Source organism: Bufo gargarizans, chromosome 7, assembly GCF_014858855.1.
Source record: "Bufo gargarizans isolate SCDJY-AF-19 chromosome 7, ASM1485885v1, whole genome shotgun sequence".
Lineage (NCBI taxonomy): Eukaryota > Metazoa > Chordata > Amphibia > Anura > Bufonidae > Bufo > Bufo gargarizans.
Window position 1 is genome coordinate 89,858,313 of NC_058086.1, and position 1,153,433 is coordinate 91,011,745.

Consider the following 1,153,433-nt stretch of genomic DNA (forward strand, 5'->3'; position numbering starts at 1 on the left):
CTGCCAACTCCAGACTGTGTCATTCTTCCACTCGGTGGACTCCTCATACTGCTGCCAACTCCAGACTGTGTCATTATGCCACTCCTGTGTCCTTATCCTGATGATGCTGCTGCCGCCACCTCCAGTGTCTGTTATTGTGCCACTCGGTGGCCTCCTCAAACTGCTGCCACCTCCAGACTTTGTCATTGTTCCAATCATTGGCCAACTCATACTGCTGCCAACTCCATACTCTATCATTGTGCCACTGGGTGGCCTTTTCCTGATGCTGCCAATTCCAGACTGTGTCATTGTGCCACTGATAGGCCTCCTCATACTGCTGCCAACTCCAGATTATGTTATTGTGCCACTCGGTGGCCTCCTAAAACTGCTTCCACCTCCAGACTTTGTTATTCTACCACGTGGTGGCCTCCTCATACTGCTGCCAACTCCAGATTCTGTCATTTTGCCAATCGGTGGCCTTCTCTTACAGCTGCCACCTCCAGGCTCTGTCATTGTTCCACTTATTGGCCTCATCATACTGCTGCCAACTCCAGATTCTGTTATTGTGCCACTCGGTGTCCTCCTCATACTGCTGCCAACTCAAGATTCTGTCATTTTGCCACTTGGTGGCTTCCTCTTTCTGCTGCCACCCCCAGACTCTTTCATTGTGCCACACATTAGCATTCTCCTGATGCTGCCATTATGCCACTCAGTGGCCTTATCCTGATGCTGCTGCTGCAGATTCTGTTATTGTGCCACTCAGTGGCCTCCTCAAACTGCTGCCATTTTCAGACTTTGTCATTCTGCCACTCGGTGGCCTCCTCATACTGCTGCCAACTCCAGATTCTGTCATTTTGCCACTCGGTGGCCTCTTCTTACTGCTGCCACCCCCAGAATCTGTCATTGTGCATCTCGGTGGCCTTCTCCTGATGTTGCCACCTCCAGACTCTATCATTGTCACACCCCGTGGCTTTTTCTTACTGCTGCCACCTCCAGACTTTGTCATTGTGCCACTCATTGGCCTCCTCATACTGCTGCCAACTACAGAATCTGTCAATGTGCAAATTAGTGGCCTTTTCCTGATGCTGCCACCACCTCACTATGTTATTGTGCTACTAGGTGGCCTCCTCATCCTGCTGCCACATCCAGACACTATCATTTTGCCACTCGGTGGACTCCTCATACTGCTGCCAACTTCAGACTCTGTCATTGTGCCACTTGTTGGCCTTCTCTTGATGCTGCCATCTCCAGACTGTGTCATTGTGCCACTTGTAGGCGTTTTCATACTGCTGCCACCTCCAGACTTTGTAATTGTGCCACTCATTGGACTCCTCATACTGCTGCCAATTACATACTCTGCCATTGTGACACTCAGTGGCCTCTTCATACTGCTGCCAACTGCAGACTTTGTCATTGTAACACTCATTGGACTCCTCATACTGCTGCCACCTCCAGGCTCTGTCATTGTTCCACTTATTGGCCTCATCATACTGCTGCCAACTCCAGATTCTGTTATTGTGCCACTCGGTGTCCTCCTCATACTGCTGCCAACTCAAGATTCTGTCATTTTGCCACTTGGTGGCTTCCTCTTTCTGCTGCCACCCCCAGACTCTTTCATTGTGCCACACATTAGCATTCTCCTGATGCTGCCATTATGCCACTCAGTGGCCTTATCCTGATGCTGCAGATTCTGTTATTGTGCCACTCAGTGGCCTCCTCAAACTGCTGCCATTTTCAGACTTTGTCATTCTGCCACTCGGTGGCCTCCTCATACTGCTGCCAACTCCAGATTCTGTCATTTTGCCACTCGGTGGCCTCTTCTTACTGCTGCCACCCCCAGAATCTGTCATTGTGCATCTCGGTGGCCTTCTCCTGATGTTGCCACCTCCAGACTCTATCATTGTCACACCCCGTGGCTTTTTCTTACTGCTGCCACCTCCAGACTTTGTCATTGTGCCACTCATTGGCCTCCTCATACTGCTGCCAACTACAGAATCTGTCAATGTGCAAATTAGTGGCCTTTTCCTGATGCTGCCACCACCTCACTATGTTATTGTGCTACTAGGTGGCCTCCTCATCCTGCTGCCACATCCAGACACTATCATTTTGCCACTCGGTGGACTCCTCATACTGCTGCCAACTTCAGACTCTGTCATTGTGCCACTTGTTGGCCTTCTCTTGATGCTGCCATCTCCAGACTGTGTCATTGTGCCACTTGTAGGCGTTTTCATACTGCTGCCACCTCCAGACTTTGTAATTGTGCCACTCATTGGACTCCTCATACTGCTGCCAATTACATACTCTGCCATTGTGACACTCAGTGGCCTCTTCATACTGCTGCCAACTGCAGACTTTGTCATTGTAACACTCATTGGACTCCTCATACTGCTGCCAACTCCAGACTCTGTCATTGTGCCACTCAGTGGCCTTATCCTGATGCTGCCACCTCCACACTGTGTGATTATGCCACTCAGTGGCCTTATCCTGATGCTGCTGCCACCTCCAGACTCTGTTATTGTGCCACTTGGTGGCTTCCTCAAACTGCTGCCAACTCTAGACTTTGTCATTCTGCCACTCTGTGGCCTCCTCATACTGCTGCCAACTCCAGATTCTGTCAATTTGCTACTCGGTGACCTCCTCATACTGCTGCCAACTGCAGACTCTGTCAATGTGCCACCCCATGGCCCTCTGCTGATGCTGCTAACTCCAGACTGTTTTACTGTGCCACTCGGTGGCCTTGTCTTTCTGCTGCCAACTCCAGACTCTTTCATTGTGCCACTCGGTGGCCTCTTCATACTGCTGTCACATCCAGACTTTGTCATTGTTCCACTTATTGGCCTCCTCATACTGCTGCCAACTCCAGACTCTGTCATTGTGCCACTCGGTTTCCTTCTCCTGATGCTGCCACCTCCAGACTGTGTCATTATGCCACTCAGTGGCCTCATCCTGATGCTGCTGCTGCCATCACCTCCAGATTCTGTTATTGTGCTACTCGGTGTCCTCCTCAAACTGCTGCCACCTCCAAACTTTGTCATTCTGCTACTCGGTGGCCTCCTCATACTGCTGCCACCTCCAGACTTTGTCATTCTGCCACTTGGTAGCCTCCTCATACTGCTGCCAACTCCAGATTCTGTCATTTTGCCACTCAGTGGCCTCTTATTACTGCTGTCACCCCCAAAATCTGTCATTGTGCCTCTCGGTGGCCTTCTCCTGATGTTTCCACGTCCAGACTTTGTCACTGCGCCACTCTGTGGCATCCTCATACTGCTGCCAACTCCAGACTCTGTCATTGTGCCACTCTGTGGCCTCTTCATACTGCTGCCACCTCCAGACTCTGTCATTGTGCCACTTGGTGGCCTCCTTATACTGATGCCACATCCAGACGTTGTCATTGTTCCACTCATTGGCCTCCTCATACTGCTGCCAACTCCAGACTCTGTCATTGTGCCACTTGGTGGGTTTCTCCTGATGCTGCAACTCCAGACTGTGTCACTGTGCCACACGGTGGCCTCCTCATACTGCTGCCACCTCCAGACTTTGTCATTGTTCCATTCATTGGCCTCCTCATACTGCTGTAAACTCCAGACTCTGTCATTGTGCCACTCATTGGCCTCCTCATACTGCTGCCAACTCCAGACTCTGTCATTCTGCCACTCGGTGGCCTTCTCCTGATGCTGCCACTTCTAGACTGTGTCATTATGCCACTCAGTGGCCTTATCCTGATGCTACTGCTGCCACCACCTCCATATTCTGTTATTGTGCCACTCAGTGTCCTCCTCAAACTGCTGCCATCTCCAAAGTTTGTCATTCTGCCACTCGGTTGCCTCCTCATACTGCTGCCACCTCCAGACTTTGTCATTCTGCAACTCTGTGGCCTTCTCATACTGCTGCCACCTCCAGACACTGTCATTGTGCCACTTGGTGGCCTTATCCTGATTCTGCCAATTCCAGTCTCTGTCATTGTACCAATCATTGGCCTATTCATACTGCTGCCACCTACAGACTCTGTCATTGTGCCACCCTGTGGCCTTCTCCTGATGCTGCCAACTCCACGCTGTGTCACTGTGCCACTCTGTGGCCTCCTCATACTGCTGCCAACTCCAGACTCTGCCATTGTGCCACTCGGTGGCCGACTTATACTGCTGCCACATCCAGATTTTGTCATTGTTCCACTCATTGGCCTCCTCATACTGCTGCTAACTCCAGACTCTGTCATTGTGCCACTCGGTTGCCTCTTCATACTGCTGCCACCTCCAGATTTTGTCATTGTTCCACTCATTGGCCTCCTCATACTGCTGCCAATTCCAGACTCAGTCATTGTGCAACTCGTTGGCCTTCTTTTGATGCTGTCACCTCCAAATTCTGTCATTGTGCCACTTGGTGGCCTCATCATACTGCTGTTATTTTTAGTCTCAGTCAATTTTTTTACTCCGTGGCCTCCTCATGCTGCTGCCACCTCCAGACTCTGTCATTGTGCCACTCGGTGCCCTCCTCATACTGCTGCTAACTCCAGACTCTGTGATTGTGTCACTGGGTGGCCTTCTCATAATGCTGCCACCTCCTGACTTTGTCATTGTGCCACTCGGTGGCTTTCTGCTGAAGCTGCCAACTTCCGACTGAGTTTATCGTGGAGGTGACCCCCCTTGTGAAGTGAGTGGAAAAGATTTTAGGCTCTTACTTCTTGTTTTTATTCATACTATATTTTATGCTATTGCCTTCTTTTATATATTTATATATTTATTAGATTCGTCTAGTCACAATTTTTATCTATTGATAGCAAATATAATTTGGTAGCAATATCATTAAAAACTAACGATAATAATACTTTTAATAATACTTTATACATCTGTCGTGCACACTCACCTAGTGGGGTCCCTATCTATCCAATTTCTATTTGTATCACTTATATGCACATCACAGATTGGAAGCTTGGCGCTCGCTTTCTCCTTCCCGGTGTTGTTTTTTCCACCTCATGGGTTACGGATTTGTGTTTTTCCTTTGTTCTATCTCATTAATTTAGTCTTAAACCTTGTTTCCACGGATTTGAGCAGCCTACTTCCTTTTAGTGACTCTATATTCTCTTTTACATCATCACAGTCCTGTTGGCGCCCTCTTTTCCTCCTCTTCAGGGGCACTTAAGTTGATCCCTAGACAGATTTGTGATAACCTCGCTTTTTTCTTTTTACACTCTTGATCCCATGGATCGGCCTAAGGGGAACCTGATGCCGAATAGAGGTTATGAGGCTGACTCAGGACGGTCCTACCTTCATAATGATTTACCACAACGTATTAAAAGAGTCAAGAATGAAATCATTAGCTTGTTACCGGACGAACTCTCAAAAAAACTTACAACCACTCCCAATGGCACGTGGATGGATGTCGGAGCCACTATTACTGGTGACAATGCAGCCGTACTTGGAACTGACATTTTAAATCTAAGTAAGGATTTTATCCATAATGAAATAGATGGATATCTCCTAACCATTTATCTCAATGTAGGACTTATACTACGAGGACTCTCTTTAAAACCCAAGTTTTTTGAGGATAAGGTATTCTGTGAAAAATGGCTTAAAAATAGTGATGATTGCTCTAATAATTGAATGAAAATTCTTATTAGAAAACGGAAACAGATATGTACGAATCTTGTCACTAAACTAAAAACTTGCCCTTAATTAACCAGTTGAGAGGCAACATACAGATACCAGGTCCTTCCATACACATTTGGAACAAACCAATTTGAGAAAATTTCAGTATAATGAGGTCCGCAATAAATGTAATAAATTTTACCGGGATCTGCTGGACTATAAAGAAGGTTCGGTACGAGCATGGGAAAGGAAAAAAGATTTAAGTACAAGTAAAAATAATCAGAACAATAAATACAAGAATGTAAATAATATTAACAATATTAATTTCATCTCCTCCACTAATTTTTCCAATATTCGAAATCGGCCATTCAATTCCCGTTCAAATGAAAATGAAAATTCTACACCTTCTCATTATGTCAGACCTGTTAATACAAGGATTGTGTATAATAGTAAGAATCATTCACAACATAATACAGGACAGAATCATGGTGGCCTATTTAATAAGAGCCCATATCCTAGGAGTAATGACAGCAAACTCACTAAGACTAGAATTAACAAGAGCTATCAATCATCTGGCCCCTCTAATTCTAACACAATGAGCCTAGGGTCATCCTTGTCCGTTTGTCCAACGGTCCCTTCTACTACTGAAGTAAAGTCTATTACACCCTTTACTGCATTAAGGTCACAGGTATCATCTACAAATGTTATCACATCCCACTCTTCAGAATGTAATCTCCCATCACTTCCATCCCTAGGTTTAGGGCCTAACTTTCAATCACAGTCTTTAATAGACTCCTCGTTAGCTCCATTGAATCTATCTGATCCTAGCATTACTAAATCATTGGAATTCCTTACAAATTTGTCTGTCCATTCCCTCTTCCCCTAACAGTTCTTCTCATCCTTTGAACATTTCTACGCATTCTGTTTCATCTATTAGTCCTGAAAGTTTTTTAGCTTTACCCATGAATCTCTCAGACAACTCTTATTTTTTAGAACAGGTTTCCCCGATCATCAACAAAGGACCATCGATACTACCGAACAGGAAAATATTGACCAGTTTTTTATTTTTAGCCCTAAGCCCATTACTGCGACCCACCGATCCCTCCCCACTCAGGACATCCATGAATACCCCTCAATCACTCAAGATAACACACTTTTACACACCAGTTTCCAGTTTAAAGAAGAAAAAAAGATCAAACGTAGACATAGAGGATGCAGGCGAAGTGGAAAACAATGCTCCAGTCAACAAAAAACTAAAACCAAGAAAGGAAATCCCGAATATAAGAAAGTAAATAGCGTGACTCATAACCCTATAGATTTTGAAAGAAAATTAGGAATCTTTAATTTATCAAAACACAATCTAACGAGGAAAGAAATTGAACTACTGGGCAAAGGACTTTCTTTCTGTCCAACCAATCAACCTAACTTATTCGAATTGTTCGTCGATTTGAACCAGTTCACACGAAAATTAACCCTACATCGACACTTTGCGACTAGAAATTCTATACAAGAATTGGGTATTACAGCGGAAACTACAATATCTTCTTCTGTCAGTTCAAACGCTAACACCGCTCTACATGCACAAGGTACGGGTGCTATGACATAATCACCAGCTCCGAATAGTGACCATCTTTCAGGTATGGAATTTATAGATCACGCAAGTTCTATAATGAACAATGGATTGGTGGCCCCACCACCCACCAATATGGTCTGTGATCTTCAACAGACCCCCATAATCTCTAATGTTAAGATTAAATCTTCTTTTTTCCCCATCGATAGCAGAGAAGACCATATTGAATGTTTTTTCAACATGGTTATGTCGGATTTTAAAGAGAGTTTCTAATCTATGCCCACCAACTCCACCACTAATAGTAACTTAAATCATGACCTCTCAAAAGCTCTTAGGTCTCTTACACAGAGGAAATATATTGTCATCAAAAGCTCCTATAATGGCGAGGGTATTGTCATTATGGATTCTTGCTACTATCTGGCAGAATCAACACGTATCCTCTCGGATAAGGATTACTATCGTGTTTTACCATACGATCCAACCAATGACTATAAAAAAAGTTTAGCATACCTTATTGACGGGGGTTTTAGTCAAGGTATTATTAACAAGAAAGAACGTTTTATTTTGAAAACCTCTCATGCCACGTTAGCACGTTTTTACTTTTTACCTAAAGTGCATAAATCCTTGAGTAATCCCCCGGGGAGACCCATTATTTCTGGTGTAGGCTCATTAACATCTAATCTATCAGATTATATTGACAGCCTATTACAAAAATATGTTTTACAGCTGCCTTCGTTTCTGCATGACACCTCGCATTTGATCACTACTTTAAACCCTTTCGTAAGGAGGGATACCTATCATTGGGCCACATTAGTTGTTACCTCTCTTTACAGTAACATCTCCCATACTTTGAGCCTCCGTGCAATAGAACAAATACTTAGTTTAGATCCTTTGATGCCGAATGTTCAGAAATCATTTGTGTTAGATTCTATACACTTTATACTCCATCACAATTATTTCATATTTAAGGATGTAATTTATGAACAATGCAAAGGGACAGCCATGGGGACTAAATTTGCCCCAGCCTATACAAATTTATTTATGCGTGCATTCGAGGAGGAATTCAGCCTTCTATCACATCCTAATATTGAATTTTATAAGAGATATATAGACGATATTATCATGGTTTGGAATGGAGATTCGTCATCACTTATAGAATTTACCGAACAAATCAATAAAAACGTCTGGAATATTACTTTCACGCTTGAACATCACCGCACCGAGGCGATCTTTTTAGATCTAAAATTATCAATAATGAAATAACTACTAAAACGCATTTTAAAAAAGTTGATAGGAACAGTTATCTAGATTATAAAAGCTGCCATCATACAAAATGGCAGAATAATATTTCCTATAGTCAAATGCGTAGAATTCGCAGGAACTGTTCAGATACACCACATGCAAGGAACAATTATCCGTTTTGAAACAAAGATTCTTGAATAAAGGCTACCCCAAAAATTTGTGAAGGAATCAATGAAAAGGGCTCTCGAAATTTCTAAAACAGAAAGATTAAAAGGGAAAAAGAGGTTATGAAACAATTTAATCTTAATTTCATTACTCGCTACAATATGCAACATAACTACATCAAGAAAATTATGAATAAGCATTGGAACATCTTGTTAAAAGACCCTATTATAGGTACAGTACAGACCAAAGGTTTGGACACCTTCTCATTCAAAGAGTTTTCTTTATTTTCATGACTATGAAAATTGTAGATTCACACTGAAGGCATCAAAACTATGAATTAACACATGTGGAATTATATACATAACAAAAAAGTGTGAAACAACTGAAAATATGTCATATTCTAGGTTCTTCAAAGTAGCCACCTTTTGCTTTGATTACTGCTTTGCACACTCTTGGCATTCTCTTGATGAGCTTCAAGAGGTAGTCACCTGAAATGGTCTTCCAACAGTCTTGAAGGAGTTCCCAGAGATGCTTAGCACTTGTTAGCCCTTTTGCCTTCACTCTGCGGTCCAGCTCACCCCAAACTATCTCGATTGGGTTCAGTTCCGGTGACTGTGGAGGCCAGGACATCTGGCGCAGCACCTCATCACTCTCCTTCATGGTCAAAAAGCCCTTACACAGCCTGGAGGTGTGTTTAGGGTCTTTGTCCTGTTGAAAAATAAATGATGGTCCAACTAAACGCAAACTGGATGGAATAGCATGCCGCTGCAAGATGCTGTGGTAGCCATGCTGGTTCAGTATGCCTTCAATTTTGAATAAATCCCCAACAGTGTCACCAGCAAAGCACCCCCACACTATCACACCTCCTCCATGCTTCACGGTGGGAACCAGGCATGTAGAGTCCATCCGTTCACCTTTTCTGCGTCGCACAAAGACACGGTGGTTGGAACCAAAGATCTCAAATTTGGACTCATCAGACCAAAGTACAGATTTCCACTAGTCTTATGTCCATTCTTTGTGTTCTTTAGCCCAAACAAGTCTCTTCTGCTTGTTGCCTGTCCTTAGCAGTGCTTTCCTAGCAGATATTCTACCATGAAGACCTGATTCACACAGTCTCCTCTTTTTTTTTTATTGACGATTTTTCCAATAATAAACATGTACATAAGAAAAAAACATGACTTTGGAGTACATTACTCATGGTACAAAGATAGAACCAAGGGCATTTGAGCATAAAAATAGCATACATCATAGTTTTATGCATATATATCCTTACATTGAATAAGTCTGAGAAAGTACATACACAATAGTCATGGATGAGTATTACTGTAGTAAGAGCCTATAGGCTACTAAAGTAACAAAGCAACTATATTCGCACTGTTAACAGTTGTTCTAGAGATGTGTCTGCTGCTCGAACTCTGTGTGGCATTGACCTGGTCTCTAATCTGAGCTGCTGTTAACCTGCAATTTCTGAGGCTGTTGACTCGGATGAACTTATCCTCCGCAACAGAGGTGACTCTTGGTCTTCCTTTCCTCGGGCGGTCCGCATGTGAGCCAGTTTCTTTGTAGCGCTTGTTTTTTGTGACTGCACTTGGGGACACTTTCAAAGTTTTCCCAATTTTTCCCAAAGTAATGATGGCCACTCGCTTTACTTAGCTGCTTTTTTCTTGCCATAATACAAATTCTAACATTCTATTCAGTAGGACTATCAGCTGTGTATCCACCTGACTTCTCCACAACGCAACTGATGGTCCCAACCCATTTATAAAGCAAGAAATCCCACTTATTAAACCTGACAGGGCACACCTGTGAAGTGAAAACCATTTCAGGTGACTACCTCTTGAAGCTCATAAAGAGAATGCCAAGAGTGTGCAAATCAGTAATCAAAGCAAAAGGTGGCTACTTTGAAGAACCTAGAATATGACATATTTTCAATTGTTTCACACCAATATTGTTTATCTATTACAATGCCCCTGCAAACTTTTATTCGTAGGTCGTACTACCCAGTTATTAAGAGAACGCATGAACGAGCATCGCTCGAATATACGACGAAAAATTATTACACATAGCATTTCTCGCCATTATGCCCTTAGTCAGGAAGGTGACCCTTCCTCTTTGTCATTTACACCCTTGGAATGGGTACCTCATTCCTTCCAGACATTATGTAGGAAGGAAATGTTTTGGATTTTTTAATTAAACACTCTGTCGCCATTCGGTTTAAATGAATCACCAGAATATACGAATTACTGATTTCTTTTTATTGTATGTTTAAAGCGCTGTAAATTAATTTGGACCATAAAGTATTCTGTTTCTAAAATAATTTTATTTAAGATTATCTTATTCACACCCTTCCCCGTATAAAAACTATTTTATAGAATTAATTTTATAAAATTGATCTGATATTTTAGTACTATTGAATACCCAATTCATTTATATATACATTTTTTTTTTTGTTTTTTTTATATTTATCTGTATATTATTTTAACATATCATATTTTAACATATTATATTTTACATTTTATATATGTATATATATACATACATACATGTATTTATGCTCTATGGATTTGTTTTTACCTTCCCAAGTGACCCTTAAAATATATACTATTATTATTATTATTATCATCATAATTTTGGGTTCATATGCATATATATTTGAGCGCATATGAGCCTTTTTGATATCTAGTATGGGGCTTCGGCTCCTTTTACTGTACATGTATATGTATATAAAGAGTATTCCATTCCAACATTGACAGGAAGGATCGGCAGCGGAATGGAGCGCACGCTGACGTGCGTGCGTTCCACTGTTGTCAAGGATCTCATAGGGCCTCCCACCATTTGAGGCTCCGTGCTCTCCGCTGTATTGACATCCTGTTTATTCAAGTGGAGCGCACACGTGACTTGTTTTATTTCCAATAGAGATTTCATGAAGTTGAGAATCTGGCTGCTGCTTCCATCTTCATTGCAGATTGAGTCCGCTTACCTGGATCTCTACCATTCTACAAACGACCATGGATCAGGGGGGAATCACACCAGGTGTCTTGAGTTTATCCTGGAGGTGACCCCCCTTGTGAAGTAAGTGGAAAAGCTTTTAGGCTCTTACTACTTGTTTTTATGCATACTTGATTTTATGCAATTGCCTTCTTTTATATAGTTATATATTTATTAGATTCGTCTAGTCACCATTTTTATCGATTGATAGCGAATATAATTTGGTAGCAATATCATTAAAAACTAACGATAATAATACTTTTTATAATATTTTATTCATCTGTCGTGCACACTCACCTAGTGGGGTCCCTATCTAAACAATTTCTATTTGTATCACTTATATGTACATCACAGATTGGAAGCTTGGCGTTCGCTTTCTCCTTCCCGGTGTCGTTTTTTCCATCTCACAGGTTATGGATTTGTGTTTTTCCTTTGTTCCAACTTCAGACTCTGTCATTGTACCACTTAGTGTCCTTTTTCTTATGCTGCCAACTTCAGACTCTGTTATTTTGTCACTCGCTGGCCTTCTCCTGATGCTGCCACCTCCAGACTCTGTCATTGTGCCACACGTTAGCCTTCTCCTGATGCTGCGACGACCTCCAGACCGTGACATGCTGCTGCCAACTCTAGACTCTGTAATTGTGCCACTCGGTGGCCTTCTCCTGATGCTGCGACCTCCAGACCGTGACATTATGCTACTTAATGGCCTTATCCTGATGCTGCTGCTGCCGCCACCTCCATGTTCTGTTATTGTGCTAACTGGTGGCCTCCTCAAACTGCTGCCACCTCCAGACTCTGTCATTGTGCCACTCAGTGACCTCCTTATACTGCTGCCACATTTAGACGTTGTCATTGTTCCACTCATTGGCCTCCTCATACTGCTGCCAAATCCAGACTCTGTCATTGTGCCACTCGGTGGCCTTCTCCTGATGCTACAAACTCCAAACTGTATCATTGTTCTACTCTGTTGCCTCTTCATACTGCTGCCACCTCCAGACTTTGTCATTGTTCCACTCATTAGCCTACTCATACTGCTGCCACCTCCATACTTTGTAAATATGCCACTCGGTGGCCTCCTCATACTGCTGCCAACTCCAGATTCTGTCATTCTGCCACTCGGTGACCTTTTCCTGATGTTACCATCTCCAGAATCTGTCATTGTGCCACTTGGTGGCTTTATCCTGATTCTGCCAACTCCACATTGTGTCACTGTGCCACTCTGTGGCCTCCTCATACTGCTGCCAACTCCAGACTTTGTCATTGTTCCACTCGGTGGCCTCTTCATACTGCTGCCACCTCCAGACTTTGTCATTGTTCCACTCATTAGCCTCCTCATACTGCTGCCACCTCCATACTTTGTAATTATGCCACTTGGTGGCCTTATCCTGATTCTGCCAACTCCACATTGTGTCACTGTGCCACTCTGTGGCCTCCTCATACTGCTGCAAACTCCAGACTTTGTCATTGTGCCACTCGGTGGCCTCTTCATACTGCTGCCACCTCCAGACTCTGTCATTGTTCCACTCATTGGCCTCCTCCTAATGCTGCCAACTCCTGACTCTGTCATTGTGCCACTCGGCCTTCTCCTGATGCTACCATCTCTAGACTGTGTCATTATGCCACTCAGTGGCCTTATCCTGATGCGGCTGTTGGCACCACCTCCAGATTCTGTCAATGTGCCACTCGGTGGCCTCCTCAAACTGCTTCCACCTCCAGACTTTGTCATTATGCCACTCGGTGGCCTCCTCATACTGCTGCCAACTCCAGATTCTGTCATTTTGCCACTCGGTGGCTTCTTCATACTGCTGCCACCCCCAGACTCTATTATTGTGCCACTCGTTAGCATTCTCCTGATGCTGCCAACTCCAGTCTCTGTCATTGTGCCACTTGTTGGCCTTCTCCTGATGCTGCAGCTACCTCCAGACTCTATCATTGTGTGACTCGGTGGCCTCCTCATACTGCTGCCAACTCCAGACTCTGTCATTCTGCCACTCGGTGGCCTCCCTATACTGCTGCCACCTCCAGACTTTGTCATTGTGCCACTTGGCGGCCTCCTCATACTGCTGCCAACTCTAGATTCTGTCATTTTGCCACTCGGTGGCCTCCTCTTTCTGCTGCCACCCCCAGACTCTTTTATTGTGCCACTTGTTAGCATTCTCTTGAAGCTGCCAACTCCAGTCTCTGTCATTGTGCTACTTGTTGGCCTTCTCCTGATGCTGCTGCTGCAGTTACCTCCAGACTCTACCATTGTGCGACTCGGTGGCCTACTCATACTGCTGCCAACTCCAGACTCTGTCATTCTGCCACTCGGTGGCCTCCCTATAGTGCTGCCACCTCCAGACGTTGTCATTGTTCCACTCATTGGCCTCTTCATACTGCTGCCAACTCCAGACTGTGTCACTGTGCCACACTGTGGCCTTCTCCTGATGTTGCCACCTCCAGAATCTGTCATTGTGCCACTTGGTGGCCTTATCCTGATTCTGCCAACTCCACACTGTGTCACTGTACCACTCTGTGGCCTCCTCATACTGCTGCCATCTTCAGACTCTGTCATTGTGCCACGCGGTGGCCTCTTCATACTGCTGCCACCGCTAGACTTTGTCATTGTTCCCCTCATTGGCCTCCTCATACTGCTGCCAACTCCAGACTCTGTCATTGTGCCACCCCATGGCCTTCTGCTGATGCTGCCAACTCCAGACTGTCTCACTGTGCCACTCTGTGGCCTCCTTATACTGCTGCCACATCCAAACTTTGTCATTGTTCCACTTATTGGCCTTCTCATACTGCTGCAAAATCCATACTCTATAATTTTGCCACTCGGTGGCCTACTCCTGATGCTGCCAACTCCAGACTGTGTCATTGTGCCACTCGGTGGCCTCCTTTTACTGCTGTCAACTCCAGACTCTGTCATTGTGCCATTTGGTCGCCTCCTTGTACTGCTGCCACCTCCATACTTTGTCATTGTTTCACTCATTGGCCTCCTCATACTGCTGCCAACTCCAGAATCTGTCATTGTGCTACTCGGTGGCCTCTTCATATTGCTGCCACCTCCAGACGTTATCATTGTTCCACTCATTGGAATCCTCATGCTGCAGACAACTCCAGACTCTGTCATTGTGCCACTCGGTGGCCTTCTCCTGATGCTGCCACCTACAGACTGTGTCATTATGCCACTCAGTGGCCTTATCGTTATGCTGCTGCTGCTGCTGCCGCCACCTCCAGATTCTGGTATTGTGCTACTCGGTGGCCTCCTCATACTACTGCCAACTCCAGATTCTGTAATTTTGCCACTTGATGGCCTCCTCTTACTGCTGCCACCTCCAGACTCTGTCATTGTTCCACTCATTGGCCTCCTCATACTGCTGCCAACTCCTGACTCTGTCATTGTGCCACTCGGTGGCCTTCTCCTGATGCTGCCACCTCTAGACTTTGTCATTATGCCACTCAGCTGCTGTTGCCACCACCTCCAGATTCTGTCAATGTGCCACTCGGTGGCCTCCTCAAACTGCTGCCAACTCCAGATTCTGTCATTTTGCCACTTGGTGGCCTTTTCATACTGCTGCCACCCCCAGACTCTATTATTGTGCCTCTCATTAGCATTCTCCTGATGCTGCCAACTCCAGTCTCTGTCATTGTGCCACTTGTTGGCCTTCGCCTGATGCTGCTGCTGCAGCTACCTCCACACTCTATCATTCTGCCACTCTGTGGCCTCCCTGTACTGCTGCCAACTCCAGATTCTGTAATTTTGCCACTTGATGGCCTCCTCTTACTGCTGCCACCTCCAGACTCTGTCATTGTTCCACTCATTGGCCTCCTCATACTGCTGCCAACTCCGTACTCTGTCATTGTGCCACTCCGTTGCCTTTTCCTGATGCTGCCAACTCCAGACTGTGTCACTGTGCCACTCTGTGGTCTTCTCCTGATGTTGCCACCTCCAAAATCTGTCATTGTGCCACTCCGTGGCCTTCTGCTGATGCTGCCACCTCCAGACACTGTCATTGTGCCACTCTGTGGCCTTCTCCTGATGTTTCCACCTCCAGAATATGTCATTGTGCCACTTGGTGGCCTTATCATGATTCTGCCAACTCCACACTGTGTCACTGTGCCACTCATTGGCCTCCTCATACTGCTGCCAACTTCAGACTCTGTCATTGTGCCACTCGATGGCCTCCTTATAATGCTGCCACATCCAGATTTTGTCAATGTTCCACTCATTGGCCTCCTCATACTGCTGCCAACTCCAGACTCTTTAATTGTGCCACTCGGTGGCCTCCTTATACTGCTGCCACATCCAGACTTTGTCATTGTTCCACTTATTGGCCTTCTCATACTGCTGCAAAATCCATACTCTGTCATTGTGCCACTCGGTTGCCTACTATTGATGCTGCCAACTCCAGACTGTGTCATTGTGCCACTCGGTGGCCCCCTTATTCTGCTGTCAACTCCAGACTCTGTCATTGTGCCACTTGGTGGCCTCCTTATACTGCTACCACCTCCAGACTTTGTCTTTGTTCCACTCATTGTCCTCCTCATTCTGCTGCAAACTTGAGAATCTGTCATTGTGCTGCTCGGTGGCCTCTTCATATTGCTGCCACCTCCAGACTTTATCATTGTTCCACTCATTGGCCTCCTCATGCTGCTGCCAACTCCAGACTCTGTCATTGTGCCACTCTGTGGCATTCTCCTGATGCTGTCACCTACAAACCATGTCATTATGCCACACAGGGGCCTTATCCTTATGCTGCTGCTGCCGCCACCTCCAGATTCTGTTATTGTGCTACTTGGTGGCTTCCTCAAACTGCTGCCACCTCCAGACTTTGTCATTCTGCCACTCGGTGTCCTCCTTATACTGCTGCCAACTCCAGATTCTGTAATTTTGCGACTTGATGGCCTCCTCTTACTGCTGCCACCTTCAGACTCTGTCATTGTTCCACTCATTGGCCTCCTCATACTGCTGCCACTCCAGACTCTGTCGTTATGCCACTCGGTGGCCATCTCCTGATGCTGCCACCTCTAGACTGTGTCGTTATGCCACTCAGTGGCCTTTTCCTGATGCTGCTGTTGCCACCACCTCCAGATTCTGTCAATGTGCCACTCGGTGGCTGTCACGAGGGTGTCAAGAACCATGCCTGTCTCCGTTATACGCGGGGTCAGGAAGTTGCAGCGGTTGGCTGCACGCTTTATGTAAGATAGGGCTGTTTCCTTATGGTAGCTTTCTGGGTTTGCTTTCCAACCCTTTTTGGCTCACTCAGAGATCCGCAGCTCCTTCTCCTCAGCTGTTCCTTGTCCAGCACTCCCAACCTCCTTATATTCCCCTCTCACACTTCTCTGGTTGCCAGATATAGAGCTTCCTGCCTGGACTTCTATACTGACCCACTGGAGCTGTGTTGCTGCGTTCTCTGGTTGTTCGTCCAGAACATTTCCCTCCGGATCCCTGTTGGACCTTTGTGGTCTGCTGTGGTCGCCCACCTGGGTTTATGTGTTTGTCTGTATTGTCTGTCCTCTCCCTGGTGTTTCCCTCTTAGTGTCAGTGGTCCGGACTAGCGATCCCACCGGCCCGTTCACTATCTAGGGCTCATTTTAGGGAAAACCAGGGTTTAGGCACGTGATTGCCACACGGGTGAGGGACCCGTCTAGGGACGTCAGGTGCCAGCCGCAAGGTGAGTCAGGGGTCACCACCTTTCCCTTTCCCTTGGGCAGGGCTTTCCCTTTTCCCTCCCTGTGCGTGACGCCGGTCATTACAGTGGCCTCCTCAAACTGCTTCCACCTCCAGACTTTGTCATTCTGCCACTCGGTGGCCTCCTTTTACTGCTGTCAACTCCAGACTCTGTCATTGTGCCATTTGGTGGCCTCCTTATACTGCTGCCACCTCCAGACTTTGTCATTGTTTCACTCATTGGCCTCCTAATACTGCTGCCAACTGCAGAATCTGTCATTGTGCTACTCAGTGGCCTCTTCATATTGCTGCCACCTCCAGACTTTATCATTGTTCCACTCATTGGCATCCTCATGCTGTTGACAACTCCAGACTCTGTCATTGTGCCACTCGGTGGCCTTCTCCTGATGCTGCCACCTACAGACTGTCATTATGCCACTCAGTGTCCTTATCGTTATGCTGCTGCTGCTGCCGCCACCCCCAGATTCTGTTATTGTGCTACTTGGTGGCTTCCTCAAACTGCTGCCACCTCCAGACTTTGTCATTCTGCCACTCGGTGGCGTCCTCATACTGCTGCTAACTCCAGATTCTGTAATTTTGCCACTCATTGGCCTCCTCATACTGCTGCCAACTCCTGACTCTGTCATTGTGCCACTCGGTGGCCTTCTCCTGATGCTGCCACTTCTAGACTGTGTCATTATGCCACTCAGTGGCCTTTTCCTGATGCTGCTGTTGCCACCACCTCCAGATTCTGTCAATGTGCCACTCGGTGGCTGTCACGAGGGTGTCAAGAACCATGCCTGTCTCCGTTATACGCGGGGTCAGGAAGTTGCAGCGGTTGGCTGCACGCTTTATGTAAGATAGGGCTGTTTCCTTATGGTAGCTTTCTGGGTTTGCTTTCCAACCCTTTTTGGCTCACTCAGAGATCCGCAGCTCCTTCTCCTCAGCTGTTCCTTGTCCAGCACTCCCAACCTCCTTATATTCCCCTCTCACACTTCTCTGGTTGCCAGATATAGAGCTTCCTGCCTGGACTTCTATACTGACCCACTGGAGCTGTGTTGCTGCGTTCTCTGGTTGTTCGTCCAGAACATTTCCCTCCGGATCCCTGTTGGACCTTTGTGGTCTGCTGTGGTCGCCCACCTGGGTTTATGTGTTTGTCTGTATTGTCTGTCCTCTCCCTGGTGTTTCCCTCTTAGTGTCAGTGGTCCGGACTAGCGATCCCACCGGCCCGTTCACTATCTAGGGCTCATTTTAGGGAAAACCAGGGTTTAGGCACGTGATTGCCACACGGGTGAGGGACCCGTCTAGGGACGTCAGGTGCCAGCCGCAAGGTGAGTCAGGGGTCACCACCTTTCCCTTTCCCTTGGGCAGGGCTTTCCCTTTTCCCTCCCTGTGCGTGACGCCGGTCATTACAGTGGCCTCCTCAAACTGCTTCCACCTCCAGACTTTGTCATTCTGCCACTCGGTGGCCTCCTTTTACTGCTGTCAACTCCAGACTCTGTCATTGTGCCATTTGGTGGCCTCCTTATACTGCTGCCACCTCCAGACTTTGTCATTGTTTCACTCATTGGCCTCCTAATACTGCTGCCAACTGCAGAATCTGTCATTGTGCTACTCAGTGGCCTCTTCATATTGCTGCCACCTCCAGACTTTATCATTGTTCCACTCATTGGCATCCTCATGCTGTTGACAACTCCAGACTCTGTCATTGTGCCACTCGGTGGCCTTCTCCTGATGCTGCCACCTACAGACTGTCATTATGCCACTCAGTGTCCTTATCGTTATGCTGCTGCTGCTGCCGCCACCCCCAGATTCTGTTATTGTGCTACTTGGTGGCTTCCTCAAACTGCTGCCACCTCCAGACTTTGTCATTCTGCCACTCGGTGGCGTCCTCATACTGCTGCTAACTCCAGATTCTGTAATTTTGCCACTCATTGGCCTCCTCATACTGCTGCCAACTCCTGACTCTGTCATTGTGCCACTCGGTGGCCTTCTCCTGATGCTGCCACTTCTAGACTGTGTCATTATGCCACTCAGTGGCCTTATCCTGATGCTGCTGTTGCCACCACCTCCAGATTCTGTCAATGTGCCACACGGTGGCCTCCTCAAACTGCTTCCACCTCCAGACTTTGTCATTCTGCCACTCGGTGGCCTCCTCATACTGCTGCCAACTCCAGATTCTGTTATTTTGCCACTCGGTGGCCTCTTTATACTGCTGCCACCCCCAGACTTTTTTTTTTTTTGTGCCACTTGTTAGCATTCTCCTGATGCTGCCAACTCCAGCCTCTGTCATTGTGCCACTTGTTGGCCTTCTCCAGATGCTGCTGCGGCAGCTACCTCCAGACTCTATTATTGTGCGACTCTGTGGCCTCCTCATACTTCTGCCAACTCCAGACTCTGTAATTCTGCTACTCGGTGGCCTCCCTATACTGCTGCCACCTCCAGATGTTGTCATTGTTCCACTCATTGGCCTCCTCATACTGCTGCCAACTCCGTACTCTGTCATTGTGCCACTTTGTGGCCTTCTGCTGACTGATGCTGCCAACTCCAGACTGTGTCACTGTGCCACTCTGTGGCCTTCTCCTGATGTTGCCACCTTCAAAATCTGTCATTGTGCCACTCAGTGGCCTTCTGCTGATGCTGCCACCTCCAGACACTGTCATTGTGCCACTTGGTGGCCTTATCCTAATTCTGCCAACTCAACACTGTGTCACTGTGCCACTCATTGGCCTCCTCATACTGCTGCCAACTCCAGATTCTGTCATTTTGCCACATGGTGGCCTCCTCTTTCTGCTGCCAACTCCAGACTCTGTCATTGTGCTTCCGTGGCCTTCTGCTGATGCTGCCGCCAACTCCAGACTGTGTCACTGTGCCACTCTGTGGCCTTCTCCTGATGTTGCCACATCCAGAATCTGTCATTGTACCACTTGGTGGCCTTATCCTGATTCTGCCAACTCCACACTGTGTCATTGTGCCACTCGGTGGCCTCCTTTTAATGCTGCCAAATCCAGATTTTGTCAATGTTCCACTCATTGGCCTCCTCATAATGCTGCCAACTCCAGACTCTGTCATTGTGCCACTTGGTGGCCTTCTGCTGATGCTGCCAACAACAGACTGTCTCACTGTGCCACTCTGTGGCCTCCTTATACTGCTGCCAACTCCAGACTCTTTCATTGTGCTGCTTGGTGGCCTCTACATATTGCTGCCACCTCCAGACTTTATCATTGCTCCACTCATTGGCCTCCCCAAGCTGCTGCCAACTCCAGACTCTGTTATTGTGCCACTCTGTGGCCTTCTCCTGATGTTGTCACCTAATAACCGTGTCATTATGCCACTCAGTGGCCTTATCCTTATGCTGCTGCTGCCGCCACCTCCAGATTCTGTTATTGTGCTACTTGGTGGCTTCCTCAAACTGCTGCCACCTCCAGACTCTGTCATTCTGCCACTCGGTGTCCTCCCTATACTGCTGCCACCTCCAGACGTTGTTATTGTTCCACTCATTGGCCTTCTCATACTGCTGTCAACTCCAGATTCTATAATTTTGCCACTTGATGGCCTCCTCTTACTACTGCCACCTGCACACTTTCTCATTGTTCCACTCATTGGCCTCCTCATACTGCTGCCAACTCCAGACTCTGTCATTGTGCCACTCGGTGGCCATCTCCTGATGCTGCCACCTCTAGACTGTGTCATTATGCCACTCAGTGGCCATATCCTGATACTGCTTCCATCTCCAGACTTTGTCATTATGCCACTCGGTGGCGTCCTCATACTGCAGCCAACTCCTGATTCTGTCATTTTTCCACTCGGTGGCTTCCTCTTTCTGCTGCCACCCCCAGACTCTATTATTGTGCCACTTGTTAGCATTCTCCTGATGCTGCCAACTCCAGTCTCTGTCATTGTGGCACTTGTTGGCCTTCTCCTGATGCTGCAGCTACCTCCAGACTCTATCATTGTGCGATTCGGTGGCCTCTTCATACTGCTGCCAACTCCAGACTGTGTCACTGTGCCACTCTGTGGCCTTCTCCTGATGTTGCCACCTCCAGAATCTGTCATTGTGCCACTCGGTGGCCTCCTTATAATGCTGGCACATTCAGATTTTGTCATTGTTACACTCATTGGCCTCCTCATACTGCTGCCAACTCCAGACTCTGTCGATATGCCACTCGGTGGCCTCTTCATACTGCTGCTACCTCCAGACTTTGACATTGTTCCACTCATTGGCCTCCTCATACTGCTGCCAACTCCAGACTCTGTCGATGTGCCACTCGGTGGCCTCTTCATACTGCTGCTACCTCCAGACTTTGACATTGTTCCACTCATTGGCCTCCTCATACTGCTGCCAACTCCAGATTCTGTCATTTTGCCACTCTGTGGCCTTATGCTGATGCTGCCACCTACAGACACTGTCATTGTGCCACTTGGTGGCCTTCTCCTGATGCTGCCAATTCCAGACTCAGCCTCTTCATACTGCTGCCGCCTCCAGACTTTGTCATTGTTCTACTCATTAGCCTCCTCATATTGCTGCCAATTCCAGACTCAGTCATTGTGCAACACGTTAGCCTTCTCCTGATGCTGTCAACTCCATTCTCTGTCATTGTGCCAATTGCAGGCCTTCTCCTGATGCTGTTGCTGCCGCTACGTCCAGACTATCATTTTTCCACTCGGACTCCTCATACTTCTGCTACCTCCAGACTCTTTCATTGTGTCTTATCCCAATGCTGCCAACTTTAGAATCTGTCATTTTGCTTCTCGGTGGCCTGCTCATACTGCTGCCACCTTCAGACTCTGTCATTTTGCCAGTCAGTGGCCTTCTCCTACTGCTGCCAACTCTAGGCTCAGTCATTGTGCCACTCGGTGGCCTCCTCATACTGCTGCCAACTCCAAATTCTTTCATTTCGCCACTCTGTGGCCTTTTCTTACTGCTGCCAGCTCCAGACTCTTCTCCCCATGCTGCCAACTTCAGAATCTTTCATTTTGCCTCTCGGTGGCCTCCTCATACTGCTGCCACATCCAGACACTGTCGTTTTGCTACTTGGTGGCCTCCTCATACTGCTACCAACCCCAGACTCTGTTATTATGCAACTCAGTGGCCTCCTCCTGATGCTGCCACCTCCACATTTTGTCATTCTGCCACTCGGTGGCCTCCTCATACTGCTGCCACCTCAAGACTGTGTCATTTTGCCAATCAGTGGACTTCTTATACTGCTGCCAACTCCAGGCTCTATCATTTTGTCACTCCGTGTCCTCCTCACTCTGCTGCCACTTTAAGACTCTGTCATTTTGCTACTTGGTGCCCTCCTCATACTGCTGCTAACTCCAGACTCTGTCATTGTGTCACTCGGTGGCCTTTCCCTGATGCTGCTGCTGACGCCCTTCCAGACTCTGTCATCTCCTCATACTGCTGCCACCTCCAGACTCTGTCATTGTGCCAGATAATGTAAATATCCAGCTCACCCTTATTTTGTGATGATGTAGTTGTTCCACTTCGGGTGCACGGAAGTGAAGGTAAGGCCTTGTTAGTAGCAATAGGGAAGAATTTTCCAGCACCACTGCTTTCTTCAGCGAAAATTTTCAGTGACATGAAGACAGCAATAAAACTTATTCACAGGTCATGTTGGCAATCTACGCGTTTCGAACAGGTGGGTTCTTATTCATTACTGGCAGTGGCCTTTCCCTGATGCTGCTGCTGACGCCACTTCCAGACTCTGTCATTGTCACGACCATGGTTATGGCCGTGACTCCTCAACCGCAGGCAGGTGCCTGCGGTCTGGGGTTGTTATCAATCACAGGTGAGGGCTGAAGTATGTTGACTCACCTGTGGTTGCCGCTGGCAACATAAGGTATGTGGCAGTAGAGCAGCTGGAGCTGGTTGCTAGGCTGCTCGCTGTCATTGCATGCGGTTGCACCTGGCAACCTGTCTATGTAGGTGTGCTCAGGGGTTAATAAGTGACGGGGGGGGTGTAGTGTAGTGGTGTTTGGTGCTACTTTACACAGCTACCTGTGTCCTCTGGTGGTCGATCCAAACAAAAGGGACCACCAGAGGACCAGGTAGCAGGTAAATTAGACGCTGTTATCAAAACAGCGTCTAATATACCTGTTAGGGGTTAAAAAAATCCTATCACAGGAAATCTCGGCTCGCGCGAGATGACGCATATATGCGTGACTCTGCGCAGGGCTGCCGCCTCCGGAACACCGAGAGGCCAAAAGCAGGAGTGCGTTCAAAACACAGAAGACATGCAAATATTCCATTCATGTGTCACCTCTGTTTTGGTCCACTCCAGTTTTTTGGTGCTTTAGCAATACTGATGGATTATTGAGCAAATGCTGATTGATTGAAGGCGTATGCTACACAGACAGGATTTGTTTTTTGTGGGTTATTCTGATGGATCAGAGGAATGGCAAATTAATCAGTGACGTCAACACCAACTTACTGCTGACACCCTCTCCACTCTGTCAGGGGGGCTCTACTTGTATAAGCGTATAAACGTTTAATAGAACAGGTTCTGTTGACATCTATGTGGAATCAGCTGACGACGGTGTAAAAGAAGTGCACTTCTTCTTGGTGCTAACATGGATCTGTAAGGCTGAGTTCATACTTTAGTTATTTGGTCAGTTTTGGCCCCGTGACTGCCCAAATAATAAGTGTGCAGTGATTTTATGGACTCACATTATTATTTCACTACCAAAGCAGACTCGCCATGCGTGTTACTGCAAGGCACAGTGTTCTACACCACTATAAAGGCTCTCTGCAGCCAGGAAATATCCATTTTTTTTTAAACATAATTTGCAGTGAATTTTTTTTTAGATCAAACCCAATTTTTCTAAATATGACATGCATGCTGGGGAGCTGTAGTGGTGACCTGTGTGCTGGTGGGGGCAGAGATAGAAACCTGTGTTCATAACTTATGCACTGGGGGGGGGGGCAGTGATGTAAACCTGTGTGCTGGTGTGGGGCAGGCATGATGACCTGTGTCGGGTCATTTTGTGCTGGTTCTGGATGGGGGCTGACATTGATGATGACCTGTGGGATGGTTGTAATGGCCCATTCAAAAATGTTCTATTGGGCCTTGTAATTTTTAGTTATGCCCCAGGGCATGTGGCATTTACTTTGCATGTTATGAATGTATTACTGTGGAAAGGTTGGTGCTTTGCCCTACTTCACTTTGCATATGAACTGCAAGTTGGAGATGATAAAGCTGTCATATATGGTGCTTAATAATTTCTAGTAATGTCCCGGAGCCTGTGGCATTTACTTTGCATGTTATGAAGGTATTAGAAAGGTTGGTGATTTGACTTACTTCACTTTGCATGATAAAGCTGTCATATTATTTTTTTTTTACTACTATCCAGTCAATTAATTGGACTGTTAACTATCTGATTAAGAGTCCCCAGTTTGTAAGATGGGTAACGTATTTCTGACACCAGGTTATTTAGCATTGGAGCACTGTTGGGATTGATTTCCTTGTACACTGCAGATTTCAAGTACAATAGGAAATTATGCCATCTACAGAAGTTCTCAAATGATACTGTTATAGTTGGCTGTGTTAAAAGAGGGTGTGTGGATAGGAAATTAGTGTACGATTTTGAGGCATGGTGCTAGATTAATGGTCTTGTCTTTAATGAGGCTAAAACTAAGGAACTGATAGTGAATTTTGGCAGGAATAAAGACAAAACAGAGCCTGTGACTATTGAAGGATAATGTGTGGAAATTGTTGAAACCTATAAACACTGGTTTGTGCATGTAGATAATAAGCTAGATGGGAGGGTGCATGTTGACAAGGTTTATTAAAAGAGGATGAGTAAATTATATTTTCAATGTTAATCATGTTTTATAGCAAAGAATACTAAGAAAGTTTAAAGGGGTTATCCAATACTATATCAGACCTCGAAGAATGGCCGACTCACAGTGGTGATCGTACTTACCTGGTCCCCAGTGCGGCATGCGACTGCATCCATGACCTACTGCCCTTGCATTGCGTGACCATTGGCCGTGATGCAAGGAAAGCAAGTCACCGCTGCGGACAGCGATTGACTGCAGTGGTCACTTGCCCCTTATCAACAGGATGTTAATCTCAGCGCACAGGTCGACGAAGAGCTGGCTGGGAAATGAAAGAGACCGAACCTAGCAGTGGGGACCAGGTTAGTATGAACTTCACCGCAAGTCAGCCACTTTGCGGGGCCTGATTTAATGTTGGATAATCGCTTTAAAGCTATTGTGTGGAATCTATACCGTCCCTTAAACTCAGTGTTTATAGCTCATTTCTGCTCTCCGCTATAATACTTTATTATAGGTCATTGTATTTTAGTAATCGGAATGATTTGTAGGGTTGTATGGTTTCATTCATTAATTGATTGTAAATTTGTTATTTTTAAATTGATGTGATGTACTGCTTTGACAACAAAGCAGCACATTTTATTTGGGTGCATCCAGATATACATGCCATCTGGGTGCATCCAGTTTTCTAAACCCATTCATTTGATTAATGGAGAATGGTGTAAGTCTTGCTGGTCCATTCTGGAAAACTGAAGTATGATCTAAATATTTACTTTAATGGCTCAGTGGGCTATGTACATGTGTTATGCTATGTGCATTCAGTGCATAGACAGCACATGGACGTGTATGATTATTTACTGAATCAGGCCTAAGATGAACAGTAGAAAGAATACATTGTGTTGGCTTAGACAGTGTTGTTAAAACATAACATAAAAGTTATTTAACTCTTTCCAGACGTCTACCGTACATGTACAGTAGAATTCCAGTCTTTAAAAATGGCAACCACTTGTGAGCATAGCAGGAACCATAGCTACAGTTTACTGCTGTTTAAAACTAAGCTAATGTCTGCAATCAGCAGTAATGCCAATCAGAGACATTTAATCCCTCAATTGTGACCAAGACAGCTAAAGTGACTTTCCCCAGGAGCACTGCACTCCCAGGGCTTCATCAGCTTCCCCATACAGAGAAAATGGAAGCTGCTGCTTCTATATAAAAGCCTTAGGGGTAATTTATTAAGATCAGCATTTATTATGATTGCTGGCCTTAATAACCTCTTGCGCTGGCCGTGGATCCACCGAAGTTATGAAAAAGCGCCGGCCTCTACATAACTTCGGCACACTCACCACTGGAGTAAATGTAAGCCAGCTTCCTTGCTGGCTTAAATTTAGACCATTTTCTCCACCCACACCACGCCTCCTTTTTTGACCAGGCGTGAGCATGGAAGCATTGCATATTGCAGTGCAAAAAACCTTTGCACATCAATTTGTGCCAGATATACACCAGAAAACTAGCATAAATCTGATAGTAAATTACCTCCATATTCTCTCTGAAGAAGTCAAGGCCATATATAAAAGCCATGATCTCTCTGAAGAAACCAAGGCTTCTATAGCTGTATAACATAGCGAATCAGCAATGCGCATGTGCAATGATAATTAATGTTATAGCCATTTAGGGTGTAAAAAGTAAAACAATATAAACATTCAAATCCCCCTCTTTTCCCCATAATTAACACCATAAGGGCCTAGGATAAGAATGTTTGTCCTAAATTTCCAGTACTTTACGCACCAGGACAATCATTTGCGTCCTGTAGTCCATCCCCTGCTCCACATGTTGTGTCTTCATCAGCAGCAGGGGCGCAATTTGTGGTCCACAGCCTGGGCAAGGCCGGCACACATTTGTGTGCATGAGCCTTAATAAGCATTGTGTTTTCTCAGAATGGCTTGGATATGTGTTCCAAAGTTATTAACCACATAAAGTGACACATGTCAGATTTCAAAAAAATGGCCTGGTCCTTAAGGTGAAAAGTGACAAACTCCTTAAGGGGTTAAATTACAAATAAATAATAAACATATTTATCATGTACAATGAACGCCTTAGCAAATAGCAAAAAAAATCTAAGTGGCCAATTTGTAATTTTTTTTATCGCATCACCTTCAAAAAATAAGCTCCACACAGCTCAGATTTAAATATGAAAAAAAGTTATGGAGGTCATAATGAGGCAATGATATTTTTTTTTTTCCCAACATTTTTATTTTTTTGCAGTGTTAAAATAAAAAAATATATAAATGTGGTTATAATCGTACTGACCCAGGGAATGAAGGTCACAGGTCAGTATTACGTTGTAAAAACAAAACCCATAAAACTGTGGCAGATTTTTTCCCCTTAATTCCAATCCATTTGGATTTTTTTTCCTAGCTTCCCACTACATAAATATATCAGGGGTCAGTACAGAGATTTCTCCCATCATCTATTTATCCCCAGGACTTTGATTGTGACGAGCGGACATCCTCTGCGTCTAGAGGACAGAAGGTTTGTACACAAGCATAGAAGAGGATTCTTTACAGTAAGAGCAGTGAGACTATGGAACTCTCTGCCTGAAAAGGTGGTGATGGTGAGTAAAATAAAAGAGTTCAATAGGGGCCTGGATGTATTTATGGAGTGTAATAATATTACAGGCTATAGCTACTAGAGAGGGGTCGTTGATCCAGGGAGTTATTCTGATTGGAGTCAGGAAGGATTTTTTTTTCCCCTGAAGTGTGGAAAATTGGCTTCTACCTCACAGTTTTTTATTTGTTTTGCCTTCCTCTGGATCAACGTGCAGGATAACAGGCTGAACTGGATGGACAGATGTATTTTTTTCGGCCTTATAAGCTATGTTACTAATGCTTAACCCCTTCAGAACCCTGCATTTTTCCATTAAAATTGCTCATTACCTGCCTTTTGAGAGCCATAACTTTTATATTTTTCCGTTCACATAGCCATATGAGGGCTTGATTTTTGTGAGGCAAGTTGAAATTTCTAATGGCACCACTAAAGTTTGAAGTTTGCTCCTCTCCAGACCCTTATTCAAGAGTCATAGTACCCCGAGGGACAAGAGGGACTGATTCCCCACCAGACAACACCCCCTGCTCGAGGGGAACCTTGCACCTCTCCATAAGATGTCTCTGAATCCGTACGGCCAAAGACATGGCCGTCTTCAAAGAATCAGGTTTTTCATTAAATGCAAGGGCATCTTTTAGTCTTTCAGATAGCCCCTGACAGAACTGACTACGGAGTGCAGAATCATTCCACTCCGAGTCAGTCGCCCATCTTCTAAGTTCCGCACAATACGACTCAGAAGTACGTTCTCCCTGGCACAAGCTGCATATCTTAAATTCAGCAATAGAGACCTGGTTTGGGTCATCATAAATCAGGCCCAGGGATCCGATAAATTCATCCACTGACCGGAGGGACTGTGAACCGGTCAGCAGAGAAAAAGCCCAAGACTAAGCGTCACCTTTTAGAAGAGAAATAATAATCCCTACTCTTTGGTTTTCGTCTCCAGATGAAATTGGAAGCAGACGAAAATACAATTTACAGGACTCCCTGAACCGAACAAAGTTATCACTTCACCCGGAGAACCTAGCAGGGAGAGCGACCTTAGATCCCAGGCAGAGCTGGTTTCCCCCGGCGGCATCAGTTACCTCCATAGACGATACCTGTATGCAATCAACCAAAGAATCAATAGTTTCCATTTTGTAAACAGCAAGGGAAAAATGATGATATGGCAGGTTATAATATCACGGTAGGTAAGATAAGGGAAGGAAACAGAACACGACAAAGCAAATAAAACAACTGACTAGACACCAAATGCTAGGGAACAAAGGGGTCACCTCCTAGCAATCCCTAAAACACTTTCCCTAAGCTGCTATGCCCATGTGCATATCTCGATGGTAGATATGCACATGTCCACGTTCCTAAGACTATAACACAGTGAACCAAACCCTCAGCTGTAGGATAGAGGGAAAGAGACATCCAGCTACTTCAACAACCGAAGGAGCTAGCTTCCAGAGCTCACACAAGGCAGAACTATAATCCACAAAGGCTATAGGGAGAGGGAGGAATAAATAGCCTCACCAATTACCTAAAGAACAACACCTGGGAGGAGGTGGGATTCTTTTCAAACCCACAACAAAACAAACTGTCAGATCGAGTCATGTGCATCAGTTGTGTACGGTTCTGCTACGATACTGCAGCTACACAGAGTGCCAATCGGTACTGGAACAAATTAATTTGTACTGGTGTGATATACCAGTTGCCCCCCCCAAAAAAAATATTGAAGCAGGCGTGTTATATACCAATTATATACTTTCTATTTAGTGCATTTGAGTAGTGCAGCATTTGTTTGCAGTTTTGCTGCATTACCACAGCTACAGATAGTGACAAATGCCATTGGAACAATTAATTTCTACTGGTGTGATATATCAGTTGCCCCCCAAAAAACTGATAAAATCAGGGTGTTATATACCAATTATATACTTTATATATAGTGCATATGGGTAGTGCAGCATTTGTCTGCAGTTTTGCTGCATTACCGCAGCTACACAGTGTGACAAACGCTATTGGAACAAATAATTTCTACTGGTGTGATATACCAGTTGCCCCCTAATAAAACTGATTGAAGCAGGGGTGTTATATACAGTCCTGATCAAAAGTTTAAGACCACTTGAAAAATGGCAAAAAAACATATTTTACATTGTTGGATCTTAACAAGGTTGTTCCAAGTAGAGCTTCAACATGCAACAAGAAGAAATGAGAGTGAGACAAAACATTTTTTGAGCATTCAGTTAATTGAGAATAACAATTAAACTGAAACAGGCAGTTTTTAAGCTGATCCAAATTTTAGGACCACATGCCTTTAACCACCTCAGTGTCACAACCAGACTGCGGAGAAGCTCTGACAGAGGCCTTTCAGAACCTCCTCCTTGAGTTTTCTTTGTTGTGGTATTCAGTTCCTCATCTCGTTAGCCTCTCTCAGCTGTCATGTAGTTGGACTGATTGCTTCCCTTTAAATTCCTCCCCATAATGCTTTACTGGGCGGCTTATACTTCTTCCTGGAGTGTGTGTGCATGCTGATCCTATTTCCCAGTCTGCTACTAAGTTAAGTGCTGTACATTTATCTGTTATTTTCTGTTTGCTGGATCCCAGGTGACCGTGACTCCCTCCGTGTCTGGTGTAGGGAACCGGTGGTCGTGTCCCCTCACTATTGTAGGGTGTTCAAATGTTATATAGTCGAGGTACGTGGATATGCAACCATCCACCTTTGGGATTTTTGCATAGGCTGAGCAGCCAGGGAAAGTGCCAGCTCTTGTGCAGGGGTCTCCCTTTTGGTTCCTTAGCTTTGGATCCAGTGAGTCATATATGCATGTTGCATTGTCTTGTTTCCTGTACACCGTCCATGACATTATAAGCCGCCGAAACCGTCTCAAGCATGGATCCGGTTTCACTTTTGGCTGAACGCTTCCAGGGTCTTTCATTGGAGGTAGCTGATCTCCGTAAGACTTTTTCTCAGCTTCAAGTGACCGGTTCATCTTGCGTTCATGGAGTTTGTTCTGAGCCTAAGATCTCGCTCCCGGATACGTTCTCCGGGGGTAGTGAGAATTTTGTGCGTTTTAGAGAGGCTTGCAAACTCCATTTTTGCCTTCTTCCTCATTCCTCTGGTGATGAGGAACGGAGGGTGGGGATCATTATATCGCTGCTCAGGGGTAACGCTCAGTCTTGGGCCTTTTCGCTGCCGGAGGGGGCACGGCCTCTCCGTTCAGTGGATGAATTCTTTTTAGCCCTGGGTCAGATATATGATGATCCGGATCGTATTGCTCTGGCTGAGTCTAGACTACATCTATTATGCCAGGGTAAACAATCCTCAGAGATATACTGCTCAGAATTTCGGAGATGGGCATCTGATACTGGTTGGAATGATGCTGCACTCCGAAGTCAATTTTGCCATGGTCTTTCAGAGGGATTGAAAGATGCATTTGCCTTTCATGAGAGGCCTATTTACTTGGACTCTGCTATGTCTCAGGCCGTTCGTATTGACAGGCGTCTTAGAGAGAGAGGAGAGATATCTCCTTCCTGTCATACTCAGTCCCAGGACAGTGCAGCGGTCTCATTCTGTGTGCAGGGGTCTCGGTCGCTGTCAGCCCCTTCTGAGCAGGAGCCCATGCAGCTGGGGTTGATTGCTTCTGACAATAGAAGATTCAGCTCGCATGGGAGGGTTTGTTTTTGTTGTGGAGGTATAAATCATTTGGCAAATGTTTGTCCCTCTAGGAGATTCAGGCAGTTTTCTGGGCGTAATAAAGAAACAAACAGGAAAAAATCTTTTCAAAATGTTCCGTCTGTTACTATTGGCAGGGTTGAGGCGGAAATTGAAGGTTTTCTGTTTGCTTGTAGTTCCCGTTTTGTCCTGCCTGCTAGGGTGGCGCTAGAGAGCAAGAGCATTTTTTGTGAGATGTTTGTGGATAGTGGAGCAGCTGTCAATCTCATTGATAATCAATTTGCAATAACTCATGGTTTCCAGGTGCGCACTTTGGGAAAGGATATTCCTGTTTTTGCTATTGATTCTGCTCCACTTTCTCAGAAATCATTAAAGGGCATAGTTCACAATATCCGTTTAATTGTGAGTGATGCTCATGTTGAGGATGTGTCATGTTTCGTCCTTAGCGGTTTGCCTACTCCTCTAGTGTTGGGGCTACCCTGGCTCACTAAACATAACCCCACCATTGATTGGCAAGCGAGGCAAATAAATGGTTGGAGTGACTTTTGCAGAGAGAATTGCCTCACGACATCTGTTTCTGAGGTTGCTACTAAGACTGTACCATCTTTTCTCTCTGAATTTTCGGATGTCTTCTCTGAGAGTGGAGTTCAGGATTTGCCCCCACACAGGGAGTACGATTGCCCCATTAATCTCATCCCAGGCGCCAAGCTGCCTAAATATCATTTATACAACCTCTCCCAACCTGAAATGGTCGCTATGCGTGCTTATATCTCTGAGAGTCTGAGAAAAGGACACATACGACCCTCGAAGTCACCTGTTGCCGCTGGTTTTTTCTTTGTTAAGAAAAAAGATGGTTCTTTAAGACCTTGTCTGGATTTCAGGGAGCTGAACAGTATCACTATTCGTGACCCTTATCCGCTTCCTCTGATCCCAGACCTGTTTAACCAGGTTGTTGGGGCTAAAGTCTTTTCCAAATTAGATCTAAGAGGGGCATACAACCTGGTCAGGGTCAGAGAAGGAGACGAATGGAAGACGGCCTTCAATACCCCTGAGGGCCATTTTGAGAATTTGGTTATGCCTTTTGGTTTGATGAATGCCCCAGCCGTTTTTCAGCATTTCGTGAACAGCATTTTTTATCATTTGATGGGAAAATTTGTATTAGTGTATTTGGATGACATTTTGATTTTTTTCTCCAGATTTCAAAACTCATAAGGAACATTTACGTCAGGTCTTGCTCATCCTGCGGGAGAATAAATTATATGTGAAACTGGAAAAATGTGTGTTTGCGGTTCCAGAAATTCAATTTCTGGAGTTTCTTCTCTCCGCTTCTGGTTTTCGCATGGACCCCGAGAAGGTCCGCGATGTGCTTGAGTGGGAGCTTCCTGAGAATCAGAAGGCGCTGATGCGTTTTTGGGGCTTTGCCAATTATTACAGGAAGTTTATTTAGAATTATTCCTCTATTGTTAAACCACTCACTGATATGACCAGGAAGGGGGTAGATTTTTCTTCTTGGTCAGTAGAGGCGCGTAAGGCTTTTTCTAATATCAAGGAGAGTTTTGCTTCCGCTCCCATCTTGGTGCAACCTGATATTTCTTTACCCTTCATAGTTGAGGTTGATGCTTCTGAGGTGGGTGTGGGGGCGGTCTTGTCTCAGGGTTCCTCTCCTGCCAAATGGCAACCGTGTGCCTTTTTCTCAAAAAAACTCTCCTCCGCAGAGAGAAATTACGATGTGGGCGATAGGGAATTGTTGGCCATCAAGTTGGCTTTTGAGGAATGGCGCCATTGGCTAGAGGGAGCCAGACACCCTATTACCGTATTTACTGACCATAAAAATCTGGCCTACTTGGAGTCAGCCAAGCGTCTGAACCCGAGACAGGCCAGATGGTCTTTGTTCTTTTCTAGGTTTAATTTTGTTGTCACGTTCCGCCCTGGAGTTAAGAATGTGAAGGCAGATGCCCTGTCACGTTGTTTTCCGGGAGGCGGGAATTTTGAAGACCCGGGTCCCTTTTTGGCTGAAGGTGTGGTGGTCTCTGCTCTTTTTTCTGAATTGGAGGCAGAGGTGCAGGCAGCCCAGTCAGAGGCTCCTGATCTTTGTCCTCCTGGGAGGTTGTTTGTGCCAGTGTGGCCCGGGGGCAAGAGCCACACTGGATCTCATCGCTCTGAGATTCTGGAGGCCTGCACTTCGTAAGTCGGTTGAGGGTTTTGTGGCAGCCCTCATTCACGGCCATCAGGTCCTCTCCTTCCCTTACCCATTCCTTCCCATCCTTGGACACATCTGTCCATGGACTTCATAACGGACCTGCCTCGTTCCTCGGGGAAGACTGTGATTCTGGTGGTGGTGGACCGTTTTCGCAAAATGGTGCATTTCATCCCTTTTCCTGGTTTGCCCAATGCTAAGACGCTGGCGCAGGCATTTATTGATCACATTGTCAAATTGCATGGTATTCCTTCAGACATAGTCTCTGATAGGGGCACGCAGTTTGTTTCCAGATTCTGGAAGGCTTTCTGTTCTCGCTTGGGGGTTTGGTTGTCATTCTCTTCTGCTTTCCACCCGCAGTCAAATGGCCAGACAGAGCGCGTCAATCAGAATCTGGAGACATATCTGCGCTGTTTTGTGGCGGAGAATCAAGAGGATTGGTGTTCTTTTTTGTCCTTTGCTGAGTTTGCTTTAAATAACCGTCGTCAGGAGTCCTCTGATAAGTCACAATTTTTTGGTGCATATGGGTTTCATCCGCAGTTTGGGACTTTCTCGGGAGAGGGGTCTTCTGGTTTACCTGATGAGGACAGATTCTCCTCGTCTTTGTCATCTATTTGGCAAAAGATTCAGGATAATCTAAAGAGCATGAGTGAGAGATATAAGCGTGTGGCAGATAAGAGACGTGTGCTTGGTCCGGACCTGAATGTTGGTGATCTGGTGTGGTTGTCTACCAAGAATATCAAATTGAAGGTTCCCTCCTGGAAGTTGGGTCCTAGGTTTATTGGGCCTTACAAAATCCTGTCTGTCATCAATCCTGTTGCCTACTGTCTTGATCTTCCTCAGACTTGGAAGATCCATAATGTTTTTCATAAGTCCTTATTGAAACCTTATGTTCAACCCATTGTACCCTCGCCTTTGCCTCCTCCTCCGATTATGGTTGATGGAAATCTTGAATTTCAGGTCTCTAGGATTGTGGATTCTCGTCTTGTCCGCGGTTCTCTTCAGTACCTTGTTCATTGGGAGGGTTACAGTCCTGAGGAGAGGATGTGGGTCCCAGTGACGGACATTAAGGCCTCTCGTCTCATCAGGGCTTTCCATAGGTCCTATCCTGAGAAGGTGGGTTCTGAGTGTCCGGAGTCCACTCGTAGAGGGAGGGGTACTGTCACAACCAGACTGCGGAGAAGCTCTGACAGAGGCCTTTCAGAACCTCCTCCTTGAGTTTTCTTTGTTGTGGTATTCAGTTCCTCATCTCGTTAGCCTTTCTCAGCTGTCATGTAGTTGGACTGATTGCTTCCCTTTAAATTCCTCCCCATAATGCTTTACTGGGTGGCTTATACTTCTTCCTGGAGTGTGTGTGTGCATGCTGATCCTATTTCCCAGTCTGCTACTAAGTTAAGTGCTGTACATTTATCTGTTATTTTCTGTTTGCTGGATCCCAGGTGACCCTGACTCCCTCCGTGTCTGGTGTAGGGAGCCAGTGGTCGTGTCCCCTCACTATTGTAGGGTGTTCAGGTGTTATATAGTCAAGGTACGTGGATATGCAACCATCCACCTTTGGGATTTTTGCATAGGCTGAGCAGCCAGGGAAAGTGCCAGCTCTTGTGCAGGGGTCTCCCTTTTTGTTCCTTAGATGTTGCATTGTCTTGTTTCCTGTACACCGTCCGTGACACTCAGCTTCCCTAGCTTAAACCCCCTTAATGACCAGACCTCTTTTTACAATTCTGCACTACACTACTTTCACGGTTTATTGCTCGGTCATACAACTTACCACCCAAATTAATTTTACCTCCTTTTCTTCTCACTAATAGAGCTTTCATTTGGTGGTATTTCATTGCTGCTGACATTTTTTACTTTTTTTGTTGTTAATCAAAATTTACCAATTTTTTGGCAAAAAAATGAAATTTTTTACTTTCAGTTGTAAAATTTTTCTAATAAAACTACATTTCTATATAATTTTTTCTCTAAATTTATTGTTCTACATGTCTTTGATAATAAAAAATGCAATAAGTGTATATTTATTGGTTTGCGCAAAAGTTATAGCGTTTACAAACTATGGTACAAAAATGTGAATTTCCACATTTTGAAGCAGCTCTGACTTTCTGAGCACCTGTCATGTTTCCTGAGGTTCTACAATGCCCAGACAGTAGAAAAACCACACAAATGACCCCATTTCAGAAAGTAGACACCCTAAGGTATTTGCTGATGGGCATAGTGAGTTTATAGAACTTTTTATTTTTTGTCACAAGTTAGCGGAAAATGATGATTTTTACTTTATTTTATTTTTATCTTACAAAGTCTCATATTCCACTAACTTGTGACAGAAAATAAAAACTTCCATGAACTCACTATGCCGAATCACAAAATACCTTGGGGTGTCTTATTTCCAAAATGGGGTCACTTGTGGGGTATTTATACTGCCCTGGCATTTTAGGGGCCCTAATGCGTGAGAAGTAGTTTGAAATCCAAATGTGTAAAAAATGTCCTGTGAAATCCTAAAGGAGCTCTTTAGAATTTTGGCCCCTTTGCCCACCTAGGCTGCAAAAAAGTGTCACACATGTGGTATCGCCGTACTCAGAAGAAGTAGGGCAATGTGTTTTGGGGTGTATTTTTACATATACCCATGCTGGGTGAGAGAAATATCTCTCTAAAAGTCAACTTTTCCCATTTTTTTATACAAAGCTGTCATTTTAGAGAGAAATTTCTCTCACCCAGCATGGGTATATGTACAAAGACACCCCAAAGCACATTGCCCAACTTCTCCTGAGTATGGCAATACCACATGTGTGACACTTTTTTGCAGCCTAGGTGCGCAAAGGGGCCCAAATTCCTTTTGGAAGGGCACTTTTAGACATTTGGATTCCAGACTTCTTCTCACGCTTTAGGGCCCCAAAAATGCCAGGGCAGTATAAATACCCCACATGTGACCCCATTTTGAAAATAAGACACCCCAAGGTATTCTATGAGGGGCATGGCGAGTTCATAGAAGATTATAATTTTTTTGGGCACAAGTTAGCGGAAATAGATTTTTTTTTTTTTCTCACAAAGTCTCCCTTTCCGCTAACTTGGGACAAAAAGTTCAATCTTTCATGGACTCAATATGCCCCTCAGCGAATAGCTTGGGGTGTCTTCTTTCCAAAATCATTTGTGGCGTGTACTGCAGTAGTCTCCGCAATCATTACATGTATGGCCAGCATTAGGAGATTCTGCTATTCTCCTTATATTGAGCATACGGGTAATTAGATTTTTTTTTTTCCGCTCAGCCTCTGGGCTGAAAGAAAAAATGAACGGCACAGATTTCTTCATTCGCATCGATCAATGTGGATGAAAATCTCTGCCCAAAAAAAAAAAGAGGGGAAAGGCGCCTGCCAAACCCGATTTCTCCATTTACATCAATCAATGTCGATGAATAAATTATTGCCGTTTTTTTTTTTTTATATATATACAAAGTGTTTGCCAAAGCATATAAACACCGCCCCTCAGCTCATAAGCCTCAGCAAACATATATTTTTTACTGTAGAGGAGAAATCTCGTCTTGCAGCGCCGCATACACCGACTTTTGTGTAATCTGACAGCAGCGGAATGTTTCTGTCAGAATGCACATCAGTGCTGCAGCTGGTTCATCGGTTGGTCCACCTAGAAGGTAAAAAAAAAACAGGCCGCAGCGCAATAAATTTATTAACATTAAACTTTATATAACATTTGAACAGAACATTAAGTTTTATAAACTTTATTGAACTTTTGGAACAGAACATTAACTTTTTTGCTTACCGGTGTTTTTTTTATTGTTCGTTTTGCTTTTTTTACCTTTATAGGACAAACCTCACCTTCCCCATGGGACAATGTGCAAAGCGCAAATCACCCAGAGATGTGGCAAAGTACATTATGCACTTTGTCCCAGGTGAAAGGAGAGGTTTGCAACAGCTGTGAGTGAAAGGGCCCTAAGAGCTCTGTGTGCCTGTCCTGTGTGACGCAATCCCTATGCTTATAGTGTACCTGTGTGTGGTACTTCCGGAAACAGTCCCCTAAGCATAGGGTAGGGTGGTCAGGGCAGTAAGGACAGAAATAGCGGGTGTCACGCCTTATTCCACTCCTGCTACAGACACAACATTTTTTTCGGGGTGGCGGTTGGTTTGAGGTACCAGCAATGACATTGGGGAAATTTCGCTCGTGTATATGGCTCACTACACTGGTGGTTTGGGGCAACGGAACCTCCTGGATACAGGAGCTTCTCGATGATCTCTTCCTGAAATTTGAGGAAGAATCTTGTTCTCCCAGCCTTACTGTAGAGAACAAAACTATTATACAGTGCCAATTGAATTAAATATACAGACACCTTCTTATACCAGCGTCTGGTTCTGCGGGAAAGTAAATAGGGAGACAACATCTGGTCATTGAAGTCCACCCCTCCCATGAGCAAATTATAGTCGTGGACCGAGAGGGGCGTGTCTGCGTGAATGGAGGAGAGCATGTAACCGTCACACTTGTCTCTCCATTTCACCGCGAGCAGTTCTTGGTTACACAAGGCAGCCCTCTCCCCCCCTTGCAAGACGGGTGGTAACGAGCCGTTGGGGGAAGCCCCGGCAACTAGGTCGTGCGGTGCCACAGCCGCCAATCTGTTCTAAAAACAAATGCCTGAAGAAGGGCACACTTGTGTAAAAAATTGTCCACATAAAGATGGTACCCCTTGCCAAATAAGGGTGACACCAAGTCCCAGACTGTCTTCCCACTGCTCCCCAGGTATTCAGGACAACCGACCGGCTCCAGGGTCTGATATTTACCCTCATAGACCCAAAATTTGTGCGTATAGCCTGTGGCCCTTTCACAGAGCTTATACAATTTGACCCCATACCGGGCGTGCTTGCTTGGGATGTATTGTTTGAAGCCAAGGCGCCCGGTAAAATGTATCAGGGACTCGTCTATGCAGATGTTTTGCTCAGGGGTATACAAATCTGCAAATTTGGTGTTAAAGTGGTCTATTAGGTGCCGAATTTTGTGGAGCTGGTCAAAAGCTGGGTGGCCTCTGGGACGAGAGGTGCTGTTGTAACTAAAGTGCAGGAAACGCAGGATGGTCTCAAATCATGTCCTGGACATGGCAGCAGAGAACATGGGCATGTGATGAATTGGGTTTGTGGACCAATATGACCGCAATTCATGCTTTTTTGTTAGGCCCATGTTGAGGAGAAGTTTTAAATTTGGAAACTTGGATGGAAAGACTGGGCATAAAAGCTTCCCGGGTTGGCGGCTATAAATTGAGTGGCATACCGGTTTGTTTCTGCCATGAAGTCCAAGAGCTCCGCAGTCAAGAACAGCTAAAAAAAAAAACTAGTGCCAATCCGATATGAGCTGTCTCAACCCATGAACTCCAGACTGGGCAGTGAAAGTGGGAACTACTGGTGCGGCTGCACAATCAGGGTTTACCAGCACCTCAGGGACTCTAGGGGCTCTACGGGCCTGTCTGTGCAGTGGCTGCGGCAGGGGAACTAATGCACGTGCCACCATACCAGCTTCAACTGCCCTTCTGGTGCTCGCCACTTCACCATGTTGTACGGCAGTGCTGGTACTAGCTGGTGTATGCCTCACCACGTAATCCGACAGTGCCATCCTCACTCTGCTGCCTTTTGAAGTGGATCTAGCAAAATGGGGCCAGGTACGCCTGGTGGTATCAGGGACCTCAACCTCATTGTCCGAACTTTGGGTCAGACTGCCACTGCTTTCTACAGGTTCGTATTCTGACCGCTGGATTCGTCAGATGAGGGTTCCCATTCCTCATCCGACTGGGTCAGAAGCCTGTAGGCCTCTTCAGAAGAAAACCCCTTACTTGCCATTTGGTCAACTAAATTTAGGGGGTATTCCCTGAGACTACCCAAGAAAAAAGCAAGCCTGTCTTACAAATGGGAGGCTAGCGAAGTACCGGAAGCCGCTGCGATTGATAGAAAATATCAAAACTGATAATTTTTTATCGCCGCAGCGCTTGTGTAGTGATTGCGCAGTGAAAAAAAAATTAAAATTTTTTGTCACTGCGGCGGGGCGGGCGTGGGGGAACGCACGTGTGGGCGAGCGATCAGGGCTGATCGGGCAAACACTGCGTTGTGGGTGGATGGCGAACTAAGGTGACACTAATACTATTATAGATCTGACTGTGATCAGTTCTGATCACTTAAAGATACTATAAAAGTACCAATGCTGATTAGCGATACGCTAATCAGCGAATCAGTGACTGCGGTGCGGCGAGCTGGGCGCTAACCGGCGCTAACTAAGTAATAAAGGGGCCTAAACTATCCTAAAACCTAACCGTCAATACTAGTGGGGAAAAAAGTGACAGTTTACATTGATCAATTTTTTCCCTTTCACTAATGATTGGCAGGGGTGATCAAGGGGTTAATTAGGTTGATGGGGGTGATCTGGGGGCTAAGTGTAGTGTTTGGTGTACTCACTGTGATGTGTGCTCCTCTGCTGGGACCAACCGACGAAAAGGACAGAGGAGCACAGAAGCCATTTAACACCATATATTTATAAATGTAAGGTGTTAAATGGCTTCTGATTCGTTTTTTTTTTAAGTCACCAACCTGCCAGCGCTGATCATTGGCTGGCAGGCTGGTGACAAACTTCTCCTGTAACGATTCCCGGCCCGCACTGCGCATGTGCGGGCCGGCTCTGCCCGAAATCTCTCGTCTTGCGAGATTACACATCGGCGCATCCAGGAGGAATAACAGGGCCGCCGCCAGGACGCAATCCTGCGTGCAGTGGTCCTGAGGCGGTTAAAAGGCCAAATCTGTGCAAAGATGTGGATTCATTGTCATTTTCTGTCAGGTAGTCACACGTTGTGATGGCAAAGGCAAAAAAACTCTCCCTTTTTTAACGTGGTCGGGTTGTTGAACTGCATAAGCAGGGTCTCTCACAGAGCGCCATCACTGCTGAGGTGGGACGCAGTAAGACAGTCATTTGGAATTTCTTAAATGATCCTGAGGGTTATGGAACAAAAAAGTCAAGTGGAAGACCCCAAAAAATTTCATCAGCACTGAGCCAGAGGATCCAATTGGCTGTCCATCAAGACACTGGACGATCCTCGACCCAAATTAAGGCCCTTACTGGTGCTGACTGCAGCCCCATAACCATCAGACGGCATCTGAGACTGAAAGGCTTCAAAAACAAAAACGCCACAGAACTGCTCATTTGGAATTTGCAAGAGAGCAGCAAACATGGCACATTCAAAGGTGGAAGAAAGTTTTATTCTCTGATGAGAAAAAATGTAACCTTGATGGTCCTGATGGTTTCCAACGTTACTGGCATGACAAGCAGATCCCACCTGAGATGTTTTCTACGCGCCACAGTGGAGGGGGCGCCATAATGGTCTGGGGTGCTTTTTCCTTCAGTGGAACAATGGAGCTTCAGGAAGTGCAGGGGCGTCAAACGGCCACTGGCTATGTCCAGATGTTGCAGAGAGCATTCCTCATGACTGAGGGCCCTCGTCTGTGTGGTAACGACTGGGTTTTTAAACAGGACAACACTACAGTACACAATGCCTGCAGGACAAGGGATTTCTTCCAGGAGAATAACATCACTCTTTTGGCCCATCCTGCGTGTTCCCCTGATCTAAATCGAATTGAGAACCTTTGGGGATGGATGGCAAGGGAAGTTTACAAAAATCGACAACAATTCCAGACAGTAGATGGCCTTCGTGTGGCCGTCTTCACCACTTGGAGAAATGTTCCCACTCACCTCATGGAAACGCTTGCATAAAGCATGCCGAAACAAATTTTTGAAGTGATAAACAATAACGTCGGAGCTACTCATTACTGAGTTCATGTTTGGAAGTTGTATTTCTTTTTTTTTTTTTTTTTTTTTTTTGGGGGGGGGGGGGGGGGGTTTGGAGGTGTGGTCCTAAACTTTTGATCAGCTGAAAAACTGCCTGTTTCAGTTTATTAGTTGTTTTCATTAAATTGAATGCTCACAAAATTGTTTTGTCTCACTCCCATTTCTTATTGTTGCATGTTGAAGCTCCACTTGGAACCTTGTTAAGATCCAGCCATGCTAAATATTATTTTTTGCCATTTTTCAAGTGGTCTTAAACTTTTGATCAGGACTGTACCAATTATATACTTTCTATAAAGTGCATTTGGGTAGTGCAGCATTTGTTAGCGGTTTTGCTGCGTTACCGCAGATACAGATAGTGACAAACGCCATTGGAACAAATAATTTCTACGAGTGTGATATGCCAGTTACCTCACCCAAAAAACTGATTAAAGCAGGGGTGTAATATACCGATGATATACTTTATATATAGTGCATTTCGGTAGTGCAGCATTGGTTTGCAGTTTTGCTGCATTACCTCAGCTACAGATAGTGAGAAACGCCATTGGAACAAATAATCTCTACTGGTGTTATATACAGTACAGACCAAAAGTTTGGACACACCTTCTCATTCAAAGAGTTTTCTTTATTTTCATGACTATGAAAATTGTAGATTCACACTGAAGGCATCAAAACTATGAATTAACACATGTGGAATTATATACATAACATAAAAGTGTGAAACAGCTGAAAATATGTCATATTCTAGGTTCTTCAAAGTAGCCACTTTTTGCTTTGATTACTGCTTTGCACACTATTGGCATTCTCTTCATGAGCTTCAAGAGGTAGTCACCTGAAATGGTTTTCACTTCACAGGTGTGCCCTGTCAGGTTTAATAAGTGGGATTTCTTGCCTTATAAATGGGGTTGGGACCATCAGTTGCGTTGTGGAGAAATCAGGTGGATACACAGCTGATAGTCCTACTGAATAGACTGTTAGAATTTGTATTCAAGTGCAACACAGGCCTACTTCTCATCTCTCATATCTTCCCTGTCACACAGCCCTAAACAACTTTTTAGCACGTTTAACTCCCTTCTCCGCCCCCCAGCGCCCCCACCCTCTCCTCTCTTCTCAGCTGAGGACTTTGCCAAATATTTCAAACAAAAGATAGTCCACATCAGAGAAAGCTTTACTACACAGTCCCCACAGACCCTCTACACATCTGCTCGGTCCTCTCCCCCTAAAACCCGCTTCTCCACCATTACAGAAGAAAAACTCTCCACTCTACTCTCCAGATCACATCTCACCACCTGTGCACTTGACCCGATCCCATCCCACCTCATCCCTAACCTCACCCCAGTGTTTATCCCAGCCCTAACTCATCTCTTCAATCTATCACTAAACTCTGGTGTCTTCCCCTCTGCTTTTAAACATGCTACCATTACACCCATCCTCAAAAAGCCTTCACTTGACCCATCTTCCTTGTCCAGTTATCGCCCCATATCACTTCTTCCATATGCCTCAAAGCTACTTGAACAACATGTCCATTCTGAACTGTCCTCCCACCTCTCCTCTTGCTCCCTCTTTGACCGCCTACAATCCGGCTTTCGAACCCACCACTCGACCGAGACTGCCCTTACCAAAGTCACCAATGACTTACTGACAGCCAAAACCAAGAAACAATACTCTGTCCTCCTTCTCCTTGACCTGTCCTCTGCCTTTGACACTGTTGACCACACCCTTCTGTTGCAAACTCTCTCATCTCTTGGCATCACTGACCTGGCTCTCTCCTGGATCACATCATACCTCACAGACCGGACGTTTAGCGTCTCCCACTCCCGCACCACCTCCTCGTCTCATGCCCTCTCTGTTGGTGTCCCGCAAGGCTCTGTCCTAGGACCCCTGCTCTTCTCAATCTACACTTTTGGCCTGGGACAGCTCATAGAGTCCCATGGCTTTCAGTATCACTCCTATGCTGATGACACACAAATCTACCTTTCTGGTCCAGACATCCCCACCTTACTATCAAGAATCCCACAATGTCTATCTTCTATATCATCCTTCTTCGCCTCTCGCTTTCTTAAACTTAACATGGATAAGACAGAATTCATAATCTTTCCCCCATCTTGTTCAACCCCCCCAACAGACCTATCTATCACGATCAATGGCTGCACATTATCCCCAGTCAAAAAAGCCCGCTGCCTTGGAGTGACCTTAGATTCTGCCCTTTCCTTCCGACCGCACATCCAAGCCCTTTCCACCACCTGCCGCCTCCAACTCAAAAACATCTCCCGCATCCGTGCTTTCCTTAACTTTGAATCTGCGAAAATGCTCGTACATGCCCTCATTATCTCCCGCCTAGACTACTGCAACATTCTCCTCTGTGGCCTTCCATCTAGCACCCTCGCACCCCTCCAATCTATCCTCAACACCGCTGCCCGACTAATCCACCTCTCACCTTATTACTCCTCTGCCTCTCCCCTCTGCCAATCCCTTCACTGGCTCCCCATTGCCCAACGAATCCACTTCAAAGTACTGAGAAACACATACAAGGCCGTCCATAACCTGTCCCCTCCCTACATCTCTGAGCTACTTTCCCGATACATCCCCACACGCACTCTCCGATCCTCACAAGACCTCCTTCTCTCCTCTCCTCTTATCGCCTCTTCCCACAATCGACTCCAAGATTTCTCCCGTGCATCCCCCATACTCTGGAACTCGTTACCCCAACATATCAGACTCTCACCTACAGTGGAATCCTACAAAAGAAACCTGAAAACCCACCTCTTCAGACAAGCCTACAACCAATGACCCTGCTGCCTCTATACCCCCATGACCAACTCAACCCGCACCTACTGTGTCCTTCTCCCATACCATGTAGATTGTAAGCCCTCACGGGCAGGGCCCTCTCTCCTTCTGTACCAGTTTGTAACTCATCTTGTTTATGATTAGTACAATTGTCTGTTATGTATGTGCACTGCTTATCATATGTACAGCGCTATGGAATGAATGGCGCTTAAATAATAAATAATAATAATAATAATTATGGCAATAAAAAAGCAGCTAAGTAAAAAAAAAACGAGTGGCCATCATTACTTTAAGAAATTAAGGTCAGTCAGTCCTAAAAATTGGGAAAACTTTGAAAGTGTCCCCAAGTGCAATCACAAAAAACAACAAGCGCTACAAAGAAACTGGCTCACATGCGGACCACCCCAGGAAAGGAAGACCAAGAGTCACCTCTGCTGCGGAGGATAAGTTCATCCGAGTCTCCAGACTCAGAAATTGCAGGTTAACAGCAGCTCAGATTAGAGACCAGGTCAATGCCACACAGAGTTCTAGCAGCAGACACATCTCTAGAACAACTGTTAAGAGGAGACTGTGTGAATCAGGTCTTCATGGTAGAATATCTGCTAGGAAACCACTGCTAAGGACAGGCAACAAGCAGAAGAGACTTGTTTGGGCTAAAGAACACAAGGAATGGACATTAGACCAGTGGAAATCTGTGCTTTGGTCTGATGAGTCCAAATTTGAGATCTTTGGTTCCAACCACCGTGTCTTTGTGCGACGCAGAAAAGGTGAACGGATGGACTCTACATGCCTGGTTCCCACCGTGAAGCATGGAGCAGGAGGTGTGATGGTGTGGGGGTGCTTTGCTGGTGACACTGTTGGGGATTTATTCAAAATTGAAGGCATACTGAACCAGCATGGCTACCACAGCATCTTGCAGCGGCATGCTATTCCATCCGGTTTGCGTTTAGTTGGACCATCATTTATTTTTCAACAGGACAATGACCCCAAACACACCTCCAGGCTGTGTAAGGGCTATTTGACCATGAAGGAGAGTGATGGGGTGCTGCGCCAGATGACCTGGCCTCCACAGTCACCGGACCTGAACCCAATCGAGATGGTTTGGGGTGAGCTGGACCGCAGAGTGAAGGCAAAAGGGCTAACAAGTGCTAAGCATCTCTGGGAACTCCTTCAAGACTGTTGGAAGACCATTTCAGGTGACTACCTCTTGAAGCTCATCAAGAGAATGCCAAGAGTGTGCAAAGCAGTAATCAAAGCAAAAGGTGGCTACTTTGAAGAACCTAGAATATGACATATTTTCAGCTGTTTCACAATTTTTTGTTATGTATATAATTCCACATGTGTTAATTCATAGTTTTGATGCCTTCAGTGTGAATCTACAATTTTCATAGTCATGAAAATAAAGAAAACTCTTTGAATGAGAAGGTGTGTCCAAACTTTTGGTCTGTACTGTATATTATTTATATACTTTCTATATAGTGCATTTGGGTAGTGCAGCATTTGTTCACAGTTTTGCTGTGTTACATCAGCTCACAGAGTGACAAATGCCATTTGTGACGAGACCAATCTCGCCACATTGCATTGGAAAAGCCTGGTTGCCCGCCTTCTTCATTTAGACTATGGCCCCATGTTGAATCGCTTGATTTTCCCCTGCAAAGACTATGTGAAAGAATTTGGCTCCATGGCGATTGAACTGTATTCGTGTAGTCTGAGTGCCATTCACCTAATAATATGCACTCAGACCTGAGCTGTATGTTAAATGTCTATGTTTACTGTAATGGTTGTGACATTGTATATTTGAATAGTGATTTCTGTCCTGTTGTCCCCACGTGTATGGTGACGATTTCCCTTTGTCCTGAGAGATAATTGAATTACTCCTCGTTTGTCTCCAGGGCAGAGAGGAGGAAACAAGGATGCATTGTGGGGATGTATTGTGTCTGTGTGGCCTGAATTGCTACTAATCTGTCCTGTGTCACAGTTCCCCTTCTGGTCCCCCTAGGGGAGTGTCCACCAGATGGGGACCTGCATGAATATGGGCGGGTAGCCCTCAGTGAAGAGAGATGCTGCCCACTGCTTGACCCTCAACACAGAGCCTCGTCTCGTTCTTGGGGGGGTTCACTGTATGCTGTTAGAGACTGATTGCTAGGAGTGTAAGCCTGTTGGGTGCGTTTCTTATTCATCTGATAGCAGCTATTCATGAGGTTCCGTTCGGGAGTTTGGTGTCTTTAGTAGCTGCCTTTGCATCTGGAAAGGGAATATCTCTTACACCGCTGTTACCCCCTTTTATGCATGGGGTACCATTACATTTTGGAAGAAATATGTTCTACTGGTGTGATATACCAGTTGCCCCCCCCCCCCAAAAACTGATTGAAGCAGGGGTGTTATATACCAATTATATACATTTTATATAGTGCATTTGGGTAGTGCAGCATTTGTTTGCGGTTTTGCTGCGTTACCGCAGCTACACATAGTGACAAACGCTATTGGAACAAATATTTTCAACTGGTGTGATATACCAGTTGCCCCCCAAAAATACTGATTAAAGCAGGGGTGTTATATACCAGTTATATACTTTCTATATAGTGCATTTGGGTAGTGCAGCATTTGTTTGCTGTTTTGCTGCATTACCTCAGCTACAGATAGTGACAAACGCCATTGGAACAAATAATTTCTACAGCTGTGATATACCAGTTGCCCCCCTAAAAAACTATTTGAAGCAGGGGTGTTATATACCAATAATATACACTGTCCATCCCCAAAAACTGTTCCCACCAAAAATATAGTCTAGTGGTAGAGTCTAAATAGAGTAGAGCGGACACCTGGATGTTTGGGTTTGACGAGTTCAGCCGAACTTCACTAAAAAGTTTGAGTTCGGGACTCGAACTTGACCCCGAACCCCATTGAAGTCAATGGGGACGCTAACTTTGGAGCACTAAAATAGCTCAAACAAATGTGGATAGGGAAATGACTTCAAATAACATAAAATACGTAAAAATAATAAATAATAATCTTGATCTAGGAGGAGGAGGTCCATATGGAGTAGGAGGTTAAGGAGGCGGTGTAGGTCGAAGTAGCGGTGGAGGAGGAAGAGGTAGCCAACAGTTTTTTTGTTTTTTTTTTAATTTAATTTTATTATTATTATAATATTTTTTTAATTTGGGTAGACCCCAAAACATTGGGAAATATAAAAAATAAAACAAATATAAAGTGCGCTGGAGTAAAACAATGGCTGAGTGAGGCTGGTATACATGTCTATTCTGCACAAGGTACGGACAAGCCCTGTGGGATTCCTGCCTGGTTCATTTTATTGAACGTGAGCTTGTCCACATTGGCTGTGGACAGGCGGCTGCGCTTGTCTGTGATAACCCCCCCTTGCCATGCTAAACAAACGTTCAGACAATACACTGGCTGCAGGGCAGGCCAGCACCTCCAAAGGGTAAAGGGCAAGCTCAGGCCATGTGCACAATTTGGAGACCCAGAAGTTGAAGGGGGCAGACCCATCAGTCAGTACGTGTAGGCGTGTGCACACATACTGCTCCACCATGTCTCACGTCCCCGTGATATCCATGATCCGATTGGATATCTTCTCTATCAACTTTTGATGTTCTTTTCTGCTCCTACCATGGTGATCACGGGAAGCGGGGAATCTGGGTTCCACGCCGGAGAGATAGCGTGAGAAAAGGATACCACATCAAAGGGAGGTCAATGGCTGAAATGTGATTGAGCGGAAATGTGGGACAAGTTAATAAAAGCGGAACGATCGAATTAAAGGTGGGGGTGTGTCAAAGACGAATTTTTGAAATTTAAGTCTCTGTCACCTATGCAGAGCAGTGGTTTTTCATAGGCAAAAATGGGTTAAGGTCACCCACCAACGTAACAGACGATTTTAAAATTTTTGGGTCCCTGTCAACGATGCAGAGCAGGGTTTTATTCACGGCAAAAATGGTAAAATGTCACCCAAGAATGTAACAGACGCTTTTGCACCCTGCTCCCTCTTTTGCTGTGCTGGTGCCTCTGTGCAACCACCGCCTCTTCCTCCGAACTAAACAGGTCACTCACATGACCTTGATTCCATGTTGGGTCTAGTACCTCATCATCCTCCACACCATCTTCCACCTACTCTTTACCCCTGCCCTCCTTGTCGGTCTGCAGATGCACAGACGGCCCTCACTTTCTGCAGCAGCTCTCACATATTGGGGTAATTTTTCAGGAACCTCTGCACCACCAAATTCAGCACATGCGCCAGGCAAGGGATGTGCGTCAAACCGGCTAGGCCCAGAGCTGCTACGAGATTTTGCCAATTATTGCACACCACCAGGCCGGGCTTGAGGCTTACTGGCACCAACCACTCATCGGTCTATTGTTTCATGCCCGTCCACAGCTCCTGAGCGGTGTGGGGTTTGTCCCCCAAACAGATATGTTTTAAAACTGCATGCTGTCGTTTACCCCTGGCTGTGCTAAAGTTCGTGGTGAAGGTGTTACGCTGATCGGATGATGAGGCGGTAGAGGATGAGGAAGCGGAGTAGGAGGAGGAAGCAAAAGGAGGCAAAGAGAAGCGCCCTGCAATCTTCGGTGGTGGAAGGACATGCGCAAAACTGCAATCCGCCTCTGCATTTACCCAGTGTGCTATTAGGGAGATATAACGTCGCTGACCGTGCTTACTGGTCCACGTATCCATAGTTAGATGGACCTTGCCACAGATGGCATTGCGCAGTGCACACCTGATTTTGTCCCCTACTTGGTTGTGCAGGGAAGGGATGGCTCGCCTGGAAAAGTAGTGGTGGCTGGGCACGACGTACTGTGTAAAAGCCACCGCCATAAGGCTTTTAAAACTCTCCGTCTCCACCAGATGGAATGACAGCGTTTCAAAGGCCAGTAATTTTGAAATGCTGGCATTCAGGGCCAGGGATGGCCTTTGAAACGCTGTCATTCCATCTGGTGGAGACGGAGAGTTTCAAAAGCCTTATACTTGTACTTCCTCTTTTGCTCCAGTGTTTGGGAGATAGACAGCTGAACGCTTCCATGGGACATTGTGGAGATGCTTGGTGACCCAGGTGGTGGCGTTGCTGGCACATCCTCTGTTTGCCACTGTCACTCCAGAGGGGGATGAAGAGGCCGAGACTGCAGCAGAAGAGGAAGCAAGAGGAGTCAAAGACCTTTCTTGGTTTTTGAGGTGTCTACTCCACTGCAGCTCGTGCAGCATGCCAGACCTGCAGGGTATTGCGAAGTGAAGTCACGGTTTTGGGCAATCGAGGGTTACTCACGGTTTGGAGGAGAACCCTGAGCAAGTATGCGGCAGTGAAGGAGAGGTAGACACAAGTTCCTCTGGGGCACACTCTGTATGTAGGGACCAGGCCTGATGGTGGATTAGGTGCCCTGGATGTTGCAGGTGTTTTAAGTGCCTGGGGCAAGGTCCCTTTAAGGATCGTGACGCCAGTGCCTGTAACAGTGGCACACCGATTTCTAGTTGCAATAAGTGAGGTACACAGATGGTATGGTGAACCAAACTTTTCTTTACTGGGAAACAGTCCAACTTTGTACAGTAAGATGGCAATACAGTCTCTTGCATCAAGTGCTTCACAAGCAGGCTTATTCTCAATACTGGCAGGTATAATCTTGCAAGATACTCGGAGGGCAATAATAATATACACTCAGACCAGGCTGTCCCTTCTCCTCAGAAATAGAGTACACTGTTCCTAGAACTCCTGTCTGGTTTTCTATCCCAAGGCCCGGACGCCCAAATGCTGGCTTTTATCCTTGGCAAATAATCTTCCTCCCGTATTTATCCTTGCTCCTACTTTATAATTCTTCTGCCCTTCAGCTTACATGCGTCTAGCTGGATACACTGGCTCTGCTTGGCTTGAGGGTACTGCAGGTTTCTCCCAGGAGGCACATATCTTCTACTGGGGTGACTCTTCTGAGCTGACATAAACTCAGGGAAACTTCAGGCAGGCTAGGATCCCTCCACTAGCCTCCTGGTGGCAACTAGAAGCCTGGACTATCTAGCTGCATGTCAGGGGGAGGCCCTCAGCATATCTCTGGCTGGTGCCTTCTCACTTCTGTCTCTACAGACTCCTGACTACAGACCACCTCCTCCCTGTCTGGGCCTGAACATTGATACTAGGGGCTCCCTAGCTCCCTCTAGTGTCTAGGATGCTACACTACACACCAATAGGCCTGCTGTACATGTCACAGGGGAACAATACATATCAAAACACATAGAAAATACATTAAAATGCATAGTTAAATATAATGCCACTGTCCCTTAGGAGTAGGAGTAACACATGACCCAATTGACCCTTGTGTAGTGCCCACTCCTACCTAGTGGGACACTACACTCGTGCTTTGCACTTAGATGCCTGGTCATGCAGGTTGTGCTCAGGTTGAGAACGTTTATGCCTCGCTTCAGTCTCTGATTGCACAGCATGCAAACCAGTTGTGTCTTGTCGTCAGCACATTGTCTGAAGAACTGCCACGCCAGGGAACTCCTTGGAGCTGGCTTTGGTGTGCTCGGTCCCTTGGTGCAGTGGGCAGTAGCAGGCATACTTTCTAGGGGACGGCTGCTCCCCTTTTGCACCCTGCTCCCTCTTCTGCTGTGCTGGTGGCTCTGTGCGACCACCGCCTCTTCCTCCGAACTAGACAGGTCACTTGCATGACCTTGATTCCATGTGTGGTTGAGGACCTCATCGTCCTCCACATCATCTTCCACCCAGTCTTCACCCCTGCCCTCCTTGTCGGTCTGCACACTGAAGAAAGCCACAGCAGTTGGCACCTGTGTTTCGTCATCATCCGAGACGTGCTGTGGTGGTCTTACCATGTACTTATCCTAAAGCATAAGTGGTTGGGCATCGGTGCACTCAATCGCTTCCACTTCTGGGGCAGGGCTATGTTGATGGCTCAGGAAACCCTCCAGCAGAGTCATCAAAAAGCATAAGAGACTGCTGCTTGACTTGGGGCTCAGACTGCTTGCCTGATTTGCAAGGGGGTGAGTTGAAAGACAGATGGCCATGGGCTGTAGGTGCCAACTCTGACCTTTCAGCAGGGGAGTCGGTGGGAGACAATGCGAAGGAACTGGAGGCACTGTCAGCAACCCAATCTACTATCCCATGTACTTGTTCTGGCCTCACCATTCGTAGAGCCGCATTCGGCCCTACCAAATAACGCTGAAGGTTCTGTCGCCTACTCACACCTGAGGAAGGTGTTTCACTTGTGCATATAGCTGGCACAGATCGACCACGTCCTCTCAGTGCAACAGGAGCTCCACCAGCAGCACCACGACCGGGGCCACGTCCCTTATTTGACGCTTTCCTCATTCTTTGCGTTCACCAACCAAACTAACAGATGGTTTATGTCAGGCGACAATGTAATCGCCAATAGTCAACAGTTAAATTCACTGACAGTAAGGTAGTGCTGGTGTCATAAAGAGGAAAATTTTCTTGAGGTCACACAACAGTGTGACAGGCGAATTTTATGCAATTACTTCACGGTCACAAAAAGTGTTAATTTGTCAACCAACAATGTAACAGCAGCGTTGAGTGGTTGTACTGGACTGTCACAAATGCAGCAAATGCCACAAATCTAATATCTTGCACAAAATGGGTGTTTTTTTTTTTTTTTTTAAACCAGAATATAACAACAATATGTAAAGCTTGTATTGGATTATCACAAATGCAGCAAAGGCCGCAAATCTAGTGTCTTGCACAAAATGGGTGTTTTTTTTAATACCAGCAGTATTAAAATGATGTCTCATGCTCCCTGAACCACTCTTTCACAATTCGAGCCTGATGAATCCTGGCATTGTCATCTTGGAATATGCCCATGCAATCAGGAGAGAAAAAAATCCATTGATGGAATAACCTGGTCATTCAGTATGTTCAGGTAGTCAGCTGACCTCATTCTCGGAGCACATACTGTTGCTGAACTTAGACCTGATGAACTGCAGCAACCCCAGATCATAGCACTGCCCCCATAGCCTTTTACAGTAGACACTAGGCATGATGGGTGCATAACTTCATCTGCCTCTCTTCTTACTCTGATGCACCCATCACTCTGGAACAGGCTAAACAGTGGCGTACCTACCAGGGAAGCAGGGGAAGCAGCTGCTTCGGGGCCCGGGCTGACAAGGGGCCCGGAGTAGTAAACAGACTGGCCACACCCCCCTCTACACTCAGTTCACTTCTGCTTTAGCAGGGAGCTAAGCCCCGCCCATCAGCACGGGCCATTAATAGAGGAGCCTGGCTGCTTAATAGTGCAGCCAGGGCTCAGTACAGTGTCCTACAGGGAGATCCTGTCTCCCCTCCCTCTCCTAACTATTAGTACAGCCCAGCTTCTGCTACAGAGACTGCTCTGTAGTCGGCAGTAACAGGAGGGAGAGGGGAGACTGAATGGTGACAGGAAGTGCTGCAGAAAGAAGATGCTGTGCCTGTCCCTCTCAGGAGCCCATACATTCCAGGCTTATGCCTGCCAACCCTAGCTGTCCTGCATCTCATGTAGCCCCCCCAGCTGCATTCATCTGCTGTCCTTTCAGAAGCCCCCCCCCCCCCACAGTTCTGTCCTGTGGGCCCCCTACTTATCTGATGCCCTGCCCTCTAGGCCCCCTATCCATCTGATGCCACACTCCTCTGGGCGCCCATGTGCAGCTTGGGGACACCAGTATGAGGCCAGAATGGGGACTGGAAGATCACGGAGCAGCGGGGAGCAGGCGAGTATGTTTTTTTCCACTACTGTACAATGCACCGCTAGTTCACATCACATTTTTGTCCCACATTCAGAGCTGAACCCGGACATACCCTTATTTTCACCCAGACAGTCCCCCTGAGGCTAGCATCGGAGCATCTCATGCCCCGAACCGCTCCTTTGCCCTGCGCTAAATCGCACAGGGCACGGGCTCTTTTGTTTTCAATAACACACTGCCGGGCGGAAATTTCCGCCCGGCAGTGTGTTCGGTGACGTCACCGGCTCAGGGGCGGGCTTTAGCTCTGCCCTAGCCGTTTTACTGGCCCGTCCCGCCCATCAGTGCCGGTGACGTCACCGGGGTCCCTGGCAGCCCCATGGAGAGCCCCGGTACGTCACCAGATCTCCAAAAAAATGCCTTCGCCCTGCGCAATTAAGCGCAGTGCAAAGGAGAGCATCGGAGCATGAACTGCTCCGATGCTCATGTCAGGGGGGCTGCCTGGCTGAAAATGGAGGGATGTCCGGGTTCAGCTCTGAACCCAGACAACCCCTTTAAGGCTGGGTTTTACATTTTTCCCATCCGTTTAACGTATACAAAAAAAGTATTCAGATGCCTCATACTGATGCCATGACAGTGACATCCGTTCACCATAGAGTTTCATTGTAAAAAAATAAAATAAAATCCTTTTTTTTTTTTTTACCGGATTGTGCAGGATACAAGAACGTGGAGTACAGCATTTTTGTATCGTGTACGTCATAGTCCAGTAAAAACACATGTATGTTAAAGAATCAAATGCCACTGTATGACGCCTGCCTGCCCATTTAACAATTTCTAGCTACTCGACTGGTTACCAGGGGCTCAGACCATGGGGACAGACTACATTCAATGTCATCTCTGCAGCAATACATAGAATGGGCGCCTATGCTACTGCATGGGCCATACTGTTCTGTACATCTGCTGCGGAATGCACACGGAAGGGTGCCCATTTATTGCTGATCCGCATATGCGGTCCGCAATACGGGAATGGCTGGCCCCTTTCACACAAACGATACGGGTTGGCTCCAGATGCATTCAGGGTGCATTCAGTGAAACTCGCACCATTTTTCAAGCAAGTTCAGTCAGTTTTGTCTACGATTGCGTTCAGTTTTTTCTGCGTTTTGATGCGTTTTTCATGCACGTGATAAAAAACTAAAAGTTTACAAACAATATTTCCTAGCAACCTGGTGGTGAGCGTGGTGACGTCGGCGCAGGTCCTGCTGAATGAAGATAGAAGATTTCTATCTTCATTCAGCAGGACCTGCTCCGACGTCATCGCGCTCACCACGTTGTGAGCACGGTGACGTCACCAAAGGTACTTTTCCTGCCAGGTCCTGAAAGAAGACGAGCCAGGCTGCGCGATCAAGTGGATGAGGTGAATAATTAATTATTTTATTATTTTATTAACCCCTCAAGCCACATGTTACTATGCATTCTGTATTAAGAATGCTATTATTTTCCCTTATAACCATGTTATAAGGGAAAATAATAAAGTTCGGGTCCCTATCATCTCCTAGCAACCATCCGAGAAAATCGCATTGCATCCGCAATGCTTGCGGATGCAATGCAATTTTCAAGCATCCCCATTCACTTCTGTGGGGCCTGCGCTACGTGAAAAACGCAGAATATAGAGCATGCTGCGATTTGTACGCAACACACAAGTCATGCGTGAAAATCACTGATCATGTACACAGCCCCATTGAAGTGAATGGGTCCGGATTCAGTGTGGGTGCAATGCGTTCACATCACGCATTGCACCCGCGTGGAAAACTCGCCCGTGTGAAAGGGGCCTAAGACTTTGACACGGCCCCCACAACAGTATGATAGAATGACACTACATGACAGATAGGGTGTGTGTATGTATATAATATATATAATAGGAAAAGGATGGCATGGCAGCCTAGTCTGGTCTAGATCATGACTAGCCAAAGGAGCGGGGTTTACATGGGGGGGGGGGCCCATACAAAAATTTGCTGTGGGGCCCAGTCACCTCTAGTTACGCCCCTGAGGCTAAATCTGGACTCATCAGACCACATGACCTTCTTCCATTGCTCCAGAGTGTAATCTTTATGCTCCCTAGCAAATTGAAGCCTTTTTTCTGGTTTGCCTCACTGATTAGTGGTTTTCTTAAGGCTAGACAGCTGTTCAGTCCCAATCCCTTGAGTTCCCTTTGCATTGTGCATGTGGAAATGCTCTTATTTTCACTATTAAACATAGCCCTGAGTTCTACTGTTGTTTTTCTTTGATTTGATTTCACCAAACGTTTAAAGGGGTTATCTGGGTTATCCGAGTTAAAGCAATATATGTTAAGGTGGCTTAAAACATTATTTAAAATGCATTTCTAATTTACATTCATTATTTATTCTGCTATGTTTCCATACGCCCGATGCGGATCACGTGACCCCTGACGTCACTCACCAGGCTCCGGCGGTGCTGTCTCATTTACAGGCTTCTCCCTGCTTGAGGTGGGGCCCGGCTCTGTAAACGAAACGTCAGAGGCTTTGGTGCTCGCCCCCCTCTCTCTCTGAATCTGGCTGTCGCGGCTCCTGTGAGGGATCGCGCAATCCTTAACAGTGCCAGCAGCCATGAAGAAAGATTCCATGGATTTCAAACCTCCCTCCTCCTTGTCCACCAGTGTGCCCATTCCCCTGCATATGGCGATCTTTGCTAGCCTCAGCTGGTAGCTTAAAACCACCCACAGTAACATCACAAAGTAAATCATTGTCTATAATATAGATATTGCTGTGATATAGCTTAGATTGATATAGGTGTCATATATGACACTGTGACACAGCAAGGGGTTTTATTTGGGAAGGCAGGTATTTTTCTCCCAACATGGGGGGCTGGGCTGATTTCCAGCAAGGTGAGATCCAATACCGGACCGGAGTTTCAGTGCCGATCCATATTTTGGCAACAGCTGGGCTCAGAATCAAGGTCTCTGTCTTGAGATCTGAGGCATGGTGCATGCTGGAGGGCTGAGAGCCGCATGTGGGGAGGCAGGCCCCCTAAAACCTGTTGTGGACGCTGAAAGAACCTGCTAGCAAGGTGACTGTTTTTGTGCTTTTGACTTTCCTTTGTGTGAACGGACACTAGGACTGTCAATATTACTTTGTTTTTTTCTTGTGTGTGGATAAACACTGAAGTTTTGTTTTACAGACTGTTTCTTTTTCCTCTCTTCTACATCCGATTACCCTGCCTACCAGAGCGAATCCTCACAACACCTATATGTATATAAGCTTTATGGCACCTATAATATGACTGCTATATGTATCTAAGCTATATGACAGCTATATGTATCTAAGCTATATGTTATCTATATTTATCTAAGCTATTTGACAGCTATATTTATCTAAGCTATATGTCATTTATATTTATCTAAGCCAGGCATCCTCAAACTGCGGCCCTCCAGCTGTTGCAAAACTACAACGCCCAGCATGCCCAAACAGCCTACAGGTATCAGCCTACAGCAGGGCATTTTGGGAGCTGTAGTTTTACAACAGCTGGAGGGCCGCAGTTTGAGGATGCCTGATCTAAGCTATATGACAGCTATATGTATTTAAGCTCTATGACAGCTATATGTATCTAAGCTATATGATGGTTATATGTATCTAAACTATATGATGGCTATATGTATCTAAGCTTTATGACAGCTATATGTATTGTGAGACAGTGAATGGAAAAGTAGTAGATAATCGTTATATTTCCCCTAGGTTTCTTTCATATGCCATGTACTAGGCTACAGAAGGTTGATACCTCAACTAGGAAACCTGGGTGAGATATCATAAATCCAGGAAAAGATCTGCTTTAGCAAAACATAGTTTGCTGAGGACTTTGGTAAATGGTGGTGTCGGGCCTGGATTTTAACCCCTTAACCTATTTCACCTTAAGGACTGAGGATTTTTAGCAGATTTTTTGCAAATCTGACCAGTGTCACTTTAAGTGCTGATATCTTTAAAACGCTTTGACTTATCCGAGCCATTCTGGGATTGTTTTTTCGTCACATATTGTACTTCATGACACTGGTAAAATGAAGTTTAAAAAAAATCATTTTTATTTAAAAGAAAATACCAAATTTACCCAAATTTTTTTGTTGTTGCAAATTTCCAAGTTTTAATTTCTCTACTTCTTTAATACATAGTAATACCTCCAAAAATAGTTATTACTTTACATTCCCCATATGTCCCCATAAGTTTGGATCATTTTGTGAATGATATTTTATTTTTGGGGGATGTTACAAGGCTTAGAAGTTTAAAAGCAAATCTTGAAATTTTTCAGAAATTTTCAAAAACCCAATTTTTAGGGACCAGTCCAAGTCTGAACTCACTTTGCAATAGAAACCACCCAAAAATGACCCCATTGTATAAACTACACCCCTCAAGGTATTCAAAATAGATTTTACAAACGTTGTTAACCCTTTAGGTGTTCCACAAGAATTAATGGAATATAGAGATACAATTTCAAAATTTCACTTTTTTGGCAGATTTCCCATTTGAATAATTTTACAGTTACAAAGCAAAGGTTAACAGCCAAACCAAACTCAATATTTATGGCCCTGATTCTGTAGTTTACAGAAACACCCCATATGTGGTCGTAAACCGCTGTACGGGCACACGGCAGGGCGCAGAAGGAAAGGAATGCTATACTGTTTTTGGAAGGCAGGTTTTGCTGGACTGTTTTTTTAACACCATGTCCCATTTGAAGCCCCCCTGATGCACCCCTAGAGTAGAAACTCTATAAAAGTGACCTCATCTAAGAAACTACGGAAAGGGTGGCAGTATTGTTGGTACTAGTTTAGGGTACATATGATTTTTGGTTGCTCTATATTACACTTTTTGTGAGGCAAGATAACAAGAAATAGCTGTTTTGGCACCGTTTTTATTTTTTGTTATTTAAAACATTCATCTGACAGGTTAGATAATGTGATATTTTTATAGACCAGGTTGTCACGGATGCAGTGATACCTAATATGTATACTAGTCTGAGAGCCATATTTTTTTCAGTTTTTGGGCGATTACCTTGGGTAGGGTATGATTTTTGCGGGATGAGATGTCGGTTTTATTTGCACTATTTTGGGGTGCGTGTGACTTTTTGATCGCTTGCTATTACACTTTTTGTGATGTAAGGTGACAAAAAAGAGTTTAGTTAGCACCGTTTTTATTTTACATTTTTTACGGTGTTCATCTGAGGGGTTATAGAGCCAGTCGAAATGGATGCGGCGATACCTATTATGTATACTTTTTATTTATTTATGTAAGTTTTACACAATAATATCATTTTTGAAACAAAAAAAATAAATTATGTTTTAGTGTCTCCATATTCTGAGAGCCATAGTTTTTTCAGTTTTTGGGCGATTATCTTAGGTGATGTAAGGTGACAAAAAATTGCTTATTTAGCACCGTTTTTATTTTTCATTTTTTACGGTGTTCATTTGAGGGGTTAGTCATTTTTATAAAGCCGGTCAATACGAACGCGGTGATACCTAATATGTATACGTTTTTATTTATTTATAGTTTTACATAATATCAGCTTTTTTAAAACAAAAAAAATTATCTTTTCGTGTCTCCATATTCTGAGCCATAGTTTTTTTTTTGTTGGGGGGGGGGCGATTGTCTTGGGTAGGGGCTCATTTTTTGCGGGATGAGGTGACGGTTAGATTGGTACTAATTTGGTGGGCAAACGTCTTTTTGATCACTTGCTGTTGTACTTTTTGTGATGTAAGGTGACAAAAAAATTGCTTATTTAGCACAGTTTTTATTTTTTACGGTGTTCATCTTAGGGAGTAAGGTCCTGTGATATGTTTATAGAGCCCGTCAATACGGACGTGGCATACTTCCCCCCCCCCCCTATTTTTTGCCAATTATTTTTAACTTTATTTGTGGAAAATTATGTTTTTGTTTATTTTTACTTGAAACTTTTAATTTTGGGGTGGGAAAATGTTATTTTTTCACCTTTTTTTTTTCACTTTATTTTTTGTCCCAATTTGGGACTTGAACTTTTGGGGGTCTAATCCTTTGCAATGCATTCCAATAATTCTGTATTGGAATACATTGACTGTATGAGTAATACTGTGTGTAATAAGATAAGATAAATGCCTTTATTGTCACTGTACAATACAATGTAATACAATGTACAATACAATGAAATGCTGTTTGGAGCTCATACAGTTTCCGGCCTGTGAGATCCAGGGCAAACCGCAGGTAAAGCCGCAAACCGCAGGTCTGAATTGACCTACGGTTTGCGGCGATCGCCGACACGGGGGGGGTCACTGGACACCCCCGCGCAATTAGCCAAGGTGCCTGCTCAATGATTTGCGCAGGAACCGGGTTCCGATCACCACCCGCTGGGCGGCGGTGATCAGAAATACACATGACGTACCGGTACGCCATGGGTCCTTAAGGACTCGGGAACCATGCCGTACCTGTACGTCATGGGTCCTTAAGGGGTTAATGGAATCAGGATGCAGGTTGGTAGCGGGGCTCCTCATTCCCTTCCTGTCCAGAACAGGTTTCATATAGAGCTTTCAGCCAGGTGATGGAGCTCAGCTCATTTCTGGGCTATAAAGGTTTGCACTATGAGCATGTCTAGGTGGGGGACTAATTGAACTGACTGGCTTTCACCATTGCTGCGGAAATCTGCTAAAGCAACAAAAAGGACACCGAGTTTATTTTGAATTGTGTCATGTGGCTGGTAGTAGGCCGCCCATATAGAAAGGGCAAATTTATGTTTAGTTAGTGCTCAGCCGAGCAGGAATTTATTTTGTATCTTTGCCTGAATGTAAAGGCCTTATATTTTGCTTGTGGATGAGAATAAAGAAAACAGGCAAATCCCTGTGCGAACTGTGCCATTGTGTCACTGTCTCTGACTGCTGTGCCTACCACTATTGAGCTGACCCCCACAGTATCTAAGCTATATGACACCTATATCTATCTAAGCCACATAGCATGCTATATAGTTAAGGCTGCATGCAGCCTGTAATTGTGGGTGTGGCGCCCTCCCGTATTTAAACCCCCGGCTACAAGCAGTAGGGCGCCCGTTCGTTGCTGTTTCTGCTCGTTCGTGACGCCACTTCCGGTTTCGCTACCTTCCGTGACGCCACTTCAGGTTTCGCTACCTTCCGTGACGCCACTTCCGGTTTCGCGTCCTCATGGATTCCAGACCGCGGCGCCGTGTGGATCTGGGCTCCTTGCTTGCGCCGCTCCTGCTGGCCATTCCTGGACCCCCTACTAGCACCCCAGCTGTCCCTGTCACCGGGGGTCAGCATGGGGGGTGCAGGCTGTTCCCAGGGAGCCTGGGGTGGCTAGCAGGCTGCACGGCCAGCCACAGTCCCCTGCTGCGACCCTTAACCCACGCAAAAAAAAAAAAAAAAAAAAAAAAAGAGAAAAAATTAATATACCTGGTTCCTCACCTGGGGAAGCTGGAGTCTGCCGCTACGGCGGCCACCCCCTGTTCATCCAGGGGTCGGTTACCCACGGGTCAGAGTACTCCCGGTGTCACTAAGGCACTTGGGTCGCCAAATCTCGCAAATGTACGTATTTTATGTTTTATTCCAGGGTTGTTTCAGTATGTGAATTCCTGGAATCAGTCAGGGGTCATATGTTCCCTGAACCGCTTTGTTTTGTGGTATTTTGTTTTGTGGTATTTTCTTGAAGCACGCCTGTGCTCTGGCTTCCCTGAAACACTCAGGTTTTTGTTCCCTGTTTTGCTCAGGTGTCATGTTTTTCCCCCAAATCGCAAGTGTCATGTTCCCAAAATCGCATGTGTCATGTCTTCCCTGAATCGCTCAGGGTATGTTTTCTCCAAATCGCAGGTGTCATGTTCCCAAATCGCATGTGTCATGTCTTCCCTGAATCGCTCAGGGTATGTTTTCTCCAAATCGCAGGTGTCATGTCCCCAAGAATCGCATGTGTCATGTCTTCCTTGAATCGCTCAGGGTTATGTTTTCTCCAAATTGCAGGTGTCATGTCCCCAAGAATCGCAGGTGTCATGTCTTCCCTGAATCGCTCAGGGTTATGTTTTCTCCAATCCACAGGTGTCATGTACCCAAAAATCGCATGTGTCATGTCTTCCCTAAGTGACTCGCTCTGGTGTTATGCCTCCCCTTAGTCGCTTAGGGGTAATGTTCCCTGATTCGCTTAGGTCTTGTGTGTTCCCTGGATCGCTCAGGTCTGGTGTGTTCCCTGAATCGCTCAGGTCTGGTGTGTTCCCTGAATCGCTCAGGTCTGGTGTGTTCCCTGAATCGCTCAGGTCTGGTGTGTTCCCTGAATCGCTCAGGTCTGGTGTGTTCCCTGAATCGCTCAGGTCTGGTGTGTTCCCTGAATCGCTCAGGTCTGGTGTGTTCCCTGAATCGCTCAGGTCTGGTGTGTTCCCTGAATCGCTCAGGTCTGGTGTGTTCCCTGAATCGCTCAGGTCTGGTGTGTTCCCTGAATCGCTCAGGTCTGGTGTGTTCCCTGAATCGCTCAGGTCTGGTGTGTTCCCTGAATCGCTCAGGTCTGGTGTGTTCCCTGAATCGCTCAGGTCTTGTCACGACCGCTATCCCAGCAGCAGTCGTGTCGTACCAGACGGAGGGGAAGGGGGACCCTTATCTATGGATGGGAGATAGGACGGCCACCCCTGACTAACCCTAAGCTGGCACCTGTCTGCCCTGATACCCTAGACGGGGTGTGAACCCGTGCGGCGAGCAGGATGCCTAAACCCTCAGTCACCCTAGCAAGACTAGACTGGGGAAAGGCAGATGGGAGCACTAGTCACCATCACTCATGTCTAGGAGAACAACAGGGGAAGACAGCAACAAACAAACAATCTATAACAGAGAATAGACTTATCCAGTCACGAGCAGAGAAGGTGATCCCAATAACGACAGTCCACGCCAGACAAGAGCTCCACAGCAATACCATCAAACGATCTCCTTCAAAGGTCAGAATAACACTGGAAGTAAGGACTATATCTGGCAATGACTGCAAGTGAAACTGAAACTAATATAGTAGCTGGGAGTGGCAGACAGGACTCACCTGAGAAGGATGCCTACAAACTCCCAGTCAGGACAAAAAGGTTCACAAGGCAAAACCCTGATGACATAACCTGAACCACAGAGCAAACTCACAAGCTATCGCGAGTAGCAAGTCACTGCGACCTTCTCCTCCCAGACCTGTCTGGATCAGTCACAGTCGTGACAGTACCCCCCTTTCTACGAGGGGCCACCGGACCCTCAAGACCAGGCCTCTCCGGATGGGACCTATGAAAAGCCCAAATGAGTCTGTCCGCCTTTATCTCTGATGCTGGCACCCACATTCTCTCTTCGGAACCATAACCTTTCCAGTGCACCAGGTACTGAAGAGAGCGGCGAACATATCGTGAATCAACAATCTTTTCTAACTGAAACTCCAGACTGCCATCAACAACCACCGGTGGAGGCGGTAATGGCAATGGTTCAGGAGGTTCTACATATCTCTTAAGCAGAGATCTGTGGAAGACATTATGGATCCTTAGAGTCTGAGGTAGCTCCAGACGAAAAGCCACCGGGTTAATGATCTTAATTACCCTATAAGGACCAATAAATCTCTGACCTAATTTCCACGAGGGAACCTTCAACTTGATATTTCTGGTAGACAACCACACCAAGTCATTCACCCCAAGGTCCGGACCTTCAGAGCGCTTCTTATCAGCCACACGTTTGTATCTACCACCAATTCTCTTCAAACTTTCTTGCACACTCTGCCACACTGATGAAAGTGAAGACGCAAATCGTTCCTCCTCGGGAATCCCAGACGGCCCCCCCTCACTAAACGTACAAAACTGAGGATGGAAACCATACGCACCAAAAAATGGTGACTTATCGGTGGATTCTTGACGACGATTATTAATGGCAAACTCGGCTAATGGTAAATAAGATGACCACTCCTCCTGATTTTCTGAAACAAAGCATCTCAAATATGTCTCTAGGTTTTGATTGGTACGTTCAGTCTGACCGTTGGACTGTGGATGGAAAGATGAAGAAAACGACAGATGAACCCCTAAACGAGAACAAAAAGCTTTCCAAAATTTAGAAACAAATTGGGTACCACGATCCGAAACAATATCGGAAGGGACCCCGTGAAGCTTCACAATGTGGTCAATAAAAACCTGAGCCAGTGTGTTAGCATTAGGCAATGCGGTAAGAGCAATAAAGTGCACCATTTTACTGAACCTGTCAACAACTACAAGAATAACAGTCTTCTCCGCTGATACTGGTAGATCCGTAATGAAATCCATTGATAGGTGCGTCCAAGGCCTGTTGGGGATGGCCAGAGGTAAAAGACGCCCTGCTGGACGAGTATGATCTACCTTAGAACGAGCACAGGTAGCACATGCAGACACAAAATTCAACACCTCCTGGCGCCACTTAGGCCACCAGAACCGACGAGACACTTATTCAGAAGTTGCCCTACTACCTGGGTGTCCTGCCAGTGTGGAGTTATGGTGTTCTTTTAGTATCTCCAGGCGTAAATTTTCTGGCACAAACAGTTTACCCGAGGGGCAGGAGGCCTCCCCTCTAAACCTGAGTGTAATGCAGAGACCACCACCCCCTTTTGCAAAATAGGCTCTGGTACATCAACATCACCCCCTCCAGGAAAACTTCGAGACAATGCATCCGCCTTAGTATTTTTTGCCCCCGGGCGATAGGTTATTACAAAATTAAACCTATTAAAAAATAATGACCACCGAGCCTGTCTAGGGGTGAGACGTTTAGCAGACTCCAGATATAATAAGTTTTTGTGATCAGTAATCACCGTGACGGGATGAACCGCCCCCTCCAAAAAATGACGCCACTCCTCAAAAGCCAACTTAATAGCCAAAAGTTCCCTGTTGCCAATATCATAGTTCCTTTTTGCAGTAGACAATTTCTTCGAAAAGAAAGCACACGGACGCCATTCACCAGGGGACGGGCCCTGAGATAGTACCGCTCCCACCCCCACCTCTGATGCGTCAACCTCTACAATAAAAGGAAGCAAGACATCTGGCTGTACGAGAATAGGGGCTGAGGTGAATCTCTCCTTCAGAGATGTAAAGGCAGTTTTGGCTGCATGTGACCATTTGGAAAAATCGGATCCCTTTCGGGTCATGTCCGTCAGTGGTTTGACCACCAAAGAATAGTTCTTTATAAACTTTCTATAAAAATTGGCAAACCCCAGGAAGCGTTGCAATGCCTTCAGGTTCTCAGGCAGATCCCAGTCCATAATCGCCCGGACTTTCTCTGGATCCATGCGGAAACCTGAATCTGACAACACATACCCCAGAAATGGCAGTTCTTTTACGGCGAACACACATTTCTCTAATTTAGCAAACAATTTGTTGGCCCTTAATATCTGCAGCACTTGTCTCACATGGATCTTATGTGTATCCAGATCTGGAGAATAGACCAGGATGTCATCAAGATATATCACAACAAATCTCCCGATAAGGTGACTAAAAATATCGTTGACAAAATGTTGGAACACCGCAGGCGCATTAGTAAGACAAAAGGCATAACCAGATTTTCATAATGCCCTTCTGGAGTATTAAAAGCCGTCTTCCACTCATCCCCCTCTTTGATGCGAACCAGGTTATAGGCTCCTCTGAGATCCATCTTGGAGAACCATTTAGCACCAGCAACCTGATTAAAGAGGTCGGGAATGAGAGGAAGAGGATAGGGATCTCGGATAGTTATCCGGTTTAACTCCCGGAAATCCAGGCAAGGACGCAGGCCCCATCTTTCTTTTTAACGAAAAAGAACCCTGCAGCCACAGGTGAAGAAGAGGGTCTGATGTGTCCCTTAGCCAAACTCTCTGAGATATAATCTTGCATAGCCTTCCTCTCCGGGCCGGAAAGATTATATAACCGGGTTTTAGTTAGTTTTGCCCCAGGTACTAGGTTAATTGGGCAATCATATGGACGATGAGGTGGTAACCCCTGACAACCCTTCTCAGAGAACACATCCATAAAATATGACAGAAAGGCAGGCAGAGATGTTACAGAGAGGTGTAGAGCACCTACTACTCAAGCAGTTGTCCTTACAATGATCACTCCACTCCACAATCTCCCCGGCCTGCCAATCCACCACTGGATTGTGAGTCACCAGCCAGGGAAGCCCCAATACCATAGGAGCCGGAAGACCATCCAGGACATAACAAGAGATATGCTCTTTATGGAGGTCCCCTACCTGCAGATGGATGTTATGGATGATCTGAGTTAACTCTCTCTGAGTAAGAGGGGAGGAGTCGATGGCAAAAACAGGAATAGTTCTGCGTACCGGTTCTGGAGTAAAACCCAGAGCCTGAGCAAACTGTGAATCCACCAAGTTGACCCCCGCCCCACTGTCCAAAAAGACGGAACAGATCTCAGTCTTATTGCCAGCCTTAACGGTAGCGGACAACAAAAACTGAGACATGCGTATGGAGGAAACGAATACGCCCAGACTGTTATCCTCTGCACAATCTGGGGACTCTAGTTTTCCCGCGGCTCCTTTGTTTGTTCTCTTGGGTTCTGAGGGACATACCTTTACAAAATGACCCCTCCCCCCACAACGAAAACAAACCTCTGACCTATGGCGGACCTTCGGAGGATTCACCCGTCTAGTGACGCCCCCTATTTGCATTGGTTCGACTGGATCATAACAAACCGATCCCTGCCCTATAGAGGCCTCTGTAGAGTTTAATAGTCTCTCCTTGAGTCGTCTGTCGACTCTAATAGACAGAGACATAGCAGCCTCAAGAGACCCAGGGACCTCGTATACCGCCAGCGCGTCTTTAAATTTTTCAGACAACCCCTGGCAGAACTGACTCCTAAGGGCCGAGTCGTTCCATAATGTATCAGTAGCCCACCTACGGAATTCGGAACAATATAGTTCAGCAGTCCGGTTCTCTTGCCAAAGTCCACGTAGCATAGACTCAGCCAGTGAGACCCTGTCCGGGTCATCATATACGAGACCCAGGGCTTCAAAAAACTCCTCCACTGATCGTAAGGCTGGAGAGTCTGATGGTAGGGAGAAAGCCCAAGCCTGTGGATCTCCTTGCAGGAGAGAAATTACAATGCCCACCCGTTGTTCCTCGCTGCCAGAGGATCTGGGGCGTAACCTGAAGAACAATTTACAAGCTTCTCTGAAGGTTACAAATTGGTCTCTCCCTCCTGAGAACCTATCAGGTAAAACCACCAGGATTGCTGCTGCTGCTGCAGCACTGTTGCTTTTAATCCTGCCACTTCAAGGGATAACCCCTGTAATTCTTTTGCCAAAACCTTAACCGGATCCATAGTGGAACAGAAAAATACAAAGCAAAACAGCAAGCAAAAAAAAAAAAAAAAGAAATGTCACTTTTTTTTTTTTTTTTAAATGGCCAGATATACTGTCACGACCGCTATCCCAGCAGCAGTCTAGTCGTACCAGGCGGAGGGGAAGGGGGACCCTTATCTATGGATGGGAGATAGGACAGCCACCCCTGACTAACCCTAAGCTGGCACCTGTCTGCCCTGATACCCTAGGCGGGGTGTGAACCCGTGCGGCGAGCAGGATGCCTAAACCCTCAGTCACCCTAGCAAGACTAGACTGGGGAAAGGCAGATGGGAGCACTAGTCACCATCTCTCATGTCTAGGAAAACAACAGGGGAAGACAGCAACAAACAAACAATCTATAACAGAGAATAGACTTATCCAGTCACGAGCAGAGAAGGTGATCCCAATAACGACAGTCCACCCCAGACAAGAGCTCCACAGCAATACCATCAAACGATCTCCTTCAAAGGTCAGAATAACACTGGAAGTAAGGACTATATCTGGCAATGACTGCAAGTGAAACTGAAACTAATATAGTAGCTGGGAGTGGCAGACAGGACTCACCTGAGAAGGATGCCTACAAACTCCCAGTCAGGACAAAAGGGTTCACAAGGCAAAACCCTGATGACATACCCTGAACCACAGAGCAAACTCACAAGCTATCACGAGTAGCAAGTCGCTGCGACCTTCTCCTCCCAGACCTGTCTGGATCAGTCACAGTCGTGACAGGTCTGGTGTGTTCCCTGAATCGCTCAGGTCGGGTGTGTTCCCTGAATCGCTCAGGTCTGGTGTGTTCCCTGAATCGCTCAGGTCTGGTGTGTTCCCTGAATCGCTCAGGTCTGGTGTGTTCCCTGAATCGCTCAGGTCTGGTGTGTTCCCTGAATCGCTCGGGTACCATGTGCTTCCTGTTTCGCTTAAAAAATAAAAATAAAAAATAAATAACATTTCAACAGATTGTCTTCCCGAGATAGTTAGTCTGAGTCTCGCGGTTTCCCCTCGCGCCGTAGGGGCTGGTCATTCACACTCATCGCCGGGTCTCGTTCCAACACAACTTATTTCTCCACGTAAACAGAGCCTCAGGCCTCCAGAGCTTCAAGCAAGCTTCTATCGTGTCGCCAGGCTCCTCCTTGTGCAGGTAGGTTCAGCCTGAGGCTGCTGTGGCACCCTGTCCCGGCGTCAAGTATGATTCCTCACGAGCTTCCGTTCATAGGTTTTCTGCTCACCTCAGGAAAAAGTAGCGTGATTCTTTCGGGTAAGTATCGATTAAAACTAATTTCCGTACCAACCTGTCCTCTGGCGGGTGTCGTCTCTTGTTGTCCGGGGGGGGGGGGATTTTTATTCATCTGTCGTTGCCATACCTTCTCCAGGCAGCGTAAAGATGTCTCAGGCTCCAGAAACTGACGATAGCCTGTCTTTACCCGGGACTTCCGTGTCAGGGCACGCCAGCAACCCATCTCTGCGAAGCTGGACCATCCCGAAGCTCGTCGCAGAGCTCAACAGGAGGGGAATCCGTCATCCCGCTTCCGCGAGGAAGGCGGAGCTGTACCGCCTCCTGATGACAGAACCGGAGGGCCCCAACGACCAGCCCTCTCTATCATCTATACAGCTGTCCATACTGCAATTGCAGGCTACCATTGGCAGCCTGGCAGGTTCGGTAGCAGACATACAGACCAGGATGGGGGAATTGGAGTCTCGGCCTCCGGCGGCACCACCTTCCCCAGCCCCTCCTGCCTTGCTTTCTACTTCCCAGGACGCGGTTCCAGGTACGGTCCGTGCCAGCCCCCAGATTGCCCCCTCGCACTTCATCCCCGAAAATCTGAAAAGGGACATTCTGGCAGGGAAGGACGTCCACCTGGCGTCCATTCTCATCGCGTCCCAGGACGTGTCAGAAAATAAAGTGATCAGTTGCGTGGAGGTCTCGGTAGTTCTTAGGGCCAAGGACGCCCATCTGAACCGGAAACTATTGATTCCAGAGTTCGTCCTGGCATTTAGCCTCTATAGGGACACCATATGCGGCGTCCAGCCACATAGGCATGAAGAAATGGACTCGTACTTGTACCAGGTCACCGACTTGGGGTACAAGTACGGCGGGACCAACTTCTACGACTACCACTGGTCTTTCTCGGCCAAGGCAGCCGCAGCCCTCGCCCAATTTCAATTCCGCACGGACTGGGCGAATCTAGACATGGAACTGTTTTGTCGCCATTTCGCGGGGTTACAGGCTCCAACATGCGCGGCATGCCAATCGATTCAGCACACCGCCGACTGGTGTCCCAACCTCCCCACCCCGGCCCGGGATTGTTCCTTGCCAGGCCCCTCTGGCGCCCAGCGGTTCCAGGGTTCCACCGATAAGCTGGGTAGGCCCATCACATATCTGGGGCAGAGTCAGGTGTGCAATAACTTCAACGCGGGGGGTTGCAGTTTCAATAGCTGTCGAGCATTGCACATCTGCTCCCTCTGTTTCAGGGCCCATCCCCGCCCCAGCTGCCTGAAGAGACAGCGCAAGAACTTATGACTGACCGACGTTAACATCGAGCTCCTGGGCGTCCTGTTGCAAAACCACCCCGACCACCAAGCCGTCCAGTTCCTTCTCGCCGGATTCGAAAGGGGTTTTCTTACGGGCATCATTGCCCTCCCCCAAGTTTCCTGGGAGGGAAGGAACCTGCAGTCGGCTTGTCAAGATCCGGCGGCAGTAGCCACCCTCTTGCAGGACGAGGTCCGGAAGGGTTTTTTGCTTTGCCCGTTCAAGGCCATCCCCTTCGCCACTTGGAGGATAAACCCCATTGGTTTGGTATCCAAGCAGTCATCTAATAAAAGGCGTTTGATCTACGACTTGTCGGCTCCACACATGTCTCCTGTTCCCAGGCTCAACTCCCTGATCCCGTCAGAGGAGTTTTCCATATCGTACGCATCCATCGATGAGGCCATCTAGTACATCCTGCTGGCCGGGGAAGGGGCTTGGTTGGCCAAGGCCGACATTGCGGATGCCTTTAAACTACTCCCATCCTTCCCCAATTTTGGCAATATTACGGGTTGCGCTGGGCGGACGGGTAGTATTTTGCCAACCGGCTCACCTTTGGGTCCAAAAGCAGCCCGTGGCTGTTTGACAGGTTCGCCTGTGCGCTGCACTGGATCCTTGTCCACAACGGGGGTCTGGACATGGTCATCCATTCCTGATCGTCGAGAGGCCCCAGGGTTCCCCCTCGGGGTTGGCAAGCTTGCTCCAGCTATTCGCCAGTCTCGAGGTCCCCGTGGCGTCGGCTAAGACAGAGGGTCCGGGCAGCATGGTCACCTTCTTGGGCATTACCCTGGATTCGGTCCGCATGGAGGCCAGCCTCCCCGCAGCCAAGCTGGCCAAGATCCAGTCACCGCGTCACCTCCGCGGCCTCTTCCAGGGTCCTGTCCAAGCAGGAAATCCAGTCCCTGCTTGGATCCCTCAACTGTGCATTCAAGATCATGCCCCAGGGCAGGGCCTTCACTTCCCGGCTCCTCAGTCTCCTCCCGTCAGCCTCGGATCAGGACTCCACCATCCAACTAGACGGAAACGCCATGGCGGATCTCCAGATGTGGCAGGCCGAGTGGAATGGTATCTCCTTGTTTGTACCATCCCCGGATTCAGCGTCCCCCACGGTCTTCACCGATGCCGCGGCCTCCCGCGGGTTCGCTGCCATCTTCCATCCACAGTGGTTAGTCGGCGGTTGGCCGCTGGAGCTCATATCCGAGACTGAGGCCATGAAATCCTCCCCGCTGTTAGAATTATACCCAATTGTGGCGGCTGCCCATGTGTGGGGTCCTCTCTGGGCAAACAAGTCGGTTATCTTCAGGACAGTCAGGTCCTAGTAGAAATCATATCCAAAGAGAGGGCTAAGTCTCTCAGGATCATGTCCCTATTGCGTAGACTTGTGTGACTGTCCTTAACATTTAATTTCCATATCGTCACGGTCCATATTCAGGGGGCACAGAACGTAGCAGCAGACGCCCTGTCTCGTTTTAATTATGATGTCTTCTTTCAGGAGCTCCCAGAGGCAGACCCCGTCGGTGTTCCAGCTCCGCGGTTCAGCTCCCTCCTGTTGGACTAGAGCCCCTGATAGCGTCTGCACGGTCATTGGTCCAGCGCTCGCTAGCCGCCAACACCGCCAGGAACTATGACACCGGGTTCAGAGTTTTCAGGGAGTTCAGTGACACCCATCCCCGGGGGGAGGTGGACGAGGTCAGGTTCGTCATGGCTTTCATAGCCTATTGCCACACGCACCGCCACCTGTCTGTCAACACCATCAGGCTGTATTTGGCCGGCATTCAGCATCACCGGATGCTCGGCGACCGCTCTGCCAAATCCATTTTTTCCAATCAGGCCATCAAAGCCACCCTCAGGGGCATTCAGAAAGCTAGCATGGCGGTCCAGGTGCTCAGGCAACCAGTGTCAGGTGAGCTTTTCCGCAGATTGTCAGTAGCCCTAGACGGTCTCCCTTTTGGGCAATTGGCGAGCATCATCACCAAGGCAGCCATGTACCTAGGGTTCTATGGGTTCCTTAGACCCGGGGAGTTCACCTGCGACACGGTCAATCGATCGACCCTGCTCAGGCAACATCTCATCTGGCACTCGGACCACTTCATTCTGTCCATCCCATCCACCAATTCCAACCAGGCAGGTCCTCCCACCGAGGTAGAGTTCTTTCCTACGGCCAACTGTTGGTGTCCCGTTAAGGTGCTACAGGAACTTCTGGCCTCCCTCCAGTCTCCCACGTTAGACGAACCGCTGCTCCCAGTCAATGGTAGGCCCCTATCTTCGGCCCAGTTTGTCTCCAATATCCGCACCCTGGCGGCAGGATTGGGGTATAACCCTAGCACGATATCCGGGCACTCTTTTCGCATAGGGGCCTCGTCCACAGCGTCCAGTGATCAGGTTACAGCACACGTCATCCGCAAGATGGGTCGCTGGCGGTCATCCTGCTACGCAAGGTACATTCCCAACCCGCGAGTTGAGATCTCCAGAGCATTTCGCTCATTGGCTTTATAGGTATCATGATGCTCCAATAAATACTTTGTACCCTACTCCGGGTCAGTTCATTTTTTGCCCACTTCTATAGGCCTTACCTCGTCACTGGGCACACTCCAGCCAGTCAGGTCAGGGCAGCACATAGGCATGCCTATTCTGTTCCTCGGTTAGCTCCTACCACAAATAGTTAAGGCTGCATGCAGCCTGTAATTGTGGGTGGGGGCCCTCCCGTATTTAAACCCCCGGCTACAAGCAGGAGGACGCCCGTTCGTTGCCCCTCCCTCTGATCCCCTTTCTCACTCATTTCTCCTGGGTGGCCCACTTCTATAGGCCTTACCTCGTCCTGGCGCCGGGCACACTCCAGCCAGTCAGGTCAGGGCAGCACATAGGCATGCCTATTCTGTTCCTCGGTTATCTCCTACCACAAATGTATATAAGCTATATCTAAGCTATATGACGGCTATATGTATCTAAGCTATATGGCGGCTATATGTATCTAAGCTATATTAGATAGATATAGCTGTCATAACTTAGATACATATAAGTGTCATATAGCTTAGATAGATATAGCTGTCATATAGCTTAGAAAGATATAGCTGTCATATAGCTTAGAAAGATATAGCTGTCATATAGCTTAGAAAGATATAGCTGTCATATAGCTTAGATAGATATAGGTGTCATAGAGCTTAGATACATATAGCTGCCATATAGCTTAGATACATAAAGCCATAATATAGCTTAGATAGATATAGCCGCCATAGAGCTTAGATACATATAGCCGCCATAGAGCTAAGATACATATAGCCATCATATAGCTTAGATACATATAGCTGCCATGTGGCTTAGATACATATAGCCATCATATAGCTTAGATAGGCATACCTGTCATATAGCTTAGATACATATCAGTTCCATAGAGCTTAGATACATATAGCTGTCATATAGCTTAGATAGACATAGCTGGGGGGGGCGTGTCCAGCAGCAATACAGGAGAGACGCACATCCCTGCGCTCCTGCTCAGCTACTTAAATCTAAGGCCATCCCGCTGCCCCAACAGCGGAGCTACAGCAGTGCAGGTCTACCACCCATGGTGTCAGCGGGCCTTCTCTCCGGGGAGCCTGGTCCATTACAGAGCCTGAGCCATTTGCAGCTACAAGGTTGGCCTAATATGGCGGCACCGTGATCCTTCTGTTAAGACCCAGGTGGGATACTAACTTATAGTGTGGTCGATAGCCGCTTCAGCACAGTCTCGTTTTTGCCAACTGAGAGATCCAGACAGTATTAAAGCACCACTTTGTTCCTGTGTTTGCTCCCTGGGACTCATACAGTTAACATTCTCACCAAAAGGCACCTTACTATTATGTACTCAGCGCACGTTCCTGGGTGATTGACAATGTAAAGTTGCATTATTAAGAGCATTTCAATGTGTAGCTGGATCCTTCTTACTACAACAATTCCAGGCTATTTGAAATTACTCAATCCTTGGTTCTAGTGATGGAAATCCTGTAACACCTTAACATGCAGCAGCACCATTAATTGTCCTTTTCCGGTGGATATGTAAGATTGCTCTTACTCTAAGGGGGTCACTACTACTGAGATCTCAATCTATGGTGAAAATTGGCAGACACCCTGGGTCAAGGCCTGATCCTTCGGGAAAACATCTACATACGCATTTAAATCAGCCTGGCCTAGATAAGTACATCATGAAAAAATCTCAACCGCTTTCATCTATCAATGCTGCTTCAGTGAAAACTGCTTCAGCTAAAACTGTTGTCTCTAATTCTGATAAAGGAAGTGACATGGAAGACTCATTGGATCTAACATCAGAGCTCCCTATATCCAGATCCTTTATTTCGCAAGCCCTTGCCAAAGCTGTGAACCCAGTACTTGAGGAGTTAGCTGAGCTAAAAAAGGATATTAAACACATTGGTAATCGAGTGGAAGACCTGGAGTCTTCCCAAACAGCTTTGATGGATTACACAAAAAGGAACTCAGAGGCTCTCTCTGGATACCAACAGCACATAAACTACCTCTATGACCATCTTGAAGATCAAGAAAACAGGGGCCGACGCAATAATATTAGATTTAGAGGAATCACGGAATCAGTCGAGGCAGAAGCCGTACCCAAAGCTATTATTGAAATCTGTTCCTCGCTAAAAGGAGAAGAATACAATCAGGATATTATTCTTGAAAGAGTACACCGGGCTCTCTGTACAAAACCCAAACCATCAGACCCCCGCGGGACATTATTTTCAGATTTCTGAAGTACAGCCAGAGAGAACAAGTTATGAAAAATGCAAGAGAAAGAGACACAATGGAATACCAAGGTGCAAAAATCTTGTTATTTCAAGATCTGGCCCCCGCCACGCTACAAAAAAGACGCTTGTTGAAACCATTTACGGACTATCTTAGACATAAACGCATAGCTTTTCGCTGGCTCTTTCCCTTTGGGATAATGATTCAATGGAAGGAAAAAAAGCTGATCATCAGGAACCATGGAGATCTACTTGAAGCGTTCCAGACCCTGGACATCAATGACCTAGACATTACTGACTGGTCGTTGACCACAGACATCTGCATACCCTCCGAAATCACCCCATCAACCACATGGGAGCAAGTTGGGCCAGGGAAACCACAGTGCCAGAAGAAAAAGATGGGGAAATAGACACCTCGTAGAAGCATCACTGAAGAAGGAAGCCGAATCTCTGGACTCAAATGATGTAGTCAATTAATGCTATTTTATTTTTTGTCTGAGATGCAAATGTTTACCACAGCTCCCCTGTTGGCTCCCTTAGTTTATAATAGTCCCGACCCGTCCCAAAACAATGCCCAGTTGTGCCTCTGCACCTGGGCAGAATATGATTATGATCTTTTTACATCACTAAGATGAGACTGGGCCAGAAGGGAAGCTGTGGAGGCATCATGCACCACTTTTTCTACTCCCTACTTCTTCTTACCTCCTCCCTTTCCTATAACTTGTCATAATTTGACTGTCTTCTTAATCTGTCTTCTTAGTATGCACCTCTTATATATCCACCATCGTTCACAAGATCCACCTATCTTTACAACTTATCCATCCCCTACTCCCCTTAGCACCGTGACAGCATGCAAAGACCTGTATGCTCTCTTACTTCTCTTTCCCTGCTTTTCTACTCTTCCTCCCTTTACTTCAAGACCTTTGTCTAGGTGTACAGACCAGATTAGGCCGACCCTGGAGATATACTCTCTCCTACTTATTTGACTCCCCCATGAGGAATTTCTTCTTTACTGTTCTTGCTGCTTGCTTTACTGCTCTTGTTGCTTGTTCCACTGTTAATGTTAATGGTAATGTTTTACCTATTAGACATTTCATTTATGTCAATTTCTATCCTCTAGACTTCATTGTTCATCAGAGATATGAGACTCTCCGTGCGGGTGAGCGAACGATAGTGCGCCTTTCTTTGAACTCCACTGGCAGGGTAAGATGGACATTACCTTATACCCTAGCTGTCCATTATACCCCTTACTGTCACTATGACTGATATTAGGATTGTGACATACAATGTTAGGGGCCTAAGATCCTCCCAAAAAAGAAGCCAGATCTTAAGACACTTTCATAAGGAAAGGATAAATATTGTGTTCTTACAGGAAACACATTTTAAACATGGGAAAGCTCCAGACCTCAAACATTCCCCTTATAATCAGTGGTACCATAGCACCTCTGAATTCACTAACAAATTAGGCACAAGTGTTGGCATTCATAAACACACTAATTTCACGTTAGTAGCGACGAGAATAGACGAGAATGGGAGTTTCTTATTTATAAAAGGGTATATAGATTCTCAACTTTATACGCTAGCAAATTTCTACGCACCTAATACCTCACATAAATCATGGTTTGACAAAGTGCTACGGGATCTGGAGGTATTCAGGGAAGGAATAGTCATCACAGCTGGAGATTTCAATATCTCACTACACCCCCCTGCGGTCCCTACCAAGACTTTGTTAGCCATAAAGGAAAACTTTAAAGCCCTTTCTTTGGCTGATGTGTGGAGATCTTTCCACCCTGAAACCAAGAACTTCTTCTCAGCGCCACACAATTCATACCACAGAATAGACTATATATTTCTCCCCACTAACATATTACACCATTGTACAGAGATCAGCATTGGCACCATGATTCATTCTGACCATTTCCCAGTCTTTATGACCCTCTCGATACCTGACAGTCGTCCCAAAACCTTCCATTGGAGACTAAATGAAACTCTTCTGGATAGCGCAATGGTTAAAGACCGGATTAAGTCCCGCCTAGAGGAATATTTCGCTCTGAATAATACAGATGAAATATCCCCTCATGTCCTCTGGGAGGCGCACAAATCAGTAATCAGAGGAGAATTTATCTCTTCAGCATCCCACTTAAACAAACTTAGGAAAGAAAAAATAAAATCCCTATATGATAAAATACACACATTGGAAACTGCTCATAAACATACCCTGTCAACACAGCTATTGGATGACTTGGTCAAGTCGAGAGAGGAATTGAGAGATCTGCTCAATACGCAATATGCTAAATTCTATCTTTTGCTACGCCAATTTTTTTTCGCACATGGCAATAGACCAAACAAATTTATGTTGACCTTGTTGAAACAAAGGAAGCGAAAGACCAGGATAATGGCAATCAGACATCCAGATAGTTCTGTCTCTACTGATGATCATGGCATTGCTAAGGCCTTTCATGCCTTCTATTCAACATTATATGACATCAATGCATCTGAAGCAGACAAAATCAGAAGGGCGGAGATGACAAACTCCTTTCTGGGCTCCCTTGATCTCCCCTCTCTCTTGGCTGACCAGGCGCAAAAATTCTGTAACCCGATCACAACAACTGAGTTATCAGATACTCTTAAAAGCATGGCAAAAGGCAAGGCGTCTGGACCAGATTGCCTGACACTGTTATATTACTCTACCTTCTCAGATAATCTGGCCCTTCATATGTTAAATACCTTTAACTACGCAATAAAAGGCTCTCCCTTTCTCCCTCAAACACTATCTGCTCATATATCTTTAATTCAAAAACCCAATAAAGATCCTACACAGTGCTCTAACTATCATCCGATATCCTTATTAAATCTAGATATTAAGGTCTTCGCAAAAATCATCGCTTCCAGAATTAAACCATTGCTACACCACCTTATCCACCCAGATCAGTGTGGATTTGTCCCAAATAAGGAGGGTAAGGACAACACATACAAAGCTTTAGGAGCCATCACATTGGCAAAGAAGAGTAAGACCCCTCTAGCACTACTTAGTACAGATGCAGAAAAAGCCTTTGACAGGGTGTCCTGGACCTTTTTACAGGGCGCCCTGTCAAAGTTTGGCTTTCTTTCAGCTTCTATTGAAGCCATAATGTCGATGTATGGCTCCCCTAGTGCCCAAATAAAAGTTAATGACACCATGTCCCAAACAGTCCTCATAAAAAATGGTACTAGGCAGGGCTGCCCCCTTTCACCCATATTATTTATCCTGTCTTTGGAACCCCTGCTTCAACATATTTGCCAAACATCGGACATCATTGGTCTGAAATGTAAATCCTTACACATTAAACAAGCCGCATATGCTGACGACCTTTTGCTATTAATTACCAACCCTGCTACAGCCTTCCCAACACTTCTGAATATATGTGATACGTTCAGCTTTCTCTCCAATTACAAAATAAACCCAACAAAATCCATAGCTTTAAGTATTAACATAGACAAAGCGGTTATTCGGAAACTTAAAGACACAACGCCTTTTGCATGGGCGGAAGACTCCATTAACTTTTTAGGTATCAACATCACCCCTAATGTTAACAACTTATTCAAAGAAAATTATTTACCCTTATTGAAAACTATCCCAGAAATTCTAAAATCCTGGTCTCCCTCCTATATTTCATGGTGGGGTAGAAGAAATATTTTCCAATCACTGATTGTCCCTAAGATTGCATATCTCCTCCAAACATTGCCTATCAGACTGCCAGGAAGCTTCCTCACCCGGTTCAGAAGGATAAGCTCTCAATATATATGGGGAAGTGTCAAACCCAGAATTACATATAAGATCCTTCAACTGCCCCTTTAAAAGGAGGGATGGGACTGCCCTCACTACAGAGGACATCTAATGCAACACATTTAAACTGAATTCTGGACTGGGTGAGAGCTCCTCCTCATAAGCATTGGGTCTTCTTGAAGGAAGAGATCGCACAGATTCCATTAAGAAGCCTAATCCTTTCGGACATCAAGGAAGTAGTGTCACTAAAGATCAGCCCGCTAGCTTCAGAAACCTTTAGAACTTGGCGGGCCAATCAGATTACTCATAACCTCGCAGAGCACCCATCCCCATTGATGTCGGTTGCAGACTATCTCTTCCACACAACAGAGGCAATACACATGCTTCCTAGTCAACTTAAATCAACTGATATTAACATAGAAGACTTACTAGACAAGGATGGCGCTTTCCCAAATATTTCTGACCTGGCCACTAAACTTACACTGCCTAACCTGAATAGGCTACAGTATGAACATATAAAATCCTGTCTGAGGACTCTTGCCTCAAGTAAACAAAATACAAGAGAGCTCACATGGTTTGAGAAGCTTTTATCCCAGGTGAAGCCTCCTACAAAAATTATGGCAACAATTACTCGTTATTTATGCCAAAGCAAAGCCCCGAGTTCTCTTTACTTTTCGAGAGAATGACTTGGGACTGAAGTTTTCAGACACTGACATAAAATACCTACTGACCTCCCCTAAACTAACATCCAGATGTGTCACTATCCAAGAACACACATACAAAATACTCGCCAGGTGGTACTTTACCCCTCATAGACTCAGCAAAATGTACACTACAACATCAGACAAATGTTGGAGATGCTCAGACCAAGTGGGCAAGTTCCTCCATATCTGGTGGTCTTGTCCCCGGCTTACAAACTATTGGGAGGACATATTTAGCCAGATTAAGCTTATCTTGAAGCTAGGGGATAACTCACTTCCCAAGAGGCCAGAAACTGCTCTCCTTTCCCTCTCCCCTCCGGGGCTCCCCTCCAAGATTAAAAACATGTGTAGACCCTTACTGGCAGCCGCCAGGTTACTAATAGCAACGTTGTGGAAGTCAACAAACCTCTGAGTATAGCCCAATGGATAATTAAAGTTAATGACATAGCGAGACTGGAGGAGCTCTCTCATTGGGAACTTAGAACACATCATAAATATGAGATTATTTGGGAACCCTGGAAAAACAGGATGGCTTGATCGCTGAATGGACAGGCTATACTCTTAGGATGTTTACAGATGATTCTGAAGTACAGATCCCATCCTCTAACTCCCAAAGCTTCACCGGTGCGGAGACCTCTTGGAGCAAGTTTAAAGGAAGATGAACATAAGATAAGATACTATATCTCATGCCACCAGACTTACAAAATATTTATATTGCTGGTTGATGTAGAATTTTGTTTTGTTTTTGTTTAGACTGCCCCCCTTAATTGCACCAGTTGGGGGTAAATAACTTGTTACTAGCTGAAAGATAATCGACCATGCAGTAAATATCCAATAGGAGGCCCATAACTATTTGCTTTGTTAAATCCAGGTGGCGAGTTTTTTTTTTGGACAGGCAGTGTACTTTCTATATAGTGCAATTGGGTAGTGCAGCATTTGTTTGCGGTTTTGCTGCGTTACCGCAGTGACAAACGCCATTGGAACAAATAATTTCTACTGGTGTGATATATCAGTTGCCCCCCCCAAAAAACTGATTGAAGCAAGGTGTTATATACCAATTATATACTTTCTATATAGTGCATTTAGGTAGTGCAGCATTAGTTTGCGGTTTTGCTGCGTTACCGCAGCTATAGATAGTGACAAACGCCACTGGAATAAATAATTTATACTGGTGTGATTTACCAGTTGCCCCCCAAAAGATTTATTGAAGCAGTGTTATATACCAATAATATACTTTCTATATAGTGCATTTGGGTAGTGTCCCGCGGTTTTGCTGCTTTACCTCAGCTCACAGAGTGACAAACGCCATTGGAACAAATAATTTTTACTGGAGTGATATACCAGGTGCCCCCCAAAAAAACTGATTGAAGCAGGGGTGTTATATACCTTCTTCGACAAATACTGCTCTTCTATAGGGACTTTTGTCACCGGGTCATTTTGAAAATGTAAGAAGGCACCTGGCCTCCCATCACCGAGTCCAGTGGAAGCAACACCGTCAGAACACACAAAGACATACTCTTGATGCTCCACGTCCTGCCTCTTTTACTTCTCCTCCACTCCACCTTCCACCATTCCGTCGTCGCGTTCATCTGGCAAACGGCAGGCTTCAGTGGCCCAAATGTTCGAGCAAAAAAAGATGTTGGCACCGGATTACCCTCTTGCCAAACAGCTGACCGCTGGCTTGTCGGAACTGCTAGCCCGCCAACTACTGCCATATAAACTGGTGGACTCGGAGGCCTTTAGAAAATTTTGGCCATACCGCAATGGAAGTTCACCAGAAGGAAATATTTCTCCCAGAAGGGCATCCCGGAGCTATATGGTCACGTTCAAAGGCAAGTGAATGTATCTCTGGCACACAGTGTCGGTGCCAAGATACATCTGACCACAGACACGTGGTCTAAGAAACATGGCAGGGAAGGTACATAACTTTTACTGCCCACTGGGTGAACCTTCTGATGTCCGTCAAGCATGCAGGCCTGCTTCTTCTTCTCCTTCTACTCCATCCTCCGTCTCCTCCTCAGCTGATTCCTCCTTTTCCACTGCTACCGCCTCTTCCGCTGTGCCCCCCCAAACTCCCCAGAACCTATTCAGCGTGCCAGGTGAGACATTGCCATGCTGTGCTGCGGCTGTTGTGCCTGGAAGCCGAGCGCCACACTGGTCCTGCACTCCTTTCAGCTTTGCAGTTACAGGCCGATCAGTGGCTAACCCCGCTCAATTTGACAGTTGGTAAAGTGGTGTGCGACAACAGTGCCAATCTGCTGAGTGCACCACCTGTGCCCGTCAGACGTCTGATTTGTGACTGCCCAACGCGATAGAACTCCACCTTGTATATGCTGGATAGGCTGCTCCAGCATAAACGTGCAGTTAACGACTACCTGTACCAACCCTGCGGTAGGAAAGGTTCTGGGGAGCTTGTTTTTTTTTATACCACTCCAGTGGCTGCTCATGCGCGACGCATGCAGACTTCTGCAGCCATTTGATGAGATCACCAAACTGGTCAGTCACAGCCAGGGCACCATCAGTGACATCGTACCTTACGCCTTCTTTCTGGAGCGTGCATTGCGTCATGTCATTGATCAAGCCGTCAAGGAGCAGGAGCAGGAAGATGAGGAAGTCGCAATGCCGAATGAATTCCCGGGGGGAGGGGGGCTACTCCATCTGAGACAAGTCAACAGGAGTCTGAAGAGGAGTTAGAGGAGGATGGTGCTGGGGAGGAGGAGGAGCAATAAGAGCATGCTTTAAAATTTTCTGGGATCCCTGGTGTTGTCCATGGCTGGGGGGAGGAGACCGAGGATGACATTATCCTGGATGATGAGCAGGAGCCAGGCCACTCCACCGCTTCCAGTTTAGTGAAAATGGGGGCCTTCATGCTCCAGTGTTATAATCAGCATAAAGGGCAAGGTACTGAGTGGCAATGTACTTAGACCCCCGGTACAAACACAAAATGGCGGACATGTTACCGCCATCATAGAGGGCTGTCAGAATGCAGCACTTCCAGGCCTTGCTTCGATAAATGCTGCATTCTGCTTTTGCGGGCACTGGCAGAGGAATTTTCACTCGCAGAGAAACAGTTGTGGGTACCAATCCAACAGCGCATGCAAGAAGAGGGCGGTTTGAAGATGTGTTGGTCACTTCATATATGAGATCATTCTTGCAGCCAAACCATCGACAGCCGCCCTCCGGATCGAGCCTCTGGGAACGCCTAGACTGACAGGTGTCCGACTACATCGGGTTAGCGGCCGATGTGGACACTATGAGAAGTGATGAACCCCTGGACTACTGGGTGTGCAGGCTTGACCTGTAGCCAGAGCTGGCACAATTTGCCATGGAACTGAGGGGTACTGCGTAAGTGAAATGACAGCAGTGTCATTGATGGAAGTGCTCATAGCAGCTCAGTGGTCCCCCCCAGGAGCAGTGGGCCCCGACACTTGCCCTCGTATGCCGGGTGCTGATGCCGACCCTGGTCACCTTACACGGTGAATGGCACAGACAGGAAAAAGAAATCAGTGAGTTTACCTCAATGTATAGGAAATACAACAAATCATAGAAATGCATAGAGAGAACACAAGTGACAGTAACAGTGACATCTAGTGTTATAACTGTGAACGAACTGCAGTTAATCTAACAATAGACTAAGCTCTATGTTGTATCTCCAACAATTGCCACCCACCTCCCCACTCTGTCTCCGGGTCATTCTGTGGTCTCCTGATGCTGCTGCTACCTGACCTCATCACTCAGGTCTCCTTATGCTGCTGTTGCCATCTCCACACTATGTCATTGTGCCACTCTGTAGTCTCCTCCTGCTGCTGCTGCTTCCAACTCCGCACTATGTCACCTTGCCACTCTGTGGTCTCTTCATGCTGCTGCCAACTCAAAACGATGTCTCTGGGCAACTCTGTGGCCTACTCATGCTGCGTCCACCTCCACACTATTTCACCTTGCCACTCTGTGGTCTCCTCATGCTGCTCCTGCCACCTCCACATCACCATTCTGTGGTCTCCTCATGCTGCTGCCACACCACCACTCTGTGGTCTCCTCAGGCTGCTGCAACATCGCTACTCAGTGGTCTCTGCTACTGCTGCCACATCCACACTATGTCACCTTGCCACTCTGTGGCCTCATCATGCTGCTGCCAACTCACAATTGTGTCTCTGGGCCACTCTGTTCCCTCCTCATGCTGCTGCTGCTGCCACCTTCACACTATGTCATTGTGCCAATCTGTGGTCTCCTCATGCTGTTGCAACTTCACCACTCTGTGGTCTACTCATGCTGCTGCCACATCACCATCTATGGTCTCCTCATACTGGTGCCACATCACCACTCTGTGGTCGCCTCATGTTGCTGCTGCCACTTCCACACTATGTCACCTTGCCACTCTGTAGCCTCCTTATGCTGCTGCCAACTCACAACTGTGTCTCTGGGCCACTATATGGCCTCCTCATGCTGTTGCCAGCTCCATATTAGGGCATAGGGCCACTCTGTAGTCTTCTCATGCTGCTGCCACCTCACCACTATGTCACTGGGCCACTATGTGGTCTCCTCATGCTGCCACGTCACCATTCTGTGGTCTCCTCATGCTGCTGTCACCTCACCACTCTGTGGTCTCCTCATGCTGCTGCAACATCATGACTCTGTGGTCTCCTCATGCTGCTGCTACCTCAACACTATGTCATTGGGCTACTCTGTGGTCTCCTCATGCTGCTGCCACCTTACCACTATGTCCCTGGGCCACTCTGTGGTCCCCTCATGCTGCTGCAACATCACTACTCTGTGGTCTTCTCATGCTGCTGCCACCTCACCACTATGTCACTGGGCCACCCTGTGGTCTCCTTATGCTGCTGCTAACTCACAATTGTGTCTCTGGGCCACTTCATGGCCTTCTCATGCTTCTGCTGCTGCCACCTCCAAACTATGTCATTGTGCCACTCTGTGGTCTCCACGTGCTGCTGCCACTTTACTACTCTGTGATCTCCTCATGCTGCTGCTACTCCACACCTTGCCACTCTGTATCCTCCTCATGCTGCTGCCAACTCACAACTGTGTCTCTGGGGCAATCTGTTGCCTCCTCATGCTGCTGCTGCTGCCGCCTCCATATTATGTCACTGGGCCACTCTGTGTTCTCCTCATGCTGCTGCCACCTCACCACTATGTCACTGGGCCACTCTGTGATCTTCTCATACTGCTGCAAGTGAGCCAGGATCCAGGAGTCCAGCCGTACCAAGGTAGGAGACACCATTGACACTATTGCCAGTATCAAACAGAGAAATTACACCACGGCATTCCTAGCCTGGTACGTGAGTTGCAACACCTTAAAGGGCCCTGAGACTGTACCCTGCACACGCTGCAATTGGCGTCACGAACAGAAACAATAGACTTCTATATCCATATCCGGACCCACTGCATAATTTTGGCATCCGCCTAACCGTACCACAGTCCTGCTCATTGCATTTTTGGCGTCACGAACAGGATTGAGCTGTGTGCCAACAGAATCGGATCCAATTGTGTGCCACAACAGAACCGGATCAGATTGCATGTTTCACAGTACTGCAAGACCTACAGATTGTGCAAAAACTCTGAAAATTGACTTTATTGCTTTGTTGCTGTGCCAGAAAGCGCTAAACGCGCGCTCCAGCACTCAAAGGGTTAATTCGCCATATTCTCAAAATGGCACTGCTTCTTCATGCCCAGAAGCGGGAAAACTCAGGAACGCACTCTCAAGAGCGCGAAGGTGCTGAAAACGCCCACCTAGAAGCGGGAAAACTAAAGCCTGTCCACCAAGAACTTTGCATTGTGAGCCAAGCGAGTGAAGACTCCTCCCTCTAGGCTCCACCCTCACTTCCTGAACGCACCGCAACAGTGGAGCCAAGGAAGATGGTGCTCCCTCCTCCGAAATGGGATCAGATGGCGATCCAGGGAGAGCTGATATACGAGACAACCGTACCTGCGATCCGGGTCTCACAGCTTGTCAAGAAAGTGGGCCCCTGCATATTTGGAGCGTCCCTAGAGCCAGCACCTGCTGCAAGCAAGTACGAGACAGCCGCCGCTAACCCAGCTGAGAAGGCCGCTGTTCCAGCTCCCTTGGAAAAAGACGCGACTCCAGCCAAGTCCTCGGAGGCTGTGGATCCCTCCGCTACTACTGTTGACAGCGCTGAAGGCGAGACATCCCCAAAGATGGCCGCTGACGCTGAACCTGCTCCCGCGGAGGACACCGCCGACACGGTCGCCCAGGGTATGGTCCAGCCTGAACCACAGATGGCGATTGGACCCCGCGATGACCACCAGGAGGCACCGGAAATGGCCGCCCGGCAGCGACATTAGGTAGGAGCAGCCGCGCTCCCTGAGGCCCAGGCCCGGTCCGTACCTGCCCCTGCACTGCTCCCTGAGGCCCTGATACCTCCAACAGGCCTAGACCTGCTCCACCAAGGACACATACTGGTGCGGCGGAGGCGGCCGGAGCTTCCACTCCGCCGCCCAGTACCCCAACTACTGCAAAACCGAGATGCTTAAACCCCAAAGTGCCATGGGAGATCACTGCATATGCCCAGACCCCATGGGAATACAAGACCAATATTGAAGAGTGGGTCAAACTGGTCCTGGACTATCCCCAACCAGGAGACCCCAAACTCACCAGGCGGACAGAGACAGTCCTCTGGTTTTCTGTCCAGCGCGGAGTGGGATTCCTGCAGGACAATTTTTCAGGAACAGAAATGTTTGTGGGCCGCCGCTCTGTGAAGTGCCCCTATTTGCCGCAGGCCCGTCACAGTTTGTATGTGGGCGACCAGGTGGAGTACACCCCTATGCGCTCCGTCCAGGGCCCCTTTGCTGCCGGTGTGACTGCTGGACAAACCATTGACCCCTACAGTTGCCCCAGAGACCTGGCAGGAAGACCCAGGCTCTGCAGGGAGAGTCCGTTCTTTACAAGAGACCCCAGGTGGCAGATTGTGTTTCAGGGAACAGCCCCAGCCAGCACCTGAACCTCTTATCCCTGACCTGGCTGCACCGCCAACACTACGGGTGGGCCAGATAAACAATTCTGTGTTGACCTTTAACCCTAGGGTGCAACCCTATGTACTGCCCAGGAAGCAGCCCCAGGCACCTTCTGTTTGCCTACCAGAGCTCCTTCAGCCGGAGGTTTTGAACCCCTCTGCACGAGCTAGGGATCCCGGCTTGCAGCATGTCACAGCTGCATTCTCCAGGCTGTCTGCACAGCCAATACCAAAAGCCACCACTAGAGGTCAGTGGCACACTACCACAGCTGCAAACATGAGCGCCCCCTGATGCGCTTCAGTAGTTTAAGCAGCAAAGAGGACATGGATGCCCTTCTCTAAATGCATCCTCCTTTAAAATAAGGACATTTGGGGGCCACATTGTGGACTATTCCTGACGGGTGAGGACCCGTTGGCATTGTGTGTTTTAACTTATTTCCAGGTTGCCCTATTTTGTCCTCACCCTGATTTTCATGAGCTGTAAGGACTCCCCCCATCAGCATTTAACCCCTCATGTCCAAGTTCATTGTTTTATCCCCTTTCTCAGGTTACATGGTAATCTATTGGAACTATGGTTCTTCAGCTGCTATTTTATACCTCCTTAGATTACAATTAACTTTTATCCCCGTGGATTACAATTGACTTTAAAAGTTTCCAGAGGATTGTACTACTTCAAGCACTTCAAGTCTAAGGACTCAAGTTATTTTTGAGCCTACCCTTGCATTAATAAAATTGCAATACTTTTACTAAAAATGTTTTATTGCAACGTAAAAAGCTTGCACCCAAAGAAAAGACTCAAACGATTACCTGAGCTCTTTGTGATTTCATACTGTGATATTTTTGCACTAATTGTACCAGTTTACCTGTTATGCAATGTTTAAGATAACATGCCATTGTGTGTATTCTCTCCTAGGTGCCGCAATGTGACCTTTCTGCACTATTTGTGATGATTGCACTTAAAATTGCACTTTTTTGCTACTTACTCTTGTATGCCTTATTGGACAGCTCTTGTTCTCTCCTTCCTTTATACGGACTGCCTTAATGCGGACTCTTAATACTAATGGCCTACATCAGAAGTTATATATCCTAGGTACCCAAGTAGGACCAAGTGGTAAGTCCCGGCAGGTCTAGTAACTACACGGGTAACCCTGCTGCTTCAGGAATCGTTAGAAGTCATAGACCGCTCCTTCCCGTTCGTTTTATGTTAAGGATTGCTCCCATCCTGAGGTGTTTTACTTCCAGGAGTTTCATGGGATTATCATACCCTCCTCCTGTGACATTGTCAGAAGTGTATGGAGACGCTAAATACCTCCCCTTCTGAGCCTTTGCCTAAGGTATGGTACCTCAAGCCTTAGAGCCACAATTTTAGCTACCCCTTAGTCACCATAGTGATTGTGCTATAAGCCAAATTTCTCAGGCTTTAGTGCAGGAAAGGGAATACAGGATAAAACCACCCTTTCATTTGCGGGCTCTCCATTACATAATGGTGGGATAACAGATTAAATACACCCCCATGCTTTCTTTGGTGTTTACCGAGCTCTGAACACTTCAAAGTCAGTCAGTAATGTTTGCTTAGTGCAGTATTTGGTTCACTGGTTATACCAAGAGAAGGAAACTGTGTTGGACACCTTACCCTAGCGGGCAGGAACCTGGGGATAGCCGTTTCATGTTTTTCTTTGTATGTCATTATGTGTAATTCACGCATCACTTTGTACTATATTGGGTACCCCAGAGCTTATTCCTCTCCCTCCTAAGCATAAGCCGAGGGCGGCTTAACTCGAAGTAAGGGGGAATGTAACATCCCAGAGTTATGTTACTGAACTCTTTTTCCCCGCTACTATTTGTTGGTAACATGTGCATTGTCATCTAATGTGATTTTATTTAATATTCCTCACAAATGTGCATTGAAAGCCTTGTTTGAATGTACTTTGCTGTAATTTCCATGTACACCAGCAGGTGTCAGCAATGTGTCAGCAGGGCCTTAGTAACAGTTTAGCATATCTAGACTGGAATAGTACATTCCAGTTTAACTCCCCCCTCTTTGAGCAGAGTGGGCTCGCCCATGTCCTGCCTCATGGGGAGGGAAGGAAGTTCAGTTAGTGTGCCAGCCACCCCTGATAGGGGAAGTCTGTGCTGGTAGGAGCTCCCAGTTCTAGGGATCCCAATCGAGGATCGTGTCTCGGCTGAGACCAAAGATCTTCATTCCCAGTCTGAGCCTTTAGCCTCAACTGGTGACAAGAAAGCAGCCACCTCCAGGACTCCAGGAAGAACCATCCCCTGTGAGCATAACTGTAACATCCAGAGACCAGGAGAAACCAAATTCCTCCTCAGCTAGTCAGCCCCATACACAGCAGAAGATAGACAGAGCAGAAGATACAGATTCCTGCCACATATTACAGAGCCATAAGCAGACGACTAATCCTGCAAGAGAGCTTCAGGCACATGATAGAAGCAGAAGAGATAGTGATCCCTGTCATATATTGCCAATACCTGCTGGGACCTAAGACTATTGCTGTATCTCATATGGATTAATGCTGCATCCAGTAAAGACAAGTTGAATTATATCCCAAGTCTGGATCTCATTCATTACTACCAAGTTCCTCAATTACTCCTACTAACAACACACATTTATTGCAAGTGAGTCAGGATCCAGGAGCCCAGCCGTACCAAGGTAGGAGACACTGTTGACACTATTGCCACTATCAAACAGAGACATTACACCACTCTGGCATTGCTAGCCTGGTACGTGAGTTGCAACACCTTAAAGGGCCCTGAGACTGTACCCTGCATACGCTGCAATTGGCGCCACAAACAAAAACAATAGACTTCTATATTCAGACCCACTGCATAATTTTGGCGTCCGCCTAACCGTACCACGGTCCTGCTCAATGCAGATGTAAGAGGTACATATATGGCGCTGTATTACCCTGTATGTTCTGTAGCTCTGTATGTAATGTTTTCCAGTCTTTAACCGCTTCCCGACATATGACGTAATAGTACGTCATGGCAGCAGGTGCGTTCCCGCATTTTGATGTACTATTATGTCATGGTGATCAGGTGGGCACCGGAGCAGTGCGTGCCCAATCACTGCAGGGGCCCGGCACTCCCATCAATGCCGGCAGATATAGCAAGGGCCCGTTGGATAGAAGGGATTTGCAGTGGGTGAGGGAGCCCATCGGGTCCCCGCACTGCTGTGGCGGCCACCCGATGGGTAAGAAGGCAGCCAGATGCTGTGCAGAGGCTGCCCAATGCCTTGCATGGCATCGGGACCTGCCTTCTACAGGTGCCCAGGAGAATCAGCCTCAGGCTGGGTCTCCTAGGCAACCTGTTAGTGTATTATACTGAGTAATACACTAACAGGCAATGCATTACAATACAGATGTATTGTAATGCTTTGCAGAGGGGATCAGATCCCCAAAAGTAAAGTCCCAGTGTGGCACAGAAATAAATAAAAAAAATTCCAAAAAAGAGTTTTTAATAAAAAAATAGTTTCAAGTGAAAAATAAAAAAATGCTGCTTTCCACTGATTTTATATTAAAAAATAGAAGAAAAAAAGAAAACACACACATATTAGGTATCACCGCGGCCGTAACGACCGGTTCTATAAATATATCACAGGATCCACGTCATCTGATAAACACCGTAAAAAACTGTTAAAAAAAAGCCATTTTTGCCACCTTACATCACAAAAAGTGCAACACCAAGCGATCAAAAAGGTGTATGCCCCCCAAAATGGTACCAATAAAACCATCACCTCTGTCCTGCAAAAAAAATCGCCCCTACATAAGACAATAGCCCCCCCCCCCAAAAAAAAAAAACTATAGCTCTCAGAACATGGAGACACTAAAACATCATTTTTTTTGTTTCAAAAATACAATTATTGTGTTAAATTGAAATAAATAAAAAAAATGTATACATATTAGGTATTGCCGCGTCCGGAACAACCAGCTCTATAAAAAATATCACATGACTTAACCCCTTAGGTGAACACAGTAAAAAAAAACTTTTTTTGTCACCTTACATCACAAAAAGGCGCAATCAAAAAGGCGCATGCCCCCCCTAAATAGTGCCAATAAAACTGTCACCTCATCCCACCAAAAATGAGACCCTACATAAGACAATCGCCCCAAAAAATAAAATAACTATGACTTTCAGAACATGGAGACACTAAAATATGATTTTTTTTTTGCTTCAGAAATGCTATTATTGTGTTAAATTGAAATAAATAAAAAAAGTAGATATGTTAGACATCGCCGTGTCCGTAACAACCTGTTCTATAAAATAATCACATGACCTAACACTTCAGATGAACACCGTAAAAAATAAATAAAATAAACAGTGCCAAAAAAGCTATTTTTTGTCAACTAACATCATGCATCGTGCAACACCAAGCAATCAAAAAGGCATATGCCCCCAAAATAGAACCAATCAAACTTTCATCTCATCCCACAAAAAATGAGCCCCTACCTAAGACAATCGGTCAAAAAATAAAAAAAGCTATGGCTCTCAGACTCTGGAGACACCAAAACTTTTTTTTTTTAAATGCTATTATTGTGTAAAACTTAAATAGGAAAAAGTATACATATTAGGTATTACCACGTATGTAACAACCTGCTCTATAAAAATATCATATGACCTAAGCCCTCAGGTGAACACTGTAAAAAAAAAAAAACTGTGCCAAAACAACCATTTTTTTTGTCACCTTGCCTCATAAAGTGTAATAATGAATAATCAAAAATGGTACCAATAAAAACGTCACCTCTTTCTGCAAAAAATGAGCCCCTGCACAAGACGATTGGCAGAAAAATATAAAAAGACATTCAGAAAATGGAGACACAAACCTTTTTTTTTTCAAAAAAGCTATATTACGTAAAATTGAAGCAAACGAAGAAAGTAGATATATTTGATATCACCATGTCCATAACAACCTGCTCTATAAAAATAGCGCATGATCTAACCTGTCAGATGAATGTTGTAAAAAAATAAATAAAAACAGTTGCAAAACAGCCATTTTTTGATTACCTTGCATCACAAAAAACGTAATATAGAGCGATTAAAAATCATATGTACCCAAAAATAGTGCCAATAAAACAAACTGTCACCTTATCCCCTAGTTTCCAAAATAGAATCACTTTTGGGAGTTTCTATTGTAGGGGTGCATCAGGGGTGCTTCAAATAGGACATGGTGTCTAAAAACCAGTCCAGCAAAATCTGCCTTCCAAAAACCATGTGGCAGTCCTTTTATTCTGCGCCCTGCCGTGCACCCTTACATCAGTTCACGACCACATGTGGGGTGTTTCTGTAAACCTCAGAATCACTAAAATAAATTTTGAGTTTTGTTTGGCTGTTAACCCTCTATGTGTTAAAGAAAAAAATAGATTAAAATGGAAAATCTGCCAAAATAGTGAAATTTTGAAATTTTATCTCCATTTTCCTTTAATTCTTGTGGAACACCTAAAAGGTTAACACAGTTTGAAAAATCAGTTTTGAGTAACTTGAGGGGTGTAGTTTCTACAATAGGGTCATTTATGGTTTGGTTTCCACAAAGTGACTTCAGACCTGAACTGGTCCTTAACCCCTTAAGGACTCAGCCCTATTTCACCTTAAGGACTTGGCCATTTTTTGCAAATCTGACCAGTGTCAGTTTAAGTGCTCATAACTTTAAAACACTTTGACTTATCCAGGCCATTCTGAGATTGTTTTTTCGTCACATATTGTACTTCATGACACTGGTAAAATGAAGTCAAAAAAGATTTTTTTTTGCATAAATAAATATCTAATTTACAAAAAAATTTGAAAAATTTTCAAATTTCAAAGTTTCAGTTTCTCTACTTCTGTAATACATATTAATACCCCCAAAAATTGTGATTACTTTACATTCCCCATACGTCTACTTCATGTTTGAATTTTTTTGGGAATGATATTTTATTTTTTGGGGATGTTACAAGGCTTTTACAAAAACCCAATTTTTTGGGACCACTACAGGTCTGAAGTCACTTTGCGAGGCTTAAATAATAGAAACCGCCCAAAAATGACCCCATTCTATAAACTACACCCCCTCAAGGTATTCAAAACTGATTTTTACAAACTTTGTTAACCCTTTAGGTGTTGCACAAGAGTTATTGGCAAATGGGGATGAAATTTGAGAATTTCATTTTTTTTGCCTAATTTTCAATTTTAACCAATTTTTTCCACTAGCAAAGCAAGGGTTAACAGCCAAACAAGACTGTGTATCTTTATTGCCCTGACTCTGCCGTTTACAGAAACACCCCATATGTGGCCGTAAACTACTGTACGGCCACACAGCGGGGTCGTAGAGTGAAAGGTGCGCCGTATGGTTTTTGGAAGGCAGATTTTGCTGGACTGGTTTTTTGACACCATGTCCCATTTGAAGCCCCCTGATGCACCCCTAGAGTAGAAACTCCATAAAAGTGACCCCCATCTAAGAAACTACACCCCTTAAGGTATTCAAAACAGATTTTACAAAATTTGTTAACTCTTTAGGTGTTGCACAAGATTTAATGGAAAATAGAGATACAATTTCAAAATTTCACTTTTTTGGCAGATTTTCCATTTTAATATTTTTTTCCAGTTACAAAGCAAGGGTTAACAGCCAAACAAAACTCATTATTTATGGCCCTAATTTTTTAGTTTACAGAAACACCCCATATGTGGTCGTAAACCGCTGTACAGGCACACGGCAGGGCGCAGAAGGAAAGGAATGCCATACGGTTTTTGGAAGGCAGATTTTGCTGGACTGTTTTTTTTTACACCATGTCCCATTTGAAGCCCCCCTGATGACCCCATTTTAGAAACTACGGGATAGGGTCGCAGTTTTTTTGGTACCAGTTTAGGGTACATATGATTTTTGGTTGCTCTATATTACACTTTTAGTGCGGCAAGGTAACAAGAAATAGCATTTTTGGCACGTTTTAGTTTTTTTTGTTATTTACAACATTCATCTGACAGGTTAGATCATGTGGTAATTTTATAGAGCAGGTTGTCACGGACGCAGTGATACCTAATGTGTATACAATTTTTTTTATTTATGTAAGTTTTATACAATAACTTCATTTTTAAAACCCCAAAAAATGTTTGTGTCTCCATAGTCTAAGAGCCTTAGTTTTTTCAGTTTTTGGGCGATTATCTTAAGTAGGGTCTCATTTTTTGCGGGATGATGGTTTGATTGGCACTATTTTGGGGTGCATATGACTTTTTGATCGCTTGCTATTACACTTTTTGTGAAGTAAGATGACATAAAAATTGCTTTTTTGACACCGTTTTTATTTTTATATTTTTTTACGGTGGTCACCTGAGGGGTTAGGTCATGTGATATTTTTATAGAGCCGGTTGATACGGACGCGGCGATACCTAATATGCATACTTTATTTTATTTATGTAAGTTTTACACAATGATTTCATGTTTGAAACAAAAAAAAATCATGTTTTAGTGTTTCCATAGTCTAAGAGCCATAGTTTTTTCAGATTTTCGGCGATTATCTGGGGTATGATTTTTGCGGGATGAGATGATGGTTTGATTGGTACTATTTTGGCGTACATGCGACTTTTTTGATCACTTTTATTACCTTTTTGGGGAAGTAAGGTGGGCAAAATTTCAATTTTCTCATAGGTTTTATTTTTATATTTTTATGGTGTTCACTGTGCGGGGAAAGTAACATGACCGTTTTATAGATCAGGTCGTTACGGACGTGGCGATACCTAATATGTGTAGTGTATTTTATTTTTTAAATTTTTATTCAGTGATAAATGTTTTTTTTCCCTTTTTTTTTTTTTTTGGACCCAGACCCACTTGGTTCTTGAAGATCCAGTGGGTCTGATGTCTGTATAATACAGTACAGAACACTATATAGGGTTCTGTACTGTATTTTACTTACACTGAACGGATCTATGCTTTTAGCATAGATCTGTTCAGCATCATGGACAGCAGGACGCCTGAGAAGGCGTCCTGTTGCCATGGGAACCTTCCCCGTCTGCCACAACTTCTCGAAGACGGGGAAGGGTGAGCACGGGGCTGCGGGGGGCTGTCGGGGGGCTCTCTCCCTCTCCATCGGGGGGCTGCAAAGGCACAACAGCCCCCCGATGGGAGAGGGAGGGAGCTCCCTGACCGATGACAGTTAACCTTTTCCATACCGTGGTCCGTACGGACTGCGGTATGGAAAGGGTTAAACGGCTGACATCTGCACAGACGTCAGCCGTTTATACCAGGGTGTCAGCAATGTGCTGACACCCTGGCATAACCACTAGAAGCCAACAAATTTTCAAGGGGAGGCGGGCGGGGAATAGCGATCCAGCCTGCCGCACCGCCCGCCTCCCGCACCGCCTGCGACACCCCCACCTGCACCACCCGCCCACATACATCATGCAGGGGTGCAGGGGGGTGCAAATCGGCATTTTGGGCATTTTAAAAGTTTCTGATCACGGGGATCAGAAACTGCAGAAATCGCAGCAAACCGCAGGTCTGAATTGACCTGCGGTATGCGGCGATCGCCGATACGGGGGGGTCACATGACCCCCCTGGCGTTGTGACAGGATGCCGGCTGAATGATTTCAGCCGGCATCCTGTTGCGATTAACCCCCGCAGCGCCGGAATGCCAATTTAAAGTTAGGACGTACCTTTACGTCCTTAAGGGGTTAGAAAGTGGGTTTTGGAAATTTTCTTAAACATTTTAAGAATTGCTTCTAAAATTCTAAGCCTTTCCCAAAAAATAAAATTACATTTACAAAATGATGCAAACATAAAGTAGACATATGGAGAATGTTAAGTAATAAATATTTTATGAGGTATCACTATCTGTTTTAAAAGCAGAGAAATTTGCTCATTTTTCAAAATTTTGGGTAAACTTTTTTTTTTCACAGATAAAGGTGAAATATATTGACTCAAATTAATGACTGCCATTAAGTACAATGTGTCACGAGAAAACAATCTCAGAATGGCTTGGATAAATAAAAGTGTTCCAAAGTTATTATCACATAAAGTGACACATGTCAGATTTGCAAAAAATGGCCTGGGCATGAAGGTGAAAACTGAGTAGAAGGGCCACTATAAAGGGGTTGTCTTTTTTTTTGTATGAGCGCTGCCTTCTCTGCACTGCTTACCTGCTCATCACTGCAAATGTTATGGCGAGCAGGTGAACAGAACAGAGAAGGCAGCTCTATTATGAGCGCTGCCCTCTCTTCAAATAGCTGATCATCGGGGATGCCAGAGGACCCCGGCTGATCTGATATTGATGACCTATCCTGAGGATAGGTCATCACTAATATAGACAGGACAATCCCTTTAACAGTAGGACTGTAGGGAAGGGGGGACCATTTTAATATTTGCATTGGGCAGAAGAAAAGCTATGTCCACCAGCGCTGAGTGAAGGGGGGGGGGGGGGGCAAGCTAATCTCTTGCACCAGGGCCTATGAGCCTTTAGCTACCCCCCTGGAAACTATGAATTGTATTTTCTAAAGATTTGGTTTAACATTGGAGCAAAATTAAAGCATGGACATTAGCTTAGAGAAATGAATGAAGGAATTTGAATTATTTATTAGGATTGCCCTAAAAAATACTTTTATGACTACAAACTCAGATGTGTCATCAAACTGATTGGCTAAGAACTATATGTCGTAATACCCATTAGTCACAAAATTTGGCTGGTCTGGATGACAACCCTCAATGGAGAAGTAAGTGTCTGTGTGGACACTATCTATTAAAATAAATAGCTTTTAAAGGGGTTGTAAAAGTCTTTAAAGGGGTTGTCCACCATTGCCTTCCTTTTATTTTTTCAGAATCCCCAGTGTGGCAGTGACTCGTGGTGGTAAACATACTTATCTGATCCCCTCCATTGGGTTCTGGCTCCAACGCTCCCCCTGAGCAGCTGGCCCTGGCTGTCATCACAGGGTCCCATGACACATTGGTGACACGTCACCGCCGCAGCAAGTCATTGGCTGTGGCGATCATGTGACCCACATCAAACAGGATGTTATCACGGATAGACCTGCAACCAACGGCGCACAAGGGGGAGTGATGGAACCAGATCCCAGCCATGGGAATGGGATAGCTATGCTCACCCCGACTGGTCCGGCCATGCTGGGGGTCTAAAAAAAGCAAGGCAAGGTCGACAACCCCTTTATTAATGCTAATAACCTATCCTTAGGATAAGTCATCATTATCTGATCGGTGGGGGTCTGTCTCCTGACGATCATCTGTCTGAAAAGACTGCAAAGCTCACAGAGTGCCATGCCCTCTTCCTAGGCCAGTGATATCAATTCCAACAGTGAATGGGGCTCAGTTGCAATACCACATACAGCCATTATCCAGTGGACATCACTGTGCTTGGTAAGCTGAAAGGAGGCCACGGCGATCAACTGAGCACCACAGCCTCTTAAAACGGCTAATTGGCAGGGGTGCTCAGTGTCGGACCCTCAGTGATGACCATTCCTAAGAAGAGATCAACAGTATTAAACATACCCTCTTTAACATCCAAATGTCACAATGAGGTTTCTAAAACCCCATTTTATTGAGGGAAAATTCCAGCAATTCACATAACCCTTAAAATCCAAATATTTAATTTCAATCGTTAAAAAATGAAAAAGTCAAAACGATAAAAAGGACAGTAGGCACTGAGGGTCTCTCAGATAAGTCCACACTAGGCACCTGTTAACACACCGGGAGATAGAGAAACTGTCCCTGTTGTCTCTCCCTGGTCTATTCCTCAGCCCAGGGACGGCCCCTGATGGTGGGGACTCCCTGCCCTCGTGCCTGGGCTAATTTAATCCTCCCACAGCCCTAAACAAGATGACATTAAGGGGTGAGAGGGGATGGTAACTTAAATAGGTGCCTATAGATGGACAGTTGATATACATACCAAAAAACAAAAAAAACAAATTATATACACCCCAATTGCTGGACTGTGTATACACCCCTAGAGCCGAGATAATCCAGCTAACTAGGTACACAGAACACCCTCAGATATATATTGTTCAATGTACCCCGACGTGTTTCCCCCACTTTGTGGGATCATCACGGGGTCAGTAGGATTTGGGTGCTGGATATCAATATGGATAGGCAGATATCCGTTATTATAAATATGATACACAAACGATAAAGAAGGGGATCAATTGTTAATGGCTGGAGGGGATCTCAGTCAACCGGGCTCAGTACAGACAGTTTAAACACCAGGACCGTTTTATAATGTAGCCAGAGTTCATTGCAGGCATCTGTGAAAGAAAAGAATATATTTGTGGTAGAGGGCAAATTGTATCCCATATTAAGACGTCCACCAGTGCCCAGAATAGTCAAATAGAACTCACAGTCTCTATACATTCAGTTCATAACCTCATGGGTCCAGTGATTGATGAATGGCTTCAATGAGCATAGATGTATACTGCAGAAACTGGATATATACAATCAACAGTTGAGGTCATATGATAAGAACAAAAGGGGAATTAGATGCCCCTACTCACAGTCTGTTGTCCGTTTCAGAGTCCAGTTCTTCACAGTTCCTCTTTCAGCCCGTAGTTGTGTTAACCAGGTGCCCCCTATTTATATGAGCACCGCATTCAAACTTCCTTCCATGCATCAATGAAGTACGGCTACGTCATTTCCGCCGCACCGTCACTTCCGGTCCTTGGATGTGATCATTTTCAGCCGGTGAACCACAAGTCAGCGATCAGAGCAGTGCGCGCAGTTCCGGTCACGTGCTTTCGGTCCATGGAACGCACCGGAACCCAGTCACGTGATCGGAACAGGGATTTGCCTGTTATGGGTAGCGAAGATGACAAATACACTGCTACACAGCCTTCCCTACCTGAATGTTGATCAGTTTTCAAAGTCAGGGTCCAACCTCAAGAGGAGCCCATACTATATAGCAGGCATCCTCAAACTGTGGCCCTCCAGCTGTTGCAAAACTACAACTCCCAGCATGCCCAAACAGCCTACAGCTATCAGCCTACAGCAGGGCATTTTGGGAGTCGTAGTTTTACAACAACTGGAGGGTCGCAGTTTGAGGATGCCTGCTATATAGAATGGAGATCTGAACACGTTTACTCAGCAGGTTAGGATACATGTTGGGAATGCTATAATATATTAATGAATGAGGTGACTGTTAAAACCTTCACCACATATCATCCCAAACATCCTAAACTTTATATAGAGGATGTTTATTTGTCCCAATGAAAAAATCTGATTCATTGGTTATAATGATATTGAAGAAATAGATGCTTCCCGCATCTAGCCAGTAAACGGGTACTCAAAATTACATAAAGGCCCGGCACTATATGACAGAGGGCATTCCAGAGAAAGGTACTGATTAGTACAACCATGATAATCAAAGGAAACAGGAGAAGGTCAATCTCTCATTGATCCCGAGGGGGGACTGGGACCAGAAGCGATGTATCCATTCACATTTCTTTTGGAGAATCTTCCTGTCCCAGTCACCCCTTGGGGGGGGGGGGGGGTGGCACGAGCTCCAATATGGAGAACCTAAGGCATCTCGGGTCCCCCTCATGAAATTCATTGACATGTAAAGCCACTGGTGTGACATTTTTCTTGACTACATCATTGATGTGTTCACAGATCCTCCTCCTGACCTCTCTCACAGTTTTTCCTATATAGTCCATTGGACACATACATTGGCAGATGTAAATTGCCCCCTTGCTTTTACAATTTATGAAGTCCCTGACCTGAAAGGTCTGTTTAGTCACAGAACACGTAATGGTCTTAGAGGTGGAGATGTATTCACACGCCTTACATGAACCACATTTAAAGACACCCATAGGTTTACGGTCTAGCCATGTGCCCATTTTAGCTGGAAGTTTAAAGTGACTATGGACTAAACGGTCCTGAATGCTTTTGCCACAGCGGTAGGTGACAGAAGGATATTCGGTGAGAATTTTGGACAAATCATGGTCCATACGCAATATCAGCCAGTATCTCTTCAGGACATTCATCACTTGATGGTTGGCTACATCAAAGGTGGATATAATCCGCAGAGGTTGATGTTTATCCCTGGCCCTACATCTCGGGACCAGGAGGTCAGCCCGATTTTGTTGTTGTGCATTTTTAAAGGACTCCTTCAACACCATCTGAGGATACCCCCTAGATCTAAATCTATTTTGCAATTTCTTTGCTTCACTGAAAAACGGATTCACCTTCTGAGCAGTTCCTCCTCACTCTGAGGTACTGGCCCCTTGGTATCCCCCGTTTAAGGGGGGTCGGGTGGTGACTGTTCCAGTGGAGCAAAGAGTTAGTAGCTGTAGCTTTCCTATATCTGTCCGATACTAGTCTGTCATCCTCCTTAGCCACCCGTACATCCAGGAAGGTAATTGTCTTGGGTTCATGTTCATACGTGAACCGGAGGCCAATTTCATTTGTGTTTAGCTCAGTGATGAATCTTTTAAGGTCCCCTGGTCCACCCTTCAAGACCAGAAAGATGTTGTCAATGTAGCATGTCCAAAATATGACGTTATCAGCCCACCAGATGGTGTGGAATGGAGCTATATAGCGACTCCACATCAATACTGGCTAAAAGGCATTCAGGGTCGAGGTTGAGTGTTTCAATTTTATTAAGGAAATCCACTCAACCTCGACTCTGAATGCCTTTTAGCCAGTATTGACGTGGAATCGCTATATAGCTCCATTCCACACCTTCAGGGAATTAGAGCTACTGAGTATTTCCTAAGGACAAGAGGTACACAGTGTGGGCCACATAATGTCTTTATGCTGCAACTATTGGGATTCACCTTGACTCATAACTTTTTCCTCTTTAACACACGATTCTACCACCATCTCAGGGGGACGGCTATGGGGAGCCCTTGTGCCCCGACCTATGCCAATCTCTTCCTGGGCTGGTGGGAGGATACATGTGTGTTCCCTGACCGACCCGTCTGGTGGGCTGATAACGTCATATTTTGGACACGCTACATTGACAACATCTTTCTGGTTTGGAAGATTGGACCAGGGGACCTTAAAAGATTCATCACTGAGCTTAACACTAATGACATTGACCTCCCATTCATGTATGAACATGACCCCAAGGCAATTACCTTCCTGGGTGTATGTGACTAAGGAGGGTGACAGACTAGTGTTGGACATATATAGGAAAGCTACAGCTACTAACTGTTTGCTCCACTGGAACAATCACCACCCGACCCCCCTTAAATGAGGGATACCAAGGGGCCAGTACCTCAGAGTGAGGAGGAACTGCTCAGAAGGCAAATCCTTTTTCAGTGAAGCAAAATAAATTACAAAATACATTTAGATCTAGGGGGTATCCTCAGATGGTGTTGATGAAGAGAAGTACGCTACACCTTTAAGTGGAGCGTGTGGACTGCTGGGGGCGCACGAGACAACCAAACAAGGACCGTGTTTTAATTTCGGCAGTATTCCATTTATTCGTAAGACAACGCGTTTCGGGGTAAAGTCCCCTTTATCAAGTCTGAGCCGGGAAGGTTAGGAGAGTGTCACGGCTCATCTGAAGAGGCGCGTGAGAGACGCTGACCTTGTCTTACGAATAAATGGAATACTGCCGAAATTAAAACACGGTCCTTGTTTGGTTGTCTCGTGCGCCCCCAGCAGTCCACACGCTCCACTTAAAGGTGTAGCGTACTTCTCTTCATTTCCATTACCCTAGTGGCAGGGTGGCCCCTGCCCAAGGTGTTAGGACGGATCTTGGCTGCACCAACCATCTCTTATCTATACTCGATCTCCATTGCAGTTGCATCCAATTGATGCAACCGCAGTAGGTGAGCAAACCATTTCTTTCATTAGAAATTTGTTTGTTTGAATTTACTTACCCTATGAGCGCCTTCTCTATCCCATTGGCCATCATTTGCAGATGGTGTTGAAGGAGGCCTTTAATAATGCGCAACAACAAAATCAGGCTGACCTCCTGGTCCCAAGACGTAGGGCCAGGGATAAACATCAACCTCTGCGGATTATATCTACCTTTGATGTAGCCAACCATCAAGTGATGAATGTCCTGAAGAGATACTGGCCGATATTGCGTATGGACCATGATTTGTTCAAAATTCTCACCGAATATCCTTCTGTCACCTACCGCCATGGCAAAAGCATTCAGGACCGTTTAGTCCATAGTCACTTTACACCTCCAGCTAAAATGGGCACATAGCTAGACCGTAAGCCTATGGGTGTCTTTAAATGTGGTTCATGTAAGGCGTGTGAATACATCTCCACCTCTAAGACCATTACGTGTTCTGTGACTAAACAGACCTTTCAGGTCAGGGACTTCATGAATTGTAAAAGCAAGGGGGCAATTTACATCTGCCAATGTATGTGTCCAATGGACTATATAGGAAAAACTGTGAGAGAGGTCAGGAGGAGGATCTGTGAACACATCAAAGATGTAGTCAGGAAAAATGTCACACCAGTGGCATTACATGTCAATGAATTTCATGAGGGGGACCCGAGATGCCTTAGGTTCTCCATATTGGAGATCATGCCACCCTCCCCCCCCCCCCCCCCCCCCAAAGGGGTGACTGGGACAGGAAGATTCTCCAAAAGAAATGTGAATGGATACATCGGTTCTGGTCCCAGTTCCCCGTCGGGATCAATGAGAGATTGACCTTCTCCTGTTTCCTTTGATTATCATGGTTGTACTAATCAGTACCTTTCTCTGGAATGCCCTCTGTCATATAGTGCCGGGCCTCTATGTAATTTTGAGTACCCGTTTACTGGCTAGATGCGGGAAGCATCTATTTCTTCAATATCATTACAACCAATGAATCCGATTTTTTCATTGGGACAAATAAACATCCTCTGTATAAGTTTAGGATGTTTGGGATGGTATGTGGTGAAGGTTTTAACAGTCATCTCATTCATTAATATATTATAGCACCGTTCCCAACATGTATCCTAACCTGCTGAGTGAACCGTGTTCAGATCTCTATCCTATATAGTATGGGCTCCTCTTGAGGTGGGGATACGCATAACATATATGCTAGATATAACAAATTATTTTGCTGAAAAGTAGTGGAGTATAATAAAGGTCATATACAAACAAGGAGAGAAAAAGAATCTCCTAGGAGTGTTCTCAAATAACAGAAAAAAACGAAAGATTTTTATTTTTATTGCACTTGAACTATAGTATGTGAATTATTGCTGCAGGATAAGGTCTAAGCGTTTATTAAGACCGTCTGGTTGGCGTGTATTCAAAGCAAAAATCCAGAAAGACTCTCTATTTAATAATTTTCTTCTGTGGTCTCCTCCACGTTAAGGGTCTATTCACACGTCCGTTTTTTCTTTCCTGATCTGTTCCGTTTTTTGCTGAACAGATCTGGACCAGATCTGGACCCATTCATTTTCAATGGGTCCTGAAAAAAAACGGACAGCACAATGTCAGATTTTTTTTCAGGACCCATTGAAAATGAATGGGTCCAGATCTGGTCCAGATCTGTTCAGCAAAAAACGGAACAGATCAGGAAAGAAAAAACGGACGTGTGAATAGACCCTTAGGCAGGAAAACTTTTTCTATGCCCTGTACCACCATGTCTGATGTGTCCCCACCATGGAAAATAGCAAAATGCAGACTAGCTGCAGATATATTGCGATTGCCATGGTGGGGCACATCAGAGATGTGTTTCCGTATTCTGGATTTAATTGCGTTGATAGTACAACCCACGTATTGGAAATTACATTTTGTACATGTGAATAAATACACAGCATGGGTTGTATTACAATTAAGGTATGTTTTCACTGGGAAGACTCTATTATTTGAAGCAGAAACAAAAGTCCTAGATATTAGCATATGTGTGCAACAAATGCACCTATGGTGTCCACACCTAAAACTCCCCTTGGTCCTAAGCCAGACTGGTTGCTATTTTTTCTCTTCCTGATACAGGCTAGGGCTGACATAGTTTGCGATGGTGGGTGCTTTCCTAGCTGCGCATTTAATCCCATCTGCAACTATGTCAGTCCATTCTTTATCATATACCAGTATGGGTAAATGTTTTTTTATTATGTGACATATTTGTAAGTACTCTGTAATATATTGAGTCATGAAAAAATTGTTTCTCCTACTGCTGCCATTGGTATTATCATATTTATTTTTATTTTTGTTATTTCTTTTGCCTGTATTGCACGGTGAACCCTCTTTTTGCAATAATTATTCCTGTCTAGGATAAAGGAGGGATCCCCTTTCAATGGTTGAGACCTGTTGTATAGCATCCTCTACTTGTTTCATGCAATAAGCTCTTTTACCCAGTCTATGGGCAATATTTCCAGCTTCATCTAAAAAGCGTTTTTCTTCCGTGCAGTTTCTTCTTGCGCGTATTATTTCCCCCCTCGGTATAATGTCAGTTACATGTTTTGGATGACAGGATGTCGCATATAGTGTGGTATTGCCTGCCATAGGTTTTCTATAGGTGCAGGTGGAAACTTGATTGGTGGAGGGGTCCCCCCTCAGGCGCAAGTCCAGAAAAGAAACCTTCCGTATATCATGGTGGACACTAAAGGAAATAGTGTCCACACAGGAGTCAATGTAACCACAAAAAGATGGTATGGCCGCCACATCGCCCGTCCAGATTAGGATCAGGTCATCAATGTAATGGCCATACCACCTGAAGTGGTGCCAGAAAGGGTGGGTGTTAATGAAGAGAAAACACCTCTCCCACCACGCCATAAAAATATTGGCAATGGAGGGAGAGAATTTGGCCCCCATCGACACCCCCGATACCTGGAGATAAAATTTGTTGTTAAACATGAAGAAATTGTGCCTGAGGAGGAAGTCCACTACCAACAAGACGAATTCCTGCAAGCCTGCAGTAATATTTCCATATATTTTAAGGAACCAGGTTAGGGATTTTATGGCCAATTCATGAGGAATGTTAGTGTATAACGACACCACGTCTGCTGTGATCCATACATAATTCGGGGACCATTCCATATTTTTAATTGTTTGCAAAACAGATGTAGTGTCCTTAAGAAAACCGGGTATTAATGGTATGAGCGGCTGAAGTATGGAATCAACCCATTGTGACATGCGTTCGGAAAAGGATCCAATGCCTGCCACAATTGGTCTAAGGGGAGGTGGAAAAATATTTTTGTGTGTTTTAGGGAGTGCGTGGAACACTGGGATAACAGGAGACATGACATAAATATATTCCGATTCCTTCTTGGTTAGAAAGCCTAATTTAGTCCCCAGGTCCAGGATATCCCTCAATTCCTTCAGAAAAGAAGGGAGGGGGTTGTCGCGGAGAGTGACATATATTGTAGTGTCACTAAGCATGGATTCAATTAGGTTCTTGTAGAGACCACTATCCAACACAACAACCCCACCCCCTTTTTCAGATTGTTTTATTGCAATGTCCGCCCTTGATTTCATATCTTGGAGTGCTTTTTTTTTTCTTTTTTAGTTACATTGTTACTAACGCCTGGGTTCTGATTAATCTGATCATGCAGCAAAACCAAATCCCATTCCACCAATTCTTGGTATCGATCCAGTGTTGGTGATCTGAATTGAATCGAATAAAAAGCCTGATTCTTTGTATGAAAGTGCACTGACCTATTCTTCAATTCCAGATTACCCAGGACTGTATTTCACTCCTGGAGCTCACATACAAGCATCATTTCATGAAAAGTCATGCATCTTATATTACTGAGACTTACACTATCTTAAAGAGAAGGATCACTTGTGGATGCAACAGGGTGATCAGCGTCCCCCATCTCCGCCGCACGAACTTCATCACCACCCACCTAGAAGTGCCAGCGGAGAGTGAGGGCGCGGGCCAGCCTGTTGACATCCAGAACCGTCCTATACAAATCAAATTGGCGAGAAGGAGAAAAGGTTAAACCTCGCTTGAGTATACTGATATCATGAACTGACAGTATGGAGGCGGATAAATTGATTACTTCAAGTTCATCCTGTCCTTTTTGTATCTCACTGGATACCAACGGTTTTTCATGTTTTCGACCCGCCCTCCGTTTTTTTTAAGCCGCTTTGTGTGAAACAGTCTCTTGACTTTGTGAGGTCTGTGTCAATAAAGAGGTAAGATCCTGTTTAGAATCAACAGAGTCCAAATCCGTTGAGCTGAAAGAAACCCTTTGAGGATTTTTTCTTTTCTTTTTGTTACGCAGCTTTTTTTAGAATGGAGCGAGGTGTGTTCTGTTTAGAATCTGGCCATGTATACACCATAATCAAGCAGGTCCCAATCATTACATATATCATCTGGAGAGTGCTACAAGTAGACAGTGAATAAACTTTATTAACTATTTCACAAGTTTTTTTTTTTTTTTTTGCTATAAAACTGCTATGAAGCTCTAAAACAGACTCCAAACCATAACAATTGTATGTACAACTTGTTACCATCTGAGTGCAATAGATAAAATAATAAACTTGTTTACTTAAAATTACTGGTGGGTAGTTAAAGGGACATACTGGGAAGCAGGGCCGGCCTTAGGTGTTCAGGCGCCCTGTGCGAGCTAACCTTGGCTGACTATCCAACCAAGTAGTTACCAGCCCTCACACCCCAAAGGCCGGTGTAATGTTATACTCCCCTACTTTGTGAGATTTCCCTACCTTCGTCACTTCCGGTCGCACCGGACATGACGTGAGGAGGTGTGCAGCATCGCGCAGGCGCACAACGACAGGTTAGGGAAATTTCACAGCAGAGTGCACATGCGCCGGGAGCCTCGCCGGCGGTTAGGGTAGGGAAAAACTATGGGCCAGTGTGCAGGCGCAGTGATCAGATGGATGTTCTCAGCTGGACACCGGCTGACACTGCGCATGCACCGGGAGCCTCGCCAGCGGTTAGGGAAGGGAAAAATTACGTACGGGCCAGTGCTTTTTCCCTACCCTAACCGCTGGTGAGGCTCCCAGCGCATGCGCAGTGTCAGCCGGTGTCCAGCTGAGAACATCCATCCGATCACCGCACCTGTGCACTGGCCCATAGTGCGCCCCCCCCAATACCCCAGTATAATAAACATTGGTGGCGCAGTGGGCCCCCCCAATATAACAAACATTGGTGGCGCAGTGTGCCCCCCCCAACACCCCAGTATGATAAACATTGGTGGCGCAGTGCACCCCCCCAACACCCCAGTATGATAAACATTGGTGGCGCAGTGCGCCCCCCCAACACCCCAGTATGATAAACATTGGTGGCGCAGTGCGCCCCCCCAACACCCCAGTATGATAAACATTGGTGGCGCAGTGCGCCCCCCCCAACACCCCAGTATGATAAACATTGGTGGCGCAGTGCGCCCCCCCAACACCCCAGTATGATAAACATTGGTGGCGCAGTGCGCCCCCCCCAACACCCCAGTATGATAAACATTGGTGGCGCAGTGCGCCCCCCCAACACCCCAGTATGATAAACATTGGTTGCGCAGTGCACCCCCCCCCCCAACACCCCAGTATAATAAACATTGGTGGCGCAGTGGGCCCCCCCAACACCCCAGTATAATAAACATTGGTGGCGCAGTGCGCCCCCCCCCCATATAATAAACATTGGTGGTGCAGTGGGCAGTGCCAATGAGGGTTAAAAAATAAAAAAATAATTAACTCACCTCCTCCAATTGATCGTTTTCTGTTCTTTCTTCATGACCTGTCAAAGGACCTGTGGTGACATCACTGTTCTCATCACATGATCCATCACATGATCCATCACCATGGTAATGGACCATGTGATGAGCTCAGTGACCTCACCAAAGGTCCTGAAGAAAGAACAGGAGACCGGCAGCTACGCGATCAACTGGAGGAGGTGAGTTAATTTTTTTTTTTTTTTTTAACCCTCATTGGCACTTCCCACTGTGCCACCAACGTTTCTTATACTGGGGTGTTGGGGGGGAGGGGGCCACACTATGCCACCAACGTTTCTTATAAAGTTATACAAATACAGGAGGCGGGTGCCGGAATCAAATAGCCGGCACCCGACCTCTGTGACAGGGAGCTGCGATCAGCGGCAGTTAACCCCTCAGGTACCGCACCTGAAGGGTTAACTCAACTGTCGCTGATCGCAGCTCCCTGTCAGAGAGGTCGGGTGCCGGCTATTTGATTCCGGCACCCGCCTCCTGTATTTGTATAACTTTATAAGAAACGTTGGTGGCACAGTGGCCACAGCCCCTCCCCTCCTCCTCCCGTCTCTCTTCTTATTGGCAGTGGCGGGGGCAGCAGGCAGGTCAGACACAGGGGAGGAGGAATCATGTCAGACACAGGGGAGGAGGAATCAGGTCAGACAGGGGAGGGGGAGATGGAGGGGGCGCCCCGAGGTAGAACACAAGTGCAGCCTCGCCTGCCGCTGCCGCATATACATTGCGAGCTGTCGGCCGCCCAGCGCCCCTGTTGCTATGGCGCCCTGTGCGGCCGCACAGCCCGCACACCCCAAAGGCCGGCCCTGCTGGGAAGGTCTCTATGGTTAGCTACTGGAGACTAAGCGACCAATAAACAGTGTTTACACTGGGGCCCTCGGCTGTCTGTGTGCACGCCTGAAATAAATTGATCTGTCGACTCATGTTTATTATACTAAAATGTAGTGTACACCTGACATTTTGGTAAAATATTCACTTTCATCTCATTAATTAAACTGAATATAACATCTATTTTATTTGTACTCTAATGCAGTGGCTTGAAACACAGTAATTCTCTTGATTAATAGTGTTTTCTTAATATTCGTTACTGATTGTTTTGTCATATAGTTGGTTTTAATATTATTATTATATTTTTTTTTGCAGTTTTCCCTACCCAAGAGCACACTATTGCCATACATATAATGTCCCATTTCCCAGTGAACAATAAAAATTAATTTAATGTGCCAATTCTGTTGCCAGGTACTAGAGATGAGTGAATAGAGCCTAAACAAATCTGATTATATTATCAAATAAATCCAAAGTTTTGGCGATTCAGTTCAGGCTACTCAAAAATCGACACCCACCTTTTTACATTTCAAATTTAGTAGACTTAGTAAGGGAAAAAAGGCAGGGAAGATGAGGATGGAGGATCACGTGACACTGGACAGGGCCTTGGCCAGCAGTCTTTCCTATAATGCAGTCAGCATTACAGCCAATCAGGAGGGATGATATTCGTTGGTTTATCAGGTATGATGTTAGCTCCCAAGGAGAAATGCCAAAATCCTGAGCTTAGCCATTGATGTGATCGGACATGTTTTTTTTCACAGACACAGCTATTAGACACACAACACCACCATTTTAGGGTTTTATAGGGACAGTGTTAGGAATTAGGAAGATATATTTAGTTAGGTAGACTTAATTACTTTATATAAATACAGGTTTTATCATTATTATTGGGGACAATATAGGGTGAGTTAGTATATTGTGTCTGTTATAACCAGGGTTGGGACTGTTCATATATTGACTGTTTTGCACCATCTTTACACACAGTACTATTTTTATGTACAACAGACAGTAGTTTTTCCCCCAAAACCTGTTGCAAAGCTTCTGCAGTTAATGTGTGCAATTAGAGTATTGGCAGCATATATACTGCCAAGAAGTTGTGCAATTGTCCTTTTTTTGTCCAAAAACCTGTTCAGCAGTGTATATTTTGGTTGCGCATGTTGTCCAATTGCACTTTTTTTTAAAATCTTTTGCAAGTTTTCTAGTTAATATGTGTATAAATAAACATATTTTAATGGTTCAACAGCAGCATATATTTTGGTTCCAGAGGTTATCTCATCATAGGAGCATTTTGGTACCAGAAAGTAAATTACAAAAGTATCCAGTTTTTCATGCTGAATTATGTTAAACTAACATTTAAAAGTGGCACAATCCTTTTTCTTCCAAAATACTGTTTATCAGAGTCATTTGCCTGAACTTACATAGATGGTATTGGACTTTGAGATTCACAACAATTGTCTTCAAAATATTGTCTTCAAAATATTGCTGAAAATTGTCTTCTGGTCTTCAAAATTTGCTTAAAATCATTTTCTTGTTAAATATTTTTATTTTCTTCCATTATTTCTCCATGTGGTGAAGAATATTGAAGGAAACAAAAACAGCAATCAGGCTAATCAGTCACACATAAGGGTATCACATAGGTGCATGCTTCCAAAGAATATAAAAAGAAATAAGCCATACAGTGACTAACACTCCCTATGGGATAGTAAGGCCTCATGCACACGGCCATTGCCTGTGATATACTCTAAAGCCCAGTTTGCCATGTATTAGTGGCAAAATAAAAATATATTTGCCGTCCAGTGTCGCACTTATCTGTTAAAAAGCCTGTTGTGTTCTGTAAAAGTAGAAAAATATTAGGGCCTAATTAACCTTCTGTGGTGCAGTGATATACTCTAAAGCAGGCATGTCCAAACTGCGGCCCTCCAGCTGTTGAAAAACTACAACTCCCAGCATGCCCTAATAGCTGTAAGCTATCCAGGCATGCTGGGAGTTGTAGTTTTGCAACAGCTGGAGGGCCGCAGTTTGGACATGCCTGCTCTAAAGCCTAGTTTGCCGTGTATTAGTGGTGAAATAAAAATATATTTGCCATCCAGCGTTGCACTTATCGGTTGAAAAGCATTTTGTGTAGTATAAAAATAAATAAAAAATTAGGGCCTAATTGCCATTTAGCGGTGCAGTGATATAATCTAAAGCCCAGTTTGCCGTGTATTAGTGGCGAAATAAAAATATATACGTCGTCCAGCGCTGCACTTATCTGTTGAAAAGCATTTTGAGTAGTGTAAAAATAGAAAAAAATTAGGACCTACAGTAATTTTCGTTTAGCGGTGCAGTGATATATTCTAAAGCCCTGTTTGCTGTGTCTTAGTGGTGAAATAAAAAATATTTGATATAACATTTGGTAATTTGATCTAACAGTATGTTAGACAGAGTAGTGCCAGGCCCTGCACAGGGGAAAGGCAGAGGCCTAAATGTTTCTGGCGCAGACAAAGGTTGCAGCAGAGTAAGGGGACGTGGCAGCGGGGTCACGTCGAGAGGCCGGAGCTCCCAGTGTCAGCTAGCAGTCGTGTCGTGACCAGCAACCCAGCAGGTCTTGAATGGTTGACTCGATCCTCAACTTCGTTGCAAGTGACATCAGACACCCCCAGCCAAGAGTCGTGGGATTGTCAGACACAACCCTTAGTTGGCATGGTCCAGGAGCAAGACCTGTGCCTAACCTGTCCTCAACCTGCCTCTGACCTTTTCCCTCACTGCGAGAAGTATTATAAGTTGTAGGCTCGGCTCCACTTTTCAGCAAGGAAGAGCTACTAGAGAACAGTCAGCAGCTACTGCCCAGCCAAGATGTGGAGGAGACATCCGCCAATTCCTCCACTAGGCGGGCAAGTAGTAATGAGGAGAGTGGCATGGGAGCTAGTGTTGAGAGCGGTCAGGCTTCTTGAGGAGGACATCAGTGAAGTGCAGACAGTACTCGATGATGATGATGTAGCTGATCGCACTTGGGAGCCGATTGATGAAGGGGCTTCATCATCATCGGGAGAAGAGGGTTGCAGCTTGCCTGTGAGCCAGCAAGTCGCTAGCGTGGGCGGCAGTCAGCAGGGTGGCAGCGGTGGGAGGTCGGGAGCAAAATGCGCCCAGGGTAGACCACCCTCTTCGCGGGAGCCTACCTGCCCAGGAAGTAGCGGTGCAGGGGTTCAAGGAGGCAGCAGCGGTAGCAGTCAGTCACTGCATAGTGATAGGGGTAAAATTACCTACTCGGCGGCGTGGCAGATTTTTGTTAGGCTGACGGAGGAGGTGAATGTGGCCAGGGTGCCAATGTTGGCACTTCAGCACTGCGTCAACATATGCAGCATCGCCATAAAGTGGCCTGGGAGAACCGTGGCTCCGATGTGGTGGTTTAGCCTGCTTCACCCACTTGCATGCACCCGGTTTGTGGCAATCAAGGCTCCACCACCTCAGCTGAAGGGAGCTGTCTGTCCTTCCCATCATCTGCTGGTCCTGATGCTCCTGCTCCTGCTCTTCCTCCTCCTACCAGTGGCATAGCGTGGGAGGGGGGGCATTTCAGGGGGTGCCAGCAGGGCCGCACAGCCAATTAGGCAAAGTGAAGTGACCCTGCTGACAAGTGGGGGCAGTGGCAGGGCGCGGGGAGATGAGCGCTTCCATTGTGGAAGCGCCCGTCTCCATAGTCATCTATATCGCCGTCCTCAGGACAGCGATACAGATGGATGCTGCGGGCATCAGATGCCGGTCATCGCGCTGCCTGAGCGTATAGCGCGGGAAACAGGCCGGAAGAGGCCTGCATCGCATTGCTGCCAGCCTGATGGAGGTAAGTGTAAGTGTTTCTTTTTTTATATCGAACAATACTTGTTACTGGTAGAGTTGAACGGACACCTTGAAGTCAATGGGGATCCGAACTTTGGAGTACTAAAATGGCTCTAAAAAAGTCATGGAAAGGGCTAGAGGGCTGCAAATGGCATCAAAATGTGGTTAAGAGCATGGCAAGTGCTCTGTAAACAAATGTGGATAGGGATATCACTTAAAATAACATAAAATACGCAAAAAATAATAATCTTGATCTAGGAGGACAGGTCCATATGGAGTAGGAGGTTGAGGAGGCGGTTGATGTGGAGGTGTAGGTGGAAGCGGCAGTGGAGGAGGAGGAGGAGGTAGCCAACACTGGATTTTGGTTTAGTTTTTAATTGTATTATTTATTTATTTATTTTTTGTTTAAATTGGGGTACACCCCAAAACATTGGGAAATATAACCTGTGATAACCCCCTCCAGCCGTGCTAAACAAACGTTCAGACAATACACCGGCTGCAGTGCAAGACAGCACCTCCAAAGCATAAAGGGCAAGCTCAGGCCATGTGCCCAATTTGGAGACACAGAAGTTGAAGGGGGCAGACCATCAGTCAGTACGTGTAGGCGTGTGGACACATAATACTCCACTATGTCGCACGTCCCCGTGATGTCCACGATCCAATTGGATATCTGCTCTATCAACTTTCGATGTTCTTTTATGCACCTACCATGGTGATTGGTAACGGGGAATCAGGGTTCCAGGCCGGAGAGGGAGCCTGAGAAAGGGATACCACATCCAAGGGAGGTCAATGGAGGAAATGTTATTGAATGAAAGGAGGGGGCGCATGGCAATTACCCACTCCCGACTTGAGGAGGTAGTGACGATAAATAACAATACAGGACTCTTAAGATGCCCTGTTATTGGAATGATAAATAAAAAATTATAGAGAATGTCACTGGGGTATTTTGGATTTGGAAACGTAGGAGAGGACAGGAGAGGCCCTGCTACCTCTTTGTTGACTCTAGATAACTTCTGCCTGATTACACGTCCCCGTGACATCCACAATCCATGTTGATCATGGTTAGCGGCGAATCAGGGTTTCACGCCGGAGAGGGAGCGTGAGAAAGCATGTCCAAGGGAGGCCAATGGTTGCAATGTGATCGAGCTGAAATGTGGGACAAGTTATTAAAGCGGAAGGATCGAATGAAATTTAAGTCCCTGTCACCTTTTTCATCGGCAAAAATGTGTCAATGTCAGCCACCAATGAAACAGACGTTTTTCAAAAATTTCGGGCCCTGTCAACTATGCAGAGCAGGGGTTTATTCACGGCAAAACTGTGTTCATGTCACCCACCAATTGAACAGACGATTTTACAAAAATTAGGTCCCTGTCACCTATGCATAGCAGGGGTTTGTATAAGGCAAAATTGGTTAAATGTCACCCAAGAATATAACAGACGAATTAGTGAAATGTATTTCCTTGTCCACTAGGTGGAGCAGGGGTATATCACAGCCAAAAATTGGTGAATTTCACCCAAAAATGTAACAGTCAAATTAGTGAAATGTATTAACCTGTCCACTTGGTAGAGCAAGGGTATATCAAAGCCAAAACATTGGTAAATGTCACCCAACTATGTAACAGACAAATTAGTGAATTTTAGTAACCGGTCTACTAGGTAGAGCAGGGGTATATCACCGCCTAAAATTGGTGAATTTCACCCGACAATGTAACAGACAAATTAGTGAAATTTAGTAACCTGTCCACTAGGTAGAGAAGGGGTATATCAAATAAAATTTGGGATATATAACCCAAAAATGTATCAGAAATGACTTAAAATAAAAGAAAATATGTAAAAATTTTCAAAAAATAGTCTTCATGTATGAGGTAGAGGTCCATATGGAGTAGGAGATTGAGGAGGTGGTGGACGTAGCGGTGTAGGTGGAAGCGGCGGTGGAGGAGGGCAAGGTAGCTAACACTGTTTTTTTTTTTTTTTGTTTTTTTATTAATTTATTTTTTTAATTAGGGTACACCCCAAAAGAGTGGGAAATATCAAAAATACAACAACGAACAATTGCGCTGTAGTATACAATGGCTGGATAAAGGCCGGTATACATGTCCATTCTGCACAAGGTACGTACAAGTCCTTTAATGAAGGTGAGCTTGTCCACATTGGTTGTGAACAGGCGGCTGCGCTTGTCTGTGATAACGCCCCCTGCCGTACTAAACACACGTTCAGACAATACACTGGCTCCAGGGCAGGCCAGCACCTCCAAGGCGTAAAGGGCAAGCTAAGGCCAGGTGCCCAATTTGGAGACCCAGAAGTTGAAGGGGGAAGACCCATCATCCAGGCGTGTAGGCGTGTGCGCTTCCGGAAGCGATGCCAGATACAGCATCAGCTACTACAGCAGGAGCCCCCAGCCACCCGGCCATCTTCTGCCTGTTGCCCCTTGCTGTCGGCACCCCTAAGACTTGATAAAGGAGTTATAAACTCCGAAACGCGTTGTCAACTAAACAATAAATATTATCTATACCAAAAAACCTTGAAACTGTGGTTGTCCCTGTGCGCCAAAGAGGTACCCTATCGTGTGTTTTCCGACACAAATCACTCTTCTCGTTTGTGGGTGCAGGAACCCACCCTCGGAGCCACTTGTGAATGACTGGCTTGAAACACTATGAAATGATCTCTCTTTCTCCTCCTCCTGTGCCACATCCTCTTCCAACATCGCCATCAGCATTGTTTCAAGGAGGCAAAGAAATGAGATAGTAATGCTGAGAATGGCTTCATCGGCACTGGCCATGTTGGTGGAGTACTCGAAGCAGCACAACAGGGCACACAGATCTCGCATAAAGGCCAACTCATTGGTGGTGAAGTGGTGCTGTTCCGCAGAGCGACTCACCCGTGCGTGCTGCAGATGAAACTCCACTATCGCCTGCTGCTGCTCGCACAGTCTGGCCAGCATGTGTAAGGTGGAGTTATACCTTTTGGGCTCGTTGCATATGAGGCGGTGTGCGGGAATGCTCAAGTTACGCTGTAGTGCTGACAGGCGAGCAGCAACAGGCTGCCAATGGTCTCAACCCACCCTGATTCCCTCAAGGTGGGTGATTGGAAAGAAAGAAGTGGGGTAGCGTGGGGACACTAAAAAGGACCACAGAGAGGCGCCAGAATCTCTAGTATCTAGGATTGTGGTGGTATATAATTCAAAGTTAGCAGCTTATGTTGTTAGGTAGAAATAAGTGGAGTGGCAGTACTTGCACACTCCCCAGGGGTTGTTGTTCTTAGGATTATAAGTTAATATATGGTAGACAAATAGTAAAAGCAATGGTACATTGCAAATATAAATTGCACATATAAAATCGCAAATGTAAAATCAAGATATAAAATCTAAATCTCAGTGACTCACTTCACCCAGGAGGGTAATGTGGGATAAAGCTCAAGACACTCACATCACACCTCCTGCGCCTGGATCGCCAGTAGAGTCTCAGAAACGAACAAAGATCACTCAGGAGTCCTTGTTCTTTCTTTTATTCTTTTATTCCAAAAGCCAGGGTTGGGGGAGTGAGCAGCTCAACGCGTTTCGGGGCCTCTTAGTGGGTCCCCTTCATCAGGATTATATACATTCATAACACAACGAAATGGGGTTTAAATAGAATGAAAAACTGAAAAAAGACCGCCAAAAACGGCTGAAAATTACGTCACTTCCGGTGTCTGCATGCGCTCCACAGTGGAACGCACTGGAAGTGACGACCTATTTGCCTCAGTTGTGAGCTGAAACGTTGCTGCTATTTTTTCACATGGGTGAATAAAGATATTTATTCTTTTCAAGTCTTGGAGTGCTGTCCCATTTCCGCATATATATACATATATATATATATATATATATATATATATATATATATATATTTTAAAAAAAAATACAATTTGATAAAAAAATATAAAAAAAATATTAGAAAAAATAAAAAAAAATATTAGATAAAAAAGCATGAAAAATTAGAGTGAATGAATAAAAAAATATATAAATATTATATTATTAATGCACATATGTATCAAGATTAGTGTTGATCACGAATATTCGAATTTCGAATTTTTATTGCGAATATAGGTACTTCGAAAATTCGCGAAAATTTTGAATATAGTTATATATATTCGTAATTTCGAATATTCAGTAAAAAAAATTCTTTTTTTTTTTATTTGATTTTTTTTTTTTAATCAGTACACATGATACCTCCCTGCTTCTAGCTTGTGGGCCAATAAGAAGGCTGCAATATACTTGACTTTAGGAGTAGTAGTGTTTGCGAATTTTGCTCTATATTCGTTTTTTCGAATATTCGCTATATTGCTATATATTCTTGTTTTAGAATATTACGAATATTCGAAAAAACTAAGTTATACCAATATAGCGATTAATCGAATAAAAAAAAAGAATATAGAGCAATTTAGTTAATATAGTGCTATAATCTTCTTTGTCTAATAATTGTAATTTTTTTCTCATCTGAAGTTCAGATTGGAAAAAAATGACAACTATAAAAAAAAAGATTATAGCACTATATTAGCTAAATTGCTCTATATTCGTTTTTTTCAAATATTCGCTATATTGCTATATATTCTTGTTTAGTGTAAATATTCAGAACATTTCCTTCCGGCATAGCTGTTGGTATGATGAGGTGATGGTTTCTAAAGGAGTATCTGTGAGACCGGTTATACCGACATATTTTAAACCGCAGGGGCATTTAAGGAGATATATGACATTTCTTGTTCCGCAGTTTAAGTCTTGCTTTATTGTCCAAGGGACCGAGGGACCTTCTGTTTTGATAGCCCTAGTGTCATGTGTAATCATCGCACAGCATTTGCATTTTTTGATGCCACATTTAAAACACCCTTTTCTTATTGACAGTGGAAAGATAGTTTTCGTAGGGGCTTGGAGTTTGGGGCAGGATGGGGCGATGATATTTTTGATGGTTTGTGCCCTTCTAAATGTAATAGATGGTAGTTGGGGTAGTATATTTTTGAGGATGGGATCTTTTAGCAAGATGTTCCAATGCTTCGTAACTGCCTTTCTAATGTTTTGATGGTCTCTATTGTATCTGGTAATGAGATTGTATTGGTATCCTTTTTGGTCGGTAGTCTTTTGGGGTGGTGGTTTCAACGCTTCTCTTTGATCTACTTTTAGGATCCTCTGAGTTGATGCTTTAATTAGACTTTTCGGGTAGTCCTTTTCCAAGAAACGATCTTTAAGAATTCCAAGTTGTGTTTTCAGGGTCTTTTCATTGGAGCAGTTTCTCCATATTCTTTTCATTTGCCCGTACGGTATGTTTTTCTTCCATTTGGTGTGGTGGCAGCTAGAGTATTCTAGGTAGCTGTTGGCGTCTACTTTTTTAAAATGGGTGCTGGTGGTGATCTTGTTGTTGATGGTTTTGATATGTAAATCTAAAAAAATTGAGTTCTTGGAGTCAAATTCATGTGTAAATTGAAGACCCCAGTCGTTCTGGTTTAGTGCTACCCCGCCAGATGAAGATAATGTCGTCAATATCGGCGGTAAACGTGCACATCCTTATGGGATTGGAGACCTAAAGACTCTTCAAAAAGGGCTATGAACAAATTTGCGTACGAGGGTGTGAATTTCGTACCCATAGCGGTACCCCTTGTTTGGATGTAAAAGGTGGCATTAAAGGTGAAAAAACGATGTTCCAAGATGAATTGTATTGAATTTAGAATGAAATCTTTCTGCGGGGGGGGGGACATTTCTTGATCCAGCTCAAGTAAATGTTTGATTGCGCGTAATCCTAAATCATGCTGGATGTTACTGTAGAGAGATGCCACGTCAAGCGTGACCCAAATATAATGATCCTTCCAAACTATATTGTTGAGGGTGTTTATGAGGTCTGCGGAATCTCTTAGGTAGGAGGTGAGTTTTTGTGCATATTTTTGTAGGAAAGTGTCGACATACGCTGAAAGGTTAGATGTAAGGGAGTTTATGCCGGAAATGATTGGTCTACCGGGTGGGTTGGTGAGGGTTTTATGGATTTTTAGGCAGGAAGTAGAAGCCTAACTATACCTTTTACATCCAAACAAGGGGTACTGCTATGGGTACAAAATTCGCACCCATCCTTTTGAAGAGTCTTTAGGTCTCCAATCCCATAAGGATGTGCACTTTTACCGCCGATATATTGACGACATTATCTTCATCTGGGGGGGTAGAACCGAAGATCTAACACCTTTCATATCAATGCTAAACCAGAACAGTCTTCTGGGGGTCTTCAATTTACACATGAATTTGACTCCAAGAACTCAATGTTTTTAGATTTACATATCGAAACCATCAACAACAAGATCACCACCAGCACCCATTTTCAAAAAGTAGACGCCAACAGCTACCTAGAATACTCTAGCTGCCACCACACCAAATGGAAGAAAAACATACCGTACGGGCAAATGAAAAGAATATGGAGAAACTGCTCCAATGAAAAGACCCTGAAAACACAACTTGGAATTCTTAAAGATCGTTTCTTGGAAAAGGGCTACCCGAAAAGTCTAATTAAAGCGTCAACTCAGAGGATTCTAAAAATAGATCAAAGAGAAGCGTTGAAACCACCAACCCCAAAAACTACCGACCAAAAAGGATACCAATACAATCTCATTACCAGATACAACAGAGACTATCAAAACATTAGAAAGACAGTTACGAAGCATTGGAACATCTTGCTTAAAGATCCCATCCTCAAAAATATACTACCCCAACTACCGTCCATAACATTTAGAAGGGCACAAACCATCAAAAATATCATCGCCCCATCCTGCCCCAAACTCCAAGCGCCCACGAAAACTATCTTTCCACTGTCAATAAGAAAAGGGTGTTTTAAATGTGGCATCAAAAAATGCAAATGCTGTGCGATGATTACACATGACACTAGGGCCATCAAAACAGGATGTCCCTCGGGCCCTTGGACAATAAAACAAGACTTAAACTACGGAACAAGAAATGTCATATACCTCTTTAAATGCCCCTGCGGTTTAAAATATGTTGGTAGGACCACTCAAACCCTCAGGGAAAGAATGTGCGAGCATAGATCTAACATCAAACGTAAAGTCCCGACACACAGCGTATCACAACATTTTTCTGAACGACATGAGGGTTCCATAACCGGTCTCACAGTTACTCCTTTAGAAACCATAACCTCATCATACCAACAGCTCTGCCGGAAGAAAATGTTCTGGATATTTACACTAAACACTCTATCCCCTTTCGGCATGAATGAAAGTCTAGAATATTCCAATTACTAAAAGAGTACCATTGCCTAATCTTGTATCTGCCACCTATGGGACAATCGTATCACCATTTGTACATCTTGATACATATGCGCATTAATAATATAATATTTATATATATATTTTTATTCATTCACTCAAATTTTTCGTGCCTTTTTTATCTATTTTTTTAGTTTTTTCAAATATTTTTTTATATTTTTTTATCTAATTTTATTTAAAAAAAATTATATATATATATATAAATATATATATATATATATATATATATAATATATAATTTATATATATTTATTATCGTTATTACTATTGTTTATGCTATCAACTAATTAATTATTAATATTATTCTCACTTATTATTTATTTTATCAATCATGTCAACATATATCATATAATGTTTAATGCTAAATGATTGTAGGTATCTTTAATAGTATCCCTTGTATTAACTATTTACAAAACTCCCCCCTCTTTTTTTTATCAGCACCACCCCCTTGAAATATAGATGTATTTTAATACACAGTTAGATCCTGCTTACAGCTCAAAATCAGAGAAACGCAATCCTAATCACGTGACAAGGGAGCCAATCATGTGACTCCACCCCTACCCTTCCTCTTTAAAGATACCGTTATGCAAAATCTGTATCTGTTCACAAAAACCGCGTCCTTAGGCTTAGTGTAAGCCCATTACCAAGGACCCTCCCCCTCTTTTCCACATCTCTCGCTCATTAATACAAACACTCCCGGCTTGAGGCGCACTTGCGGTTCGGGTGCGCTCCATGGTGGAGCGCACCGGAAGTCCAGGATGCGTTCCACCATGAGCGCATCAAGAGAGAGAGACACGAACCTTTAGGAACACCCGGGAGTGGTGAGGACGTAACCTCCACCAGCCCCACATTTATTTAGAAGTAACCTATTTATCTTTTTATTAAACTGACAATTATGAGGCAAATAGGTCGTCACTTCCAGTGCGTTCCACTGTGGAACGCATGCAGACACTGGAAGTGACGTAATTTTAAGCCGTTTTTGGCGGTCTTTTTTCAGTTTTTCATGCTATTTAAACCCCATTTTGTTGTGTTATGAATGTATATAATCCTGATGAAGGGGACCCACTAAGAGGCCCCGAAACGCGTTGAGCTGCTCACTCCCCCAACCCTGGCTTTTGGAATAAAAGAAAGAACAAGGACTCCTGAGTGATCTTTGTTCGTTTCTGAGACTCTACTGGCGATCCAGGCGCAGGAGGTGTGATGTGGGTGTCTTGAGCTTTATCCCACATTACCCTCCTGGGTGAGGTGAGTCACTGAGATTTTGATTTTATATCTTGATTTTACATTTGCGATTTCATATTTGCAATTTATATTTGAAATTTACCATTGCTTTTACTATTTGTCTACCATATATTAACTGATCCTAAGAACAACAACCCCTGGGGAGTGTGCAAGTACTGCCACTCCACTTATTTCTACCTAACAACACAAGCTGCCAACTTTAGGTTATATACCACCACAGTCCTAGATACTAGGGATTCTGGCACCTCTCTGTGGTCATTTTTAGCGTCCCCACGCTACCCTACTTCTTTCTAGCCCTTTTCATGCCAGACGCAACGGCCCTCCGCTGCATGTAAAGTGGTGACAGAGGGCGCGGACTCCCTCTGTCTCCCATCAGCACCCCGAAAATGCGATCGCGGGGTGCTGATGTGTTGAGAAGCTTACCTTGCATCCGATCAGGGCTCCGAGCCTGTCTTCAGTTATCTCCAGCAGGCTGTGCCTCTCTAGCGCAGCCTGCTGGTCAATGTTTGATTAGCATTGCTATTGAAACGTAATGCATTATAGAGATAAAAGCAATCAAAATACTGTATATTATAGTCCCCTTGTGGGACTATTAATTAGTAAAAAAAATTGAAAAAAAATCACATTTATTAAATTTAAAAAATTCCATAAAATAAAAAAATATGCATTTTTTATTGAATTTATTGAATTTATTCAATGAAAAAAATAGAAAAAATTATAATATTCCCCATATGTTTGGTATTGCAGCATCCGTAACGGCCCGTACTACATAAATCTTACATAAATTATCCCCTATGGTGAACGCTGTAAAAATAAAATAAAAAAAGACAGAATTTTTAATTTATTCTTAGTTTCCACCGAAAAAAAACGTAATAATAAGAGATCAAAAAGCGGCATTTACTCCAAAATGATACCAATGAAAAATACAAGTTGTCCCTCAAAAATCAATCGCTTACACAACTCCATATAAAAAAAAAAAAAGTTATGGGTCTTGTGAAGTGGCAATGCAAAATCATTTTTGTGATTAATAAAAGGGGTTTTATTGTAAAAAAGTAGTAAAACGTAAAAAAATTGTAAGTATTTAGTATCACTGTAATCGCACTGACCCAAGGAATAAAGATATTATGTCATTTGTACCAAAAAATGAACGCCGTAAAATTTATAATATAAAAACGCAGTGGCAGTATTGCTATTTTTCCCCATCTCCCTCCCAGAAAGAGTTAATAAAAGTTTATAAGAAAATTATGTGTACCCCAAAATGGCGCCATTAAAAACTACAACTTGTCCCGTAAAAAACAAGCCCTCATAAAGCTATATAGACGAAAAAATAAAAAAGTTAGAGCTCTTGGAACAAGACTATGAAAAAAGGAAGAAAAACGCTTGATCATAAAGGCCCAAACAGGCTTGGTCATTAAGGGGTTAAAACCAGATTATAACTGCTGCATTTGTGACAGTCCAATACAAGCTTTAAATACTGCAGTTATATTCTGGTTAAAAAAAACACTTATTTTGTCCTAGATACTACAATTGGGACCTTTGCTGCATTTGTGACAGTCCAATACAAGCATTAAATACTGCTGTTATATTCTGGTTTTAAAAAAAAAAACATTTTGTGCAAGATACTACAATTGCGGCCTTTGCTGAATTTGTGACAGTCCAATACAAGTGTTTAATACTGCTGTTATATTCTGGTTTTAGAAAAACACCCATTTTGTGCAATACCCTACATTTGCGGCCTTTCCTGCATTTGTGACAGTCCAGTGCATCAGCACAGCATATGTGCCAGAGACAATAATTTAATCCTGTTCTTTTAGTTCAGTGGGCAACATATACCCATTTTTTAAGTGCACCTGCACTGCATATGTGCCAGGGGAAGGGAAAATAATATAGGGAATCTGTCTGTGAGTTCAGGGACCCAGGAGGTGACATATTCACATTTTTTTTCTGTAAAGTACAATCCAAGTAAATCCATCTGTTAGATTATGTGGGGACAAATTATATATTTTTTGCTAAAAAGTACATTTGCGCCCTGCACTGCATTTGTGATAGTGAAACAATATAAGTTAAATCCATCTGTTTAATTGTGGGTGAACAAATCATATATTTATTTTCCATAAAGTTTTCCTTTGCGGCCTTTGCTGCATTTGTGACAGTCCAATACAAGCGTTAAATACTCCTGTTATATTCTAGTTTTAGAAAAACACCCATTTTGTGCAATACCCTACATTTGCAGCTTTTTCTGCAAAGGCCGCAAATGTAATATCTTGCACAAAATTGGTGTTTTTTTAATACCAGAATATGACAGGAGTACAAAAAATGAAAACTTCCATGAACTCACTATGCCCATCAAGAAATACCTTTTTATTGTCTTCTTTCCAAAATGGGGTCACTTGTGGGGTAGTTATACTGCCCTGGCATTTTAGGGGCCCTAATGCGTGAGAAGTAGTTTGAAATTCAAATATGTAAAAAATGTCCTGTGAAATCCTAAAGGTGCTCTTTGGAATGTGTGCCCCTTTGCCCACCTAGACTGAAAAAAATTGTCACACATGTGGTATCTCCGTACTTACAAAGTTGTAATTTGATAGAGATATTTATCTCACCCAGCATGGTTATATGTAAAAAGACACCCCTAAAACACATTGCCTACCTTCTTCTGAGTACGGTGATATCACATGTGTGACACTTTTTTGCAGCCTAGGTGGGCAAAGGGGCCCAAATTCTAAAGAGCACCTTTAGGATTTCACAGGGCATTTTTAACACATTTGGATTTCAAACTACTTCTCAAGCATTAGGGCCCCTAAAATACCAAGGCAGCATAAAAACCCCACAAGTGACCCCATTTTGGAAAGAAGACACCCCAAGGTATTCCATGAGGGGAATGGCGAGTTCCTAGAATCTTTTTTTTTTTTGCCACAAGTTAGCTGAAAATGATGATTTTTTTTTCTTACAAAGTCTCATATTCCACTAACTTGTGACAAAAAATAAATACTTCCATGAACTCACTATGCCCCTCACAAAATACCTTGGGGTGTCTTCTTTTCAAAATGGGGTCACTTGTGGGGTAGTTATACTGCTTTGGCATTTTAGGGGCCCTAATGCGTGAGAAGTAGTTTGAAATCCAAATGTGTAAAAAATGTCCTGTGAAATCCTAAAGGTGCTCTTTTGAATTTGTGTCCCTTTGCCCACCTAGGCTGCAAAAAAGTGTCACACATGTGGTATCGCCGTACTTAGAAGAAGTAGGGCAATGTGTTTTGGGGTGTCTTTTTACATATACCCATGCTGGGTGAGAGAAATATCTCTCTAAAAGACAACTTTTCCAATTTTTTTATACAAAGTTGTCATTATAGAGAGATTTTTCTCTCACCCAGCATGGGTATATGTAAAAAGACACCCCAAAACACATTGCCCAACTTCTCCTGAGTACGGCGATACCACATGTGTGACACTTTTTTGCAGCCTAGGTGCGCAAAGTGGCCCAAATTCCTTTTAGGAGGGCATTTTTAGACATTTGGATTCCAGACTTCTTCCCACGCTTTAGGTCCCCCAAAATGCCAGGGCAGTAAAAATACCCCACATTTGACCCCATTTTGGAAAGAAGACACCCTAAGGGATTCCGTGAGGGGCATTTTTTTGGGGGCACAAGTTAGCGGAAATTGATCTTTTTTTGTTTTTTCTCACAAAGTCTCCCTTTCCGCTAACTTGTGGCAAAAAGTTCAATCTTTCATTGACTCAATATGCCCCTCAGCGAATACCTTGGGGTGTCTTCTTTCCGAATTGGGGTCACATGTGGGGTATTTATACTGCCCTGGCATTTTAGGGGCCCTAAAGTGTGAGAAGAAGTCTGGAATACAAATGTCTAAATAATTTTACGCATTTGGCTTCCATGATGGGTATGGTGAGTTCATGTGAGATTTAATTTTTTGTCACAAGTTAGTGGAAAATGAGACTTTGTAAGAAAAAGAAAAAAACTAAAATCAATTTCCGCTAACTTGTGCCCCCCCAAAAAAATATTCTATGAACTTGCCATGCCCCTCAAAAGTTATCTTTTTATAGCGCCGCAGCGATTTTGCGGTGTTTTTGCAGTGATCATAAGAAATATATTTCTGTCACTGCGGTGGGGCGGACTGAACGCAAGTTTGTGCAAAAGATCAGGCCTGATCGGGTGAACACTGCGTTTTTGTAGAGCCTATAGAACATGTCCTATTCTTGTCCGCATTTGCGGACAAGAAAAGGCATTTTCTATATAGTTCTGGCAATGTGCGGATTCGCAAAATGCGGAAAGCACATTGCCGATGTCCGTGTTTTGGGGATCCGCGGTGTCCGTGTTTCGCGGATCCACGGATCCTCAAAACACATACGGATGTCTGAATGGAGCCTTACAGGGGGGTGATCACCCCATATAGACTCCCTGATCACCCCCCTGTCATTGATCACCCCCTGTAAGTTTCCATTCAGACGTCTGTATTAGAGTTGAGCGAACACCTGGATGTTCGGGTTCGAGAAGTTCGGCCAAACTTCCCGGAAATGTTCGGGTTCGGGATCCGAACCCGATCCGAACTTCGTCCCGAACCCGAACCCCATTGAAGTCAATGGGGACCCGAACTTTTCGGTACTAAAAAGGCTGTAAAACAGCCCAGGAAAGGGCTAGAGGGCTGCAAAAGGCAGCAACATGTAGGTAAATCCCCTGCAAACAAATGTGGATAGGGAAATGAATTAAAATAAAAATTAAATAAATAAAAATTAACCAAAATCAATTGGAGAGAGGTCCAATAGCAGAGAATCTGGCTTCACGTCACCCACCACTGGAACAGTCCATTCTAAGATATTTAGGCCCCGGCACCCAGGCAGAGGAGAGAGGTCCCGTAACAGAGAATCTGTCTTCATGTCAGCAGAGAATCAGTCTGCATGTCATAGCAGAGAATCAGGCTTCACGTCAGCCACCACTGCAACAGTCCATTGTCATAAATTTAGGCCAAGCACCCAGGCAGAGGAGAGAGGTCCCGTAACAGACAATCTGGCTTCATGTCAGCAGAGAATCAGTCTTCATATCATAGCAGAGAATCAGGCTTCACGTCACCCACCACTGTAAGAGTCCATTTTCATAAATTTAGGCCCAGCACCCAGGCAGAGGAGAGAGGTCCCGTAACAGACAATCTGGCTTCATGTCAGCAGAGAATCAGTCTTCATATCATAGCAGAGAATCAGGCTTCACGTCACCCACCACTGTAACAGTCCATTTTCATAAATTTAGGCCCAGCACCCAGGCAGAGGAGAGAGGTCCCGTAACAGACAATCTGGCTTCATGTCAGCAGAGAATCAGTCTTCATACTATAGCAGAGAATCAGGCTTCACGTCAGCCACCAATGCAACAGTCCATTGTCAGATATTTAGGCCCAGCACCCAGGCAGAGGAGAGAGGTCCCGTAACAGACAATCTGGCTTCATGTCAGCAGAGAATCAGTCTTCATGTCATAGCAGAGAATCAGGCTTCACGTCACCCACCACTGTAACAGTCCATTTTCATAAATTTAGGCCCAGCACCCAGGCAGAGGAGAGAGGTCCCGTAACAGACAATCTGGCTTCATGTCAGCAGAGAATCAGTCTTCATATCATAGCAGAGAATCAGGCTTCACGTCAGCCACCAATGCAACAGTCCATTTTCAGATATTTAGGCCCAGCACCCAGGCAGAGGAGAGAGGTCCCGTAACAGACAATCTGGCTTCATGTCAGCAGAGAAACAGTCTTCATGTCATAGCAGAGAATCAGGCTTCACGTCAGCCACCACTGCAACAGTCCATTGTCATAAATTTAGGCCCAGCACCCAGGCAGAGGAGAGAGGTCCCGTAACAGACAATCTGGCTTCATGTCAGCAGAGAATCAGTCTTCATATCATAGCAGAGAATCCGGCTTCACGTCACCCACCACTGTAAGAGTCCATTTTCATAAATTTAGGCCCAGCACCCAGGCAGAGGAGAGAGGTCCCGTAACAGACAATCTGGCTTCATGTCAGCAGAGAATCAGTCTTCATATCATAGCAGAGAATCAGGCTTCACGTCAGCCACCAATGCAACAGTCCATTGTCAGATATTTAGGCCCAGCACCCAGGCAGAGGAGAGAGGTCCCGTAACAGACAATCAGGCTTCACGTCAGCCACCAGTGCAACAGTCCATTGGCATATATTTAGGCCCAGCACCCAGGCAGAGGAGAGAGTTCCCGTAACAGAGAATCTGGCTTCATGTCAGCAGAGAATTAGTCTGCATGTCATAGCCGAGAATCAGGCTTCACGTCTCCCAACATTGGAACAGTCCATTGGCATATATTTAGGCCCCGGCACCCAGACAGAGGAGAGGTTCATTCAAATTTGGGTAGCCTCGCAATATAATGGTAAAATGAAAATAAAAATAGGATTGAATGAGGAAGTGCCCTGGAGTACAATAATATATGGTTAAGGGGAGCTAGTTAATGTCTAATCTGGACAAGGGACGGACAGGTCCTGTGGGATCCATGCCTGGTTCATTTTTATGAACGTCAGCTTGTCCACATTGGCTGTAGACAGGCAGCTGCATTTGTCTGTAATGACGCCCCCTGTCGTGCTGAATACACGTTCAGACAAAACGCTGGCAGCCGGGCAGGCCAGCACCTCCAAGGCATAAAAGGCTAGCTCTGGCCACGTGGACAATTTAGAGACCCAGTAGTTGAATGGGGCCGAACCATCAGTCAGTACGTGGAGGGGTGTGCACACGTACTGTTCCACCATGTTAGTGAAATGTTGCCTCCTGCTAACACGTTGCGTATCAGGTGGTGGTGCAGTTAGCTGTGGCGTGTTGACAAAACTTTTCCACATCTCTGCCATGCTAACCCTGCCCTCTAAGGAGCTGGCCGTGACACAGCTGCCTTGGCGACCTCTTGCTCCTCCTCTGCCTTGGCCTTGGGCTTCCACTTGTTCCCCTGTGACATTTGGGAATTCTCTCAGTAGCGCGTCTACCAACGTGCGCTTGTACTCGCGCATCTTCCTATCACGCTCCAGTGCAGGAAGTAAGGTGGGCACATTGTCTTTGTAGCGTGGATCCAGCTGGGTGGCAACCCAGTAGTCCGCACACGTTAAAATGTGGGCAACTCTGCTGTTGTTGCGCAGGCACTGCAGCATGTAGTCGCTCATGTGTGCCAGGCTGCCCAGGGGTAAGGACAAGCTGTCCTCTGTGGGAGGCGTATCATCATCGTCCTGCCTTTCCCCCCAGCCACGCACCAGTGATGGACCCGAGCTGCGTTGGGTGCCACCCCGCTGTGACCATGCTTCATCCTCATCCTCCTCCACCACCTCCTCATCCTCGTCCTCCTCGTCCTCCAGTAGTGGGTCCTGGCTGGCCACATTTGTACCTGGCCTCTGCTGTTGCCAAAAACCTCGCTCTGAGTCACTTCGAAGAGACTGGCCTGAAAGTGCTAAAAATTACCCCTCTTCCTCCTCCTCCTCCTCCTGGGCCACCTCCTCTTCCATCATCGCCCTAAGTGTTTTCTCAAGGAGACATAGAAGTGGTATTGTAACGCTGATAACGGCGTCATCGCCACTGGCCATGTTGGTGGAGTACTCGAAACAGCGCAACAGGGCACACAGGTCTCGCATGGAGGCCCAGTCATTGGTGGTGAAGTGGTGCTGTTCTGTAGTGCGACTGACCCGTGCGTGCTGCAGCTGAAACTCCACTATGGCCTGCTGCTGCTCGCACAGTCTGTCCAGCATGTGCAAGGTGGAGTTCCACCTGGTGGGCACGTCGCATATGAGGCGGTGAGCGGGAAGGCCGAAGTTACGCTGTAGCGCAGACAGGCGAGCAGCAGCAGGATGTGAACGCCGGAAGCGCGAACAGACGGCCCGCACTTTATGCAGCAGCTCTGACATGTCGGGGTAGTTGTGAATGAACTTCTGCACCACCAAATTCAGCACATGCGCCAAGCAAGGGATGTGCGTCAAACTGGCTAGTCCCAGAGCTGCAACGAGATTTCGCCCATTATCACACACCACCAGGCCGGGCTTGAGGCTCACCGGCAGCAACCACTCGTCGGTCTGTTGTTCTATACCCTGCCACAACTCCTGTGCGGTGTGGGGCCTGTCCCCCAAACATATGAGTTTCAGAATGGCCTGCTGACGTTTACACCGGGCTGTGCTGAAGTTGGTGGTGAAGGTGTGTGGCTGACTAGATGAGCAGGTGGAAGAAGAGGAGGAGGAAGTCGAGTAGGAGGAGGTGGCAACAGGAGGCAAAGAATGTTGCCCTGCGATCCTTGGCGGCGGAAGGACGTGCGCCAAACAGCTCTCCGCCTGGGGCCCAGCTGCCACTACATTTACCCAGTGTGCAGTTAGGGAGATATAGCGTCCCTGGCCGTGCTTACTGGTCCACGTATCTGTGGTTAGGTGGACCTTGCCACAGATGGCGTTGCGCAGTGCACACTTGATTTTATCGGATACTTGGTTGTGCAGGGAAGGCACGGCTCTCTTGGAGAAGTAGTGCCGGCTGGGAACAACATACTGTGGGATAGCAAGCGACATTAGCTGTTTGAAGCTGTCTGTGTCCACCAGCCTAAATGACAGCATTTCATAGGCCAGTAGTTTAGAAATGCTGGCATTCAGGGCCAGGGATCGAGGGTGGCTAGGTGGGAATTTACGCTTTCTCTCAAATGTTTGTGAGATGGAGAGCTGAACGCTGCCGTGTGACATGGTTGAGATGCTTGGTGACGGAGGTGGTGGTGGTGTTGGTGGTACATCCCCTGTTTGCTGGGCGGCAGGTGCCAACATTCCTCCAGAGGTGGAGGAAGAGGCCGAGGCGGCAGCAGCAGAAGAGGTAGCAGGGGGAGCCTGAGTGACTTCCTTGGTTTTAAGGTGTTTACTCCACTGCAGTTCATGCTTTGCATGCAGGTGCCTGGTCATGCAGGTTGTGCTCAGGTTCAGAACGTTAATGCCTCGCTTCAGGCTCTGATGGCACAGCGTGCAAACCACTCGGGTCTTGTCGTCAGCACATTGTTTGAAGAAGTGCCATGCCAGGGAACTCCTTGAAGCTGCCTTTGGGGTGCTCGGTCCCAGATGGCGGCGGTCAGTAGCAGGCGGAGTCTCTTGGCGGCGGGTGTTCTGCTTTTGCCCACTGCTCCCTCATTTGCTACGCTGTTGGCTCGGTCTCACCACTGCCTCTTCCTCCGAACTGTGAAAGTCAGTGGCACGACCTTCATTCCATGTGGGGTCTAGGACCTCATCGTCCCCTGCATCGTCTTCCACCCAGTCTTGATCCCTGACCTCCTGCACACTGCAGAAAGACGCAGCAGTTGGCACCTGTGTTTCGTCATCATCAGAGACATGCTGAGGTGGTATTCCCATGTCCTCATCATCAGGAAACATAAGTGGTTGTGCGTCAGTGCATTCTATGTCTTTCACCGCTGGGGAAGGGCTAGGTGGATGCCCTTGGGAAACCCTGCCAGCGGAGTCTTCAAACAGCATAAGAGACTGCTGCATAACTTGAGGCTCAGACAGTTTCCCTGGTATGCATGGGGGTGATGTGACAGACTGATGGGGTTGGTTTTCAGGCGCCATCTGTGCGCTTTCTTCAGAAGACTGGGTGGGAGATAATGTGAACGTGCTGGATCCACTGTCGGCCACCCAATTGACTAATGCCTGTACCTGCTCAGGCCTTACCATCCTTAGAACGGCATTGGGCCCCACCATATATCGCTGTAAATTCTGGCGGCTACTGGGACCTGAGGTAGTTGGTACACTAGGACGTGTGGATGTGGCAGAACGGCAACGTCCTCTCCCAGCACCAGAGGGTCCACTAACACCACCACGACCATGTCCACGTCCGCGTCCCTTACTAGATGTTTTCCTCATTGTTATCGTTCACCACAACAACAAAAATATTATTTGGCCCAATGTATTGTATTCAAATACAGCTGAATATAAATTTGAGGCCTAGTATTTAGGCGCTGGGTGACCGGTATAGATTTACTGACAGAATTAGACTTGGAAATGCACAGTAGCGTGTGTGTGAAGTTATTCTGAATGACCCTATGTGCACCTTGAATATTATATACCCTTTTAGGGATAGATTTCAAATAGCTCTGATATAGCAGAAACCACTAAATTATGAAATTGCTAAATTGGGAATTGTATTTCAACCCAGAACAAAAAATGTGCTTTGACGGACACTAAATAACTTGCCCAGCCAGAACAGTACAGCGGTAACGACAGATTTAGCGGGATATAAATTTGAGGCCTAGTATTTAAGCGCTGGGTGACCGGTATGGATTTACTGACAGAATTAGACTTGGAAATGCACAGTAGCGTGTGTGTGTGAAGTTATTCTGAATGACCCTATGTGCACCTTGAATATTATATACCCTTTTAGGGATAGATTTCAAATAGCTGTGATACAGCAGAAACCACTAAATTATGAAATTGCTAAATTGGGAATTGTATTTCAACCCAGAACAAAAAATGTGCTTTGACGGACACTAAATAACTTGCCCAGCCAGAACAGTACAGCGGTAAAGACAGATTTAGCGGGATATAAATTTGAGGCCTAGTATTTAAGCGCTGGGTGACCGGTATGGATTTACTGACAGAATTAGACTTGGAAATGCACAGTAGCGTGTGTGTGAAGTTATTCTGAATGACCCTATGTGCACCTTGAATATTATATACCTTTTTAGGGATAGATTTAAAATAGCTCTGATACAGCAGAAACCACTAAATTAGGAAATTGCTAAATTGGGAATTGTATTTCAACCCAGAACAAAAAATGTGCTTTGACGGACACTAAATAACTTGCCCAGCCAGAACAGTACAGCGGTAAAGACAGATTTAGCGGGATATAAATTTGAGGCCTAGTATTTAAGCGCTGGGTGACCGGTATGGATTTACTGACAGAATTAGACTTGGAAATGCACAGTAGCGTGTGTGTGAAGTTATTCTGAATGACCCTATGTGCACCTTGAATATTATATACCCTTTTAGGGATAGATTTAAAATAGCTCTGATACAGCAGAAACCACTAAATTAGGAAATTGCTAAATTGGGAATTGTTTTTCAACCCAGAACAAAAAATGTGCTTTGACGGACACTAAATAACTTGCCCAGCCAGAACAGTACAGCGGTAAAGACAGATTTAGCGGGATATAAATTTGAGGCCTAGTATTTAGGCGCTGGGTGACCGGTATGGATTTACTGACAGAATTAGACTTGGAAATGCACAGTAGCGTGTGTGTGAAGTTATTCTGAATGACCCTATGTGCACCTTGAATATTATATACCCTTTTAGGGATAGATTTCAAATAGCTCTGATACAGCAGAAACCACTAAATTAGGAAATTGCTAAATTGGGAATTGTTTTTCAACCCAGAACAAAAAATGTGCTTTGACGGACACTAAATAACTTGCCCAGCCAGAACAGTACATAGGTAACGACAGATTTAGCGGGATATAAATTTGAGACCTAGTATTTAGGCGCTGGGTGACCGGTATGGATTTACTGACAGAATTAGACTGGGATATGGCCAAAAAATAACCACACTATTGCTGGTTAAATGCACTTGGTGTGACAGCTTGACCAACCACACTACTGAGGGTTAAATGCACTTGGTGACAGGTGCAGCTTGCCCCTGATGTAGTATATGGCCAAAAAATGAACAGACGATTGCTGGTTAAATGCACTTGGTGTGACAGTTTGACCAACCACACTACTGAGGGTTAAATGCACTTGGTGACGGGCGCAGCTTGCCCCTGATGTAGTATATGGCCAAAAAATGAACAGACTATTGCTGGTTAAATGCACTTGGTGTGACAGCTTGACCAACCACACTACTGAGGGTTAAATGCACTTGGTGACGGGCGCAGCTTGCCCCTGATGTAGTATATGGCCAAAAAATAAACAGACTATTGCTGGTTAAATGCACTTGGTGTGACAGCTTCACCCTGATGTAGGCTTTAGCCAAAAAACAACCACACCATTGAGGGTTAAATGCACTTGGTGACAGGCGCAGCTTGCCCCTGATGTAGTATATGGCCAAAAAATGAACAGACTATTGCTGGTTAAATGCACTTGTTGTGACAGCTTGACCAACCACACTACTGAGGGTTAAATGCACTTGGTGACGGGCGCGGCTTGCTCCTGATGTAGTATATGGCCAAAAAATAGACTATTGCTGGTTAAATGCACTTGGTGTGACAGCTTCACCCTGATGTAGGCTTTAGCCAAAAAACAACCACACCATTGAGGGTTAAATGCACTTGGTGACAGGCGCAGCTTGCCCCTGATGTACTATAGCACGAAAAGCCTGGAAACAAAAATATTCCAACTGGCTGATAAAGAAGTCAGATTATTTTGGACTATTGAGTCGTTGAAATCCTATAAGGAAAGCGGACGAGTCCCCAGAGGCTTACGCCTTTTCAAAGAGATTGTACAATACGAGGATGATCCCCTATTCACGGGGGAATGGAAAGCAGCACACCAGAGATTCTCTCTAGAGATTATGGAACTCGTACTAACACGTGACCAGCAGGAATACACTATAGTCACAGAGGAATTGACCAAAGCAAGGGAGGAGCTTCAAAAGCGACTCATGGAGTCGCAATTCCATGGATTTGAGAAAAGGCTTAACAAGAAACTACTAGCTACACAGGCGGACATTAAGGATCGCAAGAGGGACAAATTTATCAGAGACAAAAACGATTACGAGTCAGACCGTGTCTTCGATTGGGGTAAGAAGCGGAACCGCCCTAAACGCGCCCCACGGAGAGGACGCCATAATTTCTGGGCGACCGATTCCGAATCAAGCGCATCTGAGGGAAATGGAGCCAATTCAGCTGAAGAAACAACAACCCCTTTAGAAAAGGCACGAGAAGGGGGCGTGGCAGACGCAGAAGAAAAAGCAAGAGTGACCAGGAAATCGACAAGAAGGAGACGTCAGGTCTCCTGGCGACAGTAGATTTTGATGAACTCTGCACGCACGCACCCACTGAAGATGTGGTTGTCAATCTCACAGGCTCTGAACTGCCCCCGGGCTGTATCACACTCCTCAACCGAGGGCTGGGATACAGCTTACCTGGACAGTTCAACCTAGTTGATTTTGAGATCGACCTGTTTTTGTCTATCCGTAAACTATATCTTAAGAGACTATTCTCTGAGACCACTTCTCAGGTCCTCGACCCCCTACAGGGGGAGGTCCCTGCCACCATGTCCCTCACTGATTTTCACCTGTTTGGCAAATTCAGTGATGAGGAAATATCCTGCATCCACTTCCTTTCCAGCACTGAACCTGATGAATCCATAGATGCAATACAGCAATTCAGCAGATATACAGGAGGCATCGGGTCCACCTTCCTTCCTCCCATGCCGGCCGGCTCACCAATTGACCTTTTCCACAAGCAAGTTCTGAAAGAAATACGTGCGCTGGTGTATCCTGCAGCACCTTCCAACCTCACGGTGGAAGAATCTCACGCTCTCTTGTGGTTAAGGAAGCAAAAGAATATGGTCATTAAGCCGGCCGACAAGGGAGGGAATGTGGTCCTGATGCCTAGGGAGTATTATACGGAGGAGGCTCATAGACAGCTAGGAGATAGTACAGTGTATACTTAGTTAAGGGGAAACCCCATACCTGAAATATCCTCCAAGCTCTGTCGGTTCATTGACCAACATATATATAATGGGTTCTTACCCAAAACCATGAGGTATAAACTTATCCCAGCCTTCCCGAAAATCCCTACTTGGTACTTCGTACCAAAGATTCACAAATCCCTGACTCGACCACCGGGATGCCCTATCGTGGCAGGCATCGGTTCAGTGCTGGAACCCCTATCGGGCTACATTGATTGGCTCCTCAGACCATTACTAGGGAGCACTCCGACATACCTCAAGGATACGGGAGACTTCCTCCGGGCACTCCGAGGCCTGGAGTGGCGGGAGGAATTCAGTCTCGTATCCTTGGATGTCGAGAGCCTATATACCCGAATCCCCCATGATCTCGGATTACAGGCTATTAATACTGTCTTAAGTCGAAGCAATAAGAGTGCGGTTTTCATTGACTTCGTCCACGAGGCGTTAGACCTTGTTCTTGGGAACAATGTCTTCCAATTTGACGGACAGTGGTACCGCCAGGTACTAGGTACGGCTATGGGCACGCCTGTCTCATGCACATTTGCCAACCTGTACCTGGCGATATTTGAGGAGACCTATATTTTCGCAATGGATAACCCCTATGTGAGCCACATTAACCTACTCTTAAGATATGTGGACGACATTTTTCTGGTCTGGTCGGGGAGCGAGGGGTCGTGTCGTGCATTTGTTGACTATTTGAACGCACGTAACTGTATGAACATGAAGTTCACCATCAACTTTGGTGGTGAAGTTCTGGATTTTCTAGACGTACATGTTATGGTGAAAGATGGGGTGGTACACACCAGCGGCTATCGTAAGCCGACGGCGACCAACTCGCTCCTCCACCAGACCAGTTTCCACCCACCTTCGGTCAAACGCGCAGTCCCATATGGGCAGTTTGTCCGACTGCGCAGGATCAACGATACAGATGAAGGTTTCCATCGTCAGGCTGGAGAACTTAGGGCTAGGCTCATTAATAGGGGTTATCCGTTGCGAGAGGTCTCGGCAGCTTTCCAAAAAGCGTCCCTACTTGACCGCAATGATTTGCTTATTGAACGGAGCAATAGCGCTAAACCTTCACGCTTCGCTTTTTCTTTTCAGTATAGCCCGGTTGCTGAAATGGTTCGGCAGGTTATCAATCGCAATTGGGACCTACTCAAGGGAGACCCCACTCTTAGTAGCTTCACTGATAATAGACCACTGGTCACATTTAAAAGATGCCCGACAATTAAAGACAAACTAGTTAGGAGTGTATTCTCCTCACCTAGAGATGAGAGTTGGTTGAGGAAACCCGTGGGCAATTTTAGATGTGGCCATTGTTCTTTTTGCGCACTTAATGTCTGCACAAAACACTTACAAATAGGTGGGGTACAACATACAGTACGGGACTTTATTAATTGCCGTACGCCCTATGTAGTATATGTAGTTTTCTGTCCTTGTAAGCGCTTCTACATAGGAAAGACTATTCGCCCTCTATTCGAACGCATTCGCGAACATATTGGCTCCATTCGATCAGGTAGAGGCAGTCCACGCCTCATTGAACACATTCGCATGGCCCACGACGCGTATCCGCGTTACCTCTCCTTTGCAGGCGTAGAGCATGTCCGCCCCATCCCTCGGGGTGGTGACCGACACCGCCTGCTCCTGCAGAGGGAGGCAAGGTGGATCATGCGAACGGAGGCCATGCATGCGGTGGGAATGAATGACAGAAATGATATGTCGGTGTTCCTGTGAGCCACATGCGCTCGATATGGATTAGCCTATTGTGGTACATATGTCCTATGCAGAAGCGGATCTCCCCCTTCCCCACGTTGGTCTACTTATCTATGAAAGTAATTTCACCATCATAACCTTAATATATATATGTGGTGCTGCCGCTTTTTGTATACCCTTTAATGTCCGCTTTCTCCTTACATGGTTTTCATGTTTATTTTGTCTTTGTTCCAGTATGCTTGTATTACAACCTTACCTGTTGGTTGCATGTATTTTAACTACGTCATGTCCGTGGGAGTGAGATAGTTGCTGACGGCGTCGGCCGTCCCCCTATCCACCTGCATAAAGCGCACGCATGCGCAGTGACGCAGTTAGTGGCCTGAGGAAGCGCGGTCTCGCGCGCGAAAAGGCCGTCGCAGCTCGCAACTTTGTGTCCGCCCCTGGATCCTCCAGCTACCCTTTGAGGAAGCTTCAATAAAGAAATTGCTACATACTTCGGTGAGTGCCGCAACTTTATTTCTGCCTTCTCCTCATGTTGCAACCTGATGTAGTATATGGCCAAAAAATAAACAGACTATTGCTGGTTAAATGCACTTGGTGTGACAGCTTCACCCTGATGTAGGCTTTAGCCAAAAAACAAGCACACCATTGAGGGTTAAATGCACTTGGTGACAGGTGCAGCTTGCCCCTGATGTAGTATATGGCCAAAAAATAAACAGACTATTGCTGGTTAAATGCACTTGGTGTGACAGCTTCACCCTGATGTAGGCTTTAGCCAAAAAACAACCACACCATTGAGGGTTAAATGCACTTGGTCGCAGCTTGTGCTGGCGCACCACAAGACACAAAATGGCCACCGATCACCCCAGAAAAAAGTGACTGACAAACGGTCTGGGCAGCCTAAAAACAGTGAGCAATTGAGTATCAGCAGCTCAATGATCCACAGCTGCAGATCGATCAATTAATCAAGTCCTTTGGAGGAGTTAATCTGCCTAATCTCGCCCTACTGTCGCAGCCGCAACCTCTCCCTATGCTGATCAGAGCAGAGTGACGGGCGGCGCTATGTGACTCAAGCTTAAATAGAGGCTGGGTCACATGGTGCTCTGGCCAATCACAGCCATGCCAATAGTAGGCATGGCTGTGACGGCCTCTTGGGGCAAGTAGTATGACGCTTGTTGATTGGCTGCTTTGCAGCCTTTCAAAAAGCGCCAAGAAAGCGTCACAAAGCGCCAAGAAAGCGACGAACACCGAACCCGAACCCGGACTTTTACGAAAATGTCCGGGTTCGGGTCCGTGTCACGGACACCCCAAAATTCGGTACGAACCCGAACTATACAGTTCGAGTTCGCTCATCCCTAGTCTGTATGTGTTTTGAGGATCCGATCCATGGATCCGTGGATCTGCAACACACATACAGACCTCTGAATGGAGCCTTACCAGGGGGGTGATCAATGACAGGGGGGTGATCAGGGAGTCTATATGGGGTGATCACCCCCCTGTCATTGATCACCCCCCTGTAAGGCTCTTTTCAGACGTCCGTATGTGTTTTGCGGATCCGATCCATGGATCCGTGGATCCGCAAAACACATACGGACCTCTGAATGGAGCCTTACAGGGGGGTGATCAATGACAGGGGGTGATCAGGGAGTCTATATGGGGTGATCACCCCCCTGTAAGGCTCCATTCAGACGTCCGTATGTGTTTTGAGGATCCGCGGATCCATGGATCGGATCTGCAAAACACATACGGACCTCTGAACGGAGCATTACCAGGGGGGTGATCAACGACAGGGGGGTGATCAGGGAGTCTATATGGGGTGATCACCCCTCTGTCATTGATCACCTCCCTGTAAGGCTCCATTCAGATGTCCGTATGTGTTTTATGGATCCGTGGATCCGCAAAACACATACAGACCTCTGAATGGAGCCTTACAGGGGGGTGATCAGGGAGTCTATATGGGGTGATCACCCCCCTGTAAGGCTCCATTCAGACATCCGTATGTGTTTTGAGGATCCGCGGATCCATGGATCGGATCCGCGGATCCATGGATCGGATCCGCAAAACACATACGGACGTCTGAATGGAGCCTTACAGGGGGGTGATAAATGACAGGAGGGGGGGGGATCAGGGAGTCTATATGGGGTGATCAGGGGGTTAATAAGGGGTTAATAAGTGACGGGGGGGTGTAGTGTAGTGGTGTTTGGTGCTACTTTACAGAGCTGCCTGTGTCCTCTGGTGGTCGATTCAAGCAAAAGGGACCACCAGAGGACCAGGTAGCAGGTATATTAGATGCTGTTATCAAAACAGCGTCTAATATACCTTTTAGGGGTTAAAAAAAATCGCATCTACAGCCTGCCAGCGAACGATCGCCGCTGGCAGGCTGTAGATCAGCTAGTTTACCTGCAGTTCCAGTGAAGGCGCGTGACCGTGTGCGCGCATTCACAGGAAATCTTGCGTCCAGGAGGAATAAAAGGGCCGCCGCAAAGACGCAATCCTGCGTGCCGCGGTCCTGTACTGGTTAAATCGCCAAACACCGAACTCGAAGCCAAACTTTTACTGATTGATTGGGGTTTGATTGTGATTGATGCTATTTTATTTAATTTGGATCCACACTAGTGTAATTCTGTTCAATCTTATGTGTCTTATTTTTATCTTTTATTTTTATCTTTTATACTGTTAATATTTTCCCAAATAATTGTATTACCAATTTATGACACTGCATTTAGGAATGTACCATTTAATGTAATCATATTGATGCCCATAGTCAGTTCCCCCTTCCTTCCTTTGCTTTCCCCCCCACACCTACTCTTCCCTGTCCCCGTCCATCACCTATTTCCAGCCAACTATAGTGTCCTCAGTGGCAAGTTCTTATTTGCCATATACCCACATCCCTTTACCCCTCCCCTAGCCCACCTCATCCCCGTATCCGATCTCTAAAGCAGGCAATCACCACACACACCTCCACACCAAACCCGCCCGCCCAATCTAGCCAGAGTTTGCCTACATAATCCGCCATCTGTCTTCCCGGCTTCTCCTACTTCACCTACAAACCCATATTTTTCCCTCCTGCCTCCCAAGTGAGCGTACAGGAAACCGTACTTTAGTCTCCCTATCACAGGCGCTCTTGGTGGTGTTCACATTACACAGCAACGGGTCATGTGACCCGGAGCTCACAATCACGTGACCGCTATATACATCAATACTTTAGACAGCTTCCCTGTCTCTCAGCAATGGGTCATGTGACCACTGCACAAAACCAGACACCCCTCCCCCCACAAACCACAACTGGCTGTGGACACCATTTGTAGGGCAAATTGCCCTCTTATATTACTGTTTACACTCATGGACAATTTCTTCATAAATAGACCAGGTTTTAAAACACCACCATTGACATGCACCTTTTAGGGGGCATGACCTGACCCCAGGATGGCCCCCTATTTCCTTTCTTTGCGGCCAAAAAATACCCAGCTCTGCAGAGGCTGTCCTCTTTTTTTTAAATAAAAAAAAAAATTGTTCTTACCAGTTTAATCTCTGTTTTGTCCCCTATCAGGGTCCGGTGTATAGAATAGATTTTAGGAACCGGGAGATGGAAAAGGATGCTTGGTCGTTCCTCTTACTTCCAATTTGGGGCACTGCACGTATGCCTTGCAATGTACTGTGTCACCAGATATGGGTGGTGTGTTAAGTAGTACTATTCCTATCAGTTTAATCCCTGTTACGTCCCCTATCAGGGGACGTGTATCCAATAGATTGTAGACAACCGCAAAGAGTTGTCAATAGTTGACACACTTATGACATAAATTTTATTCCTCTATGCGTCAATCTTGGTGTAGTGATGACTGTGCTTGTGCACACGTTTGGGAGATTGCAAGCGATGGCGGTTTTTCAAAGCCTATGGTCGTGCTGAGATTCAGTGACAGTTAAGTGACCCAGAAAACAATGATTCTGCAGTGTGGGACCATTGTTGGCCTAGTAGGCTTTAATGATCACAAAGAAAATTAATGTTTTTTCTATGCAAAATTATCCAGCCGATCGATTTTGGTCTGTTCACAATGTAGCAACGACCATATCATCTGGGGTGTGCCAACATTGCTATTGTCAACACACTCATAGAGGTGATCGCTTCATTGTGATACGCAAGCCCCTTCACCACAACAAGGTAATGATCACGAAGGGGAATTGACACATGTATGTGCCTTTTTTGTTTTTGTTTTTGCAGCCACAGTGCAGCACCAGAGGCCTGAAAAATTAGGCATGTACACATGCCTCAAAAATTAGGCATTGTTGCAGGCGCTGCAGTATCAGCGGCTGGAAAATTGATGTTTTCCAGGCAGAAAGTGCACTAAAACATTGCGGCTTGAACCCTAGTTGGTTGAGGAGAAGTCACGCAAGTCATCTGGCATGCAGAAATAAAATACAGCAGCGTGTTGACCATCTCATCAGGCCTTTTTTTTGTCAAATGTATCGCCCACTGTCAGTCCCTTCGGGATCCATGTCTCATTCATCTTAATAAAGGTGAGGTAATCTAGACTTTTTTGACCTAGGCGACTTCTCTTCTCAGTGACAATACCTCCTGCCGCACTGAAGGTCCTTTCTGACAGGACACTTGAAGCGGGGCAGGCCAGAAGTTCTATCGCAAATTGGGATAGCTCAGGCCACAGTTCAAACCTGCACACCCAGTAGTCAAGGGGTTCATCGCTCCTTAGAGTGTCGATATCTGCAGTTAAGGCAAGGTAGCCTGCTACCTGTCGGTGGAGTCGTTCTCTGAGGGTAGACCCCGAAGGGCTGTGGCGATACCTAGGATTTAAAAAGCTCTGCATGTCCTCCATCAACAACACATCTGTAAAGCTTCCTGTCCTTGCCAGCGTGGTCGTGGTATTAGGAGGAATACTTTCACTTCTTCCCCTGTTAGATTCCCATTGTGCTGTGACATCACCCATATACGCTGTGTAAAGCATACTTTTTTAACTTGTTTTGGAACTGCTGCATCCTTTGCGACTTCCGGTAATTCGGTAACATTTCAGCCACTTTCTGCTTAAACCGGGGGTCTAGTAGCGTGGCCACCCAGTACAGGTTGTTCTCCTTCAGCATTTTTATACGAGGGTCCCTCAACAGGCACAACAGCATGAAAGACTCCATTTGCACAAGGTTGGATGCCGAGCTACTCATGTCCCGTTCTTCGTCCTCACTGATCTCACTGAAGGTCTGTTCTTCCCCCTAGCCACGTACAACACTACAGGTACCAGATAGGTGACAACCAGAACCCTGGGATGCCTGCTGTGGTTGGTCTTCCTCCTCCTCAAAGCCACATTTCTCCTCTTCCTCAGACTCTTCTTCCAGCGTTGCCGCAGGTCCAGCAAGCGATGATGACAAGGCTGTTTCTGGTGGTGATGGTGACCACAACTCTTCCTCTTCACGCTCATCTACGGCCTGATGCAGCACTCTTCGCAGGGCACTCTCCAGGAAGAAAACAAATGGGATGATGTCGCTGATGGTGCCTGACTAGGTTTGTCCCCTCCTCAAAAGGACGCATGAACCTACAGAAATTGCACATGAGCGTCCAGTAACGTGGCAAAAAAATACCCAGCTCCACAGAGGCTGTCCTAGCACCCCGGTCATACAAATACTCTTTGACTGATTTTTCTTATTGGAGCAGGCAGTCAAACATTAGGAGTGTTGAATTCCAACGTGTCGGGCTGTCGTAAATCAAGCGCCTAACTGGCAAGTTGTTTCACCGCTGAATATCTGAAAAGTCCGCCATGGCCGTGTGGGAACGCCTGAAATGGCCACACACCTTCCTGGCCTGCTTGAGGATGTCCTGTAAGCCTGGGTACTTATGCACAAAGCGTTGTACGATCAGGTTACACACATGTGCCATGCACGGCACATGTGTCAACTTGCCCAAATTCAATGCCGCCAACAAACCACTTTGCCGATCTCCAGTTGGTGCAGAGTCAGCCACTGATCCACCTGTGCGTTCAGGGCGGACAGGAGTGCTGGTCCAGTGTGACTCTCTGCTTTCAGGCAAGTCAACCCCAAGACGGCGTGACACTGTCGTATCCGGGTTGTGAAATAGCCCCTGGGGAGCTGGGGGGTGCAGTTGATGTGGAGCAAGACGCAGCAGCAGAAGAGGACTCAGCCGAGGAGGTTAACGAAGAGGATGGAGTAGGAGGAGTAGAGGAGGTGGCAGCAGGCCTGCCTGCAAGTCGTGGCGGTGTCACCAACTCCTCTGCAGAGCCACGCATTCCATGCTTGGCAGCCATCAGCAGGTTTACCCAATGCGCAGTGTAGGTGATATACCTGCCCTGACCGTGCTTTGCAGACCAGGTATTAGTGGTCAGATGGACCCTTGCCCCAACACTGTGTGCCAGACATGCCATGACTTCCTTTTCCACAATAAAGTACAGGTTGGGGATTGCCTTTTGTGAAAATAAATTTTGTCCGGGTACCTTCCACTGCGGTGTCCTAATAGCTACAAATTTTTTGAAGACCTCAGACTCCACCAACTTGTATGGTAAAAGCTGGCGGGCTAAGAGTTCCGACAAGCCAGCTGTCAAACGACAGGCAAGAGGGTGACTCTGTGACATTGGCTTCTTATGCTCAAACATGTCCTTGATAGACACCTGACTATGGGCAGATGAGCAGGAACTGCTCAAGGCGAGAGGCGGGTGGTTGAGATGGGGCAAGAAGGACAGAAGCGTTGATGTGGCTGAAGATGCTGGACCAGGAGTAGGATGGTGACTTTGAGTTTGTGTGCTGCTTGTACTCGTCATCATGTGTTGATCCCATAGGCGTTTGTGATGTGAGATCATGTGCCTTCGCAAAGCAGTTGTACCTAGGTGGGTGTAGGACTTCCCACGACTCAGTTTCTTTTGGCACAGGTTGCAAATGGCATCGCTGTTATCAGAGGCAGACACACACAAAAAATGCCACACTGCTGAGCTTTGCAATGACGGCATTCTGGTAGTGGCAACAGCCTGCGTTGTTTGGCATGCTGTCTGGCTGACCCCGGGTACCAATACATGCTGTCTGACTGTGCCACTAGCTCCTTGCGACGACCTCCCCCTGCTTCCAACTCGTCTCCTCCTCCTCTCTGTCTCCCCATCTGAACTTTCCCCCTGTTCTTGTTCAGTTCGAGCGGGCACCCACGTGACATCCACGGACACATTGTCATCATCAACCGCTTCACTTGTATCTGACAACTCAGCAAAGGAAGCAGCAGCGGGTACAACATCATCATCATCATCACACCATACGTCCATGTGTGTAATGCTGCCTGACTGAGACATATCCCTGTTATCTACATCCTCTGGCAATAATGGTTGTGCATCACTCATTTCTTCCAACTGATGTGTAAATAACTCCTCTGAAAGATCAAGTGAAGCATCTGTCGTGCTAGTGTTGGTGGTGACGAGTGGTAACTTGAGAGGTGCCCGAAGCTGAGCTGGAGGAGGATGGTGCGTCAAGGTTCCGAGTGGAAACTGTAGAAGATTGGGTGTCCTGTGTTAGCCAGTCAACTATGTCCTCAGAACTTTTCAAGTTCAGGGTACGTGGCCTCTGAACACTGGGCATTATTCTAGGGCCAAAGAAAATCACAGCACCATGACCACGACGGCCCCTGCGGGGTGGCCTGCCTCTGCCTGTCATTTTTTTTTTGGATTAGTTGTATTATGCGTGCAAGCTACTGTGACACCAGATATGAGTGGTGGCACTGTGCACTGGCAGTAGTTGTCACAGTACACGCTGACACTGTAGGCCTGACACACAAGCTTGCAGCCAAGTAACTGCAATTATATTGCAGTCAAAATTGCATTTTTTTTTATGTAATCTACTGTGACACCAGATATGAGTGGTGTCACTGTGCACTGGCAGTAGTTGGCACAGTACACGCTGACGCTGTAGGCCTGACACACAAGCTTGCAGCCAAGTAACTGCAATTATATTACAGTCAAAATTGCTTCTTTTTTTTTATGTAATATACTGTGACACCAGATACAGACGTGGACAAAATTGTTGGTACCCTTTGGTCAATGAAAGAAAAAGTCACAATGGTCACAGAAATAACTTTAATCTGACAAAAGTAATAATAAATTAAAATTCTATAAATGTTAACCAATGAAAGTCAGACATTGTTTTTCAACCATGCTTCAACAGAATTATGTAAAAAAATAAACTCATGAAACAGGCATGGACAAAAATGATGGTACCCCTAACTTAATATTTTGTTGCGCAACCTTTTGAGGCAATCACTGCAATCAAACGCTTCCTGTAACTGTCAATGAGACATCTGCACCTCTCAGCAGGTATTTTGGCCCACTCCTCATGAGCAAACTGCTCCAGTTGTGTCCGGTTTGAAGGGTGCCTTTTCCAGACTGCATGTTTCAGCTCCTTCCAAAGATGCTCAATAGGATTGAGGTCAGGGCTCATAGAAGGCCACTTTAGAATAGTCCAATTTTTTCCTCTTAGCCATTCTTGGGTGTTTTTAGCGGTGTGTTTTGGGTCATTGTCCTGTTGCAAGACCCATGACCTGCGACTGAGACCAAGCTTTCTGACACTGGCTAGTACATTTCTCTCTAGAATTCCTTGATAGTCTTGAGATTTCATTGTACCCTGCACAGATTCAAGACACCCTGTGCCAGACGCAGCAAAGCAGCCCCAGAACATAACAGAGCCTCCTCCATGTTTCACAGTAGGGACAGTGTTCTTTTCTTGATATGCTTCATTTTTTCGTCTGTGAACATACAGCTGATGTGCCTTGGCAAAAACTTCGATTTTTGTCTCATCTGTCCACAGGACATTCTCCCAGAAGCTTTGTGGCTTGTCAACATGTAGTTTGGCATATTCCAGTCTTGCTTTTTTATGATTCGTTTTCAACAATGGTGTCCTCCTTGGTCGTCTCCCATGTAGTCCACTTTGGCTCAAACAACGACGGATGGTGCGATCTGACACTGATGTTCCTTGAGCATGAAGTTCACCTTGAATCTCTTTAGAAGTCTTTCTAGGCTCTTTTGTTACCATTCGGATTATCCGTCTCTTAGATTTGTCATCAATTTTCCTCCTGCGGCCACGTCCAGGGAGGTTGGCTACAGTCCCATGGATCTTAAACTTATGAATAATATGTGCAACTGTACTCACAGGAACATCTAGTTGCTTGGAGATGGTCTTATAGCCTTTACCTTTAACATGCTTGTCTATAATTTTCTTTCTGATCTCTTGAGACAGCTCTTTCCTTTGCTTCCTCTGGTCCATGTCGAGTGTGGTACACACCATATCACCAAACAACACAGTGATTACCTGGAGCCATATATATAGGCCCAATGGCTGATTACAAGGTTGTAGACACCTGTGATGCTAATTAGTGGACACACCTTGAATTAACATGTCCCTTTGGTCACATTATGTTCTGTGTTTTCTAGGGGTACCATCATTTTTGTCCATGCCTGTTTCATGAGTTTATTTTTTTACATAATTCTGTTGAAGCATGGTTGAAAAACAATGTCTGACTTTCATTGGTTAACATTTATAGAATTTTAATTTATTATTACTTTTGTCAGATTAAAGTTATTTCTGTGACCATTGTGACTTTTTCTTTCATTGACCAAAGGGTACCAACAATTTTGTCCACGTCTGTATGAGTGGTGTCACTGTGCACTGGCAGTAGTTGGCACAGTACACGCTAAAGGCCTGACACACATGCTTGCAGGCAACTAACTGCAATTATATTACTAACTGCAATAAAAAATAAATGAAAAAATGAATAACGAATTCTAAATAACGAATATATTCGCTATATTGTTATAACTTTGTTTTTTAGAATATTCGTCATATTCTAAAACAAGAATATATAGCAATTTAACGAATATTCGTAAAATACTAACATTGAGCAATTTAGCTAATATAGTGTTATAATCTTTTTTTAAGAGTCTTTTTTTTTAAAAAATCTGAAGTTCATAAGAGAAAAAATGTTACAACTATTAGACAAATAAGTAATAAATAATTTTTTATATTTTTTTTTTCCTCCACCGCCCCCCAATAGCAGATACTACTGATTGGGTATTCTATTACTTTGCAGCACTATGTCAGTAGCATTTATTCATGGACAACAGATAAATATCTATCACATGCACATAGCACGGCCGTTTTCCTGCCATGCAATATATACCACACACTATATACCATACACACAATATATATAGATTTAAATTTATGTCCATGAGCTTTTTTTGTCAGACCACCAGTATTTGATGGTTCATTTAGTGTTACCCATAGGGTTGAGCGAACCTAAACTGTAAAGTTCGGGTTCGTACCGAGCTTTAGGATTTTTGGATCCTGGACCCGAACCTGAACATTTCAGTAAAAGTTCGGGTTCAGTGTTCGGCGCTTTCTTGGAGCTTTTCAAATGCCAATCAACAAGCGGTTAACTGTTTGACCTTAGAAGCCATCACAACCATGCCTACTAATGGCATGGCGGTGATTGGCCAGAGCAGCATGTGACCCAGGCTCTATATAAGCTTGAGTTACATACTGCTGCACGTCACTCTGCTGTTACAAGTGTAGGGTGAGGATGCTGCTGGACTTGTGATTTCAGGGAGAAAATATGTGAGAATCTAACTCCGCGATCTACAGAGAAATAGTTGTGTGGGTGCAGGGCACAATCTTTTTGCCCTGCCCTAAGCTCATTGACCAAAAAGAAACTAACTTTTATTATTCTGTTAGGTGGGTGGCGGCGGAGGCCATTTTAAGCAAGCTCAGTGCACCAGCACTGCATCTGAGCTTTTGGGACATTGCTAATTACATATTTTTTTTTTTGCAAACTACAACTTCTGGCTTAGTTAGTGTGCATTTTAAGCTAGAAATACACCCATCATTTTCTGGGGTTTGAAAAACACACTTTTTTTGTCAAAAAACTGTATTTTCCTGATCTGCAAGTTTTAAATTCAAGTTTAATATATACAGCTTTCATATTCTGTTACCAACAAAACACTTTTTGGGCAATCTACAACATCTGGATTAGTTATTGTGCATTTTAAGCTAGAAATACACCCATCATTTTCTGGGGTTTGAAAAACACACTTTGTTTTTCAAAAAACAGTATTTTCCAGATCTACAAGTGTTAAATTCAAGATTAATATATACAGCTTTCATATTCTGTTACCAAAAAAACACATTTTTGGCAATCTACAACATCTGGATTACTCAGTGTGCATTTTAAGCTAGAAATGCACCCATCATTTTCTGAGATTTTAAAAACACACCTTTTTTTAAAAAAAAACACTATTTTCAGGCCTTGCAGCATCAGCACGTGGGAAATTACAGGCTTATATACTGCTATCAAATTCAGTTGTTAAACAAACACTCGTTTGGGCCAAAAAAAATTAGTTGCCAGCATTTAATGCAGATGTCATTGTGAGATACACCCTTAATTCATTTGGGTTACATTCAGAGATTAGAAATACCGCCATTTGGTGCACCAATATTGAATTCAGCCCTACACTGGTTTAGGCCCTGTCAGATACACCCTCTACATACAGGGGTTTGATTCAGGCATCTGAAATACAGCCATTTGAAATACAGCCATTTTGGGCAAATACATATTTAATTCAGGCCTACACAGGTTCATGTCCCGTGAGATACTCCCTCTACATACAGGGGTTTGATTCAGGGATTTGAAATACAGCCATTTGAAATACAGCCATTTTGGGCAAATAAATATTTACTTTAGGCCTACACTGGTTCAGGCCCTGTGAGATAGCCCCTCTACATACAGGGGTTTGATTCAGGGATTTGAAAAGCAGCCATTTGAAATACAGCCATTTTGGACAAAGAAATATTTAATTCTGGCATACACTGGTTCAGACCGTGTGAGATACCCCCTCTACATACAGGGGTTTGATTTAGGCATTTGAAATAAAGCCATTTTGGGCAAAAAAAATCTTTAATTGAGGCCTAGTCTGGTTTAGGCCGTGTTAGATACACCCTTTACATACTGTTGTTCTATTCTACTATTAATTAAACACCCATTTAGGGCAAGAATTTGAAAAAATATTGGCGGCAAATAAGGGACGTGAACCAGGTCGTGGTGCTGCTGGTGGAGCTCCTGTTGCAGGAGAGGACGTGGTCGATCTGTGCCAGCTACACGCACAAGTGAAACCCCTTTCTCAGGTGTGAGTAGGCGACAAAACCTGCAGCGGTATTTGGTCGGGCCTAATGCTGCTATACAAATGGTGAGGCCTGAACATGTACAGGCGATAGTAGATTGGGTTGCTGACAGTGGATCCAGTTCCTTCCCATTGTCTCCCACCCAGTCTCCTGCTGAAAGATCACAGTTGGCACCTGCAGCCGATGTCCATCAGTCTTTCACCTCACCTCCTTGCAAATCAGCCAAGCAGTCTGAGCCCCAAGTCATGCAGCAGTCTCTTCTGCTTTTTGATGACTCTGTTAGCAGGTTTTCGCAGGGCCATTCACCTAGCCCTCCCCCAGAAGTGGAAGAGATTGAGTGCACCAATGCCCAACTACTTATCTTCCAAGATGAGTACATGGGAGGGCCATCGCAGCACGTCTCAGATGATGACGAAACACAGGTGCCAACTCCTGGGGCTTTCGAAAGTGTGCAGACCGACAAGGAAGGCAGGGATGAAGACTGGGTGGAAGATGATGTGCAGGACGATGAGGTCCTCGACCCCACATGGAATCAAGGTCATGCGAGTGACCTATGTAGTTCGGAGGAAGAGGCGGTGGTCGCCCAGAGCCACCAGCACAGCAGAAGAGGGCGCAGGATGTGAAAGCCTGCTACTGCCCACCGCAGCAAGGGACCGAACACACCAAAGCCAGCTCCAAGGAGTTCCCTAGCGTGGCAGTTCTTCAATGTGCTGATGACAAGATATGAGTGGTTTGCATGCTGTGCAATCAGAGCTTGAAGCAAGGTATGTTCTCAACCTGAGAACAACCTGCATGACCAGGCATTTAAGTGCAAAGCACGAGCTGCAGTGGAGTAGACACCTCAAAAAACAAGAAAGGTCTCTGGATACTCCTGCTTCCTCTTCTGCTGCAGTCTCGGCCTCTTTATCCACCTCTGGAGTGACAGTGCCACCTGCCACCCTGCAACCAGAGGATCGGCCAGCAACACCAACACCTGGGTCACCAAGCATCTCCACAATGTCCCACGGAAGCATTCAGCTCTCCATCTCCCAAACACTGGGGAGGAAGAGGAAGTACCCCCCTACCCACCCACGATCCCTAGCCCTGAATGCCAGCATTTCCAAATTACTGGCCTTTGAAATGCTGTCATTCCGTCTGGTGGAGATGAATAGTTTTAAAGGCCTTATGGCGGTGGCTGTCCCACAGTACCTTGTGCCCATCCACCACTACTTTTCAAGGCGAACCATTCCATCCCTGCACAACCAAGAAGGGGACAAAATCAGGTGTGCACTGTGCCACGCCATCTGTGGCAAGGTGCACCTGACTACGGATACGTGGACCAGTAAGCACGGTCAGCGTGCAATATTCCAATGCTCTACAGGAGACACTGAATGAGATACAATGACGAGACCCTGAGGCTTCCGGGAGATGGACCGGCTTCTACGAGATCAGTACATAGTGGGGCTCTCCAATAAATTCCTACAAGATAAATTACAAGAGATGACCCGAGCAATGGCCGATATGACATTCTACAGCATTTATTTAGCCGCAGTAAAGAGTGAGGAAGAGCGCATACCTATGGCAGCGAGAGTGGTGAATAGCGCGCATGTTACAGGGGACCGGCCGAGATCTGAAGAATCAGAGTCCTTAAAGGATGTGGTCCAGGCACTGCGGGCGGAATTGAAAGAGCTTCTGATGGAAGTGTCCCAGATGAAGGTAGAACCGTCCCGGCCCCCGGAAACTGTCTCTGCACCTCGTGTCACTCCACCCAGAACAACCCCGGTGAGGGGGCCGGGCAGAAGAGAGTCCCTCTGTTGGGTTTGCCAAAAGAACGGCCATACGGCCAGAGAGTGCCCAGAACAGGTAGCGTCAGAGCCGACGTTAAACTTCCGACCGCTGCAGTAGCTGGGCGTCCTGCGGCGGTGCACCAGAAGTTTAGCCCTCTGCATGAAGAACGTGATCTGTATGCCAGCAGCCCCAAATTAGAACCCGAGCTGGAAGGCCGAAAGGTTTGCTGCCTAGTTGATACAGGACACAGAGAAAGAATGCACCAAACAGATATAACACTGACTATGCTGGCAAGACACAAATGAAGATATTAAAAGCTGAGACTTTCGCTAATATATACCAGTGATGGATATATCGGAGCCCATCATGCACCACGTCACGGCTCTCAGCATGGCAAGGGGTCCTAACCGCTGCTCTAACTATGGTGTGAACACGGTCTGGGGGTGATATAATTCAGCTCGCAGCAAAGCTTCCCACAAACGCCCAGCATGAATGCTGCGGTTGTGCAATGTGAATGAAGCCAGGCTGCAAGCCACACCCTAGTTGATACAGGGTCAGAGTGCACTCTAATGCCTTTGGAGTTCTTCGAGAAGCACTTCGGGCATATGATGGAGCCCGAAGATGGTAGCGTCATCAGGCTGACGGCTGCCGATAATTGAGAGATGGATGTTCAAGGGATAGTCTGGATGCGGGTCCGACTGTTTGGGAAAGACATCAGCAAGAAAGGGGTCGTGCTGGTGGACTATTCGTCCCGGAAAGGAATGGACGTGACTTTGGGCATGAATATACTGAGAGACCTAGATCATCAACTCTATGCCAAGGAAGGGCCGAAGTACTGGCAACAGGCCACCGCACACCGACCTACCCAGAAGGTATTACAACAAACGGTGAGGAGCTGTAGCCTGCAAAAGAGTAACCTGTCCAGACGGGCCATTGGAAACGTGAGGGTGTTATGGAGGACTCCGTTGAAGATCCCACCTCAACAGGAGCGAATATTTATGCTGCCAGTGGGGGCTGGACGACGACTAAAAGGACTGGAGGTCCTGATCGAGCCTGTTTATCAAGAAGAAACGCAGATTCGTCCACTGGTAGCCCGGGCCCTTGCCGTTGTGAAAGATGAATGTGTGCCTATATTCTGCTGTAATGTCGAGGACTGCGAGTTAACCGCCCCCGCAAACACCCTGCTGGCCAAAGTTTATGTGTCCGAAGGGGGTGACGCTCAACAAAGGGGCTTTACGCTGCAGCTGGATAGATGATCAGCCTGGACCTATGCTGTGGAGGTCCATTCAAGGGAAACCCTGACAGCGGAGTGGAACGATCGAGTGATCATGGCCCGTATGGGGGTGGACTGCAGAACCCTGACCCCGGGGGAACAAAAGCTGCTGGAAGACACCCTCTGGGAATTTCAGGAGGCCTCCTCAAGACATGAGGACTTTGGGTGTGCTACTACCATCGAACATGAGATCCCAACCGGCGATGCTGCGCCGATCAGGGAACGCTACTGGCAGATCCCACCTAAGATGTATCAGGAGGTGAAAGATATGGTGGCCAGCATGTTGGAGAACCGGGTGATCCAGGAGAGTCAAAGTCCGTGGGCTGCTCCTGTAGTCTTGGTGCGGAAGAAAGACGGTTCTGCATGTATTATCGGAAGCTGAATGCTCAGACCGTTCGGGATGCCTACCCCCTTCCGCGGATTGAAGAGTCATTATCAGCCCTAAGCCAAGCTAATTCTTCTCAACTCTTGACCTGGCTAGTGGGTACTGGCAGGTGCCGGTGGCCAAGAAGGACAAAGCCAAGACTGCCTTCATTCTACCTATGGGACTCTACGAGTTCAACCGGATGCCCTTCAGCCTCTCCAATGCTCCGGGGACATTCCAGCGATTTATGGAACACTGTCTGGGGGACCTCAACTTCGAATCAGTATTGATATACCTGGATGACATAGTAGTGTTTGGGGCCTTCTTTGAAGATCACCTCCAGAAGCTATGACAAGTCTTGGGACGCTACGAGATCATGGGCTCAAGATCAAGCCAAAGAAATGCCAGCTGTTCCGACAGCAGATAGAGTACTTAGGACATGTGGTCACCCAGGAGGGAGTAAAACCGGCTTACAGCAAGGTGGAGGCCATTCAGAAGTACGCTACGGGAAGTACGGGCGTTTGTGGGACTGGCCTGCTACTACAGGAGGTTTATACCCAAATTCGCTCATCTGGTGGGCCCGTTAAACAATTTGCTAAGAGGCACGGCTGGGGGCCCAAAGAAACGCCCCGTCAACTGGGGGCCCCGGCAACAAGAGGCCTTTGAAGCGGTGAAAGAGGCGCTGACCAATGCCCCAATCCTGGCTTGCACACGGTTTGATACCCCATTCCTGCTGTATACTGATGGAAGCCTACATGGTCTGGGGGCCATATTGTCCCAAGTCCAGGATGGACGTGAGAGAGTCATCGCCTATGGGAGCCGGTCCCTAAGAGAGTCAGAACGTAACCCTGATAACTATAGCTCCTTTATACAGGTGTCCGGGTGTCCACGGAGGATACATTCTGACCAGGGAGCATGCTTTCAGGGTACTCTAATGAATGAACTGTACCAACTGTATGGGATTGAACGCTCCCGAACCACTCCATATCACCCACAAGGAAACGGGGCATGCGAACGCTTCAATCGCATCTTGCTTCAGATGCTGCGGACTCTGGAAGACAGTCAAAAAGCCCAGTGGCCCGTATACCTACCTGAGTTGATGTGGGCCTATAACAACAGAGTACCATCGGATACTCTCCACATATGCTCATGTTTGGACGAGCCATTGAAGATCTCCACATGCCTAACCCGATGGAGCCCCCACCGAGAAGTACCACCGCATGGGTGCAGGAGCACCGCCGCCGGCTGAGAGCGGTACACAAGGTTGTGTGGGAGCGCCTGGGACAGGTGATACACCCTAACCCAAGACCAGTGCAGAAAGATGGGTATGTCCCTGGTGATCGGGTGATGATCAAAGCCATACGGCCATCAGGGAAGTTGGATGGACGGTGGGAGGCAGTTCCATACATGGTGAAGTGATTGTGGCGAAAAAAGATAGAAAGGCGCTCATAGGGTAAGAAGTTCAACAATATATATTTTAAATGAAGACATCGAGAAATGTGCTCACCTTCTGGTGTTGTGCATTCGTAAAAACACTCGTGAGGACAGGGGGCTCGGTGCAGCCGGTATCTTCTCAGTCCTCGTAGATGGAGTAGCCAAGTCTCCAGAGAAATGATTTGTATTGCAATAGGAAAAAAGATTATTGGTGCACAAGTATAGTACACCAATTGATACCTTCTGGCGCAAATATGAAAAAGAAACCATAGAAACCAAGTCCTTCAAACTAAATAGGGATAGAACGGATTTCCACAATAATAATATAAAATTCTGGTCAAACAGACATAATAACCAACATTTGCCTGATTCCAAATCTACCATAGTACCACTCCTCAACTGTGTCCGGTTTATGCCTAACCCGGCACAAACAGTCACCCTATCCCCTAGAGTCCGACATCGGGATATCCACCCACCGAATACACCATCGAGGCCCCCACGTCCTTCTGACCGGAACGTCAGATACACCAGATCACATCACCAAAGGAATACCTTTATTAATAGCAACAGAAAGAAACCTACAAATGAGCACCCCCCCTTCTCAATGGGGATCCCAGCCCCGCCCTTGGAGCACATGCCCCAGTCGAGCCTGTTGTCATTCCCCTTCCGCTCTCCTCAATTAATCATCACAAATTTGGTAAGGATCCGCCTCCTAAAACCCCCAATAAATCAATACCCCAGAGGCTTGCGCTAAATCAACACACTTTGCCATCTCTCATGGAGCCCAATGATCCTTCTATTGACCACTTGAGCCTTCCTCCCACCATTTTTGGTCCTTCCACTGATATTTGGCCGCCACCTCCCCATCCGCCTACCTCTTCCCGCTTGCCCATTGTTCCTTTGTTTCCAACTCTAGGCACTGTGCTCAATTCAGCAGCTGATTACAACCTCTCTGCTATATTTGAGGATTCACTCATCACTGTCCACAACACCAGCGTTGAGGATAACCCCGGAAGCAGTATATGTCCTGCGACAACCTTCAGGGACTACAGTGATCACGGATTTCTTCCGACCAGCTCCGAACAGAGGATTGAAAAGAAGAATAAGCTCAGAAGAGGACGGCGAGGAGGAAAAACGAAATCAAGCGGACCCACAAAGCACCAACAACAACAAAAAAACAGTGACCAGCAACATAAGCCCCAAGAGAAACAGGAAGAAACACTAGTCCGTATTTTCAACTTATCTTCACATCCACTGAATGAGGCTGAAACGAGCCTGTTGCAGAAAGGTTTATCCTTCTGCCCCACGGGCAAATTCAACGAATTTGAACTATTCGTGGATCTAAATACCTTCATCCGCAAATTAACGCTACATCTGCATTTTGAGATTCAAGCCTCAAAACCCAAAATTGTACCGCAAATAATGTCTGAAAATATCGCAATGGACCCAGAGATAACAACAAAATTTGTCAACACAGGGCTAAAACCCAAATCAACATTTAACCCTATATACCACAGGGGAAATCATATAGAAACCTTTTCTGCCCTTGTGACTAAAGAACTTAGGACCATCAACAAAGGTCTAAACATCCCTGATAACCTCAACAAGAGGGAGAAGATAGCCCTAACGGACCTCACGAATAACGAGTCCATTGTGATCAGAAGCGCGGACAAAGGAGGAGGTATTGTGATTCAGGATAGAAGTGATTATTTGAATGAAGCATTCAAAATCTTGGGAGACGAAGATTACTACCAGGCCTTGGCGGAAAATCCGCTAAAAGAGGACACTAAACTACTAATCCATCTATTGGAAACTGGTGAGAAACATGGAGTCATATCAAAAAAAGAAAAAGAATACATCCTAGTGGACCATCCAAACCTGGCCCTCTTCTATCACCTACCAAAGGTACACAAATCTATCATTAACCCGTCGGGGAGACCCATCATCTCCGGCATCTCTTCCTTAACCTGCAATCTGTCACACTACATTGACATTTTGTTGCAAAAATACATAATGAAATTACCTTCGCATCTGAAGGATTCAGTGAGTCTTATCTCCCTCCTCAAAGATATTGAATGGAAAGAGTCCTACATGTGGATAACACTAGATGTTTCAGCTTTATATTCCAACATTCCACATGCAGCGGGCATAAGTGCAATACAGCTTTTTCTCCAACAGGATGAAACTTTACCAGACCTACAAAGCCAATTTATTCTGGTTGCGATAGATTTCACTCTAAACCACAATATTTTCACCTTTGAGAATAAAATATTTAAGCAAACAAAAGGGACCGCGATGGGCACACGTTTCGTGCCGAGCTACGCAAATTTGTATATGGGTCTATTTGAGACCCAATACATCTACAACAAACACCCTTGGCACAAGCAACTGATTTTTTACAGGATGTACATCGATGATCTGCTACTAATTTGGGATGGAAATATGGAAGATGCTGCCAGCTTCACGTCTTACCTAAACAATAATACATTCAACCTCACCTTTACCGCAAACTACTCAAAGATGGCCATAGAATACCTTTATTTGGTCATATCCTCAAAAGGAAACACTATCGAGACCAAAACTTTTTTTTTTTAAGTTAACGGCAACAGTTATTTGGATTACCAGAGTTCCCATCACAAAAAATGGAAAAATAACATTCCATTCAGTCAGTTTAAGCGCATACGCATATTTTAGAAACCAAAGCCAAGTCATCATAAAAATATTTCAAAAGAAAGGGTACCCAAGGGAAATTATAGATGCAGCATATCAGCAAGCTGAGGAGCACACCCAAACAGAGTGCCTCACATCATGTACAACTAAACCAGGTGACTCAAAAGCCAAAGAAAATTTTAAATCCACCTTCATCACGACATACAATACCAATCATAATACTTTGCGGAACACCCTTAATAAACACTGGCATATCCTACAGGCGGATCCATTTTAAAAAAAAACACATCCAACAAAAACCCCAATTAACATTCAGAAGGGCCCAAACGCTTAAAAATATTATCGCTCCAAGCCGACTACGGGACTGCAAAAAGAATATACCAAACCCTATCACTTTCTTTCCCCAACTACTCGGAAGCTATAAATGTGGACACTGTCATTGCAAATGTTGCCTGAATATTTCCTCTCGGACCTCAAAATTCTCAAGCAATTCTACAGGAGAGCAAAAGATAAAATCTTTTTTAAATTGCTCCTCAAGCTATGTCATTTATCTATTAGAATGCACATGCAGACTACAATATATAGGCCGCACCACTCAAACATTGAGGGAAAGGATCAATAAACACCGCTGGAACATAACAAATGGTTTCACCAAACATGGTGTGTCCAGGCATTTCCTCCATGTCCACAACAAAGATCCAACAAACCTTTCCATAACTCAGATCGAACACATTCCGGTTACCCACTCAAACCGATTTCAGAAATTGAGACGGAAAGAAATGTTTTGGATTCTTAAAATGCAAACCATAGAACCCTATAGCCTAAATGAATCACTGGAGAGCAACTGTTTCTGACCAGTCCTCTCCCAACTACTGGTCCTGAGTCATGTCCTTTTCCTCACCAGCCCACTCCAATATCAGCCACCTCTCTATGTACTTCACACCATCCATGGCCCCTGCCATCACCACACAACACGTCCCTCCGATCAATTTTCCCCAGCTGTCACTTGCCATCCACCCATTATACCTACATCTCTTGTCGACATAATCTTCACATAGGTTCCCCCTTTCCCCCGCCCCCCCTGCCAACAGTACACAGCCCCTTCGCCACCATAGTTTTTCTCCCCTTCACTCATATTGGCCCCCCACTCATATACCTGCTCCATCCCACTGGCCCATCCCCTCACAGTCCCTTCAAGTTTTTTCCCCCTTCTCCCCTCCAATTCTTCCCTCCCCTATCAGTTATCGAAACATCTACGCTCCTCCATATCATTTGTGCTCACACCATCAGTAATTGAGCGTACAAATTCATCAAATCACTAAGTTCCCCTATTATCTAGTTCATAAACTGCCTAATTTCCCAGTCATACAACCAAACCAGCCCTTAGTCTCCAACACACCCCACACCACTCCCCCCATTCATTTCCCCACTCTAGCTATCACCCTACATGACAGTCTCCCTGTGAGCGATCCCTGCTCAGAGAACCAGCATTGAACACAGCGCTCGGCGCATGCGCTGTTCACAATGACAGCTCCAGTCCGACGGACCGAGCAGCTGTCAATCCGAGACTCCGCCCCTCTCCCTCTTGCTCTTCTGAGCGCGCCTTCCAGCAGGCGTGCAAGGCCGCGCTTCAGTCACAGCACGGACCCCACAAGTAAGATCGGCAGCCATGATTCTCTACATCTCCGATCTCCTCATGTCCACTTTGTTATTTCAGCTACAGGTTACAATATCAACAATTGTTTTAGGCCCACATCCCTGGTATGCCATTTCTACATCATAGAATACTCCACTCCACTTGAATTTCATTCTGTAGTGATCCATACCATTTATATATGTCTCCCATCAATTCAAGCAATTATATAATTATTTATTTATCTATGTATTCTTCTACTCTCCTATCACTTGAGTCAGCATGGGGCCAGTAAACCCTCACTTATTAAATTGTCCCGATCATGCTACTGTATGGTTTTAATGTACATTCATCTTTTATCATTTTTTACACATATGTATATATATATACACATATATATATATTTCCCATATTTTATTATTTTTGATGGGTATGTATGTGTTCATGCAAGTGTGGGTGCATTTGCATGTAGGTCTATACATGTGTATATATGTGCATGCTTATTATTACTATTTACATGTGTATTTTCAAGCTCCACACTAAACGCCCATGCATCTTTTACAAGACTAGTATCAAGAGTAGGCAGCAACTTACGGCTGTATATGTGCGTATATATGTGAAGGTGTTTGCATATGTATGTATATGGCGACACTACCATCACTATTGGAGCCAATATCAATAATATGGTTACTAATAGGGGTATATATCATCACACCTGTGGTATTGTTTGTGGTATGATGACTATCGATATTTGTATGTGGTATCTATCACCTTATTTATGGCATTCCAGCCTATATATATATATTTTTTTTTATCACTAACAGTGGTTCCAGTTCTATATGTGATTATACATGCGGCCACGTATATGTACGTACACCTCATGCGTGCATGTGTGTTTTCATATATCTCCCCCATATACAGTGGGATGCGAAAGTTTGGGCAACTGTTGAGGGAAGTTTGGATTTAAATATATATGTATATATGCCCTTACATATATGCAGGTATATTGGCCCTTTTGTATTGTGTATATGTACATGCAGGTAGATGTGCCCCAAACATCTATATATGTGTATCTGCCATGGCTCTCCCCCAGGTATATATATATATATATATATATATATATATAGGCCTATAACTGCCCATGTATGCCCCAGGTTTATAATGAGTATATATATGTATATAGATGCGCCCCAAGTATCTATATACATATATATATACTTAAATTCCCCCCATAGGTATGGCATTCAGCCAGTTCCTGCAGGGGGGTGGATATGTCCCCAGGTGGCTGGTGACTTCAAAGGCTAAGGGATCAATTGATTTGAGGCACTTTGTTGAGTTTATCAGCCTAGTTACTATTCATGGCCCCACCTTGTGTTTGTGACATGGCTGGGCGTGTGGGGCTGCTAGCCTCAGGGGGCCAACTGGCAGGCATACGTCACAGTCACACTATCAGGGCCGTCTTTACCAAGGGGCAAAAGGGGTAGCTGCCCTGGGCCCAGTTGCTCCGGGGGGGCCCAAGGCAGCTGCCTCTTGAGCCCTGCTAGCTACTGCCCCGGGTGTCAGGCTGTCAGCTACACAGGCATCATGATCGTACTGTGTTAATGATCTAGGGATTCTAGGACCTTAATGAGTTGTGATCTAGGACCTTAATGACATCATTACCATGTGACCAGTAACCTAGCAATTACTGGTCACATGGCTATGAGGTCATCACAGGTCCTACTGAGTGTTGCAGAAGTTAACTGTGGAGCTTTTTTTGTGTAAAGATTACATCAGAAAAAGGTGACAGGGGCTGTTATGTTAATATACTGTAATCTACTGTATAGTGGGGTGCTGTATACTGTGTGGTGGGCTGTATATTGTGTGGTGGGCTGTATACTGTGTGGTGGGCTGTATACTGTGTGGGGGGCCTGTATAGTGTGGGGGGGGCTATACTGCTGTACTGTATACTGTGGGGGGCTGTATACTGTGGGTGCGGTATAGTGTGGAGTGCTATACTACTGTACTGTATAGTGTGGGGGCTGTATCTTGTATAGTTTGGGGTGCTGTATACAGTGAGGTGTTGTATACCGCGGGGTGCTGTATACTGTGGGCTGCTATACTGCTCTACTATATACTGTGGGGTACTGTATAGTGTGGGGTGCTAAACTGCATACTGTGTGATGCTGTATACTATAGGGTGCTATATTGCATACTGTGGGGTGCTGGGGTGCACTGTAACACTAGGGTGAGCCGAGCCCTGGTCTCCTTCCTGCAGAGCGGTGCCCACTTCCAGCCTGAGCCCAGCTGCCCAGAGCACTGACCCTGAGCCGCTGGAGTCTTCAGAACTGGAAGTATTTACAGTCATTCACTGGACTCTACCAGATGTGTGGATTTTTTGTGTGTGTGTTGTGGTGGAGGGCGTGATTGCATGCTAAGGTGTGGGAAGGCGGGATCCAGGGGGCCCAAGTAAATTTTTGCCCAGGGTCCAATCAATATTAAAGACAGCCCTGCACACTATGATGTCACATCCCTGAGGAGGGGGAAGGTGGGCTGTTTCTGAGGCTGATATAGGAGCCTGAAACCAGGAACAGGTCTCTTGCAACCAGACTACAATCAGAGACACATGGGGACTGCTGCCTGAAGGAAGACAGGCCCATATGCCCCCTGGAGATGGCTGAGTATACGCTGGCATGGCATTGTACCCCTGCCCTTGCAGTGCCAACCATATTCACCCCTTTCCTGCCTATCCCTTCACTGCTGCCTGCTTACTCCAGTAGCAGCTGAGTGTGTGTTTTGGGGTGGGCTGCTAAGGAATGTATGTACAGCTAGAGTGTGGGGTGGAATTGGGAATTGTCTAGTGTAGCTAGGTTTGTATTGTGGTGTGTACGTCTATATGTATATATATTTATAACCATTGATCTATAAATAGATATATATAGATATAGCGTATAATTAGATTACGATTATCCCCCCCGGTTTACCCTTTCCCTACCCTGATTAACCCCTGGTTGTAACCCCTGCTTAAACCCTGCATTGCTGTACAGTTCTGATATTATCCCCATTGTTAATCCTTTGTGTTTGTGGTCGGCTTACACCCCTGTAAGACCACCGCTAACCCTCGGTGTACCCCATAGGGATAGTATAGAACTAGATGGGTGGGTTGTTAATATTACTTGTATGTGTGAACTGTATAGTTAGTTTATGGGTGGAATTGGGAACGTGTAGTGTAGTTTAGGATTGTATATTTAGTGCTGTATTGTTAGTGTATTGCGTGCGTAGTGTATTGTAAGTAATAAATACTGTGTTTTATGTACAACTATCCGTGTAACGTGTAGATATTGGCGATAGTTAGTTCAGTAAGGCGCATGCAGCTAGCGTAGCGATTAGTGTAAAGCATAGCTAAAGTATTGTATAATTGATATATAAAAGGTATAAATAGGACGGCTCCTCCTATTTAGGAATAGTAATTATCGATATTCGCATAAAAATGGTGATTAATATTCCCCCTTTACAGCAACCTTGTTAATCGTCATGATTTTCCTGTATAAATCGTTGGTTGTTACGATAAAAAATGTCAGTTAAATATATCATATAGGAGACACACACAGTGATATTTGAGAAGTGAAATGAAGTTTATTGGATTTACAGAAAGTGTGCTATAATTGTTTAAACAAAATAAGTCAGGTGAATAAATTTGGGCACGGTTGTCATTTTATTTATTCCAAAACCTTTAGAACTAATTATTGGTACTTACATTGGCTTTGTAAGCTCAGTGACCCCTGACCTACATACACAGGTGAATCCAATTATGAGAAAGAGTATTTAAGGGGGTCAATTGTAAGTTTCCCTCCTCTTTTAATTTTCTCTGAAGAGTAGCCACATGGGGGTCTCAAAACAACTCTCAAATGACCTGAAGACAAAGATTGTTCACCATCATGGTTTAGGGGAAGGATACAGAAAGCCGTCTCAGAAATTTCTGCTGTCTGTTTCCACAGTTAGGAACATATTGAGGAAATGGAAGACCACAGGTTCAGTTCAAGTTAAGGCTCGAAGTGGCAGACCAAGAAAAATCTTGGATAGACAGAAGCGACGAATGGTGAGAACAGTCAGAGTCAACCCACAGACCAGCACCAAAGACCTACAACATCATCTTGCTGCAGATGGAGTCACTGTGCATCATTCAACCATTCGGCGCACTTAACACAAGGAGATGCTGTATGCGAGAGAGATGCAGAGGAAGCCTTTTCTCCGTCCACATTACAAAAAGTGCTGCTTGAGGTGGGCTAAAGCACATTTGGACAAGCCAGCTTCATTTTGGAATAAGGTGCTGTGGACTGATGAAACTAAAATTGAGTTATTTGGCCATAACAAGGGGCGTTATGCATGGAGGAAAAAGAACACAGCATTCCAAGAAAAACACCTGCTACCTACAGTAAAATATGGTGGTTGTCCCATCATGCTGTGGGGCTGTGTGGCCAGTGCAGGGACTGGGAATCTTGTCAAAGTTGAGGGACGCATGGATTCCACTGAGTATCAGCAGATTCTGGAGACCAATGTCCAGGAATCAGTGATAAAGCTGAAGCCGCGCCGGGGCTAGATCTTTCAACAAGACAACGACCCTAAACACTGCTCAAAATCCACTATTGCATTTATGCAGAGGAACAAGTACAACGTTCTGGAATGGTCATCTCAGTCCCCATACCTGAATATAATGGAAAATCTGTGGTATGCCTTAAAGAGAGCTGTCCATGCTCGGAAGCCATCAAACCTGAATGAACTAAAGATGTTTTGTAAAGAGGAATGGTCCAAAATACCTTCAACCAGAATCCAGACTCTCATTGGAACCTACAGGAAGCGTTTAGAGGTTGTAATTTCTGCAGAAGGAGGATCTACTAAATATTGATTTGATTTATTTTTTGTGGTGCCCAAATTTGTGCACCTGCCTAATTTTGTTTAAACAATTATAGCACACTTTCTGTAAATCCAATAAACTTCATTTCACTTCTCAAATATCACTGTGTGTGTCTCCTATATGATATATTTAACTGACATTTTTTATCGTAACAACCAACGATTTATACAGGAAAATCATGACGATTAACAAGGTTGCCCACACTTTCACATCCCACTGTATCTATATGCATTTTATACAGCATTATTTCTCTACCCGTCCTCATTTGTGATATATCTTCAAATGTGTGGACAATTTTAATCTTTCCCAACCACGCATTTTAGTGTTTTTTGCTCTTGTATATGTGCACAGATTTTTTACGTGCACATTTATTCCTAATTCATTTTAATGTAATGACTTTGTGTATACATTTTATTTTTCTTCTGTACCAAAAAAAAACCCCTCTAAATTTGTGATCTCTTTGACTTGAAAAAGGAGTGTACCAACTCCAAAATGCGTTGCTACTTATCAATAAAAGACCCTCTTATCTATCTACTGAGGTCGTGTTTTTGCGCCAGAATGTATCAACTGGTGTACTATACTAGTGCACCAATAATCTTTTTTTCCTCTTGCAATACAAGGTGAAGAGAAGGGTAGACCCCGCTATTCCAGTCTATGAGGTAGAGCCAGTAGGGACAGGGGGACTCTCACGGAACTTACACCGTAATATGTTAAGACGTTGCAATTTTGATGAGCCGGTGTGCGTAGAGGGGGTGCCTCCCCATGCTCAGGGTATGGAGGAAAGTCCCTCAGACAAGGAAGAGGAGGAATGGTGGGCCGTCCCTGCTCACGTGTCCACAGAGGTTACGGCCGTGACAGGTTTGCCACCAAGATGCAATGCTGAGAAATCAACAGCTCCTCTCTTGTCAAATATGCCTGATGTCCCCAGTATTTCTGAAACTCCCAATCTGAGAAGGTCAGCGAGGCCCAATGCTGGTGTGCCTCCACAGCTTTATGCTCAGGATGAGTTTGTATGGGGAGAGCTGCCGAGGGCGACAACTTCTAGTGGGGTGGCATGTGAGATTGTGAAACAGCTATTTCTGCATAATGTCTTTACTTAAACTGTCATTTGTCATTCCGGGCACTAGAGGCCACTGTTTTGCAGCTACAGCAGCACACTCTGAGATTTAAATATGCAAAACAGATGATGACTCATGCTGATGACTCATGCTGCTGCCTGTGAGTGAACCAGGAAGTGTGTTGATCTGGCATGGTGGAAGGATTGTGCTGTGAGGGACTGAATCCGATTCCATCCTGGCTTGCAGATGTCCGGCAGTTAATGGACACTCAGAAGAAGGAGAGTAGCTGTAATATCCTTTCTGTATCCAGCTCTTTTGAAAGAGAGTTTGTCCCACAAAGACCAGTCCAGTGTGTGGACAGAAGGACTCACTATCGAGCAAGGCCGCACGGTAGCTGAGAAGTTTAGGCTGCATCCTCGGGCCCAGAACGGACACAGGTCAGTACACCTGGTTACTGATTGCAATATATTGTGTGGCGCCTGAAGTTACAGAGACTAGCCTTAGTTACTAGACTTCGTTAGTCAGTTAGGATTTATATTGTTTTTGCTAGGCTGTACTGTACTGGACTGCAGCGCAGTTATTCACTTGCAGGCTCTGCTGCGTTTTCCACCAGCTAGGGGTGTCCTCTGTAGCGGCACAGCACAACTTGCAGGCTCTGCTGTGTCCGCCGTCAGCTAGGCCTGTCCATTGGGCAGGGACATTTACTGTGGGTCCGGGATATAGCGTTTCTATGCATGTTTGGATTGCTTTGGTGATGCTTATGTTATTACTTGTCGTTTAAGTAAAGTTTTCTGTTCTTGCATATTAAGCTGGTTTCAGTGTCACTTTCCTTGTCTGTGACTTTACTGTATTCTGGGGAGCCCACCCCGGTACACGGCTTACAGGGGCACCGCCAGCACCTCAGAAGGCAGGAGTAAGAGCTTTGTCAGCACGCCACAACAACCAGCACCATCAACTGATATTGAACATCTTAGCAGGAGGCAGCATTTCAGCAACATGGTGGAGCAGTGTGTGTGCACACGCCTACACGTACTGAATGCCCCCTTCAGCCAGTGTATTATCTGAACGTGTGTTTAGCACGGCAGGGGGCGTCATCACAGACAAGCACAGCCGCCTGTCCACAGCCAATGTGGACAAGCTCACGTTCATTAAAATGAACCAGGCATGGATCCCTCAGGACTTGTCCGTACCTTGTGCAGAATAGACTTGTATACCGGCACTAACCAGCCATTGTTATACTGCAGCGCAATTGCTCATGTTTGTATTTTGGATATTTCACACTCTTTTGGAGTGCACCCTAATTTAAAAAAATGTAATTAAAACCAAAAACCTGTGTTGGCTATCTCGTCCTCCTCCACCGCCTCCTCAAACTCCTACTCTATATGGAACTCCACCTCATAAATCATTTTTTATTTTTTTTTGTACGTGTCTTATTTTATATAATTTCACTACTTTTTACAGTTTATGGTGAAATTCACCAATTTTTGGGTGTGTAGTACCACTGCTATACCTAGTATGCCGGTTAAAAATAAAAATAAAATTTGTCTGTTACATTTTATGGTGAAATGAACAAATTTTTGGGTGAATAGTACCACTGCTATACCCAGTAGGCCGGTTAACAAAAAAAAAAAAAAAAAATGTCAGTTACATTTTCTGGTGAAATTTAGCAATTTTTTTTGTGATGTACCACTGCTATACCTATTAGACCGGTAAAAAAAAAAATATATAACATTTGTAAGTTACATTTTATGGTCAAAATCACAAATTTTTGGGTGTAATATACCCCTCCTCTCCCTAGTTGGCAGCTTTAAATACATTTTATTTAATATTTTCGGGTGACAATAAACAGCTGTTTTCTGTCATAGACCCCTGCTCTACCAAGTAGACAGGTTAATTAATTTCTGTAATTTTTCTGTTACATTCTTGGGTTGACAATATACAATTTTAGATGTGAATAAACCTGCTCTGCATAAGGTGACAGGGAATACAATTTCTGAAATGTTTATTTAATTGATGTGCGCCACCTCCTTTGATTCAATGCTTAAACTTAAACAAGTTGTACCACATTTAAGCTTCAATACTTTGTCCCACATTTTCGCTTGACTCTTTTGGCCCACATTTGGGCTTCTGAAATGTGTCCCACATTTGAGCCTCAGTAGCTTTTCCCACATTTCTTCTCGATCCTATGTTTTTAAAATAAATTTATCTCCCTTAAATTTGGTCTCTTTTTCTCACACTCCCTCTCTGGCCTGGAACCCTGATTCCCCGCCACCCGTAATCACCATGGTAGGTGCATGAAAGTACATCGAAAGTTGATAGAGCAGATATCAAATTGGATCGTGAACATCACGGGGACGTGCGACATGGTGGGGCAGTAAGTATGCACATGCCTACACGAACTAACTGACAGGGGTCAGCCCCTGCAACTTCTGGGTCTCCAAATTGGGCACATGGCCTGAGCTTGCCCTTTGCGCCTTGGAGGTGCTGGCCTGCCCTGCAGCCGGTGTATTGTCTGAACGTGTGTTTAGCATGACTGGAGGGTTATATTTCCCAATGTTTTAGGGCGTACCCCAATTTAAAAAAATTAAAAATAAATTTAAACCAAAAAGCAGTGTAGGCTACCACCTACACCGCCACATCCACCACCTCCTCAACCTCCTACTCTATATGGACCTGGTCCTCCTAGATCATGATTATTATTAAAAAAAAATACGTATTTTATGTTATTTTAAGTCATTTTCCTATCAACATTTGTTTGCAGAGCACTTGCCATGCTCTTAACCATATTTTGACGACATTTACAGCCCTCTAGCCCTTTCCATTACATTTTTACAGCCATTTTAGTGCTCAAAAGTTCGGGTCCCCATTAACTTCAATGGGGTTCGGGGTCAAGTTCGGGTCCCGAATAGAGTTGAGCGAACACCTGGATGTTCGGGTTCGAGAAGTTCGGCCGAACTTCCCGAAAATGTTCGGGTTCGGGATCCGAACCCGATCCGAACTTCGTCCCGAACCCGAACCCCATTGAAGTCAATGGGGACCCGAACTTTTCGGCACTAAAAAGGCTGTAAAACAGCCCAGGAAAGGGCTAGAGGGCTGCAAAAGGCAGCAACATGTAGGTAAATCCCCTGCAAACAAATGTGGATAGGGAAATGAATTAAAATAAAAATTAAATAAATAAAAATTAACCAAAATCAATTGGAGAGAGGTCCCATAGCAGAGAATCTGGCTTCACGTCACCCACCTGTCACGGCTGGGTGTGGGGGAAACACCCAGCCGTGCGGTGCCAGGAAGATGTAAGGGTTACCCCTTGGCCGGGACCACAGAGTTAGGGAGCAGGTCACCTCCTATTGCGTCCCTAACGCTGACCCTGTCTCCTGTCAGTATGAGCCGACCTTGGTGGTAGGAGGGCTCATACGCCGGAACCTAAAAGTCCCTACGAGCCCTCAAGTCGGCCCTGTACTAGGGGACAGAGTGAGACGACCTGCTCCTCCTTGGCACGGGGGAGCAGGAGTCTCAACGGCCAAGCAACACAGGGGAATACAATAACAGACTTATGGAAATGACAGGTAAGTGAGACTAGTCCTGCACTTACCTGCCACAGACACACAAACCTGGAACCCATGAACAAGTGCTGATGTCCACAGCAACATAAAGGACACAGCACACACCAGACATACAAGGGAAACCAGGAAACCATAAGCTGCACTAACAAGATAACCCCACACACACCTAGATAACACCGTGAAACATAGTATTAACTGACAATGGTTTATGACCAGAAGGATGGTCCCCACCAGGCAGATGGAGGAGACAGGAGGCTGCTCCAGCCAGCATGGCTGAGAGCAACCTACTGAGCCCAGCCAGGGACTGAAGCTTTATAGGCCAAGAGGCCCCACCCAACGATCAGCACACACCCAGTGAAGTCACACACACTGGGAAGGGAGTTAACCCTTCCAGCAACACAGAAGGGAAACTCACATAAAGGGGAAAGCACACAACCTCACTCACCTGTCTCCGACGGCAACAGCATGCGTGGCAACCGTGTCCTCCAGAACAGCCAACAGGCCGAGACACTTCCACAGCATGCAAACGTCGCCAGATGTTGCCGCGGACAACCGCAGGTGAAGGGAGGAGTCCAGGTGCACATAAAACATCACCTCGTGCACAACAAACACAAAGTGCACACAAACGGGCATTCACACAAAACCCGTTGCCAAGGGCAACCGCACGCACACTTGTCCACGGCAACCGCACCTGAGGCAAACAACTAAGTGCCCCAGCTGCGGTTGACGAACTCCCAAACCGCGGGCAACAGCATGCGGCACCCAAGGAGTCACGACCATGACCAAGGGTCGTGACACCACCACTGGAACAGTCCATTCTCAGATATTTAGGCCCAGCACCCAGGCAGAGGAGAGAGGTCCCGTAACAGACAATCTGGCTTCATGTCAGCAGAGAATCAGTCTTCATGTCATAGCAGAGAATCAGGCTTCACGTCACCCACCACTGTAAGAGTCCATTTTCATAAATTTAGGCCCAGCACCCAGGCAGAGGAGAGAGGTCCCGTAACAGAGGATCTGGCTTCATGTCAGCAGAGAATCAGTCTGCATGTCATAGCAGAGAATCAGGCTTCACGTCACCCAACATTGGAACAGTCCATTGGCATATATTTAGGCCCCGGCACCCAGACACAGGAGAGGTTCATTCAACTTTGGGTAGCCTCGCAATATAATGGTAAAATGAAAATAAAAATAGGATTGAATGAGGAAGTGCCCTGGAGTCCAATAATATATGGTTAAGGGGAGGTAGTTAATGTCTAATCTGGACAAGGGACGGACAGATCCTGTGGGATCCATGCCTGGTTCATTTTTATGAACGTCAGCTTGTCCACATTGGCTGTAGACAGGCGGCTGCGTTTGTCTGTAATGACGCCCCCTGCCGTGCTGAATACACGTTCAGACAAAACGCTGGCCGCCGGGCAGGCCAGCACCTCCAAGGCATAAAAGGCTAGCTCTGGCCACGTGGACAATTTAGAGACCCAGAAGTTGAATGGGGCCGAACCATCAGTCAGTACGTGGAGGGGTGTGCACATGTACTGTTCCACCATGTTAGTGAAATGTTGCCTCCTGCTAACACGTTGCGTATCAGGTGGTGGTGCAGTTAGCTGTGGCGTGTTGACAAAAGTTTTCCACATCTCTGCCATGCTAACCCTGCCCTCAGAGGAGCTGGCATTGACACAGCTGCCTTGGCGACCTCTTGCTCCTCCTCTGCCTTGGCCTTGGGCTTCCACTTGTTCCCCTGTGACATTTGGGAATGCTCTCAGTAGCACGTCTACCAACGTGCGCTTGTACTCGCGCATCTTCCTATCACGCTCCAGAGCAGGAAGTAAGGTGGGCACATTGTCTTTGTAGCGTGGATCCAGCAGGGTGGCAACCCAGTAGTCCGCACAGGTTAAAATGTGGGCAACTCTGCTGTCGTTGCGCCGGCACTGCAGCATGTAGTAGCTCATGTGTGCCAGGCTGCCCAGGGGTAAGGACAAGCTGTCCTCTGTGGGAGGCGTATCGTCATCGTCCTGCCTTTCCCCCCAGCCACGCACCAGTGATGGACCCGAGCTGCTTTGGGTGCCACCCCGCTGTGACCATGCTTCATCCTCATCCTCCTCCACCTCCTCCTCATCCTCGTCCTCCTCGTCCTCCAGTAGTGGGCCCTGGCTGGCCACATTTGTACCTGGCCTCTGCTGTTGCCAAAAACCTCCCTCTGAGTCACTTCGAAGAGACTGGCCTGAAAGTGCTAAAAATGACCCCTCTTCCTCCTCCTCCTGGGCCACCTCCTCTTCCATCATCGCCCTAAGTGTTTTCTCAAGGAGACATAGAAGTGGTATTGTAACGCTGATAACGGCGTCATCGCCACTGGCCATGTTGGTGGAGTACTCGAAACAGCGCAACAGGGCACACAGGTCTCACATGGAGGCCCAGTCATTGGTGGTGAAGTGGTGCTGTTCTGTAGTGCGACTGACCCGTGCGTGCTGCAGCTGAAACTCCACTATGGCCTGCTGCTGCTCGCACAGTCTGTCCAGCATGTGCAAGGTGGAGTTCCACCTGGTGGGCACGTCGCATATGAGGCGGTGAGCGGGAAGGCCGAAGTTACGCTGTAGCGCAGACAGGCGAGCAGCAGCAGGATGTGAACGCCGGAAGCGCGAACAGACGGCCCGCACTTTATGCAGCAGCTCTGACATGTCGGGGTAGTTGTGTATGAACTTCTGCACCACCAAATTCAGCACATGCGCCAAGCAAGGGATGTGCGTCAAATTGGCTAGTCCCAGAGCTGCAACGAGATTTCGCCCATTATCACACACCACCAGGCCGGGCTTGAGGCTCACCGGCAGCAACCACTCGTCGGTCTGTTGTTCTATACCCCGCCACAACTCCTGTGCGGTGTGGTGCCTGTCCCCCAAACATATGAGTTTCAGAATGGCCTGCTGACGTTTACCCCGGGCTGTGCTGAAGTTGGTGGTGAAGGTGTGTGGCTGACTGGATGAGCAGGTGGAAGAAGAGGAGGAGGAAGCCGAGAAGGAGGAGGTGGCAACAGGAGGCAAAGAATGTTGCCCTGCGATCCTTGGCGGCGGAAGGACGTGCGCCAAACAGCTCTCTGCCTGGGGCCCAGCTGCCACTACATTTACCCAGTGTGCAGTTAGGGAGATATAGCGTCCCTGGCCGTGCTTACTGGTCCACGTATCTGTGGTTAGGTGGACCTTGCTACAGATGGCGTTGCGCAGTGCACACTTGATTTTATCGGATACTTGGTTGTGCAGGGAAGGCACGGCTCTCTTGGAGAAGTAGTGGCGGCTGGGAACAACATACTGTGGGACAGCAAGCGACATGAGCTGTTTGAAGCTGTCTGTGTCCACCAGCCTAAATGACAGCATTTCATAGGCCAGTAGTTTAGAAATGCTGGCATTCAGGGCCAGGGATCGAGGGTGGCTAGGTGGGAATTTACGCTTTCTCTCAAATGTTTGTGAGATGGAGAGCTGAACGCTGCCGTGTGACATGGTTGAGACGCTTGGTGACGGAGGTGGTGGTGGTGGTGTTGGTGGTACATCCTCTGTTTGCTGGGCGGCAGGTGCCAACGTTCCTCCAGAGGCGGAGGAAGAGGCCGAGGCGGCAGCAGCAGAAGAGGCCGAGGCGGCAGCAGCAGAGGAGGTAGCAGGGGGAGCCTGAGTGACTTCCTTGGTTTTAAGGTGTTTACTCCACTGCAGTTCATGCTTTGCATGCAGGTGCCTGGTCATGCAGGTTGTGCTCAGGTTCAGAACGTTAATGCCTCGCTTCAGGCTCTGATGGCACAGCGTGCAAACCACTCGGGTCTTGTCGTCAGCACATTGTTTGAAGAAGTGCCATGCCAGGGAACTCCTTGAAGCTGCCTTTGGGGTGCTCGGTCCCAGATGGCGGCGGTCAGTAGCAGGCGGAGTCTCTTGGCGGCGGGTGTTCTGCTTTTGCCCACTGCTCCCTCTTTTGCTACGCTGTTGGCTCGGTCTCACCACTGCCTCTTCCTCCGAACTGTGAAAGTCAGTGGCACGACCTTCATTCCATGTGGGGTCTAGGACCTCATCGTCCCCTGCATCGTCTTCCACCCAGTCTTGATCCCTGACCTCCTGTTCAGTCTGCACACTGCAGAAAGACGCAGCAGTTGGCACCTGTGTTTCGTCATCATCAGAGAAATGCTGAGGTGGTATTCCCATGTCCTCATCATCAGGAAACATAAGTGGTTGTGCGTCAGTGCATTCTATGTCTTTCACCGCTGGGGAAGGGCTAGGTGGATGCCCTTGGGAAACCCTGCCAGCGGAGTCTTCAAACAGCATAAGAGACTGCTGCATAACTTGAGGCTGAGACAGTTTCCCTGGTATGCATGGGGGTGATGTGACAGACTGATGGGGTTGGTTTTCAGGCGCCATCTGTGCGCTTTCTGCAGAAGACTGGGTGGGAGATAATGTGAACGTGCTGGATCCACTGTCGGCCACCCAATTGACTAATGCCTGTACCTGCTCAGGCCTTACCATCCTTAGAACGGCATTGGGCCCCACCATATATCGCTGTAAATTCTGGCGGCTACTGGGACCTGAGGTAGTTGGTACACTAGGACGTGTGGATGTGGCAGAACGGCCACGTCCTCTCCCAGCACCAGAGGGTCCACTAACACCACCACGACCATGTCCACGTCCGCGTCCCTTACTAGATGTTTTCCTCATTGTTATCGTTCACTACAACAACAAAAATATTATTTGGCCCAATGTATTGTATTCAAATTCAGCGGGATATAAATTTGAGGCCTAGTATTTAGGCGCTGGGTGACCGGTATGGATTTAGTGACAGAATTAGACTGGGATATGCACAGTAGCGTGTGTGTGTGAAGTTATTCTGAATGACCCTATGTGCAACTTGAATATTATATACCCTTTTAGGGATAGATTTCAAATAGCTCTGATATAGCAGAAACCACTAAATTATGAAATTGCTAAATTGGGAATTGTATTTCAACCCAGAACAAAAAATGTGCTTTGACGGACACTAAATAACTTGCCCAGCAACAACAGTACAGCGGTGGGTAACGAGAGATTTAGCGGGATATAAATTTGAGGCCTAGTATTTAGGCGCTGGGTGACCGGTATGGATTTAGTGACAGAATTAGACTGGGATATGCACAGTAGCGTGTATGTGTGAAGTTATTCTGAATGACCCTATGTGCACCTTGAATATTATATACCCTTTTAGGGATAGATTTCAAATAGCTCTGATATAGCAGAAACCACTAAATTACGAAATTGCTAAATTGGGAATTGTATTTCAACCCAGAACAAAAAATGTGCTTTGACGGACACTAAATAACTTGCCCAGCAACAACAGTACAGCGGTAACGAGAGATTTAGCGGGATATAAATTTGAGGCCTAGTATTTAGGCGCTGGGTGACCGGTATGGATTTAGTGACAGAATTAGACTGGGATATGCACAGTAGCGTGTGTGTGTGAAGTTATTTTGAATGACCCTATGTGCACCTTGAATATTATATACCCTTTTAGGGATAGATTTCAAATAGCTCTGATATAGCAGAAACCACTAAATTTTGAAATTGCTAAATTGGGAATTGTATTTCAACCCAGAACAAAAAATGTGCTTTGACGGACACTAAATAACTTTCCCAGCCACAACAGGACAGCGGTAACGAGAGATTTAGCGGGATATAAATTTGAGGCCTAGTATTTAGGCGCTGGGTGACCGGTATGGATTTAGTGACAGAATTAGACTGGGATATGCACAGTAGCGTGTGTGTGTGAAGTTATTTTGAATGACCCTATGTGCACCTTGAATATTATATACCCTTTTAGGGATAGATTTCAAATAGCTCTGATATAGCAGAAACCACTAAATTTTGAAATTGCTAAATTGGGAATTGTATTTCAACCCAGAACAAAAAATGTGCTTTGACGGACACTAAATAACTTTCCCAGCCACAACAGGACAGCGGTAACGAGAGATTTAGCGGGATATAAATTTGAGGCCTAGTATTTAGGCGCTGGGTGACCGGTATGGATTTAGTGACAGAATTAGACTGGGATATGCACAGTAGCGTGTATGTGTGAAGTTATTCTGAATGACCCTATGTGCACCTTGAATATTATATACCCTTTTAGGGATAGATTTCAAATAGCTCTGATATAGCAGAAACCACTAAATTATGAAATTTCTAAATTGGGAATTGTATTTCAACCCAGAACAAAAAATGTGCTTTGATGGACGCTAAATAACTTGCCCAGCAACAACAGTACAGCGGTAACGAGAGATTTAGCGGGATATAAATTTAAGGCCTAGTATTTAGGCGCTGGGTGACCGGTATGGATTTAGTGACAGAATTAGACTGGGATATGCACAGTAGCGTGTGTGTGTGAAGTTATTCTGAATGACCCGATGTGCACCTTGAATATTATATACCCTTTTAGGGATAGATTTCAAATAGCTCTGATATAGCAGAAACCACTAAATTTTGAAATTGCTAAATTGGGAATTGTATTTCAACCCAGAACAAAAAATGTGCTTTGACAGACACTAAATAACTTTCTCAGCCACAACAGGACAGCGGTAACGAGATATTTAGCGGGATATAAATTTGAGGCCTAGTATTTAGGCGCTGGGTGACCGGTATGGATTTAGTGACAGAATTAGACTGGGATATGCACAGTAGCGTGTATGTGTGAAGTTATTCTGAATGACCCTATGTGCACCTTGAATATTATATACCCTTTTAGGGATAGATTTCAAATAGCTCTGATATAGCAGAAACCACTAAATTATGAAATTGCTAAATTGGGAATTGTATTTCAACCCAGAACAAAAAATGTGCTTTGACGGACACTAAATAACTTTCCCAGCCACAACAGGACAGCGGTAACGAGAGATTTAGCGGGATATAAATTTGAGGCCTAGTATTTAGGCGCTGGGTGACCGGTATGGATTTAGTGACAGAATTAGACTGGGATATGCACAGTAGCGTGTGTGTGTGAAGTTATTCTGAATGACCCTATGTGCACCTTGAATATTATATACCCTTTTAGGGATAGATTTCAAATAGCTCTGATATAGCAGAAACCACTAAATTTTGAAATTGCTAAATTGGGAATTGTATTTCAACCCAGAACAAAAAATGTGCTTTGACGGACACTAAATAACTTTCCCAGCCACAACAGGACAGCGGTAACGAGAGATTTAGCGGGATATAAATTTGAGGCCTAGTATTTAGGCGCTGGGTGACCGGTATGGATTTAGTGACAGAATTCGACTGGGATATGGCCAAAAAATAACCACACTATTGCTGGTTAAATGCACTTGGTGACGGGCGCAGCTTGCCCCTGATGTAGTATATGGCCAAAAAATGAACAGACTATTGCTGGTTAAATGCACTTGGTGTCACAGCTTGACCAACCACACTACTGAGGGTTAAATGCACTTGGTGACGGGCGCAGCTTGCCCCTGATGTAATATATGGCCAAAAAATGAACAGACTATTGCTGATTAAATGCACTTGGTGTGATAGCTTGACCAACCACACTACTGAGGGTTAAATGCACTTGGTGACGGGCGCAGCTTGCCCCTGATGTAGTATATGGCCAAAAAATGAACAGACTATTGCTGGTTAAATGCACTTGGTGTCACAGCTTGACCAACCACACTACTGAGGGTTAAATGCACTTGGTGACGGGCGCAGCTTGCCCCTGATGTAGTATATGGCCAAAAAATGAACAGACTATTGCTGGTTAAATGCACTTGGTGTGATAGCTTGACCAACCACACTACTGAGGGTTAAATGCACTTGGTGACGGGCGCAGCTTGCCCCTGATGTAGTATATGGCCAAAAAATGAACAGACTATTGCTGGTTAAATGCACTTGGTGTGATAGCTTGACCAACCACACTACTGAGGGTTAAATGCACTTGGTGACGGGCGCAGCTTGCCCCTGATGTAGTATATGGCCAAAAAATGAACAGACTATTGCTGGTTAAATGCACTTGGTGACGGGCGCAGCTTGCCCCTGATTTAGTATATGGCCAAAAAATGAACAGACTATTGCTGGTTAAATGCACTTGGTGTGATAGCTTGACCAACCACACTACTGAGGGTTAAATGCACTTGGTGACGGGCGCAGCTTGCCCCTGATGTAGTATATAGCCAAAAAATAAACAGACTATTGCTGGTTAAATGCACTTGGTGTGACAGCTTCACCCTGATGTAGGCTTTAGCCAAAAAACAAACGCACCATTGAGGGTTAAATGCACTTGGTCGCAGCTTGTGCTGGCGCACCACAAGACACAAAATGGCCGCCGATCACCCCAGAAAAATGTGACTGACAAACGGTCTGGGCAGCCTAAAAACAGTGAGCAATTGAGGATCAGCAGCTCAATGATGCACAGCTGCAGATCGATCAATTAATCAAGTGCTTTGGAGGAGTTAATCAGCCTAATCTCGCCCTACTGTCGCAGCCGCAACCTCTCCCTACGCTAATCAGAGCAGAGTGACGGGCGGCGCTATGTGACTCCAGCTTAAATAGAGGCTGGGTCACATGGTGCTCTGGCCAATCACAGCCATGCCAATAGTAGGCATGGCTGTGATGGCCTCTTGGGGCAAGTAGTATGACGCTTGTTGATTGGCTGCTTTGCAGCCTTTCAAAAAGCGCCAAGAAAGCGTCACAAAAGCGCCAAGAAAGCGACGAACACCGAACCCGAACCCGGACTTTTACGAAAATGTCATGCCATTAGTAGGCATGGCTGTGATGGCTTTTAAGGGCATACAAGTTAAATGCTTGTTGATTGGCTGTCCTGCAACTTTTTTCGACACGCGCCATTAAATCTCTGAACACCGAACTCGAACCCGAGAAAAAAAAATACAGATTTAAAATGTTAACCTCTGGATTGTAAAATTTTAAAACACATGTTGCACACTTGTATTGCTATATTTCACAAATAAAACACTTGAACTGTCTGGAGATGCCCTGGCACAGATTTCGGTCTAGTATTTCACACATTTTAACTGAGAGATAGACCTATCACCCAAAAACGCATTGCTATGCAATGCAATCTGACAGCACCATTTTGTAGAGCAGGAGGAAGGTGAGCTTCTCCTGCTCTATAACATGCTGCTTTTAGATTGCATTGCATTTTTTGGTGACAGATCCTCTTTAAAACACTACCCTCCGGATTGTAGCTATATTGTTTACAGAGTACTATCCCAGTGGGTGTAGTCAGGACCATACATTATAATATACATACCTTTCCATATTCTGCACATTTGTAAATTGCAGTATGTGGTCTCTTGAGGATGCTTTTTCTGCCACCTGTCCTTGCATCATGTGATTTTAATAATAATAAAAACTTTTTTATGATATTTGTATACACAATAAAGCTTTATTATATTTCATGGGTACTGTTTTGGGCTTGTTTCTTCTTTGTAGGTTGTTTGCAGTTTTTAAGCTGGTACCTTGGTTACCATAATAGATGCGGGTAGTGCTCAAGCACAGTGTACTGTACACCTGTGATTTAGGTGTTATTAGTGCTTGGCCCTTTTTTTTTTTTTTTTTTTGTAGATTCGTATGAAGAAGATCTGGAACGCTCGGGGTTCGTCTTGCGGATACATTTTTGGCAAGTATAAAACAAAACAAACCCAGTTCATTATGAACTGATTAGCTCATCTGTAGTCTTCATCCATTCCACAAAAAATGCAGAGGATCAAATGCAGACTGGAATACAGTCGTGTGGGGCCTTAGTCTGGAAGAATGGCTATTTGTGCTTGAAGCTGGGTCAAACCATGTAGAATCCCATTAGGATACAATTTATAGAAATACATTAGGACAGAGTATGAGGTGAGTGGATTTATTTGCATTTAAGCACATGCAGTTGTCCTACAAGTAGAAGTAAAGTCATAACTAGTACAGTAGAAATAACATGAAATCACAGGTGACTGCAAAGTTCTCCGACACTGAACAAGTTCCTTGAAGCTTCGGATTGGGATTACTTGGGCCCAGAAGTGAAATTACTCCAAGGGTTCACCTGAGAAATATCTTGGCAAAAGACAACTTTTCCCATTTTTTTATACAAAGTTGGCATTTGACCAATATATTTATCTCACCCAGCATGGGTATATGTAAAATGACACCACAGAACACATTCCCCAACTTCTCCTGAGCACGGCGATACCAGACGTGTGACACTTTTTTGCAGCCTAGGTGGGCAAAGGGGCACACATTCCAAGTGCACCTTTCGGATTTCACCGGTCATTTTTTACAGATTTTGATTGCAAACTTCTTCTCACACATCTGGGCCCCTAGAATGCCAGGGCAGTATAACTACCCCACAAGTGACCCCATTTTGGAAAGAAGACACCCAAAGTTATTCCGTGAGGGGCATGGCGAGTTCCTAGAATTTTTTATTTTTTGTCACAAAGAAAGAAAAAAATGAACGGCACAGATTTCTTCATTCGCATCAATCAATGTGGATGAAAAAAATCTCTGCCCCCAAAAAAAAAAGGAGGGGAAAGGCGTCTGCCAGGACATAGGAGCTCCGCCCAACATCCATACCCACTTAGCTCGTATGCCCTGGCAAACCAGATTTCTCCATTCACATCAATCGATGTGGATGAATAAATTATTGGCGGGATTTTTTATTTTTTTTATATATACAAAGTGTTTGCCAAAGCATATGAACACCGCCACCTCCTCAGCTCATATGCCTCGGCAAGCGTATCTTTTACTGCAGAGGAGAAATCTCGTCTTGCAGCGCCGCATACACCGACTTGTGTGTAATCTGACAGCAGCGCAATGCTTCTGTCAGAATGCACATCAGTGCTGCAGCTAGTCGATCGGTTGGTCCACCTGGAAGGTAAAAAAAAAAAAAGAAAAAACCAGGCCGCAACGCAATAAATTTATTAACTTTATAATAACTTTAGAACAGAACATATAAACCTTTTTTAACTTTTGAAACTGAACTTTAACTTTTTTGCTTACTGGTGGGTTTTTTTTGTGTTGTTTTTTTTACCTTTTATAGGACAAACCTCTCCTTCCCCATGGGACAATGTGCAAAGCGCAAATCGCCCAAAGATGTGGCGAAGTACATTATGCACTTTATCCCAGGTGAAAGGAGAGGTTTGCAGCAGCTCTGTGTGTAAATGGGCCCTAATAGCCCTGTGTGCCTGTCCTGGTGAGATGTGATCCCTATGCTAGGTGTACCTGTGTGTGGTACTTCTGGAAACACTCCCCTAAGCATAGGGCAGGGTGGTCAGGGCAGTCAGGACAGAAATAGCGGGTGTCACGCCTTATTCCACTCCTGCTACAGACACAACATCTTTTTCGGGGTGAAAGTTGGGTTGAGGTACCAGGAACGACATTGGGGAAATGTCGCCCGTGTAGATGGCTAACTACACTGGTGGATGGGGCCACGGAACCTCCTGGATACAGGAGGTTCTCGATGATCTCTTCCTGAAATTTGAGGAAGGATCCTGTTATCCCAGCCTTACTGTATAGAACAAAACTATTATACAGAGCCAATTGAATCAAATATACAGACACCTTCTTATACCAGTGTCTGGTGCCTCGGGAAACTAAATACGGAGACAACATCTGGTCATTGAAGTCCACCCCTCCCATGAGCGCATTATAGTCGTGGACACAGAGGGGCTTTTCAATGACACGGCTTGCTCGCTCAATTTGTATTGTCGTGTCTGCGTGAATGGAGGAGAGCATGTAAACGTCACGCTTGTCTCTCCATTTCACCGAGAGCAGTTCTTGGTTACACAAGGCAGCCCTCTCCCCCCTTGCAAGACGGGTGGTAACGAGCTGTTTGGGGAAGCCCGGGCTACTAGTTCGCGCGGTGCCACAGCAGCCAATCTGTTCTAGAAACAAATGCCTGAAGAGGGCCACACTTGTGTAGAAATTGTCCACATAAAGATGGTACCCCTTGCCGAATAAGGGTGACACCAAGTCCCAGACTGTCTTCCCACTGCTCCCCAGGTAGTCAAGGCAACCGACCAGCTCCAGGGTCTGATCTTTTCCCTCATAGATCCAGAATTTCTGGGTATAGCCTGTGGCCCTTTCACAGAGCTTATACAATTTGACCCCATACCGGGCGCGCTTGCTTGGGATGTATTGTTTGAAGCCAAGGCGCCCGGTAAAATGTATAAGGGACTCGTCTACGCAGATGTTTTGCTCAGGGGTATACAAATCTGCAAATTTCTGGTTGAAGTGGCCGAATTTTGTGGAGCCGGTCAAAAACTGGGTGGCCTCTGGGACGGGAGGTGGTGTTGTCGCTAAAGTGCAGGAAACGCAGGATGGCCTCAAATCATGTCCTGGACATAGCAGCAGAGAACATGGGCATGTGATGAATTGGGGTCGTGGACCAATATGACCGCAATTCATGCTTTTTGGTTAGACCCATGTTGAGGAGGAGGAGGCCCAGAAAAATTTTCTTTTCGGAAACTTGGACTGGTTTCCACCGGAAAGGCTGGGCATAATAGCTTCCCGGGCTGGCGGATATAAATTGAGTGGCATACCGATTTGTTTCTGCCACAACTAAGTCCAAGAGCTCCGCAGTCAAGAACAGCTCAAAAAATCCCAGGGCCGAACCGATCTGAGCTGTCTCAACCCGAACTCCAGACTGGGCGGTGAAAGAGGGAACTACAGGTGCGGCTGAAGTTGGGGACTGCCAATCAGGGTTTGCCAGCACCTCTGGGATTCTAGGGGCTCTACGGGCCCGTCTGTGCGGTGGCTGCGACGGGGTAACTAATGCACGTGCCACCGTACCAGCTTCACCTGCCCTTCTGGTGCTCGCCACTTCACCATGTTCTACGGCAGTGCTGGTACTAGGTCCAGGGAGGGCTGCGCTGCTGGTGTATGCCTCACCACGTAATCCGACAGCGCCAGCCCCACTCTGCTGCCCTTGAAGCGGATCCTGCACAACCTGTGGTCTAGCGACACGGGGCCGGGTACCCCTGGTGCTATCAGGGACCTCAACCTCCTCGTCCGTACTTTGGGTCAGAGAGCCACTGCTTTCTACAGGTTCATATTCTGACCCGCTAGATACATCAGATGAGGGTTCCCATTCTTCATCCGACTGGGTCAGAAGCCTGTAGGCTTCTTCAGAAGAATACCCCCTGTTTGACATTTGGGCAACTAAATTTAGGGGTATTCCCTGAGACTACCCAAGAAAAAAAGCAAGCCTGTCTTACAAAGGGGAGGCTAGCGAAGTACCGGAGGCCGCTGCGGTTGATAAAAAATATCAAAACTGATTTTTGTATCGCCGCAGCGCGTGTAAAGTGATTGTGCAGTGATCAAAAAAAAATATGTTTTTGTCACTGCGGCGGGGCGGGCGTGGGCGAACGCACGTGTGGGCGACCGATCAGGCCTGATCGGGCAAACACTGCGTTTTGGGTGGAGGGCGAGCTAAGGTGACACTAATACAATTATAGATCTGACCGTGATCAGTTTTGATCACTTACAGATACTATAAAAGTACAAAAGCTGATTAGCGATACGCTAATCAGCGAATCAGTGACTGCGGTGCGGTGGGCTGGGCGCTAACTGATCCCTAAACTACCTAACCAAGGAGCCTAAACTATCCCTTAAACCTAACAGTCAATACCAGTGGGAAAAAAAAGTGACAGTTTGCACTGATCACTTTTTTCACTTTCACTAGTGATTGACAGGGGCAAGAAGGGGTGATCAAGGGGTTAATTGGGGAGCAGGTGGGTGATCTGGGGCTAAGTGTAGTGTTTGTGTACTCACTGTGATGTGTGCTCCTCTGCTGAGACCAACCGACGAAAAGGACCAGCAGAGGAGCAGGGAAGCCATTTAACACATCATATTTACTAATATGATGTGTTATATGGCTTCTGATTGGATGCAACCTGCCAGCGACGATCATTGGCTGGCAGGTTGCTGACGTGACCTCCCCTCTAACTTTTGCCGGCCCGCGATGCGCATGCGCGGGCCGGCAAAGCGCGTCATCTCGCGTCTCGCAAGATGACGCGTATATGCGTGACTCTGCGCAGCGCTGCCACCTCCGGAACGCGAATCTGCGTTAGGCGGTCCGGAGGTGTTTAAGAAATGTTTGTGACGCCAGTTGCAATTAAGCAACAACGGGACAGAGTCCCTTTAAGAAATGGTTTTTGGTGGTACCCATGTTTAAGAATGGCTAAATGGTATAGGGTGGCCTACAATGTCCCTTTAAGTTATGTTGTGTCACGGTGTTCCTACGTGGATACACTGGACCCCAGGCATTTGCTCCGAAGTAGAAAAAGAGGGGGTATTTAACTTAGGGATGAAGAATAAATTGAGTCCAGACCTTGTGATGAAGTTCAATAACAGCTTTACTTTGCATAAACTTTTCTCCAAATGGTTTATAGACTTTGTTTCGGTCCCAGCAGGCTTTAGCATTAAGACTGTGTCAGGCAAATTCCTCTCTGCTACATCTGTTGCTCTCTGGCTCTGCTGTACTGACAGGCCGGCTATAGAACTCAGCTTTCTCTTTATGCTGTACTTCATTTTGTAGTCTGGTTTGTCTCTAGATTTGTCCAGGGAAAACTTCTGGCTTCTGAGGCTTTACGCTGTGTCCTCCATGTCGAGCAGAGCTAAAGGTGCTCTAGCTGGCTTGCTTTACTTAGCTGGGGCACGTCCAACAGCCCTTGCTTCCTCCCCTAGCAGGGGGTAAACTAAACTGTCCTCTAACAAACTAGTCCCCTCCCCTCCTTAGAGGTAGAGTTAAAATGGAAAGAAGGGTTCCATTCTCTCTAACTGTAGCTCTGCCATGCTTGCTGCCACCTACTGGTGAACCAGGTACATTACATGATAATATAACAGTTACATTTTAGGAAATGTACAGTTTTTAGAATCTGAAATAATTACATGAGGTTAACCAATAAAGACAGTAGCGGGTGCAAAGGTGGTAATGCCACACTGGGGCGTTACACGGGCATAACTACTGTGAGGGGCACAATGTGGACATTGCTACTGTGAGGGGGGGGACAATGTGGGCATAATTACTGTCTGGTGGCACAAAGGGGGAATAATTACTATGTGGGGGCATTTAGGGGACTAGATGGGATTGAATGGGTATAGTTATGATTTGGGCAAAGTTAGAGGCGGGGCTACATATTGTCCCTCTTTGTCGTTTCCAAAAGTTGGGAGGTGCCAATAGATTTTTTTATTTTTTTTTTAAGGAAAGTGGCTTTGCAGCCTTTCATAAAACATAGACACTTGCCACATACGTTTCAGAGGATTTGGGTGTAATTGCTGATAATAAAATAATGACATGCAGTGCAGGAAATATATGATTTATGGAGGGGAAAGCTTTATTTTACTGGACTATCAAACACTGGTGCAATGTTAATTATGCAGTCCAGTTTGGAGTACTAGTTTACCAAAATACATTAGAGAGGTGGAGAAACTCCAAAGAAGGAAACCAAAACTATTCGGGATAAGGAAGATCTCAGAAAGGACGCTGCACGGCGGCGGGTCCCTCCAGAACTCTTTGCTGCAGTTCTAAGAGCCACCATTAGGGGGAGCGCCTTCTCCCTTCTGACAGAACATGACGTGGAAGATCCAATCAGTTTCAGCACTAGTCACAGGGAAGGGATTCTTAGCAGGGAATTTCTCCCTTCTCCCAGATCCTGGCAGTGTGTGTATAGCGTGGATGGGATGAGAAATCAGGTCTCTGCAATACAGGGCTGCACGTGAATGACATATCTGTAAGTACACCGTTGCCATCTGCCGAGGCGGACCTTCTGAGTGGAAATTGCAGTATATGTTAGGTGCTCATCATCATCACGATGTCTGACACGTTCCGTCCATGTATGCAGCCATCAGTGGTATGGGAATGGTCGTATAGTGCAGGCTGCACGTCATACTGTCATCTGCAGGAATCTGAATATTTATCTGTATAGTTATCTATATACACATGTCACGATGTATTTTCAGTAATGACAGCTGTGTGTGTGTGTGTGTGTGTGTGTGTGTGTCTGTCTGTATATGTGTGTGGGCCTGTATGTATGTGTCATGTGCCTGTATATGTGTGCTTGTATGCGTGTGTGCTCCTGTATGTGTGTGATGTGCTTGTATGTGTGTGTGCTCCTGTATGTGTGTGCATGTATGTGTGTGTGTGTGTCCCTGTATGGTGTGTGTGTGTGTGCCTGTATATGTGTGTGTGTGCTCCTGTATGGTGTGTGTGTGTGCCTGTATGGTGTGTGTGGGCCAGTATGTATGTGTGGTGTGCCTCTATATGTGTGCTTGTATGCGTGTGTGTGTGTGTGTGTGTGTGCTCCTGTATGTGTGTGTGTGCATTTATGTATGTGAGCCTGTATATGTGTGTGGGCCTTTATGTGCCTGTGTGTGTGCTCCTGTATGTGTGTGTGTCTCTGTATGGTGTGTGTGTGCCTGTATATGTGTGTGGGCCTGTATGTATGTGTGGTGTGCCTCTATATGTGTGCTTGTATGCATTTGTGTGCTTGCTCCTGTATGTGTGTGTGCCTGTATATGTGTGTGGGCCTTTATGTGTGTGTGTGTGCCTGTATGTGTGTGTTTGTGTGTGCATGTATGTGTGTGTGTCCCTGTATGGTGTGTTTCCCTGTATGTGTGTGTGTGTGTGTGTGTGTGCGCCTGTATATGTGTGTGGACCTGTATGTGTGTGTGTGCCTGTATATGTGTGCTCCTGTATGTGTGTGTGTCCCTGTATTAGTGTGTGTTCCTGTATATGTGTGTGGGCCTGTATACATGTATGTGTGTGTGACTGCATATGTGTGACTGCATATGTGTGCCTGTATGTGTGTGTGTGCCTGTATGTGTGTGCGCCTGTATGTGTGTGCACCTGTATGTTTGTGCCTGTATGTGTGCGTACCTGTATGTGTGCGTGTGTCCCTGTATGTGTATGTATGCGTGCCTGTATGTGTGTGCCCCTGTATGTGTGTGTCCCTGTATGGGTGTGTGTGCCTGTATGTGTGTGCGCCTGTATGTTTGTGCCTGTATGTGTGCGTACCTGTATGTGTGTGTGTGTCCCTGTATGTGTATGTATGCGTGCCTGTATGTGTGTGTCCCTGTATGTGTGTGTGCCCGTATGTGTGTGCCTGTGTGTCTGTGCCTGTATGTGTGTGTGTACCTGTGTGTGTGTGCCTGTATGTGTGTGTGCACCTATATGTGTTTGTTCGCCTGCATGTGTGTGTGTACCTGTATGTGGGTGTGCACCTGTATGTGTGTGTGTGCCTGTATGTGTGTGCCTGTATGTGTGTACCTGTATGTGTGTGCACCTGTATGTGTGTGTGCCTGTGTGTGTGCACCTGTATGTGTGTGCGCCTGTATGTGTGTGTGCCTGTATGTGTGTACCTGTATGTGTGTACCAATATGTGTGTGCCTGTATGTGTGTACCTGTATGTGTGTGTGCCTGATTGTGTGTGTGTGCCTGTATGTGTGTATCTGTATGTGTGTACCTGTATGTGTGTGCGCCTGTATGTGTGTACCTGTATGTGTGTGCCTGTATGTGTGTACCTGTATGTGTGTGTGCCTGTATGTGTGTGTGCCTGTATGTGTGTGTACCTGTATGTGTGTGCCTGTATGTGTGTGTCTGTATGTGTGTGTCTGTATGTGCCTGTATGTGTGTACCTGTATGTGTGTGTGTGCCTGTATGTGTGTACCTGTATGTGTGTGCCTGTATGTGTGTACCTGTGTGTGTATACCTGTATGTGTGTGTGCCTGTTTGTGTGTACCTGTATGTGTGTGCCTGTATGTGTATACCTGTGTGTGTATACCTGTATGTGTGTGTGCCTGTATGTGTGTGCCTGTTTGTGTATACCTGTATGTGTGTGCCTGTATGTGTATACCTGTGTGTGTGTGCCTGTATGTGTGTGCCTGTATGTGTATACCTGTGTGTGTGTACCTGTATGTGTGTGTGCCTGTATGTGTGCAGAAGGCTCAGACAGAGGGTCTGCTGGGTGCCTATTCCTGCCTGTCTCTAGCACTATGCATGCATATTCAGACTATGATATAGCTGAACATGTCTGATGAATAATGCATGGCCATTTTTCCATTGCCCTTGCTCTACTATGGATTTGGGGGCTTCAGGCACGCTACATGCCAGATCCCCCTTTTCAGCATCCTCTCTCTAATAAAATATTGATTGAATCTCTCTTCCTCCTCTATAGCATGGGGGTTGTTGTAAAGGAGACCAGTATGCTGCAGATAGCAACAGCACTGATCAGCTAAGAAACCAGCCTTCCAGAGCCACCTCTCCGAAGCTCCAGGATCTGACCACAGAAGGCGCCTCTTATCCCTGCCTTGGGTTGTGCTTTACCGAAGAAACCCTCGTCTGTTCATCTCATTCCCCAATTTTTGCCTCTGCTGCTCAGAGCTAGGAAGGATCTTGCCTGCTACACAAAGGATCTCACTTCTCACCCCCACATCCCCAATCCTTTTGCTTTCTTAGATTTTTATGTATTTCTGCACTCTGTTTGCTTATGTGGATATGCAAGGTAGAAGAGAGGAGAGCATAATCCCACCATGTCCAGTGCTTTAACCCAGCAGACTAGAGGAACTGTGTCTTCAAGCCCAGGTATGTGCACTGCTATCAGCCTTCCATCGTTATCTTGGTATAAACTGCGGTGTAGAATTGTGGTCCCGGTGCCAGCCCTGTATCCGCTCTGCATGTACGTGCACTGTGCCTCATACCTGTAGTAGCTGTTGCATTCTCCATTCTCTGCATGGCCACTGTGATCAGATGCCTCTGTATGTAGCTATTCTCTGATTCCCATTTCTGCTGCAGTGGTAGCCATACCTGATGGCTGCAAGTGTGTATGATCTACAGATAATGCCATGTTGTCTATAGTAATAATGTGGCAGGAGGCATATGATTTGCATTTATTTGTAAAGAAGCCATTTGCTGCCATGTCCATAGCCCTGCACCTGGAGGCAGTGATCTGGTAGCTATCTGCTCCTCGTCCCCAGAGGAATTGCTTGTTAGTTTGTACAGTAGTGTTTCATTTTGTTTGTGCTCTACATGTGTATCCCGGCATGGTCTTCACTATGGGCCACATACTGATGCAGGGCCTGGCTAGTGACAGAGGCCTGCATTGGCTATGGTGTGGGAAATAGAGGCGTCACCACATACCTGTGTGTATCCACTTATCGCCACCTCTTGGCTCATTCTATTTGAAAGTCTAATGGTTTGACCTGAACATGGACATTTCTGTAAGTTCATTGATTAATGTAATTATAGAATGGAGTGATACCTGAATGTACTGTATCGTCTTCCCATGGAGATATGTCAGCGCTACTGGTAACATCATGAAAGTAATTCATTGCACATTGTGAGATATAAGGTATTGGCAGTACTCTGCAGCCCAGTATATCACGTACAGCCATAGGCAGCTCACACAGGTATACACTGGATATATGTTTGGACATTGCAGGCATATGTTCCCAAAGGAAATCACAGCGCTTACAATTCAGATCCAGCAATGCATATGTAATTATTATACTGCTAGAAAGCCATCTATCTACATGTACATGTACCACCACCATTCAGAGATGACTGTAACTTATGTGTTGGTGCTTTGAAGGTTTCCACCAACGCAGTGGGAAAGGATTACATAGATACACATCTATAATACATACTGCCAGGAATATCTTTCTGCAAGCAGGCATATGCACACGGTGGCTCCATGTTTTCTTACTACACGCCACTTGTTACATATTATAGTGTAACACATCTAGTAAAGTGTTGGAAAGAAATAGTTTAACTCCGAATATCTGTGTTATATTTTGTATAAGCAGTAAGCTGTAGTACAGCATACCGAAACTAGGGGTGCGCTTTTCATCTAGCATTCATCAAATGGCCTTCTGGCGTCTTGCAATCCACCTACTGTTAATGTCTTCTCAGATTTAGATAGCAATATTCCAGTTATGTGGCATAGACCTTTGTGGGAGAGATATTACCACCTTGTATTATGTGCATGTCGTTAAAAACATTCAGGACTTTTCTTCAGTGAGTGTTTCAGTAAAACTACCATATTTAGGCCAAGCTTCTTCTAGAAGAACAGTTCTCTGGTGATACAGATTTACCTGCAGTCTGTCATCCGAGCCATAGACACAGTTTACTGTAGGCCCTGAGACTTCCACAGGCGTGTACATATACAGCCATATTCATAGTGAAGCTCATGTGATAATAAAGTGTCATTGGAATTGTGGTCTGGAAAGAAAAATATTGGTTAAGACCTATATGTCCAGACCTAGATTCCTAGAAAGTATTTAGTAAAGCATAGTGAATACCCCCTTTGCTTTCTGATTTGTAGTTGTAATTGATTAAATTCAGTCTAAGGGTACTTTCACTCTTGCGTTGTTTGATTCCGGCAGGCAGTTCCATTGCCTGAACTGTCTGCCTGATCAGGCAAACTGTATACAACATATCATTTTTTCTGACTGATCAGGATCCTGTTCAGTCTGAAAAATGCCCGATCAGTCAGAAAAATGCATTGCAATACCGGATCCGTATTTACGTTGTCATCCGGCAACTCGAATCCGGTATTAGTTTTTTTTCACATTTTCAAAGGTCTGCGCATGCGCAGACCAGAAGGAAGGATCCGGCATTGCAGTATTTTTTTTGGCACTTATACATCCCTATGGAAAAAAAATTCAGGCAAGTGTTCAGGCTTGTGGGCCGGAGATAAAACCGTAGCATGCTGCAGTATTATCTCCGTCCTGAAAAGTCAAAAAGACTGAACTGAAGACATCCTGATGCATCCTGAATGGATTGCTCTCCATTCAGAATGCATGGAGATAAAACTGATCAGTCCTTTTCCGGTATTGTGCCCCTAGGACGGAACTCAGTGCCGGAAAATAAAAAAACGCTAGTGTGAAAGTACCCTAATAATGCACACAGTACTATTCTCAGACTTCATCTGAATATGCAAATGCTTTTAATACATATATTATCTTCCTATAATATTGTATATCAAAAGCTATCATGTTATTGCTGTTCATGTACAATTTTAATATGGGGAAACATTAGAGAAGGAATGGGGTCAGGTCAGTTGCCGTCTGATCTACCAGAAGGGCTAGAACCCCCATATTCCTTTATTTCTTAGCCACTATCAGTATTGTGCATGTGTATTATGACAGAAATCATTCATGTGCCCCTCATTTCTCTCGCGACAACCATAAACCAATTCAGAATCTGTTTCAACTACAGTAACAGACGCTTCTTTACATCTTCCTCTATCACTCTTTCCATATAGCTCCCCCATATAGAGAGGAATTTGGCATGGCAGCAGGCTTCACTCCAAGCACAGGCTGCAGAGTGCTGGGGTGAAAGATATTTTACATATGCAGAAAGAAAGCCTTACATTATTACACTGTGTGTAAGGAAACGTACATCCAATTATTTGTAACTGTAAAAACATTTAGAACCCAACAACACACTGAAAAAATACAAAAAGAGCATTGTAGATATCCTTCAGATGTCATGGACGGCAGGAGCATGTTGTGTCATGAACCTTGCTGAATGCATGGAGGCCTTGTCAGGCTCTGCACAAAATGACTATTCCCAGAAGAGTGTCATAAGGTGGAAGCATTTCATTTTAATTTTACACGGTGTAGCATTCAAGTCTATCTCTTCATTAGGACTAGAGGACACAGCCCAAACAATATCAGTATTTCATCTCCTACAAAAGATAATTGGCACAACAAATTCAGAAGGATTCTCCTGAAATTCACCAAAACCCTGCTTTGTATGGTGACACATGACTCAACTGAATTTCACCTAAGTACAATGGTAATGTTCTTTGCTCTTCTCCAGTTGAAGCTTGACATTTCACATAGTGATCTTAGGCTTCTGCTCACCAATGAGATTCATTCCAGGAAGCTTTCAGTTTTTGTTCTGACATTGGTTCCGGGAACAGGTTGGAAAATGGATGTGAAAACTGTTTGAGGAAAGCGAGCCGCAGAATAGCAGCACTGAATGTTGACCAAGTAGAATATGACCGACTGGCTTGACAGTGAAGACTAAGTGACTGCACACTTGATTTTACTTTTTATAATAATAGTGAACTTCATATACAAGCATTATATATTGTGTTTTGTGACTGTTAAAGAAAGAGTCCTAGCAAAACTTTGTTATGCCCAGTGCAGGGCCCTGTGAGGAGAGTGGATTACACAGTGTTTGATGGTGCATCACTATGCCCTGCACTGCCACTTCATAGCCTGAACTAGACATCAAACACTGTGCATGCTTACTAAAAACACAAATATGGTGAGCACAGAGTGCAAATAGCCCGCTCAAACGGGTCTCATTCCTCTCTGTGAAAAGGAGACAAATTAACGACCATAAACCAAGGATGGACCAGGCACAACAGGTGAACCTCAAGAAGTCCAAGCACACCATTGTTAGCTCAGGTATGAAAGTCTACATGATCAATAATATTCAGCAGTGCAGTCTGTCTCAGAGCACCCGCTTCACTCCAAACAATACAGGCACTCTCCTTTTCTAAGTCTCCTCGTAGCATCCTCTTCGACATTCCCTCCTGTAGACATATGGATCGCCAGAATGTTGCTGTAGATGGCCACACTGCAGCCCCCTCATGCCTTCAAGTGGATGCTTACCAGCTGGAACTGTGTGTCTTGCATTATGATCCTTCAACAGTCACAGGAATATGGAGACACAAAGAACCAAAACCTTGTGCAGAATTATTTAAGGTAAAAAAAACATCTGCTGCATTTATTCTAAATGCTCATAAGATGAACATAGAAACTTTCATACCTGAACTAAAATCGGTGTACTTTGACTTATTGAGGTCAACCTGTTGTGATCCAGGTCCCTATTTGGTTTATGAAGGCTACTCGTAAACTTTGGACAAAGTGTGGAATATATTGTATGTCTGTTATCTTAGGTGATATTTATTCTATACCCACAAATGAAAGACTAGATGTTGTACTGTTCAGTAATGACATCTTACAGGAACCTGTTGAACGTTCATTTCCCCATGCAAAGGAAATCATCATGGAACCAGAATATAATAAAAGACAAGAAAAGCAAGGAAACAAATATTGTACAGAGAAGGCATATCACATGGAGAAGCATTCTGGAGTGCAAGGAGGCTGAACGCTTAATGCAATGCCTAACGCAAATAGATTCTTGTAGATATTTAGGAAATATGTTGATTCTGTAGATTATTTCTTCTTTTGTGTGATGGCTAACTGGCCATGTATTTCAGAACTGTGACTCAATCCCACAGTAAAACAGTAATAAATCTTCATTTGATTTACTTTCAGCTAATCAATAACATTTCCATTCCTCAATTGATTATATCAATAATTAATCAGTTGGTTAGATTGAATTATGAACATAGTTTTATGTAAATTGCTATTAAAAATAGCAACTTTTATTGGTGACTATATGGGCAGCGCGTTTCCTTACTGAGGTCAATTGGGTTCACACAGCACTAGCAAGCTGTTCATAATCTAAAAATACCTTAGTATCTGCACCATAGACATACTTTATCATCAAAGGGGTTCTCCAAGAGTATAAAATGTCCCCTCATGTGCCAGGCACCCCACATGGCATATACTTAACCCCCTGCTGCCGGCACTGCTCCTGTTCCTCGCACCGCCGCTGCTGTTTTTCCTAGTGAGCTGATGAATACATCCAGTGTCCGGGGGGGAAGCAGCCAATGGCAGGCGGTGATGGGGACGAGCCTCTGTAGAGTCACCCTCGATGCTAGGGAGGCTCCTGCCATTGGCTGCTCCCCCGACACTGGATGTTTTCATCCGTGTGCAGGGAGAAGCAGCAGCGGCAGTGCAGAGACCAGGGTGACCGGGGTAAGATATTCCATGTGGGGTGCCCGGCACATGAGGGGACATTTTATACTCTTGGAGAACACCTTTAAGGCTAGTTTCACACCTGCAGCAATGCTATCTGGCAGCTGGTTCTGGCAGATGAGCAGCCTGCTGCAGTTTACTGTATACTGCCGTACACCGCCGTACATTGACTATAAAGGGACCCGGCCATTTTCCAGCATGAGAACCGGGTTTCAGGTTGGTCAAAATTTTGGGGCACGCAATGATCCGTGCACTAGATATTGGTATATGGTATAGTTCAACATTTCTTAAAGTGGTTGTTCAACCCCTTAAAAGTGAAGATCTATCTTCAGGATAAGCAATCACTATCTAATTGATGCAGCATCACCCTGAATATGGATATCAAGCAAATTAATGTTTAATAATGAATCTAATAAACACTTTTCAGTGTCCTCATTGTGTTTAAAAGTGGACTGTGAAATCCTTTAAGTACCCCAATAATGCTGAATGGTGTAGCTTGGACTAATGAAATAACACAGATCATGACTCTGTTGGGACACAGGCTATTAAAATCACTTACAAACACAATTGCATTTGAAAATCCACAAGGGGACTATCAATTACAGTGTTTGTTATAGGATGCAGGTAAACAAGCGAGTATAGGGTTCTAGTGTCAGTGCGAAGATATAGATTTATCTCATTAAGTGAAACTTTTGAATCAGTAGTAAAAGGATGTATATAATAGGCCTTGAAAATGAAGGCCAAATTTGCAGCGTGGTAAACTGGCTTACTGCACATCTCCAAGGTTTAAAGTCCTGGATTAAGAGTCATTTTGTGTCATTTTGAACAATAGTTTTATTTATATGTTTTTCTCATTTCACTTCACCAAGCACATACAATTCAGATTAACAAAACATAGAAGTTAAGGCTGTAATGTAACAAAATACAAAAAAGTCAAGGGGGTGAATACTTTTGCAAGGCACTGTAATATTATATACAATGGCAATCAAACTTAGAGAACAATTTATGAACACTTGAGTTTTTCAGAAATAATGTAATCTACATTAATCATCATATGAAGGATTTTTTGTAAGGGGTACGCCATGCCATTAGAACAGTGTTTTCCAAAATAAACAAAGTATATCAACATAACACCTTTATTTTTCAAAAACCTGATGATCATATTTAGAGAACAGCAATGACTGTAGCACAGAGAAAGATTCTAAATAAGTTTTCTGGAGGTTACACCAGTCACCAATCAGTGGAAGTGTACAGGCCCTTGCTTTGAATGTCTTCAGCCCATCTGCGGCCACAGGACATCACTAGTCTCTCACACTGCTCTGGTGGGATTTTGTTCCACTCTTCTTCCAGTTTCTTCAACAGTTCGGTGACTATTGTGGGTTTCTTGACCATAACAAGGATTTTTCCAGAGGTTTTCTATTGGGTTTAGATCAGGACTCTGGGCTGGCCATTTCATTGTTTCAATGTTTTCAGTTTCAAGGAACTGCTTTACCCGGTTTGCTGTGTGACAGGGGGCATTGTCCTGCATGAAAATTGCTGGCTGATTAAGTGATGAACGCAAGGAAGGAACCATGTGTTGTTGAAGAAGGTTCTGATACACACTTGCATTTACTCTGCCATGTATCTGTATGAGAGGTCCAAGTCCTGCTGCAGAAAACATTCCCCAAACCATGACACTTCCTCCTCCACCTTTCACTTCTTTAGGTTCAGTCTTTCCCCAGTTTGTCGATGAACATAATGTTTCCCCTCAGACCCAAATAAAAACTTGCTTTCATCACTAAAATTAACTCTGGACCACTTCTCTGTCCACGCAACGTGCTCCTCAGCAAAGGCGAGTCTAGCCTTTTGATTCTTTCTGCTAATGAGAGGTTTGGTCACTGCAGAGTGGGCTTTCAGTCCAAGTGCTCTTAAACATCGAGACACTGTATGACGAGACAGATCCTTACCCTGTTCAGTGCTGAACTGGCGAGCAATTCCAGCTGCAATGTTGAAACGATTACCCATGGAGATTCTCCGCATTATCCTCTCCTCTCTTGCATTTGTCTTTCAAGGGTGACTAGCCTTCTTCGGGGACTTAATGAGTTTGTGATGTTGTAAAGGTGCAATATTCTAGAAATCACAGACTTGGAACGACCAACTTCTCTTGCTATGGCTGATAGGGTCACCCCTTTGGTCTTCATCTGTACAACCTTCTGCCAGAGGGTTTCAGTCACTTTGGAATGGCACACCATTTTGGCAAAGTCAGTGAAAACTGGAAAGTTAGGCTGCCAGTTAAATAGGGTTTGTCAGATAATTAAGTAAATTAGCAGCAGTTGCCAGATTAACACCAATAACTTGCAGGTATCTGAAAGTGTTCTCTAATTTTGATGAGTGTTCTTTTTCAATTATCTCATTTACATTTTTATTCTGTGCTTTAGAATAAATACAATGTATAAAATACTGCTATTGTACTCATGTTAGGATATATTCACATAGGACTACACTATGACCTTGACATTTCGGAAATTGTGTGTTCTCTAATTTTGATCGCCACTTGTATATACATATATACACTGCCTGTCCCCAAAAAAAGTCACCACCTGGATTTAACTAAGAAAATAGTTCTGAGCCTCCTATCGGATAATTACTGCATGGGCAATTATCTTTCAGCTGGCAATAAGTTATTTAACCCCAACTGGTGCCATGAGTTGCTTCTCATTTTTTAAACAACTTTTCCACGACCACGAGATGTGTATTTCGACATGGTTGAAATACACATCTCGTGGTCGTGGAAAAGATGTTAGTCTGTTTGAGAAGGGTCAAATCAGTGGCATGCATCAAGCAGAGAAAACATCTAAGGAGATTGCAGAAACTACTAAAATCGGATTAAGAACTGTCCAACACATTATTAAAAACTGGAAGGATAGTGGGGACCCATCGTATTCGAGGAAGAAATGTGGCGGGATAAAAATACTGAATGATCATGATCGGCAATCACTTAAACGTTTGGTGAAATCAAATCAAAGAAGAACAACTCAGGGCTATGTTTAATAGTGAAAGTAAGAGCATTTTCACACACACAATGTGAAGGGAACTCAAGGGATTGGGACTGAACAGCTGTGTAGCCATAAGAAAACCACTAATCAGTGAGGCAACCCAGAAAAAAACGGCTTCAATTTGCTAGAGAGCATAAAGATTGGACTCTGGAGCAATGGAAGAAGGTCATGTGGTCTGATGAGTCAAGATTTACCCTGTTCCAGAGTGATGGGTGCATCAGGGTAAGAAGAGAGGCAGATGAAGTGATGCACCCATCATGCCTAGTGCCTACTGTACAAGCCTGTGGGGGCAGTGCTATGATCTGGGGTTACTGCAGTTGGTCAGGTCTAGGTTCAGCAACAGTATGTGCTCCAAGAATGAGGTCAGCTGACTACCTGAACATACTCAATGACCAGGTTATTCCCTTTCCTTCCCTGATGGCACAGGCACATTCCAAGATGACAATGCCAGGATTCATCTGGCTCAGATTGTGAAAGAGTGGTTCAGGGAGCATGAGACATCATTTTCACACATGGATTGGCCACCACAGAGTCCAGACCTTAACCCCATTGAGAATCTTTGGGGTGTGCTGGAGAAGGTTTTGCGCAGCAGTCAGACTCTACCATCATCAATGCAAGATCTTGATGAAAAATGTATGCTACACTAGATGGAAATAAATCTTGTGACATTGCAGAAGCTTATCGAAACAATGCCACAGCGAATGCGTGCCGTAATTAAAGCTAAAGGCTGTTTTTGGGTGGTGACTATATTTTTTGGACAGGCAGTACAGTATGTATATATATATATATATATATATATAACATGTAAAAATATATGCTGTCTATAAAGCACTGGCCCTGAGATGTCATCTGGGGAAACTATTAATATATAGTTCAATACAAGTGTTAAGAACGAAAAGTTTTTGTTTGTTTTTTAAACTAGACATATCCTCTGAATATCACTATGGAATATCTTCAGATCATTGATTATTATTTTTGTTTTTAGTGCCAGTGGCATTTGAAACTTCCAGGAAAGAAAATAATAAAATCAATTGTCTAACCCAAATATATTTTTAAATTATAAACCATTATTTAATAGTCAGCAGTCCTCTTAAGTGGGTTTAATATTTACTTGAATATACAGTATTCTAGGAAACTAAATAAAAGTAATAACTCAACTATTAATCCCCTGTTAATATGTCTGACCATCCTACAGTAGCTTGTAAGTGCTTATAAAACTTACTCTATAGTCCGTACCAGGATCTACAATTAAAAAAGTATTTAAAGGTATCTCCTCCCAAAACTTTATCAACCCAAACACCTGAATCCAAGTATACTTCTCATTTTTCTTTCTTTTTTTTATTGACAATAAATCCTATTTTGATCATCAGTGAAAGGAACTATATTCTATCTGGTTAAAGGGAAATATATGCCAGACATTGTTGACCATGAACATTATTTGGTTTTAAGAAACTATCAAGACAAAACTGATACACTGTATATGTCTAGCGCAGGGCCTGAGGGGGATTTAAGAATACTAGAGAAAGCGGCGATGTGTTGCTCCGCAGGCCTTTTACTAGGCATTATACAGTGTGTATACTCCTCTGTTTTCAGAAATCCCATAGAAGGGAATGGAGAGTGTTGCACATACATGGCTAACTCTCCATTAATAGGGACCATGGACAGGGTTGGGGGACCCCCATTCAAATGATAAATGCTGGTCATAGAGGTGGGAACGGCAATCTATCAGACAACCATGGCATATCCTGTTGACTGTGAAATCCCCTTTAAAGGGAATTTAACACATGGAACATACAGTGCAATCTGTAGGCAGCATATTATAGAGCAGGAGGAGCTGAGTGGATTTATATATAGTTGTGTAGGAAAAGATTCAGTATAAGCTATAATTTATTCATTTAAATCCCTGCTTTATCTCTGCTGTTGCTATGCTTAGGAGTCCAGTGGGTGGTCCTACGCAGTGATTGACAGCTTTTACGATATGTGCATGTAGATACATATCTGTGCATACAGAGAAACCACTGGATTCCTAAGCATAGCAAGAGCAGAGATAAAGCAGGGATTTAAATGAATAAATTATAGCTTATACTGAATCTTTTCCTACACAACACTGGGGGTGATTTAATATGGGGGGAATCTTTAAAGTCAGTTTATAAAATGCCACACAGTGTTTGATCATTTTGATGCCTCTTAAAGATGAGCAAAATTTCTTAAAATTTGTTTCATTCCGATTGATATGAACCTGCAAAGAATTCCAATTTTACCTGAATCAGACACTGAGACAGAAAGAGACTTTCACCTACATGAGGAGTCTCATAGACCAGACAATCCACCCCAGGATATGAAAACTAGCCTTCATTCCAAAAGGAACAGAAAACTTTTGCCACCACATGTTAAAGAGGTTGTCTGGTCCCAAAATCTATTTTTTTATATACAGGTCCTTCTCAAAAAATTAGCATATTGTGATAAAGTTCATTATTTTCTGTAATGTACTGATAAACATTAGACTTTTATATATGTTAGATTCATTACACACCAACTGAAGTAGTTCAAGCCTTTTATTGTTTTAATATTGATGATTTTGGCATACAGCTCATGAAAACCCAAATTTCATATCTCAAAAAATTAGCATATTTCATCCGACCAATAAAAGAAAAGTGTTTTTAATACAAAAAAAGTCAACCTTCAAATAATTATGTTCAGTTATGCACTCAATACTTGGTTGGGAATCCTTTTGCAGAAATGACCACTTCAATGCGGCGTGGCATGGAGGCAATCAGCCTGTGGCACTGCTGAGGTGTTATGGAGGCCCAGGATGCTTCGATAGTGGCCTTAAGCTCATCCAGAGTGTTGGGTCTTGCGTCTCTCAACTTTCTCTTCCCAATATCCCACAGATTCTCTATGGGGTTCAGGTCAGGAGAGTTGGCAGGCCAATTGAGCACAGTAATACCATGGTCAGTAAACCATTTACCAGTGGTTTTGGCACTGTGAGCAGGTGCCAGGTCGTGCTGAAAAATGAAATCTTCATCTCCATAAAGCTTTTCAGCAGATGGAAGCATGAAGTGCTCCAAAATCTCCTGATAGCTAGCTGCATTGACCCTGCCCTTGATAAAACACAGTGGACCAACACCAGCAGCTGACATGGCACCCCAGACCATCACTGACTGTGGGTACTTGACACTGGACTTCAGGCATTTTGGCATTTCCCTCTCCCCAGTCTTCCTCCAGACTCTGGCACCTTGATTTCCAAATGACATGCAAAATTTGCTTTCATCCGAAAAAAGTACTTTGGACCACTGAGCAACAGTCCAGTGCTGCTTCTCTGTAGCCCAGGTCAGGCGCTTCTGCCGCTGTTTCTGGGGAATGCGGCACCTGTAGCCCATTTCCTGCACACGCCTGTACACGGTGGCTCTGGATGTTTCTACTCCAGACTCTGTCCACTGCTTCCGCAGGTCCCCCAAGGTCTGGAATCGGTCCTTCTCCACAATCTTCCTCAGGGTCCGGTCACCTCTTCTCGTTGTGCAGCGTTTTCTGCCACACTTTTTCCTTCCCACAGACTTCCCACTGAGGTGCCTTGATACAGCACTCTGGGAACAGCCTATTCGTTCAGAAATTTCTTTCTGTGTCTTACCCTCTTGCTTGAGGGTGTCAATGATGGCCTTCTGGACAGCAGTCAGGTCGGCAGTCTTACCCATGATTGCGGTTTTGAGTAATGAACCAGGCTGGGAGTTTTTAAAAGCCTCAGGAATCTTTTGCAGGTGTTTAGAGTTAATTAGTTGATTCAGATGATTAGGTTAATAGTTTGTTTAGAGAACCTTTTCATGATATGCTAATTTTTTGAGATAGGAATTTTGGGTTTTCATGAGCTGTATGCCAAAATCATCAATATTAAAACAATAAAACGCTTGAACTACTTCAGTTGGTGTGTAAAGAATCTAAAATATATGAAAGTCTAATGTTTATCAGTACATTACAGAAAATAATGAACTTTATCACAATATGCTAATTTTTTGAAAAGGACCTGTACAGGTGAAATTCGAAAAATTTGAATATCGTGCAAAAGTCCATTTATTTCAGTAATGCAAATTAAAAGGAGTTGCATTAATGCAGCTTAAAATTAGAATTTTGTGAAAAGGTTCAATATTCTGGGCTCAAAGTGTCACACTCCAGTCAGCTAATTAATCCATACCCCCTGAGCAAAGAGTACCTCAAAAGTGTGACTTTGGGGTTTCATAAGCTGTAAGCCATAATCATCCAAATTATACCCAAAAAAGGCTTGAAATATCTCGCTTTGCATGTAATGAGTCTCTCATATGTTAGTTTCACCTTTTAAGTTGCATTACTGAAATAAATGAACCTTGCACGATATTCAAATTTTTCGAGTTTCACCTGTACATATGCCCCAATACCTGTTTTTCATGTCTGAGCTTTCCTTCCCCCCTGGACGACATCCCATTATCCTGGCAGATCTGTTTACTTTCTCCCCTTCTTGTTTTGTTGAATACATAACTTTATTGATACACAAGCCTGGCTGCACTGCACAGTGATGAGTCACAGGCTGGCAGCAGCTGCACCATCCACAACTCTTTCTACACCCAGACCGGAATCTACTTCTCCCCGAGTATCTAAATCCCATCACTGACCGTCCACAGCCTCTGCCTCACATGTGTGTCTAATCCTATGCTGTGTGATACAGCCTGCTGAGCCGTGTATCTAATCCCATCACTGACCATCTGCAGGCTCTTCCCTCACCATCTCCAGAGTGTGAAAAACAGCTTGAATCAGCAACCGTATCCAAACACATCTGTATCTAATCCTATCCTGTGTGATACAGCCCGCTGAGCGGTGTATCTAATCCCATCACTGACAGTCCACAGCCTCTGCCCTCACATGTGTATCTAATCCTATCCTGTGTGATACAGCCTGCAGAGCCGTGTATCTAATCCCATCACTGACAGTCCACAGGCTCTTCCCTCACATGTGCATCTAATCCTATCCTGTGTTATACAGCCTGCTGAGCGGTGTATCTAATCCCATCACTGACAGTCCACAGCCTCTGCCCTCACATGTGTATCTAATCCTATCCTGTGTGATACAGCCTGCAGAGCCGTGTATCTAATGCAATCACTGACAGTCCACAGGCTCTTCCCTCACATGTGCATCTAATCCTATCCTGTGTTATACAGCCTGCTGAGTGGTGTATCTAATCCCATCACTGACAGTCCACAGCCTCTGCCCTCACATGTGTATCTAATCCTATCCTGTGTGATACAGCCTGCAGAGCCGTGTATCTAATCCCATCACTGACAGTCCACAGGCTCTTCCCTCACATGTGCATCTAATCCTATCCTGTGTTATACAGCCTGCTGAGCCGTGTATCTAATCCCATCACTGACAGTCCACAGCCTCTGCCCTCACATGTGTATCTAATCCTATCCTGTGTGATACAGCCTGCAGAGCCGTGTATCTAATCCCATCACTGACAGTCCACAGGCTCTTCCCTCACATGTGCATCTAATCCTATCCTGTGTTATACAGCCTGCTGAGCCGTGTATCTAATCCCATCACTGACAGTCCACAGGCTCTTCCCTCACCATCTCCGGATATGAAAAACAGCTTGAATCAGCAACCGTATCCAAACACATCTGTATCTAATCCTATCCTGTGTGATACAGCCCGCTGAGCGGTGTATCTAATCCCATCACTGACAGTCCACAGCCTCTGCCCTCACATGTGTATCTAATCCTATCCTGTGTGATACAGCCTGCAGAGCCGTGTATCTAATCCCATCACTGACAGTCCACAGGCTCTTCCCTCACATGTGCATCTAATCCTATCCTGTGTTATACAGCCTGCTAAGCCGTGTATCTAATCCCATCACTGACAGTCCACAGGCTCTTCCCTCACCATCTCCGGATATGAAAAACAGCTTGAATAAGCAAGTCTATCCAATCACATCTGTATCTAATCCTATCCTGTGTGATACAGCCTTCTATAGGCGGTGTATCTAATCCCATCACTGACAGTCCACAGGCTCTTCCCTCACTGTCTCCAGAGTGTGCACACGACCGTATCCATTTTGAGATCCACATTTTTTGCAGTCCTACTGAGTTCCATGGATTTGAGGTCCTTATTTTGAGGACCAGAATAGGACATGTTCTGTCTTTACTGTAACTGACATACGGATGTAGAAAACACACTGATGAAGTCCCTGTGCTTTCCACATCCATATGTCAGTTCTGCGAAAGATAGAACATGTCCTATTATGGTCCTCATAATGCAGATCTAAAACCCATAGAACTCAATGGGGCTGCAAAAAAATGTGACTCGCATATGGACAGTAACCTAATTTAGAGGATCTGCGACTTGCAGACCGCAAAACGGTTCTGATACGGTTCTGTGCACGAGCCCCATCACTTATACTTAGCACCCATAACAGTGACATTCACAGTGCCCCCATAACAGTTACGAACACAGTGCCCCCATAACAGTGAGGTCCACAGTGCCCCCATAACAGTGACATCCACATTCCTCTCATAACAGTGACATTCACAGAGCCCCCATAACAGTGACATCCAGTGACCATAGTGCCATCCAATGCACCCTATTTGTCAGCCAGTGCCCCCTTGTGCCATCCAGTGCCCCTAGTACCATCCAGTACCTCCACTATGCCATGCAGTGCCCCCTTTTTTGCCATCAATTGCCCCCCTTGTGCCATCCATTGCCCCCTTGTGCCATCCAGTTCTCCCATTGTGCCATCCAGTTCCCCCATTGTGCCATCCATTACCCCCTTGGACCATCCATTGCCTCCATGTGTCATCCACTGTGCCCCAGTGAAATCCAGTGCCCCCATGTGCGATCCTCATTGCCCCAGAGTGCCATCCACATTTCCACAGTGCCGCTTCCCCATCCTAATTTGCCAGTCAGTGCCCCCAGTGAGATCCACAGCATATCAGTCTGCCTCTGTGGCTGATCACTATGCTGTCACTCCTGCACAGCGCTTACATCGCGCTGTGCAGGAGTCAGTACAGGCTTGACATAGAACCCTGTACGATACACAGAACGTCTGGCGGTCCTGTACATGCGCAGTAGCATTCAGCCAGGTGCACTGTGAAGACTGCCGGCCGACGTTTTCTTCAGCAGGAGGCGGTGACGTCACTAGTGACGATCCATCTCCTGCTGGAGAAAGGAAGCGAAGACAGGAAGATAAGAAGACGGACTTCGCCCGGAAGCAAAGAAAAGCCATCTGGAGGGACCAAGTAAGCGGGAGCAGATCTCAGGAACGGCTGCACTATGGAAGGTAAGTATGGGATCATTAATCTTTCCTCCACAGGTTAGATTTTTAAAGGAAAAAAAATGGTTAAGCCCGGAGTACCCCTTTAAGTATCCATTCAATAAATCAATACTTAACCTTTTAAACAGGTTTTGATAAATAACCTAGCTTGTCGATTGCATAAAGCAGAGAGAATGGCTTAAAGCTTGATGAGAGGCCTTGGTTGGGACCTGGGGGTTACTATTTATCTTTAAGGAGACCTCCTGAGCACCTAGTACATGTGAGGAGTCTTCTAAACCTGTGGGTTTCTGGGAAAATATATACATATTATCTTTCCTTCCTAAAGGAGAAAAAAGCTAAGGGTGGATTTCTGTGTCGACTACATACCCCATTGAAGTGAATGGAGGAATTAAGCCATCTATCTATTTTGCACTGTATAAAAGTTAATGGTTCATTTTTATCAATTAACAAAATACAAAGTGAATGAAGAGACATCTGTATCAAATCAGAATTTGGTGGGACCACCCTTTACTTTACTTTCTTCCTGGGTACTCTTGCACACAGCTGATGGAGAACATCTGCAGGGAGGTTGTCCCAGACATCTGGAGAGGTATCCACAGATCTTCTGTGGATGTAGGCTTGCTCAGATCCTCCTGTCTCTTCATGTAAGGCTACTTTCACACCTGCGTTCGGTGCGGATCCGTCTTATATCTGCATAGACCGATCCGCATTGACAATGCAAACGCTTGTATCCGTTCAGAACGGATCTTTTTGCATTATTCTTTAAAAAAAAAGTCTAAATCAAAACGGACCCGTCCTGACTTACATTGAAAGTCACTGGGGGACGGATCCGTTTTCAATTGCACCCTATTGTGTCAGTGAAAACGGATCCGTCCCCATTGACTTACATTGTAAGTCAGGATGGATCCGTTTTGGCAAGCAGCGTTTTGGTGTCCGCCTGAAAAGCAAAACGAAGACCGAACGCAGCCAAACTGATGCATTCCGAACGGATCCTTATCCATTCAGAATGCATTGGGGCTAAACTGATTCGTTTTGGGCTGCTTGTGAGAGCCTTGAACCGGATCTCACAGGCGGACCCAGAAACACCAGTGTAAGTAGCCTAATCCCAGGCATACACAGTGATAATGAGATCAGGATTCTGTGGAGGCCATATCACCCCTTCTAGGGCTCCTTGTTCTTCTTTACACTGAATGTACTCTCTCTATATATATATATATATATATATATATATCTACTCATTGTGAACACTGCATTTCTCAATACATTTACGCCTGCTAGCATAACTACACTGAGAAATCTTTGCAGCATCCCTTAGTGTATGCTAAACTGCCCAGATCAGGCATGTCCAAACTGTGGCCCTCCAGCTGTTGCAAAACTACAACTCCCAGCATGCCCTAATAGCTGTAAGCTATCCAGGCATGCTGGGAGTTGTAGTTTTGCAACAGCTGGAGGGCCAAAGTTTTGACATGCCTGGCCTAGATGAAGCTACCCATAAGGGGAGCTCAATACATAGGAATTGACACAGCTACCAGTGACTGCAGTGGAAGCTGTAAAAAGCTCCTTTGCACTGAACTCTCCCTAGTGACTGCATGAAAAGGTTTTTCTCTTGGAAACATACAGTAAGAAGAAGTTCAGCGACTCCCACCCACCACCTTCTGCCCCGACATTCCACCAGGTCATCATAGCAGTGATGTGGTGTGCCTCCATGGCATGTAGAGCAGATACCCTGTTCAATGTGACGGATTCCCTTGAAGGGAGCGTTCACAATTTGGTTTTTGCTGGTGTTTTTTGCACCTGTGTGTTTGGTGGATGTTTTTTTTTTTGCAGTAAAAACACCAACATCAGATGTTAGCTGAAGGTCTGTGGAAATAACAAAGGCGGGATACATAAGCATATCTTTCCTGCTGCCATTAAGTATGTGGCATTTGTCTTTTTAGCTTCTTTAAAAAAACGCATGAGGCTACTTTCACACTAGCGTTCGGGGCTCCGCTTGTGAGCTCCGTTTGAAGGCTCTCACAAGCGGCCCCGAACGGATCCGTCCAGCCCTAATGCATTCTGAGTGGATGCGGATCCGCTCAGAATGCATCAGTCTGGCAGCGTTTGGCCTCCGCTTCGCTCAGCAGGCGGACACCCAAACGCTGCTTGCTGCATTCGGGTGTCCGCCTGGCCGTGTGGAGCCAAACGGATCCGTCCAGACTTACAATGTAAATCAATGGGGACGGATCCGTTTGAAGTTGACACAATATGGCTCAATTTTCAAACGGATCCGTCCCCCGTTGGCTTTCAATGTAAAGTCTGGACGGATCCGTCTGAGCAAATTTCACACTTAGAATTTTTTTTCTAAAATATAATGCAGACGGATCCGTTCTGAACGGATCCCATCGTCTTCATTATAGGAGCGGATCCATCTGGGCAGACACCAGACGGATCCGCTCTGAACGCAAGTGTGAAAGTAGCCTAAGGCTGTAGATCTTGGCATTTTTTCAGGTGATTTATATTTAGGCTACTTTCACACTTGCAGTAGTGTGATCCGGCAAGCAGTTCCGTCGTTAGAACTGCCTGCCGGATGCGCCGATCTGGATGTGACTGAAAGCATTTGTGAGACGCATCCGGATGCGGATCCGTCTCACGAATGCATTGCAAGAATGGATCCGTCTCTCTGCTTGTCATGTGGACAGACGGATCCGTCTTGTATCTTTTTTCACATTTTTACCGGTCTGCGCATGCGCAGGCCGGAATGACTGATCTGGCATTCCGGTATTTTGAATGCACTAATACATTCCTATGGGGAAAAATGCCAGATCCGGCATTCAGGCAAGTGTTCAGTTTTTTCGCCGGAGATAAAACCGTAGCATTCTGCGGTTTTCAGTTTTGCCTGATCAGTCAAAATGACTGAACTGAATTACTCTCCATTCAGAATGCATGGGGATATGCCTGATCAGTTCTTTTCCGGTATAGAGCCCCTAGGACAGAACTCTATGCCGGAAAAGAAAACTGCGAGTGTGAAAGTACCCTAACTCAACAAGGAAAATGCCAGAATGAATATGGCAGTGGGCAAATGCCACACAAAACAGGGAAAAACAGCAGGTGGCCCAAAAAAAATGCAGTTATTCTGCAATTTTTATCACTCCAAAAATGTCAGTGCAAATCTGTGTGTAGGGAACTGAAGCTAGAAAGTGGGAGAAGTGCGGGCAAAAAGTCATGTGAAAAGAAGTGTGCGTCCATGGTGTCCCAATCGACAACTAACAAACTCCTTATAACTAATTCCTATAATAATGACAACCAGTGGCGTACCTCCAATAGAGGCAGATCACGCAGCTGCTATGGGGCCCCTGGGGGAAGGGGGCCCGCAGTGGAGGATAGGCCCCGCCCACTAATTACACTTGTATGGCTACCTGAGAAAGTAAGAGGTGGAGAAGGACCTTTGGTGATGTCATCAACCATGTGACCAGTGCAGGAAGCCAATGAATAGCAGAGCAGCAGAAATCTAAAGGACCTTTGGTGATGTCATCAACCATGTGACCAGTGCAGGAAGCCAATAAATAGCAGAGCAGCAGAAGTCTAAAGGACCTTTGGTGATGTCATCATCATGTGACCAGTGCAGAGGACTGGTGAAAGACCTGTGGCATATCACTGTGAGGGGGCGGAGCTTCTGTGTGGTGCCTGGAGGAGAGGTTAGTGGTGTTCTGGGATAACCCATAACATCCTAGAAAAGCTGGGAGTTGTAGTTTTGTCGTATTATATGTTTCTCAATGTAATTTAAACGTATGCCCTAGTACAGGCTGGTAATGCTGGGAGTTGTAGTTCCCTCCTCCTATACCCCCTCTTTTAAATGTATACTGATGCCCCATAATAAGTCTGGCCATACTAGGGGTTATACTTATTTCTTTTTAAAGCTCTTACCTGGTACAACTAGATGATGTCCTATAATCTGGACATGCTGAGAGTTGTAGTTCTCTTTTCTTAGGCTGGATTCTCATCACAGTTTAGTTTTCCGTTTTGCATGCAGGACTTTTTTCTGTCTAAAATAACGGATCTCCGACAGATATGGCATAAACGGATGCCAAATGTGCAGAACTGATGCTTGAAATACAGGATCATTTTTTTTCTTTATTTTTCTGTTCCATCTGACGGATCAGAAGAACTGAAAACTAAATGGTGATATGAACCCGGCCTTATACTCTGTGTAATATCTACTTGTATCTGATCATAACAGCCTGGACATGCTGGAAATTGTAGTTCTTTCCACTTTCACCTCTCCCTGTGTTGCTCCCTAATTTCCAATAATAATCTGGTGATGATGAGACTTGTAGTTCCTTTGTCACTATTATAATGTTCTGCAGCAGCTGAGGTGAGTATTAGGCTTCGTTCACATCTGTGCTGGTGACGTTCGCTGTTCTGCCGTCATAGGAGCAAATCAACGAAAATCACTGCAGTTCCGGATCTGGCACTTCATGGACGACAACACCCGACGGATCCTGCTGACTATGATGAGATCTGTCAGGTTTCCATCTTCCAGGCTATAAAATTGTGTCTAGCATTTATGACTTGATCCACGAATGAGGCCCCAACACAGATGTGAACGAAGCTTTTTATGTTCTGCAGCAGCTGAGGTATGCATTAGGAGGTTCTGACAGTTCATAAGGTAAGGGGGGCTATGGTGGCACTGGTATACTATTATGCCAGCACCACCATAGCCCCCCCCCCCACAATGAGCTGTGCTTGTGTGCTGCTTATAGTGGAAAGTGCCCTAAGACAATGAATGGGGACAATCAAAAGCGGGTTTTTTCCCGGTATTGAGACCCTATGACGGATCTCAATACCGGAAAATAGAAACGCAAGTGTGAAAGTAGCTCCTAATGTCTACACGGCTGCAACTGCTGGGGGTATGGCAGGGGAGAAGCCAGGGCAGGTGGTGGGATGGGCCAGTGGACGGAGTTAGTGGGGCCCCATTAAGATTCTTGCTATGGGGCCCAATGATTTCTATGTACGCCCCTGCAGACAACCAACTGTGGATAAATTAAAATCTGGGGGTTAACCCATAAATATTACCACAATAAATTAATCATACTGAGTTTTAAATTAAATAAATAACTAACAATCCCTTAAAGGGAACCCGTCACTGGGATTTTGTGTATAGAGCTGAGGACATGGGTTGCTAGATGGCCGCTAGCACATCCGCAATACCCAGTCCCCATAGCTCTGTGTGCTTTTATTCTGTAAAAAAAACGATTTGATACATATGCAAATTAACCTGAGATGAGTCCTGTATGTGAGATGAGTCAGGGACAGGACTCATCTCAGGTTAATTTGCATATGTATCAAATAGGTTTTTTTTTCCACAATAAAAGCACACAGAGCTATGGGGACTGGGTATTGCGGATGTTCTAGCGGCCACCTAGCAACCCATGACCTCTGCTCTATACACAAAATCCCAGTGACAGGTTCCCTTTAAGTTAATATCCGTCCACCCAAAAGACTGGGCGACTAACCCCCCCCCCATATTCAAAAGACCGCGACATAAAATTGGGAGGGCGGGCGGGGGATGCTTCCTTCTTGATTGCAGATTCTAACAGCCCGGACCCAGGTGATTGACCGACCCTAAATAGCGATTCCCTTCCCGCCACAGCACCTCCTGGCCAATCCTTGCTTCAGGCTAAAAATAGCCTAAGCCCAGCAACCGGACAGCAACCCTCCTGAGCCAATCACCTGCCGTCCAGTTGCCAGCTTACCTGAGGAGAAAAAACAAGGAGAGAAAAGAGAAGGGGGGGGGGGGGGAAGAAAACATGGCCATAACATAAAACGTGTCTCAGTGACACCATGAGGGGCAAGCGCCAATTTCCGCCTTGCCCCTATCATTATGTCAAGCCGATACCCTAAATAGAATCTCCCTCTCTATCCTTGCAGTGAGGAAGGGGCATGTGTTTCTGCCAGGAAATCGTCCTCCGTGGCTCAGAACGCCTCAGACCCGGTAATTGTGTTGGACGCAGGAATTTTGTCTTCATTTTCCTCAGACAAAGCTTATTCTCACTATGCTCTGTGAATAGTAGGTGGCATTATCTCCAAACCACTTTGCCACTTAGTTGAAACAATCTGTGTGCCATGGGAATCACTGCGTCATTTGAAATCTCATCATAGGCACTGGCTTTAATACAGTCATTTAGAGTGTAAATGCCACCTAAAGCTGCCATGTTGATTCAGCATTAACCTCTTCTTGCATTAATCTTACTGGCGGCGTAAAAGGATCAATATAGGAAGGAGGGTGAAGGGAACCCATGAAGTTAATCTTTTATAACTAACTTTAAATATTGCTCTTGTTTCTGTCCATTTTAGCCATTTGGGATTGGAGCCTTTTTTATCTGTTCTTCAAATAGAATGGAATATAACATATGCCAAGGAAGTGTAAGGTGTTGATTTGACGTGTGGCTGAAGAATCACAGCCAGGCTCAGCCAGGGGTCCTCTGACTGGCCTGCCAATGTCAGATGCTGGGGAAAGAAGGATTGGACATGTTGGATTCCAACCTTCCTTTGCTCCAGTGAGAGAGAAACCGCTGCCAGGAAACACGTGCATGACATAACTGGCATATACATGGAACAGTATAGTTCTTTCACTTGGATTACAAGCCTTACAAATAATTCATGTACCATTATCTTTATTGTTATGTGCACATTAGGACCGGCTTACACAGTCAATTTTTTAGTCAGTTTTTTATGCCTTTTTTATACAGAACACATTAAAGGGAGTCTGTCACTAGGAAACTCAAGGCTAGTTCACCTGAATATAAGAATTACTCTCACTTTGTGATCTACCACATAGAAAGTACCTTTAATTCATATGCAAATGAGCAGTTAAGTGCATTGAGGGCAGGTCCAACCAATATGTGCACCTCTGTCAGCCCCTCCCCCCCATCTTCATTGACAGGGTCAGACGAGATGACTGTGCATGTGCAAAGTAAAAATACATTTAAAAAGCCTCATTTTGATAGCCATCTAAATTCAACTTGGTTTATTCATTGAGCACCAAACTTTCAGGAAATTTCAAGTCATTTGGAGAAGCACTTTTGGTGTTGACTACAGCTCTGGGGAGTAAGCTATTCTGCAAATAGAAGCCTATTTCTCAATTTGTTTGCATGTATTTATAAACCATCGAGTGATTGCACGATTAGCTGATTTCTGAAGCTCACATGCGGCACCATTAATTATCTTCAGGAGTATATATACTGTGCTACAGTATTTTTTCGGAAAAAATGAAACACAAATGAAACATGCTTCCAAATTTGTGTGTGTATTTTTTTTGGGGTGGTGGTGGTGGTGGGGGTATGAAGTGTTTCTCCGTTAACTTTAGGGTAACCACCAACAATTGGATACCACAGGTCAAATTTTCCTGGCATTTCTTTGTGGTTTGACAGTATATTTTTCCATAGAAACGGTCCTAGGAGGATTTTCTGCTGCTATGACGGTGGCATGTCTTTTTTTTAATACGCAGCATTTTTTTTTTCCTGCATTTTAATTCATAGCAGCAACGTTGCATGCTGGAAATTATTAAACACCCTACAACATTTGTTTTTGTTTCTTTGTAGTGAAGTTTTGGGTGTATTTTGTTCCCTTGGTGTCTTTTTGAAATCACAGCATTTTTTCTGACATTTTCCAATATATTTCAACATATGAAAGAAAAAAAAATGCTTGATTAACCCCTTAAGGACTGGGCTTATTTTCACCTTAAGGACCAAGCCATTTTTTTGCAAATCTGACCAGTGTCACTTTATGTGGTGATAACTTTAAAACGCTTTGATTTATCCAGGCCTTTCTGTGATTGTTTTTTATTCACATATTGTACTTCATGACACTGGAAAAGTGGAGTAAAAAAAATCATTTTTATTTATAAAAAAATACCAAATTTACAAAAATTTTAAAAAATTTGCAAATTTTTTAGTTTAAATTTCTCTACTTCTATAATACATAGTAATACCTCCAAAAATAGTTATTACTTTACATTGCACATATGTCTACTTTATGTTTGGCTCATTTTGGGAACGATATTTTATTTTTTGCAGATGTTACAAGGCTTAGAAGTTTAGAAGTAAATCTTGAAATTTCTCAGAAATTTTCAAAAAACAACTTTTTAAGGACCAGCTCAGGTCTGAAGTCACTTTGTGAAGCTTCATTATAGAAACCACCCACAAATGACCCCATTCTAGAAACTACACCCCTCAAGGTATTCAAAACGGATTTTACAAATGTAGTTACCCCTTAGGTGTTCCACAAGAATTAATGCAAAATAGAGATACCATTTCAAAATTTCACTTTTTTGGTAGATTTTCCAATATAATCAATTTTTTCCAGGAATAAAACAAGGGTTAACAGCCAAACAAAACTCAATATTTATGGCCCTGATTCTGTAGTTTACAGAAACACCCCATATGTGGCCATAAACTGCTGTACGGGCACACGGCAGGGCGCAGAAAGAAAGGAATGCCATACGGTTTTTGGAAGGCAGATTCTTTAGCACCGTTTTTTTTGTTTGTAATTTAAAACATTCATCTGACAGGTGAGATCATGTGGTATTTTTGATCGCTTGCTATTACACTTTTTGTGATGTCAAAAAATTGTTTATTTAGCACAGTATTTATTTTTTTACGGTGGTCACCTGAGGGGTTAGGTCATGTGATAGTTTTATAGAGCCGGTCGATACGGACGCAGCGATACCTAATATGTATACTTTTTTTCATTCATGTAAGTTTTACACAATAACAGCTTTTTTAAAACAAAAAAAAGATGTTTTAGTGTCTCCATTTTGTGAGCCATAGTTTTTATTTATTTTATGGGCGATTGTCTCAAGTAGGGGGTCATTTTGTGCGGGATGAGGTGACAGTTAGATTGGTACTATTTTGGTGGGCATACGCATTTTTGATCACTTGCTGTTGTACTTTTTGTGATGTAAGGTGACAAAAAAAATTGTTTATTTAGCACAGTTTATATTTTTTATTTTTTGCGGTGTTCATCTGAGGGGTTAGGTCATGTGATATTTTTATACAGCTTTTTTTTTGTAAAACTTTAATTTTATGAACTTTTTTTTTTACTTTATTTTTTGTCCCACTATGGGACAGGGTCTGATCCTTGTTTCAATACAGCACAATACATCTGTATTCTGCTGTATTGAACTGTTAGTGTCTTACACTGTAAGACGCTAACAGTTGCCCAGGAGACCCAGCCTGGGGGCTGGGCCTCTTAGGCTTCCGTCGATAACAAGCCCCAAGCCTCGGAATGGCTTGGGGCTGCCATGGGAATGATCGAGTCCCCGCCACAGCACAGCGGGGACCCGATGCATCAGGTGTGGGAGCACAAACCTCCCATATGCCGCGGTCAGCGCTGACCGTGGCATATCAGGGGTTAATCCACCGGCATCGGCATTATCGCCGATGCTGGTGGATGCAGCAGGGATCCGGTGGTCAGTAACCGCCGGATCTCTGCTGCTGACCGGGGGGGACCGCACACGGAGGGGAACGACTGCAGGACGAGAACGCTCGTCCTCGAGCGCTAAGTGCCGGGGTTTGAGAACCAGCATTCTCGTCCTGGGTCGTTAACGTGTTAAAGAACGGCCACCGCAGAAAATGCTTGTAAAATTTCCATAAATTTCATGGCATTTGCAAGTCAATATAAAAAACCAAAGACTGGTATAAGACGTGTGTGTTCATTCCAGGAAACATGTTCCGTGTGTGAGAGGTATTTCCCCGACTGAACGCTGTGAACTCACAGCATTATAATGACTTATGATGTGAATTCCAGTCACAGAGATTATTACTACCAAGATGCATACCTTTACATTTGTCCACATTGAACCTCATTTGCCAAGCTGATGCCCAATCACTCAGAGTGTTCAAGCCAGCTTGTAGTTTAGGCTACTTTCACACTTGTGTTTGTTGCGGATCCGTCATGGATCTGCACAGAAGGATCCGTTCAGAAAATACAACCGTCTGCCTCCGTCCAGAACGGATCCGTTTGTATTATCTTTAACATAGCCAGAACTCCATTGAAAGTCAATAGAGGACGGATCTATTTTGTGTCATAGAAAACGGATCCGTCCCTATTGACTAACATTGTGTGTCAGAACGGATCCGTTTGGCTTAGTTTCGTCAGACGGACACCAAAACGCTGCAGCAGCGTTTTGGTGTCCGCCTCCAAAGCGGAATGGAGACGGATCGGAGGCAAACTGATGCATTCTGAGCAGATCCTTTTCCATTCAGAATGCATTAGGACAAAACTGATCCGTTTTGGACCGCTTGTGAGAACCCTGAACGGATCTCACAAACGGAAAGCCAAAACGCCAGTGTGAAAGTAGCCTTATGGACATCTTCCATAGACTGTACAGTACTACATAGCTTAGTGTCATCTGCAGAAATAGAAATGGTGCTATTAATCCCGTCCTCAATATCATTAGTGAATAAATGAAATGATAAAAGGCCCAGCCCTGAACCTTGGGGTACCCCACTTATAACCTGGGACCATTCTGAATAGGAATCATTGACCACAACTCTCTGGACACCGTCCTGCAGCCAGTATTCAATCCAATTACAGACTATACTTTTGAAGCCTATAGACCTTACTTTACCTATTAAACATCTATGAGGGACAGTATCAAAAGCCTTTGCAAAATCCAGAACCACTTCATCCACAGCTGCCACTCTGTCCAGGCTTCTACTCACCTCCTCATAAAAACAAATCAGGTTCGTCTGACAACTTCTGTTCAGTCTGGGAAATTCCTCTCACAATCGTCTGAAACTAGCCTTAGGCTTTCTTCATGCACACATTTGATTTAGCGCTTTTTTTCTGCTAAAAAACACCAGTAAAAATGTACGTCTGTATGATTTTTCATGCTACATGTATTTTCTCCTTGCATTATTTTGATAGTGTTTTTTTGTTCACACTTTTTGGCATGCATTTTTTCAGGTATTTTTTCCCCCTAAGGCATAGTTCACACAAACTATTTTTTTGCGAGTGTACGGGCCGTTTTTTTGTGTTCCGTAAACGGAACCATTCATTTCAATGGTTCTGCAAAAAAAAGGAATGTACTCCGTATGCATTCTGTTTCCGTATTTCCGTTTTTCCGTTCCGTTGAAAGATAGAGCATGTCCTATATTTGGCCGCAAATCACGTTCCGTGGCTCCACTCAAGTCAATGGGTCCGCCAAAAAAACGGAACACATACGGAAATGCATCCGTATGTCTTCCGTATCCGTTCTGTTTTTTCTGAAACATCTATTGAAAATGTTATGCCCAGCCCAATTTTTTCTATGTAATTACTGTATACTGTACATGGCATACGGAAAAACAGAACAGAAAGACGGAAAGGAAACGGAAACACAATGGAACTCAAAAACGGAACAACGGATCAGTGAAAAACGGACCGCAAAAAACTATAAAAGCCATACGTTTGTGTGAACTAGGCCTAAAAGTGTTTGGGAAAACACTTGAAAAAAAGCACTATAGCCAGAGCATGGTGTAATTAAAAATACTTTCAGCAGTTGTCAGGGCATCAATATGACATTTTGTCTATGCCTTAAAGTGCCACTTATTTCTTAGCTGGAGATAAGCATTTTTTCCTTCCATAATGAAGTTATGGATATTAGTTAGAATATCTAATAAACGTGTAAAATATAAGAGATCGCACATCCTCAATACCATGCTTTTATCTAATAACTGCTTCTCAGCATAATTATCATCGCTTCTCAGTGCAACTTATCTTGTATACCTACCCCAATGTTGCATGCTGTACATGAGGCATTAGTATACAATTTGATCAAAAAGCATAGGCCCACTCACCACAACAAGGTTGCCTCTTAGAATGTGAACCTACTCTAAATTTGGCGCAGCACTGCGTGGCGACCACCAGCGCCGCAGCACCGCACCAGCAGGCAGCGGGACCCGGCAGTCAAACAGCACACTTGCTGTCTGGCAAAGCCACCCTGGCACTGGGCCCCACCAACCCCCTAGCACCAAAGCAACAATGGCCGCCACGCAGCACTGCACCATGTGAACAGGTGTGAAACTCACCTTATCACTCTCAGGAACGCCAACTGAGAGGAGGTAGGATTTTATACATTCTTAGGTTCCATTCACACGTCCGCAAGTGTTGTCCGAACCCGTTCCGCAATTGTCGTGGTGAGTGGGCCTATGCTTTTTGATCAAATATTTTACACATAATATCTAATAAAGCCTATCAAATTATGGTTGAACAGAAGTCTTATCATGTAAGCATTATAAGTATATTTCAAGTGCCACCCCCATCCTTACAGGGGTTGGCCATTTTGTGTCTGTCTACTTGTGACTAGTGTGTATGTAATATGGTACTTACTAATATAGTCTTCATTGATGTTCATTGATAAGCCAAGCTCCCTACTTAGGCAAATATTCTGTACTGGCTGCACAGAGGTCCTGTCCATAAGATGGCCATTGATGGGGGGGGTCATGTGGCACTTGGCCTCCTCCATCCAACAGACTACACTTGCGCCAAACTCTCAACAGTGCAAGTGCAGATGGCAGGTGTAGTGTATTTGAATGGAGGACACATGGTCACATGGCCCTCTATCAGCAGCCATTTTATGGACAAAACAAGGAGCATGTCTTATGAATATAGAAAATGGAGCAGATTTTCAACAAAGTCTATACTACTATACTAGTAAGGCTACATTCACATTTCTGGTGAATATTTCCGGCAGTGCTTTTTTGCCAAATAGTGATCTTACAAACACATTGGTCAACAGTAACCAGAAAGTGGACAACCTCTTTAAATGTGCATATTTGTTCAATATAATTAGGTCACATCCATGTCTGTTTTACAGACGCAGTTTAGGATGTGTCTCAATGTGTTTTCACCATGGTTGATCCGTTTTGGGGACACAAACCTTTTTTTGCAAGCTTTTAACCAATTTTCTGTGCAATGTATCAATGGAAAATGGACCAAATCCATTTTGAAAATAATGGGTCTGCACTGTATAAAAAATTGACCAAAATAATGCCATCTGTATATAAATATAGAATTCAGTGGATCTGTGTGGAGAACATAGACAGAACATGGACGAGGATCAATGACGTGAATAAGTCCTAATTGTTGCTGTATTTGAAGCTTTATTATTTATGAATATGATGCATATTTTTTATAAATTTGGTGCAAGTGTAATGTTGTTACACCTATTTCAGTGGAAGTACGTAGGGAGTTACCTGGTGTGGAGTTGCACTGTGGCTGTGACTTTTTTGTGACATTTTAAAAATTGCACGACATAAATATGACTTAAGTGATCTACTGGCAAAACCTGACCTGTTTCTCACTCCACAGCTAAAAGTGGCATGAGAACGGACAGCTCACAAAAAAGTTGCAAAATGTGTGACTTTTGCCACAAAATGTTGCATGTGACATCACTTGAGACATGTTTACGCTACAAAACTGGTATAGCAGATTTGTTAAATGTCCCCCCTTAGTCTTCACCATTTTGACTGTCTCCTTTATTGACCAAAATGTGTTCAACATCTGAGTAAGGGCTTGTTCACACGACCGTATGGCTTTTTCAGTGTTTTGCAGACCGTTTTTCAAGTTGTTTCTGTTGTGTTTCCGTTCCGTTTTTCCGTATGGCATATACAGTATACAGTAATTACATAGAAAAAATTGGGCTGGGCATAAAATTTTCAATAGATGGTTCCACAAAAACGGAACGGATACGGAAGACATACGGATTCATTTTTTTGCGGACCCATTGACTTGAATGGAGCCACGGAACGTGATTTGCAGACAATAATAGGACAAGACTCAAAATGTAGCGGAACGGAAATGCGGACATACGGAAACGGAATGCTCACGGAGTACATTCCGTTTTTTTTTTGCGGACCCATAGAAATGAATGGTTCCGTATACAGACCGTATACGGAACGCAATAAATGGCCCGTATACGGAACGCAAAAAACGTTCGTGTGAACGAGCCCTAACAAAAAGGTCTGTTTCATCCATCAGTGAGCAGCCTGCTTTTTTCCCTGCAAATGCCATGTCTTTGATTATTTCTGTGTAATAGTCATTAGTATCTTCCATTTGCGGTTGCTTCTTTTTTTTATGTTCTCTGAAAAAATGAAGACTGATTTTGACAAAAGGCAGAGGAAGCGATGCACAAAAGAAAAATGGTCACGTCAGTGTAAGCCTTTGCCTTATTTGCAACGTGTCAAGTAATTGTTCAGTGACGGGGTTAATGTATTCACACTAGGACTCCTTAGCTGAGGACAATGGTGGTACAGATTCAGGTGCTGCGAAAGGCAAGGCACAAGCTGTATTTCTCTCCCACACGAGGCGCGCTGCCTTCTAGGTTAGCCCTGATACGCTATCTCCATAGTAACTCATTGCAGAGACACAGGAAGCTCTGCGGGTCCACTGCTTTTATATACTCGCAAGCAGCAAGTGGGTTTAAACAAAGCGAAAGCAGAGGAGTAAGAGACGGATGGAAGAGTACAGAAGTAAATATATTGCGTATTTTGCAGGGTGCATTATGAGCAGTAGCAGGACGGAGGTGGTTGCGCTGGAGAGAACCTATTGTAGAGCCACGTCTAGCTAGTCTACAAGAATGTATCCCCTTATTCACCCACATTGCCAACATACAAGATGTGGCCTATTGATGCATAGTATGGCACATGCCTGATTACCAAGTGTCTCGCTTTGGACACAGATGTCAGCATCCTAGAGGCAAAATCAATGAGATATGGGGACCTGGCAAGGACAATGACATTTTAATTAGAAACTACTGATTTATATAAGGAATTACAATATGAAAATGCTTTACCACAAATCATATTTTGCAAATAGTGCTGTACATGGGATAAAAGATTACTTTGGTTGTTACTCCATTTTCATATAAGCTAAAAGGAATGGATATATTTTTAATATCTGATTATTCCAGTGTTACATATTCATTTTCCATCAGTTGCAGGATCACTAAGATCTTTATTAAATTGGTAGATAGCAATCGGTTGCATTCCCCTTCCAATACTATAGAATGTTTATCCAACATTGTCTGGGTCATAGGTTCTTCTGGTGTATATACGGTGACATGCAAACGTTTGAGCAGCCCTGGTCAAAATTACTGTTACAGTGAACAGTAAAGCAAGTTAAAGATGACATTTTCAAAATAACAAAAAAGGAAAGGTTGCCAAAGCAATACTTTGGGCACCCTGCGAGGTACCTAGTAGCACCGCCTTTGGCAAGTATCACAGCTTGTAAATGCATTTTGCAGCCAGCCAAAAGTCTTTCAATTCTTGTTTGAGGGATTCTGATCAATTCTTCCTTGCAAAATTCTTCCATTTCCGTGAGATTCTGGGGCCTTCAGCTTGCGTCTTTTAAAGTAGTCTATTGTGGATTTTGAGGTGCACTATCCATTTGGAGAAGCCATCCTGTCTTCAAATTCAGCTTTTTAACAATTGCTGTTATGTTTGCTTTCAGAATTTGCTGGAATTTCATTAAATCCATTCTTCACTCTACCTGTGAAAATATTCCCTGTGCCATTGGCTGCAACACAACCCTAAAACATGATTTAAGCTGCCATGTCACATTTGAAGACCCCCTGACGCACCCCTAGAGTAGAAACTCCTAAAGAGTGACCCTATTTTAGAAACTACGCCCCTCAAGGTATTCAAAATAGATTTTACAAAATGTAACCCTTTAGGTGTTCCACAAGAATTAAAGGAAAATGGAGATGAAATTTCAGAATTTCCCTTTTTTGGGCGATTTTCCATTTTAATTATTTTTTTCCCACTAACAAAGCAAGGGTTAACAGCCAAACAAAACTCAATATTTATTTAACTGATTCTTTAGTTTACAGAAACACCCCATATGTGGTCATACACTGCTGTGCGGGCACACAGCATTGTGCAGAAGGAAAGAAACGCCATGTGGTTTTTGGAAAGCAGATTTTACTGGGAGAATTTTAAGCTGCCATGTCACATTTGAAGACCCCCTGATGCACCCCTAGAGTAGAAACTCCAAAAAAGACCCCATTTTGGAAACTATGGGATAAAGTGGCAGTTTTGTTGGTACTGTTTTAGGGTACATATGATTTTTGGTTGCTCTATATTACACTTTTTGTGAGGCAAAGTAACAAAGACTAGCTGTTTTTTTCACCGTTTTTATTTTTTGTTATGTACAATCTGACAAAAAAATCATGTTTTAGTGTCTCCATAGTCTGAGAGCCATAGTTTTTTTCAGTTTTGCTTTACAAACAGTTTTTTTCCGCTGCACTGCATCCGCTTACCCTGCCTACCAGAGCAAATCCTACACACTGTCGATATGTTTGTGATACTTAATACTGATAAGGGCATGAATTTGCTTTGGAGTTGTTTTTTTATTAAAAATAAAAGGGTAAAAATAGATACATTTTTTGCATGTCACGTACATTTTTAATTCATTTTGAATTCAATAGGAACAGCACTGCAGTGATGTGCTCAGTCCACCACAAGACGGAGCTGTTTGCTTCCATTGACGTAGCTATTGCTGAATGGCTGATCGGGGGGGTTAGCTGATCAGCTAGTGATGGCTTACCTTGAAGATAGGCCATCACTTAATAAAAAGTAGACAACCCCTTTAATGTGGATCTATATTTTGAATGGGCTGCTACTGTATAAAACAGTCACTGAAATAGCACTGCTCCATATACTAAGTATATGAAGATGCAATGCATTGCAAGAATAAAGATTTTTTTAGTGTCTTTAAAATCTTTTTGGAAGCCTTCCTTTGGATTGCATCAACATCACTGTAATGAAGCCATGCGCCCCTGAGTGTTAGATCATACTATCTAAATTTTTTAGGGATGGCCTGAGAAAGCTAAGAAAAGCCCTTTGACCAATGGCACAGCTTGAAGCACTTAAACCCATAAAGGTCCAACAACCTTGTGATTAAGGTACCCCTGGTGCTGTACACATACATAGCACAACCAAACTAGGTGAGAGTCCATTTGTATCTCTATTAGACTTCTGCACTTAGTTGTGTACCCTTCTCTCTTTCCTGGATTCTCACCATTCATAGGTTAGGTCATCAATATTACAGACATAGAAAAATTGTGATGGGGACAACCACTTGCAACTTTCAAAAGTCTTTAGACCAAGGCTGTATAGTGGTTCTTTCTATTTCCTCTATTGTTACTTTGGTGATCTGTCTGCCAGGAGTACTCAGCCATTAGCCATGCCTATTAGATAAATACAGTAATACGCTTCAGCACTGATGATGTGTGCTTTCCACAACTGTACAGGGAGTGCAGAATTATTAGGCAAGTTGTATTTTTGAGGATTAATTTTATTATTGAACAACAACCATGTTCTCAATTAACCCAAAAAACTCATTAATATCAAGGCTCAATATTTTTGGAAGTAGTTTTTAGTTTGTTTTTAGTTTTAGCTATTTTAGGGGGATATCTGTGTGTGCAGGTGACTATTACTGTGCATAATTATTAGGCAACTTAACAAAAAACAAATATATACCCATTTCAATTATTTATTTTTACCAGTGAAACCAATATAACATCTCAACATTCACAAATATACATTTCTGACATTCAAAAACAAAACAAAAACAAATCAGTGACCAATATAGCCACCTTTCTTTGCAAGGACACTCAAAAGCCTGCCATCCATGGATTCTGTCAGTGTTTTGATCTGTTCACCATCAACATTGCGTGCAGCAGCAACCACAGCCTCCCAGACACTGTTCAGAGAGGTGTACTGTTTTCCCTCCTTGTAAATCTCACATTTGATGATGGACCACAGGTTCTCAATGGGGTTCAGATCAAGTGAACAAGGAGGCCATGTCATTAGATTTTCTTCTTTTATACCCTTTCTTGCCAGCCACGCTGTGGAGTACTTGGACGCGTGTGATGGAGCATTGTCCTGCATGAAAATCATGTTTTTCTTGAAGGATGCAGACTTCTTCCTGTACCACTGCTTGAAGAAGGTGTCTTCCAGAAACTGGCAGTAGGACTGGGAGTTGAGCTTGACTCCATCCTCAACCCGAAAAGGCCCAACAAGCTCATCTTTGATGATACCAGCCCAAACCAGTACTCCACCTCCACCTTGCTGGCGTCTGAGTCGGACTGGAGCTCTCTGCCCTTTACCAATCCAGCCACGGGCCCATCCATCTGGCCCATCAAGACTCACTATCATTTCATCAGTCCATAAAACCTTAGAAAAATCAGTCTTGAGATATTTCTTGGCCCAGTCTTGACGTTTCAGCTTGTGTGTCTTGTTCAGTGGTGGTCGTCTTTCAGCCTTTCTTACCTTGGCCATGTCTCTGAGTATTGCACACCTTGTGCTTTTGGGCACTCCAGTGATGTTGCAGCTCTGAAATATGGCCAAACTGGTGGCAAGTGGTATCTTGGCAGCTGCACGCTTGACTTTTCTCAGTTCATGGGCAGTTATTTTGCGTCTTGGTTTTTCCACACGCTTCTTGCGACCCTGTTGACTATTTTGAATGAAACGCTTGATTGTTCGATGATCACGCTTCAGAAGCTTTGCAATTTTAAGAGTGCTGCATGCCTCTGCAAGATATCTCACTATTTTTGACTTTTCTGAGCCTGTCAAGTCCTTCTTTTGACCCATTTTGCCAAAGGAAAGGAAGTTGCCTAATAATTATGCACACCTGATATAGGGTGTTGATGTCATTAGACCACACCCCTTCTCATTACAGAGATGCACATCACCTAATATGCTTAATTGGTAGTAGGCTTTCGAGCCTATACAGCTTGGAGTAAGACAACATGCATAAAGAGGATGATGTGGTCAAAATACTCATTTGCCTAATAATTCTGCACTCCCTGTATTGTGGCACAGACACCACTAAGCATAGCTGAATTATGGGTCATGTGCCATTTAACACAACTGAATTGGTGCTAGTGCCACTGTACACAGCTTTGACTTCTATTAGAACAATATGTCTAACAGAATGTCTTATAAGGGATGGGGCCTGAACCACTTACTAGCCCACCATTGGATAGCAAGCTAGTCTTTCTTCATGCAGCATCTATGATTGGCTGATACCACTGCCATTAGTATCTCTCTCGGTGTGAGACAGTGACAAATGCACCTAGAGAGGGTAAAACATATCTACTTCTGAGGACAATACAGTTTACTAGGTTTGTAATGTCATATGGTCTATAGTAGAGATGATCAAAGTTCTTGAAATTTAATTTGGGTAAAAATCAATTCTACCTGAATCAAAAGGAAAAAGATAGAGAGACCTATGCATAATTCTCCACTGGAAAATAGATGTGCAAGTTAGATCCCCATCCAAAAGGACAAGGGTACTTAGCATCCTAATATCACACTTCTCTGAATGATATATGAAACTCAGTTCTCCTTCCAAAAGTACGAGAAAACTGAATGGCTCAAGAGAAAATTGCCCTGGTTAGCTAAGTAGCTTTTGTAGGGGTCTTGGGGTTGCTCTTTTTTCATTAGGAAGACCACCTAGTATGCATGAATAGTATTGTGGTCCAGTCAATGCTGCTCTGTTTTTTTATGTATAAATACATAATGTATGCAAATTAGCATATCTTACTTCTGCAGATCAGATAGGCTTCATTTTCTTTTCTTTTTGGACGAAAAGCTAATTTCACAGAAATCCAAAGGTATTCTTGTCGGTGATGTACCAGAATGATGATTTTAAGAAAGGGTAAAATCCAGGACTTTGGGTCCTTTTTTAAGATGGAAAACAGCATAACTAATTATTAAAGTATATTGCAAAAATGATTTTTTTGGGGGCTGTTTAGAACAGTTTAAAAGAAAATTGTTAACAAGTTTAGTTACTTTTTAAGTACTCTTCTTTGGAAGAGGAACTGATTTGTACATCTCTTTTCCAGTGGCTTATTATCACTTTCTCTTTGATTTGCCCAAAATGAATCAGAATAAATACATAGATGAAATCTAAATTGGTAGAACACATTTAATGTCTATTCTACAGGTATTTATTATTGTAGGCACAATGTAAAATTAATTATTGGTGGTGTAAGAGGGTTTTTTATGGACATAATATCCTGGGTCCTGCTTTATTCATGTCTTGTACTAAGCTTACTGAAGCTGTTGTAACATTCTCAGACCCTATTTAGGGGTTTTCTATTCGCTGTTTCATGTGTAAGTGAGCTGTTTCAGTCCTGACTATCCAATGTTGACTTACTGTTTGTGCTTTTGCAGCCAGCTGTCACTGTTCCAGAGCACTGTCATGTCCTGGGGCAGATCATAACAGCGCTGGAATGGAGTCTGGACTTGTGACAGTGCTGGATCAGGTTGTGTCCAGACTGGGCAGTGATGTTACAGTGTGACGTGTGCTGGTAGAGGAACAGGGCTGGGATAATATATTTACTATGTTACTGTGTTACTGGTCACATGATGATGACCGTCTGATTAGACATTGGGTTTTGCCATATGAAGATGTAAAAGTGCCTTCTCCCTCCTGCCCTATAAAAAAGGGTCTCAGAGGCTACCATTAGGTAGTGTACCTCTTGGTGAGAGATCATTGACTGCTAGCTTTGCCTCTACAATGCACTCAAAGAAATTTTGCCCAGTTGACAGACTTTGAGTGGAGTCGCATCATTGGACTGATTAAAGCAGGATGGTCATTTTGATAAATTGCCTGCCATATAGGCCCTTCTGACCTGTTAGGGGGTGTTGGGAGCAGTAATTATGTGATGGCACACACACATGGTGAACAGGCTGGATTGCCCAGAAAGAATTGTTTGATCCACCAACAAGCACGAGTATTTCTCCCGGTTTCATTGTCCACCATCCAGACACAGGTAGTACCTCTATTACACACCCCTGTCTCTGCTGAGACCATTTCCAGGTGCTTAGCAGAAGGAAATTTGCTGTCATAGTGTCCATTATATGTCCTGCCATTGACAGCAAACCACTGTTGCCTTTGCTTTCAGTGGTCTCATGAACAAGACTGTTTTAGGACTATAACCATATTGGGGATTTATTAAGACCAGAGTTTTAGTCTCTGATCTTAATAACCCCCTTGTGCTCTTGGTGGATCCACCAAAGTTATGTAGAGGAGCCAGCTTCCTTGCTGGCTTAAATTTAGACCATTTTCTACGCCTAAAACAGCACCTGCCATGCGCTCTTTTTTAGACCTGGCGTGAGCAGGGAAAAGTTGCAGGTTGCGGCACAAATAACCTTTGCTCCATAATGTGTGCCACATATTCGCCAGAAAACTGGTGTATATCTGATAGTAAATGCCCTCTATTGTCTTTAGAGACATATACAAGTTCTGTTTGGGATCTGATGATAGTTTGAATATGGAGGCCTTGTAGTGAGCGCCTTTTCTGTGAAGCGACACACTGCCCAAACTGCTGATGTCATGATTTAGGGAGCCAACACATATGAACAATCAGTCACCCCTAGTAGTGATATGAGGAACACAGCTCAGCGATATGTGAAGGACATCTTGCGATCACATGTGTTGCCTCTCATGTAGGACGATGATGATGTTGAGATCATGGCACTGAGGGGGCCAGGACTCTTTATTATTCTTTGCGCTGTAGATAATTCTTAATGACATTGGCTGTATTTTTGGGATCATTGTTCTAATGCGGAATTAATTTGGAGCCAATCAGGCCTCCGGCCTTCTGTCACAGCTAAATATTTAAAGGGGTTCTGCAGTTTGTTTTTACTGATGATCTATCCTCTAGATAGATCATCAGCATCTGACCGGCGGGGGTCGGACACCTGGGACCCCCGCCGATCAGCTGTTTGATAATGCAGTGGTGCTCCAGCAGTGGCGCGGCCTTCTCACTGTTTACCGCTTGCCCAGTGACTAGTATCAACTGGACTGGGCGGGACTAAGCTTCATTCAAGTGAACAGAGCTTAGCCACGCCCGCCCAGGTGTCAGACCCCCGCTACTCAGATGCTGATGATCTATCCAGAGGATAGATCATCAGTTAAAACAAACTGTAGAACCCCTTTAAGTTTCACACATCAGTCCAAAGCACCCCAGTTCCTATTTTTTGTACATAGTTGAGTAGAAACAAGGCCAAGTGTCTAAGCTATGCACAAAAACATAGGGACTGATGGGCAGAAAATGGCAGCTCTATACTGATTAGACAGCAGTCAGTCAGAAGGCAGACCAAGTGTCAATCCAAGATTGTGCAAGATTGCCAATTTTTGTATTAAGAGGAAGGCAGAATGTTCATATATAAAGCACCAAGTTCTAATAAATGTGTCAGAGCATGCACATTTATTGAGCCCATCTGAGAAAAAAAGTTACACAGTCCTTTCCTTCATAATCACAAAAAAATTAAATGGGGTTTCCCAGGGCAATCATTTTATTTAAAAAAGGTGGGTTAAAAGTAAAAAAGAATTGTTCCACATCTCACAAATTCCCCACCCCTGCTGTTCCCATGCTGCTCCTCATTGCTCTGTACACTCGTGGGCTTGAGAAACAGGAAATGGTTTTGACTGTCCACTCAGCCAGTCAGTGGCTGTGATGGGACTCTGCTGCAGCCAGCAATTGGTGGAGTGAGCAGTTGAAGCCAAATCCTATATTGTCAGCCCAGGACTAAGACATTGAGTTATTTTTAACCTATTCTGTTCCATTTTGTAAGTATTCCCTAAGGAAAACGCCTTTAAGGTTGGACAGACATGCTGTCAAGTATAAAAATGTTCCTACACTGTATGGCCATCATGTGGAGCAGTTATGAACTATCTATCGTTTTCCTGCCAGTTCACATGTAATATGTGGGTCTTATTTGGTTCTTTCTTGCTTTTTAAACCAAATTTTAAGCACTCACTGTCATGGCCATTAACACTAGACTGGAAAAAATAAAATGATGCAATCCTCAGATGCTTAAAAGTTTACAGGTGGTTGGATTAATCAGTTTCGCTTTCTTACACCAGCAGTACAGACAGTATGCTCAGTGTGCCTAACAGTCCATCACTATGCTACTGTGCTGATAAAGCAGCAATATATCGACTGCCGCGGACAGATCCAGCATTTGATGGACTGTCTCTGAAAGCTCTGCTCCTTTCCACTGTTTCCTAGGTGATATGACGGAGCCTGCACATGTGCTGTGGAGCAAGCCTGCTTGTGTGTGAGATAAAACGCGTATCTTGAGTGCGTGTGCACGTGCAGATATACAAGATTCATATTATCTTTTTATTGTTGACAAAAAGGTGTGCCGATTCGATGTGTAGTTTGAAAGACCCCCCAAAAATGAAATATGTAAGGTTTTATGAAAATAAAATTCTTGTACTATAGCAGTGTTTATTTTCAGTATGCCTGAGGAAAAGATAAACGTAAGCTATGTATTATTAATGATCATCCTGAAGAATACAGAATATTTTCTGTTTTGCCTTAAAGAACAGCTATGCATTCTGCATTAGTTAAATAGGATGGTGTAATGTACCATGTTTCAGGGTCTTTAAATCACAAGGTCCTCTATCGTCACCAGCTAAAAATAAAAATGGAAGGAAAACCTATATAAAGTAAAGTGGAAGGAAACCTATATAAATGCAAGAAGACCAGGACAACCTATGCATATGCTTGCTAAATATCATTTCTGTATATGAGCACTTTGAATAGTCATTTAGAAATACTCCAGTATAAATACTCCAAGGTAGACTGAGGTTTCAGCTATTAAACGTCCATAAAGAGGGAAAGGGCAATGGGATGGAAAAGGTGGCATAGACCAGTGTTCCTCAACTCCAGTCCTCAAGGCCCAGCTGGCAGTTGTGATTTTAGTATTTTCTTAGTTTTGAGCAGGTGATATACAGTGGGATGTGAAAGTTTGGGCAACCTTGTTAATCAACATGATTTTCCTATATAAATTGTTGGTTGTTACGATAAAAAATGTCAGTTAAATATATCATATAGGAGACACACACAGTGATATTTGAGAAGTTAAATTAAGTTTATTGGATTTACAGAAAGTGTGCTATAATTGTTTAAACAAAATTAGGCAGATGCATAAATTTGGGCACTGTTGTCATTTTATTGATTCCAAAACCTTTACAACTAATTATTGGAACTCAAATTGGCTTGGTAAGCTCAGTGACCCCTGACCTACATACACAGGTGAATCCAATTATGAGAAAGAGTATATAAGGGGGTCAATTGTAAGTTTCCCTCCTCAAAACAACTCTCAAATGACCTAAAGACAAAGATTGTTCACCATCATGGTTTAGGGGAAGGATAGAGAAAGCTGTCTCAGAGATTTCAGCCGTCTGTTTCCACAGTTAGGAACATATTGAGGAAATGGAAGACCACAGGCTCAGTTCAAGTTAAGGCTCGAAGTGGCAGACCAAGAAAAATCTCGGATAGACAGAAGCGACGAATGGTGAGAACAGTCAGAGTCAGCCCACAGACCAGCACCAAAGACCTACAACATCATCTTGCTGCAGATGGAGTCACTGTGCATCGCTCAACCATTCGGTGCACTTTACACAAGGAGATGCTGTATGCGAGAGTGATGCAGAGGAAGCCTTTTCTCCGCCCACAGCACAAAAAGTGCCGCTTGAGGTGGGCAAAAGCACATTTGGACAAGCCAGCTTCATTTTGGAATAAGGTGCGGTGGACTGATGAAACTAAAATTTTGTTATTTGGCCATAACAAGGGGCGTTATGCTTGGAGGAAAAAGAACACAGCATTCCAAGAAAAACACCTGCTACATACAGTAAAATATGGTGGTGGTTCCATCATACTGTGGGGCTGTGTGGCCAGTGCAGGGACTGGGAATCTTGTCAAAGTTGAGGGACGCATGGATTCCACTCGGTTTCAGCAGATTCTGGAGACCAATGTCCAGGAATCAGTGACAAAGCTGAAGACAACAACCCTAAACACTGCTCAAAATCCACTATGGCATTTATGCAGAGGAACAAGTACAACGTTCTGGAATGGTCATCTCAGTCCCCATACCTGAATATAATGGAAAATCTGTGGTGTGACTTAAAGAGAGCTGTCCATGCTCGGAAGCCATCAAACCTGAATGAACTAAAGATGTTTTGTAAAGAGGAATGGTCCAAAATACCTTCAACCAGAATCCAGACTATCATTGGAACCTACAGGAAGCAAGTAGAGGCTGTAATTTCTGCAAAAGGAGGATCTACTAAATATTGATTTCATTACTTTTTTGTGGTGCCCAAATTTATGCACCTGCCTAATTTTGTTTAAACAATTATAGCACACTTTCTGTAAATCCAATAAACTTCATTTCACTTCTCAAATATCACTGTGTGTGTCTCCTATATGATATATTTAACTGACATTTTTTATCGTAACAACCAACCATTTATACAGGAAAATCATGACAATTAACAAGGTTGCCCAAACTTTTGCATCCCACTGTAATACATTAGGATTTAACACAAATATTCATTCTGTGGGATATTCTTAAACCATGATCAGCAGGTGGGCCCTGAGGACTGGAGTTGAAGGACTCTGGTATAGACCATACATGCTTTCATTTATAGTATAATGGAATGAAGGCTTTAGTTGGCGGATCCCTTTCATTGGCTGCTGCTTCTGCTTTGTAGGTTAGAAATGCACTGTACTGAGCTGGCAATGACACTGCTAACTCTGCTACCAAACACTGGGGCTGAGCCAGGCCTTCTGCATTGCCTAGTAACTGCAAGAGCAAGAAAAAGATGTTTGGGATTTATAGAGCAGTTACAGGAAGAATCATATAAAATATGGCCTTTAAGACCTGACTATGCTGCATATGAGCTGCTTCTCTGCAGCAGTGACCAGGACTCAATGCAATGAATCATTTACAGGGTAAGAGCATGGGCTAGTAACTGTGGTACGGGTCAATAAGTACCTGATTCTATAAGTAAGTTATCCTGGCAGTCTGGACAGGTATCAGATATGTGATATTGCCCTACATGATATTAAAACTTGCCATGCGAGATAGAGCTAATATATGTGTAATGACTAATCCTTTAATTTGCTTTGATGATAATACGGTAAATGTAAGACGGTTGTGTAATTACACATGCAATACACTTAACTTGTATACTTTTGTGTTTCAAAAACAAGTTAATGCTTAGTGTATAGCAGTGACAGTTCAATATAGACACTTACCTACTTACCTAGTGCAATTGTGTAGGACCATTTTATTCTTTGCCAAATTTCAAACTAAAGACAAAGTAGTGATCCAACTCAAATACTCCAACAGACGCAGGGACATGTGGGAGACATAAGCCACATTAAGCTGCAGTATTTTCCTCAATTTTTTATTTCAAACATATGTAGCTACCGCTCTCTAAATAAAATAGTGCTGTCCTGTGCTATGATTTATAACTTGATTATTGTTAAAGGGGTTATCCAACCAAAATGTTAAATAAAGTAAAGTCTGGGGGGGTGTAAAAAAAAAAATTCACCACATGAATAACCCACCATTACAGTGCCATAACTCGTGTCCACACTGTTTCTGGTCCCTACCAGACTGGAAGTACTGATGTACCCTTTCCATTCAGTGACCACTCTAGCCAATCTTTGGCCTCAGCGTTCACATGTGCAAGAACAACATGTTACTGCAGAGGCTCAATGGTCATGGCCATTCTTCCACACAGCTGCTAAGGCCAGTAACGGGCTGCAGTAGTTACGTGGATGGGAAAGGCATATCGTCGCTTCCAGTCCAGCAGGGAATAGGAATGGTAGAGAGATGTCACTGTCCCTTACTGATTATATTGAAAGCAGTGGTATCTGCTACATATATCATGTGACACAGTTGAGTTTTTTTTCAAGCATCAATAATACTCTCAAAACAATTTTGTGAAGGGTTTATTCTGACTGTACTATCTATGACTAAAGCTGATGTGCCTGGGTATTTGTTTTTAAATAAATTTAAAATTTAAAAGGGTTTTATTTTTTTTTATTTTTTTTTACTTTTTACATTATGAATGACAGCTTTTTTTATATTGCCAAAAATAAACAAAAATAAGCGTGAACAGCCCTAAGGTTTTAGGTAATATGAACTATCCATTGCTTGATTTCAAGTGCAGTGGCACTGTAGAAGTATTGCACACTTGTTGCTAGGTACCTCCCTGGATCATTGTCAGAATACAAAAAACTTATTTTTGTGTGGACAGCCTGATTATGTTACTAATCTTATAGAAATATTTAAAATATGAAAGTTGTATAATGAGTGAACATTTCATGATGGTAATATGGCGGTTTGGTCTCATACTGTAACATAATGATATCATACTATAACAGTAGAGCAAAATACTTTACAGTGGTATAAAAAAGTTTGATGGATACAAATCAAGTAAATTCACAGAAGCTTAGTGGTTGCAGTTCACTCTATGTGGCAGTATTTGCTTAAATGTTAAGAATATAACACTCTATGATTTTATAATATAACAGTCTGTACCATACAACAGCCTAAGACCTCATGCACACGACCGTTGTGTGCATCCGTGTCCGCTGTTCCGTTTTCCATGATTTTCTGCGGACCCATTGACTTTCAATGGGACCGTTGAAAACTCGGAAAATGCACCGTTGGTCATCCACGTCCGTGATCTGTGTTTCCTGTCCGTCAAAAAAATATGACCTGTCCTATTTTTTTGACGGACAACGGTTTGCGGACCCATTCAAGTCAATAGGTACGTGAAAAAACACAGAGGCACACAAGATTGTCATCCGCGTCCGTGATTTGTGTCCGTTTTTTTCCTATCATTTTCAAGGCAAACTTGACTTCAATTGTTTTTTCACTTTTCTGGGCTGGTGATCCTCCAAAAATCAAGGAAGACACACGGAAGAAAAAATGGACACGGATCACGGAACAACGGAACCCAGTTTTGCGGACCGTGAAAAAATACTGTTGTGTGCATGAGGCCATACTCTGAGAGGTCACTGTTATCTCCACAGAGTTGGATTCACACAGATTTAAGAGACAGCATTAACTTCACAACAATTTTTGGAATATTGGTTTGGTACCAAAACCCCCATCTGTAGCTCTACATGGGAATGCAACCTCCAGTGAAGAAATGTTTGTGATCCTCCCCACTCAAACATCCCATTTACATGCATATTTCTACCCTGACACACACATACACAAATAGTCCATTAGTCTGTTTCTCACACTGCAGTACACTGTTTTCACAGTAGTTGACCTTCCATGCCTAAGCCTCATATCATCATCCCAGCATCTCATAGGGGCTGGAGCCCTCTGCAATCATGTGATCACTGGCATGTCTTTTTACATTTGTATCATTAGTTATAGATTGCTTTGAGGACCTCGCTTTGTCAAGCTGCTACTTTGAGAACTGCTGTATGCCTCCTGCTTAGTTATTTTCTTCCTTAGCACAAGGAACCCCTGCATACCATGTGGCTTCAGCCACACTCCGATTTCCTGCCAGCAGCTTTTATATATCCTCCTGGCTTCGGCAATAACAGTAGCTTTTAGTATGCACACTTGATATATATAACAGTGTAAGCATGTATACTTTGGATTAAATACAAACTAGGCGGAACACAATACTGTATCACATTATATACATGGAAGCAGCAAAATAACATAAATATACATAGTAACATAATAACATAGCATATAAGGCCGAAAAAATACATTTGTCCATCCAGTTCGGCCTGTTATCCTGCAAGATGATCCAGAGGAAGGCAAAAAAAAAAAACAACCTGTGATGTACAAGCCAATTTTCCCCACTTAAGGGGGGAAAAATTAAACTCCAGAAATTCATCCAAGCCCCTCTTGAATTCTTTTATTGTACTCACCATCACCACCTTCTCAGGCAGAGAGTTCCATAGTCTCACTGCTCTTACTGTAAATAATCCTTTTATTTGTTTGTGTACAAACCTTCTTTCCTCCAGAGACAGAGGGTGTCCCCTCATTACAGTCACAGTCCTTGGGATAAATAGATGATGGGAGAGATCTCTGTACTGACCCCTGATATATTTATACATAGTAATTAGATCTCCCCTCAATTGTCTTTTTTCTAAAGTGAATAACCCTAATGTTGATAATCTTTCAGGGTACTGTAGTTGCCTTCCTCTGAACCCTCTCCAGCTCTGCTATGTCTGCTTTGTTCATAGGAGCCCAGAACTGTACACAGTGCTCCACGTGTGGTCTGACTTGTGATTTGTAAAGTGATAGGACTATGTTCTCATCATGGGCATCTATGCCCTTTTTGATGCAACCAATGATCTTATTGGCCTTGGCAGCAGCTGCCTGACACTGGTTTTTACTGCTTAGTTTGCTGTCGATTAAAATTCCTAGGTCCTTTTCCATGTCAGTGTTACCGAGTGTTTTTACCATTTTAGTATGTATGTGTGATTTGCATTATTCCTTTCTATTTGCATAACCTTACATTTGTCAGTGTTAAACCTTATCTGCCATTTCTCTGCCCAAGCCTCTAATCTATCCAGATCCATCTGTAGCAGTATATTGTCCTCTTCAGTGTTAACTACTTTACACAGTTTAGTGTCATCTGCAAAAATTTATATTTTACTGTACAAGTCTTCTACAAGATCATTAATAAATATATTGAAGAGAATAGGGCCCAATACTGACCCCTGAGGTACTCCGCTAGTGACAGTGACCCAAACTGAGTGTGTACCATTAATAACCAGTTTTCTATCATTGAGCCAGTTACTTACCCACATACAGACTGTGAGGAATATGGATTAATATTTACTGTCAGCCATGTCCTCCCACCCATTTGCTGAAATATGGCAGAGGAAATCAAGCTCAACAGGAGGAACCCTGCTTCAAAGCCACAGCCAGATAGCAGAAAACTCTTAGCAGGCCACATTTGGTTACATTTCACACCTCCAGTCAGACAGCAGGGATTCTGCAGAAAAAACCCTCAGCAGGAGGTATCATCCCTTGCCAGGATCAATGATACCTCCCGGACATGTTGGCACCTACATTTCATAAGAAATTATGAATCGCCCGGCCATCGCAGGCGCAAACCGGATACATATTTGTGTCCCGTGGCCACAATGAACATGCCCATGGTCTTTGTTTGAGGGTGGGATTCCAGGCAAGGGAGATATCCATATCACCCCACAGAAACCCAATATGGGACCTATGTTTGGACTCTAGTTGTAGCCGGAACCCAGGCAGATCCATTGGTCCCAGAACCATCTCCCTGTGACCTTCTGGACCTAAAGGGTTTTGTGGGTCATTTGCAGCCAGTGCAGCAGCGGGGGGGTGGACCCCTCCCAAAGGCCGGGAGGGGAGGGGCCGGCTACAGGTTAAAAGGCATGTGCCAGCAAGTGGGCGTGTCTTTTCTCTGAAAGGGGGTCACATTGTGCAATGTGTTTGGAGGGACCTGCAACCGACTGACATCACTGCCTCCGACGTGAATACAGCTAAGAACTCATCACTACCCAAAGGACTCATATATCTGGTAAACTGACTTATTGTTTTGCTTAACCCTGTAGTACCTATATCACCTGTATCTGTAACCTCAGACCACTGTATATGTTCTCTGTGTGTATAGTGTTATATCTAGTGTGCCCTTAAGGCCATTAAATATATAATTTAATCTTGTGCTCTCTTGTATCTCGATCACGAATCCCCATGTCCATGTTTTGGCCTAGTTATAAGCTACCGCGGGTTTGTTTCTCACCCTATATAATCCCGTTAGCGGACTGGGCTTATATCAAATGAGAAGCTGGTGGCAGTTACCCGGGCTAAGACAGCGCTGTTTTCAGTGCGGCAGTGAAAAGCCTCTCTCAGCTTGTTGCCTCTCCGTGCACGCGTGGACAGGAGGTGTCTGTGTAAATTGTACCAAGCTGACCTTTCCTGCTCCTCTGAAGGGCGTAACGTCACGCTTTGGTAACAAGTGACCATTCTGCGTCTCGTGAGCTCGACGTAGGGGACGTCAAGTGGGCACGATGCGTGGTATTCGTCACACAGAAATTTTCTCCTAGTCCGAGCATTCTCATTTTATATACTAACCTTTTATGTGGTACAGTGTCAAATGCTTTGAAAAAGTCCACATATAAGACCAAGAAGAAATTTATTCACCACTGTCAAGTCTAGAACTTACCTCCTTGATTAAATTAGTTTGATATGACCGATCCCTCATGAAGCCGTGCTGATATGAAGTTATTTGCTTGTTTTCATTGAGATCCTCCACAATAGCATCTCTTACAAAACCTTCAAACAGTTTACCCACAACAGATGTTAAGTTTACTGGCCTATAGTTTCCGGGGTCTGTTTCTGCACCCTTTTTGAATATTGGCACCACATTTGCTATGCGCCAATCCTGTGGAACACTCCCTGTCAGCATAGAGTCTGTACATATCAGAAATAAGGGTCTGGCTATGACATTGCTTAATTATCTTAGGATACGGGGGTGTATGCCATCTGGTCCTGGCGATTTGTCTACTTTAATCTTTTTAAGTCGCTGTTGTACTTCTTCCTGGGTCAGACAGGACACTTTTTATGGGGAATTTACTTTTACATTCTGCATTTCATCTGACAGTTTATTTTCTTCAGTGAATACAGTGGAGAACAAAAATATTTAATAGCTTTGCTTTCTTCTCGTCGCTCTCTGCAACTTCCCCCTCATTTCTTTGTAGAGGGCTGACACCTTCAGATTTATACTTTTTACCATTTATATAATTGAAGAACATATTAGGATTAGTTTTGCTCTCTTTGGCAATTAATCTCTCGGTCTCTAGTTTGACTGCTTTTATTTGTTTTTTACATATTCTATATTTTTTCTTATAGTTTTTCAGTGCTTCCTCGCTACCCTCCTGTTTAAGAGATGTAAATGCTTTCTTTGTGTCATTTATTGCTTTCTTTACAGTTATATTGATTCACATTGGTTTCTTCTTGTTCCTTAAACCTTTATTCCTGTAAGGTATGTACCTCTCACAATTAGATTTTAGGATGCTTTTAAAAATATCCCATTTTGTGGTGGTATTTTTATTTTTGAGGACTTTGTCCCACTTAGTTATGCCTATGAAGTTTGGTATTTTTATTCCTCCCTGTAGAAATGCTTGTTTGAAAGGAAATTGGAAGGGTTTTACTTTATGGTCACTATTTCCCAGGTGTCCCCCAACTTGCACATCTGTTGTTCTGTCAGGTGTATTGGTTAATTCTAAGTCCAGTATGGCCGTCCCTCTAGTCGGGTTCTGAACCAGTTGGGAAAGGTAATTGTCTTTGGTTATTGCCAAGAACCTGTTTCCTTTATGAGATTTACAACCATATTTGTAAAAATAAATTTATATTTAAGGATTTACAAACTTTCTCCGCTTGCAGATGTATGGCTGTTTTTAGGTTATTGACGTATATACAGTAATTATAATAAAATAGAACTGTGGCACTACAGGGAAAGCCAACATTTACATTGAAGCTTTTTAGCAAATACAGAGGAAAATTTCAGGTTTCTGTGATGTCAAAAAATGAGACAAAGATAAATCATTTCAGAACTTTTTCCACCTTTAATGTGATCTATAAACTGTACCACTCAATTAAAAAACAAACTGAAACCTTTTAGGTAGAGGGAAGAAAACTAAAAAAAAACTAAAATAATGTGGTTGCATAAGTGTGCTCACCCTCTTATAACCGGGGATGTAGCTGTGTTCAGAATTAAGCAATCACATTCAAAATCATATTAAATAGGAGTCCGCATACACCGGCCATCATTTAAAGTGCCTCTGATTAACCCCAAATAAAGTTCAGCTGCCCTAGTAGGTCTTTCCTGAAATTTTCTTAGTTGCATCCCACAGAGAGCTTCCAAAGCATCAGAGGGATCTCATTGTTAAAAGGTATCAGTCAGGAGAAGGGTACAAAAGAATTTCCAAGGCATTAGATATACCATGGAACACAGTGAAGACAGTCATCATCAAGTGGAGAAAATATGGCACAACAGTGACATTTCCAAGAACTGGACGTCCCTCCAAAATTGATGAAAAGACAAGAAGAAAACTGATCTGGGAGGCTACCAAGAGGCCTACAGCAACATTAAAGGAGCTGCAGGAATATCTGACAAGTACTGGCTGTGTGGTACATGTGACAACAATCTCCCGTATTCTTCATATGTCTGGGCTATGGGGTAGAGTGGCAAGACGAAAGCCTTTTCTTATGAAGAAAAACATCCAAGCCAGGCTGCATTTTGCAAAAACACATGTGAAGTCTCCCAAAAGCATGTGGGAAAAGGTGTTATGGTCTGATAAAACCGAGGTTGAACTTTTTGGCCATAATTCCAAAAGATATATTTGGCGCAAAAACAACACTACACCTCACCAAAAGAACACCATACCCATGGGGCCTTAGTTAAGCTAGAGGAAATTATGAACAGTTCCAAATACCAGTAAATATTGGCACAAAAACTTCAGGCTTCTGCTAGAAAGCTGAACATGAAGAGGAACTTCATCTTTCAGCATGACAACGACCCAAAGCATACATCCAAATCAACAAAGGAATGGCTTCACCAGAACAAGATTAAAGTTGGGAATGGCCCAGCCAGAGCCCAGACCTGTATCCGATTAAAAATCTGTGGGATGATCTGAGGAGGGCTGTGCACAGGAGATGCCCTCACAATCTGACAGATTTGGAGTATTTTTGCAAAGAAGAGTGAGCAAATCTTGCCAAGTCAAAATGTGCCATGCTGATAGGCTCATACCCAAAAAGACTGAGTGCTGTAATACAACTAAAAGGGTGTGCACACTTATGCAACCATATTATTTTTTTTAATATTTTTTTCTTCCCTCTACCTAAAAGATTTCAGTTTGTTTTTCAATTGAGTTGTACAGTTTATAGGTCACATTAAAGATGGAAAAAGTTCTGAAATTATTTATCTGTCTCATTTTTTTTACATCACAGAAACCTGACATTTTGTAGACTTTTTATATCCACTGTATCTGCTCAACGTCTAATAAAAGAGTCTTGCTGGTTGCTGTTTGGTTCTCACACCATAGGGCTTCCGACAGAGGAATAAGCCATGTGAGAAGGAGTTAATCAAACTGGACAATCATTATAATTTAACAGTTATTCTGTTTTATATTGCAAATCTCAGATTTTTACTGCAATTTATTTTGTTTTCTATTCATTATTGCCCCCAAACTGATGCAGAAACAAGTCTATATTCAAGTTCTATATTAACATTCTATGGGGGAGATTTATCAAAGTTTGGTGTTTTACAACAGTCTAGTCTTAGAAATCTCCTGCTCTGCTGAACAATATGCCTAATTTATGATATGCCGTCCAGCAGGTCATATGCCAGAATGAAATTTTTGACAGCTTGGAGCTGCCGTAGATTTCAGTCTTCATTTGCGCCTGGAAACAGGCTCAAATAAAGATAAATGCAGCGGACCCGCTGACCCCATTTACTCCGTACACCCCCTTTTAGGGAAAGAGGTGAGGGCAGGACAGAATTGCCACTTGCAACAACATTTGTTGAAAGAGGCATTTTAAAAAGTGCAAACAGTCTTTGTGATTTTTTTTGTGCCACAGCAGCTGTGCAGGGAAATGATACATTTTCCCCTATGTGTCCTCTCTCCTTCCCAGTTATGTCTTCTCCTCATACTACATTCAGTCTTGTGTCTCATGAAACCAGCAGAATCGTGTTTTTATTTATTTATTTCTTCCAAGCTTTTAGAATGTAAATTAAAGGCCTTAAACCTACCGTTACTTATATCACCATAGTAACCTGCAGAGACTGCATTTAGTGGGTGGCATTTTTTGTAGTTAATTCTGAATTCTGAACAGTTTAAATGTAAAGGCCTCCAACCATTACAATTAACACCACCAGCCATTGCAGAATTTGGCTTTTATGTTTTAGTTCAAAGCTTTTATATTGTAAATTGATAGCTTTAAACCAGTGCTGCCATCACCATGGAAACATGCGGGTCTAAGTCAAGCCATTTTAAAAATGCTAGATTTAAAGACAAATACTGAATAAAATATAGTTACTGTCTCTAAAACTGATTTAGTGAATTTTTGTATCAATGCTATTAAAGTAATAAATCAGCCGAAAGGTTTCCCATTGTGATAATTTAGGGTGGTCCATGGTTTGCATATACAACTACCAGCAAGTGACGCGTTTGGCTCTGTGTGATCCTATGGACATACTGTACAGTTATGCAACAGAGCACCAGTATTTTTAGCACTATTGTGTCATTAGGGACTAGTGAGATCCTAAACTTAACCCAAACAGTGTCCCTACCTACTTGCACGAGCCATTCTAAATGATGGTCCATAACTGGTCAACCATCTCTCCTTAATTAAGTGCAGGGGCCTATACAGGGAGGGTAAAAATGGAGACAAAATAAAAACTATTGACAGATCGGCCTAAATCGAAGAGTATCAACATAGAAACAGACAAGCCGGGTCAGACCAGGAGAGACAAAACTGAACCAGATCAGAAGACAGAAATCAGAAACCAAATCACGCCAGTCAAGAAATTGTAATGTAATAAAGCCATTCAATAAATGTGTTTCTCATCTTTACAATATGGACAGTGAGTATAAGAACCTTCCAGCAACTTTTATCTTGAAATGCAATTTAGAATTACGTAGATTCCAATGTTTCATCCTTCTCAAATCATAAACTGCTCAGATTTTTCACAAATGTTTTTAAAGACATATTTCACAATAATATGCTCTTGTTCCTTTTAAAAACACCTTGAGGTGGGCCTTACTCTTTGTATGCCTGTGCAATACTTAACAGCCTTAAGGTCCAGTTCACACTTGTGTTTTCTTTACCTCGCTGGACATACGCTGCACATCATTCTGCCAATATCTTGTGTCAAAGTTTAGAACCTTTCATTTCTTCAGTTCCAATTTGTTTCAAGGGAAATAAATCTTTAGCTATTTGTAGAATATCTGAGTGGACGTATGGTTTTTGATGTAACAGGCTAATCAATACAAGTGTCATTGTCTTCCATAGAACAGAATTTTGAATAGTTTAGCTTTGGCACAAGCATAACTGACAGGGTACCTGCAAAATAGTCAGCTTCACACAACACAGTATGTCATTTTACAGATTGCTTGACCTGTCAAAGTAATCCTAATATTTACTGGGCTTTGCGGTGACACCGGGGTCAGATTTGTCCGTAGGCACAGTAAGCTTGTGCCAGGAGGTGGCAGTGGGCTGGAAAGTTCTCAGGCATGGAGCAATGTATCTGATTTGGTAAGAATTATGTGCACTGTAATTGCCTTGTAAAATAATTGGAAATCCTGCAAGAATTTATGGGGCTCCACTTAACCCTTTAACAACTGCAAACTATTTTTGTAAGTAGGCAGTGACTGTCCTGAGTTTACAGTGAGATATTTTGGCCCTGCTGCAGTGGAAGGGGTTAACAGCTCCCTGAGTTCTTATGTTGTAAGAACAAGCTATTGCTATTAGCCTCCTGTACCATGGTCAGGATAGATGAACCTAAAAACCAGGTGTTTAACTCTTTAAGGCTATGGCTACACAGCGACATGTGTTGCACAAATTCATGTTGCAGAAAAGTCACGCAACATTTTTTGTAATGATAGTCGATGGTGTTGCACTGCGACTTTTTTGTCATGCGACTTATTGTCGCCGCGTAGCCCTAGCCTAACTCTTCTTTTGATCGAGTCACTGGGTTTCTGAGGGACATCATCTGAGAATGGACCCTAGAAAGGAGTTCAGTGCTGTTTGTTCTGTAGGTATGCTGTTAGTGTTACCAAATAGCAGCCTGGGACATGAAGTATACTAACACATTCTAGGTTTAAAATAAAGATCTCATTAATTGAAAAAGTAAAAAAAAATGTAATGAAAGAATAATAATTCATATCTGCAAAGAAAATGAAGACTATTTACTAAAAAATGCAGTTTATTGCCCATGAATTACATAGATATCCACACAACAGTAATAGCCCAAAAATTATTTTATATGTACCCAGAAACAACACCAAAAAATAAAAATGTCTTCCATATAACACAATGCCTCATGCAGACACAGCAAAGAAAAAAAGTGCTGAAATACAGAAAAGTGGAAAAGCAAAATAAAATAGCTGATCCTTAAAGGATTCTGTCACCAGCGGCCTCCTTATCAAACTGTTTGCATAGACACATAGCTGTTGTTCACCTAATTAAGACACTGGTTTTCTTTTGTTTATCTGAGGCACCGTTCCCTACCCTTTCTTAATATGCAAGAAGAAAAACCATACTTACCTGCTCCATGCTGCTCCAGTGGTCTGTGGTCTGCTTTCTCCATCTTCTGGTCCGAGCTTTGTTTATATCTGCCAGGCTATGGAGATGGTCACATGCACTGCTCCAACCAATGACTGGCTTTAGCAGTGATGTGGCCTTAAAGGATAACTGTCGTATTTTATTTTTTGGGAGTATTGGATTGTGGTGATTAATATCTCCTTGGTGGCCCTATTTCAACTTTTCACTGTGTATTCAATTACCCCTTAATTCCACAGTTTTGTTCCCTGTGCTGCCTACTTTTACCTGTGCTTAAAATCAAGTTGCTATGCAGGGTCCGTCTATCTGTTGAAGGACGGAGGACGCAGCGTGCAGGGTCACATTACTGACAGCCAGGGACTGTAAGTAAATGATTATAGCCAGGTCCTCCCCAGCAGCTGATAAAAGTGCCTGGGCTGTGTGCACTTCTCCCTGTCCCTGCGCTTGGCAGACGCTCCCTTACTCAGCAGAGCTGGAGAATGCAGAGTTGAAGCAGCGCAGACCAGGGAAGGGAGATCTGCCGTCTGCTCAGTGCATAAATAAAAGCAACGTGTGGTAAGAGGGCCTCTTTGTGCTGCAGGAGATTAACCCTTTAGGGGGGAGGGCTCTGGTTACTGACACGTTTGGGGGGCTATTCTTACTGGCTAGTGAGGGCAGGCAGGATTAGCCTCAGGGTGAGGGCAGTGGCGGCCATCTTAACTGAATAGTGAAATTGCAGTTTTATGCAGACTGGTTGCTAAGGGCTGAATCTTATTAAACATGGGGTAAGTCAGTCTAATAGTAACTGATTCTGGAATATCATGTTATTAGTAACTACATATATGAACATTGAAATTAGGGTCTAAATGTGACAGTTATCCTTTAAACCAGTCATTGGCTGGAGCAGTGCATGCGACTATCTCCATAGCCTGGCGGATATGAACAGAGCTGGAACCGGAAGATGGAGAGAGCAGAGGCAGTGTGGAGGACTGGAGTGGCATGGAGTACAAGTATGAATCTTATATTTCAAGGGCAATCCTGTGTGAACATGCTAAAAACTCTTTTTTTTGCCAGAAAACCTCTTTAAAGGGGTTATCCCACAAACAGCATCTGTCACCTATCTGACACAATCTAAAAGATGGACGACACGTGTCATATCATTAGGGTATGAATGCTGGGAACCACAGTGATCCTGAAAGTCCACAAGTGACTTATCTATATGGAGCCATAGGAGCTCATTTATCATTTATGGTTGTTTTTATGTCAGTTATAAGATGAGCTTCGCTTTCTGTGCCTGCACCAAACTTTTGAACTTGTGCACCTTAATAGTGCAATGTGGTTTACACCTTTAGGTGAAAAGTAGACCAGGGTTTTGGCTGGAGTGAGATGCAACGTTGAAGCAACATTTGGAAAAGTCGCACATACTAAATGAGCCATTCAGCTACAGGAAATCCACAATCAAACTTTATTTGCATTCTGTTCTTCTGCAGAATGTTAATTCCACCGCAGAACAGAACGCAGGTATTGATACTTTTCATCCCCATAGACTAACATGGTGGATGTCTTTATGGTGCATATTGTGTTACAGTTTGCTATTTAAGGGAAATAATAGGATACCTATATAAAGCCAAAAACTAATATCCAGTACCCACACCTGAACATATCAAGAAAACCAATAGAAGATGAATGGGTCACTCAATGAGCAAAAACACAAGTAATCACAAAATTACATAATTGTTAATTTCACAAAAACATGATTGGCAAAAACAAAAGGACCGATGGTGGGTGGTCGTTGTACAATAATAAAGTGCAAGCGCAATATTAATGGTCAGCATCTGATAGTAAATGTTAGTGTGACCAAATAGTTTAAGCTTGATAATAAAGATTATCAAAATTCACATCTCAATACATCAAAAACCCCATTGCCATATCAGTGATGTCACATAACGCACACCACATGAAATACATAAGGCATAAAGGCACCAAAATATCATGAGCACATAACAGATACTGACCAGCCGACCTGAGACACATAGGGAAATAATAGTCAAAAGTTGTATGCTTATTATAAATCCAGCCCTGTGTGACACCTAAACAAGCAAGGCAAATGAGAAAGAGTTTGGTCGACTCTAATATTATTACAGAATAACCTACAAGATAATAGGTGAAATTATTGACTAATTTATCCTCAGCATAGTGTACTAAGATGATAGGAATGAACAACATGAGCTGCAGATGCTTAAAGCTGGATTTACATGTCCAGATAATTAGGCAGATTATTGGGAACAAACGTTCCTGTGAACACTCGTTCCCGACAATCTTCCTATGTAAAGGTGTAGCCAATCACCCGATGAACGAGCGAAATGCTTTTTCATCGGGTGGTCCTGTCGTTCATGCAGGCACCACCAATTATTGTTTCTGCTGCTCATCTGCCCATGTAAATCCACCTTAATATATTGTGTAAAGAATTAAAAGTGGTGCTCCAGACAAAGAGCTGAAAATACAGCTATTCTCAGAGGAGAGGCACTTACCCCAACCCCAAGGATTTACCTACTTGGACCTTACCATTATAAGATTCACTGGCATCTTCTAGCAATAGTGGCCTCTATGCTGAGGTCCTGGCCAGTATTTTTCATGTCCTGTGCAGCAACAGGTTCCTGGGCAGAAAAGTCAAGCAGTGCCAGGACTAGAGTATTTGGCCTGCTAGAAGACTATGGATTCCCCAATCAACAGGAATCACCTGAAAAGACTTTGGGGCTGGAATTTGCACCTTAGATTTATATTTTCAGTTTTTGCCCAGAATATCACTTTAAGTTGAACTGCTATATATTTTATTGTAGATTTTAAAAGGAGAAACTGATGCAGATCTTGCAGGTAGGACAAACGAATAAGGTGCACAGTCTGTCTCCCTATGTTATGAAGTCTTGAGTATGGGTGTAAGCATCTCAACCTTATTGTAAAAAGGGTTAACTAACACTATTGCCCTATGACATAAGCTTGATTACACTTTCATGTGTCAGTTCATTGTCTTGGGAATGGTCCTGCATTGTCACAGAAGCAGCCCTCCTCTCACATGACCAAGCTGTTCTGCATAGTCTTCCTCAGTTCACTTTGGTCTATTTTGGTCCTTGCCTTCAGCAAGTGTGTCCCTTGGGGCATAAATCATATCAGCTGCCTATACCTGGTATTCCAGTGTGTTCCTCACCGAACTACATCTCATTCCATTGAAGTGAGTAGAACATCAGCACCATCTATTTCAATTGACAAGAAAGATCATTTCTTTTCCCTTAGCTGTGACTTTTTAAAGCTCGGTAGACAATGACAAGGATTGGCAGCTTAGCTCTCCTTTACATTGTCCAGTACTGTCTGCAGCCACAGTAAATGCCTGTATGCTGGATTAATCTGTGCTGATGATGCACTATATTTTATTCATCATTTCACCATATGGTCTTATCCATATTCAAAATCTGATCTAAAGGTATATAGAACTTAATATTGAATGACAGAAGGCCCATCTCTACATATTTTACAGAACAGTGGTGCCGCGGTGCAGGGGAGTTTGTATGTACCTCGTGCGTCTGCACACAACTCATTTTCAGCCTTTTATATGCTTACCCTTTTGTCCATGTTTTTTTCTATACAATTGACTGGTTTTTTTTTAAATAAAGGATATAAACAAACCTTTTTTAAGGAGTATACCCACTTCAAACATTTTAAAGGGATGGTCCAGTATAAGAAAAAAACTGCTCTGCTCCCATCCAGAAATAGCTCCACATCTATCTATAAGTTATATCTGGTATTACATCTCAATCTTATTCACTTCCATGGAGCTAAGCTTGTGACACCATACAACCCATGGACAGGTGTGGAGCTGTTTCTCAAAGTAGGGAGACATGTTTTTCAAATCGAGGACAACCCTCTTAAGACATATCTACTGAATGTACCATAGATATCTAATAGGCACAGAGAAAAGTCCAGAAGTTTTGATTGCTGGAGGATGCATTTCATTTATGGTGAGGTGTGTGCTTTGTCATAAATTAAATGCATCCTCTCGAGGAGCAGGGGTTGTGAAGGTTGGCGTAGCCTACACCTGTCTTAACAATTCCCTCTCTATGATCCCATTAAGAGTTTGTAACATGACTGTGACCTTTTTGTAGAATTCTACTGTAGACCTCTTTCACATCACATTTGGGAAATCTGCTCTCCTGTTCATCCCTTTTTAATCAAAATGAGGATTGATTGGTTCATAGGGAATATTTCTCCTGTCTCGTGTGTCCTTATAATAAAAAATCTCACATAGGTGCATTGAATTTCCATTGCCTGGGGCAAATATTCAGTTTGCTACCCCACCCCAGTATCTAAATACCCTAGCTAAGGCAGTGGCCCAATGGTGAACCCTCTCGCCCATCTCCCAGGGCACATATCACACTAGCCCAGCTGCACCTCTACCTTATACTCTTGCATCCACTGGTCAGTAAAGGACACTGTACCAGCACAATCCCCAATTCCATTTAGAGTTCATAGGCGTCCACTGTAGGTTGTAGTGCGCTCTCATTAGTGAGGGGTAAAGGGAACCTGTCACCGGGATTTGGGGTATAGAGCTGAGGACATGGGTTGTTAGATGGCCGCTAGCACATCCGCAATACCCAGTCCCCATAGCTCTGTGTGCTTTTATTGTGTAAAAAAAAAACGATTTGATACATATGCAAATTAACATAAAAGAGTCATATCTTACTTGTGTGACCAGAGAAGAGTCACATTTTCAAGCTCTGACTCCTCTCAGGGTAATTTGCATATGTATCAAATTGTTTTTTTTGCACAATAAAAGCTTTGGGGACTGGGCATTGCGGATGTGCTAGCGGCCATCTAGCAGCCCATGTCCTCAGCTCTATACCCCAAATCCCGGTGACAGGTGCCCTTTAACTTAACATATGCCATTTGAATGCACTCCGTATTCTTGGTCTTGTCTTCTTCTCCTTTTCCATTGTATGTTTCTGATTGAATAGGTGCCTAGACTGTTTGAATTTAAACATCCCCCCAATTCAGATTTCCATATAGCATTTGGAAACCAATGGGTTAAGCAATGTACCGATTATTCTTTGTCTTTTTGTAAGCGGTTGCACTAACTGAGGTGAGATTCTTTGAAAATCTCTTGTAATATAGCGTGTGCATGCAGGCGATCCCTGTGAATTATTTAAAGGATACTAATCTGTGTAGGAAAGTAAATCCAGTAAAATCTAATGATGTGTGTAAGAGGATGATGCCATTGATGTGTAAGACTGTAAGTACCGTGAGTACAGTGTTTAATTAAGGTTCTTTTTTAAAGAAGTAGCTACCATTGAAGTCTTTTTGGGACAGCTGATGTGCATAGGGGAGGGCTTGTTGAGCATGAGTGGGTGTATTTCAGCTAAGCTTTTTCTATACTGTTGGCATGTATGTAGTATCTGCCTCGTTCTGTCTCCATGGTGAGTTCATCAAGAATTCTGCTCGGGAGCTGAATCATCTTGTTGTCATTACAGTGTGCTGAACAGAGGACAGGGGGAGGGCAGCTGTGCCTTTCTAAACTGCCATTGTTCGCCCTGGTAGGCTTGTGTATAATTATACTCCATGATTGCAGACCCTTGGAAGGCTTGTCACTGAACTGCAAGCTCAGAAATGCATTCACGGTGAGCTCGCCCACACACGGGTATTCACAGACATTGCATAGAGGAGAAAACAAGCAACTGGCTGCGTGAACATTCAAAAGCAAGAACGCCTCGTCGCCGGCCATCAAGAGACGTCACAACTCCGCATCATTAGTCCTTAGCATGAACAGCAGCACTGACCTGAGCTCAGAAATGTGATTACATGACACCTTCCATGTCTGGATCACCACTGCGGGGTTGCAATGCTTTTTATTGTAAATGCACTCACACCTGGGCCCTACTTTGTGAATATTGACATAGGGAGCAATGCCGTTAGAGTGCACTGTAGTCATTTAATAATACCTGGGCCCTATGGCCTTAGGGGGCCAACAGGTTCATCTTCACGAGGACTGTACAGCAGATAGTAAAATGTATGAGAGGGAGGATCTGACGTAGATGACTACCACTTATCTGGCATATACTGGTAAATGTGTAGGGTCATTAAGGTCCCACTCATAACATGCCTCGCCCCCTTACAAAAGTGCCTAGGGTGTCGGAAAGTAATACAATTCACAATTTTTAGGTGAAAAACAGGATTTATGCCAAAATTGGCAAATTTTCTAGTCCAGAAAATAGAAGTCTAATGAAATAGAAGTCTAATAAATTCACCCCATTGTGTTTACCATCGGTGACATAACTGCGATGTTACTGATGAATGATTGAATACTATTTCTCTGCTGTGCCGTGACATCACTGTATATATCATACCAGTGTCTCCTATCTCTATGTTGTGACATCACTTACGTGTCATTATTGTCCAAGCATTATGACGTTACGTCATATTTCAGTTAGATGTTAGGATTGTGTGCATTATCCAGGAGCAGACGCAGACAGTAGAGGGTTCATGTATGAGATCTCTAATAATTCATCATAGAACAATCCCTTATGTATTTCTAACAACCCAGAAGCAATTGTGGATTCTGAAATGTATTAATTACGTTATAGACAGTAGCAAGAAGCCAGCTGCTTTCATTGGGGCAGATAGATGCTTTCCTAATGAACCCATATGCAGCTGATAACATATGCCAGCCCCTGTTCTGTGACATAAGAATTATTCCTATGAGTGACACATTGTCATGAGTGACACATAAGTCAGATGTGCCCTTCCTGAACTCGTCTCTGAACCCGACATATCATAAAATGTATGGCAAGAGATATCATCCAAAGATGGAGATAAAAGTAGGCTACGTTTGACAGGTGCTTGAAGTGATGCTATCCAATAATGTGTGCGTTAGTTTTTTTGTACTGGATGCCACAATTTATATTTAATTGGTAATCTACAGGTGGACACATATGTATATGAGTTACACCTAGGACCTGTCTGTGAAGGCTCTCATTCATCCAGGTCATAGTATATCAGGAGTAATAAATCAGAGCAACTGGACTGGTCTTTTCTCTTCATTTGACTAGTCATCTGGCTTTCTCAGTTAGAAACTTTAGAAAATTTTAAAATTGCTTTGACATCTAGGACCTGATCTCTGAGGTGGCTCAAATACTCCTCTGCCGAATTAAAAGGACATCTGTACTAAAAGGTTGAGGTTCCCTGTTACAGATTCCGGATCAGGAGCCAGGAAATTCTAGGGAACATCTCAGTTCACTGTAGATATTGCAGTCTACAGTATATGAAAGTATTCTATGCTATGATGTTTATTTCTATTTTTTGGAAAGAGGGGTCATTAGAATTGAATTTTATTCTTTCCCCCCCCCTTTTTTAAGTCACCCTAGGTGACTATAACATGCAATCATTAGCTTGCCACTTGTATTCTGTAATAGACTTCTATCCACTACAGAATAAAGGATTCCGTATACTCCGATGCAGTGCTACCACCTGCAGGCCAGCATTGTAATATACTAGCAACTGTCCTAGAAGCCTTGTATAGGCTCAGATCTATTACTACTACTGGAACGCCTTCCTCGATCTCAGCTAGGGTAAGGCATCCTGGGCCAGGAAGCACACAGCTTTCAGTTTTTAGTGCTTTTTAGATGCTGGAGTCACATTTAAACACTGCATCTGAAGGGTTAAATGTCTGCTATTACAGACAATGCCTCTAGATGTCTGCTGTGTATACCAGCAGGCACCCAGACGCTTCTGAGCAGTCACCATCTTTAAAGACCTGACTTCTACTGTATATGGATGGTGGAAGTCAGGAAGGCGTTAAAGAGGTTGTCTAGCTATTTTTTGGACATGAAAGCCAACTCACCAGCAATATTCTCAGTGTAGTTTGTTTTTATCCCAGCTTAGTTGCATATATACCTTTTGAACGCTTCCATTTTCCCCAGTCTCCCCACCAGTTGAGGCTTGTTCTCGTGCAGGCAGGAGATCAGACTCCCCTGTGTGGCTGAATTCCTGCAAATACAATACAATATTACATCAGCATCTATCCGATCCCTCCTGGCAACTCTCAGAAACAGCCCCTCGCACACCCAGATCCACTCTCCTCGTTCACGGGAGTTGTCTCATGAAAATATATACCTGTCTACTCTTATGAAGACGCCCATTCAGAGTTCATGTTCTGTAATGCACCACCCCTGTCAGGAGGACTTCTTAATTGTAGTTTCACTATGGTTGTTGGTCTTTTATACACAATTTTATTTTTACTTTCTCCCTTTCTGTTATGACAGCTGAAGTGTGGCGGGGTCTTATAGAGTATAGTACATAAATGGAAGTCCACCGAAGGGCAAGTTTGTCATCTCCTGTCTTCTTTACTTTGCTTTTTCACCTCTATTTCCTCTGGGCATGAGACCTTTTCATCCCCTTGCTCCAAGTTGACAACTTGACTGTCTCCACTGGATTATATGCTGCTTCGGTAGGGGCTGTCATTTCTTTAACAGCCAGAAATATAGCACATCTGTATTTATGTTTCAGCTTTGTACTTATCTGACAGTATTTCTATAAGCCTTACAGCTAGTTTGTATGGGTCGGTCTTTGTATCTGTCACATCCATTTTTACACAACCATATGTTTGTGCTCAGCCTGCAGATTCAGATACATTTCATGTTTTACTTCTGTGTTTTATGATAATTTCAAGGGCATTATAATAAATTAAGACATTTTCTTGTGTGAGAGGACTATGATACGTATACAAGATGTAGTAAACACCCCTTACAAGTTCTTAATGTGTCACCTTTTAGCTACCACATTACCAACCAAAAATCCTCCAGCTACAGGATATAGGAGGTTATATGTGGTTTACCAGCAGATCAAAATCATGTTTATGTGTTTACCCTTAAATATTGAATGACGATGGTAAATTTAAAAAAACAACATGTAAGAATTACATATTCTGTCTAAAAGGGTTCAAAATCCTATGTTAATTGATTGCATAATATGTCAATAGGGATCGAAGATCCTTTTTTTTCTGCAGAGCTTCAATTGCCATTCTTCTTCAGAAGCAGTAGACTTTAAAATGCTAAAATCTTGGTGACTGCAGCTGCCACCAGGTGGCGCTTAGATGCCAAAATACAGGATTATCACTGAGTTTAATGGGAACTGTATACATTCTAGCTCTCCTAATGGCAGCTAGTGTTTTATCACCGACATTGCAATTTATTTCCGTTCAAGTGAATGAGGATGAGTTGCAATACCAGACATTATCTGTCCCCCCCAGCAAGAGGGGCTTGTGGAGAAGTCCATACTCACCTTGTCCCTGATACTTCGTTCTGGCTCTCAGACTGTTTCCACTGGAATTCCGGTCCCTGTCTGTGAACTTCATGAGCACTTGGGGGCAGATTTAAAACAAAAAACCTGGAGAACCCTTTAAAACTAATTGCTTTCAAAGCACAAATATTTTTTTTTTTTTATGGATTTCCATTAAGATAATAAATGCCATGAAACAATTTAAAGGTTTTGTCTTGTTCAGATAGCCCATAGTAAAATGGCCTGTTTGAGGCAATAGATGGGGTCCACAAGAAGGACTGTCTACTATTAGGCTGGCAATGATATTTGTCAAATCCATCAATTTCAGTGGGACTGGCTGACCACCTGATGTGTGTGGTGGTGTCATGACTTTCTCTAGCAGATTTCAGGGAAAAGAAAGTTGGCTTTTAACTTGGAGATCCTTTTGTTCTCAGGTGAGCAGTGGCGTAACTAGAAATGACTGGGCCCCACAGTAAATATTTGTACCCCAGCAAATTCTTTGCAACCCCAACTCCCGTGCAACCTCCACTCTTGGGGCTAGTCAAGGTCGCTATTTCAGATGAGTCCCGGCAGCTGCTCCATCCATTTCCTGCAGTGTCTCTGTATACAATACCATTTTATAATAGTGTTGAGACAGCCCTGACAACAAAATCTTTTAGTCCTCCTCCTGGGTGGGCCTGTTCTGAGTTCGCGCCCCAAAACAGCAGCTTCTCTTGCTTCCCCTATATCTACAGCCATGAGAGGCAGGGAACAGGGGCGGATTAAGTGCTTGATAGGCCCAGGGCTGTCTACGCATCTCGGGCCCCTCCCTCCATTTTAGTTTAATAAAAATTCAGCATGAAGAGGCTCCGGTGCTTCGTGAGCGCCACAGTCTCTTTCTAGGCCATATGACATTGTTCACATGCTCTTGGTGCAGCTCTGTCCCATCTGAGTGATTGGGTCTGAGCTGTAATACCAAGCACAGTGCTATCAAATGGACTGCATTGTGCTTGGTAAGGAGCAAAGAGGCTGTGGCGCTCACTGGAACATTGTGGTCTCCTCAAACAGCTGATTGGTGGGGGTGCCAGGAATAATACCCCCACCATCTCATAATTCTGAGTACAGATGTCATAGATGTTACCTGCAGTCCTATGTAACATCCACATGACACAGTGAATTATTGTGTTATGTGGGGTACTACATAGGACTGCCGGGAACATCTAATACATTATCTGTAAACAGAAAGTTATCACTGTTACCTGGGCTGTTACAAATTTGCCAAATTTAAAATACATATGATTATAATAAAAACGACTTGGAGGAGAATACAGCACCACATACAGTCATGTGAAAAAATTAGGACACCCTTTGAAAGCATGTGGTTTTTTGTAACATTTTTAATAAAAGGTTATTTCATCTCCGTTTCAACAATACAGAGAGATTAAAGTAATCCGACTAAACAAAGAAAACTGAAGAAAAGTCTTTTCAAGATCTTCTGTAAATGTCATTCTACAAAAATGCCTATTCTAACTGAGGAAAAAGATAGGACACCCTTGCCCCTAATAGCGAGTGTTACCTCCTTTGGCTGAAATAACTGCAGTGAGACGGTTCTTGTAGCCATCTACCAGTCTTCGACATCGGTCTGAGGAAATTTTACCCCACTCCTCAATGCAGAACTTTTTCAGCTGTGAGATGTTTGAGGGGTTTCTTGCACGTACAGCCCTTTTCAAGTCACCCCACAGCATCTCAATGGGATTCAAATCTGGACTTTGACTTGGCCATTCCAGGACTCTCCATTTCTTCTTTTTCAGCCAATCTTTGGTTGATTTACTAGTATGTTTTGGGTCATTGTCATGTTGCATGGTCCAGTTCCGCTTCAGCTTTAATTTTCTAACTGATGGTCTCACATGTTCTTCAAGCACCTTCTGATACACAGTAGAATTCATAGTGGATTCTATGATGGTGAGCTGACCAGGTCCTGCTGCAGCAAAGCAGCCCCAAACCATGACACTTCCACCTCCATGCTTCACAGTTGGTATGAGGTTCTTTTCTTGGAATGCTGTGTTTGGTTTACGCCAAACATGTCCTCTGCTGTTGTGTCCAAATAATTCAATTTTGGACTCATCTGTCCAAAGAACATTATTCCAGAAGTCCTGGTCTTTGTCAACTTTATCTCTGGCAAATGTCAGTCTGGCCTCGATGTTTCTCTTGGAAAGCAAAGGTTTCCTCCTTGCACACCTCCCATGCAAGTTAAACTTGTACAGTCTCTTTCTGATTGTAGAGGCATGTACTTCTACATCAACAGTAGCCAGAGCCTGCTGTAGTTCTCGAGATGACACTTTAGGGTTTTTGGAGACCTCCTTTAGCATCTTGCGGTCTGCTCTTGGGGTGAACTTGCTGGGGCGACCAGTCCTGGGCATGTTGGCAGTTGTTTTGAAAGCCCTCCACTTGTAGACTATCTTCCGGACAGTGGAATGGCTGATTTCAAAATCTTTTGAGATCTTTTTAAATCCCTTCCCAGACTCATAGGCTGCTACAATCTTTTTTCTGAAGTCCTCTGACAGCTCTTTTGCTCTCACCATGGTGCTCACTCTCACTTCAACAGTCAGGAGCACACCAAACTAAATGTCTGAGGTTTAAATAGGGCAAGCCTCATACAACATGCAGAGTAACGATCTACTAATTATGTGCACCTGGTGTGATATACCTGTGTGAGATCTGAGCCAATTTAAGAGGGAATACATGTGAGGGTGTCCTATCTTTTTCCTCAGTTAGAATAGGCATTTTTGTAGAATGACATTTACAGAAGATCTTGAAAAGACTTTTCTTCAGTTTTCTTTATTTAGTTGGATTACTTTAATCTCTCTGTATTGTTGAAACGGAGATTAAATAACCTTTTATTAAAAATGTTACAAAAAACCACATGCTTTCAAAGGGTGTCCTAATTTTTTCACATGACTGTACCTCTTACATCCAGGGACATCTTCTGTCATATAGATCTTCTCTTTCCTCTTTTCATGCGTCTGTCCCAGACCACCATGACAAATTCTTTCAGCTGCATCTTGTCTCTACAGAGTTTATTACACAGACACGTTAGATTTCTAAATTTTTCCATCAACCTCCCCATCCTGGTGTCCCAACAATGTCTTTCTGCTGCCACTCCCAATACTGTGCCCGTGGTGCTCCCCAATGTCCCAGGTACTATACTGCTGGAAAAATAGTGATCCCAGTAGACATAATGGGGTCATTTATCAAACTGGTGTAAAGTAAAACTGGCTTAGTTACCCATAGCAGCCAATCAGATTCCACCTTTCATTTTCCAAAGGAGCTGTCAAAAATGAAAAGTGAGATCTGATTGGTTGCTATGGGTAACTAAGCAAGTTCTATTCTGCACCACTTAATGATAAACTATCTCAAAGATCCCTATAGTGTCTAAAGCAGTTATAATGTTCCCTAGAGTGCCCCCAGTAATAATAACACCCTATATTGTGCTCCAGGTAATAATGCCTGAATAGTATCCCAAAAAATTATGTCCCCTAATATGTCCTGTAATAGAAAGGCCCCTACAGTGCCTCCCCAATAGCAATGTCCCCCACACCACATAGTAATTTTCCGCACATTGCCCCATATAGTAATTTCCCCCACATTTCCCCTATATAGTGATTTTCTCCACACTGCCCCATTATAGTAATTTCCCCCACATTTCCCCTATATAGTAATTTCCCACACACTGCCCCCATATAGTAATAATTTCCCCCACACTGCTCCATACAGTAATTTTCCACACACTGCCCCCATATAGTAATTTCCCCATATAGTAATTTCCCACACACTGCCCCATATAGTAATAATTTTCCCCATTCTGCTCCATACAGTAATTTCCCCCCACACTGCCCCCATAGAGTAATTTTACCCTCATTGCCCCATATAGTAATTTCCCCCACACTGCCCTCATATAGTAATAATTACCCCCGCACTGCCCCATATTGTAATTTCCCCCACACTTCCCCCACAAAGTAATTTGCCCCCCCACACACTGCCCCATGAAGTAATTTGCCCCACAATGCCCCCATTAAGTAATTTGCCCCCACACTGCCCCATTAAGTAATTTTCCTCCACACTGTCCCCATTAAGTAATTTGCCCCCACACTGCCCCCATTAAGTAATTTGCCCCCACACTCTCCCCATTAAGTAATTTGCCCCCACACTGCCCCCACTGTCCCTGAAGTAATATGACCTCCTCTGCCCCCCAAAGTTGGCGCACACACACAAAAAAAAACCTAAAGGCTAATACCTGTGTCTGTGAAGCAGGCGCGAGTACATCAAAGCCCGGCACAGGCATGCGACTACGTCATAACGCACCCCTGCGTCGGGCTTTTACTACCACATAGGCCTAAAGCCTATGGCGGTGATAGGCGGCACGGCAGGGGACTATGTGCTCCCGTGCCCCGCTGCAGTATGTGGGTGTTCAGGTCGGCATTGGGCCCCCTAGCAATGCCGGGCCCGGGGCTGCCGACCCGAACGACTCTATTATAATCCGCCACTGGCAGGGAATGGATTGCTATAGGAGGTGCTGGGGCTATAAGAGAAGGGTTGCAATGTGTCTATGGCAGAGATGATCTGTGACTTGCACTTCTAGTAAACTATTACCCCTAGAGCAAGCCACACAGACCCTCCCCATATTCCTGTATTTTCCCTGTTAACAGTCACCCACACAATGTGCAGACTGCTGCAGTTACATCTGCTGGGTGCTGGCTGAGTCAGGGGAACGTTTAACCTTTTCAATACATACGCTCCAGCATCCAGTCTGCTGGCAGGTCAGCAGGGCCCAGAGCGGAGGTCAGATTGCAAGAAGGGGAAGAATTAGGAGGACGACAGGGTTTGTGTTTATGTGTCTATGAGCAGCATATATTCAGGTCAGAAAGGGAGCAGAGCCATGTAGCCTTCCTGGGCCCCCCAACCATAGCCACTGCGTGGTCTGCTTCCATTGACGGGACACCCCTGCAGATGACCTAACCTACACCAAAGGTGTGTGGCAGTAGCTATTTCCTCTCCAAGCTAAATGTGTATGGGGAATCAGGAGGGAGAACTCTCAAGTAAAAGCGTGTTCTGCCAAAAGCAGTATATGTGAAGTACGTGGCCAGATTTAACCAGACCAAATTGCTGTTACAAATATTATTTGAATGGAACACATTGTAATTCAGAAATAACAGCTGACAACTCACAGGGGGAGCTAGCAGCAGTATCTCCCATGATCAAGCTAGTCATTGGGAGAAATATTATGAACATTCATAATCTGTTGATCATACCAAGTAATCTAGATTACTGGAGATTTTCCTCCATCACCTCTCCATCTGAAAACTATAAATATTTTATTGCACAGTTTGTATCACAATAGATGCAACATTTTGTAAAATTAGGTTACAGTTTGTCAATTTTGTCCTTCTAGAAGCCTTTCTGCCTATAAGCAGCATTGTATTCACGTCATGTGCCTGTGTGCTATCCTATATATTATCGGCGTCTACATGCTCCACTCCATTATTTATTTATACAGCTGATATAAATGGTTTCCTTTCATCAAAACGTTCAGCTCTCTTCAATCTCACTTACCTGCTCATCACTTCTTCTCTGTCCTTCAACATCTTATTTTTTTAGATTCTCATAAATCAAACATTCTCCATTCTGCTTTCATGAAGCAGGCTAGGAAGGGATATCATTTAGATTCAGAAGAAGCACATTTCAGCTACTCGGAGAGGACACTGTGCATACAAGGGGGCTGGCCATTAAAAACAATGCCAGGCTTAGGCAGAACACTGTGCATACAAGGAGCTGGCCATTAAAAATGATGCCATGCTTAGGCTGAACACTGTGCATATAAAGGTACTGGCTGCTAAAAACAATGCCAGGCTTAGGCAGAACACTGCGCATACAAAGGTACTGGCTGCTAAGAACAATGCCAGGCTTAGGCAGAACACTGTGCATACAAGGAGCTGGCCATTAAAAATGATGCCAAGCTTAGGCTGAACACTGTGCATATAAGGCAGGATACTGTGCATACAAAGTTACTGGCTGCAAAAATCAATGCCAGGCATAGGCAGAATACTATGCATACAAAGGTACTGGCTGCTAAAAACAATGCCAGGCTTAGGCAGAACACTGTGCATACAAAGGTACTGGCTGCTAAAAACAATGCCAGGCTTAGGCAGAACACTACACATACAAAGGTACTGGCTGCTAAAAACAATGCCACTCTTAAGTAGAACACTGTGCATACAAAGGTACTGGCTGCTAAAAACAATGCCACTCTTAAGTAGAACACTGTGCATACAAAGGTACTGGCTAAAAACAATGCCAGGCTTAGGCAGAACACTATACATACAAAGGTACTAGCTTCTAAAAGCAATACCAGGCTTAGGCAGAACACTGCACACACAAAGGTACTGGCTGCTAAAACAATGCCATGCTTAGGCTGAACACTGTGCATATAAAGGTACTGGCTGCTAAAAACAATGCCAGGCTTAGGCAGAACACTGCGCATACAAAGGTACTGGCTGCTAAGAACAATGCCAGGCTTAGGCAGAACACTGTGCATACAAGGAGCTGGCCATTAAAAATGATGCCATGCTTAGGCTGAACACTGTGCATATAAGGCAGGATACTGTGCATACAAAGTTACTGGCTGCAAAAATCAATGCCAGGCATAGGCAGAATACTATACATACAAAGGTACTGGCTGCTAAAAACAATGCCAGGCTTAGGCAGAACACTGTGCATACAAAGGTACTGGCTGCTAAAAACAATGCCAGGCTTAGGCAGAACACTGTGCATACAAAGGTACTGGCTGCTAGAAACAATGCCAGGCTTAGGCAGAACACTACACATACAAAGGTACTGGCTGCTAAAAACAATGCCACTCTTAAGTAGAACACTGTGCATACAAAGGTACTGGCTAAAAACAATGCCAGGCTTAGGCAGAACACTATACATACAAAGGTACTAGCTTCTAAAAGCAATACCAGGCTTAGGCAGAACACAGCACACACAAAGGTACTGGCTGCTAAAAACAATGCCAGGCTTAGGCAGAACACTGTGCATACAAAGGTACTGGCTGCTAAAACCAATGCCAGGCTTAGGCAGAACATTTTATACCAAGGTACTGGCTGCTTAAGCAATGCCAGGCTTAGGCAGAACACTGTACATACAATGGTACTGGCTGCTAAAACAATGCCAGGCTTAGGCAGAACACTGTGCATATAAAGGTACTGGCTGCTAAAAGCAATGCCAGGCTTAGGCAGAACACTGTGCATACAAATGTACTGACTGCTAAAACAATGCCAGGCTTAGGAAGGGAATTTCTCATGCTAAACCAACTTAAACTTTTTTTTAGGTTCATCAAGTCTTCATCTAGTACTATTATTAGCCTTAATAATAACAGCAGGGAAAAAATACAGAGAGGGAACTTTTATATGATCCCATGATTGATGTGCATGGTGATGATGTGTTTCAGAATCATTTTAGCTTAGTCTATACAGTAGTGTTGATCGAGCACCAAAGTGATACTTTTGCTGTATAGGAATACTTTCTATATGACAAACTACTATGAGGTTTTTCTGACACAGTTTATCATCCGGCTTTATAGCTGAGTGGTTTAAGTCCTTGCTTCTAATGTAGAAGGTTGGGAGTTCAAATCCCAGCAGAAACTTTTCAGAAATAGAGGCTAAATTAGAATTAAATACACTTATGCGAGCATCGTGCTCGAGCACACGAGGTATTCGGCCGAGCATCGTGATGCTCGAACCGAACTGGTGTATGGCGGAGCATGCTTGCTCAACACTATTATACATATATAATTGCTATAAAAAATACCTGAAACATAATGGATGCCATTTTAAGTAAAAAGAAAACAAATTATGTTTTTATGAATGGAAACTATGGCACTAGTTTGAACAGAGCCTAAGGCTTCTGATACTGCATAGCCATCGTTTCCATAGTACAAATGGAATACTGTTCTCTTAAAAAATTAGAAGCCCACCATAAATTTTCCTGCCATAGGGTAATTGCTGAGAGATATAAAATCTCCCAGTAATCTGACAACTTGTGCCGGATTAAAACGGATGAACCTCTTCTGCGGGCACTTCCAAGGATACCATATAGATGAAGCTTGTAGTCAAAATGGCTTTAATACGTCTATGCGTTTCGGGGATGAATTACCCCCTTCATCAGAACAATAAAAGTAATCTGACAACAGTATAAAGTGTTATACACATTCAGTTCACCAAAATGCTGTAACTGCATGTTTTTTCTATGAGTACTCATAAAATGAGATGAGATGTGCCTAGAATCCTATGGTATTGGTATTCATGAACTACAATTGGCTTTGTTTGAGGAACAGTTTCAGAACAGTTCCATCCTCTGTAGAAGAAATACTTACTTTAAAGATTTCTTCCTGATATCAGTTTTAACTCTATGCATGATGTCCTGATCAAACATCTGGGCATCAGACTGTTGCCTAGAAATTCAATAATCCATTGTTTTGTTATTGCTCAGCATATACATGGCGTTAGAAAGCTCCATGTATATAGTTATAATAATTATGTACAGGATGGGAAGTTGTGTAGATGGTAGGGAATAGGTATGGAGGATGCTAGAGAAGTGAGAAGTCAAAAATATCTGGGCAAATGTCTCAAAGACAAGTTGTAGTGAGAGCAGTTATTGTGGTCTGTGTCGTACGGAGGAGAAAATGCAAAGTGAAATACTGCAGTAGAAGACATTACCTGTCACTTCTACTGTACTGTAGTGACAGGTAATGTTTTCTACTGTAGTATTTCACTTTTCATTTTCTCCTCCGTACTGTACTATAGTCACTTTTCTGGTCTGCATATCGCCTGTGTAGAACTGGTATCTAAAACTATACATAAAATTGCCAGGTTCTGTGTCACGGCTGAGGATGGGGAAAACCCTCAGTCGTGCGATGACGGAAGATGTTGGTGACTGCTCGGCCAGGACGACAGAATTAGGGAGCAGGTCACCTCCTAGCGCATCCCTAATCTGACCCTGACTCCTAGCTGTATGAGCTGACCTTGATGGTAGGAGGGCTCATACTCAGGAACCTCGTATCCCTACTAACCCTCCGCAGATCCCTGAGCTAGGAGCTGGGTAGACAACCTGTTCCTCCTAGATGCGGAGAAACAGGAGTCTAAACTGGCCAAGCTGCAAGGGGATCTAAACATGAACAGCCTATGGATGTGGCAGGTAGGTGTGGAAGTGCTTTTCATCCTCCTGCCATATCCATAGGCTGTTCCCCGCCATTCCTCATCGCACGGCTGAGGGTTTTTCCCATCCTCAGCCGTGACAGTATGACCACAAGGGTGGCCCTCACTGGCAGATGGTATATAAGTAGGAGGATGACTCCAGCAGACCATGGCTGAAGTACCCCTCTGACTACTGCTCTAAGCAGAGGCTAAATAGCCCATGTAGCCACACCCACACAGACATACCCAGTGTTCACACACACAGAAGGGAGTTAACCCTTCCTACACTAGGCATGGGAGAAGGCTACTGAAAAGGGAGGTGTACAAACAACATCACACAAATAAACCCCGTGCACACCAAACAGGAAAATGCAGACAAACATAAGTTTCCAGCGGCAACCGCATGCTGTGACAGTGAGTGCCTAGCAACCGCTCAGGCCGCTCCACTGCCAACAACCTTATGTTGCCAGCGGCAACCACACGTGAGGCAACAAATTCAAAGCCCTCACCTGTGGTTGAAAACATAGACCAAAACCGCTGACAACCGCATGCGACTAAAGAGTCACGACCATAACCATGGTCGTGACACTCTGTCAGTCTGCACCCAACACCTCAGTTCTCGTGATTTTTGTTCTGCATGAATATGCAGCCTAGAAATGTTGGAATACCTTACAACAGTCCCTATCTCCTTAATACAATCTTTGTTTCATGGCCACACGGACAAATATTGTATGACCCCATAGCTTTGCTGCTTTCTACCTTTTCAGATTTTAAGCCCTAGCACTTTTTTCATAATGATAACTGCGTAAAACTTGCCAAGAGAGTTAAGTCCTATTTGAATTAAAGAACATGGTACTGTACTGTTCTTCTCAAGCTGAGTCTAGATATAAATGTGAAGGTGCTTCCTTCTGGAAGTCTGGTATAGTATGACAGACTCCTGATTGATGAAGACTTCTAATTATAAATCGTCCTCCACGACAGTCCGAGCAGGAGGCAGAAACATAAGAATGGTTTATAGATGCTGAGGAGCCTGCCAACCGAAAGCTTTGTATAATTTGTTATGAAACAATCACTGCTCCCTTCCCATCGGTAAGGCTGCAGAGGTTAGCATGTCACTGCTCTGAATTTTGAGCTCAAGGATGCATAGAAATAAATGTAGAGGCTGGCAAGCCATCTTGACTAGAAATGGCAAACTTCTATAAAGTACAGAGAGAGAAAAAGGTGTATAATGCTTCCTTACAGTTTTTAGCATTTTTTTCCGCATAACTTCTTATTTGCTACATGATTGTTTCTGTGTATAGATGTTACTTTAAAATCTGTAGTACATTATGACTTTCACTATAGACAGTGTTTTTGAATGCCATTTTTGTCTTGTGTTTGTGCTATTTTTGGGAAAAATGCAGCATGCCCTGTGTATGGTATTTTTTTAGGTGTTCTTTCCCCTATAAGAGTTGAAAAATGCCCCAAAAAACAAATGTGTACAATCTTACAATAAAAAAATAAATAAAAAAAAACGCTAAAAAAGCTGCAAGAAAATGTGGGGGAAAAAATGTCTTTCACAAAAATTGTTATACTTTTTCTCCATTTATGTTCCACTTCTAGTCTTGCTTTACAGATACTAGATGCCAAAATACGGCCTTAGGGTATTTTCACACTAGCATTTTTCTTTTTCGACATTGAGTTCCGTCCTAGGGGCTCAATACCGGAAAAAAACTGATCAGTTTTATCCTAATGCATTCTGAATGGAGAGCAATTCGTTCAGGATGCATCAGTTCAGTTCCTCTTACATTTTTTGGCCGGAGAAAATACTGCAGAATGCTGCAGTTTTCTCTCCGGCCAAGAATCCTGAACACTTGCCGGAATTTCCATTGAAATGCATTAATGCTGGATCCGGCCCCAAGTGTTCTGGCAAAATGGATCTGTTCTTTCCGTCTGCGTATGCGCAGACCATTAAATCTGCCTGCAAAACACAGATCTGCAAAAAAATACGGATAACGTCCTTGTGACATCCGTTTTTTTTTAGATCCATTGAAGTGAATAGTTCCGCATACAGGCCACAAAAAACAAAAAATAGGATCGTGTGCATGAGCCCTTGTATTGGCCCACAGATTTTCCCAGTGTGAATAGCAGATGGACTTCCAATTTTGTGAAACATGTGTAAATCCACTTTCCTTTAACACAGCCGTTTAGTCCTAATATCACTCTGAGGGTCTTGTTATATTTCTTTTTCCTACAGAATTTTTATTTTTTTCCAGAAGCCATTTAATTTATGTTTCAATTAGGGGCGGATTGGCCATAGACCTTAGGCCTCTTTCACTCGGGTGATAGGATGCAGGTGCGTTCAGGGAAAATCATTGCGTTCTTCAGTTTTTTCCACGTGAGTGCAATGCGTTTTAATAAAAAACTGAATGTTTGGTACCCAGACCTGAACCCGGACTTCTTCACTGAAGTTCGGGTTTGGGTTCTTTAATACAGAATGCAAAGTCAAATGTCAATTTAGGGTTAAAAAATAATAAAAACATTACTCACCCCATCCACTTAGTTGTGCAGCTGGGATCCTCTTCTTTGTTCTTCTTGAAGGACCTGCAGAAGGACCTTTGCTGATGTCATTCAGCAGGACCTGCGCTGACGTCACCGCACTCACCACGATGACATCAGCAAAGGTCCCTTTGAAGAACAAAGGAGAGGATTATTTCTTAGTATATACACAGGACAAATACAGTATAATGGGAAAGGTGATTGGGGCTCCACAGGTACACCAAGTACAACTCATTTATTAACATTTACATGCCTGTTATCAGCCTGTGCCAGAATCATTTGCAAGGCTTATCTCCATAGAAGGGACTGGTGCACGAAGAGGGGGGAAAGTTACTGGAGCACTTCTTGCATTGTATGTCAGCGTTAACAGGTTTCGGTTTGAACATTTGAACAGTTTATCAGATAATATTAAAACTCTGATCTCCTGAAGCACACATGCAGCCTAATATTCTCCTGAATAAAACATTCACATATGCCCACTAATCTCCTGAATAAAACATTTAAATATGCACATCGATCTCTTGAAGCAGAAATCCTGCACTCATAAAGCAAGTAACAGAGAATATCTTGTGAGGACATGTATTACAGAGGCTGATAAGAACATTTTAATTGTAATATATGCAATGCAGACAATATTGCCCATACAGGCAATCTGCTTCCTCAGGTCTTTTCAAAACTCCTATAGAAGTAAATTGAGAGATGAGACCCACATCTATCTGATGTTGGTGGCATAACCTAGCAATATGCCACCAATGTGTGAGATGAGACAACCTCTTTAACCCTTTCACTCATTATAACGTACATGTACGTGAGGGAATGCGGCTTCTTGCCGCATCCTCATGTGCATGTACGTGATGTGATTGGGCCGGTGCAGGAGCTGCACCTGCCCGATCGGCAGCACGGGCCCGGCTGGTACTGATAGCCAGGTCCCTGCTGCATCCGCAGCGGATTACCTTGTCACATGCCGCGGTCAGCGCACGTGAGAGTTTTACAGAGAGAGGGAGCCCCCCGCACTGCGGTGACAGGGGTTCGATGGTTTCCATGGCAGCTCCGATGCCTTACACAGACATCGGAGCCTGCCAGCTACGGAAGCCCAGGAGATCCAGCTTGAAGGCTGGGTCTCCTAGGCAACTGTGAGTGTCTTACTGTGTAAGATGCAAACAGTTCAATTCAGTACAATACAGAATGTACTGTACTGAATTGAAATAGGGATCAAACCCTGAAAAGGTCAAGTCCCGTAGTGGGACAAATATAAAAAGTAAAAAAAATGTGAAAAAAGTGTTTTTTTAATAATAAAAATAATAAAAGTTTCAAGTAGAGAAAAAAAACACCTCACCATAAAATCGTGTAAAAAAAACAAATAAAAACCCCAGACATATTAGGTATCGCCACGTAATGACCTACTCTATAAAAATGTTACATAATCTACCACCTCAGGTGAATACCGTAAAAAAATGCTCTTTTATATCACCTTACATCACAAAAAGTGTAATTCTAAGCGATCAAAAATACATATGTACCCCAATATAGTACCAATCACCGAAAAGATAATTTTTTTTCCAAAAATGCTTTCATAGTGTAAAAATCTAATATATTTTTTTTTAAGTAGATATATAAGGTATCGCCTCGTCCGTAATGACCTCTTCTGTAAAAATATCACATGATCTCAGGTAAATTCCATAAAATAAAATAAATAAAAACTGTGCCAAAAATGCAGATTTTTCATCACCATTGCAATAAGTGTAATTCCAAATGGTCAAAAAAGTCATACACACCCCGACATGGTACCAATTAGGGATGAGCAAACTTCATATTTTGAAGCTCTTGTTTGGGTTGGGGTATATGCTGAATTGCGTTATGGATTCTGTTACCATGGACCATAGCGCAATTCCATGACGGAATGCATAACGTTATTCATTCCGTCATAATAGAAGTTTATGGCCTGCATAACGGATACGTTCGGTTTCCGTTATGCAGGTGGGGACTCCAGCATAATGAAAACCGAACAGATCCGTTAAGCTGGTGTTAGGGCAAAAACCCCAATGCCGGATGAGCGGTTGATTCCAAATAAGAAGTTAGTCTACTTTCACACTGGGTCCATTTGTGAGATCCGTTTCAGGGCTCTCACAAACGGCCCAAAATGGATCACTTCAGCCCCAATGCATTCTGAATGGATAAGGATCCGTTCAGAATGCATCAATTTGGCTGCGTTTGCTCTCTGTTGCGTTTTTTAGACGGTCACTAAAACGCAGCTTGCAGCGTTTTGGTGACCGTCTGAATATGCAGAGCCAAACTGACACAATATGGTGCAAACGAAAACGGATCCGTCCCCCATTGACTTTCAATGTAAGTCAAGACGGATCCGTTTTGACTTAGACTTTTTTTTTATGAATAATGCAAACAGGTCCGTTATTAACGGATACAAGCGTTTGCATTATTGGTGCGGATCCGTCTGTGCAGATACAAGACGGATCCGCACAAAACACGAGTGACGCCTAGACCGTCTCCTTAATCTTAACTGGCCACATAGTAGTACTCCTTAAAGTGGTTGTCCAAGTTATATTTATTGATGACCTATCCTCAGGATAGGTCATCAATATCAGATCGGCTGGGGTCCGACACCCGGCATCCCCGCCGATCAGCTGTTTGAAGAGAAGGCGCGCGCCGTGCCAGCGCTGTCTCCCCTTCATTGTTTACCTGCTCGTCGTTGCATCTGCATCGGTTAGCAGGTGTAATTACATCCAAGCCGTCCCATTCATTTCCATGGTACGGATCGCTTGTATACACTTGTTTAGGAGCGATCTGTACCATTGAAATTAATGGGACAACTTGGGTGTTATTACACCTGCTCACCGCTGCAGATGCAATGGCAAGCAGGTAAACAATGAAGAGGAGGCAGCACTGGCATGGCGTGCGCCTTCTCTTCAAACAGCTGATCAGCGGGGGTGCCGGGTGTCGGACCCCAGCCGATCTGATATTGATGACCTATCCTGAGGATAGATCATCAATAAATATAACTTGGACAACCCCTTTAATGCTTGTTAAGATTCCTTTCTAACAAGCGTTGGAGGGGTCAAGGAGTGACCTTGAAGTTACAGTGACTTTCCACAAGAAGCTCACAGTTCATCACACATATAATGGCAGTATGAAATACAAACATGGAGGCTGAGGACACAACATGGAGTCTTAACCCTTACCATTCCCCCATTTTGAGATATTCACTCACCACAGGTGTCAGATACACATACTTCAGCCGGACATTCCCTGTGTTGCTGGTTTCCCAGATTCTGCATATCTGCACCTGTGTGAGGGATCATCTCAACATGGCTCATAGTCTTTTCTACCTTTTGTTCCTGTTACACACTCTGCTCAAGCACATCAATGTGATCTTAATTACAATGTAAATGAGTGCAACAAACAATATAAATGAGTGCAACTGTATTATTCCCTGTACTATGCCCATAAGCCACCCACCAACATTTTTAAAACAGTTTGCTGGATTCAAGAAAGAGAAGGTATCTGACTACCAAGAGTCCTTGTCTGCACTATGTGCATCGAGCCATTTATCTCTCATTTCTTTCATCTTTTTGATACCTGCTCTTACTTGAAGATTACCTTGTGGATCTATATAATGACAACAAGCAGATCCTATTGTTTGACACATTCCTCCTTCCTTAGCATTAAGATAGTCTAAAACTAGAGTATGCTTGTTAGTAACTATGATTAACTGAGATTGTACACCATTAGTTTGGTTTACAAGGCCTAACACATCCCATATTTGGTCATCTAGGTAGTTAGTGGAGTCAAACTTCAAACTTCAAACTTCATTTTCTGGTCTTCAAATAGATAAGAAGTCTCTACAATTTATGTCAGCAAGTTCTAACCACAGTATCAGAATCGCTGAATAAGGCATAGTCTTTGAACTCACAGGACTATGAGTACAGATCCAACAGTTATTGTCCGCATCTGTCATATATTTTTTTTAACATGACCTGATGATGCCTAATAAGGGCATTGTCCCAGTCACGTTTTAAGTTCACATATAGAGCTTGAATGCTCTGACCCAGGAATAGCAGTGCAAGGATCTCCTCAGGGTTTGGCACCTTTTATTGCAATGTGAGGTGTGAATCAAGTTAGGCTTTCCTTACACCTTTGCAGAGGTTGCAGTTTTCAACAGAACTTGGAAGGGACCATCAAATCTGGGCTCAAAGGTTTTCCTCACGTGCCTCTTTATCACCACCCAATCTCCAGGCTCAAGACTGTGTGTGCCTTCTACTGAATCAGGGTCTGAAATGGAAGTAAACATTTGTTTATGAGTGTGATCTAACCTTTCAGTAAGGGCCTTCATGTAACTGACCATACTATCAGTCTGCAACAGCAACTGTTGAAGAAAATACAATCCTAGCCTTGGAACACTGCTAAATAATACCTCAAAGGGGACAACCCTGTCTTCTTGTTCGGGGTGGTTCTTATGGAATATAAGGCTAGAGGCAAACACTCTGTCCATGGTCTACCTGTTTCCTGCATGGCTTTCTGAATTTTCAGTTTTATTGTGCCGTTCAAACGTTCGACACAGCTGCTGTTTTGTGGGTGGTGCGCCGTATGGAAGGCTTGGGTCACCCCTAAGGCTTGCATAACCTCTCTCATGACTTCACCTGTAAAATGGGAACCTCTATCAGACTCAATAACTTTAGGAACACCATATCAGTTCACTGACCAGTTTCTTTGCGGTGTTCTTTGCATTTGCCTTATAAGCTTCCGGCCACCCTGAAAAGAGATCAACATACAAGAAAAAACTCATATAATCCTACCTCAGGCAGTTGTATATAGTCTATCTGCTGTCTCTGGAATGGGTAAAATAGCCTAGGAGATCCTTGTGCACATCCTTGTGCTAATCGAGTGGCTACTGAAAAAAAACCTGGAGCAATCCACCCTTCATTTACCACACTTACAATGGCACCTTTCGACAGATGTGTAGGCCCATGGGCCTCCGGAGCCATAGCTTGGTACAGAGGGCATGGTAGACAAATTCTGTCTTTGTTTCCCCATAGTCTTTGGTCATCTGGACCAGCCCCTTGTTTAGTCCGTAGTTTGTTTTCTTCAGGTGGGGCCTTCTCAGACAATTTGATCAGAGTGTCTTTGGATATATTCACAGGTTTTAAGGCTCTTACCGGGATGGCATCAGCATTCAGTAGCCGGAGCACAGCTAGCTTGGCTGCCTTATCAGCTCTGCCATTGCCTTATACCTCTGCCGTGGAACGCCTTGTGTGAGCCTTTTCTTTCACAATAGCAACTTCTTCTGGCAACAGTAAGGAGTTCATTAGTTCAAGCACAGAGTCTTTGTTATTTAATGGGTTGACCTGCAGAAATTAAAAAAGTCTCTCGCCCGCTATATGGGTCCATAGTCATGTGCAATACCAAAAGCATCCTGGAGTCCATGTAGATATTCGACTTCTTCCCTTTGGCCAGTCTACATGCCTCAGTGAGTGCCTTCAACTCTTGCGCAGACATGTACGGAGGGAGTGGTTCAGCAACGGCTACCTCATGCTGTGTGACCACTGCATATCCAGTGTGGAACCGTCCATTTTCTCCCGTAATCCTGCTTCCATCTACAAAATACTCAACATCAGGGTTATCAAGAGGTTTTTCATGCACATGAGAAAATCCAGAAGTTTCTTGTTGCATCAACTGTATGCAATCATGAGGATCATTTTCAGCTAAATCAGACAAAAGCTACCTGTGCTACCCTCCCCCATTACTGAATCTGTAATTGGTAACAAAGTAGCAGGATTCAGAGTAGTACGTCTTTTGAGAGAAATATTGTCTGTCATGACATTGCACATTGGAGCCTGAGTTGTCTAGCCATGGAAATGTGTTTTGGCTGAACTTGAGTAAGAATACCCTGGATGTTATGTGGGGTTTGTACCACTAGAGGGTAGTCGAGGACTATCTCAGATCTTTTTCCACCATGAGCTGGACAGCCAGCCACAACCCTGACACAGGAGGGGGCGCCTCGAGCAGCAGGATCTAATCTGGCAGAGAAGTATGCTAGTGGTCTCTGCCTATCTCCATGTTTCTGGGTTAACACTGCTATGCTGTGTCACTGGAGTTCTGAACAAAACAGACTAAATGGTTGATCATAGTTTGGGATTCCTAATCTAATGCCGGTGCAGACAATATTGCCAATTTCAGAGTGAAAAAGGACTCGATTGCAGGTTCCGTAAAAAAAAAAAAAAAAAAAAAGGTTCTGATGACAGAAAATTATACAAAGGCTGCATAAGCATGGATGCATGCCTTATCCAGGGTCTGCAGTACGAGCCCAGACCCAAAAACATCCTATGGGGTTTTGGCCCATGAGGAAGTTTTATGTCCTTCACCGCTTGTTTTCTCTCCTCAGTAATGTCCCAGAAATGTGACCTTTGATTGGCAATATTCCAGCTTGTCTCGGGAAACTTTGCAACCACTTTCTGCAAGAAATATCAACAATGACAGCGTTGCTTCCCTACAGCTTTTCCAGGAGTAGATAATCAACACATTGAAGTTACACAAAATCATCAGGAATTGACCAACCAGATAAAAACTGACTGGAGGGTCTGTGTGCCTATACATAGTAGGCAAATTCTGTGCTCCATGGGGTAAAACTATCCAGGCATATTGATTGTCTTTAAATGTAAACGCACACAGATATTGACAATCAGAATGTAGGGGAACACTGAAAAATGCATTTGTTAGGTCTATCACATTTAAACTTGGAGCAGTTGGTGGAACCTGGGACAACAAAGTGTGGGGGTTTGGCACAATGGGAGTCTGCAGCATAGTGACCTTATTGACCTCCCTAAGATCATGAACAATCCTGTATGTTACTGGTTGTCCATTTACTGGCTTTTTCTTAATTGGGAACAGTGGTGTGTTTGCTGGTGAACTGGTCCTTACTAAGACCCCTATTCTCTCATACTGCTTGTTCTTGGGCATGACTCAAGGGGTGCTGTTGAACACGTGGTGGTTGGAAACCTGGTTTGAGATGAACCATGAAAATGGTAACATTAAAGGGATTCTGTCACCTCGTTTTAGCTTATAGAGCTGTGGACAGGCACGGCTAGATCGCCGCTAGCATGTCCGCAATATACCGGTCCTATAGGGCTGTGTCCTTTTATTGTGTTTAAAAAATTATTTTAGAGATATGTAAATTAGCCTTGTAAGGTGCCCAAGGGGCTGTACTAACCTTCTTGGTGCCCAGCCACGCCCCCCCTGTGAAGGAGCCCAGCACCGCCTGCGTCCTCCGAATCTCCTCCTTTCTTCGCAATTAGATTGCCGTAATCCTGCGATGTGTGAGCTTGCGCATGCGCAGTTCCTTTGCTGAGGCTGATGCCAGCACAGGGAAGGGACACTATACTGGCACTGCGCATGCGCAAGCTCACACATGGCGAGATTACGGCAATCTAACTGTGAAGAAAGGAGGAGATTCAGAGGATGCAGGCGGGGCTGGGCTCCTTCACAGGGTGCGTGGCTGGGCACCAAGAAGGTTAGTACAGCCCCTTGGGCACCTTACCAGGCTCATTTACATATCTCTAAAATCATTTTTTAAACACAATAAAAGGACACCGCTTTATGGGACAGGTATATTGCGGACATGCTAGCAGCGATCTAGCCGTTCCTGTCCGCAGCTCTATAAGCTAAAACGAGGTGACAGAATCCCTTTAAGTTTCCCAATGTCCAACTTTCTGGATGCCCACAACTTGTTTGGGACCACCTGTAACTCCTCACAATCTTTGTAATGTAACTGGCATCCTGTCTCGGGCTCTAGGTACAAAGCCATAACTTGCCACAGAACCTAATCCGAGGCTCCTATCTACCCGGTGGTAATGTCCTCATTGAAATGTATATGTGCCCCTAGGGCTTGCAACACATCAGTGCCCAACAAATTATAGGGAATATCTTCTTTGACTAACAATTGTGTTACAACTGTGCTATTTTTAATTTTCAATTTTAACGGCACTGTTTCTTGAGCAAAAATTGTCTCCCTTGTGAAACCTGCTGCAGGTATATAATCTCCACTCATCTGCCATGATTGAACATGTTTTGACTGCCCCGGTGTCCACCAAGAAAGGGACTTGTTTATTCCCCACTTGTAATGGTATTTGAATTTGACACCCTTGTTTAGCTATACTCATGGCAGATAAGGACACGGTATTGCAGGTCTCCTATTGTGAACCAGCAGAGACAGGGTTAACGTTTGAGGTTCCCTGGGTCTGTTGATTCTCCTGCTGCTGGGGAGGAGCACAACAATTTCTCCTAATGTGTCCTGGCTTTCCACAGCTGTAACATTTGAAATCATTCCTCCTCTCAGGCTTACAGGCTTTGAGTTTAGCCTGCAAGGCTGATCTCAGTCCTTCCATGAAGGCAGACATGAGAAGTTTTTCTCCCATTTGCCCTGCGGCATCCCACCCCATGTCAGTCCAGACAGTTCTTAGTCTTTAATCAAAGGAGACTACATCCTCTTTAGCCTCCTGCACTACGTCCTTCAGGCTCTGTGAAATCTTATCCTCCTTTGTCCTAGCCCACCATCTACCAAAAGTCCTGCAGTACTCTGTCCCTGACTGTTCTGTCTTCTCCCAATGCCTCCAGGCCATATTCGGTCACTCGGTCGCTCTCTAGGGTATTCTTAACCGAGCTATACTGTGTCTCCCCTAACTTCAGGGCTACCAAATCATATAATAAGTCTTCCCATGTTACTCTGTAAGTGGCCTGTATCTGTTGTAACATTCGGGATATGGGAATGGGTAGCGTCAGTGGGTCAGGTATCATTGACAGTAGCCCCAGTTGGTCCTTAGGACTCCATGGAACATACTGTATAAAGTGCTGTTGAAAATAATGGGGAGCCTGAGGAGGTAGTGCTGTCTTGTTCGTCTTGGCCATCTCCACCACCAGCTCCATCGGCGGCGACAGGCGCCTGAGGGACCTGTGGTATCATCCCTGTTCTCAATAGCACTGGATACAATCCAGTGCTGTATCTGGGGGCACCACACACTCTGCAGGTTTCAGTCCAATCTGGATTCTGATTCCTGCAGGTCCTGCATATCCTTCCCTCCGGTCTCTGTGCAGGGGCCGTGGGAGAAGCATGCACCCTTGGAGGATTATAATGTGGTGGACTTCCAGATTTAACCTTTTCAGTTTCCTCTTCAGGGGGTTTGTAGTACAACTTTCCCCTGTAAACTTGTGGCTTACAAACTTCGGTTTCTATCTCTCTTGCTACCTTAATCCAGATGTTAACTACATCTTCACATGCATGATCTTTAATCCACCCACTGTGGGTGTGCTTGAACCTTTCCCAAACCTCTAAATCGAGGTTTCCATATTTCATACATGCTTTTTCCAAAACTTTGACAACTTTCTTTAACGCATCTTTGCTACCTGTCTTTCCTACCAGTTGTTTAACTGTCTCATACTCTTCGGGAACACTGTTCTGATTACCCATTGTCTATTCCTGAATCTGTGCTTACTAGGGGGAACCTTAGATGTCTATTTTCTCCACAAAAGGCTTCCCCACCCAATCCTTCCATGTGTACCTTCTGTGTTAAAGCCAAAGCCTGTCTGAGCTTCTGGCCCCTTCCCCTAGCTTCCTGCCAGATTCGACACACAAAATAATACAATGACAAATACTTTTCTCCCAGAACAATCCCAAGCAATTCCCAGCTAAAATCCTGGTTTAAATCCATACACCACTCATGCGGTTATGGTCACAGATTCTTAAACATAAATTAGACATGACTGTAAAATTACCTTATACTCTGCTGGACCCTCGAGCAAGACAAATGCCAGACAGGGAGGTACAGACTACTTGTAAGTAAAAGCTCTTACCTCAGCGCTGATTTTTATCTGTTTGTCCCGGTGTGGCACGTCTAGGCATCGGAGGTCTCAGCAAGAAGGACTTAGTCGTGTCCCACGTGTCGGGGGCCAGTTTCTGTTAGGGCAAAAACCCCAATGCCGGATGAGCGGTGGATTCCGAATTAGAAATTATGGATATCCATAGAGAAAAACCAACACAGGAATAGAGCTGTGTTTCAAGAGTTTCTAAACTTTATTGAAAGAAAGCAGAGTTATAAAGCAAATTTCTGTATCATTTCAAACTGAAGACGTATTCAAACATTTATGTCATTGGCTGACTTTCTTCTCCATTTCATGCACCATACCCACCTGGCCTGCTGCAATCCTTCCCATGCAGATGCACCAGAGTACTGGGAGGAAGTGGCTTTCACTTCCTCCCAGTGCTAGGCAACCGCATGGGACTTGAAACACCGCCGCACAGAAGTCCCGCCCCCACACCGATCAGCTGGGACACGCTGCAGTCCCCACGCTGAACGGCTGGGAGCAGCGCCACCGCCGCCCGGAAGTAAAGATTGGACATGCAGCCGTCGCCTGCAAGAGAAGATGGGACATGCCACCACTGATCTGGGACACGGGACCCGCTGCACAGCCATGAGGCCGTGGTATCAGCAACATTTGCACGGGTACAAGGACATGAAAGAAGCCACCATTTTTTACTGACAGATTTGCACAGAATCTGACAGGAATATTTTTTTCTGTGTATCTCCTTATGAAACCAGAGAAATCAGTATCTTTATCTAATTTTGGTGCGTGAATGATTTGTTGTAAACTTACAGTGAGAAATTATTAATACATTTGCTTGGAAACATAAATTTGTTCCATGCCTTTAGGCAGTATGTATATGCACGCTTGACAATCCATGTATTATAGGGGACTCAGGGAATATAGCTGTCAGCCAAACAGACATTCAGCCAACAGCTATTTTATGTATAATACCTGCTTCAGACTATGTTATACATGTTACTCTAAAGCAGTGGTTAGAAAGCTTTAGCACTTCAGCTTCTGTGAAACTACAACTCCCAGCATGCACACTTGCTCAATTGTTCTACAAACTCCCATAGAAGTGAATGAAGCTATCTGGGAATTGTAGTTTCAGAACAGCCGGAGTCTGGTCTAAACTCTTTTCATCTGATTGAAACCTGTCTCATGTCCCTGAAAATGGCCCACCGAAACATTTTCTTCAATGAGTGTCCTGACTGATTGTTTCCAGAAATATTGCTTTGATGAGAATTGTTTTTAGTGCTCCATGTTCTAACGCTCTTCCTATAGAAATATTTTAGGTGCGTCTTATTTAATCGTTTTGCCTGTTTGCTCAAACTGAGTCAGTTTTACTAAGCCTGTAGACAGTGTAGACTTAAAGGGAACCTGTCACCGGGATTTTGTGTATAGAGCTGAGGACATGGGTTGCTAGATGGCCGCTAGCACATCTGCAATACCCAGTCCCCATAGCTCTGTGTGCTTTTATTGTGTAAAAAAAGACGATTTCATACATATGCAAATTAGGGCTACTTTCACACTAGCGTTCGGGGCTCCGCTTGTGAGTTCCATTTGAAGGCTCTCACAAGAGGCCCCGAACGATCCGCTCAGAATGCATCAGTCTGGCACCGTCTGTCCTCCGCTCCGCTCAGCAGGCGGGTGTCCATCTGGCCGTGCGGAAGCAAACGGATCTGTCCAGAGTTACAATGGAAGTCAATGGGGGCGGATCTTTTCGAAGGTGACACAATATGGTGCATTTTTCATACGGATCCACCCCCCATTGACTTTCAATGTAAAGTCTGGACGGATCCGTCTGAAAACAAATTGTACTTAGACTTTTTTAGTAAAATATAATGCAGACGGTTCCGTCTGAACGGATACCATCGTTTGCATTATAGGAGCGGATCTGTCTGTGCAGACACCAGACGGATCCGCTCCGAACGCAAGTGTGAAAGTAGCCTAAGCTGAGATGTGTCCTGTCCCTGACTCATCTCACGTACAGGACTCATCTCAGGTTAATTTGCATATGTATCAAATTGTTTTTTTTACACAATAAAGGTTCCCTTTAAAGGGGTTGGCCACTATACGCATTAAGAAAAAAAAAAAAGGGTCCCAGATAACTAAAGCCATGAGGTATTTCTGTCATGAGAAATATACTGTGTACTGTAAATATCATTTTTCTAATGTGCTCAGCATAACATACTCCCATTGATGAGAGGCTGTGTGGGTGTGAAAGTAAAAATCCCATCATGCATCACAGCAAGCGTCTTCAGAGGTGTGATCACATGACATCCCTGGCCAAACAAAACAAATCATGTTTTTTCTGTGTCACCATTTTCTTAAAGCTATACTTTTTCATTTTTTTTCCTGCCAATCATGCACAGGGTCATTTTTTACGGGAAGAGTTGATGATTTTATTGGTACCATTTTTGGGTACATATGATTTTTTGATCATTCAATATTACTCTTTATGGGTCAAGGTGACGCAAAAAATTTGCTGTTTTGATACAGTTTTTATTTTATTGTTGTACGCCATTCACCTGAGGGGTTAGGTCATGTGATATTTTTATAGAGCAGGTCGTTACAAATGCAGCGATACCTAATATGTCAACTTTTTGTAAAACTTTTTCTTTACACAAAGAAAGCATTTTTGAAAAAAATTTCATGTTTTAGTGTACCCTTTTTCTGAAAGACATATTTTTTAAACTTTATGGCCGATTGTCTTATGTAGGGGCTAATTTTTTTCAGGATGAGATGATGATTTTATTGGTACTATTTTGGGGTACATATGACTTTTTGATTTCTTTATATTATGCTTTTTGTTAGGCAAGTTAACCAAAAATGGCTGTTCTGGCACAGTTTTTATTTTTTTACAGTGTTCATCTGATAGGTTAGATCACGTGCTATTTTTATAGAGCAGGTTGTTACGGACCTGATGATATCAAATATGTCTACTTTCTTTGTTTGTTTCAGTTTTACATAATAAAGCATTTTTGAAAAAAAATCATGTTTTTGTGTCTCCATTTTCTGAAAGACATATTTTTTCTATTTTTCTGCCTATCTTGATTTTGGGTACATAATATTTTTTGATAATTCAATATTACATGTTATTGGGCAAATAGACCAATAAAATTGGTTGTTTTGGCGCACTTTTTTTTTTTTTAACGCCATTTAGCTTTTGGCGGAAGAGTGTGTGATATTTTTAAAGAGCAAGTCGTTACAGATCCAGCGATACCTAATTTGTCTATTTTTTTTTATTTATTTTGGCTTTACACAATAAAAGCATTTTCTGAAGGCCATATTTTTTTTTTTTTTGAGCGCTTGTCTCATGTAGGGGCAAATTTTTTGAGGAAGAGGTGACGGTTTGATTAGTACTATTTTACGGTACATACGACTTTTCTGATTACTTTTAATACCTTTCTTGGGAAGTGAGGTGGGAAAAATTTCAATTGCATCATAGTTTTTCTCTTTTCTTTTTTATGGTGTTCACTGTGTGGGGAAAGTAACGTAATCCTTAATATGTATTTTTTTTTATTTTTAATCAATTATAAATATGTGGCTATACGAAGAAATTTTTTTTTATTTTTTTTTTTACCCAGACCCACTTGGTTCTTGAAGATCCAGTGGTTCTGATTGTTTACAATACACTGCAGTACACTGTATAGTGTACTGCAGTGCATTGTCACTCACAGTAAGTGTAATTTCACACATCCGCAATTTCGTTCCGCATTTTGCGGAACGGAATTGTGGACCCATTCATTGTTATGGGCACTTCCGGGTTCGCAATTCCGTTCCTGAAAAAAATAGAACATGCCCTATTCTTGTCCGCAATTGCGGACAGGAATAGGCATATTCTAATAGTGCCGGCAATGTGCGGTTCGCAAAATGCAGACCGCATATTGCCGCTGTCCATTTTTTGCGGATCCGTGGATCCTCAAAACACGTTGCGGACGTATGAATGGACCCTAAGCCTCATCAGGCTCCTGCCTTTAGCAGGAGTCTGATCAGCTATACCAAGGCAAGCCGGATGCTTGTGAAAGTGCCCAGTTGCCATGGTAACCATTGGGACACTGCCACAGCAGTGCAGCGCCCGATGGGGGAGGGAGCTTCCTCCCTCTGTTAACCCATCAAGCATCAGGCCGCTGCCACAGCACAGCAGCAGCCCGATGGGAGAGGGAGGGAGCTCCCTCCATCTCTTAACCCCTTCCATACAGTGGTTTGGCCGTTTCAAGCAGAGTATGAGCTGTATATTATAGCTGACACTCTGCTAACCGTTCGGCCTTCCTGAAGCAGATAGGGGTGGGAAGGTGGATCAGCAGCGCTGCCGCCGGCCATCCTGAAATTAGGGGGGCACAATGGGGGATGGAGCCCACAGGGTGGGGGGGATATTAGTTATACACACATTTTAGAAGGTTCTGATCCCCACAGTCATGGACTATGGGGATCATAACCTTTCAGCCGGCATTAGGATCGTGTGATTGACTAGTCCGTACAGACTAGCCAATCAGAGCGATCACCGGGGGGCAGACTGGGCATGTGCTGCTCTTGGGTAGATTAGGAAAAGCAGCGCATGTGCAGTTACAATAAAGTCATGGACGAGCTTTGCAGGTCGGCAATATGCAGGCATCGGCTGTGTGCATTCCGCATCACGGATGCGGACCCATTCACTTGAATTGATCCGCAAATCCGGAGATGTGGTGTGGAACGGCAGGTACGAACAGAACCCCACGGAAGCACTATGGAGTGCTTCCATGGGGTTCCGATCCCTGCTTCCGTTCTGCAAAAAAATAGAACTTGTTCTATCTTTTTGTGGACCGACGGATCACGGACCCATTAAAGTTGAATGGGTCTTGATCTGTTCTGGCCACCGCACAGACGTTGCTTGTGCATTAGGGACCATTTGCGATACTTAAATCACGGAATGGAACCACAATGGCCGTGTGCAAGAGGCCTAACTCTGTACCAACTTGCTCCTACTTTTGGTACAGAATGTTACACCAGAATTGTCATAATTTTGACGCTAAATGTTGCACGTTAGGCTACTCTGTATCACCACACCCCTTTTTGGTAAGCCACTCCCCCTTACTAAGCTCGGTGCAGAGGATTTGTCAATAACTAGATTCACCAAATTGTGCCAAAAATATACCAAATTGCACCAGTTTGAGCCAAATTGTGCCAATGTGTGCAACATTTTGACACAGTTTGCAACTTTATCTGGGTGTACTGACAATCAATTTGTAAATGTGTGTTTCTAAGTACTGTAGTAAATTCAGTTCAATTCATTTTGATTATGTATAACCACGCCCTAAGGACAATGATTTATTGATTTTTATAAGTAGCACAAAATACAGTCTTATTAACAGTCGCCTTAGGGTACTTTCACACTTGCGGCAGAGGATTCTGGCAGGCAGTTCCGTCGCCGGCAAAACGTATGCAAACTGATGGCATTTGTCAGACGGATCTGTCTGACAAATGCATTGAAATGCCGGATCCGCCTTTCTGGTGTCATCCGGAAAAACTGATCCGGTATAGATTTTTTTTGCGTTTTTTTCAGTCTGCGCATGCGCAGACCAGAAATCCTGTTCCGTTTTGCCGGCACTAATACACTTCAATGTAAATGAATGCCCGATCCGGCATTGCGGCAAGTGTTCAGTCTTTTTGGACAGAGATAAACATAAACCCATAGAAGCTGCAAACACAGTTCATGAGAAATTGGCAATTTTCCTGTGCGGTATTGAGAGGATGAACATGTAATGTTTCCTAGAAATGTCATTAAAACCTACTAGTGCTGTAATGGTAAATGCCCTCTTATCTATGTGTGTAGAAACAGAGTGAATACATTCTGCAGGCTAAACTACTGGTGTACATTGTAAGACAAGGCTTTAATTTTATAAAGCCATACATCATCATTTTGAGAGTCAGTGTGCAATTCTATTGTTAGCACAGCAGTATTCCAGGTGTATCAGTACATCACTGTTTGGGACTAATTTAAACTGAGAAAATCTCTTAAGTGCACCTTCTTCTAGATATAAGTGCAACTATTTCCCCCCTATCCTTCAAGAAGACATTGCAATGCTCCCACTACAGTTTCCAGCAGACGCAGCAAAACCCCCCAAAAGCAGTTTGTAATAGTGCATATCACAGCTCTGTAATTATATTAATAAAACTTAGTGGCACTCTGCCGTCTGCTTTCTGCTGGAAGTCGGGGTCCCAACCAATCTTGAAATAATGATAAATACTCCAGCGTTTATGATGCAAAAGGTATTTAGTTGATAGTGTGGCTGTGACTCATTTTCCCTCAGTGCTGTTGCACTCTTTCCCGCACGCCCAGGACATCCATCTACCAAGCGGCACCAGTTTGATGAAGACCAGAGTGTGGCTGAAATGTCACATGTATTATACAGCCACACTATTGTTGTAGAAATATTAATAGTTGTAATCTGCTTTCATCAAACTTTGTGTAAGAAAATGTAAACCCCCCCCCTTTCCTCAGCCGCAGTCAGAGTCAGACACAGGTGTTATCATCTTGCTCGAATTCTTCTGAGCAACTCCTTCCCTCCCTGCCCAGTCTGTTTCTTTTATTTACTCACAAAAGGTGTAAAAGGGGCTGGCCCATAACAAGGATGCAGGAAGTGATGACATACAGGAAGTGATGACATGTCAAAGGACAGGGAAGGGCATCAACGTGGCTGGACAGACAATGCACACACCCCATCCCTGTATAAGGAAGGATGAGTCATGTCCACTGTCTGACCAGCCAGGTGGCTGCCCATCCCCCACCACTGTCAGCATGGACCTCACTCAATACTGCTCAAAGCGACCAGAATCTAGTGAAGATCATTCTACTGGTTCTTATAGGTTTGAGATTATCTGCGAGACATTGCTACGGCTATTGTCAGTATACGGTACGAGTATACCGACAAGGCAGATATGTATGTCTTAAAAGCAGATATGTATCCAGAAAGGGATAGCAAAGCCGCAGCAGAGGTATAATATGTATCTCTCGTTATGCAGACTTCACTTCTCTAATGTGTATAGACATTTGAAGGGAAGAAGCCCAGTGCTTGCACTTAGTGCTCACAAACCGGCAAACGCCCCCCTACACACTGAGAAGACGTCTCCAAGCCCATGAGAAGGTTTTCATACTGACGGTTTTACCACTGGTCCCGATTCAGCCAAAGTACCCTCTGCTAAAGCGTTCTTTGGCTAAATCTGACACAGGGAAACAGATGACAATCTATAAAACACACACACATCCTAAGATAAAATTTCCACAACACTATTAAATAAATACCTATTCTTTTGCATCATAAATGCTGGAGTATTTATCATTAGCTCTGTAATTATGGCAGTACCCCACCTCCTCCAGGACTAAGGCTCTTTTCTGTAAATGTGTGGTCATTAACTGATAATCTCTCTTGCATTGGTGGTTTAGTAATCTGTACTTTATGGTCATTCTACCCTTGCTGTTTTGGCTATTTGCTCTCTGTGCACTGACTTCCTGGTGACAAACTTGTGTTTATGTAAAAGCAATGATGAGTCATAGCTGCAGGAGGGAGACAGCTGCAGTATGAGCCAATCATGAGACAGTGGGCGTGTCTGAGACTACCTCAGACTTCCTGAAGGCATGGTAGCTAATTTGTAGTCACTGATCATATATCTTCCCTAATGAAGCTGAGCAAAAAGCTTCCAAGCAGTCAGCAGCACTGAGGGAAATACACATCGTAGCAGGTAAAAGCAGAACACAAAAATGATCTCTTAACTGGACATGTGTCCTGCCTATTCTAGTTACAGCATTCTAGTTACAGCAGTGCCTTCCACTAGCAGTGACAGCAGAATCTCCCTATTTACCTAGATATGCACAACTTTTCTTTCCTTTACACCAGTAATTAGAGCAGTGCCTTTAATTTTCCTTTAATAGATATTTCAGGGCCTGCTACAGTAAATTAGTAGTCATATAATGGCCATTGTCCCACCTAGGTCACCAAAGGGCCTCAATGCAGGGTCCCTTCCTCTACTAATAATATAGTTTGTATGGCTGGGGAAAAAGAAAACACCCATCCATCCAGTTCAACTTATTATCCAGCTAAGTGGATCCAGAGGAATAAAAAAATAAACTTACGGTAGAAGACAATTTTTAGGGAAGAGAAATCCTTCAGAATTCCAATCAGGCAATCTAAATAACTCCCTGGTTCATTGACCCATTTCCAGAATTCTAGTAAATTAAGCTGTGCTTTCCCTAGTAGCTAAAGCTTTGCATCTCCCTTCCCAAGACATTCATCTCCATTACAACTCTATGGTATGTACTCGGCAGGTAGAAAGCTTTGTTAACAGCCTATTCTATGCTCTTGCATACAATTGTATTAGCAGAAATTAAAGTGTACCTGAGTTTGCATAATGGGCGTTCTTCTTTGTACATTCATATCTGTAAAGGAACAGGTCTTTTTCGGGTTCCCTAATGTATATTTTAACCATAAATATCCCCTGTTTCAGCTGCACAGCTAGAAGCATTTCATTCAGAAGCAGGGGTTGTATCCCTTCTGTGGAATCTGCCAGGACTGTACTGTTGTGACGTCCTTTCCCTTACTTCCCACTATGTTTTCAGCTCTGGAGCTCACAGAACGCATAAGGAGGGATAAATCATACTTAGGCCTCTTTCACACGGGCGTGTCCGGATTAGGTCCGGATGCGTCCCGGTGCATTACGGAAAACTCGCGTGAGTAGGAACGCAATTGCAGTCAGTTTTGACTGCGATTGCGTTCCGATGTTCAGTTTTTATCGCGCGGGTTAAATGCGTTTTGCACGTGTATGATAAAAAACCGACTGTGGTACCCAGACCCGAACTTCTTTACAGACGTTCAGGTTTGGTTTAGCTGTAGTGTAGATTATATTATTTCCCCTTATAACATGGTTATAAGGGGAAATAATAGCATTCTGAATACAGAATGCATAGTACAATAGGGCTGGAGGGGTTTAAAAAAATAAAAAATAATTTAACTCACCTTAATCCACTTGTTCACGCAGTCGGCATGTCTTCTGTCTTTATCTGTGAGCAATAGGACCTTTGATGACATCACTGCGTTCATCACATGATCCATCACCATGGTGATGGATCATGTGATGAGCGTAGTGACATCATCAAAGATCCTATTGCTCACAGATAAAGACAGAAGAGATGCCGACTGCACGAACAAGTGGATTAAGGTGAGTTAAATAATATATTTTTTTTTTTACCCCTCCAGCCCTTTTTTACTATGCATTCTGTATTCAGAATGCTATTATTTTCCCTTATAACCATGTTATAAGGGGAAATAATAATAATCGGGTACCCATCCCGATCGTCACCTAGCAACCGTGCGTGAAAATCGCATCGCATCCGCACTTGCTTGCGGATGCTTGCGATTTTCACGCAACCCCATTCATTTCTATGTTGCCTGCGTTACATGAAAAACGCACAAAGAGGAGCATGCTGCGATTTTCACGCAACGCACAAGTGATGCGTGAAAATCACTGCTCGTGTGCACAGCCCCATAGAAATGAATGGGTCAGGATTCAGTGCGGGTGCAATGAGTTCAACTCACGCATCGCATCCGTGCGGAATACTCACCCGTGTGAAAGGGGCCTTAGGGTCCATTCACACGACTGTAAGTGTTTTATGGTCCACAAATTGCAGATCCACAAAACACGGATACTGGGCGTGTGCGTTCTACATTTTTCAGACCGCACATGGCCAGCACTATATAGAGAATGCCTATTCTTGTCCGCAACCACGGACAAGAATAGAACATGCTTCATAATTTTTGTGGGGCCGCAGAACGGAACAACGGATGCGGACAGCACACGGTGTGCTGTCCGCATCTTTTGCGGCCCCATTGAAATTCATGAGTCTGCACCCGTTCCGCTAAATTGCAGAACGGATGCAGATCCATTTATACAATCATGTGAATGCACCCTTACAGGCACATAGGAGGCTCCTCTAATCTTCAGAAGCAGTGTAAAAGCAGTTCTTTTATCAGTCTCAGAAGCTCAGATAGCTCTGACGTGCACTCATTTCCTGTGAGCTGTCTTCTATGTCTCTGTTACTAGGGATTGACAAATAGGAATTGGACTGCACATTAGGTGGAAATGAGACCCTTAGAAGCCATGACTATAGTTTTTTCAGGTGGATACAGGCATGTTTTTTAAATGAAGTAATTTAGGAATTTGCTACTTACACCATTCTCCATTAAATTAAATAAAATTGTGTGAAAGTACAGTGACTCTTTAAGGTAGGGCAAACATATAAAACTTTGATTTTCAGGGATAAACCGTTACATACAGTAGTTATAAATACTAATATAGCAGGCATAGTAGTTAATATTAGGGCTGCAATGATTCATCAATTTAATTGATGCTAAAACATCACTCACCGCTCTGTGGCGTCCCATCCCTGCCTGGGCCAGAGCCTTATGTGCACACATCGTCAGTGTGCTGGCTGATGCTGTGTTTGACGTCAGGTCCCGCCCAGTGCATGCAGGGCCGTCTTTAATATTGGTTGGACCCTGGGCAAAAATTTACTTGGGCCCCCTGGATCCCGCCTTCCCACACCTTAGCAGGCAATCACGCCCTCCACCACAACACACACACAAAAAATCCACACATCTGGTAGAGTCCAGTGAATGACTGTAACTACTTCCAGGTCTGAAGACTCCAGCAGCTCAGGATCAGTGCTCTGGGCAGCTGGGCTCAGGCTGGAAGTGGGCACCGCTCTGCATGAAGGAGACCGGGGCTCGGCCCTAGTGTTACAATGCACCCCAGCACTCCACAGTATGCAGTATAGCACCCTATAGTATACAGCACCACACAGTATGCAGTATAGCACCCCACACTATACAGTACCCCACAGTATATAGTAGAGCAGTATAGCATCCCACAGTATACAGCACCCCACAGTATACAGCACCTCACTGTATACAGCACCCCAAACTATACACGATACAGCCCCCCACACTATACAGTACAGCAGTATAGCACTCCACACTATACAGTACCCCACAGTATATAGTAGAGCAGTATAGCACCCCACAGTATACAACACCTCACTGTATACAGCACCCCAAACTATACACGATACAGCCCCCCACACTATACAGTACAGCAGTATAGCACTCCACACTATACCGCACCCACAGTATACAGACCCCCACAGTATACAGTACAGCAGTATAGCACTCCACTATATACAGCCCCCCCCCCACACAGTATACAGGCCCCCCACACTATACAGCCCACCACACAGTATACAGCCCCCACAGTATACAGCCCCCACAGTATACAGCCCCACACAGTATACAGCCCCCACAGTATACAGACCCCCACAGTATACAGTACAGCAGTATAGCACTCCACTATATACAGCCCCCCCCACACAGTATACAGGCCCCCCACACTATACAGCCCACCACACAGTATACAGCCCACACAGTATACAGCCCCCCACAGTATACAGCCCCCACAGTATACAGCCCACACAGTATACAGCCCCACACAGTATACAGCCCCACACAGTATACAGCCCACCACACAATATACAGCCCTACACAATATACAGCTCCACACAGTATACAGGACCCACACAGTATACAGCCCCCACATAGTATACAGCCCAACACACATTATATAGCCCACCACACAGTATACAGCCCACCACACAGTATACAGTCCCACACAATATACAGCCCCACACAGTATACAGGCCCCCACACAGTATACAGCCCCCCACAGTATAGAGCCCACCACAGTATACAGGCCCCCACACAGTATACAGCCCCCCACAGTATACAGCCCCCCACAGTATACAGCCCACCACAGTATACAGGCCCCCACACAGTATACAGCCCCCACATAGTATACAGCCCAACACACATTATATAGCCCACCACATAGTATACAGCCCACCACACAGTATACAGTCCCACACAATATACAGCCCCACACAGTATACAGCCCCCCACACAGTATACAGCCCCCCACAGTATACAGCCCACCACACAGTATACAGTCCCACACAATATACAGCCCCCCACAGTATACAGGCCCCCACACAGTATACAGCACCCCACTATACAGTAGTTTACAGTATATTAACATAACAGCCCCTGTCACCTTTCTCTGATGCAATCTTCACACAAAAAAACTCCACAGTTAACTTCTGCAACACTCCACAGGACCTGTGATGACCTCATAGCCATGTGACCAGTAATTGCTAGGTTACTGGTCACATGGTGATGATGTCATTAAGGTCCTAGATCACAGTTAAAGTACACAGACAGTCTGACACCCGGGGCAGTAGCTAGCAGGGCTCAAGAGGCAGCTGCCTTGGGCCCCCCAGGAGCAACTGGGCCCGGGGCAGCTGCCCCTTTTGCCCCTTGGTAAAGACGGCCCTGAGTGCATGCCAAGAAGTGGGAAGAAGATGCGGCCCGTCTCCTGCAGACTCCATGTCAGCGCACTGCCAGGAGAGGTAAGTATAAGTTAGCAGGGACCCGAGTCTGCCTGGGGGAAGGGGGTTGGGGGGCACCTGTGATTGGAAGGTGCTGATGGCTCTGGGGCACATGGATGGAAATGGCATGGAGGAGCTGATGACGATGGGGACATGGATGGAAATGGCATAGAAGGACTGGGAGACATTGCATGGAGGGATTGATCTGATGCCACTGGGAGAGTGGGGGACATGGTAGATGGCATGGAGGCACTGGGGGAGGGGGACAGATGGCAATGGATGGCATGGAGGCACTGGGGGAGGATGACACGGCAATGGATGGCATGGAGGGGCAGATGGCACTGTGGGAGTGGGGACATGGCATGGAGGGGGTGATCTGATGACACTGGGGGAGTGGAGGACATGGCATGAAGGGGCTGATCTGATGCAGTGGGGGACATCACATGGCAATGGATGGTATGGAGACACTGGGGAAGTTGGGGACATGGCATGGAGGGGATGATGGCACTAGGGGAGTGGAGCTGAAGGCACTGGGTAGGGGAGAGCTGAAGGCACTGGGTGAACGGAGCTGATGTCACTGGTGGATAGTGGAGCTGATGTCACTGGTGGATAGTGTTGATGGCACTGGGGGATAGTGGAGCTGATGGCACTAGGGGGAACTGATGCACTTGGGCTGATTGCACAGGGGGGAATGAAGGGTTTTGGGGACTGATGGCATGGGGTCTGATGAGTTTTTATAAAAGAAAACAGTCTATTAATTCATTTTTTCTTATTAGAGTACTCGATTCATCGTACAAAATATTCGGTAGAATACTTGATAACTAAAATAATCGTTTGCTGCAGCCCTAGTTAATATGGAGTCCAACAACTAAGCGAACCCATTTGCACTCCTTCATATGGACAGTTAATGATGGCTGTGTAAGGGGTATAGAAAATATCGCCAGTTTAAATATCGGTGGGCACCTGCGGACGCCAGGTAACATCTATGCCAGCGGCTCCAACCATGTTCCGCTACTAGAGGAAGGGGTCCTACATCTGCCCCCCTCCTAATTCCCTTTTTTGGCACTTATCTGTGTTTTCTTACTCCACTGGGGGCTATCTTTTCCAGTTGCCTTTTGATTTGCTGGTAAACACCTTTTCCAGCAAAACATTTGCTGGTGAATATCTTCTCCGGCAAGTGTCATATATCTAGCCCTTATGTATATATTCCCCTGATGAGAGGACGGTTTCTGCCTCAGAAACGTGCATGTCGGGATCTTTTCAGGGCCAATTAGGGAACGCAATTCCAGGGTTAGATTCCGGACAGTGGCCCAACTAGTGGGATACTCCGTGGTTAGGCCAATAGGGCTATTGTAGGGTCCCGGGGGTCATCCAGGGATATTTAGGAACATCCTCCTTCTATTCCCACATTCTTTAAGGACCTTATACCACCAAAACCGGACCATCCCATCAAAGAAAAAAGGGAACGGAGGTGCCTGAAGAACCTATCAACTGTAGGGTAGGACCCTGGGTTTCTTTGCTGCCGCTGTGCATCTTTTTGATATAGGTGCAGCTGTGCTTTTACTGTCTACGACGATATTTATGTATCCAATCAATGTGTATTCCTCTTTTTGTATACCGCTGTGCATCTTTGTATATATTGCTACAAGTTATCCATTCATATCACTGAGTGTATAGGGAGCTGTGATATATATCGATTCTTGCTACCCTGCTTTCTGTACATATCAGGGTGCTTGTGTATATCGGCTCCTGCCTCCCTATAGTGTCTAAACACTGAGAATATAAGTGTAGACACAACTGCTTTTTGTTTCCAAGGAGTCCTCTGTGTGTGACTGGAAAATTGTAAGGGGACTGGGCATAAATGCTCCTGTCACCCTCTAGTGTTTGACACTAAGTGTAGACACGGTTTCCTTTGTTTTGAAGGAGTCCCCTGGAATGTGGGACTATGAAAGGATGTACCTATATTGAACCACTTTGAGGGATATGTTTTATAATGTATAATAAGTAAAAGTTAAGTCTTAAACAATCCGGATCATTATTCAATACCTTTCCCTTCATGTTTCATGCGAGTGATCATATATGAAAATTTCATTTCTGAATTAGGGTATAGAAAATAGACCTATTCTGAATTATTTTTCAAATTATGGAGCCCCAGTGTTACTCCGGCTGTGTGCATTAACCTTTCCCCCGTACTGTGATGTTAACTGTAAACATTATCCCTGTACTGTGACATAACGGTGTGCATTGTGACATCAGTGTATACATTATCCCTATACCGTGACAATGCTGTGTACATTATTCCTATATTGTGACATCAGTGTATACATTATCCCTATACCGTGACAATGCTGTGTACATTATTCCTATATTGTGACATCAGTGTATACATTATCCCTATACCGTGACAATGCTGTGTACATTATTCCTATATTGTGACATCAGTGTATACATTATCCCTATACCGTGACAATGCTGTGTACATTATTACTATATTGTGACATCAGTGTATACATTATCCCTATACCGTGACAATGCTGTGTACATTATTCCTATATTGTGACATCAGTGTATACATTATCCCTATCCTGTGACAATGCTCTGTACATTACTACTATATTGTGACATCAGTGTATACATTATCCCTATACTGTGACAATGCTGTGTACATTATTCCTATATTGTGACATCACTGTATACATAATGCCCATACTGTGACAATGCTGTGTACATTATTCCTATATTGTGACATCAGTGTATACATTATCCCTATACCGTGACAATGCTGTGTACATTATTCCTATATTGTGACATCAGTGTATACATTATCCCTATACTGTGACAATGCTGTGTACATTATTCCTATATTGTGACATCAGTGTATACATTATCCCTATACCGTGACAATGCTGTGTACATTATTACTATATTGTGACATCAGTGTATACATTATCCCTATACCGTGACAATGCTGTGTACATTATTCCTATATTGTGACATCAGTGTATACATTATCCCTATACTGTGACAATGCTGTGTACATTATTCCTATATTGTGACATCAGTGTATACATTATCCCTATACCGTGACAATGCTGTGTACATTATTACTATATTGTGACATCAGTGTATACATTATCCCTATACCGTGACAATGCTGTGTACATTATTCCTATATTGTGACATCAGTGTATACATTATCCCTATCCTGTGACATAACGGTGTGCATTGTGACATCAGTGTATACATTATCCCTATCCTGTGACAATGCTCTGTACATTACTACTATATTGTGACATCAGTGTATACATTATCCCTATACTGTGACAATGCTGTGTACATTATTCCTATATTGTGACATCACTGTATACATAATGCCCATACTGTGACAATGCTGTGTGCATTATTACTATATTGTGACATCACTGTATACATAATGCCCATACTGTGACAATGCTGTGTGCATTATTCCTATATTGTGACATCAGTGTATACATTATCCCTATACTGTGACAATGCTGTGTGCATTATTCCTATATTGTGACATCACTGTATACATAATGCCCATACTGTGACAATGCTGTGTGCATTATTCCTATATTGTGACATCAGTGTATACATTATCCCTATACTGTGACAATGCTGTGTGCATTATTCCTATATTGTGACATCAGTGTATACATTATCCCTATACTGTGACAATGCTGTGTGCATTATTCCTATATTGTGACATCACTGTATACATAATGCCCATACTGGGACAATGCTGTGTGCATTATTCCTATATTGTGACATCACTGTATACATAATGCCCATACTGTGACAATGCTGTGTGCATTATTCCTATATTGTGACATCACTGTATACATAATGCCCATACTGTGACAATGCTGTGTGCATTATTCCTATATTGTGACATCACTGTATACATAATGCCCATACTGTGACAATGCTGTGTGCATTATTCCTATATTGTGACATCACTGTATACATAATGCCCATACGGTGACAATGCTGTGTGCATTATTCCTATATTGTGACATCACTGTATACATAATGCCCATACTGGGACAATGCTGTGTGCATTATTCCTATATTGTGACATCACTGTATACATAATGCCCATACTGTGACAATGCTGTGTGCATTATTCCTATATTGTGACATCACTGTATACATAATGCCCATACGGTGACAATGCTGTGTGCATTATTCCTATATTGTGACATCACTGTATACATAATGCCCATACTACAATGCTGTGTGCATTATTCCTATATTGTGACATCACTGTATACATAATGCCCATACTGTGACAATGCTGTGTGCATTATTACTATATTGTGACATCACTGTATACATAATGCCCATACTGGGACAATGCTGTGTGCATTATTACTATATTGTGACATCACTGTATACATAATGCCCATACTGGGACAATGCTGTGTGCATTATTCCTATATTGTGACATCACTGTATACATAATGCCCATACTACAATGCTGTGTGCATTATTCCTATATTGTGACATCACTGTATACATAATGCCCATACGGTGACAATGCTGTGTGCATTATTACTATATTGTGACATCACTGTATACATAATGCCCATACTGTGACAATGCTGTGTGCATTATTCCTATATTGTGACATCACTGTATACATAATGCCCATACTGTGACAATGCTGTGTGCATTATTCCTATATTGTGACATCACTGTATACATAATGCCCATACTGTGACAATGCTGTGTGCATTATTCCTATATTGTGACATCACTGTATACATAATGCCCATACGGTGACAATGCTGTGTGCATTATTACTATATTGTGACATCACTGTATACATAATGCCCATACTGTGACAATGCTGTGTACATTATTCCTATATTGTGACATCACTGTATACATAATGCCCATACTGTGACAATGCTGTGTGCATTATTCCTATATTGTGACCTCACTGTATACATAATGCCCATACGGTGACAATGCTGTGTGCATTATTCCTATATTGTGACATCACTGTATACATAATGTCCATACTGTGACAATGCTGTGTACATTATTCCTATATTGTGACATCACTGTATACATAATGCCCATACTGTGACAATGCTGTGTGCATTATTCCTATATTGTGACATCACTGTATACATAATGCCCATACTGGGACAATGCTGTGTGCATTATTACTATATTGTGACATCACTGTATACATAATGCCCATACTGGGACAATGCTGTGTGCATTATTCCTATATTGTGACATCACTGTATACATAATGCCCATACTGTGACAATGCTGTGTGCATTATTCCTATATTGTGACATCACTGTATACATAATGCCCATACTGTGACAATGCTGTGTGCATTATTCCTATATTGTGACATCAGTGTATACATAATGCCCATACGGTGACAATGCTGTGTGCATTATTCCTATATTGTGACATCACTGTATACATTATCCCTATACTGTGACAATGCTGTGTGCATTATTCCTATATTGTGACATCACTGTATAAACAATGCCCATACTGTGACAATGCTGTGTGCATTATTACTATATTGTGACATCACTGTATACATAATGCCCATACGGTGACAATGCTGTGTGCATTATTCCTATATTGTGACATCACTGTATACATAATGTGCATACTGTGACAATGCTGTGTGCATTATTCCTATATTGTGACATCACTGTATACATAATGCCCATACTGTGACAATGCTGTGTGCATTATTCCTATATTGTGACATCACTGTATACATAATGCCCATACTGTGACAATGCTGTGTGCATTATTACTATATTGTGGCATCACTGTATACATAATGCCCATACGGTGACAATGCTGTGTGCATTATTCCTATATTGTGACATCACTGTATACATAATGCCCATACTGTGACAATGCTGTGTGCATTATTCCTATATTGTGACATCACTGTATAAACAATGAAACAGGGAATGTCGCACAAAAATGAGGTGGAGAACCACACAGAGGTGCGCCCACTTAACAGACAACACCCAGTCTGAAAGTGATAAATAGTGAATAAATAATGAAAGTGGGGCACACTCTTTAATTATTTATTCACTGTATAAACAATGCCCATACTGGGACAATGCTGTGTGCATTATTCCTATATTGTGACATCACTGTATACATAATGCCCATACTGTGACAATGCTGTGTGCATTATTCCTTTACATTTGGGAGAGCAAAATAATCATAAGCGATTTGTGTTCTGAACGTGCCACTAAAGGTGTCATAGCAAACAGAGGTCTCATCCCACTTTTTGATTTGGACCCCTTGGCTACTGGTTACACCCCAGCGTTTCACTAATGCAGGATAGAATGTCCTAGAATTTATCTGTAAATCACAAGGGTTATACGCTGAAATAAAATGTGTTTTTGCCAAACAAAACCTTTGCTTGTTTGGTCTCCAGCGGATAATGTAATTCTTGTTATCACGTTCTAGCAATGTATTACACATTCCCTTCGTCCCCTTGGACAATACATTGTGATATAATGCTGTATGGCATTTTGTCTATATTTTAGATTATACCGCTGCAAAGTATTATAAAGCAAGATCTGCAGATGATTATTCGTTTCATCTGATCTATAGGTGTTGTTCTGGTCGCCGAGTTACTGTAGGGATGTTTTCACGGTAGAGGACGTGGGTCTGATTAGGTTTTATTGCCAGTTCTCCCTCTAATGCTTGTTGTGGATAATAAGAGAAGTAGATTGCTCTCAACTCTATGCATTGATATTTGAGCACCAGAGTGCATGGTATAAATAAAATATTGCCAGGTCACACATGGAATATTGATTACAGCTGTGGCCACCTGTATATAAGAAAGAACTAGCGTGGGTGCACACTAGGGGGCAAAGTAGTTAAAGGGACTCTGTCACCAGTTTCTAACCCCCCCCCCCCCTTTTAAAACTATTGTTCTCTCCATGGTGCCCTTGTCATTACAAAGCTGTTGTTATAAGATAAATCCGCCGTCTAGTTTTGATAAAAATCTCTTTTATCTAACCTGTCAATCTTCTGGATAAGGTGCCCAGGGCGTTTCTGAAGGTCTGAATCTGCCGCTCTCCGCCGCCGCCGTTGGTGCCCAGCTCCTCCCATGATCCTTTCAGCGCCACCTCGATGTAATGAAATCCGCCTCCGGCTCTCCTCAGTGCCCCCTCCTCCTTTTCAAAGATCCCGCGCGTGCGCACAGGCCTGTGCCTGATGCGCCCGTGCGGACTTTTAGATTCTGCCTCGTTGAGCCTACGCTCAGGATTCCAGCTATTTTTGGTAGAGATCTACAAAGAGGAATCCTTAGTGTCTGATTACATATTTGAAGGGCCCCCAATAACAAAATGGTCAACATTTACCAATGTGATTGCGCCTAATGCATCGTCCAGGGTGAGCCACTCCAATAAATCCGACACATCCTTAGAGTTCCTAATTTGACACTACATTTTAGATAGGATTACTAATTTTGCCCTATTGGAGATTAAAATGTTCTATTCACATTGGCATCATGGCGTCCATTTCCTGGTTACATAATTTGGTTGTGAATCAGCACTGGCATTTTCAGCAAGATCACATGTTATTATGTTAATAAATTGATGGACATGATTGATTTACAGCTTTTGAATATATTGCACAGTGTTTCATTAGGTGCATCCAGTTCCTTAGGCCAAAGCACTACAGCATTTTGTCCTTCATTTAGATTTTTATATTGTAAGAATGAAGTGGCCTGAATGTGACTTCTTATCTGTCAGCAGATAATAGCCACTTGTCAGCTCCACTGTCACCGTGACCCAGTCATCCTGGGAAGTTTAGATTTTATCCTTCAAGAGGTCAGAAAGACAGTTGATTAAATGGCCAATAAACTGTATCTTTAGACAACAGTCCGCTAAAAATACTGCATGTGTTATGTAACAATCTCAGCACTAAGCAGTAATTGCTAATATAATCTAATCCACTGGATGGAGCACAGGAAGATGATGCAGGGATTAAGCTATGGCCACCACTATCTTGGTGATTACTCCAAATGTGTAAATAGCTAGGATAAGAGTTAAAGAAGCTACAAAAATGTCATAAGGGTAAGGAAAGGGCTGTAGGATTCTAGATTCTTGGAGATTTAGCAATTATTTAGTCATTTGTCCATAGAGTCACTGTAAGGCTACTTTCACACTAGCGGCAAGGAACTGAGGCAGGCTGTTCCAGCGGGTGAACAGCCTGCTGGATCCGTGCTGCCGCTAGTGCACGGGGGCGTCGGACTACCGCTCCGACCCCATTGACTATAATGGGGGCGGGCCGGAGTTCAGGCGGCAGCACGGCAAACATGCTGAGAGGCGGCTGGAATAAAAGTACGACATGTTCCCGTGATCACTGTGGGTCCCAGCAGTCGGATCCCTGCCAATAAGATCTCCTATTCTGTTGATAGGGAATAGATTGTAATGGGACAACGCCTCTAAGCTTACAGAGCTTTGGAGACCTCGTATTCCATAAACAGTAGTTTAGAAACATTTGTTTTTTTGTTGCTAATCCATCTTAATTTGCAATTTCTTAATGAAAATATCCCACAACACATGCAAATGTGTTGGGACATGAAGTGGATGGCAGTGACTGTTTTGGGTTACAGTAAAGATAATAAGGCAGGTATATCATTTATTGTGTTTGTGTCTGTTATCATCTGATTTTTAGGCCCATATGAGCTTGTTACATGGCTATAAAACGTCTATTGCAAACAGTTACGGAAGCAGATTTCTGTAAATGCCATCATAGATAAGCTTGTGCAACTTTAGCTGGGAATCCGTACGTCATGGAGGCTATTAATAACTTCCAACAGAGAGAATCAGATGAGCTGCCAGTCATGTTATTATCAAGTACAATTATCAAGTGAATAAATATACTGCATCTATGAAATGGTTAGTTATTGGAGCCACAAGCAACAGCAAATCTCCCAAAGAAGCAATCAAACTAGTTTAATATGTGATAGGCTGTTATACCTTATGCTGAACATTGCACGAGTGGACACTGCAAATATGTCTTTACTGTATGTTAGTGGCCCAATCAATTATGCTACAAATTAGGTATAAAATATTAGAGTTCTGTATAAACATTAATAAGCCCCTAGTCCTTAATCTGCTTTTGTTAATATAATTACTCCTGGATTTAGTGGACGTGATTCAATATTAGAGTAGGGCAACCAGTCCAATATGGCCATTACCAGCCTGTCAGAATACAAGCTGACGGTTATTTCTTACATCTGATGATGATGATGATGATGTATAGTCCTGTGTACACGCAGTCTTACCCTTAGGGCCTCGATGCGCTTAGCTGGCTGAGAAGAAGGCATGACACTTTACCATGGGCCACAAAGGCCTAGAGGATAAGGCACCTATTCCAGAGACCAATTTCCTAGCACTTATCAAATGTAGAATCAAGAAAGAGGGAGAGAAGGTCGGGGGATCTCAAGGTTCAAAGGGTTCGGACGAGATATAGAGAATGTGAAGAGAACAAAATTAATAAACGTGAGGAAAAGGTATCTTTAGAATAAAAAGGACATTAAGGACATTATCAACTGTAAATTTATAGACTAAGATTTAGGAAAACCCCCAAAATCATATGAACCAAATAAGTGTTATATAGGAAGATCAAACGCCTGTTTGAAAAGTAAGGTTTTCAGTGCACGTCTGAATGAGAGAAGACTGGGAATCATTTTCAGGGCCAGAGGAAGGTGGTTCTAAAATCTGGCCCCTTGAGCCGAAAAGGATCTACCTCCATGTCTGATCTTATTAACTTGCGGGATGTTAACATTTGCAGAGTTAGTAGACCTCAATGTCCTCAATGGGGCGTACCTGGTGAATTTCCGTTGCAGGTACAAGGGCCTCACACCATGGAATACCCTACCCCTAAATACATCTAACAGTCTATACGACTGGTCAAAGCACCACTGCAGTTTCAGTCTTTAGATTTATTGAAAATCTAAAACTTTTTCACAGAGATGCGGAGAACAGGAGGATGATCTCTATGATACGGTATGTAGATTTATATGATTTGAAGCAAGATTTTTGAGTAAGACATAAAGTAAATCCTGACAGAATAGACAGCAAGAGTCCTGATTACTCCACCAGGATACAGTGGTTGACAGTCCTCTCTGTCCACCAACTGATACAAGAAATGCTGTAAGTCATCGTGTGTGTCAGGTAGAGGGGTGATCCCATCTCAGACACCTACGGCATATTCACTGGATGGACCAGTAATGTCTGAGAGATGTGGGTCTGAAATCTGGGACCTGCACCTATCTGTAGAACAGGGGTCTCCTGACCCAGCCCTGAGTCATGCCCATTCAATCATGAATGCATCCAGGCTTCGAGAGGTGGCCAGGTTAACAGAACTAGCCCAGCTCGCTGTGCTGTATCTAGAACCCCCATAGAAGTGGATGGGGTTTACGGAAACAGCATTACACAGAAAGCTGCACTGTTTTTGTATCTCACAAGTTACAGAGGCAGAATATCTCACTGGTCTACACACCTTCTGTAACTCCCATTTACTTCCATGGTATAGCGCAGTGATCTCGGATGTTTCTGTAAACCTGTGCAGTCCAGATGTGCCAGCCCGTGGGATGGGGTGAGGCAGAGAGATATTGAGGGACCCCCATTCTAGGTGCGACCTGAATCTATCAGACATTGATAGCATATTTAGTGAATAGCCTATAAGTGTCTGAGATGAGATCTGTTCAGGGCTCTCACAAGCGAAAACGCATCCGTTTGCATTCTAATGCATTCTAAATGGAAAAGGATCCGCTCAGAATGCATCAGTTTGCATCAGTTCAGTCACCATTCCGCTTTGGAGATGCAGCGTTATGGTGTCCGTCTGATGAAACTGAGCAAAACGGAATCGTCCTTGCACACAATATAAGTCAATGGGGACAGATCAGTTTTCTATGACACAATCTGGCACAATAGAAAACGGATCCGTCCTCCATTCACTTTCAATAGTGTTCAAGACTGATCCGTCTTGGCTATGTTAAAGATAACACAAACGGATCCATTCTGAACGGATGCAGACGGCTGTATTATCCGAACGGATCCGTCCATGATGGATCCGGACAAAACGCGAGTGTGAAAGTAGCCTAAGTTCCTCCTTTTCAGTTTTTATGAACTTTATACCCCCTGACAACCCCCTCTCACCCCCAAAAAGAAATATCAGTAGCAGCAATTAGTGGATCACACATTAAAGGCAGATACCTTGTAGATTGTCTCCTCCCTGTAAGGGAGCTGCATTGATGGTAAAGTACTTCCTAATGTCCCCAGCCGCCATCATGGGGCAGCACCTTCTACTTCCTGTGTCATTCCCAACCAGACTTCAAACTGAGAGATCAATCCTAAACACACTTGTCATTCCATAATTGCCTCCAAACAGCTGAAATATAAACCCATTGACCTTTTAATCAACTATGAAGAGCAATGATGGAATGGACAAGTTCTAAATAATGACAAGAAGTGACAAGACAATGAATCACTCCTCCGCATGGCAGATCCAGTCTGCTGTTCTGTAAGCATGTGGAGCCCTGGAGACATAGAGAGCTACAGACGTCTGCTAATATAGAGAGCGCAATGACCACTGCTGGAGCTGGAATCTGGTGCGCTTGGCGTTGTTGTGCCGTTTCTAGAGGTCGGAATAGCACTGGTTGCTTAGCAACATGGATCTCAACAATTATTTTTGTTCTAAAAGCGAAATCCATTATAATGATGATATTGTGCATACAGTTAAAACTGGAAAGGAGGGAATTGGAACAACTGAATCAACAGCTTACCAGCAATGAGAAGAAATTTAGACCAACGTGTTCCAAAATGTCAGCTAAATAAAGTTAATTAAATGTATTTCGTTTTAGCACAAATGTCAGCAGCTAAAATATCCATGTTGCAGGCACACTGCCCTTTCTGAAGTCTTCCAAGAAGTGGCACCTTGCATACATACTAGGACAGGCTCGGACTGGCCCACAGGGGTACAGGGGAATCCCCCGGTGGGCCCCTAAGCAAGGTGGGCCCCTAGTCTCCCACCCCCTGGACAAGTGGCACATAACACAGTAGACTTACTGCACTACATGCATATATTCAATGTACAGCACCTCAGCCAGACTATGTTCATATAAAAAAAAAAAAACTTGTTAAATTATTTATTATATTCGAATGTATCCGTATGGTGGGCCCCCAAAATAAATTTTACTGGTGGGCCCTAGGTACCCCAGTCCGACACTGTACTAGGACATTCATATTTACCTGCATTAAGTACCTAGATGATGATGGAGTCGAGCTTTGCCCTGTATGGACTCTTTTAAAGATATCTAAATCCGGTATGCCGTAAATGGGGAAAGGATATGCATAATATAATATATGTAGAATAATACATAACAGAGCGGCACAACTCCCAGCATGCTAGAACAGCCTACAGCAGGGCATGGTGGGCGTTGTAGTTTTACAACAGCTGGAGGGCCGCACGTTGAGCATCCCTGCTGTAGACAGTGGAGAAGAAAACTGCTGACCACGGTGCGATCTTCTACTGAAATCTCTGGCGGTGTCTGTGTGGGAACGTTTTTTATGCAGGGCAGGAAGGGTTTGAAAAAGGCTGATTAAAACGCACTCCTTGGGTTACAGGCGCTTAATGAGCTTCTGCCCACCCAAGGAAAGGGAAGAAAGGCGTTCACCAAGTAATGTGTGTAAGAGCTCTTGCATACGAAAGTGTTTTTCGTCCGCATTTTTTGTGTGACGGATGTAGACCCATTCACTTCAATGAGGCTGCAAAAGATGCGAACAGCACACCGTGTGCTCTCCGCATCCGTATGTCTGTTTTGCGACCCCGCAAAACATAGAACACGTCCTATACTTGTCCGTTCTATAGATGGCAGCATGTTCCGTTCTGCGGAATGCACAATGACGGCTATGGCCATGTCCATGAGCCCTAGGAATGAGTAAAAAGCTGAAAATTATACTGGAGAGTACCTTTTCTGAATTTATATCGTTTTAAAATATTGGTGTGTATTACTCCAGATATTTATATATATATTTTTTTTTTTTATTCATGGGATAAATCATTTAATTTCTGTGAAGTAAGATAGCAAACCCTCCACTTTTCCTAAGCCTACAGTGTCCCAGAAAGCGAATGTTATAATCATGGTAGATATGCAATGAATTATAGGGGTATTGTGACAAGAGCAATTTATCCCCTATAACTTTGAATGGAGTGACAGGGTGCATGTTGGTGGTTCTGTCACTGGGGGGAACAGGGAACCAGCAATCGTTGGGGGTCTCAGGAGTCAGATCTAGCTAATATTAATCAAAATTCTTCAGCTGGAATACTCCTTTAACCAAATCCATACCTCGGATATACAGTATTTACTGACCCATATGTTGTTTCTTCTAGACAATAGGATGGAAACTTCACAAATGGCCAAGGGTTCTTAGGGACACCCAACAAACAGTTCCTAAACATCTGGGATCCTTGCATATCTTGCACCTACAGATGTATCAGGGTTAACACACAAACTCTTAGCGCAAATGTATCTACAGTATCTCTTAATTCTCCTACCAATCTATCCTACATGCTGAATAGTTCCCATTCACCCCCTCCCCTCCTTTGCTCAATATATGTACATGTAATTGGTCCTCTCTTGAAAATGAGGACACCCTTATGCTTGAAGGACCGCTTTTTCCACACTTATTTCTCTTCGGAAATGCCATTAACTATATTGAAACCACAAGATAGGACCTAAGCTGTTGTGTATGGTACATTCTTGTGCAGGAAAAGGTAAATGCAGCATTTTCCTCCTAGTTAGTCTGCCAGTGTTAGTTTATAAAGATGTAGTGGACATCTTCCAACCACCTGGCTACATCTAACATGCAGTGCCATTAGAGCAGAAGCAACTGTCTGTGTTCACTGCATGACTGACTGCAGTGGGTGGTTGACAGAGGTAGATGCCAGCTCCATGTTACTTATGCAAAAAATCATGAAGCAAATAAGTAAACTAAAGTAATTGGATAACTACAAGCTGCTTATATCCGTCCTGTTTTCTTGTCATATGCAGTATATTATTACCTGTCACTACATACAATGTACAGTTTATCATGAACACCACCCCTAGTACACAAAGCATCACTCCTATATCTCCTTAATCACAGCATCCTGTGGTATAAGTGACAAAGCCTGCCATCATGAATATCTGCATTTTTTGTTCAGGTTCACTTTATACATGGTCTGTTTGATGGATAATAGAGGAACATAGCTGGGTTGGACTGGAGAGGCGGGTACCAATCACACCAGCAGCAGTAAGAGTTAATTATCCTATTTTAATTTGTCAATAATGGGCAGACATACAATTTTTTCAGCAGATTCACGTTAACGTGTGACTGTCATTCTTTTTTTTTATTTGTGTAATGTTTAGGGTAAGTAATACTGACCATTTTTGCAATATACTTTCATTACTAAAATCACACATTTCTATTAGAAAAATAGCTCTAAAGGGGCCGATTTAAAGCCTTAGCAACGCTCCTCTGTCTTCTGTTTACATAACACAGTCAGTGCCAGCAAGTTTTCACAGTTATGTAAACAGAAGACAGAGGAGCGTTGCTAAGGCTCAAAATGGGCCACTTTAGAGCTATTTTACTAATAGAAATGTACGATTTCAGTAATGAATGTATATTACAAACATGGTCAGTATCACTGCCCCGATACATTACAAAAATGAAAAATAGAATGACAGTTACCTTTTAACCACCTCACATCCTCCCATGGGATATAAACGTCCTATGGGTGGATGTTTATCTCTGAATGGATGTCCTGGAACGTCCATTCAGAGATGGCAGTGCTGTCAGTGACAGCAGGGCACCCCAGTGAGAAGACAATGAACAGTTCCCAGGTGTATCTGCCTTCTAGATCGTTGTATACACAGTGCTCAGCGAGTGCTGTGTATACAGATGAGGAAGCGCTATGCTCTTCCTGTCCTGGCCCGGTGGTCATGTGACCGCCGGGGCTGGGAGAATGCAGGAGCTATCGGGTCTTCTGCTGTATTCTGCTGTACAGCCTCTCTGGGGGTTGTATTTCCACTGTAACTGGGGCTACTATGTCAGTAACGACCAACTCTACTGTCTGATAAACACCATTAAAAAAAAAGAAATTTTTGTCACCTTACATTGCAAAAAGTGCAACACCAAGTGATTAAAAAGGTGTATGTCCTACAAAATGATACCAATAAAACTGTCACCTCATCCCACAATGAGATCCTACCTAAGACAATCGGTTAAAAGAAAAAATATGACTCTCAGACAATGGAGACACTAAAATAAGTTTTTTTTTTGCTTCAAAACTGCTATTATTGTTTTAAAGGGTTTCTACCACTTGCATATCACATATTTGGTGATCAGACACTAGCGATCCGCTAGTGTCTGATGTAGCTTACAAGCTAATTATTACCTTAATCCGTTCGGCCCATACCTCAAAAAAAGCACTTATATCTTTATGCAAATGAGCCTCTAGGTGCTATGCAGGCGTTTTTCCAGCACCTAGAGGCTCCGTCTACCTTGCAGTTTGCCGCCCATCGCCTCGCTCCAGCACGCCCATCTCTTACCGTATTCGATCCTCCCCCTGCTTCAGCCTTCAGAAATCCCGCGCCTGCGCCGTTCGTCGCGGCATTCGGAGGCATTCGGCGCAGGCGCAGTCAATGTCTGACCGCTCCGTGCTCAGACATTTCCACTGCGCCTGCGCCGATGTCATCGGCGCAGGCGCAGTGGAAATGTCTGAGCACGGAGCGGTCAGACATTGACTGCGCCTGCGCCGAATGCCGCGACGAACGGCACAGGCGCGAGATTTCGGAAGGCAGAAGCAGGGGGAGGATCGAATAGAGTTGAAGATGGGCGTGCTGGAGCGAGGCGATGGGCGGCAAACTGCAAGGTAGACGGAGCCTCTAGGTGCTGGAAAAACGCCTGCATAGCACCTAGAGGCTCATTTGCATAAAGATATAAGTGCTTTTTTTGAGGTATGGGCCGAACGGATTAAGGTAATAATTAGCTTGTAAGCTACATCAGACACTAGCGGATCGCTAGTGTCTGATCACCAAATATGTGATATGCAAGTGGTAGAAACCCTTTAAAGTGAAATAAATAAAAGTATACATATTAGGTATTGCCACGTCCGTAATGATCTGCTCTATAAAATCGTCACATGACCTAATCCCTCAGATGAACGCTGTAAAAATAAATAAATAAATAAAAACAACCAATTGCTAAAACAACCAATTTTTGGGTCACCTTGTCCAATAAAGTGTAATAATGAATGATTAAAAAAATCATATGTACCCAAAAATGGTACCAAAAAAAGGTCAATTCTTCCTGCAAAAAATGAGCCACTGCACAAGACGATCTGCAGAAAAATAAAAAAAATATGGTGTTCAGAAAATGCAGACACAAAAACATGTAAAACTGAAACAAACAAAGAAAGTAGATATATTTGATATCATTGCGTCCGTAAAAACCTGCTATTTAAAAATAGCACATGATCTATCCTGTAAGATGAATGTTGTAAAAACAGGCATTTTTTGGTTACCTTGCCTCACAAAAAAATAATATAAAGCAATTAGAGCAATAAAACTGGCACTTTATCCCCTAGGGTCACTTTTGGGGAGTTTCTAGTGTAAGGGTGCATCAGGGGGGCTTTAAATAAGACATGGCTTCTAAAAACCAGTTCAGGAAAATCTGCCTTCCAAAAACCATACGGCGCTTACATCAGTTAACGTCCACTTGTGGGGTGTTTCTGTAAACCTGCAGAATCAGGGTAATAAATATTGAGTTTTGTTTGGCTGTTAACCCTCAATGTGTTAAATAAAAAATCTATTAAAATGGAAAATCTGCCAAAAAAGTGAAATTTACAAATTTCATCTCCATATTCCTTTAATTCTTGTGGAACACCTAAAGGGTTAACAACGTTTGTAAAATCAGTTTTGAGTAACTTGGGTGTAGTTTCTACAATGGGGTCAATTATAAGTGGTTTCCACTATGTAAGCCCCAGCAAGTGATCGCAGAGCTGAACTGGTCCTTAAAAAGTGGGTTTTGGAAATTATCTTTAGAATTTGAAGAATTGCTTAAGTCTTCTAACGTCCTAAAAAAGTAAGATGACATATACAAAATGATGGGGAATGTTAAGTAATAAATATTTTATGAGGTATCACTTTCTGTTTTAAAAGCAGAGAAATTGAAGTTTAGAAGATTGCAAATTTTATCCAAATTTTTGTAAATTTGGGATTATTTTATAAATAAAGGTGAAATATATTGACTCAAATTTACCACTGTCGTGAAGTACAATGTGTCTCAAGAAAACAATATCAGAATAGCTTGGATAAGTAAGGCTACTTTCACACTTATGTTTTGGGCGGATACGTAATGGATCTGCAAAAACTGATCTGTTACAATAATACAACCGCATGCATCCATCATGAACGGATCCGTTTGCATTATCTGTAACATAGCCAAGACGGATCCATCATGAGCTCTATTGAAAGTCAATAGGAGACGGATCCGTTTTCCATTGTGCCAGATTGTGTCAGAGGAAACAGATCCGTCCCCATTGACTTACATTGTGTGCCAGGACGGATCCGTTTGGCTCAGTTTCGTCAAGTGAAGCGCAGCAGCGGTGAAGTGCAGGCAGCGTTTTGGTATCCGCCTCCAAAGCGGAATGGGGACTGATCGGAGGCAAACTGATGCATTCTGATCGGATCCTTTTCCATTCAGAATGCATTAGGGCAAAATGATCCGTTTTGGACCGCTTGTAAGAGCCCTGAACGGCTCTCACAAACGGAAAGCCAAAACGTCAGTGTGAAAGTAGCCAATAAGCATTCCAAAGTTATTACCACATAAAGTGACATGTCAGACTTGCAAAATGAGGCTGTCAGGAAGGGGGTAAATGGCCCGGATGTGAAGTGGTTAAAGAACAACTATTCGCACTGTAGACTTATAGTATTGGCTCTATTATGAGACAGTTGGTCAATTCTGCAATGACAGTGGTTACCTTTAAAATCAGACTTTACTTTGCATCAGTAGTCTGCAACTTCTCGTGATCAAATCTATAGCACAACCTCGGCAGTGGTGGCATAGGTGGTTCTCAATTGCATCTGCACAATACCATTGGAGTATTCACACATAGTGGTTAGGTGCAGTTACTGGTAAATCCACATAAAAAAATAATGCACACATGTTTGCTGCAATGTGGTTACAGAATTTACAGCTGCAATGGATGGATGGATAAATACAGTGGATATAAAAAGTCTACACACCCCTGTCAAAATGTCAGGTTTCTGTGATGTAAATGAGACAAAGATAAATAATTTCAGACCTTTTTCCACCTTTAATGTGACCTATAAACTGTACAACTCAATTGAAAAACTGAAATCTTTTAGGCAGAGGGAAGAAAAAATATAAAAATAAAATAATATGGTTGCATAAGTGTGCACACCCTTAAACTAATACTTTGTTGAAGCACCTTTTGATTTTATTACAGAACTCAGTATTTTTGAGTATGAGTATATCAGCATGGCACATTTTGACTTGGCAAGATTTGCCCACTCTTCTTTGCAAAAACACTCCAAATCTGTCAGATTGCCAGGGCATCTCCTGTGCACAGCCCTCCTCAGATCACCCCACAGATCGGATACAGGTCTGGGCTCTGGCTGGGCCATTCCAAAACTTGTATCTTCTTTCTGTTGAAGCCATTCCTCTGTTGATTTGGATGTATGCTTTGGGTCGTTGTCATGCTGAAAGATGAAGTTCCTCTTCATGTTCAGCTTTCTAGCAGACGCCTGAAGGTTTTGTGCCAATATTGACTGGTATTTGGAACTGTTCATAATTCCCTCTAGCTTAACTAAGGCCCCAGTTCCAGCTGAAGAAAAACAGCTCCTTGGCATGATGCTGCCACCACCATGTGGGTATGGTGTTCTTTTGGTGATGTGCAGTGTCTTTTTTGGGCCAAACATATGTTTTGGAATTATGGCCAAAAAGTTCAACCTTGGTTTCATCAGACCATAACACATTTTCTCACATGCTTTTGGGAGACTTCAGATTAGTTTTTGCAAAATGTAGCCTGGCTTGGATGTTTTTCTTCGTAAGAAAAGGCTTTTGTCTTGCCACTCCACCCCATAGCCCAGACATATGAAGAATACGGGAGATTGTTGTCATATGTACCACAGAGCCAGTACTTGCCAGATATTCCTGCAGCTCCTTTAATGTTGCTGTAGGCCTCTTGGTAGCCTCCCAGACCAGTTTTCTTCTCATCTTTTCATCAATTTTGGAGGGACGTTCAGTTCTTAGTAATCAGTCACTGTTGTGCCATATTTTCTCCACTTGATGATGACTGTCTTCACTGTGTTCCATGGTACATCTAATGCCTTGGAAATTCTTTGTACCCTTCTCCTGACTGATACCTTTTAACAATGAGATCCCTCTGATGCTTTGGAAGCTCTCTGTGGACCATGGCTTTTGCTGTGGGATGCAACTAAGAACATTTCAGGAAAGACCAACTAGAGCAGCTGAACTTTATTAATCAGAGGTACTTTAAATGATGACAGGTGTATGCTGACTCCTATTTAACAGGATTTTGAATGTGATTGCTTAATTCTGAACACAGCTTCATCCCCAGTTATAAGAGGGTGAGCACACTTATGCAACCACATTATTTTAGTTTTTTTTCGCATCACACATCACAGAAACCTGATATTTTAACAGGGGTGTGTAGACTTTTTATATCCACTGTAGATAAAGAGATATATATATAGATACATAATAGAGAGAAAAACAGATAGATAGATTATACATAATAGATAGATAGATTATACATAATAGATAGATAGATTATACATAATAGATAGATAGATAATAGAGAGGTAGATAGATAGATAGATTTATAGATAGATACATAAACATAGATATATAGACGGATGGATAGATAGATAATAGAGAGAGAGAGATAGATACGGATAGATAGATAGATAGATAGATAGATAAGGATAGCTACATAAATATATATATATATATATATATAGAGAGAGAGAGAGAGAGAGATATAATATAGTAAGAGAGATAGATAAATGGATGGATGGATAGACGGATAGATAGAAAAAAGATAGATACATAGATAATATATAGAGAGACAGATGGATGGATGGATAGATAATAGATATAGAGATAGATAGACAGATATATACTAATAGATAGATAGACAGATAGATAAATAATAGAGAGATAGATTATACATAATAGATAGATAGATAGATAGATAGTTAGATAATAGAGGTAGATAGATAAATGGATAGATAGATAATATATAGATAGAGAGATGGATGGATGGATAGATAACAGATATAGAGATAGATAGACGGATAGATAGATAGATGGATAGATAGATACGGATAGATAGATAGATAGATAGATAGATAGATACGGATAGATAGATAGATACGGATAGATAGATAGATAGATAGATAGATAGATGCGGATAGATAGATAGATAGATAGATAGATAGACAGACAGATAGATAGATAGACAGATAGATAGATAGATAGATACGGATAGATAGATACAGATAGATAGATAGATAGATAGATAGATACGGCTGGATAGATAGATAGATGCGAATAGATGGATGAATAGATAGATAGATGCGGATAAATGGATGATAGATAGATAGATGCGGATAGATAGATAGATAGATAGAAAGATAGATACATATAGATAGATAGATAGATAATAGATAGATGCGGATAGATATGAGATAGAATATAGTAAGAGAGATAGATGAAGGGATTGATGGATAGATAGATAATATATGATAGATAGATAGAAATGTAGATAGATGGTGCACTATAATTAGTAAAAGGCCATTGGATGGTCATGATTTGCTTTTGTGTTTTCAAACAGCTGAACTAGAGGTTAGTCCTTAACATATTACAGAAAGGAAATGCAGACATATAAACTGGGCCTTGTTAGATATGTCCATAGCATTTTCCAGTTTGGCAGATGGGGTAAACAATATTCTCCGTTTTTCCAGTACAAAAACAGAAAGGGATTAATATTGTCACAGGTTAAAATGAAGGATGAAACCTAGAAGCATCTCACTAATGCGAGTAAATGTACAGTAAGTTGTGAATAGCCACTTACAGGCAGGGGGCGTCTGCATACTGTAGCCATGTTCACGCTCCGAGGATGGGGTCATGAAAATCACGTGACATGAAACTTTGTATGCAGTTGTATGAAATGGGGGGAGTATGGAGGTACAGTATGGCGCACAGAAGTCTACATGTGCTCTGTCTCCACACAACTCAATGGCATATGTTTCAGCATGACTTGTTTTCTAACTTTTTAACCCCATTATAGGACGTTGGTCACATTAATAGTCTTTCGTGCCACAAGTAAAGCAGATATTGTGCCGGAACCAAATGTAATCATTTTACACCTGATAATCTTAGGACTTTGAGTTTTCCATGGAAACCTGATAGTGTTGAAATGAACAAAAAGGAAATAAATATCATTGCTGTTTGACAAGGATGTCAGATCTCAAGTACATCACCTAATTATTTGTAACACTTGTAAAACCACATCTGTGAGCAGATTCTCTCCACTTTAAAGTGCGGACAAGATGAATCGTTGTATTATTTTGGCATTTCCATTATTGTTTGTTATTTTGCCATCATTTCCCATTTCATTATGTGGATATCTATTATAACGATATTATGCTTTTTCTTGCCTCACCTGACACCACAATGAAATTATAAATGAGTGTAGTCTATGTTCTATCAAAGCCAACTTATTGTAAAATAGAATTCCTTGGAGAAGAAGAATAGAACGATGAGTCCTGAGCCATCACCATGGCTGAAGCTATGTTGGCTGCTGATACTATAGTGAGAGTCAGGCAAGTGTCATATATTGGCATTCACTGCCTGCAGAGCTTCTTCTTGTGCAGATTGGTTCTTGTTAACGGCTGCTAGCCGTGGGCGACTTCAATCTGCACGTCGTCATAGCTTCCAATCTAAGTGCCTGTGGTTCTGTGGGTTGCATCCATGCCTTTCACACTGCACGCTTAGGGACCCTCGGCAGCAGTCAGTAGTACAGGATTAAATCAGTAGCTTCATTTACCAGCATCAAGAACATTGTGCTCGCCGTGACATACCTACTACATTCCTTCTATAGTAGTTTCTCAACCAAATTCATCTGTCCTTATGGAATAAAGGCAGGACGTTCTTTATCCAGCTGCTCGATACCTTTACATGGGGTATCATAACTATAATGTTCCTCTTCCTTCAGATGTAACTGTCCCTGCTACACAGATCTGTCCCTTTTTACCTCACTTTGTAATGCGTATTTGACCCAGATGCATTGAGTGACTGTATAGGTTCTCTGGATAGACATTATCTTCAGCCATGTATGTAGTGCCTCCAAGGCATCACCGGCTCCAACATAAATAATCCTATAATCTTACAGTGGACTTGTGATCTGATTTAAAGGGGTTGTCCGGGTTCAGAGTATCTCATGCACCGAGGCACAGGGCAAAGGCTCTTTTGTTTACAATAACACACTGCCGGGCAGAAGTTTCCACCCGGCAGTGTGTTCGGTGATATCACCAGCTCTGATGGGTGTGCTTTAGCGCTGCCCTAGCCGTTTTACTGGCTAGGGCAGCGCTAAAGCCCGCCCATCAGTGCCGATTTCCTGGCAGCCCCATGGAGAGCCCGGTTCGTCATCGGAACTCCTGAAAATGCCTTTGCCCTGCGCGATTTAGCGCAGGACAAAGGAGAGCATAGGAGCATGAACTGCTCTGATGCTCAAGTCAGGTGGGCTGCCGGGGTGAAAATGGAGGTATGTCCGGGTTCAACTCTGAACCCGGACAACCCCTTTAAGAGGAGTATTGGAAAATTGCTAAAAAGCATTGCTATTACATGCAGGACGCAATCAGTTGCATTCTTGTTAAATATTGTGTGACATACTGAAGATGATATATTTTGTATCAATAACATCTAAATATGATAGTCTTAGGCTACTTCCACACAAGCGGTAGCCTTCTCTGGCAGGCTGTTCCAGCGGGGGAGCAGCCTGCTAGATCTGTGCTACCACTAGTGCACCGTGCCGTCGGAAGTCCGCTCTGGCACCCTTCACTATAATGGGGGCGGGCCGGAGGTCCGGCCGCAGCACAGCAAACATGACAAGAGGCGGGGGAAATAAAGCTGCCACATGCTGTAGTTTTACTATGGCTGCCTCTCGGCATGTTTGCGGTGCTGCGGCCGGACCTCCGGCCCGTCCCCATTATAGTGAATGGGGGCGGAGCGGACTTCTGGCGGCACGGTGCACTATGGTAGCACGGATCTGGCAGGCTGCCGGATAAGTGTGAAAGTAGCATTAAGCCTAGGGCTACATGCTGACATTGCATTTAAAAATTGTCAGTGGGGTCAAATTATGAGATGTGACTTTTTATGACCATAACATTTAGAAATTTTGGACCACAGGTTCCAAATTGCCTTCAGATTTTATGAGATATTTAAAACCAATTTTCAGCTGTAAAATAGTCATCCAACAGAAGGTTGAATGCAAGTTGCACAAAAGTTTTTGGTTGCACATCTTTTGAGACTTGCTGTTGCTCGACTTGCCATCATGTAGCCCTAGTCTAAATGAACAAGAAGGATATTGGGGCGGCTATCTTGTAGTGTTTAGTAGTGTAGTTTAGGTCATATAATTCTTAAAAGGAAAAACCAAACTGTGATGAAAACAGAAACTGCAAAAAAAAAAAGCCTTGTATAAAAAAATATAAAAAAATAATGCAGGCAGTGAGCAGCCATTCAGATTCAATGTCATTTTTTCTAGTACAGTTTTTTTTTTACTAATCTGAATGGTTGCACTTGCATTTTTTGCATGAAGCCTCTAGCGTTGTTCTCCTTAGAATACTGAAAATACTAGGCTACTCAAGGATTGAATAGAAAGTGTTATCCTGGATACCATGGTATGGGTCATGGAACCTATAATCATAGATATACATTATCAGACTAGCCTCTAAATAATTTGCCCTGTTGTAAAAACTGTTCTATGCACAATACTATACCTTATATAATACGGTTACCATGTAATGTGACTATACATAGGCCAATTAATACCTCCACATCTTGACTACATTATGCCTGAAGAATACCATCATGCTGATTCTGAATCAAAACACGATGCAAACAGCAATATACCACCATATAGTGGTAGATACATGGGTGCTCTGCAGACCATATACGTGAATTCAACACAGTTAAATCCAGATGATGTCTTGTCTTATAAGGGACATTCACTTGCCCTTTTCTTCTCCATCCAATCCAGAAACAAGATGACTGCTCCCAACCATGACTTGTGTGTGAGACATCAACCCAAATATTTTGGGTCCTCTTCTCTTCAGTACCCTTTGCTTCTATTCTCCACCCTCAACCAGTTAAATCCAGTAACTCAAATGTGAGGTCTTCTTACTAATTGTGCCAAACAGACAGGTGATGGTGTCTCCACAGTAATGTACCGGTCTTTTGCCCCCATCCAGTAATACTACCTCCTTAACAGCATCAATATAGTAATAGCATCCCTTTAGTACCCAAACACAGTAATAGTGCCCTTATAATTTCCAATCACAGTAATAATGCTTCCTTACAGCTCAGCCCTAACACAGTAATAGTGCCTTTTACTGATACTACTTTGTAGTAATGCCCCTTGCAGTTCCTACAAAGTAAGAGTGCCCAGTCAGTAAGAGTGTCCATTTAGTACCCTCCTACTTAGTGTCCACATAGTAAAACAGTACCCTCTAAGTATGCCCCAACACAGTAAAAGTGACCCTTTAGTGTCCCCTACATAGTAAAAAGGAGAAAACATAAACACAGTATACTTACTGTATGTGCTCCAACATGGTAATAGTGCTCCTTAAGTAGGTCCCAATGCAGTGTGTGTCCCTTTAATGCTTCACACATAGTAATTGTAGTACCTAAGTAAGCCTAAAAATGGTAAAATAACAAAATACCATATTTTTCACCCTATAAGATGCACCTGCCCATAAGACGCTCCTAGGTTTTAGAGAAGGAAAATAAGAAAAAAATATTTTTCATCAGGCCTCAGCTCAGAGCCCAATCAGACCCCCAATGTTAATCAGACCTCAGCTCAGACCCCCAGTGTTCATAAGACCCTCAATCAGACATCAGATTACAGCCCCAATGTGAATGACCCCTGCACGCATACCACAGATCAGAGGCCAATGTGAATGACCCCAAGGCAGACCTCAGATCAGACCCCCAGGCTCAGAGCAAACATTTAAAAAAAATTAACTTACCTCTCACATTTTCCCCCCACTTTAGGGGGGAAAGAGTGCATCTTATAGGGCAAAAAATATAATACTCCCAGACTACATGCCTCTTATGTTCTATGCTGTCAGCAGTACAGCGCATGGGGTTTGATGATATCACTGCATAGCACTGGACTGCATCTAGGTCCCAGCGCCATGTACGCTGAAGACTTGAAGTGGCCTGACAGCATGAATAGTGGAGCAGGGAGCAATCCGACAATATATTTTTCTGTATCTACGTTTTGAGGACATGGGTACAGTTGAAAGTTGCAGAGCACAGAACACCCTGCCAACCAATAAGGTGTACGTCATTGCCATGGCACATCTTGTCACAATGACTCCCCTGTCTGTTAGCACATATGTGGTCAATAGTAGACTATTGGCCGTCCCACATCTACAACTTCCAAGCTCCTCGTCACCATTGTTGATTGCTTTCATTCACTTACGAATCATTCCTCTCATTTTCTTTGCATTTATATACACGCACAACTGTTTCTGAAAGCCTTTGTGCTGCTGTAAATATCTTACAGCTTTTTGACATATTTCTTCTAAACTAGTGAAACACCAAACAACTGAAGCCATACAAAAAATATACATAAACCAGACAGTAAAGATTAGAGGCATCACACCTGAATTATCAAGATTTCACAGCTCAACATGGAGCATGTAGCATCAGTTTGTTCTGCAGACAGCTATACTTAAAGTGTCACTGGTACCTTTCATCAGGTGTAGCTTTGTGGTGTTACTGGCATGTAGCAGGCGGGCATGATGAAGTCACTGTATTATGCCAGGTCTCAGCGTCTCCTAGATATTGGGCCTAAAGTAGTCCATGGCCTATATGAGCAAATGGCAAGGGACGCAGATACTGCTGAAAGGGGAAGGCACATGGAGCATATGGCCAATGAAAAAGGTCCCAGGTTGCCTCACTGGCATGCAGTGGCATGATGACACTCCTAAAATACAATAATGGACTTACTGGGAATATAGAGGCACCTGCTGGGAATATTAAAATTTGTGACAGCTGAAACAGCTGGTCTTGATACAACTGGATTTCAGTTTAGTTAAAATGTGTTGAATAATTGATGTTCAGTAGAGATGTGGAATACGAGATGTGATCCAGAAAAAAAAACATGAGCATGTGAGGTTACTGTTTGATGTTCTGATTGTGCCTTCATTTTTCTCCCTTTATGTATTGAACAAAAAAAGGTGCTTGCACTTATATTTTACAGTATTAATAGGACAGACACATACCAAAAGTATCTCATTTAGCTTATGTCTGGCTGGTCTGGATACTATACTGAAATTCTGGTCTGTGGATCTGTTAAAGGGGTTGTCTCACTTCAGCAAGTAGCATTTATTATGTAGAAAAGGTTAAAACAGGGCACTTACTAATGTATTGTATTTGTCCATATTGCTTCCTTTGCTGGCTTGATTCATTTTGCCATCATAGTATATACTCCTCGTTTCCATGGTTATGACCACCATGCAATCCAGTGGCAGTGGCCATGCCTGCACACCATAGGTAAACAACCCTCCTCTCTGGTGGCTGGGACCATAGGAGCGTGCATAGGCACACATGCACAGCAGCTCCTGTCCTCCCTCTGGATACAAGCAATGTACTCACCTAAATAATTATTAGGAACACCTGTTCTATTTCTCATTAATGCGATTATCTAGTCAACCAATCACATGGCCGTTGCTTCAATGCATGTAGGGTTGTGGCCCTGGTCAAGACAATCTCCTGAACTCCAAACTGAATGTCAGAATGGGAAAGAAAGGTGATTTAAGCAATTTTGAGCGTGGCATGGTTGTTGGTGCCAGACGGACCGGACTGAGTATTTCACAATCTGCTCAGTTACTGGGATTTTCACGCACAACCATTTCTAGGGTTTACAAAGAATGGTGTGAAAAGGGAAAAACATCCAGTATGCGGCAGTCCTCTGGGCGAAAATGCCTTGTTGATGCTAGAGGTCAGAGGAGAATGGGCCGACTGATTCAAGCTGATAGAAGAGCAACGTTTACTGAAATAACCACTCGTTACAACCGAGGTATGCAGCAAAGCATTTGTGAAGCCACAACACGCATAACCTTGAGGCGGATGAGCTACAACAGCAGAAGACCCCACCGGGTACCACTCATCTCCACTACAAATAGGAAAAAGAGGCTACAATTTGCACAAGCTCACCACAACTGGACTGTTGAAGACTGGAAAAATGGTTTCTTGAACATGAGTTCACTGTACTAAAATGGCCCCCACAGTCACCATATCTCAACCCAATAGAACATCTTTGGGATGTCGTGGAATGGGAGCATCGTGCCCTGGATGTGCACCCCTCAAATCTCCATCAACTGCAAGATGCTATCCTATCAATATGGGCCAACATTTCTAAAGAATGCTATCAGCACCTTGTTGAATCAATGCCACGTAGAATTAAGGCAGTTCTGAAGGCAAAAGGGGGTCCAACACCGTATTAGTATGGTGTTCCTAATAATTCTTTAGGTGAGTGTATAATGCAATGGAAAAATGAATCTATTGAGCAAAGGAGGCAATATGGACAATCACAAAACAGTAGTAAGTCCCTTGTATTAATTAGTGATGAGCAAGTACCAAAGTACTCATTGTTCGGCGTGAACACATCGCTATATTTGTGTGCTCGGCCGGGCACCGGGTTATAATGGAAGTCAATGGGAGACAACCAGGCACCCCCTGCTCAGAAGAAAAGAGGGTGTCTGATTCATAAAAAAATGTTAGAAATTGATGGAAACCCCATCAAAATGGTTTGGAAACAGCATTAATTGGATAGCTGGATGCGTCTGAGACTCCTATGATGTATGACATACAATAGACAACCACACAAAGGCTATATGCCGAAAGACAGGTATGTACAAGCCATCAATCTATACATGAGACAGATGGCAGCCTTGTACACTATGAGACATTCCAAACAAGCTCTCATCTGACTGAGAACCAGTAAACCTCAAAGTTATTTTGCACCTGTTGGATGGCTTGGGTAGACTTGCACACCTAGATCAATATCATTAGGGCGACAACAAGTTTTATGATTGTCCTAACATAATAGTCAATAACCTTTCTATACAGTTTTGTCATGTAAAAACTAATTTGCATAAACATTAGTATATGGGAAATACATGCAAATGAGCAGAATCTGCCTTGTTTTTCAGCTGTCACAAGACTATGAAAACCAATAGATGGCGCTATTGAGTATGAACAACGCCCTCTATTGGTTTCACAGTCTTATGACAAGTCTAATATTCTTGTCAGAAGACTATGAAACCAATAGAGGGCACTGTTCATAACTCGATAGCGCTATATATTGGTTTCATAGTCTTCTGACAAGAATATTAGACTGAGTTTTATGACAAGCTTATTAGTGTAGCCTTTTGCATGGAAAATTCGTGATTAGAATATTCGCGATCTACACTAGGATGATATCTGACACTGGGAAAGCTGGGTAATAACTTAAGTGATAAAATCTGACACTGGGATAGCTGGGTAATAACTTAAGTGATAAAATCTGACACTGGGAAAGTGTAATAATGCGCGATCTACACTTATTACCCCGCTTTTCCAGTGTCAGATATTATCACTGACTTACTACATAATTATTACATAATATTCGCTAAATTGCTATATATAAAATTTTTTGAATATTACGAATTTTCTAAAAAAAACATATAGAGCAATATAGCGAATATAATCTCAGCAAATAGTCTTGTCATAACACTATGCAACTAATGGAGGGTGCTTTTCATGAGTCATGATTCATGACTCATGAACACGTCCTCTATTAGTTGCATAGTGTTATCACAAGACTATTCGCTGTTGTGAGGGAATAGTCTTGTCATAACACTATGCAACTAATAGAGTGCGTTGTAATCATGACTCATGAATCATGACCCATGAACAGCGCCTTCTATTAGTTGCATAGTGTTATGACAAGATTATTCGCTGTTGTGCAACTAATAGAGGGTGCTGTTCATGAGAGATTCTGTTCATTTGCATGTCTTTCCCATATGCCCATGTTTATGCAAATTAAGGACAAAATTGTAAGGACAATCGGAAAACTTTTTGTTGCCCTAATTATATTGATCTAGGTGTGCAGGTCCACCCAAGCCATCCAACAGATGCAAAATAACTTTGAGGTTTACTGGTTCTAGTCAGATGAGAGCTGTTTTGTAATATTCCATAGTGCATTAGGCTGCTATTTTAAGGTATGCTGGATGTTATCTGTCTCATGGATGGATGGATCGCTTGCACATACCTGGGTTTTGTCTTTGTGTGGTTGTCTATTGTATGTCGTACATAATAGGAGTCTAAGACGCATCCAGCTATCCTCTTAAGGCCGAATGCACACGGCCATTTTTCAGGGCCGTGAGCGGTCCGTGGAACCACGGGCTAGATTCCTGCTGAGAGCAGGAGTGCACGGCATCATTGGTTGCTATGATGCTGTGCGCTCCCTGCTGCTGCCGCAATGATCTATACCAATGTATTACTGTACTGTGGCGGCAGCAGGGAGTGCACGGCGTCATAGCAACCAATGACGCCGTGCGCTCCTGCTCTCAGCAGGAATTCAGCCCGTGGTCCCATGGACCGCTCACTGCCGTGAAAACCGGCCGTGTGCATTCGGTCTAATGCTGTTTCCAAACCATTTTGATGGGGTTTCCATCAATTTCTAACCTTTTCTTATGAACCAGACATCCTCTTCTCTTCCAAGCAGGGGGTGCCTGGGGTTCTCCTATTGACTTCCATTGTATCAAATTGTATTCAGGCACCCAAATTATTCGGCCGAGAACTCGGATCTGCCGAGCATAGCGATGCTCAAGTCAAACAGCAGTTTGGCTGAGCAGGCTCGCTCATCACTAGTATGAACTTTACATGATAAATGCCATTTCCTCAATAGAGACATCCTCTTTAAGGTATACATTTTTTTTAAATTATGAAATAAAATGGCAGATGTATCCAAATGCAGGACTATATTGGTATAAGATATGAGAGAAGAAATAAAAACAAGTGTTCTCTTCCCCGTTATAAAAGAATAATAAACAATCCATTAAATGGATGCCAACTACATACAATTAAACAGAAAAAAGGTATGGCAGCACAACATCTCACATACAAACAATAAATCTGGGATTATTCTAAATTAAAGTGGTATACCTACTATAGAAAAAAAAGAAACTTGCGCACATTTTTGATCAAACGTGTGTCGGACCCAACTACCTCTGTATGCGCGATTGTACAGGCGTTTATAATCGCGCATACAGAGACAAGCGAACGCCCATTGTCGCGCGTTCCCGAAAGTCTATGTACAAGAACGCACGACAAAACGCCCCAAAGAAGCTCATGTACTTCTTGGGGCGTCGGGAGTTTTACAGCACGATCGTACACGCTGTAAAACGCCCAAGTGTGAACCCTTCCCATGGGGAAGCATTGGTTTCTCCTTGTTGAGCGTTTTACAGCGCGTAGGAACGCGCTGTAAAACGCTCAGGTGTGAACCCAGTGTAATACTCTGCTCAGAAGCCCCAGGCAGATGGGCGGGAAGTGCTCAATCTAAAAGAGGCAGCTACCCTCAATATATACTACAAGAAAATGTAGTTAACAGGTGCAGATTTTTATACCTTATGTCTGTGGAGGCTCCAATCCTGGTTTTGGCTCAAAATCGCTGATGGAAATCACTGACCAAAACACTGACATTTGAATGAGGCATTAGACTATGCTTCTTTGATATTTTTGTTTTTCACATGTGGGGTGGCTTACCACTGAACAATACAGCAAATGTTCTAACGGGCTCACACCGCAGATAGTAAGGCAAATATATGAACAGAAGATTAAATGCTGGTACACTTCCAGCATATACGTCTCTCATTGCCCTTGACTTTCCCTGCATTCATATATTGCAGAGAGCAATCACTTTGTAGACATCAATACCTCCTGGAAAAATAAATCCTACAATTCTTGGTCATACAGAATTGTGAGGACAAATAGCTGACCATTTATTAATATGTAAATAAAATTAGAAGGAACCTTTTAATTAGAGCTTACAATGGCATAATGTGCCTCCAAAATAATCTAAACGTCTCATAAACATCTTTCATGTCATTTAACACATTCCATACAGATAAAACAAAGTTCCAAAATGTTTTTTAGGACTTTGAGGTAGATTTATCAAAACTGGTGGAAAGGAAAACTGACGCAACCAATCAGATTCCGCCTTTCATTTTTCAGAGCTGCTTTAGAAGATGAAAGGTGGATTCTGATTGGTTGCTATGGGCAACTAAGCCAGTTTAATAAATCTCCCCCAAATAAATCTCCCCCTTTGTGTTTATCCTGGGCAACACTGATAAGCACTGGTGCCTTGCAGTGCTGGGGTCCTAGGTTCGAATCCGACCAAGGACAACATCTGCATGGAGTTTGTATGTTCTCCGCGTGTTTGCATGGGTTTCCTCCGGGTACTCCAATTTCTAACTACACACAAAATACATACTGTACTGATAGGAAACTTAGATTATGAGCCCCATTGGAGACAGTTAGATGCTAATGTCTGTAAAGCGCTGCGGAATATAGTAGCACTATATACAGTAAGTGCATAAAATAAATAATATGGCCAACCAGCTTCTGATCCACTTTCCATTAAAAGGATGTGTTTATACTAGGTACAATGATTAGGCCATGTTTGGAGGTTAACATGCTATGTAAAGTGGTATTAAGTGGTATGGTTTTGTTTGCTCAGGAATATGCTGAATTTGCCTCAGAATGTTTTGTGCATAGCTGGTTCTAAAAGCTGTAAGATTTCCATAATGTTAAAAAAAGAAAGGTTTTCTTCTACTGGCAGGATGCCTATATTCATCAATATTCACCATCTACCCTAGGCTTAAATTGAGCTCCAAGTGGATATCAACTCAGCATGTCGGGGGCAGGAGTCTCTCTATCACTCTAAGGAAGCATTTTGCATTTTTATGTAGATCACATAATATCACCACCTTGGAAAAAAGGAAGTTACAGTCTTATCTACACTACAAAGCCATGGCAAGGTTAGACGATGCTCATAGTATAGTTCTCATATTTAACTTTACTGTTATTACTATTTTACTCAAGCAGATAATCCTCTTTGACTTAGATTTGCAAAATATTCAGGACATATTTTATCGACTAGGACGGTAGTGGGAGGGGAGGATGGGGATGGTAGTGATATTGGTGGTAGTGGTACTTACGCTGGCTGGTTCCCTTTCCTTCGCTCCCACGGCCAATGCAATGAAGAATGGGTGCAACTTTTTGTTGTTTTTCCCCAAGGCAAATTCTGTTTGGAGTCTCCAGAAGGCAGGAGACAGAGAGGTTGTAGGTTGCAGTTTGGCATAAACATGAAGTTCTTACTAAAGATCAAACATTGAGACAATCTTCCACAAGATTTAGGCCTCTTTCACACTTGCGTTGTCCGGATCCGGCGTGTACTCCACTTGCCGGAATTACATGCCGGATCCGGAAAAACGCAAGTGTACTGAAAGCATTTAAAGACGGATCCGTCTTCAAAATGCTTTCAGTGTTACTATGGCAGCCAGGACGCTATTAAAGTCCTGGTTGCCATAGTAGGAGCGGGGAGCAGGGGAGCGGTATACTTACAGTCCACGTGGCTCCCAGGGCGCTCCAGAGTGACGTCAGAGCGCCCCATGCACATGGATGACGTGCCATGCGATCACGTCATCCATGCGCGTGGGGCGCCCTGACGTCATTCTGGAGCGCCCCGGGAGCCGCACGGACGGTAAGTATGCTGTTCCACCGCTCCCCGCTACACTTTACCATGGCTGCCAGGACTTTAGCGTCTTGGCAGCCATGGTAACCATTCTGAAAAAGCTAAACGTCGGATCCGGCAATGCACCGAAACGACGTTTAGCTTAAGGCCAGATCCGGATCAATGCCTTCCAATGGGCATTAATTCCGGATCCGGCCTTGCGGCAAGTCTTCAGGATTTTTGGCCGGAGCAAAAAGCGCAGCATGCTGCGGTATTTTCTCCGGCCAAAAAACATTCCGTTCCGGAACTGAAGACATCCTGATGCATCCTGAACGGATTTCACTCCATTCAGAATGCATTGGGATAAAACTAGGATTCTTACGGCATAGAGCCCCGACGATGGAACTCTATGCCGGAAGAAAAGAACGCAGGTGTGAAAGAGCCCTAAGGTACAGTTCTTGAAGAGTTCCAACAAAAATTTCAGGGGGTAGACCCACAAAAGCTGCCACAATAATATGACTGGGGGCCAGAAGCATTTAGACCGAATCAACAGCTGTGGAGTCCAGTAGCCTTAGATTTTAGCAATGCATACCCTCTTTATGGCTGCTCAACATTTTTAAGGGTCCTTCTGTATAATCCTTTTCTTGGAGGTCTCCTGTTTTTAAAACAAAAGAGAAAACACATGATTGGCAAAGTTCTTTTATAAGAGAAAACACACACTAGCAGTCGGTGCCACAATTATATGGTGGTGCTCTATGCACCATTCAATATGAGTCCAGAACAAAAGAAATCCAAAGCAAGACACTCACCATAAAAATCTACTTTTATTTTATCCAGCGTGTACATACAGTAAGGACAGGAGGGTGATGCAGGAGAGCAGTTAGCTTACAGTAAATTAGGCCTTATTCTCTGGAACAATGGTCTGATGGTCTTGTCTATGTTGAAAAATCAGAATGGGCAGAACAACAATAAGACCTGCATGTTATCATCATGTGAACAAGCTCCTATTTGCAGTACTTTACCTTCTGTCATATGAGCACAAAGAGCACACTTCCTGCAACAAAAATTGCCTGTTGGAATTAACCCCTGTAACTATTTTTTCTGTTTATTTTGCATGTATCTGCCCCTCACTAATTGATCAGAAGGAATCATATGCCAATGTTTTCTAATGGCCCTTTTAATATTGTCTGCCATAGGGCTATACTGAAATGACACGATAAAGCAAGAGTTTTTTCATTTGTTGTTTTTTTTTCATTTTTAATTATAGTTTCTCACTATTTTGATTTATGACTCTGGTAAAGGCTTCAGATATGGTCATTTCTGGCTATCCTCAATCCCGAAGATGACTAGAAAAATCCAGTGCCTCTTCTAAGAATGTAGAGAAATCTGCAGCACTCATCCAATTCCGTCAATGGTGTTTTATTTAGTAGTTAGGCAGCATACTTAGCAAGGTTTCGACCCTCAGGTCTTTATCAAGCTTGATAAAGACCTGAGGGTCGAAACGCCGCTATGTATGCTGCCTAACTACTAAATAAAACACCAATGCCTGAATTGGACGAGTGCTGAAGATTTCTCTACATTGCTGTTTCTACTGAGATCCCGAGCCAGGACCCCTCACCGCCTGCACCTCATTGCCCTGGATGCATACCAGGTGACTTGAACATTGAATATGGATTTATACCACCTAGGGGCTTGGAGTGCTGCTTATTTTTTATTTTTTTTGTATTCTGTTCGAAGAATGTATCATATTAACTATTGTTGCACCGTAACCGTAGGAATTGACTGTATGGCAAAGATCTTTTAATATGATCAGGGTGATAACAATGATTGTGTAAAAGAGAATTGGTGGCAGTAAAACCTAAACCCCTTTATCAATAATTCATTCAGGTTAGAATAAATAACAGTATCCAAAAGCTCCACACTATTCCCCCCAAAATGTGATGTAAATTCTATATTTAGTTCATTAACATTGATATACTCCACAAATGTAATTCTCTCTGTGACTGACCAAATGACTAAGACGTCCTCTATGAATACTGGATATGTTTATTAAATGGATTTTTTACATTATAAATATATTTTTCCTCCCATAATGACAAGAACAGATTTGCAAAGGTTGGCATCCCTGGTGTGCCCATCACTGTGCCCATAGAGTTTTTACAGCCTCAATATCATCATTATGGCGTATGCGGATATACAGACTGGCAACATCAATTGTTGCCAGACTTTAACCTTCCTACCAGGACACAGTCATCAATTGGGAAAAAAATACCAATTGGGTTTGGAAGGACAGGGTGGGTGTTATGGAATTTTTTTCTTCTATCAAACCAGGATATATTAGTCCTCTCAATTAAAAGGAAAGAAAATTATTTATTTGTTAGCTAACAAAGAGACAGCACTGACAACGGTGTCATCAATGTGGTGTCTGACATGTGGACAGAATACATACTTCTTATACCTTCTAGCTGGCAGTGACAGTTATTACCACATGAAGGAAGTCAATCTAATAACAGCCACTGATTAGCATCTGGAGGGGGAACTTCCTGTATTTGCTAACCAAGGCCTTACACACTTTTGATTAAAGAAAATGTAACCCCTTATAACACAATTGTACACAAAGTAATAATATTTCTGACATTTCACTCCTGTTTTAAATTTGTTTAACATTCTCCTCAAAAACAGTAGAGTCCTTGCATCACACAGAAGAGACATTATCACCATAATCTTCTTTATTCACTTCTTGATACATGGTATGAGAGATAGACGTGTCTAAAAGTCTCTGGATAAATCCTCTTATGCATGGTATGCAACAACATCCACAGACCGTGAGTACCCTGGCGACAATGGCGACAGACAGTAATGCTGATATCACCAACCTCGACCATCTCCCGAACCATCCTTCAAGCCAAGAGGAGGAGGGATCATCATATCCTGAGTTCTCAGCCAATTCTTGGGATAGGTCTGTCAATCCTTCCAGGCTCTTGGTAATGCTGCCATCAGGTGCTGTATTATTTGGGATAAAGATACAACAGTAGGGGGATCCGACACCATTCACATAATGACTTATCCTCACCTCTTTTATTGAAGAGCGTGTTGGTTGAGTGGTCAAAGATCTTTAAGACACAGGAGCTCAGGTTCCTTCACCCTAACCTATCACTGAACCTATTTCAGCCCTATATTCATTCTAATATGATGGAGCCCCCTGGTGTATGGTCTCTCCTGGCTAACCTTACATTTTGTGAGGTTTCTCTGCCAGAGGGCGGGATCAACTGGGATAAAATTCTCACTCTCCCTAGAGTACAGAAAGCCCCATTCTTACATCTACTAGATTTTCAGAGAGACATCAGGCGTCTCATCATACCTCCTGCCCCCCGCGGAGAAATATCCTGGATTGAAAAACTACTATATGTAACTCAGCCCCCAAGAAGGCTACTATCCCTAACATATACAGTAAGTCACTCCTATCCTCCTCACCGCCAAAACTATACTTCTTAGAAGCTTCTTAGAGGGAGCTCTCGGCCAAACTCACAGACCCAGAAAAAGCTTTTATACTATCCAAGTCACATGGATTTAATAGATGTATTAAAATACAAGAAAATTCATACAAATTGTTAACTAGATGGTACAAAATCCCTGGAATATTTATACATGACCAACTCAGACTTCTCCGATCTCTGCTGGAGGTGTGGAATGGAGGTGAGCTCCCTCTCTCATATTTGGTGGCACTGCCCAAATATAAAACCTTTCTGGGTAGAAATGAGCTCAATAATATATAAAATCTGCTCTACAAACATCACATTGGATCCCAAATTGATACTATTATGGTGCCCAAACAAGACCATCACTCCATCCAAATATAACCTCCCCACCATGATTATTACTGCAGCCCGCTTACTCATCCCAGGAGTAGCTCTAGCCCAACAACATCAGCTTGGATTGAAAAAGTTGACCAGATTTACCACTTTGAGGAAATAGCCCACTGGGAAACACATTCACGTGCGAAATTCCTGAAGATCTGGGGCCCTTGGAAAGTTTACAGGAAATTCCATTAACAGTTTTCTTTCTCCCTCAATTTATGTGGCCACATAAATATGGTCTCCATACTTGTATCCGGAACCAATGTCCAGTAAGCTCTAGTCACTCTTGATCTCCAAGACCACCAACCTTAAACACGGATTAAACCAACATCTTTACCAACATATACCACCATCCACAGTAGAAAGTCTTTCCTGCAAGACAATATCTCCAATGGTTTTTCCTCTCCCTCCACATACCCTCCTCCCCCCTCCTCGTTTCTGCTCTAACATTTCTCCACACCACTTGCCTCTCAGACTTTATGGTATACACTCGTTCGACAGGGATGGGCTGATCTGATGCCATTTGTGATACCTAGAGATACCTTGCGGTTCGCCCAGTGGTCGTTTCGCGGCGAACTTTGCTAGTTCGCAGTTCGCTGAACAGGCGAACATATGGCGATGTCCGCTGGCGCCATATTTTTTTACATTGTGAAGACACATGACACATCCATCAGGTGGTACAGGACAGCCAATTGAGACGTTTCAGCACATGGACACACCCCCTACCTTATAAATGAACCCGATCTGGCCGCCATTTTACATTCAGTATTTTGCCAGTGTAGGGAGAGTTTGCTGTGACCGTGTAATCTGCCTCCAGCCAAATACTTACTTGTTCTTTTCTGTCTGCTGAATGCCTCATTTTTGGGACCTGTAGTCCATTGGCGTGCTGTAAAATGAACATCCAATGACTGTGTAATCTAAATCCAGCCACATACTTGTTCTTTTCTGTCTGGTGAATGAATAATTTTTGGGGCCTGTAGTCCACTGGCCTGCTGTAAAATTGACATCCAGTAACCATGTAGTCTACCTCCAGCCACATACTTGTTCTTTTCTGTCCACTGAATGAATATTTTTTGGGGCCTGTAGTCCACTGGCCTGCTGTAAAATTGATATCCAATGAGCGTTAAATCTACCTCCAGCCACATACTTGTTTATTTCTTACCTCCAGCCACATACTTACTTGTTCTTTGGAACCTCGGAGGAATTCCACACCAGAGACGACCACGTGTTATCGGATTTCAACTATTATTTTTTATTTTTTTTCAAGAGGGGGGATTTCATTAGCCATGTTTTTAATCCAATTTTATATTTTTAGTTCTTTTAAACATATGTATTTGACCTGTATTTGTACTGTCCTGCAGTAATATTGATATCCATTGACCATGTAATATACCTCCGGCCATATAATCACTTGATCTTTTCTGTCCAGTGAATGCCTAATGTTTGGGGCCTGTAGTCTAGTGGCTTACAGTAAAATTTGTATCCATTGACCACATAATGTACCTTGAGCCACATAATCAGAATTTTTATCAGGTGAATGCCTAAATTTTAAGGTCCGTACTCCCGTGGCCTAAAATTAAATTGCTCCAACAGGGCATATTTTCCTTTAAGACGCATACAAATTTTCCCTGATTAAGATACATATTTTTTGTTGGAATTTGTTTCATTGATCCCTCTCTAGTATGGCACTGTCCATGTTGTGGGACTATTTGTGCACTTCTACTAAGTATTTGGTCGCTGCAAATATGAGCTGAAGGTTTTTCAGGTTCGCCTGCCATTAAAGTGAATGGGGACCGCCGCGAACTTGTGGTTCACGAACATTTGATCGCGAACCATCCCGGCCGATGTTCGTCCATCGCTAGTGATACCTTTCCCCTTCTAAAACTCGAACTTGCCTGGAGGGCTAGAAAAACACTTGGAAAAGAGCACATGGAAAGTCTGTATCTCTCCAGTTGAAATTTTCTTTTTGGACTTTTGTTGTCACCAGTGTATGATCATATGTCTGTGATGTTTGATTATTTCTTTAAATAAAAAGAGAATTAGTAAAAAAAAATATATATATATAAAGATACAACAGTATCCTCCTATCATTTTGCAGACACCTCCCTTCTAAGCCAATAACATATCAAGGGCCATTCTGTTTTGCCATGCGGTGGGGCCTAGCTGTTCCACTATTGCTTTTATTGCATCTCTAATGTAATGAGCAAACCTCTGCTGACTGTAATAGATGTAATTAATCCAATTGTAACAGGATTAGCTCATGGGACCGACGGGCGCTATAGGCACATAAAACATAGTCCAGTCCAAGCAACTGGCCTCAGCCAGTTTTATTGACTTTTGCAGATAAAAGTATTAAACAAAAATAGTTCAAAACAAATGAAATACCTGGCCGTCTGGCCACTACGTCTAAACAGGCAGTAGTCCCTAACTACATGAAACTGAGCCTTGTGCCCAGCTCCATCAACAAAACATACGGTTGTTTTTTACACAGAAGTTTCTTCCCAGGAGCAAAGAGATCAGCTAGTGAGCTGTTTGTCCTTTTATAGCACACCCAGGTTCCAAGGTGATTAGCCACAGTTACCCTGAATACCTAGAGTGGCTAATTGGAACAGGGACCCACCCAACTATCCCTCCTCCAAGCAGCCAGGCTCTTCTAACCAGTTTTTTTTTTTAACCCTTGCAAAGAGAAAACCCAGTTTTTCTTGCTGTCAATTCCCTGGCTGCTTTTTTAGCACGTATAGGACAGGAACCTGGGTGAAATGTAGACTTCTTCTACCACTTTCCCCCTGGTCCTGTCACACATACTACATATTCGTTAATTGTTACCCACCATATGATTGACTCCCACTCTGCTGTGGTCTGATTTCTTGCTTTGAACTCACTGGGCACTCCACGAGGAACTCCTATCTCATTTATATAGATGTTAGGGTCAAAGGCTCCCTGGGGGGCTTCTCTCTTCCCTCTATGGTACTTATGAGTTGTCTCTAGCCATTTCTCTGTCGAGAGCAAGTAGAGAGGCATCACCAACTGAATCAAGGCACACTCTCCTCAGGAATTGTGGATCAACCGGGCTCTTATTTTCCCATCATCACATAACCACCAAATGTCAGCCCTCAGGGTAGTCTGGTCAGTCCAGACGGCTGTATAGTTGCTATTACTTAAGACATTTACCTTTTTACTACAGTAATTATCTTGGAGCTCTCCATAGTTATGACATGTTCCTGGGAGCACAAAGAAGTATAGTTACCTGGGTAGGCGATTACCTGGGGTGGGATGTCTGGTTTCTTGATGGCAGGAAACAACAGAGATAACATTTTGCAGTTTCCCTCCTTGGCTGCAGGACTGTAAGTTCTGTTGTATAACTTAAAGAGGACCTTTCACCGGAGATACCGGAGTCCTTCACTATCTTCAGACTCTGTTAAGGGAAAGGGTACTGTACCTAGCTGGGTCTGGCTGTAGCACATGCTACACAATTATGTTTATTCAGAATCCTAGCTCCTACTTTAGCCATTTTAGCCTCTCATTCCTTACTTTGTACCCTGTCTCTAAAGCTAGTCTGTCTTCGCAGGTGAAATTAGTAAATCGAATCATTGGCCCTATACGTTCTATAATGGCCCTTTATGGCATTTCACCTTATTGGTTCCCTTGGGTGTATTTACCTCTTTCTTTTTAATCTCAATAATGAAATGTCCCATGGGGTCAGCGCAGATACATAAGCACCAATGGCAAATCGCTGGTCACTCTTTTGAGGGTTCATCAAAGTTATCAGCAGTTTATTACAATTTTTTCATTTAGTACACTCCAAGCTAGCTTTCTTTATCTCCTTCAACCTCTCCTGTAAATTAGTTGGGTTATGTGTTTGATGTAATCTATACCCCAAATCCTCTCCAGTATTCCAAATTGCTAGATCCCAGGTTGAACATTTACAATTGTCTCAGATATTAGTAGATATAAAACATATATATATATTTATCAGACCATGTTAATCTAGCTGCTTGGTCTCTATTTTGACACTTGTCTTGCATTAAGGAAAATAAGTCTATATCTACCGTGGTTCTTTCTCCTACATAGAAAGTTATTTTCATTGGATTATAGTCAAGGCCAGTGTTATACCAATCTGTGGGTTCTGCAAGGTAGCCTGCTCTTAGTCCACGTGTCCTAATTGCAGTTCCTCTAAAGAATCCTATTAAAACCCATCCCACCAGTACTGTCCCTAATGAAGGCCTCCTAGATCTGATCCTTTTGTCCGTGATAGGGGTAGAGTCTTCACCAGGTTTGAGACAAGCCTTCCCTAATGGAAGATCTTACTGTGTAGCTGGACTTTAGACAATTGAATCAGATCTTATTCTGTCCCTACCTTCCTAACCAGTTTACAGTGGGACAGGTGGATCCAAAAGGTACGTTCTGCAACTTTAGCAGCCGTAGGGGTTGTTAGCAGGACTTTATATGGGCCTTTACCAGCAGGGTTTATGCCAGTGTTTCTTTTTCTATTACCTTAACCAGGCCCAGTCACCAGGCTTCAATGACACAGGTTCGTCTACAGGATTACCTGGAATGAGATTGGGAAAATAAACTTCTTTGTTGGTTAGCATTTTTACCATGTAATCAGCAAGGGTTAAATCTGCTTCTTCATCTGACCTAGTGAAAACTTTTAGTTGAGGAATGCTATAAGGTCTACCATACATCAATTCAAAGGTTCTAAGCCCTGAGGTCGCAGGTGTCACATGCATATTTAAGACTAATAATCGTAAGCAATATATCCAGTTTTTTCCTGTTTCTTCCATAGTTTTCTTCAGCTTATTTTTAAGTATCCCATTGTGTCTTCCTACCAGGCCTGCTGACTGTGGGTGATATGCACAGTGATTTTTGAGTTCTATTTTCAGATTTTGTGCCACTAGGGATACAACATTATTTACAAAATGTGATCCATTGTCACTGTATATTCTCTCAGGTATCCCACACCTAGGTATTACTTCTTTTACCGATGCCTTGGCTACAGAGAATGCATCTGGGTTAGCCGTGAGGATTACCTATATCCACTTAGTGAAGGCATCAGTAATCACCAGACAATACTTCTTCCCTTCACTCCTGTTTAGTTCAATGAAGTCCATACAAATGTGTTAGAATGGGTATTGTGGTTGAGAAAATTGTCCGCGTTTGGGTCTGGGATTACCTTGGGCATTGTGTTTGGAACAAATTAAACACGAGAGACAAACATTTTTTGAATAATTAGTAAAACCATAGGCTGTGAAGACTCTTGATATTATCTCTACCATCCCTCCTGTTGAGACATGACTTGTTTGATGGCTCAATATTGCTGCATACCTGAAAATATTGCTGGGAAGTATGTATTTCCCTCGGTGATGTCATCTTTTTTTATTGCACCCTTATTTACCCATTTATGTTGTTCGCTTTTGGGTCCATTCACACATCTGTGTGTGTTTTGCAGATCCGCAAAACACGGACATCGGCAATGTGCGTTCCGCATTTAGCTGACAGCACATCGCCGGCACTTAATAGAAAATGCCTATTCTTGTCCGCAATTGCGGACAAGGTTAGGACATGTTCTATTTTTTTCAGGATCGGAATTGCGGGTCCGCAATTCCGTTCCGCAAAATGTGGAACGGAATTGCAGACGTGTAAATGGAGCCTTTGGGTGGGGACTGCTGCATATCTTTTAGAATTTGTGGATCTATGAGCTCAGGCTCAGGTTGTAATGTCAAGACCTGTGTTAGAGTCGCTTGTTTTGCTGCCGCGTCAGCTTTATAATTTCTTATAGAAATGGGATCACCCTTCCTAGTATGTGCAGCACATTTACAGATAGCGACCTTAATTAGTAATTGTACAGCATCTAAAAGTTGTAAAATCAAGTCTTTATGATTTATGGTTTTCCCAGAGGAAGTGACCATTCCCTTATTTTTCCACTGTTGGGTAAACACATGAACCCTAGAAAAGGCATACTGGCTATCTGTGTATAAATTCACTATTTTCCCTTGTGCCAGTCTGCATGCCTCTGTTAGTGCTATTAATTCAGTCGCTTGTGCTGAAAGATGTTTCGGGTGTGATTTAGCTGCAAGTACCTTTTCTTGTGTCACTACAGCATAACCTATACTGCATGTGTTCCATGAACATTTCTCTTGCATGAACCATCTACGAACAGAGTGAGGTCACTGTCCTGATATTCTGTATCTCCAAGATCTGCTCTTGGTAGCACGTTTTCAGCTATTGCTGAGAGACAGTCATGTGGATCACTATCTAAAGCAGTCAGTAACAATGTGGAGGGATTCAGAGTGATACATCGCTCTAGAGTAAGATAAGGTTTTGACAATAGAAGTGTCATGCAAGAGAGATGTCTAGATGGTGAGAGGTATGAAATTTAGTTTTGTAATAAAATTAAAGCAACTGATTGTGGAACTTTGAGTGCGAGTGGATGGAAAAGTACTAACAAGGCTGAAGCCTTAATAACTTCTGCTGCAGCAACTACTGCTTGCACACAGGGAGGCAAGGCTCCTACTACAGGATCAAGGCAAGATGAATAGTATGCCATGGGTCTAATTCTTCCCCCATGATCCTGGGTTAGTACTGAGGTCATATATCCATCCTTGCAATCAACAGTTTGTACAAATTGTTTGGAGTAAACAGGTAGGCCCAGAACCTGTTTTATTTCACAGAAAGCTCACTCTGCTTCTGTCACACCGGTGACAGGTTTGAGAAGGTCCGAAAGATTATCTGCACGTTAGTGATCTGACAGCCTCTTTAGTTTTCATATTGTCTGTGTGTTGCTGGTATGTCCACACCTCCTGTTAAGGTGTGGATCATGTGACCTTTACCTCCCCCCTATTTAGTCTGACTTTACCCATCACTCCTTGCTCTGAAAAGCTTCATTTGGTTTTTAGAGGAGCTGGAGTGTGGTTCTAGTTGAAGTCCTGTTCATTCATCATCCATCATCGATCATCCTCAGAAGTTAAGTGTTCCGCTTGTTGTATTTTGTATCCCCCCCCACCTTTGTTGTTTACTAGGCCTCAGCGAGACGCTGGTTCCTTCACCAGGGAAGGAGTGGGTGGTCTCTGCCCTGTCATTACCATTAGGGCATCCGAGAGCCACCAGGGTTTTCTAGATTACTGTGTATGGGCATCTCTACCATTGAGAGGTGCCCATACGGATAGGAGTTAGGGCCAGGAGCAGGGTTTTATAGGTAGTGAACCTTTTCCTTCCCTAGCGGTGAGGCCTAGTGTCTTTTCCCTTTCTTCTTGTCTTTTGGTGTTCTCCCCTACTACATCCGTGACAGCTTCTGGTGACCTTTCAATTCGGTCAGTAGTGGCCAGAGTTGTATCATAGATCAAGGCCATTTGCTACATAGCTGGAATTGCTGCATAGCAGAAAATTTATTTTCCCTGCAAAAATTGGTCATCGCAAAAAAGACATAATTTGTCTCTTTGTTCTTGGTCTTGGGGCCTATAATATAGCAGTTTTGTGGCCCTCGTCAAGATGTTTCCCCTCCTGTGACAGATTGTAACCCAGGTATCTAACAGTACTCCGCCATAATTGTACCCTTATGGCCTTGTTGTGCCAGGAAGTGAAGAAGAGCTTTTGTGTCTGTTTTACAATCTTCATCATTTTCTGAGGCTAGCAGAATATCATCCAGATATAGCAAAAGCTGGCTTCCTTTAGGAGGCTGAAAGTTTGCTGACATAGCCTGAGAAAATATAGTTGGTGACTCACAGTACCCCTGAGGTATCCTAGTGCAGTGTTTCCCAACCAGTGTGCCTCCAGCTGTTGCAAAACTACAACTCCCAGCATGCCCGGACAGCCTTTGTCTGCGCGGGCATGCTGGGAGTTGTAGTTTTGCAACAGCTTGAGGCACACTGGTTGGGAAACACTGTCCTAGTGAATCTATACATTTTTCATTTATAGGTAAAAGCCAACCAAAACTGACTTTATGTACAGGTATACTGATTAATGCATTGCTAATGTCAATCACAGAGAATAATTAGTTTTATGGTTTCAAGTCATTAAGCAGGGTATGAGGATCAGGGATAGTAGGTGCCCTTGGTAAGATCTCCTTGTTGAATGCCAGCAGGTTTTCGACCATTCTCCACCCTACCAAGGGTGGTACCTTGCGGCCAGGAAACAAGGATGTATTACAGGGTGAGTCTGAGTGCTCAGTGATAACTTTGACTTCAAGCAAGGCCTCAATTATGGGTTTTATGCCTTCTTTGGCTTCTGGTTTTAGCAGATATTGTCTCTGATGGGGCCTGAAGGTGGACCTAGGAGTGATACTAAATGGTTCCACACCTTTTATAAGGCAAACATCAGCCGCTTTTTTTGACCATAAAGAAGCCGGAAGGTCAGATAGTTCTGCCTCCCGTTCCTCAGTCAGTATGAGTACCTGTCAGTCCCTTCCCTGACCTCCCTGTAAATGTACTTCTGGTTTTGCCAGTGACCCAATTAAGTGTTCTTGAGTATGCATTCAGGCTTTGACACTCTACTCCTTCTCCTACAGATTTCCATTTTAGACTGTTCTGGCATGTATGCACAAAGTTCCCCACATCCTTCCATTCAGCATCTTTGGATTTTGTTAGGGAGACATGTGGTGTCAATCCTCTGAACAGTTTTACTATTGTTTCAGGTAACTCACAGTCTATGCCACAGAAACCTTTAGCATCCCAGTGCATTTTCCTTATGAGGAGTTTGACTTGTTTATCCCTGTAGAAGTTCTCCTGATACCCTTTGTCAGGCCCTGTGGCATATCTGTAGTACATGGTACAATGGAGGCTATAGGAATTGTGGTAATCTACCCTTGGATCTACCTTTTCAAATGCTTCCTCTGCCAAGGCCTGTGCTAGTGATGAGGGTCCTTAGGTGATCAAATTAAGATAACTAGAGTCTTCCTGTCCTAGGATCACCCATGTGTCAGACATCTACTTTACCTTTAGGCCTGTTTTTGTAGGAATTATGCCGATCCCTCGGGTTTGCATCATATCTCTGCCAAGGAGATTACAAGGACAAACTCTTGAAAGTGTTACTTGACATTGGGCCTTCCTCTCAGTGGTGGGGTCTTCTAACCACACAGAAGTGGAGAGATTTTCTCTATGAGATTCTCCATTTGCTCCTTTCACAACAATGGAAGATGCTGATATGCCTGAGGTGGGGACATCTTCGGGTTGTACCAAGGTCCTTGATGCTTCAGAGTCCACTAAAAATGTGACTTCTGTTTCACCAAGCTTGAGTGTTATTTCAGGCAAGGAAGCATTTTGTATATACACTTCAATCTCATGTAGATTTAATATGTTGTCTGTAAAATCCTTCACTTCATCATAATTTCTTTGCGGATACATCCCTCCAGGGTTCCCAGGACTGGAAATCCTGGATACCTTTCCTAGGCCTAGTCAGTATTCATGATTTATTTGTCTAGGTCCCTCGGTATATTCTCTGAACCAATGACCTATCCTCCCATAATTCCAACAGGCATTATCTCTTTCTCCCATACCTCTATTTCTGCCACTACTCCTTCCTCTACCTCCAAATCTACTCCTCCTACCTGCATGAGTCACATAAATATCACACCCTTCTTCTACTATAAAGGTCTGGCCTTTTTTTTACCTTTTTCTTTTCTCTAAAATATTTTTCTGCATGTTTAGCATATTTTAGTACTTAAGTGAGCCTAGCAGTCCTGTGAGTAATCATATGTTTGGTCACAAAACTACCTATTTGGGAAAGACATCCCTAAAGGAAGACATTTTTCAATTGTTCTTAAGGAGTATCATCAGTCATATTAGGTGGGGGTGTTATCAATGATATCCTTCAACCTATAGTAATGTGGTCAACCTCCTCATCATCCTTCTATATGCATCTCTTTATTTCCACCCAGTTAGCTGTACCTCTATATCTCTGCCTAGCTCTTTCCATAAGACCATTAATTTGTTGATTAAGCTCAGCACTATCACAATTGAAAGGTATATTTTCAACTCCAGCCCCTCTGAAATCACCACTAATCACATACCAATGTGCTCCCATTATTTGTCTGACCGCCCGTTCTATTTCAGATCCATTTAATCTGAAACTTGCATATAGTCCCCTGACACCTTGTTCAAAATCTACCACTTTAACTTTGGGATGTGGAATACCTTCTGTGGCTTTTTTAACATCATTGGTTGTCCAGAGTCTATAAACACACATGGTCGGTTGCTGACCTTGTTGACCTGCTAGGGGATTTGGAACATGGATCGTGGGGTACTGTATAGGGGTTCAACTTGGTTTTTACCATGAGACTCATTGAGACTTATATCACCTAGCGGTGAGAGAGGTGTGGAAGGGAGTATGACTGGACCTCCAGATTGGTGAGTAACAGGAGTTCCCAAGGGGTTGACTATGCTCCACTGACCACATGATGCTCCTGACCTTGTATGAATTGGTCCTCATAAAATTATGGTTGATACCTTTTTGTTCTGGTGTCTGTGGATGTGGTAATAGGGCTGAGGCCTCAGAGTTAGAAGGGGCTGTGGGACCATCCTCATAAGGAGGAGGTTGAGGTCTACTAACAGCATTATCATCTTCATTGTCAAAAGGGTAAAATGTCTGTTTTCCTCTTGTTTTTGCCCTCTTTATGTTTAGTAGCCTCATCTAACCACTTCTTTGCATGTTCATACCTATACTTCCTTCTCTCTTTATCATTACACTTTTCAATAGACTGAACTAGTTTGATGCACATCTCAAAGTTCCACCTTTTACAAACTCCATATTTATTTTCCCATTTATCTACATACTTTGTTACTTCAAGATTTATATTATGCATGTACTTAACATATCTTTCAAGTATCACACTTGATTTTCCATAGCACAAAAGACATCCACATCCTGACAATTTACCTACAGAATTTCTCATCTTTAAACTAGTCTTATATTATTCTAGAAGGGGAGTATCCTTTCCTGATATTCCAAACAAAGCATCAAACATATAGCAGTACAGTACAATGAGACATAAAACTAAAACAAACCTTCAGTATAGTGGATATCAATCCACTTGAGATGAGATTCACATTCACCAGGAAGGGTGCAATTCATGGGGACATGTTTATGTGTTTAACTTTTTTCTTGCTTCATGGACTTTGTCTTCTGTCCACCTGACAGAAAACCACACCTGTACACTCAGGATTTTATTAATGTAATCCTCATACATTCACACAGTGAAGAAAGCAATTCAGAGATCCACATATGTTTGCAGAGAACAGATATTTTGTGACCAGGTGGGATGAACTGTGGTTAGTTCATGAGTAACCCTGCTCGCTGCACTGTGGTTTTTGGACTAAACCAACGCCGCTTACGAAAACGTTATTCTCCCAGGACTGTAATGCTCGCTGCACTCTGGAAGCCCAGAGCCCCTTACCAAAACACAATCCTCTGACAGTTGTGTCGTTCACCCGAGGTGACCACCACTGGGTTTGTAAGAGACTGTCTTAACTTTAAATTTTACAACATTAAAAAGAAGGAAAAACATACACAAAAAGACAAGCAACAATGACAACCAAGTATCAACCTCTAGACGTCTCTACCAACCAGTACTATCTTTTATGTGCAGCACAGTTATTTATCCCTGAAGGTTTCTCACACAGACTATGGACTATAATTCCCAGAGTCCCTGACTCTACACACAATATTCAGTAACCTTACACAACTTATCCAGTAATCCTTATCTCTTACCTTACCTTGATATGACTATATCTCCAAATCCATCACCTCACCTCAGTTCAAGTAGACCAGCCTCTGTTTAACGGCAATTCAGCCGGACATCTTTTGACTCCAGAAGTCTGAGACTTTCCCGTGCATGATTTTCAGCCCACGTCTGGAGGAAAATTATATTAAAGAAAATATGACTGGCTCTCAACTATTTACTTATGTTTTTATTCAACAATATGCAGTTAAAGGGTTCTGTCATGAGAAATAACGTTATGTAGCTGACTGACATTAGCGATGTGCTAACGTCAGCAGTACATAACAGTATGCTTTATAACTCCCTGCCTGCCGCAACTCTCTTAAAATGAAGACTTTTAAAATATGCTACTGAGCCTCTAGGTGCTATTAGGGTGTTGCTTCAGCACCTAGAGGCTCAGTCTACGCACCCTTTGGCATCCCCAGGTCCAGTTGATTGACGTAAATCCCGCGCATTTAAGAGAATGGCGGCAGGCAGGGAGATATAAAGCATACTGTTATATACTGCTGACATTAGCACATAGCTAATGTCAGTCAGCTACATAACGTTATTTCTCATGACAGAAACCCTTTAATATACATATAAAATTAGTAGATGTATCTCAATTTAAAATTAAACCTAATTTATGTTCTAGTTCATATACAAAAAGCACTTTCGGTTGACAATCTCAACATAAATAATATTACCCAGATCCCTCATGCAGAGCTCTCCGTTGAAAATAAAATTCAATATTTAAAAAAAGTTTAAAATAATAGGCTGGAACGTGTTCGGACATATGATTGGACAGCGTATTCTGTTGTAGACAATAGTAGACCTTGTGCCTGTTGATACAATAGACACCCTCGCTGCAACTTGCCCCTCAGGACCTCTGGTTTATTTGCAGCTATATCTGTTAGGCGTTTATTGTAGCAGCAAAGTTCGTGTTTGCCCCACATTTTTAATACGCACTGTCCTTGTTTTGTTTGTTATTGGCACTCCTTTATAATGTTCGGTTCACATAAACTGTGTTGGCAGCGATTAAAGTGTGCGCACGTTTTACTGTTATGCTGCTAGATTTGTATTACAACCAAACAGGTTTGTATTACTCACAGCCGGGATTCATCTACTGATGCTGCAGCTTACGTGGTCAGCTGTCGGCCTTGCCTTCCCAGTTAGATTCACGCTGCTCCCAGCTTAGTCCACAGTTAGTTCGTTGCTGCTCCAAGTCTCCTCACATAAACTGAGGTGTTTACCAAGACACCAGGTATTGATCAATTGTGACTTAATAGCTTCCTTATAGATTGCTGTCCACACTGTCCTTATGTTAGCCTGCACCAGACGCGTTTCGGAACGGCTATGCTCCTTCCTCAGTGGTGTGATATCAAATAAATATAAAAAGGACCGAGTTGTTATGGAAATTTTTCTTCTGTCAAGTCAGGATAAATCATCTAAATTAAAAGGAAAGAAAATTATTTATTTGTTAGCTAACAAAGAGACAGCACTGACAACGGTGTCATCAAAGTGATGTCTGACATGTGGACAGAATACATACTTCTTATACCTTCTAGCCGGCAGTGACAGCTATTACCACATTGCAATATTAAGCATCAGTTACAATATCACATGCGATAGCTTGCGGTAAAGCTTAAGGAAGTCAATCTAATAATGGCCACTGAGGGGGAACTTCCTTTATTTGCTAACCAAGGCCTTACATAAAAATACATTTTCTTAAGAAAATGTAACCCCTTATAACCCAATTTTACACAAAGTATTAATATTTCTGACAGTGGGAATAGACGAGTGGCCAATTTCTCAGATATTATTTTCCTTTCCACATTGCGTAACAGGGAGAGCAATTTTTGTTGCATTTTCATAATGGAGTCTTCAAATAACCGCATGTAGATGGTATCATCCTGTAATTGTCGCATGGATTCCGCCTAATAATATTCACGGTTCATGACTGCTATATTCCCACCATTGTCTGCAGGTTTTATTACAAGCGCTTTATGATTTTTTCAACCATTTCAGGGCACGGATTTCACCTGGAGGTAAATTACTAGCAGCCTTTGAATAAGGCCACATGCACACGACCGTGGTGTGTTTTGCAGTCCGCAAATCGCAGATCTGCAAAACACGGATGGTGTCCGTGCGAGTTCATCAATTTGCGGAGCAGCACGGACACCCTTTAACATAAATGCCTATTCTTGTCCGGAAAGCGCAGACAAGAATAGGACATGTTATATTTTTTTAGCGGGGCCGCGTAACGGAGCAACAGATGCGGACAGCACACGGAGTGCTGTCCGCATCTTTTGCGGCACCATTGAAGTGAATGGGTCCGCACCCGAGCCGCAAGAACTGCGGCTCGGATGTGGACCTGAAAAACGGTCATGTGCATGAAGTGTTAATCAGGGATTTTATCTTACTTACCACAGACCTGTGAAAATTGTATAGAAAACTCCCTGGGGACAAGGGTGGGAATAAAGTCGAACCCACTGCACCTCTAAAAGTAGTGACATTGGTATTCAAATTTTCCAGTACACATTTCCACCAGATCGTATATGGCTTGCTTTTCACAAGGATTTGCTACACTAAATAGTATAAAGCCCAATGTCACCACTGCGGGCATCCTGGTCTTCTCCTTGAGTTACAGACTTGGTCTTGAAGGGGTTATCCAGGAAGAGATATTTATGAATTATACTCAGGATAGGTCAACAGTATCATATCTGCAGGGGTGTGACACCCGAAACCCCACCGATCAGCCGGCCTTTATCACCACAGCTTCTTCCTAGGCCAGTATCTGCTGAAAGCTAAAGTCTGTGGCCAAATTAAAACTTAAAGGGATTGTCCAATTATTAGGATGGAATAGGAAATAAGAGTCTGATTGGCACGGGTACAACCACTGGAGCACCTGCTGATCATGATATCAGTGTTTGCTAACTGAATGTTTTAGGACCAATCTGGTGGCTCCTCTTAACAGAGGGGGTAATGTCTCAAACTTACCTATCTTGGCTCCAGTGGCGACTACTCTGGGAGAGATATACTGCTAAGCCAAGCCCTTTGGTGATGTGACAGCATCATTAGCAACAGGAGACAATGCTCTTTCTCCCAACAGCAGGCATGTGCTGAAGGACACTAGCAGTGGGTTGATTGATCTATTCCCGAGTTCTAGTGTTTTGCCTAATGTAGTGCCAAGTCATGACCTATCAGGTTCTGATCCTGGGACTTGGTGCTCTATTTAAACTCCTTCCTGGCCTTATACCAGTGCCAGTTATAGTCATTGACTCCTTAGCTGTGCTCCTGGTCCCAGTTCTGCATGTGTTTGGATTGCTTCTATTATTGACCTCGGCTTGCCTTTGAACACTTTCTGTCTCGTAGTTTGGTACTGTGGAGGAGATCTATCAAACTGGTATAATGTTGAACTGGCTTAGTTACTCATAGCAACCAATGAGATCCCACTTGTCATTTTTCTCAGCTCCTTTGGAAAATGAAAGGTGCAATCTGATTGGTTGCTATGGGCAAGCCAGTTCTACTTTACACCAGTTTGATAAATCTCCCCCTGTGTTTCTTGTCTGTTTCTGACTTCGGCTTGGCTCTTTAACTAACCCCTGTCTTGCCATTTGGTACTATATTGTCCGCTCAGTCCCGACACATTTCCTGATGACTCTGTCTCTGTGTGTGTATGTCTTGCACTTTAGCAGAGTAGGGAATGGCAACTAATTGCGGGGTTCCAGTTAAGGCTCAGTGTCTGTGTATTCCTGCCTACTGTGGTCACATTAAACATTGTGCTTACGGATCACAAAAACTTGATTTATTTAGATACTGCAAAATGCTTAAGTACCCAGCAAGCACGATGGGCCCTTTTTTTATGTGTTTAAACTTTGTAGTCGCTTATCTTCCTGGGTCTGATAACGTGATGGCTGACGCCGTGTCACATAGTTTTGATGTTGAAGATTCTGTTGATGCTGAACCTGGTAAGATTTTGTACCTTAGTGTCATTGTCGCCGTCATTAATCCTGATCTGGTCGCCGAGACTCAATGTTGTCAGGACTTAGCTCCTAGTAACCTTCACTCTGGTAAATTGTTTGTTCCTTCAAACTTTTACCTTTAAATCTCATTGCTCTGTACTGGCAGGTCATCCGGGTTTTGCAAGGGATAAACCTCTGGTCTCCTGGGCCTACTAGTGGCCTACTTTGTCACACTCTGTGTGTGCCTTCGTCTCTGTGTGGGATGTGTATGCTAGGGTATGCCAAGGTACCCAGGAGATGTCCTGCAGGTTTACTTTGTCCTTTGCCCATTCCACAGAGACCTTGGACCCAAATCTCTATGGACTTCATTACGGACCTTTCGCCCTCCCAGGGTATGTTGGTAATCTGGGTAGTCATAGATAGATTCTCAAAAATGTGTCATCTGGTGTCATTAAAGAAACTTTCTAACGCAAAAGAATTGGCTACTTTGTTCATGGATAACATCCTTAGATTGCATTTCATACCTGAGTCAATTGCCTTAGATAGAGGTGTCCAGTTAATCTCAAGATTCTGGAGAGAGATCAATTTTGGGATCAATTTCTCCTTCTCATCTGCGTTCCATCATGAGACTAATGGACAAATAGTCAACCAGGTTTTGGAGGGTTTTTAAGTAGTTTTGTTTTTGACTGCCAAAACGAGTGGAAAAGATTCTTGTCCCGGATGGAGTTCGCTATTAACAACCATGTTTTTTACACTATTTCAGGTTAAATTGATTCTCTACCGCGAAGCACAAAAACATTTGGCTTTGCAGCAAATTTAATTTATTCTGAAATTCTGATAGAAATTCACTTCGTGGACTTTGATTCGCTCATCACTAATTACTATTTTTTTTGCAGTATGACCATGTATTTTTTATTAATGGCACAAATATTTTAATAGTGGCATGTATTGTAGATAGGTTGTATGCTGGTGCTATCCCTGCAATTGAAATATCCATGATGGATACTTCCTTTTGTGTATATTACATTTATTAATCACATTAATACAATAAACTGGTAGTGCTAGAGCTCATTAACATCGTGTTCTGGATGCATACTGGGCACTTCCTCACATTCAATGACATTTAATGATGCAGCCACAATTTAGATTTAATGCTTAGGTCAAAGTTCATTGTGTGAATGCATAGGTTTTTTTCATAACATTATGCAATAGCTATAGCTAGCGATAAGCAAAGTTTTGAAAAATTAGATTCAGCAACTAAATTCAGCCGAAGTACGCCAAGAAATTTGTTTCGTTCTGAATTAATTTGTCACAAATTTACTATAAATCAGGTATAACCGGGCCACTGTGCCTTAGGGTATGGCCACACGGAGCGGCCGTGCTGCGGACAGGCTGCAGCCATGCTGTGGAGAAGAACTGAGCAGCCAATTAGACCGCAGCTGCCTTTCATTTAATAATGAAGACCACACTGCGTATTCCTTCTTTATTGTTAATGGCCATGCGGCACCTTTAAACATGGGCTGTTGGTAGTAAGTGGTTTGGCTGGTTAGGTTGAGAGGGCAATATACATATTATTGCTGTTCTGGCCTGCAATCTCCTGCAGGTCATTTGACAGTAAACACAGAATATTAATCAGCTCTGGCATACTCACTTCTCCAACCACAGCGCTCTCCTGCCCTACAAGTAGGAGCCCTTCTTCTGCCATCTGCTTTTCCTCCTTTTCATCATCGCTCAATATATCGATGAGAATATGTCATCAGGAAAATCCAGCTCCTCCTCTCTCTGCATCTTGATGACTTTTCTAGGATGTGGAGACTTTGAAAGATGATTTGGAAGAAGTAAAGCCAGCAAAAGATGAGGATGGTCATCATTAAGACCTGCCCCCCCTAAGAGGTGCAGACTGGGTGGTATTGATTGGCACGCTGGCAGTGGAATAATAAAGGCTTCCATCTTATTGCTAATTACATATCTTTCTTTATGGCGGGTGTAGGAATAAGTAGATGTAGGAATAAATACATGACGCAGAATAAGTTTCCTGCACTCTCCCTGAACTCTCTCTCTCTCTTCAGTATTCTTTTATTAATCATTTTCAGCAACACTGTTAGACAAAACATTTATACATTTTTAATTTTTTTAAGAAAACAAAAAGGAAAAAAAAATGTGTGTAAGTTTGTTTATATTACACACACACAAAGTACGTCATACTATTTCTAAAACTAATTTATTTATTTACTTTATATAGTACAATCTAAGTTCCCGATCAGTATGTTAGGGAGGAAACCCAAGCAAATACAGGGGGAACATACAAACTCCTTAAAGATATTGTCCATGGTTGTAATCAAACTTAGGACTCCAGCGCTGCAAGGCACCAGTGTTAACCACTGAGCCACCGTACTAATAAATATATTGTTTATGAACGAAAAAAAAAATGTGTGTGCATGTGTATGTAGCCTGCTATATGATTGCTTAAATTAGTAACTATAGCTATAATTTTCAGTTACATTTTTTTTTTGCCTATTTTTTTTTTAAACTTTTTATTTATTTATGAACAAAGTATTAATTTTACAGCCAGCAGGTACACTCTCACATCAATTAGAGCACTTTGCTGCCAGCATTTACAATTTACATTGAGATGGATCATTGTGCCACCCTACTACAATAATGTCATGAAAAGAGACCACTTCTGCTAGTCTTGGGCATGCATACTGTGACCGCAGCTGTCTATTGACAGTGTGGTCACAGCGTTCTGCAGCACCATGGAGTGTCGGCAGATCACAAAGTATAGTAACCCAATGTTTTTATACATTGGGTTAAAGTTAACAGCTTAACACCACAAGGTATAAAGTCAAGCAGCAGTAGGAAAAGGGTTCAAATTTATATCTATATCTCCTACCACTTCACTATTATGATGAGAGAAACACTGTGTATTCTGCTCTTGGCTTGGTAGACCGTTTAATCATTACACACACCACGACATGCAGTTATGTTGGGGTATAAGGAATATGGAATAGGCTCACACACTGAGACCACTCCATACATAGAGGATGCAGGCTGTATAATACAGCCGGCACCTGGCCACAATCACAGGGAGCAACGATTACTCCGATTCATTTAATCAACAGCGATCACAGTATCTGTGACATTAGGCAAAGGGAGGGCGCTCTCTCAACGAAATTACAGGGCTCTGATCAGTTGCCATAACAGCCTGTGGTCAGAGGAAAGTTCCTAGGCTTGTCATGACTAACTGCTTGAAAAGCCATGAGCAAAGCATGGTTTCTTAGGCACGGTGTCAGAATCCAATAGACCGCAATAGCATTCTATTGCAGTCTATGAGACAAAAGATCAAAAGGTTGTATGTTCAGGTTCCCTAAAGTGACTAAAAATTACAGTGAAAAAGAAAAAAAAAAGATTAAAAAAATTAAAATGAACAAAATAAATATGACAGGTATCCCCGCATCCAGAAATGCCTGAACTATTAAAATATAAAATATTTTTCCTGCACAGTGTATGGCGTAACTCACAATTAAAAATAAAAATGCACAATTCACCATTTTTAGTCACCTTGTTCCCCCCAATTTTTTTTATAAAAAGTGATCACAACATATGTACAAAATAGTACCATTAAGAAATACAATTCACCCCACAAAAAGAGAAATATAAAAAAAATTACTGCTGTCAGAATATGGCAATGCAAAGAAAGAATGTTTAGTCAAACATTGATATTTTTTTTTTAAGTAGTAAAACATAATAAAAACTATATTAATTTGATACCACCATAACCGTACAGACCGGCAGAATAGGGCTATATGAACAGAAAATGAGAAAAAAATATGTCCCTTGGAAGGCAGGGACGATAAAACCAAAATAGGCCGTGTCACAAAAGGGTTAAGATCCTTAAAGCGGTATTCCGGTTTTGCAATTTTTGGCATCAATTGACAGGGAACAACACATACTATCACTTACTAAGCAACGCTGCTCCCATCACTTCAGTGGACGTAGCACTGCAGTGAAGAGCACTGTCCACTACAAAGCTGTCTGCTTCCGGAGCTGGAGCTGATTGGCAGAGGTCCCCTGCCGATCAGCTGTTAATGAGAGGTGGACAACCCCTTTAATATTTCTACTGTATAGACTAGAAAACAGTGAATAATACAAGGAATAAAGAACACAAGATGTTTGTATATTATAATGTAACAAGATAGTATTCTGCCAAATGTAAGCATTTGACACAATGCCATTTTTTTTTACTGTTTAGGACTACCTTTCTTATTTTAAAGTCCAGTCTACTTTTCTTTGGCTAATATCCCTCTCATGGAAATGGTCTGCTGATCTTAATGATCACATCATCACCATATTGTAAACCTCTTGATGAGTCTCTCACATGAATATCTACCGCTTTACCTTGTAATTTATGATGGTGTGCCAATCCCTATACTCAGTCTATTGGGGGGGGGGGGGGGGTGGTCTTCCAGTTTATACTGTAAATCACTAACTGGTCAAAATAAACTAACAGTCAAAAAATAAAAACAATTCTGCCAATGGATGTACAGATGCAGCAGACTTCATTTCTCAGGAATAGACTAATATAGCTATTTTCTGGCTTCGTCCTATCAGTTCTAGAGTCAGGCAGGTCTCTGCTGCTGCATTCCCTTACTATATATCTACAATGGCAGGTCTGCACTTCACGATTTTTTCTTGTCGACGGATACTTATTCTTGCGGCTGAAAAGCTTAGGTATTGTATTGTGTCAAGCTCTACCACTGCAGGAAGGCAGGATGCAGACAGGAGTTTTTTCTGCTGCAGCCTATTTCATTTTCTCTTGTGGGTCCTGGTTTCTAACTGCAGAATTTGTACCTGCTCAGGGTCTCAATGTAGCCATCCTGCGGAATAGCAAGTGGCGAGGTGTGTGTATGCCATATAGATGGTATTAATATGCTAAGTGTTGGTAAGGGGAGGTCATATTCGACGGGTAGATAGGAGCTTAACAGCTTGTCACAGTCTCCAAATAGGCAGCGGTCTGATGCCCGTCTCTAATGTAGTGTGAAAGCAGATTGAAATCAGTGAGGGACCCCTGCCATTTACTGCTCATTAGCGCTAAACAAAGAGAGACAGGAATCCTGCGCTTGTGCTGTAATCAGAACATGCTTTATAAAGGTGAGCTGCCAAATGGACAATGGTGCCCAGTGAAAGGCTTGAGCTGCCGTCACACCGAAAACATCCGTTTGCAGCACATTTATCAGTTTGAATAGCCTCCATAACCCTGTCTGACCGAGCTGGTATGCACTGGATGCATTCCCGTCCCTCATACTAACCCCCAACCTCTGATCCACTCATTTTACATCTATACAAGATCAATACAGGATCTAATATTACATCTACAAAATGCTTGTCTTACAGGCCTTTGCTGAGGTATCTAGGAGCCCGTCCTTTGTTGTTGACTTCATGGTCTCAGTAGTAGGTAAATCTACACAAATATACATGGGCGCATTCAGACTAAGGGTAGAACGGGAGCGCCTAGACTGAACACTGGCCCATTAAAGTCAGCGGGTTAGTTCTCATGTGCAGTTTTCTGTATAGGCCATTGATCCGTGCAGACATAATTGCAGCATGCACCATCTAGTTCAGATATTTTGTAAAATGCTCAATGTATTTGTTTAGGTTAATTAGAGCTGATGCACCTTAAATTATATTTTTGGTTATTTCTGCAAAAAAATCTTTTACATGTATGCCTTAAGGCAGGCATGGCCAACCTGCGGCTCTCCAGCTGTTGAAAAACTACAACTCCCACCATGCCTTGCTGTAGGCTGATACCTGTAGACAGTCTGGGCATGCTGGGAGTTGTAGTTTTGCAACAGCTGGAGAGCCTCAGGTTGGCCATCCCTGCCTTAAGGTATACGCTAAAACTGCCTTCTATTTATGTGCTGTTTATTCTACAGATTTCTGTATGCGGTGTATGCATTCTGAGTGCTCACAGTGGATATAAAAAGTCTACACACCCCTGTTAAAATGTCAGGTTTCTGTGATGTAAAACAATGAGACAAAGATAAATCATTTCAGATTTTTTCCAGAAGAGTAGCTGTGAAGCGCTAACTGCTGCTATTAAAAAGAAAATATGGTGTCAAAATGGTATTTGTACAGTACAAACAAGCCGCACAGAGGTGCCAGGTGTCAATAAACACAGGTAGCAGCCAAGACCAGACATTTAAGGGGTATTCCGTTAATATAAAGTTATCCCCTACCCACATAATAGAGGATAACTATTAGATAGGTGTGGGTCTTACTGCTGGGAGCCCCACAATCCCATTTCTATGGGAGTTCCGGAGATAACAGAACGCTTGGCCATCTCTGCAGTTTGCATAGAAATGAATGGAGCTGCCACATGCATACCCAAACGGCCACTCTGTTAATATTGTGTTCTGTCTCTAGTACGGGGCCCTCGTTCTCATGATCTATGGGGGTCCCAACAGTAGGACCCCGCTGATATATACAGGATAGGGGATAACTATTAGAACCAGAATACCCCATTTAATCTCTAATGCATTTGTATCATCCAGGCAAGCAAGACAGAGGCATTACTTTAAAGAGAGCAATCCCCACAGAAAGCCCCATGGACTACTGAAATGGCTTGATAGCCTAAAAGGCACTGATTCAGAATATGTCATGTTTACTGTATATTTGACTCTCATTCTCCCTGCAATCATCTAACCATTATATCACAGAGCTAGGGGAGGACTGGGAACTTAAAGTGACCCTGGATAAAATACTAAAAGTGGTCCTATTTTGTAGTGGGGCCCAAATTGACAGAAGGCAGGGTCAATACAAGTAGGCGGGGGCCATCAATGCCATATTGTGGCACATTATACCACCCTACCAGAGTCTAACACTACAGTGCATCATAAAATACTGCCCCAGCAGTACAAAATACATCCCCAGACACTGGTCCTTTGTGGTGGCCAGCTGCCATGTCCTTCTACTCTAGTTGCCTTAGGATGGCAATACAGTTAAATTCAGGAAGGTAGGGTCAGATCATTACTTACCATGGCTGGTGGCCATGAAGAGGGCTTGGGCAACCCCCTGGGCATAGGCCCGCTGGGAATTTTCCCTGTAGGGTCTATGGCCAGTCCACCCCTACACAGAGCTCAGGAGTCCTGGGTTTTGCTCAGGAGTCCTGGGTTTTGCTCAGGAGTCCTGGGTCAGGTATATCCTGTTTCTTAAACCACCAAATTGTTAACACTTAATTTTTAATGTCACTTTTACTGTGTGCTTGAATACTCTGTACAGCATGCTGATGGTTTGGGCATCTGCAGCACGCTACACACACTAGTATTCTCGTGCATAGCACGGGTTATTAGAACTAGTGTTGATTGTGAATATTCTAATTACACATTTTTATTGTGAATATTGGCACTTCGAGAATTCGCGAATATCTAGAATATAGTGCTGTATCTTTGGTATCTTCGTAATCGCGAATATTCTAGATTTTTTTTTCATCAGTACCCATGATCCCTCACTGCTTCTTGCTTGTTGGCCAATGAGAAGGCTGCAATGTCTTTGACTTTTGGGAGTAGTGTTGATCGTGAATTTTTGTATCGCAAATTTTTAGCGCGAATTTTCCGATTGCCATTTTTTACAATCAAGAAAATAATGACTGGAGATTAAAAATTCGTGAATTCACGAATATATGCCGTATATTGGCCCAAATATTCGCAAAATATTGCAAATTAAAATATTGCCCTTGCCGCTCATCACTGATTAGAACACAGCTCCATCCCCACCAACAGGGTAGTAAGGGGAAGACCAAGCTTCCAGCGTCAAATAATTGACAGCCTGGGCTCCAATGTAAGGAGATCAACAGTGGTATCGTCATCCTAGCACTAACCCTGGTCCAGTTAGCAGTGCTCACAAGATGCTGAGGTTGGAGCTGACATGTGCCACAACATAGAAGTCAAAACGGATTCATAGGTAAGTGTTCTGCATGAAAAGTAACAATCCCAGCTTAAAAAGAATTGTGCCTGCACCGCAGTTCTGAAGAGATGTCTGAGGATAGAAGAGAAATAGATGTTAGATAGAAACGAAGATCAATATCAATTTAACAGATGCTTAGAGGCTAAATGCCCCATTATTAAATAAAAGGGCCATAAAACTGAAGTATGGAATTGTGAAACAGTTTTTAAGCCAAGGGAAGCACACATCAGTTGTAGATGTACTGTTTGCACAGGCATGGTCAGCAGATTGTTTTAAAGGGCTTCTGTCACCCCACTAAAGTCTTTTTTTTTTTTTTTTTTGGGCTAGTTACATTCCTTATAGTGCGATATATGAGAAAATAATGGTGTTACTTACTTTCATTCAGCCGTTTCTTATAAAAACGAAGTTTTATAATATGCAAATCAGGTCTCTACCAGCAAGTAGGGCGTCTACTTGCTGGTAGCCGCCGCAAAAAACCGCCCCCTCGTCGTGTTGATTGACAGGGCCAGCCGCGATCTCCTCCTCCAGCCGGCCCTGTCAGCATTTTAAAAATTGCGCGCCTCTGTTCATTCGGCGCTGGCGCTCTGAGATGAGGAGGCTCGTCTCCTCAGAACTCCCTCAGTGCGCCTGCGCCAATGACATCACCGAAAGAGAAGACGTCATCGGCGCAGGCGCACTGAGGGAGTTCTGAGGAGACGAGCCTCCTCATCTCAGAGCGCCTGCGCAGAATGAACAGAGGCGCACGATTTTTAAAATGCTGACAGGGCCGGCCGGAGGAGGAGATCGCGGCTGGCCCTGTCAATCAACACGACGAGGGGGCGTTTTTTTGCGGCGGCTACCAGCAAGTAGACGCCCTACTTGCTGGTAGAGACCTGATTTGCATATTATAAAACTTTGTTTTTATAAGAAACGGCTGAATGAAAGTAAGTAACACCATTATATTCTCATATATCGCACTATAAGGAATGTAACTAGCCCCCCCAAAAAAATATGACTTTAGTGGGGTGACAGAAGCCCTTTAAAGGGAATTTTTCACCAGGAAAGTCACTATTACAGCAGGCACAATGTCTTGTAGGGCTAGCTCAGCTAATGTAATGATACTTTTCTTTTAGAGATTGTTGCTGATCAGCTAAACATCAGGGGTACCCTGAGGATAGGTCATCAATATAATACCTCTGCATAGCCCCTTTAAGTGCCCTGAGGGCAGGTCCGACCCACTCTCTGCACTCTTGTTCCCCCTGCTTCCTCTACGAGCACCTACTCCTTCTTGATTGACAAGGCCAGGTTCATTCATAGACATCACGCCTGATCCTATCAATCAGGATGGAGAGGGTGGGACTGGCAGAGAAGCAGAAGTAGCAAAGGGGCACAGAATGACTTTGGCCCACCCTCAGGGCACTTAAAGGGATTCTGTCACCTCCCCTAAGCCAAAAAACGATTTTAAAGCAGCCATGAAGCACAGCTTACCTGGATTAGGCTGTGCTCTTTTATCTTGCAATCCGTCCAGCAGTTACTGCAAAAAACGACTTTTATTGATATGCAAATGTGTCCTGAAGGTGCCCAGAGGGGCGTTTTGTTCTTCTTAGAGAGCCCAGTACCGCCCCTCTTACAGTGCCCAGCCCGCCTTCCTTGCACTGTCTAACCGCCGCCCCCAGCCTGCCACAGCCTCTCCTCCCTCTCCCTCACGCCGAACGAACTCTCGCACAGGCGCAGTACCCACTGAGGGCTGCGCCTGTGCGATCAGCAGGAGACTGAGGGCAGGAGCTTCATCCTCGTCACTGGGCATGCGCCGAGCCCAGTGACGTCCGATGCTCGCTCTTCCCTGCTGACTGAGGGAAGAGCGAGCATCGGACGTCACTGGGCTCGGCGCATGCCCAGTGACGAGGATGAAGCTCCTGCCCTCAGTCTCCTGCTGATCGCACAGGCGCAGCCCTCAGTGGGTACTGCGCCTGTGCGAGAGTTCGTTCGGCGTGAGGGAGAGGGAGGAGAGGCTGTGGCAGGCTGGGGGCGGCGGTTAGACAGTGCAAGGAAGGCGGGCTGGGCACTGTAAGAGGGACGGTACTGGGCTCTCTAAGAAGAACAAAACGCCCCTCTGGGCACCTTCAGGACGTTTTTGCAGTAACTGCTGGACGGATTGCAAGATAAAAGAGCACAGCCTAATCCAGGTAAGCTGTGCTTCATGGCTGCTTTAAAATCGTTTTTTGGCTTAGGGGAGGTGACAGAATCCCTTTAACTGCTAATTTGCATACGGATTTATGGATGGATGGAGTTCTGAGGGGTAGAGTTTTATTTGCCCTGATTTTACCAACCTAAACATTGGTAACTATGTTCCCTGTCAGCGCCAACACTCTCCTCCTCCTTCCTAGACCTTTCTACAATGCCTGACATAGGCTGTCTGAGCATGCTCAGTACACCCCATCACATATTGCAATAGTATTCATTCCATATCAAGCATAGCAGACAATATAATACAGATCATACAAAGATCAGGCAGCAATATGTACTACAGACATGTTTGCCCATCTTACCTGCTTATACTAACACCACTGAAAATATACACAGGGATGTCATTGCACAAGAATACATCCTACAGTTATGTCAGACACACAATGATTTTACACCACAGGGATAATAGACATAGTGTGTGCATGTACATGGATAAGAAACACATTGGTGTCACAATACAGAGAAAAAAGTTTCATCTATGGACAGGAATAATACTGACAATGATTAGAGGTGAGCAAAGTTTTGGAAAATTCAATTTGGCAACTTCACCGAAGTTCGCCAAGAAATTGGATTTGTAATTAATTAATTCATTATGAATCGCTATAAATCAGGGATAGCCAGGCCACTCTGCCTTAGGGTACGGCCTCACAGAGCTTCTGTGCGTAGTTGCCTTTCATTTCATAATGAAGACTGCACTGTATAGTCCTTCTTCATTGTTAATGGTCGTGTGGCACCCTTTGGCTGGTTAGGTGGGGGGACAATATACATATTATTGCTGTTCTTACCTGTAATCTCCTGCAGGTTTTTTTGACAATAAAACACAGAATATTAATCAGCTCTGACATACCCACTTCTCCAACCACAGCACTCTCCTGCCCTACAGGTGGGAGCCCTTCTACTGCCATCTGCTTTTCCTCCTTTTCCACATCATCTAATATTGATGAGAATATGTCATCAGGAACATCTAGCTCCTTGTCTCTCTGCATCTTGATGACTTTTCTAGGATGTGGAGTCCAAGAGTAATGATTTGGAAGAAGTAAAGCCAGCAAAAGATGAGTATGGTCATCATTAAGACATGGCCCGCCAAGGGGTGCAGACTGGATGGTATTGGTTGGCGCGCTGGCACCGAAATAATAAAGGCTTCCATCTTACACGTCCGTGTCCTGTCCGCATCTGTATGTCCATCTTGCAGCCCCGCAAAAACGAAAGAACAGAACAAGTCCTAATCTTGTCCATTTTGCGAACAAGAATAGGCATTTTTAACATAGGACAGAATATGTGGGGCGAAAAAATTTGGGACATACACAGCCAATATATGGGTTTTGGAGATCTGTAATTTGTAGACCGCAAAACAGATATGACCGTGTGAATTAACATGGCAATTTCCCCTATAAAAAAATGACTGTAAAAAAAATCCAAATAAGGTGGAATTGCAAAAAGAAAATGCAATTCCGCCACAGTTTTATGGGTTTTGTTTTTGCAGTGTTCAATATGCAATAAGACTGACTTGTGCTCTTCATTCTCCAGTTCAGTACGATTATGGCAATATCACGATTTTTTTCATTGCTATATTCTGAAGCCCATAACTTTTTTTATGGTTATTGTTAAAGGGGAATATTAATCACCAATATTTATGCAAATATTGATAATTAATATTCATAAATAGGCGTGAGTCGTCTTATGATATCTCCGCCTATTTATGGCTTACTTAGTAACAAATCGCTACTGATTGCCCTACACTAATCACTAAACTAGCTGCACGCGCCTTACTGACTACCACTAGTAATCACACGTTACACAATAGGTATAAATGACACGGTATTTATTAATAATACATTAGTAATACAATGCCAACAATATACTAACTCTATTGCGGCGATACTTTACAACCATAAAGGTATTAGATTTATAACTATATATATCTATAACAAGGGGATAGATATATATCGTTATAACCGCGCACTACAATATAAATACACACACTAATACAATACACTATAATATAGATACACACACTAATACAATACACTAACACTGTACTAACTACACTAACACAGTCCCAAATCCACCCCAAGATCTAACTATACAATACACACATACAGGTATAACAGCCCTCCCGCCTGGATCTATACTATCCCTATGGGGTAATAGGGGTGAGGTATCTGGGGGGTGACACGACAGGGCTACCACAAAATAAGGGTTGACAGGGGTAGCACTATACCAGGGTAGCGGGGAATAGGAGGGATCCTGGGGGGACACAGGGGGATTAGGCTCAGGACAGGGGAAGGTAAGGGTTACCAAAGGTCTATAGGGGAACACAGAGGTTGGTGGTGTGAGGGTTAGGGAAATCTGGGGGATGCAGGGGATCGTTGGTGGTATGAGGGGTTAATCAGGGGAGTGCAGGGAATGCAGGGGAATCAGGGGAATATCAGGGCAGGGGAGTATATATATATATATATATATATATATATAGTCAGCAGGGGGGTATATGATACCAAGGGAGCAACAGGAGGGGTATATAGCAGCAGGGGGGGGGGGGTTAACAGAATACTTAGGGTTTATTGCTCATTGTCCAGGGGGGCTCGTTGGTCCAGGGATGATCCTCTCTGTAGGTGGGTGGTGGACCGGCCTGCTGAGAGGGGCGCTGCCGGTCTATTTAAACTTGGCGGCGCCCGCTCGCAGTCTCCCTATTGGCGCCGTGCGCATGCGCACCGCCGGCCTCAATACGTGGGCCGGCGCGGTGATATGACGTAACCGCGCCGGCCCGAGGATCTCGGAGCGCGCTTCCAGGGGGGGGATCCTTTGATCCTCCCGCCTGTGAAGCAGACGCTTACCTCCGGCGCTGTAATTACAGCGCCGGAGGTCAGCCGCTCACAGGGGCATGGGAACTCTTTGTTCCCATGTCTCTGTTAGGAGCATCATCTCCGGCGCAGCCGGAGATGGTGACAAAGGGCAAAGGATCTTATTGATCCTCTGTCCTTTGTAGAGGCCGACGCTGGACATGATTGTCCAACTGTCGGTCTCCTCCCCCCTCCAGCAAGCGGCATGATTCCGGCCATATATGCCTATAGATGCTTGGGGCACATCCATAGGCATATAGGAACGGACATTACATATGGGGGCATATTATATATTCAGGGGGCATTAACAAGGGGGCCCATATATATCAAGGGGCATATATATATATATATTAAAGGGGCATAAAGGGGGCACAGATCAAGGGGGCAATAACAAGGGGGCACACATATATATATATATATATTAAAGGGGCATAAAGGGGGCACATCACATATCAAGGGGGCACATATATATCTTCCATCAATACGTATACACAGAGATGCATGTCGCCAAGGGGGCCTACATACATCTCTGTGCATATCCACAGATCCCACCTGGAGGAGCCCATATACAAGGGCTAATATATATGTATATATGTCACGGCATATATACATATATATTTAAATATGACACTTCCCTCAACAGTTATGTCTATGGAGTGGTGTGAGGGCTCATTCTTTTTTTGCTGGGTGATCTTTAGTTTTTATTGCTAGCATTTTGGAGTGTATGACTTTTTAATCACTTTTTATTCAAAACAGTGCATCGGCCATTTTTTTTATTTTTTTAATTACACCATATTTTAATAGTATGCACATTTTTCGAACAAGGCAAATGGGACTATGGCATCTAAAGGGGGGTGATTGGTGTTATGACATACAAAACACAAAAACAAGTGAGTCTTGTATGGAATGGTCACCTAGATTGTAGCACAACCATGAGGTATCACAGGGCCCATTAAATACAGTAGAGGGAGAGAAAATTGGAATCTCACCAATCTGGATGCTTGATAGCCTTCGGCAAGATGTAGGTCATACACAGACTCCCAAGTTCATATGGTGCTCCAGTGTGGTCACATGGATACGATGTAGGCATACAAACAGGTGGCTCTTGTACTCTTAGACACGGAACAGGCATACGGGCAGGTAGCTCTTGTCTCCTTGTGTGGAAAGGACATCAGGAACAACAAGCCCTATATCACCCTATGTAGAGGGAAGGGATTAGGAGTGCCCTACATAGGGTCGACCCCTTCCAGATATCTGACCTTAAACCGTGGCAATATCACTTACATTCCACGTTTCGTTGGATAACTCATCAGGGAAAAAATGACAAAAATAGGGTATCCTGAGTAAAAAAGTTACAAATGAATTGTAACGGGTGTAACAATGGCCCAAGAAAAAATATCAAATACACATGAGCAATATGGAGGGGAATGGGAAAAATCATCCCGCAAAAATCCCTTAAGGTCAGTGGAGCTGATAAGTGAGAAAAAAGTGGTAGTATTCCCCTATACAATCATGCCCTACAAGTAGTAAGGGCTATCTTATGTAGATACATACAAGCCCTGCCAGTGGGTAGAGGCTGCATGTCTATACGCCATATGTGGAGTGCGGTGTAGCTGATTTAAAGGTCGCATCCAGTGCACCTTAACCCAGTTTCACCACAATATGGTGTATAGACATATAGCCTCTACTCACTGGCAGGACATGTATGTATCTACATAAGATAGCCCTTACTACTTGTAGGGCATGATTGTATAGGGGAATACTACCACATTTTTTCTCCCTTATCGGATTCACTGACCTTAAGGGATTTTTGTGGGATGATTTTCCTATTCCCCTCCATATTGCTCATGTGTATTTGATATTTTTTTATTGGGCCTTTATTGTTGCAGTCTTAACTTATTCTAAACTTTTTTACTCAGTATACCCTATTTTTGTCAGTTTCCCCTGATGAGTTATCCAACGAAAGGTGGCACGTCGGGAACCTTCCTTTAGGGTCTGTTAGTGATATTACCCGGGTTTAGGGTCAGGTATCCGGGGTCGCAATGTCATGATTTTACTGTATATCAGTAAAAGTTAAGTTTTATCTCCCTCTTTTGCTTCAATTTACATAGTAACATAAGGCCCGAAAAAAGAAATTTGTCCATCCAGTTCGGCCTGTCATCCTGCAATTTGATCCAGAGGAAGGCAAAAAAAAAGCCAATTTTCCCCACTTAAGGGTGAAAAAATTCCTTCCCGACTCCAATCAGGCAATCAGAATAACTCCCTGGATCAATGACCCCTCTCTAGTAGCTATAGCCTGTAATATTATTACGCTCCAGAAATACATCCAGGCCCCTCTTGAATTCCTTTATTGTACTCACCATCACCACCTCCTCAGGCAGAGAGTTCCATAGTCTCACTGCTCCTACCGTAAAGAATCCCTTTCTATGTTTGTGTACAAACCTTCTTTCCTCCAGACGCAGAGGATGTCCCCTCGTCACAGTCACAGTCCTGGGGATAAATAGATGATGGGATAGATCTCTGTACTGACCCCTGATATATTTATACATATTAATTAACTCTCCCCTTAGTCATCTTTTTTTCTAAAGTGAATAACCCTAATTTTGACAATCTTTCAGGGTACTGTAGTTGCCTCATTCCAATTATTACTTTAGTTGCCCTCCTCTGGACCCTCTCTGCCTTGTTCACAGAAGCCCAGAACTGTACACAGTACTCCATGTGTGGTCTGACTAGTGATTTGTAAAGTGGTAGGACTATGTTCTCATCACGGGCATCTATGCCCCTTTTGATGCAACCCATTATCTTATTGGACTTGGCAGCAGCTGCCTGACACTGGTTTTTGCAGTTTAGTTTGAGTTCACAAAATTTCCTAGGTCCTTTTCCATGTCAGTGTTACTCAGTGTTTTACCATTTAGTATGTACAGGTGACTTGCATTATTCCTTCCCATGTGCATAACCTTACATTTGTCAGTGTTAAACCTCATCTGCGACTATCTCTGCCCAAGCCTCCAATCTATCCAGATCCATCTGTAGCTGTGGGGTTATTGTTGTTACTTATTGATTTTGGGAGTGTATATGAGAGGTTGTACATACCTCTCCATTAGTGCTTTTTTCTGTGATTGGAATTATCACCGGTCGAAGACATTATCCTCAAATGTCTGCTGTGTGAAATATCAGGCACCCGGATTGTTAAACGCCACTTCTTGGTCTGTACAGATCACTTTACTGCAGTTATCTGCTTAACATTACAGGCAGAATTAGAATGACAACGATAGATAGATAGATAGATAGATAGACAGACATTAGGTAGGAGATAGATGATAGATAGATAGATAGATAGATAGATAGATAGATAGATAGATAGATAGACATTAGGTAGGAGATAGATAGACATTAGGTAGGAGATAGATGATAGATAGATAACACATGATTCACCATTCACAATATGTGATATCACAGCTTGTCTACCCTCTCGCAGAGCATGCTTAGAAAACTCAATCATAGAAGTCAGTGAGCTACCCTCGTGTCCGTTATGTCTATCTTCCATGGTGGATGCTGTAAGGCATATCTCTAAATACTGTTAACAGCAGCACTCAGACAAGATGGCTGCCCCCCCATAATCATGTTCAACAAACTTAATAAAAAAAACTGCAATCAGAAAATAAGAATACATTATAAGAAACAGATATGTATCACTATCTGATTTTAATTGGCAGAAGAAAACAAACGGTGACACATTGCCTTTAAATTCTTTGGAAGAAACCTGAGGAACATTGTATATTAGGACTTCTCAGCACAGCAGTTTGACAATAGGAGATGACAAGTCTTGAGTTAAATTTAGATGGAAAGTTACATAATCAAGGGCTGAATTTAGTTGAAAGACGTTGGATAGAGCTGATTGATTTTATAGGATGAATGGATTCTGGGAGAGATTCACAAACAGACTAGATTGCGCATGGAACACACTGTATTATCTGCTGCCAGCATGATGGCACATACTGCTTGGGCACCAAGGGTAGTTAAATACCAGATTTTCTAAGGGAATACATGCAGAATGATTTAATTGTTGGCCTGTAGATCAAACTGTTTGATTTCTCTGTAAATGCAAAAACCCAAAAGGGCAATCTGGATATGTGAATGTGTGGTATTTCCTGTGAATACCGGTGGAAAGCTGTATGTTACATAGGAACTAGCACTGCTTATTTCATACGTTGCATATATTTAGGCCTCACTTATTCAGATGTATTGACTTTCCCAAGTTTGGAATATTTTGCTTTGATGTGGCAACCTGTAGCCAAACGACATGAGTGAGCTGGTCCTGTGGGATGCATTTATTTATGATGTTTCTGGTTTATGTGCTGGCAGCTTGTGGTCGCTTGTGGCTTGTAGAATGGCAGGGAAATCATATGTCATACTTTTTCATTTTGTTAGCACAAATTATTAGTTTTATTTGCATGAAAAAAAACTTTCTGTCCATTATGTATACCATTATTTATAAGACTCTGTTCACCTCATTTTTGTTCACATATACATTAGGAAATTTTCCAATCATATAGGTCTAACATTCCCATAGAGTTTAGTTAAAGTTTCATCATGTGGCATATGTTTAGTTGATACATGTTGGTTTTACTTTCCAAGTTGCCTATGCTTTTCAATACAACTAGGTAGCACCAAGAAAAGGATGAAATTAATGGAGGACAGCCGCACATGCACAGTCAATGGTAACTATGTAAGTGCCTATATACTGAGCTCCTCCTAGTGGTTACTTCAGGTGGACAGTTTTATGATATATTATTGGACATAAAGCTGTATAAGGATAATTTACAAATGCATTCATTCCAGTTGCCTGGTGTAAATACAGTGAGAAATATGTGGTTCAGTGTAAGCACCATATTTATAAAGCACCTGTTCCACTTTTTCTGACACAGAAGTAAGAAACTCAGTGAAGCCAACATTTTCATATTAGAATAAAAAATATAAAAATTCCTCCAATTAGTTTTTGACCCACACCCACATATTCTATGAGGCCATGAGAGCTGTGTACTCTACTGCCCCTTTTCAAACATGTATGCCATACCTTATATGAATAAAGCCTAAACTGAAAACGAATACCTTTTATTGTTCAATTCCTCCCAGGAGACAGCTGCCTATTTGTATCTGCTCATGTCTAGTACTGTCCGTCTTCTTTGATGGAGTTTTTTGGAATCTGCTCTGGATACTTTTATTCATTGTTATGTGTATTCTGAAATACGATAGGATATGGGATCTGCATGGTTACATCAAGTAGATCAAATGATAGTGTCTTGCTGTGGTTAGAGCCCCTTCACATACATCCGAAGATCCAGTTCAGTTCAGTTCTCCTTTAGCGTGAAGAAGAAAATGCCAGAGGGGAACTGAAGCCAGAACTGATCCCATAGTTTTCTATTCAGTTGTGATGCCAGATGTCAAATAGCACCAGAAAGGAAAACGCTGAATATTAATTCTCATCACTGTATAGATGTCGGACCTGTGCACTGAGGTGTAGTACACATATATCCGTTGTCTGTGGCTCCTGGCCTAAAATAGCTGGCCAGGCACAACTAATATATGTGTAAAGAGCCTTAAAGGGGTTGTCCAACCTCATACACGGTGGCATATTGATAGGGTATGCCACCAGTTTCTAATAGGTTTGGGCCCCAACTCTGCACCTATCTCTAGAATGGAGCCCTCAAAGCCGATCACTGTCTGTGCTATTTCTGACTGCCCCATAGAAGTAAACAGAGTGGTGGCCAAGCTTGCGTGCTGCACTTCCCATTCATTTTGTATAGGACTTTCAAAAATAGCCAATAGCTGGTCGGCTGTTTTCAGCATTCCATAGAAATTAATGGAGGGCAGTCTCACATGCACAGTCCACTCTCCTTTACAGCTATAGAGATAGCTGTGGTCTCAGAGGTGGGACCCGCAGCTGTCAGACATTGGTGGCATATCCTAGCGAACTAGCGCCAGTGCTTGAAATGACACAACCCCTTTATAGGTTCATAGAATTGAATAGGATGAGAGATGCTGCTAATGTGTAGAACATCATCTAGATACAGTAGAGTCAGACCTCTGCTTAATTGTGTGTCCAATCCTTTAATCACCTGGTGATTCCTCTGTTAGTTTCAATATGTTAACACGAGGCCATGAGAAATGTCTGCCACAATTAATTCAGCCTGTTGCACATTAGTGGAAAATGAATATTAATGAATCCTGACCATTGATGATTGGGTGATGCTAATTTACATGGACGCTTTTCATGAATGAAGATTAGGACAAATTTCCAAAAATGGAATAAATTGTCTTGAACATATGGTATAAATACATCCTTGGGTTTTCTTTTACAAGGTGAAGTTGTATCTATACACCCCAGACCTGCCATGAAGTACCACAAAATGGTGAGAAATGAAAATCTTCCCACAAAAAACAAAAGCTTTTTGCCTTAAAAGGTTAAAGGGAATGTGGCATCAGAAAATGTCCTGTTGTTTAAATGGAGTTTTTATGTTAAAATATTTTAAAGAACTTTTGATGATGTTATTTCTAATTTTCCCCATCACTATCTATATTTAAAAAAATAGTGTGCACATTTCACACTGGCAACTAAACCTAAAATTAGGTACCAGTTCTTGTTCTGTATAGATCCCTTTTCTGCATTGATCTTCAATAACAGACATCGCACCCATATATAGATAACACAGATGATATCACAGCTTAACTACTCCTGACCTCTGCACAAGTCATAGGCTCACAGAGCATTCCTAGAAAACTCTCCCATTCAAGTCAATGAGGTCCCCTCCTGGCCATTGTGTCTATGGCTCATAGGGGCTTCTGTAAAGCATATTTCTAAATGCTGTTAACAACGCAGTTCAGATAAGATGGCAGCCCCCATAATCATGTTAGGAAAATCAGATAATAAAAGCAGATTGGTTAAATAGGATATGTGTCACTGTCTGGTATTAATTGGAAATAAAAATTATAGGCGACACATTCCCTTTAACAAAGTTACTCTATGTGTATGTAGATTACAGTAATTCTCTTTGAAACCTGTATTATTTATTCAAAAGTGAACACACAAAAAAGCATAAATTAGCTTATCATTAAAAATTTTTTGTCTTACATATCCAAAAACCGTACACATTAAACGGATGCCTCTGACAGTTGACATACAATAGTATCCGTCAACATACAGTATCACTGTAAAAAAAAAGTACACCGTATAAACGTGTATGTATTATTATTATTTTTTAATGAACTCTGCAGGATGGAAAAGCGTAGTGCACTATACTATTGAGTCCTTTTTTTTCCAAACCTATATGTACATGTACAGTAAGCTTACAGTAAGTTTCCACTGTCAGGCCGGTGCTATTAGTTCTGACATTGCTCTCTGGCTGCTTTGTTTTCCTTTGTACATGGTAGAGTTGACAAATAAATAAAGTTGGCAGTTCCAAATGACAGAGACCTTGTGTATGTACTGTATATAAGCATAAGTAACTAATGGTTCACCTCTATATCACATCATACACTGGAATGGTGATAGTTGTATATCATAATCTCTAAAAATACTTACAAACTATACATGCATATATTTACCCACATTGCCACATATACTGTACATATATATGCACAAACTCACATATACATGCATACATTTACCCACATAAACACACATACCGTACATATACACACAAACTCACATATACATACATACATTTACCCACATAAACACACATACCGTACATATACACACAAACTCACATATACATACATACATTTACCCACATAAACACACATACCGTACATATACACACAAACTCACATATACATACATACATTTACCCACATAAACACACATACCGTACATATACACACAAACTCACATATACATACTGTAAGAAGGTACCTGGAATCATCTTGGATGGACGGTATGTGTCACCGAGGTTCCTGGTCTCGGTGAAGTAAGAGCCGGTATTTTATGTGTCAGCAGCAGCTTATTGGGAGTAGTCAAAGTGCTGGGTGGGTGACTACTCCCCATGTTCCAGGCCGGGTTTTGCCAGGCATAAATACCAGCCATCAATGCCAGATGTGGTGGATTTACCTCCCTCTGACACTTGAGCTCAGGAGTCTGTGTACTGTGAACTGAGGGCTGTGCTGGGATTTGAGGTTTGAGCCGGGCTGGAGGACCCAGGCCCCTCTAAAGGCAAACAGGACTTGATGAGGCTGAACTGCTAACAGGGTGTGAATGAACACCCAGGAGAAAAGGTGACACTTATTGTTTATGGACTTTCCTTGTGTGTGAACAAACACCAAGCCACCTGCGTTTTGTGATACACCTTATCTGCATTTTGTTATACACCAATGTGTGAATAAAGACCTCTGTTTGATTCAAGAACTGTGTACTTTGCCTCTATACTGTATCCGCTAGTCCTAACTACTAGTGTTGGTTGAGCACCAAAGTGCTTGTGTGCTCGAGTAGAACACTTCCCGATGCTTGGGTGCTCTACAGAGCACCCAAGCACAATGGAAGTCAATGGGATAACCTGAGCATTAAACCAGGTACCCCCTGCTCTGACTCCATATATAACTATGTACATATATGGAGCCAGTGCTTGTGGACACCCAGTGTATTTAAATATAATTTAGTCTCTATTTCTGAAAAGTTTCTGGCGGGATTCAAATTCACAACCTTCTATATTACAGCCAAGAATCATAACCACCACACTATAAAGTTGCATGGCCAGTTACTTTAAAAAATACAAATAAAAATGAGACTGCTGCTGTATAGGAATACTTACTAGTATTTTTTTTCAAAGCAACTGGCCATGCAGCTCTATAGTGTAGTGGTTAACATGCTGGGCTGCAATGGAGAAGGTTGTGAGTTTGCATCCTGTCAGAAATAGAGGCTAAATTTAATTTAAAGAGGACCTTTCACTAGAATAAAAAATCTAAACTAACTATACAGACATGGAGAGCGTGCCCATGGATCTCCCTGCACTTACTGTTATACCTGGGCACCGCTCCATTCTCCTGGTATCTTCATATGTTAGGCTCCTGCCGGTGTCTCATTCTCCCATGCTGTAGTGCTGGTCAATCACAGGGCTCAGCTCATAGTCTGAGAGAAAAAAAAGCCTCTCAGGCTATGAGCTGAGCGCTGCAACTGGCCAGCGCTACAGCATGGGAGAAGGAGACGCCGGCAGGTTCCGCTGGGTGGAGCCTAACATATGAAGATAGCGGAGACTATACTGGGAGAAGGGAGTAGCGCCCAGGTATAACAGTAAGTGCAGGGAGATCCCTGGGTGCCGCTCTATGTGTCTGTATAGTTAGTTTAGCTTTTTTTATTCTAGTGAAATGTCCTCTTTAAACATATGTATAAGTTTTTAGCCATAATATATTTACATATAATATTTTATATTTAGAATATATAATATATTATAATATATGTAAATATATTATGGCTAAAACATCAGTACTAGTTTACCACATATTATGCATATTATGCACACATATTATGCATTCGTATATATCAAAAGTATGATTATTTATATTTTTTTTTTTTTTTTTTTTTTGTAATTGCACTTACAATTACTAAAAATATATATATATTTAATTTAGCCTCTATTCCTGAAAAGTTTCTGATGGGATTTAAACCCACAACCTCCTACATTACAGCTCAGAATGTTAACCACTACACTATAGAGCTGCATGACCAATTACAAAAAAAAAAAAATGAAATAAAATAAAATATATAAGACGTCTGCTGTATAGAAATACTTACTACTAGTAAGAAGTCTCATCTTTTTTTTTTTAAAGTAATTGGCCATGCAGCTCTATAGTGTAGAGGTTAAGCTTCTTGGCTATAATGTAGCAGGTTGTGAGTTCGAATCCCGCCTGAAACTTTTAAGAAATAGAGGCTAAATTAGATTTAAATACACTGAATTGAGCATCGCGCTCAAGCACACGTGATGTGCCGAACTGGTGATCGGTCGAGCATGCTCGCCCAACACTACTAACTACCAGACCAAATCCCCACATAAACATACATACCGTACATTTACATACAAACTCACATATACATGCATACATATACACATAAATATATACACATGCCATTAACCCTTCAGGACTTGGCCCATATTTGTATTTTATGATCTGAGGATTTGTTTTTGTGGCACTGTATTCTGAGAGCAATTACTTTTTATTTTATAATTTTGTAGCACAGAAAGGAAGAAGAAAACAAGATAAAGTGCACATCATTAGACATAGGGGCAGAATGGTTTGATTATAAATGATTCTTTATGGTGCTATTGTCATTGAATTTATCTTTAGTTAAACTACAGGAGGTCTGAGTGCTATGGTCGTAATGCGGTTCTGTAGCACACTTACTTTTTGAAGCTTGTACAATATGATTGAGGTTGACTATAAAAGAAGCTGGAAGTGAAGTTTGGCGCATACTCTGCAGGAGAATGGTGGTGATGGCAGGACACATATCCTGATAATGGTGTTTGTACTTAAGTGTGAACTAAATCTGTAGCACAGCATATAGTGACAGTTCTTGGCTTTACTCTGTGAAAAGAAATATTCTAAAATAAGGAGCACAGCTGACAGAAGAGCGAGTAAGAAATGTAGGAGCCACGTCCATTCCTTCCCAGCTACTTGAGGATTTCTACAATAAAGATCAAATGCCTGCTATTTTTTTTTTTTGGGGGGGGGGGGGGGGGGGGCTTAAGGTTTTCAATCAGTTGCTGAATCTGATCTGTTATGTTTTTATGATTATATTTTGTAGCCTGCAAAGCATATATTCTACAGAACACTAAGGGGGGACTTTATTATCCCCCCCACGTCAGTTTTCTGGTGTTAAAAAGTTGCAAACCCAGGCTTTGTGACTCTTTAAACACCCCAGTGCCTAAATCTAGGTGTAAAGGTTAATTTCTATGCCGCCCTCACCGCTTTCTGAAGAGGGGGCATGTTAGGGATGGGACCATCTTGCCAGGCACAGTTATCATCATTTATGACTGGTTTTCTATGAGCTGGTATAGATATCAGTTTAGGAGCCTGGACTGCTGGAGGATGCGCCTGCGCCTCGTCATAAATGAAGCACATCCTCTGGCGGCACGGGGGATATTAAAGACCAGATAAAACTGCAGCCCTAAATGTTTGAGATTCCTACACTGAAAGCATGAGTTTTTGTTTTTTAATATGCTAGAAGCTTACTTACTGGAAATGCAATTTTTCGGCGTCAATAAGACTGATTATGCACAATGACAAACATTGCAGGCACCCAAGAGGTGAAGCACTCAGTCCTGTTCCCTGCAGCGCCCTTTGTTGAGAAGTGGGAGGCAGTAATGTAAAAGAGCGCACAGACTTCCATTCTTTTTGCATTTTCCTGTATGGAGTGGGAGAAAGAAAAGAAGTGAAGACAGAAAATAAACCATTCTCTTGAAGTTTCCTGTGTAGAGAGTAGGCGGGAATAAAGTAGATTGCCAGAAAAAATGTCAAGGTTAATGAACACATATGTAGCATTTTCAGTCACAAGGTGTACTGTAATAATGGAAGTTGTGCTAATATAATTACTCTAAAAGCCACACCATCCAGCGTCTCCGTTCTTTCTTTTAATAGCAGTTCCTTTTTACGTTTATATTTATCAGTCATTAAAGGCACTAATAATGAGCTGCTCTGCACTGACAGTATCCGGCTTGGCTCCAGGTTAATATAATTTGGCAGTTGTGTAATAAGCATTCATGTTCTAGAATGGAAATAGCAATGGTTACTCTGTAACCTGGAGATTCCTTAGGACCAGGAACATAAGTAAAATGAAACCCTGCAATGCTCTCTGCTTCAGTGCCGCCATTTTGAAGGTTATGCACAGATTTCCTTTGTAGATCACCAAGATATTTTAGGCTAGTTTCACACTAGAGGTAACGAGTTTCGGCAGCGGTATCTGCTCGGCCGATTCTCGGCATATTTGCCACAGGACCCCATTATAGCTAATGGTAGTGTCCAGCAATGCCAGATCTAGAGAGCACCAGCAGGCCATTTGCTGTCGGAACAGCCTTCCGGATTCTTTACTGCTAGTGTGAAACTAGCCTAAGTTTAATGGTATTCCCACTTTTGCAACCATTTTTATTATACCACTTAAGGTTTGGTAAAGTTATTAAAAATATACCTTCCATTTATAGCTTCTTACAGTTCAGTAGAGACTAGTGAGACTAGCCGTTGTGCCTCTATGTTTGAGTAGAAAGGGACCCCCATTCCTGTCATATTAGAAGTACCTCTGTCTATCCTCAAACATTTGTTTTTCTTTTCTTTTAATTTTAACTTCATCAACCAAACCTTGAGGGGCATCCTTAAAAAAACTGGCTTGATATGGTTTAAATGTGTATTTTCACAACAAATGGAGGACAAATAGGAGATAATGTGAATGCAGGATCAGAATACACAGGATTTGTTTGCAGTCTGTAACAGTGAGACCCATGGCAAGGCATAGGTTCAGCAGACTTAAAACAGCATGATATTTTTTTAATCAAAACTATTAAAAGTTGATAATCTTACTTACTTGTTTTACTTTGATCTATATTAAACACCTCAGATGGAGCTCAGCCTGGAGCTGTTCAATGCACAGTGTGGGTCAGAGAGTCCTCATATTCATGAGCTCCCGCTTTTCTGCCCCCATGCTGCTGGTTGACCAGTGGCAGGAGGTTGGCGGGGAAAGCAAGGAGCTCATTAATATGAGGACTTCCTGACACTTGCATCTCCCACCACAGATTGCAATAGGAACAAGATGATGAGTCAGCTGCAGGAGTACAAGGAGCACCGGGAGCTCTTGAATATGAGGATGCTCCTTTCCCCACTGTGTATTTAACAGTCCAGTGCTCTGCTCAAGCAGGAGCTGTTCAATACAGACTTTAGCTAAATGGATGGGTCAATTCAAGAAAATGATCCAACGTTTTGCTCAAGGTTTATGTTACCAGTTTATGCTGCCCTCGTTTTGTGCAGTATAAAACTGGTCACAGACTCCCTTTACAAATCTTAGTGTTATGTGTGTGCAGCTGGTTTTTAGACCTAAATGTCTCTATGGTAGCAGCCCTTAATAATCCATGACTTTGTAGTTGTATCTTTCCTGGTGTCCCCTTATATTGTAATAGTGGAAGCTGTAGTAATGATGTGCCATACCTGAGATGACTTTACATTCTTTAGCATGTACAGTCATGGTACTTCCTCCCCATACTCATACATTGCTGCTGTTCCTCCAGTAATAGATGCCCTCTATCGGCTTTCTGCTTCTGGTTACACAATGGAGGTGCCTAATAAGGAACGTCCCTCTATTAACTCAGAAAGCTTAATAGGACATTTGAAAATTGCCTAAGCCAGAAAATCACTGCAACTGTATTGTATAGGAATTACAGGGATTGTGGTGATCTGTTTAATTAAAAGTTCCCATTTAGATTTTTGTCTGAATTTTTATTTTAACAAATTAACTCACATTGCAGTAGTCATTTTTTTAAACTTTGTAGGTGGGCAATGTGGTCAAACAAACCAACATGTTACAACTACAGTGGTGCTTGAAAGTTTTGAATTTTCTATATTTCTGCATAAGTTTGACCTAAAACTACATCAGCTATTTAGGGCTCTTTCACACCTGCGTTATAGTCTTCCGGCATAGAGTTCCGTCGTCGGGGCTCTATGCCGGAAGAATACTGATCAGGATTTTCCTAATGCATTCTGAATGGACAGTCCATCCTTCAGGATGCATCAGGATGTCTTCCGTTCCGGAACGGAACGTTTTTTGGCCGCAGCAAATAGCGGCATTGAAAGGCATTGATCCGGATCCGGCCTTAAGCTAAACGTCGTTTCGGCGCATTGCCGGATGCGACGTTTAGCTTTTTCTCAATGGTTACCATGGCTGCCGGGACGCTAAAGTCCTGGCAGCCATGGTAAAGTGTAGCGGGGAGCGGGGAGCAGCATACTTACCATCCGTGCGGCTCCCGGGGCGCTCCAGAGTGACGTCAGGGCACCCCAAGCGCATGGATCACGTGATCGCATGGACACGTCATCCATGCGCATGGGGCGCTCTGACGTCATTCTGGAGCGCCCCGGGAGCCGCACGGATGGTAAGTATGCTGCTCCCCCGCTCCCCACTACTACTATGGCAACCAGGACTTTAATAGCGTCCTGGGTGCCATAGTAACACTGAAAGCATTTTGAAGACGGATCCGTCTTCAAATGCTTTCAGTACACTTGCGTTTTTCCGGATCCGGCGTGTAATTCACGCAAGTGGAGTACACGCCGGATCCGGACAACGCAAGTGTGAAAGAGGCCTTATACAAGTCCTAAAATTAGATAAAGATAATCACATCAAACAAATGAGTCAAAGATATTAGACTTGGTCATCTATTTATGAAAATGATGGCAAAAGTGTGTGAACCTATACGATTATCAAATTGGAGTTTGTGTTTTTAATCAATAAGAAGATTTCTGAGAACCTCAGAAGAATAGTTGTTTATGCTCTACAGGCTTAGGCTACTTTCACACTTGCGTTCAGAGCGGATCCGTCTGGTGTCTGCCCAGATGGATCCGCTCATATAATGCAGACGATGGGGTCCGTTCAGAACGGATCCGTCTGCATTATATTGTAGAAAAAAGTGTGAAAGTAGCTTCAGACGGATCCGTCCAGACTTTACATTGAAAGTCAATGGGGACGGATCCGTTTGAAAATTAAGCCATATAGTGTCAAATTCAAACGGATCCGTCCCCATTGACTTACATTGTCGAACGCCGCCAGACTGATGCATTCTGAGCGGATCCGCATCCACTCAGAATGCATTAGGGCTGGACGGATGCGTTCGGGGCCGCTTTTGAGAGCCTTCAAACGGAACTCACAAGCGGAACCCCGAACGCTAATGTGAAAGTAGCCTTAAAAAGATTACAAAACCATCTTTAAAGATTTTAGATTTAACCCATCCACAGTCAGATTGTGTACACATGGAGGAAATGCAAGACCATTATTATCTTCCCCAGCAGTGGTTGATCAATAAAGATCACACCAAGAGGAAGGTGTGTAATATATTCACAAAGGAACCCGAGGTAACCTCTAAATCTAAAGACCTTTCTCACATTTGCTAATGTTAGTGCTAATAAGTCCACCATCAGGATGACACTGAATAACAATGGCGTGCATGGCATGATTGCAAGAAGAAAGCTGATGCCCTCCAAAAAGGAAAATGCTGCTCGTCCGCAGTTTGCCAAAGATCACCTGGACAAGCCAGAAGGCAATTAGAACAGTGTATTTAGTTTTTTTTTTTGTTGATGGGTGAGACCAAAATAAAACTTTTTGGTTTGCCTGAGATGCATTTTTTTAAAGAAAGGAAAACACTACATTCGAGCACAAAAACCTTATCCCATCGGTGAAACAAGGTGGTGGTAGTATCATGGTTTTGGCTTGTATTGCTGCATCTGGACCAGAATGGCTTGCCATTAGTATTGAGTGAATCAAAGTATCCGAAGTGGACTTTGATCTGAAATTCAGGAAAAAATTGATTTGCCACAAAACCACATTTCTTTGTGCTTTGTGGTAACTAATATTTTTTTTCCTAAAATGGTGGCTGAAAATAAAAAAAATTATACTCATATACACACATTGGTGAGTTTTCTTCAATCAAGACTCAGGAGCAGACGGCCTCTCCGCGATCAAGTGGATGAGGTGAGTGTAATTTTTTATTTAATTTTAACACCATGAGGAGATAGATTTGAGTCTCAGATGCCGAGATCAGTATTGAACGCGACATCTGAGGGGTTAAATGATGGATTGGTTGCCGTTCCCCATCATTGCGCCGTCCCATAAAATAAAAAGTGATTTGTGATTAAGTAAATCGTAATGAATCAAATTTCTTGACAAAGTGCAGCAAAGCTGCCGAATCTAATTCTTTAAGACTTCGCTCACCTCTACTTGCCATCATTGTTGGAACAATTAATTCTGAATGATAGCAACAAAATCTAAAGCAAACTATCAGGACATCAGTCCGTGAGCTGAGTCTCAAGAGAACGTTGGCCATGCAGCAAGACAATGACTCTTAGCACACAAGTCATTCTACCAAAAAATGGTTAAGGAAGAATCAAATTTACATTTTGGAATGGCCAAGTCAAAGTCCTGACATTAATCCAATAGCAATGCTGTGGAAGGACCTGGGGCAAGCAGTTCACGGAAGGATATAAACCAATTTAGTTGAATCTTTTTTGTATGGAGGAATGGGCAAAAGTTCCTCTAAGTCAATGTACAGGACTGAACAATAATTACAGGAAACATTTGGTTGCAGCTGTTACTGCACAAGGGGGATATACCACATACTGAAAGCAAATATTCACATACTTTTGCCAATTGACATGTGATATTGGATTATTTTACTCAACAAAAATAACATTCTTGACTCCTTTGTTTGATCAGGGTTTCTTTATATCGTTTTAAGACCTGTGAAAAGATCTGATGATGTTTAGATCTAATTTGTGCAGAGATATAGAAAAGTCTGAAGGGGTCACACACTTTCAAGCACCACTGTATCTTCTTTAGTGGCTACACAAATTCCTGTAGACATTCAGAGCAATTGGGCACATTGGCTGTCAATAGTTAATTTCCTATGTACATACTTTTGTTTGTTTGATGAGACATTTCATGCACAAGACTCGACATGGGAAACACAGTCCGTGTGTCGGACACATCTCCCATGACCTGACTGTATCATACAAATTTATGATACAATTTCTATCTGCACAGTGTGCTATTTTTATGTGGTCACATAATTTGAATACACTGCAATAGCCCCACGTTCAGATATGGATTGTATTATAAATTACTATGATATAGTCAATTTGCATCAGGGGAGCCACATACAGCTGACACACGGACCAAGTTTCCCGGGCTGATCACGGTTGTGTGCATAAACAATTACTTATACAACTTGCACTAATTGATCTGGTTAACAGCACATTTTACCTTTGAACACAATTATACATTTATCATGCAAATGTATCTGAATCGAAAGTTAGTTTGTTTTGTCAATGCAGTTTTAGTTTATGGTTACATCACGTTTCTGGTCTTCGTTTAGCTTATGCATCCGGACAGTGACATTTGTCGCCCATTGGGTCCCACTTTAAACATATACTCTATGTAATGTTTTCTATGGAATAGTATAGTTTACTATGATATGCTGTTTTGGGGGTATAGTGATATATACTGGCCAGACAGAGAACACAAGGAAACTCTTTTGGCCTCATATGGATATGTTTGGTAAATGCATTGTGAGCTTTCTGGGCAGCAGTCTCTTTGAGAGGCTTGAGGGATCATGGAATTTAGCAAGTGCTAAAAATCCCTTTCTAGTACTAGTACGGCGCTGGACAGGTCTTTAAAGATGGAACCTGCTCCTGAGTGGAGCAGGTTCCATAGCCGCGGATGGCCTACTGTTTCTCGTAGCAGACATCCGTGGCTAATGTCCGCAACCGGCAGTAATGCTGATCACGGACATTTAACCTATCAGAATCCATGGTCAATCCTGAACATGGCATCTGAGCGCATGAAACACTAGAAGTGATTGCGTGTTTAATTTCAAGTGTGTGTTTGTATTAAGTGTGTGACTTTAGATTATGTGAGGGAGTATGTGTGAGAGCTAAATTTTTTGTGTGCATTGCTGAGTGGCTGTGCCTGACTTTATTGTACACTATACCAAGACAGAGCAGTGTAGTCTAGTTTATACACTGTGACTTGCTTTTGCTGCCAGGTTTATTTCATAGCGGCTGAGAGTATACTGTGATTACAATATATTTTTTTTCCTCTTTCTTCTCCAGGGTGTTGCATAGGTGAGTAATTAGGGTGTGGCTATCTAATTAGGAGAAGTTAAATAGCCAGTCTTGAGGGAAGCTCAGTCCTTTGAATCCTGAGGAAAAAAAGCAGTCTGGTTTGGGAGCTGCACTTATACAAGCAGCAAAAAAAACTTTTGTGAGCATTCGCGTATTTGATTTCCAGTGTGTGTTTGTATTTAGTGTGTGACTTTAGATTACGTGACTTGAGATTCAGGGACTTTAGGAGGGGACTACAGTAAGTTACATTCTTATCTCTGCACTATATTGTATTTTTTCTCTTTTCTTGCGTAATACCCATTCAAAATGTGTTCCATTATTGACAATGCAGTCCAGTGCACATCTTGTCTAATGTATGCAGTCCTGGAACAGCCATTTGAGGGTGCATATCTTTGTTCAAAATGGGAGCAAACTGCCCGCTTGGAATTGCACATTAGAAAGCGGGGTAGAGGGAAGAGTACCAGGGAGGCTAGCCCTGATCTGACACACCCCAACAAGTTTGCAAGGTTGGCAGATAAGGGGGATGTCAGTTCAGGGAGGTTTAACACTGACAAATATAAGGTTATGCACATGGGAAGGAATAATGCAAGTCACCAGTACATACTGTGGGGATTTGCTCTGATAGACAGGATATGTGGACGCAGTACAGAGGCAAATTACCAGTTCTTAAATCAAACTTCCGTGTTTATTCACACACAATGGAAAGTCCACATAGCAAAAATCACCTTGTTGGCAGTTCTATCTTCAGTAGTCCATACCAGGCTTTTAGGGGGCCTGTTTCCCCTAAAAATGGGTATCAGCCATCCAGCACGGCACAAGCCTCAGATCCCAGCACACACACACACTTTGCTGCTGAGCACAGCTGCCTATTTAAGGACAGCCAGGTGCTGTCAAAACCTAGACCAGCAGTTAAAATCCAGTCCAGTGCTGCAAATCAGGCCAGCAGCACACACTGGGAGGAAAATACCTGTTTTCCCAGACCATACCCTTCACTGTGTCACATACCCCCCCCCCCCCCCTTTGTTCAATCCTAAAAGGCTGAACACTCGCCAGACAATGTACTCAGGACATGGCATCTGTGTTTCCCTGTATTCCACTGTAAATTTAAAGTTCTGTAGTGAAAGGAACCATCGGGTGACCCGGGCATTTCTGTCTTTGGCCTGGCTCATCCACTTGAGAGGGGGTAGTCAGTCACCAAGCAGAATTTTCTCCCCAACAAAAAAAAAGCCGACTTCAAAGCGGAGAACACCTCTTCCGCCCAATCATTCCAGTGAGCCATCACAGACTTCAAGAGCCCTGTCAATGGCGCAGCTATTGTAGAAAAGTGGGGGACAAACCTCATGTAATAGCCCAATTCTGTATCTCCTCTATTTTGTTTACTTGTTTGATGACTCTGCGCCCAATGACATACCCTAGGTATTTAGTCTCCTCTAACCCTATCGAACATTTCTTTGGGTTAGCTGTTAGTCCAGCCTTCCAAAGGGAGTCCACTACGGCCTGTACTTTGGGCAGGTGACTTTCCCAGTCAGTACTGTGAATGACAATATAATCCAGGTAAGGCGAGACGTACCACCAATGTGGACGAAGCACAATGTCCATTAGATGTTAAAAAGTGTCGGGGCGCCATGCAGATGTTACCAAAGGGTAACACCTTATAATGATACAGCCTCAGGTGTGATGAAGGCAGTTTTCTCTTTGGCAGCCTCCGTTAAGGGCACCTGCCAGTACCCTTTTGTGAGGTCGAAAACAGAAAAATACTGTGCTTGTCCTAACTTCTCAATTAGCTCATCCACCCAGGGCATGGGATATGCATTGAATTTAGATATCTCGTTAAGCTTTCGAAAATCGTTACAAAACCGTAACGTCCCGTCCGGCTTGGGTATTAAGACTATAGGACTGGCCCACTCACTTTTAGACTCCTCGATGACGTCTAGCCGCAGCATTAGCTGCACTTCCTCCGAGATGACTTGTCGTCAAGCCTTGTGTACCCGGTATGGCTTTAACCAGACTTTTGCCTGAGGCTCAGTGACAATGTCATGCTGAATTGTGGAAGTGCATACAGGGAGGTCCGAGAACACATCCATCTTCTGACTAACGAACTTCCTGGCCTCCTGAGGCTGTTTACAGGAGAGGCTGTCAGCAATTTTTATTGTGGCAACCGCTTTCCTTGCATCAGAGAGAGGGGCCGGTACCTCTAGAAATCCTATCCGCGGGCTGTCTTCAGTACAGGTCTCCCTATCTTTTCAAGGTTTTAGTAAATTAACATGTTAAACCTGCTCTGGCTTTTGCCGCCCTGGCTGGTATACCTTGTAATTTACCTCTCCAACTTTCTCGAGTACCTCGCAAGGTCCCTGCCACCTAGCCAGGAACTTACTGTCCACGGTCGGTACCAGAACCAAAACCAAAACCTGATCACTCTAGTTAAAGGTCCGGACCCGGGCCTGCCGATTATAGATCCGATTTTGTCCTTGCTGAGCTCCCTCCATATGCTCCCTAACAAGAGGTAACACTGTCTCTATCCTTTATTGCATCTGGGTAACGTACTCAAGGACAGAGTAGGTTGCAATATAGCAAAATATTCGACAAAGTGTTTATATGTGTACATATGTATACCTCTTAACCTAATGATGCATAAATAATGCAATCATATAAGGTAATAGATAGTCCTTCCCAATAATTGTCACTGATGTTATGTGACAGTCTCAGGAATTAATTGTGACAAATAAAATGTTTGCAAATTTGTTGTTTAAAATTAGATATAAGCAGATAAATCGTTTAGGAGGTCAGGTATCTAGAGTAGGGCTGACATCTGGGGCGTCCCCCTTGTACAGCCTCTTACCTGATCCCTCCGTTCACTGCTCTGCAGACTGGGTCTCTTTATAGGTTTCTGTACTCCTGCGATAATTGCTGTGTTTCGATGTATCACTTGTTGTTCACCGCCACTCAAATTTTCCAGCTCTGTAAAGTGTAGATATTGATGTCTCTCTCAGGAGATGTTTTTAGAAATCTTCGCCGCAGGATAGCAGCTATAGCATCAGGACTGGGTGCCCTTAGCTGATGAGACATCCTGAGTCTGGCTGTTTTATCAGCACCAGGATCTCCCCTCGGCTGAGGGCTCCCTCCCCTAATTCAACATCAACATAAATATAAAACACAAAGTGGAAGCTCCAAGTTAAGATAAAGTAGAATCTAGAATAATATAAGTGATATGGATATGTTCCTCTCTGCTTCTGTTCTTTTACTTTGTGATTGATGTTAAAATGACAATTAGAATTGCCAGATGATATAGTATATTGAATGGCAATTGATAAATTCTCTAAAAATGTTGGGACAAACAGTATGGATTGAATTTTATAAGAAAAAAAAAATGCATCATTAGGTAAAAAACGCATCAAGAACGCAGATTTTTAAAAAAAAAATTTAAACTGTTGTATCTGATGCTACTTTTCATGGTTATCTCATATCTCTTCCACATTTTGATATAATGCAAATATAAAAATATAAAATATAGAATACAAATTGGAAAGCTGAAGTTAAGATAAAGCCGAATTTAGCAGAATATAAGAGATGTGGATATTCTTTTTCTTGTTGTTACACCCTTACTGTACTTTGCTAAAAAAAAAAATACCAACTAAAATAGTTGGAAGATATATTATAATGAATGGCAATTGATAAATTCTCTAAAAATGTTGGGGCAAACAATATGGATTGAATTGCATAAGAAAAAGAAAAAAAACGCACCATTAGGTAAAAAACGCTGAGAAACCGCAGGTGCGTTTTTTGGTGAAATTGTTTTATTTGATGCTCCCCTTCATGGTTTTAGACTTATTTTTTACATTTTTACAAGTTTTTAAATAGAAGTTGATATATACATATATACAAAAGGAGTATATTGTATGGATTATATATATATATATATATATATATATACATGGTACATATTTTAAGAACAGGCCCTATGTATATTTATATTTTTATTAAATGGAAAATGTATTTTTAGATGTAAGAGATATGACCCTTGAACCTCTGTATAATTGTTATTAAAGTATATTTCGATTTTTAAAGAAAAGAAAACAAAATTTCTCCAGATGGAGTAAAAATCTCACCGTAACAGGTGAGGAATACATTTTCAGTGATTGGATAGTAATCATTGGATTCCAGACCATGTCTTAGGTGGGATAGGATATTGACTATATAAGAAGGGGGTAGTTGCATTTGAAAACAAAGCCACTGAGGAAAAGGTTGTTACCTCGAAACGCGTCTGGCCCTCTTTGGATCTACAACTACCCACCTAAGACCACCATAAAGTGACTATACTTTATATTCTGATTAGGACTCTATATAGGACACTGGGCCTTTAAGAGCACTTTACACTCGAACCAGAGTGAAACCAGCATCTGATTTGAGCTGATATGCTATAGCTGCTATCCTGTGGCAAAGATTTCTAAAAACATCTCCTGAGAGAGACATCAATATCTACACTTTACAGAGCTGGAAAATTTGAGTGGCGGTGAACAACAAGTGATACTTCGAAACACAGCAATTATCGCAGGGGTACAGAAACCTATAAAGAGACCCAGTCTGCAGAGCAGTGAACGGAGGGATCAGGTAAGAGGCTGTACAAGGGGGACGCCCCAGATGTCAGCTCTACTCTAGATACCTGACCTCCTAAACGATTTATCTGCTTATATCGAATTTTATACAACAAATTTGCTAACATTTTATTCGTCACAATTAATTCCCGAGACTGTCACATAACATCAGTGACAATTATTGGGAAGGACTATCTATCACCTTATATTATTGTATTATTTATGCATCATTGGGTTAAGAGGTATATTATATGTACACATAGGATTATTTGATCACGGATATATTTAAACACTTTGTCGAATATTTAGCTATTTTGATTTATTCACATTGCACATTCCATTTCTATAACTGTAATTTTTATTTGTCTGCAAAGAGTTGAAATTCAAAGTAAAATAATATTATCCTCAGGATAGGTCATCAATATCAGATCGGCTGGAGTCCGACACCCCTGCCGATCAGCTGTTTGAAGAGAAGGTTCGCGCTGTGCCAGCGCTGCCTCCTCTTCATTGTTTACCTGCTCGCTGTTGCATCGGTTAGCAGGTGTAATTACACCCAAACCGTCCCATTCATTTCAATGGTACGGATCGCTTGTATACACTTGTAAAGGAGCGATCCGTACCATTGAAATGAATGGGACGGCTTGGGAGTAATTACACCTGCTAACCGATGCAGATGCAACAGCGAGCAGGTAAACAATGAAGAGGAGGCAGCGCTAGCACGTTGCGCGCCTTCTCTTCAAACAGCTGATCGGCAGGGGTGCCAGGTGTCGTACCCCTTTAAGGGTTGTCCACTAGAGGGGTTGAGTGGGCTTGGGGAGGATATCAAGTTTGAGTAGGAGGCAAACTTCAGATGGGATTCAAATAATAGCTTTAGAAAAAGGGGTTAAAAGGAGGTCTTTTGTTGATAGTCCAATGTAGCCAAAAAATCTGTCCATTTTCAATGGAAAAAGGTTATTCAGAACTAGTTGCTGCTATTTGTTGAATTTCTAATGAGGGTTATATCTGAAGTCAGTTTTCCTGAGCCTGCGTTGGTGTATGTCACATGTTCTTTTGTCTAGAAGGCTACTTCAGTTATCTGCACAACACCCATACTGGAGTGGCTTTGGAACCGTTTAAATAGCCCCAGTCAGAAAGGTGAAGTGAAGCTCATTAAGGGTCCATTAACACGTCCGCATTTTGCGGAATTGCAGACCCATTCATTCCTATGGGGCAATGCGATGTGCTGCCCGGACACAGAATTGCGGACCCGCACTTCCGGGTCCGCAATTCCGTTCCCGAAAAAATAGAACATGTCCTATTCTTGTCCGCAATTGCGGACAAGAATAGGCATATTCTATAGTGCCGGCAATGTGCAGTCCGCAAACTACGGAACGCACATTGCTGCTGTCCGTGTTTTGTGTATTTCCGGCTCCGTGGATCCGCAAAACACGTTGCAGACATGTGAATGGAGCCTAACACAGCTAACTTAGCTAACTTTTCCATCTACCGTATTTTTCAAAGCTGTAGTGTTTGATGTAAAAATGCAAAAGTTATAACGCAATCATTTTGCGTAAGTGACCTTAAGAAACAATATAGAATCCAGATTTTATAACTTTTTGAAGAAGGAATTCTGGAGTGCAGGGTATGATAAATGTATTTATTTTACTCACTTATATAGCACTGATATTCTTCACAGCACTTTATACAAATTAGCATTATGTGGTCCCTAATGGGACTCACAATCTAAATTCCCCACTGCAAACACGAGGAGAACATACAAACTCCATGCAGATGCTGTCCTTGGCTACATTCAACCCCAGCACCGCCGTGCTGCTCTTTATAACTATATGAACTGCATTTATCTGGAAGTATGTGTTCAGTAGGTATCATTTTTAGGACTTTTTGCTACATGACTGATTATTGCAATGGATTATCATACTTCAATAAACTTCAAGCTAACCAGAATGCTAAACTCAAAGAGCTGAGATTTTTATCTGCACACAGACTACACGCCGGAATTGCCAGATGGATATGCCAAGGTTTTGAAGATTTGCCTCTGGAAAATTTTCTCTTATGTTGTAGTGTTTTTTCTTTTGTGGTTGCAAAATGCAGTATCTGTATCTATTTGTGTGCTGTTATGTTGTGTAATTCTAAGTTCTCAACAGATGCATCTGAATTTAGTGTCAGTGCATAATGGTCATGTCCTTTGATCAGAACATAGGCCAGTTGGGTCTTCTAACTGTGCAGTAGGCATTGGTATACGCTTGACTGCAGAACAGTCTTTTACGCCAATACCAAATGTTCCCTGGATATGAATGACATCTTTTGTCTTAGCTTTTACAGAAACAGTAAAACATTATTAAAAGCTAAACACTGCCACTTCTTATTATCATTTTAATATTAATATGTCCTCTTGCAGTTGAATCCATTAAATGTTAAAGGGAACCTGTGACCATGAAAATGTGGTGCAATCTGCAAACAGCATGTTTTATAGCAGGAGGAGCTGAGCAGACTGATATATGACTTATGGGTGAAAAATTAGGTAAAAATTGCAATTTATTCATTTAGAGAAAATCTCTGCTCAGTCTGAGCTCAGTAGACATGTGGGTGGTATGTAGTAAATGGCAGTATCTCAGTATTACACACGTTTATCAGTCACTGATGAGGCTGCCCAAATGGCTAGTGAGCTCAGAAAGAGCAGACACTTAAAAGAATAAAATTTTTTTTATATATATATATATATATATATATGTACTCAGCTCCTCCTGCTCTATAACATGCTGCCTGCAGAAATGGTATGGTCAATAATTATTTTGTATTAGGCAAATTTAGGCAAATTATTTTTTATTATGTAATTTAGGCAAAATTATTTCAGTCAAAAAACCCTATAAACATATGTCTAGTATACAAAAAATGCAGAGCGTGACATGGGATGTGATACCCACGGGACAGTGAGAGATAAGCAAGGTGTGACTTTAGGCCCACCTGATGTTCCTATGCAGAGCCACAACAACTGAACAAGCATATAGAATGTAATAATGTAATGGGCCTTCCTTAGCAGGCATCACCACCTAGGAGTTTTCCAATGGAGAATACTGAGTATACTGGGGAGGGAGCAAACTGGATACAGTGCTGTCCACTATCTAATGCTTTTATTAATGAGCAGACAATCAAAAGTAGTCCATTAACTTCTTTTGAGGAAAAAACATTTCTTCAGATGTTCAGATGAGGACATTCCTATCTGAAGAAGGGTTTTTTCCCCTTAACGTGTTATTGAACTACTTTTAATTGCCTGTTCTTCAATAAAAGCCTTCAATGATAGAAGCCACTGTTTCCAGGATTCCTTTTTTCCTTCTGCTGCTGATGTCTAAGCAGGGGATTTGGAGAACTGTGTGAGGAACACAGTGACCACACTACAGCTACATTGAAGGGGGTTTTCTGGGAGTTTAATACTAATGGCGTAGCCTCAAGATAGGTGATCAATATCTGATCGGTGGGAGTCTGACTCCTAGCACACCTGCTGATCACTTGATTAAAGAGGCTGTGGCGAGTTCTGGTGAGCACTGCTGCCTCCTCCTCAACCAGTGACATCACATTCATTCAAGTGAATTGGCCTGGGCCGCAATGCCAAGAACATCCACTATACAATGTGTGGTGCTGTGCTTGGTAAGCTGCAAGGAGACCGCGGCCTCTTCCAATAGCTGATTGGTGGGAATGCTGGGAGTTGGACCACCACCAATCACATATTGATAACCTATCCTAAGGATATACCATCAAAAGTAAACTCCCACAAAACCCCTTTAAGAAATTATCTCAGAATATTGTACCTAAAAATACACGATAAAGGCTGGAAATTCATGATGATACCTGCATTTGAGCATCTGCTGAGGCTGTACCCTGAAGTCCAATTTGCCTCCATGACTTTTGGGGATGTGCCTGTACTAAGACTCACCCGTTGAAGTCTGAGACATCGAGGGTCAATTGTAACTCTGTCAATTATAAATCCTAAGTATTTTCAAACTTGATTTAGATTGGTTGTTTTCAGCATTAGTTTAATCTCTTGATTATTTGATCCTGCTGGTGACAATTACTATTAGTTCAGTTGAAATCTACATTATGCTATCTACAAATACATTAAACAGAAAAAATAAGCAGCCCCTATTAGATCAGCTACGTTCCTATGATTTTTACTACAAAGTATGAACATCAAGTAGATTAAATGGCAGGAAACATTTGCTAAACATGTACCAAATAATGTTACTGTTTCTAAGCTTATTTACTAAGGAACTGTCTATATGATTTCATCAGTTTCTAAATCTTCATTATTCTAAGGCAGATACTATCAGTAAACTTACAGAAATACTTTCATTAAAAAAGCTTTAGCTGCAAAAGTCCTTACAGTATAGCCTGGCCAGTACAGCAGCATTTTGCATAGGTTTCTTTCTATTTGTAGTGGAATGCTGGGTATTTAGTACTTGGTTCCATTTCAGATTTGTACATTATGATTGATGTAATCTATTTTATAAGAATTACACAGGTTGTGTGCAGAGATGAGAATCCATGCTGAAATATTAATTGACATTTTTTTCTTTTCTTCCAGGGAGAGTAAGAGTTGAAGATGAGGCCTACAGAAGCCTGCTACGTCTTAAAAATCAGCCTCTTGATTCTTTTCTATGTTGGCTGCTTTGCCCAGAAACATCCCAGTATGGACATTGCAGTAATCTTGGTAGGCACCTCAGACGAGGTAGCCATCAAAGATGTTCACGAAAAAGATGACTTCCACAATTTGTCAGTGACACCAAGGGTGGCTTTGGTAACTATGAATGAATCTGACCCTAAGAGTATCATCACACGAATCTGTGACCTCATGTCTGACAAGAAGGTTCAAGGGGTCGTATTTGGTGATGACACTGACCAAGAAGCTATTGCTCAAATTTTGGACTTCATTTCTGCTCAGACCCTCACTCCCATCCTAGGCATTCATGGTGGATCATCAATGATTATGGCTGATAAGGTACAGTACACAATGTCTCTTTGTTATTATCCTAAATACAGCTAGATATATTACGATGACACCAATGAAAAGTTGTTGTTACTGTTGTAATATGAACCCGTTGAAGTGTAGGATCGACCTTTGCCTTTTAGGAGTTCTTCAGTTGCTTTTTAGCTACTGTATAGTGTCAGTGGAAGCAATTAGTAATAGTACATGCTGTTAACGCTGTAGTGAGATGCTAAGGAGCAACTGACATCATCTTGTATCAACCTTCAACAATGCTCTTAGGCAGTACTGGAAGAGGTTATTCCAAACCTGGACCGAGCGTCACATCATTGGTTCACTATCATTTATACAGCGACTTCTTCAGTCAGACGCAGCTTATTCTCCATGATCAGGGCATGATAATGTTTGGAGAAATAATATTGGAGACAGTTTTGTTCACATGTGCAGTAGCCGTGTTGATTTTGTCATTAGGCATAACATTGTCTGGCCATAGATATTAGATAACTCTGGTTCAGCTGACAGTTATCTCTCCTTCTACACATGAACACTTGGCTCGGCTGAGCATGCATGTGTTCTTGATAGGGAGAGTGGAGTCAGCCACTGCCAGAGCCATCTGGGGGCGACAGCTTATCTCTCAAGAACAAATTGCTAGAGCATATTGAACTCTCACAGCCTGATCATTCTCTCCCTCGACTTCTGGAGGCCCTATAAACTCTGGATGGCTGACAGGCCTCAGCTGATGCATGACCAGCTTTATGTTTACAGTACATCACCCTGTGTGTTCTGCTGCTTTCCCAAAGCATTGTAGGCTAAATGCCCTCGGTATGGCAGTGTGCAAATGAACCTGTCACCACAAAATGCAATGCAATCAGAAAGCACCATGTTATAGACCAGGAGGAGCTGAGCAGATTGATATATAGCTTTGTGGGAAAATATTCAGTAAATTCCTGTAATATATACATTTATATTAGGGATGAGCGAATTTCATATTTTGAAATTCGTTTTCGGTTCGTGTTGTGGTATTTACTGAATTGCGTTATGGATTCCGTTAATGCATAAGGGAATGCCTTTATACATACAGTGCTATTAATCACTGACACACCTCCCCTGTACCAATAGATATAAAATACAGGTTTACTCAGCTTCTCCTGCTATATAGCATGTTGTTTTCAGTGTGCATTGCACTTTATAGTGCACAAATTAAACAGTTGAAAAAGACCTTGAAAAAATGCATTTACATTGGCATTATCAAATGAATTATCAGGAACGAAAGATCGTATTAGCCTGTGTCAATGTGCCACTGATCACCCAACAAACAAGCAAACGCAGTCGCGATCATTCATCCCCATACAGAGCAGATGACTGATGGATGTAAGTGCAGCTAATGAGTGAGCTGTAATACTCATTCCCTATCACTGCCCCTTATATTGGCTTATGTAAATGGTGTCCCGTTCCCGTATTGCGGACCGCATTTGCGGATCCGCAATACGGGAACGGGACACCAATGGTCGTGTGAACGAGCCCTTAGTCTGTAAGGCCTTTTTCACACATCAATGTTTTCCTTCAGTGATTGTGAACCAAAACCAAATGCGGGTCAAAAACATAAAACAGGTGCAAATCGTTCCCTTATACCTTATCTCTGTGTAGCCTCCATTCCTGGTTTTGGCAACAATAACTGATAGATATCACTGACCAAAACACTGAAGTGTGAATAAGGCAAGTATTAGGCCCGTTTCACACGGGTGAGTATTCCGCGAGGGTGCAATGTGTGACGTGAATGCATTGTACCCGCACTGAATCCTGACCCATTCATTTCAATGGGGCTGTGCACATGAGCAATGTTTTTCATGCATCACTGGTGCGTTGCGTGAAAATCGCAGCATGTATACAGCTGCGTGAAAATCGCAGCATGTATATTCAGCGTTTTTCACGCAACGCAGGCCTCATAGAAATTAATAGGGCTGCGTGAAAATCGCATTGGCAAGCAAGTGCGGATGCGGTGCGGTTTTCACGCGTGGTTGCTAAGGAGACGAGGGATGAGCAACCCGGGACTCCATTTACTTTATTATTTTCCATTGGTTATAATGGAAAATAATAGCATTCTTTAATACAGAATGCAAAGTCCAATGTCAATTGAGGGTTAAAAAATAATAAAAACATTACTTACCCCATCCACTTGATCATGCAGCCGGGATCCTCTTCTGCAAAAGGACCTTTGCTGACGTCATCGCGCTCACCATGTGTCAAAACCGACTAAAATTGCCTACTCGCACGATATTACCTGAATGCACCTGCATCGCATCCGGTCCTCACCCGCGACGCCCGTGTGAAAGGGGCCTTAAACTGTGCTTGATGATGGTCAATCAGTGTTGCATCTCCCCCAATCAACACTGATAGGGTAAAGAAATGCAGAAAACCTCCACCTGTGAGGTCCTTGCGCGCACTCTCATATTTGCCAATATACGGGCACCGGCCGCTTGTGAAATGTATCACGGATGCAGACCCATTCACTTCAATAGATCCGCAATCTGGAAGATGTGGAATGGAGGCATGGAGCTGAATGCCATGGAAGTGCTACAGAGCGCTTCTCCGGCATTTCGGTCCATGCCTCCGCACTGCAAAAAAATAGAACATGCTCTATTTTTTTGCAGTACAGATGGATCGTGGACCCATTCAAATTGAATGAGTCTGCACCCGTCAGGCCTGCACGGTGGGTGCTCGATGCGATCCCCAATGCATGGCATGGCCGGCACACGTTCCTGTGCATGAGGCCTAACCATGCATGGTAATGATGGAGGAGCCTAGTGATTTTATGATACTTTTTGCTCCATTCCCTTGTGTTACTACTCCCTAGTGATTCTACTATGGTCCAGTTTATCCAGTGCACAATGGGCCGCATTTCTAAGATATAGAAGAAACCGCAGCACTCTCCTGTCTTCAATTCAGTGGAATTTATTTTACCAGCAAAAAAAATGCTGAATTGAAGACAGGAGAGTGCTGCGGTTTCTTCTATATGACGCATCCAAGGGGGAACTTCTGACTGGCTCCCAACACGGCTGGCACCACCACAAGATAAGACTTAAATTTTTTGTTGTGCTGCTATACGCATTTTTTCCGCATTTCTGAAAACCAGTGCAGAACCTGAAGTTTTGCCCTTAGTAACCAATGACATCACTGGATTCATTTTTCCAGAGCAAGTTTGAAAATTGAAAACAAGTGATCTGATTAGTTGCCAAGGGCAACTCCTCTGCACTAGTTTTCATAAATAAGGCTTACACTATTCTTTCTCACATGATTTAGTCTATGTGTAAGAAGTACTGAATTCCTTTATGTGTTTCCTCTAGTCCAACCTGCGACCCTCCAGCTGTTGCAAAACTACAACTCCCAGCATGCCTGGACAGTGTGTGTAGTTTCTTTAATGGTTTTTTTTGCATAGTGTTTTTATACCAATGTATTCCCCCATCCTGCACCACAGTAAGTTACATTACAGGGGGTACATACTTTCTAATACAAAAGCACAAGGCATACAATACATTACTTTAATACTTAAAGAGGTTGTGCCACCAAACACATTTTACATTTTTAAACCAGTTCCTTGATCGGCAAACTTTTGTAATTGCATGTAATTAAAAATATTGTATATACACTGAGCTATTTAATAGAATCTATCTTTATAATGACACCTACTGGTTGTTCTTTTCCTTATTTTTTGTCCACCTCATTGAGGTGGTTGCACATGCTCAGTTTAGATCTTCACCTGTCACCAGCCATATCTTAGAAGCTGTGGGCATTTATAGAGAAAGATTACAACAGAAGGGACACACCCTCTGGGCTGGGGAAATCTCTGGGTCCATGTGAGGTACAAGGCTGGTTTGGGCATTGTCAGAAAGGTATTGCCATGCACTATATGAGTTCTCATATTATTATTTTTACATCAGTTATGGCATGACCCCTTTAAGCTACAGCTACGCAGCATGTGTCACAGCTAAGCTCACTATGTAGCCTAGCTTTACTGCTGGACAGTCACTTTTCTTTAAGTACCTGTCTGTGAAAAGTACATTTCTGTATAGGCCTTTTAAACCTTTTGTATAGTACCCAGTACATTAAAGGGCATCTGTCAGCAGTTTTGTACCGATGAAACTGGCTGACCTGTTGCATGTGTGCTTGGCAGATGAGGCCATCTGAGTTGGTCCCGTGTTCATATGTGCCCGCATTGCTGCTCTGCAACTGCCCTCCACTGTGGTTGACAGGCTTTATGATATTTTCACTACCTGGCTCTGTTAATCAAAGTGGAGAGGGTGTGGCAGTTGCAGAGAGAGCAGAGCTTCTAGGAGTAACAGCAACGCCCCCGTTGCTCCTAAAGTTTAATTTGCATATATTAAAACTGTTCTCAGCAATGCGGGCACATATGACCATGGGACCAACACAGATGCCTTCAGCTCCCAAGTGCACTTGTAACAGGTCAGTCAGTTTCATAGATACAAAGCTGCTGACGGATGCCCTTTAAATGCAAAGCTATTAATGCTGTATATTTGCTTTCTTTGATAAGTTCCTGTTCTGAGCCATCACATGCGCATACTGTAAGTAGCATACTAATGTGTATTCTCATACAGAATTTTTTTGTGTCCCTAAATGTTCCTCTTTGCTCCCACACCAAGATATAAAGTACCTTCCTAACTACTTCATGCAAATCGTCAGTATGAAGTCACTGCAAGCAGGTTCTCCGAGTTTCTTCTTTGAGAATTGATAAAAGAGACCAATTATACCAAATAGCTTGGTAACAAGTGTTCCACACAAGCCCGGGTTACATTTCCTTCATATTTGACAACTAAACAGCTGCTTCTTATACAGAATTTCACAGACGGTATCTTTTGTGATGATTGCAAAAATGTTCTGAAATGAATGTCCTTATCCGTCTTTCAGCTGCTGGAGAATCACTTGTGCCCCCAAACCTTCAGGCTGGATTCACACACATCATTTTAGTACAATTTTCATGGCATTTCCACTGGGGTTTTTGAGCAGCTTTTGGCTTACTTTAAAAAAAATGTGGCCAAATGCTACTTTAAAGTCTATAGCAAAATATTGTAAAATCTACACAGCACTTTGTTTTTTGGTGTGTTTTTTTGCAGTTTTATGGGTCGAATGTGTTTTTTGTTTCTTGAAACCCAGCCCTAGGTATGATGTTTTTCTCTGGCATTTCTCCATAGGCTCCGAATCAAACTGGTCCACGGGGGAACAAATATATCCCTCAGTGCTCCCTTGAGCAAGTTGGGCCTTAGTCCTCTACCCCCTGCAGAAGCAGGACATGGCACAGTACACTGACTGCACTCCATACAGATAGGCAGGGGACAGCATCTCTGCCAGCCTGTTATATAACAAACTACCCAGTTTATTATCATAGATGCATCAGATGACTGAGATGATTCTAGGTACAGAGGCACAAAAGCCAGTATCTTCTATCCGCATGGACCCACCTTCTCAAATTTGCACCAGGGATCCCCATAATCAATCATCTTGTAGCATCTTGCTGCTGCCTGCAGGTGTGTGGGGAGGTAATGTTTGCATCATTGGGCGCCAAGAATGAATTTTACTGGTGGACCCTAGGCCCCCAATCTGACACTGCATAGAATTCTCTGTAGGGCTTGGAGTGGAGTGGAATATGCCTGTGAATGTTCTCATCCATCCAGGTTATGGTATAACAGTAGCAATAAGTCAGTTGCTCTGTCTTATTACTACTGACATGTAGAATATAAAATAAAGAAGACCATCAAAAACATTTCTAAAAACTTCCATTAAAACACTGGACCTATATTGTTGTTTTTTTTTCTGAAGGAGCCCTAATGGCTGCAATCACACATCTACACTGAACAAAAATATAAACGCGACACTTTCGGTTTTGCTCCCATTTTGCATAAGCTGAACGCAAAGATCTGAAACATTTTCTACATACACGAAAGACCCATTACTCTCAAATATTGTTCACAAATCTGTCTAAGTGAGCACTTCTCCTTTGTCGAGATAATCCATCCCACGTCACAGGTGTGGCATATCAAGGTGTTGATTAGACAGCATGAATATTGCACAGGCGTGCCTTAGACTACCCACAATTAAAGGCCACTCTGAAATGTTCCGTTTGATCACACAGCACAATGCCACAGATGTCGCAACGTTTCAGGGAGCGTGCAATTTGTATGCTGACTGCAGGAAAGTCTACCAAAGCTGTCGCCCGTGCAATGAATGTTCATTTTTCTAACATAAGCCGTCTCCAAAGGCGTTTCAAAGAATTTGGCAGTACTTCCAACTTGCCTCTCAACCGCAGACCAAGTGTAACCACACCAGCCCAGGACCTCCACATCCAGCATGTTCACCTCCATGATCGTCTGAGACCAGCCACTCGACAGCTGCAGCAACAATTGGTTTGTATAACCAAAGACTCTCTGCACAAACTGTCAGAAACCGTCTCAGGGAAGCTCATCTGCATGCTCATCGTCCTCATCGGGGTCTTGACCTGACTGCAGTTCGTGGTCGTAACCGACTTGAGTGGGCAAATGCTCACATTCAATGGCGTCTGGCACGTTGGAGAGGCATTCTGTTCACGGATGAGTCTCCGTTTTCACTTTTCAGGGCAGATGGCAGACAGCGTGTGTGGCGTCGTGTGGTTGAGCGGTTTGCTGACGTCAACGTTGTGGATCGAGTGGCCCATGGTGGCAGTGGGGTTAGTGTGGTTATGTATGGGCAGGCGTATGTTATGGACAACGAACACAGGTGCATTTTATTGATGGCATTTTGAATGCACAGAGATACCGTGACGAGATACTGAGGCCCATTGTTGTGCCATTCATCCACGACCATCACCTCATGTTGAGGCATGATAATGCATGGCCCCATATTGCAAGGATCTGTAGACAATTCCTGGAAGCTGAAAACATCCCAGTTCTTGCATGGCCAGCATACTCACCGGACATGTCACCCATTGAGCATGTTTGGGATGCTCTTGATCAGCGTGTTCCAGTTCCTGCCAATATTCAGCAACTTCGCACAGCTATTGAACAGGAGTGGACCAACATTCCACAGGCCACAATCAACAACCTGATCAACTCTATGCGACAGAGATGTGTTGCACTGTGTGAGGCAAATGGTGGCCACACTAGATACTGACTGGTTTTCTGCCCCCTCCCCTCCTCCCAGTAAGGCAAAACTGTGCCCATTTCAGAGTGGCATTTTATTGTGGTCAGTCTAAGGCACACCTGTTCAATATTCATGCTGTCTAATCAGCACCTTGATATGCCACACCTGTGGGTGGGATGGATTATCTCGGCAAAGAAGTGCTCACTAACACAGATTTAGACAGATTTGTGATCAATATTTGAGAGTAATGGGTCTTTTGTGTATGTAGAAAATGTTTCAGATCATGCAAAATGGGAGCAAAACCAAAAGTGTTGCGTTTATGTTTTTGTTCAGTGTAGTTTCAAATGCAGTTTTATGAGCAATCACAGGAAGGGACATGAGACAGAACAGATATGGATCCAATTTTGGTTTTGGCTCCAAAAAATGTCATAAAGTTAAAATACCAGAGCATAACACATGATACAACTACATGATCTACACCAGTTTCAGGTAAAACATTATAATTTTATTAATAATCTCTGTTGGTGAATTGTACATTCATATGATGCGATTCAGGTGTGGTTGAGAACTACATTTGAAAACCTCCCATTGTTTTACGGCAAATTGCTGCAGTTTTGCAATACATACAGATGTGTCCACAGTTACCTTACCTCTAATTTGGTTACTGATTCCAATTTCTCATGGAATCAATTCATCAAATATCTCAACATGACACCAAATCACAGAGCACTGCATATAATGAATCAAAGGGATACTTTATTCAATACATGTAAGATAATACATTAAGAAAAAAATTATAGTGGCGGCATTATTACACAGGAATGTAAAGAACCACAATCAATTAGTTACATATCTCACATACTGACTCCTTGGTGACCACTAATCATGGCAACTGAAATATGGAATCCACATCCTATGGTAAACATCATAAACTCCCAATGGAGGACAGTGGATATACAGGAAAGAGTGAACATCCAACAAATTAGAGTCTTAATTTTAAAGTGCCAAGTGCCATAAATATAATATAGACCTCAAGAAGTACAGATAATAATAAACATACTGGTCATACTTCCATACTTCATTGGCTATACAGGATTGCCATGATTAGTGGTCACCAAGGAGTCTGTATGTGAGATATGTAACTCATTGATTGTGGTTCTTGTCATTCCTGTGTAATAACGCTGCCACTTTAATTTTTTCTTAATGTATTGCCTTACATGTATTTAATAAAGTATCCCTTTGATTCATTATATGCGGTGCTCTGTGATTTGGAGTGGTGTGTCTGTTTGCTGGGCGTGGCATTTTCATTTTGATAGAGCTGTCTCTTTTTGGTGAAATATCTCAACATGGTTGCAAAACCCATTGACAGGCTGCAGTCACATGTACAATGCATTTGGAAAGCCTTCAGACTCATCACTCACTTTTTTTTTTACATTTTCCCCTATCTCCACTCAGTGCCCATAATGAGAAAGTGAAAGCAGAATTTTAGGTCTTTTGCTAATTTATTGAAGAAGAAAAACAAAATTTTGCATGGACATAAGTATTCAGACCCTTTGCTGACACTTGAAGTTTAGCTCTAGGGTATTTCTCTTCATAATCTTTAACTTTACTTTCACACTGGCGTTTTGACTTTCCGTTTGTGAGATCCGTTCAGGGATCTCACAAGCGGTCCAAAACGGATCAGTTTTGCCCTAATGCATTCTGAATGGATAAGGATCCGCTCAGAATGCATCAGTTTGCCTCCGCTCAGTCTCCATTCCGCTCTGGAGGCAGACACCAAAACGTTGCTTTCACTGACACAATATGGCACAATAGAAAACTGAACGGTCCCGAAATTGACTTTCAATAGTGTTCAAGACGGATTATGTTACAGATAATACAAACAGATCCGTTCCTAATGGATGCTTGTGGTTGTATTATCACGACAGATCCGCACCAAACGCGAGTGTGAAAGTCGCCTTAGATATTTCTTAACCTTGATTGAAGTCCTCCTGTGGTAAATTCAATTGATTGGATATAATTTAGAAAGACATAGCCCTGTCTGTATAAGGTCTCAAAGCTGACAATACATATCAGAGCAAAAAACTAGCCATGAAGAGGAAAGAACCTCCTTCTTACCTGTTTTATGCTTGTGTGAAGCAATAAAGAAAGAACCGAACTGAACTGGTGAGTGCCGTCTCAGATCTTCATATTTGCACTGCCCAATAAAGCCCTTGCAGTGAAGCATAAGGTGGCAGCATCATGCTGTGAGGATGGTATTCAGGAGCTGGGACAGGGTGACTGATAAGAAAGCTGAATGGAGCAAAGCACTTAATGAAAACCTGATCCAGAGTGCTCTGGACCTCAAACTTTCACCTTCACAAGAAAATGATGCCAAGCAGAGCTCAGACAACACAGGAATAACTTAGGTCAACTCTGTGAATGTTCTTGAGTGGCCCAACCAGAGCACTGACCTAAACCCAATTGAACATCTCTCCAGAGACCTGAAAATGGCTGTCCACCAACGGCGCCCATCCAACCTGACTGATCGCAGAATGGTAGAAAATCCCCAAATCCATGTGTAAATCTTGTGGCATTATACCCTAGAAGACTGAAGGCTGGAATCACTGCCAAAGTCTGAGTAAAGATATAAATAGATAAAATATCCCAGGGCGCAAGAATCCAGTCCAGATAGTAATAGTAAATAGACACGTATTTATTGCAGAAGTACAACGCGTTTCGGGGAGTAGTTCCCCTTCATCAGGTACATAACACTGCATGTACCTGATGAAGGGGAACTACTCCCCGAAACGCGTTGTACTTCTGCAATAAATATGTGTCTATTTACTATTACTATCTGGACTGGATTCTTGCGCCCTGGGATATTTTATCTATTTATATCTGTATCCTACCACTTCTTGGAGACTTCAGGGATCTCCGACAAGAAGTCATCCCTCCGCGGCTGCAGATCCACCAGTGAACCGTGACTCCATCGCAGTCATTGACAAGCTTTTACTAGAGTTGTGCCTACAAATAGCACAACCACAAAAGGTGAGCCCTGTACTGGAACCATTTATTTTATCTGTCTACCAACGGTATTACCCTATGGTGCGCCCTGCTTTGTTTTTAACAGCATAAAGTAAAGTCTGAGTAAAGGCTTTAAATACTTATGTCAATGCAAGATTTTAGTTTTTCCTTTGCAATGATTAAGCAAAGATTTCTTTGCGTAAGTATGTACACGGAAATAGCTGTAAGTCATTGATAAGACGCCCCCTGTGTACAGATAAACTCAGAAATAGCAAAGATTTAAATATATAAAAAAAGTACACATTTTGCTGAATCTATTCCCACAAAACTATATATCAATCTGTTCAGCAGCTTCTGATCTCTAATGTATTTATTTAGTTTCCAAAGAAGCCTAAGAATACATTCATATGCTGAAGTTGAGTGAAAATAGGGATACTGATAAATGAATATTCTCTGCACTTACCTGCAGATTCATAATCATAATATATGCAGCTATCTTGGTTACCCACAGTCTTGGACCAAGGGTTAACCTTACGTCTCATTCACACTTCATTATTTAATCAGTATTTTTCAATCATTTTATAAACAAAAATCGAGTGTCATAAAGAAGAAGAAGAAGAAATGTAAATGATTCCATGATATATTTTCTGTGATGAAAAACACTGATCAAATACTGGAGTTATTAAAACCTTATGGCTCATTCACACTTGCACTTGAAAATAGGGATAAAATATGGCTAAGTGGTTTCTCTACTGTGTTTCCATCTTACATCAGTTAAGTTCTGTATTGTGTTCCGAGTTGTTCCTTTTTTGTATCCGACACGTCAGAGTTCCAGGGCATGAATTTCACGATGATTTGCTCTGCATGTGCGATAATAGCATTTACAGTGTAGGAAAAAGCGGCCGTTCACATGCTCTGTATAGATGGAGGTTGGGCCTTAGTATAGTTTCCTCTAGTGGGTCGCAGTCCGGTACTGGGTTTATAGTGTTTTATGCAGTCTTCCACAGTAGAATAACCGACTTTATATGTGCTGTATGTGTACTTTAAGCATTTTCCTTTCAGGTCCAACTGGACGGCTTTCATAGGAGCAGTGATCCCTCAAGTTACAATGGCCTCAGGATACAATATTTTAAATCTACAGTACAATGATCTTTTCTGGGCCTTTGTAAGTTGAAACAAGACTTAACATACAAAGTTTCAGGCTCAGATCCAACCAATCAGAATGGGCATTTAACTGAAAATGACAGCTCCTCTGTAGTAATGCATGTTCTGGTGAACGGCGGCTTCATTTTATTTTTCTGGTACATGTATGTACCATGCAAGACCCTGAAGAAGCTCCTGCCCTCACCTTAGAAAGTGATTAAAGGCTTCCAGCATTTATTCCTGTATGTTTTGCTTAAAGACATGGTTTATAGGTCTTGGTTTTCTATTTTTCTTAAAACTTCACCTTTTCACATTTTGGGATGGCAGTTTTAGGTTTTGGAATCAATTACTGATTTTCCATAGAGTTATATGGTTTACAATGGTTTCAACTTACAATGGTTGTCCCAGAACCAATTCATATTGTAGCTTGAATTTAGAAAACTATTGTGATTATAACTTTTCTTGGTCACGAATTCTATAATTTTCTACACACTTTAAAGGGTTTCTGTCACCTGAAAAATGGGTACTAAGCTGGCTGACATTAGTGATGTGCCAATGTCAGCTGAACAGAACTATATTAGTGCCACCTCACTGCCTGAAGCCTTTATTGAGAAAAACAAACTTGTATAATATGCTAATTAGCCTCTAGGAGCGGGAAGGGGGGCATTGCACCTAGGGGCACCTCTTTCCACGCCCTTCTTCTCTTGATTGACAGGGCCAGGCAGCGCTGCTCTCCTCCTGCCGGCCGTGTCTGCAGTGTAAATCTCGCGCCGTTCAGTATTCAGCACAGGCGCATTGAGGGAATGACGCTCAGCGGCTGCTGGCTTCCTCACTGCGCCGCGCCAAATACTTTAGGCAGTGAGATGGCACTAATATAGTTCTGTTCAGCTGACATTGGCACATCGCTAATGTCAGCCAGCTTAGTACCCCTTTTTCAGGTGACAGAAACCCTTTAACTGTTTAGGTATTTCCGTAAACCTGACCATCTGACTAATGGTTATAAAGGTAATATGCAGTAGTTATATGATAAGTAACTCCCTGTCATAAATCTGTCCTTTGGAAATCAATGCTGATCATAGTGCCCTTTGCCCCCTCCATCCCTTCTGTAGCCTTGGATAGGCCGTATTTTATAATGTATGTCTTGAAAGGTAAATTGTAGTAGAAGACAATTGGCGCCTACCTAGTAGGTCTGTACAAACACTGCATTATAATATGTTGAACACTAAACATCATTTTCCAATGCTACCTGCTTTGCATTGTACATTAACTGAACAAGGGCTGCAGGACATTTACAATTCCTTGTGGTTGCGTTACAGGCCGTTTTATGACAGCCTGTAGTTTGGAGGCCATTGTCAGGCTAAAGACTGTTTAAACATACATTGGCATAGTTCTGGTTATGCCTTAGGAGATCTTGCCATGAGGCACAAACAATTTAGAGATGAGCAAATCCATTTGAGTTGACACTCGTTCTAGCGCCTAGGTAAGACAAGTGGAGACTTTCTTCTCTGCCCTTGTCAGCAAAATGTATTCTTCCTGTTACTGTTGGTATTGCAAACACAGTCTGCACAAAGCAATTCATTCTTCTGCGCTCACAACTTAGCGTCTCCCATGCATACAAAATGCAGTGTTCATATTGAAAGGAAGCGAAGGTCATTCCGACTGACAAGGATTCGTATTCATTTATCGTGCGTGCTGCTACACAGCTGTCAGAGATTTTTATTTTAGGAGCTGGACTGTGCAGGCTTTTGTCACCAGCTGTTTCTGCAAAGTCAAATTCCACAGTGCAGCCAGACATACGTATTTCTACAGGAGACTGCCTACAGTCAAGACATGTTAAATCAGAAGACCTAAAGCAACCCTAACAGTGTACAGGACAGCGAGTGCCCAATGTGAACTGAGCTCAAACATATCAGCTATAAGCATCACCACAATTTCATTATTAAAGGGGTTTTCCCAGATTTTAGGATAGGTCATCAATATCAGATTGGTGGGGGTCTGACACCTGGCACCCCCGCAGATCAACTGGTTGAAGAGAAGGCCACGCTCCATGTGAACGCAGCATTCCCTTCATTGTTTTCTTGCTCAACATCGACATTGCAGCAGTGAGCAGGTGTAATTACAAGAAGCCGTCCCATTCACTTCTATGGGACAGCTGATTCCTATTAAAGTGTATAGGAGGGCATGGCGAGGGTGGAGAGGGGGTGAGGCCAGTGGTCCCAGCATATTTATCTTCTTGTACACTAGTTTTCAGGTGTAAGAGAAGACGGAAATCTACAGCAGCACAGACTGCTGGAAGATGTGTGGAATTTATGATGAGGCATAGCCTCCAGCAGTGCACAGGGATGTCATAGACTGGCGTAAAATGGTGGTCTATGATACATTTACTTACACTATTAGTCATTTCCAAGACCTCTGTCATATCAATGACTCCAAAATGTCCACAAAGTCCTCTAGAATAATCAATCAGCAGATTTTAAAATAGAACATTTTAGAAATCCATAGAAATTCCATAAAACTAAAAATGGTAAAACTGGTAAAATCAGTATACCTTTCAAAAGCTACTTGTATTATCTGACAAGCAATGTCTGTTTGGTGCTACCACAGCATTGGTACCTGAACCATCTTTGTACAGATAAACCCTTCCATTAAACTCTGCTCTAATTATTCAGAGAAAGTCCCCAGAAGTCCCTCCTTTATATACAGATGTGTCCTTCCTTACATTTTTTTCAACATGTGTCCTTTCATTCCTTTCCTCCTTTCTCAACATGCTTCCTTTTTAGCTTTTCCTCTTTTCCCCAAATATTCTTCCTTTCCATTTCTTTTTTCTCAACATGTGCTTTCATACTGTCTGTTTCTTTTTTTTCTCAACATGTGTACTTTATTACCTTTTATTCTTTTCTTGACATGTTCTTACTTTTGTTACTCTTTTCTTGACTTGATTCCTTTCTTTCCTTACACCCCCTTCCTTACAATTTTTTCCCCCAACACATCCTTACCTCTCCTTGTTTTTCTATGTGTTATTCATTATCTTTCCTCTTGGCTCGAGATATCCTGAGATTAATGGGGCAAGATGACCAGCTTAAAAAGAAAAAAATTGTTTTATGATGTAGAAAATAAGACATTGAGGGACATTTATCTAGACTGACGTATCTATATGCCATATACAGATAACAGGTCGGCACTACCTTCTCGAAGTTTGCGGTGCACGTGTCAGTGGAATGGCGTCCAATCAAACAACAATGTAGTAAGAAGACCGGCACTTCGCAGGAATTTCAACCAAGGATGCAATTTATTGGTCACATATTATAGTTCCATAGTGACGTGTTTCAGCACGAATGTGCTGAAACTCGTCACTATGGAACTATAATATGTGGCCAATAAATCGTATCCTTGGTTGAAATTCCTGCGAAGTGCCGGTCTTCTTACTACATAGTATCTATATGCCAGTCTTGATCTGCCAGCACTGGCGTGAGGTGCGCCTGATTTATTAAGTGTCAGATGCCTCTTAATAAATAAGGCACATCTCTGCCCTACTATGCGTCAGATGCTGAAGTCTATGCCAGCTACAGCTATAACTTCCACCACTTTCTGGCAAAGGTTATAGTAAATTCAGCAGGCAAAGCCCCACCCCCTCCCGCAAAGTTTGCCCCTTTCCTTAGGGGCAGAATTTGCAGGAAGGGATGAGGCTTTGCCTGCCGAATTTACTATAACTTGCCAATCCTTTGGAAAAGGGCAGAGAAGCTTGAAAAGTTGCAAATTATGGTGCACATATGATGTGTGCCATAATTAGTTACTTCTTGGTGCAAACATCTTGATAAGTGCCCCAGAGAACTTTTATTTTTATTTTTATCTGAACATCTTGCACCATCTATCTCAGCCAAGAAGAAATGTAAGCAATGGTACATAATTGTGTAATCCAGCAAATACATTTTGATGTCAATCTGTGATTTGGGGCAATCTTCTAGAAATGCATGGCCTCCTAATCATAATCTGTAGGGTCGCTCTCTTTTTGAATGCTATCAGTTGTGAAGCCAGAGCTTTGATATACTGTAGCTCTTTATTTTCTTGCTGCAGGAAAAGCAACCATAAAGTTAATTTAATTTAGACACCTCCTATAAGATGATATGGTGCGCCATATACAGATTATTAGAGCAAAATGAAGATTATCTATGCTTATTGTTGCTATGTAGTGTCTGTGATCAGTTCCATTTTATGATTTCATGGCCTCTTTAATCTTTTACTACAAATGTCAGTTTGTATTTAGTCTACCCTTCATTGACCTATATCAGCTCCCTGTGCAGGGATCATAAGTGTTTCTAAAGCTGCCACAGTTCATCTTAACAGATGCAATATCTTGTTCTCAAAGCTCTCTGAATTACATTTCCTTATGCTTTTATGAATTCCTTAATATATGTAAATGTATTTTTCATGCACCTGACTATATGATACATGTAATATGCCAGTTTTTTCAGTAAATACTTTTGGCGTGCCCTGGAGGATTATGACTTTAGCCTGAAAAAAAATATTTTGATATACATTTGTATTTTGAAGAATTGGGGTAGTAGCCCATAATTCCTTGCTTATTTTTTTATTTTCATGAAATTACAGCTGACATCTGATCTTTAACACCTGACATGCAATTTGAAATAATGAAATAATTTTAGACTAATCAATCAACTGCATCATAGTATGAATGCACCAAAGAAAACTGTTGCAATATATTTTTACCTCAAGCCAAGCATGTTTCCATAGGATCAATAGAATCAGCAAAACTGGATCAATTATCTTTTTAATTAATCAAAACATAAAAGGATGACCTAGTATGACCCTCACTGTTATTTCTTTTATCCATATTACTTAATTACATACAGCATGCACAAATGATGTGTTTTATCGCTGCATTTTTTTATAGAGAATTTTTCATTGAGATATGCACTCCTACTAAATAAAATGCTGCCAGATAGAAATATTGGACTGCTGCAAGACTGCGGCATTATGCCCCAGGCAGATATGTAAATGATTACAGGTGCTTTCTACACTACCCTATACAAAGGGTCTCAGAGGCTACTTTTGGGTAGTATACCTCTTGGTGACAGATTGTTGACTGCTAGATATGCCTCTAAGATGCACTCTGAGACATTTTGCCCAGTTGACAGGCTTTGAGAAGGGGTGCGTGACTGGACTGAGAGAAGCAGGATGGTAATTTTGACAAATTGCTTGCCATCTAGGCTCTTCTGTCCCAGCTGTTAGGAGGTGTTGAGAGCAATAGTTACGTGAGGGCATGCAGATACGGTGAACAGGCTCCAGATGGCCCAGACAGACCACCAGTAGAGAGGATAGATTGATCTACTAACAAACATGAGCAGCTCCCCAATTTCATTGTCCTCCATCCAGAAACAGGTGGTGCCTTAATTACACACCCCAGTCTCAGCCATGAGCATTTGAAGATGCAGTAGGAAATTTGGTCTTATGGAGCCAGTTACATGTCCTGCCATTGACCGCCATCCACCGTCACCTTTGTTTGCAGTGGTGTAGACTGGAACTGTAACATTTTTAGGGACTAATCCAAGTTCTATTCAGGAAAACACAATGGTCGGGTTTCAGTATCAATACTTTGTGGAGAGCACTTCAGTCCTGCCATTCCTGTAGAGCAAAATCATGTCCGACTGCTTGTGTGTTGGATCTGGTGAGCCATCACATATGAAGCTAACAGCTCAGAGATATGTACAGGACATCCTGCAGGCAATTGTGTTGCCTTTCATCACAGGGTTTCCAACTGGCATTTTTCAGCCAGATAATGCTCACCCCACACACACAGCAAGGGTTTCCCAGGAATGTCTCTGCCAGATTGCAACATTTCCTTGGCCTGCCCAATGTTCGGATTTATCGCCAATCAAGGACCATCTGGGGCACCAGCTTTGGCAACCTATGAGTGTGCAGAATTTACAGGCCAACATCTGTGGCAAATGTACCTCAGGATATTGCATGGAACCTGTATGCCTCCAAGTCCAACCATATCTCAACGAGTATCCGGGCTTGAGGTGGCCCAACAGGGTATTAGACTATCTTTTCAATTCTACAGTTTCCTGTAAAAAAGTATCCTTTTGCTCTTATATTGTAATCAAACACATATATCAGTACGTTCACATATAGAACGTTTCAATCAGTTCCAACAACTCCATTATTTGTTTTGTCAATTAGTGTAATTGATAATGTATTGCTAATTGATCAGATAGTAACAGGCAAAGGGCTAAAGGCTTGTTCCTATCACTGTCTGATGCTGGGATGGCAGTGTCTATATGGATGGACAGATCCTTACTATTCTCAGTTATTATTTCCATCACTTTTGATGATAAGAATAGCACGACATGCAACAATATTCTTATTTCTAATTTACCTCAATAGAAATCCAATATAAATTAATGATGCCCAATATAAATGGATTTGATGTCATTCAAATCCATCATACCATAATTACTATCATAAAGAATAGCATAGCACAGATGTGAACAGAGTCTTAAACTAGAATACTGGCTGGTGTCTGTACACGACTTGTCTAGAATACTTTTGATTTTGAAAAGTGTCATCTTTATAGGTGATGTGTCATCCGAAAATGGCCTATTGTTTAAAAAATATATTAAACATATTTTATTTTGGTGATATTTAATTTACCTTGTCGTTATCTTTATATTTAAAGAAAAATGAAAATCCTGCAATTTTCACTCTGGCCATTAAGTGATAGTGATAGCTGACACCTATACAATGATGTAACTATAAATAACTGGGCCCAACAGTAAACTTTTGAATGGGTCCCTCCCAGCAACTTCTTCACAACCCCCTCCATCCCATGCAACCCCCACTCTTATGGCTAGTCAAGATCATTCTCTTAGACGAGGCCTGGCAGCCCCTCCATCCGTTTCCTAGAGTGTCTCTGTATATAATGTAATTTTATAATACTGTCGAGGGGCCCTGACAATAAAACCTTTTAGTCCTCTATCTAGGTGGGCCCCTTCTGAGTTTTGGCCCCAAAGCAGCTGCTTCCCCTGCTACCCCTGTAGCTACGCACCTGCAACTATATATAGTTAACACATGATCCACCATTCACAATAGGTGATGCATACAGCCTATATACTTCTCCTCACTGCACAATGACCTCTGCACTGGTAGGTCACAGAGCATGTTTAGTACACTATCTCATAGATGTCAATGAACACCTCATATCCATTTTGCCTATAGGCCATGTGGCTGCTGTAAATCTTATCTCTAAATAGTTTTAACAGCAGTTTAGGCAAGATGGTTACCTGCATCAACACATAAAGTATAGAATAAAAAACTACAATTTTAATCAATAAAATATATGTGCTACATACAAACACTGTACAATAATTTAATGTAGGAAAAATAAACTGTCCCAATGCATTTTAGAAACTCGGCAAAGCTGTTTAGGTGTGTATGGCAATGGAAAGTTGTCCAGCACTTGGAAATAAAACCATCACTTCTTTATTCCAAACAATTAAAATTCACTTCAGTTGACAGCTGTGTAATATACCACTGGAGTGAATTTTAATAGTTTGGAATAAAGAAGTGATGGCTTTATTTCTGAGTTCTGGACAACTTTTTGCGGATTCACCACGTCACTGGATCAGTACCTGTGCACCGGATTACTGCCTCCTGCTGGCTCGGCTGTTGTAAGTTGACTTCTCTGTGTATGACAAAAAGCTTGCACTGTGAATGCCACAGTAACATTCTGCAATCTCTAACTTCTTACATATGGCCAACACAGAATGATCTACCTTGTGACATGTGATGTTAAACAAAGTTATGGTCATGGTGTGGCAGGATCTGAAACACATTGCAATTGCAGGTTGTACCCTGGAGAAATTCGAGATTTTGTGTTGAAGGTAGCTGTACAAAACATTTATGGATTTTTACGAAATTATGGGCAAAGTTCAGTGATGCAGATATGCAAAACAATGAACGGTAGTACAGCTACTGACATATACTAGCACAGATATGAGGTGGCTAAAATGGGAGGTGCTGCGCATGCGTGCCTATGTACACTCCCACAATTCAGGCCACTAGAGAGCACCGCCATCACTGCTGCTGGATTTTAGGGTGGTCATAACTAGAGATGAACAAATCTTTCAAGATTTGGTTAGTTTCAGATTTGACTTATTTTTCAAACAGTTCGGTTCGGGTCCAAATCTATTCGTTCTGAACCAAAGTTGTTCCAATTGCCCTGGAAATTGGTTTATAACCCCCAAATTTCTCTATGAAAAGATCCTATCTCAAATTTTTTCATTTTCCCCGTCTGATACAGCGTCAGGTGTAACTGTATCTACTTTTATCGTTGCCACCGCAAACTGCGGTTATTTCTTTGCTGCAACTGACGGCAATTACCTCCTGCCTAGTAGTGACAGAACACTGGTGATTGCTTATTCGCTGGGTGCCGTTTTGCAAGATTTGTCCGAATTAAACCCAAAAAGATTCGGGGTTTGATTCGGTGCCTAAAAAGATCAGATATTCGGAACCAGTCTCCGAATCTGCTAATAGATTCCTCTCATTTCTGGAAAAGAGAAGTGTTTAATGAAGCTGAAAAATGATGAAATCATGCCAACAAAGGCAGCAATATGGACAATCACAATGTTACAGGGATCCGGCAACATGCTCTCCCTTCACAGCACCGCCTGCATCCCGCGCAGGTAGAGGAGCGAGGAGACGGCTGACGTCCTCGTCTTCTCCATAACCAGGGGGTGGGAAGGACTGGGCCGTGCACGCCTCCTCAGTGTTGCCATCGTCCTTCATCACCTAGACAACGAGCATCTGGGGAGCTGAGCACCGATAAGGATGAATCAGCGCTCAGCTGTGTTGAGATGTGTGATGCGAGTCACATGACTCTGGCAACGTCATGTGACTCTCCAGTTCGGGGCTATTTAAACAGGCAGCTTGCTGGCCACAGGTTGCCTGTGAAAATGCTACCCTCACCAGCATTTTTGCATATTGTGTCTTTCATGTGTTTGGACCTCGGCTTTGCTTTTGACCTCGACCCTGTGACTTCCCTGGAATTGACGTGACATCTTAGCTTCTGACTTCAGATTGTTTTGACCTTGTTTTGTTGCTCCCTGTGTACCTGCATGACCTCCCGGGTTTGACTTTGGCTTCCTTGACTCTGTTACAGTATTCCTCTTATCTTATTTAGTCCCCTGCCCGTATCTAGGCGAGGGACTGCCGCCAAGTTGTACGCCGTCGGTTAGTACGGGCTGTGCAAGTAGGTAGGTATAGAGGTGTGGGTGGATATCAGGGCTGCACTCTTCCCTTTCCGTCCGTGACACACAATACATTAGTAAGTGCCTTTTATTAGCTTTTCCTACAAGATAATGCCATTTGCTGAAGTGAGACAACCCCTAAGGTGTCGTGTAGTGGGCACACGGTGCTAATATATATTTGGCATCTATAGAATTCTTAGGGCTTTATATAGATTGATATAAAGCACACGTGGATATGGATAAGACTGAGCTAAGCACAATATAAAAATCATTAAAACCAGTTAAATAATGTAACAATAATAATAATCTTATTTATATTATATATTGCCAGCATAATCCACAAACCCAGTAAAATGAGAAGTAATCAAAAGAAACGAGGAGAGAAAAGGAGAGGTATCCTCGCCCATAAGAGCTTACAATCACTTTTTTCCCTCCACATAGACAATGAAATAATCACTCACCTCTCATTCCTTCAATAGTCGTATGACATTTTTAAATGAACTGCTTCTAGCGGCTTAGTTGTACTTCACATACCAGTAAAGGAATCCGTTGAACATGGCTATGACAATTATCTTAACTCCACCATACAGGTGCTGCAAAAATGTATATGGAAAACCTTGATGTACGAAAAGCATACATTGTTGGAGAGGAAAGGAGCAGCATGTAAAAGGCTAGTATAATAGTTAAGAACATCAGAAATGCTGTATAGATATTTACTACTGTGTGAGATGTGACAACATGCTGCTTAAAATGGCAATTAGAGGGAGGTGAGAAGGGAACTTAAAGGAACTAAAAGCTTAGACATCTTCATAAAAATGTTTCCAGTGCAACAGGAGTCAATAAAGGGTAACTGTTATGTTTTTATCAAAAAATCAATTTTAGCATATGTTACTTCTGCAGCAGCATTATGCATAAAGCAATCTTTAGTTTCTTCACTTACCACTGTTTTCCTTGAGTTTTTCCCTTAGTTACAGCTGTTTAAACATTTATGATGTGAGGACTGTCTTAAGATGGCTCTTCTGCCAGCTCTCTGAGGCCAAAACTGCTTTCCCTCACTTCCCATACACACTTGCTGTAGCCAGCAGCTCCCTGCCAGCCAATCAGGTTGGATTACTGAGAGACACGCCTCCTCATTCTGAAGCATAATGCAGGCATGCAGGGTGAAGGACCGCCCCTCCGTCTTCCTGTCTTCTTAGCCAGAGACAGACAAACCATAGCAACTGGCTTTTAAGGGAGCAGTGGAAAGGGACAGAGGACATCAATGAAAGTTTTTACTATATGGTAATTACAGATCTTTTGCTATTCATTGACAGACTAACTCAGGTATACATGCCTATTTCTAATAAACTAGCAAATAAATAAAAATATGACAGTTACCCTTTAAAAATTATATGAATTTGTCCTAAAGTAATGGACCGCTTTCTGACAATTATTTAACTACTCTCTGTTGTTTAGACCACGGTCTTGGACTCCTGGGCCAATGGAATGCATGTATTATCCTGTTCAGTGGTCACAAGACTGAACCTTGACTTTACACTGCACTAAGTCTGAAGATCCAATGCCCAGCATTCACAAGTGAGAACTCTCTTCTTCCTTTCAACTGCTTCCTCCTGCATTTTGACTGGCAAAGGAGGAAGCCTTTGAAATGCAGACTCAGCCGTTAGCGGCAGGGCATTGACTGATGTCAGAGGAAGGGTTCTGGAGCTGTTAATGCCTGTGGTGTCAAGAACCTATACTGTACAGAGAACTTTGTCAACTTACATTTTGAGGACCATAGTAAAAGAGTAAAAATCCACTTTCTAATAATGAAAACATAAAGGGCTTGTTCTGCGAATAATATTCAGCATTTTTCAAACCAGCACCTGGATCTGAATACTTTTGTAGTTGCTTGTACAGTATTTAAAAATGTAGTATAGTCAATGAGCTATTCAGTACAATGTATCTATAGCACCACTTGCTTTTTTTTTATTTTTCTTATTTTTTTTCCATCTCACTTTCGTGGTCACATGCTCTCAGCTTAAATCTACAATATAAATCTACAGTTGCGTCAGTTACAGGGAAAAAACTACAGCAGAAAGGACACATCCCCTGAGAGTGGATACACCCCTGGGCTGCCAGCTTGAAATACATCTAGCAGAGCAAGTGGAGAAATGAATGGGGAAATCTCTGATTCCATGTGAGGTACAGACCTTGTTCTATATTTGTTAGAAAGAAGTTGTCATGTACTATATGATGTCATGGAATAACCCTTTAACCAGAGTTTATCTTTGACAATATTTTGACTACCTGGGTTGGTGACCTGACAACTATGAACTTTTTCACTGTTGTTGAGCTAAAAAAAAAAAAAAAGGTAGAGGGTGGACCAGCCTGCTGGACTTCACAACCAGTTGTGAACATACCCTTAGATGCTGAAAATACAAGGACCATATTTCAGCTATGAAAATGCAGACTATACGTATATTCTGGTCAGCCATTAGTCAACAGCATCTTCATTTACTAATGTATGAGTACAGGGATTTGCAGTCCATTTCTTCCCATTTTTCTACAGTATGTCTCTCTTGAGATGCTCCTGGTCTTCTCTAGGTTTGTTAAATAAAACATTCAGGTTTTGACCTTTGCTGCCACTGATCTTAGCTTTTCTTATTTTGTGTGATTTGCTTCAGTGAATTTGACTCTGCTGCACCATAGGCATTCAGCTAGACATAATGTAGTCATTAGTATTTAACAAAGAGTAAATGAGCCTCTTCAGAGTATCAAAAGGGTTGTTTGGGCTTATTCTGGCAAACAGTTTTCTTACATCTTAGAATGGACAAGCACCTGGACTGAACACTGACCATGTAGAGAGTTTCTCAGAACTTCAATGTTGATGACCTATCATTAGATCGGTGGGGGTCCAACATCCGGCATCCCTGCTGATCAGCTGCTTGAAGGGGCTGTGGCGCCTAGAAGAACGTTATGACGTCTTCATGTAGACCATGTACAGTGTTGTACGCTGTTTAGTGGCTGCACTTGGTATTGCAGCTCCATCTCATCCACCTGAATGGTACTGAGATGCAGAAAGGATATGTGACTGATGGATGTGATGCCACAGGCCAAGGAAAAGGCGACAGTGCTCACCTAAGTGCTGCGGCTCCTTCCAGCAGCTGATTGATGTAGATGTCAAGTGGAGAACTCCACCGATCTGCTACTGGTGGCTTATCCTGAGGACAGGTCATCAATATTTCAGTCAAAAAAAAAAAAAACATTTAAAGAGACCGGGCCAATTCACATGGGTGAATTTTCATGCACCATCTAGCATGCACCATCCAGCTTAGATTTTTCCTTAAGACTCACTCATTCAAGGGAGTAGGTCTGCGAGTAAAACAGGCAGACATCATCTGTGTGCAGACAGTTTAAAAACTCATCCATGTGTGCTATCCAGAACGCGGACAAGTTTCTTATAGTTTGACGAATATGTAAAAGTGTGGTAGGTTCAACCGAGGATGAGGTGCATTAATGTTCGGTCGAGCAACCTAATTATGTCCTTTACCCTTAGGACTTCAATAATAAACCATATAAATAACAGAAATGGTGCTCCAGACCTGCATGAATTAATCTGAGGTTTATTGCGGGTCACAGTATAGTTAACTGTATGATGTATGTATACCAGGACACTCACAAATACAATAATTTAAATAACTCATAAACATAAAATAAAAACAATACTTCAAAATAATGCTTAAAAAACTCAAGAAAACTTTTAAAAGAATAATTCCAAGCACTAGGTGTGAACTGGGGTCCAGGGGATCTTTTTACATAACAAAGTCAATGCAGCTGGAGGCAGCCATAAAACGTGAACTGGATTGATGATTTTTAATAACTGCTAGCAGATTTGGTAATTATGGTATTTTCATAATATAATAAGCTGTGTATTTAGTGCAACATTTGCCTTTAATGTATTATTCCTTTAAATTGTCATCAAGGGACCATAAATGCCTAGTGATATTTCACACTATTGGATGATCTGATGTTTGGAGACATTAGTTAGATTGATTCACATATATATATACAGTCCTGATCAAAAGTTTAAGACCACTTGAAAAGCGGCAAAAAATCATATTTAGCATGGCTGGATCTTAACAAGGTTCAAAGTAGAGCTTAAACATACAACAAGAAGAAATGGGAGCGAGACCAAACATTTTTTGTACATTCAATTTAATGAAAACAACGAATAAACTGAAACAGGCTGTTTTTCAGCTGATCAAAAGTTTAGGACCACACCTCCCAAAAAAAAACAACTAACCCCCCCCCCCCCCCCCAAAAAACAGAGATCCAACTTCCAAACATGAACTCAGTAATTATTGTTTATCACTTCCAAAATTTGTTTCGGCATGCTTGATGCAAGCGTTTCCATGAGGTGAGTGGGAACATTTCTCCAAGTGGTGAAGACTGCTGCATGAAGGCCATCTACTATCTGGAACTGTTGTCCATTTTTGTAAACTTCCCTTGTCATCCATCCCCAAAGGTTCTCAAATGGATTTAGATCAGGGGAACACGCAGGATGGGCCAAAAGAGTGATGTTATTCTCCTGGAAGAAGTCCCTTGTCCTGCGGGCATTGTGTACTGTAACGTTGTCTTGTTGAAAAACCCAGTCGTTACCACACAGACGAGGGCCCTAAGTCATGAGGAATGCTCTCTGCAACATCTGGACATAGCCTGCGGCCATTTGATACCCCTGCACTTCCTGAAGCTCCATTGTTCCACTGAAGGAAAAAGCACCCCAGACCATTATGGCGCCCCCTCCACTGTGGCGCGTAGAAAACATCTCAGGTGGGATCTGCTTGTCATGCCAGTACTGACTCAGGCTGGTGAAATTTATTTGGGTCTTCTTTTTTGTTCCATAACCCTCAGGATCATTTAAGAAATTCCAAATGACTGTCTTACTGCGTCCCACCTGGCACTCTGTGAGAGACCCTGTTTATGCAGTTCAACAACCCGACCACGTTCAAAAAGTCGTGACGTCAGTGGGCCGGCGGTAAACAGTGAGAAGGCCGCGGCACTGCTGGAGCGCTGCTGCCTTCTCAAACAGCTGATCGGCGGGGGTCCCTGGTGTCAGACCCCCACCGGTCAGATGCTGATGATCTATCCAGAGGATAGATCATCAATTTAAACAAACTGCAGAACCCCTTTGATATTACATATGATTCAAATTTTAAAACTGTTGGTGCAGCAGGAGAGGTACATATAGCGAGGATGTATGACATATAGGGGGTCTACAAAACTTTGACCCATCCAGTGCTGGTCTACATGTAAGCCAGCTTCCTTGCTGTCTTACATTTAGACCATTTGCTATGCCTAAAACAGGCGTAGAAAATGATAAATGAGACAGGTCTATCAGCCGGTCCCCGCTCACACCCCACACACTTTTTTAGACCGGCCGTAAGAGGGGAAAAGTTGCAGATTGCGGTGCAAAGAACCTTTGCACTGCAATCTGCACTAGAAATCTGCCTAATATAGACGTATTTCTGTTAGTAAATAACCCCCATAGTGTTTGTGCATATTGGGGGGGGTTCCATAATCTTCCCTCTGTGTCAGTTATCTCCGTGTTGCAAGCAGAGCTGTCACAGGAGTGGTCAGGCATGCAGCACAGGAGGAGGGGGGAGATGCCTGCTCTGCTGGGACACATACAGAAAATGTATTTATTTCTCACAGTTTTGATTTTAATATAAATCATAAAATGATTAAAGAGATCACAGGAGAAATTGGTGGGATATTTAGATTTCCTTTAAAAATAAAACATATTTTCCTTCAAATAAATACTGTCAATGAAATAACATTCTTCAGAAATCCATCAGTTAACCTGGAAAAAAACAGGTTAAATGCAGCAGTCATTGTCAAGTGAATTGTATAATCTTCACTGATACTGTGTAAAAAAGAAAAAGAAGCTTTTTCAGCTCAATTTCAGTGACGACACAGATAACAACACTAAACAGCCACAAGGGGGAGCAACCTGAAGACAAATCCATAGAGGTTCACTGAGTTCAAGACCGCCACACGTCTCATAGTCACTCCGGAACTGCCAGACATACCACAGTATGCGCTGAATTCCTGGATCTTTACCTGATTTGCAGGTATACATCAAGACCACAAGTTTCTTGGTGTGGGTGCCAGCTTAACTGGATGTAACAAGTTATCCACCTGAGTCACCCCTTCCAGTTGTATCCAAGTAATGTGTGCAGTGACTGATGTAGATGACATACGGTATTTCAGCACCATAAGAGGCTGTCAGTCTGAAGCAGAGAATGCATGACATTGTAGACTTGTTAAATAGCCTGCCATGCCAAGCATTTTTGAAGCTAGTGATCACTTCTCACATTTCAAGTGAACCTTTTGCTGTACCCCAGTAGGACTACTGCAAAGGGTTAACTAAAAATGTTAATGCACTGTTATTAAGTTAAATGTTGTGATTGTGTTCTACTGTATGTGTACTGGATAAATCATCAGTATCTGATCGGTGGAGGTCCTACATCCCCACCAATCAGCTGTTTTGAGAAGGCAGCAGCACTCCTGTGAGCTGTGTAGACTTCTCGTAGCTCACCAAGCACAGTGCCGTACATTGTATAGAAGCTGTGCTTTGTATCACGCTTAGACCCATTCACTTCAATGCGGATGAGCTGCTGCTAGGCTACGTGACTGATGAACGTGTCATCACTGGCCTAGGGAAAGCTGAGAGAAGGCAGCAGCACTTCTGAAACAGCTGATCAGTGGGCGTTTTGGGTGTCGGATCATCATCGATCAGATACTGATGACCTATTCAGAGGATAGGGCATTGCTATAAAAATTTAACATAGTTGCCAGCTGTTTTGAATTGTCTGATTTTCAGAGACAATCCTAGCAAATTCGGACGGTCCCATGCCAGAAATTGGCAGTGCCAACATATACACTGTCCATAAATGGGCGTTTCTGCATGTGTTTCAGATGCTCTTATTTCATCAACTAAAACTTTGGTTAGTATGACTTAATAGTAATGTATAGGCAACCAAACAGTTAACAGATTGGCAGATTGTTTAGGTTACAGGGGTGATGGACTGGGTCCAGCCCCCGGTTTGGTTGAGGAGTCTAGTCTGACGTAAGCTACAGGATGGATGTGTGTGAGAGAGTTTCTGCAAACCAGGCCCAAGCTCAGAGAACCTCAGTCTCTGAGGCAGCAGCTGCCCAAGAAGCAACCTTACTACCAGAGTACCCCTGAGAAAAGTAGGTAAGAAGGTCTAGAACTGAACAGGTCATGCAAGCTTCAAGGTAGCATGGTATTTGCTTATTTATGGCGTAAGACTGCTGCTGTTGAGAAGATTATTGCCTCCTGCACGTACCACACTTTGAGACAGACTAGCCATCCATGTCTTAGATCTGTAATGCCCCAGAATGGCATTACCACTCTTACGCACTGCTTCTATCTGTGTATGCTAATATATGTCATATTGTGTATTCATTTCAGGTCCTATACACTGTGCATTTCTAATGTTTCAAACTGTTGTGTTTACGTGCAATGTGCATGGTTCACCGGCAGCAAACACGGCAGAGCTATGCTTTCCATTCCATCTTAACCCCCCCACCCCCACCCCGCTGTGGAGAAGTGGGTGAGTCCCATTTCCTGCAGGAAGGGTGGGGGCCAGTTTTAGTCAGTCTAGCTTACTACCTGCTAAGGGAAGGAGGGTGTGGTGGGCATGTCCCTGCTGGAGGTGCCTAAGCCAAGCCAGCCAGAGCACCCTAAGCTCTACTGGTCATGGAGGCCAAAGCGTAAAGCCTCAGGAGTTAGGCAGAAAGTTCCCTGGAATAATTAAGAGACAGACTAAAAAGAAAGAAGTTACAGCATCAAGAAGAAGCTAAGTCATACAGCTATGACAGTACAGCAGAGTCAGAGAGCAACAGATGTAGCAGAGTTGAGTTTGCCTGCCAAGGTTTTAATGCTGAAGTCTGTTGGGACCAATACAAAGTCTTTAAATCGTTTTGGAGAAACGTTTATGCAAAGTAAAGCTGCTATTTAACTTCATCACAAGGTCTGGACACAATTATTTCTTCAAATTCCCCCCTTTTTGTCTGCTTTGGAGCCAACGCCTACTTTGGAACTGTGCCTTCTGTTGCTGTATGGAGTATTACTCCCATCTTCAATACTTGCAACCTGTGGGCCTGGTAATTGACTCCACCATTGGTCGGCTTCTGCATTTGCCCTCCTGCCTAGAGCCCTGCCAACTATCCACCATCTAGGGCCCCGCAACTACCACCAGACAGGAGCTACAATACCAGGGTGTGCCCCGAGGGAAGAAAGGGTGCACCATCCAGTCTCTGCACCACCCTAGGAATTACCACAGTGGAGATTGCCACCATCATGAACTGTGAGTACTAGTACCACTTAGGTTTGTCACTGTTGTCAAGTTCTGTAGGGAAAGAAACCATCTGGTTACCCGGGCATTTCTGTCTTTGGCCTGACTCATCCACTTGAGAGGGGAGTGGTCCCCTCTCCCCAACAAATAATAACAGAGAGACTTAAGTGCCCATTTGATAGCCAGGCACTCTCTCTCCACTATACTGTACCTGGTCTCGGCTAGGGTGAGCTTACGGCTGAGGAAGACAACGGGATGCTCCTCCCCGTTGATCTCCTGAGACACTACAGCACCGAGGCCCACTTCGGAGGAATTCCTTTTTTAAATAGGCCTTCACCAAAACCGGGGACCCGCACAGGGCCGACAGCAAAGCGGAGAACGCCCCATCCCAGCGAACCATCACCGACCTGCGTCCTTTCAAGAGCCCTGTCAATGGCACGGCCACCATAGCAAAGTGGGGGACAAACCTCATGTAATAGCCCACCATTCCCAAGAACGACTTTTGCCTAGTAGTGACATGTCGGGGCCAATTCCGTATTGCCTCTATTTTGTTCACTTGGGGTTTGATGACTCCGTGCCCAATGACATACCCCATGTATTTAGTCTCCTCTAACCCTATCATACATTTTTTGGGGTAAGCAGTTAGTCCAGCCTTACGAAGGGAGTCCACTATGGCCTTTCCCAGTCGGTACTGTGGATGACAATAACGTCCAGGTAAGCAAAAACGTACCGACGATGTGGACAAAGCACAATGTCCATAAGTCATTGAAAAGTGGCAGGGGCGCCATGCAGACCAAAGAGTAACACCTTATATTGGTACAGCCCCTCTGGTGTGATGAAGGCAGTACCCTTTGGTGAGGTCAAAAACTGAAAAATACTGGGCTTGTCCTAACCTCTCAATAAGCTCATTAACCCGGGGTATGGGAGATGCATCGAATTTGGAAATCTCGTTTAGTTTACGAAAATCATTACAGAACCGTAAAGTCCTGTCCGGTTTGGGTATTAACACTATAGGACTGGCCCACTCACTTTTAGACTCCTCAATAATGTCATGCTGAATTGTGGAAGTGCGTCCGGGGAGGTCTGAGAGCACATGTTGGGTCCCTGCCACCTAGCCAGGATCTTACTATCCATGGTCGGTACCAGAACCAAAACCCAATCTCCCGGGTTAAAGATCCGGACCCAAGCCTGCCGATTATAGACCTGACTGAGCTCGCTGAGCTTCCTCCATATGCTCTCTTACAAGAGGCAATACTGTTTCCACCGTTCCTGCATCTGAGTGACGTATTCAATAATACTTTTATATGGGGTGGGTTGTTGCTCCCACGCCTCTTTGGCTATGTCCAACAGACCACGAGAATGTCTGCCATATAGCAGTTTGAAGGGTGAGAACCCAGTAGAGGCCTGGGGCACCTCTCGCACTACGAACATAAGGTAGGGCAGAAAGAGGTCCCGGTCCTTCCCATCCTTATACATCCCTCTTTCTAACATGTTTTTTAATGTTTTGTTAAACCTTTCTACCAGGTCGTCAGTTTGTGGATGATGAATGAACGTCCGTAGCTGTTTAATGTGCAGTAACTTACAGAGTTCCCTCGACTTTGGACATAAAAGGGGTCCCCTGGTCAGTCAGAACCTCTTTAGGTAGCCCCACTCAGGAGAAAATCTCCATTAGCTCTTTAGCTATAAGTTTGGCCAATTTATGTCACAGTGGCACCGACTCCCGATACCCAGTGGCGTAATCTAGGACGACCAAGATGTGTTGGTGTCCTCTAGCGGACTTCAGTACTGGACCTATGAGGTCCATAGGGATTTGCTCAAACGGTGCCTCGATGATCGGGAGAGGTACTAAGGGACTGCGGAAAGGGTGCTGGGGGCTAGTAGTTTGGCAGTTCGGGCAAGACTCTCAAAACTCGTCTACCTCTCTAAACACACTGGGCCAGTAAAACCGTTGTAATATCCTGTCCTGTGTTTTCTGCATTCCCAGATGAGAGAACATGTTGGTGGACTAACTCTAACATGAGTTTGCGATAAGCCTGGGGCACCACCAACTGTTCAATATGTTCACTCCGCAGCTGGTTTACCCGATACAGCATTGTAACGGACTGTTTCAGCAGACAAGGGGTTAAAATCCGTTTAGGCGATATGCCCCTTTCTGAGAGACAGGCACAGCTACTGCAGAACACCAAACTCCCGAACTGGATACAAAATAGCACTCCAAACTGGAACCTCGTGAATAGCTGCTAGCAGACGAACAGGAAAAGCATACAATCAGCTTACACTCCTGGCAATCAGTCTCTAACAGCATACAGGGAATCCCCCCAATAACGAGACAAGGCTCCGTGTTGAGGGTCAAGCAGTGGTCTGCCTGTACTTCAGGTACAGCCTCTTTTATTCATAAAAAACAAACATAGTACTGCCCACAGGGTTTTGAAATCCAACCAATCAATATCTTACAACACACACAATGCAAGTACAGCAACCAATCGTTCACGCCCCCTAGAGGACCAGAAGGGAGACTGCGACACAGAACAGATACAACACATCCTCACAATGCATCATGGTTTCCTCCTCTCTGTCCCGGAGACAACCGAGGGCAATCTAATTATCTCTCAGGACAAAGGGAGATCGCCAATACACATGTGGAGACAACAGGACAGACATCACCATTTAAACACACAATGGCACAATGGGATAATAGAAACACACCCAGCATATTCCTCCCAAGCTGACAAGTTACACTTATTATAAATTGTTACAACTTTGTGAGGTTACATTGTCCATACATATAACTTACATCAATTTAAACAGAATAACTTGGGGGACAAACCTATCCTAAATTCCCTGGAATAGGTTCAGGGGTTTAAAAGTTAGTATGGGCCATAATCCTGAGGCAAGAGGCGTTTAAACAGGCCTCTCCAAAACCCAGTGGCGAGGTTGGTTTTCCACAAGCATATTCTGATGATCCACAAAACAGGGAAACATCGACTCAGCCCCATGTTATTGTGGTTCACCATCAATTATTACCACATTCTCCCAGGCTCGAGATAGGGTTGGGTCCCGGTGTTGTGCTGTACCGAAATTTTCCCCGGAGAAGTTGAGGTCTGCCGACTGAGGAAACGATGGCAAGTCCTCCACGTCTCCCACCATTACACTCAGCAGGGTTGTCTCCCCTCTTCCACCTTCGGCCTCAGGTTCACAGTTTTTCCTCCCGAAAAAGGCCAATCTCCTGGGTTTACCCTTGACTCACAGGTATCAGTAACTCTCACAACCTGCCATAGGGCTGGGAAGCCCGAAAAGTCTCTCCCTATTATGAGTTTGCAGTGTAGATTTGTGGAGACTGCTACACCAGCGCAGTGGGGTAGTCTTAAGTCTCTATGGATGCACATCACCCCGACTTTCCGGCCAGGATACTCAGTGGACCGCACTAGTGTAGCCCTTACTAGGGTCACCAGGCTCCCTGAGTTCAGCAGCGCCTCCACTTGAGTGTCTCCCACTTCCACCTGGCACAAGTGGTCTAGATATTCCGGGGTACCTGTTGCACACAGTTTCCTGACATAAAGCGACTGATGGTAACCACAATTAGTGTCTATGGGCTCAACCCGATGAGGACAGTCAGCACTTACATGGCCAGGCCCTTGACACTGCCAGCAGATTAACGGAGCCAGGCCCATAGTGGGTACATCCCGGGTTTTATCGGCTCAAATCTCCGGGCCTGGGGTGGAGATTTCCAGGGTTTGACTGCCCCCCTCCCAAAAGAACCCCCTGTAGATTTTTAGTACCCTCATAGCGTTCCACCAGGTCTACGATCTCCAGGGCATTGCCAGGAGACACCTAGCTGATCTAGTGTTGGAGAGGGGGTTGCAAAGCCCTCCAGAAAATATCAGCTAATAGTCGATCCAGCATAGCCGTGGGACTCAGCACATCAGGCTGTAGCCACTTTTGCAAGAGGTGAAATAATACTATGGTCTCGCGGGCTCAGTCAGGTTAAACCCCCACTGATGTACCCGCTGGGCCCGGACCAACACATTCACTCCCAGTCTTGCCAGAATCTCAACCTTTACTTTCTGGTAGTCGGCCGCTTGATCGTCCGGCAAGTTGAAATACACCCGCTGAGAATCGGATGCCAGGAACGGAGCGACGACCTCAGCCCACTGGTCTCGGTGTAGTTTCTCCCTTGTGGCCAACTTCTCGTACATCGCCAGGTAGGTTTTGACGTCATCTAAGGGGGTCATTGTAGATTGCCACATGGACTGCTTTCCAGACATCATGGATGCTTTGGGATGTTCTTGCTGTCTGTATAGCCCTATAGCCCTGTTTTGTAACAGCAGCTGGTTTGTTTCTTGCTGCAGCCTGTTTGCCTCCCGTTGTTGCAGGTTGGTTTCTCACTGCTGCTAGTTAGCCTCCACAAGACCCTTCATTATGGCCTCCATTTTGTCGAGGGTCACAGGTGGAAATTTAACGGGTTTAATGCAAGACATACAACCGTGCCTGGAGCAAAAAGAAAAAGAAAAACAAGGCTTTTCTGTACCTGCTCCTGAGGAAGGGGAATTACAGTCCCCGAAACACATTGAGCCCAGCGACTTGAATAAAGTGATTTATCTGAAGCCCATCTGAAGTGTGCTGCCATTCATCACTGACATTCTACATGCTATCCTGGCGAGAGGGGTTCTACGTCACAGATGTTATGTGCTTATCCTGATGACTACCCCCCCAGGGAAGTGAGCACACACGAATCTTGTGTTTCTGGTCACTCATATGACCTCTTATTGTTTTTTTTATATTGCTCTAGGTGGAAAAATTGATACCATTTCCATATTCTTAATGGCTATCTTCCATCATCCTGGGTGGCTATAGATGTTGTATGTCATTTGTGATACACGGTGACCACCATTCTTTCATGACAATTGTCACTATATTTGTACCTATGCACTGGATATGTAGTGGCCACTTTACTAGCCACATGTGATACAGTTTGTTCCACCATCAATATACACCTTCATCCCTATTGCACGGGAGCATAAGCGCTTGACTACTCCCCCCTTTTTTCTGTGTATAGAAGGGATCCGTGTGCACTGGAGGTATTCCCTACACAGGCACATCCCCTCCTCCACATACCTCTTATTGACTTGTTCTAAGTGTTTTTGATATTATCAAACACTAAGTTGAGCAGCCTTCCTCTTGTACATCTCTATTCCACTTGTTATACTCACTCCTCTCATTCCCACCACTGTTGGCGCCAACGTCTCCCCCCCCCCCCCCTTTTTGGGATCTCACCATCCCTAAAGGATTGGAATATCGTTCTGTTTTTCTCTTTTATAGCATTTTCCAGCAGTCCACGGCACGCTTTAGGGGGCCTGTTTCCTCAGCCCATGGGTATCAGTCCTCCAACCTGGCACCAAGCCTCAGATCCCAACACAGAGATTCTGCTGCTGTGCTTAGCTGCCTATTTAAGGACAGCCATGTGATGCCAAAAACCTGGACCAGCAATTAAAATCCAGTCTGGTATTTGACCCCACCTGGCTGCATATCAGCCCAGCAGCACACGCTGGGGGGACAATACCTGTTTTCCCAGACCATTTCCCTCACTGTGTCGCATTAATTATAAACATGGCTTTTATTTTTGGTCTACACAGCTGTATGCGGGACAAACATTTTTAGGGTAGATGCAACTTTTTGATCAATGTTATTCAACTTTTTTGGGGGGACAAGGTCACAAAAAAATGGCAAACTGTGTGTTTTTATAGTTTTTTCTTTTTAATGCGGCGTACACCGTGCAGGAACATTTTTTTAATATTTTAGTAGTTCAGACATATTCGGATTTGGTGATACCTGATATTTTTTATTTTTATTTATATTTTTTATATGTAAAATTGGGAAAGGATGATTATTAATTACACTTTTAATGTTTTTGTATTTTTTTTATCTTTTGTATCCTTGTCCCATTCACCCTAATAGAGATCTTTTAGGGTGCATTATTTCTGACACGCTCCCTGCCAAGTAGTGCCTCATGCATAGCTTAGCATGAAGCCTTCTATGGTAGGCCGGCGAACCTTCAGCAGCACCCAGGCTGTTATGATAACAGATTGGAGGCCTGCAATTTCACTTTTGGGGCTCTAACATCATAGATGCCTCATTCTCTGTTAAATGCAGCATCTGAGGGGTTAATTGAATAGTTTTGGCGTGATCACCATTCTCCGTCATTGTGGTGCTTGGTCAATGATCACTCAACCAAAGTGGTGCACTCTTTATTTTTGGTTCTGCAGCAGGGTATATGTTGAGGCAGGGTCCCATTAATACTAGGTGACATCTCTCCTTGCTGTCAAACAGGCTTCCACTTTGCTGTGGTAACGGTCATACAGATGCTGGATATACTCCTGTAGTTTGTCATTCCAAGCTCTTTCAACTTGGAGCCGTAATTCAGCCAATGTGGTTGTTGGCTGCTGTGCAAGGGAGCTCTGTCGCTCTATCCAGTCCCAGAAATTCTCTATGGAGGAGAGATCTGATTATAAAGATGCCTAGGGGAGCTGCTCAATACTCTGAAGAGCTTGTTGTTTAGAGTGGGCAGTTTGTGGACAGGCGTGATTCTGATGGAACACCACGTCTCTCAACAACAAAAAAACTGTAGGACTGGTTTCACAATGTCCTGGACAGACCGAAGGTTGGTCAATGTTCCCTCCTCAAATATCAGATGGGAATTACCATGATAGGTAACAGTGCTGCAAACCATGAAACCTGTTGTCAGTCCTGTGTGTCTCCGTAGTATGCTCTTCAGCCCTCCTGCAAACTCTGATGCGGTCATCATTAGTACCAAGGCAGTACCTGCTTTCATCACTGAGCACCATTGTTTGCAATTGATGGTCGCAACAGAGTTTCATAGCCACACAGCCCTGAAAGATGTGTGTCCAAAACTGTATTGTCCTTTCCAACCTGAACAGGGTTTGGGATGATGATGTGTGTGTGTGTAGGAGGTGCATAAATGAATAAATTACAAGTTATACTGAATCTTTTACCACAAAACTATATATCATTCTGCTCAGCTCCCCCTGCTGTAGAACATGCTGCCTGCAGCTTACACTGCATCTTGTGGTGACAGCATAATTGCAGTATATAATAAGTCAAATAGAGCAAAGAACCAATCAGTGATGATGGAATGCAAGTTTCTAAAGTATCGAGTCTTCTTTGTAATTCTGGAGATCATCACTTCCAGCAGTTACTAGAAATCCCCATTAGATCCCAGACAAGTGCTCTCCAGATCCCAGGTTGACTTGCTTTTATCTCCCTTAATTTGCATTGCAGGAATGCAGCTATTAATTGAGTTTCAGTAACATTAACTTTTAATACTGGAAGAGCTTTGATGTCAATGAAATTTCCTTATCTCAAATTAACAATGCCACGTTTATCTTTTAATTATGTGACTTTTTGCTAATTGTTTATTCTCTTATCATCCTCAGGATTATTTTGCTCATGTGAAATGTGTTACTCATAGCCAAATAAAAAGGCATAATGAGAATAGCACCAGCACAAATGCATTGCTCCATTACAGTCTGAATGAGTAACCGTGGAGGACTTATTAAAGTTGGCCACACACTTTAGATGACACCTTTGGTTGTGGCTTACAGTACGTTTTCTGAGTACAAAAGGATTGGACTTGTTGAAATCCAACGGACAAAAATCCTTCTTTTCCTCAACGTCTGCTGTTAGATTGTCTGCCAGTCCCACTGAAATTGACGAGTTTGGCTAATGTGTATGACCAACTCAAACACAAACATATAGTGAAGTATATTGATCATAACATGTCACAACCAAAAATATCTGATCACAAAGTGACAGATTTTAATAAGAATAGTCAGAACGGGAGCAATGAGGGATTATTATACTTTTATGTTTTTGGAAGCATTATCAGTGGTTTTGGTAGTAGGACAAAGTTCAGTGGCTTTTCTCTCAAGGACCTACCAATTAATAAAGGGCGACCCAGATTGGACAGGTTTGAAAGTTGTCCACAGACAGTGTAGGTTAGACATCTACTGATTCGTTTTTCAAGGTATCTAATGAGGCGCTACTGATGTAACCCTGTGATGCCTTGACAAATGACGTAAGGGGCACAGCTATTTCAGTTTTGGCATTGATTTGTTGTCGTATGATGGAAGGAGATTGATATACTTGCTAGTTGCGTCATTTCATGGTTGAATTGTTGTGATGATCTTTCTAATAGAAATAATTCAAATGAATACAATTTTACTATATTTCCATCAAAGCTTTTATAAAAACAAAGCAGCTAAATTGGCTTTAGCTTTCATTTCGTCATTGACCTTCGAATGTGGTTTGAAAGTCTTTCAGCATATACAAAAATACTATGGGGGCCTAAACCTTGAATGGACACCATGTGAGCCATATTAGTGAAGAAGGGCAGTGGGAGGTTTTAGTATCTGTCTTTTTATGTAAAAAGTAACCATTAGTCATTTTAATGGAATCATTAAAAGAAAAAAGAATGTTTGTATGAGTTAGGCCTCATGCACACGGCTGTGGTTTTGGTCCGCATCCGAGACACCGTTTTGGCGGCTCTGATGCGGACCCATTCACTTCAATGGGGCCGCAAAAGATGCGGACAGCACTCCGTGTTGCTCCGTTGCTCCGTTCCGTGGCCCTGCTAAAAAAATATACCATGTCCTATTGTGGCGCTTGGCGGACAAGAATAGGCATTTATATTAAAGGCTGTCTGTGCCCGTTCCGCAAATTGCGCAAATCGCATGGACGCCATCCGTGTTTTGTGGATCCGCGATTTGCAGACCGCAAAACACACCACGGTCATGTGCATGAGGCCTTAGTAAGAAAAAGTCAAGGTCAGTAAAAAACAGCAATCATATGGTAGTAAATAAATACTGACTACATTATCATGGCTCCAGTAATCTGCAAACTTGTTGTAGATATTTGTAGGTTTTTTATACTTAATTAAAGAAACTCTCCATAGCACCATTATTGAGGATCGTTTACATTAATGCATGAAACTGTACTGCTATTCTTTACATGTATTATTTACTGATATTCTCATCAGCTTGTCCTGATACTAATACCTTCAAACCTCCAGGACAGGACTCCTGCATAACGGAAACCAGGAAGGATCAGTTTTGCTGCCCATAGACTTCTATTATGACGGTATGCAAAATGGAATGCCTCTAAGGCCTCTTTCACACGGGTGAGTATTCCGCGCGGATGCGATGCGTGAGTTGAACGCATTGCACCCGCACTGAATCCGGACCCATTCATTTCTATGGGGCTGTGCACATGAACGGTGATTTTCACGCATCACTTGTGCATTGCGTGAAAAACGCAGCAAGCTCTATATTGTGCGTTTTTCATGCAACGCAGGCCCCATAGAAGTGAATGGGGCTGCGTGAAAATCACAAGCAACCGCAAGCAAGTGCGGCTGCGGTGCGATTTTCACACACGGTTGCTAGGAGACGATCGGGATGGAGATCCGATCATTATTATTTTCCCTTATAACATGGTTATAAGGGAAAATAATAGCATTATTAATACAGAATGCATAGTACAATAGCGCTGAAGGGGTTAATTTTTGTATTTTTATTTAACTCACTTTAATCCACTTGCTCGCGCAGCCCAGCTTCTCTTTTGTCTTCTTGTTTGCTGTGTACAGGAAAAGAACCTGTGATGATGTCACTCCAGTTATCACATGGTCCATCACATAATCCACCACCATGGTAAAAGATCATGTGATGGACCATGTGATGACCGGAGTGACTTCACCACAGGTCCTTTTCCTGTACACAGCAAAAAAGAAGACAGAAGAGAAGCCGGGCTGCACAAGCAAGTGGATTAAGATGAGTTAAATTATTATATATTTTTGTAACCCCCTCCAGCGCTATTGTATTATGCATTCTATATTAAGAATGCTATTATTTTCCCTTATACCCATGTTATAAGGGAAAATAATACAATCTACACAACCCCGATCCCAAACCCGAACTTCTGTGTAGTTTGGGTTTGGGTACCAAACATGGCAATTTTTCTCAAGCGGGTGCAAAACGCATTACAATGTTTTGCACTCGCGCGGAAAAATCGCGCATGTTCCCTCACCCGCACCTTTTTCCGCAACGCCTGTGTGAAACCAGCCTAAAGGTTTCCCTTTTGCTTTCCGTCTTGAGAATGCCATTATTTTCCAATATAGCCATTTTATAACAGAAAATAATGAAGTGAAATTCGGGTCCACGTTGCCTTCAATGGGGTTTGGGGTCAGGTTCGGGTCCCGTACTCGAATTTTGACCCGACGTTCGGCCAAACCTGAACTTCCACAGGTTTGCTTAACCCTTATCTTTATGGCTACTTTCACACTAGCATTTTTACTTGCATCTGTTATGAACGATCTGTTGTATTATCTTTAACATTGCCAAAATGGATCTGCCATGAACTTCATTGAAAGTCAATGGGGGACGGATCAATTTTCTATTGTGGCAGATTCTGTCAGAGAAAACGGATCCGTCCCCATTGACTTGCATTGGGGGTCATGCCGGATCAGTCTTGCTCCGCATCCCAGGACAGAAAGCAAACTACAAAATGTTGCGGGTTGCTCTCGGAATGCAACTAAACGGAATGCATTTTGGAGCATTCCTTTCTGTTCAGTTCAGTTTTGTCCCCATTGACAATGAATGGGGACAAAATTGAACAGTTTTTTTTCCGATATTGAGCCCCATGACAGATCTCAATACCGGAAAACTAAAGCACTAGTGTGAAAGTAGCCTTAGGCCTCATGCACACGACCATATGTATTTTGCGGTCTGCAAAAAAATGGATCCGCAAAAAATACTGATGACGTCTGTCTGCATTCCATGTTTTGCGGAACGGAACAGCTGGCCCCTAATAGAACAGTACTATCCTTGTCTGTAATGCAGACAATAATAGGACATGTTATATTTTTTTGCGGAACGGAAATACGGACCTATGGAAATGGAATGCACACAGAGTAACTTCCATTTTTTTTGCACACCCATTGAAATGTATGGTTCCGTATACAGTTCGCAAAAAAACGGAACGGACACGGAAAGAAAATGAGTTCATGTGCATGAGTCCTAAGTCTTATGGTATACCGTGTACACACTGGACTATGACTAATATCAAGCTGGATGTATGCTAATATTCAGGAATCCAGCTGCCAGTTTCTATTACCAGCATTATCTGATTCTGTAAGTGTCCAAAGTTTTGCTTCAGATAACTGTCTGACCTCATCTTAACAGTGCCTTTCCATATGGTCTTTTAGGGTATATGGACTTTTTAGGGAATGGGTCCCTCTTTATTAAGCCAAGCAGGCTTTAACAAGCAGTGGCTTCCATACTGACAGGTCCGCTTTTCAAAGGCAGAGCTAGTGTTATATTCAAAGGAACCTGGCACCATGAAAATGTGAAGTAAGCTGCTGGCAAGATGTTATAGAGCAGGAGGAGCTGAGCAGAATGAGATCTAGTTTTGTGGGAAAAGATTCAGTATTATTTCTTTTAACCCCATAGGGACCCATGACGTACCGGTACGTCATCTATAGTTCTGATCACTGCCGCGCGGCGGGCGGTGATCGGAACACGGTGCCCTCTCAAATCATTGATCTCACAGGCCCTGGAAGCTGTATGAGTAATACAGACTGTATTACTCATACAGCCAATGCATTCCAATACAGAAGTATTGGAATGCATTGTAAAGGATTAGACCCCCAAAAGTTCAAGTCCCAAAATAGGACAAAAAACAAAGTGAAAAAAAAGTTGAAAAAATAAAGTTTCCCCCCCAAAAATTTAAAGTTTCAAGTAAAAATAAACAAAAACGTCATTTTCCCCAAATAAAGTTAAAAAAAATTGGTAAAAAATAGGGGAAAAAAAAAGTATACATATTAGGTATCTCTGCGTCCGTATCAACCGGCTGTATAAACATATTAAATGACCTAACCCCTCAGATGAACACCATAAAAAATTACAAATAAAAACTGTGCTAAATAAACCATTTTTTTGTCACCTTACATCACAAAAAGTACAACAGCAAGCTATCTAAAAGGTGTTTGCCCACCAAAATAGTACCAATCTAACCGTCACCTCATCCCTCAAAAAATTAGCCCCTACCTGAGACAATCGCCCAAAAAAAAAACTATGGCTCAGAATATGGAGACACTAAAACATTATTTTTTTTTAAAAAAGCTGTTATTGTGTAAAACTTACATAAATAAAAAAATATATAAATATTGGGTAACACCGCGTCCGTATCGACCGGCTCTATAAAAATATCACATGACCTAACTCCTAAGATGAACACTGTGCAAAATAAAAAAAAACTGTGCAAAATAAACCATTTTTTGTCACCTTACATCACAAAAAGTGTAATAGCAAGCAATAAAAAAGTCATATGCACTCCAAAATAGTGCCAATCAAACTGTCATCTCATCCCGCAAAAAATTAGACCCTACCTAAGATAATCGCCCAAAAACTGGAAAAACTATGGCTCTCCGAATATGGAGACACTAAAACATGATAATTTTTGGGGTTTTAAAAATGATATTATTGTGTAAAACTTAAATAAATAAAAAGTATACATATTAGGTATCACCGCGTCTGTATCGACCGGCTCTATATTACCTAACCCCTCAGATGAACACCTTAAAAAATGTAAAATAAAAACTGTGCTAAATAAACCATTGTAATAGCAAGCAATCAAAAAGTCACAAGCACCCCAAAATAGTGCTAATAAAACCGTCATCTCATCCCGCAAAACTCATAACCTACCCAAGTTAATCACCCAAAAACTGAAAAAAATTATGGCTCTCAGACTATGGAAACACTAAAACATGTTTTTTTTTTGCTTCAAAAAAGAAATCATTGTGTAAAACTTACATAAATAAAAAAATATATATACATATTAGGTATCGCTGCATCCGTGGCAACCTGGTCTATAAAATATCACATGATCTAACCTGTCAGGTGAATGTTGTAAATAACAAAAAATAAAAACGGTGCCAAAACAGCTATTTCTTGTTATCTTGCCTCACAAAAAGTGTAATATAGAGCAACCAAAAATCATAAGTACCCTAAACTAGTACTAACAATATTGCCACCCTATCCTGTAGTTTCTGAAATAGGGCAATTTTTGGGTAATTTCTACTCTAGGGGTGCGTCAGGGGGGCTTCAATTGGGACATGGTGTAAAAAAAAAACAGTCCAGCAAAATGTGCCTTCCAAAAACCGTATGGCATTCCTTTCCTTCTGCGCCCCTGCCGTGTGCCAGTACAGCTGTTTACGACAACATATGGGGTGTTTCTGTAAACTACAGAATCAGGGCCATAAATGTTGAGTTTGGTTTGGCTGTTAACCCTTGCTTTGTAACTGGAAAAAAATAATTAAAATGGCAAATCTGCCAAAAAAGTTACATTTTGAAATTGCATCTCTATTTCCCATTAATTCTTGTGGAACACCTAAAGGGTTAACGATGTTTGTAAAATCAGTTTTGAATACCTTGAGGGGTGTAGTTTCTTAGATGGGTCACTTTTATGGAGTTTCTACTCTAGGGGTGCATCAGGGGGGCTTCAAATGGGACATGGTGTTAAAAAAAACAGTCCAGCAAAATCTGCCTTCCAAAAACCATATGGCATTCCTTTCCTTCTGCGCCCTGCCGTGTGCCCGTACAGCAGTTTACAACCACATATGGGGTGTTTCTGTAAACTACAGAATCAGGGCCATAAATATTGAGTTTTGTTTGGCTGTTAACCCTTGCTTTGTAACTGGGGGGAAAAAAATCTGCCAAAAAAGTGAAATTTTGAAATTATATCTCTATTTTCCATTAATTCTTGTGGAACACCTAAAGGGTTAACAAAGTTTATAAAATCAGTTTTTAATATCTTGAGGGGTTTAGTTTATAGAATGGGGTCATTTTTGGGTGGTTTCTATTATGTAAGCCTCGCAAAGTGACTTCAGACCTGAACTGGTCCCTAAAAATTGTGTTTTTGAAAATTTCTGAAAAATTTCAAGATTTGCTTCTAAACTTCTAAGCCTTGTAACATCCCCCAAAAATAAAATATCATTCCCAAAATGATCCAAACATAAAGTAGACATATGGGGAATGTAAAGTAATAACTATTTTTGCAGGTATTACTATGTATTATAGAAGTAGACAAATTGGAACTTGGAAATTTGGTATTTTTTTCAAATTTTGGGTAAATTTGGTATTTTTTTTATAAAATAAAAATTATTATTTTTTTTAACTTAATTTTACCAGTGTCATGAAGTACAATAAATGACGAAAAATGGCCTGGATAAGTTAAAGTGTTTTAAAGTTATTACCACTTAAAGTGACACTGGTCAGATTTGCAAAAAATGGCCTGGCCCTTACAGGGCTTCTGTCACTCCCCAAAATACATTTTTCATTTTTGGGCTAATTAAAATCCTTATAATGCGATTAATCAATATATAGTGCTCTAAGCTTTTTCTGTGGCTTTGTTTATTTAAAAACCGCACTTTTATAATATGTTAATTACCTGGCTACTAGCAAGTAGGGCGGTTGACGTCACATCTACACCCGGGGCAGGCGCACTGAGGAAGGAGCGGCCGAGCGAGCGTCCTCCTGAAGACCGATACGGCGCAGAAGCGAGATTTGGAACGCAGACAGGGCCAGCCGGAGGAGGAGAGCGGCCCTGTCAATCAACAGGAGGAGGCGGCATTTTTTTTAAAGGAGGATGGGGCGGCTACCAGGAAGCAACCGCCCTACTTGCTGGTAGCCAGGTAATTAACATATTATAAAAGTGCGTTTTTTAAAGAAACGAAGCCACAGAAAAAGGTAAGAGCACTATATATTGAATAATCACACTATAAGGATTTTAATTAGCCCAAAAATGAAAAATGACTTTTGGGGGGTCACACTTTAAGGTGAAATAGGGGCGAGTCCTTAAGGGGTTAATAAAGCAGAAGGACCCGGCTTCGCATGGGTATATTTAATCTATTTCATTTAATGTCTGTGTATGTCGTTAAAAGATATCAACAGTATCCCCTATAACAGTGACCTCTACAGTACCCTGCCCCTTAACAGTGACCTCCACATACCCCCGCCCCTTAACACTGACCCTCACTGTGCCCCACCTCCTTAAAATGTGACCTCCACAGGGGCCCGCCCCCTTAACTTTGACCTTCACAGCACCTGTCCCTTAACATTGATCATAGGTTACAGTCCCCTTTAACAGTGACTGCCACAGTACCCCGCTCCCTTAATGGTGACCTCCACTGTACCCCGCTCCCTTAACAGTGACCTCACATTACCCCGCTGCCTTAACAGTGACCTCACAGTACCCCGCTGACCCTTTAATAGTGGCCTCCACAGTCCCCTTCTCCCTTAACAATGACCGCCACAGTGCCCGCCCCTTTACCAGTAACATCCACAATGCCCTCTCTCCTTAACAGTGATCTCCACAGCGGCTGTCCCTTTATTAGTGACCTCCACAGTGCCCCGTCTCCTTAACAGTGATTTCCATAATAACCCATCCCCTTAACAGTGACCTCCACAGCAGCTGCCCCTCTAATAGTGACCTCCACAGTTCCTCACCCCCTTAACAGTAACCTCCACAGTGCCCGCTCCTTTAACAGTGACCTCCACAGCGGCCGACCCTTTGTTTGTGATCTCCACAGTCTCAACAGTGATTTACACAATAACCCACCCCCTTAACAGTGACCTCTACAGCACCCCGCCCCTTAACACTGACCTCCATAGTGGACCGTCCCCTGCGCCGAATACTAAACAGGATGGCGCAGGCACAGGATTTACAGGACACTGAGAAGAACTCGAAAGTCTGGGCGTGCCAAAGGGTGCGTAGACTGAGCCTCTAGGTGCTGAAGCAACACCCTAATAGCACCTAGAGGCTTGTTAGCATATTTTAAAAGTGTTTATTTTAAGAGAACGGCGGCAGGCAGGGAGTTATAAAGCATACTGTTATATACTGCTGACATTAGCATATCGCTAATGTCAGTCAGCTACATAACGTTATTTCTCATGACAGAAATCCTTTAACATTGTCATCCACAGCGCCCTGCCCTTTAAAGCTGACCTACAGTGGTGAACAAAAATGACTTGGTTGTTAAGAAAACCTAGTGTAAAACTGTGTGTATCTGAAGACTAAGGGCCTGCAAGCTTCTATTGGCTGATGAGGGTCATGTGACTGTGTGTATGGCAGTTGGGATATGAGGAGAAAGACCTGCAGGCTTCTATTGGCTAATGAAGGTCATGTGATGGTGCCATATTTGCATTTTTTGGGAATATCTTAGAAACGGTACATGCTAGAGAACTAAGACCTGGTCTAAAACCTCCCCGAACACCTGATGTACCTGTGTGCCAAATTTAGTTATTGTAAATGCGACGGTTCAGATTCCTTTAGCGCACATACACACATACATACACTCAGCTTTATATATTAGTTTAGAAGTCAGGGAGGTGGTCCTATCAGTGACTGACAGCTATCTCTGTGTGCACATCATAGAGGGAAGGCTGTCAATCACTGATAAGACCACCTCCTGGACTTCAAAGCCCAGAACGAGCACAGATATACCGTTTTTTTGCCCTCAATTTGATGGAAAAGCGGTAGTGCGTCTTATAGTCCAAATGCTAATGAGCGCTTCCATTATGTCATCAGCATGCAGGAGGCACGGGGAGCAGTGAAGGGATCACTGCGCTGGCTCTACTTGCCCTCCATGGTCTTCTTCCAGGCCCCGCGCTACACTGTGTCCTGACTGCGTACACAGTGCAGATCATAGACGCGCACTATGACCTGATGCTGTGCGACGTCAGGTCACAGTGCAGCGCAGGCCGGAAAAAGACCGGGGAGCAGTGGTTAACTTGGAAAATAGAGCACACAGTTTACACCCCAATCGTGGGGGGATATTAGATATCAAGCACAGTGCAATACCCTAGCGAATAGAGCAGGGTTTGTGTTTAAAGGAAGTGTGGGTCAGTGCACCCCCGTCTGCATATATATGCTTTATACCAGTCATTCATAGCATCTATATATGGGGCACAGTCAGTTTTAATCTCTCAGCTAGCTCACTTGTCACATTCTCTCACTTGTTTTAATAAAGAAGTAAAAATTAAGTTTTAGTGTCTGGGACAAGAGTGGTTAGTAGCCGGTTAGGCATAAGTGTTCATCAGTTGAATCCTTGGTGCCTCCTACACAGTTCTGTACTTGCAGGAGAAGAATAACTACAAATGTAGATTTTGGTTCTGTCAGCCTGTAAAAATGTCATTCTCCAGTCCCAGCTCAAGTCTCTCTTTCTGAGTTTCTACCAACCGAATAAGATGCTGAGTTGGGCCTGAACGATGCTCTAGAACAGTACCTAGCTCCTGGCTTCCTTGCTCACCAGCCTCTGAGGTTCTTTCTTCCTCAGTCTCACTGAAGGCCGCTCCTGCCTGACATCACCTCCTCCTGCCTGTTTAAAAGGTCATCAGTTCACACAGGAAAGGTGACACCACTGCGGCAACGGCTCTTATGTCACAATGTTCAACAGTGTAACTTTGGAAGGGGTCAAGGTTATGCCGCTTTCACTTCACCCACCTCACATGCATCCACACTGGTGATCTCCCTGAGGTGTTATTGAAATGTATTTTGAAAATTAAGATTAAAAAAAGAAAAGTATGGGCCTCAAACTATTGCCCGTATGCATCAGTTTGCATCTCTTCAGGATTTACATTTTTGTGTTGTCACAGGATGCAATGCCTTTTCGCCATTTGATATAAGACGATGCAATGGAATAATAAATAAAAAAACGGATGCAAACTGATGTGACTTCATGGATCATTTATCTACTCGGGATCAGAAACATCCCTGCAGGATAAGAATGTGTGAAGCCAACGTTAACCGACCGGTACCACAGATTACTTTGCTCGATTTGCTCCAGTCGGTGGTGGCCATCTTGTGCCTCGTTCCTTGCTGTACATTCCAGTATGGAAAGGAGGGAGAAGCATGACTCTATGGATATGTAGGCTCAGGAAAGATCAAAGGATAGGTCCTTAGAGGAGCAGAGATGACAGTGTCAGCAGAAACCAATACCAGGGAGTTTTTCTTCCGACTTTTTTTCTGTAAGACATGACTTCCCTTCTATTCCAACATGAACATCCACTATCTGCTAATTGAATAGATTTTTATCGTCCTAGCAGGAAACACTGATTGCGTTGCCATGGAAACCCCACGTTCTTCAGGAAGACAGGCTGGGGGTGGGAATAGAGTGGGCGACCTTGAGAAACATAAAACAAGAAAAAAATAGAAAAAGAGAGAGAGGGGGAAAGAAACAGGTTGGAATTTGTGACACCAAAAAAAAATTGTGATGCGGGAGGGCAGATGAATGTGTCTATGTGTTTGTGAGGGGGAGGAAAATATAAGCCCATGCTGTAAGCATCCTCTGACGTAGGAGGGAATCCCAGCAACAGGACACGGTATTAGGCTCTTAGTTTAAGCTCCAGTATCTTTCTATTTTGGGCATTGCTGTGAGATCACTGCTCGTGTCAAATTGCCTGTTCAGATTGTTACATCAGTTCATTATGTTTGACTGCACTGGTGTCGCTCCATGTGAAACAACAGGCAGCAGTGTGACTAATGGGGCATGTGCCATGTCCCTTGTAATTTAGGGCATTTATATTACTTATCCTAGCTCTGATGATGGAACATCTTGCTTTTCAATGGCCATTATTCTTTCAGGGATGTATCATATTTTTAATAGTAGTGACTCTAATTGTACACATCAATTGTTGGCAAATAGAAAACAAAATGAAGAGGGCTTACAGGGTCGTATCCCAGCTGGCCTCTGCTTGCAAAATGCTTGCGGGTGAAATTCTAAGGGGCATATTTTAGTGTCTAAAAGCTTGCCTTTAAAGGCTATTTTCTATTACTTGAATGCATCTCACACAAAAGAAGCAGCATTGCAAAAACTCTTGATTAAACAATATAATTTTGTGTATCAGGCTACATACAGGGTTTGTTTGGGGTTTGGGGTCTGTAGCCAGGGAAATACATAGGCTTGCATAGGAGTTGTCTACACAAAATAGGATTCTTTTTAAATGAAACATATTTACAAAGTTGTTTTTTAGTATTTTATTGTACTTTCACTGGAGCAATAGAAAATGCAGAAGTGTCAATATCCTTTGGTGTGACTAGAAATGGAGCTGCTCAGAGGTGGTTCGCAGGTCCAGCTTCAGCCAATAGCTACAGAGCACTGGGTGTCAGAGAAGGACACACTTTTTCTCCTGTACAGCCCAGTAACATACAGACCTATCTTGTACAGAGCATCTTGGAAACTTGATGTTTGCAGTCTCCAAGCCACTTAATTTCAAGGCACATTGAAAGAAGTTGAAGCCAATGGGCATCGTTTTTGGCAACTTCTTCCAGTAACATGAAGACATTTTGTTGTTCCTTGTGGCGTTAAGGACCTATAATGTACAGAGCACCTTGGAGACTTCCATTTAAGGGAAAAAAAATTATGACCTCAGTAGATCGATTTTACTATGAAAAGTTTGACTAGAGTTTCACATGAAACTATCAAAATCTGCACTGATACAAATATAGTAACATCGTTTATAAGGCTGAAAAAAGATATCTGCCCATCCAATTCAGTCTGTTATACTGCAAAGGTGATCCAGAGGAAGGCATTAAAAAAAAAAAAAAAAAATCTCATGAGGTAAAAGCCAATTATCCTCCTTTTAGGGGAGAAAAACTGCTACTCAGATAATCAGAATAATAAATAATAATATATAATAAATATTAGTGTTGAGTGCGAATATTCTAATAGCAAATTTTTATCGGTAATATTGGCACTTTGAGAATTTGCGAAGATCTAGAATATATTGCTATAATCTTTTCTCACTTATTGTATATGGCTACTCTTAAACTTTATTATACTATCTATCATCCATATCTATTTTTTATAGTTATTACTTTACCTATCATTAACTAACTTTTATTATAAGTATTTTCCTACCTATCATTAATAAATTCTTTTTATAGATGCTATATTATTTTTAAAATAAATCATTACCTACAATTCACAATAAACAACATAAAACAGGCAGTCACACAAAGGCTATATGCCAAAAGCTGGGTACATGCACGCCAACAACCAATCCATGAGGTAGCTATAGTCAGCATACCTTACAATGGCAGCCTTGTTTGCAATGAGACGTTCAAAACCAGCTCTCATCTGACTGAGAACCAGTAACCCTGAAAGTTGCTTGATTTTTGTTGCATTGCTTGGGGGACCTGCGCACCTAGATCATTATCATTAGGGTAACAAAATTTTTTTTGGGGGGGGGGGGTGGGTGCCAGCTAACTCTTCTCTCACTACTTAGGAGGGCTGCATAACAATTTTCAGTTTTCTAATTGTCCTAAAATTAATATTTAATAACCTTTCTATACTGTTTTGTCATGTAAACTCATTTGCATAAACATGGGTATATGGGAAAGACATGCAAATTGGGCCAGATTTATCATGACTCTGACAGCTCACTCCACTTTCACATATGGGTAAAGTCAGTTTTAGCCAAGTCAGATTTATGAACGGCCCTTTAAGACTGTAATAAATGTGGTTTGATGGTAGCAGTTTATCCGTCAGTAAGCAGCTTTAGAAAAGTCGCACATCTTTACGAAAAAGTCACATGTCTTTACGAAAAAGTTGCATGTTCTATTAAAAAGTCTCATAAGATAAGCATGGTCCTCACTGGAGTGAAATTGCTCAATTTTTTGCGACTTTTTTGTGACTTTTTAAATAGTCTCAATAGTAAATCTGTCTAGAGATTAATTTACATAAGAAAACATGCCCACTTTCAGAAAACTGGCGAGCATAGTGCAGAGCAGAAAAAAGTCGCACATTTTTGCGCAGTTTTAGTGAGTGCGCAAAAATTTGCAACTTTTTTACTCCATTATTCTGACTTGAGCTAATGATAAATCTGGCCCATAGTGTTTCAGCTGAAAAGCAAGGCAGATTCTGCTAATTTGCATGTCTTTCCCATATGCCCATGTTTATGTATATGAGTTACATGACAAAACAGTATAGAAAGGTTAATGAATATAAATATTAGGACAATTAGAAAACTGGAAATTTTTATTTAGTTCCCCTATGCAGTGAGAGAAGAGTTATCTGGCATCCGAAAAAATAAAAAAATTTGTCACCCTAATGATAATGATCTAGGTGTGCAGGTCCCCCAAGCCATCCAACCAAAGACAAACAACTTTGAGGTTCATTGGCTCTCAATCCTGAGCTGGTCTTGAATGTCTCATAGTGCACAAGGCTGCCATTGTAAGGTATGCTGACTGTACCTGTCTCATGGATAGGTTGTTGGCTTGCACATACCTGGCTTTTGGCGTATAGCCTTTGTGTGATTGTATGTTATAGGTAATGAAATTGTGTGTGCAATATGTGCATGTTACATTGCTGATTTTTGCAATCATGGATTTTCAAATTTGTGAATTTATGGTGAATATTCAGCTAATGGTACTTTCACATTAGCGTTAACTAGGTAGTTCTAATCCAGAAATCCATATGCAAACGGATATCATTTGTTTCCGTATCTGTCTGGAAAAATGCATTGAAATACCGGATTTGTCTCTCTGGTGTCATCTGGAAAATTGGATCCAGTATTTATCTTTTTCACAGATTTAAAGGTCTGCGCATGTGCAGGCCAGGAAACCAGATGCATTTTTCCAGAACACTTGGTACCAGATTCGGCATTAATACATTTCAATGGAATCCAGCAAGTGTTCCAGAATTTTGGCCAGAGAAAATACTGCAGCATGTGATTTGCTGCAAAACTGCATGTATTACATGTGGTCTTAATTGCAGCGGAGATCAGCGGCATAGATTGACATGCTGCAGTGTTCACATTTGCACTGCTGGTTAATTAACACTGAATATTTTTAATGCATGGATGATGGGGGTGGAAACAGAGACTACTGGCAGGAGAAGGGCACAGTGCAGTTTTGAGTGAGCGGTAACAAAGGAAACTCGTAGAAACATCTATTTTTCCATATAATCTATTTGGATATTAGGCCTGTATACAGTAGCGTACTACAAGTAGCTCACTACTTGGGAGCGTTATCCCTCTGGTGCTGTCAGTTTTGTTTAAGCATCAGACCTCATGGGAGAAAAAAGTGTGTGAAAGATGCAACAGAAATTAATTTATGCTCATGATGTGTAGCTTGCGAACAGTAAGTATCTGGTTCCTGTGAAGCTCTGGGAAAATTAATCACTCATCTGGCTAAACGTTACTAAGCTAATTGATTGGAATGGCAAGATAGTACAGGCCTCAAAGCGACGTCAATATTGGTGAGAACGTAACAAGAGATTAATGGTGCCAAAATAAGCCAATATCTCAGTAACCCATGTTCATTTGTATTTTACAATAATTAAGGGTTCATCTTTTTCCAGTAATATTTTTGTCATTAGTGGGAATGTATATAATTGTATGCTAATATAGTCCAATTCTGTAAGTGTAATAGATCACAGTATTTGTCCTGTAATGTATTGCTTTTCATAAGTTATATTGGTGCAATGGGAACAGGACTGTCTTGGCCAACCACCAACAGACATTTGATATAAATTGGAGATAGAGTAGTTCAGTGACAATATTGATAGAGGTTTTGATATAATAAAATTAAAAATGTATAGTTGCGATGGCACACTCATCTGGTATATAATGGAACAGTTATTTGGATTTAAAAAGGCATTTATTTATATTCTCAATATAAAAACAAGACCAGTTTGACGTACTGGGGAGGCTGTTCTATAGACTTTGCTTAAAGTGCTATATGCAAGCTGAGTACATGTATTGCTGAGTATAGGCTGGGTACATATAGTGTAAAACACAGAGATCTGAGCTGAGTACACAGAGATCTGAGCTGAGTACTATAAAGTGCTAAATGCAGACAGAATACATGAAGGTGCTATGTGCAGACTGGGTAAACAATTATATATTGGGGAGGCTGACGTATAGACTCGGTTTAAAGTGCTATATGAAGGCTGAGTACAGGAAAGTGCTAAGTATAAGTTGCGTATATGTAGTGCTGCATGTGAGCCGAGTACACAATGGTAGTTGGTGTGAGCTGAGTACAAAAGAGTGCTAAATGAAGACTGGATACATGAAAGTGCTATGTGCGAGCTGAATATATATAAGTATTGAGTACAAGCCTGGTACACAAAGATAATTGATATGAACTAAATATAAAGAGTTGTAAAATACATCAATGTGCAAACTGGATGCACTTTGAAGGGTTAACGTGCAGTATGATTTATGCAATATTTACACTTATGCTGCTTAATTGGTGAACTGCATTTTATATGCTTATTGTAATATGTGCTTTTCGTTTACGCTGTTATTGCACTGTAGTTGCACTTCACTGCGGAAAGGGATAATGCACAACCAACTATTACTGAGAGACTTTGGGATGTTCCAGCCTGTGCATTGGGAAGCTAGTTCCAGTTACCATAATGGACTATGCAAAGCAAAGTTTTGGAGGAAAAAAAACAAAAAAACAACAACCGACACAGTGAACTTTTGACAAACTGGTTTAGCTCTGTCAGACTTGAATTGAGGCATAATACAAGTCTATTGCAGCTATAAACTGCAACATTGTTTCTGTTAGGCTGTGCTTGAGCTTCACCTCTCCCATTAGAAGGTTCTGGGTCAGTTACAAACTGTATAAAAGTAGAGCACTCTGAGCCCCTAATTGTCTGCAGATAGGGACCAGTGTTTAGTAGGAGAGAATCTGCCAGACTGCACAAGTGACCAGAAGAAAACACTTACCTGCCTGACAAGTGAGCCACAGACCCCGGGCCACCAGGCCTTTTGGCAGATTATCCGCATCCTGAGAGATAGAGGGACAGCTAGCTTTGGCCTTTTCTCAGCACAGAACTTTCTTCCTGGGAGGAGACTGGAGAAGCCAGCTCAATGCAGTGCCTGTATTGTTTTGCACTTGCCTTCCTCCAGTATAGAAGCACACTGGTTTACTGCAGACCCCTTCTCTCTGGACTTATTTCCTATTGAGGTGCACCATGCCTGACCATCCCTCCCGGAGAGTGTCCAGAGGATCCAACGTGATGTTGGGGCCACCCCAAACCTAGTCACTACATTTGCTCTTAAAAGCCATTCTAATTCACTATTGAATCCCATGAAATTTTACAACACAGAATACATACTCAAAGGGAACCTGTCACTGGGATTTTGTGTATAGAGCTGAGGACATGGGTTGCTAGGTGGCCGCTAGCACATCCGCAATATCCAGTCCCCATAGCTCTGTGTGCTTTTACTGTGTAAAAAAACGATTTGATACATATGCAAATTAACCTGAGATGAGTCCTGTAGTCCTGTCCCTGACTCATCTCACATACAGGGCTCATCTCAGGTTAATTTACATATGTATCAAATATTGTATTTTTATTTTTTTACACAATAAAAGCACGCAGAGCTATGGAGATTGGATATTGCGGATGTACTAGCGGCCATCTAGCAACCCATGTCCTCAGCTCTATACACAAAATTCCAGTGACAGGTTCCCATGATTAAAGGGATATAACCTTTTTTTTTTACTCATTTACTATGTATGAGTGGAGCATTAGAGCTTTTCCTTGCTCAAATTGCAAATTTGTAAAAAATAGCAAATTTCCAAGTTTCAATTTCTCTACTTCTATAATACATAGTAATACCTCCAAAAATAGTTATTACTTTACATTCCCCATATGTCTACTTTATGTTTGGATCATTTTGGGAATGATATTTTATTTTTTGGGGATGTTACAAGGCTTAGAAGTTTAGAAACAAATCTTGAAATTTTCTGAAATTCTCAAAAAACCAATTTTTAGGGACCAGTTCAGGTCTGAAGTCACTTTGCGAGGCTTACATAATAGAAACAACCCAAAAATGACCCCATTTTGGAAACTACACCCCTCAAGGTAGTAAAAACTGATTTTACAATGTTAACCCTTTAAGTGTTCCACAAGAATTAATGGAAAATAGAGATATAATTTCAAAATTTCACTTTTTGGGCAGATTTCTTTCCCCCAGTTACAAAGCAAGTGTTAACAGCCAAACAAAACTCAATATTTATGGCCCTGATTCTGTAGTTTAGAGAAACACACCATATGTGGTTGTAAACCGCTGTACAGGCATACGGCAGGGCGCAGAAGGAACGGAATGCCATAATGTTTTTGGAAGGCAGATTTTGATGGACTGATTTTTTTTTTACACCATGTCCCATTTGAAGACCCCCTGATGCACCCCTAGAGTATAAACTCCCCAAAATTTACCCCATTTGAGAAACTACGGGATAGGGTGGAAGTTTTGTTGGTACTAGTTTAGGGTACTTATGATTTTTGGTTGCTCTAGATTACACTTTTTGTGAGGCAAGGTAACAAGAAATAGCTGTTTTGGCACCGTTTTTATTTTTAGTTATTTACAACATTCATCTGACAGGTTAGGTCATGTGGTATTTTTATAGACCAGGTTGTCACGGACGTGGCGATACCTAATATGTATACTTTTTTTTATTTATGTAAGTTTTACACAATGATTTCTTTTTTGAAACAAAAAAAAATCATGTTTTAGTGTTTCCATAGTCTTTGAGTCATAATTATTTCAGTTTTTGGGCGATTACCTTGGGTAGTGTATGATTTTTGCGGGATGAGATGGCGGTTTGATTAGCACTATTTTGGGGTGCGTGTGACTTTTTGATCGCTTGCTATTACACTTTTTGTGATGTAAAGTGACAAAAAATTGCTTTTTTTTACAGTTTTTTTTTTTACGGTGTTCATCTGAGGGGTTAGGCCATGTGATATTTTTCTAGAACAAGTTATTACGGACGCTGCGATACCTAATATGTATACTTTTTTTTTATTTATGTAAGTTTTACACAATGATTTCATTTTTGAAGCAAAAGAAATCATGTTTTAGTGTTTCCATAGTCTGAGAGCCATCATTTTTTCAGTTTTTGGGGGCAATTATCTTGGGTAGGGTATGATTTTTGTGGGATGAGATGACGGTTTGATTGGCACTATTTTGGGGTGTGTGTGCTTGCTATTACACTTTTTATGATGTAAGGTAAAAAAAATTGGTTTATTTAGCACAGTTTCTATTTAAAAAGTTTTACGGTGTTCATCAGAGGGGTTAGGTCATGTGATATTTTTACAGAGCCGGTCGATACGGATGCGGTGTTACCTAATATGTATACTTTATTTTAATGTAAGTTTTACACAATAACAGATTTTTTAAAACAACAAAATGATGTTTTAGTGTCGGTTAGATTGGTACTATTTTGGTGAGCAAACACCTTTTTGATCGCTTGCTGTTGTACTTTTTGTGATGTAAGGTGACAAAAAAATGGTTTATTTAGCACAGTTTTTATTTTCAATTTTTTACGGTGTTCATCTGAGGGGTTAGGTCATGTGATATGTTTATAGAGCCAGTGATACCTAATATGTATACTCCCCCCCCCCCCCCTATTTTTTACCAATTTTTTTTAACTTTATTTGGGGAAAATTACGTTTTTGTTTATTTTTAATTGAAACTTTCAATTTTTGGGGGTAAAAACTTTATTTTTTCAACTTTTTTTTCACTTTTCAACTTTTGGGGGTCTAATCCCTTTACAAGGCATTCCAATACTTCTGTATTGGAATGCATTGGCTGTATGAGTAATACTGTGTGTATTACTCATACAGCTTCCTGCCTGTGAGATCCAGGCATTGTGCTGCCTTCCATGCCATCGGGCCCCCCCTACAGCCGTATGGGGACCCGATTGCACGCCCGATCACCGCCGCAACCACAGGTAAAAGCTGCAAACCGCAGGTCTGAATTGACCTGCGGTTTGCGGCGATCGCCGACACAGGGGGTGACGGGACCCCCCCGCGCATTTAGTCAAGGTGCCTGCTCAATGATTTGAGCAGGTACCGGGTTCCCATCATCGCCCGCCGGGCGGCGGTGATCGGAACTATACATGACGTACCAGTACATCATGTGTCCTAAAGAGGTTAATTTGCATTACATTTTTGGTACCTGCCTCTAAAACAGCCTAGGGTAGCGCTACAGACCGCCCATTTGTGCTGGTGACGTCTCCCTCTAACATAGTAAGAAGATGTGCATTTCTTTGTAAGTAATGGGTGCAATGAGAGGGAGCGTCAATTGCGCCGCTCCTGTGATTGTATCCCTCTGTTGCTGCGTTCGTAAATGATTTTGGCATCTGATATAAATAAGCGAGTGTAAAATACAAAATAAGAAAAAATTATATTTACCTGATCCATTTGCTCACGATAGGCCGGTCCGTCTCAGGTAAGTATAATTTAATTTTTTGTTTTTTTACACTATTTCAGTTTAAATCGATTTGCTACCGTGAAGCATGAGGAAATTTGGCTTGGCTGCATATTTATCCTGAAATTGGGATCGAATTCGCTCATCACTAATTCTAATTTCAGACATGATGCCAACCATTGCCAATAGTGATCAATGTTTGTGATGTGACAATGTAGGTGGTGTGTGTGGCAGCAAATATTTGTGTGGAACCTTTTGCTGTTATTAGCTGCTTTTCTAAGGGGCAGGCTTCAGCGTGCTGGCAGTTTTTAAGAGCCAACATCCTGGTATTGACTCTGAGAAGGAGAATTTGTTTCAGCCTGATGGAAAAGGTCACTGCACCTCCCCTAATCTGATACTGAATCCATCAGGCTTGGACAGCATTTCTGCTCTGTTCTAGCATGCTCTGAGATTAACCTTCTCATCACCCTGTGGCCTAATGAGCTGTGAAACATTTATTACAGCAATGCACTTTAACCCTATGGGGCCAGTTCAAAATGTTGTTATATAGTAAGTGCATGATATTTTATGGACTATTTGCACACTGTTGACATCTGATTCTATCATTAGTGAAAATTAATATCGCAACAAGCCCAACAGAAGACAACTTATAGAAGTGTAATAGGTCAGTCTCTAACTACAGAGGGGAAGTGTCTACTACTATATTAAACCAGGTTCATATGCTTTAAACAGGACTCTTCACCTCTCCTGAGGTGTTGTAGTAACTACTTTCATACCCTAGGTAATTCCAATTCTGGGGCATCCAATCTTATGACTCCATGTTGTGCCATTCCTCTGTTATTTCTACTAGAAGTTACAAATGAATTGCTAGCAGTTTGAAGTAAAGGTACAGAGGGGTGTTACCAGTTGTTGGTGTCCCTCTGCACAGTCTGACAACAGCAGTGTCGATTGGACAGAGTTAGACTCACTCATTACTGGTAACACCCAGCAGTACCTTTACCCTGGGTACACACGAGCGTTCTGAAAGGCGCGATTGTACCAGCGTTTACAATCGCGCATACAGAGACAAGCGAACGCCCATTGTCGCGCGTTCCCGAAAGTCTATGTACGGGAACGCGCGACAAAACACCCCAAAGAAGCTCAAGAACTTTTTTGAGCGTAGGGCGTTTTACAGCGCGTTCAAACGCGCTGTAAAACGCTCAAGTGTGAACCAGGGCCATAGGGAAGCATTGGTTTTCATGTGTTGAGCATTTTACAGCGTGTTTGAACGCTCTGTAAAACGCTCAGGTGTGAACCCAGCCTTACTGCAGACTGCTGGCAATATAATTTGTAAACTTCTAGCAGGAATAATACAGGCACAACATAGAGTCATAAGAATAAATGCTGGTATTACAGTAGTTAGTAAAACTGACATGTCAGGAAAGGTCACCAATAATTATATTAGAAAAATCATAAGTGTTCGCCCTCATGCACATGACAGAGCCGTATTCACATAGTCTACATTAAAACACATGGATCCCTGAGGCTCTGTACTATGGAGCCATGGACACTTGGTCGGTCATTTATCAAACTGGTGTAAAGTAGAACTGGCTTAGTTGCCTATAGAAACCAATCAGATTCCACCTTTCATTTTTGACTTGGAAAATGAAAGGTGGAATCTGATTGGTTGCTGTTGGAGATGAGCGTAGTATTCCAAAATTCTATTTGGCTGCTTCGCTGAATTTAACAAAAAAAGAATTTGCTTTGTGACTTCAAAAAAATGCATTGTACCACTCAGATGCATACATGATCGTGGCCAGTGATGAGCGGCAGGGGCAATATTTGAATTTGTGATATTCCACAAATATTTGGGTGAATATTAGTCATATATTCGCAAAATTGAGAATTCATGATCTTCAGTCATTATTTTTTTGATTGCGAAAATTGGCAATTGGAAAATTTGCGATTAGAATATTCGTGGCATCTGATAGTAATAATTGAGTGTTAAAGTTTAAAAAAAATAAACCTACTTACCTCATCCATTTGATCACGAGGAGCCAGCTGCTGCCATCTTGATTAAACATCTGGTGCGAAATCTTGTGCGGCCCTTGATGTCATCACGTTGGCGGCTGGCGTCGTCATACGTCACCGCGCACAGGATTTTGCGCAAAATCTTTAAGCAAGATGGTGACAGCTGGCCCGTCATGAGCAAATGGATAAGATAAGTTTAATATTTTTGTTTTTTGCACTTTTTCAGGTAGAGGAAATTTGGCTTCAGGGCAAGTCGAATTTATCCTGAAATTCTGATAAAAGTTCACTTCATGGACTTTGATTCGCTCAACACTATTTGCTATAGGCAACTAAACCAGATCTACTTTACACCAGTTTGATAAATGACCCCATTGGTGTTGCCTCCCTACAGCCTCATACTGTGGAGATATTCTCAGCTAGATGAATGCTTCTTGGGGAATACATGTGACATATGGAATTTGACAGGGAAAAACTTTTGCATATCTTTGTAGAAAATTGGGGCATATGCAGATACAGTACGACTCATTCAGGTGCTGTGTTGTGGCTCAGCATAACTTGCATAGAGCTGTGATATTGTCTCATAAACCTTTAAAGAGATCCTGTCACCATGAAATGCAGTGAAATCTGCAGGCAGCCTGTTATAGAGCAGGAGGAGCTGAGCAGATTGATGTATAGTTTTGTGGGAAAAGATTCAGTAAAACTTGTATTGAATACATACATTTCCATCTCTGAATGCATAAATTTATATTTCTCAATACCTACATTTATATCTCTGCTCTTTCTGAACTTAAGAACATCCTCATTTATTATCATCACAAGGAATACTGTCAGTCACTGACCAACAGCATTGCCATGTACAGCTGACCACCAAAAGAGCAGATAATTAAAGGCTAGTATGTACACCTACAGGGGCAATTCTTGATGATTGCATTTTACTCATTTTGGACTAAAAATCATTTTTTTTCAATAGGTTTATTAAAAAATATTCTACCTTTCTGTCACAAAGAGTTAACTGTCTAGCTGTTTGAATGGTACTTTCACTTTTTGCCGCCAATCTACTAAACCTTATCTCTAATTTAGTAATAAACTCAAAAATGCTTATGTAAGCCACATTCTTATCAGTGAGATAAGAACTGAGCTATAAAGAATGTTTAGGAGGTCATAGAATAGAGATAAGGAGCCGTCAACTGAGCTGCCTAACAGGAAACAGTAAAAATACACTGCCTGCTACTAAATGCTACTAAAGAATCTCAAGGCTGTACAGAGAAAAGGGCTCAACATTTTTAACAAAGACCAATTGAAAAAAATATTTCTAGCTTAAATTGAGTGCAATGCAGTAATAAAAAAATTTGCTCCGATAGCCTTTAAATGTTTAAAATGCCGGCTTTACAGATTTTTTTGCCAAAAGTTTAACCGCTTCAGAATCAAGCTAATTTTATCAACTGTGTTTTTATTTTTCCCTCCCCGCCTTCCAAAAGCTATAACTTTTTAATTTATTAGTTTTTAATAATTTTTTTGTGCTTTTCGGGGGTACATATAAATTACAGTGTAATTAATATAATGTTTTGCTGCTGAAATATAGGAAAAACTTAATTTTTAATGCCGTTCATGTTTTACATTAATCAACCTGATAAATGAATTCTTCAGGCTATTATTTTTGTGCTGATGTCTAAAATGTGTCATTTATTTTATTTAATGTGAGCACAATAATATTTTTACATTAAATTATGGTGTTTTCTGTGTTTTCTTAGGGGTCTTTTTGCTTTTTTTTATTACATTATTGGATTTCTACAGGGTTTATGCTAATACATTACATGCTAATAAATTATACTCACTGTCACTAACACAGTCTACTGTTTAGACAACACTAGTGTGACCTAACAGCAGGATAACTGGACAGGGCTGAATACAGATTGTTCTTCCAGTCTCAGATGGGGACAACAGTCTCAGATGGTGACCTGATAATAGGGGGAGCTCCTTTAAGTATTCTGTAGTAAGGATGGTAGCAACCAAAGGGTTAACATACAGTATAGGAGCATCTTCCAACCCTAGAATCCTATGCTAAGAACCTGTTAGTAGCAGCTAGTTCTCAGTGCAGGTGCACTCCGGGAACTTCTCATCTCCCTCTACTGACGCCCTGCACCATCCATTGTCTAAAGAAAATAGACAGTTGTTAAGATAGGGCTCCAGACTTTGGCTCCTAACCTGAAAAATTTAGGAGCCAAATTTAAATTTTTAGTCGACAAATTTAAAATACATATAATTGCGGTATAATAAAAAAAAAAAACATGTCTTACATAGGGTTGTCACGATACCAAAATTTTGACTTGATTTCGATACCATAAAAAAGTATTGTGATACTCAATACCACGTGAAAAAAAAAAAACGCCCAAAAAGCTGCGTGCATTCCATATTTTATGGAACATCTGGACCATAACAGTCCGATCCTAATTTTTGTCAGGACAATGGCAAATTGCACTTTTTTTTTTTTTTTTCCTGTTTCGGCATTCACCGCATAGGAGATATTTTTAAATATTTTAATAGTTCACACTTTTTCGGGCGTGGTGATATGTATTTTTTTTTATTATTATATATTTTATATGTAAGATTGGGCAAGGGAGTGATTTAAACTTAATATTTTGGTGTTTGTTTTTTTTCCTTACTTTCCTTACTTACCTATTTCCCCCCTTAGGGGCTAGAACCTGGGATTTTTCATCCCTTGTCCTATTCACCCTGATAGAGCTTTATCAGGGTGACTAGGACCTCACACTGTCCCTGCTGCCCTCACACTGTCCCTGCATAGTGCACTCAGCAGCAGGGAGCAGACTATGGCAGCCAGGGCTTCAATAGCATCCTGGCTGCCATGGTAACCGATCGGAGCCTCAGGCTTACATTGCTGGGGCTCCGATCAGAAGCTGCCACTCATTGCCACCAATGATAATACTTGGGAAGGGGGGGGCACTGCACCACTAATGATTATAATACTTTGGGGGGGGGGGGGGGGTTGCGCCACCAATGATTCTAATTTATAATACTGTGAATGGGTACACTACAAGGGGCATACTATAGGCAGCACATTGGATGCGCCTGAGCTCTGGGTATACGTGTGCATCAAAATCAGAAGTGGCCACCGGCGCTGACCAACACGGGTTTTGGTGTACACTGACAGGACAGAGCTTGGGCATCACGTGAGTGACAGCCTATGTACTTTTCCACACTGGCACAGAAGCAGATGGCGGTATAGATTAACCTTATGTGTTCTGGGTCATGTGTAGAGACCGTATAGTACCAATGGACAGTGCATGGCGGAGAACCGCATATAAACATTGACGTACAAAGACGCCTGCACACAGACACTGCGAGCCCCGGGATAGCTGGCACTTATTACTGTGGCTGAATGAAATGCCAGTAAATACCAGAACCTAAACAGTTTGGCAGCTGGGATGAATTGTGGAGGAGCCATCCTCGCTCTCCTCCGCCAGCACACGCGTGGTTAATGTATTTTTCATGAGGCCACACACATACTGTGTACAGTAGACATAACTGCATACCCCGCAACGGCGTACGTATGCCAAATGTGACACATCCACCTCGTATCGTCAGCGCTGACGCTCATCCTCCTCATTGTCGGTGCATGCAACATCGGCGATAGGGAAATATTCCATAAGCGTCCCCGCAGTTGGAGAAGGAGGCGGTCCCTCCCCCCTGTACTGCTGCTGCCACCAATGGGCTGATAGCAGGGAGGGGGAGGGGAGGGGCTATGGTCACTGCACCACCAATGAATATAGTTTTTGCTTACAATACAAACGCAGGCTGCCATGCGGGTGCTGGACACATCCCATACCCGGCACCCAGCCTCTATGACTGCGCGCTGCGATCCGCCGCTATTAACCCCCTCAGGTGCCACACTTGTTTTTACTTTTTTTACATTTATATTTCGTCCCCCTAAGGGAATTTAATATATAATTGTCTGATTGCATTTCCCACAGACAGCAGTGGGTAGTGATGGGAGAGCTTCATAGGAACCTAACTATGACAGGCAGGAGTGGGAAAACCCCCCCCCCCCCCACTGCACAATGTCTATATAGCCCATGCCACTAGGCCTGGAACCTGGATACAATCCCTAAACTCCTGACTGTATGAGCCAACCCTAATGGTAGGATGGCTCATACCCGGAACCTCGGACCCTAATTCGCTCTGTTGATCCCTGATGGTATTGTCAGAAGAAAGAGACAACCGGTTCCTCCAAGACACAGAAGAACTGGAGTCTCCCACAGGCCTTGCAACAATGAAGGAGCAGAGAGCAAGCATAAACACATAACAGTAGGTAAGAGCCCAGCGCAAACGACACGCACTGGAACAACCACCGCTTACCTGCCACAATGACTGGGTGGAACAACTACAGCTTGCTGACTTGTGAATCACCCCTCCGGAAAACCTTAGAGCCCACTTCTGCAGGCACAGACAGACAGGGGAAATGTCAAACAACCATGCAGGACTACAAACACCAAATAGACGACCAGACATGGAACACCAAAAGACGTACAACAAACACCTTTTACATAAACCCACACCAAACATCATAAACACGTGAGGAATGGTAAGAGGACACGGGGAAACATCAGGATGACGTTGCCAAAGACTTTGATGTTCCACAAGGAGGCTCAGGTGATACATCTAGAGAGGAGCAAAGCTCCTACTCATACAAAGACAAGAAAGGAAACAAAAAAACACAGCGCCTCATGTGCGGTACCGCCTTATAGACAAAATAAATGTATGGTTCGTATTTCGCTTACCGGATTCTGTTGTGAGGAGTCACAACAGCTAGATGAGCCTTAGCTTGTATATTTCCCCACCAGCATAAGGGAGATGCCGTGCTGCTGCCTGGGTCTATTCCTGTCCCGAGGGTTCCAGGTAAATAGATATGCAGAAATCTCAAAAAGTAGTCAGACCAATATCCGGCGCTGCAGGCATAGACTTCAGTCCTTTAGATGGATAAGATTATTTTTATTTAAAGTCAACGCGTTTCGAGGGCAAGGTGCCCTCTTTGTCAGGACAATATACAGAAAGGTATATCTGTATATTGTCCTGACGAAGAGGGCACCTTGCCCTCGAAACGCGTTGACTTTAAATAAAAAGAATCTTATCCATCTAAAGGACTGAAGTCTATGCCTGCAGCGCCGGATAGTGGTCTGACTACTTTTTGAGATTTCTGCATACCTACTGATACAAAGGCAGACATACCTCTAACCTCTTGCTCACAACTCCGGTATAAGAAGAGCCATGAGGCCACACCCAGCTCCAACTTGCACACTCCTTTAACCCTAAATAAACCAAAATGGGAAGGCACACCAGCCTTACAGGGGAAGTGTAAAATAATGCTAATAACACGTTGCCACCAGCAACAAGCATGTACGGCAAAAGTCTCATGGTCCACTACCACCAGACCATGACAGCTATGATAGCATCAGCTCAATCAAAAGTAAAGACAGCTCACCACTCAAAAAATCACTTGCACGGGAAGGGATCGCTCCCAATTCCGAAATAAATAAAAAAATCCCAGCAGGTGTATAGATTTTCTCAATGCTTTAGTGATCCATATTGATCCATGTAACAGGATGCATTTCGGCCCGTCCAGCCTTTCTCAAGTGCAGTTGAGGAAGGCTGGATGGGCCGAAACACGTCCTGTTACATGGATCAATATGGATCAATAAAGCATTGAGAAAATCTATACACCTGCTGGGATTTGTTTGATGACAGCATCAGAGACTTCAGAAGACTCAAGGCTATCATAGCAATTAAACAGTTCCTGTAATCTCATAGCAGTGCTCCTGGTAAATAACCGCTCAGGTGTCATGGTCATAATTGACCATGATATCTGAGGAGTTAAATGTCTGTGATCAGCATTATCACCAATCATAAATTCAGGCACCAGGCAGCTATGATGCCCACTCAGCTCCTGAGTGGGCGCTATCTTTAAAGGTCAGATAGCCACCATACATGTATGGCAGATGTTGTGAAAGGGTTACATTTCTCACCTCTCTTCCAGAGTGATTGTATAGGAGCAGTGAGGCTGGTTGTGCCTAGAATGTATAGGGTTCTGGTAGAATATAGCCCCACCTCCAAATCTGTCTAAAAACTAATGTTGTCCATCACAACTACCTTTACCCCTTACTCTAAACACAACACACACAAGAAACACGTCCTATAACCCTCAAAAACAGAACACTTACATAACTGCTAATTTTCTATCATCTAGTGCTGTTAATGTACTGTTAGGTTGTTAAGGACTTGTAATGGCATCATCATTGGTCCTTAAGTGCTCTTAACCTTGGAACTGCACTAATTATTAGTGCAGTTCATGTACTGTTAGGGGGTTAAGGACCTGCCATGATGCTGTCACCACAGGTCCTTGCTGTCATATACTCAAAGCTCTACTCTTCAGGGTTTGCATCATGAGTGCAGTTCATGTTGCCTCATGTCAGGCGGGCCCTTGACAGACCAGCCCACCAGGATCTTCCCTGTGAGCAGATTACCAGTCCAGGTCTGAACAGTGATTATATGTCACATGTACTCCAAAACAGTACTAATAAAAACTACAGCTCTCCCCACAAAAAGCCCTCACATAGCTCTGTCAATAGAATGTTTTTTAAATGCTTTTTATTTTGAAAAAGTAAAATATAACAACAAAAGCATTTTCATTTAATAATGCTACAATCATAATGCCTGGCAAAATAAAGATAACATGTCAATTTTACCACACAGAGAACACCATAAAAACAAAACACAATAAGCAATCCCCCAAAATTGTGGAACTGCAGACCAGACCCCTGAAAAAATACATAAATCAGTAATGTTGTCGCCATACATTGACAGCAGAACACAAATGAACAAATTCCATCAACTCAAGCAAAAAGGACACACGGTCCATTGTGTAGTGGGTAGAGCTGATTACTATTACATTCTTTTCAGTGGGAGCAGCATTGCAGTAATCTGCTCTGTCCACTGCACAATGAATAGCACTGCTTAATTCTAGCGCATTGAATGCGCGATTTTATCGGGTGTTTACATACGCGACTCCGGAAACAAGCAAACGCCCATTGTCGCGCGTTCCCGGAAGTCTATGTGCGGGAATGCGCGACATTACGCCCCAAAGAAGCTCCTGTACTTCTTGGGGCGTAGGGCGTTTTACAGCGCATTCGTACGCGCTGTAAAACGCTCAGATGAGAACCATGCCCATAGGAAATCATTGGTTCTTGCCTGTTGAGCGTTTTACAGCGCGTAGGAACGCGCTGTAAAACGCTCAGGTGTGAACCCAGCCTAAAACAGGTCTGAGAATACAGGGTTTCAGCTGCCCGCTTGTGAGATATTGATGGCCTATCCTGAGCAGACACTTGAAAAAAATAAAATAAAAACATAATACAATAAAAATAAAATACATATTTTGTTCAAAAGTATTTATATAATTCTCCTATTTGATATATGACTGTATCAATGTCATGTAGATTAATTAAAACCTCTCAAAAACTCTATATCTAAGGCTACTTTCACACTGCCGTTTCTGGGTCCGCCTGTGAGATCCGTTCAGGGCTCTCACAAACGGCCCAAAACGGATCAGTTTAGCCCCAATGCATTCTGAATGGATAAGGATCCGTTCAGAATGCATCAGTTTGGCTCCGTTCCGCCTCCATTCCGCTCTGGAGGGGGACACCAAAATGCTGCTTGCAGCGTTTTGGTGTCCGCCTGGTGATGTGGAGCAAAATGGATCAGTCCTGACTTACAATGTAGGTCAATAGGGACGGAACCGTTTACATTGACACAATATGGTGCAATTGTAAACGGATCCATCCCCCTTTGACTTTCAATGTAAGTCAGGACGGATTCGTTTGACTTACACTTAGACTTAGGCCCCTTTCACACGGGCGAGTTTTCCGTGCGGGTGCGATCCGTGCGGCGAACGTATGGCACCCGCACTAAATCCTGACCCATTCATTTCTATGGGGCTGTGCACATGAGCGATGTTTTTAACGCATCACTTGTGCGTTCAGTTGAAATCGCAGCATGCTCTATATTTTCCGATTTTGACGTGACGCAGGCCCCATAGAAGTGAATGGGGTGTGTGAAAATCGGATGGCATCCGCAAGCAAGTACGGATGCCGTGCGATTTGCACGCACGGTTGCTAGGAGACCATCGGGATGGAGACCCGATCATTATTATTTTCCCTTATAACATGGTTATAAGGGAAAATAATAGCATTCTGAATACAGAATGCATAGTAAACCAGCGCTAGAGGGGTTAAAAAAAAATAAAAAAAAATTTAACTCACCTTAGTCCACTTGCTCGCGAAGCTGGCATCTCCTTGTGTCTCCGCTGCTGATGAACAGGACCTGGGGTGAGCTGCTCCATTAAATAGAGCTTAAGGACCTTCGATGACGTCACTCCGGTCATCACATGATCTTTTACCATGGTGAATCACCATGGTAAAAGATCATGTGACGTACCATGTGATGACCAGAGTGACGTCATCGAAGGTCCTTAACCTGTATTTAATGGAGCAGCTCACCCCAGGTCCTGTTCATCAGCAGCGGAGACACAAGGAGATGCCAGCTTCGCGAGCAAGTGGACTAAGGTGAGTTAAATTTTTTTATATTTTTTTTTAACCCCTCTAGCGCTGGTTTACTATGCATTCTGTATTCAGAATGCTATTATTTTCCCTTATAACCATGTTATAAGGGAAAATAATACAATCTTCAGAACATCAATCCCAAGCCCGAACTTCTATGAAGAAGTTCGGGTTTGGGTACCAAACATGCGCGATTTTTCTCACGCGAGTGCAACGCATGACAATGTTTTGCACTTGCGCAGAAAAAATCGCGCATTTTCCCGCAACGCACCCGGCTCTTATCCGGGCAAAAAAACTCACGCCCGTGTGAAAGAGGCCTTAGACTTTTTTTTTGACAGAGTAATGCAGACGGATGAGTTTGCATTTATAGGTGCGGATCTGTCTGTGCAGATACTAGACGGATCCGCACCTAAACGCAGGTGTGAAAGTAGCCTTACAGTTAAAAGGCATCAAATACTTTATGGCATAACTTTGACACTATGACCTGTTTCATATGGATTTTGGAGCACTGGCACGGTGCCACAATGTAACTGTGACATAAACTTTCATCTCCTTGATAGGCACTCAGAAAAGTGATTTAACACAGCGGAACAAGGTCAATATCTTGCTTGTCTACCACAATCCTAGGAGCATTTTATCCTGCAGCTACTTTGCAGGAGATAAATTGAGGACTGTTACCACATTGATAAATGGACCATTCGATAACAGAGTCAGACTTAATGCAGTGTATGGTATATGGGATGCGGAGCAGATTCGTAAACAGTGCAAATATCATCTCGGACAGCTCCTCAAATATATAAAGGTCCATGACACTTAGCTATTTTCGGAATCAATGCGGAGTATCAGCATTGTTTTGCTTGCATTTAGGGTGCATTTACATGACCATGCATTTTGCAGAACTCACAGGGCTGGCGCTATATAGAAAATACCTATTCTTGGACATGTTCTATATTTTTTGTGGGGCCGCGTAGCGGAACAAAAGATTCGGACACGGTGTGCTGTCTGCATCTTTTGAGGCCCCATTGAAATGAATGAGTCCGCACCCATTCCACAAAATTGCGGACCCATTCATATGGTCGTGTGAATGAGCCCTTAGGGGGAGATTTATCAAACTGATGTAAAGTAGAACTGGCTTAGTTGCCCACAGCAACCAATCAGATTCCACCTTTCATTTATCACAGCTCCTTTGGAAAATGAAAGGCAGAATCTGATTGGTTGCTGTGGGCACCTAAGCCAGTTCTACTTTACATCAGTTTGATAAATCTCCCCCTTAGTATTTGAGTCTAAGCATTATCTATACCTCAGGTGTCAATCAAGAACTCTCTCAGCCTTCAGTTAGTGTAATAGTAATGACAAAAAATAAATAAAAAATCAGAAATCACTTAATAATAATTGTCACTTACAATTCTGCCGTTTTATACTGAGGGGCAGCAGTTCATTTTGCATGGGGACAGTTAAAGTGGTTTGGCCAATTTATTTTTTAAATGCTTAGAATGGCCTAAAATTATCAAAAGAAGACATGCACTCATCAGCTATGCCCTGCCACCCCCGTTTCAATGCTTCCCAGTTCCCCAATGCTCTTTACTGTATGGTTCCATCTGGGCACACTGGAAATGACCATTCCGACAACCACAGCCTGAAGTGGGTCACCATTGCAGCCACTGATTGATTGAGTCATCATTTCTTGTATGTCGAGAAGGGGCGGCAAGTAGAGACCAGCAGGGTTACAGGAAGCTAGCCAGTAACCAGTTTACCCCAGTCTGGCACTTTTGTCATACAAAGACCACCCAACCATCCGAGGTTGGTAAAAATCCACATGTAGATTAACTTGGTCTACGGGGGCAGACAGACTGGATGTGATAGGATTTTTCTTGGTCTACTTCTGTTTCCATTAATGTGCTGTCATTTATCGCAATACATTTTAGTCAGGGGCGTAGCTATAGGGGAAGCAGCTGCTTTGGGTCCCTGATACAGAAGGGGCCTATCCAGGAGGAGGAGGACTAAAGGATTTGGTCAGGACCCCCTCAACAGTATTACACAATGAAATGATATTCAGTGACATTATAGACAGTGTATACAACTGATGGAACAGCAGCCGGCCCTGGTCTGAGAGAGCGATCTTTACTAGCCACAGGAATGGGGGTGACATGAAAGGAAGGGGTCGCTAAAAAATTACTGGGGAGGGGGGCACCATTCAAAAATTTGCTATGGGGCCAAGTAATTTATAGCTGTGCCACTGGTTTTAGGCTGGCATCACATATATCGTATGTGTCTGGCCAGTTTTTTTTTATGCCAAGAGCCGGACATGACTGATAAATGTGTGTGTGCACTTGAGGGCACCGGTGTCCATAAACTAATAGAGCCGGACTGAAAGACCCAGTATGCCATGTTTTTCTGTCCAGCACTGTTTTACATCTGGAAACTATGGGATCAGCTCTGGCATCCATTCCAATCTGGTATTTCTCTACCACAAAAGGTAAAACTGAGCCGGAACAGTGGATGTATGTGAAGGAACTCTAAGTACTGTATTATAGGAACTGGTTTTATGCAACTTTTTTCCATGTGGCCAAGGTACTAGTGGGCAGGACACCATTGTCTGTGCCAGCAATTTTCAATTCAGGGTGAGACCTTTCTTTAGTTTTTTAATGATCTGTGTGTGGCTTGTTATGTCTTCCTTGTGATGGAAACTTTGTGAACCATGATGACTTTGATCGTCAAGACCCCATCATCCTCACTGAGAGCCAGGGTTTGAGGCAGATGACATGTACGTACAATAGCTATGAGCACAGGACAGTTCTGTCCACACAGCAGTGCTATGAAGACATCTATGCAAATAGATGTGTGACTATCTAGAAGAAACACTATGGTTATCACTGAGAAGATTTGCCACACACACACACGGCTGTATTCCCGAGAGTGCTGTAAAACGGTATAATGCATCGCACAGATACAGTATAATGAAGCTATCTGTATCCAACCCATTATCATTTAGCCCTTGCAGAGAAACAAAGTGGTAGGTGAAAGTGGTGTTTGCACATCTGTGTGGAAGGGCCCCCATGTCATAATCTACACAACAAAATATACTTCCTGCGTACTGGAGTGTCCGATCATTCTTGCGGATACTGGAGTGTCCGGGTATTCCTTATTACTGACCAGGAATTGTCCTATCCTAGCACGTCACACAAGTCTATGTAGCATACAAGTCCTCAGAAGTCCCGGAAGTATACAGCTCCACAGCAGTGTCACAAAGTGTGTCCTTTCTCAGCAGTTTTTGTACATATATATATATATATATATATATATATATAGCAGTATATTGTAGTCTATGTTTTCTGGCCAAGGTTCCCAGCTTGTGCGGCCTTTGTCAGGTTTGTCATTGCCAGAGATGAATCTGTGGATTGTTATGAATCTGTTTCAACTTAAAATGTTGTGATTTAAGGAATAATGAATTTGGCGTGCGCACTTTATTAGTATACCTGACAGGACAGATTTATCAGGGCCGGGTTGTGATAAGTAAAAACTGCCATCCAGTTGAGCTATGTCTGTGATATATTTTGCTAATATGTTGCATGTCTCATGATAAATGTGTCTAATTCTACGAGCTGTAATCACAGAGGCCCACACCAAGCCAGCTGACGGTCGCCCATGATCTCCGCACAACGTCATGTCCTCACACATTGAAAAATCTCTCACACAGCTCTGACTTACAAGCCAAGCCAAAGACTAAATTGCAAGGCTTGTGGGTAACCTTTAATAATGTGGCAGCCGTTTGATTACTATGGAGTGTGTCACCTGAGACTATTTTAAGGACTCTCTTAATGAGAGCTGCAACCCACTGATTATTCTGTCCCCATACTGCCTATAATCAGGGTATATGAAGAAACCCCTTTGTAGCCTTCATGCAGCATGAGGCAGATAATGTCTGATCTGTAATCTGTGTACCAGAAAATGACTGTGCTTTTATAGATGGGACATGTTAAAAATGAAGTGTCTTGAGATATTTGTCATTTGTGCAGTTCCGTGCCTTGGAGCGGGGATCCTGGGTTACTTGGTAAGCAAAGCACTTTTGCAGGCTGTAAACAAGAGCTGTCCTTGGCGCTTGGCGCAGTAGTGCTGGGTCAGGGGCTGCATACAGAGTGTTCTCAGCGCTGCGCAGACACTACACTTCAAGATCTGTGCATTTAATTTACAAATCAATGGAGAGAGAGCACAGAATCCCAAGGCAGCATGGTACACGTGTGCAGAATTCTCAGTGCCTCTCCTGCCCAGTCATGGGGAGCGCCTCCCTCAATCTGTATGGAAGGTTATTTTATATTACTGCACTGTGACTTGTTGGATGACATCCTTTCATATTCCCTCTACATAACAGGTTTTTCTACATGTACGGCTAGAAAGGCTAAATTATCTGACACAAAAAGAGATGGAAACATCAATTTGCTAGGAATTCAGACTTCCTTATTTTCTGAAGAGCACTGGCACAAAGGAGCCTGTTAACATATTACTTCTAGAGCCATGATCGATCATTGACCCGAAGTTCTAGGATATGGACCATCATAATAATGGACCACAAAGCAATTCTAGCTTTACAGTCTGTTAGGGGCTACCATAGCAGGATAAAAGATAAAAAGGATTGTTTGGGAATAAAAATGGGGTCTGTTTTATTCCCAGAAATGCCACTCTTGTCCAAGGACCAGTAATACTGTTCCGTTCCTTTACTTTGATTAGAGACTAGCTTCCATAGAAGAAACAACCCATGGACAAGAGTGGCACTGTTTCAGGAGAAAATGTAGAGCTTTTTTTTTTTCTGACTCTCAATAACTCCCTTCCCGACCGCCCATTGACTATAAACGTCCTTGGGTGGTCGGTTTATCTCTGAATGGAGGTGCACGCTAATCGTGTAGCTGCAGAGCAGGGGGCACCCCAGAGAGGCAGGCACCGTTCCTGGGTGTCCCTGCCTTCTAGATCGCTGTATACCCAGCGCTCAACATATTCTAAACCTTCTAGCGTCCTAAAAGAATAAAATTACATTATTAAAATGATGCCAACATAAAGTAGACATATGGGGAATGTTAATTAATAAATATTTTATGAGCTATCACTATCTGTCTTAAAAGCAGAGAGATTCAAATTTAGAAAACAGTGAATTTTTCACATTTTCGTAAACTTTTAGATTTTTTTTATAAATAAAGGTAAAACATATTGACTCAAATTTACCATTAACATGAAGTACAATGTGTCTCTGAATGGCTTGGATAAGTAAAAGTGTTCTAAAGTTATTACAACAAAAAGTGACACATCAGATTTTCAAAATTAGGCCTAGTCAGGAAGGGGGTAAATGGCCCGGTCTGGAAGTGGTTAAAACAGTTTTGTCTTATTCAAAGAATTATCAGCAATAATACTGTATAAGCAAAGGCAGCCATGTTAGGAGACCCCTCATGGAGAATGTACTATATTGTGCATTCTGAGATATGGCACATTTTTAGCACCTTGCTGAATAGTAGTTGGGTTGAATGCTTCATTAGTAGTGAACAGTATTATCCAAAATGCTTTGTTATGTGGTCACTTCAAAATGGCTGCTGGAAATATGAAAAAGTTTGTGACAAAAAAAAATATGGCTGCTTTCTTAGAGAAACAGCACCATTCTTATCTACAAAAACAGATTATCAGCTGTTTGAGGCCATGGCACTTTGGTGAACACTGTGGCCTCCCCATGGCTAACCAAGCACAGTGTTGGCCATTGTATAGTGGCTGTGCTTGGTATTGCAGCTCAGACCATTACCCTTAAATGGGACTGAGCTCCACTTAGGCCATGTGATTGATGTATGTGGTGTCACTGGCCTAGGAAGAGGCTGCAACTCTCACCAGAGAGCCACAACCTCTTCAAACAGCTGATTGGTTTGGGTGCCGAAGGTCCTACCTCCATTGGCCATCATTGCTGTAGTCGTTTACATGGGTGGGGGATGTCCGGATTCTTCTCTCAAGTGCTTGCGCGTGCGTACTTCACAGTTGATTCTCCTCGTCCTCTGTGCCTACGCTTCTGCACCTTCATTGAGCCATTTTTCCAAACTCGAATGCATATGCTTCATTTCTGATCAAGTTTAGTGGGAGGTTTGGTCAGTGGGACAAGCGCATTAGCAAGGAGGTGTACGATATACAAGAAAGTGCTGGTTAGGAAGCAAGAGCAAGGAATGGTAGATTTGATAGGTACATAATGTTTGGAAATGCCACAGACCAAAGTGAAAAAAACAAGGTGTGCACAGGAGATTAGCAATTAGGGACCCAGTGTGCAAGGAAAGTGTATTTGGCAGACAATCACATTAAGAAGAGTTTTAGATATTCATCTTCAGTTGGAATAGCCCTTTAATTTCTGTAATTACAGGAGTCAACAACTTCAAGTAACTGTAGTTAATTTTCAATGACCAGCTATTGCAAATGCTTAGAGATTTCACTTGAAAATGAAAACCTCTGTTGCTCCAGGTTCTGTTACATCTCTTTTTATGTCAGGTTTCTTCAGTTAGAAATCTAATCATGGAAATTCCTCTTAGAGGCAGACTAAGGCCTCTTTCACATGGGTGAGTTTTCCGAGCAGGTGCAATGCGTGAGGTGAACGCATTGCACCCGCACTGAATTCGGACCCATTCATTTCTATGGGGTCTGTGCACATGAGCAGTGATTTTCATGCATCACTTGTGCGTTGCGTGAAAATCGCAGCATGCTCTATATTGTGCGTTTTTCATGCAACGCAGGCCCCATAGAAGTTAATGGGGCCACCTGAAAATCGTAAGCATCCGCAAGCAAGTGCTTGGCTTCTTTCTTCTTCTTTGATGACCTGGGAGAAAAGGACCTTTGGTGACGTCACTGTGCTCATCACATGGTCCATCACATGATCCATCACCATGGCGACGCCCGTGTGAAAGCGGCCTAAGGGTATTTTCACACTTGCGTTGTTGGATTCCGGCAGGTAGTTCCGTTGCCGGAACTGCCTGCTGGATCCGGCAATCTTTATGCAAACGGATACCATATATAGAGGGATCCGTATGTGTATGGTGAGAGAGGACCCCCAGTCAGACGTCATTCATCAGCATCGGACCCCTATGTCCTCAAAAGCGCTCAAAACATTTCCCTTATGCGGCACCTTATATTAACCGCAGCTACGCAATACTAACCAGCACTTGGACGCTACAATCACCTCACACTGCGAGGAGACTCCGGAAGGCGCAAGCACCGTGATCTCTGATACTACCAGGCTGTCTATACCGGGACCAGAAAACTTGGGACAACTAACCGTGAGTAACAGATATAATATCCAGCCACATTATTTATGTGAACCAATATGCATAAAAAGCTGGTCTATGGATTGAAATTGCAAGACTGTATGACGGAACCCGTTTTCTCATATATATCTATATGATACTCCATCTGGAGAAACGCTACGCATTTATATATTGTTACATGCTATTCCTGCTGGAGAAACAATATATCGTAGCACATTTGTGAGTCCTCACATTTATTTCCAAACTTCAATAGACATTGTGACCTTACTGTGAACGAACTGTTTGCTGGATGAAATACAACTCTTGCACTTTAACGCATTGCAGTTTTACTGTGCATCAATTGGATGAAAAGTTTTTTACCCTCATTTTTTTTTACCCTTTTTACCCATTTACCCTGCACCTTAAATCCAGGAGGTCCCATTGTGGATGTTCTTTCTACCCGTTTTTTTTTCTACAGGCATATACAACTCCTGCACCTGATATATTGTGGATTTACTGTGGATTAACTGTGTTAGATTAATTGCACTATAGGTGGATCAATGTTCGCACCGAAACTGTGACATGAGATATAGTTCTTTGGCATAGATATTTATTATTATTTATTAATTATTTCTGATTAAGTCGCAATATTGCTATTTGAAAAATATCTGTGATATCCACCACAGGGACCGAACCACATCACGGTCTCCACCACACCACGGTCACCATATACCAAGACCCCTATTGTTGAACATCTCGGATATTAGTGATTTTACACAATTAATTTTTATACACTATATTGTTTTATATACCTTATATATTTATATGTACAAATAAAACATTTGTTATTACTACACTAAAGGAAGCTTTTGTATATATATATATATATATATATATATACACAGGAAAAATGGCGGCACTGGAACACAATCAAAGAAAAAGAGGGTGCACGTCTCCAGGGGAATAGGCTTCTTACCCCAATGTATAATCCAGAAAAATGGGCGGCACTCCGATAAAGATGACAAGTGAACTTTATTCACCCAGGTGGTGCAACGTTTCGGTTCTTCACTAGAACCTTTTTCTGCTTGAAAAAGGTTCTAGTGAAGAACCGAAACGTTGTACCACCTGGGTGAATAAAGTTCACTTGTCATCTTTATCGGAGTGCCGCCCATTTTTCTGGATTATATATATATATATATATATATATATATATATATATATTTATACGCTGGATGAATCCCTCCAAAGTGTGCACAACCATTTAGTATTTTTTATCTACTCAATACCGGAAAATTTTAACGCCAGTGTGAAAGTACCCTAAGGGAGAATTAGATTAGGGCTACATGCACACAAACGTATTTTGTTTCCGTGTCCGTTCTGTTTTGTTTTTTTTTGCGGATAGGATGTGGACCCATTCATTTCAATAAGTCCGCAAAAAAATGCCCTTATCAGTATGTCCGTTCTGTAGCTTCACAAAAATAATAGAAAATGTCCCATTCATGTCCGTTTTAGGCCTTGTTACAATCGAAACGCAAGAAAAAAACAGATGGCATACGGATGTCATCCTTTTTTTGGGGTGGATCCGCAATTTGCGGACCGCAAAACACATACGGTCATGTGCATTTAGCCTAAAAAAAGGAGTTCACAGTGTCCACTAAAAAGACCTTGGGGTGTCTGTGAAATGAGGATGTAGCACGGCTATATTCTCTGCCAGGTCTATCATATTGGCTTTTATAGATTACAAACAGGAAAAAGTAGGCATTGCTAATATTAAGCATAAATGTGCACATTCCCATCATAAATGACCTCAACTAATAATTCAGCAAATTTGCAGAATTAGATCAGCCTTGTGGTTTTTCAAAGTAAATAGATATTTCATAGCCTGTTACTGAATGTGACAATTTAATTACTAGTAATGAAGTGTCTCTAAAAGAATAGGATGAAAACAGCGACATTGTATTGATCCCAAGCTCTTTGACACTGTACTCGCATTACAATAAGGCCTCCTGCACACGACTGTAGGTGTCCCGTTACCATATTGCGGACCGCCTTTGCAGATCTGCAAAACACAGTCGCCGTTCCGTGTACATTCCGGATCACCGATGCAGACCCATTCACTTCAATGGGTCCGCAAATCCGGAGATGTGGAATGGTGCGGAATGGAAGAACAGAACGGAACCCTACAGAAGCACTACGGAGTGCTTCCGTGGGTTTTGTCCCGTACTTCCGTTCCGCAAAAAGATAGAACATGTCCTATCTTTTTGCGAAACGGCCGGATCGCAGACCCATTAAATTGAATGGGTCCACAATCCGCTGTGGCTGCCCCACGGACGGTGTTTGTGCATTGCGGCCCGAGAGGCGCAGCCAGCTGGAAATTATTCAAGACTGGTCTGAGGCCTACAACAGACCCCAGCCAGCTTTCACACACATCGGCACCCCGCAATCGCATTTGTGAGGTGCCACTGGGAGACAGAGAGAGTCCACTCCCTCTATCAGCACTTTAACTGCGGCATGACGCCATTGCCCGTGGTATGTAAAGTGTTAAACAGCCTGGATCGACACTCCTGCCGGTCCGGGCTGTTACAGCAGGGTGAGCTGGGGGGGACCTGTGCAGCGCTTAGACTGGGCTGCCGTAAAAAAGCAGGGGCTCAGCCTAAGGCCCCTTAGTGACAGCCGTAAAAAGGCATATGGGTGGTCACTACGGGGTTAAACCTGGCATACTGGCTGCTAGGGCTCTTCATGCTGATTAAAACAATACCTTTCATTTGTCTGTATGCCAAACATCTGCAGCGATATCTAGCTCAGTGATTGGCACTTGGTTTTGCATGTAGAGATCCCAGGTTTGATTCTTGGGAGAGACTTACAAGGTTTTTTTACTTCCACATTTAACCCATAATAAGACGCCGGTCTTAATAACCCTATAGCTGGCAGTTGATCCGTCGAAGTTATGAATAGGCACGTGCTGTCTTACATTTAGACCATTTTTAAGACTTAAACAGGAGAAGAAAATGATGAATCAGACGGCCAACCTGTCCATTCCCAGCCCACGCCATGCCCACTTTTTAGATCTGGTATGAGCGGGGAAAAGTTGCAGATTGCGAAGCAAATAACCTTTGTGTCGTAATCTGCACATATGCCTAATATAGTCTTATTTCTGGATAGTAAATGCCACCTATATCCTTATCATATTAAGAATAGTGTTTTGAGGCTTAAAAGCTAATAAACATTTACTTTTTCTTTATAAACATATATTGTGCCTGTACATAAACCAGTAATAGGTTTTGGGCTTCTAAGCAAGAAAAAAAAAACACTATTCTCAATATAGTAAGGCCTTTTATTGTTATTGTATGATTATATATTATTTATTATACTGTATGTTTCGCCCTATAAGACGCACCAGCCCATAAGACGCACATAGGTTGTAGGTGAGAACAATAAGAAAAAAATATTTTTCATTAGACCTCAGATCAGACCAGCAATCAGACCCCCAATGACAATAAGGTCATCCATTAGACCTCAGATCAGATCCCCAATGTTAATATAACCCCAATAAGACCTCAGATTAGACCTCAGCTCAGACCCCAATGTGAATGACCCCCAATCAGACCTCAGATAAGAGCCCCAATATAAATAATACCCCCTATTCAGACCTCAGATCAGACCCCCATGCCTCAGACCAACCCCCTATGCTTCCAGCCATAGGTCAGCCCCCCAAGCCTCCAGCCATAGATCAGCCCCCATGCCTCCAGCCATAGATTATCCCCCCATGCCTCCGATCACATAAGATAAAGTAAAAATCCATTTACCTCTCCTGCTCCGGATGCCGTTGCTCCTCACCTCCAGCACTCTCTCTTCTTCTTTCTGCTGTTGGATGGGCTGTGAACTTATGCGCACAGTGTGAGGTCACAGCCAACAGCCGAGGACCAGGAAGAGGGGAGTAGAGAGCCCGGGGAGCTCTGCATTCACCGCTTCCTGGTTCTCTGGTACAAATAAGCACTTCCAGAATGGAAGCGCTCATTAGTATTTGCCCTATAAGATGGAGTGACATAAAAGTGTGTATTATGGGGTGAAAATACGGTACTTATAGTTATTTACTTATATACTTATATTATTTATTATAGTATAACCTCAGGTTAAATGAGAGAGAAAAAATTAACAGAAAAAAAAAGTGTATGTAAGTTTCACCTGGGACTTGAACTTAGAATCTCTATATACAAAACTAAGCACTAACCACAAAGCTATAACATCTCCACATAGATAATTCAGTTTTTTCTATACTTATAAGCTAACGCATATTACTGGTGTCTTTGTAATCATATATTTTGCTTATGAATGACGCAGTAACATGTAGATTAGCTTTATAAGCAGATCTCAGTGTAGTGAAGCTATAGTACATAGTGTACATGATATGTACATGCTAGGACACAACCCTGCCCTCAGCATGCTGATGTCTAGCTCTGTCAATCAAGTGGAGGGGTGTGCAGAGCACAGGGGTATTACAGAGCAGTGCTCAAAGAATTCAGCCCTGCCTCCTAGTGCTCCAACTTGCTTATTTGCATATAAATAAAAATGCAGCTATTAAGCATGCAGACAAAAGAAAAGTATTGTTTTAATCAGCAGGATGAGCCCTACTAGGCAGTATACTGGTTTAATAGGGTTGATCAAGCTGACAGAGCCTCTAAGGCATATTATAGCTGTGTGTGGAGTCAATTCAGAGACCTACATATTTATTCACTAAAAAACAAACCTACACTTTTGGTTACATGACAATTCCACTTGTACATGGAAGGAGCAGGCATGTAATCTTCAAAGAGCATTCATTAACATAAGATGCACAATGAACAATGCAGGACGTCAGGCAAGGTCCACTGGCATCCCATGTGATGAGAGAAAGAAGATGTAGAGCCCAGCCACAATAAGGGCGCCAGTCACCAGATAGGGAGGGGTGTAGGGTAGAAGGATATTTCTGAGGGGTACTATTAGTGCAAGCTGGTCCAAAAAAGTGAGAAAAGGTCCCATATATAATAAACAGAATGCAATTGATGCCTATCACCATAGGAATAAGGATGAATAGAAAAATAAAAAATATATATAAACTGTTGATAAAAACCACAGAGGATGTGTGTCAATGGGCAGAAAATACTAAAATGTTTTAAAAACATAAAAAAAGTAGGTATACATATGAGTAACTCACTTCACAAGGGGTGATAGTCTATGGGATAAGCTCAAAACACCCATAGGCTAAGCTCCCCCGCCAGGATTGCTCGTAGAATCACAGGAAGAACCGCAGTCACCACACAAGGGTACTTCTGGAAGATTCCCTTTAATAAAATCAAGGCTCCCATGTGATGTCAGTATTATATTGTGACCTAAACAATGTAAAGCGACCCCCATTCCAGAGAAAAATGTGATATGTGAAGGTATGTAGCTTTACTTTTTGCACACTGATAAAGCTACAAGGTCATCTCTAGGTACAAACATTAGAGATTGAGAGGCTGAACAGCATGTGCTTATGAAAATGGAATTATGCTAAACGTACAGTAGATGGGAGTAATTCCAATGTAGGAAATATATATTCAAGCTTAGACAAGTCAGATGTTCTGTGATGCAGGCGCAGTGACTGATAGCTAGAGAGGATGGTGGAGTGTGGACATATGAGCTACAGTGGAGGAGCCATTACAGTAAAAATGCTACATAAAGCTTCCTTTACAAATGCTTTTTTTGTGGCATTTCAGGCATTGTTATATGCATTTTTGGTAATTTTTTATACTGATTTTTATTTTTATTTTATTTTTTATTTCAATTAACATTTTGCTGCATTATGGAAAAAGAATACCAGGAAACGTTCTGCAAAAAGGTCATTACACACATGAATTTTGCACTGGCATTTTCCCACCGCTAAAAAATGACATAAACAGCATGCATTTTTAGGGCACTGGCTTCCTTTTTTTTGCTCTGCCTTTTTTCTGTGACATTTTTTTTTAATGACTGTGAGCATTTTTTCAGTCTTTTTTTTTCTCACATAGTAAAGAAAAAGTAAAGACAGACAGATCTGCAGCAAGCTGTGTTTATAAAAACAAGACAGAAAGATAAAAATGCCACCTACTTAAAGGGGTTCTCCAGGAATTAAGAAAATGAAAATACTTAAGTATTACTTTATTATAAATATATTTCCAAATACCTTACTTTAGTCATAATGGCTTGTTTTGTCTAGGGAGCAATGATTAGGAGAAATAAAATGGCCACTATCCTATTAGTATACACAAAAACTGTCCTAATCACACAGCAGGACAAGTTACTTCACCACACTGAGGCAAAGAGCTGCCCCATCCTCCTCTCTTACTTGTCAGTGATTGTGATCCTGAATACAGATGATAAGAACTTCAGCTGAATCTCTGTAGGAATGGAGTTCATGAGCAGATGTAGCTAATTAGCAGCAGCACTTGTATGCAGTCTCCTGTCCATCCTCTCTGTACTTCATGTCTCCTCCTGAACTCCATTCTCACAGAGATCCAGCTGAAGATCTTATCAGCTGTATTCAGGACCATAATCCCTGACAAGCAGAGCAGAGAGGAGGAAGAGGTAGCTTTTTGATGTGAATGTGAAGTAACTTGTCCTGCTGTGTGATTAGGACAGGTTTTGTGTGCACTAATAGGACGGCAGCCATTTTATTTCTCCCAATCATTGCTCCCTAGGCAAGGTGAGCCATTACAACTAATAAAAGGTATTTTGGATTACTGTATATTTATAATAAAGGAATATTTGCGTATTTTCATTTTCTTAATTCCTGGAGAAACCCTTTAACCCCTTCCTGACCAGACCTATTTTTGAAAATCTGACATGTCACTTTATGTGGTAATAACTTTGAAACGCTTTTACTTATCCAAACCATTCAGAGATTGTTTTCTCGTGACGCATTGTATTTCATGTTAATGGTAAATTTGAGTCATTATTTTTTACCTTTTATTTGTAAAAAAAAATCTATAAATTTACATAAAATTTACATGGCTTTTTTGGCACATTTTTTATTTATTTTTTACAACAATCATCTGACAGGGCAGATCGTGTGCTATTTTTATAGTCTACTTTTTTTGTTTTTTTTCAGTTTTACATAATAAAGCAGTTTAAAAAAAGAATATGTTTTTGTGTCTCCATTTTCTTAACACCATATTTTTTTTATTTTTCTGCCGATCGTGCAGGGGCTCGTTTTTTGCATGAAGAGTTGACTTTTTTATTGGTACCGTTTTTGGGTACATATGATTTTTTTGATCATTCATTATCACACTTTATGGGGCAAATTGGCTGTTTCAGCACAGTATTTATTTATTTATTTTTGCAGCGTTCACCTGAGGGTTTTTTCATATGACATTTTTATAGAGCAGATTATTATGGATGTAGTCATACCTAATATGTATACTTTTTATTATTTATTTAAGTTTTACACAATAATAGCATTTTTTAAACCAAAAAAATGATGTTTTAGTGTCTCCATAGTCTGAGAGCCATAGCTTTTTTTTATTTTTTGACCGATTGTCTTAGTTAGGTTCTCATTTTTTGCAGTATGAGGTGACAGTTTGATGATACAATATTGGGGGGCATACGCCTTTTTGATCACTTGGTGTTGCACTTTATGTGATGTTAGGTGACAAAAAATGTTTTTGGGCATATTTTTTTTTTTACTGTGTTCACCTGAGAGGTTAGGTCATGTGATATTTTTATATAGCAGGTTATTACGGATGCAGAAATACCTAATACGGGTATGTATTATTTCACTTTAACACAATAATTGCATTTGTGAAACAAAAAAAATATATATTTTAATGTCTCCATGTTCTGAGAGTTTTTTTTTTTGTGATTTTCTTATGTAGGGGCTCATTTTTTGCGGGATGAGGTGCCATTTATATTGGTACCATTTTGTGGGACATACACCTTTTTAATCACTTGGTGTTGCACTTTTTGTGATGTAAGTTGACAAAAAAAATTTTACACAGTTTTTACTTAATTTTTTTAATGGTGTTTATCGGACAGGTTGGATCATGTGATATATTTCTAGAGCAGACCGTCATGGATGCAACAATACCAAATATGTTGATTTTATTTAAAAAATTATGACTTAAAGTATAACTGTCATATATATTTTTTTTGGGAGTATTGGATTGTGGTGATTAATATTTCCTTGGTGGCCCTATTTCAACTTTTCACTGTGTACTCAATTACCCCTTAATTCCACATTTTGTTCCCTGTACTGCCTATTTTTACCTGTTCTTAAAATCAGGTTGCTATGCAGGGTCCGTCTATGTGTTGAAGGACGGAGGACGGAGTGCAAGGTCAGATTACAGACAGCCAGGGACTGTAAGTAAATGATTAAAGCCAGGTCCTCCCCAGCAGCTGATAACAGTGCCTGGGCTGTGTGCACTTCTCCCTGTCCCTGCACTTGGCAGACGCTCCCTCACTCAGCAGAGCTGGAGAATGCAGAGTTGAAACAGCGCAGACCAGGGAAGGGAGATCTGCCATCTGCTCAGTGTATAAATGACAGCAACATGTGGTAAGAGGACCCCTTTGTGCTGCAGGAGATTAACCCTTTAGGGGGAGGGCTCTGTTTACTGACACTTTTGGGGGGCTATTGTTACTGGCTAGTGAGGGTAGGCGGAATTAGCCTCAGGGTGAGGGCAGTGGTGGCCATCTTAACTGAATAGTGAAATTGCAGTTTTATGCAGACTGGTTTCTAAGGGCTGAATCTTATTAAATATGGGGTAAGTCAGACTAATAGTAACTGATCTGGAATATCATGTTATTAGTAACTACATATATAAAAATTGAAATTAGGGTCTAAGTGTGACAGTTATCCTTTAATTGGGAAATTCTCATTTTTTTTTTTTTATAAAACACTTATTATTTATTTGTTTAATATTTTTTATTTTACACTTTGCGTCCCACATAACATCCTACAAGACCTCTGGGGGACATTTAACTTCACTTTTTTTTTCACTATTGATTTCTCCTGTAACTGGGGCTGACATAGTAGGCCCAGTTACAGGGGAAATACATCCCCCAGAGAGGCTGTACATAATACGGCGCTGTACAGCCTCAGTGCCGGGCTGATCATGGTCTGTGGAAGACCCGACAGCTCCTGCACTCTCCCGGCCCCAACGTTCACATGACTAATGAGTCGGGACAGGAAGCGCACATTTTTGGTGCAGGAATTTGCCGCTAGTGTCTCTGAAAAATGGGCACAGTCCCTACAAATTCTGGACTTTTGGCAACTGTGTTAGGGCTCATGCACACGACCGTGTTTTTTGTCCGCATTTTTGGCAGTTCTGATGCGGACTTATTCACTTCAATGGGGCCGCAAAAGATGTGTGCCATCCGCATCCGTATGTTTGCTCCATGACACCACAAAAAAAGTGTCCTATTCTTGTCTTATTTTACGGACAAGGATAAGACTGTTCTATAGATGGCAGGACGTTCCGTTCCTTAAAATGCCGACTGCACACGGCTGGTATCCATGTTTTGTGGAGCTGCAATTTGCAGATATATACTCCTGATAAATTTGTGGTGAGTTTGTGCTTATACAGTTGGCAATTTAAACAAGTAAAGCTGCAGTATACAGCATCAAGGATGGATACAGTAGAAGCTTAAGCCTCTATTAAGACATTATCAAAACACGCATAATATCAAAAAGTTCTGGCAAGTAATGAGCATTTCAGACAATCAGGTCAAATTGCTAATTCTAATTTAATTGGAAGTTTTCCCATCTCTACTTTTGGAAAGTCAGAGTGTTTTTAGACACATCCGCATTTGATCATAAGAGATTTATGAATCAATATGTTGAAGATGTTCATATTAGGCTGCGTTCATGGTTAGAACGGAATCCATAAGACAGAAGGACGGATCCGTTCTTCTGCCCATAGACTTGTATTATGACAGAATGCAAAAAGGAAGCCTCTAAAAGGCATTCTGTTTGCTTTCCGTCCCAATAGAAGTCTATGGGAATCAAAACTGATCTGTCTGGGTCCCGTTATGCAAGATGGAAAACAGTCCCCCCAGACAGATCCATTATGCTTTCCCATAGACTTCTATTAGGACGGGAAGCAAACGGAATACCTTTTAAAGGCTTCCATTTTGCATTCTGTCAGGGAATTCCGTTATTTTCCGTTATAACCATGTTATAATGGAAAGCCATAACAGAATCCCTAACGCTAATGTGAACCCACCCTTACTTGTTTTTTTTTTTCTGTCTTAGCTAAATTGACAGTATAGTGAGTATAGTTGTTTCTTCTTAGAAAAAAAATATCTGTGCAACTTTTCAAGAAAAAGTAGATAAATATCATTGCCTGAAAAATAAATTGGTGTCATTTTTTTTTCTCACAAGAATACTGAGTCTTCATGAAATAAGGTGATCATAGAGTGTGCCCCACAGTGGGGACTCAGGAATCAGCTTCAATCAACAGCGGCTGTTGACAGCGGGTGTTTGATTCCTGTGTAGCACCTCTACAGGGGAAACGAAGCATTGCATGGTGCTCATTGAAACAATATGAAAATACACCCTGTTTTCTTCAGAGAGAAAAATGCTCTCTGTATCTGCTCTGAAACGAGGGACCCCTGTATTAACTCAGAAAGCCCCAAATGTTACTTATGTTGGGATTTGAGTTGGTGGGAACTGCAGTCTAAAGAATTGGAAAGGGATTAAAGAGGACCTGTCCCTTCCCCAACATAACTGTTGTAGTAACTTCTTGCACCCCCCTTGTAATAACAATTTTGGAGCATCTATTCTTATGACTCTATATCAGGGGTACTCAATACATTTTTCTTAAGGTCCCCATACCTGGGTATGCCATTGGATGAAGGTCTGAGCAGCAAAATAAAAAATTAAGAAGGCTTGTAACGTTCTGACTCTGAGGTAATTTTTTTTTTTTTGCAATTGGCAACACCTCTAATCCCACCCAATACTCTTAGGGCCCCAACACAATAAAAATGTCCCTTTAGTGCCCCCTCAGACAGTAATTATGCCCTTTAGTGCCCCTGTATGATGTTCCTTAGTGCCTCCACTCACAGTATGATGCTCCAAGGTGGCCTCCTGTCACAACCATGGTTGTGGTCATGACTCCTTGGTTCGCATGCTGTTGTCAGCGGTTTTTTTTATGTTGTCTTCCACAGGTGTGGGGTCTGTATCTTGCCTCACGTGTGGTTGCCGCTGGCAACATAAGGTTGTTGGCAGTGGAGCGGCCTGAGCGGTTGCTAGGTGCTCGCTGTCACGGCATGCGGTTGCCTGTGACAACGTGTGGTTTTAGTGATCACTTTTTATGTTTGGTGTGAGGGAGTTTGATCTCTGTACACTTCCCCTTTACGTGACACTTGCCTGGTGTAGGAAGGGTTAACTCCCTTCTTTGTGTGAACACTGGGTGTGTCTGTGTGTGGGTGTGGCTACTTGGGCCTATATACCTTCTGTTAAGATCATAAGTCTGGGGGTAGTTCAGCCATGGTTAGCTGGAGTCATCCTCCTGGTTATATACCATCTGCCAGTGAGGGCCACCCTTGTGGTCATATGTTATACATGATGCTATGAAGGTGTCTCTTTGGTCTCTTTGTTTATTGCAGCTTATGGTCCTGGGTTCCTGTGTATGTTTGTTGTGTGCTGTGTCCGTTTGTGTTCTTGTGGACAGCACCACTTGTACATGGGTTCCAGGCTTTGTGTCTGTGGCAGGTAGGTGTTGTAATTGTTTCATTTACCTGCCATTGCCATAAGCTGTTTACGTTTCCCTTTCTTTGTAGCTTGGCCAGTGAGACTCCTGTTCGTCCGTTTCTAGTAGGAACAGGTCATCTTACTCTGCTCCTAGTCCAGGGCCACCCTGAGGGCTAGTAGGAATCTTAGGTTCCAGAGTATGAGCCCTCCTACCATCAGGGTCGGCTCATACGGCTAGGAGACAGGGACAGAATCAGGGATGTGATAGGAGGTGACCTGCTCCCTGATTCCTGTCCGGGCCTTGCAGCGACCATCATCTTCTGGCATCGCACGGCTGAGGGTTTTCCCCATCCTCAGTTGTGACACCTCTTTACAGTAAGATGATTCTTTTAGTGCCGCACACACACAAAATTAGTCCCCCTAAAATAGCACCACACAAAATAATGCTCCATAAGTGCCCACCACACAGTATTATGTCCCTTTAAGTTGCCCCCACAGACAGTGGTACACCCTCGACTGCCCCCTTACAAAGTGATGCTTCCTTAAGCACTTAGGTGCCTCCCTTACAGAGTGATGCCCCCGCAAGTGACTTCCACACAGTATGATGCTCTGTTAACTGCCGCCTCAAAGTGATACCCTCTCAAGTGCCCCCAGATAGTGCCTACTTAAAAGGCCATTCACAGAAATGCCCTAAGTGACCACTTAAGTGTCCCCCAAAGAGTGATGCTCCCTTGTGACCCTCATGGAGTGATGCATTTACACTTTAAATACTCACCTTCCCTACGTTACCCTGCCATCTACTCCTTGCTTCTAAATTAGGGATTCAGGGCTGACAGGCTCAATCCGATGATATCATTGTGCCTGCCTAGCTGAGCCACAGAGAGCAAAATGCAGAGCAGAGGCAAAATTCTAAATTATAGAGAAATGTGGTGCATCTCAAATGTTATATAGAATTGTAGAATGAAACTCATCCTCTGTGTGCTCTTTCTAAGGATAGGGTGCATGGAGCCAGATTACCTGCTTTTGAAAAAGAGGTGGCTTGTGAAATTTCTGTTAATGTCCATGTACAGATAAATTAAGTGAAACCTGGATTCATAGAATAAGAGTTCTTATACGCCATGTCAAATGGAGCCGGCATGATTTCTTATTATTGTGCAGGACCGTAGAGGGAAATATTTTCCTACTTTGTATTTTTCCATTTCATCAATGCCATAGCTCTCCTATGCAGCCCCATACACGCAGTAATGTTTATTATTCAGTACTCATTTCACACATCCGGCCTGACAGCTTCCTTACAACTGCCTGTACATGAATTTTGGTGAATGATTTATCACTGTCCCAGTAGGAAGGGCAACATTTCAACATATACTCCATAGTTTTCTGAAAATGAATGTTATTGTCTTTAATTAATATCATTGTCCTATTGTATCTATGTACTGATAACCTCGTTGTGAAATGTAATTGCGATAAGATCAGATAGGATATAGTTATCTGTCCTGTCCTCATGTTGTAACTGGAATAACATCTTCAGAGCCCAACTGTGTTTGCAGTTAGAAATTCAGAGAACATGGACTCGAGCTGGAAGTGTATCTGCCACAGGGTGGATACATCTTTAGAGTCTGCCAATTTCCAGGTCTTCAGTGTAACTTATCTTGGTTGTCCAATACGTTGAGATGATGTACACAGATTCAAGAAAGATGCATATAGAATAGATTCAGACCTCCCAAGTGTCCCTCTATTAGAGGGATAGTCCCTACTTTTGACCCAAGTCCCTCTGTCCCTCTTTGTTCCTTAAAGGGGTTATCCAGGAATAAAAAAAATGAAAATACTTAAATATTATTTTATAATAAATATAATCACTGTGACACAGTGAGAGGTTTTGTCTGGGAAAACATGTATTTTCTTCCCAGCATGTGCTGCTGGGCTGGTTTCCAGCCAGGTGAGGTCAAATACCGGATCAGATTCTAAGTGCCGGTCTGAGTTTTGACAGCAGCTGGGCTCAGAAGCCAGGTCACTGTGTTGGGATCTGGGAGCCTTGTGTCTGGATGAAGGCTTGCTACCTGTTTGGCGTGAAAACAGTTTGGTGCTGCTGTGGTCAAGGACTCTTTGAGGTAGAATTGCTGCACGGTGTGAATTACCACCAACACCGCAAGGTGACTTTTTTGTTTGATTATGACTGCTTGTTTTGCCACTTGCCTAAAGTGTGAATAAAACACTGAACTGTTTGATCCAAAGAACTTGTTGTTGCCTTTATACTATACTATTCCTGTCTACCAGAGCGAAACCCTACATCACAAATACCTTTCATTATTTAGAATGGCTTGTTTTGTCCAGGGAGCAATCATTAGAAGAAATAAAATGGCCGCTGTCCTACACACAAAACCTGTCCTAATCACACAAGTTTCTTCACCGCAATGAGCCATAGTGCTGCCTCATCCTCCTCTCTGCTCTACTTTCAGGAATCATGATCCTGAATACAGGTGAATCTCTGTGGAATGGAGATGAGGAGACATGAGAGGAGGTGGGGATGTGGTTAATGAGCAGTAGCACTTGTTTACAGTCTCCATTACCACAGCCCCCCATTACCACTGTCTGTCCTGTCCATCCTATCTGTACTTCATGTCTCCAAATGAACTAAATACTCCAGAGATTCAGCTAAAGTTCTTATCATCTGTATTCAGGACCATAATTCCTGACAAGTAGAGTGGGGCAGCGGCCATTTTGTTTCCCCTGATGATTGCTCCCCAGACAAAACAAGCCATAATAAATAATGAAAGGTATTTGAGAATATATTTATAATAAAGTAATATTTACGCATTTTCATTTTCTTAATTCCCGGAGAACCCCTTTAAATGTCACTCTTTTTGATCTGAGGTATAGATCCACATTATTACATTTGCAATATTGATCTAGAATGTGTTTGTCTGGTTCCTATCTGTATATTAAAGCCCACCTTGTATATTATTTGATTATTTGATTCAATTTGCATTTTAGACATTTATTGACTAAGAAGAGAGGCAGATGAAGTGATGCACCCATCATGCCTAGTGCCTACTGTACAAGCCTGTGGAGCAGTGCTATGATCTGGGGTTGCTGCAGTTGGTCAGGTCTAGGTTCAGCAACAGTATGTGCTCCAAGAATGAGGTCTGCTGACTACTTGAACATACTGAATGACCAGGTTATTCCATCAATGGATTTTTTCTTCCCTGATGGCACAGGCGTATTCCAAGATGACAATGCCAAGATTCATCGGGCTCAAATTGTAAAAGAGTGGTTCAGGGAGCATGAGACATCATTTTCACACATGGATTGGCCAACACAGAGTCCAGACCTTAACCCCATTGAGAATCTTTGGGATGTGCTGGAGAAGGCTTTGCGCAGCAGTCAGACTCTACCATCATCAATGCAAGATCTTGGTGAAAAATGTATGCAACACTGGATGGAAATAAATGTCGAAACAATGCCACAGCGAATGCGGGGTGGCAACATTTTTTTGGGGACAGGCAATGTATAAATATGCAGGAAAAATTGATCCTTCATTGAACCATCAGTGTCGCTCTTTGACTGTCCAAAAAGGTGGGATGCAGATGCAGATCACTTTTAGGATGATCAGTTACCTTTCTTCCCACCAAGTGAAGCTAATATTTAATGCAATTAGTTACATTATGAGAGGAAACTAGTCTAATGGTCTTTTTACATGGGCAGTGTGGTGAAACCAACCTCGCCACTGGGTTTTGAAGAGGCCTGTTTACCAGCCTCTTGCCTCAGGATTACGGCCCTTTAAGATACTTTTACTAACTTTTAAACCCCTGAACCTATTCAAGTGAATTTTGGATAGGTTTGTCCCCAAGTTATACTGGTTAAATTGATATAAGTTATCTGTATGTACAATGTAAACTCACAAAGTTGTAACAATTTATAAGAAGTGTAACTTTTCAGCGTAGGAGATAGTTGAGTAGATATAGAAATTGACTCAATTATCTCCTAGACAGAGGGGAGGAATATGCTGGGTGTGTTTCTATTGTCCCATTGTGCCATTGTCCCATTGTGTCCGATTGGTTGCTGTACTTACATTGTATGTGTTGTAATATATTGATTGGTTGTATTTCAAAACCCTGTGAACAGAGGCTGCTTTTATACCTTCATGATGTTTTGGCTTGTGTTTGGGGAATGCGATAACTACACTCTTGGAGATTGCTATATCACAATACTACCCTGAGTATAAGCTCTTGTAAGAGCTTGTTCAAGGTTCCTGCTCTCTGGATGTAGGCGAGGTCCCCCACTGGAAGCTGAAGCCCGGTCTTGGGTCCAGCGTGGGTGGAGGACGGTGAGACCCCAACCAAGCTGCGGTGGTTTGTGGGGTCTGCAGTGCGTACGGTGTCAGGTGGAGTGCTTGGAGTCCTCGGAAAGCACTAGGAGCATCTATCGACGGAGGTACACGGTCGGGGTGACAGGCGTTCCGTTACATTGGTGGCAAGCAGTGGGATGGCATCCTAGTGTGTGTTTCTATTGTCCCATTGTCCCATTGTGTCAGATTGGTTGCTGTACTTACATCGTATGTGTTGTAATATATTGATTGGTTGTATTTCAAAACCCTGTGGGCAGTACTATGTTTGTGGATTGTGAATAAAAGAGGCTGTACGTGCAAGTACAGTCAGAGGCTGCTTTTATACCTTCATGAAGTTTTGGCTCATGTTTGGGGAATGCGATAACTACACTCTTGGGGATTGCTATATCACAATACTCCCCTGAGTATAAGCTCTTGTAAGAGCTTGTTCAAGGTTCCTGCTCTCTGGATGTAGGAGAGGTTCCCCCACTGGAAGCTGAAGCCCGGTCTTGGGTCCAGCATGGGTGGAGGACGGTGAGACCCCAACCAAGCTGCGGCGGTTCGTGGGGTCTGTACGGTGTCAGGTGGAGTGCTTGGAGACCTCGGAAAGCACTAGGAGCATCTATCGACGGAGGTACCCGGTCGGGGTGCCAGGCGTTCCGTTACAGGCAGAATATCAGGGAACTTATTGGTGATAATTGTTTGTAGAGATACTCGTTCCCCTATAATTGACCCGTGTAAAGGTGCCAGAAATAATCCAATTAACAAGCAAACGCTCATTCATCGGGTGATCGTGTCTTTCAGCTGGCTCTAAAAATCACTGTGTCACAGACGTACAGAGACATACGGATATCCCTGTGACAGTGAGTGGAAGGAGATCTTTGAAACTGGCAACACGTTGTTTGATTTGACATATTTTCCTTGTGGATCAATAGGCGTCTGTGTTGTTTCTGGTACTGACCACACTCTTAACCTGCAGGTTTGGCTATTGTGGTCATTTAACCTCACAATGCTGTGCAGTTTATAGCTTCGGTTGGACCTGGGGATAGCTGGTGTTTGGCTATTGGCTGAGTTCCTGGTGCTGCCATAGCTTCTTGGAAGTTAAGTGTTACATTTCCCTTTGTATTTTGGCTTTTCTGTGTGTTGCATTTCTTTGTTGTTTTGTATTAGGCCTTAGAAAGACTCTGATTCATCCTTCCTTTTTTGGAGGAACAGGATGTCTCATTCCTGTGATTACTACCAGGGTCATTTAGGGATTCCTGTGTATGAACTCACCTACCTCTGGGGTCTGTTCATACTAGTTGTCAGTCAGGGCTTTGATTAGGGTTTTCACTAGGAGGTGTCCATCTTCCTTCCCTAAGTTTTCAGGCCTTATTTCCTTATCCCTTTCCCTCCTATGTTCGGTGTGGGATTTCCCTCCCACACTAGAGCTTGACATTATAAGCTGCCCAAACCATTTTTTTGTTTTTTGTTTGAGTGCAGCCATGGATCCAATTGCTGCACTTGCAGGACAGTTGCAAGAGCTGTATTTGGAAGTAGCTGTTCTCCGCGCGACCGTCTCGCAGATTCAGACACCACAGGCTGTTGGTCCTAGTGGTGGTGGTGGAAACCAGGCCTATCTGGAACCTAAAGTTGCCCTCCCGGACAGATTCTCTGGGGGACATGATTTAATTTTGTTCAGGGAGGCGTGTAAACTGTATTTTAGGCTATGTCCCCACTCATCTGGGGATCAGAAACAGCGAGTCGGTGTGGTTATTTCATTGCTTAAGGGGGATGCGCAGTCATAGGCATGGGCTTTTTCTCTGCCAACCGGAGAGACTGTGGATTCATTTTTTGAAGCTTTGGATCTTATCTCTGACGATCCGGATAGGACATCCCTGGCGAAACCAAGCAGCATTGCCTTTGTCAGGAAGATTGTTCTGCTGAAATGTATTGCTCTGAGTTCAGGAGGTGGGCTACGGATACTGAGTGGAATGATCCGTCTCTCCGTAGCCAGTTTTGTCAGGGTTTATTAGGGAGGCTGAAGGACGCTTTGGCCTTTCATGAAACTCCTATGTCGCTGGAGGCTGCTATGTCTCTTGCCATACGAATTGATAGATGCTTAAGAGAAAGATCTAGGGGCCCCCAATCTCAGGACGTACTCACATGATGTATCGTCCTCCTCTGACACTTTGGGTGAAGATACTCCTGAATTTAGGTCTGGGGACGAACTCATGCAGTTAGGGGGAGCTACTCCTGAATTCACTTTTAAGCATACTGGTCGTAAAAAGGGAGTGTGTTTTTTTTTGCGTACAGGAGGGACATTTTATTGTATGTCCATACATTCATCGTTTAAAAAAAAAAAAAAAAAAAGGACATTTAATTCCCATATGGCTCTTGGAGGGGTGAGAGGAGAGTCAGAAAATGTGCATTTGTCTATGAAAGATAGTACCCGATTTCTCCTGACTTCTGAGGTGGCGCTAAAGTAAAAAACTGTGGGGATCAAGGTGTTTATTGACAGCGAGGCAGGGGTGAACCTGATTAATGTTTAGTTTTTCCATATGCATGGGTTGTCACCGAGTGCATTAGAGAAAAATATTGCAGAGAGCCTTTATAGGGGTGTAGAACACTATGCCTTGCAGTAACACGCTTAGGGAGTCTGCTGCGGTAGTGAAACAATACTGTCAGTATGACATGCAGATGACAAGTGTCGTTCTTAGAATCACTGCACACTGCACTTATTTGGGCATTCATGGTACCAACAATGAACAAATAACTCAAGTATGAACTTAGCCTTACAGGTTGATGTTAGCATCAAGAAGAAGTGCACTCCTTTTACACTGTCGTCCGCTGATTCCACATATATGTCTACAGAACCTGTTCTATTAAACAAGTAGAGCCCCCCCGGACAGAGTAGAGAGTGTGTCAGCAGTAAGTTTGTGTTGATGTCACTGATTAATTTGCCCTTCCTCTGATCAGAACAATAACCCACAAAAAAACGGATCCAGTCTGTGGAGCATCCGCCTTCACTCTGTCAGCATTTGCTCAGTAATCCATCAGTATTGCTAATGCCCCCAAAAAAAACCAGGAGTGCATGTAAAACAGAGATGCCACATGAATGGAATATTTGCATGTCTTCTGTGTTTTGTACCCACTTCTGCTTTTGGCTGCCAAATTATAAGCCAATTCTGATGTGACCATACAGGCCTTACAGATGCTACACAGACAGGATCCGTTGTGCGTCTCATTTTTACTTCCTTCTGTCAGATGAGAAGAAAGGTCAAATAAATCATTATGTCAGCCATGCCGAAAGGCAAAATAGTGGCCCAGTCATGAAGTGGGGAGGGTGGGAACAGCATGAGAAGTCCTCAGAGTGGCTTTATGACAAAGTGCTGAGGTGGAAGCAGCATGAGGAGACCACAGAATTGCACAATGACAGAGTCTGAAGGTGGTGGCAGCATCAGGAGGCCACAGAGTGGCACAATGACCGAGTCTGGAGGTGGTGACAATAACAGCATCAGAAGTATACCACAGAGTGGCAAGGTGACCTAGTGTGGAGATAGCAGTAGCAGCAGCATCAGGAGGATACCATAGAGTAGCAAAGTGACATAGTATGGAGTTGGCAGCATCAGGAGGATACCACAGAGTGGCAAGGTGACATAGTGTGGAGATGGCAGTAGCAGCATCAAAAGACCACACAGTAGCAAGATGACATAATTTTTATATGGCAGTAGCAGCAGCAGCATCAGGAGGAGACCACGGAGTGGCAAGGTGACATAGTGTGGAGATGGCAGTATCAGCATCAGGAGGCAAGATGACATAGTGTGGAGTTGGCAGAAGCATGAGGAGACCACAGAGTAGCAACGTGATATTGTGTGGAGTTGGCAGCAGCATGAGGAGACCACAGGGTGGCAAGGTGACATAGTTTGGATGTGGTGGCAACATCAGGAGGCCACAGAGTGCAAGGTGACATAGTGTGGAAATTGCAGCAGCATGAGGAGGCCACAGAGTAGCAAGGTGACATAGTGTGGAGATTGCAGTAGCAGCAGCAGAAACATCAGGAGACTACAGAGTGGCAAAGTGACATAGTCTGGAGATGGCAGCAGCAGCTGCATCAGTAGACAACAAAGTAACACAGTGGGGCGGTGGATGGCAATACCAGTACCCGCTGACAAAGGTGGGTGAAATAAGGAGCACTTGGCATCAGATGTGTGGCATCAGTCGGGTTGCAGCATCAGAGTAGTAGCTGGGGCAGGTAGCCAGAAGAAAACGGTCTCTTTTATCAAAGTGTTGGTGTGGCACCATGGATGATCTAGTCTGATGCATCAGGAATTGGTGGATGGAAATCCTGGCTGATCCACGCAGAATTCATCTTGACAAAGGTCAGTCTCTCCACATTTTGGGTGGACAGGCGAGTTCTCCTTCGGGTAGCTATGGCTCCCGCCGCACTAAAAATCCGCTCTGACGCCCCACTACTGGCAGGGCAGGACAGCTTTTCTAGGCAAACTCTAATACTTGCGGCAACAAATCAAGTTTGGCTACCCAGTAGTCCAGCGGATCGTCAATTTTGGGTGGCAGGGTGCTGTCCAAGTATGCCACCATCTGCTGGTTCAGACCTGCTCCAGGTCTCCATGCTGCTGCTGCTGGTGAGTAGTTTCTTCACTATGTGGGAGAAGAAAGCTACTCATCAGCGACTCAGGCTGCTGCTGGTGGAGCTGGTACTGCTCTTGCCACCCCACTCCTCCCCAGCAGCCATGGCAGTGGAACGTGAGCACAGAGGGCGCCCCCGGTCAGACATGCTAGAGGATGGACGATGGCGCAGATAGGCAGCGGTCAACTGACTACATAGGATGTCTCTGTAGTTTGTTCTTCCTCTTGGTGGGTGTAAAAAAGGCCCCCATTCTGGACCGGTAGCGAGGGTCCAACAAGGTAGAGAGCCAGAAGTCATCCCTCTGCTGAATGGTGACAATTCGTCTGTCACTACGCAAGCAAGTGAGCATGCATCGTGCCATTTGTGCAAGTGACTCGGAGTGCCTCCATCTCCACTGCATACTGCCACGCTGTGTCTGGGTCCTCTGTCTCGTATTCCTTATCACCCTGTAGCTCCTCTGTCTGCTTCTGCTCCTCCTCGCCTGTCAGCTGAGTAGAAAAATCACCCATTTGGCTATACATTGCCTTTGCTCCAATGTCCTCCTCCCCCTCCTCTTCAAGTTCAACCCCTGCAGGGCTCCTGTGGCCTATGGAGGGTGGAATTCCAATGGGTGGAAACAACGCATATCAGCCTATGTTGGGGGATGCCATTCTGCCGCTGCAGTTCAAGGAGGTTGTACTTTGCTGTTTACGAGTGGCTGAAATGCATACAAAGTTTCCTGCCCATTTTTAGGATATCTTGCAGATGGGTGAAAGACTTCAGGAACCACTTGACAACCAGATTGAACACGTGTGCCATGCAGGGCGCATCGCTCAGCCTTCTTTGACGCAGCGCCGACACCATGTTCTTCCCGTTGTCAGTCAGCATGGTTCAGATTTTCAGTTGACACGGAGAAAGCCAGGATTCGATTTCTTGATGCATCACATGGAGCAGTACCTCCCCTGTGGGACGCCAAGGCAAAGCAGATGCAGAACAGCATGACAATGCCGAGCCCTGCACATGTGGTATGCTGGAGGGGCACTGGGACTTGTCCCTGTAGTGGAGGCTGAGGACATGGTGGAGGATGAGGAGGCAGGCGCGGACATTGCCGCAGGACCAACGGCGTGACAACATAGAGGCGGAAGCGGCATGACCTGGCCTAGTTACTGGTGTGGCTGTGCAGGAACCACATTCACCCAGTGGGCCGTAAAGAACATGTATTGTCGGAGCTACCGTGCACTTTGGCAGACACCGACAGGCTCAAGGACTGGCCCACCTTCTGATCAACTTATTTGTGCAGGGCTAGTACTGCCTTTTTTGCAAATAAATGACAGCTTGGGACTCTCCACATTGGCTAAGCACAAGCCATCAGTTCTCTGAAAGGTGCAGAGTCCACCACTTGGAAAGGGAGGGACTGCAGCATCAGCAACTTGGACAGGAGCATGTTCAGCTTCTGCACCGTTGGATGTGTGCATGCATACTGCTGCCTCTTGTCAATCGCTTCGGTGATCGATTGCTGACGGAATGACTGACGAGGAGTAGGAGCAGGAATATCTGGACCAGCAGAAGATGGGAATGACAGACAGCTCCCTTCGGCTGAGGTGGTGGAGCCTTGACTGGCTGAAACCGGGTGTGTGCCACTGGGTGATGCAGAGGAACCTGTGGCAAACTGGACCACCACATCGAAGGCACGGTTCTCCCAGGCCACTGCATGGCAATTCTGCATATGTTGATGCAGGGCCATAGTGCCAAGATTGGCAACGTGGCCACGCTTCAACTTCTGCCCACATATTCTACATGTGGTCATGTTAACCTCTTCTGGCAGCTTAATAAAAAACTGCCTCACCGCCGAGTAGGTGATTTCTCCCCAATAGTATGTACTGACTGACTGCTACGGCCACTGCCTCTGTAAACCCCTGCACCACTACTTCCCGGGCAGGTAGGCTGCTGCGAAGCAGGTGTCTACCCTGGGCACGTTTGGCTCCTGACCTGCAACTGCTGCCACCCTGCTGACTCCCAGCCATGCTACCACGCAGCTGGCTCAGCCGCTGCCCCACAGGCAAGCTGCCACCCTCTTCTCCTGATGATGATAAAGCCCCTTCTGCACCTGGCTCCCAAGTGTGATCAGCTTCATCATCATCAATTAGTGTCTACACGTCACTGTTTTCCTCCTCAACGGTGTCTGGGTCAGGAGACTGACCGCTCAAAACACAATCTCCTGCGCCACTCTCCTCATCACTACTTGCCTGCCTAGCAGAGGAAGCTGCAGATGTCTCCTCCAGATCTTGGTTGGGCAGTAGCTGCTGACTGTCATCTAGCAGCTCGTCCTTGCTGTATAGTGGAGCTGAGCCCACAGCATACAATGCTTCTGTGGCTGAGAGAACAGCAAAGGACAAAGTCAGGTTGAGGACAGGTGAGGGCACAGGGTCTGCTCCAGGGCCATGCCAACTAAGGGTTGTGTCTGACAAACCGACCGACTGTTGGCTGCGGGTGTCTGATGTCACTTGGGATGATGTAGATGACCGAGTTAACCAATCAAGAACTGCTGGGTTGCTGGTCAAGACACTACTGCTTGATGACACCGGGAACTCAGGCCTCTCTCTGCGACTCCTGCTGCCACGCCCCCTTACTCTGCTGCGACCTCTGCCTGCGCCCGAAACATTCAGGCCTCTGCTACTCTTCTGTGCACGGTCTGGCACTTTCTCTTCCTGACATACTTGTAGCTGAACTATACAAATTAAACACCCCTAAAAGTGATAAATATATTTATCTTTTTCTACTAAAATAGTCCATTAAACGCTTTCAACACAATTAACTGCAGAAATGCACTGAGAATATATTTTTCTAGTAGTACTGAAAGCTTCTTTACACTTTGACTAGAAAAAACTTAAAGGGAGTCTGTCATCTACCTGACCGGTTTCAAACAGGTGACATTGTTCAGTGGGGCAGAAAGACATAACGCAGATGCTACCCGTTGTTAGTTCTTCTGATGCTTAAAATCGCCTTAAAAGTCGTTTTTATCATATGCTAATGAGCCATCGCAAGTGCCTAGGGGCGGAGAGTTTTCTGAAAGTGCCCAAGTTCTTCCGCCTCACTCTCACCTAACTCCGCCCCTCAGTAAGCTCAAGCCAGCCTTGTGGCTCTATGACATCATATTTCCCTATAGGCTGTGGGCAGAGGGACAGGGATATGGAGTGCGCATGCACCAGTTACTGGCGTGAAATTGGTGCATGCGCACTGCATATCTCTGTGCCTCTGACCACAGTTTGCAGAACTGGGCCCGGCAGTGATGCGCGAACAGCCTACAGGGAAATATGATGTCACAGAGCCACATCATTAGCATATGATAAAAACAACTTTTTGGCCGATTTGAAGCATCAGAAGAACTAACCACGGGTAACATCTGTGTCATGTCTTTGTGCCCTACTGAACAATGTCACCTGTTTGAAACCGGTCAGGTAGGTGACAGACTCTCTTTAAAGAGTTAAGTGCGCATATATATTTCTGAAAGTACTGAAATATGCCCCTATTCGCTTTAAACAGAAATAACTGCAGAAGTGAAATGCGTATATATTTTTCTTGCTGTACTGAAATACGACCCTATACACTTTCAACAGAAATAACTGCAGTAGTAAACTGAGAATATACTTTCCACTTTCTTGCAGTACTGAACTACGCCCCTATATGCTTTCACCATAAATAAGGGTACTTTCACACTAGCGTTTTTGTTTTCCGGTATTGAGTTCCATCACAGGAGCTCAATACTAGAAAAAAAAAACTGATCTGTTTTATCCTAATGCATTCTGAATAGAGAGCATTCCATTCAGGATGCATCAGTTTAATCCCTCTTACTTTTTTGCCTGGAGAAAATACCGCAGAATGCTGCAGTTTTCTCTCGGCCAAAAATCCTAAACACTTGCCGGAATGCTGGATCCGACATTAATTTACATAAAAATGCATTAATGCCGGATCCGTCCCCAAGTGTTCCGGCAAAATGGATCCGGTTTTGCGGTCTGCGCATGTGCCAAGTGTTCCGGCAAAAAATGCCAGATCCGTTTTTCCAGATGACAACCGGATAGACGGGTCCAGTATTGCAATGCATTTGCGAGACGGATCCGCATCCAGATCCGTCTCACAAATGCACCTGTTTGCGTCCGGATTGCCAAGTCCTACAGGCAGTTCCGGCAATGGAGCTGCCTGCCGGAATCCTCTGCCTCAACTGTGAAAGTACCCTAACTGCAACAGTGCAGTGCGTATATATTTTTATTTTTTTATTTACTACAATATGCCCCTATACGCTTTCAACAGAATTAACTGCAACAGTGCAGTGTGTATACATTATTCTTCTTTTACTGAAATACGCCCCTATATGCTTTCACCAGAATTAACTGCAGAAATGCACTGAGAATATATATTTTCTTTTTTTACTGTAATACGCCCTTATATGCTTGGATAACTGCCTGAAAAGAATGCTAAAATAGATCATTTATTATGTAATGATTAAAATATAGTGGCTACCCGCCAGCAGAACAAAACAGACTAGGTGTGCTGAGCTAGTGGGCTGTGTGTATATATATTTAACCACTATTCCTATTCGCACCACTAAGTAAAGAAAACTGCATGTGGTGCCAGGGGATACACTGTTTCCTCCACAATTGCACCACAATACCTCAGATACACTGTTCTACTTGGTGTGTATTTGTTAGTTATCAGGTCATATAGGGCTTATTACAAAGAATTCTGATCAGGGATGAATGGTATAGTATGCAATTGTATCCACTAATCAAGCCTAAATATTGTCATCAAGCCCCTATGAACTCTCATTGTACTTCATCCCTGCCTAATATAGCGTCCACTTGGTGCATTTCTCAGCTGCTCTATTTGTGCAGCTTATCATCAGGAGCAGAGTTAGTGTCATCCAGCTCCAGGCTGCCCATGTATTTGGCGTTTTGCTGTGAGCTGGGAAGAACAGGGAGCAGCGCTGCACGCTGGAGACGCCACTCGTGCAGCACACTGTAGTACAGCCTACCGGCTCTCAAACGGCCGTAGCGCGGCCGCCGAGAGCGATCCTTACATAGGTGGTGGCCACACCCACTGGGCGGAGCTACAGGCAGCAAGGGCGCACTGTGGAATTGGCAAAACCTCTCACTTGCCACCCATCATACTTAGCACAGTGCTCAGGTGGGCTCTATGGGTAAATGGCCTAACTAGCTATCTTATGATCTTATGAGATATGTCCAATAGGTTCACTATAAGCAATACCAAAGGGTGGTAGAAAGGGTGGTCTGTCTGTCTAGACATCTGTCTGGACGTTCTTTATGCGCGACCAAACGACTGGACCGATCTTCACCAAATTTGGCACACAGGTACATCAGCTCTCTAGGACGTACTGTTCCTGAGATATTTCCAAAAAATAAACCACATTAGCCAATACAAGCCTGCAAGTCTTTCTCTTCAAATCCCAACTGCCATAAACAGAGTTTTACTCCAAGTTTCCATAACTACCCAGCCATTTTTCTTTACTGCTTAAAGGGGTGGGCACTGTGGAGGTCACTGTTTTTAAAGGGGCGGGCACAGAGGAGGTCACTTTATTAAAGGGGCGGGCACTGTTGAGGCCACTGTTATTAAATGGGTGGGAACTGTGGAGGTCACTCTTAAAGGGGCGGTCACTGTGAAAGTCACTGTTAAAGGCGTGGTCACTGTGAAAGGCACTGTTAAAGGGGTGGTCACTTTGAACGTCACTGTTAAAGGGGCGGTCACTGTAAAAGTCACTGTTAAAGGGGTGGTCACTGTGAAAGTCACTGCAAAAGGGGAGTTCACTGTGAAAGTCACTGTTAAAGGGGCGGTCACTGTAAAAGTAACTGTTAACCCCTTAGGGACGCATGACGTACCGGTACGGCATGTTTCCCGAGTCCTTAAGGACCCATGACGTATCGGTACATCATGGCTTAAATTCGCGATTCCGGCGCCGCGGGGGCTAATCGGAATGGGATGCCGGCTGAAATCATTCAGTCGGCATCCTGTAACAACGCAGGGGGGGTCATTTGACCCCCCCCCCCGTATTGATGATCGCAGAAAACTGCAGGTCAATTCAGACCTGCGGTTTTCTGCGTTTCTGGTCCATTCGGGTCTCCAGTGACCCGATGAACCGGAAAAAGACTGTGATCGGTGGCGTAATTACACACTACCAATCACAGTCCGTGCATTTGGCCCTGGTGCTGAACAGTGCAGGGGAGAGAGGCGCGAGATTCAAACTTCCTGCACTCCTCTTCCTGTTCTGCACGAGTACCCTGCAGCACCGTTCAGCACCAGCTCCTGAGTCCCCCCTAATCGCCATCTATCACCCCCCTGCACCCATCGCCATCCAAGTAGGTTAGGGTCAGTGAGGGAGAGGCACCGTTAGGCAGGGAAAGAAGGAAAAAGTTAGTTAGGAAGAAAAAAAGAACTTTTATCCTAAACTTTCTTTGTTCCATCTTTCAGACCCCAGACCCCCCCTGCCACTTGCCCCCCAAAACCAGCCCCCCACTGGGGTCGTAAATGGCTATATTGCCGCACGGCAGGGCATAGAACGAAGGGAACGCCATATGGTTTCTGGAAGGCAGATTTTGATGGACTGTTTTTTTTTTTTACACCATGTCCCATTAGAAGCCCCCCCTGATGTAGCCTAGACTAGAAACTCAAAAAAAGTGAACCCATCTAAGAAACTACACCTCTCAAGGTATTCAAAAGTTACTTTACAAACTATGTTAACCCTTTAGGTGTTCCACAAAACTAAATTGCGAATGTAGAAACAATTTTGAGAATTGTTACCTTGCTTCATAAAAGTGTAATATAGAGCAACCAAAAATCATATTTACCCCTAAAATAGTCCCAAAACAACAACCACCTTATCCCGTAGTTTCCTAGATGGGGTCACTTTTATGGAGTTTCTACTCTAGGGGTGCATCAGGGGGCTTGAAAGGGTACATGGTGTAAATAAACCAGTCCAGCAAAATCTGCCTTCCAAAAACCATATGGCGTTCCCCTTCTTCTATTTCCTGCCGTTTAGCCAAATAGTAGTTTACGACCACATATGGGGTGTTTCTGCAAACTACAGAATCAGGGCAACCCATTTTGAGTTTTGTTTGGCTGTTAACCCATTTTTTCCAGTAATAAAGTAAGGGTTAAAATGGAAAATTTTCCATAAAATATAAATTTCTAAATTGTTTCTCCCTCTGCCATTAACTCTTGTGGAACACCTAAAGGGTTAACAAAGTTTGTAAACCCAGTTTTGAATACTTTGAGGGGTGTACTTTCTTAGATGGAGTCACTTTTTTGAAATTTCTATTCTAGGGGTGCAGCAGGGGGCTTGAAATGGGACATGGTATAAACAAAACCAGTCCTGCAAACTCTGCCTTACAAAACCCATATGGTGTTTCCCTCCTACTATGTCCTCCCGTTTGGCCAAACAGTAGTTTACGACCACATATGGGGTGTTTCTGCAAGCTACAGAATCAGGGCAACCCATATTGAGTTTTGTTTGGCAGTTTTATTCCTGGAAAAAATTGATTATGTTGGAAAATTTTCCAAAAAATCTAAATTCTTAAATTTTATGTCCATTTGCCATGAAGTCTTGTGGAAGACCTAAAGGGTTAACAAAGTCTGAAAAAACAGTTTTGAATACCTTGAGGGGTGTAGTTTCTAGAATAGGGGCATTTTTGGGAGGTTTTTATTATCTAAGCCTCACAATATGACTTAAAACCTGAACTGGTCCATAAAAAGTGGGATTTTGAAGATTTCTGAAAAATTTCAAAATTTGCTTCTAAACTTCTAAGCCTTGTAACATCCCCAAAAAATAAAATATCGTTCCCAAAATGCTAAAAACATGAAGTAGACATATGGGGAATGTAAAGTCATCACAATTTTTGGGGGTATTACTATGTATTACAGAAGTAGAGAAACTGAAACTTTGAAATTTGCTAATTTTTCTAAAATTTTGGTAAATATAGTATTTTTAATGCAAAAAAATTAACTTTTTGACTCAATTTTAGCAGTGTAATGAAGTACAATATGTGACGGGAAAAAAATCTCAGAACGGCCTGGGTAAGTCAAAGTGTTTTAAAGTTATCAGCACTTAAAGTGACACTGGTCAGATTTGCAAAAAATGGCAAAGTCCTTAAGGTGAAATAGGGCTGAGTCCTTAAGGGGTTAAAGGAGCGGTCACCGTGAAAGTCACTATTAAAGGGGCAGTCACTGTCAAAGTCACTGTTAAAGGGGCAGTCATTGTTAAAAAGGGTGTCACTGTGAAAGTCACTGTTAAAGGGTCGGTCACTGTGAAAGTCACTGTTAAAGTCACTGTTAAATGGGCGGTCACTGTAAATGTCACTGTTAAAGGGGCTGTGAAAGTCACTGTTAAAGGGGCGGGCACCGTGTAAGTCACTGTTAAAGGGGCGGGCACTGTGAAGGTCAATGTTAAAGGGGCAGCCACTATGAAGGTCACTGTTAAAGAGGTGGTCAATGCTGAAGGGGCAGTAACTGTTAAAGGGGCCGGTACTATGCAGTTCACTGTTAAAGTGGCGGGCACTGTTAAAGGGGTGGGCACTCTGAAGGTCATTGTTAAAGGAGCAGGCACTGTGGAGGTCAATGTTAAAGGGGAGCCCACTGTGGCAGTCAATGTTAATGGGCAGCCACTGTGGAGGTCACTGTTAAAGGGGCGGGCACTGTGGAAATCACTGTTTAAGGGGTTGTCAATGTTAAAAGGGCAGGCACTGTGGAGATCACTGTTAAAGGGGTGGGCACTATAAAAAATATGGGCAATGTTGAGGTCACTGTTAAAGGGGGCGGTCGCGGTTAAAGGGGCGGGCATTGTGGAGGTTACTGTTAAAGGGGCAGCCACTATGAAGGTCACTGTTAAAGGGGTGGGTACTGTTAAAGGGGTGGGCACTCTGAAGGTCATTGTTAAAGGAGCAGGCACTGTGGGGGTCAATGTTAAAAGGGCGGCCACTGTGGAGGTCACTGTTAAAAGGGCGGGCACTATGGAAATCACTGTTTAAGGGGTGGTCAGTGTTAAAAATACGGGCATTGTGGAGGTCACTGTTAAAAGGGTGGTCACTGTTAAAGGGTGGGCATTGTGGAGGTCACTGTTAAAGGGGAGGACACTGTAAAGTTAACTATTAGAGGCGCGGGCACTGTGGAGATCACTGTTTAAGGGGTGGGCACTGTGGAGGTCACTGTTAAAGGGCGGGCACTGTGAAAGTCACTGATATAAGGGCAGGCATTGTGAAGGTCACTGTTAAAAGGGCGGCCACTATGAAGGTTACTGTTAAAGTGGTGATCAATGTTAAAGGGGCAGGCACTGTGGAGGTCACTGTTAAGGGGCAGGTACTGTGGAGGGTCACTGTTAAAGGGGCAGCCACTATGAAGGTCATTGTTAAAGGGGTGATCAATGTTAAAGGGGCAGGTACTGTGGAGGTCACTGTTAAGGTCACTGTTAAAGGGGCAGGAGATGTGGAGGTCACTGTTAAAGGGGCAGGCACTGTGGAGGTCACTGTTAAATGGGTGTGCACTATAAAAAATACGGGCAATGTGGAGGTCACTGTTAAAGAGGTGGTCACTGTTAAAGGGGCGGGCATTGTGGAGGTCACTGTTAAAGGGGCGGCCACTATGAAGGTCACTGATAAAGGGGTGGTCAATGTTAAAGAGGCGGTCACTGTGGAGGTCATTGTTAAAGGGGTGAGCACTGTGGAGGTCACTGTTAAAAGGGCGGGCACTGTGAAAGTCACTGTTAAAGGGGCAGGCACTGCAGAGGTCACTGTTAAATGGGCGGGGACTGTGGAAGTCACTGTTAAAAGGGCGGGCAATGTGAATGTCACTGTTAAAGGGGAGGTCACTATGAAGATCACTGTTAAAGGAGTTATCAATGTGAAAGGGACGGGCACTGTGAAGGTCACTGTTAAAGGGGCAGGCACTGCAGAGGTCACTGTTAAAGGGGCGGGGACTGTGGAAGTCACTGTTAAAAAAGGGCAATGTGAATGTCACTGTTAAAGGGGAGACCACTATGAGGGTCACTGTTAAAGGGGTTATCAATGTGAAAGGGGCGGGCACTGTGAAGGTCACTGTTAAAGGGGTGGTCAATGTTAAAAGGGCAGGCATTCTGTTGATAACTGTTAAAGGGGCGGCCACTGTGGAGGTCACTGTTAAAGGAGCGGGCACTGTGGAGGTTACTGTTAAAGGGGCGGCCACTGTGGAGGTCACTGTTAAAGCGGCGGGCACTGTGGAGTTCACTGTTAAAGGGGCGGGCACTGTGGAGGTCACTGTTAAATGGGCGATCATTTTTAGAGCATTGTGGAGGTCACTGTTAAAGAGGCGGGCACTGTGGAAGTCACTGTTAAAGGGGCGGGCACTATAAAGGTCACTTTGAAAGGGGTGGTCAGTGTTAAAGGGCGGGCAATGTGGAGGTTACTGTTAAATGGGCGGGCACTGTGGAGGTCAATGTTAAAGGGGCGGGCACTAACTGTGGAGTTCACAGTTAAAGGGGCAGGCACTGTGCAGGTCACTGTTAAAGATGCAGTTATTGCTAAAGGGGCAGGCACTGTGGAGTTCACTGTTAAAGGGGCGGGATCTGTGGAGGTAAATGTTAAAGGGGAAGGCTCTGTGGAGTTCATTTTTAAAAGGGCAGGCACTGTGCAGGTCACTGTTAAAGATGCGGTCATTTTTAAAGGGGTGTGCACTGTGGAGTTCACTGTTAAAGGGGCGGGTACTGTAGAGGTCACTGTTATGGGGAATACTGTGGATATCTTTTTATGACACACAGAAACATAAAATGAAATAGAGGAAATATACCCATGCGAAGCCGGGTCCTTCTGCTAGTATATTATAAATAAAGAGGGCATAGGAAGGGAGTAGGAACAACTGTGACTAGAGAGTGACGGTATATATGTCACCACTACGCCGTCCCAGTGGACAAGCACAGCCTCATGTGATAACACTAGTAAAGTAGTCACACGATAGCATGGTGAGGTGTAGCAAGCATTTAAATGCCTGCGCGAAAAATCTACGATTAGATAAAGCTAGTATATGAAATAAAATAATTGAGGCCGCTAGTTTTAAATATTTGTAATGTGAAGGTCCATTGTGTTTCTATGCACAACAGTAAATTGTCCACATCACCCCCTCTGGGGGGGTCCCTTACATGTTCGATACCCTGAAATGTAATACAGTTATTCTCTCCTGGATGACATTCCTTGACATGTTGTGCAATCTGTGTATCGTCCTGTTTAGAGATGTCCGAGAGGTGTTCCCCTATATGTCTACGAAACTCCCTCTTGGTCTTACCCATGTGTTGTTTGTGACAGGTGCATGTAGCCACATACACCACCCCAACTGTACTAAAGTTTATAAAGGACCTGATTTTGTAGGAGTGGCCTGTTACAGTGCATTTAACTGCATCACCTCTCTTAATTACCTTACAGGCTAAGCATTTTCCATACCTGAAGGTGTCCAGAGGTTTGGTGGCCAGCCAGGTAGATTCAAGTGTGGGATTGTACAAACTGTGTACCAACTTGTCTCTTAGATTATACCCCCTTCTGTAGGTTGTAAGGGGACAGTATCCCACTAGGTGACCTATCACTGGGTCCGTTTTCAAGAGCCCCCAGTGTTCGTGCAATAGGTTCCGAACGAATTTCCCTGTGTGCCACCTCATAGGTCCCTATTATATGGACCATACCATCACTTGCATCTCGATTTTTGGGACTAAGGAGATCATCCCTGTTACTTGTGGATGCATGTGCATAAGCCTCAGTGAGACATGCCCTGGGGTATCATCTGCGGGAGAATCTTTGCTGAGGAGCACCGGCAGCTAGTTTGAAATAGTGTTGAGCGCGAATATTAGGATTGCGAATTTTTTTCTCGAATATCGGAACTTCGAGATTTTTGTGAATATTTCGAATATAGTTCTATATATTCGCAAAATCGAATATTCTTTTTTTTTTTTCATCTGAAAATATGGTTTCTCCCTGCTTCTTGCTTGTGGGTCAATAAGCCATTGGCCCACAAGCAATTTAAGCAGGGGGGAATCATGTTTTCATATGGAAAATAAAATGACCAATATTCTAAAAAACGAATAAATAGCAATATAGTGAATATATTCGTTATTTAGAATTTTGGCATTATTTTTTTCGTGTCTGTACAGTTGTTCGCATACTCCTCCCCAACAAGCGTCCCCGTCACCATGGGAACGCCTGTGGGTTAGAAAATACCATCGGATCTGAGTTTTCCCTGAGATCGTGAAAGCTCAGATCCGATGGTATATTCTAACGCACAGGCGTTCCCATGGTTACGGGGACGCTTGTCAGGGAGCAGTATGCCAAAGTGGAATAACAGTACGCACAAATTTTACGAATATTCGTAATATTGCTCTAACTTTGTCTTTTAGAATATTACGAATGTTCTAAAAGACGAAGTTAGAGCAATATTACAAAAATTTGTAAAATACACATATAGACTGCAATTTAGCTAATATAGTGCTATAGTAATTTTTTTAATAGTGTATATATTTTCCAAAACTGAAGTTCAGAAGAGGCAAAAAAAAAATTGACAAAAAAAAAAGGATTATAGCACTATATTAGCTAACTTACAGTCTATATGTGTATTTTACGAATATTAGTAATATTGCTCTAACTTCGTCTTTTAGAATATTCGTAATATTCTAAAAAACGAAGTTAGAGCAATGTTATGAATATTTGTAAAATACACATATTAGCCTAGCCATAGTCATAAGAACGTTGCCTTATACTGTCAAAAGAAAAATCGCAATACTCGAATAATTAAATCGTATATTATTCACGATAAATAGAAAAATTATGAATATTCGATTTTGACGAATATAAGACGAATATTCAATCAAATATTCGCGAAATATCGCGAAATCGAATATGGTACCTCCCGCTCATCACTAGTTCGAAATCCACCCACTCAGAGCAGTTTGGCCTTGCTCTTAAGTACTGGCCCTTCGGTATGCTGTATTTAAGCCTTTTGGAATGTGCACTTTCCCATCTGAGTAGGTTGTTGGTGGCCGTGAGTTTGCAATACATTTTAGTAATGATCTTTCTCGATTTGTCGATGGAGATTGACAAATCCAGGAATGTCAGGTGAGTGTCATCAATTTCACAGGTAAAAAACAGGCCAAGATCATTTTTGTTCAAATGTGACACAAATTCCTGGAATGCCATACGCATGCCCTTTCATAGGATAAATACATTGTCTATGAATCTCAGCCAGAGTACAATAGACAATGCCCATTGTTCCATTTTGTCACCAAAGACATGTTCCCTTTCCCACCAGCCCATGTAGAGATTGGCAAAGGTTGGGGTACATGAACTTCCCATGGCCACTGGTGGTAAAATATGAACACATTATGGTTCAACACGAACTCAAGTAGTTCCATCACAAATTCATTATGAGCTGCCAGGATTACAGCTCTTGTCATGCGGTATAGAGCTATAAAGTGCCTCTACATCAAGGCTAGCCAAGAAGGTTTCTTTGTCACAATAGACGTCATTGAGCCGTCTCAAGACGTCCATGGATTCTCTTACATATGACTGGAGGTTCATCACGAAAGATCTTAATATCTCATTCGCGTACATACTGATTCTCTCTGTGAGACTCCCTACGCCTGACATTATAGGCCTGCCTTTGAGGGGACTAAGCCCTTTGTGAACATTGGGTACACTATAAAAGGCAGCTATAACCGGAAAATCGGGTAGTAAAAAGGAGAACTTTGTTTTATTAACCAGCTCAGCTCCCCTAGCTTAAACCCCCTTAATGACCAGACCACTTTTTACAATTCTGCACTACACTACTTTCACGGTTTATTGCTCTGTCATACAACTTACCACCCAAATGAATTTTACCTCCTTTTCTTCTCACTAATAAAGCTTTCATTTGGTGGTATTTCATTGCTGCTGACATTTTTACTTTTTTTGTTAATTGTAATTTAATTAATTGAAATTGACCAAAATTTTTGCAAAAAAACATTTATTTAAATTTAAATTTATTGTTCTACATGTCTTTGATAAATAAAAAATGCATTAAGTGTATATTTATTGGTTTGGGTAAAAGTTATAGCGTTTACAAACTATGAAGCAAAATGTGAATTTACGCACTTTGACTTTCTGAGCACCTGTCATGTTTCCTGAGGTTCTACAATGCCCAGACAGTAGAAACACCCCACAAATGACCCCATTTCGGAAAGTAGACACCCGAAGGTATTCGCTGAATAGTGAGTTAATGGAATTTTTTATTTTTTGTCGCAAGTTAGCGGAAAATGATTTAATTTTTCTTTCTTACAAAGTCTCATATTCCACTAACTTGTGACAAAAAAATAAAATTTTACATGAATTCACCATACCCCTCACGAAATACCTTGGGGTGTCTTCTTTCCAAAATGGGGTCACTTGTGGGGTATTTATACTGCCCTGGCATTTTAGGGGACCTAAAGCGTGAGAAGTAGTTTGGAATCCAAATGCGTAAAAAATGTCCTGTGAAATCGTAAAGATACTCATTGGAATTTGGGCCCTTTTGCCCATCTAGGCTGCAAAAAAGTGTCACACATGTGGTATCGCCGTACTCAGGAGAAGTAGGGCAATGTGTTTTGTGGTGTATTTTTACATATACCCATACTGTGTGAGATAAATATCTCTGTAAAAGACAACTTTTCCCATTTTTTATACAAAGTTGTCATTTTACAGAGATATTTCTCTCATCCAGCATGGGTATATGTAAAAATACACCCCAAAACACATTGCCCTACCAAAACACATTGCCCTACTTTTCCTGAGTACGGCAATACCACATATGTGACACTTTTTTTCAGCCTAGGTGTGCAAAGGGGCCGAAATTCCTTTTAGCAGGGCATTTTTAGACATTTGGATTCCAGACTTCTTCTCACGCAAAAAAAATAAAAAATTCGATGAACTCGCCATGCCCCTCACGGAATACCTTGGGGTGTCTTCTTTCCAAAATGGGGTCATATGTGGGGTATTTATACTGCCCTGGCATTTTAGGGGCCCTAAAGCGTGAGAAGTCTGGAATATAAATGTCTAAAAGATTTTACGCATTTGGATTCCGTGAGGGGTAGGGTGAGTTCATGTGAGATTTTATTTTTTGTCACAAGTTAGTGGAATATGAGACTTGGTAAGAAAAAACAAAAAACAAAAAAAAAAAAAAATTTCTGCTAACTTGTGCCAAAAAAAATATCTATGAACTCACCATGCCCCTCAAAATTGATCTTTATTGCGCCACAGCGATTTTACGGTGTTTTTGAAGTGATCAGAAAAAGAAAATTCTGTCACTGCGGTGGGGAGGACTGAACGCGTTTGCGCACAAGATCAGGCCTGATCGGGCGAACATTGCGTTTTTTGTAGAGCCTATAGAACATGTACTATTCTTGTCCGCAATTGCGGACAATAAAAGGCATTTTCTATATAGTTGATCGCCACTGGCAGGCTGTAGATCCACTCGTTTGCCTTCCGATCCTGTGAACGCACGCTCCTGTGTGCGCGCATTCACAGGAAATCTCGCCTCTCACAGGAGGATGCGCCGATGCGTCCAGGAGGAATAACCCGGCCGCCCGCAGGACGCAATCATGCGTTAGTCGGTCGGTCAGTGGTTAATAAAGTGACTCTGTATGGCCTTATTTAAGATGTTACTTATCTTGAGTTTAAAAACATCCATGGGATTGTGGTCAAGCTGCCTGTAACATGAGTTGTCATCAAAAATTTGTGTGCACATATCCTTATACTTGTCCACATCCAAAATCACCACATTACCCCCCTTATCTAAGGGTTTAACCACAATGGTGGAGTCCTTTTGTAACATCTCAAGAGCCACAAATTCCTTGAGATCCTTGAGATTGGATGTGTGGAATGTGTGCACATGGAGGGACTTTAATTTCTCACTGATGATAGTTAGGAATGTGTTAAGTGGGGAATAATCACTCTGAGGGGGACTTTTGCTCGGTGGTAGCCTTATGTTTGTGAAGGGGCCCTTGAGATATTTCAAAAGGACTCCTCATGTTACAGGCGGCTTGACCACAATTCCATGGATGTTTTTAAACTCGAGGTGAGTAACATCTTAAATAAGGCAATGCAGAGTCACATTATTGATAAGACAGAGTTCTCCTTTTTACTACCCGATTTTCCGGTTATAGCTGCTTTTCATAGTGTGCCCAAGGTTCACAAAGGGCTAAGTGTTATCACCTGAGGCTGTGCTTGTCCACTGGGATGGTGTAGAGGTGGCATATATACCGTCACTCTCTAGTCACAGTTGTTCCTACTCCCTTCCTATGCCCTCTTTATTTATAATAGTGTATATATTATAAATAAAGAGGGCAATATTGCAACTGATGCTTTGGATATATTCTTTCTGGTAATTACAGTTTCTACCACCCTTTGGTATTGCCTATAGTGAACCCATTTGGACATATCTCATAAGACCATAAGATAGCTAGTTATGCCTTTTACCTATAGAGCCCACCTGAGCACTGTGCTAAGGATGATGGGGGCAAGTGAGAGGTTTTGCCAATTCCACAGTGCGCCCTTGCTGCCTGTAGCTCCGCCCAGTGGGGGTGGCCACCGACTATGTAAGGATCGATCTCGGTGGCTGCGCTACTGCCGTTTGAGAGCCGGTAGGCTGTACTACAGTGTGCTGCACGTGTGGCTACAATTGCATACTATACCAATCATCCCTGATCAGAATTCTTTGTAATAAGCCCTATATGACCTGATAACTAACAGATACACACCAAGTGAAACAGTGTATCTGAGGTATTGTGGTGCAATTGTGGAGGAAACAGTGTATCCCCTGGCACCACATACAGTTTTCTTTACTTAGTGGTGCTAATGGGAATAGTGGCTAAATATATATACACACAGCCCACTCGCTCAGCACACCTAGCCTGTTTTGTTCTGCTGGCGGGTAGCCACAATATTTTAATCATTACATAATAAATTATCTATTTTAGCGTTCTTCTCAGGCAGTTATCTAACACTATACTCTTTGACCAGAAAAACAATCAAAGAGTGAAGTAGGTATATATTTTTCTTGTAGTTCGGAAATACACCCCTATATGCTTTCACCAGAAATAACTACAACTGTGCAGTGCTTATATATTTTTCTTTTTTTTTTACTGTAATATGCCCCTATATGCTTTCAACAGAAATACAGTAACTGCAGAAGTGAAATGAGTATATATTTTTCTTGTTGGACTGAAATATGCCCCTATAAACTTTCTTGAGAAATAACTGCAACAGTGCAGTGTGTATATATTTTTATTTTTTTACTGAAATACGCCCCTATACGCTTTCACCAGAAATAACTGCAACAGTGCAGTGTGTATATATTTTTCTTGTTGTACTGAAATATGCTCATATACGCTTTTAACAGAAATAACTGCAACAGTGCAGTGCGTATATATTTTTCTTGTTGGACTGAAATAGGCCACTATACACTTTGACCAGAAAACAATCAAAGAGTGAAGTGCATATATATTTTTCTTGTAGTACTGAAATACACCCCTATACGCTTTCACCAGAAATAACTGCAACAGTGCAGTACTTATATATTTTTCTTTATTTAATTGTAATACACCCCTATACGCTTTCAACAGAAATAACAGCATAAGTGAAATGCGTATATATTTTTCTTGTTGGACTGAAATACGCCCCTATACGCTTTCACCAGAAATAACTGCAACAGTGCAGTGCGTATATATTTTTATTTTTTTACTGTAATACGCCTCTATACGCTTTCACCAGAAATAACTGCAACAGCGCAGTGCGTAGATATTTTTCTTGTCGTATTGAATAAGATACTAAGATATAAGCCACTAAAGGCTTTTTAACATAACACTTGCTGCCCAATAACAAAAAGCTGGAATGGCAGAGCTGTCTAATGACTATTTGGATCCCCAAATAATCTCTCTGTGCACTTGTAAATCACTTTCCTATCAATGTCCTTAGCGCCTTTTGACGTCTCTCCCTATCACGACCGGCGTGCCGATCACATACGTGACACAAAGGGAGGGAAAAGGGAAGGCCCTGTCCAAGGGAGAGGGAAAAATGGTGACCCCTAACTCACCTAGAGGCTGGCACCTGACTGCCCTGATGTCCCTAGACAGGTTTTTCACCCGTACGCCGATCACGTGCCTAAACCCTGTCTTTCCTTAAGATGAGCCCTAAGTAGTGAATAGGGCTGTGGGAACACTAGTCCGCACCACTAACACTAAAGGGAAACTCCAGGGAGAGGACAGACAATATTGCCGAAACACATAATCCCAGGTGGGCAACAACAGCGGACAACAAAAGACCAACAGGGATCCGGAGGGTAATGCTCTGGAACGACAACCAGGAATAACATCTACACAGCTCCAGTGGGTCAGTATAGAAGTCCAAGCAGGAAGCTCTATATCCATCAATCAGAGAAGTGGGATAGGGGAATATAAAGAGGTTGGGAGTGCTGGACAAGAAACAGCTGAGGAGAATAATCTACAGATCCCTGAGTGAGACAAAAAGGATTGCAAGGCAAACACAGAAAGCTACCATTAAGTAACAGCGTGATCTTTAGACATAGAGCGCACAGCCACCCGCTGCTATTTCCTAGAATTTTTTCAAGTGCTGTCCCTAGCGCCTTCACACGTCTGTCCCTGCACTCTGAACGCTGGAAAATGGCAGAATCTAAAATGGCTGCCGTAATTAAAGGGCTGTGACATCAGAGGGCTGGCTGGCTGCTGATTAGTTGCATGCAGACATGTCAATCTGGGTAATCCCACTTTCTTAGAGTTCCTTGCCCATGTCCTCAGTCCTCACATGTGTAGCTGCCATGTTAGGAAAATTGCGATTTGTTACCACGAAGAGCGATGAAATTTGCATTAGTTGCAAGTCAAATTTTTCCTGAAATTTGGATCGAATTCCACTTCATCAGCTTCAATTTGCTCATCTCTAGTAGAGATACATCAAGATCATGGTAGACAGGTGTTGCAGATCCTAAGGGATAATAAATTGTAACCAAAATGAAGTGAAGTGTGTTTTTGCTGTACACGACGTGCATTTTTTGTGATACCTGTTATCGTCTTTAGGTTTTCGAATGGACCCGGAGAAAATCTGTGTTGCATTGGGCTGGGATCGACCCACAAATCTGAAGGCTCTTATGCGGTTTTGGGGTTCATCAATTATTACCGAAAATGTATTTAGAACTATTCGATAGTGGTGAAACCCTTAACTGGCATGACTAAGAAAGGGACGGATGTCTCAGTGTGGTCTGATTCGGCGTTGCAAGCTTTTTCTGCGTTTAAGGAGTGCTTCTCTTCTGCCCCTATATAGGTGCAGCCGGATATTTCTCAAAAAAAAAACTCTCTTCCGCAGAGAGAAACTACGATGTGGGTAACAGAGAGTTACTGGCTATTAAGTTGGCTTTCGAGGAATAACGTCATTGGTTGGAAAGGGCGATTCATCTGATCATGGTGTTCACAGATCACAAAACCTGGCTTACCTGGAGTCGGCTAAACGACTGAACCTGAGGCAGGCCAGATGGTGTTTGTTTTTCAATGTCAATTATTGTCCTGGGGTTAAAAACGTCAAGGCAGATGTCTTGTCACGTAGTTTTCCTGGAGGTGGTGATTTTGAAAATCTGAGTCCTATTCTATCGGAAAGGGTGGTGATATTCCCCCTATACCCTGACCTAGAGGTGAAGGTGTTAGAGGCCCAGGGAGACGCACCGGATTCTTCCCCCTCTTGGAAAGTTTTTGTGCCATCAGAATTGCGTTACAGGGTGTTTGAGGAACATCACTGTACGGTTCTTACAGGACACCCAAGGTGGTCTCAGGCAAGTCCTATGCTAAACCTACCTACCCAGAAGAATGTTGCCATGTTCATCTGCATTTTTATTTATCATATCTTGCAGGATGTTTTGTGTATTTTTCTGTGATTTTTTTCAAGAACCACCAGCCTCAAAAAAATCACAAATGCTTCTATATTTTTCAAGGACGCAGGAAAAAAGTCACCAATTTTTACAGACTGTACAGAATTTTCTGGTCGGTTGGCAACCCTGCCTGTACAGATATCACTGCTGCATAAATGCAGCTATCACCTCCTCTGTTGATCATACAATTATCAGGAAGGAATGATCCATACCCACTAATTGCCTGTAACAATAGCCCATGCAAAAAAAAAAAAAATACCAAATTGGTTTGAAAACTGTGGCTATGAATACAAGTTGTTCAGTAATGAGATCATCAATAGTGATCTATGCCAGGAAATATCAGTTGTAGATAACAACTTAACATTTCTGTAAAATAAAAATACATATCAGTGATAGACCTTTACTAAGCCTAGTAACATACAGATGAAATCCAGCGCCATGACTTGATAATTCTTTTGCTGCTGAATAAGGAATAAAACCCTTATACATCCTTGCACAATTAGCCTGTACAGAAGAAAAACAAGAACTTACAAATTTTTTTTTAATGTGCACCCCTTTTACTAAAAGGGTTAAATTGCCAGAGCTACTTACTACCACCAGGGCTGAAGCTACTTACTACCACTAGGGCTGGAGCTATTTACTACCACTAGGGCTGGAGCTACTTACAACCACTAGGGCTGGTGCTACTTACCATCACTAGGGCTGTAGCCACTTACAACCACTAGGACTGGAGCTACTTACTACCGCTAGGACTGGAGCTACTTACTACCACTAGGGCTAGAGCTACTTACTACTGCAGCATGCCAGGGCTCCGTATGATGGATGCGCGCGTTAGCGTACTAGTGATAAGGTGCCAAGGATAGTAGTACTCAAGGTTTACTTGTCCCTTGGGGCTGGCAGTGCAGTGGATGAAAAGACAGCACAAAATCCTCTGAGGCACTCTCTGTTGCAGGGAACACCAGCCAGACGTTGGTTGAGGTGCCCTTGATGGTAATTGGTGTAAGGTGCTTTTGAGGCTGGGCCCCTGGTTCGTGATGCCAGCACCATTAGGTGCAAATGTTGGTGGTAGTAGTTGAAATGATGAGATAGAATAAGGGAGACTAGAGATTTTAACAAACACCCAGTACTTTACTGAAGCTGTTCCACAGATCATCAAGGTATGCAACAGTCATTTACATAAAGGGAGCTTTCACAGTGATTCACATTAGTTCCCAGACGTTGCATAAGGAATCGTCCTCTATAACAATCAGTCTTTCTCTCTATTATTTCTCCAGGTTGGAGGGATGAACTATCTTTGTAGTACTGTATAATGCTGTACTTCTGTATCCTCTTCTAGGAATACTATGCTCAGACAAATGGCCCTTTTGTCTTTAATTATGGTGGGTATCTTGTAGCTTTGAATCTCTCCACCTGATGCAAAGGAGTCTGGAGTCTGACAAATGACAGTTACCTTCCTTTGTCAATATCCTCCTTCCCTCTCTGGGTTGCCTGGAGATACTGTAATATTTTCCTGGTGGATGGAACTAACTATGGAGCTTTAATATCTCTGCAAAATGGCTGCTGAGTTTCAGCTTGTCCTCAGATATCATCACACTCTGACCTTCTTCTTCCTGCACTGAGTGTGGGGCGGAGTCAGCCCTGGGAGGCTTGTTAGAACCTCCCCCTCCCTATGCAACTTTATGAGAACAGTTTTACAAGCACATGAAGCACAATCACAACATTAAGCAGTGTGTTTCAGGACTACACTGCACTACCACTAAGCTCCAGCATTTTTAAAGAAAAGTTTGCTGCATGCTGTGATATACTTCTCTGCTAAAATTCTTCATGCTAAAACATAATGCCGCTTAGCGGTCCTGGCATTCTAGCTATTTATATTAATTAGGAGCTTATGCTACAGCTAAAGCAGAAAGGGAATCAGTTATGCCAGTAGCCTGCATTAAATACTGTACAGCAGTTTAGCACAAGAGGAACGTTAATAAATTCATACTGAGAAAAAAGAGGGGGTGAAATACACTGAACAATGCAAAATAACTACAGGGCTATTTTTCATCAAATGTCAGCTTTTCTTTGAATGCTTGTTACACATGTCTGTGCCTTTCAAACACCAGCTGTTCTCGAAAATCTTCATGATTTGCACAGGCTATTCAGGCACTGGCGGATAATTTCCAGGTGCAGGATGCCAGGGCTCCTTAGCTTTTACTGTTTACACCAGGGTATATGTAACCATTTCTGTTACTGGTTCTCTTCTTTACTAGTAAGGTACATACTTGGCTTAAATCTGTATTTTGTACAATACACAAGATAAGTGATTCCTATTAGGGCTGAGCAAATCAATTTGTCATCTGAGCGAATTCTCCATCTGTGAGGGGCTGTCCCTCTACGGACGATTCTCCATCGTCACACTGCTTTTATAATCTTGCACATACGCTGTTATTGCAAGTATCAACACATGCGGAGAAGGTATCACTGCAAAAATGAATCAACGATTGTGCACGTACTGCTGAAGATCGTTTAGCGGCACATGCAAGTTTATTGATGCTCGCAGAAACGGTGCATGCGTGAGATTATCAAGGCCCTGCGAGATGCGTGGCCTTGTTAATCTGCTGCACCAAACTAACAAAACCACACATAGTGGAAATGCATACCTTATTGTATTGTATCAAAATTAGACATACAGTGATTAGATAAAATCAATTACAAATTGCAGTGCGGATGAGCGCTATGTGAAATGGTGCCCCAACCAGACTCTAGGTCTGTGCAAACCCATAAACTAAATCCCCTTACATGCATTAATGGGGTAGTAATACATATGGGCAATAAGCTATCCAGATGACAATTTATATCATAACCACCTAATATGGAATCTTATATACAGCCCCTGTAATGGATTCAGTTACATAAAAATACACATCAGAATATGAACCAACAGGGGCATAGAAGTGCACAGCCATAGTATGTTCACCAGAGACTGGATAAGTAAAATACAGACCAAGTGCCTGGGGGAGCCCACATCCCCGACATACGCTTCGCCTCGCTTCCTCTAGGTGGTGTAGGGGTCTGCCCCAATGGTAGCTTTCAGATAATAACACGGCAGCAGCCTTTTAGCGGTGAAAGCAAAGAAACGATTGTCTTTTATTCTAGACATAACAATAAGGCAGTAAACGGCAGTGACCAGCTTGCGCAAGCCGTCCTCAAAGAAACAATTAAGTCCCGTATCTATAGCACAACACAAGTATGGTTTTGCACAGTTTACTGCCTTATTGTTATGTCTAGAATAAAAGACAATCGTTTCTTTGCTTTCACCGCTAAAAGGCTGCTGCCGTGTTATTATCTGAAGGCTACCATTGGGGCAGACCCCTACACCACCTAGAGGAAGCGAGGCGAAGCGTACGTCGGGGATGTGGGCTCCCCCAGGCACTTGGTCTGTATTTTACTTATCCAGTCTCTGGTGAACATACTATGGCTGTGCACTTCTATGCCCCTGTTGGTTCATGTTCTGATGTGTATTTTTATGTGACTGAATCCATTACAGGGGCTGTATATAAGATTCCATATTAGGTGGTTATGATATAAATTGTCATCTGGATAGCTTATTGCCCATATGTATTACTACCCCATTAATGCATGTAAGGGGATTTAGTTTATGGGTTTGCACAGACCTAGAGTCTGGTTGGGGCACCATTTCACATAGCGCTCATCCGCACTGCAATTTGTAATTGATTTTATCTAATCACTGTATGTCTAATGTTGATACAATACAATAAGGTATGCATTTCCACTATGTGTGGTTTTGTTAGTTTGGTGTGATATACATTGCTACCGCACATTATCATCTTTACTACTGTTTGGTGGTCTTGCTAATCTGCCAGCAGAGGGATTCTCTGTAGCTGTGGGGATCTCAAGGGTAAATATATGCAGATTAACAAATTGATTTGTATGAATCGATTTCCTCATCCTAAATTTCTATGTGTCAGTAGTATGGTGGATAAGAAGAAAGTAATGCCATTATTAATGTAATCTCAAACCATAACAAGGTATTCCTAACTATATATATGCCATAAATATGTGATAGCTATGAATCCCACCTCTGGGACCCACTGCTGTGTGAAAAACAGGGGTCTCAATTCTCACATGGTGAGACAGCAGTGGCATCCAAGCAGGTGTGTGGCTGACTCTAGCCACTCCAATGGGAACTTCAGAAATTGCAGAGCAGCCATGGGCACCTCTCCATTATCTTTCCTCCTGGATGTAGTGGCCGGCAGCCATTTTAAGGGTCGGGGTCTTTGTGTATGGCACGTAAACTTGTACAATGACTGTTCCAAACTGTAGCCACTGCGCAGTCACTGTTTCAGTCATTTCTTTTGCTTATTGGGCAAAAAATAATCATGGGATAAATCCGCCATAGCATGCATGTTTGTATCTGTGTTACAGTGGTGGTGGTGGGGTGTACCGATTTGTTGGATGGCATAGAATTTCAGTTTTTTATGCATATTTTCTAAATCCTGGCATCCATATTTACTCTCTTTTACAGTATGTTCTCAGCAGGTCTGAACAGGCAATCTGTGCAGTCTGAAAAATTCCTTACGGTTTGCACATTAAAAGTGTGAGTACTATGGTTGTGCTGGTATACAGACAAACTACATTTTCCAGCATGCCAGAATACTGCGGCTTCATTTATACTGGTCTTGCCAAAATAGTTTTTCAACCTCTGTAGATGTCCCTCTGACCAGGTGTGGGGCAATGCCTTGGCCATGTTCAGTAAAAACTATATTGAGACAATCAGCCATTTATGACAACTCATGTGAATGTTTGACAACCTGTTTTCCACTGTGCAGAAGTTGCTGCAGTCACATATGGTCCTACTTTTCCATCTATAAAATCACCTGTGAAAATAAATGTGCAAATAGATAAATATGTTGTGTGAAATATGTTGAGTTACTTGATTATATACCTAAACCTTCATGCAGAATACAACTACTCCCAGAGGGTGATAAATCGCTCCATGGGAGTGGGCTAGTGTGGTTTGTCTGCCAAGGCTGCTTTGTAGTCACAGTCCAGCTTGGATCTGAGAAAATGAATTTTCCAAACAGTTCCAAGACACTGGAGGCTTTTCTTAAACACACTCATTTCTCTGAATTGGAGCATATTAATTATGGAAGTTATGTTCCCACTAGGCTCCAACTCTCGCCTCATGGAACAGGCAGGGACCATCAGCTCTTTCTTAATTAGGAGAGCCCGCCTTGTAAAAGCCGCCTCTTCAGTCTCCCCTGGGACTGCCCTATGTATCAGTGGGATGACTAGCGGAATTAAGAAGTACATAGGACACTTTTCCTTGTTGCATTTTATTTCACAGTACAAAGCAATTAGAGATCATGTCACTGTTGTTAATTTCTTTGTATAAAATATTAACAATAAATCATTATAGTCGTTTTAATACTGAGAAAATATAAGAAAGTATTTTTATTTTTTTTGCTGAATAGTGATAGAATAGGAGAAAACCATCAAAGCAAGGACAGTGAATATTAAACTATTTACCATGTTGCTTAAATTGCCTATCCTGAATATGTTAGAATAGTTGGAATTGCTACTTCCAGCTGGAGAAGTGATCTTCCTCTAACATGAAGGATTTCCTACTTTCCAATAGTAGGATACACTTATTTGCCAATAGCAAATAGCAGGTTGTAGACTGTGAGCAAACAGGGAAGCAGAGATGGCTACATTTCTCTCAGCAGCAATGCAGTAGATCTGGAGCCCCCCTCCTCTGCAATTGTCTTAGAGATGATACCTTGCAGCACACTTCCATTAAAGCCGACCTGTCTGCTCATCTATGCTTCTCCAGTGGAAAATGTGATATCAATGGGGAAGATCATATCCAGTATATAAGGGTTTATATAGCTTTATTGTATATGATTTGGCACTGTATTTTTAGATAAATTCCCCCATATTTGGATGAAGGCTATGTAGACTGTCATGGGTCAGTGCAAAAACCTGAACTGCACGTTACCCTCTAACCAGCTGGATAATTGTCTTCACAGTGAGCAATGCAAATAAACAAGTCTTTGTAGACTTCCTGCATTGAGGGTGTCATTTCAGAATGTATTTATTATATAATGGCGTGATGAAGTGCTGCACTACTGCCAGGTTCTCGCAACTCTTTTGATCTTCATCTGGTACAGCGTTGTCATGAAGCTTTTGTGTGGAATCCAAATCATCATGTAGAAGAATCTCTACATCCTCCCGGAGTGAATGGTTACCGTTATGTACTATATATGTGTTGGTGATGTGAACACACACACAAGGCTTTATGGTACTGCAACAGACCTACTACGGACCTGGGGTATCCCTTGCCCCTTAGGAAGTTTCTACAAAATATGTCCCTTTTATAAAGCAAGTAGTTGTGGCACCAGTTGCAGATAAGCAATGAGAACATGGAGTCCCCTTTGTAAATGGTAGTGTTGGTACCCAGGTGTAGGATTGCCAGAGTGGTTTAGAGTGGCTTACAATCTCTGTAAAGGTGTTATATGCAAGTGTCACAGTGCTCCTTCCTGGAATTCCTTGGATCCCAGATGTGGAGGTCTGAAGCAGTGCAAAAAGGGGGTGATTAACTTGGATGATGAAGGAATAATTGAGTTGTAATAACGTTGAACACAGATTTACTTGAATAAATGGTAATCCAAACAGTTTCCAGACTTTATCTTGGTCATCAGCAGGTATTGGCTTAACTTCTGTAGCAGGCAAACACTTCTGCAACAATCTCATCTCTGCTATGCTGTAGCTTTCTCACCCCTGCTAGGTTAGCTGGTTTAAATAAGAACTTTCTTCTTCAACTGCTGGAACTAGCTGTAGTCTGTCTCTTACTTTAGTCCTAGGAACTTCTTCCTGGCTTCAAACTCACTTAGCTTGGATATAGGCAATGCAAGCCCAGGAGGGGACATGCAACCATGTAAACTTCACAGGCAGGGCCTGTCCGTCAGGGACGAGGCCTGCTGCTTCCCCAGGGCGGGGGAAAGCTAGACACACAACCTCTCCTCAGGAGGAGTAGTCTGGAACTGACCTCACTAACTAAACGCCTCCCTCTCTAGAGAGGGATAGAATGGAATTAGAAGGTTCCTCTCCAGGGAAACTAACTGTGCACAGATTGCCGCCACCTGCTGGTGAACCAGGCACATTACATGTTAACAGTAGTTTAAAAGGTGAATACATGCATTGCAGGAAATGGCAATAAATATAAGAAATGACACATGATGCATCAACCAAGATAATGAGGATACAAAAGAGGTGGTAATGCCTCTGTGTAATACTCTGAGTCATTACAGTAACATTACACCAGAAATCAGAAATGGAGAATCTGTCAGTACAGCCATTCTACAGTATGTCTCATTTAACATGACTTCTCAGACATGAGGCTGAATGGTAGATCTTGTAGCACGCTCAATACATTTGAGACCAAATGCTTGTGCTTGCCAGTTTATTAAAGACAGTACATGGTTACTTCATCTAATAGCCTATGAATACCATAGAGATATGAGTATTGTCTTTCTGCATGATAAAATATGCACCATTAAAGCACTACCAACAGGTTGGCTTCATACCGTAAAACTGTTATTACATATCCGCTGCCATGGCTTCTTGATAGAATCTAATCAGTTGTAGTTAACCCATATATATGCACTTAGTAATAAATACCCTTTTAGAGGTTGTTGCCATTGGAAAAGTTTTTTGGGGAACTTCAGAGACAAGATTGCGAGACAAGAGGTTGTTTTATGCTTGCACAAAATGCTTCCAGTGAAATGCTGCTTAAATCCTTAGAGCAGTCAACCAAAGGGTAAGTTGTACCCAATGAGCCAAGATGTCAATACAACACAGTACAGAATAAGTGAGCTAAGATGCTACCAAACAAGATAGGTGGGGAGTTTCTGGTGTACTTCAGTCCTATTATAGAAGATCATTGTCACATACACATTTCACAGCAGAACATTACAGACCTTTTTACATATCCTTAATGTGGCTGTATTATATTACAGTACATACTTGCCAACAGTGCAGATTTTTCCCAGTCAATCGACAAACCACAGCATTCTGGGGCTGTTCCTGGGTGGTCTGAGGGAGTGGGGTTTAAATGTTCAAATTCAACTTTTTATGTGTTGGTAAGTATGGACTTCATGCATGTGGCCCAGAACCTGCAGTTTTAGTGAACTGCATTTAGATCTCCATTGAATCTGAGGAACGTGAGTAGCTCAGATATGTGAACCATAGTCTTTTTTAGCCTGAATAAATTCTCGTCTCAGCACTGTCCAAAAAAAATTGCAGCAGTACCTATTGATTCTGTCACTGTGATTTACTGGTATCTAGTGAATGCATAATAATAATATATGCATTAATCGATAAAAACTGCAAACTCTGCTGTAACAGGTAGCTGCATGGGAAAACAGCATTCTCAATTATTAGACATAACATCAACATGCCACCGTTGGAGCTCTGGATAGCCTTGTACTGTACTTTTGCAGTCAGGGGATGAGTAAATATAGGCAGCTTCAGTTAACAATCTGAATGTATCCATCAGAAGACAACTATAACAAGCCACTTTAGTGTGCACTAAAAATGTGGAAACCCTGGGGGTAATCACAACCTGCCCTCCAGATTTCTAGCTTCCAATACTTTTGCAACGTTTTGCATCTTATACCACTCACTCCAGTTTCGAAAAAAGTGGATGGGGTGTACAATCTGAGGCCCCTTTCACACGAGCGAGAATTCCGCGCGTGTGCAATGCGTGAATGCATTGTGCTCGCACAGAATCCAGACCCATTTATTTAAATGGCTCTGTGTACATGAGCGATGGTTTTCACGCATCACTTTTGCGTGAAAATCGCAGCATGTTCTATATTCTGTGATTTTCATGCGACTCTGGCCTCATAGAAGTGAATGGGGCTGCGTGAAAATCGCATCAGATCCGCAAGCAAGTGCAGATGCGATGCGATTTTCACGGATGGTTGCTAAGAGATGTATGTAAACATTCAGTTTTTTGAACATGATGAATGGTTTTGTTTGTGAAATCGCTGAACGCATCTGCAACTCATCCAGACATAATCCGGACATGCTCATCTGCAAGGGGCCTTACACTTGGGTCACTCCGGGTATTTCTTTATGTTCCAAACTGCACCAAAATGTTTACAAAAGCACCTGCAGTTTTCCAAAGTTGTAAGCATTTTTATTGGTATTTTTAAATTCATGACATTGTGATTTACATTACAGATTTAAGTCGTATTAATTATGCTATTAAGGTTTTTAGAGAGAAATGTCATGAGCAATATTGTACTTCCAGTATGGCATGCTGCACTTTGAAAAAATAAAACCACAGAGTGAAAGGATATATATGTAGAAATATACATATGTGCCTATAGACTAAATAGCCACTGTGTTTTTTGTCTTAAAAAAATCCCCAGAAAACCCACTGTGAAAACACAACATAATACTGTGTAGTACTGACCTGAAAGTGTATTGCTAAGAGATTCTGATTTCTGTCTGATGTTTCTACATATACACATTTTTAGATATGCCACCCACTGAATTCTATGACAGAAAGAAAGCATGGATCCCATTAAGGAATTGATAAAGAATGATGCAGAATAATGCACAACAGCCCAAACTTTGGGACCCATAAAAGTTAATAGCGTGATAATCATCATTCATCGTCATCATTGCTACCTAGGACTGCAGTACCAAAACCAGGATGTTTGAAAGTTCAGCATTTGGTAAAAGGCTCTGCAGATCATGGTTGATGTTTAGGAGTTCCAGCAGTTGAACCTTATGTGATCAGCCTAGTTTCAAGGAACCTTTCTAAAAAAAAAAAAAAAAAAAAAGTATTTCTCAAAGCAGAAAAGCCTTTTCATTCATTTCCTGGTGAGAAAGAAAGCATACAGGTGAACTTGCTAGCAGCTGGTTGGCTTGAACGCTTATTTTCAAGATGACATTTCAAATCACAAGAATGTAGTTGATGGTAAAGATGTCTCTATATACATCTGAGCTCAGTGGGGGAGTCAAAGCCAAATGTTGTTTTGAAGGATTTGATCTCATAAAGTGTTTTTAAAAAGCTTAGGTTATGTACCCCACGGAGAACACCAATGATTTCCTATATTTTCCATTTGCATTTGGGCGTAGAGAGCACTGAGACAGATAATACTGATCTGAAATACAGTAGAAGATATTGACAGATATCCATGGTTATATCACAGTCACAAAAAAGATGAGTTTACAGAAGTTGCAGAAGTCACAGTAACATTAAACTTCCATGCACTTTAATACTGCACGTATCCACATTATACAAAGTATAGTATATAATGTCACTTGTAACCCATAGTCTATGTTTGGTATTACAGATCAGCCATATTTGTTTTAGTAGAAATGAGCTATGGACAAGGGTAACACTGCATAACCTTTCTAATAATTGTATAGATAGCCATGATTTTAGTTTACTACAGTGGATCGTGAGAACTCCTCTTCTTATATCAATACTTTGGTTGAATTATTATGTAGAGGGTATGAGGAATCGTACTCACTTGACCGGTGTACAGAGGCAGGGACACCCCAAAGTTCATCAAAGTCTTCTTTATTTAGGCTTTTCCAAATAAGTACAGGCAATAAATACGTACAGTATCACAGCCGGGTCAAACAATCACAGCACCCACTGACAGTGTTACCTCAGACTGACTACTTTCTTCTCCAGACCGAGACACACCTAAGTCTAGCAGCAAGATCAAATAGAATCCCTGGATATGAGCAAGTCCCAGACTGGAGCATGGGGGACAGGCACCCACCCAGCACATTGCCTGTTCCCAGTAAAAGCCTGACTCGGAGTAGCTGGAACCAGCTATGCTATCTTAGTGGACACCTAATCTAAAGGCCTTTATTTCACCAAGGCTGTGCACCTTGGTGACACGTTCCTGATGCAAACCAACCCCCTTTTAGAATGCTTCCTGCAGCATTCTGGGTGACACATATCTCCCATTATAAGTGACTACTGTCACTGCCTCACAAGGGGTATTCCAGCTGTAAGAAGTTGTCCCCTAGCAACAGGATAGGGGATAACTATTAGATCTGTGAGAGATCCCACGGATCATGAGAATGTGGGAACCCGTTCTCACGAGTGAGTCAAGTGGTGGGTCAAACATGCTCCATACGTCTCCATTCATTCTCTACAGGACTGCAAGAAGTAGCCGAGTACAAGGCTTGACGATTTCAAGCAGTCCGATGTAGAATGAATAGAGCAGCAGGGAACATGCTCAACTAGATGCTCCATCCATCTTGGGATATGGGGCCCCCATTCTTGGTTGGTTGATTGGTGGGGTCCGATTGAAAGGGTACCCAATGATCTAATAGTTATCCAATATCCTGTGGATATGGGATAACTGACCTCTTTAACCACTTCAGCCCCGCTAGGTGAAACCCCCTTCATGACCAGGCCACTTTTTACACTTCGGCACTACACTCCTTTCACCGTTTATCGCTCGGTCATGCAACTTACCACCCAAATGAATTTTACCTCCTTTTCTTCTCACTAATAGAGCTTTCATTTGGTGGTATTTTATTGCTGCTGACATTTTTACTTTTTTTGTTATTAATCAAAATGTAACGATTTTTTTGCAAAAAAATGACATTTTTCACTTTCAGCTGTGAAATTTTGCAAAAAAAACGACATCCATATATAAATTTTTCGCTAAATTTATAGTTCTACATGTCTTTGATAAAAAAAAAATGTTTGGGCACAAAAAAAATGGTTTGGGTAAAAGTTATAGCGTTTACAAACTATGGTACAAAAATGTGAATTTCCGCTTTTTGAAACGGCTCTGATTTTCTGAGCACCTGTCATGTTTCCTGAGGTTCTACAATGCCCAGACAGTAGAAAACCCCCACAAATGACCCCATTTCGGAAAGTAGACACCCTAAGGTATTCGCTGATGGGCATAGTGAGTTCATAGAACTTTTTATTTTTTGTCACAAGTTAGCGGAAAATGATGATCAGCGACTTAAAAAGATTAAAATAGACAAATCGCCAGGACCGGATGACATACACCCCCGTATCCTAAAGGAATTAAGTAATGTCATAGCCAGACCCTTATTTCTGATATTTGCAGACTCTATACTGACAGGGAATGTCCCACAGGATTGGCGCATGGCATATGTGGTGCCAATATTCAAAAAGGGGCCAAAAACAGACCCTGGAAACTATAGGCCGGTAAGTTTAACATCTGTTGTGGGTAAACTGTTTGAAGGTTTTCTGAGAGATGCTATATTAGAGCATCTCAACAGAAATAAGCAAATAACGCCATATCAGCATGGCTTCGTGAGGGATCGGTCATGTCAGACTAATTTAATCAGTTTCTATGAGGAGGTAAGTTCTAGACTTGACAGCGGCGAATCAATGGATGTCGTATATCTGGATTTCTCCAAAGCATTTGACACTGTACCACATAAAAGGTTAGTATATAAAATGAGAATGCTCGGACTGGGAGAAAACATCTGTATGTGGGTAAGTAACTGGCTCAGTGATAGAAAACAGAGGGTGGTTATTAACGGTACACACTCAGATTGGGTCACTGTCACTAGTGGGGTACCTCAGGGGTCAGTATTGGGCCCTATTCTCTTCAATATATTTATTAATGATCTTGTAGAAGGCTTGCACAGTAAAGTATCAATTTTCGCAGATGACACTAAACTGTGTAAAGTAATTTACACTGATGAGGACAGTATACTACTACAGAGGGATCTGGATAGACTGGAGGCTTGGGCAGATAAGTGGCAGATGGGGTTTAACACTGATAAATGTAAAGTTATGCACATGGGAAGGAAAAATGCAAGTCAACCGTACATACTAAATGGTAAAACACTCGGTAACACTGACATGGAAAAGGATCTAGGAATTTTAATAAACAGCAAACTAAGCTGCAAAAACCAGTGTCAGGCAGCTGCTGCCAAGGCCAACAAGATAATGGGTTGCATCAGAAGGGGCATAGATTCCCGTGATAAGAACATAGTTCTACCACTTTACAAATCGCTAGTCAGACCGCACATGGAGTACTGTGTACAGTTCTGGGCTCCTGTAAACAAGGCAGACATAGCAGAGCTGGAGAAGGTCCAGAGGAGGGCATCTAAAGTAATAACTGGAATGGGGCAACTACAGTACCCTGAAAGATTATCAAAATTAGGGTTATTCACTTTAGAAAAAAGACGACTAAGGGGAGATCTAATTAATATGTATAAATATATCAGGGGTCAGTACAGAGATCTCTCCCATCAGCTATTTATCCCCAGGACTGTGACTGTGACGAGGGGACATCCTCTGCGTCTGGAGGAAAGAAGGTTTGTACACAAACATAGAAAAGGATTCTTTACGGTAAGAGCAGTGAGACTATGGAACTCTCTGCCTGAGGAGGTGGTGATGGTGAGTACAATAAAGGAATTCAAGAGGGGCCTGGATGTATTTCTGGAGTGTAATAATATTACAGGCTATAGCTACTAGAGAGGAGTCTTCCTCTGGATCAACTTGAGGGATAACAGGCCGAACTGGATGGACAAATGTCTTTTTTCGGCCTTATGTACTATGTTACTATGTTACTATGATGATTTTTTTTTTTTTCTTACAAAGTCTCATATTGCACTAACTTGCGACAAAAAATAAAAAATTCTAGGAACTCACCATGCCCCTCACAGAATACCTTGGGGTGTCTTCTTTCCAAAATGGGGTCACTTGTGGCATAGTTATACTGCCCTGGCAATTTAGGGGCCCAAATGTGTGAGAAGAACTTTGCAATCAAAATGTGTAAGAAATGACCGGTGAAATCCGAAAGGTGCACTTTGGAATATGCGCCCCTTTGCCCACCTTGGCAGCAAAAAAGTGTCACACATGTGGTATCGCCGTACTCAGGAGAAGTTGGGGAATGTGTTTTGGGGTGTCATTTTACATATACCCATGCTGGGTGAGAGAAATATCTTGGCAAAAGACAACTTTTCCCATTTTTTTATACAAAGTTGGCATTTGACCAAGATATTTTTCTCACCCAGCATGGGTATATGTAAAATGACACCCCAAAACACATTCCCCAACTTCTCCTGAGTACGGCGATACCACATGTGTGACACTTTATTGCAGCCTAGGTGGGCAAAGGGGCACATATTCCAAAGTGCACCTTTCGGGTTTCGCCGGTCATTTTTTACACATTTTGATTGCAAGGTACTTCTCACACATTTGGGCCCCTAAATTGCCAGGGCAGTATAACTACGCCACAAGTGACCCCATTTTGGAAAGAAGACACCCCAAGGTATTCCGTGAGGGGCACTGCGAGTTCCTAGAATTTTTTTTTTTTTGTCACAAGTTAGCGGAAAATGATGATTTTTTTTTTTTCTCTTTTTTCCTTACAAAGTCTCATATTCCACTAACTTGCGACAAAAAATAAAAAATTCTAGGAACTCGCCATGCCCCTCACGGAATACCTTGGGGTGTCTTCTTTCCAAAATGGGGTCACTTGTGGCGTAGTTATACTGCCCTGGCAATTTAGGGGCCCATATGTGTGAGAAGTACTTTGCAATCAAAATCTGTAAAAAAATGACCGGTGAAATCCGAAAGGTGCACTTTGGAATATGCGCCCCTTTGCCCACCTTGGCATCAAAAAAGTGTCACACATCTGGTATCGCCGTACTCAGGAGAAGTTGGGGAATGTGTTTTGGGGTGTCATTTTACATATACCCATGCTGGGTGAGAGAAATATCTTGGCAAACGACAACTTTTCCCATTTTTTTATACAAAGTTGGCATTTGACCAAGATATTTTTCTCACCCAGCATGGGTATATGTAAAATGACACCCCAAAACACATTCCCCAACTTCTCCTGAGTACGGCGATACCAGATGTGTCACACTTTTTTGCTGCCAAGGTGGGCAAAGGGGCACATATTCCAAAGTGCACCTTTCGGATTTTGCAGGCCATTTTTTACACATTTTGATTGCAAAGTTCTTCTCACACATATGGGCCCCTAAATTGCCAGGGCAGTATAACTACGCCACAAGTGACCCCATTTTGGAAAGAAGACACCCTAAGGTATTCCGTGAGGGGCACTGCGAGTTCCTAGAATTTTTTTTTTTTTGTCACAAGTTAGCGGAAAATGATGATGTTTTTTTTTTGGTTTTTTTTCTTACAAAGTCTCATATTCCACTAACTTGCGACAAAAAATAAAAAATTCTAGGAACTCGCCATGCCCCTCACGGAATACCTTGGGGTGTCTTCTTTCCAAAATGGGGTCACTTGTGGGGTAGTTATACTGCCCTGGCAATTTAGGGGCCCATATGTGTGAGAAGTACTTTGCAATCAAAATGTGTAAAAAATGGCCTGCAAAATCCGAAAGGTGCACTTTGGAATATGTGCCCCTTTGCCCACCTTGGCATCAAAAAAGTGTCACACATCTGGTATCGCCGTACTCAGGAGAAGTTGGGGAATGTGTTTTGGGGTGCCATTTTACATATACCCATGCTGGGTGAGAGAAATATGTTGGCAAAAGACAACTTTTCCCATTTTTTTATACAAAGTTGGCATTTGACCAAGATATTTATCTCACCCAGCATGGGTATATGTAAAATGACACCCCAAAACACATTCCCCAACTTCTTCTGAGTACGGCGATACCAGATGTGTCACACTTTTTTGCAGCCTAGATGCGCAAAGGTGCCCAAATTCCTTTTAGGAGGGCATTTTTAGACATTTGGATCCCAGACTTCTTCTCACGCTTTAGGGCCCCTAAAAAGCCAGGGCAGTATAAATACCCCACATGTGACCCCACTTTGGAAAGAAGACACCCCAAGGTATCCAATGAGGGGCCTGGCAAGTTCATAGAATTATTATTTTTTTCGCATAAGTTAGCGGAAATTGATTTTTTTTTGTTTTTTCTCACAAAGTCTCACTTTCCGCTAACTTAGGACAAAAATTTAAATCTTTCATGGACTCAATATGCCCCTCAGCAAATACCTTGGGGTGTCTTCTTTCCAAAATGGGGTCAGTTGTGGGGTGTTTGTACTGCCCTGGCATTTGAGGGTCTCCGCAATCATTACATGTATGGCCAGCATTAGGAGTTTCTGCTATTCTCCTTATATTGAGCATACAGGTAATGAGATTTTTTTTTCCGTTCAGCCTCTGGGCTGAAAGAAAAAAATGAACGGCACAGATTTCTTCATTCGCATCGATCAATGTGGATGAAAAAATCTCTGCCCAAAAAAAAAATGGAGGGGAAAGGCGTCTGCCAGGACATAGGAGCTCCGCCCTACATCCATACCCACTTAGCTCGTATGCCCTGGCAAACCAGATTTCTCCATTCGCATCAATCGATGTGGATGAATAAATCATTGCCGGGATTTTTTTTTAAATATATATATATATATATACAAAGTGTTTGCCAAAGCATAGGAACGCCGCCTCCTCCTCAGCTCGTATGCCTCGGCAAACGTTACTGTCACTGCAGAGGAGAAAATCCCGTCTTGCAGCGCCGCATACACCGACTTGCGTGTAATCTGACAGCAGCGCAATGCTTCTGTCAGAATGCACATCGGTGCTGCAGCTAGTAGATCGGTTGGTCCACCTGGAAGGTAAAAAAAAAAAAAAAAAAAAAAAAAAAAAAACAGGCCACAACGCAATAATTTTATTAACTTTGGAACAGAACATGTAACTTTAACTTTTGGAACTAAACATTAACCTGTTTGCTTACCTGTTTTTTTTTTGTTTTTTTTTTTTGTTTTTTTACCTTTATAGAACAAACCTCTCCTTCCCCATGGGTCAATGTGCAAAGCGCAAATCGCCCAAAGATGTGGCGAAGTGCGTTATGCACTTTGTCCCATGTGAAAGGAGACGTTTGCAGCAGCAGTGAGTGAATGGGCCCTAATAGCCCTGTGTGCCTGTCCTGGTGAGATGATCCCTATGCTAATAGTGTACCTGTGAGTGGTACTTCCGGAAACACTCTCCAAAGCATAGGGCAGGGTGGTCCGGACAGTCAGGACAGAAATAGCGGGTGTCACGCCTTATTCCACTCCTGCTACAGACACTACATCTTTTTCGGGGTGACTGTTGGGTTGAGGTACCAGGAACGACATTGGGGAAATGTCGCTCGTGTAGACGGCTAACTACACTGGTGGTTGGGGCCACGGAACCTCCTGGATACAGGAGGTTCTCGATGATCTCTTCCTGAAATTTGAGGAAGGATCCAGTTCTCCCAGCCTTACTGTAGAGAACAAAACTATTGTACAGAGCCAATTGAATTAAATATACAGACACCTTCTTATACCAGCATCTGGTGCGTCGGGAAACTAAATACGGAGACAACATCTGGTCATTGAAGTCGACCCCTCCCATGTGGAGGTTATAGTCGTGGACTGAGAGGGGCTTTTCAATGACACGGGTTGCTCGCTCAATTTGTATTGTCGTGTCTGCTTGAATGGAGGAGAGCATGTAAACGTCACGCTTGTCTCTCCATTTCACCGCGAGCAGTTCTTCGTTACACAGTGCGGCCCTCTGCCCCCTTGCAAGACGGGTGGTAACGAGCCGTTGGGGGAAGCCCGCGCGACTAGTTCGCGCGGTACCACAGGCGCCAATCCGTTCTAGAAACAAATGCCTAAAGAGGGCCACACTTGTGTAAAAATTGTCCACATAAAGATGGTACCCCTTGCCGAATAAGGGTGACACCAAGTCCCAAACTGTCTTCCCACTGCTCCCCAGGTAGTCAGGGCAACCGACCGGCTCCAGGGTCTGATCTTTTCCCTCATAGACCCGAAATTTGTGGGTATAGCCTGTGGCCCTTTCACAGAGCTTATACAATTTGACCCCATACCGGGCGCGCTTGCTTGGGATGTATTGTTTGAAGCCAAGGCGCCCGGTAAAATGTATAAGGGACTCGTCTATGCAGATGTTTTGCTCTGGGGTATAAATATCTGCAAATTTCTGGTTGAAATGGTCTATGAGGGGCCGAATTTTGTGGAGCCGGTCAAAAGCAGGGTGGCCCCTGGGACGGGAGGCGGTGTTGTCACTAAAGTGCAGGAACCGCAGGATGGCCTCAAAACGTGCCCTGGACATGGCAGCAGAGAACATGGGCATGTGATGAATCGGGTTCGTGGACCAATATGACCGCAATTCATGCTTTTTTGTCAGGCCCATGTTGAGGAGGAGGCCCAGAAAAGTTTTAAGTTCGGAAACTTGGACTGGTTTCCACCGGAAAGGCTGGGCATAAAAGCTTCCCGGGTTAGCGGTGATAAATTGTGTGGCATACCTGTTTGTTTCGGCCACAACTATGTCTAAAAGCTCCGCAGTCAAGAACAGCTCAAAAAATCCCAGGGCCGAACCGATCTGAGCCGTCTCAACCCGAACTCCAGACTGGGCAGTGAAAGGGAAAACTACAGGTGCGGCTGAAGTTGGGGACTGCCAATCAGGGTTTGCCAGCACCTCTGGGATTCTAGGGGCTCTACGGGCACGTCTTTGCGGTGGCTGCGACGGGGTCACTACTGCACGTGCCACCGTACCAGCTTCAACTGCCCTTCTGGTGCTCGCTACTTCACCAGGTTGTACGGCAGTGCTGGTACTAGGTCCAGGGAGGGCTGGGCTGCTGGTGTATGCCTCACCACGTAATCCGACAGCACCAGCCCCACTCTGCTGCTCTTGAAGCGGATCCTGCGCAACCTGCGGTCTAGCGACACGGGGCCGGGTACGCCTGGTGGTATCAGGGACCTCAGCCTCCTCGTCCGAACTTTGGGTCAGAGAGCCACTGCTTTCTACAGGTTCGTATTCTGACCCGCTGGATTCATCAGATGAGGGTTCCCACTCCTCATCCGACTGGGTCAGAAGCCTGTAGGCCTCTTCAGAGGAATACCCCCTGTTAGACATGTGGGCAACTAAATTTAGGGGTATTCCCTGAGACTACCCAAGAAAAAAAAAGCAAGCCTGTCTTACAAAGGGGAGGCTAGCGAAGTACCGGAGGCCGCTGCGGTTGATAAAAAATATCAAAACTGATTTTTTTATCGCCGCAGTGCGTGTAAAGTGAATGTGCAGTGATCAAAAAAAAAAATATTTTTTTGTCACTGCGGTGGGGCGGGTGTGGGCGAACGCACGTGTGGGCGACCGATCAGGCCTGATCGGGCAAACACTGCGTTTTGGGTGGAGGGCGAACTAAAGTGACACTAATACAATTATAGATCTGACCGTGATCAGTTTTGATCACTTCCAGATACTATAAAAGTACAAATGCTGATTAGCGATACGCTAATCAGCGAATAACGGACTGCGGTGCGGTGGGCTGGGCGCTAACTGATCGCTAACTACCTAACCAAGGGACCTAAACTATACCTAAAACCTAACGGTCAATAACAGTGAAAAAAAAAAGTGACAGTTTGCACTGATCACTTTTTTCTTTTCACTTGTGATTGACAGGGGTGATCAAAGGGGTGATCAAAGGGTTAATTGGGGTTCAGGGGGGTGATCAGGGGCTATAGTGTAGTGTTGGTGTACTCACTGTGAAGCCTGCTCCTCTGCTGGATCCAACCGACGAAAAGAACCAGCAGAGGAGCAGGCAGCCATATAACAGATCATATTTACAAATATGATCTGCTATCTGGCACTTTGATTGGATTTTTTAAAAATCAGCAACCTGCCAGCCACGATCATTGGCTGGCAGGTTGCTGACGGAATACTGCTGTGCGAAATGCCGGCGCGAACTGCGCATGCGCGCGCGAATATTCGCGTCATCTCGCGTCTCGCGAGATGACGCGTATATGCGTGACTGTGCGCAGCGCTGCCACCTCCGGAACGCACATGTGCGTTAGGCGGTCCGGAGGTGGTTAAGCAATTAGTAACATTGTGCCTCAATATGAGACTTTTCAACGCTCACACCCAATCTAAAAAAGTGAGCGTGATGTGGGCAGGGAAGGGGGTGGGCTGGCAGGTTCGTCTCATTAATCATTTTCAACGCCTGTTTTAGGCATAGAAAATGGTCTAAATGGAAGATAGCTAGTAAGCTGGCTTACATTTAGACTGGCACTGGATGCGTCGAAGTTATGGAGAGGCTGGTGCCTCTTAATAACTTCTGGATACACCGCCAATGCAGGGGCTTATTAAGACCAGCATCTAAAATACCAGCCTTAATAAATGACCCCCATAGTTTGTAAGGCTGGAAAAAGACATTTGTCCATCCAGTGCAGGCAGCTATCCTGCAAGTTGATCCAGAGGAAGGCAAAAAATAACTCCACGAGGTAGAAGCCAATTCTTCCCACTTTAAGGGAAAAAAGTCCTTCCCGACTCCAATCAGGCAATCAGAATAACTCCCTGGATCAATGACCTATCTCTAGTAGCTATAGCTTGTAATATTATTACGCTCCAGAAATACATCCAAGCCCCTCTTGAACTCTTTTAGTGAACTCACCATCACCACCTCCTCAGGCAGAGAGTTCCATAGTCTCACTGCTCTTACCATAAAGAATCCTCTTCTATGTTTGTGTACAAATCTTCTTTCCTCCAGACGCAGAGGATGTCCCCTCGTCACAGTCACAGTCCTGGGGATAAATAGATGATGGGAGAGATCTCTGTACTGACCCCTGATATATTTATACATACTTATTAGATCCCCCCTTAGTCATCTTTTTTTGAAGTGAATAACTCTAATTTTGATTATCTTTCTGAGTACTGTAGTCCACCCATTCCAGTTATTACTTTAGTTGCCCTCCTCTGAACCCTCTCTAGTTCTGCTATGTCTGCCTTGTTCACAGGAGCCCAGAACTGTACACAGTACTCCATGTCTGGTCTGACTAGTGATTTGTAAAGGGGCAGGACTATGTTCTCGTCATGGGCATCTATGTCCCTTTTGATACAATCCATTATATTATTGGCCTTGGCAGCAGCTGCCTGACACTGTTTTCTACAGTTAAGTTTGCTGTCCATTAAAATTCTTAAGTCCTTATCAGTGTTACCCAGTGTTTTACCAGTTAGTATGTACAAGTGACTTGCATTATTCCTTCCCATGTGCATAACCTTACATTTGTCAGTGTTAAACCTCATCTTCCACTTCTCTGCCCAAGCCTCCAATTTATCCAGATCCATCTGTAGCAGTATACTGTCCCCTTCCGTGTCAATTACTTTACACAGTTTAGTGCCATCTGCAGAAATTGATATTTTACTGTGCAAGACTTCTACAAGATCATTCATAAATATATTGAAGAGAATAGGGCCCAATTACCTAATATTTTCTATGAATTTTCAAAAACGTTTGTCTGTATTTTAAAAGCTTGACTCTTATCACTTTAAAAGTAAAAGGTATTATTATTATGCTTGTAGTAGTATAGAACATGTGTCTCACGTGTGTCTGAGGTGCTATATTAGGTGCCAAATAAAAAATCTGGCATGTTAGGCAAATGACCTAAAGGAGATAAAACTGGTTGTTAAGATATTAAGGCTGCTTTCGGACAATTGTAATATGGCTGCATTTTAATGTCCATATTGTGCCCACAATACTTGGACCTTTTACGCTTTTGCTCAACCCGAGTTAGACCACTGTAATGTCATAGGATCCTCCAATACTGATTCAGTGCTATCCACTGGAGTTTTAAAAATGCATCTGTATTGTGACCATCTCGGAGCGAAAATGTTTGATGAATGTGGGACATTGTAGATACATACATGTTTTCTCAATAAGTACTGTAATTTGTCACAATGATTCATCAGTATAATTAAAACTGATGGTAAACCTAAGTATAAAAGTAGTAAAAATACAGAAAATCGGTTTAAAGCTCAGTATACCTAGAAATTAAGGAACACTTATTGAAGTGCAGAAAATTCAGTTTTCTCCTTATTTATCATACATACTGAATTTAGTTTTGATCGAGCACCAAAGTGCTCGGGTGCTCTGGTGCTCGAGTAGAACACTTTGGGATGCTCAGGTGCACTACAGAGCACCAGAGCACAATGGAAGTCAATGGGAAAACCAGAGCATTAAACCAGGCACCCCCTGCTCTGAAGAGGGGAGGGTGTCTGGTTCACAGGAAAAGTTCAGAAATTGATGGAAACACCACCAAAATGGTTTGGGAGCAGCATGGGGAGGATGTCTGGATGCATATTGGACTCCCAGGTCGCTGCTGGGAACGATGTTATCCTAGTAGTATGCCACTTTTACAGACTGACAATAATACGCACAAAACCGAAGATAAAATCGATTTTAGAGGGAAAGAAATTAGGAAAAATTATTTCCTGTATATTTACTAGTATATAAAGTGCAAGTGCTGCCAAAAATTACAAGGAATAGACACTCCTATACAACCTGTATATCACATAAAGGAGGGCCTCATTCACAATTGTTCAGGGAGTGGGACTCCTACACTCATAAGCCTATGCACTAAGTGAAAGGGTTGCCAAAAATTACAAGGAACCAACACTCCAATACACCCTTTATTACACATAAAGGAGGGCATCATACACACCCTTGAACAATTATGATTAATGGCCTGCTGGTGGCCCTTTGAAAACATTAGGAGCAAGAGCCTGCTGGTGACCATTTAAAACAGTAGGGGTCAGGGTCTGCTGCTGAGCTGACCCTCTAAAACATTAGGGGCGAGGGCCTGCTGGTGATCTGACCATCTAAAACCTTAGTAGTGAGGGTCTGCTGCTGAGCTGACCCTCTAAAACATAAGGGGTGAGGGACTGCTGCTTATCTGACCATCTAAAACATTAGGGGTGAAGGTCTGCTGCTGAGCTGACCTTCTAAAACATTAGTGGTGAGTGCCTGCTGCTGAGCTGACCCTCGAAAACATTAGGAGCGAGGGCAGCCTAATAAGCATGTTGATATGATGGAGGAGGAGGACGACGAGAAAAGGAATATTGAATCATATACCCTTTTTTGTGGTGGAAGGGGTGCATGGGAGGGAATACAGTGTATTCAATACACCATAAAAGACACATTTAAAGTGCCTTTATGTTCAGCCGCTTTCCTCTGGTGGAGAAGAGAAGAGTCAACCTGTCAGCATTTTCAGTTGACAGGCAGATGCGCTTATCAGTTATTATGCCCCAGCAGCACTAAATACCCGTTCTGACAAAACGCTGGTGGCAGGGCAGGCCAGTGTCACGGCTGTGTCATGGTCTGGTGTAGTGGACCATGACACTTTTGCCCTGCATGCTTGTTGGTGGTGGCAACATATTGTTGTGCATGTTTTGACACTTCCCCTTTAAGTTGTGTGTCCCTTACCATGCTGGTGTGTTCGGGGTTAAGATATGTGCTTGGTGGAGCTGGGTGTGCCCTCTGGCTTTTCTTATACTGTGTTGTGAGCCTGCTGTTTTCTTGATGTCTATTCCTACCTGTGTGTGTGTGTGTTGTCTGTACAGTGTCCTGTTTGGTGTGTGGGCTGTACTGATTCATGGGCTCCAGTTATAGAGGCTTTGGCAGGTAAGTGAGTTGTCTTGTTGTTCTTACCTGCCGACCTCTTGCTGTGAACTGTCTCTCATTTTCCCTTTGTCGCTAGGCCTGTGGAGACTTTAGTTCTTCTGTGTCTTGGATGAACCTGGTTGTCTCTCCCCTGCTCCTAAGTGAGGGATTTCCAGGGCAACTCAGGATTTTAGGTATCCAGGGTATGAGCCGTCCCACCATCAGGGTCCACTGATGCGTTTAGGAGTTAGGGAGAGGATTGGGGATGCAATAGGAGGTGACCTGCTCCCTGATTCTGGCAATCCTGGCCTAGTTGCTACCGTTATACCTTTAACATTGCACGGTGGGGGGTTTTCCCCCATTCCCCACCGTGACAGCCAGCACCTCCGAAGCGTAGAGCGCCAGTTCGTGCCACGTGTCCAGCTTGGACACCCAATAGTTGTAAGGCACAGAGGGATCACTGAGGACACTGGCACGGTCTGCTATGTACTCCTTCACCATCTTCCAAAACTTTCCCCTCCCTGTGACACTAGGCCGCGCATCAGGGTGAGGGTGCTGGCGGGGTGTCATGAAACTGTCCCAGGCCTTGTAGAGTGTTGCCCTGCCTCTGTTGGAACTGCTGTCTGTTCCCCTCATCTCCCCTCCTTGGTTGCCCAAGGAACTATGTACTCTGCCACCAGCGCTGTCAGCTGGAAATTTTTGGAGCAATTTTTCCACAAGGATCTTCTAGTATTGCACCATTTTGCTAGTCCTCTCCACCATAGGAAAGAGAGATGAGAAGTTCTCTTTGTAGCGGGGGTCGAGAAGGGTGAACAACCAGTAATCGATGTTGGCTAAAATGCGTATATAGCGCAAGGGTCACGGGAAAGGCAGCATAACATAATAGTTAGCAACAGACAAGACTTTGAGAGTCATCCTCCTGATGAGGACAGCAATCTCCTCATCCTCTTCCTCTTCCGCCCATCCACGCTGAACAGATGGAATAAACCTGCTATCTGTACTGCCCTCTGTAGTGAAGGCAACCGTCTCCTGCTCCTCCTCCTCATCATCCAATTTGCGATGAGATGAACAGAGGGTGGCCTGGCTATCACTCTGTGTACTGTCTTCCCCCATTTCCACCACTTCCACATGCAAAGCATCCGCCTTCATTGTGAGCAGCGAGCGTTTCAGTAGACACAGAAGTGGGATTGTTACGATAATGGTTATGATAATAGCAGTATCGCCGCTCACCGTTTGTGTTGATTCCTCAAAGTTGCGTAAAACCTCACAGAGGTCAGACATCCATGCTAGTCGCTTGTGAAGAGTGGAAGCTGACTGGAAAGGCGACGACCATGTTGCAGCTGGTATTCCACTACTGCCCTCTGCTGCTCACAAAGCCTGGCCAACATGTGGAACGTGGAGTTCCAGCGGGTGCTTATGTTGCACAACAGTCGGTGAGCTGGCAATTACAAGCGCTGCTGCAGCGTTGCCAGATCGGTGGCAGTTGTAGATGACTTTCGGAAATGGGCACACACACGGCGCACCTTCATCAGTAGCTCAGGTAAATTGGGGTAGGTTTTGAGAAACCGCTGAACCACTAAGCTAGGCATGGTATGTGTGTGAGCTTGCCGAGCACTAGGTTGTGGCCGTTATTAGACGCAACTATGCCTGGTTGTAGGTTGAGTGGGGAGAGCCACAGCTCCGTCTGGTCCCTTATACCCTGCCAAAGCTCTGCGGCAGTGTGCTGTTTGTCACCTAAGCAAATTTGTTTCAGCACGGCCTGTTGCTGCTTCCCCACTGCAGTGCTACCAGTTACTGACTGATGGCTGACTGGTGGTGCAAGATGAGAATTCAGAGGTGAAAGTGGCGGAGGAGGTGGGGGGGGAGAAGGGGGTTGCAGTCACTAATTAAGGTGGTGGCAGAAATCCTGATGGAAGTAGGGCCCGCAATCCTTGACGTCAGTAGCACCTGTGCCATCCCAGGGTACGACTAGCTCCCAGCCTCCACAACGTTCACCCAGTGTGCCGTCAGGGAAATGTAGCGTCCCTGGCCAAAAGCACTTGTCCATGTGTCAGTCGTTAAGTGGACTTTCCCAAAAACTGCATTGATCAGGGCACGGGTGTTGCGGCTGCGGAAAGCCTCAGTGTACACATAGAAACATAGAAACATAGAATGTGTCGGCAGATAAGAACCATTTGGTCCATCTAGTCTGCCCAATATATCTGAATCCTATGAATAGTCCCTGGTCCTATCTTATATGAAGGATAGCCTTATGCCTATCCCATGCATGCTTAAACTCCTTCACTGTATTTGCAGCTACCACTTCTGCAGGAAGGCTATTCCATGCATCCACTACTCTCTCAGTAAAGTAATACTTCCTTATATTACTTTTAAACCTTTGCCCTAAATGGCAACATTTCCAGGGCCAGCAATTTGGAAAGGTGCACATTTAGTGCTATGGCCTGTGGGTGGGTGGCTAGGTATTTGCGTTTTCGTTCAAAGACATGGGGTATGGCCATTAGTACGCTGCACTGAGACACAGAAGTGGATGTGCTAGCTGATGGTGCTTTCAAAGGTCCAGGTGCAGGGTGGGAGGCATCCGGGCCTGTGTCTTGGACAGGGGAATGGCCAGCACGTACTGTAACACAGGGGAAGAGGAGGCAGTGGTGTGACCTGCAGACACTAATTGTGGACCCAGGCGTTCGGCTCACCTATTAGGGTGCTTTGATGCCATGTGGCAGATCATGCTGGTGGTGGGTGGTGAGGTTGCTAGTGTTCATGCCCATGCTCATTTTGGTATGGCACAGATTGCAAATGACAATTCTTTTATCATCCTTTCTTTCCTCAAAAAAGTGCCAGACTGTGGAACACCTACCCCTTGGCAAGGGAGATTGAAGCAAGGAGGTGGTCCATGGAACAGTTGCGGGCCTGTTTGGTGTGGCCCACCTTCTCCCTTTTGCCACTCCACTGCCTCTTCCAGCCTGTTACAGTGCTGCAGATCCCTCCTACTCTGTACTGATGTCCTCGCTTGGCTTTCCACTTTTCCAGGTTGGGTCAGTGATTTCATCGTCCACCACCTCCTCTTCCACTTCCTCACACTTCCTAATCCTCCTGATTTGTTGACCTAACAAGAACCTCACTTATTGACAACTGTGTCTCAACCTCTTGAGACACTAATTGCCATTGACTTATTGGCAACTGTGTCTCATCGTTATCATCATCCACCTTGTGAAACACTAATTGCCATTCCTCACCGTCATCTTCTTCTGACTGTGAATGCTCAAGTGTTTTGGAATCAGTGCACAAGATCTCCTCATGTTCCTCTTCAAGTGGGCTTGGCGAGAGGCCCAAATCAAGGAATGGCGATGAAAAGAGCTCCTCGCAAGATCCGAGAGTGGGATCACTTGTTTGCCAAGACTCTCCATGGTGGGAGGAAGGCGGATGAGGGTGAGGATTCTGTTGACCAGACTCTTGGGTACTGAGAATGGACTTTGTGGAAGACAGTGTGGTGCTTAACCGACTGGAAGCATCATTTGCTGCAATCCAACCGACCACCTGGTCGCACTGGTGTGACTATGAGAGGGGTGTCCTGCGCCGCACTGCAAACTGGGACATGAAGCTAAGTATCGTGGATGAGTTTGTTTCTTGTGCTCTGGCAGCAGGCACGGTTTCACCGCTCGCAGGGCGACGGCCTCTGCGTGCATCATCAGCAGCATGGCCACTTCCCCATCCCTTACTGCTCGCCTTGAGCATATTAAATGGTATATATGCTTGCAAGTATGTCACACGTACAGTAGCGAAGGTTTTGTATGTGTATGCGCAAATAAATAACACTGAATGTCACAGATATTTAGGATGCACAAATGTAACACAACAGATGTAGCAGAAGTTGTGTCACTGTTAGCAGCGGCCAAACAATTGCACGCAATTTAGTCCTTAAAAGGACTTTTGGGTCTCTTACACCTTTCAACACTAAACCCTGCCTAAAAAAAAACTTCCTGTCTCTACAGTATCTTTTCCTTCTGCTGCAGCTCACCCTGACTAAGACTGAGCCGAACCACGTGTCATCGGGTGCTATATAGCACCCGATAATGCGTTCCGGCCAGCCAATCACTGTAATGCCAGTAACCAATATGGCTACGGTATTACAGTGAGTGCCAGTACCTCCCCACAAGTTTATTGGCTGCGTAGCAGCCAAAAAACATGCGGGGAGGAGGTTCGAGCATGCTCGCCCAACACTAACTGAGTTCCATAGACAAATATTATAGTGCAATGGGATTTGGGTTTGACAGTATGTAGGAAAAGGTTCTCAGCATGGATTTTTTTTATGCTGTGATTTTCTGAGCCATAAATGCATAAGCACACTCCAGTCCTTCCATCCTATTACTGCCAAGACAGTTACTGCAGCTCCAGGAAGCAGCAGAGAGCTGGGATCACAAGCATTTTGTATTTTAACCTCCTGACCCAAGTGCTGTCTCCTGGTCGTTAAGATAAGCAATCCTGTAATGGAGATATCCATAGGGAGAGCATCTGGGATGTTTCTACTAGGCACAGTTAGGTATTTAATAAATCTCTTAGGGGTTTTTAACCCTTTACTCTCAGCTGAGTACACAAATACAAAACACTTACTGCTGCATGAAGCCATTATAATGTTAAATGATCCCAAGAACGATATACCGTTCCCATATAATGTGTTCTTCATACAAAAGGATGATAAAGGAAATAGTGATGTTTAATTTATAGCTGTTGACATGTATGGTATTACAACAATTCTATCCCACAATCTATATTGTATTAAGATATATATATATATACAGTACAGACCAAAAGTTTGGACACACCTCATTCAAAGAGTTTTCTTTATTTTCATGACTATGAAAATTGTAGATTCACACTGAAGGCATCAAAACCCCGAATTAACACATGTGGAATTATATACATAACAAATAAGTGTGAAACAACTGAAAATATGTCATATTCTAGGTTCTTCAAATTAGACACCTTTTGCTTTGATTACTGCTTTGCACACTCTTGGCATTCTCTTGAGGAGCTTCAAGAGGTAGTCACCTGAAATGGTTTTCACTTCACAGGTGTGCCCTGTCAGGTTTAATAAGTGGGATTTCTTGCCTTATAAATGGGGTTGGGACCATCAGTTGCGTTGTGGAGAAGTCAGGTGGATACACAGCTGATAGTCCTACTGAATAGACTGTTAGAATTTGTATTATGGCAAAAAAAAAGCAGCTAAGTAAAGAAAAACGAGTGGCCATCATTACTTTAAGAAATTAAGGTCAGTCAGTCAGCCGAAAAATTGGGAAAACTTTGAAAGTAATGGCTATTTGACCATGAAGGAGAGTGATGGGGTGCTGCGCCAGATGACCTGACCTCCACAGTCACCGGACCTGAACCCAATCGAGATGGTTTGGGGTGAGCTGGACCGCAGAGTGAAGGCAAAAGGGCCAACAAGTGCTAAGCATCTCTGGGAACTCCTTCAAGACTGTTGGAAGACCATTTCAGGTGACTACCTCTTGAAGCTCATCAAGAGAATGCCAAGAGTGTGCAAAGCAGTAACCAAAGCAAAAGGTGGCTACTTTGAAGAACCTAGAATATTACATATTTTCAGTTGTTTCACACTTTTTTGTTATGTATATAATTTCACATGTGTAAATTCATAGTTTTGATGCCTTCATAGTCATGAGAATAAAGAAAACTCTTTGAATGAGAAGGTGTGTCCAAACTTTTGGTCTGCACTGTATATTTATTGTTCCTTAATAGCTAAGAGCCCCACACTCTAACTGGGTAGGCTTAGTTTCATCAGTAACAGCAAGATGAGATAACCCTTATAGAAGATACTGACACTTTTGTATTGAAAAATTAGTTTTACGTATGTCAGTTGTTATCTTTATTCATTTTTACACCATCTGATATGCAGCTCAGTTCGCATCCTGCTCCTCATTTCAGACCTTTCTCATGTGGACATGTCCTTCCTAATAATACATGCTGGAAGTTAAGTCTGTGTGTCCAGGATGCTGCTGCCAACACTAGCTCTCATTTCTTTATTGATTTCTCCTTCTGAAGGGCCATGAGGGATCTTTTCTTCCATGTGCTGCCAGACACTGATGTTGAGGAGTAAGTGTGTTTCTCCCCTTGGTAGAATGTGCCATGGGTGCTCTGCTTTCTATCTAGATTCATTAATAGCCTGTGTGATCTCTCCACACAACTCTACTCTAATTGACCAAGCAGAGCTAGGCAATAACCAGATCCAGATTCAGATGCAAGGCAATTGCCCAAGGTTAGTACCTTTGCAAAAATAAAACAACAGAGACATATGTTGCTCGTAACAGGTAGAATTATTTTATTTTTTTATGAAGATTGTTTGGAAATTTACTTAAAGGGGTTATCCCATGATGTATGTAAAAAAAAGGAAAATCAGACATCATATAGTACTTGACAATATCTTTCTAACAAATCTGGAACCAGCCCTATACCGTACCTGGGTCCATAGATATCTGTATTCATTGTTTAGCTACATTTATATCAAGCTGGCAGCTCAAGGGGAGTGTCTTTTCTGCTGTAGCTCTCTTCCTATCACAGCTCAGGAGGAAGTTGAAGGATGAAATTGAGCATGTGCGGCCATCTCAGTAATCAGGACAAAGAATTAAAAAAAGAACAAAGAGGAGGTGGCACAATACAGATACAACCCTTTGAATTTTGCATATAGAAGCAAATGAACAATAAAAATATATCATTACTGTTTTGTCATTTATTTCTGCATGAGATGGTGACTTGTATTTGATATTTAAAAGTTTTTTTCAATATTGAAAAGGAGACGAATAAAAAGATAAATTTTTTTGTGCATATTTGTCATATGTACAGAAGAATTGAAAAAAATTATAATGGATAATTTAAAGCTGAACAGTCAGCAGACTCACCCCTTGGTGCACCGAAGGCTTGATTTGCATTAAAAAAAGAACAAGTCCTATTTTTGTCCTTAATTACAGACAAGGATAGAACAGTTATATAATGGGCCACACATTCTGTTCCACAAAATGCAAAAGGCACACGGCTAGTATCCATGTTTTGCGGGTTCTTCATTTGTGGATCGCAAAAATGGCTACGGTCATGTGCCTGAGCCCTTAGGATTCAAATTAAGATATCTCCAGAATGGAGATTGGATATTCTTCATTCAGGTATTGCTTTAATCAGCAGGATGAACCCCACTAGGTAGTATGCCTGGCTTAATAGAGTTGATCCTGCTGACAGGTCCCCTTTAAGGGGTTGCTGAGCACTACACATGCATGGGCAAACAGGTGTTATAGCTCATCTAAATATATAATATGGATGACTGGATGATTAAAGATAAAGTCCTAGAATCTAAATAGATGTAATTCACCGAAGTCTTGTGCAACGTCAAACTTAAGGAATTTTGCCAATGCGAAGAGCATACATTTTAATGCTGTTCGGAGACAGGTCTCCATACAGCATTAAAACAAAGCTTGGATCCGAAGCTAGATTCGCTCACCCGTAATTATAACATTGGGAAATGTAAAACATGAATTGTTTGATCCGTAGTTAACATGTGACTTTATTACAAAGGTAACAAAACAATGAGCTTAACGATCAGTTAGTAGTGATGAGGGGCAGGGGCTATATTTGAATTTACTAATATTATGGTGAATATTCGTCAAAAATTCGCAAATTTGCCATTATTTTCTTGATTGCGAAAATCGCCAATGTAATATGCGCGTATTGCACGCGCAATACAGGCGTGGGTCACTTTTGCTCCTTTTTCGAGCTGTCTAGAAGTTTCCTGAGACTGGAGAAAATGGTTAATAGGAAGACCACGGCACTCAAAAGAGAATATTGCGTAAATTTCTTATTGGAGAAAATGGTTGGCACGGCAGAAAATTACAATAGCTTTTTATGCAGATAGATATGCTTCAATATATTCGCGATTGTGCAAATCAGTAATTACTGATGCGCATATTTTGGCTCAATACATGCAAATTCACATTTTAGCAGGTCTGACTACATATTACTGAATAGTGCACTAAGTATTGTTGTGACATCACAGCACTATGTATGTAGCATGTATGTATGGACAGCAGAACCTATCAGCTACACTATATCAGGATATAACCTACACTGACTATCTCCCACTGACTATCTGTATTATATATATAAGCTATCTAATCATCTACCTAATGTAATGAGTGGAACGCACAGAGCACAGCAATGACACTGCTGTCTCTCTCAGAACGCCATAAAACTACAGACAATGGCTGCTGGGGAGGTTCTCATATAGCAGCTTTCCTATTGGTTGCTAAGCTCAGACAAAGACATTGCAGCCTTCTCATTGGCCCACAAGCAAGAAGGGAGGGATCATGGGTTCAGATGAAGAAGAAAATCTAGAATATTCGTAAATACGAATATATAGCACTATATTCTAAATCTTCATCTTCAGTGGCGATATCCGCGATTTGAATATTCGCGCCCAACACTATCAGTTAGATGATAACATTGTGAGTAAGTTCTTATCACTAAGGTTGTTTACAGCAATTGTGATTACGAATAGAAATGTCTTCTTGTAGAAGTGGCCCTTCAACCCCTTAATGACTTGGCCTAAAAAGGACTTTCTGACCAGACATGTGGCAGTTTAGAGGCCCTTACATTTCTATTTCTTGGGCTATCAAAATCATGTTTGTGATGTTTTTTAGATGAGATACAGGGCCCCTTTTTCATAGAGTTTTTCGATTTTTATTTTATTTTTTCGTTTAGTGTCTCGTAGGTCAGAGAAAAACTGCAAATAAATGAAAACATATATTTTTTTTTTAACTATAGCTCGAGTCTTTAAATTTGCTAATTGACACCAAAATAAATTATAAAAATTGGTTCCCTGTTTTGTGTCGGTTGTTTTTACATATTATATATAAATACATAAAGTGTCAACGTGTCTATGTAATGTATTGTATTCATATCTGTTTGCATCTTCTTGTAATGTCTATTGCTTTGTCATCTCTATGTTATCAGTAAAGTATTTTTTATATATAAGTATCTACGAGGGTTGTATGTTACTACTAGGATGTATGAAGGACTGGGGGGGGGGTTATATGATGACACAAAGTTAGGCCTCTTGCACACGACCATATGACTTTTTCAGTATTTTGCGGTCCGCAAAAAACAGATCCGCAGAAAGTACAGATTAGGTTTGTGTGCATTCAATTTTTTGCGGAACGGAACATCTGGCCCCTGATAAAACAGTACTATCCTTGTCCGTTATGCATAGAATAATAGGACATGTTCTATCTTTGAATGGAAATACGGAAACGGAAGGCATACGGAGTACCTTCCGTTTTTTATACGGATCCATTGAAAAAAAGGGTTTGTAGGAAACAAAGGCAACAGTCTAGGAACGGAATAAAAGGGACGGAATACAGAAATAGACATAAATCTGCTTTTTGATTTCCCTTTTTCATTAACTGGAATTCTATGGGAAATCTGACATTTAGGACACACATATGAGTTTTTTATTTAGTTTTTATTTTGATACTGCTTTGTTTTGTTAATTAGGTGTCATTTTTGGGGTCTCTGGTATTTAAAATGCAGCATGTTGAAATTCTGCCTTTTTTTTGTCACATTTAGGCACCATTCACACGTCCGCAAATGGGTCCACGTCCGTTCCGCAATTTTGCGGAACAGGTGCGGACCCATTCATTCTCTATTGGGACGGAATGGATGCAGACAGCACACAGTGTGCTGTCCGCATCCGCATTTGCGGAGCAGGGCCCCCGATCTTCCTGTCCGCAGCTCTGCAAAAGATAGAACATGTCCTATTCTTGTCCGCAGCTCCGCAAAAGATAGAACATGTCCTATTCTTGTCCGCAGCTCTGCAAAAGATAGAACATGTCCTATTCTTGTCCTCAGCTCCACAAAAGATAGAACATGTCCTATTCTTGTCCTCAGCTCTGCAAAAGATAGAACATGTCCTATTCTTGTCCTCAGCTCCGCAAAAGATAGAACATGTCCTATTCTTGTCCGCAGCTGCGGACAAGAATAGACATTTCTATAAGGGGTGCCGGCCGGGTGTGTTGCGGATCCGCAATTTGTGGGTCCGCAACACACCACGGACGTGTGAATGGACCCTTAAACATCTCAGTCTCTCAATCTACATAGGAAATAAAACAACTGAAAAAAACTATGCTCTCGCACTTCTTTACTTAAAAAATGCCACAGAAAAGCTGCCATAAAACCAAATGATATAGAAAAAAAATCATAAGCGAAATCTATGGCATTTTTTTTCAGTGAACAAACATGCCAATCTAAATTCATCTGTATAGGGCCCTAAGGGTAGATTCACATGTAGTTTTTTTCAGCACTTTTGCATTGTTGTGCTGTTTTTTGCACATGCAGTTGTTGGTTTGTTTTTTGCTGGAAAAACACGAGCTACAGATGTTAGTTAAAAGTCTGTGGTCCCTAGGGCTGCCATTCTGCCTGAGTTGTTCTTAACAGCATTTAGAAAATTGCTTTACGGCAGTCCCATGGTCCATAGACACAATGGCCTGGAAGGACAGAATTATCTTCTATAGAACAGTTTTCTAGGCATGCTCGTTGACCTGTGCAGAGGTCATTGTACAAGGAAAGAATAGATAAGATTTGACAATTGCCTGTTGCAAATGCTGGATCCTGTCTTATCTATACACAAAGGTGGTATAATTACAGGCAGGTGGTATAATCTCCGAGCGCTGTGTATGCAGAGCAGGAAGCGCTGTGCGCTTCCTGTTCCGGCCCGGCGGTCATGTGACCGCCGGGATCGGAGAGTGCAGGAGCTGTGTGAGGTCTTTCAGAGACCTCGATCAGCCCTGCACTGAGGCTGTACAGCACTGTATTGCGCTGTACAGCCTCTCTGGGGGGTGTATTTCTTCTGTAACTGGGGCTACTATGTCAGCCCCAGTTACAGGAGAAATCAACAGTGAAAAAAAAAAGAAAAAGTGAAGCAAATGTCCCCCAGAGGTCTTGTATGACCTTATGGGGGACGAAAAGTATAAAATAAAATAAAAAAAATAAAGGGTTGAAAAAATAAACAAAAAAAAAGTTTCACATGGAAAAAAAAAAGTAAGAAATAAAAAAAAAAAAATAAATAAATAAATAAATAAATAAAATAGACATATTTGGTATTGCCACGTCCGTAAAAACCAGCTCTATAAAAATATGACATGACCTATCCCCTCAGGTGAACACCATAATTTTTTTTTTTTTTAAACTGTCAAAACAAGCAATTTTTGTCACCTTGCATCCCAAAAGGTGCAACACCAAGTGATCAAAAATGCATATGTCCCACAAAATGGTACCAATAAAACCGTCACCTCATCCCGCAAAAAATGAGCCCCTACATAAGAAAATCTACTGTAAGGGTGCATCAGGGGGCTTCAAATGGGACATGGGATCTAAAAACCATGTGGAGTTCCTTTTCTTCTGCGCCCTGCCGTGTGCCCATACAGCAGTTTATGACCACATGTGGGGTGTTTCTGTAAACCGCAGAATCTGGGTAATAAATATTGAGTTTTGTTTGGCTGTTAACCATCGATGTGTTGAAGAAAAAATTGGATTAAAATGGAAAATCTGCCAAAAAAGTTAAATTTAAAAATTTGATCTCTATTTTCCTTTAATTCTTGTGGAACGCATAAAGGGTTAACAAAGTTTCTAAAATCGGTTTTGAATACCTTGAGGGGTGTAATTTCTACAATGGGGTCATTTATGGGGGTATCCACTATGTAGGCCCCACAAAGTGACTTCAGACCTGAACTGGTCCTTATAAAGTGGGTTTTGGCAATTTTCTTAAAAATTTGAAGAATTGCTTCTAAACTTCTAAGCCTTCTAACATCCTAAAAAAATAAAATGACATTTCCAAAATTATGCCAACATAAAGTAGACATATGGGGAATGTTAAGTAATAAATATTTTATGAGGTATCACTTTCTGTTTTAAAAGCAGAGAAATTGAAATTTACAAAAATTTTCAAATTTTTGGGTAAATTTGGGATTTTTTCATAAATAAAGGTGAAATATTTTGACTCAAATTTATGACTATCATGAAGTACAATGTGTCACGAGAAAACAATCTCTGAATGACTTGGATAAATAAAGGCGTTCCAAAGTTATTACCACATAAAGTGAGATATGTCAGTTTTGCAAAATTAGGCCTGGTCAGAAAGGGGGCAAATGGCCCAGATGGCAAGTGGTTAACCCTAGATTCCTGGTAGTAGGTAGGAATAGCATGCTTTGGAGCGAGTGCATTGCTTATAAACTACTGCTCTTCAACACAGCATCCAGATCAGAGCATATTTATAGAACTCAGCCTGACTTGGTCCCACATTGCCAGTTCATTAATAATTAAATTCATTATGCATAATCATTAGCAAATATTAAAATGACCCAACTTCATCTGAACAATGTGAAGTCCTGTAGCACATACCTGCATATGTTTTTGGCTTGCCTCCTTGACAAAGGTGTTCCTTCTCTTAGCTGAAAATTTGTCATTTCCTTTGTAGCCTTCATTAAAATTACAGTTTATATCTCACAGGAGAGATGTCTGCCGCATTCTTTCTGTTCCTCAAGCGTAGTCTTGTCAGGATCTCATTTTTAGGTCGTTCAGACGGATGGCAAAAGAGAACAGTTCGCTGGGGATCTAAAAGCAGGACAAATGGTAATATAAAGTCCTTTATAGGACCTCAACAAGATGAGGCTTTTTCTTTGGTCAGTGAGTTTTTCTACAGTAGTTCCAGTAAATTCCAGCCTGGGGGAAGTTTCCATATTAGAAATATCCACTGGGTGAAGTACACTGAGATACTTTAAGTGTTCATTTATATAAATTGACCAAAACTATCAGGAGAATCCTGCACTTGACTCATATGCAGAGCTTCCAATTATTTCCTTAAGAAATATATTCTGCTCCCATATTTTACTACCAGATAAATGAATGCTCTATTGTGAGGTGCAATAACAGTATTTTCTTGTTCATTGTCAATATTGTATTAAAAAAAATAATTTTAGAGCTGGGCACCATATTTTTGTATGTTTTATCAGGATTTCGCTAACAACAGGACCCATGATGTTCAGCAGAAATCAACCACATCTGGAGCTGACTTTAGAGCCCATTACTTTGTTTTAATATACTGACCTACAGTATTAGGCCTCATGCACACGACTGTTCTGTTTTTTGCGGTCCGCAAATTGCGGATCCACAAAACACAGAAGCCGCCGTGTGCCTTCCGCAATTTGCGGAACGGAACAGGCGGCCTATTATAGAAATGCCTATTCTTGTCCAGAAAATGGACAAGAATAGGACATGTTATATTTTTTGGGTGTGGCCACGGAATGGAGCAACGGATACGGACAGCACACGCAGTGCTGTCTGCATCTTTTGCGGCCCCATTGAAGTGAATGGGTCCGCACCCGAGCCGCAAAAACTGTGGCTCAGATGCGGACCAGAACAACGGTCGTGTGCATGAGGCCTTAACCACATAAAGAGGACCATCAGCACAAAGTGCAGTGCAATCTGCAGGCAGCATATAATTGAGCAGGAGAAGCTGAGCAGATTGATACATATTTTTGTTGGAAAAGAATCAGTAAACATTTTAATTTATACATTTACTGAATCTTTTCCCAGAAAAATATGTATCAATCTGCTCGGCTCCTCCTGCTCTATAACATTGTTGCCTGCAGATTGCACTGCATTTTGTGGTGTTATATTTTGGCACTTATACAGATTAGTCTTCAGTGGATTGTGTGTAAGAAGCTCAAATTCTCCCCGACAGATGATGTCAGGGGGAGAGAAAGATCAGGTGAATTTAACATTTTACATGCTCAGTTTGGCTGAGCATACATGTGTATGGGGGAGTTAGGTAAAATAATCTTTTGGCCAATAAATTTAGTGTATGGACATGCAGTGAGCCCCGAGGGGCCAGTGCAGAGGATAGGAGTGGTAGTGGCCCTGATGAGATGGTGTGTCATGGTGTACTCTCTCAAGCTGTTGCTCCCTGGAGATCGGTGCAGTGGAAAGGTCGTTTGAGGAATCAGGCCAGAAGTCAAAGGAGAAAAGTATCTCTTTACTCTAGGTACATACAGCGGTAGTTTAGACAAAATGCAATTTATTTTCCCCGATGATGAGGTATAGTGGCTGGCACTTGAGGCTATGGGTTTCCTCTGTGTACTGAAGGCTTTTAGTTGGTCTGGCCTGAATGTAATCTAGGTGATGAGTGCTCAAGCCATAGTCCCCACTTGCAGCAGGGCCTGTATAGCTTTGGTAGCTAGTTAATCTGCTGTCTGAAAATAATTTAGCTTTGAAGAATATCTGTGGTTTTGTATTTGCGCAGTATCTCCAGAATGGTGGTCTCACAGGAGCTGGATCTAAAGCTGCTCACTAAGACCATTAGAGCAGGAGCAATTGGGTTTGTGTCCTTACAACTCACTTTCTAGACTAGAACTCCCCCTTCTGGCAGGAAGCAGGAGCAGCCTACTCTTACCAAGTGAGGAACAGAGTGGTCAACCTTTTCCCTGCCAACCGTACCATGTCATGCTGGGTGAACATTACATGACATCAAAATAGTAGCAAACCAAAACAATTGCAGATACCCCCAGGTCTGGGGTACTGCAGACACATTAAGGCTAGCCATACACAATAGATAGCCGTTGGCTGAATGAGACATCTCTCCCTACTCCTTCATACACTTGGACACTTGACCGGGGTATTTATATGTCCTTAATGTGAAGAGATGACAACACCACTGTTAGACACTTCTGGCAGTGACTTATCTTCAAAAGTACAAAAGGCTTGGCAGTTCAAATCTAACTTTTCTTCTTTAATATTTTCTGTCCCAAAGAACTGGGAGGCCCCAGTATACATGAGATGATCAGCATTTCCAGGGAAAGTTTTCTAATGTGGACCTGTGAGGGTTCTTTCTTGTGGCCCTAAAACTAATCTAATATACTGTACAACAACATAAGAACTGCGAACGATCGGGATGGCATTCACATGGTAACTTGCATGATAATTAAATCAGACGCATGGTTACAATGACAACTGATCAACATTTGAATAGGTAATGCCACATAACTGTGTCATGTATTAAATTATGGACAGATGTGAAAATTCCACATTACAAACCAATATTTCATGAATATTATTCAACCCCCAAGATAAGTTTCTGTACATAGTTTTATAGTTAATGAGTGGGTAGTCCATCAAGTTCAACTTTTATAGTTACAAACACCAGCTGATCTAGAAAATGATCTTGAGTGGCATGAGGTAATATGTTATAACATGGAAAAATGTCTTCTTGATCTCTACTGGCGGTTGGACAGATGCCTGGCTCAACATTTGACATTAATGTCAGTAATCCTGTACAGTCTGTACACACTGCAGATATTACCTGCAAATACACAGAAAGCACTATAAGTCCAACTTCTGCATCATTTATAAATTGGTAAAACAATACTGGTTCCAGCCTAGATCCCTGTGGTGCTCCACATTAGTCCAGCTTGAATATGACCCATGTGTGACTTCTCTTTGGATACAGTAAATTTTTTATCCAGTTGTAAATTGTACTACTGTATTTGTACATGGAAAAGTAGAAATATGCATATTAAAGGAAATTTACTATTTACAAAATGGCTTATTGTTTAAAGGGGTATTCTGGGATCTAACTATTGATGGCTTATCCTCAGGATAGGCCATCAATCACTGATTGGCAGTGGTCTGACATCTTGTACCCCTGCAGTTGTTCATGAGTAACTCCGGTGACAGAAGTCGGCACTGAAACTACACAGCTCCATTCATTGTGCAGTGGACCGAGCTGGTTAATGCAGCGCTTCTCCCATCGACTTAAAAGGGAGCAGAGCAGACTTCTGGTGGCAGAGGTACTCAAGAATAGCTGGGGAGCATAGATAGATATTGATGGCCTATACTGAGGATAAACAATCAATAGTTAAATTCTGGGATGCCCCTTTAAATAAAAATGTTATGCTAAAAATGTTATACATTTTTATGTGTCACTATCGAAATTAAGCTACGTCCTGATCTATTACAGTTTTTGCATTGACCGCTGAGCCCTCTATAGTGTAACTCTTCCTGTTTGTGGAGATCACATTTCATCACTACCATCACAAGCAGGATTACAATGGAAGGTGATTTTATAAAACTGAAGTAAAAACACACATTTCCTCCCTAATAGAGAGTATTACAAAAATGATGAAATAACTGTCCTCACACAATATTAACCCATTCAAACATTATCACATACATGTATATGATAATGTGTGAGTGGTTATACGTGGCAGGTTCCGGTTGTATAATACAGCAGGCACTTAGCCGCAATAAACAAGATTGCCAATGGTGCTGAACACAGTCATTTAACGCCTCAGATGTTGCAGTCAATAGCGATTGCAGCATCTGTGGAGTTAGGCAGGAGGAGGGGGATCCCTCTATCTTCCGATTGGAGCCCCCACAGTGAAATCATGGGGCTCTGATCAGTTACTATGACAGCCTGGGTCCTTCTGAAGGATACAAAGGCTCACTTGGTAAACTGCCTGCAAAGCCATGCACGAGGCATAGCGCAGCAGGCAGAGCAGCAGAATCCCATTCATGATAATAGTTCTCTATTAAGGTGTATGGGACAAGGGATTAAAAGAACCCAGGTTTTAGCCCTCTTTTCCAATTTTACATAAAAAAATAAACAATAAAAATCCTAGGTATCGCTACATCTGAAAATTTCTTAACTATTAAAATCCAAAAATATTTTTCCTGTGCAGTGTACGCCGCAGTGGAAAAAAATTAGCCCCTTTGTGACCTCCAACGTAAATGTAAGACAGAATCGGCACTTTCAAGATGGTGCCCACTCGCACATGCAGCGAGTGTCATGGCTGCCGGGTTTCTGCTGTTTCAAACAGTAGAGACCCATGGCAGATGTTTACGATCAGCCATAAAATCAATAACCAATTTAAAAAATGCACATCTTGGGCATTACCAGGTGTGAAAATGCCTGTACTATGAAAATATAACAATATTATTCCCATATGGCAAAAGGTATAATGAAAAAAATGGCCAATTCGCCGTTTTTTGTTCAACTTCTATAAAAAAAATAATAATATAAAAAGTGATCAAAAAGTCACATACTTCTAAATGGTATCACTGAAAATGACAGATTTCCCTGCAAAACATGAGCCCTCACACAGCTCCGTACACATAACTACAAAAAAATTATAGGGGTCAGAATATGGTGATACTTTTTTTTTTTCTTTTCAGTATTAAAACGCTGGAAAAAACTGTAAGTGTGGTATCATTGTAATCATATTGACCTGGAAAATGAAGATAACAGGTAAATTTTACTGGAGAGTAAACGCCTAAAACAACAAAAAACAAAACAAAACAAAACTGTGGTTAAATTGCATTTTTTTCCAATTCCATCCTATTTAGATTTTTTCCCGCTTTACTCTACAATCTGAGCAACCATAAATGGTGCCATTACAAAGTACAACTTGTCTTTAAAAAAAATAAAACCTTATAAGGCTGTGTGAACAGAAAAATTAAACCGTTATGACTCTAGGAATATGGGGAGTGAAAAACGAAAAGGCAAAAACGGAAAATCGCAAGGTCCTCTAAGGGTTAAAAACACACGATTCTCAATTTTTCTGTCAACTTGTCCCGCCTAAAAAAAAGAATAAAAGTGATCAAATAGTTGTACATACCCCAAGAATTGCACCAATAAAAACGACAATTTGTTCTGCAAAACTCAAGCCCTCATGTGGCTACATGAATTGAAAAGTAAAAAAAATCTGTGGCTCTTGAAATGTGGGATGGAAAAACGGAAATTTGCATCGTCTAGAAGGGGTTAAAAACAATTGAATTTAAAGTGTGGTAATGTGTACAGTAAAGTGCAGGTTACTGGTATGGTGGTGTGGGGGGGGGGGGATGTATCTCACCCGGTTTTTCAGTTTTGCTGGGTGAGAACTGAAATCCAGAAATGGTATGGCTGTTTTTTATTTAAAGTTGTATGGGTTGGATTTCTTTGGACTGGGAGACAGGTTGGTAGTAGGAGTCTTCCAGTCCACACCCCTAATCCTTTACAGGTTCCCTGGCCCCAGGTGAGGCCATCTGAGTTAATCAAGGAAAATCAACACTCTGTGTATGAGTCTGGGGGAGAGGAAGTGACCCTACAGAGAGGGAAGCCTGAGAGGCTTGTGTGGTCACAGCCAGGTGAAGCTGGATCTCTCACCTGGACTTGAGTTTGGTGAGCTGACCGGCTGAGTGTCAGAACCTGATACCGCGTTTGTGAACTGCGCTCTATAGGTGAGGTAGAGACGATATATGTATTAGGAAGTACCTAGATGGGCAGGTGTTTATTTTGATGTTTATGTTTGTGCTGGTGCTGAAGTGCCAAAATATAGCACCACTTGAACGCCATTGTCTGAGGAGAAGTCTGTGATTGCGACCCCCTGTAAGAGAGCGATACCTTACAACAGTTACATTTAAATTTTATCATTCAAATGAATTAATTCATCAGTTTTGTTCAGCCAATTGTTTTAAGCCGGAGCTGGACATAAGTGATAACACGTGTACAATTTGTGTACCAATCTCCACAGCCTGAAAGTGCGAAACCCAAAAACACTGCATGCCATTTTTCTGTCCGGTGTTGGTAGACATTGGTAGACACTCAACATGAAAACAGATTCATTGGAAGTGCATATATTTGAGGGTGCATTCCAACTTGGCAGCAGTCACATGCAAACAAAACTATACCCACATGTGTTGGGTGGGGTTTCCAAATAAGTTGTTAAAGGGGTTGTCCGGGATTAGGGGCATTGGTGTAAGTGTACAACAGTTACCTAACTATTACATACATGCCTGTGCTACCTTTACCAGAATTTTCTGATGCCCCGTTTTCAATTCAGAAATTCTTAGCCGGAAGTGCAGATTTTCGCAGAGTCAGTGATTTACTAGGGCCCTTTGTGCAAAGCGAAGCCTCTTCTTCCGCTTCGCAAGGAGCCCGGTGACGTCACTGTCAGCCACAGTAATTATGCAGAGAGCACAGAGTGCAGTAACTAGATGGCAACACACTGCGCTAAGCCATGCCCCTCTGGTATGGTGACATCATCGGGCAGTGCGCTTTCTTATCAATGAAGGAGGCAGAGCACTATGCTATTTAGCATAGTAAACGCCTCCAATGTAAATTACAGGCAAATCGCTATTTAGCATAATAAATGCCTCCAATGTAAATTACAGGCAAATGTGGTGGCAGGCTGGAGAAATAAACGGAATATGAATAAGGGGGGTGGATGGACGGAGGAGTTGATAGACAGCTTAAACCACACGATGCTGCGTTGCGCTGGGACCCACAAGGCAGGGCGGCAGGAAGTTACCACACACATAAACATTGATGTAAACCAGGCATCCTCAAACTGCGGCCCTCCAGCTGTTGTAAAACTACAACTCCCACAATGCCATACTGTAGGCTAATACCTGCAGGCTGTTCAGGCATTCTGGGAGTTTTAGTTTTGCAACAGCTGGAGGGCCGCAGTTTGAGGATGCCTGATGTAAACAATCAGTGGGGGACCATTGGAGCCCTGCAGAAGTGGAAAAAATGCATAAAAACATCTGGGGGGACCTTGTATCAGCTATTAATAGTGAGTTAACTTTTTTATTAAAAATATTTGATCCCGGAAAAACCCCTTCATGCTGCTTTCCCATAATAAGAACTGATTTCCTATACACAGAGCAGGGGATAAGTATCCGACTGTTGGGCTCCAAATTCTGCCACTCCCACTGATCACAATAATGAGATGACAGAATCCCCAGAGGGAATGGCATGGTGGTCAAGCATATGCGCTGCCGCTCCAGTAAACTTTATGGTACTGCTAAGGAGTAGCTAAATACAGTGCACAGCTTTCTGACTGGAGTGGCAGTGCACAGGTGTGACCGCAACTCCACTCCAGGATTAATTCTTATGGTTGCACAACAAAATTAACATCAATAGTAAAAAAGTTAAAAAAAAAATTAATACAGCAAATCTTTTCACTTGAATCCCATGCATGAGGAACATTGCCATATACAACGTGACACAATTGAAAGTATATAGAATATTATATTATTTATATTATAGATGAACAAACCTTTTAAGGTTCAGTTCATTTCAGGTTCGCCCCCCCAAAAAAATTAATTTGTTTTACTAATACATTCTACAAAAGAAAGAGAATGATATATATATATATATATATATATATATATATATACAGTACAGACCAAAAGTTTGGACACACCTTCTCATTCAAAGGGTTTTCTTTATTTTCTTGACTATGAAAATTGTAGATTCACACTGAAGGCATCAAAACTATGAATTAACACATGTGGAATTGTATACATAACAAAAACGTGTGAAACAACTGAAATACGTCATATTCTAGGTTCTTTAAAGTAGCCACCTTTTGCTTTGATTACTGCTTTGCACGCTCTTGGCATTCTCTTGATGAGCTTCAAGAGGTAGTCACCTAAAATGGTTTTCACTTCACAGGTGTGCCATGTCAGGTTTAACAAGTGGGATTTCTTGCCTTATAAATGGGATTGGGACCATCAGTTGCATTGTGGAGAAGTCAGGTGGATACACAGCTGATAGTCCGACTGAATAGACTGTTAGAATTTGTATTATGGCAAGAAAAAAGCAGCTAAGTAAAGAAAAACGACTGGCCATAATTATTTTAAGAAATGAAGGTCAGTTAGTCCGAAAAATTGGGAAAACTTTGAAAGTGTTCCCAAGTGCAGACACAAAAACCATCAAGCGCTACAAAGAAACTGGCTCACATGCGGACCGCCCCAGGAAAGGAAGACCAAGAGTCACCTCTGCTGCGGAGGATAAGTTCATCTGAGTCACCAGCCTCAGAAATCGCAGGTTAACAGCAGCTCAGATTAGAGACCAGGTCAATGCCACACAGAGTTCTAGCAGCAGACACATCTCTAGAACAACTGTTAAGAGGAGACTGTGTGAATCAGGCCTTCATGGTAGAATATCTGCTAGGAAACCACTGCTAAGGACAGGCAACAAGCAGAAGAGACTTGTTTGGGCTAAAGAACACAAGGAATGGACATTAGACCAGTGGAAATGTGTGCTTTGGTCTGATGAGTCCAAATTTGAGATCTTTGGTTCCAACCACTGTGTCTTTGTGCGACGCAGAAAAGGTGAACGGATGGACATGCCTGGTTCCCACCGTGAAGCATGGAGGAGGAGGTGTGATGGTGTGGGGGTGCTTTGCTGGTGACACTGTTGGGGATTTATTCAAAATTGAAGGCATACTGAACCAGCATGGCTACCACAGCATCTTGCAGCGGCATGCTATTCCATCCGGTTTGCGTTTAGTTGGACCATCATTTATTTTTCAACAGGACAATGACCCCACACACACCTCCAGGCTGTGTAAGGGCTATTTGACCATGAAGGAGAGTGATGGGGTGCTGCGCCAGATGACCTGGCCTCCACAGTCACTGGACCTGAACCCAATCGAGATGGTTTGGGGAGAGCTGGACCGCAGAGTGAAGGCAAAAGGGCCAACAAGTGCTAAGCATCTCTGGGAACTCCTTCAAGACTGTTGGAAGACCATTTCAGGTGACTACCTCTTGAAGCTCATCAAGAGAATGCCAAGAGTGTGCAAAGCAGTAATCAAAGCAAAAGGTGGCTACTTTGAAGAACCTAAATATGACATATTTTCAGTTGTTTCACACTTTTTTGTTATGTATATAATTCCACATGTGTTAATTCATAGTTTTGATGCCTATCTATATATTATTATGACTGATTATGGAGAGCTCCTAGTGTGTGGAGTACGGGTGTGCATTATTGTAGGCCAGTCAATGCCCCTCTGAGTTTCTGAGAAGGATATTGAAATTAGCTTTCCTAAGCCGATCTGATACCAGCAGATGTTAGACATCATAATTTGCATATGTTTTTCCCAGAAATCAAGAGGAGCGGTGTCTAGCCTACAATAGTCATCACATATATTAACTGGTCTCCATAATAAGAATAGTACCCACCCAGAGGTCCCCCCAAGGCCTTGCAACTAGAAAAGCTGTTTCTATTTGCTTTGATTTGATATTTTTTGTTCTGAAAGAGCTAGTTGCAGATTTGAGATTGGTGTAGCTATTTTCCTAGTTTTGCTACATAAGCATGTTTGGAAGGTACTGTACCCTCACCAATCAACTGTATGAAGATAATTCAGCACTCATAGGAGTGCTGTGTTCTATTCACTGTTTACCTGCTTGCTGTGCACAGCGATCATGTGTAATTACAGCTCTACTGTCCCCATTCACTTTAATGGGGCAGCTCCTTACTATTCACCTGAGGATAGGTCATTAGTACAGCAAAAGTTCTCTCTCTATTTTTCCAAAACAAATCACAGATTTTCGATTTCAATCGAAACTTTGTGGGAAATTTGGAACAAAGAGTTAGAATCAATTCGCTCACCCTTAATTTATATTATATTAATACACTAATACAATTACTGAATCTTGAAGAAAGATAAGCTACAGTTTTTCAGTATATTGCATAATGTTTTTTGCCAATTTTAATTGTCAATTGACATGCAAACTATTACCTTTACAGAGTTTTTCAAAATTCATCATTAAGCAACGAATAGACTTGAATAGAGTAGAATTTCTGCTCATCCAGTTATTATTTCAATCGCTTAAAAACAGAATGTGTGTCCAACTGTGAACACATGGGCTGTGCTATGTTCCCAAACATTACAAAGAACAAAAACTCGTTGCCTAGCAATCCATGAGGTTTGCACCCACATATAAAAAACGATTACATCTCTGACTCTATACAAACCTCTTCTCTAAAGTAACCGTAGTGAAAGATTTACAGTTATTTAACATGCCACAAGGTGGGAAATCGTAGCACAACTGCTTAATGTAAACGTGTGATAGACTCATGAATGCATCTGATAAATCATCTATAGGACTGGAGACATTTATCAAGAATAATTGATATTGCTTCCACAGTTTCACAATTTGTAGTGCACAGTTAGTGTTACAGTCCATATTATATTGCTAATGATTTAAGACTTTGGAAGAATCAAACCCCCAGCAGCTGTCCTTGACTATACAGCTTAATATACGGTCAAGGACAAACAATCTAAGGTAAATCAAGAATTGGTACACTTAAGGCTGTATTACATACAGCGATCATGCAGGCAATTGTCAGGAGATAAGCGTTCCTTCCTGGCAATCCACAATTTGTGAAGCAAACCACTGCTATTACATGCAGTGATTGCTAATGGCATCGCTCGTCTCCATATTCAGTAGTTGTTTGCTGGCGGCAAACGATTTTTAAACCTGATGAAAGATTAAAATTACCTGATGAATGAGCATTTGCCCTTTTATTGGGCAATTGGCGGCAGCATTACACTGTCAGGTCTGGTAGACAATCTGCCTGTCTAATACACCCTTTAAGCTGGGTTCACATTGTGTTTTAGCCATCTGCTGGGCTTTATGTTGGGGAGGTACGTTTGAATACCCAAAAACATAGGTGGTTGAACATAGTCGAAAAGATTCATCTTTGGATTCCATTTGACTTGTTTTTTGTTTGTTTCTGGCATTTTTTGCTGGAAAGATTACCGTTGTAGACTCTGCTATTGTGTCTAGCAAAAAACAAAAAAAGAAATGGAGGGGCGATCAAATGGAGACCAAAGATGATTCCTTTAGACTTGGTTTAAACTATTACACTGAATGTACCAAACACAGTATACATGTGCATCCATTTCATAAAGCTTCTGGAAGGCCAGGCATTTAGCTCAGGGAGCTAAATGCATGGATTAAAGGGGTTTTCCAATAAAAAATATCTTTTAATCAAAACAGAAGAAAAAGAAGAATCATACTTACTTGCTCCACGCTGGTCCTCTGCCCCGGAAACATCCAGCTGGCTATGGGCATGGACACATGCACCATTCCAGCCAATGACTGGCTTCAGCAGTGATGTGCTCCCTGTGGACACATCACCGCTGAAGCCAGTCATTGGCTGGAACATCACATGTGACCATGTCTATAGCTAGATAGATGTAAACAACGTGGGGACGAGAAGAGAGAACAGTGGCAGTGCAGAGGACTGGGACAGCATAGATATTTCCCCTGAACTGTAAAAACCAACCTCAGGCTGGAAGGGCAAAAACACTGAATTTATTTTAAAAAGGCCAATTTCCCTGAGTTGAGGGCAGCATTTCAGGGCATAGACTGGGAGCAGCTATTCTCAAAGACTAATACAGAGAGGATACATGGCAGAGCTTTAAATCTACATTGGGTAATTATACTGCAAACTCTATTCCTCTGGGTAACAAGTATAGACCGCTAAAATTGAACACCACATTACCCAAAGGGCAATAAATGACAAAAAAAGAAGTATTTAAAAAATTAAGGGGTCAGCTGTAGCCTTGAAAATTTATAAAGAGCTTAATAAAATGTGTGAAAAACAGCAAAAATCTACCATAGTAGAAAATAAACAACGTGGTGAGAGAGCAAAAAAAATATATATTTCAATGTATAAATGAAACAAAAACAAAAAAAGGTCTGAGAACCCCAAAAATGTATATTAGACGCTGTTTTGTTAACAGCATCTAATATACCTGCTACCTGGTCCTCTGATGGTCCCTTTTGCTTGGATCGACCACCAGAGGACACAGGTAGCTCTGTAAGTAGCACCAATCACCACACTACACTACACCCCCCACTTATTAACCCCTTATTAACCCCTGATCACCCCATATAGACTCCCTGATCACCCCCCTGTCATTGATCACCCCCCTGTAAGGCTCCATTCAGAAGTCCGTATGTGTTTTGCGGATCCGCAAAACACGGACACCGGCAATGTGCTTTCCGCATTTTGCGGATCCGCACATTGCCAGAACTATATAGAAAATGCCTTTTTAGGGGCCCTAAAGCGTCAGAAGTAGTTTGGAATCCAAATGTCTAAAAATGCCCTCCTAAAAGGTACTCATTGGAATTTGGGCCCCTTTGCACACCTAGGCTGCAAAAAAGTGTCACACATGTGGTATCGCCGTACTCAGGAGAAGTAGGGCAATGTGGTTTGGGGTGTATTTTTACATATACCCATTCTGGGTGAGAGAAATATCTCTGTAAATTGACAACTTTGTATTTTTCCCACAACTTCTGTTGTGGGAAAAATGTTTGAAGGACTTTTAAGATACTATATACAAGAGTTTTTGACTATTAATATCATAAGTGACAAACAACATGGGTTACAAAGGACCAAAGTTCTGATCTGTTTTTATGAATGGAGTAGAAGCCTGGACAGAGGGGCAAATGTGGATGTATGGGGTCATTTATCAAAATGGTGTAAAGTAGAACTGGCTTAGTTGCCCATAGCAACCGATCAGACTCCACCTTTCATTTTGACAGCTCCTTTGGAAAATGAAAGGTTGAATCTGGTTGCTATGGGCAAATAAACCAGTTTTACTTTACACCAGTTTGATAAATGCCCCCAGTAGTGTTCTTGCATTTTTCAATGACATTTGATACTATCCCTCATAGACGTTCAATAGATAAAATAAGGTCTATAGGCTTAGAAAGTATAGTTTGCAATTTAAGTGATTCCTGGCTGAAGGACCATGACCACTGCCCTGTACCAACATCAAAGCCCCTATTAACCCTCTTTCTGCCCTAAACCAATACCAATGCCCCTATTAACCCCCTACACCAACATCAATGCCCCTATTAACCCCCTTACTGCCTTACACAAATACCAATGTCCCTATTAACCCCTACACCAACGCCCCTATTAACCCCCTCCTGCCTTACACCAATACAATGTCCCTATTAACTCCCTTACTGCTCTGTACCCACAGCAATGCCCCTATTAACCCCCCTAAAGCCTTAGGCCTCTTTCACACAAGCGTGAAAGATTATGTCCAGATGCATTCAGGGTGCGTTCAGAGAAACTCGCACCATTTTCAAGCAAGTTCAGTCATTTCTGTCTGCAATTGCGTTCAGTTGTTCAGTTTTTTCCGCACGAGTGCATTGCGTTTTGATGCGTTTTTCATGCGCCTGATAAAAAACGGAAGGTTTACAAACAACATCTCTTAGCAACCATCAGTTAAAAACTCACTGCATCTGCACTTGCTTGCAGATGCAATACGTTTTTCACTGCAGCCCCATTCCCTTCTATGGGGCCAGGGCTGCATGAAAAACGCTGAATATAGAACATGCTGCGTTTTTCACCCAAAGTAGAACTGAAAAAACGTACACAAACCCATTAAAATTAATGGGTGAGGATTTAGTGCGGGTGTTATGCGTTCACATCACACATTGCACCCGCGTGGAAAACTCGCTCGTGCGAAAGAAGCCTTAGAGCGCTAACCATTAACCTCTATCTCTTACCTAGAGCAGCAGTTATGTGCCCCATTTAGGCATTAATTCACGCTTTGGTCCCACGTTTAACAAATACGATGGGGGGAAAAAAGTACAGTGGGCCCTCAAGTTAAATAATGAATTGGTTACAGGATGACCATTGTATGTTGAAACCATTGTTAGTTGAGTAATCAGTTCCAAAGCTCGAAAAATGTCACCCAATATGAAAGAGAATGAAGATCCCGACTGCAATTCGTCTATATATGTGCTAGTTGCAAATGGCCCGTGCAGCTAGCATGTATATAGACGTCAGGCAGCTCTTTAATCCAAGCGCTGCAAAACACTTGTATTGAAGCTTCTGTCTCTGCCCTACTGCTGTCTCGGACAGCATACAGTGCAGTAATGCCGACAAGGGACGAATCAGAGTGATCCCTTGCCGGCAATCGATCCGTTTGGTTAGTCTGTGCAGACTAACCAATCGGATCGCGGCAGTGAAAAAATGCCTGTTCCAGGCTCTGATCTGCGCTCTGCAGATCAGAGCCTGAAATCAGGTAGTGTCCTCGTGTCCCCCATTCTGTGCCCCCTTCCTGTGCGCCTCCAACCCCCCATCCCCGCCTATTGAGTTTTGTTTTGCTGTTAACCCTCAATGTGTTAAAGAAAAAATATGTAATACAATGGAACATCTGCCAAAAAAGTTAAATTTAGAAATTTCATCTCCATTTTCCTTTAATTCTTGTGGAACACCTAAAGGGTTAACAAAGTTTGTAAAATCAGTTTTGAGTAACTTGAGGGGTGTAGTTTCTACAATGGGGTCATTTATGGGGGGTTTCCACTTTGTAAGCACAATAAAGTGACTTCAGACCTGAACTGGTCCTTAAAAAGTGGGTTTTGGAAATGTTCTTAAAAATTTTAAGAATTGCTTCTAAACTTCTAACATCCTAAAACATTTTTATGACATTCCAAAATGATGCCAACATAAAGTAGACATATGGATAATGTTAAGTAATAAATATTTTATTAGGTATGACTTTCTGTTTTAGAAGCAGAGAAATTGAAATGTTGAAAATTGTAAATTTTTCAAAATCTTTGGTAAATTTGGGATTTTTTCATAAATTAAGGTGAAGTATATTGACTCAAATTTATGACTATCATGAAGTACAATGTGTCACGAGAAAACCATCTCAGAATGGCTTGGATAAATACAAGTGTTCCAAAGCTATTACTACATAAAGTGACTCATGTCAGATTTGTAAATTTTGACCTGGACACCCTTTTAATGAAATGGTTAAGAAAAATAAGCAGATAACTAAGACAGATAAAACAATCCCTTACATATAACAGTCAAGAAAAGATGATAACTAGCAACACATACAGCTATTGTATGTTGAGTCTAGTTTCAACTCACAATGGATCAGAAAAGACCATTGTACAGTACAGACCAAAAGTTTGGACACACCTTCTCATTCAAAGAGTTTTCTTTATTTTCATGACTATAAAAATTGTAGATTCACACTGTAGGCATCAAAACTATGAATTAACACATGTGGAATTATAAACATAACAAAAAAGTGTGAAACAACTGAAAATATGTCATATTCTAGGTTCTTCAAAGTAGCCACCTTTTGCTTTGATTACTGCTTTGCACACTCTTGGCATTCTCTTGATGAGCTTCAGGAGGTAGTCATCTGAAATGGTTTTCACTTCACAGGTATGCCCTGTCAGGTTTAATAAGTGGGATTTCTTGCCTTATAAATGGGGTTGGGACCATCAGTTGCGTTGTGGAGAAGTCAGGTGGATACACAGCTGATAGTCCTACTTAGACTGTTAGAATTTGTATTATGGCAAGAAAAAAGCAGCTAAGCAAAGAAAAACGAGTGGCCATCATTACTTTAAGAAATGAAGGTCATTCAGTCCGAAAAATTGGGAAAACTTTGAAAGTGTCCCCAAGTGCAGTCACAAAAACCATCAAGCGCTACAAAGAAACTGGCTCACATGCGGACCGCCCCAGGAAAGGAAGACCAAGAGTCACCTCTGCTGCGGAGGATAAGTTCATCCGAGTCACCATCCTCAGAAATCGCAGGTTAACAGCAGCTCAGATTAGAGACCAGGTCAATGCCACACAGAGTTCTAGCAGCAGACACATCTCTAGAACAACTGTTAAGAGGAGACTGTGTGAATCAGGCCTTCATGGTAGAATATCTGCTAGGAAACCACTGCTAAGGACAGGCAACAAGCAGAAGAGACTTGTTTGGGCTAAAGAACACAAGGAATGGACATTAGACCAGGGGAAATCTGTGCTTTGGTCTGATGAGCCCAAATTTGAGATCTTTGGTTCCAACCACCGTGTCTTTGTGCGACGCAGAAAAGGTGAACGGATGGACTCTACATGCCTGGTTCCCACCGTGAAGCATAGAGGAGGAGGTGTGATGGTGTGGGGGTGCTTTGCTGGTGACACTGTTGGGGATTTATTCAAATTTGAAGGCATACTGAACCAGCATGGCTACCACAGCATCTTGCAGCGGCATGGCCTCCACAGTCACCGGACCTGAACTCAATCGAGATGGTTTGGGGTGAGCTGGACCACAGAGTGAAGGCAAAAGGGCCAACAAGTGCTAAGCATCTCTGGGAACTCCTTCAAGACTGTTGGAGGACCATTTCAGGTGACTACCTCTTGAAGCTCATCAAGAGAATGCCAAGAGTGTGCAAAGCAGTAATCAAAGCAAAAGGTGGCTACTTTTAAGAACCTAGAATATGACATATTTTCAGTTGTTTCACACTTTTTTGTTATGTATATAATTCCACATGCGTTACTTCATATTGTGTAACTGTCAATGTAGGATTGGCACACTCAAAACATGCGGAGTCCCGCGGAGTTATAACAATTTATTGTAACTACGTTTGATAAAATATAATAAAATACAATAAAAATACATAAAATTAAATTAAACAATGGTTGTAGTTTTTGTAATATTCAGATCAACCTGTTGTAAAAATTGCCCTGGGTATTTTCAATGGTGAATAGGTCTGCAATGGCACATAATGGAATCTGTATATGTTCAATTGCAGATCCTAGCAACAGGTTGTTATCGTGCGAATATATCACACTCTATGTCACTGGAGTCCGTACATATACAGGTTATGAGTATCCGAAAAACCTGTTTAAATTTCGGGAGTTACCGATCTCTCAAAAGACGGATCCTTTAAGGAAGATTTTTCGCATCAAGCGCCAATTATATTCATGTACGAAAAATGCTAGAAGACTCCACATGTATAAACGCATACAATGGTTTTCTATACAGGCACTGTATTCCTATCTTTATGTGCCTATAGTTACTGCAGTCCATATATTCCAAAATTGTTGTAAGCTCAATTTTTCGTAAGAGTTTTCTGCATGCGTCTATAGTTATATTTTTTCTCAAAGGTTATCGGAGGTGCTATTCAGAAAAATCCTCAGAGAAGTTATTCCACACAAAGTCCCGATTCCATTCACATGCGATATTCTCATACAGTCATGCTCTTTATAGACACTCTTGTTATTTCGTTGTAAGATGTAAGTTTGTACTGATAACCCACACTTGTGGGCTTACCTGTCCTTATTATTCAGCTAGTTCTCCTGGGTGGTTGTCACTTCCGACTTTAGGCCGGCGTCCCGGTCTTTGCTGTATCAGCGGCTTGGTGTTCCCCAGTGATAACTTTCAGCTGGTTGAAGGCAGGTTGATATAGAGCGTCTTATTTGAATCCTCGGTATCCTTTGGTTTCCTAACAGTGCACTGTTCTTTCAGGGTTCAAATCCTTCAGGGGTGAAACTCTCGCCAGACGCGTTTCGGGGATACTTTCCCCTTCCTCAGTGGCATGGTAAGCCCACAAGTGTGGGTTATCAGTACAAACTTACATCTTACAACAAAATAACAACAGAGTGTCTATAAGAGCATGACTGTATGAGAATATCGCATGTGAATGGAATCGGGACTTTGTGTGGAATAACTTCTCTGAGGATTTTTCTGAATAGCACCTCCGATAACCTTTGAGAAAAAATATAAATATAGACGCATGCAGAAAACTCTTACGAAAAATTGAGTTTACAACAATTTTGGAATATATGGACTGCAGTAACTATAGGCACATAGAGATAGGAATACAGTGCCTGTATAGAAAACCATTGTATGCGTTTATACATGTCGAGTCTTCTAGCGTTTTTCGTACATGAATATAGTTGGTGCTTGATGCGAAAAATCTTCCTTAAAGGATCCGTCTTTTGAGAGATCGGTAACTCCCGAAATTTAAACAGGTTTTTCAGATACTCATAACCTGTATATGTATGGACTCCAGTGACATAGAGTGTGATATATTCGCACGATAACAACCTGTTGCTAGGATCTGCAATTGAACATATACAAATTCCATTATGTGCCATTGCAGACCCATTCACCATTGAAAATACCCAGGGCAATTTTTACAACAGGTTGATCTGAATATTACAAAAACTACAACCATTGTTTAATTTAATTTTATGTATTTTATTGTATTTTATTATATTTTATCAAATGTAGTTACAATAAATTGTTATAACTCCGCGGGACTCCGCATGTTTTGATTGTGCCAATCCTACATTGACAGTTACACAATTTGAAGGGTGAATTCATCAGATTGTGCACCTCTTATGACTGGGGGGCTAGTGAGCTATTTCCAAGATATTGACTACGTTACTTCATAGTTCAGTGTGAATCTACAATTTTCATAGTCATGAAAATAAACATAACTCTTTGAATGAGAAGGTGTGTCCAAACTTTTAGTCTGTACTGTATGTTGTAAATATTGTATCCTGAGGCCATTGGATCTTGAGGGATTACTGTATACAGAGTGTAGAATACTGCTCTTATACATCCTGCAAATTTTTTTGGGTAAATGCCGTATGTGTTAACCACTTGCCTACCACAACATGACTTTATATGTTGCGGCGGTAGGCTCCAATGTGTAACTCGACTTATGAAATCATCGGTTTACATTGCGATCTACTGGCGGCCTGTGCCGTTGCAGATCTCTGTGACAGCACTGTTATTAGACAGTTGTGGTTACAGGGAGAAGTGTTGTGACCAACAGGAGCAGTCAAGCAGCGATAGATGCTTGTATCATTGTGCTACAAGTGTCTATCTCATTGTAAAATGTAAATGCTGGTAGGGAGCGATTTTTCTTATGTAGGAGTGCCACCTGCTAGCTTTAAAATTAACTGTCACCCTGCAGGCTGTGAATTAACCTCTTCTTCCTTTGACTGTGGCAGGAAGGGGTTAATTCACTTTAAAAAAAGTTAATAAAAAGTAAAAAATTTATTAATTAATAAAAAATAATAAAAAGAGAAATACAGAAAAAGCCATACAAACATTCGGCCTCTTTTTCGTTCTTAAAAAAATATATATTTATTGTATTTATATATATTTATTAGTCTTACCCATAGTATAGTGGAATTTGTGACTGTAAAATATACAAACATACACACCAAAATCCAAAATGCGCTCCAGTGCTTTGAAGACTTGTGGCGGGCCCAGCCAGTAGATAAGGTACAAGCGTACGGTATTGGTTTTAGAAATGTTTTGTCTTACTTTTTGTAATAGAAATTAAATTGATAAGAAAGGAAAACTTTTTTTTTTATAATTTTCAGTTTTTCTTTAATTAAAAAAAATATATATATCTATTATCTAATAGCACAAAAGAAAGGTCTAAGGTGTCCCCTGAAAAAAAAAAATCAAATCCATGTAGGCTCGCTCAGAAATGATTTAGTTATTTGCAGTTAGATAGGCCTCTTGCTGCACCTGAAAAATTGGCCTGGTAAGGAAGGGGGGTAAATACTCCGGTAGTGAAGTGGTTAACATATGTTTTTGTTTTTTACAATGGAACTCTATGATGATAAATGCCACTGTACAACATCTGTCTGACGCATTCATTTAATGTATACATCAGGTGTGTACATTAAAGGTAGGACAAAAACAAAATGTGCTGTAAGTATTTTGTGCAGACCCAGGAAAATTCAGATCGGACCGAAAATATGGTCCAAATTTTGTGGAACGGGTGCGGGACCATTTATTTCAATGGGGCCGTAAAAGATTTCTGTCACAGGGCCGGTCATGTGCGATCCACAAAATGCGGAACGCACATAGACGGTGTCCGTAAAACACTTGTGGACATGTGAATTGACCCTTAGACAGGGGTGCAACAGTGTATCTTTTTGCAGATTCATCAAATGGATGTGTCAGAAGAGGTCTACAACTGGTAAAGAGTCACAGGTGAAATTTTTAGACATTTAGGGTACGACCACACAGTGTGGTCGGGATCTGTTCTACTAATGAAGACCACATTGTATAGCCGGCCCCTTCAATACTGTGTGGCCATTAACAATGAAGACCGGCTATACAGTGTGATCTTATTACATCTTACTATTAGAATTAGCTCTGCGGTTCTCGACCGCAGCCAGCTGCAATCCTGACTGGATCACAACCGCACCATGTGGTCATACCCTGATAGTCTTGTGATAACATAAAGGCCCCATGCACACACAAAAGCATTATGGTCCAGGTACGCTATGCTGGAGATATTCTTCCTTAGAAGCAATGCGTCACGTGAAGGGTCCATTCACACATCCGTGTATGTTTTGCAGATCCACGGATCCGCAAAACACGGAAACCTGCAATGTGCATTCTGCATTTTGGGACCGCACATCGCCGCCACTAATAGAATAGGACTTGTTCTATTTTTTTCAGGATCGGAATTGCGGACCCGGAATTGCGGACCTGGAAGTGCCATTGAAATTAATGGGTCCGAATTCCGTTCTGCAAAATGCGGAATGGAATTGCGGATGTGTGAATGGAGCCTAACAATACTTCCTTACTATGGCATATAATGCACATTCCTCAATTTTTCCAACCCAAGAAATCTTATGTGAAATTGCTAGCATGTAGAGCAGGCATCTTCAAACTGCAGCCCTCCAGCTGTTACAAAACTGCAACTCCCAGCATGCCCGAACAGCCTACAGGTATCAGCCTACAGCAGGGCATTGTGGGAGTTGTAGTTTTACAACAGCTGGAGGGCCGCAGTTTGAGGATGCCTGATGTTGAGGTATAGTATGGCAGTTGTATGGAGCACAGTGGCTGAAGAATAAAATTATGGGTGTGCTGCATTCATAAGGTGAGCGATCCCCAGTCGCCCCAGACCTTCTCCCTCTGCGTGCAAGGCAGTCATCAATCACTGGTGAGAGGGTTGGAAGAGCACTCACCTCATGAATACACAGCACACAAATAAGAGGCCTTCATATACATCATACTGCTCTGCATCCCACCACCATCTCCTCGGATCCATGCTTTTCTCTGCCTGCACTACAGATTTAAGAGACAATCTATCAGAATTCCATTAAAGTCTGTTATGTATTCCATGTCTTCCAATATCACCACTCATTGTTGTGCACGCTGATGGAGAAGATAGCGGGTGCACTTACCTCCACTACATAGCGAGGGAATGTAGATTTTTTTTATGTTGAAGTAGCGTGCCCCTTCTCTCAAGTCAGAAGTGAATAGAAGGTCCTAGGAGGAAGCACTTTCAACGCTGCAGTTGCACCACGTAGCTCCTCTTATTGATGCCATGTATAAAAAGGACATGTCTACCGCCCAATGACTGTAAAACAAATAATACAAGCCAGCAATTTTACGAAATTTTGACATGTCTTGCATGACACTCGAACTGTATTATACATTACAGTCTTGTTTTACCATCTCTAAAGCGTAATTTTGTAATACGGCCGTTTAGGTATTGTAGGCTAGGTATACTAGTTGTGTCTGCACGCGGCAGATCTGTATAAATTAGTGGGGTATATAAAGAAATCATATATTACTGACTGCTGTTGTATTGAAGTTCACTTCCTCATAACGGTGACAGAGATGAGGCCTCTCCCATTATCTGTCTCATTCACTGCTACGGGGCTTTATTCACAGACACGTCTGGGGCTCATTACTTTGCAGTTTAGCCTCATTCATCATTCAAAGCATTTGCATGCTCTTTCTGTATACACCAGGAATTCACTAGCAAAAGGCGCCCGTATTACTCCAGAGTTCACTAAACAGCTTTTATGAGAGTCAAATATTCCCAATTATTTGTGCTACTGTCATCTGTGCATAAATATCACACTTCCGATCTCGCCATTTCTACACCATTAAACAAAAAGATAAACTGAAGCTCTGGGCTTATTTGCCTCCAGGAACAACTTTTTCTGGATTTCTTTGATGTTTAGCGAAGTCAGAAAAATAATACCGGAAAGCTGGTGCTAAAATCTCAGAAATCCTTCTGAGCTTGTACAATACATAGGTTTATCATCAAACTAACTTCCTAGATCTGCTCCAGTTCAAGGGCAGGATTAGCCCCAAGTGGGGATCATTTCCAGTGAAAGAGAAAGGTCATTTAAAACCCATTGAGGACTTAGGCCTCGTTCATATTTCCGTTTTTTACTGACAGGTGCTGTCCACATTTTCTGCGGACATCAAACGTACCCATTGTTTTTAATGTGTGTGTTCATGCATCAGTATTTTTTTTTTACTGACATTGAAGTCTATTGGTCCGTGAAAATCACAGACATGTTTGGTCCGTGTTAGGTCTGTTTTTCACTGACCACTTGTGGTCGACAGGTCGTCGTCTCGCTTGGTCATCTTTACAAGGCCCTGTGTGAACACTGCAGGAACAAATGTCCCTAGATGACCCTGTTAAAAGGGAGGGGGACTATATGCACCCTACCTGTCTATACAGAGCACCCGCCCCGAAAGGGCAACCCCGTCCAGATCCCTGTCCCTGACCTGGACAGAGTCCCTAGTCAACCCTATAAGGATAAGACAAATTTGTCAAACAACATGTGACATTTGATAATAACAAATCTACCTTCAAATGTTCCCCTTATGAAAAATTCCCCCCCATGTTTTTGTCTTACTTTTAATGTATACAAAAAACGTATGCGTTAAATGGATCCTCAGATGGACTGTACAGTGGCATCCGTCACCATAAAGTTCCATTGTTAAAAAAATATATACGTTAGGCCTCCTGCACACGAACATGTGCTGCCCGTTGCCATATTGCGGACCGCATTTGCGGATCCGCAATACACGGGCGCCGTTTAATGGACACTTAGGCATCACAGATGCGGACCCATTGACTTTAACGGGTCCGCAAATCCGGAGATGCGGAATGGTGCGGAACGGAAGCACGGAAAGGAACCCTACGGAAGCACTACAGAGTGCCTATGTCCTATCTTTTTGCGGAACGGGCGGATCGCAGACCCATTAAAGTGAATGGGTCCGCGATCCTCTGCGGCTGCCCCACAGTTGGTGTTCGTGCCTCTTTCACACAGGTTTTCAGCGCTGGTGCAATGCATGAGTTGAACGCATTGCACCCGCACTGAATCTGGACCCATTCATTTCTATGGGGCTGTGCACATGAGCAGTGATTTTCACTCATCACTTGTGCGTTGCGTGAAAATCGCAGCATGCTCTATATTGTGTGTTTTCCACGCAGCGCAGGCCCTATAGAAGTGAATTGGGCTGCGTGAAAATTGCAAGCATCTGCAAGCAAATGCGGATGCGGTCCGATTTTCACGCATGGTTGCTAAGGAGACAATCGGGATGGGGACCTGATCTTTATAATTTTCCCTTATAACATGGGGAATAATGTTAATATAATATAATATAATGTAATACAGAATGCTAATTAAATTAGGGATGGAGGGGTTAAAAAATAATAAACAAATTTAACTCACCCCATCCACTTGGTCGCGTATCTCTTGTTCTTTCTTCTTTCTTCAGGACCTGGGTAAAGGACCTTTACTGACATCACTGCACTCATCACATTGTCCATCACATGATCCATTACATGGTCAATCACCATGGTGATGGACCATGCGATGAGCTCAGTGACGTCATAAAAGGTCCTTTACCCAGGTCCTGAAGAAAGAAGAAGAGATCCGCTACGCGACCAAGTGGATGGGGTGAGTTAAATTTGTTTATTATTTTTAACCCCTCAATGGACATTTTACTAAGCATTCTGTATTAAGAATGCTAATATTTTCCCTTATAACCATGTTATAAGGGAAACTAATAAAATCTACAGAACCCCTAACCCAAACCCGAACTTCTGTGAAGTACGGGTTCGGGTCTGGGTACCAAACATGATGATTTTTCTCACGTGTGTTCAAAATGCATTAAAACACTTTGCACTCACGCAGAAAAATCTTGCATTTTCCCGCGACGCACCCACTTCCTATCCGGCCCTCACACGCGACGCCCGTGTGAAAGAGGCCTTAATGTATGGTTTTTTTTTCTATTGCACTCTGGGAAATGAAAAAGTGCAGTGTACTACGCTTTTAAATCCCTTTTTCCCCAAAACATATAAGCTAACGTAAGGTGAAAACAGGATATGAACTCAGTCTTGGTTCTTGTCCTTAGATCCAAGGTAAGGGCATGATTTACAACTTTAGGGCTCATGCACATGACAGTATGTATTTTGCGGTTCGCAAAAAATATGGGTAACGTCTGTGTGCATTCTGTATTTTGCGGAACGGAACAGCTGACCCCTAATAGAACAGTACTATCCTTTTCCGTAATGCGGACAATAATAGGACTATTTTTTTTGCGGAACAGACATAGAGTGATAGTGCCAAATATGATCCACAAGAAAAAACAGAACAGATACGTAAAGAAAATACGTTTGTGTGCATGAGGCCTTAATATGGGGGGGGGGGAATAGACCCTTTTTTTTTTTTAAAGAAGGCGAGTGCAGCATTTTTTTAACTGGAAGGCAAACAGAACTATAGCTGTGTGATAGGACGTGGCCTATTGCATTTCTTGGCACAACGTATTTCTGTTTGCATTTTGACACATACGAAGCATGAAATATTTCGCCGTTTTTGTATGTGCTGTTTTTTTCTTGCAGTATTACCACATATTTCAAGCTGCTTTAGCTGTTGACCGCTCCATGTCTGTCAAAAATGTCTTCCTTCTGCTCTTTTTTTCTTGAAATTTTGAAGCTGAAAAGAACTCAACACCCTGCTGCCTTTAGACTAACGTTGCTACAGCAACAAAACTTGTCTCTCTAAATTAGGACATTTTCTCCTTGCTTCATTTTTCTATATTCTCCAGAACCCCCTCATCTCCCTTTTTCTCTTCTCTCACCAAAGACTTTAGAGAAACATCTGATCCTTGCAATGTTGTCCGGTGTTCACTATCTCCTATTGCGCATTTCATGTATTTTTACATCGCCAGTCATGCCCCCCCCCCCCCCATTCCTCTTTTCATTGTTACCTATGATTGCTGCTGAAGATACAAAGATCCATAAAATAAGAGGTATCTAAATGCTGTCACACCCATCTGCATACTCGTCCATAATCTGGAGCTGTTGCACACAAACAGACATGGCTGTAGCAATGATGACTATATTCTGTATGACCTTCATTACTAAAGCAGGATACTTTTCTTTTCATTTTCACATTCTGTATGAAGAGGGGTTTGTCTGTTTCCCAATCAAAATATATCCCTGCAATTCCTGGCAGGTCGAACACTCCGGGCGTGACTGTATGAGGTCCTTTTACATGGGCTGATAACAGCCCAGAAAAGAACATTGGGTCCAACCATCCACGATCAGAAGCCCCACGCATTTCATTTCTAAAGTGTCTGGCTTTGTCGAGGGTTGCCATGGTGACAGCCTCCAGTTTAGAGGAACCAAATTAAAGTGTGATGGTGTAGGAGGAGCCAAAAACGGAAGATTCAGAGAACTTTTGTCAATGAGATAGTTTAGCTTGTTAATTAGACTGGAAATTTAGGTAGAGAATATGTTAGACTATAATTGATATAGAAAACTCATTCCAGACACAGCAATTTACTTAAATTCCACATTGTTTTACTTACTATTGAAAATACTGTAACATGAGATGTAAAAACCTGTGTATTTATTGAAGACCAGTAAATGACGTGGAGATGCTATTTCCAGCGTGTTGCTTCGTGGTCTCCTGAACCCTCCTTATTTGCTGGGGTTTTTGTACCGCCTGTTGTCTTTGTATAGTGGCTTTTGAAAGCTCCTATCTGCTTCATTGCTTCTGTTTAAATTATGCATTTGCTTAGTATTGAAGGTTTACATAATGTGTTCTGTAATAAGCTGGGTTTTATACAAATTTGTAGATTGAAGTGTGCGCACTGTGTATCTCCGAAGAGACTTAAAAAGCCGGTAAAGTATCTTCTGTAAGTTGAAATGTTAGGAGGGGGCTGCATTCTGCGGAGGTTTACAAAACCAGGAGCAGATCTAGATCTCTGGAGAACTGGAGTTGGCAGTAGGACAAGAAGCATTGACGATAGCTGTTTCCATAGCAGCAATATGAAAAACATCTTCTGCTTCTCCATCTCCTCCGAGAAATATACAGTTTACTCAAAGACTAGACCACAAGTAATATGCACATGGATTATTTATTACAAGCAATGGCCCAGAGATGGAGGGAATCTGGCAATCCAGTCCATAATCAGCCATCAGGTTACACCTTTGTGAACGCCTATTAAAAGATGTACCATATTTCTGGAAAATGTTGCTATTATATTTATTTCTATTACTACAGATAAACCTATTAATGGTACTGATAGCTAATACTATAGTATATCCTCATTACAAACATTTTTCAGTTGCTTTAAGACCATTTTGATCCTGGTGGGCCATAGGCTGGTGGGAAATAACTCCCAGTATCCAGGTGGAGAGCAGTAAGGCATATAGCAGGCAGCAAAGACCAACCTGAAAAATGACCTGATTATAACAGATAGGAGCAGGCATTCATCAGGGCCCGTGGCGCAGGCAGAAGCTTATGAAAGCTATTAACATGACAGTTGCATGAAGGGAAGCTTCATTTTAAGCAGGATATAAATCATTATAATGTACGGATACCATATAGTAATGTTGTAATGTTTGAAGTGCTGCTGTCTTGTAATGCAAATATATTTCCCTCTGCATAAACACACATTATAGGTACTTGTTTTATTACCTTGTCCAAAATACATATATTTTAAAGGAGGTAAATATCTCTGACCCACCTTTGAAGATGTGCACAAGGGCAATCATCACATGTGGCATATTTCCTCTGATCCTAGCCATTTAATGTTTTAGATACCACAGTCAATAAAGATGAAGGCATCTAAGTGGCAGTTGACAGAGGGAAGGGGTTTCTTCTGTTAACAACAGTCGTCGTCGTCCCCCCCCCCCCCCCCGAACCCGATTGCAGGGCACTAATGGTTGCCATGGCAGCCAAGGGGCCTAGCAAAGGAACTCAGGCCTGCCATGGATGCATGCCTAACATGTCGTGCACAGAGGCACAACCTAATAGACTGCCTGTCATTTTCAGTACCAGGCTATAATGAGTTGGTGTACTGCATATAGCAAAGCATTGTAAAAGGGATTGAATGATCACATTGTGAAGTCTTCTTGTAGGACTAAAAAAATAAGTTGAATAAACTTTTATGAAGTTTATTTAAAAATATAAAAAAAGAAAAACTTTTCAATAAAAACATTGTTTTATTTTGCTAAAGTGTAAAACAAAGTGCACATATATCATAGGTACAGTGGCAGAATTGCTATTTTTTCCACTCCTTAAAATATTAAATAAAAGCTACTTAATATTTTATCTAACTTTTATTGATATACATAAATACAGTTCTTTTTCCTTAACAAAGTTCAGAGTTTCACTGCACCCTGGCAGAGAGGGGGAAAAATGAAAGGAAAAATAAATAAAAAGGAAAGAAGATTGGAAATTGCAACTATTTGGGAATATAGGCCACACACCAGAGAAATAGCCCTAGTCCATGTTTCCATCTCAGTTAATAAGTACTCAAACAGGATTCTGCTGAAAAAAAGACTCATCTCCAAAGTCCAAATACAGCTATATTTTTTGAAATTTGAAAATGTATAGCTCCTGGAAAGCACAAATTATTTTGTGAAGACATGATAAATCAGGGTCTCTGTCTCTAATTATCAGTTTTCCTTCTGGTAGTGGGTGGAAACTAACTGTTCTGATGTCTCCAATACAAACCACACACAGAGAAGAGAAGGTCCTGCTCTGTTATCTAAGGCCTCATGCACACGACAGTTTTTTTTCACGGCCCGCAAAAACGGGGTCCGTGGGTCCGTGATCCGTGACCGTTTTTCCGTCCGTGGGTCTTCCTTGATTTTTGGAGGATCCACGGACATGAAAAAAAAGTCATTTTGGTGTCCGCCTGGCCGTGCGGAGCCAAACGGATCCGTCCTGAATTACAATGCAAGTCAATGGGGACGGATCCGTTTGATGTTGACACAATATGGTGCCATTTCAAACTGATCCGTCCCCATTGACTTTCAATGTAAAGTCTGGAGTTCTGTTATACCATCGGATTGGAGTTTTCTCCAATCCGATGGTATATTTTAACTTGTAGCGTCCCCATCACCATGGGAACGCCTCTATGTTAGAATATACTGTCGGATATGAGCTACATCGTGAAACTCATTTCCGACAGTATATTCTAACACAGAGGCGTTCCCATGGTGATGGAGACGCTTCAGGTTAGAATATACAAAAAAACTGTGTACATGACTGTCCCCTGCTGCCTGGCAGGTGCTGCCAGGCAGCAGGGGGCAGACCCCCCCCCTGTTTTTAACTCATTGGTGGCCAGTGGGCCCCCCCTCCCCTGTTGTTAACTCGTTGGTGGCCAGTGTGCGCACCCCCCTCCCTCCCTCCCTCTATTGTAATAATAGCATTGGGGCCAGTGTGCGCGCCCCCCCAACCCCCCCCCTCCCTCCCTCTATTGTAATAATAGCATTGGGGCCAGTGTGCGCGCCCCCCCAACCCCCCCCCCCCTCCCTCCCTCTATTGTAATAATAGCATTGGGGCCAGTGTGCCCCCCCCCCCCCCGATCATCGGTGCCAGCGGAGTAGAAGATTCATACTTACCTGGCTGCTGGCTGCTGCGATCTGTGTCCGGCCGGGAGCTCCTCCTACTGGTAAGTGACAGGTCTGTGCGGCGCATTGCTGTCACTTACCAGTAGGAGGAGCTCCCGCCCGGACGCAGACATCGCAGCAGCCAGCAGCCAGGTAAGTATGAAAATCTTCTACTCCGCTGCCACCGATGACGGGGGGGGGGGGGGTGTGCGCACACTGGCCCCAATGCTATTATTACAATAGAGGGAGGGAGGGGGGGGGGTTGTGGGGGTGCGCACACTGGCCCCAATGTATTAAAACAATAGAGGGAGGGAGGGGGGGCGCGTGCACACTGGCCCCAATGTATTAAAACAATAGAGGGAGGGAGGGAGGGAGGGGGGTGCGCACACTGGCCACCAACGAGTTAACAACAGGGGAGGGGGGGGGCCGCACAATGATATTCAAACTGGGGAGGGGGGGGGTCTGCCCCCTGCTGCCTGGCAGCCCTGATCTCTTACAGGGGGATATGATAGTACAATTAACCCCTTCAGGTGCCGCACCTGATGGGGTTAATTGTACTATCATATCCCCCTGTATGAGATCGGGTGCTGCCAGGCAGCAGGGGGCAGTCTTGTACACAGTTTGTAGTGTATTCTAACTAGAAGCGTCCCATCACCATGGGAACGCCTCTGTGTTAGAATATACTGTCGGATCTGAGTTTTCACGAAGTGAAAACTCAGCTCTGAAAAAGCTTTTATGCAGACGGATCTTCGGATCCGTCTGTATGAAACTAAAACCTACGGCCACGGATCACGGACACGGATGCCAATCTTGTGTGCATCCGTGTTCTTTCACGGACCCATTGACTTGAATGGGCCCGTGAACCGTTGGCCGTGAAAAAAATAGGACAGGTCATATTTTTTTCACGGCCAGGAAACACGGCTCACGGATGCGGCTGCCAAACGGTGCATTTTCCGATTTTTCCACGGACCCATTGAAAGTCAATGGGTCCGTGAAAAAAAACGGAAAACGGCACAACGGCCACGGATGCACACAACGGTCGTGTGCATGAGGCCTAAGAAACAGGACATTACACAGCAATACTGAGCAGTGCAGCTGTGAATCCAGCACTGGTGAAAGCTTACTAGAACCTGACACTTATTTGTACTCGTTCTCTTCACCTATCCATAGACTCGTGTAGCCTGATCCCTCAGTGAGTGAATAATCCTTCTCTTTTAAGATTGATTTTAGCAGTGAATTGATTACTGTATGAATGGCCAGTTCAAGACACAGGGGGTTAAAGAAATGGCTTTTAAGTGGAGAAATAGGTATTATGGTGTTTCTTATACACACATGGACAAAATTGTTTGTACCCCTCCATTAAAGAAAGAAAAACCCACAATGGCCACTGAATAACTTGAAACTGACAAAAGTAATAATAAATACAAAATGTACTGAAAAGCAACTAATGACAATCAGGCAATGCTTTTGGATTTTGGTTCAACAGAATAATTTATAAAACAAACTAATGAAACTGGCCTGGACAAAAATGATGGTAGCTAGTGTTGATCGAGCACCAAAGTGCTCTGGTGCTCCAGTAGAACACTTTGGGATGCTCAGGTGCTCTACAGAGCACCAGAGCACAATGGAAGTCAATGGGAAAACCATGCACCCCCTGCTCTGAAGAGGGGAGGGTGTCTGGTGTCAGAAATTTATGGAAACACCACTGAAATGGTTCAGAAACAGCATGGGTAGGATGTCTGGATGCATCTTGGACTCCCAGGTCGCTGCTGGGAACGATGTTGTCCAAGTAGTACGGCAATTTTACAGACTGACAATAATACGCACAAAACCAAATCGAAAATTGATTTTACAGGAAAAATTGTTAGAACACATTATTTCTTGTATATTTACTAGTATATAAAGTGCAAGTGCTGCCAAAAATTACAAGGAACCGGCACTCCAATACACCCTTTATTACACATAAAGGAGGGCATCATACACACCCTTGAAAAATTATGATTGATGGCCTGCTGGTGACCCTCTGAAACATTAGGAGTGAGGGTCTGCTGCTGATCTGACCATCCCAAACATTTAGGGGCGAGGGCCTGCTGGTGACCCTCTAAAACATTAGGGGTGAGGGTCTGCTGCTGAGCTGACTCTCTAAAACATTAGGAGCGAAGGCAGCCTAATAAGCATGTTGATATGATGGAGGACGAGAAAAGTAATATTGAACCATATACCCTTTTTTTGTGGTGGAAGGGGTGCATGGGAATACAGTTTAGTCAATACTCCATAAAAGCCACATTCAAAGTGCCTTTATGTTCAGCTGCTTTTTTCTGGTGGAGTAGAGAAGTCAGGGGCAATCCAGGCCTTGTTCATTTTGATAAGAGCCAACTTGTCAGCATTTTCAGTTGACAGGCAGATGCTCTTATCAGTTATTATACCCCCAGCAGCACTAAATACCCACTCTGACAAAACGCTGGCGGCAAGGCAGGCCAGCACCTCCAAGGCGTAGAGCGCCAGTTCTTGCCACATGTCCAGCTTGGACAACCAATAATTATAAGACACAGAGTGATCACTGAGGACGCTGACATGGTCTTCTACATAATGTACTCCTTCACAATTTTCCAAAAACGTTTCCCTCCTTGTGACACTAGGCCGCGCATCAGGGTAAGGGTGCTGGCGCGGTGTCATGGAACTGTACCAGGCCTTGGAGAGTGTTGCCCTGCCTCTGTTGGAACTGCTGTGTGTTCCCCTCGTCTCCCCTCCTTGGTTTCCCAAGGAACCACGTATACTCACGTATAGTCACATAAAGCGTTGTCAGCTGGAAATTTAGGAAGCAACTTTTCCACAATAACCTTCTGGTATTGCACTATTTTACTAGTCCTCTCCACCACAGGAATGAGAGATGAGACATTCTCATTGTAGCGGGAGTCAAAAAGGATGAACAACCAGTAATCGGTGTTGGCCAAAATGTGTATAACACGAGGGTCACGGTAAAGGCAGCATAACATAAAGTTAGCCATGTGTGCCAGAGTCCCAACAGACAAGACTTCGCTGTCCTCATCAGGAGGATGACTCTCAATCTCCTCATCCTCTTCCTTGTCTTCGGCCCATCCACGATCTATCTATCTATCTATCTATCTATCATAGGAGTATTCTCATCTCGGGTATTTGTAATATATACACAGGCCGCAGCCCTGCGAGCTTGTCTAATGCACAGTATATCTGTAACACGGATGCGATAGCCAGCGGAGCAGGTTCAGGCTAAAGGAGTCAGGGGACCTACATAGTAGAGACAGGTGCCCGTCCCATTGGGACCTGCATTCATTAGACATTTATTGCATAGCCTTTCATATTTGGTTAGTTAATAATAGAGAATGCACAGAAGTATTTCCTCTCCTGCTGGGGACTCAAAAACAATTACCAATTGCATTTAGTTGTACGTGTGCAAATAACGAGTATGGTAATCAATGTCACATTTATAATGTAGTGATTCATTACTGGAAACATTGTTAATGATGTTACAGATTGTTTGTGCCAGGTGGTGGTGCTAGATTGCTACATTAATTATTTGATGTACATGTATTCTTAAAGTGTCTACATATTTTGGTGATGGCAATAATAATTCCCTCACAGAGCAGCATAAAGCAGCTACCCGTGCTAGAATAAACTCTCCCAGTGGTTTACTTCCCTTTTCTACTATAAGAAGCAAAGTTCTTACTGTCTAAGGCTAGATTCTCATATCAGTTGTGTCCGGCCAGGTATTTTAGGCCGGGAGCCAGACACAACTGATGTATATGCACAGATCCGGCTTCTGTACACGCATGCAGCGTTTTTCTGTCTGGCGCCATTTGGCATCAGACAGCACAACTGATGTATATGCACACTCCCATAGAAAACTATGGGATCAGTTCTGGCTCAGTTCCCCTCAGGCAAATTCCGCCTTATGCCGCAGGAGAAGTCAGCCGGATCAATGGACATATGTGTAGGGGGCCTAATCTGCTGTAATGTACTTGGGTTCTGTAGGCTACTGCTGTCATGTATTAGTTAATATTACTACATTTGTTCTGATTCCACTAAGTACACTTTGTTCTTCAGTGATGCATATGATTTAGTACTACAAATTACTATATACTACATGAAACATTGGTTTTCAACTGCAAATTGTTACAAATACAGCAGTAGTGGAGATTGTCTGTTGTGCTTCTTCATACTGTAGCTCTCTATGGATGTATCTTATGAAAAGTGGTTAGTCACCACCATCCTTCCCACCTGCTCATCCGCACAAATAATATAGAAATGAACCTGGAAAATACTTAACAAATATTGTATCATTAGCTAAGGGATGATATTTTTCAAAAAATATCTCTTGAAAAAGTTAAATGTCAAAAAGTTTGATTGGTGGGGTCTGAGAGTGGAGACCCCTGCCATTTGATAAAAGGGAGGAGGCCGAAGTGCTCAGCCGAGAACTGTGTGCCCTCACTATCTGACTACAGGCTCCAAAAGCCTCCATGTTTTATTGGTAGGGGTCTCATCACCCAGCACATACTGTATACCGTATGTCACTATGCCAATTTTTTTTTTTAAAGACAGTTACTCTTTTAACATAATAGCAGGTGGCAGTAGGCTGGCGGGAAACCAAACACTCCTAGTAATTCGACCTTACTACTTCAAAGCGTCCTTGAGAAATTTTTTGTATACTCTTTTGTGAAGACTTTTATTCAGACATATTTTCCTGGTTCTTCAGCAGAAAAAGCTCACTTCAGGACGTTTTGAAGCGTGGGCTGCATGTCTTTCAACAATGATGTGAATGATTGATTGATACAAACCATAGAAATCACATGATTGGAATTATTACTGCTAAAAGTACTGCAATTAGTTATTAACGTTACAGTATTATTCACACAGGATATTTACGTTTGCAGATTTGTTACAAAACCACAGCATTGTAAAGCAACACAATATGACTGCAACGGGCAAATGCATTCTTAGGATCTCACCCCCTTCTATCTAAATGCAAGATGTGAGGGTATGAAAATAGTATGAAAGTATAAAGTGCCCCTCCAACAATATACCATATTTTTTGCTTTATAAGACGCATCTGATGATAAGACACACCTAGGTTTTTGAGGAGGAAAATAAGAAAACATTTTTTTTTACCAAAAGGTGTGCTTTGTTGGGTTTTGAACTAATGGTGGTCTGTGGATGATACACTGTTATGGGGGATCTGAGCATGACACTGTAATAAGGGATCTGTGGATGACAATGTTATGGGGAATCTGTCTATAATACTGTTATGCGGGAATATGTGGATGACACTATTATGGGGGTTGTGTGGATGACACTATTATGCGGGGCATCTGTGGATGACACTGTTATGGGGGCATCTGTGGATGACACTGTTATGGGGGATTTGAGGATGACACTGTTATGTGATTATAACCCCCCTCATCCATAGGAATCCACCCATATACTGCAGTACATGGGTGGATTCCTATGGATGAGGGGGGTTATAGTCATATTTGACACACATTTTTCATTAGGGTACCATATATTTCCCCTGAGCTTTCCTCACCATAGGACTTAGGCAGCAATCTATGGTACCAGGACAAGGGGGAGGTCATATGGCGCGAGAAATGTAGGGAGCTGATTGGTGAAGAAAATGTACGGAGCTGATTAGTTTAGGCAGGGGGAACAGGACGCCCTCACCACCAATCAGCACAGAGAAGGGTGCATACAGAGAAGCCGCCAGCCTGCCAACGATTGTGTAGTGTAGCGCATGAATGAATGAAATGGAAGCCCAGGCTGCTGGCATCACTTAGCATTCGGCGAAGCCGCCAGCCTGCCCAAGGTGCTGCTTAGTGTTGCGATGTGTGAGCGGGCTGGAGGCTTCACTGAAGGCTAAGTGCTGCCAGCCTGCGCTAACTCACTCCCCCCCTCACCGCCCACCCAGTACATGTACGTCTGCCCACCCACACTAAGTCCAGTCCGCCCGCCTGCGCTAAGTCTACCCACCCTCCTACAGTTTCATGGCAGCTCAAGAGCCGTTAGTGAGAGCTCCTGAGCTGCCGCAGCGCACTAAAACATAAGCATCTTTTGCTTATAAGACGCACTGACTTTTCCCCTCCACTTTGGAGGGAAAAAAGTGCGTCTTATAAAGTAAAAAATATTGAATGTTCAGAATATGGAGCTCCACTGACTTATCCCTTTTCAGTTGTTGATAACCTGTGTTTCTGACCTCGGCTAGTCTTCTGACAACTCTCTGTCTCCTGTTCTGATACTGCATAGCCCATCTGGTTCTGACTCGTATCTGACAACCCCTACCCAAAATAGCCATCGCAACCCCTGCCCAAAATAACCATTATTCTGAAACAACCCACAGGATTCAACTCTTCCCCAAAATATGAGTACTGAAAAATGATTACATCCATATCAAATACAGCGACCTGTAGTACACCTCCCCCGCTGCCGGTCAGTACCAGATTTATGCACTAATGAGAATAAGATCCACTTTTGGATCCATCTGCAGACTTTAATCCGCTACCTGCAGCAGATTAAGCGCTACCCAGGTCTGTCCCCCCTGCTTTACCGTGCTGTCAGTAGCACAAGAAATATACAGCATGAGATCGCAAATGAAAAGACAGGACGGCTTGAACAACATTTTGACATATAAAGATGGCCAATACATATAAACACATCTCTACAAATGCTTAAACCATATAGATAGCAATCAGGTAACACACAACAAACCATCTCTTTACCTCCGGTGTCAGTCAAGCAGACGTGGCGTTCCTATCTGACATCACTAGTAGCGTCATACATACCAGCTCCCCGCCCACAAAATCACTGGCCTGCGCGCCAAAATACTGTTTAAAAGACGATGTTCTGACATTACTCAGTATATACTTTTATTGTCCTGATGAAGAGGGCTGTGCGTCCTTGAAACGCATTGACAAAAGAAAAAAAAATCTGCTTACTTTTATACAAATTACGCAGAACATTGCCTCCTGTTTTCAGTGCCGACAAAAAAGGTGCAGAAAAATCACTTTTTTTATCTCCAATACCTTATCTCTCTTGCCGCATCTGGGGCAGAGAAAAGGAACCTTGGCAGCAGTACAGGACCCCGCACGCTGGACGGGAGAATACTAGCAAATACATAATACAGTTGTTGTGGCTTCACACAACAATAAATGGTAAGCGCTTCTTGTATAAAGTGCCATAAAACTGTCATACAGCCACACACACACACGAGGCGCGGCCTCCTGTCTCCTTTCTCTTCTCTCTTTTAACTCCGGTATTGTGTTTGTCTGTCCGTCTCTGCACTTAAGTTGCGTAGGGACCGTCGACCAGTTGCGGTCTATTTATCTAGGGCTTGTACTGTAAATAGGTATGGACAGTGGAGGGTTGAAGTTCAGGGTCTCACTGGCCTTGTCTGTATCTACTCCACTAACTTGACAATGACACTGTAATTGAGAAGGATTTCCATAAAATATTTTGCCCTAGGATCTCTACCAACCATTATCTAATAGCGTCTAAACATATTTATATTGACCCTCTTCTTTGAGAGGGTCACCTTATAGGGGACCATTTTTTACTACAGTTTTGGTTTGCTGTAACAAAGGGTATTCACTGAATAATATTTTCTCAAAAAATTTGTGGTAGGTCAGTTTCAGATAATGAATGATTGGTCCCTATTGACATTAGAAATTGGATGTTGATCCAATGATTCATTCTGATTACCATAGTTGGAGCCATTAAATGTAACCTTCATGTATATAATAAAATGATCTAAATATCTCCAATTTATTTTAGGGATTTCCATCATTTTATTGTATTAATAAATGTTACTGTTTAACGCCTTCCCGAACAGTGCCATAATAGTACGGCACTGCGGGAAGTGACTTCCCAACCAGCGCTGTAATACTATGGTGCGCTGATCGGGCGGGTGCAGGAGCTGCGCCCGCCCGATCAGCTGCAGGGGACTGGCTGGTGCATTAACCCTTACTATGCCACGGTCAGTGCTGACCATGGCATGTGCGGGGTGTGTGGAGCGAGGGAGCTCCCTCTCCTTCCCCATCGGGTCCCCACGCTGCTGTGATGGGGAACCAATGACAGGGAAGGCAGCCCAATGCCCTGCCTTCCATGTCAGCCTGTGAGTTCCAGTCTTCTGCATCTCACAGGCAGGAAGGCTGTAAGTGTATTACAGTGTGTAATACACTTACAGCCAATGCATTACAATACAGAAGCATTTTAATGCATTGTACAGGGTATCAGATCCCCAAAGGTTGTGGGAAAAAAAAGTTAAAATAAAGTTTTGAATAATAAAAAAATAAAAGTTTCAAGAAAAAAAAGCTTACTTTTCCCATAATTAAGTAATAAACAAAAAAGTAAAAAAAAAAGAAAGGTATAGATATTAGGTATTGCCGCGTCCGTATCGACCAGCTCTATAAAAATATTACATGATCCACCCTGTCAGGTAAATCAGGTGAATATAGTATAAAAAAAAAACAACAGAAAACAGTGCCACCTTCCCTCACAAAAAGTGTTATACCAAGTGATCAAAAAGGCGTATTTAGCTCAAAATGGTACCAATCAAACCGTCATAAGACCCTACCTCCCCCCAAAAAATATGGCTCTCAAATGGCAACACAAAAACAAGATTTAATTCTGTTAAAAAATGCATTTACTGTGTAAAACTTAACAAATATAAAAATAATAGACATATTGGGTATTGCCGCATCCGTAACAATCTCCTATATAAAAATAGCACATTATATGCCCCCTCAGGTGAATACTGTAAAAAGAAATTGAAAACGAAACTATGCCAAAACAGCCTTTTTTCACCTTGCCTCACGAAATCAAAAAGTCTTACCCTAAAATGGTACCAATGTAAAGGTCACCTCATCCCGCAAAAAATGAGCCCCCATATAAGACAATTACTAAAAAAAAAAAAAAAAAGAATCCATCAAAATCTGCACTGCAAAAGCCATATGGTACTCCTTCCATTAGCCCCCACAGCAGTTTACCACCACAATTGGGGTTTTGCCGTATTCAGGAGAAAATGGGTAACACATTTTGGGTGCTTTTTCTCTTGTTACCCCTTGTGAAAATGAAAAATTTGGGGCTAAAGCAGCATTTTATTGGAAGAAGTGAAACTTTTTATTTTCATAGCCAAGTGTTTTCAAATTCTGTAAAATGCTTAGGAGGTCAAAGTGCATAGTACCCCCCTTGGAGTCACTTTTTGAGGGTTTCCACTGTAGGGGTACATCAGGGTCTCTTCAAATACAAAATGGTGCCCAAAAACCATTCTAGCAAAATCTGCCTCCAAAATCCATATGGCGCTCCTTTCCTTCTGACCACTGCCACGTGCCAATAGAGCATTTTGCCGCCACATATGGGATATTTCTGTAAACTGCATAATCAGAGTAATACATATTGAGGTTTAGTTTGCTGTTGACCCTTGCTGTGTTGCAAGAAAAAAATTATTAACATGAAAAATCTGCATTTTGAAATTTTGCCTCCATTTTTATTTAACAACGTTTGTAACATCAGTTTTGAATAATTTGAGGGGTGCATTTTCTAAAATGGGGTCATTTATGGGTTGTTTCCATTCTGTAAGCCCCCTCAACATCACTTTATAAATGAATTGGTACTTCAAAAAATTGTTTTGGAAATTTTGTTGAAAATTTGAAAAATGGCTTCTAAACTTCTAAGCCTTCTAACATCCTAAAAAAAAAGACATTTACAAAATGATGCTAACATAAAGCTGACATGTGGGTAATGATGACTGATAACAATTTTATGAGGCATTACTATCTGTCTTAAAAGTAGAGAAATTCTAATTTAGAAAATTGAGAATGTTTCCAATTTTTTTGTATATTTCAGATTTTTTTCTAAATAAAGGAAAAATATATTGATTCATATTTAGTCGTGAAGTACAATGTGTCCCGAGAAAACAGTCTCAGAATGGCTCAGATAAGTAAAAGTGTTCCAAAGTTATTACCACATAGAGTGACACATGTCAGATTTGCCAAAAATTGCCTGGGCAGGAAGGTAAAAACTGTCTCAGGGTAGAAAGAGTTAATGGTGGTGATTTCATCATTGCCTTCAAGTGATACTTCTACTTATTGTCTGATTCACTGACAGTTGATTAGTTGGAGCTGTAATATATATATTTTTCATATTTTTTCAATAATGGGTAATTAACATCTTTCTGATAGGGTTTTTGCCTTCTTCTGGATCAATTATAAGTTGGACTTGGAGGACCCATGTCTTTTTCCAACCATACCAGCTATGTATATATAACTATATGTGATGTAACTATATTGACATAGTTTTTATGGAAATTCTCTTATAGCATTATCAGCTACAGCAGACAGTGCTGTATGGCCATGGCTTTATTTTTTTACAAAACCAGAGATCACATAGGGCATTACATAATATTGGGATATAGATTGAAGCTGACCTGTGTGACAGGGTTCGGGCCTATTCTAATCCTTCCACTTTTACCTAAGGATACTAAAAATTATTTTGTTGCACATTACAGATGACTGAATAGCACAGGCACAAACAATAAATATGTAGTGTCTGCTGCATGCTATGATCAGCAACTTTTCTACATAAAATTTCTGATTCTAGCAGTGGATGATATTCTGGTTTATATTAGAGCAGCTGTGTTTAGCTGACACAACCAAAAATGATTGTGTGACCAGAAACTTCCATCACTTGTGCATTGCATTTTAAAACCACAGGTACTTCAGTGCTTTAAAAGATGACATTTCTTCCTCATAGCACTCATCAATACCTTCACTATCCTTTATATAGTAGATTGAGGAAGACAATAGTGAGATGGAGAAAGAAGCAACTGAAGAGCAGCAATCAAGAGAAACGTAACCTCTGGAAAACACATTCCACACATGTGCTCCTATGGAGCCATCAACAGAATGGATCTCATTATGACTATTATCAGGACCTTTTCCCCATTCCTTATTAACAGAATATGGGTGTGTCACGGCCTTTGGTGTGCGCTGTGACACTTTTGCCACACTACCTATTGCCTGTGGCAACTTGTTGCTGTTTCTGCATGCAGGGGCAGTGTCACAGACTTTGTGGTGTGTGCCGTGACAAGGTTGACTTGCATGTTGTTGACTGTGGCAACATGTTGTTGTTATGGCATGTCGTGGCAGTGTCACGGCTTTTGCTGTATGCGTCATGACATGGTTGTCACGCATGCTGTTGCCTATGGCTACATGTTGCGTGTTGGCTGGTGTGTGCCTCCCTCTGTCTGGTGCTGTAAGGGTTAACTCCCTGACTGGGTGTGGTCACTTGCCTTTTATCTCCTGTAGCTTCCTGGCTGGAGTCATGTGTACTTCAGCTGTCATTGGTGCTGGAGCTCTGCTCCAGTCCAGGGTATTCTATCTGCCCAGTCCTTGAGGGCCACCTTGTAAGACATTAATGACATCTGTGATGTCATTCCTTTGTCTCCCTTGTATCCTCTATGTACCCAACCTCCTTTGTTGTATGTTTGGTGTGGGTTTATGTTCAAGGTTTGTTGTACATCTTGTTTGTTGTTACAAGTCTGGGATGTTGTTGGTGTTTGTCCCTACATGTGTGCAAGACATTTCTCTGTGTGTGTTGTCCCTCCAGAAGGGGGTTGGTTTCCCGGAGGGGTGAACCATAAGTCTGTATGCAGTGCTGCCTGGGGCTGCCTTGCACCATGCTGTATGGGGCCCAGACAGTATCAGGAGTGCTGGATACCTGTGTGTGGTGTTGTTTGTACGGTGTCCTATTTGGTGTGTGGGCACCTGTACTTATGCACGGGTTCCAGTCACCATGGCTGCGGCAGGTAAGTTTGTTTCGGGTGTTCTTACCTGCCAACTCTGTTGCTGCATATGGTATTTTCCTTTCCCTGCTGCTAGGCCATGTGAGACTCCTGTTCATCTGTATCTGGGAGGAACAGGTCGTCTCTCCCCTGCTCCTATATGAGGGATTATCAGGGCAACTCAGGGCCAAAGGTATCCTGGTATGAGCCGTCCTACCATCAAGGTCCGCTCATACGGTGAGGAGTTAAGGTGAGGATTAGGGATGCTTTAGGAGGTGACCTGCTCCCTGATTCCGGCATCCTGGCCTAGCTGCTTCCTCTTTATACTTGACATTGTACGGTGGGGTGTTTTCACCTCTCCCCACCAAGTTTTATCTCATGATCTCATATCCTGAGCCAATACATTAACCCTGGTAATGTATCCTTTTTCCCCCCTTTATGCCCCAATGCTCCACTATTATCTCTTTTGAATTCTGATTCTGTCAGGAAAGCACTTTGTTAGGCGGCTCCACTATATGAATTATTAAAAGTTGTAAGAAGTTTGCAACACAACTCATTCAATTTTATCTAAATGACTTTGTTCGATGGGTGACTCTGTTTGATCACAGGTTAATTATAGTCTTTTAAAATTAAATTTTTATCTTAAAAGTTGTAATGGGTCACAGTACAAAAGAATAATCCCCTATGGCTTCTATCTATTCTGCCTTTCATAGAGATGTAAAGGCCAACCATGACAGCAGTATACAACAAGCAGTCAGTGTAACGCCCCACTGTGAGCCTTTCAATAAACTTGAGGGAAGCTTCTCAACTGACAGAAGGCAAACTTTTGCATCCATTTATTCTTTTAGCCTGTTGACAGCTCTTCCCATGTTATACATCACAAGCGATAGATTTATTATTGTGCATTTAAATCCAGGTAACTGTCCTGGAAAGGCCTTTAGACAGCATGTAAGTTAGTTATCACATGGGAGAAGCAAGTGAAAGCAGTGGGGATGGGGTTAATATGACCGCTCTCCTTCATTTATAAGATACACTCTAACCACAAACATGAAAAGTTAATTTCACAGCCCAGTGCTGCTGACTCCAAAGGTTTCAACTACAGAGCCGAGTGTTTACTTGATGCATTGACAGTGCAGCGCAAGGTATTCTGTCATCCAACCTCATAGCATAGCACAACCCTTCTTGTCAAACCTTCCTGCATGGATGGAGGAATACTTGAAAGTTTAAGGAGACAAAATTATGTATTTTATAACATAACCAATTGGTTGTATTTGGCAACAAATCTGCCAAAAGCCTTCAAGAAAGCTAACAGTTGTAATGGATTACAAGTTCAGTGTTCTTACAGTACATAAACTTACCGGCTGAGCGGTGTCACACTAGGGTTCTTTGGGTCTACCAGAGGAACTGATTCTGAGGGCTACCCTCCATCTATACAAAACATTTGCATATCTCTGTTGCACCACCTTGTTTGTTATCATTGTATGCACAGGACATCAATAAGATAAAATAAATGATCTGTGAACTGGCCCATAAGAAATAGACCCTAGAGGTAAAGCCTGGGCTCCTCACAGGATCCTCTGGCACTCCGATGTGGCAGTCTAACCCTGACCCCAAGGCTCGTGGATAAACTACCCAATGTTTGTTCATGATTTCTTTTTATTTTCATTGTATATATTATTTAATGCTATTATAAATGTTAAATAAATCTACACTAAACTTATTAAAAATAAAATGCAAAGCTCACAGTCTAAAATCCTAATGTTAAAGAGGTTGTCCTAGGAAAAATATTCTACAGTTTTGAATACTATTGTAATTGCATGTAATTAAAAATTTAGTTTAGCCAGTGAGCTGTTCAATAAAATGTATCTGTATAGCACCACCTGCTGTTTTATTTTTCTTATTTCTTTGTCCGCTCACTCAGATGGCCGCACATGCTCAGTGTCATCCTTCAATTGCTTCCTGAGCTGTGATAGGGAGAGCTGAGACACGCCCCTTAGCTGCAGCATAAAAGATACTCCCCTTGAGCTGTCAGCTTGATATGCATTTAGCATATATAAATGTATGCAATGAATGGGGAGACCTCTGGATCCATGCCATGTACAGGGCTGGTTCTAGGTATGTTATAAAGAGATTGTCATGCACTATATGATGTCAGATTTTCATTTTTTACATTAGTCATGGGATAACCCCTTTATGTTTAGGTTATTTTAGGAAGTTCCTATCTTCTATTCCATGTCCTTCAACATATGGAGTGTATAAATATTCTGTGGTTCATTTTGTGACTGTAATATTCTATCAGTATTGTTGTAAAACCTCTAACCCTGATAATGTCCATTAGCCATTCTTTACGTACATTTGTGAGAATTGCACAATTGATAGCTGTTGACAACACTGTTGATACAGTATGTGCTCTGATTTGGCAATTTTTCAGAGAAATCACCAAGCAAATTGAGGGCAATTCAGTCCATCTGCAGCCGAGGAAATGAACTTAGAAATCTAGTGGCGACCCCCACATAGGCTGTCGGGCTAACCACTCATCTCATTACCCCTACTATTTGAAATGGTTTAGTTCCCTGATCTCATTGTGACAAGCTGGGACACAACACAAGCAGCAGCTGCTTCTCTGACCGCAGCCTGCAAACACATAACATATGTCAGCAGCTGGACCGTAATCACAAGGGACAATATTAGCAAGTGGGACTTTTCTCTTAAAGGCATAAACACACCTATAAAAATGAAAATGAATGTTGCTTTAGAAAATCACCAAGCCGTCAATGGAGACTTTGCACATCTGCAATATGTAATCTAATCAGTGTAGTCTTTTAGACATTTCTAATACTGTTGTGCTGTACACTGGTAAATATACTGCAATATATATATATATATATATATATATACAGTACAGACCAAAAGTTTGGACACACCATCTCATTCCAAGAGCTTTCTTTATTTTCATGACTATGAAAATTGTAGATTCACACTGAAGGCATCAAAACTATGAATTAACACATGTGGAATTATATACATAACAAAAAAGTGTCAAACAACTGAAAATGTGTCATATTCTAGGTTCTTCAAAGTAGCCACCTTTTGCTTTGATTACTGCTTTGCACACTTTTGGCATTCTTTTGATGAGCTTCAAGAGGTAGTCACCTGAAAAGGTCTTCCAACAGTCTTGAAGGAGTTCCCAGAGATGCTTAGCACTTGTTGGCCCTTTTGCCTTCACTTTGCGGTCCAGCTCACCCCAAACCATCTCGATTGGGTTCAGGTCCGGTGACTGTTGAGGCCAGGTCATCTGGCGCAGCACCCCATACCTCTCCTTCATGGTCAAATAGCCCTTACACAGCCTGGAGGTGTGTTTGGGGCCATTGTCCTGTTGAAAAATAAATAATGGCCCAACTAAACGCAAATCGGATGGAATATTATGCCGCTGCAAGATGCTGTGGTAGCCATTATGGTTCAGTATGCCTTCAATTTTGAATAAATCCCCAACAGTGTCACAAGCAAAGCACCCCCACACCATCAAACCTCCTCCTCTATGCTTCACGGTGGGAACCAGGCATGTAGAGTCCATCCGTTCACCTTTTCTGCGTCGCACAAAGACACTGTGGTTGGAACCAAAGATCTCAAATTTGGACTCATCAAACCAAAGCACAGATTTCCAGTGGTCTAATGTCCATTCCTTGTGTTCTTTAGCCCAAACAAGTCTCTTTTGCTTGTTGCCTGTACTTAGCAGTGGTTTCCTAGTAGATATTCTACCATGAAGGCCTGATTCACACAGTCTCCTCTTAAGAGTTGTTCTAGAGATGTGTCTGCTGCTAGAACTCTGTGTGGCATTGACCTGGTCTCTAATCTGAGCTGCTGTTAACCTGCGATTTCTGAGGCTGGTGACTCGGATGAACTTATCCTCCGCAGCAGAGGTGACTCTTGGTCTTCCTTTCCTGGAGCAGTCCGCATGTGAGCCAGTTTCTTTGTAGCGCTTGGGGACACTTTCAAAGTTTTCCCAATTTTTCGGACTGACTGACCTTCATTTGTTAAAGTAATGATGGCCACTCGTTTTTATTTACTTAGCTACTTTTTTCTTGCCATAATACAAATTCTAACAGTCTATTCAGTAGGACTATCAGCTGTGTATCCACCTGACTTCTCCACAACACAACTGATGGTCCCAAACCCATTTATAAGGCAAGAAATCCCACTTATTAAACCTGACAGGGCACACCTGTGAAGTGAAAACCATTTCAGGTGACTACCTCTTGAAGCTCATCAAGAGAATGCTAAGAGTGTGCAAAGCAGTAATCAAAGCAAAAGGTGGCTACTTTGAAGAACCTAGAATATGACATATTTTCAGTTGTTTCGCACTTTTTTGTTATGTATATAATTCCACGTGTGTTAATTCATAGTTTTGATGCCTTCAGTGTGAATCTACAATTTTCATAGTCATGAAAATAAAGAAAACTCTTTGAATGAGAAGGTGTGTCCAAACTTTTGGTCTGTACTGTATATATATCACTGCTTGAGAAAGGTTCCATTTACCAGACCGAAATGTTGCTGTCACTTGGTGGATAAACACACGTTGGATTTTGGAGGTGGCGTGAATTTCAGCATATATATATATATATTTATGTGCCTCTGGTGCCTTGCAGTGCTGGGGTCCTCGGTTTAAATCTGACAAAGGACAACATCTGCATGGAGTTAGTATGTTTTTCCTGTGTTGCAGGGACAGCTTGATACTAATGTCTGTAAAGAGCTGCAGAATGTAGCAGTGCTATTTAAATGTGTAAAAAAAAAAAACATACTCAACATAAATGAGTACACCAAAACCTTTAGTTTCCTTTCTTAATTAACATTTTCTGCAAACAACATTTAATTTGCACACACAAGAAAGTACTGTATTCTTCAGACTATAAGACTCACCTTTTCCCCCAAAAGCAAGGTAAAAGTAGCAGCGTGTCTTATAGTCCAAATACTAATGACCGCTTCAATTATGGAGGCATGGGGAGCAGTGAGGGAAGCACTACACAGCTGTACTCCTCCTCCCTGGTTGCATATAGCATCAGGATTTCGTAGGAGCGCACTATGACCTGACACTGTGTGAAAATGGCAGTGCGTCTTATAAAGTGAATACTAGTGAGTGTCTCCAACATGAAAGCACTCACTAGAATAAAGTAGGTGTGGGGAGTGAAGTGCTGCGACCACTGCCAGTACTCACTGCTCCTTGTTCTTCTTCCCTGGGACCGAGCTGAACTGCACTGTGTCATACAGTGTCAAGAGATGGTGTCATACAGTGTCAAGAGATGGTTCACACACTATGACCTGATGCCGTATGCAGTCAGGCAACAGTGCACTGTGGGCCGGATAAGACAGAGGAGGGTGGTTGGAGGGGAGACCACCAGTCCTGCAGAGGAGTGCCACAGCAGTACAGGTGTGTCTTTTAAAGCAGAAAATATCAAGGGGGTGTTATAAGGGTGCAGGATCCTGCAGCCATGATACAACGCTATAGCTTTTTCTTTTAATTGCAGCCTATGGCATACAGTTTTATGTCAGGTGTTATGTTTGGCAAGATGGTTGCAGGCAGTTCTGAACATGGTGTGAATTCAGCTGTAGTTATGAGAGAGCAGCTTTTGGTAGTTTAGCTATTTGGAAAGTGGTTGTAAAAAGTAAATTTATTGCAATTAGATCGTATCAACCATGGAATGAAATTGTCTACGAGCTTTAAAATGATTTATGTTGCTGATCAGATTTAGTCAATTAGAGTGAGGATAAATAAAGATGTTGAAAGTGAATGTGTGTGAAGAAAATGAACTTTGGTTGGACATATAAATTACCACTTGTCGTACTAATGAATTGCCAGCTTACAATTCTGTTGACAGACACAGCAGTATCAGGACTTCATGATAAGATTCTTCAATGCTTAATGTCCTCAAGTCATCAGATAGATCTCAATAAGAAGTAATTCCCACCTCCTGTCCTTAAAAATAACAGCTTTTCCCTGCACAGGTGATGCTTACTAAACATCTTGTAGACGGCAATGATCCATTCATCCTAGATTCTAAAATACATTGTGTAAACCCTTGTTGACAGCAGACTTGATTGGGTTGAGAATAACAGAAAATTTACATGCGACATGCTTTATACATTACACGCATGTACGCTCATACACACAGAGCGCGCACACAAGTAGGGTTTGTATTATAATTGTCAGGTGACTAAGGGAGCACACATTTTATCACAAGATATAAGCTGCAGGATAATTAGTGATGACGGCAAAGTCATTTTTGTCCATGATGTTTTTTCCATGTGTCTTAGAATTTATGATTGTGTGTAATTTTGTCTGAAATTTCCATTTTTAGAGTATGAATTCATTAGAGATTCTGGTGCAGTTATCAGTTGGGCTAGTAGATGTTTATCTTGGTAATTTATCATATAAATCAGCATTTTAGAAAAGCGTTCTCCTAGCTCAAGCAACATAGAATGAATAGAAGTCAGTGAATTGCTGCTAAATGATGGCTAAAGAAACAAGTATTATCTTAGCTCCCAAATAAAGTTCACCTCAAGTAATGCCCACAGAGAAATTGTTCTCACACAGCAGTGGCACATAGCAATTTCTGCCAGCATAACAACTTGTAACTACACTATTCTGCCAACACAGTAGTCCCCGCATAATGTAGTCATTCCACAGTAGAACAGACTGTTCCCATATTTTAAATATGCCAAGCAAGACATAGTTCTCAGACCATAATAGTAACACATGGCAATACCCCGAAAATAGAGAGAGGGGGAGCACATCATAGGAAGGACCAATAGATGAGGAGGTACTGGATTACGTGCTAAGCTTACTCTCCAAAGTCTCCAACGTGAATGTGTTTTCAATGGGGAGAGACTTAAAACCTAGGACCAGACACCTCTGTCAGTGGTTTATCTCCTACTTAGAAAAAAAGGACCGGCTTATGAAATTCAAGATGCCTAATCAAAATGAGACATCATGTAGTACATTATAATCTCTAGAAAGCTAGAACCAGCCCTGTGCCTCACATGTATCCAGAGATCTCCCCATTCATTGTTCTGTTAGATTTATACCAAGCTGACGGCTCAAGGGGAGGGTCTTTTCTGCTGCGGTTAAGGGGGTGTGTCCATTCTACTGCAACTCTCCCTATCACAATTCAGGAGGAAGTTTAAGGATGAAACTGAGCATGTGCGGCCTTCTCAGTTAGCAGGACAAAGAAATAAGAAAAAAATAAACAGCAGGTGGCGCTATACAGATACATTTTACTGAATAACTCAGTGGCTATGCAAAAATTTTAATTACACGCAATTACAAAAGTATTTAGATCCAGGTGCTGGTTTGAAAACTGTAGACTATTTTTCGAGGGACAACCCCTTTAAGGTAATACTGCACACTATAGGAAAGAGCGCCACCATATTTGGTGGCCCACACTGTGGGAGCGCACATAGGCTAGTGCTTTTTCCTATAGTGTGCAAGCTCGACCACCACTGATGGATTGCACGGTGGTCTGTAACCATGGAAATGCAAAGTGTATAATGTGATGAAAAAATGAATCCAGCCAGCAAAGGAAGCAATATGCATAATAACAATACATTAGTAAGTGGCTTGTATAAACTTCCTCTACATAATACATGCTATTTGCTGACGTGAGACAACCCTTTGATGTAACTTCATACAATGTAAGTGTATAATGCACAAGTAGGGGAGTTGGACTGAACGTTCTACCAATGATCGCCATGTAGGCGCAGCTTGTCTAGGCTGCCACAATAGAATAGAGCAGTCATTTTGTTAGTGTAAGCCCCCACCTATTTGTGGTAATGAAATGTCATGTTCAGTCATCACAACAGGCTGGAAAGTAACATGTCCTTAGTTCACCAGCCAGAACTACATCTGTTGTGCTGACATCTAGTGTCATATAAGAAAAAATAATCATGCAAAAACATAATAAGAAAACATAAACACGATAAAAACAAGTACCCAAAAAATAACAAGAATATTGGAGCAAACTGAAATCAGTTTAATGTAAAACATGCTTATTATATTATTCATATTATGCCTACATATTATTAACCAGCTTGATTGAATCACTGGTCTTCAATCATTGCAGGGGAATGATTATTACCAGTAATACCCTGTAGAAACATTGCTGACAATCTTGTTGACAATAGAGCTCCCTGTGTGTCTAAAGAAATGCATGCTCTCAACCGTTTAATTGCTGGGGTTCAGTGGCAGATGTTATGGCATCATATATTACATTTGTAATATCAAGTAATCCATTTCAGTGTTGCCAGTTTAATATATTTGGTGGTAAAACAGTTACGGGCAAAACTGATTATGAGAAAACAGAAAATATTATATTTTCATTTTTGAAAATTGTTTTCACCAACCATGTCACCATGTCACCAGGTTTTAAATGTTCATTTGCTGGGGGTCTTAGCACTTGGCACCACCATGATCCTTAGAATAGAAGTTTCAGATTCCGCGTTCCTCAACACCATAACAACCTTGGTGATGGTATTTCTTCTCTGAGAGATAACAAAAAATGATTTTATGCAAAAACAAAATTATAATAAAAAATGTAATGTATACACTATACATGGAAGTCAATTATGAATAGAAATGTCAGTGTGAGATTCAATGTATTCAATGTGTAAGAGTATGCAGATTTGGCGAGGTTGGCTTTCCTGGTTCCACAATTCCATTGCATTGCATAATAATGAATATTAACCCATTATGTATATATTATGTGATTTTGTATTTGAATTGTTAGTTATTCTTAATTCCATATGGTTTCTTTTTGATTACAGGAAGAATCATCAATGTTCTTCCAGTTTGGGCCATCCATTGAACAACAGGCCTCTGTTATGCTTAACATCATGGAGGAATATGACTGGTACATTTTCTCCATTGTCACAACCTACTTCCCTGGGTACCAAGACTTTGAGAACAAGGTGCGGAGCACCATCGAAAATAGCTTTGTGGGTTGGGAACTAGAAGAAGTTATACATCTGGATATGTCTTTAGATGACAATGACTCTAAGATCCAAAACCAACTTAAGAAGCTTCAGAGTCCTGTGATCCTGCTGTATTGCACAAAAGAAGAAGCCACCTATATATTTGAAGTGGCCAATTCAGTGGGATTAACAGGCTATGGTTACACATGGATTGTACCCAGTCTTGTGGCTGGAGACACTGACACTGTGCCTGCAGAGTTCCCTACAGGACTCATCTCAGTGTCCTATGATGAGTGGGACTATGACCTGCCTGCTAGAGTGAGAGACGGGATTGCTATAATTACCACCGCAGCTTCTACCATGTTGTCTGAGCACAAATCCATTCCACAGTCCAAGAGCAGCTGCTACAACATTCAAGAGAGTAGACATGATGATGCCCATATGTTAAACAGGTAAGACATGATGTTTTGTGTATAATTTGTACCACATATTGGCTGTAATACAGACGTAAACCAAAATATTGGGGAAAGGCTGAAGAACTCTGGAGTCTCTGGTGTGATATACCACACCCTCCCACATTACTTTACTTGCCGTTTACCCTTTCCTCCAATATTACACATGCTTCCTTCTGCAGACAATGTATGTACTTTGGACAATACAAAATCATCCATGGGGCCCTTGTCAGTGTCAAGTGCTTGTGACTGTACTTTGTAATCTCCCAAGGCATATGTATACATGTGTGTGCTAACTTGGCTACAAAGTCAGATTGGTTCATGGTCCCTAAGTAATGGCTAGAGCATATAATCCTATCATCAATGCACACCGATGCTTCAAATGAGACAGAGCTAGAAGGAAGATTCCTTTATCCACTAATGCCTGTGTATATATTCACTGGTAGATAATACTGTGTTGCATAGCGCTGTTATAAAATAATACAAGAATACTAGAAAGGTAGAAACAGTCCCAGGACCACCTATGGAATCAGCAAAGTTACACAGGCCTATCTTACTGAAAAATGCCAGTTGGAAGCCCTGCAATGAGAGGAACACATGTGGCCGCAGGATGTCCTGTACATTTTACTGAGCTGTTAGTGTCCCTTGTATCACCACTAGGGGCGACCAACTGTTGTATGCTCAACAGCAAAGACAGGATTGAAGCACTTACCATGAGGCCTCCACACTCCATTCCAACCTTAGGGGGATGCCAAGAAGAATCAGAATTTTTCGCTAAAGATGATATGGTTCCAGTCTGTAGCAGGCCAGGTTTCCTGTTCATAATTCCATTTAAAATTAAGATGATGGGGGCTGGCTGTCAATGGAAGGGCACATAATAGGACACCCCATTTATTTCTGATAAGCACCTGGAAATTGTCCGGCCAGAGACTTGGGTTTGTTTCGAAGGTGCCACCTGTTGACAACCAAACTGTGATAGCTTGTGTTCAACAGTGGATCAAATGATTCTCTCAACTAGTAGTCTGTCTGGGCTGTCTAGAGTCTGTTCACCATGTATGTGCTCCCTCACTTGACCACTAGTCCCAACACCTACTAATAACTAGGTCAGATTGGCCTAGTGTCACAACCTTTGGTCATGGTCGTGACTTCTTGTGGCCGCATGCAGTTGCCTGCGGTCTAGTTGTGGTTGCCGCTGGCAACATTGGATATGTGGCAGCAGTGCTGCCTGAGTGGTGTTAGGCAGCTTGCTGCGGTTGCACCTGGCAACCTCTCCTTTAGGTGTGCCTTTTATTGGTGGGCACAGTGTGTTTGTTGCGTGTGGACACTGTTCCTTTAAGTTGCTGTCTTCCCTTCCCTTCTGTGGTATTGGAAGGGTTAATTCCCTTCCCAGTGTGTCTGTGAGTCACTGGGTGTGTCTGACCGTTGGGTGTGGCCACTTGGCCTATAAAGCCTCAGTCCCAGGCTGGGTTCAGTAGGTTGCTCTCAGCCATGCTGGCTGGAGCAGCCTCCTGTCTCCTCCATCTGCCTGGTGGGGACCATCCTTCTGGTCATAAAACCTATGTCGGGAATTTCTATGTTTCACGGTGTTATTTAGGTGTGTGTGGAGTTTTATGTTAGTGCAGCTTGTGGTCCTGGGTTCCTGTGGGATGTCTGGTGTGTGCTGTGTTCGTTGGTGTCTGAACCGCAGCACCTGCACATGGGATCCAGGGTTTGTTGTCTGTGGCAGGTGAGTGATGTGTTGGTCCCATTTGCCTGTCACTGCCATAAGTCTGTTATTGTATTCCCCTGTGTTGCTTGGCCGTTGAGACTCCTGCTCCCCCGTTCTTAGGAGGAGCAGGTCGTCTCACTCTGTCCCCTAGTACAGGGCCGACTTGAGGGCTCGTAGGGACTTTAAGGTTCCGGCGTATGAGTCCTCCTACCACCAAGGTCGGCTCATACAGATAGGAGACAGGGTCAGCGTTAGGGACGCAATAGGAGGTGACCTGCTCCCTAACTCTGTGGTCCCGGCCAAGGGGTAACCCTATCATCTCCTGGCACCGCACGGCTGGGGGTTTCCCCCTCCGCCAGCCGTGACAGTATGACCAGAAGGATGGTCCCCACCAGGCAGATGGAGGAGACAGGAGGCTGCTCCAGCCAGCATGGCTGAGAGCAACCTACTGAACCCAGCCTGGGACTGAGGCTTTATAGGCCAAGTGGCCACACCCAACGGTCAGACACACCCAGTGACTCACAGACACACTGGGAAGGGAATTAACCCTTCCAACATCACAGAAGGGAAGGGAAGACAGCAACTTAAAGGAACAGTGTCCACACGCAACAAACACACTGTGCCCACCAATAAAAGGCACACCTAAAGGAGAGGTTGCCAGGTGCAACCGCATGCCTACCGCAGCAAGCTGCCTAACACCACTCAGGCAGCACTGCTGCCACATATCCAATGTTGCCAGCGGCAACCACAACTAGACCGCAGGCAACTGCATGCGGCCACAAGAAGTCACGACCATGACCAAAGGTCGTGACACCTAGATGGTGGGCAGTTTCTTGAAATTACCAATGATGCACCCCTTATGAGAGTCTGTCAAATGGGCAAAAATGTCTTTGAGTGCATCATAGAGGCATGTCTAGCAGTCAATGATCTTTCAGTAAGAGGTAAAATACCCAAAAGTAGCATCTGAGAGCCTTTTCATAGGGCAGCGGTGGAAACGCTTTTACTGCTGTGGCAAGACCCAGTGACTAATCAGACCACACCTGTAATCATTTACATATCTGTGGTGGAGTGTTCAGATTGTTGCGCTTAACGTGGCGTCCCACGTGTTATCAGCGCAGATAATCGTACCTCCGGTCAGCTTTATCGTGAGTAATAAACTTGCACGGAATAAACTTGCAAAAAGAGAAACAGTCCGCAAAGCATGGCTGAAGAACCCCAGAACCCATGCTTTGCTGGAGACATCCTCCTGGAGATATTTAATCTACAACAGACGAGGCTTGACCACTGAGGAAGGAGTCGTGTTAACTCCGAAACGCGTATGGTGCAGACAAGTCTCTTCAGAAAGAAGGAAACCGCAATATCATTTGCGCATCTTAACTGAATCTGCAATTAATCCGTAAAGAAACAAAAGTCCCGCCTTGTAAAAGAGACAGCAAGAAATGGCAAATCTCAAGTAGGGCCGGATCCCTTACTGACCCTGGCATCTAAACGGACTGTTTCTCTTTTTGCAAGTTCATTCCGTGCAAGTTTATTACTCACGATAAAGCTGACCAGAGGTACGATCATCTGCGCTGATAACACGTGGGACGCCACGTTAAGCGCAACAATCTGAACACTCCACCGCTTCTATAACAGTGAGTAACTTGCTATATTGTATCACAGTGCACTAGCGAAGCTACAACTGTGAAATAAAGCCATAACTGTGAAAAGGAATATATGCAATTAAACGCAAAGATTAACGCATCTATTTTTCCTATACTGAAAGAATCGCATATAAATTGCAGACTAATATAGTGACTGTATCGATCATCCTATATGCCGAGTCTCAGCGCTTCTATTAGAGACATCTACTACTGAGACTTTAGTTCATGATGATATTAACCCTTAGCACGGCTGTATTTTATCTGTATCGATATTAACCCTTAGCACGGCTGTATTTTATCTGTATTTTATGCATTTTAGATTTATCAGGTACCGTATGTATATTTAATAAATTTTATTTATCACTGGTCAGTGGTCGATGTGAATTAGATGTAGGTGTGCCCCTCATATCCAATTGTACTTTTTGATTCCTCTTAAAGGTTTGGGGTAACCTTTTTAGGGGGAGCACCCTTTTTCATTGCAACTTGGAGGGTGAGCCATCCTGATATATTTCACGCTATACTGTATAATGTATGTATATATTGTTTTTTTTTCTATGGGGTCAAGTATTAGTTTTTTTTTATTTGCATTGCAATACTTTCCTTTAGATCACTGGTACACATCCCTAGAGCCGGTGGGCACATGTGGCCCTTGATACAATTCTGTGGAGCCCCTAACTATCTGGTGACAGACAAGTCTTTCTGTATCTAGTGGTTGTTCACATGTACTTTTCAGATGGGAGTCCTGGAAATGTAACCAGACGTTTATGGTATACATTAATGATAAGTGGAGTTTTTGATTTGGCTGCTTTGCCGAACTTCGACAAGAAATTTGCTTTGTTACGAATCACATTCCATTGTATAGAGTGGGCGCAATGACGGGGAACAGCAATCGTGTGCCCCTTATCATTTAAACCCTGAAATGTTGCGTTCAACGATGATTACGCCATCTGAGAGTCACATTCAGCCTACCAAGGGGTTAAACAGAGGTTAAAACAAAAAGTACACACTCGTCTCATCCATTTAATTGTGGAGAGGCCGTGGTGATTGAAGAAAATGTGCCAATTCTCATGCGTGCTGATGTGATCAAGGTGGCCACAACAGCCTCTCCACGGTCAAATGGATGAGATGTTTATATATATATACTTTTTTAACGCCATTTCAAGAAAAATTTATTCATTACCGCGGAACGCCTAGAAATTTTTCCCAAAATTCGGATTGGATTCCATTTGATTAACTTCTATTCGTGCAACACTAGTATACATGTTCAATATGCCATACATTTTCAGTTGGTAATACCCCTTTAAGCTTTATTTTTGGCCCTTGAGATTGGTGCAGTCTGAAGATGTGGCCCCCAACCAGGTAGACATATTATCTTTTGTTAAATCCAGTTATGCTGTAGTTTAGAAAATATCTAATCAGATACACAAGCCAGTTGTGCAGTTTGATTTCTGAGTTTCTGCAGACAATTGATGGCCATACATCCAGGCAGTGTCTCCAGTGGAGCTGATGTAATGAAATGCTTTTCCTGCGATTGTGGGTGGTGTGAGAAGTCTGTGCATACAGCTGAGCCGCCCTGGCCCCAAATCTTGTGATTCAGCCCTATTTAGTGACATCTCAATGATGCTTCCCAGGGGAAACCCTCTTGTCTTTTTTGCTGTTTGTTTTCACAGCGTATTTCTCACCGGGGACTTCTCTTCCCATTGGTCTGATTGTTCACACTTTTGCAGTAATTCCTCTTGTCCAGCTACGGAAAAGAGAAATCTACATTGTTGATGGATGAAACTTGCGTGGATGGGCAAATTCTGTATCAAAGTGTATGTAGAAAATGTTTTAGATTATCACAAAATCTTAACATGGTGTAAAGTGGATGAGAATAACACTCACATGTACAGCATCATATGAAAGAATTGCTCTTCTGTCTAATGGACCATTCTTGCAATATGAAGAATGAATGAATATTAATAAATGTATAGGTTTCCAGTTACACATGACAATTAGGTTGGATATAAATGTCATTTCTGATGGGTGTTTTTGTAGCTTTTATAATCACATAGAAAATATTTTCATGTGATTTACTTTAAAATCACATTTTTCAGAAATGTCAGTAAAACATTTGACCAACACATAATTCTGAAAGAAATCATCATTTAAAAGCAATTTGCTACAGATGAGTAGAAATCCGATATGCAGCAAAGTTACACACGTGGCCGTCTTTGAGTGCTTGCTTCTTTTGATCTAGATAGCATAGTAAGGCTCATTTATCCAAAGTGACCTGTTGCCTATAGGAACTAATCAGAAGTCAACTGACAAGTGGTACTGTGGTTGCTGTGGGCAGCAGGGCAGTATGTGCTATTAGACAGCTTTGATAAATGCAGCCCACAAGGCTTTTTCTGTAGCCATTTATTCTGGGGGGTTTCAGTAACAACATGGCTGCCAGATACTGAATGGTAGTCAATAGGAAGATATGAGAGATATACATTGGGACAGATTTATATAGGCCAGTCTTATATTTTTCAAGGAGAATTAATAAAAACTGGCCAGAAACTTTGCTAAAACCCTGAACCTCCACCGCTGTTGTTGCAATGCTGCTCCGATCCCTACTGATCTCCACTTTTAGTCTTGGCTTGACACTCTGAAAATTGTCCCACTAAATAAGCCCTGGCTGAGGTGGGTGTCTGCTAAGGCCAGTGATGGCTGTGTGGGTCTTTCCTAGTGTTTAGCTTCATTAGAAAGTGCATACAGCGGGGACCAGGGCAGTCAGAGCGCTAATGGCGGGGGGGTCAGTATACAACCGCATGTCTGCATACAAGACTGCAGCTCCATTCAAAAGTAGAGCCACCCCTAACAATCAGATGCTTATCCCTATCTCCTGGACCTGGAATAAATGTTCGTGGTCTGAGGACCTCTTTAAAGCCACATAATGAAATCTATCCTTGTGGTTTTATGTGCCATTTTCTAGTTTGTAAGCTTTAAAACTGTTTTTGTCCAAACTCTTTCTGACTGAACTCTACACATTTTGTAGTCACTTTTTATACTTACTTAGAGAGAAGAACGGAAAGTTGCAAATATAGGGGTATATCAAGACCAGCATTTTAGATGCCGGTCTAAATAACCCCTATAACTGGCGGTGGATCGCCGAAGTTATGAGGAGGCGCTTGCCTCTAAATAACTTCGGCAGATCCACCGCTGCTTCTAAATGTAAGACGGTTTCCGAGCTGTCCTACATTTAGACCATTTTCTACGCCTAAAACAAGCACAGAAAATGGTAAATGAGACTGCCATATTGGGCCGTCCCTGCCCACACCATACCCCCTTTGTTTTAGCTCTGGTGTGAGTATGGAAAAGTAGCAGGACCTTTGCGCCACAATGTGCGCCAGAAGTACGCCTAAGTGTATTTCTGTTTAATAAATGAATCCCATAGTCTGTGCCATATTGTGTGACTTTTTTAACACCACAAAACTAGTCCAAATAGGATAATACATTTTCCATATGTGTTTTGGTGTTTACCATTTCGTTGCCATTTTTATTCCTGGTGGCATTTGTTTATTATTATTATTTTTATGCCTTATGTCCCATTTTATGGAGCCTTTTGAAAAGAAAAAATGAAAAATGCCACATGAGAATGGAGCCTTCACACACAGCAGATTGTCTGCAAATGAAAATCAGATGAATGGACCTGATTTTCAGTGGCAGAATATTTTTTGCTATAAAATCTGTTGCATGTGAAGGGATCCTTGGAACACTGAAGTTTCATGCCTTGTGATGAAATTACCAGGCTCTTTAAAATAAATCTGATTTGTGTTACTTGGAGGGAACCAAGATCAAGTCTTCCAGCCTCAGCAAGTCGCATGTGAAGGTGGCAGGCTTGGGATGCTTTTCTAAAACCTTGCATATGCACTAGAGGTGGAAACTGTATACACTTCAGGGCAATACTTGTATCTTTGCTATGCCTGAGTTATTAATATTTTGGACATAGAATCACTTTGTTCTGATGATTCCAGGTCTACTGAGCATACAACGGGTGCTCTATGGCAGAATGATATGCAGCATATCTTCAGTTTATTTCTCTATAGTAAGCTTCCATGACTCTACCAGGGGTTATATTTCAGGTGTACTGGTTTATATAAAATAAATATTTAAACATTTTCTATTTTACATTAAATAACATAATCATTCATCCACATGTTCAGCTTTTAAAAAATAAGTAAATGGTTAAATTATTTAAATCTGCATGTACTTGTCCCTATCATTGTTTAAATAGATGCCACCATGTGGGCTTCTCTTGTACTGCACCCTGCCCCGCAATATATGTTAGCAATTACACACAGTGCAGAGAACAGGGTGAACCCACTCATCTATGTTCCTCAGGATATATTTAGGTAATGTAACTTTTTGTGCATGTACATACAATATCTATGCAAATCAACATTTACACTTGTCCTATGCAGAAACATATAGTTGCAGTACAATTGAGCAAAGCATTGTATGAAACAATCAATTAGCCATTTCGAGACTGATCTTGGTGGGACAGGATTAGCTGGCTGAAGAAGTCTCACTATGGAAACTGGTCTCCATAGGAATGAATAATTCCTGGAAATATCTATAAACTGGTTCAAGGCCGTCCCACTAAATAGGAACTTAAAGATGTCTATCATTTTGATTGGTTAAATGATCTGTTTCCATGGTGATGTTACTTAGTCTGTGCTTTTATTTAATGTTGCTAAAACATCCATTATGTGCATTTATCTATTGCTGCAATTCACTCAGCACGGCTGTACATTATAGCTTGTTTCCATTCTCTATGGGTTAGTGAATGATAACTGCAGGGTTTACAGTATGTCCTAATGAAATGCTTTTGTGCTGTCTATGGGATTGTGCCATGTTCTATCTACCATATTGTTCTCTGATGTGGGATTCAGATTTTTGACTACAGATTCCTTACACATCTTGAAAGGATATTTTTAGACTACTTAAAGAGTGCCGCAGTAGATTATCCCTTGACTATTCCTACTCCGAAAATGATAAATGGTTTATGAGTAAAACATCATACCACAATGTGTCCATTACATCCAACAATATTATTAGTCATATTATTATTATTATTTATTATTAAAGCACCATTCATTCCATAGAGCTGTACATATGAGAAGAGTTATACATACATAATACAGACAATTGCACTAATCATAAACAAGACGAGTTACAAACTGGTACAGAAGGAGAGAGGGCGCTGCCTGTGAGGGCTTACAATGTACATGGCATGGGAGAAGGACACAGTAGGTGAGGGTGAAGCTGGTCATGGCGGTATAGAGGCAGCATGGTCACTGGTTGTAGGCTTGTCTGAAGAGGTGGGTTTTTAGGTTTCTTTTGAAGGATTCCACTGTAGGTGGGAGTCTGATATGTTGGGGTAGTGAGGTCCAGAGTGTGGGGGATGCACGGGAGAAATCTTGGAGGCAATTGTGGGAAGAGGTGATAAGATGTGAGGAGAAAAGGAGGTCTTCTGAGGATCGGAGATTGTGTGTAGGGATGTATCGGGAAAGTAGCTCAGAGATGTAGGGAGAGGAAAGGTTGTGGACGGCCTTGTATATATTTGTTAGTATTTTGAATTGAATTCGCTGGGCAATGTGGAGCCAGTGAAGGCATTGGCAGAGGGGAGAGGCAGAGGAGTAACAGGGTGAGAGGTGTATTAGTCGGGCAGCAGAGTTGAGGACAGATTAGAGGGGTGCGAGAGTGCTAAATGGAAGGCCACAGAGGAGAATGTTGCAGTAGTCTAGGCGGGAGATGCTGAGGGCATGTACAAGCACGCAGATGCGGGAGATGTTTTTGAGTTGGAGGCGGCAGGTGGTGGAAAGGGCTTGGATGTGCGGTCGGAAGGAGAGAGCAGAATCCAAGGTCACTCCAAGGCAGCGGACTTGGTTGAATGGGGAGAGTATGCAGCCTTTGATTGTGATTGATAGGTCTGTTGGGGGGGTTGAGCAAGATGGGGGAATGATGATGAATTCTGTTTTATCCATGTTAAGTTTTAGAAAGCGAGAAGAGAAGAAGGATGATATAGCAGATAGACATTGTGGGATTCTGGTTAATAAGGTGGTGATGTCTGGACCAGAGAGGTAGATTTGTGTGTCATCAGCATAAGAGTGATACTGAAAGCCATGGGACTCTATGAGATATCCCAGGCCAAAAGTGTAAGTCGAGAAGAGCAGGGGTCCTAGATGAGATGAGTGTTTGCAACAAAAAGGGAGTGGTTGACAGTGTCAAAGGCAGAAGACAGGTCAAGGAGAAGGAGGACAGAGTAATGTTTTTTGGTTTTGGCTGTTAGTAGGCCATTGGTGACTCTGGTAAGGGCAGTCTCAGTCGAGTGGTGGGGTCGGAAGCCAGATTGTAGCCAGTCAAAGAGGGAGCAGGAGGAGAGGTGACAGGACAGTTCCAAATGGACATGTTGTTCAAGTAGCTTTGAGGCATACAGAAGAAGTGATATGGGGTGATAACTGGACAAAGAAGATGGGTCAAGAGAAGGCTTTTTGAAGATGGGTGTAATGGTAGCATGTTTAAAAGCAGAGAGGAAGACACCAAAGGTTAGTGATATGTTGAAGAGATGAGTTAGGGCAGGGATCAACACTGTGGTGAGGTTAGGGATGAGATGGGATGGGATTGGGTCAAGTGCACAGGTGGTGATATTACATCCAACAATACGCAATGCCCAATACAGTACTCATTAGACATACCATCTAATACTCAGCTAATATCCTATACCTAAAAACTCCCATATAGTGCAAAATTAATACCATCATATGTCACATGAATGCAATATCCACGTAAACACCTAAACTAGACATAGACCCCACATGCAATATATGCTCACATACAAAGCACACATATGATACACAGACGTAGAACTACTTCTCTCTCTCATCTCTCTCTCTCTTTTTCTCTTCTCTCTCTCTCTCTCTCTCTCTCTCTCTCTCTATATATAATACATGTATTTTCAGAAACTTTGGATTTAATTTGAGGTAGTCAGATGAATCTTCCATGGAACTGGACAGAGTTTGGGGTGCGCTATCCAGCATCTAGATGCAGATGAGTCTCTGATTGGCCATATAGGTATCAGACATCTGATCCTGGAGACTGGGAACAAGCTGTAAGTAACACCCGCCTCCACTGCAGATGCTGGAGAGTGAAGGGATGAAGGATATCTCGAAGCAGGGAAGCATGCTGCAGGTGCCCTGTACCGCTGTCAGTTTACTGCATTAAAATGCTCTTTATGCATCAACATGTTGGAAATTCAGTGTACTGTAATTTTAAGCATGATAATAGTTGGGGATCTAAGCTGACTGCCGGAAAAGAGTTAACAATAATGTAAAAGAATAAATGCAGATATAATCAGGACATTTTATAGCTGGCTTCTTCTTCCTGATGCATACATATTCCCATTCAGCACCGGGGAGAGCTCCATGTGTGCTCAGTGCAGTGAGAGTGCCTGCTGGGCAGTCTGAAGCTCAGTGCTCCAGCACCATGGACAGCAGCTGCCTAAGCACCCCATGTGGTAGCTGCAAATGGCTATGATTAAACACTTCAATTTCTATCCAGATCATGTTCCCATAAAGGAGGATGTAACAGTGTATTCCATATCTGAAAGGAGCTTTAGTATCTACCACTAGATGGTTAAAGTGGTTAATAAAAGTATTACACATGTTGAAGTGATATCTAAGTATTATTGAAAATATATCATTCTTTGCACAGAAAATCCATGTTTATAATAATAAAATATATCATTATAATGGTGAAAATAATGGTAACAAAATGTACTGCTTCCATAAAATAGAGAAAATTACAATTCACCAAGGTAATGGAACCAAGACCTCATTTTTTTGTCTATCTATCTATCTATCTATCTATCTATCTATCTATCTCATGCAAAAAAAGAGGCAGCACTCCAAAAATATTAAAAAAATATAGATTATGTTATTCATTTTTCATATTTTTGGATTGCTACTTTTTTTTTTTGCTTTATTTTTTGGGCTTTGTGGAACTTGAATGTTTAACAGTATGTCTGGTAATTGGTACATCAGTGTATGGTTATCACTTCTATATACACTAAAGAGCAATATTTTGACTTTAAGGCTCCATATCTCACCACCAACTACAGCTTTGAACGTGAGACTACCATAATTTTATAGACAATCATCTTGGCTATCTCATATATAAATTGGACTTGCAACTAATTAGCATATTATTATCTATGCTGATTCTTGTCATGTAACTGTTTTGCTCCTAAAATTCAAAATTGTGATTTTTATTATTTTGTTAGTATTTTGTAAATCCACCTTTGGCTTTCAACACTTCCGGAATCCTTGTAGGCATGCTCTTGATCAGATTTAAGCATGATTTAACTGAAATCTGTTCACAGGTTTCTCCTACACATTCCCAATGTTGGTGCATACTGGTTGACTCACTTGGGTATGAATACAGCTTTTGCTTCAACTCTACCCACAAGTGTTTGATTGGGTTGAGGTCTGGGGTGGGTGGTGGGGGGCAATCCAGCACCTCTACTTCATTGTTATTGAACCATTTCTTCACCAATCTCAACGTATGCTTCTGGTAGTTGTCCTGCTGGAACACTATGTTGTCCTATTTATACCCATAGTACTCGAGTGTACAAAGTAACTAATCTTGAAGATGCCTTACATATAACTTAGCATTCAGACCACCATTGATCCTGGTCAAGTATTCAATGCCTTTGGCTTGGAAACAACCCCATGTCATCAGGCTTCCCACACCAAACTTGACAGTTCCTTTAATTTCTTGATCCGTTAGCTCCTTTTCCCTTGTTTTTTCTAGACCCATTTGCTCCCATCAGAGCCCAGTCTATTGACTTTTTCTCATTGCTCCATCACATCTATCTTCTACAGTCCATTGTTTGTACTTTTTTTGAAAACTTGAGCTGATGCTTCTTATGACGATATTTAGGCCGAGACTTCTTCACCTTTTTTCAGGCCACTATTCCAGACTCACAAGGTGTGTGCATGGACATCTGTGATCTCACTATTATGAAGCATACAAACCACCTCCACTGCTATGTTTGTCACACTAGAACTGATAGACCATGTAATGAGCTGACTTGCTGACTCTGATATTTTGTCTGGACGTCCACCTCTTGGCTTTGGAATGGATGGATGGACTTAATTTCGTATTCTTCCAACTGTCATGGCAAACACATAGTGCATTTTTGCAATTTTCTTGGTCAAGATACCGCTATTGCTGAGCTGGATGATGCTGTTTATTTTTTCTTGGGAAATCTTTATGATTGCTCCTGGATTCAAGCAAGTGACCTAATAACACACCGAGCTATTAGGGAATGTAAGAACAGGTTGTAATTTGCAGTATACAAGAAGAAAAAGATTGTTCCACCACCAAGAGAAAAACAGTAATAATGCAAATACTTGAGAAGAATCTGCATAACTAATCATATGCTAAATAGTTACAAGTCTAATTTATGTATGAGATAGCCAAGATGATTGTCTATAAAATGATGGTATTCTCACGTTCGAAGCTGTAGTGGATATTGAGATATGGAGCCTGAAAGTCAAAAGTTTAAAACATTGTTGCTCTTTTGCTTGGCACTAAATGTTGTTAAGGTCTTCCCAAGGTGGAATTTGACTTTAACCTTAAAGGCTATGTACACCTTCTGTGGAATGTTTTCTTTATTGAAAATACTCATTCTGTCACAAAGGGTTAACTGTTTGTCTAGCTGTGAGAATCGTACTTTGTCCCAGTCATCTAATAGACTTTATCTCTCTAAATTATTAAAATGTCATAAGCACTAATTTAAGCCACATTCTTATCAGTAAGCATTTAGGAGGTCATAGATCAGAGGCAAGGAGTCAGTTGAGCAGCCTGATGGGAAACAGTGAAAATACAAAGCATGCTCCTAGAGAATATCAAGTGCGCTACACAGAGACGTCAGCAGGAGCTTGCGGTGTCAAATGCATTGCTTAAGTCTTGGTGTAGAGCAGAAGGGTTTGGGTTCACTGGTGTACAAACTGTTTTCCGCAGATAATTTGCACCTCAATGGAAGGGGAGCTGCTGTGTTATGAAGGTAAACAAGTTAGAGAGGGGTTAAAATACATTGGTGGATGGAATAGATGGTAACGGGGGGGGGGGGGGGAATAGAAAAGTGGATAAGGAGAGCCATCAGTTACAAACCAACTCTGAAGGAGGAAAATAGGAGAGCTTGAGGCCTTGGATAAACATATCGATGTCATTGGTGTTGCTGAGACATGGCTGGAATTTTCCCATGATTGAGCTGTAAATCTTCAAGGTTTTACACTCTTTAGAAATGACAGGGCTAACTGCAAAGGTGGTGGTGTGTCTGTATGCTAGCAGTGATATAAATGTAAGTGTGAAAGAATGAATTGTGGATGATAGTTGTGAGGATGTTCAAACCTTGTGGGTGGAATTAAAGAGGGAAGAAAATAAAGAAAAATAATATCTATAGATCTATAGACCACCCCCAAGATGACTGAAGAGATAGAACAACAACTGTATGCGCAAATGGAAGATTGGGAACATGATTCTGAGAAAATTCCTCAGCTTTTTGCAGGATAATTTCATGGGCCAGTTTGTAGAAGATCACTGAAGGGTCTAGTAATTTCAAACAATGCAGAGCTTGTAGAAAATGTCACTATCTATGAAAACCTTGGTAAAAGTGACCACAACATATTTATATTCTAACTAAAGTATAAAAAACAAACTTGGGTCGGTAGGACAAAAACACTACATTTTAAAAGTAGAATTTCCCAGGGTTGAGTGCTGCACCTCAGGTCATAGATTGGGAGTAACTATTGTCACATAATGACACTAATGCCAAATGGGAGAGCTTTAAATCTACATGGTATAAGTATATTGTTGAATACATTCCTACAGGTAACAAGTACAAGTGATTCAAATTAAACACACATGGCTTGCAAATAGTGTAAAAAGGGCAATAAATGACAAAAAGAGAGCCTTTAAAAATAAAATTTTAAATAAAAATTAAAAATATAAAGAACTAAATAAATTATGTAAAGAGATAATAAAATCAGCTAAACTACACAATGAAATACAGGTGGTGAAAGAAAGTAAGACTAACCCAAAAATATTATTCAAATACATAGATGCAAAAAAACAAGATCAGAGCATATAGTGCCCCTAAATGATGGTAGAGGGGTGTTGGTCACTGGGGATCAAAGAAGGCAGAGCTCCTAAATGGGGATTTTAGCTCTGTATATACAAAAGAAGAGAGGCTACCTTATGAGGGTGGTAACACTGCTATATAAACTGCAGATATGTATCTTAATATTCTAAAAAAAAGTTAAAGTTAGCAAGGCTCCAGGTCCAGATGGATTACACTAGAGTTCTAAAGGAGCTCAGTTCAGTTATTGCTTTGCCTCTGTTCATAAGATTTACTGATTATTTAATGGCAGGTAGTTGGGAAGGAATTTTTTTCCCCTATGGTGAGGAAAATTGGCTTCTGCCTGATAGTGTTTTTTTTTGCCTTCCTCGGGATGAACTTGAGGGATAACAGGTTGAACTGGATGGACAGATGTCTTTTCTTCAGCCTTATAAATTATGTTACTATGTTCTACGGGACTACCTACGGGATTATGTAAATGTAAGTAATATAGCCAACATGGTATTACTACAGGCAGACGCTTTCAAACGGATCTGCTTAGTTTTTATGAGGAGGTGAATAGAAAACTGGACAAAGGGAAGGTTGCAAATATTGTGTTTTTGGACTTTGTAAAGGCGTTTGATTCTGTCCCTCATGGACACCTAATGGGTCTAATGGTTTAGAAAATATAACTACTTGTTATACGGTGCAGTCTATGGAAGATGTTAATAAGTTACAAGCTGACTTGGACAAACTCACTGTTTGGGCCTCCACTTGGCAAATGAGGTTCAATATAGATAAATATTAAGTGATGCTGGGAGAGTCACTGGTTGAGAAGGATCTGGGTGTATTAGTAGATCATAGACTAAATAATGCGTGCGATGCCAGTTGGCTGCCTTTAAGGCCAACAGAATTGTGTCTTGTATTATAGACATATGGACCTGTGGAACAGTGGTATTGCCACTATACAAAGCTTTGGTACAGCCTATTCTGTAGTATGCGGTTCAGTTTTGGGTACCAGGTCACAGAAAAGTTGCCCTGGAGTTAGGAAACATACAAAGGAGAGCAATTGAACTCATTAAGGACCTGGAAGATCATAGCTATGAGCAAAGATTTAAATAATTGAATTTGTTTAGTCTGGAAAAAAGACGTCTAAGGGAGGACATCATTAACCTGTACAAATATTTAAATGAATCCATAAAAAAATATTTAGATTAGCTATTCTGTGTTAAACCCCCTATAAAAACAAGGGGCCACTTCCTACACCTGGAGAAAAAAGATTTAGTCATAAGAGGCGACAATCATTCTTTACAGTAAGGGCTGTGAATCTCTGGAATAGTCTGCCGCAGGAGCTGCAAATACAGTAGATGGCTTCAAAAAAGGTTTAGATGACTTTTTATTTCAAAATAACATTGAGGTTTGTGAAAATGTATAGAAACCATGTTCTACACACCCTTTCCTTTTTACTTAACCACCCTAAAACGAAAACGGACATTGATCCAGGGATTTGTTCAGATTGCTACATTTGGAGTCGCAAATTTTTATATTTTTTTTTCCTGATAGGGTCTTTTTTTGTGTTCCCCTGGATCAACATAGCAGATTATAGGTTGGGCTTGATGGACTTTTGTCTTTTTCCAACCTTCACAACTATGTAACTATGTAAGGCTGTACAGAGAAAAGGGCTCACATTTTTTAAAGACCTATTGAAAAAAAATTTAGCTTAAAATGAGTACAATGCAATAATAAAACAAATTGCCCCCAAAGGTGTACATAGCCTTTACTATATTAATTTGTATACCTCACTGTTCCCAAGAGAGACAAAAGTGTTTTAGCAGTGATACCTTTATTGGCTAACCATAAATATTAGATTAGCAAGCACAGTGGCCCTTCATCAGGATGTTAAACCAATGAATGACTGAGAGAAGAGCACAACATCGAAAAGATGTTACACTGAGACAAACTGTTATATTCGCAATCATTCATTCTTAGCCAGAAAGGGTATTACTGTTGTATCAAATTTGTATTTTTTCACAAGAAAGGTACCACACAGTTTTTTGCTGTACATCACAGTTCCTAACATAGCGATCTGCACAAGTTCCTAATAGCTTCCATGCCTCAGGCCTGGTAGCTTGATTCAAACAAATGCAAACAAACCTTCCTGGCTCACTGTGTCAGATTTGTCCCCATGGGGAGCATTCTTGATGCCACAAAAGCAAATGATTTCCATTGATTTCTTTAACACCATTCTGCCTCATAATAGCCATATATGAAGCTGGGAAGATTTTTGTTTTCTTAAGATGAGGAAAATTTACTTGTGCGCCTCATGGTGGGTTGCCTTCCTCTGGGTCATTAGTGTAGGACAAAGCAGCCTACAGATAATCAGTAGATGAATGAGTCCTATCAATTAGATGAAACAAAATGAAAATAAACTAAGGAACCCTAGTTTAGACGATACACATATAACCCTAAAAGGGATAAGGAAGGGTGCAGGAGTGAGTAGATAAGGGGAAATCAATTGTCCAGGGACAGTACTATCCCTATTATGATCCTGATTGATCCTCAGCCCAGAAGCATCACTGAAGAATGGGCCAGTATTTATTGAGAATGTCCTTCAACTCTCTATTGGCACTATCAAACGTTGAGATGAGTCGGATACAGGTTTTATCAAGCCGCGATGTTCTAGGGATGAGGAGATCGCTGAGAGGTTGTATCCCAGTGCTCGGTATTGGAACGCAACCGGAACCAGGTATGCATCCACTTGTTGCATTCCACCATTGGAATGCAACCGGAACCGGCAGTGGGGTTAAACCAGTCCTGTCGCACTGTGGAACACACTGGAAGTACGACCGGCATCTCTGACCATGCCAGAGTTATCCTGGACCTCAGTGGGGCTGGACGCCTGTCAGCGTGACATCTAAATGTGAGTGTTGCATCTGCCTATCATTGCTCATTTAGTTGGTGCATTTTATCACTTTTTCTCTTTTCTTTAGTGTAACACTTAGTCATGCTTTTTCCTTTTAGGTACCATCATATCAGTGGACTATTCCCACTACAGGTATCTATGTATCTACCAGCCCCACCTTTATCTACCAGCCCACTGTTTTGTTTTGTGTGAGCACCCGTCTTATGTACCCCCTGATGAACCTAATGAGTGGGGTAAATGCGTTGGGGACAGGGTACTTATATCACAATTTGTTTTCTTAGGGCAAACTAGGGTAATCCAGGATAGGTTTGAGGACGGGGGGGTCACCACCATCAGGTGATGCCTTTGGGCTGAGGATTAATCAGGATCATAATAGGGATAGTATTGTCCCTGGACGATTGATTTCCTCTTATCTACTTACTCCTGGGCCCTTCCTTATCCCTTTTAGGGTTTTATGTGTAGCGTCTGACCGGTTAAGGTAATTTTAAGGACATCAATAAAAATTTATAGTTTTAGCATTCCTTAGTTTTTTTTTTTTTTAGTTTTGTCAATAGTGTAGAATAAAAGGCTAAACTAAATGAAATTTTAGCTATGGCTATGCCTGTATGGAGGAACAGGGAGTCTCCACTACTCCATAGTAAGAAACTATATTGTGGAGATATTCTGCTCTAGAAGTAATCCTATGATAAGATATCTAATGGAGCATGTAACAATTTTTTCGGATGGCTCTGTATGAAATTGGAGGCATATGGAGATATGGTAGAACCCCATTGACTTCCACAGATGCCATAATATGGCTCTGTTTGATTAGAAGGTTTTGCAGAGCTGTAGACAGTAGTATAGCTGAGCCCGTACTGTAACAAACTTACCTGTCCAGGTTTTAACGGTGAGATCCTCAGCCTCGGCACGGCTGCTCTGGGAGAGATGCACTGCTGAGCTACGTCCCCTGGTGATGCGACCAGATCCTTAGCAACAGGATGCAATGCTCTGTTTCTCCCGCAGAGGGCGTGTACTGCGGGAGATTAGCAGTGGGCTGATTGCTCAGCTGCTCTATTACTGAGTATTTCTGACTAATGGAGTGCTGAGTCATGGACCTATCCGTTTCTGATCCAGGGACTCAGCTCTGTATTTAAATCCCTTTCTGGCCATATGCCAGTGATAGTCCGATTCACCAGCTGTGTTCCTGGTTCTTGCTCCAGTGCTTATTTGGATTGCTCTTGCTTCTGAACATAGCTTGTCTTCTGACCCTGGCTTGTCTTCTGACCACTCTCTGTCTCTTGTTTGGTACTACATAATCCATCTGATTCTGATCTTGGCTTGTTTTCTAACTACTTTTTGTATCTCGTTTGGAACTGTGTAGCCCAACTTATTTTGACCCATTTATATAGTACTTTGTATTAGGCTTTCTGTGTTTGTTAGTTCGTCTCTGCACTTATATAGCGTAGGGACCGTCAAACAGTTGCGTTCTAGCTATCTAGGGCATGTACTCGGGCTGGGTACTAACCATAGGGCTGACTTTCCTTGTCTGTCTCTACCTACAGTTATTAAATTTACTTTAAAAAAACAAAAACAAATGAACCCTGATCTGTATACATGGATCCTTAGTGTAAACAACAAACAAAATCTGTTGTTATTTACATTTTGTGCTTCATTTATTAGTTCCTTATTCTGGAGAACAAAGCTGTCTGAAGCAGAGCATTTCTTAGCAATGCTGACTTTCTGCTTTACATTCTGAACCTTTTGAGTGTTCTACTTGTGATTCCTGAAAGATATGTTGCTTAATAATAGAGATGAGCGAATCGAAGCTGACAAAGTGGAATTCAATCCGAATTTCAGGAAAAATTTGATTCGCACGAAAGCTGAATTTCCTTGTGATTCGTGGTAACGAATCACATTTTTTCCTAAAATAGCTGCTGCACGTGTGAGGACATGGAGAAAAGAACTCTGGGAAGGCGTGATCACTCATAATGCCATGCGTGCAGCCAATCAGCAGCTAGCCCTGTGATGTCACAGCACTATAAATAGCGTCAGCCATCTTAGATTCTGCCATTTTCCAGTGTACTTAGTGCAGGGAGAGACGTCAGCAGGCACTAGTGACACTGTTAGAAAAAACTTCATTATACTAAAAAAATGATTTACAATTGCAGGGAAAGATTATTCAAGGTGTAGGGAAAGGATAGGGAGGAATCATTCCACAGCATTTATGTTGAACAGGGTTCAGTCGTGGAGGTGACAGCCTGGGTAATAGGAACAATCCTATTACACCTTGCTGCACTAACTGGGGATCCAAATTGCCATTAAACAGCTCCGTAATTCCAGCAAACCGTTCTTATTAGGGTGCAAGTGCTGTTTGAAACAGGCATTAACAGGGTTTATTACCAGGAAATATTTATATGTCTTATTTGCCCTAGTGCGGTGCAGTTATATGTTCTAAAGCATTTTTTGTCTTGTAGTAGTGGGAAAAAAGGGTTTATTAGCCGTTGTGTGGTGAAGTGCTAAAATGACAGCCCTTTTTGTCATGTATTAGTCACAAATATATTTGCCGCTCAGCGGGGCAGTTATCTGTTGTAAAGCCTTCTGTGGCGTGTATTAGTGGAAAAATAAAAAATATATTTGCTGCTCAGCGGTGCAGTTATATGTTCTAAAGCCCTTTTTGGTGTGTATTAGTGGCAAAAAAAATGTAGTTGCCGTTGTGTGGTGAAGTGAGAAAATTACAGACTTAGGAGAAGCCCCCCATTCCCCCCCAGTGTCATATGATCCTTCTTTTCATCCCCTTTCCTGTTTTCCCCCGCAAATTTTCACAGTAAATTGGTGCTGGGTGTCGTTTTTGCGCAATTCATCTGAAAGGAATCGCCAAAACTTTGGATTCATGTGGCAGATAAATTTATGTGAAATTCTTAACAAATCTTAACAAAATAAATTCTTAACATATTTATAATTGATTCACTAATCTCTCATCTGGTCCTTAGAAGCTAGAATTCAGGTTGAATACTTTGTTATTCTCATAACTTTAAATATGGTGTGCTTTAGTTTGGCCGTTTGGACAATACTCACTTTCTTGTTAAAAATCATATTTTCAATGGCCTTTATTAAAACTATTAAGCCGTTATGTCACAAAGGGTTAACTGTTAAACTTATCTCCAAACTACTGAGAGGTCATAAACACTTATTGATGCCACATTCTTATCAGTAAGATAAGAGCTCAGCTATAAGAGTGTTTAAGAGGCCAGAAAGCAGAAATAAGGAGCTCCTGGTCTGATGGAAAAGACAGGAAATCCAAAGGGTGCTTCAAGCGCATCTCAGCTCTGTACAGTAAAAAGGGCTCCATATTTTTTATAAAGGTCAATTGAAAAATGATATTTAACTTCAAATGAGTACAATTCAATATTAAAAAAATAATACCCCCAAAGGTGTACATAGCCTTTAAGTACTTTATGTGTATAAAGAGATTTTATCCAAAGTACACTGAACATGCTGACGTAATATAAAGAGTGGAAAATTAATATCAGTAATGAGTAGTGATGTCTCATCGAATAGTTCCCGGCGAACATAGCTTGTTCGCATTCGCCGCTGCGGGCGAACATATGCGATGTTCGGTCCGCCTCCTATACGTCATCATTGAGTAAACTTTGACCCTGTTCCTCACAGTCAGCAGACACATTCCAGCCAATCATCATACCCTCCCTCCCAGACCCTCCCACCGCCTATCAAAAAGCAAGGACGGCATCCATCTTAGATTGATTCTGAAGCTGCAGTGTCACAAAGTTGTAATCGCAATGCGATTAATACAGGTTATATTATTCGCATTGTGATTACAACTTAGAGCTGGGTTCCTAATGGTTGCATTGATAGAATATAACGAAGATTGAGAATATAGTGCTATATTCGTTGTCAATTCTAGCAATACAACCATTAGGAACTCAGATCTAAGTTGTAATCGCAATGCGAATAATGCAGGTTATATTAATCGCATTGCGAATTCAAGCTAGCAAATGCAAGCTAAGTTATATAGCACTATATTCTCAATCTTCATTATATTCTAGCAATACAACCATTAGGAACCCAGCATGCAATTAATATAACCTGCATTAATCGCATAGCGATTACAACTTTCTCAAATCCGACAGTACATTCTAGCATGGAGCCGTTCCCATGCCGACACTATCAAGTCGGCAGAAGCTCTAAGTTGAGATCGCAATGCGATTAATTCAAGTTCTATAATTCGCATTGCGATTTCAACAGAACTTCTGCTGACTTCCATGCTCATGGAGCATCCCCATCACCATAGGAACGACTCCATGCTAGAATGTACTGTCGCATTTGAGAAAGTTGAAAACGCATCGTGATTAATCAAGTTCTATAAATCGCATTGCGATTTCAACTTACCACACTCTGCGTCAACTACGTAATTTTCCATGGGTGTTTTGCCCTGGATCCCCCTCCGGCATGCCACAGTCCAGGTGTTAGTCCCCTTGAAACAACTTTTCCATTACTATTGTGGCCACAAAGAGTACCTGTGGGTTTTCAAATTCGCCTTCCTATTGATGTCTATTGCGGTTCGCCTGGTTCGCACGTTCGCAAACATTTGCGGAAATTCGCATTCGCGAACGGAAAATTTTATGTTTGCGACATCACTAGTAATGAGGAATGTGATTAATAGGTCGGAGCATTGATCATTAGAAAATGTTCACAAGTTCACATGCTGAATGGAAACATTGTATATTGGTTAGTAAAAGATGCAACTTCCTCACCTTCAGCCTGGAGTGCTGCCTCCTGCTTGGATTATTTTTGCCTCATTTTTAGATTATCGTATTATGACTGGATTCTTCCGTTGTCTAATCTGTGACATGCATGAGGTTTTTTACCTTGGTGGTCTTAAACAAGCACTTCTATTTGCACATGCTCGTTCTGTAGCTTCGCCCGCCCTAGCCTAGGTTTTACTCAGTTGTTAGACCGTATATAGAAGATTAAAGGAATATGGTGGCTCACCCTGTCCGTAAGGCCTCATGCACACGACAGTTGTGTGCATCCGTGGCCGTTGTGCCGTTTTCCGCTTTTTTTTCGCGGACCCATTGACTTTCAATGGGTCCGTGGAAAAATCGGAAAATGCACCGTTTTGCAGCCGAGACCGTGATCCGTGTTTCCTGTCCATCAAAAAAATAGGACCTGTCCTATTTTTTGGACGGACAACGGTTCACGGACCCATTCAACTCAATGGGTCCGTGAAAGAACACGGATGCACACAAGATTGGCATCCGTGTCCATGATCCGTGGCCGTAGGTTACTTTCATACAGACGGATCCGAAGAGCCGTCTGCATAAAAGCTTTTTCAGAGGTGCGTTTTCACTTCGTGAAAACTCAGATCCGACAGTATATTCAGAGGCGTTCCCATGCTGATGGGGATGCTTTAGGTTAGAATATACTGAAAAACTGTGTACATGACTGCCCCCTGCTGCCTGGCAGGTGCTGCCAGGCAGCAGGGGGCAGACCCCCCCCCTGTTTTTAACTCATTGGTGGCCAGTGCGGCCGCCCCCCCTCCCTCCGCTGTAGATAACTCGTTGGTAGCCAGTGGGCCCTCTCCCCTCCCTCCCCCTCCTAATTAAAATCTCCCCCCCCTATCATTGGTGGCAGTGGAGAGTACCGATCGGAGTCCCAGTGTAATCGCTGGGGCTACGATTGGTAACCATGGCAACCGGGACGCTACTGCAGTCCCGGTTGCCATGGTTACTTAGCAATTTGTAGAAGCTTCATACTTACCTGCGAGCAGCGATGTCTGTGATCTGTCACTTACCAGTAGGAGGAGCTCCCGGCCGGTCACAGACATCGCTGCTCGCAGGTAAGTATGAAGCTTCTACAAATTGCTAAGTAACCATGGCAACGGGACTGCAGTAGCGTCCCAGTTGCCATGGTTACCGATCGGAGCCCCAGCGATTACACTGGGACTCCGATCAGTACGCTCCACTGCCACCAATGATAGGGGGGGAGATTTTAATTAGGAGGGGGAGGGAGGGGAGAGGGTCCACTGGCCACCAACGAGTTATCTACAGCGGAGGGAGGGGGGGCCCACTGGACACCAATGAGTTAACTACAGGGGAGGGAGGGGGGGCTGGCTACCAACAAGTTAACTACAGGGGAGGGAGGGGGGGCCCACTGGCCACCAACGAGTTATCTACAGGGGAGGGAGGGGGGCCCACTGGCCACCAATGAGTTAACTACGGGGGAGGGAGGGGGGGCTGGCTACCAACAAGTTAACTACAGGGGAGGGAGGGGGGGCCCACTGGCCACCAATGAGTTAACTACAGGGGAGGGAGGGGGGGGCCGGCCGCACTGGCCACCAATGAGTTAACTACAGGGGGGGGTCTGCCCCGCCAGGCAGCAGGGGGCAGTCATTTACACAGTTTTTCAGTATATTCTAACCTGAAGCGTCCCCATCACCATGGGAACGCCTCTGTGTTAGAATATACTGTCGGATCTGAGTTTTTACGATCTAGCTCATATCCGACAGTATATTCTAACATAGAGGCGTTCCCATGGTGATGGGGCCGCTTCAAGTTAAAATATACCATCGGATTGGAGAAAACTCCGATCCGATGGTATAAAAGGGACTCCTGACTTTACATTGAAAGTCAATGGGGACGGATCCGTTTGAAATTGCACCATATTGTGTCAACGTCAAACGGATCCGTCCCCATTGACTTGCATTGTAATTCAGGACGGATCCGTTTGGCTCCACACGGCCAGGCGGACACCAAAACGACTTTTCTTTCATGTCCGTGGATCCTCCAAAAATCAAGGAAGACCCACGGACGAAAAAAAGGTCACGGATCACGGACCTACGGACCCCATTTTTGCGGACCGTGAAAAAATACTGTCGTGTGCATGAGGCCTAACTCTGGAATAGGTGCTGCAAAGCCTGTTGACTCACCCAGTCCAAATTGATATAAGATAAAGTATTGATTAAGGCTGAGCACTCATCAACTGGATCATAGAGGACAATATAGTGGAATAAACACCTGGGTAATTTATTATTTAAAAAAATACTCATAAATAACATGTAAAACCAGTAGGATAAATGAGAATAAATATGATCCAAAATGTGAAAATTCATATGTAGCGATGCTGAGTTAAATACATGTAACGACAGTGAAAAATGAGCCCTCTCCGGTTCTGAATAACTACAACGGTCGGTGTTTGTCCACACAGTGATAGCGGGATAACGAAATCAAAGACCGCCTAGTCAAGCGACCACCCGTTCAAGCCGTTCCAGCTGACAACTCCTAGTAAGGTACTGCTGTACCCGATACTGCAGCCATGTGGGACGCCGCTGTGAGCGCAGATCGCACAGCATATCATTTACTTTCAACCATATACTGGCGTTACGTTGCACCGCCGAGTGTAACGATACTACTATGTTCAGCATATTCATGCCTGATCGCTTTTAACATACGGGAGAAGATATAACTGAGATTGTTTTATGTGACATTCACTAACTACCATCGTAGACACTATCAAGCCTTTTTGCCCCAGGATCGGACATTGGATATTTAATCACTGCTCTATACATGTTGAGGCAGTGATTCTGTACAAACTTACCCTTTTGCTACTTTTTTTTACCCCTTTGCTAATTTTTTACTGTTGTTACATGTATTTAACTCAGCATCGCTACATAGGAATTTTCACATCTTGGATCATATATTTTTTTACATGTTATTTATGTGTATTTTTTAATAATAAATTACCCAGGTGTATATTGTCCTCTATGATCCAGTTGATGAGTGCAATACCTTATCGTATATAGAAGATGTCAGACTACACACGCAGTCTTAAGGCTACTTTCACACTTGCGTTCCGAGCGGATCCGTCTGCATTATATTGTAAAAAAAATTCTAAGTGTCAAAGAAGCCTCAGACGGATCCGTCCAGACTTTACATTGAAAGTCAATGGGGGACGGATCCGTTTAAAAATTGAGCCATATTGTGTCATATTCAAGCGAATCCATCCCCATTGACTTACATTGTAAGTAGCTGCAAGCAGCGTTCGGGTGTCCGCCTGCTGAGCGGAGCGGAGGCCAAACTCTGCCAGACTGATACATTCTGAGCGGATCCGCATCCACTCAGAATGCATTAGGGCTGGACGGAAGCGTTTGGGGCCGCTGGTGAGAGCCTTTAAACGGAACTCACAAGCGGAGCCCCGAACGCTAGTGTGAAGAGCCTGTAAATGTGCTGTTACATATCCTTGTTACGCTGTATTCCTGGCAGTGCTACACAGGTTTGTAACCACGGTGCAAATGTCACTGAGCCCTTCAGGATCCACTTTGTCACACCAAGGATGGAAGAAGATTTCAGTGAATCTGCAGTCAGAAGCTACGGCTGTGATCCTTCCCATATCCCGGCCATGTGGTGGGGATCAGTAAATATTAAGTGTCATCTCATCTTGTGTTTTTCGTCCACCATTGAGGCGTCTCGTTCTGTTACAAAGAAAAGATACAGTTCTACTGTATGGTTTGTTTCCTAGGTTACAAAGATGGAGAGACTGTTGCTAGGTAACTCCCTCCCACATTCCATTGCTGGCAGGACTGGATCTGGGAAGTGCCTCCTTTCTGTTATTTAACTCTTTGCGTTCTTGAGAATGAAGCACCCGGTTAGTCATGGTCATAGTCTGCTTCTAGTGGTGCAGAGAGGAACTGCACTTTATGGTGACTTCTTTCTAAGTAGCATCGCTATAGATGTGGGGACATCATTGGAGTGATAATCTGCAGGACAGACGTAGTTCAGCTCCTTTTATGAATATAGTCTCAGCTCAGCAATTCTGTGGGTGATCATATTGATAAATGTCAGGTACTGCTACCATATGAAGGAGAGTTTATAGCTGAGAAACCTTAAGAAAATGACGTTTGTTTCATTGCAGTAAAATCATATATCATTTCCGTGTAACTCAAGTGACAGAGAGTAAGGCCCCTTTCACACGGACGAGAATTTCCGTGCGGGTGTATTGCATGAGGTGAACGCATTGCACCTGCACGGAATCCGGACCCATTCACTTCAATAGGGCTGTTCAGATGAGCGGTGATTTTCACGCATCACTTGTGCGTTGCGTGAAAATCGCAGCATGCTCTATTTTTAGCGTTTTTCACGCAATGCAGGCCCCATAGAAATGAATGGGAATGTGTGAAAATCGCAAGCATCAGCAAGCAAGTGTGGATGCGGTGCGATTTTCATGCACGGTTGCTAGGAGATGATAGGGATGAAAGCAACCCTGGACCCCATTAAAGTGTATTCCCTGTATTAAGGGAAAATAATAGCATTCTTAATGCTTAGTAAACTGTAGATTGAGGTGTTAAAAATTAAAAAAAATAACTTACCTGTTCCAGTTGATCGTGCAGCCGGCATCCTCTTCTTGCTTTTTCTTTCAGGACCTGCAAAAGGACCTTTGGTGATGTAATCGTGCTCACCAAGTGGTGAGCACAGTGATGTCATCGAAGGTCCATTTCCAGCCAGGTCCTGCAAAAAGAAGACAAGCCCAGCTGCGCAATCAAGAGGATGAGGTGAGTTACATTTTATTTTTATTTTTAACCCCGCAATGGACCGTTTACTTAGCATTCTGTATTAAGAATGCTATTATTTCCCATTACAACCATGTTATAATGGAAAATAACAAAATATACAGAACACTGATCCCAAAACCGAACTTCAGTGAAGAAGTCTGGGTTCGGGTCTGGGTACCACAGTCAGTTTTTTATCACGCGCATGCAAAACGCATTGCACCTGCGCGATAACTGAACATCGGAACGCAGTCGCAGTCAAAATTGACTCCAATTGCGCACCTACTCGCACGATTTTCCCTGATCGCAGACGCAACGCAATCCGGACCTAATCCGGACACACTCGTCTGCAAGGGGCCTAATAGTGCTATAGCATTGTAGCAGAGGGATGTCACAGAAATTACAATTAAACCCAACCCTTAAAAGGTGTTGTCTCACTTGAGCAAATGGCATTGATCATGTAAAGAAAGTTAATACAAGGCACTTACTAATATGTTGTTATTATCCATATTGCCGCCTTTGTTGGCTGGATTCATTTTTCTATCACATTATACTCTGCTCTTTTCCAGGGTTACAACCAACCTGTAATCCATCAGTGGTGGCCGTGCTTGCACACTATAGGAAAAAGTGATGGCCTCTCTAGTGACGGGGACTGTGGGAGCTCACATAGGCCAGAACTTGTTCCTAAAGTGTGCAAGCACAACCACCACTGATGGATTGCAGGGTGGTCTGTAACCATGGAAACAAGTAGTGTATAATGTGATGGAAAAATGAATCCAGCCAGCAAAGGAAGCAATATGAATAATGAAAATACATTAGTAAGTGCCTTGTATTAACTTTCTCTTACATGATAAATGTCACTTGCTGAAGTGACACAACCTCTTTAACACCTTCCCAACCAGCGCCGTAGTACGGCGCAGCGGGACGTGCCACCCGGCGCTGTACTGTTACGGCCTGCTGATCGGGCGGGTTCAGGACCTGCGCTCGCCCGATCAGATGCAGGGGACTGGCTGTTCCCGTTTGCCGGACCCCTGCTGTATGCGCCGGCATCAGTGAAAACACTGATGCCGGTGCCTTAACCCCTTCTATGCTGCAGAGGCTTCCCAATGTCTTGCAAAGCATAGGGACCTTCCTTCTACAGGTGCCCAGGAGATACAGCCCCAGGCTGGGTCTCATCAGCAACCTGTTAATGTATTATACTGAGTAATACACTAACAGGCAATGCATTATAATACATATGTATTGTAATGCATTGCAGAGGGGATCAGACCCCCAAAAGTCAGAAAAAAGTATAATAAAAAAATTGAAAAAAAAAACATATTAGGTATCGCCGCTTCTGTAATGACTGGATATGTAAATATATCACATGATCCACCCTGTCCAATAAACACCATAGAAAAAAATAAATAAAAACTGTGTCAAAAAAGCCATTTTTGTCACCTTACATCACAAAAAGTGGAACACCAAGTGATCAAAAAGGCGCATGTCCTACAATATGATACCAATACAGCTGTCACCTCATCCCTCAAAAAATGAGCCCCTACATAAGAAAATCGCTCAAAAAATAAAAAAATATAGCTCTCAGAACATGAAACATTAAAACATCTTTTTTTTGTTTCAAATATGCTATTATTGTGTTAAAGTGAAGTAAATAAGGTATAAACATTAGTAGTGATGGACGAACATCTTCCAGGACGGTTCGCAAACGCAATCGCGCAAACGCAATCAAATGTTCGCGAACCGCAAGTTTGCAGCGGGTCCCATTCATTTTAATGCCAGGCGAACCTGAAAAACATTCAGCTCATATTTGCAGCCAAGAAATAATTACTAGAAGTGCACAAATAGTCCCACAACATGGACAGTGACATACCAGATGTATTTTTCGAATTTGCGATCTCCATTCATTATTTTTTTCAATGCGAAATATCAGCAATATAATTTTTGCGTATGCGCATGCGCAAATGCACTATACAATACCCAAATGCACTATAAAGAAAGTATATTAGTATATAACACCCCGCTTCGATCAGTTTTTTTTTGGGGGGGGGACTGGTATATCACACCAGTAGAAATTATTTGTTCCAATAACGCTTGTCCCTCTATATACCTGCAGTATCGCAGCGGAACCGCACACAACTGCCACACAATACAAATACACTACTGTATAATATACTTTCTACCATAGAAAGTATATTATAACATTGTACAAGGAAGGCAATCCATTAGAATATACATGAAGATAAAACGTAACCTTTAATAATTTTACTATGAGGGTCCATTCACACGTCCGCAATTTGCGGACCACACATCACCGGCACTATAATAGAAAATGCCTAATCTTGTCTGCATTTGCGGACAAGAATAGGACATGTTCTATTTTTTTGCAGAAACGGAAGCACAGATACGGAAGTGCGGATAAGCAAATGCGGATGTGGATCCGCAAACGCAGATTCCGGCCCCATTGAAAATGAATGGGTCTGCACCCATTCTGCAAAATTGCGGAACAGATGCAGACCCAGTTTGCGGACGTGTGAATGGAAAAGATATCTCTCAAAATGAAAATAAATTAAATTATTAAAGTTAAGCAAAAAGAATAGATGTGGTAGGAAATAACAAGTGCTCGGCGGCACTAAATCAGGTGCTTGGCGGCACCAAATCAGAAACCATATATCCTACCACAATCCGGGGGGTTCCAGTGCACATCAAAAAGCAAAACAAGGGAAAGCAAAAACACATCCATCCCTGGGCTAGATGATGATGTGGTATTGAAGGACAGGGTAGGCAAAGAACTGTCCCTGATATTGCCCTACAGGGGGGTGCTATTCTGGCCCTAATAGCCTAACCACACACCACCCGCCCTGATAAGAGCGACCCCACCCAGAACCTTACTATATAAAATACCCTATATAAAAATGGCCCTAGTAAGCCCCTAGCCCCTAGGCCCCTGGCTTCCAGGTGATCACTATATAGATCTATGTGTTTTTGACTCATTATAAAAGTATATTATAAGTATATTGCACCCCTCTGTGGCCCTATTAGCTAGAGTTTGGTGTCTCTAACAGCCTGTCCCTGCTCCACACAGCAACCTCTCCCTACACTGGCAAAACACTGAATGCAAAATGGCGGCCAGATCAGGTTTATTTATAAGGTAGGGGGTAATGTCCGTGTGCTTAAACGTTTCAATTTGGTGTCCTGTACTACCTGATGGATGTGTCATGGGTCAAAGTTCTTCACAATGTAAAAGAATATGGCGGGCGCAAATTTCTCCATATATTTGCATGTTCAGCGAATCGCGAACACGCAAAGTTCACCGCAAAACGACCGCCAGCGAACCGCAAGGCCATCTCTACATATTAGGTATTGCTGCATCCGTAACAACCAGCTCTATAAGAATATCACATGACCTAACCCCTTGGTGAACACAGTAAAAACATAAAAATAAAAACAGTGCCAAAAAAGCCACCTTAGATCACAAAAATTGCAACACCAAGCAATCAAAATGGCGTAAGCCCCAAAAATAGTACCCATCAAACTGTCACATCATTCCGCAAAAAATGAGACCCTACCTAAGACAATCGGTAAAAAAATAAAAAAGCTATGGCTCTTAGACTATGGACACTAAAACATAATTTTTTGGGGTTTCAAAAATGCTATTATTGTGTAAAACTTAAATAAGAAAAAGTATGCATATTAGGTATTGCCACGTCCATAATGATCTTCTCTATAAAAATATCACATGACCTAACCCCTCAGGTGAACGCTGGAAAAATAAATAAATAAAAACTGTGCCCCATAAAGTGTAATAATGAATGATCAAAAAATCATATGTACCCAAAAATAGTACAAATATCATCTCTTCCTGCAAAAAACGAGCCCCTGCATAAGACAATCGGCAGAAAAATAAAAGAAATAAGGCGTTCAGAAAATGGAGACACAAATTTTTTTTTTTTTCAAAAATGCTTTATTATGTAAAACTGAAACAAACAAACAAACAAAGAAAGTGGGCATATTTAATATCATTGCGTCCGTAACAACCTTCTCTATAAAAATAGCACATGATCTACCCTGTCAGATTAATTTTCAAAAAAATAAAAACGGTGCCAAAAGAGCCATTTTTTGGCATCCGTACCCACTGTGACGTCACACAGAAAACTTTTTTCCACCGGATTTCTAGCGTGGCTTCCCTTGCATGCGAATGTCAACAGCTGGGACAACTCGCTCTGATAGTGGAAGCTGAAGACTCACGCACTCCTAAGTCAAACGGCACCACCATCCTTGTCAAGGAGGATTACCGCCTGCAAAAGAGACAGGCAAGTGGTATACCTCCGTGGTAGGAGCGCTCCAAACTTATTTAGCAATTGCATTAAGTTAATAATAACTAAATCCGGCTCTAAAAGAGGGGATTTACTTATATATATATATACAGTTGCAAGAAAAAGTATGTGAACCCTTTGGAATGATATGGATTTCTGCACAAATTGATCATAAAATGTGATCTGATCTTCATCTAAGTCACAACAATAGACTAGAGTTGAGCGAACACCTGGATGTTCGGGTTCGAGAAGTTCGGCCGAACATCCCGGAAATGTTCGGGTTCGGGATCCGAACCCGATCCGAACTTCGTCCCGAACCCGAACCCCATTGAAGTCAATGGGGACCCGAACTTTTCGGCACTAAAACGGCTGTAAAACAGCCCAGGAAAGGGCTAGAGGGCTGCAAAAGGCAGCAACATGTAGGTAAATCCCCTGCAAACAAATGTGGATAGGGAAATTAATTAAAATAAAAATTAAATAAATAAAAATTAACCAAAATCAATTGGAGAGAGGTTCCATAGCAGAGAATCTGGCTTCCCGTCACCCACCACTGGAACAGTCCATTCTCAGATATTTAGGCCCCGGCACCCAGGCAGAGGAGAGAGGTCCCGTAACAGAGAATCTGTCTTCATGTCAGCAGAGAATTAGTCTGCATGTCATAGCAGAGAATGAGGCTTCACGTCAGCCACCACTGCAACAGTCCATTGGCATATATTTAGGCCTAGCACACAGGCAGAGGAGAGAGGTCCCGTAACAGAGAATCTGGCTTCATGTCAGCAGAGAATCAGTCTGCATGTCATAGCAGAGAATGAGGCTTCACGTCAGCCACCACTGCAACAGTCCATTGGCATATATTTAGGCCCAGCACACACACAGGCAGAGGAGAGAGGTCCCGTAACAGAGAATCTGTCTTCATGTCAGCAGAGAATTAGTCTGCATGTCATAGCAGAGAATGAGGCTTCACGTCACCCACCACTGCAACAGTCCATTGGCATATATTTAGGCCTAGCACACAGGCAGAGCAGAGAGGTCCCGTAACAGACAATCTGGCTTCATGACAGCAGAGAATCAGTCTGCATGTCATAGCAGAGAATGAGGCTTCACGTCACCCACCACTGCAACAGTCCATTGGCATATATTTAGGCCTAGCACACAGGCAGAGGAGAGAGGTCCCGTAACAGAGAATCTGTCTTCATGTCAGCAGAGAATCAGTCTGCATGTCATAGCAGAGAATGAGGCTTCACGTCAGCCACCACTGCAACAGTCCATTGGCATATATTTAGGCCTAGCACACAGGCAGAGCAGAGAGGTCCCGTAACAGACAATCTGGCTTCATGACAGCAGAGAATCAGTCTGCATGTCATAGCAGAGAATGAGGCTTCACGTCACCCACCACTGCAACAGTCCATTGGCATATATTTAGGCCTAGCACACAGGCAGAGCAGAGAGGTCCCGTAACAGACAATCTGGCTTCATGTCAGCAGAGAATCAGTCTGCATGTCATAGCAGAGAATGAGGCTTCACGTCACCCACCACTGCAACAGTCCATTGGCATATATTTAGGCCTAGCACACAGGCAGAGCAGAGAGGTCCCGTAACAGACGATCTGGCTTCATGTCAGCAGAGAATCAGTCTGCATGTCATAGCAGAGAATCAGGCTTCACGTCAGCCACCACTGCAACAGTCCATTGTCATAAATTTAGGCCCAGCACCCAGGCAGAGGAGAGAGGTCCCGTAACAGACAATCTGGCTTCATGTCAGCAGAGAATTAGTCTGCATGTCATAGCAGAGAATCAGGCTTCATGTCAGCCACCACTGCAACAGTCCATTGGCATATATTTAGGCCTAGCACACAGGCAGAGGAGAGGTTCATTCAACTTTGGGTAGCATCGCAATATAATGGTAAAATGAAAATAAAAATAGGATTGAATGAGGAAGTGCCCTGGAGTCCAATAATATATGGTTATGGGGAGGTAGTTAATGTCTAATCTGGACAAGGGACGGACAGGTCCTGTGGGATCCATGCCTGGTTCATTTTTATGAACGTCAGCTTGTCCACATTGGCTGTAGACAGGCGGCTGCGTTTGTCTGTAATGACGCCCCCTGCCGTGCTGAATACACGTTCAGACAAAACGCTGGCTGCCGGGCAGGCCAGCACCTCCAAGGCATAAAAGGCTAGCTCTGGCCACGTGGACAATTTAGAGACCCAGAAGTTGAATGGGGCCGAACCATCAGTCAGTACGTGGAGGGGTGTGCACACGTACTGTTCCACCATGTTAGTGAAATGTTGCCTCCTGCTAACACGTTGCGTATCAGGTGGTGGTGCAGTTAGCTGTGGCGTGTTGACAAAAGTTTTCCACATCTCTGCCATGCTAACCCTGCCCTCAGAGGAGCTGGCCGTGACACAGCTGCCTTGGCGACCTCTTGCTCCTCCTCTGCCTTGGCCTTGGGCTTCCACTTGTTCCCCTGTGACATTTGGGAATGCTCTCAGTAGCGCGTCTACCAACGTGCGCTTGTACTCGCGCATCTTCCTATCACGCTCCAGTGCAGGAAGTAAGGTGGGCACATTGTCTTTGTAGCGTGGATCCAGCAGGGTGGCAACCCAGTAGTCCGCACAGGTTAAAATGTGGGCAACTCTGCTGTCGTTGCGCAGGCACTGCAGCATGTAGTCGCTCATGTGTGCCAGGCTGCCCAGGGGTAAGGACAAGCTGTCCTCTGTGGGAGGCGTATCGTCATCGTCCTGCCTTTCCCCCCAGCCACGCACCAGTGATGGACCCGAGCTGCGTTGGGTGCCACCCCGCTGTGACCATGCTTCATCCTCATCCTCCTCCACCTCCTCCTCATCCTCGTCCTCCTCGTCCTCCAGTAGTGGGCCCTGGCTGGCCACATTTGTACCTGGCCTCTGCTGTTGCAAAAAACCTCCCTCTGAGTCACTTCGAAGAGACTGGCCTGAAAGTGCTAAAAATGACCCCTCTTCCTCATCCTCCTCCTCCTCCTCCTGGGCCACCTCCTGTTCCATCATCGCCCTAAGTGTTTTCTCAAGGAGACATAGAAGTGGTATTGTAACGCTGATAACGGTGTCATCGCCACTGGCCATGTTGGTGGAGTACTCGAAACAGCGCAACAGGGCACACAGGTCTCGCATGGAGGCCCAGTCATTGGTGGTGAAGTGGTGCTGTTCTGTAGTGCGACTGACCCGTGCGTGCTGCAGCTGAAACTCCACTATGGCCTGCTGCTGCTCGCACAGTCTGTCCAGCATGTGCAAGGTGGAGTTCCACCTGGTGGGCACGTCGCATATGAGGCGGTGAGCGGGAAGGCCGAAGTTACGCTGTAGCGCAGACAGGCGAGCAGCGGCAGGATGTGAACGCCGGAAGCGCGAACAGACGGCCCGCACTTTATGCAGCAGCTCTGACATGTCGGGGTAGTTGTGAATGAACTTCTGCACCACCAAATTCAGCACATGCGCCAAGCAAGGGATGTGCGTCAAATTGGCTAGTCCCAGAGCTGCAACGAGATTTCGCCCATTATCACACACCACCAGGCCGGGCTTGAGGCTCACCGGCAGCAACCACTCGTCGGTCTGTTGTTCAATACCCCGCCACAACTCCTGTGCGGTGTGGGGCCTGTCCCCCAAACATATGAGTTTCAGAATGGCCTGCTGACGTTTACCCCGGGCTGTGCTGAAGTTGGTGGTGAAGGTGTGTGGCTGACTGGATGAGCAGGTGGAAGAAGAGGAGGAGGAAGCCGAGAAGGAGGAGGTGGCAACAGGAGGCAAAGAATGTTGCCCTGCGATCCTTGGCGGCGGCAGGACGTGCGCCAAACAGCTCTCCGCCTGGGGCCCAGCTGCCACTACATTTACCCAGTGTGCAGTTAGGGAGATATAGCGTCCCTGGCCGTGCTTACTGGTCCACGTATCTGTGGTTAGGTGGACCTTGCTACAGATGGCGTTGCGCAGTGCACACTTGATTTTATCGGATACTTGGTTGTGCAGGGAAGGCACGGCTCTCTTGGAGAAGTAGTGCCGGCTGGGAACAACATACTGTGGGACAGCAAGCGACATGAGCTGTTTGAAGCTGTCTGTGTCCACCAGCCTAAATGACAGCATTTCATAGGCCAGTAGTTTAGAAATGCTGGCATTCAGGGCCAGGGATCGAGGGTGGCTAGGTGGGAATTTACGCTTTCTATCAAATGTTTGTGAGATGGAGAGCTGAACGCTGGCGTGTGACATGGTTGAGACGCTTGGTGACGGAGGTGGTGGTGGTGGTGTTGGTGGTACATCCCCTGTTTGCTGGGCGGCAGGTGCCAACGTTCCTCCAGAGGCGGAGGAAGAGGCCGAGGCGGCAGCAGCAGAATAGGCCGAGGCGGCAGCAGCAGAAGAGGTAGCAGGGGGAGCCTGAGTGACTTCCTTGGTTTTAAGGTGTTTACTCCACTGCAGTTCATGCTTTGCATGCAGGTGCCTGGTCATGCAGGTTGTGCTCAGGTTCAGAACGTTAATGCCTCGCTTCAGGCTCTGATGGCACAGCGTGCAAACCACTCGGGTCTTGTCGTCAGCACATTGTTTGAAGAAGTGCCATGCCAGGGAACTCCTTGAAGCTGCCTTTGGGGTGCTCGGTCCCAGATGGCGGCGGTCAGTAGCAGGCGGAGTCTCTTGGCGGCGGGTGTTCTGCTTTTGCCCACTGCTCCCTCTTTTGCTACGCTGTTGGCTCGGTCTCACCACTGCCTCTTCCTCCGAACTGTGAAAGTCAGTGGCACGACCTTCATTCCATGTGGGGTCTAGGACCTCATCGTCCCCTGCATCGTCTTCCACCCAGTCTTGATCCCTGACCTCCTGTTCAGTCTGCACACTGCAGAAAGACGCAGCAGTTGGCACCTGTGTTTCGTCATCATCAGAGACATGCTGAGGTGGTATTCCCATGTCCTCATCATCAGGAAACATAAGTGGTTGTGCGTCAGTGCATTCTATGTCTTTCACCGCTGGGGAAGGGCTAGGTGGATGCCCTTGGGAAACCCTGCCAGCGGAGTCTTCAAACAGCATAAGAGACTGCTGCATAACTTGAGGCTGAGACAGTTTCCCTGGTATGCATGGGGGTGATGTGACAGACTGATGGGGTTGGTTTTCAGGCGCCATCTGTGCGCTTTCTGCAGAAGACTGGGTGGGAGATAATGTGAACGTGCTGGATCCACTGTCGGCCACCCAATTGACTAATGCCTGTACCTGCTCAGGCCTTACCATCCTTAGAACGGCATTGGGCCCCACCATATATCGCTGTAAATTCTGGCGGCTACTGGGACCTGAGGTAGTTGGTACACTAGGACGTGTGGATGTGGCAGAACGGCCACGTCCTCTCCCAGCACCAGAGGGTCCACTAACACCACCACGACCATGTCCACGTCCGCGTCCCTTACTAGATGTTTTTCTCATTGTTATGGTTCACCACAACAACAAATATATTATTTGGCCCAATGTATTGTATTCAAATTCAGCGGGATATAAATTTGAGGCCTAGTATTTAGGCGCTGGGTGACCGGTATGGATTTAGTGACAGAATTAGACTTGGAAATGCACAGAAGCGTGTGTGTGAAGTTATTCTGAATGACCCAATGTGCACCTTGAATATTATATACCCTTTTTGGGATAGATTTCAAATAGCTCTGATATAGCAGGAACCACTAAATTATGAAATTGCTAAATTGGGAATTGTACTTCAACCCAGAACAAAAAATGTGCTTTGACGGGCACTAAATAACTTTCCCAGCTACAACAGTACAGCGGTAACGAGAGATTTAGAGGGATTTAAATTTGAGGCCTAGTATTTAGGCGCTGGGTGACAGGTATGGGTTTAGTGACAGAATTAGACTTGGAAATACACAGTAGCGGGTGTGTGTGAAGTTATTCTGAATGACCCAATGTGCACCTTCAATATTATATACCCTTTTTGGGATAGATTTCAAATAGCTCTGATATAGCAGGAACCACTAAATTATGAAATTGCTAAATTGGGAATTGTACTTCAACCCAGAACAAAAAATGTGCTTTGACGGACACTAAATATCTTGCCCAGCAACAACAGTACAGCGGTGGGTAACGAGAGATTTAGAGGGATTTAAATTTGAGGCCTAGTATTTAGGCGCTGGGTGACAGGTATGGGTTTAGTGACAGAATTAGACTTGGAAATACACAGTAGCGGGTGTGTGTGAAGTTATTCTGAATGACCCAATGTGCACCTTCAATATTATATACCCTTTTTGGGATAGATTTCAAATAGCTCTGATATAGCAGGAACCACTAAATTATGAAATTGCTAAATTGGGAATTGTACTTCAACCCAGAACAAAAAATGTGCTTTGACGGACACTAAATATCTTGCCCAGCAACAACAGTACAGTGGTGGGTAACGAGAGATTTAGAGGGATTTAAATTTGAGGCCTAGTATTTAGGCGCTGGGTCACCGGTATGGATTTAGTGACAGAATTAGACTTGGAAATGCACAGAAGCGTGTGTGTGAAGTTATTCTGAATGACCCTATGTGCACCTTCAATATTATATACCCTTTTAGGGATAGATTTCAAATAGCTCTGATATAGCAGAAACCACTAAATTATGAAATTGCTAAATTGGGAATTGTACTTCAACCCAGAACAAAAAATGTGCTTTGACGGACACTAAATATCTTGCCCAGCAACAACAGTACAGCGGTGGGTAACGAGAGATTTAGAGGGATTTAAATTTGAGGCCTAGTATTTAGGCGCTGGGTCACCGGTATGGATTTAGTGACAGAATTAGACTTGGAAATGCACAGAAGCGTGTGTGTGAAGTTATTCTGAATGACCCTATGTGCACCTTCAATATTATATACCCTTTTAGGGATAGATTTCAAATAGCTCTGATATAGCAGAAACCACTAAATTATGAAATTGCTAAATTGGGAATTGTACTTCAACCCAGAACAAAAAATGTGCTTTGACGGACACTAAATATCTTGCCCAGCAACAACAGTACAGCGGTGGGTAACGAGAGATTTAGAGGGATTTAAATTTGAGGCCTAGTATTTAGGCGCTGGGTGACAGGTATGGGTTTAGTGACAGAATTAGACTTGGAAATACACAGTAGCGGGTGTGTGTGAAGTTATTCTGAATGACCCAATGTGCACCTTCAATATTATATACCCTTTTTGGGATAGATTTCAAATAGCTCTGATATAGCAGGAACCACTAAATTATGAAATTGCTAAATTGGGAATTGTATTTCAACCCAGAACAAGAAATGTGCTTGAACGGACACTAAATAACTCGCCCAGCTACAGCACTAGGGACAGATTTAGCTGGATATAAATTTGAGGCCTAGTATTTAGGCGCTGGGTGACCGGTATGGATTTAGTGACAGAATTAGACTGGGATATGGCCAAAAAATGAACAGACTATTGCTGGTTAAATGCACTTGGTGTGACAGCTTCACCCTGATGTAGGCTTTAGCCAAAAAACAACCACACCATTGAGGGTTAAATGCACTTGGTGACAGGCGCAGCTTGCCCCTGATTTTGTATATGGCCAAAAAATGAACAGACTATTGCTGGTTAAATGCACTTGGTGTGACAGCTTCACCCTGATGTAGGCTTTAGCCAAAAAACAACCACACCATTGAGGGTTAAATGCACTTGGTGACAGGCGCAGCTTGCCCCTGATTTTGTATATGGCCAAAAAATGAACAGACTATTGCTGGTTAAATGCACTTGGTGTGACAGCTTCACCCTGATGTAGGCTTTAGCCAAAAAACAACCACACCATTGAGGGTTAAATGCACTTGGTGACAGGCGCAGCTTGCCCCTGATTTTGTATATGGCCAAAAAATGAACAGACTATTGCTGGTTAAATGCACTTGGTGTGACAGCTTCACCCTGATGTAGGCTTTAGCCAAAAAACAACCACACCATTGAGGGTTAAATGCACTTGGTCGCAGCTTGTGCTGGCGCACCACAAGACACAAAATGGCCGCCGATCACCCCAGAAAAATGAGACTGACAAACGGTCTGTGCAGCCTAAAAACAGTGAGCAATTGAGGATCAGCAGCTCAATGATCCACAGCTGCAGATCGATCAGTTAATCAAGTCCTTTGGAGGAGTTAATCTGCCTAATCTCGCCCTACTGTCGCAGCCGCAACCTCTCCCTACGCTAATCAGAGCAGAGTGACGGGCGGCGCTATGTGACTCCAGCTTAAATAGAGGCTGGGTCACATGGTGCTCTGGCCAATCACAGCCATGCCAATAGTAGGCATGGCTGTGATGGCCTCTTGGGGCAAGTAGTATGACGCTTGTTGATTGGCTGCTTTGCAGCCTTTCAAAAAGCGCCAAGAAAGCGTCACAAAAGCGCGAAGAAAGCGACGAACACCGAACCCGAACCCGGACTTTTACGAAAATGTCCGGGTTCGGGTCCGTGTCACGGACACCCCAAAATTCGGTACGAACCCGAACTATACAGTTCGAGTTCGCTCATCCCTACAATAGACAATCACAGTCTGCTTAAACTAATAACACACAAATAATTAAATGTTACCATGTTTTTATTGGACACACCATGTAAACATTTACAGTGCAGGTGGAAAAGGTATGTGAACCCCTAGACTAATGACATCTCCAAGAGCTAATTGGAGTGAGGTGTCAGCCAACTGGAGTCCAATCAATGAGATGATATTGGAGGTGTTGGTTACAGCTGCCCTGCTCTATAAAAAACACACACCAGTTCTGGGTTTGCTTTTCACAAGAAGCATTGCCTGATGTGAATGATGCCTCACACAAAAGAGCTCTCAGAAGACCTACAGAAATATTTAGAATTGTTGACTGGCATAAAGCTGGAAAGAGTTATAAAAGTATCTCCAAAAGTCTTGCTGTTCATCAGTCCACGGTAAGACAAATTGTCTATAAATGGAGAAAGTTCAGCACTGCCGCTACTCTCCCTAGGAAAGGCCGTCCTGTAAAGATGACTGCAAGAGCACAGCGCAGACTGCTCAATGAGGTGAAGAAGAATCCTAGAGTGTCAGCTAAAGACTTACAAAAGCCTCTGGCATATGCTAACATCCCTGTTAGCGAATCTATGATACGTAAAACACTAAACAAGAATGGATTTCATGGGATTATACCACAGAGGAAGCCACTGTTGTCCCCAAAAAATATAGCTGCATGTTTACAGCAAAATATTGCACAAGAGCACCTGGATGTTCCACAGCAGTACTGCCAAAATATTCTGTGGACAGATGAAACCAAAGTTGACTTGTTTCGAAGAAACACACAACACTATGTGTGGAGAAAAAGAGGCACAGCACACAAACATCAAAACCTCATCCCAACTGTGAAGTACGGACCGCGGTATGGAAAAGGTTAACTGTCATGGTCAAGGGGCTCCCTCCCTCTCCCATCCGATGGAGAGGGAGAGAGCCCCCCGACAGCCCCCCGCAGCCCTGTGCTTACCCTTTCCCGTCTGCGAACTTGTGGCAGACGGGGAAGGTTCCCATGGCAACAGGTTGCCTTCTCAGGCGTCCTGCTGTCCATGGTGCTGAACAGATCTGTGCTAAAGCATAGATCTGTTCAGACAAAGTGTAAAGTAAAATACAGTACAGTACCCTATATAGAGTACTGTACTGTATTATACAGACATCAGACCCACTGGATCTTCAAGAACCAAGTGGGTCTGGGTCAGAAAAATGGAAAAAAAGGTGAAAAAGTTAAGATAAAAAAACATTTATCACTGAATAAAAAATAAAAAAAATACACTACACATATTAGGTATCGCCGCGTCCGTAACGACCTTATCTATAAAACGGTCATGTTACTTTCCCCGCACGGTGAACGCCATAAAAATAGAAAAATAAAAACTATGAGAAAATTGAAATTTTGCCCACCTCACTTCCCAAAAAAGGTAATAAAAGTGATCAAAAATGTTGCATGTATGTCTAAATAGTACTAATCAAACCGTCATCTCGTCCCGCAAAAAATGAGACCCTACTCAAGATAATCGCCCAAAAACTGAAAAAACTATGGCTCTTAGACTATGGAAACACTAAAACATGATTTTTTTTGTTTCAAAAATGAAATCATTGTGTAAAACGTACATAAATAAAAATAAAGTATACATATTAGGTATCGCCACGTCCGTATCGACTGGCTCTATAAAAATATCACATGACCTAACCCCTCAGGTGACCACCGCAAAAAAAAAAGGTGTAAAAAAAGCACCCCAAAATAGTGACAATCAAACCATCATCTCATCCCGCAAAAAATGAGACCCTACTCAAGATAATCGCCCAAAAACTGAAAAAACTATGACTCTTAGACTATGGAGACACTAAAACATTTTTTTGGGTTTTAAAAATGAAGTTATTGTATAAAACTTACATAAATAAAAATAATTGTATACATATTAGGTATCGCTGCGTCCGTGACAACCTGCTCTATAAAATTACCACATGATCTAAACTGTCAGATGAATGTTGTAAATAACAAGCAAAAAAAGTGCCAAAAAAACTATTTCTTGTTACCTTGCCTCACAAAAAGTGTAATATAGAGCAACCAAAAATCATATGTACCCTAAACTAATACCAACAATACTGCCACCCTATTCCGTACATTCTAAAATGGGGTCACTTTTTTGGAGTTTCTACTCTAGGGGTGCAACAGGGGGGCTTCAAATGGGACACGGTGTCAAAAAAACCAGTCCAGCAAAATCTGCCTTCCAAAAACCGTATGGCATTCCTTTCCTTCTGTGCCCTGCCGTATGCCCGTGCAGCAGTTTTTCGACCACATATGAGGTGTTTCTGTAAAATACAGAATCAGGGCCATGAATAATGAGTTTTGTTTGGCTGTTAACCCTTGCTTTGTAACTGAAAAAAAATTATTAAAATGGAAAATCTTCCCAAAAAGTGAAATTTTGAAATTGTATCTCTATTTTCCATTAAATCTTGTGCAACACCTAAAGGGTTAAACATGTTTGTAAAATCAGTTTTGAATACCTTGAGGGGTGTAGTTTCTTAGATGGGGTCACTTTTATGGAGTTTCTACTCTAGGGGTGCATCAGGGGGCTTCAAATGGGACATGGTGTCAAAAAAACAGTCCAGCAAAATCTGTCTTCCAAAAACCATACGGCACACCTTTCACTCTACGCCCCGCTGTGTGGCTGTACAGTAGTTTACGGCCACATATCGGGTGTTTCTGTAAACGGCAGATACAGTCTTTTTTGGCTGTTAACCCTTGCTTTGTTAGTGGAAAAAATGGCCAAAAAATGAACTTCTCAAATTTCATCCCCATTTGCCAATAACCTGTGTGCAACACCTAAAGGGTTAACGAAGTTTGTAAAATCAGTTTTGAATACCTTGAGGGGTGTAGTTTATAGAATTGGGTCATTTGTGGGCGGTTTCTATTATGTAAGCCTCACAAAGTGACTTCAGACCTGTAGTGGTCCCTAAAAATTGGGTTTTTGTAAATTTCTGAAAGATTTGCTTCTAAACTTCTAAGCCTTGTAACATCCCCAAAAAATAAAATATTATTCCCAAAATAATTCAAACATGAAGTAGACATATGGGGAATGTTAAGTCATCACAATTTTGGGGGGTATTACTATGTATTACAGAAGTAGAGAAACTGAAACTTTGAAATTTGCAAATTTTTCCCAATTTTTGGTAAATTAGGTATTTTATTATGCAAAAAAAAAATTGTTTTACTTCATTTTACCAGTGTCATGAAGTACAATATGTGACGAAAAAACAATCTCAGAATGGCCTGGATAAGTCAAAGTGTTTTAAAGTTATCAGCACTTAAAGTGACGCTGGTCAGATTTGCAAAAAATGGCCAAGTCCTTAAGGTGAAATAGGGCTGAGTCCTTAAGGAATTAAAGCTGAGGGTTCACATACTTTTTCCACCTGCACTGTGAAGGTTTACATGGTGTGTTCAATACAAACATGGTAACATTTAATTATTTGTGTTATTAGTTTAAACAGACTCTGATTGTCTATTGTTGTGACCTTGATGAAGATCAGATCACATTTTATGACCAATTTGTGCAGAAATCCATATCATTCCAAAGGGTTCACATACTTTTTCTTGCAACTGTATATAGACAACATCACAACCAGCGTGGGTCTAACCACTTACCTTTTTCTGACTAAAAGTTGCGTTTTATTTTAAATTCCAAGGCGCTGGACCTATTGGAAATGTGTTACTGAAGTCTTATCAGTATCACAACCTGTGCTGAGAGTAATAGCTTTCTTCAAGAAGCCACTGAATCCTGAAATATAATTCAGCAGTTAAAGAAGAGGTCCCATATACAAGGCTGGTGTGATAGAATACATCTAGCTGTTCACTTAGCTCATTCTGTTGTCTTCTACTGTATACAGAAAGGCCGAGGCTTGTTGAAAAATTGATTCAGAGAAATATTAATATTTAATTTTGCAAAGAATGCTGAGTTTGAATATGTGCCAGTGCGTCCCTCTGCACCTGTGCCATACACTACACCTTCCAGGAGGCCTGGTGTTAGTTGATAACCTATTGATTTTAAAGGTAGTAGAATTAGTACTTTCATAGGTTTACTGCTATACCAGCCTTTTTCATGTTCAAGTATTTATATACTTATTATTAGATGCATTTAGATTAAGTTGTGTGGTGAACGTCATGGACCCTGTTGTGCCAGAGCCCTAATATTGTGCCATAATATCTAGGATCCTGCTGTGCTCTAGTGCTCCCTTCTGACTCCATCCGATAGCAAATCACATACATGGCTCGGATTTGTGTCATACAATCTGTGTTCTTGTTATATTCTTACTGATCAATGTGATTTCTTCCCTGTACAACCCACAGATCAAATCAGTTATACGTTATACGCTTAAAATAACATTCAGACTGCAGGCCAATGTCACTCGCCTTTACAGAAGGATCAGTGTCTGTATGCTAATCCTTTCACTTCTAAAGGTGAAAGACCCGTGAGTATATAATCCCCCGGATTACCTGTTGGTAAATGAGGCGCACACTTTAACCTATTGATCGACTAATGTTTGCTGGCTGAAAACACTGAGAAAATCAGCAACATTTATGCACAAAGTAGAATTTTAACTGATGAACCCATTCACATTTGCAGATCCAAAAATAGCATCTATTCAGCAAAATGCTAGGCTGGCATCTCGATGCCACCTGGATTCCCTCAGCAGCGCAGTCTTGAGAGGCCTGTAACCCTTCTGTTGCAAAAGTAACAGGAGCATTAACTGCTAAATCTGACCCTCCATCATACTCCATCACACGTTGGCTGATATATTTTTGATATACACCAAGAATGTGGATCGCTGCTGCAACATCTACTACTAGACCCAGCATGTCTTTACTTGACTACATTGTCTAGTGGTAGACAGATGACACAGTCCTGAAAGGTTTTGCTGCTGCCTTTGAGTTTGCTTTTTCGATTGTGTTGTTTAGAGAAAACATTTTCAAGTACTCTGCCAGGAAATTTTTAGCTAACAAAGAGAGTCAGCGACCTTATCTTTTAGAGAACCTCCATGATGCACCACTCACTTCGGCATCAATATATTGCTTCACTTCTGCTGGTGGGTTCCCTCAAAATTACTCGTGATTGCCAGGGGGGTGGGGGCCCAACATTTTGCAATCAGCATAATGTTAGGTGACCCTTCTGTTAAAAGGAATTGTCCAAAATAGAAAACACCTTGAACATTGCATAGACAAATAAAACAATAATGTGGATCAGGTGTTCCCGATAACTGTCCATTGTGAAGGAGCTAATGATCACCCAACAATGAGCAAAATTCTGGTTTGTCGGGTGATTGCATGTTTTATGTAGGGGCCGTGATCGTTGTTTGTCAATAGCAACAGGGGATCTGCTGCAAATAATATGCAAAACGAATAGGGGATGATCGATCATAATAGCAATCATTCATCCCTCTTTCACTTTGCATTGGGACATGCAAAAAGCACTTTAAATGAGCAGCAATCAACCTGTATACGGCCAGTCAGCGCTCTTTTATTGCATCGGTCCATCTAAGAGGAGCTTAAAAGGGTTGTGCGAGAATTAGGTGGATTTGGCAAACACTTCAATTTGGCCATACCTGTACTCACTTCGGCGCACTTTACCTGCATTGTTCTCGACCCTCTCTGTATATTTAGAATAGTTTCAAGGTTTACAAATGAAAGTCACTGAAAGTGCCCTCATAAAACTCTGTCCTGCTCGTACAATCAATCAAGTCATTTAAAGTGTGACTTTCCAAAATCGGGCAGATCTGGTGATCAGTAAAGCCATTTACAGTCTGAGCACTACATACATAGTACTGGTCCCACCTTATAATTCATGCTCATTCTACCATCTCTTGTATCTTCCACTATTCCTCCAGACATTGTAAGCTTGTATAGCAGCGCTCTGTCCTACACATGATCTCCTTTTACATATTTAATCATATATTGCGTTGTTTGTGTTTATTAAAACCATCTTAATTGTAAATCTTTAATAAAATGTGATGAATGAGTATAAAAAACTGTTCGATATTATTGTATAAACTGTTCGAAACTGGTCTCCAAGCTTAGGGATTGCAGTCATCATCTCTATACACTTCAGTATGACAATCAAAGTGATGCCTCAGCTTCCAGTGTCATCACCGAGGCACTGAATTTTAATCAAGTGTATTAGGAAATTAGAGAACATATAGTGCTCAGTTATTTAAGCCATATTTATATATTCCCAGGAAATGCTTTCATTAATTTCCATTGTAATATTAACATGGTGCTGACAGTATTGTGATCCAGTGCCTATTTCCAGCATCTCTGTACCCAGAGACATGGCACCAATTGATTACAGCAGTTGAATACAGGTAATTATATCATGGGCGTCAGTAGGGATGGGGCAAGGTGGGGGCAAGTGCGCCCCTGGGGCCAGCAGCACTGGCGGATCCAAGGGGGGGCAACGGGGCAATTGCTTCCCCCCCCCCCCCCCGAGCTGCTCAGAAGTGTGGGGGCAGTGGCGGGACACAGGAAGATGAATGCTTCCATTGTGGAAGCACTCATCTCCATAATCATCTGTATCGCCGTCCTCAGGACAGCGATACAGATTACTGTGCTGAGGCAGGGGAGGGAGAGGCGTGTCCCTTTCCCTTCCTCTGATAGGCTGACATCATCGCGCCACCTGAGCCGCACAGCGCGGGACACAGCCCGGAAGAGGCTTGCATCGCATCGCTACCAGGGAGGTAAGTTTAAGTGTTTTTTTGTGTACAATACTGGTGACTACTGGCACATAATGGGGGTCTCTGGCTACTGGCACATAATGGGGGTCTCTGGCTACTGGCACATAATGGGGGTCTATGGCTACTGGCACATAATGGGGGTTTCTGGCTACCGGCACATAATAGGGGTCTCTGGCTACTGGCACATAATGGGGGGCTCTGAGGCCACAAAGAAGGGGTGTTTTATATGGGGGGCTCTGTACAGTAGAATTTTATACTGGGACACATTATGGTGGGTACTATGGGGAAAGGGGGGAGAGGAATACTATGGGGTCATCTATGGGGGGGGCACTAAGAAGGGGTATTTTATACTTGCAAATTATGGGAGACATTGAGGGCATCTAGTGGGGCATTTTATACTGGTACATTATGGGGGGCACTAGGAGGAAGGGGGGAGAGGAGCACTATGGAGGCATTTACTGGGGGCACTATATAGGGGTATTTTATACTGGCACATTATGGGGGCACTATGGGGACATTAGCTGAACTGGGGGCATTACAAGGGGGGGATTTTTTGCACTGTCACATTATAAAGATAATTATTTCTACTGGGGGGCATTATGGTGGGCTTTTTTTTACTCCCACATGGTATGACCCCCTAGTAGCAGCACCGTCATCTCCCTGCTCTGCTATTCCTCTGCCCCTTCTCCAAATCCTTATTATGAAATCTTTTTCATTAGGATAAAACACAACATCAGCTCCGCCGAGCCCCCCAGCCAAGTGTTGAAGTGGTGTCCGAGATCCCCAAGGGCCAAGCCAAGTAACTGTAAGTGTTCATGTGAAATATGTTTATGTTATACACATATAGCCTACACTGTGCCCCACAATATACAGTATACGCCTACACTGTGTAGTCTGTTCTATAAGCACCATTGTTTTGTGGCGGCGGACAGAAAATAATCTGGAAGTGCCCCTCCCGAGACCAGGGGCTGGATCCGCCACTGCACAGCTCTTGCTTTATTATAATTTGTGATAATGAATATGCCTCTCCCCTTCATTACATTCTCAGAAACAAGCAGAGCATGGATGTCAATAAAATGTTTCCCCCTTCCCTGGAAAAATGTATTTTTTCAATGTGTGGCACAGCGGTGCAATATAAAGTAAGGAACAATTGTATGTGTGTAGTTGTGGGTGCAGTTCATTATTCATCAACAGGAAATGAAGACATTTTCTCAGGCTCCATCCTGGTATAATTGTGTCCCCTAAATATCTTTTATACAGATGTATGCCTGTCATGTCCCCACCCCAACACCCAACCAGCACCAGTTTATCCAGTTTTAACATCCACACAGTTACCAATGGGTTCGCTTATGGTTAATGGTTATATTAATAACATTTAACATTCTAAGGCTACTTTCACACTAGCGGCAGCCTTCTCCGGCAGGTTGTTTTCTGGCGGGTGAACAGCCTGCCGAAACCGTGCTGCCACTAGAGCACGCGTGCCGCTGGAGCTCCGCTCCAGCCTCTTTGACGTGCTGTAGTTTTATTTTGGCCGCCTCTCGGCATGTTTGCCGTGCTACCACTGGAACTCTGACCCACCCCTATTATAGTCAATGGGGCCGGAGCAGACCTCCTGTTGCACGCGTGCACTAGCAGCACCCGCCGGAACAGCAAGCCGGAGAAGGCTGCCGCTAGTGTGAAAGTATGAAGGACTCAAGATCCATGTATTCACCCAGTACTGCAAAATATCTTAGTTCCTTGTACGTAAAAAATAAAAAATAAAAATTGATATGTCACAGTTAGGCTACTTTCACACTTGCCCCTTCCCTCTCCGCTATTGAAATCCGTCATAGGATCTCAATAGCGGGGGGAAACCCTTCTGTTTTATCTTCATTCATTGTCAATGGGGACAAAACTGAACTGAAGGAAACAGAGTGCACCAAAATGCATTCCGTTTGGTTTGGTTGAAAGCAGCGTTTTTCTGTCCGCAATGTGGTGCGGAGCAAGATGGATCCGTCCTGACACAATGTGAGTCAATGGGGATGGATCCCTTTTCTCTGACACAATAGAGAACGGATCAGTCCCCCATTGACTTTCAATGGAGTTCATGACAGATCTGTCTTGGGTATGTTAAAGATAATGCAACCGGATCCGTTAATAACGTATGCAGGTGGTTGTATTATCAGAACGGAAGCGTTTTTGCTAATCCATGACGGATCCTACAAAAACGCGGGTGTGAAAGTAGCCTTACACTTGAAAGGATTTATTTAAAGGTATGCATTGATATCTTAAAGACTAAATATATTATAAAAAGTTCACTCCTCATGTAAATTCTTCAAACCGTTTGTCCCCAGTGTGCTGATGTGTACAGTATAAGTGCTGGGAAGCGTGTATATCCCACCCAGATACCTCAGCTGGGTGAGATAACTGAAATCCAGAAAGCTGCAGTAGTTTTAACAAAGTGTTGTTTGCTGAGACAGTTTTATCTAGATGTTGTTCTGGGCTGGATTTCATCTGGACTGGGGTATAGGTTTGGTAGTGGGATCTGCTAGTCCACAACCTTCCACTACATATATTGTCTTTTGCCAGAGGTGATCGCAGGTGGGGCCTGCTGCTGTAATCAAGGAGGGATAAAACAACCCTCTGTGTATGACTTGGAGGGAGAAAGGCTGAGGAAGCCTTAGAGGCCCTGTGTGGTCTCAGCCAGGAGGGCTGAGGGGCCACAAGGCTTTGTAAAGCCTGAACTTTGGGGGGCCCAGCGACACCCATGGAAAAAATGTTGCACGGTCAGTCGGGAGGACTTCTGGTCCATCTACCCAAGGGTGCTGGTGTGGTCACAGCCTGGAGGCTGCTGGACCATATATGGCTGAGGATCTAATCCCGTGTGTGAACGGCGCTATATAGGTGAGGTAGCGACAACACATGTATTAGGTAGAGCCCAGACGGGCAGGTGTTTATTTTCGATGTTTATGTGTGTGATGGTGCTGAAGCGCTAAAATAAAGCACATTTTGGACTTGAACCCTGTTTTGAGAGGAGAACTCTGTGATTGTGACCCCCTGAGAGAGGGCAATTCCTTACAATTGGTGGAGCATGTGGTCAGTATCCATGCAAAAAGGGCAACAGCAGGTTGCAAAGGGCATGTGTCTATGCTAAAAAGGGCACAAAGTTGTTGCTAGGGGCAGCAGAAAGTTAAAAGGCAAAGTGTCGCTGGAGGTGACGTTATGACAAAAGAGCATGTGCTACTGGAGGTTGTATTGGGGAATTTTAAAGTGCCGGAGGCCCAATGCCTGGATAAAGCTGCTGTTGCCAATCTGGACACTTTTGTTGTGTTGCAAGGAAATCTTGCTGTGACTTAAAGGGCTGGAAGCCCAAGTGAAAGAGCCTGACCTGTGGTCACTATGAAATCCTATGTGAAAGTTGCTTGGTGGAGCCCATCAGGTGCAACAAAGTATTGCTGGGAGTGTTGCCAGCTGGAGGACTGTGCTATGGAGGATCGTTTGATTAGGAGATCAGACAAAACATGTGAGAGATCCTGCGAGTTGGTGATTGGGGGAATCCTGCTGGGGGTCATTCTAGATTCCCACCAACAAGTGTCTCGGGTCATGCCCGACGTTCTGGATTTTCTGAAGAGGGGGCCAGAGACAGATATCACTGTGTCTCTGACCTTTGTAACAGACTATGGCTCTGTACAGTGGGAGCTCTTGAAATGTGAGACCCTGGAGGTGGAATTCATACTGGGCAGAGACTTTCCATAGTTTTTTGCAGCTATGGAGCAGAGAAAGTGCTTCAAATTGTGCGGTTGGAGAATCTGAGGAAAATTCTTCAGCAGAATGTGTGACTCGTCAGCTTGATGACTGCTGTGGAGCGCCAAACCTGTGACGTCTGTGGGTAAAAGCGTTTCTGTTATGGTGTGTGTGACGGAAAATGTGATAGTGAGCACGGCTCTGGAGGTTGGGCATGTCACTGACCAGTGCCCTACTACCTCAGAAGCCATAAACTGTGGTGTGAGCCGGCGGCAGTCGCTATGTGCTGAGCCGGTAGGTGTTAAGACACCGAGACTAGAGACTGCGACAAAAGTGTGTGACATTGCAATAAATGGCAGTCCAGTCCAAGCGTTGTTGGATGCAGGGAGCCAGGAGAGCCTGGTACATGCCAGCTTGGTAGCTGGGGACTGTGTGTTGGACAAAAAGCTAAGTATGCTGGAAGTAGATGGGTATAGCAAAAATTATCCTGTGGCTCTCACTGAATGTGAGACTCCAGTGGGAACTGGGACTTATGAACTTGGTGTTGCAAAAAGGCTCATGCAGGATGGAATGTTGGGCCATGATTTCCCCTTGTTCTGGTAGTTGTGGGGAAATGGAGACACTTCTCCAGCAAGTGACAAAACTCCTGCAGAACCTGTACCTGTCCCTTTAAATGATGGTGTAAGGGAAATGAGCATTGAAAACAATGGTGCAGATAAAGTGCAGAATGGATATGGGAAGTTAACTGAAATGCATAATGAAAATGTGGAGTTATGTGAAATATATGATGATGACATCCCTTTTCCTTTGCAGGCTGTGATCGGGGAAGAAGCTCCCCCTACTAGTAAAAGTGTATGTGATTTGACAATGCGTATTGATAATGTTGGTAGCACACAGCTGAGGGAACCCACTGTGGTAAATGTGCTAGAAGGTGTACCACAAGAACCAGATGCACATAAGTGGTTTCCACAGTGTTCTATGGATTATGAGCTCATGTGCAGTGTTGACAAAGATTACGTCACATACGAGGTGAACCAGGCCAATGAAGGAGTGCCTGGGTGGGTTCATGACATGACTTGGATTGAGTACCGGAAGGACTGGAAATCATTGGTGGCCACACATAGATTGAGAATGTGTCGCAACCAATTCCCACTGAGAAAGCAGAAGAGTCAGTTCACGGCCCAAAGTCTGCTGTGGGTAAACAGCCAGTCAGGCACCTGAACAGAAACCGGACTCCCATAAAATACTGGTTGTGGGGTACAAAACTGATTTTTGTGACAAACCAAGCTCTGCTTACTTGGGTGTGGCAGAATAGAGGGAAAAGTGTGACACTGGCCACATCTTCCGGAGGACACAGTGTGATGTGGAAAAATGCTCAGACCTCCGGTCTGAAGAAGAAGGTGTGGGGGGGGGGGGGGGGGGATATGTGCCAATGTGTATAGTATAAGTGCTGGGAGGCATGTATATCCCACCCAGATACCTCAGCTGGGTGAGATAACTGAAATCCAGAGTGTAGTTTGCTGAGACAGTTTTGTCTAGATGTTGTTCTGGGCTGGATTTCATGTGGACTGTGGGATAGGTTTGGTAGTGGGATCTGCCAGTCCACATCCTTCCACTTCATGTATTATCTTTTGTTATCTTTTGCCGGAGGTGATCGCAGGTGAGGCCTGCTGCTGTAATCAAGGAGGGATAAAATAACCCTCTTTGTATAACTTGTTTGGAAGAAAGACTGAGGAAGCCCGAGAGGCTCTGTGTGGTCTCAGCAAGGAGGGCTGAGGGGCCACAAGGCTTTGTAAAGCCTGAAGTTTGGGGGGGCCTAGCGACACCTACAGAAAGAGGGTTGCGTGGTCAGTCGGGAGGACTTCTGGACCATCTTTCCCCCAAGGGTGCTGGTGTGGTCACAGCCTGGAGGCTGCTGGACCATATATGGCTGAGGAAGCCGAATCTAATCACGTGTGTGAACGGTGCTTTATAGGTGAGGTAGAGACAACACGTGTATTAGGTAGAGCCCAGGCGGGCAGGTGTTTATTTTTGATGTTTAGGTTTGTGCTAGTGCTGAAGTGCCAGAATAAAGCACCTTTTGGACTTTAAACCTGTTGTCAGATGAGAAGTCTGTGATTGTGAACCCTGAGAGAGAGAGCTATCCCTTACACTAGGTAAATGACTGCATTGATATTTAAAAAAAATTGTGATTTTACCGGTTTAGTGTTTTCCATTTAGGAAACATTGACGTAACTGCCGTGTGTAATATTGAGAAACATCAATACTCCAGTCATATCTTCCATTGTTCAGAGAGCTGGGAATTGACAGGTGATTTACTATATATGGCATGAACTGTAATGAAATATCTCATATGTGGCCTCCCAATGGTTCTTTTGTTGTTCCCGTCATCATTACTCTGAAAGATTTGTTGTTGTTGTTTCCCTTGCCAATTAATAAAATGGCTTCTTTTATGTTCAAATGCATCTTGAAACCCAGTAGCTATAATATAATAATATAGGCTGCAGTGAGCAGAAATGAGCAAGCACAGTTACATGGGGTTTCCAGTGAAAGACAATGATGGCATGTCAATTCAATGCACCATAAATAACTCATTGTTGATGTTCGACCACTGGGTCCGAAAAGAGATCTCAGAATTGATGGAACATAGTCACCGATTCCCTCACCCTCTTACTTGTAGTCTATGGGAAATCCAACAACAAGTGTGCTTTTCCCATTTTCACAGTTTCCACAAGGATTTTGTTTTACATGATCATTCCTTAATCTTATAAGTCCTGCTTATGCCCCCAGATCAACTATATGCTAGTCTTTATAGGCCTGAAAGCATACTGATAAGGTGCTGATGGCAGGTTTCCAAATGTTTATTTCCTGTAGTTTTGCCTAGCAAATGTCCATAGACGAAGATCCTCCAGAGCCAATGATGACGCCTCTCCTCTCTGATTAATGTAAGGGTGTTCCCACTTACATTAATCAGACTGGAAAGGTGTCAGAGGAGCATCAGTATGCCTCATACACAGTATATTTTCTGAAAGTAGACACTTGGCACACTGGGAAATTGCCAGCCTAATTCTTACACTTAATCTTGCATCAAAAAGTAATGTGAAAATGAATAAGCATTCATGTTCGTGACTAAAGGTCGGAAAAGCTGGAGATGCACAATTGACTTGACTAAAAAGTTCAATATGATGATCGTTTACGCACGCCTGTCTCTGTCCACATCAGGGGTCTCAAACTTGGCCAGATATATGGGCCGCACATAGAACACATTTCCAGTTGACAATATGTGCATTTCAAATCCGAAACAATATATGTGTCTCGGGAATGATGCCAAGAGCTCTCCTAGTGGTGAGAACAGCGAAAGCCGTTAAATAACAGGATCCAGTGATATTTTTCCTACTTCCCTCAAGGACTAAATCAAGTGGATTCTGTTCTTCTTTTTTTCCTCTGTTGATATTGGTGTCTCATTTATTTCAGTGACAGTCATATAAAGCATACCATACAGTTTCTTTGTCCCATTTTATACAGTTTTGAGTCATCAGTTATAGAAAAGCGACTTTTTTCTGCAGTATAAGTTTATTAGTAGTTGTTGCTTTCAAGGCAATGTGATAGAAAAGGATCTAGTACACACGTACCGTACTACTTTCATCATTGGCACAATAAAACGTATACTTTACTTAGCATATGAACACTGATTTAGAATTAATTCTTAGCAATTTGATAAGAATTTTCGGGATACAGCAGCATGCGATATATGTAAAAACATGCAGCCTGGGTGAACTGGGCTTAGACCACTCTCTAACAAAGAGATTCTAAAAGAGGTTGTAAATAAAAGCTACGTTTTATGAACTAGCGGGTGAAATTAGTGGTCTAGTAGGAGGAGCTTCTATGGACTAGACCTTATTTTCTATAGGAAAATGAGGTCTATTCCATAGAGAAAACACCCACCTCTCTGGTGGCCGGGACTATGGGAGCGTGCATAGGCACGTATGCGCAGCAGCTCCTGTCCTCCCACCCCATATCTGCGCTGCAGCAGTGGTTGTAACCATGGAAAAGAGTAGTATATAATTTGAATAAAATGAATCAAGCCAGCAAAGGGGGCAATATGGGCAATCAGAAATTAGTAAATGCCTTGTATTAACACATGATAGATGCCATTTGCTGAAGTGAGACAACCCCTTTACTTTTTTTTTTTTTTTGGCCCATTACGGGATTAGAAGCTGAGATACATTGATTTCGTACATAATGCTGTTTTAAAATACACAGTATTCATAAGCATTATTGCTTGTCAGTGTAAAACTGACAGTTAAACTATTAGGCCATGCCTATGGCAAACTCGGGGTGTGCATAGTCAGACCCCAGCTACCGCCAAAACCCATGAGAACTTTGCAATTGTGGTGCAGGGCACTGATGGGCAGCCTGCTCCCTCTGTCAGCGCCTCATATGTCATGGCCACTATTCTTGACTTAGAAACTGTTCCAGCAAGCATTTATCAGAAGGAAATCCCTGAAATCTCTATTGGCTGCATATGGTTTAAGAGACCGTACAGCCTTACCCTGCGCCTAAGCACTATGCAAGCCACATTCTTCGCTTGGTCCCACCTATTCAAATCTAGTGGTTGTTTACATTTAGATGCCCTCACCTTCCCTATCACAGTCCTTGAACATCATATTCCCACACTATCTCTCTCTAGATGGCTAGAATCTGGCATTGATACCTTGGGATGCCTCTTTACCAACTCAGTGCTAGTAGATTTTGAATCCCTGCACTCTAAATTTGCGCTGCCTAACTCAGTTTTTTACCAGTATCTGCAGATCCACCACTTCCTTTCCATGATTTCCCCACAGGTATTTCTGAGCAGAGCTGAGCCACTGAATGGGCTATTTACAGCTGACAACGCCCACAACGCTCCAATCTATCTGTTTTGTACTCCACCCTAGTTACGGCTGACACTGAGGTCAAACAGCCATTTATGCTAAAATGGGAAGCCAAATTGGGGAAAGAACTTCTGGTTGGCTATATCTACCACTATTGGTTACGGATCTGCAGATATCATTAACCCAGAAGTAGCCATTATCTACATGGGTCTTGCAGAGATCCCGTTCTGTGCTCACTGGATTGTGACCTATATCCTCAATTCTTCAAAAAAGGTGATAGTGCGCAGTTGGAAATTGGCACAACCCCCTCAACAAAGGAGGAAGTACAATTGGTGAATTTCCATATGCACTGTGAACTTGTCTTTGCTCCTACAATGCAATCCAGGATAGTTACACATAATTGTTGGCTATTATGGCTGTCTAGCACCTATGCCACGCCCAGGGGCAGACTGACAACTCATGGGGCCCCCCGGCAATAGGAGATTATGAGGCCCCTGTGTCCCACCCACCCTCAAGTCATACCCAAACACAGCCCCACTCACATATTGCACTGCCCACATCACCTATACTTGGTACAGAATTTCTCTTTACCACCCCCACCTTCTCCAACAACCCAGCACCCTTACTCACATAAAACAAGTAATATATATATATATATATATATATATATATATATATATATATATTATAGCTTACAGTGAATTACTGTAAATACTTACAGTTCTGAAGACTCCAGCAGGCTCAGGATCAGTGCTCTGGGCAGTGGACAGCTGGGCTCAGTGCTGGAAGTGGGCACCACTCTGCAGTTCAGGAGACCTATAAGATGCAAAGGTTTTAGAAGGGGACAATAAGAAAAATAATATTTTTCATTACACCTCAGGTCAGACCACCAATCAGACACCCAATGTTAATCAGACCTCAGCTGACAGCCCCAATCAGACTGCCAATGTAAATAAGACCTCAAATCAGACCTCAGCTCAGACCCCAATGTAAATTACCCCCAATCAGACCTCAGATGAGAGCCCCATGCCTCTCATCATCCCCCATTATCAGCCCTTATGCCTCCCAGCCCCCATTATGCCTCTCATCCCCTATTATGCCTCTCAGCCCCTATTATGCCTCTCAGCCAGCCCCTGTTATGCCTCTTAGTCCCCAGATTACATGCCCCTCACAGTAGATATGTCCAGATATGTGCCCCCTAACGGTAGTTATGCCAGATTATGTGCCCCTCGTGGTAGTTATACCCAGATATGTGCTTCCATCACAGTAGTTATGCCAGATATGTGCCCCTCACAGTAGATATGCCCAGATATGTGCCCCTCACAGTAGATATGCTCAGATATGTGCCCCCTAACGGTAGTTATGCCAGATTATGTGCCTCCATACAGTAGTTATGCCAGATTATGTGCCTCCTCACAGTAGTTATGCCAGATTATGTGCCTCTTCACAGTAGTTATGCTAGATTATCTGCCTCTCGCAGTAGATATGTGCCCAGATATGCGCCCAAATATGTGCCCCCTCACAGTGGTTATGGCCAGATATGTGCCCCCTCACAGTGGTTATGGCCAGATATGTGCCCCCTCAAATTAGTTATGCCTATAGCCCCCTCACGGTAGTTGTTGCTCCCAGTCTGCAGCTTTATTTAAAAAAAAACAACATACTTACCTTTTTTGTCCTGATGACGTGCTCCCACACTCGCATCGCACTGCTGTGCTGGAGGCCAATTCCTGGACCTTCAGTGCTCCTCCCACAGCCAGCAACGCGATGTGTGGTCAGCAGGGGGAGCACTCAGAAGATCAGTGACGCAGGGAACGGAGAGCGCACCCTGCTTAGCTATGGGAACAGCCCGGCAGTGACAAGAACTGCTGGGTGTGTGAGTGCGCACCGTGCGCCCCCACCCCTTGCCTCTGCGCCAACACCTCCCCCCTTCCTTGCCCCATATTATACATGTTTGAGGAGCTCTCTGACTGGGCCCAGCATGGTCACTGTACTTCACGCCGGGCCCATCAGGGCGCTCCATTACATGTGAGTGCAGAAGACTGCCCTGACGGGGGCCCCCTAGTGGCTGTGGGCCCTCGGTCCATGCCCGAGTACCCGAATGGTCAGTCTGCCCCTGGCCACGCCATTACTGCCAAGTGTTAATTAAAGCATAGAGGATATGCAGCCTACTGCATGACATGTGACCCCACTGCTGGTGCTCCAGAAGGGTATCTGACTGATGCTGTGTATGCCTAAACTTGATCAGTGACCATATATCTACTCCGGAACTACTATGTTCTGTTTACTATGTTTATTTTGTTTTCATCCCTTTGTTTTTTGCTAATTACTTTCTTTATTATGTATACTTATGTTTTTTGGGGGAAAAAACTTTAATAAGAATCTGTTTAAACTAGAAACTGTTCCAGTGAAATACGACTTAGCAGTCCATGCACGGCATCTTCATTTTGCAGCTCAGCGTTTTCCCATTATGGGATGCTTGTCAGAAGTTGAAGCAGAATGATCATTTTGGCTTGATTGGGAACACGCTATTCAGAATAGCAATTGTAGTACATTTAGAGTATGGAATAAGCAGAGTATATATAGAGAGTGCCGTTTGCATCGACCTTCTCATCTTAGACCTTTGTGAGAGGCCTAAAGGGGTTGTCTCACTTCAGTAGATGGCATTCGTGTAGAGAAAGTTAATACAAGGCTCTTACTAATGTACTGTGATTTTACCTATTGCTTTCTTTACTGGCTAGATTCATTTTTCCATCACATTATACAATGCTCGTTTCCATGGTTATGGTCACCCAACAATCCAGCAGCAGTGGCCATGCTTGCACACTATAAGAAAAAGGACCAGCCTATGTGATCTCCCACTGTCACGGCCACCAGAGAGGCCTGTGCTGTTTCCTATCGTGTGCAAGCATGACCACCATTGATGAATTGCAGGGTGGTCATAGCCAAAGAAATGAACAGCGTATAAGTGATGGAAAACATGAATTCAGCCTACAAAGGAAGCAATATGGACAATCACAATACATTAGTAAATGGCATTTTTTTTTTTTAGTTTCCCTACATGATAAATGCTACTTGCTGAAGTGAGACAGCATCTTTAAGTGAAAGAAAACTAAATGAAAGTGTGGGAAAAATGTCTCTCGAGTGGCAGTTGCCAGCATGGCTACAGTATCTTCAGATCTGTGTTTACCACACTCCAGAAATAACGTACATACTACAGTGCTCCTGAAAATCGAAATGGATGATGAGGCAGGAGAACAAGTCATTTGTGCCGCTGGAAATAGTTGTGCAGAGTATTTGGAGATAACCGTGAAGAAGTAAGAGAGGGCGGCATGATTAAGGGATTTAGGTGTCAGACCGAGGATTTCAAATTTGATTCAGGAAGGAATAAGTAAGTAAGGGTGAAGGATTTGCATAGTGTAGTGGCAGATAAGGCGAGGTCAGCTAGGTAGTTCTATCTGGAAGCAGAGTTTTCTATCCTGCAGATACATTTACCTCTGCAGTGAAGAAGAACGATTAGGTGTCTGAGTGTTCTCGGCCATTAACTGTTCAATATTCCTGTATAGGAAAGTATTAACAAAGCATTCAAACGAGCCTGAGGTATGAAAATATTTGCATAAAGCAAGAAAAACTGCATTATTTATATCATAGACTAGTGATGGACAAACATCCTCAGGATAGGTCATCAATATCAGATCGGACCCCAGCCGATCTGATATTGATGACCTATCCTGAGGATAGTACACAAATAGTCCCACAACATAGACAGTGACATAGGGGGATCATTGGCAAAAATTCACCACAAAAAATATGTATTTTAATCAGGGGCCATTTTTATGCGTCTTAAAGGGAAACTCTCAAAAATGTGCGCTGCTGGAGCCTAGAGAAATCTTATTTCCTATCGGTTTGATGTATACAAATGTGCAGCACTGCACGTTTTTGTATCCTGCAGATTCCATAAAAAATACATACGTTAACGTAATTTTTTTTTCTACCATGGAACTGTATGGTGAACGAACGCCACTGTACGGCATCAGTCTGAGGCATCTATTAACGCATATATTCTTGGTATGCATTAAATGGATGGTAAAAATAGGATGTGAACCCAGCCCTAGTGTCAGAATAAGCACCAGTACACAGCTGAGCAGCGTGGCGGAGAGGGGAGGCCGCCATGTACTGACAGAGCGCTACCTGGTCCTGGTGGTCAGGGATGACGACTGTGTTTCCCAGGGATTATTTTCTACTGGGAAATACAGGGCACAGTATAATACACTAGAATCTATATAATATAAAGATATTAGCCCTCCCTCTGAATAATAATACAATTAGGTGGTCATTTATTATATAGAAATACGTCCATGTTAGGCATATTTCTGACACCGATTGTGGCGCAAAGGTCCTCAGCATCGCAATCTGCAAATTTTTCACGCTCATACCAGGTCTAAAAAAGGATGGCGTGGGCAGGGAAAGGGATACAGTTATGGCAATCCAGTTATTGGATACCACCGCCATACATTGACTAAATAACACCTCTGTACAGTGACCGGATAAAACCGCCATACTGTGACCGGATAAAAGGGTATAAGACGGCATAGTAGAGGGAATCACTAGGGGCACTGCACAGGGTGTGGTAAGAGGGCACAATTCAGGGTATAAGGGGGCACAGTACGGGGTGGAGGGCACAGTCATATAACCCTGTGACATTAAAAGATCCATATCGTGAATGCGGTTCACACGCCACCATAATTAGAGGCAGAGGAGTGAGACATGGGTGTGATTATGTGGCTAGAGATAAAAAATTTAACTGTTGGCCAGTACAGGCCCCAAAAATTAGGCATTCACCTAACATAAAAGGCCTTTTATGCTGCTGTATATACAGTTGCAAGAAAAAGTATGTGAACCCTTTGGAATGATATGGATTTCTGCACAAATTGGTCATAAAATGTGATCTGATCTTCATCTAAGTTTCAACAATAGACAATCACAGTCTGGTTAAACTAATAACACACAAAAAATTAAATGTTACCATCTTTTTATTGAACACACCATGTGAACATTCACAGTGCAGGTGGAAAAAATATGTGAACCCCTAGAGTAATGACATCTCCAAGAGCTAATTGGAGTGAGGTGTCAGCCAACTGGAGTCCAATCAATGAGATGAGATTGGAGGTGTTAGTTACAGCTGCCCTGCCCTATAATAAACACACACCAGTTCTGGGTTTGCTTTTCACAAGAAACATTGCCTAACGTGAATGATGCCTCGCACAAAAGAGCTCTCAAAAGACCTACGATTAAGAATTGTTGACTTGCATAAAGCTGGAAAGGGTTATAAAAGTATCTCCAAAAGCCTTGCTGTTCATCATGCTGCTTATCTGTCATGATCCCCCCCCCCCCACCGCTGTACTGAATGTCTTTTCGGACAGGACACTCGACTAGGGGCAAACTAAAAGTTCCATGGCAAATTGTGCCAGCTATGGCCACAGGTCAAGCCTGCACACCCAGTAGTCAAGGAGTTCCTCACATCTCAGAGCATCCACGTCTGCCGTTAACCTAATGTACTCGGACACCTGTCTGTCTAGGCGTTTCTTGAGGCTGGAGCGCGTGAGTGCGGCTCTCGATGGGCTGGCTGCAGGAATGATCTCATATCCGAAGTGACAACACATCTACAAACCGCCATCTTTTTGCAGGCGCGGTAGGATTGGTACCCGCACCTGTTTCGCTGTGGGTGGAAATTAATCTGCCTGTGCCCACAGCAGCAGAATGCAGCATCTCTTGCAGCAAGGCCTGGAAATGCTGCATTCTGACAGCCTTCTGTGATGCTGGTAACATGTCCGCCATTTTGTGTTTGTATGGGGGATCTAAGTACGTTGCCACCCAGTACAGGTCCTTGACCTTTATGCTTTTTATACAGAGATCCCTCTTCAAACACTGGAGCATGAAGGCCCCCATTTGCACTAAATTAGAAGGGGTGGAGCGCCCTGGCTCCTGCTCATCGCTCAGGAGAATGTTGTCCTCTGTCTGCTCCCCCTAGCCACAGACAACACCAGAGATCCCCGAAAAGTTTAAAGCCTGCTCTTCTTTCTCCTCCTCCTCCTCCCCCCCAGGCACCATCCCCCTCTGACTCCTCTTCAGACTCCAGCTGACTTGTCTCAGATGGAGTAGCCCCCCTAGGAATTCATTCAGCATTGCGACTTCCTCATTTTCCAGCTCCTGCTCCTCGACGGCTTGATCAATGGCTCGATGCAATGCACGCTCCAGACAGAAGGCGTAAGGTACGATGTCACTGATGGCGCCCTGGCTGTGACTGACTAGTTTGGTGATCTCATATGGCCGCAGAAGTCTGCATGCGTCCCGCATGAGCAGCCACTGGCCCAGTGAAAATAAATCAAGCTCCCCGGAATCTGTCCTGCCACAGAGTTCGTATAGGTAATCGTTAACAGCACATTTCTGCTGGAGCAGCCTATCAAGTATATACAAGGTGGAGTTCCAGTGCGTCGGGCAGTCACAAATCAGACGTCTGACGGGCAAGTGGTGTCATCGCTGAATGTCAGCAACGCGAGCCATGGCCAGTGTAAGATCTTCTAAAATGGCCAGAGATTTTCCTGGCCTGCCGCAACATGTCCTGGACCCCGGGGTATTTGGCAACAAATCGCTGCACGAATAAGTTCAGGACGTGTGCCATGCAGTGTGTCATTTTGCCCTGTTTCAGCGCGATCAGCAGATTGGCTCCGTTGTCGCATACCACTTTACCAACTGTCAAATTAACCACTACAGGACCGCCGTATGCAGGATCGCATCCTGGCGGCGGCCCTGTAACTCCTCCTGGACGCGCCGGCGCGTCCTCTTGCGAGACGTAAGATTTCATGTGAACACGCGCACACAGGCGCGCGCGTTCACAGGATCGGCGGGTAAACGAGTGGATCTACAGCCTGCCAGCGGCGATTGTTCGCTGGCAGGCTGTAGATGCAATTTTTTTTAACCCCTAAAAGGTATATTAGATGCAGCCATTCCGATATATCTTATATATTAGATGCTGTTTTGATAATAGGGTCTAATATACCTGCTACCAGGTCCTCTGATGGTCCCTTGGATCGACCACCAGAGGACACAGGCAGTTCTGTAAAGTAGCACTAAACACCACTACACTACATCCCCCTGTCACTTATTAACCCCTTATTAACCCCTGATCACCCCATATAGACTCCCTGATCACCCCCCTGTCATTGATACCCCCCCTGTAATGCTCCATTCAGACGTCCGTATGTGTTTTGCGGATCCACGGATCCGCAAAACACATACGGATGTCTGAATGGAGCCTTACAGGGGGGTGATCAATGACAGGGGGGTGAGCACCCCATATAGACTCCCTCATCACCCCCCTGTCATTGATCACCCTCCTGTAAGGCTCCATTCAGACGTCCATATGTGTTTTACGGATCCGCGAAACACATACGGACGTCTGAATGGAGCCTTACAGGGGGGTTATCAATGACAGGGGGGTGATCACCCCATATAGACTCCCTGATCACCCGCCTGTCATTGATCACCCCCCTGTAAGGCTCCATTCAGACGTCCGTATGTGTTTTGCGGATCCGTGGATCCGCAAAACGCGGACATCGGCAATGTGCTTTCCGCATTTTGCTGATCCGCACATTGCCAGAACTATATAGAAAATGCCCTTTCTTGTCCGCAATTGCGGACAAGAATAGGACATGTTCTATAGGCTCTATAAAAAACGCAGTGTTTGCCCGATCAGGCCTGATCGGGTGCGCACACTTGCGTTCATTCTGCCCCATGGCAGTGACAGAATTTTTTCTTTTCTGATCACTGCAAAAACACCATAAAATCGCTGCGGCGCTATAAAAAGATCACTTTTGAGGGCATGGCGAGTTCATAGAAGATTTTTTTTTCTTTTGGCGCAAGTTAGCGGAAATTGATAAAAAAAAATTCTTGCTAAGTCTCATATTCCACTAACTTGTGACAAAAAATAAAATCTCACATGAACTCACCATACCCCTCACGGAATCCAAATGCGTAAAATTTTTTAGACATTTATATTCCAGACTTCTCACACTTTAGGGCCCCTAAAATGCCAGGGCAGTATAAATACCCCACATGTGACCCCATTTCGGAAAGAAGACAACCCAAGGTATTCGCTGAGGGGCATATTGAGTCCATGAAAGATTGAACTTTTTGTCACAAGTTAGCGGAAAGGGAGACTTTGTGAGAGAAAAAAAAATCAATTTCCGCTAACTTGTGCAAAAAAAAAAAAACTTCTATGAACTCGCCATGCCCCTCATGGAATACCTTGGGTAGTCTTCTTTCCAAAATGGGGTCACATGTGGGGTATTTATACTGCCCTGGCATTTTAGGGGCCCTAAAGCGTGAGAAGAAGTCTGGAATCCAAATGTCTAAAAATGCCCTACTAAAAGGAATTTGGGCCCCTTTGCGTGCGCACCTAGGCTGCAAAAAAGTGTCACACATGTGGTATCGCCGTACTCAGAAGAAGTAGGGCAATGTGTTTTGGGGTGTCATTTTACATATACCCATGCTGGGTGAGATAAATATCTTTGTCAAATGACAACTTTGTATAAAAAAATGGGAAAAGTTGTCTTTTAGAGAGATATTACCCAGCATGGGTATATGTAAAAAGACACGCCAAAACACATTGCCCTACTTCTCCGGAGTACGGCGATACCACATGTGTGACACTTTTTAGCAGCCTAGGTGGGCAAAGGGGCCCAAATTCTAAAGAGCACCTTTAGGATTTCACAGGGCATTTTTTACACATTTGGATTTCAAACTACTTCTCACACATTAGGACCCCTAAAATGCTAGGGCAGTATAACTACCCTACAAGTGACCCCATTTTGGAAAGAAGACACCCCAAGGTATTCCATGATGGGCATAGTGAGTTCATGGAAGTTTTTATTTTTGTCACAAGTGGAATATGAGACTTTGTAATAAAAAAATAAAATCATCATTTTCCCCTAACTTGTGACAAAAAATAAAAACTTCTATGAACTCACTATGCCCATCAGCGAATACCTTAGGGTGTCTACTTTCTGAAATGGGGTCATTTGTGGGGTTTTTCTACTGTCTGGCCATTGTAGAACCTCAGGAAACATGACAGGTGCTCAGAAAGTCAGAGCTGCTTCAAAGTGCGGAAATTCACATTTTTGTACCATGGTTTGTAAATGCTATAACTTTTGTGCAAACCAATAAATATACACTTATTGCATTTTTTTATCAGACATGTAGAACAATACATTTATAGAAAAATTTATATAGAAATGTAGTTTTTTAAAAAAAAAATTACAACTGAAAGTGAAAAATGACATTTGTTTGCAAAAAATTTGGTAGGTTTCGATTAATAACAAAAAAAGTAAAAATGTCAGCAGCAATGAAATACCACCAAATGAAAGCTCTATTAGTGGGAAGAAAAGGAGGTAAAATTCATTTGGGTGGTAAGTTGTATGACCGAGCAATAAACCGTGAAAGTAGTGTAGTGCAGAATTGTAAAAAGTGGTCTGGTCATTAAGGGGGTTTAAGCTAGGGGAGCTCAGCTGGTTAAGCGGGGTTAGCCACTGATCAGCCTATGACTGCAGAGCTGAAAGCAGTGCAGGACTGGTGTGTCTCTTGGCTTCCAGGCACAACAGCCCCATCACAGCATGGCAACGTCTCACCTGGCACGTCAAATAGGTTGTGGGGAGCTTGGGGGGTGCAGCGAAAGAGGTGGTAGCAGTGGAAAAGGTGGAGTCGGCTGAGGAGGAGACAGAGGATGGAGTAGGAGGAGGAGAAGAAGAGGCAGACCTGCATGCAATCCGTGGGGGTAACACCAAATCCACATGGGTGTCACGGGTTACATGCTTGATGGCGTCAGAAGTTTCACCCAGTGGGCAGTAAAAGTTATGTACCTTCCTTACCCGTGTTTGCTAGACCATGTGTCTGTGGTCAGATATATATGGCAGTAGTTGGCGGGCTAGCAGTTCCGACAAGCCAGCGGTCAGCCGTTGGGCAAGAGGATTATCCGGCGTCATCTTTTTTTTCGCTCGAACATTTGGGCCACGTAAGCCTGCCTTCTGCCAGATGAATGCGACGACGGCATGGTGGAAGGTGGTGTGGGAGACAAATGGGAGGAGAGAGGAGAAGGCGAAGAGGCAGAAAGTGGAGCGCCGGGAGTGTGACTGTGTGGGTTCTGATGGCGTTGCTCCCACTGGGCTCAGTGATGGGAGGCCAGGTGCCTTCGTCCCTAGGTGAGTGTTGGGCTTATCGCGACTTATGCGTTGATAGCACAGGCTGCAGATGACAACACCATTGTCATCAGCTGACATGTTAAAAAAAAGCCCACACTGCAGAGCCATGTGCCGGCGTCCTGGAAGCGCAAGATGTGACCGTGCATGGTGGATGCTCTCTCCAGATATATTTGCAGTCTGCTTTTTGCTTCCTGGGCACTGTGAGTTCTGTCTGCTTCTACTTCTCCACCCTCTCTGCTGCTCCGTCTCTCCCTCTGGACTCCCCTCCTCTTCCTCTCGTGTGGGCACCCACGTGACGTCCATCTACACGTCATTATAGTCACCTTTATCACCACTGACATTAGAGATCTCGGAGTAGGCAGCAACAGCAGGGACCACCCTCCTTGGGCTGATCTGGGTACTGTGGTCAGACCCCTGGGTGGCGGCCGTTGCTACCTCCTCTTCCTCATCCAATGCAAAGAATGGCTGTGCATCAGTAAGGTCTGGGAATAGATGGGAAAATAATGACTCGAGTGCAGGGGCTATGGTCGTGGTGGTGTATTTGGGGGTGCACATAGAGCATCTGGAGGGTGCAGAAGCGGAAGGCTAAGTGAGTCACTCAACCAACTTTGGTGCATCCTTTGACATAATTGCATGCACCAACTCCAACTTCCCATTTAGGGTGTACCTGCCCGACCCTTGCCACCCCTGCGGAACGGCCTGCCTCTTCCTCTGCCTGTCATTTTCAAAATGACCCTGTGCCAAAGTCCCTAGAGAAGAGCAGTATTTGTGGAAGCTGATATATTGCAGGCCTCAATCAGTTGTTAGTCACCCTCAAGCAGTAGTTTTGTGGACACAGGTGTATGGAAAACCTCAATCACTATTTTGGGGAAGCTGATAGATCGCAGCCCTTAATCAGTATTTGCTGGAAGCATACAAATGCACTATAATATACTTTCTATGTTAGAAAGTATATTATAAGTATATCGCACCCCTCTGTGTATCACACCTATCGATAGCACAACTTTACCAGTCCTTAAATGAACTTTTGTGGCCCTATTAGCTAGTGTTTGGTGTCCCTAGGTTCCTAACAGCCTGTCCCTGCTCCAAAATGCAACCTCTCCCTACACTGGCAAAACACATAATTTAAAATGGCTGCCAGATCGGGTTCTGTTATACGGTTGGGGGTGTGTCCATGTGCTGAAACATCTCAATTGGCTGTCCTGTCCCACCTGATGGATGTGTCATGGGTCAATGTTCGGCGCAATGCAAAAGAATATGGTGCGCGCGGACATCGCCATATGTTCGCATATTCAGGGGATCGCGAACGTGCAAAGTTCGCTGCGATCCCACCGCTGTGCGAACCTCAAGGCCATCACTATCCTAGACAGCCTTCATGCAGCTGTTGTATGTTTCACTTTAGTACAATGGCTATACTGACCCAGAAACTGGCCTAAGACTGTGTTCACACTTACTTTACATCATGGCTTCCATTGTTACAGGTGCCATGATACAAATAATCAGTGGTGGAACCAGCATGATTAGTCAAGTGAGGAGCCACCTCTGCAACTTACATGTAGAGGCCCATCCACTGCCTGGCCCTGTTGTGCCCACACCACATGTTCTCTAATCGAAGGAGGTACATACTTTAATAGTTGCTGCTACCACCAGTTATCATCTGTTATTGGTCAACTAGCCCAGTGCAAGGTACAAGGGGGACATTGGGGTTAATGTAAGGTCCAATACATGATGGGGTTACTTACTGTTAATGTGAGGCACAAGGAGTAACTAACCAATCATGTACTTCACATAAACTCCAATGTGTCTCACATTAACCCCAGTATGCCACTTACTTTTATCTATCATATTGAATTAAAGAGAATCTCAGCACAGAAATATATTTCAAGTAAACAGTGAATAGTGATAGTAGAGCGAAATCAGAATCTGAACCCAATTTCCCTGTGGTGCCCCTGCAAATTGGCAATGCAATGCACATGTAATAGAGAGAGCCCCAGGCCTCTCAATGCAGTACGCTGCAGGTAACAAGATAAAAATTACAGATTCCAACACAGACTTGCTAACACTATTCACAGTTTTCTGAGTCACTTTAAGTACCCCCATTCTGGACGTACTTAATAATTGTGTTGATCGCGAATATTCTAATCGCAAATTATTATTGCGAATATCGGCACTTCGAGAATTCGCGAAGATGTAAAATATGGTTTTTTAAGATTTTTTTTCCTCAGCAACCTCCCTTTTTGCTTGTGGGGCAATGAGAAGGCTGCAATATCTTTGTCAGAGTTTAGCAACATCCCTAGCAACCAATTGGAAAGTTGCCTACCCCTTTACGATATATGAGCCTCCCCAGCAGCCATTCTCTACAGTTTTTTTTTTTGCAGTTCTAAGAGAGAGAGAGCAGTGACATTGCTGTGCTCTCTGCTTTCATCTGGATTCTATTCTTTATCCAATTAACATATTTTTCGCACCATAAGACGCACTTCCCCCCCCCCAAAAGTGGGGGGAAATGGCAGCGCGTCTTATGGGGTGAATGATGCCAATTTTACATCGCTACACTGATACATCGCCGGCTGCGATGCTGCATAGTGCGGCAATGTATCAGGGGGAGGGAGGAGGGGCTGGAGGCCGGCAACGGCTGGAATCACGGCAGGGCCCAATGCAGTCACTGTACTCTTACACCAGGCCCCGCCACTCACAGCAGTATTCATATTTAAATCCTTAACTTCTTCTTAACTTTAGTTAAAGTAGCGCTATCCCATGTACTGCTACTTACTATCAAGCTCCCGTCGCAGGCAGATCGGCCGGCAGCTGTAACGTCACTCACTCACGTCCCGCGCATGCTCCTCCCACTTTATGAATGAAGCAAGCGGAACATGCACGTGACGTGAGTGAGTGACGTTACAGCTGCCGGGCGCTCTGCCTGCTACAGGAGCTTGATAGTAAGTAGCAGTACATGGGATAGTGCTACTTTAACTAAAGTTAAGAAGAGGTTAAGGATTACAGTTTACATATGAATACTGCTGTGAGAGGAGGGGCCCGGTGAATCGGGGGACACTGTTATGGGGGATCTGTGGATGACACATATATAGCATAAGATGCTATATATGTGTCATCCAGAGACCACCCCCCATAACAGTGCCATCCACAGAGTTCCCCCTCCCCATAGCATTGCCACCCACAGATCCCCCTCCCCATAACAGTGCCATTCACAGATCCCCCTCCCCATAACAGTGCCATCCACAGATCCCCCATAAGAGTGTCATCCACAGACCACCGTTAGTTCAAAACACAAGCATACCCTTTGCTTCAATTTTTTTTCTTAATTTCTTCCTCAATGGTGCGTCTTATAGGGTGAAAATACGGTACATTAGATAATTAGTTAGCTCATATATATAATACAGATAGTTAGTGGGAGATAGTCAGTGTAGGATAGATAGTTATATAGTGTAGGGTGTTAGGTAGTGTGAAAGGAATTACTGTTTCTCTGCTGTACATACATACATGCTACATAGTGCTGTGATGTCACAAAAATACTTGGTGCACCAATCAGTAATATCTACTCAGATCTGATATAAATGTGCATCCTTATTGCTGATTTATGCAAAAATTTCACAAAATATTGTGAAAACTAATATTGCCCATGCTGCTCATCACTACTTAATAATACTTCTATCTGCATCACACAATAGTAACCTATATGGGGTAATTAATTAAAGGGATTCTATCACCTAGTTTTTGGTTATAGAGCTGTGGACATGCACAGCTAGATCGCCGCTAGTATGTCCGCAATATACCTATATAGTGCAGTGCCCTTTTATTATGTTTAAAAAATTATTTTAGAGATATGAAAATGAGCCTTGTAAGGTGCCCAAGGGACTGTATGAACCTTTCTGGTGCCCAGCCACACCCCTGTGAAGGAGCCCAGCACCGCCTATGTCCTCTGAATCTCCTCCTTTTGTCAGTTAGATTGCTGTAATCTCGTGATGCGCAGTTCGTTCCCTGAGGCTGATTCCAGCACAGGGAAGGAACACTATACCGGAACTGCGCATGTGCGAGCTCGCGGCACTCTAACTGTGACGAAAGGAGGAGATTCAGAGGACATAGGCGATGCTAGGCTCTTTACAGGAGGGCATGGCTGGGCACCAGGAAGGTTAGTACAGCCCCTTGGGCACCTTACAAGGCTCATTTACATATCTCTAAAATATTTTTTTAAACAAAATAAAAGGACACAGCCCTATAGGAACGGTATATTGTGGACATGCTAGCGGCGATCTAGCTGTGCATGTCTGCAGCTCTGTAACCTAAAACGAGGTGACAGAATCCCTTTAAACTGGTGTAAAGTTGAACTGGCTTAGTTGCCCATAGAAACCAATCAGATCCCACCTTTAATTTTCAACAGCATATTTGGAAAATGAAAGGTGGAATCTGATTGGTTGCTAGGGGCAACTAAGCCAGTTCTACTTTACACCAGTTTGATAAATCTCCCCCATAGACTGGGTTCACACATTGCAGCCACATCAAAGCTGCAGCGCAGTTTTTCTGCAACTTTCAGGAAATTGCGGCAAATATAATATGTAAGACCAGCCACATAGTGAGAACACACAGACTAGCGCTCAGGGATACATATGGCATGCTTTTCTAATTGATTAAATGAGTGGCTACAGTATCTGGTTGATTTTGGTAGAAAACAGCTGTTACAACCTCAAAATTGTGTGGTCTTTAATAAACTGATTGGTTCTGCCTGTGAAAGTATGAACAGAGCATTAAAGATGGATAATTACATACAACCCATATTTTACAGAGCCATATGAATACAGTAGTAACAAAAAGTAAAATTTATGATCACAATACCAGAAAAAAAGATACATAAACGTTCACCATTGAGTATATTTATTTACCTATTTATTTTACTTACTTAAAGGGAACCTGTCATGTGGATATTTGATTATAATCTAACTAATTATATACAATCATTAACTACTAAAAAGTACCTTAGATGTATTCACTTACTGGTGTGACAGATGGTTACCTCATAATATACACACAAAGATGCCGCATGCTAATGAGCTGATTTGAGTCCAGCGTGACATCACTGACTCCAGCGTTTTTTTTAATTCAGAGCTATAGCCACTCCCCTGCCCACCTGCTGCTGATTCATATGGAAAACAACTGTCAATCAGCAGCAGGTGGGCTGGGAGAGTCAGGAGCTCATGAATATTCAGGACTCATCATTATCAGCTGGAGCTTTTCGACATAAGATGTTGGCAGATTGTCTGGGTCAATTAAAGAAAGTGACCCAGCATTTTGCTAAGAGAATCAGTCACTTATTTATGTTGCCCTTAGTTAGGACACCATAAAACTGGTGACAGGTTCCCTTTAAGCCTCTTGCACACATTCCGTTTACATTGCGTTTTTTGCATTCCGTATACGGAACTATTCATTTCAATGGATCCGCAAAAAAAAAATTAAGCTACTCCGTATGCCTTCAGTTTCCGTATTTCCATTTTTCCTTTCTGTTCAAAGATTGAACATGTCCTATTATTGTCCGCATAACGGACAAGGATAGTACTGTTCTATCAGGGGCCAGATGTTCCATTCCGCAAAACACAAAGAGAACATACAAACTCCATGCAAATGTTGTCCTTGGTCGGATTTGACTCTAGAACCCCAGTGCTGCAAGGCACCAATGCTAACCACTGAGCCACCGTGTTACTCACCTATGTGTATTGTAGAAAGGCACAAGCAACCATCATAGATGGAAGATATGTGTCACCGAGGTTCCTGGCCTCGGTGAAGTAGGAGCCAGTAGTGTAAATGTCCGCAGCAGTTGCTGATGGACACTTTGATAGTTAGCATAGCTGTGAAAAGCTAATCCGGACCGGCTCTTACTGGGAGCAGCCAAAGTGCAGGGAGGGTTGGCTGTTCCCCATGGTCCAGGCCGGGTTTTGACAGGCTTACAAAAAGTCAGCCAGCAGGGTCAGTGGGGTGATTACCTGGCTGATGGTGGAGCTCTGTGTAGCTGTGTGTTTTGGAGCCGAGTGAAAACCAGTGGGTCTCTGCCGAGAGACAAAGGACAAAGCAAGGTTCCCATCCACTCCGTGGGGAGTACGGTACTGTGCCCTAAAACTTGCTATGTGATTTTGCAGATTCAAGATTGAACTGTTTTTCTTTAAGTGTCAGCTGAAGTAAGCTGATCACTACCGCCTGTTGAATTGTGGTGTGCCAACAATAAAAGTCATTTATTACTTTGATTTCCACCACTAAAAGGCTACTGTGTATTTATCTGAAGGCTACCATTTGGGAAATCCCTACAGTATTATATAGGGAGAGTAAAAGTTGAGTAACTTTGTAGATACTGTACCTTGCATTACTTACTAAACAGACTGTAGTTCTTGTCTAGTCCAGAGCTGTAATTATAATTCTTCCACTAATGATATTCTTTGAAATGTCCTTTAGGACCTGTACTATGACCATAAAGCGCAATTCCATCTCCCAGTAAATTTAGAATTCAGACATCTGAATCTATTTGTTGGAATCATGTGGTAAAGGTTATATGAACCAATCCAATAGATCCCTAATTAGGAGAGAACTAGCATTGCACTTATTCTCTGATGCAATGTAGTTCTCAGCCTGAGAAACCTTAGCACAGTCTCTTATACAATAAGCACTGTTTAATATTTTAGAGGAGCCATGCGCAACCATTATTCTGCTATATCTCAGTTTCTACCACTGTCTCAAAGATTTTCAATCCTTTTAGAAGGTGGCAATTCTTCTTAGGGTCCATTCACACGTCCGCACATTGGGTCCAGGTCCGTTCCGCTGTTATGCAAAACAGTTGTGGAACCATTCTTTTCCAATGGGGATGGAAAAGATGCGGACAGCACACAGTGTGCTGTCTGCATCTGCATTTCTGGTCCGCGGCCCGGAACTTCCGGTCCACGGCTCCGGGAAAAAAAAATTGAACATGTCCTATTCTTGTCCCTTGGGGTCCATTCACACATCCGTGTGTGTTTTGCGGATCCACAAAACACAGACAGCGGCAAAGTGCGTTCCGCATTTTGAGGACCGCACATTGCCGCCACTAATAGAATATGCCTATTCTTGTCCGCAATTGCGGACAAGAATAGGACATGTTCTATTTTTTTTCGGGAACGGAATTGCGGACCCGGAAGTGGGGGTCCGCAATTCCGTATCCAGGCAGCATGTCGTGCTGCCCCATAGAAATGAATGGGTCCGCAATTCTGTTCCGCAAAATGCGGAATGAAATTGCGGACATGTGAATGGACCCTTAAAGTGAAGCTCCTCTTGAAATCCATTTTAAACATCCTTTTAGAAAACTGCAATATCTTTCTATATATCTTAAAGGAAATGTGTCACCACCAGAAATGTTATTAGCACATGTCCTTATTTCTAAACTGTTTTTATATTCTGATTGTATTTATTTATTTTTATTCTATTTCCGAACATGATTATGTGGGCTGCCATCTTGCCTGAGCTGTTCTTAACAGCATTTATAAAGCATTAAAAAAAAATTGCTATATGGCAGCCCCATGGTCCATAGACGCAATGGACAGTAGGGGACCTCATTGACTTTTATGGGGCAATTTTCTAGACTGCTCTCAGGCTTTAACAATCACCTATTGTGAATGTTGGATCATGTATTATCTATCATTCTAATCCTGCTTGTAATGATATCACCTCTGTGTATAGATAAGCAGGTAACTGCAGTAAAGTGGTCTGTGCAGACCCAGAAGTGGTGCCAATTATTAGGCTTAGTGGCCAGTGTGAAAACTGCAGGATTTTTAGATTTTTGTTTATATATAGATATTGACATGGACAATTAAAAATATCATCACCAAAAATTATTTCAAAATATGTTAAAAATAAAAACGTGATTTAAACCAGGGATGCCCAAACTGCAGCCAACTTCCAACAGGCCCTGATGGCTATAGGGAGTCCAGGCATGCTGGAACTTGTAGTTATACAACAGCTGGAGGGCTGCAGATTGGGCATTCCTGATTTAAAAAATAGGTCACTTTATGATGATAACACATTCCCTTTAGGCTTGATGCACACGAAGGTATTTTCTTTGTGTGTCCGTTCCGTTTTTTTTTCGGACCTTATACCGAAGGTATGCAAAAAAAAAAAAAAGGATGGCACTCCATGTGCATTCCATTTCCATATGTCCGTATTTTCGTTCCTCAAAAAAATAGAACATGTCCTATTATTTTCCGATTTACAGACAAGGATAGTACTGTTCTATTAAGGGCCAGCTGTTCCGTTCCGCAAAATACGGAATGCACACAGACGTAATCCGTACTTTTTGCGGACCGCAAAATACATACGGTCGTGTGCATGAGACCTTATGGTCCCCTTACACATAACAGAAAAGTTAGTCGAACCTGCAGGTTCAGGGGGAACTGTCAACTATCTTGTGTGTCTCTTCTGCGTCAGTTTTATTTATTCCTACATTTACTTATACCTACATCAGCTGTAAACTAAGATATGTAATTAATGGACTATTAGAACGGAGGTGTAGACCGGCACTCTATATATGAAAAGAGCAGATATTTATTTGTAGATAAGTAAAAGAGTAAAAAGAAATGTCACAATAAAATATTAGCGCACTCTGGAAATCTCACATAAAAAGTATAAAAGGTGCAATATATCAAGATGAAAGAATATAAATTGGTACAAATGTGTCCCAGAATGTACATGCCACCAGTCAGAAATGGTGTCCAGGTTCCAGATGATGCGATCTAAAATCATAGATCCTGGTTGATATCAGGTAGATATTATATAAGCTGGACACTCGGCATATATGGGTAGATTCCAGCATCCAGATAGTGTATGGATGGTGCAAATCAGCCCGATAGATTGCTGGCGTGTACCACTGCTGTGCCGATAGTAGGCAAGTTGTCTCACTGTTTACCTCATTTCTATTTGCCAACCAGCACTTCAGTGATAGACCATCACCCAGATACTTGGTACCAATTTATTTATGTCCATCTATTATTAGATTTAATCACTGGCTGAATATATGACGGTATATGATATTGTACATTGAAGCTGAATTACTGAGCCAGAACACTAGTGACCCATTCGGGCCTGAAACTCTCTCAGACCTGAAACACTCTTGGGTCTAAAACCTGGGATACGCAAGTAATGTACTTTGCTATTTGGTGAAATACCAGACAACTTGCCTACTATCGGCACAGCAGTGGTTCATGCCAGCAATCTATTGGGCTGATTTGCACCATCCATACACTATCTGGATGCTGGAACCAACTTATATAGACCCAATGTCCAGCTTATATAATATCTACATGATATCAACCAGGATCTACGATTTTAGATCGCATCATCTGGAACCTGGACACGATTTGTGACTGGTGGTATGTATATCCTGGGATACATTTGTACCAATGTATCTTCTTTCATCTTGATATATTGTGCCTTTTATACTTTTTATACTTTTTATGTGAGATTTCTAGAGTGCACTAATATTTTATTATGACATTCCTTTTTACTCTTTTACTTATCTCCGAATAAATATCTGCTGTTATCATATATAGAGTGCTGGTCTACACCTTGATTCTTATACTCCTCCAATTCTCTGACCGGGTCAATTCTCTAGTCAGTCCAGACCTAGAGCACCTACATATTGCACTAGGAGGTGACCCACCATACCCCTCGATTAGGATACTGTATGTAATTCAATACCAATAAGATTGAAGCCTTTATTATTCCACTGCCAGTGTGCCAACCAATACCATCCAGTCTGCACCCCTTAGCGGGCCAGATCTTAATGATGACCATACTCAACTTTTGCTGGCTTTATTTCTTCCAAATCATTCCTCTTGGTCTCCATGTCCTAGAAAAGTCAGCAAGATGCAGAGAGAGAAGGAGCTGGATGTTCCTGATGACATATTTTTATCAATATTAGATGATGTGGAAAAGGAGAAAAGCAGATGGCAGAAAAAGGGCTCCCACCTGTAGGGCAGGAGAATGCTGTGGTTGGAGAAGTGGGTATGTCAGAGCTGAATAATATTTGGTGTTTACTGTTGAATAACCTGCAGGAGATTGCAGACAAGAACAGCAATAATATGCATATTGCCTCCCCCCCCCCCCCCCCACCCACCTAACCAGACAAACCCCATACCATCAACAGCCCCTGTTTAAAGGTGCCGCGTGGCCATTAAGAATGAAGACTGACTACACAGTGTGATCTTCATTATTAAATGAAAGGCAGCTGTGGGCTAATTGGCTGCACAGTTCTTCACCCACCCACTGCACAGCCGCTCTGTCTGGCTGTACCTTAAGGCAGCGTGGCCTGGGTATACCTGATTTATACCAATTTGTGACAAATTAATTTTGAACTAATAAAATCTAATGTTTAGAAACTTTGCTTATCTCTAGGCATAATGTAGTGCAAGTGATAATGTAGTTTGGATTATGAGAATTTCTTATACATTTTTTCTGTTCCAAACCTGCTGTAGTTATAAAGCTTTCAGTAGCTGAGCTCATAGCATAATAATTTTTCCACTTGTGTATAACTGTGTATTTTTCATGGATGAGGTAACTACACTGACTACCAGGAGAGAACGGGAAAGCCACTAGGCATCAAAGGTCACCTCCTAGAGAACCCTACTCCTGGGCCTGACTCCTAACTGTATGCGCACCCTTAAAGGTAGGAATGACCATACCCTGTAACCTGGGACCCTGGAGACCCTAAAGAACCCTATGGATATTGGCAGGGTTGAGACAACCCGTTCCTTCTCAGATGAAGAAACCAGTATCTCCCTGAGGCCTAGTAACTACCAACAAGAAAGGGAAGACAAAACACAAACAAATGCGACACTTAACTTCTGTAGTGAGACTGATGAGCAGGAACTCCAGAGAGGACCACACACCAGCTCTTCCAAAACCAAATGAAGCTATTTTACTGCACAGTCAGAAGGGTGGGGTAAGACTAAATAGGGTAGAAGTAATGACTACTAAGCTACACCCGAAACAAGGGATGTGGTCATTAACAACAACAACACTAACTCGAGAGTAATCAAACAGGCTGCTAGATTCCTCCATGCTCCTCCAGTCTCCTTGATCTCCTGACATCTGTCACAGGAGAGACCGTGACAGTACCCCACCTTCTACGGGTGACCTCCAGGCACCCAGGACCTCCCTTATCAGGATGAGCTCAGTGAAAGGCCTTCACAAGAAGATTAGCATAAACATAGTCTGCTGGAACCCACATCATCTCCTCTGGTCCGTACCATTTCCATCAAATGAGATACTGGATGGATCTATGGAGAACTCGGGAGTCCACAACCCTGTTTATCTGAAATTCTAAATTATCGTCCACCATGACAGGAGCTGGAGGCAAAGAGGACGGACCAACAGGTTCGACACATGTCTTTAACAATGACTTATTAAATACATCTAGAATTTTCAAAACCTGAGTAAGTTCAAGATGGAATGCCTCAGGGTTAACAATGTCAGTGATCTTATATGGACCAATAAATCTTGGGCCCAACTTCCAAGAAGGTACCTTAAGCTTAAAGTTTCTTGTGGACAGCCACACATAATCACCCACTCTCAGGTCTGGACCATTCATACGTCTCCTGTCAGCCACACGCTTATAATTGTTGCCCATCTTTTTCAGGTTATTTAGAATTTTCCATGAAATAGAAAACAAAGAAGAGGAAAATTATTCCTCCTCAGGAATACCGGAAGTTTGAGAACCAGAAAATGTGCCAAACTGCGGATGGAACCCTATTTGCCCCGAAAAACTGAGAATTATCAGTGGACTCCTGTCTACATTTATTAATGGCAAAGTCTGCTAACGACAAGAATGAAGACCACTCCTCCTGATTCTCCGAAACAAAACATCTAAAGTAAATCTCCAGATTCTGATTAGTGTGCTCAGTTTGTCCATTCGACTGAGGATGAAAAGCCGAAGAAAAGGACAATTGTACCCCCAGCCGAGTACAGAACGCTTTCCAGAATCTGGAAAAAACTGAGTCCCCCGATCAGACACCACATCAAAGAGAATGCCATGTAGTTTCACAATGTTATCGACAAACACCTGTGCAAGAGTTTTGGCATTAGGTAGAACAGATAATGCTATAAAATGCTCCATCTTACTAAAACGATCAACTACCCCCAGAATCACGTTTTTTCCCACAGAATTCGGTAAATCCATGATAAAATCCATGGACAAATGAGTTTAAGGTCTGGGTGGGATGGGTAACAGAAGAAGGGATCCGGAAGGCCAAGTATGTGTCACCTAAGCATGTTTACAGGTACGTACAACAGGCTGACACATAACAGTCCTCAACACACTTAAGCGACCCCGGCAACCAAAATCTACGAGAGATGTGATTGACAGTGGATCTGCTCCCAGGGTGTCCAGCAAGCACCGTACAGTGATGTTCCTCAAATACCTTGAGACGTAATTTGGAGGGAACAATTTCCCCAGAGGAAAAGAGTCTGGTGCATCCTCCTGGGCCTCTAATACCTTTGTCTCAAGATTAGGATATAGGGTGGATTTTGACTATCCCTTCAGACAAAATAGGACTAGGATCTTTAGAATCACCCCCCAGGAAAGCTGCGTGACAAAGCATCCACCTTGAAGTTTTTAACCCCAGGGCGGTAGGTGACAATGAAGTTAAATCTGGTGAAAAACAACAACCATCTGGCCTGCCTTGGGTTCAGTCGACTCCAGGTAAGCCAGATTCTTGTGATCAGTAATCACCGTAATAGGATGAATTGCTCTTTCCAACCAATGACGCCATTTCTCATAAAACTCAACTTAATGTTCAGCAATTCTTTATTACCCACATCATAATTTCTTTCAGCAGTCAAAAGATTTTTGGAGAAAAAAGCACATGGGCGCCATTTACTAGGTGAAGGACCCTGCAACAAAACTGCTCCCACCCCTATCTCTGACGCGTCAACCTCTACAATGAATGGCTGTGACACGTCCGGTTGTACCAGAATAGGAGCTGAAGCAAAACATTATTTCACTGCAGAAAAGGATTGTAATGCCGCATCAGACCAAACAGCGATATCGGTACCTTTCCTAGTTATGTATGTTAAAGGTTTAACCACAGTCAAATAGTTCAAGATGAATTTACGGTAGTAATTGGTGAACCCCAAAAACCACATAAGCGCTTTCAGATTCTCGGGCCGATCCCAGTCCAACACTGCACAGACTTTCTCGGGATCTATTCGAAAACCTGAGGATGAGAGCAGGTAACCCAGGAATTGCACTTCCTAAACTGCAAATACACACTTTTCCATCTTAGCATACAACTTATTCTCCCTTAGGATCTGTAACACCTGTCTCATATGATCCTGATGAGTCTCCATTTCTGGAAAATAAATTAGTATGTCATCCAGATATACAACAACAAACCTCCCCACCAGATGATGAAAGATGTCATTGACAAAGTCTTGAAAAACCTCAGGAGCATTGGTTAACCCAAAAGGCATGAGCAGATTCTCAAAATGACCCTTAGGATTATTAAAAGCCATCTTGCATTTGACCCCCTGCTTGATCCTTATCAAATTATTTGCCCCCCTCAGATTCAATTTAGAGAACACCTTGGCACCGACAATCTGATAAAAATAAATCTGGAATTAAAGGAAGGGAGTAAGGATAACGGACGGTAATACGGTTGAACTCAAGGAAGTCCCATCCTTTTTTTTTTTACAAAGAAAAAACCAACAGCCACTGGGGATTTGGATGGTCTGATATGTCCCTTCGCCAAACTCTCAGTTATACACTCTCACATGGCCTTTATTTCGGGTTCTGAAAGATTATACAACCAAGATTTGGGCAATTTAGCAATTTAAAATTGACAGGACAATCATACTCCCAACACAGAGGAGGCTCCTGGTTACCACTCTCAGAAAATACATCAGAAATTTCAAAAATGAACGAGAGTACAGTTTTAGTGGTAACCACAGAGAACGATGTATTAAAACAGTTGTCTATGCAAAATTCACTCCAATCGAGAATCTGTCTTGCTTGCCAGTCGATGGTCGGGTTATGTTTGCTTAACCATGCTAAGCTCAAAACCAACGGAGCAGGCAAACCCTCCAAAACAAAACATGAAATGGCTTCCTGATGAAAATCACCCACTTTTACCACCTGTGAGAAGAATTTCTGGGTAACATGTGCTAAATCAATTGCAAATACAGAAATACTTTTCTCTAATGCACTAGTAGTCAACCCATGAATATGAATGAATCCATCAATCCATCAATCAGGTTAACCCCTGCCCCACTGTCGATAAATACCTCGATTTCCACAGTTTTTGATTCTAGCACCACCTCGGCAGACAGGAGATATCGGGTACTACCAGTAAATGACAAAAGGAGGTTTTCTTGCGCCCCACCTACACCACCAATAGTAATTTGGGGATTAAACGTACAGTACAGACCAAAAGTTTGGACATACCTTCTCATTCAAAGAGTTTTCTTTATTTTCATGACTATGAAAATTGTAGATTCACACTGAAGGCATCAAAACTATGAATTAACACATGTGGAAATGATATACATAACAAAAAAGTGTGAAACAACTGAAAATATGTCATATTCTAGGTTCTTCAAAGTAGCCACCTTTTGCTTTGATTACTGCTTTGCACACTCTTGGCATTCTCTTGATGAGCTTCAAGAGGTAGTCACCTGAAATAGTCTTCCAACAGTCTTGAAGGAGTTCCCAGAGATGCTTAGCACTTGTTGGCCCTTTTGCCTTCACTCTGCGGTCCAGCTCACCCCAAACCATCTTGATTGGGTTCTGTCCTGTTGAAAAATAAATGATGGTCCAAATAAACGCAAACCGGATGGAATAGCATGCCGCTGCAAGATGATGTGGTAGCCATGCTTGTTCAGTATGCCTTAAATTTTGAATAAATCCCTAACAGTATCCCCAGCAAAACATCCCCACACCATCACACCTTCTCCTCCATGCTTCACGGTGGGAACCAGGCATGTAGAGTCCATCCGTTCACCTTTTCTGCGTCGCACAAAGACACTGTGGTTGGAAACAAAGATCTCAAATTTGGACTTATCAGACCAAAGCATAGATTTCCACTGGTATAATGTCCATTCCTTGTGTTCTTTAGCCCAAACAAGTCTCTTCTGCTTATTGCCTGTCCTTAGCAGTGTTTTCCTAGCAGATATTCTACCATGAAGGCCTGATTCACACAGTCTCCTCTTAACAGTTGTTCTAGAGATGTGTCTGCTGCTAGAACTCTGTGTGGCATTGACCTGGTCTCTAATCTGAGCTGCTGTTAACCTGCGATTTCTGAGGCTGGTGACTCGGATGAACTTATCCTCCGCAGCAGAGGTGACTCTTGGTCTTCCTTTCCTGGGGCGGTCAGCATGTGAGCCAGTTTCTTTGTAGCGTTTGATGGTTTTTATGACTGCACTTAGGGACACTTTCAAAGTTTTCCCAATTTTTCGGACTGACTGACCTTCATTTCTTAAAGTAATGATGGCCACACGTTTTTCTTTACTTAGCTGCTTTTTTATTGCCATAATACAAATTCTAACAGTCTATTCAGTAGGACTATCAGCTGTGTATCCACCTGACTTCTCCACAACGCAACTGATGGTCCCAACCCCATTTCTAAGGCAAGAAATCCCACTTATTAAACCTGACAAGGCACACCTGTGAAGTGAAAACCATTTCAGGTGACTACCTCTTGAAGCTCATCAAGAGAATGCCAAGAGTGTGCAAAGCAGTAATCAAAGCAAAAGGTGGCTACTTTGAAGAACCTAGAATATGACATATTTTCAGTTGTTTCACACTTTTTTGTTATGTATATAATTCCACATGTGTTAATTCATCGTTTTGATGCTTTCAGTGTGAATCTAAAATTTACATAGTCATGAAAATAAAGAAAACTCTTTGAATGAGAAGGTGTGTCCAAACTTTTGGTCTGTACTGTATATATATATTTTTTTTTTTGCACCTTGACGTTGAATGTATGGACAGATATTCACAAAATGTCCCTTCTTTTCACAACAAAAACAGACTCCCTTCATATGACCAAAGATTTTGCCAGCAGTCCCAGGAGTAGCTCCCTTAACTGCATAGGCTCATCCCAAGGTGTAATTACAGGTGTCTCTTTACCATAAATGTCAAAGGATGCCCCCACCTTATTTGACAGTACGTCCTGAGGGTGAGGACCCTTAGATCTCTCCCTCAGGTGTCTACCAAGATGTACAGCAAGGGACATAGCTGCTTCCAATGACTCAGGTTTCTCATGAAAGGCCAACGTGTCCTGCAGCCTCTCAGATAGACCCTGACAGAACTGGCTACGGAGAGCAGGATATTTCCACTCCATATCAGTAGCCCATCTACTAAATTTAGAGCAATAGATCTCCTCGGAGCGATCTCCCTGCAGGTAAACCACCTAACCTGGTCTCGGCCTAAAAGATCCGATCCATAAATAAGACCCAAGGCTCCAAAAAATTAATCTACCGACTGGAGGGATGGTGATCCGGTTGGTAGAGAAAAAGCCCATGACTGGGCATCATCTTTAAGCAATGGAATGATCATACCCACACATTGACACTCATCCCCAAAAGAGTATGGACGCAGTTTAAAGTACAATATACACGATTCCCTGAACCGACTGAAATAATTGTCACTACCCCAGGGAGGGCAACCTTAAGTTCAGGACAGGCCTGGTACCCACCACCAGAAGCAACCGTTTGTGGTCTCTGAAGTCTGCTACCTCCAAAGACAGCCCCTGCAGCTGCCCGACCAGTGAAATCATAGGATCCATAGCTGCACTGACCTGAACAAAATGGCGTTTTATTAGGTGGTAAGATAATGTCACGGATGGGGTATAAGTGGAAACGCCACACTGACCACCAGGAGGGAAAGGGAAAGCCACTAGGCATCAACGCTAGAGAAAGGAAAAGGTCACCTCCTAGAGAACCCTACTCCTGGCCCTAACTCCTAACCGTATGGGCACCCCTTGAAGGCTGGAATGACCATAGCTGGAACCTGGGACCCTGGAGACCCTATAGAGCCCTATGGATATTGGGAGGGCTGAGACAACCTGTTCCTTCCCAGATGAAGGAACAAGTGCATCCCTGAGGCCTAGTAACTACCAACAAGAAAGGGAAGACAAAACACAAACAAACACAACAATTAACTTCTGTAGTGAGACTGATGAGCAGGAACTCCCAATGAATATTGGGAGGACTGAGACAACCTGTTCCTTCCCAGATGAAGAAACAAGCGTATCCCTGAGGCTTAGTAGCAACCAACAAAGAAGGGAAAACAAAACACAAACAAACCTGACACTTAACTTCTGTAGTGAGATGGACGAGCAGGAACTCCAGAGAGGACCACACATCAGCTCTTCCAAAACCAAATGAAGCTATCTTACCGCACAGTCAGAAGGGTGGGGTAAGACTAAATAGGGTAGAAGTAATGACTACTAAGCTACACCTGAAACAAGGGATGTGGTCATTAACAACAACAACGAATTAAGAGTAATCAAAGAGGCTGTTAGATTCCTCCACGCTCCTCCAGTCTCCTTCATCTCCTGACATCTGTCACAGGAGGGACTGTGACAGTATTTTACAGTAGATTCTAGATACATAGAAGTACAAAGAAAGCCAATCTTGCAGCATAAACATTATAATGAGATATGACTGTAGTCTTTGGGGATAGTAGAAGACTGTATAGATGACTACAGAGTTCGATCATAAAGAAAGGCATGAGCCACTTTGCACAAGACAGTGTCTGCCCATAAAGCTTCCATTAGCTCAGGCTGTACTGAACTTGTAACAATATTTTCTCCACTAGTGTGCAGCATTTTAGATGCACAGAGGTATGTAGAAACTCATTCTCGCAGCAGCTGAATTAATTTGCTTTCTCATAGTATCACCTCCAAGGTCTTTTCTGCATGTGTAAATATAAAACCTGTGAAAAATTGTCATTTTTAGGAACAAGAGAGTATCTGCTTCTGAGACTGGATATTCTTCATTAAGACAAGGAACAACAAATGCTTGTTCTCTAAGGATACATGAAATAAATAAAACCATTAATGAAGATGTATCGTCTTAAGAGCCCACTGAACTGCTTTGTTATTCATATCCTCTAGGTGACAATAAAGATGAGATGTGTTTCTTCTCCATATTCTTACTCTTTATCCATTTACAAACCTTTCAGCCCTTGTGCAATAAAATAAGATTTTTGTGGACAGATGTAATGAGCAGAATGAGAATCAGCCAATTTTATACGTTATTGAGTTATTAATGTACAATTGTATGTAAAAAGGAAGTATAGGGTTATTCCCAGCTTCTAATGTATTGATTAGTGATGGATGAACATTGGCTGGGAAGATTCGCAAACGCAATCAAAAGTTTGCAGCGGGCCCCATTCACTTTAATGGCAGGTGAACCTGAAAAACCTTCAGGTCATTATTGCAGCCACCAAATACTTACAAGAAGTGCACAAATCATCCCACAACATGGACAGTGACATACCAGAGGGGGATCAATGGCAAAAATTCCCACAAAAAATATGTTTTTTAATCACGGGCCATTTTTATGCTTTATAAAGGGAAGCTATCAAAAATGTGGCCTGCTGGAGCCTAGAAAGATTTTATTTTATGCCACGGGAGTACAGGCCCCAAAAATTAGGCATTCACCTGACAGAAAACATCAAGTGATTATGTGGCTGGAGGTATATTAGACGGTCATTGGATATCAATTTTACTGCAGGCCAGTACAAATAGATGTCAAATACATATGTTTAAAAGAAGAAAAAATATAAAATTGAATTAAAAACATGCCTAACGAAATCTCCCCTCTTGAAAAAAACAAAACAAATGATAATAGTTGAAATTCCATAACATGTGGTCATCGTCAACAGGTGTTGAATTCCTCCGAGGTCCCAAACATTAGGCCTTCACCGGACAGTAAAGAACAAGTAATTATGTGGCTGGAGGTATATTAGAAGGTCATTCAATATAAATTTTACTACAGGCCAGTGTAGTACAGGCCCCAAACATTAGGCATTCACCGTACAGAAAAGAACAATTGATAATGTGGATGGAGGTACATTAGGCGGTTACCGTATAACAGTTTTACTGTTTGCCAGTTAGATTACAGGCCCCAAAAATTATGCATTCACCGTACATAAATGATCAAGTAATTATTTGGCTGGAGGTATAATAGACAGCCATTCAATATCAATTTTACTGCAGGCCAGTGTACTACAGGCCCCGAACATTAGGCATTCACCAGACAGAAAAGAACAAGTAATTATGTGGCTGGAGGTATATTAGACGGATATAAATTTTACTGCAGGCCAGTACAAATAGATGTCGAACACATACAGTACAGACCAAAAGTTTGGCCACACCTTCTCATTCAAAGAGTTTTCTTTATTTTCATGACTATGAAAATTGTAGATTCACACTGAAGGCATCAAAACTATGAATTAACACATGTGGAATTATATACATAACAAAAAAGTGTGAAACAACTGAAAATATGTCATATTCTAGGTTCTTCAAAGTAGCCACCTTTTGCTTTGATTACTGCTTTGCACACTCTTGGCATTCTCTTGATGAGCTTCAAGAGGTAGTCACCTGAAATGGTTTTCACTTCACAGGTGTGCCCTGTCAGGTTTAATAAGTGGGATTTCTTGCCTTATAAATGGGGTTGGGACCATCAGTTGCGTTGTGGAGAAGTCAGGTGGATACACAGCTGATAGTCCTACTGAATAGACTGTTAGAATTTTGTATTATGGCAAGAAAAAAGCAGCTAAGTAAAGAAAAACGAGTGGCCATCATTACTTTAAGAAATGAAGGCCAGTCAGTGCGAAAAATTGGGAAAACTTTGAAAGTATCCCCAAGTGCAGTCACAAAAACCATCAAGCGCTACAAAGAAACTGGCTCACATGCGGACCGCCCCAGGAAAGGAAGACCAAGAGTCACCTCTGTTGCGGAGGATAAGTTCATCCGAATCACCAGCCTCAGAAATCGCAGGTTAACAGCAGCTCAGATTAGAGACCAGGTCAATGCCACACAGAGTTCTAGCAGCAGACACATATCTAGAACAACTGTTAAGAGGAGACTGTGTGAATCAGGCATTCATGGTAGAATATCTGCTAGGAAACCACTGCTAAGGACAGGCAACAAGGAGAAGAGACTTGTTTGGGCTAAAGAACAGAAGGAATGGACATTAGACCAGTTGAAATCTGTGCTTTGGTCTGATGAGTCCAAATTTGAGATCTTTGGCTCCAAACACCGTGTCTTTGTGCGACGCAGAAAAGGTGAACGGATGGACTCTACATGCCTGGTTCCCACAGTGAAGCATGGAGGAAGAGGTGTGATGGTGTGGGGGTGCTTGGCTGATGACACTGTTGGGGATTTATTCAAAATTGAAGGCATACTGAACCAGCATGGCTACCACAGCATCTTGCAGCGGCATGCTATTCCATCCGGTTTGCGTTTGCGTTTGACCATCATTTATTTTTAAACAGGACAATGACCCCAAACACACCTCCAGGCTGTGTAAGGGCTATTTGACCATGAAGGAGAGTGATGGGTGCTGCGCCAGATGACCTGGCCTCCACAGTCACCGGACCTGAACCCAATCGAGATGGTTTGGGGTGAGCTGGACCGCAGAGTGAAGGCAAAAGGGCCAACAAGTCCTAAGCATCTCTGGGAACTCCTTCAAGACCATTTCAGGTGACTACCTCTTGAGGCTCATCAAGAGAATGCCAAAAGTGTGCAAAGCAGTAATCAAAGCAAAAGGTGGCTACTTTGAAGAACCTAGAATATGACATATTTTCAGTTGTGGTCCTGGCTACGGTGAGAGACCGTGGCTGAGGACGGGGGGGGGGGGGGGGGGATGGCGGCTGTCTGCTACAGATGGCTGGGGTGTGCGGGAAGCCATGGCCGGGTGCGAACTAAATGAGGGGCAAAAAGTCAACGGGTAGGAAGATGTGAGGGTAGAACTCATAGGGCTAGGTTGGTGAAAGCCTTGGCGATCTCGGCTTGTGGATTGGGAATATAGTGCGTGAAGCAAGAGGATTGCCATCTACCCATTTTCTGGATGACGTGCGCTGGGACCCCGTGACTTGATGCTGCGGAAGCTGCGCCTATGCGGAACGAATGCCCTGAGATGGCCTTGGCATCGAACCCCAGCCCGGAAGCTAAAGTTCTGATGTGATGGATGAACTGAGAAGTTGATAGGCCTTTGGAGTTGAAGGGAAAGAGAGGGCTGCCTGGCGCGGAAACTGTTGAGATGGCGAGAAGCTTGCTGAATACGGCCACCGGGCACCACTCATTGAAGGTCGGGAAGTAAATGATTTTGACTGGAGGACCTACCTGGGAAGTTTTGGTGGAAGGGAGAGACAGGGTGCAATGAGTCTGCTGCCAGACCAGCTGGTCTGAAGTGGGGCCTGCATGTCCTGGAGAGCTAGTGAATTCCCCGGGCCGTAAGAATCCGTAGAAACAGAGATACATGGCCGCTTTGATCACAATGCTTTTGTATGGCCCGAAAGGATCGTTATCTAGGGAAGTGGAAAAGGCTCTGAACATTGCCCCAGTGACTGGTTTCCTGCGGGACTCTGGCTTGCTAGTGCTCTTTTGGATTCCTCTGAGGGTGGACTTGATGGCCTGGGAAGAAAATAGGGACTGGCTGCCTGGGAAATCTAAAGTGAGGTAATGCTGTACCCCTGCCAGGTACAATTTGATGGTGCTGAAAGATAGGTGAAGGTCTGTGTGACAATAGGCCAGGAACGCCATGAGATGAGTTATTTGATCCAGATGTCCTTGTGGGTGCTTGATGGAAAATCGAGAGAAGGTTTCCCACCCGGTCTTGTAGTTCCTGGCTGTATTGAGGGATAGGGAGTTGTGGATGAGTAACTTGGCAGTTCTGACGTGTTTGCTCAATCCATCATCAGTGTCTCTATGGCGGGTGGAGGAACTCCTGATGGATCGGCGTCTGGCATCACCTGAAAGAAAACCGGGAAGTTGAAACGGGAGAGGGCATCAGCTGCTGTGTTTGCTGAACCCTGTATGAAACGACATGAAAAATGAAAGTTATGTTCTAAGGCGAGGCATACTAATCTGCGGACGAAGGGCATGACTTGTGGGGAGGAGGAGCGGCCTTTGGTGAGAATTTCTACCACTGCCTGATTGTCCGTGACGAAAACGACTGGCTTGTTCTTCCAGATTTCCCCCCAGGTCTGGGCAGCTGCCACGATGGGATAAATCTCTAACAGTGGAGAGGATCTGATGGAACTCTGGGTGGAAGATATCTGAAGCGGCCAGGGACCTGCGAACCAGTGGGTCTTGAAAATGGCTGCAAACCCTTTTGAACCTGCTGCGTCAGAAAACACGGTGGGAGAACTATCGTCCCAGGAAGGGACGAAGAGGGAGATGCCATTCCAGCTGGTCAGGAAATGATGCCACATGTGAAGATCGGCCGTTGCGGCGGTGTCGAGGTGGATCAAAGAGTCCTGATCCGAAGCAGCAGGTAAAAGTTGCAGCAGTCTGGAGGTAAATGCCCGCCCTTGGGGCATAATTTTGGAAGCAAAATTTAACATCCCCAGAATTGACTGGAGTTCGACCTTAGTGAGGGTCCTGGCCGCGACAGACCTCCTGATGGAATCCTGGATTTTCAGGAGTTTTTCATCCGGTAAGCGGGCTTCCATCTTGCCGGTATCTAAGATGACCCCCAAAAAAGTTATAACTGAAGATGGACCTTCGACTTTTGTTGGGGCAATCGGGACGTTTAACTTGGAGAACAAGTCGAGAAGTACCTGGAGCTGGTTGGGTGCCTGGTCTGCGGTCTCGATCAACAGGAAATCATCGAGATAATGGATGACCCTGGAGCATCCGCCATTGTTGACCAAGACCCAGTGAAGAGCTGTGGCTAGTTGATCAAAGAGCCAGGGACTGCTCTTTGAACCAAATGTCAGTCTGTCTGAAAAATAGTACCGTTCCCTCCACTTGATGCCGTAATATTTCCACAAATGGGGTGAGACCGGAAGCAGCTTGAATGCGTCGGCGATGTCCGCCTTGGAAAGCCACGCGCCCGACCCCAGCTGGAGGATCAACCGAATGGCGTCGTCCAAGGTGGAGTACCGCATGGAGAAATCTTCTGAAGGGATGAGCGAATTTAAGCTAGGTGTGCTGGAAACATGAGGAGCAGAGAGGTCAAATATCAGCCTTTTTTTATTTGAATTTTTTTTCGTAACTAGGCCAATGGGGTTGGCCCTCCAGATGTCGAAGGGGGGGACTGTGAATGGACCCAGAAGGAAACCCTTGCTGATCTCGGACTGGATGAGGGTGTCTACTGATTCGGGATCCGCCAAGGCAGAACGAAGATTGGGGCCTTCCCAAGTGGTTTGCGGGTAGGAAACTAGCCCTGTATGGAACCCTTGCGAGAATCCGGAGACCAAGAACTGCACAAAGGCGGGATCGTGGTGATGCAGCAGGAGGGCGGCTAGCAGATCAATGTTGACTCCGGCTAGTCATAGCTGTTTCGATGACCTTTGCGGACAAGACGACTGGGGGTGGGCCCTGAAACAGATCGTGCAAATATGCAGGGCCTTGCATTTTGAGAAATAGCAGTCGGACCAATTAAAATTGTTGCAGATTTGGCTTCTGCCCAAAAACACTATGGGCCTGCCCCATTTGTCTGCGTTCTGCCCTGAACTGGAAGAGGTGGAAGGGAGAGCGGAGGGTCTGCCTTGGGCCAGGGCCCCTGAGTTGGGACACCAGTCGGAGGAATGCAGGATGGACTGGCAGTTGGCGCAGGTGGGAGCTTTGAGGCCAGCGAAGTGCCTGCAGAAGAGCTCCATGTCTAATATGGACCAGTCCGTGATGTGCCGGAACTGGGACAGAGCCGCGGCGGCTTTGGCCGAGAAGGAACGATGGTAGTCGTAGAATGCGTGACCTCCGTACTTGTGTCCCAAATCAGTGACCCTGTAGAGGTAGGTGTCAAGTTCCTCTCTGCGATGCGGTTGGGCCGAGCACACGATGTCTCGGAAAAGGCTGAAGGCCAACACGAACTCTGGGATGGAGAGTTTTTTGTGCAGCCGGGCATCCTTGGACTTAAGAACCACCGATATATCTCCACAGGCAATGGTCCTGTTCTCATCGAAGTCGTGGGTGGAAATAAGTATGGAAGCCAAATTGACGTCTTTACCTGCCAAAATATCTTTCCGGACATTGTCGGGAACAAAATGTGATGGGGAAATTGTGAAGGAGCTGGGGGCTTGGGTCGGTGTTGGGGCATGGACGGTAGACGGGCCTGGAACTGGAGAGATGGGAGTGCTTGGGCTTGATGGCCTGGTTTCCACCGCTAGCAGCCTGGTCTGCATGTCGGACACTGAGCTGGTGAGAGTGTTGATCGCTGCATGAAGCTGGGTCAGCGCAGTCTGGACCGTGGACAGAGACACCTGTTCTGCAGCCGCTGGGACAGGTCTTGCCGTTAGCAGCCTATACAAGTCCGCTTTGCGGGCTGTGGCAGGATAGCGGATGCCTCTCCTGGTTAATTCGGCCATAAGTTTAGGGATGGTCCATTGCCTGCCTGAAAAGTTGCTTCCGTGGGCTGAGCCGGGTGATTCCGGGATGGAGCGAGTCTCGGCGATATCCGATGCGTGGGACATTATGCTGTGAAAAGGAAAATGGAGAGTGAGAAGGGTGGTTGAGCCACTTGACACCAGTGAGTGAGTCCGTGAAACCCTCTGAATGACACCGAAGAGTGACCCAATCTGTTACCAGGAAGAGGTTAAGAGGCCCAACCTACCTGATGCGCTGGCCTCAGCCCCCTGAAAGAAGGACCTGCTGATGCTGGTCTGACCCTGAGAACTGAAGTCGTGAAACCAACTTACCTGGACTCGGCTGATGAGATCGTAAATGAAACGACCTGGATGAAAGGTGACCAAGGACTGGTACCTTGGGGAATTCGCCTAGCGAAATTTGAGACGAGCAGGCCTCCGGAGGGACCCTAGAAACATGGGGTGACGTTGAAATAAGCAGGAGAAGGTGAAATCCTGACGTGAATCAGGGTGCGAAGGACGGCCCCTGCGTGATCCGATGCCTTGCAGGCGGCCGAACTCGTGAACTAGCTGCGGGCTGGAAGTGAAGCTCGTGAGGCGCGTTGAAGCGCCTGGGACGGGACGGGGCGGGTGAGTGGTGCGTGAGCGTGCGAACCTGTGCCTGATACGTGTCGAGGCGGTGGATGAAATCTGAAACATGCTCGGGAAGTGAGGTGTTCCGCTGGGTGGTAAACCATAGCGTGGATGGCGCTTGAGGAAGGAAAATTGAGATGAATCTGCTGCGTGGCAGACAATAGCGTGGATGGAACTTAAGGAAGGAAAAATTGACATGAATCTGCTGCGTGGCAGACAATAGCGTAAGCGAACCTGAGAAAATTGACATGAATCTGCTGCGTGGCAGACAATAGCGTAAGCGAACCTGAGAAAATTGACATGAATCTGCTGCGTGGCAGACAATAGCGTAAGTGAACCTGAGAAAATTGACATGAATCTGCTGCGTGGCAGACAATAGCATAGATGGAACTTTAAGGAAGGAAAATTGACATGAATCTGCTGCGTGGCAGACAATAGCGTGGATGGAACTTAAGGAAGGAAAAATTGACATGAATCTGCTGCGTGGCAGACAATAGCGTAAGCGAACCTGAGAAAATTGACATAAATCTGCTGCGTGGCAGACAATAGCGTGGATGGAACTTAAGGAAGGAAAAATTGACATGAATCTGCTGCGTGGCAGACAATAGCGTAAGCGAACCTGAGAAAATTGACATGAATCTGCTGCGTGGCAGACAATAGCGTAAGCGAACCTGAGAAAATTGACATGAATCTGCTGCGTGGCAGACAGTAGCGTGGATGGAACTTAAGGAAGGAAAAATTGACATGAATCTGCTGCGTGGCAGACAATAGCGTGAGCGAACCTGAGAAAATTGACATGAATCTGCTGCGTGGCAGACAATAGCGTGAGCGAACCTGAGAAAATTGACATGAATCTGCTGCGTGGCAGACAATAGCGTAAGCGAACCTGAGAAAATTGACATGAATCTGCTGCGTGGCAGACAGTAGCGTGGATGGAACTTAAGGAAGGAAAAATTGACATGAATCTGCTGCGTGGCAGACAATAGCGTAAGCGAACCTGAGAAAATTGACATGAATCTGCTGCGTGGCAGACAAATAGCGTAAGCGAACCTGAGAAAATTGACATGAATCTGCTGCGTGGCAGACAATAGCGTGAGCGAACCTGAGAAAATTGACATGAATCTGCTGCGTGGCAGACAATAGCGTAAGCGAACCTGAGAAAATTGACATGAATCTGCTGCGTGGCAGACAATAGCGTAAGCGAACCTGAGGAAAAAAGACATGAATCTGCTACGTGGCAGATGATAACGTGGATAAAATTTTTTTTTTTTTTTTTTTTTTAAGGAAGAAAAAACATTGGCATGACTCTGCTGGTAGATGGTGGCGTGGAATAAAAATGTGCGGTGTGCTGTTTTGCTGAGGCCCCTGTTTGTGGGGAGGCCTCAGCTGTCAGGTTTACCAGTTTGAGCATTGAATGCACATTTTGAGCATCCAGGAAGAACAGTCATTTGGGCTCCTGACCAAGTGCAGTATTTGTGAGCTGCACTGTCTGCAGGGTCCTGACTCTGCATTCACACTACCGCTGGCAAGGATGGCACTTTTCTTGTAAGATGGTGAATCTGTGTCGGGCATATGCCCTCTGGTGGAGAGGGAGGGGAGGGCGGCCGGCGTCGGTGCTGCGTAGAGACCAGCCGGTGCAGGAGGTGGGGCCAGGTTGCGGGCGTGTGCAGTGAGTGGGAGCGCTGGGGACCCGGTTTTGACGCTGCCTGACGAGCAGCGAGGGGCGGCCAGGAAGCGACGTGTGAGTATGAGAGAGCGCGGCGCCGAGGCTCCCAACGGGGAGCAGCTCAAGGCGCCGCTTAGCTTACCGGGGGAGAGTGGTTCCAGGGGAGGTACTGGATTGAGCGAAAGCTGAGGGAGCAGCAGCGTTGGCAAACAGCAGCGGCACTGAATCCTTGCACTGAATCCTTGATGCGCAGAGACGTCCGTGAAAGCGCGGCGTCTCTGATGGGAGCGTGAGGCGGCGCTAAATAGGCCTCCTCCGCCCCTCCCACAAACACAGGCTGAGCTTCAGCCTTAGTACTTGTTTCACACTTTTTTGTTATGTATATAATTCCACATGTGTTAATTCATAGTTTTGATGCCTTCAGTGTGAATCTACAATTTTCATAGTCATGAAAATAAAGAAAACTCTTTGAATGAGAATGTGTGTCCAAACTTTTGGTCTGTACTGTATGTATATATATATATATATATATATATATATATATCTGTACATGCTGTGAAAGAGACACTGTTATTTTAGAACAATTGTTTTAGTAAATACTCCAAGAAAAGAGAGTAGTGTGCCGGAACTTCCGCGTTCCACTGTGGAACGCAAAGCCGGCTTCACCCAGTCAATTATATTGAAAATAATGAAAATGTAAATGAAAAAATATATTTGTGAGATATTCATAATGAATTCAGGTCTATGAACAATATTTAAAAAAAGAGAGTAGTTATTATAATAATATAAATGACAATGATGATGGTGATAGTTATAGATAAGGGGATCTCATATTTACATTATATATATATATATATATATATATATATATATATATATATATATATATATAATCTATATAAATTGTGATGGTTATAAATGAGGGGATCTAATAATATTTTTACCAGCTTAAAATTACACTATATAGCATTCAGGGGCCTGGTGTACATCCACAATTCACACCTACTAATACTTGATGTATAATACATACAGAGCATGTACGTGAAAATAAAAATAGATATAAATGAGGGTAAAATAAAAATTAAATAAAAAACAAACCTAGGCCAGCCAATAGTTTCAGGAGTCGACTCTCTGACTTCTAATATCTCTGCTGATATAGATGATACACTACAGAAATATGTTAAACACCTGCCCTCCTTTGTGAGGGATTCCAGCCATCACTTCTTCAGGATAACATTTGGGAACCAGGGATGCTATGGGTAACACTAGAAGTGTTAGCGCTATATAGCAATATCCCACACCACCAAGGCATTCTAGCTGTTGAAAGCTTCCTGAATGAAGATATATACTTACCACCAAAGCAAAAAACAATCATTCTGGATTCCATTCAGTTTATTTTAACTCATAATTATTTTTGTTACAAGGGAGAATTTTACCTCCAGCAGTGTGGAACAGCCATGGGTACCAAATTTGCCCCTTATATGCAAACCTGTTCATGGAGCTTCCGAAAAGATGGAGGGCTTACTTAATCACTGTGACAGGTGATCCCTCTTCCCTATCTCCATTCATCCAGAAGCTCAACCAAAATAACTGGAACCGTACTTTTACTGCTCATTCCGATCCAGAGTCTATAGTCTCTTTAGACCTTTATCTCCAAGTCCGAGAGGGCTACATTGTATCGAGCACACACTTTAAAGAAATAGATGCTAACAGTTATCTAGGCTTTAATGGCTGCCACTTTTATAAGTGGAAAAAGAACATCCCCGGGCAGATGAAACGGGTCCGTAGGAACTGCTCGGATGACAACTTCCTTGTAAATCAACTAGAAATAATACAAAAGAGATTCCAAAATAAGGGATATCCAAAGAGTCTCATATTAGACTCTAAGTCTAAAATCTTGAAGGAGAGTCAGGCCGATTGCCTTAAACAATGTATGACCACCTCCAAATTAGTAGACGTCCAACTAAATTTCTTCACAAGATATAATTTTTACTATACTTCCATTAAGCAGATGTTTACAAAAGCACTGGTCAATTCTATATCAGGACCTGGTCATCGGCAAAGCCCTTCCCAACAGACCCAACATCACTTTTAGATGAGCCCACACTCTGAAGAATATATTAGCCCCTTCTTGTCCTAAAATTCACACCTAAAATACTGTTAGCCATGAAGGTAATGCAGTAATAACACCAAAGGGGTCTTTTTGTTGTGGGTCCAAATGATGTATGTAATTTGTGACAATATAGACACAGTGACCATCTCAAACACAGTTGAATCTATCCCACTCAGACACAATATGAATTGCAATTCTAGGTATGTCATTTATATGTTGGAGTGCCCCTGCAGCCTGCAGTATATAGGGCGCACCACCCAAACAATAAAGTATAGGCTTAACCAACATTGGTCTAATATCCAAAGACAATACTTGAAACACGGAGAGTCAAAACATTTTTCTGAAGTACATGCGGGTAAACCTTTTGGCTTGAGACTAACCCCCATAGATTTGGTTCCTCAATTCTACTCCCAACTCTGTAAGAAGATGTACTGGATCTTTAGGTTTAATACCCTATCTCCGTTTGGCCCTAATGAAACTCTGGAGTAGAGCCACTACTAACCATATTTTCCGGTGCCGGTATGAAGATCCCTTATATTCTTTTCATTTTTTTCATCAAAGCCCCTTTTAATCCTAATTTTATGTTTGAAATGTTATGGTCTTAAATTTATGTACATGTTTTTATAGAATACTAGCAGAAGGACCATGCTTCGCACAGGTATATTTCATCTATTTCATTTTATGTTTCCATGTGTCTTAAAAAGATATCAACAGTTTCCCCTATAACAGTGACCTCTACAGTACCCACCCCTTTAGCAGTGACCTCCACAGTCCCTGCCCCTTTAACATTGCCCTCCACAGTGGCCGCCCCTTTAACATTGACCTCCACAGTGGCCACCCCTTTAACATTGACCTTCACAGTGGCTGCCCCTTTAACATTGACCTTCACAGTGGCTGCCCCTTTAACATTGACCTTCACAGTGCCCACCCCTTTTACAGTGACTTCCACAGAGCCCACCCCTTTAACATAGACCTCTACAGTGCCCGCCCCTTTAACAGTGACCTCCACAATGCCTGCCCATTTAACAATGCCTGCCCCTTTAACAGTGACCTCCACAGTGTCCGCCCCTTTAACCGTGACCTCCACAGTGCCCGGGGTGGTTCTGCATTTTTTTTTAACTGATGATCTAACCTCTGGATAGATCAGCATCTGATCGGCGGGGGTCCGACACATGGGAGCCCCGCCGATCAGCTGTTTGAGAAGGCAGCGGTGCTCCAGGAGTGCCGCAGCCTTCTCATTGTTTACCGCAGGCCCAGTGACGTCACGACTAGTATCAAGTGGCCTGGCATGGCTAAGCTCCATTCAATAGATCAAGCATGCTCAACCTGTGGCCCTCCAGCTGTTGCAAAACTACAACTCCCATTATTCCCTGACAGCCTACAGCTACCATCCTACAGAAGGGCATCGTGGGAGTTGTAGTTTTACAACAGCTAGAGGGCCGCAGGTTGAGCTTCCCTGCAATAGATCATCAATTTAAACTAACTGCAGAACCCCTGTAAGTACCTGTGAACTGCTAAAACCTGTGATCAGTTGTTATGGCAACCTGAAGTAGGACCTACAAGCTTCTATTGGCTAATAAGGGACATGTGACCGTGTAAATGGCAGTTCGGATTTAAGTGAAAGGCTTGCTGGCTTCTATTGGCTAATGCAGGTAATTTTTGGGGAATATCTCAGGAACGGTACGTCCTAGAGAGCTGAGACCCGGTCTAAAACTTTCCCGGCCACCTGATGTACCTGTGTGCCAAATTTGGTGAAGATCGGTCCAGTCGTTTGGTCGAGCATAAAGAATGTCCAGACAGACATCCAGACAGAAACACATTTTTATATATATATATATATATATAAAAGATATATTTAACATATGTTTTTTATTTATTTTGTGGGTACCTACCCTCATTTATATCTATTGTTATTTTCACGTACATGCTCTGTATCTATTATACATCAATTATTAGTAGGTGTGAGTTGTGCACCTGAATGCTATATAGTGTGACTTTATGCTAATACAAATATTAGATCCCCTCATTTATAACCATCACCATTACCATTTATATAAATATATATAAGTAAATATGAGATACCCTTATCTATAACTATCACCATCATCATTGTCATTTATATTATTAGAATAACTACTCTCTATTTATAAATATTGTTCACAGACCTAAATGCATTATGAATATCTCACAAATATTATTTTTCATTTACATTTTCATTCTTTTCAATATGATTGACTGGGTGAAGCCGGCTTTGCGTTCCACAGTGGAACGCGGAAGTCCCAGCACACTACTCTTTTCTCTTGGAGTATAACAGTGTCTCTTTCACAGCATGTGTGTATACAGACGTGGACAAAATTGTTGGTACCCTTTGGTCAATGAAAGAAAAAGTCACAATGGTCACAGAAATAACTTTAATCTGACAAAAGTAATAATAAATTAAAATTCTATAAATGTTAACCAATGAAAGTCAGACATTGTTTTTCAACCATGCTTCAACAGAATTATGTAAAAAAATAAACTCATGAAACAGGCATGGACAAAAATGATGGTACCCCTAACTTAATATTTTGTTGCGCAACCTTTTGAGGCAATCACTGCAATCAAACGCTTCCTGTAACTGTCAATGAGACATCTGCACCTCTCAGCAGGTATTTTGGCCCACTCCTCATGAGCAAACTGCTCCAGTTGTGTCCGGTTTGAAGGGTGCCTTTTCCAGACTGCATGTTTCAGCTCCTTCCAAAGATGCTCAATAGGATTGAGGTCAGGGCTCATAGAAGGCCACTTTAGAATAGTCCAATTTTTTCCTCTTAGCCATTCTTGGGTGTTTTTAGCGGTGTGTTTTGGGTCATTGTCCTGTTGCAAGACCCATGACCTGCGACTGAGACCAAGCTTTCTGACACTGGCTAGTACATTTCTCTCTAGAATTCCTTGATAGTCTTGAGATTTCATTGTACCCTGCACAGATTCAAGACACCCTGTGCCAGACGCAGCAAAGCAGCCCCAGAACATAACAGAGCCTCCTCCATGTTTCACAGTAGGGACAGTGTTCTTTTCTTGATATGCTTCATTTTTTCGTCTGTGAACATACAGCTGATGTGCCTTGGCAAAAACTTCGATTTTTGTCTCATCTGTCCACAGGACATTCTCCCAGAAGCTTTGTGGCTTGTCAACATGTAGTTTGGCATATTCCAGTCTTGCTTTTTTATGATTCGTTTTCAACAATGGTGTCCTCCTTGGTCGTCTCCCATGTAGTCCACTTTGGCTCAAACAACGACGGATGGTGCGATCTGACACTGATGTTCCTTGAGCATGAAGTTCACCTTGAATCTCTTTAGAAGTCTTTCTAGGCTCTTTTGTTACCATTCGGATTATCCGTCTCTTAGATTTGTCATCAATTTTCCTCCTGCGGCCACGTCCAGGGAGGTTGGCTACAGTCCCATGGATCTTAAACTTATGAATAATATGTGCAACTGTACTCACAGGAACATCTAGTTGCTTGGAGATGGTCTTATAGCCTTTACCTTTAACATGCTTGTCTATAATTTTCTTTCTGATCTCTTGAGACAGCTCTTTCCTTTGCTTCCTCTGGTCCATGTCGAGTGTGGTACACACCATATCACCAAACAACACAGTGATTACCTGGAGCCATATATATAGGCCCAATGGCTGATTACAAGGTTGTAGACACCTGTGATGCTAATTAGTGGACACACCTTGAATTAACATGTCCCTTTGGTCACATTATGTTCTGTGTTTTCTAGGGGTACCATCATTTTTGTCCATGCCTGTTTCATGAGTTTATTTTTTTACATAATTCTGTTGAAGCATGGTTGAAAAACAATGTCTGACTTTCATTGGTTAACATTTATAGAATTTTAATTTATTATTACTTTTGTCAGATTAAAGTTATTTCTGTGACCATTGTGACTTTTTCTTTCATTGACCAAAGGGTACCAACAATTTTGTCCACGTCTGTATATATATATAATTATTCATTCATGCTTTTGTTGTATATTGTTCCCCTCCCTGTCCCATATTAGTACTAATGCTCGATCGATTCCTAACCGGAAGTCGGCGCACTGCTAAGCAGATGCGCCCCATGAGCAGGATTATAGGATAAACAGCCCATACATGTGCTCCATAAGTATTTATTTATTTGTGTATTTAATCCCAGCACCTTGCCTTGATTTAATCTGTTTTTTAATGTATATTTTACAAGTGAAGTGCACTTCCGGTTCCGGGGTTACGTGACCGGAAGTAAACTCTTCATCACGAGGGTAGGTTTCTCTCCACACAATCAATTCTTGTAAGGGGCTCTCTTACGAATAAAAAGTACCTTGTATTTATGATGGCGTCCACCAGGTCATCTAACAGAGGAACAACAAGGGAATAACCGCTCTACAGGCGATCTCAGCGAGGGAGTGCTTGGCGACAAGTGTCTTGAGCTTATCTTGCACAACCCTCCCTGGTGAAGTGAGTAAGACACATATATTGTGCGAACATAATTTTGGATTTTATTGACAGTCTCTTTAGCGATGTAATTTTATCAATCTATATTATATTATTGCATATGCTCTATACCTAGTATTCACCACTATTTTGATTCTTGAAAATGAACAAAATTACTGTGTCCACAATCTGCACTATAAATCATAATTTATGGGTCCTCTTGGTCTCACCGTGATGAAGATATCTTCTGCCACATGGCATTAGGTATCTCCTGTTCAAACTCTTAAGTGACTTTTATCCCTAATATCAGCCAAACAGGCATATGTACTAGGGTGTGCCAGCTCAGGACTAGCCTCCCTGCCACTTTTTCCTCTACCTCTTCTTTCTACATTAACCCAACAGCTGATCTAATAGTCCTGATCTTGCCCTCCTCCTCCCACCAGTTTTGCAATGCCCTAAGTATTTCAAGCTGCTTATTTAGATCCAAGATCTGGGCTTCCAAATATGCAACATGATGGCATCTAGTGCAAATGTATTCACCCTCGAACAGCTCTTCAAGGCACGCATACATTGCACAGGACACACACTTAGTGGCATTGTCCATGGAGCACATGTTTAATGGGTATTAACAGTAAAAAAGTTAAACCGTAAATATGAGTTAGAATTAGGCCCTGTCTGATGTAGTTGATCCTGCTCCTTGTCTTAAACTCCACTTATTCAGAAGCCCACTTAGTACAGCAAGCCTCAGGAAGAGAACTTTATATAACACTGAGCATTGTGTTATTTACCTTCTTTATAGAGCGTAACGTTTCATATTTTTTGCCTCAATTCTAAGTGTTAGATACTGCTCATCACCTGTTGCATACTATCCCTACTGTGATGCATGGTGGTGGCAGCCTCATGCGTAGGGGGTGCTTTTCAGCAGCTAGGACAGGGTGACTGGTCAGGGTTAAGGAAAAGCTGAATAGAGCAAATTAAAGAGATATATTTAATGAAAACCTGATCCACATTCCTGAAGTGTCACATTCCAATAAGGCAATGAGCCTAAGCACACAGCACACAGTCAAGACAACACAGGAATGGCTTATGGACATCTCTGCTAATGTTCTTAAGTGGCCCAGCCAGAGCACTGAATTAAACCCAATCAAACTTCTCTGGAGACACCTAAAAATGTCCACCAGTGGACCCCATCCAAAATGATAGAGTTTGAGAGGATCTGCAGAGAAGAATGACAGGTGTGCAAAGCTTGTGGCATAAAACCGAAGAAGATTGGAGGATATAATCGCTGCCAAAGGTGCTTCAACTCAGTACTAAGTAAAGGCTCTGAATACTTATGTCAATGCAGGATTTTAGTTTCTCCTTTTTAATAAATTAATAAACATTTCAAACATTGTTTTTTACTTTGTCATTATGGGGTATTGAGTGCAAAATGATGGGGAAAAACTAGATTTATTTTTTATTTTTGCACAGGCCTGCAACATAAGAAAATGTGAAAAAAGTCAATTCAATTTGTCTCCTCTTTTTCCAACTTATTTTTATATCAATTTCCCTTAAGGGGATCAAATCTGAAAATTCCACCCTATCGCAATTGGGATTAAAAGTTCACTTAGTTTAAAAACACTAGCTCACTAGTTCAGTGTCTCCATTTTTTTTATTACACCATGAGTCAATACCTGTGACTGACAGATGCATAGACATGCTTTTTTTGTCTTAGTTTCTACATATAGATAGTGGATATGCATTATTTTGGGGTATATCAATCACCTATATAGAGGTGCTATAGAACACTGCACACGCCTCTATCCTCTATCTATCATGTAGTCTGTCCGTTATAATAACATTTGCTTGGCGTACTGCTGCAGTCAGGACACAATGGCTATTATCCTAGTTCACACTGTCAAAACGATGCCAGCTACTAAAACAAGCCTAGCTTCGCTCCCCTGACATGTTTCATTGCATTACAGGTGTCTTCAGAGGTATCGGAGCTAATGACAGCATGTTTCATCCACAGGGACCGTTTTATAGGCTGTCTTTGATGTCAGTATATATGACACTGGTCACATGCCCAAATCCTAGTTTGTTACAATTTGTTAACTCTTCTGTTGTGACATTAGGATTGGGGCATATGACCACACAACATTAGATTTTATTTGGCTAATTAGGTTGCTATTAGGTATGAAAAGAATTCTGCCAATTGTTTGTGATGTCCGATCACTGATATATTCCATTTCAGGCTTCTGACTTTCTACCCTAACTGCCCTTTCTACTCTTGATACAGAAAGAGTCTACTGTATTTCCACTGCTCTACTCTGTGCAGATAGCAAATTAAATAGCTACTGTGGACAATCCACTCTTTGAATGTAGGTTTTCCCACTGAGTATCTCCAAGTAGAATTTCCCTTAGCGTTCTAATTACACTCATTTATATAATTAGCTAGGCACACTGAAGATCTTTTGTGTCTGGCGTGTACAGCTGGTCTCCAGGGGCTATTGTCTTTGAGCTGATATATTTGTCTAGTACTGCTGAATAGAGAGGATGCTCCTGTCATACCTAAAGTTCTCCCCTTAGCAATGTCAGGTCTGTTAATGTACCTCTGTAATTTTCAGCTTGGGGCTTTCAGATTTGGCAGTGCTAAAGACTAAGAGAAGTTAAAAAAAAAAAAAAAGAGAGAGAGAGAGAGAGAAACAAAAGAGAAATGGCAGAGAAGTAGACTTTGGAGGACAAGTGTAGCCCCAAATATATTCATGTTAGTTGCAAAGCTCAAGAAACATGATTCTTCCTATGTAAGGTTTTAAGAACACTGTTTTACACTTATAATGAGTCATTTTACCTATAACCTAACCTATAGAAGAACAGTAAACCTATAGTCAAAGCAACAAGTAATCGGTACATGGTAGGACAGTATGCACTTGGAAATGTTATTTTTTTTTTTTTTTGTGCCTCTGGCCCAAGTTAATAATCATATTGCAGATTTAGTAACATGAATATGTTGTCACAGTACTCACTTGCTTTTAACTTTTATAGTAGAATTTTTCTTAAAGTGGATCTTCTGGATTTTCATATGGATGGCCTATACTCTGGAGCTGTGTAGTTCTGGCACCCATTTCCAGTGGCAGAGCTACTCCCAAACAGTGTTCGGCAGAAGTGCAGGAGGCGTCGGACCCTCACTGATCTGATATCGATGGCCTACCCTAAGGCTAGGCCATCAATATAATAATAATGGAGAACCCCTTTAATTTATATCTGAAAGCACAAAGAATGTTTGCCAGTTTTCCTTAATGACACTGCTGGAGTGCCTTCTTGGATCACTGCATTGTGCCAGTCCTGTATTATTCCTCCTGGATATATATATATGCATAAACTGATAACTGAGTTATCAGTTATGCACATGGGAAGGAATAATGCAAGTCACCAGTACATACTAAATGGTAAAACACTGGGCAACATTGACATGTAAAAGGACCTAGGAATTTTAGTGAACAGCAAACTAAGTTGTAAAAACAAGTGTCAGGCAGCGGCTGCCAAGACCAATAAGATAATGGGTTGCACCAAAAGGGACATAGATGCCCATGATGAGAACATAGTCCTACCACTTCAGTAGTCAGACCACACATGGAGTACTGTGTACAGTTCTGTGAAAAAGAGAGACATAGCAGAGCTAGAGAGGGTTTAGAGTAGGGCAACTAAAGTAAAAACTGGGATGGGTGGACTACAGTACCCTGAAATATTATCAAATTTACAGTTAGGCCCCTTTCACATGGGCGAGTATTCCGCGCGGATGCGATGCGTGAGTTGAACGCATTGCACCCGCACTGAATCCCGACTTATTCATTTCTATGTGGCTGTGCACACGAGCGGTGATTTTCACGCATCACTTGTGCATTGCGTGAAAATCGCAGCATGCTCCTCTTTGTGCGTTTTTCACGTAACACAGGCCTCAGAAATTAATGGGGTTGTGTGAAAATAGCAAGCATCCGCAAGCAAGTGCGGATGCGGTGCGATTTTCACGCACGGTTGCTAGGTGATGATCGGGATGGGGACCCGATCATTATTATTTTCCTTTATAACATGGTTATAAGGGAAAATAATAGCATTCTGAATACATAATGCATAGTACAGTAGGGCTGGAAGGTTTAAAAAAATAATAATAATAATTTAACTCACCTTAATCCACTTGTTCACGCAGCCGGCATCTCTTCTGTTTTCTTTTGTGAAGAATAGGACCTTTGATGACGTCATTACGTTCATCACATGGTCCGTCACATGATCCATCACCATAGTTATGGATCATGTGACGGACCATGTGATGAGCGTATCGACGTAATCAAAGGTCCTATTCCTCACAGAACAAGACAGAAGAGATGCCGGCAGCGCGAACAAGTGGATTAAGGTGAGTTAATTTTTTTAAAACATTTTTTAACCCCTCCAGCCCTACTGTACTATGCATTCTGTATTCAGAATGCTATTATTTTCCCTTATAACCATGTTATAAGGGAAAATAATACAATCTACACTACAACTAACCCAAACCTGAACTTCTGTGAAGAAGTTCGGGTCTGGATACCACAGTCCGTTTTTTATCACGCACGTGCAAAACACATTGCACCCGTGCGATAAAAATTGAACATCGGAACGCAATTGCAGTCAAAACTGACTGCAATTGCGTACCTACTCGTGTGGGTTTGCCGCAATGCACCGGGATGCATCTGGACCTAATCCAGACACGCTCGTCTGCAAGGGGCCTTACTCACTTTAGAAATAAGACGACTGAGGGGAGATCTAATAACTATGTACAAATATATCAGGGGTCAGTACAGAGATCTCTCCCATCATCTATGTATCCCCAGGACTGTAACAGTGACTAGGGGACACCCTCTGTGTCTAACGGAAAGAAGGTTTGTACACAAGCATAGAAGAGGATTCTTTACGGTAAGAGCAGTGAGACTATGGAACTCTCTGCTTGAGGAGGTAGTTATCATGAGTTCAAGAGGGAGGTGTAATAATTAGAGATGAGCGAATCGAAGTTGACGAAGTGAAATTCGGTCTGAATTTGAGGAAAAACTTGATTTGCACTGAATCCGAATTTTCTCATGCTTCGTAGTAACGAATCACATTTTTTCCTAAAATGGCTGCTGAGGACAGGTGTGAGGACATGGACAAGGAACTCTGGGAAGACGGGATCACCCGTACTGCCATGCATGCAGCCAGTCAGCAGCCAGCCAGCCCTGTGATGTCTCAGCCCTATAAATAGCCTCAGCCATCTTGGATTCTGCCATTTTCCAGTGTACTTAGTGCATGGATAGATGTCAGCAGGCACTAGGGACAGTGCTCGAAAATACTTCATTGTGCTAAAAAAACGATTTACAGTACAAGTGCAGGGAAAGATTATTCATGGTGTAGGGAAAGGATAGGGAGGAATCATTCCACAGCATTTATGTTAAATAGTGATGAGCGGCAGGGGCAATATTCGAATTCGCAATATTTCGTAAATATTTTGTAGAATATTCGTCATGTATTCGCCAATTTGAGAATTCACAATTATTTTCTTGGGAAATCGGCAATGTAATATTTGCGTAATGCACGCGCAATACAAGCGTGGGTCACTTTTGCTACATTTTCCAAGCTGCTAGAAGTTTCCTGAGACTGGAGAAAATGGTTGGCATGTCACAATATTAAAAATGGCTTTATATGCAGATAGAGTGCTCCAATATATTTGCAATTGCGCTAATCGGCACTAATGATGCAAATATTTTGGCACAATACGTGAACTTCACATTTTAGCAGGTCTGACTACATACAGCACTATGTCTGTAGCATGTACGTATGGACAGCAGGACCTCTCACACTACCTAACACCCTGCACTGCTACAGCTACACTGACTATCTCCCACTAACTATCTGTATTATATATACCGTATTTTTCGCCCTATAAGACACACTTTTTCCCCCCAAAAGTGGGGGGAAAATAACAGTGCTTCTTATGGGGCGAATGCTGCTGATTTTGCTGTATTTTCAATGATACACCCGCCGCGATGCCGCGTGGCGGGTGTATCAGCTGTGAGGGAGGAGGGGCCGGCATCTGCATTTATGACAGTGGGGCCCGTGCAGTGACTACACGGGCCCCGCTCACTGTATAATCGTATCTGTATTCTGTAATTAATTGTGTATATACCGGTAATCGCATAATCAGCGCTACTTACAACTACAAGCGCTCGGTAGGTAGCAGAGAGGAGGGAGGAGGCAGGCCGGGAGAACGTGCAGCCAGTGCGTCACTCACTACGTCACGTGCCTGCGCCGCCCACTTTATGAATGAAGCAGGCGGCGTAGGCGCATGACGTAGTGACTCACGCTGCCAGCGCCCGTCCTCCTGGCCTGCCTCCTGCCTCCTCTCTGCTACCTACCGAGCGCTTGAAGTTTAAGTAGCGCTGATTATGCGATTACCGGTATATACATAATTAACTATTACAGAATACAGATACGATTATACAGTGAGCAGGGCCCGTGTAGTAAAATACAGTCACTGCACGGGCCCCACTGTCATTATAAAAGCAGATGCGACCCCCACCCCTTGTATTAAGGGTCATTCACTACAGTGACACTGTTATGGAGGGGATCTGTGGATGACACCTAGCATAAGATGCTATATATGTGTCATCCACAGATCCCCCCCATAACAGTGTCATACACAGATCCCCATAACAGCGCCATCCAGAGACCCCAATAAGAGCCACCCACAGATCCCCCATAAGTGTCACCCACAGATCCCCCATAAGTGTCATCCACAGATCCCCCATAGCTATCAACCACAGATCCCCCATAAGTGTCACCCACAGATCCCCCATAAGTGTCACCCACAGATCCCCCATAACAGTGCATCACCCACAGATCCCCCATAACAGTTCGCCATCCACAGTTCCCCCAAGCGGGGGGTTATGCATGTATGGTGCTGGTAGCAAAAGGGTTAAGGACCCTGGGGTTTTCAATTTTTGTATTTTTATTTTTCACTACCTGCCTTTCCATGGTCCTAACTTTTTTTATTTTTCCATTCACATAGGCTCATGAGTAGTGTTGAGCGAACTTGTGTTTTAAGTTCGGCGTCTAAAGTTCGGGTTATCGAAGTATCCCGTTATGGATTCCGCTACCACAGACCATAACGGAATTTAGAATCCATAACAGGATACTTCCATAACCTGAACTCGAACTTTAGACGCTGAACTTAAAACACAAGTTCGCTCAACACTACTCATGAGGGCTTATTTTTTGCGGGACAAGTTGTACTTTCTAATGGCACCATTTACGGTTGCATACCATGTAGTAGGGAGCGGAAGAAAAATTCCAAATTGGGTAGAATTGGGAAAAAACGCAATTTTGATAAAGGCTTTTATTTTGTTAAAATAAATTTTGTTTGGGGAAAAAATGATCTGTTATCTTCATTCTCCAGGTCAGTATGGTTCCAACAATACCACACTTGTATATTTTTTTTATTGCTTTTTAATACTGAAAAAAAGGAAAAATTTTTTTTTTCATAACTATATTCTGACCCCTAGAACTTTTTTGTAGCTATGTGTACGGGCTGTGTGAGGACTCATTTTTTGCGGGACGATCTGTTCTTTACAGTGATACCAATTTTAAGTGCGTGCGACTTTTTGATAACTTTTTATAAAACAAATATTGGATAGTTAAAATGCCAATAAATAGCAAATTTGTAGTTTTTATTTTTTTCCTGCTACGCCATTTGCTGTATGCCATTAATATTGTTATATTTTAATACTATTGGCATTTTAGAACGTGGCAATGCCTATGATGTTTATTTTTTTATTGGTTAAGTATTTTTATTTTAAGTAAAGTGGCCGATCTGAACTTTTTTTTTTTTTTATATTTGTAAAAACTTTTCGTAACTTTTTTTTAAATGAGGAATTGGCGGTGACCCGATTATGATAAGTAGGATTTGAGCCATTATTGAACTGACAGGAGTGGTGCCGGACGATCTGCTTTGGGTTTGGACTACTAGAGGATCGAGTTCAGGCCAGAGGAGTTGGTGGGGGGAGGTGTAGTCGGGGAATAGTCAGTTTAGGTAGCTTGATAAACCTGCCTGAAAAGATGTGTTTTTAAGGCACGCTTGAAGGTGGAGAAGTTGTGAATCGACCTAGTATTCCGGGGCAGAGTATTCCAGAGATTAGGTGCAGCTCGAGAAAAAATCTTAAAAACGGGAGTGAGAGGTACGAATTATGGAGGTTATTAATCTTAGGTCGCTAACAGAACAGAGAGCACGAGTAGGGTGGTAGTTGGAAATGAGGGAGGAGATGTATGGAGGTGCGGCGTTGTGCAGAGCTTTGTGGGTGAGGGTGAGAAGTTTGAACTGTATTCTGTAGTGGATGGGCAACCAGTGAAGTGACTGGCACAGACTAGTAGCATCAGTGTAGCGGTTGGATGGATAGATGAGCCTGGCTGCAGCATTTAGGACAGACTGAAGGGGGGAGAGTTTAGTGAGAGGTAGACCGATTAGTAATGTGTTGCAGTAGTCAAGACGAGAATGAATCAAGGCAACAAGAGTTTTTGCCGTTTCCATCGTAAGAAAAGGGCTGATTCTGGCGATATTCTTGAGGTGCAGACGGCAAGAGCGTGTAGCGGATTCTGGCGATATTCTTGAGGTGCAGACGACAAGAGCGTGTAAGTGATTGAATATGGGGAACAAAGGAAAGATCAGAGTCAAATGTGGTCCCAAGACAGCGGTCATGTTGCACAAAAGTTATGATAGTACTGCAGACCGAAATTAAAATATCAAGTTTAGGTGAGTTAGTAGATGGGGGAAAGACAAGAAGTTCCGTTTTTGAGAGGTTCAGTTTTAGATAAAGAGAGGACATGATGTTAGAGACAGCTGCCAGACATGGCTATATCAATACAAGGCTGCCACCTAGTGGTCTGTATTGATATATACATCTAATTGACTCTGAAGCCTGCTTGAGGCTTCGGTCAATTAGAGCAAGGTAACAGATTCCCCGATCTCAGCCGGGGAAAGCTGTTACCGGACCGGAAGTGCACGACTTCTGGTTCTGGTCTGCGCAGATACCATGGTCACATTTGACCACTGCATCTGAATGGTAAGATGAATGCGATCAGCCTTATGGCTAATCGCATACATGTGCCGCAGGTCTCTGCTATTTAAAATATGAACAAATGTCTCACATTTTTTCCCCTATCATTCTTCATAGCAAGATTACAATAGCTCATCTTTTGAAATTGTCGTCTTTAACACTTTGATCTATTTATGAGCAAACAAATGGCCAATGAAGAAACACCCAGGGCACATTTTAAGTGTATAAATTTATTATCATTTACAGGAACCTGTCAGAAGATTCATACTTAGTTAAACATGGCTGCTATAGCAGATATGCTTGTCGGTATTTCATGCTGCCCGTGGTTCAGGCACATGAATTTCCTGACCATTTCCCTTTCATCTACCGGCATTCTTATTGGTGACTATGTTCTCTATTGTTTAATGCCTTTGTGACAGTTTTATTCACTGCCCTTGTCATTGCCATTGTTTGTGTTAGATGAAGGTCTGATGAAGAAGGGGAACCCCCTTCCGAATCTGTTCCTTACTTTTTTATAGTGGTCACTGTACTTGCCCACATAGTAGAGTCCCGTAATTCCTTTTTATTTTTAGTTATTACTTGGATTCTTTCTCTATATGTCTTGTTTTTATGTTCTGTAACCATTTTTTTGTGTTTAAGGCTCTTTGGTTTGCGTTTTTAATACCCTAGCAGGGAAAATGTGAAAAGGTAAGGGAACTGAGGGTAAGGAGTAAGAAGGGTAATGATATTTCCTTACACTGTATATTAGAGGTCAGCATACTTAATCATGCCAGCTGTTTTGAACCTACAACTCCCAGCATGCACACTTGCTCAGCTGTACTCCAAAACCCCATGGATGAGAATGGACCATACTGGGAGTTGTAGTTTCACAAAAGATTTTTTCCATGACACCCATCATTATAGTCTTCATATCATAGTATATATATATGGATATGTCATTGCGCTGCTTATCGACCCTTTTCTTCTTAGAATCAGACTGTGTTTTACTATGTGACCATTCTTGTTTTTTTGTGTAACACAATCTAGACTTAGCACTATTTTACAAAGATACTATAAAGTGAGTGGTCCCTCCGACGCAATATAGTTGTTTACTAAAACATTCAGCAAAAATATAGGGGGGGGGGGGGGGGGAATGTATAAAGATTAGAGTTTCAAATGCCAGTCTTGATATACAGTAGTTTGTGGTGGTGTCAGATGCACCAAATGTATTAAGAGGCACACAACGCTTAATAATTTTGGTGCAGATTGGCAGAACCATGTGGCAGAATCTGAAAACTATGCCAGCTGGGAGCTTTCAGGTTTAGTTATAACTTGTGTAAGAAATCAGAGCTGGCATTTTGTCTCCTGGTATACTTTTCCAGCAATGCATTAGGGGGAGTGATTCTCAGTGGGGAATCAACCAGAACTGTGATGCTGTCCAGTCCAAGTTGTGAATCGTGCCCCTTGACAGGAGACAAGATGACTGCCCTTGTTTGCACTGGAATGGGGAAATCTACCAAAAATAAAAAAGAATGAAAACTGTGCCAGAAGCTGCGGAGCAGCAGCTACAGCCAGGTAACGCGCCTGCCCTTTTGCAGGACGTTTCAGGAAATTTTGCATTTCTTCATCTCATGTTGAAAAACATGACTCAGCAGTTGAAAGTAAGAAAAAAATAATGCACATTTGCCAGATTGGCAAATAAGGCTAGATGTATGAAATGGCTGATATTTAATGATCTATTTCATGTGACTTTACCCTATTACTCGATGACTTTGTGCCGCTATGTCAGTCCATTGATAGATGTCTCAATATAGTGTAAGAATATTACCCTGCTTTGAATTACCTATGTAGGGTAATTGATGTAGTGATACGACAGTGACCGACATTGCCTTTTTTTAAGTGGTAAACTATTAGAAAGATGTACCTGAAATAAATGTTAATGGTTAAATATTTTTTTCCATAATTTATTTTATCAATCCGTTAACTTGCTCTCTGTGGACTCTTTTGTTCAGTCAATGTTGCAATTCATAAAAGCAATACATAGAAATAGACAATTATAGGGTGTTTTTGCTATTCAAAAAGTTATGGCACTCTTCTTGCAAAACTTCCCTTTGTGGCCATCATTCATTGTGGCTTGTGGCCTGTCCTTATCCTGAGGTGAACTTGAATAGAACACTTTTATTAGTGTGCTGTAAAAGCTTACGCACCATTTAGGATTATCCTGGGAGGAATTGTGCTGGAAATATGTCATTCATTTCCATCAAATCAATGTATGACTCTTCTGTGGTTTATGGTTTCCGAAGACAAACTGGACCCAAAAAATTGTTGGAGGTGGTAAACATTTATGTTCATTCATGAGCAGCAAATCAAATGACACAACACTTAACACCATCCTAGTCTTTTAGATATGTTGGAAATGACACAAAACATTTTTCTGACACAAGCAGAAATCCCCAGGATAAATCATGAGCAGTAGTTTATGAAACTGCAGAAATTCCATTCCAAATGTTTATCGGCAATAGAGAAGCTCCACAGAACTTGCATTGTCCAGGCTCCAGCTCTAGGGTCTCTGTGATACAAAGAAATCCCTTGGGCCTATTTTGCTGATTATGAGAAAATGAATACAGTCAAATTGTAAGGAAGTAATTTAATCTTACAGGCTTCTTTTGACCAAGAATAAATGATTTTTCTTGTGCATTGTGTGCGGAGATGCAACTCAATGAAATTATTTATAAGTATGTCATTTGTTTTGTCCTACTGCTAAAGATGTGAAATTGCACAGATTGTAGCACAATAGAAAAAAAAAAAAAAAAGCCAAGCTGTTAGATTTAAATTTCAAGTCATCTGTCTTTCTACTACTGGGAGTCATATCCCATGCAATTATTTAGTATTCTGTCTCTGTGTTTATTTGAACGTTAGTGAAATGGTTTTATAAGAGCAGCACCAATGAAGTATTGATATAGTCCATTGCACTTCCAGTTAATTTGCATATCTCAAATCCTCCGATGATTGTTCCCAGATGCACGTCATGATCTGTATGCTCAATCTTTATGTAGTCCTGCTACTATGATTTCAGACATGAAGTGCACCCTACAGTTCTTCCAGTGCTATGTTCCATATCCCTAAACAATAGACTGAGTGCAGTGGGATTTTATTACTGTATTGTGGAACCTACTGTTTTTAGTCCACAAAGTAAATGTGTGCTCTATTCAGTAGAGATCATAGTGTGTTTATGAATTCATTTAAGTCACCCCTTTGTATAGACTGCAGCTGATGAAGATGAGGGCAGTTATGGTAACAGCATAGCCCAGTCTGCTCCGCTATTTCCGTATTGTAATTCAGCTACCCTACCTGCCACACACAGCAGGTACTCCAATCTCCCCCTAGTGTTTCATATCTTCTGCTTCCTTTCATACAGACATGGTTAAAATATGAGTATCTACACTTTCAGATAACACCATTTACTTTTCCAGGTGACACTATTTCTGGCTATTCTATGACTGAAAACTAGAAAAACTGAAGCTCATAAACACCCAATTTATAAAAAAAAAGTACTTTATTGTTACATAATAAATAATGTGTATAATACCATTAAAAAGGAGGGTAGGGAACAGAGAAAACCACTATCCCGGCACAATACAGATCACTAAATCCAAGTAAATGTATATACAGTCAAAAATGAATCATTGCATCATGATAAATTGTAGAGGTGAGCCCTCAATAATAAATGACATAAAAAGGACAACAAATGGCAGTACTGCCCACGATGCAGAAGTCCTCATCTAAGACACCTTATGGTGTAAAACACCTTTGGCTAGGGTATATGCTGTCCAAGTCACAGAGACATATAATGTGGCCTGGTGTCCTAAAGATAGACTGAAAGTCTGCACAGTGTATAAATGCAAGAAACTTACCCACTGATGATAGGATCTAAATGCCTGGGATGCAATACTTAAGTGGTCACTGTTTTGGCAGGGATACCCATGGTTGAATTTGTTTTCTAACACTATCATATGACTGGTATATCCTGCATTCTAAGTTTTTCCCTTCTGCAACTCCAGTTCTAAGTTTTCTCTGGGCTAATATTTGAAAACTAATGGGGTCATTTATCAAACTGATGTAAAGTGGAACTGGCTTAGTTGCCCATAGCAACCAATCAGATTCCACCTTTTTTATTTTTGACAGCTCATTTTGGAAAATGAAAGGTGGAATCTGATAGGTCGCTATGGGCTCTAAGCCAGTTTTACTTTACACCAGTTTGATAAAGGACACCATAAGTGTTATCATGTCTCCCAGAAGTGCACATGGTAAAAACAGGAGATTCTGCTCCCTCTTTCACTCAGAAGCATCAGAAGGACATTATAGAGAAGTACTAAGCAGTAATGATGTGAGTAAAGAACTTTGGCTGAGATACTGTATAGCACTTATTATATTGGCTGCTGAGTCTCTCTGCCTCTGTCTTTACCACTGCAGCTGATTCCTCCTTTATGGAACAAAATCATAAAATTAGGTTTTGAGCAATTCTGATACTAAATATAGACCAATTAGTCGGCAATTTTTTTGGGGGGGATTTCAAATCATTTTCCCCATAAAAGATAGCTCTAATGGTTTAGTATTATGATTAGTGTTCAGCGAATCAAAGCCAAACAAATTGTCTTGGATCCGAATTTCAGGGAAAATTTGATTTGCCGCAAAGCTGAATTTCATTGCGCTTCGTGGTAACAAATCAATTTTTACTGGAATGGCAGTAAAAAAATATAAATACTCATCTTATCCATTTTCTCGCCGGGAGGCAGTCACAGTGTCTTCAATCAAGATGGCTGTGACGGCTTCTCCGCAAACAAATGGATAAGGTGAGTCTTAGAGATGAGCGAATTTCTAAAAAATTCAATTCGGCCAGTTCGCCGAATTTTCTGAAAAAATTAGCTTAGATCCAAATATATTCAAGGCTATTTCCTGGCTTCTGAGAGCCTTTATATGGGTGTAGAACACTGTGCCTTGCAGTAACACGCATAGGGAGTGTGCTGGGGTAGTGAAATAATACTGTCAGTCAGTATGACATGCAGATGACAGGTGTCGCTCTTAGAATCACTGCACATTTCATTTATTTGGGCAGTCACAGGGGCCAAAACCGACCAAATAACTCAAGTATTAACTCAGCCTTACAGGTCGATGTTAGCGTAAAGAAGAAGTACACTCCTTTTACACCATCATGAGCTGATTCCACATAGATGTCTACAGAACCTGTTCTATTTAAACACTTATACAAGTAGAGCCCATCGACAGAGTGGAGAGGGTGTCAGCAGTAAGTTTCTGATGACATCACTGATTAATTTGCCCTTTCTCTGATCCGTCAGAACAATAACCCACAAAAAAAGACCCTGTCTGTTGAGCATACGCCTTCACTTGGTCAGCATTTGCTCAATAATCCATCAGTATTGCTAATGCAAAAAAAAAAAGTGGAAGCAGCATGAGGAGACTACAGAGTGGCACAATGACAGAGTCTGTAGATGGCAGCAGTATGATGAGGCCAGCGAGTGTGGATATGGCAGCAGCATGAGGAGACCACAGAGTGGCAAGGTGACATAGTGTGGAGATGGCAGCAGCAGGGGGAGACCATAGAGTGGCAAGGTGACACGGTGTGCAGATGGCAGCAGCAGCAGGATCCCACAGAGTAGCAAGGTGACATAATGTGGAGATGGCAGTAGCATCACCAGGATACCATAGAGTGGCAAGGTGACAGTGTGGAGATGGTAGCAGCAGGATCCCACAGAGTGGCAAGGTGATATAGTGCGGAGATGGCGGCAGCAGCATGAGGAGACCACAGAGTGGCAAAGTGACATATTGTGGAGATGGCAGCAGCAGGAGGAGACCACAGAGTGGCAAGGTGACAAAGTTTGGAGATGGCAGTATCAGCAGCATGAGGAGACCAGAGAGTGGAAAGTTGACATAGTCTGTAGATAGCAGCAGCATGAGGAGACTACAGAGTGGTAAGTTGACATACCATAGTATGGACATGGCAGCAGCAGCAACAGGAGAATACCATAGAGTGGCAATGTGACATAGTGTGGAAATGGCAGCACCAGCTTCATCAGGAGACCTGACAGTGACCCGGTAACAGAGTGGGGCGGTGGGTGGCAATACCAGTACCCACTGACAAAGATGGGTGTAATAAGGAGCTTTTGGCATCAGATTTGTGGCAACAGGCTGGTTGCAGTATCAAAGTAGTAGCTGAGACAGGTAGTGAGAAGAAAACTGTCTCTTGTATCAAAGTGTTGGTGTAGCACCATGGATGATCTAGTCTGATGCATCAGGAATTGGTGGATGGAAATCCTGGCTGATCCATACCTGATTCATCTTGGCAACGGTCAGTCTCTCCACATTTTAGGTGGACAGGCGAGTTCTCCTTGGGGTAACTATGGCCCCTGCCGCACTAAACACCTGCTCTGATAGAACACTACTGGCTGGGCAGGACAGCTTTTTCAGGGCAAACTCTGATAGTTGCAGCCACAAATCTAGTTTGGCTACCCAGTACTCCAGTGGACCTTCAATGTGTGGTGGCAGGTTGCTGTCCAAGTATGCTGTCACCTGCTGGTTCAGGTCCTGCTCCAGGTCTAGCTGCTGCTGCTGGTGAGTAGTTTCTTCTCTATGCCGGTGAATAAAGATACTCATCATCGACTGTAGACTCAGGCTGCTGCTGATGGAGCTGGTACTGCTCCTGCCACCCCACCCCTCCCCAGCATGCTCCTGCCACCCCTCCCCTCCCCAGCAGCCATGGCAGTGGAACATGAGCGCAGAGGGCCCCCCCTGTCAGACCTGCGAGAGGATGGACGATGGGGCCGATAGGCAGTGGCCAAGTCACTACATAGGATGTCTTTGTAGTAGTTTAGTTTGTCCTCCCTCTCAGTGGGTGTAAAAAAGACCCCCATTCTGGACCGGTAGCGAGGGTCCAACAAGGTGGAGAACCAGAAGTCATCCATCTGCCGAATGGTGACAATTCAGCTGTCACTACGCAAGAAAGTGAGCATGCAGCTAGCTATTTGTGCAAGTGACTCGGAGGAACTCCCTGTCTCCATCTCTACTGCATACTGCTATGGTGTGTCTAGGTCCTGTGTCTCGTCTTCCTCATCGTCCTGTAGCTCCTCTGGCTGCTCCTGCTCCTCCTGTCCTGTCAGCTGAGTAGAAAAAACACCCATTTTGCTACACATTGCCTGTGCTCCAATGTCCTCCTCCCCCTCCTCTTCCAGTTCAGCCCCCACAGGGCTCATGTGGCTATGAGATCGAGGTGCCACGTATCCTGTCCCCTGACCAGCTATTGTGGCCACCATCTGTTCCAGGGCATGAAGCAGTGGAATGACTATGTTCAACCCGTAGTCCGGGTGACTGACAAATAACGCGGCGTCCTCAAAGGGCCTGAGCAAACGGCAGGTGTCGTGAATGTGCAGCCAGCGGCTTACACAGGGGTGTACTCCTATCCACTTACATCATGAATAAATCGTTGATGGTCTTTCTTTGTTCGTATAGTCAGTCCAACATATGGAGGGTGGAATTCCAATGTGTGGAAACGTCACAGATGAGCCTATGTTGGGGGATGCCGTTCTGCTGCTGCAATTCAAGGAGGGTGTGCTTTGCGTTATATGAGTGCCTGAAGTGCATGTAAAGTTTCCTGGCCATTTTTAGAATGTCTTGCAGATGGGTGGAAGACTTCAGGAACTGCTGGACAACCAGATTGAACACGTGTGCCTTGCAGGGCACTTGGCTCAGCTTTCCTTGATGCAGCGCTGACACAATGTTGTCGGTCACCATAGTTCTAATTTTAAGTTGTCGGGGAGAAAGCCAGGATTCGATTTCTTGATGCATCACACGGAGCAGGTGCTCCCCTGTGTGACTCTGTTCGCCAAGGCAAACCAGGTGCAGAACAGTGTGACACCGACGAGCCCTGCACATGTGGTATGCTGGAGGGGCACTTGGACTTGTCCCTGCAGAGGAGGTTGAGGATATGGTGAAGGATTAGGAAGCGGACATTGTCGCAGGACCAATGGCGTGACAACGTGGAGGAGGAAGCGGCCTGACCTTTCCAAGTTGCTGGTGTGGCTGTGCAGGAACCACATTCACCAAGTGGGTCTTAAAGGACATGTATTGTCCCTGACCGTAGTTACAGCTCCACACGTCGGCGCTGCCGTGCACTTTGGCAGCCACCAACAGGCTCAAGGACTGGCCCATCTTCTGTTCTACATGCGTGTGCAGGGATAGTACTGCCTTTTTCGCAAAGAAATGATGGTTTGGGACTCCACCTTGGCTCGGCACAAGCCATCAGTTCACTGAAAGATGCAGAGTCCACCACTTGGAAAGGGAGGGACTGCAGCACCATCAACTTGGACAGGATGTTGTTCAGCTTCTGCGCCATTGGATGCTTGCACCCATACTGTTGTCTCTTGGCAATCGCTTCTGTGATCTTTTGCTGATGGAATGACTGACAAGTGGTAGGAGCAAGAGCATTTGGACCAGCAGAAGATGCGATTGACAGACAGCTCCCTTTGGCTAAGGTGGTGGAGCCTTGACTGTCTGAAACTGGGTACCACCACATTGGAGCCATGGTTCTCCCAGGCCACTGTATGTGATGCTGCATATGCTTACGCGGGTTCGTAGTGCCAACATTGGCACCCTGGTCACGCTTCACCTTCTGCCCACAAATATGACATGGCCACGTTGACCTCCTCTGGCGCTTTGAAAAAAACTGCCACACCGCCAAGTAGGTGATTTTCCCCCCAACAGTCCGCAATGACTAACTGCTACAGCCTCTTCCTCCGTGAACCCCTGCACCACTACTTCCCGGGAAGGTAGGCTGCTGCTAAGCAGGTGGTCTACCCCGGGCACATTTGGCTCCTGACTTCCCACCGCTGCCACCCTGCTGACTCCCAGCCATGCTACCACCTTGCTGGCTCCACCGCTACCTCATAGGCAAGCTGCCATCCTCTTCTCCTGATGATGATGAAGCCTCTTCTGCACCCGGCTCCCAAGTGCAACTGGCTTCATCATCATCGATTAGCGTCTGCGCATCACCTATGTCCTCCTCAATGGCCTCTGGGTCAGGAGCCTGACCACTTGCAGCACAAGTTCCCATGCCACTCTCTTTATCACTACTTGCCCAACTAGCGGAGCAAGCGGCAGATGTCTCCTCCAGTTCTTGGCTGGGCAGTAGCTGCTGGCCGTCCTCTAGTAGCTGTTCCTCAGCTGCCTATAGCATATACTACTTCTCGATGTGAGGGAACAGTAAAGGACAGAGGCAGGTTGAGGGCAGGTGAGGGCACAGGGCCTGCTCCCGGGCCATGCCAACTAAGGGTTGTGTCTGACAAACCCACCGACTGTTGGCTGGGGTGTCTGATGTCACTTGGGATGACGTGGATGACCGAGTTAACAAATCAAGAACTGCTGGGTTGCTGGTCAAGACTGCTACACCAGGAGCTCAAGCTTTTTGCTGCGACTTCTGCTGCCACCACCCCTTACTCTGCTGCAACCTCTGCTTGCGCCAGAAACATTTATGCCTCTGCCACTCCTCTGTGCATGGCCTGACACTTCTCTGCCTGACATACTTATGGCTGAATTAAACAAATGAAACGGAAATTAAAACATCACTAAAAGCAACGAATATATATATTTTTTGTACTAAAATAGGCCACTAAATTATTTCTGCGCAAATAACAGCAAACGTGAACTGCATTTATATTTCTCGTATTGGACTAAAATAGGCAACTAAACGAGTTCAGAGTAAATAACACCAACTGTGAACTGCGTCTATTTTTCTTGTATTGGAGTGAAATATGACAAGAAACGCTTTTAGCTCAAATAACACAAAATTTGAACTGTGTCTATTTCTCTCTTTTTCTCTATAAATATGGCAATAAACGCTTTCAGCGCAAATAACACAAAATGTGAACTGCGTTTATTTTTCTCATATTGGAGTGAAATATGAGAAGAAACGCTTTTAGTGCAAATAATGCCAAATGTAAACTGCATCTATTTTTCTCGTATTGGAGTGAAATATGACAAACGCATTTAGCGAGCGCAAATAACAGCAAATATGAACTAAGTCTAATTTTCTCTAGAAATATGGCAATGAACGCTTTTAGCGCAAATAACACCAAATGTGAACTGCATAAATTTTTCTCATATTGGAGTGAAATACGTCAAGAAACGCTTTTAGCGCAAATAGCAGCAAATATGAACTAAGTATATTTTTCTCCTTTTCTCTATAAATATGGTAATAGATGCTTTTAGCGCAAATAACACCAAATGTGAACTGCATCTATTTTTCTCGTATTGGAGTGAAATACGACAAGAAATGCTTTTAGCGCAAATAACAGCAAATATAAACTGTCTGTTTTTCTCTAGAAATATGGCAATAAACGCTTTTAGCGCAAATAACACCAAATGTGAACTGCATCTATTTTTCTTGTTTTGTAGTGAAATGTGACAGGAAACGCTTTTAGCGCAAATAACAACAAAAGTGACCTGCGTAAATATTTCTCATATTGTATTGAAATAGGCCACTAAATGATATCAGCGCAGTTAACAGCAAAAGTAAACCCTTTGGAATGATATGGATTTCTGAACAAATTGATCATAAAATGTGATCTGATCTTCATCTAACCATAACAATAGACAATCACAGTCTGCTTAAACTAATAACACACAAAGAATTACATGTTATCATGTTTTCATTGAACACACCATGTAAACATTCACAGTGCAGGTGGAAAAAGTATGTGAACCCTTGGATTTAATAACTAGTTGAACCTTATTTTGGCAGCAATAACTTCAACCAAACATTTCCTGTAGTTGCAGATCAGACGTGCACACCGGTCAGGAGTAATTATTGACCATTCCTCTTTACAGAACTGTTTCAGTTCAGCAATATTCGTGGGATGTCTGGTGTGAATCGCTTTCTTGAAGTCATGCCACAGCATCTCAATCGGGTTGAGGTCAGGACTCTGACTGGGCCACTCCAGTAGGCGTATTTTCTTCTGTTTAAACCAATCTGTTGTTGATTTACTTCTATGCTTTGGGTCGTTGTCCTGTTGCAACACCCATCTTCTGCAAAATGTCTTGAAAAAATTGGGAATTCATTTTTCTTTCGATGATAGCAATCCGTCCAGACCCTGACGCAGCAAAGCAGCCCGAAACCATGATGCCCCCACCACCATACTTCACAGTTGGGATGAGGTTTTGATGTTGGTGTGCTGTGCCTCTTTTTCTCCACAAATAGTATTGTGTGTTTCTTCCAAACAACTCAACTTTGGTTTCATCTGTCCACTGAATATTTCACCAGTACTGCTGTGGAACATCCAGGTGCTCTTGTGCAAACATGCAGCAATGGGTTTTTGGACAGCAGTGGCTTCCTCTGTGGTATCCTCCCATGAAATCCATTCTTGTTTAGTGTTTTACGTATCGTAGATTTGCTAACAGGGATGTTAGCATATGCCAGAGACGTTTGTAAGTCTTTAGCTGACACTCTAGGATTCTTATTCACCTCATTGAGCAGTCTGTGCTGTGCTCTTGCAGTCATCTTTACAGAACGGCCACTCCTAGGGAGAGTAGCAGCAGTGCTGAACTTTCTCCATTTATAGACAATTTGTCTTTCTGTGGACTGATGAACAGCAAGGATTTTGGAGATACTTTTATAACCATTTCCAGCTTTATGCAAGTCAACAATTCTTAATTGTAGTCTTCTGAGAGCTCTTTTGTGCGAGGCATCAGTCACATCAGGCAATGCTTCTTGTGAAAAGCAAACTCAGAACTGGTGTGTGCTTTTTATAGGGCAGGGCAGCTGTAACCAACACCTCCAATCTTATCTCATTGATTGGACTCCAATTAGCTGTTGGAGATGTCATTAGTCTAGGGGTTCACATACTTTTTCCACCTGGACTGTGAATGTTTACATGGTGTGTTCAAAAAAACATGATAACATTTAATTCTTTGTGTGTTAGTAGTTTAAGCAGACTGTGATTGTCTATTGTTATGACTTAGATGAAGATCAGATCACATTTCATGACCAATTTGTGCAGAAATCCATATCATTCACATACTTTTTCTTGCAACTGTATTTATCTTTTTCCACAGATAAATGCCGCTAAAGGCTTTTCAACATAGCACTTGCGCCCCAATAACTAATTGCTGGAATGACAGAGCTGTATTATGATACTAACCCCAAGTAATGCTTCCTTGCACTTGTAAATCACTTTTTTTCACAATGAGGATTTTCCTATGACTCTCCCTAGCATCTGCACACGTCTCTCCCTGTCTGTAAAAAAGATTCCTCTCACTATCCTTTCTCTGCACTAGTAAATCGCTTCTTTCCTCTTTTTTTTTTTTTAACAATTTGTTTTTCTTTAACTCTCCCTAGCACCTGAATACACTTCTGTCCGTGAGCAAAGTATGACAGTGAATGGGAGACTTTAAAATGGCCGCCGTATATATATAGGGCTGTGACATCACCGGGCTGGCTGGCTGCTGATTGGCTGCATGCATGACATTATGGGTCATCCTGCCTTCCCAGATCTCCTTGCCCCATGTCCTCACACGTGTAGCTTACATTTTAGCCACCATTGTAGCCGGCTAGCCGCCATGTTAGAAAAAAATTGCGATTCGTTACCACGAAGCGCAAGGAAATTTGCATTCGTTCACAATCAAATTTTTCCTAAAATTTCATAACGAATTTAGACTTCGTCAGCTTCAATTCGCTCATCTCTAGTGAGTATGTAGTTTAACCTGTATTTAAGGCTACTTTCACACTGGCGTTTTGACTTTCCATTTGTGAGATCCGTTCAGGGCTCTCACAAGCGTTCCTAAACCGATCCGTTTTGCCCTAATGAATTCTGAATGGAAAAGCATCCGCTCAGAATGCATCAGTTTGCCTCCATTCCGTCTCCATTCCGCTGTCAAAACTGAGCCAAACGGTACCGTTCTGAGACACAATGTAATCAATAGGCTCATATCCATTTTCTATGAGACAATCTGGTACAATAGAAAACGGATCCGTCCTCCATTGACTTTCAATGGTGTTCAAGACAGATCCTTCTTGGCTATGTTAAAGATAATACAAACTGATCCATTCTGAACGGATGCAGACGGCTGTATTATCTGAACTGATCCGTCTGTGCAGATCCATGACGGATCCGCACCAAACGCGAGTGTGAAAGTAGCCTAACCTGATTAACCCCTAAAAGGCATCAATTGTAGCATCAGATGCCGCGATCAGCAATGGTACATGGCATCTAAGGGGTTCAATGATGGGAAGCTGCGCAATCCTCGTCATTGCACCTGCTACAAACAAAGGAATGTGCTTTGTAATTTGTCACAAATCAAATTTCTTTGTGAAGCAGCCAAATTATATTTTTCATAACTTTGCTCATCACTAATCATGATCTATTAACTAGCTAGAGACTTTGTCCTGATAATGCATACACTAGTGTTGAGCGAATCAAAGTTAATGAAGTGGAATTTGATCTGAATTTCAGGGGGAAAAAATATTTGTCACAAATCTGAATTTACTTGTGCTTTGTGGCAACAAATCAATTTTTTTTCTAAAATGGCTGCTGCACATGTTACATAGTACATAGCATAGTAACATAGTAACATAGTACATAAAGCCAAAAAAAGACATTTGTCCATCCAGTTCGGCCTGTTATCCTGCAAGTTGATCCAGAGGAAGGCAAAATAAAACTGTGAGGTAGAAGCCAATTTTCCTCACTTTAGAGGAATAAAAAATTCCTTCCCGACTCCAATCAGGCAATCAGAATAACTATCCGGATCAACGACCCCTCTCTAGTAGCTATAGCCTGTAATATTATTACGCTCCAGAAATACATCCAGGCCCCTCTTGAATTCCTTTATTGTACTCACCATCACCACCTCCTCAGGCAGAGAGTTCCATATTCTCACTGCTCTTACCGCAAAGAATCCTCTTCTATGTTTGTGTACAAACCTTCTTTCCTCCAGATGCAGAGGATGTCCCCTCGTCACAGTCACAGTCCTGGGAATAAACAGATGATGGGAAAGATCTCTGTACTGACCCCTGATATATTATACATATTAATTAGATCTCCCTTAAGTTGTCTTTTTTTCTAAAGTAAATAACCCCAATTTTCATAATCTTTCTGGGTACTGTAGTTGCCCTATTCCAGTTATTACTTTAGTTGCCCTCCTCTGGACCTTCTCCAGGTCTGCTATGTCTGCCTTGTTTACAGGAGCCCAGAACTGTACACAGTACTCTATGTGTGGTCTGACTGATTTGTAAAGTGGTAGGACTATGTTCTCATCACAGGCATCTATGCCCCTTTTGATGCAACCGATTATCTCATTGGCCTTGGTAGCAGCTGCCTGACACTGGTTTTTGCAGCTTAGTTTGCTGTTTATTAAAATTCCTAGATCCTTTTCCATGTCACTGTTACCAAGTGTTTTACCATTTAGTATGTACGGGTGACTTGCATTATTCCTTCCCATGTGCATAACTTTACATTTGTCGGTGTTAAACCTCATCTGCCACTTATCTGCCCAAGCCTCCAGTCTATCCAGATCGCTCTGTAGTAGTATACTGTCCTCATCAGTGTAAATTACTTTACACAGTTTAGTGTCATCTGTGAAAATTGATACTTTACTGTGCAAGCCTTCTACAAGATCATTAATAAATATATTAAAGAGAATAGGGCCCAATACTGACCCCTGTGATACCCCACTAGTGACAGTGACCCAATCTGAGTGTGTACCATTAATAACCACCCTCTGTTTTCTATCATTGAGCCAGTTACTTGCCCACATACAGACATTTTCTCCCAGTCCGAGCATTCTCATTTTATATACTAACCTTTTATGTAGTACAGTGTCAAATGCTTTGGAGAAGTCCAGATATACGACATCCATTGATTTGCCGCTGTCAAGTCTAGAACTTACCTCCTCATAGAAACTGATTAAATTAGTTTGGCATGACCGATCCCTCATGAAGCCATACTGATATGGCGTTATTTGCTTATTTCCGTTGAGATGCTCTAAGATAGCATCTCTTAGAAAACCTTCAAACAGTTTACCCACGACAGATGTTACAAAGTGAAAGTAAGAAGCTCGGGAATGATGGATCACCCATAATGCCATGCAGCCAGCCAATCAGCAGCTAGCCAACCCCTGTGATGTCACAGCCCTATAAAAAGCCTCATCCTGCACGGTCTCCACTATTTTTCTGTGAAAGTAGTCCAGGGAGAGACGAGACAGGTGCTAGGGACAGTGATTAAGAAAGCCTTTATTTGTAAAATCTTTGTTAGAAAAATTCAGGGACAGCGCAGGGATACTGTAGGGAGATCATAGGGAGACTTCGAGCATAGGGAGAATGCAGGGACTAATTGAACAGTGTCCCCCTTGGTTAATAGGTAAGCAATTCTATTTCACCTGTATGCACTACTTGGGGTGAAAAAGCTGTCTAATACTACTGCTATTGTGGTGTCCACATTGTTTTATATGTAAGTAATTCCATTAGACCTTGATTCTGTAATTGGGGTGAAATAACTCTCTAATACTGCTGCTATTGGGGTGTTCACATTGCTTTATACATAAGTAATTCCATAAGGCCTTGATTCAGTAATTAGGGTGAAATAGTGCTCTATTTGTACAATTGTTTTTCCACCTTGTTTTATAGGTAAGTATTTCCATAAGGCCTTGGTTCTCTAATTGGGATGAAATAGCGATCTAATACTATTGCTATTGTGGTGTCCACATTGTTTTATACATACTGTAATTTGGGTTAAAAAGTAGTCTAATACTACTGCTTTGGGGTGTCCACATTGTGTTATAGATAAGTCATTCTATAATGCCTTGATTCTGTAATTGGTTTGAAAAAGCACTGTATTTTAAGTAATTCCATTAGGCCTTGATTCTCTAATTGAAGTAAAAATTCAACTGCTATTTTACACTTACAGTTACTGTTACTATACAGTACGTCCGACAGACAGGTGCCAGGGCCATCCAAGAGAACGGGCAGTGGCAATCATTTTTCTGGAGCTGGCAGAAGTAGCAGCAGGGGGTGGTGGTAGTAACAGTCACAGCAACAGGCCATAGCTGCCAGTGTCATCCAGTGGTCATGCTTTGACCAGCAACCCAGCTGTCCTTGAATAGTTGACTCGTTCTTCAACATCATCTGAACTGACATCAGACACCCATAACCAGGAGTTGATGGGTTCCTCTGACACAATGCTTACTTGGAATGGCCCAGGAACAAAGTCTGTGCCCCCACCTGTACTGAACCTGCCTCTTTCTTTTTCTGCTCCTTCTGCTCAGGAAGTATTGTATGCTGCCGGCTCTGCTCCGCTTTTCAGCAAGGACAAGCTTATTAAGGACAGTCAGCAGCTACTGCCCAGCCAAGATTTGGATCTGCTGTTTCCTCATGCAGACGGGCAAGTAGCAACGATGAGCGTCGCTTGGGAGCAGTTGTTGCAAGCGCTCAGGCACGCGGCCATGAGACTGGTGAAGGTGACATCAGTGACATGCAGACCGTAGTGGATCATGATGTAGCCGATTGCACATGGGAGCTGGGTGAAGAGGGGGCTTCATTATCATTATCAGGGGGTGAGGGTAACAGCTTATACTTGAAACAGCGGGTGAGTCAGCAGGCTGCAAGCATGGTCTTGAGTCAGCAGGGTGGCATCAGTGTGAGATCTGGAACCAAATGTGCCTGGATTAGACGGTCTGTTATTCAGGAGCCTACCTGAAAACAACTAGTGGTGCATAAATGGTGGAAACATGGAGATAGTTCAAAGTTTCAGATTCTTGGGAGTTCATATTAGTCAGGACCTGTCATGGATAAAAAACACAACAGAAATTACCAAAAAAGGCCTTCAGAGCCTTCATTTTCTGAGGAGTCTGAAGAAAGCACAACTCCCAAAACAGCTGCTAGTCATTTTTTACAGGTGCACCATAGAATCTGTTATCACATACTGCATTACAGTGTGGTACTCTGGCTGCTCTTCCGAGGACAAGAAGACCCTCAAGCGCATCATCAGAATGGCTGGAAGAATCGCTGGTACTTTCTACTTTGCTCTTGCTGTATATACTGTATATATATGCTGTGAACTGTGAATAGTAATGCTTTCTAGTGCAATGTGTTTCTTTTTTTCTATTGTAATACTTTAATTTAAATGTCAGTTCTTGTTCCTCTGTCCATGGCATCTAGGATTGCTCAAAACAACATTTCATTGTATTGTACATTGTAGTCATTGTATTGTACAATGACAATAAAGGCATCTTATCTTACCAATGTCCGCCTCTGCCTCCTAATTCTCCACCGTGTAGACAATTCACAGTGCTCCTCCAGAATACTACATGTGCACGGCACGGTGGTGTCACGCTGTTCTGCACCTAGTTTGTCTGGGCGAACGGAGTCACACAGAGGAGGAACTACTCCGTGTCCTTCATCAAGAAATCAAATTCTGGCTTTTTCTTCGACAACTCAAAATCGGAACCTTGGTGACTGACAACGGTAAGAGCATGGTGTTGGCCTTGCACGTGTATGTTAAGCAGAAGGTGGGCCAGTCCTTAAGCCTATCAGTGTTTGGTACTGTACACGGCAGTGCCGACGTGTGGAGCTGTAACTATGATCAAGGACAATATATGTCTTTTATGGCCCACTGGGTAAATGTGGTTCCTGCCCAGGCACACCAGCAACTGGGCCAGGTGATGGCAATACTGCCCCTTTGCATTGTCAAGCTATGATTCCTGCGACCAAGGTCTTCCTCTGCTTCCTCATCCTCAACCCCTGTGTAACTTCGACATTAGCCAATGGCAGCTCATGCGTGACACCTGACGTTTGCTCAGGCCCTTTGAGGAGACTACTTTATTTGTCGCAAGAACTACAGGATCAATGATGTCATTCCTCTCCTTTCCGTCCTGGTAAGCAGATGCTAATAAATCTGGCTGGCCAGGGGACAGGAGTCGTGGCACCTACATTTCAGGGCCACCTGAGCCCTGTGGGGGCTGAACTGGTGGAGGAGGAGGACATTCACATACAAGCAATGTATACAGAAATGAGTGGTTTATCTGCACAAGTGACAGGAAAGAAGCAGGAGGATGATGAAGAGTTGAAGGGCAATAATGAAGACCAGGCAGATGACCTCAACAGCCCTTGGCAGTATGCAGTGGAGATGAAGGCAGGGATTACCTCTGAATCCCTTGCATAAATGGCCAGATGCATGTTGAGTTGCTTGCTTAATGACAGCCACATTACACAGGTAGAAGGATGACTACTGGTACTCCACCAGGTTAGACCCTTGCAACTGGTCCAAAATGGGGGCCTTTTATCCACTTGCTGAGAGGGAGGACAAACTCAACTATCAAGACATCCTAAGTAGTCAATTGGTCGCTGCCTATGTGCTCCATCGCCCATCCTCACAAAGGTCTTACTGGGGGGCCCTCTGCACTCTCACTCCACTGCCATGACTGCTGGAGGGGAGTGCAGGGAAGGAGTAGCACCAGCTCCATCACCAGCAACTTGTCTGGAGTCTCTACTGAGCTCTTTTCTTCACCCACCTACTTAAGAAACCACCAAGGACCAGTAAGACATGGAGCAGAACCTGAACCAGCAGGTGGTGGCATACTTGGATTGCACCCTGTCACCCCAGATCCAAGATCCTCTGGACTGCTGGGCAGTCAAACTTGATTTTTGGCCGCATCTGGCTGGACAGTTTGCCCTGGACAAGCATTCCTGCTCTCCCAGTAGTGTGGCATCAGTGTGGGTGTTTAGTGCGGCGAGGGCATAGTTACCCTAAAGAGAACTCGTCTTTCAACACAAAGTGTTGAGACTAACCTTTCTAAGGCTACTTTCACACTAGCGTTTTCAATTCCACTATTGACATCCGTCATAGGATCTCAATAGCGGAAGAAAACGCTTCAGTGCTGCTTCCCATCGAAGTGAATGGAAGGTTGTTTTGAGACATTTTCTGGAGCTGACTTTGTGGCAGAAATGGGGGGGGGGGGGGGTGGCCAGTCTGAGACTGCTTACTACTGCTTTGGGCCCCTTGTCAGCTCGGGCCCCGAAGCAGCTGCTTCCCCTGCTTCCCTGGTAGCTACGCCCCTCCGATAGACCCATTATATTAAATGGGATCTGGTAGGTTCTGGCGGTGTTCAGCATATATTGACAAGAAACTGGGGCATTACATGTGCAGCCAGCCAGTAGCGCAGGTGCAACAAGTGAGGTGCACTGTGGACCGATGAGGGGACAAATTATAACACACAGTTCATCAGTTTACTCACGGTTAGCAGAAAGCCTCCCTGGGCTGGCAGCACAGTGTTGAGGTGGACGGCACAAAATCCGGGGCACGCTCTGTGGTAGGGAAGCTTCAGCCAAGATGGTGGTTGAGGTGCCCTTGATGTTAGGGGTGCTTAGTGTGCTTGTTACGGCTGAGTCCCTTGATGGTTTTTGTCATGACGCTAGTACCGTTAATGGTGGTACAACCATTAGTAGTAATAATGAGGTAGACAGTGATAAGATGCAACTCACAACTTTTACTGGTGTTGACTTTGATGGTAGCAGTACAAAATACAGTCTCTTGATGGTATTAGAGTTGGTCTGCAAATCCACTGTTTTTAGGCTTTTTAGGTTTGATTTGAGCTGTGGTTAAGGTGTACCTTGTTGCTGCTGATGTGCTCAGTCCTATTCCTTGTCCTTTCCCTACAAGCTGAACATTGGGGACAGGTAAACTCATCTGTTTCCCAGAGTTATGGTGTGGCTGCCAGAAGCTATAAGTCCTCCACCATGCGCAAAGGTGTCTGTAGCCCTAAATAATGGCTTTTATCACTGATGATTCCTTAGGAAGCTTGTTTCTATTCCAAGGAGGCAAACTCTCTCCTACTGGTCAGGGATGCAAGTGTATAGTCCGACCACAGAAGGAAAATGCTCTTCTGCGCCTCACATCTTAGTACTACCTCATAGCGCAGTTGGTTTCACTCACTAATCTGTGTCATGGAGTCTTCACTCTACATTCTCTCCCACTCATCTAATCTGATATACTCAGATCTGCTCTAAACTATAGTCTGTTTTTCATCCTCATCTGATCTCCACTCACTAACTAGGCCTCACCTAGGTATATCCTCTTCAGGACACATGACATATCGGTACGTCATGTTGTCCTGGTACTTAAGGACACATGACGTACCGGTACGTCATGTATGGTTCCGATCACCGGTGGGCGGTGATCGGAACCCGGTGCCTGATCAAATCATTGCGCAGGTACCTTGGCTAGATGCACCGAGGGGGGCCTGTGACACCCCCATGTCGGCGATCGCAGCAAACTGCAGGTCAATTCAGACCTGTGGTTTCCTGCTTTTTCTGCAGTTTCTGATCGGACCGCAGGGATCAGAAACTTTAAAATGCCAAAAATATAGATTTTTCACCCCTCCCCCTGCACCCCTGAATGATTATTATGCCGGGTGGTGCAGGGGGGGTTGCAAGCGATGGGGGAGGCAGGCGGTGTGGCAGGCGGGATTGCGATCCCCCACCCGCCTCCTCTTGAATATTCAGTGGTGTCCAGTGGTTATACCGGAGTGTAAGCACAGTGCTGACACTCTGGTATAAACAGCTGATATCTGTGCTGCGATGTCAGCAGTTTAACCCTTTCCATACCGCGGTCCGTATGGACCGCGGTATGGAAAGGGTTAACAGTCAGGGAGCTCCATCCCTTTCCCATCGGGGGGCTGCTGTGCCTTTGCAGCCCCCAGACAGGATGGGGTCACATAGGGATGGAGCTCCCCTCCTTCCCCTTCCCCGTCTGCTCAGTTGTGGCAGACGGGGAAGGTTCCCATGGCAACAGGACGCCTTCTCAGGCATCCTGCTGTCCATGGTGCTGAACAGATCTGTGCTAAATGCAGAGATCTGTTCAGACAAAGTGTAAGTAAAATACAGTACAATACACTATATAGAGTACTGTACTGTACTATACAGACATCAGACCCACTGGATCTTCAAGAACCAAGTGAGTCTGGGTCAAAATAAAAAAACACATTTATCACTGATTAAAACTGAAAATGATAAAATTCCCTACACATGTTTGATACAACGACCTGATATATAAAATTGTCGTTTTACTTTACCTGAATGGTGAACGCCATAAAAATAAAAAAATAAAAAACTATGATGAAAAAAGGTAATAAAAGTGATAAAAAAGTCGCATGTACGCCAAAATAGTACCAATCAAACCATCACCTCATCCCGCAAAAAATTAGACCCTACCTAAGATAATCGCCCAAAAATTGAAAAAACGATGGAGACACTAAAACTAGATTTTTTTGTTTTTGTTTCAAAAATGAAATAATTGTCTAAAACTTACATAAATAAAAAAAAGTATACATATTAGGTATCGCCGCGTCCGTAATGGCCTGCTCTATAAAAATATAACATGACCTAACCCCTCAGGTGAATACCTTAAAAGAAAAAGGTGTAAAAAGCTATTTTTTGTCATCTAACATCACAAAAAGTGTAATAGCAAGTGATCAAAAAGTTACACGCACCCCAAAGTAGTGCCAATCAAACCATCATCTCATCCCAGAAAAATTATACCCTACCCAAGATATTTGCCTAAAAACTGAAAAACAATGGCTCTCAGACTATGGAGACACTGAAACATGATTTTGTTTAAAAAAAATTGTAAAACATAAATAAAAAAAATAGTATACATATTAGGTATCACCGCGTCCGTGACAACCTGGTCTATAAAAATATTACATGATCTAACCTGTCAGATAAATGTTGAAAATAACAAAAAATAAAAACGGTGCCAAAACAGCTATTTCTTGTTACCTTGCCTCACAAAAAGTGTAATATAGAGCAACCAAAAATCATATGTACCCTAAACTAGTACCAACAATACTGCCACCCTATCCCTTAGTTTCTAAATTGGGGTCACTTTTTTGGATTTTCTACTCTAGGGGTGCATCAGGGGGGCTTCAAATGGGACATTGTGTAAAAAAAAAAACGGTCCAGCAAAATCTGCCTTCCAAAACCGTATGGCATTTCTTTCCTTCTGCACCCTGCCGTGTACCCGTACAGCGGTTTACGACCACATATGGGGCGTGTCTGTAAACTACAGAATCAGAGCCATAAATATTGAGTTTTGTTTGGCTGTTAACCCTTGCTTTGTTACTGGAAAAAAAAATATTAAAATGGAAAATCTGCCCAAAAAGTTAAATTTTGAAATTGTATCTCTATTTTCCATTAAATCTTGTGGAACACCTAAAGGGTTAACAAAGTTTGTAAAATCAGTTTTGAATACCTTGAGGTGTGTAGTTTCTTAGATGAGGTCACTTTTATGGAGTTTCTACTATAGGGGTGCATCAGGGGGCTTCAAATGGGACATGGTGTAAAAAAAAAACAGTCAGGCAAAATCTGCCTTCCAAAAACCATATGGCGCACCTTTCCCTCTGTGCCCTACTGTGTGCCTGTACAGTAGTTTACAGCCACATATGGGGTGTTTCTGCAAACGACAGAATCGGGGCAATAAATATAGATTTTTGTTTGGCTGTTAACCCTTCCTTTGTTACTGGAAAAAATGGATTAAAATTGAAAATTTGCCTAAAGATTTGAACTCTCAAATTTCATCTCCATTTGCCAATAACTCTTGTGCATCACCTAAAGGGTTATAACAGTTTGTAAAATCAGTTTTGAATACCTTAAGGGGTGTAGTTTCTTAGATGGGTCACTATTATGGAGTTTCTACACTAGGGGTGCATCAGGGGGGCTTCAAATGGGACATGGTGTCAAAAAAAACAGTCCAGCAAAATCTGCCTTCCAAAAACCATACAGAGCACCTTTCCCTCTACGCCCAACTGTGTGCTCGTACAGTAGTTTACGACCACATATGGGGTGTTTCTGCATCTAAATTCTGAAATTTTATCACCATTTGACATTAACTCGTGTGGAACACCTAAAGGGTTAACGACGTTTATAAAATCAGTTTTGAATGCCTTGAGGGGTGTAGTTTCTAGAATGGGGTCATTTTTGGTGGTTTCTATTATGTAAGCCTTATAAAGTGACTTCAGACCTGAACTGGTCCCTAAAAAGTGGGTTTTTGAAAATTTCTGAAAAATTTCAAGATTTGCTTCTAAACTTCTAAGCCTTGTAAAATTCCCCAAAAATAAAATATCATTCCCAAATGTATCCAAACATGAAGTAGACATATGGGGAATATAAAGTAATAACTATTTTTGTAGGTATTACTATGTATTATAGAAGTAGAGAAATTGAAACTTGGAAATTTGCTATTTTTTTATTTTTTTGTGTAAATTTTGTATTTTTTTATAAATAAAAATTATTTTTTTTACTTAATTTTACCAGTGTCATGAAGTACAATATGTGACAAAAAAACTATCTCAGAATGGCCTGCATAAGTCAAAGCGTTTTAAAGTTATCATCACTTAAAGTGACACTGTCCAGATTTGCAAATAATGACCTGGTGAAATAAAGCAGTGTCTTTAAGGAGATATATAGAACCTACGTTTTATCCCCATCTAGTGGTGGGATGTATAAATTACACCTAATCTGCCAGGTAACAGGGATTTTGCAGATACATTAATACAAAGTGACATAATACATCATAATACAGTTTCAAGGTGAAAAATGCTTTTAAGCAGTGCCCACACACACGTAGTGGGACGCTGCACATGATGTAATACCACCCAACTTTTCTGCTGTCCAGCATGGCACATGCACAGAAATAGGAGAAAAGTTTGAGAAAGTGAGTGCCCCCATCCTCTGTGTCATGCAGGACAGCTGGGAGACACTGACATTACTTGCTATCCTGCATGACACATGTGCAGAGACATGAGTCTCTTGGAAAGCTGAGTGAACCCCTCCCCCCTGCCTTTCCATATTCTTATTATCTGCATTTATGCCTTGCAGGATAGCAGGAAATCTGAGTGACATACATGATGTAATAGCACCCAGCTTTTCTGCTGTTGTGCATGGCACATATGGAGAGACATGAGAATAGTCTAAGAAAGCTGAGTAACACAACTCCCACCTACCCTCATATCTTCTCATGCCTCTGCACTTGTGCCATGGAGGACATCAGGAAAGCTGAGTCACATTACATAATGTAGTGACAACCAGCTTTCCTCCTGTTCTGAATGGCATACAGTTGCAAGAAAAAGTATGTGAACCCTTTGGAATGATATGGATTTCTGCACAAATTGGTCATAAAATGTGATCTGATCTTCATCTAACCATAACAATAGACAATCACAGTCTGCTTAAACTAATAACACACAAATAATTAAATGTTGCCATGTTTTTATTGAACACACCATGTAAACATTCACAATACAGATGGAAAAAGTATGTGAACCCCTAGATTAATGACATCTCCAAGAGCTAATTGGAGTGAGGTGTCAGTCAACTGGAGTCCAATCAATGAGATAAGATTGGAGGTGTTGGTTACAGCTACCCTGCCCTATAAAAAACACACACCAGTTCTGGATTTGCTTTTCACAAGAAGCATTGCCTGATGTGAATGATGCCTCGCACAAAAGAGCTCTCAACAGATCTACGATTAAGAATTGTTTACTTGCATAAAGCTGGAAAGGGTTATAAAAGTATCTCCAAAAGCCTTGCTGTTCATCAGTCCATGGTAAGAGTCTCTATAAATGGAGAAAGTTCAGCACTGCTGCTACTCTCCCTAGGAGTGGCCTTCCTGTAAAGATGTTTGCAAGATCACAGCGCAGACTGCTCAATGAGGTGAAGAAGAATCCTAGAGTGTCAGCTAAAGACTTACAAAAGTCTCTGGCATATGCTAACATCCCTGTTAGCGAATCTACGATACGTAAAACACTAAACAAGAATGGATTTCATGGGACGATACCACAGAGGAAGCCACTGCTGTCCAAAAAAAAACATTGCTGCACGTTTACAGTTTGCACAAGAGCATCTGGATGTCCCACATCAGTACTGGCAACATATTCTGTGGACAGATGAAACCAAAGTTGAGTTGTTTTGAAGAAACACACGACACTGTATGTGGAGAAAAAGAGGCACAGCACACCAACTACAAAACCTCATCCCAACTGTGAATTATGGTGGTGGGGGCATCATGGTTTTGCGCTGCTTTGCTATGTCAAGGCCTGGACTGATCGCTATCATCGAAGGAAAAATTTATACCCAAGTTTGTCAAGACATTTTGCAGGAGAACTTAAGGCCACCTGTCCACCAGCTGAAGCTCAACAGAAGATAGGTGTTGCAACAGGACAACGACCCAAAGCATAGAAGTAAATCAACAACAGAATGGCTTAAACAGAAGAAAATGCGCCTTCTGTAGTGGCCCAGTCAGAGTCCTGACCTCAACCCAATTGAGATGCTGTGACAAGATTTCAGGAAAGCAATTCACACCAGACATCCCAAGAATATTGCTGAACTGAAACAATTCTGTAAAGAGGAATAGTCAAGATTTACTCCTGACCGTTGTGCACGTCTGATCTGCAATTACAGGAAACGTTTGGTTGAAGTTATTGCTGCCAAAGGAGGTTTAACCAGTTATTAAATCCAAGGGTTCACATACATTTTCCACCTACACTGGGAATGTTTACATGGTGTATTCAATAAAAACATGGTAACATTTAATTATTTGTGTGTTATTAGTTTAAGCAGACTGTGTCTATTGTTGTGACTTAGATGAAGATCCAATCACATTTTATGACCAATTTGTGCAGAAATCCATATCATTCCAAAGGGTTCACATACTTTTTCTTGCAACTGTATGTGTAGAGGAATAGCCTGGGAAAGCTGAGTGACCCCCCCCCCCCCCCATCCACACATACATCTCTGCACTGTCCACACCTACAAGTAGTCACTTACTTCATTACTGGTGGGGTTGTGGCCAGCCAGAGGAATCAGGCGAGGTGGAGCTAGCAGGCGGTGGGACTAGCAGGCGGGGGACAGTTCGGAAGATAGACAGGGGCTGGGACTCTCCTCCTCTGCGGGTCCTCCTTCCTCACGGGCCCCATAATAGCTGCGTGGTCTGCCTATATGGTAGGTTGGTAGGTATGCCACTGCTTTTGTAGACATTTTCTAGAGATAAAATCTCAGGTGGCATAACAAATGTCATAATAACTTGACATTAGTGTTGGGCGAGCATGCTCGGTAAAACAAATTTTTTACTCGAGCATCGCAAAGCTCGGCACATCGCGGTTGTGCTCGAGCGTGATGTTCGAGTCTCCTCCCCGCATGTTTGTTGGCTGCTTCGTAAACCAACACTACCTGAATAGGGTTGAGCGAACCCAAACTGTAAAGTTCTGGTTCATACCGAACTTTAGGATTTTTGGAGCCCGAACCCAAAATTTTCAGTAAAAGTTTGGGTTCGGTGTTCATCGATTTAATGGCACTTTTTTGAAAGGCTGCAGAGCGTTTAACTTGTCTGCCCTTAGAAGCCATCAAAGCCATGCCTACTAATGGCATGGCTGTTATTGGCCAGTGCAGCATGTCTCTATATAAGCTGGAGTCATGTAGCGCTGCACGTCACTCTGCTCTGATTAGTGTAGGGATAGGATGCTGCTGCTGTGATGGAGAGAATAGGACAGGATCTTTAATCTGAAGTGCTTGTTAACTCAGCGATCTACATAGATTTTGTTTTGTGGGTGCAGTGCACAATCTTTTTACCCTGCTCTGAGCCCAGTGACCCAGAAAATAACTTTTATCCGTCTTTTAGGTGGGAGGCGGTGCCCATTTTATGCAAGTTCAGTGCACCAGCACAACCTATATGCATTTGTGACAGTCAAATAGAAGCTTGAAATACTGCAATTATATTCCGGGTTTAAAAAAATCACCCATTTTTGGCAAGACCCTACACCTGTGCCCTTTGCAGCATTTGTCATTGTTAAATACAAGCTTAAAATACTGCACTAATTTTCTGGGTTAAAAAAGTATCAATTTTTTGCAATACCCTCCATCTGGGGCATATGCAGCATTTATCAGTGTGCAATGTAAGATTGAAATACTGCAATCATTTTCTGGGTTTTAGAAAGCTGTCATCTTCTGTTAAAAAAAACAATTTTTTTTTGAAAAATACTAAATTTGCATCCTTTGCGGCATCTGTCAGTGTGAAATATACGAGTTATAAACTGCTGTTATCTTCTGTTATAATCTGTGCCAGCTACACGCATAGGTGAAACACCTTCATCAGGTGCGAGTAGGCAACAGAACCTTCAGCGTTATTTGGTTGGGCCTAATGCGGCTCTATGAATCGCAAGGCCAGAACAAGTACAGGCGATAGTAGTTTGGGTTGCTGACAATGCCTCCAGTTCCTTCACATTGTCTCCCACCCAGTCTCCTGCTGAAAGATCATAGTTAGCCAATGTCCATCAGTCTTTCACCTCACCCCCTTGCAAATCAGCCAAGCAGTCTGAGCCCCAAGTCTTGCAGCAGTCGCTTCTATTGATTTTTTTTGATGACTCTGCTAGCAGGGTTTCCCAGAGCCATCCACATAGCCCTGCCCCAGAAGTGGAAGAGATTGAGTGCACCGATGCCCAACCACTTATGTTTCAAGATGAGTACATGGGAGGACCACTGCAGCACGTCTCGGATGATGACGAAACACAGGTGCCAACTGCTGTGGCTTTCGAAAGTGTCCTCGACCCCACATGGAATCACTGTCATGTGAGTGACCTGTGTAGTTCAAAGGAAGAGGCGGTGGTCGAACAGAGCCACCAACACAGCAGAAGAGGGAGCAGGGTGCAAAAGCGGAGCGGATGTCCACTAGACAGTACGCCTGCTACTGCCCAACGCAGAAAGGGACCAAGCACACCAAAGCCAGCTCCAAGGAGTTCCCTGGCGTGGCAGTTCTTCAGACAATGTGCTGATGACAAGACACGAGTGGTTTGCACGCTGTGCAATCAGAGCCTGAAGCGAGGCATAAACGTACTTAACCTGAGCACAACCTGCATGACCAGGCATCTAAGTGCAAGGCACGAGCTGCAGTGGAGTAGACACCTCAAAAACCAAGAAAGGTCTCTGGCTTCTCCTGCTTCCTCTTCTGCTGCAGTCTTGGCCTCTTTATCTACCTCTGGAGTGATAGGCCGAAGAGCAGGAAGAGGAGATTGAGAGTTATCCTCTTGGTGACAGCGAAGTCTTGTTTGTTGGGACTCTGACACACATGGCTGACTTTACCTTATGCTACCTTTCCCGTGACCCTCACGTTATACGCATTTTGGCCAACACAGATTACTGGTTGTTCACCCTTCTCGACCCCCGCTACAAAGACAACTTCTTATCTCTTATTCCTGTGGTGGAGAGGACTAGCAAAATGGTGTAATACCAGAAGGTCCTTGTGGAAAAATTGCTCCAAAAATTTCCAGCAGCAGCAACTATGGCGGCAGAGTACGCAGTTCCTTGGGCAACCAAAGAGGGGAGACGAGGGGAACACACAGCAGTTCCAACAGAGGCAAAGCAACACTCTCCAAGGCCTGGGAAAGTTTCATGACTCCCCGCCATCACCCTCACCCTGATGCGCGGCTTAGTGTCACAAGGAGAGAAAAGTTTTGGAAGATGGTGAATGAGTACGTAGCAGACCGTGTCAGCATCCTCGGTGATCCCTATGTGCCTTACAACTATTGGATTACCAAGTTGGATACGTGGCACAAACTGGCGCTCTACGCCTTACGGGTCCTGGTCTGCGCTGCCGCCAGCGTTTTGTCAGAGCGGGTATTTAGTGCTGCTGGGGGCATAATTACTGATAAGCGCATCTGACTGTCAACTGAAAATGCTGACAGGTTGACTCTTATCAAAATGAACAAGGCCTGGATTGCCCCTGACTTCTCTACTCCACCAGAGGAAAGCGGATGAACATAAAGGCACTTTAAATTTGGCTTTTCTGGTGTGTTGAATACACTGTATTCCCATGCACCCCTTCTACCACAAAAAAGGGTATATGGTTCAATCTTCCTTTTCCCGTCCTCCTCTTCCTCCCTCATCATATCAACATGCTTATTAGGCTGCCCTGACCCCTAATGTTGTAGAGGGTCACCAGCAGGCCCGTGCCCATAATGTTTTAGAGGGTCAGCTCAGCAGCAGACCCTAACTCCAATTTTTTTAGATGGTCAGATCAGCAGCAGACCCTCACCCCTAATGTTTTAGAAGGTCAGCTCAGCAGCAGACCCTCACCCCTATTTCTTTAGATGGTCAGATCTGCAGCATACGCTCGCTCCTAATGTTTTAGATGATCAGCTCAGCAGCAGACCCTTACCCCTAATGTTTTAGAAGGTCAGATCAGCAGCAGACCCACACATCTTATGTTTTAAATGGTCAGCTCAGCAGCAGATCCTCACCCCAAATTTTTTAGTTGGTCAGATCAGCAGCAGTCACTCACCCCTAATGTTTTAGATGGTCAGATCAGCAGCAGGCCCTCGCCCCTAATGTTTTAGAGGGTCACCAGCATGCCCTTGCGCCTAATGTTTTTGAGGGTCACCAGCAGGCCATCAATCATAAAGGATGTATTGGAGTGCCAGTTCCTTTCCTTCTTCGTTTTTGGCAGCCCTTTCATTTATTGCATAGGTTTTATGATTGTAGAAGTCCCACTACCTAAACAATTGTACCACAATGTGAATGAGGCCCTCCTTTATGCGATATACAGGTTGTATCGGAGTGCCTCTTTCTTGCAATTTTTGGCAGCACTTGCACTTTATATACAAGTAAATATACAGGAAAGAATGTTTACTAACAATTTTTCTTCTGAAATCAATTTTATATTCGGTTTGGTGCGTATTATTGTCCGTCTGTAAAAGTGGCGAACTACTCTGAGAACATTGTTCCCAGCAGCAACCCGGGAGTCCAAGATGCATCCAGACATCCTCCCCATGCTGTTTCCCTAACCATTTCAGTGGTGTTTCCATCAATTTCTGACTTTTTCCTATGAACCTCTTCAGAGCAGGAGATAACTGGTTTAATGCACGGGTTCTCCCATTGACTTCCATTGTGCTCGGGTGCTCTGCTAGCACCCGAGCATCCCAAAGTGTTCTACTCGAGCACCAGAGCACTACTTGACAGTTTGTGCTTGTTCAAACCACATTTTACACAAATCTGGGTCCTAATACAAGTATCTGCTGAAAACTTTGTCAGAATGTAACTTTCTCATTGTAACACAATAAATGTTGCTTTGGCAGTGTGTAAAATTCTCTCTCTCATCTGCACATTCTGTATATGGAAACAAGTTCAAAGTCAGAGACAGGGGCTTGAATAAGACTCGTGTTTTATGTGGCATTTTAAAGCAGTCTTTGAAATTCCAACAGACTGGTTTCATTAAATGCATTCTCATTATATCTATTCCCCTCATGCAGAGTTCCTCGGGGGGAATGGGAACACGAGCTATTTTCTAACTAACAAGCAACAAGCCTAATCTATTTGTCTGAGAAAATAAGTTTTGGTTTATATATTCCTTTTGCTTTGGGTTAAGAGTTACTTTGAATCAAAATTATTCAGCAGTTTTAAGACTTGGTGATTTTTTATTATTTTGGTCAAAACTGTATGAGATAAAAGAGTTCTGTTAAAATGAAGCAATTAACTCATTGTTTGCATACAAAGGTTACCTGTCAGGCCACTCATGGGACGATTGATTAGGCACTTTATCATAGTTTTATTTTCAGTGTTGAATATTTGTTCCCTGAAATATAATGACTCTGCTTGGAGTAGCATTCAATGATTCTTTGGAAACATGTTTATATCAGTCCTTTTAGATATACAATCCATACTTTGCTGTGAAGTTCCTTCTGCCTAAGGACATCTGTCTAGGGCGCACGACTGTATGTTTTTTTTCTGTATTTCGCGGTCCATCTTTCACGGATCCGTTTTTCCATTTTTTTTGTTTCAGTAGTGTTTTTGCTTCCGTTCTGTTTTGCTGTTCCGTTTTTTCCATTTGGTTTCCGTTTGGGATCCATTTTTTGTGGATCACAAACGGAAGCATACATTAATATTTAAACAGTAAGTACATTAAAAGATTGGGCTGGGCATAACATTTTCAATAGATGGTTCCGCAAAAACATAACCGATACAGAAGACATACGGATGCATTCCGTATGCATTAAAACATTTTTTGCAGACCCATTGACTTGAATGGAGCCACAGATCGTTATTTGCGGGCAATAATAGGACAAGTTCTATCTTTCAGCGGAAACGAAATACGGAAACGGAATGAATGGTTCTGCATACGGACCGCAAACGGAAAAAAACGGAAATGGAAAAATAAAATGTTCGTGTGCAAGAGGCCTAAAGCCTCATTCACACGTCAGTGTTTGGTCAGTGATTTTGAGCCCAAACCAGGTGCAGCTCTAAACACAGAACAGGTGCGGACCTTTCCCTGTGCAAACAAGTGGATGAGGTGAGTTACTTTTTTTATTTTATTTTTTAACCCCTCCAGTCCTATTGTACTAAGCATTCTGTATTAAGAATGCTATTATTTTCCCTTATAACCATGTTAAAAGGGAAAATAATAAAATCTACACAACACCTAACCCAAACCTGAACTTCTATGAAGTTCAGGTTTGGGTACCAAACATGCCGATTTTTCTCAAGTGCATGCAAAACACATTAAAACGCTTGCACTCGCGCTTAAAAATCGCTCATTTTCCCGCGACGCACCCGCATCTTATGTGGTTCTCATATGCGACACCCGTGTGAAAGACGCCTTAGGCCTCTTTCACACAAACATATTTTTTTTTCTGTTTCCGTTCCATTTTTGTGATTTCCGTTTGCGGTCCATATGCGGAACAATGGGTCCGGAAAAAAAAAACTGAATGTACTCCGTATGCATTCCGTTTCCATATTTCCGTTCTGCTGAAAGATACTGTATAACTTCCGTCACTTCATTCAAGTCAATGGGTCCGCAAAAAATACGGAATGCATACGGAACACATCCGTATATCGTCCGTATTTTGCGGATCCATGCCCACTTTGCCCATTTGTTAACTGTTTACAAACATTACAGTACATTACAGTAATGATTACAGATTTTTCAGTTTCCGGTTGCGATCTGCAAAAAATGGATTGCATACAGAAACCATACGGAGATGTTTTTGCTAAAATACAGAATGGAAAAGAAATGGAAACACAACTGAAACAAACAACAGAACAACGGATCTGTGAAAAATTGACCGGAAAATACAGCAAAATACATACGGTCATGTGAAAGAGGCCTTATACCATAAGTCTGTGGAGGCTCCAATCCTGGTTTTGGCTCAAAATCACTGATGAAAATCATTGACCAAAACACTGATGTGTGAATAAGGCCTCATGCACACGATCGTTTTTCGGGTCCGCATCCGAGCCGCAGTTTTTGCGGCTCTGGTGCGTACCTATTCACTTCAATGGGGCTGCAAAAGATGTAAACAGCACTCCGTGTGCTGTCCACATCCATTGCTCCATTCCGAGGCCCCGCAAAAAAAATATAGCATGTCCTATTCTTGTCCGTTTTGTGGACAAGAAAAGGCATGTCTACAATGGGCCGGCCGTTCTGTTCCGCAAATTGCGGAAAGCACATGGGCGGCTTCCATTTTTTGCGGATCAACGGTTTGTGGACCGCAAAAAAACGGCACGGTGGTGTGCATGTAGCCTAAGCCATTATGCTGATGCAGTATATCTCAGCAATAGAGATGAGCATATTTTGTGTCCGATTCACCAAATCTGTCAAAAAAATGTTTTGTCTGAATCAAATTGAAAGTGGATTGATTCACCTGTAAATTGGTATATGACACTCGGAGGCCTCCTACAACTCATATTTTTTCTGTCTTGTGTTTCTCTCTTTACTTATTTATATTTTTTGTCTTTCTAATTTTTGCTCCCTCCCCACCCCGTTTAGGTTCTTCTTTAATGCAATGACAGCAATAGCAAAGTATGTCAGAGAACATGTGTGTTTTTCCCCCAAACATTATACCTTAACGGGATTAGATACTTGCCTGTGTTTATACACACACATGGTAGTGTCAGAAGAAGCAATCACTTGTTATGAACCAAAATGTCCCAGTGTCCAAAAATGATGCCTTAATGGATGCTGTTGCCTGCCCATATTTTTACACACAAATGGTAGTGTTGGAAGAAACAATGGCATGTTCTAAACAAGCCTTGAGAAATTGTCACTTTTATTTGTAATGGTGGCATTTGACAACAGTAGTAGCGGCAGCAGTAGCAACACAACATGGAATAGACAAGGCAGTGGATGTGTGCGCAACTATGTTGGAGTAGTCATAGTACTAATGGCGGCTCTGTAGGGGTAGGAGAAAGAGTATCAGCTGCAGCAGTGGCGGCACCAGCCATACAGTATGGAACATGATGGTAGGCAGATAGAAAGTGGCAGAGACATGATGAGGCTGGGGATGAAAAGCCACCATAAGAAATGTCAGATCTATTCATTAGCCTCAGCCATCGGTATGTGAAACGTGTCATAGATCCATACCTCGTTTATTTTGATAAAAGTGATGTTCAGTACACTGGCAGAGGACAAGTTTGCCAGTTTGGGTGTAACAATGCCACCTGCCACACTGAAAACCCTCTCTAAGATGATACTGGAGGCTGACAAGTCAGTACAGCATGACCAAACTGGACCAGTTCAGGCCACTGTTCTAATCTGCCTGCTCAGGATATGTGCCGGAGAAAGGACACAGTCCAGGTAGGATTGAACCGAGTTGTTCAGGCGTGCATGTCCGTTTGCTGATATGTGATCAGGTGATGCAACAGTGGAAATAAACTGTTCAATCAAGTAGCAAACTGAACTGGCTTCTGTGGCTTCTGCTGCTTGTTGTAGAGGAGGCAGCAGAAGAGTGGTCACTTAAATTTATGTGAAGGTGCGGAAGTGAGCTACATTTCAAGAATAAAGAGACAATTTTTAAAAAGACAGCTGGCCAGAAATGTGAATCTCATAGAGAAGAATAAAATTTGGAGGAAGGCATGGCAATGTGCCACATTTGCAGAACGATGAGACACGTTTTATGGACAGCTGACCAGAGGTAGCAATGCCTGTGCTAGATAACGTTTTGGTGATGGCGCAGAAGTATGTCACATTCGGAGAACAATGAGACACGCTTTGTATACAGCTGGCCAGGAATAATAATGACTGCTAAATTAAATTTGGGTGAAGGTGAGCAACTGCGCCATATTACCAGCTAGCCAGAGCTACCAATGCTTTTTTATTAAAATGTTGGGTATGGAGGGGAACTGTTCCACATTTACCACAACTAAGTTGCATGGCAGCAACTGTACACAAGCTAATTGCTGGTTGTGAATAGTTTTCTCATGGCCATACATTCCTTTATGGATGTCTCATGATTGAGCGGAGGACACGGAGGATAAGGATGGGCACTGTGTGAGCAGGAGAAGAAGCAGCTGATTTTGATGACAAGGACAGTGTACTGCTTGGGATTGCAGCCTAGCTGCCACAAAGTAGACCAGTTGAAGGAGGACAGAATTGTTCTAATTAGGAATTCTAGCCAGTTCAATTTTCCCACAGGATCCAGTGAAGCCACTTCATATGTTGCAATAGAGCCCTGGTACGTATGTTTATATTGAATGACCATGGTTTATTTAATTCCTGCAGATCTTACACATGGCAGGTGTTTTGTGTGCTGACCTTGTGGAGAAAAAGTACCATGTGGGAGATATTACCACAGAGCTAGCAGCAGCTGAGCTTGGCTTAGGTCTGGCATGCTTTGAGCTTACATCCACAGTATGAGCAGTATCACCAGTTCCTGAGCTGACCACAATAAAAAAATATCTGTGACTGGCAGATTTTTGGGGATGTTTTGGCCAAACATTGCCATAATCTCCTCCTCTGATGTTCCTCCTCCTCCGCACCCCGATCCGGCTCCCAGATTCTGTAGAACACACAATCATCATTATAGTCTTCACCTTCCTTGCAACTTTTATCAGACTGCGACATGTCATTGTGGGCTCCTTGGCCCCACTCAAGATTCTTTTTTCCGTATTTGCTCCAAGTGCCACTGTCAGCACAGCTATCACTGCCTTTTCAAGTGCCACTACTACTGCTGTCACCACCACCAATACAGCTATGCATGGAGTCCACACCTCTGCTAGAACATGCTCCCCATGGCAGTCCAAAAGGTGACGCTGAATGCTTCTCACACAAGTCATCAATATAAGACTATGTTTTGCGTAAAAAAGGAAGGTGCCCCACTAGGAGGAGGCAGTGAAGATAGAGCTGATGCAAGTGTAAGGCTTCTCTGGGGCCAGACAGAGTAAGAACAGAAATAATGCTGTGACACTTGGCTCCAAGGCAAGGGTTTACAGCTGTAGATATAAATAAAACACAATTCTCGACAATTTTTTCTTGGAGTTTCTTTATTTTTATTGGAATGGGGTGGGAACCCGACTCCAAGGAAGCAGTGTGCGACCAAGCATTCTCTATACTTTAGATGATAACTTGTCCCAGCAGCCCATAATCCTAGGCAGCTTTTTTAATTATTTTGAACCGTTGGGTCTCCTGGTGGTTTACTGATCCCATGGCAATACGCAGTGTCAGGGTGAATAACCTTTATACTTACTGTAGGCTATGATGTTTTGCATTTTTAAAAAGGAAATCTTTTCAGTCCATTACGCCACATCACAGTATTGAAGTTCAAAGAAGGTTAGAAACGGCTAGCAATGCAAAAACCTATTCTAAAGGTCTTCACTCAACAAACAGAGATTGACAGCTTTATATAGCCACACTAAAATGGAATGTATATTATTCCACCAATAGTAATTTTAACCATATAAGCCTTATGGTAACTACCGTGCCCTGCTAAATTCTTAAGAAATATAAAATATGAATTCTCTTGTTTCCATTGCAATTAAAGTGATAAGTAATATAAAATAGGGTTTCTGATTAGCAAAGACATATTCGCATAGATAATCATATTATTAAAGTTGTATAAACGCCGGATTGGATACAAGATTATACCCATGTGTACCCTACATTTACCTATGGGTTTACACTTTGTCACACAGTGCTGTTTTTGTCTTTATACATTTTAATATGATAAAAAGATCACCAATGCAGAGACATTGTGCTTAGACTTTCCCTTCAGCCTTCTTTAATGTGGATCATTCTAGGAAACAGATAATTCAGATCAATGCAATTATTACTGACCCAGAAAAAGGTCACCTGGGGGTTATTCTCATGCCTAGAACATGTAGTGTAATTTGTAATCAATATACATTAGCAAAAGAGGATCATTTAAAATGATAAATTGTGAGACTTTAATGGATGCTGGTAAATGGTCTATATTTGCTGCTAAGTATTGCAATTTATAAACGGATTAAATAAAGGCACATAAGTTATCTATATTTCATATACAGGACATTTGGAAAGTTATTGGACCTTTTCATTTTTTTCATATTTTGTTATATTTTATGATTTTGTTGTGCTAAGGTGAAAAAAAAATCTATTTGTCCCCATCATTCTGCACTCTATACCCCATAATAACAAAGTGAAAACACAATGTTCCAAGTCTTTGCTAATTTATTGAAAAGAAAAAGCTAAAATCTTGCATTGACAGAAGTATTCAGACCCTTTACTCAAGACTTAATTGATACCCTTTTGGCCGCGATTACAGCCTCCAGTCTTTTTGGGTATTGTCGTGCCCAAGGTTTGCATACCTGGATTTTAGGATTTTCTACCATTCTTCTCTACAAATCCTTTCAAGCTCTGTAAGATTGGATGGGGACTGTCAGTTGACAGACATTTCAGGTCTCTCCAGAGATGTTTGATTGGGTTCAAGTCAGAGTTCTGGCTGGGCCGCTCAAAGACATTCACAAATCTGTTGCTAAGACACTCCTGTGTTGTCTTGGTTCTATGCTTAGGGCTATTGTATTGTTGGAAGGTGAAACTTCTGCCCAGTTTGAGGTCCAGATCACTCTGAATCAGGTTACATTAAGTATATCTCTGTACTTTGCTCCATTCAGGTTTCCCTCAACCCTTACCAGTCTCCCTGTCCCATCCACCGAGAATCACCCCCACTGCCATGCTTCACTGTAAGGATGGTATTGGGCAGGATCTTTGGCGCTCAGACACAGTGGCCATTGGGTTCTTGGTCACATCTATTACCAAGGCCTTTTCCAATGATTACATAGTTTACTGGGGTGGCCAGCTCTAGAAGAGTCCTGGTTGTTCCAAACTTCTTCGATTTAAGAATCATGGAGACCACCGTGCTCTTGGGAACTTTCAGTGTAGCAGAATTTTTTGTACCCTTTTCTAGATCTGTGCCTCCAAACAATCTTGTCTCTGGGTTCTACAGGCAGTTCTTTCATCCTAATGGCTTTATCTTTGATCTAATATGCATTATCAGCTGTGAGACCTAACATAGACGTGGATGTAACTTTCCAAATTATATCCAGTTGACTGAATTAACCACAGGTGAACGTCAATCAAGGTGCAAAAACATCTTAAAGATGATCAAGAGAAATGAGAGGCCCACAGAGCTAAATTTCCAGTGTGATAGCAAAGGATCTGAATACTTATGTCCATGCAAAAAAATTAAGTTTTTCATTTTTAATAAATTTGCAACTACATATTTCTGAAATTCAGTTTTAACTTTGTCATTATGGCGTATTGAGTGCAGATTGATGGGAGGATTTTTTTAGCACAAGATCACAACATTACAAAATGTGAAAAAGTTAAAAGGGACGAAGACTTTCCGAATTTACTGTATAAATGCAATACAGCTAGAAACTAAAATAGTGCCATACTTACCATAGTGACAAAACACTAAGGCCTCTTTCACACGAGCGTGTCCGGATAAGGTCTGGATGCGTTGCGGCAAACCCGCGCGAGTAGGTACCCAATTGCACTCAGTTTTAACTGCGATTGCGTTCCGTTGTTCAGTTTTTATCGCGCGGGTGCAATGCGTTTTGCACGTGCGTGATAAAAAACTGAATGTGGTATCCAGACCAGAACTTCTTCACAGAAGTTCAGGTTTGGGTTTAAGGTTGTGTAGATTGTATTATTTCCCTTTATAACATGGTTATAAGGGAAAATAATAGCATTCTGAATACAGAATGCTTAGTACAATAGGGCTGGAGCGCCCTATAATTTAACTCACCTTAATCCACTTGTTCGCGCAGCTGGCATCTCTTCTGTCTTCATCTGTGAGGAAAAGGACCTTTTTTTTATCAGATAATTTTGATTTGAAATTTTTTGAAAATCACAAAAATATCAAGAAAGAAAATAGTCTGCACATTATACATGCAACAGTTGATAACAATAGAATCATAGCATTACATGCTCGGCCAAAGAATTACTTCCATGAGTATGCAATATGTCAGCAGGCATATCATAAGATACACATAAGATCAAGTAATCTAGTTACACAGTATACCAGGTACAAACCACATTTCCATCCATTATAATTAAATGAACATAGGACCAACCCTCCCTACCCAACTAAAACCCACTCCCCCCCCTTTACCCGAGCAATGGAACGGATCCAGAACTCCAACATTGGTTATCTTATTAATATATCCTAAGCATAGCCATTAGTGTACTTCTCCTATCTGTTTAACATTCCTCTTTACACCCATCCTACGTAGTACTGAACACCTTCATACATCGTACATCCATAGCTAATTAAGCTAAAGGAAAAAGAAAGCACACAAAAACAGGGACAGTATCTCTACCTTCCCATAGTCCAACTAAGAAGAGAGGCTAATCCGGGCACTGTATCCTAAATTTCTCCCAATTATCCCATATTTTGTTAAACTTCATTACGCATTGTCTTTTAACATATACACCTTTTTCTAAGCGTATTATATCTGACATCCTACTGAGGAATTCTCCCCTAGACGGTGGTTGAGGTCTAAGCCAGAATCTGGCTATTAGTTTCCTAGCCTGGAATAGCAGACGCTGCACTCCCAGACGGTGATGGCGATTTTTGACGTCTAATATTCCTACTATACATGTTCTCGGACCAGGCGGAATCGTGATATTAAATGCACCTTTTATTAAGGCCAGAACCGAGGACCAGAAATTTCAGAGCTCCGCACAATCCCAGAACATGTGCAACAAGGAAGCAGGGCTCATGCCTCTTCTAGGACAATCCGCATCCTCCCAAACACCTATCCGGCATAAAAACTCTGGCATCCTATACACCCGGTGCAATAAAAACAACTGGGACATACGCTGCCCCTCACAAACTGACAGTTGCGGGGTGAGTGCTAGGATGAGTTCAGGAAGATGCGGATTCCTCCAAATAGGGGAGAACTGCATAAACCCTTTCACTGATAACAGCGCCTGACATTTCTGCCAAATTTTGTGTATCATGGAAAGTGTGGGGACGTAACTGCGCTCATCACATGGTCCTTCACATGGCGATGGATCATGTGACGGACCATGTGATGGTCACAGTGACGTCATCAAAGGTCCTTTTCCTCTACACAGCAAAGAAGAAGACATAAGAGAAGCTGGGCTGCGCGATCAAGTGGATTAAGGTGAGTTAAAAAAATTTTAATTTTTTTTAACCCCTCCATCCCTATTTTACTATGCATTCTGTATTCAGAATGCTATTATTTTCCCTTATAAACATGTTATAAGGGAAGATAATAATGATCGGGTCCCCCTACCGATCATCTCCTAGCAACCGTGCGTGAAAAATCGCACCTCATCTGCACTTGCTTGCATCTATGGGGCCTGCATTGCGTGAAAAACGCACAAAATAGAGCTTACTGCGATTTTCACGCAACGCACAAGTGATACGTGAAAATCACCGCTCATGTGCACAGCCCCATAGAAATGAATGGGTCCGGATTCAGTGCGGGTGGAATGCGTTCACCTCACGCATCGCACCCGCGCGGAAAACTCGCCCTTGTGAAAGGGGCCTAAACCTGCCACTTTGCTTCCTATCCTGTTTGCTATGCTATCCTAGGCACAGAAGCCACTGGAGCCACTACATAAGGACATTGGAGAAGGCTCGCTAGATAAGGACAAAACCATGTGCAATAAGACCACTCTAGTGGAGGGGAATGTTATAAAATCCTGCTGTCCATCCATGAATGTGTAATCAAAGATAATCTGATGGTCTGATGGTTTTCCCATCACTGATGTTGTAAAATCGCATTATACAATGTGCATAAATCATGTGAATATAAATATTATAAAATAAAAAAAGCTTTATTAGACCGTTTATCAGTTATACAACTTTCTCCCTCCAGCAGCTCATAGACTTCCATAGTTCCATAGACTTCTATGGGCAGCTATACTCTGATCTTTCAGTGAGATAAAAGTCTATCTAGGGATCTCAACTCAGATTTAGCATAGCATAGCAAGTGAAAAGCCTGATAATTGGAGAAAAAGATATTCTATTTGATAAGGCATGCTACAAAGATTCTTATATTCACTTGTACTTGTACAAAGTTTGTGGAAAGGTTAGTGACCATTTATAGACCTCGCTTGTTTGCATCCCTGTAATCTATTAGCCATACATTTTCTATTATATTGTGTACTGTGCTATTTGAGGTTTTGGAGAACACACTGGAGTCCTACTGGGCATAATTTTGGGATATTCATAACGTTAACTTAAGTATTTATAAAGTTTTTACAATGCTAAAATGAAAAAATATATATATTTCTGCCAGTGCTTTTGGAGCCTTCTCAATGTGTTGGCTCTATTGTCTGCATTGAAGGGGTCAAGTCCATTGGCTCAGGCATTATTGAGCAAGTGCCAAAGCTAATGTAGGTAATAAGACACAGAGAGGGAAGAACACTGGAACGCTGTAGGAGGAGGAACAGGAAGGTGGTTATTTAGGTCCTAGTGGATGGTGGAACAGTCTATTTGGACAGAAATAATCATTGCTGTGATCAGGACACGTATAAAGTGGGAATTAAAGCTGAGGTTTCCAAGCACTAATTCTGTGTCATAAGATCTCATCGTTTTTACATGTTGGAAAGTGTGCAGATATGTATCTCGAAACATTCTAAATCTGAAAAATATCAGTTTAGTCACTGGAATGTGACATGGGCAACATTCTTGCATCCTCATTCTTCTCTTCTTACTGTGTTATGCATCTCGCCCTCCATGGGTAGATATTTCCATGGCAACTCTATCTTTTATGCTTCTGAAATTACGCTCTGTTTAAATGGTTAACCTTTTAAGGTATAAGAATGATAAGATGTTGAGCACTGTTAAAGGTGTTAGTGTACGTCATACATCATTAAGTGCATCGCATGGAAGGTCTTTATGAATGTATGTAACCAATATTTTCATTCTGGTATCCCATGTAACATCTGCATTAAATGAAATAGTATGAATCTTATATGTAGATTTACTACTAGTTAATAGTATGCTACAAGCATACATTTATTTTTGCATGTTTACACACATTCCATAAGGCAGTATGCAGTATAAGGCAGTAGTGATGGACGAACACTTGGCAGGCGAACCTGCAAAACCTTCATGTCATATTTGCAGCCAGCAAACACACAAATAGTCCCACAACATGGACAGTGACATACCAGAGGGGGATCATTGGAAAAAATTCCCACAAAAATATGTATTTTAATCAGGGGCCATTTTAATGCGTCTTAAAGGGAAACTCTCAAAAATGTGCCCTGCTGGAGCCTAAATTTTTTTATTTCCTATCGGTTTGATGTGTACAAATGTGCAGCACTCCACATTTTTGTATCCTGCAGAGTCTATTAAAAAAATGCATACATTAACGGGAATTTTTTTACAGGGCACAGTAAAATACACTAGAATCTATATAGTATAAAGATATTAGCCCTACTCCTGTATGATAATACAATTAGGTGATCATTTGTTATATAGAAATATGTCTGTTAGGTGTATTTCTGACACAGATTGTTGTGCAAAGGTCCTTAGTATCGCAATCTGCATATTCTTCCCGCTCATGCCAGGTCTAAAAAAGGATGGCATGTGCAGGGAAAGGGATACAGTTATGGCAATCCAGATATTGGATACCACTGCCATACATTGACCGGATGACACCTCTGCACAGTGACCGGATAACACCGCCATACTGTGACCGGATAAAACAGTATAAGCAGGCACAGTACAGGGAATGACTAGGGGCACTGCACAGGGTGTGGTTAGAGGGCACAATGCAGGGTATAAGGGGGCACAGTACGGGGTGAGGGGCACAGTACAGGGTGGGGGCACAGTCACATGACCCTGTGACATTAGAAGGTCCTTATGGTGAATGCGGTTCATATGCCACCATAATGAGAGTCAGAGGAGTGAGACAAGGGTGTGATTATGTTGCTAGAGATAAAATATGTAACTGTAGGCCAGTACAGGCCCCAAAAATTTGCAAACAGGCATTCACCTGACAGCAAATAACTTTGGATTCTGTGGCTGGAGGTACATTAGGCGATCACAGGATAAATATGTAACTGTAGGCCAGTACAGGCCCCAAAAATTAGGCAATAGGCATTCACCTGATAGCAAATAACTTTGGATTCTGTGGCTGGAGGTACATTAGGCAGTAACAGGAAAAATATGTAACTGTCGGCCAGTACAGGCCCCAAAAATTAGACATTCAACGGATATAAAAGGCCTTTTATGCCGCTGTATTTACCTAAGACAGGGACCATGATTTGTTCTGGGTGGTGGCGGATATTTGTGGGCTGTCATGAGAAAATTCAATCAAACGTGGTTGACTCGTCACATGTGTTGAATTCCTCTGAGATCCATGCCTCATTCATTTTTAGAAATGTAAGGTAGTCCACACTGTCGTGAGCTAGGAGAGTGCGCTTATCGGTTGCCTTCCCCCCTGCTGCGCTGAACGTCCTTTCGGGCAGGACACTGGACGGGGGACAAGCCAACAGTTCCATGGAAAATTGTGCCAGCTCTGGCCACAGGTCAACCCTGCATACCCAGTAGTCCAGGGCTTCATCGCTTCTTAGAGCATCCACATCGGCTGTTAACCCGATGTAGTTGCACACATGTCGGTATAGGCTTTCCTTGAGGCTGGATCCGGAGGATGGCTGTCGATGGGTTGGCTGCAAGAATGATCTCATATCCAAAGTCACCAACACATATTCAATCCGCCCTCTTCTTGCATGAGCTGTTGGATTGGTACACGCAACTGTTTCTCTGCGAGTGGAAATTCCTCTGTAAGCGCCCGCAAAAGCAGAATGCAGCATTTATCGAAGCAAGGCCTGGAAGTGCTGCATTCTGACAGCCCTCTGTGAAGGTGGCAACATTTCCGCCATTTTGTGTTTGTACCGGGGGTCTAAGTATGTTGCCACCGATTACTGGTCCTTGCCCTTTATGCTTTATATACAGGAGTCCCTCTTCAAACACTGGATCATTAAGGCCCCCATTTGCACTAAACTGGAAGCAGGGGAAGTGTCCTGGCTCCTGCTTATCATCCAGGATAATGTTGTCCTCGTTCTCCTCCCCCCAGCTATGGACAACACCAGGGATCCCAGAAAAGTTTAAAGCATGCTTTTCTTGCTCCTCCTCCGCCCCGGCACCATCCCCCCCTGACTCTTCTTTAGATTCCTGTTGTTGACTTGTCTCAGATGGAGTAGCCCCCCCCCCTCGGGAATTCATCCAGCATTACGACTTCCTCATCTGCCTGCTCCTGCTCCTCGACTTCTTGATCAATGACACGACGCAATGCATGCTCCAGAAAAAAGTAAGGTACGATGTCACTGATGGCGCCTTGGCTGCGACTGACCAGTTTGGTGATCTCATCAAATGGCCACAGAAGTCTGCATGCATCGCACATGAGCAGCCACTGGTGCTGTAAAAAAAAAAAAAAAGCTCCCCAGAACCTGTCCTGCTACAGAGTTCATATAGGTAGTCATTATCGGAACGTTATCAAGCATATACAGCCTATCAAGCATATACAAGGTGGAGTTCCATTGTGTCGGGCAGTCACAAATCAGACGTCTGACGGGCAGGTGGTGTCACCGCTGAATGTCAGCAAGGTGAGCCATGGCCGTGTAAGTTTTTTAAAATTGCCAGAGATTTTCCAGGCCTGCTGCAGGACGTCCTGGACCCCAGGGTATTTGGCAACGAATCGCTGCACAACTAAGTTCAGGATGTGTGCCATTTTTGTGTGTAATTTTTCCCTGTTTCAGCGTGCTCAGCAGATTGGCACCGTTGTCGCACACCACTTTACCAACTGTCAAATTGAGCGGGGTTAGCCACTGATCGGCCTGTGACCGCAAAGCTGAAAGGGGTGAAGGACAGGTGTGGCTCTTGGCTTCCAGGCACAACAGCCACAGCACAGCATGGCAACGTCTCACCTGGCACGTCAAATAGGTTTTGGGAGCTTAGAGGGTGCAGAGGAAGAGACAGTAGCAGCCGAAAAGGAGGAGTCTGCCGAGGAGGAGAGGGAGGATGGAGTAGGAGGAGGAGAAGACGAGGCATGCCTGCATGCAATCCGTGGCGGTAACACCAAATCTACACAGGTGCCACGGGTTGCATGCTTGATGGCCGTCAGAAGAGTCACCCAGTGGGCAGTAAAAGTTATGTACCTTCCCTGCCCATGTTTGCTAGAACACGTGTCTGTGGTCAGATATATCTTGGCACCAGAGGTACATTCACTTGCCGCTGAATGTGGCCATATAGCTCTGGGATGCCCATCTGGGAGAAATATTTCTTTCCGGGGACCTTCCATTGCGGTGTTCCAATGGCCACAAGTTTTCTAAATTCCACTAGTTTATGTAGCAGTAGTTGGCAGGCTAACAGTTCTGACAGGCCAGCGGTCAGCCGTTGGGCAAGAGGGTTATCAGGCGTCATCATCTTTTTTTTGCTCAAGCATTTGGGCCACGGAAGCCTTCCTTTTTCCAGATGAATGTGAACACGGCACAGTGGAAGGTGGAGTGGAGGACAACTGGGAGGAGAGAGGAGAAGTTGAAGGAGAAGAGGCAGGACATGGAGCGCCGGGAGTGTGGGTTTGTCGGTTCTGATGGTGTTGCTTCCACTGGGCTCGGTGATAGGAGGCCAGGTGCCTTCTTAAGGCAGTCGTCCCTAGGTGAGTGTTGGGCTTACCACAACTTATGCATTGACAGCACAGGCTGCAGATGGCAACACTATTGTCAGCAGCGGACACGTTAAAAAAAGCCCACAATGCGGAGCCATGTGCCAGCATCCTGGGAACGCCAGATGTGACTGTGCATGGTGGATGGTTCGTTCCACATACATTAGCAGGTTGCTTTTTGCCTCCTGTGCACTATAAGTTCTGCCTGCTTCTCCTCCTTCTCCCTATCTGCTGCACCGTCCCTCCCTCTGAATTCCCCTTTTCTTCCTCTTTTGTGGGCACACATGTGACGTCCATGGACACGTCATCATTGGATTCGTCACCTTCACCACCACTGACATTAGAGATCTCGGAGTAGGCAGCAACAGCGGGGACCACCCTCCTTGGGCTCATCTGGGTACTGTCATCAGACTGCTGGGTGGCGACCGTTGACACCTCCTCTTCCTGATCCAATGTCAATAATGGTTGCGCATCGGTAAGGTCTTGTAATGGATGAGAAAATAATTCCTCTGACTTAAGCGGAGGGGATATGGTGGTGGTGGTGTCTTTAGGGGTGCACACAGCAGAGAGTGAAGAGGGTGCAGATAGAGAGGATGAGGAGGGTGCAGAAGCGGAAGGCTGAGTTAGCCACTCAACCAAGTCTGGTGCGTCCTTCTGCACGCACCTTCTGCAACTTCCCACTTAGGCTCCGGCCTGGTGCACCTGCCCGACCCCTACCACCCCTGTGGAATGGCCTGCCTCTTCCTCTGCCTATCATTTTTAAAATTACCCTGTGACAAAAGTCCCTATAGAAGAGCAGTATTTGTCGAAGAAGGTATATCACACCCCTGCCTCAATCTGTTTTTTTGGGGGGCAACTGGTAAATCACACCAGTAGAAATTATTTCTTCAAATAGTGTTTTTCACTCTGTGTAGATGCGGTAACGCAGCAAAACCGCAGACAAATGCTGCACTACCTAAATGCACTATATAGAAAGTATCTTATTGGTGTATAACACCCCTGCTTCAATCAATTTTTTGGGGAGCAACTGGTAAATCACACCAGTAGAAATTATTTGTTCCAATAGTGTTTGGCACTCTGTGTGGCTGCAGTATCCCAGCAGAAACGCACACAACTGATGCACAATACAATTGCACTATAATATACTTTCTATGTTAGTAAGTGTATTACACCCCCTCAGTATATCACACCTATCAATTGCACACCTATTCCAGTCCTTAAAAGGACTTTTGTGTCCCTATTAGCTAGCGTTTTGTGTTCGTAACAGTCTGTCCCTGCTCGACACAGCCACCTCTCCCTACACTGGCAAAAGACTGAATGTAAAATGGCGTCCATATCAGGTTTATTTATAAGGTAGGGGGTATGTCCATGTACTGAAACGTCTTATTTGGCTGTCCTGTACCACCTGATGGATGTGTCATGGTTCAAAGTTCTTCACAATGTAAAAGAATATGACGGGTGCGAATATCACCATATGTTCGTCCATTCAACGAAAAAAGTTCGCCACGAAACGACCACCAGGCGAACTGCAAGGCCATCTCTATAAGGCAGTATGCATAGTTAAATGGCTTTAAAGCTAATGTCCAGTTGGGCAATGCTTGCCGCATGCTTTTTTCTTACCGTGTTGGCTGCATTAAGCTCTGCTCCATTAAAGGCATTCTGAAGGGGTTTTATTTTGATGACCTATCTTCAGGATAGATCATCAATATCTGATCGGCGGGGGTCCAGGGGGTTGGTGTCAGATATTTGAAGAGGATGCGGCGCTCCATGCAAGCGCTGCTTTCACTTCGTTTTACTGCTCTTCATCTCGGAAATGCAGTGTAATGACAAGTACTCGTTCCACTCACTTGAATAAAGAAAGTACTTGTAATTGCACTACACTGCCACTTAAAGGGAGGTGATGTGTAGTGAACAGGAAGCTTCAATATTGGATCCCCACCGATCAGATATTGATGGACTATCCTGAGGAGGACCTCTGCACAACCCCTTTAAGGCAGGACGATGATTAGTAGTTCCTACAGCTTAGTTACATTGTCTATTACGAAAAAATAACTCTGGTCACAGTTTTGTGTCTTCTCAGTTCTGTCTCATCAGATTATCTTCTTTGTATGAGCATAAGCTCATGACCAGCCCAGGAAGTCGGTGCCTGAAGTGCTGATTTCAGCAAGGGAACAATATTTATAAAATACCAGCAACTAATCTACCAGTGAGAGAAGGATTGTTAGGTAATTGTCACAAATCGACTGAGGCAAAGGAGTCTCTACAGGGGATCCTGGAGATCCTCTTTAGCAACATAACATATAGATTTGTGCTTGGAACGCAGTTGGAGTATGGCTGCCTGTCTATACAGTCATTGAAATACAACTGTCAAACACCAAACTTGAGAAAGAACGCAGTACACTCGTTCTAAGTACCATCTCTCGATTCTAGTCAGCTGACACAGCAGCAAATATTTATTAGAGTGTATAAAAAGAGAGATGAATCCTATAATTCACTTGTAGTGTTAGCAGGACACTCTTGTAAGACCATATCATATATGTGGAGACCAGTTGTGGCCACCAGAATGTTAACAGAATGTGAGACATCAGAGGAACAGCAACACTGGGGAATCAGTTAAGTAAGTAAAGTTTTTTCTTTTTTTTTTTCTTTTTTTATTAACTAATTCTTCTCCAAATATGCAATCATTTTTATCTCACAGACAACCCCTTTTAAAGTGTTTATTTTTTTCAATAAAGGCAAAAAAAATCAACAGAAATGGAATTACTTGGATGTAAAAACTTCTATTGAGCAGTGACATATTTCACTGACCTCAGGTGTAGTTGGCTATAGTGTCCCTTGTGTCTATTACAGTCTATTAAAGGATTGTTTTTACAAAGTGATGGCATATTGCTAGGATAATGCCAGCACTTTATGGTGGGGGATGGGGGGGTGCAACCTCGGGTGCTCCTATAGAGTCTGAAACTGAATTCAGTTTTTTCTTCCACAATAGCGCTCTGACCATTTGCTCTACAGAGAACTGCAGCATGGCTCTATTGAAGTTACCTTGTGCAGCCAGTGACTGGTGGGGCCACTGTGCAAGGAAAACTTAGATGTGGACCCCGTTCTCAGTTGGTACTCCAGGGCAGAAAAGTATAGAAATAACAACCATCACAATCATATAATAATATATATTTTATTACATTTTTAAAGTGAATCTGTCATGTTTCACATGATACTCAGTCTGCTGGTAGCCAGTTACAGACCAGAGCTTTTTATGCTCCTAAAGAAGGGGACTTGCTGTTATCCCCGAAATGTGTTGACCTTTGTAGATTTTCTGAAACCTCTCCTGAAATCCCTGGTACCATCTTTGGGATACTGAAGTTATACCATAAGTGTATTGAGTTTATCTTGCACTTCCCTCCCTGGTGAAGTAATTTTATCTCACACAATATTTTATGCTCTCTGATTCTCCTCAGTTCCCCCTTTGTGGTTAGAATTGGCTTTCAGGTAGCAGCCTTTACCGATCTTTATTGTTAACTATCTATAAGAATCCTCTCTTCACACCCCTTTTTCATTATACAATATTCCCTTGGCGCTTCCATTCCATCCTTATTTCCCCTTTTTTTCCTTACCCCTCCCTCCTCCCAATTGTTCATCCTCATTTTTTCACTCCAATATTTTTTTTTCATGTTTTTGCACAGACCAGAGGGAGCTGAGAAAATACATGTATATCTTTTTACAGGAGTAGATTAATTAAAAATTTTTGTTGATAGATTTAAATACACACTCACTGATTGTTTATAAGTCCAATGATAGTCCTTTCCAACGACTGACAGCCTGCTCTGTATACAAGCGTTTAAATATAGCTGTCAGTGCATAGGACAACCCATTGGGTTTAACCTGCATGCAGGAACTTAAAGGGAACCTGTCACCGGGATTTTGTGTATAGAGCTGAGGACATGGGTTGCTAGATGGCCGCTAGCACATCCGCAATACCCAATCCCCATAGCTCTGTGTGCTTTTATTGTGTCAAAAAAACGATTTGATACATATGTAAATTAACCTGAGATGAGTCCTGTCAATGACTCATCTCACGTACAGGACTCATCTCATCATCACATATGACATTATAGAGAAGCACTGAGCAGTATAGATGTGAATAAAGCACTTGGAGTGAGTTATAACACTTATTAGCTGCTGAATCATTCCTGTGCTGTCTGTTCTCTCTGCACTTCTCCTCTTCCCTCCTCCCCCCCCCCCACTTCCCATAGACTTCTATGTGGTAATGTAATCCGATCCTTCAGTGAGCAGGTAAGTCATATTTGTCTCACATGATGGATTTTTCACACATTTCAGAGAATTTTAGTTTAGGAAATGGGGAGGGGAACTGCTCATAACACTAAAACAAGGCATTTTTCTCTGATAAGATATACTACAAAGTTTCTGGTATTCAACTGTACTATTGGTTAATGAAAAGTCATGTGAAAGTGCAATGACCATTTAAATCAATAAATTCCTAGTTATATGAATCTTTTCCCATGCAACTATACATATATTATTTCTTTAACTGCCAATAGTGACTGAATTCCTTTAAGGAAGAATAAATATTTATTATACTATAAGTAGACTACAGATTTAGCAATTCATCATGCAGTTTACATAATATAACCTCTTCAATAAAAAAGTTAATGAGTGCCCCCCTATGTGAACCGTGCAGCTATTCTAGATGAATACCCTAGTGCAGGGGTTGGCAACCTCCGGCACTCCAGCTGTTGTGAAACTACAACTCCCAGCATGCATACTTGCTCTTCTCTTCTCAGAACTCCCATGTAAATGAATGGAGCATGCTGGGAATTGTAGTTTCACAACAGCTGGAGTGCCGAAGGTTGCTGATCTCTGCCCTAGTGTGTGTCGCAGGTCAAGATAATGTCTTCTATCTCTATCTATGGCTGCACTTGATTGCTTTTTTTCTTAAGCTTATATATTAAGCTGCATTTTTTTCTCCTGGTTAAAACACTGCAGGCAGACTTTTTCTGAGAGTCTATATCAAATGATTCTATACACACTGCAGATGGATGTTTATTTTATTTATTTAACAAAACCAGAATATTAACCCCTTAGTGACTAAGCAAAACAAAATCGCATTCCAAGAGCTATAGCATTTTAGTTTTTTCATCAATGTACCTGTATACTGTAGGTGACATAATGCTGTCACTGTTATCTAATACATTTCAGAACTGTAAGGCCTCATGCACATGGCCCTTGCCTGGCCGTGGCCATATTACGGCACGCAAACAGCGGGTCCGCAATATGCGGGCATCTGCCCTGTGCTCCACGCATCATGGATCTATTTGCTTGAATAGGCCGGCAATCCGGAGCTGTGGTGCGGAAATGAGGCACGGAACCCCACGGAAGCACTACAGAGTGTTTCTGTCCGTGCCTCTGGACCGCAAAAAAATAGAATGTTCTATTTTTTTTTGTGGAAAGGAAATACGGACATACAGAAACGGAATGCACACAGAGTAACTTCCGTTTTTTTTGCAAACCCATTGAAGTGAATGGTTCCGCAATGGAATGGACACTGAAAGAAAATACGGTTTTCTGCATGAGCCCTTATCCATTTTGGATTCCAGAATTCTGCTGGACACAATGCTGCTAGAATTAGCATTTTTTTCAGGAATTTTTGGAGGAATCTGTGATGGAGACTTCTGCTGGAACCTCTGCCACAGATGTGATCCTTGCCTAAGGGACACCACTTGTTGACTTGTAGTTCCTCTTTGCATAAGAAACAGAACAGAACAGTATCCCATTAGCTGTTTCCTTCATTAAGAAGCAATCATCCCACTTTACCCTTATAAGCAACTGCAACTAATGAAGACAGTCACATGGGAGTCATTGTATAAATTGCTGCAACTTATATGTGAGGTTTCAGAAGTACAGATGCTGAAAACATTGACGTCAGGAGGCACTGATTAGATAGCCTTTTCTTTACTGATTCTGAATAGAAGTTCCATTTCTCCATCAGAGAATCTGAGAACCAAGCCACTGTTCGAAATATTACTATTATTATTATTATCTTAGTAGTAGAGTCTCTACTAGTGATGAGCGAAGTTTTCAGCGTCTAAAATCCTGGTCTAAATAAATGTTTAATGAAAACTCATAACTCATAAACATGATTTTATTAAGCTTTCTGTTTCATATTATATTATTACTATAGTTTGTTATAATAGCTTTCTTAGGGGTAGACTGGACTTTGATCTCAAAATGTATTTAACTCTGTATTAAATGCCATTTTCAGGCAATGTGATTTAATCATATTGCGTATATGGGTTCAATTAACAGAAAAGCTATTTCAAGATATACATCTATGTGTCATTTTCAAAAAGACAATATTTTATCTGTAGTAACATTTTTCTTGTTGTTTTAGGTACTTAATCAATGTAACGTTTGAAGGACGGAATCTCTCATTTAGTGAAGATGGGTACCAGATGCATCCGAAACTGGTTATAATTCTTCTCAACCAGGAAAGAAAATGGGAAAGGGTATGTTTTGGAATAAAGATTTTGTTACTTCTTGGCAACACTGGCAACTGTCTACAGCTCTAGCAGCTTTATTTCTTGTCTTGACAGAAGACATTGAAAATGTTGTTACACTATCATTGGATAAGCATGTGTAGATTAACAGAAGCATTTAATAGCAAATATAGTTTAGAGAAGCAGCCGAGCTATGGTTAACCCGTTAAGTAAAGAATAGCAAGAAAAATATAACTAACTTTTCAATGGATTTCAATGGCTTTTGTCACGAGATAACCAAAATAACACTGTGCAATGTGTTATCAGAGTGTCACGGAAAGTGTACAGGAAACAAGACAACACAAAATGAATATACGACTCACTGGATCCAAAACTAAGGAACAAAAGGGAGACCCCTGCATCAGACCTGGCTCTCTCCCTTACTGCTCAGCCTATGCGAAAATCCCAATGGTAGATGATCGCATATCCTCGTACCTCGACTGTATAACACCTGAACACCCTATAATAGTGAGGGGACACGACCATCGGCTCCCTACACTAGATACGGAGGGAGTCAGGGTCACCTGGGATCCAGCAAACAGAAAAAAACAAATGAATGCACAACACTTATCTTGTAGAAGACTGAGAAGTAGGATCAGCATGCACACACACTCCAGGAAGAAATATAAACCGCACACTGATGCACTATGGGGAGGAATTTAAAGGGATGCAATCAGTACAACTACATGACAGCTGAGAGAGGCTAACGAGATGAGGAACTGAAAGCAAAACAAAGGAAGCTCAAGGAGGAGGTTCTGAAAGGCATCTATCAGAGCTTTTCAGATGTCTGGTGGTGACACAGAGTCAATTTTACTCATCACCGTCGGCACTCATTCCTGCCCCTGCTCGTTGCCTAGGGGATGGAGGACCGGCCGCGCTTAGGAAGTCAGCCACTTCCGACACCAGCTCCTCTCTGTCAGCGGGGAGCCGGCGATGCTGCAAGGAGAAAGCACACTGCCGGTTCCCTGTTACAATTGTACTTATTTTGAGCTACAAATCATTTTTTCAATTGGTCTTTATTAACAAAATAGAATCCCTTTTTGTGTACAGAGCTGACATGCTCTACTAGCTGCCTGTGAATTTTTTGTCTTTTCCGTCATCTGGGGAGATGACAGACTCCTTATCCCTGCTCTCTGACATCATAAACACTCATTATAGCTCAACCCATATCTTACTGATAAGAATGTGGCTTAAATAAGTGGTAGTAGTAGTTTAGAAAGAACGGTCATTAGCTGACCGGCATAACGTGAAAGTACCAGTCACACGGTTAGAAAAACTGTTAATCCTTTGTGACAGAATAGATGGACCCCATTATTCAAAACTGCTGAGTTGCCACTATGATAACCAATGTCATTAACTGCTGATTGATTTATTGCATTTCAAGTTAGCATCATGCTAATAGTAGATTTTGAAATTAAACTTTTAACTGTAGCGGCATGTCTATATAATTCAATATCTTTCTATACTGTGTGCTCTGAGCACCTATTGATTGTAAACTCTAATGGACCAACATATACTGTGTTAATCTCATTGTCAATGAGATTAACACATTGTCATTTGTTTTTAATTTTTTCATCATTTTGTGTTTACTATTTCGACTGATTGTAAAGTTTTGTGGAAAATGGATAATGATTTTTTATCACTGCCCATCACGTGCTTCGAAAAATCCAAAACTGCATTATACCCCAATAGCCTAAAATAATTGGAAAGAGTATCTATGAAGGACATTTGTGTTGGTCTTAGCCTAAGAGGTCACATTTGATTAGACCCTAGAAAAGCCCAACCGTCTGGAAAACATGGTCTAATGGAATTTGACTGTAGATGGATGTTACAAATGACCTAATCGTGTTCCTTAACATGCTGTTGCTCTGTGAGGTTGCTAAACTGTTTTATACAGAGTAACAATCTGGTTTTGTTCAGTACAAGTCTGTTTTAACAGTCTGATTTCCCAGCTCATGTTCCTTCAAGAAACATGACCCAAATACTCCTGCATCTGTTTATTGCGTCTCTTTAAACTGTCCATCACAGCAAACTCTCCTATCATCAGCACAGGCTCATATAGTTCAAACAAGAGATAGGGTGATTAAAGAGGACAGCAGGAGAGGAGATAAGGAAGGATGGAAATGAGAACAGTGTGCGGTATCAAGGCAACGTTGTTTTACAGGACTAAGCATCTAAACAGAAGTTGGCGTCTACTTGTTTTACAGTGTGTTTTGTTATGTTGTGTGATCTTGCAAGCATGTAGATAGATCATATTGCTCACACATTTCACCACTTTATTTAAGGAGGTATTACAGGAAAAAAAGATCATAGTAACATTTTATTTAACTTCTTAGTGACCACCCATATGCCTTATTACGGCAGTCACTAAGGGACCTGCTCTAACAGCCCGGACTGACAGGAGCACCGATACAGGCCATTTAACCCCCTACATACCGCGAGCAATGTTGCCCGTTGCATGTAGGCAGTGTGACACAATAAGAGGTTTTGTCTGGGAAAACAGGCATTTTCCTCCCAGCATGTGCTGCTGGGCTAATTTACAACCAGGTGAGGTCAAATATCGGACTGGATTTTAGTGCTGGTCCGGGTTTTGTCATAACCTGGCTGTCCTTAAATAGGCAGCTGGGCTCAGAAGCCAGGTCTCTGCATTGGGATCTGGGAGCCTTGTGACTGGATTAAGGATTGCTACCTGTTTGGTGTGAAAACAGGTTGGTGCTGCTATGAGCAAGGACTCTTTGAGGTAGAATTGCTGTATGGTGTGAATTACCACCAACACCGCAAGGTGACTTTTTGTTTGAGTATGACTGCTTGTTTTGTCACTTGCCTAACGTGTAAATAAAACACTAAACTGTTTGATCCAAAGAACTTGTTGTAGCCTCTATACTGCGTCCTCTAATCCTTTCTACCAGAGCGAAACCCCACAGCAGTTACAGAGAGAGTGGACTTCTTCTGTCTCCCATCAGCACCCCCAAAATCTAATTTGTTAGTGTAGACAGGCTGGTGCCTAGTGTAAGCCCCAAGCCTGCCTCCAGCATTTCCAGTATAGCACTTACATTAAAATGCATTGCATTATAGGAATAGTGCAATGTATTTTAGAAGAAATCAAAATATTGCCTATTATAGTCCCCTTGTAGGACTCTTAAGTGGTTTAAAAAAGTTAAAAAGGTTATCAATTAAATAAAATTCCAATAAAAAATAAACATTTTTTTCCATTTTTTTTTAATCTCCACATATTTGGTTTTGCTGTGTTAGGAACAACCTGCACTGCACAATTATCATGTAAATTATCCCTTACGGTGAACGTTGTAAAAAAAAAAAAGGTCCGCAAAAGATGCGGACAGCACTCTGTGTGCTGTCCGCATCCGTTGCTCTGTTCCGTGGCCCTGCAAAAATTATGAGTCCTGTCCTATTATTGTCTATTTTGCGGACAAGGAAGGCACACGGGTGGCATCAGTTTTTTGTGGATATGCAATTTGCGGACCGCAAAAAATGGCCCAGTTGTGTGAACAAGCCCTTATATTGTTAAAATTTTTATTTTTTTACAAATTACCTGGGCTTTTAATTCGTGCATGTGTGCTGTAGAACTTACCACTCATATAGAGATCCTAATGGAATAGTAGATCATTGTTTGAGACCAATTCCGAATTTTCAAGCAGGAAGAAACTATTCAGACTGTCAATTGTGTGACAGATATTGAACTTTAACGAAGCAAATTATAAGCTATCAATTGTGTAGAGGTTCTTGTGTATGCTTTGCATATATTTGATTTAGTTGATGAGCCATTTAAAAGTCATCTTCATGTTTTCCTTTCCTGTCATATCTTTTAAATTCAATACAGTCACCTTACCAGTGCAAAGTTAGGCTCCATTTTTGCACTCAGTCAAGGGCGTAATTACCATAGCGACAGACCATGCGACTGCTATGGGGCCCAGGGCATGAGGGGGCCCAGTTGGGATTATCTGGGGGTGAAAACTTGGTCAGGACTCCACCCTCTAAAGGAACAACTTTTAGCAAATGAGGCAGTGAAAAAATAGGGGTTTAGGCAGAACCCTTCTGTCCTGTGTGGGGGGCCTGGTTTGATCCTTGCTATGGGACACTTGCTTCTCTATGTACGCCACTGCACTCAGTTATTATACGCTGAAAACCTTTATAAAAAAATTGTTACACGTAGAGAGGAATGTAACAAGTAACTATGGGTAGCAAATTTTGTACTGAGGTTCCACTCTAATGATTATTATGATTAAACTAAACTCTCTTCAACCCCTTAAAGCGGTTTTGTCACTTCAGCAAATGCAATTTTTCATGTATAGAAAGTTAATACAAGGCACTAACTAATGCATTTTGATTGTCCATATTGCCTCCTTTGCTGGCTGGATTCATTTTTCCATCCCATTATACACTGCCCGTTTCCATGGTTACAACCACCTTGCAAACCATCAGTGTTGGTCGTGTTTGCACACTATAGGGAAAAGCGCTGGCTTCTCTGGTGGCCGGGACCGTGGGAGCTCAAATAGACTAGTGCTTTTTCCTATAGTGTGTAGTAACGGCCGTCGGCCACCATTGCTGAATTGCAGGGTGGTCGTAACCATGGAAACGAGCAGTGTATAATGAGATGGAAAAATGAATCCAGCCAACAAAGGAAGCAATATGGATAATAACAGATAAGTGCCTTGTATTAATTATCTCTACATAATAAATGTTATTTGCTGAAATGAGACAACCCCTTTAAGTACCATGCCTAATTTGGTATTAATCCCATAAAAACAGCCCACCATATTTTGACGGTGGGTGGTGAGGGTGCCCAGCCTCTTTTGGTGCTGCAGTGGAGGTGGCTCCCAGTGAACATCTGCTCAAAGAACTAGAGCCAGCTCTGGGTCTTAGGGCTGTATTAGACCTGCAGACAAGGGTGACTATTGTCGCAAAGGTATCTTTCAATCACCTGCTTGCCAGTGGAGGAGACCGCTGCTATTACATGTAGGGATCTACTCCACAGTGTGGTGAGGAAAGATCACTAATACTATCGCTCATCCCCATACAGTATCACTGTTTGCAGCAGATAGTGATTAGACGGCACAATCTGCCACCACCAAACAATGATTTTTTTTTTTAGCCTGCATAAAAATTGCAATTTCCCAATGAACAAGCGTTTGTTGTTCGTCGGGTAATCGCCAGAACTTTTACACAGACAGATCATCGCTAACTAGTGTTCCTACAAATGCTTGTTTAGCAAAAACCTGGCCGACCCTCGGCATGTCTAATACAACCTATAGAGTAGGTTCCCGCTCTACATTCTGGTGAGAAGAAGCTCTGATCCTGACCGTTAACCACTTATATGATGAGGCCCATGACAATGGCATGATCACAAAGGGGGCTTTCCCCCTTACAATCAGCTCACTGGTTTTCCTACTGACCCAACTGGAGACTGGGAGGGTTGTCAGTACCCTAAGGCCTCTTTCACATGGGCGTTGCGGGAAAATGTGCGGGTGCGTTGCGGGAACACGCGCGATTTTTATGCGCGAGTGCAAAACATTGTAATGCGTTTTGCACTCCCGTGAGAAAAATCGCGCATGTTTGGTACCCGAACTTCTTCACAGAAGTTCAGGCTTGGGATCGGTGTTCTGTAGATTGTATTATTTTCCCTTATAACGTGGTTATAAGGGAAAACAATAGCATTCTGAATACAGGATGCATAGTAAAATAGCGCTGGAGGGGTTAAAAAAATAAATAATGATTTAACTCACCTTAGTCTACTTGATCGCGAAGCCGGCATCTCCTTCTGTCTTCATCTTAGCTGTGTGAAGGAACAGGACCTGTGGTGACGTTACTCCCGTCATCAAATGATCCATCACATGATCTTTTACCATGGCGATGGGTCATGTGATGACCAGAGTGATGTCACCACAGGTCCTGTTCCTCCACACAGCTAAGATGAAGACAGAAGGAGATGTCGGCTTCGCGATCAAGTAGATTAAGGTGAGTTAAATTATAATTTTATTTTTTTTAACCACTCCAGCACTATTTTACTATGCATTCTGTATTCAGAATGCTATTATTTTCCCTTATAACCATGTTATAAGGGAAAATAATATTGATCGGGTCTCAATCCAGATCATCTCCTAGCCACCGTGCGTGAAAATCGCACCGCATCTGCACTTGCTTACGGATGCTTGCGATTTTCATGCAACCCCATTCATTTCTATGGGGCCTGCGTTACGTGAAAAACACACAAAATAGAGCATGCTGCGATTTTCACGCAACGCATAAGTGATGTGTGAAAATCACTGCTCATGTGAACAGCCCCATAGAAATGAATGGGTCGGGATTCAATGCGGGTGCAATGCGTTCAACTCACACATCGCATCCGCACGGAATACTCGCCCGTGTGAAAGGGGCCTAAAAGTGTGCCCTTACAGCAGGATTTCTAGACAGACAGCCTTGGGATCTTTTGGTAATTCAGGAGTATATTACATTATATCTAATACATTATGTTTAAAATACATTTTTTAAATAGTAATCCCATAATAGGATTAATAAAAATGTTCTAAAAAGTATTGTAATAATAACCTATAATATAAAAAAAACTATAATAATAACCTATAATAAAAATAAAAAAGTCTGCAAAAATAAATTAAAAAAAATGCATTATATAGTACAGTATAAAATACATTTGATTGTGCCGACATTAAATCTTAATTTAAAAAAAAAAAACTACACATATTAAGTATACACACAACTACAATAACCAGAAGAGTTTCTGCATTTTTGGACTATAAGATGCACCCATAATTAGAAGCATAAAAATAGAAAATACAATAAAAATTGAAAATACAATTTTTACTGTATATATCCTATAGATGATATACAGTTGATATGGTACAGACACAGTACAAAAGCCAATGCCCCGAAACAATGCCAACCACAGTGCTTCCTGACTATGCCAGCCTTACTGCCTCATCACATTGCCAGCCACAGTGCCTCTGACTATGCAACTCTCAGCACCCCCTGACTTTGCCAGCCACAATGCCTTATCACATTTGGAGCCACAGTGCCTCACTACACTACCAACTGTAATGCCCCCTAACTATGCTAGCCAAAGTGTCTCATCATATTGCAAGCCACAGTGCCTCCTGAATATGCCAGTCATAGTGGCCCTGACTATGCCAGTCATAGTGCCTCCTGACTATAGCAGCCACAGAGCCCTATCATTATTAAGGACAGCTTTGCTACCTGAGCTTACCCAGCTTATACATTTATACCCTATATCCTGTGATAAATGTTGTGTATGGGAAAATCCCTTTAACATATACTATATAGTGAGTAAATATCCTGGCTAGCTGATGCAATGTGCCAACCACCTGACTTGCAATGATCAAAGCTGCCTTAAAGTAGCTCTTCACATCTCTAACCTAATTAAAGACCACCAGCTGTGATCTGTGACTTAAATTCAAATGGTGAGACACCATAAGCCTGCTGTAAAGAAAATGCACATTAAATATATATTATATGGAACCATATGAAACATCAGCATGGGACATACCAGCCAGGGGAAGGGAGGAAGCAATATACTGAAAGGGGCCCCAGAAAACTATCCATGTAGCTGACCCAGCTGTGGAAGTGCAGCCCTCCGGTCTGTCTACATCTTCCCTTGTTGGTTGGATGCTCTCCCTTAATATCAACTACAATGCAGGGTTTAAGGGATAGCTCATAGCTTCTCTTGTAAAGCCAGAAATATTCCCATTCACTGACAGGATGCAGGAATACTGAAAATGGTGAAGAACAAAAAGCCAAAGCATATTTAGAAGTTATAGTATGTTAGTAGTCCTCAGCCAGGAACCTATAATCATGCAAAACAATCTTTAAGCGACCGGAAATGATGATGATCCTTGGGCTACCCAATGCCAGCTACAGGATGACGTCCCAACTGCGGGTGGGTTTGTATTGGCAGGCGTAATGATTTTCACGATAATCAGGTACAGACAGATAAAATGTCAGGAATTAAGTCATAAATCAGGACGAAGAGAAGGAAGGCAGATGCAGACATCTGGACCAGAGGAGCAAGATCAACAGGACATAGGCAGGAGATCAAAACTAAAGGGCAGCCGAGCAGACACAGGCCCAATAAGGGTACGACTACACGGCACGGTCGTGATCTGGTCAGGTTGCGGCCATGCTGCAGTCAAGAACTGCACGGCCAGTTAGCCCTGCCTTTATTTAACTAACGAAGAACGCACTGTATAGTCAGTCCTAATTGTTATTGACCACGCAGCAACTTCAATACAGCGCGGCCATTAGCAACGAAGACTGACTAATTAGTGCGGTCTCCATTAGTGACATAAAAGGCAGCTGCTGGCTAATTGATTGTGCGGTTCTTGACTGCAACCGCGCCGTGTAGTCGTACCCTAAGAAGCTAACCACAAAGAACTCAAATTGGCAGAGAACTCAGGAATTTCCACAAATGGGGCTAGAATCCCAATATTTGTCATTAAAGGTTCTCTAGATACATAAATGTGTTCAGAATGTTTCCTGACTGCATGAAAAATGAATGCCTTTACCTCCTGTCAAGCAGTATTGATCAAAACATGCACTGAACAAATAAAATGCGGCATCTGCTTTACCTCATAACCCCATGTTCTGGAAGAAGGACTTAAACATTCATTATTACAAACAGTATTTTCGAAAGTACTGAAAATTCACAGGAACTGCAGAAATATGAACAAACCCTTTGAAGTTCAGGAACGTAATAAGCTAAGAGTGCTGGGTTTAGGTGGCACTTTTTAAACTAATCATTTCTGAACCAAATTAAATACTAAAATGTAAATTAGCCTGACAATAATGTCTTATAGATGGGGAGACAGAGCGCTTGAAGCAGGTCTGATTCACCATGCACTGGAAGCGCTGCGCTAAGCTTGGCTACTTCACATTTCTTAGCACAGACACTTGACTTACACATGTTATGATGATACTCTCTGTTTTTTAAATGGTAATTTCCAGAAATGGCCTGTGTTCTAACTATATCCTTTAGGATAGTAGGTTCATACCTACAGTAGCTTGCGTGATGAATATTAGAGTACACCGTTTAAATTTTCTTAGAAATGTAAATTTCTGAAGATTGCCCTATTTCTACAGATTGCATTGCTCCTTTATGCTAATGCAGTGCCCATTTTGGCTAGTCTTTGGCAGTATAGCTGCATAATATCAATTTGCATCTTCCTGACTGCCTAGGGCATAGATGAATGCAGATTTTAGTTTTCTTAGGACCCTTTAAAACGAGCAAGTTTTCAGCGCGGGTGCAATGCATGACGTGTACCCGCACGGAATCCTGACCCATTCAATTCAATTGGTCTGTGTACATGAGCGTTGTTTTTCACGCATCACTTCTGCGGTGCATGAAAATCACAGCATAGAAATGAATGGGGAAGCATTTTAAATGCAAGTAACTTAGCAACAGTGAAAAAGATTTAAGGCAGGAGGTCAGTTCTCAGCGTCTGGCTGCATGCTCTGCATAGGAAAGACATTAGTTTATGTTCTCTTGCCCTTGCGAAGCAAATTAAACCATGCAAAAGGCCAAAAAGGCGCTTGATATTGAAAGGCTGATAGTCCTGGTTGAGGAGAGGCCATGCCTTTGGGACAGCCAGTCGGGGGAGAACCACGAGCGATACAAAAAGGATGCGGCATGGCTCAAAGTCACCCAGGACCTTTTCAGCACCATCTGGGAGAATAATGAAGGCCAGAGTCACCAGAGGTTGGGTAAGTAAAAGTGGAAATCTATACAGGTTTGATCCTAGCTGTCCTCCGTAGCATAGCACATGTCAAACGCTGTCCTCCGTAGCATAGCACATGTCAAACGCTGTCCTCCGTAGCATAGCACATGTCAAACGCTGTCCTCCGTAGCATAGGTCATACGCTGTCCTCCGTAACATAGCACGTCAAACGCTGTCCTCCGTAGCATAGCACATGTCATACGCTGTCCTCCGTAACATAGCACGTCAAACGCTGTCCTCCGTACCATAGCACATGTCAAAGGCTTTCCCCCCGCGCATAGCACATGTCAAACGCTGTCCTCTCGAGCATAGCACATGTCAAACGCTGTCCTCTCGAGCATAGCACATGTCAAACGCTGTCCGCCCTAGCATAGCACATGTCAAACGCTGCCCTGCCTAGCATAGCACATGTCAAACGCTTTCCCCCCGCGCATAGCACATGTCAAACGCTGTCCTCCCGAGCATAGCACATGTCAAACGCTGCCCTCCCTAGCATAGCACATGTCAAACGCTGTCTGCCCTAGCATAGCACATGTCAAACGCTTTCCCCCCACGCATAGCACATGTCAAACGCTGTCCTCCCGAGCATAGCACATGTCAAACACTGCCCTCCCTAGCATAGCACATGTCAAACGCTGTCCTCCCGAGCATAGCACATGTCAAACGCTGTCCTCCCGAGCATAGCACATGTCAAACGCTGTCCGCCCTAGCATAGCACATGTCAAACGCTTTCCCCCCGCGCATAGCACATGTCAAACGCTGTCCTCCCGAGCATAGCACATGTCAAACGCTGTCCTCCCTAGCATAGCACATGTCAAACGCTGCCCTCCCTAGCATAGCTCATGTCAAACGCTGTCCTCCCGAGCATAGCACATTCAAACGCTGTCCTCCCTAGCATAGCACATGTCAAATGTTGTCCTCCCTAGCATAGCACATCGCATAAGATGTCCTCCCTAGCACAGCACATGGCATAAGATGTCCTCTGTTATTAAGATTGTATTGTTTGGTGAATTTTTTATTTTTTGGGGTATTTTTATTCCAAGTTGATGAAGTAAAGAATCACTGGAGGAGCTGCCAGGACCAGTTCCGGAAGGAGATCCAGCAGCAAGGGCACAGTGGGTACGGGCAGGAGCGTAGCTATAGGGGGTGCAGAGGTAGCAGTCGCTACCGGGCCCAGGAGCCTAAGGGGCCCAAAGACCCTTGTGCCACATAAGAAGACACTGGTATTATAGAAAGTGTATGCAAGTTACACCTCTGGCTGGACAGAAGGGGTTAGGTTAAGAATTTGGTATGGAGGAGGGGGTGCAGTTTCAATTTTTGCCTCATGCAGCACAAAGGTTTGAGGGAAGGGGGGCCCAAGCTGAACTCTTGCACCAGGGCCCATGAGCCTTTAGCTACGCCCCTGGGTACGGGACCTCCAGAAAAAGGCCCTATGTCTTCAAGGAACAACTTATGTTCCTGCGCCCATTAAAAGAGCTTCGTCCGTAAGTACATTATAGACAGTGACGACTACATGTTTATCAGTGCACACTGTATGTGTACTATGTGGGTAATGTAATTTGGACCAATGTGTAAATTAGAAATGTCATAGTTGACGATAGCAACCAATCTGAATCCTCCTTGTATTTGCATAGGTGAGAAATATTACAAGTGGAATTGGATTATTTGCAAAGGCCAGCTATACCACTTCTAATGTCCATAATGTATCTACATGACCACATATGTAATATGTTGGTTTGTTTAAACATTTCCTGTCACCACTCCTCCTGACCAGTGAAGAGCGGCAGGGGCAATATTCGAATTCGCGATATTTCGCGAATATATTCATCATATTTTCGAGAATTTGTGATTTCCAGTCATTATTTTTTTTGATTGCGAAAAAATCGCCAATTGGAAGATTTGAGATACGAAAATTCGCGATCAGCACTACCCCTAAGTCAAAAATATTGCAGCGTTCTCATTGGCCCACAAGCAAGGAGCAGTGAGGGATCATGGGTACTGATGAAAAAAAATCTAGAATATTTGCGATTACGAAGATATAGCACTATATTCTAGATATTCGCAAATTCCAAGTGCCAATATTCGCAATAAAAATTTGCAATTAGAATATTTGCGATCAACACTAGTCCTGACATGGCTTTTTAATAGCTTTATGTATTCCCCATTTAATAACAAATCTGCAGTATCTACTCTTATGGCTCTTATGTAGCAGTGTTCTGTTATCATTGAATTGCTATTAGACTTCTATAAGGGTACAGAGGGGTGGTAACAAGTTGGGGTGGTGTACCTGCACTCACTCATTCTATCCAATCAGTGCAGCCATGTTTAGGTGTGCAGGTACCCCCCCCCCCCCCCCCCACTTGTTAACTACCCCTCGGTACTCTTTAAAACAGTAGGCTAATAGCAATTCATTCGTAACCTCTATTTCACTATTAATAAAGGAATGGCACAACATTGAGCCATAACAATAGATGTTCCTGAAATGTTATTACATGGGGAATACCTGAAGTAAATAAAGAACACGTCTGGAGTGGTAATTGGTCATATTTCACCTAGTATTAAGTAAAAAAAATATTTTGCTGATGATAGTAATATAATAAAATATTTTTTAGAACATATTGGTGTGTTCATATATTAATGTACATGTATCTATGTATTTAAATTTTTTTGTAGAACGGGGGACAACCTTGAGGAGGAAGCTGAAGAGAGTGCTCCTCAGCACTCCAGTACGTGCGATGAGGAGCCTCCTGCCTCTGAACCTCTGAAGCTCCTCCAGACAGTGTTAAGGGTCCCAGCACCTCCACCGCCTCTCAGCCCCCAGCCTCTGCTGTGCCCCCCACGTTGCCATTGCCAGCATGGCGCTGCAGACCAATGCCTGCTGCCGAGGCTGCGATTGATACCCAAGTATTGGATTATTTTTCTCGAGCCCGGCAGGAGGATCATTGTGTTCTGTATGCGTGGAGTCAGGCTCATTATTTAAGGAATCTACCTCCAGAACAATTACTGAGAACCAAATGGTCTCTCGGGATCATTCTAGAGGCAGCCACTCCTGCCTAATGAGCCTTGGGAAATTTTCCAAGCTCTGGAAAATTGGCGCAGCCATGGGCACATTTCTGGCCCCCGGCAAGCGCCAATTCCCCAGATGCCACAGGGGCCCCCACAGTTGCCTCCCAAAATGGAATTTTATGGCCAATATGCCTAACCATACTATGGCGACCAGTTATCTGTGCAGCCTGGCCCCTCCTTATCCCAAACTGCCCCATCTCACCACTCTGGCTCCCCTTCACTACCCTCCTACCCTGGGCCCCAGTTTCAGGCTCCAACTGAGTCACCTAGGCAATTTCAAAATTAGTGATTTTTCTTTCAACATTATTGTTTATATTTTTTTTTTTTTAAACAAACAGAACAAAAAATATTTGAAGGAGAGATGAGAAGAAACAGCAGCACTCACCAATTCCAAAGTAAAACGTCCAGTTTATTAAACTTGTTAAAATCGGGTACAAGCAGGTCTGTGCACATAGATCAGTAAAGGTACAGCCGTTTCACGCTAAATGCGTTTCATCATGCCTTGTAAAAAATAAAGAAAAAAATAATAATCTGTGCAAAAATAAACAGATTTAGTTTTTCAATCATTTCCTTGTTTCCTGTCTTTATTATATACATTTAAATCATATATTTATGTAGCACAAACACACACAAAACATTAAGAATTTTCAACGTTTTTTATACATCTATATAACCTAGATACACGTAACTAGATAAACATGATTTTGAAATCATTTATACACATAAATATTACAATTTACTTAAACACAATATGAACAAATTTACACATTTTGGTATTTATAATGCATATCTCCTTAAAAATATTATGAACTAGTTAATGTCCATTATGAACAAAATAGTATAGACAATACATGAAGAGTTTACTGACATGACACATGTAATGATAGGTATCAGTAATTGATAATGAGGCCAACTACGTCTCCATTAATTATTATGGTGATACACCCATACGTTTAATAGTGCTTACGTTTTATATTTATACTAATAAGAGATTACTACAGCTTTCACATACCTTTTTTAATACACATATATTGGTTTTTTTCATGCACTTTAAAAACACATGCAATCTGCTTGTCACCCGCACGGAAAAAAACGAAATCACGCAACGCAATCGCATACAAAACTGACAGCACTCACAAGCAATATCGCGCGATTTTCCCTGAACGCAATGCATCCAGACCAAATCTGTGACGCTCGTGTGAAAGAGGCCTTACCCTAACCTGCCTTTTCTTACATTTCTCATATTTCTTAAGTTCTTTTTATGGTGTTAATCAAACCTCCAGCCCCCTCTCATCTTACTGTTTCTCTGTACCCACCTTTTTTCCCTTTTCTGCACTTTCTGTTCTGTATCACGTTTGGCAGGATGCCCAGCTTGCATATGTGCTCTTAGTAACTCGCAGGCCTGTTTTATATCGGATTAGTCTTGCCATTTGGCAGTCATCAGGATTGACACTTTGAAAAGTCTTTAATTGATGGCTGTTAATGCTCTATCAGAACATTCAGAGACACACAAGAGGACTTCAATCCCACTAACCCTTGCTCAGTTGCTTTCCCATGCTGAACAGAGCTGGCCTTGTAAGAGTGACATGATGTCAGTCTGAGATGTATCTATCAAATACACATCATATGTACAGTATACTGTAGCTTCCAAGGATATTTCAAGTGTCTTTTGAACCAGACCAGCCATCTGCAGTTATTCCCAGCTTCTCTTCCCTATCATGAACATATTTCATCCAATTTATCTTTCAATCTAAATATACAAGACTGAATAGATAAAAATCTGAAAACCTGTTTATGCCACATTATAATGGTAGGAACATATAAGGGCAACCAGATTTTTGTTCTTTTCTGCCCTAGATAGGTTGGCAGTAGGGACAGAGTATAATGTGTAATTTGGGTTCTAAAGTGTGTTTTTTTTTTTTTTGGCAACATAATAAGAAAATACATTTATAAAGCCATCAATAAATGAGTTGACTATTCACTAGCAATCCGTATTAGACAGTTTACGGAACTTACATTTAATGATGTTTTTCACCAATATCACAAATTTAGATACTGATGCATCAGGATTCAAGTACTGCAGGGGCAGCTACAAAATATGGCCAAATATGGATGTCCATATTGCATCCGGATGCTTCCATTTATTTGGATGCGTGGATCACAAATGGACAAGAATGTGAGTTTCTGGACCAATGCTGTGAAGTGTGAATTTCTTTTGCTTTAATGTGTCTGTGTGTTATGCAGGTACAGTCCACATAGCACACAGACAGGAATTATCTTAATACTGCCTAATAGTGACATACAGTTGCAAGAAAAAGTATGTGAACCTTTTGGAATCATATGATTTCTGTACAAATTGGTCATAAAATGTGATCTGATCTACATCTAAGTCACAACAATAGACAATCACAGTCTGCTTAAACTAATAACACACAAATAATTAAATGTTACCATGTTTTTATTGAACACACCATGTAAACATTCACAGTGCAGCTGGAAAAAGTATGTGAACCCCTAGACTAATAACATCTCCAAGAGCTAATTGGAGTGAGGTGTCAGCCAACTGGAGTCCAATCAATGAGATGAGATTGGAGGTGTTGGTTACAGCTGCCCTGCCCTATAAAAAACACACACCAGTTCTGGGTTTGCTTTTCACAAGAAGCATTGCCTAATATGAATGATGCCTCACACAAAGGAGCTCTCAGAAGACCTACGATTAAGAATTGTTGACTTGCATAAAGCTGGAAAGGGTTATAAAAGTATCTCCAAAAGCCTTGCTGTTCATCAGTCCACGGTAAGACAAATTGTCAATAAATGGAGAAAGTTCAGCACTGCTGCTACTCCCCCTAGGAGTGGCCGTCCTGTAAAGATGACTGCAAGAGCACAGCGCAACCTGCTCAATAAGGTGAAGAAGAATCCTAGAGTGTCAACTAAAGACTTACAAAAGTCTCTGGCATATGCTAACATCTCTGTTTGCAAATCTACGATATGTAAAACACTAAACAAGAATGGATTTCATGGGGGGATACCACAGAGGAAGCCACTGCTGTCCAAACAAAACTGTTTGCACAAGAGCACCTGAATGTTCCATAGCAGTACTGGCAAAATATTCTGAGGACAGATAAAACCGAAGTTGAGTTGTTTGGAAGAAACACACAACACTATGTGTGGAGAAAAAGAGGCACAGCACACCAACATCAAAACCTCATCCCAACTGTAAAGTATTGTGGCGGGGGCATCATGGTTTGGGGCTGCTTTGCTGTGTCAGGGCCTGAGCGGATTGCTATCATCAAAGGAAAAATTTATTCCCAAGTTTATCAAGACATTTTGCAGGAGAACTTAAGGCCATCTGTCCACCAGCTGAAGCTCAACAGAAGATGGGTGTTGCAACAGGACAACGACCCAAAGCATAGAAGCAAATAAACAACAGAATGGCTTAAACAGAGGAAAATACGCCTTCTGGAGTGGCCCAGTCAGAGTCCTGACCTCAACCCGATTGAGATGCTGTGGCATGACCTCAAGAAAGCGATTCACACCAGACATCCCAAGAATATTGCTGAACTGAAACAGTTCTGTAAAGAGGAATGGTCAAGAATTACTCCTGACCGTTGTGCACGTCTGATCTGCAACTACAGGAAACTTTTAGTTGAAGTTATTGCTGCCAAAGGAGGTTCAACCGGTTATTAAATCCAAGGGCTCACATACTTTTTCCACCCGCACTGTAAATGTTTACATGGTGTGTTCAATAAAAACATGGCAACATTTAATTATTTGTGTGTTATTAGTTTAAGCAGACTGTGATTGTCTATTGGTGTGACTTAGATGAAGATCAGATCACATTTTATGACCAATTTGTGCAGAAATCCATATAATTTCAAAGGGTTCACATACTTTTTATTGCAACTGTATTTGATATTAGTGATATTTTTCAAGTTGATTCTATGTAGATATATAAGGGCCAATATTAGTCCAAAACTAATAGCCATGATATGAAGGAGAAAAAGCCATAAGTGTATGCAAATCGAGGAAGTAGCAAGTGTTGCTACGATTTGCAAATTATCAAATTTTCAAGCACCTAGCCATGATCTGTGGCATAAAAACCAGATTGAAAGGAACGTTTTTTAGTTTGAGATGTCTCCTGTTTGACGTGTGTCAGTTATCGTCACTTGGAGACTTTGGTGAGGTGCACATTATAATTATGCACCTTTGCAATATACCCCCATAACAATCCCTAATTTAGGGCTCATGCACACAACTGCATGTATTTTATAGTCCCCAAAAAACTGATCCGCAGAATAAATGACGTCCATGTGCATTCCATAGTTTGTGGAACGGGACAGCTGGCTCCTAATAGAACAGTACCATCCTTGTTCATAATGCAGACAATAATAGGACATGTTCTATTTTTTGGTGGAACGGAATTACAGACAAACGGAATGCACACGAGTACCTTCCGTCTTTTGCGGACCTATTGAAATGAATGGTTCCACATACGTTCTGCAAAAAAAAACGACACGGAAAGAATATACGTTTGTGTGCTTGAGCCCTTATCCTGTGATTCTACTGAGACAAGTGAAATCTCAGAAGGCACATAAAGTACTTAGCCAGTGAGCTGCAGTTTAGAGTAGGGTTAACCTGTGTGTCCCACTATGTGTTCTAATACAAAACTGCACAGAATCTAAACAACCATAAAAAACATATCATCCACTACTTTCTAGAAGTATATTAACCCCTTCCTGACATCTGCCGTACATGTACAGCGCATCGGGAAGTGACTTCCTGATAGCCGTGCCTCTTTGTATGCGCCGGACATCACTGAATACACCAATGCCAGCTCCTTAACCCTTCATATGCTGTGGTCAGCTCTGATCGTGGCATGTTCCGGTTTTAGAATAAACAAAAGTTGTAAAAAATAGAAAAAACTAAGAAAATCAGAAGTATTAGGTATTGCTGCATCTGTAATAACCGACTCTATAAAAATAACCATGATCTACCCCATTAGATGAACGCTGTAAAAATAAATAGCCATTTTTGGTCACTTTGCCTTACAAACAGTGTAGTAGCAAGCAATCAAAAAGTACAATGTACCCCATAATGGTACCACTGAAAATGTCAGCTGATCCTGCAAATAATGAGCCCTTAGGCAAGACGATCGGCAGAAAAATAAAGAAAATATGGCTTTCAGAAAATGGTTACACAAAAACAGGATTTTTTTTTTCAAAAATGCTTTATTGCAAAAGTGGTAAAAAAGTAAAAAAAAACACTATATAAAATTGGTATCTCTGTAATTGTACTGAACAGCAGTATAAAGAATAAAATTGAACAAGTGATAAAGCTAGGTTGAGAGAAAAATAAAATGTTTGGTTGTCTGAAAATGGCTGTACTAGTGTCCAGACAGTGATCAATAGCAACATGGCACCGGTAAACCATTCCACCCAAATTTTCCCTCCAAAATCCATATTGCACTCCTCTTCTGATCTCTACCATGAGCCAAACAGCAATTTACGACCACATATGGGGTATTGCCATGTTCAGAAGAAAATGCTTAATCTGTGGCGCGTTTTCTCCTGTTACCTTTGTGAAAAAAAAAAAAACGGCTAGCTTATGCAACATTTTATTGGAAGAAATTAACATTTTCATTTCCACACCCAAGTGGTCCTAAATGCTATTTTTAACGTTGATGGATGCTCCTAGTGCTTCCCGAGGAATCCAAGCACTCTACTCGACACCGTAACCACCACAGACCCCACGAACCACCGCAGCTTGGTTGGGGTCTCACCGTCCTCCACCCATGCTGGACCCAAGGCTTCAGCTTCCAGTGGGTGAACCTCTCCTAAATCCAGAGAGCAGGAACAGCTCTTACAAGAGTTAGTAGTTATAGCCAGGGAAGTATAGCAAATCTTCAGCATATAACAATCCCCAGTGTCGATCCGTTACCCAAACACCAGCCTCAACATGATGAAGGGTAAAACAGGAACTACTTATTGAACACACAAGCATTGACTTATATACCGTGGACCTGGTTGGGAACTGAGGACATAACATAGCAGCCAATCCTTTTATCCAGTTTTACAGTTTAAATACAAAAACTATACATTCAACAAACACAATGGCATTGTCTGTGACGCAATTAACAAACACAATGGCATTGCCTGTGACACACTCAATAACAGAATAGGCATTGTCTTTGACACAATCAACAAAATACAATTGCCAAAACACAATGGGCTCTGCCTGTGATGCAATTACCAAACATAATGGGCTAACTTAATCACTCACAGGCAGAAAACACACATTTTTCCCCAACACATAGAAACTAACTCTGTGACGAGACCAATCTCACTACATTGCATTGGAGAAGCCTGGTTGCCCGCCTGCTTCCTTTAGACTATGGCCCCATGTTGAAACGCTTTATTTTCCCCTGCAAAGACTTTGTGAAAGAATTTGGCTCCATGGCAATTGAACTATATTCGTGTAGTCTGAGTGCCATTCACCTAATAATTGAATGCGCTCAGATCCAAGCTATCTGGGGATATGTTAAATGTCTGTTTTATGCAATAGCTGCACAGTTAAATATTCTTATGTCTTTTATTGTCTTTTGCTACCATGTGGCTAATGAAGTTTTGCCTCTGCCCTTGGAGATAAATTGGATTACTTCCCAATTGTCTCCAGGACAAGGGACATTGTGTAAAACTGTGTGTTCTCCTGCCTGTGATAATTACATTAACCCATTGTGTAAGGTAATTGTGTCACAGGCAGAGGGGAGGATTTTGTGTGGTAGTGTCTGAGTGTATTGTACGTGTTTACTGGTTATTTTATAAAACCCCCAGGGTGGTACTAATGTGTATATAAGAACAATAAACCCACAACTCTGGCCGTCCACTGCTTGACCCTTAACACGGAGCCTCGTCTCGTTCTTGGGGGGATTCACTGTATGCTGTTAGAGACTGATTGCTAGGAGTGTGAGCCGCTTGGGTGCATTTCCTATTCGTCTACTAGCAGCTATTCGTGAGGTTCCGTTCGAGAGTTTGGAGTGCTATGCTGTATTCTGTTCGGGAGTTTGGAGCATTCCCTTGTATGCCGTTCGAGAGTTTGGTGTTCTGTAAGTAGCTGTGCCTGTAGCCCTGGAAGAGGAAGATCACCTAAACGGTTTTAACCCCTTTTACGCCTGGGGTGCTGTAACAAGCTCAAAACCCCACATTTCCCCATCATTTATACATCCATGGATAGCTCATATCTGGGTGAACAACATATAAAAAAATCACCAAGATCCGAGCAGGGGTTCTCGAATTCCATGGAAGTCACATTTGGCAGACTACAAGCATGGCTTTCCTGCCCAAAGCAGTTCCACAGATTTAGGCTGGTCGGCCGGTCTGTCTTCATCTTCAAAGTTAGTATATGAGCCATCATCCTGAGGCAAAAGGCTGGTAAACAGGCCCCTCCAAAACCCAGTAGCGAGGTTATTTTTGCCACACAATTAAAAGCCTGTGGGGTCAAAGTGATCAGTGCATCCCTCAATAAATTCCGTGATGGGTGCAGTTTCCAAAATGGGGTCACTTTTTGGTGGATTCTACTGTTGGGGTACCTTAATGTGTCTTCAAATGTAACATATTTTTCGGAAATGGACGTCTCTAAATTTCACTCGAACCGTGAGAGGAATGAGGAAGAAGAGAAAGGGGCACACAATAGGTTAGTACATTTAAACAAATTATAAAACAAAGTGAGAAATCAGGAGGCTCACCTTGTATGGTTGTGCTAATAGTAGACACACACAACCCTATGGAAGGCTTGTGTGGATCAGACCAATTCACCAGGACAGCAGCCGCAAGAAGAGTTTCTTTCGGGTAGGATGTCAAGTCCCCGGAAGGATTCTTGCAATGGAGAAGGTTCTGCTTAGACTCAAATTCACTGGTGGAGACGGTCGTGATGTTCAAATAAAAATCCTTCTTTATTAGTAATGAGCGGAAGGTGCCATATTCGATTTTGCGATATTTTGTGAATATTCGTTTGAATATTCGTCAATATATTCGTCATTATTCTATATATTGCGATTGTTACGTGAATTTAAATTCACATTGCGAATTAAACTTTGAGTGCCTAATGGTTGTATTGCTAAAATTGATGAAGATAACGAATATCACAAATATCTCTATATTCTCAATCTTCATTATATTCTAGAAAGCCAACCATTAGGAACTCAGCTCTAAGTTTAATTTGAAATGCGATTAATATAACCTGTATTACTCGCATTGCGAATTCAACTTAGAGCTGGGTTCCTAATGGTTGTATTGCTAGATATGACGAAGATGACGAATATCACAAATTCACGAATATAGCACTATATTCTCAATCTTCGTTATATTCTAGCAACAACCATTAGGAACTCAGCTCTGAGTTGAATTCGTCATGTGATTAATATAATCTGTATTACTCGCATTGCGAATTCAACTTAGAGCTGAGTTCCTAATGGTTGTATTGCTAGAATTGATGAAGATAACGAATATCACGACTATAGCACAATATTCTCAATCTTCGTTATATTCTAGAAAGCCAACCATTAGGAACTCAGCTCTAAGTTGAATTCGCAATGCGAACATATACTCGCATTGCAAATTAAACTTAGAGCTGGGTTCCTAACGGTTGGCTTGCTAGAATTAACGAATATGAAAAATACGAATATAGCGCTATATTCTCTATATTCATTAAATCTAACAAGCCAACCATTAGGAACGTTGCCTATACACAAAATAAAGTTGGATGCGCAATGCGAGTAATTTAAGTAACTTTACTCGCATTGTGCATCCAACTTTTACCATGGTCTAGAGAACCATGATTCTCACATCTGACAGTACATTCTAGCATGGAGGAGTTCACATGGTGATGGGGATGCTCCATGCGCACGGGAAGTCGGCACTCAGCAGACTCGGCAATGGGCACTGACTGGAGCAGGCAAGGAGCATGGAATCCCCCGGACATGTAAGAAGAACTGCTTTTGGGAAGTGGTAACAACTTCAAAAATGGAGAAAAAAAAGAATATTCGAATTAACTAATATATAGCACTATATTCGAAATATTCGCGAATTAGCAAAGTGCCGATATTCACGATTAAAATTTGCTATTCGAATATTCACGCTCAACACTATTCTTTATTTGATAATAGCGCATATATACATAAAAACAACGCGTTTTGGGGATAGGCAGTCCCCCTTCATCAGGTGTTAGACAGCTGATATTGTGAACAATGAGAAGGTGAGTATTTATAACATGCAAACATAAATAAAATGAAAAAAAAAACACACCTGTGGGCTGTCAACAGGTACCATTTCCAAGGCAGGATTCCTAATGGTTGTTAAGAGTAAAGGTCATACTTCAAACTGACTACAGAATACATTAAAACAGTTATTCTGTAGTTTTTTCTTAAAAACGTGTGTGCTGTTTAAAAACAAGTGTTTTATTGTGTAGAATTTAATAAAACAGTAGGTCACATGTTGCTTAGTCATGTGACTGCAGCCCCAGTGATCATGTGGTATGAATATCAATGTGGGGGCGGGGTGCACAGTCCATTGAGACTGCTGGAGGTGGGGCGGCTCCTATGCTGTGCAGGACCTGCATGGCAGCTAAAGACAAAAAGGAGAGAGAGTCATGTGATTGCAAATCCCACGGTCACATGGACCTGTTATAAAAAGTTCTGAGGATGCTCCTATGGTAGCGCAGCTCAGATTGCCATTGAGGACATCAGACCGCGCTTGCTGAAGGCATTGAGTGGGTCATGTGATCATGCCTCCTGAGATCACGTGACTCATTTCTATAGCGCTGAGGACGCTGCTATTGCAGCACACCTCAGAATAAATACAGACCATCAGAGAGGCTTGTTTGTGTTGAACTATGTATAAAAGGGGGGAGGGGCACAAATACAAAAAAAAAAGATTAAAAAAGATGGGCACAAACGTAAATAAAGCGGGATTTATGATCCAGTAGTAAAGGTCTGGCATAGTGGCCATAATGAAAAGACTAATGGAAAATGTGTGCATGTGTGTGCATAAAAAGGTACATACAAAATGTATTGGAACTGCTGATAGAACTGAGGGAGGGGGGGGTTACAATTTTGTTGTCTCTCTTTATAGATACATTGATGTGAAAATAAATGAATAAATAATTTAGTAAAAACCAGCAAAGTGTCATGATTTGTTTCTGACCAAAATATTAAACAGGGGAACCTATTTTATAAATTTATCTCCAATGCCTCATTCAGGCCATATGGGTTGGGGCTATTCAGTTTAAAGATCCAATACATTTCCTGATGCCTAATATATTATACATCTTTTTGTAAATGTACCGGAATTTGTTTGATTGGTTACAGTAAACCCGGGTGGACTGCCCTCATGATGTTCCGCTGCGTGTCTTGATACACTATGTTTAAGATATTTTTTCTTAATGTTGGACCGATGTTTATTAAATCTAATGCGCAATGTTTGAATGGTGCGGCCCACATACTGTAAGCGGCAAGGGCACACCAGTAAGTATATAACATGGGTGGGATCACAGTTCAAGAAACTCAAGATGGGAAAGGATTCACCACCACTTAGGCTGTGGAAAGTTGATCTTTGATATATCATTCTGCAGAAAAGACATCTCTTATGGCCACATTTGAAACTACCTTTCAGGGCAGAAGCACCCAAATCCTTGGTAACACTTCTGATTAGTCTTAGCTTGCTGGGTGCGAGGATATTTTTCAAATTCCGTGCTCTCTGGCATGATTTGGTTGAGTATGGGGTCTCTTTTTAGAATGTGCCAATGTCTTCCCAGATCAGCTTTGATAGCATCATGATTTTGATTGTAGGTTGTGATAAAGATAGAGGTATATGGTTTGCTAGTGTTTTTTCCTCATTTTTGTGCAGGGGCGAGGCATTCCGATTGGGTAAGCTTAGCGGCTTTTGCCCGGGCGCCCGAAATAATGTTTGCCGGTTACCCCTTCTGGCTGAATCTGGAAACAAGATTTATCACATTGTTGGGTGAAGTCCTCATCAAGTGTACAATTCTGCCGAAGTCGCTTGAATTGACTAAAGGGATGTTTGACTTCCATTTTCTGTAATGTGTACTGCTGAAATCAACTATTACTGTCCACCTTCTTGAAAAAGGTACGTGTTCTGATTCCGTTGTCCTGGATGAAGATATCAAGGTCCAAAAATTCAATTTTACTATTGTTATATGTTCCTGTAAACGAAATACCCCAGTCATTGGTATTGAGATGAGAGATGAAGTTTTCAATGGATGATTTGTCCCCATTCCAAATGAAGATCAGGTCATCTATGTATCTTCGAAAAAGACAATATTGTTAGACCAAAAGGATGTTTCGTAAATGAAAATCTCCTTGAAAGCCCCCAAAAATAGATTGGCAAAGCTTGACGCAAAGCGCGTCCCCATTGCGGTCCCCCGTATCTGCTTATAAATTTGATTTTGGAACATAAAAGTGTTATGAGTGAGGCTAAACTCTGTGCCTCTAATGATGAAATCCTTCTGCTGGATGGGCATCTCGTGCTCCTTTTCTATGAAGGTAGACGTGCACTTCAGCCCTAGGTCATGAGATATATTAGAGTAAAGGGCGGAGACGTCAAGGGTGAACCAGAAATAGCTGTTCTTCCATTGTATGTCTTTCAGAGATGTAATTAGGGAGGTGGAGTCCTTTAGATAAGATTCAAGGTTGAGAACATGTTTTTGAAGATGGATATCAATATAATAGGATAGATTATGGGTGAGAGTGGAGACCCCTAAAATATGGTCTACCAGGTGATTATTTTCGTCCTTGTGGGTTTGGGTAGATTATAGAAAATGGCCAATACTGTATATTTTACAAGGATATATTCTTTCTCTTTCCTATTCAAGACCGATCCTGCTGATTTAATGAGTGTTTCAAAATCTTCTCTGTCTTGTACTGATGGATCACTGGTAAGCGCCAAATAATAGGGTAAAAGTTGGATGGTGGTTTCAGGCCAGATCGGATTGCTTCTATGCAATCCTCTTTGGGGGATGCCGTACTGTGCTGTTCATGTTTGGATCTTTTGGTGGAGTTCTCTAGTATTTTAAAGCGCCTTTTTAAGGTTAATTTGTTTACGTCCAAAAAAATATCAAATTAGTTGATTTTGCTTGTGGGGCAAAAAGATAAACCCTTTGACAACACTGAAATTTCGGTCTCTGTTAGAATGTGGGTGGACAGATTAAAGATGCTCGAGGAGTGCAGTGGACCATCGAGGTCCTTTAGCTGTGTGGGCTTTCCCATCTTGAGTTTCTTGAACTGTGATTCCACCCACGTTATATACTTACTGGAGTGCCCTCGCCGCTTACAGTACATTTTGTATGTACCTTTTTATACACACACATATGCACACAGTTTCTGTTAGTCTTTTCATTATGGTCACTATGCCTGACCTTTACTACTGGATCATAAATCCCCCTTTTTTTTTTAACGTTTGAGCCCATCTTTTTTAATCTTTTTTTTAGTATTTGTGCCCCTCTCCTCTTTTATACATAGTTCAACACAAACAAGCCTCTCTGATGGTCCGTATTTGCCCTGAGGCGCGTTGCAATAGCAGCGTCCTCAGCGCTATAGAAATGAGTCACGTGACCTCTGGAGGCATGATCACATGACCCACTCCGTGCCTCCAGCAAGTGCTGTCTAATGTCCTCAACAGCAATCTGAGGTGCGCTACAATAGGAGCGTCCTCAGAGCCTTAGTAACGGGTCACGTGACCGCTGGATTAGGGATCATGTGACTCTCCGTTTTGTCTTTAGTTGCCACGCAGGTCCTGTACAGCATAGGTGCAATTGATGTACGCCCCCCACATTAATTTTCATACCGCACGATCACTGGGGCTGCGGTCACATGACTAAGCAACATGTGATCTACTGTTTTCTTAAAGGGCTTCTGTCATCCACCAAAAGTTATTTTTCATTTTTGGGCTAATTAAAATCCTTATAGTGCGATTATTCAATATATAGTGCTCTTACCTTTTTCTGTGGCTTCGTTTCTTTAAAAAACAGCACTTTTATAATATGTTAATTACCTGGCTACCAGCAAGTAGGGCGGTTGCTTGCTGGTAGCCGCCCCATCCTCCTTTCAAAAAAATGCTGCCTCCTCCTGTTGATTGACAGGGCCAGCGAGCGCTCTCCTCCTCCGGCTGGCCCTGTCTGCGTTCCAAATCTCGTGCCTGCGCCGTACCGGTCTTCAGTCTGCACAGGCGCACTGAGAGGAGGACGCTCGCTCGTCCGCTCCTTCCTCAGTGCGCCTGCGCCGATGACGTCACATCTACACCGACTCAACTTTAACATAAAGTACATTGTGTCACAAATAAACTGTCTCAGAATCACTTGGATAAGTAAAAGCATACCAATGTTATTACCACATAAAGTGACATGTCAGAAAAATAGTCTGTCAGGAAGATGAAAAATGGCCTGAAAGAGTCCTGAAGGGGTTAAAAATCATCAGCCTTCAGATGTTTGAAATTCTGCTAAATATCTACAATGTTGGATTGATCCTAATTTTGAAGATAAACAGCTCCAACTGAGACCACTTCCTCTAGTTATATGGATGCTATAGATTTCATGAAACGTGCTTCCTAGTCTGGTGGCTGAGAGAACATAGTGTGCTGTTTTTCTAGTAGGAGGGAAATACAGAAATGTGTCTGGTGGGTGGTGGAAAGCTGGCATGTCTCTCAACTCCACAACTCATCAATGCTCTCCTGAAAAAGCAGCCAAGGAGAACAAAATTTACCACCAAATCTACAGAGAGGAGCCAACGAATTACATTATCAGTGAGGCTGAAACAGAAGCTGTGGAGACACATCACATCACTTAGCCTTCAGGGTTTGTGTGGCTCTGTATTAGCTACAAACTCAAATTATTTACTGCATTTAGATGCAGAGGTGAAGCTTGAAGCTATGATTCAAAAACTGTTCAGCGCCCCCAACATCCCTAAATATCCATATAATGACTTCATTCTGTATAAGAGCTATATAAGCATTATATTTCATATAACATTAGTCCGGTAACATTACTACAGTACATTATTTTGCCCTTTTGCTGTATTTGCCCACCTATGTGACAGAGGGGCATTTGACCATAAGGTGCCGTTTCTTAGTGCCACTTGGTTACAAATGAAATTGTTCTTTTCGAGTCTTGGAAACAAGGGACTATCATAATCCTTACACGTTAATACAGAGGTATTGCACTATTAGTCTGTTAACCCTTACAATTCCACCAGCCGATGGTTTTCGAGGATTCGGTGATGTGTTGTATAGTTGTGTTTTCAGAAGTTTCTGTCAAACGTTCAATATGGGAAGCTTTCCCAGTTTGATGTGTATTTGTTTGCCAACAAGAGTTGTTTTTACTCAGTAGTTTATGAGGTTAAACAGTTGGGAAGTAGAGGAACATGTTGGCTAGAAACAATAATGAACAAAGAGCTATGTAATTGCATTGCCTGATATTAGTACATAGAAGTAAGAAGTGTTTGGAGATATTGGAATATATTAGAGATGAGCAAAGTTCTTCAAATTAATTTTTCTCCAGGGAAGCCATTTTGCCTGAGCTGCTTTTAACAGCGTTCAGAGTTCTGATCTGGGCATACTCTGTGACCTTTACAGAGGTCATCGTGCGGCGAGGAGGAGGGGTAATCTGTGATCATCAGTGATTGTGAATGGTGGATTTGCAATTTTATCACCAAAAATTCTTAATGTTATGTTTAAATATTTGATTTAAAGGATAACTGTCACACTTAGACCCTAATTTCAATTTTCATATATGTAGTTACTAATAACATGATATTCCAGAATCAGTTACTATTAGTCTGACTTACCCCATATTTAATAAGATTCAGCCCTTAGCAACCAGTCTGCATAAAACTGCAATTTCACTATTCAGTTAAGATGGCCGCCACTGCCCTCACCCTGAGGCTAATCCCACCAGCCCTCACTGGCCAGTAACAATAGCCCCCCAAAAGTAAGTAGCTGTAGGCAGTGAGGAGACAAATTCTGGGCACAGAAGCTGACAGACCAGAGGAGTTCTGCAGAGCATTGCACAAGAACAGGTAGGGGGAGCCTTACAGTGTGTATCAGCAGTGTCATTGTATAGCTGGGACTTCTAGTCCTACACATATAACATGCTGCTGAGTCTCCCAGCAGGCAGACATGTCACTCAGGGCAGCACTTGTATTCACTCCGTTAGCAGAGCAGGAGGAGGGGCACAAATATTCATGAGGAAAACCTCAGAGATTGTTCTTATTGCAGGTAAACAAATGGCCAGAAGAGAACCAGGGAAATGAGAAAATATATATATATATTTTTTTTACCCAAAACTTGCTTAGCTTAGTTATATATTGATGCCCATCAGATTTACAGTGCTATATATATTTTTTTTCATAACTCGGACAACCCCTTTAAGGCTCTGTTCATATCACCAATGTAGCTTCTGTCTATAACGGAAGCCACAGACTGGCCAGATCTGTCATGCAATGGGCACCAGCACCTTATTACTTATAATGATGTCTGTGGTGTTCTGCTAAAGAATCAGCCATTTTTCTTTAAAAAAATATGGAATCTGATAGTGGTTCCTAATGGAAACCCCATCTCAGGTATGTCCAAGACCTCTTGGGCTGTGCATAGATATTGGGGTCACTGTTGTAGCCTGGCCCCTATTCCAGCGAGGGCTTGTGGAAGACTACGCTGCTCTGTAATAATTTAATGGTCTGCTATGGGAGTTAGTACTCTCTGAGGGAGATTTATCAAACTGGCCTTGCCCATAGCAACCAACCAGATTCCACCTTTCATTTATTACTGATCTTTTGAAAAATGAAAGGTGGAATCTGATTGGTTGCTATTGGCAACTAAGCCAGGTCTACTTTATACCACTTTGATAAATCTGCCCCTCAGTTTTAGTGGTGTAGAGTTGATGTATCAGTGTAGCGGGGGGGAACTTATGAGCAACACTTGACAGGTAGCAGAACCCCATTTCTATGCAGCTTCCCCACATTGCTAAAGTTTTGTAGATGGAAGTAAAATACTCTTGCAGGATGAAATGCTCAGAGCATACCGTCGGCTGAGAAGTACATGAGAAGGGGAGGAGAGCGTAGGTATAGGAGAATGGAAGGGGAGCAGGGAAATAGAGAAGAAGTGGGCCGCGACCTGTTCATTATAGCTCTCACATAATCCCCTTTAAAAGGATCGTAGGAAGCTGACAGTGCAGATTATTGTGAGTGTACTCATGTGACAGGACAGAGTCCCTCTGCAATGCTCCTTTTCTGATTTACTCCAAGAACCTGGTGTTTAGTACAAGTGCAATGCATTGAGGTTTATTAATTACAGTACATGTTACCACTGGGTTAAATGGGTTCTCTCACTTCAGTAAGTTGCATTTATCATATAGAGAAAGTAAATACAAGGCACTTACTAATGTATTGTTCTTATCCATATTGCCTCCTTTGCTGGCTGGATGCATTTTTCCATCACATTATACAATGCTTGCTTCCATGGTTATGATCACCCTGCAATCCATCAGTGTTGGTCGTGCTTGCACAATATAGGAAAAAGCATCAGCCTCTCTGGTGGCTGCCACCATGGGAGCGCACATAGGCTAATGCTTTTTCCTATTGTGCAAGCACGACCCCTGCTGATGGATTGCAGGGTGGTCTGTAACCATGGAAACGAGCAGTGTATAATGTGATAGAAAAATTAATCCAGCCAGCAAAGGAAGCAATATGGATAATAACAATATATTAGTAAGGGGCTTGTATTAACTTTCTCTACATGATAAATGCCACTTACTGAAGTGAGACAACCCATTTAAGTATTCTCAATATCTGTTCAATTACGAGCTGCATAGCGAGTGATATTAAAAAGGACTAGTTGCGGCAAAATCTCACAGCTGAGACTGACAGTACCCAAGGGGACCAGAGAAAGGTAGTAATCTCCAGCCACTAGGACTAACCATGGCCATTAAAGTTCCCCTTGATAAGTACAGTAAACACAGTACAATAACTTTCATATTCCACAAAGTAGGGAATGGCTTCCTTGGTGACAAGGGGAGTTATCAGATGTTGTAACAGGACAGTTTTAATTCATGGTGGCTGTTTCTGGTGAGACTTCCTCAAGATTAGCATACTCTACCTTGATGTCTACCAACCCTTTAGCCAATGATTATTCTAAGAGCTGATGGTGTGTTACTGCCGTAAATTTGCAAAAATATAACCATGTGTCCAACTTCTCACTAGCATCTGTGCCTAGTTTCATGCAGCTGCATATGCAGGGCTGGTGCCCTAGGTGGAGCAGGCAAGTTGCGCCCCATCCCCAATCAATTTAAAGTGGCATTACTTCCTAATAAAGAGATTAACACACATTTAAAAGCATTCAAGGGCAGATTCAGGAACTTACAGATGATATGCTACAAGGAAATTTAGACTAGCACATCCAAAGTCACAGGTGCACACCCATAAAGCTAGCATGCAGACAGCAATAAAAAAAACATATGGCACCACACAATTACAAATGCAAACAGTAAAACTAGTGATTAAAGATTATTCTGTATGCTATACATTAAAAATGGAAGCTCTTTGCCCACATTTTTGATCAAACGGGTGTCGGGCCCACTACCGGCGTCAAGGTGACTTCTGCAGATAGATACTGAACGCTAACAGAACTGCCATTCTTGGGCCTAACCTAAGCTTACAATGTTCAGGGAGGTCTAGAAACCAGCTATATTTATACTCCTCCCACCTGCCAGGGCTTCTGAGCAAAGTATTAATGTAGCTGGTTCCTATGCTGCTGGTTCCAAAGTTATACAGACTACAGATAAGCCCCCAAATTTATACACGCCACTGGCATCCTGCTTCACTCTCAATACTGTTCCCGCTGTGCTCCCCCATGTCTACAAATACCATACAGATGCCATACAGATAGCCCCCTATAGTAATAGTGCTCTGAGACTGCCCTTATTAGTAAAAGTGCTCCCAATAGTGATAATACTCCTCAATAATGTCCGCATTATCAGCAATACCTACATGTTGTCACCAATAATAATGCCTCTACAGTTACCCCAGTAGTAATAATATAACCATAGTGCCCCCAGTACTTGTAAAGTCCCTCCTGCAGTGCCACTGTAGTTCTATTGCCCATCTCCTGTTAAAACTCTCCTGTGACCTCTGTATAATCTGAACATGAATCTGATTGATTCCTAAGGACAACTGCTGAACGTCATCTCAATGGCCGTTCCTGCCACAGTGAGCACCTCACATGCCGCCATATAAAACTGGCTCTCCTTGTGTCTTGGTGTGAGTGCAGTGGCCTGGACTTTACAGCAGCGGCCAGTGTTCATCTGGAATATGGCGCATTGGAGGAAGAGAAGAGCGGTGTCACGTGGGGAGTGGGGGGAAACTCCCCACCGTATAACGTGGATAAATGGGGAAGCAGCTAGGCCTGGACACCAGGAAAAGGGAGCAGGTTATGCGGACCTGAATGGTAGGAGTCTCATTCCCAGGAACCTCGGGCCCTGAGTCACCCTGATAATCCCTCAAATAGAGAAAGGGCTGAGATGACCTGTTCATCCTAGATATGGATGAACAGGAGTCTCACCAGCCAAGATGCAAGGAAAGGGACAGGAAGTGCACAACTACAGAATCGGCAGGAAAGAGCCCAGAAACAACACGCACTTACCTGCCGCGGAGGCAACGACAACTGGAGCCCCATGCAGACAAGATGCATGGCGGCCCCTGGCTGAGCTGCACACTGACTTGTGGTTCCCCCTCCAGGGAACCCTGAGACCCCCTTCTGGAGGCACAACACAAAGGAAATATGTCTAGCAAACATGCTGAACTACAGACACCAACAGACCAGACATGTACCAACCACTAGACAAGACAACAACCACCCATACATAAACATCACCAAACATATGTGAGGGTAGTTAAGGGAAGGTAGACAACAGGATGACATAGGTGACATTGGAGAGACGTCAGTGTCCCACTAGGTGGCTCTCAAGGACTGGGCAGATAAAACACCCAGGACAGGAGCAAGGCTCCAGCACCAACAAAGGCTGGAGTACAACTGACTCCAGCCTAGAAGCCACAAGTCATAAAACCCAAGTGGCCACACCCAGCCATGAAATTAACCCCTCCAGCATCAGACAGGGGAGGAACCAGGAGAAGGGGAGCAAAACCCATACATTCTGCGACAACGCCTTGTACCTGGCAACCAGCATGTACAGATAATGTGTCACGGTGCACAACAAAGACTGTGACACTCCCACCACTCAAAGCCATCCTCAACTGAAAAGGGGAAACTAAATGGAACACTAAAACAACAGAAAAAAAGGACAAGAATCGGCATCAGCACAAGCAAGTTTCCCCAAGACTGCTGCCAGCACACCCAAACCACCGACTAGGAACCAGGCAGCCAACCAACAAACAGCCAGGAGAGACCGCACTGACCACTGCGTCCACACTCAGACACTGTTCACACCAGGTCGCTGCTAGCATGCATCCCCAACCAGCAAACACCAGAGCCAGTACAACAAGGAATGCAGCCAGCCACCACAACACAAGTGACTGAACCACTGAGACATGGACGAGGGGAGATACAAACACAAGTGACGGTTCACGCCTACTGCAACCACTGTCACAGAGAACCGCACTGTTAACATCATCTCACTTTTTACCCTCCCTCCAGAGGACAAGCATGCATGCCAGAAAGTGGTTGGTAACACATGCTGAACCCTCTTTCGAAGGTTAACGGAGAGTCCAGAGCTAGACATACTGTCATGGTGGGGAGTGGGGGGGAAACTCCCCACTGTTTAATGTGGATAAACGGAGAAGCATCTAGGCCTGGACACCAGGAAAAGGGAGCAGGTCACCTCCTATTGCTTCCCTAATCCTCGCCTTGACTCCTCACAATATAAGCAGACCTGGATGATAGGACATCTCATACCCAGAAACCTCGGACCCTGAGTCGCTCTAATAATCCCTCAAATAGAGAAACGGCTGAGACGACCTGTTCATCCCAGACACGGATGAACAGGAGTCTCATTGGCCAAGATGCAAGGAAAGGGACAGGAAGTGCACAGCTACAGAATCGGCAGGAAAGAGCCCAGAAATAGCACACACTTACCTGCTGCGGAAACGACAAACGGAGCCCCATGCGGACAAGATGCATGGCGGCCCCCGGCCGAGCTGCAAACTGACTTGTGGTTCCCCCTCCGGGGAACCCTGAGACCCCCTTCTGGAGGCACAACACACAGGGAACATGTCTAGAAAACATGCTGGACTACAAACACCAACAGACCAGACGTGTACCAACCACTAGACAAGACAACAACCACCTATGCATAAACATCACCAAACATATGCAAGGGTAGTGAAGCGAAGAAAGAAAACGGGATGACATAGATGACATCGGGGAGACATTGGTGTCACACTAGGTGGCCCACAAGGACTGGGAAGATAAAACACCCAGGGCAGGAGAAAGGCGCCAGCACCGACAAAGGCTGGAGTACAACTGACTCCAGCCTGAAAGCCACAGTTGATAAAACCAAAGTGGCCACACCTAGCCAGGAAGTTAACCCCTCCAGCACCAGACAGGGGAGGAACCAGGAGAAGGGGAGCAAAGCCCATACATGCTGTGACAACAATGCTTTCCCCCTAGCAACCAGCATGTGCGGTTAATGTGTCACGGCACACAAGAAAGACTGTTACAAGCAGACTGCGCAGACTTGGCACACACTGGGGCATCCTCCGTGATTGCCTCCTGACCATTTGCCTTACTTCCAGGGATCATAACAACTGTGACCTGTCCACAGCACCCCCTGCAGGCAGGAACTTATGTATATCCCCAGCTCGGCCAGGAAGAGTTCCTGCAGAAAATTCTCCAGCAGAGCCTAGCTCTCTGTCTGATACCACAGTTTCCCAACAAGCAAGACTTGCTCAAGACCCTGAAAAACTCCAGTACTTCCTTCAAGCTGCTGTCCATGCAGGCTCTTACCATGTAAGCCTTCATGATCCTAGCAGCCTCCTGATTGTCCCCCCATCATGGGTAGCATGGTGGCACCCTAGATGGGCGCCTACTCTCGCCTACCCATCATCCCGGCCCTGTACATTTGTACCTGACTTCTCTTGCCATCCCCTCCTCCCCGGTACTTCAGAGTGATATTAGTTGCTGGGGTGGAGGAGTCATGGTAGGCACCCTACCACTTGCCATGCTGTGTTAGGCAGCAGACAAGACAAGAAAGGAAAAGGATGAAATCTGCAGTTAAAAACGCAAAGATAATTAACACGCATCAGGTTTGGATATTCGCAGGTTGATTTCTGCTCAGAGAAAAATCTGCACAATGTACATGAGATTTGTATAATCTCATACACTTTGCTGGTTCTGGCACTGTACTACACTTTTCCAGATGGGAATCTGGGTGAAAAAAACGCACATAGGCAGGTGGCCTAAAGGCTTATAGTGCCCTAGAATTGGTCATGAGACACGGTGATGGAACTGAAAGTTATAGGTGTGGTAGTCATGAAAAGAAGAAGTAGGGGTAGTCAGTTCTTTAAAAAATAATCTCCCATTAAGTTGGATATATATATATATATATGTAAATTACAGCCGTGTTCATAAATATTGGGACATCGACACAATTCTAACATTTTTGGCTCTATACACCACCACAATGGATTTGAAATGAATGCTTTAACTGCAGACTGTCAGCTTTAATTTGAGGGTATTTACATCCAAATCAGGCGAACGGCGTAGGAATTGCAACAGTTTGCATATGTGCCTCCCACTTGTTAAGGAACTAAAAGTAATGGGACAGAATAATAATCATAAATCAAACTTTCCCTTTTTAATACTTGGTTGCGAATCCTTTGCAGTCAATTACAGCCTGAAGTCTGGAACGCATAGACATCACCGGACGCTGGGTTTCATCCCTGGTGATGCTCTGCCAGGCCTCTACTGCAACTGTCTTCAGTTCATGCTTGTTCTTGGGGCATTTTCCCTTCAGTTTTATCTTCAGCAAGTGAAATGCATGCGCAATCAGATTAAGGTTGGGTAATTGACTTGGCCATTGCATAACGATCCACTTCTTTCCCTTAAAAAACTCTTTGGTTACTTTTGCAGTATGCTTTGGGTCATTGTCCATCTGCACTGTGAAGCGCCGTCCAATGAGTTCTGAAGCATTTGGCTGAATATGAGCAGATAATATTGCCAGAAACACTTCAGAATTCATCCTGCTGCTTTTGTCAGCAGTCACATCATCAACAAATACGAGAGAACCAGTTCCATTGGCAGCCATACATGTCCACGCCATGACACTACCACCACCATGCTTTACTGATGAGGTGGTATGCTTAGGATCATGAGCAGTTCCTTTCCTTCTCCATACTCTTCTCTTCCCATCACTCTGGTACAAGTTGATCTTGGTCTCATCTTGTTCCAGAACTGTGAAGGCTTTTTTAGATGTCGTTTGGCAAACTCTAATCTGGCCTTCCTATTTTTGAGGCTCACTAATGGTTTACATCTTGTGGTGAACTCTCTGTATTCACTCTGGTGAAGTCTTCTCTTGATTGTTGACTTTGACACATATACACTTACCTCCTGGTGAGTGTTCTTAATCTGGCCAACTGTTATGAGGGGTGTTTTCTTCACCAGGGAAAGAATTATTCGATCGTCCACCACAGTTGTTTTCCGTGGTCTTCTGGGTCTTTTGGTGTTGCTGAGTTCATCGGTGCGTTCCTTCTTTTTAAGTTGTGTTGGCCACGCCTAATATTTTTGCGATCTCTCTGATGGGTTTGTTGTGTTTTTTCAGCCTAATGATGGCTTGCTTCACTGATAGTGACAGCTCTTTGGATCTCATCTTGAGAGTTGACAGCAACAGATTCCAAATGCAAATAGCACACTTGAAATTAACTCTGGACCTTTTATCTGCTCATTGTAATTGGGATAATGAGGGAATAACACACACCTGGCCATGGAACAGCTGAGAAGCCAAGTGTCCCATTACTTATGGTCCCTTAACAAGTGGGAGGCACATATGCAAACTGTTGTAATTCCTACACCATTCACCTGATTTGGATGTAAATACCCTCAAATTAAAGCTGACAGTCTGCAGTTAAAGCACATCTTGTTAATTTAATTCAATATCCATTGTGGTGCTGTATAGAGACAAAAATGTTAGAATTGTGTCGGTGTCCCAATATTTATGGACCTGGCTGTATATATAATCTGTATGTCTGGGATTGGGCTTATAATGCTATAACGTCTGTCTATTTCTTTTTGGTTGTGGAAGACTTGACATACTCCTACCGATACTCATACAAGCATGCATAACATACAATATATCCATAGCGTCAGTGGTGACATTATACACCTCTGATGTACCTAGATGTTCAGCATTTTGACAATCCAGCTGGCTCTCGGCTTTTATTCACTAAATGCCCTTTCAGAAGCTGTAAATAATTCAGGAGATTACTGCTTAAAAGAGTAAAAATAACACCAGGAACATAGAAACACCATTTAGAGCCCTGCCAGCCACCGCCTCCTTACCTGAGAGCAGATTTTATTTTCCATTTGGCATGTTTATTCTGCTTACTTTGGTAAACTTTACTTTAATTTCTTAAAGTGGTATTCACAAGCGGAAAAAATTTACAGATGTAAAATTGTAAATTACATAAGAATGGGTGAAATAAGTTGTTTTATTAATTGTAAGAAGTGTATGACTTAAAGGCTTTTTACACAGGCTGAGAATACCGCAGATAACTGCTAACGAGCGTTCATGGGAAAGCTCGTTAGCGATTATCTGGCGGTATAAATGTACCACTGATTGCCCAAAGAACGAGCAAATTGCTGTGTAAACACACCCTGCTGCCTGCAAACAACAAGTCAGTATGGGGAAGAGCGATGGCATCAGCCATCCTGTTAGCAGGAACAACCTGATTAAACCAGACATACTGACTGGTTGGATTGATCCTGCTGATTAAAATGCTACCTGTGTTGGGAAGATCGATTGCTGCGTTCACGAGAAAAAAGAATGTTATTTTTTATGAAAATGAGAATTTCAGTGCACTGAGGGGTGTGGCTTAGCCCCTCTGTGCACCTCAGCTTTTCAGTGCTGGCCACGCCCCTCAGTGCGCCAAAGCCCTCATTGGCATAACAAATAAAAGCCTTTTTTTTTTTTTTCAGAAAGGACACTGCCGATTTTCACAAAACAGATATCATTTTTTCATCAGCCAGGATCAACCTTACTAGTTGTATAGTATGGTTTAATAGGGTTGATCTTGTTGACAGCTGCTCTTTAAAGTAAAGCTCCACCATGGAACAGTATATTAGCAAAATACATTGGTAGCAAATCCCTACTAGAATTGTACCCAAGGTCACAATTTCTTCCATTATAAGAGTCTATGGGTGCCCTTTTATGGCTCCATACAGCTCAAAGGTTGTGAAGACACATGGTATGGCCATGAGTAAGGGGCATTAAATGAGCATGTGCTTTCATCTCACTTAGCAGGACAGAGAAATTAGAAAAAGACCAAACAGTAGGTGATGCTATATACAGTAGATGGATTTCAGTGAATAACTTAGTGGCTATGCAAAATTTTTAATTACATGCAATTACAAAAGTATTTTAATCAGGTGAACCACAGCTATGTGTCCATGCAAATGGCTGGATAGAGAGGTCGCTGGTGACAGATTCCCTTTTAACAGTGCAGGTCAATCACAAGGACTCCAGATTCTCAGTATCTACTATCTTGGTGTTAGCAGAATATAAGCACCTTTCTATACCTGTATTATCAACAGTATATGGAGAGAGAGGGGCTGTCACATATCGGGAACAAAGGGGTAGACAATGTCAAATGTGACAGGCAAGTAGGGACATTTCAATATCGTTACTTTTTCAATATTCAGACGCTGAAATTCTGCACCTTACTTTTAACATGTGCTACATAAATGGCATATTTCAAAGTTGTCAGAGAGGGGTTTCTCTAATATGTTGTCTGTGCACAGCAGTGTTGTGAACACAGATCTGTCAGGAGTTCAGAGTCCCTCAGGGTACAGCAGAGGTTACTGTAATCAGGCATACTTTTATTTTAATTTTTAAAAAAAACTACAAACCGGATTCCCAAAAAGTTGGGACACTATACAAATTGTGAATAAAAACTGAATGCAATGATGTGGAGGTGCCAACTTCTAATATTTTATTCAGAATAGAACATAAATCACGGAACAAAAGTTTAAACTGAGAAAATGTACCATTTTAAGGGAAAAATATGTTGAATCAGAATTTCATGGTGTCAACAAATCCCCAAAAAGTTGGGACAAGGCCATTTTCACCACTGGGTGGCATCTCCCCTTCTTCTTACAAGACTCAACAGACGTCTGGGGACCGAGGAGACCAGTTTCTCAAGTTTAGAAATAGGAATGCTCTCCCATTCTTGTCTAATACAGGCCTCTAACTGTTCAATCGTCTTGGGCCTTCTTTGTTGCACCTTCCTCTTTATGATGCGCCAAATGTTCTCTATAGGTGAAAGATCTGGACTGCAGACTGGCCATTTCAGTACCCGGATCCTTCTCCTACGCAGCCATGATATTGTGATTGATGCAGAATGTGGTCTGGCATTATCTTGTTGAAAAATGCAGGGTCTTCCCTGAAAGAGATGACGTCTGGATGGGAGCATATGTTGGTCTAGAACCTGAATATATTTTTCTGCATTGATGGTGCCTTTCCAGACATGCAAGCTGCCCATGCCACACGCACTCATGCAACCCCATACCATCAGAGATGCAGGCTTCTGAACTGAGCGTTGATAACTTGGGTTATCCTAGTCCTCTTTGGTCCGGATGACATGGCGTCCCAGATTTCCAAAAAGAACTTCGAATCGTGACTCGTCTGACCACAGAACAGTCTTCAATTTTGCCACACTCCATTTTAAATGATCCCTGGCCCAGTGAAAACGCCTGAGCTTGTGGATCTTGCTTATAAATGGCTTCTTCTTTGCACTGTAGAGTTTCAGCTGGCAACGGCGGATGGCACGGTGGATTATGTTCACTGACAATGGTTTCTGGAAGTATTCCTGAGCCCATTCTGTGATTTCCTTTACAATAGCATTCCTGTTTGTGGTGCAGTGTCGTTTAAGGGCCCGGAGATCACGGGCATCCAGTATGGTTTTACGGCCTTGACCCTTACGCACAGAGATTGTTCCAGATTCTCTGAATCTTCGGATGATGTTATGCACAGTTGATGATGATAGATGCAAAGTCTTTGCAATTTTTCGCTGGGTAACACCTTTCTGATATTGCTCCACTATCTTTCTGCGCAACATTGTGAGAATTGGTGATCCTCTACCCATCTTGGCTTCTGAGAGACACTGCCACTCTGAGAAGCTCTTTTTATACCCAATCATGTTGCCAATTGACCTAATTAGTGTTAATTGGTCTTCCAGCTCTTCGTTATGCTCAAATTTACTTTTTCCAGCCTCTCATTGCTACTTGTCCCAACTTTTTTGGGATTTATTGACACTGTGAAAATTTGAATCAATGTATTTTTCCTTTAAAATGATACATTTACTCTGATTAAACGTTTGATCTGTCATCTACGTTCTATTACAAATAAAATATTGACATTTGCCATCTCCACATCATTGCATTCAGTTTTTATTCACAATTTGTTTAGTGTCCCAACTTTTTGGGAATCCAGTTTGTATTTAGATGCTGCCAGGAAAAATGTACATGACATTAAACAGTTCACTTTGATAAGCATAGAGACACAGAGTGTGACCTGACAAGTGACAACTCCTGCCACAGGAACTGCTACTCCATAAGAGAGCATATCGGATGTCTAATTATTTACTGTGGAAATGGACGTTCCCTTCAATCACTGGCCTCAGCGTTGTGAGGATCTTTTATTTCTTAACTCTTACTTGTACAATTTCAGGGATTTAAAGGCTATGTATACCTTCAGAGGCAATTTTTATTCATTATTGCATTTTACATATTTTTGGCTCAAAATTATATTTTCAGTTGGCCTTTATTAAAAATATTGAGCCCTTCTATCACAAAGGGTTAACTGTTTTTCTAACTGTGTGACTGGTACTTTCACTTTCACTTTGGTCATCCAATAAGCCTTATCTCTAAACTACTGGAAGGCCATAAACACTTATTTAAGCCACATTCTTATGAGTAAGATAAGAACTGATCTATAATGAGTGTTTATAATGTAGAGATAAGGAGTCCGTCTGCTCCTCAGATGACGGAAAGGACAAAAAATCTACAGGCAGCTAGTAGAGCATGTCAGCTCTGTACACAAGACCAATTGAATGCAATTAGAGTTGAGCGAACACCTGGATGTTCGGGTTCGAGAAGTTCGGCCGAACATCCCGGAAATGTTCGGGTTCGGGATCCGAACCCGATCCGAACTTCGTCCCGAACCCGAACCCCATTGAAGTCAATGGGGACCCGAACTTTTCGGCACTAAAACGGCTGTAAAACAGCCCAGGAAAGGGCTAGAGGGCTGCAAAAGGCAGCAACATGTAGGTAAATCCCCTGCAAACAAATGTGGATAGGGAAATTAATTAAAATAAAAATTAAATAAATAAAAATTAACCAAAATCAATTGGAGAGAGGTTCCATAGCAGAGAATCTGGCTTCCCGTCACCCACCACTGGAACAGTCCATTCTCAGATATTTAGGCCCCGGCACCCAGGCAGAGGAGAGAGGTCCCGTAACAGACAATCTGGCTTCATGTCAGCAGAGAATCAGTCTTCATGTCATAGCAGAGAATCAGGCTTCACGTCACCCACCACTGTAATAGTCCATTTTCATAAATTTAGGCCCAGCACCCAGGCAGAGGAGAGAGGTCCCGTAACAGACAATCTGGCTTCATGTCAGCAGAGAATCAGTCTTCATATCATAGCAGAGAATCTGGCTTCCCGTTACCCACCACTGGAACAGTCCATTCTCAGATATTTAGGCCCCGGCACCCAGGCAGAGGAGAGAGGTCCCGTAACAGACAATCTGGCTTCATGTCAGCAGAGAATCAGTCTTCATATCATAGCAGAGAATCAGGCTTCACGTCAGCCACCACTGCAACAGTCCATTGTCATAAATTCAGGCCCAGCACCCAGGCAGAGGAGAGAGGTCCCGTAACAGACAATCTGGCTTCATGTCAGCAGAGAATCAGTCTGCATGTCATAGCAGAGAATGAGGCTTCACGTCACCCACCACTGCAACAGTCCATTTTCATAAATTTAGGCCCAGCACCCAGGCAGAGGAGAGAGGTCCCGTAACAGAGGATCTGGCTTCATGTCACCAGAGAATCAGTCTGCATGTCATAGCAGAGAATCAGGCTTCACGTCACCCACCACTGCAACAGTCCATTTTCATAAATTTAGGCCCAGCACCCAGGCAGAGGAGAGAGGTCCCGTAACAGAGGATCTGGCTTCATGTCACCAGAGAATCAGTCTGCATGTCATAGCAGAGAATCAGGCTTCACGTCAGCCACCACTGCAACAATCCATTGGCATATATTTAGGCCTAGCACACAGGCAGAGGAGAGAGGTCCCGTAACAGACAATCTGGCTTCATGTCAGCAGAGAATCAGTCTTCATATCATAGCAGAGAATCAGGCTTCACGTCAGCCACCAATGCAACAGTCCATTGTCAGATATTTAGGCCCAGCACCCAGGCAGAGGAGAGAGGTCCCGTAACAGAGGATCTGGCTTCATGTCAGCAGAGAATCAGTCTTCATGTCATAGCAGAGAATCAGGCTTCACGTCACCCACCACTGTAAGAGTCCATTTTCATAAATTTAGGCCCAGCACCCAGGCAGAGGAGAGAGGTCCCGTAACAGACGATCTGGCTTCATGTCAGCAGAGAATCAGTCTGCATGTCATAGCAGAGAATGAGGCTTCACGTCACCCACCACTGCAACAGTCCATTTTCATAAATTTAGGCCCAGCACCCAGGCAGAGGAGAGAGGTCCCGTAACAGAGGATCTGGCTTCATGTCACCAGAGAATCAGTCTGCATGTCATAGCAGAGAATCAGGCTTCACGTCACCCACCACTGCAACAGTCCATTGTCATAAATTCAGGCCCAGCACCCAGGCAGAGGAGAGAGGTCCCGTAACAGACAATCTGGCTTCATGTCACCAGAGAATCAGTCTGCATGTCATAGCAGAGAATGAGGCTTCACGTCAGCCACCACTGCAACAATCCATTGGCATATATTTAGGCCTAGCACACAGGCAGAGGAGAGGTTCATTCAACTTTGGGTAGCCTTGCAATATAATGGTAAAATGAAAATAAAAATAGGATTGAATGAGGAAGTGCCCTGGAGTCCAATAATATATGGTTATGGGGAGGTAGTTAATGTCTAATCTGGACAAGGGACGGACAGGTCCTGTGGGATCCATGCCTGGTTCATTTTTATGAACGTCAGCTTGTCCACATTGGCTGTAGACAGGCGGCTGCGTTTGTCTGTAATGACGCCCCCTGCCGTGCTGAATACACGTTCAGACAAAACGCTGGCTGCCGGGCAGGCCAGCACCTCCAAGGCATAAAAGGCTAGCTCTGGCCACGTGGACAATTTAGAGACCCAGAAGTTGAATGGGGCCGAACCATCAGTCAGTACGTGGAGGGGTGTGCACACGTACTGTTCCACCATGTTAGTGAAATGTTGCCTCCTGCTAACACGTTGCGTATCAGGTGGTGGTGCAGTTAGCTGTGGCGTGTTGACAAAAGTTTTCCACATCTCTGCCATGCTAACCCTGCCCTCAGAGGAGCTGGCCGTGACACAGCTGCCTTGGCGACCTCTTGCTCCTCCTCTGCCTTGGCCTTGGGCTTCCACTTGTTCCCCTGTGACATTTGGGAATGCTCTCAGTAGCGCGTCTACCAACGTGCGCTTGTACTCGCGCATCTTCCTATCACGCTCCAGTGCAGGAAGTAAGGTGGGCACATTGTCTTTGTAGAGTGGATCCAGCAGGGTGGCAACCCAGTAGTCCGCACAGGTTAAAATGTGGGCAACTCTGCTGTCGTTGCGCAGGCACTGCAGCATGTAGTCGCTCATGTGTGCCAGGCTGCCCAGGGGTAAGGACAAGCTGTCCTCTGTGGGAGGCGTATCGTCATCGTCCTGCCTTTCCCCCCAGCCACGCACCAGTGATGGACCCGAGCTGCGTTGGGTGCCACCCCGCTGTGACCATGCTTCATCCTCATCCTCCTCCACCTCCTCCTCATCCTCGTCCTCCTCGTCCTCCAGTAGTGGGCCCTGGCTGGCCACATTTGTACCTGGCCTCTGCTGTTGCCAAAAACCTCCCTCTGAGTCACTTCGAAGAGACTGGCCTGAAAGTGCTAAAAATGACCCCTCTTCCTCCTCCTCCTCCTCCTCCTCCTGGGCCACCTCCTCTTCCATCATCGCCCTAAGTGTTTTCTCAAGGAGACATAGAAGTGGTATTGTAACGCTGATAACGGTGTCATCGCCACTGGCCATGTTGGTGGAGTACTCGAAACAGCGCAACAGGGCACACAGGTCTCGCATGGAGGCCCAGTCATTGGTGGTGAAGTGGTGCTGTTCTGTAGTGCGACTGACCCGTGCGTGCTGCAGCTGAAACTCCACTATGGCCTGCTGCTGCTCGCACAGTCTGTCCAGCATGTGCAAGGTGGAGTTCCACCTGGTGGGCACGTCGCATATGAGGCGGTGAGCGGGAAGGCCGAAGTTACGCTGTAGCGCAGACAGGCGAGCAGCGGCAGGATGTGAACGCCGGAAGCGCGAACAGACGGCCCGCACTTTATGCAGCAGCTCTGACATGTCGGGGTAGTTGTGAATGAACTTCTGCACCACCAAATTCAGCACATGCGCCAAGCAAGGGATGTGCGTCAAATTGGCTAGTCCCAGAGCTGCAACGAGATTTCGCCCATTATCACACACCACCAGGCCGGGCTTGAGGCTCACCGGCAGCAACCACTCGTCGGTCTGTTGTTCAATACCCCGCCACAACTCCTGTGCGGTGTGGGGCCTGTCCCCCAAACATATGAGTTTCAGAATGGCCTGCTGACGTTTACCCCGGGCTGTGCTGAAGTTGGTGGTGAAGGTGTGTGGCTGACTGGATGAGCAGGTGGAAGAAGAGGAGGAGGAAGCCGAGAAGGAGGAGGTGGCAACAGGAGGCAAAGAATGTTGCCCTGCGATCCTTGGCGGCGGAAGGACGTGCGCCAAACAGCTCTCCGCCTGGGGCCCAGCTGCCACTACATTTACCCAGTGTGCAGTTAGGGAGATATAGCGTCCCTGGCCGTGCTTACTGGTCCACGTATCTGTGGTTAGGTGGACCTTGCTACAGATGGCGTTGCGCAGTGCACACTTGATTTTATCGGATACTTGGTTGTGCAGGGAAGGCACGGCTCTCTTGGAGAAGTAGTGCCGGCTGGGAACAACATACTGTGGGACAGCAAGCGACATGAGCTGTTTGAAGCTGTCTGTGTCCACCAGCCTAAATGACAGCATTTCATAGGCCAGTAGTTTAGAAATGCTGGCATTCAGGGCCAGGGATCGAGGGTGGCTAGGTGGGAATTTACGCTTTCTATCAAATGTTTGTGAGATGGAGAGCTGAACGCTGGCGTGTGACATGGTTGAGACGCTTGGTGACGGAGGTGGTGGTGGTGGTGTTGGTGGTACATCCCCTGTTTGCTGGGCGGCAGGTGCCAACGTTCCTCCAGAGGCGGAGGAAGAGGCCGAGGCGGCAGCAGCAGAATAGGCCGAGGCGGCAGCAGCAGAAGAGGTAGCAGGGGGAGCCTGAGTGACTTCCTTGGTTTTAAGGTGTTTACTCCACTGCAGTTCATGCTTTGCATGCAGGTGCCTGGTCATGCAGGTTGTGCTCAGGTTCAGAACGTTAATGCCTCGCTTCAGGCTCTGATGGCACAGCGTGCAAACCACTCGGGTCTTGTCGTCAGCACATTGTTTGAAGAAGTGCCATGCCAGGGAACTCCTTGAAGCTGCCTTTGGGGTGCTCGGTCCCAGATGGCGGCGGTCAGTAGCAGGCGGAGTCTCTTGGCGGCGGGTGTTCTGCTTTTGCCCACTGCTCCCTCTTTTGCTACGCTGTTGGCTCGGTCTCACCACTGCCTCTTCCTCCGAACTGTGAAAGTCAGTGGCACGACCTTCATTCCATGTGGGGTCTAGGACCTCATCGTCCCCTGCATCGTCTTCCACCCAGTCTTGATCCCTGACCTCCTGTTCAGTCTGCACACTGCAGAAAGACGCAGCAGTTGGCACCTGTGTTTCGTCATCATCAGAGACATGCTGAGGTGGTATTCCCATGTCCTCATCATCAGGAAACATAAGTGGTTGTGCGTCAGTGCATTCTATGTCTTTCACCGCTGGGGAAGGGCTAGGTGGATGCCCTTGGGAAACCCTGCCAGCGGAGTCTTCAAACAGCATAAGAGACTGCTGCATAACTTGAGGCTGAGACAGTTTCCCTGGTATGCATGGGGGTGATGTGACAGACTGATGGGGTTGGTTTTCAGGCGCCATCTGTGCGCTTTCTGCAGAAGACTGGGTGGGAGATAATGTGAACGTGCTGGATCCACTGTCGGCCACCCAATTGACTAATGCCTGTACCTGCTCAGGCCTTACCATCCTTAGAACGGCATTGGGCCCCACCATATATCGCTGTAAATTCTGGCGGCTACTGGGACCTGAGGTAGTTGGTACACTAGGACGTGTGGATGTGGCAGAACGGCCACGTCCTCTCCCAGCACCAGAGGGTCCACTAACACCACCACGACCATGTCCACGTCCGCGTCCCTTACTAGATGTTTTTCTCATTGTTATGGTTCACCACAACAACAAATATATTATTTGGCCCAATGTATTGTATTCAAATTCAGCGGGATATAAATTTGAGGCCTAGTATTTAGGCGCTGGGTGACAGGTATGGGTTTAGTGACAGAATTAGACTTGAAAATACACAGTAGCGGGTGTGTGTGAAGTTATTCTGAATGACCCAATGTGCACCTTGAATATTATATACCCTTTTAGGGATAGATTTCAAATAGCTCTGATATAGCAGAAACCACTAAATTATGAAATTGCTAAATTGGGAATTGTACTTCAACCCAGAACAAAAAATGTGCTTTGACGGACACTAAATAACTTTCCCAGCTACAACAGGACAGCGGTAACGAGAGATTTAGCAGGATATAAATTTGAGGCCTAGTATTTAGGCGCTGGGTGACAGGTATGGGTTTAGTGACAGAATTAGACTTGAAAATACACAGTAGCGGGTGTGTGTGAAGTTATTCTGAATGACCCAATGTGCACCTTGAATATTATATACCCTTTTAGGGATAGATTTCAAATAGCTCTGATATAGCAGAAACCACTAAATTATGAAATTGCTAAATTGGGAATTGTACTTCAACCCAGAACAAAAAATGTGCTTTGACGGACACTAAATAACTTTCCCAGCTACAACAGGACAGCGGTAACGAGAGATTTAGCGGGATATAAATTTGAGGCCTAGTATTTAGGCGCTGGGTGACCGGTATGGATTTAGTGACAGAATTAGACTGGGATATGGCCAAAAAATAACCACACTATTGCTGGTTAAATGCACTTGGTGACGGGCGCAGCTTGCCCCTGATGTAGTATATGGCCAAAAAATGAACAGACTATTGCTGGTTAAATGCACTTGGTGTCACAGCTTGACCAACCACACTACTGAGGGTTAAATGCACTTGGTGACGGGCGCAGCTTGCCCCTGATGTAGTATATGGCCAAAAAATAAACAGACTATTGCTGGTTAAATGCACTTGGTGTGACAGCTTCACCCTGATGTAGGCTTTAGCCAGAAAACAACCACACCATTGAGGGTTAAATGCACTTGGTGACAGGCGCAGCTTGCCCCTGATTTTGTATATGGCCAAAAAATGAACAGACTATTGCTGGTTAAATGCACTTGGTGTGACAGCTTCACCCTGATGTAGGCTTTAGCCAAAAAACAACCACACCATTGAGGGTTAAATGCACTTGGTGACAGGCGCAGCTTGCCCCTGATTTTGTATATGGCCAAAAAATGAACAGACTATTGCTGGTTAAATGCACTTGGTGTGACAGCTTCACCCTGATGTAGGCTTTAGCCAAAAAACAACCACACCATTGAGGGTTAAATGCACTTGGTGACAGGCGCAGCTTGCCCCTGATTTTGTATATGGCCAAAAAATGAACAGACTATTGCTGGTTAAATGCACTTGGTGTGACAGCTTCACCCTGATGTAGGCTTTAGCCAAAAAACAACCACACCATTGAGGGTTAAATGCACTTGGTGACAGGCGCAGCTTGCCCCTGATTTTGTATATGGCCAAAAAATGAACAGACTATTGCTGGTTAAATGCACTTGGTGTGACAGCTTCACCCTGATGTAGGCTTTAGCCAAAAAACAACCACACCATTGAGGGTTAAATGCACTTGGTCGCAGCTTGTGCTGGCGCACCACAAGACACAAAATGGCCGCCGATCACCCCAGAAAAATGTGACTGACAAACGGTCTGGGCAGCCTAAAAACAGTGAGCAATTGAGGATCAGCAGCTCAATGATCCACAGCTGCAGATCGATCAGTTAATCAAGTCCTTTGGAGGAGTTAATCTGCCTAATCTCGCCCTACTGTCGCAGCCGCAACCTCTCCCTACGCTAATCAGAGCAGAGTGACGGGCGGCGCTATGTGACTCCAGCTTAAATAGAGGCTGGGTCACATGGTGCTCTGGCCAATCACAGCCATGCCAATAGTAGGCATGGCTGTGATGGCCTCTTGGGGCAAGTAGTATGACGCTTGTTGATTGGCTGCTTTGCAGCCTTTCAAAAAGCGCCAAGAAAGCGCCACAAAAGCGCCAAGAAAGCGACGAACACCGAACCCGAACCCGGACTTTTACGAAAATGTCCGGGTTCGGGTCCGTGTCACGGACACCCCAAAATTCGGTACGAACCCGAACTATACAGTTCGAGTTCGCTCATCCCTAAATGCAATAATAAAAAAAATTGCCCCAAAAAGTATACATAGCCTTTAAGTATCAGCTATGGGAACACAATGTTCTGATTTGCAAAAGAAAAAGTTTGCCTGGCACTCACTGAGAGTTAAAATCTTTTCTTTATTTCATAAAGCAGGTACAGAGAGACAAGGACAATAGGCGACTGCCGTTTTGTGCCCTTATGCACTTCGCGGGAGTGCCATGCGAACTCTGGGGGAGATTTATCAAACTGGTGTAAAGTACAACTGGGTTAGTTGTCCATAGAAACCAACCAGATTTCATATTTTATTTTCCAAAGGAGCTGAGAAAAATGAAAGATGGAATCTGATTGGTTGCCATGAGCAACTAAGCTAGTTCGAATTTCCCTCTTCGTCTTTTACACATGGAATTATATATCTACACTGCATAGAGCACCACTGAGGAGAGTTCCCTCTGATAAAATCCAGCACAAGACCAAATATACACAGCGGGAAGGGATAATCCACAGGCGTACCAGTCACCTATTGGAATACTGTTGTGTTCTGACATGAGCTACAGTATGTTCATCCATCAGTACAGCTTTCATTCACACATATAGTAAATCCAGATCACACCTTCCCTATATTCTTCTTAAAGTGTTTGATTTGTTACCATAACCGCTGCCATAACCTCATACTCGTTCATTTTGCCTCGCTTGCTTCTCCTGTCTGGCACAGACTCCAAACAAGCTGTTCCCCGTTAATTTTAATTGCTTCTCCTGGGACATTCTTCAAACAAGACTGTTATCAGAGCCATTAGAGTACCGTAACATCTGCAACAGGTTCTAATGCAGCACGGAATCTACACGGAAGGAATTAACCCAAAAGTGACATGGTTTGCTAGAATGTAAATTTTTTTCATAGCAGGTTATTATGTACTTCAAAAATGCTTCCAGTATTTTAATATGTATTATAAAAAGAAAGATGTTATATAATCTAAAACTAAAATTATCATTAATGAAGATGCTCAGATGCACTATTTTTACCATGACATTTCATTTTGCCATATGTTCAAGATTAACCAGTGTAATAGCAATCTTGCTTTTCCCTTTGCTTATAGACATGAACTTGATGGTTCAGGGACCGATTGCATTCCTATGCACACTACCATTACAGGGCAGACACATTCTTTGCCTTCCCTGTATAAGGGCTCATGCACAAGACCGTGCTGTGTTTTGTGGCCTGCACATTGCGGAGCCACAAAACACGGATGCTGCCCGTGCGTGCTCCGCAATTTGCAGCCCCATGGAACAGAGCATCGGATGCGGACAGCACTCCCTGTGCTTTCGTCATCTTTTGCGGCCCTATGGAAGTTAATGGGTCCCCACCCGGACAAGGGAGTAGCGTTTCACCTTGGACCGAGACTATTGTCCCAGTGTCTGCCTCTTTGCTGAGAGGCTATTCATCTTGCTCCTTTCACAAATGGTTTTGCACGATGGAGCGCCTACTGGTTTTCTTCTCTTTATAGTCAGACAGACTCCCCTCCCCCCCAAAAAAAAAACACCCGACCGTCTAGGCACTACCTATTACACAAATAACGTATCCCTGTCTCACCTTGTATAACACAGTTCACACAGTGTCTCAGGTGTGGCTTTCTCAGCCAATTGTCCAGCAGCCTCCAGGCTGTCACCACACCACACACAGTTCCTCACAGGGAAGAGATTTGGCTACATAGCCTCGTGGCCCCTCAGTCCTCCAGAATGAGACCACACACAGAGCCTCGGCAGGCCTCTGCGATTAAGCTTTTAAACTATATGGCTGTACGCTGATGTAGCGGTAGTGGTGTGCACTGCAGGCACACAGCTTGCATACATAGTAGATGATGATGATGATGTATAGTCTTGTATACACGCAGTCTTACCCTTAGGGCCTCGATGCGCTTAGCTGGCTGATTCAACAAGGGAGGAAAAAGAAGAAGGCACCTATTCCAGAGACCAATTTCCTAGCACTTATCAAATGGAGAATCAAGAAAAAGGGAGGGAAGGTAGGGGGATCTCAAGGTTCAAAGGGTTCGGACGAGATATAGAGAATGTGAAAAGAACAAAATTAATAAACGTGAGGAAAAGGTATCTTTAAAATAGAAGGGACATTACCAACCGAGAATTTATAGACTAAAATTTAGGAAAACCCCCAAAATGATATGAACCAAAAATAAGTGTTATATAGGAAGATCAATCGCCTGTTTGAAAAGTAAGGTTTTCAGTGCACGTCTGAATGAGAGAAGACTGGGAATCATTTTCAAGGCCAGAGGTAGGTGGTTCCAAAATCTGGCCCCTTGAGCCGAAGAGGATCTACCTCCACGTCTGATCTTATTAACTTGAGGGATGTTAAAATTCACAGAGTTACTAGACCTCAATGTCCTCAATGGGGCATACCTGGTGAATTTACGTTGCAGGTACAAGGGCCACACACCATGGAATATCCTATGCATGAATCATTTAATATTGAACGTCACCCGTCGTTGGACGGGGAGCTAGTGCAAGGCATTAAGAGAGGGAGTGATATGCTCTCGGTGGGCAACACCCATTAGTAGCCTTGCTGCGGCATTCTGCACAAGTTGAAGTCTATGCAAGTTCTTCTTAGGGAGTCCCATGTACAAGGCATTACAATAGTCCAACCAACTAATGATCGCTGCTCCGACCAAGGCTTTACTGAGAGGGGATTCTATGTATTTTAAGATCCTCCTCATAAGTTTCAGCTGGTAGTGGCAGGTACTAACCACCTGATTTATCTGAGGAGCCAGGGTTAATCTGGAGTCCAAGACCACTCCCAAGTCCCTGAGCTGGATGGCTGTCTCAGGGACAGGTCCTAAAGACAATTGCTATTGAGATGCTGAGGGTGTAATTTTCTGGTCACTGAATGTAATGCATTCACTTTTGGTGCCATTAAGCTTTAGATGATTGGCACTCATCCAGTGATCGATCTCCAAGAGACACCCGGCCAGATCGAGTTGATAGGAAAACATACTCATAGGGGACTGGCAGTGAGGATAGAAACAACATGGAAACAGCTGAGCAATAAAAGGTGTAGTCTGGTCAAGGACAAACGTGAGAAATCTGGGAATGAAAATATTCCCCTGATTGCCTAGTGCTGACCGATTATATACAGGAGAGTATTGGCATATATAGTAGCAACTTTCTCAACCAGCCAGCAGAAGAAACTGAGTGTATTCACATTGTAACCAAGGGTATATGTGTTAATATTCTTATGGTTATCCCCACATGAGTAATCTATAACAAATACAGTATTTAAACTAGAGAGTGATAGGAATTTAGAGAGTGACATAAGTTCTCCTGGCGCAGAGTTCAGCCATATACAATTAAAAAAAAAAAATCTTTCTCGTTTGACACACTTTTAATAAAATTAAATGCATTTTATGTTTTAACACAGACCATAAACGGGAATTATCTAGCCTAAGGCTACTGAACCTAATAATAATTATTCTCCCGGGTCCAAAAGGGTCATTGATGTGAATTGGATGACACTCTCCCCCAGACTGACCTACTGGGAGGTGCTTTATGCCAGCCTGATTACAGCAGGCCTCACTTGTGATCACCTCAGGTAGAAGGGTGTGGTTTGGCAGTTGTCTCACCTAGCTGAGATACCTCAGAGGAACATACACGCCTTCCAACACTGTTCCCATTACCACATATCCCTCATCCCCTCTTCTTCAGACCGGAGGTCTGAGCATTTCACCACATCGTACCATGCCCTCTGAAAGATATGGCCTGTGGCACATTTTTTCCTTTATTCTGCCATGCCCAGGCTAGCAGAGCTTAGTTTTTCATAAACACTGACTTTCTACCTAGTAGAAAATGCCTAAGGGCTTTCTGTACCCAACTAATGGCCAGATACTCTCTTTCTACTGTTTTCCGAGTGACGATGACACGCCCTGGCACTCTTTGATTCTTGCGCTCATGCTCCCTTGCTTTGCAGAGCTCTTTAAGAAGAGCATGCTTTTTGCCGCTTGCTTCTTTTTTAAGCGCATTTGGTTCACTTCTTTCTTGGCAACTCGCCATTTCCCTTCCAGGGACCTCCATTTTGTCCCCACTTCTTTTTTTCTTTTTTTACAGGTTTTTCAGCATTTCTGCTTCTAGATTTGCTAGTCCTGGAACGATCACGCTCTTCCCTCTCTTCAGCAGTGGTTTTCTCAGATATGGGTGCAGTTTCAGAGAACTCTGCTTCTTCAGTGGCTTTCTACACTTCAGCAGACTCTCCTTCAGGCTCTTCTTTGATCTCGGCAGTGTCTGAGGATTTCTCCCACTTCAACTCATTGGCCTTAACTTCTTCAGCCCTTGTCTCTTTGGAATCTCCAATCTCTTTGCTAGCCTTCTCATTCTTCTCAGACATGGCATCATATACTGGTACTCTTAATTCCTCCTTCTCTTGCTCACTGAGGTTTGAGGCATTGGGGACACCGAGTTCTTTAACAGATACTTTGTCCTCTGACATTACCTCCAGATGATCAGCCAGGGCCTTGTTCTCCATTTGTGCAAGTTCCAGGAGAGCCCTCCCACCGTAGTGCACAGCATCTGCATGCTGGTCATCTGTCTCTTTGTATTCCTTCACCAGAAGGCTGACGGCTTCCTGGAAGGCATTGACAATGGTGAGAATGTCTTTCACGGCCAGGTCCTGGCTACCCACTGCCATGAATCTTTTGGCTTTTGCATACATATCAGCCCCATCAACTTGTTCAGCAGAGACATCTTCCATCTTCTCTGCCTCGGCTGGCACTGCAGCGCCACCATCTCCAGACCCATTCTTAACAGGCTCTGGCTTGGACTTTTTGGCATCTTTCAGAGGACTCTCCCCTTCAGGTTTCTCATTTTCCTTTGATTGAGCAAACATGTCACCTCGAATCCCTTGCCTCTAACTCTTCAAGCTGAGTTCTCATTTCTTCCACCTGCTGCTCAAGAGTACGCTTAGACTTCTCCAACACAAGGACGTTTTTCTCAACGTCATCCTTTGAGCTCATGAGATCCTCCATCTCTGCTCTAAGTTGCTTGATCAGCCTTTCCAATTTGTCTTGAGTCTCAAGCGCTTCTCCAAAGGCCCCAGCGCTTGAACATTGGCAGACACAGGAGTACCCACATTTTCTTTTGGCAACCCTATGGGAGTTCCACTCAGTGACTCTTCAAGCCCTTTTTTGATGTCTACTGTAGTCCTTTGTGTTTTTCTGGAGTCTTTACTCTTCTCCTGGTCATCAGACAGTAGACCATTCAGTTCACTTATCTCTTTCTGGGTCTCCTCCTTTGAATGTCTCTTACCAGGACTGGAGCCACTGTGATTAAGCAAGCAGGATCTATCATGTATTGAGGCTCCTCCTGCTGGTCAGAAAAGTCAAAAGATCGGGGCAGAGCATCCGCCTTCATGTTCTTCTCAACTGGGCAGAAGCTTAACTCAAAATCAAAACGAGAGAAGAAGAGTGCCCACCTGGCTTGGCGAGGGTTCAGACGCTGAACTCAAGTAGAGGGGGCGTAAGGGGGAAGTACTGTAACAGCGACCTCTATGCAGCGCTATTCCCCCACTCATCACCATGGTCTTGGACGCCGTGCTCATCTGTGATCTCTACTTCCAGCCTCTGTTGCAGCTCTAGACTCTGCCTGTTTGGTTGGTATTACCTACTTGGATTCCGCTCCAAAACTTCCATTTAACCTGGACAATGCTTCTAATCGGCTGCTGATATGGCAGTGAGCATCACTCCCTGGGCGGGGCTGAGTCATGTCATGTGATCTCGTTTACCTACCCTGGCTCTCCTGCAGGTATTTAAGTGGCTCAGCCCTTTACCCAGATGCCTCAGAGTCAAGGTCCTAATCTTGTGCTAAAGAGTTTGCTTACAACTCGTGTTCCTGACTTCATACTTTGTTCCTGGACTTCGTTTATCGTCTGATCCCTGCCTGCTTGCATCACCTCTCCCGTTGCCAACCCGGATTGTCTGACTTTGTTCCTGTGCCACCTGCTCTAACCCATTGCTTGTTCTGTCTACGTCTCTGCCTCTTCATCTGCCATGGAAGCAAAATTCTGAACAATCTTACCCATTGACATCACGGGTTCATCAGTCCCGGGCAACAAGGGTGCTCCAGGAACCTCTCCACCAAGGTTCTCATCCTTTTCCTGGATATTAGGAACCTCACACCTCTGAATCCTGGTCACATGTCTCCTGACCATAGAACAATCAGGTGCATATTTTCCGCCTTGACGGCTCTCTCTCTGTTGCGGGACAGCTGCATGCAGTCGTGATTGGTTGCACTTTCTCCGCTTCACAGCTGCCAAAATAACGGAAAGTTCTTGGCCAGCACACACTCCACTCTCAGGGTCTCACATTTCCAGATCTCCCATTGAAAAGAGCCATAGTCCGTTGCAAAGGTCAGAGTCACAGTGGTATATGTCTTTTTTTCTGTCCTATCGCTGCCCCTAGCAACCAGGCTTTTTAGCAACCTGCTGTTGTTCTTGCCCGCATCATCCACCAATTGTAAGGGATCATCTTTCTTGCAGGGGATCGTCATCACAAACTTTCTTCCAGACAAAGGCTTTAATGTCCAAATGGTGCATTTATGTGGCTGTCTTCACAAACCAGCATAAACAAAGCAAAAGAAACAAACACAAATAACGTATCCCTGTCTCACCTTGTATAACACTGTTCACACACTGTCTCAGGTGCGGTTTTCTCGTCCAGCCCAGAATTAATAATTTCTCGTCCAGCCAATTGTCCAGCCCAGAATTAATAAACAAAGCTGTCTCAGCAAACTATGCTTTGCTGAGACTACTGCCGCTTTCTGGATTTGAGTTGTCTCACCCAGCTGAGGTACCTAAGTGGGACATATAGGCCTTCCAGCTCTGTTGCCATTACCATACATACAGTGGGATGCGAAAGTTTGGGCAACCTTGTTAATCGTCATGATTTTCCTGTATAAATCGTTGGTTGTTACGATAAAAAATGTCAGTTAAATACAAACCGGATTCCAAAAAAGTTGGGACACTATACAAATCGTGAATAAAAACTGAATGCAATGATGTGGAGATGGCAAATGTCAATATTTTATTTGTAATAGAACGTAGATGACAGATCAAACGTTTAATCTGAGTAAATGTATCATTTTAAAGGAATAATACGTTGATTCAAAATTTCACGGTGTCAACAAATCCCCAAAAAGTTGGGACAAGTAGCAATAAGACGCTGGAAAAAGTAAATTTGAGCATAACGAAGAGCTGGAAGACCAATTAACACTAATTATGTCAATTGGCAACATGATTGGGTATAAAAAGAGCTTCTCAGAGTGGCAGTGTCTCTCAGAAGCCAAGATGGGTAGAGGATCACCAATTCCCACAATGTTGCGCAGAAAGATAGTGGAGCAATATCAGAAAGGTGTTACCCAGCGAAAAATTGCAAAGACTTTGCATCTATCATCATCAACTGTGCATAACATCATCCGAAGATTCAGAGAATCTGGAACAATCTCTGTGCGCAAGGGTCAAGGCCGTAAAACCATACTGGATGCCCGTGATCTCCAGGCCCTTAAACAACACTGCACCACAAACAGGAATTCTACTGTAAAGGAAATCACAGAATGGGCTCAGGAATACTTCCAGAAACCATTGTCAGTGAACACAATCCACCGTGCCATCCGCCGTTGCCAGCTGAAACTCTACAGTGCAAAGAAGAAGCCATTTCTAAGCAAGATCCACAAGCTCAGGCGTTTTCACTGGGCCAGGGATCATTTAAAATGGAGTGTGGCAAAATGGAAGACTGTTCTGTGGTCAGACGAGTCACGATTCGAAGTTCTTTTTGGAAATCTGGGACGCCATGTCATCCGGACCAAAGACGACAAGGACAACCCAAGTTGTTATCAACGCTCAGTTCAGAAGCCTGCATCTCTGATGGTATGGGGTTGCATGAGTGCGTGTGGCATGGGCAGCTTGCATGTCTGGAAAGGCACCATCAATGCAGAAAAATATATTCAGGTTCTAGAACAACATATGCTCCCATCCAGACGTCATCTCTTTCAGGGAAGACCCTGCATTTTTCAACAAGATAATGCCAGACCACATTCTGCATCAATCACAACATCATGGCTGCGTAGGAGAAGGATCCGGGTACTGAAATGGCCAGTCTGCAGTCCAGATCTTTCACCTATAGAGAACATTTGGCGCATCATAAAGAGGAAGGTGCAACAAAGAAGGCCCAAGACGATTGAACAGTTAGAGGCCTGTATTAGACAAGAATGGGAGAGCATTCCTATTTCTAAACTTGAGAAACTGGTCTCCTCGGCCCCCAGACATCTGTTCAGTGTTGTAAGAAGAAGGGGAGATGCTACACAGTGGTGAAAATGGCCTTGTCCCAACTTTTTGGGGATTTGTTGACACCATGAAATTCTGATTCAACATATTTTCCCCTTAAAATGGTACATTTTGTCAGTTTAAACTTTTGTTCCGTGATTTATGTTCTATTCTGAATAAAATATTAGAAGTCGGCCCCTCCACATCATTGCATTCAGTTTTTATTCACGATTTGTTTAGTGTCCCAACTTTTTTGGAATCCGGTTTGTATATCATATAGGAGACACACACAGTGATATTTGAGAAGTGGAATGAAGTTTATTGGATTTACAGAAAGTGTGCTATAATTGTTGAAACAAAATTAGGCAGGTGCATAAATGTGGGCACTGTTGTCATTTTATTGATTCCAAAACCTTTAGAACTAATTATTGGAACTCAAATTGACTTGGTAAGCTCAGCGACCCCTGACCTACATACACAGGTGAATCCAATTATGAGAAAGAGTATTTAAGGGGGTCAATTGTAAGTTTCCCTCCTCTTTTAATTTCCTTTGAAGAGTAGCAACATGGGGGTCTCAAAACAACTCTCAAATGACCTGAAGACAAAGATTGTTCACCATCATGGTTTAGGGGAAGGATACAGAAAGCTGTCTCAGAGATTTCAGCTGTCTGTTTCCACAGTTAGGAACATATTGAGGAAATGGAAGACCACAGGCTCAGTTCAAGTTAAGGCTCAAAGTGGCAGACCAAGAAAAATCTCGGATAGACAGAAGCGACGAATGGTGAGAACAGTCAGAGGCAACCCACAGACCAGCACCAAAGACCTACAACATCATCTTGCTGCAGATGGAGTCACTGTGCATCGTTCAACCATTCGGCGCACTTTACACAAGGAGATGCTGTATGCGAGAGGGATGCAGAGGAAGCCTTTTCTCCGCCCACAGCACAAAAAGTGCCGCTTGAGGTGGGCTAAAGCACATTTGGACAAGCCAGCTTCATTTTGGAATAAGGTGCTGTGGACTGATGAAACTAAAATTTAGTTATTTGGCCATAACAAGGAGTATTATGCATGGAGGAAAAAGAACACAGCATTCCAAGAAAAACACCTGCTACCTACAGTAAAATATGGTGGTGGTTCCATCATGCTGTGGGGCTGCATGGCCAGTGCAGGGACTGGGAATCTTGTCAAAGTTGAGGGACGCATGGATTCCACTCAGTATCAGCAGATTCTGGAGACCAATGTCCAGGAATCAGTGACAAAGCTGAAGCTGCGTCGGGGCTGGATCTTTCAACAAGACAACGACCCTAAACACTGCTCAAAATCCACTAAGGCATTTATGCAGAGGAACAAGTACAACGTTCTTAAAGAGAGCTGTCCATGCTCGGAAGCCATCAAACCTGAATGAACTAAAGATGTTTTGTAAAGAGGAATGGTCCAAAATACCTTCAACCAGAATCCAGACTCTCATTGGAACCTACAGGAAGCGTTTAGAGGCTGTAATTTCTGCAAAAGGAGGATCTACTAAATATTGATTTAATTTCTTTTTTGTGGTGCCCAAATTTATGCACCTGCCTAATATTGTTTAAACAATTATAGCACACTTTCTCAAATAAACTTAATTTCACTTCTCAAATATCACTGTGTCTGTCTCCTATATGATATATTTAACTGACATTTTTTATCGTAACAACCAACGATTTATACAGGAAAATCATGACGATTAACAAGGTTGCCCAAACTTTCGCATCCCACTGTAATAATAACCAAAATAAACACTAAGACATGATGTAACTTTTAATTGGATGGGGGTCGAGCACAACTTTATTTAACAAAATTAAATAATAATTGGAGACCTTGGCAAAAAAATGTTTGATGTAATTACGTCATCCTGAATGCCAGCCAACCATTCCTGGCTGGACATGTCCTTGATGGCCAATAAAGATATGTTCTCCAGGCAAGTCTCTCCCTTCCATCAGCTGTGACATGTACGTAATAACAGTATCAAAATCCAATACAAAATACAATGGGCCAAAGGCAACTGCCGGAGAGCAGCCTTATTTTAGCCCTCCCAACACTGCCTCCATAACTAGACAGCAAATGCAGCTTTGTGAAAAGCCTGAGAAAGGTTTCCCCACCACCGACCCTCAGTCAGAAGGCACCAGATTTATGCGTCCCATTGCCTGACACTCCTCTTGCAGCCTTCTGTCTGTAATATGATCCCTCAGCCAGAATTAAACCTCTGAAGATTTGTCACATATGTAGTAGATCAGGCACAATTTTTTTTTCAGTGAGTACAGAGTTTCTGAAAACTACACACATTGCAATAGTGAGATGAAGGTGGGAAAGGGAGTCTGCTAAATGCATTTTTATAATGATATATTACAACATTTTTCATCTTTCCACATTCCGTCCTAGACTTTAATAACTATTGACATTGCATTTACCTGGGCTGTACAAATACAATGGCATAGCTCTTAAATCCTGGAGTATGTGTTCTCCATTTTCAGTAAATATCCCTGAGCCTCCTATAACTCCTTGTTCTAGAACTGAGCATGCTCCAACAGCAGTCTGAAGCTGAGCTACAGCACAGGTCATAACCATAAGCGGTGAACTATAACTGTTAAATTTTGGTAAGTGGTGGTTAGTGATTACACTATGTGGGAAACTACTAAAAATATTTTGTTACTATATTTTGAGGCTTTCTATATTGTGCCATATAATTTCAATAGGAATTAAGTTTGGGATACTGGAGTATCCCACAGTAGTTTTAATGCATATTTTGGGTAGGTATATTACTGAAATTCACTGAAAAATTAGACCTACTTTAAAAATTAACTTTTATTTAGATATTATTTAAGATAAATCCCAATGACAATACAATATATATATTAAAATAACTGCAATTGGATATCTAGCATGGAACATAGATAGGGTATGCAGTACCTTGGACAAATGTGTCACACTAAATCAAGGAATGACCACTTACGGTTACCGATATGTAGTACTCAGCGGTTCGGAGTTGGATCCTAAATCTGGATTCCAAGATTCCTGGTCGTCGGATTCAAGTGCAGACACAGTCTTCCCACTGCCAGTGTTCCAATGGTTCAGGAAAAGGGGGAAAAAATTCGAAAAATAGGGAGGCCTAGCCCTAGAATGCTAAAGATCCCTGCCTACAAGTGTAGAGAACCTCCGCCTAACCGCGGAGGTATCACCCCCTAGCGAGGCGACCCCACTTATCGATGGCTAAACCCTGGACAGTTAACCCTAAAAATTGCTCCCAAAAAGAAAAAAGTGTAATTCCGACGCGTTTCTCTCTGTCACCAATTTGGTGGCAGAATCATCAGGGGATAGTAAATGGAAATATGGCCCAATAGCCAAAAAGCTAGATAATGCTGCTGGTCTTAGTTGATGAAGTGATAGCAGTGCAGGCAGATACATGCTCCTGCTATCAATAAATACCCCCTTGATAATGTGTAATCACTCACCGGTATGTGGTGATCACCATGTGTGTTCCGGCGTGCGTTCCACGAGGAGCCGACTTCCGCTTTGAGATGGAATGGTGGAACGCAAGTGACGTGTTTCCTGTGCGCCTCGAACCGCATGTCGATAATCTTAGAGCGGTGGAACGCAGAGAGTCACCAACCAGCGTCCCCGAAGTGCCCATGTGCAGCAGGATGTAAGATTTCCAATGCGTGAACCGCATATGGAACGCATCTCCGGGCGCTCGCCTCATGCTAATGACGTCGGCCGGAAAAAGGAAGCACCTTTATCCCGGTGGAACGCATGTGAACCGCATATGCTCAGGTTTATTCCAAGTTATTCTACCCAGTTGTAGGGGATGAATATTCAAATAAATACAGGACTATGTTTATTTTGGAATATGTGGTTCATCATAGACATATCACAGTGGCTATTGAGGTGTATTTATATTAATATGGTGACCAGTGAAAATACATATACTAGGAATGGGTGATTAACGGGACAGGACAATTATGTATTGGTTCATAATGGTCAGATACACAGATACCCTAAATTGCCCCAAGATACAGTTTGTTAAACCTATTTCGGTTCAATATCTATTTTTATTTCTAACAAGTCAAATCATAATAAACACACCCACAAGAGGAATTAAGGTAGAACTCCTATTGGGCAATATTGAAAAAATAAGAAATCAGATAAAGGATCCAAAGGATAAGATTTCATTGAGTCCCAGTGGACTCGGCCTCCTTTTGTAGGATCCTTTTATTAAGGTCACCGCCACGAGGTGACCAACGTACCACCTCTACCACACAAAAACGAATTGCCTTGTCATTGTTGTTATGAAATAAACAAACATGTCTGGCAACGGCAGTATCTTTTTTTATTCCTTATGTCACCCAAATGGTCACCAATCCTCCTTCTGAACTCTCTCTTAGTTGTACCCACGTAGTGTAGGCCACATATACAATTAATCAGCTATACCACCCCTGATGTTTTACAGTTGGCAAAGTCCCTACTAGTATAGGTCCTATTAGTTATGTAGCTGGAAAAATTATTGGTTTGGTAGATAAAGGGGCACGCGATACATTTACCACAGCGGAACGTCCCTAGAGGTTTTCTATCCAACCAGGTACCCGGTTTAAGGGTTGGAGTATAGTGACTGTGAATAAACCTGTCTCCAAGTGATCTACCTCTTCTATATGTTATGGCTGGGTACATAGGAAGCATATCACCTATATCGGAATCAAGATGAAGCATTTCCCAATATTTTTTCAAGATGTCTCTCACCTCCTTATTACAGTTGTCAAAGGTTCCTATTATACGAAAGGTTGGATCAATTTCCCTTTCTATTGTCTTTCCTTTTCTTGGGTTTAATAGATCCAATCAGATGGCATTTTCTGCTGCCTTAAAGGCTCTCTGTAATGGTTGGTCTGGGTAGCCCCTATCTTTGAATCTAATCTTTAAATCCTGTGCTTGTTCATAAAAATCTTTATTGGTACTGCAATTTCTCAGAATTCTTAGATATTGTCCTTTGGGTATGCCACATTTAATATTATAAGGGTGGTGGCTCTCCCATCTCAGCAGGCTATTAGTAGCTGTCGGTTTTCTATAAGTTTTAGTACTAATGCTGCCATTGTTCAGAGAAATATACAGATCCAAGAAGACCAGACCTTTATCACTGATTTCTGATGTGAAATGCATTCCAATTTGGTTTTCATTTAGGTCTGCCAAAAAGTCAGAGAACAGCCCTCTGGGGCCGCTCCACAATATCAGGATATCATCAATATAACCACCCCAGAAGGCTATCCTGGGTGTCCAGACGCTCTCCTCGGCGAATACCACCGTATCCTCCCACCAGCCCAGGAATAAATTAGCATAGGTTGGGGCACAGGCGCTCCCCATAGCTGTGCCCCTGAGCTGGTGGAAGAACTTGGAGTCAAACAAGAAGTAGTTGTGTCGTAAGACAAAATTCATAAGTTCCAGTACAAGCTCGTTATGTGCTGTATACTGAGTACCCCTGCTTTTTAAGAAGTGGTTAACAGCCGTTAGACCCAAATTATGAGGTATGTTACTATACAACGCTTCCACATCAATAGATGCAATTAGAGTGCCCTCATCCAAATGTAGGCCATCAATTTTAGTGAGCAGATCAGACGTGTCCCTAATGTAGGAAGGGAGTGATACAACAAAAGATCTTAAAATAAGATCACTGTATATACCAACATTTTGAGTTAGAGAATCTATACCAGCCACTATAGGACGACCTTTTAGAGGGATCAAGCCCTTGTGAATTTTAGGTATGGTGTAAAAAGTAAGAATTTGGGGATATGGTTTCAACATGAATTTAATTTTGTCACTAGACACTAGTTTTGCTTCAAAGGCCTCTTATAGTATAGTTTCCAGATGTGCAAAGAAATTAGGTGTAGGGTCCACTTTCAGTGTATCGTATCCTTCCTTGTTATTCAGAATAGCATAGCACATACGCTTATATTCTAGATGTTCCATCACAATCAAGTTGCCTCCTTTATCAGAGGACTTGATTATGATGTCATGGTCCTTTTCAATCTTCACCATAGCCTCTATTTCATCTCGGCCAAGGTTAGATTTTAGATTTTTTCTACCTTGGTTTGCTTCTAGTTTGTCTAGTTAGTTGAGGAATAAATCAATACTATTTGTTTTCATTTGGGGAGGTGGTTAATACTTTTTAATTTAAGGTTTGTATGCGGGCCTTCTCCAGGCTTCTTTTCTCCCTCCCTTAGGAGGTCAGTCATTGTCCTTGCCAGAGGGACATCCTCCACACTGATACCCAATCTCACACTTTCTCCTTGGTCGTTATGTTTGAAATATTTTTTCCATTTAAGTTTACGACTGAGGAGATTGCTATCTTTTATCCATGAAAAGGAATTGAATCTTGTTATGGGTATGAAGGATGTACCCCTGGCAAGAACATTTAACTCTGCCTCACTGAGAGTTTTTTTAGTTAGATTAATGATTTGACCGCTGGTGTTACCAACTATTTTTCTTGTCTGGGGCGATCCCTTAAATGGTAAGGGATTCCCCCCGGTTCTAAAAAATTCGAGGGCAAACCAGGAAAATTGTTCCTCTGAATTTGTTTGGGGACCCCTGTTTTGGTTTCCCCATTTTTTGTAATTTTGAGAGCCCCTTTTTCCTCGGTTTCCCCTATATCTAGGTCTACCTCTAAAGGAGAAATCAACAGATCTATCTGTGTCAGATGTTTCAATTTTGGATGAGGATGCTTCAACGGTAGTAGGTTTGTTTTTCTCCGCAAACCGATTGTATGCACGTTTTTCTTTAAATTCTAAAAGATCTTTTTTATATTGTTTGTGTTTTCTTTCTTTGATAGAAGCGTGATAATTTTCTATTGATGTTTGAAGGTTGCTCTCCTTTCTAGGGAAATCAGGGTCATTTTTAAATTTAAGAGTTTGTTCTATTAGCTGATTTAATTTAATAGAGGTACGTTCTGAAGTAACAAATATTCAGATCCTTAAATAATGTTTTTAAATTACTCGGTACATCTTCATTCACGTTGCCCAGTTCAGAGAAAACATGTGATGCCTCTGCCAACCATTGGTCTGTATTTATGGGACCCGTAAGAAAACTAGCCATTATTAATACTTCACAGTAGTTGTAATGCATATTTTGGGTAGGTATATTACTGAGTACCCCTTTAATTCTCTGGAGTACCCCTTTAATTCTCCCACACACATGGACAGTAAGTATTAAAAGGTTTTTCCAGGATTTCTTTACTGATGCTCAGCGACATAAACAAAATGATACAGAATGAAAAGAGACATAAAGATTGCGGCACTCACTACTTAAAGGGGCATTTTTCGCTGCCTTAGCCCAAGGCCAAGAGTAAGCGTAAGTGCACAAATCAGCCGTCGCCTTTTAACTTGCCCTGTGTACTGTACCACCATATTGCTATGGCATTTTGTACTGCAATTATGGAATACTGGAAAAATCTTTTTAAGTGGTGAATGCCACAATCTTTATTTCTCTTTTCCCAGAGTAAGCATTTCAGATTATTTTTTTTTATGGTTTAAAAGAAAATGTCTCTTCAGTAGTGACAACCTGTAGAATAAAGACAACTTATTTTTCTGGCTCCACACTTTATGTAATAAAAATGTGAGTTTGCAGTTTTTTTTCATTTATGAGTCCATAAATTATATGTACTAGTACTAGTAAAAACTACAACTCATACCCCCAAGAATACAAGCCTTCATACATCTACATTGTTTGAAAAAAATATATGGCTCTTGGAAAGTGACACCTCCAAAAATATATTTTTTTCCAGAAAACATTATTTTTTTTGTGCAAAAGCAAAATACTTTTAATATACTACTATACATAACATATTTGGTATCACCTAAAGTTAACATTTTATTTTACTCCATAGTGAACAGCAGAAAAAACTGACAGAATTGCTGTGGTTTTTTTTTTGTGTTTGCAGTGCAGTTGGGATATTAGACCCCTTTCACACAAGCGAGTTTTCCGCTCCGGTGCAATGCATGACGCAAAGGCATTCTAATGGGTCTGTGTACATGAGCGTTTGTTTGTTTTTTCACGCGTAAAAAACGAGCAGGTTCTATATTCTGCGTTTTTCACGCAGCCCTGGCCCCATAGAAGTGAATGGGACTTCAGTGAAAGACCCATTGCATCCGCAAGCAAGTGCGGATGCAATACCTTTTTTATTGATGGTTGCTAGGAGATATTGTTTGTAAACCTTCAGTTTTTTATCATGCATGTGAAAAACGCATCAAAACGCCTTGCACCCACGCAGAAAAAAACTGAACACAATCGCAGACATAACTGACTGAATTTGCTTGCAAAATGGTGCGAGTTTCACTGAACGCATCCCGAGCCATTAGGCCCCTTTCACACGGGCGAGTATTCCGCACAGGTGCAATGCGTGAGGTGAACTCATTGCACGCGCACTGAATCCTGATCCATTCATTTCAATTGGTCTGTGTACATGAGCGATATTTTTCTCGCATCACTTGTGTGTTGTGTGAAAATTGCAGCATGTTCTATATTCTTGAAAATCGCCACTGCAAGCAAGTGCGGATGCGGTGCGGTTTTCACACATGGTTGCTATAGAGACGAGGGATGAGCGACCTGGGACCCCATTCACTATTATTTTCCATTATAACATGGTTATAATGGAAAATAATAGCATTTTTTAATTCAGAATGCAAAGTCCAATGTCAATTGAGGGTTAAAAAAATAATAAAAACATTACACACTACATCCACTTGATCGTGCAGCTAGGATCCTCTTCTTTGTTATTCTTGAAGGACATTGCGCTCATCACGTGTTGAGCGTGGTGACGTCAGCGCAGGTCCTGCTGAAGGAACATAGAAGGACCTTTTGCAGGTCCTTCATGAAGAACAAAGAAGAGGATCCCGGCTGCACGACCAAGTGGATGAGGTGAGTAATATTTTTATTATTTTTTAACCCTCAATTGACATTGGACTTTGCATTCTGTATTAAAGAATGCTATTATTTTCCATTACAACCATGTTATAATGGAAAATAATAAAATCTACAGAACACCAAACCCAAACCCAAACTTCAGTGAAGAAGTCCGGGTTCGGGTCTGGGTACCACATTCAGTTTTTTTCCCACACGCGTGCAAAATGCATTGCACTTGAGCGGAAAAAACTGAACAACAGAACACAATCACAGTCAAAACTGACTGCAATTGCGTGCCTCCTCGTACGATTTTCCCTGAAAGTGCCCACATCTCATCCGGCCCTCACCCGCGATGCCTGTGTGAAAGAGGCTTTAGTGTAGTATCCAGTGGTCCCTACGACTGGAGGATATTCAGCTCTTTTCAGTTTGTGCGCCCTTTAAAATTCAAAGCAATGAATTTGGAGTAAAAAATACTGTTGTAGAAAAAAGCCCTTGCATTATTTTTACATGAAATTTTAATTTAAACCACTCTGCTGCTTAATTAATAATCCAACCTGCGCACGTCTGAACTTTATAGATCTGTTTTAACCGTCAGAACTTGAGTTTTGGTGCCCAAATGTAAAATAACGAACATACCATCAGATTTAACAATATTTTCACATCAGAGGTCATTTCCTGGACAGGTTTTACTTGCATTATGTTATTTAGGAATCTATAGGGAGGTTTAATGAAAGAAAAAACGAAGAAGGTCACGGCACTCCAAAGGCTATTCAGTGTTTTTATTACACCACAAAATCAGCAGCTGCTGATTTTGTGGTGTAATAAAAACACTGAATAGCCTTTGGAGTGCCGTGACCTTCTTCGTTTTTTCTGGTATTTGTGGGGTCTATGAGGCCGGGACCTGACGTCACGAGCACCGCCGCAAAGCCTCTTGAATGAATTCAAGTAAGTGGTGCTGTCCTACCACTCTTTTTTGTTTGAGGTTTAATGAAAGCCATCAGCCTCTCTGCACACATTCACTGTATGTCCCTCAAAATCATTTTTTTTTTATGTTGGTTATTTGAAATTGGTGTAAATATTATGGTGGCATGGCTTATTACCCTGTTTATCAATCATCTCTTTTTCTTTTAATTTTAGGTTGGCAAATACAAGGACCGGAGTCTACAAATGAAGTATTACGTGTGGCCAGTGTTTGAACTATATCCAAATTCAGAGGAGCATAAAGATGAACATCTGAGCATCGTTACATTGGAGGAAGCTCCTTTTGTCATTGTAGAAGATGTAGATCCACTGAGTGGCACCTGCATGAGGAATACAGTTCCCTGCCGCAAGCAGATACGCATTGAGTACGTAGAATGTGCCTTCCTCATTGTTTGACCCCTGATACTCTGTAAATTGGGCTTCCCTGTGTTGAGATGTTTTGTAATTCCTATGTCCTATGTATCTTTTAAAGGGAGTCTGTCAACATGAAGATACAGCACAATCTGCAGACACCATGTTCCAGAGCAGTTGGAGCTAAGCAGATTGACGTATAGTTTTATGGGAAAACTTTCAGCAATTAACTAGTAATTAATTAATTGAAAACTCTGCTCTTTCAGTTCTTAGGAGTCATGTAGGCTGTCCTATTCACTGATTGACAGCATTTCCTATATGTTTTGTCATGCAGCTTTAGCGGTCAGTCACTGATGGGACCGCCCACATGACTCCAAACCATAGAATCTGTCACTTCCAAACCATAGAAAGTGACAGATTTATATTAATTCATTACAATTTACACTGAATATTTTCTTATTAACCTATATATCAATCTACTCACTGTAGCAGGCGCAGCACTATGAAGTGCCTTTTGCGCTGTGGCATTAGAAGAATTTTTAGATCTCAGAATTTTAGTCTAACCAGACTATCTATTACTCTGTAATTCCTCTAGCGCCGTTCTACGGAAACAGTAGGTTTAAAGAGCACACCAAATGCTTGAAAATAACTTCTTTATTAACTTCAACTTTTCTTCATATATAACACTGCCACCTCCGCAGCAGATAGTCCATGTACAAAACACGTGTTGAAAATATATCACAAAATGGCGGTATGCAGTTAGCAGTAACTATTTGCAGATTGGTTGAGTATGATCTGGTATAGTTGTATGCAATTTGGACTGCAATATATTTGTATGGTGTTTGTAGTAGTTCACAGTTTGCAACTGTAGCTTGCAATTTGTATTTGTACTTTGCAATTGATGGAACTGTAAGTTAACACACATATAACTGATTCAATATACAGTTCCAATTACAATACTAACAAGATATATATATATATATATATATATATATACAGTACAGACCAAAAGTTTGGACACACCTTCTCATTCAAAGAGTTTTCTCTATTTTCATGACTATGAAAATTGTAGATTCACACTGAAGGCATCAAAACTATGAATTAACACATGTGGAATTATATACATAACAAAAAAGTGTGAAACAACAGAAAATATGTCATATTCTAGGTTCTTCAAAGTAGCCACCTTTTGCTTTGATCACTGCTTTGCACACTCTTGGCATTCTCTTGATGAGCTTCAAGAGGTAGTCACCTGAAATGGTCTTCCAACAGTCTTGAAGGAGTTCCCAGAGATGCTTAGCACTTGTTGGCCCTTTTGCCTTCACTCTGCGGTCCAGCTCACCCCAAACCATCTCAATTGGGTTCAGGTCCGGTGACTGTGGAGGCCAGGTCATCTGGCGCAGCACCCCATCACTCTCCTTCATGGTCAAATTCCCCTTACACTGTCTGGAGGTGTGTTTGGGGTCATTGTCCTGTTGAAAAATAAATGATGGTCCAACTAAACGCCAACCGGATGGAATACCATGCCGCTGCAAGATGCTGTGGCAGCCATGCTGGTTCAGTATGCCTTCAATTTTTAATAAATCCCCAACAGTGTCACCAGCAAAGCACCCCCACACCATTACAACTCCTCCTCCATGGTTTACGGTGGGAACCAGGCATGTAGAGTCCATCCGTTCACCTTTTCTGCGTCGCACAAAGACACAGTGGATGGAACCAAAGATCTCAAATTTGGACTCATCAGACCAAAGCACAGATTTCCACTGGTCTAATGTCAATTCCTTGTGTTCTTTAGCCCAAATAAGTCTCTTCTGCTTGTTGCCTGTCCTTAGCAGTGGTTTCCTAGAAAATATTCTACCATGAAGGCCTGATTCACACAGTCTCCTCTTAACAGTTGTTCTAGAGATGTGTCTGCTACTAGAACTCTGTGTGGCATTGACCTGGTCTCTAATCTGAGCTGCTGTTAACCTGCGATTTCTGAGCCTGGTGACTCGGATGAACTTATCCTCCGCAGCAGAGGTGACTCTTGGTCTTCCTTTCCTGGGGCAGTCCACATGTGAGCCAGTTTCTTTGTACCGCTTGATGGTTTTTGTGACTGCACTTGGGGACACTTTCAAAGTTTTCCAAATTTTTCGGAATGACTGACCTTCATTTCTTAAAGTAATGATGGCCACTCGTTTTTCTTTACTTAGCTGCTTTTTTCTTGCCATAATACAAATTCTAACAGTCTATTCAGTAGGACTATCAGCTGTGTATCCACCTGACTTCTCCACAACGCAACTGATGGTCCCAACCCCATTTATAAGGCAATAAATCCCACTTATTAAACCTGACAGAGCACACCTGTGAAGTGAAAATTATTTCAGGTGACTACCTCTTGAAGCTCATCAAGAGAATGCTAAGAGTGTGCAAAGCAGTAATCAAAGCAAAAGGTGGCTACTTTGAAGAGCTTAGAATATGACATATTTTCAGCTGTTTCACACTTTTTTGTTATGTATATAATTCCACATGTGTTAATTCATAGTTTTGATGCCTTCAGTGTGAATCTACAATTTTCATAGTCATGAAAATAAAGAAAACTCTTTGAATGAGAAGGTGTGTCCAAACTTTTGGTCTGTACTGTATATGTATATATATATATATATATATATATATATATATATATATGACTATATTGATTATATTACTGTTTTAAATACCTGTTTTGGCCTCTCCTGCTTCCATACAAACACAGCTCTCAGTGGAGTGAAGGTCTCTTCAGCTCCTGTCTCTGGTGAATAATTATTCTAGCAGCTCCTGCTAGGGGAATTCCCAGACAGACTTTGTGTGAGGCTGGCTGTGATTGGTGAAAACTCGTGCTGTGTGAGAAGCTGGCTGTGATATTTCTAGACTTCTGCCCAGCAACAACACATTAACATTATGCTTTCTGTTGTCTCTGCTGTGCCACTGAGCTTACCTTACACTATTAGTGAATCTTTTTCTGCTTCTGTGAACACAAAATATAACAGTTATATGACATCCAAAACATTATGTCACAGTAAATAACTCTGCTTTTGTCTTTAATGCATAAACATATAAGCTATATTAGCAACCTAGGACAGGTCTTAGCTGGCCAGCTACACTCACCTACCTCCCTCTGCTCTATAACATGCTGCCGGCAGATTGTACTGTATTTTCAGGGTGACAGGTTCCTTTTAAGAACTGTGTTGACTTTCATAACACACAAAAAAAAAGTATAGGGTAGGTTAATGTGCCAATCAGAGCTGGAAAATGATGAGCTGTGTCAGTTGTTTAGCAGAGCTAACAGGGGGAACGTGATATGCTTTCCAGCAGCATCGACTACTTGAAAGACTTTTGCTATTTCGAACATTGGAGGGTGTTCATCCGACTGCTTTGCAAATCAGAAGGACTAGAGTGTGCCAAACTGAGCATGCTGCTTCTTCTTCTATGTTAGAGCATTGTACTTATTCCCGAAAGTGAAGTAAAAGGAGTTCTCCAGGACTGCATCCCATTAATTTTTACTGGGTGCAACTGGCCAACACTACTGTAGGAATACAGAAGATAGCAGATGGTAATAGCATATGCATGGCAAATGGATAGGAAAAAAATCCCATTAAATCCAACATCATGAGATATAGTTAAATAGTTGTTAACGTTGGGGAAAAAAAGTCTAATAAGTCCAATCTGTAATTCTGCTATATTGATCCTGTTATATTGAGCAAAACACCACTATGAGAGAAACAAAATCCTTCCTCACTCCAGATGTGGCAATCAGAACAAATCCCTGGCTCAATGTCCATCTTCATGTTATTTTGAAATAAAAAGTAATCTAAACCTTTTTTGAAGCTATCTACTGTATTTGCAGCTCCTGCAGCAGACTATTCCAGAGATTCACAGCCCTTACTGTAAAGAATGCTTGTCGCTTCTTATGACTGATTCTTTTTTTCTCCAGGCATAGGGAGTGGCCAAATGTTTTTTGAGGGGGTTTAAGACAGAATAGCTTCTTGTATGGTCTGTTTATATATTTGTACAGGTTAATTATGTTCCCCCTTAGACATCTTTTTTCAAGACTAAACAAATTCAGTTCTTTTGACCTTTGCTCATAGCTAAGATGTTCTAGGCCCTTTATGAGTTTAGTTGCTCTCCTTTGCTCTTTTTCTAACTCTAGGGCATTCTTTGTATGAACTAGTGCTCAGAACTAAATCTCGTATTCCAGGTGAGGTCGCACCAATGCTTCATATAGTATATCTCTGTCCTGGGAGTCCAAAGTAGGAATCATTGAACATATTTCTATGGATACCATTTTGAAGCCAATTTTCAATCCAATTCCAAATTCAATATTCTAAACCAATAGACCTCAATTTACCCATTAGGCGTCCATGAGGTACAGTATTGAATGCCTTTGCAAAGTCCAAAAACAAAATATCCACAACCTTCCCTCTGTCCAGGCTTCTACTCACCTCATAAAAGCAAATCAAGTTAGTTTGACGGCTTCTGTCCTTAGAAAAACCATGTTGGTTATCACTTAATATATTATATTATTGACAGTTACATAATTCTTTATGTAATCCCATAGAAGGCCCTCAAACATTTTCCCTCAATAAATATTAAACTTACTAGTCTATAATTACCTGGTGAAGACCTATCACACTTTGTAAAAATGGGCACCACATTCACCTTGCACCAGTTCCTTCTCACAATGCCTGTCATTAAAGAATTTAATTTTAAAGGCATTCTTTTTGTCATTTATTGCCCTTTTTACACTATTTGTAAGCCGTGTGGGTTTTAATTTTATTTGCTTGATCTTGTTACCACTTGAAATGTATTTAACAATACTAAAGATGAACAAAGTTTTCAAAAATTTGATTCGGTCTTTTCGACAAATTTTTCAATTTTCTTTTCTTTAGGGTTCATTCACACGTCAGTGTTTTTACCTTTCCAGATAAACGATCCTTTTTTTTGTGGATCCGTTTTTCAGTACAACGTTACGTTTTTTTTACTAAAGTGCTTCTGAATCCGTTTCGTGTTTCCGTTATTCTGTTTTTTTTTTCATCCATTTTCCTGTCAACAGATCCGCAAAATCGGATGACATTCAGATGGTTTTGTGCATGTCATCCGCATTTATGCGGATCCATTGACTTGAATGGACAATGGACCCGAAAAACGGACAGAAAGTAGGACAAGCTTAATATTTTTTTCAGGATCCGCATACTGGAAAATAGGAAAACGGAACGGATTCCGTGATTCGGACAGCACTATAATTGGTGTCCGCATTTTTGCAGAGGCAATTGAAATTTAGAGATCAGAAAAAACGTTCCGATTTAAATCGGAACGGAAACTGAGTGTTATAACGGACGTGTGAATGGACCCTTAATCTGAATTAATTTGTCATGAATCGCATTAAATCAGGTCTATCTCCGCCTGAAGTTAAACTTTATGGAGAATCTTTCCTGGTGTACATAACATTGCAGTGCAGGATCATGCACATATAGTCATTTCTGGTAGCAAAACAGTTACTGTGTGGCTGAATAACAGGCAGGTCACATACGGTATATGGCCGTGCACATAATCATGCAGGCCACCAATATTCCTAGCTAACCACAAAAAAGCACACAATATCCTTCAGTAAAGCAAAAAAATATCTAAATGCTGAACTCCTCGGCAAGCTGACACCCTGCTGCTGTCTCACCAGCCTGCTACCACCCTCACCCCCTGATAATGATGCCCCGCTTTACCCGGCTCCCACATGTGATTGGCTATGTCTACACTAATGTCTGTTCATGCCTTATGTCACCCTCACCAGACTCATGGACACGTTCCCTGACTGCTCGCAACACATACTATCACCCAACTGTCTTCATCGCTAGTTTCACAAGGTTGTTCCATATCAACTAATGGGAACCCACGCTTCCTGGTTGAGTGTATCTGTTGTCACTAGAGATTACATTAAAGAGCGAGTCAGCCATTCCAGTACAGCTGTATTGTTGGTCAAAACACAAATGCTTGATGTCAGTGGCAGCTCTGGCCTGTTGCTGTGGCTGCTTCTACCACCACCCCTTCTTCTGCTGCTACTTGTTCTGGCTATAGCAACATTTTTGCCACCGCCCATTCTTTGTGAGGCCCCAGGCAACTGTCTGCTGGCCATAATGTACAGTAAGGGTGCATTCAGACGAAGAAGATGAGGACAGCACGACGTGTACTGTCCGCATCCATAGTTCCACTCCATGGCCCGCAAAAACTATAGAGCTTGTCCTATTCTTGTGCGGACAAGAATAGGCATTTCTATCATAGGACTTGCCCTGTCCGTTCCGCAAAATGCGTAATGCACACACCCGGTATCCGTGTTTTACGGATCCGCAATTTGCAGACCGCAAAACACTTACGGTCGCTTGAATGTAGCCTAACTGAATCAGTAATGTAACAGATAAAGTATGAAAAGTGTAGCAGGTAGACTAGAAAAATACGCCTATGCAGTGCCTTGCAAAAGTATTCACCCCCCTTAACTTTTATTTTTATTTTGCTACATTGCAGCCTTAAGTTCAATGTTTTGTTAATCAGAATTTCATGTGATGGATCAGAACACAATAGTCTAAGTTGGTGAAGTGGAATGAGAAAAATATAAAAAAAATAAAACTATTGTTTAGAAATAGAAAACAGATAATTGGCACGTGGGTATGTATTCACCCCCTTTGTTAGGAAACCCATAAAAATCTCTGGTGCAACCAATTACCTTCAGAAGTCACATAATTTGTGAAAATGATGTCCCCCTGTGTGCAATCTAAGTGTCACATTATGTGTCATTACATATACACACCTTTTTTTAAAGGCCCCAGAGGCTGCAACACCTAAGTAAGAGGCATCACTAACCAAACACTGCCATGAAGACCAAAGAACTCTCCAAATAAATAAGTGACAATGTTGTTGTGAAGAAGTCAGGGTTAAGTTATAAAAAAATATCCAAATCTTTGATGATCCCCAGGAGCACCATCAAATCTATCATAACCAAATGGAAAGAACATGGCACAACAGCAAACCTGCCAAGAGATGACCGCCCACCAAAACTCACGGACTGGGCAAGGAGGGCATTAATCAGAGAGGCAGCACAGAGACCTAAGGTAACCCTGGAGGAGCTACAGAGTTCCACAGCAGAGACTGGAGTATCTGTACATAGGACGAAAATAAGCCATACGCTCCATAGAGTTGGGCTTTGTGGCAGAGTGGCCAGAAGAAAGCCATTACTTTCAGCTAAAAACAAAATAGGCATGTTGTGATTTTGCGAAAAGGCATGTGGGAGACTCCCAAAATGTATAGAGGAAGGTGCTCTGATCTGAAATTGAACTTCTCGGACACCAAATAAAACACTATGTCTGGCACAAAGCCCACACATCACATCACCCAAAGAACACAAGGTAGTGGCAGCATCATGGGCTGGCAAACTGGTCAGAGTTGAGGGAAAGATGGACGGTGCTAAATAATGGGATATTCTTGAGCAAAACCTGTACAACTCTGTGCGTGATTTGAGGCTAGGGGAAACATGTAAATGTATTGGAATGGCCTAGTCAAAGCTCAGATCTCAATCCAAGAGAAAATCTGTGGTCAGACTTAAGATTGCTGTTCACAAGCGCAAACCATCCTACTTGAAGGAGCTGGAGCTGTTTTGCAAGGAGGAATGGGCCAAAATCCCAGTGGTAAGATGTGGCAAGCTCATAGAGACTTATCCGAAGCGACTTGGAGCTGTGATTGCTGCAAAAGGTGGCTCTACAAAGTATTGACTTTAGGGGGGTGAATAGTTATGCCCTATTTGTTGTTTGCTTCACAATAAAAAAAAATAAAAAAAATCTTCAAAGTTGCGGGCATATTCTGTAAATTAAATGATGCAAATCCTCAAAGCAATCCATGTTAATGAATTTAAATGTTGCAAATCCTCAAACAATCCATGTTAATGCCAGGTTGTGAAGCACCAAAATACGAAAAAAAGTCAAGGGGGTGAATACTTTTGCAAGGCACTGTATATTACAACACCTTTTGACAATTAGTCTGATGCACTGTACGTCTATGTATAACTGAACAGATTAATTATTAATGGCACATCAGATTAACTAGGTATATGCGCCTATATATTAGACAAGCTTTTGAGACTAATTTTGATTCACAGTCTTCAATAGGTATAACAGAACAGATTATGTATAAATGGCCCAGCAGATGAACTATATAAACGTGCCAATAGATTACACCACCTGTTGACAATGAGTCTGATGCACTGTGCATCTATGTATAACTGAATAGATTCATTATTAAAGGCTCAGCAGATGAACTATTTACACGCACCTATATTTTAGACCGGCTGTTGATACTAAGTCTGATGCACAGTCAGTCTATGAACAGTATGACAGAACAGATTAAGAATTAATGGCACAGCAGTGGAACAAGATGCACAGGGCAATTACACAGATCATGCACTGTCCATGCACTGTCCATGCACTGTCCTTGTAGTCTCCCTTTGCTCTCCCTACAGTGTCTAAAAATGTTCCCTATGATCTCCCTGCACTGTCCCTATCCAAGATTCTACAAGTAAAGCTTTGTTAAACTCTATCCCTAGAACTTGCACATCTGTCTGAATGCTCACTTCATTGTAAAATGGGAGAGAGCAGGCGGGATTAGGCTTTTTATAAGACTGTGACATCACAGGGGATGGGTATCTGCTGATTGACAGGATACATGGCATTATGGGTTATATCTCCTTTCCATGCTTCTTACTTTCACTTTGCAACACATGTAGCCATGTAGGAAAAATCGATTTGTTACAACGAAGAGAGAAGAAATTCATATTCATTGCAAATTGAAGTTTTCCTGAAATTGTGATCGAATTCAATAAATGTCACTTTGATTCACTCAACATTCAACAATATACTTATCGAAAGTAGATTTAAAGCACTCCCATTATGCATTAGTGTAATTATGTAACAATAGTTGCTCCTATGTCCTGAAGTGCAGTCCTGCTGGCCTGTCCCATTCCCTGCTCATCAACAACTAAAGCCTAATTCGGCCAATAACCTCACTTGTACCAGATGATAAAACATAACTTTTAATAAAGTGTTTAAGAAATACTTTAATAGCTGTGAGCTAAAGAGGATTAAAACTATCTGATGCCTAGTCTGTAGTGAGCTTGATGTGCTATAGTTGCTATGACCAATGGGGGTGCACTCCCCAGATCACACACTTGCTACCTATATAGCACTCAGTGCTTGAACGTCCTTTGTATGTTAGTATAATTTAGCCACTATTCGCTTGTGGAACTGTACTGACGCTAGACTGCACTTTTCACTTGGAGCAGACAGGTTTCAGAAGCTAAAAAACACTAAACTCTGTCCCCCAACATGTTTCCCCAGCTAATCTGGCTTCATCAGGGGTTCCCGGACAGCAATGCTAAGTTGCTAATACTTTACAGACCTAAAAGTCTTTCTAGGGACTATTGTGTGTGTCAGCAATATCTATTTCTAGCGCATCCTGCTCTAAATAGCATACAATAGTTAGGCCGCTGCAGACAGTGACATTAGCTGCACCACATCTCCAGTGTAAAGTGTGCGCATCCCAAAAATTTCTGTGACATCCAGTGTACTTTTCCCGTAGACGGTGTCAGCTGCAGACAGTTACATTAGCTGCGCCACATCTCCAATGTAAAGTGTGAGCATCCAAAAAATATCTGAAGTCCAGTGTACTTTTTTCGTAGACAGTGTCCGCTGCGGACAGTGACATTAGCTGCGCCACATCTCCTCATCTAAAGTGCGCGCATCCAAAAAATATCTGTGACATCCAGTGTACTTTTTCTGTAGACGGTTTCTGCTGCGGACAGTGACATTACTAGCACCATATGTGCAGTGTAATCTGTGCACAGAAAAAATTTGTCTGTGACATCCAGTGTACTTTTTCTGTAGACGGTGTCTGCTTCTGACAGTGACATTACGAGTGCCACATCTCCAGTGTAAAGTGTGCGGTTAAAAAAAATGTATCTGTGACATCCAGTATACTTTTTCAATAGACTTTTTCTGCAGTGCAATGTGTGCGCTGAAAAAAAATTATCTCTGACATACAGTGTACTTTTTCCGCAGACGGTGTCTGCTGCGGACAGTGACATTACCAGCGCCACATCTGCAGTGTAACGTGTGTGGTTGAAAAAAGATGACAGTGGAGAATGGCAATTACTGTTTAATGAGGTGGATGATGATGAGACACAGCTGCCAATAAATCAACACCAATTAATTTCTCAAGAGTTTGGTTAGGTCAAAAAGTCAGGAGAATGAGCAGAGTAAGGAAGTGGAAGAGGAGGTGGAGGACGATGAAGTCACTGACCCAACCTGGGAAGGTGGAAAGCCGAGCGAGGACAGCAGTATAGAGGGGGAGGGATCTGCTGCACCGCAAAAGGCTAGAAGAGGCAGTAGGGTTACAAAAGGGAGAATGTGGTCCACACCAAACAGGCCCGCAACTGTTCCCCGGAGCACCCCCTTGCGTAAATCTCCCTTGCTAAGGGGTAGGTGTTCCGCAGTCTGGCGCTTTTTTGAAGAAAGTTCGGACGACAAAACAATTGTAATTTGCAACCCGTGCCATACAAAAATTAACAGGGGCGTGAACACTAGCAACCTTACCATCACCAGCATAATCCGCCACATGGCATCAAAGCACCCTAATAGGTGAGCCGAACGCCTGGGTCCACAATCTGTGTCTGAGGGTCACACCACTGCCTGCTCTTCCCCTGTGTTACGTGCTGGCCAATCCTCTGTCGAAGGCACAGGCCCAGATGCCTCCCGCGATGCACCTGGACCTTTGCAAGCACCATCAGCGACCAGATCCACTTCCGTGTCCCAGCGTAACATACAAATGTCCTTAACCCAGGCATTCGAATGCAAGCACAAATAACCAGCCACACACCCAAAGGCCATAGCACTTAATGAGCAGCTTTCCAAATTACTGGCCCTGGAAAAGTTGCCATTTAGGCTTGTGGACACTTAGGCCTTCCGCGGCCTGATTTCGGCAGCCGTCCCGCCTTACGTAGTACCTAGCCAACATTTGTCCCGTAACATCACACATGCCCTGACCAATGCAGTTACTGGGAAGGTCCATTTAACCACGGACACATGGACAAGTGCATTCAGCCAGGGACTCTACATTTCCCTGACGGCACACTGGGTGAATGTTGTGGAGGCCGGGAGCGAGTCGTACACTGGGATGGAACAGGTGCTACCAACGCCAAGGATTGCGGGCCCTACGTTGATCAGGGTTTCCACCAGCACCTACGTTAGTGGCTCCAACCCCCACTTCTTCTTCTCCCCTACCTCCGAATTATCCATGTGCAGTACCAGTCAGTCATCAGTTGGTTGCTCAAAACAGTGGGGAACCGGCAACAGGCCGAGCTGAAGCTGATATGCTTAGGGGACAAACAACACACCGCCACAGGGGAAAAGAGCTGTGACAGGGGAAAAGAGACCAGACTGAGCTTTGGCTCTCGCCCCTCAACCTACAACCAGTTATGGTTGTGTCTGACAATGGCCGTAACTTGGTGGCGGCTTTGGAGCTCGGCAAGCTCACACACATCCCATGCCTAGCCCATGTCTTAAACTTAGTGGTTCAGCGGTTTCTCAAAACCTACCCCAGTTTGCCTGAGCTACTGGTCAAGGTGCTCCGCGTGTGTGCACATTTCCAAGAGTCATCGACAGCTTCAGACGGTCTGTCAACGCTTGCAATTGCCAACTCACCAGCTGTTGTGCGACGTGAGCACATGCTGGAACTCCACGTTCCAAATGTTGGCAAGGCTTTGTGAGCAGCAGAGGGCAGTAGTGGAATACCAGCTGCAACATAGTCGTCGCCTTTCCAATCAGCTTCTGCTAATCGCAAGCGAGGAGTGGGCATGGATGTCTGACCTCTGTGAGGATTTAAGAAACTTTGAGGAATCAACACAGATGGTAAGCGGTGATAACGCTATTATCAGTGTATCCATCCCACTACTGTGTCTACTCAAATGCTCGCTGCTCACAATGAAGGCGGACGCTTTGCCTGTGGAAGAGGTGGAAACGGTGGAAGACATTACACAGGGTGATAGCCAGACTACCCTCAGTTCATCTTCTCTGCACGAATTGGACGATGAATAGGAGGAGGAGGAGCAGGAGACGGTTGCCTCTGCTACAGAGGGTAGTACCCATGAAAGTTTAATTCCATCTGTTCAGCGTGGGTGGGCAGAATAGGAGGAAGAAGATGAGGAGATTGAGTGATCCTCCTGATGACAACAGCGAAGTCTTGCCTGTTGGTAATCTGGCACACACGGCTGACTTCATGTTAGGCTGCCTTTCCCGCAACCCGTGCGTTATACGCATTTTAGACAACACAGATTACTGGTTGTTCACCCTTTTCAACCCCTGCTACAAAGATAACTTCTCATCTCTCATTCCTCTGGTGTGGAGCACGAGCAAAACGGTGCAATACTAGAAGATCCTTGTTGAAAAACTGCTCCCAAAATTTCCATATGGCAACTCTGGCGGCAGAGTCAGTAGATCCTTGGCCAACCGAGGAGCGGAGACTAGGGGAACACACAGTAGTTCCAACAGAGGCAGGGTAACACTCTCCATAGCCTGGGACAGTTTCATGTCACCCCGCCAGCACTCTTACCCTGATGCACGGTCTAGTGTCACAAGGAGGGAAACATTTTGGAAGATGGTGAGGCGTACATAGCAGACCGTGTCAGCGTCCTCAATGATCCCTCAGTGCCTTACAACTACTGGGTGTCCAAGCTGGACATGTGGCACGAATTGGTGCTCTATGCCTTGGAGGTGCTGGCCTGCCCTGCAGCCAGCGTTTTGTTTGAGCGGGAATTTAGTGCTGCTGGTGGCATTATAACAGATATGCGTATCCTCCTGTGAACTGAAAATGCTGAAAGGTTGACTCATAAAAAAGGAACAAGGCCTGCATTGACCATGACTTCTCCACTCCTCCACTCCTCCATGTACTGAATACACTGTATTCCTATGCACCCCTTCCACCACAAACAAGGGTATATGGTTGAATCTTCCTTTTCTCATTCTCCTCCTCCTCATCCATCACATATAATGTTTTACAGGGTCAGCTCAGCGGCAGGACCTCGCTTATAATTCTTTAGAGGGTCAGCTCACCAGCAGGCCCTCACCTACAGTGTTTTACAGGGTCAGCTCACCAACAGGCTCTCACCTAAAATCTTTTACAGGGTCAGCTCACCAACAGGCCCTCGCATATAATGTTTTACAGGGTCAGCTGACCAGCAGTCACTCGCATATAATTTTTTAGAGGGTTAGCTCACTAGCAGGCCTTCAACTACAACCTTTTAGAGGGTAAGTTCACCAGCAGGCCCTCACCTACAATCTTTTACAGGGTCAGCTCACCTGCAGGCCCGCATCTAAAATCTTTTACAGGGTCAGCTAACCTGCAGGTCCTCGCATATAATGTTTTAGAGGGTCAGCTCAACAGCAGGCCCCCACCTACAATCTTTTACAGGGTCCAGTCTCACTATCCAAGAGTCTGGTCAACACAATCGTCACTGCCCGGGGTCATGTCGCTAGTTATCACGGAGGAGTCTCGTTCATTATCGGAATTAACCAGACAAATGGCTCCTTCAATTAAGAATGTTCATACACCTCTACCCACAGAATCGAGAAAGAGCCATCAATCTGTCAATCCTTTCCATTTCTGGGCCAGATGCGGTTTCCTGTGTTGAGTCAAATTAAGCCGCAGGCTCCACTCTTGGTGGTGTCCTTCCGTCAATTCCTTTAAGTTTCAGCTTTACAATTATACTCCCCAGGGGACCCAAAGACTTTGGTTTCCCGGAAACTTCTCAACGGATCATGGGAATAACGCCGCTGGATCGCCGGTCAGCATCGTTTATGGTCGGAACTACGACGGTATCTGATCGTTTTCGAACCTTCGACTTTAATTTTTGATTAATGAAAACATTCTTGACAAATGCTTTCGCTTTGGTTCGTCTTGCGCCAGTCCAAGAATTTCACGTCTACCGGCGCAATACGGATGCCCCCAATCGTCCCTCTTAATCATGGTCTTAGTTCTGAAAACCAACAAAATAGAACTGGAGTCCTATTCCATTATTCCTAGCTGAAGTATTCAGTCGACCCACCCTGCTTTGAACACTGTAAATTCTTTCAATGGGCAGCTAAGCAACAGGCACTCTCCCATAATTTTTTAAATGGTCAGCTCTGCAAGAGGCCCACAACCATAATGTTTTAGAGGGTCAGCTCAGCAGCAGGCCCTCAACCATAATTTTTTAAATGGTCAGCTCAGCAGCAGGCCCTCACCCCTAATGTTTTAGATGGTCAGATCAGCAGGCCCTTGCTCCAAATGTTTTAGAGGGTCACCAGCAGGCCATCAATCAAAAAATTTTAACGGATGTGTATGATTCCCTCCTTTATGTGTAACAAAGGGTGTATTGGAGAGCTGATTCCTTGTAATTTCTGGCAGCCATTTCACTTAGTGCATAGGCTTTAGGAGTGTAGGAGTCCCACTACATGAACAATTGAACCACAATGTGAATGAGGCCCTCCATTATGTGATATACAGATTGTATCGGAGTGCCTCTTTCTTGTAGTTTTTGGCAGAACTTGCACTTTATATGTAAGTAAATATACAGGAAAGAATGTTTCATAACAATTTTTCCTCTAAAATCGATTTTATCTTCGGTTTTGTGCATATTATTATCAGTCTGTAAAAGTGGCATACTACTCGGACAACATCGTTCCCAGCAGTGACCTGGGAGTTCAAGATGCATCGAGACATCCTCCCCATGCTGTTCCAGAACCATTTTGGTGGTGTTTCCATCAATTTCTGCCCTTTTCTTATGAACCAGGCACCCTCCTCTCTTCAGAGCAGTGTGGGCCTGGTTTAATGCTTGGGTTCTCCCATTGACTTCCATTATACTGGGGTGCTCGGTATAGCACCCGAGCATCCCGATGTCTTCGGCCAGAGCACCCGAGCACTTTGGTGCTCGATCAACGCTAAAAATTATATATTTAAAATTGTAAACTTATTTTTATTTAAAAGCATGGTTCCGCTTTAAAATTCATGGATTTTGTCAAGCTGTCTAACAATTCCTCAACAGTAGCTAATGAAGCATAGCTTTAAGGTCTATTGATTAACCTTTTCAGTACAAAGTCAATAGTCTCCTCAGAGCACCATAGGTGTTTGCAGTGAAGTAAGTCTGACTTTACTCTGGAATGAAAAAGTTAAAGGGCTTCTGTCAGCCCACTAAACCCTTTTTTTTTTTTCCCGTTAATATTAATCCCTACACTGCAAGCTCCCTGTACATATGCTAAATATTCATTTTCGTTCAGTAGATATTGTTAAAAATCAAGTTTTATAATATGTAAATTACCTTGCTACCAGCAAGTAGGGCGGCTACTTGCTGGTAGCAGCCGCATCCTCCTCTCATCATGACGCCCCCTCCGCCGTTTGATTGACAGGGCCAGGGAACAGGTTCGTTCTCTGCTGGCCCTGTTCGAATTCAAAATATCGCGCCTGCGCCGTACCTTTCTTTAATCGGTGCAGGCGCACTGAGAGGCGGCCTCTCTCCCGGCCGCTCCATCCTCAATGCGCCTGCGCCGGGTGTGGATGTGACGTCATCGGCGCAGGCGCACTGAGAGGCGGCCGCTCTGTCGGCCGCTCCATCCTCAATGCGCCTGCGCCGATGACGTCACATCTACACCGTATTTTGAATTCGAACAGGGCGATATTTTGAATTCGAACAGGGCCAGCAGAGAACGAACCCGTTCCCTGGCCCTGTCAATCAAACGGCGGAGGGGGCGTCATGATGAGAGGAGGATGCGGCTGCTACCAGCAAGTAGCCGCCCTACTTGCTGGTAGCAAGGTAATTTACATATTATAAAACTTGATTTTTAACAATATCTACTGAACGAAAATGAATATTTAGCATATGTACAGGGAGCTTGCAGTGTAGGGATTAATATTAACGGGGGGGAAAAAAAGGGTTTAGTGGGCTGACAGAAGCCCTTTAAATCTATTTACATAGAACTTGATCGCAGATTCTATTATGAATAACAGAGCAACAAACTATAATTGTGTGACATAGCACATTTTTAGTGACTAAACTTGAGGTAGACATACTGGGGGTAAATTTGTCATGAGGGGAAGACAGTTTTGCCTTAATATATGCCAAACGTATCAAGAATCGCTCAGTGTCTTGAACCCCTTGATGACATCCGCTGCACATATATGGTGGATGTCATCTCTTTAAAGATAGCGCCTGCTCCTGAGCAGTACCATAGCCGCTGAATACTTTCTGTTTCACACAGTAGACACCCAGGGCTAATTACTGTGATCAGCGAAAACGCCAATCGTAGACATTTGACCCCCCCGATCATGGCATCTGATGTGGCTTTCCTTGGGAGGTCTTCTGGAACGGGAGATCAGGGAAGGTGCTACTTAGTGGTGATACACCTGAACCTGTACAAGGCTACCAGTCCTATCACAAGTATATTCCAAAATAGGACAGCGGATGGCAGCACTACACATAGTAACATAGTATATAAGGCCGAAAAGAGACATTTGTCCATCCAGTTGTCACGGCTGGCGGTGGGGGAAACCCCCAGCCGTGCGGTGCCAGGAGATGGTCGGGTTACCCCTTGGCCGGGACCACAGAGTTAGGGGGCAGGTCACCTCCTATTGCGACCCTAACGCTGACCCTGTCTCCTGTCAGTATGAGCCGACCTTGGTGGTAGGAGGGCTCATACGCCGGAACCTAAAAGTCCCTGCAAGCCCTCAAGTCGGCCCTGAACTAGGGGACAGAGTAAGACGACCTGCTCCTCCTAGACACGGAGGAGCAGGAGTCTCAACGGCCAAGCAACACAGGGGATACAAAAACAGCTATGGCAGTGGCAGTCAAATGGAACCAACTCATCACTCACCTGCCACAGACAACACAACCAGGAACCCATGTGCAGGTGCTGTAAGTACAAAACAACAACGGACACAGCACACACCAGACATCACACAGGAACCCTGGACCATAGGCTGCAATAACACAATCCCACACACACCTAGATAACACCGTGTAACAAAGGTTTTAAACTTATGACCGGAAGGGTGGCCCTTACAAGAAGGATGGAATCCACAGGAGGCTGCTTCAGCCAAGCATAACTGAAAGCAACCTACTGAGCTGTGCACCAAACACAGGCTTTATAGGGCAAAGTGGCCACACCCACCGGTCAACCACACCCAGTGACACAACACACACACTGGGAAGGAAGTTAACCCTTTCAGCACACAGAAGGGAAAACACACATACAGGGGAAGTGACCAACCTGATCACCCTGTGGCTGTTGCCGTTGGCAACAACATGGGTGGCAGCCGTCCTGGGAGACAGCCCGAAGGCCGAGACACTGCCACCACATGTACATAATACCAAACGTTGCCACGGGCAGCCACAGTGAAAGGACGATGTCCGTGCGCACCAAACAACAACACGTGCACACCAGACATACAAACAAAGTGCATCCACACACGCACACAACTCCCCGGGAACCGCACACATAGCTGTTGTCCGCGGCAACCGCACTGAGGCCAGCTACAATATGCCTCAGCTGCGGTTGAAACAACAACCACAACCGCGGGCAACTGTATGCGGCTCCCAAGGAGTCACGACCATAACCGTGGCCGTGACACCAGTTCAGCATGTTATCCTGCAAGTTGCATTGCTACAGCAGCGAGGATAGTAAGTGTAATTTTTTATTATTTTTATTATAAAGCTGACGATTAAAAAAAAAACATACAGGATATTAGTGATGAGCAGCAGGGGCTTTATTCGAATTCACAATATTTCATGAATATTTTGTAGAATTTGAGATTTTATTGAATGTGAAAAATCGGCAATGTAAAAATCGCGAAATGCTAATTCGTAACACAAAATACAGGCGTGGGTCACTTTGGCTACATCTTTCAACCTGGTATAATTTTACTGAGACTGGAGAAAATGGTTGGCATGGCAGAACATTACAATAGCTTTATATGCAGATAGAGTCAAGTGCTCCAATATATTCATGGTTGCGCTAATCGGCAGTGATTCGAAAATTTTTCACACTACGTGCAACTTCACATTTTAGTAGGTCTGACTACAGATTACTGATTAGTGCACTAAGTATTGTTGTGAACTTTACATTGCTTCCTTCTCATTGGCCCATAAGCAAGAAGCAGAGAGGAGTCATGTGTTCAGATGGAAAAATGCTGTTTTTCTATTTTGCTATTCTAATACTCAACACTACAGGATATTATAATACTCTCATAATTATGAGTATGCTTGTGTTGGTTGTAAACAGAAAAAGCCTAACACTCATTATTTTCATTAATAGAATAGCAGTAATTGATATGAAGCATAATTTTGCTTTTAACCACTTCAACCTTGGTCAATCTTGGTCAAATGCCAACTTTGTATAAAAAAATGGGAAATGTCTTTTGCCAAGATATTTTTCTCACCCAGCATGGGTATATGTAAAATGACACCCCAAAACACATTCCCCAACTTCTCCCGAGTACGGCGATACCAGATGTGTGACACTTTTTTGCAGCCTAGGTGGGCAAAGGGGCACACATTCCAAAGAGCACCTTTCGGATTTCACCGGTCATTTTTTACAGATTTTGATTGCAAACTACTTCTCACGCATATGGGCCCCTAAAATGCCAGGGCAGTATAACTACCCCACAAGTGACCCCATTTTGGAAAGGAGACACCCCAGGGTATTCCGTGAGGGGCATGGCGAGTTCCTAGAATTTTTTATTTTTTGTCACAAGTTAGTGGAATATGAGACTTTGTAAGAAAAAAATAAAATAAAATCATCATGGGTATATGTAAAATGACACCCCAAAACACATTCCCCAACTTTTCCTGAGTATGGCGATACCAGATGTGTGACACTTTTTTGCAGCCTAGATGCGCAAAGCGGCCCAAATTCCTTTTAGGAGGGCATTTTTAGACATTTGGATCCCAGACTTCTTCTCACGCTTTCGGGCCCCTAAAATGCCAGGGCAGTATAAATACCCCACATGTGACCCCATTTTGGAAAGAAGACACCCCAAGGTATTCAATGAGGGGCATGGCGAGTTCATAGAATTTATTTTTTTTGGCACAAGTTAGCGGAAATTGATTTTTTTTTATTTTCTCACAAAGTCTCCCTTTCATGGACTCAATATGCACCTCACGGAATACCTTGGGGTGTCTTCTTTCCGAAATGGGGTCACACGTGGGGTATTTATACTGCCCTGGCATTTTAGGGGCCCTAAAGCGTGAGAAGAAGTCTGGAATATAAATGTCTAAAAAATTTTACGCATTTGGATTCCGTGAGGGGTATGGTGAGTTCATGTGAGATTTTATTTTTTGACACAAGTTAGTGGAATATGAGACTTTGTAAGAAAAAAAAAATGTATATATATATTTCCGCTAACTTGGGCCAAAAAAATGTCTGAATGGAGCCTTACAGGGGGGTGATCAATGACAGGGGGGTGATCAATGACAGGGGGTGATCAGGGAGTGTATATGAGGTGATCACCCCCCTGTCATTGATCACCCCCCTGTAAGGCTCCATTCAGACGTCCGTATGTGTTTTGCGGATCCAATCCATGTATCCGTGGATCCGTAAAAATCATACGGACGTCTGAATGGAGCCTTACAGGGGGGTGATCAATGACAGGGGGTGATCAGGGAGTGTATATGAGGTGATCACCCCCCTGTCAGGCTCCATTCAGACGTCCGTATGTGTTTTGCGGATCCGATCCATGTATCCATGGATCCGTAAAAATCATACGGACGTCTGAATGGAGCCTTACAGGGGGGTGATCAATGACAGGGGGGTGATCAGGGAGTCTATATGGGGTGATCAGGGGTGATCAGGGGTGATCAGTGGTTCATAAGGGGTTAATAAGTGACAGGGGGGGTGTAGTGTAGTGGTGTTTGGTGCTACTTTACTGAGCTACCTGTGTCCTCTGGTGGTCGATCCAAGCAAAAGGGACCACCAGAGGACCAGGTAGCAGGTATATTAGACGCTGTTATCAAAACAGCGTCTAATATACCTGTTAAGGGTTAAAAAAAATCACATCTCCAGCCTGCCAGCGAACGATCGACGCTGGCAGGCTGGAGATCCACTCGCTTACCTTCCGTTCCTGTGAACGCACGCGCCTGTGTGCGCGCATTCACAGGAAATCTCGGCTATCGCGGGAGGACGTGTATATGCATCCACCCAGAAGAGCAGTGCCGCCGCCAGGACTCAATCCTGCGTACGGCGGTCCTGAGCAGGTTAATATAATATATTATTATTGAAAATGAATTATTTTGCCCAATTCAACTGATTTTCTTATTTGCAGAAGCACATTTTATTTTATTTTTATCACACTTTCCCTTCCATTTAAAAAAAAAGACAGACCCTTCAAAATGCGTAAGTCAAGCCACAAATAGAAAACAGCTATTCTAAAAGGGAATTCCTTTTCTTTTTTTTTTCTTAGCCCATTGGGGGAGGTTTATCAAAACTGGTGCAAGGGAAAACTGGTTTAGTTGTCCTGACAACCAATCAGATCGATCCTTTTATTTTCCAATGGAGCTCTAAAAAAATGAGAGATGGAAACATATTGGATGCTAGGCGCAACAAAACCATTTTTCCTTTCGACTAGTTTGGATAAATCTCCCCTATCTTGCCTAAAATTACTCTCATATGACAACCACATTTTATACTCACTATATTCATTTATTCTTCCTCCATATCAGACATATATACTTTAACAGTTTTAAACCAAGAGACCACAAAAAAAAAACTATAGTGTACAGCCTGCTATCTTTTTCATCTTGTACAGTTGCAATAAAAGAGATGAACCCTTAGGAATCACCTGGATTTCTGCATTGATTGCTAATAAATTGTGGTCTGAGGCCTTATCTTCACTCTATGACGTAAAGAGGGCTGTGCACAGAAACCATCCAGAAATATTGATGAACTGAAATACATTTTCTGGGGGAATGGTCTAAAATTCCTTCTCAAAGTTTTGGAAATCTTATCACGGACACCCATTAGTAGAAGGAGCAGATCTAATAATGCCTTCACGCCAGTTTTGTACTAGCTCCATATTTATGAACCTGAACCTCATTTTGAAAAGTGGGTCTTCCAGTCTGGTATTATTGGTGTACTTCACCAGAACATGTGAAGTCTGAATGCTGCAAGAGTAACAGATATCTGCTCACCAGACGTATGATGTGCCAGTATTAAGAAATATCTCTTTTAATATGGTCTAAAATGTTTTAAAGTGGTTACTCAAGCTAAAATGTAAAAAAATGCATACATGGATAATCCATCCCAATGTTCATTTGATGCTTTTATCTCAGAATTGCAAATGTGACCATATTGCCTTGTGAGTGTGTTTAGTCAAAAGTCTTGTACATTTTTCAAGTCTTTGATGGATTGTTGCTTTAAATAGCAGCTAATGTAGACGGGAATGCTCACCATGTGACATCCTCAGAGACCTTCAAAGCTCCAGTCTGTGTTCCTTTTACTATAAGGAATAAAGCTGACCTTTGCACCATCTTTTCACTCTGACTATATGATAGAGACTGCTTTATGCGCTCTGAACACTGGAAAAATCAGGCTGACAGTTACAGACATGCCCTATGTCGTAGCTGAGATGTTATCATATCAGGGGGCATATGCCAGGATGTGAAGTGACAAACAACTTTGTTCTGAATTCAAGGCTCTCACTTGTACTGTATATCACCTTGGAAATATCAAAGATTACCCATAGGATCTGGAATCCTCATGTTGTATGAGATGGGCATCAGATCTTCATTATTGTATACATGACAGCAAAAAAGGAGATAAAAAGAAGGTTTGATTTCATGTGGCTAGTGCCATACATCATGCAGATAGCATCTACTCACATACAGTTGGAATGGTGTGAGACATGTTGTCCGGTTGACTCAATAGTAAAGGGCCCTTTACACAGAATCCTAAATATAATGCCTAATAGGTGCTCAACCCCAACACACATTAGAGTCAATTTTGTAGGAAGTAAATTTGCCTATTTGTATATATTTTGTGTGGGAGGAAACTGGAGTACCCAGAAGAAACCCACCCAAACATGGGGAGAACATACAAACTCCATGCAGAAGTTGTTCCTGGTCAAATTTGACCTGGACCCCAGCACTGCAAAGGCACCAGTGCTAACCACTGACCCACCATGCTGCCCACAGCCTATGATGTCCTGCACACGCCTGTATGGTTTTGCTGTCCATTTTAATCTGATCCGTTTTTCCATCTTTTTCTTTCAGTAGTGTTTCCGTTCCATTTTGCCGTTCTGTTTTTCCATTTGGTTTCCATTTGCGATCTGTTTTTTGCGGATCACAAACGTAAACAGAAGCATACAATAATGTTTAACCCCTTCCCGACCTTTGATGTACTGTTACATCATGGGAACCACTGAGTTCCCGCAATTTGACGTAATAGTACGTCATAGTGATCGCGCGGGCATCGGAGCGGTGCGCGCATGATTACTGCAGGCGCCCGGCAGTCCGTGGTAGCCGGGCCCCTGCTGTATCCGCTGGCATCGCTGTAAAAGCCGATGCCGGCGGATTAACCCCTTCTATGCTGCTGACCGCGACATAGAAGAGGTTTGTGTCGGGTGAGGGGGAGTATAGAGTCCCCGTGCTGCTGTGGCAGGGACCCGATGAGACACAAGGCAGCTCGATGCCGTACAGAGGCTGCCCAATGCCTTGCACGGCATCGGGAACTGCATCCTATGGGAACCGAGGAGATCCAGCCTCAGGCTGGGTCTCCTAGGCAACCTGTTAGTGTATGACTCAGTGTCATGCACTAACAGGCAATGCATTACAATACAGATATATTGTATTGCATTGCAGAGGGGATCAGACACCCAAAAGTGAATGTCATAAATAAAGTAAATTATAATAAAATTATAATAAAATTAATAAAGTAATACAATTAATAAAGTAAAAAAGAAAAAAAAAAAATGAAAAAACAAACAAAACCCACACATATTAGGTATCGCCGCGGCCGTAATGGCCGCAGCCGTAATGACTGGCTCTATAAATATATCACATGATCCACCCTGTCCGATGAACACCATAAAAAATAAAAAAATAAAAGCTGTGTTAAAAAAAGCCATTTCTGTCACCTTACATCACAAAAAGTTCAACACCAAGCGATCAAAAAGGTGTATGCCCCCCAAAATGGTATCAATAAAACCGTCACCTTATCCCGCAAAAAATGAGCCCCTACCTAAGACAATCGCCCAAAAAATAAATAAAAATATAGCTCTCAGAACATGGAGACACAAAAACATTTTTTTTTTGTGTCAAAACTGCTATAGCGAAATACATAATAAAATATACATATTAGGTATCTCCACATCCATATCAAACCGCTCTAAAAAAATATCACATGAGTACATGACCTAAACACAGGTGAACACCATAAAAAAAAAAAGCTATTTTTGTCACATTACATCACAAAAATTGCAACAGCAAGTGATCAAAAAAGCGTATGCCCCCCAAATAGTAGCAATCAGACCGTCACCTCATCCCTCAAAAAATTAGACCCTACCTGAGGGAATCGGTCAAAAAATAAAAAAGCTATGGCTCTCAGACTATGAGACACTAAAATATGATTATTTTTTGCTTCAAAACTGCTATTATTGTGCTAAAGTGAATTTTTTTTTAAAAGTGTACATATTAGGTATCAGCACGTCCTTAACAAACAGCTCTTTAACCCCTTAAGGACATAGGACGTACCGGTACACCCTATTTCCCGAGTCCTTAACCACTTCAGCCCCGCTAGGTGAAACCCCCTTCATGACCAGGCCACTTTTTACACTTCGGCACTACACTCCTTTCACCGTTTATCGCTCGGTCATGCAACTTACCACCCAAATGAATTTTACCTCCTTTTCTTCTCACTAATGGAGCTTTCATTTGGTGGTATTTTATTGCTGCTGACATTTTTACTTTTTTTGTTATTAATCAAAATGTAACGATTTTTTTGCAAAAAAATGACATTTTTCACTTTCAGCTGTGAAATTTTGCAAAAAAAAACGACATCCATATATAAATTTTTCGCTAAATTTATAGTTCTACATGTCTTTGATAAAAAAAAAATGTTTGGGCAAAAAAAAAATGGTTTGGGTAAAAGTTATAGCATTTACAAACTATGGTACAAAAATGTGAATTTCCGCTTTTTGAAACGGCTCTGATTTTCTGAGCACCTGTCATGTTTCCTGAGGTTCTACAATGCCCAAACAGTAGAAAAACCCCACAAATGACCCCATTTCGGAAAGTAGACACCCTAAGGTATTCGCTGATGGGCATAGTGAGTTCATAGAACTTTTTATTTTTTGTCACAAGTTAGCAGAAAATGATGATGATTTTTATTTTTTTATTTTTTTCTTACAAAGTCTCATATTCCACTAACTTGCGACAAAAAATAAAAAATTCTAGGAACTCACCATGCCCCTCACAGAATACCTTGGGGTGTCTTCTTTCCAAAATGGGGTCACTTGTGGGGTAGTTATACTGCCCTGGCAATTTAGGGGCCCAAATGTGTGAGAAGAACTTTGCAATCAAAATGTGTAAGAAATGACCGGTGAAATCCGAAAGGTGCACTTTGGAATATGTGCCCCTTTGCCCACCTTGGCAGCAAAAAAGTGTCACACATGTGGTATCGCCGTACTCAGGAGAAGTTGGGGAATGTGTTTTGGGGTGTCATTTTACATATAACCATGCTGGGTGAGAGAAATATCTTGGCAAAAGACAACTTTTCCCATTTTTTTATACAAAGTTGGCATTTGACCAAGATATTTTTCTCACCCAGCATGGGTATATGTAAAATGACACCCCAAAACACATTCCCCAACTTCTCCTGAGTACGGCGATACCAGATGTGTCACACTTTTTTGCTGCCAAGGTGGGCAAAGGGGCACATATTCCAAAGTGCACCTTTCGGATTTTGCAGGGCATTTTTTACACATTTTGATTGCAAGGTACTTCTCACACATTTGGGCCCCTAAATTGCCAGGGCAGTATAACTACGCCACAAGTGACCCCATTTTGGAAAGAAGACACCCTAAGGTATTCCGTGAGGGGCACTGCGAGTTCCTAGAATTTTTTATTTTTTGTCACAAGTTAGCGGAAAATGATGATTTTTTTTTTTTTTCTCTTTTTTCCTTACAAAGTCTCATATTCCACTAACTTGCGACAAAAAAAAAAAATTCTAGGAACTCGCCATGCCCCTCACGGAATACCTTGGGGTGTCTTCTTTCCAAAATGGGGTCACTTGTGGCGTAGTTATACTGCCCTGGCAATTTAGGGGCCCATATGTGTGAGAAGTACTTTGCAATCAAAATCTGTAAAAAATGACCGGTGAAATCCGAAAGGTGCACTTTGGAATATGTGCCCCTTTGCCCACCTTGGCATCAAAAAAGTGTCACACATGTGGTATCGCCGTACTCAGGAGAAGTTGGGGAATGTGTTTTGGGGTGTCATTTTACATATAACCATGCTGGGTGAGAGAAATATCTTGGCAAAAGACAACTTTTCCCATTTTTTTATACAAAGTTGGCATTTGACCAAGATATTTTTCTCACCCAGCATGGGTATATGTAAAATGACACCCCAAAACACATTGCCCAACTTCTCCTGAGTACGGCGATACCAGATGTGTCACACTTTTTTGCTGCCAAGGTGGGCAAAGGGGCACATATTCCAAAGTGCACCTTTCGGATTTTGCAGGGCATTTTTTACACATTTTGATTGCAAAGTTCTTCTCACACATTTGGGCCCCTAAATTGCCAGGGCAGTATAACTACGCCACAAGTGACCCCATTTTGGAAAGAAGACACCCCAAGGTATTCCGTGAGGGGCATGGCGAGTTCCTAGAATTTTTTATTTTTTGTCGCAAGTTAGTGGAATATGAGACTTTGTAAGGAAAAAAGAAAAAAAAAGAAAAATCATCATTTTCCGCTAAATTGTGACAAAAAATTAAAAATTCTAGGAACTCGCCGTGCCCCCCACGGAATACCTTGGGGTGTCTTCTTTCCAAAATGGGGTCACTTGTGGCGTAGTTATACTGCCCTGGCAATTTAGGGGCCCAAATGTGTAAGAAGTACCTTGAAATCAAAATGTGTAAAAAATGGCCTGCGAAATCCGAAAGGTGCCCCTTTGCCCACCTTGGCTGCAAAAAAGTGTGACACATCTGGTATCGCCGTACTCAGGAGAAGTTGGGCAATGTGTTTTGGGGGGTCATTTTACATATACCCATGCTGGGTGAGAGAAATATCTTGGCAAAAGACAACTTTTCCCATTTTTTTATACAAAGTTGGCATTTGACCAAGATATTTTTCTCACCCAGCATGGGTATATGTAAAATGACACCCCAAAACACATTCCCCAACTTCTCCTGAGTACGGCGATACCAGATGTGTGACACTTTTTTGCAGCCTAGATGCGCAAAGGGGCCCAAATTCCTTTTAGGAGGGCATTTTTAGACATTTGGATCCCAGACTTCTTCTCACACTTTCGGGCCCCTAAAAAGCCAGGGCAGTATAAATACCCCACATGTGACCCCACTTTGGAAAGAAGACACCCCAAGGTATTCAATGAGGGGCATGGCGAGTTCCTAGAATTTTTTTTTTTTTTGCATAAGTTAGCGGATATTGATTTTTTTTTGTTTTTTTTCTCACAAAGTCTCACTTTCCGCTAACTTAGGACAAAAATTTCAATCTTTCATGGACTCAATATGCCCCTCACGGAATACCTTGGGGTGTCTTCTTTCCGAAATGGGGTCACATGTGGGGTATTTATACTGCCCTGGCTTTTTAGGGGCCCTAAAGCGTGAGAAGAAGTCTGGAATATAAATGTCTAAAAATGTTTACGCATTTGGATTCCGTGAGGGGTATGGTGCGTCCATGTGAGATTTTATTTTTTGGCACAAGTTAGTGGAATATGAGACTTAGTAAGAAAAAACAAAAACAAACAAAAAATGTCCGCTAACTTGTGCCCAAAAAAATGGCTGAATGGAGCCTTACCAGGGGGGGAGTGATCAATGACAGGGGGGTGATCAATGACAGGGGGGTGATCACCCATATAGACTCCCTGATCACCCCCCTGTCATTGATCACCCCCCCTGTAAGGCTCCATTCAGACATCCGCATGATTTTTTACGGATCCATGGATACATGGATCGGATCCACAGAACGCATGCGGACGTCTGAATGGAGCCTTACAGGGGGGGTGATCAGTGACAGGGGGGTGATCACCCTGATCACCCCCTGTCATTGATAACCCCCCTGTAAGGCTCCATTCAGACGTCCGCATGCGTTCTGTGGATCCGATCCATGTATCCATGGATCCGTAAAAAATCATGCGGATGTCTGAATGGAGCCTTACAGGGGGGAGTGATCAATGACAGGGGGGTGATCACCCATATAGACTCCCTGATCACCCCCCTGTCATTGATCACCCCCCCTGTAAGGCTCCATTCAGACATCCGCATGATTTTTTACGGATCCATGGATACATGGATCGGATCCACAGAACGCATGCGGACGTCTGAATGGAGCCTTACAGGGGGGTTATCAATGACCGGGGGTGATCAGGGTAATCAGGGTGATCACCCCCCTGTCACTGATCACCCCCCCTGTAAGGCTCCATTCAGACATCCGCATGATTTTTTACGGATCCATGGATCCATGGATCGGATCCACAGAACGCATGCGGACGTCTGAATGGAGCCTTACAGGGGGGTTATCAATGACAGGGGGTGATCAGGGTAATCAGGGTGATCACCCCCCTGTCACTGATCACCCCCCCTGTAAGGCTCCATTCAGACATCCGCATGATTTTTTACGGATCCATGGATCGGATCCACAGAACGCATGCGGACGTCTGAATGGAGCCTTACAGGGGGGTTATCAATGACAGGGGGTGATCAGGGTAATCAGGGTGATCACCCCCCTGTCACTGATCACCCCCCCTGTAAGGCTCCCTTCAGACATCCGCATGATTTTTTACGGATCCATGGATACATGGATCGGATCCACAGAACGCATGCGGACGTCTGAATGGAGCCTTACAGGGGGGTTATCAATGACAGGGGGTGATCAGGGTAATCAGGGTGATCACCCCCCTGTCACTGATCACCCCCCTGTAAGGCTCCATTCAGACATCCGCATGATTTTTTACGGATCCATGGATACATGGATCGGATCCACAGAACGCATGCGGACGTCTGAATGGAGCCTTACAGGGGGGTTATCAATGACAGGGGGTGATCAGGGTAATCAGGGTGATCACCCCCCTGTCACTGATCACCCCCCCTGTAAGGCTCCATTCAGACATCCGCATGATTTTTTACGGATCCATGGATCCATGGATCGGATCCACAGAACGCATGCGGACGTCTGAATGGAGCCTTACAGGGGGGTTATCAATGACAGGGGGTGATCAGGGTAATCAGGGTGATCACCCCCCTGTCACTGATCACCCCCCCTGTAAGGCTCCATTCAGACGTCCGCATGATTTTTACGGATCCATGGATACATGGATCGGATCCGTAAAAATCATGCGGACGTCTGAATGGAGCCTGACAGGGGGGTGATCAATGACAGGGGGTGATCAGGGTAATCAGGGTGATCACCCCCCTGTCACTGATCACCCCCCTGTAAGGCTCCATTCAGACGTCCGCATGATTTTTACGGATCCATGGATACATGGATCGGATCCACAGAACGCATGCGGACGTCTGAATGGAGCCTTACAGGGGGGTTATCAATGACAGGGGGTGATCAGGGTAATCAGGGTGATCACCCCCCTGTCACTGATCACCCCCCTGTAAGGCTCCATTCAGACATCCGCATGATTTTTTACGGATCCATGGATACATGGATCGGATCCACAGAACGCATGCGGACATCTGAATGGAGCCTTACAGGGGGGTTATCAATGACAGGGGGTGATCAGGGTAATCAGGGTGATCACCCCCCTGTCACTGATCACCCCCCCTGTAAGGCTCCATTCAGACATCCGCATGATTTTTTACGGATCCATGGATCCATGGATCGGATCCACAGAACGCATGCGGACGTCTGAATGGAGCCTTACAGGGGGGTTATCAATGACAGGGGGTGATCAGGGTAATCAGGGTGATCACCCCCCTGTCACTGATCACCCCCCCTGTAAGGCTCAATTCAGACGTCCGCATGATTTTTACGGATCCATGGATACATGGATCGGATCCGTAAAAATCATGCGGACGTCTGAATGGAGCCTGACAGGGGGGTGATCAATGACAGGGGGTGATCAGGGAGTGTATATGGGTGATCACCCGCCTGTCATTGATCACCCCCCTGTAAGGCTCCATTCAGACGTCCGCATGATTTTTACGGATCCATGGATACATGGATCGGATCCGTAAAAATCATGCGGACGTCTGAACGGAGCCTGACAGGGGGGTGATCAATGACAGGGCGGTGATCAATGACAGGGGGGTGATCAGGGAGTTTATATGGGGTGATCAGGGGTTTATAAGGGGTTAATAAGTGACGGGGGAGGGGGGGGGGGTGTAGTGTAGTGTAGTGTGGTGTTTGGTGGGACTGTACTGACCTACCTGAGTCCTCTGGTGGTCGATCCTAACAAAAGGGACCACCAGAGGACCAGGTAGGAGGTATATTAGACGCTGTTATGAAAACAGCGTCTAATATACCTGTTAGGGGTTAAAAAATTCGGATCTCCAGCCTGCCAGGGAGCGATCGCCGCTGGCAGGCTGGAGATCCACTCGCTTACCTTCCGTTCCTGTGAGCGCGCGCGCCTGTGTGCGCGCGTTCACAGGAAATCTCGCGTCTCGCGAGATGACGCGCCGATGCGTCCAGGAGGAGAAAAGCAACCACCTTCCGGACGCATCGGCGCGTTAGGCGGTCCGGAGGTGGTTAAGGACCAAGGACGTACCGGTACGTCCTGACTTTAAAATCGGCATTCCGGCACCGCAGGGGTTAATTTGAACAGGATGCTGGCTGAAATCATTTAGCCGGCATCCTGTTAAAACGCCAGGGGGGTCATGTGACCCCCCCCGTGTCGGCGATCGCAGCAAACCGCAGGTCAATTCAGACCTGTGGTTTGCTGCGCTTTTTGCAGTTTCTGATCCCCGCGGTCCCTATATAGTACACCCCCCCCTGCACCCCTGCATGATTTGATGGCGGCGGGTGGTGCAGGGGGGGTGTCGCAGGTGGTGGGGGCGTTGCGGGAGGCGGGCGGTGCAGCAGGCGGGATCGCGATCCCCCGCCCGCCTCCCATTGCGTAATCGTTGGTGTACAGTGGGTATACCAGGGTGCCAGCACATTGCTGGCACCCTGGTATAAACGGCTGACATCGTTGATGCGATGTCATCCGTTTAACCCTTTCCATACAGCGGTCCGTACGGACCGCTGTATGGAAAAGGTTAACAGTAAGAGGGAGCTCCCTCCCTCTCCGATCGGGGGGCTGCTGTGCCTTTGCAGCCCCCCGATGGAGAGGGAGAGAGCCCCCAGACAGCCCCCCGAAGCCCCGTCCTCACCCTTCCCCGTCTGCGAAGTTCTGAGCAGACGGGGAAGGTTCCCATGGCAACAGGACGCCTGCTCAGGCGTCCTGCTGTCCATGGTGCTGAACAGATCTGTGCTGAAAGCATAGATCTGTTCAGTGTAAGTAAAATACAGAACAGACACCTATATAGGGTTCTGTACTGTATTTTACAGACATCAGACCCACTGGATCTTCAAGAACCAAGTGGGTCTGGGTCAAAAAATAAAAAAAATAAGTGAAAAAAGTTAAGATAAAAAAAAAAACATTTTTTTTTTATCACTGAATAAAAATTAAAAAAATAAAATAAACTACACATATTAGGTATCGCCGCGTCCGTAACGACCTGATCTATAAAACGGTCATGTTACTTTCCCCGCACAGTGAACGCCATAAAAAAAAAAAAAAAAAAACTATGAGAAAATTGAAATTTTGCCCACCTTACTTCCCAAAAAAGGTAATAAAAGTAATCAAAAAAGTCGCATGTACGCCAAAATAGTACCAATCAAACCGTCATCTCATCCCGCAAAAAATGAGACCCTACTCAAGATAATCGCCCAAAAACTGAAAAAACTATGGCTCTTAGACTATGGAAACACTAAAACATCATTTTTTTTTGTTTCAAAAATAAAATCATTGTGTAAAACCTACATAAATAAAAATAAAGTATACATATTAGGTATTGCCGCGTCCGTATCGACCGGCTCTATATAAATATCACATGACCTAACCCCTCAGGTGACCACCGTAAAAAAAAAAAAAAAACTGTGTAAAAAAAGCAATTTTTTGCCATCTTACGTCACAAAAAGTGTAATAGCAAGCGATCAAAAAGTCATATGCACCCCAAAATAGTGCCAATCAAACTGTCATCTCATCCCGCAAAAAATTAAACCCTACTCAAGATAATCGCCCAAAAACTGAAAAAACTATGGCTCTCAGACTATGGAGACACTAAACAATTTTTTGGTTTTACAAATGAAGTTATTGTATAAAACTTACATAAATAAAAAAAAATTTATACATATTAGGTATCGCTGCGTCCGTGACAACCTGCTCTATAAAATTACCACATGATCTAACCTGTCAGATGAATTTTGTAAATAACAAAAAAAAAAACGTGCCAAAAAAGCTATTTCTTGTTACCTTGCCGCACAAAAAGTGTAATATAGAGCAACCAAAAATCATATCTACCCTGAACTAGTACCAACAATACTGCCACCCTATTCCGTACTTTCTAAAATGGGGTCACTTTTTTGGAGTTTCTACTCTAGGGGTGCATCAGGGGGGCTTCAAATGGGACATGGTGTCAAAAAACCAGTCCAGCAAAATCTGCCTTCCAAAAACCGTGTGGCATTCCTTTCCTTCTGCGCCCTGCCGTGTGCCCGTACAGCGGTCTACAACCACATATGAGGTGTTTCTGTAAACTACAGAATCAGGGCCATAAATAATGAGTTTTGTTTGGCTGTTAACCCTTGCTTTGTAACTGGAAAAAAAATATTAAAATGGAAAATCTGCCAAAAAAGTGAAATTTTGAAATTGTATCTCTATTTTCCATTAAATCTTGTGCAACACCTAAAGGGTTAACGAAGTTTGTAAAATCAGTTTTGAATACCTTGAGGGGTGTAGTTTCTTAGATGGGGTCACTTTTTTGGAGTTTCTACTCTAGGGGTGCATCAGGGGGCTTCAAATGGGACATGGTGTCAAAAAAACTGTCCAGCAAAATCTGGCTTCCAAAAACCATACGGCGTACCTTTCACTCTACGCCCCGCTGTGTGGCTGTGTACAGTAGTTTACGGCCACATATGGGGTGTTTCTGTAAACGGCAGAGTCAGGGCAATAAAGATACAGTCTTGTTTGGCTGTTAACCCTTGCTTTTTTAGAGGAAAAAATGGGTTAAAATGGAAAATTTGGCAAAAAAATGAAATTCTCAAATTTCATCCCCATTTGCCAATAACTCTTGTGCAACACCTAAAGGGTTAACAGAGTTTGCAAAATAAGTTTTGTATACCTTGAGGGGTGTAGTTTCTAAAATGGGGTCATTTTTGAGTTGTTTCTATTATGTAAGCCTCACAAAGTGACTTCAAACCCGAACTGGTCCTTTAAAAAGTGGGTTTTGGAAATTTTACGAAAAATTTCAAGATTTGATTCCATACTTCTAAGCTTTCTAACGTCCCCAAAAAATAAAATGTCATTCTCAAAATGATCCAAACATAAAGTAGACATATGGGGAATGTGAAGTAATTACTATTTTTTAAGGTATTACTATCTATTATAAAAGTAGAGAAGGTGAAAACAGGCCCAGGGTTAAAGGGGTTAAACAGTAAGTACATTAAAAAATTGGTCTGGGTATAACATTTTCAATAGCTGGTTTCACAAAAATAGGAATGGATACGGAAGACATATGGATGCATTCCGTATGCATGCCGTTTTTTTTTTTGCTGAACCATTGACTTGAATGGAGCCATGGAACGTGATTTGCTGGCAATAATAGGACATGTTATATCTTTGAACGGAAAGGAAATATGGAAATACGGAAATGAAATGCATACGGAGTACCTTCCTTTTTTTGCGGATCCATTGAAATGAGTGGTTCCATATGTAATGCAAAATGCAATGCAAAAAACTGAACGGAAATAAATAAATAAAAATTGGTTGCAGGATGCCTAAGCCAAGTGAGATGTTGTAATAGAGAACTAATCAGTCTATACTAGTCTGAGAATTATAAAACCTGCACTAATTGTTTACATGCAGAGCAATCAAGCAGTGAGACTTGCATTCTCACAGATATAAAACTCCAATTTGAATATAATTTAAAGGTAATGCACAACATCAGTTGTGAGATCTAATGTGCATACTGTACAGCTGGAGGCATATCTCACATAGAGGACCAATGGAGCAATGCTTTTAAAGGGAGCCTGCTACCATAACCTTGGACTACAATCTGCAAAATGATATTATCTTACTGTAGATACGGACTCCAGATCACTATCTTTTAATTTTCCTACCACCCCACAGTCCCCTTTGTCAGCACTCAAAGCTGCACTGAAATACATAGTCCAGCACTGCTGTGCTAACATAATGGATATGACTGTGCATGCACTGCAGTCTTCACAATGTATTTCAGTGCAGCTTTGAGTGCTGGTAATGGGGCAGTACAAAAAGAAAAAAAATGTGATCTGGACTCATGTAATACTGCACATAATAGTCCTGGATTATGGTGACAGATTCGCTTCAAAAGGGGTTTTCCAGGACTTGCTTACGATAGGTCATCAATTTCATATCTGTGGGGATTAGACTCCTTGCATCTCCATCAATAGACTGTTTTCACAGGCTTCAGCACCAGAACTACAAGGCTCTATTCACTGTGTAGTGGCCATGCTAGCAGTGCTGATCATTCTAGTGAATGGAGTAGCATTGCAGTATCCAGGCACAGTGGATGAATCTGTGTAGTTTTGGTCCTATATGGTCCTGGAAAACCACCAGTACAGAAACTAAAAAAATTATAATTGTGATATGTTTTTTCCTGTCCCTTTGTAGTATACACGTGATGATGATGTTGTTGACTTGGAAGCAAATAAGTACAGACAGAAGAAGAGTACTTAGAAAGAGTAAATGAACTAAACTCAGAATAGAATTGCTGTATTGTGAGGTTGCTAAAAGAGACCTTTTGCTGGAAACCCCTAGAACATATACATTTTCTGTGACTCAGGGGAACTTGTCAATCTTCCAGCCTCTTATGTTAATCTTGTTTTGACCATTAGGAACCGTACAGAAGAAGGAGGAAACTACATCAAGAGATGCTGCAAGGGGTTCTGTATTGATATCCTGAAGAAAATAGCTAAAACTGTGAAATTTACCTACGATCTGTATTTGGTAACTAACGGCAAGCATGGGAAGAAAATTAATGGCACATGGAATGGAATGATTGGGGAGGTAAGACGTTAGCTGTGTGATTCTTCAACACTTTATCTTGTGCTTCACACTTAAAGTTCTTGTCATATGCATTACTACTTATTGCATGACTATTGGTATATAAGTGGATCACCAACTTATGTCCATGGCCTATGACCATGACACAGTAACCCACTCTCTGGATGGTTCATTGCTATACTTCACAGGCAGTTGCTGATGGTAGTAGGGCAGTCTCTATACTCCACAGGCAGTTACTGATGGTAGGAGGACCGTCTCTATACTCCACAGGCAGTTACTGATGGCAGTAGGGCAGTCTCTATACTCCACAGGCAGTTGCTGATGGTAGGAGAACAGTCTCTATACTTCACAGGCAGTTGCTGATGGTAGTAGGGCAGTCTCTATACTCCACAGGCAGTTACTGATGGTAGGAGGACCGTCTCTATACTCCACAGGCAGTTACTGATGGCAGTAGGGCAGTCTCTATACTCCACAGGCAGTTGCTGATGGTAGGAGAACAGTCTCTATACTCCACAGGCAGTTAGTGATGGTAGTAGGACAGTCTCTATACTCCACAGGCAGTTACTGATGGTAGGAGGACAGTCTCTATACTCCACAGACATTTGCTTATGGTAGTAGGGTAGTCTCTATACTCCACAGGCAGTTGCTGATGGTAGGAGAACAGTCTCTATACTCCACAGGCAGTTACTGATGGTAGTAGGGTAGTCTCTATACTCCACAGGCAGTTGCTGATGGTAGGAGGACAGTCTCTATGCTCCACAGGCAGTTACTGATGGTAGGAGGACAGTCTCTATACTCCACAGGCAGTTACTGATGTTAGTTAGGCAGTCTCTATACTCCACAGGCAGTTACTGATGGTAGGAGGACAGTCTCTATACTCCACAGGCAGTTACTGATGGTAGGACAGTCTCTATACTCCACAGGCAGTTGCTGATGGAAGGAGGACAGTCTCTATACTCCACAGGCAGTTACTGATGGTAGGACAGTCTCTATACTCCACAGGCAGTTACTGATGGTAGTAGGGCAGTCTCTATACTCCACAGACAGTTGCTGATGGTAGTAGGGCAGTCTCTATACTCCACAGTCAGTTACTGATGGTAGGAGGACAGTCTCTATACTTCACAGGCAGTTACTGATGGTAGTAGGACAGTCTCTATACTCCACAGGCAGTTACTGATGATAGGAGGACAGTCTCTATACTTCACAGGCAGTTACTGATGGTAGTAGAGCAATCTCTATACTCCACAGGTAGTTGCTGATTGTAGGCGGACAGTCTCTATACTCCACAGGCAGTTACTGATGGTGGGAGGACAGTCTCTATATTCCACAGGCAGTTACTGATGGTAGTAGAGCAGTCTCTATACTCCACAGGCAGTTACTGATGGTAGTAGGGCAGTCTCTATACTCCACAGGCAGTTACTGATGGTAGTAGTGCAGTCTCTATACTCCACAGGCAGTTACTGATGGTAGTATGGCAGTCGCTATACTCCACAGGCAGTTACTGATGGTAGTAGGGCAGTCTCTATACTCCACAGGCAGTTACTGATGGTAGTAGGACAGTCTCTATACTCCACAGACAGTTGCTGATGGTAGCCGGGCAGTGCCTATTCTCTACAGGTGGTTAACACTGGTAAAAGGGCAATTGCCATGCTGTACAGATAGGTGCCACTGGTAGCAGGACAGTCTTTATACTTTTTACTCTTTATACTCTTATACACAAAAAGGGTACTGGTACCAGGAAGTTGTCCCTAGCAACAGGACAGACTTTTTTCACACTCACAGGGGGAAATTTACTAACCATGTTGCACCAAATATATCAAATGTTTTCTCCTTATTTTTCACCAGAAAGAATTAAACACACCAGAAAAATGTTTTGAATGTCAAAGTGGGCAGGGCTACCAAATTGGTGTATATTACGCCTCATGTTCAACTTATGTTTGTCTTAAAAGGTAAAAAATGCTGTAGATTAAGCTTACTTCTGTGGTAGTGTACGGTAAATTATTAAAAAAGGCGCACGGCAGATTAGATAGATGTGATTTTTATTCAAAAAGTCACAATTTTAGCGTTTAAATGTGGCATAACGGCTTTAACCCCTTACTGACCACCCATACGTGTTTTTACGGCGGTCACTAAGGGGCCTTAGGTTGGGCCGCCGTAAAAACCCCGGATCCCCCGTGCAGCGGGGAGCACGGACCCGGCTCTCACATGAGAGCCGGGACCCTGCTCTAACAGCCCGGACCGGCAGAAGTGCCGATCCGGGCTGTTTAACACTTTACATGCCGGGCGCAATGGCGCCCGCTGCATGTAAAGTGGTGACAGAGGGAGCGGACTCCCTCTGTCTCCCATCAGCACCCCGAAAATAAGATTGCGGGGTGCTGATGTGTTCAGAAGCTTACCTTGCTTCCGATCAGGGCCCCGAGCCTGTCTTCAGTTATCTCCAGCAGGCTGTGCCTCTCTGGCGCAGCCTGCTGGTCAATCTTTGAATAGCATTGCTATTGAAATGTAATGCCTTATAGAGATAATGCATTACATTTTAAAAGCAATCAAAATACTGTATATTATAGTCCCCTTGTGGGACTTTGAAGTAGTAAAAAAAATATTAAAAAAATACACATTTATTAAATAAAAAAATTCCATAAAATAAAAAAATATGCTTTTTTTTCCATTGAAAATACGCTTTTCAATGAAAAAAATTGCAAAAAGAAGATTTCCCCCATATGTTTGGTATTGCCGCGTCCGTAACGACCTACATAAATATTACATAAATTATCCCCTATGGTGAACGCCGTAAAAAATAAAAATAAAAAAAAGACAGAATTTCAAAAAAAAAAAACCCGAAAAAAACGTAATAACAAGCGATCAAAAAGCGCCATTTACTCCAAAATGATACCAATGAAAAATACAAGTTGTCCCTCAAAAATCAAGCCCTCACACAACTCCATAGAAAAAAAAAAAAAAGTTATGGGTCTTGTAAAGTGGCAATCCAAAATCAATTTTTGGGTTAATAAAAGGTGTTTTATTGGAAAAAAAAGTAGTAAAACGTAATAAAAGTTATAAGTATTTAGTATCACTGTAATCGTACTGACCCAGAGAATAAAGATATTATGTTATTTGTACCAAAAAATGAACGCCGTAAAATTTATAATGTAAAAACGCAGTGGCAAACTGCTATTTTCCCCCATCTCCCTCCCAGAAAGAGTTAATAAAAGTTAATCAGAAAGTTATGTGTACCCCAAAATGGTGCCATTAAAAACTACAACTTGTCCCATAAAAAAAAGCCCTCATAAAGCTATATAGACGAAAAAATAAAAAAGTTATAGCTCTTGGAACGAGACCATGAAAAAAGGAAGAAAAACGCTTGGTCATAAAGGCCCAAACAGGCTTGGTCACTAAGGGGTTAAAGAAGTTGCAAGGTTCAAAATCAGTTGAGCGCAGATGCATTGACATAAAAAAGATGTTGCATTTGTTTATCAAATGACGGATTATTAGCCTACAATTACAAAGGACACATTTTGAAAATATAACAAAGTAAAATAAATGAGGTAAAATAATCAGCACTTTTTATTTGTGATGTAAGGATTTTTTTGGTGCCATTATCGATATATATCCCCCACAGTGTAACAGGCCTAACTGACAATCGCCACCAGCCACAGGACAGTCTCTACTATGTTACAGTGTATTTCACAGTGTACACATTATTAGGGTGGGCTAAACCGCCCCGTTGGATCTTAGGGTATCAACTCTCTCACAGCCCCAGTTTACTGCTAACTAGAGATGGCCTTGCGGTTCGCCCAGCGGTCGTTTTGCGGCGAACTTTGCTCGTTCGCGGTTCGCCGAACAAACAAACATATGGCGATGTCCGCCGGCGCTATATTCTTTTGCATTGTGCCGAATATTGACCCATGACACATCCATCAGGTGGGAAAGGACAGCCAAATGAGACATTTCAGCACATGGACACCCCCCCTACCCTATAAATAAACCCGATCTGGCAGCCATTTTACATTCATTTTTTTGCCAGTGTAGGGAGAGGTTGCTGTGTGGAGCAGGGACAGACTGTTAGGGACACCAAACGCTAGCTAATAGGGCCACAAAAGTCCTTTTAAGGACTGGTATAGGTGTGCTATCGGTAGGTGTGATATACTTATAATATACTTTATAACATAGAAAGTATATTATAATGCATTTGTATTGTGCAGCAGTTGTGTGCGGTTCTGCTGAGATACTGCCGCTATACAGAGGGACAAACGCTATTGGAATAACTAATTGCAACTGGTGTGATATACCTGTTGCCCCCCAAAAAACTGATTGAGGGGGTGTGATATTCATATAATATACCTTCTAACTTAGAAAGTATATTATAATGCATTGCTATTGTGCAGCGGTTGTGTGTGGTTCCGCTGAGATACCGCAGCTAGATAGACGGACAAACGCTATTGGAATAACTAATTGCAACTGGTGTAATATACCTGTTGCCCCAAAAAAAAAAAGATTGAGGGTGCGATATACTTGCTACCACAAAATACTGATTAAGGGGTTTGATTTACCTGCTGACATTCAACAGCGACATCACCTGCCCGTCAGACGTCTAATTTGTGACAGTCCGACGCGCTGGAACTCCACCTTGTATATGCTTGATAGGCTGCTACAGCATCAACGTACCGTTAACGACTACCTGTATGAACTCTGCAGCAGGACAGGTTCTGGGGAGCTTGGTTTCTTTTCACCGCGCCAGTGGCTGCTCATGCGTCATGTATGCAGACTTCTGCAGCCATTTAATGAGATCAACAAATTGGTCAGTCACAGCCAGGGCACCATCAGTGACATCGAACCTTACACCTTCTTTCTGGAGCGTGCATTGCGTCATGTCATTGATCAAGCCGTCGAGGAGCAGGAAGATGAGGAAGTCGCAATGCTGAATGAATTCTCGGGGGGGGGGGGGGGGGGCTACACCATCTGAAACAAGTCAGCAGGAGTCTGAAGAGGAGTCAGAGGAGGATGGTGCCTGGGGGGAGGAGGAGGAGGAGCAAGAAGAGCAGGCTTTAAACTTTTCTGGGGTCCCAGGTGTTGTCCGTGGATGGGGGAGGAGACCGAGGACGACATTATCCTGGGCGATAAGCAGGAGCCAGGGCGCTCTACCGCTTCCAAATTAGTGCAAGTGGGGGCCTTCATGCTCCAGTGTTTGAAGAGGGACCCCCGTATAAAAAGCATAAAGGTAAAGTAGCAGTACTGGGTGGCAACGTACTTAAACCTCCGATACAAACACAAAATGGCGGACATGTTACCAGCTTTACAGATGGCTGTCAGAATGCAGCATTTCCAGGCCTTTCTGCGAGAGATGCTGTATTCTGCTGTTGCGGGTGCTGGCAGAGGAATTTCCACACACAGAGAAACAGTTGCGGGTACCAATACTACCGCGCCTGCAAGAACAGGGCGGGTTGAAGATGCGTTGGTCACTCTTTTATGTCAGGTAAATGCCAAATTTTTAGGGCCTGTACTCCTGTGGCCTTAAACAAAAAATTTCTAGGCTCCAGCTGCATAAAATGCATAAAAATGGCCCATGATTAAAATACATATTTTTTGGTGGGAATTTTTTCTAACTGATCCCCCTCTGGTATGTCACTGTCCATGTTGTGGGACTAATTGTGCACTTCTAGTAAGCATTTGGTGGCTGCAAATATGACCTGAAGGTTTTTCAGGTTCGCCTGCCATTAAAGTGAATAGGGCCCGCTGCGAACTTGCGGTTCTCAAACATTTGTTCGCTAATCATCCCGGCCGATGTTCGTCCATCACTACTGCTAACTACTATGAGCTGGTATAGATTTACTCCAGTTTCTGTACGCTTTCTCCTGCTAATCCCCATCCTCTTTTCTTGCCCCATTAAAATGTGGCCAGAGAATGGAAAATCATTGCGCTAATATAGTGTGCTCCATAATTTGTGACATTTTTACACCATAATAGTGGAGTAAACGCATTGATAAATGCCACTCACTGTGTCTGCAATAAAGTGCATGTTAGACTTCATAGACAGTTGCTGTCACCAGTTTGGAGTTAAAGGATATTGGGATCGAGTGAAGATCATGTCCCTCTGGATTACTTATTTCCATTTATTTTACTACATTTCCTAACACTAATACTTTTAGAGATAATTAATGATTGATGTACATAGTTTATTGCAGGTTTATATTTCATTAAGAAACATAGTGAAATAAATAAACATAAATAATCCAGGAGGACATATTCTTCACTTGATCCGGATATGGATTGGATTGCTGGGGGTTGGTAAATGCTGTGATAGTTCTCTTTGGGGCACCCAAAGATTAAAGGCAGGGGTGCACCTAGCCTTTCTTCTGGCTGAGGTGGAAATTGAAACGGGGCCCCCTCCCCCCATGCTAAATTCTTAATCTAACCTCTTCCTTCCTAACATTACATACAGCAATACAAAACATACAGGGTAATACAGTGACAGTGACAGTCTCCTTTGATGTAGATGTTCTCTTTCCTCATGTTCTCCTTTCAGACCAGACCACGATGATGAATTCTTTCAGATTTCTCTTGTCTTTGCAGAGTTTGACAAACAGACATCTTAGTTTCCCACTTTTCCTTCATCTTCGCACCTTCTGAACACACTATTCTGCCACCCCCAATACTGTGCAAGCTGTGCTCCCCTATACTATACTGCAGAATGCCCTAAAAAATAACTGCACCCAGCAAATTGAGTCTAGTGTCCTAAGAGTGTAAAAATATTGTCCCCAAATAATTGTTGTGCTAAACTGATTCTGTGCCAGAGGGCCCCCACCCACCAGTAATAGGCTCCCAAAAGTCCCAGCAATAGTAATAATTCTCTGCCAGAGCACATGTAGTAGAAATAGTGCCCTTACAGTGCCCCCATAATTACTAATGTCTACACTGTGCCCCAGAAATAATAATGCTCCCATAGTGCCCATACTAGTAATCATGTTCCCTATAGTCCCCCAGGAGTAATAAAACTCACCAAAATGCCCCCAGTAGTAATCATTCTCCTTATGTGTGACAGTAGAAAACTGCCCCATTATAATGTGAGCGAGTAAAAGAAAAAAAAACTTCTAATTTGAGTCAGTACAAAAAAGACCCTTTATAATGTGAGCCAGTATAAAAAATACCCTCCTATAATGTGCGCTAGTACAAAAAATGTGCATTATAATGTGTGCCACTGCAAAAAATGCCCCCATAATGTGTGCCAGTACAAAAATGCCTCCATAATGTGTGCCAGTACAAAAATGCCTCCATAATGTGTGCCAGTACAAAAATGCCTCCATAATGTGTGCCAGTACAAAAATACCTCCTCTTAGTGCCTCTATAATGTGTGCCTCTTCCCCCTACTGTGTGCCAGTACAGAAAATACAATCTTTCAGCGCTCTCAGTAGAGCCAGTGTTCCCATAGTGTCCTTATAATGTGTGCCAATGCCCCCTTGTGTGTGCCAGTACAAAAAATACCCCCTCTTGGTGCTCCTAGTTGATTTAATGTCCTCATAGTCCCCCCATGATGTTTGCCAGCATAAAATGTTCCTACATAGTGCCCTCAGTAGATCCCCCTATAGTGCTCCTCTTACCCATAGTGACCCTTATTATGTGTGCCAGTATATAATCCCCCGAAATAGTGCCCCCAGTAGATGCCCCCATAGTTCTCCTCTCTCCCTTTCCAAATATCGGCCAAACAGCAAAAAAATAAACTCCCATACTTACCTCCATGCAGCTGTCAGTAATGAGGTGTAGGCCTGTTTCGGCCTGTGTCCCGCTCTGTATGCTGCCCGCATCAGGCCCGGCAATGATGATGATGTTTTTGCACCGCCTGCGCTGGCCTCTGATAGGCTACAGGCACTAGGCCTGAAGCCTGTCAGAAATAACAGCGGGACAGGGAGATATTGCTCCCATGCCCTTCTGCAGCATGCAACTTTATCGCCGTCCTGAGGATGGCGATACAGTTGAATAGAGAAAGATGAGCGCTTCGACAAAGGAAGAGCTCATTACCCTCGGTCCTGCTGTCACCCAACACTTATCTGCCAGAGGCGATCCCCTATCCGCGCCTATTTTGCGTTGCGGCCCTGGGTTATATAGATGTACAGCTTAAAGGAACACTCTAAGAAAAATTAAAAACTGTGACACACCTAATGAGTGGGGAAGTACACACGTCAGAGGTTCAAAGAACATTAAGATAGGCAGGCACTAGGCAGGCACCACCCATTGAGATCCAGCATTAGGCTTAGCACAGTGTATAAGTTTTACTTGAAATGGTCACTGACACTTTCTGATTTACACACTTTAGGAAATTTCGCCATTTCACAACCTAGAATGTAAAAGCTGTAGTGAAGTGTAGCACAATCACACAGTTCTGATTTGTACTTTGATTACTCTTTATTTATAGACAGTCATCACATTCTTCAGATTTGCACAATAGTACATCTGGCTGCAGTGTAATGCTAACATTGATTACCCATACTAGTAAGTTTATCACAAGATATTATTACATCTATTCCTACTTCAACACAATTAAAATGTAGCCATGAATATTTGCAGGTTAGGCTACTTTCACACTAGCGTTCGATCGGATCCGTTCTGAACGGATCCGATCATATTAATGCAGACGGAGGCTCCGTTCAGAACGGATCCGTCTGCATTAAAATGGCAAAAAAAAAGCTAAGTGTGAAAATAGCCTCGGACGGATCCGTCCAGACTTTCAATGTAAAGTCAATGGGGGACGGATCCGCTTGAAGATTGAGCCATATTGTGGCATCTTCAAACGGATCCGTCCCCATTGACTTACATTGTAAGTCTGGACGGATCCGCACGCCTCCGCACGGCCAGGCGGACACCCGAACGCTGCAAGCAGCGTTCAGCTGTCCGCCTGTCCGTGCGGAGGCGAGCGGAGCGGAGGCTGAACGCCGCCAGACTGATGCAGTCTGAGCGGATCCGCTCCATTCAGACTGCATCAGGGCTGGACGGCTGCGTTCGGGTCCGCTCGTGAGCCCCTTCAAACGGAGCTCACGAGCGGACACCCGAACGCTAGTGTGAAAGCAGCCTTAGAGTGTATTATACAGACTTCTTATTGGTTATAGTGTATTCTATAGACATCTTATTGGCATGTTCATGAATTATGTGATTGAATCCATTCATCTTGTTGTTGCTGTTCTTCCGCTTCCTCCTTATCGTTCAAACACAATTATATTACCATTAGACTTATTCTGGGCCTGTGTACTAAAATGATGTCGTTTATTCTGGACATTTCTTCTTCAGATACAATACTGGATATGCTTTGGTCCAGTCCATGACTATACCCTTCCTGTCCTGCTTCTCTATTGTCCAACTTTCACATTCATAAAAAGACAAGAAGACACAAAAGGGCATGTGCCTAGTGTGTCAGGGAGGGTAGTGTCAGTTCACAGAGAAAATGAATGATTTGTGTTAAATCTTCCACCTTAGTGCTGCTGCCAGATAACTGCTTCAAGGTCTCCTCGTCTGCTCAGTTGAATCTTTGTTCCATATCCCTCAAGGTGTCTGAGCAACAGTAGATGAGAGGAGAAGAGTTATTGGGGTGTAGCTGCTGCTATGTTTGGGTAGCTTCTTGGCCATTTCTGATTTATAGTGCCGTAGGTCTTGCATTACTCTGTAGGACTCCTTTTATTTATTTATTATTATCAGCTTATTTTAGTCATACTGTATTTGTGTTTGGAAAAATGGAGTGCCAAGGAATACAAATAATATTACAGTGCCCATGTAGGTTGCTGCCCAGTTTTCCTATAGTCATGAATGAAAAACGTGCCAATTTAGTTTTATACTCTTATACACATGCAGCGTCCCAGGAGGGGAGAAGGAGATAGCAGGAGTGGCGGTGGTGGAGAGCATAGGAGTAGTAGTAGTCATGAAAGCAGTCCCAACTCTGGTGCTCCCTGGGCTTTGCAGTGATAGGTAGGGTGCACCCTTTCTTCCCCTTGGGCCTTTGGTTTTAGGGCTCCTGTCTGATTTTGTGGTCTTTGGGTTAAGGTTAGGTGAAAGGCAGTGCCCCCTCAGAGTATTGGGAAGACTTAATGCAAGGCAATGATGAGCCTAGATTTGGGGGTAAACAATCCACTGTACTTTACTGAAGGCATTTAACAAAGTTCCCATTTCAGCCAAGGTGTGCAGAGTCTCTCTCACAATTAATTCTTGCTCTCAGTATGTCACTACAGTATCCAATTGTGGTGTGTAGTCTTTGAACAGATAGCCAGTCTATCACAGTAGTATGGCAAGGTGCCTGAAGGTTCTCCTTAACTAAATGCAGCAAAGTCAATGGCCTTATACATGATTTACCCTGCACTGATATTTTGTCCACACTGTCCCTTTGTAATGGCCCTTAACCTTCTGCAAAGTTCAATGTTTCTTTCTCTCAGAGGCTGACATAAGTATCCAATCACATTTATAGTTACTCTCAGCTTGCAGGGCTGATGTATCCTGTCTGCTGCTTCTCCCTAGCACCAGCTAGCCACAATAGCTGTTCACTCTTTTGCTGCTGGTAGCACACAAACTGGTAGCTGAATGCTGCACTATCCTACATCTCACACCAGCAACTAAGTCTGAGGCCAGTGACTATTTCTTCCATACACAGTCTATGGGACATACTATACACAGTAAAGTAACATAACCAAATTTATCAGAGAATCACTAGGTCACTGCACACCCCCTTTCCTGTACTTCAGCGTAAGAAGGCAGGCTTTATATAGGTGAGTGGGGAAGCTGAGTGGCCAGTAATATAGTCAATAGAGTTGAGTGGACACCTGGATGTTCGGGTTCGATGGGTTCGGCCGAACTTCGGAAAACTTGAACTTGACCCGAACCCGAACCCTATTGAAGTCATTGGGGACCCGAACTTTTGAGCACTAAAATGGCTGTAAAAATGTCATAGAAAGGGCTAGAGGGCTGCAAATGGAATCAAAATGTGGATAGGGAAATGACTTTAAATAACATAAAATACGTAAAAATAAAAAATAATAATCTTGATCTAGGAGGACCAGGTCCATATGGAGTAGGAGGTTAAGGTGGCGGTGGAGGTGGAAGCGGCGGTGGAGGAGGAGGTAGCCTACACTGGTTTTTGGTTTTAAATTTTATTATTAAAATTAGGGTACACCCCAAAACATTGGGAAATATAACCTGTGATAATACACTGGCTGAAGGGCAGGCCAGCACCTCCAAGGGGTAAAGGGCAAGCTCAGGCCATGTGCCCAAGTTGGAGACCCAGAAGTTGCAGGGGCTGACCCCTATCAGTCAGTTCGTGTAGGCGTGTGCATACTTAATGCCCCACCATGTCGCACGTCCCCGTGATGTTCACGATCCAATTTGATATCTGTTCTATCAACTTTCGATGTTCTTTTATGCGCCTACCATGGTGATTATGGGTGGCGGGGAATTAGGGTTCCAGGCCAGAGAGGGAGCATGAGAAAAAGAGACCACATACAAGGGAGGATTAATTTTTTCAAATTTAAAATTAGAGTTGAAATATGGGAGGAATTAATAAAGCGTAAAAGTGTGACAACTTTTCAAAGTTTAAACATTGAATGAAAGGATGTGGTGCGCATAAATTACTGAAGAATTTATTACATTTTATTCCCTGTCATCAGGGCCGGTGCAAGGATTTTTGCCGCCCTAGGCAAGATAAAAATTGCCGCCCCCCTTATCAGATGATCTGCCCATATCATGACATCACATATGCCCCACCCCTTTCTCAGCATTCAAATTAAAATAACTGCTATGTTTCCCTTAGGGTTAATCAAGCTTCTTGTAGCTGTCTCCCTGACAGCCGCTAGAGGTGCTTCCGCGATTCTCACTGTGAAAATTACAGTGGGAAGACACGGAACATAGTTTTCAATGAGTGCGCATGCGCATTCGTAGCAGAGAGGAGGATCGGGGAGAAGAGCTTCCAGTGTCGGCGCTGGAGAAAGGTAAGTAGCTGAAGGGGTTTTAACCCCTTCAGCCCAGTGGGAGGGGGACACGAGGGTGCCCCACTCCTAACAACTATATAGTGCCAGGAAAATGAGTTTGTTTTCCTGGCACTATAGTGCTCCTTTAACACCAGTACTGCACAGTGTCTTTTCTCTGCAGGAACAGGCTATAGACACCAGTACCACTACACTAAACTGTACTGGTTCTGGGACTATAGTGTCCTTTTAATGTGAGGTAAATTAGTTTCCAATGTAGTATTAATAACTAAACAATTAAATAATAAACATATTGCATTGTCTACTTACCACCATTGTCTACTTGTCTCCTACCTGGGTACGGCTGGATCCTGGCTCACTTGCAATAAAATGTTAGTAGGAGTAACTGAGGAACTTTGGTAGTAGTAAATGATATCCAGACTTGTGATATAATTCAACTTGTCTTTACTGGATGGCAGCATAAATCCATATGAGTAACCGCAATAGTCTTGGGTCCCAGCAGGTATTGGCAATATGTGGCAGGGTCAATATCTCTTCTGAGTCTTATCATATGGGTCCCAGCAGGTATTGGCAATATGTGGCAGGGTCAATATCTCTTCTGAGTCTTATCATATGCCTGTAGAATCTGGCAGGTATCTATCTTCTGCTCTGTCTATCTTCTGCTTGGTATGGGCCTGACTAGCTGAGGAATTTGGGCTTCTCCTGGACTCTGGATATGTACTCACAGTACTGCTCGCAGGGAGTGGTTCTTCCTGGAGATCTATAGTTCTGGAGGTGCTGCTTGCTTGTTCACAGTCGGGGCTGAAGGGGCTCGGACTGGGAAGAGTGATCTTTGGCCTCAGCTGAGGCACGATCCTGTCTTGGGATCCCTGTTTCTGGGAGCTCCTACTAACACAGCCTACCCCAAGTAGGAGTGGCTCGGCGGTCGTTGCGGAGACACTGCAGCATGTAATCGCTCATGTGTGCCAGGCTGCCCATAGGCAACGAAAAGCTATCCTCTGTGATGTGTCCTCTGTCCTCTGTCCAGTGATGGCTATGAGCTGATCTGGGTGCCACCCTGCTGTGAACATGGTTTCTCCTCCTCCATCTCCTCATCCTCCACCTCGTCATCCTCCTGAACTGTGCCCTGGCTGGACAATTGTGTACCTTGGGTTTGTGGGTGCAGGAACCCACCCTTGGAACCACTTGGGAATGACTCGCCAGAAACCCTACAAAATGATCCCTCTTCCTCCTCCTGTGCCACATCCTCTTCCATCATCTCCAGGAGGCATAGAAGTGGGATAGTGACGCTGAGAACGGCGTTATCGGCACTGGCCACGTTGGTGGAGTACTCGAAATAGCGCAACAAGGAACACAGATCTCGCATGGAGGCCCGGTCATTGGTGGTGAAGTGGTGCAGTTCCGCCGAGCGACTCACCCGTGCAGGCCGAAGTTACGCTGCAGTGCTGACAGGCGAGCAGCAGCAGGGTGAGAACGCCGAAAGCACGCACAGACGGCCAGCACTTTATGTAGCAGCTCTGACATGTTGGGGTAATTTTTAAGGAATCTCTGTACCACCAAATTCAGCACATGCGCCAGGCAAGGGATGTGCGTCAAACCAGCTAGTCACAGAGCTGCTACGAGATTTCGCCCATTATCGCACACCACCAGGCCGGGCTTGAGACTGACTGGCACAAAACACTCGTCGGTCTGTTGTTCAAGGCCCGTCCACAGCTCCTGCGCGGTGTGGGGTTTGTCCCCCAAACAGATAAGTTTTAAAACTGCCTGCACTCGTTTACCCATGGCTGTGCTGAAGTTGGTGGTGAAGGTGTTACGCTGACCGGATGAGGAGCTGGTAGAGGATGAGGAAGCAGAGTAGAAGGAGGAAGCAACAGGAGGCAAACTTAAGCGCCGTGCAATCCTCAGTGGTGGAAGGACATGCGCCAAACTGCTATCCGCCTTAGGCCCAGCTGCCATTGCATTTACCCAGTGTGCTGTTATGGAGATATAACGGCCCTGACCGTGCTTACTGGTCCACATATCCGTAGTCAGGTGCACCTTGCCACAGATGGCTTTGTGCAGTGCAAACCTGATTTTGTCCCCTACTTGGCTGTGCAGGGAAGGGATGGCTCACCTTGAAAAGTAGTGGCGGCTGGGCACGACGTACTGTGGGACAGCCACCGCCATAAGACCTTTAAAACTATCCGTCTCCACCAGACGGAATGACAGCATTTCAAAGGCCAGTAATTTAGAAATGCTGGCATTCAGGGCTAGGGATCGCGGGTGGGTAGGGGGGTACTTCCTCTTCCTCTCTAGCGTTTGGGATATAGAGAACTGAACGGTTCCATTAAGCATTGTAGAGATGCTTGGTGACCCAGGTGTTGGTGTTGCTGGCAGATCCTCTGTTTGCGGGGTGCCAGGTGGCACTGTCACTCCAGAGGTGGATGAAGAGGCCACGACTGCAGCAGAAGAGGAAGGGCCAGAGACCTTTCTTGGTTTTTGAGGTGTCTACTCCACTGCAGCTCGTGCGTTGCACTTAAATGCCTGGTCATGCAGGTTTTGCTCAGGTTGAGAACGTTTATGCCTCGCTTCAGGCTCTGGTTGCACAGCATGCAAACCACTCGTGTCTTGTCATCAGCACATTGTCTGAAGAACTGCCACGCGATGGTCCTCCCATGTACTCATCTTGAAAGATAAGTGGTTGGGCATCGGTGCACTCAATCTCTTCCACTTCTGGGGCAGGGCTAGGTGGATGGCCTGGGAAACCCTGCTAACAGAGTCTTCAAAAAGCAGAAGAGACTGCTGCATGACTTGGGGCTCAGACTGCTTGTCTGATTTGCAAGGGGGTGAGGTGAAAGACTGATGGACATCGGCTGCAGGTGCAAACTGTGGTCTTTCAGCAGGAGACTGGGTGGAAGACAATGTGAAGGAACTGGATCCACTGTCAGCAACCCAATCTACTATCGCCTGTACTTCTTCAGGCCTCACCATTCGTAGAGCAGCATTAGGCCCGACCAAATACCGCTGCAGGTTTTGTTGCCTACTCAAACCTGAGGAAAGGGTTTCTCTTGTGCGTATAGCTGGCACAGATCGACCACGTCCTCTCCTTGCAACAGGAGCTCCACCAGCAGCACCACGACCTGGGCCACGTCCCTTATTTGACGCTCTCCTCCTATTTCTCGAATTTAGGATCTTGCCCTAAATGGGTGTTTAATTAATAGTAGAATAGAACGACAGTATGTAAAGGAAGTATCTCACAGGGCCTGAACCAGTGTAGGCCTGAAGTAAATATATCTTTGCACAAAATGGCAGAATTTTAAATGGCTGTATTTCAAATTCCTGAATCAAACTCCTGTATGTAGAGGGATTATCTCACACGGTCTGAACCACTGTAGGCCTGAAACAAATATATCTTTGCCCAAAATGGCTGTATTTAAAATGGCTGTATTTAAAATGCCTGATTCAAACCCTGTATGTAGAGGGGGTATCTCACAGGGCCTGAACCAGTGTAGGCCTGAAGTAAATATATCTTTGCCCAAAATGGCTGTATTTAAAATGGCTGTATTTCAAATGCCTGATTCAAACCCTGTATGTAGAGGGGGTATCTCACAGGGCCTAAACCACTGTAGGCCTGAAGTAAATATATCTTTGCACAAAATGGCTGTATTTCAAATGGTTGTACTTCAAATCCCTGAATCAAACCCCTGTATGTAGAGGGATTATCTCACACGGTCTGAACCACTGTAGGCCTGAAGTAAATATATCTTTGCACAAATGGCTGTATTTCAAATCCCTGAATCAAACCCCTGTATGTAGAGGGAGTATCTCACACGGTCTGAACCAATGTAGGCCTGAATTCAATATTTCTTTACCCAAAATGGCTGTATTTCAAATGGCTGTATTTCAAATGCCTGATTCAAACGCCTGTATGTAGAGGGGGAATCTCACACGGCCTGAACCAGTGTAGGCCTGAATTCAATATCGGTGCACCGAATGGCGGTATTTAAAATCTCTGAATGTAACCAAAATGTATTAAGGGTGTATCTCCCAATGACATCCCCATCAAAGGCTGCCAACAATTTTTTTTGTGTCCAAACGAGTGTTTGTTTAACAACTGAATTTGACAGCAGTATATAAGCCTGTAATTTCACACGTGCTGATGCTGCAAGGCCTGAAAATAGTGTTTTTAGTCAAAAAAGTGTGTTTTTCCAACCACAGAAAATCATGGGTGTATTTCTAGCTTAAATTGCACACTGACTAATACAGATGTTGTAGATTGCCCAAAAAGTCTTTTTTTGGTAACAGAATATGAAAGCTGTATATATTCAACTTGAATTTAACACTTACAGATCTCGAAAATTCAGTTTTTTGAAAAAAAATAGTGATTTTTTAAAACCCCAGAAAATGATGGGTGTATTTCTATAGCTTAAATTGCACACTGACTAATACAGATGTTGTAGATTGCGCAAAAAAGTATTTTTTTGGTAACAGAATATGAAAGCTGTATATATTCAACTTGAATTTAACACTTGCAGATCTGGAAAATACTGTTTTTTGGAGAAAAAAAGTGTGTTTTTCAAACCACAGAAAATAATGGGTGTATTTCTACCTTAAATTGCACACTGACTAATCCAGATGTTGTAGTTTGCCCAAAAAGTTTGCTGGTGCACTGAGCTTTCCTAAAATGGCCGCCGCTGACACCCACCTAACTAACAGAGTTATAAAAGTAGTTTTTTTTTTTTGGTCAATGGCGTCAGGGCAGGGTAAAACGATTGTGTCCTGCACCCACACAACTATTTCTAGGTAGATCGCTGAGTTAGATTCTCTCCTATTCTCTCCCTGAAATCACAAGTCCAGCAGCATCCTCTCCCTACACTTGTAACAGCAGAGTGACGTGCAGAGCTACGTGACTCAAGCTTATATAGGGCCTGGGTCACATGCTGCTCTGGCCAATCACAGCCATGCCAATTAGTAGGCATGGCTGTGATGGCCTCTTGGGGCAAGTAGTATGACGCTTGTTGATTGGCTGCTATGCTTATTAATATTGATGATCTATCCACAGGGTACTCTCCATATGAGTGCTGCTTCCACTTCATTACACTGCTGAAAAATTGCAGAATAATCACTTGAATGGAGTGAGTACTTGTAATCACACTATGCCACTGTGACAGGAGAGACAATGAAGAGGAATCTGCACTCTTATGGAACACCGCCTCCTCTTCAAACAACTGATCGGCGGGGATACTTGGTGTTGGACCCCGCAGATCAGATATTAATGACCTGTCCTGAGGATTAGCCATCAATATAAACAGGTTGCACGACTCCTTTAACCCCTTCCCGACCTTTGACATACTGTTATGTCATGGGAACCCCTTCCCGCAATTTGACATTATAGTACGTCATAGTGATCGGGCTGGCACCGGAGCGGTGTGCGCACGATCACTGCAGGGGCCCGGCAGTCCGTGGTTGCCAGGCCTCTGCTGTATCCGCCGGCATCACTGTAAAAGCTGATGCTGGCAGATTAACCCCTTCTATGCCGCGGTCCGCGCTGACCGCGACATAGAAGAGGTTTGTGTCGAGTGAAGGAGAGCGTCGAGTCCCCACGCTGCTGTGGCGGGGACCAGATGCGACACAAGGCAGCCTGATGCCGTGCAGAGGCTGCCCAATGCCTTGCACGGCATCGGGAACTGCCTTCTACGGGAGCCGAGGAGGTCCATCCTCAGGCTGGGTTTCCTAGGCAACCTGTTAGTGTATGACTCAGTGTCATACACTAACAGGCAATGCATTACAATACAGATGTATTGTAATACATTGCAGAGGGGATCAGACCCCCAAAAGTGAATATCATAAAGTAAAGTAAAAAAAAAGTTAAAAATGAATAAAATGTATAAAGTAAAAAAGAAAACAAACGCCAGTTTCCCCTTATTTTAGAATAAAAAACTGAAAAAACAAACAAACACATATATTAGGTATCGGCGCGTCCGTAATGACCGGCTCTATAAATATATCACATGATCCACCCTGTTTGATAAACACTATAAAAAGAATGAAAGAAAAACAGTGTAAAAAAAAGCTATTTTTGTCACCTTACATCACAAAAAGGGCAACACTAAGCAATCAAAAAGGCGTATGGCCCCCAAAATGGTATTAATAAAACCATCAACTCATCCCGCAAAAAATGAGCCCCTACCTAAGACAATCACCCAAAAAATAAAAAAAACTATAGCTCAGAACATGGAGACACTAAAACATCATTTTTGTGTCTAAACTGCTGTTATTGTTCTAAAGTGAAATACATAAAAAAAATACATATTAGGTATCGACACGTCCGTAACAAACAGCTGTATAACAATATCACATGACCTAACCACAAAGGTGAAAACCGTAAAAAATACAAATTAAAAACTGTAAAAAAAGCAATTTTTGTCACATTACATCACAAAAATTGCAACAGCAAGTGATCAAAATAGCATATGCCCCCCAAAATAGTAGCAATCAGACCGTCACCTCATCCCACAAAAAATGAGACCCTACCTGAGAGAATCGGTCAAAAAATAAAAATGCTATGGCTTTCAGACTATGAGACACTAAAATATGATAATTTTTTCGCTTCCAAACTGCTATTATTGTGCTAAAGTGAAAAAAATAAAGAAAAGTATACATATTAGATATTGCCACGTCCGTAACAAACAGCTCTATAAAAATATCACATGACCTAACCACTCAGGTGAACACCGTAAAAAATAAATAAATATGTAAACAAAAGCCATTTTTGTCACATTACATCACAAAAATTGCAACAGCAAGTGAACAAAAAGGCTTATGCCCCCCAAAATAGTACCAATCAGACTGTCACCTAATCCTGCAAAAAATGAGACCCTACCTGAGATAATTGGTCAAAAAATAAAAAAGCTATAGCTCTCAGACTATGAGACACTAAACTATCATTATTTTGGTTTCAAAAATGCTATTATTGTGCAAAACTTAAATAAATAAGGAAAAATATATATATTAGGTATTGCCACGTGCGTAACGATCTGCTCCATAAAAAAGTCACATGACCTAATCCCTCAGTTAAATGCAGTAAAAATAAAAAAAATAAAAACGGGGCCAAAACATCCATTTTTTTGTTACCTTGCCTCACAAAAAAACGTAATATATAGAGCAATAAAAAATCATATGTACCCCAAAATAGTACCAACAAAACTGGCACCTTATCCCGTAGTTTCTAAAATGTGGTCACTTTTTTGAGTTTCTACTGTAGGGGTGTATCAGGGGGGCTTCAAATGGGACATGGCATCTAAAAACCAGTTCAGCTAAATTTGACTTCCAAAAACCATATGGCGTTCCTTTCCTTCTGCGCCCTGCTGTGTGCCCGTACAGCAGTTTACGATCACATACGGGGTGTTTCTGTAAATCGCAGAATCAGGTTTTTAAATATTGAGTTTTATTTGGCTGTTAACCCTTGCTTTGCTACTGGAAGAAATGGATTAAAATGTAAAATCTGCCCAAAAAGTGAAATTCTGGCATTTTTTTACGCAGTTGTTATTTATTTTTATTTTTTACGGTGTTCACCTGAGTGGTTAGGTTATGTAATATTTTTATAGAGCTGGTTGTTACGGACGTGTCCATACCTAATATGTATACTTATTTTTATTCTTTTTTCACTTTAGCACAATAATAGCAGTTTTGAACAAAAAATAATCATATTTTAGTGTCTCCATTGTCTGAGAGTGATACCTTTTTTATTTTTTGACCGATTCTCTTAAGTAGGGACTCACTTTTTGCAGGATGAGGTGACGGTGTGATTGGTACTAATTTGGGGTGATACGACTTTTTGATCATTTGCTATTGCAATTTTTGTGATGTAATGTGACAAAAATGGCTTTTTTTACACTTTTATTTATTTTTTTATTTTTTACGGTGTTCATCTGAGGGGTTAGGTCATGTGATATTTTTATGGAGCTAGGTTGTTACAGGTGATACCTAATATGTACTTTTTTATGTATTTCACTTCAGCACAATAATAGCAGTTTTAAAACAAAAAATATATGTTTTATTGTCTCCATGTTCTGAGAGCTCTATTTTTTTTTTTTTTTTAGCGATTGTCTTAGATAGGGGCTTATTGTTTGCTTGATACCATTTTGTGGGACATACGCCTTTTTGATCGCTTGGTGTTGCACTTTTTGTGATGTAAGGTGACAAAAAAGGCATTTTTTTACACTGTTTATATTTCTATCTTTTATGGTGTTTATCGGACAGTGTAGATCATGTGATCTATTTATAGAGCCGGTCATTACTCTGTGTTTTTTTGTTTTTCTGTTTTTTATTATAAAATAAGGGCAAAGAGGCTTTTTTTTATTTTTTACTTTATTATCTTTATTAAAAACACTTATTTTTTTTCTTTACTTTATTTATGATGTTCACTTTTGGGGGTCTGATCCCCTCTGCAATGCATTACAATATATCTGTATTGTAATGCATTGCCTGTAAGTGTATGATGCTAAGTCATACACTAACAGGTTGCCTAGGAGACCCAGCCTACAGGCTGGATCTCCTCGGCACCCGTAGAAGGCAGTTCCCGATGCCATGCAGGGCATTGAGCAGCCTCTGCACGGCATCGGGCTGCCTTGCGACGTATCGGGTCCCCGCCACAGCAGCGCGGGGACTCGATGCGATCACTCACCCGACACAAACCCCTTCTATGTCGCGGTCAGCGTGGACCGCGGCATAGAAGGGGTTAATCCGCCGGCATCGGCTTTTACAGCGATGCCAGCGGATACAGCAGGGGCCCGGCTTCCACAGACTGCCAGGCCCCTGCAGTGATCACGCGTGCACTGCTTAGGTGCCCATTGTATCCCTTTATGTCAAATTGCGGGAACACAGTGGTTCCCATGACGTAGTTGTACGCCATAGGTCGGGAAGGGGTTAAGGTCTTAATAACCAAGTAAACAAAAGCCTAAATAAGCACTCTGGCATTGTTTAGCTTATATAATGCGGCATACACTTTTACTAAAGATTAATGCAGTGGTTGCCAGCCATGTATTGTACCCCCCCCAATCTGTGGACACGCCTATTTTTACAGATAATGTAGCAGTCCTATGTAACACCACAGATAATACAGTGATCATTCTCTGAGCCCCCAGAATTCAGAACACGCACAGTGTGACCTGAAGTCTGGGGCCAGGATGCGGCAGGGTGGGCCATATTTTCAATCCACCTCCCAACCCTTCCGTGAAACAAATATGTGTTTGGACATTACATACATGACTATAATTATACAGTATAATACAGCACCACATACTTCATCCATCCAGTGACATCTCCTGAGATGCAGTCTTTCCTCGACGTCTTCATTTGGAGATAAGACCGCCATGGTACCCTCTGTATAATGGCCCCTTTGTAATATTAGAATATATAATGGGCCATTATATATCCTAATAATATAGAGGGAGTCATTATATATTATAATAATACTGGGGGGAATAATTATACAGAGGGGCCATTATATATATGTACAGTAATAATAATACAGAGGGGGCCATTATATATCCTAATATTACAGAGGGGTCATTATATATAATAATTATACATTAATGTATGCCTTAGAGCATCACGTGTTCCTTCAGCTTCACCTGCTCTCCCCTGTACTCTGCTTGTGATAGGTTTCTACCTGTCAGCTCTTACAAGCAGGAGGCAGGGAACAGGAGTGGGAACTAGGATCTCATAAAATACACTGGACTCTCTGCCCACACAGCACACACAAATAGTGTAGACAGGAAGTGTGAGTCAGGGTAGCTGTATAATTCAGTAGCTAATTATTGTGGGGGCACACCTACTGTATCACTGCACTACTAGTCCGTTTGATGAGACACAAATAAAGAAATGATGGCATATATCAGTTGCAGATTAGGTCGCAAAGGGGAATTGCGGCCGAATCTGAGACTTATTCCTCTTCTATGCCACGTATGCCAGTTATAAAAAAGGGGGGGATACGGGTGGTGAAGAGGGAGGGCTGGCACGCCCATTTTATTTGTCATTTTCTACACCAGTTTTTGGTGTAGAAAATGATCTAAATTTACGCCAGCAAGGGAGCTGGGGTAGATTTAAGGCTGTTTAGCACTGGCAGTGGATGAGAGGAAGAGGAGAGGTGTTTTAAAGCTGCCGGGAGGGATTTGATATATGATAATCTAATCTATAAAGTAAAGAAATCTTTGATTTTCAGGTCAGACTGTGGTCACATGACTCAGCTAGCCATAATGAAAGGATTCATAATATGTGGATGCAACTGAGCTGGAATAAAATAAATTACATTAGAATATTGCTGGTTAGTTAGCTGTCACGGATGGTGTAGCAGAAAACAAGAAGTTACAAATAAGGATCCGACTGGTTTGATCCAAAACTAAGGAACAAAAGGGTGAGCCCTATTAAAGTCCTGAAGCTCTCCCTGTCTTCTCAGCCCATGCAAAGATCTCAGTGATAGAAAGTTCCATGTCCACGTACCTAGACTGAGTGACACCTGCAAACCCTAGAATAGTGAGGGGACACGACCACCGGCTCCCTGCACGTAATACAGAGGGAGTCAGGGTCACCTAGAATCAAGCCAACAGGAAAACAACAAATACAGAAATTGACTTATCGGAAGAACCAGCTGTAGCAACTTCAAACAGAGAACACAATCCAGGAAGTAATATAAACCGCAAAGTGAGGCAGTATGGGAGGAGATATATAGGGAAGCAATCACTGCTAATAGATGACAGCTGGGAGAGAGAGGAGAGATGTCAAAGCGAAAGCAAAATAAAAGACGATCATGCAAGAGGTACTGAAGAACGTCTATCAGAACTTCTCAGAAATCTGGTGGTGACATTAGCTTTGACTGTGCTATTGCTTTTAATTGTTCTAGAAAATGTTTAGCCAGGTTATGTTGAATTATATTTTTCTTCTAGCAGTAGGGAACCTATCAAGTCAGTAGCGTACCTTAATAAAAGCAAACCAAGTGACTGCTATAGGAGCTGGGAGGGAGGTAGGCCCTGTGCTGATCTCCTTTTTCTCTTACTCTTCTGTTCCGAGGTAAAGAAAACTGTATTTTGATGCAGCTACCGCTAGGGGACCTCAGTGCAAAGATATTATAATAACTTCCATTTCACTATATAAATTCCTATACACTAAGCTCCCCCTAGTGGTAGCTGCAGGCAGACAGCTTTGTAATATGTGATGTGAAGCTGGAGAATTTATCAGTTTATGATGTATTGAATTTATGCATAACTCTAAAACTGTATTTGTGCATAACTCTAAAACTGTATTATCTTTTTATATTCATTAGGTGGTAACAAAACGAGCATACATGGCTGTTGGGTCCCTTACCATTAATGAGGAGCGCTCAGAAGTGGTGGATTTTTCAGTGCCATTTATTGAGACTGGTATTAGTGTCATGGTGTCGAGAAGCAATGGAACAGTCTCTCCCTCTGCATTTCTTGGTAACATATACTAGATGAATTGTTTCAATATTATGTTGTCCAATTTCTATACACTTAAATTTGTCTTTGTTCTTGACCTCTTCAACTTTCACAATCTTCATTCTTTTTATTCCTCAGCTTCTTTTCTTACCCAATTCTCTGACCTCCAGTCTTCTGATGCAAATGTATTTTTAATTTCTCTATAGAGCCCTTCAGTGCTGATGTCTGGGTCATGATGTTTGTGATGCTCCTAATTGTGTCTGCAGTGGCGGTGTTTATATTTGAGTACTTCAGTCCAGTGGGGTACAACAGGTGCCTTGCAGATGGCCGAGGTGAGAAGAACATTTGTTGTTAATTATTTTTAAAGACTAAGGGCATTGCCACTGTGATAAATACCACACCCCGTGCCCACTTGACGTCACCTACATCGAGCTCACGAGACGCAGTATGGTCACTTGTTACTAAAGCATGACATTATTCCCTCCAGAGGAGCAGGCAAGGTCAGCTTGGTACAGTTCACACACACACCTCCTGTCCACACAGAGTTGAGAGAGCCTTTTCACTGCCACCGTGAAACAGCGCCTTCTCAGCCTGGGCAATCTGCCACCAGCTTCTCGTTTGAAATAAGCCCACGATATAAGCCCGATCCGCTAACGGGATTATATAGGGTGAGAAACCAGCCCACGGTAGGCCGAAACACGGACGTGGGGATTCGTGATCGCGATACAAGACAGCACAAGATTCAATTATATATTTAATAGCCTTAAGGGCACACTTGATATAACACTATACACACAGAATATATACAGCGGTCTGAGGTTACAGATACGGGTGATATAGGTACAACAGGGTTAAGCACAGATGAAAGTTCCTTTGGGTTATAATGGTGGAATAGTCCTTGGCTGCAGTCACGTGGGGGCAGTGATGTCAACTGGTTCCCAGTCTCTCCAAACACATTGGCACGATGTGACCCCCTTCAGAAAAGACACCGCCCGCTGGCTTGCATGGGCTTATGATCTGTAGCCGGCCGCTTCCCTCCCCAACTATGGGTAGGGTCCACTCCTCCTTCTCTGGTGCTGGCAGAAAATGACCCATAAAACCACTTAGGGCTCATATCCCCAGACCAGAATGTCGCAGAAAGATGGTTCCGGGCCCAATTGATCTGCTTGGGTTCCGGCTACAACTAGAGTCCAAACATGGTGCCGCTACGTGGTTTCTGTGGGGAGTTATGTATATCTCCCCTCCCAGGCATCCTAGCATCAAGCCAGGACCACGTGGATGTTTTTCTTTGCACCAGGATCGCAAATAGATAACCAAATTATGCCTGAGATGGACAGATGATTCATAATTCCTTATGAAATGTAGGTGCCAACATGTCTGGGAGGTATCATTGATCCTGGGCAAGGGCTGAGACCTCCTGCTGGGGTTTTTCCTGCAGAATTAGCTTGCCTCCAACCAGCTGGTTGAGGTGTGACTTTATACACCTGGGGCCTCCTTGAAGCCTGGACCCCTGGGGCTTCCTCCCTTGCTAGCTGACAGCAGATGGCTGGGGTTAGAACATATTTTGCATGTACACTGACTGTGAACATGCCAAAAGGTAAATCAAATGACAATCAGGGCTGCCAGTAAAAGATAATCCATATTCCTTGCAGCCACACACAGTTTTTTATGTGCATTTTTATTTTTTATTTTTTAAAGCATGGGAAAACGGCTTACTTGTGCAGGACTTTTGAATTTGCAAAAAATTTTTAATATGTTTTTGTGGCATTTTGTGGCCCAAATAATATGTTTGAGCACATACTTTTTTTATGGCTTCTTGCAGGATTTTTTATATAGAAAAGTATGTATGTACCCTCTGTATTGTCACTTCTTCTGTAGAACAACATGAAAAAAAAATCTTCGGCAAAAAAGAACACCATGCAAATACACCATAAAAAATGCAATACATAACGACCACAGTGTCAAAAATGTTGCAACAAAAACTCATGTTTGTGCTGCTTTTAATAATTTCCATAGACCTCCATGTTCAAGCTGAAGCTGTCAATCTGGATCTGAAAACTGCAGCAAAAACACCAGTAATTTTTTCGTAAAAAAATACTAGCTCCAGATGTTAACTTAAAGGGGTATTCTCATCTTGTTATTTAACACTCACCTGCAGGCAGCTCACTATTCACTTCCTGCTTCCCAGCTTCTAAGGCTGGGCGGGCTTAGCCAGTTCAAGTGAAGGCCAGCCACGCCTCCTTATGACATCACACTGAGAGCTCAGTCTTACGTGCTCGTTCATGTGAAATGTATGAGTCATCAGTGTAGCAGCCTGCAGAGTGTGAGGCCCCTCCCCCTGCTGGGGAATCATCACTCAGAGATCACTGGTCAGTTTATTTACACAGTAAAAGGTCACTGTCCTGCAGTCTAATACAGTTTTACACATAGAACCTGTCTTATCTTTTACAAACCCATTCTGTGCAGCAAAACAATAATTCACTACTATACATTAGCCCACAAGCATGTCAGCTAGTAGCCATATGATCTGTTCTTTTGACTCCCATAAAACATGACCATCCCCCACCGACCAACACTGATGCAGATTTTTTCCAATACAGCTCTACTACAGTTGTGTATAAACCATAGACCTTTTATCAGTATAGATGCATATATAGCTCTGCTACATATATCTTCTCCTCCCCAACCAGCACTGTGTCAGATCTGTGGCATATACAGCTCTGCGACATATTCAGCTCTGCTACATCAGTTGTGTTTCTCTATTCAAACAACACTTTGTCTGAACTGCCGCATATTCATCTCTGCTACATCAGTTGTGTTTCTCTATTCCAACAACACTTTGTCTGAACTGCTGCATATTCAGCTCTGCTACATCAGTTGTGTTTCTCTATTCCAACAACACTTTGTCTGAAATGCTGCATATTCAGCTCTTCTACATCAGTGTGTTTCTCTATTCCATCCAGCACTGTGTCAGTTCTGAGGCATATTCAGCTCTGCTACATCAGTTGTGTATCTCTATTCCAATAACACTTTGTCTGAACTGCCGCATATTCAGCTCTGCTACATCTGTCTATTGATCTCTCCCCCAAGCACATACAGTCTGCTACATCTGTCTATTTATCTCTCCCCAAGCACATACAGCTCTGCTACATCTGTCTTCCCCCTTCCCCAGCTGAAGCTGTCAATCTGGATCTGAAAACTGCAGCAAAAACACCAGTAATTTTTTCGTAAAAAAATACTAGCTCCAGATGTTAACTTAAAGGGGTATTCTCATCTTGTTATTTAACACTCACCTGCAGGCAGCTCACTATTCACTTCCTGCTTCCCAGCTTCTAAGGCTGGGCGGGCTTAGCCAGTTCAAGTGAAGGCCAGCCACGCCTCCTTATGACATCACACTGAGAGCTCAGTCTTACGTGCTCGTTCATGTGAAATGTATGAGTCATCAGTGTAGCAGCCTGCAGAGTGTGAGGCCCCTCCCCCTGCTGGGGAATCATCACTCAGAGATCACTGGTCAGTTTATTTACACAGTAAAAGGTCACTGTCCTGCAGTCTAATACAGTTTTACACATAGAACCTGTCTTATCTTTTACAAACCCATTCTGTGCAGCAAAACAATAATTCACTACTATACATTAGCCCACAAGCATGTCAGCTAGTAGCCATATGATCTGTTCTTTTGACTCCCATAAAACATGACCATCCCCCACCGACCAACACTGATGCAGATTTTTTCCAATACAGCTCTACTACAGTTGTGTATAAACCATAGACCTTTTATCAGTATAGATGCATATATAGCTCTGCTACATATATCTTCTCCTCCCCAACCAGCACTGTGTCAGATCTGTGGCATATACAGCTCTGCGACATATTCAGCTCTGCTACATCAGTTGTGTTTCTCTATTCAAACAACACTTTGTCTGAACTGCCGCATATTCATCTCTGCTACATCAGTTGTGTTTCTCTATTCCAACAACACTTTGTCTGAACTGCTGCATATTCAGCTCTGCTACATCAGTTGTGTTTCTCTATTCCAACAACACTTTGTCTGAAATGCTGCATATTCAGCTCTTCTACATCAGTGTGTTTCTCTATTCCATCCAGCACTGTGTCAGTTCTGAGGCATATTCAGCTCTGCTACATCAGTTGTGTATCTCTATTCCAATAACACTTTGTCTGAACTGCCGCATATTCAGCTCTGCTACATCTGTCTATTGATCTCTCCCCCAAGCACATACAGTCTGCTACATCTGTCTATTTATCTCTCCCCAAGCACATACAGCTCTGCTACATCTGTCTTCCCCCTTCCCCACAAGCACTGTCACTGAACAGCTTTCAATACAGCTCTGCCACTAAATAAAATTGTCCCCATGTCCCTGCACTCTCCTCCGATCGCTCCAATGCACACCCCCTCTATGCGCAGCTGCATCCAGATTCCGCACTGCATACATTTTTTCCAGTGTGGGATAACTGTTTGATTGGTACTATTTTGGGGGGCATACGCTGATCACTTGGTATTACACTTTTTGTGATGTAAGGTTAAAAAAAAATTCCTTTTTTGGCACAGTTTTTTTTATGGTGTTCACCTGAGGGGTTAGGTAATGTGATATTTTTATAGGGCAGGTTGTTTCAGACACGGTGATACCTAATATGTATATTTTTTTGATTTATTTCACTTTAACACAATAATAGCATTTTTTAAACAAAAAATACAATTTTAATATCTTAATGTTCTGATATATTTTTTTAGCTATATTTCTAGCTATATATATATATATATATATATATTTAGCGAATTTCTTATGTAGGGGCTAATTTTTTGCGGGATGAGGTAACATAGTAACATAGTACATAAGGCCGAAAAAAGACATCTGTCTATCCAGTTCGGCCTGTCATCCTGCAAGTTGATCCAGAGGAAGGCAAAAAAACGGTTTTATTGGTACTAAAGGTGACGGTTTTATCGGTACTAAATTGTGGGACATACGCCTTTTTGATCACTTGGCGTTGCACTTTTTGTGATGTAAGGTGACAAAAATGGCTTTTTTGGCATTGCTTTTATTTTTTCCAGTGTTCACCTGAGGGGTTAGTTCATGGGATATTTTTATAGAGCTGATTTTTAGAGATGCGGCAATACCTAATATGTCTATTTTATTTATTTGTTTCTATTTTTAATTTTTTTTTTACTTGGGATTTTTTATTTTACATGTGAAACTTTTTTTTATTTTTTATAAAACACTATTTTTTATTTAACACTTTTTTCATAATTAATTTTTACTCAGACCAAGTTGGTTCTTGAAGATCCAGTGGATCTGATGCCTCTATAATACACTGCAGTACACTGTATAGCGTACTGCAGTGTATTTTCTATTACACTTAGCCTGGTCAGGCTCCTTTCTTCCCAGCAAGAGCCTGATCAGGCTTAGGCCGAATGCACACGGCCGTGTTCAGGCACGCGGCCGAGAGCTGTCCGTGCTATGCCGGGCTGGATTCCTGTTCAGAGCAGGAGCATACAGCGTCATTAGTTGCTATGACGCTGTGCGCTTCATGTTGCCGCTGTACTACAGTAATACACTATACCAGTTACTTAGGGTACTTTCACACTAGCGGCCTGGCGGATCCATCCTGCCACTATTTTGCAGCGCCGCCTCTCCGTCCCCATTGACTATAATGGGGACGGGGCGGAGCTCCGGCGCAGTACGGCAGTGCTCTGCCCCCGTCCCCATTATAGTCAATACGGACGGAGCGGCCGTCCGGCAAAATAGCAGGCGGATCTAATCCGTCCTGCCGCAAGTGTGAAACTACCCTTTATGCCATGGCAAGCCGGATGCCTGTGAAGGCGTCCGGTTGCCATGGTAACCATCGGGGCTGACACAGCAGCGCCTGGCAGGCAGCTCCATCCCTGGAAGGGGTTAACAGCTGACATCAGCTGCCAGCATGGGGTTCCACTCAGCCAACCATGAAACTGAAAGGGGGGGGGGGGCGGGACAGTTATCCACAGCATGGGGGGGGGGGTCAGGACAGTTATCCACAGCATGGGGGGGGGGGGGGGTCGGGACAGTTATCCACAGCATGGGGGGGGAGGGAGGGACAGTTATCCACAGCAGGGGGGGGGGGGGGTCGGGACAGTTATCCACAGCATGGGGGGGTCAGGACAGTTATCCACAGCAGGGGGGGGGTCAGGGACAGTTATCACAGCATATGGGGGGGAGGGAGGGACAGTTATCCACAGCAGGGCAGCTCTCCTCACCATTCACTGATCCCGGCTGCTCTGCTGAACGCTGACAGCTCCCCTCCTCCTCCTCCTGAAGGGGGCTGGGGAGTCGGCACAGTAACAAAGAGCAGGGGGGGGTCGGCACAGTAACACAGCGCAGGGGGGGCTCGGCACAGTAACACAGAGCACGGGGGGGGGGGCTCGGCACAGTAACACAGAGCACGGGGGGGCTCGGCACAGTAACATAGAGCAGGGGGGCTCGGCACAGTAACACAGAGCAGGGGGGGGTCGGCACAGTAACACAGAGCAGGGGGGGCTCGGCACAGTAACACAGAGCATGGCAGCCCGTTCTCACCATTCACTGACCCTGGCTGCACTGCTGAACGATGGCAGTTCCCCTCCTCCTCCTCCACCACCTGAAAGTGGGGGTCGGCACAGTTACACACAGTAGCGCAGCCCCGTTCTCCTCCCCATTCATTGATCGGGGCTGCGCTGCTGAAGGCTGACAGCTCCCCTCCTCCTCCACCATTCTCTCACTCTACGGCCGCTGCATACAGAGCATGCGCAGCTCTGTTTGTGAAGCAGCAACGCTCTGGGCATGCGCGGCATTGGGTGGCGTGCACGCTCATGTGATGACTGAGCAGCAGGCAAGAAGAAAGAAGAGGAGCTTATGCGCAAGCGTGGCCCAGGGACTCGATCCAGAGGAGGTGGACGTTTCTAGGGGAGACCAAATCAAACACTGGGGTACAATCCACAATATTTGACCTAGAAAGGTAGAAATGTAATAATAGTTTATATTGGCAAAAATGATCATTGGCACATACTTAATGAAATAAGGTAAGATCAAGATGAGAATACCCCTTTTAAAGTTTTTTTCCGAGACTTAAAGGGGTTGTCTCATCATAGACAATGGTGGCATATCGCTAGGATATTCCCCATTGTCTTATAGGTGTGGGTCTTACCGCTGGGACCCACACCTATTTCGGGAACGGTGCCCCGCAAAGTGGTAGCTGGAGGTCTCCGGTCCGGCCACCACTGAGCCGACTCCATATAGAAGTGAATGGGAGTGCACAGCTCCTAATCACTTCTATGGGCTCGACAGAAATATCCGAGCCAGCTCTCAGCTATTTTTGCCGTCCCCATAGAAAATGAATGGAGGGCGGCTACGCATATGCAGTGCACCCTCCTTCACTTTTGGGGCTCCGTTCTCTATATAGATGCAGGCCCCAGTGGTGGGACCCACACCTATAAGAAAATGGGGGCTTATCCTAGCGATATGCCCCCATTGTCTATAGAATGGAGACAACCCCTTTAAATATTGATGACCTATCCTCTTGATGGGTCATTAGTATCTTATTGGGACAGCTCGAGACCCCCATCAATCAGATACTTGAGAAGTAAGCCACGCTCACAGTAGCACTGTGGCCTTCACGCTGCTTTCTGTAGGCCATGTGATGACACATTTATCGATCACATGGCCTAGATGCCGCTCAGCCCCATAGAAGTGAATGGCACTCAGCTGCCATACCAAGTACAGCTGCTATCAAATGTACAGTGCTGTGCTTGGTGAGCATGGAGAAGACCGACGGCTCACTGGAGCGTCGATGCTTTCTCAAACAGCTGATCAGGGGGGGTCCTGGGTATTGGACCCCCATTAAACAGATACTGATGAACAGAGGATAGGTCATCAGTATTTAAATCTCGGAAAATCCTTTTAAGGTGTGTGGGTACTATGAAACATAGGTGGTATACATATATATATATATATATATATATATATATTTAGAATTATGTAGAAATAAAAATATATGGCCTGCACACAATATGAGGTGGGACTCTGTCCACTCTTGATACAAGAGATATGGATAGTGTTTCAAATCAATACATCCTACCTGGATGATTTTCCTCAATGGAGTGCCAATTAAATGTCTGTGTTTACCAGGTTTATACCTTCTCCAGTGTCATATCTCTGAGGAAAGCACTCAGGAATGTGACCTCAGCACAATGGGGGTTGGGTATTGTAACTATCATTACACAGAATATATAAGGTAATATGAAATATGAATCAATCAGTACTTAATTATGTACAAGACAGATGGCTGGCACTCCACAATTCAGAGAATTCTTTTTTATCTCTTGGTGCTCTGAGATGGGATGATATCCCAGTATTTATAAATTCACGGCACTCATAAGTAATTTGCAAGGTGAAATTTTAGTTTTATTGGGCCAACGTTTCAGTCCCTCCCGGACCCTGTTCACGGCCTCGAGTATAGTGCTTTGGTGGCTTGAATAAACACACAAATATCACATTGCAAATTACTTAATTATGGATATAAAATACTCTTACAACACAATAGGATACACAAACATTTCTTACTACTGGAGTGTATGTTAATTAGGTGGCGTTTTTTGTATTTCTTGCTTCTTTTCAAAAACACAGCATGCTTTAGCTCTAGTCTTTTTTTCACACATTTTGGGGGAGAGTTATCAAATTGGTGTAAAGTAGAACTAGCTTAGTTGCCAAAGCAACCAATCAGATTCCACCTTTCATTTCTCACAGCTCCTTTGGAAAATGAAAGGTGGAATCTGACTGGTTGCTATAGGCAAGTACACCAATTTGATTAATGCCACAAAGTAAATTCTAGTGGTAAGACACATTGGCCCAGATTTACTGATGTGTCTACACTAAAAATCTGTGGTGTAAACTGGCGCATCTATTGTTTCTACATGTTTTCCCAACATGCTTAAAAAGTTCAGGACTTAGCGGTAGTGAATGGGGCTTCACTGGAAAGGAAGCCAATTTGTTCCAAAATACTTTTTGTCTCAAATAAACCAATAGTTAGTACAGAGTCAGAGAAAGGTGTCTATCCCTGCACGAGATTAATCATCCAGCCGGTCTAGACAGTTTGCTTAACCCCTTAGTGACCAAGCCTGTTTGGGCCTTTATGACCAAGGGTTTTTCTTCCTTTTTTCATGGTCTCATTCCAAGAGCTATAACTTTTTTATTTTTTCGTCTATATAGCTTTAGGAGGGCTTGTTTTTTACAGGACAAGTTGTAGTTTTTAATTACACCATTTTGGGGTGCACATAACTTTCTGATTAACTTTTATTAACTCTTTCTGGGAGGGAGATGTGGAAAAATAGCAATACTGCCACTGCGTTTTTACATTATACATTTTACGGCGTTCATTTTTCGGTACAAATAACATAATATCTTTATTCTCTGGGTCAGTACGATTACAGTGATACTAAATACTTATAATTTTTTTGCGTTTTACTACTTTTTTTTTCAATAAAACCCCTTTTATTAACCAAAAAAATGATTTTTGCATTGCCACTTCACAAGACCCATAACTTTTTTTTTCTTTTTCTGTGGAGTTGTGTGAGGGCTTGATTTTTGAGGGACAACTTTTATTTTTCATGGGTATCATTTTGGAGTAAATGCCGCTTTTTGATTGCTTGTTATTACGTTTTTTTCGGTGGAAACTAAGAATAAATGAGAAATTCTGTCTTTTTTTTTTTTTTTTTTTACGGCGTTCACCATAGGGGATAATTTATGTAATATTTGTGTAGTCCGGGTCGTTACAGACGCGGCAAAGCGTATTTTCAATGGAAAAAAAAGCATATTTTTTTATTTTATGGATTTTTATTTATTTAATAAATGTGTATTTTTTTCTATTTTTTTACTACTTAAAAGTCTCACAAGGGGTCTATAATATACAGTATTTTGATTGCTTTTAAAATGTAATGCATTATCTCTATAAGGCATTACATTTCAATAGCAATGCTATTCAAAGATTGACCAGCAGGCTGTGCCAGAGAGGCAAAGCCTGCTGGAGAGAACTGAAGACAGGCTCGGGGCCCTGATCGGAAGCGAGGTAAGCTTCCCAACACATCAGCACCCCGCGATCGCATTTTCGGGGTGCTGATGGGAGACAGAGGGAGTCCGCTTTACATGCAGCGGGCGCCATTGCCATTGCCGGTCAGGGCTGTTAGAGCAGGGCCCCGGCTGTGAGAGCCGGGTCCGCGCTCCCCGCTGCACGGGGGAGCCGTGCAGCGCTTAGACTGGGCCGCTGTTAAAACGCGGCGGCCCAGCCTAAGGCCCCTTAGTGACCGCCGTTAAAACACGTATGGGTGGTCACTAAGGGGTTAAGTTTACTCTGTCTTTGCGCTTAGTCGTGGCCATTGTGTACAAAAAAGTCATATAAAATACCACAAAAACAGCAAGTGGCAAAAAAAAAATTCTTCGGTTATTCTGGCATATTTTTACTGGTAAAACAAATTGTAAATGCTAAATTCATGTGTGTAAGAACTCTAATTCCACATTTTTTCTACATATAGATTGTGTCATTAATTGAATAGTTGTCTGAGACATTATTACCGTATATAAAATGGTTTTAGGAATTTGAGGAAGCTTAACATGCAATGGTTTGTAGTCTTTTCAGTCTTTGTAAAGCCTGTAGACGGCATCTAAAAAGTTCAAAAGTTTGATGATCATAATAAAATAACAATATACTCATTGCCTCTGCTCAGGCTCGGACTGGCCCACAGGGGTACAGGGGAATCCCCCGGTGGGCCCCTGAGCAAGGTGGGCCCCTAGTCTGCCACCCCCTGCACAAGTGGCACATAACACATTAGATTTAGTACACTACATATATATTCAATGTACAGCACCTCAACCAGCTTATGTTCATATAAAAAACTTGTTAGATTATTTATTATATTTGAATGTATCCGTACAGTGGGCCCCCAAAATACATTTTACTGGTGGTCCCTATGTACCCCAGTCCAACACTGCCTCTGCTCCATTGATCCTCTCTTCTGATGTGAACCAGAGGGTAACAGTCCCATTAAGACATATGGAGCACATTTCACAGGCATTTCTTCAATGAATCTGCCACTTGAGTCATGCCTAGCGTAGGTGGCTGACTTGTTGCAGAAATGTTTGCATCTAAAGTTAGTTGAAGGCATCTGAATATGGTTGATTCCATTATAATGAACAGGTCAGTAATAAGAAAAAATGAACAAACCAGTAGGTTTGTTAGCATTCTTTAAAATAACAAGCAATTCTCAGTTAATGACACACTCTCCTTTTTTATTGTCCTTGAGGCCTCATGCACACGACCGTTGTGTGTTTTGTCATCCGCAAACCTCGGATCCGCAAAACACCGATAGCGTCCGTGTGCGTTCCGCAATTTTGCGAAACGGCATGGACAGCGTTTAATATAACTGCCTATTCGTGTCCGCAAAGCGCAGACCAGAATAGGACATGTTATATTTTTTTTGCGGACCATGGAAAGGAGCAACGGATGCGGACAGCACACGGAGTGCTGTCCGCATCTTTTGCGGCCCCATTGAAGTGAATGCGTCCGCAACCGAGCAACCAAAACAGCTGCTCGGATGCGGACCAAAACAACGGCCGTGTGCATGAGGCCTTACTTTCAGCTGGAGCATAATCATTTGCAGTTTGCAGTTGGAAAGTACAATTTCTAATTAGATGATCTGTTTGACCTACAGAGCCTGGTGGCCCTTCGTTTACAATTGGCAAAGCCATCTGGCTACTTTGGGGCTTGGTATTCAACAATTCTGTGCCTGTGCAGAATCCAAAGGGGACTACAAGTAAGATTATGGTGTCGGTTTGGGCCTTCTTCGCTGTGATATTTCTGGCCAGTTATACAGCCAACCTTGCTGCCTTTATGATCCAAGAAGAGTATGTGGATCAGGTGTCCGGTCTCAGTGATAAAAAGGTAGGTCAATACAGAAAGGAAAGTTCTTTGACCTGTAGTGTTTGTTTAAAGTTACCAGGAATGTAATGTTCCAATGGCTATTCTGATTACAGGGTAATAGAAGCAAGAATGATACATTTTGTCTAGAGTTACGTTGGTAAAATTCCTGGGATACCACATTTAAAGTGCCTTGAAAAACTATTTATTCCTCTTGGTGTTCTTTTGTGACATTACAACCTGGAATTACAGTGTATTTTTCAGAGTAGGACACCATTTGATTTAGTGGCAATTTTGCAGAACGGGTGCGGACCCATTCATTTCAATGGAGCTGCAAAAGATGCGAACAGCACACCGTGTGCCGTCTGCATCCATGGTTCCGTCCAGCGGACCCGCAAAAAAGATAGAGTATGTCCTATTCTTGTCCGGAATTCTGGACAAGAATAGGCATTTTCTATGGTAGCTGCAGCCGTGTGCAGTCTGTAAATTGCAGATTGCACACAGGCCAGGATCCATGTTATGCGAATCCGCAAAACACTACGGTCGTGCGAATGTAGTCTTACACTGCGTGCCTATCTCTTTGAAAATAGGTGAAAATATTTTTACTGTGACACAAACAATAATTAAGATAAGACAAAAAAAAAAGAGAGTTTTTAGAATTTTTGTATGTACATAAGTAGTCACCCCATTAAAGTCAATTCTTTGTGGAGCCACACTTTTCTGCAAATTACAGGTGGGTATGTCTCTGTTAGCTTAGTAGTAGCACATCTAGACATCAAGATATTTGATCATCTCTCCAGGCAAAACTGTACCAACTCTTTCTAGTCATTACATAAATTCTCAATTGGCTTGAGGTCTGGGTCTGTTTCACATTGAATCCCTACGTGTAACTTTAGCAGTATGCTTAGGGTAATTGTCCTGCAGTCTCAAATCTCCGGCAGACTGAAACAGGGTTTCCTTCAGTTTTGACCATTTTCCAGTTGATGAAAGGCTTAATTGCAGGAATAGTGTTCTTGGGTTTGTGTCCCACATAGTATTTCCCACGATCACCAAAAAGTACAATTTTACAGGGCATTCACATCACTGTATGTGTTTTGTGGTCTGCAAATCATGGTTTTGCAAATGACATTTTTGTGGGCCCATAAAAATGAATGCAGAAAATATGGTCATGTTAATAGACCATTAGTGTCATCTGACCAGAGAACCTTCTTCCAGGTTTTTGGGGAGTCTTTTACGTTCTTCAAACATATACTGTAAATTAGTGAGAAAAAAGAAGATAAAGGCAGTGTCTCTAGTTAATACCATTGAGGTTTCTGGGGTGCTAGCCAAGTAGTTAAGGCTACTTTCACACTTGCGTTCGGAGCGGATCCGTCTGGTGTCTGCACAGATGGATCCGCACCTATAATGCAAACACTTAGATCCGTTCAGAACGGATCCGTTTGCATTACCATGAACAAAAAAAAATAAAAAAAAATGTATTTTATTTTTTGTTCATGAGTCAATGGGGGACGGATCCGTTTGAAAATTGAGCCATACTGTGTCAACTTCAAACGGATCCGTCCCCATTGACTTACATTGTAAGTCTGGACGGATCCGTTTGCCTCCGCACGGCCAGGCGGACACTCGAACGCTGCAAGCTGCGTTCTGGTGTCCGCCTGCTGAGCGGAGGACAAACGGTGCCAGACTGATGCATTCTGAGCGGATCCGCATCCACTCAGAATGCATTAGGGCTGGACGGATCCGTTCGGGGCAGCTGGTGAGAGCCTTCAAACGGAACTCACAAGCGGAGCCCGAACGCTAGTGTGAAAGTAGCCTTAGACACTCACCTTATACTGTTGTATGAACATGTTACGTGTGGATCTCCACCGTATATGGGTCTCCTGTCTGCTCTGCTACCCCCGACCTCGCCTGGCATGCCATTGGATCAGCTTTCCATTCTGTGCTTTGTTGTGGAGAGAAAAAAAGGACTTTGGCGGATTGCCGCTGTCACAGAAGTCCTCCTGTGTCAGGTCTCTGGTGGCATGATGTCCATGATCTGAATCTGGTGGTCATGATGGATAATTCCCCCCAGTAGTGCTCCCAGTATTAATAACGACCCAGTAGTGCCCCCTGTATCTATAATGCACCTAGTAGTGCCACCAGTGTTTATAATGACCCCTGTAGTTCGCTCGTTATTTATAATACACCCAGTAGTGCCACCAATATGTGTAATGCACCCAGTAATTATAATGACCACCACTGTGGTGCCTATAGTACAGTATTTACCATAGCTCCCTCTGTAGTGGTAGTACTGGGGGTATATAGCATGTTCCCCTTTTTAGTGTCCCAACCATTTAATATAGCCCTCTCTTTAGTGTCCCGAGTATTTAGCATGCCCCTCTATAGTGCCCTCAGTATTTGGCATGGCCCCCCTCCTAAGTGCCCCAGTATTTAGCATGGCATTCCCTGTAGTACCCCAGAATTTAGCATGGCCCTCTCTTTAGTGTTCCCAGTATTTATCATAGCCCTCTCTTTAGTGTCGCCAGTATTTAGCATGGGCTTCCTCTCTAGTGTCCCCAGTATTTTACATGGCCCCGACTTTAATGTCCCCAAAATTTAGCATGGCCTCCTCTTTAGTGCACCCAGTATTTAGCATGGCCACCCTCTTTAGTGTCCCCAATATTTCGCATGGCCCCTCTCTTTAGTGTCCGCAGCAATGCTGTGAAAGAATTAAAATAACTTTCTGACTTACCTGTGGTTCATGCCTATGTCACTGCACTCTACTTCACTGGGTGCTATGCGGCTCAATGATCTTGCCACGTCCACTTGTGCTGGTGTCACGTCTGCCTGCAATAGGACGCAGGTGGAAGAGACAACATTATTGTACCAGCTAGGACTCAGCGTGGAAGGTCGCGATGATGTAACCACAACCGCCCATGCCAGTATATTGGCTCATAGGTTTTAGGCCTAGTGGCCTGAGACCTATGAGAGTGGACGGTGGGGAGGGGATCCATAGGGTCCCATGTCCCACCATCGACTACTGCCCCCTCAAAGGCAGTCCCCTAAAGTGAGATGCTCACCTCGCCTCATAGCAGTTGTGGCCCTGTGCATAAGGCCCCTTTCACACGGGCGAGTTTTCCGTGCGGGTGCGATGCGTGCGGTGAACGCACTGCACCCGCACTGAATCCTGACCCATTCATTTCTATGGGACAGTGCACACGAGCGGTGATTTTCACGCATCACTTGTGCGTTGCGTGAAAATCGCAGCATGCTCCTCTTTGTGCGTTTTTCACGTAACGCAGGCCCTATAGAAATGAATGGGGTTGCGTGAAAATCGCATGCATCCGCAAGCAAGTGCGGATGCGGTGCGATTTTCACGCATGGGTTCTAGGTGACAGTCTATTCACTGTATTATTTTCCCTTATAACATGGTTATAAGGGAAAATAATAGCATTCTGACTACAGAATGCATAGTATAATAGTGCTGGAAGGGTTAAAAATAATAAAAAAGTTAACTCACCTTTTCCTCTTGTTAGCGTAGATGCCGGTCTGTTCTTTAGCTGTGGCTAAAGGACCTTTGATGACGTCAGATCACATGCTCCATCACCATGGTGATGGACCATGTGATTGGAGCATGTGATCTGACGTCACCTCAGGTCATTCAGTCCACAGCTAAAGAACAGACCGGGATCTACGCTAACAAGAGGAGAAGGTGAGTTAACTTTTTTATTATTTTTAACCCTTCCAGCACTATTATACTATGCATTCTGTAGTCAGAATGCTATTATTTTCCCTTATAACCATGTTATAAGGGAAAATAATACAATCTACAGAACATCAATCCCAAGCCCGAACTTCTGTGAAGAAGTTCGGGTTTGGGTACCAAACATGCGCGACTTTTCTCACGCGAGTGCAAAACGCATGACAATGTTTTGCACTCGCGCGGATAAATCGTGCATTTTCCCGCAACGCACCCGCCTCTTATCCGGGCAAAAAACATGACGCCCGTGTGAAAGAGGCCTAACGCTGTCGTGGTCTATACTTTTTTTTTGTGGAAAGTAGAGGAAATAAACATTAAGTAGAAAGCAAATAAAATAGTACATTCTTGTTAACAGTAAAATAGGAAGCTCGTATGCTGAAAGAAACCTGGGATGCTTAGCTGTGTGTGTGTTGAAAACTGCCTTTTATATTCCAGATAGTAGAAAAGTAACAAAGCAATCACTTGGGTTTAAGCTTTGTGGCGGCGGCTTTATTCTGTCATTATAAAGCTATGATAAATCCTTGAAATGCTGCCATCATTTTTAATTTCTTAATGCACAAATGCATGCTTTGGTGATTTCTCACTGCATCTAAAATAAACCCAAGAGAAGGTAAAAATTCCCAAGGGGTAAAGGCACGGAATCTTTGGATGGCCGTCAAACTCTGTGCCAAGGGAACTGGAAGTGACAAAGCGTGAACGATGCAGGATACTGGGCTTCCTAAAAGGCTCCTATGAAACCTGACTCATCCCTCAGCCCCAAGAAGCGATGTGGACAGACACGACCTGATGAGACCTTCTGACTCAATGCAGCGGAGACAGAGTTTTCTGCCAGATCTAAATCCTTCCTGACAGATCAGAGCATCTTCAGGCTTATCAGCTCATTGCTGGAAATGTGGATGCCACATAGTTAGGATGGAAAATATTGTCAAACGTTTATTTAGGCCAGTGTTTCCCCACTTATTTGTATATGAAAACCTGGAAACTCTGTATTTTGTGCTTGGTTGACACGCCTTAGTTCACACATATTTCCTTCAAATCTAATCTTCCGTAGTTGTCCTCTTGGAATCATCTAGTGTTTAGCATCAGTAAAAGATGAGCTGGGACCTTTTCTTTAACTTAGTAACATCTATATGAATTAAAAGCTGAAATACTATTTTTAGGTTCAACATGACGATCACTGAATTAACAAAGTTAGTAGGCAAGTAACCAAATAAATTATATCACCTAAATGAAAGCAGAATTCTACTTATAGTCTGAAAATTCTAATTTTCAGTGCAATTGTGATCAATTTTCCACTCACTCTCAATGCCATCACAGGGACTTTTAATGTAGCTCTCCAACTGTCAGTGTATGGAGCCCATTTATGACAGTAAAAAAAACAGCCAATGAAAACAGGCACACTGTCAAATTTCATGGCCATTTTGCATCAGTGTGTGCCTCTATTTTCTGGCCTGGTATCCATTTTTAATGCTCCCAGTGTGATGATGTGTGTCATCACACTGGTAGTGCAGGTCCTGCTGCCTCGAATGAGGAGCGTTCTTGTACGTCCAAGTGGCTGAGTATTATTATAAATTTTTTTTAACCCCTGAAAGACTCTTTTTGTCATAGTTAGAGATGAGCGAATTTCTTAAAACTTTGATTCGGCTGATAGCGGGTGCAATGACAGGGAGCTGTGATAGCGCCGCCCCCATCATTGTACCCCTCAGATGCCGCATTCAAACATGATCACAGCATCTGAGTGTAAAATTTACAATAAAAAAAAATTCAATTAAACTTACCACCTCCATTTGCTCGCGACTCACTGGCCTCCTCCATCTTCCTTGAAGATTTCGGCCGAAATCCTGTGCAGCGCAAGATTGCGTCATCACGCCGGCTGGCGTGGTGCTGTATGACATCATGATGTAATCTCGTGCCGCACGGGATTACGGCCATGATCATCAAGCAAGATGGAGGCTGGCAGCCGTCTCGAGCAAATGGAGGCGGTAAGTTTGATTCAATTTTTTTTTTTTTATACTATTTCAGGTTAAATAGATTTGCTGACACGAAGCACGAGGAAATTAGGCTTCTAGGCGAATCTAATTTTTCCTGGTTTTTAACGGCCACACTCCTGTCTGAGACGGCTTTAAAAACGGTCTAATTGATTTCAATAAGGGGCTGTCTGGCCGTGAAAACAGCCAAATATAGCATATGTACTATTTTTTGACAGCCGCTATTCATTGGCCGTTAAAGAAATGTAAATTGTACATGTACATTTAGTGCTTAATTTTGAGAATATTGCATTTAATTTTTCTGAAAAGGGTAGCACATATTTAAGGCCAATGCCATCCCTCTCCCCCTCTGATGCTGTGTGTATTCCCTCACTGTATGATAATATTATTCACTCACTTGTGACAATGCATCTTGCAAGCTCACCTTTACAGGGGTGAAAGGCAGGGGAACAGTCACTCTAGTGACTGAATGATAATGCAAACACGATTAAAAAAAAAAAAGCTTAAAATAAGTATTCCACATAGATGGGAGGCAAACATTCTTTTTTTTTTTTTACTATTTCAGTGCAGTCTGTATCAGGTGACCATCCCGAACCCTAGATGTGTTAATCATTGGGGTAATTCTGATGTATCCCTCTAGACTATGGAAACAGTTATAGGCTGGCCACTGGCCACTAGGCCTGAAGCCTATGAGGCAGTAGAATGACACAGGTGGTAATGAAGCAATGACATTATCGTGATTGCCTGCCTCAGGCTGGAAAATATTGTCAAGTGCTTACTAAGGCTGGTGTTTCCCTGACTTATTTGTGTGTGAAAACCTGGAAACTCTATATTTTGTGCTTGGTTACCATGCCTTAGTTCTGTTATGGACAGTGGGAGGTGGACCCACTGTGCCCCTGGTGATCCCCTGGTTTTCACCCTTTATATACCTCTATACAGGGATCTGTCATTTGCTGCAGGAGATCCACCAGTCCTGGAATAGTCCCGATGTAGTTGGCAGCGGACTCATGGGGGTCAGAGACACCGATGTGTGGCACAAAAGGCAATACTCATGATCAAGAAACAGTCTGAGGTCAGGGCAGACAGAGCTTGTGGCAGGCAGCTGAAGGTCAATGCAATAAATAGACAGTAGTCACGACAGGCAGCAGAGGATCCGAGATGGTAAAATGGCCGAGTTTCACGGACGTACTGAGACATAAGGACGTCCCGGCGACAGTGAGTGGCAGGATATCTGTAAGACTGGCAACGCATGGTTTGATCTGACAGGTTTTCCTTTTGGATCAATAGGTGTGTGTGTGTTGTTTCTGGCAATGGCCATACCCCTTGCCTCAAAGTGTTGCTTATGTGGTCATTTAACCTTCCTTTATAGTTGCTTCTCCCACCATGCTGTGCGGTTTATAGCTTCTGTGCCTGTGGATTGTTTGTGGTTGGATCTCGGCTGAGTTCCTGGTGCTTCCATAACCTCCTTGAAGTTAAGTCTTTCCTTTCCATTTTGTATATTTTTTTTTGGGTTCCGTGTGTTGCATTTATTACAGTTAGGAATTAGGAAGCCTAAAAAAAACTGGGGGAACAATTATATCAATCACCAAGACACAAAAGCTGCACAGAGATCCAGTGTATTCTGGTAAACTGTTTTTGAAATTGGCTGGTAATTGCTGCAAAATACAGTGGTTATGTCCAGTGGTTATACTGGGACAATAGTAGATTACGGTGTGGGAAAAGAAGTGGTAATAAGGTAGACCTGGCTGGAAGAAAACCAGCTACAAAGTGAACATGCTGTATATACCACTTAACTCCGGACTGCTGGTCAATTGTTGCTAATAACTAGCCAGGAAAACTGAACAAAATCCCACTACCTGTCTGCCCAGACTGAACTATCACTCCCACATATGGCGTCTGAGAAGGAGTGAATGTTCTCCTGGCTTTATGTCTGGGGACAAACCCATTTAATTAGGGGGAGCTACTCCTGGATCCGCTTTTAAGCATACTGGTAATATGAAGGGAGTGTGTTGTTTATGCGGACAGAAGGGACATTTTATCAGAGTATGTCCATACATTTAACGGCAAAAATAAAAAAGAGGGACATTTAATTCCCATATGACACTTGGAGGGGTGAGAGGAGATTCAGAAAATGCGCATTTGTCTTTGACAGGAAGTATCCGACTGACTGCTGAAGTGGCGCTAGAGTCAAAAACTGTGGGGATTGAGGTGTTTATGGATAGCAGGGCCTGGGTGAACTTGATTGATGATCAGTTCATCCGTATGCACTAGTTGTCACCGAGTACATTAGAAAAAAACCATTTCCATTTTTGCTATTGATTCTGCACTTCTAACTCAGAAGTGTTTTTCTCAAGTGGTACATGATATCAGATTTAGAGTAGGTGACTTTCATCAAGAATTTATCTTGCGTTTTGTGTTGGAGGGTATCCTTCCTCTGGTGGTTCTGTGTTTACTGTGGTTAAGCAAGCACAATCCAACCATTGATTGGCAAATAGACAGATTCTGGATTGGGGTGATTATTGCATTGAGAATTGTCTGAATACATATTTTTCTGTTTTAACTGCTAAGACATTACCCTCTTTTATATCTGTTTTTGCCAATGTATTTTCTGAGAGTAGATGCCAGGTTTAACTCTGCATCGGGAATATGATTTTCCTATCAACCTTATTCCTGGAGCTAAGTTGCCAAAATCTAGATCGTATAACCTTTATTGACCTGAAAGACTGCCTATGAGAGAGTATATTGTCGAGAATTTGACTAATGAACACATAAGACCTTCCAAGTCTCCAGTGGCTGCAGGGTTCTTTGTTGTTAAAAAAAAGGGAAGGAGGTCTTTGGCCATGTCTGGATTTCCGTGAACTCAATCGGATTACTGTCCGTGATCCTTTGATTCCCGATTTGTTTAGCCAGATTGTTGGCGCCAAGGTTTTCTTCAAGTTGGACTTAAGGGGGCATATAATCTGGTTAGGATCAAGGAAGGAGATGAATGGAAGACTACTTTTAATACTCCTGAGGGGCACTTTGAGAACCTCGTCCTGCCTTTTGGGTTGACCAATGCTCCTGCGGTTTTCCAAAATTTTGTGGATTACATTTTTCATCACCTTGTGGGGAGGTTTGTATTTGTTTATTTGGATGACATTAAAATGTATTCTACAGACGTGGAGATACATCAGGATCATGTTAGACAGGTGTTACAGATCCTAAGAGATAATAAATTGTACACAAAATTAGAGAAGTGTGTTTTAGCTGTACACAAAGTGCAGTTTTTGGGCTACCTGCTGTCATCTTCGGGTTTTCAAATGGATCCAGAGAAAGTCCATGCTGTATTGGACTGGGATCGACCCGAAAATCTGACGGCTCTTATGCGGTTTTTGGGGTTCACCTACTATTACCAAAAATGTATTAAGAACTATTCGACAATAGTAAAACCCTTAACTGACATGACTAAGAAAGGGACAAATGTTTCAGTGTGGTCTGATTCAGCATTGCAAGCCTTTCCTGAGATTAAGGAATACTCCTCTCCTGCCCCTATATTGGTGCAGCCGGATGTATCACAACAGTTCATTGTGGAAGTGGACGCGTCCGAGGTGGGGGTATAGGCAGTTTTATCGCAGGGCCTGTCATCTGGTAAATGGCATCCATGTGCCTTTTTCTCAAAAAAACTCACTTCTGCCGAGAGAAATTATGATGTGGGTAACAGAGTTACTGGCCATTAAGTTGGCTTTTGAGGAATGGCATCATTGGTTGGAAGGGGCGACTCATCTGATCATGGTGTTCAATGATCACAAAAACCTGGTTTACCTGCTAAACGACTGAACCTGAGACAGGCCAGATGGTCTTTTCTTTCCACCAGATTCAATTTTACTGTCAACTATCATCCTGAGGTTAAGAACTTCAAGGCAGATGCCTTGTCACATAGTTTTCCTGGAGCTGCTGCTGATTTTGAAAATCCGAGTCCTATACTGTCAGAAGGGGTAATAATATCCGCTTTTTACTCTGACCTAGCGATGAAGGTGTTAGAGGCCCAGGGAGACATATCGGATTCTTTTCCCTCTAGGAAACTGTTTGTGCCATCGGAATTTCATCACAAGATGTTTGAGGAACATCACTGTATGGTTCTTACCGGACACCCTGGGAGCCCGTCCATCTCTCGTAGATTCTGGTAGCCAGGGTTGCGTAAGTGTGATGAGGATTATGTGTTAGCCTGTAGTACCTGTGCACACGCTAAGGTGACACATACTCGACCTTCCGGATCTCTACTTCCATTGCCCATCCCTTCCAGACCATGGACTCACTTATCCATGGATTTTATCACTGTTCTACTTAATTCTTCAGGAAAGAAAGTTATTCTGGTGGTAGTTGATCGCTTTAGTAAAATGGTGCACTTTATAGCATTGCCGGGCTTACCTAATGCTAAAATACTTGCACAAGTGTTTGTTGACAACATTGTGAAACTCCATGGCATTCCCTCTGATGTGGTCTCGGATCGCGGGACTCAGTTTGTTTCCAGATTCTGGAAGGCAATCTGTACTCAACTGGGGGTACAACTGTCCTTTTCTTCGGCTTTTCATCCTCAGTCGAACGGACAGACAGAGCGCACTAATCAGAGTGTTGAGACTTTCTAAAGATGTTTTGTCTTTGAGAACCAGGACTGGTCTTTGTTTTTGTCTTTGGGAGAGTTTGCCATAAATAATCGTAGACAGGAGTTCACTGTGAAGTTGCTGTTTTTTGGGGCATATGGGTTTCACCCGCAGTTTGGCACATTTGCTGGTTCAAATACGTCTGGTATTCCTTCGTCATCATTGTCATTTATATGGTAGAAAATTCAAGATAACTTGATGAATATGGGCAGCAAGTGTAAACGTGTGGCTGACAGGAAACATATAAATGGTCCGGACCTAAGAGTGGGTGGTTCTGTTAGGCTGTCCACAAGAAACATTAGGTTGACGGTACCTTCTTGGAAGTTGGGTCCAAGGTTTCATGGTCTATATAAGATCACTGCCATTATTAATCCTGAAGCTTTTCGTCTTGAACTTCCTCAGGCCCTGAAAATTTATTATGTGTTTCATAACTCTTTGTTGAAAAGATATGTTGAAGCATTGGAGCCATCTTCCTTGCCACCCACTCCTGTCATGGATGACTGTATTTTGGAATTTCAGATTGCCAAGATAATTGACTCTCAAGTTCTCCGTAGATCTCTTCAGTATATTTTTCACTGGATGGGTTATGGACCAGAGGAGAGGATGTGGGTACCGGCATCTGACGTGAATGCCAGTCGTTTGGTGAAAACTTTTCACAGGTCTTAGTCGGATAAAGTCGGTCCTGGGTGCCCAGAGGTCACCCGTAGAAGGGGGGTATTGTCACAGATGTACCGAAACATACGGACGTTCCGGCAACAGTGAGTGGCATGAGATCTGTGAGACTGGCAACACGTGGTTTGATCTGACAGGTTTTCCTTTTTGTTCAATAGGTGTCTGTGTTGTTTCTGGTAATGGCCACACCACTTGCCTCCAGGTGTTGCTTATGTGGTCATTTAACCTTCCTAATTGATAGTTGCTTCTCCCACTATGCTGTGCGGTTTATAGCTTCTGTGGTTGGATCTCGGCTGAGTTTCTGGTGCTTCCATAGCCTCTTTGAAGTTAAGTCTTTCCTTTTCCTTTTGTATTTTGTTTGGGTTCTGTGTGTTGCATTTCCCTATTTTTTGTATTAGACCTGAAGTAGACTCCTGTTTATTCTTCCTTTCGGAGGAGCAGGTAGTCTCATCTCTGCCATTAATACCAGGGTCCTAAAGGGCTAGATAGGACTCTAGGTATTTATGCATGTGAACTCACTTACCTTTGGGGTCTGTTCATACTGGTACTCAGTCAGGATTTTGGTTAGGGTTGTCACTAGGAGGTGTCCATCTTCCTTCCCTAGTTCTCAGGCCTGATTCCCTGCTTCCCCTTTCCCTCCTATGCTCAATGTGGGGTTTTCCTCCCACACCGAAGCGTGATACTGGGTTTCGGTACACAGGTAGACTGAATAATCACACCATCACTAGGACTAGCAAGATAAGAATACCTAAAGCTCAAGCACTTTCCACCTGGGGAAGGTGCCTTAAATACACACAAGTGGGCAGCGATAGGTTGGAACAGATCAGGGCACGCATGCTGTGCCTCTAAGAGTCAGCAGGAGTGTATGCGCTCCCTAGAGACAAAATGTGGGGAGCAGGAGTAGGCTGTGGCCTGCTACAGAAGCACATGCAATGCCAGCACGTGGGCTCACTGTCAGAAGCAGAGGAAGAAAAAGTCTTTCTGAGCTACGTACCTGTCTGGAGAAGTGGGGCAGCGTTGGCACATACTTCCAGCACAGCAAGTTCACCCATATTTCCTTCCAGTCTAATCTACCGTAGCTGTACTCTTGAAATCTTCTCATGTTCAGCATCAGGATGGTGATACAGTTGAATACTGCAGCAGGTCATGGGAGCTGATGGCTTCCACCCTACCCCGGAATTTTTTTTTATTTTTTTTTTACTTGGCCACTTGCGGAGCATACAGGGCACTATAGGAGGCATTACTGGGGGCAATGTGATTTCTTTTTAATGCTGGCGGCACAATAAATTGCATTATTATTACTAAGCAATGGGTAGTACGATGAGCAGCATGGTGGTTTGCAGCGCTGAGATCCTGGGTTTGAATCTGACCAAGGACAACATCTACGTGGAGTTTGTATGTTCTCTCTGTTTGCATGGGTTTCCTTTAGGGTGCTCCAGTTTCCTCCCACACTCTAAAGACATAGTGAGAGGGAGCTTAGATTGTGAGCTCCATCATATAATATAATGTCTGCAAAGCAATGCAGAATATGTCAGAGCTCTATAAATAAATTAAAAAGTTAAAGCAGTATTGGGGAGATTATTAATATAGGAGGCACACTAGCGGGGCATAATTATTATTACTTCTGGGGTACTATAATGGGCATTATTTTTACAGGGGCACAATAGGAGACATTGTTACTGATAAAGGCATTATTAATAATGGGAAATGATATAGGGCATTATTTTTACTGGAGGGGCACAACAAGGGGCTTTATTATTACTTGGGGCACTGTAGTGGCATTATTACTACTGGAGGCATTACCATTTGGGGACACTAGGGAGCCCAGCAGACTCAATATAGAGAGTTTGTGTTAAAAAGATGTGGCTGAAAGAATGTATCATAGTACTCTGGCCCAGATGATGAGGAAAATGAACTTCTGCATCAGAGGAAACTAGATAAAGTATGTATATAGTGGTTTATTCTCCTGTGTGTTTGGTAGCCCAGATAGGATGCTGAAGGTAAGGCTGGTGCTGTGGCCTACTTCTCACCTTACCAGCCTCTCCTCCATATCTACAACTGGAGGAGGAGGCAATCAGAATGTGGCAGTTATAGATGGCCACCAGAAAGGGAGGCCTTTGGAGATGCATATTGTACTGCTGGGGGAGCATTTGGTGCTGCACTGTGGCATTTGATTCTGCTGGAGCAGAATTTGGTTCTACTGGGGCTGTATATTGTGCTGCTCTGTGGTATTTTGTTCTTAAAGGGCATTTTTGCTGCACTGTGGTATTTGGCCCTGCTGGTTCAGTATTTTATGTTGCAACATTACATTGCTGTTTCCAGCTACTTGCATTGGCCATGCCTTCAGTCAATTTGGACTTACCTACAACATGGGGTCATTTTTTTATTTATTCCAGGGCCACTTTAAGTTCAAAGTCTGCCCCTGTATAGTACTATTTCAGTGCATTTATTGCTGTTAAAGAAAGCACAACCCATTACTAAGTGCAGTAAAAAAGACTTCCTCTTTAAGAACCAAATTCTCCAGACCAGATTTTCAGCAACAGATTTGCATTATATGTTATTGACCTCTTCCATGAGAAGGCCATCTGTCTAGAAAAAAAAATTCGATGCAATTTTGGGTGGTCATTTCCCTGTATGAGGAAAGGGGGAGGGGGCAGTTATTTTTTACACTTTCACTATATTAGATATCTTTTTTCAGAAATGCACAAGTTTAGGCACATGACACATTTATGCAAACATTTGTGAGTTTTCTCTGTATTGTGCTTCCTGTCCACTTTTCAGATGTGATGAGAAAACTTTTACCAAACATATTTAGGACTGGTGCATTATGTTCCTTAAGGATGTTCTTCCCAAAAAACATTCACACTACTTTATTGCACGCTTCTACTCATCTATTTTATAGTTTTCTGTTTGTGTAACTTGTATTTAGATTATTCTGTCTTAAATATTTTTATTGTATTTGGTGACAAGAATGTCAATAAAAAAAGATTAAATCTAGGGATGAGGGAATGAGGTCCGAATCCATTCTGCATGAATATGAGAAAGAGATCTTTCCCATAAACCCAAAGATATGCAAATTAGCTTTCCTTCCAAAAGGAAAAGTAAGCAAAGCCACTCTGATGCCAGCTAATTTGCATATATTTTCCCCAGACACCCAGGGGAGCATTGACTGGCCTACAATACTCTTCACATATACTAGACTAAGGAGAAATAGCATCCCTCCCAAGACCCCAACTCAGGCCTCTTAGGTAATTAAGCTAATTCTCTCTGCTCAGTTCTGCAAGAAGACAATCACATCTCTTCCAAAGGCAGTCTAGCTCCCTCCCTCACGCTCCGTTATAATCCAAATTGATTAGTTCATCTTTAATTAAAACCAAAAACAAAGGCTGCATGGCCCAAGAAAACCCCAATAAAGTGCACATTCCCTAAATATAAAACCAATATGTAAATTTTATTAGACTACAATGACACACAGACATAATTAAAAATTGTATACAATATACCTTGTGCTGATACAAAATAAGACCAGAAACATACACAGCTCCCACCTAGAGTTGAGCGAACACCTGGATGTTCGGGTTCGAGAAGTTCGGCCGAACATCCCGGAAATGTTCGGGTTCGGGATCCGAACCCGATCCGAACTTCGTCCCGAACCCGAACCCCATTGAAGTCAATGGGGACCCGAACTTTTCGGCACTAAAACGGCTGTAAAACAGCCCAGGAAAGGGCTAGAGGGCTGCAAAAGGCAGCAACATGTAGGTAAATCCCCTGCAAACAAATGTGGATAGGGAAATTAATTAAAATAAAAATTAAATAAATAAAAATTAACCAAAATCAATTGGAGAGAGGTTCCATAGCAGAGAATCTGGCTTCCCGTCACCCACCACTGGAACAGTCCATTCTCAGATATTTAGGCCCCGGCACCCAGGCAGAGGAGAGAGGTCCCGTAACAGACAATCTGGCTTCATGTCAGCAGAGAATCAGTCTTCATGTCATAGCAGAGAATCAGGCTTCACGTCACCCACCACTGTAAGAGTCCATTTTCATAAATTTAGGCCCAGCACCCAGGCAGAGGAGAGAGGTCCCGTAACAGACAATCTGGCTTCATGTCAGCAGAGAATCAGTCTTCATATCATAGCAGAGAATCTGGCTTCCCGTTACCCACCACTGGAACAGTCCATTCTCAGATATTTAGGCCCCGGCACCCAGGCAGAGGAGAGAGGTCCCGTAACAGACAATCTGGCTTCATGTCAGCAGAGAATCAGTCTTCATATCATAGCAGAGAATCAGGCTTCACGTCAGCCACCACTGCAACAGTCCATTGTCATAAATTCAGGCCCAGCACCCAGGCAGAGGAGAGAGGTCCCGTAACAGACAATCTGGCTTCATGTCAGCAGAGAATCAGTCTGCATGTCATAGCAGAGAATGAGGCTTCACGTCACCCACCACTGCAACAGTCCATTTTCATAAATTTAGGCCCAGCACCCAGGCAGAGGAGAGAGGTCCCGTAACAGAGGATCTGGCTTCATGTCACCAGAGAATCAGTCTGCATGTCATAGCAGAGAATCAGGCTTCACGTCACCCACCACTGCAACAGTCCATTTTCATAAATTTAGGCCCAGCACCCAGGCAGAGGAGAGAGGTCCCGTAACAGAGGATCTGGCTTCATGTCACCAGAGAATCAGTCTGCATGTCATAGCAGAGAATCAGGCTTCACGTCAGCCACCACTGCAACAATCCATTGGCATATATTTAGGCCTAGCACACAGGCAGAGGAGAGAGGTCCCGTAACAGACAATCTGGCTTCATGTCAGCAGAGAATCAGTCTTCATATCATAGCAGAGAATCAGGCTTCACGTCAGCCACCAATGCAACAGTCCATTGTCAGATATTTAGGCCCAGCACCCAGGCAGAGGAGAGAGGTCCCGTAACAGAGGATCTGGCTTCATGTCAGCAGAGAATCAGTCTTCATGTCATAGCAGAGAATCAGGCTTCACGTCACCCACCACTGTAAGAGTCCATTTTCATAAATTTAGGCCCAGCACCCAGGCAGAGGAGAGAGGTCCCGTAACAGACGATCTGGCTTCATGTCAGCAGAGAATCAGTCTGCATGTCATAGCAGAGAATGAGGCTTCACGTCACCCACCACTGCAACAGTCCATTTTCATAAATTTAGGCCCAGCACCCAGGCAGAGGAGAGAGGTCCCGTAACAGAGGATCTGGCTTCATGTCACCAGAGAATCAGTCTGCATGTCATAGCAGAGAATCAGGCTTCACGTCACCCACCACTGCAACAGTCCATTTTCATAAATTTAGGCCCAGCACCCAGGCAGAGGAGAGAGGTCCCGTAACAGAGGATCTGGCTTCATGTCACCAGAGAATCAGTCTGCATGTCATAGCAGAGAATCAGGCTTCACGTCAGCCACCACTGCAACAATCCATTGGCATATATTTAGGCCTAGCACACAGGCAGAGGAGAGAGGTCCCGTAACAGACAATCTGGCTTCATGTCAGCAGAGAATCAGTCTTCATATCATAGCAGAGAATCAGGCTTCACGTCAGCCACCAATGCAACAGTCCATTGTCAGATATTTAGGCCCAGCACCCAGGCAGAGGAGAGAGGTCCCGTAACAGAGGATCTGGCTTCATGTCAGCAGAGAATCAGTCTTCATGTCATAGCAGAGAATCAGGCTTCACGTCACCCACCACTGTAAGAGTCCATTTTCATAAATTTAGGCCCAGCACCCAGGCAGAGGAGAGAGGTCCCGTAACAGACAATCTGGCTTCATGTCAGCAGAGAATTAGTCTGCATGTCATAGCAGAGAATCAGGCTTCACGTCAGCCACCACTGCAACAGTCCATTGTCATAAATTCAGGCCCAGCACCCAGGCAGAGGAGAGAGGTCCCGTAACAGACAATCTGGCTTCATGTCAGCAGAGAATCAGTCTGCATGTCATAGCAGAGAATGAGGCTTCACGTCACCCACCACTGCAACAGTCCATTTTCATAAATTTAGGCCCAGCACCCAGGCAGAGGAGAGAGGTCCCGTAACAGAGGATCTGGCTTCATGTCAGCAGAGAATCAGTCTGCATGTCATAGCAGAGAATCAGGCTTCACGTCAGCCACCACTGCAACAGTCCATTGTCATAAATTTAGGCCCAGCACCCAGGCAGAGGAGAGAGGTCCCGTAACAGACAATCTGGCTTCATGTCAGCAGAGAATTAGTCTGCATGTCATAGCAGAGAATCAGGCTTCACGTCAGCCACCACTGCAACAATCCATTGGCATATATTTAGGCCTAGCACACAGGCAGAGGAGAGAGGTCCCGTAACAGACAATCTGGCTTCATGTCAGCAGAGAATCAGTCTTCATATCATAGCAGAGAATCAGGCTTCACGTCAGCCACCAATGCAACAGTCCATTGTCAGATATTTAGGCCCAGCACCCAGGCAGAGGAGAGAGGTCCCGTAACAGACAATCTGGCTTCATGTCAGCAGAGAATCAGTCTGCATGTCATAGCAGAGAATGAGGCTTCACGTCACCCACCACTGCAACAGTCCATTTTCATAAATTTAGGCCCAGCACCCAGGCAGAGGAGAGAGGTCCCGCAACAGAGGATCTGGCTTCATGTCAGCAGAGAATCAGTCTGCATGTCATAGCAGAGAATCAGGCTTCACGTCAGCCACCACTGCAACAGTCCATTGTCATAAATTCAGGCCCAGCACCCAGGCAGAGGAGAGAGGTCCCGTAACAGACAATCTGGCTTCATGTCACCAGAGAATCAGTCTGCATGTCATAGCAGAGAATGAGGCTTCACGTCAGCCACCACTGCAACAATCCATTGGCATATATTTAGGCCTAGCACACAGGCAGAGGAGAGGTTCATTCAACTTTGGGTAGCCTTGCAATATAATGGTAAAATGAAAATAAAAATAGGATTGAATGAGGAAGTGCCCTGGAGTCCAATAATATATGGTTATGGGGAGGTAGTTAATGTCTAATCTGGACAAGGGACGGACAGGTCCTGTGGGATCCATGCCTGGTTCATTTTTATGAACGTCAGCTTGTCCACATTGGCTGTAGACAGGCGGCTGCGTTTGTCTGTAATGACGCCCCCTGCCGTGCTGAATACACGTTCAGACAAAACGCTGGCTGCCGGGCAGGCCAGCACCTCCAAGGCATAAAAGGCTAGCTCTGGCCACGTGGACAATTTAGAGACCCAGAAGTTGAATGGGGCCGAACCATCAGTCAGTACGTGGAGGGGTGTGCACACGTACTGTTCCACCATGTTAGTGAAATGTTGCCTCCTGCTAACACGTTGCGTATCAGGTGGTGGTGCAGTTAGCTGTGGCGTGTTGACAAAAGTTTTCCACATCTCTGCCATGCTAACCCTGCCCTCAGAGGAGCTGGCCGTGACACAGCTGCCTTGGCGACCTCTTGCTCCTCCTCTGCCTTGGCCTTGGGCTTCCACTTGTTCCCCTGTGACATTTGGGAATGCTCTCAGTAGCGCGTCTACCAACGTGCGCTTGTACTCGCGCATCTTCCTATCACGCTCCAGTGCAGGAAGTAAGGTGGGCACATTGTCTTTGTAGCGTGGATCCAGCAGGGTGGCAACCCAGTAGTCCGCACAGGTTAAAATGTGGGCAACTCTGCTGTCGTTGCGCAGGCACTGCAGCATGTAGTCGCTCATGTGTGCCAGGCTGCCCAGGGGTAAGGACAAGCTGTCCTCTGTGGGAGGCGTATCGTCATCGTCCTGCCTTTCCCCCCAGCCACGCACCAGTGATGGACCCGAGCTGCGTTGGGTGCCACCCCGCTGTGACCATGCTTCATCCTCATCCTCCTCCACCTCCTCCTCATCCTCGTCCTCCTCGTCCTCCAGTAGTGGGCCCTGGCTGGCCACATTTGTACCTGGCCTCTGCTGTTGCCAAAAACCTCCCTCTGAGTCACTTCGAAGAGACTGGCCTGAAAGTGCTAAAAATGACCCCTCTTCCTCCTCCTCCTCCTCCTCCTGGGCCACCTCCTCTTCCATCATCGCCCTAAGTGTTTTCTCAAGGAGACATAGAAGTGGTATTGTAACGCTGATAACGGTGTCATCGCCACTGGCCATGTTGGTGGAGTACTCGAAACAGCGCAACAGGGCACACAGGTCTCGCATGGAGGCCCAGTCATTGGTGGTGAAGTGGTGCTGTTCTGTAGTGCGACTGACCCGTGCGTGCTGCAGCTGAAACTCCACTATGGCCTGCTGCTGCTCGCACAGTCTGTCCAGCATGTGCAAGGTGGAGTTCCACCTGGTGGGCACGTCGCATATGAGGCGGTGAGCGGGAAGGCCGAAGTTACGCTGTAGCGCAGACAGGCGAGCAGCGGCAGGATGTGAACGCCGGAAGCGCGAACAGACGGCCCGCACTTTATGCAGCAGCTCTGACATGTCGGGGTAGTTGTGAATGAACTTCTGCACCACCAAATTCAGCACATGCGCCAAGCAAGGGATGTGCGTCAAATTGGCTAGTCCCAGAGCTGCAACGAGATTTCGCCCATTATCACACACCACCAGGCCGGGCTTGAGGCTCACCGGCAGCAACCACTCGTCGGTCTGTTGTTCAATACCCCGCCACAACTCCTGTGCGGTGTGGGGCCTGTCCCCCAAACATATGAGTTTCAGAATGGCCTGCTGACGTTTACCCCGGGCTGTGCTGAAGTTGGTGGTGAAGGTGTGTGGCTGACTGGATGAGCAGGTGGAAGAAGAGGAGGAGGAAGCCGAGAAGGAGGAGGTGGCAACAGGAGGCAAAGAATGTTGCCCTGCGATCCTTGGCGGCGGAAGGACGTGCGCCAAACAGCTCTCCGCCTGGGGCCCAGCTGCCACTACATTTACCCAGTGTGCAGTTAGGGAGATATAGCGTCCCTGGCCGTGCTTACTGGTCCACGTATCTGTGGTTAGGTGGACCTTGCTACAGATGGCGTTGCGCAGTGCACACTTGATTTTATCGGATACTTGGTTGTGCAGGGAAGGCACGGCTCTCTTGGAGAAGTAGTGCCGGCTGGGAACAACATACTGTGGGACAGCAAGCGACATGAGCTGTTTGAAGCTGTCTGTGTCCACCAGCCTAAATGACAGCATTTCATAGGCCAGTAGTTTAGAAATGCTGGCATTCAGGGCCAGGGATCGAGGGTGGCTAGGTGGGAATTTACGCTTTCTATCAAATGTTTGTGAGATGGAGAGCTGAACGCTGGCGTGTGACATGGTTGAGACGCTTGGTGACGGAGGTGGTGGTGGTGGTGTTGGTGGTACATCCCCTGTTTGCTGGGCGGCAGGTGCCAACGTTCCTCCAGAGGCGGAGGAAGAGGCCGAGGCGGCAGCAGCAGAATAGGCCGAGGCGGCAGCAGCAGAAGAGGTAGCAGGGGGAGCCTGAGTGACTTCCTTGGTTTTAAGGTGTTTACTCCACTGCAGTTCATGCTTTGCATGCAGGTGCCTGGTCATGCAGGTTGTGCTCAGGTTCAGAACGTTAATGCCTCGCTTCAGGCTCTGATGGCACAGCGTGCAAACCACTCGGGTCTTGTCGTCAGCACATTGTTTGAAGAAGTGCCATGCCAGGGAACTCCTTGAAGCTGCCTTTGGGGTGCTCGGTCCCAGATGGCGGCGGTCAGTAGCAGGCGGAGTCTCTTGGCGGCGGGTGTTCTGCTTTTGCCCACTGCTCCCTCTTTTGCTACGCTGTTGGCTCGGTCTCACCACTGCCTCTTCCTCCGAACTGTGAAAGTCAGTGGCACGACCTTCATTCCATGTGGGGTCTAGGACCTCATCGTCCCCTGCATCGTCTTCCACCCAGTCTTGATCCCTGACCTCCTGTTCAGTCTGCACACTGCAGAAAGACGCAGCAGTTGGCACCTGTGTTTCGTCATCATCAGAGACATGCTGAGGTGGTATTCCCATGTCCTCATCATCAGGAAACATAAGTGGTTGTGCGTCAGTGCATTCTATGTCTTTCACCGCTGGGGAAGGGCTAGGTGGATGCCCTTGGGAAACCCTGCCAGCGAGTCTTCAAACAGCATAAGAGACTGCTGCATAACTTGAGGCTGAGACAGTTTCCCTGGTATGCATGGGGGTGATGTGACAGACTGATGGGGTTGGTTTTCAGGCGCCATCTGTGCGCTTTCTGCAGAAGACTGGGTGGGAGATAATGTGAACGTGCTGGATCCACTGTCGGCCACCCAATTGACTAATGCCTGTACCTGCTCAGGCCTTACCATCCTTAGAACGGCATTGGGCCCCACCATATATCGCTGTAAATTCTGGCGGCTACTGGGACCTGAGGTAGTTGGTACACTAGGACGTGTGGATGTGGCAGAACGGCCACGTCCTCTCCCAGCACCAGAGGGTCCACTAACACCACCACGACCATGTCCACGTCCGCGTCCCTTACTAGATGTTTTTCTCATTGTTATGGTTCACCACAACAACAAATATATTATTTGGCCCAATGTATTGTATTCAAATTCAGCGGGATATAAATTTGAGGCCTAGTATTTAGGCGCTGGGTGACCGGTATGGATTTAGTGACAGAATTAGACTTGGAAATGCACAGAAGCGTGTGTGTGAAGTTATTCTGAATGACCCTATGTGCACCTTGAATATTATATACCCTTTTTGGGATAGATTTCAAATAGCTCTGATATAGCAGGAACCACTAAATTATGAAATTGCTAAATTGGGAATTGTATTTCAACCCAGAACAAAAAATGTGCTTTGACGGACACTAAATATCTTGCCCAGCAACAACAGTACAGCGGTAACGAGAGATTTAGCAGGATATAAATTTGAGGCCTAGTATTTAGGCGCTGGGTGACAGGTATGGGTTTAGTGACAGAATTAGACTTGGAAATACACAGTAGCGGGTGTGTGTGAAGTTATTCTGAATGACCCAATGTGCACCTTGAATATTATATACCCTTTTAGGGATAGATTTCAAATAGCTCTGATATAGCAGAAACCACTAAATTATGAAATTGCTAAATTGGGAATTGTATTTCAACCCAGAACAAAAAATGTGCTTTGACGGACACTAAATATGTTGCCCAGCAACAACAGTACAGCGGTAACGAGAGATTTAGCAGGATATAAATTTGAGGCCTAGTATTTAGGCGCTGGGTGACAGGTATGGGTTTAGTGACAGAATTAGACTTGAAAATACACAGTAGCGGGTGTGTGTGAAGTTATTCTGAATGACCCAATGTGCACCTTGAATATTATATACCCTTTTAGGGATAGATTTCAAATAGCTCTGATATAGCAGAAACCACTAAATTATGAAATTGCTAAATTGGGAATTGTACTTCAACCCAGAACAAAAAATGTGCTTTGACGGACACTAAATATCTTTCCAAGCAACAACAGGACAGCGGTAACGAGAGATTTAGCAGGATATAAATTTGAGGCCTAGTATTTAGGCGCTGGGTGACAGGTATGGGTTTAGTGACAGAATTAGACTTGGAAATACACAGTAGCGGGTGTGTGTGAAGTTATTCTGAATGACCCAATGTGCACCTTGAATATTATATACCCTTTTAGGGATAGATTTCAAATAGCTCTGATATAGCAGAAACCACTAAATTATGAAATTGCTAAATTGGGAATTGTATTTCAACCCAGAACAAAAAATGTGCTTTGACGGACACTAAATATGTTGCCCAGCAACAACAGTACAGCGGTAACGAGAGATTTAGCAGGATATAAATTTGAGGCCTAGTATTTAGGCGCTGGGTGACAGGTATGGGTTTAGTGACAGAATTAGACTTGAAAATACACAGTAGCGGGTGTGTGTGAAGTTATTCTGAATGACCCAATGTGCACCTTGAATATTATATACCCTTTTAGGGATAGATTTCAAATAGCTCTGATATAGCAGAAACCACTAAATTATGAAATTGCTAAATTGGGAATTGTACTTCAACCCAGAACAAAAAATGTGCTTTGACGGACACTAAATATCTTTCCAAGCAACAACAGTACAGCGGTAACGAGAGATTTAGCAGGATATAAATTTGAGGCCTAGTATTTAGGCGCTGGGTGACAGGTATGGGTTTAGTGACAGAATTAGACTTGGAAATACACAGTAGCGGGTGTGTGTGAAGTTATTCTGAATGACCCAATGTGCACCTTGAATATTATATACCCTTTTAGGGATAGATTTCAAATAGCTCTGATATAGCAGAAACCACTAAATTATGAAATTGCTAAATTGGGAATTGTACTTCAACCCAGAACAAAAAATGTGCTTTGACGGACACTAAATAACTTTCCCAGCTACAACAGGACAGCGGTAACGAGAGATTTAGCGGGATATAAATTTGAGGCCTAGTATTTAGGCGCTGGGTGACAGGTATGGGTTTAGTGACAGAATTAGACTTGGAAATACACAGTAGCGGGTGTGTGTGAAGTTATTCTGAATGACCCTATGTGCACCTTCAATATGATCTACCCTTTTAGGGATAGATTTCAAATAGCTCTGATATAGCAGAAACCACTAAATTATGAAATTGCTAAATTGGGAATTGTATTTCAACCCAGAAGAAAAAATGTGCTTTGACGGACACTAAATAACTTTCCCAGCTACAACAGGACAGCGGTAACGAGAGATTTAGCAGGATATAAATTTGAGGCCTAGTATTTAGGCGCTGGGTGACAGGTATGGGTTTAGTGACAGAATTAGACTTGAAAATACACAGTAGCGGGTGTGTGTGAAGTTATTCTGAATGACCCAATGTGCACCTTGAATATTATATACCCTTTTAGGGATAGATTTCAAATAGCTCTGATATAGCAGAAACCACTAAATTATGAAATTGCTAAATTGGGAATTGTACTTCAACCCAGAACAAAAAATGTGCTTTGACGGACACTAAATATCTTTCCAAGCAACAACAGTACAGCGGTAACGAGAGATTTAGCAGGATATAAATTTGAGGCCTAGTATTTAGGCGCTGGGTTACAGGTATGGGTTTAGTGACAGAATTAGACTTGGAAATACACAGTAGCGGGTGTGTGTGAAGTTATTCTGAATGACCCAATGTGCACCTTGAATATTATATACCCTTTTAGGGATAGATTTCAAATAGCTCTGATATAGCAGAAACCACTAAATTATGAAATTGCTAAATTGGGAATTGTACTTCAACCCAGAACAAAAAATGTGCTTTGACGGACACTAAATAACTTTCCCAGCTACAACAGGACAGCGGTAACGAGAGATTTAGCGGGATATAAATTTGAGGCCTAGTATTTAGGCGCTGGGTGACAGGTATGGGTTTAGTGACAGAATTAGACTTGGAAATACACAGTAGCGGGTGTGTGTGAAGTTATTCTGAATGACCCTATGTGCACCTTCAATATGATCTACCCTTTTAGGGATAGATTTCAAATAGCTCTGATATAGCAGAAACCACTAAATTATGAAATTGCTAAATTGGGAATTGTATTTCAACCCAGAAGAAAAAATGTGCTTTGACGGACACTAAATAACTTTCCCAGCTACAACAGGACAGCGGTAACGAGAGATTTAGCAGGATATAAATTTGAGGCCTAGTATTTAGGCGCTGGGTGACAGGTATGGGTTTAGTGACAGAATTAGACTTGAAAATACACAGTAGCGGGTGTGTGTGAAGTTATTCTGAATGACCCAATGTGCACCTTGAATATTATATACCCTTTTAGGGATAGATTTCAAATAGCTCTGATATAGCAGAAACCACTAAATTATGAAATTGCTAAATTGGGAATTGTACTTCAACCCAGAACAAAAAATGTGCTTTGACGGACACTAAATATCTTTCCAAGCAACAACAGTACAGCGGTAACGAGAGATTTAGCAGGATATAAATTTGAGGCCTAGTATTTAGGCGCTGGGTGACAGGTATGGGTTTAGTGACAGAATTAGACTTGGAAATACACAGTAGCGGGTGTGTGTGAAGTTATTCTGAATGACCCAATGTGCACCTTGAATATTATATACCCTTTTAGGGATAGATTTCAAATAGCTCTGATATAGCAGAAACCACTAAATTATGAAATTGCTAAATTGGGAATTGTACTTCAACCCAGAACAAAAAATGTGCTTTGACGGACACTAAATAACTTTCCCAGCCACAACAGGACAGCGGTAACGAGAGATTTAGCGGGATATAAATTTGAGGCCTAGTATTTAGGCGCTGGGTGACCGGTATGGATTTAGTGACAGAATTAGACTGGGATATGGCCAAAAAATAACCACACTATTGCTGGTTAAATGCACTTGGTGACGGGCGCAGCTTGCCCCTGATGTAGTATATGGCCAAAAAATGAACAGACTATTGCTGGTTAAATGCACTTGGTGTCACAGCTTGACCAACCACACTACTGAGGGTTAAATGCACTTGGTGACGGGCGCAGCTTGCCCCTGATGTAGTATATGGCCAAAAAATAAACAGACTATTGCTGGTTAAATGCACTTGGTGTGACAGCTTCACCCTGATGTAGGCTTTAGCCAGAAAACAACCACACCATTGAGGGTTAAATGCACTTGGTGACAGGCGCAGCTTGCCCCTGATTTTGTATATGGCCAAAAAATGAACAGACTATTGCTGGTTAAATGCACTTGGTGTGACAGCTTCACCCTGATGTAGGCTTTAGCCAAAAAACAACCACACCATTGAGGGTTAAATGCACTTGGTGACAGGCGCAGCTTGCCCCTGATTTTGTATATGGCCAAAAAATGAACAGACTATTGCTGGTTAAATGCACTTGGTGTGACAGCTTCACCCTGATGTAGGCTTTAGCCAAAAAACAACCACACCATTGAGGGTTAAATGCACTTGGTGACAGGCGCAGCTTGCCCCTGATTTTGTATATGGCCAAAAAATGAACAGACTATTGCTGGTTAAATGCACTTGGTGTGACAGCTTCACCCTGATGTAGGCTTTAGCCAAAAAACAACCACACCATTGAGGGTTAAATGCACTTGGTGACAGGCGCAGCTTGCCCCTGATTTTGTATATGGCCAAAAAATGAACAGACTATTGCTGGTTAAATGCACTTGGTGTGACAGCTTCACCCTGATGTAGGCTTTAGCCAAAAAACAACCACACCATTGAGGGTTAAATGCACTTGGTCGCAGCTTGTGCTGGCGCACCACAAGACACAAAATGGCCGCCGATCACCCCAGAAAAATGTGACTGACAAACGGTCTGGGCAGCCTAAAAACAGTGAGCAATTGAGGATCAGCAGCTCAATGATCCACAGCTGCAGATCGATCAGTTAATCAAGTCCTTTGGAGGAGTTAATCTGCCTAATCTCGCCCTACTGTCGCAGCCGCAACCTCTCCCTACGCTAATCAGAGCAGAGTGACGGGCGGCGCTATGTGACTCCAGCTTAAATAGAGGCTGGGTCACATGGTGCTCTGGCCAATCACAGCCATGCCAATAGTAGGCATGGCTGTGATGGCCTCTTGGGGCAAGTAGTATGACGCTTGTTGATTGGCTGCTTTGCAGCCTTTCAAAAAGCGCCAAGAAAGCGTCACAAAAGCGCCAAGAAAGCGACGAACACCGAACCCGAACCCGGACTTTTACGAAAATGTCCGGGTTCGGGTCCGTGTCACGGACACCCCAAAATTCGGTACGAACCCGAACTATACAGTTCGAGTTCGCTCATCCCTACTCCCACCAAAAGCCACAAATATGGGCACAATGTATATAGTCCAGAGTAGCAACGACCCATGAAATAAGGCAAAGATGCAGCCTAAAATGCACAATAAATAAATAGTAGATGATAATGTGACATCAGAGCACCTAATACCTGAATAAAATATCTGATATAAACTCTGGACTATCCAGATGGGTCTGGGTGAAGAGATGACGTGTATCGCCGGTAAAGTCTGGCTTCCTATTTGTGGCTTTTGGTGGGAGCTGTGATTGTGTCTAGTCTTATTTTGTATCAGCACATGGTATATTGTATACAATTTTTAATTATGTCGGTGTGTCATTATAGTCTGATACAATGTACGTATTGGTTTTATATTTACTGGATGTGCACTTTATTGGGGTTTTCTTGGTTCATGCAGGCTTTTTTTTCTTTTTTTTTGGGGTATGTGTGTTTTGAACTGCCAGTGAACTCCATTTGTAATATAGTGTGCCCCCTCATGTATTGCTAATACAGTCATTCAATATGACAGTTGCACAATAATCATGCAAAATGGATCATATAATTCACATCATGCAAGGGGCCAATATGTTGTACAGTGGTCATCTGATTTCTCTGCTCACCCCTGAGGTCAGCTATCAGAATCCATCTTCTCTGTGGCTTCCCAATCAGACCGACCATTAAGACTCAATATACATTTTTATATTTCCAACACTAATCAGTTAGTTACCGGTAATTTTCAAGTATCCACTGTATTAAATATACCAATCCTCGCTGTAGCTGCTTTGAATAGATAACTCAGATTATGAGAAATATTACAGCCAGATGGATATAATACCAGGCATGGTGTGTCTTTATAAAAGGACTTGTTTACCCTAGTCAATATACGGTAGATCACCCAACTCCCTTAGTGCTGTGATTCAGTATCTTATTCCAGAACATATGCTGGATTGTTTTTTTTCCACTAGGATAAGTGCATCACAAAATGATAAGAAGTCTTAGTCCACAATTCTCCCATGAGACAATGCTGCAAAGGCACAGAGTCAGCATGTCACCTAAATTGTAGCCAGTCAGAATCAAAGCTTTATTCTGGCCAATCAACAGATGCTTTTAGCTACTTCATTATGTAAATTGTACTTCCAGGCGCTTAACAATAGCTCTCTCCAAAGCCTTCATCTCAAGCACATCTCTAAACTACTAATCAGTCTCTAGCAGGCACAGAACATTCTCAGTTTGGTCTATGACAGTGACCTTATAGCGAAGGTTTAAACTGCGCCTTCCGTGATTGCACTTTATTCGTTATTATGGCTTTAGAAAATATTGCCTCTGGCAAATATTTAGTTTTTTTCTGTTTCATATGGACAAGGCTATGAGCTTTAGGTACTTGAAATGACATCTGGTGGTATCAATGCCCATCACCAAGATTTATGAAAGAAATTGTTTTTGTGAACTAAAAGGAGTCATGTACAATGTAGTTTTAGAAAAGCTGAAAAGAGATTGATCTTGTGCACCTGTAACAATGGCTGTGCTCTGCCATCGAGAGCTGCGTAAAAGCTTTTGGAGGAGAACAAGATTTTATGTGACACAAAGCAGCAATCTAGACAAGCAGGCAAAGTGATGGATAACGGCACCTGAAATCCACACACCAGGGCCTTCTCTTTTGGAAAATGCAATAACAGTCGAGGTAAATTTACTAATCCTGTCTAAAACAGGGTAAACTTAAATAGATGGCCTGGCTGATGCATAGACTGAACCCATGCAGTCAATATGTCCAGATCTGCGACATAAAACTTACATAGTTACATAATTAATAGGGTTAAAAAAAGACACAAGTCCATCAGGTTCAAACAAGGCATAGGTGGGAATGTGAATCCCAGAAGGAAGTGAGACTCAGATTTCTACACATTTTCATAAGCATTAATGTCATTTACGTTTATGAATTCATCTAAACCCTTTTAAAACTATCCATTGCCGCTGTTCTGACCACATCTTGAGGAAGTCTATTCCACAGATTCACAGTTCTTACAGTAAAGAACCTTTGACTCTTCTGGAGACTGAACTTTTTCTTCTCCAGTCAGAGGCAGTGCCCCCTTCTCTTTTGAGGGCATTTTACATAGAACATATATCTTTAGGAGAAGGGAGCCATTATAGGCTGATTATTCTTATCTTCTTGTCCTACATATAATAGGATGTGTAGTGTGCATCCCCATTGCTAAAGTACAGCACTAGTGAGGTACAGTAGACAACTGAGGATTCAGCAGCTCATAAAAGTATAGTTTGTAAAAACAACAGGGAATATATATACACTCACCTAAAGAATTATTAGGAACACCTGTTCTAGTTATCATTAATGTGATTATCTAGTCAACCAATCACATGGCAGTTGCTTCAATGCACGTAGGGTTGTGGTCCTGGTCAAGACAATCTCCTGAACTCCAAACTGAATGTCAGAATGGGAAAGAAAGGTGGGCTACAACAGCAGAAGACCCCACCGGGTACCACTCATCTCCACTACAAATAGGAAAAAGAGGCTACAATTTGCACGAGCTCACCAAAATTGGACTGTTGAACACTGGAAAAATGTTGCCTGGTCTGAGTCTCGATTTCTGTTGAGACTTTCAAATGGTAGAGTCCGAATTTGGGGTAAACAGAATGAGAACATGTATCCATCATGCCTTGTTACCACTGTGCAGGCTGGTGGTGGTGGTGTAATGGTGTGGGGTATGTTTTCTGGGCACACTTTAGGCCCCTTAGTGCCAATTGGCCATCGTTTATATGCCACGGGCTACCTGAGCCTTGTTTCTGACCATGTCCATCCCTTCATGACCACCATGTACCCATCCTCTGATGGCTACTTCCAGCAGGATAATGCACCATGTCACAAAGCTCGAATCATTTCAAATTGGTTTCTTGAACATGACAATGAGTTCACTGTACTAAAATGGCCCCCACAGTCACCAGATCTCGACCCAATACAGCATCTTTGGGATGTGGTGGAACGGGAGCTTCGTGCCCTGGATGTGCATCCCTCAAATCTCCATCAATTGCAAGATGCTATCCTATCAAAGAATGCTATCAGCACCTTGTTGAATCAATGCCACGTAGAATTAAGTCAGTTCTGAAGGCAAAAGGGGGTCCAACACCGTATTAGTATGGTGTTCCTAATAATTCTTTAGGCGAGTGTGTATATATATTGGAGGAGGGCCGAGCCTCTGTGAGGAATTGCACCCAGTGCACAACGTCTGACTGTGCTGCTGCAATATTTGTGATTTTATATATATATATATATATATATACAGTACAGACCAAAAGTTTGGACACACCTTCTCATTCAAAGAGTTTTCTTTATTTTCATGACTATGAAAATTGTAGATTCACACTGAAGGCATCAAAACTATGAATTAACACATGTGGAATTATATACATAACAAAAAGGTTCTTCAAAGTAGTCACCGTTTGCTTTGATTACTGCTTTGCACACTCTTGGCATTCTCTTGATGAGCTTCAAGAGGTAGTCACCTGAAATGGTCTTCCAACAGTCTTGAAGGAGTTCCCAGAGATGCTTAGCACTTGTTGGCCCTTTTGCCTTCACTCTGCGGTCCAGCTCACCCCAAACCATCTAAATTGGGTTCAGGTCCGGTGACTGTGGAGGCCAGGTCATCTGGCGCAGCACCCCATCACTCTCCTTCATGGTCAAATAACCCTTACACAGCCTGGAGGTGTGTTTGGGGTCATTGTCCTGTTGAAAAATAAATGATGATCCAACTAAACGCAAACCGGATGGAATAGCATGCCACTGCAAGATGCTGTGGTAACCATACTGGTTCAGTATGCCTTCAATTTTGAATAATTTCCCAACAGTGTCACCAGCAAAGCACCCCCACACTATCACACCTCCTCCTCCATGCTTCACGGTGGGAACCAGGCATGTAGAGTCCATCCGTTCACCTTTTCTGCGTCGCACAAAGACACGGTGATTGGAACCAAAGATCTCAAATTTGGACTCATCAGACCAAAGCACAGATTCCCACTGGTCGAATGTCCATTCCTTGTGTTCTTTAGCCCAAAAAAGTCTCTTCTGCTTGTTGCCTGTCCTTAGCAGTGGTTTCCTAGCAGATATTCTACCATGAAGGCCTGATTCACACAGTCTCCTCTTAACAGTTGTTCTAGAGATGTGTCTGCTGCTAGAACTCTGTGTGGCATTGACCTGGTCTCTAATCTGAGCTGCTGTTAACCTGCGATTTCTGAGGCTGGTGACTCGGATGAACTTATCCTCCGCAGCAGAGGTGAATCTTGGTCTTCCTTTCCTGGGGCGGTCCGCATGTAAGCCAGTTTCTTTGTAGCGCTTGATGGTTTTTGTGACTGCAGTTGGGGACACTTTCAAAGTTTTCCCAATTTTTCGGACTGACTGACCTTCATTTCTTAAAGTAATGACGGCCACTCATTTTTCTTTACTTAGCTGCTTTTTGTTTGCCATAATACAAATTCTAACAGTCTATTCAGTAGGACTATCAGCTGCGTATCCACCTGACTTCTCCACAACTGATGGTCCCAACCCCATTTATAAGGCAAGAAATCCCACTTATTAAACCTGACAGGGCACACCTGTGAAGTGAAAACCATTTCAAGTGACTACCTCATGAAGCTCAACAAGAGAATGCCAAGAGTGTGCAAAGCAGTATTTAAAGCAAATGGTGGCTACTTTGAAGAACCTAGAATATGACATATTTTTAGTTGTTTCACACTTTTTTGTTATGTATATAATTCCACATGTGTTAATTCATATCTTTGATGCCTTCAGTGTGAATCTACAATTTTCATAGTCATGGAAATAAAGAAAACTCTTTGAATGAGGTGTGTCCAAACTTTTGGTCTGTACTGTATATATATACAGTTGCAAGAAAAAGTATGTGAACCCTTTGGAATTATATGGATTTCTGTACAAATTGGTCATAAAATGTGATCTGGTCTTCATCTAAGTCACAACAATAGACAATCACAGTCTGCTTAAACTAATAACACACAAAGAATTAAATGTTACCATGTTTTTATTGAACACACCATATAAACATTCACAGTACAGGTGGAAAAAGTATGTGAACCCCTAGACTAATGACATCTCCAAGAGCTAATTGAAGTGAGGTGTCAACCAACTGGAGTCCAATCAATGAGATGAGATTGAAGGTGTTGTTTACAGCTGCCCTATAAAAAACACACACCAGTTCTGGGTTTGCTTTTCGCAAGAAGCATTGCCTGATGTGAATGATGCCTCACATAAAAGAGCTCTCAGAAGACCTACGATTAAGAATTGTTGACTTGCATAAAGCTGGAAAGGGTTATAAAAGTATCTCCAAAAGCCTTGCTGTTTATCAGTCCACGGTAAGACAAATTGTCCATAAATGGAGAAAGTTCAGCACTGCTGCTACTCTCCCTAGGAGTGGCCGTCCTGTAAAGATGACGGCTAGAGCACAGCGCAGACTGCTCAATGAGATAAAGAAGAATCCTAGAGTGTCAGCTAAAGACTTACAAAAGTCTCTGGCATATGCTAACATCCCTGTTAGCGAATCTACGATAAGTAAAACACTAAACAAGAATGGATTTCATGGGAGGATACCACAGAGGAAGCCACAGGCTGTCCAAAAAATACGTTGCTGCATGTTTACAGTTTGCACAAGAGCACCTGGATGTTCCACAGCAGTACTGGCAAAATATTCTGTGGACAGATGAAACCAAAGTTGAGTTGTTCGGAAGAAACACACAACACTATGTGTGGAGAAAAAGAGGCACAGCACACCAACATTATAAGCTCATCACAACTGTGAAGTCTTTATAACACTGATTGTTCATACTTGAACTATAATAAAGTTAATTAAAAAAAAAGTCTGGTGGTGGGGGTATCATGATTTGGGGCTGCTTTACTGCGTCAGGGCCTGGACGGATTGCTATCATCGAAGGAAAAATTAATTCCCAAGTTTATCAAGACATTTTGAAGGAGAACTTATGGCCATCTGTCCACCAGCTGAAGCTCAACAGAAGATGGGTGTTGCAACAGGACAACAACCCAAAGCATAGAAGTAAATCAACAACAGAATGGCTTAAACAGAAGAAAATACGCCTTCTGGAGTTGCCCAGTCAGAGTCCTGACCTCGACCCGATTGAGATGCTGTGGCATGACCTCAAGAAAGCGATTAACACCAGACATCCCAAGAATATTGCTGAACTGAAACAGTTCTGTAAAGAGGAATGGTCAAGAATTACTCCTGACCGTTGTGCACGTCTGATCTGCAACTACAGGAAACGTTTGGTTGAAGTTATTGCTGTCAAAGGAGGTTCAACCAGTTATTTATTCCAAGGGTTCACATGCTTTTTCCACCTGCACTGTGAATTTTTACATGGTTTGTTCAATAAAAACATGGTAACATTTAATTCTTTGTGTGTTATTAGTTTAGGCAGACTTTGATTGTCTATTGTTGTGACTTAGATGAAGATCAGATCACATTTTATGACCAGATTGTGCAGAAATCCATATCATTCCAAAGGGTTCACATACTTTTTCTTGCAATTGTATATATATATACTTGTGGTGGGTGCGACATTGACATATTATCATACTACAGACTACAGGTTAAAAAGTCCAAACAATGTTTATTTGTTCCTCATAAGCATTATCCAGCAGAATACAGGGCATTCAAGTTAACCATAATTTAGGGTGAAGCCACAGCACGTGAAGCATAACAAACACCAACAAAAACACCTGCCCATACGGAGAACTTCTCTCTCTCAACTATGCTTTCAGCTTGTCAGTAGGATCAGGCATGGTACAGTCACACGGTCAGATAGCCAGCATGCTCTGACACTGACTGAGGTTCTGAGGCCTATATTTATTCCCCAGCAACAATCCCAGTAGCCACACCTGGGATCTCCTCAGGCTAGAGGGAATAGCTGTACTGGAATAGGGGTGTGGAATGGTAGGTCCTATTGCCAAACCTACCTACTATTCCAATAGTGCCATAGTAATCCCATAGTGCCTACTATGTTCTCCAATATCTGGGAGGGGGGGGGGGCATTAGTGACAGAACTGAAATACATGAGCAGTTGTGTATGGGATGTTGTAGCTGTAGTGACTATTCAACTATGCAGAAAGAAAATCCAGCTAGAAAATGTGTGTACATATAACTGTGCATGTACTTGGATAACTGTATGTGTGTAAGTGTATGTACATTGAGTGGTTTGTTATGAAAAACTATTCTTTTTTTTAAGTTTTATTTTGAGAATATTGTACTTCATTATTGGTGAGTCCAGTGTGGAAGGAAAGGTAGAACATATCTAGGGCCTGTGCCACCCCCGATGATCAGCGCATTCACTCACCGTATAAGATCATTCAGTCACTGTATAAAAGTACTATTCAGACACATTTGGACTATTTCAGTCAAGTCACAGCCAGTAATACTTTTCACAGATCAGTTGTAGCTGAATAATATGGATAGTGGCTTGAAAATTATTCTACATAATGGGAGGTAAACGTTCTTCTTCAGGCATACATTTTTTGGGGTGGGGGTGTTATTTAATATTTAAGTGCCGACTGCTTCAGGTCACCATCCAGAGCTCTATTTGTGGTAATCATTGGGGTACATCTCATGTGGGCCTCTAGACTAGGTAAACAATTATAGACATCTGCCTCTCTGGTACATATCCTTCCGTTTCTATGACTTTGCAGTGGAGGTTTCCATCATGACTGTTCTATCTGTATAGCTTGACTTTTTTGTCTTGACTCATGGATATATGGCAAACTATCAATCACCCAGAAGTTTTATCCGTCTGCACAGTGCCAATACCATATTGAGTCTTATTGGAGCGTGAATCAGTAAATGAAACCTTTCACACTTTGATTGTATGGGGAAGGAATTGACTGGATCTCCCATAAAACACGTAGTTTAACATTTAGCAACCTCTCAAAAATGACCAGATTTATTGCCAGTAAAGGACTCTCTGAACCAATTATTCTTCACTTCATGAGCAAACGATTGTGGGAATGTTATCTTTAATGAAATCCTAATTTAATTTCAGCAGAATTTCATGCTTTGGTGGAAAGCTGTAGTTTGGCTGTTTTAATGAATAATGCATTTATACAACTAATAACCATGGTCTAATTTTAGACAATAGACTTGAAAGATAGAATTCACAATAAAAAGGCAAAAAACTAAACATATTTTAATAGAAATGAGGTCATCCATATAGCCCTGCTAATAAATGAACTTTATCAATCGTTTATGTTCATGAATTTCAAACTAAAAAATATGTCCTAATTATAGGCAATGTCTTTGTCTGACAGGGACAAGCGGTATCTACGAATTCTCAACATTTTTGGATTTCTTACATAGCAGACAAGTAACACTGGATTGTATTTATTGCACGCCGTAGTGTATTAAAAAGTATACATTACACCCGTCAGCCGAGAAGACTTTCACTTACAGATAGCGCACCTCTGTCTCTCCAGCCTCCCAGGAACATGTGGATATAAATGCAAATGTACCTGAAATATTGGGCCAAAATATGGATTTGGTACAGATATTTTAACTAACTTCACCATTTGTGTTGGGGATTGAACAGAAAGATGTGGATGTGGAATACTGCTAATTGCTGTACCTTTACTTGTGAATTAAAGGGGGGCCAGTCACCTCTCCTGACAGTTCTGTTTTAGGAACGATTTACATCCCCCATGTAATACCAGTTCTAGAGCATCTTTTCCTATGATTCTATATTGTACCATTCCGCTATTATTCTTTACTAGCAGCTATGAATGAATTGCTAGACATTTGCAATGAAGATCCAGTTGGGTGTTACCAGTTAGTGGTGTGTCCCTCCCACTGGCATTACTGATTGGATAATATCAGACTGTGCAGAAACACACCACCAAGTGTTAACACCCTGCCTGACCTTCATGGCAAACTGCTAGAAATTCATTCAGAACTTGTAGAAGGAATGATAAGTGATCAACACATTATAGAATCATAAGAATAGATGCTCAAGACTTGGTATTACATGGGAGATGCAAGAGGTTGCTAAAAGAGACATGTCTGGAGAGGTGACAGGTCCAGATAAGTAAAGGTACACTCTGGCAATTAGCAGTAATCCATGTTTGGTCACCACAGCCTGGCCAAACCGTGTCCACCCTACTTGTTGTTACGCAAGCCACGTATAGAGGTCATTTTCTTCTATCAATATGAATATGGAAAGTGGAGTAACTTTTTTCTGTGTCAGTTTTAATCCTACAGATATGGACTCAACTTTTCTAATTTTATTATAGTTTCAAAGACCCAATGATTTCTCTCCCGCCTTCCGATTTGGCACTGTCCCGAATGGCAGCACAGAAAGAAATATTCGTAACAACTACCTCGAAATGCATACTTATATGGTGAAATTTAACCAGCGATCAGTGCAAGATGCCCTTTTGTCTTTAAAAACTGGGTAAGTTGTGTTTAGTATATGGTAGACCACAATAATGTGCCAGACTAAGCATTTCATCAAAGCTCTGATTAGTTTTACTGTGTAAGCTCTCTGATTTCTTCCTCCCTGCACTTCGATATAATCAGTGGATTATGCGTCTGTTGCAGGACGCTGTAGCCATTAAAATCAATAGCATTGCAGCTATTAGGCTGCCTATGCCGAATACAGGAGCATAGATTCTGCTCGGCCAGCAGCACAGAGCCTTGGTGGTTCAGCTGTAATGTTCTGTATTTAAACCAAAGATCCACTGATTAAACATATTGTGAACCTGAAGACTTTTCTATTAAACAGTGAGTCTTATTCTGAATTTTGTACATAAAAAAGTATTAGTCAGTCCAGGTCACAAGGTAAATTGTACATACACCACCATATAAATATGTGCATCATTTATGTAAGGTTGCTGACGTTTTTATCAATTACCTTTAAATAAATGATAACATTATTTCAGCAAGAGAAGATTGCCTTCTAGTAAATCTATAACGGAACATTCTTAATGACATTTTCATGTCTTTGCTCATATTATAGTAAACTGGACGCCTTTATTTATGATGCTGCTGTGCTGAACTACATGGCAGGGCGGGATGAAGGCTGTAAACTAGTGACCATTGGTAGCGGCAAGGTCTTTGCATCCACTGGTTATGGCATTGCTATCCAAAAGGACTCTGGATGGAAAAGACAGATTGACCTGGCAATCCTGCAGCTATTCGGTGATGGTATGTAGTTCCTCAGGGCAGTCAATAACTGTGGTGGAGAGGACATTTTAAGTAGGTCTTTCTTATTGTCTATATACTAGTTCTGTGCACATAATAAAATAACCCCCTATATACTGTAAATCTGCACCAAAGATGGTTTATGGTCTAAGTTTTGGTGTATAGGAGGAAAGGCTTCAATAACAAAATTGAGAAATGCTTAGATGTCTGTCATTTTGCTGGATAAATAGTGATGGATGAGCTGGAGGGCCGCATGTTGACCATGCCTGCACTAAGTAATAGTGTTGGTCGACCACCAAAGTGCTCATGTGCTCTGGTGCTCAAGTAGAATGGAAGTCAATGGAGAACCCGAGCATTAAACCAGGCACTCGCTGCTCTGAAGAGGGGAGGGTGTTGGGACTCTAGTTCGGCTTAGGAGTCCCTGCTCTGTCTCCATAATAGCTATGTCCATATATGCAGTCAGTGCTTGGGGACACCCAGTGTATTTAAACTTAATTTAGTCTATATGTCTGAAAAGTTTCTGTTGGTATTTTAAATCACAACCTTCTACATTAGAGACAAGGACTTTAACCACTCAGCTATGTCAGAAATACCTCATAGTAGTTTGTCATGTAGTAAGTATTCCTATACAGCAGAAGTATCATTTCATATTTCGGTGTAGGTTACTTAGCTGATATCACATGGTTGCTTTGTTTTATGAAGCTTGCTTGCCTTCTTAGTATGTCATGATTTTGCATTTTGTTTAGGGGAAATGGAAGAGCTGGAAGCCCTCTGGTTAACTGGCATTTGTCATAATGAGAAGAATGAGGTGATGAGCAGTCAGCTGGACATTGACAACATGGCTGGAGTATTCTACATGCTGGGAGCTGCTATGGCTCTGAGTCTCATCACATTCATAATGGAGCACCTCTTTTTCTGGCAGTTCCGTCACTGCTTTATGGGAGTCTGCTCTGGAAAGCCAGGCCTAGTATTTTCTATCAGCAGGGTAAGTACAACAGATGTGAGACCTGTTCATATCCTCAATTTTCATTAACATCCAGCCAGTAGATTTGATCTAATAGCATAAAACATGCAGGGCTAAGTGAAAAATCCAGTTTCAGTGATTTTCCTGGAACTATTGACAAATCTACTGCAGTTGGCAGCTGTATCTTTACTGCCTGCTAAATGTCTCATGGTTGTCACGGTCAGCACAGGCTACAACCATGGCCTAGGTAAAGGACAGTAAGTAGTAAAAAAGAAAAACTGCGATGGTTTAATTTTGTCATTTAACTTGTTATGAAGTTAGTTGTTTTAGTCTTCCCATATACTTGCAATCCTAATGGAGGTGTGACAACTATCCTGTATATCGTTTCAAATGGATTCCAGTGAATCCGTGCCTTTTAATTGAGTCCATGAAGTTTCCTTTAGGGGTCCCATATTTTTTGACACCAAGAATAGTGGTGCAGACTGTAGTGTGAATGGAGTCTTAAATATGCACATACGTTAACTGCCTCCTTTTGATACTTGATGTATTTGAAATTTTCATAAAAATGATTAGAATGAGAGAAAACAGAAACTCAACTTGTTTCACTAGAGAAATAAACCTGCAGGGGGGAAAAATAACCTTAACCTTTATTTAAAAAAAAGTAGATATAAAAGTATAGTAATCAAGGAAATTTCAATGCAAGTGCATAACACAATAATAATAATGCCAAATAAAAAATGGATGTAAGAGTAACATAAATGGTGAGTGGAGTGTAATAAAAATGAAAGGAATCCATCAAACACATTAGAAGCCAGTTTGTTATTCTGTACAAAGAAGCAGTATCATTAAAAGTACACCTAATGTTAAAATAACATATTAGAGTGGCGTTATTCTTCAGACTACACAATGGACATGATTACCTTTTGTGCCCTTCTCTTCTTATTATAGCTAGATTGGATACATGCGTTCCATAACTGATAACTATAGACTCTGCTTAATTCAAATCATTTAAGTGTCTGCAGATTTTAAAGTCATGAAAATATATTAAAGAGGACCTTTCACCGATTATTACACTGTAAACTAAGTATACAGACATGTAGAGCGGCGCCCGGGGATATCACTGCACTTACTATTATCCCTGGGCGCCGCTCCATTCTCCCACTATTCCCTCCGGTATCTCCGCTCTCTAAGTTATAGTAGGCGGAGCTTTCAGTCAATAAGTTATAGTAGGCGGAGTCTGCCCTTGTTCTGCTGTAGCGCTGGCCAATCGCAGCGCAGAGCTCACAGCCTGGGAGGTTATTTTCTCCCAGGCTGTGAGCTCTGCAATGCGATTGGCCAGCGCTACAGAAGAACAAGGGCAGACTCCGCCTACTATAACTTAGTGAGCGGAGATACCGGAGGGCATAGCAGGAGAACGGAGCGGCGCCCGGGGATAATAGTAAGTGCAGTGAGATCCCCGGGCGCCGTTCTACATGTCTGTACTCTTAGTTCACAGTGTAATAATCGGTGAAAGGTCCTCTTTAAAGTGATATCAGATATGTCAGATGACCATTGCAAATGCCTACAATTTTTCTAACAAGTAATATAAATCTATAACTCCATACTAAATAGGGGCTTATGCACACAGCAATGTAATGTAAAAGGTCCTTGTATGGCAGCATGCTGAATCCCTACAGGTTCTTGATATTGACCTGCATATACTTTGCACACAGAAACAACGTGGAAAATACCCTGCGTGGGAGCATACTGAATTCCTACATGTCCTTATTATAGGTTTGCACCATATTATCCCCCTGAAGCGTTGATTTTAGGGCAGGCCGGATACTGCAAAACAGTGGTGCAGTATGAGACCATAGCAGCCTATGGACACTGTGTAAGGGATCTGTAAAACAAAGATCTGTATTACGGTCAGGTGCATGAGGCCTATTAATGGTAGGTACATAACGTGCAATAACACTATTAGATTTAAGCACATACAGTATGCTGACTTATCACTGAACTGACACAAATAAATCATACCATCAACAACCAGTGGATTACTGGAATACTTCAGTCAATCAGGCTCCTAAACGCATGTCCACATAATCCAAAGTCAAAGCAACCAGAGGGATTCCAAATTCTGCTCCACTTATTTATTAAAGGGATTGTGCCAAAGTTATCCCCTTTCTTCAGGATAGAAGATAACTAATGGTGGGGTCTAGTGATGAGCAAAGTTATCTAAATTCGATTCGGCTGCTTCACTGAAGATCACAAAGAAATTAGATTTGTGGTAGTGGCTACCTGTGAACGAATCGGGGAAGCATGCCTAACCCCGGACCCTACACTGGCTGACTTGTGCATGGAGCCAGGTACGCGGGTAGGCCTAAAAGGGGGAATACCCTGATGAGGACAACAGAGAAAAGGGGAGGGAGGGGCACGAGAGAGACGCGCGCCGGGGTAAGGGAGCCGGTGAATAAATTGGGCAGATGCCCCTCCCACAAATGCAAACTAAACCTCAGCCTTCCAAATTTGTGGTCGTGGCTACCTGTGAATGAATCGGGGAAGCATGCCTAACCCCGGACCCTACACTGGCTGACTTGTGCCTGGAGCCAGGTAAGCGGGTAGGCCTAAAAGGGGGCCTTTTAGCGAGAGTACAAAAAGCCAGAGAAATTTCAACATGGGATTCGGAATGTACCTCACGAAACAGGAGGAACGCCAATGCCCCATTTTCCTGATGACATGTGCCGGGACCTTATTCCTGGAAGCTGCCCCGATACGTAAGGAATGGCCGGAAATAACTCAGGGATTATAACCTAGGCCCGAGCCCAGGGTTGCGGATGTGTGAAATGAATTGGGAGTACATGGCAGCTTTGATAACCGTACTTGTGAAGGGCCCAAAGGGTTACCATCAAAGGCTGAAGATAATTTCCTGAACATTTCGCCAGATACGGGCTGTCTATGGGAAGGGGGGTCCTCCCTACTTTTCTGGATTCCTCGTAAAGTGGCCTTGATTACCTGCACGGAGAATATAGAACCCCCGCCTGGATTGCAGAGCATAGAGTAGTGTTGGATGTCTGCCAAGTATAACTTAATGGTGTTGTATGACAGCCTGAGCTGGAAATGACAGTGGGCGATGAAGGCCATGATGTAGGAGATGTCGTCCAGGCCATCCTGGAGAATTCTTAAAAAAAATTTAAACCGGCTTGGTAATTCCTGGCTGTATTGGGAGAAAGGGATTGTTGAACTAGGTTCCTTGCTGACGAAATGAGGGAGTTCAGTCCATCACCAGGGAACTGAAGGCCAGGGCTGGACATCCCGTGGAGTCTGCCTCGGGCATCACCGGAAAGAAGAGGGGGAAATTAAACCGGGACAAGCCATCCGCCGCTATGTTCCTAGACCCTTGAATGTGACTCCAGAATATGTGGAAATTGAAAGATAAAGAGAGCCATACCAGCCACATTTCAGACACTTGGCCCTACCTTTTGTGATAATGTCGACCAAGGCTTGGGCTGCCGCCACGATAGGGTAAAGTTCCAGGAGGGAGGAAGTGTTTAGGATTTTAGCACCTGGCAAGACTTCCGCGGGCCACTGACCAGCCATCCAATGGGACTCGTAGATGGCCGCGAATCTGCGGCAGCATCGGAGAAAACGGTAGGAGATGAATGACTCCAAAAGGGAACGAAAAGTGAAATACAATTCCCCTGGGAAAGGAACAATCTCCACATGGCCAGGTCCGACATTGCATGGCTGTCCAGGCGGATGACGCTCTCCTGGTCAGTTGCTGAAGGAAGTAAATTAAGCAGTCTAGATGTAAAAGTCCTGCCCTGAGGCATGATCCTGAGGCAAAGTTGAGCCTACCCAACAAAGATTGGAGTTTAACCTTAGTGAAGAATCCAGAGGATGCAGCTTTAGAAATGACCTTGCAACAACTGACTAGCTTCTCTTCGGGAAGGCTGGCTTCCATCCAAAGGGCATCCAGGATGATGCCGAGGAATGTTACCCTAGTGGCAGGACCCTCGGTCTTTGCCTGTGCAACAGGAACCTGCAATTTCAAAAAAATTCGAAGCAGAGTGGCCAGATTGTCTGATTTGCCGTGCGGGCCCTCGATGCTCAAGAAGTCATCAAGATAATGAATGACCGTCGGCAAACCACCATGATGGACCAGAATCCAGTGCAGAGCCTTGGCGAACTGGTCGAAAAACCAAGGGCTACTTTTAGAACCAAAAGTGAGCCTGTTGGAAAAATAGTAACGATCGGCCCATTTAATGCTGTAGTACTGCCACAACTGCGGCCGGGCAGGAAGAAGCTTGAAGGCATCGGCGATATCTGCCTTTGACAGCCAAGTACCTCTGCTGAATAATAAGATAGATTGTATGGCTTTGTCGATAGAGGAGTACTGCATGGAGAACTCCTCCGTCGGAATGAGTGAATTAAGACTAGGTATTACGGAAGCATGAGGAGCAGAAAGGTCATAAATTAAGCATTTATTATTGGATGATTTTTTGGTGACCAAACCGATTGGGTTTAAACGCCAGGAATGAAAAGGAATTACGGCGATGGGGCCAATGAGAAAACCCTTCTCCACTTCTGACTGGAGCAATTCCTCCACTGCCGCAGGGTCCCCTGTGGCGGAGAGTACGTTTCCGCCTTCCCAAGAAGTCTGCGGGAAGGCGACAAGCCCCGTGTGGAAGCCCTCCGTGAAGCCCACCAGCAGGAACTCCACAAAGTTTTGATCATGGTGGTCCTGTAGTAGGGCTGCAAGCAGGTCCACGTTGATATTGGTTAGTCAGAACTGCTTGAAAGACTTTTTGTAACAGGTGGAACACGGATGAGCCCTGAAGCACAAAGAACACACATGAAGTGCTCTGCAGCCACTGAAGGAGCACCCGCCCGCATTGAAATTATTGCAAACCTGGCTGTTGCCCAGATATACAATGGGTCGACCTAGCTTATCGACTGAAGGTGTGTTCTGCTGGGCCCTGGAGGGTCCGGGTAATGACCTGTCCTGATTGCTGTTAGCGGTGTTTGGGCACCATTCCAAAGAATGGAAAATTGACTGACACACCGTACATGTAGGAGCTCTAAGACCCGCGAAGTGGCGGCAGAACAACTCCATGTCAATATTAGCCCAGTTGGTGACTAACCGGAGCTAGTGCCACCACCGCTTTTGCGGCGAAAGAGCTAAGTTAATCATAGAAGGCTGAGCCACCGTACTTGTGGCCCATGTCCCTGACATGATACAGGTAGATGTCCAACTCCGCTCTCCTTTCTGGTTGGGTGGTACAAATAACAACCCTAAAGAAACTTAATGCAAGCACGGACTCAGGGATGGACAACTTCCTATTCAAGCGGGCATCCTTGGCCTTAAGGACTACAGAAACATCACCACAGTTGATGACCCTGCTCTCCGGGACGTCCTGAGAGGTAATAAGGATAGATGCCAAGTTGACATCCTTCCCTGCCAGAATATCTTTTTTAATGCTCTCAGGAATGAAATGGAAGGGGGCCACCCAGGGACTGGGCATGGAAATACCTGGCGAAAAGCAATGAGAAGTAGAAGGAGCGGGTGGCAATGCCGGCACTTGGGGAATTGATGGGGCCCGAGACTCCAGTTCCGCTACCCTGGATTGGATATCAGCCACTGAACTGACCAGGGGATTAATAGTGGACTTTAGTTGGGATAGCGAGAGTTGAATGGATTAAAGCCCAGGTTGATCCCCAGAAGGGCTCGGGTTGGACATCAAAAGTTTGTAAAGCTCCGCCTTCCTGGCAGAAGCTGGGTATGGGATCCCCCTCCTGTTCAGCTCCATGATCAACTTTGAAACAGTCCAGTTCCTGAGAGACATAGCGCTGGTCTGGCCTGAAACCGAAGTTTCAGGAACTGACATATTGTCGTCTACATCTGAAGCTTGAGACATGCTTGACCTGTGGAGAGAACGTACCGCCTGAATTAGAAAAAATGGGTGTATTGGAAATGATTAAGAAAGACGGCTGGCGTGATAGGTGACCAGATGGTGGCAGTGAAAGAATGGATGAGATTCTGTGAAAAAAAGCTTGTGCCATGCTTGGTGAAACGTACCCGAAGAATGCAGCCGCAAAGACCGGCGAAAATGCCTTAGAGATGAACAAATGACTTGGACCAGTGCTGAAGAAAGTGAAACGGGCGAGAACCTGGAAGAAAAAAGGGGGAACATGCATGCCTGAGAATGAACGTAAAGAGACTGGTGCAGAATCGGACCAGCAGATTGGCACATTACTGGGTGCATGTTAGACCAAGGGAGCCGAAAAAGTGGACACGTGACCTGGAATCCCAAAACGTGAACAGGAGTAGCCGGGAATTGTGGCAGAAGATGACCGGTGGCAGATCTGCAAGAGGGATAGGACCCGGACTACCAAGTGGGGGGAAGCCTCGGACGAAGGGAGACGTGAACCTAAGCCTACCGTGGCGCGAAAGGAACAGAAAGGACGAGACAAAACCTGTCCAGCCAGTGGCCATGCGAGGAGAAACAGAACAAGGCAAGAGTGTGTCAGGCAACTAGGTAGAAGAAAAAATGAGCCTAAGTGTACCAGGTGACCAGACAGAGAAACAAGACAAAAGAGAAGAAAATAGAACCTGGGTATGCCAGGCGGACAGAAAAATGAAACAGATCCTATCAGGTTAGACAGCATGGCAAAAAGAAACCTGGGCGTACCAGGTGAACAGGCAGGGAAACAAGACAAAGCTGAGGTGTACCAGGCGACCAGTGACGAGACAAAGCCTGGGTGTATCAGGCAGCCAGACAGAATGACAAGACAAGGACAGGGAGTGCCAGGTGACAAAACAGAGAGACGAAAAAGGAACCTGTCGTGTAAGGAGAAACAAGAAAACAAGACAAAGCCTGACCCGAACGGTGACCAGACAGTGTGACGAGACGAAACCTGGGTGTACCAGGTGGGACAGCAGGCAAACGAGATGAGCCTGAGCTTGCCAGGCAACAACTGATGAGACGAGCCTTGGGTGTACCAGGCAGCCAGACAACGTGACCAGACAATGGCGGAGCGTGCCAGGTGACCAGAACGTGAGCGTGCAAGATGAACCGAAAACAAGACAAGCCTGAGCGCATCAGGGGACCAGAAAGGGGACGAGGCGAAACCTGGGCGTACCAGGCGACCAAACAAAACAATGGACGAAGCCTGAGCGTGTCAGGCGACTATTGACGACATGAGCCTGATCGTATCAGGCAGCCTGACGGCGTGACGAGACGCAGACTGAGCGGCGTGACGGAGGACCAGACAGTGTAGCAAGAAGAACCTGTGTGGACCCCAAAAAGTGGAGAAAAAGGCCTGAACGTGCCACCAGACAAGTCGAGGGGTGACGAAACACAGGAGCGGGGTAAGAAAGAAGAACGGAAATAAGGAAAAGATTGAAGAAGGACATGGAAGTAAGGGGGGAAACGACTTAAAGAAAACGAAACATGCACATAAATATATATATATATATAGATTTTTTTTTAACAGTCTCTAGGTGAAAACCGTAAGCCAACATGAATTCACCAGGAGCGGCCCTGCCTTAAAAAACAATCTACCCTGGGGGCACAGGGCCAGCCCCACTGCTGGCAGCCATAATTAATGTGTTGACATCCGTCAAACAAAAACATAACACTTGTTTTAATCTGTCCATACTGCAGCCGACCAGAGCAGGGACGAGTAACAGCTATAAACCCTTAGCAGCTTTTTATTTTAACCAAATACATTGCAGTTATCTATGGTGAATTATTATGAAACTGCATACAAACTATGGTTCTGCAGAAGACGCCCGCGAGCGCGCTCCTGCCGGCTTCTAGGTCGGCTGTAGCACGGGCGACCACGGTGGAACACACGCTATACCACAGAGGCGCGATCCTCGGCAAGTGAACGATGCAAGTGGGAAGGGTGCCGCAGGCAGCGTGACCATGGCAGGCAGCGCGCCCATGCCCAAGAGAAAAAATTTGAGGAAAAAAAACAGAGGAGGGGGCTGGACCAGCCACTTACCCCTTATGGACGACGTGTTCTGGCGGGCAGGGAGACAGCAGCAATAGCTGGAATGGCCACAGAGGGAAGCGATGAGGCGGCTCCTCCGACCCCGAAAGCACAAGAGAGAAGTGTTCCGGGGTAAGGGAGCCGGTGAATAAATGGGGCAGACGCCCCTCCCACAAATGCAGGCTGAACCTCAGCCTTCCTAATTTGTTACGAATTACTTCGTCATGAATCATATTCCATTGTATGTAGCAGGTGCAATGACGGTTAGCGGCGACCACGCCATCCCTCATCATTGAACCCCCCCCCTCATACCTTAGGCCTTACAGGGGTTAATCAGGGGCTAATAAAAAAAATACATACTCACCTCACCCATTTGCTTGCAGAGAGGCCGTCGCATACATCTTGATTGAAGAAAATGCAGCGTCATCACGCTGGGCGGACACGGTATCACTGATGAAGTCACCACGCCTGTACCGTGTGATGACATGGTGACATCACCTGTTAGCATCCGCAAGATTTGGCATGTTTTCTTTAATCAACATGGCCGTGACGTGAGTATGTATTTTTTTTACCGCCATTTCAGGAAAAAATTTAATTTTGATTCATGGTGAATCAAATTATTCCTGAAATTCTAATCTAAGTCAATTTGTTTAACTTCGATTTGCGCAACACTAGTGGGGTCCAACTGCGGGGACCCCCACCTTTTCCGGGAATGGGGGAACTGTTTCCCTTATCTGATGGAGCTGCATGCGCCCTTGAGGAAGGGGTGGACACCAAAAGGTCGCATCTGTGTGTGATCACGCTTGATTCACCTCTACTCTGTCTCCCTGTGCATTAGCTGGTAGCTGAAAACGGATACTTGTCTTGCAGCTTTGGACTCTGCTAACGTGTGGCAAAAGCTTCTTAATTAATTTGGCACATCTAAGGCTACTTTCACACTAGCGTTCGGGGCTCCGATTGTGAGTTCCGTTTGAAGGCTCTCACAAGCGGCCCCGAACGCTTCCGTCCAGCCCTAATGCATTCTGAGTGGACGCGGATCCGCTCAGACTGCATCAGTCTGGCAGCGTTTGGCCTCCGCTCCGCTCAGCAGGCGGACACCTGAACGCTGCTTGCAGCATTCGGGTGTCCGCCTGGCCGTGTGGAGGCAAACGGATCCGTCCAGACTTACAATGTAAGTCGATGGGGACGGATCCGTTTGAATTTGACACAATATGGCTCAATTTTCAAACGGATCCGTCCCCCATTGACTTTCAATGTAAAGTCTGGACGGATCTGTCTGCAGCTACTTTCACACTTAGAATTTTTTCTACAACATAATGCAGAAGGATCCGTTCTGAATGGATCCCATCGTCTGCATTATATGAGCGGATCCGTCTGGGCAGACCCCAGACGGATCCGCTCTGAACGCAAGTGTGAAAGTAGCCTAAGACTGCCATAGTTAGAAAATGAAATCTACCAATATACTGTTATGAAGAGACAAAAATTTGTGCCATGTTCTTAATTTGTCTCAAACGTGGAGACCATTCCCACTCCTCTGAAGTCCATGGACATCATTTTCTTGCCCCTTTTCAGATTTGGTAAATGACAAGGAATGCCACAATTTATGTGCAAATTTGGTGCATGTTACGATTACTGAGATTTTTGCTGCACTTTTACTTAAAAACTGTTGTAAACTGCTTAGTAAATGTGGCTCACAGTTTCCAAATGGCGTACATAAATGAGAAGTTTACAGCTCAGATTCTAAATTTGCAAGGTCAGCATGCTGCAGTTGTGAAACCATCACAGCTCTAGCGATATTCTATTAGCTTGTGAGAAATGGATCGTTTTTTCAGTGTTCATTGTTAATGGCTGTGCGGCTTTGCGGGTTACTGCATGGACATTAACAATGATGACTGAATAAGCAATCTGTTCCTAACTTGCTGAGACAATACTGAGGCTTCCTTGGCTGCGCAGGTCTGAGCCGCACGGTGGCTGCATCTCTCCCAGGTCTGGCTACACCCTTAACACAGCGAGTATATAGTACATATCAGAGGCGTAGCTAGAAGTGACTGGGCCCCTAATCCTGTGCAAACCCCTCTCATATTGCTATTTTGTAACTTTTTATTTACTGTCATTTTTTAGCACAACTTTTTATTTTATTTTAACATTTACAGTTGCTGACAGAGTTTATATTCAACTCAACCCCTTTAAAACTTGTGCTGCAATTGTAATAGACCCGTCTGATTTACCTCTACATATCCACAAGTATTTTAGCCTCTGTACCTTTCATACTGCAGCCATGGACGCAGTCATACACGCACTCTCCACATACATGGACGCAGTCATACACGCACTCTCCACATACATGGACGCAGTCATACACGCACTCTCCGCAGCCATGGACGCAGTCATACACGCACTCTCCACATACATGGACGCAGTAATGCACGCACTCTCCACATACATGGACGCAGTTATGCACGCACTCTCCACATACATGGACGCAGTCATACACGCACTCTCCACAGCCATGGACGCAGTCATACACGCACTCTCCACATACATGGACGCAGTCATACACGCACTCTCCGCCTACATGGACGCAGTCATACACGCACTCTCCACATACATGGACGCAATCATACACTCACTCTCCGCATACATGGACGCAGTCATACACGCACTCTCCACATACATGGACGCAATCATACACGCACTCTCCGCATACATGGATGCAGTCATACACGCACTCAACATAAACATAGATGCACTCATACACACACTCTCCACATACATGGACGCAGTCATACACGCACTCACCACATACATGGACGCACTTTCCACATACATGGATGTATTCATACACGCACTCCACATACATAGATGCATTCATACATGCACTCTCCACATACATGGACGCACTCATACATGTGCTCACCATATACATCGATGCACTCATATACACGCTCCCCACATACATTGATGCACTTTCCACATACATGGACGCACTCATACATGTGCTCACCATCTACAGTACATAGATGCACTCATATATTGTACACACTCACCACATACATGGACGCACTCATACACACACTCCACATACATGACAATTACAGTGACTGCTCCCGGGCCCCTTCTGAGCTCGGGCCCCGAAGCAGCTGCTTCACTGATGGCTACGCCACTGGTAGATATGCATTCACATTAACCCCTTAATGCAAAATGCTGTGCATGTACGGCGGGGGAAGCTGTGCCAGAATGCATTCCGCCGTACATGCACGGCGGGCTGATCGGCCCGATCACTGCAGGGGTCTAGCAGTCACTGGTAGCTGGGCCCTTGCTGTATCTTCCGACATCGCTGTTCATAGCGACATATAAGTGTTTTGCGTCAGGGGAAGGAGCGCATTGGCTACTGTGTCGGGGACCTGATGTGTGACAAGGCAGCCTGCTGCCATGCAGAGGCTGCCCAATGCCTTGCACAGCATGGGGACCTGCCTTCTACGGGTGCCCAGGAGATCCAGCCTCAGGCTGGGTCTCCTAGGCCACCTGTTAGTGTATTAATCTGCGTAATACACTAACAGGCAATGCATTACAATACAGATGTATTGTAATACATTGCAAAGGGGATCAGATCCCCACAAGTTAAAGTCCCAGAGTGGTACAGAAATAAAGAAAAAAGTTAAAGAAAGTGTTTTCAATAAAAAACAATAAAGCTTCAAGTTAAAAAAAGAAAAAAACACCCCTTTCCCCTGATTTTATAATAAAAAAAATAGTAAAAACCCACACATATTAGGTATCGCCGCGTCCGTAACGACCAGATATATAAATATATCACATGATCCACCCCGTCTGATGGACAACATAAAAAAATAAAAACTGTGGCAAAAAAAGCAATTTTTGTCACTTTACATCACTAAAAGTGCAACACCAAGCGATCATAAAGGGGTATGTCCCCAAAAATTGTAAAAAATTAGCCCCTACACAGTACAATCGCCCACAAAAATAAAAAAAACTATGGCTCTCAGACTATGGAGACACTAAAACATGATTTTTTTGTTTCAAAAATGCTTTTATTGTGTTAAATGTTTTCTTTTTTTTTTAAAGTATACACATAAGGTAACGCCGCGTCCATAACAACCTGCTTTATAAAATTACCACATGACCTAACCCCTCAGGTGAACACCGTATAAAAAAAAAAAAAAAAAAACGGGTCAAAAAAGCTATTTTTTGGTCATCTTACATCACAAAAAGTGTAATAGCAAGCGATCAAAAAGTCATACGAACCCCAAAATTGTACCAATCAAACCATCATCTCATCCCGCAAAAATGATACTCTACCTAAGACAATCGCCCCAAAAATAAACATAATGATGGCTGTCAGACTATGGAGACACTAAAACATGATTTTTTTTTGTTTCAAAAATGCTGTTATTGTGTAAAATTTAAATAAATAAAAAAGTATACATATTAGATATGTCCACGTCCATAACAACCTGTCTATAAAAATACCACATGAACACTGTAAAAAAAAAATATATATATTTTTGTCACCTTACATCACAAAAAGTGTAATACCAAGCAATCAAAAGTCATATGCACCCTAAAATAGTAAAATAGTACCAATCAAACTGTCATCTCATACAGAAAAAAATGAGCCCCTACATAAGACAGTCGCCCAAAAAAAAAAAAAAAAGTTATGGCTTTCAGTATATGGAGACACTAAAAAACGAATTATGTTAAAATAAAACAAGAACCAAAAAAGTCATATATAGTCATATTTGGTAAACACCTTCTCTATATAAATAGCTCATGATCTAACCTGTCAGATGAATGTTGTAAATAACAAAAAATAAAACAGTGCCAAAACAGCAATTTTTTGGTTACCTTGCCAAAAAGTCTAATATAGAGCAACCAAAAATCATCTGTACCCTAAAATAGCACCAAAAAAACTGTCACCTTATCCCTTAGTTTCCAAAATGTGGTAAATTTTTGGGCATTTCTACTCTAGTGGTGCATCAGGGGGTCTTCAAATGTGACATGGCAACTAAAAATTTTGCCAGGGAAATCTTCCCTCCAGAAACCATATGGCGTTACTTTCCTTCTGCACAATGGCGTGTGGCCATACAGCAGTTTACGACCACATATGAGGTGTTTCTGTAAACTGCAGAATCAGGGCAATAAATATAAAGTTTTGTTTATCTGTTAACCCTTGCTTTGTTAGCGGGAAAAAAATTATTAAAATGGAAAATCTGCCAAAAAAGTGAAATTCTGAAATTTAATCTCCAATTTCCATTAGTTCTTGTGGAGCACCTAAAGGGTTAACAAAGTTTGTATATAACAAACACAGTTTTGAATACCTTGAGGGGTGCAGTTTCTAAAATGTGGTCACTTTTTTGAGTTTCTACTCAAGGGGTGCATCAGGAGGGCTTCAAATGGGACATGGCATCAAAAAATTGTCCATCAAAAACTGGATTCCAAAAACCATATGGCGTTCCTTTACTTCTGCGCCCTACCGTGTGGCATTACAGCAGTTTACGAGCACATATGGGGTGTTTCTGTAAACTACAGAATCAGGGCAATAAATATTTTGTTTAGTTTGGATGTTACTCCTGGCTTTGTTAGCGGGAAAAAAAAAAAGGAAAATCTGCCCAAAAAAGTGAAATTCTGAAATTTCATATCCATTTTCAATTCATTCTTGTGGAACACAAAATCCGTTTTTAATACTTTGAGGGGTATAGTTTCTAAAATGGGGTTATTTTTGGGTGGTTTCTATTATGTAAGCCTCACAAAGTGACTTCAGACTTGAACTGGTCCTTAAAAAGTGGGTTTTGGAAATCTCCGCCAAAAATTTCAAGATTTGCTTCTAAACTTCTAAGCCTTCTAACGTCCTCGAAAAATAAAATGGCATTCACAAAAAGATACGAACATGAAGTAGACATATGGGGAATGTAAAGTAGTAACAATTATATGAGGTATCACCATCTGTTTTAGAGAAATTTTAATTTGGAAAGGTGTAAATTTGGTATTTGTTTATAAATAAAAATGAAATATTTTGATTAAAATTTACCACTGTCATGAAGTACAATATGTGATGAGAAAACAATCTCTGAATGGCTTGGATAAGTAAAAGCGTTTTAAAGTTATCACCACATAAAGTGACACATGTCAAATTTGCAAAAATCTATCTGGTCCTTAAGGTGAAAAATGGCCCGGCCCTTAAGGAGTTAAATGGTCACCTTGTATGAATTTCCTGTATATACTATATACAATGTGTTTTACTAGAGCTATGGTGACTTTTATTAATACAGTGGCTGTTTTCTGATATTGCACTGTCTGCAGATGCTAGTTACTGAATTCAGCTATAACCTAATTGATTTCAGCAGCTAAAATCAGTTACCAGACTGTCACATGCATTTAGTTAGCATCAAGTCAAGCTGAGCTGGCAGAACTGTTCACAATTTACAGAACTTGGCCAGCGCTTTTGGCATAGGCGGATATATGCAACTCTGCCAGTCTCCTCCCAAGTCTACTCTTGTTGTTAGCAGGTGTTGTCTAAAGGAATATTTTCTAAAAAAATATTATTAGTGTAAGGTTATATTATATTGTAAAAGAAATTGCCAGCCTTTGCTGTTATATGTCTTTCTAAAATGTGCACATTGATTTTACTTCATAGTATTTTGTAATGTTGCCAGTTTCTTGAATATATACTGTTATTTAAGCATGAATTATTCTTGTTTCTTCCGACTCCAACAACAATAGGCGTACAATTTGGTTATTACAATGCTGATTATGTATATTTGTTTCTGTATTTTAGGGCATATACAGCTGTATTCATGGAGTTCCTATTGAAGATAGACAGTCTACCATGAACTCTCCATCAGCAACAATGAATAACACTCACTCTAATATACTTCGTCTTCTGCGCACTGCCAAGAATATGGCTAATCTTTCTGGAGTGAATGGTTCTCCTCAGAGTGCATTAGACTTCATACGCCGAGAATCTTCAGTATATGATATATCTGAACACCGGAGGAGTTTTACTCATTCTGACTGTAAATCCTTTCAGCCAGAGGAGAATCTTTTCAGTGACTATATCTCTGAAGTGGAAAGGACCTTCGGTAACCTTCAACTTAAAGACAGCAATGTCTACCAAGATCATTTCCATCATCATAGGCCACACAGTATAGGAAGTAATAGTTCTATTGATGGGTTGTATGACTGTGATAATGCTCCTTTTACAACACAGCCAAGATCATTGTCAAAGAAACCTTTAGATATAGGCTTGCCGTCCAAACATCCAACACCACAAATAGGTGATCTTTATGGAAAATTTTCAATTAAAAGCGATCGGTACGGAGCCCATGATGACTTAATTCGATCAGATGTTTCTGATATATCAACACATACAGTCACCTACGGCAATATTGAAGGTAATGCAAAAAGGAGAAAACAATATAAAGATAGTTTGAAGAAGCGCCCAGCATCAGCTAAATCACGTAGGGAATTTGATGAGATAGAATTAGCCTATCGTAGACGCCCAAGATCTCCAGATCATAAGCGTTATTTTAGAGACAAAGAGGGATTGAGAGATTTTTATCTGGATCAGTTCCGGACAAAGGAAAATAATCCACACTGGGAACATGTAGATCTAACAGATATCTACAAAGAACGAGGGGAGGATTTTAAACATGAAAGTTCTTGTTCTAACAGGCAACATCAGAAACATAGTGGGGAATTTGGGCAGAATGAACGCAAACATGGCTCTGGAGGAAATGCTTGGGAGAAAAATATTGGTAATATGGAGTGGGAAGACAGAACTTCAACCAACTTCTGTCGCAATTGCCCTTCAAAGATGCACAACTACACAGGGCAAAATGCTAATCGCCCAGCATGTATTCGTTGTGAGGTGTGCAAGAAAGCGGGAAACCTTTATGACATCAGTGAGGATAATTCTCTACAAGATTTAGATGCCAGACCAATACCACCTGCCAATTCCAAATATCCCCAAAGTCCATCGAATGGCAAAGCCCAGAAGCGTAACCGAAGTAAACTTCATCGCCAGCATTCCTATGACACTTTTGTGGACCTTCAGAAAGAAGATGTAACCTTAGCACCCCGCAGTGTCAGCTTGAAGGATAAGGAACGCTTCTTGGATGGTAGCCCATATGCCCACATGTTTGAAATGCCCAATGAATCCTCTTTTGCCAACAAGTCCCATGAGCCAAGCCACAATCCTGGGGGATACATGCTCAGTCGTTCCCTTTACCCTGACCGAGTCACCCAAAACCCATTTATTCCCACATTTGGGGATGACCAGTGTCTGCTGCATGGGAGCAAGCCCTACTATTTTAGGCAACCTGCAATTGGTGGCTTGAAGGGAAGGTCGGACTTCCGAGGGACTGGTAAATCACTCACTGCTGTACATGCAGGTCCCCCAGGACGTTTTCAAAAAGACATTTCTATAGGGAACCAACCCAATGCCTGCGTTGCAAACAATAAGAACCCCAGATCTTTCAACAACTCAACCAATGGCCATGTGTATGAGAAGTTATCCAGCATTGAATCTGATGTCTGAGGGGGAGGTGGGCTGGGACCTAAATTCTCCCCTTCCCTATTCCAAAATGTTACTCTCTTACAGTAAAACAGGACAAAGGTGTTCCTGAATGCTGTTGGAGTGGGATGAGATGCATCCTTTCTATTCCCTCTCATCTTCTCTTCCTGGGGCCATCTCGTATTTCTGTTCATGTGAAATTCATATACCAGCCTGAAGAAGCATCAAGATGACATCACATGGGCGGGGGATAAATTTCAAAGACTTCGGCTGAGCGCTGTAAGGGAGGGAGGAGAAATGAACAGACATTCTTGAGTTTTCTTCCAAACCCATGGAGTGAAGAGCTGGGAGAAGACTAAGTATCAGAAGGGTCTTTTGCAAAGAATAAATAGAAATTGGCACAGGGACAGTTGTAGAATGACAGAGGGCACTGCTTGCATTATAGGAAGCTTCCACAAAACCTTCTGGTTACAAGGGTGCAGCGTAAGCATTCCTGTTATTTAGCCAATGATATATTTTTTATCCATTGAAAGGTAACTGGGAGCTGCCCATTGTAAGTGATATTGTATGTTTGTGCTGAGGATGTCTGGGGACACTGATAACAAGATGTCTATAATGATATGAATCGTAAAGGAAGATACATCCACTTGTCCATCCACATTAAATTTACATCTTCTGATTCTAATCATACATATGATTCAGGTTTCTCTTATTATCTATCACATATAGTCTCTTTAATCAGTAACTAATTAGTTAGGGTGTTTAATTCACAGAGGAAAATAATATATTCAGCGTTATCAAAACAATTAATATTTTCTTTACTAACGTAAAAGAATTGCTCAGGAAGACAACAACACTATAATATTCAATGTCGACATTACTGTGCATGAACATTTTAGTCCATAACCAAAAACTACATTATAACAATAAACTCTTACAGAGAATCCAGCAGTGTAGACTTAGAATAGTTTTTATAACTTTTTGTATTCAGTTGGCTGTACAAAATTCTAGATTCTGCTGCCTGGTAGTTCATTAGTCCAATAATTTCAGCCATAATATATATATATATATATAATTTAACAGACTGTTTTAGGAAATTAGACATAGAAATAGACATTGGTACACCTATATGATATAAATCACATCAGGATCCAAGGGCTTCCTAGCATGGCACTGTCTTGTCAGAAACAGATAGCACCAGCCTGGGCTAAAGAATAATAAATGTCCTTCATAGTGAAGGAAGAATTGTTGGCAGTTTAAAACTTCTTTGAAACAGTTTTCACAGGACAGAATAGTTTCTGCAAAATATAATTTGTCTTCACAGATTAGCTATCACATTTCAGAAACCTATGATTTAATGGTCATAAGTGCATATGCAGCTTAAATTGAAATATTGTAACAATCCCGATTGTCGACAAGGATCTAGCATTATATTAAGATGATAGCTTTTGTTTCAGTTGCATCTCTAGTCTGTAGTGCAGTGCTCACAAAAACATTGTATCACATTCTGAAAAGCAAAGGGACATAATGGACAATGGGAAGAATGTGATGGGAATGGTATGGTTGATGTGATGATTGTGGGCAGTGTCCTAGCACAAGAGCTATGACCATAAGGGCATTAATTTTTGTTTCTCTTAGATGATACTTGGTTATAGCTAGAGATAATGGGAAGCGTCAGCCTAGCCTCCACATAGTCCTTCCGTCACGTTGAATGTGAGGGGAGAGAAATCAGGTGCCGCTTCAGTCATCAGAAAACCAGGATGGAATCACACTGTCCATATTTAATTTTCCTTTTCTTTTTTTTGTTGTAAATATGTGGTTGAAACTTTTTTGAATAGACTTATAAATGAATTTATAATGACACAGAGGAAGATGGCTGTGTGTCCTTCCCCTGAGACACCTATTTTTATAGGTTTCAAGGCTCTGTATCCCTGTGCCATATCCCTGAGCTTCTGGATCATAGTTCTTATTTCCTTTTTTTTATCAACTTCATGTGCCAATATATAGAGCTTGGTCCTGGAGGGGTAAGAAGCTCTTTTATGTGCCAATTGTTTGAGTTGTCCAATGCCAGGCTCAAAATCCATGTGCCAAAATACTGAAGCCACCTTAGAAATGAGACTCTCATCAACTTCTACCCTGACTTAATAGCCTACACATCTATGAAGCCATTCAACCAGAATGTGAAACTGGTATTCTATCCATGTTGTTATACGGTGGAGTCTCTGAAAGAACATAATTTTACCCCCTCTCTGCCATGTTGTTCCTCAGCTAACTCTTGTGAAGGTGTTAAAACAAACGAAAGATACCTCTTGAGATCTAATGAACACTTTGAGGCATGTGTATCAAGGTTCATTTTGGTGCGTGACTTTGCTACTGTATTGTGTTTCGTACAGTATATAAAAGGATGTGGAGCCAGTTCTGTAGAACTGTACCTGCACATTAAACCCGACACTGAAAGATCTATTACATTTGTACAGTTTAATAGATAAACTAAGTTGTGTATTAAATATATCTGGTCACTAATAGTATGAGAAAATGGAAAACAACAAAAAAGATTGTGAATTACATTTTAGTTACATGCATATTAGTGAGCAGTACCTTACATGGTGTAATGTTAAAATTATTTGCACAGAATGCTCAGCAATTGCACCATATAGTTGCCCATTTGCTACCCATATTGGTTTAATCAAGCTAAAGTCAGATCCAAAAGGCAAAATGGACGCGGCAGATATGCTACAAATGTCTGGGTATCTGGAATATATTTTCTAACAAAGCCATAACCTAGATTCAATTGTTTCCACTGTACATAGCTATATATGCATCGTTATTTGCTTTAAAGAATGTTAGGTTGGCAACTAAAGGTAACTGTACAGCAACTGTTCTACAAAATGGTCTATTGTACTAGCTGTGGTATGATGCTGATATTTTCTTCCTGTTGCTTTAATGCAGGGATGCCCAACCTGCCGCCCTCCAGCTATTGCAAAACTACAACTCCCAGCATGCCTTGAAAGCCTGGTGGAAGCTGTAGTTTTTTACGACAGCTGAAGGGCCACAGGTTGAGCATCCCTGATTTAAAGGGTTATTTAATCAGGAAATGACCTATTTGTATCCAGTTTTATGTCAAACATTTTAAAGAATTTTGGTGACTTTTTTTCCATGTCACTTTCTATAGAAAATATGCTGGAATCATGCCGTTTTCACTCTGGCCACTAAACCTCATAATAAGCTGCCCCTTTCTGTTCTCTAGAGATCACTTCTCAGCAATCATCTCATTATCGTCACAGGAAGGATCACAATGAAAAATAGCACATATGTATAGATAACAGAGGATTCACTTATGGCTGTCCCTCCCTGCACAATACATCACAGAGCATGAGCAGAGCATTCTGAATCAATATCAGATTAAAGTTAGTAGAAGTCCCTGGGTGTGTTGCCTCCCCAAAATGTTTTATTCTTAAAAAAAAATAAAGGTTTGGTAACAGTAGCTGGGGCAAGGTATTCCTGTATGCTACTGCCAGCTGTCTCCAAATATTACAGTGTCACAGTCCCATTTCCTCCTCCTCCTCTTATCTAAGAAGATGTAGAGTCTAAGTAAGAGACTCGTCTTTGTCAAACTCTCTCTCTCACTCTGTTCTGTGGCCCCGCTGCTATGATGCTTTTTACAGGGTTGGATCCAGGATTGAGATATGGAGGGGAGGGGAGCAAAGCACAACAATGGTACCACATAGCACATTAATGGTACACCCTTAAATTAATATCCGTTCACCACTAGGAGATTGCAGTCAGGCAGCAGAGGGCGCTCCAGTAGGTGCACCCAATTCAGGGCTTCCAATAGGTGTCACTGTTATTAGTGACACACACTAGGGGAGATTTACTAAGTAACATGTGCCAGAAATGGCCACAAAGTTTGCAGCAAAATCCCTATTGTGGGCCAGATTAGAAGCAGGACGTCAGGCAAAATACCTGCTCTCATAATCATGTACTGAAAATAGAATAGAAAAACTACAATAAAAAAAACTAGAAAAAAAAGATTATGATGCAGTATCTGTTATATTGCAGTATAAATATTCATTCCCTTTAAGGGTACTTTCACACTTGCGTTGTTGGATTCCGGCAGGCAGTTCCGTCGCCGGATCCATCTCACAAATGCATTGCAATACCGGATCCGTCTCTCCGGTTGTCATCCGGAAAAGCTGATCCGGTATTTATCTTACTCACGTTTTTAAAGGTCTGCGCATGCGCAGACTGCAAAACCGGTTCCATTTTGCCGGAACACTTGGGGCCGGATCTGGCATTAATGCATTCCAATGGCAAATAATGCCAGATCTGGCATTCCGCCAAGTGTTCTGGAATTTTGGACTGAGAAAATACAGCAGCTCCGTCCAAAAACTGTACAGTGACTGAACTGAAGACATCCTGATGCATACTGAACGCAAGTGTGAAAGTACCCTAACAAGGTTAAACCAATTCTGTTTAATGAAATCATTTTATCCCTCATGCAATAACAACGCTGGAGCATTTTGTTATGCCTACATTGTTCCCTTCTTCACTTCTTCCTATTATAAATGTATTCATTAATTACAACTGGCCGGTACCAGTCGGGCGTTAGGCCTGCATAATCTGACACTGTCCAATCAGTACTTACCAGTGTCACTGTACAGGGACACAATCACGACTAATAAAGTTGACCTTTATTAATAAGCTTCTAGTAGCAATAACTGAGGAGCGGAACAGCGTACACTTAAAGGAAAACGTGCTCCAAATTTGTTGCTGCATGGTAAATAAAATCATTTAGTAAAGCAGATATGTCAGGGGTGATGGTGGGCTCTTTTCCTATGAGTCCTCCTAATTATATATGTTTTCTTACTTTCTAACATCTTATAACGTCTTTCATTTAATAACAAATATTCAGTTACTGACATGGGCATTACAGTGTAACCCTTTCTCCTCCACATTATTTTAGCTGACTACTTTGTTAAAACTAATATAAATATTGACACCTAGATTTTTATACATAAGTACAGTTTTAGCACTGACATTTTCTGTGTTTAGGATCACTGCATTTAGCTTAGGATTTCTATATAATTGATTTATTTCCTTTAAAATGTTCAAGATATTCCTATGAGTCCTCATAATTATAAGTTTTCCTTACTTTCAAACAATCTTATTTCATGTATTTCTTGTAATAACATTACATACATTAAGATCTAATTCACACTGCCTTAAAAGTAAGCACTTTCAGAATATTGGAGCGTTCCCTTGTGAATAATTCTGGAACATAGCAGTAATGTTTGAAGGGACACACGTTTTAAAAACAGTGAAAGGTTAAAATGCTGCCCCTTTATTTCTCATTAGGCCATACAATGAAACAAGTTGTCTAGCTGCATACCAATTCAAGGAGCCTGCTTTATTAGAACCTGCTGCAGAGGGCGATATCTTCTATGTGAAATCTAGCTACAAATAGACATTTATTGAATGTATCTATGTGTAACGGTGTAATGGATAATTGGAAGTGCTATGTTGTGACTGCAATGTCAGTGCTTACCATGAAGTCATGTGTATTGGCTTATAGCACATTTACAGAGTTTGGTCATTAATTAGGATAAAATAATTTTTAGGGGCTGTATCATCTGCGGGGGTCATAGGAATCAGAGCCCTGCTGCTTGCTAGAAGGAAACGACAGTGCTAATACAATTCTGTGCCACGTTGTTTTGTAAGCTGCATGGTTGACTATTAAATGCAGTGGGTTGACCATGTCTAGACCCATGTTAATCAAGGGCTGGATAACATTGATTGATAACATTTATTTTCATTTTATTATATGCCTTGCCTAGTGAACATTTTACTTATAAAGTCAAGAAATAACACCTGACATAGCCACATTTACTTAGCAAGTATTGATTAAATGCATACAAATCCAAATGTAATTATTGCATAGGCAATCTCTGCTCTTCTTACATTGATGGGGTTGACCACGTTCTGATGACATTTCTGGAATCTACAGTAAGTGAATTTAAACATGCCAGGGATAAACATGGCATCTATCCTTAGGGGAATAATTCAGGGCAGACTAGAACATGTGGTATTTTTCTGCCATCATTCTAAATGCCATAAACGAATGTACTGGCATAGGAATCTCTAAAATGCTCCTTCCTTACCATGGCCACCAAGATGAATCCCCTTTGCTGCCCATGGGAACAGGATATAAACACTGAAAATGGGGGATCACTGCCTCCATGGCTCTATAGGCTCTATAGATTGTGGTGGCCTTGTGATTTACCCATATGACTACCTCTCTGACCGCATCTTCTTCTGAGCAGGTACTGAAAGTGCCCTGTACATGCTCAAATACAGGCGCTTCTGCTGCTTCTATTGGTACATGAACGCTTCCAGTGCTTGCTCAGACACTGTTGAGGAGGCATTCATGTAGGTAAATTACATGACCACCACATTCTTGAGAGCTATGGACAAGGTAACTGCCACATCCAATTTATACACCTTACCCATGGGCAGCAGTGGAGCTTCAACTTAGGTGCTGCAGTAGGCAATGAGGCATCATAGCATTTTGTATGCCAATGCACATCAGTTTATTGCATTTTAGAAATTTCTACAGAAGGTGGCTAACCACCATTTCCATTTTACATATAATTCTATTTTTAATTTTTTTTGTGAACCACTGTAATGATTGTAGGGTAATTTCATGTCAAGTTATAGATGAGAGATTTGAAGACTCTCATGGGTGAAATAAATGGGGCATGCTAACATACCAAAGTATGCCATGTTATTGATGATTTTCTATACTGAAGATTAGTCATAAACACTGTAAACATGTTAACCAACATGGTAAAGTAGCCATAGTAGTAAATTGCCGCCACCTTGTATGTCAATGAAGGCATTCAGTTAGGCCTTGTTTATACCGTACATTGCAGTTTTGACCAGATTTGGATCCTAATCATAGAGGAAGAATATAAAATACAGCATACTTATACCATCTTGCTTTTTGGATCACTCCTGATTCATTCTGGTATCCATGAGGGATAAAAAACCTGTGTGCCTCTGTACATAAATGGAGGAACGTATAGATAGAGTATGGGGCCATAGCAGGCTATGGGCTACAAATGGATCTCATATGGATCTGTACTGAACAGATCTATAATACTGCAATGTGCAAGGGCCCTCATATGTTTTTCCCCAATAACCTTTCAGGATTTGGACTGGTACAAATACATAACTTTTGTTGACATGATACAAAAACTGTGCCATCATGCATGTTGGCTTGAACACCATAGCATTTTGTCATTTGACAACCATTTATTGCCATCATTTTACCCGTAAATCTCCTAATTACATATATCTGCTTTCCCCCACTAGTGCAAAACCTTAATGGAAATGTATACACAAACTTGTACCACCTACTGAAGAAGGGTTTATTAACCCATCTGAACTTAATTCCAGTAAACAGGTTCTGCTATCCGTGACCTCCGCCCCATCATTTAACAGATCACCATTGTCTAAATTGTAATCTGGTAATACAAGCCATTGCAAGGTACTGCTGACTAAAACAGCATACAACTCCACAACATGAACAGTAATTGCTGAATGTGGTTTACAATTCTATGTTACAATGATTTACAATAATAGAGTACAAAGTAATGTCATTGAAGTTCAATCTATCCTTGATACATATGCCAGTAAGTGAATGGGAAAATTGAAAATCCAGTTAATGCATATATTTTGTGTCACATTTGTGTCAGAAATTCACTAGAGATTTGTAGCCCAGAATAAGGTTGGAGAGGATGAGATACTTCAGGGATACAGATAATGATACAGTCAGCCTACTATGTAATTTCAAGTGTGTAATTTCTTCTATCCTTTGTGGTTTTCCACTTTTTGGCTGTAGAAATGTTTGCTGTTGATGTATAGGAAACACTTCATTTCTTGAGTAGCTTTTTCTTGTGTGGTTGGTTCTATCTGCTCATTTAGTTATTTTCCTTATTTCTTCTCAATTTCAGCTGCTTTTCTGGCTGAAATTCATTCTCTCAAGACGCTGCTATGATATATCTGATAGGCATCATGGTACACTTTCTGGATTTGCCACCAGATGGAGCTGTGTTTGCAAAGGATTTTCTTATTGGGAAACTTGACCAACCTGTGGGTCGCTCAATATTCAGTGCCAAACGCATGATTTGATTCATGTTTAAGCCGACGGGTGCACAGGGTCAAACACATAGGAAAAGTCATTCTAATAGTGGTCAGGGCAGTCGTAGTGAACGCTCTCATAAAGGCGCCTTCTTGTTTAATGTAAATAAAGTTTAATTATTGTATGATAAAAAGTTCTGCAACTTTCTCCTATACTCTGTGCTTTAATTCCTCACCACTTTCCAGATCAGCAGCACAAATATCATTTTTTTGTCTGAATAGTCTCCTCCAATGTGTCAGCTTAAGTAAAGTATATCAGCCTGGCGTTCAGGCACTGTATCCCACGGCTGAATACATTTGTAGCAATATTAGATCCACTGGAAGTACAAAATATTGAGGCAGATTTTCTAATCCACTTTAAAATGTAGACAGTGTAAAGATGCGCCAAACTTATCACAGAGGCTCATGCTGGATGATACATTTTGTACATGACTAGATACTTTGGGGTCATTTTTCAAATCTGCAACTCCAATTTTCTGACATAAAAAAGTCGCAAATGATGCATATATGTGACATTAGATGCATATTTTTGTGACTTTTGATGAACCTCACCACTTTTAGAAGTGGAGTGAACAGTAGGTGGATTTAAGATTAGAACACCTTTTAGCCCCATTTATGATGTCCAACTGTTTAAAAAGTCAGATCTCCACGCTAGGCAGCCCCCTGGTGTACTTTTACAGAAATAAAGGTACACCACATTGCACTTTCACCAATTATATTAACCTCACAACGCAAAGACGAACTTAAAATTGACACTAAAACTGCTGTAAATTATAACTTTACACCAGATATTGATTGGTTTAATTTGCTCCACACTGTAAATTTGCTCCATTGTTTCCATTGTTGGACACATATCAAAATGGAGAGAATGTAAAATACAATGTCATTTGAAAGTTGTATATCTTTTCATTGTGTGATGATTAAAGTTAATTTACATACAACTCATTCAATAAAGGCAAAGATGCACAGGCAGTGGTCCGAACACAGCATTTTAGGAGATTACATGTCTACATTGAAAGATAAAATGCATAAAGCCCATCTGCAATACCATGTATACATTATGTAAACTAAAGAGGCTTGTGGTAGAACTATATGAGAAGGTTTTGAGAAGTGAAGAAAATGAATGTAAACAAATGCAAATCAAATTATTGGGTGGCCTACCCCTAGGTTTGAAAACTTCTGACATGTCATGAAATGTGTGAAGTTTTTATTAGTCGCAGTCCATGAGCTGGGACCTCCATGATGAAGATCGTGAATGAAGAAGCTCCGTCTCTCTCTGTGAATCTTTTACTACAAAATCACTGTGAGATAAAGTTGTCACCATGATTTTGTAGCAAAAAGATCAGAGAGGCATGGAGCATTATCAATCATGTTAATGCTCCGTGTCTCTATTGTCCTGATCGGGATTTGGCATTCTTTCACGCAGTGGATTCCACGCACAACATCCGCTCGTGTGAAAGAGCTCTTAGACTTTGATAAGAATTTGAGCAACCAGTGTATCCTTTCACTCTAATAACTCTAGGGTCTCAGCTCAGGGGCTTCAACCTATGAGAACTTCAGACAAAAGACATTTTGAAAGGTTCCCTTTTAATCAGCTTACTAATTACCCATAATTGAATAATAGGTTCATAGTAACGCTGACAAGGAGGGTAATATGTGGCTGGGAACATAAATGGCACAAATAGTTCAGTCTAAAGAGGACTGAAACAATTCTGAGGTGTTTAATATTTTATTATAAAAAGACCTCTATCTAATACATTGAACCATAAGAAAAGTGACTCTTTTGTGAAAATACTTAGTATCATTGCCCTCTAGGGTAATGTTATCATAGTATTATTTTAATCTTGGAGTAAGATGAAATTTCAGCTAATATGGTACTCTAGATTTCAGCCAATAATAATAATAATAAAGTGTTAATAAAAGTATTCACTTTTACATGAAACACAACACTGACTGCATTCATTTACAAGTCTCTCATTCAACTTGGACCCGAGATATGGCTACATTTGTCTGATAGAGAAAACAGAAGGTATTACAGGTGAATTGCAGTTCATGGTTTGTGAGTTCTTAGCAAGCATTTGTCATATATGAGCACTAAATGTGCTAGTTATTTACTCCATCCACATACAGATCATTCTACATATTGCCTTCTTATAGGCTGCCGTGGATGTGCCCAAGTAAATAATCACTGCCATTATTGGTGCCCAAGTTGGTGCAACACTCTGAAGTATCAGATTTTGTCATGCCGTGTAATAAAAAGATTAAGAACATTTAATGCTCAGTTGTACGGATTATGAAAATGGGGTGTTCATTACATCCATTGGATTTACACCGATGAGCCACAATATTAAAATATTATATTATTGTGTACTGCACAGCTCTACAGGCCTTGCACACAAAGCTGTGATGCATTGTATTCTGACACATTATATTCAGAAGTTAGTGCTACAGCAGCTCTTCTGTGGCACTGGACCAGTTGTGCTAGCCTTCACTCCCAACATACATCTGAAAGTCTTGGGTGCCCATGATCCTGTTGTTGGTTTGTTAGTTGCCTTTCTCTGGACCACTTTTGGTAGGTACCAGCCACTGCATGCCAGGAACACCCAGCAAGACCTGCCATTGGAGATGCGCTAACCCAATCATCTAGCCATCACAATTTGTTCATTTTCAAAGTCCATTAGACCCTTAAAGTTGCCAGAGTTTCCTGCTTCCAGTACATCAAGAACTGACTACTCAATGGCTGCCTAATACGTCTCATCTCTGCTCTGTATGGAGATAACCCATGTTATTTACTTTAATTCTCAGTGGGTTTTAATGTTATGGCTGATCGGAGTATATAGAGAAGGATGACACTGACATAACATATCCATGCAGGTATTTGGAAATCAGAAAACCTAGCTCATTAACACAGTGATTTAATCACAGCCCAGGAGAGAAATGGAAGCAGCTAATTGTGGTGTACAGAAAGCCAGAACTGTGATATTTTTTTCCCTGTTGTGTTAAATTTTTTAAGGCTTTTTTTCTCAAATGTGTTCATGAACAAGAAAAAAAAAAATTAAAAAAAATGTTTACTATAATTCCTCCTCTGCTGTTTACAAATAAAAGTTTTAAAGGGACAAAAACTTTAAATGAAATATAGCGTATATATATGTACATATATATATTAATTGAAAGTACTTCACAGGCGTTTTACATTATGAAACAGGGTGTTTTTTTTAAGTCAAATGTTTAAAGAAAAAAAAAATAAGAGGTCAAAATTCTCTCTGACTTTCATGTTGTTTATATGTGTGTAAAATCGAACAAACAAATTTTGAAGGCAATTTTTCACGCCTCTTAACTGCTATAATAAAAAGAAATAAAATAAAGGACTCAATGGAATTTTGCCAGAGACTTTGCGACTTATGAGTTATACACTTATATAAGGATGACAATTGTTTGTGTTACTTCAATGAAAATATCTTCATTTTATACATCTTAAAAATTGTTTGTGAAAAAAAAACACATTTAAGGTCACAATCTTTAGAAATCACTCAGCTATAATATATTTACAGGAACATTCCTGATATGCTCATTACTGTTCTGTGAGAAGTTCTACTTACAGTACAATTCAATGATGGGAATTTTTAAATAAAAGAAAATGTACCATTATGTCGGGGAATTGATACATTTTCAGTTTGGTTATTTATTTGATTTTTCATCTACATACAGAGAAATGGACACATAGGGGAGGATTTATCACAGGGACATTTCTAAAGTTAATTTTGAAGAGTCTGTGTTGCCGTATTTTGCACCACATTTATTAAATGGCTTACATTTTTTGATAAATTTGTTGCATCTTTGAAGAGGACCTGTTACTATGAAATGCAGTGCTATGCAATGCAACATAGGAAATTGTGGGCAGATTGATATTTAGTCTTTGGGGAAAAGATTCAGTAAAACCTATACCATTAATTTATTCATGTTTTTACGACACTTTTTGCCGTATTTATGGCGGCCAGTCCATCTCATTCATCATTTCCCATGCCAGTTTTTGCCGTGGAAAATTACCATAAACTACACCAGCAAGGGAGCTGGTGTAGATTAAAGAATGTCACATGGCCGGCGGCAGCAAGAGCGAGGCCACACATTCTTCGGCAGTGCATCAGGATTAAGACCAGAGTCTAAATTGTCAGTCCTAATAAATGTCCCCCAAAATTTATACAGTTAAACCTCTGCACTTTCCGAGCTTAAAGGGGTTGTCTAAGGTTTTTTTTTTCTTTGTATGTTTCTAACTAAGCAAATCTAAGGGGTTTCCAATTCACATACTTCATCTACAAGGACCTTGTTCTCTGGTTGTTCCATGCACAGGCCTGAGGGCATAGGAGGAGCAGGTCTGCCTCTGTATACAAAATGTCACTGTGAAGGCTGTGCTGGTTGGAGTGTTAAGCCCCACCCTCTGAGCTGCCCAATCTGTTGATGTCCGCCCTGTGTCTCCCACTGGATTCTTTGGCACAGTTTAACCCCTTTTACCATCAGCAGCACAGACTCAGGGCTGGAGGCTCTGCCTCAGGTGCTGAGCAGCTGCAGGGTCTACACTTCTCCAGGCACTGAGGAGATAAACGCTATGCATAGGATCTTCCCTCCCTCCTCACCCTGCAAACACAGAGCTGCCAAAGACCGAAGAAGTTCTCTCCTCTGTACTCTTCTGCTGGCTGTGAGGAAGTGTCTGCAAAGCATTGCACAAGAACAGGTGGGGGGAAGATCCTGTGTGTATCTATATGTCATAGTACTGTACAGCTGGGACCACACATACTACACAAATCAGACTGCAGGCAGGGCGGCAAGTTTATTCACTCCCTTTCAAAACAGGGGAAGGGGAAAAGCAGTCTTTGTTGACACCCACAAATATTCAGGAGGAAAACTTTAGAGATTGTTGTTACACCCCCCCCCCCCCCCCCAGCTCTGGAACAGCATATCAACAAAGGCCTCTTTCACACGAGTGATTCTGTAGTGAATGCACAGCATCCAGACTGAATCCTGAGCCTTTTTCTGCTTTCAGGAAAAAGCTCAGCGTGTTCTATATTCTGTGTTTTTCACGCAGATTTGGTTCCATAGAAGTGGATTGGGCTTCAGTGAAAATTTGATTGCAAGAAGATGTAGATTGTTATTCTTCAGTTTATTTTCAAGCGTGTATAAAATGTATAAAAAAATTATTGCACCCATGGTGAAAAAACTGGAACATTAATTGCAGACAAAACTGACTGAACTTGCGTGCAAAACCATCAGTTTTTTCCTGAACAGATCATGAGAGAATCCATAACGCTTGTGTGAAAGAGGCCTATGGGCCAGAAAAGAACTAGGGAAATGAGTAAATATAATGTTTGTTTAGCTAAAAATTTGCTTAGCTTATGTATATATTGCTGACGATCAGATATATACACACACACACACACACACACACAGAATGCTGGCAATCCCTGATAACACCTCCCATGTTTGCAACAAAGTCAGAAAACCAGACATATAAATGTATAAATTACAAGTTTACACTGTGTTGTTATGGTGACAGGTCCTCTTTAAAGTGTTGTCTCACTTCAGCAAATGGCATTTATCATGTAGAGAAATTTAATACAAGGCACTTACTAATGTATTGTTATTATCTATATTGCCATCTTTGCTTTTGATTAATTTTTCCATGAGTAGGTTATTGGCTATTCTCTCGGGGTCTCACTCACTTGCTCTAACCCACATTATTCCTCTAAACTCTGTAAATAAAAACACTGAGACCAAATTTGGATTGTAATGGCCACAGCAGCCGTTTATTAATAAAATACATACAATAACCATAAATAACAAAACTACAATGTTTTAGCCCTGACAAGGGAGGTCTTTGAAGCCCCAAATTTGTTTAACACAACCCCCAAACTGGCACATCCATCTTGCCTTCAGCCGTAAAGCACCAGCTCGGAGACCAGCTGACGGACGCCTTTCATACGAGCCAACTGTCCAACCATGGTAGTCCAGCCCCACCATTGAGGCCCTCCCATTCTCCCAAAGCATCCGTACCACCAACTTCGAGGACCTCCCACCGCCCGATTGCCCTGACTTAAGACACACAAACCACACAAAGACAACCCACATGTAAGTCAGCACTTACCCAACCCACACGTCCCCAATCCTACTGAACCCCATTTCATAAGGGAGAGAGTGGGTGGGAGTTCTTCTCTTTTAACTTCCAAACTAAAATGGTGCTAGTAACCTCCTCCTCATATAAACCCCTTAACCTGCCCCCTCTACACTCCACCCCTATACTCCACAAAACATTAAACCCTACACTGCCGGCCCCCTCACGCTAAAACCTATCATGCCGGCCTCCCCTAAACCAACGTTACAGTATGGCCTCACTTTATACAGCTGCTCATTTTCATGGTTACGACCATCTCCAATCCATCAGTGGTGGTCGTCCTTCTATATTATAGGAAAGAATGTCAGCCTCTCCAGTTGCAGGGATTGTGGGTGAGAGCAATGGTATACATGTGCAGCATCTCTTGCCACCTCGTATCTGCGCTGCAGTGCTGGTCATGACCCCTCGATGTCAGCAGTGTATAATGTGATGGAAAACTAAATCAAGTCAGCAATCACAATACATTAGTAAATGCCTTGTATTAACTTTATGTACATGATGAATGCCATTTTCTGAAGTGAGACAACCCCTTTAAGTCTAACAAGTCTGTTTTGATATGTAATCGCACTTGCTATGCCACCTCTTTACTGGAGTTACACTGCAACAATTTATTTTTAAAAAGTCACGGGGGGGGGGGGGGGGGATTTATCAAACTGGTGTAAATTTGCTTAGTTGCCCATAGCAACCAATCAGATTCCACATTTTATTTTCCAAATGAAAGGTGGAATCTGATTGGTTGCTATGGGCAGCTAAGCCAGTTCTACATTACACCAGTTTGAGAAATCTCCCCCATAGTCGATAAATCTATCTTAAGGCCCCTTTCAGACAAGTGAGTTCCACGGATTCGGTTCGCAGCGTGACTATGCAGCAGCTCCCGTCCTGACCTCCCAGCACTGCCGAAGTCGCCTAGCATTATATTGATTTATGATGCTATGTAATCCTTAGGCTTCATGCACACGACCGTATTTTCTTTCCGTGTCCGTTTTTTTCGGACCGTATGCGGAACCATTCATTTTAATGGATCCGCAAAACATACTGAAGGTACTCCGTGTGCATTCCGTTTCCCTATGTCCGTATTTCTATTCTGCAAAAAACATGTCCTATTATTGTCCGTATTACGGACAAGGTTATTACTGTTCTATTAGAGCAGACGGACGTCATCCGTATTTTTTGAGGATCTGTTTTTGACCACAAAATACATACTGTAGTGGGCATGAGGCCTTACAGTTCTGGAATGTATTGGATAATACTGACATAATGCTGTCAGTGCTATCCAATACATTTCAGACTTCTAAGGGTTACACAGCATCATAAATCAATGTAATGGACGGGAGCTGCTGCTGCATACTCACGCTGCGAGTCCGATGTGTGGAACTCACTCGTCTGAAAGGGGCCTTAATCAGTTCGACAGAACAACCATGGCCAGTTTCCAAACCACTTTTCAAAAAGAGGGTCAAATAAGAATGTGATGTCACCAGCCTAAAAAGTCTCAAAACACTATTTTTAGACTTTTTTAGGTCAGTGCAGGGCATAATAAATTCTTCCCCATTTATGAATTCCATCAGCATCAAATGTTAGTATTGAAAAAAATGCATGCACTCGCTTTTCACTAGGGTTCCATATTAGAGACCAGTAACATAGTACATAAGGCCGAAAGAAGACATTTGTCCATCCAGTTCGGCCTGGCATCCTGCAAGTTGATCCAGAGGAAGGCAAAAAAAAAACTGTGAGGTAGAAGCCAGTACGCATTCCATGTGCTGTCATATAGCGCCTTTTTGAAGCATCATATTTTGCCCTAAAAGTATGCATTGGAACCTGGGGTGTACACAAGGGGGGGGGGGGGGGGATACAAATAATCATAATGTTCCACCCCTCTTTTCTGGGAGTCATTACTACACGCCTAACCACCTGGGACAGGAGAAAACATAGCTTTTTTATTCTTCCTCTGATCATTAGGATAATTAACAAGAAAAATGGAGTAGGACAGCACCACTTACTTGAAAGCAGTTCACTACTGGTGGCGGTGCTCGTGGTGTCAGGTCCCGGCCTCAGGGACCCCCCAAAAACATAGACAGGCTTTAGAAAAGTCACAGCACTCTCGAACTTCAATCCAAAAATTTGTGTTTAATCACACCGAAAAATGCAGCAGCGTTTCGACATACAAGTCTTTCTCAAGCTACATGTAGCTTGAGAAAGACTTGTATGTTGAAACGTTGCTGTATTTTTCAGTGTGATTGAACACTACTTTTTGGATTGAAGTTCGAGAGTGCCGTGACTTTTCTAAAGCCTGTCTACATTAGGATAATTAACTACACATATATGAGGAGCAAATCCCTGCACAGATATTGACTATTACAAAAATAGCTGCAGTCAGGGGTGGGCTTGGCATTTCTGGGACTCCAAGCAAAGTTATGTCTGGGGGCCCTAATTAGGACAGTGAGGAATCACTATTCTCAGCAGTGGTTCCCTGTTTGTCCACAACTGTATCCGCTGTTACAGTTGAAAGTTGTGGCCAAAGCAGATTCTAGCTTTCTCAATTTAACCCTTCCCCCCAGCCCTAGTGCTAAATGCATATCTGGACACTACACATTAGGCATGTCTCCTCTGATGCAGAAGTTCTCTTTCTTCATCTACTCCGTTTGGACCAGACCGTCATGATGAATTATTTCAGCTACACCTCTCTCTGCAAAGTTTGCAATACAGACATCTTATATTCCCCACTTTTCCATCATCCTCCCACTCCTGGAGACCTAACAGTTTAATCCTGCTGCTACCCCCAATACTATGTCTACTGTGCTCCCAATACCCTCAAATACTATAGCTCTGAAATAACAGTGCAGTACAGATAGTTCCCAAAGTGCTCCCAAAAGTCCCACCCATAGTAATTCTTCTCACCCAGAGTACCCTATTTAGTGATAGTGTCCCCCTGCAGTGATATTGCTCCTCAAGAGTTCCCCTATTAGTAGTAGTGGTCTCCATATTCTGGCCAATAATAATGCCCCACAGAACCCCCAGTAGTAATAATGCAGTTATAATGCCTCTGTATTTATAAGGCCCCCATGTAGTGCCTCCAGTATTTATAATGGCCCCCTGTAGTGCCCAAGTATGTTTAATGCCCACAGTAGTTCCCCCAGTACTTAATGCCCACATTCTTTATAATGCCCCTGTAGTGCCCCCAAAATTTATAATGGTCCCCTACAGTTCCCCCAGTATTTATAATGGCCCCCTGTAGTGTTCAAGTATGAGTAATGCCCCCCCAGTAGTGTCCCCAGTATTTAGTGCTCCCAGTATTTATAATGGCCCACTGTACTTCCCCCAGTATTTAGTGCCCCCAGAGTTTATAATGGCCCACTGTAGTGCCCTCAGTATTTATAATTCCCCCCAGCTATGCCCCTAGTATGTTTATTCCCCCCAGTAGTGCCCCCAATACTTAGTGCCCCCAGTATTTGTAATGGACCACTGTAGTGCCCTCATTTTTTTTAACAACCCTCAGTAGTGCCCTCGGAATGTTTAATGACCCTAGTAGTTCCCACATTATTTAGTGCCCCTAGTATTTATAATGCATCAGTAGTGTTCTTAGTATGTTTAAGCCCCCAGTAGTGTCCTCAATATCTAGTGCCCCCAGTATTCATAATTGTCCCTTGTAGTGCCACCAGTATTTATAATGGCCACAGTATATTACATGTACACCAGTTGTGCCTCTTGTATAATAACAACCCTCCCCCGACCCCGTAGTGTCTCCATCCAACGACGGATCATATAAGTGGCATTTGTGTCAACAGCCCCATGCCCAACATCTCTGTGGTGACCAATGCCGCCCCAAATTGCAGAACACATACAGCAGTGGCCCTCTAAGCTCCACAGCCACAGTTTCTATTCCCACTATTCTATAATACACTTTTACTGCGCTGCTGTGTCCTTGCCGGAAGAGGAGGAGGCTGCACCAGCTTTGATCAGCGTAGACTGTAGGTACCATCTAGTAAATTATCTGTACCCAAAGAGTTATCAATGTTATGTGGGGTGTTACATAGGACTGCAGGGAACATCTACCATTATATCTGTACTCAGAGAGTTATTACTGTGTTATCTGTGGTGTAACATAAAACTGCAGGTGACCTACAGACAATGTAGTAGATGCAGTCCTATGAAACACTACAGATAGCATAAGTTAAAGGGGTTCTCTGGGATTTACATATCGATGGCTTATCCTTTTGCTAGGTCATCAATATGAGGTTGGTGGGGTCTGACTCCTGGCACCCCTGCCAATGAGCTGTTTGAGGAGACCGCTGTGCTCCAGAGAGCGATATGGCCTCCTCGCTGCTTGCCAAGCACAGTGCTGTCCATTTGATAGCGCTTTGCTTGGTATTGCAGTTCAGTCTTATTCACTTGAATGGGACTGATCTGCTCCTAGGCCATGTGACTGATGAATGTGGTGTCACATGGCCTAGGAATAAGCATCCAAGAAGCACTACAGCATCTTCATACATAAAAAATAACTATTGGGTGGGCCCTGACCTATGATGCACTTAATCCTCCCGTATCGAGAATTTATAATGCCCCCATCCTCTGTTTTGCCCCAGTAGAGCTGTGGGGAAATAAAGAACTGTGGGGAAATAATAAGAACACTCTTGCTCCATGCTGTCATCTGCAATGCAGGCCTGTGGCCTGACTTCCCTGGTGCCCAGTGCAGGCGTCACAATGTCACAGTATCACAATGCCAGGTCTCAGTGGCACTATGACATTGTAATGTCCACCTGAGACCTGCATAGGAGTTCTACATGACTGCCTGTGCCATTATACTGCCTCAGAGCATTTAGACCTAGCAGTCTGAGGCCTATGTGGTCTACATACCATCTGAAGCGTGATGGTGGTCTGGTGGTGGCGCTGTCTGACCTGTCAGGGGTCTCAGCAAGGCCCATTGAAGGGTGGGGGCCCCACACAATTGCATGGTAGTAAAGACAGCCACTGGCCTCAGTCAACCTGTGGGGCCATAGCAGTGACGTAGGTTGCATCTCTGGTATGTACGTCTTTGGTTAAAGAGGACCTTTCACTAGAATAAAAATTCTAAACTAAGCCTACAGACATGGAGAGCGGCGCCCAGGGATCTCCCTGCACTTACTGTTATCCCTGGGCGCCGCTCCGTTCTCCCGTTATAGGCTCCAGTATCTTCATATGTTCGGCTCAACTGGGTGGAGCCTGCCGGCGTCTCCTTCTCCCAGGCTGTCGCGCTGGCCAATTGCAGCGCTCAGCTCATAGCCTGAGAGTTTTTTTTCCCTCTCAGGCTATGAGCTGAGCGATGAGATTGGCCAGCTCTACAGCCTGGGAGAAGGAGACGCCGGCAGGCTCCACCCAGTTGAGCCGAATATATGGAGATACCGGAGCCTATACCGGGAGAATGGAGCGGCGCCCAGGGATAATAGTGAGTCCAGGGAGATCCCTGGGCACTGCTCTCCATGTCTGTATGCTTAGTTTAGATTTTTTATTCTAGTGAACGGTCCTCTTTAAGGAAGCATTTCCAAATTGCTCTGAGGTACGAAAAGGCCCATTGCAGCCTTTGGGCATCAAATTACAAATCCACACATCATGTATCACATTTTTTTTTTAACATAAGTTTTATTTGGCATTTCAAATAAAGTAATAACATTTTACATTGATCAGTAAGGTATGCAAAATACAATATACAATTTAAAATTAGTACGGGGGGGGGGGAGAGAGTGGATATGGATGGGTGGGAGTAGTTTTGCATATTAACACAGATTATATAACAGTGGTAAAACAATAAAGCATCGTATAAGTATAATACAGTGGAACAATGGCACATTATGGGCATGTAGTATATAAAATTGGCTGTGAAGTGTCATGAGACAGAGAATGCATATCTTCCGCTGTCAGTCTCCTGGTAGAAGTCATATTGTCTTGGTTATAATGTACAGAATCTTGTTATATTATATTATCATATTTAATTTTATTATATTTTATCTGGGTACAGATCATTGTCAACCCAACATCTGGGGACTAAAGGGTAAAATCACCTAAGGGAATAACCAGACTAAGTACAATGGAATGAAAGTGGATATGAAGTATGGGGGTATCATAGTACCAATAAATTAGATGCATTCGAAGGTTGGTGGAAGGGGCTAGTTAACCAAGATTACCATTGTAGAATTTATCTTTCCTAAAAAAGGCAGATTCAGCAACTTCTTCATACCAGCTGTTATCATGCACTCCCTTGATAATCTCAGAAATGGAAGGTAGAGAGCTGGATTTCCAGTGGAGTGCAATCAATTGATTTGCAACTATGCAAAAGTGGCAGATTATTGTTTTATAGGTGAGAGTATAAAAATTGAGATCTAGAAAGAGAAGAGCTGCCAGTGGGGATGTCAGTATTGAGGTACCACATATCATAGAAATGGTATGGAAGACCTAGGACCATAGTAGTTGTACCGGAGCACAGTGCAATCAAAGAAGATAGGGGCACATCCAATAATGAGAAGAAGAGTGCCGGCCCTCGGTATATAAAGCACAATGTGACAAAAGAGAAAAAGAATACCGAAATGGGAGCCGCACATCTACAAAAATATAAGTTTATTCAGGTAACAGACACGACATAAAAAAGATGTTTAAAATCGTTGTATACAACAAATCTGGGCCATATGAGCCGTGTATCGGCTCATGCCCATCTGAATCACCACAAATTCATATATGAACCCCCACATCGATCAGCATGTAATAATATAAAGTGCATGAAATCCATCAACAATAGATAATAAATACTTATCATAAAAATGGCATGATGGGGGGTATCTGTGGCGGTCAGAAGAAAAGCCCTACACAGTCCCACCAGCAATGTAGAGGGGTGCCATCAGAATTCCCACATCTCCAACAAGTAGGTTGGAAACAGTCTATGTAGTTTGGTAGGGTAGTAATACCATTTGTAAAGGATTTTCCAAGATGTCTATAAGTGATTGATACATTTAGTATATGACAATGTCTCAAATGATTGAGACCATTGTTCATTAGAGATGGTAACTGATATATTTTGACCATTGTGATTTAACACTCTCCAGTGGGTCGTCCACCGGTGATGTGAGAATCCTATACACTGTGGACATCCCCTTGACACCTGGTCTGTGTGAGCCACCTAGTAAAAGTGGAAGCCTCCGTCCGGACCCCGGGAGTCTGATGTTTGAGGTGGTAAATTTGTTAGAGCATGTCTAATTTGGAGATATTTATAAAAATCCTTAGAGGAAAGGTTGTAAGGTTCTGATATTTGTGAGAAGGATTTGAATGTATCATTAGAGAATACGTCCCCAATATTGCAAAGGCCTTTCTCCCTCTAAACAGACAAATCCAGATCAGAGATAGAAACCTCCAAAACTGAGGTGGGTAATTGTCTGTAGTATATGGTAAAAAGTTCACGTTTAATTGCAATTGAGTCCCATACCCTTATTATAGCTTTTATAGTGGGGAGAGTATAAGCAGGATGAGCTTTTAGCAAATATTTGTATAGAAGGATGTCTTTTAGCAAATGTCTGCCAGCAAAGTTTTTTTCTATTTGTGTCCAGGCTTTAGTTGTGTCCTCATGCCAGAGACTCTTCAATTGCTGTAATAGTGTGGCTCTATAATAGAGGGACAGCTTAGACCTCCTTCACCCCTGGAAATAAAAAGGACAACAGAGCTAATCCTATGTTTCCCTCCACACCATATAAAATGTAGTATAATCTTTTGTAGTTTCTTGAGGTAAGTAATGGGTACCGTAATTGGAATGTTTCTGAAATAATATAGAATTTTGGGCAATATGTTCATTTTAATCACTGCAATTCTACCTAAACCATGAAATGTATTTTTAGTTTATCTATGTTATTTTTGATGTCATGGTAAAAAGGGGTATATAGTTGGTGTCGAATACACTGGATGTGGAGGCGGTCAGTCTAATTCCTAAGTAAGGAAGAGAGTGCTCTACCCATTTATATTGGAATTTTTGCTTAATGGTTTTGACTAATCTTGGGTGCACTCCAAGGTTTAATATTTGGGATTTAGTTGTGTTCGGCGGTCTCTACCCGAGATTGGGATACCTGTAATAGAAGGAGAGAATATGACATGCTGAGCTACTAAACGTTCCATTATTAGGGCAAATATTAGAGGGGAGAGAGGGCACTGCATTGGGAACACTACACATTCTATTCCAAATCAAAACATGAAGAAAAAGATATCTAATTTGTGTTGTTCTTAAAATTAATATTAGACTGTTCAAAAAAATAGCAGTGTTTGTATTCATCTTTACAAACTCAAACTTTTGCTTTCCTTTGATTCACTTTAATATTTAGTTGTATAACCACTGTTTATAACTGGTGTACATCTGTTGCATGGAGTCAACCAACTTCTGGCCCCTATGAACCGGTATTCCAGCCCAGGATGATTGGACTACATTCCACAGTTCATCTCTATTTCTTGGTTTTGCCTCAGAAACTGAATTTTTTTATGTCACCCCACAAGTTTTCTATTGGATTAAGATCCGGGAATTGGGCTGACCACTCCATAACGTCAATCTTGTTGGTCTGGAACCAAGATGTTGCATGTTTACTGATGTGTTTGGGGTCGTTGTCTTGTTGGAACACCCATTTCAAGGGCATTTCCTCTTCAGCATAAGGCACCATGACCTCTTCAAGTATTCTGATGTATTCAAACTGATCCATGATCTCTGGTATGCGATAAATAGGCCCAACACCTTAGTATGAGAAACATCCCGATATCATGATCCTTGCACCACCATGCTTCACTGTCTTCACAGTGTACTGTGGCTTGAATTCAGTGTTTGGGGGTCATCTGACAAACTGTCTCCGGCCACTAGACTCAAAAAGAACAATCTTACTTTGATCAGTCCACAAAATATCTTTTTAGGCCAGTCAATGTGCTCTTTGGCAAATAGTATCCAAAGGTAAATAAAATAAAATATACTTTTCCTAGGGTGCAAGAAAACCAACCACAATCCAGCCTAGAGGTAATGGTAAAGATGAATCTTTAATGCAGAAGTACAACGCGTTTAGGGGAGTAACTCCCCTTCATCAGGTACACTGCATATAAACTAAAACAAACACACAGCTTATATATACATATTCAAAATAACTCCAAAAACAAGGGGGCAGGGCTGGAGGGGGAGTGGTTAGTGGACAACAGAATGCGATTTGAAATAATGATGAGAGGAAAGTTTGGTTAGGGACGTGGTGACATCAGTGGCGTGGTGAAGCCGGGGCAGTGTATAAAATAGACATGACAAAGTGGCTGCACCCAGACAGCGTCCCTGGTTACGGGAACGCTCGTACTGAAGGGATGGTCACATGATCGGGTTCCGATCACGTGATCGCGGCTAGCCGGCAACAGACAGCTGCCTGGTTGCTGCGCAACAAGGACGCTTTTAGACGCGAGGAGCATGATGGCTTATAGGAGGAGATGGTAGGGTCCTAGTGATCACTGTCAAGTGGCCTCAGGGTTGTAACAGCTAGAGACCAGAGGTAGTGGAATGAAAATAAGAAGATGAAAGAAGGGAGACGTGAGGAGGGGAAAAAAGAGGAAATGGGCATGAATGTTGTGATTCGTAAGGTAAGTAGGGTCTTTATAAGGGGGCTATAAATGAGTGCCAACATATGCATATATATATATATATAATGAAGAAAATCCGCAGCACTCCTTGAAGTGTAGAAAAAATGTGTAGTTTTATTCACACATGTCAAATAAGACAACGTTTCGGTTCTCTCACAGAACCTTTTTCAAGTCAAGTGAACATAAAGTGCATAAGTGCTAGTATAAATACATCATCACATTGTAATCAATTAGTCATCAACCAATACAAAATCAGTGCACTCCCATATTTAGGGCATGTTACAATTCATTCCTTCTCTCTCTGTGCCTAGATAGAGACTAATCACAGTGCTTCTCCATTCATGATTCACATTTACTACATACAAGTGCCAAAATTAAAGTGCAAAGTGCAATATAAACCCTGTTTCCTAAGTTACCTTGCTGTGGTTATATATGAAGGAACAGGAGGAGATGGCGTCTGAACTTGTGTGGAGGCACGCCACCGCTCGCGTCTCTCCCTCCTCAGTGCGCATGTGTCAATTCCATCCCCACTGACAACGCAGTACATAACCTCTCTGCGTCATCCGAAGGCGGAGATCTAACGTCATGACGTCAGATCCACTCCGTCAGCCACCACCACGCACGCATGCGTGCCAGTAAGCCGCGGCAGTGATCCACGCCAAGTCATAGATCTCTTCCGCCATTTTACTCTAGGGCAATCGTTTGGGCATTGTCTTGCGCCTTTAACTCCTTCTGTTCCTTCTTACCTCTTACCAACCAGCAAAGGTACAGGCTTGAACCATATTTTCAAAAAGAGCATAGAATATTCTATCATGAATTCGTCATGTAACATCCATTGGGTCCACCCCATACATTATAATGAATACACACAGAAGTTAGATCAGTGAAAGGGCATTATCCAACCATCCCTCCTGTCACCCTAAATTCGACATTTAACCCTTTGGGTTTCAGAGTATCTAACCGAAAAATCCATCTAAGCTCAGTTTTCTTTAAGATGGTTAAACGGTCCCCTCCTCTGTCCAATGGTTTTACATGATCCAAAAGCATGAATCTCAACTCACTCTCTTTATGATTTTTTTCGGCAAAATGTTTCGATACGGGCAAATCACGTCTTTTATTCCTGATTTGCCCGTATCGAAACATTTTGCCGAAAAAAATCATAAAGAGAGTGAGTTGAGATTCATGCTTTTGGATCATGTAAAACCATTGGACAGAGGAGGGGGCCGTTTAACCATCTTAAAGAAAACTGAGCTTAGATGGATTTTTCGGTTAGATACTCTGAAACCCAAAGGGTTAAATGTCGAATTTAGGGTGACAGGAGGGATGGTTGGATAATGCCCTTTCACTGATCTAACTTCTGTGTGTATTCATTATAATGTATGGGGTGGACCCAATGGATGTTACATGACGAATTCATGATAGAATATTCTATGCTCTTTTTGAAAATATGGTTCAAGCCTGTACCTTTGCTGGTTGGTAAGAGGTAAGAAGGAACAGAAGGAGTTAAAGGCGCAAGACAATGCCCAAACGATTGCCCTAGAGTAAAATGGCGGAAGAGATCTATGACTTGGCGTGGATCACTGCCGCGGCTTACTGGCACGCATGCGTGCGTGGTGGTGGCTGACGGAGTGGATCTGACGTCATGACGTTAGATCTCCGCCTTCGGATGACGCAGAGAGGTTATGTACTGCGTTGTCAGTGGGGATGGAATTGACACATGCGCACTGAGGAGGGAGAGACGCGAGCGGTGGCGTGCCTCCACACAAGTTCAGACGCCATCTCCTCCTGTTCCTTCATATATAACCACAGCAAGGTAACTTAGGAAACAGGGTTTATATTGCACTTTGCACTTTAATTTTGGCACTTGTATGTAGTAAATGTGAATCATGAATGGAGAAGCACTGTGATTAGTCTCTATTAGGGATGAGCGAACTCGAACTGTATAGTTCGGGTTCGTACCGAATTTTGGGGTGTCCGTGACACGGACCCGAACCCGGACATTTTCGTAAAAGTCCGGGTTCGGGTTCGGTGTTCGTCGCTTTCTTGGCGCTTTTGTGACGCTTTCTTGGCGCTTTTTGAAAGGCTGCAAAGCAGCCAATCAACAAGCGTCATACTACTTGCCCCAAGAGGCCATCACAGCCATGCCTACTATTGGCATGGCTGTGATTGGCCAGAGCACCATGTGACCCAGCCTCTATTTAAGCTGGAGTCACATAGCGCCGCCCGTCACTCTGCTCTGATTAGCGTAGGGAGAGGTTGCGGCTGCGACAGTAGGGCGAGATTAGGCAGATTAACTCCTCCAAAGGACTTGATTAACTGATCGATCTGCAGCTGTGGATCATTGAGCTGCTGATCCTCAATTGCTCACTGTTTTTAGGCTGCACAGACCGTTTGTCAGTCTCATTTTTCTGGGGTGATCGGCGGCCATTTTGTGTCTTGTGGTGCGCCAGCACAAGCTGCGACCAAGTGCATTTAACCCTCAATGGTGTGGTTGTTTTTTGGCTAAAGCCTACATCAGGGTGAAGCTGTCACACCAAGTGCATTTAACCAGCAATAGTCTGTTCATTTTTTGGCCATATACAAAATCAGGGGCAAGCTGCGCCTGTCACCAAGTGCATTTAACCCTCAATGGTGTGGTTGTTTTTTGGCTAAAGCCTACATCAGGGTGAAGCTGTCACACCAAGTGCATTTAACCAGCAATAGTCTGTTCATTTTTTGGCCATATACAAAATCAGGGGCAAGCTGCGCCTGTCACCAAGTGCATTTAACCCTCAATGGTGTGGTTGTTATTTGGCTAAAGCCTACATCAGGGTGAAGCTGTCACACCAAGTGCATTTAACCAGCAATAGTCTGTTCATTTTTTGGCCATATACAAAATCAGGGGCAAGCTGCGCCTGTCACCAAGTGCATTTAACCCTCAATGGTGTGGTTGTTATTTGGCTAAAGCCTACATCAGGGTGAAGCTGTCACACCAAGTGCATTTAACCAGCAATAGTCTGTTCATTTTTTGGCCATATCCCAGTCTAATTCTGTCACTAAATCCATACCGGTCACCCAGCGCCTAAATACTAGGCCTCAAATTTATATCCAGCTAAATCTGTCCCTAGTGCTGTAGCTGGGCGAGTTATTTAGTGTCCGTTCAAGCACATTTCTTGTTCTGGGTTGAAATACAATTCTCAATTTAGCAATTTCATAATTTAGTGGTTCCTGCTATATCAGAGCTCTTTGAAATCTATCCCAAAAAGGGTATATAATATTGAAGGTGCACATAGGGTCATTCAGAGTAACTTCACACACACCCGCTACTGTGTATTTCCAAGTCTAATTCTGTCACTAAATCCATACCGGTGACCCAGCGCCTAAATACTAGGCCTCAAATTTAATTCCCTCTAAATCTCTCGTTACCCACCGCTGTACTGTTGTTGCTGGGCAAGATATTTAGTGTCCGTCAAAGCACATTTTTTGTTCTGGGTTGAAGTACAATTCCCAATTTAGCAATTTCATAATTTAGTGGTTTCTGCTATATCAGAGCTATTTGAAATCTATCCCAAAAAGGGTATATAATATTGAAGGTGCACATAGGGTCATTCAGAATAACTTCACACACACCCGCTACTGTGTATTTCCAAGTCTAATTCTGTCACTAAACCCATACCTGTCACCCAGCGCCTAAATACTAGGCCTCAAATTTAAATCCCTCTAAATCTCTCGTTACCGTTGTCCTGTTGTAGCTGGGAAAGTTATTTAGTGCCCGTCAAAGCACATTTTTTGTTCTGGGTTGAAGTACAATTCCCAATTTAGCAATTTCATAATTTAGTGGTTCCTGCTATATCAGAGCTATTTGAAATCTATCCCAAAAAGGGTATATAATATTGAAGGTGCACATAGGGTCATTCAGAATAACTTCACACACACCCGCTACTGTGTATTTCCAAGTCTAATTCTGTCACTAAATCCATACCGGTGACCCAGCGCCTAAATACTAGGCCTCAAATTTAATTCCCTCTAAATCTCTCGTTACCCACCGCTGTACTGTTGTTGCTGGGCAAGATATTTAGTGTCCGTCAAAGCACATTTTTTGTTCTGGGTTGAAGTACAATTCCCAATTTAGCAATTTCATAATTTAGTGGTTTCTGCTATATCAGAGCTATTTGAAATCTATCCCTAAAAGGGTATATAATATTGAAGGTGCACATAGGGTCATTCAGAATAACTTCACACACACCCGCTACTGTGTATTTCCAAGTCTAATTCTGTCACTAAATCCATACCGGTGACCCAGCGCCTAAATACTAGGCCTCAAATTTAATTCCCTCTAAATCTCTCGTTACCCACCGGTGTACTGTTGTTGCTGGGCAAGATATTTAGTGTCCGTCAAAGCACATTTTTTGTTCTGGGTTGAAGTACAATTCCCAATTTAGCAATTTCATAATTTAGTGGTTTCTGCTATATCAGAGCTATTTGAAATCTATCCCTAAAAGGGTATATAATATTGAAGGTGCACATAGGGTCATTCAGAATAACTTCACACACACGCTTCTGTGCATTTCCAAGTCTAATTCTGTCACTAAATCCATACCGGTGACCCAGCGCCTAAATACTAGGCCTCAAATTTAAATCCCTCTAAATCTCTCGTTACCCACCACTGTACTGTTGTTGCTGGGCAAGATATTTAGTGTCCGTCAAAGCACATTTTTTGTTCTGGGTTGAAGTACAATTCCCAATTTAGCAATTTCATAATTTAGTGGTTTCTGCTATATCAGAGCTATTTGAAATCTATCCCTAAAAGGGTATATAATATTGAAGGTGCACATAGGGTCATTCAGAATAACTTCACACACACGCTTCTGTGCATTTCCAAGTCTAATTCTGTCACTAAATCCATACCGGTGACCCAGCGCCTAAATACTAGGCCTCAAATTTAAATCCCTCTAAATCTCTCGTTACCCACCGCTGTACTGTTGTTGCTGGGCAAGATATTTAGTGTCCGTCAAAGCACATTTTTTGTTCTGGGTTGAAGTACAATTCCCAATTTAGCAATTTCATAATTTAGTGGTTTCTGCTATATCAGAGCTATTTGAAATCTATCCCTAAAAGGGTATATAATATTGAAGGTGCACATAGGGTCATTCAGAATAACTTCACACACACGCTTCTGTGCATTTCCAAGTCTAATTCTGTCACTAAATCCATACCGGTGACCCAGCGCCTAAATACTAGGCCTCAAATTTAATTCCCTCTAAATCTCTCGTTACCCACCGCTGTACTGTTGTTGCTGGGCAAGATATTTAGTGTCCGTCAAAGCACATTTTTTGTTCTGGGTTGAAGTACAATTCCCAATTTAGCAATTTCATAATTTAGTGGTTTCTGCTATATCAGAGCTATTTGAAATCTATCCCTAAAAGGGTATATAATATTGAAGGTGCACATAGGGTCATTCAGAATAACTTCACACACACCCGCTACTGTGTATTTCCAAGTCTAATTCTGTCACTAAATCCATACCGGTGACCCAGCGCCTAAATACTAGGCCTCAAATTTAATTCCCTCTAAATCTCTCGTTACCCACCGGTGTACTGTTGTTGCTGGGCAAGATATTTAGTGTCCGTCAAAGCACATTTTTTGTTCTGGGTTGAAGTACAATTCCCAATTTAGCAATTTCATAATTTAGTGGTTTCTGCTATATCAGAGCTATTTGAAATCTATCCCTAAAAGGGTATATAATATTGAAGGTGCACATAGGGTCATTCAGAATAACTTCACACACACGCTTCTGTGCATTTCCAAGTCTAATTCTGTCACTAAATCCATACCGGTGACCCAGCGCCTAAATACTAGGCCTCAAATTTAAATCCCTCTAAATCTCTCGTTACCCACCACTGTACTGTTGTTGCTGGGCAAGATATTTAGTGTCCGTCAAAGCACATTTTTTGTTCTGGGTTGAAGTACAATTCCCAATTTAGCAATTTCATAATTTAGTGGTTTCTGCTATATCAGAGCTATTTGAAATCTATCCCTAAAAGGGTATATAATATTGAAGGTGCACATAGGGTCATTCAGAATAACTTCACACACACGCTTCTGTGCATTTCCAAGTCTAATTCTGTCACTAAATCCATACCGGTGACCCAGCGCCTAAATACTAGGCCTCAAATTTAAATCCCTCTAAATCTCTCGTTACCCACCGCTGTACTGTTGTTGCTGGGCAAGATATTTAGTGTCCGTCAAAGCACATTTTTTGTTCTGGGTTGAAGTACAATTCCCAATTTAGCAATTTCATAATTTAGTGGTTTCTGCTATATCAGAGCTATTTGAAATCTATCCCTAAAAGGGTATATAATATTGAAGGTGCACATAGGGTCATTCAGAATAACTTCACACACACGCTTCTGTGCATTTCCAAGTCTAATTCTGTCACTAAATCCATACCGGTGACCCAGCGCCTAAATACTAGGCCTCAAATTTAAATCCCTCTAAATCTCTCGTTACCCACCGCTGTACTGTTGTTGCTGGGCAAGATATTTAGTGTCCGTCAAAGCACATTTTTTGTTCTGGGTTGAAGTACAATTCCCAATTTAGCAATTTCATAATTTAGTGGTTTCTGCTATATCAGAGCTATTTGAAATCTATCCCTAAAAGGGTATATAATATTGAAGGTGCACATAGGGTCATTCAGAATAACTTCACACACACGCTTCTGTGCATTTCCAAGTCTAATTCTGTCACTAAATCCATACCGGTGACCCAGCGCCTAAATACTAGGCCTCAAATTTAAATCCCTCTAAATCTCTCGTTACCCACCGCTGTACTGTTGTTGCTGGGCAAGATATTTAGTGTCCGTCAAAGCACATTTTTTGTTCTGGGTTGAAGTACAATTCCCAATTTAGCAATTTCATAATTTAGTGGTTTCTGCTATATCAGAGCTATTTGAAATCTATCCCTAAAAGGGTATATAATATTGAAGGTGCACATAGGGTCATTCAGAATAACTTCACACACACGCTTCTGTGCATTTCCAAGTCTAATTCTGTCACTAAATCCATACCGGTGACCCAGCGCCTAAATACTAGGCCTCAAATTTAAATCCCTCTAAATCTCTCGTTACCCACCGCTGTACTGTTGTTGCTGGGCAAGATATTTAGTGTCCGTCAAAGCACATTTTTTGTTCTGGGTTGAAGTACAATTCCCAATTTAGCAATTTCATAATTTAGTGGTTTCTGCTATATCAGAGCTATTTGAAATCTATCCCTAAAAGGGTATATAATATTGAAGGTGCACATAGGGTCATTCAGAATAACTTCACACACACGCTTCTGTGCATTTCCAAGTCTAATTCTGTCACTAAATCCATACCGGTCACCCAGCGCCTAAATACTAGGCCTCAAATTTATATCCCGCTGATTTTGAATACAATACATTGGGCCAAATAATATATTTGTTGTTGTGGTGAACCATAACAATGAGAAAAACATCTAGTAAGGGACGCGGACGTGGACATGGTCGTGGTGGTGTTAGTGGACCCTCTGGTGCTGGGAGAGGACGTGGCCGTTCTGCCACATCCACACGTCCTAGTGTACCAACTACCTCAGGTCCCAGTAGCCGCCAGAATTTACAGCGATATATGGTGGGGCCCAATGCCGTTCTAAGGATGGTAAGGCCTGAGCAGGTACAGGCATTAGTCAATTGGGTGGCCGACAGTGGATCCAGCACGTTCACATTATCTCCCACCCAGTCTTCTGCAGAAAGCGCACAGATGGCGCCTGAAAACCAACCCCATCAGTCTGTCACATCACCCCCATGCATACCAGGGAAACTGTCTCAGCCTCAAGTTATGCAGCAGTCTCTTATGCTGTTTGAAGACTCCGCTGGCAGGGTTTCCCAAGGGCATCCACCTAGCCCTTCCCCAGCGGTGAAAGACATAGAATGCACTGACGCACAACCACTTATGTTTCCTGATGATGAGGACATGGGAATACCACCTCAGCATGTCTCTGATGATGACGAAACACAGGTGCCAACTGCTGCGTCTTTCTGCAGTGTGCAGACTGAACAGGAGGTCAGGGATCAAGACTGGGTGGAAGACGATGCAGGGGACGATGAGGTCCTAGACCCCACATGGAATGAAGGTCGTGCCACTGACTTTCACAGTTCGGAGGAAGAGGCAGTGGTGAGACCGAGCCAACAGCGTAGCAAAAGAGGGAGCAGTGGGCAAAAGCAGAACACCCGCCGCCAAGAGACTCCGCCTGCTACTGACCGCCGCCATCTGGGACCGAGCACCCCAAAGGCAGCTTCAAGGAGTTCCCTGGCATGGCACTTCTTCAAACAATGTGCTGACGACAAGACCCGAGTGGTTTGCACGCTGTGCCATCAGAGCCTGAAGCGAGGCATTAACGTTCTGAACCTGAGCACAACCTGCATGACCAGGCACCTGCATGCAAAGCATGAACTGCAGTGGAGTAAACACCTTAAAACCAAGGAAGTCACTCAGGCTCCCCCTGCTACCTCTTCTGCTGCTGCCGCCTCGGCCTATTCTGCTGCTGCCGCCTCGGCCTCTTCCTCCGCCTCTGGAGGAACGTTGGCACCTGCCGCCCAGCAAACAGGGGATGTACCACCAACACCACCACCACCACCTCCGTCACCAAGCGTCTCAACCATGTCACACGCCAGCGTTCAGCTCTCCATCTCACAAACATTTGATAGAAAGCGTAAATTCCCACCTAGCCACCCTCGATCCCTGGCCCTGAATGCCAGCATTTCTAAACTACTGGCCTATGAAATGCTGTCATTTAGGCTGGTGGACACAGACAGCTTCAAACAGCTCATGTCGCTTGCTGTCCCACAGTATGTTGTTCCCAGCCGGCACTACTTCTCCAAGAGAGCCGTGCCTTCCCTGCACAACCAAGTATCCGATAAAATCAAGTGTGCACTGCGCAACGCCATCTGTAGCAAGGTCCACCTAACCACAGATACGTGGACCAGTAAGCACGGCCAGGGACGCTATATCTCCCTAACTGCACACTGGGTAAATGTAGTGGCAGCTGGGCCCCAGGCGGAGAGCTGTTTGGCGCACGTCCTGCCGCCGCCAAGGATCGCAGGGCAACATTCTTTGCCTCCTGTTGCCACCTCCTCCTTCTCGGCTTCCTCCTCCTCTTCTTCCACCTGCTCATCCAGTCAGCCACACACCTTCACCACCAACTTCAGCACAGCCCGGGGTAAACGTCAGCAGGCCATTCTGAAACTCATATGTTTGGGGGACAGGCCCCACACCGCACAGGAGTTGTGGCGGGGTATTGAACAACAGACCGACGAGTGGTTGCTGCCGGTGAGCCTCAAGCCCGGCCTGGTGGTGTGTGATAATGGGCGAAATCTCGTTGCAGCTCTGGGACTAGCCAATTTGACGCACATCCCTTGCTTGGCGCATGTGCTGAATTTGGTGGTGCAGAAGTTCATTCACAACTACCCCGACATGTCAGAGCTGCTGCATAAAGTGCGGGCCGTCTGTTCGCGCTTCCGGCGTTCACATCCTGCCGCTGCTCGCCTGTCTGCGCTACAGCGTAACTTCGGCCTTCCCGCTCACCGCCTCATATGCGACGTGCCCACCAGGTGGAACTCCACCTTGCACATGCTGGACAGACTGTGCGAGCAGCAGCAGGCCATAGTGGAGTTTCAGCTGCAGCACGCACGGGTCAGTCGCACTACAGAACAGCACCACTTCACCACCAATGACTGGGCCTCCATGCGAGACCTGTGTGCCCTGTTGCGCTGTTTCGAGTACTCCACCAACATGGCCAGTGGCGATGACACCGTTATCAGCGTTACAATACCACTTCTATGTCTCCTTGAGAAAACACTTAGGGCGATGATGGAACAGGAGGTGGCCCAGGAGGAGGAGGAGGAGGATGAGGAAGAGGGGTCATTTTTAGCACTTTCAGGCCAGTCTCTTCGAAGTGACTCAGAGGGAGGTTTTTTGCAACAGCAGAGGCCAGGTACAAATGTGGCCAGCCAGGGCCCACTACTGGAGGACGAGGAGGACGAGGATGAGGAGGAGGTGGAGGAGGATGAGGATGAAGCATGGTCACAGCGGGGTGGCACCCAACGCAGCTCGGGTCCATCACTGGTGCGTGGCTGGGGGGAAAGGCAGGACGATGACGATACGCCTCCCACAGAGGACAGCTTGTCCTTACCCCTGGGCAGCCTGGCACACATGAGCGACTACATGCTGCAGTGCCTGCGCAACGACAGCAGAGTTGCCCACATTTTAACCTGTGCGGACTACTGGGTTGCCACCCTGCTGGATCCACGCTACAAAGACAATGTGCCCACCTTACTTCCTGCACTGGAGCGTGATAGGAAGATGCGCGAGTACAAGCGCACGTTGGTAGACGCGCTACTGAGAGCATTCCCAAATGTCACAGGGGAACAAGTGGAAGCCCAAGGCCAAGGCAGAGGAGGAGCAAGAGGTCGCCAAGGCAGCTGTGTCACGGCCAGCTCCTCTGAGGGCAGGGTTAGCATGGCAGAGATGTGGAAAACTTTTGTCAACACGCCACAGCTAACTGCACCACCACCTGATACGCAACGTGTTAGCAGGAGGCAACATTTCACTAACATGGTGGAACAGTACGTGTGCACACCCCTCCACGTACTGACTGATGGTTCGGCCCCATTCAACTTCTGGGTCTCTAAATTGTCCACGTGGCCAGAGCTAGCCTTTTATGCCTTGGAGGTGCTGGCCTGCCCGGCAGCCAGCGTTTTGTCTGAACGTGTATTCAGCACGGCAGGGGGCGTCATTACAGACAAACGCAGCCGCCTGTCTACAGCCAATGTGGACAAGCTGACGTTCATAAAAATGAACCAGGCATGGATCCCACAGGACCTGTCCGTCCCTTGTCCAGATTAGACATTAACTACCTCCCCATAACCATATATTATTGGACTCCAGGGCACTTCCTCATTCAATCCTATTTTTATTTTCATTTTACCATTATATTGCGATGCTACCCAAAGTTGAATGAACCTCTCCTCTGCCTGTGTGCTAGGCCTAAATATATGCCAATGGACTGTTGCAGTGGTGGCTGACATGAAGCCTGATTCTCTGCTATGACATGCAGACTAATTCTCTGCTGACATGAAGCCAGATTGTCTGTTACGGGACCTCTCTCCTCTGCCTGGGTGCTGGGCCTAAATTTATGACCATGGACTGTTGCAGTGGTGGCTGACGTGAAGCCTGATTCTCTGCTATGACATGCAGACTGATTCTCTGCTGACATGAAGCCAGATCGTCTGTTACGGGACCTCTCTGCTCTGCCTGTGTGCTAGGCCTAAATATATGCCAATGGACTGTTGCAGTGGTGGGTGACGTGAAGCCTCATTCTCTGCTATGACATGCAGACTGATTCTCTGCTGACATGAAGCCAGATTGTCTGTTACGGGACCTCTCTGCTCTGCCTGTGTGCTAGGCCTAAATATATGCCAATGGACTGTTGCAGTGGTGGGTGACGTGAAGCCTCATTCTCTGCTATGACATGCAGACTGATTCTCTGCTGTCATGAAGCCAGATTGTCTGTTACGGGACCTCTCTGCTCTGCCTGTGTGCTAGGCCTAAATATATGCCAATGGACTGTTGCAGTGGTGGGTGACGTGAAGCCTCATTCTCTGCTATGACATGCAGACTGATTCTCTGCTGACATGAAGCCAGATTGTCTGTTACGGGACCTCTCTGCTCTGCCTGTGTGCTAGGCCTAAATATATGCCAATGGACTGTTGCAGTGGTGGGTGACGTGAAGCCTCATTCTCTGCTATGACATGCAGACTGATTCTCTGCTGTCATGAAGCCAGATTGTCTGTTACGGGACCTCTCTGCTCTGCCTGTGTGCTAGGCCTAAATATATGCCAATGGACTGTTGCAGTGGTGGGTGACGTGAAGCCTCATTCTCTGCTATGACATGCAGACTGATTCTCTGCTGACATGAAGCCAGATTGTCTGTTACGGGACCTCTCTGCTCTGCCTGTGTGCTAGGCCTAAATATATGCCAATGGACTGTTGCAGTGGTGGGTGACGTGAAGCCTCATTCTCTGCTATGACATGCAGACTGATTCTCTGCTGACATGAAGCCAGATCCTCTGTTACGGGAGCTCTCTCCTCTGCCTGGGTGCTGGGCCTAAATTTATGACAATTGACTGTTGCAGTGGTGGGTGACGTGAAGCCTGATTCTCTGCTATGATATGAAGACTGATTCTCTGCTGACATGAAGCCAGATTGTCTGTTACGGGACCTTTCTCCTCTGCCTGGGTTCTGGGCCTAAATTTATGAAAATTGACTCTTACAGTGGTGGGTGACGTGAAGCCTGATTCTAGGCTATGATATGAAGACTGATTCTCTGCTGACATGAAGCCAGATTGTCTGTTACGGGACCTTTCTCCTCTGCCTGGGTTCTGGGCCTAAATTTATGAAAATTGACTCTTACAGTGGTGGGTGACGTGAAGCCTGATTCTCTGCTATGATATGAAGACTGATTCTCTGCTGACATGAAGCCAGATTCTCTGTTACGGGACCTCTCTCCTCTGCCTGGGTGCTGGGCCTAAATTTATGACAATGGACTGTTGCAGTGGTGGCTGACGTGAAGCCTGATTCTCTGCTATGACATGCAGACTGATTCTCTGCTGTCATGAAGCCAGATTGTCTGTTACGGGACCTCTCTGCTCTGCCTGTGTGCTAGGCCTAAATATATGCCAATGGACTGTTGCAGTGGTGGCTGACGTGAAGCCTCATTCTCTGCTATGACATGCAGACTAATTCTCTGCTGACATGAAGCCAGATTGTCTGTTACGGGACCTCTCTCCTCTGCCTGGGTGCTGGGCCTAAATTTATGACAATGGACTGTTGCAGTGGTGGCTGACGTGAAGCCTGATTCTCTGCTATGACATGCAGACTAATTCTCTGCTGACATGAAGCCAGATTGTCTGTTACGGGACCTCTCTCCTCTGCCTGGGTGCTGGGCCTAAATATATGCCAATGGACTGTTGCAGTGGTGGCTGACGTGAAGCCTCATTCTCTGCTATGACATGCAGACTAATTCTCTGCTGTCATGAAGCCAGATTGTCTGTTACGGGACCTCTCTGCTCTGCCTGTGTGCTAGGCCTAAATATATGCCAATGGACTGTTGCAGTGGTGGGTGACGTGAAGCCTGATTCTCTGCTATGACATGCAGACTGATTCTCTGCTGACATGAAGCCAGATTGTCTGTTACGGGACCTCTCTGCTCTGCCTGTGTGCTAGGCCTAAATATATGCCAATGGACTGTTGCAGTGGTGGGTGACGTGAAGCCTCATTCTCTGCTATGACATGCAGACTGATTCTCTGCTGACATGAAGCCAGATTCTCTGTTACGGGACCTCTCTCCTCTGCCTGTGTGTGTGCTGGGCCTAAATATATGCCAATGGACTGTTGCAGTGGTGGCTGACGTGAAGCCTCATTCTCTGCTATGACATGCAGACTAATTCTCTGCTGACATGAAGACAGATTCTCTGTTACGGGACCTCCCTCCTCTGCCTGGGTGCTGGGCCTAAATATATGCCAATGGACTGTTGCAGTGGTGGCTGACGTGAAGCCTCATTCTCTGCTATGACATGCAGACTGATTCTCTGCTGACATGAAGCCAGATTCTCTGTTACGGGACCTCTCTCCTCTGCCTGTGTGTGTGCTGGGCCTAAATATATGCCAATGGACTGTTGCAGTGGTGGCTGACGTGAAGCCTCATTCTCTGCTATGACATGCAGACTGATTCTCTGCTGACATGAAGCCAGATTCTCTGTTACGGGACCTCTCTCCTCTGCCTGTGTGTGTGCTGGGCCTAAATATATGCCAATGGACTGTTGCAGTGGTGGCTGACGTGAAGCCTCATTCTCTGCTATGACATGCAGACTAATTCTCTGCTGACATGAAGACAGATTCTCTGTTACGGGACCTCCCTCCTCTGCCTGGGTGCTGGGCCTAAATATATGCCAATGGACTGTTGCAGTGGTGGCTGACGTGAAGCCTCATTCTCTGCTATGACATGCAGACTAATTCTCTGCTGACATGAAGCCAGATTGTCTGTTACGGGACCTCTCTCCTCTGCCTGGGTGCCGGGGCCTAAATATCTGAGAATGGACTGTTCCAGTGGTGGGTGACGGGAAGCCAGATTCTCTGCTATGGAACCTCTCTCCAATTGATTTTGGTTAATTTTTATTTATTTAATTTTTATTTTAATTAATTTCCCTATCCACATTTGTTTGCAGGGGATTTACCTACATGTTGCTGCCTTTTGCAGCCCTCTAGCTCTTTCCTGGGCTGTTTTACAGCCTTTTTAGTGCCGAAAAGTTCGGGTCCCCATTGACTTCAATGGGGTTCGGGTTCGGGACGAAGTTCGGATCGGGTTCGGATCCCGAACCCGAACATTTCCGGGATGTTCGGCCGAACTTCTCGAACCCGAACATCCAGGTGTTCGCTCAACTCTAGTCTCTATCTAGGCACAGAGAGAGAAGGAATGAATTGTAACATGCCCTAAATATGGGAGTGCACTGATTTTGTATTGGTTGATGACTAATTGATTACAATGTGATGATGTATTTATACTAGCACTTATGCACTTTATGTTCACTTGACTTGAAAAAGGTTCTGTGAGAGAACTGAAACGTTGTCTTATTTGACATGTGTGAATAAAACTACACATTTTTTCTACACTTCAAGGAGTGCTGCGGATTTTCTTCATTGTTTTACGTCTCGAATCGAGGGACCACCGCCGGCACCACACAGCTACGGCTGAGTAAAACGACAGGAGTGCTGCCTGAAACTTCTTTTATGGATCTATATATATATATATATATATATATATAAAAGTGCATATAAAAATATATATATATATATATAAATTTATATTTGTACATATAAAAAATGTGTGTAAGTACAAAATATCATAAAATAAATAATCAATATTATAATAATAAAAAGGAAAATCCAAGTGACCAAACGCACCAATTATGGAACATCATGCACATATATGCATACAGATCGAAATGACAATAGTAAAAACATATAAAATCAAGTTTAAAATCATGGAGCGACCCTGAATGTTCGAAGTGTGGACTACAATAATAATGATGACAATAAATAAATAATTGATGATAGTCTGAAAGGGGACGAAACCACTTAAAATTCAGCAAAAAATGGGGTATTTCAGAGGTTTATCTCAAAAGCCTCATTAAGGCCGAATGGGTTAAGACAGTTGAGTTTGTATATCCAAAACATCTCGCGCCTTTTTATGGTCTGCATAATTTTGTGACAGTCAGGATCGATTTTTTCAATGGGCACCATTGAAAAGCCTGCAGCAAGGCCCTGGTGGCGGATAGTTGCGTGTCTAGACACACTATGCTGTAAGAAACCCTTTTTGATGTTGGACCGGTGTTTGTTGAGCCTGTTTCGCAGGGTTTGGATCATCCGCCCAACGTATTGCAATCCGCAGGGGCATTCTAAAAGATAGATGACATTCTTTGATCCACAGTCTAAATGTTGTCTTCTAAAAAAATAAAATATTCAAATATTTAAACATTGAACACGAGTTGGATATCAGTTGCACCAAACAATATCTGGATAATGACCATCTTATGCCCACTGATCAGAAATCCTTTATCCTTGAATCCATCCGGTTGATCCTTACACATAACGTGTTTTGCTTCCAGGACAAGCTTTATCTACAAACTAGGGGGGCCACTATGGGCATGCAATTTGTGCCAAGTTTTGCGAATCTGTTCATGGGGGCCTTCAAAACCAGATTCATATATGGTTCCAGCTTTTGGGTAAAAAATAAAATATTTTACTGACGGTACATTGATGACCTCTTATTTGCAAATGGTGACATTTGTTCTATCAATAACTTCACTTCACATCTCAATTCCACCGACTGGGGTATCACTTTATCTGGAACTCATAATCAAGAAAAAATTGAGTACTTGGACCTGGAACTCATCGTCACCAACAATAAATTAGAAACACACACTTTTTATCAAAAAGGTGGATTGTAATAGCTACCTGGACTTCACCAGTTCACACTAGAAAAAATTGAAAACCAATATTCCTTTCGGCCAGTTCAAGCGAATAAGAAGAAACTGCTCTTAGACTAAGATTTCATTATCCAGAGCAAAATCATCCGCAAGAGGTTTATACAAAAAGGTTATCCATTGCCAAAGCAAAAACCTCTCACAGGAAAACTGCCTATATAGAAACAAAAATAAAAATGTAGATGATACAAAAAAACTATATATCCGAAAATAAGTGGAGCACCAATTTTATCACCACGTGCAGTAACAATCATAAAGACATTAGGAGCATCCTCTCCAAATACTGACACATCCTTAGAAGTGATCCACTTTTATCTATCCACCCCCCACCCGCCGCCTGTGACGTTCAGTGGAGCTAAAACACACAAAACAATATTTACTAGCTCCAAGTAAATTGCATGCCCATGGACCTAATAAATCCCCCTCCCCCCAACTTTAACAAATCACTCTGAACCACCAGGTAGTTTCAGATGCAACCAGCCCAAATGACTCTGTTGTACAGCTATATGACAGGTCTCCACCTCATTTCAAAGTAGATCCAATGGGGGAAATTTTTCTATTAGACAACATTTATACTGTGGATCAAAGAATGTAATCTATCTTTTAAAATGCCCCTGCGGATTACAATGCGTTGGGTGGATGATGGTCCAACATCAAAAAGCGTTTCTTACAGCATAGCGTGTCTAGACACGCAACTATCCGCCACCAGGGCCTTGCTGCGGGCTTTTCAATCATGCCCATTGAACAAATCGGTCCTGACTTTCACAATATTATGCAGACCATAAAAAGGTGCGAGATGTTGTGGATATATAAACTCAACTGTCTTAACCCATTCGGCCTTAATGAGGCTTTTGAGATGAACCTCTGATATACCCCATTTTTTGCAGAATTTTAAGCGGTTTCGTCCCTTTCAGACTGTCGTCATCTATTTATTTATTGTCATCATTATTATTGTAGTCCACAGTTCGAACAGTCAGGGTCGCTCCATGATTTAAACTTGATTTTATGTTTTTACTATTGTCATTTCGATCTGTATGCATATATGTGTATGATGTTTCATAATTGGTGCGTTTGGTTACTTGGATTTTCCTTTTTATTATTATAATATTGATTATTTATGTATTTATTTTATGACATTTTGTACTCACGCCATTTTTATATATATATATATATATATATATATATATACTTATATATATGTGCATATGTTTTCACTCATTTATAGCCCCCTTATTAAGACGCTCCCTACCTTACGAATCACAACATTCATGCCCATTTTCTCTATTTTTCCCCTCCTCATGTCTCCCTTCCTTCATCCATTTATTCATTTTTCATTTTTCTCCTTTTATTTTTCCTTTTTTCTGTTTTTTATTTTCATTCGACTACCTCTGGTATCTAGCTGTTACAACCCTGAGGCCACTTGATGGCGATCACTAGGACACTACCTTCTCCCCCTATAAGCCATCCTGCTCTTCGCGCTCTGATTGTATTGTGCACGCTCCAGCAGCACAGCCGGGGGCACGGCTGAAAGCGTCCTTGTTGCGCAGCAACCGGGCAGCCATCTGTTGCCGGCTAGCTCTGATCACCTGACCATCCCCTCAGTACGAACATTCCCGTAACCAGGGGCGCCGTCTGAGTGAGGCCACTTTGTCATGTCTATTTTATACACTGACCTGGCTTCAACACGCCATCGATGTCACAACAACGTCCCTAACCAAACTTTCCTCTCATCATTATTTCAATTCACATTCTGTTGTCCACTAACCACTCCCCCTCTAGCCCCGCCCCTTGTTTTTGGTGTTTTTTTGAATATGTATATATATGCTGTGTGTTTGTTTCTGTACTTGATGAAGGGGAGTTACTCCCCGAAACGCATTGTACTTCTGCATTAAAGATCCATCTTTACCATTACCTCTAGACTGGATTGTGGTTGGTTTTCTTGCACCCTGGAAAAAGTATATTTTCTTTTCTTTTCTTTTGGATACCTTACCATTTCTTGGAGACCCCAGCTATCTCCGATAAGAAGACCCCCCTCCGCAGTTGCAGATCCACCGCTCAACGATGTCTCCAGTATACATCCTGATGAGCTTTTACTACAGTTGTGCCTACAGGTAGCACAACCGTCGAAGGTGAGCCTTGTACTGGAACCATCCTTTTACCTGTCACAAACGATATTACCCTATGGTGTGAAAGTCCAGTAGAAATGATGAAAATGGATATATAAAAAAAGGGTAATAATTACAAAGTCCAACGAGTCCAGCAGTGATCCCCTATTATGCAAACAAATAGCTAAAAATTTAATGAGAATAAGGAACTAACCTATACATAGTTACCCAGGTGGGCCCAGACACGGCTAGATGAGCTACGTCAGGGGTGGGGGAAGGTATCCCTACCACTACTACCCTACTCTAGACCTCTGCCCAGGGACGTCCCCTAGTGGTGGGGACTCCCTATCCTCGAGCCTAGCCTCACCTCCTGTCTAACCCTGAATTGGTGACAGGTGGTGAAAAGCTAGTGTCAGAGTGGCCCACCAATGGATGACTGACAAATGCACACACAAAAAAGAAAAAGGTGTCCGCTGTATACAGCCCTCGTAACGATACGCCAGGAGGTGCGGGGTACACCTAGTATATAAAATACATACGCAGACAAAAACACGCACACTGATACGATAGTTATATGATGATATAAGGATGATAAACCACAATCATCCTTATATCATCATATATCTATCGTATCAGTGTGCATGTTTTTGTCTGCGTATGTATTTTATATACTAGGTGTACCCCATACCTCCTGGCATATCATCACGAGGGCTGTATACAGCGGACACCTTTTTCTTTTTTGTGTGTGCATTTGTCAGTCATCCATTGGTGGGCCACTCTGACACTAGCTTTTCACCACCTGTCACCAATTCGGGGTTAGACAGGAGGTGAGGCTAGGCTCGAGGACAGGGAGTCCCCACCACTAGGGGACGTCCCTGGGCAGAGGTCTAGAGTGGGGTAGTAGTGGTAGGGATACCTTCCCCCACCCCTGACGTAGCTCATCTAGCCTTGTCTGGGCCCACCTGGGTAACTATGTATAGGTTACTTCCTTATTCTCATTACTTTTTTTGCTATCTGTTTGCATAATAGGTTACCCTATGGTGTGCCCTGTTTTTGTTTTATAACAGCACTAAATAAATTCTGTGGATTTGATCTTTGGCAAATTGTAACCTCTTCAGCGCATGTCTTTTTTGTGATCTTTGGCAAATTGTAACCTCTTCAGCGGATGTCTTTTTTTTTCAAAAGTGGGGCTTCTTTCAGATAGCTTGGCTTCACATATGTGTCTTCTAATTGTAACAGTACTCACAGGTAACTTTAGACCTTCTTTGATCTTCCTGGAGCTGATTGTTGGCTGAGTCGTTGCCATTTGGGCTATTCCTCTATCCATTCGAATGGTAGTTTTTTGCTTTCTTCCACTTCCATTTTGGATCATTTTAGCTGAGCAGCCTATCATTTTCTGTACTTCTTTATATGTTTTCCCCTCTCCAATTAACTATTTAATCAATGTACGCTGTTCTTCTGAACAATGTCTGGAACGACCCATTTCCTCAGAATTTCAGAGAGAAATGCACTGTAACCAGCATGTACAACATTTGCTGCCTTCCTTCCTTAAATAAGGGGAATAATTGCCACCTGTTTTTCAAAGAATGAATGACCTCACTCAATGAACTCCACACTGCTATTATTTTAAACATGCCCCTTTCAAATCAAAGTGATTGAATTGCAGAGACTGTTGGGTCTGTTGGATTTCTATTACTCTACTACACATGCTAGTAAATTATTATGTACAAATATCATTTCTACCAAAAACAGTGATTGATCAGGTTAGTGATGTCTGACTGCTATTATTTTGAACACAACTGGACATAGTCATGGGGGGTAGAATATAAAGCCATTAAAACAATAAGGAAGTGCCAGAAAATCCAAATCTTCTCATAACCGCTTCAAACAAAAAAGGACTCTGTCGAACGCTTCTCTGTGTCCAGGGATAGGAGCAAAGAAGGCGTTCAATGAGAGTGGGCTATTTCAATCAGGTCTAGAAAACGTCTAGTCCCATCTGAGGTTTGACGGCCTTTGACAGATCCAACTTGATCATCTCCAATTAAGGATGGTAAAATATCCGATAATCTGCTGGCGAGGATCTTTGAGAATATCTTGAGGTCAGTATTTAAAAGTGAAATGGGTCTGAAGTTTGCCGGGGTATCTATTTTTTTTCCCTGGTTTGGGTAAAGTAATAATGATTGCTTGAAGCATTTATGGGAGGAGTCCATTTCCTTTCACAATATTCTGGAAGCATACCAAGAGATGGGCGGCTAAAATGTGGGAAAATGTTTTGAAATATTAATTAACAAGTCCATCTGGACCTGGGGATTTATTCATCTTTAATGAACAAATTGTATTTAGCACTTCTTGTAGTGAACTTGGTGCATTTAAAGTGTCCAATTGATTAGGTGAGACTAGAGGGAGAGATATGTTACGAAGGAAGTTAGTGATGTCAGAGAGACTAGGTTGATGTGAGTCTGAATAATTTTTTAGGTTATAAAGAGAGGTGTGATAGCGAACTCATCAGCTATTTTTTGAGGGTTCATTATTTTATTCTTGCAGGGTGACCAAAGATAAGGGATTCTTGAATGAGGTGCTTTAGTTTTAATTCTATTTGCTAGCATTTTAGAAGCCCTATATCCCTGTCTATAAAACTGGGCTTTGGATTGCCTGAGATGACATTTAAAATTGTTTTGCACGAGGAGGCATATCTCATGTCTAATATTCTTAAGTTCCCTGGCAATCAGTGGTGTAGAAGCCAATTGGTTGGCTTTTTCCAGGTCTCTAGGCTTTTTGTGTAGGTCCTCAAGTTTAGAGGTTCTTTTCTTTTTTTCTTCGGTAGAATATTTAATAAACAGCCCTCTGATCACAGCTTTGTGTGCACACCACACTGTAGTTGGCTTAACTTCCCCATTCGCATTAAGAAGGAAGTATTCCGTCAAGGCGGAAGATATCAGGGTCTTCTAAGATTTGTTAAAAAGGAGAAGATTATTCAATCTCCAAGGAGATGTGTGTTGTAGATTATGAGTCTCTTGGATGGTAATAGTGATTGGGGCATGGCCAGACCATGTAATCAGGCCTATCTCGGAGTCCATCACCATTTGCAAGAGCCATTTGTCTACCAAGAAATAGTAAATTCGGGAATATGAATTGTGAGGGTTAGAGTAAAAGGAGTAATCGGTCTCCGGTGCATGAAGAATTCTCCAGGCATCAAAGAGCTCATCTCTATGACAAAGGTCTTTGAGTTTGTAATCTCCAGATTTACTTACATGAGTTGACTTATCTAAAAGCGGATCCATAACAAGGTTAAAGTCTCTGCAGATGATGAGGGAACCCCTCTTGCTAGCAGAGACAGCGTCCAAGACAGACCTGATAAAACTTAAATACCTAGAATTAGGGGCATAAAGAGATACCAGAGTATATGGAGAATTATTGATCATGTAGATAACTATTAAATATCGTCCTATAGAATCATCATTAAGTGACAGCAGTTGGAAAGCTACGGATCTTTATATAGCTATCAACACACCTCTCTTTTTATTTAGGGCATGAGAAAAGAGGATGGTTGGGAAATCCTTTTGATTGAGCCTAACACTGTCTGCTTCATTCAGGTGCGTCTCCTGCACACATATGATATTGCAACATAATTTGTGCGTTTCTTTCCATAAGCACCTTTCACATTTAATGAGGCTATTTTTAGAACCATTTAACTATGATTATAAGAAAACTATGAATGGAGGTGCCTCTGAAGTCAGCAGACAATGACATGTCAGTGACATGTACCCAAGGAAAACGGTACCACTTATACATTTCTAAAGACTATACTATAGGGTAATACAATACTAATTGAACCCCAAAAATAAGAACTGAAAAAAAAACTTGCAAAGTTCTATGTGAACCAATGCGGCCCCAGGTCACTTTCCAATGAGGGCTGGCAAGCTTGCTGGTCATATTGTTGATTGAAAGAGGAGCAGGCATGTCCGGTCTCTAATATTGTGTTGTATATCCTGTGGTCTAGGTTTTGGTGAAACCTAAAACTTAAGCTTAGAAAAGAGAACAAGAGGCAGAAATAAAGAAAAGATAGGGGACAAGAGAGATTCAAACAAAACATGTAGGCTTGCTGAAGTCGCAAAGTGAAAATCACTTGAGAGAGATGGATGATTTAGGAGATCCCACCACTGTCCACTCATGGGACAGAGTAGGCGGTTTCTTCTTAGGGGGATTGTCCAGAGTTTCTGCTGGGTGAATCAGAGAATGCTTGGAGAGGAAGTTGGTTGCTTCTTTGGGGTTCAGCAGAACATGTGTTGAACCGTTGAACCCATTTACATGGTATATTTTTCTCTCTCAGAATTTGTGTTATTTTGGTCAATTATCTTTTTTCTAGGGTAGCGGGGGAGAGGTCTGTAAATAAAGATATCTGGTTAAAACGGTCTGGTATATCTGAAACTTTTGCTGCAGCTTTAAGAAGAGAGTCTTTAATATGGTTGTAGTGAAGTCTCGCTATGGTATCCCTGGAAGGGGACGCAGAGATGTTTTTGGGTTTAGGAATACTTTGGACTCTATCAATCATGAAGTCTGCATTGGTGACATGTGTGGAAAACAGGTCTACCAGAAACTCCTGAAGTTGAGAGTCCTGCACTGATTCTGGAATATTTCTAAAACGAATATTGTTTCTCTGTGACCTGTCCTCTAAATCTGCTAGCTTCAACTTAATAGCCATAATATCTTCAGCAGTATTATGAGCATCAACCAAGTTGTTATGCGCTGAGGTAAATTCCTAAATTTTTCCTCTAAGTGAGCTGTGCCCATGGCAACTACAGTATATCAGACCTCAATGAGGAGAGGGCAGATCTGAGGTCATTGTTAAAGGACTTCTTGAGGTCCGATAGAAGCTCTTTTATAGCCTCCATAGTTATGGCGGTGGCTTGTAGGCCTAATTCTGCCTCATTAGAACCCTCTTGTGAGGCAGAGGGTGAAGAAGAGTGTCCCTTAGAATGAGTAGGAGACTTGCCTGGTGACTTGTCCGAGGCGCTGCATGGAGACATCCTGGTATGGAGGTCCAGGGAAGGCAGAAGCTGAGAAGATGCTGCCACCATGCCTACACACTGCATTCTCCTGTGCTCCGGCGCCATCTTGAGTTTGTGTCGGGCCGAAGAAGCTGGTGAGTTTCGCCAGCATGTCGGCTCTTTTCTTGCCCCTAAGCATTTTATTCATGTCACCTCTTCCCTCGCCGCTGCAGAGAGTGGAATGGGTGTTTTAGGACAGCTTTTTCCGATCCTAGGAGATCGCTGTAGATGGAGCTATCAGAACATGCGTGCGCCCTGGAGCACACCAAGCTACGCCCCCCTTCCCCATGGATTTTTAATGTGGCCATAAACTCCTATAAGTTTTTTTATTTATTTCCTATTTCTAGCAGAATTTCATATAAATTTGCTCTCCTCCAGTGAGAAAAACATATCAGCCAAAAAAGTCTCCTCCAAAAGGAAGGTTTTACTGATATGAGACAATTTTCATCTGTCTAGAACACAGAGTTCATTTGTATATTTTTTTCCCCCATGGTGCATTGTCTTTAAAGGGGATTTCTGGCACCACTGATGGCGATGAGTTGTTGATGTGACATCATTGCTGCAGCCAGGTAAACTGAGCCCAACCTAGAGAACTGGAGCCGCAGCATGGGATCTGCCAGGTAAATAATTACCAGTTCGTTTTTGCAGGCATATCCCAGAAGTTGTCTTGTTTCCTCCTGAAACCAGAAAACTACTTTAAGTGGGTCCCCATACATCATTCTGATCTCTTGATAGCATGTTTTTAGCAAATACATAATTTTCTAATGTCTTTGAATTGTTGAAGCATTCTAGTAAAATAAGTACAAAATATGTTTTTATGTTAGACATGCTACTCATGAGCTCCAATGTTCGATTTAATTTTTATGTTACCTGCTGCAGCATTTTCTATCTTATTGTATTTATTTAAGCTTTTATGAAAGGTATTGGGAAAGATTTGAATACAAGGCGGCTAATACCCCAGTGATCTGTATTCTGTATAGAAAGAATGGTGCCTAGTGAGGTACACTAGGCAAAGATAATGCCACTTGGGTATCACAATCATATGTGATGTGAATCTACATGGTGGGCTATTTATATGGATACACCTTAATAAAATGGGAATGGTTGATGATATTAACTTCCTGTTTGTGGCACATTAGTATATGTGAGGGGGGAAACTTTTCAAGATGGGTGGTGACCATGGCGGCCATTTGAAGTCGGCCATTTTGAATCCAACTTTTGTTTTTTCAATAGGAAGAGGGTCATGTGACACATTAAACTTATTGGGAATTTCACAAGAAAAACAATGGTGTGCTTGGTTTTAACGAAACATTATTCTTTCATGAGTTATTTACAAGTTTCTTACCACTTATAAAATGTGTTCAATGTGCTGCCCATTGTATTGGCTTGTCAATGCAACCCTCTTCTCCCACTCTTCACACACTGATAGCAACACCGCAGGAGAAATGCTAACACAGGGTTCCAGTATCCGTAGTTTCAGGTGCTGCACATCTCGTATCTTCACAGCATAGACAATTGCCTTCAGATGACCCCAAAGATAAAAGTCTAAGGGGGTCAGGTCAGGAGACCTTGGGGGCCATTCAACTGGCCCACGATGACCAATCCACTTTCCAGGAAACTGTTCATCTAGGAATGCTTGGACCTGACACCCATAATGTGGTGGTGCACCATCTTGCTGGAAAAGTGCCATCTTCAGTGCATAAAGAGGTAAACACATCACCAGTGTGTGAAGAGTGGGAGAAGAGGGTTGCATTGACAATCCAACACAATGGGCAGCACATTGTACACATTTTATAAGTGGTAATAAACTTGTAAATAACTCATGAAAGAATACGTTAAAACCAATCACACCATTGTTTTTCTTGTGAAATTCCCAATAAGTTTGATGTGTCACATGACCCTCTTCCTATTGAAAAAACAAAAGTTGGATTCAAAATGGCCGACTTAAAAATGGCCGCCATGGTCACCACCCATCTTGAAAAGTTTCCCCCCTCACATATACTAATGTGCCACAAACAGGAAGTTAATATCACCAACCATTCCCATTTTATTAAGGTGTAGCCATATAAATGGCCCACCCTGTACTTCACTGGGCCTTTGTCTAGCTGCATATCCTCAATATACTAAACCAGGGATCAGCAACCTCTACCAGCATTCCAGCTGTTCTGAAACTACAACTCCCAGAATCTTTCTTTCACTTCTATGGGAGATGCAAGAACTGCCAAGTAAGTGTACATCCTGGGAGTTGTAGTTTCACAGCAGCTGGAGTGTCCTGCACTAAACAATTTTTTGCCCAAGGCCAGCAGGGATGTTAAAATATACCCCTTCACTATATTTTGCTGCAGCTAAAATAAATATTAGCTGACCAGTAAGATAAAATAGCAGTCATTGCTTTCTTTATAGGCTATGTACACCTTTGGGGGGCATTATTTTTATTTTTGCATTGTACTTAATTTTAGCTAAAAATCATTTTTTTAAATGGTCTTTATAAAAAAAAGATGGCATCTGTAACACTCCAGAGTTGTGTTACTAAACACTTTTACCCCACTACAATCTGCTAAGAGTATTAATATTCTCATTTGATGTGATTTTGATTATGTAATTCACAAATCTGCATAAAACCATTTTAAATGTATTTTTTTTCCTTGTAATGTTTCAGGTCTACCAGCAGATGGCAGCATCATTGCTAGGGATAGTTTCGATGTTATGGGCGTTCAGAGTGAAACGAACCTGTTCTGTTCTGGGGGTGTAGTGTCCCACTAGGTAAAGGTGGGCACTACACAAGGGTTAATGTGTTGTATTTCCGTGTGTTATCTGGGTGTCAGGCCTGTCAGGGTGTAGTTTAGCCTCCCAGACGTTAGAGGGAGCTAGAGAGCCCTAGATATATATATATGAAGGCCCAGACAGGGGAGTAGTCGTGTATTTCAGGGGACTAGAGGAGTTACCTTGTCAGCCTGAGGCCCCTGAGACTAAGGATAGCTCAGTTGAGATACCCCAGTAGTAGGAGAGCACCTCCTGGGAGAAACCTGCAGCCACCTTTCACATCAAGCAGTGAGACAGCTAGGAAACAAAGGTATTGTAACCTCAAGCAAGTGCCAATACTGGAGGAAGGAATTTATACCAAGGATTTAAGCCAGCAATTAGGCATCTGGGCCTTGGGATCCAGCCAGCTAGAATAGCTGTGGGGATAGAGCAGCACTGCACTGCAAAGCATTAACTATATACCCTCCAAGTATCTTGCAAGATAGAAACCTGCTGTGTCATAAACCTGCTGTGCATTTGGAACTGTAAAGGACTGCATTAACATCTTCTGTAACTGCATGTACAAAGTTGGACTGTTTTCACCAAGTAAAGCAACGTTTGGTTCAACAACTGCGTACTTATTTAATCCTCCTGCAAACCAGTGTGCCACCATTACAGGCACTGGCGTCACGATCCTTAACCCCTTAAGGACCGAGGACGTACCGGTACGCCCTATTTCCCGAGTCCTTAAGGACCGAGGACGTACCGGTACGTCCTGACTTAAAATCTGAATTCCGGCGCCGCGGGGGTTAATCGGAACGGGATTTCGGCTGAAATCATTCAGCCGGCATCCCGTAACAACGCAGGGGGGGGGGTCATTTGACCCCCCCGTGTCGGCGATCGCAGCAAACCGCAGGTCAATTCAGACCTGGGGTTTGCTGCGCTTCTTGCAGTTTCTGATCCCCGCGGTCCCTGACCGCGGGATCAGAAACTTCAGAGTGCCTAAAATCAAGATTTCACCTTCCCCCTGCACCCCTGCACGATTTGATGGCGGCGGGTGGTGCAGGGGGGGTGTCGCAGGCGGTGGGGGCGTTGCGGGAGGCGGGCGGTGCGGCACGCGGGATCGCGATCCCCCGCCCGCCTCCTATTGCGTAATCGTTGGTGTACAGTGGGTATACCAGGGTGCCAGCACATTGCTGGCACCCTGGTATAAACGGCTGACATCGTTGATGCAATGTCAGCCGTTTAACCCTTTCCATACAGCGGTCCGTACGGACCGCTGTATGGAAAGAGTTAACAGTAAGAAGGAGCTCCCTCCCTCTCCGATCGGGGGGTTGCTGTGCCTTTGCAGCCCCCCGATGGGAGAGGGAGAGAGCCCCCAGACAGCCCCCCGAAGCCCCGTCCTCACCCTTCCCCGTCTGCGAAGTTGTGGCAGACGGGGAAGGTTCCCATGGCAACAGGACGCCTGCTCAGGCGTCCTGCTGTCCATGGTGCTGAACAGATCTGTGCTGAAAGCATAGATCTGTTCAGTGTAAGTAAAATACAGTGCAGAACCCTATATAGGTTCTGTACTGTATTATACAGACATCAGACCCACTGGATCTTCAAGAACCAAGTGGGTCTGGGTCAAAAAAATAAAAAAAAAAGTGAAAAAAGTTAAGATTAAAAAAAAAAAACATTTATCACTGAATAAAAATTAAAAAAATAAAATACACTACACATATTAGGTATCGCCGCGTCCGTAACGACCTGATCTATAAAACGGTCATGTTACTTTCCCCACACGGTGAACGCCATAAAAATAAAAAAATAAAACTATGAGAAAATTGAAATTTTGCCCACCTTACTTCCCAAAAAAGGTAATAAAAGTGATCAAAAAAGTCGCATGTACGCCAAAATAGTACCAATCAAACCGTCATCTCATCCCGCAAAAAATGAGACCCTACTCAAGATAATCGCCCCAAAAACTGAAAAAACTATGGCTCTTAGACTATGGAAACACTAAAACATGATTTTTTTTTGTTTCAAAAATAAAATCATTGTGTAAAACTTACATAAATAAAAATAAAGTATACATATTAGGTATCGCCACGTCCGTATCGACCGGCTCTATAAAAATATCACATGACCTAACCCCTCAGATGACCACCGTAAAAAAAAAAAAAAAAAACGGTGTAAAAAAAGCAATTATTTGCCATCTTACGTCACAAAAAGTGTAATAGCAAGCGATCAAAAAGTCATATGCACCCCAAAATAGTGCCAATCAAACCGTCATCTCATCCCGCAAAAAATTAGACCCTACTCAAGATAATCGCCCAAAAACTGAAAAAACTATGGCTCTTAGACTATGGAGACACTAAATAATTTTTTGGTTTTAAAAAAAAGTTATTGTATAAAACTTACATAAATAAAAAAAAATTGTATACATATTAGGTATCGCCGCGTCCGTGACAACCTGCTCTATAAAATTACCACATGATCTAACCTGTCAGATGAATGTTGTAAATAACAAAAAAAAAACACGTGCCAAAAAAGCTATTTCTTGTTACCTTGCCGCACAAAAAGTGTAATATAGAGCAATAAAAAATCATATGTACCCTAAACTAGTACCAACAATACTGCCACCCTATTCCGTACTTTCTAAAATGGGGTCACTTTTCTGGAGTTTCTACTCTAGGGGTGCATCAGGGGGGCTTCAAATGGGACATGGTGTCAAAAAAACAGTCCAGCAAAATCTGCCTTCCAAAAACCGTATGGCATTCCTTTCCTTCTGCGCCCTGCCGTGTGCCCGCACAGCAGTTTACGACCACATATGGGGAGTTTCTGTAAACTACCGAATCAGGGCCATAAATAATGAGTTTTGTTTGGCTGTTAACCCTTGCTTTGTAACTGGAAAAAAAAAATTTAAATGGAAAATCTGCCAAAAAAGTGAAATTTTGAAATTGTATCTCTATTTTCCATTAAATCTTGTGCAACACCTAAAGGGTTAACGAAGTTTGTAAAATCAGTTTTGAATACCTTGAGGGGTTTAGTTTCTTAGATGGGGTCACTTTTATGGAGTTTCTACTCTAGGAGTGCATCAGGGAGCTTCAAATGGGACATGGTGTCCAAAAAACTGTCCAGTAAAATCTGGCTTCCAAAAACCATAAGGCGCACCTTTCACTCTACGCCCCGCTGTGTGGCCGTACAGTAGTTTACGGCCACATATGGGGTGTTTCTGTAAACGGCAGAGTCAGGGCAATAAAGATACAGTCTTGTTTGGCTGTTAACCCTTGCTTTGTTAGTGGAAAAAATGGGTTAAAATGGAAAATTAGGCAAAAAAATGAAATTTTCAAATTTCATTCCCATCTGCCAATAACTCTTGTGCAACACCTAAAGGGTTAACGAAGTTTGTAAAATCAGTTTTGAATACCTTGAGGGGTGTAGTTTCTTAGATGGGGTCACTTTTATGGAGTTTCTACTCTAGGGGTGCATCAGGGGGCTTCAAATGGGACATGGTGTCAAAAAAACTGTCCAGCAAAATCTGGCTTCCAAAAACCATACGGCGCACCTTTCACTCTACGCCCCGCTGTCTGGCCGTACAGTAGTTTACAGACACATATTGGGTGTTTCTGTAAACAGCAGAGTCAGGGCAATAAAGATACAGTCTTGTTTCGCTGTTAACCCTTGCTTTGTTAGTGGAAAAAATTGGTTAAAATGGAAAATTAGGCAAAAAAATGAAATTCTCAAATTTCATTCCCATCTGCCAATAACTCTTGTGCAACACCTAAAGGGTTAACGAAGTTTGTAAAATCAGTTTTGAATACCTTGAGGGGTGTAGTTTCTTAGATGGGGTCACTTTTATGGAGTTTCTACTCTAGGGGTGCATCAGGGGGCTTCAAATGGGACATGGTGTCAAAAAAACTGTCCAGCAAAATCTGGCTTCCAAAAACCATACGGCGCACCTTTCACTCTACGCCCCGTTGTCTTGCCGTACAGTAGTTTACAGACACATATTGGGTGTTTCTGTAAACAGCAGAGTCAGGGCAATAAAGATACAGTCTTGTTTGGCTGTTAACCCTTGCTTTGTTAGTGGAAAAAATGGGTTAAAATGGAAAATTAGGCAAAAAAATGAAATTCTCAAATTTCATCCCCATTTGCCAATAACTCTTGTGCAACACCTAAAGGGTTAACGGAGTTTGTAAAATCAGTTTTGAATACCTTGAGGGGATGTAGTTTATAGAATGGGGTCATTTTTGGGCGGTTTCTATTATGTAAGCCTCGCAAAGTGACTTCAGAGCTGTAGTGGTCCCTAAAAATTGGGTTTTCTTAAATTTCTGAAAAATTTCAAGATTTGCTTCTAAACTTCTAAGCCTTGTAACATCCCCAAAAAATAAAATATCATTCCCAAAATAATTCAAACATGAAGTAGACATATGGGGAATGTTAAGTCATCACAATTTTTGGGGGTATTACTATGTATTACAGAAGTAGAGAAACTGAAACTTTGAAATTTGCTAATTTTTCAAAATTTTTGGTAAATTAGGTATTTTATTATGCAAAAAAATTAATTTTTTTGACTTTATTTTACCAGTGTCATGAAGTACAATATGTGACGAAAAAACCTTAAGGTGAAAATGAGCCCGGTCCTTAAGGGGTTAAAGGGACCTTGCCTCAGGCACTCTAAACACCTGCAACAACCAGGGCACCTCACCCAACATCAGGCCAGGTCTCTACACTCAGAGTGTGCCCCAGAGGAACTAGTGTCCGCCTCTCATTCACTGCTGCATGCCTGCCCAGGGTCCTCCAAAAAGAGAGTAACCCTCGATTGCCCATACCGTGACCTCACTATCGCTATACCCTGCAGGTCTGGCGTGCTGCATAAATTGGCGTCATGAACAGGATACGAACATTCCTGCGCCATTGCGGATATAAAAACTGTGTGCTGTTAATGGCCTTAAAGTGACAATCCCTAATTGCTTTATTTAAAATTGCTGGGCCAAAGTGAACTGTGATAATTGCGGTGTGAAGATTATATTGTATGGACTGTTTGCTGCCGATTTAAGTCACCGCTTGCTGTCAGTGAATAGACAGCGATATTGCCCACTTAACCTGATTGGATTACAAGCACGCCTCGTGGAACTGTTTGGCGCGAAAAAGAGGACTTTGGCGCGAAAAGAATCAGGCAGAGTCATCGCCCCGGCCAACAAGGAAGAAGAACACCGCCCTTTCTGGAAGAAAAGACGCTGCCTACCTGAGTCCCGGAGCTATGAGAGGCCGCACCCATCTGCTGACTCGGTACGCAGGACGTTCAACACCCGTAGCTGCGCATCTCGCGAGACCTGGAGCGAGCACCACCGGAGTAAGTACAGACTTTAAAACTTTTGCCGGCTTCTCCGTTTACCTTACCGGAAACTTCCCGACCCCTGCCAGGGCACCGGAGGGACCCCCGTGAGTGACCAAAGACTTTCCTAAAAAAAAATAAAAAATGAGTTATTACAATTACGGCTCCGGTCCACTCCGCTACATTTAAAGGGCCATACCCACCTAGCAACGCCATGTCCGCATCTGAGGAAATTGGACAAGCGGCCCCAGTCGTGCCTGCTGAAGTACCCACAGCCGACTCTAGGGCCCCTGCCGCCGCTGCACCGCCAAGCCTGATGCCGCTAACCATGTCCGTACTATTTTGGGGCCCCCTGGTTCCCACGATATTCAGGGGAAGCCCACAAGTTAAAGGACTTTAGGGAGCAGATACTGGCCTTGTTCCGGCTTTATCCCATAACTGCTGAACAACAAATGGAGATCCTCCTAGGTCAGTTAGAAGGGGCCGCCCACAGGGAAGTCATGTCATGGCCCTGTTCTGAGAAGAGTAGCCTGGAACAGATCTTTGATCGCTTGGGCACCACATTTGAGGCCAGAACGGTGTCAGAAGTTAAAATGCGTTTCTTCAGCAGAAAGCAGCAGCCTGGGGAGTTGCTCCGCGATTTTGCCCTGTCCTTGCAAGAGACACTGAGAGCTGTAGTCCAAGTGGATCCTAAAGAAGCTGAGGACCAGGACCGGACTCTTAGAGAGCAATTCATTGCGGGCATCGGTACTGAGCACTTAAAGGGCCAGCTACGCATGTTGTCAGCTCAACACCCCCACTGTACATTTCTGGACTTTAAGGAATTGGCCATCAGTATATTAGGCCAGAACCCTGCTCCAGGGCCAGCAGCCTTCCCGGAACCTCAGGCTTGTCAGCCAAAGACTGTTAATGTGGGGTCTGCAGGAGTCGGTCAGGCCACCCAGGCTCCAGTCACGGATGTAGTGGCAGCACTAATGGAGCAAGTGAACTATCTTACTCTAAGTCTAGAGAAGTTGTGCAAGAAGATAGAGGAGTGGGAGAGGCCATTGTTACTAGAAGATGAAGGTCCTTTTCCCTCAAGGCTCCCACCTGCATATGGAGATGTATATCCAAAAGAGCCTGATGGGTGACCGAGGTACCGGCCCAGAAGTAGAAAACAACCTGTCTGCCACCACTGCAAGAAATATAGACATACTGAATCAATGTGCTGGCAGTTAAACGGGCAACCCCTGAGGCAGAGGACCGCCCCTCGGGAGGTAGAACAGTAGGTCCAAAAGATCCAAGCTGGATGCCTAAGTATGTAGGATCCCGTCCGAAAATTACTATAAGTATCAACGGGATACCCTTTGAAGCCCTGTTGGACACTGGGTCACAGGTCACCACCATTCAACAGCCTGCCTTTGACAAATTCTGGGATCCAAGTCTCCTCACCCAGCCACCAGAGTCCTGGCTAGATATCATTGCCAGCAACGGTAAGCCAGTGAAAGTGCATGGGTATTGGGAACCTACCCTTCAGGTGGGAGAAGCCACCCTGCCACAGCAAGGCGTAATTGTGGTACAAGCAGGAGATAAAGGAGGACACCCTGTGATCTTAGGGACTAACGTTCTAAAAAATTGTTACTCCAAAGTGCTTGAAGCATTGAATCAAACCATATCTTCAGCCTCACCTGCTTCCAGAAGAGTTATTCAAAAGACTATTAGTGTGCTGTGTGCTCAACAAAGGTTCGCCAATAGAGTTGAGCGAACACCTGGATGTTCGGGTTCGAGAAGTTCGGCCGAACATCCCGGAAATGTTCGGGTTCGGGATCCGAACCCGATCCGAACTTCGTCCCGAACCCGAACCCCATTGAAGTCAATGGGGACCCGAACTTTTCGGCACTAAAACGGCTGTAAAACAGCCCAGGAAAGGGCTAGAGGGCTGCAAAAGGCAGCAACATGTAGGTAAATCCCCTGCAAACAAATGTGGATAGGGAAATTAATTAAAATAAAAATTAAATAAATAAAAATTAACCAAAATCAATTGGAGAGAGGTTCCATAGCAGAGAATCTGGCTTCCCGTCACCCACCACTGGAACAGTCCATTCTCAGATATTTAGGCCCCGGCACCCAGGCAGAGGAGAGAGGTCCCGTAACAGAGAATCTGTCTTCATGTCAGCAGAGAATTAGTCTGCATGTCATAGCAGAGAATGAGGCTTCACGTCAGCCACCACTGCAACAGTCCATTGGCATATATTTAGGCCTAGCACACAGGCAGAGGAGAGAGGTCCCGTAACAGAGAATCTGGCTTCATGTCAGCAGAGAATCAGTCTGCATGTCATAGCAGAGAATGAGGCTTCACGTCAGCCACCACTGCAACAGTCCATTGGCATATATTTAGGCCCAGCACACACACAGGCAGAGGAGAGAGGTCCCGTAACAGAGAATCTGGCTTCATGTCAGCAGAGAATCAGTCTGCATGTCATAGCAGAGAATGAGGCTTCACGTCAGCCACCACTGCAACAGTCCATTGGCATATATTTAGGCCCAGCACACACACAGGCAGAGGAGAGAGGTCCCGTAACAGAGAATCTGGCTTCATGTCAGCAGAGAATCAGTCTGCATGTCATAGCAGAGAATGAGGCTTCACGTCAGCCACCACTGCAACAGTCCATTGGCATATATTTAGGCCCAGCACACACACAGGCAGAGGAGAGAGGTCCCGTAACAGAGAATCTGGCTTCATGTCAGCAGAGAATCAGTCTGCATGTCATAGCAGAGAATGAGGCTTCACGTCAGCCACCACTGCAACAGTCCATTGGCATATATTTAGGCCCAGCACACACACAGGCAGAGGAGAGAGGTCCCGTAACAGAGAATCTGTCTTCATGTCAGCAGAGAATTAGTCTGCATGTCATAGCAGAGAATGAGGCTTCACGTCACCCACCACTGCAACAGTCCATTGGCATATATTTAGGCCTAGCACACAGGCAGAGCAGAGAGGTCCCGTAACAGACAATCTGGCTTCATGACAGCAGAGAATCAGTCTGCATGTCATAGCAGAGAATGAGGCTTCACGTCACCCACCACTGCAACAGTCCATTGGCATATATTTAGGCCTAGCACACAGGCAGAGCAGAGAGGTCCCGTAACAGACAATCTGGCTTCATGTCAGCAGAGAATCAGTCTGCATGTCATAGCAGAGAATGAGGCTTCACGTCACCCACCACTGCAACAGTCCATTGGCATATATTTAGGCCTAGCACACAGGCAGAGCAGAGAGGTCCCGTAACAGACAATCTGGCTTCATGACAGCAGAGAATCAGTCTGCATGTCATAGCAGAGAATGAGGCTTCACGTCACCCACCACTGCAACAGTCCATTGGCATATATTTAGGCCTAGCACACAGGCAGAGCAGAGAGGTCCCGTAACAGACAATCTGGCTTCATGTCAGCAGAGAATCAGTCTGCATGTCATAGCAGAGAATGAGGCTTCACGTCACCCACCACTGCAACAGTCCATTGGCATATATTTAGGCCTAGCACACAGGCAGAGCAGAGAGGTCCCGTAACAGACGATCTGGCTTCATGTCAGCAGAGAATCAGTCTGCATGTCATAGCAGAGAATCAGGCTTCACGTCAGCCACCACTGCAACAGTCCATTGTCATAAATTTAGGCCCAGCACCCAGGCAGAGGAGAGAGGTCCCGTAACAGACAATCTGGCTTCATGTCAGCAGAGAATTAGTCTGCATGTCATAGCAGAGAATCAGGCTTCATGTCAGCCACCACTGCAACAGTCCATTGGCATATATTTAGGCCTAGCACACAGGCAGAGGAGAGGTTCATTCAACTTTGGGTAGCATCGCAATATAATGGTAAAATGAAAATAAAAATAGGATTGAATGAGGAAGTGCCCTGGAGTCCAATAATATATGGTTATGGGGAGGTAGTTAATGTCTAATCTGGACAAGGGACGGACAGGTCCTGTGGGATCCATGCCTGGTTCATTTTTATGAACGTCAGCTTGTCCACATTGGCTGTAGACAGGCGGCTGCGTTTGTCTGTAATGACGCCCCCTGCCGTGCTGAATACACGTTCAGACAAAACGCTGGCTGCCGGGCAGGCCAGCACCTCCAAGGCATAAAAGGCTAGCTCTGGCCACGTGGACAATTTAGAGACCCAGAAGTTGAATGGGGCCGAACCATCAGTCAGTACGTGGAGGGGTGTGCACACGTACTGTTCCACCATGTTAGTGAAATGTTGCCTCCTGCTAACACGTTGCGTATCAGGTGGTGGTGCAGTTAGCTGTGGCGTGTTGACAAAAGTTTTCCACATCTCTGCCATGCTAACCCTGCCCTCAGAGGAGCTGGCCGTGACACAGCTGCCTTGGCGACCTCTTGCTCCTCCTCTGCCTTGGCCTTGGGCTTCCACTTGTTCCCCTGTGACATTTGGGAATGCTCTCAGTAGCGCGTCTACCAACGTGCGCTTGTACTCGCGCATCTTCCTATCACGCTCCAGTGCAGGAAGTAAGGTGGGCACATTGTCTTTGTAGCGTGGATCCAGCAGGGTGGCAACCCAGTAGTCCGCACAGGTTAAAATGTGGGCAACTCTGCTGTCGTTGCGCAGGCACTGCAGCATGTAGTCGCTCATGTGTGCCAGGCTGCCCAGGGGTAAGGACAAGCTGTCCTCTGTGGGAGGCGTATCGTCATCGTCCTGCCTTTCCCCCCAGCCACGCACCAGTGATGGACCCGAGCTGCGTTGGGTGCCACCCCGCTGTGACCATGCTTCATCCTCATCCTCCTCCACCTCCTCCTCATCCTCGTCCTCCTCGTCCTCCAGTAGTGGGCCCTGGCTGGCCACATTTGTACCTGGCCTCTGCTGTTGCAAAAAACCTCCCTCTGAGTCACTTCGAAGAGACTGGCCTGAAAGTGCTAAAAATGACCCCTCTTCCTCATCCTCCTCCTCCTCCTCCTGGGCCACCTCCTGTTCCATCATCGCCCTAAGTGTTTTCTCAAGGAGACATAGAAGTGGTATTGTAACGCTGATAACGGTGTCATCGCCACTGGCCATGTTGGTGGAGTACTCGAAACAGCGCAACAGGGCACACAGGTCTCGCATGGAGGCCCAGTCATTGGTGGTGAAGTGGTGCTGTTCTGTAGTGCGACTGACCCGTGCGTGCTGCAGCTGAAACTCCACTATGGCCTGCTGCTGCTCGCACAGTCTGTCCAGCATGTGCAAGGTGGAGTTCCACCTGGTGGGCACGTCGCATATGAGGCGGTGAGCGGGAAGGCCGAAGTTACGCTGTAGCGCAGACAGGCGAGCAGCGGCAGGATGTGAACGCCGGAAGCGCGAACAGACGGCCCGCACTTTATGCAGCAGCTCTGACATGTCGGGGTAGTTGTGAATGAACTTCTGCACCACCAAATTCAGCACATGCGCCAAGCAAGGGATGTGCGTCAAATTGGCTAGTCCCAGAGCTGCAACGAGATTTCGCCCATTATCACACACCACCAGGCCGGGCTTGAGGCTCACCGGCAGCAACCACTCGTCGGTCTGTTGTTCAATACCCCGCCACAACTCCTGTGCGGTGTGGGGCCTGTCCCCCAAACATATGAGTTTCAGAATGGCCTGCTGACGTTTACCCCGGGCTGTGCTGAAGTTGGTGGTGAAGGTGTGTGGCTGACTGGATGAGCAGGTGGAAGAAGAGGAGGAGGAAGCCGAGAAGGAGGAGGTGGCAACAGGAGGCAAAGAATGTTGCCCTGCGATCCTTGGCGGCGGCAGGACGTGCGCCAAACAGCTCTCCGCCTGGGGCCCAGCTGCCACTACATTTACCCAGTGTGCAGTTAGGGAGATATAGCGTCCCTGGCCGTGCTTACTGGTCCACGTATCTGTGGTTAGGTGGACCTTGCTACAGATGGCGTTGCGCAGTGCACACTTGATTTTATCGGATACTTGGTTGTGCAGGGAAGGCACGGCTCTCTTGGAGAAGTAGTGCCGGCTGGGAACAACATACTGTGGGACAGCAAGCGACATGAGCTGTTTGAAGCTGTCTGTGTCCACCAGCCTAAATGACAGCATTTCATAGGCCAGTAGTTTAGAAATGCTGGCATTCAGGGCCAGGGATCGAGGGTGGCTAGGTGGGAATTTACGCTTTCTATCAAATGTTTGTGAGATGGAGAGCTGAACGCTGGCGTGTGACATGGTTGAGACGCTTGGTGACGGAGGTGGTGTTGGTGGTACATCCCCTGTTTGCTGGGCGGCAGGTGCCAACGTTCCTCCAGAGGCGGAGGAAGAGGCCGAGGCGGCAGCAGCAGAATAGGCCGAGGCGGCAGCAGCAGAAGAGGTAGCAGGGGGAGCCTGAGTGACTTCCTTGGTTTTAAGGTGTTTACTCCACTGCAGTTCATGCTTTGCATGCAGGTGCCTGGTCATGCAGGTTGTGCTCAGGTTCAGAACGTTAATGCCTCGCTTCAGGCTCTGATGGCACAGCGTGCAAACCACTCGGGTCTTGTCGTCAGCACATTGTTTGAAGAAGTGCCATGCCAGGGAACTCCTTGAAGCTGCCTTTGGGGTGCTCGGTCCCAGATGGCGGCGGTCAGTAGCAGGCGGAGTCTCTTGGCGGCGGGTGTTCTGCTTTTGCCCACTGCTCCCTCTTTTGCTACGCTGTTGGCTCGGTCTCACCACTGCCTCTTCCTCCGAACTGTGAAAGTCAGTGGCACGACCTTCATTCCATGTGGGGTCTAGGACCTCATCGTCCCCTGCATCGTCTTCCACCCAGTCTTGATCCCTGACCTCCTGTTCAGTCTGCACACTGCAGAAAGACGCAGCAGTTGGCACCTGTGTTTCGTCATCATCAGAGACATGCTGAGGTGGTATTCCCATGTCCTCATCATCAGGAAACATAAGTGGTTGTGCGTCAGTGCATTCTATGTCTTTCACCGCTGGGGAAGGGCTAGGTGGATGCCCTTGGGAAACCCTGCCAGCGGAGTCTTCAAACAGCATAAGAGACTGCTGCATAACTTGAGGCTGAGACAGTTTCCCTGGTATGCATGGGGGTGATGTGACAGACTGATGGGGTTGGTTTTCAGGCGCCATCTGTGCGCTTTCTGCAGAAGACTGGGTGGGAGATAATGTGAACGTGCTGGATCCACTGTCGGCCACCCAATTGACTAATGCCTGTACCTGCTCAGGCCTTACCATCCTTAGAACGGCATTGGGCCCCACCATATATCGCTGTAAATTCTGGCGGCTACTGGGACCTGAGGTAGTTGGTACACTAGGACGTGTGGATGTGGCAGAACGGCCACGTCCTCTCCCAGCACCAGAGGGTCCACTAACACCACCACGACCATGTCCACGTCCGCGTCCCTTACTAGATGTTTTTCTCATTGTTATGGTTCACCACAACAACAAATATATTATTTGGCCCAATGTATTGTATTCAAATTCAGCGGGATATAAATTTGAGGCCTAGTATTTAGGCGCTGGGTGACCGGTATGGATTTAGTGACAGAATTAGACTTGGAAATGCACAGAAGCGTGTGTGTGAAGTTATTCTGAATGACCCAATGTGCACCTTGAATATTATATACCCTTTTTGGGATAGATTTCAAATAGCTCTGATATAGCAGGAACCACTAAATTATGAAATTGCTAAATTGGGAATTGTACTTCAACCCAGAACAAAAAATGTGCTTTGACGGGCACTAAATAACTTTCCCAGCTACAACAGTACAGCGGTAACGAGAGATTTAGAGGGATTTAAATTTGAGGCCTAGTATTTAGGCGCTGGGTGACAGGTATGGGTTTAGTGACAGAATTAGACTTGGAAATGCACAGAAGCGTGTGTGTGAAGTTATTCTGAATGACCCTATGTGCACCTTCAATATTATATACCCTTTTAGGGATAGATTTCAAATAGCTCTGATATAGCAGGAACCACTAAATTATGAAATTGCTAAATTGGGAATTGTACTTCAACCCAGAACAAAAAATGTGCTTTGACGGACACTAAATATCTTGCCCAGCAACAACAGTACAGCGGTGGGTAACGAGAGATTTAGAGGGATTTAAATTTGAGGCCTAGTATTTAGGCGCTGGGTGACAGGTATGGGTTTAGTGACAGAATTAGACTTGGAAATACACAGTAGCGGGTGTGTGTGAAGTTATTCTGAATGACCCAATGTGCACCTTCAATATTATATACCCTTTTTGGGATAGATTTCAAATAGCTCTGATATAGCAGGAACCACTAAATTATGAAATTGCTAAATTGGGAATTGTATTTCAACCCAGAACAAGAAATGTGCTTGAACGGACACTAAATAACTCGCCCAGCTACAGCACTAGGGACAGATTTAGCTGGATATAAATTTGAGGCCTAGTATTTAGGCGCTGGGTGACCGGTATGGATTTAGTGACAGAATTAGACTGGGATATGGCCAAAAAATGAACAGACTATTGCTGGTTAAATGCACTTGGTGTGACAGCTTCACCCTGATGTAGGCTTTAGCCAAAAAACAACCACACCATTGAGGGTTAAATGCACTTGGTGACAGGCGCAGCTTGCCCCTGATTTTGTATATGGCCAAAAAATGAACAGACTATTGCTGGTTAAATGCACTTGGTGTGACAGCTTCACCCTGATGTAGGCTTTAGCCAAAAAACAACCACACCATTGAGGGTTAAATGCACTTGGTGACAGGCGCAGCTTGCCCCTGATTTTGTATATGGCCAAAAAATGAACAGACTATTGCTGGTTAAATGCACTTGGTGTGACAGCTTCACCCTGATGTAGGCTTTAGCCAAAAAACAACCACACCATTGAGGGTTAAATGCACTTGGTGACAGGCGCAGCTTGCCCCTGATTTTGTATATGGCCAAAAAATGAACAGACTATTGCTGGTTAAATGCACTTGGTGTGACAGCTTCACCCTGATGTAGGCTTTAGCCAAAAAACAACCACACCATTGAGGGTTAAATGCACTTGGTCGCAGCTTGTGCTGGCGCACCACAAGACACAAAATGGCCGCCGATCACCCCAGAAAAATGAGACTGACAAACGGTCTGTGCAGCCTAAAAACAGTGAGCAATTGAGGATCAGCAGCTCAATGATCCACAGCTGCAGATCGATCAGTTAATCAAGTCCTTTGGAGGAGTTAATCTGCCTAATCTCGCCCTACTGTCGCAGCCGCAACCTCTCCCTACGCTAATCAGAGCAGAGTGACGGGCGGCGCTATGTGACTCCAGCTTAAATAGAGGCTGGGTCACATGGTGCTCTGGCCAATCACAGCCATGCCAATAGTAGGCATGGCTGTGATGGCCTCTTGGGGCAAGTAGTATGACGCTTGTTGATTGGCTGCTTTGCAGCCTTTCAAAAAGCGCCAAGAAAGCGTCACAAAAGCGCGAAGAAAGCGACGAACACCGAACCCGAACCCGGACTTTTACGAAAATGTCCGGGTTCGGGTCCGTGTCACGGACACCCCAAAATTCGGTACGAACCCGAACTATACAGTTCGAGTTCGCTCATCCCTATTCGCCAACAAGAAAGGAGAAATTTGTACTGTCCGGATCCGGGATAACCGGCCGGTAATTCTGCCTCCAAATTCCCAGATCATCCTGTGGTGCCGTGCTGTATTAGGGATCCAGGGCCAGGACTATCAAGCCCTAGTGGAACCTATTCCCATTGAAGATCATCCCTTCATCCAAGAGCCTGGTGACTGTGTCTCAAGGTAAAGTGCCTGTCCGTTTGATCAACTTTGGTCATCATCCCGTTACTCTTCTTAAACACTGCCCCGTTGCTCAGCTTTTCCAGGTGTCTTTCCAGGAAGTGATCTGTCTGCCTGCCGCGGAGGCGTTCCAGACCACACAGAGCAGCAGCACACCAACGGCATCCTGGTGGGAAGAACTACATGTGGGGAACGAATCCACCCCAAAGGAGCAAATAGAGGGAGTCCTGAAGCTGGTGAAGGAGCACCACCAGGCTTTCAGCAAACACTCCACAGACTACGGAGAGGTCAGTGTAATCAAACACACATACCCACTGGCTCTCACCCTCCTATTAAGGAGAGGCACAGACCCATACCACCTACTACCTATCAGTCTGTGAAAGAGATGATACAAGAGATGAAAGACTCTAATATAATCCGGGACAGTCATAGTCCCTGGGCTGCGCCCCTAGTACTTGTCCGGAAAAAAGATGGCAGCATAAGGTTCTGCGTGGATTACAGGAAAATTAATCAAATCACCCACAAAGATGCATATCCCTTGCCATGCATTGAAGAGTCCTTGACTGCCCTGGGGTCATCAGCCTATTTCTCCACCTTGGACTTAACCAGTGGGTACTGGCAGGTACCCATGGCCCCAGAAGAGCGAGAAAAGACTGCTTTCACTACACCTATAGGCCTGTTTGAATTCAATTATATGCCGTTTGGACTGTGTAACGCTCCAGGAATGTTCCAGAGGCTGATGGAACGTTGTTTAGGTCATAGGAATTTTGAGACTGTGCTATTATACCTGGATGACGTCATTATATACTCCAAGACGTATAAGGACCATTTAAAGCACCTGGGTGAGGTGTTTCAAGTTCTTACTAAGTATGGCCTCAAAATCAAGCCCTCCAAGTGCCACCTGCTGAAACCAGCAGTCAAATATCTCGGGCACGTTGTCAGTGCCGAAGGAGTACAGCCTGATCCTGATAAACTTGCTGCTGTCCGTAACTGGCCTACTCCTACGACCGTGAAAGAGATGAGAAGCTTTCTCAGTTTTGCAGGGTATTATAGGCGTTTCATCCCGCATTTCACACAAATTGCGGATCCCATCCAGGAACTCTTGAGGGGGCATCCAAAGAAGAGCCAAAGGACTCCTATTCCTGTTGAATGGAATGAAGAACGGGAAATTGCCTTCCAACTCCTAAAGAAGAAGTTGACTGAACCCCCTGTTCTGGGTTACCCAGATTATCAGAAGCCATTCCACCTCTACACTGATGCCAGCAAGAGAGGCCTGGGGGCTGTGTTGGCTCAAGTGCAAGATAACAAAGAAAGGGTAATTGCCTACGCCAGCAGGTCCCTGAAGGGAGCTGAGAAGAACGACCATAATTACGGTTCTTTCAAACTGGAGTTTCTTGCCTTAGTGTGGGCTGTGACCGAAAAGTTCAAAGACTATCTCGCTGCCACACCATTTGTCGCCTTCACGGACAATAATCCCTTGGCACATCTGAATACCGCCAAGTTAGGGGCACTGGAGCAAAGATGGGCCTCCCGCCTTGCCAACTATGACTTTTCTGTGAAATACCGGGCAGGCCGCTCCAACGATAACGCTGATGCTCTGTCGCGACTCCCCACTACAGAAGCCCCAGATGAACCAAAAGATGCCTGGGAAGAGGTGGAGAAGCCAGCGTTCTACAATAAATTTACCCAGCAGGATAATATCCGTACTGAAGATTTCCCTGCTGCTGATCCTTCTTCATCAGATGGTCCTGAGTCCAAAGGCGATCAAGAAAGATGGATTAAGCTCCAGTCCGAAAGTAGAGTCCTGGGTGAACTGCTTGACTTCCTTACCAGTGGGAAAATCCCTGAGAGGATCCGCAGGAAGAGTGCAGACCCAGAGCTAGCGAGACTGTGGAGACATCGCCACCAACTATTCCTTCAAAAAGGCCTGTTGCTCAGAAGGAGTCTGGATCCAGTGTCCTATGATAGAGTGTACCAAATTCTCCTGCCACGTTGGGATGCCAGCCTGGTGCTGGATATGTATCACGACCAGTCCGGACACTTCAGTGTGCAAAAGACTGAGGCTACCATTCGCAGAAGATTCTATTGGATTGGGATGAGAGAAGACATCGAGAAATGGTGCCGAGAATGCACTGCCTGTGCTGTGGGGCGGACTGAACGCCATGACCAGAGGGCGCCTCTCCATCCTATTGTAAGTAAGACTCCTTTAGAACTTGTTGCTATTGATCACGTAAAGTTGGAGCCGAGTCGCTCAGGGTATATATGTATGCCATGACTATAATTGATCACTTCACCAAGTTTGTCGTAGCAGTGCCTGTGAAAGACCTGACAGCCAAGACTACAGCGGAGGCGTTCTGGAAGCATTTCCTGCTGCCCCACGGCTGCCCAGAAAGGATCCTCACCGATCAAGGGTCTGCGTTTGAGTCGCAGCTGTTCCATGAGATGTGCCTGCTACACAACTGCCAGAAAGTCCGGACCACCGCCTATCATCGGCAAGGTAACTGACTCTGTGAGAAAATGAATAAGACTCTCATTGAAATGCTGAGAGCGGTACCCCCTGAGACAAGGGGTGATTGGCCTACTCTGTTGCTGCAGCTCATGTACACTTATAACAATACCATCCATTGTTCCACCGGTTACACCCCATTCTATCTAATGTTTGGACGACAAGGGAGATTACCTGCGGATCACTCCCTGGGGGTACAAGTGCATGTGATCAACCCACTGCCCAGGACTGATTGGGTAGTGGAACACCCAAGGCGTCTCCTCAATGCTAAGGAGATCGTCCAGGGACGAATGGAGATTGCTCGGGAGAGGCAGCAAAAGGACTATGATCAGTCTGCCCATGCGGGACCTCTGGCCCTCGGAGACAAGGTGTGGTTAAAAAACAACCACCGGACCAGCAAGTTGGACAGCAAATAGGGAAAGGATTCCCTATATCATTTCTGCAATCCCCAATGCTGCAGCCCACATCTATCAAGTCTCCAGAGACGGAAAAGGTTCCCAAGTCGTCCACAGGAACCGCCTCAAACCTTGTATAGAAGGAGAACCAGCGGCAGAGGATATGGAGCCTGAGCCTTCTGAAGTAGAGTTGCAGGCTCCACCTATGGACCCTATGCAGGCTGTGGAGAACTTGATCCATGATAAAGAGCCGCTCCACTGGGCCCTCACTCCCTGGCTGAATTTGCTGGTTCCTGCTCCTGTTCCTGTTAGCCCTCAGCCTCAGGACACCTTATCCCAGAGAGCTCCGGAAGAAGCTCCAGAGGCGGTGGGCTCCTCTGACCTTCCCGAGTCCCGGCAGGAAGAACCCCTGCCAGTAAGGAGGTCCACCCATTCTACCAGGGGGCACCCACCTGTGAGGTTCGGGGACTATATCATGGGCCCAGGTAGCCCCTCACGGGAAACCCCTGTTTAACTCTTTGCAAGCCTGGGTACGGACTCATGTTATCCTTTGAGCCTCCAAGGACTTATATTTGTTTTGCATTTTCCAAGGACTATTTGCACTTAAAGTTTTATATGGACTATCCTGGTTTATTGATAAGCTGCACCAGGTCAGCGCCCCTGTTCCCTTATGTTATCCTGAGAGAAAAGAACGACGCCCCTTGTCACAACTCCTTTCAGTGACGCTAGTTGTCAAATGTCATATTGTTAATGTGGGGATTGCTGTATATGCATGTTCTCATCTGTCTTTCAGGTTGCCGCTTCCAGATGGGCGGACCCTCCATGTTGCGCCGAGGACGGGCAACGTCATAGCGTGGGGGTATGTAGTGTCCCACTAGGTAAAGGTGGGCACTACACAAGGGTTAATGTGTTGTATTTCCCTGTGTTATCTGGGTGTCAGGCCTGTCAGGGTGTAGTTTAGCCTCCCAGACGTTAGAGGGAGCTAGAGAGCCCTAGATATATATATATATGAAGACCCAGACAGGGGAGTAGTAGTGTATTCCAGGGGACTAGAGGAGTTACCTCGTCAGCCTGAGGCTCCTGAGACTAAGGATAGCTCAGTTGAGATACCCCAGTAGTAGGACAGCACCTCCTGGGAGAAACCTGCAGCCACCTTTCACATCAAGCAGTGAGACAGCTAGGAAACAAAGGTACTGTAACCTTAAGCAAGTGCCAATACTGGAGGAAGGAATTTATACCAAGGATTTAAGCCAGCAATTAGGCATCCGGGCCTTGGGATCCAGCCAGCTAGAATAGCTGTGGGGATAGAGCAGCACTGCACTGCAAAGCATTAACTATATACCCTCCAAGTATCTTGCAAGATAGAAACCTGCTGTGTCATAAACCTGCTGTGCATTTGGAACTGTAAAGGACTGCATTAACATCTTCTGTAACTGCATGTACAAAGTTGGCCTGTTTTCACCAAGTAAAGCAACGTTTGGTTCAACAACTGCGTACTCAATTAATTCTCCTGCAAACCAGTGTGCCACCGTTACAGGCACTGGCGTCACAATCCTTAAAGGGACCTTGCCTCAGGCACTCTAAACACCTGCAACAACCAGGGCACCTCACCCAACATCAGGCCAGGTCTCTACACTCAGAGTGTGCCCCAGAGGAACTAGTGTCTGCCTCTCATTCACTGCTGCATGCCTGCCCAGGGTCCTCCAAAAAGTGAGTAACCCTCGATTGCCCATACCGTGACCTCACTGTCGCTATACCCTGCAGGTCTGGCGTGCTGCAGGGGTGCTTAAGGGAAGTCGAGTTTCCCACATCCTGCAGCAAGGGAGGAAAAAAACTGTTAGAACCAGTGCTAGCTCTCCTTGCATAGGGAAGACAGCAAGGACCAAGTCTTGTTCTGAGATTTGATCAAATTCCCAGTCTGAGCTTTGCAGCTCAGCTGGATGAAACAAAGCAGAAAGTTGCAGATCACTCCAGTTCCAGGAAGAAACCATACCCAGACAGCAGAAGATAGACAGCGCAGAAGCCAAATTCCTGCCACATTACAGAGCAACAAGCAGACATCCTTTCCTGCAAAGCTCCAGGTTGATAGAGCAGAAGAGAAATCCCTGCCAACCATTGCCAATACCTGCTGGGACCTAAGACTAAAGCTGTATCTTGCTTAGATGAAAGATACAATAAGTAATGACAAGTTTGAACTTCACCAAAAGTCTGGATCTCAATTTCTGCTACAAATTCCTCTATTACTCCCACTATCACTACCCTCAATTGATTGCAAGTGAGCCAGGAGTACAGCCGTAACCAGGTAGGAGACACCCTTGACACCATTACCACTACCATACAGAGACATTACACCACTCTGGCATTCCTAAACTGGGACGTGCAATATAACATCTTTGAAGGGCCCTGTGACAATACCCTACTCACACTGCAATTGGCGTCATGAACAAACTATAGACTATTTTAACCATATCCTGACCCATTGCATTAAAGTGGCATCAGTATAACCGCATCCTGGTCACTGCATTAAAGTGGCGTCACTTGAACATTATCGGATTGAAATCTGTGCCTATCCCTGCCAACCAGATCCAACTGTGTGCCAACAGAACCTGATCCAATTGTGTGCCTCAACAGGATTTACTTTTGTGCCTTATTGCATGTACGTATTGCTGAAGAGTGTAGGCTTGCATCAGCTGCAGCACAGAGGCAGAGCAGGGGTTAATCGACCATCCCAGATATCTCCACCCAGCAGAGCGGAGGGAACCTAACAGCCTGCCTCCACAGAGAAAGCATTCCACAGAGAAATTGCTGCCCATACAGGAAGCAGGGAGTAAAGCGGCGGCCATTTAAAAATGGGAAAATACAGCATTTTCTGCATTGGATGTTGGAGAAGCATCTGCCCTTGGATCTGAGTGAGTACTATTGTGCAAATAACCTTGCTAAAGACTGTTAATAGTTATAATCTGTCTGCCAGAGCACCATACTTCCCGAAATTGAGCAGTTGCAGCAACTCTTAAAGGAGCCACGCACCAATTCTGCTGCAGTCACCCATAGTAACCTGCATCTAAATTGCATTGTAGCCAGTAGTAATTCCTCTAATCTGGTACTTAGTATCAAGGGCCATGTCTGACAACGAAGATAGCACCCACCTGGACTGCAGCGATCCACCAGCAGCAGCGGCAGGCACCTGCATTATGCCTCTCTATATGCCATACTATTTTGGGGCACCCTGGCTGCAAAGTTACTCAGGAGAACCCCATTCACTCAGGGAATTCCGTGATTAATTGCTAGCCACGTTTAAGCTATATCCAGTATCACAGATTCAGAAAGTGGAAATCCTGATTGGACAGTTACAGGGAGCTGCACTCCGGGAGGTCAAATCCTGGCCCCAACCAGAGCGGAAAACCGCTGAACAGATCCTAGATCCGTCTCTGAACTTAAAATGTGCTTCTTTGGAAAACGGCAGCAGTCAAAGGAGACCTTGAGATAATTTGTCCTGTCCCTGCAGAAAGCCCTGTGAGCTGTTATCTAGAGATGTCGCGAACATAAAATTTTCCGTTTGTGAACGGCAAAAGCGAATTTTCGCAAATGTTCGCGAATGGGCGAACTGGGCGAACCGCCATAGACTTCAATAGGCAGGCGAATTTTAAAACCCACAGGACTCTTTCTGGCCACAATAGTGATGGAAAAGTTGTTTCAAGGGGACTAACACCTGGACTGTGGCATGCCGGAGGGGGATCCATGGCAAAACTCCCATGGAAAATTACGTAGTTGACGCAGAGTCGGGTTTTAATCCATAAAGGGCATAAATCACCCAACATTCCTAAATAGTTTGGAATAACGTGCGTTAAAACATCCAGTGTGTGTATACGATCAGGTATGATGTTGTATCGATCAGGTAGTGCAAGGGTTACGCCCGCTTCACAGTGACAGACCAAACTCCCCGTTTAACGCACCGCAAACAGTCCATTTGCACAACCGCAAACTCCCCATTTGCACAGGGTTGGATGCCAAGCTAGCAATGTCCCGTTCCTTGTCCTCACGGACGTCATTGAAGGTCTCTTCCTCCACCTAGCCACGTCCAACACCAAGGGTCCCTGAAAGGTGACAACAAGCCCCCTAGGACACCTGCTGTGGTTGGTCTTCCACCTCTTCAAAGCCACCTTCCTCCTCTGACTCCTCTTCTTCAGACTCCTCTCTCTGCGTTGCCGCAGGTCCAGCAATCGACGACGATAAGGCTGCTTCTGGTGGTGATGGTGATCACAACTCTTCCTCTTCATGCTCATATATGGCCTGATCCAGCACTCTTCGCAGGGCATGCTCCAGAAAAAACGCATATGGGATGAGGTCGATGATGTTGCCTTGGGTTTGACTGACCAGGTTTGTCACCTCCGCAAAAGGACGCATGAGCCTACAGCCATTGTGCGTTCAGTAATGCGGCAAAAAAATACCCAGCTCTGCAGAGGCTGTCCTCTTTTTTTTTTTATAAAAAAAAATCTTCTTAACAGTTTAATCTCTGTTTTGTCCCCTATCAGGGGCTGGTGTATGGAATAGATTTTAGGAACTAGGAGATGGAAAAAGATGCTTGGTCGGTCCTCTTCCAATTTGGGGCACTGCATGTGCGCTGTGCAATGTGCTATGCAATCCCAATATGAGTGGTATGTTAAGTAGTACTATTCCTATCAGTTTAATCCCTATTAAGTCCCCTATCAGGGGATGTGTTGTCACGACTGTGACTGATCCAGACAGGTCTGGGAGGAGAAGGTCGCAGCGACTTGCTACTCGCGATAGCTTGTGAGTTTGCTCTGTGGTTCAGGGTATGTCATCCGGGTTTTGCCTTGTGAACCTTTTTGTCCTGACTGGGAGTTTGTAGGCATCCTTCTCAGGTGAGTCCTGTCTGCCACTCCCAGCTACTATATTAGTTTCAGTTTCACTTGCAGTCATTGCCAGATATAGTCCTTACTTCCAGTGCTATGCTGACCTTTGAAGGAGATCGTTTGACGGTATTGCTGTGGAGCTCTTGTCTGGTGTGGACTGTCGTTATTGGGATCACCTCTCTACTCGTGACTGGATAAGTCTATCTCTGTTATAGAATGTTTGTTTGTTGCTGTCTTCCCCTGTTGTTCTCCTAGACATGAGTGATGGTGACTAGTGCTCCCATCTGCCTTTCCCCAGTCTAGTCTTGCTAGGGTGACTGAGGGTTTAGGCATCCTGCTCGCCGCACGGGTTCACACCCCGTCTAGGGTATCAGGGCAGACAGGTGCCAGCTTAGGGTTAGTCAGGGGTGGCCGTTCTATCTCCCATCCATAGATGAGGGTCCCCCTTCCCCTCCGTCTGGTACGACACGACTGCTGCTGGGATAGCGGTCGTGACACGTGTATGGAATAGATTTTAGGAACTGGGAGATGGAAAAAGATGCTTGGTTGGTCCTCCTACTTCCAATTTGAGGCACTGTGCGTGCGCCGTGCAGTGTACTGTGCCACCAGATATGAGAGGTGTGTTTAAGTAGTACTATTCTATCGATGTTCTATCGCAAATTGGGATAGCTCAGGCCACAGGTCAAGCCTGCACACCCAGTAGTCAAGGGGTTCATCGCTCCTCAGAGTGTCGATATCTGCAGTTAAGGCGAGGTAGTCTACCACCTGTCGGTCGAGTCGTTCTCTGAGGGGGGACCCCGAAGGGCTGTGGCGATGCGTAGGACTTAAAAAGCTCTGCATGTCCTCCATCAACAACACGTCTGTAAAGTGTCCTGTCCTTGCTGGCGTGGTCATGGTAGGAGGAGGATTACTTTCACCTCTTAGATTTTTTTTATTATTATTTTATTTTATTTTTTGAAAATTCCCAATTAGGAAGAATCTAGGTTGAGAATTTTGTGATTTCTCGTTCTGGAAGAATCTAGGTTAACATCTTTTGGTTTCACGTTTAGGAAGAATCTAGGTTAAAAATATTTGTGGTTTCCCTGACTAGAAAGAATCTAGAAGTTAACATAAAATGTTACAGGATATAGTGAGGAGATGTTAACAGCAGCTCAGCAAATGCAAGAAAAAGAGCAAATGTTTCAGTTAAAAAGATGAAAGCATTCTGTCATACTAAGTAGCAGCGATTTCCGGTATTATCCGGAAATACGTAGTATTGTGTAAGAGTTCCCCCTAGAGGGTGCATATCGAAACTAACGTTTCAGTTATGAAGTTAAAATCGTTCTTGTGTGCAATTGATATGCCAGAAACCGGTAGATTAAATGAAAGGATTGTGGAAAGTGTATTGAAGGAAAGGAGAAGTTGGTTGAGAGATAATAATAGGCTGGTGCTAGCTGAGTTATGGTGGAAATTGTCTATGGAAGTGACTGAGAGAAAGTTGAAAGAAATTGAAAAGAATGGACAATATTGGTATAGTAAGATGGAGGATTTGAGTGTGGTAGGGAACAAAGAACAGGAGATTCTGCCATGTGGCATCCCTTCCCCCACCACATCTGCTGTAACTTCCAAAAGTAATTATGTGACTTGTAGTTCCACAAGAACTTTTCTCTCTGCAATGTGCTCTCAAAAAGAACCCCTCCCATCTGTATTTTGTTATTTCCTTCAAATTGCCCTCTTGTGTTTAGGAATTTAACTCCCCTCCATATGGGGGTTGGGGGGGGGGGGGGGCTGGTAATTAGTAATGCATCTGCAGACTGTGAAGATAATAAAAAGTGTGTTGTTTGTGGATCTCAAAGACAGGACACAATTCCTATCATAGTTCCCAGCACAGGATTAGATCCAATGAATTTTGGAAAAATAACCTTTCCAAATTGTATGTTCTGATGGTTTAAAATGTGCCGGCAGAGATTATTCCCATGATGCCAATTGGAAGTGTCCAATCCTATCAATCTAAGGTTTCACCCATTCTTAGTACTTATTCAGATATGAGTGAAAGTGTAGGTATATCTACATCATTGTATGATGTATGACATCTACCACACCCAGTAGTAACATAAATTTTGCCATGATGAATAGAATTTCCAATTCAGAGAACTTACTTATGCTGCTTTATAGAAAATTAGTTAAAATATGGAGAGTTTTCTCATGTTATTGGTGAGATTTGAAAAATTTAGTCCAATGTAGAGCTGGGGATTTAATGCATAATGAAGATCATTGAGTCTGGGAGGAAGCATTTGGGCGATTAGTCAGTCACATTGTTATCAGGACAGAGAGTGTGGAGAAAGTTTTCACTAGACTCCAGGAAAGTTGGGTGGATTAGGATTTTTGAGCTTACTTTAGATATGCATGGGAGAATCCTAAGTGCTGCTTTTGTGGATGGTTTTAAGAATCATCTAGAAAGGTCTAGTGTTGGCTAGGCTTGAGAGAAGTTCATTTTGTCCCTCCATTTTGTTAAAGTTAAATCAAACAAAGGCCTAAGGCCGGCGTGGCTGCCTATCAGTCCTCCCCACTAGAGGGGGGGAGGAAGACTTTGTATGTACTTGCCCACTTCCTCGCCCGTGGGAGGAGCTACAAATATTCAGCCCCTTCAAATGAAACGCCCATAGGGAATTAACAACCCAGAATCAAATACTGGATTTATTATTCTATACAATATACAATTTAATTCCATTGACTAATAGCAAACATGTTCCATGATCTCTCATGGCTAAGGGTAGTATTACATGTGTAGGAGCATATACTAATTCAATTCCTACTCCTCTCACCAATTAATTGCCGTCTTAAGGGTGTGCAAAATTAGATCCAACTATTCTGCTGCATCTGGAAGGGGGAGTAGTAGTAGTAGTAGCGCCTTCTGGGAGTAGTAAATAAAAATATTTTCCCACCTCTGTAAATAAAAATATAAAAATTCAAATTCACATGCCTGTCTCCAATTAATAACCACATTTTTGAGTTTCTGGTAGCAGGTTCTTGGAAGATGGATCATCTCGGACAGGATATGCTGTTCCTACTTAATCTGATGTTGTCAAGAAAGAACCACTCGCTCCAGCAATGTTAGTGCAGGAGACAGAGCTGAAGACACTCGCTGAGGTTGGTAAGATGGCTGACGGTAAGACTGCTAACATCCAGGTATGTCTTCGATATCCCTCATTATTATGCTCTAATCTGGTGAAGCAGAGATTTTGTTTGATCCATGGGTAAGCCCATCAATAATGAATGCTGAGTGTATGAAAGATGTTTGATGCCCTGATGCTGCCTGATAGTGTTAAGCGCGAATATTCGAAAAGCGATTTTTTTTGCGAATATGGCAACTTCGCGATTTCGCGAATATTTCGAATATAGTGCTATATATTTGTAAAAACGAATATTCTTTTTTTTTCCACAAAATTACAGTACACATATAATTGATTGTTTCCCAAAGGTCCAAAAGCTCAGATCTTACTCACATTGCCCAGAAAGTGATTGAGGCGTGAATCTTCGTAAGGCGATTTTATTAGCGCACATGCGAATATCGGCACTTGTCTCAGAACAGAGGCAAAGGGCTTTGCATTCATACATTAGTGAATTGAGTTGCGAATCTTCGTAAGGCGATTTTATTAACGCACATGCGAATATCTACACTTGTCCCCAGAACAGAGAGGCAAAGGCCTGTGCATTCATATAGTATAGCACCATATTCGCGAATATTTCGAACTTCGTAAAATTCGATTTACGAATATTCGTATTTTTTATTTTAGTTTCCACCTTACAGATTACATTGATCTGTACTCTGTCAACTACTGTCATCACCCCCCACTGTATCTCGATTGATTCCCAAAAGTCCAAAAGCTCAGATCTTACTCACATTGCCTAGAAAGTGATTGAGGCGCGAATCTTCGTAAGGCGATTTTATTAGCGCACATGCGAATATCGGCACTTGTCCCAGAACAGAGGCAAAGGGCTTTGCATTCTTACATTAGTGATTGAATTGAGTTGCGAATCTTCGTAAGGCGATTTCATTAGCGCACATGCGAATTTTGCATCGCATAATTATCGCATATGCGAAATAATAACTAATTTGAATATTCGCTAATATTTTACGAATATTGTTTCGAATATTTGCAAAATTTCGCGAATTCGAATATGGGACATGCCGCTCAACACTACTGCCTGAGAAGGTAGAGGCTAAGCTATTACCTGAAGTCTACGCTAAGTGGAAGTCTGTGTGATACAGGATGGCTTAGGGCCAGTGGACTTCCAAAAAGTTAGTCTTTTTCAGATACAGGTTACAGAGGCTAAAAGGAAACATCAAAGGATAAAGGTAGAAGTGATGATTGGACTCTGGAGAGTTGGTAATAAACTCTTCCTTCAGAGGGCACTCTACCTAAAGAGGATGGATTTAGAACCAGGGCAAATCAAGAGAGAGAAGGTGTGATTGGGTTCTGTGGTGGATGGCTCCTGGGTTCAACAATGCTGCCACTAGGTTAGTTGAAGGTGAATGCTGTAATGGGAGAACTATGGGAGTTCCAGGAAGGCATATGCCCAGGTCATCGTACCCATTTTAGAGACTGCAGATTGACTACATTCAGAACAAAGGTGGAACAGTGTGAATATGTCTGTGTCTGTATTGATCTCTTTCCAGGATATTCGGAGATTTGGCCTGTAGCAAAGGCTACAGCTAAAAGATACTGACTGAGGTGAGAGTACCTACCCCTGGGGCTTTTCTCCATCCGGTACACATCTAACCGGAAGATATGCCTAAGTCCTTATGAAGTACTCTTTGGGAATGCTCCTGGATTAGATGTCTATTTTCCCAATAGTTCCAGATGCAGCATAGTAGTTTTCCAAAATTATGTTGTCTGTTGCACAAATTAATTGTCTAATGTGTAGTTCCAAGTTTTTGTTTTTTTCCTAGAATCCAGACTGTATAGAAGCGATTCATTCTTTACAATCAGGAGATTGGGTAGTGGTGAAACAAGAGACGTGCAGAAAGTCCTAGAGCTACGGTTTGAAGATCTACATCAAGTCCTGATAACCGCCGCCATTGCTGTTGAATTGCAAGGAGAAACTGATCGTATTGCACTCAAGTGCCAGGACTATAAGAGCCATAATGTTGTTTCATGCCTTATTGTTTGTTCCATATTGTACAAAGGGGAAATCACAGTCAAATCAAATTCCAACAGTGTTATATTATCAAGATGGGTCAGGAACAACTAAGTTGACGTTTGCAGTATAGTGGACTGTAAGACAGATGACAGATAGGACACTTGGGTTTGGTCTGATAAGTACATCTGTGTGACTGGAACTGACCCAGTCTATGGTAATTGTGTTTAAATATGACCATACCAACTGTGGATATTGGAGATTAACAGAATGGAACACTAGTCTGAAGTGTTGGGAATATAAACCAGTGGAAACTACCTCTAGAGTCGGTAAAGCTGAAGGTTTGTCGCAAAGGATGACTATCCTGAAGGGAACACCACCAAACAGTTGTAAACATGATGAGTGTAATCCTCTGTTCCTGTCCATTAGAAATCCTATCCAACAGGATATATGTGTTAGGAGTATGTGTAAATCTAGAATGTTGGTAAGGGAGAAACCTCAAAGTTCAGTTGCATCTGTGGCTCCTACATCCTTACCTATAGTTGGCATTAAATATTTGGCCTATTTAAAAATATGACAAACTGGCCTTAGAGACAAGATTTTATATAGGAAAGTCCTTTGGTGTTTTCCCTCCAGGATATTGTTCTTACATAGTTCAGCTGAATAAGATGAGTAGTGACTCTGATAGTTCCTGAGAGTTGGTTTATAAACCAAAATGATCTAAACGCAGATATCTGGTGATTGTGTGGAGATTTGAAACTCCGACCCAGGATGCAGGTGGAATGAAGTGGCCAATGTACCCTGATCAAGTCCTGATCAAGTACTGATGCCATTTGTTCTATTCTCACCTCCTGAGTGGGATCAAATCAGAAAACAATGTCCGGTCAAGACAAAGGAGGTCACTCCCTACATCCTTTGACTCACGTGTATACATGGATGCCAAAAGAGTCTGTAGTAGAGTTTCTGACTAATTTAAAGCAAAAAGTCAGATAGTTGCAGGATTTGAGTCATTGACTAGCATAATTAGTAAAAATAAAAAATAAAAAATTGGATTGGATTAACATAGCTATTGTCATCAACAGAGATTTGTAAATTACACTTGTGATACTGTTAAGGGAATGGGGGAACAACTGAGCTCTTTTCTAGTAATGACTCTACAGAACCGACTGGTCCTTGACAGCAGAAAAAGGAGGGTCTACAGTAACTGCTGCATCTACATTCCGGACAACATTGCCCTTGATGGAAGGATGGCCAAGGATCTGAGGAAACTGATGGACTTTATCAAATGAACTGATGGAAAAACTTATGAAATTAATATCATGACCGAATAATGTTTTGGAAACTGATTCAGTGACTACAATGTTATTAGAATTTGGGTTTAACAGGCTGTTATATAGTTCTCCATTTAGGAAAATTGTTTTTAAAAATGTTTAATACATCCATGCCCACACTATGTATATGTGCTGTGCCCCTGTCAAAGACAAAAATGATTCCACCCTGAAGTAAATAAAACCTTGTTGATGGTTGCGGGATAAATAGGACAAGGTGAAGGCAAACCCGAAAGGGAGTTGAGGGGACCTGGTGAAGCAATAAGGAAAGTCCAGCTTTTCGCTGTTTAGGGCATTGGGAGAGTACCTCACTTTGCCTGTTCACCTTTGGTCTATTTCCCGCAAAAGGAGGGATTTGTGAGAGACGTGTATCTGGTTTGAAACATTATTCTGTAGTACACATTTTTGTCCACAAGATGGCCGCAAGCCAGATGTTTGACCCATGTGTGCATTCTTTTGTTTAAGGTAAATAAGGGAGGGGGAAGAGGGGATTACATTACAGTTTTCAAATATACCTATGAACAGAGTTGAAGTTGCTGAAACCACTCCTATCAGGTTAAGGAGCCAATAGTCTCTTCTTAAGGAACACCCCTTCTGTGATGTCATGTCTGCTATTTAAGTCAATATAATGTGAATAAAGGGGCGTGTCTCTTCTACCATGACTCAGGGAAGAGGGAAGATGCTTTCATGAAACCACCTAGTGTGTCTGGTCTCATTATAAAGCTGTATGGCATGCACATACTAATACTTCTAATTGATTTGGCACCACACAAAGAAGAAGGAAAGCACTTGAATTGCGCTGACACACTGCAGTGTCCCAATAGCTACACATTTTTTGAAGGGCTCCACCAGCTTATATGGTAAAAGCTGGCGGGCTAAGTGTTCTGACAAGCCAGCTGTCAGACGCCGGGCAAGGGGGTGACTCTGTGACATTGGCTTCTTACGCTCAAACATGTCTTTGACAGACACCTGACTGTGGGCAGATGAGCAGGAACTACTCAAGGCGAGAGGCGGAGTGAAGGGTGGTTGAGAGGGGGCAAGGAGGACAGCAGTGGTTGACATGGCTGAAGATGCTGGACCAGGAGGAGGATGGTGGCTTTGAGTTTGTGTGCTGCTTTTACTCGTTATCATGTGTTGATGCGTTTGTGATGTGAGATCATGTGCCTTTGCAAAGCAGTTGTACCTAGGTGGGTGTTGCACTTCCCACGACTCTGTTTCTTTTGGCACAGGTTGCAAATGGCATCTCTGTTATCAGAGGCAGACACACACAAAAAATGCCACACTGCTGAGCTTTGCAATGATGGCATTCTGGTGGTGGCAACAGCATGCGTTGATTGGCGTGCTGTCTGGCTGACCCTGGGTGCCGATACATGCTGTCTGACTGTGCCACTACCTCCTTGCGACGACCTCCCCCTGCTTCCAACTCATCTCCTTCTCTTCTCTGTCTCCCCATCTGAACTTTCCCCCTGTTCTTCTTCTCTTCGAGCGGGCACCCACATGACATCCATGGACACATCGTCATCATCAACCACTTCACTTGTATCTGACAACTCAGTAAAGGAAGCAGCAGCGGGTACAACATCATTATCAACACGCCGTACGTCCATCTGTGTAATGCTGCCTGAATGAGACATATCCCTGTTATCTACATCCTTTGGCAATAATGGTTGTGCATCACTCATTTCTTCCAACTGATGTGTAAATAACTCCTCTGACAGATCAAGTTAAGCAGCTGTGGTGCTAGTGTTGGTGTTGGCGGCAGGTGGGCGAGTGGTAACTTGAGAGGTGCCCGAAGCTGGTGCGTCAAGGTTCCGAGCGGAAGCTGTAGAAGATTGGGTGTCCTGTGTTAGCCAGTTAACTATGTCCTCAGAACTTTTCTAGTTCAGGGTACGTGGCCTCTGAACACTGGGCATTATTCTAGGGCCAAAGGAAATCCCAGCACCACGACCACGACGGCCCCTGTGGAGTGGCCTGTCTCTGCCTGTCATTTTTTTCGATTAGTTGTACTATGCGTGCAAGCTACTGTGACACCAGATATGAGTGGTGGCACTGTGCACTGGCAGTAGTTGGCACAGTACACGCTGACACTGTAGGCCTGATACACACACTTGCAGCCAAGTAACTGCAATTATATTACATTTAAAATTGCAGTTTTTTTTTATGTAATCTACTGTGACACCAGATATGAGTGGTGGCATTGTGCACTGGCAGTAGTTGGCATAGTACACGCTGACACTGTAGGCCTGACACACACTTGCAGCCAAGTAACTGCAATTATATTACATTCAAAATTGCTGTTTTTTTTTTTTAATGTAATCTACTGTGTCACCAGATATGAGTGGTGTCACTGTGCACTGGCAGTAGTTGGCACAGTACACCCTGACACTGTAGGCCTGACACACACGCTTGCAGCCAAGTAACTGCAATTATATTACAGTCAAAACTGCAGTTATTTTTTTTTTATGTAATCTACTGTGACACCAGATATGAGTGGCACTGTGCACTGGCAGTAGTTGGCACAGTGTACGCTGACGCAACGGCGAACGCGAACAAGCGATGTTCTCTGGGAACTGTTCGCCGGCGAATAGTTTGGGACATCTCTACCCAGAAGTTGCAGAGGGCAGACCCATCAGTCAGTTCATGTAGGTGTGTGCAAACATACTGCCCCATAATTTTGCACGTCACAGTGATGTTCACGATCCAATTGGATATCTGCTCTATCAACTTTCGATGTTCTTGTCTGCGCCTACCATGTTGATCACGGTTAGCGGCGAATCAGGGTTCCACACCGGAGAGGGAGCGTGAGAAAGAGAGACCACATCCAAGGAAGATCAGTGGATGACATTTTCTTGCGATCAAGCGGAAATGTGGGAGAAGCTATTAAAACTGAGGAATTGAAGGAAAGATGGGGTTTGCGCGGCAATTAGCCACTCCTGACTCGAGGAGGAAGTGATGATAAATAATACAAGACTCTTAAGATTCCCTGTTATCGGATTGATTAATAAAAAATTATACGGAATGTCACTGGGGTATTTTGGATTTGCAAATGTTAGCCAGGAGAGGCCCTGCTGCCGCTTTGTTGACTCTAGATAACTTCTGCCTGATCGCACGTCCCTGTGACGTCCACCATCCATTTGACTATCTTCTCTATCGACTTTCGATGTTCTTTTCTGAGCCTACTATGTTGATCATGGTTATCAGCGAATCAGGGTTCCACGCTGGACAGGGAGTGTGAGAAAGAGAGACCACATCCAAGGGAGGTTAATGGCTGCAATGGGATGAAGTGGAAGTATGGGACAAGTTATTAAAGCAGAAGGATCGAATGAAAGGGCCAATAAAAGATGAATTTTTGAAATTTAAGTCCCTGTCACCTATGCAGAGCAGGCGTTTTTCATCACCAGAAATTGGTTAATGTCACCCACCAGTAGAACAGATAATTTTTAAAAATTTTGGTCCCTGTCACCTTTGCAGCAAAAATTGTAAAATGTCAAAAAAAAAATGTAACAGAATTTTTTTTTACATTTATTAATCTGTACTAGGTAGAGCAGGGGTATATCACAGCCAAAAATGGGTGAATTTCATCCGAAAATGTAACAGACAAATTAGTGAATTTTTTTTAGATGTTGTGGCAATGTGAACATTGAGGTGTGGTTTGCACCAAGAGCGTGTCACCAAGGGGCCAGGCCTTGGTGGAGTAAAAGCCCTAGTCCAGGTGTCCACTAAAGTAGTTGGGGGACACCATATAGATAGTGTAGCTGGTTCAGCTATTTCAGGGCGGGCTTTTACTGGGAACAGGCAATGTGTTGGGTGGGTGCCTGTTCCCCATGCTCCAGTCGAGGACATAGGGCATGCTTGCGTCCAGGGATTCTATTTAATCTGGCTTATGGAATTGGGTGTGTCTCACTCTGTAGTGTTTTGTGAAGCAGAGTCCTGGTGAGGCTTTGTGTGAGTGGTCTCAGCTGGGTGGGCTGAGGGGCCATGAGGCTAGGCGATAGCCTGAACTTTGGGGGACGTGGGGACGCCTGTGAAACAAGGATCACGAGGCCAGAGTCGGGAGGACTACTGGTCCACAATCCCCCAAAAGATATTGAAATGTCACAGTCTGAAGGTTGCTGGACTGTATGGCTGAGGAAAGCCGCATTTGTGTTCCATGTGTGAACAGGTCTCTCTAGGTGAGTCAGGGATAAGCTTATGTGTTTAGTTAGAGCCTAGCCGGGCAAGGGTTTGTTATTTTGTGTGGATATTACACGTGATAAGTTGAAGCTGCGACTTCATAACCTGTGCTTTGCTAAAGTGTCTGAAATAAAGCAAGAGTTTGGACATTATAACTGTGTCTGCAAAGATATCTGTGAGTGTGACCCCCCTGAAAAGAGATGATCCCTTACACCATGGGTGTCAAACACAAGGCCAGACCTCGTCATGTGGCCCGCGTAGCCAGCCTTCACCTTTTATTTTCACTACCTGCAGGCGGCCCCTGCAGGAAGTAATAATAAATCGCATAAGGAGCGCTGTGTATTACCGGTACTTACTACAAGCGCTCGCCGAGAGGAGGGAGGAGGCAGGCTGGGAGGATGGGCGCTGGCAGTGTGAGTCATACGTCACGCGCCTGCGCCGCCCACTTTATGAATGAAGCAGACGGCGTGGGCGCATGGCGTATGACTCACGCTGCCAGCGCCTGTCCTCCCGGCCTGCCTCCTCCCGGCCTGCCTCCTCCCGGCCTGCCTCCTCCCTCCTACCTACCGAGCGGCGAGCGCTTGTAGTTGTAAGTACTAAACAGCGCTCATTATGTGATTATATGCACAACAATTTACTATTAGAGATGCAATTATACAGTGAGCGGGGCCCGTGTAGTGGAATACAGTCACTGCACGGGCCCCGCTGTCATTATAAAAGCAGATGCCAGCCCCCAGCCATGTATTGAGGGTCATTCACTACACTACAGGGACACTTATGGAGGGAATCTGTGGATGACCCATAGCATAAGATGCTATATATATGTCATCCACAGATGCCCCCCATAACTGTCATACACAGATCCTCATAACAGTGCCATCCAGAAAGCCCAATAAGTGTCACCACAGATCCCCCATAAGTGTCACCACAGATCCCCCATAAGTGTCACCACAGATCCCCCATAAGTGTCACCACAGATCACCACAGATCCCCCATAAGTGTCACCACAGATCCCCCATAAGTGTCACCCACAGATCCCCCATAAGTGTCACCCACAGATCCCCCATAAGTCCGATACAACCGGCCCTTTGACGGTGACCAAACTGCTGATTTGAGTTTGACACCCCTGCCTTACACTGTCTACTAGGTATAGCAGTGTAATACCAACACTTGCTGAAACCAGCAGAATACAACGCGTGGTATACAACCATCAACTTATATATAAAGCTATACCAACACGCAAATAACAAATCGATCTATCTTTATTATAACAGATAAAATGACATACATGATAAAAAATCAAGAAATGCAGAGAAGTGAGGATGAAACCTCCAGACCCAAGGATAATACAGCTATAAGTATAATTGCAAAGATCACTGTTGTATGTGCAGTACGCCAGAACAAGAAATGTGCCAGGTATGGCCCTACACACATGTATATCAATTCACCACAATAGTGGCATATACAGGCGTATATACAATAAATGATCTAACTAGGTGAGGGCCACCTACCATGCATAAATTAGTGAATTTTTTTAACCTGTCTATTAGGTAGAGCAGTGGTATATCTGTCACGAGGGTGTCAAGAGCCACGCCTTGACTCCGTTGGGGTCAGGAGGTCGCAGCGGTTGGCTGCACGCTCTATGTCAGATAGGGAAGTTTCCTTATTGTAGCTTTCTGGGTTTGCTTTACAAACCCTTTTGGCTCACTCAGGGATCCGTAGCTCCTTCTCTCAGCTGTTCCTTGTCCAGCACTCCCAATCCTCCTTATATTCCCCTCTCACACTTCTCTGGTTGCCAGATATAGAGCTTCCTGCCTGGACATCTATTCTGACCCACTGGAGCTGTGTTGCTGCGTTCTCTGAGTGTTGCCTTAGAACGCTACCCTCCGGATCCCTGTTGGACCTTTGTGGACAATTGTTGCCGTCCACCTGGGTGTTTGTGTTTGTCTGTGTTTGTCTGTCCTCTCCCTGGTGTTTCCCTCTTAGTGCAGTGGTGAGGACTAGCGATCCCACCGGCCCGTTCATTATCTAGGGCTCATTTCAGGGAAAGCCAGGGTTTAGGCACGTGATCGCCGCACGGGTGAGGAACCCGTCTAGGGACGTCAGGGCAGTCAGGTGCCAGCTGCAAGGTGAGTTAGGGGTCACCACCTTTCCCTCTCCCTTGGGCAGGGCTTTCCCTGTTTTCCTCCCTGTGCGTGTTGCCGGTCATTACAATATCACACCCAAAAATTGGTGAATTTCAACCGAAAATTTAACAGACAAATTACACAAGGAGATTGACCCATGACCTCTGTGGGGAAACAGAGAAGAGGTTAAATTGCCCCCTCCCACCACCACACCTCATTGTTCCTGTCCCCACTGTGGCCAGGGTCAGAGACGAGTCTCCCTGCGGACAGGCAGGGAGATGAAGATGGGGAAATTGGTTCCTACACCCTTTTTTATTTTTCTCTTCTCCAGGAGGGTCCGAGGATGGTCTCCTGGTTTACCTGAAGCTCATCGGAGCTCCCCCAGTCCGCCGGCGGCCGTGTGCTTATGCTGGCCTGGGGGGTATCGGGAGGGCTCGCTCTGGCTGGTCTGGAGCCTTCTCCCGGGCCGCTAACTTCCTCCTCCTCCCCAGTGGGTCGGGCTGTGTAGTGGCCAGTGTGTGCGCACGCCGACATCTGTGACGTCACTTCCGGGTTCGGTCATGTGACGCAACCCGGAAGGCAGAGTGGTTTGAATAAAAGGCGGGACGGCCATGGAACGCTGATCTGAGGTCTGTAAGTACTGTGTATGCGGTTCTACTTCCAGAATATGTCAGGTCCCGAATTGCAAACTGTTATGGAGCCTGATGCTTCCGCTCTGCCTCCTGTAAGTATCCCTCTGGGGGTCCGCTTATTGATAGTATTGAATTTTCTGCTAGGCATATTTTCTGATGCCTCTATTCCATATTTATTTATTTTCAGGCTAAAGAGGCTCAAACAAAGGTTAAAAAACCTCCTCGCTGCATCTCTTGTGCTAAAAGATTGCCTGATGAATATGGAAAGAAGCTTTGTAAGGAGTGTATTTCTGATGTGATCCAGCAGGAACAATCCTCTCTTATGGATAGTATTAGATCTGTGGTTCAGGAAGAACTTAGGGCCGCTAGAGCTGCTCCATCTGATTCCCAGGATGAGCCATCTCGCAAACATCCGCGTTTTAAGATAATTACCTTGGGATCTGATGACGCTGATGATAAAGCTTCTACTTCCATGCAATGGGAGGATGATCTCTCTCTCTCTGAAGGAGAAATCTATGAAAGCAATAGAAAATTTTATTTTTCCTCAGAAGAAATTGGTGACTTATTAAAAGCAGTCAGAGCGACAATGGGGATCGAAGAAGCCCCTAGGTCTTTATCCATTCAGGATGAAATGTTCGGGGGACTTAGGGTGAAGAAATCCAAGGTCTTTCCCATAAACGAACATATAAGAGAGATGATTTTGGAGGAGTGGGCAGAACCAGAAAAACGACTTGGAGTATCCAAGGAATTTAAAAATCGATTATTGTTCGACCCTTCTCAGTCTAAATTGTTCGATGAGACCCCTAAAATAGACGTGCAGGTGGCGAAAGTTAACAAAGAAACTGCCCTGCTGTTTGAGGATGCCACTCAATTGAGGGATGCTATGGAGCGGAAGGCAGATGCCCTTTTAAGAAAATCTTGGGAGGCCTTAATGTATAACATTAAGACCAACATTGCAGCAATGTCTGTTGCTAGGTCTATGTACTTATGGTTAGAAGAGCTTGAAAACCACCTAAGTAGTAAGACTTCTAGGGATGAAATCCTGCAGTCCATCCCTCTGCTTAAGTCGGCTACAGGATTCCTGGCAGACGCCTCGGCTGAATCTATTAGATTCTGTGCTAAGGAGGCTGGACTTTCCAATGCAGATCGTCGGGCTTTATGGATGAAGTCATGGTCGGGTGATAGAATTTCTAAACAGAAGTTAGTATCTATCCCCTTTTCAGGAGAGTATGTATTCGGGCCGGTCCTAGACAAGATACTTGAGAAAGCGGCTGATAAGAAAAAGGATTCCCTGAGGAAAAGTCCTTTAGAAGGAACCAGTCCTTTCGGTCATACAGTGGACAAAATAAGGCTGTTAGGGGGAAAGGCAAGTCAGGCCGCTGGGCTTATCCCAAGGGGGGGTAAAAGAAGAGGTTTCCTTCTTAAGCCCCTATCTAAATTTGAAGATAAACAGTGACGCCATTGTAGGGGGGAGACTGAAGGATTTCCTAGGTCCATGGGCACTAACATAAAAAAATCCTTGGGCCTTGGATATCATTCGGCAAGGTTACAAGATCGAGTTCACCTCTTTTCCCCCTTGAAGATTTGTCGTCACAAGGATGCCTGCCAGATCCTCCAACCTGAATATTTCCAGGGAGTCCAGGACCTGGTGAAGAAGGGAGCAGTAATCCCAGTTCCCGCGTCTCAAAGAGGTCGAGGGTGCTACTACTATTTTTAGTAAAAAAGAAGGAAGGAGACTTTCGGACTATTATAAACCTGAAACAACTAAACAAGTTTATTCTTTACAGGAAGTTCAAGATGGAGTCTCTGAAATCCATAGTACCCCTGATAAAGCTAAGAGCATTTATGTGCTCGGCCGACCTAAAAGACGCTTATCTGCATGTTCCCATTCACCCAGATCACCAGAGATACCTAAGGTTTTGCAATCCTAGACCCTTTCAATCGGATTCTCCATTTCCAATTCATAGCGTTACCCTTCGGGATTTCAGCCGCACCAAGGCTGTTCACCAAACTGGTGATAGAAATGATAGCCCCACTCAGACAAGAAGGGTTAAATATAGTGCCGTACCTGGACGATTTTTTCATTATAGCAGACTCAAAAGAGCTCCTACTGTCGAACTTGGAAATATTTTTATCCCGTCTGTCACAGCTAGGATGAATAGTGAATAAATCCAAGTCAATGTTAGTACCATCCACGAAGGTGAGGTTCCTAGGAGTTACACTAGACTCCCTAACACAGTCGACCTTCCTACCACAGATCAAGATCCAGTCCCTGGTAAACGAGGTGAGGCACTTCCAACACCGGAAGAAATGCTCAGTGAGGGAAGCAATGAGCCTTCTCGGCCTCCTAACCTCCTGTTTACCTTCTTTCGAGTGGGCGCAGGCTCACTGTCGAGTAATATAGAACTGGCTATTGTCCCACTGGAACAAGAAGAAGGGCTCTCTGGACTCCAAGCTTTGGATTCCAGGGTCAGTAAAGATCTCTCTCTCTCTCATGGTGGACGAAGGAGAAGAATCTTTCCCAGGGGGTTCCATGGATCAAATCGCCTTCAATAACGATCACGGATGCCAGCAAATCTGGACGGGGAGCGAAAAATCGACAGAGCTCCAGGGAGCTCCAGGGAACTTGGAAGCATCTCATATCTGTCCAATCTTCAAATTTCAGGGAGCTGTATGCGGTAAGAGAAGCTCTACTTTCAGCCAAACAGCTGATAAGAAAACAGCACGCAAGAGTCCTATCGGACAACACGACCGTGGTCTCCTACCTGAAACACCACGGAGGTACTCGATCAAGGAGACTCCAGAATATCTCAGAGGAAATTTTCTACTTTGCAGAGAAAGAGCTAAGATCCATCTCAGCAATGCACCTGAAGGTATCCCAAAATCTAGAAGCTGACTTTTTAAGCAGACAAGAAATAGATCACACAGAGTGGGCCCTGAATCAAGGGGTCTTCAATATGCTAACCCAGAAATGGGGGCTTCCTACAATTGACCTGTTTGCAAAAGAATACGAAATTACAAATATTCTGCTCCCTAAATGCGGGAGATCATACCTGGAGAATAGATGCCTTCTCCCTAAAATGGTGTTGGGATCTAGTGTACGCATTCCCTCCATTGCCTCTCATCCCGAGGGTCATTCAGAAGATTGTGGAAAGAAAGAACCACAGTGAAATTGATCACCCCGTTCTGGCCAAAAAGGAGTTGGTTCGCTCCACTCCTAAGACTGGCAATAGACGACCCAGTGAGACTCCCACTCAGAGGGGACATCCTATACCAAGGTCCTTTGCTACATCCTCATCCGGAGTTCCTGAAACTCACGGCCTGAGGTCTCCCTCTTAAGGTCTCAGGGCCTGTCGGACAAGGTCATAGCCACCTTGAGATGCTCCAGGAAAAAAGTGACATCTGCGATATACCTGAAGATCTGGAAAAGGTTCTGTTCATGGTCAGGTGAAAAGAATCCAAATCTTGAAGGGCCTAACATTAAAAAGATTCTGGAATTTCTACAAAAGGGTCTGGATATAGGCCTCTCTCCATCTACCTTAAAGGTTCAAATTTCTGCATTAAGCGCCTTCTTTGATGCCGACCTGGCAGACCATAGATGGATTAAACGATTTATAAGACCTGCCCGTAGACTTAGACCCACCTTAAGATCCCGCACCCTGACCTGGGACTTAAATCTAGTACTCAACAACCTTATGTGTTCCCCGTTTGAGCCGTTGGAGAACTGTTCAATTAAATTACTTTCATTCAAGACCGCTTTCCTTATAACAATTACCTCTGCTAAGAGGTTAGGAGAGATTCAGGCGCTCTCTATTCGTGAACCATACCTTGCCATCACTGATGATAAGATTGTGCTTAAATTAGACCCAGGTTTCCTGCCAAAGGTAGCTTCAGACCGCAACAGAGGCCAAGAGATCTTCCTTCCATCTTTCTTCAACAATCCTAAGGATCAGGAGGAGGAGAAATTTCACTCCCTTGATGTTAGGCATACAGTCCATAGATACTTAGAAGCCACTAAGGACTTCAGGAAGTCTGACAGCCTGCTTGTCCAATTTGCTGGAAAAAATAAGGGATCCAGGGTCTCAAAATCCTCCATTGCAAGATGGATAAAGGACACCATTACCCTATGCTATAAGAATCAAAATCTGGATCCTCCTTCCAATATTAGGGTACATTCTACCAGAGCTGTCTCCACTACTTTTGCTGAAAGAGCAGGGGCCTCCCTGGATGATATATGCAGGGCCGCCTCCTGGTCTAGTATTCACACATTTGTGAAACATTACCGCTTAGATTTATCTGGAACCTCTGGCCTCTCCTTTGATCAGAAAGTTCTTCAAGCGGTTGCCCCCCCCCCCCCCCCCCCGCCATAAGAAGTAATTTTATAACTCTCCTTGTGGCTGTCATGGTGATGATATGCGAAAACCGGAATTAGACTTATCGGTAATTCAGTTTCCATGAAATCACCATGACGGCCCATATATTCCCTTCCTTTCTTTTGTTTGAGGTTTTTCTGGTATGATGTAATACTGGGAAATACTAATACACTTCTGGCACTTGATATCTTTGGAACACTGAGGTGTGGTGGTGGGAGGGGGCAATTTAACCTCTTCTCTGTTTCCTGCCCCCACAGAGGTCATGGGTCAATCTCCTTGTGGCCGTCATGGTGATTTCATGGAAACTGAATTACCGGTAAGTCTAATTCCGTTTTTTTTTTTTACCTGTCTACTAGGTAGAGCAGTGGTATATCACACCCAAAAATTGCTGAATTAGTGAATTTTTTTAACCTGTCTACTAGGTGGAGTAGTGGTATATCACACCCAAAAATTGGTGAATTTCAACCAAAAATTGAACAGACAAATTAGTGGAATGACATAAAATAAAATACGTACAAATAATAAATAAAAAAAACTTGATTTATGAGGTAGAGGTCCATATGGAGTAGAAGTTTGAGGAGGTGGTGGATGTATCGGTGTAGGTGGAAGCAGCGGTGGAGGAGGATGAAGTAGCCAACACTGGTTTATGGTTTAAATTGATACTTTTTTTAAACCCCTTCAACCCCGGGCCTGTTTTCACCTTCCTGCCCAGGCCATTTTTTGCAAATCTGACATGTGTCACTTTATGTGGTGATAACTTTTAAACACTTTTACTGATACAGGCCATTTTGAGATTGTTTTTTTGTCACATATTGTACTTCATGACAGTGGTAAAAATAATTTTAAAAAATACATTTTTATTAATAAAAAAATACCAAATTTACCTAAAATGTTGAAAACTTTGCAAATTTCCAAATTTTAATTTCTCTACTTTTATAATAGATAGTAATACCTTCAAAAGTAGTAATTACTTTACATTTCCCATATGTCTACTTCATGTTTGGATCATTTTGCAAATTACATTTTATGTTTTGGGGACGTTAGAAGGCAAATCTTGAAATTTTTCGGAAATTTTCCAAAACCCACTTTTTAATGAACAGTTCAGGTCTGAAGTCACTTTGTGAGGCTTACATAATAGAAACCACCCCAAAATGACCCCATTTTAGAAACTACACCACTCAAGGTATACAAAACTGATTTTACAAACTTTCTTAACCCTTTAGGTGTTCCACAAGAATTGGTGGAAAATGGAGATGAAATTTCAGAATTTCACTTTTTGGGCAGATTTTAATCCATTTTTTCCAGTAGCAAAACAAGGGTTAACAGCCAAATAAAACTCAATATTTATCACCCTGCTGTACGGGCACACGGCAGGGCACAGAAGGAAAGGAAAGCCATATGGTTTCTGGAAGGCAAATTTAGCTGAACTGGTTTTTAGATGCCATGTCCCATTTGAAGACCCCCTGATGCACCCCTACAGTAGAAACTCAAAAAAGTTAACACATTTTGTAAACTACAGGATAAGGTACCAGTTTTATTGGTACTATTTTGGGGTACATATGATTTTTTTATTGCTCTATACTATGTTTTTTATATATTTTTTAAATATTTTTACAGCGTTTAACTGAGGTCATGTGACGTTTTTATAGAGCAGATTTTTGCGCACGTGGCAATATCTAATATGTCTACTTTTTCTTATTTTTTTAAGTTTTACACAATAATACAGTTTTACACACCGAAATAATGATATTTTAGTGTCTCATAGTCTGAGAGCCATAGCTTTTTTATTTTTTGATCGATTCTTTCAGTTAGGGTCTGCTGTTGCAATATGTGTGATGCAATGTGACAAAATGGCTTTTTTTTACACAGTTTTTGCAGAAGGCAGTTCCCGATGCTGTGCAAGGCATTGGGCAGCCTTTGCACGGCATTGGACTGCCTTGTGTCGCATCGGGTCCCCGCCACAGCAGCGCGGGGACTCGATGCGATCGTTCAACTGACACAAACCTTTTCTATGTCGCGGTCAGCGTGGACCGCGGCATAGAAGGGGTTAATCCGCCGACATCGGCTTTTACAGCGATGCCGGCAGATACAGCAGGGGCCCGGCTACCATGGACTACCGGGCCCCTACAGTAATCGCGCGTGCACCGCTCTGGTGCCCTCACGATCACTATGATGTACTATTACGCCAAATTGCGGTAACTCAGTGGTTCCCATGATGTAACAGTACTCCAAAAGAGTGTGAAATATCCAAAATACAAGAATGAGCAATTGCGCTGTAGTATAACAATGGCTGGTTAAGGCCGGTATACATGTCTATTCTGCACCAAGTACGGACAAGTCCTGTGGGATCCATGCATGGTTCATTTTAATGACAGTGAGCTTGTCCACATTGGCTGCGCTTGTCTGTGATAACACCAGCTGCCGTGTTAAACACACGTTCAGATAATACACTGGCTGCAGGGCAGGCCAGCACCTCCAAGGCGTAAAGGGCAAGCAAGCTCAGGCCATGTGCCAAATTTGGAGACCCAGAAGTTGAAGGGGGCAGACCCGTCATTCAGTATGTGTAGGCATGTGCACACATACTGCTCCACCATGTTGATGAAATGCTGCCTCCTGCTAAGAGGTTCCATATCAGCTGGTGGTGCTGGTTGTTGGGACGTGCTGACAAAGCTTTTACACATTTCGGCCTTGCTAACCCTGCCTTCTGAGGTGCTGGCGGTGCCCCAGCCGTGTTGGCGCCCTATTTATCCTCTGCCTTCACCTGGTGCTTCCACTGTGCCCCCACTGTCAGGTGGGAATGCCACCAGCAGCGCATCTACCAGTGAGCGCTTGTACTCTTGCATCTTACGATCACGCTCCATTGAGGGAATTAAGGACGATAAGTTGTCCTTGTAACGGGGATCCAGCAGCGTGGCCACCCATTAATCAGCACAAGTTAGAATGTGGGCAACTCGGCGGTCGTTGCGGAGACACTGCAGCATGTAATTGCTCATGTGTGCCAGGCTGCCCAGAGGCAATGAAAAGCTGTCCTCTGTGCAAGGTATATTGTCTGTGTCCTCTGTATCCCCCCAGCCACACACCAGGGATGGCTATGAGCTGGTCTGGGTGTCAATCTGCTGCGAACATGGTTCCTCCTCCTCCTCCATCTCCTAATCCTCATCCTCCACCTCGTCATCCTCCAGAACTGTGCCCTGGCTGGACAATGGTGTACCTGCCGTTTGTGGGTGCAGGAACTGACCCTCCGAGCCACTTGTGAATGACTGGCCGGAAACCCTATGAAATGATCCCTCTTCCTCCTCCTCCTGTGCCACATCTTCTTCCATCATCGCCAGCAGAGTTGGTGGTGAAGGTGTTACGCTGACCGGATGAGGAGCTGGTAGATGATGAGGAAGCAGAGTAGGAGGAGGAAGCAACAGGAGGCAAACTAAAGCGCTCTGCCATCCTCGGTGGTGGAAGGACATGCGCCAAACTGCTATCCGCCTCAGGCCCAGCTGCCACTGCATTTACCCAGTGTGTTATTATGGAGATATAACGACCCTGACCATGCTTACTGGTCCACGTATACGTAGTCAGGTGCACCTTGCCACAGATGGCGTTGCACAGTGCACACCTGATTTTGTCCCCTACTTGGTTGGGCAGGGAAGGGATGGCTCGCCTGGAAAAGTAGTGGCGGCTGGGCACGACGTATTGTGGGACAGCCACCGCCATAAGACCTTTAAAACCATCCGTCTCCACCAGACGGAAGGATAGCATTTCAAAGGCCAGTAATTTAGAAATGCTGGCATTCAGGGCTAGTGATCACGGGTGGTTAGGGGGTACTTCCTCTTCCTCTCCAGCATTTGGGAGATGGAGAGCTGAACGCTTCTGTAGGACATTGTGGAGATGCTTGGTAACCCAGGTGTTGCTGGCAGATCTTCTGTTTGTGGGGTGGCAGGTGGCACTGTCACTCCAGAGGTGGGTGAAGAGGCCGAGACTGCAGCAGAAGAGGAAGCAGGAGGAGCCAGATACCTTTCTTAGTTTTTGAGGTGTCTACTCCACTGCAGCTTTTGCTTTGCACTTAAATGCACCCTTCTCCCTCTTCTTCTGTGCTGATGGCTCTGTGCGACCACCGCCTCTTCCTCCGAACTACATAGATCACTCGCATGACCTTGATTCCATGTGGGGTCGAGGACCTCATCGTCCTCCACATCATCTTCCACCCAGTCTTCACCCCTGCCCTCCTTGTCGGTCTGCACACTTTCGAAAGCCCCAGCAGTTGGCACCTGTGTTTCGTCATCATCCGAGATTTGCTGGGATGGTCCTCCCATGTACTCATCTTGAAAGATAAGTGGTTGGGCATTGGTGCATTCAATCTCTTCCACTTCTGGGGCAGGGCTAGGTGAATGGCCATGGGAAACCCTGCTAACAGAGTCATCAAAAAGCAGAAGAGACTGCTGCATGACTTGGGGCTCAGACAGCTTGGCTGATTTGCAAGGGAGTGAGGTGAAAGACTGATGGACATCGGCTGCAGGTGCCAACTGTGGTCTTTCAGCAGGAGACTGGGTGGGATACAATGTGAAGGAACTGGAGCCACTGTCAGCAACCCAATCTACTATCGCCTGCACTTGTTCAGGCCTCATCATTCGTAGAGCCGCATTAGGCCACACAAAATACCGCTTCAGGTTCTGTCGCCTACTCGCACCTGAGGAAGGGGTTTCACTTGTGCGTGTACCTGGCACAGATCAACCACGTCCTCTCCCTGCAACAGGAGCTTTCACAGCAGCACCACGACCTGGGCCACGTCCCTTATTTGAGACTCTCCTCATATTTTTTTAATTTAGGATCTTGCCCTAAATGGGTGTTTAATTAATAGTAGAATAGAACGACTGTATGTACAGGGTGTATCTCACACGCCCTGAACCAGACAAGGCCTCAATTAAATTTGTTTGGCGAAAATTGATGTATTTATAATGCCTGAATAGAAGCCCTGTATTTAAAGGGTGTATCTCACACACAGTGACACACACTATGCCACAATTAAAGATTTGTGCACAAAATGGCTGCATTTCAAATAACTAAATAGAACACCTGTATATAAAGAGTGTATCTTAGATGCCCTGACCAACACTAGGCCGCAATCAAAGATTTGTGCAAAAAATTTATTTCAAATATCTGAATAGAATCCCTGTGTATCTCACAATGACATCTGCAGCAAAGGCTGGCAACAATTTTTTTTTTTTTTGCCCAAACGGGTATTAGTTTAATAACTGAATATGATAGCAGTATATAACCCTGGAATTTCAATCGTCTTGATGCTGCAAGGCCAAAAAATTGTATTTTGCCCCAAAAAGGGTGTTTTATTAATAGAATAATATAAGCCCTGTATATACTGGGTGTATCTCGCACACCCTGACCCACACTAGGCCACAATTAAAGATTTGTGCACAAAATGGTGGTATTCCAAATATCTGAATAGAACCCCTCTATTTAAATGGTGTATTTCACAATGACATCTGCAGCAAAGGCTACCAATTAAAGATTTGTGCACAAAATGGCTGTATTTCAAATAACTGAATAGAAAACCTGTATATAAAGGGTGTATCTTACACGTCCTGACCCACACTAGGTTGCTATTAAAGAATTGGCTTTATTTCAAATAAGTGAATTGAACCACACTATGTAAAGGCTTTATCTCAAAATGACATATTCAGCAATGGCTGCAAAAAAACACTTTTTTTCCCCCAAACTTGTGTTTGTTTAATAACTAAATATGACAGCAGTATATAACCCTTGAATTTCACACGTGCTGTTGCTGCAAGGCCATAAAAATAGTGGATTTTGGCAAAAAAGTGTGTTTTTAAAAACCCAGTGTCACGGAAGGTGTAGAGGAAACAAGACAATACAAAATGAATATATGACTCACTGGATCCAAAACTAAGGAACAAAAGGGAGACCCCTGCATTGGACCTGGCACTCTCCCTGACTGCTCAGCCTATGCAAACAACCCAATGGTAGATGATCGCATATCCTCGTACCTCGACTGTATAACACCTGAACACCCTACAATAGTGAGGGGACACGACCACCGGCTCCATACACTAGACACGGAGGGAGTCAGGGTCACCTGGGATCCAGCAAACAGAAAATCACAAATGAATGTACAACACTTATCTTGTAGAAGACTGGGAAATAGGATCAGCATGCACACACACTCCAGGAAGTTGTATAAACCGCACACTAATGCATTATGGGGAGGAATTTAAAGGGATGCAATCAGTCCAACTACAAGACAGCTGAGAGAGGCTAACGAGATGAGGAACTGAAAACCAAAACAAAGGAAGCTCAAGGAGGAGGTTCTGAAAGGCATCTGTCAGAGCTTCTCAGATGTCTGGTGGTGACACCCAGAAAATTATGGCTGTATTTCTAGCTTAAATTGCACACTGACTAATACAGATGTATATTGCAAAAACATTTTTTTTTTTGGGTAACAGAATATGAAAGCTGTATATATTAAACTTGAATTTAACACTTGCAGATCTGTAAAATAGTGGTTTTTGGCAAAAAAAAAAGTGTGTTTTTAAAAGCTAGAAAATTATGGCTGTATTTCTAGATTAAATTGCACACTGACTAAGCCTGCAAATGCACTAGACGTTGTAATTTGCAAAAACAAAATGTTGATTTATTTTTTACAGATTATTTGTGCTGTTTTTAAAGCTTGGATTTCAATGTCCCAAAAGCTCAGATGCAGTGCTGTTGCACTGAGCTTGCATAAAATCTATTCGGTCACTGGGCTCAGGGCAGGATAAAAAAATCGTGCCCTGCACCCACACAACACAATGTATGTACATTGCTGAGTTAGATTCACGTTTTGAACAAAGATTCTCTCCTATTCTCTCCCTGAAATCAACAGCAGCATCCTCTCCCTACACTAAGCACAGCAGAGTGACGTGCAGCGCTATGTGACTCCAGCTTATATAGAGGCTGGGTCACATGCTACACTGGCCAATCACAGCCATGCCATTAGTAGGCATGGCTGTAATGGCTTCTAAGGGCGCACAGTTAAACGCTTGTTGATTGGCTGTTCTGCAGCATTTCAAAAAGCGCCAAGAAAGCGCCGAACACCAAACCCGAACCCAAACTTTTAATGAAATGTTCAGGTCCAGGGTCCAAAAATCCTAAAGTTCTGTAGGAACCCATTCGCTCAACCCTAGTGGCCGCCTCTTTAACGCTGACCGCCCCTTTAACAGTGACTTTCACAGTGGCAGTCCGTTTAACAGTACCACCCCTTTAACAGTGACTTTCACAGTGGCCGTCCCTTTAATGGTGACCACCCATTTAACAGTGAATTTCATAGTGACCACCCCTTTAACCACTTAACAACCACAGGTTTATACCCCCCTAGTGACCAGGCCCTTTTTTACAAATCGGCACTTCATAACTTTAACAGTTTATTGCTCTGTCATGCAAGTTGGCACCCAAATGAATTTTACCTCATTTTCTTCTCACAAATACAGCTTTCTTTTGGTGTTATTTGATTGCTGCTAAGTTTTTTCAGTTTTTTTCCCGATATTAATCAAAATAGACCGCAATTTTCTCAAAAATAGTGTATTTTTAACTTTCTCTGGTTAAATTGTTCAAATATAATTACATTTCTATACAAGTTTGTGTCAGAATTTATTGTGCTACATATCTTTGATTAAAAAAAAATTCAATAAGTGTATATTTATTGGTTTGCACAAAAGTTATAGCGTTTACAAACTATTGTACAAAAATGTGAATTTCCGCATTTTGAAGCAGCTCTGACTTTTGGAGCACCTGTCATGTTTCTTGAGGTGCTAGAATGCCAGGATAGTATAAATACCCCACAAGTGACCCCTTTTTGGAAAGAAGACACCCCAAGATATTCCGTGAGGGGCATGGCGAGTTCCTAGAATATATATTTTTTTTTTGGGACAAGTTAGCGGAAAATGATATTTATTTTTCTTACAAAGTCTCATATTCCACCAACTTGTGACAAAAAATAAAATTTTACATGAACTCGCCATGTCCCTCACGGAATACCTTGGGGTTTCTTCTTTCCAAAACGGGGTCACTTGTGGGGTATTTATACTGCCCTGGCATTTTAGGGGCCCTAAAGCGTGAGAAGTAGTTTGGAATTAAAATGCGTAAAAATGCCCTGTGAAATCCTAAAGGTTCTCTTTAGAATTTGGGCCCCTTTGCGCACCTAGGCTGCAAAAAAGTGTCACACATGTGGTATTGCCGCACTCAGAAGAAGTACGGCAATGTGTTTTGGGGTGTATTTGTACATATACCCATGTTGGGTGAGAGAAATATCTCTGTAAATGACAACTTTTCCCATTTTTTTAATACAAAGTTGTCATTTTACAGATATTTCTCTAACCCAGCATGGGTATATGTAAAAAGACACCCCAAAACACATTGCCCTACTTCTCCTGGGTATGGCGATACCACACGTGTGACACTTTTTTGCAGCCTAGGTGTGCAAAGGGGCCCAAATTCCAATAAGTACCTGTTAGGAGGGCATTTTTAGACATTTGGATTCCAGACTTCTTCTCACGCTTTTTAGGGCCTCTAAAATGCCAGTGCAGTATAAATACCCCACATGTGACCCCATTTTGGAAAGAAGACACCCCAAGGTATTCCGTGAGGGGCATGGCGAGTTCATAGAAGATTTTTATTTTTTGGGCACAAGTTAGCGGAAATTGATTTTTTTGTTTTGTTTTTTTTCTCACAAAGTCTCCCTTTCCGCTAACTTGGGAAAAAAAGTTCAATATTTCATGGACTCAATATGCCCCTCAGTGAATACCTTGGGGTGTCTTCTTTCCAAAATGGGGTCATTTGTGGGGTATTTGTACTGCCCTGGCATTTGAGGGTCTCCACAATAATTACATGTATGGCCAGCATTAGGAGTTTCTGCTATTCTCCTTATATTGAGCATATGGGTAATGAGATATTTTTTTTCCGTTCAGCCTCTGGGCTGAAAGATAAAATGAATGGCACAGATTTCTTCATTTGCATCGATCAATGTGGATGAAAAAATCTCAGCCAAAAAATGTGCAAAAAAGAAAAAGGGGGGGAAAGGCGTCTGCAAGGATATCGGAGCTCCGCCCAACATCCAAACCCACTCAGCTCATATGCCCTGGCAAACACGATTTTTCCATTCACATCAATCGATGTGGATGAATAAATCATTGCCGCAATTTTTTATTTTATTTTTTTATACAAAGTGTTTGCCAAAGCATATGAACACCGCCCCTCAGCTCATAAGCCTCGGCAAACGTATCTTTTTTACTGCAGAGGAGAAATCTCGTCTTGCAGCGCCGCATACACCAACTTTTGTCTAATCTGACAGCAGCGCAATGCTTCTGTCAGAATGCACATCAGTGCTGTAGCTGGTTGATCGCTTGGTCCACCTAGAAGGTAAAAAAAACAAAACAGGCTGCAACGCAATAAATTTATTAACATTAACTTTTATAAACTTTATTGAACTTTTGAAACAGAACATTAACTTTTTTGCTTACCTGTGACTTTTTTTTTTTTTTTACCTTTAGAGGACAAACCTCTCCTTCCCCATGGGACAATGTGCAAAGCGCAAATCGCCCAGAGATGTGGCGAAGTACATTATGCACTTTGTCGCAGGTGAAAGGAGAGGTTTGTGGCAGCTCTGTGTAAAAGGCCCCTAAGACCCCTGTGTGCCTGTCCTGTGTCACACAATCCCTACATTAATAGTGTACCTGTGTGTGGAACTTGCGGAAACACTCCCCTATGCATAGGGCAGGCTGGTCAGGACAGTCAGGACAAAAAAAGGTGGTGTCACGCCTTATTCCACCCCTGCTACAGACACAACATCTTTTTATTGGGGAACATTGAGTTGGGGTACCATGATAGACACTGGGGAAGTGTCTGCCATGTAGCTGGCTCACTACATCAGGGACTTGGGGCACGGACCCTCCTGGATACAGGATTTCCGAAATGATCTCTTCCTGGAATTTTAGGAAGGATCCTGTTCTCCCAGCCTTACTGTAGAGAACAAAACTATTATATACAGCCAATTGAATTCAATATACAGACACCTACTTATACCATCGTCTGGCGTGGCGGGGCACAAAATAGGGAGCCAACATCTGGTCATTGAAGTCCACCCCTCCCATGTGAAGGTTATAGTCATGGACAGAGAGGGGTTTATCAATGACTCTAGTTGCCCTTTCAATTTGCACTGTCGTGTCTGCGTGAATGGTGGACAGAAGGTAAATGTCCCTCTTGTCCCTCCACTTCACCGCGAGCAGTTCTTGGTCACACAAGGCAGCCCTCTCCCCCCGTGCAAGTCGGGTACTAACAAACCATTGGGGGAAGTGACTAGGTTGCGCGGTGCCACAACATTAAATTCCAACTAGATGTAAGTGCCGAAAGAGGGCCACGCTTGAGTAAAAATTGTCCACGTATAAGTGGTACCCCTTGTTGAGTAAGGGTGACACTAAGTCCCAGACAATCTTGAAGAAAACCACAGAAATAAGATAATAATGCACTTATTAAAGCAGATGCAAGCACTATATATGGACTAAGTCCTCACTCTGATATGATAATGTTTGAGACACTTAGTCAATATATTTTGATCAAAACACATCTAAGCCCGCCTACCGAACGTCACGGTGGTCTCAGGTCAGGCGGGTCCTACGCTAAACCTACCTAAGCCGTTGGGCTTCTATGTTCAGGAGCGCAGACGCCGCACATATGGTGTGCTGCTCCTAGTAACCTCCATGTGCATCAAGCAACCAATGGGAGGAAGAGCAAGCACAGCCATATGTACCACCTAATTAAGGCGCTCATTGGATAGGGGAGGGGGGCAAAAGTGCAGAGGAATGCTACTCCCAAGATACTAGGTGCGCATTCACACTTGAAGGTGCCACTCCCTCAAGCAAACACTACATAAACAAAAAAAATCACAGAAAAAACTAAGATAAGAACATCCTGCACGATATGATACAAATTTGCGGATGTCCCTGGCCATATTGTTGAAGAAAACCACAGAAATAAGATAATAATGCACTTATTAAAGCAGATGCAAGCACTATATATGGACTAAGTCCTCACTCTGATATGATAATGTCTGAGACACTTAGTCAATATATTTTGATCAAAACACATCTAAGCCCGCCTACCGAACGTCAAGGTGGTCTCAGGTCAGGCGGGTCCTACGCTAAACCTACCTAAGCCGTTGGGCTTCTATGTTCAGGAGCGCAGACGCCGCACATATGGTGTGCTGCTCCTAGTAACCTCCATGTATATCAAGCAACCAATGGGAGGAGGAGCAAGCACAGCCATATGTACCACCTAATTAAGGCGCTCATTGGATAGGGGAGGGGGGCAAAAGTGCAGAGGAATGCTACTCCCAAGATACTAGGTGCGCATTCACACTTGAAGGTGCCACTCCCTCAAGCAAACACTACATAAACAAAAAAAATCACAGAAAAAACTAAGATAAGAACATCCTGCACGATATGATACAAATTTGCGGATGTCCCTGGCCATATTGTTGAAGAAAACCACAGAAATAAGATAATAATGCACTTATTAAAGCAGATGCAAGCACTATATATGGACTAAGTCCTCACTCTGATATGATAATGTCTGAGACACTTAGTCAATATATTTTGATCAAAACACATCTAAGCCCGCCTACCGAACGTCAAGGTGGTCTCAGGTCAGGCGGGTCCTACGCTAAACCTACCTAAGCCGTTGGGCTTCTATGTTCAGGAGCGCAGACGCCGCACATATGGTGTGCTGCTCCTAGTAACCTCCATGTGCATCAAGCAACCAATGGGAGGAGGAGCAAGCACAGCCATATGTACCACCTAATTAAGGCGCTCATTGGATAGGGGAGGGGGGCAAAAGTGCAGAGGAATGCTACTCCCAAGATACTAGGTGCGCATTCACACTTGAAGGTGCCACTCCCTCAAGCAAACACTACATAAACAAAAAAAATCACAGAAATAACTAAGATAAGAACATCCTGCACGATATGATACAAATTTGCGGATGTCCCTGGCCATATTGTTGAAGAAAACCACAGAAATAAGATAATAATGCACTTATTAAAGCAGATGCAAGCACTATATATGGACTAAGTCCTCACTCTGATATGATAATGTCTGAGACACTTAGTCAATATATTTTGATCAAAATATTTTGATCTATGTGTTTTGATCAAAATATATTGACTAAGTGTCTCAGACATTATCATATCAGAGTGAGGACTTAGTCCATATATAGTGCTTGCATCTGCTTTAATAAGTGCATTATTATCTTATTTCTGTGGTTTTCTTCAACAATATGGCCAGGGACATCCGCAAATTTGTATCATATCGTGCAGGATGTTCTTATCTTAGTTTTTTCTGTGTTTTTTTTTGTTTATGTAGTGTTTGCTTAAGGGAGTGGCACCTTCAAGTGTGAATGCGCACCTAGTATCTTGGGAGTAGCATTCCTCTGCACTTTTGCCCCCCTCCCCTATCCAATGAGCGCCTTAATTAGGTGGTACATATGGCTGTGCTTGCTCCTCCTCCCATTGGTTGCTTGATGCACATGGAGGTTACTAGGAGCAGCACACCATATGTGCGGCGTCTGCGCTCCTGAACATAGAAGCCCAACGGCTTAGGTAGGTTTAGCGTAGGACCCGCCTGACCTGAGACCACCTTGACGTTCGGTAGGCGGGCTTAGATGTGTTTTGATCAAAATATATTGACTAAGTGTCTCAGACATTATCATATCAGAGTGAGGACTTAGTCCATATATAGTGCTTGCATCTGCTTTAATAAGTGCATTATTATCTTATTTCTGTGGTTTTCTTCAACAATATGGCCAGGGACATCCGCAAATTTGTATCATATCGTGCAGGATGTTCTTATCTTAGTTTTTTCTGTGATTTTTTTTGTCCCAGACAATCTTGCCACTGCTCCCCAGGTAGTCAGGACATCCGACCGGCTCCAGTTTTGAGTCTTTTCCCTCATAGATACTAAAATTATATGTATAGCCTGTGGCCCTTTCACAGAGCTTATACAGTTTGACCCCACACCAGGCGCACTTGCTGGGGATGTACTGTTTGATGCCAAGGTGCCCGGTAAAATGTACTAGGGACTCGTCTATGCAGATGTTTTGATAGGGGGTATACGCATCTTCAAATCTGAATGACAAATGGTCTATATCGGGCCGAATTTTGTGGAGCTGGTCATAAGCAGGGTGGCCTCTTGGATGACAGGTGTTATTGTCAGCGAAATGCATAAAGCACATGATGACCTCAAAACGTGCCCTGGACATTGCAGCAGAGAACATGGGCATGTAATGTATTGGGTCTTTAGACCAATATGACCGCAATATATATTTTTTTTAGTTAGACCCATGCTGAGGATAAGGCCCCCCAAAAAATTAAATTCGTAAACTGTGACTGGTTTCCACCAGTAAGGCTGGGCATAGAAGCTTTCCGGATTGGCGGTAATAAACTGTGTGGCGTAGTGGTTGGTTTCTGCCACCACTAGGTCATAGAGATCCGCGGTGAAGAACAGCTCAAAAAACTCGAGGGCTGATCCTTAATGAGCTGTCTCCACGTGAACTCCAGACTGGGTGCTGAAAGGGGGCAATACGGGTGCGGCGGAAGCAGGGGAGTGCCAATTAGGATTTGCCAACACCTCTGGGAGACTAAGGGTTCTACGGGCGTGTGAACGCGGTGGCTGCGACAGGGGAGTTACTGCACGTGCCACCGCACCAGCTTTAACTGCCCTTCTGGTGTTCGCCACTTCACCAGGGAATACGGCAGTGCTGGTAGAAGGTCCAGGATGTGCTGCACTACTGGTGTATTCTGCACCGTAAAAAAGATCAGAGCTAGCACCACTCTGCTGCAAATAAGGCTCATCATGCGGGGTATGCAGAACCCTGACATGGGATCGGGTACGCCTGACCGTAGCAGGGACCTCAACCTTGTCATCTTCGCTAGCGGTTGGAGTGCCACTGCTGTCTACAGGTTCATATTCTGAACCAGTGGATTCAGCGGGTGAGGCGTCCCCATCGCTTTCATCCTTCACGGCCAGAATCCTGTAGGCCTCTTCAGCGGAATACCCCGTGTTTGAAATTTTGGGCTCACTAAATTTAGGGGGTATTCCTCTGAGACTACCCAGGAAAAAGAACAAACCTACCTCGTAAAAAGGAGTGCTTGCGAAGTAAAGCTGCGATCGCTAATAAAGATCCAAAAAGCTCAAAAGTGATCTTTATAGCGGCACATCGATTTTACGGTGTTTTTGCAGTGATCAGAAAAAAAAAATTCTGTCACTGCGGTGGGACGGACTGAACGCAAGTGTGCGCACAAGATCAGGCCTGATCGGGCGATCACTGCGTTTTTTGTAGAGCCTAAGGTGACCCTAATGTACTTATATAGATCTGATTGCGATCAGTCTTGATCACTTACAGATACTATATAGTACTAGTGCTGATTAGCGACAGCGATCACGCTAATCAGCGACTAATCAGTGACTGCGGTGCGGTGGACTGGGCGCTAACTACCTAGCAAGTAGCTAACTACCTGGCCGTGATGAGGGACCCTTACAGGGGGGTGATCAATGACAGGGGGGTGACAGGGGGGTGATCAGGGAGTTTACATGGGGTGATCAAGGGCTAATAAGGGGTTAAATAAGTGACAGGGGGGTGTAATGTTTATGTGTGGTGATTAGTGCTACTTACAGAGCTGCCTGTGTCCTCTGGTGGTCGATCCAAGCAAAAGGGACCACCAGAGGAGCAGGTAGCAGGTATATCAGACGCTATTTTCAAAATAGCGTCTGACATACCCATTTCATTGGTTATTTCAAAAATCCACAGCCTGCCAGCCAATGATCGCGGCCGGCAGGCTCTAGATGAACTTCTGAACTGCGCGATCCTGTGAACGTGCGCTCCTGTGAGCGCGCGTTCACAGGAAATCTCGGGTCTCACGAGATGATGCCGATCGGCGTTAGTGTGACCTGAGGGAGCCGCAGTCACGCCTTTTGGCGTTAGTGTGACGGGAGGTGGTTAATGGTGACTGCCCCATTTCAGTGACATTCACAGTGGCTGCCCTTTTAACAGTGACTTTAACAGTGGCCGCCTCTTTAACTGTGACTTCGGTGACCTCCCCTTCAACAGTGACTTTCACAGTGGCTGCCCCTTTAATGGTGACTACCCCTTTAACAGTGACTTTCATAGTGGCTGCCCCTTTAACGGTGACTGCCCCTTTAACGGTGACTGCCCCTTTAACAGTGACTTTAGTGACCGCCCCTTTAAGGCCTCTTTCAGACGGCCGTTGCGGGAAAAGGTGCGGGTGCATTGCGGGAACATGCACGCTTTTTCCGCGCCAGTGCGAAACATTGTAATTATAGATGTCCCAAACTATTCACCGGCGAACAGTTCCCGGCGAACATAGTTTGTTCGCGTTCGCCGCGGTGGGCGAACATATGCGATGTTCGGTACGCCCCCTATACATCATCATTGAATAAACTTTGACCCTGTACCTCACAGTCAGCAGACACATTCCAGCCAATCAGCAGCACACCCTCCCTCCCAGACCCTCCCACCTCCTGGACAGCATCCATTTTAGATTCATTCGGAAGCTGCATTCTTAGTGAGAGGAGGGACAGTGTAGCTGCTGCTGATTTAATAGGGAAATCGATAGCTAGGCTAGTGTATTCAGTGTCCACTACAGTCCTGAAAGACTAATCTGATCTCTTTAGGGCTAGAACATCAGGTTTTTTTTTTTCCTGTGTAATCAAATTGCTCACAGCCCTGCAAGTGCATAGTGTCACCAGCGCAACTCATATCTGCTGTCACATTCCATTACATTTAAAGAAAAACAACCATTTTGACTGAATAACTAGCAGTCATTTACACACGTGTTTGTGTGTTAAAGGCCCAGCTGCCAGTGCATAGTGTCACTTCAGCGCAACTCATATCTGGTGTCACAGTAGCTTGCACGCATATTACAACTTAACTAATATAAAAGAAATTACAGGCAGAGGCAGGCCACCCCGCAGGGGCGGTCGTGGTCGTGGTGCTGTGATTCCCTTTGGCCTTAGAATAATGCCCAGTGTTCCGAGGCCACGTACCCTGAACTCGAAAAGTTCTGAGGACATAGTTGACTGGCTAATTAGGCTACTTTCACACTTGACGGATCCGCTCATATAATGCAGATGGTGGATCCGTCTGCATTATATTGTAAAAAAAATTCTAAGTGTCAAAGTAGCCTCAGACGGATCCGTCCAGACTTTACATTGAAAGTCAATGGGGGACGGATCCGTTTGAAAATTGAGCCATAGTGTGTCATATTCAAACGGATCCGTCCCCATTGACTTACATTGTAAGTCTGGACGGATCCGCCTGCCTCCGCACGGCCAGACGGACACCCGAACGCTGCAAGCAGCGTTCAGGTGTCCGCCTGCTGAGTGGAGCGGAGGCCAAACGCTGCCAGACTGATGCATTCTGAGCGGATCCGCATCCACTCAGAATGCATAAGGGCTGGACGGAAGCGTTTGAACGGAACTCACAAGCGGAGCCCCGAACGCTAGTGTGAAAGTAGCCTAACACAGGACACCCAGTCTTCTACAGCTTCCGCTCGAAACCTTGACGCACCATCCTCCTCCAGCTCAGCTTCGGGCACCTCTCAAGTTACCACTCACCCGCCTGCCGCCACCACCACCACTAGCACCACAGCCGCTTCACTTGATCTGTCAGAGGAGTTATTTACACATCAGTTGGAAGAAATGAGTGATGCGCAACCATTATTGCAAGAGAATGTAGATAACAGGGATATGTCTGTCAGGCAGCATTACACAGATGTACGTACGGTGTGAAGATGATGTACCCGCTGCTGCTTCCTTTGCTGAGTTGTCAGATACAAGTGAAGCGGTTGATGATGACAATGCCATCATTGCAAAGCTCAGCAATGTGGCATTTTTTTTGTTTGTCTGCCTCTGATAACAGCGATGCCATTTGCAACCTGTGACAAAAGAAACTGAGTCGTGGGAAGTCCAACACCCACCTAGGTACAACTGCTTTGCGAAGGCACATGATTTCACATCACAAACGCCTATGGGATCAACACATGAGTGAAAGCAGCACACAAACTCAAAGCCACCATCCTCCTTCTGGTCCAGCTTCTTCAGCCATGGCAACCACTGCTGTCCTTCTTGCCCCCTCTCAACCACTCGCCACTCCGCCTCTCACCTTGAGCAGTTCCTGCTCATCTTGCCACAGTCAGGTGTCTGTCAAGGACATGTTTGAGCGTAAGAAGCCAATGTCACAAACTCAACCCCCTTGCCCGGCGTCTGACAGCTGGCTTGTCTGAACTCTTAGCCTGCCGGCTTTTACCATACAAGCTGGTGGAGTCTGAGGCCTTCAAAAAATTGTAGCTATTGGGACACCGCAGTGGAAGGTACCCTGCCGAAATTTCTTTGCACAAAAGGCAATCCCCAACCTGTACTCAATTGTGCAAAAGGAAGTCATGGCATGTCTGGCACACAGTGTTGGGGCAAGGGTTCATCTGACCACTGTTACCTGGTCTGCAAAGCACGGTCAGGGCAGGTATATCACCTACACTGCGCATTGGGTAAACCTGCTGATGGCTGTGGCTCTGCAGAGGAGTTGGTGACACCGCCACGACTTGCAGGCAGGCCTGCTGCCACCTTCTCTACTTCTCCTACTCCATCCTCTTCCATAACCTGCTCGGCTGAGTCCTCTTCTGCTGCAGCGTCTTGCTCCACATCAACGGCACCCCCCCAGCACCCCAGGGGCTATTCCACATCCCGGATACGACATTGTCATGCCGTCTTGGGGTTGACTTGCCTGAAAGCAAAGAGTAACACCTGACCAGCACTCCTGTCCACCCTGAATGCACAGGTGGATCAGTGTCTGACTCCGCACCAACTGGAGATCGGCAAAGTGGTGTGTAACAACGGAAGCAATTTGTTGGCGGCATTGAATTTGGGCAAGTTGACACATGTGCCGTGCATGGCACATGTTTTTAATCTGATCGTACAACGCTTTGTGCATAAGTACCCAGGCCAGGAAGATGTGTGGCCATTTCAGGCTTTCCTACACGGCCATGACACACTTTTCAGACATTCAGCGCCGAAACAACATGCCAGTAAGGCGCTTGATTAGCGACAGCCCGATACGTTGGAATTCAACACTCCGCACAGCCTCTGCGGAGCTGGGAATTTTTTTGCAACGTTACTGGACGCTCATGCGCAATGCCTGTAGGCTCATGTGTCCTTTTGAGGAGGTGACAAACCTAGTCAGTCGCACCAAAGGCACCATCAGTGACATCATCCCATTTGTTTTCTTCCTGGAGTGTGCCCTGCGAAGAGTGCTGGATCAAGCCGTAGATGAGCGTGAAGAGGAAGAGGACCTGCGGCAACGCTGGAAGAGGAGTCTGAGGAAGAGGAGTCAGAGGAGGAATGTGGCTTTGAGGAGGAGGAGGAAGACCAACCACAGCAGGCATCCCAGGGTGCTCGCTGTAACCTATCTGGTACTCATGGTGTTGTACGTGGCTGGAGGGAAGAACAGACCTTAAGTGAGATCAGTGAGGATGAGGAACGGGACATGAGTAGCTCGGCATCCAACCTTGTGCAAATTGGGTTTTTCATGCTGTCGTGCCTGTTGAGGGACCCTCATATAAAAAGGCTGAAGGAGAACGACCTGCACTGGGTGGCCACGCTACTAGACCCCTGGTATAAGCAGAAAGTGCCTAAAATGTTACCGAAAGTCGGGAAGGATGCAGCAGTTCCAAAATAAATTAAAAAGTACCCTTATACGCTGTGTAAAGCATAATGTCACAGTACAACGGGAATCTAACAGGGGAAGAGGTGAAAGTAATCCTCCTCCTACCACGACCACGCCGGCAAGGACAGGATGCTTTACAGACGTTTTGTTGTAGGAGGACATGCAGAGCTTTTTAAGTCCTACGCATCGCCACAGCCCTTCGGGATCCACCCTCAGAGAACGACTCGACCGACAGGTAGCAGACTACTTCGCCTTAACTGCAGATATTGACACTCTGAGGAGCAATGAACCCCTTGACTACTGAGTGGGCATGCTTGACCTGTAGCCTGAGCTATCCCAATTTGCGATAGAACTTCTGGCCTGCCCCGCTGTCAGAAAGGACCTTCAGTGCGGCAGGAGGTATTGTCACAGAGAAGAGAAGTCGCCTAGGTCAAAAAAGTCTAGATTGCCTCACCTTTATTAAGATGAATGAGCGATGGATCCCGAAGGTACTGACAGTGGACGATACATTCGACTAAAAAAGGCCTGATGACTGAGATGAGCTGTCTTGGGCTAAAAATGGTCCACACGCTTCTGTATTTTATCTCTGAATGACGGATGACTTGCGTGACTTATCCGCCACCAACTAGGGTTCAAGCCGCAATGTTTTAGGGCACTTTTTGCCTGGGAAACATCAATTTTTCTGGCCGCTGCTACAGCAGCAATACCTAGTTTTCCAGGCATGTGTACATGTGTAAATTCCCCTTCCCTTACCTTGTTGTGGTGAAGGGGCTTGCGCATCACAAAAAAGACCACCTCTATGAGTGTGTTGGCAATGTCACTGTTGGCACACCCCAGATGATAAGGTCGTTGCTTCATTGTGAACAGACCAAAAGCGATCGGCCGGATAATTTTGCATAGAAAAAACTAAAGTTTTTTTTTTTGATCATCTAAGCCTACTAGGCCAACAATGGGCCCACACTGCAGAATCATTGTTTTCTGGGTGACTTAACTGTCACTGAACTACCTCAGCACGACCATAAGCTTTGAAAAACTGCCATCGCCTGCAATCTCCCAAACGTGCGCACGAATAAAGTCATCACTACACCAAGATTGACGCATAGAGGAATAAAATTTATGTCATGAGTGTGTCAACTATTGACAACTCTTTGCGGTTTTCTAAAATCTATTCCATACACGTCTCCTGATAGGGGACGTAACAGGGATTAAACTAATAGGAATAGTATTACTTAACACACCAATCATATCTTGTGGCACATTCGATTGCACAAGCAGTGCCCCAAATTGGAAGTAGGAGGACCGACCAAGCATCTTTTTCCATCTCCCGGTTCCTAAAATCGATTCCATATACACGTCCCCTGATAGGGGACGTAACAGGGATTAAACTGATAGGAATAGTACTACTTAACACACCACTCATATCTGGTGGCACATTTGATTGCACAAGCAGTGCCCCAAATTGGAAGTAGGAGGACCGACCAAGCATCTTTTTCTATCTCCCGATTCATAAAATCGATTCCATATGCAGTCCCCTGATAGGGGACGTAACAGGGATTAAACTGATAGGAGTGGTGTGTTAAGTAGTACTATTCCTATCAGTTAAATCCCTGTTGCGTCCCCTATCAGGGGACATGTATATGGAATTGATTTTGGGAACCGGGAGATAGAAAAAGATGCTTGGTCGGTCCTCCTACTTCCAATTTGGGGCACTGCACGTGCAATCGAATGTGCCACCAGATAGGAATAGTACTACTTAACACACCACTCCTATCTGGTGGCACATTCGATTGCACGTGCAGTGCCCCAAATTGGAAGTAGGAGGACCGACCAAGCATCTTTTTCTATCTCCCGGTTCCTAAAATCAATTCCATATACATGTCCCCTGACAGGGATTTAACTGATAGGAATAGTACTACATAACACACAATATTAATAATAATACTAGTGAACGTAACAGGGATTAAACTGATAGGAATAGTACTACTTAACACACCTTATATTAATATTAATTATACTAGTGAACGGCTAGCTTGGTATCCAACCTTGTGCAAATGGGGAGTTTGCGGTTGTGCAAATGGACTGTTTGCAGTTGTTTGCGGTGCGTTAAACAGGGAGTTTGGTCTGTCAGAGTTTTGTCTGTCACTGTGAAACGGGCGTAACCGTTACACTACCTGATCGATACAACATCATACCTGATGTTTTAAAGCGCGTTATTCCAAACAATTTAGGAATGTTAGGTGATTTATGCCCTTTATGGATTAAAACCCGACTCCGCGTCAACTATGTAATTTTCATGGGTTTTAAAATTCGCCTGCCTATTGAAGTCAATGGCGGTTCACCCGTTCACGAACATTTGCGGAAATTCGCGTTTGCCGTTCACGAACAGAAAATTTAATGTTCGCAACATCTCTAATTGTAATGCGTTTTGCACTCACGTGAGAAGAATCGGCATGTTTGGTACCCGAACTTCTTCACAGAAGTTCGGGCTTGGGATCGGTGTTCTGTAGATTGTATTATTTTCCCTTATAACATGGTTATAATGGAAAATATTAGCATTCTGAATACAGAATGCATAGTAAAATAGTGCTGGAGGGGTTAAAAAAATAATAATAATTTAACTCACCTTAATCCACTTGATCGCGCAGCCTGGCATCTCTTCTGTCTGTCTTCTGTGCTGTGTGCAGGAACAGGACCTGTGGTGACGTCACTCCGGTCATCACATGGTCCATCACATGATCCATCACCATGGTAAAAGATCATGTGATAGATCATGTGATGACCGGAGTGACGTCACCACAGGTCCTGTTCCTGCACACAGCAGAAGAGATGTCGGGCTGCGCGATCAAATGGATTAAGGTGAGTTAAATTATTATTATTTTTTTAACCCCTCCAGCGCTCTTTTACTATGCATTCTGTATTCAGAATGCTATTATTTTCCCATATAACTATGTTATAAGGGAAAATAGTAATGATCGGTGTCACGGATGATCCGCGAGAATACTGAACCGTCCTCCCAATATTATCAATATCCCTATCCCTTATTGATCAATGGGTCTATTAAACAGTATTTATTTCCATAGGCCCCAAAACCTACAATCTGATTACTCAGAGCGTCTCCTCCTGTGTACCCAGGAATCTGAGATATGATTTTTACCTTTTTAAGAGAGACCATGCATCTTACGGACGTAAAAATTACATCATCGTGTCACTCAGAATTCACTGGACATTTACATATGACAAACATAACTCTAGGAGATGCCAAGGTAAAGTTATGGTGTGACGCCATCATAGAACCAGGTATAATAGTCATATTTGGTATCCCTGGACTCCATATTTTGTGGGGACTGTTACTTATGTACAGTGGAGACATCCCGAGATATGGCACATACCATATTTCAGAACTGGCATTCATCTCAGAAATACAGCCGGCCCCAGCAGGCGGACTCTCAATTCCCCGCCTTGATTCTGGGACCCTTATAACAAAGATCTAGAATCTGTTAAAGGAGTTCTCCACTTTTAACAACATATGAAGAGGGCCTCAGCCAGAGAACCTGTGGGCTGTAGGCATATTTGGATTGCAACACTCTGTACAAAGGCTTTCTTGGACTTTATCCCTGCAACGACATCTTTTCTGCGGACAATAAGTATTTTCTTTCTTTTCTCCCTTTTTTGTTTATTGGACTATACTTTCCTTGATTATTGTGTTAATAATTGCTGTGCATCTGGATAATTTGTATTGTATATATATATATATATATATATATATATATATATATATATATATAATAAATGACCTCCAAGTCATTTCTCTAGCCATATGCCTGTTTTCAAACACTGCAAAAACTTACCCTAGCCTCTCCGAAGAGAAAGCTACTCATTTCTGTTATCTAGATAGTGGGTTCCTTGCTCTCATAAATTGCAAGGTGGTGGCAGTTAAACTACCCTGTGTGTTGTTCCGGTCCGGTCGCGCACACGCTTACTTGCGGTCAATCAGCGGTCCAAACCCTGCGCTTTCAGCCTATCGACTGTACGGACTCAAGTTAGACTGTCGGTGTGCTGAAAGTGGCTGGGAGGTCTGTTTGCGGATTAACCACTAGGGGCGCTGTGACAGTTTCGTGACATATTGTGGCCGCGGCGGTCGCAGTTCCTCGCAATCGGGTCTCCATCCCGATCATCACCTAGCAACCGTGCGTGAAAATCGCACCAGATCCGCACTTGCTTGCGAATGCTTGCGATTTTCACACAACCCCATTCATTTTTATGGGGCCTGCGTTACGTGAAAAACCGCACAAAATAGAGCATGCTGCGATTTTCACGCAACGCACAAGTGATACGTGAAAATCGCTGCTCATGTGAACAGCCCCATAGAAATGAATGGGTCGGGATTCAGTGCCGGTGCAATGCGTTCAACTTGCGCATCGCATCCGCGCAGAATACTCGCCCGTGTGAAAGGGGCCTAACAATGACTTTCACAGTGGCCGCCCCTTTAACAGTGATTTTCACAGTGGCCACCCCTTTAACAGTGACCTCCACAGTGCCCGCCCCTTTAACAGTGAACTCCACAGCGCCCGTCCGCTTAATAGTGTCTTCTGCCCCCCATGTGTGTAGCAGTCTAGTTGTGCCGTCATACGTCATATGACTAAATATTTCAGGACCTGCTAACTGCTAAAACCTGTGATCAGTTGTTATGGCAACCTGGAGTAGAACCTACAAGCTTCTATTGGCTAATAAGGGACATGTGACCGTGTGGATGGCAGTTAGGCTGGCAGGCTTGTATTGGATAATGCAGGTCATTTTGGGGAATATCTCGGGAATGGTACATCCTAGAGAGCTGAGACCCCTGAAAGATTTCTTTCCAGGTAGCAAGGGAAGTGTATACCAAGTTTCGTTGAAATGGATGGTTTCGTTTTTGAGTTTTTTCGCGGAACATACACACATACGGTACATACATACACACATTCATATATACGTCCTTTTTCATATATATATATATATATATATATATATATATAAAATGTAAGACTTAGAACTTTAGATAGGACAGTCGGTGACCGCAGGTGCCCTCCTGAATTCAACTGAATCACTGTCCTCAGGACTGTGATAAAGTTGAATGCTGTGACGGGGCATGGGAGCTGATGGCTCCTTGCCCCTCTGTTTACCCTCTTAGGCGACAGATGAGAGATGAAGAGATTATATCATTGCGACCACCTGTGCCGAGTCTCAGTTTAATGACCACTAGTGGCCCTTCACACAGTATACTAACTCCCCCAATGCCCCACACACAGTATAATGACGCCCAATGCCCCCCACCACAGTATAATGACCCCCCAGTGGTCCCCCACACAGTATAATGAACCCTCAGTGGCCCTCCATTGAGAATAATGACCCCCAGTGGCCTTCCCATTCAGAATAATGACCCCAGTGGCCCCCACACAATATCATGATCTTCAGTAGCCCCCATACAGTATAATGACCACCAGTGGCCCCCCTCACTGGGGGTTATACTGTATGGGGGTCACTGGGGGTTATTATACTGAATGGGGGCTCTGGAGATCATAATACTGAATGGAGGGTCATTGGGGATCATTTTACTAAATGGGGGGCACTGGGGGTCATTATACTGTGTGTGGGGTCACTGGGGGTCATTATACTGTGTAAGGGGCCCTCACACAGCATAATGACCTCCCAGTGCCCCCCACTCATACCCATCATTCCTGGAGCGCAGGGGAGCGAGTGGTCCTTTCATTCACTATCCGGAGCTCATCTCCCTGCACTTTTCCTCTCCTCCGGCCCAGCGTAGCAGGGAGACACTCGTCATGACATCACCGCTGGGCCGGGCCTGGGGGAGAGAAGGAGCTGCGGCTCCCCTGTGCTCTAGCAAAGAGCACTTCCATCTGTATTGAAGGAAGCACTTATAGTAGCCGGCCCAGCACCCCCTTAGAGCTGGCACCCTGGGTGGACTTGGCATGCCACTACGCAGTGGGCTCCCCCAGGAGCAGTGGGCCCTGGCACTTGCCCGGGTATGCTGAGTGCTGACACCGGTCCTGATAGGGTGCATTAATGGAAGCACTGGGGGGTCTTTTTATACTAGAGCACTATAGGGGATATTACTGCGGACATTGGGTTAATTAATACTGGGGCCACTTTGCGGCCATTAATAGGCACTGGGGAAACTTTTAATACTGTGGAACCATTTTTTTTATGCTGAGGCACTGTAGAGGAATTAGTAAGGGAACTGGGACATTTTTAACACTAGGTGCACTACAGGAAGCATTACTGAGGGCACTGTAAATGTGATAAAGCCTTCCTAGTCCTGTCAATCAAATTGGAGAGGGCGTGGTCATTTCAGAGAGAGCTGAGCCTCTAAGGCTGGGTTCACATGGGCGTTGCGGGAAAATGCGCAATTTTTCCCCGCGAGTGCAAAGCGTTTTAATGTATGGTACCCAGACCCGAACCCGGACTTCTTCACAGAACATGGTTATAAGGGAAAATAATAGCATTCTTAATACAGAATGCTTAGTAAAATAAAGAGGGGTAAAAAAAAAAATATATAATTTAACTCGCCTCATCCACTTGTTCGCACAGCCAAGCTTCTCTTCTGTCTTCTTCTTTGTTGCCCAGGTGATGGATCATGTGATAGACCATGTGATGAGTGCAGTGACGTCACCACAGGTCCTTTTCTTCACAGATCATCAAAGAGGAAGACAGAAGAGAAGCCGGGCTTCGCGAACAAGTGGATGAGGTGAGTTAATTTTTTTTTTTTTTTTTTTTTTTAACCCCTCCATCCCTATTTTACTAAGCATTCTGTATTAAGAATGCTAATGTTTTCCCTTATAACCATGTTATAAGGGAAAATAATAAAGATCGGGTCCCCATCCCGATCATCTCTTAGCAACTTGCTTGCGAATGCTTGCGATTTTCACGCAGCCCCATTCACTTCTAACGTGTGAAAAACCCACAATATAGAGCACAATATAGAGCACAGCTCATGTGCACAGCCCCATAGAAATGAATGGGTCTGGATTCAGTGCGGGTGCAATGCGTTCACCTCACGCATTGCACCCGCGCGGAAATCTCGCCCATGTGAAAGAGGCCTGAGTGTAATGGCAAAGTCTCCGTTACTCCTAGAAGCTCAATCGTATATATTAAAACTTTTTTCTCAGCAATGCAGGCACATATGAACATGGGGCCAACACAGATGCCTTCAGCTGCCAAGTGCACATGTAACAGGTCAGTCAGTTTCAGAAATCTGCTGACAGATGCCCTTTAACAATTGGAGACAATGGGATTGTTTTGCCTATTGGATCAACACTATAGCATATGTTGAAAGTGATGATTTACTACGCTTCTATGTTATCACCCAATGTATTAGAATCAGAAAATATGGGTGACATTTAAAATGTAGAAGATGGGAATGCATAAATTGGAATTAGGGCATTATTTGCAGACTCTGATCATCTGCGTGTTAATCGTTGCTGATTCTTCTGCCAGGGAAGCTTCACTGTTTTTAATAATGAGATTTCTGCACTGTGAAGATTATATTTTTTTTAAGGAACTGGAACTGTGACAGCTTAATAACAGCCCTGGGTATTTATGCAGCTCCCGGCATATAATTTGAGCCCTATAAATAGATGGTTGTTATAAAGAAGATGCATATGCTTTCCAGGGATCAGCAGAAAATGTTCTGGAAAGGAAGCTAAGAACTTCTGAAGATATGTAGAGTTCAGACTAGTTGGTGTATGTTTGAAGTGATAGCATTACACAGAATGTGTCGTAATCACAATTCAAATCAGGAGTATTCAACTATACCAATTATATTAGTACAAGAGACCTTTTTCACTTCATCAAATTAATATTAAGGATCACCTCTCAGCACTACTAGCATGTTCTAGTAATAATATTCATTTCCCCTGAAATAACAATTTGATGGAATATTTTATCAGAACTCTGTGTTGTGTTGTTCCACTGTTATCCTTCCTAGAAATCCATCAACAACTGAACTCCTAAGAGTTAAGATTCCATTTCACAAAGGGCCACGTTCCTACACAGTCCATCAACGCTGATTGTACAGTGTCAAACTGTGTAGGTATTGTGACCCAGATTGTTGTAATAGCGATTTATCCCTAGTGAGACCTCTATGCCTGGTCTGTATGAGCAGATATAATCACTGCGGACAATCCTTATCAGATAGCTCGAACTCTCCAACACCGAGTTTATCCATGTAAGTTGCTTTATTCTGTAAGCCAGATAACAGAGTACAGCAGAACAGATGGATTCTGGTATTGTGTGGTCAAAAGATAATGCTTTTGTAAGCTTACATGAGAATACATGTGTACCTGTTCAATGCCTGGAGCAGTATGGAGAAACGGGAAGTGAGGTACACAGAAGAAGGGTCGGAGCAATAAAATGAATGACAGATATCACGAACCATAAAAACAAGTGCATTGCCAAAAGGGCCACTAGATTGGAGCATATAACCAAATATAGACTATATGAATGGTTCAATGAAATAAACTATATAGATTTTAACTACGTAGCAGCACACTCCCTGTCTGGCATTAAAAATGTCACTATTTGAACCATAACGATAGTTATATAATTGCAAAAAAACAACAGTGCAATTTGCTTGATGTCCGAGGACCTAAAAAACATAATAAGAACAGGCATATAATGCAACAACTAAAATGTAAGGCTTCAAGTCTATCATTAAAGTTCAAACACTTCTTGCTTGAAGTTTCAGGCAGGATTCAGCAGCCTAGGCAAATAAGTTAATTCTCCAAAGGGCAAGAGCAGAACAAGTTCCGTGATAGGCCTGATGAAAGTCTTTACAGTCCCTTGTTTTGCAACTTTCACCTCCACCTTGCGTACCTTACCGAAATCACTAGGAACGCTCTTCACTTGCAGAGTAGAAAGATACTCCATCTTCCAACGATTCCAGAAGCGGTTGGCAAGGTTTTGTACTCGCTTCCATTAATCAAAGCACAGATTTCCGTCTTTAACCACTTAAAGAGGACCTTTCATCAATATAATTTTATTTAAATGACCCCCCTACCTAATAGTCCGGCATCCACTGATGTTCCCCCTTTTTTTTTTTTTTCAAATCGACCCCCGAATCTTGAAATAACAGCCTTTTTCTTCTGCTGCAGCGTCTGTCAATCAGACGCTTTTTTGTAGGGGGCGTTGCTCAAGTCTTTTCTTTGCTATTCTCCTTGGCTGAGAGCGCAGCCAATCGCAGCGCTCTCTCTCAGCCAGGGAGAAGGAGCTCAAGTTCTCGCGAGAATCGCGAGAACTTGAGCTTCCTAACATCCGGTTCCAGCGCCATCTTGGATTCCCCTGACGAGGATCGCGGCGGGTGAGGAAGCAGCGCAACGAGCGGCAGGGTAAGTATTAGAATATACCCCTAGACATCGAGCAAAAGGGGTATATTCTAATACTTACCCTGCCGCTCGTTGCGCTGCTTCCTCACCCGCCGCGATCCTCGTCAGGGGAATCCAAGATGGCGCTGGAACCGGATGTTAGGAAGCTCAAGTTCTCGCGATTCTCGCGAGAACTTGAGCTCCTTCTCCCTGGCTGAGAGAGAGCGCTGCGATTGGCTGCGCTCTCAGCCAAGGAGAATAGCAAAGAAAAGACTTGAGCAACGCCCCCTACAAAAAAGCGTCTGATTGACAGACGCTGCAGCAGAAGAAAAAGGCTGTTATTTCAAGATTCGGGGGTCGATTTAAAAAAAAAAAAAAAAGGGGGAACATCAGTGGATGCCGGACTATTAGGTAGGGGGGTCATTTAAATAAAATTATATTGATGAAAGGTCCTCTTTAAGGACCACAGGTTTATACCCCCCTAGTGACCAGGCCCTTTTTTACAAATCGGCACTCCACAACTTTAGCGGTTTATTGCTCGGTCATGCAACTTACCACCCAAATGAATTTTACCTCCTTTTCTTCTCACTAATGGAGCTTTCATTTGGTGGTATTTCATTGCCGCTGACATTTTTACTTTTTTTGTTATTAATCGAAATTTAACGATTTTTTTGCAAAAAAATGACATTTTTCACTTTCAGCTGTAAAATTTTGCAAAAAAAACGACATCAATATATACAAAATACAAAATATATACAAAAATGGTTTGGGTAAAAGTTATAGCATTTACAAACTATGGTACAAAAATGTGAATTTCCGCTTTTTGAAACAGCTCTGACTTTCTGAGCACCTGTCATGATTCCTGAGGTTCTACAATGCCCAAACAGTAGAAAACCCCCACAAATGACCCCATTTCGGAAAGTAGACACCCTAAGGTATTCGCTGACGGGCATAGTGAGTTCATAGAACTTTTTATTTTTTGTCACAAGTTAGCGGAAAATGATGATGATTTTTTTTTTTTTTTTTTTTCTTACAAAGTCTCATATTCCACTAACTTGCGACAAAAAATAAAAAATTCTAAAAACTTGCCATGCCCCTCACGGAATACCTTGGGGTGTCTTCTTTCCAAAATGGGGTCACTTGTGGGGTAGTTATACTGCCCTGGCAATTTAGGGGCCCAAATGTGTGAGAAGAACTTTGCAATCAAAATGTGTAAAAAATGACCGGTGAAATCCAAAAGGTGCACTTTGGAATATGTGCCCCTTTGCCCACCTTGGCAGCAAAAAAGTGTGACACATCTGGTATCGCCGTACTCAGGAGAAGTTGGGGAATGTGTTTTGGGGTGTCATTTTACATATACCCATGCTGGGTGAGAAAAATATCTTGGTCAAATGCCAACTTTGTATAAAAAAATGGGAAAAGTTGTCTTTTGCCAAGATATTTCTCTCACCCAGCATGGGTATATGTAAAATGACACCCCAAAACACATTCCCCAACTTCTCCTGAGTACGGCGATACCAGATGTGTCACACTTTTTTGCTGCCAAGGTGGGCAAAGGGGCACATATTCCAAAGTGCACCTTTCAGATTTTGCAGGCCATTTTTTACACATTTTGATTGCAAGGTACTTCTCACACATTTGGGCCCCTAAATTGCCAGGGCAGTATAACTACGCCACAAGTGACCCCATTTTGGAAAGAAGACACCCCAAGGTATTCCGTGAGGGGCATGGCGAGTTCCTAGAATTTTTCTATTTTTTGTCACAAGTTAGCGGAAAATGATGATTTTTTTTTTTCTCTTTTTTCCTTACAAAGTCTCATATTCCACTAACTTGCGACAAAAAATAAAAAATTCTAGGAACTCGCCATGCCCCTCACGGAATACCTTGGGGTGTCTTCTTTCCAAAATGGGGTCACTTGTGGCGTAGTTATACTGCCCTGGCAATTTAGGGGCCCAAATGTGTGAGAAGTACTTTGCAATCAAAATCTGTAAAAAAATGACCGGTGAAATCCGAAAGGTGCACTTTGGAATATGTGCCCCTTTGCCCACCTTGGCATCAAAAAAGTGTCACACATCTGGTATCGCCGTACTCAGGAGAAGTTGGGGAATGTGTTTTGGGGTGTCATTTTACATATACCCATGCTGGGTGAGAGAAATATCTTGGCAAAAGACAACTTTTCCCATTTTTTTATACAAAGTTGGCATTTGACCAAGATATTTTTCTCACCCAGCATGGGTATATGTAAAATGACACCCCAAAACACATTCCCCAACTTCTCCTGAGTACGGCGATACCAGATGTGTCACACTTTTTTGCTGCCAAGGTGGGCAAAGGGGCACATATTCCAAAGTGCACCTTTCGGATTTTGCAGGGCATTTTTTACACATTTTGATTGCAAAGTTCTTCTCACACATTTGGGCCCCTAAATTGCCAGGGCAGTATAACTACGCCACAAGTGACCCCATTTTGGAAAGAAGACACCCCAAGGTATTCCGTGAGGGGCATGGCGAGTTCCTAGAATTTTTTATTTTTTGTCGCAAGTTAGTGGAATATGAGACTTTGTAAGTAAAAAATAAAAAAAAATAAAAATCATAATTTTCCGCTAACTTGTGACAAAAAATAAAAAATTCTAGGAACTCGCCGTGCCCCTCACGGAATACCTTGGGGTGTCTTCTTTCCAAAATGGGGTCACTTGTGGCGTAGTTATACTGCCCTGGCAATTTAGGGGCCCAAATGTGTGAGAAGTACCTTGCAATCAAAATGTGTAAAAAATGGCCTGCGAAACCCGAAAGGTGCACTTTGGAATATGTGCCCCTTTGCCCACCTTGGCTGCAAAAAAGTGTGACACATCTGGTATCGCCGTACTCAGGAGAAGTTGGGCAATGTGTGAGAAATATCTTGGCAAAAGACAACTTTTCCCATTTTTTTATACAAAGTTGGCATTTGACCAAGATATTTTTCTCACCCAGCATGGTTATATGTAAAATGACACCCCAAAACACATTCCCCAACTTCTCCTGAGTACGGCGCTACCACATGTGTGACACTTTTTTGCAGCCTAGATGCGCAAAGGGGCCCAAATTCCTTTTAGGAGGGCATTTTTAGACATTTGGATCCCAGACTTCTTCTCACACTTTCGGGCCCCTAAAAAGCCAGGGCAGTATAAATACCCCACATGTGACCCCACTTTGGAAAGAAGACACCCCAAGGTATTCAATGAGGGGCCTGGCGAGTTCCTAGAATTTTTTTTTTTTTTGCATAAGTTAGCGGATATTGATTTTTTTTTGTTTTTTTCTCACAAAGTCTCACTTTCCGCTAACTTAGGACAAAAATTTCAATCTTTCATGGACTCAATATTCCCCTCACGGAATACCTTTGGGTGTCTTCTTTCCGAAATGGGGTCACATGTGGGGTATTTATACTGCCCTGGCTTTTTAGGGGCCCTAAAGCGTGAGAAGAAGTCTGGAATATAAATGTGTAAAAATGTTTACGCATTTGGATTCCGTGAGGGGTATGGTGCGTCCATGTGAGATTTTATTTTTTGACACAAGTTAGTAGAATATGAGACTTAGTAAGAAAAAACAAAAACAAACAAAAAATTTCCGCTAACTTGTGCCCAAAAAAATGTCTGAATGGAGCCTTACCAGGGGGGGGGGGGGTGATCAATGACAGGGGGGTGATCAATGACAGGGGGGTGATCACCCATATAGACTCCCTGATCACCCCCCTGTCATTGATCACCCCCCCTGTAAGGCTCCATTCAGACATCCGCATGATTTTTTACGGATCCATGGATACATGTATCGGATCCACAGAACGCATGCGGACGTCTGAATGGAGCCTTACAGGGGGGTTATCAATGACAGGGGTGATCAGGGTAATCAGGGTGATCACCCCCCTGTCACTGATCACCCCCCCTGTAAGGCTCCATTCAGACATCCGCATGATTTTTTACGGATCCATGGATACATGTATCGGATCCACAGAACGCATGCGGACGTCTGAATGGAGCCTTACAGGGGGGGTTATCAATGACAGGGGGTGATCAGGGTAATCACCCCCCTGTCACTGATCACCCCCCCTGTAAGGCTCCATTCAGACATCCGCATGATTTTTTACGGATCCATGGATACATGTATCGGATCCACAGAACGCATGCGGACGTCTGAATGGAGCCTTACAGGGGGGTTATCAATGACAGGGGGTGATCAGGGTAATCAGGGTGATCACCCCCCTGTCACTGATCACCCCCCCTGTAAGGCTCCATTCAGACATCCGCATGATTTTTTACGGATCCATGGATACATGTATCGGATCCACAGAACGCATGCGGACGTCTGAATGGAGCCTTACAGGGGGGTTATCAATGACAGGGGTGATCAGGGTAATCAGGGTGATCACCCCCCTGTCACTGATCACCCCCCCTGTAAGGCTCCATTCAGACATCCGCATGATTTTTTACGGATCCATGGATACATGTATCGGATCCACAAAACGCATGCGGACGTCTGAATGGAGCCTTACAGGGGGGTTATCAATGACAGGGGGTGATCAGGGTAATCAGGGTGATCACCCCCCTGTCACTGATCACCCCCCCTGTAAGGCTCCATTCAGACATCCGCATGATTTTTTACGGATCCATGGATACATGGATCGGATCCACAAAACGCATGCGGACGTCTGAATGGAGCCTTACAGGGGGGTTATCAATGACAGGGGGTGATCAGGGTAATCACCCCCCTGTCACTGATCACCCCCCCTGTAAGGCTCCATTCAGACATCCGCATGATTTTTTACGGATCCATGGATACATGGATCGGATCCACAAAACGCATGCTGACGTCTGAATGGAGCCTTACAGGGGGGTTATCAATGACAGGGGGTGATCAGGGTAATCAGGGTGATCACCCCCCTGTCACTGATCACCCCCCCTGTAATGCTCCATTCAGACATCCGCATGATTTTTTACGGATCCATGGATACATGGATCGGATCCACAGAACGCATGCGGACGTCTGAATGGAGCCTTACAGGGGGGTTATCAATGACAGGGGGGTGATCAGGGAGTGTATATGGGTGATCACCCGCCTGTCATTGATCACCCCCTGTAAGGCTCCATTCAGACGTCCGCATGTGTTTTGCGGATCCGATCCATGTTTCCGTAAAAATCATGCGGACGTCTGAATGGAGCCTTACAGGGGAGTGATCAATGACAGGGGGGTGATCAATGACAGGGGGTGATCAGGGAGTGTATATGGGTGATCACCCGCATGTCATTGATCACCCCCCTGTAAGGCTCCATTCAGACGTCCGTATGCTTTTTGCGGATCCGATCCATGTATCCGTGGATCCGTAAAAATCATACGGACGTCTGAACGGAGCCTGACAGGGGGGTGATCAATGACAGGGCGGTGATCAATGACAGGGGGGTGATCAGGGAGTTTATATGGGGTGATCATGGGTGATCAGGGGTTTATAAGGGGTTAATAAGTGACGGGGGGGGGGGTGTAGTGTAGTGTGGTGTTTGGTGCGACTGTACTGACCTACCTGAGTCCTCTGGTGGTCGATCCTAACAAAAGGGACCACCAGAGGACCAGGTAGGAGGTATATTAGACGCTGTTATGAAAACAGCGTCTAATATACCTGTTAGGGGTTAAAAAATTCGGATCTCCAGCCTGCCAGCGAACGATCGCCGCTGGCATGCTGGAGATCCACTCGCTTACCTTCCGTTCCTGTGAGCGCGCGCGCCTGTGTGCGCGCGTTCACAGGAAATCTCGCGTCTCGCGAGATGACGCCTATTGGCGTTAGTGTGACCTGGGAGAGCCGCCGCGATGACGCTTTTCTGCGTTAGCGTGGCGGCAAGCGGTTAAAGTTTCCAGGTAGAACAGGAATGGACCCAAGCTTCTGGGTAAGCAGGGTAGCTGGGGTAAGGATAGTTGGGTTCTCTGGATCTTTGTCAGGTTCTTGAAGACCGAAGACGTCAGCCGTGGACTCTTCTGTGTGATCCAGCAGGAATTCAGGACCTGTTAACCAGGAAGAATTGGCAAATACATTTGCAGACACTTGCCTAGTAGCATGATCTGCAGGATTAATTTAAGATTTGACATAATGCCATTGTTCAGGTTTAGATGACTTTCTGATTCTTTCTACATGGTTGTTGACGTAGACATAGAAACGTTTAGTCTGGTTGTATATGTAACCCAGAACAACCTTACCGTCTGTGTAGAATTTGGTGTCATCTATCTGAATGTCTTGCTCGCGTAATATGAAATCTGCGATTTCTACAGCTAGCACAGTCCCACAAATTTTAAGCCTAGGAATTGTGTGCTCAGGCTTAGGTGCTAACTTGGCTTTCCCAAACAGAAACCCTATGTCGGTTTGATTAGAAGAGTCTCTCACCTTGAGGTAGGCAACAGCCGCTATGGCCTCAGTAGAAGCGTCTGAAAAAATGTGAAGCTCTTTTCTTTGGCTCGTAGCAAGGGAAGCTGAGGTTTAGCAGTGTGGTATATGGATTCCATCTAAGGCATGTAGAGAATGCTTCCAGGACTCCCACTTTGAAAGTTTGTCAGATTGCAGTGGAGCATCCCAATCTTTAATAGACTCTGAGAGCTGTCTAAGTAAAGCTTTACCTTGTTTGGTGATGGGAGACACAAATCCCATTGGATCGTATAGGCTGTTTACCACTGACAGAACACCATGCTTGGTAAATTGCTTGTCTGTAGAGCTGACTTGAAAGCTAAAAGTGTCCTTTATTAAGTCCCACCGTAGGCCCAGACTTCTCTGTATAGGTGGCATGTCCATTCCCAGATTTAAGTCCTTAAACCCTGTGGCATAATTGCCAGGTTGAAAGGCTTTCATAACAGCAACACAATTTTAGGGAATTTTGTGTAATCTGAGGTTAGCCTCAGAAAGCATACCTTGCGTCCTTTGGAGGAGGTCTATGGCTTCTTTATCTGTAGGTAAAGACTTAAGTCCATCGTCAACATAAAAGTCTTTCTCAACGAAGTGTCGAGCATCCGCACCATACTGCTTTTCTCCAGCAATGGCAGTTCTTCGTATGTTGCAACAGCGGGTGAGGGACTATTTCCGAAAACATGTACTTTCATGCGGTATTCAATAATCTCATTGGCCATGTTGTTGCCACAGTGCCACAGAAACCTTAGGAAGTTCCTATAGTCTTTGCATACAATGAAGCAAGGAAACATCTGTTCAAATATCAGCAGTTATGGCAACTGGTTCTCTTCTAAATCTCATGAGTACGCCTACAAGGTTGTTGGTTAGATTAGGGCCAGTGAGAAGAGTATTGTTTAGGGATACACCTTGATGCTTGGCACTGAAGTCAAATACTATCTTGATTTGTTTTGGCTTATGTGGATGATACACTCTAAAGAAAGGCAGATACCAGCACTCATTGTGTTTTTGAAGTGCTGGCCCTGGTTCGGCGTGATCATTGTCATAGATCCTTTTCATAAAGGCGATAAAATGGTTCTTCATTTTAGGCCTATTCCTTAGTGTTCGTTGAAGTGAGTTGAATCTGGATAAAGCCTGTTCATGATTGGTTGGGAGTTTGGCCCTTGTAGCACGAAAAGGTAATGGTGCAACCCAGCTGTTAGACTCATCCAGAAATAATTCTTTATCCATTATTTTGATGAATTCTCTGTCATCAACTGACAAGGCTATTTTGTTGTCCTCACTTGTAGTACAAAACACTGTGGTAGCTAGGTTGTCATCACAAAGGACAGGAGTAACATCCGGTACTTGGATGATGTCAAGAAGCTTCTCCTTTACTTCATAATGGTGAAGGCACTGTTTGAAGTGGGATGCACGTCCGTTTTTCCCAAAAAATAAGTCTTGAAGGAGTGGATCTCAGATGGCGTACATATTCTGTCCAAGCATACATCGCCCACTATTACCCAGCTTAGGTCAAGTTTTTGTGCATATGGGGCGTGGTCAGGCCCATCGCGCTGATCGCGTACTTTATGTACTATTAGAATGTCCCTTCCTAACAGAACTAAGATTTCAGCACTCTTGTCCATTGCAGGAATCTCATCAACAAGGTGCTTTTAAATGAGGATGTTGATATGCAGCTTCTGGGGTGGGAATCTCTTCCCTTTCGTCTGGTATCTGGTCGCAATCGACTAACGTTGGTAGGGGTATGCCCTCTTCCTCATTGATATGAGAGACTATAAACCCATCAACTCTTCTGACGAAGGTCTCTATACGACCAGAACAGGTTCTGAGAGTATATTCTGAGAGTATATGGTGTTGCGTGACCCTCTATGCCAAAGATCTCAAATAATTTAGGCTTAACCAGGGATCTGTTGCTCTGCTCATCTATTTTGGCATACATCCTAGCAGCTTTCTCAGGATGATCCCATAGCATTTGTGGTCCTTGCCTTCCTTGAGGTAGGAAGCTGCTGTGGGTTGTCTGGAAGTGGAGTAGGATGCATGACAGTAACATGTCTGTCGCTACCGCATTCTGTGCACTTGATGACAACTTTACAATCTTTATCAAAATGGCTATAAGAAGCAAAGCACTTGTAGCATATGGCCAAGTTTTCTGAGAATCTCCCTGCGCTCTAGTAAAGTCTTTTCCCTAAGCCCATGACATATCTTAAGAGGATGAGGCTTCTTGTAAATAGGAAACCCTACGATTAGGGTCTTTATCTCTGTCATCCACAACTCCCTGATCAGTAGGTGAGGTTGTGAAGGGTGAGATGTATATCCTTTTAACAGATATTGCTCTATTTAAGTCTCTACATTTAGCTGCTGTATTATCATACCTTGATGTTGGTGAGAATGAAGCAGGCAGGTTGTATTCACTGGAGCTAGTATAGTTTCTCATCCAGGCTTGATTACTAATGAACCTGCAGAAATATGAGAATGGAGGAAATTATACATTATAGTCTCTATTGTATCTTGAGCCCTGTTGTGCCCATTTATCTTGTAGGCCGTATGGCAGTTTAGACACTACTGGGTCTACACCATGAGTGGTGTCCAAGAAGCTTTGTCCAGGTAGACGTGGGTCAGTCTTTGCCAACTCTAGCTCCATGAGGAGGTCACTTAGTTCTTGGAGCTTGTGATAGTCTTTGTTCCCTATGTTTGCAAAGTTTTTCACTCTCTTGAATAGAGAGCTTTGTAGTCTTGATAAGCTTCCATCTCTGTTTGTTGAGCTGCCCTTTGAGCTTCCATCTCTGCTTGACGAGCTACCCTTTGAGCTTCCATCTCTGCTTGACGAGCTACCATCTCTGCTTGGCGAGCTGCCATCTTGGCTTGTTGAGCTGCCGTTTGAGCTTCCATCTCTGCTTGCTTTCTGGTAAAGGAGCTTTGCGCCTTTTTTGATTCGGCATCAGCGCGGGTCTATATTAACTTGTCGCTTAATGTTGATCTTCTGGAACGAGAGGATCTGGAAGAAAGTGCAGTGCGGTTGGTTGTAATGGATCTGTGAGATCTGGTCTCCTGCAGTTGAGTAATGCAGAGTTCTGCCTTAAGCTTAGCATTCAGTGCATCAGTTCTAGTCAGTTCTGCTGAAGAATCCTCTATATTAGAGTCCTGCAAGAAGGCTAAGTATTTTGCAGACAGCTGCTGGTAGCATATATACACAATAAATAGGTGATTTATAGAGTCTCTTATTTCAGCTGGTTGATCATTGTGTGACAAATTATGTCATTCAAATGATGTCAAATGATGTCAGTGTGACAAAACTGACATGCAGTGTGAGATTCTGCCACAGAGGTCTGACAGATTACTGGAGAACTCATCTCTAGTGGCTTCATAGTTTTCTCTGAGTTTCAGTGTTGGTTTTATTGTATGTTTGGATCTTACTCTCTGTTCAGTAATATCTGCAGAATCTGCTCCCTGTACGTCTGCCGGTTCAGAGGCATGATGTATCTGCATTGGTTCAGCCATAAAAGAGTGTTCAGAGCCTTGTCTAGACATTTTTCAAATGGTACTGTCTCTTTAGGAAGACAAACAGCGAAAAATGGTAATGTCTCTTTAAGAAGACGAACAGCAGTCTTAGACAGGTGAGGTAACACAGTGCAATGTAGAGAAACAGTTTTAAACATTCACTTGAAGTACAGTAAGCTTGTGCGACCATGTGCTTTCACAAGATGGCGGATGGCACTGAGCTTGATTGCAGACTAGGCACACACATATACACAGCAGGCTGTAGGAATTCTATGCATCTTTTGACTATTCTGATTCAGATTGTTGTAATAGCGATTTATCCCTAGTGAGACCTCTATGCCTGGCCTGTATGAGCAGATATAATCACTGCGGACAATCTTTATCAGATAGCTTGAACTCACCAACACAGAGTTTATCCGTGTAAGTTGCTTTATTCTGTAAGCCAGATAACAGAGTACAGCAGAACAGGTGGATTCTGGGATTCGTTTAGAATAAGCCACATTGTCTTTTGACAATTATCACTGGTGTATATATATGGGCAAGCATTCTGCCCCTATTAACACATAATATTTGAAGGTTTGGTTGAAACAAGACACTCTTTCTTCTGACAAGTAATACTTGTGTGTGCCATACTGTATGTGCAGGCAATCTGCCCCAGTTAAGGCATAATTTTTGGCTGTTTGGTTCCCCAACAAGCCATAATTTCTTTCCTATAACACTGTGTGTTTATACAACATCTAAACATTATAAGGGACAATTTTTGCAAGCTTTGAAATATGAAAAATAATAACACATTTTTGCAATTTCAGTTTACAGCACAGCACGGCAGGAAGGGTCATTGATCTTGGGAGTGGTGGCAGCGTCGGAGTCCTGATTAACATTGAGGGTCCGATCTGAGGTCTGATTGAGGACTGAGGTGGGGTCTAATTAACCAGAAGGTTAAACCTCTTCAATCTTGAGGCATCCAAGATTTCTGACACAGGCAAATAAATAAGGTCCCCACTACCAGCACACTAAGGCACCTGTCGGATATCAGAAAGTTTGCATATAGTGAAGCACTGCAGGTCACCAGAAAATTCCTTGTGTGTTTGTACTCACAAGCGCATACTTTTCATATAACCACTTGCTAGCCGTGCTTCACTAATCGAGTAATCCTTGTTTTAGTGGTGGTGAAGAGACGTGGACAAGGGAGAGCCATGGAGCTATACTATGTGTCTATATATCAAGCTGCGCTTGTGAGTACAAACACACAAGGAATTTTCTGGTGACCTATAGTGCTTCACTATATGCAAACTTTCTGATATCCCACAGGTGCCTTAGCGTGCTGGTAGTGGGGACCTGATTTATTTGCCTTTGTCAGAAATCTTGGATGCCTCAAGATTAAAGAGGTTTAACCTTCTGCATAGGGAACGCACGGTCCCTCATAAATGCATGGTCTGAACTGTGTTCTTTACCCTTCTTCACAATTGGGAATCGCTGTGACAATTTTGCCATACGGATTGGGACTTTTTTTTATCATTTTCATCGGGGTCTAAATAACACTGGGGGTATGATCTGAGGCTTGATTGGTGGTCTGAGCTCTAATGAAGATACAAAAACACCCAGCAGAAAAATTACTGAAAATACGGCACTTTCACAATAGATGCAAACATTATATATGGACTAAGCCCTCACTCTGATATGATAAAATCTGAGACTCTCAATATATTTTGATCAAAACACATCTTGCCCGCCTACCAGCGCCGAGGTGGTCTGTCAGGTAGGACCTACTGTAAACCTATCTATGCTGTTGGGCATCTACATTCAGGAGAGCAGACCCTGCACATATAGTGTGCTACTTCTTGTCACCTCTGTGTGCTCCAAGCAACCAATGAGAGGAGAAGAGTATATTACAAACTAATCAATCAAAAATCACAGAAAAAGATACAAAAACACCCTGCACAATGTAATAAATTAATATGCAGATGTGCATGGCTACATTTATAAAAGAAAAATTATAGAAAATAATGCACTTTCACAATAAATGCAAACAATATATATGGACTAAGCCCTCACTCTGATATGATAAAATTGGAGATTTTTCTAGCTATTGTGCTGGAAAATATAGATTTTATTAAGGACAGGAGGCGAGCATTATGCGTAACTTTCTTTTACTGAATCCGCTGCTAAAGAGTTAAATATCAATACATAAAGAAAAAACTTGGTTTAGGTACAACCTAGCATGCTTGAACATATAGTAACCAATGAGGATGTGTCAGAGAACATATAAGCTATATGAGGATAAACTCCGCCCTCTTTCTTTGGTAGTATAACATGGATAAATGTTAGATAATGAAAATCACAGGAACAGGAATTTCTCTGCACCGGATGACAGTAGAAGTCCGGGTATGGAGAATCTATGGAAGGAAGTCAGAAGATTCTTGTGGAATGTCTTTATTTAGAGATCAGGTAGACGATGGATATTACTCAGAAGCCTGAAGATTATTTTTTATTATTGGTAAGCTGAAAATTCTGAGATAAAAGCATAGGGATGGGTTAAATAGGGTGGCATAATGCTCACCTCGTATCCTTAATAAAATCTATATTTTCCAGCACAATAGCTAGGAAAATCTCCAATTTTATTACAGTACACGAGGCTCCCATTATGCGAGTTCAAAGTTTGCTATATATCATATATATATATATATATATACAGACGTGGACAAAATTGTTGGTACCCTTTGGTCAATGAAAGAAAAAGTCACAATGGTCACAGAAATAACTTTAATCTGACAAAAGTAATAATAAATTAAAATTCTATAAATGTTAACCAATGAAAGTCAGACATTGTTTTTCAACCATGCTTCAACAGAATTATGTAAAAAAATAAACTCATGAAACAGGCATGGACAAAAATGATGGTACCCCTAGAAAACACAGAACATAATGTGACCAAAGGGACATGTTAATTCAAGGTGTGTCCACTAATTAGCATCACAGGTGTCTACAACCTTGTAATCAGCCATTGGGCCTATATATATGGCTCCAGGTAATCACTGTGTTGTTTGGTGATATGGTGTGTACCACACTCGACATGGACCAGAGGAAGCAAAGGAAAGAGCTGTCTCAAGAGATCAGAAAGAAAATTATAGACAAGCATGTTAAAGGTAAAGGCTATAAGACCATCTCCAAGCAACTAGATGTTCCTGTGAGTACAGTTGCACATATTATTCATAAGTTTAAGATCCATGGGACTGTAGCCAACCTCCCTGGACGTGGCCGCAGGAGGAAAATTGATGACAAATCTAAGAGACGGATAATCCGAATGGTAACAAAAGAGCCTAGAAAGACTTCTAAAGAGATTCAAGGTGAACTTCATGCTCAAGGAACATCAGTGTCAGATCGCACCATCCGTCGTTGTTTGAGCCAAAGTGGACTACATGGGAGACGACCAAGGAGGACACCATTGTTGAAAACGAATCATAAAAAAGCAAGACTGGAATATGCCAAACTACATGTTGACAAGCCACAAAGCTTCTGGGAGAATGTCCTGTGGACAGATGAGACAAAAATCGAAGTTTTTGCCAAGGCACATCAGCTGTATGTTCACAGTCGAAAAAATGAAGCATATCAAGAAAAGAACACTGTCCCTACTGTGAAACATGGAGGAGGCTCTGTTATGTTCTGGGGCTGCTTTGCTGCGTCTGGCACAGGGTGTCTTGAATCTGTGCAGGGTACAATGAAATCTCAAGACTATCAAGGAATTCTAGAGAGAAATGTACTAGCCAGTGTCAGAAAGCTTGGTCTCAGTCGCAGGTCATGGGTCTTGCAACAGGACAATGACCCAAAACACACCGCTAAAAACACCCAAGAATGGCTAAGAGGAAAAAATTGGACTATTCTAAAGTGGCCTTCTATGAGCCCTGACCTCAATCCTATTGAGCATCTTTGGAAGGAGCTGAAACATGCAGTCTGGAAAAGGCACCCTTCAAACCGGACACAACTGGAGCAGTTTGCTCATGAGGAGTGGGCCAAAATACCTGCTGAGAGGTGCAGATGTCTCATTGACAGTTACAGGAAGCGTTTGATTGCAGTGATTGCCTCAAAAGGTTGCGCAACAAAATATTAAGTTAGGGGTACCATCATTTTTGTCCATGCCTGTTTCATGAGTTTATTTTTTTACATAATTCTGTTGAAGCATGGTTGAAAAACAATGTCTGACTTTCATTGGTTAACATTTATAGAATTTTAATTTATTATTACTTTTGTCAGATTAAAGTTATTTCTGTGACCATTGTGACTTTTTCTTTCATTGACCAAAGGGTACCAACAATTTTGTCCACGTCTGTATATATATATATATATAAAAGATTATAATGTCTATTACAAATCAAAAATAGCATAATAATAAATAAGCAATTAGAATAACAATGACTATAAAACTATTCTAGTAAGGTCGTAAAAACATGAGAAATAGGATGAAATTAAAAGGTTCGGAAAGTAGACTCAGAGGACCAGTTAGCGGCTTTAAGAAGATCAGCCAGGGAACCACCTGTTTGAATAAGTCTGGTCGAAACGGCTTCCCTAAGAGAATGGGCAGACTGCTGCCTCTTCAGTCAAGTCAATTATTCTGGTAAGAGATCCTAAAACATCCAGGAGCTTATCTAGACATGCTCAAAACGAGCGGTATAACCCCTTCTTGGGGTCTATGTTGGGAGTAGCAGCCGCGTTTCCCGGTAATGTAGGTCGCGGTCATTCAGCCCTTAATTTGTTTCTAGAAGCACGATCTAGCCCTTTTTTTGATCCATAGGGAAATAAACAGTTCGACCTGTGGATTGGTGACCCACTCTCCAGAACAGGCATGCTTAATTAACTCCTTAAGGACACAGCCTTATTTCACCTTAAGGACCAGGCAATTTTTTGCAAATCTGACCAGTGTCACTTTAATTGGTGATAAACTTTAAAACGCTTTGACTTATCCAGGCCATTCTGAGATTGTTTTTTTGTCACATATTGTACTTCATGACACTGGTAAAATAGAGTAAAAAAAAATACATTGTTATTCATAAAAAAATACCAAATTTACCAAAAATACATTCCCCATATGTCTACTTCATGTTAGGTTCATTTTGGGAATGACATCTTATTTTTGGGGGATGTTACAAGGCTTAGAAGTTTAGAAGTAAATCTTGAAATTTCTCCGAAATTTTCAAAAACCAACTTTTTAAGGACCAGTTCAGGTCTGAAGTCGCTTTGTGAGGCTTACATAATAGAAACCACCCAAAAATGACCCCATTCTAGAAACTACACCCCTCAAGGTATTCAAAACTGATTTTTACAAACATTGTTAACCCTTTAGGTGTACTATAGGGTTTTTGGAAGGCAGATTTTACTGGACTGTTTTTTTGACACCATGTTCCATTTGAAGTTCCCCTGATGCACCCCTAGAGAAGAAACTCCATAAAAGTGACCCCATCTAAAAAACTACACCCCTCAAGGTATTTAAAACTGATTTTCCAAACGTTGTTAACCCTTTAGGTGTTCCACAAGAATTAATGGAAAATAGAGATACAATTTCAAAATTTCACTTTTTGGGCAGATTTTCCATTTTAATATTTTTTTTCCAGTTACAAAGCAAGGGTTAACAGCCAAACAAAACTCATTATTTATGGCCCTGATTCTGTAGTTTATAGAAACACCCCATATGTGGTCGTAAACTGCTGTACGGGCACACGGCAGGGCGCAGAAGGAAAGGAATGCCATACGGTTTTTGGAAGGCAGATTTTGCTGGACTGTTCTTTTGACACCATGTCCCAATTGAAGCACCCCTGATGCACCCCTAGAGTAGAAACTCCATAAAAGTGACCCCATCTAATAAACTACACCCCTCAAGGTATTCAAAACTGATTTTACAAACTTTGTTAACCCTTTAGGTGTTCCACAAGAGTTAATGGAAAATAGAGATACAATTTCAAAATTTCACTTTTTTGGCAGATTTTCCATTTTAATATTTTTTTTTTCCAGTTACAAAGCAACGGTTAACAGCCAAACAAAACTCTATATTTATGTCCCTGATTCTGTAGTTTACAGAAACACCCCATATGTGGTCGTAAACTGCTGTATGGGCACATGGCAGGGCGCAGAAGGAAAAGAATGACATACGGTTTTTGGAAGTCAGATATTGCTGGACTGTTTTTTTGACACTATGTTTCATTTGCACCCCCCCCCCCCCGATGCACCCCTAGAGTAGAAACTGAAGAAACTACGGGATAGGGTGGAAGTTTTGCTGGTACTAGTTTAGGGTACATATAATTTTTTGTTGCTCTGCATTACACTTTTTGTGATGCAAGGTAACAAGAAATAGCTGTTTTGGCACAATTATTTTGTGTTATTTACAACATTCATCTGACAGGTTAGATCATGTGGTATTTTATAGAGCAGGTTGTCACGGACACGCGGCGATACCAAATATGTATACAATTTTTTTATTTATGTAAGTTTTACACAATGATTTCATTTTTGAAAAAAAAAAATAATGTTTTACTGTCTCCATAGTCTGAGAGCCATATTATTTTTTTTTTCAGTTTTTGGTCACTTATCTTAGGTAGGGTCTCATTTTTTGTGGGATAAGATGTCGGTTTTATTGGCAGTATTTTGGGGTGCATATGACTTTTCGATTGCTTGCTATTACACTTTTTGTGATGTAAGGTGACAAAAAATGGTTTATTTAGCACAGTTTTTACGGTGTTCATCTGAGGGGTTAGGTCATCTGATATTTTTATAGAGCCGGTCCAAACGGATGCTGGCATGCTGCGATATCTAATATGTATACTTTTTTATTTATTTATGTAAGTTTTACACAATAACAGCTTTTTTTAAACAAAAAAAATGATGTTTTAGTGTCTCCATATTCTGAGCCATAATTTTTTTATTTTTTGGGGCGATTGTCTCAGGTAGGGGCTAATTTTTTGCGGGATGAGGTGACAGTTGCGGCGATACCTAATATGTCTATTTTTTTTTCCTCTATTTTTTACCACTTTTTTTTTACTTTATTTGGGGAAAAATTACATTCTTGTTTATTTGTACTTGAAACTTTTAATTTTTTTGGGGGGGAAACCTTTTTTTTCAAACTTTTTTTCACTTAATTTTTTTGTCCCACTTTGGGACTTCAACTTTTGGGGGTCTAATCCTTTACAATGCATTCCAATATTTCTGTATTGGAATCCATTGGCTGTATGAGTAATACTGTGTGTATTACTCATACAGCTTCCGGCCCTGTGAGATCCAGGGGGCTGGATCTCACAGGCATGTCACAGGAAGGCAGCGGCGATGCCTCAGGAAGACATCGCACTGCCTTCCATGCCATCAAGTCCCCCCTACAGCCCCATTGGGGGCCTGATGGCACCGCCGCCGCCCGCACCATAAAAAGCCACAAACCGCAGGTCTGAATTGACCTGTGGTTTGCGGCGATCGCTGACACGGGGGGTCATGGGACCCCAGGACCCCCCCCGTGCATTTAGCCGAGGTGCCTGCTCAATGATTTGAGCAGGCACCGTCTTCCGATTACCGCCCGCCGCACAGTGGTGATCGGAAATACATAGGGCGTACAGGTACGCTCTGTGTCCTTAAGTCCCAGGACATAAGGGCGTACCTGTACACCCTGTGTCCTAAAGAGATTAAGGAGGGGTCGAAGTAAGGAGTCCCCGTGCCATCTAAAATTAAGAACTCTGACGAGGGAGGATCTTCAGAGACACCTTCCTCAAAGTCTGATTCTTCCTCCAGGTCAAAATAGCCCTCATTGTTTGAAATATCGGACTGATCTAGAGAAGATCTGTCCAAAGACTTTATGTATGAATCTCGTTTAAGTCTTTTAACGGCGGTCCGAGCCCGTCTATTTGTATCGTTGGATGCATTGCATGAGCATCCGTATGGGTACTGCACGATAGCCGTGAGTCGTCATGAACTTTCCCTGTTTGAGCAGACTTAGTCTGTGTGTTGGGAGTATGGTCGTCATTCCTTAAATGATGTTTGAGGGCAGGTTTATGTAATTTTTTTCAAACTTTTGCCAAATTGGTTGTAGAATCAGTCGCTGACCAAAACACCTCAGAAGGAGTTTGTGGTGTAGCCTGAGGGGATTTTGGAGGTGCCGACTGGGCAATCGCCCTAGTGACTTGTCTCTTGTACAGATGACAAAGCTAAGTGCACTGCCTCCTGTACAGAGCGTGACACAGACTGGTCAATTTGATTTTGAATTTGATCTCCTGACATAAAGTCTGCATCCTTGTCTTGATTTGGGGCAGACCTGACCAAAAAAAAAAAAAAATATATATATATATATATATATATATGTAAAAATGGCAGCACTCCAGAAGGTAAAAATGCCAAAAAATACTTTATTTACCCAGAAAGGACATGCAACGTTTCGGCTCTATACAGGAGCCTTCCTCAAGCAGTGTGTACAGACAAAGTGATAAGTATATATAGCATTGTGCTAGATCATATCAATTTACAAAACATATGTGTTCAATTCATAACAATTAAAAACCAATTTGATAAAAAATACAATACATATACATGATAATAAAGTGTAACACAGACAATCAATAATTCCTGATCATGTTATAAATATCCAAATGACAAAGTGCACTCATAATTCTATAGTGTATATAAATTCATACATGAACCTATAATTAATGTTCATATCATTAGCGGTGCCAGCTGTGATCAATAATAAAGTGCCAGGTGCTTACTAGATGGTATTGCAGATGGGGAGTGAAGGAGGATACAGATCATGAATGGCTGCCAACCATGGTAACTCGTGCGGTCCGGCGTGCCTGAAGCGCGACTGCGCCTGTCTGAATGACGTGCACTACCTACTTCCGGGTTTCGACACGATCATGATGTTGCGGCTGCGTACTACAGCCCTGATGTCGGGTCTGCCATTTTCGGTGTGGGAATGGTACATTTACTGACAAGCGCATGCGTATAGATAGCAGCATAGTCCGGTGCACACAGGATCAAGGTGGTAATTGCACATGTTCGTGCCATATGACTACATGAGTGGCTAAGCGGGGTCAGATGAGGGCTACCACAACATGAGAGGTGGAGCCTCCATCCGTGACCTCAGACCAACCGCGCATCTGCACGTTAGTGCAGGGTCGCATTGTGTCCGTGATCAAAGCCCACCTATCACAACCCCTTTTAGGAGGGTTCTCCTCACAACCACCTGCCGTGTGAATACTGGACTGTAACTGCAAAAACAATAAGTGTAAAAACAAATTAAATAACTCAAACATCCTCTGCACATTGCGACAGCATACCGTTCATGAATGCAGCCACAGATTTCCTTACTCCATACTCCGTGGCATACCATCTATAGTAAGAAATAGTGAAAATAGAAAAATGGAAAATAATTAAAAACATGAGAATTCATAAAGAACATATATTTTGTCCAGTACAAACAATCACGGAATATACACAGGCACAGTCGACATCATAATATGCAGCAAGAGGGCAAGTCACAGCCCTAGCCAACCCCAATTTTTTTGTCTACATTCAGACCATGCAGTTTAAGGGAATTCAGTGTGTGGATCCACTTCAACTCCCCTTCTTTTTTTTAACAAATTAGTTCTGTTACCACCTCTCCTAGGCATTGGTATAAAATCAATGATGCAACACTTCAGATCTTTTTCTGTGTGTTTAAAATCAACAAAATGTTTTGACACTGGCAGGTCAAGCCATTTTTTCCTTATGCTTAGCCGGTGAGTATTAAGACGTGACTTAAAGTCAGTGGTTGTCTCACCGACATAAATCAAATTGCACGGACACATAAGTGCATAAATGATATAGCTGGAATCACAGGTCAGATAATGTCGTATCTGATATGCGATCCCAGTTTGAGGATGCACAAAGTTTCTACCTTTTTAAGATGTATTTACAATTAACGCATGATAGACATGGGAAACATCCAACACTGCTTGTTGTCAGTGTCGTCTGCCTAGCCGTTTTCACTGTGCCTACGTCAGCCTTGACCAACTGGTCTTTATTGCTCTTGGATCTGCGGTAGGACATTAGGGGCGGAGAGTGAAATTCCTCAATTGTATTATGGCAACCCCCTAGTATGCTCCAATGACGTTGGATGATGTTACCTATCTCTGTACTCTGTTCAGAGTGCGTCGAAATAAAGGGGATCCTGACCATTTTAGTTTGTTGTGTTTTCCTTTTAAGAGTATCGTCCCTATTTAGTCTCCAAGCCATTTCTTTTTTTCTCATAAAGTAGTTTGAATGGATAACCCCGCTTCTTAAACGTATTCATTAGTGTATCCAAAGTGTTGTCAAACACCTCCGGATCTGAAACTATGCATCTAGGCCTTAAAAACTGTGAATAAGGTAGGGATCTGACCATAGATCTAGGGTGATTGCTACTGTACGTCAATAGTGTGTTCCTGTCATTTGGCTTGGTAAACAGTTGGGTCTGCTGGGCTCATTAAAAATGTTTTAACCAGTGCTTTGGGCGTGGGTGTCATCGATGAGGGACTTGTGGATTACCTTACTGTAACGCATCCAGTCACTCCTGTGATTTATGTGTTGCCTAAGATCCACAAGTCTCTCATCGACCCCCCCCCGGTCGCCCCATCGTATCGGGTTCTGATTCGATTTTCAGCCATATAGAAATTTTCCTCGGCTATCTGCGGTTTCATACATGCTGGAGAGATCATCACTCACCTGTCAATCTCAACAGTTTATAATATCCCTTTTGGAAATTGTTTTGAAATTTAATTACTCCCTGTTTCAAGACTCTTTTTACATGCAAGAACAGGACTTGGCGATGGGGTCCAATGTGGCCCCAACCTACGCCAATATATTTATGTGTCGATTTGAGGAGGATGTCATCTATGGAAGCCACCACTTCCAACATGTTAGGGCGCGGTGGCGGTACATAGACAACATCTTCCTCATCTGGACGGGCACTGTGGAGCAGCTTTGCGAGTTCCATAGATTCCTAAATGGAATCGACAGTGGACTTCAATTTACTTTAGTGCACTCCCACACTGAAATGCAGTTTTTGGACACACGTGTGATCCTGGCGGATGGCAGGTTGCAGAACCAACTGTTTACCAAGCCGACTGACAGGACCACACTATTGACGTACAGTAGCAATCACCCTAGATCTATGGTCAGATCCCTACCTTATTCACAGTTTTTAAGGGCTAGACGCATAGTCTCAGATCCGGAGGTGTTTGACAACACTTTGGATACACTGATGAATAAATTTAAGAAGCGGGGTTATCCATCCAAACTACTTTATGAGAAAAAAAGAAATGGCTAGGAGACTAAATAGGGACGATACTTTTAAAATGAAAACACAACAAACTAAAATGGTCAGGATCCCCTTTATTTCGACGCACTCTGAACAGAGTACAGAGATAGGGAACATCATCTGATGTCATTGGAACATACTGGGGGGTTGCCATAAATACAATTGAGGAATTTCACTCTCCGCCCCTAATGACCTACCGCAGATCCAAGAGCATTAAAGACCAGTTGGCCAAGGCTGATGTAGGCACACTGAAAACGGCTAGGCAGATACGACATTATCTGAACTGTAATTCCAGCTATATCATTTATGCACTTATGTGTCCGTGCAATTTGATTTATGTCGGTGAGACAACCACTGACTTTAAGTCACGTCTTAATAATCACCGGCTAAGCATAAGGAAAAAATGGCTTGACCTGCCAGTGTCAAAACATTTTGTCGACTTTAAACACACAGAAAAAGATCTGAAGTGTTGCATCATTGATTTTATACCAATGCCTAGGAGAGGTGGTAACAGAACTAATTTGTTAAAAAAAAGAAGGGGAGTTGAAGTGGATCCACACACTGAATTCCCTTAAACTGCAAGGTCTGAATGTAGACATAAAAAATTGGGGTTGGCTAGGGCTGTGACTTGCTCTCTTGCTGCATATTATGATGTCGACTGTGCCTGTGTATATTCCGTCATTGTTTGTACTGGACAAAATATATGTTCTTTATGAATTCTCATGTTTTTAATTAGTTTCCATTTTTCTATTTTCACTATTTCTTACTATAGATGGTATGCCACGGAGTATGGAGTAAGGAAATCTGTGGCTGCATTCATGAACGGTATGCTGTCGCAATGTGCAGAGGATGTTTGATTTATTTAATTTGTTTTTACACTTATTGTTTTCGCAGTTACAGTTCGGTATTCACGCGGCAGGTGGTTGTGAGGAGAACCCTCTTAAAATGGGTGGTGATAGGTGGGCTTTGATCACGGACACAATGCGACCCTGCACTAACGTGCAGATGCGCGGTTAGTCTGAGGTCACGGATGGAGGCTCCACCTCTCATGTTGTGGTAGCCCTCATCCGATCCCGCTTAGCCACTCATGTAGTCATATGGCACGAACATGTGCAATTACCACCTTGATCCTGTGTGCACCGGACTATGCTGCTATCTATACGCATGCGCTTGTCAGTAAATGTACCATTCCCACACCAAAAATGGCAGACCCGACATCAGGGCTGTAGTACGCAGCCGCAACATCATGATCGTGTCGAAACCCGGAAGTAGGTAGTGCACGTCATTCAGACATGCGCAGTCGCGCTTCAGGCACGCCGGACCGCACAAGTTACCATGGTTGGCAGTAATTCATGCTCTGTCTCCTCCTTCACCCTCCGTCTGCAATTCCATCTAGTAAGTACCTGGCACTTTATTATTGATCGCTGTTATATCAGATAGCAGCATAGTCCGGTGCACATGGGATCAAGGTGGTAATTGCACATGTTCGTGCCATATGACTACATGAGTGGCTAAGCGGGTCGGATGAGGGCTACCACAACATGAGAGGTAGAGCCTCCATCCGTGACCTCAGACCAACCGCTAATGATATGAACATTAATTATAGGTTCATGTATGAATTTCTATACACTATAGAATTATGAGTGCACTTTGTCATTTGGATATTTATAACATGATCATGAATTATTGATTGTCTGTGTTACACTTCATCATTTATATGCATTGTACTTTTTATCAAATTGGTTTTTAATTGCTATGAATTGAAAACATAAGTTTTGTAAATTGATATGATCTAGCACAATGCTATATATACTTATCACTTTGTCTGTACACACTGCTTGAGAAACGTTGCATGTCCTTTCTGGGTAATTTTTTGCATTTTTACCTTCTGGAGTGCTGCCCATTTTTACATTTTTTATCTATTTGGATTGGCTTATATCCATATTGGGCCAGTTGCACCCTTTTGTCTACATCAGTGACAGTGCTGCCTCTTTGTTTTCTTTTGTCTATGTATATATATATATATATATAGGCACTGTAATAATAGAAATTCAGTTTATAGTGAGGCCTGTAAGGGTAGATAATTAACCACCCGTAAAATAATATAATATATGTGTATTAGGGATGAGCGAACTCGAACTGTATAGTTCGGGTTCGTACCGAATTTTGGGGTGTCCGTGACACGGACCCGAACCCGGACATTTTTGTAAAAGTCCGGGTTCGGGTTCGGTGTTCGTCGCTTTCTTGGCGCTTTTGTAACGCTTTCTTGGCGCTTTTTGAAAGGCTGCAAAGCAGCCAATCAACAAGCGTCATACTACTTGCCCCAAGAGGCCATCACAGCCATGCCTACTATTGGCATGGCTGTGATTGGCCAGAGCACCATGTGACCCAGCTTCTATTTAAGCTGGAGTCACATAGCGCCGCCCGTCACTCTGCTCTGATTAGCGTAGGGAGAGGTTGCGGCTGTGACAGTAGGGCGAGATAAGGCAGATTAACTCCTCCAAAGGACTTGATTAATCGATCGATCTGCAGCTGTGCATCATTGAGCTGCTGAAATTCAATTGCTCACTGTTTTTAGGCTGCCCAGACCGTTTGTCAGTCACTTTTTTCTGGGGTGATCGGCGGCCATTTTGTGTCTTGTGCGGTGCTGCGACCAAGTGCATCCAAGCTGCGACCAAGTGCATTTAACCCTCAATGGTGTGGTTGTTTTTTGGCTAAAGCCTACATCAGGGTGAAGCTGTCACACCAAGTGCATTTAACCAGCAATAGTCTGTTTATTTTTTGGCCATATACTACATCAGGGGCAAGCTGCGCCTGTCACCAAGTGCATTTAACCCTCAATGGTGTGGTTGTTTTTTGGCTAAAGCCTACATCAGGGTGAAGCTGTCACACCAAGTGCATTTAACCAGCAATAGTCTGTTAATTTTTTGGCCATATACTAAATCAGGGGCAAGCTGCGCCCGTCACCAAGTGCATTTAACCCTCAGTAGTGTGGTTGGTCAAGCTGTCACACCAAGTGCATTTAACTAGCAATAGTCTGTTCATTTTTTGGCCATAAACTACATCAGGGGCAAGCTGCGCCCGTCACCAAGTGCATTTAACCCTCAGTAGTGTGGTTGGTCAAGCTGTCACACCAAGTGCATTTAACCAGCAATAGTCTGTTCATTTTTTGGCCATATACTACATCAGGGGCAAGCTGCGCCCGTCACCAAGTGCATTTAACCCTCAGTAGTGTGGTTGGTCAAGCTGTCACACCAAGTGCATTTAACCAGCAATAGTCTGTTCATTTTTTGGCCATATACTACATCAGGGGCAAGCTGCGCCCGTCACCAAGTGCATTTAACCCTCAGTAGTGTGGTTGGTCAAGCTGTCACACCAAGTGCATTTAACCAGCAATAGTCTGTTCATTTTTTGGCCATATACTACATCAGGGGCAAGCTGCGCCCGTCACCAAGTGCATTTAACCCTCAGTAGTGTGGTTGGTCAAGCTGTCACACCAAGTGCATTTAACCAGCAATAGTCTGTTCATTTTTTGGCCATATACTACATCAGGGGCAAGCTGCGCCTGTCACCAAGTGCATTTAACCCTCAATGGTGTGGTTGTTTTTTGGCTAAAGCCTACATCAGGGGGAAGCTGTCACACCAAGTGCATTTAACCAGCAATAGTCTGTTTATTTTTTGGCCATATACTACATCAGGGGCAAGCTGCGCCCGTCACCAAGTGCATTTAACCCTCAGTAGTGTGGTTGGTCAAGCTGTCACACCAAGTGCATTTAACCAGCAATAGTGTGGTTATTTTTTGGCCATATCCCAGTCTAATTCTGTCACTAAATCCATACCGGTCACCCAGCGCCTAAATACTAGGCCTCAAATTTATATCCCGCTAAATCTGTCGTTACCGCTGTCCTGTTGTGGCTGGGCAAGTTATTTAGTGTCCGTCAAAGCACATTTTTTGTTCAGGGTTGAAATACAATTCCCAATTTAGCAATTTCATAATTTAGTGGTTTCTGCTATATCAGAGCTATTTGAAATCTATCCCTAAAAGGGTATATAATATTCAAGGTGCACATAGGGTCATTCAGAATAACTTCACACACACTCTACTGTGCATTTCCAAGTCTAATTCTGTTAGTAAATCCATACCGGTCACCCAGCGCCTAAATACTAGGCCTCAAATTTATATTCCGCTAAATCTGTCGTTACCGCTGTCCTGTTGTGGATGGGCAAGTTATTTAGTGTCCGTCAAAGCACATTTTTTGTTCTGGGTTGAAATACAATTCCCATTTAGCAATTTCATAATTTAGTGGTTTCTGCTATATCAGAGCTATTTGAAATCTATCCCTAAAAGGGTATATAATATTCAAGGTGCACATAGGGTCATTCAGAATAACTTCACACACACTCTACTGTGCATTTCCAAGTCTAATTCTGTTAGTAAATCCATACCGGTCACCCAGCGCCTAAATAAAAGGCCTCAAATTTATATCCCGCTAAATATGTCGTTACCGCTGTACTGTTGTGGCTGGGCAAGTTATTTAGTGTCCGTTAAAGCACATTTTTTGTTCAGGGTTGAAATACAATTCCCAATTTAGCAATTTCATAATTTAGTGGTTTCTGCTATATCAGAGCTATTTAAAATCTATCCCTAAAAGGGTATATAATATTCAAGGTGCACATAGGGTCATTCAGAATAACTTCACACACACGCTACTGTGCATTTCCAAGTCTAATTCTGTCACTAAATCCATACCGGTCACCCAGCACCTAAAAACTAGGCCTCAAATTTATATCCCGCTAAATCTGTCGTTACCGCTGTCCTGTTGTGGATGGGCAAGTTATTTAGTGTCCGTCAAAGCACATTTTTTGTTCTGGGTTGAAATACAATTCCCAATTTAGCAATTTCATAATTTAGTGGTTTCTGCTATATCAGAGCTATTTGAAATCTATCCCTAAAAGGGTATATAATATTCAAGGTGCACATAGGGTCATTCAGAATAACTTCACACACACGCTACTGTGCATTTCCAAGTCTAATTCTGTCACTAAATCCATACCGGTCACCCAGCGCCTAAATACTAGGCCTCAAATTTATATCCCGCTGAATTTAAATACAATACATTGGGCCAAATAATATTTTTGTTGTTGTGGTGAACCATAACAATGAGGAAAACATCTAGTAAGGGACGCGATATATGGTGGGGCCCAATGCCGTTCTAAGGATGGTAAGGCCTGAGCAGGTACAGGCATTAGTCAATTGGGTGGCCGACAGTGGATCCAGCACGTTCACATTATCTCCCACCCAGTCTTCTGCAGAAAGCGCACAGATGGCGCCTGAAAACCAACCCCATCAGTCTGTCACATCACCCCCATGCATATCAGGGAAACTGTCTGAGCCTCAAGTTATGCAGCAGTCTCTTATGCTGTTTGAAGACTCTGCTGGCAGGGTTTCCCAAGGGCATCCACCTAGCCCTTCCCAAGCGGTGGAAGACATAGACTGCACTGACGCACAACCACTTATGTTTCCTGATGATGAGGACATGGGACCTGTCCGTCCCTTGTCCAGATTAGACATTAACTACCTCCCCTTAACCATATATTATTGGACTCCTGGGCACTTCCTCATTCAATCCTATTTTTATTTTCATTTTACCATTATATTGCGAGGCTACCCAAAGTTGAATGAACCTCTCCTCTGTCTGGGTGCCAGGGCCTAAATATATGCCAATGGACTGTTCCAATGTTGGGTGACGTGAAGCCTGATTCTCTGCTATGACATGCAGACTAATTCTCTGCTGACATGAAGCCAGATTGTCTGTTACGGGACCTCTCTCCTCTGCCTAGGTGCTGGGCCTAAATATCTGACAATGGACTGTTGCAGTGGTGGCTGACGTGAAGCCTCATTCTCTGCTATGACATGCAGACTAATTCTCTGCTGACATGAAGCCAGATCCTCTGTTACGGGACCTCTCTCCTCTGCCTGGGTGCTGGGCCTAAATATCTGACAATGGACTGTTGCAGTGGTGGCTGACGTGAAGCCTCATTCTCTGCTATGACATGCAGACTAATTCTCTGCTGACATGAAGCCAGATCCTCTGTTACGGGACCTCTCTCCTCTGCCTGGGTGCTGGGCCTAAATATCTGACAATGGACTGTTGCATTGGTGGCTGACGTGAAGCCTGATTCTCTGCTATGACATGCAGACTAATTCTCTGCTGACATGAAGCCAGATTGTCTGTTACAGGACCTCTCTCCTCTGCCTGGGTGCTGGCCCTAAATTTATGAAAATTGACTCTTACAGTGGTGGGTGACGTGAAGCCTGATTCTCTGCTATGACATGAAGACTGATTCTCTGCTGACATGAAGCCAGATTGTCTGTTACGGGACCTCTCTCCTCTGCCTGGGTGCTGGGCCTAAATTTATGAAAATGGACTGTTGCAGTGGTGGGTGACGTGAAGCCTGATTCTCTGCTATGATATGAAGACTGATTCTCTGCTGACATGAAGCCAGATCCTCTGTAACGGGACCTCTCTCCTCTGCCTGGGTGCTGGGCCTAAATATCTGACAATGGACTGTTGCATTGGTGGCTGACGTGAAGCCTGATTCTCTGCTATGACATGCAGACTAATTCTCTGCTGACATGAAGCCAGATTGTCTGTTATGGGACCTCTCTCCTCTGCCTGGGTGCTGGGCCTAAATTTATGACAATGGACTGTTGCAGTGGTGGCTGACGTGAAGCCTGATTCTCTGCTATGACATGCACACTGATTCTCTACTGACATGAAGCCAGATCCTCTGTTACGGGACCTCTCTCCTCTGCCTGGGTGCTGGGCCTAAATTTATGAAAATGGACTGTTGCAGTGGTGGGTGACGTGAAGCCTGATTCTCTGCTATGATATGAAGCCTGATTCTCTGCTGACATGAAGCCAGATTCTCTGTTACGGGACCTCTCTCCTCTGCCTGGGTGCCGGGGCCTAAATATCTGAGAATGGACTGTTCCAGTGGTGGGTGACGGGAAGCCAGATTCTCTGCTATGGGACCTCTCTCCAATTGATTCTGGTTAATTTTTATTTATTTAATTTTTATTTTAATTCATTTCCCTATCCACATTTGTTTGCAGGGGATTTACCTACATGTTGCTGCCTTTTGCAACCCTCTAGCCCTTTCCTGGGCTGTTTTACAGCCGTTTTAGTGCCGAAAAGTTCGGGTCCCCATTGACTTCATGGGGTTTGGGACGAAGTTCGGATCAGGTTCGGATCCCGAACCCGAACATTTACGGGAAGTTCGGCCGAACTTCTCGAACCCGAACATCCAGGTGTTCGCTCAACTCTAATGTGTATATATCTAAAGTATTTTCCTCAGGTGAGGTATTTAAAGGCAGAATTAATATATAATATATAGAGAGAGAGAGAGCAGTCACTAATACGGTCACAGAGAGTAAATTATAAGGAAACCTGTGAGGTAAAAATCTTTCTACACAGCAGATTAACAATGTCCGTCCAGTCTGAGAGCAGCGCTCGCACTGACTGGAGCGGACGTAAGACAAAGGCTGATGACCAACCAACGTCGGAAAGGAAAATTAGGACACATATGTTAATAAGAAAGATGGCAAAAAAATGAATAAACCACAAGTTAATTCAGGAAGGGGTAAGAAACAAGGAGTGAATATAGAAAATAAGGACAATAATGAGCAAATATGATAGAATGATATCATTAATATCACAAGAAAATTTTCACTCAGCCGTTATCACTGCGGACGCAGCTAAAGAAAGAGGGCGGAGTTTATCCTCATATTGCTTATACAAACCGGATTCCAAAAAAGTTGGGACACTATACAAATCGTGAATAAAAACTGAATGCAATGATGTGGAGATGCCAACTTCTAATATTTTATTCAGAATAGAACATAAATCACGGAACAAAAGTTTAAACTGAGAAAATGTACCATTTTAAGGGAAAAATATGTTGAATCAGAATTTCACGGTGTCAACAAATCCCCAAAAAGTTGGGACAAGGCCATTTTCACCACTGTGTGGCATCTCCCCTTCTTCTTACAACACTCAACAGACGTCTGGGGACCGAGGAGACCAGTTTCTCAATTTTAGAACTAGGAATGCTCTCCCATTCTTGTCTAATACAGGCCTCTAACTGTTCAATCGTCTTGGGTAGAGTTGAGCGAACACCTGGATGTTCGGGTTCGAGAAGTTCGGCCGAACATCCCGGAAATGTTCGGGTTCGGGATCCGAACCCGATCCGAACTTCGTCCCGAACCCGAACCCCATTGAAGTCAATGGGGACCCGAACTTTTCGGCACTAAAAAGGCTGTAAAACAGCCCAGGAAAGAGCTAGAGGGCTGCAAAAGGCAGCAACATGTAGGTAAATCCCCTGCAAACAAATGTGGATAGGGAAATGAATTAAAATAAAAATTAAATAAATAAAAATTAACCAAAATCAATTGGAGAGAGGTTCCATAGCAGAGAATCTGGCTTCCCGTCACCCACCACTGGAACAATTCTAGTAAGAAGCAGGGCGGCAATACCAGAGGGTTAGACGGATCGTTAGTGATAGGGATATGTGTCAAACAAGATTAGACGATATGACCAATAAATTTAGAGAGCGAGGCTACCCCCCTGATCTATTGAAAATACAGCGTAATAAAGCTGAGATTACACCACCAGATAGAACTAAGAAAGAAACAAGGATCCCCTTAGTGATTAAATACCATCCCTGGTCCCAGCGCCTTAGGACTATTGTTAATCAACATTGGCACATATTATCTAAGTCCTATCCACGGATAGGAGAGTTCCAGAGGCCACCCATGATATGCTATAAACGGGCAGAAAATATTAGGGATAAAATAGTCCGGGCGGATGTGGGAAGTAATAAAATAGAAAGAGGACAGAGTACTTTATCTACACCTAGACGGGGCACTTTTCCTTGTTTAAACTGTGTCAATTGTTCCAGCGTTATAAAGGGTTCATGTTTCTCCCACCCTCACTCAGGTGAAAATATTCCAATAAGGGGCACGTTCACTTGTGATAGTAGATTTGTGGTTTACATTCTTAAATGTCCATGTGGATTACTATATGTGGGGGAAACCTCAATGAGAATGAAGGACAGACTAAGTAAACACAAATCTACTATCCGTAAACAGAATTTATTACTCCCAATACCCCTTCATTTTTATGATAAAAAACACAACATCTCGCAGTTGAGGTATCAGATTATTGAAGGTGTATCATTACCCCGTCGAGGGGGTGACAGAAATAAATTGTTATTGAAAAGGGAGGCTTACTGGATCCATCGTCTTCAGACAATGGAGCCCAGGGCCCTCAATCGTGAGTACAATGTGTCCTGCTTCCTATAAGGCATTCGGCCTTATGCAATCTGATAAATATATTTCTTTTTTTCTTCAGCGTGATTAATCACTGCAAGAATGGACTATGTGACTGAAAATCTTCGCCAGTATAGAGTGGATATGTTTTTTGCGAATTTTCAATTGCGAATTTTCAGTTGCGAATTTTTAGTTGCGAATTTTCAATTGCGAATTTTCAATTTTCAATTGCGAATTTTCAGTTGCGAATTTTCAATTGCGAATTTTTCAATGCGAATTTTTCATTGCGATTATTTGATATGCGAATTTTATTTAATGAGGGAGGCGGAGCTTCTTTGATGATGTCAGTTCCTTTGTGTTTCATTTATGTATAAATAGCTGGAGTGTAAGATGTTTTATGCAGTCTGATGAAAGCACATCTGTGCTGAAACGCGTCACTATGCCATTTTGAATATGTGACTGAATAAATCTACATTGTGATCTACATCAGCGAAGTGCCGGTCCTTTCCTTTGAAACCACCACTGGAACAGTCCATTCTCAGATATTTAGGCCCCGGCACCCAGGCAGAGGAGAGAGGTCCCGTAACAGAGAATCTGTCTTCATGTCAGCAGAGAATTAGTCTGCATGTCATAGCAGAGAATGAGGCTTCACGTCAGCCACCACTGCAACAGTCCATTGGCATATATTTAGGCCCAGCACCCAGGCAGAGGAGGGAGGTCCCGTAACAGAGAATCTGTCTTCATGTCAGCAGAGAATTAGTCTGCATGTCATAGCAGAGAATGAGGCTTCACGTCAGCCACCACTGCAACAGTCCATTGGCATATATTTAGGCCCAGCACACACACAGGCAGAGGAGAGAGGTCCCGTAACAGAGAATCTGGCTTCATGTCAGCAGAGAATCAGTCTGCATGTCATAGCAGAGAATGAGGCTTCACGTCAGCCACCACTGCAACAGTCCATTGGCATATATTTAGGCCCAGCACACACACAGGCAGAGGAGAGAGATCCCGTAACAGAGGATCTGGCTTCATGTCAGCAGAGAATCAGTCTGCATGTCATAGCAGAGAATCAGGCTTCACGTCAGCCACCACTGCAACAGTCCATTGTCATAAATTTAGGCCCAGCACCCAGGCAGAGGAGAGAGGTCCCGTAACAGACAATCTGGCTTCATGTCAGCAGAGAATTAGTCTGCATGTCATAGCAGAGAATGAGGCTTCACGTCAGCCACCACTGCAACAGTCCATTGGCATATATTTAGGCCTAGCACACAGGCAGAGGAGAGAGGTCCCGTAACAGACAATCTGGCTTCATGTCAGCAGAGAATCAGTCTGCATGTCATAGCAGAGAATGAGGCTTCACGTCAGCCACCACTGCAACAGTCCATTGGCATATATTTAGGCCCAGCACACACACAGGCAGAGGAGAGAGGTCCCGTAACAGACAATCTGGCTTCATGTCAGCAGAGAATCAGTCTGCATGTCATAGCAGAGAATGAGGCTTCACGTCAGCCACCACTGCAACAGTCCATTGGCATATATTTAGGCCCAGCACACACACAGGCAGAGGAGAGAGGTCCCGTAACAGACAATCTGGCTTCATGTCAGCAGAGAATCAGTCTGCATGTCATAGCAGAGAATGAGGCTTCACGTCAGCCACCACTGCAACAGTCCATTGGCATATATTTAGGCCCAGCACACACACAGGCAGAGGAGAGAGGTCCCGTAACAGACAATCTGGCTTCATGTCAGCAGAGAATCAGTCTGCATGTCATAGCAGAGAATGAGGCTTCACGTCACCCACCACTGCAACAGTCCATTGGCATATATTTAGGCCTAGCACACAGGCAGAGCAGAGAGGTCCCGTAACAGACAATCTGGCTTCATGACAGCAGAGAATCAGTCTGCATGTCATAGCAGAGAATGAGGCTTCACGTCACCCACCACTGCAACAGTCCATTGGCATATATTTAGGCCTAGCACACAGGCAGAACAGAGAGGTCCCGTAACAGACGATCTGGCTTCATGTCAGCAGAGAATCAGTCTGCATGTCATAGCAGAGAATGAGGCTTCACGTCAGCCACCACTGCAACAGTCCATTGGCATATATTTAGGCCCAGCACACACACAGGCAGAGGAGAGAGGTCCCGTAACAGAGGATCTGGCTTCATGTCAGCAGAGAATCAGTCTGCATGTCATAGCAGAGAATCAGGCTTCACGTCAGCCACCACTGCAACAGTCCATTGTCATAAATTTAGGCCCAGCACCCAGGCAGAGGAGAGAGGTCCCGTAACAGACAATCTGGCTTCATGTCAGCAGAGAATTAGTCTGCATGTCATAGCAGAGAATGAGGCTTCACGTCAGCCACCACTGCAACAGTCCATTGGCATATATTTAGGCCTAGCACACAGGCAGAGGAGAGAGGTCCCGTAACAGACAATCTGGCTTCATGTCAGCAGAGAATCAGTCTGCATGTCATAGCAGAGAATGAGGCTTCACGTCAGCCACCACTGCAACAGTCCATTGGCATATATTTAGGCCCAGCACACACACAGGCAGAGGAGAGAGGTCCCGTAACAGACAATCTGGCTTCATGTCAGCAGAGAATCAGTCTGCATGTCATAGCAGAGAATGAGGCTTCACGTCAGCCACCACTGCAACAGTCCATTGGCATATATTTAGGCCCAGCACACACACAGGCAGAGGAGAGAGGTCCCGTAACAGACAATCTGGCTTCATGTCAGCAGAGAATCAGTCTGCATGTCATAGCAGAGAATGAGGCTTCACGTCACCCACCACTGCAACAGTCCATTGGCATATATTTAGGCCTAGCACACAGGCAGAGCAGAGAGGTCCCGTAACAGACAATCTGGCTTCATGACAGCAGAGAATCAGTCTGCATGTCATAGCAGAGAATGAGGCTTCACGTCACCCACCACTGCAACAGTCCATTGGCATATATTTAGGCCTAGCACACAGGCAGAGCAGAGAGGTCCCGTAACAGACGATCTGGCTTCATGTCAGCAGAGAATCAGTCTGCATGTCATAGCAGAGAATGAGGCTTCACGTCAGCCACCACTGCAACAGTCCATTGGCATATATTTAGGCCCAGCACACACACAGGCAGAGGAGAGAGGTCCCGTAACAGAGGATCTGGCTTCATGTCAGCAGAGAATCAGTCTGCATGTCATAGCAGAGAATCAGGCTTCACGTCAGCCACCACTGCAACAGTCCATTGTCATAAATTTAGGCCCAGCACCCAGGCAGAGGAGAGAGGTCCCGTAACAGACAATCTGGCTTCATGTCAGCAGAGAATTAGTCTGCATGTCATAGCAGAGAATGAGGCTTCACGTCAGCCACCACTGCAACAGTCCATTGGCAAATATTTAGGCCTAGCACACAGGCAGAGGAGAGAGGTCCCGTAACAGACAATCTGGCTTCATGTCAGCAGAGAATCAGTCTGCATGTCATAGCAGAGAATGAGGCTTCACGTCACCCACCACTGCAACAGTCCATTGGCATATATTTAGGCCTAGCACACAGGCAGAGCAGAGAGGTCCCGTAACAGACAATCTGGCTTCATGACAGCAGAGAATCAGTCTGCATGTCATAGCAGAGAATGAGGCTTCACGTCACCCACCACTGCAACAGTCCATTGGCATATATTTAGGCCTAGCACACAGGCAGAGGAGAGGTTCATTCAACTTTGGGTAGCCTCGCAATATAATGGTAAAATGAAAATAAAAATAGGATTGAATGAGGAAGTGCCCTGGAGTCCAATAATATATGGTTATGGGGAGGTAGTTAATGTCTAATCTGGACAAGGGACGGACAGGTCCTGTGGGATCCATGCCTGGTTCATTTTTATGAACGTCAGCTTGTCCACATTGGCTGTAGACAGGCGGCTGCGTTTGTCTGTAATGACGCCCCCTGCCGTGCTGAATACACGTTCAGACAAAACGCTGGCTGCCGGGCAGGCCAGCACCTCCAAGGCATAAAAGGCTAGCTCTGGCCACGTGGACAATTTAGAGACCCAGAAGTTGAATGGGGCCGAACCATCAGTCAGTACGTGGAGGGGTGTGCACACGTACTGTTCCACCATGTTAGTGAAATGTTGCCTCCTGCTAACACGTTGCGTATCAGGTGGTGGTGCAGTTAGCTGTGGCGTGTTGACAAAAGTTTTCCACATCTCTGCCATGCTAACCCTGCCCTCAGAGGAGCTGGCCGTGACACAGCTGCCTTGGCGACCTCTTGCTCCTCCTCTGCCTTGGCCTTGGGCTTCCACTTGTTCCCCTGTGACATTTGGGAATGCTCTCAGTAGCGCGTCTACCAACGTGCGCTTGTACTCGCGCATCTTCCTATCACGCTCCAGTGCAGGAAGTAAGGTGGGCACATTGTCTTTGTAGCGTGGATCCAGCAGGGTGGCAACCCAGTAGTCCGCACAGGTTAAAATGTGGGCAACTCTGCTGTCGTTGCGCAGGCACTGCAGCATGTAGTCGCTCATGTGTGCCAGGCTGCCCAGGGGTAAGGACAAGCTGTCCTCTGTGGGAGGCGTATCGTCATCGTCCTGCCTTTCCCCCCAGCCACGCACCAGTGATGGACCCGAGCTGCGTTGGGTGCCACCCCGCTGTGACCATGCTTCATCCTCATCCTCCTCCACCTCCTCCTCATCCTCGTCCTCCTCGTCCTCCAGTAGTGGGCCCTGGCTGGCCACATTTGTACCTGGCCTCTGCTGTTGCCAAAAACCTCCCTCTGAGTCACTTCGAAGAGACTGGCCTGAAAGTGCTAAAAATGACCCCTCTTCCTCCTCCTCCTCCTCCTCCTCCTGGGCCACCTCCTCTTCCATCATCGCCCTAAGTGTTTTCTCAAGGAGACATAGAAGTGGTATTGTAACGCTGATAACGGTGTCATCGCCACTGGCCATGTTGGTGGAGTACTCGAAACAGCGCAACAGGGCACACAGGTCTCGCATGGAGGCCCAGTCATTGGTGGTGAAGTGGTGCTGTTCTGTAGTGCGACTGACCCGTGCGTGCTGCAGCTGAAACTCCACTATGGCCTGCTGCTGCTCGCACAGTCTGTCCAGCATGTGCAAGGTGGAGTTCCACCTGGTGGGCACGTCGCATATGAGGCGGTGAGCGGGAAGGCCGAAGTTACGCTGTAGCGCAGACAGGCGAGCAGCAGCAGGATGTGAACGCCGGAAGCGCGAACAGACGGCCCGCACTTTATGCAGCAGCTCTGACATGTCGGGGTAGTTGTGAATGAACTTCTGCACCACCAAATTCAGCACATGCGCCAAGCAAGGGATGTGCGTCAAATTGGCTAGTCCCAGAGCTGCAACGAGATTTCGCCCATTATCACACACCACCAGGCCGGGCTTGAGGCTCACCGGCAGCAACCACTCGTCGGTCTGTTGTTCAATACCCCGCCACAACTCCTGTGCGGTGTGGGGCCTGTCCCCCAAACATATGAGTTTCAGAATGGCCTGCTGACGTTTACCCCGGGCTGTGCTGAAGTTGGTGGTGAAGGTGTGTGGCTGACTGGATGAGCAGGTGGAAGAAGAGGAGGAGGAAGCCGAGAAGGAGGAGGTGGCAACAGGAGGCAAAGAATGTTGCCCTGCGATCCTTGGCGGCGGAAGGACGTGCGCCAAACAGCTCTCCGCCTGGGGCCCAGCTGCCACTACATTTACCCAGTGTGCAGTTAGGGAGATATAGCGTCCCTGGCCGTGCTTACTGGTCCACGTATCTGTGGTTAGGTGGACCTTGCTACAGATGGCGTTGCGCAGTGCACACTTGATTTTATCGGATACTTGGTTGTGCAGGGAAGGCACGGCTCTCTTGGAGAAGTAGTGCCGGCTGGGAACAACATACTGTGGGACAGCAAGCGACATGAGCTGTTTGAAGCTGTCTGTGTCCACCAGCCTAAATGACAGCATTTCATAGGCCAGTAGTTTAGAAATGCTGGCATTCAGGGCCAGGGATCGAGGGTGGCTAGGTGGGAATTTACGCTTTCTATCAAATGTTTGTGAGATGGAGAGCTGAACGCTGGCGTGTGACATGGTTGAGACGCTTGGTGACGGAGGTGGTGGTGGTGGTGTTGGTGGTACATCCCCTGTTTGCTGGGCGGCAGGTGCCAACGTTCCTCCAGAGGCGGAGGAAGAGGCCGAGGCGGCAGCAGCAGAATAGGCCGAGGCGGCAGCAGCAGAAGAGGTAGCAGGGGGAGCCTGAGTGACTTCCTTGGTTTTAAGGTGTTTACTCCACTGCAGTTCATGCTTTGCATGCAGGTGCCTGGTCATGCAGGTTGTGCTCAGGTTCAGAACGTTAATGCCTCGCTTCAGGCTCTGATGGCACAGCGTGCAAACCACTCGGGTCTTGTCGTCAGCACATTGTTTGAAGAAGTGCCATGCCAGGGAACTCCTTGAAGCTGCCTTTGGGGTGCTCGGTCCCAGATGGCGGCGGTCAGTAGCAGGCGGAGTCTCTTGGCGGCGGGTGTTCTGCTTTTGCCCACTGCTCCCTCTTTTGCTACGCTGTTGGCTCGGTCTCACCACTGCCTCTTCCTCCGAACTGTGAAAGTCAGTGGCACGACCTTCATTCCATGTGGGGTCTAGGACCTCATCGTCCCCTGCATCGTCTTCCACCCAGTCTTGATCCCTGACCTCCTGTTCAGTCTGCACACTGCAGAAAGACGCAGCAGTTGGCACCTGTGTTTCGTCATCATCAGAGACATGCTGAGGTGGTATTCCCATGTCCTCATCATCAGGAAACATAAGTGGTTGTGCGTCAGTGCATTCTATGTCTTTCACCGCTGGGGAAGGGCTAGGTGGATGCCCTTGGGAAACCCTGCCAGCGGAGTCTTCAAACAGCATAAGAGACTGCTGCATAACTTGAGGCTGAGACAGTTTCCCTGGTATGCATGGGGGTGATGTGACAGACTGATGGGGTTGGTTTTCAGGCGCCATCTGTGCGCTTTCTGCAGAAGACTGGGTGGGAGATAATGTGAACGTGCTGGATCCACTGTCGGCCACCCAATTGACTAATGCCTGTACCTGCTCAGGCCTTACCATCCTTAGAACGGCATTGGGCCCCACCATATATCGCTGTAAATTCTGGCGGCTACTGGGACCTGAGGTAGTTGGTACACTAGGACGTGTGGATGTGGCAGAACGGCCACGTCCTCTCCCAGCACCAGAGGGTCCACTAACACCACCACGACCATGTCCACGTCCGCGTCCCTTACTAGATGTTTTTCTCATTGTTATGGTTCACCACAACAACAAATATATTATTTGGCCCAATGTATTGTATTCAAATTCAGCGGGATATAAATTTGAGGCCTAGTATTTAGGCGCTGGGTGACCGGTATGGATTTAGTGACAGAATTAGACTTGGAAATGCACAGAAGCGTGTGTGTGTGAAGTTATTCTGAATGACCCAATGTGCACCTTGAATATTATATACCCTTTTAGGGATAGATTTCAAATAGCTCTGATATAGCAGAAACCACTAAATTATGAAATTGCTAAATTGGGAATTGTACTTCAACCCAGAACAAAAAATGTGCTTTGACGGACACTAAATATCTTGCCCAGCAACAACAGTACAGCGGTGGGTAACGAGAGATTTAGAGGGATTTAAATTTGAGGCCTAGTATTTAGGCGCTGGGTCACCGGTATGGATTTAGTGACAGAATTAGACTTGGAAATGCACAGAAGCGTGTGTGTGAAGTTATTCTGAATGACCCTATGTGCACCTTCAATATTATATACCCTTTTAGGGATAGATTTCAAATAGCTCTGATATAGCAGAAACCACTAAATTATGAAATTGCTAAATTGGGAATTGTACTTCAACCCAGAACAAAAAATGTGCTTTGACGGACACTAAATATCTTGCCCAGCAACAACAGTACAGCGGTGGGTAACGAGAGATTTAGAGGGATTTAAATTTGAGGCCTAGTATTTAGGCGCTGGGTGACAGGTATGGGTTTAGTGACAGAATTAGACTTGAAAATACACAGTAGCGGGTGTGTGTGAAGTTATTCTGAATGACCCAATGTGCACCTTCAATATTATATACCCTTTTTGGGATAGATTTCAAATAGCTCTGATATAGCAGGAACCACTAAATTATGAAATTGCTAAATTGGGAATTGTACTTCAACCCAGAACAAAAAATGTGCTTTGACGGACACTAAATATCTTGCCCAGCAACAACAGTACAGCGGTGGGTAACGAGAGATTTAGAGGGATTTAAATTTGAGGCCTAGTATTTAGGCGCTGGGTCACCGGTATGGATTTAGTGACAGAATTAGACTTGGAAATGCACAGAAGCGTGTGTGTGAAGTTATTCTGAATGACCCTATGTGCACCTTCAATATTATATACCCTTTTAGGGATAGATTTCAAATAGCTCTGATATAGCAGAAACCACTAAATTATGAAATTGCTAAATTGGGAATTGTACTTCAACCCAGAACAAAAAATGTGCTTTGACGGACACTAAATATCTTGCCCAGCAACAACAGTACAGCGGTGGGTAACGAGAGATTTAGAGGGATTTAAATTTGAGGCCTAGTATTTAGGCGCTGGGTCACCGGTATGGATTTAGTGACAGAATTAGACTTGGAAATGCACAGAAGCGTGTGTGTGAAGTTATTCTGAATGACCCTATGTGCACCTTCAATATTATATACCCTTTTAGGGATAGATTTCAAATAGCTCTGATATAGCAGAAACCACTAAATTATGAAATTGCTAAATTGGGAATTGTACTTCAACCCAGAACAAAAAATGTGCTTTGACGGACACTAAATATCTTGCCCAGCAACAACAGTACAGTGGTGGGTAACGAGAGATTTAGAGGGATTTAAATTTGAGGCCTAGTATTTAGGCGCTGGGTCACCGGTATGGATTTAGTGACAGAATTAGACTTGGAAATGCACAGAAGCGTGTGTGTGAAGTTACTCTGAATGACCCTATGTGCACCTTCAATATTATATACCCTTTTAGGGATAGATTTCAAATAGCTCTGATATAGCAGAAACCACTAAATTATGAAATTGCTAAATTGGGAATTGTACTTCAACCCAGAACAAAAAATGTGCTTTGACGGACACTAAATATCTTGCCCAGCAACAACAGTACAGCGGTGGGTAACGAGAGATTTAGAGGGAATTAAATTTGAGGCCTAGTATTTAGGCGCTGGGTCACCGGTATGGATTTAGTGACAGAATTAGACTTGGAAATACACAGTAGCGGGTGTGTGTGAAGTTATTCTGAATGACCCTATGTGCACCTTCAATATTATATACCCTTTTAGGGATAGATTTCAAATAGCTCTGATATAGCAGAAACCACTAAATTATGAAATTGCTAAATTGGGAATTGTACTTCAACCCAGAACAAAAAATGTGCTTTGACGGACACTAAATATCTTGCCCAGCAACAACAGTACAGTGGTGGGTAACGAGAGATTTAGAGGGATTTAAATTTGAGGCCTAGTATTTAGGCGCTGGGTCACCGGTATGGATTTAGTGACAGAATTAGACTTGGAAATGCACAGAAGCGTGTGTGTGAAGTTATTCTGAATGACCCTATGTGCACCTTCAATATTATATACCCTTTTAGGGATAGATTTCAAATAGCTCTGATATAGCAGAAACCACTAAATTATGAAATTGCTAAATTGGGAATTGTACTTCAACCCAGAACAAAAAATGTGCTTTGACGGACACTAAATATCTTGCCCAGCAACAACAGTACACCGGTGGGTAACGAGAGATTTAGAGGGAATTAAATTTGAGGCCTAGTATTTAGGCGCTGGGTCACCGGTATGGATTTAGTGACAGAATTAGACTTGGAAATACACAGTAGCGGGTGTGTGTGAAGTTATTCTGAATGACCCTATGTGCACCTTCAATATTATATACCCTTTTAGGGATAGATTTCAAATAGCTCTGATATAGCAGAAACCACTAAATTATGAAATTGCTAAATTGGGAATTGTACTTCAACCCAGAACAAAAAATGTGCTTTGACGGACACTAAATATCTTGCCCAGCAACAACAGTACAGCGGTGGGTAACGAGAGATTTAGAGGGAATTAAATTTGAGGCCTAGTATTTAGGCGCTGGGTCACCGGTATGGATTTAGTGACAGAATTAGACTTGGAAATGCACAGAAGCGTGTGTGTGAAGTTATTCTGAATGACCCTATGTGCACCTTCAATATTATATACCCTTTTTGGGATAGATTTCAAATAGCTCTGATATAGCAGGAACCACTAAATTATGAAATTGCTAAATTGGGAATTGTACTTCAACCCAGAACAAAAAATGTGCTTTGACGGGCACTAAATAACTTTCCCAGCTACAACAGGACAACGGTAACGAGAGATTTAGAGGGATTTAAATTTGAGGCCTAGTATTTAGGCGCTGGGTGACAGGTATGGGTTTAGTGACAGAATTAGACTTGGAAATACACAGTAGCGGGTGTGTGTGAAGTTATTCTGAATGACCCTATGTGCACCTTCAATATTATATACCCTTTTAGGGATAGATTTCAAATAGCTCTGATATAGCAGAAACCACTAAATTATGAAATTGCTAAATTTGGAATTGTACTTCAACCCAGAACAAAAAATGTGCTTTGACGGACACTAAATATCTTGCCCAGCAACAACAGTACACCGGTGGGTAACGAGAGATTTAGAGGGAATTAAATTTGAGGCCTAGTATTTAGGCGCTGGGTCACCGGTATGGATTTAGTGACAGAATTAGACTTGGAAATACACAGTAGCGGGTGTGTGTGAAGTTATTCTGAATGACCCTATGTGCACCTTCAATATTATATACCCTTTTAGGGATAGATTTCAAATAGCTCTGATATAGCAGAAACCACTAAATTATGAAATTGCTAAATTGGGAATTGTACTTCAACCCAGAACAAAAAATGTGCTTTGACGGACACTAAATATCTTGCCCAGCAACAACAGTACAGCGGTGGGTAACGAGAGATTTAGAGGGAATTAAATTTGAGGCCTAGTATTTAGGCGCTGGGTCACCGGTATGGATTTAGTGACAGAATTAGACTTGGAAATGCACAGAAGCGTGTGTGTGAAGTTATTCTGAATGACCCTATGTGCACCTTCAATATTATATACCCTTTTTGGGATAGATTTCAAATAGCTCTGATATAGCAGGAACCACTAAATTATGAAATTGCTAAATTGGGAATTGTACTTCAACCCAGAACAAAAAATGTGCTTTGACGGGCACTAAATAACTTTCCCAGCTACAACAGGACAACGGTAACGAGAGATTTAGAGGGATTTAAATTTGAGGCCTAGTATTTAGGCGCTGGGTGACAGGTATGGGTTTAGTGACAGAATTAGACTTGGAAATACACAGTAGCGGGTGTGTGTGAAGTTATTCTGAATGACCCTATGTGCACCTTCAATATTATATACCCTTTTAGGGATAGATTTCAAATAGCTCTGATATAGCAGAAACCACTAAATTATGAAATTGCTAAATTTGGAATTGTACTTCAACCCAGAACAAAAAATGTGCTTTGACGGACACTAAATATCTTGCCCAGCAACAACAGTACACCGGTGGGTAACGAGAGATTTAGAGGGAATTAAATTTGAGGCCTAGTATTTAGGCGCTGGGTCACCGGTATGGATTTAGTGACAGAATTAGACTTGGAAATACACAGTAGCGGGTGTGTGTGAAGTTATTCTGAATGACCCTATGTGCACCTTCAATATTATATACCCTTTTAGGGATAGATTTCAAATAGCTCTGATATAGCAGAAACCACTAAATTATGAAATTGCTAAATTGGGAATTGTACTTCAACCCAGAACAAAAAATGTGCTTTGACGGACACTAAATATCTTGCCCAGCAACAACAGTACAGCGGTGGGTAACGAGAGATTTAGAGGGAATTAAATTTGAGGCCTAGTATTTAGGCGCTGGGTCACCGGTATGGATTTAGTGACAGAATTAGACTTGGAAATGCACAGAAGCGTGTGTGTGAAGTTATTCTGAATGACCCTATGTGCACCTTCAATATTATATACCCTTTTTGGGATAGATTTCAAATAGCTCTGATATAGCAGGAACCACTAAATTATGAAATTGCTAAATTGGGAATTGTACTTCAACCCAGAACAAAAAATGTGCTTTGACGGGCACTAAATAACTTTCCCAGCTACAACAGGACAACGGTAACGAGAGATTTAGAGGGATTTAAATTTGAGGCCTAGTATTTAGGCGCTGGGTGACAGGTATGGGTTTAGTGACAGAATTAGACTTGGAAATACACAGTAGCGGGTGTGTGTGAAGTTATTCTGAATGACCCTATGTGCACCTTCAATATTATATACCCTTTTAGGGATAGATTTCAAATAGCTCTGATATAGCAGAAACCACTAAATTATGAAATTGCTAAATTGGGAATTGTACTTCAACCCAGAACAAAAAATGTGCTTTGACGGACACTAAATATCTTGCCCAGCAACAACAGTACAGCGGTGGGTAACGAGAGATTTAGAGGGAATTAAATTTGAGGCCTAGTATTTAGGCGCTGGGTCACCGGTATGGATTTAGTGACAGAATTAGACTTGGAAATACACAGTAGCGGGTGTGTGTGAAGTTATTCTGAATGACCCTATGTGCACCTTCAATATTATATACCCTTTTTGGGATAGATTTCAAATAGCTCTGATATAGCAGGAACCACTAAATTATGAAATTGCTAAATTGGGAATTGTACTTCAACCCAGAACAAAAAATGTGCTTTGACGGGCACTAAATAACTTTCCCAGCTACAACAGGACAACGGTAACGAGAGATTTAGAGGGATTTAAATTTGAGGCCTAGTATTTAGGCGCTGGGTGACAGGTATGGGTTTAGTGACAGAATTAGACTTGGAAATACACAGTAGCGGGTGTGTGTGAAGTTATTCTGAATGACCCTATGTGCACCTTCAATATTATATACCCTTTTTGGGATAGATTTCAAATAGCTCTGATATAGCAGAAACCACTAAATTATGAAATTGCTAAATTGGGAATTGTACTTCAACCCAGAACAAAAAATGTGCTTTGACGGACACTAAATATCTTGCCCAGCAACAACAGTACAGCGGTGGGTAACGAGAGATTTAGAGGGAATTAAATTTGAGGCCTAGTATTTAGGCGCTGGGTCACCGGTATGGATTTAGTGACAGAATTAGACTTGGAAATACACAGTAGCGGGTGTGTGTGAAGTTACTCTGAATGACCCTATGTGCACCTTCAATATTATATACCCTTTTTGGGATAGATTTCAAAGAGCTCTGATATAGCAGGAACCACTAAATTATGAAATTGCTAAATTGGGAATTGTATTTCAACCCAGAACAAGAAATGTGCTTGAACGGACACTAAATAACTCGCCCAGCTACAGCACTAGGGACAGATTTAGCTGGATATAAATTTGAGGCCTAGTATTTAGGCGCTGGGTGACCGGTATGGATTTAGTGACAGAATTAGACTGGGATATGGCCAAAAAATGAACAGACTATTGCTGGTTAAATGCACTTGGTGTGACAGCTTCACCCTGATGTAGGCTTTAGCCAAAAAACAACCACACCATTGAGGGTTAAATGCACTTGGTGACAGGCGCAGCTTGCCCCTGATTTTGTATATGGCCAAAAAATGAACAGACTATTGCTGGTTAAATGCACTTGGTGTGACAGCTTCACCCTGATGTAGGCTTTAGCCAAAAAACAACCACACCATTGAGGGTTAAATGCACTTGGTGACAGGCGCAGCTTGCCCCTGATTTTGTATATGGCCAAAAAATGAACAGACTATTGCTGGTTAAATGCACTTGGTGTGACAGCTTCACCCTGATGTAGGCTTTAGCCAAAAAACAACCACACCATTGAGGGTTAAATGCACTTGGTGACAGGCGCAGCTTGCCCCTGATTTTGTATATGGCCAAAAAATGAACAGACTATTGCTGGTTAAATGCACTTGGTGTGACAGCTTCACCCTGATGTAGGCTTTAGCCAAAAAACAACCACACCATTGAGGGTTAAATGCACTTGGTCGCAGCTTGTGCTGGCGCACCACAAGACACAAAATGGCCGCCGATCACCCCAGAAAAATGAGACTGACAAACGGTCTGTGCAGCCTAAAAACAGTGAGCAATTGAGGATCAGCAGCTCAATGATCCACAGCTGCAGATCGATCAGTTAATCAAGTCCTTTGGAGGAGTTAATCTGCCTAATCTCGCCCTACTGTCGCAGCCGCAACCTCTCCCTACGCTAATCAGAGCAGAGTGACGGGCGGCGCTATGTGACTCCAGCTTAAATAGAGGCTGGGTCACATGGTGCTCTGGCCAATCACAGCCATGCCAATAGTAGGCATGGCTGTGATGGCCTCTTGGGGCAAGTAGTATGACGCTTGTTGATTGGCTGCTTTGCAGCCTTTCAAAAAGCGCCAAGAAAGCGTCACAAAAGCGCGAAGAAAGCGACGAACACCGAACCCGAACCCGGACTTTTACGAAAATGTCCGGGTTCGGGTCCGTGTCACGGACACCCCAAAATTCGGTACGAACCCGAACTATACAGTTCGAGTTCGCTCATCCCTAGTCTTGGGCCTTCTTTGTTGCACCTTCCTCTTTATGATGCGCCAAATGTTCTCTATAGGTGAAAGATCTGGACTGCAGACTGGCCATTTCATTACTCGGATCCTTCTCCTACGCAGCCATAATGTTGTGATTGATGCAGAATGTGGTCTGGCATTATCTTGTTGAAAAATGCAGGGTCTTCCCTGAAAGAGATGGCGTCTGGATGGGAGCATATGTTGGTCTAGAACATGAATATATTTTTCTGCATTGATGGTGCCTTTCCAGACATGCAAGCTGCCCATGCCACACGCACTCATGCAACCCCATACCATCAGAGATGCAGGCTTCTGAACTGAGCGCTGATAACAACTTGGGTTCTCCTTGTCCTCTTTGGTCCGGATGACATGGCGTCCCAGATTTCCAAAAAGAACTTCGAATCGTGACTCGTCTAACCACAGAACAGTCTTCCACACTCCATTTTAAATGATCCCTGGCCCAGTGAAAACACCTGAGCTTGTGGATCTTGCTTAGAAATGGCTTCTTCTTTGCACCGTAGAGTTTCAGCTGGCAACGGCGGATGACACAGTGGATTGTGTTCACTGACAATAGTTTCTGGAAGTATTCCTGAGCCCATTCTGAGATTTCCTTTACAGTAGCATTCCTGTTTGTGGTGCAGTGTCGTTTAAGGGCCCGGAGATCACGGGCATCCAGTATGGTTTTACGGCCTTGACCCTTACGCACAGAGATTGTTCCAGATTCTCTGAATCTTCGGATGATGTTATGCACAGATGATGATGATAGATGCAAAGTCTTTGCAATTTTTCGCTGGGTAACACCTTTCTGATATTGCTCCACTATCTTTCTGCGCAACATTGTGGGAATTGGTGATCCTCTACCCATCTTGGCTTCTGAGAGACACTGCCACTCTGAGAAGCTCTTTTTATACCCAATCATGTTGCCAATTGACCTAATTAGTGTTAATTGGTCTTCCAGCTCTTCGTTATGCTCAAATTTACTTTTTCCAGCCTCTTATTGCTACTTGTCCCAACTATTTTGGGATTTGCTGACACCGTGAAAATTTGAATCAACGTATTTTTCCTTTAAAATGATACATTTACTCGGATTAAACGTTTGATCTGTCATCTACTATTACAAATAAAATATTGACATTTGACATCTCCACATCATTGCATTCAGTTTTTATTCACAATTTGTTTAGTGTCCCAACTTTTTTGGAATACGGTTTGTATGTTCTCTGATACATCCTTATTGGTTACTATATGTTCAAGCATACTAGGTTGTACCTAAACAAGTTTTTTCTTTATGTATTGATATTTGACTCTTTAGCTGCGGATTCAGTAAAAGAAAGGTATGCATAATGGGAGCCTCGTGTACTGTAATAAAATCTGAGACAATCTCAGCCAATATAGTTTGATCAAAACACATCTGTGCCATTACATCGTGCAAGATGTTTTATATCCTTTTCTGTGATTTTTGATAGATTAGTTTGTATAAACTACAAATTGGCGTGGTGATGAAAAGCAGGAAGTGCTAAACCCCATATGCAGTGGTGCATCTATATCGGGGTGGGGCTCAGAGCTCTTTCCCTCCTCCCATTGTAAGCATGGCTGCATGCTGGAGGTAACTGGGAGTTTGCTATGAGTCAGACCTTGTGCTCCTGTAATTTGCCCCCTGGCTCCTGGTATTGCCCATACGTCACAAGTAGGTTTAGCGTTAGGTCCCAAGCTACTTGAGAAACCTTGGCGCAGTGCTCGGGCTCAGACATGGACCACCACATTGGAGAAACGGTTCTCCCTGGCCACTTTATGGTGACGCTGAATATGTTAACGCAGGGCCGTGGTGCCAACATTGGCACTCTGGCCACGCTTCACCTTCTGCCCACATATTCTACATATGGCCTTGTTAACCTCCTCCGGTTGCTTCACAAAAAACTACCACACTGATGAGTACCCGATTTTCCCCCCAACACTACTCACTGGCTGACTGCTACCGCCGCTGCTTCCTTGAACCCGTGTACCACTCCTTTCTGTGCAGGTAGGCTGCTGCGAAGCGGGTGGTCTACCCTGTGCCTTTTGGCTCCCGACCTCCCACTGCTGCCACCCCTGCTGACTCCCGGCCACACTAGCGACTTGCTGGCTCAGCCGCTGCCTGAGGGGCAAGCTGCCACCCTCTTCTCCTGATGAAGACCCTTCTTCCCCCAGGCTCCCAAGTACAATCGGCTTCTTCATCATCGAGTAGTATCTGCACATCACTGATGTCCTCCTCAACGGTCTCTGGGTCAGGAGCCTGACCGCTGGCAACACAAGCTCCTGCACCATTCTCATCATCACTACATGCCCGCCTAGCGGAGGAAGCGGTAGATGTCTCCTCCAGATCTTGGCTGGGCAGTAGAGGCTGACTGTCATCTAGTAACTCTTCCTTGCTGAAAAGAGGAGCTGAGTCCACAGCATATAGTACTTCTTGCGGTGAGGGAACAGAAAAGGACAGAGGCAGGTTGAGGACAGGTGAGGGCACAGGGTCTGCTCCCGGGCCATGCCAACTAAGGGTTGTGTCTGACAAACCCACCGACTGTTTGCTGGGGGTGTCTGATGTCACTTGGGATGACGTGGATGACCGACTTAACCAATCAAGAACTGCTAGATGACACTGGGAGCTCAAGCCTTTCGCTGCGTCTCCTGCTGCAACGCCCCCTTACTCTGCTGCGACCTCTGCTTGTGCCAGAAACATTTAGGCCTCTGCCACTCCTCTGTGCATGGCCTGGCACTTCTCTGGCTGACATACTTGTAGCTGAACTAAAAAAATTAAACGGAAATTAAAACACCCCTAAAAGCGACAAATATATTTTTCTTTTTGTACTGTAATACGCCCCTATACGCTTTCAACAGAAATAACGGCAGAAATAGGCCACTATACGCTTTCACCATAAAAAAACTTAAATAGTGAAGTGCTTATATATATTTCATGTAGTACTGAAATATGCCCCTATATGCTTTCAGTAGAAATAACTGCAACAGTGCAGTGTGTATATATTTTTCTTTTTTTACTGAAATACGCCACTATACGCTTTCACCAGAAATAACTGCAGAAGTGAAATGAGTATATATTTTTCTTGTAGTACTGATATAAGATACTAAGATATAAGCCAATAAAGGCTTTTCAACTTAGAACTTGCAGCCCAATAACAAATAGCTGGAATGACAGAGCTGTCTAATGGCTATTTGGATATCCAAATAATCGTTCCCTGCACTTGTAAATCGCTTTCCTATCAATGACCCTAGCGCTTTCTGGCATCTCTCCCTGCACTAATGTTGAGGAAGGGTTGAGACGTATGCATATACAGGTCCTTCTAAAAAAATTAGCATATTGTGATAAAGTTCATTATTTTCTGTAATGTACTGATAAACATTAGACTTTCATATATTTTAGATTTATTACACACAACTGAAGTAGTTCAAGCCTTTTATTGTTTTAATATTGATGATTTTGGCATACAGCTCATGAAAACCCAAAATTCCTATCTCAAAAAGTTAGCATATCATGAAAAGGTTCTCTAAACGAGCTATTAACCTAATCATCTGAATTAACTAATTAACTCTAAACACCTGCAAAAGATTCCTATGGCTTTTAAAATCTCCCAGCCTGGTTCATTACTTAAAACCGCAATCATGGGTAAGACTGCCGACCTGACTGCTGTCCAGAAGGCCATCATTGACACCCTCAAGCAAGAGGGTAAGACACAGAAAGAAATTTCTGAACGAATAGGCTGTTCCCAGAGTGCTGTATCAAGGCACCTCAGTGGGAAGTCTGTGGGAAGGAAAAAGTGTGGCAGAAAACGCTGCACAACGAGAAGAGGTGACCGGACCCTGAGGAAGATTGTGGAGAAGGACCGATTCCAGATCTTGGGGGACCTGCGGAAGAAACATCCAGAGTCACCGTGTACAGGCATGTGCAGGAAATGGGCTACAGGTGCCGCATTCCCCAGGTGGAATAGAAACATCCAGAGTCACCGTGTACAGGCATGTGCAGGAAATGGGCTACAGGTGCCGCATTCCCCAGGTCAAGCCACTTTTGAACCAGAAACAGCGGCAGAAGTGCCTGACCTGGGCTACAGAGAAGCAGCACTGGACTGTTGCTCAGTGGTCCAAAGTACTTTTTTCGGATGAAAGCTAATTTTGCATGTCATTCGGAAATCAAGGTGCCAGAGTCTGGAGTAAGACTGGGGAGAGGGAAATGCCAAAATGCCTGAAGTCCAGTGTCAAGTACCCACAGTCAGTGATGGTCTGGGGTGCCATGTCAGCTGCTGGTGTTGGTCCACTGTGTTTTATCAAGGGCAGGGTCAATGCAGCTAGCTATCAGGATATTTTGGAGCACTTCATGCTTCCATCTGCTGAAAAGCTTTATGGAGATGAAGATTTCATTTTTCAGTGCTCACAGTGCCAAAACCACTGGTAAATGGTTTACTGACCATGGTATTACTGTGCTCAATTGGCCTGCCAACTCTCCTAACCTGAACCCCATAGAGAATCTGTGGGATATTGGGAAGAGAAAGTTGAGAGATGCAAGACCCAACACTCTGGATGAGCTTAAGGCCGCTATCGAAGCATCCTGGGCCTCCATAACACCTCAGCAGTGCCACAGGCTGATTGCCTCCATGCCACGCCGCATTGAAGCAGTCATTTCTGCAAAAGGATTCCTGTCACGGAAGGTGTACAGGAAACAAGACAATACAAAATGAATATATGACTCATTGGATCCAAAACTAAGGAACAAAAAGGGAGACCCCTGCATAAGACCTGGCACTCTCCCTGACTGCTCAGCCTATGCGAACATGGTAGATGATCGCATATCCTCGTACCTCGACTGTATAACACCTGAACACCCTATAATAGTGAGGGGTCACCTGGGATCCAGCAAACATAAAATCACAAATGAATGTACAACACTTATCTTGTAGAAGACTGGATAATAGGATCAGCATGCACACACACTCCAGGAAGTTGTATAAACCGCACACTAATGCATTATGGGGAGGAATTTAAAGGGATGCAATCAGTCCAACTACAAGACAGCTGAGAGAGGCTAACGAGATGAGGAACTGAAAACCAAAACAAAGAAAGCTCAAGGAGGAGGTTCTGAAAGGCATCTGTCAGAGCTTCTCAGATGTCTGGTTGTGACAATTCCCGACCAAGTATTGAATGCATAACTGAACATAATTATTTGAAGGTTGACTTTTTTTGTATTAAAAACACTTTTATTTTATTGGTCGGATGAAATATGCATTTTTTTTTAGATATGAATTTTGGGTTTTCATGAGCTGTATGCCAAAATCATTAATATTAAAACAATAAAAGGCTTGAACTACTTCAGTTGTGTGTAATGAATCTAAAATATATGAAAGTCTAATGTTTATCAGTACATTACAGAAAATAATGAACTTTATCACAATATGCTAATTTTTTTAGAAGGACCTGTTATCCCTGCATGCCTGCAACACGTGCGGGCATGTATGGTATAAATGCATACATTAACCACCGCATCATGGGATGATGTGCGCAGATGTGCCCAGCATCTGCGCACGTCTGCTCATGGTGATCCCCAGGGGCTCATGGTGGCCCCTGTGGGATATATGTGCTGTGCCCCCTTTATAATGTAAGGGCTTGCGCCCCCTTTATAATGTAGGGGCTTGTGCCCCCTTTATAATGTAGGGGCTTGTACCCCCTTTATATTGTAGGGGCTTGTGCCCCCTTTATAATGTAGGGGCTTGTGCCTCCTTTATAATGTAGGGGCTTGTGCCCCCTTTATAATGTAGGGGCTTGTGCCCCCTTATAATGTAGGGGCTTGTGCCCCCTTATAATGTAGGGGCTCGTGCCCCCTTATATTATCATGTGTGCCCGCTTTAGATATATATGTCCATGTCCCTAATATTGGTGTATACATGTGTATGGATGTGCCCCATGCATACATACACATGTATATTATACAATATTCCCCCCCCCAGGTGCATCGGTGTGAATGTGCCCCAAGCATTCACACCGATGCAATCTGGCTAATTGCATCAGAATGACCGGACAAGGGTCCGGTCATCCTGATGGATACAAAGAGCTCAGATTCAACAGAATCTGAGCCCTTTGTTGTAATTATCTCCAGCGCTGCTGGAGATAATTACGCATGATAGAAGAAGGGGGAGAAGCCTCCCCTCCTTCTATTATGCGCATTCCGGCAGCGAAATTTACATCTCGCTGGCCAGAATGCAGAGCGCCACAGGCGGGAGATCAAAGGCTTCTCCCGCCTGCAGAGCGTCCCCGATGTGCAGGCCGGCGCAGTGACGTCATATCACTGCGCCGGCCCACGTGGATGATGGGAGTGATGATGGGTTAAATATCCGGCGGCCCCGGCACTTAGGCAGTTAGGGTCTGGGCCCCCCAACTGGAGGACAGCGCGGCCCCCCCCCCTACGGCTGAAGAGCCCGACTGGACCCCCAAAGCTGCCCCCCAGAAGGTGAGAGGATCGGGACCCTCACGGACCTGGAGAAGAGAGCGCATCCGGCGCTCAGGCCGTGACCGGTCCCCCCCTCCTGAAGGACCCTGTCCGGCCCCTCTGAAGGAGAGCGCGATCGGCGCTCAGGAGGAGCGGAGTTAACCCCTGGACGAACGAGCAACAAAACCCTAAGTATCACCCCCTTATTCCCTACCACTATCCCACCAACGTTTTACCCTTTATATCCCAGACTGCCTACCATCCCTGATAACCTGATTTCCCTGCCCTGATACCCTTGAGTTCCCTGCCTTGGTTGACCCTGCATCCCCTAACCCCTGCATCCCCTGATTAACCCTTGCAGTTAGCCCCCCTGGTTTAACCTCAGCACTCACTTGCAAGTAACCCTTGCAGTGCTGAATCTATAGTGTCTGTGGCCTGCACTCGCCCCTGCAGCGCCACTGTTAACCCCTTGTACCCCGTAGGGACAGGACAGATGGGTGGGTTATTGTTAATATACTTGTATGGGTGAATTGTATAGATAGTTTATGGGTGGAATGTGGGAACGTGTAGTGTAGTTTAGGATTGTATATTTTGTGCTGTATATTGTGTGCGTCAGGCGTTAATAAATACTGTTATATTTGTACCCTTTTGTGTAGCGTGTACTTATTAGCGGTAGTGAGTTAGTTAGGCGCATGCAGCTAGCGTAGTGATTAGTGTAAAGTATAGCGAAAGTATTGTTATTGTTATATAAAGGTATAAATAGGCGGAGTCATCACTAGACAGCTCCTCCTATTTATGAATATTAATTATCGATATTCGCAAAATATTGGTGATTAATATTCCCCCTTTACAACTAAGATGCTGTGAAATGATTCCTCCCTATCCTTTCCCTGCACTTACAGTCAGGTCCATAAATATTGGGACATCGACACAGTTCTAAATTTTTTGGCTCTATACACCACCACAATGGATTTGAAATGAAACAAACACGATGTGCTTTAACTGCAGACTGTCAGCTTTAATTTGAGGGTATTTACATCCAAATCAGGTGAACGGTGTAGGAATTACAACAGTTTGCATATGTGCCTCCCACTTGTTAAGGGACCAAAAGTAATGGGACAATTGGCTTCTCAGCTGTTCCATGGCCGGGTGTGTGTTATTCCCTCATTATCCCAATTACAATGAGCAGATAAAAGGTACAGAGTTCATTTCAAGTGTGCTATTTGCATTTGGAATCTGTTGCTGTCAACTCTCAAAGAGCTGTCACTATCAGTGAAGCAAGCCATCATTAGGCTGAAAAAACTAAACAATCAGAGATATAGCAAAAAACATTAGGAGTGGCCAAAACAACTGTTTGGAACATTCTTAAAAAGAAGGAACGCACCGCTGAGCTCAGCAACACCAAAAGACCCGGAGGACCACGGAAAACAACTGTGGTGGATGACCGAAGAATTCTTTCTCTGGTTAAGAGAACACCCTTCACAACAGTTGGCCAGATCAAGAACACTCTTCAGGAGGTAGGTGTATGTGTGTCAAAGTCAACAATCAAGAGAAGACTTCACCAGAGTGAATACAGGGGGTTCACCACAAGATGTAAACCATTGGTGAGCCTCAAAAACAGGCAGGCCAGATTAGAGTACCACCTAATCCGTGAAGCATGGTGGTGGTAGTGTCATGGCGTGGGCATGTATGGCTGCCAAAGGAACTGGTTCTCTTGTATTTATTGATGATGTGACTGTTGACAAAAGCAGCAGGATGAATTCGGAAGTGTTTCGGGCAATATTATCTGCTCATATTCAGCCAAATGCTACAGAACTCATTGGACGGCGCTTCACACTGCAGATGAACAATGACCCAAAGCATACTGCAAAAGCAACCAAAGAGTTTTTTTAAGGGAAAGAAGTGGAATGTCACGCAATGGCCAAGTCAATCACCTAACCTGAATCCGATTAAGCATGCATTTCACTTGATGAAGACAAAACTAAAGGGAAACTGCCCCAAGAACAAGAAGCAACTGAAGACCGTTGTAGTAGAGGCCTGGCAGAGCATCCCCAGGGATGAAACCCAGCATCTGGTGATGTCTATGCATTCCAGACTTCAGGCTGTAATTAACTGCAAAGGATTTGCAACCAAGGATTAAAAAGCAAAAGTTTGATTTATGATTAGAGTTGAGCGAACACCTGGATGTTCGGGTTCGAGAAGTTCGGCCGAACATCCCGGAAATGTTCGGGTTCGGGATCCGAACCCGATCCGAACTTCGTCCCGAACCCGAACCCCATTGAAGTCAATGGGGACCCGAACTTTTCGGCACTAAAACGGCTGTAAAACAGCCCAGGAAAGGGCTAGAGGGCTGCAAAAGGCAGCAACATGTAGGTAAATCCCCTGCAAACAAATGTGGATAGGGAAATTAATAAAATAAAAATTAAATAAATAAAAATTAACCAAAATCAATTGGAGAGAGGTTCCATAGCAGAGAATCTGGCTTCCCGTCACCCACCACTGGAACAGTCCATTCTCAGATATTTAGGCCCCGGCACCCAGGCAGAGGAGAGAGGTCCCGTAACAGACAATCTGGCTTCATGTCAGCAGAGAATCAGTCTTCATGTCATAGCAGAGAATCAGGCTTCACGTCACCCACCACTGTAATAGTCCATTTTCATAAATTTAGGCCCAGCACCCAGGCAGAGGAGAGAGGTCCCGTAACAGACAATCTGGCTTCATGTCAGCAGAGAATCAGTCTTCATATCATAGCAGAGAATCTGGCTTCCCGTTACCCACCACTGGAACAGTCCATTCTCAGATATTTAGGCCCCGGCACCCAGGCAGAGGAGAGAGGTCCCGTAACAGACAATCTGGCTTCATGTCAGCAGAGAATCAGTCTTCATATCATAGCAGAGAATCAGGCTTCACGTCAGCCACCACTGCAACAGTCCATTGTCATAAATTCAGGCCCAGCACCCAGGCAGAGGAGAGAGGTCCCGTAACAGACAATCTGGCTTCATGTCAGCAGAGAATCAGTCTGCATGTCATAGCAGAGAATGAGGCTTCACGTCACCCACCACTGCAACAGTCCATTTTCATAAATTTAGGCCCAGCACCCAGGCAGAGGAGAGAGGTCCCGTAACAGAGGATCTGGCTTCATGTCACCAGAGAATCAGTCTGCATGTCATAGCAGAGAATCAGGCTTCACGTCACCCACCACTGCAACAGTCCATTTTCATAAATTTAGGCCCAGCACCCAGGCAGAGGAGAGAGGTCCCGTAACAGAGGATCTGGCTTCATGTCACCAGAGAATCAGTCTGCATGTCATAGCAGAGAATCAGGCTTCACGTCAGCCACCACTGCAACAATCCATTGGCATATATTTAGGCCTAGCACACAGGCAGAGGAGAGAGGTCCCGTAACAGACAATCTGGCTTCATGTCAGCAGAGAATCAGTCTTCATATCATAGCAGAGAATCAGGCTTCACGTCAGCCACCAATGCAACAGTCCATTGTCAGATATTTAGGCCCAGCACCCAGGCAGAGGAGAGAGGTCCCGTAACAGAGGATCTGGCTTCATGTCAGCAGAGAATCAGTCTTCATGTCATAGCAGAGAATCAGGCTTCACGTCACCCACCACTGTAAGAGTCCATTTTCATAAATTTAGGCCCAGCACCCAGGCAGAGGAGAGAGGTCCCGTAACAGACGATCTGGCTTCATGTCAGCAGAGAATCAGTCTGCATGTCATAGCAGAGAATGAGGCTTCACGTCACCCACCACTGCAACAGTCCATTTTCATAAATTTAGGCCCAGCACCCAGGCAGAGGAGAGAGGTCCCGTAACAGAGGATCTGGCTTCATGTCACCAGAGAATAAGTCTGCATGTCATAGCAGAGAATCAGGCTTCACGTCACCCACCACTGCAACAGTCCATTGTCATAAATTCAGGCCCAGCACCCAGGCAGAGGAGAGAGGTCCCGTAACAGACAATCTGGCTTCATGTCACCAGAGAATCAGTCTGCATGTCATAGCAGAGAATGAGGCTTCACGTCAGCCACCACTGCAACAATCCATTGGCATATATTTAGGCCTAGCACACAGGCAGAGGAGAGGTTCATTCAACTTTGGGTAGCCTTGCAATATAATGGTAAAATGAAAATAAAAATAGGATTGAATGAGGAAGTGCCCTGGAGTCCAATAATATATGGTTATGGGGAGGTAGTTAATGTCTAATCTGGACAAGGGACGGACAGGTCCTGTGGGATCCATGCCTGGTTCATTTTTATGAACGTCAGCTTGTCCACATTGGCTGTAGACAGGCGGCTGCGTTTGTCTGTAATGACGCCCCCTGCCGTGCTGAATACACGTTCAGACAAAACGCTGGCTGCCGGGCAGGCCAGCACCTCCAAGGCATAAAAGGCTAGCTCTGGCCACGTGGACAATTTAGAGACCCAGAAGTTGAATGGGGCCGAACCATCAGTCAGTACGTGGAGGGGTGTGCACACGTACTGTTCCACCATGTTAGTGAAATGTTGCCTCCTGCTAACACGTTGCGTATCAGGTGGTGGTGCAGTTAGCTGTGGCGTGTTGACAAAAGTTTTCCACATCTCTGCCATGCTAACCCTGCCCTCAGAGGAGCTGGCCGTGACACAGCTGCCTTGGCGACCTCTTGCTCCTCCTCTGCCTTGGCCTTGGGCTTCCACTTGTTCCCCTGTGACATTTGGGAATGCTCTCAGTAGCGCGTCTACCAACGTGCGCTTGTACTCGCGCATCTTCCTATCACGCTCCAGTGCAGGAAGTAAGGTGGGCACATTGTCTTTGTAGCGTGGATCCAGCAGGGTGGCAACCCAGTAGTCCGCACAGGTTAAAATGTGGGCAACTCTGCTGTCGTTGCGCAGGCACTGCAGCATGTAGTCGCTCATGTGTGCCAGGCTGCCCAGGGGTAAGGACAAGCTGTCCTCTGTGGGAGGCGTATCGTCATCGTCCTGCCTTTCCCCCCAGCCACGCACCAGTGATGGACCCGAGCTGCGTTGGGTGCCACCCCGCTGTGACCATGCTTCATCCTCATCCTCCTCCACCTCCTCCTCATCCTCGTCCTCCTCGTCCTCCAGTAGTGGGCCCTGGCTGGCCACATTTGTACCTGGCCTCTGCTGTTGCCAAAAACCTCCCTCTGAGTCACTTCGAAGAGACTGGCCTGAAAGTGCTAAAAATGACCCCTCTTCCTCCTCCTCCTCCTCCTCCTCCTGGGCCACCTCCTCTTCCATCATCGCCCTAAGTGTTTTCTCAAGGAGACATAGAAGTGGTATTGTAACGCTGATAACGGTGTCATCGCCACTGGCCATGTTGGTGGAGTACTCGAAACAGCGCAACAGGGCACACAGGTCTCGCATGGAGGCCCAGTCATTGGTGGTGAAGTGGTGCTGTTCTGTAGTGCGACTGACCCGTGCGTGCTGCAGCTGAAACTCCACTATGGCCTGCTGCTGCTCGCACAGTCTGTCCAGCATGTGCAAGGTGGAGTTCCACCTGGTGGGCACGTCGCATATGAGGCGGTGAGCGGGAAGGCCGAAGTTACGCTGTAGCGCAGACAGGCGAGCAGCGGCAGGATGTGAACGCCGGAAGCGCGAACAGACGGCCCGCACTTTATGCAGCAGCTCTGACATGTCGGGGTAGTTGTGAATGAACTTCTGCACCACCAAATTCAGCACATGCGCCAAGCAAGGGATGTGCGTCAAATTGGCTAGTCCCAGAGCTGCAACGAGATTTCGCCCATTATCACACACCACCAGGCCGGGCTTGAGGCTCACCGGCAGCAACCACTCGTCGGTCTGTTGTTCAATACCCCGCCACAACTCCTGTGCGGTGTGGGGCCTGTCCCCCAAACATATGAGTTTCAGAATGGCCTGCTGACGTTTACCCCGGGCTGTGCTGAAGTTGGTGGTGAAGGTGTGTGGCTGACTGGATGAGCAGGTGGAAGAAGAGGAGGAGGAAGCCGAGAAGGAGGAGGTGGCAACAGGAGGCAAAGAATGTTGCCCTGCGATCCTTGGCGGCGGAAGGACGTGCGCCAAACAGCTCTCCGCCTGGGGCCCAGCTGCCACTACATTTACCCAGTGTGCAGTTAGGGAGATATAGCGTCCCTGGCCGTGCTTACTGGTCCACGTATCTGTGGTTAGGTGGACCTTGCTACAGATGGCGTTGCGCAGTGCACACTTGATTTTATCGGATACTTGGTTGTGCAGGGAAGGCACGGCTCTCTTGGAGAAGTAGTGCCGGCTGGGAACAACATACTGTGGGACAGCAAGCGACATGAGCTGTTTGAAGCTGTCTGTGTCCACCAGCCTAAATGACAGCATTTCATAGGCCAGTAGTTTAGAAATGCTGGCATTCAGGGCCAGGGATCGAGGGTGGCTAGGTGGGAATTTACGCTTTCTATCAAATGTTTGTGAGATGGAGAGCTGAACGCTGGCGTGTGACATGGTTGAGACGCTTGGTGACGGAGGTGGTGGTGGTGGTGTTGGTGGTACATCCCCTGTTTGCTGGGCGGCAGGTGCCAACGTTCCTCCAGAGGCGGAGGAAGAGGCCGAGGCGGCAGCAGCAGAATAGGCCGAGGCGGCAGCAGCAGAAGAGGTAGCAGGGGGAGCCTGAGTGACTTCCTTGGTTTTAAGGTGTTTACTCCACTGCAGTTCATGCTTTGCATGCAGGTGCCTGGTCATGCAGGTTGTGCTCAGGTTCAGAACGTTAATGCCTCGCTTCAGGCTCTGATGGCACAGCGTGCAAACCACTCGGGTCTTGTCGTCAGCACATTGTTTGAAGAAGTGCCATGCCAGGGAACTCCTTGAAGCTGCCTTTGGGGTGCTCGGTCCCAGATGGCGGCGGTCAGTAGCAGGCGGAGTCTCTTGGCGGCGGGTGTTCTGCTTTTGCCCACTGCTCCCTCTTTTGCTACGCTGTTGGCTCGGTCTCACCACTGCCTCTTCCTCCGAACTGTGAAAGTCAGTGGCACGACCTTCATTCCATGTGGGGTCTAGGACCTCATCGTCCCCTGCATCGTCTTCCACCCAGTCTTGATCCCTGACCTCCTGTTCAGTCTGCACACTGCAGAAAGACGCAGCAGTTGGCACCTGTGTTTCGTCATCATCAGAGACATGCTGAGGTGGTATTCCCATGTCCTCATCATCAGGAAACATAAGTGGTTGTGCGTCAGTGCATTCTATGTCTTTCACCGCTGGGGAAGGGCTAGGTGGATGCCCTTGGGAAACCCTGCCAGCGGAGTCTTCAAACAGCATAAGAGACTGCTGCATAACTTGAGGCTGAGACAGTTTCCCTGGTATGCATGGGGGTGATGTGACAGACTGATGGGGTTGGTTTTCAGGCGCCATCTGTGCGCTTTCTGCAGAAGACTGGGTGGGAGATAATGTGAACGTGCTGGATCCACTGTCGGCCACCCAATTGACTAATGCCTGTACCTGCTCAGGCCTTACCATCCTTAGAACGGCATTGGGCCCCACCATATATCGCTGTAAATTCTGGCGGCTACTGGGACCTGAGGTAGTTGGTACACTAGGACGTGTGGATGTGGCAGAACGGCCACGTCCTCTCCCAGCACCAGAGGGTCCACTAACACCACCACGACCATGTCCACGTCCGCGTCCCTTACTAGATGTTTTTCTCATTGTTATGGTTCACCACAACAACAAATATATTATTTGGCCCAATGTATTGTATTCAAATTCAGCGGGATATAAATTTGAGGCCTAGTATTTAGGCGCTGGGTGACAGGTATGGGTTTAGTGACAGAATTAGACTTGAAAATACACAGTAGCGGGTGTGTGTGAAGTTATTCTGAATGACCCAATGTGCACCTTGAATATTATATACCCTTTTAGGGATAGATTTCAAATAGCTCTGATATAGCAGAAACCACTAAATTATGAAATTGCTAAATTGGGAATTGTACTTCAACCCAGAACAAAAAATGTGCTTTGACGGACACTAAATAACTTTCCCAGCTACAACAGGACAGCGGTAACGAGAGATTTAGCAGGATATAAATTTGAGGCCTAGTATTTAGGCGCTGGGTGACAGGTATGGGTTTAGTGACAGAATTAGACTTGAAAATACACAGTAGCGGGTGTGTGTGAAGTTATTCTGAATGACCCAATGTGCACCTTGAATATTATATACCCTTTTAGGGATAGATTTCAAATAGCTCTGATATAGCAGAAACCACTAAATTATGAAATTGCTAAATTGGGAATTGTACTTCAACCCAGAACAAAAAATGTGCTTTGACGGACACTAAATAACTTTCCCAGCTACAACAGGACAGCGGTAACGAGAGATTTAGCGGGATATAAATTTGAGGCCTAGTATTTAGGCGCTGGGTGACCGGTATGGATTTAGTGACAGAATTAGACTGGGATATGGCCAAAAAATAACCACACTATTGCTGGTTAAATGCACTTGGTGACGGGCGCAGCTTGCCCCTGATGTAGTATATGGCCAAAAAATGAACAGACTATTGCTGGTTAAATGCACTTGGTGTCACAGCTTGACCAACCACACTACTGAGGGTTAAATGCACTTGGTGACGGGCGCAGCTTGCCCCTGATGTAGTATATGGCCAAAAAATAAACAGACTATTGCTGGTTAAATGCACTTGGTGTGACAGCTTCACCCTGATGTAGGCTTTAGCCAGAAAACAACCACACCATTGAGGGTTAAATGCACTTGGTGACAGGCGCAGCTTGCCCCTGATTTTGTATATGGCCAAAAAATGAACAGACTATTGCTGGTTAAATGCACTTGGTGTGACAGCTTCACCCTGATGTAGGCTTTAGCCAAAAAACAACCACACCATTGAGGGTTAAATGCACTTGGTGACAGGCGCAGCTTGCCCCTGATTTTGTATATGGCCAAAAAATGAACAGACTATTGCTGGTTAAATGCACTTGGTGTGACAGCTTCACCCTGATGTAGGCTTTAGCCAAAAAACAACCACACCATTGAGGGTTAAATGCACTTGGTGACAGGCGCAGCTTGCCCCTGATTTTGTATATGGCCAAAAAATGAACAGACTATTGCTGGTTAAATGCACTTGGTGTGACAGCTTCACCCTGATGTAGGCTTTAGCCAAAAAACAACCACACCATTGAGGGTTAAATGCACTTGGTGACAGGCGCAGCTTGCCCCTGATTTTGTATATGGCCAAAAAATGAACAGACTATTGCTGGTTAAATGCACTTGGTGTGACAGCTTCACCCTGATGTAGGCTTTAGCCAAAAAACAACCACACCATTGAGGGTTAAATGCACTTGGTCGCAGCTTGTGCTGGCGCACCACAAGACACAAAATGGCCGCCGATCACCCCAGAAAAATGTGACTGACAAACGGTCTGGGCAGCCTAAAAACAGTGAGCAATTGAGGATCAGCAGCTCAATGATCCACAGCTGCAGATCGATCAGTTAATCAAGTCCTTTGGAGGAGTTAATCTGCCTAATCTCGCCCTACTGTCGCAGCCGCAACCTCTCCCTACGCTAATCAGAGCAGAGTGACGGGCGGCGCTATGTGACTCCAGCTTAAATAGAGGCTGGGTCACATGGTGCTCTGGCCAATCACAGCCATGCCAATAGTAGGCATGGCTGTGATGGCCTCTTGGGGCAAGTAGTATGACGCTTGTTGATTGGCTGCTTTGCAGCCTTTCAAAAAGCGCCAAGAAAGCGTCACAAAAGCGCCAAGAAAGCGACGAACACCGAACCCGAACCCGGACTTTTACGAAAATGTCCGGGTTCGGGTCCGTGTCACGGACACCCCAAAATTCGGTACGAACCCGAACTATACAGTTCGAGTTCGCTCATCCCTATTTATGATTATTATTCTGTCCCATTACTTTTGGTCCCTTAACAAGGGGGAGGTGCAAATGCAAACTGTTGCAATTCCTGCACATTCTGCAGTTAAAGCACGTCTTGTTTGTTTCATTTCAAATCTATTGTGTTGGTGTATAGAGCCAAAAATGTTTGAATTGTGTCAATGTCCCAATATTTATGGACCTTACTGTATGTACATTCCTTCATTCTTCTTTTACGGGGGGAAATTGTGGCTTGGTACTACAAATTGTAGGTTGTTTACATTCTTTTATACATAAATATATTCATTAATCCCTAATTGTGTATTGGGGTGAAATTGCAGCCAGATACTACAGATTTTAGATTGCTTACATGTAAGTAAATCCATTCATCCTTGTTTAAGGGGTGAAATTGTGGCTTGGGATTACACATTTTAGGGTGTTTACGTTCTTTTATACATAAATATATCCATTAATCCCTTACAGTAATTACAGTTACTGTTACAGTACAGTATGTCTGACCAACAGATGACAAGCCCTTCTAAGGGAATGTGCAGTGGCCAAAATGTTTCTGGAGCTGGCAGAATTAGCAGCATATAAGAAGGGGGGGGGGGAGGGGGGGGGCAGTGTCACCCAGCAGTCGTGTTTTGACCAGCAACCCAGCTGTCTTTGAATGGTTGACTTGGTCTTCAACATCATCTCAACTGACATCAGACACCCCCAGCCAGGAGTCGGTGAGTTCCTCTGACACCTCGCTTAGTTGGAATGGCCCAAGAACAATCTCTGTACCCCCACCTGTCCTGAACCTGACTCTTTCATTTTCTGTTCCTTCTGCTTGGGAGTATTGTATGTCATTGGCTCAACTCTACTGTTCAGTGAGAATGAGCTTCTAGAGGACAGTCAGCAGCTACTGCCCAGTCAAGAGGTGTAGAAGAGATTTTCTGCTTCCTCCGGTAGGCAGGAAAGTAGCGACAATAAGAGTTGCATGGGAACTGGTGTTTCGTGGCCCTCAGACTGGTGAGGGTGACATCAGTGACGTGCAGACAGTAGTGGATGATGATGTAACCGATCGCACCTGGGAGCCGGGTGAGGAGAGGGCCTCATCATCAGGGGATGAGGGTGGCAGCTTGTACGTCAGGCAGTGGCTAAGCTAGCAGAGTGCTAGAGTGGCCGTGAGTCAGCAGGGTGGCAGCAGTGTGAGGTTTGGAGCCAAACATGCCTGGGGTAGATTATCTGGTACTCAGGAGCCTACCTGTCCAGAAAGAACTAGCGGTGCACAGGTTCACAGAGGCAGCAGGCAGTCAGCACGGAGTGCCAGGTGGAAAATGCCATACTCGTTAGTGTGGGAATCTTTAATCAAGCTGCCGGAGAGGAGAAAGTTAAGCGTGGCCAGGGTGCCAATGTTTGGCACCACAGCTCTGCGTCAACACATGCAGTGTCACCGTAAAGTGGCCTGGGAAAACCATGGCGCTAAAGTAGTGGAAAAATACCAATGGCGGGTGAACCTAGTCTGGTGGTTCCAAGTGAACCAAATGAATCCAACCGGACGTGATTCAAAAAACAGAATACACTGTAAAAGGCTCCACTCCCAAAGATACGAAAGAGATAGATGTGGTAGATAGTGCCCCCTATGTACCGGAGGATACTATTATGATAATGATAAAAGCATACCCCCTATGTACCGAAGGATACTATTATGATAATGATAAAAGCATATCATTATCATTATCAATATGCTTTTATCATTATCATAATAGTATCCTCCGGTACATAGGGGGCACTATCTATCACATCTATCTCTTTCGTATCTATGGGAGTGGCGCCTTTTACAGTGTATTCTGTTTTTTGAATCACGTCCGGTTGGATTCATTTGGTTCACTTGGAACCACCAGACTAGGTTCACCCGCCATTGGTATTTGTCTATTGGGAATGAAAATATTTTTCACCTCCCTATAACACTTGTGCAGCCTTCCCTAAATAGTCACTGAATGGCACTCAGGTTGTGGTGCTATTTTATATATTTTATATATCTTATTCCTTATATTTTTTCTTTCTATTCACACTTCCATCTTCTCCATCCCTCTGGCGCCTTTTCCCCAGGACCTTTAGTCCTGAGGGAACCACTCAACCTCTTTTTTTCTTGTCTCTCATTGCTAAAGTAGTGATACAGCCTGATGCAGCAAACACTGCATCACCCAGTGGCCTGCACCCCTTCTCTTGCAGTCAAGGCTACACCACCTCAGCAGAAGGGAGCTGTGTTTCCTTCCCATCATCTACTGCTCCTGATACTGTTCCTCATCATCCTACTCCTCGTCACTCTTTTCGTCAGCAATAGATCACAGAGGCGATTGCAAAAAGACAACAATATGCGTGCACTAATCCAACAGCGCAGAAGTTGAATGTGCTCCTGGCCAAGTTGCTGGTACTGCAGTTCCCCCCCCCCCTTTCCTTGTGGTTGATTCTGCACCTTTCAGAGATCTGATGGCTTGTGGAGAGTCCCAAGCCTTTATTACTTCTCCAAAAAGACTGTACCAGCCCTGCATACGTATGTTGAGCAGAACCGGCAAACTGTCCAAATAAAATTTTCGCTCATCCATAGTAATAGCGATAAAGACTATCACTAGAAAGCAATCACTAATATATTTCTAACATATGGAAAAGGTTTCCATCAGTCAGAAAAACCTTTTCTCACACTTACTGTCACCATAAATACAGTTGCAAGAAAAAGTATGTGAATCCTTTGGAATGATATGGAGTTCTGCACGAATTGGACATAAAATGTGATCTGATCTTCATCTAAGTCAATAGACAATCACAGTCTGCTTAAACTAACAACACACAAATAATTAAATGCTACAATGTTTTTATTGAACACACCACGCAAACATTCACAGTGCAGGTGTAAAAAGTATGTGAACCCCTAGACTAATGATATCTCCAAGAGCTAATTGGAGTGAGGTGTCAGACAACTGGAGTCCAATCAATGAGATGACATTGGAGGTGTTGGTTACAGCTGCCCTGCCCTATAAAAAACACACACCTGTTCTGGGTTTGCTTTTCACAAGAAGCATTGCCTTATGTGAATGATGCCTTGCACAAAAGAGCTCTCAGGAGACTTAAGATTAAGAATTGTTGACTTGCATAAAGCTGGAAAGGGTTATAAAAGTATCTCCAAAAACCTTGCTGTTCATCAGTCCACGGTGAGATAAATTGTATATTAATGGAGAAAGTGCAGCACTGCTTCTACTCTCCCTAGGAGTGGCCATCCTGTAAAGATGACTGCAAGAGCACAGCGCAGACTGCTCAATGAGGTGAAGAAGAATCCTAGAGTGTCTGCTAAAGACTGACAAAAGTCTCTGGCATATGCTAACATCCTTGTTAGCGAATCTACGATACGTAAAACACTAAACAAGAATGGATTTCATGGTAGGATACCACAGAGGAAGCCACTGCTGTCCAAAAAAAAACATTGTTGCATGTTTACAGTTTGCACAAGAGCACCTGGTTGTTCCACAGCAGTACTGGCAAAATATTCTGTGGACAGATGAAACCAAAGTTGAGTTGTTTGGAAGAAACACAAAACACTATGTGTGGAGAAAAAGAGGCACAGCACACCAACATCAAAACCTCATCCCAACTGTGAAGTATGGTGTTGAGGACAGGTGGCGCTGCTTTGTTGCGTCAGGGCCTGGACAGATTGCTATAATCGAAGGAAAAATTAATTCCCAAGTTTATCAAGACATTTTTAAGGAGAACTTAAGGCAATCTGTCTACCAGCTGAAGCTCAACAGAAGATGGATGTTGCAAAAGGACAATGACCCAAAGCATAGAAGTAAATCAACAACAGAATGGCTTAAACAGAAGAAAATACGCCTACTGGAGTGGCCCAGTCAGAGTCCTGACCTCGACCCAATTGAGATGCTTTTGCATGACCTCAAGAAAGTGATTCACACCAGACATCCCAAGAATATTGCTGAACTGAAACAGTTCTGTAAAGAGGAATCGTCAAGATTTACTCCTGACCGTTGTGCACGTCTGATCTTCAACTACAGGAAATGTTTAATTGAAGTTATTGCTGCCAAAAGAGGTTCAGCCAGTTATTAAATCCAAGGGTTCACATACTTTTTACACCTGCACTATGAATGTTTACATGGTGTGTTCAATAAAAACATGGTGACATTTAATTATTTATTTGTTATTAGTTTAAGCAGACTGTGATTGTCTATTGTTGTGACTTAGATGAAGATCAGATCACATTTTATGACCACTTTGTGCAGAAATCCATATCATTTCAAAGGGTTCACATACTTTTTCTTGCAACTGTAATTGTGTTCAGTTAGTTTTACAAAACAAACTAGTGTGACAAACCAGGGCAAACTGAGTTCCTGCAAAGGGCTGCACAGATCAGGAGCAGAATTGAAATATTACAGTCCTGATTAGGGATGAGCAAACCCAAACTGTATAGTTCGGGTTCGTACTGAATTTTGGGGTGTCCGTGACACGGACCCGAACCCGGACATTTTCGTAAAAGTCCGGGTTCGGGTTCGGTGTCCGTCGCTTTCTTGGCGCTTTTTGAAAGGCTGCAAAGCAGCCAATCAACAAGCGTCATACTACTTGCCCCAAGAGGCCATCACAGCCATGCCTACTATTGGCATGGCTGTGATTGGCCAGAGCACCATGTGACCCAGCCTCTATTTAAGCTGGAGTCACATAGCGCCGCCCGTCACTCTGCTCTGATTAGCGTAGGGAGAGGTTGCAGCTGCGACAGTAGGGCGAGATTAGGCTGATTAACTCCTCCAAAAGACTCCATCCAGTGATCGATCTGCAGCTGTGGATTATTGAGCTGCTGATACTCAATTGCTCACTGTTTTTAGGCTGCCCAGACCGTTTGTCAGTCACTTTTTTCTGGGGTGATCGGCGGCCATTTTGTGTCTTGTGGTGCGCCAGCACAAGCTGCGACCAAGTGCATTTAACCCTCAATGGTGTGGTTGTTTTTTGGCTAAAGCCTACATCAGGGTGAAGCTGTCACACCAAGTGCATTTAACCAGCAATAGTCTGTTTATTTTTTGGCCATATACTACATCAGTGGCAAGCTGCGCCTGTCACCAAGTGCATTTAACCCTCAATGGTGTGATTATTTTTTGGCTAAAGCCTACATCAGGGTGAAGCTGACACACCAAGTGCATTTAACCAGCAATAGTCTGTTTATTTTTTGGCCATATACTACATCAGGGGCAAGCTGCGCCTGTCACCAAGTGCATTTAACCCTCAGTAGTGTGGTTGGTCAAGCTGTCACACCAAGTGCATTTAACCAGCAATAGTATGTTTATTTTTTGGCCATATACTACATCAGGGGCAAGCTGCGCCTGTCACCAAGTGCATTTTACCCTCAGTAGTGTGGTTGGTCAAGCTGTCACACCAAGTGCATTTAACCATCAATAGTGTGGTTATTTTTTGGCTATATCCCAGTCTATTTCTGTCAGTAAACGTATACCTGTCACCCAGCGCCTAAATACTAGGCCTCAAGTTTATATCCAGCTAAATCTGTCGTTACTGGTGTGGCTGGTCAAGTTATTTAGTGTCCGTCAAAGCACATTTTTTTGTTCTGGGTTGATATACAATTCCCAATTTAGCAATTTCATAATTTAGTGGTTTCTGCTGTATCAGAGCTATTTGAAATCTATCCCTAAAAGGGTATATCATATTCAAGGTGCACATAGGGTCATTCAGAATAACTTCACACACCCACTACTGTGCATTTCCAAGTCTAATTCTGTCAGTAAACCTATACCTGTCACCCAGCGCCTAAATACTAGGCCTCAAATTTATATCCTGCTAAATCTGTCGTTACTGCTGTACTGTTGTGGCTGGTCAAGCTATTTAGTGTCCGTCAAAGCACAGTTTTTGTTCTGGGTTCAAATACAATTCTCAATTTAGCAATTTCCTAATTTAGTGGTTTCTGCTGTATCATGCCTACTTTAAATACATCCCTAAAAGGGTATATCAGAATCAAGGTGCTGATAGGGTCATTCTGAATAACTTCACACACATGCTACTGTGCATTTCCAAGTCTAATCCTGTCAGTAAATCTATACCTGTCACCCAGCGCCTAAATACCAGGCCTCAAATTTATATCCAGCTAAATCTGTCGTTACTGCTGTACTGTTGTGGCTGGTCAAGTTATTTAGTGTCCGTCAAAGCACATTTTTTGTTATGGGTTGAAATACAATTCCCAATTTAGCAATTTCCTAATTTAGTGGTTTCTGCTGTATCAGAGCTATTTGAAATCTATCCCTAAAAGGGTATATAATATTCAAGGTGCACATAGGGTCATTCAGAATAACTTCACACACACGCTACTGTGCATTTCCAAGTCTAATTCTGTCAGTAAATCTATACCTGTCACCCAGCGCCTAAATACTAGGCCTCAAATTTATATCCAGCTAAATCTGTCTTCACTGCTGTAGCTAGGCAAGTTATTTAGTGTCCGTTCAAGCACATTTTTTGTTCTAGGTTGAAATACAATTCCCAATTCAGCAATTTCATAATTTAGTGGTTTCTGCTGTATCAGAGCTATTTGAAGTCTATCCCTAAAAGGGTATATAATATTCAAGGTGCACATAGGGTCATTCAGATTAACTTCACACACCCACTACTGTGCATTTCCAAGTCTAATTCTGTCAGTAAATCTATACCTGTCACCCAGCGCCTAAATACTAGGCCTTAAATTTATATCCAGCTAAATCTGTCGTTACTGCTGTAGCTGGGCAAGTTATTTAGTGTCCATTCAAGCAAATTTTTTGTTCTGGGTTGAAATACAATTCCCAATTCAGCAATTTCATAATTTAGTGGTTTCTGCTGTATCAGAGCTATTTGAAATCTATCCCTAAAAGGGTATATCATATTCAAGGTGCACATAGGGTCATTCAGAATAGCTTCACACACCCACTACTGTGCATTTCCAAGTCTAATTCTGTCAGTAAATCTATACCTGTCACCCAGCGCCTAAATACTAGGCCTCAAATTTATATCCTGCTAAATTGCTGTGGCTGGGCAAGTTATTTAGTGTCCGTCAAAGCACAGTTTTTGTTCTGGGTTGAAATACAATTCCCAATTTAGCAATTTCATAATTTAGTGGTTTCTGCTGTATCAGAGCTATTTGAAATCTATCCCTAAAAGGGTATATCATATTCAAGGTGCGCATAGGGTCATTCAGAATAACTTCACACACACGCTACTGCGCATTTCCAAGTCTAATTCTGTCAGTAAATCTATGCCTGTCACCCAGCGCCTAAATACTAGGCTTCAAATTTATATCCAGCTAAATCTGTCGTTACTGCTGTAGCTGGGCAAGTTATTTAGTGTCCGTTCAAGCACAGTTTTTGTTCTGGGTTGAAATACAATACCCAATTCAGCAATTTCATAATTTAGTGGTTTCTGCTGTATCAGAGCTATTTGAAATCTATCCCTAAAAGGGTATATCATATTCAAGGTGCACATAGGGTCATTCAGAATAACTTCACACACCCGCTACTGTGCATTTCCAAGTCTAATTCTGTCAGTAAACCCATACCTGTCACCCAGCGCCTAAATACTAGGCCTCAAATTTATATTCAGCTGAATTTGAATACAATACATTGGGCCAAATAATATTTTTGTTGTTGTGGTGAACGATAACAATGAGGAAAACATCTAGTAATGGACGCGGATGTGGACATGGTCGTGGTGGTGTTAGTGGACCCTCTGGTGCTGGGAGAGGACGTGGCCGTTCTGCCACATCCACACGTCCTAGTGTACCAACTACCTCAGGTCCCAGTTGCCGCCAGAATTTACAGCGATATATGGTGGGGCCCAATGCCATTCTAAGGATGGTAAGGCCTGAGCAGGTACAGGCATTGGTCAATTGGGTAGCCGACAGTGGATCCAGCACGTTCACATTATCTCCCACCCAGTCTTCTGCAGAAAGCGCACAGATGGCGCCTGAAAACCAACCCCATCAGTCTGTCACATCACCCCCATGCATACCAGGGAAACTGTCTCAGCCTCAAGTTATGCAGCAGCCTCTTATGCTGTTTGAAGACTCCGTTGGCAGGGTTTCCCAAGGGCATCCACCTAGCCCTTCCCCAGCGGTGAAAGACATAGAATGCACTGACGCACAACCACTTATGTTTCCTGATGATAAGGACATGGGAATACCACCTCAGCATGTCTCTGATGATGACGAAACACAGGTGCCAACTGCTGCGTCTTTCTGCAGTGTGCAGACTGAACAGGAGGTCGGGGATCAGGACTGGGTGGAAGATGATGCAGGGGACGATGAGGTCCTAGACCCCACATGGAATGAAGGTCGAGCCACTGACTTTCACAGTTCGGAGGAAGAGGTAGTGGTGATACCGAGCCAACAGCGTAGCAAAAGAGGGAGCAGTGGGCAAAAGCAGAACACCCGCCGCCAAGAGACTTCGCCTGCTACTGACCGCCGCCATCTTGGACCGAGCACCCCAAAGGCAGCTTCAAGGAGTTCCCTGGCATGGCACTTCTTCAAACAATGTGCTGACGACAAGACCCGAGTGGTTTGCACGCGGTGCCATCAGAGCCTGAAGCGAGGCATTAACGTTCTGAACCTTAGCACAACCTGCATGACCAAGCACCTGCATGCAAAGCATGAACTGCAGTGGAGTAAACACCTTAAAAACAAGGAAGTCACTCAGGCTCCCCCTGCTACCTCTTCTGCTGCTGCCGCCTCGGCCTCTTCTGCTGCTGCCGCCTCAGCCTCTTCCTCCGCCTCTGGAGTAACGTTGGAACCTGCCGCCCAGCAAACAGGGTATGTACCACCAACACCTCCACCACCTCCGTCACCAAGCGTCTCAACCATGTCACACGGCAGCGTTCAGCTCTCCATCTCACAAACATTTGAGAGAAAGCGTAAATTCCCACCTAGCCACCCTCGATCCCTGGTCCTGAATGCCAGCATTTCTAAACTACTGGCCTATGAAATGCTGTCATTTAGGCTGGTGGACACAGACAGCTTCAAACAGCTCATGTCGCTTGCTGTCCCACAGTATGTTGTTCCTAGATCTCCCTAACTGCACACTGGGTAAATGTAGTGGCAGCTGGGCCCCAGGCGGAGAGCTGTTTGGCGCACGTCCTTCCACCGCCAAGGATCGCAGGGCAACATTCTTTGCCTCCTGTTGCCACCTCCTCCTTCTCGGCTTCCTCCTCCTCTTCTTCCACCTGCTCATCCAGTCAGCCACACACCTTCACCACCAACTTCAGCACAGCCCGGGGTAAACGTCAGCAGGCCATTCTGAAGATCATATGTTTGGGGGACAGGCCCCACACCGCACAGGAGTTGTGGCGGGGTATAGAACAACAGACCAACGAGTGGTTGCTGCCGGTGAGCCTCAAGCCCGACCTGGTGGTGTGCGATAATAAGCGAAATCTCGTTGCAGCTCTGGGACTAGCAGGTTTGACGCACATCCCTTGCCTGGCGCATGTGCTGAATTTGGTGGTGCAGAAGTTCATTCACAACTACCCCGACATGTCAGAGCTGCTGCATAAAGTGCGGGCTGTCTGTTCGCGCTTCCGGCGTTCACATCCTGCCGCTGCTCGCCTGTCTGCGCTACAGCGTAACTTCGGACTTCCCGCTCACCGCCTCATATGCGACGTGCCCACCAAGTGGAACTCCACCTTGCACATGCTAGACAGACTGTGCGAGCAGCAGCAGGCCATAGTGAGTTTCAGCTGCAGCACGCACGGGTCAGTAGCACTGCGGAACAGCACCACTTCACCACCAATGACTGGGCCTCCATGCGAGACCTGTGTGCCCTGTTGCGCTGTTTCGAGTACTCCACCAACATGGCCAGTGGCGATGATGCCGTTATCAGCGTTACAATACCACTTCTATGTCTCCTTGAGAAAACACTTAGGGCGATGATGGAAGAGGAGGTGGCCCAGGAGGAGGAGGAGGAGGAAGAGGGGTCATTTTTAGCACTTTCAGGCCAGTCTCTTCGAAGTGACTCAGAGGGAGGTTTTTTGCAACAGCAGAGGCCAGGTACAAATGTGGCCATCCAGGGCCCACTACTGGAGGACGAGGAGGACGAGGATGAGGAGGAGGTGGAGGAGGATGAGGATGAAGCATGGTCACAGCGGGGTGGCACCCAACGCAGCTCGGGCCCATCACTGGTGCGTGGCTGGGGGGAAAGGCAGGACCATGACGATACGCCTCCCACAGAGGACAGCTTGTCCTTACCCCTGGGCAGCCTGGCACACATGAGCGACTACATGCTGCAGTGCCTGCGCAACGACAGCAGAGTTGCCCACATTTTAACGTGTGCGGACTACTGGGTTGCCACCCTGCTGGATCCACGCTACAAAGACAATGTGCCCACCTTACTTCCTGCACTGGAGCGTGATAGGAAGATGCGCGAGTACAAGCGCACGTTGGTAGACGCGCTACTTAGAGCATTCCCAAATGTCACAGGGGAACAAGTGGAAGCCCAAGGCCAAGGCAGAGGAGGAGCAAGAGGTCGTCAAGGCAGCTGTGTCACGGCCAGCTCCTCTGAGGGCAGGGTTAGCATGGCAGAGATGTGGAAAAGTTTTGTCAACACGCCACAGCTAACTGCACCACCACCTGATACGCAACGTGTTAGCAGGAGGCAACATTTCACTAACATGGTGGAACAGTATGTGTGCACACCCCTCCACGTACTGACTGATGGTTCGGCCCCATTCAACTTCTGGGTCTCTAAATTGTCCACGTGGCCAGAGCTAGCCTTTTATGCCTTGGAGGTGCTGGCCTGCCCGGCGGCCAGCGTTTTGTCTGAACGTGTATTCAGCACGGCAGAGGGCGTCATTACAGACAAACGCAGCCGCCTGTCTACAGCCAATGTGGACAAGCTGACGTTCATAAAAATGAACCAGGCATGGATCCCACAGGACCTGTTCGTCCCTTGTCCAGATTAGACATTAACTACCTCCCCTTAACCATATATTATTGTACTCCAGGGCACTTCCTCATTCAATCCTATTTTTATTTTCATTTTACCATTATATTGCGAGGCTACCCAAAGTTGAATGAACCTCTCCTCTGTCTGGGTGCCGGGGCCTAAATATATGCCAATGGACTGTTCCAATGTTGGGTGACGTGAAGCCTGATTCTCTGCTATGACATGCAGACTAATTCTCTGCTGACATGAAGCCAGATTCTCTGTTACGGGACCTCTCTCCTCTGCCTGGGTGCTGGGCCTAAATATCTGACAATGGACTGTTGCAGTGGTGGCTGACGTGAAGCCTGATTTTCTGCTATGACATGCAGACTGATTCTCTGCTGACATGAAGCCAGATCCTCTGTTACGGGACCTCTTTCCTCTGCCTGGGTGCTGGGCCTAAATATCTGACAATAGACTGTTGCAGTGGTGGCTGACGTGAAGCCTGATTTTCTGCTATGACATGCAGACTGATTCTCTGCTGACATGAAGCCAGATCCTCTGTTACGGGACCTCTCTCCTCTGCCTGGGTGCTGGGCCTAAATATATGCCAATGGACTGTTGCACTGGTGGCTGACGTGAAGCCTGATTCTCTGCTATGACATGCAGACTAATTCTCTGCTGACATGAAGCCAGATTCTCTGTTACGGGACCTCTTTCCTCTGCCTGGGTGCTGGGCCTAAATATATGCCAATGGACTGTTGCACTGGTGGCTGACGTGAAGCCTGATTCTCTGCTATGAAATGCAGACTAATTCTCTGCTGACATGAAGACAGATTCTCTGTTACGGGACCTCTCTACTCTGCCTGGGTGCTGGGCCTAAATATATGCCAATGGACTGTTGCACTGGTGGCTGACGTGAAGCCTGATTTTCTGCTATGACATGCAGACTAATTCTCTGCTGACATGAAGACAGATTCTCTGTTACGGGACCTCTCTCCTCTGCCTGGGTGCTGGGCCTAAATATATGCCAATGGACTGTTGCACTGGTGGCTGACGTGAAGCCTGATTCTCTGCTATGACATGCAGACTAATTCTCTGCTGACATGAAGACAGATTCTCTGTTACGGGACCTCTCTCCTCTGCCTGGGTGCTGGGCCTAAATATCTGACAATGGACTGTTGCAGTGGTGGCTGACGTGAAGCCTGATTTTCTGCTATGACATGCAGACTAATTCTCTGCTGACATGAAGCCAGATCCTCTGTTACGGGACCTCTCTCCTCTGCCTGGGTGCTGGGCCTAAATATATGCCAATGGACTGTTGCACTGGTGGCTGACGTGAAGCCTGATTTTCTGCTATGACATGCAGACTAATTCTCTGCTGACATGAAGCCAGATCCTCTGTTACGGGACCTCTCTCCTCTGCCTGGGTGCTGGGCCAAAATATATGCCAATGGACTGTTGCAGTGGTGGCTGACGTGAAGCCTGATTCTCTGCTATGACATGCAGACTGATTCTCTGCTGACATGAAGCCAGATCCCTTGTTACGGGACCTCTCTCCTCTGCCTGGGTGCTGGGCCTAAATATATGCCAATGGACTGTTGCACTGGTGGCTGACGTGAAGCCTGATTCTCTGCTATGACATGCAGACTAATTCTCTGCTGACATGAAGCCAGATCCTCTGTTACGGGACCTCTCTCCTCTGCCTGGGTGCTGGGCCTAAATATATGCCAATGGACTGTTGCACTGGTGGCTGACGTGAAGCCTGATTCTCTGCTATGACATGCAGACTGATTCTCTGCTGACATGAAGACAGATTCTCTGTTACGGGACCTCTCTCCTCTGCCTGGGTGCTGGGCCTAAATATCTGACAATGGACTGTTGCAGTGGTGGCTGACGTGAAGCCTGATTTTCTGCTATGACATGCAGACTAATTCTCTGCTGACATAAAGCCAGATCCTCTGTTACGGGACCTCTCTCCTCTGCCTGGGTGCTGGGCCTAAATATATGCCAATGGACTGTTGCACTGGTGGCTGACGTGAAGCCTGATTTTCTGCTATGACATGCAGACTAATTCTCTGCTGACATGAAGCCAGATCCTCTGTTACGGGACCTCTCTCCTCTGCCTGGGTGCTGGGCCTAAATATATGCCAATGGACTGTTGCAGTGGTGGCTGACGTGAAGCCTGATTCTCTGCTATGACATGCAGACTGATTCTCTGCTGACATGAAGCCAGATTCTCTGTTACGGGACCTCTCTCCTCTGCCTGGGTGCTGGGCCTAAATATCTGACAATGGACTGTTGCAGTGGTGGCTGACGTGAAGCCTGATTTTCTGCTATGACATGCAGACTAATTCTCTGCTGACATGAAGCCAGATCCTCTGTTACGGGACCTCTCTCCTCTGCCTGGGTGCTGGGCCTAAATATATGCCAATGGACTGTTGCACTGGTGGCTGACGTGAAGCCTGATTCTCTGCTATGACATGCAGACTAATTCTCTGCTGACATGAAGCCAGATCCTCTGTTACAGGACCTCTCTCCTCTGCCTGGGTGCTGGGCCTAAATATATGCCAATGGACTGTTGCACTGGTGGCTGACGTGAAGCCTGATTCTCTGCTATGACATGCAGACTGATTCTCTGCTGACATGAAGCCAGATTCTCTGTTACGGGACCTCTCTCCTCTGCCTGGGTGCTGGGCCTAAATATCTGACAATGGACTGTTGCAGTGGTGGCTGATGTGAAGCCTGATTTTCTGCTATGACATGCAGACTAATTCTCTGCTGACATGAAGCCAGATCCTCTGTTACGGGACCTCTCTCCTCTGCCTGGGTGCTGGGCCTAAATATATGCCAATGGACTGTTGCACTGGTGGCTGACGTGAAGCCTGATTTTCTGCTATGACATGCAGACTAATTCTCTGCTGACATGAAGCCAGATCCTCTGTTACGGGACCTCTCTCCTCTGCCTGGGTGCTGGGCCTAAATATATGCCAATGGACTGTTGCAGTGGTGGCTGACGTGAAGCCTGATTCTCTGCTATGACATGCAGACTGATTCTCTGCTGACATGAAGCCAGATCCCTTGTTACGGGACCTCTCTCCTCTGCCTGGGTGCTGGGCCTAAATATATGCCAATGGACTGTTGCACTGGTGGCTGACGTGAAGCCTGATTCTCTGCTATGACATGCAGACTAATTCTCTGCTGACATGAAGACAGATTCTCTGTTACGGGACCTCTCTCCTCTGCCTGGGTGCTGGGCCTAAATATATGCCAATGGACTGTTGCACTGGTGGCTGACGTGAAGCCTGATTCTCTGCTATGACATGCAGACTAATTCTCTGCTGACATGAAGCCAGATTCTCTGTTACGGGACCTCTCTCCTCTGCCTGGGTGCTGGGCCTAAATATCTGACAATGGACTGTTGCAGTGGTGGCTGACGTGAAGCCTGATTTTCTGCTATGACATGCAGACTGATTCTCTGCTGACATGAAGCCAGATCCTCTGTTACGGGACCTCTTTCCTCTGCCTGGGTGCTGGGCCTAAATATCTGACAATAGACTGTTGCAGTGGTGGCTGACGTGAAGCCTGATTTTCTGCTATGACATGCAGACTGATTCTCTGCTGACATGAAGCCAGATCCTCTGTTACGGGACCTCTCTCCTCTGCCTGGGTGCTGGGCCTAAATATATGCCAATGGACTGTTGCACTGGTGGCTGACGTGAAGCCTGATTCTCTGCTATGACATGCAGACTAATTCTCTGCTGACATGAAGCCAGATTCTCTGTTATGGGACCTCTTTCCTCTGCCTGGGTGCTGGGCCTAAATATATGCCAATGGACTGTTGCACTGGTGGCTGACGTGAAGCCTGATTCTCTGCTATGAAATGCAGACTAATTCTCTGCTGACATGAAGACAGATTCTCTGTTACGGGACCTCTCTACTCTGCCTGGGTGCTGGGCCTAAATATATGCCAATGGACTGTTGCACTGGTGGCTGACGTGAAGCCTGATTTTCTGCTATGACATGCAGACTAATTCTCTGCTGACATGAAGACAGATTCTCTGTTACGGGACCTCTCTCCTCTGCCTGGGTGCTGGGCCTAAATATATGCCAATGGACTGTTGCACTGGTGGCTGACGTGAAGCCTGATTCTCTGCTATGACATGCAGACTAATTCTCTGCTGACATGAAGACAGATTCTCTGTTACGGGACCTCTCTCCTCTGCCTGGGTGCTGGGCCTAAATATCTGACAATGGACTGTTGCAGTGGTGGCTGACGTGAAGCCTGATTTTCTGCTATGACATGCAGACTAATTCTCTGCTGACATGAAGCCAGATCCTCTGTTACGGGACCTCTCTCCTCTGCCTGGGTGCTGGGCCTAAATATATGCCAATGGACTGTTGCACTGGTGGCTGACGTGAAGCCTGATTTTCTGCTATGACATGCAGACTAATTCTCTGCTGACATGAAGCCAGATCCTCTGTTACGGGACCTCTCTCCTCTGCCTGGGTGCTGGGCCTAAATATATGCCAATGGACTGTTGCAGTGGTGGCTGTCGTGAAGCCTGATTCTCTGCTATGACATGCAGACTGATTCTCTGCTGACATGAAGCCAGATCCCTTGTTACGGGACCTCTCTCCTCTGCCTGGGTGCTGGGCCTAAATATATGCCAATGGACTGTTGCACTGGTGGCTGACGTGAAGCCTGATTCTCTGCTATGACATGCAGACTAATTCTCTGCTGACATGAAGACAGATTCTCTGTTACGGGACCTCTCTCCTCTGCCTGGGTGCTGGGCCTAAATATATGCCAATGGACTGTTGCACTGGTGGCTGACGTGAAGCCTGATTCTCTGCTATGACATGCAGACTAATACTCTGCTGACATGAAGCCAGATCCTCTGTTACGGGACCTCTCTCCTCTGCCTGGGTGCTGGGCCTAAATATATGCCAATGGACTGTTGCACTGGTGGCTGACGTGAAGCCTGATTCTCTGCTATGACATGCAGACTGATTCTCTGCTGACATGAAGACAGATCCTCTGTTACGGGACCTCTCTCCTCTGCCTGGGTGCTGGGCCTAAATATCTGACAATGGACTGTTGCAGTGGTGGCTGACGTGAAGCCTGATTTTCTGCTATGACATGCAGACTAATTCTCTGCTGACATGAAGCCAGATCCTCTGTTACGGGACCTCTCTCCTCTGCCTGGGTGCTGGGCCTAAATATATGCCAATGGACTGTTGCACTGGTGGCTGACGTGAAGCCTGATTTTCTGCTATGACATGCAGACTAATTCTCTGCTGACATGAAGCCAGATCCTCTGTTATGGGACCTCTCTCCTCTGCCTGGGTGCTGGGCCTAAATATATGCCAATGGACTGTTGCAGTGGTGGCTGACGTGAAGCCTGATTCTCTGCTATGACATGCAGACTGATTCTCTGCTGACATGAAGCCAGATTCTCTGTTACGGGACCTCTCTCCTCTGCCTGGGTGCTGGGCCTAAATATCTGACAATGGACTGTTGCAGTGGTGGCTGACGTGAAGCCTGATTTTCTGCTATGACATGCAGACTAATTCTTTGCTGACATGAAGCCAGATCCTCTGTTACGGGACCTCTCTCCTCTGCCTGGGTGCTGGGCCTAAATATATGCCAATGGACTGTTGCACTGGTGGCTGACGTGAAGCCTGATTCTCTGCTATGACATGCAGACTAATTCTCTGCTGACATGAAGCCAGATCCTCTGTTACAGGACCTCTCTCCTCTGCCTGGGTGCTGGGCCTAAATATATGCCAATGGACTGTTGCACTGGTGGCTGACGTGAAGCCTGATTCTCTGCTATGACATGCAGACTGATTCTCTGCTGACATGAAGTCAGATTCTCTGTTACGGGACCTCTCTCCTCTGCCTGGGTGCTGGGCCTAAATATCTGACAATGGACTGTTGCAGTGGTGGCTGATGTGAAGCCTGATTTTCTGCTATGACATGCAGACTAATTCTCTGCTGACATGAAGCCAGATCCTCTGTTACGGGACCTCTCTCCTCTGCCTGGGTGCTGGGCCTAAATATATGCCAATGGACTGTTGCACTGGTGGCTGACGTGAAGCCTGATTTTCTGCTATGACATGCAGACTAATTCTCTGCTGACATGAAGCCAGATCCTCTGTTACGGGACCTCTCTCCTCTGCCTGGGTGCTGGGCCTAAATATACGCCAATGGACTGTTGCAGTGGTGGCTGACGTGAAGCCTGATTCTCTGCTATGACATGCAGACTGATTCTCTGCTGACATGAAGCCAGATTCTCTGTTACGGGACCTCTCTCCTCTGCCTGGGTGCTGGGCCTAAATATCTGACAATGGACTGTTGCAGTGGTGGCTGACGTGAAGCCTGATTTTCTGCTATGACATGCAGACTAATTCTCTGCTGACATGAAGCCAGATCCTCTGTTACGGGACCTCTCTCCTCTGCCTGGGTGCTGGGCCTAAATATATGCCAATGGACTGTTGCACTGGTGGCTGACGTGAAGCCTGATTCTCTGCTATGACATGCAGACTAATTCTCTGCTGACATGAAGCCAGATCCTCTGTTACAGGACCTCTCTCCTTTGCCTGGGTGCTGGGCCTAAATATATGCCAATGGACTGTTGCACTGGTGGCTGACGTGAAGCCTGATTCTCTGCTATGACATGCAGACTGATTCTCTGCTGACATGAAGTCAGATTCTCTGTTACGGGACCTCTCTCCTCTGCCTGGGTGCTGGGCCTAAATATCTGACAATGGACTGTTGCAGTGGTGGCTGATGTGAAGCCTGATTTTCTGCTATGACATGCAGACTAATTCTCTGCTGACATGAAGCCAGATCCTCTGTTACGGGACCTCTCTCCTCTGCCTGGGTGCTGGGCCTAAATATATGCCAATGGACTGTTGCAGTGGTGGCTGACGTGAAGCCTGATTCTCTGCTATGACATGCAGACTGATTCTCTGCTGACATGAAGCCAGATCCCTTGTTACGGGACCTCTCTCCTCTGCCTGGGTGCTGGGCCTAAATATGCCAATGGACTGTTGCACTGGTGGCTGACGTGAAGCCTGATTCTCTGCTATGACATTCAGACTGATTCTCTGCTGACATGAAGCCAGATTCTCTGTTACGGGACCTCTCTCCTCTGCCTGGGTGCTGGGCCTAAATATATGCCAATGGACTGTTGCACTGGTGGCTGACGTGAAGCCTGATTTTCTGCTATGACATGCAGACTGATTCTCTGCTGACATGAAGCCATATCCTCTGTTACGGGACCTCTCTCCTCTGCCTGGGTGCAGGGCCTAAATATATGCCAATGGACTGTTGCACTGGTGGCTGACGTTAAGCCTGATTCTCGTTTATGACATGCAGACTGATTCTCTGCTGACATGAAGCCAGAATCTCTGTTACAGGACCACTCTCCTCTGCCTGGGTGCCGGGGCCTAAATATCTGACAATGGACTGTTCCAGTGTTGGGTTACGTGAAGCATGATTCTCTGCTATGACATGAAGACTGATTCTCTGCTGACATGAAGCCAGATTCTCTGTTAAGGGACCTCTCTCCTCTGCCTGGCTGCCTGGGACTAAATATCTGACAATGGGCTGTTACAGTGGTGGGTGACGTGAAGCCAGATTCTCTGCTACCGGACCTCTCTCCAATTGATATTGGTTAATTTTTATTTATTTTATTTTTATTTTTATTCATTTTCCTATCCACATTTGTTTGCAGGGGATTTACCTACATGTTGCTGCCTTTTGCAGCCCTCTAGCTTTTTCCTTGGCTTTTTTACAGCCTTTTTAGTGTCGAAAAGTTCGGGTCCCCATTGCCTTCAATGGGGTTTGGGTTCGGGACGAAGTTCGGATCGGGTTCGGATCCCGAACCCGAACATTTCCGGGAAGTTCGGCCAAACTTCTCGAACCCGAACATCCAGGTGTTCGCTCACCTCTAGTCCTGATCAAAAGTTTAAGACCACTTGAAAAATGGCAAAAAATCATATTTAGCATGGCTGGATCTTAACAAGGTTCCAAGTAGAGCTTCAACATGCATCAAGAAGAAATGGGAGTGAGACAAAACATTTTTTGAGCATTCAATTTATTGAAAACAACGAATAAACTGAAACAGGCTGTTTTTCAGCTGATCAAAAGTTTAGGACCACACCTCAAAAAAACTAAAAAAAAACCCTCCACAGCAGAAATCCAACTTCCAAACATGAACTCAGTGACGAGTAGCTCCGCCGTTATTGTTGATCACTTCAAAATTTTGTTTCGGCATGCTTGATGCGAGCGTTTCCATGAGGTGAGTGGGAAAATTTCTCCAAGTGGTGAAGACGGCCGCACGAAGGCCATCTCCTGTCTGGAACTGTTGTCCATTTTTGTAAACTTCCCTTGCCATCCATCCCTAAAGGTTCTCAATTGGATTTAGATCAGGGGAACACGCAGGATGGGCCAAAAGAGTGATGTTATTCTCCTGGAAGAAGTCCCTTGTCCTGCGGGCATTGTGTACTGTAGGGTTGTCCTGTTGAAAAACCCAGTTGTTACCACACAGACGAGGGCCCTCAGTCATGAGGAATGCTTCCTCCTCTGACTCCTCTTCATCATACTCCTCTTGCAGCGTTGCCGCAGGTCCGGCAAGCGATGATGACAAGGCTATTTCTGGTGGTAATGGTGACCACAACTCTTCCTCTTCAACCTCATCTACAGCCTGATCCAGCACTCTTCGCAGGGCACGCTCCAGGAAGAAAACAAATGGGATGAGGTCGCTGATGGTGCCTTCGGTGCGACTGACTAGGTTTGTCACCTCCTCAAAAGGACGCATGAGCCTACAGGCATTGCGCATGAGCGTCCAGTAACGTGGCAAAAAAATTCCCAGCTCCGCAAAGGCTGTCCTAGCACCCCGGTCATACAAATACTCGTTGGCGGCTTTTTCTTGTTGGAGCACCTGGTCGAACATTAGGAGTGTTGAATTCCAACGTGTCTGGCTGTCGCAAATCAAGCGCCTCACTAGGATGTTGTTTCGGCGCTGAATGTCTGCAAAGTGTGCCATGGCCGTGTAGGAACGCCTGAAATGGCCAAACTCCTTCCTGGCCTTTTGAGGGCGTCCTGTAAGCCTGGGTACTTAGTCACAAAGCGTTTTACAATGAGATTCAACACATGTGCCATGCACGGCACATGTGACAACTTGCCCAAATTCAATGCCGCCAACAAATTGCTTCTATTGTCACACACGACTTTGCCGATCTCCAGTTGGTGCGGGGTCAGCCACTGATCCACCTGTGCGTTCAGGGCGGACAGGAGTGCTGGTCCGGTGTGGCTCTCTGCTTTCAGGCAAGTCAACCCCAAGACAGCGTGACACTGTCGTATCCGGGATGTGGAATAGCCCCTAGGGAGCTGGGGGGGTTCAGTTGATGTGCAGCCAGACGCCGCAGCAGAAGAGGACTCAGCCGAGGAGGTTATGGAAGAGGATGGAGTAGGAGGAGTAGAGGAGGTGGCAGTAGGCCTGCATGCAAGTCGTGGCGGTGTCACCAACTCCGCTGCAGAACCGCGCATTCAATGCGTAGCAGCCGTCAGCAGGTTGACCCAATGCGCAGTGTAGGTGATATACCTGCCCTGACCGTGCTTTGCAGACCAGGTATCAGTGGTCAGATGGACCCTTGCCCCAACACTGTATGCCAGAGATGCCATGACTTCCTTTTCAATCACCGAGTAGAGGTTTGGGATTGCCTTATTAGAAAAAAATCGTCCGGGTACCTTCCACTGTGGTGTCCCAATAGCGACAAACGTTGAGAGGGGGCAAGGAGGACAGCAGTGGTTGACGTGGCTGAAGATGATGGACCAGGAGGAGGATGGTGGCTTTGAGCTTGTGTGCTGCTTCTACTCGTCATCATGTGTTGATCCCATAGGCCAGGCATGGCCAACCTGCGGCTCTCCAGCTGTTGTAAAACTACAACTCCCACCATGCCCTGCTGTAAGCTGATAGCTGTAGGTAGTCTGGGCATGCTGGGAGTTGTAGTTTTGCAACACCTGGAGAGCCTCAGGTTGGCCATGCCTGCCATAGGCGTTTGTGATGTGCGATCACCTGCCTAGGTGGGTGTTGGATTTTTCCACGACTCAGTTTCATTTGGCACCAGTTGCAAATGGCATCGCTGTTGTCAGAGGCAGACACACAAAAAAATGCCACACTGCTGAGTTTTGCAATGACGGCATTCTGATGGTGGCAACAGCATGCGTTGATTGGCATGCTGTCTCGCTGACCCCGGGTGCCGATACATGCTGTCTGACTGTGCCACTAGCTCCTTGCGACGACCTCCCCCTGCTTCCAACTCGTCTCCTCCTTCTCTCTGTCTCCCCTTCTGAACTTTCCCCCTCTTCTGCTTCTCTTCGAGTAGGCACCCACGTGGCATTCACTGACACATCGTCATCATCAACCACTTCACTTGTATCTGACACCTCAGCAAAGGAAGCAGCAGCGGGTACAACATCATCATCATCACACTGTACGTCCATGTGTGTGATGCTGCCTGACCTGAGACATATCCCTGTTATCTACATCCTCTGGCAATAATGGTTGGGCATCACTAATTTCATCCAACGGATGTGTAAATAACTCCTCTGAGGGATCAAGTGAAGTGGCTGTGGTGGTAGTGGTGGTGGTGGCGGCGGGTGGGAGAGTGGTGACCAAAGCTGAGCTGGAGGAGGATGGTGCGTCAAGGTTCTTAGCGGAAGCTGTTGAAGATTGGGTGTCCTGTGTAAGCCAGTCAACTATGTTCTCAGAATTTTTCGGGTTCAGAGTACGTGGCCTCTGAACACTTGGCATTATTCCAGGGCCAGTGGAAATCACAGCACCACGAACACGACGGCCCATGCGGCGTGGCCTGCCTCTGCCTGTCATTTTTATTTTGATAAGTGGTACTATGCGTGCAAGGTACTGTGCCACCCTATATAAGTGGTGGGCAGTGGGCACAGTACAGTCTGTGTGGGTCTGACACACACTGGCTTGCAACTGCGATTATATCACAGAGAAAAAATAATTCAACTTTTTTTTATCTACAAGGTATTGTGAGTGACAGCCTGTAACAGTATGAATGGTGGCCTAGCCAGTGGCCACAGTACAGTCTGTGGGCCAGACAGTCACTCACTGGCTTGCAACTGCGATTATATCACAGAGAAATAATAAATTGAATTCTATTTATCTGCAAGGTATTGTGACACCCTGTATAAATGGTATTGTGACACCCTGTAACTGGCCAGTGGGCACAGTACAATGTGTATGGGCCTGACACACACTGGCTTGCAACTGCGATTTATCTGCAAGGTATTGTGACACCCTGTAACTGTATGAGTGGTGGCCTGGCCAGTGGGCACAAATACAGTCTGTGTGGGCCTGACACACTGGCTTGCAACTGCGATTATATCACAGAGAAAAAATAAATTGACATTTTTTTTATTTGCAAGGTATTGTGAGTGACACCCTGTAACGGTATGAGTGGTGGCCTAGCCAGTGGCCACAGTGCAGTCTGTGGGCCAGACTCACTGGCTCGCAACTGCGATTATGTCACAGAGAAATAATAAATTGACTTTTTTTTATTTGCAAGGTATTGTCTGTGACACCCTGTATGAATGGTGTGCACACAGTACTGTCTGTGAGCCTGCAGCCTCTCACTGCCTGGCAACTGCGATTTATATAAAAATAAAAAATAAATTGAATTTTTTTTATCTGCAAGGTACTGTCTGTGACACCCCCTATAAATAGTGTGCACACAATACTGTCTGTGAGCCTGCAGCCTCTCACAAACATATATATATATATATATATATATATATATATAAAAAAAGCAGACTGATGTACCAGCCCTAAAAAGAGCTTTTTGGGGTGCTGTCAGGACACTGTCCTTACAGCAGATGAGTCTGTGGACACAGAACACTGCCCTAGCTAAGGCTTTCCCTATTAAATCAGCAGCAGCAGCACTGTCCCTCCTCTCACTAAGAATGCAGCTTCCGAATCAATCTAAAATGGATGCTGTCCAGGAGGTGGGAGGGTCTGGGAGGGAGGGTCTGCTGCTGATTGGCTGGAATGTGTCTGCTGACTGTGAGGTACAGGGTCAAAGTTTGCTCAATGATGATGTATAGGGGGCGGACCGAACATCGCATATGTTCGCCCGCCGCGGTGAACGCGAACAAGCCATGTTCGCCGTGAACTGTTCGTCAGCGAATAGTTTGGGACATCACTATTCTTAAGTATCGGGACAACACGCCGTACTGATACGTCGTGTCCTAAAGAGGTTAAGTCATCCTAGGTGACTATAACATGCAATCATTATATTGCCGTATGTATTTTGTAATGGATGATTATCCATTACAGAATACAAAATTCAGTATATTCCATTTAGTGCTACCACCTTTAGGTCAACATTGAAATATACTATAATAGGGCAGGAGGTCATGTGCAGGTTCAAGTGTATTACTGCTAAGGAACACCTTCCCTGCAGAGCAGCCAATCAACAAGCGTTTAACTTGTGTGCCCTTTGAAGCCTTCACAGCCATGCCTACTAATGGCATGGCTATGATTGGCCAGTGCAGCATGTGATCCAGCCTCTATATAAGCTGGAGTCACGTAGCGCTGCACGTCACTCTGCTCTGATTAGTGTAGGGATAGGATGCTGCTGCTGTGAGGGAGAGAATAGGACAGAATCTTTAATCAGAAGTGCTATTTAACTCAGCGATCTACCTAGATTATGTTTTGTGGGTGCAGTGCACAATCTTTTTACCCTGCCCTGAGCCCAGTGACCCAGAAAAATAACTTTTATCCGTCTGTTAGTTAGGTGGGCGGCAGCGGCCATTTTATGCAAGTTCTGTGCACCAGCACAGTATATGTGCATTTGTGACAGTCAAATAGAAGCTTGAAATACTGCAATTATATTCTGGGTTTTAAAAAATCACCCATTTTTGGCAAGACCCTACATTTGTGGCATTTGCAGCATTAGTCAGCGTGCAATCTAATTTTCTTGGTTTTAAAAAACACCCTTTTTGGGCAAAATACTCAATTTTACAGCCCTTGCTGCATCTGTCAGTGAGAAATTCAAGCATTATATACTGCTGTCATATTCTGAAATAAAAAAAACACCCTTTTTTGGCAAAATACTAAATTTGCGGCCTTGTATGCATCTGTCAGTGTGAGATACAAGCTCAAAATACAGCAATAATATTCTGGGTTTAAAAAAACACTCATTTTGGGCAAAGTACTTAATATTTCCGCCCTTGCTGCATTTGTAAGTGTGAGTGTTACCGCCAGTTCTGTGAGAAGATCTTGGAGACGTTTTTCTCTACCTCTTGTATGATTTTCTTTGTTTTGGTTTCACTTTCTCATCTCCTTTCTTTCTGCCAGGTGTCACTTATTTCGACTAATCGTCTTCCTTTATTGTGTCTTTTACTTTATTGTGTTTCCTTGCTGGCTTGATTCTAGGTGACCCTGACTCCGTCCGTATTAAGTGCAGGGACCGGTGGTCATGTCCCCTCACAATTATAGGGTTTTTAGGTGTCACACAGTATTAGGTACGCAGGCATGCAATCGTCTACCATACAGACCCTTGCATGTGCATAGCAGTCAGGGAGAGCTCTTAGGGTTTTATAGGGCTCACCTATAAGCTCCTTAGTTTGGGATCAAGCCAGTCGCTCATTAATTTATATGTTCTAGCTATCTGCTAACTTCATCCATGACAGTGAGATACAAGCTTGAAATACAGCAATAATATTCTGGGTTTAAAAATTTTGGGCAAAGTACTTAATATTGCAGCCCTTGCTGCATTTGTCAGTGTGAAATTCAAGCGTTATATACTGTTGTCATATTCTGTTATTAAAAAAACAACTATTTTGGGCAAAAAATTTAATTTTGCAACCTCTGCTGCATCTGTCATTGTGAGATACACCCTTTAGATACTATTGTTCTGCCATTAAAAAAAACACGTATTATGGGCAAAAAAAAAATTTTTGCAGCCTTTGCTGCATCTGTCAGTGTGAAATACACTTTTTTAGATAAATTTGTTCTATTCTGTTATTTAAAAAAAACACCCATTTTGGGCAAGGCCACGTCCCTTATGAGGAGAACGTCAAATAAGGGACGTGGCCCCGTTCGTGGTGCTGCTGGTGGAGATCCTGTTGCAGGGAGAGGACGTGGTCGATCTGTGCCATCTACACGCACAAGTGAAACACCTTCCTCAGGTGTGAGTAGACGACAGACCCTTCAGCGTTATTTGGTCAGGCCTAATGCGGCTCTACGAATGGCGAGGCCAGAACAAGTACAGGCGATAGTAGATTGGGTTGCTGACAGTGTCTCCAGTTCCTTTACATTGTTTCCCACCCAGTCTCCTGCTGAAAGGTCAGAGTTGGCATTTGCAGCCGATGTCCATCAGTCTTTTACCTCACCCCATTGCAAATCAGCCAAGCAGTCTGAGCCCCAAGTAATGCAGCAGTCTCCTCTGCTTTTTGATTACTCTGATAGCAGGGATTCCCAGGGCCATCCACCTAGCCCTGCCCCAGAAGTGGAAGAGCTTAAGTGCACTGATACCCAACCACTTATGTTTCAAGATGAGTACATGGGAGGATCATCGCAGCATATCTAGGATGATGACAAAACACAGGCACCAACTGCTGGGGCTTTCTAAAGTGTGCAGACAGACAAGGAGGCCAGGGGTGAAGACTGGATGGAAGATGATGTGGAGGACAATGTGGTCCTCGACCCCACATGAAATCAAGGTCATGTGAGTGACCTGTGTAGTTCGGAGAAAGAGGCTGTGGTCGCACAGAGCCACCAGAACAGCAAAAGAGGGAGCAGGGTGAAAAAGCGGGCGGCTCTCCCCTAGACAGTCTGCCTGCTACTGCCCACCGCAAGGGACCGAGAACACCAAAGCCAGCTCCAAGGAGTTCCTTGGCATTGCAGTTCTTCAGACAATGTGCTGACGACAAGACATGAGTGGTTTGCACTCAGAACCTGAAGCGAGGCATAAATCTTCTCAACCTGAGCACAACCTGCATGGCCAGGCATTTAAGTGCACGAGCTGCAGTGGAGTAGACACCTCAAAAAACAAGAAAGGTCTCTGGCTCCTCCTGCTTCCTCTTCTGCTGCAATCTCGGCCTCTTCATCCACCTCTGTAGTGACAGTGCCACCTGCCACCCCGCAAACAGAGGATCTGCCAGCAACACCACCACCTGGGTCACTAAGCATCTCCACAATGTCCCACGGAAGCATTCAGCTCTCCATCTCCCAAACACTGAAGAGGAAGTACCCCCCTACCCACCCGCGATCCCTGGCCCTGAATGCCAGCATTTCAAAATTACTGGCGTTTGAAATGCTGTCATTCCGTCTGGTGGAGACGGAGAGTTTTAAAAGCCTTATGGCGGTGGCTGTCCCACTGTGACCAGCATGCCACTACTTTTTCAGGCGTGCCATCCCTTCCCTGCACAACCAAATGGGGGACAAAATCAGGTGTGCACTCCGCTACTCCATCTGTGGCAAGGTCCACCTAACTATGCATACGTGGACCAGTAAGCACAGTCAGGGCCGTTATATCTCCATAACAGCACACTGGGTAAATGCAGTGGTGGTGGGTCTCAGTATAGCAGTTTGGCACATGTCCTTCCACCACCGAGGATTGCAGGGTGCTTCAGTTTGCTTATTGTTGCTTCCTCCTCCTACTCCGCTTCCTCGTCTCCAACCGCCTCCTCATCCAGTCAGCGAAACACCTTCATCACCAACTTCAGCACAGCCAGGGGTAAACGACAGTGGGCAGTTTTAAAACTTATCTGTTTGGGGGACAAACCGCACACTGCGCAGGAGCTGTGAACGGGCCTTGAACAAAAGACTGATGAGTGGTTGGTGCCAGTGAGCCTCAAGCCCGGCCTGGTGGTGTGCGATAATGGGTGACCTCTCGTAGCAGCTCTGGAACTAGCCGGTTTGATGCACATCCCTTGCCTGGCGCATGTGCTGAATTTGGTGGTGCAGAGGTTCCTGTCAGTGCTGCAGCGTATCTTCGGCCTTCCCGCTCACCTCCTCATATGCGACATGCCCACAAGGTGGAACTCCACCTTGCACATGCTGGCCAGACTGTGTGAGCAGTAGCAGTCGATAGTGGAGTTTCAGCTGCAGCACGCATGGGTGAGTCGCTCAGAACAGCACCACTGCACCACCAATGACTGGTCCTCCATGCGAGACCTATGTTCCTTGTTGCGCTGTTTCGAGTACTCCACCAACATGGCCAGTGCCGATAACGCCATTCTCAGCGTTACTATACCACTTCTATGCCTCCTTGAAAAAACGCTGCTGGTGATGATGGAAGAGGATGTGGCACAGGAGGAGGAGGAGGAGGAAGAGGGATTATTTTGTAGGGTTTCCAGCCAGTCATTCATAAGTGGCTCCAAGGGTGGGTTCCTGCACCCACAAACGCCAGGTACACAATTCTCCAGCCAAGGCACAGATCTGGAGGATGACGAGGTGGAGGATGAGGAGGAGGAGATGGAGGAGGAGTAACTGTGTTCACAGCACCCAAACCAGCTCATGGCCATCACTGGTGAGTGGCTGGGGTGATATTATTAAAAGAGCTTAGTGGTGAGCTGGCAAAACCGTTAACAGATTTATTTAACCAATCATTAGTAACAGGAGTTGTCCCGGAAGATTGGAAATTGGCAAATGTCGTGCCCATTCACAAGAAAGGTAGTAGGGAGGAATCAAGCAACTATAGACCAGTGAGTCTGACATCAATAGTAGGAAAATTAATGGAAACCCTATTAAAGGATAGGATTGTGGAACATCTAAAATCCCATGGATTGCAAGATGAAAAACAGCATGGGTTTACTTCAGGGAGATCATGTCAAACAAATCTTATAGATTTTTTTGACTGGGTGACTAAAATAATAGACGGTGGAGGTGCAGTAGACATCGCATATCTAGATTTTAGTAAGGCTTTTGACACTGTCCCACATAGAAGACTTATCAATAAACTGCAGTCATTGAGCATGGACTCCCATATTGTTGAGTGGATTAGGCAGTGGCTGAGTGACAGACAACAGAGGGTTGTAGTCAATGGAGAACATTCAAAACAAGGTCATGTTACCAGTGGGATTCCACAGGGATCTGTACTGGGACCAATTTTGTTTAATATCTTCATAAGTGATATTGCAAAAGGCCTCGATGGTAAGGTTTGTCTTTTTGCTGATGACACAAAGATATGTAACAGGGTTGATGTTCCTGGAGGGAAACGCCAAATGGAAAAGGATTTAGGAAAACTAGAAGAATGGTCAGAACTCTGGCAACTGAAATTTAATGTGGATAAGTGCAAGATAATGCACCTGGGGCGTAAAAACCCAAGGGCAGAATATAGAATATTTGACACAGTCCTGACCTCAGTATCTGAGGAAAGGGATTTAGGAGTAATTATTTCAGAAGACTTAAAGGTGGGAAGACAATGTAATAAAGCAGCACGAAATGCCAGCAGAATGCTTGGATGTATAGGGAGAGGTATAAGCAGTAGAAAGAGTGAAGTGCTTATGCCGCTGTACAGAACACTGGTGAGACCTCACTTGGAGTATTGTGCGCAGTACTGGAGGCCATATCTCCAGAAGGATATAGATACTCTAGAGAGAGTTCAGAGAAGAGCTACTAAACTAGTACATGGATTGCAGGATAAAACTTACCAGGAAAGGTTAAAAGACCTTAATATGTATAGCTTGGAAGAAAGAAGAGACCGAGGGGATATGATAGAAACTTTTAAATACATAAAGGGAATCAACTCGGTAAAGGAGGAGAGCATATTTAAAAGAAGAAAAACTACCACAAGAGGACACAGTTTTAAATTAGAGGGGCAAAGGTTTAAAAGTAATATAAGGAAGTATTACTTTACTGAGAGAGTAGTGGATGCATGGAATAGCCTTCCTGCAGAAGTGGTAGCTGCAAATACAGTGAAGGAGTTTAAGCATGCATGGGATAGGCATAAGGCTATCCTTCATATAAGATAGGGCCAGGGACTATTCATAGGATTCAGATATATTGGGCAGACTAGATGGGCCAAATGGTTCTTATCTGCCGACACATTCTATGTTTCTATGTTTCTATGATACAGAGGTCACAGACGATACACCTCCCACAGAGGACAGCTTTTCGTTGCCTCTGGGCAGCCTGGCACACGTGAGCGATTACATGCTGCAGTGTCTCCACAACGACCACCGAGTTGCCCACATTCTAACTTGTTCTGATTACTGGGTGGCCACGCTGCTGTATCCCCATTACAAGGACAACATACTGTTCTTAATTCCGTCACTGGAGCGTGATCGTAAGATGCGCGAGTACAAGCGCACGGTGGTAGACGCGCTGCTGGTGGCATTCCCACCTGAGAGCCGAGTGGAAGCATAAGGCGAAGGCAGAGAAGGAGGAGGAGGTTGCCAACTCAGCTGGGGCACCACCAGCACCTCAGAAGGCAGGGTTTGCATGGCAGAAATGTGGAAAAGCTTTGTCAGCATGCCACAACGACCAGCACCACCAGCTGATATGGAACGTCTTAGCATGAGGCAGCATTTCAGCAACATAGTGGGCCACTATGTGTGCACACGCCTACACGTACTAAATGACGGGTCTGCCCTCTTCAACTTCTGGGTCTCCAAATTGGGCACATGGCCTGAGCTTGCCCTTTACGCCTTGGAGGTGCTGTTCTGCCCTGCAGCCAGTATATTATCTGAACGTGTGTTTAGCACGGCAGGGGGCGTCATCACAGACAAGCGCAGCCACCTGTCCACAGCCAATGTGGACAAGCTCACTTTCATTAAAATGAACCAGGCATGGATCCCACTGGACTTATTTGTACCTTGTGCAGAATAGACATGTATACTGGCCTTAATCAGCCATTGTTATACTACAGAACAATTGCTCATTGTTGCATTTTGGATATTTCACACTCTTTTGGAGTGTAACCTAATTTAAAAAACAAATAATAATAATTAAAGCCAAAAACCAGTGTTGGCTACCTCGTCCTTCCATCGCCGCTTCAACCTATACCACTACGTCCACCGCCTACTCAAACTCCTACTCTATATGGACCTCCACCTCATAATAAGTTAAATTTTTTTAATTTGTACGTATTTATTTTGTGTCATTTCACAAATTTGTCTGTTACATTTTTGGGTGAAATTCACAAATTTTTGGGTGTGATATACTACTGCTATACCTAGTAGACAGGTAAAAAATTTCACCAATTTGTCTGTTACATTTTATGGTGAAATTTACCAATTTTTGGGTGTGATATACCAGTGCTATACCTAGTAGACAGGTTAAAAAAATCACTAATTTGTCTGTTACATTTTCTAGTGAAATTCACCAATTTTTGGTTGTGATATAACACTAATATACCAAGTAGACAGGTAAAAAAAAACAATAATTTTTCTATTACTTTTTTGGTGAAATTCACCAATTTATGTGTGTGATATACCACTGCTATACCTAGTAGACAGGTAAAAAAAAATCATTAATTTGTCTGTTACATATTCGGGTGAAATTCACAAATTTTTGGGTGTGATATGCCCCTGCTCTACCCTCTGACGAAGGCATGCCGAAACGCACGTTGGGGTAGCGCCATCCTGTTTGCTGACATACGGCACTTGTCTTGGTAGGTCTCTTTTTATCTCTATAATGACATCAGGCTATATGGGTAGAAGTTGGTGGTGATTTCTGACGTTCTTTTGGACTAGTGATTATTATTCTGGTAACCTGCTGTCCCCCATGTATACATTATGTAATTATATGTGACCTACCTTTGTGTTATTTATTGATTCATTATTTATTATATATTAATTTATGACAACACTGTCTGTAGCCTATGTCCCATCAGGGTGGTGTTTTTCTCTGTCTACTTGGTTTTTAATGACTATGTCCTTGATATATATTTGCAATTAATAAAGTATTTATGATATTTATGATACTTCTGTAGGTTTTGCACTGCTATACCTAGTAGACAGGTAAAAAAAAAAGCATTCATTTGTCTGTTACATTCTTGGGTGACATTTGACCATTTTTGCCGTGATAAACCCCTGCTCTGCATAGGTGATAGGGACATAAATTTCAAAAATTAGTCTGTTACATTGTCAGGTGACATTTTACCAATTTTGCCGTATACAAACCCCTGCTCTGCATAGTTGACAGGGAATTCAATTAAAAAAATTATTCTTTAATTGATGCTTAACATGTTATGGACACAGGGCGTACAGGTACACCCTGATGTCCTGGTACTTAAGGACACCCTCGGGTCGGCGATAGCAGCAAACCGCTGGTCAATTCAGGCTCTGGTGACCTGATAACACGGAATAGGACGGTGATCGGTGATGTGCTAATACACCACCAATCACCGTCCTGCGATCCTGAGAGGTGGATTGGCCACCTCTCAGGATCGCTTCTGATTTGTCGTCTGGGCACGTGGGCAGGTGGAGCAGCAGTTTTGAATTGCCGGAGCTCCTCTTCCCGCTCATACAGGTCCGTGGAGCGGCAGAAAGAGGAGCTCGGCTTCACTGTGAGTTTTTTTGTGCCATCCGTCACAAATCGGTGTATTTTGGTGAGGTAGGGAGAGGTAGATTAGGCAGGGATAGTGAGGGAGAGTTAGGAAAAAATATTTTTGTTATTGGGTTGTAGCACCGGATCGGGTGCCTGGGGTCTACAGCACTCAGCTGTGTTACCCTAGACCCCCCAGAGGTGCTGCAGCTTGCCCCCCCCTGCCCCCACACACACATTTTGAAGTTTTCTTTTTGCATTTTTTTTTGCATGCACTGACTGTGGCCGGCACTCTTGGGGTCTGGCCACTGTTAGCGCATCGCCCACCCCACTGCTGATCAACTTTGTACCGCTGATCAGCGCATTTGAATCTTTATTTTATTTTTTACACTTTTGGGGATTTTCTAATTTCTTTAGTTAGTTTTTTTTCCCCTCTGTTAGGCCTCATGCACACGACAGTATTTTTTCACTGTCCGCAAAACGGGGTGACCGTTTTTTCGTCCGTGGGTCTTCCTTGATTTTTGGAGGATCCTCGGACTTGAAAAAAAAGTCGTTTTGGTGTCCGCCTGGCCGTGCGGAGCCAAACGGATCCGTCCTGAATTACAATGCAAGTCAATGGGGATGGATCCGTTTGACGTTGACACAATATGGTGCAATTGCAAACGGATCCGTCCCCCATTGACTTTCAATGTAAAGTCTGGAGTCCCTTTATACCATCTGATCGGAGTTTTCTCCAATCCGATGGTATATTTTAACTTGAAGCGTCTCCATCACCATGGGAACGCCTCTATGTTAGAATATACTGTCGGATATGAGCTACATTGTGAAAACTCATATCCAACAGTATATTCTAACACAGAGGCGTTCCCATGGTGATGGGGACGCTTCTAGTTAGAATATACTACAAACTGTGTACATGACTGCCCCCTGCTGCCTGTCAGCACCCGATCTCTTACAGGGGGCCGTGATCAGCACAATTAACCCCTCAGGTGCCGCACCTGAAGGGGTTAATTGTACGTATCATATCCCCCTGTAAGAGATCAGGGGCTGCCAGGCAGCAGGGGGCAGTGTGCAGCCCCCCGCCCCCCCCCCCCCTCCTCCCTCTATTGTAATAATTTGTTGGTGGCACAGTGTGCGCCCCCCCCTCTCTCCCTCTATTGTAATAATTTGTTGGTGGCACAGTGTGTGCCCCCCCCCCCTTCCTCCCTCTATTGTAATAATTCGTTGGTGGCACAGTGTGCGCCCCCCATTGGCCCCCCCTCCCTATATAGCATTAACAACATTGGTGCCCAGTGTGCGGTTTCCCCTCCCCCCCTCCCCCCGATCATTGGTGGAAGCCGAGTTCCGATCGGAGTCCCAGTTTAATCGCTGGGGCTCTGATCGGTAACCATGGCAACCAGGACGCTACTGCAGTCCTGGTTGCCATGGTTACTTAGCAATAGTACAATAGTAGACGCATAATACTTACCTGCTGGCGTCCTGGTTGCCATGGTTACCGATCGGAGCCCCAGCGATTAAACTGGAACTCCGATCGCCACCAATGATTGGGGGGGGGAGGGGAAACCGCACACTGTGCCACCAACGAATTATTACAATAGAGGGAGGAAGGGGGGCGGCACTGGCCACCAATGAAATTTAAACTGGGGAGGGAGGGGGGTCTGCCCCCTGCTGCCTGGCAGCCCCGGATCTCTTACAGGGGGATATAATACGCACAATTAACCCCTTCAGGTGCAGCACCTGAGGGGTTAATTGTACGGATCACAGCCCCCTGTAAGAGATCAGGGGCTGCCAGGCAGCAGGGGGCAGTCTTGTACACAGTTTGTAGTGTATTCTAACTAGAAGCGTCCCCATCACCATGGGAACGCCTCTGTGTTAGAATATACTGTCAGATATGAGTTTTCACGAAGTGAAAACTTAGATCTGAAAAAGCTTTTATGCAGACGGATCTTCGGATTCGTCTATATGAAAGTAACCTACGGCCACGGATCACGGACACGGATGCCAATCTTGTGTGTTTTTTCAAGGACCCATTGACTTGAATGGGTCCGTGAACCGTTTTCCATCAAAAAAATAGGACAGGTCATATTTTTTTGACGGACAGGATACACGGATCACGGATGCGGCTGCAAAACGGTGCATTTTCCAATTTTTCCATGGACCCACTGAAAGTCAATGAGTCCGCGAAAAAAAGCGGAAAACGGCACAACGGCCACGGATGCACACAACGGTCGCGTGCATGAGGCCTTAGGTGTAGGGCAAAGTCCATGAGCACCCGTCCCCCACACACACGCACACTGAATACATTTTTCCACGCATGCACACACACGCACACACACACTCACCTATGGCCCGCCAGACATTCTCAGCCGAGGAGGCATATGCCCTGCTTGCCTCCGACTCTGAGAGCCCCAGTGAGGATGAGCCCCCAAGCGGAGCAAGGGGACCGCCATGCTAGGGACCCTGTGGCCCACACTAGTACGAGCAGCTCTGGGGCTCATACAAATTTTTGGGCCCACCAGATAAATCCACCTGAGCCCTACCGGTGAACTTGTCTGGTGTACCCAAGAGCATTTTGAGCCTATGATTCCTGATTTTATTGGCCAAGCAGATTCCGACAGTGAGCTTCACTGAATATGAATATTTTAGTCTTTTTTTCAGTGACCACTTTGTGAATCTAATGGTGGAGCAAACAAACTTGTACACCCAACAGTTCATTGCTCAACACCCAGGCTCCTTTTTGGCTAGGGCCGGTGGCTGGACTCCGGGTCTAGTCAAAAATCCCAGTGTCAGGCAATACTGGAGTGGGGACGTCCTCTCCCAGACCCCACTTTACAGTAAGGCCATGCCACGTACCTGGTTTGAGGCCATCCGGAAATGCCTGACTTATGCAGATAATGCTGCATGTCCCCCCCCCAAGGTGATCCTGCCCATGACCGCCTGTACAAAATCAGGACGGTCATCAATCACTTTGGGGCCCAATTTTGGGAGGCCTATGTACCTGGAAGGGAGGTCGCGGTTGATGAGTCTCTCATTGTTTTGAAGGGGAGACTTCCTTTTCCGCCAGTATGTTCCCTCTAAGCGGGCGAGGTATGGCGTGAAGCTGTACAAACTTTGTGAGAGTACCTCAGGGTACACTTACAAGTTTTGTGTGTCCGTGGGGCGAGATTCCCGTATTCAACCCCCAGAATGTCCCCACACTGTGGGTTTTTGCGGGAAACTTGTGTGGGACCTTATGCACCCACTGCTAGATAACGGTTACACACCTGTACGTGGATAACTTTTATACTAGTATCCCCTTGTTCCAGTCCCTCACCGCCAGATCCACGTCCGCTTGTGGGACCGTGTGGAAAAATCTATGCGGCCTCCCTACCCACCCCCTCCAGGTACCTATCCCCAGGGGTGAGACCCGTGCCCTTACCAGTGGAAACCTGTTGCTGGTCAGATATAAGGACAAGAGGAATGTCCTTGTACAGTCCACAATTCACGGTAACGGCATCACCCCTGTCCCTGTGCGAGGTGCCGCGTCAATGGTCCTCAAGCCCGATTGTATCGTCGACTACAATCGGTATATGGGAGGAGTTGATCTCTCTGATCAAGTCCTCAAGCCATATAATGCCATGTGCAAAACCCAGGCATGGTACAAAAAAGTTGCGGTCTACTTGGTACAGGTTGTCTTGTACAACTCTTTTGTGCTGTCCTGGAGCGCTGGCAACACAGGGAAATTCCTGCACTTCAATGAGGCAGTCCTCAAGGCCCTAATCTTTTCTGACTGGGAAAGAGCAGGCCAGAGTACCTCGGGAACTGGAGTGTGTCACAGGAGGGTGATACGGAAGGACACCGCCACTCAGTGTGACACGTGCCCCAAACATCTGGGCCTCTGCATTGACGATTGCTTCAGGGAGTACCACACTTCCATGGAGTACTAAATTTATATTCCCCTTCCCCAATTTTATTTCCATTTAGCCACTGACAATCAGAAAAAAAAACTATGGTTCTCAGACTTAAGACACTAAAACAAAATACATTTTTTTCAAAAATATTATTTTGTAAAACTGAAATAAATAAAAAAGTAGACATATTAGGTATCACCGCGTCCGTAAGAATCTGCTCTATAAAAATACTCTATGACCTAACACCTCAGATGAATACGGTCAAAAAAATAAAATAAAAACGGTGCAATAAAATGTATTTTTTTGTCACCTTACATCACAAAAAGTGTAATAGCAAGCGATCAAAAAGTCATATGCCCCTCAAAATAGTAATTCTAGTATTAATAATAATTCACTCAGACTATGGCGATACTAAAATGTTTTTTTTGTTTATAAAAGGATATTATAATGTAAAACCTAAATAAATAAAAATTAAGTAGACATATTAGGTATTGCCGCGTCCGTAAGAATTCTCTCTATAAATATACCCCATGGCCTAACCCCTCAGATGAACACGGTCAAATTATTTTTATAAAAACAGTGCAAAAAAAGATATTTTTTTGTCACCTTACATCAGAGAAAGTGTAATAATTCTTTGGCCTCTTTCACACGAGCGTGACGGATTGGCTCCGGATGCGTTCAGGGTGCGTTCAGTGAAATTCGCAATATTTTGCAAGCAAGTTCAGTCAGTTTTGTCTGCGATTGCGTTCAGTTGTTTCATTTTTTTCCGCGCGGGTGTAATGCGTTTTGATGTGTTTTTCACGCGCGTGATAAAATACTGAAGGTTTACAAACATCTCTTAGGAACCATCAGTGAAAAACACATCGCACCCGCACTTGCTTGCGGATGCGATGCGTTTTTCACGCAGCCCCATTCACTTCTATGGGGCCTGGGCTGCTTGAAAAACGCAGAATATAGAACATGCTGATTTTCACGCAACGCAGAACTGATGCGTAAAAAACAACGCTCATGTACACAGACCCACCATTGAAATGAATGGGTCAGGATTCAGTGCGGGTGCTATGCGTTCACGTCACACATTGCACCCGCGCGGAAAACTCACTCGTGTGAAAGGGGCCTTAGACTATGGAGATACTAAAATGTTTAGTTTTTTTGCCATGTCCGTAAGAATCTCCTCTATAAAAAAAAACATGACCTAACCCCTCAGATGAACACGGTCAAAAATTTTAAATAAAAACAGTGCCAAAACAGCTATTTTCCATTTTTATTCATTTTTTCCAGTAACAAAGCAAGGGTTAACAGCCAAACCAAACTTAATATTTATTACCCTGATTCTGCAATTTACAGAAACACCCCATATGTGGTCATAAACTGTTGTATGACCAAACGGCAGGGCGCAGAAGGAAAGGAACGCCGTATGGTTTCTGGAAGGCAGATTTTGATGGCCTTTTTTTTTAGCACCATGTCCCATTTGAAGAACCCCTGATGTACCCCTAGAGTAGAAACTCCATAAAAGTGACCCCAATCTAAGAAACTATACGCCTCAAGGTATTCAAACTGATTTTGCAAACTTTATTAACCCTTTAGGTGCTCCTCAACAGTTTATGGCAAATGGAGATGAAATTTCAGAATTTCTATTTTTTGTAATCTTGCCTCACAAAAATGTAATATAGAGCAACCAAAAATCATATGTACCCTAAAAATAATCCCAACAAAACTGCCACCTTATCCCGTAGTTTCCAAAATAGGGTAACTTTTATGGAGTTTCTACTCTAGAGGTGCATCAGGGAGGTTTCAAATGGGACATGGTGTAAATAAACCAGTCTAGCAAAATCTGCCTTCCAAAAACCACACAGCGCCCCCCCTACCATGTGCCCGTACAGTAGTTTACAGCCACATATCGGGTGTTTTTGCAAACTACAGAATCAGGGCAATAAATATTGAGTTTTGTTTAGCTGTTAATCCTTGCTTTGTTACTGGAAAAAATGGATTAAAATGGAAAATTTGCCCAAAAATCGAAATTCAGAAATTTTAGCTCCATTTGCCATTAACTCTTGTGGAACACCTAAAGGGTTAAGGACGTTTGTACAATCAGTTTTGAATACCTTGAGGGGTGTAGTTTCTAGAATTAGGTCATTTTTGGGTGGTTTCTATTATGTAAGCCTCACAAAAATTCTGAAAAGATTTAAGATTTGCTTCTAAACTTCTAAGCCTTGTAACGTCCCCAAAAAATAAAATGTTATTCCCCAAATTATCCTAACATGAGGTAGAAATATGAGGAATGTAAAGTGATAACTTTTTTTGTAAGTATTACTATGTATTATAGAAGTAGAAAAATTGAAACTTGGAAATTTGCAAATTTTTGGTAAATTTTTTATTTTTTGTATAAATAAAAATGATTTTTTTTTTACTCCATTTTACCAGTGTCATGAAGTACAATATGTGCCGAAAAAACTTTCTCATAATGGCTTAGATAAGTCAAAGCGTTTTAAAGTTGTCACCACTTAAAGTGACACTGGTCAGATATGCAAAAAATGTCCTGGACCTTAAGGTGAAAATTAGCACGGTCCTTAAGGAGTTAAACTTTAACAATTTGTCCCACATTTGCTCTTCAATAATTTGTCCCACTTTTGTGCTCGATCATATTTAATTAAAAAAAATTAACCTCCCTTGGATGTGGTCTCTTTTTCTCTCTCTCTCTCCGGCGTGGAACCCTGATTCGCCGATAACCGTGAACAACATGGTAGGCTCAGAAAAGAACATCGAAAGTTGATTGAGAAGATATCCAAATGGATGGTGGATGTCACGGTTCGATCAGGCAGAAGTTATCTATGAGTCAACAAAGTGGCAGCAGGGCCTCTCCTGTCTAACGTTTCCAAATCCTAAATACCCCAGTGCCAGTCCCTATAATTTTTTATTAATCATTCCAATAACAGGGCATCTTAAGAGTCCTGTATTGTTATTTATCGTCACTGCCTCCCTAAGTCGGCAGTGGGTAATTGCCGTGGGCCCCCTCCTTTCCTTCGATTCTTCCTTTTTAATAACTTCTCCCACATTTCCACTCGATCACAATTAAATTGCATCCATTGATTTCCCTTGGATGTGCTATCCCTTTCTCACGCTCCCTCTCCAGCGTGGTACCCTGATTCGCCGCTAACCGTGATCAAGATAGTAGGCGTAGAAAAGAACATTGAAAGTTGATGGAGCAGATATAAAATTGGATCGTATACATCACGGGGGCGTGCGACATGGTGGGGCAGTATTTGTGCACACGCCTACACGAACTGACCGATGGGTCTGTCCTCTGCAACTTCTGGGTGTCCAAATTGGGCACATGGCCTGAGCTTGCCCTTCACACCTATGAGGTGCTGGACTGCCCTGCAGCCAGTGTATTGTCTGAACGTTTGTTTAGCACGGCTAAACCCTTATTAAAAAAAAGTAAAAATAAAATTTAAAACAAAAAAAAACAATGTAGGCCACCTCCTCCTCCTCCACCACCGCCACTTCCACCTACACTGCCACATCCACTCCCTCATCATATGGACCTCATCCTCCTAGATCAAGATTATAATTTTTTATTTTTAGCTATTTTATGTTATTTGAAGTTATTTCCCTATCCACATTTGTTTGCAGAGCACTTGCCACTCTCTTAACCACATTTTGCAGGCATTTGCAGCCCTTTCCCTGTCATTTTTAGAGCCATTTTAGTGCTCAAAAGTTTGGGTCCCTATTGACTTCAATGGGGTTCGGGTTCGGGGTCAAGTTCGGGCCAAGTTTGGGTCCCGAACTCAAACTTTTTTGTGAAGTTCGGCCGAACCCGTGGAACCCGAACATGCAGGTTTCCGCTCAACTCTAGTAGTGACACTTATAGCCAAGGTGTTGATTGAGGTGTTGGTGGTAGGGGCACTGGTAGAAGTGAAGGTAGTGATACTCGACATATATCACAGTCTTAGAAAAGGGACAGTGATGACGATGGTATTGGAAAGGACTGACTATTCCTCCTCCACTTCATCTTCAGTGCTAGGGGCACTGGTAGTAGTGAAGGTAGTGATACTCGACATATATCACAGTCTTGGAAAAGGGACAGTGATGACAATGGTATCGGAAAGGACTGACTATTCCTCCTCCACTTCATCTTCAGTCACTTATAACTGAATGTGTGGGAGAAAACAAAAATATGTTGTCACAATTACTACTTCTACTACCACTACAAAGCTGCACATCTGCCTTGAACATAAAGTTCCATAACAGTGTTGGACTGGGGTGCCTAGGGTCCACCAGTAACATTTATTTTAGGGACCCACCATACAGATACATTTAAATATTACCTGCTCACATGACAGCAAGATGCTACCAGATAATTGAATATAGGGGTCCCTGTAGCTACTTTGAGGTCCTGGGGAATAGAGGATACTAGTAGCTTCCCTCTATACCTAGAAGTCATCTCAGCTGTCTGATTGTGTCTATAATAATAAACTGGGGAGTTTCTTTAATAATCTATTAAGTTTCTTATATGAACATAGGCTGGTTGAGGTGCTGCAGTAAGTTTTATGTGCCACTTGTGCAGGGGGTGGGAGACTAGGGGCCCACAGGGGAACAGGTGAATCCTCCTGTGGGCCCCTGAGCCTGTTCCATACTGTCCTGTTGCTGCAACTACTACTACCCCTACACAGCCACACATACCCTGCCTTGTCAGTCATGTTCAATACCATGCTGTGGTTGCAGCTACTAGTAGCGTTTGATGGCCGTGCATCTCCTGCAATGTTCGATATATTCCTTACTTTAATGCTGCTGCTGGGAACTTTGCCCTGCACAGTATAGCAAATTTGAAACTGGCCCAATAAAAGGGATTTTAATAGCTTTTGTAAAACATAATAGCATCTTAACTTTCCAGGTCAATATACATTTCCTTTAGCCCTTTCCCGACATGTGATGTTATAGCATGTCACACATCGGGTCTTGAAAGATAGCGCCCACACTGGAGCGGACTGAGGGCCATAGCCATATGGTGTCCCTGTACAGTCTGACACTACCTAATCAGTGCTGCCAGTGTTAGGGCTCATTCAGACAACCAAATCCATTTTTGCGGTCTACAAATTGCAGACCTGCAAAACACGGATGCAGGGCAGCCCTATAATAGAAATGAATAGAACATGCTCTATTTTGTTTTTGCAAGGCCACTGAACGGAAGAACAGATGCGGACAGCACAAGGTGTACTGTCTGCATCTTTTGCAGCCCATTGAAATTAATGGGATGTGGACCTAATTATATGGCTGTTTGAATGGGCCCTTAGACTGTGTAGGGACACAGCCCCAACTGGTAACACACAGCTGTACTTTTAATCATAAGCTTCTGGCAGGAATAAAAGAGGAATGACATAACATAACATTACATGAAAAGATACCCCACAATTGTTATTACATGAGGAATGCAACCAAGTTACTAAAACAGCCATGTCAAAAAAGTTAACAAGTCCTCTATAAAGAAGATGTGCATTAGTTCATGACTGCAGAGGACATACATTGCATTGAGTGAAGTCATTTTGCTTTATAATGATTTGTTTTCCAAAAACTTTCAATGACTTTGAGAGCACCATCACTCCAGCCATTCTGTATGCAAATCTACTTGACCAACAGAAGAAGAAACTGCCTCAACTAATTAAGATCTGGGCAATATAGGTTAATAACATCATGCAAGCAATTAATTACTGACAAGGGAAGCAAGGAAGATAGAGGAAAATGTTTTCAATTGTCTCTTTCAATGACTCCCCACTTCTGGAGCAACAAGATAAAGAAGAATTTGGAATGAGTGGTGGAGCCCAGGAGTCGTACTGATGCAATAATCTGACTTTTTATGTGGCAGAGGGCAAATAACAGCTGTGCCTTATACTGCAGGGATATTCATATCTATGTCTGGCTTGAGGTCATTGTAAGGCTAACAAAATAATACATTGTCCTTAAGAAAAGGCACTATCACCTTTAGTGTTGAGCGAAACAAAGCATCCAAAGTGAAATTCAATCCGAAGTTTAGATAAGTTTCTACACAAATCCGAATTTCCTCACGCTTTGTGGTAACTAATGTTTTCTTTTTTTCTAACATGGCAGCTGCAGGTGTTACAAAGTGAAAGTTTGAAGCCCAGGAACACAATATGCCGTGCAGCCAGCCAATACGCAGGTAGCCGTCTTCTGTGATGTCACAGCCCTATAAAACCCTAATCCTGCATGGTCCTCGCCATTTCACTGTGAGCTGAGCTTAGGGAGAGACATGACAAGTGAGAATGCACTAGGTACAATGTTGCACAAGCTATTAATATAAGAATATTGGATATAGAGAGTGCAGGGAGATCGTAGGGAGAGATTTTAAAGACTGTATGGAGAGCATAGGCAGACAGGGTGCCCGTGAGACAGCAGGGTGAAAAAATGTATATAATGGTCAAATATTGGCCCCATGTGGCCTCTGTTGTGGAAATTTTATTATGCAGACATTTTATTTTAGGATGTGTGTGGTATTTTTTTAGATTGTCATCTGTCTCCCTGTGTTGGATTTAGCCAAAGAATGCTCTAGCAGAGGGTACTTTGGCTGAATCGGGACCAGTGGTAAAACCGTCAGTATGAAAACCTTCTCATGGGCTTGGAGACGTGTTCTCAGTATGTAGGGGGGCGTTTGTCATTTGTGAGCACTAAGTGCAAGCACTGGGCTTCTTCCCTTCAAATGTCTATACACATTAGAGAAGTGAAGTCTGCATAACGAGAGATACATATTATACCTTTGCTGTGGCTTTCTGGATACATATCTGCTTTTAAGACATGCATATCTGCCTTGTCGGTATACTCGTACCGTATACTGACAATAGCCGTAGCAATGTCTCACAGATAATATCAAACCTATAAGAAACAGTAGAATATTCTTCATTAGATACTGATCACTTTTGAGCAGTATTGAATGAGGTCCATGCTGACAGTGATGGGGGTGGGCAGCCACCTGGCTGGTCAGACAATGGACATGACTCATCCTTCCTTATACAGGGATGGGGTGTGTGCATTGTCTGTCCAGCCACATTGATTGCCCCTCCCTGTCCTTTGACATGTCATCACTTCCTGTATGTTATCACTTCCTGTGTCCTTGTCTTGGGCCAGCCCCTTTTGCAACTTTTGTGAGTAAATAAAAAAAACAGGCTGGGCAGAGAGGTGGAGGAGAGCTCAGCAAGAATTCAATCAAGATGATAACACCTAGGTCTGTCTCTGACTGTGGTTGAGGGAAGAGAGATTTACCTATTTCCTTACACAAACTTTGATGCGAGCAGATTACAACTATTAATATTTATTATATAATAAATATAATTTATAATTACACCTCTTTATGTAATTCTCATACAAAAGGGGCATTTTCATGAGACTGCATATTGTGCCACATACCTAAAAAGTCACACCCTATATCAGCAACAGCCCCTGTTATATGGCAGCAATAATCCAGCAACTATGTTTGATCCATCCACTATGTTCAGCCCATCTGGTATTAGCTGTAATACATGTTTAAAGCGAAATACCATCCAGTTCATAGCATATATTTGTATAGTTTTTGATTTTACACTTGGAATATAGAAATTATTCTTTTTTTATGCATCCCTTAGAGGGGTCAGATCTCAGTAATGACCATCCTCTTCTTTAGCTGGCTTTACTTCTTCCAAATCATCCATCCTTTGTGGTCTCCATGTCTGAGAAAAGTCAGCAAGATGAAGCAAGTCAGCAAGATGAAGACAAAGGAGGAGCTGGATATTCCAGATGACATATTATCAGTATTAGATGATGCGGAAAAGAAGGAAAAGCAGATGATAGAAGAAGGGTCTTTCACTTGTAGGGCAGGAGAAGTCGGTTCGCAACTACGGCATGGGGGAGCTTTCTTTTTGTGTCACTCCGGGAATGCCCCATGTCCTCTTTTATCATTTTGTTGGATGCAACTGCCGGTCACCTGCTGCCCCACAAAGTACTCTTCATATGTAGTTTCAGGATGCAAGGGTTAAAGGTAAGTATAAGCACATTTTTACCCCAAGTTCTTCATTGTTTGTATTGTTTTCAGAGCATATAATATGGGCCAAATTTTGGATTTGTATTTTAGTTTTTTCCTAAGCCATAGGTTTTTTTATTTTCCATTCATATAGCTATATAAGGGCTTATTTTTGGGGGTATATGTTGTACTATTTAAGAGCACCATTCAATTTACCATTTCTGTTATTTGAAAATGCAAAAACAATTGGTTCAATAAAAAAAAAATATACAATTCCGTCAAGGTTTCTGGGGTTTTTCATCATGGTGTTCACTGTGAGCTAAAAATGACATAATATTCTTATTCTGCAGCTCAATACCAAAAATCTAAATTTTCTGTCAGCCGTATTTTTTTTATATTTCAGTGGATAGAGTTGTATGAGGACTTGTTTTTATGAGGGACAAAATGTAGATTTTATTGGTACCACTTTTGTGGTACGTACGACTTTTTGATCAATGTTATAAAAAATTTTTGGGGGGTGTTTTTTACATAATTTTATTTTCATTACAGCGATCAGCGCACAATAGTTCAAACATTTTCGGACAAGGCGATACTAAATGTTTTTTTTGCTTATATATTTAAATATATAAAATAGGGAAAGGGGGTGATTGAACTTTTTTTTTTTTTTTTTTACCTTTTACAATGGCAAATTTTAACCCCCTTAGGGTGCTAGAACCTGGGATCTTTGGATCCCTTGTCCTATTCACCCTAATAGAGATCTGTTAGGGTGAATAGCATTTTGATGTGCGCTCCTTGCTGAGCTTTGCCTAATGCATTGCACAGCAGGGAGATTTCCATGGCAGCCATGAGAAGCTTCAAAAGTACCTAGGCTGCCATGGTAACCAATCGAAGGCCAGCTATTTCACTGCAGGGGCTCCAATCGAAAAGCAGAGGGAGCCGCATATCTCTGCCTTACCTCACAGATGCCGTGATCAGTGTTGATCGCGGCATCTAAGGGATTATATGACAGGGTTGGCATGATTGCCATGTTCTGTCATTGTGGTCGGGTGTCTGCTGTATTATGCGGCTGGAACCCACCGAGTATGTAGTGGGCTCACTTCAGCAGCCCACTCCATACATTCCCTCTGCCACTGTGATGTACAGGTATATATGATTTATCTCAATTCATGATAAATTAATTCGTAACAAATCTAATTTCTTGTCGAAGTTGAGAGATATGGCTGATTCAAATTGTTCAAAATTTCACTAATCTCTAATCACAATCCAAGTAAGGTTCTAAGTAGGACAAATCCGGCACAGCATTTCCTGATTAATATCATGTTGATGTCATTTAAAAGATGTGGTATCTATAACTATTCTAGATTTTTAAGTTTAGCTGTTACTACATTGTACTGCTGCACTGAACAGCACCAATTTTGTATTAGAGAGAAAACTTACTTTAAGGCCAGTTTCACACAAGCATTTCATAAATCATTATGATGCTGCAAGTTCACATTAGAGGAGCAATGTTCAGTTTGGGAAATACTGCTTGCAAATGGAGAATTTAACAGAGACTGAATACAGCTGCATGAAACTAGCCTAAAGAAAAGCTTGGGCAAACAACTTAGCAGGCAGTTATGACCATGCAAGTGGCACACTTTAGCTTAGTGAGTAAGAACAAAGGGAGAATCTTATAACATCATCTGATATGTCGGTGAGAAATGTCAATTTCTTGTCCTGTTACCCGCACTGCTCGCTAGATCAAAGTGGCTGCAGACATATTAGAGTCATATTGAAGTGAATTGGTGATTGGAGGAACATTGTGACTTTTTGTTTCTAGGTGTCTGAGGGGAACAGACCCCAGCTATGACATTTTCTAACATGTCTTCCCGGGTTCTTCAAGACTGGAAATCCATGCCCAGGGAGCTGGGGATGTTGCCAAAGTAGGAAAAATACTGTATTTTTCGCTTTATAAGACACACCTAGATCTTTCCGAGTTGTCTTCGGACAAATCAACTTAAACGGGGCGTAGCCTCAAAGGAGGAAAAAAAGAAGGGTTCTTACATGACCCTGAGAGGAAGTGTGTGTGTGTGTGGGGGGGTAGGTTTGCCTGGATAAGACAATCAGCGCTATAGCAGTGTCATTACCAGAGCTTTGAGACGTTCTCACATCTCTGTTTCTCCACCCCTGTGATGATGTCACTACTAGAGCTTTGAGGAGTTCCCTCTGCCCTGTTTCTCCGCCCCTGTGATGAGGTCTTTACTTTCTGTTTCCTTCCTCCCAGCTGTCCCTCCTGTGTTTGATTTTGCTGCCTTTAAATCACCCCTCCTCCTTTGTAGAGGTGCGGATTATACTTTTCATTTGAGCTGTATCTCTCGCTTGAGTATCTTCACCTATGTGATATCTTTTCACTAGATCTGTGTTCTGCTGAAGCAAGTACTTCGGATATTGTCTGCTGACTTTGGATCTGCTTTCACTGCAGCTGCAGCTCCTTCAGTTAAGTGTTCAGACATTGTGTGTTTCTGTTTCTTTGCTGACTGGATCCGAGGCGACCCCGGTTCCCTCCATATACTGAGCAGGGCACTGGTGGCCGTGCCCCTTCCACTATTGTAGGGGTTTCAGTGGTCATCAGCCTTAGGTACGCGGGCATGTCTCGATCCACCATCTGGATCTGGACATGTGCTTAGCAGCTTAGGGAGAGCATTTAGGGTCTGACAGGGGTCACCCTTTATCCTCCCTAGTTTGGCTCCGGTCAGTTGCTATTCACTGTGTAGGCTCTTGTTGCTCACTTACAGCCGTGACAAGCAGGCAGGGAGCTGCCCTAGCAGAATGCCATTCTGTTCTGGGCTGTGAAAGTGGGTGCTTGGGTCTTACATGATCTGCCAGAAAAACAATCTTAGGGAGTCAGGGAGAGTGAAAAATCTATCAGAAATCAATCAATCAAGCTAGTTGACAGAGAAAGTGAAAGGAAAGTCTAGGATTGCAAAGAAGAATTGTATGTGCTGTGTACCATAAAGAGTAGCAGCGCAACTGACAGACAGGTAGAGAAGAGACAGGACCTCAAAAGCAGCTGCCTGCAAGCATTTTGCTTTCCTGTTTTCACAGAAATCCTTTTTTATGGGTTTCAAAATGTAATTAAGCAGTGTGTGTGTGTGTGTATATATATATATATATATATATATATATATATATGTACAATGGATATAAAAATCAGGTTTCTGTGCTGTAAGAAAATGAGACATAGATAAATCATTGTATAACTTTTTCCACCTTTAATGTGACCTATAAACTGTACATCTCAATTGAAAAACAAACTGAAATCTTTTAGGTAGAGGGAAGAAAAAATATAAAAATAAAATAATATGGTTGCATAAGTGTTCACACCCTGAAACTAATACTTTGTTGAAGCACCTTTTGAGTTTATTACAGCACTCAGTATTTTTGAGTTTGAGTCTATCAGCATGGCGCATTTTGACTTGGCGAGATTTGCCCACTCTTCTTTGCAAAAACACTCCAAATCTGTCAGATTGCAAGGGCATCTCCTGTGCACAGCCCTCTTCAGATCACCCCACAGATTTTCAATCTGATTCAGGTCTGGGCTCTGGCTGGGCCATTCCAAAGCTATAATCTTCTTCTGGTGAAGCCATTCCTTTGTTGATTTGGATGTATGCCTTGTCTTGTTGTCATGCTTAAAGATGAAGTTCCTCTTTCATGTTCAGTTTTCTGGCAGAAGCCTAAAGGTTTTGTGCCAATATTGACTGGTATTTGGAACTGTTCATAATTCCCTCTAGCTTAACTAAGGCCCCCAGTTCCAGCTGAAGAAAAACAGCCCCAAAGCATGATGCTACCACCACCATGCTTCACTGTGGGTATGGTGTTCTTTTGGTGAGGTGCAGTGTTGTTTTTGCGCCAAACATATCTTTTGGAACTATGGCCAAAAAGTTCAACCTTGGTTTCATCAGACCATAACACCTTTTCCTACATGCTTTTGGTAGACTTCAGATGTGTTTTTGCAAAATGTAGCCTGGCTTGGATGTTTTTCTTCGTAAGAAAAGGCTTTTGTCTTGCCACTCTACCCCATAGCCCAGACATATAAAGAATACGGGAGATTGTTGTCACACGTACGACACAGCCAGTACTTGCCAGATATTCCTGCAGCTCCTTTAATGTTGCTGTAGGTCTCTTGGTAGCCTCCCAGACCAGTTTTCTTCTCATCTTTTCATCAATTTTGGAGTGACGTCCAGTTCTTGGTAATGTCACTGTTGTGCCATATTTTCTCCACTTGATGATGACTGTCTTCACTGTGTTCCATGGTACATCTAATGCCTTGGAAATTCTTTGTACCCTTCTCCTGACTGATACCTTTTAACAATGAGATCCCTCTGATATTTTGGAAGCTCTCTGTGGACCATAGCTTTTGCTGTGGGATGCGACTAAGAAAATTTCAGGAAAGACCAACTAGAGCAGCTGAACTTTATTTGGAAGGGATAGGGATAGCTCTGTCACAGGGGGTTGGCAATGACAGACTTCTCATCAACAGGGGGTTTTCAAGCCCAAACAGTGCTTTATTTGTCACACAGCAGTAGAGACAATCACCGAGTTAACGTGACTGGGTGATGTGAGTTTCCAGCACCACAACGCACAAATGCAAAACAAACACCTGCCTGTCTAGGCTGTACCTAATACATAGGTCTCCCTAACTCACCTCTAGGATGCAGTTCTCATTGGGTGAGATCCAGCTTTACTCTGCCTTACGGTCCAGCAGCCTCCTGGCTGTGACCACACCAATACCTTGAGGGGGGGGGGATATGGACCAAGAATCCTCCTGACTCTGACCATGCAACACCTCTTTCCTTAGGCATCACTGAGTCTCTCCCAAACTCAGGCTTCCTCAGCCTTGTAGCCCCCACAGCCCTCCTGGCTGGGACCACACGGAGCCTCTGTAGGCTTTGTTTTACAATTACTCCCTCAGACTCATACAAAGAGGGCTGTTTTAGCCCTCATTGTGATCACCTCAGATTAAAGGGAATATGTGCAGTGGAAGGGTGTGTGGATTGAAAGGTCCCACTGCCAAACCTGTGTCCCTATGTCTCAGTCCAAATAAAATCCAGCCCATATAACTTTAACAAAACCGCTCCAGCCACTATGTTTGCTGAAGCAACACCATTTCTTAATTTACCTCACCCAGCTGAGGTAGCTGGGTGGGAATATATATACTGTGTATATATATATATATATATATATATATATATACAGTGGGATGCGAAAGTTTGGGCAACCTTGTTAATCGTCATGATTTTCCTGTATAAATCGTTGGTTGTTATGATAAAAAATGTCAGTTAAATATATCATATAGGAGACACACACAGTGATATTTGAGAAGTGAAATCAAGTTTATTGGATTTACAGAAAGTGTGCTATAATTGTTTAAACAAAATTAGGCAGGTGCATAAATTTGGGCACTGTTGTCATTTTATTGATTCCAAAACCTTTAGAACTAATTATTGGAACTCAAATTGGCTTGGTAAGCTCAGTGACCCCCGACCTACATACACAGGTGAATCCAATTATGAGAAAGAGTATATAAGGGGGTAAATTGTAAGTTTCCCTCCTCTTTTAATTTTCTCTGAAGAGTAGCAACATGGGGGTCTCAAAACAACTCTCAAATGACCTGAAGACAAAGATTGAAAGCTGTCTCAGAGATTTCAGCTGTCTGTTTCCACAGTTAGGAACATATTGAGGAAATGGAAGACCACAGGCTCAGTTCAAGTTAATGCTCGAAGTGGCAGACCAAAAAAAATCTCAGATAGACAGAAGCAACGAATGGTGAGAACAGTCAGAGTCAACCCACAGACCAGCACCAAAGACCTACAACATCATCTTGCTGCAGATGGAGTCACTGTGCATTGTTCAACCATTCGGCGCACTTTACACAAGGAGATGCTGTATGCGAGAGTGATGCAGAGGAAGCCCACAGCACAGAAAGTGCCGCTTGAGGTGGGCTAAAGCACATTTGGACAAGCCAGCTTCATTTTGGAATAAGGTGCTGTGGACTGATGAAACTAAAATTTAGTTATTTGGCCATAACAAGGGGCGTTATGCATGGAGGAAAAAGAACACAGCAGTCCAAGAAAAACACCTGCTACCTACAGTAAAATATGGTGGTGGTTCCATCATGCTGTGGGGCTGTGTGGCCAGTGCAGGGACTGGGAATCTTGTCAAAGTTGAGGGATGCATGGATTCCACTCAGTATCAGGAATCAGTGACAAAGCTGAAGCTACGCCGGGGCTGGATCTTTCAACAGGACAACGACCCTAAACACTGCTCAAAATCCACTAAGGCATTTATGCAGAGGAACAAGTACAACGTTCTGGAATGGCCATCTCAGTCCCCAGACCTGAATATCATTGAAAATCTGTGGTGTGACTTAAAGAGAGCTGTTCCTGCTCGGAAGCCATCAAACCTGAATGAACTAAAGATGTTTTGTAAAGAGGAATGGTCCAAAATACCTTCAACCAGAATCCAGACTCTCATTGGAACCTACAGAAAGCGTTTAGAGGCTGTCATTTCTGCAATAGGAGGATCTACTAAATATTGATTTCATTTCTTTTTTGTGGTGCCCAAATTTATGCACCTGCTTAATTTTGTTTAAACAATTATAGCACACTTTCTGTAAATCCAATACACTTAATTTCACTTCTCAAATATCACTGTGTGTGTCTCCTATATGATATATTTAACTGACATTTTTTATCGTAACAACCAACGATTTATACAGGAAAATCATGACGATTAACAAGGTTGCCCAAACTTTCGCATCCCACTGTATATATATATATATATATATATATATATATATATTAGCAGGATGACCAAGCTTCGCACAGGTATGTTTCCACAATTTCATTTAATGTATGTGTGTGAGGTTCAAGGATATCCAC

The 1,153,433-nt window shown here is 43.5% G+C and overlaps 1 protein-coding gene across 1 annotated transcript; it reads left to right on the forward strand.

Moving 5' to 3' along the window:
- Positions 1-371,987: 371,987 nt before the first annotated feature.
- On the forward strand, positions 371,988-923,061 carry GRIN2B (glutamate ionotropic receptor NMDA type subunit 2B). Its single transcript, XM_044301863.1, has 12 exons — positions 371,988-372,383; positions 572,401-572,999; positions 732,242-732,356; positions 798,580-798,788; positions 833,164-833,335; positions 856,583-856,736; positions 856,922-857,047; positions 868,444-868,673; positions 904,657-904,817; positions 905,382-905,569; positions 906,313-906,551; positions 921,301-923,061. The coding sequence occupies exons 1-12, from the start codon at positions 371,988-371,990 to the stop codon at positions 923,059-923,061; spliced, it is 4,350 nt and encodes a 1,449-aa protein (XP_044157798.1).
- The last annotated feature ends 230,372 nt before the right edge of the window (positions 923,062-1,153,433 follow it).

What these genes read in the sequence shown, in the direction of transcription:
- GRIN2B (XM_044301863.1), top strand. Translation starts at nt 371,988, where the DNA reads ATGAGGCCTACAGAAGCCTGCTACGTCTTAAAAATCAGCCTCTTGATT. An exon ending in CCGGTCTCAGTGATAAAAAG is followed by an intron (nt 868,674 to 904,656) that starts GTAGGTCAATAC and finishes ATTTTATTATAG; the next exon opens with TTTCAAAGACCCAATGATTT. An exon ending in CTTTTGTCTTTAAAAACTGG is followed by an intron (nt 904,818 to 905,381) that starts GTAAGTTGTGTT and finishes CTCATATTATAG; the next exon opens with TAAACTGGACGCCTTTATTT.